The 1,032,597-nt window shown below is 42.8% G+C and overlaps 5 protein-coding genes and 1 pseudogene across 9 annotated transcripts; 4 read left to right on the forward strand and 2 right to left on the reverse strand.

Moving 5' to 3' along the window:
• Nucleotides 1–22,711: 22,711 nt before the first annotated feature.
• LOC132832213 (tRNA selenocysteine 1-associated protein 1-like) lies at nucleotides 22,712–85,316 on the reverse strand. Of its 3 annotated transcripts, none has more exons than XM_060850006.1 (9): nucleotides 85,080–85,315; nucleotides 62,587–62,638; nucleotides 60,414–60,513; nucleotides 59,866–59,918; nucleotides 56,325–56,456; nucleotides 55,788–55,907; nucleotides 43,158–43,344; nucleotides 42,992–43,043; nucleotides 22,712–22,942 (listed from the first exon to the last, which is right to left on the reverse strand). In XM_060850006.1, the coding sequence occupies exons 1-9, from the start codon at nucleotides 85,147–85,149 to the stop codon at nucleotides 22,806–22,808; spliced, it is 903 nt and encodes a 300-aa protein (XP_060705989.1). In that variant the 5' UTR covers nucleotides 85,150–85,315; the 3' UTR covers nucleotides 22,712–22,805. The 3 variants fall into 3 exon arrangements, with proteins under 3 accessions (XP_060705989.1, XP_060705987.1, XP_060705990.1); XM_060850004.1 differs by having other exon boundaries at nucleotides 62,541–62,638; nucleotides 85,080–85,312; XM_060850007.1 differs by lacking the exon at nucleotides 22,712–22,942 and adding an exon at nucleotides 41,828–41,941 and having other exon boundaries at nucleotides 62,541–62,638; nucleotides 85,080–85,316.
• A 65-nt stretch (nucleotides 85,317–85,381) lies between these two features.
• pak1ip1 (PAK1 interacting protein 1) lies at nucleotides 85,382–164,089 on the forward strand. The gene is made up of 10 exons (XM_060850162.1): nucleotides 85,382–85,525; nucleotides 91,704–91,866; nucleotides 102,032–102,152; nucleotides 119,309–119,383; nucleotides 120,161–120,213; nucleotides 125,998–126,143; nucleotides 141,446–141,543; nucleotides 142,613–142,712; nucleotides 153,957–154,083; nucleotides 161,608–164,089. Exons 1-10 carry the CDS (start codon nucleotides 85,430–85,432, stop codon nucleotides 161,787–161,789), a joined length of 1,161 nt encoding a protein of 386 aa, XP_060706145.1. The 5' UTR covers nucleotides 85,382–85,429; the 3' UTR covers nucleotides 161,790–164,089.
• A 2,930-nt stretch (nucleotides 164,090–167,019) lies between these two features.
• On the forward strand, nucleotides 167,020–174,720 carry LOC132832140 (SH3 domain-containing YSC84-like protein 1; annotated as a pseudogene).
• Nucleotides 174,721–222,826: 48,106 nt separating this feature from the next.
• On the forward strand, nucleotides 222,827–267,136 carry LOC132832217 (transmembrane protein 14C-like). Its single transcript, XM_060850011.1, has 4 exons — nucleotides 222,827–222,943; nucleotides 244,106–244,207; nucleotides 253,453–253,540; nucleotides 266,939–267,136. Exons 1-4 carry the CDS (start codon nucleotides 222,868–222,870, stop codon nucleotides 266,994–266,996), a joined length of 324 nt encoding a protein of 107 aa, XP_060705994.1. The 5' UTR covers nucleotides 222,827–222,867; the 3' UTR covers nucleotides 266,997–267,136.
• A 73,278-nt stretch (nucleotides 267,137–340,414) lies between these two features.
• Nucleotides 340,415–828,675, forward strand: LOC132832214 (phosphatase and actin regulator 1-like). Its single transcript, XM_060850008.1, has 13 exons — nucleotides 340,415–340,626; nucleotides 539,390–539,554; nucleotides 666,470–666,550; nucleotides 698,240–698,389; nucleotides 709,522–709,725; nucleotides 771,505–771,835; nucleotides 780,231–780,454; nucleotides 787,535–787,691; nucleotides 807,895–807,950; nucleotides 818,299–818,360; nucleotides 827,902–828,042; nucleotides 828,327–828,403; nucleotides 828,487–828,675. Exons 1-13 carry the CDS (start codon nucleotides 340,515–340,517, stop codon nucleotides 828,500–828,502), a joined length of 1,776 nt encoding a protein of 591 aa, XP_060705991.1. The 5' UTR covers nucleotides 340,415–340,514; the 3' UTR covers nucleotides 828,503–828,675.
• Nucleotides 828,676–867,250: 38,575 nt separating this feature from the next.
• Nucleotides 867,251–948,858, reverse strand: tbc1d7 (TBC1 domain family, member 7). Of its 3 annotated transcripts, none has more exons than XM_060849932.1 (9): nucleotides 948,785–948,858; nucleotides 935,371–935,430; nucleotides 928,970–929,085; nucleotides 918,933–919,013; nucleotides 908,845–909,032; nucleotides 907,807–907,944; nucleotides 895,339–895,487; nucleotides 877,739–877,868; nucleotides 867,251–867,409 (listed from the first exon to the last, which is right to left on the reverse strand). In XM_060849932.1, exons 3-9 carry the CDS (start codon nucleotides 929,079–929,081, stop codon nucleotides 867,323–867,325), a joined length of 885 nt encoding a protein of 294 aa, XP_060705915.1. In that variant the 5' UTR covers nucleotides 929,082–929,085; nucleotides 935,371–935,430; nucleotides 948,785–948,858; the 3' UTR covers nucleotides 867,251–867,322. The 3 variants fall into 3 exon arrangements, with proteins under 3 accessions (XP_060705915.1, XP_060705916.1, XP_060705914.1); XM_060849933.1 differs by having other exon boundaries at nucleotides 895,339–895,484; nucleotides 935,371–935,493; nucleotides 948,785–948,846; XM_060849931.1 differs by having other exon boundaries at nucleotides 935,371–935,493; nucleotides 948,785–948,846.
• Nucleotides 948,859–1,032,597: the final 83,739 nt, after the last annotated feature.

Consider the following 1,032,597-nt stretch of genomic DNA (forward strand, 5'->3'; position numbering starts at 1 on the left):
CCATCTTGAGGGTGTTTCTGCTGGGAAGGGGAGGGGTTGGTGGGGAGGTTTTCCATTTGGGGGATACTTTTATGTGGGGTAGTGGAGTTTATTTTGTTCTGATGGGGATGGGGGGTGGCACATACCTCACTTTTTCAAGATTTGCATTTGTTTATTGATTATTGGAGAAAAGGAGGAGGAGAGTGGACCTAATTGAGGTATACAAGATAATGAGAGGCATAGATAGAGTCGATAGCCAGAGACTGTTTCCCAGGGCAGAAATGGCTAACACGAGGGATCATAGTTTTAAGCTGGTTGGAGGAAAGTATAGAGGGGATGTCAGAGCTGGGTTCTTTACACAGAGAGTTGTGAGAGCATGGAATGCGTTGCCAGCAGCAGTTGTGGATACAGGGCCATTGGGGACATTTAAGAGACTACTGGACATGCATATGGTCACAGAAATTTGAGGGTGCATACATGAGGATCAATGGTCGGCACAACATCTTGGGCTGAAGGGCCTGTTCTGTGCTGTACTGTTCTATGTTCTTCTATGTTCTATTGCACATTTGGCATTTTAGGTGTGATTATTACATATAACACAGTTTAATGCTTCACCACTTTTGATTGATGGGGTCATTAAATTTGCCAGTCTGAACTGCGAAGGCCTGAACAACTCAATTAAACGCAGTAAGGTTTTATATTATTTACACCATCTTAATGCCCATATAATTTATTTTACAAGAAACCTACTTGAAGAATATAGACAGCCTTAAGATGAAACAAGGTTGGATTGCTCAAGTGTATTTTTACTCCTTTTCTAATAGATCTAGACGAGATGGTATTCTTTTACAGAAGTTTATTCGTTTCATCCATGCTAAACCTATCTCTGACTCTACTGGCAGATTTATTGTTATTACTGGACAGATTTTTGACATTGATGTAATCTTGGCTAATGTTTATGCTCCCAACTGGGATGATGAGGCTTTTTGCAGATGGTTCCTTTCAATGTTACCAGATTTGTCTTCACAACAGTTAATTTTAGGAAGAAATTTCTACTGTTGGTTCAATCCTCATTTAGGCCGTTCTTTCTCTGTTCCAAGTGCCCAGGCAAATCTGCTAAAATAATTAAGACTTTTATGGAGGAGTTTAATGTTGTTGATCGTTGGCAGTTCTTTAATCCCTCTAAAAAGGAATATTCTTTTTTCTCGTACGTTTTCTTTCACTTTTACACGTATTGATTTCTTTTTGGTGGATGACAGATCACTTGCATCCATTTCTGGCTGCAAATATGATTCAATTGTTTTATCAGACCACTCATCTATCTCAGTGAAAGTTTGCTTTCAAAATTTTCTTAATACATGCCCACTTTAGCATCTCAATACACGATTACTCTTAGAGAAAGATTTTTGTTAATTTTGTCTCACAGTGGATAGATTTTTAAAAAAAATTTAACAAAACCACAGATATTACAGCTTCATTGCTGTGGACATTCAGTGTTGAACTAATTTCTTATGCAGCACATAAGAATAGGTTAAGGAAAGAGAAATTGGCAGATACCATCTGAGAGAATCACTTTTTTTTTGATTAGACTGATTAGACTTACAGTGTGGAAACAGGCCCTTCGGCCCAACAAGTCCACACCGACCCGCCGAAGCGCAACCCACCCATACCCCTACATTTACTCCTTACCTAACACTACGGGCAATTTAGCTTGGCTAATTCACCTGACCCGCACATCTTTGTGACTGTGGGAGGAAACCGGAGCACCCGGAGGAAACCCACGCAGACACGGGGAGAACGTGCAAACTCCACACAGTCAGTCGCCTGAGTCGGGAATTGAACCCGGGTCTACAGGCGCTGTGAGGCAGCAGTGCTAACCACTGTGCCACCGTGCCGCCCACTTGTGACCACAAAATCTCCTGGCTGTTTCTCTCACGATTGAATCTCCTCATGATCATTCTCCTATTCTCCACTCTTCTCTTCTGAGCCAGAGCCAGCCTGAGTGTCAGAAACCTGGCCACTGAGCGTTTCCCCTGGTAGGTCACCCCCACCACCCCAACCTCCATCAACAACCCCATCCCTCCCCCGCCCTCACACCCAAACAGTATCCAAAATAGTATACTTATTATCGAGGGGAACAGCCACAGGGAATCCCTGCACTGTCTGCCTATGCCCTTTCCCTCTCCTGACAGTCACCCAGCTACCTTTATTCTGTAACGTAGGTGTGACTACCTCCCTATAACTCCACTGTATTACCTCTTCAGCTTCCTGAATGATCTGAAGTTCATTCAGCTCCAGCTCGAGTTCCCTAAAACGGTCTGTGAGGAGCAGGAGTGGGGTGCACTTCTTGCAGACTAAATCAGCAGGCACCAGTAGTGGCCTTTACCTGCAACTGCCCTAGCCTCTATCCCCTCTGCTCTATATTGCCAAGAGAAATTGAATAAATGGAAAAAAAATCCTTATCTTACCTATCCTCCCCACACGGTCTTTTATTTTTGGTTAGGAATGCTCAGGAGATCAGAATTAGCACAGCACCGATATCTCGAGATATTAGAGTCGATCATTGGTGAAGTAATGAACTTGAAAATAAGGTACAATAATTTTGACTGGTGCCACTGTTTAAGAAAGGTGGTAAGGACAAGCCAGTGAACTACAGACCAGTGAGGAGAAAGTGAGGACTGCAGATGCTGGAGATCTGAGCTTAAAAATGTGTTGCTGGAAAGGCGCAGCAGGTCAGGCAGCATCAAAGAAGCAGAAGAATCGACGAGAATCGAGAAATATATTCTTGGTGGATATCCCCACGGTCTGTTTGGAGGTGGCGGAAATGACGATGGATGATATGATGTATCTGGAGGTTGGTGGGGTGGTAGGTGAGGACCAGTGGGGCTCTGTCCTGGTGGCGATTGGAGGGGTGGGGTTCAAGGGCGGAGGAGAGGGAAGTGAGCCTGATGTCAGTGGTGGGCAAGTTGTTGGAGGGAATCCTGAGGGACAGGATGCACATGTATTTAGAAAGGCAAGGACTGATTAGGTATAGTCAACATGGCTTTGTGCGTGGGAATTCATGTTTCACAACTTGATTGAGTTTTTTTTTGAAGAAGTAACACCAAGGATTGATGAGGGTAGAGTGGTAGAAGTGATCTATTTGGACTTCAGTAAGGCAATCAACAAGGTTCCCCTTAGGAGACTGGTTAGCAAGGTTAGATCTCATGGAATACAGGGAGAACTAGCCATTTGGATACAGAACTGTCTCAAAGGTGTCAGAAACCTGGCCACTGTGGCTTTCCCCTGGTAGGTCACCCCCCCCCCCCCCCCCCCCCCACCAACACCTCCCCACCCTCACCCCGACTCCCACCCCCATGCCCAAACAGTATCCAAAATGGTATACTTATTAATGAGGGGAAAAACCACAGGGAATCCCTGCACACTCTGCCTATTCTATTCTGGCACAGAGGGTGATGGGTGGACAGTTGTTTTTCAGACTGGAGGCCTGTGACCAGCAGAGTGCCACAAGAATCGGCGCTGGATCCACTACTTTTCATCATTTATGTAAATGATTTGGATGTGAACATAAGAGGTACAGTTAGTAGTTTGCAGATGACACCAAAATTGGAGGTGTAGTGGACCGCAAAGAAAGTTACCTCAGATTACAATGGGATCTTGATCATATGGGCCAATGGGCTGAGAAGTGACAGATGCAGTTTAATTCAGATAAATGTGAGGTGTTACATTTTGGGAAAGTAAATCTTAGCAGGACTTATACACTTAACGGTAAGGTCCTAGGGAGTGTTGCTGAACAAAAGTGCAGGTTCATAGCTCCTTGAAAGTGGAATCACAGGTAGATAGGATAGTGAAGAAGGCGTTGGATATGCTTTCCTTCATTGGTCAGAGCATTGACTATAGGACTTGGGAGGTCATGTTGCGGCTGTATAGGACATTGGTTAGACCACTATTGGAATATTGCATACAATTCTGATTTACTAAGATGTTGTGAGATTTGAAAGGATTCAGAAAAGATTTACAAGGATGTTGCCAGTGTTGGAGGATTTGAGCTATAGGGAGAAGCTGAACAGGCTGGGGCTGTTTTCCCTGGAGCATCAGAGGCTGAGAGGTGACCTTATATAAAGCCGTGAGGGGCACGATAGGTAAATAGACAAAGTAATTTCCCCAGGGTGGGGGTAATCAAAAATTTGGGATTGGTTTTAAGGTTAGAGGGGTATGATTAAAAAGTGAGTGAAAATGCTATGGTTTCACGCAGGACATGTTGCATGGATCGAATGAGCTGCCAGAAGAAGTGGTGGAGGCTGATACAATTATAACAGTTAAAAGGCATCTGGGTGGGTATATAAACAAGAAGGGTACATATGGATATGGACCAAATGCTGGCAAATGGGACTAGATATATTTAGGATACCTGGCCGGCATCCTAGCCGACCAGGAGTCTGTTTCCATGCTGTGTATCTCTAAGACTGTATAACACTGAGGTATTTGGGTGGGATTTCATTGTTAAATTAACTTGTTCAATTGACATCAAAGTAAAAGGAAGAATTTCTAGAATATGTTCTGAAGAATTTCCTTGGCTGCTGTATCTCTATCCAACTAGAAAGATGGGCTGGATATGGTACTAGGAATAAAGTTTCTGTCACTTGGAACATTTGGGTAAGCATGATTATTGCAGCAAGGTTTAAATGAGTCCTGGAGAAGAGCAAGAAACAATACAAAGTAGAATTTCTAAACTAAAAGTAAACTCACTTCAATGGGATTAAAAGAGTAAAATGAAATTTAAGTTCAAAGGATAACAGTAACAGGAAAAAGAGTGATTGTCAGCTGGATACATTCCAATAAGGGCGAAAGGCAGGAGAACCAAAACCAGAGTTCCTGGCATATGAAGGAAATGTGTGTATGATTTATTTCAAGCTTTTTCAAGGAAGAACCAGGCCAAAAATAATTACAGGTAGTTCTCTTATAAAACAAGTTTCGGTAGCGCAATTTGGCTATAATGTCGCTGAAGAATTAGGACACGACATTTTCACAAACACTTACCTCTGTTCGCAGTGACATGATTCCAGCAGCGATCGTTTTGCACCTTTCATTCTGCGCATGTACCTATGTCAGCACCGAAGTGTCTGTGCCATTCTGTGTATGAGATGATGTCAGCTGCTGTCAGAGCATGTGAGAGGTACAGTATTAAATATTGAGCAACTTCATCTCAAAAATTAAACTAATAAATGTTCATTGCTCTCCCCCGAGACAAGAATATTCTTGTATAATTCGTATATAAGCCCTGTATAAGTCCTGCTGCAAGACTGCATTATCCTTATACATACCATTTGCCATTCTTATTTGCTCTGGTACCTGCATATTTCACAATCTACTCCCAGGTTATCTTCTTTTTTGGAAAAAGAATGTTAGCAAGAAGTGTCCTGATGATAAAATTGAAGGTGGTGAATGCAAAAGAAAAAACTATGATACTGGAAGAGCAGCTAGATGTTATGAAGTGTTTTTAGCATTAGAAGAGAACATATGATACAGGAATAAGAGAATTGGTCTTACGCACCATTAGAGGCAACGCTGAAAAAATTAAAGCAAGCTGTAATGCTGGAACAAGTCTGAGTGCCAGCAAATCTGTGATGTCATAGTCAAAGGAACTTGAGGAGATGGAGAGGCTTCTAAGTGTTTGGATAGAAGATCAGACAAACATTGACCTGGGACAATGTTTCTTATTATAAAAGAGAAAACTTTTTCCATTAATGAAGAGCTGAACAAAAAAACTCAAAAACCTGCAGATGTGCCTGCCTTTAGTGCTAGCAGTGGGTGGTTTGTTGATTGTAAGTACCGCAATACATTCCATAATGTAAAGTTAATCGGTGAATCTACCTGCGCATATACAAAGCACAAAACCATATTAGATTAGATCAGTGATAAGATTTTGCATTAACAAAAGGAAAATAAAGAAAAAAAAAGAACAAAAAACTGGCACAACAAACTATTCCTCAATCTGTGACTGTTGAAAGAAAAATATGAAAGAAAAGGTTCCAGATTTTTGTATATTTGTTAGAGGAATCAGATACGGATAACCTAATCATTTCTAATTTAAGAAGGTATAGCACATCTCTAACCCAGTAAAAAAAAGACTGATGAAGAACACTACACCCTAGATAAAATCTTAAATTTGGATTAGACAGATTTATATTGGATGTGAATGCCAGCAAAAAAACTACATTTCTAAGAATGAAACACATGCTCCAGACTTTACAATATCAATGGATTGTATGACTGCTGGTTGCAAATGCCGCTGGATGCTTAAAGCTTAAGCCTGTGCTAGTATACCACTCTACCATTCCACGAGACCTGAAGGGTTACCTTAAGTATCTACTTCAGATCAAGCAAAAAAGGTGGGATGACAGGGCAATTTTTTCTGACCTTATTGTTGATATTTTGAATGATACTTTTAGACAGTACTGTAGGCAAACAAATTTGGATTTCACGGCTCTCCACATCCTGAATAATGCACCAATCCATCCTGCCAAGATCGGTGAGCTTTCTGAAAATATCAGTGTGCTATTTCTACCTCCAAACCCAACTCTCTCATTCAACCTAAGGCCAAGGTGCAATATCAGCTTTTAAAGCTAATTATTTAAGATGCACATTCAAGAGGCTGATTGCAGTTACTGATGGAGATAATGAGGATGGTGTTCTTCAATTCTGGATGAGCTTTAACATCAAGAATGCTACTGACATTATTGTGGAGGTCTGGGGTAATGTCAGTAAGGACTGCCTCCATGCAGTTTGGCAGCAGCTTCTTATGCATTTTTTCAAGATTTTAGAGGATGTGAACCACCAAAAGAGCTCCCAAAAATCGAAGAGCAGTGTTTTGCCCTTGCAAAGCCGGTTGGTTTTGAAGAAGTGGCAAATGAGGATATTGAACAGCTGCTTGATACCCATTGTGAAGACCTCTTTACAACAGCTTATCACTGAGGGGTAAGTGGAAGCTGGAGGTGAAAAGAATGAAGTCCAGGATGCAGCACCACGAGAGTTTTCGGGTGACCATCCTCCAAGGCAGACGTCAGGACAGACAGCAGCGAAAAGTGGCCGAGCAGAGGCACTCCTATACACACACATACACACAGACACATGTATATACAGACACGCACATAGACACACACACTCCTACAGATACACACACTCCCACACTCACACATGCATCCTCTCACAGACCTAAACACCTTACACTCACACACACACACATATACACTCTCTCTCACAGACACTCACAAGCCCCCACCCCAGACACACACACTTTCACACACACACACACATCCTCTCACAGATGTAGACCCCTTTACACTCACACACTCACATGTATACACTCTCTCTCACACCTACAACCCCCCACCCCAGACAGACAGGCAGACACACAAAAACCCATATGCACATATGCACATATATGTTTGTGGGGTGAATTTGTACTTGCAGAGTTACATTGTACATTGCTTAAAAACTGCATGAATCCATGTAAGAATCTGTTAACTCACTTTTTAGATTAGAATCAGTCTAAACGTTATGGCACAGACAGGGAACACAGGATGCTAACACCTTCAACATTTTGTCTGGCTGATGCCAATTGTTACAGTTAAGCTGAGAATGTAACGTTTAAAGAAAGTTTTGTGGTTTACATATGAAAGAAATGAAACTATCATGGACATTCCAATAGGTGAGATATTCAACAAACAAACAAGATATTTTTCAATATATAATTTCAGTTACATCACACTGTAAACCTTTGCTATAAATTCTGTGCCTTACAATTGTGTCCTCCACGACCACCTGATGAAGGAGCGGTGCTCTGAAAGCTAGAGCTTCCAATTAAACCTGTTGGACTATAACCTGGTGTTGTGTGATTTTTAATTTTGTACACCCCAGTCCAACATTAGCATCTTCAAATCATTTCTATTTCTCTTTTGCCTTCTATCCTGAGGGAAATTGAGAGGCCCTTGCAGATCTTAGAGGACAACAATTACAATGCAGAATGCAGCAGAGTAGCAATTTACTCAAAATTATATCAACTGGCACCCTATGAACAATTTCTTCAAGACTGAAGAAAAAGGGGAAAGCAGCAAAAACTGGAATGCCTTTTTTAAACCAACCCCCGAGAAAGAATCAGAAGGCAATCAACCACAGCCATCAACTTCTGTAACCACAATTGCACCTGACGGGATTTATGATGATGACCCTCATGTAATGTTTTTCAATGTAATGTGTTAAATTTATTTTTGTTTTGTTAATAAATTTGATGTATACTTTCATTCATGCTGTGCTAGAATTTGTGTTAGGCAAAAGTGAGGACTGCAGATGCTGGAAACCAGAGTTTAGATTAGAGTGGTGCTGGAAAAGCACAGCAGGTCAGGCAGCATCTGATGAGCAGGAAAATCAACCTTTTGTGCAAAAGCCCTTCATCAGGAATACAGTTTTCCCTAACGTCACTTTTCCCATAGGTCCTATTATTTCTATTAAACGATTTTCAATTAAACGAGGTTTTGCTGGAATGCAAATACGGCATTACAGAACCTCTTGAAGTTGAGAAATGCAGTCAAGATAGAGTCATAGAGTCATAGAGGTGTACAGCATGGAAACAGATCCTTCGGTCCAACCTGTCCATGCTTACCAGGTATCCTAACCCAATCTAGTCACACCTGCCAGCACCTGGCCCATATCCCTCCAAACTCTTCCTATTCATATACCCATCCAAATGCCTCTTAAATGCTGCAATTGTACCAACCTCCACCACATCCTCCGGCAGCTCATTCCATCCACATACCACTCTCTGTGTGAAAAAGTTGCTGCATAGGTCTCTTTTATATCTTTCTCCTCTCACCCTAAACCTATGCCCTCTAGTTCTGGATTCCCTGACCACAGGGAAAAGTCTTTGCCTATTTACCCTATCCATGCCCTTCATAATTTTGTAAACCTCTATAAGGTCATCCCTCAGCCTCTGATGCTCCAGGGAAAACAGCCCCAGCCTGTTCAGCCTCTCCCTATAGCTCCAATTCTCCAATCCTGGCAACATCCTTGTTAATCTTTTCTGAATCCTTTCAAGTTTCACAACACCTTTCTGATAGGAAGGAGGCCAGAATTGCACGCAATATTCCAACAGTGGCCTAACCAATATCCTGTACAGCCACAACATAACCCCCCAACTTCCGTATACAATACTCTGACCAATAGAGGAAAGTATGCCAAATGCCTTCTTCACTATCCAATCTACCTGCGACTCCACTTTCAAGGAGCTATGAACCTGCACTCCAAGGTCTCTTTATTCAGCAAAGATTGAGATGTACAATTGGATCTAAAATTCCAATTGTACATTTTCCTGCGTCACAGGCTATTGAAACGCAGACTAAAAACTTGTCCGGAATCAAATAGTGAAAGAGGAAAGATTTAGTGAATGTGCGTGTGTCTGTGTGTGTGAAAGAGAGAACGAGAAAGATGTGCTGTTCGTTTCTTTTCAGCCTGTAGAAAATTTAACTCATTGTCTGGTTTGAATGCACATTTGTTTGTTAGTGTTTGAATGTTTGTGTCTTGTTCTCTGGAGCTGCAAACGTAAAATGATGGTCTTGATTAAAGAGATTGTGATTTTGACATTTTAATTTGATTTGAAAATTGTATTTTAAAGATTTAAATTTGCTTTAAAAAGTGTTTTAATATTGTGTTGTTATATCTGTTGAAATATTCATCTGTTTTAAATTGTTTTGAAAATAAGAAATAATGGCAAATTATATAGATTTGACCATTGAGAAAGTTGTCATTGCAGATGTTATGTGAAAAATATTCAGAAAAAGCCCAAAGTTTTAGCCAGTTGTCTGGTGAACAAAATGAAAGTTGGGCAATGAATTTGGGCATTGGGAGGTCTGAAGAATTTAGACATGGTAAAGTCAGCTCAGCAGCAAACTTGGTGTAAAAATATGCGCTCGAAAACTAAAGAACTGATTGGACTTTGACATCAATATTGTCACAAACTTCAAGATAATTCTTTACTAGCCTCTTGGCATGAAAACGCCACTAAATTGGGCATCAAATTGACCGAAGAGGGGATTCTTAAACTAGTCGAAGTTCTTAAAAACGAACGTGCACATGAGAAAAGATTACAGTCTGAGTGATCTCTATGTAAATGTAATGACAAAACTAAAGAACTGCATAGTTGGCCTTAATTTAATGACGGAGACTTCGAATATATGGATCTTAATAATTGGACATCGATACTTCCAAGAGGGAAATGTAACTCAGTGGGGATGCTGTTAATAGTCAATGAGGACTCACTGCTGAAGTGACACCATATTTATAGATAAAACTAAGGGGTAGAATCTGGCCAGGAAACAAAACAGTCAAGTCTGCAACTGACAAAGGTGTAATGCCCAACAGTTTCAATGTCAAATCACAGAACGAGAGGTAGAGATGCAAGTAAATAACCTCTGATAGAAAGGATGTGAAACTGGAACTTCAGTTCCAATAAGCACCAAGATAAAAGCTGCAGCCTGACAGTAGTAGATGGCTTAAAATTTCCAAAGTGTGATTTGAAGAAATTCGGGGTCACTCAACACTGGATTTTGGAATATTCTTGCAGTATAGAGAGAATGGTTGAGTCAGAAGGCTTTGGGAAGCCACAGAGTTGCACATCAGCTCACATGGGAAACATTAGGGAATTGTCTGTAAAGTTAGAATGCGGTTCAAGGAGCAGAGGGTGAATCCAATGAATGAGTAAACTGAGGACAATAGTAACAGATTTGATGACATTATAGATCAAATGAGTAAACACATGGCAAAGAATATTCAATGGCAGATGTGTAAAAGGATGCAAATTGGAATTCAGATTGAGGAGGAGCAAAATAGAATGTTACAAAATAGAAAGGGAAAAGAAAGACAAATCAAGAGGTTCTCATAAACAAATTTTACACCTGATAAATGTATTCAATGTACTGCCCATTGTAATAGCAAAGGGTAGTTGATATTGGCAACCATTTGGCAGATGCAGCAGCAAAAACAGCCTCAAAGGGGATCTTATGGTTGTGCCCAGAATGATGAGGCAGCCTACAAGTTCTAACAAGAACCATGATTTGGAGATGCAGATGTTGGACTGGGTTGTATAAAAGTTAAAAATCACACAGCACCAGGTTATAGTCCAACAGGTTTAATTGGAAGCACACTAGCTTTTGGAGCGACGCTCCTTCATCAGGTGATCTGATCACCTGATCACAATCACATGATGAAGGAGCGTCGCTCCGAAAGCTAGTGTGCTTCCAATTAAACCTGTTGGACTATAACCTGGTGTTGTGTGATTTTTAACTTTTAACAAGAACCAGTTTACTTCGATGAATTAATGCCAACCATCTAAGATGTTGTTAAACTTCAGGGTCACTGATAAGCAGTTATGGTCCGAGTTGGGCCGTTTGTATGACCCTGATGCTCAACTCTGGACTACTCCCATGGGTCAAACTTGTATGTCTGATGATCTTGTTTGATGGGTTATTGAATGTGTTCATTGCGCAGAGCATTGTGGTGCCAAAGTGATTAGTGGCTTACTTCTGAGCAACTCGTGGCATCCCGACCTGCAGTTTATTGGTTCAGAGGGTTAATGACTACTGCTAGATCTGTCAGGAGCATAACCCCAGCAAGGGCGTTCCCTGTGATCAGGGGAAGATAACCCTTCACCTGGCAGCCCTTTTGAGATACTCCAACTGGACTACTTTGAGTTGACTAAATGCCAATGTTATAAATAAATTTTGGTTATTGTTGTTGTCTTTTCTAAGTGGGTTGAAGCCTACCCTTCTACTAACACTGCTGCTGAGATTGTGGTGAAGAATTTGCTGAAGGAAATTATTCCCTGCTTCGGTATACCTGTGTGCATTAGCTTAGACACTGGACTGCATTTTGTGGATTATATTAATGAAGAACTCTGTTCCCAGCTTTCTATTCATCGGCAACTGCATTGTGCTTATCATCCTCAGACTGCCAGCCTTGTTGAACGTTTTAACCAGACTCTAAAGATGACACTTGCCAAAGTAATGGCTGACACTGGTCTTTCATGGGTTAAGCTACTTCCTGTGGCCTTATTCCAGATTCGATTCATGCCTGTGGGCAAGTCACGACTGTCTCCAGCTGAGATTCTCGACAGTCACCTGCTCCATACTCCTTGGAACGATTCGACTCCCTCCTCAGACTGCTTCCACCACGTGACCGAAGAAATGATTGTTTATGTTCTTGCTCTAACTAACGTTATGCGTGCCTTTCACACTCAGGTGTACTTGGGCTACAGCAATGTTGCCTCCCTTTCAGCCTCTTCACAGGTGGAGACTGGTTTGTTTGTGCTTGTTGAATTGGGCCCCTTCCAGGTTTTACTTATCCCCCCTACTGTAGCCAATTCACTGGTGGCTCAGCTTGGGTCCACCTGCATCATTGTAAATTGATTGACTGTGCCAATCAAAAGTGGAGAGAGGTTGAGACAATACTGGAATCCGAGGAAACCGAGGGGATCCTGTCCACTTGGGTTTTTGAATTTTGCTGTTGTTTTAATGCTATTCTTATTACAGATACTTGAACTAAGAGGACAGACATGTGGTGCATTGCTGACCGACTCACCTGTTTGATCACATATGACATTCTGTTTGGGAAAGCCACTAAGTATTGATGTGATTCAGAACGATCTGAGATTATTCATCACCTATGCCAAGGAGATATCGTCCAGTGCCTTCGATGTTTGAAATGTGACAAAGATTGATTAATGCAATGGACTATTACATCAGAAAGACCATACGGTCCATCTGAACAGTAGAAATCAATGGAAATTACCATGTTGGTACTGAACCTTTTTTTTAATTTTACCTGCAGATGTAAGCTTAATGAGGATAGAACTTCTTAACCCCATTACTATGGTAAATGTTTTAAACAGGTCCAGGAGCACCATCTCTTTTTGCAGGATGGGCTACTCGAGAAAAGAGGGGCCTGATAAAGGGAAACTCCTCAGTCCACGAACAACTTACTTATACAGGCCCACAGAATGCTCTTCACCCCAGAGTCAGTAGTATGTTACTCCTCTATATCTGTAGATGACTTACTTGTCCCGTCCTCAGTCCCTGATCCCAATCTATTCACCTGTTTGCTGATGACTTTTAACTCTACTGCAGGGTTTTAAGAGAATTGCTTTAATGGAACCAGTTGTGGGTGTGCAATTGTTCATGTTCCACATAATATCTCCTGCCTATTTGAGACTTGTTTCGTCCACTCATGTAAGACAAAGAGGCCTTATACCTGCTGCCCAAAGTATAGAAACAGCTTACATTCCACTGGCTGGGGGACAACACATTTTATGTGGCTTAAGTAATTGTACCCATCTCCATGTATGGACCCAGAATGGAACCCTTCCCATGTGCATTTATAGATCTTTTCTTTTTTCAGAATCTGATACTGTCACCAAGATCATGTGCAATAGAGCTAAGGGAGGGCCTAATGGGAACAGGATTCTGAGGACCGATGTCTACCATACAGTGCGAGCGCTCAATGGTCAGGAGTAGGCGAATGGGTCTGGGTGGGTTACTTTTCGGAGGGTCAGTGTGGACTTGTTTCTGTACTGTAGGGAATCTAATCTAATCTAATCTTTACCCATTTCTTATGGTGCTCAAGTGGCACCTCTTACAAAATGTCAGCTCTTTACTCCTGTAGACCTGACCAGAACCCTGCTGTAACATTTCAGTAACATATTTTAACAAATCCTCCATCATAAACACCAAGCCACGCTATTATTTCTTCAGCCAAGGTAAAGCTACCAATTTCCTTGTCCTTGTTGGCAAAGATGGTCACCATAAGGTCACTGTTGGAACCCTTTTTTCCCACAACAGTACCTTGTCCTGGCCAGTGGACAAGTTGTTGGAACCTTCATCTGAGGAGGACATAGCGGTCGGTCTCAGCCGTCCTTTGCTCCAAATGGAAGGATCGCAAGGGACTGGGTGACAGAGCGGTAGATATGATCTATATGGACTTCAGTAAGGCATCCGACAAGGTTCCCCAATCCATCTCCCATGTGGAATACAAGTAGAACTAGCCATTTGGAGACAGAACTAGCTCAAAGATAGAAGACAGAGGGTGATGGTGGAGGGTTGTTTTTCAGACTGGAGGCCTGTGATCAGTGGAGTGCCACAAGGATTTGTGCTGGGCCCTCTACGTTTTGTCATTTACATAAATGATTTGGATGTGGGTATAAGAGGTACAGTTAGTAAGTTTGCAGATGACACCAAAATTGAAGGTATAGTGGACAGCGAAGAAGGTTACCTCAGTTTACAACAGGATCTGGACCTGATGGGCCAATTGGCAGACAAGTGGCAGATGGAGTTTAATTTAGATAAATGTGAGGTGCTGCATTTTGGGAAAGCCAATCTTAGCAGGACTTATACACTTAATGGTAAGGTCCTTGGGAGTGTTGCTGAACAAAAAAACCTTGGAATGCAGGTTCATATTCCTGATGAAGGGCTTTTGCCTAAAACGTCGATTTCACTGCACTTTGGATGCTGCCTGAACTGCTGTGCTTTTCCAGCACCACTAATCCAGAATAGTGGTCTACCTACACTATCCCACTTCATGTTACAGAACAATAATGGGGAGACAGAAGCCTGGCACCGTCATGTGGATGCCTCATAGTTTGGGAGTGAGAGGTACATGTCCCTGCATAAATTGGGCCATCTAACAGGTGTTGGTAACTCCCTCTATCACCCCTTGGTCCTGCTGCGGTTTGGTTGTCCGTGTGGCTGCTCATGGGCTCCACATTCTTAAGCATATTGTCCTGTGCGCTTGCAGTACAAACACCATGCTGGCTGCCTGGTGTCCCCTTGCTATGTCCCTCAATCTCTCCCTGCATGGCTGCGTTGGGTGGAACTGGGTTCCTTTGGTGAGTGTTTCTCTGTCTTCCTTCATTCCTCCACACTGGACACAGGTTGCAAGTTCAGAAAGAAGCATTTTCCCTCTTTTTTTCTGCTTTGCTTTTATTCAATTCATGGGCTTCTCTCCCCCACACCTGGGACATTCTCCTGAGCACCCATACCTCATTGTGGCTTGGCTAAGTAGGATCAAAATTTCCACAGACTTTCTTGCTTTCTTTGGTGATATGAAAAACCCACTTAGCTGAGTCAGCCTCAGACAACTGACCCCTGTTTTAAGTCTCCGTAGACTCCTGTAAAGTGTATCCATAAATGACTGGCAAAGGCAGTTGGGTGATCCCCTTCTTTTGTCTGCACTTGTTCACAATAGCCAATTGCTGGTAGGATTGCCTTTTTCATGCCAGTGAGGGTTCTGTCTCCTACACTTAGTGTATTGGGATTGTGGACTGCATTGGCTGGCTTAAACATATTGTAATGAGTTTTACTTCCTCTCTGGTCAAGCCCATATAAAACCTTCTGCTGAGTGACCCTTTCAATGGACAGATCAGCTGATTGTTCGAATTCAGGAATTTTGTTCGCAATCACACTATAATTGTGCCACCGTACATGGGGCGGTGTATGTGATTGCTGGGGCTTTAGCATCCCCAACCCATCTTTCGGTAGTGATTGGACTCATCGCAACAGGGGGTGGCCCCAGGGATGCTGAAGGAGTTGACTCCTTTGGGAAGGATGGGGGTGAACCCCAATTATCTGTGCACACTGCTGTGTGCCTTCCCTGAGCAATTCCTAGTCAATCTCTTGTTCTTCTCCTTCCTCCCTAACTTCTCTATGTGCACAAAATATCTGATTGCGGATTGAGAGCTATGTTTTTAATTTTTCAATCTCTTGCAGGCACTTAGTGTGGTCTGCTGCAATCTGCTTCTTTTCTCTGTATGCCTGATGCAGGATGCTGATTGCTGCTTGCAAATTTGTACATTTGTTTCTCTAATGCCTCATTTCCTTCTAAGTGGCCTCTTTGGCTGACACTGCATGCTAGGTGTCTTGGTATACTCCTTCACACTGGGTTTGTAATTGCCCCATGTGTAATGTGTTTGCCTGATTTTTCTGGGCTACGTGTTTTAATTTTAACTGTGTAATTTCCCTTTTTGCATCCTCTAGTTCCTTACAGATGGTTTTTAATTCCTGCTCTGTTCTTAATAATTGTCCCAGATAGCATATTAACATTGTGACCTTCTCAAATTTGGAAGCCCACTTCACTTGAGTTCATCTAAAGTCCTCCTCGTATTTCTGCCCTAGGGATCCTGGTCCCATTGCATTGTTGCAAGAAAATTCTGCCCATATGGGCCACTAATTGATATACTACCTCAGTTTTGTTTCCAATACAGGACAATCCTCTACTTCAGTGTCTTTCTCTGCCATTTCAATTCAACTATGGGGTACAGGGGGTGGATCAGACTGAGGGTACAGTTTTCACTATGTTCCAGCTTTAATCCCACCGGGTCTCTACCAACATTCGATGTTTTACCTTAGCTATCCACGCACACACAAAAAAACAGTGATTTGCTGGATCAGGAGTAAACAACTATTGCCTTTATCTTTTAAAGAACAGTTCAGTTTCTATTCCCTTCAATTTACTTGAATTCCTTACCTTTGCATGGGACAGCTGTCCTCTTATCAACCGGCTCAGGAAAAATCTCAAGGAATATTAAGTTCCACAGGATTCTATCTCAGAGCAACAAAGTCACTTCTTATCGAGGTCCCATCTGGAATCCCAATTTGTTGCATCTGCCACACAATGTATTTTACTCTTAAGTCTAGCAAAAGAACTGTGAACCGACTCTTCTTAATAATAAAAACAATAATATTTATTTAACATATTTAATACTATAACAACAAAATACACTATAAACTAACAAGTTACTCCACAAATCTCCACAATTCTCCATCAACTTAACTCTGGATGATCACACTAGAACTTGACCTTGCTCCATGTGGTGATGTCATCTGGTCTTTTCCCGATGATCTCAGGGGTGTCTTCTCTTCTTGGTGGTTATTCTCAAGTTACTGCTCTCTAGTTATCACTCAAGTTACCACTCCTGAGGGTGGTGTTGCTGTGATTCTTATACTCCAAGGTTTTGCACCCTTATGGAGGATCCGAAGTGTCCTCCAATAGATCCTTAGGCCTCCATTCCTGGAGATGCTGGGGCCACACAGCCTCCTTCAAATAAGGGTGTGAGGCACCTCCATGTCTCATATACACCTCGATGTTTCCAATCACTCTAATGATGATGTCCATTGTCTCCATTCAAACCCAAATTTGTGTCTGTATTTTAGGGTCTGCAAGCTACCAGGTTAGTTGCAAACTATCTGCAGCCAGTCTGGATACTGCACAGTCACTTTAGTCAAGGCTGGGTTCCATTTCCCAATATGCTTTAATTATTGTCCATCTTTTGTAACTCCATGATAAGTTCATCACTCTCCATCAAAGGTTCATTATTTTGAGCAGCCAGTCTGGCCTCAACATCAAGAAGGACAGTGTAGTTGTCAAACCCATCAGTACAGTCATGGGCAGATACATCTGCCACAGGTGGATAGGTGAGAATGAGGTCGTGAGTTTTTCCTCATTGTAGTCCTCTCACCACCTGTGGTAAGGCCAATTTGTTTTTAGGTATAGGTTGAACCAATGAAGGAGTAGTGCAAAATAGGCAGATTACTGTAATGCATTGAAGCCAACATGCCAAATTAATGGCAGCTTCTAATGAGATTGGTTCCTTCCTGGCTGCAAGATGATTATAATTGCAGGATTGATTTGTAAATCATGTTGCTAGTTTCAGAAGATATGTGAAGATGGTAGTTTAATGCATTACTGTCATTTTCTTTAAGGCTTATCCTGAAAGCCTGTCTGTGATGTCTTGGTGCATTCTTCACCTAGCAATGCTCCCTACCAGCCTGCATACCTTAGGAAGCTCCATTCTCTGTGACTTCTTGTGATCAAACACTGAGGTACAATAGAAACAGTGTGCATTAGCCAGGGTATTTAAAGCATCACAATGCACCTGCTCATCCATTAGTTGTCAACTTTCCTTAAAGGAGATTGCAGCATATCTGTTCTAATCTTGCTTGGTAGCCACTGAATTACATTCTGGACTCCAAGGAAATAACATACCTTGGATTCTTGTCCAAGGCCACAGTTACATGTTTTCTCTAACCATTAAATTGTGAATCATTATTGATTTTCTTTCTACTCCCCTCCTTTATAACTGAGCCTTCAGAGGTGCCTCTCAGTCAATTCCAAGTAATTGCAATGATACGTGTAGCTGCTGTTTCTGAAGGGTGAACAACCAGCAGATGGTGTCCATATTGGTACCAATGTCGAAAGTTAAAAAAAGAGACAAGGTTGGGAAGGCAAGGTTTAGGGAGCTCAGAAAGAAACTAGCAAATGGGACATCAAAGATTTCAGGAGAAAGTGAGGACTGCAGATGCTGGAGATCAGAGTTTAAAATGTGTTGCTGGAAAAGCGCAGCAGGTCAGGTAGCATCCAAGGAACAGGAGATTCGACCTTTCGGACATGAGCAAAAGTCAGTGAAAGCAGTTCAATGGTTCCTGTTTGTGGGATCTGCTGAGGTGATTTTTGTGCAGATCATATTGCTGCTTCTTAGTATTCCTTCTCTGGAGGCTTTCACTAGTGTGCATGGGGCAAAGGGACTGATTCACATTTAATTAAGATGTCAAAGACTGGTTATAAAAGCTTATAGCAAACAGCTGAAGGGTAAACTGCTTTTTTTTCAGGCTTCAAGTGGCTTTTACTTCAGTGAATACAGACAGTGCCTGAGCTGTTCGAGGTCTGAGCCTTCTATCATGTTCACAGTGCCAAATTGTTCAGACACCTGTTGAACTAGCTGATACCTTAATCATAGTTCTTGACAGACAGAAGGTCTTTGTTATCAATAAGTGGTCACTACTCCACAGCTTCTTGTTTCCAGCCAAAACTCCACTTGTACACAAGCCTTTTGCTCCAGCTCATCTAGCAACTGCATTTCAAATTATTGTTTGAAGCAGTAACTGTGAAAATGATGCTTGCAGTGAGTGTAAGGTTATTTGCTTCTAAATCATGCAGTAATCCTCCAGTAATCCCTGGTTTGAAAACAATTATTTTCTTATTCAAGACCAAAATTGCATATTCAGAGAAATAAAACAACACTGTCTTTACATATTTCCATACTTAAGAAAATTGAAACACCATCAACCACTAACAATGCTGTTTTATTGGTCCCAACACTCCAACATCCACATTACATCTGGCTCATGGCTGTAAGAGCTGCTCCCTTTTTTGAAATACTTCAGGTGTTGGAGGTGATTTCCTCAAATACCAGGAGGAGCAATTACTGTTTTATAAGCTGTTGCATTGTTTAGGAGCTTTGAGGGAAAAACAACAGCACTTTAGAAAGGAGGAAGACAGAAAGGCAGCAAATCTGCACAGTTACTGCCTTTGTTGTTTGAGTTCAGGTAGTGCTGGACAGAGTGCATCTAGGAATAATGAACAAATAGCGAAATTCACAGCTGACCATGGAGAACCGGTGAGAGAGAGCTCACAGCACAGGAGGAGCCAAGTGCATGCTGTTTAAGTGTAACCATGCTATAAACTTACAAGAGTGAGTAGAGTGGGTTCTTTTTTGATTACATTTTATTAAGATCTGCCTCTCGATTAAAAATATAAAACAGAGGTACTGAGTTAGCCTGGAGCAGTGTTTTTAGAGCTGTTAAGACTGGGCTACTTTCTGGGGCTGTAGATTGCTAAGGAGCAAAGGTGGCCTTTCATAGCATGATGTACTCTTCTTCTCAGTAATATGGAAGAATTTCCATATTACTGATGATTATGTCTGCAGGAAGTGCATTTGGTTGTGAATCCTATCAGATCACATAGATCAGTTGGAGTGGCAATTAGAGGCAATGATGAAATTACAGGAGCAATGGATAGTAGTGATAGGAATTAAGAGGGAGGCAGGTAGTACATGAGTCTCCTGTAGCAATCCTCCTCTCAAACAAAGTATGGTGTTTTGGAAAACATGGGCGGTGATGGACTCTCAGGAGAACATAGCACAAGTTTCTGGTACTGAGAATGGCTCGAATATAACAACGGGTACATCAGCTTCCAAGCAATCGATTAGGATAGGGGGCTCTCTAGTCAGAGGCACAGACAGATGTTTGTGTGGCCAGCCGCAAGAAATCAGAATGGTATGTTGTCACTAGTGCCAGGATTAATGATATCTTGGAGAGGGTACAGAATGTTCTCAAAGGGGAGTACCACACTCTTCGACTCCTTCCGACAGGATACTGACCAGAACTGACAGTATTGCATCTGACATTTTATCAAGTTATATACAAGACTTCCCTGCTCCTGTATTCTATGCCCCAACTAATTAAGGCAAACATCCATGTGCCACCTTCACCATATCTATCATTACTGACACCTTCAGGGAACTGTGGAAATGCATACAAAGGTCCCTTTGTTCTGCAGCAACCAATGCGGATCCACCATTTATTACATATATTCTTGCCAATTAAGCATCCCAAAATTTAATCCATACCTATGAGGATTAAATTCAGTTTGCCATTACTGTGCCCAATTTTTCAGCTGAACCACAGCAGACTGCAGTTGGAGACCACTCTCATTATCCATATCACCAATTTTCATGTCATCTGTAAACGTACTAAATTATATATTCACTATTCCTGTCCAAATTGTCCCTGTACATAAACAGCAAGCATCCCAGCATCTACCCCTGTTGCACACTACTGCTCAGAGGGTTCCAATCACAAAAACATCACTCTTTGCCTTCTTCTATTTGAAAACTAACATTGGACCTGGCTTGCCTATTTGTCTTAGATCCCATGGGCTCTTAACAAGGCACCACATGGAAAGCTTGTCCAGAAGGTAAAAGGCCTTATTGGAGTCCAAGAAAACCACTAACTGCACTACCCACATCAATTTATATTTTTTTTTGGTAAAGGACATACTGCATAATAATTAGAACTGTCTATTTAATAAATCTCTGCTAACTATCGCCAGATCATTCCCTGCCTCTCCAAATGTGATTGATCCTATCCTTCTGAACTTTTTTTCCCCAACAATTTCCCCAATATCAATGCCAGACTAACTGATCTATGATGAACTCACCTATCCTTGCTGTCCCGTTTGAACAAAGGAACCATATTAATATCCACCAGTCATCTATCATTTCACTTTTGGCCAGTAATAGCTGCCTGGGATAACTCAACCTTATGCCTGCTAAAAAGAAAATTAAAGTTAACAAGGGGGTATTAGTGTGTTTTAGAACCTTACCATCCCAAATGAAATCCCCACCTACAATATCTTTCTCTCGTGTATACAGATGAAAAGTAGTCATTTAATACCAGACCCACATCTGCAGGCTCCCCACTCAGGTTGCCCCTTTAGTCTCTAATGGGTCTCACTCTTTGTTGGTAATCCTTTTGTTCTTAAAATGTACTTTTGAAATGCCTTGGAGTTTTTGATCCTATCTGCCAAAGATATTTCACAGTCTTGTTAAAGTACAGACCAGGTTGCTATACCTTAATAATTCTGGTTTAAAAGTAACAAAAAACTCAAAAAGGTATAGGTAAATGATATTGGGGAAGCAGTGGTTAGCACTGCTGCCTCAGTGTCAGAGACCTGGGTCCAATTCCCACCTCAGGCAACTGTCTGTGCAAACTCCACACATTCTCCCAGTAACTGTGTGGGTTTCCTCCGGGTGCTCCTGTTTCCTCCCACAGTCCAAAAAAGTGCAGGTTAGGTGAATTGGAAATGCTCAATTGCCCATAGCGTTAGGTGAAAGGGTAACTGTAGGGGAAAGGTCTGGGTGGGTTGTTCTTCGGCCCAACAAGTCCACACTGACCCTTCGAAGTGCCTCGAATCAAATTGCTCATCATTTGCCAGTGGTTATAAAACTCCAAACCCTTGAACTCCTCCAAAAAAAGTGTTATGGAGATGTATTATGGCCAAAGGGGAAGACTAGAAAGTGTACAGGACCTACTCAGAAGATTTGTGCTATAGTGACTATGCTCCTTTTGTTCTGAGGCTTTAACTGGAGATTTCTCACTTCGTCTGTTTCTTTACTTCAATTTCTGTAATCATCCTTCAAGCTTAAGAAGTTGGTTTTACTGCCAAGTGTAGAGCGCTATGGCTTCTCTCTAACTTGTTCAGTGTTCTGAAGCGTCACTATATTCAAAACATAACATTTTTCTCTCCATAGACACTGCCAGAGCTCCTGTGATTTTCCAGCAATTTCAGATTGCCAGCATCTGCAGTTCTTTTGTTGTGGTTTTCTTAAAAAAAAAACCCTACACAGCTAGGCCACTCAGTTGTTGGCAGAAGATTTGGTCATCAAAAACTGGTTCTTGGTACAAACAAAAATCTCCATACACACAAAATTTCTAAGCAGCAGCTGCTTGACAACTAACTTCCACTGCTGCTTGAAAAAGTAAGCTATGCTGGCAATGATGGTCAGTTTACTTGGTTTGAAACATGCAACAGTCCTCCAGCGATTTTGGTGTTTTTAAAGAAAAAACTTTTAACTAGTTCACAAATTAAAAAAATGAAAAAAACCATAGCCTTTACAATTATAAAGGACTATTGTGTGGGGTATGGAACCATTCTCTATAGACAGATGTTAGCAAAAAAAGGCAAAATTTTGCTATGTTCAAACTGGAATGACTTTTTTAAAAAAACAGGAAGTAAATACATGTACATTGGAAATAGATTCAGTAGGGCATGTCAAGATTTAAAAAAACAAAATTACATTTTACTGCAGTTTATTTTCAATATACTTTGTAAGACACAAGGTCAATCTGCTCAACATACAGAAATTGAAATAGCATTTCTCAATTACGTCATACTGCAGTGGGAATCTCTGATGTGATTGTATCCAGGGGTTGCCAGTGACAATTCATTAAAGAGTCATATAGTTCTTCACTTTGTTCCATGAATTGTTTGTTAACTTCATCAATATCCAACTTGGGATCTGGATCTTAAGAGGGAAAAAAAAGGGATTGTCATTTCAGTTTTTTTTTGCATAACTGAATTTTCATACCACAAATTCACAGCCTTGCACTGAAGATTCTAAAGTCAACTCATGTTCTGCAATGAAACAGACTACTCCCAAAAGGTTTAGTGTAAATCATTTCAGCTAATGTATGAACTTCTATTTGTTTTGTCTAAACAATAATTGGGATGTCAGTTTCTCTGCCAATTTGAATGGTTGGTACTCCAACACTTTCTGGTTACGAGAACCTTTCATGGCAGGACAATAGCATCTCTTGCCACTTGTTGCCCATCCTCAATAGCACCTGAATGGTGGCAGCCAGCTATCAACCTTGAACTATTGTAGTGCAGGCAAGTTCCAGGGTTTTGATCAAATAACAGTAAAGGTACAGAGACTTCGTTCTAAATCAGGGTAGCATGGGGTTTGGCGAACTTTAGGTGGTGTCCCCAAGAACCTACCCTCATTCCATGTGGTGGAAGAAATTCTACTATTTAAAAAGAGAGAGTACTATTTAAAAAGCCTTAGTAACTTACGACAAATCATCTTGTAGATATAGTCATGCTGATGCATTTTTTTTGGGGTGGGTAGAGACACAGAGACACAGAGACACACACTAAAATCAGTTTTAGTTTTAAATTGCTTCAGTAGTCAACATGGCTGGGCCAGTTGTGCTTCTACTCAATTGTAATCTCCCACCAACAGCAAGTTGGTGAATTCAGTGATAGTAATGCCATTGGCAAAAAAAGGATAGGTTTCTCTCACAGCCTAGCTGTGCTACAATAATGACAAGGGTTAATGACACAGGATGGGTAATCAACAAGCCCAAAGATGACAGAATAGTTAATAAATTGCAGCTGGTACACTGGATTAAAAAGACTTGGCAAAAAAAGTCTTGAATTAAACAACTAGCTTCAGTAATAGTGACCATAGAGAAAAAAAAAACTAAAGTTTGTTGTTGTGTAAACTCATCTGTTTCACTAATGGCCTTAGGCAAAAACAAAATCCGCCTGGCATCCATTCTTCGTTTGGCTTACATATGACTTCAGACAAATAGCAATATGGTTGAGCCTCAAACACCCTACCAAACCAATAAGGTTGTATTACCACAAAATTTAAAAGTGAAACAACTTTCAGTCCACCCAACATCAATTTAGGCACACAACATCACATTCACTATGCCTTCGTGCATCTAGTGGTTCATTGTACCCAAACAATTATCATTCCCTGTCGTCATTTTGCAAGCACTACCTTCATTTTATACCCCGCATCCATCAAGTTAAACTTTTTCTCTCTCCATCAGGAGGGTGAAAATGAGAAGCAGCAGAGGACGACTCTGGGAGAAATTATCTCAGTTGTGGGAACTGAGCAGGGATAACAGACAGCACTGGTGCTCAACAGGAAGAGCATCCAGGAGGACAGTAGTGAGAAGATATGGAGGAAGACCTCGGAAGATTTCTTCCTACTAGCAGGATGCAAAAAAGGCAAGATCTAGTGGGAATGGCCATTTTGGAGAGGGGCAATGAGTTTGAGGCACTGCTTTTGAAGTCAAAGTGCAGGCTTTAAGTGTCTGGCTTCACTGAGGAAGGACAGCAGAGTTATGCCACAGGTGAGGTTTTTTTTTAAAAAAATCCAACAGTTACTAGAGGTTGTAGTAATGGCAAATCCTGAGTGGTGTACGGACAGATGTGGGAGATCAGGGAGAAGTCAAGTGTCCCGACAATATCTGTAGGAAATGTGGGAGTGTCCAGCTTTGTTCACACCTTATGGATCAGTTGGGACTCACCTGAGAAGCATAAAAAAGGAACTAAAGATCCATTGAAATGATACAGCACAGAAGGAAGCAATTCATCCCAAACTTGTTCACACTAACCCAAAGACACAGAGAACCTCAAAATTCAATCTTACTTTATATTGCAGTTAATAGCACAAGGTGCTGATCCAGGTACTTATTGAAAGTATTTATGGTCTCTGCTTCAACTCAGGCAGTAAATTGCATACAGTCATCACTAAAAATGCAGTTCCTCAAGTCCCCTTTAAATCCTCCGCTACTTAGCTGGAATCCGACTTTTGGTTTTTGAACTGTCAAGGGAAACAGGTTCTTGTCTATTTAGAGATATGCACACCTCAAATCACGTCACCCCTCATCCTTCTGTTTCAAGGAAAACAACCTTGATCTCTCCTCAAAAGCTGCAATTCTCCAGTCTTGGCAACATTCCAGTAAATCTTCTCTCCATAGCAATTATGTCCTTCCTATAATATGGTGAACAAAACTGCACACAAAATTCCAGTTGTAGCCTCACCAGTGTCTTATGTAGTTTCATCATTATGCCTACTTTTGTATTCTGCACCTTTGCCACAGGAGTATTCAAATCCCCCTTTATAGCTTTGTTTACCTATACCACTACTTATGCACTTGCATAAGTAGACTCTCACTTCTTGCACTAGTGAGGTCAGAAATCAGGTAATATAGTTGACTGCAAGACTAAACATTAAGTGTAGGAGAGAGATTCAGATGTCTGGATCATTGTGATCAAGTCACGTTACAGGGAGGTTTGTTAATACCACTTAAACCAGTGTGGTGGTGGTGGGGAAAGAGAAGAAGAATCCAAAGCAGTCAGTCAATCAGCATTTGAAGGTTAAGTCAAACAATTCTAATACCCACTAAGAACAGGCAGGGTCAGGTCAGTTTCCTGCCCACAACACTCTCTCTTCACTATGGATGTGCAATTCTTCTACACATCCATATCCCTCAAGGATGGCTTCCAGACTCTCCACTTCTTCCTGTGGAATCGTCCCATCCAGTCCCCCTCCACCAATAACCTCCACCTTGTTGAACTGGTCCTCACCCTCAACTTTTCCTTTAAATTTCTCCCATTTCCTCCAAATCAGGGGGTGTCCAATGGTACCCAGAAGGACTCAGCTGTGATATAGCCGACCAGTCTTCAGTACCTACACAGACACTGTACCCCAACTCTTGTGCCATTATATAACCGTAACTGGGGCAGCTCAGACTTCGCCCACAACTTCCATCCAGTCCTCGAATTCACTTGGTCAATCTCAGACACTTCCCTCCCCTTTCTCAACCATTTCACTGGTGAGCATCCCACATGCCCACCTATTTTGAACAATGCACCTCTGTCATCCAGACAACCTTCCGCTGTACCACCTACATTCCCTGTTCCAGCACTCTAAACCAAGGAGGGCAGAATGCCCCCTTGTCCTCAACTTCCATACCACCCTGGTCTCCACATCTAACATCATCCTCAATACACTAACTCCAAAACAGTTCCCTCCAGCAGTCCTTGGTTCACACTAAATTCCCAGGTACCTTCCCCTACAAAAAGCAAAACCTGCCAGTACACCATCCCCCTTACCACCATCCAGGGCCCAAATAGTCCTTCCAGGTGAGACAGCAGTTTACACTCTTCTAAGCTAGTTTACTACATCAGGGAGACCAAGTGTAACTTTAGGGGACAGCTCACCAAGCATTGCAGCTGGGTCCACAGGGGCAACTGGACCCCCTGGTCAATGCCCATTTCAATTCCCCCAACCACCCTTTCCGACATGACCATCCTTGGCGTCCTCTATTGCCAAAACAAACCTCAGTGCCTATTGCAAGAACACCACCTTATCTTCCACCTGGGCACCCTCAGCCCAGAGTGCTCAGATTTCAAATAACCTCCCTCCCCATCCTTAGATGCCATTCCCAACCCCTAACCAGGTTGTACCCTTTACTGGTCTTCACTCATTCCCACTTGATCACCCTGCTCCCACCTCTTTATCTGCAGCTCCCCCACACCCACCCTAGTCCTGAAGGGTTACACCTGAAATGTCAGCTTCTGCACCTATTGATGCTGCCTGGCTTGCTATGTTCTTTCAGTCCTGCCAGGTCAATGAAGATAGCTAGACTGGTGGTCTTGAGTGTATTTATTTTAATGCAAGGTGTAAATGGGTAAGGCAAATGAGCTGAATGCTTGGATCAGTACATGGAACTGATATTTTAGATTACAGGAACCTGGTTGAAAAAGGCAAGGCTTGCAATATATCAGGCATGGAGGAATGTAAAATGGATGGGAGAGTTGTGTCAGTGATTAAGGATAATGTCACAGCTGCACCAAGATGATATCATGGATGACACATTCAGGAATAAGGTCCACACATTATGATAGTGTTACAGTAACAGGCTTCTGAATGGGCCGTAGGAACAGATATGTCGGCAGATCACAGAAAGCTGTAAAGAACGTTTGTTCTCCTGCATGCTCCTAACTACCCCAGAATGACTGGGACTCCTAGTATCAAGAGTGTGGTGCTGGAAAAGCACAGAAGGTCAAGCAGCATCGACAGTTTGGGCATAAGCCCTTCATCCAGAATGCAACATGAGGACTGTGGGGCTGAGAATAATGGGAGGGGGAAGGTAGATTAATATGGGGGAAGGCGATAGATAGTCAGTGCTGAGTTAGAGGTTTAGGACTGTGATAAGGTAAAGGGGGCCCCAACCAAGGTTTTGTGTGTGTGTGTGTGTGTGTGTGGCGTGGGTGGTAAAATGAGGCATTCTTTCTCCAGACTTTGGGTGGTCAGGGTTTGGTGATAAGGTGGCCCAGGATCTGCATGTCCTTGGAGGAGTGGGAGGAGGAATTGAAGTGTTCAGTCATTGGGCAGTTGGGATGGTTGGTGTAGGTTAGATGTTCTCTGAAACAGTCTGCAAGTTGCCATACTATCCCCTCAATATAGAAGCCACCACAGTGGAATTTTTTTATTTCAACAGTGGGAAGAGCAAGTATATCGATTGGTGGCTGAACAGGAGAGTCACAGATTAAAAAAAAAGTGTACATCGTGACTAGGCAGAGTGCATGCTGAGCATGAGCGAACACAGGACTGCTAAGTAATATATTTGGACGGTTAGATACTCAAAACACCACTTAGGTAGTGTCTCATACCTATCCTCTTCTACCCAAATTAAAAAACAATTCTGAGCTGGATTGGCAAGGAATTTTAAAAATTCCCCCCCACCACCCTTAGTCTCTTTGGGAATTTTAGACCAGTGAGAATGGTGGTTAGGGCAGTTGAATGGTCCTCCTGCAGAATGTTGGAGGTAAGTGTCATTACTGGAGTCCCTGCTGACTGCATCTGCAGGAGGTGCACCAACTCCAGCTCAAAGACCACTTTGGGGAATTGGAGCAGGATGAACTTCAGATCATTTGGGAGGCTCAGGAGGTTATTGAGAGGAGATACAGGGAAGTAGTCACACCTCAGGTAAAAGGCAGCAGAGATGGGTTACAGTCAGTGCAGGCAACCCTTGAGGCCATTCCCCACAACAAGTACATGGTTTTGGATACGGTTAGGGGGAAATGACTTACCAAGGGTGAGCCATGGGTTACAGGTCTCTGGCACAGACTCTTCCAGGGAAGAGGGAGTGTTGAAAAGAGGTGTAAAAACAATGAGCAGACCATTAATCACTGGGGATACCATAATTCAAGGGACAGATAGGAGGTCCTGCGGTAATGAGACACTCATGGTTGGTATTGCCTCCCAGGTGTCGAGGTTCACAACATCTCGGATTGTCTTTTCCAGATCTTTGAGGGGGAGGGGGTGCAGCCCCAAGTTGTAGCCCACATATTTAGTTAGAGCCTAGGTAAGAAAAAGGGATGGGGATTTAAGGCTGAAGTTCAGGCAGCTAGGATGGAAGCTTAGTGCTAGAACAAATAGTTGTCATCTCTCTGGTTTGTCACCTGTGCTACATGCTAGCTCAGCGAGGAGATGAACACATAGCTAGAGAAATGGTGCAAGGAGGGTGGGTTTCAGACACCTCGATAATAGGAGCTCATTCTGGGGTTGGTAGGACCTCGACAACAGGCTGGTTTACACCTGAACGAAGAGTACCTGGGAGGGGGGGGATTTGCTAATGCTCTTCCTGAGTTTGAACTAATTCAGCAGGGGGATGGGAACCTAAAATTGTAGTTTCCATGTCCAGGAGGTTAAGTGGAGGGGTCAGAAATAAGGTTAAGGTTACAGGAGTTCACTAGAAAGTGGTTTGAAGTGCATCTACTTCAACGTCAGGAGCATCCGGAATAAGGTGGGTGAACTTGGGTCGGTACCTGGGACTTTGATGTGGTGGCCATTTCAGCAACATGGCTAGAGCTGGGACAGTGATGGTTGTTGCAGGTTCGGAGATTCAGCAAGAACAGGGAAGATGGTAAAAGAGGAAGAGGTGTGGCATTGTTAGTCAAAGCACAGTATTATGGTGGCAGAAAGGATATCTGAGGACTTCTCCACTATAGATAGTGGAGGTTAGAAACAGGCATTATTATCTAACCTAGGTTAGAAACAGGATGTCACCCTGTTGGGAGTTTTCTATAAGCCTCCAAATAGTTGGAGATGTAAAAGAAAGGATAGCAACGATGATTCTGGATGAGAGAGAGTGTAATAGGATAGATGCCTTTAACTTTCCAAATATTGATTAGTTTTCCCAAAGTTTGAATACTTTAGATAGGTCAATTTTTGTCCAATGTGTGCAGAATTGTTTCCTTACACAGGATGTAGACAGGGCAACAAGAGGGGAAGCCACATGGGATTTGGTACTGGATAACGAACCTAGCCAGATGTTACATTTGGAGATAGGTGTGCACTTTGAAGATAGTGGCCACAATTTGGAGATGTTGACTTTAGCAATGGAAAGGAATAGGCATATACTGCAAGGCAGGAGATTGCCTTCCCCCAGCACTATGATGACGCAATTAGGTAAGATTTAGGATGGGGAAAGAAACTGCAGGGGAATCAGTACAATTGACGTGTGCAGCTCAGTCAAGGAACAGCTACTGCATGTCCTTGAGAGTATGTACCTGTCAGGCAGGGAGGGAGGAAGTGGTCAAGTGAGCCTTTGTTTACTAAATAAGTTGTCACGACTAAGAAGGAGCCTTATTTGGATGAGACTTGAAGGCTCAGTTAGGATGCTTGAGAGTTACAAGTTAGCCAGGAACAGCCTAAAGAGAGCTAGGAGGGGACATGAGAAGTCATTGGAAAAATCAGATCAAGAAAAATTCTACAGCTTTCTATCAGTAATTAAAAAAAAAATGGCTCTAATTATTCGAGGGCAGTAGTAAGAAGTTGTGTGGGCAGTCAGGAGATAGGGAAAGTGTGAAAATGAATTTTTTGAGAGTATTCACACTGGAAAAAAAAGACAATGTTGTCGAGGAGCACGAGATACAGGCTACCAGAGTAGACAGTATTGAGGTTCACAAGGTGGCAGTGTTAACAATTCTGAAAGTGTGAAAATAGATATGTCCCCAAGGCCAGATGGATTGACATTAAAGACTCTCTGGGAAGCTAGGGAGGAGATTTCAGAGCCTTTGGCTTTGATCTTTATGTTGTCACTGTCTACAGTAATAATGCCAGAAGACTGGAGGATAGCAAATTTTGTCCCCTTATTCAAGGAGGGAAGTAGAGACAACCCTGGTAATTACAGGCCAATAAGCCTTACTTTGGTTGTGGGTAAAGTGTTGGAAAAGGTTGTAAGAGATGGATTTAATCATCTAGGAGAGGAATAAATTGATTAGGGCATAGTAAACATGGTTGTGAAAGGCAGGTTGTGCCGTACAAACCTAATGGAGTTCTTGGAGAGGGTGACCAAACAGGTGAATGAGGATAAAACACAGTCGGTGTATAAGGTTTTCAGTAAGGCGTTTGATAAGGTTCCCCACAGTTGTAGAAAATACACAGAGGCACGAGATTGAGCGGTTTGGAGAGATCTGTTCTGCAGCCACTGCTGTTGTCCAGGTCCATATAAAAATGGCAAAATGAGTGGAAGGATGGGTTAGTAAGACTGCAGAGGACAAGGTTGGTGGAGTTGTGGAATGTGCTGAAGGATTACAGAGAGACATAGATAAGCTGCAGAGTTGGGCTGAAAGGTGGTAAATTGAGATTAATGCAGAAAAGGGAGGGGATTCACCTTGGGAGCAGCAACAGGAGTGTAGAGTACTGGATTAATGGTACGATAGTTAGTAGTGTAGATGCGCAGAGAGACCCTGGCGTCAATGAACATAGATCCCTGAAAGTTGCCACCCAGGTTGATAGGGTTGTTAAGGAGGCACACTGTGCGTTTGGTTTTATTGGTAGCGTGAGAGAGCACTCTGGCGTGGCTGCATTTGGAGCACTGCATACAGTTCTGGTCACTGCATTATTAGAAAGATGTGGAAGCTTTGGAAAGGGTTCACAGATTTACTAGGATGTTGCCTGGTATGGAGGGAAGGTTTTACAAGGAAAGGCAGAGGGATTGGAAGCTGTTTTCATTAGAGAGAAAAAAGTTGAGAGGTGACTTAATTGAGAAAGGTAAGAATCAATGGGTGAGATAGGGTGGTCAGTGAGCCTTTTGCCTCAGATGGTGATGGCCAGCACAAGGGGACATAGCTTTAAACTGAGGGGTGGTTGCGACAGGACAGATATCAGAGGTAGCTTCTTAGATAGTAGGGCGTGGAATGCACTGCCTGCACCAGTAGAGACTCGCAAAGGTTAAGGGCATTAAAATGGTCACTGGATAAGTATATGGATAAAGATGGAATAGAGTAGGATAGATAGGCTTCAGATTGGTTCCACAAGTTGGCACACTGTTGAGGGGCAAAGGGCCTATACTGCTCCATGTTCTAGTAGATGATATTTGGAGGCACAAGTAAATTTCTTGAAGAAACCTTGGATCTTTTGGGGCTTTGGACAAGGGGAAGGGTGGGGGTAGAAAACAAGTGGGTGCAGGTTTTGGCTTGGCAATGGAAGGTACCGTGAGTGAGGAGTGGACCTGACAAGGGAGTCAGAGGGAATAGTCTCCAAAACACTGATAGGGGTGGGGAGGGAAATATTATTCCTCATGGTGGTATCTGTTTGTAGGTGATGGAGGATGGGGAAATGTATATAGAGGTTAGTGGGGGTGGAGGGTGAGAACCTGGGGTGTGGTCTTTGTTCTCTGAAACGATCCCTCCCAATGCAATATATCTGGGACAACTGCACCAGCCAACCCCACCGTCCAATGGTTGAACATTTCAACTTCCTAAGGACATGCAGGTCCTGAGCCTCCTCCATCACCAAACCCTAACCATCTGATGCCTGGAGGAAGAATGCCTCATCTTCTGCCTTGGGACCCTGCAACCACACATTATTAAATGTGGATTTCATCTCAGTTACCTCATTTCCCTGCTTCCCACCTTATCCCAGTCCTAAGCCTCCAAAGCAACACTGCCTTGTTGACCCCATCGTTGTTCCCATCTATCCACTCCATCACCTTCATCTACTATTGCATTCTCAGCTACCTTCCCCGCCTCCCCAAATTTATCTCTCAGCCCCCAGCCCACAAGCCTCATTCTGGATGAAGGGCTTGTGCCCTAAATGACGATTCTCCTGTTCCTCAGCTGCTGCCTGACCTGCTGTGCTTTTCCAGCATCACACTCTCGACTCTGATCTCAGTCCTCACTTACTCCCTTTGTGCCCAGGGCTCAGATGGGGAAAGAACTTCAGAGATACTTTTGATAAATATGTAGACAGTCCGACCAGGGGAAGGGGGCATATAAACCTGGTATTGGAGAATGAGCCTGGTTAGGCTAAACAAAGTTTCAGTGAGGTAGCATTTTGGGAACTGTTATCATAATTCCCAAGTTTTAAATGGTTGTTATGGGTAAAGACTGGCCCTCAGGTTAAAGTGCTAAATTGGAGGAAGCCAATTATAGTATTAGGCAGGAACTTATGGTTGGTAGTTTGACAGTAAATCTGCAGGACATGTAGGGCTTAGAGTTCAGGACCAGCATGTGCCTGTGAACAGTGAAGGATGAAGGTTGCAAGATTCAAGAACCCTGAACAGAAACTGAACGTTCAGTTAAAGAGAAAATGTCAGATTTAGGAAACAAATCAAATAAAGGCCTTAAGGGACGTAAAAGGAAGCAGGAAGAGGTTTAAAAAGGAAGGAATTTGGAGGGTTTAAAAAAGAGGGGGCCTTGAAATAACTTTGGCAAGTAGAATTAAGGAGAATCCCATGGCATTTTAATATACGCATATAGGTGCGGGACAGTAACTAGAGAAAGGATAGGTCCGTTTGCACAAAGCCAGAGGGAGTCGAGGCCCTTAAACAAGTATTCAAAAAAGGAGGACATGGGTGAGGGCAAGATTAAGAAGGGAATGCCAATATTAAAAGGTGTGTTGTAGGTCTTGAAAAAACATCCATGTCAATAAGCCTCCATGACCTGATGTGATCTATTCCAGTATCCTGTCATTGGATAGAGATTGCTGGAACCTTGATAAAGATCTTTGTATCCTCTAGTCACAGGCAAGGTCCCAGAGAACTTGAGAGCAGTCAATATTGTTCCTTTAAAAATGGCAACATTAATAATCCAGGAAGTTTTAAGCCAGTGAGCCTTACTGGAGCGATGTGGAAATTGGAGGAGTTTCATAGGAAAGGATTTACTTGCTATTGGGAAAAGAATAGACTTATTAGGGATAGTCAGCATGGCTCTTGAGAGTTCTTGTCTCAAATTTGATTGAGCTTTGAGGAAGAGATAAATGCTTAGGGTAAGGCAGTAGATATTCCTTGCATGGACTTCACTAAAGCACTAACAAAGTCCCTCAGAATAGACTAAGCAATATGGTATCCATGGTGACTTAGCAAATTGGTATAAACTTTAATCAAAAGGAGACAGAGGGTAGTTGTGAAGGGGTGTTTTTCAGACTGAAGATCTGTGCCCAGTTGTGTTCTGCAAGGTCCAGTGGTCAGACCGTTGATTTATATACATACACAGTTGTGCGCTGGTCTGATTAGTAAGTTTGCAGATGACAAATTCATGGAGTTGTAGATAGTGATAAAGATAGTTAAAGAATGTAGCAGGATATAGAACTGGAAAACTAGGCAGAGAAACAACTAGGGTTTAATCGGAGCATGTGGTGCAATGCATTTTGGAAGGTCAAATGCGAGAAAGAAGCCTACTGGATGTCTGGGCAGATTGGTGTACAGAGAGATCTTTCAGTGTTATAGATTTGCACCCTAAATGGCAACCTGAGTGGATAAGATGCTAAAAGGCAGCATCCAACCAATGAAGGCAAGTGTACTGTATCCAATTGTAAAAATCAGCCAGCCAGTCACGTTGCAGATGTATCAAAACCTGTAAGCCACATTTGGCATATCATGTGCCATTCTGATCACCACACCGGGATGGATGTTAAAAGGTGCTAGAGAGGATGCAGAACAGATTGACAAGGATGTTCCCTGGATTGGAAGATAGTAGCTGAAGACAAACCTTGGACTGTTTTCACTACAGCAAAGGCTAAAGGGCGAGTTGATAGACGTATGTAAAACTTGAGAGAGTGACAATATGTACTCCCCCTGCATCCCCCACCACGGACGGACAGACGAACGAAAGAAAGAATAAGGAGTACCAAAAACAATGAGGAAGCATTATAGTAGTTTATATGGATACCAGCAATATAGATTCTAAATTTGTGAAGGAAGTAAAACAAAGATACATAGAGAGTTTGATTCATACAGGAAGGCATCACACAAAAAAAAAAATTAGCATTGTCCCACAGGTGGATATGCACAAATTATTTCCCAAATGGTACATAAAAAGCCAAGACCAGACTTGTAGTGATGGCATTTGCACAACTGAATGACCAGAAAGAGCTTGGACAAACGTCAATAAGAGTGGGCAGGGTTCTGGATATCTTTAAAATGCACTAAAGTGGATAATTTCCAGGACCTGATCAGGTGTACCCTAGAATTCTCTGGGAAGCGATTGCCTGGCCTCTATCAATGATAGAAACACCTGAGCAAGTCAGAGGCAAGTGCCAGAAGACTGGATGTTGGCTAACATGGTACCACTATTTAAAGAAAAGGTGGTAAGGACAAGCCAGGGAACTATGGACTGGTGAGCTAGATGCCAGTGGTGGGCAAGTTGGAGGGAATCCTGAGGGACAGGATTTCCATGTATTTGGAAAAGGTAAGGATTGATTAGGGATAGTCAGCATGACTCATGCAGAGGGAAATCATGTCAAAAAAACTCAGTTGGTAAGACAAGTAACAAAGAGGATTGATGAGGGCAGAGCAGTGGACATGATTTATGAGGACTTGATTAAGTGTTTGATAAGGTTTCCCTGAGGAAATTGGTTAGCAAGGTTGGATCTCATGGAATAAAGTGAGATCTAGCCATTTGGATTCAGAACTTGCTCAAAAAGGATAGAAGACAGAAGTCGTGGTGGGGGTGGCTTTTCATCTGGAGGCCTGAAATCAGTGGTGTACCACAAGGAATGGTGCTGGATCCGCTACTATTAGTCATTTATATAATGACCTGGCTATGAGCATAAGAGATAAAGCTGGTAAGCTTGCAGATGACAGTAAAATTGGAGGTGCATATGGACGGCGAAGGTGGTTATCTCCGTGTACAATGGAATCTTGATCAGAAAGGCCTTTGAGCGGAGGAGTGGGCAGATGGAGTTTAATTCAGGTAAAAGCAGAATCAGCAGGACTTACACACTTAAATGTTAAGATCCTCGTGAGTGTTGCTGAACAAAAGATGTTGCAGTGCAGGTTCATAGTTCCTTGAATGTAGACTTGCAGGTTGATAGCATACGAAACTCCTCCTTCACTATCCTTTCCATTCTGGTCAGAGTATTGATTACAGAAGTTGGGAGGTCAGGTTACAGTTGTGAAGTTAGGCCACTGTTGGAATATTGTGTGCAATTCTGGTGCCCTGCCAGAAGGATGTTGAAAGGGTTCAGAAAAGGTTTACAAGGATGTTGCCAGGGTTGGAGCTATAGGGAGAGGCTGATTAGGCTAGGGCTGTTTTCCCTGGAGCATTGGAGACTGAGGGGTTACCTTAGAAGTCTACAAAAATCATAAAGGGGCACGGATAGGATAAATAGACAAGTATTCTTTCAGGAGTGGAGGAGCTGAGGACTAGAGAGCATAAGTTTAGGGCATGAGGGAAAGATATTAAAAAATAAAAAAAAAAGGACCTAAGGGGCAATTTCTTCCTCAGAGGGTGGTGAACATATGGAATGAGCTACCAGAGGTGGTGTTAGATGCTGGTACAATTGCACTATTTAAAAAGACATCTGGATGGGTACATGAATAGGAAGGGTTTAGAAGGATATGGGCCAAGTGCTGGCAAATGGGACTAGATTAGGATATCTGGTTGGCATGGACAAGTTTGACCAAAAGGGCTTGTTTCAATGCTGAACATCAGAGCCTATGACGCAATAACTGGAAGACAGACAGTTTGACGTTGTTCCTCTTGCCCTTGAGCAAGGATGTCTAAGTCGGACATTTGCAAGGGACATAAAAAAGGGCCTTTTTAAAAATCTTGAGTCTTTGGCAGCTTTTAAGCAGAGACATTATGGAGTTAACCTAATGTAATCAGTGGGCTAAATGATGCCTCCAGATCACTTCCACCTCAAGTTGCTAAAGGAAAAATGTGGTGGAGATTGCCTTAATTGTCAAAATTTCTAAGTAACAATAGGTGCCAGAGAATTGGTAGATGGACCATTATATGCAGGTAAGCATAAGGATAAACTAGCCTGTAGTCCTTAAGTGAGGAAGGAGAGAAAATAATAACCAGGATTTTAAAAACAAATTTTGAATTTAAACTTTTTTTTGAAAAGCCTCAATTTGCATGAAAAAGTGTTTATTTCAGAAAATTATGTACAAAAGATAAAGTTGATGAACTGAGTCAGGTAGGTAACTAGAGAGCATTCAACAAGGTTACATTCCATCTTACCTCCTCGGATGCTGCCTGACCTGCTGTGCATTTCCAGCACCACTCCAATCTCCAGCATCTACAGTCCTCACTTTTGCCCTGTTCACTATACTTCTCTACAACCCTTGTCCTTCACCACTTTGGTATCAAACTTGGATACCTTACACTTGGCATCCCAATCAAAACCAATTTTAAATCATTGTGTAAATGGTCAAGGCCCAAGCAGTGATCCTAGCAGAATACTATTAATTGGAGAGTCAGGCTTACCAGCGTAGGTGGTCTTTTGGCTCTTCATGTCCACGCTGGTTATTGAACCTATGTAAAAGTCACAACTGTAGCCCTGAGGATTTATTTTAGAATAGTTAGGAAGACCAAAAGGGTGTGTTTTTGAGCTGTATGATTATAGCAACCTCAATAACTTAAGGGCACTTGTTTACTTGAGAATTTTCAGAAATCACAAAGTAGAGAATCAAAAACTCCTGATCCCAGAAAGCAAGTTTTTCAATTCTCCACCTGTACTTAATTTCTGGAATCAGGTGTATGTATGAACAAACGAACAAAAGCAAACACCTATAACTCAGGAGGAATTTGTGTTGCTTTGGAGCAGAGCAGTTCTGTGAAATACTTGACTGCAGATGCATATATACTTCAGTACTCCTGAGAAAGGGAAAGTATATAGTGTAACTACATTACCTTAAAAAAGGAAGGAGTGAGGGTTAATCCAAGACTGGACATTTGGGATAAAACTCTGAAGAGGACTTGGAAGGGAAGTTTAAACTCAATTGAGAAATCACCTAAATGGGGCACCATGACACCAATTTTGAAATTTCAAATACATATTGCATGGAGAAGAACACATATGCATTCACTGTAAGCAGCCATTACATTTTCAGAGAATCACAGAATCCTTATGGTGTGGAAACAGGCCTTTTGGCCCAACAAGTCCACACAAATCTTCTGAAGAGTAACCCACCCAGACCTATTTCCCTACATTTACTAATGCACCTGACCTACACATCCCTGAACACTATGGACAATTTAGCATGACCAATTCAGCTGATCTGCACATCTTTAGATTGTGGAAGAAAACCAGAGCACCTCGAGAAATCCAGATGACACAGGGAGAATGCACATATAGACACAGTCACCGTGAGGGTGGAATTGAACCCAGGTCCCTGGAGCGGAGAGGTAGCAGCACTGAACACAGACACCATGTTACCCCCTATTTTATTGCATTCCAGAAAAAAAGGGACAGAATGCAAGATAACACAATGCTCAGTCACTATAAGATTACATCTCTCCATTTAGTCCAAAGTAGTACAAGGGTATACTTTCCCCAGAAAATATGATTTAAAGCAATCTCAACAATAACTGAAATAGAGCACGTAGAGGTGCTGATACTGGACTAAGGTGGACAAGGTCAAAAAGTAGCATGACATCAGGTTCACCCCTGATGAAGGGGCAGTGCTCTGAAAGCATGTGATTTCAAATAAACCTGTTCACTATAATCTAGTATCAGGTTACTTATGACTTTTAAAATTTTAAAAGAGTTGGATTGTACATTTGCTTTCACTTAAAATGAAAAGTCAATATCCAAAATCAGCACAGCAAAATAATAAGGAATGGCTTATTTCTGTATGTACATTGCATTCCATTTCCATTAGCTACGCTACGGATTCTCGATATCAAACTTGAAGTTTGACCATGTAATAGTTGGGGCACTGACAGATTGATTTGTCTTTAAAGATCTTGACTCACTTAGATCTACATGTGGATTCTGTGAAACCAGCAGATTTCAGTTCCTTTTGTGAATTTTGCTTGAATTGAAGGAAAGACAGTGTGCCCCTTTCAACAGATTTTCATCTTCAATGATTTACAGGATACCAGTATTTCTTCAATTTTCTTCACTTCACAAACAACTCTAAACAATTCTATGCAGAGGAATCACTATATTAACCATGTTTTGCCCCCTCAATCTGTGAGAATGAGCTCACCCTTAATTATGAATAGATATGTCTTTCAGCCCAGGATAAAAATCAAATGAATCTTCAAATTGGATCAAGTTTAAAAACCTCATGGGATGTGGTCGTCACTGGTTGAATTAGCATTTATTACCCATCACCTTTGAGAAAATATTGTGGTAACCTGACTTCTTGAAAGTCTGGAATTTATTTGGTGTAAATACAATTGCAACATTGTTATGGAGGGAGTTCCAGCATTTTGACAGTAACAGTTTAAGGTGGTGGTGCCACTGTTTAAGAAAGGTGGTAGGGACAAGCCAGGGAACTATAGACCAGTGAGCCTGACATTGGTGGCGGGCAAGTTGTTGTAGGGTGGAACGGCAAGGACCGATTAGGGATAGTCAACATGGCTGTGCGCTTGGGAAATCATGTCTCAAACTTGATTGAATTCTTTGAAGTAACAAAGAGGATTGGTGAGGGAAGAGTGTAGATGTGATCCAATGGACTTCAGCAAGGCGCTTGACAAAGTTCCCCATGGGAGACTAGTTAGCAACTTTAGATCCCATGGAATATGGGGAGAACTATCCATTTTGATATAGAACTGGCTCAAAAAGGTATAAGACAGGGGGTGGTGGTGGTGGAGGGTTGTTTTTCAGACTGGAGGCCTGTGACTGGTGGAGTGCCACAAGGATCAGTGCTGGTTCTGTTACTTTTTGTCATTTACATAAATGATTTGGATATGAGCATAAGAGGTACAGTTAGTAAGTTTGCAGATGACACCAAAATTGGAGGTGTAGTGGACAGCAAAGAGGGTTACCTCAGATTACAACAGGATCTTAATCAAATGGGTCAATGGGCTGAGAAGTGGCAGGTGGAGTTTAACTCAGACAAATGAGAGGTACTGCATTTTGGGAAAGCAAATCTTAGCAGGATTTATACATTTAAAATGGTAAGGTCCGAGGGAGTGTGGCTGAACAAAGAGACCTTGGAGTGCAGGTTCATAGCTCCTTGAAAGTGGAGTTGCAGGTAGATAGGATAGTGAAGGTGGTGTTTGGTATGCTTTCCTTTATTGGTCAGAGTACAGGAGTTGGGATGTCATGTTGCAACTGGACAGGACATTGGTTAGGCCACTGTTGGAATATTGCATGCAATTCTGGTCTCCTTCCTATCGGAAAGAGACTGTGAAACTTGAAAGGTTTCAGAAGAGATTTACAAGGATGTTGCGAGGGTTGGAGGATTTGACCTATTGGGAGAGGCTGAACAGGCTGGGGCTGTTTTCCCTGGAGATGAGGAGGTTGAGGAGTGATCTTATAGAGGTTTACAAAATCATAAAAGGGCACATAAGATAAATAGACAAAGTCTATTTCCTGGGGTCGGAGAATCCAGAACTTGAAGGCATAGGTTTAAGGAGTGAGGGGAAACTTTTTCACAGAGTGGTAAGTATATGGAATGAGCTGCTAGAGGAAGTGGTGGAGGCTGGTACAACTGCGACCTTTAAGAAAGCATTTCGATGGGTATATGAATAGGAAGGGTTCGGAGGGATATGGGCCGGGTGCTGGCAGGTAGGACTAGATTGGGTTGGGATATCTTGTTGGCATGGATGGATTGGACCGAAGGGTCCGTTTCCATGCTGTACATCTCTAGGACTATAAACAGCAATATATGTCAAAGTCAGGCTGTGTGGGACTTGGAGGAGAATCTGCTTCCTCTCATCCTTCTAGATAGCAGTGGTTCTTAGAATTCCTACAGTGTGTAAACAGACCCTTCAGCCCAACAAGTCCACACCAACAATCCAGAGTCTCCCATCCAAACCCATTAAAATCAGGGATAAAATGTAGAGTAGAGTAATGAACCTAATCTATAAATCCCTGAACACTATGGGCAATTTAGTATGGCCAATTCACCTAACCTGCAGAGTTTTGGATTGTGGGAGGAAACTCTTGCAAACATGGGGAAAATGTGTGTGGAGTTTGTACACACAGTCACCAGAGGCTGGAATCAAACCTGGGTCCCTGGCGCTGTGAGACAGCAATGGTAACCACTGAGCCACCATGGTTGCGGTTTGGAAAGTGCCAACTAAGGACCCTTGGTGAATTTCTGCAGTACTGTTATGAAGATGTCAAGGCACTGTACCTTAGAGTTGAAAAGCTAGCAAGGACTGCCTGACAGCAGTGTTCTGAACAACGATGTAACACTTGGTTTAAACCAATAGTACAGTTGTGTTGATATGGAACACAAAGACAAATTCAAATTATACTCCAAGATACCAGAATCCAATCAAATTTGAATTTAGTATTTTGAGAATTTTAAAACCAAATGAAATGATCCGATGTTCTGGAGTATAAAACCAGACATTTTGAACACGTGGAGAGCATGGCCAATCCATCAACAAGTACAGCTCTCAGAAAAAAGGGAATGTCTAAGAAGTTTGCACAGAACATCAAAAAGACGAGAGTAAACTCTATAGCTGACGAATTTTGCAAGTTGAATTTTTTTGTAAATCTTAAAAGTTGGGACATTTAAAAAAAAAACTAGAATTGTAGAGTGGGAAGTAAAACATAGGATGAAGAGAAACGAGTTGTAAATAGTTGGTTTTAAAATTCTCTGTTGGACTCAAAAAAGAGATTTAAGTTTTACTTTGAATATTAACCTCTGGAATGGTTTGTTGCCTCTAATTTTAGTAGATTAGAGCACGAGGTGAAACTTTTTGTGTGGCTGATTTAAATTAGAGGGGTTTCTCTCATGTCATGACAGCACACACTAGTGTAACTGACTGGTGCTGACACGGAGTGGTTTTGGTGCCACATAAATAAACTCCTTTATCCTAGATGGTGTCAAGTATTGTTAAAGCTGCAGTCAATTATACTCCTTTGACTTTGTGGGCAGGTTTTATTTGAAACTGCAAGCTTTCAAAGCCCACCCTCCTTCCTCAGATAGTCTCTCACAAACTGCCTGAAGGAAGGAGCAGATGCTCAGTTTCAAGTAAACCTGTTGGACTCCTGACACTGGGTTATATAGGTATTTGACTTTGTCCACCCACTAACACTGGCATTGCCACATCATTCCACCTGCCCATACTACTCTTTAAAATTCATATGCTTATCAAGGATCTACCTACCTCTAACAAAAATACTATTTCAACTTGAGGAAGAGAGGTTCGAAGATTCTCAGAACTCAAAAAAGACCCCTAGTTTAGATTCACCTAGAAGAAATATCCTTTCCACAATTTAGGATGCCAGACCAACAGCATGGGAATGGTTGCAGAGCCACATGGAACTGGACCAGGTAGGGATAGATTTCCTTCCCTAAAAAAGTACATTGGGGAAGCAGATCATTACATAGTCACTTTAGATTTGATGAAATTCAAATTCTAATTGAGCACCAGTCTATCATTTAGAACATTAATCTGGATTATTAAGTATTACACCACCTCCCCTTATATGCCGGTCAAGATGCTTCACAATTAATAGGTCTCAAATCAACTTACTACTCATCCTCCTAAACTCCAGTCAAAGTCTGACCCATACACATATTATTCCACTTCTGCCTCATTAATATCCAGTATAATGGAAGCAGGATCTTTTGAAGATGAATTTTTCCCTTTGCAAAAGCATTTAGTTTTCCCAATTTCCTGCACAGTATCCTTTTGTGATTCACAAAAACACTCCAGCTACTTTGCAATCCCATACCAGTTACATAGTATGCACAGTTAGGTTTTTCCTGCCAAAGCAAACCATTTTATATTTTACCACTTAATACTCCATTTGAAGAGATTTTTACCCACTCACCTATTCCTTTGCTGCTTCCATTTAGTCTTCCTCAAAAAATGACTAGGAAAGTAAGTTTGTATCTTCAGCATTGGATGCATTTGGTATCATTACAATTTTTATAATGAACTTAGGTGAATGGCAAACTGCAGAACTCCCGTAGCATCTGTTATGTACCACCAATTACATCTAGCCAATTAAAAAAGGTGACTCATTCATGGCTAACAGGAAAATTAGCTTACTTTCTTCATGTTCTTTAAACATGTTGGGAATGTCTTATGATTATTTATACTCCACCTTTCATGCCTGCTAATTATGGCATTAGCAGTCATAATCAAAAAGTACAACAACATTCACCACTTATATCCACATCATGACATATTTACTCAAATCACATACTAGGATTCACCTTGGAAATAGTGTTTGTTTTTTAAAAGAAAAAAATGTTATTACATGAGCTATAAATAAATGCAACCTATACCTACATTTAAAGTCAATTGTTATCAATGAGAAATATTTTCAACTTCATGGAGGACCCTGTATGTTCATACAAATAAACAAAATAGTTTTTAAAAAAATCATTTTTACCTTCCACTGGCTCCTCTTCAGTTTCATCAGGAATTATGGAATTCTGCTGAAACTGAAAATCATTTTCCAGTAAAATGAAGTAATATATAATAAATACATATCAAAATTCAAAGAAAGGAGGGAGGGAGAGAAGAGGAGAATGTACAAACTCAGGCACGGACTTTACCTCAGGCAATTGTGTCATTTCTGTGATCAGGGAAGAGGTTACTGGTGGCGTTTCAGTGCTGCTATATTGTGGGTACCCATAGCTGTAGCTGCCATAGGGATCGTAACCCCATTGAGAGTAATATTGCTGATAGTACTGTGTATAGTTGTAAGTGGCAGTTGATTGGTATTCTGGCTTGGTCTTCACACTGAAATTACACATTATATCCAAATGAATTCATCTCCTTCAATTGTAAATCCAGGGAAGTAACAAAAAGGAACATTCACCTCTCAATCATTGATTTTACAGCATATGACCACAAGTTTCCAAAAATTAGGTTAGGATTTCAGTCATGTACTTCAACAAGATAAAGTTAGGAACATTAATCTGGAAAAGAAACACCATTCATGCACCATCATTTGGAACAAACATTCAAATATTGAAATTCAATTTTATTATTCTATTTGTAACTCACCTTTGCCAGTACCAGTACATATTGTGAGCAGTTTCTACAAATTCTGCTTGATCACTACAAAAAGCCATGTTTAACTCTCCAAGTAATGAGACACAGATTCACTAGTTAAATAGGAAAAAAAACTGATCAGCTGTAAAGCCTTATCTTTGATTAAGTCTTGATCAATTTACTGACAGCCATTTTTATCAATTACACCTGTGAATTATTTCTAATTTGGGAATTGTAATAAACTAATCAAAATAGCCAGAACTATTTAAAAGGACTATTTACACAATTCCAAATTTAATGAAGATCCCTGGATATTAAGAGGTTATCAAAATCAGGATAAAATATTTTGCAAACATTTTTCTCAAGAATACAAACTTTATTGCATCAAAAAATGTATTTAAGTTTTTAGGCATCAAATTATTGTGCTGTTGTGGTCCTTTTTCCTCCAATGAAAGGTTACGTACATCAATTTATAAATTCAAGAAAACCAATTTCTATGAAACTATTCATACAATATGATTTCGATGAGGGAATTGAATGAAATATTTCCAATTTTGACAGAAAAATAAGTGGAACGTGAGAAGGATGTGACGAAGCTTCAAGGCAATTTAGAAATTTTGATTGAGTGGGAAAATACATGGCAGACGGAGTATTGTATAAAGAAGTGCAAAGTTGTCCAGTACAGTAGAAAAAATAGAATGGCAGTGTATTATTATTATTCAAATAGTGATAGATTGAGAAATATTAATGCACAATGGGATCTGGGCATTTTTGTACACAAATTACTGAAAGTAAGCATCCATGTGCTGCAAAGTTAATAATGCTAATGTTATTTTGGCCTTTATTGCAAGAAGATTTGAGTACAAGAGAAGGAAAGTTTACTGCAACTCTAGATGGCATGGTGAGGACTATATCTATAGTTTTGGTCTCCTTACCTAAGAAAGGATATACTTAATACAGAACGAGGGCAGGCAAAGTTCACAAGACTAATTCCTGGGATGGCGGAATTATAGTATGAGAGATTGGATTGACTAGTGTCAAAAGAGTCACTGGATGCAAAACATTAATTTTCTTTCCCTTCACAGATGCTCTAAATATCTCCAGTTTTTCCAGTAATTTGTTTTTGTTTCAGATTTCCAGCATCTGAAGTTCTTTGCTTTACCTGGGTTATCTAGGCCTGAATTCATGAGTTTCAAAGAATGATGGGGGAATCTCACTGAAATACATAAAATTTTGGAAGGTCTGAAATGGTTGCTTATAGGGATTATGTTTTCCCTGTCTAGAACAAGGGGCCATGGTGTCAGAATACAGCATTAGCCATACTGAACAAAAGTTTCTTCACTCGGTGGATGGTGAATCTTTGGAAATCTCTTTAGATATCTGGCCGCTATTCTATCTCAATGTCATATTCGTACTCTCTCCCTATACCCCTTTATAAAGGAAGGAAGGATTACTTTCATGCCACTAATGTTTAACTTAATTTTTAAACGTATATTGGGGTCAACATTAAGATGGTGATATTTGCTTTTTAATTAGTAACTCATTAAATCTTTATTGAAAAGAAACATTGATTTGGACTTTGGGCTGGTAAAGATGCCAGTCAGTATTTATCATCATTATTCCACCAAAACTGACAATGATTCTGAACTTGATCTTCACTGTTTAAAAAGCTAATTTGAAAATAAACTAAATTAAATACTTTTTGCATCCAGGTTCGTGTGAATACTTCTATTTGATTGGTTGCCTACCAATCTGTTGCCGTCACAGCTGCAGCACCTCAAACATTTGATGTCAGATTTAAACTAAATTAGGGAATAGGGAAATCCCTGCCTCAGCCTGTGAGATATTTGCAGACTTCGTTCTTCGAGATCAGTAGCAACCATCCTTACTTTGTTGTTAAATGCTAAATCCTGGTTGTTATATCGATTGCAGAGTAGCTAGAATTATGAAGTGGAAAGTTTTTAAAACTATAATACTTTATTCTCCAAACACTTAAATGGGTTTGTAAAATCTATCTAGTTCAGCTACAAAATTGCTCATCTTTCATTGCAAATTGGTATTAAGTGATTTATTCCTTTAAGAAGAAAATTCTTGCTGAAATGAAATTTCTTATCTGTCTGATTTGGATACGCGTAGAAAGTGAGGACTGCAGGTGTTGGAGGTCCGAGTTGAGAGTGTGGTGCTGGAAAAGCACTGCAGGTCAGACAGCATCCGAGCAGCAGAAGAATCCATGTTTAAGTTCATGATTCCTGATGAAGGGCTTATGCCAAATTCTCCTGCTCCTCAGATGCTGCCTGCCCTGCTGTGCCTTTCCAGCACCACATTCTTGACTCTGTCTTGGATACCCCTCTGGAACAGTCCTCAAGGCTACTGTGCTATTTAATTACATTTTTGAAAAAAAGGCCATTGGAGGTTATGAGTTATATGGAGAGACTAGAAAAACACAGCTTAATTGCAGAAAGTGCTCAAGAAACCCAGCAAGTCTGGTAGCATCTGTGGAGAGATAAAAAGTTTTGAATCTGATATGACTCTGAAGAAGTCAGATCAGACCTGAAATATTAATTCTGTTTCTTTCTCCAACGTTGCTGCCAGACCTGCTGAATTTCTCTAACATTTCTCTTAAAAACTTCTGTTTTTATTCCAGATTTTGAGTATGCATGTACTTTTATTTGTACTTCTTTTCCACCTACTTAACTTTGCTCAATATCCCTTGGCAAATACAGCAAGGATTTATAAAGGCTAGGTCATACCTTAAAAAAAAACTTCTTGGAATTTACTGAAGAATCGACTGAAGTTGGGGATAGACGGATGTCTATGAATGTTATTTCAATGGATTATGTGAAATTCCTCCTAAGAAGAAGTTAGCAAAAGTTGAACTCCATGGAATTGCTGGCAATATAAAGCCACATATCAACATTGAGAGGGAACTTCTTCACTCAGATTTATGGTATTCCCTGACCAGTGAAGTGGTTGAGGCTTCCTCAGTAAATGTTTTTAAAGCGGAGATAATTCTTAATTCCTTTCCTGTTCAAAAAATTATGGTGAGAGGGTGGATAAGTAGAGCTGAGGCCACAAGAAGATCAGCCATGATCTTACTGAATGGTGGATCAGGCTCCAAGTACCAGATGGCCTATTCCTGCTCCTAGTTCTTATGTTCTTATTTGATGGTGGTACAAAGACAAGTTGTACTGTACGTACTGTGAATGAAATAATAAGATTTTGATAGATTAGGTGAATTGTCAAATGAATTTTAAAGTAATTGTAAGAGTATCCAAGCAGAGTTAAAAGGGCATGGTAAGAAAGCTACAATCTGTGGATGTACAAAGAAGACTGATAGTTTAGATACATATCTCATTGAAAAGTCATGACATGATCAAAAAAGTTAATGGAATACTGGCCTTTATATCTAAAACAATATAAAAAACATTGAACTATACAGCACAGAGATGGGCCCTTTGGCCCACAATGTTGTGCTGAACATGACAGCAAATTAAACTAATCTTTACTGCCTGTCCTTGATCCATATCCCTCCATTCCTTGCAAATCCAGATGCTCATCTGAAAGTTCCTTGAATGCCACTATTATGTTTGCCTCCACCACCACTCCTGGCTCTGTATACCAGACTCCTACCACTCTGTAAAACCTTGCCCCTCACATTTGCTTTGAACTTTCCCCCTTACCCTTCTCGGAGTTCAGGTCCATTGTACCCTGAAGGGTGCTGCACAGGTGGATAGAGTGGTCAAGAAGGCATATGGTAAACTTGCCTTCATCAGACGGGATATTGAGTATAACAGCTGGCAGGTCATGTTAAAAGACTTTGGTTTGGCCACATTTAGAATAGCATGCACAGTTCTGGTCGCTATATTACCAAAAGGATGTGGCCGCTTTGGAGAGGGTGCAGGGAAGGTTTACGAGCATGCTACCTGGTATGGAAGGTGATAACTATGAAGAGAGGTTGAGCAGGTTAGGATTGTTTTCATTAGAAAAAGTAGATTGAGGGGGAACCTGATTGAGGGTTCAAAATCATGAAGGGTATAGACAGCGTAAATAAAGATAAGTTTTTTCCCAGGGTGAAGGATTCAATAAAGAGAGTTCACCTCTCACCTTGAAAGCATGACAAGTTTCAGGGGGACACATGCGGCAAGTAGATTAGATTACTTACTTACAGTGTGGAAACAGGCCCTTCGGCCCAACAAGTCCACACCGAAGCGCAACCCACCCAGACCCATTCCCCTACATTTACCCTTTCACCTAACACTACAGGCATTCACCTAACCTGCACATTTTTGGACTGTGGGAAGAAACCGGAGCACCTGGAGGAAACCCATGCAGACACGGGGAGAATGTGCAAACTCCACACAGTCGGCTGAGGCGGGAATTGAACCTGGGTTTCTGGCGCTGTGAGGCAGCAGTGCTAATCACTGCCACCGTGCCGCCCTCATCTGTAAACCTCATCTGTACCTCTCCAAAGCATCCACATCCTACCTTTAATGTGATGACCAGAATTGAATGCAATACTCCTAAGTGAGGCATAACTAAAGTCTTATAAAGCTGCAACATGACGTCCTGACATTTGGACTCAACAGCCCAACCAATAAAGGCAAGCATTGTCTTTACCTACTTATGTGGCCACTTTCAGGGAGCTATGGACCTGAAACCCAAGATCCCTCTGCATATCAATGCTGTTCAGGGTCCTACCATTAACATTTGATCTCCCGAGGTGCAGCAGCTCACACCTACCCAAGTTAAACTCCATCTGCCATTTCTACTCCCATATTCTGCTGTATCCTTTGACAACTGTCTACACCATCCACAACTTCAGCGATCTTTGTATCATCTGCAAACTTACTAAGCCACCCATCTACATTTTTATCCAAGTCATTTTTATAAATAACTACCAACAGAAGTCCCAGTATGATCACTGTGAAACACCATGAGTCATGGATGTCTAGCCTGAAAAACGCCCTTCCAAAACTACCCTTTGCCTTCTATGGGCAAGCCAGTTCTGAATCCATGTGGCCAAGTCACTGTGGATCCCAAGCATCTTAACCTTTTGAATAAGCCTACAATAAGGAAACTTGTCGAAAGTCTTCCTAAAATCCATGTAGACAACAATACAAGATATCATGTCCTTAGCTCTGCAGAGATGTTTAAACCAGAGAAACTACAGTGTTTCTCAATATCACATGTTCGGAAGGATATACTGGTCTTGCAAAGAGGAAAGTTATGGACTTACCAGAATGATACCTGAATGCCTGGGATTATATAATGAAGGAAAATTCCCTGGAATTTATAAGATTAAAGATTGATTTCATTAAAATTTTCCCAGATTTTAGAGAAACAGTCCAGACAAAAAGAACCTATTTTCACTGCCTGGGATGTTTAGAATTGTGAACATAGTCCGAAAGTTCAAGTCAGGCCTTTTGAAATTTAAATTAGGAAACAAATGGTGGTAGAAGTTTCGCACTCTTTTCCAGAAATGAAACATTAACTGATAATTGCAAATTTGACATTGACAGATTTTTATTGACCAAATAAAGTAACAGATACACGTTAGTGTTAGATTGCAAATCACCTGTGATTTCACTGATTTGCTGCTCAAGCACGAGTAACTGAATAGATAAAAACAAGGACCGCAGGTGCTGGAAACTAGATTCTAGATTAGAGTGGTGCTGGAAAACCACAGCAGTTCAGGCAGCATCCGAGGAGCAGGAAACTGAGTAACTGAATAACCTACACATGTTCTAATGTTCCTAAGACACTGATTGAGAAATCCTAACAGTTGCTAAATTTGGGTCTGGGGAAAAATACATAGAACAATAAAGGATTAATTAGAAGGCCTCTTCTGTAGTGCCTATACTTCTGAACTAGGAGGTCCAGTTTCAAGTCCAACTGTTTCAGTGGTGAGGACAACTTGAACAGGTTAATTAGAAAATAATGAGAAAGTTTGGGAGAAGATTTGTAGCGCGGGTGCTCGTTGTTGTGGTTCTGTTCGCCGAGCTGGGAATTTGTGTTGCAGATGTTTTGTCCCCTGTCCAGGTGATATCCTCAGTGCTTGGGAGCCTCCTGTGAAGCGCTTTTGTGATGTTTCCTCCGGCATTTATAGTGATTTGTATCTGCTGCTTCCGGTTGTCAGTTCCAGCTGTCCGCTGCAGTGGCCAGTATATTGGGTCCAGGTAGATGTGCTTATTGATTGAATCTGTGGATGACTGCCATGCCTCTAGGAATTCCCTGGCTGTTCTCTGTTTGGCTTGTCCTATAATAGTAGTGTTGTCCCAGTCGAACTCATGTTGCTTGTCATCTGAGTGTGTGGCTACTAAGGATAACTGGTCATGTCGTTTCGTGGCTAGTTGGTGTTCATGGATGCGGATCGTTAGCTGTCTTCCTATTTGTCCTACGTAGTGTTTTGTGCAGTCCTTGCATGGGATTTTGTACACTACATTGGTTTTGATCATGCTCGTTATCGGGTCCTTCGTCCTGGTGAGTTGTCTGAGAGTGGCTGTTGGTTTGTGTGCTGTTATGAGTCCTAGTGGTTGCAGTAGTCTGGCTGTCAGTTCAGAAATGTTTTTGATGTATGGTAGTGTGGCTAGTCCTTTGGGTTGTGGAATGTCCTCATTCCGTTGTCTTTCCCTTAGGCATCTGTTGCCTACCAGTCTTACCGCAAACTCAACCCAAACTCTGGGTCAGATATGTAGATGATACCTTCGTAATCATTAAAAACACAGAAATAGAGAACACACACCGGATCATCAACACCACACTCCCACAGGAATCCGATTCACTAGAGAGGAAGAAAAGGACAACCAACTCCCATTCTTAGACGTGATGGTACAGAGAACACCGAACAGAGAATTCACCAGCAAGGTATACAGGAAAGCCACACACACAGTCCTAAAGTACGAAAGCAACCACCCCAACACACAAAAAAGAAGTTGCATCAAGGCACTGTTCAAAAGGGCCACAACACACTGCAGTACACCAGAACTGCAAAAAGAGGAAGAAGAACACCTATACAATGTATTCGCCAAAAACGGATTCCCCCGCAATTTCATCAACAGATGCCTAAGGGAAAGACAACGGAATGAGGATATGCCACAACCCAAAGGACTAGCCACACTACCATACATCAAAAACATTTCTGAACTGACAGCCAGACTACTACAACCACTAGGACTCATAACAGCACACAAACCAACAGCCACTCTCAGACAACAACTCACCAGGACAAAGGACCCGATAACCAGCATGATCAAAACCAATGTAGTGTACAAAATCCCATGCAAGGACTACCATTCATCATGGTAGAACTGCAGAATTTTTATTTGATCCATTAGTTGTGGAATCACAGCAAACTGCTTCTGCTATTTAAAAGCATGATGTGTTTTGTAGTTCCACCACATTGATTTTTAGGCTCATTTTTAGGTGAACTTTTAAGATTCTGTTCTTGATTTGCTTTCTTACACTCTTCAATGAACCAAGATTGGTCACCTGGCTTGGTGGGAATGATAGAATGAGGAAGATGATGGGAGTATGTGGTTAAATATTGAGGTGGAACATAATTCTGGTGTTGGTAGAACCACTGAAACAATAGTAGGTCATTTTGCATCTCGACTTTGTCTTGATTTCAACGAGTGGAACAATCTGCAACTTTAATATTCATTGACCTTAGTCTCATATCCCTTTATACATTTGGATAAAAATCTAACAATCTCAAATTTAAAATCTAAACTTGATTTAGCATCAATTATTTACAAAGAGTTTCTCAACTTCTATTATCCTTTGGGTAATATTTTATGCCTACCCTTAGCAGGTTTGGAGGTAACACATTTAATTGGGGGAAGGGGCGGGATTTCAATACTTTCTCACCTCCACTACCACTAAGTTTGTGATAAAATTCTTTCACCATTACTTCCCTCAGGTCGGAGTCATTCAACAATCTTGTCTGTGCCTCCTACGGGTGCATCTCCAGCAGTAGGTTCTGCATTCCCAGCTGTACAGCTGAACTTGGTGGTCTGGCCAGCAACTCCTGATGCCATGGAAGGCTTACAGATGATCTGTAATTGTCTGACTGTGCTTTCTCCAAAGGAGGCAATCATATTTCACTGATCTCCTGCTGACAGCTAAAGTCCCTATTATGTCCAGAAAAGCCTCACCTTATAAATGTGGAAATATTTCCTAGTTTTATTCTGAAAAGGTGTGGATTCAGACCATGCCTTCTCATCCCAGACTCTCAATACACAAAAATACTTCCTCCACATCAATTCTACCTGTCTTCCTGAATATCCTGAAATTGCCTTTTCTGCTGCTTTCAAGGATCAATGGACATGCACAGCAAGATTCCTTTTATCATCTGTATTTCATAAGGTCCTACCATTCAACATGTACTCTCTCCTCTCAATAGTTCTTTCAAAATGTGTTATCATACATTTTTTAGGACTAAATTCAACTTGCTATGTTCAGTCTATTTTACCAGCCAGTCTGTACTGACCTATAGTCCAAGGCATTCCTCTGCTATTTTTACTACACTATCAATTTTCATGTTGCCTGCAAATTTACTGATCATGCCTCCTTACATTCATATCTAGAGCATGAATATACACAACAATATAGACAACAGCAAGAGATCCAGCATCAAACATGGTACACCACTGGATACAGGCTGCCAGAGAAAAAACATCCTTCCACCCTCACCTCCTGCTTCTACCTGTTAGCCAACTTTGGATCCAATTTGCCAAACTTCCCTGGAACCTATTGGCTTTTAGCTTCTTAACCAGGCTGCCATGAGACCTAATCAAAAGACGCACTGAAATCCATGTGGACCACATCAACTGTACTGCACTCACCTCACACATCTAGCCACTTATTCAAATAAAATTCAACCAACTTTGCTAGACGCAATCTCCTACTGATAAAGCAATGGGATTATCCTCGATCATTCTTTGTTTTTTCATATGGAGATTAATTCTGTCTTTCAGAACTTTTTCCAATAGTTTCCCTGATGTTAGACTCACTGGCCTGCAGTTTCCTGGTTTATCCCTGCCTCTCTTTTTGAATAATAAATACCACTGTCCTGCAGTCCTCTGGCACTCTTTCTGTGGCCAAAGAGTATTTGAAAATTAAACTCAGAGTAACTGCACAGCAGTCTGGAACACATCTCTTCTGGGCCCACTCCTTCAAGCCCACTAACACGAATAATCCCTCCTCCCTCTCAATGCTAATTTATGGCCCCACATGGCAGTCAGGTCAAAAATGTAAAAGCACATGGATACAGGGTAATGTGTCGAGTTGGATCCAAAATTGGTTTATGAACAGGAAAAAAGGGAAAAATAGGAAATAAAGTTATTTCAAGTGGTGTTCCACAAGCCTCTATGTTGAAATCCATGCTATTTGCTTTACATGTTAATGATTTGGGCCTGACCTTGGGGAGCACAATTGGGAAATTAGCCATGTAGAGGATAGCTGTGGGTGCCAAATGATATAGAGGAGTTGGTGGAGTGGGTAAGAAAGAGACAGATGCAGTTCAATTCAGTGAGGTAATGCATTCAGGGAAGTCAAACAGTAAAATGGAATATACAAAACATTTTTTTTATGTCTCAGCCCCCTTCCCCCTCCACATTCCTGATGAAGGGCATAAGATCGAAACATCAACTCTCTTGCTCCTCAGATACTGTCAAACCTGTTGTGCTTTTCCAGGACACACTTTTTGACATATATGAAGAGGGGTAGATGAAGTGCAAGATCTTGGTGTGCAAGTGCACAGGTCCCTAAGTGTAGCAGAATAGGTAAATAAAGGAAAGAAGGCACGTGGAATGCTCTCCTTCATTGGCAGAGGTTTAGGGATACAATAATAGGGATATTATGATGAATCTGTATAATGATGAGGAGATGCCACTGTTGGACAGGGGCACACAAAGTCAGAAGTGAGACAACACTAGGTTACAGTCCAACAAGTTTATTTAAAATCACAAACTTTTGGAGCGCTACTCCTTCGTCAGGTGATTTCTGACTTTGAAACTGTATAAGACGCTGTCGAAGCCACAACTGGAGCACTGTGTGCAGTTCAGGTTACCACATTCCAGGAACGACCTATTGCTCAGACAGTTCAAAATAACAAGATTGAAGTGGCAGAAGGATTAGAGGGGATGTGATGAAAACTTTTTCTATTTACACCGTGGTGAGGATCTGGAATTCAATGCATGCATACTGGCACCTGGTCCCTCAACACCAGTTACATAGCCAAGAAAGCGCAGCAGCGTCTCTCCTTTCTGCTTAGGCAGAGGAAAGTTCACCTCCCAACCCCATCCTCACCACATTCCACAGAGGGTTCATTGAGAGTAGCCTGAGCTGCTGCCACCACCGCTTCGTTTGTGAATTGCATCGTCTCAGATCGTAAGGTCCTACAATGGATAGTGAGGACAGCTGAGAGGATCATTGAGGTCTCTCTTTCCTCCATTACATACATTAACACAACACATTGCATCTGAAAGGTTATGAGCATTGTGGAAGACCCCACACACCCCTCACTCAAATTATTTTCCTTCCTGCCATCTGGCAGAAGATACTGGAGCATTCTGTCTCTTACAGCCAGACTGTGCAACAGTTTCTTCTCCCGGGTCATCAGGCTCCTTAACACTGTACATTCAGACTCTATTCCATCTGAAACTCTTTGCATGACCTTGGGTTGCTGCTAGAAACAATGTTTTATTAATTATCATTCTTTTAATACACTGTAATCTGACTCTTGTCTTGACGTGTCAGGAATCACTGTGCTGTCTTGCGTGTTTTGCACTTCGTGCCACCATTTGTATGATTGTGTAGTTTGTGCTGTCCATGTAGTATCTTGGACCAGGAGGAATGCTGTCTCGCTTTTATTGTATCAATTGTATATGGTAAAAATTACAAATCTATCTACTGTTGACTCTTGTGTTGTGAAAACTCTTGTCAAAAGTACCTGAATCTGCACCTTAAATGCTGCAGGACTATGATCTATTAGAAACGGCGTCTGTGTCTCAAGTTGGCCTGGGACAAGATGAGCTGCAAGAGTACAGTAGAGGGCCAAGCATTTCTATGGTTCCATGGTTCTAAAACCTCCTAAAACCATATATAGATTGCCAACTTGGGTCCTAATGTATCCTACTTTGTCCCTAGTTATTCTCTTGCCCATATTACACTTATAAAATGTCTTTGGACTTTCTTTAACATTATCCATCAGTATTTTTTCGTAGGCTCTTTTCCCATTTCTTTTTTAAGTAACTGGCTGCACTCAGTATACTCAAAGGCATCCTGTTTTGAGCACTCGCTCTCTGTCGTAAGCTTCCGTTTTTGCCTTATTCAATACCACATATGCCATTGATATCCAAAGTACTCTGCATTTATTAGGCCTACCCTTCACCTTCATAGAAATGTGCTTGTGCTATACCCTCACTATATCATCCTTTTGATTGATTGCTTGGATGTGGATTTTCCTGCAAGTAGCTGCTCCCAGTCCACTTTGGTCAGATCCAGCCTTATCATGTTGAAATCAGCCTTCACCCAGTTCAGAACCTTTATTTCTGACCCAACTTTATCCTTGGTTTTATCAACAATGACTGGAAATCTTTCTGAATTTTGGTCTTTATCACTGCTGTGCTTTCCACTGACTGATTTACCAATGCCATCTTTGTTCCCTAAAATTAGGCCAGCATCATTCTCTCTTTTTATATGATGGCTTAAAAAGAAACTCTTCTGGACACATTTTAAGAATTCTAACCCCCTGCCTTTCACGCTTTGTCCACCCCAGTAAATATTGGGAAAGCTGAAATCCCTTACAATTATTATCCTACTACACTTCTGAGATTTGCCTAGGAAACTGTATTTCTCTCCCTGTTTGGGAGTCCTGTTACAAGAGATCAGTTACATTTTTAGTTCTACAGCTTCTTCTTCCCCGAGTGAAATTTTCAGTTTAATGCTCCTTTCATTTCTGTGACCTGCGTGAAAGGATATGATAAGATTTCTTATTGAAAAGTTTAATTGGAGTTGGTTTCTGCCAATCAGTTTAGGTTAAGAGTTCAAGATTATTCTGGTTGTCCATGATACAGGTGCATTCCTAATAATCTGAATCCCATTTAATGACTGAAATCTGGTTAGTTCCTCCTTCAAACCCTGAGAGTTTGTTATTCCACTTCCCATAGCAGGACGGTACAGCTTACCTTTTAGGTACTGCTATGCTTATTCGGATTGGCTTTCCTCCTAATCCTTTGCTGTTCTGACATTCTTCCAAAGCTTTTTTCTGTTCTGCTTCATCAGAAAACCTGACAAACCCAAAACCTCTAACAAAAGAAGAACAGATAACTGTTTACATTGCAGCCATCTTATGGAATGAACTGGCTTGAATCAACAGATTGTAAATGGTTTGAACCACATAATATTAGAGTTATTACTTTACATCTGAGGTACCATCAGTCCAAGTATTTGGGATCCTTGTTAATCCTAGCTGGGATAGAAAGAACGTTCTTATTCAATGTATGGCATGTTTTTCAATAGCCACTGTGGTTTATTAAAAAAAAGGGCTGTTGCATAACAGTGATTATTAAGTGGCCAGTTAACATAAGTTATAACTAAATTTTACATTACTTAAAACAAAGACATACAAATTACATTGATAACTGCAGTTTGCTGAGAAGTCTTTCTCTAAGGTGTCTGTAGAAGTATAAGCTCGAAGCATTGACACAAAACAGTTATAATACCTTGAGTTTCCAGATGTGTCTGTCACCACTTTTCCACCTCTACAAGATGAATATTTTTTCACAAAGTAATCATAGAGGTGAAAATCATCAACTTCAGGAGAGAGATCGCCCACAAATATGGAATATTCCTGGCTGTTGAACAAGACGTATTGCATGAAAATGTAGTTGGAGGCAAATGCAACAGAAGCATTACCTTCTGTATTCTAACTTAAGGATAATAGACATTGGAAGTATTTCTATAAAATCCAACAAAAAGCACATTTGACAAAATACAGTAATATGCTCATGTTGTCTGCAAAGGTTCAAACTGATATGCATATAAAACCTTGATCAGAACAACTAGGAGTATGCAATTCAGCCCCGTGAGCCTGCTCTGCACTTGATACAATCGAGACTGCTCTCCTCTCAGCATCAACTCAATTCCATTAGATTATATCTCTTCTCATTCTTCTAACTTCCACGTTATTTGTTTTCTGTTTTTTACCTATATAAAACTATTAGTAGTGAACAAAGCAAAGTTTAAGCCCTGATGTGGATATCTCGAGGTCTCTCCTGCCCTAAGCAGAAGTATTCATCCAATGGGATCTTGATCATAAGAACCAATGGGCTGAGGAGTGGCAGATGCAGTTTAAGTTAGATTAATGTGAGCTGCGGCATTTTGGAAAGGCAAATCAGTGCAGTGCTTATGCACTTAATGGTAAGGCCTTGAGGTGTGTTGCTGAACAAAGAGGCCTTGGAATGTGGGTTCATAGTCCCTTGGAAGTGGAGTTGCAGGGAGCTAGGATAGTGAAAGCATTTGGTACACTTGCCTTTATTAATCAAAGCATTGAGTACAGGAGTTGGGAGGTCACATTGTGGCTGTACAGGAGTCATTGGTTAAGCCACTTTCCGAATACTCCCAATAAATTCTGGTCTCCCTGCTACAGGAAGGATAGTGTTAAATTTTAAAGGTTTGGGAAAAGATTAACAAGGAAGTTACAAGGGTTGGAGGGTTGAACTATAGGGAGAGGTTGAGTAGCGTGGAGCTATTTTCTTGTGTATCGGAAGCTGACGGGTTATGCTATTTTATAAGCCTTATGTTTATAAAATCATGAGGGGCATGGACAGGGTGAACAGCCAAGGTTTAGGATTTAGGATTAGTGACCATAAGATTAGGTTGGCTATGGAAAAGAATAAAGGATTATCTAGAATAAGAAAAAATCATTAGGGGAAAGCCAACTTTAATGGGAAAGGAATGAATGTGGCCCAGATAAATAGACATCAAAGAGTAACATGCAAAACTGTAACTGAACACTGAATACCCTCTAAAGGTATAGTTTAAGTAGACTTAAGGTATATTCACATAAAGGAGGAAAATTAAGCAAACAAATCCAGAGCTCACCGGATCATGAAAGAGATAGAGATAAAGATGAAGCAGAAGAAGTGATCCTACAGACAGTTGCCAGATGAATCAAATAATTGAGAACTAAGCTAAACATAGGGGGTACAGAGGGAAATTGAGAAAAAAAACAACAGAGGGTATACAAAGAGACTGGCAGCTAACACAACAGGGAACCGGGATGTGTTTTATATGCATAGAAGCAGTAAGTGGATGGTGAGAAGGGAGATGGGAACTTACACATGGATGCAAAGGACATGGTGAAGGAATGAAATGAATACGTTGCTTTCATTTTTCGAAGTAAGATGCTGCTGCATAAATCATGTTGAAAGAGGAGGTAGTTCATCACTTGAAGGGTTAAAAATTTATTTGGAATCAGTATTAGATAGGCTGTGCTTAACGTTGATAAAGGACCAGGACCGGATCAGAAGGATCCGAGGATACTGATGGAATTGTGAATGGAAATTGAAAGGGAACTGGCCACAATTTTCCAATCTTCCTTAGACTCAGAGATGATGCCAGAAAAGTGGAGAATCTTGAATATTATGACGTTATTCAAAAAAGATGAGCCCAGCTACTACAAATCAAGTAATTTAACTTCCGATGGGGAAGTTTTTAGAAATGATAGCTCAGGACAAAATTGATTGTTACTTAATGAATACAAATCTTCTCCTTGGGGATGAGAATTTAAAAGATTTGACAGAGATATTCAAAATCATGAGGGATCAGCATGTTAGTTTAGGGAGAAAACTGTTCCCACAGGTGGAAGGAGTAAGAATCAAGATTTAAGAGTACTGACATAATAAGTAATAGTGATATAAGGGAAAAAAAATCATGCAATGAGTGGTTAAGGTTTGATATTGTATAACCTCATGTATGGTAGAGTGGAGTTGAGAATTTCAAAAGGGAATCGAACAATTATCTGAAAAGCAAAATTTTTAAGGTAATGAGGAAAAGGCAGGGGAGTGTCACTAGGTGAATTGCTCATTCCAGGAGGCAGCACAGGCACAAAAGTATGAATGGCTTTCATGTGTTCTGCCACAACTCGATGGTTCTAGACCATCAAAACCTAAATCTGATTCCCTCTCCACAATTCCTGCCTTGCATGTATATTTCAAGGATTTTCGTTAGTTATAAATAAAAGTTTATTTGGAATGGAGCCTGCAAGAATTTTCCATAATATTCTTGAGAATGAAACATGATTTGAAGACTTCAGCTACTGTGTAGTTGAAAATGCTTTCAACAAAGTATGTGAAGGATCTGTTTTGTGTTAAATGTCTTTTGCTGGAAAAGAATGAGATCAAAAGTCAATTTTTTAAAACTCAGTTTCAGATTTATTCACAAACTAAGATATTACAAATGTATACCTTCAAACTATGCAACCCACTGTGCCCATCAGAGATAAATCTCTTTAAACCTCACTTTGGCAACAATACATCAATTAGGTGCCCTGCATGAAATAGCAATAAACTCCAATGTGATGAAAACAAAAGTATTTACATAAAGTTTTTAAGATTTAATCAAACCATAATTCCTGGTGTCAATGATGCACTCCAGCCTCACCTACCCCAGTGTCTATCAGTTATGGTAGGCGTCAAGTGTACCAGTGGACACCCTCCCTTTACAGGGAGGCCCTGTATTGGATGCAATCACAGGAAGCAGTAAGACAGGCCAAACAACCCAAGTATCTCTTTATGTGAACGAGTAACTATCCAGTCAGTGCTTCTACCTGTATAAAACACAGCCTTAAATTATAAGACTTATAGGAGACTGATTTAGTTTTCATTCCACTTCTGTACAAATAGAATGCTTAGATGGAATCACAATCCCAATGTCACTGACAGTCAAAAAAAACTGGACAAGCATGTTCTATCCCACCACAGAAAACATTTTAAATAATTACTTCTATAAATTTCTAGTCTGCAGTTTATAAAGTGTACAGACTGGTTTATAATTGAGTGTTTTAAGTGTTTTCAAATTTGGTAGTTTTGTCATTTTATAATTACTTGATTAGAACTTTCTTGATTCCTTTATTACTTTGATTTTTCTCATGAAAAAGTGCTGTTTCCAATAATTCTCCTCTTACACCCAATGAAAATTTGTATAAATGGAAAATAATAGAATACAGAGGGTAAAAAAGTTAAAATGGACAAAAATACATACCCAACATCTGCTTTTTTTCCATAGGTTGCATAATTCAACTTGAATTTTTTGGGCTGTACATATAAAACAAGGAAAATTAGGATTTCATCAGTATCCGTTTCAAATACAGTAAAAGGAAAGACATGCATTTATCTACTTTTCATAATCACAGGGTACCTCAAAATATTTTAACATTCAATTAAGACATTCTGATGTCTTGTGACTTTTGTAATGTAGGAAATACAGCAGCCAATTTACAAACAGTGAATTCATATAAATTACACGGTAAGAATCAAAACAATTGTTTGTGATATTGATTAAGGGACATACTGTTTTGGATGCCAGGGATCATCTTTGCTCTTCTTTGATATAGTATAATCAGATATTTATGGACACCAAAGAAAACTGATAAGGCCTCTCATCAGAAAGACTGCACTTTCAACAACGCAGCATTTCCTCAGTACCACACTTGAGGATCAACCTTGATTTTATGCTTAAGTTTTGGAGTGGTAGATAAATCCAAACATCTGAAGTTGAGACAATGACAGCCATTTCATGAAGAGATTTACCGGATTTGAACCTGGCAAAGGCTTCCCATTTAATTTATGAAGACAACGATCAGCTGCAGTTTGGTCAGCTAATTCCACAAAGCAATATCCTGCGAGTGTTCTGAAATTAAACCAGACATCAATGTGCAGAAAACCAATGTGCAGGACCACAGAGAATAATGCAATCACATCTTACTCACAAAAGGCTTCAAAGCTGAATTTTATGTAAGCTGTGCAAAAGATTTCATTTTATGTTTTGCAATAGTTTTGATTGCAGTATTCAGCAAAATCTTTCCATGTTAAATATGTTAGTAGTATTTTGTAAGTGTACCATTTTGCTGAAGCCAGACACATGCTACTAACTTAGTCAATTAGCTATGTTTCATGAGTGTTGACAGGACACTTAAATGAAACCAATATATGTCTTGAAAATTAACATTGTTTCTCCCCAGCGACTGTCTGACCTGCTGTGCCTCCACCATTTTCTGCTTTTGTTTCCAGGCAGGATGATCATGATACATTTGACACCCATATGCACATATTGTCCAGCAATGTCCAACAATATTCCATATTTAAGCATAAAAATGCACTGATATATTTCATTATTAATAGGGACAGAGCAGTAGTGAGGAATTCAGATCTGTTTATTTATAATTCCCTATCAGTACTTACCTGTACCCTCATCAGTGCAACATCTCATACCTAAAAGGCATATCATCTCTTCTAGCTCAACTAACTACAGTGAATTGCAAAGGGATATGTGTACAATTGTACCTCCTTCTTCAGAAACAACGTGGAATCATTCATTATAAGGCTCAAAGAGCACAGCATATCCTTGACGTCTAAATTTAAAGTTTTAGCAAAGCCTCCAGTTGCTAAAGCTGGCACACTTAGGAAAAATGACAAAACATATGGTACTATAGATTTACCATGCATATTAATGGACTACATGTCAGTCATTGAAAATGAAAGGATAGGCCTTCCTGGCACTGGACAGCAACAGGAAACCCAACTGTTCTACTCTTGTCCAGGGCGAGGTTATTAACCAACTTCTAGACCACCAAGATAGAGCCTAATCCATAGCAAAGTCATATTCTGAGTGTAGGAGTATGAAATTTAAGTACTTTTGCAAGATTTTAGGTAGAAAATGCCTGACTACTGATGGAGATCAGCAATCAGAAAATCTTAGCTGCCTCACATTTACAGGCCTTGCCAAACAGTTGACAGGTATATGGACCGGTATATGGAGGAACATCTTAAAATCCTGCTTCAATCAATGCTTTCACCAATGGACCATTCATCAAGTATTTCTTCAGAAAAACAAAGTGACATGTTGTAAATGCCCCTCCCACCTCATTACCATTAACTGGGTACCAAAACTGCAGCAGCATTCTACTGCCTCATTGAAAATTGAGTAAAGCAGATTTTAACCCTTTTCCCTGTTCTTTTCTTCCCTGGCAACATAAATAGAGATGAGTGTGGGCAAACATCAGGAACATCATCAGCTTTGAAATTGCTGCAGACTTCACAGAAGAAAAAGGTTAGAGATACCGATTGGGACTTCATTGAGAGTATTTTGGAACTTTAACTCATCACACATCTGAAGTAATTAATGCATTCAATAACTGTAAGCTTACTGTTTATTAAAACATCTGTAATAAGAAATTTACTTTCACAGGTCCTTAGCCTAAGTTGTCAGACAAAATCATAACAGGAAAAATAATCAAAGAAATTTGACCTATATTATATGTGTGTTGACTGATAAAGAGCCAATCCCAGTTTCCATCTTTTGATCCCTTGCAGTCTTTGAAACCTTGTAGTTCTTTAAATAGAGGGTTTCTCTATTGAAATAAAAACTCTTGACCAATAGCTATGCCCCTAATCCTAGACGTATTAATTGGATAGATCTTTCTTCCACTCTATATAGATCCCCATCCCTTAAGTTTATCCAATTTGATTAGGTCTTCTCTCAGCCTCTTCTGAACCAAAGAAAATAAAACAAGCCTGTCCAATCTTCACATAAACTTTAATCCACTTCGTATTTTAATAAAGAATGATGAAAATAGCAACACAGTGATTGTGCTGATGTTACTCCTCCGGAACTCTGAGCTCCAAATAATTCAATTCAATTTTATACTCGTTTCTTACCCAGTCATTCTGTTGCTAATGATTTTCACATTAACAGTTGGCTCACCCATTGCAGTAAAGGCTTGCTTGATAAAAGTCTCGTCCATATACTGTTCCAACTAAAAAGGAAAGGAAAAAATTTGATAATAATTTCCTTGTATCCAGTTGATTTTGAGATATACAAAGTAAGTTCTTTAAAGTATCATTTTAAAAACTTGCCAAGTTCTAAAGATCAATACATGTGATATACTTAACCAACAGATGGAAGGAAAGTTACTTTAAAAGTTGTTTAGACAAAAGATAATGCATAATAACCTAAATATCCCATATACCAGTAGAAACTCAGGTTTGTGTAAACAGTTTAACTCACTCATAGACAGCATATAACAGCAATAACATACATTTTTATGGAACCCTTCAGAGAGGGTAGCACTTAAATCATTTCACAAGGAACACATAGTATCAACTGCAATCTATGCCAGTGAGGCATGGAAGGCAAAAGTTGGACATATTCCACCAGTTTTGCCTGTTAAAGAGCCTGGACTTCACTTGGAGAAATAAAATCACCAATGAAGAAGTCAGAAGCACCTACAGGATATCATGATAGAGAGACATGCAAAAATAGTATTTTACCTTCTGGATGTACACTTGTAGTCAGGGAGAACCAAAAAATGGTGGTCGAAGTTATTTTCTCCCTTTCTTGAAGGGCTCCCATTACTCTTATAGTTGCTTACTTTCAAGTAACTGATTCTAAAATCACTTTTGCCAAATCATATTTTAGCTAAGTAAAATTAACTTTCCTCATTAATTCTTTGTCCTTTGTCAACATTCTAAATCACATAAATAATAATTACTACCACAAACATATTCTCCCACTGTACTCTTTTTATCTGTCCAGCTTCATTCCCTAAAACAAAGTCCAGAACACTATCTATACTTTTGGACCTATAGCCATATCCTGGCTAAAAAAATTATAAATGCACGACTCAGCCTGCTCCTGCCCCACCGAACTCATCTCCCAATACCTCGACACGGTCCTGTCCCCTTTAGTCCAAGAACTCCCCACCTACGTTCGGGACACCACCCACGCCCTCCACCTCCTCCAGGATTTTCGCTTCCCCGGTCCCCAACGCCTTATTTTCACTATGGACATCCAGTCCCTGTACACCTCCATCCCCCATCACGAAGGACTCAAAGCCCTCCGCTTCTTCCTTTCCCGCCGCACTAACCAGTACCCTTCCACTGACACCCTCCTTCGACTGACTGAACTGGTCCTCACCCTGAATAACTTCTCTTTTCAATCCTCCCACTTCCTCCAAACTAAAGGAGTTGCCATGGGCACCCGCATGGGCCCCAGCTATGCCTGCCTCTTCGTAGGATATGTGGAACAGTCCATCTTCCGCAACTACACTGGCACCACCCCCCACCTTTTCCTCCGCTACATCGATGACTGTATCGGCGCTGCCTCGTGCTCCCACGAGGAGGTTGAACAGTTCATCAACTTTACTAACACCTTCCATCCCGACCTGAAATTCACCTGGACTGTCTCAGACTCCTCCCTCCCCTTCCTAGACCTTTCCATTTCTATCTCGGGCGACCGACTCAACACAGACATCTATTATAAACCGACTGACTCCCACAGCTACCTGGACTACACCTCCTCCCACCCTGCCCCCTGTAAAAACGCCATCCCATATTCCCAATTCCTTCGTCTCCGCCGCATCTGCTCCCAGGAGGACCAATTCCAACACCGCACAACCCAGATGGCCTCCTTCTTCAAGGACCGCAGATTCCCCCCAGACGTGATCGACGATGCCCTCCACCGCATCTCCTCCACTTCCCGCTCCTCCGCCCTTGAGCCCCGCTCCTCCAACCGCCACCAAGACAGAACCCCACTGGTTCTCACCTACCACCCCACCAACCTGCGCATACAACGTATTATCCGCCGCCATTTCCGCCACCTCCAAACGGACCCCACCACCAAGGATATATTTCCCTCCCCTCCCCTATCAGCGTTCCGCAAGGACCACTCCCTTCGTGACTCCCTTGTCAGATCCACACCCCCCACCAACCCAACCTCCACCCCCGGCACCTTCCCCTGCAACCGCAGGAAATGTAAAACTTGCGCCCACACCTCCACACTCACTTCCCTCCAAGGCCCCAAGGGATCCTTCCATATCCGCCACAAGTTCACCTGTACCTCCACACACATCATCTATTGCATCCGCTGCACCCGATGTGGCCTCCTCTATATTGGTGAGACAGGCCGCTTACTTGCGGAACGCTTCAGAGAACACCTCTGGGCCGCCCGAACCAACCAACCCAATCACCCCGTGGCTCAACACTTTAACTCCCCCTCCCACTCCACCGAGGACATGCAGGTCCTTGGACTCCTCCACCGGCAGAACACAACTACACGACGGCTGGAGGAGGAGCGCCTCATCTTCCGCCTGGGAACCCTCCAACCACAAGGTATGAATTCAGATTTCTCCAGCTTCCTCATTTCCCCTCCCCCCACCTTGTCTCAGTCGGTTCCCTCAACTCAGCACCGCCCTCCTAACCTGCAATCCTCTTCCTGACCTCTCCGCCACCACCCCACTCCGGCCTATCACCCTCACCTTGACCTCCTTCCACCTATCCCACCTCCATCGCCCCTCCCCCTAGTCCCTCCTCCCTACCTTTTATCTTAGCCGGCTTGGCTCTCTCTCTCTTATTCCTGATGAAGGGCTTATGCTCGAAACGTCGAATTCTCTATTCCTGAGATGCTGCCTAACCTGCTGTGCTTTGACCAGCAACACATTTGCAGCTGTGATCTCCAGCATCTGCAGACCTCATTTTTTACTTTAAGAATTCATAGAATCACACAGTACAGAAGCCCCAACAAATCTGCACTGACAAAAAAACGAAGTCTATGCAAGCTCAACCTTCCAGCACTAGACCCATAGCCATAGCCTTGAATGTAATGACAGTTCAAATGATCACCCAAGTACTTTTTGAAGGTTGTAAGGTTTCCCGCCTCAACCTCCCTCCCAAATAGTGCACTCCAAATTCCCATCACCCTTCGATAAAACATTTTTCATCAAATCCCTTTAAACCTCCCACTTTTCATCTTAAGATTATGCCCCATTGTTATTGATCCTTCACCTGGGGTAATAGTTGCTTTCTATCCATCCTGACCATGCCCCTCATAATCTTAAACACTTCCATCAGGTCTCCATTCATCCATGTATGTTCCAGAGTAAATAAGCTGAAAAATGTGTTGCTGGAAAAGCGCAGCAGGTCAGGCAGCATCCAAGGAGCAGGAGAATCGACGTTTTGGGCATAAGTCCTTCTTCAGGAATGAAGAGGGTATGCCAAGCAGGCTAAGATAAGGAACTTGGGGAGGGGCAATGGGAATGCGATAGGTGGGAGGTGGTTAAGGTGAGAGTGATAGGCCGGAGAGAGGGTGGGGGTGGAGAGGTCGGGAAGAAGATTGCAGGTCAAGAAGGCTGAGTCCGAGGGTTGGGACTGAGATAAGATGGGGGGGGGGGGAAATGAGGAAGCTGGAGAAATCTGCATTCATCCCTTGTGGTTGGAGGGTTGCTAAGCGGAAGATGAAGTGCTCTTCTTCCAGGGGTCGTGTTGCCATGGTCTGGACCTGACGAGCGAGTTGCGGAGGGAGTGGTCTTTCTAGAATGCTTATAGGGGAGGGGAGGGAAATATATCCCTGGTGGTGGGGTCTGTTGGAGGTGGCGGAAATGACGAAGGATGATACGATGTATCTGGAGGTTGGTGGATTGGTAGGTGAGGACCAGTGGGGTTCTGTTCTGGTGGCGAGTGGAGGGGCGGGGTTCAAGGGCGGAGGAGCGGGAAGTGGAGGAGATGCAATGGAGAGCATCATCAACCATGTCTGAGGGGAAATTGCGGTCTTTGAAGAAGGAGGCCATCTGGGTTGTTCGGCATTGGAACTGGTCCTCCTGGGAGCAGATGCGGCGCAGGTGAAGGAATTGGGAATATGGGATGGCGTTTTTACAGGGGGCAGGGTGGGAGGAGGTGTAATCTAGGTAGCTGTGGAAGTTGGTCGGTTTATAGTAAATGTTCGTGTTGAGTCGGTCGCCCGAGATAGAAATAGAGAGGTCTAGGAAGAAGGGGAGGGAGGAGTCTGAGACGGTCCAAGTAAATTTGAGGTCGGATGGAAGGTGTTAGTAAAGTGGATGAACTGTTCAACCTCCTCGTGGGAGCATGAGGTAGCACTGATACAGTCATCGATGTAGTGGAGGAAAAGGTGGGGGGAAAAGGAAATTATCATGCTATCAGATTGTAGTTGGGAAGTATAGACTGGGAACAATTGTTCTACAGAAAGGGCAGGAGCAGTTGTTGCGAGTGATGCACAAATTTGTTCCTCTGAGGCAGGTAAGAAGGAGTAAGATTAAGGAACCTTGGATGACGAGAACAGAGAAGCTTCTCGTTAAAAAGAAGGCGGCAGCTTACGTAAGGTGGAGGAAACAAGGATCTAGCACAACTTTAGAGGATTACAGGCTTGCTAGAAAGGAGCTCCAAAATGGACTGAGGAGAGCCAGGACGGGGCACGAGAAAGACTTGGCAAGAAGGATTAGGGAGAACCCAAAGGCGTTTTACTCATATGTGAGGAATAAGAGAATGATCAGGGAGAAGGTAGGGTGATCATGGATAGTGGAGGGAACTTGTGCGTGGAGTCTGAGCAGAAAGGGGAACTAAATAAGTTTTTGGCTTCGGTTTTCACCAAGGAAAGGGACCTTATTGTAAATGAAAACTTAGCTGGGATATAGTCTTGACCAGATCAAGATTGATGAAGATGATGCGCTAGAAATTTTGGAAAACATTAAGACTGGGCCAGACCAGATTTATCCTAGGCTGCTCCAAGAAGCAAGAAAGGAGCTGGCAAGGATATTTGCCTCCTCACTCTCCACAGGAGTCGTACCGGAGGGATTGGAAGGATGTGAATGTTGTTCCACTTTCCAAGAAGGGTAATAGGGAAATCGCTGGCAATTACAGACCAGTCAGTCTTACGTCTGTGGTCAGCAAAATTATGGAAAGAATTCTGAGGGATAGGATTAATGACCACAGTAGCGAACTGAATCAATTTTTCCCATTGTTCGGATAGCGTAAGAATACTTGGACGTAGCAATGAATGCTGTTCACATTGCATGTGCCAAAGATGAACTGAATGAGATCACACGGGGCCCGGGAGCTTTTGCTTTCAACAAGTGCGTAGCAAAGCAGAACAATGAAACCACGTGGTCGCACGTGGGCTTTTTGCATTATTACCTTCGTTCATACCTTGAATTTCATACATACGTTGAAGCAAAATTTTACGTACAATCCTGTTCGTAAACCGATTTGTTCGTGAACGGGATCATTCGTATGTCGAGGTGCTACTGTATTTGGCAAAGCATAGTGTGATTAAAGGCAGTCAGCATGGCTTTGTGAGGTGCAGGTCATGCCTCACAAATCTTATTGAGTTCTTTGAGGAGGTGTCAAAACAGATCGATGATGGTCGAGCAGTGGATGTGGTGTTTATGGATTTCAGCAAGGCATTTGATAAGGTTCCCCATGGTAGGCTTATTCATAAAGTCAGGAAGTATGGGATACAGGGAGATTTGGTTACCTGGATTCAGAATGAAAGTATTCTGCCTGGAAGACAGTATTGAGTGGGGTCCTGCAGGGCTGTGTCCTTGGGCCTCTGTTCTTTGCAGTTTTTATAAATGACTTGGATGAGGAAGTTGAGGGGTGGGTTAGTAAATTTGCAAATGACATGAAGTTGGAGGTGTCATCGATCGTATAGACGGCTGCTGTAGGCTGCAGCGTGACACAGACAGGATGCAGAGCTGGGCTGAGAAATGGCAGATGGAGTTCAACCTGGATAAACATGAAGTGATGCATTTTGCAAGGTTGAAGTCAAATGCTGAATATAGAATTAAAGACAGGATTCTTGGCAGTGTGGAGGAACAGAGGGATCTGGGTGTGCAAGTTTACAGATCTCTCAAAGTTGCCACCAAAGTGGATATAGTTGTTCAAAAAGCATATGGTGTTTTGGCTTTCATTAACAGGGGGATCGAGTTTAAGAGCCTCAAGGTTTTGCTGCAGCTCCACAAAGTCCCTGGTGCGACCACACTTGCAATATTGTGTCCAGTTCTGGTCTTCCTACTATAGGAAAGATACAGAGGCTTTAGAGAGGGCGCAAAGAAGGTTACCAGGATGCTGCCTGCTCCTTATGAAGAAAGGCTGAATAAGTTCAGACTTTTCTCTCTGGAGAGAAGGAGGAAGAGAGGAGACCTGATCGAGGTGTACAAAATAATGAGAGGAATAGATAGAGTCAATAGCCAGAGACCTTTCCTCAGGGCAGGATTGACTGGTATGAGAAGTCATAGTTTGAAGACATTAGACGGAAGGTATAAAGGAGACATCAGAGGTAGGTTCTTTACACAGAGAGTTGTGAATACATGGAATGCGTTCCAGCTGTGGTGGTGGAAGCAAAGTCATTGGGGACATTTAAGCGACTGCTGGACATGCACATGGATAGCAATGAGTTGAGTGGTGCGTAATTTTACATTAGGGTTAAACCTCGGCACAACATCGTGGGCTAAAGGGCCTGTTCTGTGCTGTACCTTTCAATATTCTATGTTCTAACTGATAAAGACAAGTGTCTTAACAATCCTGTTATGCTGTCCTGCCACCTTCAGGGATATCGAGTCATATAGCACGGAAACAGACCCCTTGGTCCAACCAGTCCATTACGAACGTAATCACAAACTAAACTAGTGCCACCTGCATGCTCCTGGCCTATACTGCTCCAAACCTTTCCAATTCATGTACTTATCGAAGTGTCTTATAAATGCTGGATCTGTACCACATCCACCACTTCCTCAGGGAGTTCATTCCACACATGAACCACTCTCTGTAAAACATTTGCTCCTTGTTTCTATTAAACCGCTCTCCTATCACCTTAAAAATGTGCCCTATCGTCTTGAAATGCCCCGTCCACAGGATAAGACATCTACCAATAACCCTATTCACATCTTTCATGATTTTATAAATCTCTAGAAGGTCAATTCTCAACCTCTATGCTCCAATGAAATATCCAGTCTTTCTTGATAACTCAAATCTTCCATACCTGGCAACATCCTGGCAGAGTGAAAAATGTGTTGCTGGAAAAGTGCAGCAGGTCAGGCAGCATCCAAGGAGCAGGAGAATTGACGTTTCGGGTGTAAGCCATGATTCTCCTGCTCCTTGGATGCTGCCTGACCTGCTGCGCTTTTCCAGCAACACATGTTTCAGCTCTGATTCCAGCATCTGCAGTCCTCACTTTCTCCTAACATCCTGGCAGAGCTCTTCTATCTTTCCTACAGCAGGGGAGCAAGAACTGCACACAGTATTACAGAAGAGGCCTCACCAACATCCTATACAACATCAATATGACATTCCAACTCCAATACTCAAAGGCCTGAGTGATGAAGGCAAGCCTGCCAAATGCCTTCTTAACCATTTCCCATGTATACGTAGTGCAAACTTCTAAGAATTATGTATAAGAATTATGTATTTGAACCCTTAGATCCCTATGATCTACAACATTACTCAAGTCCTTACCATTGGGTGGCTCGGTGGTTAGCATTGCTGCCTCACAGCACCATGCACCTGGATTTGATTTTGCCTTTGGACAACTGTCCGTGTGAGGTTTGCACATTCTCCTAGTGTCTGTGTGGGTGTCCACTGGGTGCTCCAGCTTCCCTCAACAGTCCAAAGATTAGATGGATTTGTCATGCTAAATTATCATTAGTGTTCAGGGGTGTGTGTAGTTTAGGTGCGTTAGCCATTGGTAATGCAGGGTTGCAAGGATAGGGTAGGATGGTGGGTCTGGGTGTGATGCTCTTCAGGTCAGTGTGGACATGTTGGCCCAAATGGCTGTTTCCACACTGTAGGGATTCTCATATACAATTATATTAGAACATTTTATAAGTCCTACTCCTGTTTGATGTACCAATATTATTGCATTTATTCAGATTGAATACCATCTGCCCATTGACTCATTTGACCAAGATCCCTCTGTAATCTTGAAAACCTTCTTCACTATCTACTTCTCCACCAATTTTGGTGCCATTTGCAAACTTACCAACCATACCTTCTACAGTCTCATCCAAATCATTTACATAAAATGTATAACAAAAGAGAACCCAGAACCATTCCTTGTGGAACACTGCTGGTGACAGGTCTCCAGTCTGAAAAACAACTTTCTACCACCACCACTCTTGTGTCCTGCTGGTCAGCCAATTATGACAAACAACCAGGAAGCTCTCGGTTCCCCTGAGCATCCTAGTGTCTACACATTCTTATGTTCTTAACATTGTTTCTATTACTACAGGGTGGCTTTAATTCCTACTATTATCCTATTATTTTGAATTTCAAAAATCTGTCCACATTTTTGCATTTCCATCTGCTTTTGACAATAAAGGGGCCTATAAAACACACCAATATTAATTTCCTCCTTTTATGATTACGTTAGATTACTTAGTGTGGAAACAGGCCCTTCGACCCAAGTCCACACCGACCCTCTGAACAGCAACCCACCCAGACCCATTTCCCTACATTTACCCCTTCACCTAACACTACGGGCAATTTAACATGGCCAATTCACCTAACCTGCACATCTTTGGACTGTGGGAGGAAACTGGAGCACCCGGAGGAAACCCAAGCAGACACGGGAAGAATGTGCAAACTCCACACAGACAGTTGCGCGAGGCGGGAATTGAACCCGGGTCTCTGGCGCTGTGAGGCCACTATGCCACCACCATCCCTTCTGCAGTTCAACCCATATGGCCATATTGGACAATCATTCCAGCATATGATATCACCTCACAGATAAAACTACATCTATAACCAATATTGGTATTCCCCCTACTTTTTTTCATCTCCCCTCTGTCTTCCCTAAAAGTCCTATAAACCAACAATATTATGATGTGGAGATGCCAGTGTTGGGCTGGGGTGGACAAAGACAGAAGTCACATGACACCAGGTTATAGTCCCAACAGGTAATGGTGTACCTGGTGGGTGATGTTCTTATGTGAGATCGTAGTATCCATATCGATGATCTGATGTGTCTTACAATCCTGCCATGGCAGCCTCTGCATGATGTCATGGTTGCTGTTCTCCTGAAAGCTTGGTAGTTTGTTACGAATAATGGTCTGTTTGAGGTTAGGTGGCCATTTGAAGGCAAGTAGTGGTGGTGTAGGCATGGCTTTGACAAGATCTTTGTCATCATCAATGACATTAGGAAGGTTGCAAAAAACATGGCATGGTTTCTACACTCCGGGAAAGTACTGAATGATAGGAAGTACTCTGTCGGCTGTATCCTGTGTCTGTCTTCGGAAGAAGTTGTTGCAGTTTTTTGCTGTGGCACATCAGAATTGTTGAGCATCATATTCCATTCTTATAATGGCAGCATCTGTAGGTAGCCATCACACTCTTCCTCGTTTGAGCAGATCCTGTGTTTACACAGGGCTTGTCCACTGAGAATGGCTTCTTTAATGTTTCAGTGGAAGCTGGAGAATTGGAACATTGTGGGCCTTATGGGAGACTGAAGTACTGAGGGGTCTGTCGTTGATGCAGATGTATGTATCCAAGAATGAAAATAATTCTGAAGAGCGAGTCTGATGGTGGAATGAAAAACTTGTGACATCATCATGTAGTCGTTTCAGTGATTCTTTACCATGAGTCCAAAGAAAGATGATGTCTTTAGTGTAATTGGTATATGGAGCTGGTTGGAGGCCCTGTGGTGAAGAAGGCTTGCTAGAACCTGTACATAAAAATACTGGCATCTTGGGGTGTAAATTTAGTCTCATGCCTGTTCCATGAATCTGGAAAAGGGCTGGTAATCGAAGACGATGACAGTGTGGACGAGGATAAAGAGGATGAGATGTAGGATGGTATTTGGAGACTGGTGGTTGCCGCTGTTAAGTTGCTGCAATGATGCTTTCGTCATGGGGGATGCTGGTGTAGTGTTCCAAAATATCCATCGTGATGAAATCATAGAGTCCAAATCATAGAATCCCTACAGTGTGGAAACAGGCCCTTTGGCTCAACACGTCCACACCAACCCTCTGAAGAGTATCCCACACAGACCCATTCCCCACCCTATTACTCTACACTTCGCCCTGACTAATGCACCCAACACATTCCTGAACACAATGGGCTATTTAGCTTGGCCAATTCACCTAACCTGCACATCTTTGGACAGTAGGAGAAAACTACAGCACCCAGAGAAAACACACACAGACATGGGAGAATGTGCAAACTCCACTCAGTCATCTGGAGGTGGAATTGAACCTGGGTCCCTGGCGCTGAGAGGAAACCACTGAGCCACTGTTCGACCATGAGGAATGTTCCTGGTTTTACTGACCCATGGATGCTGAGTCTGTGCACGAAGTTTGCAGTGTCACAATAAAAACTGGGGGTTCCTCATATAATGGGTTTCAGGATGCCTTCAATCTAGCCACAGAAGTTCTCACACAGGGACCTGTTGCCTGATATGATGGGGTGTAAGAGTTTGCTAGCTTTGTGTATTTTCAGGAGGCAGTAGAAGGGTCCTACATGTGAGTACACAGGTTGAAAGCATATAGGATGCTCTTAAGGTCTGGATCAAGTCTGAGTGGTCAGAGTAGTCAGTTGCTTTAACAGGTGTGTTCTTTGATCAGATCGTTGGGAAACTGTAGTTTTCCTGATTATTCAGTCATCAGTGCATTCAGTCATCAGTCAGCTTCTTTGCAGTAGTACATTGTATATTGTATGCTCCTCCATTGCCTACTGGTTTGATGATGATGTTACATTTGATCTTAAGAACATGTAATGTATTGCATTGTGCTTGGGTGATGTGCACCTTATGAGCATGGCTGATGAAACTGGCATTGGTGCTTCTCCTTATGGCTTGAGCAATCATGTCAAGTCTAGGGCAGCAGCATTCTGGGCCGGGATGGAGTTTCAAATCAAATCTTTCTTGTATGGTTGCTGCATTGTGGAATTCTGTCATCTGTTCACGTTCATTAGCTGTATCATTGGGCTCACTGCTGATATCTTGGGGCTTGCAGAAGAATTGAGCACTTTGATGAGAACTTCAATTTCATCTGGTTGAAGGGTGTGGTCAGATAAGTTCAAGACGGCCTTCCCTATGGTGGCACCAGTTTCAACCATGGTATTGGGGGAAGTCTTGGCATGCATATAGCTGATGTAGTTCCATTGCCTCATCTGCTTGACAGTTTCATTGTAGCTAGTTTGCTGTGGCCTGAAGGCAAGGTGAAGTTATGGACGCTGTGCAGCTAGTTTTAAGGATGTGGCGTCTGCTTTAGAGCTGGTTGAGTAGTGTGCTAGAGGTGCAAGTGCAGAGTGTCTCAGTGTAATCTGTGACGTAAGGTGGCTTGAGTGGGTTCATGGTCTGTAGTCCTTTTGGGATCTTGTCTGCTTTCTTGCATCTCTGTAGAAACTTGATGGCTATGTCTTAATGTGCTACATTCTTCTGCCAGCAGTTTGTGGTGTTAATGGTAGTCATGACGTGCGCATGCCAAATTTTGGACTGGGGTGGACAAAGTTCAAAGTCACATGATACCAGGTTATAGTCCAATAGGTTATTTAAAATCACAAGCTTTCAGAGGCTGTTGTTTCATCAGGTAAAGTAGACAGAGGCGCACAGGTACAGAATATATAGGCGGAGGGACAATGACAAAATAATGCCAGGTAATTAAAAAACGAGTATGAATAGTGATAGTCGAGTGTCAACAGGCTCGATAACAAGTCTTTGCAGGTAAACAAGATTAAAACAAACAAACAATGTGAGTAAAATATCAAAAGCTGAAAAACAAATTGAAAGGATGACTGTGAACTGATTAAAATGTGTTGCTGGTTAAAGCACAGCAGGTTAGGCAGCATCCAAGGAACAGGAAATTCGACGTTTCGGGCCAGAGCCCTTCATCAGGAAGGCTCTGGCCCGAAACGTCGAATTTCCTATTCCTTGGATGCTGCCTAACCTGCTGTGCTTTAACCAGCAACACATTTTCAGCTCTGATCTCCAGCATTTGCAGACCTCACTTTTTACTGTGAACTGATTAATCAATACAAAGAGATAATTACAAATAATGAAAAGTATGATGGTGCTGGAGACAAACTAGCTGGTGCTGGAGACAAACCAGCTGGAATAACATTAATAGGTATCGGAGACGCGTGACAAGTGTCTGTTGCATGCAAGTTGTGTTTCTGGGCATGCTTAGCAGCTACACCACCTAATGGGAGCCTTCTTAAATTTAAAGATGGGCTCAGCAGACAGTAAATATTCTTTAAAACAGCGTAGAACATAGATCAGTCCAACCATAACAAAGCCAAAAGATACAGAGAGCTGTGAACATAGCCCAGTCCAGCACGCAAATCAGCTTTCCTTCCATTGACTCCATCTAAACTTTGCACACCTCGGGAAAGCAGCCAATATAATCAAAGACCCAGTTACACTCCTCCATCTTCTTCCATTGGGCAGAAGACACAAGAATTTAAAACACGTACCCATAGATTCAAGAACAGTTTCTTCCACACTATTATCAGACTTATGAACAGGCCTCTCATATGTTACAGTTAATCTTTCTCTCCACCCATCTCTGTAACTGTAATACAATATTCTGCATTCTGTTCTATTACCCTGATGTAGTTATGTAATTTGATTAATTATGCCTGGATAGCACAGAAAACAATACTTTTCACTGTATCACCATACATGTGACAACAATTAATCAAATCAAAACGGTTTGCTGTATAGACAAAAAGTCAAAGAAGAAATCATTATGTATGAAGTAGTAAGAGAAGCATTCAATACACACTTCAATTTACAAGAAAAAAAATACTTGTGGAACAAACTAAAACTAGAATAGAAGAGGAATAGAATATCCTTTATTGTCACATGTACTCCAGTACGGAAGTACAGGCATACACTTTTGCAATGGTTGTCTCTAACTAAGCTTACCCATCCACAAGCAGAAAGTGCTGATGTTTTTATCAATGATCTGTATTGGCTTGCAAGAGAACTTTGATATTACAACTTAGAAGAAATACTACTCAGAAGAAGAAGCATTGTCAGGAATCTTAGATGAAGCATTGCCTGGCCACTTGCAGTGAAGAGTTGACTTTACCTTAAGAGGCAATTCAACTGAGCAAACAAAGTGAGGTCAAGACATAAAATCTATTGATAATTCAGAATATCCCAAAAACAACCAACGCAATGCAATATGTTAAGGTCAAAAGCAGGAGAGGCAGAAGCAGTGTGCATCAACTGCTAACTACAAACTAGCAACCATCCCTTTTCCAAAACAAAAATTAAAACAAGAGATTTGGATGAGATGTAATATATCATATAGAAATTAGAAACTTGGATAGATTTAGATTAAGGTTTGAAATGTTGATGACATAGTGAGTATCGTTCCAAGAATTTACACAATATCATATGACTTTGCTTAATTTCCTAGAAAAATAAAGCCGAATAAAATGTTTCTCAAACAAAGTTAATGCTTTACTAATTCCAGCATATGTAGAAATATTATTTGTAGCAGGAGACCAAAAATGTTCTACCACTCACTGCTGAGTCAGAACATTGTGCACTTGGGTTGCAATCTAAGATGATATTCTCACGCAATACTAAAAAGTGTCACACTATTGACTCGGGTCACGCTTCAGTTGACACATTAAAACAAGGCCTCATATGCCTTGTAAAAGATTCCATGGCATTATTTAAAAGATTGCTACTGCAGTGCCCCACTGGTGGAGGGAATGAATGTTTGAGGATATGTTGCCAATTAAGTGAACGGCTTTCCCTAGATGGCGTCATGCTTAAGAGTCACAGAGCATTACAGTACAGAAACAGACCAACTTGTCCATGCCGATCAGCTATCCTAACCTAATCTAGTCCCATTCACCAGCACTTGTCCAAATCCCTCTAAACCCTTCATATTCATATACTCATCCAGGTGCTTTTTAATTGCTGCAATTGTACCAGCCTCCACCGCTTCCTCTGATAGAGTGGTGCATGCATGGAATGCACTATGTGTGAAAAAGTTGCTCCTTAAGCCTCTTTTATATCTTTACCCCTCACCCTAAACTTATATTTTCTAGTTCTAGACTCCCCACCCCAGGGAAAAGACTTTGTCTACTTATCCTATAAGGTCACCGCTCAGCCTCAGTTGCTCCAGGGAAAACAGCCCCAGTTTATTCAGCCTCTCCCTATAGCTCAAACTCTAACCCTGGCAACATCCCAGTAAATCTTTTCTGAACCCTTTCAAGTTTCACAACATCTTTCCGACACTTCTTGAGTGTTATTTAGATGTTGCACCCATCCAGGCGACTGAACAGTATTTGTGCCTTGTTGGTGGCAGATATTCTTTTGGGAGTCAGGAGGTGAGTCACGTGCTTCAGGACTTCCAAACTCTGAGCTGCTCTTTGGAGCCAGAGGATCTAAAAGGTTGGTTCAGTTCAGTTTCTGGTCAACATGAATCCCAGGATCTTAATGATGGGAAATTTGTCAGTGGTAATACTGTTGAACATCAAAGGGCAATGGTTAAGATTCTCTGAGAGATGGTGTTTACTGGACCTTTGCAGATACAGTAGTCCCCCTGGACCGGCAGGGATACATTCCATGACCTACCGCAGACGCACAAAACCGCAAATAGGAGCAAACCCATTCACTTCATTTGGCTCATTCATAAAGTCAGGAAGTATGGGATGCAGGGAGATTTGGCAAACTGGATTCAGAATTGGCTGGCTGACAGAAGGCAGAGAGTGGTTGTAGATGGAAAGTATTCTGCCTGGAAGGCAGTGTTGAGTGGGGTCCCGCAGGGCTCTATTCTTGGGCCTCTGCTCTTTGTAGTTTTCATAAATGACTTGGATGAGGAGGTTGAGGGGTGGGTTACTAAATTTGCAATGACACAAAGGTTGGAGGTGTCGTTGATAGTATAGAGGGCTACTGCAGGCTGCAGCACGACATAGACAGGATGCAGAGCTGAGCTGAGAAATGGCAGATGGAGTTCAACCTGGATAAAGGCAAAGTGATGCATTTGGAAGGTCGAACTCAAATGCTGAAAATAGGATTAAAGACAGGATACTTGGCAGTGTGGAGGAACAAAGGGATCTGGGTGTGCAAGTTCATAGATCCCTCAAAGTTGCCACCGAAGTGGATACGGTTGTTCAGAATTTGGCTCTCATTAACAGGGGGATCGAGTTTAAGAGCCTCAAAGTTTTGCTGCAGCTCTACAAGTCCCTGATGAGACCACTTGCAATATTTTGTCCAGTTCTGGTCGCCCTACTATAGGAAAGATACAGAGGCTTTGGAGAGGGTGCAAGGAAGGTTTACCCAGGATGCTGCCTGGACTGGAGGGCTTGCCTTATGAAGAAAGGTTGAATGAGCTCAGACTTTTCTCTCCTGAGAGAAGGAGGAAGAGAGGAGACCTGATCGAGGTGTACAAAATAATGAGAGGAATAGATAGAGTCACTAGCCAGAGACGTTTCCCCAGGGCAGGATTGACTGGTACGAGAAGTCATAGTTTGAAGATATTAGGTATAAAGGAGTCATCAGAGGTAGGTTCGTTACGCAGAGAGTTGTGAATGCATGGAATGTGTTGCCAGCTGAGGTGATGGAAGCAAAATCATTGGGGACATTTAAGCGACTGCTGGACTTACACATGGATAGCAGTGAATTGAGTAGTGCATAGGTTAAGTTACTATATTTTACATTAGGATTAAGTCTCGGCACAATATCATGGGCCTAAGGGCCTTTTCTGTGCTGTACTTTTCTATGTTCTATGAAACTTACCTCCCCAGCAGACGCCTGGTCCTGGCTCTGGAACATTCCATATAATGTTCAGGCTGCAATAAACAGAGGGTAACAAACCCTGGAGGATAATTCTGCGGATAATGCGGTCGCCCTGTATTTCTTAGCCCAAACTTGGATGTTGTCCAGGACTTGCATCATTAGATAAGGAGAGATTCAGCACCTGAGTCATCACAAATGCTGTGATACACTGTAAAATCATCAGCGAATGATCCACTGTATGCAAGGGCAATTCCTTGATACTGAAAGTGAAGATTCATCCCACCTTTCCAAAATCCCAAATATAGGATGGATCGAATTCTACATGAACAGTAACTCAACTTGCATTCCACTGTAAAATAGAAAGACTTTATACATTGCTTCATAACATTAGAAGTAGGAGCTGAAATAGACCATTTAGATGATCAAGCCTGATCTACCATTCAATCAGATCTTAGATGATCTGGTTATGACTCCAAATCCACTTTCCTGTCTGTTTCTCATTGACTCCCTTGCCACTCAAAAATCTGTCCAACTCTGCCTTGGATTTATTCAACGAACCACCCTCTACTTACTGGCTGGAGAAGATATTTCTAAAGACAAACGACCCAATGAGAGAAAAAAATCCTTTTCATCTCTATCTTAAATTGGAAAAGCCCTTACTTTCAAACTATACCCTAATATTAGATTCTCATGAGAAGAATCACACTTTTAACACTTATCCTGTCACACTTGCTCAGAATGTTATGTTTTAATATGGTCATCTTTTGTTCTTCTAATCTCCAATCAGTACAGGCTCAACAAGCTCAGCTTATCCTCCTAAGACAAATCCTTCATCTCAGGAATCAGTCTAGTGAACCTTCTTTAAGTTGCTTCCAATTTCAACATGTGCCTCCAAAAGAAAGACAACTAAAACGCCACAGTATCAAACTGTATTGTCTCCAATGTGCAAGACTTCCCCTACTTTTCTGCTTCCTTCCCCTTACAGTGGAGATTAACATCCTGTTTGCCTTCCGAAATTCCTTGTTTTATTTGAATGTGATATATTATGTTTCAAGGACACTCAGATCCCTTTGCAATGCAGTGTTCTACAGATTCCCTCAAATAATGTTCGCCAGTTCTATTCATTCTACCTAATTGTACAGACCCCATCTACCAATTTATTTTCAGTCCACATTTTAAAAATATACTCGGCTATGGTACAAGGGCATTGCTGGTTGGGCTAATATTATTGCCCATCCATAATTATCCAGAATGCAATTAAGAGTTGCCTACTTTGCTGTAGGTCGAGAGTCACATGGAGGCCAGTTTGGGTATTCCTGACAATCAACAATGATTTCATCATCGTTGTTGGACTCGGTGAACTTGAATTCAGGAAAGGTTTAGAGTCCAACAACTGCCATGGCAAGATTTGAACCCAGGCCACTGGATTAATAGTCCAGTGATAGTACCACTGGGTCATCACTCAACCCTCAGCCATAAGTTATCTGTATTCCTTTTCAGACTTCTTCTCTCAGCTTATATTTTTACACCAAGGGATATGCCATGGTTTAGTGGTATTAGCGTTAGAAACTCAGCAAATGGTTTGGGGAACCGGGTATGAATTGCACCACAGCAAATGGTGGAACTTGAATTCAATAGAAAGAAATCTGGAATTAAGAATCTAATGATCAACATCAAAACAATCATTGTCGATTGTCAGAAAAACCCATCTGGTTCACTAATGTCGTTCAGAGAGAAAAAAAAATCTGGTCTGGCCGATATGTGACTCCAGACCCACAGCAATGTAGTTGACTCTCAACTGCCCACTGAAATAGTCTAGCAAGCTGTTCAGTTGTACCAATCGCTACAAAGTCTCAAAGAAATGAAACCGGACAAATCACTTGGTATTGAGCTAACAGCAGAAACAGTCCTGTTGACCCTGCAAAGTCCTACCCACTAATATTTAGGAGCTGGTGCCAAAATTGGAAGAATTGCCTCACAGATTAGTTAAGCAATAGCCTGACATAATCATACTTATGAAATCATACCTTACAGACAATGTCCCAGACACCACCATCACTATTCCTGGAAATGTCCTGTCTCACCAGAAGGACAGACCCAGTATAAGTGGTGGCATTGTGGCATAAAGTTGAGGGGAGCTGCTCTAGGAGTCCTCAACAATGACTCCAGAACCCAGGAAGTCCACCGCACTAAATGGACAGGCTTTGATCACATCTAGCAACTCCAGGCTGGGCATCCATGTTGGCCATCAACAGCAGCAAAATTGTACTCCAGCACAATCTATAACCTCTTGGCGTGACATATTGCCCTACTCAACCATTACCTTCAAGCCAGCAGATCAACCCTTGTTCAATGGAGTGCACGATGGCATGCACCAGACATACCTGAAGATGAGGTGTCAACCTTGTGAAGCAACCAAACAGGACTACTTGCATAAGTGATAGACAGAGTTAAGCGATCCCACAACCAACAGATCGTATGTAAAAAAAGCTACAATCTCAGGTTAACTGTAACAATTGGTGTCAGTGCAGATAAGATGTTGAGATGTTGAAGGTGTTAGCCCCCGTGTTCCCTATCTGTGCCATAATGTTTAGACTGATTCTAATCTAAAAAGTGAGTTAACAGAGTCCTACATGGATTCATGCAGTTTTTGAGCAAAGTACAATGTAACTCTGCAAGTACAAATTCACCTCACAAATGTATATGTGTATGTGTGCATGTGGGTTTATGTGGCTGCGTTTGTGTGTGTGTGTGCACTGTCAGTCTGTGTATATTGTGTCTGTGAGTGTAAAGTGGTCTAAGTCTGGGAGACGGTGCATGTGTGAGTGTGTGTCTGTAGGAGTGCGTGTGTGCGCGCGCGCGCACGCGCACGCATGCGTGTCACAGGCTTAGGCCACTTTACACTAACAGACACACATATATACTCTGCCTCACAGACACTCACAACCCCCCACACCAGATACACACAAAAACACACATACACATATATGTTTGTGGGGTGAATTTGTACTTGCAGAGTTACATTGTACTTTGCTCAAAAACTGCATGAATCCATGTTGTTGGAGACATGCTTGACACATGGGAAGATGGCCGTGGTTGTTAAAGGTTAGTCATCTCAGCTCCAGGACTTTTCTGCAGGAGTTCCTCAGGGTACTGTCTACAGCCCAACCATCTTCAGCTGCTTCATCAATGATATCCACTCCATCATAAGGTCAGAACTGGGGATGTTAGCTGGTGATTGCATGATGTTCAGCACCATTCACGACTTCTCAGATACTGAGGCAGTCCACATTCAAATGCAACAAGATCTGCACAATATCCAGGCTTGGGCTGCCAAGTGGCAAGTAACATTCGTACCACACAAATGCCAGGCTATGACCATCACCAACAAGAAGAAAAGTGAGGACTGCAGATGCTGGAGATCTGAGCTGAAAAATGTGTTGCTGGAAAAGCGCAGCAGGTCAGGCAGCATCCAAGGAGCAGGAGAATCGGCGTTTCGGGCATAAGCCCTTCTTCAGGGCTTATTTAACCACCACCACCACCCCTTTACATTCAATGGTGTTGCCATAACTGAATCTCCACTATCAACATCCTAGGGGTCACCATTGACCTAAACTCATTTGGACTCAACACATAATCACAGTGGCTTACAATTGCAGATCAGAGGCTAGGAATACTGCAGCGAATAACTCACTTCCAGGCTCCACAAAGCCTACCTACCAACTACAAGGCATATGTCAGGAGTGTGATAAAATATTCCCCACTTGCCTGGATGAGTGCAGCCCCAACAACACTCAAAAAGCTTGGCACTATCCAGGACAAAGCAGCTGGTTGATTGGCACTATATCCACAAGCATCTACTCCCTCCACTACCAATGCACAGGAGCAGAAGTGTGTACTTTATAAAAGATGCACTGCAGAAATTCACCAAAGACCCTCAGACAGCACCTTCCAAACCACAAGCACTTCCAAGTAAAAGGTTCAGGGCAGCAAATATACGGGAACAACACCATCTTCAAATTCCCCTCCAAGCCACTCACCATCCTGACTTGGCAGTCCATCACTGTCAAAATTCTGGAATTCCCTCCTTAAGGGCATTGTGGGTCAACCCACAGCAGGTGGACTGCGCAGTTCAAGGCGGCAGCTCACCACCACCCTTACATGAGCAAATGAGGACAGCCAAAAAGTGTTACCCAGCCAGCGACGCCCACATCCCATAAATGAAATTTTAAAAAACTATCTTTTATCCCCAAATTTGCTGAAAATACACAGTGATGACCCCTTCATCAAAGCCATTAATAGAATCATAAGTAATTGTGGTCCCAACACTGATCTGTGGGGTTTGTATGTGGAATGAACTACCAGAGGAAGTGGTAGATGCAGGTATAGATACATCATTTGAAAGACATATGGATCAGTACATGAATAGGAAAGGTTCAGAGGGATATGGGCCAAATGCACATGAGTAGGATCATTTGGGAATTTGATCAGTATGGACAAGTTGGATCAAAGAGTCTATTTTTGTGTTGTACGATTCTAGTTAGTTTTAAAAAAATTCATAAGAATAAATGTGGAAACATCCAATTGTAACACTTTCTACAATCTAAATGTACCAAAGCTGATAAGGTAGCACCTTCCAAACTCATGATCACTATCACCTAGATAAAGACAAGGACAGCAAGTACAATGAAATGTGTGAGTTCCAACTCACCATTCCTAATTTGGATGTATATCACCTTTCTTTCAGTGCCACTGGGTCAAATACTAGAACTTCCTCCCTAATAGCTTTGTGGGTGTACCACACCACGTGGGTTGCAGTAGATCAAGACGACAGCTCATTTCTACTTTCTCGCGAGCAATTATGGATAGGCAATAAACGCTCTCCTAGCCAGTGACTTACACATCCCATGTAGAAATATAACACATGAATGAGATATAGGTGGAGGCCATGCTGTCCTCGAATCTGCTTTCATAAGAACATTGCTGATCTGATGATTACTCCATATTCCTGCTTATCCACAACAATATTTCCCCTTCTTGCTAATCAAGAATCTACCTTTCAAAGACTTTGCATGCATCACCTTTTGTGGAAGAGAGAATTCTAAAGACCCTTCCCAGATGGTGCACATATTTTTTTCAGCTGAGTGGGCAACCTCAACTACAATACAAAGCTCCTGTTTATTTACTGCGAGGGTCTGCAAGTCACTCTTAGAATGTTGTCTGTCTTCTATCAAGACCTGATCAACATCTGGAACATGACTGACTCACGCTGGGACTTCCTGCCATCAGAACTAGCAGTTATTGTCACGGAGACATTGCTCAGGAATCTGCACCTTCACCATTGCTGCTTTGAGTTGCTGGCAAAGGGGTGGGCTGTGGCCATGGGGGTAACCTAAGTTGGGTGGCAGAGGCTTGAGCTGAACGTTGTTGCAGGAATTTGAAAGCAGAGCAGCAGTGGACATCCAACTCACTGCCAATGCCATCTAACATCTGAAAATGCCAGTGACTGGACCTGACATTATGCTCTGTTTAGAAGATGCTCAAGTGAGCAGTGGAATCTTGTCTATGCATGACCCTGTTCAGACAGAATTTCACAATGGCTCAAAAGTCTTTAACCCCCCTCAAGAGCCTGCACTCTACAACCCGAGCCACCTCGTGTTGCATGTCATTTGGGCAGTTCTTGTACAGCTGCTGCTGCACACCATCGACCTTGACTCTTACATCCGCTATGCCTTAGCATACCTACTTGCCAGTGGGCAGGTGGGATCCCCAATGGAGTGAGTGAGTAAGTCCACCCCCTTTCCATCAGGGACCTGGCTGGATGTGTTGCACACAGAAGTCCCTTATAACCACAGATTATTACGAGGGGGCATAGCTTTAAATTAAGAGGTGGTAGGTATAGGACAGACGTTGGGGGTGGATTCTTTACTCAGCGAGTCGTGAGTTCATGGAATACCCTGCCAGTAACATGGTGGACTCTCCCTCTTTGTGGGCATTTAAACGGGCATTGGATAGGCATATGGAGGAAAGTGGGCTAGTGTAGGTTAGGTGGGCTTGGATCAGCGCAACATCGAGGGCCGAAGGGCCTGTACTGCGCTGTATTTTTCTATGTTCTATTATGGATTCACAGACTCCCAGTTCACTTTTTTTATTTTATGGTACTGAGGTGCCCAAGGACCACGTATGTATTGGTTGAGAGAGTTTGCATTCTCTTTTCAGTTTTTTCGAAAAACTTTGTTGTTTTTTTGGTTGCACATCAGCCCCAAGCTCCTGAGCTTTGGGCACCTGGTGCAGAAGGAAGCAGACTGTTAGATTCCTGGGCCTGGTCAGGTTGGCAATAAACAGATCCAGGCAGCAAGCCGTGGATGGGGTCATCTCTGTCGACTACCTGCCCCTCTTCCCCGGTTACGTTCATGCCCAGGTGGAGAAGGAACATTCCGTGATCACCAATGCTCTCAATGCCTTTAGGGAGAGGCAGGCACTGCGGGATTAGAATGCTTGTATTTCTCCCTCCAACTCCATTTGAGTTAGTCGCCTTCTTCTCTCCCTAATTGCTCCGAATTTTAACAGCATTCCCCTAAAAAGGGGAATGTTAATCTTCAATTGGCCACATGGGTATTTTCCTGGTGGTGGAAGAAAGTGAATCATAAAGTATGCATACAATAGTGTGTCTTTTTACTGTGTCACTTTTTTTTTAGAAAGGCAGTAACACTCACGTCGCCCATCCACAGGGTGGCCATGCCCCCATGCGCCTGTTCCCGAACTGGCTTCAATCCCGCCGCACATCCGACCAAAAGAATCGTCCACGTTCGTTATTGTGTCCTCTCCAAACGCCGGAGCGCAGCCCGATTTTTACTTCCTCATAATCAACTCGGAGGAGCAGTAACTTTGCTTATCACGCCTTGTGCCCGATATTGACAGCAGGCTGAGCAGTTGCACAACCAAGAACATTTTAAATAATTTCCATCAGGATCAGCAAGTGGAATTGGGCATCTATTGACGTAATTCGATTGCGCCGAAGAAACGTTGTAGGACCTTTCCCACGAGCTGTGCGAAAGGGCGAGAGATGGATGTTGAGACCGGGACTGAGTCTGAGTTGGTGTTGATTGGTGGTTGCTACGAGCAGATTATCTTCGGTTATCGGATAAAAAAGCCTGGACAGGTAAGAATGGATCTGTCGTTTATGCAGAGGCGGACTCCGTGGCTAAGAACAGTGTTAAGGTTTACCTGAGGATTGTTGGATGGTTCTGTCCCACAAGACCCCTATCATGTAGTTCAGCTTCTGAAGCCGATCGTCTTGGATGCCTTTTGGAGAGAGAGGCCCTTAGATCTATGCAGAAAAAAATCGATTTATTCCTGAGTCATTCTTCGAAGTTAACGACATTTTGTTAATTCTAAAAGGCTATATTTTCAAAGGCCAGTAGCAGATTCAAATGATTTGAGAAACATTAGGATGCTTGATCTATTATATGGGCGGCACGGTGGCTCAGTGATTCCAGCCCCGGGTGCCTATCTGCTTGGAGTCTGCACATTCTCCCAGTGTCTGCGTGGGTTTCCTTCCACAATCCAAAGATGTGCGGGTCAGGTGAATTGGCCATGCTAAGTTGTCCATAGTGTGAGGTCCATTACTCAGGAGTCAAGGTAGGGGAATGGGTCTGAGTAGGTTACTCCTCAGAGTGTTGGTGTAGACTTGTTGCACCAAAGGGCCTGTTTCCACACAGTAGGGAATCTCATCTATTTGGATGGTCATTTAAAATTAACCATGATGTGGAGGTGCTGGTGTTAGACTGGGGTGGATAAAGCCCAACAGATTTATTTGGAAGTACTAACTTTCAGAGCACTGCTCTTTCAACAGATAACTAGTGGGGCAGGATCATATTGCAGAAGATCACAGTGTCATGTAATGAAAATGAAATATTGAACAAACTTAAATTGCTGTTGAAGTCTTTCCTCTTTTAGAATGGGTTGCAGGTTTTGTTTCATTAGTATGTAAATCCCAAAACTTCTTTTAAGTTACATTCTTGATAACTTAAGGTTTTAGAACATAGAAAAGTACAACCCTTTGGCCCACCATGTTGTGTTGAGGATTAATTCCTGCTATACCTGTTGGTTCCCTTTCTTCCCTCTGACTAACCCAGCTGTCCTTATCCTGCATCTGAGGAGTGACCTGGCAGCCATTGTTTCTCTCCACCCTCTCTCCTTGCCGCTCTGTTTAAAAAAATGTTGTTTTTTACTCCTCTTCCCTGCAGTCCTCTACTCCTCCCTTGCATCTCTCAGCAAATGGAGGCCCCAATGCTTGAGGTAAGTATTTTCAATTGTTATACTCGCCTTCCCAACAATCCTCCGCTCCTCCCTTGCAATTTTTGTCGAAGATGAAAAGATGACATCTTAGCTCAGGTGTGTGTGTGTGTGTGTGTTGTTGCATAAACAGAAGATCAGAGATCGGGTGACCATCCTCCAAGGCGAACTTCGGGATATGCAATAACGCAGAGTGGCCGAGCAGAGGCTGATAGCCAAGTTTGGCACCCATGAGGATGGCCTCAACGGGATCTTGGATTCATGTCACATTACAGGTGACCTTGCTGCACCACACACACACACACACACACACACACACAGCCCTCACACTCAAACATATTCACACACCCTCTCACAGGCTTATACTCCTGCGCACTCACGCACACATTCTACCAAGCTCACGCACATGCAAAAATGCACTCATTCACATGCACACTCTCTCATCTCCCCCCCCGCATGCATGTGCGTATATATAACACACCACACATACACACACACAAGTCTATGGGGTGAATTTGCAATTGCAGAATTGTATTTGCAGATATATTCTATTTTTGCTCAAAAAGCACCCAATCTTCAGGCAGTCACTCTAGAACATTTTATAAATTCCTACTTTGGAAACAGAACCAGTCTGACTCAAGATTTGGATACAGACTCTAACCTCATTCCTTTAATACATTTTCTTTAATTCATTTTTTCTTATAAAACCTTAATTTATCTCGAGAATGTAACTGGGGTTTATATATTAATGAATAGAAACTTGTAACCTATTCTAAAAAGACAAAAGACTTAACAGTAATCTAAGTCTGTTCAATATATTGTTTTAATTGAATGGCACTGTGATCTTTTGCTATAAATCCTGTGTCTTATGATCCTGCCCCAGTACTTAGCTGATTAAGGAGCAGCACTCTGAAAGCTAGTACTTCCAAACAATTCTGTTGGACTAAAACCTGGTGTTGTGTGACTTTTAACATTAAAGTTAACAAATGGACCATTGCTTGGGAATCTGGACTGTTGGTCGGATTCTGCGCATCCATCTTAGGACAAACCAAACAGAGATGCACGAGAATTCCTAGAAGCATGGTATTCCAACCAGAACTGTATCAACAAACATATCAAGTTGGACCCCATCTACCACCCCCTGAGAGGGGGAAAAAAACAGGAAATTACAAGACCACAGGAAATGACAACACCAACCCAAAGAAACCCAAACATGTAAATAGAAAACAGGAATCATGTACAGTGCTTCGCCTGAGGCCCACTGAAGATGTTACCTAGTATGGTGACGAAACATCTGGAAATGAACCTTCCAGCTCAGTGAGCAAACCTACATCCAGAACCTCAGTCTGAGCTACAAATCTTCTCAAAACTTGCTAAATGCTCTGAAAGCTAGTGCTTCCCAATAAAAGTGTTGGACTATAACCTGGTGTTTGAGTTTTAACTTAGCAAGAAAGAATCAAAGGTTTCAAAATAGAACATAGAAATGTACAGCACACAACAGGCCCTTTGGCCCATGATGTTGTACGGAGATTTAATCCTAATGTAAAATATAGTAATTTAACCCCTCAACTTACTGCTATCCATGTGCATGTCCAGCAGTGGCTTAAATGTCACCAGTGACTCTGCTTCCAGCACCACAGCTGGCAATGCATTCCATGCAATCACAACTCTTTGCATAAAGAATCCACTTCTGATGTCTCCTTTATACGTTCCTCCTAATATCTTCAAACTATGACTTCTCATACCAGTCAATCCTGCCCTGGGGAAAAGTCTCTGGCTATTGACTATCTATTCCTCTTATTATTTTGTACACCTCGATCAGGTCTCCTCTCTTCCTCCTCCTCTCCAGAGAGAAAAGTCTGAGCTTATTCAACCTTTCTTCATAAGGCAAGCCCTCCAGTCCAGGCAGCATCCTGGTAAATCTTCTTTGCACCCTCTCCAAAGCCTCTCTATCTTTCGCATAGTAGGGCGACCAGAACTGGACACAATATTCCAAGTGTGGTCTCACCAGGGATTTGTATAGCGGCAGCAAAACCTCACGGCTCTTAAACTCGAACCCCCCCGTTAATGAAAGCCATATGTTTTCTTAACAACCCTATCCACTTGGGTGGCAACTTTGAGGGATCTATGAACTTGCACACCCAGATCCCTCTGTTGCTCCACACTGCCAAGAATCCTGTCTTTAATCCTATATTCAGCATTTGAATTTGACCTTGCAAAATACATCACTTTGCATTTATCCAGGTTGAACTCCATCTGCCATTTCTCAGCCCAGCCTTGCATCCTGTCTGTCGTGTTGCAGCTGCAGTAGCCTTCTATACTATCGACGACACCTCCAACCTTTTTGTAATCAGTTTGTTTCAGTTTTAGTATAGGTTCAATTTCAAATCGGATATAATGAAAACAAATTAAGCCTGTCAAGAAATATTGGATTAAGAAAGAGATGAAACATGCAAAGAATTGTTCAAGTAGTGTGTTTCATTTTTCTTATCCTGAAGTATTTTAATCTTTTTTCCTTGTTTCTTTTATCTCCTTTCTTCAAGTCAATAAAATTTCATTTTATTTACTCACCAATTAAAATCTGAAAGAATGGGTCTGTGCCTACTAGCGCATTCACTGTCAGACAGGTTGTTTAGCAGTAATGGAGATTGGTAAAAGGGTACTTACTCTGGATCAGACAAATCCTAACTAATCTACTGAGTTTAGCATGTATATACCAGTGAATGCAACAACGTCACACTACTGTATTCCGTTTGTTTCTTGCTAAAACAATGATCATCACAGCTTCTGGAGGAGGGAAATGGTTTACTAATTTGCATATTTAACCGTTAACAGTTGTGAGCACTGTTTGTACTACGTTTAAATTACCACAACAGCTGAATTAACAACAAAGTAACAGGCTGAAGTAGGTAACCTCATTTGATCGAGTCTCTACTTAAATTACATTTTAGATTGATGCAAAAATAACATTGATCGAAAAAAAATAGGCACAGGATCACAAACCTCATCAGTTTACTGCCTGCTTTTTGTATTAATATTGTGGCCTTTTTCTTCCAACTGGTTTATATATGTGATGATTTAGCTTATAGTGTGCCATCTCTTTTGAGTGGCTCATAGAATGTTACAGTACAGACGGGGCCCTTTGTCCCTTCAAGTCTGTACTTCAAAAGATTTACTACTGCATATACCACATCCATTTTCCTGCACCAAACCCATAGCATTCTATAACTCTTCAAGGGCATATTTAAGTACTTCATTAGAGGCTGTGCAATTTCCCATCTCAACTAACATTCCAGACCTCCTCCAACTCTAGGTGAAAAGGTTTTTCCTCCAATCTCATCCATACCTTCAACGTTAGAATCCCTTATTATTGAACCTTCAACAAAAATTAACAACTGCTTTCTATTCAACTGTCAATGCTCCTCATCATTTTATACTGTCAATGCTCCTCTATCAACCTTCACTCCTCCCAAGCAAACATCTTGAGCTTAATCAGCCATTTTTCATAGCTGAAATGCTCCATCTCATGCAATATCCTGTTGAATTTTTTTTGCGCCCCTTCCAGTGCAGTGACACCCTTTCTATAGTGTGCGCAGTGTTTCAGCTGTAGCCGACAAAGTCCTATCCAGCTCCAATGTGATCTCCTGTTCCTATAATCTATGCCAAGACTGATAAAAGCAAGCAAGCCATATGCTGCCTGAACTACCCTATTAACCTGTCCTGCCACATTTAAGAATTTGTGAATAAGCACTCCAAGTATCCTCTGAGTTTCCTCGTATCTTCACATTCATTGAATAGTCTCTTTTTTTGTTCACATTTGTCAGGGTTAACTTCTATCTGCCATTGATCTGCCCGTCTGACCAATCTATCTTTATCCTCCTGTATCCCTACTGCCAGCAATCCAGGCCAATCTTTTTGTCATCTACAAATTTAGTTTTCATCCCTCCTGCATTCTCATCTATAACATATATGAATATCACAAACCATAAGTGACTGAACACTGATCCCTGTGAAATGCCACTGCACAATGGATGCAATAACATAAACAGCATTCCATTATCACACACACACACACCCCTCCCCACCACCGTCACTCAGCAAATTTTTGATCCATCTTGCCAAGTTGCCCTGGATCCCATGAGCTTTTACCATCTTTATTAGTTTCCCATTATAGGACCTGTTGAGGCTTATCCGAAATCTATTTGTCTCACACCTGTGCTGTTTCTCCTCAGCCCTGCACTTTTCACCCACTCAATGCCCTGTTTCAAGGTTCTATAGTATGTTTTGAGGCAGTGTATTCCAGATCATAATAATTTTGTAAAATGTATCACAACCAAGGTACAAAATTTTAAATGCTGTGTGTGGATCATTTTGTCAGTTTGTCTTTGGTTTCCTGAATCTATCACTATCCTGCTCATTGATTACTGTTGTTTCCAGTTATGCATTATCTGAAAGCTTTCAAATTGTTCCTTATATTCCTTGTACCTGGCCAGTACAGGTCATTCTGCTATAATGTGAGTTTCATTAATACGAATTCGCTAGAATGCATAAGACAAATTGGGGGCCTGGTGACTAAAATGTGAACTTTTAAAGTGTGTAGTGGTTATTAATGTGATTCCTGCCCCATTAGTTTAAATGGTGCTACTATTACATGATTTTCTTCTCACACATGATTACACATGGAACTACCATGTTGGAGCAGAATTGACTGTTATGTTTATTAAAACTTTCTAATACTACTTACTCTATCACACTCCCTCTCTTGTCTCAGCCAGCACTCTCAACTCTTTTTGCATTAGTCAATTTTGTTTCCAAACTGCCACTATCCTTCAGCTGATGTGCTTCAATTTTGCTAATGTCTATTATGTACAACTTTATCTGGATCAAGAGGCACTTGGCCTATGGAAGACCATTTGCACAATATGAGTGTGAATATACATGTTAAATAACTTGAATTTTCATCTGAAAGTGTCCCATGCAATTGAAAAAGAATAAATACAATTACAAATGCCATCTAAAATTGTGTTGTTTGCACTTTCTAGAACTGGAATCCAGAACCTGACTTTACTCATCATGCTCATACAGCCTCTTTAACCACTGTGGCTATAAATGATTGCTACGTGGCAACAGGCAGTAAAGATGAAACTATTCAGCTATACAACATGAAAAAGAAAATTGATCAAGGATCGTTATTGTACCATGATGGTGAGTAAAAATGTGTTTTCACATTTTGATATTGATCCTTTTGTGGGTAACCCAAGGTAACTCAAAGAATTGGTTACTAAGATTATTGCCGGTGCAGTGTAGAAAGCAGAAAACTTATGGTGCAGAAATTTCTGATTTATTGAGAATTATTACTGGGATCCTGGAGTGTACTTCTGTTAAAAACCTGTTCTGTAGTCTTGGAGTAGAAAATAATGATTGTCTTTGGATCTTTAATTTCTGATGAAATATCAGAATTTCACATGATAATGCCAATGAGAGATTCTTCAAGACAGAGTTTATTAGATAAAGCTAAAATCAAAAAACACCAGAGGCACTTGGCCCTTAACATGGTCACATTTTAGCATTTAGTTTAATAATGAGAACCTTGGGCTAGAAACAATATGCTAAATCTGTTTTAGGAAAATTACAAAGGAGTGAGTGCAGATTTTGGCTGGAATGAACTGAGAAAAGGAGTTGTGTAGAAAAGTTGTTTAAGGAACAAGGGCAGACTTTTAGAGAATAAGTCACGATTCTCAAGATTAATATATTCCTGTAAGAAAGATTCTAGAAAGGGGTTGACTAGGGAAGTTAAGGATAGTACTAGTCTAAAAGAAAAAATGTATTGAATATTAGTGGTAAGCCAGAGTTTTGAGAAAATGTTTAAAACCAGCAAAAGATGCCCAAAAAAGAGGGAAACTAAATTGAGGCTAAACTGGCAAGTAATGTCAAAACAAAAACTTAAAGATATATAGTTAAAAACGAAAAGAAAGGCCAAAGTGAAAATGTGGCCCTTGATGAATGAGAATGGGAAAATAATATGCGAACTGGAACTGGATCCTCAGTTTCCAGGCCACAAACAGTGAAGATTGGGGACGATATTTCATCGTCACTAACACTCAACATTGAAGACCCCCCCCCCCCCCCCCCCAGGGTTACATACGCAGCCTCCTACTGTTCTCGCTGTTTACCCATGACTGTGTTGCCAAATACCAGATTAATGCCATTTACAAGTTCGCTGTTGATACCACCAAAGTCAGTTGAAGCTCAGATGGCAACGAATCAGACTACAGACAGGAGAGGGTAGACGTGTAAAAATGGTGCACTGAGAACAACCTTGCTCTCAATGCCAGCAAAACCAAGGAACTCATTATTGACTTTCAGCGGGATGTTGCTCAAGCCTGCTATCATTAACAGAACAGAGGTGGAATGAGTGGAGAGTGTCAAGCTCCTGGGAGTGGTCATCCACAACAAGTTTTCCTAGACTCTTCATGTGGATGCACTAGTTAGAAAGGTCCAACAATGTCTCTTCTTCCTCAGGCAGCTGAGGAAATGTGGCATGCCAACTTTTATAGGTGTGACATCGAGAGCATTCTGTCTGGATGCATCACTAGCTGGTACCATTCAAGATCAGAGACGGTTACGGAGAGTGGTGAACTTGGCCTGGACGATCACAAAGGCCAATTTCCTATCTATAGAATCTGTCTACCAGACCCACTGTTAAGGAAAAGCAGCCAGCGTTCTTAAAGATCCATCCCATGTTTTTTTTACAACCTCTACCATCGAGGAGAGGGTACAAAAGCCTGAACACAAGCACAAGCCGGTTTCGCAACAGTTTCTACCCTACTGTTGTTAGAATACTGACTGGACTCTCAAACTGAAAATGTGTTGCTGGAAAAGCGCAGCAGGTCAGGCAGCATCCAAGGAGCAGGAGATTTGACGTTTCGGGCATAAGCCCTTCTTCAGGACTCTCAAACTCTCAACATTTGCCTGTACCTGTATTTTTGATTTTGCTGTTGTTTACCTATGTTATTTACTGTCTATGCTACTTAAATATGTGATAGTCTTGCGATCAACACCGGCCGAAGCTTTTCACTGTGCCTCAGTACATGTGGCAATAAATTCAGTTCAGTTCATCTTCATGGGAGAATCATCAGCAATATTTCAAAAATGCTAAATAATAAAAGGGCAAAACTGGGTGAGGAAATAAATAATAATCACTAGGAAAAAAATGCTTCAGAGAGAGGAGTCCAAAACTTGAGGGCATAGGTTTGAGGTGAAAGGGGGGAGATTTAAAAGAAGCCTAAGGAGCAATTTTTATACAGAGGGTGGGGCATGTGTAACAAGCTGCCAGAGAAGTTGGTGGAGGCAGGAACAGTTGCAACATTTAAAAGGCATTTGGATTGTTACATGAATCAGAAGGGTTTAGAGGAATATGGGCCAAATGCTGGCAAATAGGACTAGATCTGTTTAGGATATCTGATTGAACTGAAGGGTCTATTTCTGTGTCATATAACTTTATGTCTATAACTATAACTGTAAATGAATTGACCTAAAAGCTGATAGGGTTTCTGAACCGGGTATCCCAAGCTGTTATAGAAAGAAACCATGATGTGGAAACATTGGTGTTGGACTGGGGTGGACAAAGTCAGAAGTCACATGATACCAGGTTATAATCCAACAGGTTTATTTGAAATGACAAGTTTAGAATAACATTGGAAATGACAAGTGACTTCACCTGATGAAAGAGTAGTGCTTTGAAAGCTTGTGATTTCAAATACTGTAAAACTTAAAGAAAGAGGCTACAGAGGTAGTGGGCATACCTTAGAATAGTTCTTAGATTCTGGAATGTCCCAGAGGATTGCAAAACGACAGTATGCAAAGAGAATGAGTCACAAAACACATCATACAGGCCAATCAACTTAACATCTGTCACTGGGAAAATTTTAGTATCTATTAGAAAGGATTTATAGAGATCATTTAGAAATGCATAATACAATTAACCAGAGTCAGCATGGCTTCATGAAGGGGACATCATGCCTAACAAATTTATTAGACCTCTTGGAGGAGGTAATATACAGGAAAGATGAAGAGGATTTAGCAGGTGAAATGTCTATGGATTTCCCAAAGGTATATTTCAAAAGATGCATCATGTAAGGCTACTTAAATGATAAGAGTATATTACCGTATTAACTGTTGAACATACATGCTCGACTGTGAGTTATGTATATTGAACACCAAGTCCCACTATTTTGCAGTCTTTCTTCATTTAACAAATATTCAGCTCCTCAATTCTACCTGCCAAAGTGCATAAACATACATTTTGCCACAAGATATTACAAGTTTTTGCCCACTTGCTTAACCTCTGTCTGTATCCCTCTGCCAACTTTTTGTGTCATCCTCAGCACTCGCCTTCCCACCTACTTTTGTGTCATCCTCCAACTTGGTGACATTACCTTATCCAAGGCAATATATATTGCAAATGTGCCCCCAGCATTGATCCCTCCACTCCATAGCACTCCAGTAGTTACAGGAGTTCAGGTTGCAGTTGGCCCATCAAATTGGCCCATCACGCCAATTCTGTGTTCAATTAGTTAACCAATCCTCTATCCATGCTATGTCATCTTAGATGCCATCCAGGCTGTCATCTTAATAAATGCCTAACATGTGGTACATCGTCAAACACCTTCAGAAAATCCAAATTTATTAAGTGCACTGCTGCTTCCTCTTTTATCTGGAGTCAGTTAGCTCACTTGGTTGGTTGATAGGTTTGCACCACGGAGTGAAACCAGCAGTGTAAATTCAGTTCCTACACTGGCTCAGGTTACCCTGAAGGATTCTCCTTTGTAACATCTCCCCTTCACCTGACTTACTGTGACGGTTGGGTCAGCCTGTGGTCAGAACTGGAACAATATGGCTGTCTGCTGGCATAAACATGGTGGAAAGTTTTAGCTGCAATAACAGAATTAGCTTGCCTGGTTAAGCATTAAAATGAAATCATAAGTTAGCGCAATGGTAGCTTTGAGGAGGAGATAAATCTAAGGTAATGGGTTCTATTTTGAACAAGGGATCTGACAAATTAATGTACAGGGAATTCTGTACAAACCATAGCTGCAGATGTCTATAAGAGATATCTGGAAATAGATAGCCTGAAGTTCGTAATTCAGCAAGAACGAAAAGCAAAGTATGATCCCACAATAGTAGAGACAAATGATAAATTAAAAGAAAGACAAGATTATGTCTTAAAACCCTGGGAGTTCAGACAAGTTTATTGAACTGTAAAAGTGATTGAGTTTCAGTTTAATTAATGGAATAGATATGGTCATATCGGTAAAAGAGCAACTGTAGAAATATTTAGAGTAGGGCCATTAAATATCATCTTAAAAGACATCATGTGATTAGGATGAGTTATTAGTTGCAGCTGAAAGATAAGGGTCATTGTTTACCTGACCTTCCAAGGTTCGGTGAGACAGAAATTGCTCACAGCCTGGTGGTTAATGTATAATAGCTAACTTTTTATTAGAATTTTATTATGAATTTTATCGCAATTAATATGAATTAGCATTTTTTTTGTATTTCCTGTGATTAGGACAGCAGGAAATATTAAGCTGAGTAACAGAATTTGATAAGGATAGCAATGAATAACAGAATTCAAGTGTCCTTAGTGATGAGCAAGTTAGGGAAATGTCTGAAAAAGGGTATAGCCATTAACATTGGAATTTAGATTAATGGAGTACATTTTAAGGTCCCACGGCCTGAGGATGATGATGCCTATTGATGAGGTGTTTCACAAGTTTCGATATACAGATTAGAGGAAGTTATTGGAAGGAATAATGACATCAATGTTGCACGTTTTTTATTGTGAAGCAAAATGTATAAAAATGCTATATACAGTTGGGCAAACCATTGTCATAGACCTCTCTGAGCCATAATTAGGAGGGCAGCTGGGCCCAACGTGAAAGCCAGATAGGGAGCTCTCGCTAGCCTCTCCTGCATGTATGGTAAAAGAGCTCTGTTGAACACAGATCTCAAGACTCCTCTCCTCAATAGTGACCTTCAGGTTAATCCACCAACAGTCATCTCTCTCATGAAAGAGCAGCCCTATGGTCCTCTGGAACCATGAAGAATTTATCTAGCTGCTTGTTATTACCTCAAAGAATTCAAATAAATGTAAGGCATGATTTCTGCATTCTGATCCATCTCTGCTCCCTCCTGAGATCTCCAGTCTGAGATGCTAGTCCTCCACCAATTCTATTCATTCACATGATATCAAGAAATGACGAAAGGCAATGGATCTCTGACCTCTGTTTGTGCCTCACTTCTAGTCAAGCTTTTGTAGTATACCTACAACATTGGGGTACACCTGGCAATGTGTAGAATTACCCAGGTATATCCTGTCTGTAAAATGGACAAATCCAGCATGACCAATGATGAATAAGTTGTTGATAGTGTTTTCTGTTAGTGAAAAGTCTTCAGGGCTCTTGAGTAACATGTGATGTCACTGAGTTGTGTATCATTAAGCATAAATAGCAGTGTGGGCAGAGTTAGAACACACTAGAAGGAACAATCTAGAAGACAGACTAGGGTGAGACTCTCTTGAAGAAACACAAAGCACATGGACATGACCACACAAAGATAATTATTTTTATCTAATGCATATGATCAGCGCCATATGCATCTATGAATGCCTATGGATTATGAAGAAGAATCATACTGGACTCAAAACGTTAACTCTGTTTTTCACTCCATCCAAACTATCAGACCTGCTGAGTTTCTTCAGCATACCCTCTTGTTTGTTTCAGATTTACAGCATCTGCAGTATTTTATGTTTATCTTAGTAATCTTTGATATACCATGTGCAGCAGTATTTAATATGCAAGTGTAAAGAATATTGTTACTTTTGAGGTTCTAAGCCTTTGAAAACATTGTCTGAAAAGGCTACCATAATAACCTGCTCAGTGATACTTTGTTTGGGTTCTGCTAGGCTGCTTCATTTCTTGATCACATTACAGACTTGTCCGAACATGGAAAAAGAGCTGAACTCCAGAGATGTACTGTGACATTAAGGAAACATTTAACCAAATGTGGAATCATGGAGCTCTAGCAAATCTGACCTCTATAGGAATCCAAAGGGAAAATTCTCCACTAGTTGGAGTCATATCGAGCACTAAGGAACATAAATGTATCTGTTAGAGTTCAGTCAAATCTTACCTGCAGTGTTACTGCAGGATTTCTCGGGGTTAGTGTTTCTTCTAACCTTTGCATTACCGCTTCTGCTATGAGTCCAGAGATGGGTGAGCCCATGGGTGTGCCGTTGATTTGTTCATGTATTTGGTTGTTGAATGTGAAGTGTGTTGTGAGGCACAGGTCCAGTAGTTTGAGTATGCAGTCTTTGTTGATAGGTTCCCCGTCCTGTTGTCTGTTCTGTATGTCCAGCAGGTTGGCTATTGTTTCTCTGGCTAGGGTTTTGTCGATAGAGGTGAACAGTGTCGTTACATCGAATGAGACTATAGACAAGGAAAAAACTATGTGTATATTTCTGATGATGTTCAAGAATTCCTGTGTTGACTGCATAGAGTATCTGGATCCGCTGGTCAAGTGTTTCAGTTTCTGCTGTAGTTCTTTAGCCAGTTTGTGTGATGGTGTCCCTGGTAGTGATACTATGGGTCTGTTTGGTTTGTGCACTTTAGGTAGTCCATAGAATCTGGGGGTGTTGTTGCTTTCAGGTTTCAGGCCAGAGAAACAATAGCCACTCTGCAACAAAGACTGCATACTCAAACTACTGGACCTATGCCTCACAACACACTTCACATTCAACAACCAAATATATGAACAAATCAACGGCACACCCATGGGCTCACCGATCTCTGAACTGATAGCAGAAGCGATAATGCAAAGGTTAGGACAAACAGTCTTACCGCAAACTCAAACCAAACTCTGGATCAGATAGGTAGATGATACCTTTATAATCATTAAAAATATAGAAATAGAGAACACACACCGGATCATCAACGCCACACTCACAGGAATCCGATTCACTAGAGAGGAAGAAAAGGACAACCAACTCCCGTTCCTAGACGTGATGGTACAGAGAACACCGAATGGAGAATTCACCACAAAGATATACAGGAAAGCCACACACACAGACCAAGTCCTACACTACGAAAGCAACCACCCCAACACACACAAAAGAAGTTGCATCAAGACACTGTTCAAAAGGGCCATAACACACTGCAGTACACCAGAACTGCAAAAAGAGGAAGAAGAACACCTCTACAATGTATTCGCCAAAAACGGATACCCCTGCAATTTCATCAACAGATGCCTAAGGGAAAGACAACAGAATGAGGACATGCCACAACCCAAAGGACTAGCCACACTACCATACATCAAAAACATTTCTGAACTGACAGCCAGACTACTGCGACCACTAGGACTCATAACAGCACACAAACCAACAACCACTCTCAGACAATAACTCCCCAGGGCGAAGGACCCGATACCCAGCATGAGAAAAACCAATGTAGTGTACAAATCCCATGGAAGGACTGCACAAAACACTACATAGGACAAACAGGAAGACAGCTAATGGTCCGCATCCATGAACACCAACTAGCCACGAAACGACATGACCAGCTATTCTTAGTAGCCACACACTCAGATGACAAGCAACATGAGTTCGACTGGGATAGCACTACTATTATAGGACAAGCCAAACAGAGAACAGCCAGGGAATTCCTAGAGGTATGGCACTCAACCACAGATTCAATCAATAAGTACATCGACCTGGACCCAATATACCGGCCACTGCAGTGGACAGCTGGAACTGACAACCGGAAGTGACAGGTACAAATCACTATAAATGCCGGAGGAAACATCACAGAAGCCCTTCACAGGAGGCTCCCAAGCTCTGAGGATGTCACCTAGACAGGGGACGAAACGTCTGCAACACAAATTCCCAGCATGGCGAACAGAAGCACAACAACGAGCACTCGAGCTACAAATCTTCTCCCAAAGATTACTTGTAGATCAGGAAAAATTGTTTGTTTTGGCATGGCACTCAAAAAGCAGGTGACATTGATTTAACTATATTGTAAAAGAACAAATGCTGACATGAAGCCAAACCTTTTCACCAACATAGAGATGTGCTGTGGAATACACTGGTTGGTTGGTTGAATGCTGAGTCAGTTGTTATCTGAAGAGGGAAAACTTTCAGAGCTGTGGAGAAAGAATGATTGATTGTGGGACTAGCTGAATTTCTCTTGTAGAAAACCCAAGGGAACTGAAGAGCTAAAGACCTTCTGTCCTGTTGGGTATTGTGATTCTATTCTACAAAGAATTGGCAGTTCTACACTCGGGGTGAGACGTTAAGTGCGAGATCATAGCAGTAGTAATTGTATGAGGGTGAGCCAATGAATGCAAGAAAAGAAAACAGAAATTGCTGGAAAATCTCAGCAGGTCTGGCAGCATTTGTGGAGAGAAATCAGAGTTAATGTTTTGGGTCCAGTGACCCTTATTCAGAACAGATGAATGAAAACTTTGAGTCGCTCTTAATTTTGGGAGGTGAGTGAAGGGATTAGTTGTGGATTGATCTGTTTGTTTCTAATGCCCCTGCCTGTTGCCCAAAATGTAATAACTCAACCCTATCCTAACTTCACGATCTCTGATTTTTGATTAAATGGATTTATTGAGAGCAGAGGAATGGATTTTGACATCTTCCTGGTAAAGATGCATGCTGTACCTTTAAACACTTTTTATTTTATAAGCGAAGGATTTTGGGGAAATTTAAAACCTCTTCTTCCTGACAACTCTCTTTAACTTCTACATGTGATCAAGTAACTGTGCACGAGCTAGGGATTTTACAGAATCTACAGAATTCAGCTCCACATTTGCTAGAGAACTGATTGCATGGGGTATTATAAATGTGTTTGGAAAGTATTGAGAGTAATGACATGCAATCATTGCTGTTGATATTGAATATCGTATATACTTGTGTAAAAGTTGAATGTTTTAGACTGTTCCTGAAAGTTAAATTTATGGGGTTGACTATTGCACAGATACTAGTTTTGAGAATGAATTACTGGTAGTAACTTTTATTTATACATACCGGTACAAAAATTCATACTGGTCTAAATGAATGAATGAATGAATGAACAAATGAGGAAGTGGGGAGGCTACAGAAGGATCTAGACAGTTTGGGAGAGTGGTCCAGGAAATGGCTGATGGAATTTAACGTAAGCAAGTGCGAGGTCTTGCACGTTGGCAAAAAGAATAAAGGCATAGACTACTTTCTAAATGGTGAGAAAATTAGTAAAGCCAAAGTACAAAGGGATCTGGGAGTGCTAGTCGAGGATTCTGTAAAGGTAAACATGCAGGTTGAGTCCGTGATTAATAAAGCGAATGCAGTGTTGTCTCTTATCTCAAGAGGGTTGGAATATAAAAGCAGAGATGTGCTACTGAGACTTTATAAAGCTCTGGTTAGGCCCCATTTGGAGTACTGTGTCCAGTTTTGGTCCCCACACCTCAGGAAGGACATACTGGCACTGGAACCTGTCCAGCTGAGATTCACACGGATGATCCCTGGAATGGCAGGTCTAACATATGAGGAACGGCTGAGGATCCTGGGATTGTATTCATTGGAGTTTAGAAGATTAAGGGGAGACTTAATAGAGACGTACAAGATAATACATGGCTTGGAAAGGGTGGACGCTAGGAAATTGTTTCCGTTAGGCGAGGAGACTAGGACCTGTGGACACAGCCTTAGAATTAGAGGGGGTCAATTCAGAACAGAAATGCGGAGACATTTCTTCAGCCAGAGAGTGGTGGGCCTGTGGAATTCATTGCCACAGAGTGCAGTGGAGGCAGGGACGCTAAATGTCTTGAAGGCCGAGATTGATAGATTCTTGTTGTCTCGAGGAATTAAGAGCTATGGGGAGAACGCTGGTAAGTGGAGTTGAAATGCCCATCAGCAATGATTGAATGGCGGAGTGGACTCGATGGGCCGAATGGCCTTCCTTCCACTCCTATGTCTTATGCTCTTATGAATTGAAATGTGCAATAGTAAACCAAGTGCTGTAAGTAGAGTCATGAATGAATAGAGAAGAGATATAGAAAACAAAGAGCGATGACTGGAGTGTGAATGAATGAATGTGATTTTAAGTGAGTTAAGGGAAACATGTGGTTCTCTTTGTAAGTGGTTTGCACTACAATATAGTACGGTCAACTTTTACACGATATATACGGAAAATACAAAGTTTTTGGCCAAAATAGGGGGTCGACTTTTACATGAGATCAACTTTTATATGCAGTATCTGCTTTTAATAAGTGATCTCTGGTTTGTATATGCCTTTTTTATTGTTAATCTAATCTTGACCTACATTTTCTGAAGGTACAATAACCTGCCTTGAATTCTATGGAAATACGCACTTGCTCAGTGGAGCAGAAGATGGACTCATCTGTGTGTGGGACATTAAAAGATGGGACTGCCTGCAGACTATTCGAGCTCATAAGTAAGAACCATTCATACAATTTGGCGCTAGTAAATTTTCTTAAAATGCGTGTGACCAGAAGCGATGCTCATTAAGTTTCAAATTATAGTGAAGTATGACTAGCAGATATCAAAATACGAGCTCAAGTAACAGTCCAATTCCAGTATTTTAAAGATTTCCAGTACTCTGGTGAAATTAAAGTGCATTTCTCATTTGAAAAAGTAATGAAAAACAAAACCAGAGCCCCGAAACTGGATAACAAAATTAAAAGGTTAGAGACTGAGGCTGTGTTCTTTCAGAGGCTTAAAGCACACAGCCAACCAGGCAGCATCAGGAAGTGTAGAAGTTGATGTTTTGAGTGTAATCCTTCTTCAGGACACAATCTGGCTTGCTGTGATCTTCCAGCTTCCTGCCTGTCTACTAACAAAATTAAAAGTCTGAATATGCAATGCAGACGACAAGTAAAAAAGGCACATTAGGTTATAAAACAAGGGAAAAAAAAGAGATTAGTGACCTCACCTTCATTCCCCAACGCCCTCGGATTAATGAGTTCAACACACGGCGAGATATTGAACAATTCTTCCGCCGCCTTCGCCTCCGTGCCTACTTTTACAACCAAGACTCCCGCCCACCCTCTGACGACCCCTTCTCCCGCCTCCAACACACCCCATCCACCTGGACACCCCGTGCTGGCCTCTTACCCGCCCTCGATCTATTTATAGCCAACTGCCGCTGCAACATTAACCGACTCGACCTGTCCACCCCTCTCACCCACTCCAACCTCTCACCCTCAGAACGTGCAGCCCTCCACTCCCTCCGCTCCAACCCCAACCTCACCATCAAACCGGCAGACAAGGGAGGCGCGGTAGTAGTTTGGCGCACCGACCTTTATACCGCTGAGGCCAAGCACCAGCTCGCGGACGCCTCCTCCTATTGCCCCCTTAACCATGACCCCACCTCCCACCACCAAACCATCATCTCCCAGACCATCCATAACCTCATCACCTCAGGGGATCTCCCATCCACCGCCTCCAACCTCATAGTCCCACAACCCCGCACCGCCCGTTTCTACATCCTGCCCAAAATCCACAAACCTGACTGCCCCGGCCGACCCATTGTCTCAGCCTGCTCCTGCCCCACCGAACTCATCTCCACGTACCTCGACATGGTTCTGTCCCCTTTAGTCCAAGAACTCCCCACCTACGTTCAGGACACCACCCACGCCCTCCATCTCCTCCATAATTTTCGCTTCCCCGGTCCCCAACGCCTTATCTTCACGATGGACATCCAGTCCCTGTACACCTCCATCCCCCATCACGAAGGACTCAAAGCCCTCCGCTTCTTCCTTTCCCGCCGCACCAACCAGTACCCTTCCACTGACACCCTCCTTCGACTGACTGAACTGGTCCTCACCCTGAATAACTTCTCTTTCCAATCCTCCCACTTCCTCCAAACTAAAGGAGTTGCCATGGGCACCCGCATGGGCCCCAGCTATGCCTGTCTCTTCGTAGGATATGTGGAACAGTCCATCTTCCGCAACTACACTGGCACCACCCCCCACCTTTTCCTCCGCTACATCGATGACTGTATCGGCGCTGCCTCGTGTTCCCACGAGAAGGTTGAACAGTTCATCAACTTTACCAACACCTTCCATCCCGACCTCAAATTCACCTGGACTGTCTCAGACTCCTCCCTCCCCTTCCTAGACCTTTCCATTTCTATCTCGGGCGACCAACTCAACACAGACATCTACTATAAACCGACTGACTCCCACAGCTACCTGGACTACACCTCCTCCCACCCTGCCCCCTGTAAAAACTCCATCCCATATTCCCCATTCCTTCATCTCTGCCGCATCTGCTCCCAGGATGACCAGTTCCAATACCGTACAGACAGATGGCCTCCTTCTTCAAGGACCGCAGATTCCCCCCAGATGTGATCGACGATGCCCTCCACCGCATCTCCTCCACTTCCCGCTCCTCTGTCCTTGAGCCCCACCCCTCCAACCGCCACCAAGACAGAACCACACTGGTTCTCACCTACCACCCCACCAACCTCCGTATACAGCGTATCATCCGCCGTCATTTCAGCCAACTCCAAACGGACCCCACCACCAGGGATATATTTCCCTCCCCTATCAGCATTCTGCAAAGACCACTCCCTTCGTGACTCCCTCGTCAGTTCCACACCCCCCACCAACCCAACCTCCACTCCCGGCACCTTCCCCTGCAACCGCAGGAAATGCAAAACTTGCGCCCACACCTCCTCCCTTACTTCTCTCCAAGGCCCCAAGGGATCCTTCCATACCCACCACAAATTCACCTGCACCTCCACACACATCATCTATTGCATCCGCTGCACCCGATGTGGTCTCCTCTATGTTGGGGAGACAGGCCGCCTGCTTGCAGAACACTTCAGGGAACACCTCTGGGACGCCGGGACCAACCAACCCAACCACCCCGTGGCTCAACACTTTAACTCTCCCTCCTACTCCACCAAAGACATGCAGGTCCTTGGACTCCTCCATCGCCAGAACATAACAACACGACGGTTGGAGGAAGAGCGCATCATCTTCCGCCTGGGAAACCTCCAGCCACAAGGGATGAACTCAGATTTCTCCAGTTTCCTCATTTCCCCTCCCCCCCCACCTTGTCTCAGTCGATTCCCTTGAACTCAGCACCGCCCTCCTAACCTGCAATCCTCTTCCTGACCTCTCCGCCCCCACCCCACTCCGGCCTATCACCCTCACCTTGACCTCCTTCCACCTATCACATCTCCATCGCCCCTCCCCCAAGTCCCTCCTCCCTACCTTTTATCTTAGCCTGCCTGGCACCCTCTCCTCATTCCTGATGAAGGGCTCTGGCCCGAAACATCGAATTTCCTGTTCCTTGGATGCTGCCGAACCTGCTGTGCTTTAACCAGCAACACATTTTCAGCTCTAAATTTAAAGATAGTCCAGGGTTAGTCTCTGGATGAGTATGAGGCAACAGAACTAACTAGGGACAAAAATGGAGATCAGTTTGTGAAGGTAGAAGGTACGGTAGAGGTACCAAATGAATATTTTATAATGTGTTCTTCAAGGAAGAGAACCTTGCAAAGCTGTAATGAATAAAGCCAGAATGCTGGGTGTGATCTTAAAAATTAAAGTGCAAGGAAGGTGAGCAATTTTCCAAGACTGCGTGCACATTGACGTGGCTGCTTCAATGTCTGAAGTGGGAAAGAATTGATGAAACAGTTCAGGATGGTTTGACCTCTGGCATGGACTCTGAGGAACATTTGCAGTTATACTCCAGTTCACATTTGATTGATCTCTACGTTCCTTTGTGATAGATTTGACAATTGTATTCCTTTGTGATAGATTTGATTCCAATCAGTGGGTCACGTTTTGCTAGGGTTCCATGACTCCAAATGAGCTCCAATGTTGCCTTGATGTCAAGGGCTAACTTGCCTGTAACAACTGTGTCATTTATAAATGGTAGTAGTTTATTTGTCCTTTAGTCATCTGGAACCATCTTTGTCACTATGGAGGATTTGAAAATGATGGTTAAAGCCTAAACTACTTTTCTAGCATCCCTTAACAGCCTACATTTTTTATTGCCCTTTTAAAATCATTAATATTTGCCTTCTCACTGTTGAGTGAATCTAATTTCACACTTCTCCCCAATTGTATTGTGTAAATTATTTCTTTTTTTCGTGAAAATGATAATCATTAATTAAGCACCATACCTGCATTGTATGCCTCCTCTTGTGCTCCTGGTAAGGCCTAATCTTTCTTCTGCCTTCAGGATCTTACTGATATTTCTCTATTATTGGCAATATGGACTATGATCTCTGACTGTTCTTCATGATCTCTGACTGTTCTTCTAACCAGTCACATCCTTGATCCTGACATGAGAAAGGCAATACAATGTGTTGGAGCTACACCTGCAATCACAGATACAATTTACTTTCCAGGGTTCCAGCACCAACCTCCCTGCCCCCATTCTCAAAAAAAACCTACTGTAACATGCTTTCTGTGCCACCCCACTCCATGCAGCTGTGCAATCCATGTGGCACAGAATGTGTATTCAGAGGCTAAGGTTCTACCGTACTTCTTTTCTCACGTCTTAACTAGATATACTCACTAGTTATTCACCAATCAATTCTCCTCTTGGTTGGAACAGCATTATAGTGGAATTCCATATGGTGCTTTAGTTGTTCATGATTTTGCTAAAGGTTCTCCACCAACTTCATTGCTTAGCTCACTGCGCTCAGTTTTCACCCAGATTTGCAACAGTTGCTGCTGTAAGTCAGTCAGTGATATGTCTGCTCCACATTTTAGTTCTCGGATCTAGCTATCTCCTGCTCATTCACACAGTCAACATTTTTTTTAAAGTTAAAGACCTAAAAAGCACCTAGACCCTTGTGATCAAATTCCCTGGATTAAGTATTAACATAGAAACATCGAAAAATACAGCGCAGCACAGGCCCTTTGGCCCTCGATGTTGCGCCGATCCAAGCCCTCTATCCTCCATATGCCTATCCATTGCCCGTTTAAATGCCCATAAATTGGGAGAGTCCACCACTGCAACTGGCAGGGCATTCCATGCACTCACGACTCGCTGAGTAAAGAATCTACCCCTAACATCTGTCCTATACCAACTACCCCTTAATTTAAAGCTATGTCCCCTCGTAATAGATGACTCCATAAGTGGAAAAAGGTTCTCATGGTCAACCCTATCTAAACCCGTAATCATCTTGTACACCTCTATCAAGTCACCCCAAATCTTCTTTTCTCCAATGAAAATAGCCCCAAGTGCCTCAGCTTTTCCTCACACGATCTTCCTACCATATCAGGCAACATCCTGGTAAACCTCCTCTGCACCCGTTCCAGTGCCTCCACATCCTTCCTATAGTATGGCGACCAAAACTGCACACGATACTCCAGATGCAGCCACACCAGAGTCTTATGCAACTGCACCATGACCTCAGGACTCCAGAACTCAATTCCTCTACCAATAAAAGCCAGTACGCCATATGCCTTCTTCACAGCACTATTTACGGGTGGCAACTTTCAGAGATCTGTGTAAATGGATACCAAGATCCCTCTGCTCTTCCACACTATCAAGTATCCGACCATTAGCCCAGTACCCCATCTTCTTGTTACTCTTACCAAAGTACATTTAGCTACATTGAACTCCATTTGCCACCTTTCTACCCAGCTCTGCAGCTTATCTATATCCCGCTGTAACCTGCCACATCCTTCCTCACTGTCAACAACTCCACCGACTTTCATATCATCCGCAAACTTGCTCACCCAACCTTCTCGCCCCACCTCCAGGTCATTTATAAAAATGACAAACAGCAATGGTCCCAAAACAGATCCTTGCGGAACAACGCTAGTAACTGCACTCCAAGATGAACCTTTACCGTCAACTACTACCCTCTGTCTTCTTTCAGCCAGCCAATTCCTAATCCAAACCTCCAACTCACCCTCAATGCCATACCTCCGTATTTTTTGCAGTAGCCTACCATAGGGAACCTTATCAAACACCTTACTAAAATCCATATACACCACATCTACCGCTTTACCCTCGTCCACCTCCTTAGTCACCTTCTCAAAGAATTCAATAAGGTTTGTGAGGCACGACCTGCCCTTCACAAAACCATGCTGACTATCCTTGATCACATTATTCCTATCCAGATGTTCATAAATCCTATCCCTTTCAAATCTCTCTAAGACTTTGCTCACAACAGAAGTGAGACTCACCGGCCTATAGTTACTCGGGTTATCCCTACTCCCCTTCTTGAACAAGGAAACCACATTTGCTATCCTCTAGTCTTCTGGCACTATTCCTGTAGACAACGAGGACATAAAAATCAAGGCCAATGGCTCTGCAATCTCCTCCCTTGCTTCCCAGAGAATCCTAGGATAAATGCCATCAGGCCCAGGGCACTTATGTATTTTCACCCTTTCCAGAATTTCCAACACCTCTTCCCTACATACTTCAAAGCCATCCATTCTAATTAATTGTGACTCGATATTCACATCGGCAACAATGTCCTGTTCCTGAGTGAATACTGACGAAAAGTATTTATTCAGTGTCTCCCCAATCTCTTCAGCCTCCACACGCAATTTCCCACTACTATCCTTGATTGAACCTTTTCCTACCCTAGTCATTCTTTTATTCCTGATATACCTACAGAAAACCTTTGGGTTTTCCTTAATCCTACCAACCAAGGACTTTTCATCTCCCCTCTTTGCTGCTCTTAGCTCTCTCTTCAGATCCTTCCTGGCTACTTTATAACTCTCAACTTCAAATCCTTCCTAGCTACCCATAACTCTTATTCTTTCACAGCCGTGCTGTTTCAAACTAGACTTCACGCAGCACTGTAGATTGTTATCGAGCAATGACAACCAGTGGGAAAGTAGAGATAAAAGGAGTTGAAATGCAGAACAGTCATGCTCTTATTACTTGGTAGTGAAATAGTTTCATGAAGCAGAATAGCCTAATCCAATTCCTACATTCTTATGGATTTATATGCAGCATCTGAGTGTGGTTCAGAAGGAAACACTTCAATTCAATATATTTATAAAATGTTCAGACTTACTTTCTAGTTGTATTGGGGTAGCAATTAATTCCCTGAGACGACTTGAAAGTAGATTATATATTGTGTAGACATTTGCTACTGATGCTGGACGAGGTTTACTATTATAATTATTATTAAAACCACAGATGGGGACTAATTATTTTTGCATTGAAGAAAATGTCAGTTAATATTCTTTCAATCATTCAAAATCAGCTGTATTGACTTTGTGGTTAGGAATGGAGAATCTGCAGAAGTATAAAATCATACCTTATTAGAGTCTAAGATCTGACTTTATGTGTACAGTATCTGGGAATAAGCCTTTGTCCAGTGGTCAAATAGAACGTGCTTGTTATTCTAATTAGTTAATTGAATTGAAGAATTGTGTCTGTCTTCATATAAATAAAAAACCTGATTTGCACAATGTATCATAAAGCTGGTTTGTTAAAGTCTTTCTAACTTCTCGTTGTCCTCTAGTAAGAGTACAACACCAACTGGCATCGATAGCCATCTTGAATGGCTTTGCATAATTAGGTATGGCTAACACTGCAGCAGTGGTTAACATAGGTTTCAAGCTATCAAATGTTTTCTGACATCCATCCATTGACATTTTCTGCATTTCTTCAACAAGTCAATCAATGGAGTAACCACACTGCTAAAATTCAGTACAAGCTTCCATTAATAACCACTCAGTCCCAGGAATCATAGTACTTCCCTCCTCATCAATGATATAGGAAACTCCCCAATCACGTTTATTTCCGCATCCCATGTCGCCATCTTTCCAAGTCCAATGACATGGCCCAAGAAAGTGCCATGTGCTTTTGTGAACTCACTCTTAGGTTTATCAACAAGCCTATTTTCCATAGTCAGTCGAAAATTATAATAGATGCTCCAAACATTCCTTCCAGATGTGACTAAATATCAACAAATAGCATGATTTTAAACTCAGCCAGTCCATTCAGCATCACCAAAAGCCAAAGTTTCTTTGCTGTCACTTAGTTAAAGATACCTGTCAGTATCCTTTGAACACGTCAAACTTAGAAATATAAGTTGCTTGTCTCAATACAGTCTTCCAAGCATGGAAGCGGAGATGATTCTGATTTTGTAACTGCATTGACTTTGCAATCGTCCACATGTAATTGTTGGATTCCATCTGATTTTAGCACCATTACTATTGGTGAGCTCCATTTGCTGCAACTCACTTTGATTCTATAGTCTTTGAGCATGCAGTCTTTTTTTTTAACTTGACACTTATGAGCATTAAGTCTCTAAGATAGTTTAATTGGAATAGCATTTCCTTTAATTGCATCATGCATAATTAGATCCGTACTTCCAAGCTTATCCCCTATATCTCCCAATGTGATTGAAGTACCTCTTTCAGATCATTTCAGTTTTGTTCTGGAAGGTAACTCAATAATTTGTACCAAATTTTGAGAAGTTCCTTATTGTCCAATTTAGTTTGAGAAATGTCCAATTCAGAATCATCTAGATTTGGTTATTCACTTTGTGGTCTACCCAGTATCACATTCTTCTTTTGCTTTCCTTCCCTATCAAAATACCTTTTGAGCATAACTACATGACACTCCGAGGTTTCTTTTGATCTGGTATTCTTATCAAATAATTCACCCTACTTATTCTCCTTTCAATTTTGTGTGGTCCACTAAACCTTGCCTTCAAAGGCTCAATTACCATTGGGAGTGACACTAACACTTTATCCCCTGTAGCAAAATTATGCATTTTTGAATTACTTTTGCCTGCTTCCTGTTTCATCACATGCTGTGCTACTTTTACATGCTGACTAGCCAACTTACCCACTCTATTCAATCTTTCCCTAAAATTTGACACTTAATCCAAATGTGTGGTCTCTGAACCCTGACTAACCAATTTCTCTGTAATTAATTTGAGTGAACCTCCCACCACTTGTCCAAAGACTTAATTGAAATTGACTGAATTTAGATGATTTGTGAGATGCATCCCTAATTGCAAAAAGCATAGGTGAAATTCCTATATCCTAAGCTTTTCTGTAATTCACCAGTAATGCAATTTGATGAGCATCTGCCCCTTTCTCATCTGCCTGAATATATATGTGATGGTCTCTATTTCCTCATCAAGGAGCCATTTTTAAGATAGTAACATTTGGGATACACTCAGATTCTACTTCTGCGTATGGTTTATGAAGCAATTGCTTTAGCTTTTCATCTTTTTGTTGTGATTTGACTAATTTCTCTGAATGAAAAATGTCCACTTCATCTTGCACATGTTCTTGTTTCTTGTCAACCATTTGATCAAACATAGTTTATTATCATTGAACTTCAACTTCCTGTTGATTTCTTGCTCTGTTTTAAGCAAGAAATACTGTTTCCCCTAACACTTCAGTTGCCTGATTTTTGCCTGCGTAGATTTTTTTCAATCTCTCAGGCATCACTCCCAACTGTGGTCCAGCTATATCATTACCAAGGATAAACTGTAATTCTTGTGGTTCTGTTCGCCAAGCTGTGTGTCCTGAACTATGAAAGCAACCACCCCAACACACACAAACGAAGTTGCATCAGGACACTGTTCAAAAGGGCCACAACACACTGCAGCACACCAGAACTGCAAAAAGTGGAAGAAGAACACATATACAAGGTATTCACCAAAAACGGATACCCGCGCAATTTCATCAACAGATGCCTAAGGGAAAGACAACGGAACGAGGACATGCCGCAACCCAAAGGACTAGCCACACTCCCATACATCAGGAGCATTTCTGAACTGACAGCCAGACTGCTGCGACCACTCTGACTCATAACAGCAACAACCACTCTCGGACAACAACTCACCAGGACAAAGGACCCGATACCCAGCATGAGCAAAACCAACGTAGTGTACAAAATCCCATGCAAGGACTGCACAAAACACTACATAGGACAAACAGGAAGACAGCTAACAACCCACATCCATGAACACCAACTAGCCACGAAATGACACAACCAGCTATCCTTAGTAGCCACACACAAACAAACAACATGAATTCGACTGAGACAACATGACTATTGTAGGACAAGCCAAACAGAGAACAGCCAGGGAATTCCTAGAGGCATGGCACTCATCCACAGATTCTATCAGCAAACACATCGACCTGGACCCAATATACCGGCCACTGCAGCGGACAGCAACTGACAACCGGAAGTGGCAGAGACAAGCCACTATAAATGCCGGAGGAAACATCACAGAAGCGCTTCACAGGAGGCTCCCAAGCACTGGGGATGTCACCTAGAAAGGGGACGAAACGTTTGCAACAAAAACTCCCAGCTCGGCGAACAGAACCACAACAACAAGCACCAGAGCTACAAATCTTTTCCCAAACTTTGATAAACTGTAATGCTGGCACAGAGAATTTCTTCATTACATCTACCACAGTTTTCATCAGACTTTTCAACCTCACTTTATATAACAGAACACTGCTCTCCTCACCATGAATTCCACATATTACCAATTTTTCTGGCAATGCTCCTCCTCAATTGCACATCTCCTCATTTCAAAGATTGACTTTGCTCCTGTATCTGTTAAAATCTTAATTTGTTTGCCTGATGCTCCTGGCATATATGAGTAAACCTTACCCATGCAAATAAATTCTTTCAAGAGATCTGGCACTTTCTTTCCAACCAATCCCTGACCAGTTTGTACATTCTTTTGCAGCTTTTTACCTTCCATTGTGCTTTCCTTTACCACTTCAACAAAACCACTGGCTTATCATGTTTTCTCACATCTGTTTTTCCAGTGTTATCTAAATCACCAACACTGTGACACCAACACTACTTTAATACAGTGTAAACACTTGAGTTTTTTTTAACTTCTGTTTCCCTCTCTTGGGTTTCCTTTTTGCCCTGTGTAAACGATTTTTGCTATCTTCAATGAGATCTCCTTTTATCACTTGAGCATTTCTCTTATCCCCAGTGTCTATCCATCATAGATTGAAATTGATGTCAGAAGCCAAATCTTGAGTTATGAACCAACTCATGATCACCTGCCATTTCTGCTGTCATGCAGTCTTAACTTTGTGCTGTTCCACATGCGTTCTCACTACTTCAGGAAGTAAATTTTTGAACTCCTCCAAAATAACAGTCTCCCTAAGAGAGTTGTATGTCTGATCTATTTTCAATGTCCTTATCCACCTATCAAAATTACTTTGTTTGATCCTTATAAACTCCGTGTACGTTTGACTAGGTTCCCTCCTTCGATTCCTGACATGTTGTCTGTAAGCTTTTGGTACTAACTCGTATGCACTTAAGGTGGCATTTTTCACCTCATTGTGCTCTCCAGATACTTCCTCTGATAGTGATGCAAATCCTCACAAGCTCTAACTACCGACTTTGTTTGGATCAGCAATACCCACATGGTCTCCGGCCACTTCATTTATTTAGCCACATTCTCAAATGAAATTAAAAAGCTTTCTACGTTACTCTTGTTGAACCTAGGCAACGCTTGAGCATATTTAAATAGATCCCCACCAGACGTTTGACTATGATGGGATTGCTCTACATCACTGTCCTCATCACTACTCCTATATTTCACCTCTACCTAAGCATTTTACACCAACTTTGAGTTTTCAGTTCCCACTCTGAAGTTCAAAAACACTCTCTTTCTCCCTTTCTTCTACTTTTAATGCAATTCAAACTCTTTCATTTCATTTTCATGTTAAAACTGCTTTACTTTCAATTGAATTTTAGCCATTTTCAAATATGGCATTCCTGGCAATTGTAAATGCTAAATGATTGCAGACATAAGCAACCCAAGCTCTAGTTTGTTTGCCAATTCCAAAAGCTTGCCTTGCACACTTCCTGTAAGGCTCCCGAAGTGACTTCTTCTGTCCCCAGGAAAATCTTTGTGACTGTATGAGCCATTATTAAACAAGGCACACCCAGTTTAAACCAACCAAATATAACATCTGAAATAAGAAGAACACCAATACTCATCACTCACTGCCTTTGCGTCCAGCAATCCTAAACCTAACCTAGAATTAGAGATTTTGATCCTGACAAAAAAAAGTCCCGTTTTTATAGAATGTGGAAATAGACCATTTAGCCCAACAAGTTCACAACAACCCTCCAAAAAGTAACCCCCCAGACTCATTCCCTGACTCCATTACTCTGCATTTCCCATAACCAAATAACTAATCTATACATCCCTGAGCATAATGGGCAACTTAGCATGGCTAATTCACCTAACCTATGCATATTTGCACTGTGGGAGGAAACCGGAGCACCCCGGAGGAAACCCATTCAGACATTGGGCGAACGTGCAAACTTCATACAAACAGATGCCTGAGGCTGCAATCGAAGCTGGGCCTGTGGCACGTGAGGCAGCAGTGCTAACAACTGGGCCACTGTGCTGCCCCAATTTGTTAAGCACCAGACCAAGCCCCCTCAAAACACCAATGCCACTTTTAAAAGGGAGAAGGACAGACAATAGGCAACATGTGGTCAGTGAAGGAGAAGTGGTGAGAGAGAACTGTCAGCAATGCATCTGCACAGTTACTGCCATTGTTGTTTGAATTCATGTGTCTCTGGACATCAGAGTGCATTTAGGAAAACTTAACAAACAGCAAAATTCACTACTGATTTTGGAGGAGTGTATGTGGGAGAGCTCGCAGCACAGGAACAGATAAGTGCGTAGTTTTTAACTGTAGCCTTGCTGTTATTCTACAATAGTGAGGAGAGTAGGTTCTTTCTTGATTATATGCTTTATTGATATCTATCTCTTCATTACATTTTAAAAATATAAGCCATGTTAGCTGGGGCAGTGTTTCCATTTAGAGCAATAAAACCTCCTGTAAGACTCCCAAAGTGACTATTTTCTAGGTCTATAGATTGTGAAGGAGCAAAGGTGGCCTTTAGTAGAGTGATGTTCTCTTCCTGTCGGTTATGAGATTTTAGAGAGAGTTTACATGTTATTGAAGGTTGTGTCTGCAGGAAGTGTCTTTGGTTCTGAATCCTATCAGATCGAATGGATCGGTTGGAGCGACAGTCAGAGGGAGTGAAGAATTTACAAGAGCAAAGAGGGTGTGATGATGGCAGTTACAGGAAGGGAGAAAAGCCGCAGGTACAGTCAGGTAGATGTATAAACTCCAGGAAAGGTAGGATAGGTAGGCAGATAGTGCAGGAGACTTCTGTGGCTGTCCCCATTCCACACAATATGCTGTTTTGGAAAATGGAGAGGGTGGTGGACTCAGGGGAATGTAGCATGAACAACTAAGTTTCTGACAGGCTCTAATGTAATATTGCTCTAAATGAAAACACTGCTGGCTAACCTAATGCACATGTAGGAATAGGATAGAGCAGACTGATGCATGGCTGAGGAGCTGATGCATGGGAGATGGATTCACATTTTTAGATTATTGAAATGTCTTTCAGGGTGGAAGTGACTTGTACAATGTACTGGCACAGAATAATATACTGGCAGGGAGATTTGCTAGAGCTGCACGGGGGACTTAAACGAGTAAGGTGGGTGGTGGTGGTTGGGGGGGGGGGTGGGGACCCAGGGAGATAGTGAGAAAAGAGATCGATCTGACACTGGTACATTTGGGAAAAGAAGCAAGTCAAACGGTCAGGGCAGGCAGGAACAAGGTGGAACTGATAAATTAAACTGCATTTACTTCAATGCAACAGGCCTAACACGGAAGGCAGATGAACTCAGGGCATGGTTAGGAACATGGGACTGGGATATCATAGCAATTGCAGAGATGTGTCTCAGGGATGGACAGGACTGGCAGCTTAATGTTCCAGGATACAAATGCTACAGGAAGGGCAGAAAGGGAGGTAAGAGAGAAAGGGGAGTGGCATTTTTGGTAAGGGATAGCATTACAGCTGTACTGAGAGAGGATATTCCCGGAAATACATCCAGGGAAGTTATTTGGGTGGAGGTGAGAAATAAGAAAGGGATGCTCACCTTACTGGGATTGTATTATAGACCCCCTAATAGTTAGCAGGAAATTGAAAACAAATTTGTAAGGCGATTTCAGTAAGAATATTAGGGTGGTTATGGTAGAGTTTTTTTTAGATTACTTACAGTGTGGAAACAGGCCCTTTGGCCCAACAAGTCCACACCGACCCGCCGAAGCGCAACTCACCCATACCCCTACATTTACCCCTTACCTAACACTACGGGCAATTTAGCATGGCCAATTCACCTGACCTGCACATCTTTGGACTGTGGGAGGAAACCGGAGCACTCGGAGGAAACCCACACAGACACGGGGAGAACGTGCAAACTCCGCACAGTCTGGTGCCTGAGGTGGGAATTGAACCCGGGTCTCTGGCGCTGTGAGGCAGCAGTGCTAACCACTGTGCCACCGTGCCAAGTATTACCTTCCCAAATATAGTCAGGGATAGCCATAGTGTTAAGGGTTTGGATGGAGAGGAATTTGTTAAGTATGCGCAAGAAAGTTTTCTGATTCAGTATGTGGATATCCCTGCCAGAGTAGGTGAAAAAAGAAGGAAACATATGTCAGGTATAGGCAGGAGAGATCAAGTGAGACCTCAGAGTATAAAGGCAGTCAGAGTATACCTAAGAGGAAAATCAGGAGGGCAAAAAGAGTACATCAGATAGCTTTGGCAAATAGGGTTAAGGAGAATTCAAAGGGTTTTTATGAAGACATTAAGGACAAAAGGGTAACTGGGGAGAGAATAGCACCCCTCAGAGATCAGCAAGGCAGCCTATGTGTGGAGCCGCAGGAGATGGGGAAGATACTAAAGTATTTTGCATCAGTATTTACTATGGAGATGGACACGGAAGATGTGGAATGTGGGGAAATAGGTGGTGACATCTTGAAAAATGTTCATATTACAGAGGAGGTGGTGCTGGATGTCTTGAAATGGATGAAAGTGGAGAAATCCCCAGGACCTGATCAGGTGTGTCCTCAAACTCTGTGGAAAGCTAGGGAAGTGATTACCGGGCCCCTTGCTGAGATATTTGTATCATCAATAGTCACAGGTTGACTGTCAGAAGACTGGAGGTTGGCTAACGTGGTACTACTATTTAAGAAAGATGGTAGGGAGAAGCTTGGGAACTATAGACTGGTGAGCCTGACATTGTAGTGGGCAAGTTGTTGGAAGGAATGCTGAGGGACTGGATTTACATGTATTTGGAAAGGCAAGGACTGATTAAGGATAGTCAGCATGAGAAAGTATATAGGATATGAGTAGGTAGGGAAAGAGTTAAGTTTTGAGTTTTGTGAAACAAGAGGCTCAGCTGAGAATGACTCAGTTCAGATAAGAACCTGCAGTTAATATTGGGGTGCTGGAGGCTAATGGGTGAACAAGGTGGAAAAGCATTCATTATGTCAAGCCATTTAACAATATTGGAAGCAACTGTAAGGTCAGTTTAACAAGGCGAAAAGTATTCATTATGTGAGGCCAGTTCAGGTTAAGAACATTCATTGTGTAACAGCACATGGCTTAATCTTTACTATTGACATTCGCTGATTGTAGCGGTCACCCAATCAATATGTATGTTGCCTTATCTAGATGCTCCTCCCTGTAAATTGAGTATATAATTCATTAAGAAACTGCTGTTCCAGAAAGAAGACCAAGAACTTATGTCTCTGTACACATGGGTGATCGTTCACAAACTTGATTGAGTTTTTTTGAAGAAGTAGTAAAGAGGATTGATAAGTGCAGAGTGGTGGACGTGATCTATGTTGACTTCAGTAAGGCATTTGACAAGGTTCCCTGTGGGAGATTGGTTAACAAAGTGAGATCTCATGGAATATAGGGAGAACTAGCCATCTGGATACAGAACTGGCTCAAAGGTATAAGGTGGTGGTGGAGGGTTGTTTTTCAGACTGGAGGCCTGTGACCATGGAGAGCCACAAGGATTGGTGCTGGGTCCACTACTTTTTATCATTTATATAAATGATTTGGCTGTGAACACATGAGCTATAGTTTGTAAGTTTGCAAATGACACCAAAATTGGAGGTGTAGTGGACAGTGAAGAAAGTTACCTCAGACTACAACAGGATCTTGGTCAGATGGGCCAGTGGGCTGAGGAGTAGTAGATGGAGTTTAATTTAGACAACTGTGATGTGCTGTGTTTTGAAAAAGTAAATATTAACAGGATGTATATACTTGTGGTGAGGTCCTAGACAGTGTTGATGAACAAAGAGACCTTGGATTGCAGGTTCATAGTTCCTTCAAAGTAGTTGCAGGTAGATAGGATAGTTAAGAAAGCTTTTGGTATGCTTTCTTTTATTGGTCAGAGTATTGAGTATAGGAGTTGGGAGGTCACGTTGTAGCTCACAGGGTGTTGGTTAGGCCACTTCTGGAATATTGCTTGCAATTCTGGTCTCCTTCCTATCAGAAGGATATTGTGAAACTTGAAAGGGTTCAGAAAAGATTGACAAGGATATTGCCAGGATTGGAGGAGTTGAGCTATAAGGAGAGGCTGAATAGGCTGGGGTTGATTCTCCTTGGAGCGTCGGAGGCTGAGGGGTTTCCTTCCAGAGGTTTATAGAACCATGAGAGGCATGGATAGGATAAATAGACAAAGTCTTTTTCCTAGGGTGGGCGAGTTCAGAACAAGAGAGCTTAGGTTTATGGCGAGAGGGGAAAAATATAAAAGAGACCTAAGGGACAACATTTTCACGCAGCGGGTAGTGCATGAATGGAATGAGCTGCCAGAAGAAGTGGTGGAGGCTGGTACAATTGCAGCATTTAAAAGGCATTTGAATGAATACATAAATAGGAAGGTTTTAGAGGGATATGGGCCAAGTGATGGCAAATTGGACTAGACTAGGTTTGAATATCTGGTCGGCATGGATGAGTTGGACCGAAGAAGTTGTTTCCGTGCTGTACATCTGTATGACTCTGACTCTAAGTAAGCCAAGACCCTATTTTGTTTTTTTTATTTTAAAGGCATGTTCCAGGCATTGTGTTCAGGATACAATTCAATTGGTCAAATGACCAGTCTTGAAGCAAAACACACTTTATTCATATACTATTATTATAATACAATAAAAAGAAGAAACTGGAATAACTTAACTGTATTGGAAAACCTAACAGAATAATAGATTATTTTACTACTAAACGGTAACTGTTCCAATATTGTGACATCCCATAAACACACCCCTTGGCAAGGCAAATTCAATAAAATAGATTGTCTCACATGCAATTCTCCAGTCCAGAAGGAACAAACATCAAGACAAAACTGTGTGTGTGTGAGAGAGAGAAAGATGTACTGCAGCTTTCAAACTCAGCTTCAAGATCCTAGCAACAATTGCTACTGAAAAACTAAAACTAAGAAGTTCTATTCTGTGGTAGCTTGACCCTATCCATTCAGGCTGCATCTATTGTTCCAACTTTGGAGTAGACTATCCAGTATCTCTGTCACAACCTTTCTTCCTTTCAAAAAAAAATGACCACGACGAAATATTCTTGCTAAAGCCACACTATTGTCACAGAGGAGATCATGGAGTTGTATGATTGCTGTGGTACGTTCCATAGGTCTTAAATGTACGGTCAAAGTATGCCTGTAGTGCAGGCCTAGAATATTTAAGTCAATAATTCTGTTGGTTAAGGATATTTGTAGGTAAATTGTAATGCTATTTTAAATTAGCTGCTTTGTTTAAACAGGGGCCATGTATCATCACTCTCAGTGCATCCATCTGGAAAGCTTGCCTTATCAGTAGGAACAGACAAAACTTTAAGGTATGTGGTTACTACTTGGACAAATCAGGTCTGATTACAGATATGATTATAGACTATAGTCATCTGATGAAGAAGCAGCACTCCAAAAGCTAGTCCTTCTAAATAGACTTGTTGGTACTGTGTGATTTTTAACTTTGTCCACCCCAGACCATCACTGGCACTTCCACATTACAGATATGCAAACAGCAACGTCAGCACAAAGATGCATTTGTGATGTAACCAAGTTCCTATAATGTTCCATTTTTTCCTGATAAAGATGTGCAGGTTGGGTGGATTGGCTATGCTAATTTGCCCGTTGTGCTAGGTGCATTAGTCAGGGATAAATGTAGGGAAATGAGTCTGGGTGGGTTACTCTTCGGAGGGTCAGTGTGGACTTGTTGGACCAAAAGGCCTGTTTCCACACTGTAGGGAATCTAATCTAATCTAATAAAAGCAATTTCAACAGTAATTGTTAAATCATTTTGGGATTTTATGATGTGACTCCTCTTTCAACATCAGTAATTCTGAAATTCGATTGCAACAATTCATTGTGATGGAGTGCTACCAAGGGAGTAATTTTCTGCTATAGCATTCCCAATAGAAGTGTATGGCTTGTAAATTGGGCCTACATGCACACAATCACGCATGTAAACACAAACACACACACCTTGCTTTCTGATAAATAGGGGGCTGTGCAATTTGACACAGTGAGCATTTAGTTACAAAGCTATAGAGATTTTTAAGTTGTTCTGATGATGCACGTGTAGCCCTTCCTAGGTTGTCTTTTTATTTCTACAGAACGTGGAATCTGATTGATGGAAAATCTGCATTCATCAAAAATATAAATCGGAGTAAGTTTAGTCTGCAATTTATTTAAGAATATGAAACTGAATTAGAATGCCTGTTTAGAGTTTATATTCAGTATTGCACTGTTCCAGCTCTGATACAAGTTTAGCATATATAAACATTTTTGAATTTGATTTTCTTTTCATTCTATGTCTTCTACAAGGTAGGTGATTCCTATCCACAAGCATAATTTCCTGTGAGCACAATCTATGTGGTCGTACTTTTGTAAATGGATGCGCTCAGAGTTCCCATTCAATTTTATTAAATCATTTTCATAATGTAGCTCTTGTCTCCTGTAGCCAGGTGGTTCTCTGGTGATTCAGCTTTCGAAATCCCTACCTCAAGTGTTATGCGTTTTAAAAAAAAACCTACATTAATTGGTTACATTGGACAAGTCTTATGGTTATGTGGTGGTGCTTTGTTAATCATTAATAGCAAAGGAGCACCGTTGTAGCAGTATAAAATGCATCATTTTCTCATATCACCCATTCTCATGCGTTTTTGGAAAGAGAGAGAAAAAGGAGAGCAGGAATTTGTTTACCTGCAAGGTCGGTAAGGCTTCCTTGTTTGTATTGATATGAAAGAAGAGTACAATGTGGACTGCTCAGGGGATGGCTGCTGATGCTTTCTACCTTCACTAAATTGATGTAGTCATGATCTGGAGATGTAGTTTGCTTAACACACTTACATAGGAACAGGCGTATGCCATTCAGTCCTTTGAGTCTCTTCCACCATTCAATAAGATCGTGACTAAGGACCTAACTTCATATGCCTACCCATATCCCTTGATGCCCTTAATAGTTTTTTAGATTAGACTTACAGTGTGGAAACAGGCCCTTCGGCCCAACAAGTCCACACCGACCTGCCGAAGCGCAACCCACCCATACCCCTACATTTACCCCTTACCTAACACTACAGGCAATTTAGCATGGCCAATTCACCTGACCCGCACATCTTTGGACTGTGGGAGGAAACCGGAGCACCCGGAGGAAACCCACACCGACACGGGGAGAACATGCAAACTCCGCACAGTCTGTCGCCTGAGTCGGAAATTGAACCCGGGTCTCAGGCGCTGTGAGGCAGCAGTGCTAACCACTGTGCCACCGTGCCGCCCACTGCCACCGTGCCGCCCACATCTGAATTGAACAATTGAGTTGGTATTGACCACAGTATGAGGAAGAGAGTTCCAAATTTCCACCATACTTTGTGTTCAGAAGTGCTTTCTGACATCTCTCCTGATTGACCTGGCCTCATTCTTCAGCAATGCCTCCTGGTTCTAGAATCTTCAATCAGTGGAAACAGTTTATCCACCCTGTCTTGCCCTGTTAAGATATTGAAGGCAGGATGAACACGTGGCTTTAGGGATGGTGTAGAAGGGAGGGGTTTTGATTTGTTGGACATTGGGACTGGTTCTAGAAAAGGTGGGACTATTACAATTTGGATGGTCTACATGTGAACCAGACCGGAACTAACATCCTTAGGGAGTTTTTGCTACTGCTATTGGGGAGATTTTAAACTATTGTGGCAGGGAGCTGGGAACCAGAAGAGAAGACAAGTCGACAGCGAGGTTAGGATTAATAAAGGGGAGAGTAGGCAGAGAGCACATGAACGCAAAAGCCTGAAGTGCATATACTTTAATGCAAGGAGTATAGTGGGTAAGGCAGATGAACTTAGGGCATGGATTTGTGCCTGGGAGCATGACATTATTGCAGTCACAGAGACTTGGTTGAAGGAAGGGCATGATTGGCAACTAAATGTTCCAGGATCAGACAGGACAGAGAGGGAAGTAAAAGGGGGGAGGAGTTGCATTGCTGATCAGGGATGATATCATGGCTGTGCTAAAGGAGGACACTATGGAGGGCTTGAGTAGTAAGGCATTATGGGTGGAGCTGAGAAATAAGAAGGGTGCAGTGACGTTTTTGGGGCTGTACTACAGGCCTCCCAAAAATGAGCTTCAGGTAGAAGAACAATAGGTAAACAGATTATTGAAAGATGTAGGGGCAATAGTGTGATGGTGATGGGAGATTTTAATTTTCCCAACATTGACTGGGATGCACTTAGTGTCAGAGGTCTGGATGGGGCAGAATTTGTAAGAAGCGTCCAGGAGAGTTTTATAGAGCAGTATGTCAATAGTCCAACGAGGGAAGGGGCCATATTGGACCTGGTATTGGGGAATGAGCCAGGCCAGGTGGTAGACGTTACGGTGAGGGATTTCTTTAGGAACAATGACCACAATTATGTAAGTTTTAGAATACTTGTACACAAAGTAGAGAGTGGTCCAAAGGGAAGAGTACTAAACTGCGCCAAGGCCAATTATATCAAAATTCGGCAGGAGCTGTGAAATGTGGATTGGACGCAGCTGTTTGAAAGGAAGTTCACATTTGATATGTAGGAGATTTTCAAAGATAGGTTGAAGATAGGTATGTCCCGTGAAAACACAGCATAGATAAGCCAAGATTCATGAACCATGATGACAGGAGAAATCGTACGACTAGCCAAGAGGAAAAGGGAAGCGTACATAAGGTCCAGGCAGCTAAGAATAGAACACACCTTGGGAGAGTAGGACCAGTCTTAAACAAGGAATCAAGCAGGCTAAAAGGGGTCATGAAATAGCTTTAGTGAGCAGAATTAAGTACAATCCAAAAGCCTTTTATTCTTTGATAAGAAGCAAGCGGGTAACTGGAGAAAAGATTGGTCCACTAAAGGGTGAGGAAGGAAGGCTGTGTATCGAACCCGAGAAAATGGGTGAGATTCTGAATGATTACTTTGCATCAATGTTCACTGAGGAGAGGGATATGATGAATGTTCAGGTTAGAGATAGAAGTTTGATAACTCTGGATCATGTTCACATAAGTAGGGAAGATGTGTTGGGTATGCTAGAGGTTATTCAGGTGGACAAATCCCCAGGACCGGATGTGATCTATCCCAGCTTGCTGAGGGAGGCAAAGAGAGGAAATAGCTGGGGCCCTGACAGATATTTTTGCAGCATCCTTAAACACAGGTGAGGTGTCAGAGGACTGGAAGTTTGCTCATATTGTCGCCCTGTAAAAGAAGGGTAGTAGGGATATTCTGGGTAACTACACACCAATGAATCTGATGTCAGTAGTGGGAAAGTTGCTGGAGAAGGTACTGAGGGATAAAATCTATTTATATTTAGAAAAGAATGGGCTTATCAGTGATAGGCAACATGGTTTTCTGCGGGCGAGATCGTGCCTTACCAACTTAATAGAGTTCTTTGAGGAAGTGGCCAAGTTGATAGATGAAAGATGGGCTGTAAATTTCATATACATGGACATGTAAGGTGTTTGATAAGGTTCCTCATGGTAGCCTAATGGAGAAAGTGAAGCCACATGATGTGCAGGGTGTTCTAGTTAGGTGGATAAAGAACTTGTTGAGCAACAGGAGACTGAGAGTAGTTGTTGAAGGGAGTTTCTCGAAATGGAGAAAGGTAACCAGTGGTGTCCCACAGGGATCAGTGCTGGGGCCACAGTTGTTTACAATATGCATTGCCAGCAGAGGTAGTGGAGGCAGGCACGGTAGATTCACTTAAGATGTGTCTGGACCGATGCATGAGTAGGTGGGGAGCAAAGGCATGCAGAGGCTTAGGACTTGGGCAGTAGGTTTAGACAGTACATTTGGATCGGCTTAGGCTTGGAGGACCAAAGGGCCTGTTCCTGGCCTGTAAATTTTCTTTGTTCTTTGTTCTAATTAGATCATTCCTTAACCTAAATTCTAGATAATCAAGGCCTAATTTGTCTAATCTCTCCTCAGTACTTAATCCCTAAAGTCCAGGGAGCAACCTAGTAAACCTGCACTGCATCCCTCTTGGGTCGAAATATCCTATCTAGGATGTAATATCCAGATCTGCTCACGGTATTCTGAGTAGTGTTTAACTAGCTCGTGAAGAAGGGCTACCAGACCTGAAACATTAACTCTGATTTCTCTTCACAAGTGCTGCCAGATCTGCTGAGCTTTTCCAACAACTTGCTTTTGTTTATAACTAGGTTTTTGTATGACTGCATCCTTGTAGTCCAGCCCTTATGGGAAGTAATCTCTTATCTCCATGATATTTTCACTAAGTCTGCTCCGCTAAATTCCAATCCATTTTATGTTGTGAATTTAGGAGCCAGTCGATCTGTGATGTGATTGCCTATATTTCATTTGTTTCCTTTTATGATAAGTGTAGAGTGTTCATTACTTTTTCATCTCTCTTAGGCTTTCCTGAAATAAGGTGTCATTTAAAAGAATTCCTTGATGTGTTAACACAGTAATTTTTCATATTAGAAACAATTGTTCAATTTCTGCATCTGACTCACTCTTCAATCTATATTTGCCTTTTGACCAGTCCAGTTTTATAAATCCATTCAACTTTACTCAGTCTCTCTTTCTGAATCTCCATTTTTGTGTAGCTGTGTTTCTCCATCTATTGTTGTCATTCTTTGGTTTCATAGAATAATAGAAGCTCTGCAGTGTAGAAACAGGCCTTTCGGCCTAACGAATCCACACCGACCCTCTGAAAAGTAAACTGATCATATCCATTCTCTTATATTTACCCCTGACACCTAACTTACACATTCCTAAACACTATGGACAATTCTGCATGGCCAATTCATGTAACCTTGCATATCTTTGGATTTTGGGAGGAAACCGGAGCACCCAAAAGAAACCCACACCAATGCGGGGAGAATGTGCAAACTCCGTACAGATAGTTGCCCGAGGCTGGAATCAAACCCAGGTCCATGGTGCTTGTTTGTTTTGTAATGTATGGTACCATTATTATCACGTGACATGGCCTTTCAAACAATACGCACTGAGAATCTGGATCTTGTTTGAATTTCCACTTGTTTAAAAGCCAAATACTTGGACTGGTTGTAGTACCCCTACCATTGCCCACCTGACATTATTATGCTCAGCACAGACCATAAGACAAATCTGTGGCCTTCTGTATCACAGCAGGAGAATGGAGAGGAGGGAGAAATGGCACGGTGGCACAGTGGTTAGCACGGCTGCCTCACTGCACCAGAGACGCGGGTTCAATTCCTGCCTCAGGCAACTGTCTGTATGGAGTTTGCACATTTTCCCCGTGTCTGCGTGGGTTCCCTCCAGGTGCTCCGGTTTCCTCCCACAGTCCAAAAATGTACAGGTTAGGTGAATTGGCCATGCTAAATTGCCCGCAGTGTTAGGTGAAGGGGTAAATGTAGGGGAATGGGTCTGGGTGGGTTGCTCTTCGGAGGGTCGGTGTGGACTTGTTGGGCCAAAGGGGCTGTTTTCACACTATAAGTAATCTAATCTGTAAGTAATCTAATCTAATCTTCACATTTGGACAACTAAAGGAAGAGACTGTATTAAATCTAAGTGCAAGCAAGCAAAAGTGAAGTATGTACTTAGGTGATTTAAAGAGAAAAAGCCATATGCATGGTCTGATTTGGAGACGTATATGCAGACAAGAGGAAGACATATGCTCAATGGTTGAACAGACGAAATGCAGGTGGAGAGGACAGTGTGCACACTGATTGGAAGCAAGAAATTTTCATACTACCATTCTGGAAAATTTCAAACCAGTACTTCACATCTGAAATTGTGTACTTGGACACTACACTATCCAAAAGCCCTACCCCCAATATTCCACTGCTAGAAGTTATTAATTATGTAAAGAAATGCAGTCAGAACTCATATTTCTGACTCTGCATCAATTTTATGACATTGCACAACCTTTTTGGTAACATACGTTTCTGATGAAAATGCCAATGGGTCAGTGTTCATGCACTTCTAAAATTTTGGTTTCTTAGATGCTCACATTGTTCAGTGGTCCCCAGCTGGAGACAATTATATCGTTGTTTCAAATAATGAGCTGGATGTATATAATCTGATGACTGCCTCCATCCATGGAACTATTGTATCTAAGACGAGGATCTCATCGGTGAAATTTATAACGGTATGTTATGTTAATTTTCAGTCTTCCATGACTTGCATCTGATATTTGAAACTTCTGTATCAAATCAAAATTTGTTTTGAAAACAGTTTATTTAATTGTTCATTTAGCTCCGTTTCATTTAAGAAATTATTGATGTGGATAAGGGTGCAGAGTGTAATCTATCCAAGTTTGCAGGTAATACAAAATTGGGTGGGAAATTGAGCCATGAGGAAGATACAAAGTTGATATGGGCAGGTTAAGTGAAATTAAAAGCAGAATACTGTGAAATTTGAAATAAGCCTGAAAATGTTCCAAAATCTCAGTAGGTCTGCCAGCATCTGTAGAGTGAGTGAACATTTCCAGTCCAACGTGGTAGCTCTTAACAATGTAATGTCTATCGCTGCAAAATACAAGACTGAAACATGTGCAGTAATCTTCAGCTAGAAATGATCCTTTGTTGCCTCCTCCAGAGGTCTCCAGAATCTCAAATTCTAGTCTTAGCCAATTCAATTAACTCCATGTCATTATCAAGAAATGATTGGAGGTCTGGGATATTGTAAAAGCTGTGGGCCCTGACCACATTCTAGCAGTAATACTGAAGACCTGTGCACCTAGAACATTTCACACCCCTATCTAAGCTGTTCCAGTACAGCTACAACACTGGCATCTATCCGACCAAATGGAAAATTGCTAAGTTAAGTCCTGTACACGCAAAGCAGGCCAAATCCAACTCTGCAATAAACATCCTATCCAACTACAGTAAAGGAATGGAAGGTGTCATCCACAGTGGTATCAAGTAGCACATGCTTAGCAATAACCTACTCATTGAAACTCAAAGTTGATGTTCTGCCACTCAGCTTCCAACATTCTTTGCAACAGTGAAATGAGGATGACCAACCTAAACACCAAAGCTGCATTTGACCACGTATGGCATCCAGGAGCTTTAGCAAAACTGCAATTATGAGAACTGGGAGAAACCTGTGCTGGTTGGAGTCATACTTGACACAAAGCAAGATGGTTGTGGTGGTTAGGCATAAGTTGTTTCAGCTCCAGGGCATCTCTTCAGGATTTCCTCAGAATGGTGCCCTTGGCCCAACCATCTTCTGCTTCATCAATAATCTTCTCTTCATCACGAGGTTAGAAATAGGCATGTTCGCTGATGACTGTACAATGATCAGTTCCATTCAAAATTCCTCATATACTGCAGCATTACATCCCAAATTCAAAAAATCTGACAATATCCAGGACTTGGCTGACCAGTGGCATTTGCCGGGTAATGACCATTTCCAAAAGAGCAAATCTAACATTTTGGGAAAAGAGATCATAATTCCTTAAGTCTTAAGATGGTTATGACTGGTCCTTAGGTGAAAGTGCTAAATTAGTAGGGGAGGCTAATTATGATGCTATTAGGCAGGAACTGGAGAAATTAAATTAGGAGCAGCTGTTTGAAGGTAAATTCACATATGAAATATGGGAGTCTTTTAAAGTTCAGGATCAGAGTTCAGGAGCATCAGATTCCTGTGACATTGAGAGGTAAGCATAACAAGATTCAGGAACCCTAGATGACCAAAGAAATTGAAAGATTAGTCAAAACGTATATATAAGGTTTATTAAACTGAAATCACGTAAGACCCTTGAGGAATATAAAAGAAGCATGAAAGAAATTATGTAGGGAATTAGAGCTAAAAGGGGCCATGAAATATCCTTCGCAAGTATGAGAAAGGAGATTCCCAAGGCATTTAATACTTACATTAGGAGCAAGAGGGTACTTGGGTAGATCCACTCAAAGTTAAAAGAGGGAATTTAGGCATGGAGTTACAGGAAATTGATGAGATCTTTAATGAGTACTTTACACAAGTATTCACCACAGAAGGCCATGGATGAGGGAGGAGTATGTTGATATTCTGGGCATATTGATATTAAGAACGAGGAGGTCTTGGGTTTCTTGAAAAACATAAGGTTGATAAGTCTCCAGCGTCTGATGGGATATATTTCAGGACACTAAAGGAGGCAAGGGAGAAGATTGCTGGGTTCTTTACAGATTTTTGTATACACTTTAGCTACAGGCGAGGTCCCAGAAAACTGGAGAATAGCCAGTGTTGAGCAACAGGAAGAATTCAAGAAATTACAGGCCATTGAGCCTTGTTTTGGAACTTTGGGTGGAAAACAGATCAAGATAATGGCACTTTAATAAGGAGGGAGACAGACAAAGGTAGAGACCACATGGTCAGAGAAAGAAACTTACCCTATTGTCTGACACAGTAGTGAATCTGCACAGTTACTGCCTTTGCTGTTTGAGTTCAAGTAACTCTGGACTTCAGAGTGCATTTAGGCAAAATTAACAAACAGCTAAGTTCGCAGCTGATCTTGGAGGAAACTTTGTGGGAGAACTCACAGCACAGGAGTAGATAAGTGCATGCTTTTTAAGTGTAACTTTGCTGTAAATCTACAACGGATCCTTTCTTGATTATGTTCTGTTGTGATCTGTGTCTTCATTAAATTTTAAGAATATAAGCCATAAGTACTGAATTAGCATGGAGTAGTGTTTTTAGAGCTGAAAGACTGGGCTATTTACTGGATCTGTAGATTGTGAAGGAGTAAAGCTGGCCTTTGATAGAGTGACGTGCTCTTCCAAGAAATTACAGGCCATTGAGCCTTGTTTTGGAACTTTGGGTGGAAAACAGATCAAGATAATGGCACTTTAATAAGGAGGGAGACAGACAAAGGTAGAGACCACATGGTCAGAGAAAGAAACTTACCCTATTGTCTGACACAGTAGTGAATCTTTCTGATAGTGATATGGGTAGTTAGGGTGATTTTCCATGTTTGCTGATGATTAAGTCTGCAAGAAGTATGTTTGGTTGTGAATCCTATCAGTTGGAGTGTTAGTTAAAGGCAATAAGGAATTTACAGGAGCTAGGGGATGGCAGTTATAAGAAGAGAGACACCCTGCAGTGCCAAGAGTGTGGTGCTGGAAAAGCACAGCAGGTCAGGAAGCATCCGAGGAGCAGCAAAATCAATATTTTGGGCATAAGCCATGCACCAAGAATGAGGCTTGTGAGCCATGGGAGCTGAGAGATAAAGGAGACTGGGGTAGTGCTTGAGTGGGGCGTTAGCTGGAAATGTGATAGGTAAGTGAAGATGGGAGAGGAGGGTGAAGCAGATAGGTGGGAAGGAAGATGGACAGATCAAGAGGGCGGTGCTGCGTTAGAGGCTTGGGACTGGGATAAGGTGGGGGGAGGGGAAATGAGGAAACTGGTGAAATCCACATTAATCGCGTATGGTTGCAGGGTCCCAAAGCAACTTCTTCCAGGCATTGGGTGGTTAGGGTTTAGCGATGGAGGACCAGGATCTGTATGGTGGTGTGGGAGGGGGAGTTAAAGTATTCGACCATGGGGCAGTGGGGTTGGTTGGTGTGGGTGTCCCAGAGATGTTCTCTGAAATGATCTGTAAGTTGGCGTCCTGTTTCCCCAATGTAGAGGAGACCACATCGGGAGCAACGGATACAGTACATGAGGTGTGGGGAAATACAAGTAAATTTCTGTTGAATGTGGAAGGATTCTTTGGAGCCTTGGATAGAGGTAAAGGAGACAGGTGTGGGTGCAGGTTTTACACTTGTTGCGATTGGAAGGGAAGGTGCGGGGGTGGGGTGGGGAGGCGTGGATCTGACAAGGGAGTTGCAGAGGGAATGGTCTCTCCAAAAGTGGGACCATCACCAAACCACCAAGGTATTTGGTCAGAGTATTGAGTACAAGAGTTGGGAGGTCATGTTGCAGCTGTAGAGGACATTGGTTAGGCCACTATTGGAATATTGCGTGCAATTCTGGTCTCCTTCCTATCAGAAAGATGTTGTGAAATTTGAAAGAGTTCAGAAAAGATTTACAAGGATGTTGCAAGGGTTGAAGGATTTGAGCTATAGGGAGAGATTGAGTGGGCTGGGGCTGTTTTCCCTGGAGCATCTTATAGAGGTTTACAAAATCATAAGGAGCATGGATAGGATAAATAGACAAAGTCTTTTCCCTGAGGTGGAGGAGTCCAGAACTAGAGGGCATAGGTTTAGGGTGAGAGGGGAAAGATTTAAATGAGACCTAAGGGGCAATTTTTTTACGCTGAGGGTGGTACGTCTATGGAATGAGCTGCCAGAGGAAGTGGTGGAGGCTATTACAGTTGCAACATTTAAAAGGCATCTGGATGGGTATACGAATAGGAAGGGATATGGGCCGGGTGCTGGCAGGTGGGACTAGATTGGGTTGGGATATCTGATCGGCATGGATGGGTTGGACCGAAGAGTCTGTTTCTGTGCTGTACATCTCTATGACTCTATGACATGTAGGTCCTAGGCCTCCTCCATTGCCAAACGCTAACCATCCAATGCCTGGAGGAAGAAAACCTCATCTTCTGCCTTGGGATCCTGCAACTCCTGGGATTAATGTGGATTTCACCAGTTTCCTCATTTCCCTTCCGCCCCACCTCTCCCCACCTACCTCATTCCGACCCGGCATCATCCTCTTGACCTATCCATCATCCTTTTCACCTGTCTGCTCCACCCTCCTCTCTGGCCTATCACCCCCCCCCCCCCACCTTCATCTACCTATCACATTCCCAGCTACCTCCCCTTCCCCCAGCAACATCCCCCTCCCACTTATCTCTCAGACCCCAAAACCCACAAACCTCATCCTGATGAAGGGCTTATGCCCAAAATTCTCCTGGTCGTCGGATGCTGCCTGATCTGCTGTGCTTTTTGAGCATCACAGTCTCAACTCTGATCTCCAGCATCTGCAGTCCTCATTTTCTCATAGAAAAGCTGCAGATGCAGTCAGGTTATAGAGGTTTACAAAATCATAAGGAGCATGGATAGAATAAATAGACAAAGTCTTTTCCCTGGGGTGGAGGAGTCCAGAACTAGAGGGCATAGGTTTAGGGTGAGAGGGGAAAGACTCCAGGAAAGATAGGAGAAGGAGACAGGTGATGTGAGAGTCTCCTGTGGCTATCCACATCTCAAACAGGTATGCTGTTTTGGAAAACGTAGGAGTTAATGGACTTGCAGGGGAATATAGCACAAACAGCCAAGTTTCTGGTACTGCGAATGGCTGTAATGTAATCAGGGGTATATCAGGTTCCAGGCGATCGATTGTGATAAGGGACTCTCTAGTCAGAGGCACAGACAGATGTTTCTGCGCTGGCAGCAAGAAATCAAAATGGTGTGTTGCTTCCCTTCTGCCAGGATCAAGGATAGCTCAGAGTGCAGAACGTTCTCAAAGGGGAGAGAACACATTGGAACTAACAACATAGGAAGGCAAGAGGATGACATTCTGAAGGAAGAATATAGAAAGTTAGGCAGAAATTTAGAAAGGAGGTCCTCAAGGGTAGTGCATAGAACATTACAGCACCCTTTGGCTTTCGATGTTGCACCAACGTGTGGAACCAATGTGATGCCTGTCTATCCGACACTATTCCATTTTTGTCCATATGTTTATCCAGTGACCATTTAAATGCCCTTAATGTTGGCGAGTCTACTACTGTTGTGGGCAGGGTGTTCTAAACCCCTACTACTCTCTGAGTAAAGAAACAACCTCTGACATCTGTCCTATATCTATCACTCCTCAATTTCATGCTATGTCCCCTTGTGCTAGCCATCACCATCCGAGGAAAAAGGCTCTCACTGTCCACCATATCTAACCCTCTGATTATCTTGTCTCAATTAAGTCACCACTCAACCTTCTTCTCTCCAATGAAAACAGCCCTGGGTCCCTCAGTCTTTTCTCATAAGGCCTTCCCTCCATGCCAAGCCACATCCGAGTAAATCTCCTCTGAACCCTTTCCAAAGCTTCCAAATCCTTCCTATAAAGGTGTCCAGAACTTTATGCAATACTCCAAGTGTGACCGCACCAGAGTTTTGTACAGCTGCAACGTGACCTTGTAGCTCCGAAACTCAGTCCTTCTACCAATAAAAGCTAATACACCATATGCCTTCTTAACAACCCTATCAACCTGGGTGACAACTTTCAGGGATCTATGTATATGGACACCAAGATCACTCTGCTCATCCACACTACCAAGAATCTTATGATTAGCCCAGTATTCTTTATTCCTTCCAAAGTGAATCATGTCTCACCTTTCCGCATTAAACTCAATCTGCCACCTCTCAGCCCAGCTCTGCAGCTAATCTATATTCCTCTGTAACCTGCAACATCCTTCAGCACTACCCACAACTCCACCAACCTGAGTGTAGTCCGCAAATTTACTTAGCCATCCTTCTGCACCCTCAACCTGGTCATTTATATAAATGATAAACTGCAGTGGACCCAAAACAGATCCTCACAATATACCATGAGTAACTGAACTCCAGAATGAATGTTTCCCATCAACCATCAACTTCTGTCGTCTTGCAGCTAGCCAATTTCTGATCCAAGCCGCTAAATCACCCTCAATCCCATGCCTCCGTATTTTGTGCAACAACTGATCGTGCGGAACCTTATCAAACACTTTACTGAAATCTACATGCTTCACATCAACCACCTTACTTCTCATACATCTGTTTGGTCACCTTCTCAAAGAACTCAGTAAGGCTTGTGAGGCACAATGAACCCTTTACAAGACCGTGTTGACTATCCCTAATCAACTTATTCCTTTCGAGATGATTATAAATCCTATCTCTTATAACCTTTTCCAACACTTCACCCACAACCGAAGTAAGACTCACTGGTCTATAATTACTAGGGTTGTCTCTATTCCCCTTCTTGAACAAGAGGGCAACATTTGTTATCCTCCAATCTTCTGGCACTATACCTGTGGACAATGATGACATAAAGATTGAAGCCAAAGGCTTCCCAGAGAATCCAAGGAAAATTCCCTTCTGGCCCTGAGGACTTAAATATTTTCATACTTTGCAGAATTGTAACACCTCCTCCTTGCAAACAATCTAGTTGTCTGTATCTCAGTATTCTCCTCGACGACATTGTCTTTTACCAGTGTGGATGAAAAATATTCATTTAGTGTTTCCTCTCTCTCCTCGGACTCCATGCACAATTTCCCACTACTGTCCTTGATTGGCCCTAATCTTACTCCAGTCATTGTTTTATTCCTGATATACCTGTAGAAAGCTTTAGGATTTTCTTTGATCCTATCTGCCGGTGACTGCTCATATCCCCTCCTGGCTCTTCTGAGTTCCATCTTTAGGTCTTTTGTCATCAACTTATGACTCTCAAGTGCCCTAACTGAGCCTTCATGTCTCATTCTGACATAAGCCTTCATCTTCCTCTTGACAAGCGATTCAACTTCTTTAGTAAACCATGGCTCCTTCGCTTGACCACTTCCTCCCTGCCTGACAGGTATATACTTAACAAGGATACGCAATAGCTGTTTCTTGAATAAGCTCCACGTTTCAGTTGTGTCCATCCCCTGCAGTTTCCTACCCTATCCTGTACATCCAAAATATTGCCTAATCCCATCCCATTACATCACTAAAGTGAACATAACTGAATTGTGGTCACTATCACCAAAGTGCTCACCTACTTCCAAATCTAACACCTGGCCGGATTCATTACCCAGTACCAAATCCAACGTAGCCTCAACCCTTGTTGGATTGTCTATATAGTGTATCAGGAATTCTCCTCCACACATTGGACAAAAACTGACCCATCTAAAATACTTGAACTATAGTGTTTCCAGTCAATATTTGGAAACTTAAAGGCCCTCATAACAACTACCCTGGTACTTTTGGTCCTATCCAGAATCATCTTTGCAATCCTTTCCTCAAAATCTCTGAAACTATTCAGAGCCCTATAGAAAACTTCCAACAGAGTGACCTCTCCTTTCCTGTTTCAGCCCATACTAACTCAGTAGGCGAGTCCTCAAACATCCTTACGCCATTGTAATAGTGTCCTTGACTAACAATGCCACACCTCCCCCTCTTTTACCATCATTTCCTTTCTTACTGAAACATCTAAATCCTGGAACCTGCAGCAACTATTCTTGGCCCCGCTCCATCCATGTCTCCAAAATGGCCACAACATCGAAGTCCCAGGTACTAATCCCCATGCTGCAAGTTCATCCACTTTATTCCGGATGCTCCTTGCATTGAAGTAGCCACACTTCAAACCACCTTCCTGCTTGCCACTGCACTCTTGTGACCTTGAAACCACATTTCTGACCTCACTACTCTCAACCTCCTGGACACAGAAACTATAATTTAGGTTCCCATCCCCCTGCTGAATTTGTTTAAATGCTCCCAAAGAGCATCAGCAAATATCCGCCCCATGATATTGGCATCTCTCTGGTTCAAGGAGTAGACCATTCTGCATGTAGAGGTCTCACCTACCCCAGAATGAGTCCCAATTATCCAGGTACCGAAACCCTCCTGTCTGCACCATCCCTGTAGCCACATGTTTAACTCCTCTCTTCCCTATTCCTCACCGCACTAGCACATGGCATTTGGCATGGGTAACAAATCAGAGATAACAATTCTGTTTGTTCTAGCTCTCAGCTTCACCCAAGCATCCAGAATTTCTGCCTTAAATCCCCATCTCTCCTCCTACCTGTGTCGTTAGTGCCTATGTGGACCAAAACTCCCTCTCACCCTCAAAGATCCTCACACACAATCCGAGACATCATGAACCCTGGTACCTGAGAGACAACACACCAACCGTGAGTCTCTCTCATTCCCACAGAATCTCCTATCTGTCTCCCAACTATGGAGTATTACTGTCTCCCAACTATTACTCCCCAATGAGTAATGGTCTGCTCCTCTCCCCATTTGCCTTCTGAGTAATGGGCAGACTCTGTGCCATAGACCTGTACGCCATGGCTTACCCCGATAAGCTGTCACCCCACCATCAGTATCCAAAATGGTATACTTGTTGAGGGGAACGGCCACAAGGGATCCCTGCACTGTCTACCGGTTCCTTTTCTATCCCATGACTGTAACACATTTATCTTTTTCTTCTACCCGAGGTGTGACTACCTCCATTTAACTCCTTTCAATAACCCCCTTCGCCTCCTGATTGCTGCAAAGTTCATCCAGCTCCAGCTGGTTTTCGAGGAGCTGGAGTTAGGTGCACCTCCTGTAGATGACGCTAGCAGGGATGCTAATGGTGACCATAATGTCCCATATTCTGAAGGAGGAACATTCAACTGTCCGAACCACCATTCCCACTATTCTGAATTCCCAAAGAGACTATCGAAAAATAAAGAATTAAAAAAACTAATAACCTTACCAATCCAGAACCTTTTTTTTTGGTTAGAGGAAGAAGCTGGGTGGGAGACACTACCTAAGTTGTATTTCAGATAACGCAACCGTCCAAATATATTGCTTCACTTCACATGTCCTGCTCAGCATGCACTCCGCCTATTCACGAGGTGAGTTTTTAAAGCACTCACTTACCTTCCCAGCAGCCCCTGGTCATCACTCTTGTTCTCCCTACTGCTAAACAAAAAGGCCTGACCCTCGAGGTAAGTCCCTTTTAAGTGGGAACCGATCTGCTGGCAGCCCCTGCTGTTCTCTCCCTCTCTCCTCACTGCTCCTGAAAAATGGAGGCCTACTCCTGAATTACTCTCGGTCTTATGAGCTAATAAGGGCTGGGATAGAAGGATAGAACAAATGGAAAGTTGCTGAGGAGTTGGTGCACGGGAGAAGTGTTTACATTTTTGGATCATTGGAATCTCCTCTGGGGTAGGAGTAATTTGTACAAGAAAGGCTGATTGGACCTGAATTGGAAGGGAGATTTGCAAGGACACTCTGGAGGATTTAAACTAGTAAGGTGGGTAGGCAGGGGGTACTCGGAGTTCGTGAGGAAAGAGGTCTATCTGAGACTGGCACAATTGGGAAAAGGAGTAGGTCAAACAACCAGGGCAGGCAGGAACAAAGCAACAAACATTGGTGATGGGAAAGTTGTTGTAGAGAATCCTAAGGGACAGGATTTGGAAAGGCAAGGACTGATTAGGGATAGTCAACATGGCTTTGTGCAGAGGAAATTTTGTCTCATGAACTTGATTTAGTTTTTTTGAAGAAGTAACAAAAAGGATTGATGAGGGCAGAGTGGTGGACATGATCTATATGGATTTTGGTAAGGTGTTTGATAAGGCTCCCCATGGTCAACTGGTTAGCTAGGTAAAATCTCATGGAATACAGGGTGAACTAGTTGTTTGGATACAGAACTGGCTCAAAGGTAGAAGACAGATGGTGGTGGTGGAGGGTTGCTTTTCAGACTGGCAGCCTGTGACCAGTGGTGTGCCACAAGTTTCGGTGCTGAGTTCACTGTTTTTCATTATTTTTATAAATGACTTGGATGTAAACATGGGAAGTATAGTTAGTTACTTTGTAGATGACACCGACATTAGATGGGTAGTGGATGGCAAAGAAGGTTACCTCAGAATACAACAGGATGGTCAGATGGGTCAATGGGCTGAGGAGTTGTAGCTGGAGCTTGGAATATAGACAATAGAACAATACAGCACAGAGCAGGCCCTTCGGCCCTTGATGTTGCGCCAACCTGTGAACTAATCTAAGCCCTCCCCCTACACTGTCCCATCAACATCCATGTGCTTATCCAAGGATTGTTTTAAGCTCCCTAATGTAACTGAGTTAACTACATTGGTAAGTAGCGCATTCCACGCCCTTACTACTCTCTGAGTAAAGAACCTGCCTCTGACATTTGTCTTAAATCTACCACCCATCAATTTGTAGCCATGCCCACTCGTACAAGCTGATGTCATCATCCTAGGAAAAAGACTTTCACTGTCTACCCTCTAATCCTCTGATCATCTTGTATATATTTATCAAATCCCCTCTTAGCCTTCTTCTTTCCAATGAGAACAGACCCAAGTCTCTCGGCCTTTCCTCATAAGATCTTCCCTCCAAATCAGGCAACATCCTGGTAAATCTCCTCTGCACCTTTTCCAATGCTTCCACATCCTTCCTGTAGCATTTTGTATAGTTACGCAATGACATCGTGGCTCTGAAACTCAATCCCTCTACCAATAAAACCGAACACACCGTATGCCTTCTTAACAGCACTATCAACCTAGTGACAACTTCCAGGGATCTATGAACATGGACTCCAAGATCCCTCTGCACATCCACACTACCAAGAATCTTACCATTGACCCAGTATTCTGCCTTCCTGTTATTCTTCCCAAAGTGAATCACCTCTCAGCTCAATTCTGCAGTTCATCCAAGTCCCCTTGCAACCTGCAACATTCTTCCACACTATCCGCTACTCCACCAACTTTAGTGTCATCTGCAAACTTACTAACCCATCCATTTTATAACAAACAGCAGTGATCCCAAAACAGATCCATGTGGCACACCACTAGTGACCGGACTCCTGGCTGAATATTTTCTGTCAATCACCACTAAGCTGCCTTCTTACAGAAAGCCAGTTTCTAATCCAAAGTTTAATTTAGATAAGTGTGATGTGCAACATTTTAGAAAGGCAAACCAGGGCAGACATACACACTTAGTGGTAAGGTCCTGGTGAGTGTTGCTGAACAAAGAGACCTTGGAGTGCAGCTTCATGGTTCTTTGAAAGTGGAGTCACAGAGAGATAGGTAGTGAAGAGGCATTTGGTATGCTTTCCTGTATTATTCAGAGCACTGGGTATATGAGTTGGGAGTCATGTTGCACCTATACAGGACATTGGTTCGGCCACTTTTGGAATTCTGAGCTCCCTCCTATCGAAAGGATGTTGTAAAACTTGAAAGAATTCAGAAAAGATTTACAAGGATTGGAGGATTTGAGCTGTAGAGAGAGGCTTAATAGGCTGGGGTTGTTTTCCTTGGAGCATCGGAGGCTGATGGGTGATGTTTATAAAACCTGAGGGGCATGAATAGGATAAACAGGCAAGGTTTATTTTCCTCTGGTGTGGATGTCCAGAACTAAAGGGCATAGATTTGGGGTAAAAGGTGAGAGATGCAAAAGGGACCTAAGTGGCATCTTGTTCATGCAGAGGGTCGTGCATGAGCTGCCAGAGAAATGGTGGAGGCTGGTTCAGTTACAGCATTTAAAAGACATATGGATGGGTATATGAGTAGGAAGCGTTTCGAGTAATAGGGGCTAAGTACTGGCAGTGGCAAAAAATTAGGTTAAGTATCTGGTTGGCATGGACAAGTTGGTCCAAAGGGTCTGTAGAGATAGAGGGGGTGTTGTGGAGGGATGTCTTTCTGAATGGTGTTCTATGACCAGTAGTGTTCCACAGGAATCAATGCTGGGACCTGTATTGTTTGTAACACATATATAAATTATTTGGTTGAAAATGCTGGTTGTCTGAATAGTAAGTTAGTCGATGGCACAAAAATTGGTGAAGTTTTGGATAGTGAGGAAAGTTGTCCAAGGACGCAGCAGGATCTGTTTAAAAGTTGGGCAGAGGAATGACAGATGGAGTTTAATCCTGACAAGAATGAGGTGATGCACTTTGGTCAAATGCAAGAAGGAAGTCTCCTGTAAGTGGATCCTTGGAGCATTTGATACAGAGGGATCTTGGGGTGCAAGTCTACAGCTCCCTGAAAGTGGCAACACAAGTGTATAAAGAAGATGCATGGCATGCTTGCCGTCATAGTTCAGGATGTTGAATTTAACACTTTAATTCGGGCACATTTGGAGTATTGTGTGCTGTTCTGGTCACCACACTGTAGAAAGAACGTAGTTGCTTTGGAGAGGTGCGAAAGAGAGTCTACCAGGATTGGTATAAGAGGTTGGACTAACTTAGATTGTTTTCGCTAGGATTTCGGAGACTGAGGAGAAACCTAAATGGAAGTATGTAAAGTTATGAGAGGCATGGATCAAGTGGAAAATTGGTGTCTTTTTCCCAAGGTAGAACTGTCAAATATGAATGGGCGTAGGTTTACAGTAAGAGAGGAAAAGTTTAAAGTAGATGTTTGAGGTAAGTATTTTTTTACATAGAAGGTGTTGATGCCTGGAAAATGCTGCTAGTGGAGGTAGTAGAGCAATGTTGAAGACAGACATGTAACAAGGCAGGAAATAGAGGCATAAGGACTAATTTAGAATGACATTAACACAGAGGGGGTGGGCCTAAGGGGCTGTTCCAGTGCTATACTGCTCAATGATGTGTGTTCTGAAGTTCACAGGGAGTGGTATAATATGGGTTCTAGGACTTTGTCTTGACTTCAAGGATTCTGTTTAAAAAAATCACTTGTTCCTAGCACAAACCTAGTAGTTGACTATCCTGTATACAGCGTAATAGGGAGAATGAGGAGAGGTGAAATAGAGCAGGACAAAATTGCTGAAGAGGGAAGAATAGTATGGGTTGAGAGAAGTTGTTAGAAAGTGGCTAGAGTACTGTCCATGGAAAGTCAGGAAAGTCATTTCACTGAAATCTCAAGACCTGCCACAATCGCAATGTCAAAGCAGAGTGAAGAAAACATTTCTAGTGACTGCAAACATTGTGTTAGGTTCCTACCAGCTTGAAGCAGACTGTATTTCCATCACCAAAGTCGGGTTCAGATCTGCCAGCTCAGAGCCAGTTCCTAGAGTGAGGAGACTCTCTGAATTTCCTGTTTTTTATTTGTCAGTCAGGATTCTCTGGCCCAGGTTAACAATCCCAATCAAGAATTTCCTTGTTAACAAGATCCATTTGGCTCTCGTTCCAAACACTACAGTAGGAAACCGGGACAGTTGAATTCATTTTATTCTGTCTTATTGGACAGAAGCATGTGCAGTGAGCACATGGCTTTGCAAATATGAAAGTATTTAAAAGACCTGGAAAATGCTGTCAGAGAAGGTGGTAGAAACAGATAGCAATGTTAAAGACGGACATGTGTACGAGCAGGGAAGAGAGGAATATGGACCATGTGCAGGCAGATGCAATTAGTTTAGTATGACATCATGATTGCCACAGATGGGCTATAGGCCCTAACTCTGTGCTGTACTGCTCTAAGTTCTGTCATTCCCATGCCCTTTAAAATCCACCATCACTAAATTCCCCACTAGCAATGAGCTAGAGAATTACCATGAACTGGACTGGTTATATAAGTACTGTGGCTACAAGGGCAGACCAGAGACTGAGAATCTTGCAATGAATAACTCACCACCTGACTCTCCAAAGGCTGTTCACCATTTACAAGGCACAAGCAAAGAACATGACGGAATGCTCCCTGCTTAGCTGAATGAGTGTAGCTCCAACAACATTCAAGAAACGAGACAACTTCCAGAACAAAGCAGTCTGCTTGATTGGCATCACATCTGCAAACATTCATTCCCTGCACCACTGGCACTCATTAGCAATAGTTTGCACCATCTACAAGGTGCACTGCAGAAATTCACCAAGGTTCCTTAGACAGCATCTTCCAAATTCTCAACCACTCCTACTTAGAAAGACAAGGGCAGCATACAGATTGGGACATCACTATCTTCCAAGTCACATTTCCTTCCAAGTCACATTCCCTTCCAAGTCACTCATCATCCTGACTTAGAAATGTGTCACTATTTCTTCAGCCTCACGAGGTCAAAATCCTGCAATTCCCTCCCTAATCGAATTATGGGATTACCTGTAATAAGTGGACTGCAGTGGTTCAAGAAGTCAGCACAACATTACCTTCTGTTGGGGCAACGAGGCGAGGGGCAATGTATTCTTGCCCAGCCAGCAACATATCCCACAAGATAATTAAAAATAAAACAATGGTTTAGAGAACGATTTCACTTTCGTGGGCGGCACGGTGGCACATTGGTTAGCACTGCTGCCTCACAGCGCCAGAGACCCGGGTTCAGTTCCCGACTCAGGCAACTGACTGTGTGAAGTTTGCACATCCTCCCTGTGTCTGCGTGGGTTTCCTCCGGGTGCTCCAGTTTCCTCCAACAGTCCAAAAATGTGCAGTTCAGGTGAATTGGTCATGCTAAATTGCCCATAGTGTTAGGTAAAGGGGTAAATGTAAGGGTATGGATGGGTTGCGCTTCGGCGGGTCGGTGTGGACTGTTTCCACACTGTAAGTAATCTAATCTAATCTAATCTTAAAAGCTTGCGTCCAGTTTTCATTGAAATAAGTGGTGGACACCATTGCTTTGCTACTGTCCCATGACAATATAATTGAGCCATTTGAATATTAATGAATATAAGTGGTGTTAGTAAGTGTAAATGCTTAAGGCAAATAAAAATTTTTACATTTACTGGAGACAAATAACTTCATGCAATTCCAATAAATTATTGCCAGAAGAGCTTCATCAGAAAATTGCAGTGTTAGCAGTGTTCTATTTATTGTCAAAATAAATGGTTTATAAGCTCATGGTTAGTGACCATTATTTTAAAGCCCTGGGATTGAAATGCAAGCAGATTTCCATGTTTAAAATTAAAAGTATTTTATTTGTCTTTTAGGAGTCTATCGTTGCTATAGCTGGGGATGAAGAATATGTCAGATTATACAATACAAACACAAAAACATGTCTTTCTGAGTTCAAGGCTCATGACACCAGGTACAATGTAAATTCTTTTGCACTTAAAGTTCATTGGTCTTTAAATTACTTCTGTTTGAGCAAAACATACCCATTTAACATTTATTGGTCAAATCAGTTTTCCCAACCATGGTCGCCTGGTTTCAAATTTGAAGTGTGGTGAAATTTGATCATTCATCAATATACTTACTGGATCATCCTAAACAATGTTAAATAATGTTAAATCTCCCTCTCCCTCTGAAGTTTGAGCCAACTCTGACTTCTTGATGTTAAACTACCACCTTTTTAACTCACATCCTCTACTTCCCAGCAACTTGAGAATTAAATATATTCTGTGGACTCTTACTTAAATTTTAGAGTGCTATCGTTTGTCAGATTGCAAACGAGTCATTAACTTTGGGCACTGCTGCTAGGAAACTTCTTTTAGTAGTAAGGAACTGCTCTTATAGAGTGTATTTATATTCTCTGAACATCCTGAAGGTTTCATAGCAAATGGCATCCTTTTGAGTCATTGTTGCTTTTTAGGTAGAAGTAGCAGCCAATCTTTATGTATAGCAAAATAAAAGAGCAACTGCAATCAATGATCAGTCATTTGTTTAAAATTATGTTGCTGATTGAGGGAACACCAGGACTGCTCCCTGCTTTTCTTCAAATATGGCCTAAGATCTGTGATCTCTATCTGAATAAAGAGGTCTTCAGTTTAATAAAACACAGTGTGGCACTCCTTCCCTGCTACAATGATATATCGTCTCCATTATGTACTAATGTTCTAGACTGAGACTTGAGCTCTCAAATTTCTGATTCAGATGGAACAGTATCACTTACAGACTAAAGCTGGCAAGGAAAAGTTTCAATCCTGTACCAAGCAGGAACTATACCTGCTCTTCTGCATATATTATGACTTTACAAACATTGGCAGGTAAATAGGAATCAACTTTGTAAAGGAGGAGTCTATTTATAATCTTCTGTCCTGTTTGAACAGCTTCAGAAATGTTTATTCTTTCCACAGGAACCTCTGCAGGTATTCAGTTATTATGCGTGAGTCTTGCATTTCCAAATTTCTAATTTCTATATCTTTAAACTTTTTTAGGGTGAAAGTGATGCACTTTTTCTCAATTGCACAGAGTCATGTTCTTGCCACAGCATCCAGCGATGGTTACATTAAGCTATGGCAAATAGACATTAAAAAGGTAGGCAATCAATATGTTTGTGAATGTTTTAATGTGTAACTTGGAATGAAGTTTGGATAGTTAAAGAATGAGACATGTATGTCCTAAAAACATAAAAGAATGGTTTAACTTGAAAGTGTTTTGATACGTTTAAGGGGTATGGGCATCACTGACTAGCCCAGCATTTATTGCTCATCCTGAACTCCCCTTGAAAAGGCTGTGGTGAGATGCCACAATTGTTGCTGTTGAGGAGAAGCTTCTGGGATTTTTGATATCTCCAAGTCTGGATGGTGAGTGGCGTGGAGGGAACTCATGGGTGATGATATTCCCATATATTGGCTGCCTTTGTCTTAATAGGTGGTAGAATAGGTGCAGTCAAAGGCGCCTTTGATGAGTTACCGCAGTGATGAGTGACAGTTACATGGGATGTTTTTTCCTGGATGCCATTGAGTTTCTCAAGTAGTGTTGGAACTACTCCCATTCAGGCAAATGAAGACTATTCTGTTATTCCTGACTTGTTTACAAGGACCAAGAGGTGAACTGCTCACCACTGCGTTCCTAGCCCCTGACTCACTCTTGCAGCCACAGTATGTTTATCACTGGTGCAGGTCAGTTTCTCGTCAATGGTAAGCAATGGTTAGATTCTCCCTCCTGTTAGATGTAGTCAGTCATTACATGACACTTCTGTGGGACCTAATGGTCATTTCCCCTTGTCAGCTCTAGCTTTAGTTTAGATTAGATTCCCTACAGTATGGAAACAGGCCCTTCAGCCCAAGCAGTCCACACCGACCTACTGAAGAGTAACCCACCCAGACCCATTTCCCTCCTACCAATGCACTTAACACTGTGGGCAATTTAGCATCACCAATCCACCTGACCTGACCTACATCTTTGGATTGTGGGAGGAAACCGGAGCACCTGGAAGAAATTGACACAGACACTGGGAGAATTTGCAAACCCCACACAGACAGTTGCCCGAGGCTGGAATCAAACTGCAGTGCCAGCCACTGAACCACCTTGCCGCCCCTTGAATTATTAAAGTTGTTTTAGCCTTAGTTTTAGGCTTTTCCATCATTGAGAACGGGGATATTTATGGACCTTCACTTAATGCAATTGGCTTAATTGTACACCATCATTCTCAGCTGGACATGACAAAGTTGCAGAGCTGGGAGCCAATCCAAGCTGTGAAATTACAGACACCTTTCTATTACTCACTTATTTTGTGTTTTTGCATTCAAGTCGACTTGTGCATGGCTTCATCAGGTTGACACAGTTTTTTTACGCGTGCCTGGTGCTGTTCTGGTGTTCCCTTCTGCACTTTTCTTTTGGTGATCTCTTGTCTTGATGGTAACAGAATGGGGCATATGCTAGGGCATGAGGTTGCAGATTGTGTACTGTTGCTGATGCACCAAAGTGCCTCATGAATGCTCAGTTTTGATTTGCTAGATCTTTTTGAAATCAATCCTATTTCGCATCATTTTAGACGGAGAATATCACTGGTGTGAATAGGGGACTTCGTCTCCACGAGGATTGTATGTGTGGCCATCATTGCTAATTAATACTGTCATAAATAAGTGCATCTGTGGCAGGCAGGTTAGTAAGAATGAGGCCAAGTATCTTTTTTTTGGTTATGGTTTGTTCACTACCACTGCAGACACAGTATAGCATCCATTCCCTACAAGATCAGTCATTAATGCTGCTATCAAAGCCACTCTTGATGGACGTTGGAAGTTCCCACCCACAGTATATTTGACAACCTTTGTCACCCTCAACATTTCCTCAAGTTGTATTTAACATTAAGTCGTGCTGATGAATCATTTCAGCTGCTGGGGGCAGCTTTGTATGGTTATCAGTAGGATAATTATCAGGATTAGTTATTGTTTAATCTGTAACCTTGAGATTTAAGGAGTCCAGAGTCAATCTTACGGATACCCTCCTGGACTGTGTGCAACTCTGCCACCACCTTTGCTGTCCTTCCAGTGGGACAGGACATACTAATGGATAGTTTTGATTTTGCCTGGGTCATTGACTGTAAAGTACAATCCCGAGTATGAAAATGCCAGACTGTTGAAAAACTAGTCTGTGAAAGAGCTCTCTCAATTTTGAAACTGGTGTCCAGATGTTGATGAAGGTTTTTGCCAGGTTGATGGGGCTGAGTTTTCAATTGTCATCACTGGTGACTAAGCCAATGCCACATGGTCTGTCCAGTTTCATTCTACTTTTGAGAATTTACGACAGTTTGGCACAACTGAGTGGCTTGGTAATCCATCTCTGATTCAGCCACATTGTTTTGTTTTGCTGTGGGGCTGCAATCTCATGTCAGCTAGATCAGGTAAGGATACCGATAAAGGACGTTAATTAGCAAGATGGTTTTTACAACATTTAACAGTTGTTTAACAGCCATCATTTAGATTTTTAATTCCAGATTATTTTTTCTAATTCAAATTCACCATCTTTCCTTGTAGAATTCAACTTCTGGATTATTAGTCTAGAGACAATACCACTAATTCATCATCTCCCCATGTCCTTCCTATCAAATTTCAGCCCATCCATTATGTCAACCATCTCTGCTTCCACTGATATGTTATCAGCTTCCTCTTCCTGAATAAACCGATAAATCAGCTGATACAAATAATTTAGCTTTTCCATGTTCCCCTGTCACCATGTTTGATATTACTGGGCCCCATCTTGTCTATTATTATCCTGGTTCTTGCATGAGGCATCATGCAGTTTTATTGGGGGATTTATGTTTTCTATATCCTTAGTCATCCAAGGACTTCTGGCTTTGGTTCACATGCCTTTTTTCCATGTTGGAATATGCTTATCCTGTAACGATCACACACTCAGCTGTAACTAATTTCCCTGTCAAATGCTTGACTTCATTTTAGTTTGGCTAGATGCTTCACTCATTCCATTCAAATTAGCTTTCTTCCAATGTAGAAGTCTTACTTTAAACCTATTATATAGAATATATAGAATACAGTAGAGCATAGGAATGGGCCATTTGGCCCACAATGTTGTGCCGAACCTGATGCCAAATTTAAACTAATCCCTTCTACCTGCCCTTGGTTAATATCCTTCCATTTCTTGCTTATTCATGTGCTTATCTAAAGGTCCTTTAAATGCCCCTATCGTGTCTGACTCCACCACTACTCCTGGTAATGCATTCCAGGCTCCTACCTGTGTGTAGAACAACTTGTCCCTCACATCTCCTTTGAATTTACCCCATCACCTTAAATGCATGCCACCTAGTATTAGACATTTCAATTCAGGGGTGGGGTAATGATTCTGACCAACTCTATCTATGCATCTCATAATTTTATAGACTTCGATCAAGTCTCCCCTCAGCCTCCACCGCTTCAGAGAAAACAACCAAAGTTTTTCTAGATTCTCCTTCTAGCTCATATTTTCGAATTCAGGCAACATCTTGGTAAACCTCTTCTGTGCATTCTCCAAAACCTCCGCATCCTTTCTGAAACGCGTTGAGCAGAATTGAATGCAGTACTTTATAAGTGTAGCCTAACAAAAGTCTTTTAAAGCTGCAACATGGCAACCTGACTTTTGTACTCAGTTCCCATACCAAAAAAGGGAAGCATGCCATGTGCCGCCTTTACCAACCTATCCACTTGTGTGGCCACTTGCAGGGAGCTACGGACTTGAATTCCAAGGTCCCTCTGTCCATCAGTGCTGTTCAGGGTCCTGCCATTAACTGTATACTTTTCTTTAACATTTGATTAAAGTGCAGCACCTTATACTTAAACGTATACATGACCTGCCCCAAAGCCTTACTGACTGTCCTTAATTATGATGTGGAGGGGCCGATGTTGGACTGGGGTGGACAAAGTCAGAAATTACACAACACCAGGTGAGAGTCCAACAGGTTTATTTGAAATCACTAGCTTTCGGAATGTAGCCCCTTCATCAGAAGAAAGCTATGCTACGCTCCAAAAGCTTGTGATTTCAAATAAACCTGTTGGATTCTCACCTGGTGTTGTGTGATTTCTGACCTTGTTCCTAATTAGGCCATGCTTTTCCAAATGCATGTGAATCCTATCCCTAATTAGCTATCTCCAATAGCTTCCCAACCACTGATGTGAGACTCCCCGATCTATAGTTCCCTGGATTATCCCTATTTCCATTCTTAAGCAGTGGGACAACATTAGTTACTTGCCATCCTCTGGGACCTTTTCCGTGGCTGAAGAAGGGCTTATGCCCGAAACGTCGATTCTCCTGTTCTTTGGATGCTGCCTGACCTGCGCTTTTCCAAATTTACAGAATACCTATCATAGAACGTAGAACATTACAGAACAAAAACGAGCCCTTCAGTCCGCAAAGTTTCTGCCAACTGTGATGTCATTTGAACTAATTCCATCCATTTGACATGATCTATATTACTCCATTCCTGCCTGTTCATGTGTCTGTCTAAATGCCTCTTAAAGTTTCTAACATATCTGCATCTATCACTTCCCTGGCAGTGCATTTCAGTCACTTAAAATAAGACTTTTCCCTCACATCTCCCTGAATCTTTTCCCTCCTCATTTTAAACCCATGCCCCCAGTACTTGACATTTCAACCCTTGGAAAAAGAGTCCAACTACCCATGCCTCTCATAGTTTTAAATACCACTATCAGGTTGTTGCCGGCCTTCGATGAACTAGTGAAAACAATGCAACATCTTCTTAGAGCTAATATACTCCATACTCCAATCCAGCCAGTATCCTGGTAGATGTCTTTTGCGGCCACTCTAAAGTTGCCACATACCTCCTATACTCTCGGTACTGGAACAGCATACAACATTCCAAACATGCCCCAACTAAATTCTTAAACAGCTGGAACCTGACTTGCAAATTATTACATTCAGTGCCCCAACTGATGAAGTAAAACAAGCCATGTGTCTTCTTTACCACTTACTTTGCTACTTTTTCAGAGAACTATGGATTCGAACCCCAAGATTCCTTTGTATAACGATGTTCCTAATGGTCTTGCTATTTCCAGTATTTCCTCTTGTATCTGACCTTCTAAAAGATCACATCACACTTGTGTGGATTAATCTCCGTCTGCCATTTCTCTTTCCATCATTTGAACTGATCCATATCCTGCAGTGTCCTTTGATAACTGTCCTCATTATCCATAACTGCTATAATTTTTGTGACTGCAAACTTGGTAATGAGATGACCAACATTTTCATCCAAATCATACATACTAGTTCCAGCACTGATCCTTGTTGTCGTAAGACCTCAGTCAGAAAAACACTCCTTCGCAACCAGCCTCTCTCCTGTGACCAAGCCAATTTTGTATCCAATTTATCATGGATCCCATGTGACTCAATCTTATGGTCCAACCTACTATGTCAAATGCATTAGTAAAATCCACAGCTCTCCTGCATCAATCATCTATATCAGTTCCTAAAAAAAAACTCTGCTGCATGAAGTCATGCTGACTATCCCTAATAAGTCTATTTTTTTTCTAAATTTAAGTAAATCATTCCACTAAGAACTTTTTCCAAAAAGTTCTCTACCAGTGCTGCAAGGCTCACCTGTCTATAGTTTCCTGGATTATCTCTGTTTCCTTTTTTAAGTAAATCAGGAACACTGGCTATTCTCCAATTTCCAAGACCTCACCTGTGGCTAGAGGGAATCCTAGATTTCTATCATGTCCCTTTCTCTTGCCTTCTTCAGTATCCTGGGAAAGATCCTATCAGGCCCTGGGAACTACTCTTACCATCATCAATATTGTTCTCCTCAGTGAATACTGATGCAAGGTATCATTTTTGACCACACTCACTTCCTGTGGCTCCACGCATAAATTCCCTCATTTGTCCTTGAGTGGACCTACCTGTTCCCTTTGCCCTCTTGCTGCTAATATATGCAGTGGGATTCTCCTTAACCCAATATCCAACATTTCTCGACCTCTTCTAGCCCTCCTAATATATTTTTAAATTTTTTTGTTTTCCTTTATACTGCACAAGGGCTTTGTTTGATGACTTTTATATGCTTCCTTTTTCTTTTTTTAACTAAATTCTCTTTGTCATCCAAGATTCCTGAAACTTGCCACCCTTCTCCTTCATCCTCACAAGATTATACTGGTACTGTACTCTGATTAATGGGCTTTAGAAAGAAACCCACATGTCAAATGTGGATTTACCTTCAAATAACTTCCACCAATCTAATTTCTCCAGTTCCTGTTAATATTGTTGCAATTAGTCTCCTCCCAATGTAGCACTTTCACCCAAGGACCAGCCTTATCATAAACCATATCTAATTTAAAACTTACTGAATTATGATCACTGTTTCCAAAATTTCCCACTGAAACTTTTCCCCCATACAATGTCTAGTATGGCCTTCCAAAGTTGGGCTATCTATGTATTATTTCAAGAAATCCTCCTGGATGCACCCACCAAATCCTGCTCCAACTAAGCCCCTGCTACTAATGGAGTACCAGTCAATATCAGAGAAGTTCAAACCACCCACTACAACAGCCTGTTTTTAACATCTTTTCCTGGTCTGCTTACACACCTGTTTCTCCATCTACCACTGGCTATTGGAAATCCTACAGTATAACTCTATCATCGTGATTTGTTTTTTCTTATTCTTCAGTTATGCATGTATGGCCATTGCGTCCATATTGGTCAAAAACATCCACCTAATTATTCTAATCTTATTTTACAGCACATGGCCTACAGCCTTTAATGCCTTGGCTTTGCAGGTGCACATCTAAATATTCCTTAAATGTAACAAGAGTTTCTGCTTCTACCACCTTTTAAACATGATATGGAGGAGCCAGTGTTGGACTGGGGTGGTCAAAGTTAAAAATCACACACCAGGTTGTAGTCCAACAGATGTATTTGGCAGCACTAGCATTCGGAGCATAGCTCCTTCATCAGGTACCTTTTGAAGAGGATCGTAAGATAAAGAATTTATAGTAAGCGATTACAGTGTCACACAACTGAAATAATATATTAAACAAACCTAGATTGCTGTTAAGTCTTTCATCTTTTAGAATGGGTTGCAGGTTTTGATTCATGAATATATAAACCCCATAAGTTCTGGGATTTACCTATTAATAAATCAAAACCTGCAACCCATTTTAAAAAATGAAAGACTTGAAAGCAATCTAGGTTTGTTCAATATATTATTTCAGTTGTGTTACACTGTAATCTTTTAAAATAAATTCTATGTCTTCAGATCCTCTCCCAAAGCTACCTATTGAAGGAGCAGTGCTATGAAAGTTAGTGCTTCCAAATAAACCTGTTGGACTGTAACCTGATGTTGTGATTGTTAACTTTGTCCACCCTTAAGCAGGCAGTGAATTCTTGATTCCCACAACCCTCTGGGTGAAAACGATTTTCCTCACATCTCCTCTGAACATTCTGTCTCTTAACTTACATCTCGAAGTCCAAATAGACAATGTCAAAGCATTGGCCTCATTTACACACCTGGTCACCTGTTCAAAAAATAAATCATACTGGTCAGACAAGACGTTCCCTTAACAAAACCACACTGACTCTTCTTGATCAATCCCTGACTGTTTAAATGCAGATTGATTCATTCCCTCAGGTTGCTTTCAATAGTTTCTCCCTCACCAAAGTTATTCTGACTGGCCTTTAATAATTTCTTCTTTATATAGTTGTATAGAACATTAGAATAATACAACGCAGAACAGGCCCTTTGGTCCTCGATGTTGCACCAACCTGTGAACTATTCTCAGCTCATACCCCTACACTATCCCATCATCATCCATGTGTTTATCTCAGGATTGTTTAAATCTCCCTAATGTGGCTGAGTTGACTACCTTAGCAGGTAGAGCATTCCATGCCCTTACCACTCTCTGCCTAAAGAAATTGCCTCTGACATCTGTCTTAAATCTATCACCCCTCAAGTTGCATTTGTGCCCTCTCATACAAGCTGACGTCATCATCCTAGGAAAAAGTCTTTCACTATTTATCCTATCTAATCCTCTGATCATCTTGTATGTCTCTATCAAATCCCCTCTTTGCCTTCTTCTTTCCAATGAGAACAGACCCAAGTCTCTCAGCCTTTCCTGACAAGACCTTCCCTCTAGACCAGGCAACATCCTGGTAAATCTACTCTGCATCTTTTCCAATGCTTCCACATTCTTTCTATAATGGGGTGACCAGAACTGTACACAATATTCCAAGTGTGGCCGCACCAGCGTATTGTATAGTTGCAGCATGAAATTGCGGTTCCAGAACTCAATGCCTCTACCGATGAAACCTAACACACCTGGGTGGCAACTTTCAGGGATCTATGCACATGGACTCCAAGATCCCTCTGCACATCCACACTACCAAGAATCTTTCCATTGACTAAGTACTCTACCATCCTGTTATTCTTCCCAAAGTGCAAAACCTAACATTTAGCTGCATTGAATTCCATTTGCCACCTCTCAGCCCAATTCTGCAGTTTATCCAAGTCCCCGGCAACCTTTAACATTCTTCCAAACTGTCCACTACTCCACCGAGTTTAGTGTCGTCTGCAAATTTACTAACCCATCCGCCTATGCCTGCGTCTAAGTCATTTGTAAAAATGACAAACAGCAGTGGTCCCAAATCAGATCCTTGTGGCACACCACTAGCAACCGGACTCCAGGCTGAATATTTTCATCAACCACCACCCGCTGCCATCTTCCAGAAAGCCAGTTTCTAATCCAAACTGCTAAATCATCCTCAATTCCATGCCTCTGCATTTTCTCCATCAGCCTACCATGTGGAACCTTATCAAAGGCTTTACTGAAGTCCCAAGTATACCATATCAACTGCCCTACCCTCATCCACCCTCATCTCTCAAAAAATTCAATGAGTTTGTGAGACACGACCTGCCCTTGACGAAACCATGTTGACGATCTGAAATCAAATTGTTGCTTGCTAGATGATTATACATCTTATCTCTCCTAATACTTTCCAAAACCTTATCTACAACAGAAGTAAGACTCACTGGTCTATAATTACCTGAGTCATCTCTGCTGCCCTTCTTGAACAAGGGCGCAACATTTAGTCCTCGGGTACTAAACCTGTAGACAATGACGACTCAAATACCAAAGGCTCTGCTATCTCCTCCCTAGCTTCCCAGAGAATCCTTGGATAAATCCCATCTGGACCAGGGGACTTGTCTACTTTCACTCCTTCTAGAATTGATAACACCTGTGCGTAACTAACCTCGATCCTTTCTAGTCTAATATTATATTGACTATCCTTCAATGTTCCAGCTCCTCTCCTGGGGCCTCCTGTTGTTTCCTCCAATACTATCCCATGCTCACTCTATTAAGTTATATTTTACTTTTGACCATCAGTACAACCTGGTCGCGAAGAAATCTAATGCAGAATTAAGAAGCAACTACTTTCTCCAAAGGTTAGTTTAGTGAAGTGAATAGCATGGATATAGTTTAAGGGGAAGCTAGTAAAGGATATGGGGAAGTAGGGAATTGAGTGAGAATCTGGAATTCACTGCCTGTTTTAGGATGGTAGAAGCAGAAGCTCTCAAAATTTAGAACATAGAACAATACGTCGGCCCTCGATGTCACACCATCCTGTGAACTATTCTCAGCTCGACCCTCTACACTATCCCATCATTATCCGTGTGCTTATCCAAGGACTGTTTAAATCTCCCTAATGTGGCTGAGTTGACTACATTGGCAGGTAGGGCATTCTACTCCCTTACTACTCTGCGTAAAGAACCTGCCTCTGACATCTGTCTTAAATCTATAGCCCCTCAATTTGTAGTTATGCCCCCTCATACAAGCTGACACCATCATCCTAGGAAAAAGACTTTCACTACCTACCCTATCTAATCCTCTGATCATCTTGTATGTCTCTATCAAATCCCTTCTTAGCCTTCTTCGTTCCAATGAATACAGACCTAAGTCTCTCCGCCTTTCCACATAAGACCTTCCCTCCAGACCAGGTAGCATCCTGGTAAATCTCCTCTGCAACTTTTTCCAATGCTTTCAAATCCTTCCTGAAATATGGCAACAAGAACTGTACACAATGTTCCATGTGTGGCTGCACTAGTGTTTTGTATCGTTGCAGCCTAATATTGTGGCTCCAGAATTTAATCCCTCTACAAGTGAAACCTAACACACCGTATCCCTTCTTTACAGCACTATCAACCTGGGTGGCAACTTTCAGGGATCTATGTACCTCCAAGATCCCTCTGCACATCCACACTACCAAAACTCTTTCCATTGACCCAGTGCTCTGCTTTCTTGTTATTCTTCCCAAAGTGCATCATCTCATATTTAGCTGCATTGAACTCCATTTGTCACCTCTCAGCCCAGTCCTGCAGTTTATCTACGTACCCCCTGCAATCTGTAACATTCTTCCAAACTGTCCAGTACTCCACCAACTTAAGTGTCATAGGAGCATTTCGATGAGGAAAGATGCAAGGAGGCTTAATGGGACAAATACCATTGTGGAAGTGTTGGACTAAGTAACCTGTTTCTGTGCAGCATTTTCTATGTGATTGCATGTGCTAGTCCTCCTAACCACACTCATGGAACTCCCTACAAAGGCAATGCTCCCAACTGTCCTTAATGAATGTCCGAATTGCTCCAGAAGTGGTTCAGCACTGCAAAACTCTTGCACAAAATGGGATTAGAATAATTAGGTGGTTGTTTTTCACTAATGTGGATGGGATATGTTTGGAACTGAAGAAAAAAGAAAGTTTAAGTCATGATGTTTGAGTTATACTATCGGCCTTACAATTGTCAGCGGGAGATAGAGGAACAGGTACGTAAGAAGGTCAGAGAAAGATCTGAAAACAATGGAATTCTTGTAGTGGGTGATTTTAACTTCTCTAACATTGACTGAATCCCCTTAGAACAAGGTGCTTTGATGAAAGAGCACTAAAAGGAATCCAGAGATTTTGATCTTTGAGGTCCTATTTTATCAGGGCTGTATTTGCTGACATCAGTATTTGCATATGATGCACCATTTTAAATGCTGCTTGGAACCCAGGAGAAGGACGGGTGAGACTGGGTCAGAACAGCTTGGGGGGTGAAGGATTGGGGCTGAAAATGTGTTGCTGGAAAAGCGCAGCAGGTCAGGCGCACATTTTCAGCTCTGATCTCCAGCATCTGCAGTCCTCACTTTCTCCTAGAAGGATTGGGAGTTGGCAGCCAATGTTATAGGGAATTCAGAAGAGAATGTTTTACTGAAAGACTGATGAGAATGCAAAACTTGCTCCCACAGGGTGTGGTTAAAGTGAATATTACAGTGAACTTTTGCTGTCACACCATTCTTGCATTTCAGATTCAGAGTTGTCCTGTGTTGCTGAGTAAAGTAAATACTTCTGCCCGCCTGACCTGTCTAGCTGTGTGGCTGTCAATTCCTCAAAGCATTACACAAAGGATTGAAGAGCAAGTAACACAGTGTGAAGGTATGTGGGGAGTCCACTGCATTTAAATTTTGATTAATAGTTTGGATTTATACTTGGGATAGTGAACTCAGTCTCGAGTCATAGATTACTTTAAAAAAAATCTGTCAGGAATGTATCATCTAATCTTCCTTGGGGTGCACAGCTGATTTGTTTAACCACATAGTACCTTTTACTTTTTCCTTCACTGCCATTCGCATGCACTATTGGAAAAGGTTCATCATGTGCACAGATTGAGCAGCTTAAACAAAATCTTGATTTTTTTTTCTTTTAAGGATTCAATAATGAGAGGTCACGCTTTCAAGGTGAGAGTTGGAAAATTTAAGGGAGATACACGCAGCAAGTACTTCACACAGAGGGTGGTGGGTGTTTGGAACGCATTGCCAGAAGAAGCGGTAGAGACAGGCATGGTAGATTCATTTAAGATGTGTCTGGATAGATGCATGAGTAAGTGGGGAACAGAAGGATACAGATGCTTAGGAATTGATTGACAGGTTTAACAGTACATTTGGATCGGTTCAGGCTTGGAGGGCCGAAGGGCCTGTTCCTGGGCTGTAATTTTCTATGTTCTATGTAACATCTTTCCGATAGGAAAGAGGTCAGATTTACGTACTTTATTCCAACAGTGGCCTAATCAATTTCCTGTGCAGCCGCAACATGACCTCGCAACTCCTGTTCTCAAGACTCTGACTCGATACTCAATACACTGTACTCAATACTCAATAAAGGAAAGCATAAGCGCCTTTTTCATTATCCTATCTACCTGTGTCTCTATGTTCAAGGAGCTATGAACTTGCTTTGTTCAGCAACACTCCCTAGGACCTTACCATTAAGTTATAAGTCCTGCTAAGATTTGCTTTCCCAAATTGCAACACCTCACATTTATCTAGATTAAACTCCATCCGCCACTTCTCAGCCCATTGGCCCATCTGATCAATATCCCGTTGTAATCTAAGGTGACCTTCTTCACTGTCCACTACACCTCAATTTTGGTGTCATCAGCAAACTTACTAACTATACCTCTTATGCTCACATCCAAGTCATTTATATAAATAATGAAAAGTAGTGGATCCAGCACTGATCCTTGTGGCAATCCACCAGTCTGAAAAACAACCCTCCACCATCACTCTCTGTCTTCTACCTTTGAGCCAGTTCCGTATCCAAATGGCTAGTTCTCCCTGTATTCCGTGAGATCTGACCTTGCTCACTAGTCTGTCATGGGGACCCTTGTCAAAGGCCTTACTGAAGTCCACATAGATCACATCTACTGCTCTGCCCTCATGAATCCTCCTTTTATTTCAAAAAACTCAATCAGGTTTGTGAGACATGATTTCCCGTGACATGACTATGCCTAATCAGTCCTTGCCTTTCCAAATATATGTACATTCTGTCCCTCAGGATTTCTACCAGCAACTTGCCCACCACCGATGTCAGGTTCACTGACTTGTTCTTACCACCTTTCTTAAACAGTGGCACCACGTTCTCCAACCTCCAGTCTTCCGGCACCTCACCTGTGACTATCAAGAATCCCAATATCTCAGTAAGAGACCCAGCAATCACTTCCCTAGCTTCACACAAAGTTCTAGGGTACACCTGATCGGGAGCGGGGATTTATCCACTTTTATGCGTTTCAAGACTTCCTCTCTGTAATAGGGACATTTTTCAAGATGTCACCATCTATTTCCCTACATTCTATATCTTCCATGTCCTTTTCCACAGTAAATACTGATGCAAAATACTCGTTTAGTATCTGCCCCATCTCCTGTGGCTCCACACAAAGGCCACCTTGCTGATCTTTGAGGGGCTCTATTCTTTCTCTAGTTACCCTTTTGTCCTTAATGTATTTGTAAAAATCTTTTGTTCTATCCTGTCTATACCTGACATATGCTTCCTTCTTCTTCTTAACCAAACCCTGAATTTCTTTAGTCATCCAGCATTCCCTATACCTACCAGACTTTCCTTTCACCCTAACAGGAATATACTTTCACTGGACTCTCATTATCTCATTTTTTTTAGATTAGATTAGATTAGATTACTTACAGAGTGGAAACAGGCCCTTTGGCCCAACCAGTCCACACCGACCCGCCAAAGCGCAACCCACCCATACCCTTACATTTACCCCTTATCTAACACTACGGGCAATTTCCCATGGCCAATTCACCTGACCCGCACATTTTTGGAATGTGGGAGGAAACCGGAGCAGCCGGAGGAAACCCATGCAGACACGGGGAGAACGTGCAAACTCCACACAGTCAGTCGCCTGAGTCGGGAATTGAACCCGGGTCTCAGGCGCTATGAGGCAGCAGTGCTAACCACTGTGCCACCGTGCCGCCCACGAAGGCTTTCTGAAGGCTTCCCATTTTCCAGCCGACCCTTTACCTGCAAACATCTGCGCCCAATCAGCTTTTGTAAGTTCTTGCCTAAAACCATCAAAATTGGCCTTCCTCCAATTTAGGTTGGATTCCCTACAGTGTGGAAACAGGTCATTCGGCCCAACAAGTCCACACCGGCCCTGCGATGAGTAACCCATCCAGACCCATTCCCCCTATTTACCCCTGACTAATGCACCTTAACACTATGGGCAATTTAGCATGGCCAATTCACCTAACCTACACATCTTCGGATTGTGGGAGGAAACCAGAGCACCCGGAGGAAACCGCTGCAGACACAGGGAGAATGTGCAACCTCCACACAGACAGTCGCCTGAGGCTGGAATTGAACCCGGGTCCCTGGTGCTGTGAGGCATTAACCACTGAGCCATAGAACTTCAACTTTTAGATCTGGTCTACCCTTTTCCATCACTATTTTAAAACTTATAGATTTATGGTCGCTGGCCCAAAAGTGCCCCCCCACTGACATCTCAGTCACCTGTCCTGCCTTATTTCCGAAGAGTAGGTCAAGTTTTGCAACTTCTCTAGTAGGTACATCAACATACTGAATCAGAAAATTTTCTTGTACGCACTTAACAATTTCCTGTCCATCTAAGCCCTTAACACTGTGACAGTCCCAGTCTATGTTTGGAAATTTAAAATCCCCAACCGTATCCACTCTATTATAGAACATAGAACATTACAGTGCAGAGCAGGCCCTTCGACCCTCAATGTTACATTGACCTGTGAACTATTCTCAGCTCGTCCCCTATACTATCCTAAACGGTGGTGCAGCCACACTTGGAGTATTGTGTACAGTTCTGGTCCCCATATTTCGGGAATGATGTGAAAGCATTGGAAAAGGTGCAGAGGAGATTTACCAGGATATTGCCCAGTCTGGAAGGAAGGTCTTATGAGGAAAGACTGAGACTTGAACCTGTTCTCATTGGCAAGACAAAGGCAAAGAGAGGATTTGGTAGAGACGTACAAGATGATCAGAGGATTAGATAGGGTAGACAGTGAAAGTCTTTTTCCTAGGATGATGATGTCAGCATGTACGAGGGGGCATAACTACAAATTGAAGGGTGATAGATTTAAGACGTCAGAGGCAGGTTCTTTACACAGAGTGTGGTAAGGGCGTGGAATGCCCTACCTGCTAATGTAGTGAACTCAGCCACATTATGGAGATTTAAACAATCCTTAGATAAGCACATGGATGATTTTGGGACGGGGACGAGCTGAGAATAGTTCACAAGTCGGCGCAACATCGAGGGCCGAAGGGCCTGTTTTGCGCTGTATTGTTCTATGTTCTATCTCCTTACAAATTTGTTTTTCAATTTCCCTCTGACTATTTGGGGGTCTATAATGCAATCCCAATAAGGTGATCATCCCTTTCTTATTTCTCAATTCCACCTAAATAACTTCCCTGGATGTATTTTGGGGGAAATCCTCCCTTAGCACAGCTGTAATGCTATCCCTTATCAAAAACGCCACTCCCCCTCCTCTCTTGCCTCCCTTTCCTGTAGCATTTGTATCCTGGAACATTAAACTGCCAGTCCTGTCCATCCCTGAGCCATGTTTCTGCAATTGCTATGATATCCCAGTCCCATGTTCCTAACCTTGCCTTGAGTTCATCTGCCTTCCCTGTTCGGCCTCTTGTATTTAATTTATCAGTTCTACCTTGTTCTCTGCTTTGTCCCTGCCTGCCCTGACTGTTTGACTCAGCTTTTTTTCTCAACTGTACCAGTCTCAGATTGAAATCTTTCCTCACTATCTCTCTGGGTTCCATCCCCCTCACCTTACTAGTTTAAATCTTCCCAAGCAGCTCTAGCAAATCTCCCTGCCAGTATATTAGTCCCCTTCCAATTTAGGTGCAATCCATCTTTCTTGCACAGGTCACTTCCCCTAAAGCAGCTTCCAATGATCCAAAAATGTGAAGCTTTCTCCCATACACCAGCTCCTCAGCCATGCATTCATCTGCTCTCTCCTCCTATTCCTGCCCTTACTACCTCGTGGCACCGGGTGTAATCCAGATATTATGAGGCTGATCGCTTGCTGTCATAATTTTCATTCATTCTAAGCTAACCTGGATGCTCATAGTACTCCTGCCTTGCCTTTTTGCATTTTGTCCCCTTAGTCATATTACTTCTGACGTGCTTTGTTATTTAGTGCAGAAGATGCTTGTCGTGGTTGTCACCGCGGTTCAGTGAAATCAAGGGAATTTGTCTTTAATCACAGGATTCCAGCACAGTAAGTTATCTTCTGGTTCCAGTTCAGGGGCTTGGAAATGGTCAGCAGCTTGAGTAGTCTGATGAATGATGTTCACAACATATGGGGTGAGGAGCTGAATGTTAGACAGTGAATGACCCCTACATAGAAACATAGAAAAATACAGCGCAGTACAGGCCCTTCGGCCCCAGATATTGCGCCGACCAAAGTCTACCTAACCTACACTAGCCCAATAACCTCCATATGCTTATCCAATGCCTGCTTAAATGACCATAAAGAGGGAGAGTTCGCCACTGCTACTGGCAGGGCATTCCATGAACTCAAATCCCGCTGAGTAAAGAATCTACCCCTAACATCTGTCCTATACCTACCACCCCTTAATTTAAAGCTATGTCCCCTAGTAACAGCTGACTCCATTAGCGGAAAAAGGTTCTCACTGTCAACCCTATCTAAACCCCTAATCATCTTGTACACCTCTATCAAATCTCCCCTAAACCTTCTTTTCTCCAATGAGAACAACCCCAAGTGCCTCAGCCTTTCCTCATACGATCTTCCTACCATACCAGGCAACATCCTGGTAAATCTCCTCTGCACTCGTTCCAATGCCTCCACATCCTTCCTATAGTATGGCGACCAAAACTGCACACAATACTCCAGATGAGGCCGCACCAGAGTCTTATACAACTGCAACATGACCTCAGGACTCTGGAACTCAATTCCTCTACCAATAAAGCCCAGTACACCATATACCTTCTTCACAGCACTATTTACCTGGGTGGCAACTTTCAGAGATCTGTGTACATGGACACCAAGATCCCTCTGCTCATCCACACTAGCAAGTAATCCATCTTGTTACTCCTACCAAAGTGAATGACTTCACACTTAGCTACATTGAACTCCATTTGCCACCTTTCTGCCCAGCTCTGCAACTTATCTATATCCCGCTGTAACCTGCCACATCCTTCTTCGCTATCCACAACTCCACCGACTTTCGTGTCATCCGCAAACTTGCTCACCCAGCTTTCAAGCCTCTCCTCTAGATCATTTATAAAGATGACAAACAGCAATGGTCCCAAAACAGATCCTTGTGGAACACTGCTAGTAACTGCACTCCAAGATGAACCTATTCCATCAACTACTACCCTCTGTCTCCTTCCAGCCAGCCAATTCCTAATCCAAACCTCTAATGCACCCTCAATGCCATAACTCCGTAGTTTTTGCATTAGCCTACCATGGGGTACCTTATCGAACGCCTTGCTAAAATCCATATACACCACATCTACTGCTTTACCCTCGTCCACCTCCTTAGTCACCTTCTCAAAGAATTCAATAAGGTTTGTGAGGGACGACCTGCCCTTCACAAAACCATGTTGACTATCCTTGATCACATTATTCCTATCCAGATGTTCATAAATCCTATCCCTTACAATTCTCTCTAAGACTTTGCCCACAACAGAAGTGAGACTCACTGGCCTATAGTTACTCAGGCTATCCCTATTCCCCTTCTTGAACAAGGGGACCACATTCGCTATCCTCCAGTCTTCTGGCACTATTCCCGTAGACAATGACGACATTAAAAAAAAATCAAGACCAATGGCTCTGCAATCTCCTCCCTAGCTTCTCAGAGGATCCTAGGATAAATGCCATCAGGCCCTTGACTCTTTCTGCCCTAATAGAAACTGGTTTTCTGCTGGAACGAGAGAGAAAGACAGATGTTCATAAGGTGAAAGTGGATAGCAATGTTGCATTTGTTGAAGTTGAGGATGTGTCCTGATAGTGTGAGCAGGTAGTGCTGTAGGGTTGCGTTTGGTGAGTGATTGAGCTAAGATGTTGCAGGAATGAGAGTGATAAAGTATGAATCTTGGTGTGAGGTGGGTGCGATTGCAGAGATGGAATGAGTGTGATGTATCAGAGAGAAGGTGGTGGCACCTAAGCTGGTGGGATGGAGGTGGGTATTGACCTCCTTCCTACAATGCAGTATATTCCTGCAGATAGATAAGACTGATTTAACCTGAGTAGCAACCACTGATCATGGCCTCCATTCCTGAGGAAGAGGAAGTCCCAACTTTGCACCGTCCTGTCCAGCAGGATTTGCAGGCCTCTGTCCGCAAATGATTTGTTGATTTCCAAGGCAAGTGTCAAGAACCGTGCAGGGCAGCTCCAGACGATGGTGTTTCTCCAAATGCACAATGGATTTTTAAAGCTGGTCTGAGCTTGGAGAATGTCAATAAATGCTGGGACACTTGCTGAGTGGCAAGTTGCTGCAGGAACAGCATATGGTAAGATGGAACCAGAATATGATGTGATAAAAGCTATAGCAGTAGGATAAGTAGTTAATGAGGCAGGTTTGGTATGATACAGTGAGAAAATTAGATATTATGGCAGAAATCCCTCTTAAACTGTCACAACGGTCTTGGCCAAAAAAAAATGTGAGATTCAGGCCATTGTTCTACAATCCTTCAAACTAGGATTGATTTATACACTAAATGTCTGAAAACTGAAAGATTTTTGGCCAAGGGACAGGTACATAAGATTAACTAACACTCTAGTAAATATGATGTTTATGCATTTTCATTACCACCTTTGAGTAGTACATTTTATGCACTCAACGTTTTACCCCTAAATTTTGTTAAAAATAATTTCCGAATGAAAGTAATTCCTTGTAACATTTCTTACAAGATTTATTACTACCACATGCATATCAAAGCATAAGAAAAATGTTAATTGTTTTTAAAAAATATTGTGGTATATGAAACATATGAATTCAGAATATTAATCTATGCTTATTGTAATCTCATCATCAACATTATACCTACAATTTCAAAACCTTACTGTAAATGATGCATAGGCTACTACTGTCACTGAATATTTGATATTTCATGACTGTTCATTGTGCATTTCTAATTACTTCCCTATATTTTTGTTGTAGGAGACAAATCCAGCATTAAACTTTCTAAACAGAAGAAGGTTAAATTCAAAGAAGCTACTTTGGATGGTGGGAAACACCCACAAAAGAGAAAGAGAGAAATTCTGTACAAGAGGGAAAAGGCTGTTGAAACAAAAAAAAAAGAGAAAGAAAAGGCTTCAAATGAACACTTCTCAGTAGTGTAATTGTATATAATCAGGTGTTGTATGTGGATGATCACATGACATTTCATGCTTTTGTATTTGTAAAGTGAGATTGTGGATGTCAGTGAAATGTTGACATTATCTGAATAGACTGCTTTCTCAGGGTGCATCTCATAGCACAAATCCAGGATTTTAATATATTATCTGTCTAGATTCCTAGAAACTTACAGTCAATTTGAAATGCAAAATGAAATTGCCAAATTTGTAGCTTTAACACTTATCGTGATAGTGAAGTGTAAAGTTGTAAAATCTGATAGTTCTGCAATCCATTTTTCTATGAAGACCAAAGCATCTATGATAACATGTTTAGATGTGGAAGAATTATTGTCTTTTATGTTTCAGTTGTCACCTTTTTGCTAAGAGAGTTGCTGTGTACTGGAAAGAAAAGCAATCAGAAGTGGTTTTCCGCATTAAATCAATCAACTATGGTTTTGTGAATTACATTGTGTTAACTTTCACTGTGCCAAGTTACAAATGAAAAATAGTTACTTGCAAGTAAGGAGGTGCAGTAGAGAGGAGAAAATTAACAAGAAATTCAAATTATACTTGACAACGGCTCTTATTTGCAGTGTGACAGATTTTATTCATTTTGATTTTATCAAGTTAGTTTTATTCAGTGATTTATTCAAATTTTAAATTGAATGGGATAGAAAAAGAATACAAGGTAGTTGCTTTTTGACTTTATTACTATGCACAAAATGGTAACTGAAAATGAAAGAATGCAAAGCAGCATATTTTCGGACAGTGGGAGGAAACCCACACAGACACAGTGAGAATGTGCAAATTCTACACAGACAGTTGTCCAGGGCTGGAATCGAACCCAGTTCCCTGGTACTGTGAGGCAGCAGTGCTAACCACTGAGCCACCGTATCACCTTACTTCCACCAACATACTACTAGCGAAAGAAACACTCGTAACAGGAAGTGGAAGAACTGGAAACACTGACACCCAACAACACCAACAGCAAGGCCAATATGCTTACAGTACTAGACTTCACTTTGTCTTACACAGTCAAGTATTTAAACAACCCATGGAATAACCCATATCAGGATTCGTAGCAGAAGCAGTCATGCAAAGACTAGAACTCACAGCCCTCCCCCTGATCCAACCAAAGCTATGAATCAGATTTGTGGACAACACATTTGTCATCATTAAATGCATAAACTTGAAGGAAACACACTATCTCATCAACAACATATTCACCAGTACCAACTTCATGAGAGAAGAGGAGGACACCAATCAACTCCCATTCCTAACATCATAGGAGAATATGGGACCAACGGTGAATTCCTAACTAAACTATATACGCAGGTGACCCACAAAGACCAAATCCTTAACTACAACAGCAATCACCCCAACGTCCACAAACACAGCTGTGTCAGAACATTATTTAAATGAGCTATAACACTGCAACACACCAGAACTACACAAAATTGAGGAAGAACGCCCTACACAAGATAAAAAGTGGATACCCCAATGGATTCGTCTGCCAATGCCTATTGGACAGACAATGCCAAGAGATCACTGTATGCCCTGATTCACTGGTCACCCTATCTATATCAAGAATGTATCAGAAATGACAACCGGACCCCTACAACCACTGTGAATTATAGTAGCACACCAACCCCACAGCTACACTATATCAACAACTCACAAGGATAATGACCCATACCCACAACATGCAGGACTAACATAATATACAAAATCCCTTGCCGTAAACACTGCATCAGACAGACCGGCAGGAAACTAACAATCCGGAAACATGAATACCAGCTAGCAACAAAACTGCACGACCAACTCTCCCTCATCTCAATAAATGGAGACAAGGAGAGCCATCAATTAGACAGGGACAACATAACCATCATAGGACAAGCTAAAGAGATGCATGCAAGGGAATTCCAAGAGACTGATTTTCAACCTGAATGCCATCAACAAGCATGTGGAAACAGACCCCAGAGCAAAGCTGGAAATGACAAAGCCACCTTAATAGACCAGATCATATCAATATCAAGCAGAGTAGAACAACAACACTTCACAGAAGTCTCACTGATTATGTTTCCGAGCATGGGGACGAAATGTCTTCATGACAACTCACCTGCTTGACTAGCAAACCAACAACCGCATCCACAACCCGAGCTACAAATCTTTGTTAAAACCTTAAAAGTTAAGTGCTCTTGCCTTAAACAAAAATGTGTTTACTGTGCCTCATTGCAGTTGTAATGTTAAATTTCACATTTTTATTTAAAATTCAGTCCAATAAAGATAATCTTTTCTTACTGTTATAGCATGTGATGTGTGTACAAGTTCTTACTTAGAGACTTACAGCACAGAGTTGGGGGCACAAACAAAATTAACCTTAGAAGCAGCAATGACTGGGCGCGTCAATCAAAAACAAGTGCTCAACTACTGCAATTCCATTTGCATCATTTGACCCATAGCTCTGTATACCTTGGCATCACAAATGCACATTTCGATTAGATTAGGTTAGATTCCCTACAGTGTGGAAACAGGCTCTTCGGCCCAAGCAGTCCACATCGACCCTCCGAAGAGTAACCCACACACACCCATTTCCCTCTGACTGATGCATCTAACACTATGGACAATCTAGCATGGCCAATTCACCTCACCTGCACACCTTTGGACTGTGGGAGGAAACTGGAGCACCCGAAGGAAACCCATGCACATGGGAGAATGTGCAAACTCCACGCAGACAGTTGTCTGAGGCTGGAATCGAGCCTGGGACCCTAGTGCTGTGAGGCACTGAGCCACCGTGCCGCCCCTACACCTAAGTACTTCCTAAGTATTCTGAGGGTTTCCGTCTCTACCAACACTACAGGCGGTGAGTTCGAGAGTCCGATCATTCTCCAGGAGAAAAAAACCTTTTATCACATCCCTTCTGATCCTTATATTTTAAATCTATGCCCCCTAGTCTTTGATGCTTCTACCAAGAACAAATATTCCCTCCTATCTATCTCAATGCCCATCATAATTTTAAACATCTCAATAATGTCAACCTCTCTGTCTCTGTTCTTTGAGGAAAACATCTTGGTATATCTCCTGTGCACACAATATTCAAGCCATGGCCTAACCAATGTTTGCCACAGCAAAGAAAATGAAGTTTCACGTGTGTCTTTCATTATGATGCAGAGTCCATGTATTCGCAAAGCTTCAAAGATGCTTAAAATTGACACCAACGGTAATGATCCAGCATTTTGAAGAACCATCCCATTAATTCCAGATATCAGTTTATATCCTAAAAGACTTAGCAATTTTTAACAGCGTAGTCACTTTGTTGTTTAATTTTGATCTACTAATCTAATTGGTCTGTGGTATGAACTTCGAAATCCTTTATTTTTACCCCTATTCATACAAAAGACAGCTGAACAAGTAAAAGAAAATAACAAAACTGACCAGATTACTGGATGGGTTTGCAGGATGTCTTGTTTCACCAACATTGATGACTGTTCCTTGGGTTTTTTTTTATGTTGATAAGGGTCATCAGTTCAGTCAGATGAAGCCAGTAATATTGAGCTTTCAAGAGCTGCTAATATGAGATTAGGCAAGGAACTTACAAATCTTCATACCATACGATCAACAGCCAGATTCCTTTTTCACAGAAAATGGTCCAAAATCCAATTCAAACACTGACAGATGCTCCCTATTCTTTCATGACACCTGCACCATCACACCCCCTGCCCATGGACATGTTATGCCTTTCCCTGCTCAATCTCTTGCACACACTCCCTCTGTTCCATTTTGTCTGCATTTGCTTGTGCTTTCTGTTCCATTTTGCCTGTGCACCTGGGGTCTCTCTTTGTTTCTTCTTGTTCACACTTTCTTTCTGCTCCCACTGCCTGTACACACACTCTTGCCTTGCACATACAGTATGCTGTCTTCCATACATTTCTCTGCAGAATCTTGTTCACATGCACATGCTCTCTCTGCTCTTACCCACCCACCCACTTGCTCTCTCTGCTCAATATTGGCTGGTACATTCTATCTCTGCTCTGCTTGCACACCCATGCCCTTTCTGAACCTTTTTGCCTGCCCATTTCTTCTGTTCTGTTCATCTGGCATGGTCTCTTTTTCTCTGCTCCCTCTCATCTGCTCATGCTGTCCCTGCTCCCATTTGTCCGCATGCACGCTTTTTGCTGCTGAATCTCGCCTGCACACACTCTCTCTATTACCTCTTGCCTGTCTACACTCTTATAGTTTCCCTTTGCCCATACTTCTGTCTGATCAATCTCGCCCACTCGCACCATCTGTACTCCAATGCATTCTCTTTGCTGTCTCTGACTCAAGCCCATCTCTCTGTTTCCTCATATGACTGCCCCCATACCCACCGATTCACGCCCAAAATCTGCACTCCCTTCTTTAGTTCCTCTTATGCATGATCACTCTGTTCCCTCTCTCCCCACATGCTCTCACTTTGCATCCACCAACCTGCATGATCTTTTTGTATTCCCATGCAAATTGCTGTGGCTGGCCCTCCCACTTCTGCAGCTATTCTCAGATTTCATAAATTGGCTGGGTGACAGTTTCACTCACTGAAGAGCATGCAGGATGCAGGAAGTGTTTATAGATAGGCGTTTCAGGGATGTGGTCACACCAAAGGTTCAGTAAGGTAGATGGCAACTACCAGGAGGGGCGAGAAGGCAGTGGGGATGTGGTCACACTGTTGGGGTGTGTGGCCTCTTAGAGGAAAGCAACGGCAGCAGCCTAATCAGAGGCACCATGGTTGGCTTTGTATAATACAATGGATCAAAGTGTAGGTGAGTAGTAATGATAGGGGACTCTATGGTCAGAGGGACAGACAGGTGTTTCTGTGGCCGCAAGAGTTTCCAGGATCAAGTTTAGCCTCCCCTGTGCCAGGATCAAGGATGTCTCTGAATGGTATGACATTCGAAAAGGTGAGAGTTACGTTGTGGTCCATGTTGATACTAATGACACAGGCAGGAAAGCAGATGAGATCCTTGAAAGGGAATTTAGGGAGTTAGGTAGGAAGCTAGAAAGCAGGATCTCTAGGGTTATTACCTCCTGTATCACTTGCTAGGGAGGCCAAAAGTAGAAAGGTGATACAGTTGAATTTGTGGCTAAATAGGGTGCTTTAGAAGGGAGGGCTTCAGATATCTGGATTTCTTCCAGGGCAGGAGGAACCTGTCCAAGAAAGATTAGTGGTGTTGGGAATGAGCGCAGTAGGTCAGCATGTGGCATGATCGAGGAGAAGGTAGAGATTGAGTCAATGGAGTCTAAAAGGAAGAACAAACAAGACCAACTTAATGAACACCGGGACTGGCCGTCCGAGGTAATGTATTTTATTACAAAGAGTACAGCAGGAAAGGCAAATGAGCTTAAAGCTTCAATTTTGTTTGGTGTGCTTGTCTTTATTAGTTAATGCATTGTGTATAGGAGTTGGGAAGTCATGTTGAGGTTGTACAGGACATTGGTTTGGCCACTTTTGGAATATTGTGTTCAATTCTGATCTCCCTGCTAACAGAATGATGTTGTGAAACTTGAAAAGGTTCTGAAAGTATTTACAAGGGTGTTGTCAGGGTTGACGGGTTTGAGCTATAAGAAGAAGCTGAATAGGCCGAAGGTATTTTAATTGGAGGCTGAGGAGTGGCCTGAAAGAAGTTTCTAAAATTATGAGGAGCATGGATAGGATAAATAAATATATTTTTTTCCCCAGGGTAGCTGAGTCTAAACGTAGAGGGCATAGATTTAAGGTGAGAGAGGAAAGACTTAAAAGTGAGCTAAGGGATAACTTTTTCACATAGTGTGGTGTGTGTCTGGAATGAGCTGCCAGAGGAAGTGGTGGAGGCTGTTACAATTACAACAGTAAAAGGCATCTGGATGAATATATGAATAGGAAGGGTTTAGAGGGATATAAGCCAAGTGCTAGCAAATGGGACTAGATTATTTTAGGATATCTGGTCAGCATGGATGACTTGGACCGAAGGGCTTGGTTCTGTGCTGTACAGCTCTATGATGTTAATTAATAGATGGATCTACAATGTTGTAGCCATTACAGAAACCTGGTTGAGAGAAGGGTAGGAGCAGTAGTTCAATATTCCAGGGTTTTGATCTTACAGGCATGATGGGGATATAAAAGGGGTGGGGAAGTTGCATTAGTAATTAAGGAGTATGTCACAGCTATACTAAGAAAAGACAACTCATCCAGCAAGGTAATATGCATAGAAGTCAAATAAGAAATAGGAACATAGATATTGAGTTTGCAATGACTTACAGGTTTTTCAACCCAATTTTACTGCTTTTGCCTTTTAACCTTTGACCCTTTGGCAATCAAGAACTTATCTATATCTTTTTTTAAAAAATACTCAATGACCTGGTCCCCACAGCCTTCTGTGGCAATGAATTCCACAGATTCAAACTCTCTGGCTAAAGAGCTTTCTCTTCATCTTTAGTTCTAAACAGTCTTCCTTTACTCTAAGGCTGTGCCCTCTGGTCTTTGCCTTCCTGCGAATGGAGACATTTTCCCAACGTCCACTCTGTCCAGGCTGTTCAGTATTCTGTAAGTTTTAATCAGATCCCACTCGTCCTTCTAAACTCAATCGAGTATAATCCCAGAATCTTCAAATGTTCCTCACATGTTTAGCCTTTCATTCCTGGGATCTGTTATGGACCAGGCCAGACCCTCTCAAGCTATTTACTTTTTTTAAAGGCAGATGAAAGTGGATACTGGAATGATGTAGCTGGTCAAACTATTTGGCTTTATGCATAACAATTTATTTGCACACTGCAGTTGAAACATAAACAAAAGAAAACAGAATTTAGAATAACTTAAGGTCGTAGCTAACCAGCTCATGTGAAAGCTGAAGCACAAGGACTTGCAATCATCTTGGTAATTTAGGCTGGAGTTTTAGTAACTGCTCGTGGAGGCAGTGGAATTGTATTGAGTCGCCTGGCAGATGGAAGATGGCCTGCTCCTTCAGCAATAGGCATTGCTGGACTTGGTGGGAGTTTTGAGATTGGAATTGAGATATCTGATTTGGTGATAATCCTGAAACTGAAGCTTGCAGTTAATGCATTTGCAAAAGGGGAAGTCTCACATTATGTGAAAATTTTACAACTGTAATTGAGCCCATTGGCAGAAACTTAGAGGGAGATGTTGCTGTTAGAAGTTCACCTGCTGTCCAAACCTACTGCAAGTCAAGTCGGTTGTTTGCTGGAATATATTTAGAAGGATCTTCTTTGATTGAAAGAAAAGAAAGCAATCACAAGTTTTACTGCGAAGACATCCGAGCATTTGCAATTTTGTATGGTGATGTTGAGCCTCCAGCTGTTGCCCATGAGTTGTATGACATACTGGGCACATTTAATGAGCAGTACCAGAAGGAAGAACAACGTGAAAATAAGAAAAAAAGTAATAAGAGCACAAGCAAAGTCCAAAGAATCACAAAATTCCTCTCCCAGACCATAACATATATAGCCATTTGTGAATGGAGGATTAGGAGAAAATCTGTGGGAAATGCCTTCAATTGTGACAGCGATGCTCTTGTTTGAGGGACAAGCACCGGGTGACCTGAGCTTCTGTGCAGGTGATAAAATCACTGTAACATCCTGAACTAATTCTCAGTTTGACTCGAGTAGGAAGGAAAACTTTGTGGAGATGTTGGCATTTTCCCAGCTAACTATGTGTCTGTTTCTCAAGACAACTTATTGTTAATCACACATTTAGCATTGCCAAATGTTGTACTTTGATTTGTTGCCTGTTTTCCTATTGTAGGGAATCTACTCTTAACTATTTGAAAACCCAATTGACTCGAAATCACAACTTCACGAATCTGTTCCAATTCCCACAACATCCCAATAATATATCCCTTGGTAAATGGTAAATTCAAACTCAGGTTCTTACAGGCAGGAGAGATTTCAGAGAGAAAGTTCAGGCAAGACCTCTGTTCAAGCATGGAACATCTTTTCACAGTAGCCACTTCCTTGCTGCCAGCAGCTTCTGATTCCCAACAAAAAACTAAACAGAACTGGAAAAAACCTGAACTGGGACAACTGGACACTTTCATTATAACTGCTTAAAAAAAACTTTAAAGACCTCTTATGATTATTGACTTAAGCAGTGTCTATTAGCCATTTTGTCACCTCATATTTTACAAACCCTCTAGAAAAAAAAGGACAACATAACCTTGTTAAAGAAACAGCATCATCACAGATCATTCTCGTGAACATCCTCTGAATGCACTCCAGGATCAATACATCCTTTCTGAGGTATGAGGCCCAAACAGTTGCTCACAATACTCTAAATATGGCCTGATCAGAGCCTAATAAAACCTGAGATGTGAATACCGCTTTTCAATTCCAGTCCTCTCGAGTTGAATGAGAACATTTTGTTTGCCTTCCTATCTACTGACTCAATGTTTACCTTAAGAGAAATCTGAACTGTGACTCCCAAGTCTCTTTGCGCTTCAGGTTTCTGAATTTTCTCCCCATTTAGAAAATAGTCCCTGCCTCTATTCTACCTCCCAAAGTGCATGACCTCACACTTTCCTATGTTGTATTTTATCAACCACCTCTTTGCTCACTCTCCTAACAGACTGAATCTTTATGCAGCATCCCCACCTTCTCAATACTACCTGCCCCTTCACCTATCTTTGTATCACCTACAAACTTAGCCAGAATGCCCTTAGCTCCTTCATTCAGATCATTAATGCATAAAGTGACAAGTTGTGGTCCAAACACTGACCCGTGCGGAACACCACTTGTCACTGGCTTCTATCCTGAGAAGGACTCTTATCCCCACTCTCTGCCTTCTGCCAGACAGCCAATCTTCTATCCAATCTCGTACCTTGCCTCTAATACCATAGGCTCTTATCTTACTCAGCCTCCTCCTGTGCAGAACCTTATCAAAGATCTTATGGAAGTACAGATAAATAACATCCATTGGCTCTATTTGGTCTAACCTGCTCATTACCTCCTTAAAGACTTTTTTTTTAGAATCCCTACTGTATGGAAGCAGGCCCTTCAGCCCAACAAGTTCATACCTACTCTCCAAAGAGTAACCCACCCAGGCCCATTCACCTACAGAATTCCAATGCATTTGTCAGACATGACCTCTCCTCGATGAAACCATGCTGACTTTGCCGTATTTTACCATGCACTTCTAAGAATTCAGAAATCTCATCAAGGAATGAGATGGCCTAGGCAATGGCCTAGTGGTATTATTGATTAGATTAGATTAGATTACTTACAGTGTGGAAACAGGCCCTTCGGCCCAACAAGTCCACACCGACCCGCCGAAGCGCAACCCACCCATACCCCCACACTTACCCCTTACCTAACACTACGGGCAATTTAGCATGGCCAATTCACCTGACCCGCACATCTTTGGACTATGGGAGGAAACCGGAGCACCCGGAGGAAACCCACGCAGACACGGGGAGAATGTGCAAACTCCACACAGTCAGTCGCCTGAGTCGGGAAATGAACCCGGGTCTCAGGCGCTGTGAGGCAGCAATGCTAACCACTGTGCCACCGTGCCGCCCAAATTGCTTGACTATTAATCCATGAGTAAAAAATGAGGTCTGCAGATGCTGGAGATCACAGCTGCAAATGTGTTGCTGGTCAAAGCACAGCAGGTTAGGCAGCATCTCAGGAATAGAGAATTCGACGTTTCGAGCATAAGCCCTTCATCAGGAATAAGAGAGAGAGAGCCAAGCCGGCTGAGATAAAAGGTAGGGAGGAGGGACTAGGGGGAGGGGCGATGGAGGTGGGATAGGTGGAAGGAGGTCAAGGTGAGGGTGATAGGCCGGAGTGGGGTGGGGGCGGAGAGGTCAGGAAGAGGATTGCAGGTTAGGAATTAATCCAGAAATCCAGAATAATGTTCTGAGGAGCTGGGTTTGAATTCTGTCATGGCAGATGGATTAGATTTATAATTTTTTAAAATCTGGAATTAGGAGTTGACTAATGATCATGAAACCATTGTCAATTGTCAGAAAAGTCCATCCATTAGGGAAGGACGTCTGTCATTCTTACCTGATCTGCCCTACATGTGACTACAGAGCAATAGCAATGTGGTTGACTCTCAACTGCCCTCTGAAATGGCCTAGCAAGTCACTGAGTTGTATCAATTGTGAGAAAGTCACAACAAGGAACAGGACAGGCCACCTGGCAACAACCTTGGAGCCTGAAAAGACAGTGGCAAAAATGCAAACAGACCTGTCTACCATGCAAAGTCCTCCTTACCAACATGTGGGAGCTAGTGCCAAAATCAGGAGAGCTGTCTCACTGCCTTGTCAAGCAACAGCCTGAGAGAATCATTCTTACAGAATCATACCTTGCAGGTAACACCCCAGATACTACCATTACCATCCCTGGATATGTCCTGTCCCACCGGCAGGACAGACCCAGCAGCGGTGGTGGCACAGTGGTATACAATTGGGAGGGAGATGTCCTGGGAGTCCTTGACATCGACTCCAGACCCCATGAAGTCTCAGGTTAAACATGACCAAGGAAACCTCTTACTGGTTACCATGTACTGTGCTCCTTCGGCTGATGACTCAGTACTCCTCCATGTTGAAATACCCTTGGAGGAAGCACTGAGAGTGGCAAGGGCGCAACATATATTCTGGGTGGGGGATTTCAATGCACACCTGTGGAATTGTGCAGGAACAGTTAAGATTGCATGATAGGAAAAAATGGCCAACTCTCGAGTTATAAACCAATAAGTTAAAAAGACGTGGCAAAAGGTCAGCAACAGTATTCATGACACAGACTGACTGTAAACAAATTTTCTAACCTTGGTAAAACTTCAGTAACCTCCTTAATGGCTCCTTGTATATTTTGAAATGCAAATTTTAGCCGAAACAAAATGTGTATATACAGAAACAAAGTTATCGAATGACATGCGTAACTTGATGTTGTGGAAAACCAAAAAAGCAAAACAGGTCACAGTTCATTGTAACGAATGACGAACGTCTAATGATAATAATCTGAGACTTGTCAGCATATCTTAAAGTATTTAAATGTTATCCTTTCCTCTGTAAAAACGTGGAGAGCTTAAGATACTTTTGTCTCTCTCCTCTCTTACGTTTTTTTCGTCAAAAAACTGCATGCAGTGTTTTTTTAGTAAAGGCCGAACATTTTTCGGTTCAAGACTATTTTTGAATCTTTCTCTAATGTGATGATTTAGCTCTCACAGATCCCTGCTAATTAAAGTTCGATTCAATATACCACCAAGAGTGGCTGTGCAGCAGCATTACTGATCAAGCTGGTCGGGTCCTAAAGGATATAACTGCTGGACTGGGTCTGTGGCAGGTGATGAAGGAAACAACAAGAGAATAAAACAGTATTGACCTCATCCTTACTAATCTGCCAGCTGCAGAAGCATCTGGTCATGACAGCATAGATAAATGTGACCACCATACTGTCCTTGTGGAGACGAAGTCCCACCTTCAAATTGAGAATAACCTCCATCGTGTTGTGGGGCTCTATCACCGTGTCAAATGAAACAGACTTCGAATCAATCTAGCAGCTCAAAATTGGGCATCCATGAGGCACTGTGGACCATCGACAGCAGCAGAACTCTACTCCAGCACAATCTTCAATCTCATGGCCTGGCATATCCCCACTCAACCGTTAGCATCAAGCCAAGGGATCAAAGTTAAAGAGTGTGGCGCTGGAAAAGCACAGCCAGTCAGGCAGCATTCAAGAAACAGGAGAAACAAAGTTTCTGGTATAAGTCCTTCATCAGGAAGCCCTGATGGAGGGCTTATGCCTGAAACGTTGATTCTCCTGATCCTCAGATACTGTCTGACTGGCTGTGCTTTTCCAGAACCACACTCTTCAACTCTGATCTCCAGCATCAGCAGATCTCTTTCTCCTAGCCTGGTTCAATGGAGAGTGCAGGAGGGCAAGCCAGAAGCAGCACCTAAAAATGAGGTGTCAACCTGGTGAAGCTAGAAAACAGGACTATCTGCATGCCAAACGGCATAAACAGACTAAGCAAACCCACAACCAACAGATGAGATCCAATCTCTAAAATTCTTCCACATCCAATTGTGAATGTTGGTGGACAATTAACTCACTGGAGGAGGAGGAATCTCCACAAATATCCCCACCTTGATGAGAAAAGTAAGCTCGGAGGTGGCAGAAGACGTGTTTTACGTCACAATATGTATTGACTTTGTTGATGCGTGAACGGAAGGGGATGAAGGTAATACCTTTGCCGAGAATTGATCATTCATCCTCAGTGAGAGGGAGGTCTGCGGGGATAATGAAAACTCGGCAGGGCTGGGAGCTAGGACCTGGTATAGGGCTGGAGCTGGGAGTGGGGGCGGAGACTGTAATGAGTGTATGGGATGACATCATTTGCAGAAGTGATGCTCACCTCAGGGTTCTGGGGGGATGGGGATGGTGACAGGAGGATCTGTAGGGGGGTGGGGGTTTCAGCAGTATGCAGGTGAATGGTGTCAGTGGAAGTGGTAGCAATGACGGCAGCTGTGGGGGTGAAAATTGTGGAACACGTGGCATCAGTGATAACGTAGGGAGTGGAAGTGACAAAACGCATACAATGAGTGAACTCAAAGGGAGCAGAAGTCGTGGAACACGTGGCATGGGTGATGTCAGAGGGGGCAGAAATGGCTTCGGCAGTGGCAATGGGGATGGGGGTGGCGGCAGAAATGTGTTTTCTGTTGGGCCTGGGGTTGTTCCCAGAGGTGGCAGATCTGGTGGTGATTATGGCTGTGGTTGGTTGTCCGGCAGTTTTAGCGGTGGTTGTCTGGCTGGCGGTTGCTGAGGTAGCCTGAGCAGCCGTGGCTTCAAGCTGCTGGAAATGACATCGGTGATCACTGCAGTGATGGTGGCTGGTACAGCCTCATGGCTGATGGTGGCTAAGCAGTTCCAGAGGCTGGAGAAAGCTTCTGGAATGTTCGAGGAATGCTGACTATTGAGATGGGTATATAAAAGTTTGTTGTACTTATAATTTTTGATGTTTGAAATGGTGTAGAAATATTGTTTGTTGAGGGTATGAATTCATCTGAGGATATAATACAGTAGTGATCCTTTGCAGTTCTGAGAGAGTGTGGTCCTCAGTTGAAGTATACCTGACTGTGGAGAGGTTAGGTGGCAGCGCATGGCTGCAAGTGTGGTGCAGAGGATCCAGAAGGAGCACTATTGATGGAGGTTTTGAATTTATAGTCTGTATTGGTTATCCTGTTCAGATCCATACTGTGTTGGTCTGAATGTGGTTCGGAGTCCATATGGTTTCGGAGGCAGGCACTGGGGAAAGAGATGTGGCTGTTGTAGCCAGTCTGTTTCAGGACGTGGTTGAAGAGCTTCAAGGTGGAGGAGATGGTCTGGGGGTTGCAGTGAGAGAGAGAGAGACTGACTGAGATCCTTGTAGAGAGAGGAGGAGAACTTCTTCAAGGTAGGCATCCTTGGAAGAGCATTCGCAATAAGGTTAAGATCAACTAGGCGGAAGTGGGTACTGCACTTGCTGGAAATTAGAGTCAAGGTTAGAGTGTTGCTGGAACAGCACAGCAGGTCAGGCAGCATCCAAGGAGAAGGAAAATCGATGTTTTAGGCAAAAGCCCTTCATCTCTCATTCCTGATGAAGGGCTTTTGCCCAAAACATCAATTTTCCTGCTCCTCGGATGCTGCCTGACCCACTGCGCTTTTCCAACACCACTCTAATCTTGACTCTAATCTCTAGCATCTGCAGTATCCATTTCAGCATACATCGAGAACCTCAACCTGAGCTACAAATTTTCTCAAAACTTGCTAATAGGAATTTATAAAATGTCACATTGACTGACTGCATACAGATTGTATGTTTTTTGAACAAAATAGACTGTATCTGTAAATACAAAATTGTAAATGCAAATTCACCCCAAAGAGTTAGGGGTGTGTGTGTGTGAGAGAGAGAGAGAGAAATTGTGTGTGTATGTGTGGGAGATCGAGAGAGTGTGTGAATGTGTGTGTGTGTGTGTGCTTGATAGACTATGTGCCCTAGTGTAATGGAATATATGCCTGTGAGAGGTTGTGCTCGTGAGCGTGTGTGAGAGAGAGCATAGATAGGTGAAGACAGAGGCAACAATTTTCAGGTTTAATTGGACATTTAAATAGTGTAGTTTAGATTAGACTTACAGTGTGGAAACAGGCCCTTCGGCCCAACAAGTCCACACCGACCCGCCGAAGCGCAACCCACCCATACCCCTACATTTACCCCTTACCTAACACTATGGGCAATTTAGCATGGCCAATTCACCTGACCCGCACATCTTTGTGACTGTGGGAGGAAACCGGAGCACCCGGAGGAAACCCACGCAGACACAGGGAGAACGTGCAAACTCCACACAGTCAGTCGCCTGAGTCGGGAATTGAACCCGGGTCTACAGGCGCTGTGAGGCAGCAGTGCTAACCACTGTGCCACCGTGCCGCCCACGAATTGAATTGAATTTGTATTAGTATTGAATTTGACATGTATTTGAAATCATGACAGCCAATTAAAATGAATGGGACAGCTTGTTTAAGGAATATTTAAATAAGAATTTGCTGAAGTGTTGGGAAACTTGTCATTTTATAAGTGTTGGATTGTTTGTGAGAGTCAGTCCGTGAGAAATCATACACCCGAAGAGGATGAGCTGATGGGAATTTGTTGTTTTTTTGCAGCAACTTGGTGTGTGAGTATGCACCAAAACAGAGAAATGCTGTGTTAAGTGAATTGAAGCAAGAAAATGATGAATTAGAGTTAGAAAATGAAGTGCTAAAATTGCAACTTGATACCCTAGAGGTTGTCAGTCAGGAAAGGGCAGTTTTCCATCAGAAAACACAATTAGAGAAGATAGAGAAGATGATTTAGCTCTCAAATGATCAAAATTAATTTGAGCCAGTGAACAGAAATACGAAGGCACAGAGGCAGGTTTAGGGGTCAGAAATTAAGCCTCAGGAAGTGAAAAGTAAATGTAATGATCTCCAGGCAGCACTTAAAGTTCTGAATCAAGGACAGCATGAGCAACAATTGCAGAATGCCGATCATTCTAAATGTCAACAAGTAACTGCTGCCTTGAAGTCACAGCTTTCCAGCCAGAGATGTTTTCTCTCTTCCTTCAGACATATACAAAAATCAGGAGACAGGAGGGATGGCTCTGACTGGAAATCAGTTGAGGGTGAAACTCCATGTTTGGGGCTGGGAATATGATTATAATCCCAACTCTGGCGTTGTTCCACCATATTTGGAGAAAGGTATCTTCTATTCACTTATCCAGTCTGATACAAGCCCAACATAAAGATAAAGATTGAATGGAAATCCAACAACACAAATGATAATCCAGGCATTCGAACAGTAATTGGGCCATAAACCAGTTGTTTTGAAAAGCGAGACAAACAAACAGCAGAATTTGAAGCTTGGTTAGTTAAGGGTTGACAAAGTTAAAAATCTCACAACACCAGATTATAGGCCAACAGGTTTATTCAGAAGCACTAGCTTTCAGAGTGCTGCTTCTTCATTGTGTGGTTGTGGAGTGCAAGATTATAAGACACAGAGTTTATAGCAAGCAGCATGGTGGCTCAGTGGATAGTACTGCTGCCTCACAGTGCCAGGGACCTTGGTTTGATTCCAGCCTCAGGCGACTGTCTGTGTGGAGTTTGTACATTCTCCCTGTGTCTGCATAGGTTTTCTAATCCAAAGATGTTCAGGGATGTGTAAGTCAGGTGCAAATGTAGGGGATACTCTTTGGAGAATTGGTGTGGACTTGCTGGCCAAATGGCCTATTTCCACATTGTGGGGTTTCTAATTACAGTATGATGCCACTAAAATGATATATTGAAAAAAACTGGATTGTTGGTAAGTCTTTCAGCCTGTTATGGATGAAGCCAGACCACTGAAAACATTCTTAAGCAGGCAGCCAAGACCGTAACTTTGCTACTTGTTTTGAATAGTGTACAGTGAAAATTACCCAGAGTAAGTTAGTTAGGTTGACTACCAGGTTTTAAAACAGTCATAAATTTATTCATAAAATTACAGAATGAAACACAAAGAATTAAATATAGAATACCCACAGGACTCAGTCTATCCAAACTAGACTTAATTATGCTGTTCTGAAAATACACAACAGTCCCAATAAATAAACCCCTTAAACACAGAGTAAAAATGAGATAAAGGCTTACAGGTCAAAGTTAGAAAGGCAGAAGGAGAGAGAGTTCAGCAGCTTATTTCCACATATCTCCTGTTTCAACTGTCTAAAACAAGACTTCAGTTTTTAGGATTGACCACTTCCCTTTCATTATATAGGTCACTTCTAAAATATGAAACACTTTGACCTAAAGTCTCATTTGTTTATGTATAAACAAAAAGCTCTCAGTCTACCAAACCATCATTTCAGAGTCCAGACTGTTTTATGACCCCTCTGAAAAGAACCAAAGACGCAGTATACTTGAGAAAATGAACAGCTTTTAGAAAAAAGGACCAGATTCGTGACAATCTTAAAGAATGACAAGTGTCAATTCTTTTACATGTAACATTTTTAAAGTTACATTCTCAAGTTAGCTTTAATAATAGGTGCCATATCAGCTCAGATACTGCATTTAAGGTGTGAGGTTAAAGTATGCCTGTGTCCAAATGTTCAGACTGATTTTATCTCTAAAATGGGAATAACAGAATCTTAATGGATTTATGCAGTTTTTGAGCAAAATAAAATGTAATTCTGCGAGTACAAATTCACCCTACAAACTATATGTGTGTATGTGTAGGGGAGACAGAGTGAATGTGAACATGTGGGTATGTGTCTGTGAGAGAATGTATGTATGTGTATGTGTGTGAGTGTAATGGGGTATAAGTCTGTGAGAGTGTGTGTCTGTCAGTCTGTGAGAGAGAACACTTGTGTTCATGTGTGAGAGAGAGTGTGTAGTGTAGTGGGTCAACTGAACCCAAGGTCCCAGTTGAAGCCATTCCCATGGGTACTGAGCCTGACTATCAACCACAGCTCGGCCACATTGCGTTGTTGCCGGTCCTGAAGTCTGTGTTGGAGGATGGTCACCCAAAGGTCCAAGGCCAAATATTCCTGTCCGCTGAATGGGAGGGAACACTCCTGTATGGTGATTGTTGTGAAGTGTCAATTCATCCATTGCCATTGCCTCTGCTCAGTGTCACCAATGTACCATGCCTCAGGGCATCCTTGCCTGCAGCGTATGAGATAGTGTCTCCAAATCATGCATATGAGACAGACAACGTTGGCCGAGTCATGTGAGTATCTGCCGCGTACATGGTGGGTAGTGTCCACGTGTGTAATGATGGTGTCTGCGTCAACACTCTGACATGTCTGATGAGGCAAGGACTTCAAATCAAATCTCTATCTGTGAGTTAAGGAGATTAATAAAAGTAGGGACTGATAAACAGTGCAAAATATTGGAGTGATTCAAAATGCCGTTTGCTGGGCGGCACGGTGGCACAGTAGTTAGCACTGCTACTTCACAATGCCAGAGACCTGGGTTCAATTCCTGCCTCAGGCAACTGTCTGTGTGGAGTTTGCACATTCTCCCTGTGTCTGCGTGGGTTTCCTCCAGGTGTTCTGGTTCCCTCCCACAGTCCAAAAATGTCCAGGTTATGTGAATTGGTCATGCTAAATTGCCCATTGTGTTAGGTGTAGGGGAATAGGTCTGGGTGGGTTGCTGTTCGGAGGGTCGGCTTGTAGGGCCGAAGGGTCTGTTTCCATCCTGTAATCTAATATGAGTTAAGAATGTTTTACCTTATGGAGCAAAATAATGGGGGGAGACTTGTAAGGACAGCACTTAAGAAATGCCAAAAAGATTGATAGAACTATTGTTTGTCTCCAACCCACTTATAAAACTAGGTAAGCCATATGCGGTTTTGAATCCCGTGGGAATGAAATAGTTAAGTCTTCTTTCGAAAATTCAACTAATCTCGAGGCAACACATTCAGATTTGGATTTGGAAGTGATGGATCCCATCTTTAAAAGAATATCATTATCATAACCTGCCTGTCCATTTCTGATTCAACATTTTTCATTTACCATCAAATGCCCATATGCATAGGAGTGATGGAATTGGTTAACAACAGATGGAGAAAATCTGTAGCTTTTGACATGACTGACTCAGCTGGAGAAATAGTTATGTCTTTTGGCAAAAATAGAGCTCCATTCTGCTGTGTCAAGAAAGAAATAAAAGGGATTTTGAGAAAGGCACACAGGTTAAGTGGTAAGGTTCAGTGGAATAGACAAACAATCAAGACAGACATTAAAACATTAAGGAACATTCTTGGCGGGATGACATCTGAAATTGGGGAAATAATATACAATTGGACATGTGGGTTTGTGTTATTTCACATCTTGTTGCAGTTCTGTTAAGACATGACACAAGCTGCAATGGGTCAATCATGTTTATTATTCTATTTCCATTTTGTACATTTTTATTACTCTTTTGTTGCTTTGTGATTTATTACTGACATTAATCTGTAACTCATTTATTGATTATTGGTTTGCAATTATCTGGACTGCAAAATGAAATGGTACATTTTCAAATTAAGCATCGTGTAGCAACTCAACTTGGACATGACCAATTATGCTTGGGTGTTTGTTCATCATATAAAAAATAATAAATGAAGAGGAGAGACTGTGACTTCAGAAACTTCAGAACTGTTTTTTGCAGCTGGATAAATACCAATCACTTGCATAGAAGACTTATCTGCAAAGCTAGCAGGGTGTGCAATCCTTGATGAAGCTGGACATGAGCCATACGTACCTGCAATTGTGATTAGATGAGGATTCCTAGAAGTATGCTACAATTAATATCCATTGTAGCAAAATATGGACTGCCTTTTGGGTTATTAGCCTATGCTATTTTCCAGCAGATGATGGAGAACATTTTACAAGCTCTACAATACTGTCTATAAGACTGACCACAGCAACATGGTGCAGGGAGTTATTCAAGTTGGGGGGAGAGGAGAGAAATGTCTTTGTAATTGGGGATAGTATGGTTCGGAGCATAGACACTGATCTCTGTGACCAGGATCGAGAGGCTGAAGGTTGTGTTGCCTACCTGGCATTCAGGTTCGGGATATCTCACCTGGGCTGTTGAAGAACTTGGAGAGGGATGGCAAAGACGCAATAGTTGTGGTTTATGTAGGTACCAATGACATAGATAAAACTAGGACAGAGGTTCTGCTAAGGGAATATGAACAGCTAGGAGCTAAATTAGAAAGCAGAACCAAAAAGATAATAATCTCTGGATTAGCCACGAGCTAACTTGCACAAGGTCAATAAAAATAAGCAGGTAAATGTGCGGTTCAAAGACTGATGTAGGAGAAATGGATTTGAATTCATGGGACATTGGCACCAGTACTGGGGAAGAAGGGACCTGTTCCAATGGGACTGTCTTCATCTGAACCTTACTGATACCAAAGTCCTAGTGAATCACATTACTACAGCTGTAGATAGTACTTTAAATTTGGTGGGTGTGGGGGGAGGGGTTCAGTTACAGAGGAAAAAACCAACTTAAAGGAGAACGTAAGAGAACAGGTTAGCAAGGTGGCAGGTGGTTACCAGACAATAAATGTGAGGGACAGAACAGGTGAATATTTTTATGCATGAAGGAATTATAAACCATTCGTGAAATTTAAGAGTAGAACATATTTAAAAACCTTTATATATTGAACAGGGCCCTGACCGATGCAAATTCCTGGATTGGAGTAAGGAACAAAGCTTTAGCAAATAGAATATGATTTAGAAGTTCTTTTTTGTTACTCAAAGGGAAACGCTATAGGAGGCTAGCTCAGCTTTCATACTTGCTCAGTTACGTGCTTTGTGCTTACTGCAATTCTACCTTGTCTAGATATTGAGCTGCATATTTTAATGTCCCTACTCCTACAGTTTGGGCAAATTACTTTTATATGAATAATAGGAAAGGAATTTCGAGAGTGGATGAAAAACAACCATAGAGAGAAACAGAAAGACAGCCATAGGTAATGAAATCAACATGCAAACAGGACAGCGTAGAACAAGGCCACACAACACAGATAAGGAGTACCAGAGCAAGACCACATGGCATGACACAGGGGTTAATCATCCAAAACCAATATGTGGTACAAAAGTCAAAAACAAGCAAGGATAGAAATAGACACATGGCTGCTAGTACGACGCAGGCAAGTAGGCTAGCTTAGAATGGTAATTGGGGAGGGGAGAGCAAGAACCAATGTGATTTTGGACCACTAGTAAAGATTCATTAGTGTGATTGGATTCAAAAGGACAAAGAAGTGAGGAATAGTATAAAAGATCAGGGAATGTCTGATCAAATTAGAGAACTCCTGACTTTCCTGCGTGACTGTGTCAAGTTCTCTCCCTGCTGTAATCGATTGCCACTTAAATAAAGAATTGTCTGGCTGATGAAAATTAGTGCTCTCTCAGGTCAAGGTCACTCCTACATATATAAATGCACAAAGCATTAGAAACAAAATTAATGAGTTAACAGCACAAATTGAAACAAAATGGCATGATTTGGAAGTGATTACTAAGACATGGTTACACTGAGACCAGGTCTGGGAATTTAATATCCAAAGGTGCTCAGCATTTTGGAAAGATAGACTGAAACGAAAAGGAGGTGGTGTGGCTGTGCTGGTGAGTGAAGAGATCAGTGCTGTAATGACAAATAGCATAGGCAAAGGAGATCAAGATGTAGAATCAGTCTGGGTAGAAATAAGAAATGGCAAAGGGCAGAAGTACTTGGTAGGAATAATCTATAGGTACCGAAACAGTAGTCCATCAGTGAGGCACAATATAAACCAGGAAATATTAGAACATAGAACGTTACAGCGCAATACAGGTCCTTTGGCCCTCAATGTTGCACTGACCTGTGAAACCAATCCGAAGCCGATCTAACCTATACTATTCCATTCTCATCCATATGTCTATCCAATGATTACTTAAATGTCCTTAAAGTTGGCGAGTCTACAACTGTTGCAGGCAGTGTGTTCCACGCCCCTACTACTCTCTGAGTAAAGAAACTACCTCTGATATCTGTCCTATATCTACCACCCCTCAATTTAAAGTTATGTCCTCTCATGTTAGCCATCACCATTCAGGAGAAAGAGTCTCACTGTCCACCCTTCCTAACCCTCTGATTATCTTGTATGTCTCAATTAAGTCACCTTGGAACCTTCTTCTCTTTAACGAAAACAGCCTCAGGTCCTTCAGCCTTTCCTCATAAGACATTCCTTCCATACCAGGCAACATCCTAGCAAATCTCCTCTGAACCCTTTCCAAAGCTTCCACATCCTTCCTATAATGCAGTGACCAGAACTGCATGCCATGCTCAAAGTGCAGCCGCGCCAGAGTTTTGTACCGCTGCAGCATGACCTCATGGTTCCAAAACTCTACTAATACACCGTATGCCTTCTTAACAGCCCTATCAACCTGGGTGGCAACTTTCAGGGATCTATGTACATGGACATGAAGATCTCTCTGCTCATCCACACTACCAAGAATCTTATCATTTGCCCAGTACTCTGCATTCCTGTTGCTCTTTCCAAAGTGAACCACCTCACACATTTATGCATTAAACTCCATTTGCCACCTCTCAGCCCAGCTCTGCAGCTTAGCTATGTTCCTCTATAACCTATAACATCCTTTGGCACTACCCACAACTCCACTGACCTTAGTGCTGTCCACAAATTTACTAAACCAACTTTCTATATCCTCATCCAGGTAGTTTATAAAAATGACAAACAGTAGTGGACCCAAAACAGATCCTTGCAGTACACCACTAGTAACTGAACTCCAAGATAAGTATTCCCCATTAACCACCACCATCTGTCTTCTTTCAACAAGCCAATTTCTGATCCAAGCCACTAAATCACACTCAATCCCATGCCTCCATATTTTGTGCAATAGCCTACCATGGAGAACCATATCAAATGCTTACTGAAATCCACATACACCAAATCAACGGCTTTACCTTCATCCACCTGTTTGATCACCTTCTTAAAGAACTCAACAAGGTTTGTGAGGCACGACCTACTCTTCACAAAACCATGTTGACTATCCCTAATCAACTTATTCCTGTCGAGATGATTATAAATCCTATCTCTTATAACCTTTTACCCACAACCAAAGTAAGGCTCACTGGTCTATAATTACCAGGGTTGTCTACACTCCCCTTCTTGAACAAGGGAACAACATTTGCTATCCTTCAGTCTTCTGGTACTATTCCTGTAGACAATGACAACAAAAATCAAAGCCAAAGGCTCGGCAATCACCTCACTGGCTTTCCAGAGAATCCTAGGATATATCCCATCTGGCCTAGGGTATTTATCTATTTTCACACTTAGCAGAATTTCTAACACCTCCTCCTTGTGAACCTTACTCCCATCTAGTCTTATTAGCTGTTTCTCAGTTTTATTTTTTTCAGTTGTGAATACTAATGAAAAATATTCATTTAGCACTTCCATTATCTCCTCTGACTCCACACACAACGTCCCACTACTGTCCATGGTTAGCCATAATCTAACTCTAAGCATTCTTTTATACCTTTTTTTAGATTAGACTTACAGTGTGGAAACAGGCCCTTCGGCCCAACAAGTCCACACCGACCCGCCGAAGCGCAACCCACCCATACCCATACATTTACCCCTTACCTAACACTACGGGCAATTTAGCATGGCCAATTCACCTGACCCGCACATCTTTGGACAGTGGGAGGAAACCGGAGCACCCGGAGGAAACCCACGCAGACACGGGGAGAACGTGCAAACTCCACACAGTCAGTCGCCTGAGTCGGGAATTGAACCTGGGTCTCAGGCGCTGTGAGGCAGCAGTGCTAACCACTGTGCCACCTTGTATACCTTTAGAAAGCTTTAGTGTTTTCCCTGATCCAATCTGTCAACAACTTCTCATGTCATCTTAGTTCCCTCTTTAGATAAAAATCACACAACACCAGGTTATAGTCCAACAGGTTTAATTGGAAGCACTAGCTTTTGAAGTGCTGCTCCTTCAACAGGTGGTTGTGGAGGACACAATTGTAAGACACAGAATTATTCGCAAAAGTTTATAGTGTGGTGGAACTAAAATTATACATTGAAAATTACCTTGATTTTTTTGTTAAGTCTTTCATCTGTTAGAAAGACCATGATAGTTTCACTTCTTTCATATGTAATCACAATTTTTTTTATAAGTTATATTCTCTAGACCATTGGGAGACCTTCTGGGGAAGGTGGGACCTGTACATGAAGGATGGGTTGCACCTGAATAGGAGGGGTACAAATGTCCTGGGTGGGAGATTTGCTCGTGTGATTCGGGAGGGTTTAACTAATTTGACAGTGAGGGGGTGGTGGGAATCAGAGCCACATGTCTGAGAGGGGGTCAGTTGCAGATGTGACAGTGGCAGGATATATTGAATCTAAAAGGAAGGTTTCTCACACGATAAAACAAAGGGATCGGTTAAACTGGGTCTGCTTTAATGCAAGGAGTGTGCAGAATAAGAGTGATGAACTTGAGTATGGGATCAGTACTTGGAGCTACGATGTCATGGCCATAATGGAGCCGTGGGTTTCACTGGGTTGCTTGATGTTCCAGGGTTTAGAATGTTTAAAAAGAACAGGGAGAGTGGGAAAAGAGGAGAGGGTGTAGCATTGCTAATCAGAGAGTGCATCACAGCTACAGAAACGAAGGTTGTTGAGGAAAGTTTGTCTACTGAGTCAGTATGGGTGGAAGTTAGGAACAGCAAGGGAACAGCCACCGCATTGGGGGTTTTCTACAGACCATCTAATAGCAGTAGAGAGATTCTGGGCAGATTCTGGAGAAATGCAAAAGTAGCAGGGTTGTTGTTATGGGTGATTTCAACTTTCCCAATATCGACTGGAACCCCCTAAGTGCAGATGTTTTGGATGGAGCCAATTTTGTCAGGTGTGTTGACAGACCGACGGGGGGAGAGGCCATTTTGGATTTGGTGCTTAGCAACGAGCCAGGACAGGTATCAGATATTGGGGTGGGAGAGCACTTTGGTGACAGTGACCACAACTGCCTCACATTTAGCATAGCCTTGGAGAGTGAAAGCAGCAATTACCGAGGGAAGATATTTAACTGGGGAAAAGGAAATTATCATGCTATCAGATAGTAGTTGGGAAGTAAAGACTGGGAGCAATTGTTCTACAGAAAGGGCACAGCAGACATGTGGAGACTATTTAAGGAGCAGTTGTTGCGAGTGACGCACAAATTTGTTCCTCTGAAGCAGGTAAGAAGTGGTAAGATTAAGGAACCTTGGATGACGAGAACAGAGGAACTTCTCATCAAAAGGAATAAGGCAGCTTAAGTAAGGTGGAGGAAGCAAGGATCTAGCACAGCTATAGAGGCTTACAGGCTTGCTAGAAAGGAGCTCAGAAATGGACTTTGGAGAGCCAGGAGGGGGCACAAAAATGGCTCGGCAAGAGGATTAGGGAGAACCCAAAGGCATTTTACTCATACGTGAGAAATAAGAAAATGATCAGGGAGAAGGCAGGGCCAATCAGGGATAGCGGAGGGAACTTGTGCATGGAGTCTGAGCAGATAGGGGAAGCCCTAAATGAGTTTTTTGCTTCAGTTTTCACCAAGCAAAGGGAACTTGTTACAAATGAAAACTTAGACGAGCTGGGATACATCGTGACCTCCACTGGATCTCCTCCACTTCCTGCTCTCCAACGCATCTCCTTCACTTCCTGCTTTCCACCGCATCTCCTCCACTTCCCGCTCCTCCGCCCTTGAGCCCCACCCCTCCAATCGCCATCAGGACAGAACCCCACTGGTCTTCACTTACCACCCCACCAACCTCCACATACATTGTATCATCCGTCGTCATTTCCACCACCTCCAAATGGACCCCACCACCAGAGATATATTTCCCTCCCCTCCCCTATCAGCATTCTGAAAAGACCACTCCCTCCGTGACTTCCTTGTCAGGTCCACACCCCCCACCAACCCAACCTCCACTCCCGGTACCTTCCCCTGCAACCGCAAGAAATACAAAACTTGTGTCCACACCTCTCCCCTTACTTCCCTCCAAGGCCCCAAGGGATCCTTCCATATGTGCCACAAATTCACCTGTACCTCCACACACATCATTTACTGCATCCGCTGCACCCAATGTGGCCTCCTCTATATTGGGGAGACAGGCCGCCTACTTGCGGAACGTTTTGGGGAACACCTCTGGGACACCCGGACCAACCAACCCAACTCCCCCTCCCACTCCGCCAAGGACATGCAAGTCCTTGGACTCCTCCATCGCCAGACCATAGCAACACGACGGCTAGAGGAACAGCACCTCATCTTCAGCTGAGGAACCCTCCAACAACAAGGGATGAACCTAGATTTTTCCAGTTTCCTCATTTCCCCTTCCCCCACCTTGTCTCAGTCAAATCCCTCGAACTCAGCACCGCCCTCCTAACCTGCAATTTTCTTCCTGACCTCTCCGCCCCCACCCCCACTCCGGCCTATCACTCTCATCTTGACCTCCTTCCACCTATTGCATTTCCAACACCCCTCCGTCAAGTCCCTCCTCCCTACCTTTTATCTTAGCCTGCTGGACACACTTCCCTCATTCCTGAAGAAGGGCTTATGCCTGAAACGTCGATTCTCCTGCTCCTTGGATGCTGCTCGACCTGCTGCGTTTTTCCAGCAACACATTTTCAGCTACATCTTGACCAGATCAAGATTGGTGAAGTTGATGTGCTAGAAAGTTTGGAAACATTAAGATTGATAAGTCCCCAGGGCCAGACCACATTTACCCTAGGCTGCTCTGGGAAGCGAGAAAGGAGGTTGCTAAGCCGCTGGTGAGGATATTTGCCTACAGGAGTCGTACTGGAGGATTGGAAGGAGGTGAATGTTGTTCCTCTTTTCAAGGAGGGTAACAAGGAAATCGCTGGCAATTACAGACCAGTCAGTCTTATGTCTGTGGTCAGCAAAGAATTCTGAGGGATAGAATTTATGATTATTTGGCAAAGCATAGTGTGATTAAAGGCAGTCAGCATGGCTTTGTGAGGGGCAGGTCATGCCTCACAAATCTTATTGAGGTCTTTGAGGAGGTGTCAAGACAGGTCGATGATGGTCGAGCAGTAGATGTGGTGTATATAGATTTCACCAAGGCATTTGATAGGGTTCCCCGTGGTAAGCTCATGCATAAAGTCAGGAAGTATGGGATACAAGGAGATTTGGCTATCTGGATTCAGAATTGGCTGGCTGACAGAAGGCAGAGAAATGTTGTAGATGGAAAGTATTCTGCCTGGAGGTCAGTGTTGAGTGGGGTCCCGCAGGGTTCTTTTCTTGGGCCTCTGCTCTTTGTAGTTTTTATAAATGATTTGGATGAGGAAGTTGAGGGGTGCGTTAGTAAATTTGCAGATGACACAAAGGTTGGAGGTGTCACCGATAGTATAGAGGGCTACTGTAGGCTGCAGCACGATATAGACAGGATGCAGAGCTGGGCTGAGAAATGGCAGATGGAATTCAACCTGGATAAATGCGAAGTGATGCATTTTGGAATTCGAATGCTGAATATAGGATTAAAGACAGGATTCCTGGCAGTGTGGAGGAATAGAGGGATCTTGGTGTTCAAGTACATAGATCCCTCAAAGTTGCCACCCAAGTGGATAGGGTTGTTAAGAAAGCATATGGCTTTCATTAACAGGGGAATAGAGTTTAAGAGCTGTGAGGTTTTGCTGCAGCTCTACAAGTCCCTGGTGAGGCCACACTTGGAATATTGTGTCCAGTTCTGGTCGCCCTACTATAGGAAAGACACGGAGGCTTTGGAGAGGGTGCAACAAAAGTTTACCAGGATGCTGCCTGGACTGGAGGGCTTGCCTTATGAAGAAAAGTTGAATCGGCTCAGACTTTTCTCTCTGGAGAGGAGGGAGAGGAGACCTGATCGAGGTATACAAAATAATAGAGGAATAGGTAGAGTCAATAGCCAGAGACTTTTCCCCAGGGCAGGATTGTCTGGCATGAGAAGTCATAGTTTGAAGATATTAGGAGGAAGGTATAAAGGAGATGTCAGAGATAGGTGTTTTACACAGAGAGTTGTGAATGCATGGAATGCGTTGCCAGCAGTGGTGGTGGAAGCAGAGTCATTGGGGACATTTAAGCGACTGCTGGACATGCATATGGATAGTAGTGGGTTGAGGAGTGCGTAGGTTAAGTTATTATATTTTACATTACAATTAAATCTCGGCACAATATCGTGAGCCGAAGGGCCTGTTCTATGCTGTACTTTTCTATGTTGTATCTCCAATGTTCTATTCTGTAACAATTGGTGTCAGCCCAGATAAGATGTTAAGATGTTGAAGGTGTTAGCCCCCTATGTTCTGTTGTCTGTGCCATAATGTTTAGATTGATTCTAATCTAAAAGGTGAGTGAACAGAGTCAGTGCTCAGTGCTACAGCGGGCGCACAGAGAGGGGAGCCGGAAGGTAAGCGGAGACCAGTTTAATTTAACGTTTTTCTTTTCGCAGTCTGTGTTTTCTTTCAACTAGGAGCGGGAACCTGGAAGTCGTCAACAGAGGCTTCTGGGAAGGTAAGAAGTTTGATTTAAAAGTGCATACCTCCGAGGTTTCGACCTCATTGCTACAGCGGGCGCACAGAGAGGGGAGCTGGAGGATAAGCGGAGACCAGTTTAAATTAACGTTTTTTTTTCGCAGTCTGTGTTTTTTTTCAACTAGGAACCGGAACCCGGAAGTCCTCAACAGAGGATTCTGGGAAGGTAAGAAGTTTGAGTGGAGAAGGAACCCAAGACACTGCACGTGTAGTGTCTCCCACCCTCCCTCCACCTCTAACCTAAAAAAAAGGACTCAGTCGGCTGAACAGGTAAGCTACTTAGTGTTCTTGTTTTGGAGACTAAGTGTAGAGTTATGGCAACGCAGGCAGTGGAATGTTCCTCCTGCAGGATGTTTGAGGTAGGGGTGACGACCAATGCTCCTGCCGACTTCACCTGCAGGAAGTGCAGCCAGCTCCAGCTCCTCACAGACCGCGTTAGGGAACTGGAGCTGGAGTTGGATGAACTGAGGATTATTCGAGAGACTGAGAGGGTGATAGATAGAAGCTATAGGGACATAGTTACGCCAGAGAACAGAGGTAGCTGGGTAACAGTTAGAGCTGGGAATGGGAGGAAGCAGGCAGCGCAGGGATCCCCTGTGGTCGTTCCCCTCAACAATAAGTATACCACTTTGGATACTGTTGGGAGGGACGGCCTAGCAGGGTTAGGCTGCAGTGACCGGGTTTCTGGCACGAGGTCCGGCTCTGAGTACCAGAAGGGAAAAGGGGAGAGGAGGAGAGCACTAGTTATAGGAAACTCTATAGTTAGAGGGACAGACAGGCGGTTCTGTGGACATGGGCGAGACTCTCGGATGGTTTGTTGCCTCCCGGGTGCCAGGGGTCCGAGATGTCTTGGACCGTGTCTTCAGAATCCTTAAGGGGGAGAGTATGCAGCCAGAAGTCGTGGTGCACATTGGCACCAACGACATAGCTAGGAAGAGGGGTGGGGAGGTCATTCAGGAGCTCAGGGAGTTAGACTGGAAGCTAAAAGCTTGGACGGACAGAGTCGTCATCTCTGGGTTGTTGCCAGTGCCACGTGACAGTGAGGCAAGGAATAGGGAGAGAGTGCAGTTGAACATGTGGCTGCAAGGATGGTGTAGGAGGAAGGGCTTCAGGTATTTGGACAATTGGACTGCATTCTGGGGAAGGTGGGACCTGTACAAGCAGGATGGGTTGCACCTGAACCAGAAGGGCACCAATATCCTGGGGGGTAGGTTTGCTAGCACTCTTCGGCGGGGTTTAAACTAATTTGGCAGGGGGATGGGATCCGGACTTGTAGTCCAGCAAGTAAGCTAGCTGTTTTTCAGGATGTCCAAGAATGTAGGGAGGCTGTGGAGAAGATAGCACTGACAGGGAATACTTGTGGACACAGAGATGGGTTCAAGTGTGTATACTTCAACGCAAGGAGTATCAGAAATAAGGTGGGTGAACTTAAGGCGTGGATTGGTACTTGGGACTACAATGTTGTGGCCATCACGGAAACGTGGATAGAAGAGGGACAGGAATGGTTGTTGGAGGTTCCTGGTTACAGATGTTTCAGTAAGATTAGGGAGGGTGGTAAAAAAGGAGGGGGGGGTGGCTTTGCTAATTAGAAATGGTATAATGGCTGCAGAAAGGCAGTTCGAGGGGGATCTGCCTTTGGAGGTAGTATGGGCTGAAGTCAGAAATAGGAAAGGAGCAGTCACCTTGTTGGGTGTTTACTATAGGCCCCCCAATAACAGCAGAAATGTGGAGAAACAGATTGGGAAACAGATTTTGGAAAGGTGCAGAAGCCACAGGATAGTAGTCATGGGCGATTTCAACTTCCCAAATATTGATTGGAAGCTCTTTAGATCAAGTAGATTGGATGGGGCAGTGTTTGTGCAGTGTGTCCAGGAAGCTTTTCTGTATGTAGCTTTGCAGTGTGTAGATTGTCCGACCAGAGGGGAGGCCATATTGGATTTGGTGCTTGGTAATGAACCAGGACAAGTGATGGGCTTGTTAGTGGGTGAGAATTTTGGTGATGGTGACCACAATTCTGTGACTTTCACCTTGGTTATGGAGAGAGATAAGTGCGTGCAACAGGGTAGGTTTTACAATTGGGGGAAGGGTAAATACGATGCTGCAAGACAGGATCTGAGGAGCATAGGCTGTCAGGGAAGGATGTCGTTGAAATGTGGAACTTTTTCAAGGAACAGATACGATGTGTCTTTGATATGTGTTTACCTGTCAGGCAGAAAAGAGATGGTCATGTGAGGGAACCTTGGTAGATGAGGGAGGTTGTAAGGAAGAAGAAGGAGGCTTACATCGGGTTGAGGAAACAAGGTTCAGACAGAGCAGTGGAGGGATACAGGATAGCCAGGAGGGAGCTGAAGAAAGGGATTAGGAGAGCTAAGAGAGGGCATGAAAATCTTCGGGGGGTAGGATCAAGGATAACCCCAAGGCCTTTTATGTGTATGCGAGAAACATCAGAATGACGAGAACGAGGGTAGGTCCGATTAAGGACAATAGTGGGAGACTGTGTATTGAGTCGGAAGAGATAGGAAAGTCTTGAATGAGTACTTTTCTTCAGTATTTACAAATGAGAGGGACCGTATTGTTGAAGAGGAGAGTATGAAATGGACTGGTAAGCTAGAGGAGATACTTGTTAGGAAGGAAGATGTGTTGGGCATTTTGAAAAACTTGAGGATAGACAAATCCCTCGGGCCCGATGGGATATATCCTAGGATTATGTGGGAAGCAAGAGAGGAAATTGCAGAACCGTTGGCAATGATCTTTTCATCTTCACTGTCAATGGGGGTGGTACCAGGGGACTGGAGAGTGGCGAATGTTGTGCTCCTGTTCAAAAAAGGGAATAGGGATAACCCCGGGAATTACAGGCCAGTTAGTCTTACTTTGGTGATAGGCAAAGTAATGGAAAGGGTACTGAGGGATAAGATTTATGAGTATCTGGAAAGACACTGCTTGATTAGGGACAGCCAGCACAGATTTGTGAGAGGTAGGTCTTGCCTTACCCTTCACAAGGTCTTGCCTTGCTTTACTGAATTATTTGAGGAGGTGACCAAGCATGTGGATGAGAGTAGAGCAGTGGATGTAGTGTAGTGGCATCTATGTCCACAATCTGACATGTCTTGCAGCGTCCACCATGACAGGGTTGTATGTGGGAACACCTCCCACTTTGTACATGGCAGGTACTCATGTGGCTCAGCCAACGTTGTCTATCTTATACATTGCAGGTAAGGATGCCTGGAGGCTTGGTACATTGGGGAAACCAAGCAAAGGCTACGACAACGGATGAATGGGCATCACACAACAATCAACAGACAGGAAGGTTCCCTCCCAGTTGGGGAACACTTCAGTGGTCCAGGACATTCAGCCTCGGACCTTCGGGTGACCATCCTCCAAGGTGGACTTCGGGACAAGCAGCAGAGGAAAGTGGCCGAGCAGATGCTGATAGCTAAGTTCGGTAACCATAGGGAGTACCTCAACCGGGACCTTGGGTTCATGTCACATTACAGGTGATCACCATTGCACTACACACACACACAGATATTCCTACACACACACACTCTCACATACACACGGACACAGGTGCACACACAGACACCCACACACACCCTTATAGACACACACACTCCCACACTCACACATGCACCTCCTCACAGACTTAAGACACTCACCACACACACACACACACACAGACAAAGACCCACGTGCACACATATATTTTGTGTTGCATTGCACTTTGCTCAAAAACTGCATACATTCATGTAGAACTCTGAGCTCAAAAACTGCAGGAATTTATGTAAAACGCTGTTATCTTACTTATTAGATTAGAATCAATCTAAACATCAGGTCATAGACAGAGAACACAGGGGCCTAACACCTTCAACATATTGTCTAGCTATCACCATTGCTAACAGCTAGCCCGAGAATGCAACTTTAAAAAAAAGGGTTTTGCGATTTACACATGGAAGAAGTGAAACTATCACTGTATTCTAACAGATGTAAGGCTTAACAGACAATCAATTTTTCAATGTATAATTTCCGTTACATCACACTGCAAATTTTTGCTATAAATTCTGTGTTACGATCGAGCCCTCCACAATCACCTGATGAAGGAGCGTGTTCCGAAAGCTAGTGTGCTTCCAGTTAAACCTGTTGGACTATAACCTGGTGTTGTGTGATTTTTAACTTTGCACACCCCAGTCCAACACTGGCATCTCCAAATCATGCCTGGAATGGAGAATAGGTGGTACGAAGATCGGTTGAGAGTGCTAGGCCTTTTCTCATTGGAATGGCGAAGGATGAGGTTTATAAGATGATCAGGGGAATAGATAGAGTAGACAGTCAGAGACTTTTTCTCCAGGTACAACAGAGTGTTACAAGGGGACATAAATTTAAGGTGAAGGGTGGAAGGTATAGAGGGGATGTCAGGGGTGGGTTCTTTACCCAGAGAGTGGTGGGAGGCTTGGAATGTGCTGCCTGTGGGAGTGGCAGAGTCAGAATCATTGGTGACCTTTAAGCAGCAATTGGATAGGTACATGGATAGGTGCTTAAGTTAGGACAAATGTTCGGCACAACACTGTGGGCCGAAGGGCCTGTTCTGTGCTGTATTGCTCTATGTTCTATGTGGATTCATGCAGTTTTTGAGCAAAGTACAATGTAACTCTGCAGGTACAAATTCACCCCACAAATGTACATGTGTATGTGTGCATGTGGGTTTGTATGTGTGTGAGTGTGTGTGTGTGTTAAGTAAATTCGGTTTTGCTTAAAGCTGAGTGGTTTGACAAGCTGCATAATTCCTGAATTATTGGCTCTTTCAGTCACTAAGAGCTTTCTGGGAGAGGAAGAAGTGACTTTGGAAGTTTTGCCAAAGGTGACCAAGGCAAAGCTGTTGAATTGGCAGACAAGCTGGAGTTGGGGTTGCCTTCATCTGCGAGGAAAGGAAAAAAGCAATAGTTTGGCATTTAAATTTGCTGGAAATGCCATCAGATCATTGGGAAATGGCTCGAAGTCAATTGCAGATGAGGCAGTTTGAACACAAAAAAGAATTGAAACAGTTTGAATTATGATTAAAAGCAGACAAAAGCGAAAAAGGAATGCCCTGGTAGAACAAAATGAAAAGTAGAGGAAGGTAGAAGAAATGGAAAATGAGAGCGAGGAAAGAGAGAAACAGAGAAAATTTGAACTTCAGACATTGGCACTTAGAAAGGAAAATCAGCTTAAAAGAATGAAGGTGAAGGTGAGCTTAATGAGGAAGATAGCGAGAATGAGCAAACCCATCACAGCCAAAGGCTTGGTAGGGAACTGTTTAAATATATCCAAGCATTGTTTAAATTTGATGAGAAGAAAATATAAGAGCCTCTTTTATTTCATTGGAAAAAGTGGCTAAACAAATGCAGTGCTCAGTGACCATATAGGTTTTATTGATCCAAACAAAGATGGTAGGGTAGACCTTGTGAGGTATTTGCGTCACAATCAGTAGAGGTATCTGGGTAGTATGAGAAGGTGAAGAAAGCAATTTTAAGTGCATACGAGATTGTGCCAGGAGTCTACAATGTTTCAGGAATCTAAGAAGGGATCAAAGTGAGGATTGCAGATGCTGGAGTCAAGAGTGTGGTGCTGGAAAAGCACAGCAGGTCAGACAGCATCCGAGGAGCAAGAGAATCAACGTTTCAGGCATAAGTCCTTCATCAGGAAAGTTTGAAAGGATCAGCAAAGCAATTTTGATAGGTGGATAAAGGCATTAAAAATAAAACAACACATAATGCTCTTAGAGAGATGATTATTTTGGAACAGTTCAAAAATTAACTTCCTGAGATAGTGAGAACTTATGCAGAAGAGTAGAGAGTTAAAATGATAAGAAATGGCTGATGATTATGAGTTGGTTAATAAATTAAACTTTGGCTTCCAATGTCAATATCAATCTGGAATTGGATAGAAATTGGGGAAAAGAGAAATTCTTGTGTGGTAATGAAAAAATAGATCTTGGTAAAGGTCACAAAGATAAGTTACCACATGGTAAAAAGGAAACTCATGAAGGGGTAAGAGAAGTTTAAAAATGCTCCAGTGTTTTCACTGAATAAAGTAGGCCATATGAAGTCACAATGTTGGTGAATTAGAAAAAGCACTGGGAAGACAAAAGGATAAGGCAGTGAATTTTGATAGTGGTAAAGGAAACCACTGTGGAGGCTAAAAAGATACACCAGAATGTACAACCTGGTCGGAGCTTGTTTGAGGAGGAAGTGCCACATTTTCCTAAGCCATTTACTTGCGAAGTTAAAGTTTACTTGCATAGACAATAGACAATAGGTGCAGGAGTAGGCCATTCAGCCCATTCGATCCTGCACCGCCATTCAATATGATCATGGCTGATCATTCCTAATCAGTATCCACTTCCTGCCTTATCTCCATAACCCTTGATTCCACTATCTTTGAGAGCTCTATCCAACTCTTTCTTAAATGAATCCAGAGACTGGGCCTCCACTGCCCTCTGGGACAGAGCATTCCACACAGCCACCACTCTCTGGGTGAAAAAGTTTCTCCTCATCTCTGTCCTAAATGGTCTACCCCGTATTTTTAAGCTGTGTCCTCTGGTTCGGTACTCACCCATCAGCGGAAACATGTTTCCTGCTGCCAAAGTGTCCAATCCTTTCATAATCTTATATGTCTCAATCAGATCCCCTCTCAGTCTTCTAAACTCAAGGGTATACAAGCCCAGTCACTTCAGTCTTTCAGTGTAAGGTAATCCCTTCATCCATCCCAGGAATTGACCTCGTGAACCTACGCTGCACTCCCTCAATAGCTAGAATGTCTTTCCTCAAATTTGGAGACCAGAACTGCACACAGTACTCCAGGTGTGGTCTCACCAGGGCCCTGTACAGCTGCAGAAGCACCTCTTTGCTCCTATACTCAATTCCTCTTGTTATGAAGGCCAGCATGCTATTATCCTTCTTCACTACCTGCTGTACCAGCATTGACTGGTGTACAAGAACACCCAGATCTCTGTACTGCCTCTTTACCTAAATTAATTCCATTGAGGTCGCAATCTGCCTTCCTGTTCTTGCCACCAAAGTGGATAACCATACATTTATCCACATTAAACTGCATCTGCCATGCATCTGCCCACTCACCTAACTTGTCCAGGTCACCCTATAATCTCCTAACATCCTCATCACATTTCACCCTGCCACCCAGCTTAGTATCATCAGCAAATTTGCTAATGTTATTGCTGATACCATCTTCTATATCATTAACATATATTGTAAAAAGCTTTTAGGAATGAACTGATCCTGCAACTTCTGCATTATACACAGAAATATCCGCCATTGTTCCTCCACGGTCATCCCTGCTAAGGTATTGCACCACTGAACTTTGGCCAGCTCCTCCCTCATAGCTCCATAGTTCCCTTTATTCAACAGAAGAACTGTCACTTCCGACTGTACCCTCTCCCTCGCAAATTGCAGATTGAAGCTTAATGTATTATGGTCACTAGTTCCCAATGGCTCCTTCACTTCGAGGTCTCTGACCAATTCTGGTTCCTTATACAATACTAGATCCAGAATTGCCTTCTCCCTGGTCGACTCCAGCACCAGCTGCTTTAAGAATCCATCTCTGAGGCACTCCACAAAGTCTCTTTCTTGAGGTCCAATATCATCCTGATTCTCCCAGTCTACCTGCATGTTAAAATCCCCCATAACAACTGTAGTAACATCTTTACCACAGGCCAATTTCAGCTCCTGATTCAACTTACATCCGACATCCAGACTACTGTTTGGGGGCCTGTAGATGACTCCCAAGAGGGTCTTTTTACCCTTAGTATTTCGCAGCTCTATCCACACTGACTCTACATTCCCTGACTCTAGGTCCCCCCGTGCAAGGGACTGAATATCCTCCTTTACCAACAAGGCCACTCCACCCCCTCTGCCCTTCAGTCTGTCCTTTCGATAGCAAGTATAGCCTTGAATATTCATTTCCCAGGCCCAGTCCACTTGAAGCCACGTCTCAATTATCCCCACAATATCGTATCTGCCAATTTCCAAAAGAGCCTCAAGCTCATCCATCTTATGTCTAATGCTTCATGCGTTCATATACAGTATTTTTAATTTGCCAGGATCAGTAGGTAAAGAAGTTACAGTATTAAGAGATCTGGGATCAAGTCAATCTTTGATGTTGAGAGATGAAGAGATATGTAACTCAGAAGGATTATAGCTAAAAAAAGTGCTAGTGCATAAAATTCTCTACAGTGTAGAAACAGGCACTTCAGCCCAACTAGTCCACCCCAACCCTCTGAACAGCAATCCATCCCCCTCCGACTAATGCACCTAACAGTCTGGGCAATTTAGCATGGCCAATTTACCTGGCCCGCATATCTTTGGACTGTGGGAGGAAACCCACGTAGACATGGGGAGAACGTGCAAACTCCACACAGACTGAGGTTAGAATCGAACCTGGGACCCTGGTGCTATGAGACAGCAGTGCTAACCACTGAGCCACCGTGCTGCCCCATTTGCTAGCACTTGGCCCATATCCCTCTAAAGCCTTCATATTCATATATCCATCCAGATGCCTTTTAAATGCTGCATTTGTACGAGCCTTCACTACTTCCTCTGGTAGCTCATTCCATATACGCATCACTCTCTGCATGAAAAGGCTGCCCCTTAGGTCCCTATCCCCTCTCACCCTCTAGTTCTGGACTCTCCCACCCCAGGGAAAATACTTTGTCTATTTATCCTATACATACCCCTCATGATTTTGTAAACCTCTATATGAGTCACCTCTCAGCCTCCAACCCTCCAGGGAAAACAGCCCCAGTCTTTTTTTTGAGAAGATTTGTAATTTAGGTTGAGGTTCTGAATGTAAGTTTGCTCGCTGAGCTGGAAGATTTGTTTTCAGGTGTTGCATCACCATGGTGACGAAACATTGGAAAACGAATCATCCAGCTCAACAAGCAAACCTATATCCAGAGCCCTGGCCTATTCAACCTCTCCTGAAATCTCAAATTCTCCAACTCTGGCAACGTCATTGTTAATCTTTTCTGAACCTTTTCAATTTTCACAACTCCTTTCCAATAGGAAGGACATCAGAATTGCAGGTAATGTTCCAAAAGTGGCCGAAGCAATATCCTGTACAGCCACAACATGACCTCCCAATTCCTACACTAATACTCTGACAAATAAAGGAAAGCATACCAAAGGCCTTCTTCAGTAGCCTATCTACCTGCGACTTGACTTTCGAGGAACTACGTATCTGTACTCCAAAGTCTATTTGTTCAGCAACACTCCCTAGGTCCTTATCATTAAATGTATAAGTCCTGCTCTGATTTGCTTTTCCAAAATACAGCACTTCACATTTATCTGAATTAAACTCCATCTGCCATTCCTCAACCTATTGCCCATCTGGTCAAGATCTGTTGTAATCTGAGGTAACCTTCTTCGCTGTCCACTACACCTCCAATTTTGGTATCATCTGCAAACTTACTAACTATACCTCCTATGTTCACATCCACATCATTTACATAAATGACAAAAAGTACTCAGCACTGGCATTCCACTGGTCATAGGCCTCCTGTTTGAAAAGCAACCATCCACCACCACTTTCTGTCTTCTACCTTTGAGCCAGTTCTGTATCCAAATGGCTAGTTCTCCCTGTATTCCATTAGATCTAACCATGTGTCACAAAGCTGGTCCCTTTGGTCTAAAAAATGGTCCTTTTCTCAAGGATACAGTGTCCTTGGTTTTTATCAGAGGGATCATAAATCAGCTCCCAGCTCTGAGGTGACTAGTTTGGTACAGAGGTTAAAGGGTATTGAGAGGCCCTTTGTAAACAGATGAGACTTTAGTCCAAAGTGGTCATGTTTTAGAAGTGACCTGTATAATGAAAGGAAAGTGGTCAGCTCTCTAGCTGAGCAGTTCAGTCCAGAATTAGTTGGGAGTTCAACAGTAAACGGTGTGGAAACATGGTCTCTCTCGCTCTCTCTTTCTGCCCTTCTAACTTCAACCTATAAGCATTTGTTTCATTTCTTTTTACTTTGTTTTAAGGGGGGTTGCTTATTGGGAATGTTGTGTATATCTGGAATAGCATAACTAAGTTTGGATAGACTGAGTTCTGTAGGGGTTCTTTATTTTGTTCTTTATGTTGTGTTGTGTAATTTTGTGAATAAATTTTTGTCTGTTTTCAAACCTGATAGTCAACCTCGCTAACTTACTCCAGGTAATTTTCACTGTAGACTTACCGAAACAAGTTGCTAAGTTATGGTCTGGGCTACCTGCTTAAGAATATTTTGAGAGGTCTGGCCTAGTCCATAACAGATTGAAGGCTCTTTGCGTGATTTTAAACAGTGAGTGGTGGGTGCTCGTATCTTTTTTTCAGCTATTGGTTTGATTGGGTAAAGAAGCTTGCAGTTGCGAAAAATTTTCTTGAAGTGGATGCAATGACCTTGGAAGTTTTGCAAAAGGTGAAATACGATCAAGCTGCAGGCATTAGCAGATAAGCTGGAATTGGAACTGCCTGCTTCTGTGAGGAAAGGAGAGAGAATTACAGCAGAAGCTCAGCATTTAAACTTACTGGAGAAACCATCAGAATCGACAGAGATGGCAAAAATTCAATTACAAATGAAGCAGCTTGACTTAGAGGTGAGAGATAAGGAAAAGGCAGCAGGAATGAAACAGTTTGAGTTACAATTAAAAGCAGAAGAAAGGGTAAAAGAGAGAGCAGCAGAACAGAGACAAAAAGAGCGAGCTTTTGAACTTCAAAAACTGACATAAAAAAATGTCAGCTTAAAATGTTAGAGATAAAGGCTGAAGGTAGGCTTAGTGAGGAAGAGAGTGAGGATTAGCATGCCACTGGTCGTCACCCCCACCTTCCTCTAGCTTATCTCTCCATGCTTCCAGCTCACTGCCTTTATTCCTGATGAAGGGTTTTTGCCCGAAACGTCGATTTCGCTGCTCATTGGATGCTGCCTGAACTGCTGTGCTCTTCCAGCACCACTGATCCAGAACCTGGTCGTCAGAAACCTAGTGAGAAACTGTTTAAGTATGTTCAAGCACTGCCTAAATTTGATGAGAAGGATGTGGAAGCCTTTTTCATCTCATTTGAAAAGGTGGCTAAACATATACAGTGGCCAGTGGCAACGTGGGTTTTGTTGATCCAAACGAAACTTGTAGGTAGAGCTACTGAGGTGTTCACATCACTATCAGATGAGGTATCTGGGGACTATAAGAAGGTGAAAAAAGCCATTTTAAGTGCATATGAGCTTGTACCAGAAGCTGATAGACAACATTTCAGGAACCTAAGGAGGGATCCAGGTCAACCCTACATTGAGTTTGAAAAGATCAAACAGAGTAATTCCAATATAAGGGTTTTAAAAATTGAGCAAACCAATGATGCCCTTAGAGACATAATTATTTTGGAGCAATTCAAAAATTCACTGCTTGAAGTAGTGTAAACTCATGTGGAAGAGCAGAGAGTTAAAATGACAAGGTTAGCAGCTGAAGTGACTGATAATAATGTGTTGGTTCATAACACACGGTTTGGCTTCCAGAAACAATTTCAGTCCATGAGGGATAGAAATTGGGGCAAAGGGAAATCCTCACATGGAAAGGGAAAGGTAGATCTCTGTGAAGATCATACCACAGGGTAAAAAAGAAACACTTTAGAGGGACAAAGAAATTAAAAAACTCCAGTGTTTTCATTGTAATAAATTGGGCCACCACCCGAAATCATGAAATCATAAGGAAGTTGATTGGCTAGGAGAAAGCCAGAGGTTAGAAAAACGGACGAGTCTGGGAGTTTTGCTGGATTAGTAACAAAAAGCACAAGGGGTGTTAGGCAACGGTCTCAGAGGGTACATGGTGATCACAGGTTGATTAAGGAGGAAGTGCCAGACCTGCTTAAAAAATATGCATGCAAGGGTACAGTTTATTCACATAGACCAGGAGTAGCAGGTAAGGAAGTTACAATATTAAGGGACACCGGATCCTCTCCATCTGTAATGCTGAAAGATGAGGAGATATGTACTCCTGAGGGACTATTGCCAGAAAAGGTATTGGTAACAGGAATTCATGGTGAGACAAAAAGTGCTCAGTCATGCAAAGTTATGTCCAGGGAAGAGTGGAGAATTTGTGGTAGGAGTACTGGACAAACACTCAGGAATACAATTTGTCCTTGCCAATGATATAGCTGATTCACCAGTTGGTGTGCTGCCTACCTTAGTTGAAAAGCCAGTGGAGACACAGGCAACTGAAGAAATGAAGGATGTTTATCCAGGAGTTTTGCTGGATTGTGTGGTCACAAGATCACAGGGGCACTAGCTGAAGCAGGAGAGATCAAAAGGTACAGATAAGGAAGCTGACATAGCTTCTTTATCTGAGACTTTCTTTTGATCAGATAAGTGGGAAGAGCAGGAGCAACTCGGTAAGAATGCCAGTATCTTTAGCTCTGCTATGCTTACCGAGTTACAGCAGAAAGATGAGAATGTAAAACAACGGTATCAAAAGACATTTACAGAGAAGGAGTGCGAATGCATCCCTGTGTGTTGTTACTTAACAAATGATGTCTTAATGAGGAAATGGAGACCATCACACATTAAAGCAGATGAGTGCTGCAAGTGGCACGTGATCCACCTTGGAGATCATTTAGGGGTGAGGAAAACACAGGCTAAAATACGAAGATATTTTTACAGGACTGGACTACACAAGCATGCAGTTGAAGTTTGCCTGGCATGTCATACATGTCAGCTAATCGGAAAACCACAGACAGTAATAAAACTTGTACCTTTAATACAAGAATCTTGATTGATTGAGTAGGCCCCCCACCTCAAACAAAAAATGAGAATATATATTTATTTACAATAATGGATGTGTCGACTAGATTTCCAGAGGTAATCCCATTATGCAACATCACAGCTAAAAGGGTTGTAGAAAAATTACCTAAATATTTTACTAGATATGGACTACCAATAGAGATCCAGTCAGATCAAAGATCAAACTTCACTTCCAAACTATTCAAGGAGGTTATGGATAACTTGGGAATAAAGCAATTCAAATCTACAGTATACCATCCAAACTGCAGGGAGCACGAGAGAGATGACATCAAACACAAAAAAACCATGTTGAGGGCTTATGGTTAGGAGGTTCCAGATGATTGGGATAAGGGAGTTCTGAATGAATCAACCATATTCAGTCCATTTGAATTAATTTTGGGGCATGAAGTAAGAGGACTGTTAAAATTGATTAAGGTGAAATTAATAAGTCAGAATTCAGAGACCACTCATTTGGATTATGTGTCACATTTTAGAGAACAATTAAATAGAGCTGGAGAGTTGGCTAGACAGCATTTAAAAGTATCACAGCATACAATGAAATAGGAAGCGGACAGGAAATCACAAGCTTGCAGTTTTGCAATTGGGGATAAGATATTGGTGTTACTTCCAGTAAGACGTTAGCCTTTAAAAGCAAGATTTAATGGACCTTGTCAAATCAAGAGGAAATTGAGTGAAGTGAACTACTTGATAAGGATTCCAGACAGTACAAAATCTCGCATAATATGTCATATGAACATGCTCAAAAAGTATTATGATAGAGAAGGAAAGCAAGAGAAGTTGTTAATGATTACAGCATAGAAGGAAGAACCAAGCTCAGAGGATTCTAAATTGAACATTCCTCAAATCAAATTGGACAATGAGGAAGGTGTCAAAAATTGGGATAAACTATTGAATTACCTTCCACAAGAAAATTGAAATAACCTGAAAGCATTATTACTATCGCATAGGGAGATATGCCAAAATAAACTGGCAGGTACTAACCTAATTGTGCAAGACATAGATATCGGAGATACTGTTCCAATTAAGCAACATTCTTCTCGGCAAAACCCTCTAAAGTTGGCACAGTTTCAGAAGGAGATAGAGCACATGGTCCAAGATGGCATAATCAAAGTGAGTTACAGTGACTGGAGCTCACCCATAGTTATGGTGCCAAAACCAGATGGTAATTAACGGTTATGTGTGGACTATTGCAAAGTCAAAGCTGAAAATGTGTTGCTGGTTAAAGCGCAGCAGGTCAGGCAGCATCCAAGGAACAGGAAATTCGACGTTTTGGGCATAAGCCCTTCATCAAGAATGATACTATTGCAAAGTCAACACTTACAAAAATTGATGCATACCCAATTCCACAGTTGGAGGACTGTGTCAAAAAAGTGGGACAAGCAATTTACATTTCCAAGTTAGACTCTCTCAGAGGCCACTGGCAAATACCTCTGTCAAAAAGAGCGAAGGGAATTTCGGCTTTCATAACGCCAAATGGACTATACTAGTTCAAAGTCATGCTATTTTGTATGAAAAACACTCCAGCCACATTTCAGAGACTGACTAATAAGGTCATTGCTGGATTACCCAATTGTGCTATTTACATTGATAACCTGGTGATTTTTAGTCATTCATGGAAGGAACATTTACAGCATTTATTGGATTTGTTTGATCAACTTCAGAAGGCAGTCTAGCTAAAAGCGAATTTGCCAAAGCCCAAGTCAACTTCCTGGGCCATGGTATTGGTCATGGACAAATGGCCCCACAGGATGCAAAAAGGAAAGTAATTGGGGTATTTCCCACATCATTGATGAGAAAAGCAGTACTATGGTTCCTGGGATTGAGTGGAATTTACCAATAGTTTGGGATGAACTTTAGCAGTGTGGCTGCTCCACTCACTGAATTATTAAAAAAGAGCAAGTTTCAGTGGACAGTGGATTGTCAAAAGGCATTTGACAGCCTCAAAACGGTGTTAACCACTGCCCCACTATTAGTCACACTGGATTACACAAAGCCTTTAAGGTGGCTATCAATGCCAGTGATGTTGATGTTGGTGTCAGTGCAGTGCTCATGCAGACAGATGACAAGGAAATAGAAAGACACTTCGGGTATTTTTCCAGGAAATTGAACATTCATCAACTGAAATATTCAAAGGTGGAGAAAGAAACTTTAAGCTTGATGTTGGCTTTACAACATTTCAGTGTCTATATGCACTGAGACAATCGTATACGCTGATCATAACCCATTGACATTTGTTGCAAAATTTAAGGACAAAAATGCCAGCCTGTTTAGATGGAGCTTGTTGTTGCAGACATTCAAATTGACAATTGTACATGCGGCAGGTCGAAAAAATGTGATTACCAATGCATTATCGAGACTCAAATGAGGTATGGAGGTATTTAGTGGTGAGTGTGCCACGGCTTGAATTTGCATGTAGTCGTGAATGTTTGTGTGTGTGTAGTCATTATAGTGTATATGTGTGTTTTAAACTACTAACCAGTTTGTTTTTGAAGGGTTTTAAAAATGAATCCATCTTTTGGTATTAATGGTTCATTTTTTTTAAGAGGGGAGGTGTCACAAAACTGGTCCCTTTTTTCTGAAAGCTGTTCCTTTTCTCAAAGAGACTGTGTCCTTGGTTTTTCAGAGGTATCATAAAGGAGCTCCTGGCTCCAAGGTGACTAGTTTGGTACAGAGATTAAAGGGTATGGAGAGGCCTTTTTGTTCATATGCAAACAGATGACATTTCAGGCCAAAGTGGTCATGTTTTAGAAGTGACCCGTAAAATGAAAGGGGAGTGGTCAGCTCTCCAGTTCAGAACTAGTTGGGAGTTCAACAGTGAGCTGTGTGGAAACAGGCTCTCTCTCTCCCCTTACTGCCCTTCTAGAACATAGAACATAGAACATAGACATAGAACAGTACAGCACAGAACAGGCCCTTCAGCCCACGATGTTGTGCCGACCACTGATCCTCATGTATGCACCCTCAAATTTCTGTGACCATATGCATGTCCAGCAGTCTCTTAAATATCCCCAATAACCTTGCTTCTACAACTGCTGCTGGCAACGCTCTCAAGTCTCACAACTCTCTGTGTAAAGAATCTGCCTCTGACATCCCCTCTATACTTTCCTCCAACCAGCTTAAAGCTATGACCCCTCGCGTTAGCCATTTTTGCCCTGGGAAATAGTCTCTAGCTATCAAGTCTATCTATGCCTCTCATTATCTTGTATACCTCAATTAAGTTCCCGCTGCTCCTCCTTTTCTCCAATGAAAAAAGTCCAAGCTCAGTCAACCTCTCTTCATAAGATAAGCCCTCCAGTCCAGGCAGCATCCTGATAAACCTCCTCTGAACCCTCTCCAAAGCATCCACATCTTTCCTACAATAGGGCAACCAGAACTGGACGCAGTATTCCAAGTGCGGTCTAACCAAAGCTTTATAGAGCTGCAACAAGATCTCATGACTCTTAAACTCAATCCCCTTGTTAGTGAAAGCCAAAACACCATATGCTTTCTTAACAACTCTGACTATTGGGTGGCCACTTTAAGGGATCTATGTACCTGCACCAAGATCCCTCTGTTCCTCCACACTGCCAAGAATCCTATCATTAATCCTGTACTCAGCTTTCAAATTCGACTTTCCAAAATGCATCACCTTGCATTTATCCAGGTTGAACTCCATCTGCCACCTCTCAGCCCATCTCTGCATTCTGTCAATGTCCCGCTGCAGCCTACAACAGCCCTCTATACTTTCAATGGCACCTCTAGCCATTGTGTCGTCTGCAAACTTGCTGACCCATCCTTCAATCCCCTCATCCAAGTCATTAATAAAAATTACAAACAGTAGAGGCCCAAGGACAGAGCCCTGTGGAACACCACTCACCACTGACTTCCAGGCAAAATATTTTCCTTCTACAACCATTCACTGTCTTCTGTTGGCCAGCCAATTCTGTATCCAGACAGCTAAGTTCCCCTGTATCCCATTCCTCCTGACCTTCTGAATGAGCCTACCATGGGGAACCTTATCTAACTTGAATCTGTAAGCAATTGTTCCTTTTTTTTTAACTGTGTTTTACGGAGGTTTGCTTATTGGGACTGTTGAGTATGTTCGGAACAGCATAATTAAGTCTGGTTTGGATAGACTGAATTCTGTAGGGGTTCTTTATTCTGTTCTTTATGTTTCATTCTGTCATTTTGTGAATAAATTTTGTCTGTTTTAAAACCTGGTAGTCAACCTCACTAATTTACTCCAGGTAATTTTCACTGTAAACGTACCGAAACAAATTGCAAAGTTATGGTCTGGGCTGCCTGCTTAAGAATGTTTTGAGTGGTCTGATCTAGTCCATAACACTTGCTAAACAGTCTCCTATGGGAACTTTGTCGAACACCTTACTGAAGTTCATATAGATCATGTCCACCCCTCTGCCCTCATCATTGTTACTTATTCAGAAAATGCAAATAAGCTCGTGCGACATGATTTCCCACACACAAAGCCTATCTGACTATTCCTAATCAGTCCTAGCCTTTCCAAATACATGTAAATCCTATCCCTCAGAATTCTCTCCAACAACTTGCCCACCATCAATGTCAAGCTCACTGGTCTACAGTTCCCTGGCTTGTTCTTACCACCTTTCTTAAATAGTGGCACCATGTTAGCCAACCTCCAGTTTTCCAGCACCTCACTTATCACTATTGATGATCCAAATATCTCAGCAAGGGGCCCAACTTCCCACAGAATACTACCGTACACCTGATCAGAAGCGAAAATACAAAAACATTTACTGGCCTGGACTGCAGAAAGATGTAGTTGAATTTTGCCAGACAAGTCATACATATCACATAATTGGAAAACTGCAGGCAATAATAAAAGCCACACTTTTAATACCCATTCCTGCAGTTCTGCTTTTGAAAGCATCTTAATACCTAAAACAAAAATTGGGAATCAGTGTTTGTTAACAACAATGGATGTGCCCACTAGATTTCTGGAGGCCATCCATTATGCATTATCACAGCTAAAAAGATTGTAGAAGAGTTACTCAAATTTTTCACTAGATATGGACTGTCCACAGAGATACCATCCAATCAAGGGTCAACTTTGCATCAAAGTTATTCAGGGAAGTTATGGACAGCTTAGGATATAACAATTCAAATGCACTGTATGCCATCCAGTGGGCTACACGGTGGACAGTAGTTAGCACTGCTGCCTCACAGCGCCAGAGACCCAGGTTCAATTCCCGTCTCGGGCAACTGCCTGTGTGGAGTTTGCACGTTCTCCCCGTGTCTGTGTGGGTTTTCTTCGGGTGCTCTGGTTTCCTTCCACAGTCCAAAAATATGCAGGTTAGGTGAATTGGCCATGCTAAATTGCCCATAGTATTTGGTGAAAGGTAAATGTAGGGGTATTGGTGGATTGGTGTGGACTTGTTGGGCCAAAGGACCTGTTTCCACACTGTAAGTAATCTACTCTTAAAAAAAGAATCACAGAAAGTGCTAGAAAGGTGGCATCAGACACTAAAGACCATGTTAAGGGCTTATCATCAATACTATCCAGATCATAGGGATAAAGGAATTCCATTGTACTTTTGCCTTTGAGAGATGCACCAAATGTATTGAGCAAATTCAGTCCATTTGAATTAGTTTTGTTTTTGGCATGAGGTGCAAGGACCACTGAAATCAATTAAGGAGAAATCAGTGAGTCAGAATTCAGAGATCACATACTTGGACTATGTGTCAAATTTAGGGAATGGTTAAATAGAGAGGGGAGTTGACTAGACAGTATTTTAAAATACATGATGAATTGGAGGCTGACAAGAAATCAAAAACTCACCATTTTACTAATAGAGTCAAAGTGTCAGTGTTAATTCCTGTGATAGGGTTAACCTTTAAAAGCAAGTTTAACTGGACCTCATCAAGTTACAAGGAGAGTGAATGAGGTGAACTACTTGATAAGGAGTCCAGATAGAAAGAAATCTCAGTATGCATCATGTGAATATTCCCACAAGGTATTTTGATAGGGAAGGAAAGCAAAAAGAAAATGTGTTACTGTTTTCAACACAAAGCGAAGAACCAAGATCGTAGGATTCTGAGTTGGCCATTCCTCAAATTAAACTGGTCAGTAAGGAAGTTGTCAAAAATTGGGATAAATTATTGAGTTACCTTCCAGAAAAATACTGAGATAAACTGAAAGCATTCTTGCTATCTCATGGGGAGATATGTGGAAATAAACTTGGGAGTACTAATCTAATTATGTATTGTGTAGATATAGGAAATGCTGCTCCAATTAAGCAACATTCTTATGGACTTAACTCTCTAAAGTTGGCACAGGTTCACTAAAGAGATTGAATGTCTGCTCCAAGACAACGTAATCAAAGTAACTGCAGCTCACCCTTAGTAATGGTGCCAAAACCAGATAATATCTGGTGGTTATGTGTAGACTAAGGCAAAGTCAATGCAGATACAAAGTCTGATTCATATCTAGTTCCATGTTTGGAAGACTGTATTGAGAACATGGGACAAGTAACTTATATTTCCAAGTTGGACTTATGCAAAGGATACTGGCAGGCACATTTATCTGAAAAAGCACAGACAATTTCGGCTTTCGTGACACTGAATAGACTGTGTCAATTTAAAGTCATGCTATTTGGTATGAAAAATGCGAGAGCCACATTTTTAAGATTAACCAGGTTACCCAATTGTATGATATACATTGATGATCTGGTGACGTTCAGTCACACATAGAACATAGAACATAGAAAAGTACAGCACAGAACAGGCCCTTTAGCCCATGATGTTGTGCTGAGGTTTAATCCTAACGTAAAATAAAATAACTTAGCCTATGCACCCTCAAGTCACTGCAATCCATGTGCATGTCCAGCAGTCACTAAAATGTCCCTAATGGCTCTGCTTCCACCACCAACACTGGCAACGCATTTCATGCATTCACAACACTGCGTAAAGAACCTTCCTCTACACTTTTCTCCTAATATCTTAAAACTATGACCCCTTGTGCCAGTTAATCCTGCCCTGGGGAAAAGTTTCTGGCTATTGACTCTATTTATTCCACTCATTACCTTGTACACCTCAATCAGGTCACCTCTCTTCCTCCTTCTCTCCGGAGAGAAAAGTCCAAGCTTAGTCAATCTCTCTTCATAAGGCAAGCCCTCCAATCTAGGCAGCATCCTGGTAAACCTTCTTTACATCCTCTCCAAAGCCTCTGTATATTTCTGATTGGACTGGACACAGTATTCCAAGTGTGGTCTCACCAGGGACTTGTTGAGCTGCAGCAAAACCTCACAGCTGTTAAACTCGAACCCCCTGTTAATGAAAGCCAAAACACCATATGCTTTCTTAATAACCCTATCCATTTGGGTGGCAACTTTGAGGGATCTATGTACTTGAACACCAAGACCTCTCCATTCCTCTATGCTGCCAAGAATCCTGTCTTTAATTCAGCATTCGAGTTCCAACATGCATCACTTCGCATTTATCCAGGTTGAACTCCATCTGCCATTTCTCAGCCCAACTCTGCATCCTGTCCATGATGTGCTGTAGCCTGCAATAACCCCCAAGGCTATCAACAGCAACTCCAGCCTTTGTGTCATTTACAAATTTACTAACCCACCCCTCAACCTCCTCATCCAAGTTATTTATAAAAACTACAAAGAGCAGAGACCCAAGAACAGAGCCCGGCGGGACCCCACTCGACGCTGATCTCCAGGCAGAATACTTTCCATCTACAACCACTCTCTGCCTTCTGTCAGCCAGCCAATTCTGAGTCTAGATAGCCAAATCTCCCTGTATCCCATACTTCCTGACTTTATGAATGAGGAACCTTATCAAATGCCTTGCTGAAGTCCATAAAGTCCAGGGAAGGAACAGTTGCAGCATTTATTTGAATTATTCAATCAACTTTGGGAGGCAGGTTTGGTGATGAACCTCATTAAGAGGGAATTCGCCAAAGCCTAACTCATGTTCCTGGGCCATGTTATTGGACATGGACTGATGGCCCTACAGAATGTAAAAACAATAGTTATCAGGGAGTTTCCATTATCATCGATGAAGCAAGCAGTACTATGATTCCTGGGATTGAATGGGATATATTGGAAATTTGTACTGAATTTTAGCAGTGTGCCCGCTCCACTCACTGAATTAGTGAAGAAATGCAGGAAGTTTCAGTGGACAGCAGAACATCAAAAGGCATTTGACATCTCGGAAGCTGTGTTATCCACTGCCCCAGTATTAGCCACACGTAAGTACACAAAGCCATTCAAGGTGGCTATCAATCCAAGTGATGTGGGTGTCAGTACTGTACTCCCAGAAGAAGATGATGAGAAGTAGAAATACTTATTGGATATTTCTCCAGGAAATTGAACACTCATCAACAAAAATATTCAACAGTTGGGGTGGCTCAGTGGTTAGCACTGCTACCTCAAAGCACCAGGGACCTGGGTTTGATTCCAGCCTCAGTCTGTGTGGAGTTTGCACATACTCCTGTGTCTACATGGGTTTCCGCTGGGTGCTCCAGTTTCCTTCCACAATCACAAAGATTAGATTAGATTACTTACAGTGTGGAAACAGGCCCTTCGACCCAACAAGTCCACATCAACCCGCCAAAGCGCAACCCACCCAGACCCATTCCCCTGCACATTTTTTTTGGACTGTGGGAGGAAAGCAGAGCACCTTGAGGAAACCCACACAGACACAGGGAGAATGTGCAAACTCCACACAGCCTGAGGTGGGAATTGAACCCAGGTCTCTGGTGCTGAGAGGCAGCAGTGCTAACCACTGTGCCACCGTGCTGATTCTCAATGTGTATGCCAGGGAATGGGTCTATGTGTGATACTCTTTGGAGGGTTGGCGTGGCCTTGTTGGGCCAAATGGCCTGTTTTCACACTGTATGATTTCTGACACCTTCAGTTTGGTGTTACAACATTTCAAAGTTTATGTTACCAATAATTCCTGAAGAAGGGCTCATGCCCGAAACGTTGATTCTCCTGCTTCTTGGATGCTGTCTGACCTGCTGTGCTTTTCCAGCAACACATTTTCAGAAAGTAATGTGTCTGAGACAATCATTTATACTGATCATCACCTATTAAAGATTTTAGAGAAATTTAATGATAAAAACTTCAGACTGGTTAGGTGGAGCTTATTATTGCAGCCATTCAATTTGAAAATTATGCATGTGACAGGATGAGGAAAGCATAATTGCTGATGAGTTGTTGAAACTTGAATGAAGAAAGAAGGAGGCATTCAGTAACAGGAGTAAACGGACTGAAATAGAATGTACCATTGCATTGTATATGTATTGCAATGTAATAACAGAGTAAGACTAAGGGGTTTAAAAAGAAGCCATCTTTGTTATTGATAGTGCTTTTCTTTTTAAGGAGGAGGCATAATGATGCTGTCACTTTAACAAAGTTATTTTGACCTTGTTTTTTTTGAGTGAGATCATTAAGGCAGAGGTGCTGAAGTGTTTAGTTTAACAATGGCAAGGGAGTGGCCAGTTCTCCCAGTTCAGGTTTTTTTCTTGTTTGGTTTAGTCGTAGCAGTCACAAGGTCCAGAAAGGTTCCAAACTTCAGCAGAAGGTTCCTTAATGACTTTCCTGTCCGAAATATCTTTGGAAGTTCTCCCTCCTGCCTGTAAGAATTTGTGTTTCAATCTATCTTTATGCTAAGGGGTGTGTTTATGAAATGTTACTAGATTGGAACAGCTCCTTAGTTAAGTTGCTGTATTGGGTCAGTTAAGTTTTCCAATAGTTAAGTTATTCTAAATCCCATTTTTCTTTTGTTTGTGTTTCAACTGTTGTGGTGAAATTGTTTTGCTTAAAGCTGAGTGGTTTGACCAGCTGCATCACACATAGAATATTCACTGCACATCTGCCTCTAAAATCAGAAAAGTTGGGGATTAGGCTACCATCTTAAAATATTTTGAAGAGATCTGGCCTGGTCCATAACAGTGTAAGTAAAAGGTGACATGGTGATGGAATACTGGCCTTTGGGGAGTTATTTCACCCTCAGCCCTTATTATTATTTATTTGTCTTATCTTCTGCCTTGGCCTTCTGTCCATAAACTCCTCATTTACCTATCACTTCCATCTCACTCTGTCCCTCTCTCTTTGCCCCATCTTCACCTATCTGCTCATCTCTCCCTTCCCCAAATTTGTCTTCAGCATAAATAGCAGTTTCTCGTAGCTGAATTCAGTTCGGATGAAAAGTCATCAGACTCAAAACATTTACACTGCTTTCTTCCCACTACTGAACTTTTTGAATGTTGGTCCTTTGGAAAATGTGACTGGAGAGTTAATAGTGGGGAATACAGAAGTGGCAGTTACAAAATCAATGTTCTGCTTCAGTTTTCATGGTGGAAGATGTTAGGACCACCCAATAGAAACAGGTAATGCAAAGGTTATAAAAAAGGAGGAACTTAGAATAATCATCACAAGGAAAAAGGTACTGAACAAATTATTGGGAATGAAGGTAGACAAGTCCCTGTGGCCTGATGGCCAGGACCTGAAGGTCTTAAAAGAAGTGATAGCAGAGAGTGTGGATCCTTGGATGCAGGGAAGGCTCCACAGGATTGGAGGAGTGAGAGGGAGGCAGAAAGGGAGAAACTGTAGCCCAGGTATTTAACCTGTTGTTAGGAAATTGTTAGAAGCAATATCTGGACATTTAGAAAGTCAAAACATAATCCATCAGAGTCAGCATTGTTATATAAAAGATAGATTTTATTTTATGAATTTGCTCGAGTTATTTGATTATGTAACAGACAAAGTGGATGATGGAGATCCTGCAGATACAGTATATCTGGACTTTCAGAAACGTTTGATAAGGTACTGCAAATAAAAACTTAATTTGAAGATAAAAGATCACATGGGGTTAGGGATAATTTACTGGTTTGGAAAATGCATTGATTTACCACTAGAAGGCAGAGAGTAAGGATAAATGGTTCTTTCATAGATTGAGTCCTTAGGCCTCAACAATTTACAATCTATATTAATGGCTTTGATGCGGAAGTAGAAAGTGCTGCAGCCAAATTTGCAGATGATACTAAAATAGGTAGGAAAGTTCCATTGAAGAAATCAGAAACTTGTAAACATATGTGGATAAGTTAGGCGAAGGTGCTGAAATTTACTGGATGAAGTTTAACATGGTTAAGTGTGAGGTTATCCATTTTGATTGGAGGAATAGAAAGACAATTTATTATCTAAATAGAAAGAAACTTCAGAGTGCTTTGGTGCAGAAGGATTTGGTTTCCTCATATGTGAATTACAGAAAACTAATATTGTGGTACAGCAGTTAATTAGGAAGGTAAATGGATTTTTGTCACTTATTGCTGAAGGAATAGAATATAGTAGTAGGGAAGTGTTGTTGCAACTGTATAAGGTATTAGTGAGACTGCCTCTGGAGCATTGCATACAATTTTGGTCTCCTTACTTGAGGAGGAATGTGGTTGCATTGGAGACAATTCAGAAGAAGTTCACAAGATTGATGACAGAGATGAGGTATTTGTCTTCTTGTCTTCTATAGATTAATTCCCCAATATCCTCAACTTGACTAATGAGAACCTTTTGCCATTGAAGTTGTAGCACTGCTTGCACACCAGTCTCATGTTCTAAGTGTATTCATGGATCAGAACAGCATCCATATGACATCTAATTCCATTCAGTCAAGCAAGAAGATCTGAAATGTAAGGCAGGAGTCACCAGAGGTCCTCCTCATACAGGTAATTGGTTTTCCATTCTGGATGCTGACAAGACTGATGGTTTCTCAAAAGAGTGATGCAAAAGATAAATACAAACAGGAGGGAAAGAAGAAGAGACGGGTGGTAAGGGTAGGGGTTCTTCAGTTAGAGAATCATACAGGTAGTTCTGTGTGTGTTAGGTTCATGGATGCTGTAGAATAGCTGCAGGATATTCTTCTGGGTAAGAATGAGATTGTGGTCCACACCAGTACTAATGATATAGGCAGGAAGAGAAATGTGGTCCTGCAAACAGAATTTTGAAAGCTTGCTAGGTAATTAGCAATCAAAAGTAAAAATGCCTGGGTTACTTTCAGTGCCACATCCAAGTGAGAACAAAATAAGTAGGATAGTCAGATGAATGTATAGCTGGAACCAAGAAGGTAGTACCTAGAAGGAGGGATTAAGGTTCCTAGGTTATTGAACCTGGCTCTGGGAGAGATGACACCCTTACAAGCCTGATGCTTTGCACCTGAATAAAGTGAAACTGAGTTCCTTGTTTCGAACTCTCTAGGGCATTTTATTAATGCAGTTGGGAAAGGTTTAAACTGACAAAGCAGAGTTTTGAAAACAAGGAGACAATTTAAAGTGTAAAACTGAGATGCACTAGCATATACTACATTAAGAGATGAAGTTGGAGTAAAGGAGAAAATAACAAAGTCTAGATTAGAGTTACACTCCAGGATTGCCATCTAGAGTTAAGATTTTGTACTGAAATAATGGCACAGAGGCTTATACCTCGTCACCAAGTCACCCTTTATTTACATGAATGCAGTCCATGGATTCTGACCAGCTTGCTCAGTGCCAATCCCTAAAATGAGGCCACTCTGAGTCTCTTTACAGCCAGGACTCCCTGATTTTTTTTTTAGATTAGATTAGATTAATTACAGTGTGGAAACAGGCCCTTCGGCCCAACATGTCCACACCGACCCGCCGAAGCGCAACCCACCCATACCCCTACATTTACCCCTTACCTAACACTACGGGCAATTTAGCATGGCCAATTCACCTGACCTGCACATCTTTGGTGTGTGGGAGGAAACCGGAGCACCCGGAGGAAACCCACGCAGACACGGGGAGAACGTGCAAACTCCACACAGTCAGTCGCCTGAGTCGGGAATTGAACCCAGGTCTCTGTTGCTGTGAGGCAGCAGTGCTAACCACTGTGCCACCGTGCCGCCCCAATTGGGGGCTGTTAACCAGGATCAATCAGGGATCTTTTATTCTGAGAGCCTTTCTTGTTATTCTTGGTGGAACTTTCTCACACTAAAGATGACTGCCAAACCTTCCTTCTTTATCTTGGCACATTTGCATTTGGCATCAGCTAAAGTCTGGGAAGCAAATGCTATCAGATGTTCCTCTCCGCTGGGCCACCAGTGAGCCAACACTACCCCGATACTGTACAAGGAGACATTGCATGTCAGCAATACATCTTGCTTAGGATCATAGTGGGCCCCAACATCTTAGATGCTGGTAGCTGTTTTTTCACTTCACTATAGGATACTTCTTGGCTACAAGACAATTTACAAGGCTGTCCCTTTTTCAATAATAGATTCAAGGGTGCCAAGATGGAGGAGATGTTACATATAAATTATCTGTAGTAAATCATCATACCAAGGAGAGATCTAAACTCCAGTACAGACATGTGAGCTAGGGCACCTTTGATTACCCTCACTATCTTCCATGGGTGTATCCCACTCTTGTTGCCACAGAAATAACTGCATCAAGGCTGGTATCCCGTCACCAAGTCACCCTTTATTTACATGTGCACAGTACAGGCTTTGACTAGCTAGTCTTGGAAGTGTCAACACTCTGTGACTCTCCTGTTTATACCGATCTTAGCCACAGCTTGCTGATAGTCTCAGGTTAACAGTCCCAGTCAGGGATCTCATATTCAATGTGATCCACCTGGCCAATCATGTTCTAATTATGACAATGGCAATAATGGATAACTGTCTCGAGGAATGGCAGGACCTCACGTCAAATTGTCCAGGTTACAGTGTGTTCAGAAAACATGGGAAATAAGGAAAATAGAGCAAGGATGATTTTTTTGGTTAAGGATACTGCTGCTGTGCTGAAGAGAGAAATCAGGAGGGCAAAAAGGGGACATGAGATAGCTTTGGAAAATAGAATTAAGGAGAATGCAAAGACTTTTTACAAATACATTAAGGACAAAGAGTAACTAAGGAGAGAATAGGGCCCCTCAAAGATCAGCATGGCGGCATTTGTGTGGAGCTGCAGCAAATGGGGGAGATACTAAATGAATATTTTGCATCAGTATTTACTGTGGAAAAGGATATGGAAGACATAGACTGTAGGGAAATAGATGGTGACATTTTGCAAAATGTCCATATTCCAGAAGAGGAAGTGCTGGATTTCTTGAAACAGGTAAAGGTGGATAAATCCCCAGGACCTGATCAGGTATACCTGAGAACTCTGTGGGAAGCTAGAGAAATGATTGCTGGGCCTCTTGCTGAGATATTTGTATCATCGATAGTCACAGGTGAGGTACCGGAAGACTGGAGATTGGCTAACATGGTGCTACTGTTAAAGAAGAGTGGTAAGGACAAGCCAGGGAACTATAGAGAATGGCGGGAGCTGGGCGGAAGTGGGGTCGGGCCGTGGAGCTGATTGGGAAGATAAGTGACTGATATTTGAGTGGAGAAGGAACCCAAGACACTACACGTGTAGTGTCTCCCACCCTCCCTCCACCCCTACTTAGTGTTCTTGTTTTGGAGACTAAGTGTAGAGTTATGGCAGCGCAGGCAGTGGAATGATCCTCCTGCAGGATGTTTGAGGTAGGAGTGACCACCGATGCTCCTGCTAACTTCATCTGCTGGAAGGGCAGCCAGCTCCAGCTCCTCACAGACCGCGTTAGGGAACTGGAGCTGGAGTTGGACGAATTGAGAATTATTCGAGAGGCTGAGAGGGTGAGAGATAGAAGCTACAGGGACATAGTTACGCCAGAGAACAGAGGTAGCTGGGTACCAGAGCTGGGAAGGGGAGGAAGCAGGCAGCGCAGGGATTACCTGTGGTCGTTCCCCTCAACAATAAGTTTACCACTTTGGATACTGTTGGGGAGTACGGCCTAGCAGGGGTAAGCTGCACGACCGGGTCTCTGGCACGATGTCCAGCTCTGACGCTCAGAAGGGAAAGGGGAGAGGAGGAGAGCGCTAGTTATAGGAGACTCTGTAGTTAGAGGGACAGACAGGCGGTTCTGTGGACATGGGCGAGACTCTCGGTTGGTTTGTTGCCTCCTGGGTGCCAGGGTCCGACATGCCTCCGACCGTGTCTTCAGAATCCTTAAGGGGGAGGGTGTGCAGCCAGAAGTCGTGGTGCACATTGGCACCAAAGACATAGGTAGGAAGAGGGGTGGGGAGGTCATTCAGGAGCTCAGGGAGTTAGGCTGGAAGCTAAAAGCTAGGATGGACAGAGCCATCATCTCTGGGTTGTTGCCGGTGCCATGTGACAGCGAGGCAAGGAATAGGGAGAGAGTGCAGTTGAACATGCGGCTGCAAGGATGGTGTAGGAGGAAGGGCTTCAGGTATTTGGACAATTGGACTACATTCTGGGGAAGGTGGGACCTGTACAAGCAGGACAGGTTGCACCTGAACCAGAAGGGCACCAATATCCTGGGAGGTAGGTCTTTGGGCGGTGGGGGCGGGTGTGTGGTGTAAACTAATTTGGCAGGTGGATGGGATCCGGACTTGTAGTCCAGCAAGTAGGTTAGCTGTTTTTCAGGATGTCCAAGAATGTAGGGAGGCTGTGGAGAAGATAGCACTGACAGGGAATACTTGTGGACACAGAGATGGGTTCAAGCGTGTATACTTCAATGCAAGAAGTATCAGAAATAAGGTGGGTGAACTTAAGGCGTGGATCGGTTCTTGGGACTACGATGTTGTGGCCATCATGGAAACATGGATAAAAGAGGAACAGAAATGGTTGTTGGAGGTTCCTGGTTACAGATGTTTCAGTAAGATTAGGGAGGGTGGTAAAAAAAGGAGGGGGTGTGGCATTGCTAATTAGAAATGGTATAACGGCTGCAGAAAGACAGTTCAAGGGGAATCTGCCTTTGGAGGCAGACTGGGCTGAAGTCAGAAATAGGAAAGGAGCAGTCACCTTGTTGGGTGTTTACTATAGGCCCCCCAATAGCAGCAGAGATGTGGAGAAACAGATTGGGAAACAGATTTTGGAAAGGTGCAGAAGCCACAGGGTAGTAGTCATGGGCGATTTCAACTTCCCAAATATTGATTGGAAGCTCTTTAGATCAAGTAGATTGGACGGGGCAGTGTTTGTGCAGTGTGTCCAGGAAGCTTTTCTAACTCAGTATGTAGATTATCCAACCAGAGGGGAGGCCATATTGGATTTGGTGCTCGGAAACGAACCGGGACAAGTGATGGGCTTGTTAGTGGGTGAGCATTTTGGTGATGGTGACCACAATTCTGTGACTTTCACCTTGGTTATGGAGAGAAATAGGTGCGTGCAACAGGGTAGGGTTTTACAATTGGGGGAAGGGTAAATACGATGCTGCAAGACGGGATCTGAGAAGCATAAGTTGCGAGCATAGGCTGTCAGGGAAGGACGTCATTGAAATGTGGAACTTTTTAGAGGAACAGATACAATGTGTCTTTGATACGTATGTACCTGTCAGGCAGGAAAGAGATGGTCGTGTGAGGGAACCTTGGTTGACGAGGGAGGTTGAATGTCTTGTAAGGAGGGAGAAGGAGGCTTACATAAGGTTGAGGAAACAAGGTTCAGACAGAGTGTTGGAGGGATACAGGATAGCCAGGAGGGAGCTGAAGAAAGGTATTAGGAGAGCTAAGAGAGGGCATGAAAAATCTTTGGCGGGTAGGATCAAGGATAACCCCAAGGCCTTTTATGCGTATGTGAGAAACATGAGAATGACAAGAACGAGGGTAGGTCCGATCAAGGACAGTAGTGGGAGACTGTGTATTGAGTCAGAAGAGATAGGAGAGGTCTTGAATGAGTCCTTTTCTTCAGTATTTACAAATGAGAGGCACCGTATTGTTGAAGAGGAGAGTATGAAATGGACTGGTAAGCTAGAGGAGATACTTGTTAGGAAGGAAGATGTGTTGGGCATTTTGAAAAACTTGAGGATAGACAAGACCCCTGGGCGTGGTGGGATATATCCTAGGATTATGTGGGAAGCAAGAGAGGAAATTGTGAAAGCCGTTGGCAATGATCTTTTCGTCTTCACTGTCAATGGGGGTGGTACCAGGGGACTGGAGAGTGGCGAATGTTGTGCCCCTGTTCAAAAAAGGGAATAGAGGTAACCCCGTGAATTACAGGCCAGTTAGTCTTACTTCGGCGATAGGCAAAGTAATGGAAAGGGTACTGAGGGATAGGATTTATGAGTATCTGGAAAGGCACTGCTTGATTAGGGACAGCCAGCACGGATTTGTGAGGGGTAGGTCTTGCCTTACAAGTCTTATTGAATTCTTTGAGGAGGTGACCAAGCATGTGGATGAGGGTAGAGCAGTGGATGTAGTGTACTTGGATTTTAGTGAGGCATTTGATAAGGTTCCCCATGGTAGGCTTATGCGGCAAGTCAGGAGGCATGGGATAGTGGGAAATTTGGCCAGTTGGATAGAAAACTGGCTATCCGGTCGAAGTCACAGAGTGGTGGTAGATGGCAAATATTCAGCCTGGAGCCCAGTTACGAGTGGAGTTCCGCAGGGATCAGTTCTGGGTCCTCTGCTGTTTGTAATTTTTATTAATAACTTGGAAGAGGGAGTCGAAGGGTGGGTCAGTAAATTTGCAGACGATACGAAGATTGGTGGAGTTGTGGATAGTGAGGAAGGCTGTTGTCAGCTGCAAAGGGACTTAGATACTATGCAGAGCTGGGCTGAGGAGTGGCAAATGGAATTCAACCCTGTTAAGTGTGAGGTTGTCCATTTTGGAAGGACAAATAAGAATGCAGAATACCGGGTTAACGGTAGGGTCCTTAGTAAGGTGGAGGAGCAGAGGGATCTTGGGGTCTATGTTCATAGCTCTTTGAAAGTTGCCACTCAGGTGGATAGAGCTTGTAAGAAGGCCTATGATGTATTAGCGTTCATTAGCAGAGGGATTGAATTCAAGCGTCGTGAGGTAATGTTGCAGCTGTACAGGACCTTGGTAAGGCCACATTTGGAGTACTGTGTACAGTTCTTGTCGCCTCACTTTAGGAAAGATGTGGAAGCTTTGGAGATGGTGCAGAGGAGATTAACCAGGCTGTTGCCTGGAATGGAGAATAGGTCGTACGAGGATAGGTTGAGAGTGCTAGGCCTTTTCTCATTGGAACGGCGAAGGATGAGAGGTGACTTGATAGAGGTTTATAAGATGATCAGGGGAATAGATAGAGTAGACAGTCAGAGACCTTTTCCCCGTGTACAACAGAGTGTTACAAGGGGGCATAAATTTAAGGTGAAGGGTGGAAGGTATAGGGGGGATGTCAGGGGTAGGTTCTTTACCCAGAGAGTGTTGGGGGCATGGAATGCGCTGCCTGTGGGAGTGGCAGAGTCAGATTCATTGGTGACCTTTAAGCGGCAATTGGATAGGTACATGGATAGGTGTTTATGCTAGGACAAATGTTTGGCACAACATCATGGGCCGAAGGGCCTGTTCTGTGCTGTATTGTTCTATGTTCTATGTTCTATATAGACCAGTGAGCCTGATGTCAGTGGTGGGCAAGTTGTTAGAGGGAATCCTGAGAGACAGGATATGCATATATGTGGAAAGGCAAGGACTGATTAGGGATAGTCAACATGGCTTTGTGCGTGGGAAATCATGTCTCACAAATTTGATTGAGTTTTTTTGAGGAAGTAACAAAGAGGATTGATGAGGGCAGAGCGGTAGATGTGGTCTATATGGACTTCAGTAAGGCATTCGACAAGGTTCCCCATGGGAGACTGATTAGCAAGGTTAGATCTCATGGAATACAGGGAGAACTAGCCATTTGGATACAGAACTGGCTCAAAGGTTGGAGTCAGAGGGTAGTGGTGGAGGGTTGTTTTTTCAGATTGGAGGCTTGTGACTAATGGAATGCCACAAGGATCGGTGCTGTGTCCTCTGCTTTTTGTCATTCACATAAAGTATTTGGATGTGAGTATAAGAGGTACAGTTAGTAAGTTTGCAGATGGCACAAAAATTGGAGGTGTAGTGGACAGCGAAGAGAGTTACCTCAGATTTCAACAGGATCTGGAACAGCTGGGCCAATAGGCTGAGAAGTGTCAGATGGAGTTTAATTCAGATAAATGCGAGGTGCTGCATTTTGCGAAAGCAAATCTTAGCAGGACTTATACACTTAATGGTAAGGTCCTAGGGAGTGTTGCTGAACAAAGACACCTTAGAATGCAGGTTCATAGCTCATTGAAAGTGGAGTCACAGGTAGATAGGATAGTGAAGAAGGTGTTTGGTATGCTTTCCTTTATTGGTCAGAGTACTGAGTACAAGAGTTGGGAGGTTATGTTGCAGCTGTACAGGACATTGGTTAGGCCATTGTTGTAATATTGCGTGCAATTCTGGTTTCCTTCCTATCGGAAAGATGTTGTGAAACTTGAAAGTGTTCAGAAAAGATTTACAAGGATGTTGCCAGGGTTGGAGGATTTGAGCTCCAGGGAGAGGCTGAACAGGTTGGGGCTGTTTTCCCTCGAGCATTGGAGGCTGAGGGGTGACCTTATAGAGGTTTACAAAATTATGAAGGGCATGGATAGGGTAAAGAGGCAAAGTCTTTTCCCTGTGGTCAGGGAATCCAGAACTAGACAGCATAGGTTTAGGGTGAGAGGGGAAAGATATAAAAGAGACCTACAGGGCAACTTTTTCACATAGAGGGTGGTACGTGTATGGAATGCACTGCCAGAGAAAGTGGTGGAGACTGGTACAATTGCAACATTTAAGTGGCAGCTTGATGGGTATGTGAATAGGAACGGTTTGGAGTGATATGGGCCAGGTGCTGGCAGGTAGGACTAGATTGGGTTGGGATAACTGGTCGACATGGACGGGTTGGACCAAAGACTCTGTTTCCATGCTGTACATCTCTATGACTCTCTGAGAGAGCTCCAGAGAGGTCATGGTAGACAAGCAGGAAGCTGGAAGAACACAGCAAGCCAGTCAGCACTGAGAGGTGGAGAAGTCAGTGTTTCAGGTGTATCCCTTCTTCTGGACTGGGAACTGGAGTAAGGGGAGCTGCAGATTAAGGGATGGGGTGGGGTGGAGAGTGTTTTTGGTGGTGTGGGGAGAGGGACAAAGTGGTGACTTAGTGATAGGTGAACACTGGTGGAGGGTACAGCCTGGTTGGTCAATCAGAGGGTTGAATCTGGTTGGTAGCTGCAAGGAAGGGTTAGTCAGAGGAATAAAAGGGAGGCCAAGGAGGGACTGGAAAGGGAGCTGGGATATGGGAAGGGAAGCTTTTTGAAGTTGGAGGACTCAATGTTGAGTCACAGAATTGATTTGACTGGAGCTAAGGAACAAAAAGAGTGCAATTAAATTTCTGTGTAAGCTTTTGAAGTAGTAGGAAGAATGTCCAGTAAAAATCTGCCAGGGCATTATAAATAGATGCAAACGTCTTTTTTTAACTATGTAATGGAGACCTTATTTACTCAATGTAGACTGGGATAGTTGTAATATAAAGGGCAGTGAGAGGCGAGCATTCCCAGGTTGTGCAAAGAGAATTTCCAATAATAGTATTTGTTCATTCCAAAAGAAAAGGGCCAAGTTGATCAAATTTCAATCGGGGAATATGATGGGGACAGTGATCATTGTATCATAGGTTCAGGATGTTGGTGGAAAAGGACACCTAACAATCTAAAGTAAGGATAATCAAATGGCGGACACCTGACTTGCTTTGTATCTTTTGTGATTTTTTTTGTGCATATCATTCAGGTTGCCCTTGCACTCATACACACAGAGTTGCCTCAGGGGAGGGGGCTGGAGACAGACACTCCCCAGAATCCTTAGCGAACGGAGTCCCTGTGTGAGTGGCAGTTGTGCGCAGGTGCAGGAATATTCGGGCAGACAGCGCAAGATGGCGGTGGACTGGCTTGGTTTTGGCTATGCGGCTTTGGTGGCTTCAGGAGGTGTGATCGGTTATATTAAAGCGGGTAAGCACTAATGACCAGGCTTGACCCTGCTCTGACATTGGTGCATTTTTATGAAGCCGCAATGTTTGAGAATTTCTCGGGTTTTTCTTAACCGGAGAACGAGTGTCCTCCCGCCTTAACGATGTCACTTTTTTCTGAGTGAGAGGTTAGCAGAAGAGGTTGGTAAGAAATATTTCATGCAAATGTAAAACAAGTAACGAGCAACGATAGGTATTACTGACTTGAGGGGAACTTAAATGGGAGGCAGAGAGTATAGGTGGAATATTCAGTTAATATTGTTTCAATGTCTTCACAGAGGAGGAGGGTCAATCATGTCAGCGCGGAGATAGAAATAGCAGAGGCATTGTCGTGAACTAGTCAAATACTAGGAGGCAAGCCAGAGGATTGGCGATCAACTTTGTTGAATAATGGCAATGGGGATTTAGTTTGTTTTGTGGCGCTGGGGTCATGTTCCACCCTTTAAGAGTCTGCTTCAAATCCCACCTGATTCGGAGGCGTATCGTTAACATCCGAAAAGTCATAGAGATATACAGCATGGAAATAGACCCTTCGATCCAACTCGTCCATGCCGATCAGATATCCCAACCTAATCTAGTCCCATTTGCCAGCACCTGGCCCATATCCCTCCAAGCCCTTCCTATTCATATACCCATCCAGAGACCTTTTAAATAATTGTACCAGCCTCCCACCACTTTCTCTGGCAGCTTATTCCATGCATGCACCATTCTGTGTGGAAAAAGATGCCCATTAGTTCTTTCATATTTTTCCCCTCTCACCCTAAGCCTGTGCCCTCCAGTTCAGGAGTCCCTCCATCCCAGGGAATAGACCTTGTCTGTTTATCCTATCCATGCCCTTCATGATTTTATAAACCTTTATAAGGTCACCCCTTAGCCTCTGAAGCTTCAGGGAAAACACCCCCAACCTATTTGACCTCTCCCTATAACTCAAACTCTGGCAACATCCTTGTAAATCATTAATGAACCATTTCAAGTTCCACACCATCCTCCCAATAGTATATTCCAAAAGTGGCCTCACCAGCATCCTGTACAGCTGCAACATGACCTCCCAACACTCATACTCAATAAGCAGAAGTGGGTACTGCAGATGCTGGAGACTAGAGTCGCAGGGAGATAGGATAGTGAAGGCAGTGTTTTTGTATGCTTTCCTGTTTTGGTCAGAGTATTGAGTATAGGAGTCAAGATTAGAGTGGTGCTGGAAAAGCACAGCAGGTCAGGCAGCATCCGAGGAGCAGGAAAATTGACTTTTCGGACAAAAGATCTTCATCAGGTTTTTCCAGCATCACTCTAATCTTGACTCCTGTACTTAATACTCTGACCAAAAAAGGAGAGCATACCAAACACTGCCTTCACTATCCTATCTCCCTGCGACAGTGTTCGAGAAGCTCTGAACCTGCACTCCAAGATCTTTGTTCAGCAACACTCCTTTGGACCAAATAACCAAATCAGGAAGTTGTAGGCAGTCGGGCTTAGCTGTATTAGTCACTGTAAAGTTGTCAGAATCTGTGATAAAGACTACTTGGTATAGGCCAGTCAGACCATCCAGTTTGCTCTGCCGTCCACAGAGATCATGGTTGATCTGATACACCTTCAATTAACTTCCCTGCCTTTTCTCCATAATGTTGATTTCCTTACTGATTACAAATCTGTCTATCTTTGCCTTGAATAAACTTAACAACCCCGCTTCAGAGCCCTTCATGGTATAGAATTCCATAAATTCACTACCCTCAGAAGAAAAAATAGGAGGATAGAGCAGATGAATTCATGGCTGAGGAGCTGGTGTATGGGAGAAGGATTCACATTTTTGAATCGTTGGAATCTCTTTTGGGGCAGAAGTGACCTGTCCAAGAAGGACAGATTGCACATAAATGGAAAGGGGACTAATATACTGGCAGGGACATTTGTTAGAATTGCTTGGGAGGATTTAAACTAGTAAGATGGGGTGGGGTGGGACCCAGGGAGATGGTGACGAAAGAGATCTATCTGAGACGGGTACAGCTGAGAACGGAAGTGAGTCAAACAGTCAGGGCAGGCAGGGACAAGGTAGAACTAATAAATTAAACTGCATTTATTTCAATGCAAGGGGCCTAACAGGAAAGGCAGATGAACTCAGGGCATGGTTAGGAACATCAGAATGGGCTATCATAGCAATTACAGAAACATGGCTCAGGGATGGGCAGAACAGGCAGCTTAATGTTCCAGGATACTAATGCTACAGAAAGGATAGAAAGGGAGGCAAGAGAGGAGGGGGAGTGGCCTTTTTGATAAAGGATAGCATTACAGCTGTGCTGAGGGAGGATATTCCCAGAAATACATCCAGGGAAGTTATTTGGGTGGTACTGAGAAATAAGATTAGATCAGATTACCTACAGTGTGGAAACAGGCCCTTCGGCCCAACAAGTCCACACTGACCCGCCGAAGCGCAACCCACCCATACCCCTACATTTACCCCATACCTAACGTTACGGGCAATTTAGCATGGCCAATTCACCTGACCTGCACATCTTTGGACTGTGGGAGGAAACTGGAGCACCCGGAGGAAACCCACGCAGAGACGGGGAGAACGTGCAAACTCCACACAGTCAGTCGCCTGAGTCGGGAATTGAACCCGGGTCTCAGGCGCTGTGAGGCAGCAGTGCTAACCACAGTGCCGCCTACAAATAAGAAAGGGATGATCACTTTATTGGGATTGTATTATAGACCCCCCCAATAGTCAGAGGGAAATTGAGAAACAAACGTGTAGGGAGATGTCAGCTATCGGTAAGAATAATAGGGTAGTTATGGTAGGAGATTTTAACTTTCTAAACATCGACTGGGACTGCCATAGTGTTAAAGGTTTAGATGGAGAGGAATTTCTTACGTGTGTACAAGACAGTTTTCTGATTCAGTATGTGGATGTACCTACTAGAGAAGTTGCAAACCTACTCTTGGCAAATAAGGCAGGGCAGGTGACTGAGGTGTCAGTGGGGGAGCACTTTGGGGCTAGCGACCATAATTCTATTCGTTTTAAAATCATGATGGAAAAGGATAGACCAGATCTCAAAGTTGAAATCCTAAATTGGAGAAAGGCCAATTTTGACGGTATTAGGCAAGAACTTTCGAAGGTAAAAACAATGACTGCAGATGCTGGAAACCAGGTTCTGGATTAGTGGTGCTTGGATGCTGCCTGAACTGCTGTGCTCTTCCAGCACCACTAATCCAGAACTTTCGAAAGCTGACTGGGGACAGATGTTTGCAGATAAAGGGATGGCTGGAAAATGGGAAGCCTTCAGAAATGAGATAAAAAGAATCCAGAGAAAGTATATTCCTGTCAGGGTGAAAAGGAAGGCTGGTAGGTATAGGGAATGCTGGATGACTAAAGAAATTGACGGTTTGGTAAAGAAAAAGAAGGAACCATATGTCAGGTATAGACAGGATACAGTGAATCCTTAGAAGAGTATAAAGAAAGTAGGAGTATACTTAAGAGGGAGATCAGGAGGGCAAAACAGGGACATGAGATAGCTTTGGCACATATAATTAAGGAGAGTCCAAAGGGTTTTTCCAAATTTATGAAGAACAAAACGGTAACTAGGGAGAGAATAGGGCCCCTCAAAGGTCAGCTAGGCGGCCTTTGTGTGGAGCCACAGAAAATGGCGGAGATACTAAATGAATATTTTGCATCAGTATTTACTGTGGAAAAGGATGTGGATGATATAGACTGTAGGGAAGTAGATGGTGACATCTTGCAAAATGTCCAGATTACAGAGGAGGAAGTGCTGGATGTCTTGAAACGGTGAAAAGTGGATAAATCCCCAGGACCTGATCATGTGTACCCGAGAACTCTGTGGGAAGCTAGTTACAGGTAAGGTGCCGGAAGACTGGAGGTTGGCTAACGTGGTGCCACTGTTTAAGAAGGGCAGTAAAGACAAGCCAGTGAACTATCAACCAGTGAGCCTGACCTCGGTGGTGGGCAAGTTGTTGGAGGGAATCCTGAGGGACAGGATGTAAATGTATTTAGAAAGGCAAGGACTGATTAGGGATAGTCAACATGGCTTTTTGCGTGGGAAATCATGTCTCACAAATGTGATTGAGTTTTGTGAGGAAATAACAAAGAAGATTGATGAGAACAGAGCAGTAGATGTGATCTATATGGACTTCAGTAAGGAGTTTGACAAGGTTCCCCATGGGAAACTGATAAGCAAGGTTAGATCTCACGGAATACATGGAGGACTAGCCATTTGGATACAGAACTGGCTCAAAGATAGAAGACAGAAGGGTGGTGATGGGGGTTGTTTTTCAGACAGGAGGCCTGTGACCAGTGGAGTGCCACAAGGATCGGTGCTGGACCCTCTGCTTTTTGTCATTTACATAATTTTTATGCGAGCATAAGAGGTACAGTTAATAAGTTTGTAGATGACACAAAAATTGGAGGTGTAGTGGACAGCGAAGAGGGTTACCTCAGATTACAACAGGATCTGGACCAAAATAGCCAATGGGCAGAGAAGTGACAGATAGAGTTTAATTCAGATAAATTAGAGGTGCTGCATTTGGGAAAGCAAATCTTAGCAGGACTTATATACCTTAATGGTAAGGTCCTAGGGAGTGTTGCTGAACAAAGAGACCTTGGAGTGCAGATTCATAGCCCCTTGAAAGTGGAATCGCAGATAGATAGGATAGTGAAGTTTTGTATGCTTTCCTTTATTGGTCAGAGTATTGAGTACAGGAGTTGGGAGATCATGTTGCGGCTGTACAGGACATTGGTTAGGCCACTGTTGGAATATTGTGTGCAGTTCTTGTCTCCTTCCTATCGGAAAGCTGTTGTGAAACTTGAAAGGGTTCAGAAAAGATTTACAAGGATGTTGCCAGGGTTGGAGGATTTGAGTTATAGAGAGAGGCTGAACTGGCTGGGGCTGTTTTCCCTGGAGCGTCGGAGGCTGAGGTGTGACCTTGTGGAGGTTTACAAAATTGTGAGGGGCATGGATAGGATAAATAGACAATGTCTTTTCCCTGGGGTGGTGGAGTCCTGAACTAGAGGGCATAGGCTTAGGGTGAGAGGGGAAAGATATAAAAGAGACCTAAGAGGCAACCTTTTCACGCAGAGGTTGGTACATGTATGGAATGAGCTGCCAGAGGATGTGGTGGAGGCTGGTACAATTGCAACATTTAAGAGGCATTTGGATGAGTATATAAATAGTAAGAGTTTGGAGGGATATGGGCTGGGTGCTGGCAGGTGGGACTGTATTGGGATGGGATAACTGGTCAGCATGAACGGGTTGGACTGAAGGGTCTGATCCATGCTGTACATCTCTGCGACTCCAGGTTCCTCTTAGTCATAGTCATCTAGCATGGAAACAGTCCCTTTGATTCAACTTGTCTATGTTCAGCAGGCATCCCAATCTGACACAGTCCCAATTGCCTGCATTTCATTCATATATCCATTTGGATATATTTTAAATGTTATAATTGTACCTGCCTCCACCACTTTCTCTGGCAGCTCACTTCCATACACGCACTGCCCTCTGCGTGAGAATGTTGCCCATTATGCCCATTTATAAATCTTTCCAATCTCGCCTTAAGCCTATGCCTCTAGCTTTGGATGCCACGCCCTCAGAAAAAGACCTTGGCTGTTCAGCCTATCCTGACCCCTCATACCTTATCCAACTATAAGGTCGCCCCTTAGTCTCCAGGAGAAAAAAGCCCCAACCTATTCAGTCTCTCATTTTAATTCAATCCTCTAGTCCTAGCAACATCCCTGTAAGTCTTGTTTGCATCCTTTTAAGTTTTACAATATTTTTCGTATCTGTTTTAAATGTGTAAAGCAATCCCAGTAGTTCTTCTCTGAAATAAATGGCCCAAAACTGTTCACAACTATGCTCTGATTAGGACTTTCCTTAAATTTAGCAAAACCTTCCTCCTTTTGTATAGCCCACTGAACTTGGATCCTAACTTTACATTCACAAGAACTCCCAGATTCTTTTGTTCTTTAGCTTTCTGAATTTAAATAATATTCTTAGGGGTTTAGAGTTTGCAAATAAAAACTCAAGAAGGTTAGGAGAGCTAAAAGGGGATATGAAAGGGTACCAACAGGTAAAATAAAGGAAAATTCTTTGGTGTTTTGCAGGTGCATTAAGGGTAAAAGAATGAGAGAAAATGTAGAGCATGTTAAGAGAATTAAGGTAAGTTGTGCATAGAGCCAAAGGATGAAGGTAGGACTCTAAATAAATACTTTGTGTCATAGTAGTAGTGAGAGAGGTGACATGGATGTAGAAATCAGGGAGTCAATCTGTAATACAATTAAAGAAATTAGCAGAGATAGGAGGTTCTGAGTGGTCTCACAGGCTTATAAGTTGATAAATCTCCAGGATGGAATGAAATGTATCCCAGGGATAGGAAGGAAGGAAATAGCAGTGAGTGTTTGCAGAAATATTTATTTTGTCTCTGGCCACAGGGGAGCTGCTGGATGACAACTATTGTGGTACCGTTATTTAAGAAGAGAGTAAGAGATATACCAGGAAACTAGAGGCTAGTCAGTCTAGCCTCTGATGGAGAAACTGTTGGAAGCAAGAACAAAGGGGCTTCTTGTCAAAAAGAAGAAGGCAGCTTACGTAAGATGGAGGAAGCAAGGATCTAGCACAGCTTCAGAGGAATACAGGCTTACTACAAAGGAGGTCAGAAATTGACTGAGGAGAGCTAGGAGGGGGCACGATAAAGGCTTGCTGGAAGGATTAGGGACAACCCAAAGGCATTTTACTCATAGGTGAGAAATAAAAGAATGATCAAGAAGAAGGTAGGGCCGGTCATGGATAGCATAGGGAACTTGTGGGTGGAGCCTGAGCAGATAGGGGAAGCCCTAAATGAGTTTCTTCTTTGGTTTTGCTAAGGAAAGGAACCTTATTGTCATTGAGAACTTTTAGGAGCTGGGAAACAGGCTTGAACAGATCGAGATTGATGAAGTTGATGTGCTGGAAATTTTGGCAAACATTAAAATTGGCTCGACCAGATTTATCCTAGGTTGTTCCAGAAAGTAAGAAAGGAAGTTGCTAGCCGCTGGTGAAGATCTTTTCCTCCTCATTCTCCACGGGAGTCGTATGGGAGGATTGGATGGAGATGAATATTGTTTCTCTTTCCAAGAAGAGGAATAGGGAAGTCTTTGGCCATTACAGACCAGTCAGACCTAGGTCTGTGGTCAGCAAGGTTTTGGAAAAAATTGAGGGATAGGATTTATGATAGTGATAAAAGATAGTCAGCATAGCTTTGTGAGGGGCAAGTCATGCCTCTCAAATCTTACTGAGGTCTTTGAGGAGATGACAAAACAGGTTGTTGAAGGTTGAGCAGTGGATGTCGTGTATGTGGACTTCAGCAAGGCATTTGATAAGGTTCCCCATGGTAGGCTCATTCATAAAGTCAGGAGGTATGGGATACAGGGAGATTTGGCTGTCTGGATTCAGAATTGGCTGGCTCACAGAAGGCAGAGAGTGGTTGTAGATGGATGGTATTCTGCCTGGAGGTCAGTGTTGAGTGGGGTCCCACAGGACTCTGTTCTTGGGCTTCTGCTGTTTGTAGTTTTCATAAATGATTTGGATGAAGAGTTTGAGGAGTGGGTTAGTAAACCCCTTTGCTGATGACGCAAAGGTTGGAGGTGCAGTTGATAGTATCGAGGGCTATTGCAGGCTGCAGCGCTACATAGACGGGATGCAGAGTTGGGTTGAAAAATGGCAGATGGAATTCAACTTGGATAAATGTGAAGTGATGCATTTTGAAAGGTTGAACTGAATGTGGAGGAACAGAGAGATCTTGGTGTTCAAGTACATAGTTGCCACCCAAGTGGATAGGGTTGTTCAGAAAGCATATGGTGTTTTGGCTTTCACTTACAGGGGGCTCAAGGTTAAGAGCTGAGAGGTTTTGCTGTGGCTCTACAAGACCCTGGTGAGACCACACTTGGAATATTGTGTCCAGTTCTGGTCGCCCTATTATAGGAAGGATACAGAGGCTTTGGTGAGGTTGGAACAAAGGTTTACCAGGATGCTGCCTGGACTGGAGAGCTTGCCTTATGGAGAGAGGTTGACCAAACTTGGACATTCCTCTCTGGAGAGGAGGAGGAAGAGAGGAGTCCTGGTCTATATTTACAAGGTAATGAGAGGCTTGGATAGAGTCATTGGCCAGAGACTTTTCCCCAGGACAGGATTGACTAGCACGAGGGGTCATAGTTTTAAGATATTAGGAGAAAGGTATAGAGGTAGGTTCTTTACGCAGAGAGTTGTGAATGCATTGCCAGCGGTGGTGGTAGAAGCAGAGCCATTAGGGACATTTAAGTGACTGCTTGACATGCACATGGACAGCAGTGAATTGAGGTATGCATAGGTTAGGTTATTTTAGATTATTAATAATCTTAGGCACAATATGGTGAGCTGAAGGGCGTGTTCTGTGCTGTGTTTTTTTATGTTCTGTGTTCGGACCGCGGGTAACTGAAACTGCTGAAAACTGTGGATACGGTGGTCGCCCTGTACTTCACATTGGTATTCACAAAGGAGAAGGACGTGGTGAATAGATTCAGGTATATTAATATTCTAGGTTATGTCAATATAAAAACGAAGTGGTGTTGGGTCCTTTGAAAAGGTAGACAGGTCCCTAGCACTTGATGGGATTGATCCCAAAATGCTGAGAGATGGCAGGTGAGGGAATTGCTGCCAGCCTTGTATGATATCTTTGTCTACTCCTTAGCCACAGGAGAGGTCCCAGCGGAATAGAGAGAAGCCTTTTTGTTTAAGAAGGGCAATAGGAATAATCTGGGAAATTACAAGGTGGTGAGAGCTATGTTAGTGGTAGGTAAATTATGAGAGAAGATTTTTAGGGAACAATTTACTCACATTTGGAATGATATGGATGTATTAGTAATAGTTAGCATGGCTTTGTGTGGGGAAGGTCTCGTCTCACAAACTTGATTGCGTTTTTGAGGAAGTTACAAAGTTGATTGAAGACAAGGTAGTGGGTGTTATCTATATGGTCTTGAGCTGAGAAATAAGAAAGGGATGATCAAATTATTGGAATTATTCTGTAATTCCCCCCAGTGGTTAGCAGGAACTAGAGAAACAAATTTATATGGAGATCTCTGTTGGTAGGTGATTTTAACTTTCCAAATATAGAGAGATAGCTTTGGCAAATAGGTTTAAGATGAATCCAATTGGAGTTTGTAAATATATTAAGGACAAAAGGGTAACTCGGGAGAGAAGTGGACACCTCAAAGATCAGCAAGGCAGCCTATGTGAGGAATCGCAAGAGATGAGATCATAAAACAGTATTTTGTTTCAGAGCTTTCTGTGGAGAACAACATGGAAGATATAGAACGTGGAAAAATAGATGGTGATATCTTGAAAAATGTCCATATTACAGAGAGGGAGGTGCTGGATGTCTTAAAATGCATAAAGGTGGATAAATCTGGTGTATGCTAGAAGTCTTTGGGATCTAGGGAACTGATTATTGGGCTACTTATTGAAATATAATGGGTCATGAATATTCACAGGTAAGGTGCCAGAAGACTGGATGTTGGCTAACATGATGCCACTATTTAAGAAAAGTAGTAAGGAAAAGCTAGAGAAATATAGACTGGTGAGCCTGACATCGGTGATGGGCAAGTTGTTGGAGAGAATCCTGAGGGTAAGGATTTACATGTATTTGGATAGGCAAAGACTGATTGGGGATAGTCAATGTTGCTTTGTGCATGGGAAATCACATCTGTCTGACTTGAAGAAGGAACAAAGAGGATTGATGAGGGCAGAGTGATGAATGTGATTTATATAGACTCCACTAAGGTGTGGACAGTGTGGAAACATATTGCAGGTTACAGAGGTACATATCATGGGTGGCACGGTGGTTCGCACTGCTGCCTCACTGTGCCAGAGACCTGGGTTCAATTCCCACCTCTGGCAACTGACTGCGTGGAGTTTGCACATTCTCCCCATGTCTGCGTGGGTTTCCTCCGGGTGCTTCGGTTTCCTCCCACAGTCCAAAAATGTGCAGGTTAGGTGAATTGGCCATGCTAAATTGCCCGTAGTGTTAGGTGAAGGGGTAAATGTAGACGAATGGGTCTTCGGCGGGTCGGTGTGGACTGGTTGATGAGACTTCGAATCCCTACAGTATGGAAAAAGACCCTTCAGCCCAACAAGTCCACACCAACCCTCTGAAGAGTAACCCACCAGACACACTCCCCTACTCCATATTTACTCATGACTAATGCACCTAATCTACACATCCTTGAACACAATAGGCAATTTAGCACAACCAATCCACCTAACCTGCATACCTTTCGACTGTGGGAGGAAACCAAAGCAACCGGAGGAAACCCACACAGACACTAAAGCATAACCACTGACCCACTCGAGGCACTCAATCAATTTGTTTTAAGATTACAAATTTGATAGTTTTAAAAGGACATAATGTTATCTAATTTCAATATAAAAACAAAACCTGTCTAATCTCTCAGCCCACAGAACAGTAAATTGAGATCTTGATTCAAACAAGGCAAAACAGTTAGTTAAAAGGATTTTCTGAACTAATATTTTAACAAACCAACATTTTTAAACATTGAACACTCAGCATGACACAATTTACATTACATAGAACATAGAACATAGAAGGATACAGCGCAGTACAGGCCCTTCGGCCCTCGATGTTGCGCCGACCGAATCCTACCTAACCTATACTAGCCCAATAACTAATAACTGCCTCACAAGGCCCTTTACACCATGCCTGACTGGTACATACCTATCGAGGACACGCAGCCTTTACAACTTGTCTTTTTCAACCCAAGTATTACTTCAACCTTAATTTCAGCGTTTCTCATTTTTTATTTGATCCTCTCACTGAAATTGCACTTCTAAGAAGAGAAGACCCTCGCAGCAGACCACATAGTGCTGCAATCCAAGCCACTGTCTTCACCCAGAACAAAGACTCAGAGTCTCAAATTTCGCCACTAAGGGTTTTTAACCCATTTCTCACTTTACTCCTCACAGGGGCTCAAACTTCATTGAAACCCAGAGGACCCAAATCCCAGTTTCTCAGCGCTTTGGGGACTTCACTGACTTCACATAATGAATACTTTTTACCTTGATAAACTGACTTTACATACTGAATTCTTCCAATATTGTTAAATGGCTGTACATAATGAATGTTTTTCCATCTTGTTAACCCATTACCCTTTCCTCCAGCACCCTGTTATTAACTGCAGGTTCTTATCTGATCTGAGTCATGCTCACCTGAGCCTCTTGTTTCACAAAACTGAAAACTTACTCTTTCCCGACCTGCTCATACCCTATACACTTTCTCACTGGGGCCCCCATTGTTTGTTTTGTGTTGAATTAGAACGGAAGTTGCCTTAGTAACAAGTAAGAAAGGATGCAGATGGAAAGCTATTTCAAGTGGTGTACTGCAGGGCTTGATGTTGGGACCTGTTTGCTTTACGCATGAATGATTTTGTCACCACGGAATTGGCCATTTGGTGAATAATGCAGAAAATAGCTATAAATTATATAGGTGAGTTGGAGGACAGGGCAGTAAAATGGCAGATGGAATTCAAATTGTCAGAATGTGGTAATGCATTTAAGGAAGTCAAACAGTTTAAAAAAAAAAGAATACATAACAAACATGTCTACACAGGAGAAACGGAGGACTGCAGACACTGGAAATCAGAGTGTGGTGCTGGAAAAGCACAGCTCGTCAAGCAGCATCTGAGAAGCAAAATAATTGACATTTCGAGCATAAGCCCTTCATCAGGAATGAGGGGTGGCCGAAGGGGGCTGAGAGATAAATGGAAGGGGGGTGGGACTTGGGAGAAGATAGCTGAGAATGGCGATAAGTAAATGAAGGTGGGCATGAAGCTGATAGTTTGGATAGGAGGGTGAAGTGGAAAGGAAGATGGACAAGTAGAACAATTCAAGAGGGCGGTGTCGAGTTGGAAGGTTGGATCTGGGATAAGGTTGGGGTGGGGGAAGGGGAAATTAGGAAACTGGTAAAATCCACTTTGGTCTGGTGTGGTTGGAGAGTCCCAAGGTGAAAGGTGAGGTGTTCTTCCTCAGGCATTTGGTGGCTAGAAGGTGGAAGAGGTGCAGGACCTGCATGTCCTTGTGGGAGTTAAATGTTCAGCCACAGGGTTGTTCAGTGTGTGTCCCACAGTATACACAGAGGTAGATGAAGTGAGGGGTTTTGGCATGCAAGTGCACATGTCCCAAAAGATTTCAGTGCAGATGGATAAAGTTGTAAAGAAAGCATTTGGAATGCTTTGCTTCATTGGTAGTAGAATACAAAAGTAGGGATATAATTATGAAAATGTATAACACCCTGGTGAAGTCACAAATGGAGTATTGTATGCAATTCTGATCACCACATTATAGAAAGGACATAATTCCTCTGGAGAGAGTGCAGAGATGATTTACTACAATGTTGCCAGACAGGAGAATTGTCATGAGGCCAGATTGGATTGGTTGGGAGTGTTTTTCTTGAAAACAAAAGATTGAGGTGCACAAAATTGTAAGGAGTAGAGCTAGGTAGACCAGGGTAATCTGTTTCCCTTGGAAGTTCATAAAACTAGAGGCCAAGATTCAAGTGGTAGAGACAATAGGTTGGTGGGTGTCTGGAATTTACTGCCCCTTTTGGGAGTAGAGGCAGAGACTCCAAACTCTTTCAGTATGTACATGGACCTGCACCTTAAGTGCTGTAAACTGCAGGGCTATAGGTTGTGTGCAGGAAGTTGGGATTTGAAGGGTGTCTGACAATCTTTGGGTCAGCATGAGCAAAGTGGCCTGAATGGCTCCCCTCTGTGATGTATCATTTTATATTAGATTACTTACAGTGTGGAAACAGGCCCTTCGGCCCAACAAGTCCACACCGACCCGCCGAAGTGCAACCCACCCATACCCCTACATTTACCCCTTACCTAACACTACGGACAATTTTAGCATGGCCAATTCACCTGACCCGCACATCTTTGGAGTGTGGGAGGAAACCGGAGCACCCGGAGGAAACCCACGCAGACACGGGGAGAACGTGCAAACTCCACACAGTCAGTCGCCTGAGTCGGGAATTGAACCCGGGTCTCCATATTCCATATTCTATGGAAAATATCACTAGTCTGATTAGTAAGTTAGTAGATAACATGAACATAGGTGGACCAGTGGATAGTGAGGAAGGCTATCAAAAGATGTAACAGGATATAGATCGGCTGGAAAGTTGGATGGAGAAATGGACAAGCATTTTGGAAGGTCTATTACAAGAAACCATGCTGTAATTGGCCAGACCCTTAGGAGCATTGACAGGGATCTTGAGCTCCAAGATCATAGCTTTCTGAAAGTAGCAACACAAGTGGACAAATGTTAAAGAAAGCGTACAACATGCTTGCCTTCATCAGTCGTGGAATTGAATGCGTAAGTTGGCAAGTCATTCTGCAACTTTCTAAGACTTTGGTCAGGCTACATTTGGAGCACTATGTACAGTTCTGGTTGCTACCTTACAGGAAGCATGTGGAGGCTTTGGACAGGGTGCAGAAGAACTTTACCAGGCTGTTGCATGGATTGGACTGTATTGGCTATAAGCAGAGGTTGGATAAACTTGGATTGTTTTTGCTATAGAGGTATATAAAATAATGAGGTGTAGATAGGATAGATAGTCAGAGTTTCTTTCCCACGGTGAAAATGTCAAATACTATGGGTTGTAGGTTTAAGGTGAGAGAGGAAAAGTTTAACGGAGATGTGCAGTGGGAGGTTTTTTTTTAATGGGTGCTTGGAATGTCCAGACAGAGGAGGTGGCAGAAGCAGATATGATAGTAAACTTTAAGAGGCATTCAGACAGATACATAAACAGACAGAGAAGAGGAATATGGACTATGTGCAGACAGATGGGATTAGTTTAGAGTAATATCACGATTGGCATAGATATAGTGCAGAATGTCCTGTTCTGTGCTAATTGTCCTATGTTCTAGTTGATCTTCTGGACTAGACTATCATAGAGAATCTTGTTGAATGATTCAGCAAAGTCCAAATAGACAACATCCTTTGCCTTAGGAAGAGGAGAATCAATCATACTCTTCACTTCATCAAAAAACTCAAGCTATTGAGACAAGACCTCCTCCACACGAAGCTATCCCAAATTGTCCATTCTTCTTCAAACCCAAGTAAATCCTGTCCCTAAGAATGTTCTCCAATAACTTCCCTTCTGCTGATGGATGTATGCCTCATCAACCTATAATTTCCTGGATTATCCCTGTTCCCCTTCTTGAACAAAGGAACAACTTTGCCCATTCTCCAGTCTTCCGAGACTATGCCTGTGGCCTAAAAGAATACAAAGAAATCCAGGCCATAGCAATCACTTCCTTGCCTCCATCAGTCTCCTGTGATAAATCCCTTGTATCTAATGTTTTTCAAGGCAGCCAACATCACCTTAATTTTGACATGTCCTAGAATATGAACAAACCCCTTTCCCTGGTTAGCTTCTTGCTCCTAATATATGTATAAAATGACTTATGATTCTCCTTAATCCTCCTTGTCAAGGACATTATATGGCTCCTTTCTTGCCCTCCTAATACCTTTATGTTCTTTTCTGTTCCCTTTATCCTCTAGGGTCTTGTTTGATTTCACTTTGCTAATTCATACATACGCTTCCTTTTTCCTTTTAACTAAATTTGCAATGTAGCTTCACCCAAAGTTCCCAAAACCTGCCATCCTTACCTTTAATTTTCATAGGAAAATGCTGATCCTGAACTCTGGTCAGCCAGCTTTTCAAAGACTCCCACATGCCAGATGTGGGTTTATCTTCAAACATCAGCCCGTGATCTATTATTCCCAATTTGCGCCTAATGCCATTGTAATAGTCTTCCCCCAATTTAGTCTTCCCCCAATTCATAGTCATACAGCACAGAAACAAACACTTCAGCCTAACCAGTCCACGTCGATTATAATCCCAAACTAAACTAGTCCTGCCTGCCTGCACTTTGGTCTGTATCCTTCCAAATATTTCTTATTCATGAACTTATCAAATGTCTTTTAAACATAAGTTTACACATATCCACCACTTCCTCTGGAAGTTCTTTCCACACATAAATGACTCTCTCTGCAGGTGGTTGAAGGCACAGCAGTGTAGAGTGTACAGCGTCAGTCTGTATACAGATAACACCTCCACACCATCTGAAAGGATCCCTTAGACTGCTCAGATTGGGTTAGTAACTTGTAAATACAACCTATTTTTAGTTGTAATAAAAACAAAAGTTGCTGAAAAGCTTAGCAGGTCTGGCAGCAATTGTAAAGAGAAATCAATGTTAAAGTTTTGGGTCCAGTGACCTTTACTCCGAATTGATGTTACTGAGGAAAACGTCATTTTATATGCTGAAGATAGGGTGGGAGGAGGGACTAAGGAGTAAATGATAGGTGGAGATAGAAGCCAAAGGGAGAGAATAACAGTTGGTCAGACAAGAGTTGAAAACATTTTGGCTGGAAGGAGACTGTTAGTGACTTAAAAATAACTGGTGTATAGTGGCAGACTATGTGGTAACAAGGCCTGGTGTGTGTGGTAGGGGGCTAAGATATGGGGGAGTTCAGGCTCTAAAATTATTGAACTTGATAGAGTTTGGAGGGCTGCAGCATCCCCAAGCATGAAATGAGATGTTGTTCTGCCAGCTTAAGCTGAGCTTCACTGGAGCACTGCAGTAAGCCTGAGACAGATGTTGCCCAGGGAACAGGGTGCTGTGTTATAGTGACAGGGTCTAATGGAAGCTAAGGGTCTTTTTTGCAGGCAGAATGTGGTTGTTCTGCAAAGTGGTCACCCAGTCTACACTTCGTTTTCCCAATGTTGAGGAGACCGCATTGTGAACAGTGAATGCAGTAGAATAAATTGTGAGAAGTGTGTGTGTGTGTGTGTGTGTGTGTGTGTGTGTGTGTGTGTGTGTGTGTGTATCTCTCTCTCTCTCTCTAGGATGGTTACTGCAAAATTTAGCATGTTGAAGGTTGAATGTTGAAGTTTCTTATGTCATTTTTTTTGTACCACTCATCTGAGAGCAGCTTTTTAGATTTCTAGGAAGAGTTTTTGCATGAGGGTGTGTAAATGTTGGTTTCTGTTAGCCGTTGCTTTCTGTTATCCATTGAGTTCAGAACTATAATTACTTATCGAAGCTTAAGAATTTGCAACATTGTGCATCATCAGTGGGTTGTGAAAAGGCTGTTAAACTGAAGATAGCAGAGCTGAGACAGATGTGCCAAGATAGGAAATGCATGTCTGTTTCTCCATTCCCAAATATATTTCTTAACAATTACCGAAATGGAATAAATCAATACAGGTAAGCAAACCATACGTTTGATTGTTAATGCTTATTTCAAGGATTTCAGTGTAAATACATATTTATTTTTATGTTGCAAGAGTGGTAACATAAACTGAACAGCTGGTCCAGTTACACTGAAAGATACAAGATCTGTTTTCTCAATGATAGGTTTAGTTTTGGAGATTCTTTCGATAGCTTGTTGAACTTTTGTGTGGGGCCACTTTTCAATTTTTCTCACTCAAAGTATCGATGGGCAAATTTTGGAATTCTAAGGTTTGGTACAGAATTAAACATGGATTTCACAAGACAAAAGGTGTGGAGAAAGCAAACAGTTGGTTCAGCCCCAAAAAAGCTCAAAGCAGTAAATTGAATTTTCTTTTAAAAATGAGTAATAAAAATGACTATGTAAAAGTGCTAAATACTAAAGCTAACTAATAAAACCATTTTTGCCTTTTTACTTTAGAAGTAGAGTGAGTGAAGGATAAAAGAGAAACACAGACTAAGCCCCATGTCCAGTTGCCAGGAAAGGAAATCAAGGTCAAGCTAAGGGTGATTTAGCGGCTTGGATCAGAAATTGGCTAGCTGAAAGAAGACAGAGGATGGTGGTTGATGGGAAATGTTTATCCTGGAGATCAGTTACTAGTAGGGTACTGCAAGGATCTGTTTGGGTCCGCTGTTATTTGTCATTTTTATAAATGACCTGGATGAGGGAATAAGAAGGATGAGTTAGTAAACTTGCAGATTAGGTTGGTAGAGTTGTGGATAGTGCCAGAGGATGTAGGTTACAGAGAGACATAGAGAAGCTGCAGAGCTGGACTGAGAGGTGGCAAATGGAATTTAATGCAGAAATGTGTGAGGTGGTTCACTTTGGAAGGAGTAACAGGAATAAAAAGTACTGGGCTAATGGTAAGATTCTTGGTAGAGTAGCTGAGCAGAGAGATCTCAGTGTTCAGGTACATAGATCATTGAAAGTTGCCACCCAGGGTGATAGGGTTGTTTAGAAGGCATATGGTGTGTTAGTTTTTACTGGTAGAGGGATTGAGTTTCAGAACCATGAGATCTGAAAACTCAGCTCAACTCTGGTGCGGCCACAATTGGAGTATTGCTTACAGTTCTGGTCACCACATTATAGGAAGCTTTGGGAAGAGTTCAGACGAAATTTACTCAATGCCATGGAGGGAAGGACTTGAGGAAAGGCTGAGGGACTTGAGGCTGTTTTTGTTAGAGAGAAGGTTGAGAGGTGACTTTATTGAGAGATATAAGGTAATCAGAGGGTTAGATAGGTTGGACAGTGAGAACCCTTTTCCTCGGATGGTGATAGCTAGCGCAAGAAGACAGCTTTAAATTGAGGGATGATAGATATAGGACAGATTTCTGAGGTAGTTTCTTTACTCAGAGAAGGAACGCACTGCCTGCAACAGTAGTAATCCCACCGACTTTAAGTTGGCGTTGAAATGGTCATTGTTTTAGATTAGATTAGATTACATTACATTACAGTGTGGAAACAGGCCATTCGGTCCAACAAGTCCACACCGACCCGCCGAAGCGTAACCCACCCATACACCTACATTTTTCCCCTTACCCAACACTATGGGCAATTTAGCATGGCCAATTCACCTGGCCTGCACATCTTTGGACTGCGGGAGGAAACCGGAGCACCTGGAGGAAACCCACGCAGACACGGGGAGAACATGCAAACTCCACACACAGTCACCTAGGCGGGAATTGAACCCGGGTCTCTGGCGCTGTGAGGCAGCAGTGCCACCATGCCGCCCACTGGATAGGCATTACGGACAAGAATTGGAATATTGTAGGTTAACTGGGCTTCAGATGGGTTCTACAGGTTGGTGCAACATTGAGGGCCAAAAGGCCAGCTGTAATGTTCTGCGTTCTAAGGAACTGTGTTTAGTTAACACTGATCTTGACATTGCTGGCCTTGGCACTCATAAGAATGTGGGGTTTGGAAGCAGATGGTGTTGCTTCACCTGCTGCCAAATGTGTGGTTTTGAGGGAAAGAATAGGAAGTCTATATAAGTATTGCCAGTTTTGGGGATCATAATCACTTTTTTGTTTGTTCACTCATACACAGACTCACTCGTACACACACAGGTCTTCAACATTTCTTTCTCTTGTCGCCCTCCTCTCTCTCACATTCCTCCTTTTTCTCTCCCCTCTGCTCCTCTGTCTGTCTGTCTCTCTTCTGTGTGTCTGTCTCTCCCTGTGTCTGTGTGTTTCTCTGTCTCTGTCTCTCTCTCTCCGTGTGTGTGTCTGTCTCTCTCTGTGTCTATCTCTTTCTCTGTGTGTGTCTCTCTGTCTCTTTCTCTCTCTCTCTCTCTGCGTCTGTCTGTCTCTCCTCTCTCTCTCTCTCTCTCTCTGCGTCTGTCTGTTTCTCTCTCGCTCTCGCTGCATCTGTTTCTCCATCTCTGCGTGTGTGTGGCGCTGTCTCCCCCTCTCTCTGTCTCCCCCTCGCTCCCTGTTTGTGTGTGTGTGTGTGTGTGTGTCCGTCTCTCCCTCTGTCTCTCCCTCTGTCTCTCCCTCTGTCTCTCCCTCTGTCTCTCCCTCTGTCTCTCCCTCTGTCTCTCCCTCTGTCTCTCCCTCTGTCTCTCCCTCTGTCTCTCCCTCTGTCTCTGCCTCTGTCTCTCCCTCTGTCTCTCCCTCTGTCTCTCCCTCTGTCTCTGCCTCTGTCTCTGCCTCTGTCTCTGCCTCTGTCTCTGCCTCTGTCTCTCCCTCTGTCTCTCCCTCTGCCTCTCCCTCTGCCTCTCCCTCTGCCTCTCCCTCTGCCTGTATGTGTGAATGTCTCTCTTTGTGCGTGTCTCTTCTCTCTCTCTCTCTCTGCCTCTCTCCCCCTCTCCGTGTGTGTGTCTCTCTCTCTCTCTCTGTCTGTCTCTCCCTGTGACACTCTCTCTCTTTTTCTGTGACTCTCTCTGCCTGTGGCTCTGCGTCTCTCTGTGTGTGTGTGTGTGTGTGTGTGTGTGTCTCTCTCTGCCTGTGGCTCTGCGTCTCTGTGTGTGTGTGTGTGTGTGTGTGTGTGTGTGTGTGTGTGTCTCTCTCTCTCTCTTTCACACTCCCGCCTGTGTGTCTCTTTCTTTGTCTCTCTTGATCTGTCTCTCTCTCTCTCTCTCTCTCCCTGTATGCATGACTCTTGCACTGTGTGTCTATCTGCCTCCCTCTCTGTCTGTCCCTCCCTCTGTCTCTTTGTGTGTGTGTGTGTGTGTGTGTGTCTCTGTCTCTCTCACTGTCTCTGTGCGTGTGTGTACGTGTCTCTGTGTGTGACTCTTTCTCTCTCTGTCTCTATCTCTCTCTCTCTCCGTGTGTGTGTCTGTCTCTCTCTGTGTCTATCTCTCTCTCTGCGCTTCTCTCTCTCTGCGTGTCTCTTTCTCTGTGTGTGTGTGTCTCTCTCTGCGTCTGTCTGTCTCTCTCTGCGTCTGTCTGTCTGTCTCTCTCTCTCTCTGGCTCTCTGTCTCTCTCGCTCTCTCTGTCTCTCCCTCTCTCTCTCTGTCTCTCCCTCTCCCTCTCTGTCTCTCCCTCTCTCTCTCTCTGTCTGTCTGTCTGTCTCTGTCTGTCTGTCTCTCTGTCTGTCTGTCTCTCTGTTTGTCTCTCTCTCTCTGTCTCTCTGTCTGTGTGTGTCTCTCTCTCTCTGTCTGTCTGTCTCTCTCTCTCTCTGTCTCTGTGTGTGTGTCTCTCTGTCTCTGTGTGTGTTCTCTCTCTCTGCATCTCTCTGTCTGTCTCCGTGTTTCTCTGTGTGTCTGTCTCTCTCTCCTGTGTGTCTCTGTCTGTGTCTCTCTCTCTTTCTGCTGTGTGTGTGTGTGTCTCTCTCTCTGTGTATCTCTCTGTCTGTGCGTGTGTGTGTCTCTCGCTCTCTCTCTCTGTCTCTGTCTCTCTCTGCGTGTGTCTTTCTCTTTCTCTGCGTGTGTCTCTCTCTCTCTGCATCTGTCTGTGTAGGTGTCTCCCCTCTCTCTCTCTCTCCTCAGTGTGTCAATCTCTGTGTATGTGTGTGTGTGTCTCTTTCTTTCTTTCTCTCTCTCTCTCTCTCTCTCTCTCTGCCTGTGTGTGTGCGTGTGTGTATGTCTCTCCCTTCTCGCTCCCCCTGTCTCTCTCCCCCCTCCCAGTCCCCCTCTGTCTCTGTGTGTCTGTGCGTATTTTTCTGTGTGTGTCTCTGTGTCCCTCACTGTATCTTTCTCTCTCTCTGTTTCTGTCTCTGTCTCTCTTGCTCTGTGTGTGTTTCTCTCTCTCTGCGTGTGTCTCTCGCTCTCTGTGCATATCTTTCTGTCTCTGTGTCTGTCTGTCTCTCCCTCTCCCTCTGTGCGTGTCTGTGTCTCTGCGTCTTTCTCTCTCTGCATGCGCCTCTCTCTCTGCGTGCACGTCTCTGCCTCGCGTCTCCTTCTCCTTCTGCCTCTTTCTCTCTGTTTTTCTCTCTCTCTCTCTCTCTCTCTCTCTCTCTCTCTCTCTGATGGAATTTATCCCATTGGTACAGCTATTTCATCGAACTGTGATGGAATCAGCAAGTTCACAGGATGGCTGGTTGCCTGAGATTGCTGGAAGAATTACCCTCATCAACAACTTTTACTTTGCATTTTAATGATTTGGTGTTCCATGTGACATGGTTCAATGCTGCTGTGAAATAAATATTAAATAAATTGTGTTGTTGAGTTCCAACTTTTCTGTTAGCCTAATTTCAAGAATAAGTAAAAGCATTTGCATTTTCATTGTGTACCTTCTCAAGATATACCAAAGTACTTCCCAATTACAGAGTTTTTGGAAATACATGGACGATGGTCTTACAGGCTGCACAAGATATAATGTTTGCAGAGAATTCTTCTATTGACTTGATGGTTGCTTGTGATTAATAAAAGTTTCTTATGCTTTCAGGTAGTGTGCCTTCTCTAGCAGCTGGCCTGTTATTTGGGAGTGCAGCTGGACTTGGGGCCTATCAGATTACTCAAGACCCCAAGAACATATGGATGTCTCTGAGTGAGTAATCTGATCACGTTTCTAATGAATTTGTTAGTATATTATACGTTGTCCTTTCTACTGTTTTGTAGGCACAATGTGTGCAGCTGTAATATGCAAGTTTAAAAGAATAACTTCTGTCTTTGTTTTTTTCCTAAAAATCTACCTTTTTCATAAAATATAAGTAGATAACAAAAGTTAAAATCGGATGTAACGGAAAATGTTACAAAATATCACATTTTTCAGTTGAGCATTCACACTTTTAACACCTCATTCCAAATGCAAATTTGGGACATTTACAAAATTTGACTGGAACAGTCGCTGTGAGCTTTAGTGCACCCTTCAGCGTGTAGTCCCAGACCTTGGAAAGTGCCAGTATGCAACAGAAAGGTTGCATGTCAGAAAGGCAAGGTCACGGTGATCATGGGGGACTTCAATATGCAGGTGGACTGGGTAAATAATGTTGCTAGTGGGTCCAAAGAAAGGGAATTCTTGGAATGCTTACAGGATGCCTTTTTGGAACAGCTTGTCATGGAGCCCACAAGGGAGCAGGCTATTTTGGACCTAGTGCTATGTAATGAACCAGACTTTATAAAAGATCTTAAAGTAAGGGAACACTCAGGAAGCAGCGATCATAATATGGTAGAGTTCAGTCTGCAGTTTGAAAGAGAGAAGGCAAAATCTGATGTAATGGTGTTACAGTTAAACAAAGGTAATTATGAGTGCATGAGAGAGGAACAGACGAAAATCGACTGGAAGCAGAGCCTAGCAGGGAAAACAGTAGAACAAAAATGGCAGGAGTTTTGTGGGTATAATTGAGGCCACAGTACAGAGGTTCATCCCCAAGAAAATAAAGATTATCCGGGGAGGGATTAGACAGCCATAGCTGACGAAGGAAGTCAGGAAATGTATCAAAGAAAAAGAGAGATCCTATAAAGTGGCCAAGAGCGCTGGGAAATCAGAAGATTGTGAAGGCTACAAAAACGAGCAGAGGATAACAAAGAGAGAGATAAGGAAGGAGAGGATCAAATATGAAGGTAGGCTAGTCAGTAAGTTTCTTTCAATACATAAGAAACAAACAACAGGCAAGTTGGGCCACTTCAAACTGATGCTGGAAGGCTAGTGATGGGAGATAAGGAAATAGCTGGAGAACTTAATAAGTACTTTGCATCAGTCTTCACAGTGGAAGACATGAGTAATATGCCAACAATTAAAAGGAGTCGGGGGCTGAGTTGAGTATGGTTGCCATTACAAAAGAGAGAGTGCTAGAAAAGCTAAAAGGTCTTAAAATTGACAAATCTCCTGGCCCCGATGGGCTACATCCTAGAGTTCTGAGGGAGGTGGCTGAGGAAATAGTGGATGCTTTGGTTGAGATCTTTCAAAAGTCACTGGAGTCAGAGAAAGTCCTGGATGATTGGAAGACTGCTGATGTAACCCCATTGTTCAAGAAAGGATCAAGACAAAAGATGGAAAATTATAGGCCAATTAGCCTAACCTCAGTTGTTGGTAAAATTCTAGAATCCATAGTTAAGGATGAGGTTTCTAAGTTCTTGGAAGAGCAGGGTCGGATTAGAACAAGTCAACATGGATTTAGTAAGGGGAGGTCGTGCCTGACAAACCTGTTCGAATTCTTTGAAGAGGTGACAAGTAGGTTAGACCAGGGAAGCCCAGTGGATGTGGTCTGTCTAGACTTCCAAAAGGCCTTTGATAAGGTGCCACACGGGAGGTTGCTGAGTAAGGTGAGGGCCGGTGGTGTTCAAGGTGAGCTACTGGCATGGATTGAGGATTGGCTGTCTGACAGAAGGCAGAGAGTTGGGATAAGAGGTTCTTTTTCGGATTGGCAGCCGGTGACAAGCGGTGTCCCACAGGGTACAGTGTTGGGGCTGCAGCTGTTCACGTTATATATTAATGATCTGGATGAAGGGACTGGGGCATTCTAGTGAAGTTTGCCAATGATACAAAGATAGGTGGACAGGCAGATGGGGAGGCTGCAGAAGGATCTAGACAGTTTGGGAGAGTGGTCCAGGAAATGGCTGATGAAGTTCAATGTGAGCAAATGCGAGGTCTTGCACTTTGGAAAAAAGAATACAAGTATGGACTACTTTCTGAAAGATGAGAAAATTCATAAAGCCAAAGTACAAATGGATCTGGGAGTGCTAGTCGAGGATTCTCTAAAAGTAAACATGCAGGTTGAATCCGTGATTAAGAAAGCGAATGCAATGTTGTCATTTATCTCAAGAGGGTTGGAATATAAAAGCAGTGATGTGCTACTGAGACTTTATAAAGCTCTGGTTAGGCCCCATTTGGAGTACTGTGTCCAGTTTTGGGCCCCACACCTCAGGAGGGACATACTGTCACTGGAGCGTGTACAGCGGAGATTCACACGGAAGATCCCTGGAATGGTAGATCTAACATACGAGGAGCAACTGAGGATCCTGGATTTGTATTCATTGGAGTTTAGAAGGTTAAGGGAAGATCTAATAGAAACTTACAAGATAATACATGGCTTGGAAAGGGTGGACGCTAAGAAATTGTTTCCGTTAGGCGAGGAGACTAGGACCCGTGGGCACAGCCGTAGAATCAGAGGGGGTCAATTCAGAACAGAAATGCGGAGACATTTCTTCAGCCAGAGAGTGGTGGGCCTGTGGAATTCATTGCCCCGGAATGCACTAAATGTCTTCAAGGCAGAGATTGATAAATTCTTGATGTCACCAAGGAATTAAAGGGCTACGGGGAGAATGCGGGTAAGTGGAGTTGAAATGCCCATCAGCCATGATTAAATGGTGGAGTGGACTCGATGGGCCAAATAGCCTTACTTCCACTCCTATGACTTATGGTCTTTATGGTCTTACACTCAACAGAGGACAACTCTTTGCAATGGACGGCCAACAGGTTTTGGGTAGACCAAAAAGCATCTGACTGAGTTGATGTAACTGTGAAGGGAATGCATTATGAACGGTAGAACACTGAGAAGCTCTGAGGATCAGAGGGATTGTATACCAGTCCTGTAAGATATGAGGACAGAAGGTTAAAGTGGTTAAAGCTACCTTGACTCTCCTAGCTGAGGAGTAGAGTATAAGAGCAGGGTGGTACTGCTGGAAATGTATAAAACACTAGTTAGGCCACAGCTAAAGTATTGTGTGCAGTTCTGAAATCTGCATTATAAGGAGGGATGTGAAAGCACTGGAGAGGGTGCAGAGGAGTTTTATCAGGATATTGCCTGGGCTGGAGAGTTTGCTATGAAGAGAGATTGTACAGACTGGGGTTGTTTTCCTTAGAAGAAATTGAGAGGGTACATGATTCAGATGAATAAAATTGAGGGGGATAGTCAGTGTAGACAGGAAGAAACCTTTCCCAAAAATAATAGAAAAACTGTTGGTGCTGGAAATCAGAAACAACAAAAGAAATTGCTGAGGAAACTAAGCAGGTCTGTGAAGAGAAAACAAAGTTAAAGTTTTGAGTCCAGTGACACTTCTGAAACCTGATTGAGTAAGGGGCAGAAGGTTCAGAGATGTGAGAAAAATCTTCTTCATCCAGGGGGTGGTGTGAACTTGGAACTCACTGCCTGTAAGCATGATGGTGGCAGAAACACTTGCAGCATACAGAATTATTTACAAATGCAATTGTGATGCAAGGGCATGGACCAAGTATTGGAAGATTAGAATAGTTAGTTAGTTATTTTTGACTGGCATTGATGTGATGGGCTAATGGGCCCTTCTCTGTGCTGTAGATCTCTATTATGATGATGACTGAAACTATGCCTCCATGCTTGTTAGAAAGATCTAGTGACAAGGCATTCATGCCTCCTTCTTCTGACAGTTTGTTCAGTGAGCCATCCAACAGAATCAAACCTGTCCTTTAACCACAGGACTTCAAGGATGTGATGTGCTAAATACTGCCAGATGGACTTTGGTTAGTGTTTCTCTGCACAAACCTTTTGCAAGGGGGCGGTGATATGATATGGTCCAACTGCAAACTAACGCTGCAAATTGCATTGGTACAACAACAGTGATGTCAGGAAAGGAGTTCCCTGGGTTTGATCCAGTGACAGTGAAGGAACAGTGATAAACTTCCAAATTAGCGTTGTTTATGCAATGAGATGTGCATCAATGCCACATGAAATAATGGTGCAAACCAAGCATGTATAATCTACATTCATAGGGTCTTACTGTTTGACTTGGTTTTAATTTGACAGACCTGGAATTTGGAAAAGCCTGGTCTTAGTTCTGTTTTCTCATTGGTGGTTAGATCTTCAATCAGATTGATTACAGCAACTTAAGATTTATAGAAATTAATGACAAAATAGATATAAGCTTCATAGTTAAGAATTTTCAAAAATATAAGCAATTTTAAAAACTGAACATTGCAGTATATGGAAATTTTCATTTTGCCAAGTTTACTGTATTAAATCCTACAGTATCAGTACTGGAGCTCTAACTTTATAGACATTTTTAATCAACTTGTTTGTGGTTGAGGCAAGTTAGACTTGAACCCAAGCCTTCTGGTTCAGAGGTAGGGACTGCAGCACTGGTAAACATTGCAGCAACTCACCAAGGCTCCTTCAACAACAGCTTCCAAACCTGCCAGCTAAGCTGCCTAGAATGACAAGGCCAACAGAACAGCACCTGCAGACTCTTTCTCTCCCCCCCCCCCCCAAGCCACAAAAGATCCTAATTTGGAAATACATCACTGTTCCTTCATTCTCACTGGATTAAAACCCTGGAATACCTTTGTTGGCATTACTGTTGTTCTACCAATGCAGCTGACAATGCAGTATTAAGGAAGACAGTTCATCATAAAATTCATGAAGGCAGTTAAGATTGGGCATTAACCAACAAAGTATATGTCCCACAAAATAATTATTTAAAAATCAACTGAACAATTAAAAAGGCTCAAGTGCAGAGTTCTGCACAATCAGAATTGGATACAGCACTCTAGTTGTGGCTTAACCACAGCTTTATAAAAGTTAAGCAGGACTTCCTTGCTTTTTGTTTGCAAAATATCTACTAATGTTTTTTTCACTACTCTCAATATACTTTACCACCTTCAAAGAGTGTTGCTTATTCCTGCATAATCTTTAGAACTGAACAATTAAGATTTATATACACCTCCCTGTCTGTTATTATTGGACAAAGTTAAAAATCACAACACCAGGTTATAGTCCAACAGGTTTACAGAAGAATCTCCATTATCTGGCATTCGATTACCCGAGCAAGGTTGCAATGGTTTGGCTAAATTGTTACTTGACATTCGATTATCTGAACAAAATTGCCCCCGCTCATATCATTCGGATAATTGAAGTTCCTCTTGTATTTGGAAGTACTAACTTTTGGAGCACTGCTCCTCCTTCAGGTGGTTGTGCAGCATAAGACACAGAACTTATAGCAAAAGATGTATGCGTGACACTGTAATTTTTTGTTGTAAATTCTGTGTCATATGATCTTATGCTCCACAACAATCTGATGAAGGAACAGTGCTCTGAAAGTTAGCGCTTCCAAATAAACCTGTTGTGATTTTTAACTTTGTCCATCCCAATCTAACACCAGCTCTTCCACATCATGGTATCATTGGAAAAAATTTTAAAATGCAACCATCTGTTTTACAATTGTTATAACTATGCACATATATCAGAATAGCACTAATTTCTGGGGAACACCATTGTTCACCATCTGTAAGACTGAAAAACAACAGTTTACCATGACTCACGGTTTTCTGGTTTTAAGACTTGTATATTTATTATCCCGGCATTGAACGAGAAATGAAGAATTGTGGATAGAACGTAGAATAGGACAGCACAGAACAGGCCCTTCAGCCCACGATGTTGTGCCAAACACTGATCCTCATGTATGCACCCTCAAATTTCTGTGACCATATGCATGTCCAATAGTCTCTTAAATGTCCCCAATGACCTTGCTTCCACAACTGCTGCTGGCAATGCATTCCATGCTCTCTCAACTCTGTGTAAAGAACCTGCCTCTGACATCCCCGCTATACTTTCCTCCAACCAGCTTAAAAACTATGACCCCTCGTGTTAGTCATTTCTGCCCTGGGAAATAGTCTTTGGCTATCGACTCTATCTATGCCTCTCATATTCTTGTATACCTCAATTAGGTCCCCTCTGCTCCTCCTTTTCTCCAAAGAAAAAAGTCCAAGCTCCGTCAACCTCTCTTCATAAGATAAGCCCTCCAGTCCAGGTAGCATCCTGGTAAACCTCCTCCGAACCCTCTCCAAAGCATCCACATCTATCCTATAATAGAGCGACCAGAACTAGACGCAATACGCCAAGTGCGGTCTAACCAAAGTTTTATAGAGCTGCAACAAGATCTCACGACTCTTAAACTCAATCTCCCTGTTAATGAAAGCCAAAACACCATATGCTTTCTTAACAACTCTGTCCATTGGTTGGCCATTTTAAGGGATCTATGTACTTGCACATCAAGATCCCTCTGTTCCTCCACACTGCCAAGAATCCTATCCTTAATCCTGTACTCAGCTTTCAAATTCAACCTTCCAAAATGCATCCCCTCGCATTTATCCAGGTTGAACTCCATCTGCCATCTCTCAGCCCATCTCTGCATCCTGTCAATGTCCCACTGCAGCCTACAACAGTCCTCTATACTGTCAACGACATCTCTAACCTTTGTGTCGTCTGCAAACTTGCTGACCCATCCTTCAATCCCCTCATCCAAGTCATTAATAAAAATTACAAACAGTAGAGGCCCAAGGACAGACCCCTGTGGAACACCGCTCACCACAGACTTCCAGGCAGAATATTTTCCTTCTACTACCACTCTCTGTCTTCTGTTGGCCAGCCAATTCTGTATCCAAACAGCTAAATTTCCCTGTTTCGCATTCCTCCTGACCTTCTGAATGAGCCTACCATGGGGAACCTTATCAAATGCCTTGCTGAAGTCCATATACACCACATCCACAGCTCGACCCTCATCAACTTTCCTAGTCACATCTTCAAAGAACTCATGTGAGGCATGACCTGCCCCCCTCAAAGCCATGTTGACTGCATTTCATCAAGCCATGCTCTTCCAGATGGTCATAAATCCTATCCCTCAGAATCCTTTCTAACACCTTGCAGACGACAGATGTGAGACTTGCTGGTCTGTAATTCTGGGGATTTTCCTATGTCCTTTCTTGAAGAGAGGAATTTACATTTGCCTCTCTCCAGTCCTCAGGTACGACTCCAGTGGAGAGCGAGGATGCAAAGATCTTCGCAAGTGGTGAAGCAATTGCATTTCTTGTTTCCCAAAGCAGCCGAGGACAAATCTGGTCTGGGCCTGGCGACTTGTCAATCTTAATGTTTGATAAAAGTTTCAGCACATCAGCTTCCTCTATCGCATTCTAGCATGCACACCTGCTCTTCAAAGGTTTCATTACGAAAAAAACGAACTTTGTAGTGAAAGACAGAAGCAAAAAACTCACTTAGAGCTTCCCCTACCACCTCAGACTCCACACACATGCTATGCTATGCTATCCCTGATCGGCCCTACTCTTTCTTTGACCATTCTCTTATTCCTCACAAAAGTGTAAAATGCCTTTGTGTTCTCCCTAATCCGTTCTGCAAGCCTTTCTCGTACCCTCTCCTGGCTCTCCTCAGACCATTTTTGAGCTCCTTCCTCGCTTGCCTGTAATCCTCTAGAGCTGAGCTTGCCCCTAGGTACCTCCACCTTATGTAAGCTACCTTTTTCCTTTTGACGAGAAGCTCCACTGCTCTCGTCATCCAAGGTTCCTTTATCTTACCACTTCTTGCCTGTCTCAGAGGGACATATTTATTCATCACTTGCAACAACTGTTTCTTAAACAGTCTCCACATGTCTATAGTGCCTTTACCATGGAACAATTGCTCCCAATCCATGTTTGTATGGCCGATATTGGAAATCAGCCGCACAAACAGAAATTGCTGGATAAAACTAAGCAGATGTTGCAGCATCTTGTAAAGAAAAAGCAGAATTAACATTTCACGTCCAGTGACTCCTCTTCAGAACTGGCACTGACCCTCCTGTTTCATGAGTCCCCAATGTTAACCAGCATTTCATATAATACTTTGTCAAATGTTATCTTAAAATCCATATGGAAAACACCTATTGTTTTCTGTACATTAGGCTTCTTTCTTAGAATCATAGAATCCCCACAGTGTGGAAGCAGGCCACACTAAATCTCTAAGGAGCATCTCACCCAGACACTCTCAGTCCCTCACCCTATTTCTGTAACTCTGCATTTCCCTTGGATAATTTATCTAGTCTGCACATCTCTGGGCTCTATGGGCAATTTTAATATGACTAATCCACTTAACCTGCACATCTTCGGGCTGTGGGAAGAAACCAGAACACTGGGAGGAAAACACACATACGTAGAATGATCAAACTGGATGAAATAATGGATCTTATTATTCGAAAGGTGTGATGGAATATGAGCTCAAAAACCTTCTGACTCAACGTTCAGACTTGATTCAGTACAACTTAGCTCAAAAGTGAGAGAGTGCATGCAACATTTCCCACCTCGGCGACAGACTGTGTGGAGTTTGCACATTCTCCTCGTGTCTGCGTGGGTTTCCTCAGGGTGCTCCGGTTTCCTCCCACAATCCGAAAATGTGCAGGTTAGGTGAATTGACCGTGCTAAATTGCCCGTAGTGTTAGGTGAAGGGATAAATGTAGGAGAATGAGTCTGGGTGGGTCGGTGTGGACTTGTTGGGCCGAAGGGCCTGTTTCCACACTGTAAGTAATCTAATCTAATCTGTGATCTAATCTAATACATCGACATTGCAAGTATTTAACTAAACCCACGAGAAATGACGAGACCTTGCTTCTGGGCAACAGTGGAGGTTTCTGTCAGACAATGCGAACAGGTTGCAGTCACTGAATTCAGGCTAGTAGCTTCAATGCAATACAATCCCTGATTATCCGCACCAATGTTAGAATGTCACATACATAAGAATTATGAGCAATATTAGGCCATTTGGCCCTCAAGCCTGCTCCATTATTTGCTGAGGTCATGACTGATTTGATTATGGCTTTAACTGTGCATTTCTGCTAATTCCTCAATGAATTTATTTCGGCAAAAATTTTTTTTGGTAATTCAATTCAATTAATGAAGCACAATGTGCATTTTACAAATCTGTGTTGTTGTTCTTAATTAAAATCTTTCCAAGCACCTGTAGATTTCTTTTTTCCCCCTCTGATCATTGCTTCTAAAATCTTAACTATACTGATGTTAAACTTGCTGCTGAGTAATATTTGTGTCTTTGTACTTTAAAGTTGCTTCAGGAGCACTGACTGGAATAATGGGAATGAGATTCTACAATTCAGGAAAATTCATGCCGGCAGGGTTAGTCGCTGGAGCAAGGTAATGATATAGACCATCTTGTCACCCAACAAAGAAACTTATATTGCTGAAAACGTTAATTAGGTAGAGCTAAAATATATTTGATTAAAACATAATTCCAAAATCTAGCCCCTTTTAGATCAATGAACTGCAGTGACTTCTCACCATAAATGTGAATCACTTTCATTTCAAGAAACTGATCTGTTGTCTTATGGTAAAACTCTTATTGGCTTCCCTTGTTACATATTCCACAACTTGATTGTATTCGTGTTAAAAAATGGCAAGCTTTTGCTGACATGGGCAAATGTGGGCATCTGTGCATGCACGCTGATCTGGAACCGCAAATGTGCATATGTGCAGACCATCTATGTCATCCTGCCTTCCTTTTCTCATCTCCCTCCTCCCACCTGGGTAGACGTCTTGCATACTCACTTACCCCGCTATATATCATTTGAATGTTGCACCTTTTCTCTGCATATCTTTTGCGCATGATGTCTGTGGCAAGGTGGTGAAGGAACCAACAAGAGGGAAAAATAAACCTACCCTCATAATCACTAATCTGCCCGCCATAGCTGCATCTATCTGATGAGAATGACCACTGCTGTTCTTGTGGAGATGAATCATAGAATCATAGAATACCTAAAGCGTGGAAACAGAGTATTTAGCCCATCGAGTTCACACCGACTCTCAAAGAGGATCCCACCTACTTCCCGTGGCTAATCCATCTAAACTGCACATCCCTGAATGTTATGGGCAATTTGGCGTAGGTAATCTACTTAACCTACTCACCTTTGGATTGTGGGAGGAAACTGAAGCACCTGGAAGAAACCCACACATACACAGGAAGAATATGCAAACTCCACAGAGACAGTCACTCGAGGGTGGAATCGAATCAGAGTCCTTGGTGGGATGAGGTTGTAGTACTAAACACGAGCTATTGTGCTGCCCTAAGTACGGTCTTTGCATATTGGATACCCTCCATTATAGTGTCACACAACATCATTGTGCTAAATGGAGGTCACACTGGGCATCCAAGAAATGCTGTGTGCCATCAGCAGCAGAATTGTGCTGGAACACTATCTTTAGCCTTTAGTCTTTGGCCTGGCATAGCTGCCAACTGTGTTATTACCATCAGGTGAAGCAATCAACCCTCGTTCGATTAAAGAGTGCAAGAGGCCATGCTAAAGAGCAGGCACATCAAAAAATGAGGTGTCAATCTGATGCTACAAAACAGGGCGAATTGTGTGCCAAAGACATAAGCAGTAAATAATAGGCTCAAGTGATTTCACAACCAATGAATTGGATTTGAGCTCTGCAGTCCTGCGATATCCAGCCATGAATAGTAGATGGTAACCAGATAACTCACTAGAGGAGAAGGATCCGCAAATCCTTCATGATTCTGATGAAGGCCTTTGCCCAAAACCTCGATTTTCCTGTCCTCGGATGCTGTCTGACCTGTGCTTTACCAGCACCACACTAATATTGACTCGGATCCACAAATATCCCTATCTTCTATAGTAGAAGGAAACAGCATGACAGTGCAAAAGATAAGGAACATTTGTAACAATGTTCAGCCAGATGTATTGAATAGATGATCCATCTCCGCTTCCTCTGGAGAGGTCCCCAGCATAATCGGTCCCAATCAATTCTATGCACTCCATGTGATATAAGGAAGTGGCTGCAGGCACTGGTGCTGTAAATGCTATGGGCCTTAATAACATTCTGGCACTTTCTTAGAGTTAACCCGCTCAGTAGCGCTCGGTTTGTGTTCTGCCAGGACCAATTTATGCCTAACCTCAAATACAGCCTTGGTTATACATAGGCAAAAGAACTGAACTCCAGAAATGCGTCAAAATAACTGTGTCCAAAAGATGTAGGAGCAGAAATTAAGCCATTCAGCCTATTGAATCTGCTCCACTGTTCAATTATGGCTGATATGTTTCTCAACCCTCTCTCCATAACCCTCGATCCCCTTCGCAGTCTCAGTCTTAAATATACTCAATGACCTGGCCTCCACAGCCTCCTCAGGTAGTGAATTCCATAGATTCACTAGTCTCTGCCTGAAGAAGTTTCTCCTTTTTATTACTGAAAGGCCTTCCCTTTACTCTAAGGCTATGTCCTCAGGCCCTAGTCTCTCCTACCAATGGAAGCATGTTTAGATTAGATTACTTACAGTGTGGAAACAGGCCCTTCGGCCCAACAAGTCCACACCGACCCGCCGAAGCGCAACCCACCCATACCCCTACCCCTACATATACCCCTTACCTAACACTATGGGCAATTTAGCATGGCCAATTCACCTGACCCGCACATCTTTGGATGTTCCCAACATCCACTCTGTCCAAGCTGTTTAATATTCTGTAAGTTTCAATTCGATGCCCCCTCAGCCTTCTAAATTCCATCGAGTCTAGACCCAGAGTCCTGAAACATGCCTTGTAAATTGAGCTTTTCATTCGTGGGACTATTCTCGTGAACCTCACAACGTGTTCCAGAGCCAATACGTTCTTTCTGAAAAGGATGGAGGCCAAAACAACACAAAATACGCTAAATGTGGTCTGACCAGAGCTCTATAGAGCCTCAGAAGCACATCTCTCAAAATAAATGCCAACATTGCATTTGCATTCCTAACTACTGACTCAACCTGTAAATTCACATTGAGAGAACACCCAAGTCTTTTTGCAATTCAGACTTCTGAATTTTATCCCCGTTTAGAAAATAGTCCTTGCCTCTCTTTTTCCTATTAATGTGCTTGACCTTATACTTTCCCACGTTCTATTTCATCTTCCACTTCCTAGCCCATTCTCCTAACGTGTCCAAATCTTTCTGCATCCTCCCCGCTGCCTCAATATTAGCTGCAGCTCTATCTAGCTTTGTATCATCTGTAAACTTAGCCAGAATGCCCTCCGTTCCTTTGATTGGATTCCCAACAGTGTGGAAACAGGTCCTTTGGCCCAACCAGTCCACACCGACCCTCCGAAGAGTAACCCACCCAGACCCATTTCCCTCTGACTAATGCACCTAACACTATGGGCAATTTAGCATGGCCAATTCACCTGACCTGTACATCTTTAGATTGTGGGAGGAAACCGGAGCAAACCCAGGCAGACGCAGGCTGGAATCGAACCTGGATCCCTGGTGCTTTGAGGCAGCAGTGCTAACCACTGAGCCACTGTGTCGCCCCTAGATCAATATTGTAGTGAAAAGCTGTGGTTTCACCAAAACCACATCTGAGTGTAGCATCAAGAGGCCCAAGCAAAACTAGAGTCAGTGGTTATCCGAGGGAAATCTCTGTTGGTTGAAGTCTTGCCTGGCACATTGGAAGATGATTGTTGGACGTTAGTCATCTCAGGTCCACAACATCTTTGCAGGAGGTAACAAAAATTAGGAGCAGGAGTAGGCCATTCAGTGCTTCACACCTGCTCCACCATTCATTTGATCATGGCTGATCCTCAATAACATTGCTGCTTTCTCCCCATCGCCCTCTAACTCTTGCTTGAATGCATTCTGTGCCTTGGCCTCCTCAACTTTGTATGATAGAAAGTTCAGTAGGTTTCTCATGTCAGTCCTAAATGGCGTATCCCACAGCATGAGACTGTGACTCCTATTTCAGAAATCCTCAGCTATGGAACACCTTCGTGCATCTGCTCTGCCAAATCATGTACATTTGTTTGTACATTTCAATCAGATCCCCTCTCATCCTTCTAAACTCTAATGAATACAGGCCAAGGTGAAACCATCTCTTCTCATAGGAGAGTTGAATCATCCACAGTATCAGCTTAGTGAACCTCTAAGGCAAGTATATTGTTTCTTAAGTACAAAGAACAAAGAAAATTTACAGCCCAGGAACAGGCCCTTCGGTTCTCCAAGCCTGAGCTGATCCAAATGTACTGTCTAAAGCCATTGGTCAATTGCTAAGCATTTGTATCTGTCTGCTCCCCACCTACTCATCTGTCCAGACACATCTTAAATTAATTTACTGTACCTGCCTCTACCACCTCTGTTGGCAAAGCGTTCCAAACGCCCACCACCATCATCTGTGTGAAGTACTTGCCACGTGTATCCCCCTTAAACTTTCCACCTCTCACCTTGAAAGCATGACCTCTCGTTATTGAATCCTTCACCCTGGAAAAAAGCTTGTCTCTCTCCACTCTGTCTATACCCTTCATGATTTTAAAAATCACACAACACCAAGTTATAGTCCAACATGTTTAATTGGAAGCACACTAGCTTTTCGGTGCTTCCAATTAAACCTGCTGGACTATTGTGGGCGGCACGGTGGCACAGTGGTTAGCACTGCTGCCTCACAGCGCCTGAGACCCGGGTTCAATTCCGGACTCAGGCGACTGACTGTGTGGAGTTTGCACGTTCTCCCCGTGTCTGCGTGGGTTTCCTCCGGGTGCTCCGGTTTCCTCCCACAGTCCAAAGATGTGCAGGTCAGGTGAATTGGCCATGCTAAATTGCCCGTAGTGTTAGGTAAGGGGTAAATGTAGGGGTATGAGTGGGTTGCGCTTCGGCGGGTCGGTGTGGACTTGTTGGGCCGAAGGGCCTGTTTCCACACTGTGTAATCTAATCTAATCAAATGTAATCTAATCTAATAACTTTGTACACCCCAGTCCAACACCGGCATCTCCAAATCACGACTTCATGATTTTGTAAACCTCTATCTCCTTTTTTCTAGTGAAAATAAACCTAACCTACTCAACCTCTCTTCATAGCTAGCACCTTCCATACCAGACAACATCCTCGTAAACCTTCTCTGCATCCTCTCTAAAGTGTCCACACCCGTTTGGTAATGTGGTGACAAGAACTGTACACAGTATTCTCAATGCAGCCGAACCAATGTCTTGTACAATTTTAACATGACTTGCCAGCTCTTATACTCAATACCTTGTCCAATGAAGGCAAGCATACTATATGCCTTATTGATCACTCTATCCACCTATGCAGCAACCTTCAGGGTACAATGGACATGCACTCCCAGATCTCTCTGCCCATCAACTTTTCTCAAGGCTCTTCCGTTCATTCTATAATTCCCTCTCTCTAGAATTAGACTTGCCTAAATGCATCACGTCACATTTGTCTAGATTGAAAGACATCTGCCACTTTCCCGCCCAACTCTCCAGTCTATCTGTATCCTCCTGTATTCTCTGACAGTCCCTTATGCTTTCTGCAACTCCACCAATCTTTGTGTCATCTGCAAACTTGCTGATCATACCAACAGTACCCTCTTCTAGATTATTTATGTATATTACAAACCACAGTGGCCCCAACACTGACCCCTGTGGAACACCACTGGTCATCTTTTTCCGTTTCAAGAACCTCCCTTCAACTACTACTCTGTCTCCTGTTGCTCAACCAGTTCTTTATCCCCCTAGCTAGAACACACTGCACACCATGTGACTTCACTTTCTCCATTAGTCTACAATGGGGAACCTTATCAAATGCCTTAAAGTCCATGTGTATGACATCAACAGCCATTCCTTCATCTAACAACTTGGTCACTTCCTCGAAGAACTCTAAGTTGGTAAGGCACAATTTCCCTCGCATAAAACCACGTTGTCTATCACTGAAAAGCTCATTCTTTTCTAAATATAAATAGATCCTATCTCTCTCTGTACCCTCTCCAGCAACTTCACCACCACCGATGTCAGGTTCACTGGTCTGTAGTTACCTGGAATATCCCCACTACCCTTCTTGTACAGGAGGACAACACGAGCAACCGTCCAGTCCTTCAGCACCTCACCTGTGTTAAAGGATGCCAGAAAGATATCTGTCAGGGCCCCAGCTATTTCCTCTCTTGCCTCCCTCAGCAACCTGGGATAGATCCCATCCGGTCCTGGGGATTTGTCCACCTGAATAACCTCTAGCATACCCAACACATCTTCTCTACTTATACCAACGTGTTCCAGATTAATCAAAGTTCTGTCTTTAATCTCTAGATTCATCATGTTCCTCTCCTCAGTGAACATTGATGCAAAGTATTCATTCGGAATTTCATCCATGCTCTCAGGTTCGGCACACAGCCTTCCTTCATTATCTTTTAGTGGACCGATCCTTTCTCTAGTTATCCACTTGCTTCTTATATAAAAATAAAATGCTTTGGGATTTTCCTTAATTCTGCTTGCTAAAGCTATTTCATGACCCCTTTTAGCCTGCTTGATTCCTTGTTTAAGACTTGTCCTACTCTTCTGATATTCCTCCAGGGCCTGTTCTGTTCTTAGCTGCCTAGACCTTATGTACGCTTCCCTTTTCCTCTTGGCTAGTCGTACAATTTCTCCTGTCATCCATGGTTCACGAATCTTGCCCTTCCTATCCTTTTCCTTCAATGGTACATGCCTATCCTGCACTATCTTTAGCCTATCTTTAAAAGCCTCCCACATCTCCAATATGGACTTCCCTTCAACTAGCTGTGTCCAGTCAACATTTCCCATCTCCTGCCTAATTTTGATATAATTGGCCACAGCCCAGTTTAGTACTCTTCCCTTAGGACCACTCTCTCCTCTTTATCTACGAGTACTCTAAAACTTACAGAATTGTGGTCACTATTCCCAAAGAAAACCCCACCGCAACTTCTACGACTTGTCCTGGCTTGTTCCCCAGTACCAGGTCCAATATGCCCCTTCCCTCGTCGGACTATTGACATCTTGTTCTAGAAAACTCTCCTGGACACTTCGTACAAATTCTACTCTATCCAGACCTCTGACGCTAAGTGTATGTTGGGAAAATTAAAATCTCCCACACCACTACCCTATTGCCTCTACATCTATTCACAATCTGTTTACCTATTTGTTCTTCTACCTCATGTTCACTGTTGGGAGGTGTCAGCTCTACCCATAATGCCTCACTACCCAAGACCGCCATAGTGTCCTCCTTTAGCACAGCTGTGATATCATCCCTGACCAGCAATACAACTCCACCCCCTCTTTTACTCCCCTCTCTGTCCTGTCTGAAGCGTCTATCTCGTGGAACATTTAGTTGCCAATCATCATGCCCTTCAACCAAGTCTCTGTGATGGCAATAATGTTATACTTCCAGGCGCCAATCCAAGCCCTAAGTTCATCTGCCTTACACAATATACTCCTTGAATTAAAATAGATGCATTTCAGGCCACCAGTTCTTTTGCGCTCACCTGCTGTCTGCCTATTCTTCCCTTTATTAATGTTTTTTTTCATAATTCTTAAAGTCTCCAGTCTCCACCTCACTGCCTACTTCTCTTCTGGTTCCAGTCCCCTGCCATATTAGTTTAAAACCTTCCAACAGCAGTAGCAAAAACTCCCCGAATGACATTGGTTTCGATCTGATTCAGATGTAGACCACCCTTTTTGTAATAGTCCCACCTTCCCCAGAACCAGTCCCAATATCCAACAAATCTGAACCCCTCCCTCCTACACCATCTCTCAAGCCACGTGTTCATCCTGCCTATTTTTTCATTTCTACGCTGGCTAGCACGTGGCACTGGTAGTAACCCAAGATTACTATCTTTGAGGTCCTCCCCTTTAACTTCTCTCCTAACCTCCCTGAATTCTTCTTTCAGGACCTCATCTAGTTTTCTACTTATATCGTTGATGCCTGTATGCACCAAGACAACTGGTTGTTCACCCTCCCCTTTTAGAATGCTCTACAGCTGATCAGTGACATCCCTAACTCGAGCACCTGGGAATGAAAAAAAACATCCGGGAGTCCCGTTTTTGGCCTATCTACTCCCCTCACCATAGAATCCCCTATGACTATGGCCCTACGAGTCTTTTGAACAGCAGTGCCTGCCACGGTGCCATGATCTTGACAACTGCTGCCCTCCCCTGATAAGCCATCTCCCCCAACAGTATCCAAAAGTTATACCTGTGTTGGAGGGAGATGACTGCAGAGGACACCTGCATTGCCTTCCAGCTCTTTTTCTGCCTTTTGGTCACCCATTCACCGTCTCCCTCAGCAATCCTAACCTGCGGTGTGACCAGTTCACTAAATGTGCTATCCATGATCACCTTAGTATCACAGATGCTCCACAGTGAGTCCATCTGCAGCTCCAGAGTCGCCATGCGGTCAAACAACAGCTGCGGGCTGGACACACTTCTTGCAAGTGTAAGAGTCAGGAATGTCAGCCACGTCCCTGAGCTACCACATCAAGCAAGAGTCGCATGTCACGGGTCTGAGGTTCCCTGCCATTGTAAGCTTAGCTTTATATGAACTAACTAAAACTAAACAATGCACTTAAATAAATGAAAAAGAAAGATAAGAAATAAAAGCCTTACCTTACAGGGTCTTTTTCTTCCGGTTCATGGAGGGGATGGGGTGGTGGAAGGTAGATACTATACATGTAATATCTTGGGTTTAGCCACTGCCCAAATATAAATTAAGTCCTTACCTTCCTGGCAGCCCTCACTTCACCCCTCCTCTCCTCTCTTCTGGCAAAATGGAGGCCCAACTCCCGAGGTAAGTCTCTTTTTATGCGGGAAAACTTACCCTTCCCGGCAGCCCTCGCTTCACTCCTCCTGCTCTCCTCACTGCTCTGGCAAAATGGTAGCCTGACTCCCGAGGTAAGTCTCTTTTTACGTGGGAAAACTTGCCCTTCCCGGCAGTCCTTACTTCACTCCTGCTCTCCTTGCCGCTCTGGCAAAATGGAGGTAGTAAGATCAAAACTACATGCAATCCTCCACTAAGACAGTAATACCATTAAGAGATCCACGCCTTTGAACATCCAACCTTTTGTAATAAAGACCAATATACTATTTACCTTCGTAAGTAATTTCTGCACTTGCCTGTTTACTTTAGTTGACTTGTGTGTGAGGACTGCTAGATCCCTTTATGTAACCTCATTTCCCAATTTATCATCATTTAAATAATACTGTGTCTTTCTGATTTTCACAAAGAGTGTTTGCCTTCACATTTAGTCACGTAGTATTGCTTCTGCCACATGCTTGCCTTCTCACTTACCTTCTCTAAACTACCTTGAAGCCTCTCTGCATCCCCTTCACAGCTTACAATCCCTTCCAGTTTTGTGGCTTCAGCCAACTTGGAAATGTCACATTTGGTTCCCTCATCCTAGTCAGTTATGTATATATTTTGAGTAGCTGGAGCCTAAGTACTGATCCTTGCAGTGCCCTGCGGGTCACTGCACCCAGAAAAATGCCTATTTATTTATTCCCACTCTGTTACCTGTCCTTCAACAAATTCTCAATAATTGCAAACATTATCCTCTATCCCATTATGGTTATGGGATATGGCAGGAACAGGATACTGATTGAGGATGATCAGCCATGATCATAGTGAATGGTGGTGCTGGCTTGAAGGGCAAAATGGTCTACTCCCGCACCTATTGTCTATTGTCTATTCTTTAATTTGTGACCTTATCAAAAGTCTTCTGAAAATCCAAATGCGCCACATCTACTGGTTCTCTTTGCTAAGTATGATTGGCCTTTTATTAACCAATGTTAGCTTTAACCAATCCCATTTATGCTCTCCAAGTGTTTTGTTATCATGTGTTTTATAATAGATACCAACATTTTCCCTATTATGAATATTAAGCTAACTGGTCGGTAATTTGGTTTTTCTCTCCCTCCCTCTTCTTTTAAACAGTGAGGTTACATTTGTTACCCTCCAGTCTGTAGGAATTTCTCCAGTATTTATAAGAGTTTGGAAAATGACCAACAATCCATCCAACATTTCCAAGGCCACTTCCTAGGCTGTTGATTATCAGGCCCTGGATCGTGTCCTTGACCAGGGTAATGTCTTTGGTCTAATCAAATTCAATTGCTTTGTCAATGATCTTCCCTACATCATAAGCTCAGAAGTGGGAGTGCTTGCTGATAATTGCACAATTTTCACCACCATTCATAACTCCTCAGACACTGAAGCAGTCCATGCCCAATTGCAGTCAGACCCAGTCAGATCTGGGTAACATTTGTGCCACACAGAGCACCAAGCAGTGGCCACCTCCTAACTAGTGAAAATCTAATTGATTTTTTTGACATTTAGTGGTAGCTCTTGTTTCTGAATTTTCCCACTATCATTGACCAGAAACTGAACTGGACTAGCCATATGAATAGAGTGGCTACAGGAGCAGGTCAAAAGCAGTGACTAATTCATTTACTAGCTCCCCATAACCTGTCTGCCGTATATAAGGCGTAAGTCAGGAATGTGATGGGAAGCTAGATGAGTGCAGTTCTAACAACACTCAAGTTTGACATCATTTCTCTTCAGTCTCCAAGCTATGGAAACATTGAGGAACAGACATGAAGACAGATTATGGGAAGATGTAACAAAAACAGATTTGACATTCTGGGTGACTTTAACTTCTCCGATATTGACTTGGACTCCCTTACAGCAAGAGGCTTAGATGGGGCAGAATTTATTAAGGGCACCCAAGAGGGTTTCTTGAAACTGTGTAGAGCCCAACCAGAGGAGGGGACATATTGGACCTTGTATTGGCTAATGAGCCTGGTCAGGTGACTGACATTTCAGTGGGAGTGCATTTTGGAAACATTGATCACAACTCCGTAAGTTTTAAGGTGGCTATGAATAAGGATAAGTCAGGACCTTGTGGGGACGGAATATTACATCTGTGTTAGATCGGAGCTAGCGGGTGTTAATTGGGAAGACGTGTGATCAGGCAAATCCTCATTTAACATATGGGAGTTGTTTAAAGACTACTGATCAGAGTTCAGGACCAGCATGTTCCAGTAAAGAGGAAGGACAAGAATGGCAAGGTAAGGGATCCTTGGATAACAAGAGAGGTTGTGACCTTAATCATAAAAAACAAAGAAGCATATGTAAGGTTTAGGAAGCTAATAAAAGGCCCATGCGGAATACAGAACAACTTCGATTATCCAAGCGTCGGTTATCTGAGCAAGTTCTCAAGTTCCCATAAAAACGTCATTTGTTATGCGAACAATCCATTACCCGAGCTCTGTTATCTGAACAAAATACTCCCAGCCTGTCTTTTTTTGGATAATCGAGGTGGTTCTGTATAAGTAAAGCAGGAAAAAACTCAAGCAGGGAGTTAGAGCAAGAAGGAGCCATGAAATGACCTCAGCAAAGAAGGCTAAAGAGAATCCAGAGGCATTCTCTGCATACATTAAAAACAAGACGATAACTCTGGAGAAGGCAAAGGAGGGAACTAGTGCTTGGAGGCAGAGAATGTTAGCATGATCCTAAATGAGTACTTTGTGTCCGTATTCATCGAGGAGAAGGGTATGTAGGATAGTGAGATTAGTGTGTAGTATGCTAGGGCATTTTGAAATCAAGAAAGAAGTGGTGTTGGGTCTCTTGAGCAGCATTAGATGAATAAGTCCTGAGGGCGCAAATGGTACCTACCCTAGGTTATTGCAAGAGGCAAGATTGGAGATTACTGGAGCCTTGACCAAGATCTTTGTGTACTCACTAGTGACTGGAGAGGTCCCAAAGGACTGGTGAGTAGCTAATGTTGTTCCTTTGTTCAAGAAGGAAGTAGGGATAATCCAGGAAACTATAGACCAGTGAGTCTCTCATTGGTGGTTGGAAAGCTGTTGGAGAGAATTATTAAGGATAGGATTTACACATATTTAGAAAAGCATTGCCTATCAGCAACAGTCAACATGGCGGGGCAGGTCATGTCTTAATATTCTTTTTGAATTTTTAGAGGAGGTGATGAAGGTGATTGATGAGTAGCAGATGTTGTCTATGTGGATTTTAGTAGGGCTTTCAACAACATTCCTCATAGGCTTTTGCATAAGCATAAGATGCATGGGCTCCATGGTGACGTGGCCACTTAGATTCAGAACTGGCTTACCCATAAAAGGTAATGGGTAGTCGTGCAAGGTTGTTTTTCTGGCTGGAGATCCATGACAAATGGTGTTCCACAGGGATCCATACTGTTCCTTTAGCATCCTGTGCTGCACTGTTCTATGTTGTGTCATCCAGACAAAGCACTTGATAGGTATCATACAAACATTCACTTCCTCCACCACTGCTACTCAGTAACATTAATATGTATTGTTTACACATGACCTGCATAAATTTACCAAAGATCCTTAGATTTCTCCTTTCAAACCCATGACATGACCATTTAGAACGACAAGGGCAGTAAGACAATGGGACTCCCATCACTTGCAAGTTCCCCTGTAGGCCACCATCTTGAAATGGAAACATTTAGCTGTTCTTTAAGTATTGCTAGGTCAAAAAGCTGGAGCTCCCTTCCTAACAGCTTTGTGAGTGTATCGATACCACTTGACAGCAGCTGTGCAAGAAGACAACTCAACCCCATCTTCAAGGACACATGGGATGGGCAGTAAATGCTAGCTAAGCCAGTAACACCCATATCACATGAATGTATTTAAAACAAAAACTGATCATAGCCATTTTTCCCCAATTGTCGATTAAAGTGATTCTGTCCTTCCTCCCTCTAGGGTAGCCTCACTTTTGTCCTGTCCTCACTAATCAGTACTTTTACCCAACTTCTATTTTTCCTATCTATATCTTTCTGAATCCTTTATATTCTTTTCACCAAATAGTGAATCCTCACCACTTTTAAGACTTATTTCCATTCTTGCCTTCCTATCATTTTCTTACTGTTATGGACCAGGCCAGACCCTAACTTTGCTAGTTGTGTTAAGCAGGTGGAGAGTGGATATTTCAGGAGTGATGGAGATGGCCCATTCATCACTGAATGAAGCACTAAAGAGAACAGAATATGGGATAACGTAACCACAAACCCAACAGATCATCCCAACTTAATGTTGCTGTTCCAAATTCCTGTAATAATCCCCGTAAACATCCCTTGGAACAAAGGTAAAATCAACACAGGACCTTGCATGAAAGAGAGAGAAAGAGATCTAGCAAAGTGATTCACCATGGAACACCTCCTTCCATGTAGCCGTTTCTTGGATCAGTAGCCTCAAAACTGACAGACTGCTCTTGGCGAACAGCCAGACTGCTAAAAACCAAGCCAAAGCAAAACTGAGCTGGAAGAACTGGCCACTCCCTTTTCATTGTATGTGTTTTAAAAAAAAACTTGAGAGTCTTTTGCCTGAAGCTGTATCTGTTATCTATAATCAAATTCTTCAGCCATACATTTTGGAATTGCTGCTTTTATGACCTCTCCCAAAAAAAGCCAAGCATACTATAACCTTATTAAAAGAGCAGCATCATCACACTATACAGCAACATTGAGTTAGTCCCTCAATAACTTTATTTGTCATTGTGCCTTTACAGATCTGAACTGTAATTTGTCTTTGTAGCCTTTCTTAAACTGCTCATATCTATTATGGCACTACTCATTTCTCTGTACTGTCTAACTCTGTAACTTTGTGCACTTTATTTCTCTTATATACCTGTATGCTGGTGTCCATCTCCATGTAATGTTATTAGATATGTTTGAATAGCATGTTTCAATAAGTTTTGTGCATTTTCCTAATCAATAATAATTCTTGTTTGTTCCTCCCACAGCCTTCTGATGCTTGGAAGACTTGGTCTAAAAATGTTTGAGAAACCCCACAAATCATGAACCAATTTCTTTTCAGAAAGAAAATTTTGTATACATGCCTTTTGAATCATTGGTTTAATTTTTATCATTTGAACTTAGAATGAATCTTAAACTGAATCTGAACAGAATTAAATTCAATAAATCTCTTGATTCAAAGATTCTTTGATAGCGCATGAGCTTTGTTTTTAAAAAATATTCTACTGGTCCAATAGAAAATAATCCTCTTCACAACAATAATGAAATAAATCTATTGTGCTTGGAAATAACAGCATGTGCTGTTCGAGGTTTCTTTTGAAAAACAGATCTCTGTTGAATTGTGAAAGTGTTTTATGGGCCAGAAGGGAATGCTCTACCAAGGAAGTACGCAATCGAGTACTCATGCAGTTGAGCACAGAGCATTGGAACAAAAGGATGTACAATTGAGAAAATGTGGAAACAAGTTCACAGTTGCTATAGTGGGCGATCATAAAAAAAAAAGGTGGGCCAGTTTGATGTGTGCTCTATAACATTAATGGCTGTCATTGGTTTCTATACTCCAGAAAAATACTTCATTGTTACAGAGTATTTAAGGCACCACCTTGAGAGTATGGGAAGGAAGATTGAGTCTTTTTCTTTGAGAAATAGCTACTTTCTGAAGGTGGGCACGATCACTAGATATTACCACCTCATGGTCAGTGAACTGAAGGTAAACAAAGCTTATGTTTTAATTGGTGTTAATTTTAAGTTAAAGAAAATCCCTAATCAAGTTTAAAAGTTTAAAAATATTTTGCTATAAGTTATGCTTTAATGTTCCTTAAGGATAAAAATATTAAAATTATTTTTAAATTATCGATATCATAGAAGCAAATATCGATATGCCAAAATAATACTTATAAGAAGAAAGTCCCAAAAAGCTTTAATGGCATACCATTGGGGTCAGTTGCTTGAGTTCCTTGGTGCTGTAGTTTCTTTGTGTCCAGAGTTGAAATTGGATTTAGCAGTTGTCATGGCTGGTGTAGTTGAATAATGGTGTTTTCTGGTACAAAAGAGGACAGCTCCTCCTCCAGTTCTGTAGTTTTGATATTTTTATGCTTTCAGGTTAACATTTGTCTGCGTGTATACCTTTTTCTCTTTGTTCTCCCTTAGTCAGACCCTGGAGGTGTTCCCAAAGTTCTTTTGTTTGGTTGCTCATAGCCAAGTGGCTACAGTGGTGGCGCAGTGGTGAGCACTGCTGCCTCACAGCGCCACGAATCTGGGTTCGATTCCAACCTTAAACAACTGTCTGTGTGGAGTTAGCACATTGTCCCCATGTCTGCGTGGGTTTTGTCTGGGTGCTCTAGTTTCTTCCCAAAGTCCAAAGATCTGCAGGTCAGGTGAATTGGCCTGCTAAATTGCCCACAGTGTTCAGGGATGTGTAGACTTGGTTCATTCATCAAGGGAAATGTAGAATAATTAGGGTAGAGGAATAGGTCTGGGTGGGGATACTCTTTGGAGGGTCAGTGTGGACTTGTTGAGCCAAATGGTCTGGTTCCATACCATAGGGATTCTATAAAAAGTTGGCTGATCAATGGCATATTCAATTGGAGAGAAATCAAATATTCCACACAACAAACAAATCAAAGAAATGCTGGTCCTCCCCACCTGCTCTTTCTTTCAGAAGCTAGAATTCTGACACACTCACTATCTGTTTGCAAGTTTCTGTACTTTGAGTCTAGACCTCACCTGATTCATGTCTTTTGTCCATGTTTCAGCTGAGACTACAATGATGTCAGGAACTGAAAGGCCCAGCCAGAACTTGAAATGAGCATCATAGAGTTGTACAATACAGAAACAGGCTCTTCAGGGGAAAGTGAGGACTGCGGATGCTGGAGATCAGAGTCGAGAGTGTGGTGCTGGAAAAATACAGCAGGTCAGGCTGATCAGAAGAGCAGGAGAATTGTTGTTTCGGGCATAAGCCCTTCATCAGGAATGAGGCTTGTAGGCCGGGGGGCTGAGAGATAAATGGGAGGGGATGGGGCTGGGGTGAAGGTAGCTGAGAATGCAGTAGGTAGATGAAGGTGGAGGAAGAAGGTGATAGGTCGGAGAGGAGGATGGAGCGAATAGATGGGAAGGACAGGCCAAGAGGGGGTGCTGAGTTGGAGGGAAAGGGGAAATGGGTAATCCCATGTGTTTTTCATGGTCCCAAGGCAGACGATGAGACGTTCTTCCTCCAGATGTCGGATAGTTAGGGTTTGAAGATAGAGGAGGTCCAGGAACTGCATGTCCTTGGTGGAGTGGGAGGGGGAGTTAAAGTATTCCGCCACGGATACAGTCCTATATGGTCCTGAGCCGGAGGATAGAACATAGAACAATACAGGCAGAACGGGCCCATTGACCCTTGGTATTGCACCGGCCTGGGAACTAGTCTCAGCTCGACCCCCTACACTATCCCAAAATCATCCATGTGCTCATCTAAGGATTGTTTAAATCTCCCTAATGTGGCTGAGTTGACTACATGAGCAGGTAGGGCATTCCACGTCCTTACCACTCCCTGCATAAAGAACCAGCCTCTGACATCAGTCTTAACTACAAATTGAGGGGTGATAGATTTATGCCCTCTCGTACAAGCTGACATCATCATCCTAGGGAAAAGACTTTCACTGACTTCCCTATCTAATCCTCTGATCATCTTGTATGTCTCTATCAAATCCCCCCTTAGCTGCCGCCTTTCCAATGAGAAGAGACCCAAGTCTCTCAGCCTTTCCTCATAAGACCTTCCCTCCAGACCAGGCAACATCCTGGTAAATCTCCTCTGCACCTTTTCTAATGCTTCTGCATCCTTCCCAAAATATGGGGACCAGAACTGTATACGATATTCCAAGTGTGGCTGCACCAGCATTTTGTATAGTTGCAGCATGATATTGCGGCTCCGGAACTCGATCCCTCTACGAACGAAACCTAACACACCGTATGCTTTCTTAATAGCACTATCCACCTGGGTGGCAACGTTTAGGGATCTATGTATATGGACTCCGTGATCCCTCTGCACATCCACACTATCAAGAATCTTTCCATCGACCAGTACTCTGCCTTCCTGTTATTCTTCCCAAAGTGCATCACCTCACATTTAGCTGTATTGAACTCCATTTGCCACCTCTCAGCCCAGTTCTGCAGTTTATCCAAGTCCCCCTGCAACCTGTAACATTCTTCCACACTGTCCACTACTCCACCGACTTTAGTGTCATCTGTAAGTTTACTAACCCATCCACCTATGCCTGCGTCCAAGTCATTTACAAAATGACAAACAGCAGTGGTCCCAAAACAGATCCTTGTGGCACACCACTAGTAACTGGACTTCAGGCTGAATATTTTCCATCAACCATCATTCGCTGCCTTCTTTCAGAAAACCAGTTTCTAATCCAAACTACTAAATCACCCTCAATTCCATGCCTCTGCATTTTCTCCAACAGCTTACCATGTGGAACCTTATCAAAGGCTTTACTGAAGTCCAGGTATACCACATCAACTACCCTACCCTCATCTACAAGCTTGGTCACCTTCTCAAAAAAACTCAATGAAGTTAGTGAGACACGGACCTGCCCATGACAAAACCATGTTGACTATCTGAAATCAAATTGTTGCTTGCGAGATGATCATAAATCTTAGCTCTATAATCCTTTTTTACAACAAAAGTAAGGCTTACTGGTTTATAATTACCTGGGTCATCTCTACTGCTCTTGAACAAAGGCACAACATTTGCAATCCTCCAGTCCTCTGTCTACAAGTTTGGTACCAATGATGACTCAAATATCAAAGCCAAAGGCTCTGCTATCTTCTCCCTAGCTTCCCAGAGAATCCTCAGATATATCTCATCCGGCCCAGGGGACTTGTCTACTTACGAAGATTGATAACTCTTCTTCGTAACTAACCTTGATCCTTTCTAGTCTAATATCTCGTACCTCATTCTTCTCTTCTACAATATTCTCCTTTTCCTGAGTGAAAACCAATGAAAAATATGTGTTTAGCACTCTCCAATCTCCACAGGGTCCACACTCAACTTCCTACTTCTGTCTTTGATTGGCTCTATTCCTTCCCTAATCATCCTTTTATTCCTCTCACACATAAATAGAAAGCTTTAGAGTTCTCCTTGATTCAAATTGCTAAAGACTGCTTGTGTCCTCTCTTTGCTCTTAATTCTCTCTCTTTAAATCCTTCCTAGCTGATCTGTAACTCTCCATCTCCTCATCTGAACCATCTTGCCTCATCAACACACAAGCCTCCTCCTTCTTTGTAACAAGAGATCAATTTCTGTTGTAAACCACAGTTCCCTTACCTTATCACTTCCTCCCTGCCTGACAGGGACATACCTATTAAGGATGTGCAATATCTGTTACTTAAACCAGCTCCTCATTTCGATTGTCTGCATCCCCTGCATTTTGCTACCTCAGTCTATGCATCCTAATTGCATTATAATTGCCCTTGCCCCATCGATAACTCTTGACCTGTGGCATGTACCTTTCCCTTTCCATTGCTAAACTAAACTAACTGAATTATGGTCACTCTCCAAAGTGCTCACCTACAACTAAATCAATAATTAGTGGGCGGCACGGTGGCACAGTGGTTAGCACTGCTGCCTCACAGCGCCTGAGACCCCGGTTCAATTCCCGACTCAGGCGACTGACTGTGGAGTTTGCACGTTCTCCCCGTGTCTGCGTGGGTTTCCTCCGGGTGCTCCGGTTTCCTTCCACAGTCCAAAGATGTGTGGGTCAGGCGAATTGGCCATGCTAAATTGCCCGTAGTGTTAGGTAAGGGGTAAATGTAGGGGTATGGGTGGGTTGCGCTTCGGCGGGTCGGTGTGGACCTGTTGGGTCGAAGGGCCTGTTTCCACACTGTAAGTAATCTAAGTAATCTAATCTAATCAAACGTTACCAAGGTTCATTACCAAGCACTAGGTCCAGTGTGGCCTCCCCTCTTGTTGGTCCTTCGACATACTGTGTCAGGAAACCCTCCTGTACACATTGACTGGAAATGTGGATGGATCAGTTTTTGTCCAATGTTGGGGAAGTTAAAGTCTCCCATGATGACCACCCTGGTCTTTTCACTCCTACCCAGAATACTTTTGCTAATCGTCTCTTCCACCTCCCTGGAACTCTGCGGAGGCCTATAAAAAAAACTCCAAGCAATGTGACCACTCCTCTCCTGCTTCTAACCTCAGCCCACACTATCTCAGAAGACGAGTCCTCATCAAAAGTTCTCTCAGCCACGTATCCCCCTTTTTTTACTGCCTTGCCTGTTCTTAATGAAAGAGCTAAACCCTGGAACCTGCAACATCTATTCCTCACCCTTCTCTATCCATGCCTCTGAAATGGCCACAACATCGAAGTCCCAGGTACTTATCCATGCTGCAAGCTCACCTACCTTATGTCGGATGCTTCTGGCGTTGAAGTAAATACACTTCAAACCACTTTGCTGTCTGCCAGTACATTCCTGTGACCCTGAAATCCTGTCCTGGTGCTTCCTACTCTCATCCTCCATTGCACTGCAACTGCAACTCCGGTTCCCATCCCTCTGCTGAGTTAGTTCAAACCTACCAGAATAGCACCAGCAAATTTCCCACCCAGGATATTAGTACTCCTCTGGTTCAAGTGAAGACTATCCTGTTTGTACAAGTCCCATCTTCCCCAGAATGAGCCCCAATTATCCATGAACCTGAAACCCTCCCTCCTGCACCATCCTTGCAGCCACGTGTTCAGCTGATACCTCTCCCTATTCCTTGCCTCGCTATCATGTGGCACAGGTAATAATCCAGAGATAACAACTCTGTTCTAGCTCTCAGCTTCCACCCTAGCTTCCTGAAATCCTGCCTGACATCCATATCCCTCTTTCTACCTATGTTGTTGGTACCAACATGGACAACGATTTGAGGTTGGTCACCCTCTCCCTTCAGAACCCCAAAGAGATGATCCGAGACATCACGAACCCTGGCACCTGGGAAGCGACACACCAACCGTGAGTCTTGTTCGCTCCCAATAAATCTATCTGAGCCTCTAACAATTGAGTCCGCAATGACTAATACTCTCCTCCTTTCCCTCCTTCCCTTCTGTGCAACAGGGACAGGCTCTGTGCCAGAGACCTAGGCCCCACTGCATACCCCTGGTAAGTTGTCCCCTCAATAGTATCCAAAACGGTATCCTTGTTTTTCAGGGAAACGACCACAGGGGATCCCTCCACTGACATTTTTGCTCCCCTACCCCCCCCCTTTCTTCGTGCCTAGGAGTAACTACTTCCCTGTAACTCTTATCTGCCTCCCGAATGATTTGAAGTTCATCCAGCTCCTGCTCCAGTTCCCTGACACCGTCTTGGAGGAGTGAGAGTTGGATGCACTTCCTGCAGATGTACTTGGTTGGGACACGAATGGCGTCCCTCACCTCAAACATCATGCAGGAGGAACATTGCTCTCCCTGCACTGCCATCCCTGCTAGTTCCTTATCATAAAGTAAAAATGAAGTGACGCTTACCTGATATGTCCCTGGTCTTTAAGGTTAGAGGAGATGGTTGGGTGGGAGCCCCTACAAAGGTAAGGTCTCTGGTTGAGAAAACACTGACTTATATAGTTGGATGGAAATAAAAATAAGAAGTCCCTCCTTTCCCAGAAACCTCTGCACTCTGTCTTCAAATTTAAAAGCACAAATCAGTGACTCACCGCTCCTGGCAGGCTCCTGGGGCAAGCACCCGCCCTTCGATTTGCTGCTGCCATTGAAAAACAGAAATGGGTACACGACAACGTCCATTTGGTCTAGGACTTGATCTTTTCCTGTCGACGGGTTGGTCTGCCGAGCACCTTCACGTGTCTTGACCAGGAGAAGGCATTTGATAGGGTCGATCACGAGTATCTGCTCAAGACTCGGCGGGCATTTGGGTTTGGGACGCAGTTCGTTGCCCAGATCTGACTTTTGTACATTGCCACAGAGTGTCTGGTTAAAGTTAACGGGTCCCTGACAGCGTTCATTTGCTTTGTGAGAGGAGTATGTCAAGGCTGCCCCCTGTTTGGCCAGCTGAATTCCCTGGGCATGGAGCCTTTCCTGTGCCTCTTGCGGAGGAGGTTGTCGGGGCTGATTCTGCACGGCGTGGGCACAGGGCTGGTCCTCTGGGCCTATGCCGACGACGTTTTCCTCACTTTCACTGACCCAGCTGACCTGGTGAGGATGCGCGAGTGCCAGGCTGTGCACTCGGCAGCAGCATCTGCCAGGATCAACTGGGCCAAATGTTCCGGACTACTGGTTGGTCCGTGGCGGTGGACTCAGTCGGAGGGCTACCACCCATCTCCTGTTCCTGAGGGTCTACCTCAGCCTGGCTGAGGAATCCTGGCCGGTAATCTGGCAGAGGCTGGAGGCCAAAGTCTCGGCTAGCCTAGGCTGGTGGACAGGACTGCTCTGAGATGCTATCTTACAGAAATCGAGTGCTGGTCATAAACCAGCTTGTGGCTGCCATGCTGTGGTACCGACTGGTCCCTTTGGTCCCTCCTCCTGGAAATCCAGAGAGCATTGGTTGACTTCTTCTGCGATAGAAAGACTCACTGGGTTGGTGCGCAGCTCCTGAGTTTCCCTATTTAGGAGGGCATTCAGTCGCTGACGTGCATCTGCTCCCAGGTAGTGACTTTCCATCTTCAGGCCTTACCTATATGTTGAGTCTCTTCCTAGGTGGTGCACCCTGGCCATGTATTTCTTCTGCTAGGTGTGTGACCTCAACTACGACATGCAGCTCCTGGTCATTGACTGTAACGGCCTGGAGGTCGCTTTCAGGACACTGCCTGTCTTCCACCAGGACCTGATCAATGTCTCAAACATATTTGAATCGCATCACGCTTACCACCCAGCAGGAGTAGCGGCTGTAGTAAGGGAGCCGTTGCTCAGGAATCTGCACCTCCATACTCGTGCATTTGAGTGGCTGTTGGAGGGGAGAGCTGTGGCTGTGATGGTGACCAGGGTCGGGGACGTGCTGGGTAACAGGGGTCTGGGCTGGGTGCTGCCGCAGGACATAGCGAGCAGGGCAGTGGTGGATGTCTGGTGCAACGCATACAGTAGATGACATTTGTGGGAGTACAGGTAAATTTCTGTTGGATGTGGATGCAGTGTCAGTGCAACTCATCCATGGTGAACCAGGTTTCCAAGCTAACCAATTCCCATTTGCCTGCATTTGGCCCATATTCTCCAAATATTTCCTATTCATGTTCTAGTGTTTCTTAAATGTTGTAACTGTACCTGCATTTACCAATTTCTCTTGCAGTTCCAAACCACCTGTGTGTGAAAAAGTTGCCCCCAGGTCCCTTTTTAAATGCTTCCCCCCTCACCTTCAAATTATGCCCTCTTGTTTTGAACTCCCTTCTCCAAGGGAAAATACCTTTCGCTATTCACATTATACTCCTCATGATTTTATAAACCTCTCAACTTCCAACACTCCAGTGAAAATGTCCCAGCCTCTCATAACTCAAACCTCCAGATTATTTCTTTGCAAGCTTATAGTAATATCAATGATCCTTTTCGATGTTTACTGATGATGATTTGAGAGTAGATCGATGGGGTGATAATTGGTAAGATTGGATTTATCCTGCTTTTACTGGGCAATTTCCACAGTAGCTGACTGTTGAGTCATCAGAAGCGGTGTGTAATGGGGCGGAGGTTTGGTCAGCATGCAGGGGTCTGTGCTAGGCTATAAACAAACGTGGCCAGCTCTCCCATCCATTCTGCTGTCCAATGTCTGCTCCCTGGACAACAAACTGGACTGCATCCAACTGCGGCAGGTGCCTCAGTGTGAGTTCAGAGAATGTTGTGTCCTTGTTTTCACAGAAACATGGCTCAGTGGCAAGAGTCCCAAACACTGCCATCCAGCTAGAAGGGCTTGCCTTGTTTCTTGCTGACAGAAATGCAGCTCTGTGCAGAAAGGCTCATGGTGAGGGTCTGTGTGTCTACATCAACACAAAATAGTGCTGAGACTCCATGCTAGTCTCCAGATACTGCTCATCACTGGTGGAGTTTGTGACTGTTAGATGGAGATTGTTTTATTTGCCACAGGAATTCACTGCTGTCCTTATAGTTTCTCCGAGTGTTAATGCTAAGGAAGCACTTTGTGAACTGTGTGGGGCTATTAGTGGAATGCAGAACTCACATTTTCTGATGGTTCTGTTTACTGTTGCTCGAGATTTAAACCATGCAAATCTCAAGACTGTGCTCCCTAAATTCCATCAGCAGGTGGATTCTGAGATGCCACGGGAGAATTTGCTGGAACTGGTTTACACCAACATCTCCAACGCATACAGGGCAAAGCCCCGGCCCCATCTCGGCTCCTCAAACCACATCTCTGTTATGCTAATTCCAGCATGCAAACTGCTAGTCAGTCGAGTCAGACTGATTCTGAAACAGGTGAAAACCTGTCTGGCAGGAGCCATATCTGCTCTTCAAGACTGTTTTGAGTGCACTGATTGGCGGTGTTCAGGGAGGCGGCAACCGGTGGCGATCAAGTTAGAGGAGTACACTGCATCAGTGATTTGCAACATTAGACGCCACTGTGTCCAAGACCATCACTTCTCGCCCCAACCAGAAGCCGTGGATGACTGCGTAGATGTGTGCTCTCCTGAGGCCCTGTGATTCCACCTTTAGATGACAAGGCAGCCCTAATAACTGAGGGCCAATGTGACTGGGCCATCAAAGAGGTAAAGCATGCATACGGAAAGAGAATACACAACCACTTTTAGGACAGCAGCAATATGCGGAGCACGTGGAAGGGCATTCAGGCCATCACCAACCACAGAACAGCATCACCTGCTTGTGCTGGAGATGCCGCCCTCCTGGATGAGTTGAACAACTTTTATACATGGTTCGAGGCACGAAATGATCTGGCAGTGAGGAAATCCACTCCCCCCAATGACCAGGTGCTGTGTTCTACCACAGCCAATGTGAAGAAAGCTCTTATACAGAGTCAGATTTCTCCAGTTTCCTCATTTCCCCTCTCCCCACCTTGTCTCAGTCAAATCCCTCAAACTCAGCACCGCCCTCCTAACCTGCAATCTTCTTCCTGACCTCTTCGCCCCCACCCCACTCCGGCCTATCATCCTCACCTTGACCTCCTTCCACCTATCACAGCTCCATCGCCCCACCCCCAAGTCCCTCCTCCCTACCTTTTATTTTAGCCTGCTGGACACACTTTCCTCATTCCTGAAGAAGGGCTTATGCCCGAAACGTCGAATCTCCTGTTCCTTGGATGCTGCCTGACCTGCTGCGCTTTTCCAGCAACACATTTTCAGCTCTGATCTCCAGCATCTGCAGTCCTCACTTTCTCCTCTATACAGAGTCAACCCATGTAAGGCTGCTAAACCAGACAACATTCCTGGCAGAGTGCTGTGATGTACTGGTGAATGTTCTCACAGACATCTTCAACCTTTCCCTGAGCTGCACCATAATTCCAACGTGCTTGAAGGCCGCTACCATTGCCCCCATGCTACAGTCTTCAGTGTCCTGTCTCAACAACTACCGCCCTGTTGCGCTAACACCCATCATCGTGATGTTCTTCTAGAGACTCGTAATGACCCCCTCACTGGACACCCTGCAGTTCACGTATCAACCCAACCGCTCAACAAATGATACCATTTCCCCCACCCTTCATTTGGCCCTCACCCACTTGGAGAAGAAGGACACCACATCAAGTTACTGTTCATAGACTTCAGACCTGCATTTAACACTATCATTCCTCAGCATCTGATTGGAAAGCTGAGTGTGTTGGGCCTAAGTACCTCCCTGTGTAACTGGATCTTGGACTTACTGAGTTGGAGATCTCAGTCAATCCGGTTTGGGAACAGCATCTCCAATCTCATCACATTGAGCACGGGGGGCCCCCAGGGCTGTGTGCTCATTTCACTACCATTCACCCTGCTGACACATGACTGTGCAGCAATGCACAGATTGAATCATGTCATCACGTTCGCTGATGATATGACTATAGTGGCTCTCATCAGCACAAACAACAAGTCAGCATGCAGAGAGAAGGTGCAACGGCCAACAGACTGGTGCAGAGCCAACAACCTGTCTCCGAACATGGACAAGATGAAAGAGATGGTTGTTAAGTTCAGGAGGCCATTGAGCGACCACTCTTCATTGGACATCAATGGCTCCCCTGTGGAGTTCATGAAGAGCACCAGATTTCTTGGCGTACGCCTGGTGGAGAATCTCACTTGGTCCCTCAACACCAGTTCCATAGCCAAGAAAGCCCAGTAGCATCTCTACTTTCTGCCTAGGCTGAGGAAAGTCCACCTCCCACTTCCCATCCTCGCTGCACTCTACAGAGAGTCAATTGAGAGTACCCAGAGTTGCCGCATCACTGCTTGTTCAGGAATTGTACTGTCTGGGATCATAAGACCCTACAACAAATAGTAAGGACAGCTGAGAAGATCATCGGGGTTTCTTTTCCCACCATTACAAGTATTTACCGTACATGCTGCATCTGAAAGGCTAAGAGAATTGTGGTAGACCCCACGCACCCCTCACTCAAACTCTTCTCCCTCCTGCCATCTGGCAGAAGATACCGGAGCATATGGTCTCTCATGGCCATAATGTGCAAAAGTTTTTTCCCCCAAGCCATCAGGCTCCTTAACACTGTATAATTGAATTTCCGATCTGAAATTCTTTTGTATTGCTGATAGAAATATGTCTATTATTCATCGTTCTTCTGTTACACTATAACTTGCGTGTTTTGCACTTCTTATGCAATTTATGCCATATATGATTGTTTAGTTTGTACTGTCTATGTAGCACCCTCAGTCCTGGAGGAATGCTGTCTTGTTTTTACTGTATCAGTTGTACATGGTAGAAATAACAAATAAAAGCTATTTTACTACTGATGCCAATGTTGTAGATGTCCTGGAATAGGAGTGTAGCTTGTTCTGGACCAATGTGGTTTAGTATGATCTGAAATAGCTTGTGCACCACCACACTCTGTCTTCTACCTTTGAGCAAGTTCTGTATCCAAATGGCACGTTCTCCCTGTATTCCATGATTTGCACTATATCAGTTGTACATGGTAGAAATGACAAATAAAAGCTACTCTACTACTGATGCCAATGTTGTAGATGTATTGGAATAGGAGTGTAGCTTGTTCTGGAGCACATATCTTCAGTACTAATGCTTGAGCTGGTTGAAGACTGGCATCTGTGATGCTGGTGAGCTTAGGAGAATGCATTTGGCACATGTGACTGCTAGCGAGGTGAGCATTTAATGCCCATTCTTAATTGCCCCATGAAGTCAGTGAGTTATAGAGTCATAGAGATGTACAGCACGGAAACAGACCCTTCGGTCCAACACATCCATGCGGGCCAGATATCCCAACCCAATCTGGTCCCATCTGCCAGCACATGGCCCGTATCCCTCCAAACCCTTCCTATTCATTTATTTATCCAGATGCCCTTTAAATGTTACAATTGTACTAGCTTCCACCACTTCTTCTGGCGGCTCATTCCATACACATACCACCCTGTGAGTGAAAATGTTGCTTCTGAAGTCTCTTTTTTATCTTTCCCCTCTTACCCTAAACCTGTGCCCTTTAGATTACTAGGTTAGATTACTTACAGTGTGGAAACAGGCCCTTTGGCCCAACAAGTCCACACCAACCCGCCGAATACAGGGAGAACGTGCCATTTAGCATGGCCAATTCACCTGACCCGCACATCTTTGGACTGTGGGAGGAAACCGGAGCACCCAGAGGAAACCCACGCAGACACGGGGAGAACGTGCAAACTCCACACAGTCAGTCATCTGAGTCGGGAATTGAACCCGGGTCTCAGGCGCTGTGAGGCAGCAGTGCTAACCACTGTGCCACCATGCCGCCCACCAGTTCTGGATTCCCCCACCCCAGGAAAAAGACTTTGTCTATTTATCCTATCCGTGCCCCTCATGATTTTATAAACCTCTATAAGGTCACCCCTCAGCCTCTCCAAGGAAAATAGCCCCAGCCTATTCCACTTCTCTCTATATCTGAAATCCTCCAACCCTGGCAACATCCTTGTTAATCTTTTCTAAACTCTTCAAGTTTTACAACATCTTTCAGATAGGAAGGAGACCAGAATTGCCCGCAATATTCCAACAGTGGCCTAACCAATGTCCTGTAGAGCCACAACATGACCTCCCAACTCCTGTACTCAATATTCTGACCAATAAAGGAAAGCGTACCAAACGCGTTCTTCACTATCCTATCTACCTGCAACTCTACTTTCGAGATGCTACAAACCTGCACTCCAACACTCCCTAGGGACCTTACCATTAAGTGTATAAATCCTGCTAAGATTTGCTTTCCTCAAATCTAAATTAAACTCCATCTGCCACTTCTCAGCCCATCAGATCAAGATCCTGTTGTAATCTGAGGTAACCCTCTTCACTGTCCACTACACCTCCAATTTTGGTTTTATCTGCAAACTTACTAACTGTGTCTCTTATGCTCGCATCCAAATCATTTATGTAAATGACAAAAAGTAGAGGGCCCAGCACCAATCCTTGTGGCACTCCACTGGTTACAGGCCTCCAGTCTGAAAAACAATCCTCCATCACCACTCTCTGTCTTCTACCTTTGAGCCAGTTCCGTATCCAAATGGCGAGTTCTCCCAAGCACTAGTACTGAAGATTTGTGCTCCAGATCAAGCTACATTCCTATTCAGTACATCTACAACAGTGGCATCAGTAGTAGAGTAGCTTTTATTTGTCATTTCTACCATGTACAACTGATACAGTGCAATCATGGAATACAGGGAGAACTCGCCATTTGGATACAGAACTTGCTCAAAGGTAGAAGACAGAGAGTGGTGGTGCACGAGCTATTTCAGATCAGCCACACTGCTGTGAGCATGAAATCGTAGCCTGGAGTTGTAATTACTGTTCAGAAGTCCTCATTAAATCTCTTTTAAAGACATTTGAATGGGGCAAAGAATGTTTTAAATTGTTGAAATGAAATAAAATCAATTTTCCTTTTCCCCGTCTTCACTGCCCTGATTTAACTAGTGTTAGGAAATGATGCTTAAAAACCCCCATGCCAAACGATGCTGAAAATACTTCCTCCATCTCTTTTAGAAGGGGTTGGAAGTCAAGAATTGCCTGCAGCAAGAACAAAAATTGTTGGCAAAACCCAGTAAGTCTGGGCACATCTTTGGAGAGAAACGAAAATTACCATTTTGAGTAAAGTGACCCTTCTTTGGAACTGACAGCATGTAGTATTTATCTTTATGACAAGAGGTAGTTTGGAAAGCGAGTGAACTGATACTTGGAGATGTTACGCTATCTGCAAAGTAAATGGATGGTGAAATGATTGCAAAGGTCAGTGTGGTGGCTCAGTGGTTAGCACTGCTGATCATAGTGTCAGGGACCCGAGTTTTATTTGACCTTGGGACACTGTGGGTAATTTGCTCCCACAGTCCAAAGATGTGCAGGTTAAGTGGATTGGCCATACTAAATCGTCATAGTGGATAGGGATGTACAGGCTAGGTGGGTCAGCCATGGGAAATGCAGGGTTACAGGGGTAAGTGGGTGGCTCTTTGGTGGGACGCTCTTTGGCAGGGTCAATGTGGACTTGATGGATTAATTGGCCTGTTTCCAAACTATAGGGATTCTGTGAAATTCGATAAAGCTGCACTTTGAAGATGGCTGCTTTTTGTACTTGTTGCTGCTATATCTACAATGTATTTGCATACAACAAAAATGGATTGTATGCTTTCACAAAAATTGATTCACCACCCCCTCAGCTCCCCATGCCTCTGAAGTTTATCTCCCTGCCCAATCCTGTGCTGATGAAAGACAGACAAACTCTCAGGACTGTATTAACCCCAGATGTCTGACCGACTTTGATAAACAGTCCTGGATATAACTGTCAACACCTATGACTGCTGTGTATGCAACTGTCTGCCTGACTGTTGTGCTGGCCCTATATTTGCTTGGATTGTTCAGGGATAGATTCCCTGACCTTGAGTTTCTCAAGTGGATGAGTGACTGTAAGAAAACTTTTGGACAACGTGCGAACTGTGTTCATGCTGGCTGATACCGGTCTCCTAATCAACAATCCACTCCCCCTCCCCCACCACGGAGGGTGTGTGCCCACCAAGTTCTGACCGCCATTTGCTGAATGAATAGGCAATGAGTTTGCCATGCAGACAACTGGCACATGCTACGGATATTAGATTGATGTCTCAGTGAAGATGTTTCAAGATGTTTCCTCCTTCACCCCCAGCAGCTAGCCTCCATATCTGTGCTAAATAGTCCTTCAAAACAGCAATAGTGACAGGTTTTGGGTGTGCCAGAGGGACAATGCATGAACATGCATGGAAAGTCAAGGTATGGATGGTGCAAACACTCAGTTGCTGAGTGAATGAACACCAAAATGGCTATAATGCAGCATTCTTGAGCTGAGTATCTGTGCCTGCTTGCATGTCTGCTTTTCCATTTAATTGCTGGTAGTGTATTCTAGAGACCCCCTGAGGGGTTGTCAGATGTCAAAATCTGAATGAAGAATATGTGAAACTGGTGTATTTCGACAATAGCCTGAGCTGTAGTTTGGTTGTCCACCATATGGAGGTCAATGCAAGCAGTGAGCTGAATCTGTAAGGTACACATTCTGGTTTCTTTGGACTCATTCTGGTCTTGTTAAAAAAATGTTGTTAGGATAAACCCAACCATTACAGACTAGTTGCTTTTCACAAAATCCCTATGCTGTAGAAACAAGCCATTCAGCCTAACAAGTCCTCACCAACTCTCTGAGGAGCATCCCACCCAGACTACCCCTACCCTACCCTTGCATTACCCATTGTGAATTGACCTAAATTACACATTCCTGAACACTATGGCCAATCCACCTAACTTGCACATCTTTGGACAGTGGGAGGAAACCCACGCAGACATGGGGAGAATGTGCAAGCTTCACCCAGACAGTTGCTCCAGGTTGGAATTGAACCAAGGTACCTGGTGCTGTGAGGTGCCACATCAATGGTGGGGAAGCTTCTAGAAACAACTATTTGTGATAGAATCATCAGTCACATGGATAAAGGTGGGTTGGATAGGAAGAGTTGGCATGGGATTATGAAGTGACAATCATCCAGAGGCCCTGCAGAATAAATATGAGGAGTTGGGCCGGAGATTAAAAAAAGGATAGTAATGCCTGGATTACTTACTGTGTCATGTGCTAATGAGAGTAGGAATAGGAGGATAGGGTAGATAAATTTGTGACTGAGGAGCTAGTGGCAGGGATTCAGATTTTTGGTTCATTGGGATCTTTTTTGGGGCAACTGCTTTACTGGACAGGGAATTGCATAGATTCACAACTGTTTGAGAGAAGAAGTTCCTCCTCAACTCAGTTCTAAGTCTACTCTCCTTTATTTTGAGGCTATATCTCCTAATTCTAGTTTCATTCACCCTCTCGGCATCTATTCCCTTCATAATTTTATATGTTTTCATAAAATCCCTCCCCATTCTTCTAAATTACAATGAGTATCATCTCAGTCTACTCAATCTCTCCTCATAAGCCAACCTTCTCAATTCTGGAATCAACCCAGTGAACCTCCCCTCTGTCCCCTCCAAGTGACAGTGCATCCATTCTCAAAGTAAGGAGACCAAAACAATACACAGTACTCCAGGTACGGCCTGACCAGCACCCTATATAGCTGCAACATTAACACTTCTGCTTTGAAACTCCGTTACTCTTAACAATGAAGAGCAATATTCTATTTACCTTCTTAATTTCTGTTGCTGTACCTGCAAACCAACCTTCTGTGATTCTGTGACACAAGGTCTCTGCACAGCAGCGTGCTGTAAATCTTCACTACTTAAATAATAATTAATTTTCCTGTTAATCCTGCCAAAATGGATGAACACACATTTACCAACATTATACTCCACCTGCCACACCCTTACCTATTCCCTTAATCTATCAATAAGCCTCTGTAGACTCTCAGCGTCCTCTGCACACTTGGCTCTCCCACTCATCTTAGTATTATTTGCAAAGATTGGGATCACCACACTTGATCCCCAACTCAAAATCATCTGTGATCATCTCAGGGATCATCACTGATCCCTGAGGTACAACACTAAACATGTGGCTCCAACCAGAAAAAAACGTCTATTTATCCCCACTCTTTGCTTTGTGTTCATTAACCAATTCTCTACCCATGCTAATACTTAACCAATAATGCCATTATCTTATGCATCAGCTTTTTGTGCATACCTTGTTGAATGTCTTCTGGAAATCCACATCCATTGGTTTCCCAATAGTCCACTGTGCTCGTAATGTCCTCAATAAATTTCAGCAAACTAGTTAAATCTGCCTTTTATGAATCCATGCTGCATCTGTCTGATGGGATAATTTCTATCCAGGTGTCTCACTATAGATTCAAGCAAATCCACCCTGCAGCAAATAAACTAATAGACCTATTGTTACCCACCTTTTATGTACCTCCTCTTTTAAACAATTTTGCCACTTTTGCTGTTTTCCAATCTGCCAGTACTGCCCCAGAATCCAGCAAATTTTGGTAAATTACCATGAGTGCATTTGTTATTTTCCCCACCATCTCCTTTAAAGCTGGATGCATTCCATCTGGCCCAGTAGACTTGTCTACCTTTAGCCCCATTAGCTTGCCAACACTACCTCTTTAGTGTTAAAGATCATTTCTAGGTCCTCACCTGCCATAGCCTCCTTGCTATCAATTATTGGCATGTTATTTGTGTCTTCCACTGTGAAATATCTGTTCAACAACTTGGCCTCTTCCTCGTTTCCCATTATTAAATTCCCTTCTCATCCTCTAAAAGACCAGCGTTTCCCTGAGCCACTCATTTTCATTTTGTATATTTATAGAAATCATTGCTATATGTTTTTATATTCTGAGCTAATTTACTCTCATGATCTATCTTAACACTTCTTTATCAACACAAACAGAAGTTTCTGGAAAAGCTCAGCAGCAGCTCTGGTAGCATCTGTGAAGAGACATCAGAATTAATGTTTCCAGTCCAGTCACCCTTCCCCAGAACTGATGGTAGCTAGGAAGATATTGGTTTATATGCAGACAATAGGATGGGAGGAGGGGCTAAGGAGTAAACAATAGGTGGGGACAGAGCCCAAAAAGAGAGAGAACAGCAGTTGGACAGACAAAGAAGTGGATAACAATCTGGCTAGGAGGATGAATAGCTGTTAATGGAGACTGTTAGTGACTAACAATGGGTAGTGTGTAATGCTTTTGCCTGAAACGTCGATTTTACTGCTCCTGATGAAGGGCTTTTGCTCGAAATATCGATTTTACTGCTCCTCAGATGCTGCCTGAACTCTGTGCTCTTCCAGCACCGCAAATCCAACTTCAGGCTCTCTGCCTGTATTCCTGATGAAGGGCTTTTGCCCAAAACGTCGATTTTACTGCTCCTCGGATGCTGCCTGAACTGCTGTGCTCTTACAGCACTATTAATCCAGAATCTGGTTTCCAGCATCTGCAGTCATTGTTTTTACCTATGTGATAGTAAGACCTAGTGTGTTTGGTTGGGGGTGAGGAGGTGAGAGAGTTCAGGCTGTAAAATTAATGAACTCGATATTGAGTCCGGAAGGCTGCAGTGACCCCAAACAGAAAATGAGGTGGTGTTCTTCCAGCTTGTGCTCCGCTTTGCTGGAGCACTGCAACAAGCCTGAGACAGAGATGTTGACAAAGGAACAGGGTGGTGTGTTAAAGCAGCAGGCAACTGAAAGCTTTGGGTCTTTATTGCAGGGAGAATCTTCTGTACAGCAGTCACCAAGTCTATGCTCATTTCCTCAATCTAAAGGAGACCCCATTGTGAGCAGTGAATGCAGCAGACAAGATTGAGTGAAGTTTCACCTGGAAGGTATGTTTGGACTCTTGGATACTGAGGAGGGAGGAAATAAATGGGCAGGTGTTACACTTCTAATGGTTGCAAGAAAGGTGCTGTAGGGGTCTGGGTGGGTGTTGGGAGTGAAGGAAGAGTGGACCAGGGTATCCCAGAGGGAACAGTCCCTATGGAAAGTGGACACGAGAGGGGAGGGGAATTTGTGTCTGGTGGTGGCCTCTTGCTGGTAGCCGATGATCTTCTTGATGTGGATGCTGGTGGGATGATAGGTGAGGACAAAGGGAACCCTATTGCTGTTGCAGGAGGGATTAGAGGGGATGGGGGTGGAAGTGCAGGAGATGGGTCAGAACCAGTTGAGGGCCCTGTCAACAACAGTGCTAGGGAATCATCTGTTGAGGATGAATGTGGACACGTTAGGAGGCTGCCTTGTCAAACTTGGCTTCATCAAAACACATGTTTCAGAGACAGAGGATCTAGGAAAATGGAATGGAGCCGTTACAGGATGCAGGGTGCCAGAATGTCGAGTTCAAGTAGCTACAATTCGGTGCATTTATTGTGAATATTAGTTTCATAGTTTTATAGTAATCAACGTAAGAGTAGGCCATTTGGCCCATTGAGCCTGCTCCACCATTCATTAAGATCATGGCAAAGCTATCCATCATCTCAGCTCCTTCTTCCTGCACTAACCCCATAACCCATAATTCCCCTGCCATACAAAAACCCATCCAACTGTGTCTTGAATATATTTAATGAATCTGCCTCTACTGCTTCCTTGGCAAAGAATTTCATAGGTAAAAAAGCACAACACATTTTCAGCTGTGATCTCCAGCACAACACATTTTCAGCTGTGATCTCCAGCATCTGCAGACCTCATTTTTTACTCGAAGATTTTAACCTACTGCGAATCCTCTTGCAAGGATGCCTTCCTTGAAGAAGCTCTCTTCCTCCCTCTACAAGGATTTCAGTGAGTCTCTACCTCCTTCCACCTATCCCACCTCCATCGCCCCTCCCCCAAGTCCCTCCTCCCGACCTTTTATCTTAGCCTGCTTGGCTACTCTCTCTCATTCCTGATGAAGGGCTTATGCTTGAAACGTCGAATTCCCTATTCCTGAGATGCTGCCTGGCCTGCTGTGCTTTGACCAGCAACACATTTTCAGCTGTGATCTCCAGCATCTGCAGACCTCATTTTTTACTCGAAGATTTTAACCTACTGCGAATCCTCTTGCAAGGATGCCTTCCTTGAAGAAGCTCTCTTCCTCCCTCTACAAGGATTTCAGTGAGTCTCTACCTCCTTCCACCTATCCCACCTCCATCGCCCCTCCCCCAAGTCCCTCCTCCCTACCTTTTATCTTAGCCTGCTTGGCTACTCTCTCTCATTCCTGATGAAGGGCTTATGCTTGAAACGTCGAATTCCCTATTCCTGAGATGCTGCCTGGCCTGCAGTGCTTTGACCAGCAACACATTTTCAGCAAAGAATTTCATAGGAGAAAGTGAGGTCTGCAGATGCTGGAGATCAGAGCTGAAAATGGTTGCTGGAAAAGCACATTAGGTCAGGCAGCATCCAAGGAGCAGGAGAATCGACGTTTCGGGCATAAGCCCTTCATCAGGAATGAGGAAAGTGTGTCCAGCAGGTTAAGATAAAAGGTAGGGAGGAGCGACTTGGGGGAGGGGCGATGGAGATGCGATAGGTGGAAGGAGATCAAGGTGAAGGTGATAGGCCGGAGTGGGGTGGGGGCGGAGAGGTCAGGAAGAAGATTGCAGGTTAGGAAGGCGGTGCTGAGTTCGGTGCTGAGTCCAAACCAAAGGAGTTGCCATGGGCACCCGCACGGGCCCCAGCTATGCCTGCCTCTTCGTAGGATATGTGGAACAGTCCATCTTCCGCAACTACACTGGCACCACCCCCCACCTTTTCCTCCGCTACATCGATGACAGTATCGGCGCTGCCTTGTACTCCCACGAGGAGGTTGAACAGTTCATCCACTTTACCAACACCTTCCACCCGACCTCAAATTCACCTGGGCCGTCTCAGACTCCTCCCTCCCCTTCCTAGACCTTTCCATTTCTATCTCGGGTGACCGAATCAACACAGACATATACTATAAACTGACTGACTCCCACAGCTACCTGGACTACACCTCCTCCCACCCTGCCCCCTGTAAAAACGCCATCCCATATTCCCAATTCCTTCGTCTCCGCCGCATCTGCTCCCAGGAGGACCAGTTCCAATTACCATACAGCCCAGATGGCCTCCTTCTTCAAGGACCACAGTTTCGCCCCAGACGTGATCAACGATGCCCTCCACCGCATCTCCTCCACTTCCCGCTCCTCCGCCCTTGAGCCCCGCCCCTCCAACCGCCACCAGGACAGAACCCCACTGCTTCTCGCCTACCACCCCACCAATCTCCATATACAGTGTATCATCCGCCGTCACTTCCACCACCTCCAAACGGATCCCACCACCAGGGATATATTTCCCTCCCCTCCCCTATCAGCATTCCAAAAAGACCACTCCCTCCGTGACTCCCTCGTCAGGTCCACACCCCCCCCACCAACCCAACCTCCACTCCCGGCACCTTCCCCTGCAACAGCAAGAAATGCAAAACTTGCGCCCACACCTCCTCCAAGGCCCCAAGGGATCCTTCTATATCCGCCACAAATTCACCTGCACCTCCACACATCATCTATTGCATCTGCTGCACCCGATGGGGCCTCCTCTATATTGGGGAGACAGGCCGCCTACTTGCGGAACGTTTCAGAGAACACCTCTGGGACACCCGGACCAACCAACCCAACCACCCCGTGGCTCAACACTTTAACTCCCCTCCCACTCCACCAAGGACATGCAGATACTTGGACTCCTCCATCGCCAGACCATAACAACATGACGGTTGGAGGAAGAGCGCCTCATCTTCCACCTGGGAACCCTCCAACCATAAGGGATGAACTCAGATTTCTCCAGTTTCCTCATTTCCCCTCCCCCCACCTTGTCTCAGTCAAATCCCTCGAACTCAGCACCGCCTTCCTAACCTGCAATCTTCTTCCTGACCTCTCCGCCCCCACCCCCACTCCGGCCTATCACCCTCACCTTGACCTCCTTCCACCTATCGCATCTCCATCACCCCTCCCCCAAGTCCCTCCTCCCTACCTTTTATCTTAGCCTGCTGGACACACTTTCCTCATTCCTGAAGAAGGGCTTATGCCCAAAACGTCGAATCTCCTGCTCCTTGGATGCTGCCTGACCTGCTGCGCTTTTCCAGCAACACATTTTCAGCAAAGAATTTCATAGATTCACTACTCTCTGGGAAAAGCAGTTCCTCCTCATCTCTGTCCTAAATCCACTCCCCCTAATCTTGAGGCCATGTCCTCTAGTCCTAGTCTCACCCACCAGCAGAAACAATTTGCCCATTTCAATCTTATTTATCTCTTTCAAAGTTTTAAATGATTCCACGAGATCTCGTCTCATTCTTCTGAATTTTCGTGAGTACAGTCCCAGGTGGCTCAACCTCTCCTCATAAGGCAACTCCCTCTCTCCGGAATCAACCTGGTGAACCTCCTGTGCACCGCCTCTAGAGGCAGTTTATATTCCTCAAATAAGGAGACCAGAACTGTGCACAATACTCCAGGTGCAGATTCACCAGTACCTTGTACAATTACAGCAGAGCTTCCTTTCTCTTAAATTCAACCCCATTAGCAAGGAAAGCCAATATTCCGTTTGCTTTCCTTACTACTTGTTACACTTGCAAATCAACTTTTAGCACTCCTAAATCCCTCTGCACAACAGCATGCTGCAAACTTTCACCATTTAAATAATATTCTGATCTACTATTTTTACTTCCAATGTAGATAACCTCACTTTTACCAATATTATACTCCATTGCCAGACCATTGCCCACTCATTTAACCTTTTTAAATGTTTCTGCACAGTTTGCCTTTCTACTCAACTTTGTGACACCAGCAAACTTGGATACATTACACTGGGTCTCCTCTTCCAAATCATTTTTATATATATATATATATCATGAAAAGTTATCGGCACAACACCAACCCCTGCTCACCACTGATCTCCAGCCAGGGAAACACCTATTTCTCAGCTTTCTATTAGTTAATCAGTCCTCTATCCATGCTAGTATATTCCCCAAGGCGCCATGGTTTCTTGTGGATGAGTCTTTTATGCGGCATCTCATCAAACTCTGGAAATCCAAAATATACAACACTCACCTGTTCCCTTCCATCCACCATGCTTGTTACATCCTCAAAGAACTCCAGTTAGCTTGTCAAACAGAACCTTCTATTCCTGAATCCATGCTGCATCTGCCTGGTGGAATCTTTTCCATCCAAATGTCTCGCTATTTATTCTCTAATGATAGCCTCCAGCATTTTCCCAACGATAGATGTTAAGCTAACTGGTCTATAGTTATCTGCCTTTTGCCTGCACCCTTTTTTTTATTAGCGGCCAGTCAATCCTCAGGAATGGAAATAGAGATGTCGATGAATGAAGGGGTCAGAGATGGACTAGGTGAAAGTGACGGGATGGGGTGGTGGAGGGCGGGGGGTAGTGGAAATTGGAAGCAAAATTAATTAACCTTTTCAATTCTGACAAGAGAGGAGAACAGCACTGTTGATAACATCAATATATAAGATAGTCAATACGGTTTGAGATAGTCAACATGGTTTTGTCAAGGGAGGTCGTGTCTCACAAACCTCATTGAGTTTTTTGAGAAGGTGACCAAGGATGTAGATGAGGGTAGGGCAGTTGACATGGTATACTTGGACTTGAGTAAAGCCTTTGATACGATTCCACATGGTGGGCTGATGGAGAAAATGCAGAGGCATGATTTAGCAGATTGGATTAGAAACTGGCTTTCTGGAAGAAGGCAGTGAGTAGTGGTTAATGGAAAATATTCAGCCTGGATCCAGTTACTAGTGATGTTCCACAAGGATCTGTTTTGGGACCACTGCTGTTTGTCATTTTTATAAGTGACTTAGACGCAGGCATAGGTGGATGGATTAGTAAATTTGCAGACAACACTAAAGTCGGTGGAGTAGTGGACAGTTTGGAAGAACGTTACAGGTTGCAGGGGGATTTGGATAAACTGCAGAATTGGGCTGAGAGGTGGAAAATGTAGTTCAATAGAGCCAAATGTCAGGTGATGCACTTTGGGAAGAATGACAGGATGGCAGAGTACTTGGTCAATGGAAAGATTCTTGGTAGTGTGGATGTGCAGAGGGATCTTGGAGTCCATGTGCATAGATCCCTGAAAGTTGCCACCCAGGTGGATAGTGCTGTTAGGAAGGCATACGGTGTGTTAGGTTTCATTGGTAGAGGGATTGAGTTCCAGAGCCACAATATCATGCTGCAACTGTACAAAATGCCGCACTTGGAATATTGTGTACAATTCTGGTTGCCCCATTACAGAATGGATGTGGAAGTATTGGAAAAGGTGCAGAGGAGATTTACCAGGATGTTGCCTGTTCTGGAGGGAAGGTCTTATAGGAAAGGCTGAGAGACTTGGGTCTGTTCTCATTGCAATGAAGGCAGCTAAGAGGGGATTTGATAGAGACATACAAGATAATCAGAGGATTAGATAGGGTAGACAGTAAAAGTCTTTTTCCTAGGATGATGACGTCAGCTTGTACGAGAGGGCATAACTACAAATTGATGGGTGATAGATTTAAGACAGATGTCAGAGGCAAGTTTTTTGTGCAGAGAGTGGTAAGGGCGTGGAATGCCCTACCTGCTAATGTAGTCAACTCAGCCACATTAGGGAGATTTAAACAATCCTTAGTTAAGCACATGGATGATTTTGGGATAGTGTAGGGGGGACGAGCTGAGAATAGTTCACAGGTCGGCGCAACATCAAAGGCTGAAGGGCCGGTTCTGCACTATATTGTTCTATATTCTGTCAGAGCAAGAGTTGTGGGTGGGGGCCCGAATAGGACTGGAGCAAGGAATGTTTCATCTACCCACAAACAGACAGGCATAACTGGGTCCCATGAAGGTACCTATGGCCACCCCTGTGACCTGAACGAAATGAGAAGGTGAGGATGAGTTCAGCCAAGTGGAGGAGGGTAGTATTGGTTGAGGACAGTTCAGGCCTTTGCCCGAGGAAGAAGCGGAGACCCACTACACCATCCGAGTTGAGGGGTGGATGTGTGAAGGGACTGCATTTCCATGGTAAAGAGGAGACTCTGCAAACTTGAAATGCCAAATTTGGTGTAAAGCTTCAGAGGAATTGTGGATGTATGTGGGCAGGGACTGGACTGGGGAGAGAAGACTGAATCAAGGTAAGAAAAGATGAGTTCTGTGGAGCAGGACCAAGCTGAAACAATGGGTCTGCCCAGGCAGTCCTGGGTGTGGATTTTCAGAAGGAGGTAGAAGCGAGCTGTGTGGGGCTAGGAGACTACCAGCTTGGAAGCAGTAAGGGTGGAGATCGCCAGATAAAATGGGGTCAGTGACTATAGTTGGTACAATTGCCATGGTGGGGTCTCATGTTCCAGGGGAAAATATGAGGAAGTATCTGAGAGTTGGTGCTCAACCTCTGCAATGTACCGGTCAATATGCCAGATTACAAGAGCATCACCCTTATCAACAGGTTTAATTACGAAGTCAGGGTTGAATCTAGGTAAACGGAGGCATGTGAACAGTTCTCAATGAACAGATAAAGTACAGGTAAAAGGTCAGAGGGAGGGATCCAGGTGGAAGGAAAATGTTCAATTGGTAAAGGGGCCTGTAGGATGTGGAGAGGACTCTTGTCCAAAGAAAGACAAATGGCACTGAGCACATGGTCAGTGAGGGAGACAGAGAAAGAAACCCACAGTGCTAACTGATACAGCAGTGACTCTGCACAGTTATTGCCTTTGCTATTTGATTTCATGACACTGTAGATTGTGAAGGGGAAAAGGTGGCCTTTTATAAAGTGATATGCCATTCCTGTCAGATGTGGGAGTTCAGGGAGAGCTTCAATGTTACTGGTGATTATAACTGCAGTAAATGTGTTTAGTTACAAATGCTATCAGATCGCATGGATGGGTTGGAGTGACAGAGGCAATGAGGTAGGACTAATAAATTAAACTGCATTTATTTAAATGCAAAAGGCCTAACAGAGAAGGCAGATGAACTCACGTATGGTTAGGAACATGGGACTGGGATCTCATAGCATTTACAAAAACTTGGCTCCAGGATGGACAGGACTAACAGCTTAATGTTCCAGGATACAAATGCTATAGAAAGGATAGAAAGGGGGGCAAGAGAGGAGGGGGAGTGACATTTTTGATTATGGATAGTATTACTGCTGTACTTAGGGGGATGTTCCTGGGAATACATCTAGGGAAGTTGTTTGGATGGAACTAAGAAATAAGAAAGGGATGATCACCTTATTGGGATTGTATTACAGACAATCTAGTAGTCAGCAGGAAATTGAGAATCAAATTTGTAAGGAGATTTCAGTTATCTGTAAGAATAATAGGGTGGTTATGATGGGAAATATTAGCTTTTCAAATACAGGCTGGGAATGCCAAAGTGTTAAGGGAATGGAAACGAGTTTGCTAAATGTGTACAAGAAAATTTGCTGATTCAGTGTGTGGATGTTCTTACTAGAGAAGGTGCAAAACCTTGGGAAGTAAGGCAGGGCAGGTGACTGAAGTGTCTGTGGGGGAGCACTTTGGGGCCAATGACCATAATTCTATTAGTTTAAAATAGTGATGGAAAAGGATAGACCAGTAGAAAAGTTGAAGTTCTAAATTGGAGGAAGGCTAATTTTGACAATATTCAGCAAGAACTTTCAAAGAACAAAGAAAATTTACATCCCAGGAACAGGCCCTTCGGCCCTCCAAGCCTGAGCCGATCCAAATCCACTGTCTAAACCTGTCGCCCAATTCCTAAGCATCTGTATCCCTCTGCTCCCCACCTACTCATACATCTGTCCAGATGCACCTTAAATGAACCTACCGTGCCTGCCTTTAGTCCCTCTGCAGGCAAAGCATTCTAGGCACATTCCACCCCCTGTGTAAAGTACTTTCCACATGTACCCCCTTAAACTTTTCTCTTCTCACCTTGAATGTGTGACCTCTCGTTCTTGAATCCCTCACCCTGGGAAAAAGCTCTTTCCACCCTTTCTATACCTTTCATGATTTTGTAGACCTCAGTCAGGTCCCCCCTCAATCTCCTTTTTTCTAATGAAAACAATCCTAATCTATGCAACCTCTTTTCATAGCTCGCACCTTCCATACCAGGCAACAACTTCATAAACCTTCTCTGCATCCTCTCCAAGGTGTCCACGTCCTTTTGGTAACGTGGTGACCAGAACTGTACACAATATTCTAAATGCAGCTGAACCAAATTCTTGTACAATTTTAACATGACCTGCCAGATCTTATACTCAATACCCTGTCTGATGAAGGCAAGCATACCATATGCCTTCTTGACCACTCTATCCACCAGTGCAGCAACCTTCAGGATACAATGGACCTGAACTCGCAGATCTCTCTGCTCATCAACTTTACCCAGGTCTCTTCTGTTTACAGTAAATTGGCTCTAGAATTAGACTTCCCAAAATTCATCACCTCATATTTGCCTGGATTGAACTCTACCTGCCACTTCTCTGCCCAATTCTCCAGTCTATCTATATCCTCCTGTATTCTTTGACAGTCATCTATGCTTTCTGCTACTCCATCAATCTTTGTATCATCTGCAAACTTACTGATCAGACCAACAATTCCCTCTTCCAGATCATTTATGTATAATACAAATAACAGTGGGCCCAGCACTGATCCCTGTGGAACACCACTGGTCACCTTTCTCCAGTTCAAGAAACTCCCTTCAACTACTACTCTCTGTCTCCTGTTGCTCAACCAGTTCTTTATCCACCGAGCTAGAACACCCTGCACACCATGTGACTTCACTTTCTCCATTAGTTTACCATGGGGAACCTTATCAAATGCCTTACTAAAGTCCATGTATATGACATCAACAGCCCTTCCTTCATTTATCAACTTGGTCACTTCCTCAAAGAACTCGATTAGATTAGATTCCCTACAGTGTGGAAACAGGGCCTTCGGCCCAACCAGTCCACACCGACCCTCTGAAGAGTAACCCATTTCCCTCTAACTAATGCACCTAACACTATGGGCAATTTAGCATGGCCAATTCACCTGACCAGCACATCTTTGGACTGTGGGAGGAAATCACTAAAGGTAGAAACAGAAGCGGTCGAGTGAGTCATCAGAGTATAAAGATAGTAGGAGGGTATTTAAGGGGGAAATCAGGTGGGCCAAAAAGGGACATGAGATAGCTTTGGCAAATAGGGTTAAGGAGAATCCAAAAGATTTTTATAAATAATAGAAAATCAGCAAAGCAGCCTATGTATGGAGTCGCATGAGATGGAGGAGATACTAAACAAGTATTTTGCATCCGTGTTTACTGTCGAGGAGGACATAGAAAATATAGAATGTGGGGAACTAGATGGTCATATCTTAAAAAATGTCCAGATTAGAGAGGAGGAGATGTTGGATGTCTTCAAATGCATACAAGTGGATAAATCCCCAGGACCTGATCAGGTGTACCGTAGACCTCGATGGGAAGCTAGGGAAGTGATTGCTGGGCTCCTTGCTAAGATATTTACATCATCGATAGTCACAGGTGAGATGTTGGAAGAGTGGACACAGTGCCACTTGTAAAGAAAAGTGGTAAGATAAAGTCAGGGAACTATAGACTATTGACCTTGACGTCAGTGGTGGCCAGGTTGTTGGAGGGAATCCTGAGGGACAGGATTTACATGTATTTGGAAAGGCAAGGACTGATGAAGGATATTCAGCATGGCTTTATATGTGGGAAATCATGTTTTACAAACTTGATTGAGTTTTTTGAAGAAGTGACAAAGAGGATTGATGAGGGCAGAGCAGTGGATGTGATCTATATGGAGTTCAATAGGGCAGGACAAGGTTTGACAAGGTTCCTCATGGGAGATTGGTACGCAAGGTTAGATCTAATTGAATACAGAGAGAACTAGCCATTTGGATACAGAACTGGCTCGAGGGTAGAAGTCAGAGGGTGGTGGTGCAGTGTTGCTTTTCAGACTGGAGGCCTGTGACCAATGGCATGCCACAAGGATCGGTGCTGGGTCCACTACTGTTCATCATTTATATAAATTATTTAGATGTGACCATAAGAGGTGTAATTAGTAAGTTTGCAGATGACACCAAAATTGGAGGTGTAGTGGATAGCGAAGACTACAATGGGATTTTGATCAGATGTACCAACAGGCTGAGGAGTGGCAGGTGGAGTTTAATTTAGATACATATGAGGTGTTGCATTTTGGAAAAGCAAATCAGAGCTGGGCTTATACACTTAATGGTAAGGTCCTAGTGAATGTTGCTTAACAAAGAGATCTTGGGCTGCAGGATCATAGTTGTTTGAAAGTAGGGTTGCAGTGAAGATAAGATAGTGAAGAAGGCATTTGGTATGCTTTCCTTCATCGATCAGAGAATTGAGTATAGGAGTTGGGAGGTCAAGATATAGAGTCATGGAGATGTACAGCGTGGAAACAGACCTTGCCAACCAGATATCCCAACCCAATCTAGTCCCACCTGCCAGCACCCAGCCCATATCCCTCCAAACCTTTCCTACTCATATACCCATCCAAATGCCTTTTAATTGTTGCAATTGTACCAGCCTCCACCACTTTCTCTAGCAGCTCTTTCTATACACGTACCATCCTCTGTGTGAAAACATTGCCCCTTAGGTCCCTTTTATATCTTTCCCCTCTCACTCTAAACCTATTCCCTCTAGTTCTGGACTCCCCAACCCCAGGGAAAAGACTTTGTCTATTTATCCTATTCGTTCCCCTCATAATTTTGTAAACCTCTCTAAGGTCACCCCTCAGCCTCCAATGCTCCAGCGAAAACAGCCCCAGCCTGTTCAGCCTCTCCTTATACATCATATCCTCCAACCCTGGCAACATCCTTGTAAATCTTTTCTGAACCCTTTCAAGTTCCACAATATCTTTCCGATAAGAAGGAGAACAGAATTGCACACAATATTCCAACAATGGCCTAAACAATGTCCCGTACAGCCACAATATGACCTCTCAACTTCTGTACTCAGTACTCTGACCAATAAAGGAAAGCATACCAAACACATTCTTCATTATCCTATCTACCTGCGACTCCACTCTCAAGGAGCTATGAATCTGCACTCCAAGGTCTCTTTGTTCAGCAACACTCCCTAGGACCTTACCATTAAGTGTATAAATCCTGCTAAGATTTGCTTTCCCAAATGCAGCAGCTTGCATTTATCTGAATTAAACTCCATCTGCCACTTTTCAGCCCATTGGCCCATCTGATCAAGATCCTGTTGTAATCTGAGGTAACCCTCTTCGCTGTCCACCACACCTCCAATTCTGCAAACTTACTAACCTTACCCCTTATGCTCGCATCCAAATCATTTATGTGAATGACAAAAAGTAGAAGACCCAGCACCGATCGTTGTGGCACTTTACTGGTCACAGTCTTCCAGTCTGAAAAACAACCCTTCACCACCACTCTCTGTCTTCTACCTTTGAGCCAATTCTGTATCCAAATGGCTAGTTCTCCCTGTATTTCACGAGAGCTAACCTTACTAACCAGTCTCCCCTGGGGAACCTTATCGAGCGCCTTACTGAAGTCCATATAGATCACATCTACTGCTCTGCCCTCATCAATCTCTTTGATACTCCTTCAAAAAACTCAATCAAATTTGTGAGACATGATTTCCCATGCACAAAGCCAAGTTTGGACATTGTTTACGCCACTTTTGGAATACTGCGCGCAATACTGCGTGTTCTTCCTATCAGAAGGGTGTTGTTAAACTTGAAAGGGTTCAGAAAAAATTTACAAGGATGTTGCCAGGGTTGGAGGATTTGACCTAAAGGGAGAGGCTGAATAGGCTGGGGCTACTTTCCCTGGAGCATTGAAGGCTGAGGGGTGACCTTTTGAGGTTTATAAAATCATGAGGGGCATGGATAGGATAAACAGACAAGATATTTTACCTGGGTGGCAGAGTCCAGAACTAGAGGGCATCAGTTCAGGGTGAGCGGGGAAAGATATAAAAGGGATCTAAGAGACAACATTTTCATGCAGAGGGTGGGGCATGTCTGGAATGAGCTGCCTGAGGAATTGTGGAGGCTGGTACAATTTAAAAGGCATTTGGATGGGCATGTGAATAGGAAGGGTTTAGAGGAATATGGGCCATATGCTGACAAGTGGGACTAGATTAGGTCGGCATATCTGGTAGGCATGAATGAATTGGACTGAAGGGTCAGTTTCCATGCTGTACATCTCTATGACTCTAAGAGTCTAAATGGACTCACTCAATCTAGTCTATTGCATTTGCTGCACACAATGTGGTCTCCTCTAAATTGGGTAGATGGAACATAGACTGGGTGACCACTTTACAAAACATCTATGTTCTGCCTGCAAAAAAGACCCTTAGCTTCCAGTTGCCTGCCACTTTAACAAATCACCCTGTTTCCTTGCCACCATCTCTGTCTCTGACTTGCAGCAGTGCTCCAACGAAGCTGGAAGAACACCACCACATTTTCTGTTTGGGGGTCCCTGCAGCTCTCTGGATTCGATATTGAGTTCAATAAAGTTAGGGCCTGACTCTCCCATGTCCTTGCTCCTTACCAAACATAGGGCCTTGTTATCACTTTGTCTACCAATACACATGACCCATTGTTAGTCACTAACAGTCTTCATTTACCTCCCTAGCCAGATTGTTATCCACTCCTTTGTCTGTCCAACTGCTCTTCTCCTTCTTTGAGCTCTATTGCTATCTCTCGTTTACTCCTTGCCTCCTCACTCTATCTTCTGCATAACTGACATTTTCCTAGTTACCATCAGATCTGAGGAAGGGTCACTGGACTGGAAACGTTAATTCTGACTTCTCTGCACAGATGCCACTAGACCTGCTGACTTTTTCCAGAGACTTGTGTTTTTGTTTTTCATCTACAGCATCCACTGTTTTCTCAGTTTTTATTTACTTTTCTTTGTAGCTTTTTTGTGGTTTTCAATTGTCATTTAAAGATTTCCCAATCCCCCAGATTCCTATGAATGTTTGCCACTTCAAGGGCAACTGAGTTTGGGAGCTAGAACATTATGTTGAGGTTTTACAGAACATTGGTGAGACTTTTTGTGGAATACTGTGTCCGGTTCTGGTTGTCCATTTATAGGAAGGATCCTATCTAGCTGGAGAGGATTCAGAAGAGATTTATCAATATGTTGTTGGGTATGGTGCTGGAAAAGCACAGCAGGTCGGGCAGCATCCAATGTGCAGGAGAAATAACATTTCAGGCATAAGCCCAATGAAGGGTTTATGCCCAAAATGTTGATTCTCCTGCTCCCCCGATGCTGCCTGACCTCTGTGCTTTTCCAGCACAATAGTCTCAACTCTGATCTCCAGTATCTGAAGTCCTCACTTTCTCCCTGTTGTTGGGTATGTGAGGTTTGAGTGAGAAGGAAAGGCTGGGTAGGCTGGGGCTTTTTTCACTGGAGCATAGAAGGTTGAAAGGTGACCTGATAGAAATTTATAAGACAATGACAGGTGTAGAGAGAGTTGTTCATAATTGTCTTTTCCCCAAGGTGGGAATTTTCAAGATTGGGGGCACATTTTTAAGGTGAGAGGGAAGAGATTTTTAAAAAATACATAAGAGGCAAATGATTCATGTTTGGAATGCACTTCCTGAGGATGTGGTGGATGCAGATACAATTACAACATTTACCAGACATTTGCATGGATGCACAAATAGGAAAGGTTTGAAAGGATATAGGCCAAGAGTAGGCAGGTGGGACTAGTTTAGTTTGGGATTATGTTTGGCATGGACTGAAGGGTCTATTTCTGTGCTGTATGACTTGATGACTATTAGATATCAATTTGACATCCTCCTTTACTTCCTTAGTAATCCACAACTCTTTTCCTACAGTCCTTCGTTTTCACTGGTATATACTTCTGCTGAGCACTATGAAAAATCTCTTTCAAAGTTCATCACTGTTCCTGTTCCTCAATTGACCGACCATATAGTCTTTGCTCCCAGTCCACCTGAGCCAATTTCTCCTTCATCCATTCTGGTCTTGTTTGTTTAGGTCTTTTCCCCAGGGTAAAACTAGAGAACCTATACTTAAAGTGAGAGAGAAAAGATTTAAAAGGAACCTGAGGGGCAACTTTTCACACAAGAGAGTGATGTGTTTTTGGAAGGAGTGATAGAGATGGGCACAATTACAACATTTCAAAGATGTTCCAAAAGGTACATGGATAGGATAAATTTAGAGGATATGGAGACAGTGAGGTCTGCAGATGTTGGAGATCAGAGTTGAGAGTGTGATGCTGAAAAACACAGCTAGTCAGGCAGCATTTGAGGAGCAGGAAAATAGATGTTTTGGGCCGGAGCCCTTCATCAGAAATGAGGTCTTTTTCCTGATGAAGGGGTCTGGCCTGAAATGTTGATTTTCCTGCTCCTCAGATGCCACCTGACCTGCTGTGTTTTTCCAGCAACATACTCTCAACTTAGAAGGATATGGGCCCAAAGGCAGGGAATAATCTAGGTTAGGAAGAGATGGGCAGAAGGGCCTGTCTCTGTGCGGTATGACTCTAAGATTCTGTGATTATAGACCTATTAGTGTGTAGGAGCTGAAAATGTGTTGCTGGAAAAGCGCAGCAGGTCAGGCAGCATCCAAGGAACAGGAGAGTCGATGTTTCAGGCATGACCCCTTCTTCAGTACTGCTCCAAAGCCAGTACTTCTTCCTGAGATATAAAGCCCAAAACTCCACACAATACTCCAAATGCATTGTGACCAGAGCATTATAGGGCCTCAGAAGTACATCCCTGCTTTTACATTCAAGTCCTCTCAAAATAAAAGCTGTCAAGCTAACTATCTACTCAACCTGCAAGTATTCCTTGAGAGAATCCTGGAATTGAATTCCCAACTCTCTTTGCACTTCAGACTTTTGTATTTTCTTCCCATTTAGAAAACAGTCCATGCTTTTACTTTTTCTACCAAAGTGCATGACCTCACATGTTCCCATGTTGTACTCTATCTGCCACTTTTTGTCCACTACCCCTAGGGACTCCTGCAGAAATGTCCTGGAGCTGAGATGACTGACCCTCCACAACCACAACCTTTTTTGCCAGGTATGACTCTAACCAGCAGAGTGTTTGCCCCTTGATACCCATTCATTCCAGTTTTGCCAGGACTCTTTGATGCCATACTCGATCAAATGTAGCCTTGATGTCACCTCACCTCACCTCTGGAATTCAGCTCTTTTGTCCATGTTTGAACCAAGGCTGTAATGAAATCAATTTGCCTGCAATTTACTGCTAACCAACCAGTAGTTGGTTAGGGTATTTAACACTGCTTGGATGTGTGGTGAAGGCAACTGCACTTGAGACATTCAAGAAGGCTTTAGACAATTATTTTGTTTGAAATAATGTACAAGGAAACAGGTAGGAGATTGGTCTCAGATAATTCTGCTCATTTGAGAAATCTGCACACACAATGGACCAAATGGACTCTTTTTGTGTTTTTCCACTTATGTGATACTGGATTATATAATTTGTTGAATTGGATAACTCATATCAATAAAATGAGACATTCAATAATTACAGTCCAATTAGTGTAGTACATTAAGCTATTAACATTGCAGCAAAACAGACATAGTGATAGTCAGAAGCTGCCTACAATAAAAAGTTGTTTCATGCATAATTTAGAACATAGGGCTTAGAACAATACAGCTCAGAACAGGCCCTTCAACCCTCAATGTTGCACCTACCTATGAACTAATCAAAGTCCATCCCCTTACACTATCCATCATCATCCATGTGCTTATCCAAGGATTTTTAATATCTCCTGAATGTGGCTGAGTTAACTGAACTGGATTTAACATTATTATAGCACTTAATGAGGGAGACAAATAGACACTGTTTCAAAATTAAGCAAAAGATAGAACCCAGCAGAAGCTTAAATCCAGGCTTGGCTTTTATGTGACTGAATGGAAGTCCAATCCGGAAGTGCATAAGTTGCCATTTCTCACCCACCACCTTTGAAAGTAGCTTGATAATGCATCCTGTCATCAATTAATGATTGCCCACAGGGATGCTGACCAACAGCAGAGAAGAATAGTGTATTTCCCACCCAATCATGAATGGAAAGACAGGATGTCCAGGGCAGAACTCTAAGTTGGTAACAACTACCTGTTTAAAAACACCCCTATCATGAAACCATGGCAGCTACATCAGAAATCACTGTTTAGTGTCTGGAGTTGTCAGAAGTCTGTTAATCCCATTGAACTATCTCAGTACCTATAAGTTGAAGATTTGTTGAGGTGTTGATGACTACTGTAACAGTAAACAATCTTTCAGGATTCATGGTAAGGAGAAAACAGCTTTTGAATTTAGCTGACCCAGTGCCCTAAATAAATAACATATGTCTAGGAAAAGACTCAGTTTAAACTCTCAAAGATGGAGGAGCAAAGAGATCCAGCCAGATGAAAGACTGCCCCTTCATTTGATAATGTTTGTTTGTCATCTTCCTTCAGATTGTGAATGACATCAGACATGAAGAGGCAACTACCCAGTCAGACAAAGGCTTTGGGTAGAAATCACAACAGAATGTGGAGTCAACTCAAGAACCTGACTGCTATGCAATAAAAGGTTCATTTTTCTCTTGACAGCTGCCAGGATGAGTGCATAAACTTTTTGGCAATAGAACTATATGGAATGGTGTGATTGTGTGAAGTGACTCAAATGTAGGATTTCCTACTGAACTAGCAAGTATAGGAAATGGAATGTCACAAATATTCCACTCTGCATAGCAATGGGCTGCTTGAGGTGGGTGGCTAATAGATCTACAGCACGCGTTTCTTGGCAAGGAATCTAAAGAAATGCTGATAAGCAGCCAAGTACAATTTGGACACATATTTGAAGGTGTGAATAAAGCATAGCATATTCATTACAATGTCCCTTTACATTTTCATGAAAAAAGGAGGCAAAATGTCTGGAAAAGGGTCAGTACTGGAGGTGGCCTCCATTTTTACAGACCAGCGAGGAGAGAAGATGGAGTGAAGTGAAGACTGCCAGGAAGAGTAAGTTTTCCTATTTTTTCTTGTCTGGGAGCAATGGGAGACACAGCAGAGATGGAAACCAGGAGAGTGCCTGGAAGGTAAGGATTTAATATATATTTGGGCAGCGGCTAAACCCTAGATACTACACATGCAGTATCTCCCTCCCGGCCCCCTCCTCTGACAGGAAGAAAAAGACTCTGTAAGGTAAGGCTTTTATTGTTTGTTTATCTTTCTTTCTCATATACTTAAATGCATTGTCTCGTTTTAGTTAGTTGATATAAAGCTAAGCTTACAATGGCAAAGGACCTCAGACCTGTGGCATGTGCCTCTTGCTTGATGTGGGAGTTCAGAAATGTGGCTGACATTCCTGACTCTTACACTTACAAGAAGTGTGTCCAGCCCGCAGCTGTTGTTTGACCACACAGCGACTCTGGAGCTGCAGATGGACTCACTGTGGAGCATCTGTGATGCTGAGGAGGTCGTGGATAGCATGTTTAGTGAACTGGTCACACCGCAGGTTAGGGTTGATGAGAGAGACAGTGAATGAGTGACCAAAAGATAGAGAAAGAGTAAGAAGGCAGTGCAGATGTCCCCTGAGGTCATCTTCCTCCAAAACAGGTAAACCATTTTGGATACTGTTGGGGGAGATGGCTCACCAGGAGAGGGCAGCAGTTGCCAAGATCATGGCACTGTGGCAGGCATTGCTGTTCAGAAAGGCCATAGTCTTTGGGGATTCTATTGTAAGGGGAGTAGATAGGCGGTTCTGTGGCCGAAAATGATATGTTGCCTCCCAGGTGCTCGGGTCAGGGATGTCACCAATCGGCTGGAAAGCATTCTAAAAGGGGAGGGTGAACAGTCAGTTGTCTTGGTGCATATAGGTAAAATAATGAGATGTTGTCTTGAAAGAAGAATTCAGGGAGGCTAGGAGAGAGGTTAAAGGGGAGGACCTCAAAGGTAGTGATCTCGGGATTACTACCAGGTGGTAAATTTGTGGTGAGAGATTCCTTTGGGAACAGTCACCACAATTCTGTAAGTTTTAGAATACTTGTGGACAAAGTTGAGAGTAGTCTTAAGGGAAGAGTGCTAAGCTGGGCCAAGACCAATTATATCAAAATTAGGCAGGAGCTGGGAAATGTGAATTGGACACAGCTATCTGAAGGGAAGTCCATATTTGATATAGAGGTAGGTTAAAGATACTGCACAATAGGCATGTCCCGTTGAAGGCAAAGGGTAGGAAAGGGAATATTTGTGAACCGTAGTTGACAGGAGAAATTGTGCAACTAGCCAAGAGGAAAAGGGAAGCATACATAAGGTCTAGGTGAGGATATGGGCCTCTAGGAGGTAGGACAATTCAGATAATGGAGCTGCACAAAATGGCTTCTGCATTGCTGCACAAAAGGCCTTCTGCATTGCTAAATTAGATTGCTCTGAACCAGACAGATACAAGAAACCGCAGACTGACATTTCCCCATGCTTACCTGACTACCTATAGTAAAGTTATGAAGTAGTAGATGGATAAGATGAGGAAATACTAACCACATCTGCAAGCTGCAAGTCCTCGGAGAGGAAACACTAAACCACACTTTGCAAGTTGTGAATCTTTGAAAAGGTGATATAAGCATTTACAACTTAATCAATATTATTGGTTCAAGCTACTATCCATAAAGTGATTACAATTATTGATTGGTTGTTACTATGAGATCATGCCCCAAGTCTGATGATGATTAATGTATATAAACCTTATGCAAACTCTGTAAGGCTGTTGTGGAGTCTTTTGTTTGCCAAGAAGTTTTCCTACTTCTGGGTGAATCAGAGTCTGCCAACCCAGCGCTGTAACATACAATAAACGATTGTTTGCATGCTGGACAAAGAGTCATTTGCAGGTGTGTTAATTGACCGATTGTGGAACCGAGTGACTTATAGATCATTATTTGGTGCCATGACTCAACTTAGTATGGACAGACATCAGCAGTGGCGTAAGAGCCTTGAGATCACCACGATTAGGTGTGGAGGAATTGGCCACCCAGACATGAGTGTTTCCTCCTTAAAGATTATAAGATTTGAAGTATACGTAGTGTCTAAATTGCGACAAAAGATAAAGGTGGTTCGGATTTCAAAATAGAATTCCGATGGGACACCAGTCAGTGGTTTAGATTCCGAAATGGAATGCTGATGGGATAATGATTCTGTGATAAATTGAGACAAGAGAAAAAGGTGGTTCGGATTCCAAAACGGAAGTCTGATGGGACATCATTCAGTGGTTTAGATTCCAAAATGAAATACTGATGGGACGCTGACTCTGTGATCAATTGGTCAAAAAGGAAATGATTAAGAAGTTCTTAATTGTTTATTAAACACAGATTGCTGAGAGAAACGTTTGTAGGCACTGAGTTACTAGGATAAATAGGAATATAAGGTAAAAGTTGTGGTCGCGAGAATATACATATGTAATTGAAAAAGTTAATCAATATCAATTTGGGAAGACAATCTTGTGTTTGGGAATAGAGTTAAAATAAATTCCACTTGTATATTTTCCTGCGTCGCAGGCTAATGAAACAACTTTAAAAACTTGTCCTGAATTAAATAATGAAAGAGGAGAAGTTATGATTTGGAGATGCCGGTGTTGGACTGGGGTGTAGTGTGTGTGTGTCTGTATGTGTAAGAGAGAGACAAAGAGAAAGAGAAAGAGAGAAGTTTGTTTCTTTTCGGCCTGTACGTGATTGAACTCATTGTTGTCTGGTTTGAATGCAGATTTGTTTATTAGTGTTTGAAGGTTTGGTGTCTTGTTTTTTGGAGCTCCAAACATAAAATAATGGTCTTGATTAAAGAAATTATAATTTAGACATTTAAATTTGATTTGAAAATTGTATTTTAAACACTTAAATTCATTTTTTAAAAGTCTTTTAATATTGTGTTGTTGTATATGTTGAAATATTCATCTGTTTTAAGTTGTTTTGAAAATAAGAAATTATGGGAAATTATATATAGATTTGACCATTGAAAAATATTATCCTTTGTAGGCATTATGTGGAATATCTGGAAAAAGTCCAACGTTTTAGACAGCTGTCTGGTGACCCAAATAACAAATTGGAGGTTGAACAATGGCCATTGGGAGGACCAAAGAATTTAGACATGGTAAAGTCAGCCCAAAAGCAAATTTGGCAAAAAAAAATAAAGAATTCGTTAGACTTTGCCATCAATATTGTCAGGAACTTAAAGATAATTGTTTGCTAGCTTCTTGGTATGAAAATGCTACTAAATTGGGCATCACATTGACCAAAGGTGGTATTCTTAAACCAATTGAAGTTCTTAAAAAGGAATGTGCACAAGAGATCTCTATGTAAATATAATGACTATACTAAAGAACTGCACAGTTCAATAGTTGATCTTAAATTAACAAGGGAGACTTTGAATGCATGGATCTTAATTATTGGAGATCAATACTTCAAAAGGGGAAAATGAATCTGCATGGAAGGGACTATCAAATTCCATTTAAGTCAAAAGACAATGTAGCTCAGTGGGGATACTGTTGATAGTCAGTTAGGACTCACTGCTGAGGTGACACGATATCTGGGAAAGCATCAGAACAGTCAAGTCTGCAAGTGACAATGGTGTATGGTACTGCTGTTTCAGTGACAAATTACTGAGAAAGAGGCAGAGCTGCAAGTAACCAACATGTGATCGAAAGGATGTGAAGCTGGTACTTCAGTTCAAAATCCAACAAGCACCAAGATAACAGCTGCAGCCTGACAGTGATCAAGATTGGGAATCAAATCCGTGGCAGGTAGACAGTCTGTGACAGTGGATAATGGCTTAAGTTTTCCAAAGTCTGATTTGAAGAAATTCTGGGTCATTCAACACTGGATTTTGGAATAGAAGTCTTACAGTATAGGGAGAGTGAATGAGTTCGGAGGCTTTGGGAGCAGCAAAATAGAATGTTACAAAATAAAAAGGGAACAGGAAGACAGATCAAGAGGTTCTCATTAATAAATTTTACAGCTGATAATTTTTTAAAATGTACTGTCCATCGTAATAGCGAAGGTTTAGTTGACATTGGCAACCATTTGGCAGATGTGGCAGTGAAATAGCCTCTAAAGAGGATCTTATGGTTGTGCCCAGAATGATGAGACAGCCTAAAAATTCTAACAAGAACCAGTCTACTTTGGATGAATTAATGTCAACCATTTGTGGGCGGCACGGTGGCACAGTGGTTAGCACTGCTGCCTCACAGCACCTGAGACCCGGGTTCAATTCCCGACTCAGGTGACTGACTGTGTGGAGTTTGCACGTTCTCCCCGTGTCTGCGTGGGTTTCCTCCGGGTGCTCCGGTTTCCTCCCACAGTCCAAAGATGTGCGGGTCAGGTGAATTGGCCATGCTAAATTGCCCGTAGTGTTAGGTAAGGGGTAAATGTAGGGGTATGGGTGGGTTTCGCTTCGGCGGGTCGGTGTGGACTTGTTGGGCCGAAGGGCCTGTTTCCACACTGTAAGTCTAATCTAATCTAATCCAACATGTTGTTAAACTTCAGGGGGAACGTGCCTGACACTGATAAGTTGTTGTGGTCCGAGTTGAGCCATTTGTATGACCCTGATACTCAACTCTGGACTACTCCCATGGGCCAAACTTGTATGTCTGAGAATCATGTTTTATGGGTTATTGAATGTGTTCATTGCGCAGCTCATTGTGCTGCCAGAGAGGTCTGTGACATACTTCTGAATACCTTTTGTTGGCTCAGAGGGTTAATGACCATTACTTGATCTGTCAGGGGCATTCCTGTGAGCAAGGGAATATACCCTTTGCCTGGCAGCCCTTTTGAGATACTCCAGCTGGACTACATTGAGTTGAGCAAATGCCTATGTTATCAATATGTTTTAGTTATTGTTGATGTCTTTTCTAAGTGGATTGATGCCTACCCTACAATTAATGCTACAGCTGAAACTGCAGAAAAGATTTTGCTTAAGGGAATTATTTCCAGCTTCAGTATACCTGTGTGCATTAGCTGACAAAATGGGCTGTACTTTGTGTGTTACATTAATGAAGACTCTATTCCAAGCTTTCTATTCATCTGCAACTGCACTGTGCTTATTGTCCTCAGGCTACGGACCTTGTTGAATGTTTTAATTGACTCTTAAGACTAAACTTGTCAAAGTAATGGCTGAGGCTGTCTTCTCCTGGGTTATGCTGCTCCCTTTGGCCTGATTTCAGACGCGATGCATACCAGCCGGCAACTCCCGACTATCTCCAGGTGAGATTCTCTACTGTCGCCTGATCTGTACTCCTTGGACCGATTCAACTCTCTCCTCAGTCCACTTCCACCACATGACCGAAGAAATGATTGTTTATGTTCTTGCTGTAACTAATGTTGTGCGTGCCTTTCACTCCCAGGTATGTGCAGCCTACTGCAATGTTCCCTCCCTTTCAGCCTCGTCACAGGTGGAGCCTGGTTCATTTGTGCTCATCAAGAACTGGACTCGCAAGTGTCTCCAACCTCCTTGGGATGGCCCCTTCCAGGTTTTACTTTCCACTCCTATGCGATCAAAGTCACTGGTCACTCGGCTTGGGTCCACCTGCACCATTGTAAATTGATTGACCGCACCAATCAAAAGGGGGGGAGAGGAGTAGACAATACTGGAATCCTAGGAAACCAAGATCCTGTCCATTTGAGTTTTTCAATGTTGCTGTTGTTTTAATGCTATTCTTATTACAGATACTTGAACTAAGAGGAGAAACAACCCTGATGGGAAAGCCACTAAACATCAATGTGAACCGGAACGATCCAAGGTTACTTGCCACCTGTGCCGAGTAGATGTGCACTAGACCAGATGCCTTTAACATGTACAGCGTGACTAAGATTGATTATTGCAATGGACTTTTACATCAGAAAGTCCATATGGACAGTAGAAATCAGTGGAAATTACTATGTCAGTACCAAACCAGTCTTTTTGACTTTACTGCAGTAAGCTGAGTGGGGATGGACATTATTGACCCCATTCCTATGGTAAATGTTTTAAGGAGGCCCAGGAGCGCCATTTCTTTTTGCAGGACAAGCCTACTCATGAAAAGAGAAGCCTGAAACTCCTCAATCCACAAATAACTTATTTATACAGGCCCTCAGGAAACTCTTTGCCCCAGAATCAGTAGTATGTTACTCCTCTCTATCAGTAGATGACTTACTTGCCCTGTCTCCAGTCCCCGATCCCAATCTACTCGTCAGCCTCCCTACTGCCAACCCTCTGAAGACAAATATCACTTTCCAATACCATATTAGTCCTCCTGCCACCTGTCTGCTGGCATCTTTTAACTCTACTGCAGGATTGTATGGAAATTATTTCAATGGAACTAGCTATGGATTTGCATTTAGATTAGATTAGATTAGACTTACAGTGTGGAAACAGGCCCTTCGGCCCAACAAGTCCACACCGACCCGCCGAAGCGCAACCCACCCATACCCCTACATTTACCCCTTACCTAACACTACGGGCAATTTAGCTTGGCCAATTCACCTGACCCGCACATCTTTGTGACTGTGGGAGGAAACCGGAGCACCCGGAGGAAACCCACGCAGACACGGGGAGAACGTGCAAACTCCACACAGTCAGTCGCCTGAGTCGGGAATTGAACCCGGGTCTACAGGCGCTGTGAGGCAGCAGTGCTAACCACTGTGCCACCGTGCCGCCCATTTGTTCATGTTCCACATAATATCTCCTACCCATGTATACAAACAGCTTGCCTGGGGGACAACAGGCCTTCAACCAAGGTAAGGCTACCAACTTCCTTGTCCTTGATGGCAAAGATGTTCCCCATAAGTTGCTATCAGAGCCCTTGTTCCTACAACAGTACCTTGTCCTGGCCAATAGACAGATCAATGGAGGATGCAGTGGTTGGTCTCAGCTGACTTTTGCTCCAAGTGGAAGGATCCCAAGGAACTAGAGGGACAATTCTGGATATTTGAAAGGCTGAGTAACCCTGAGTACTCTGAGTTTGGGGGGATCGGCGGAGGGTAGTAAGTCAAAAGAATTGCAATTACCTCATCTGCAGAAACAAGATCATTCTAGGAAATAAGATCAAAGAGGCTCTGGAATAGATCAAACTGGGATTATCAGATCTGTGTATTCAATCCATGCAGAATCGGTATGCCTTAGACTATACACTAGCCCAGGAAGGTGGGGTCTGTACGATTGGCCAAGACAAATGCATTATGGGCATTCCTGATTGCACTGACAATATTACTCAGCTACAAAATGAGATCCAGGTGTTCCTTGACGGAATGACTGAAGGGGCCAGTTGGGGAAACTGGGGATAGTGCTCATGGTAACATTGGCTTATCAATTTGGCTACGTATATCGGAATCATTCTCCTCTGTCTGTCTGCAAGCATTGCTAATGTTAAGTATTTAATTTTTAAACTTATGAGTTCCCTTCATGATATAGGCTCACCCCAGAACATGATCCTTTTGCAATCTGAAGGCTCACCCCCATGTGCTAATGACTATGATAAATATGAACAGGTGAGCAGCAAAGAGGATATTGATGATTGGATACCCTGGAAGGGTATTCGTTTGGATTAACCTTCTCTTTTAGTGATCACAGAGCGATCAAAGGGGGAAATTAGGATATGGGCCTCTAGGAGGTAGGACAAACTGGATAAAGGAGCTGCACAACGTGGTTTCTGCATTGCTGCACAAAAGGCCTTCTGCATTACTAAATTAGATTGCTCTGAACCAGACAGAAACAAGAAACCGCAGACTGATGTTTCCCCATGCTATAGTAAAGCTATGAAGAGGTAGATGGATAAGATGAGGAAATACATTTGCAAGCTGCAAGTCCTCGTAGAGGAAACACTAAAGTTGCAAGTTGTGAATCTTTGAAAAGGTAACATAAGCCATTACAACTTAATCAATATCATTGGTTCAAAGCTACTACCCATGAAGTGATTATAATTATTGATTGATTGTTACTATGCGATCATGCTCCATGTCTGATGATGATTAATGTATATAAACCTCAATCAAACTCTGTAAGGCTGTTGGATTCTTTTGATTGTCAAGAAGTTTAACCTATTCTGGGCGAATCAGAGTCTGCCAACCCAGCGCTGTAACATACATGCATGCTGTAAAAGAGTCGTTTACAGGTGTGTTCATTGACTGATCATGGAACCAAGTGATTCATAGATCATCATTGGCAGCTAAGAACAGAATGGGCCTTGGAGGAATATTGGAAGAGTAGGACCAGTCTTAAACGAGGAATCAAGCAGGCTAAAAGGGGTCATGAAATAGTTCTAATGAGCAGAATTAAGGAGAATCCCAAAGCCTTTTATTCTTATATAAGAAGAAAGCGGGTAACTAGAGAAAGGATTGGTCCACTGAAGGAAGACTGTGTGTCAAACCTGAGGGAATGGGTGAGATTCCGAATGATTATTTTGCATTAGTGTACACTGAGGAGAGGAACATGATGAAGATTAGAGATAGAAGTTTGATTAGTCTGGATCACATTTACATAAAAAGGGAAGATGTGTTGGGTAGGCTAGAGGTTATTAAGGTGGACAAATCCCCAGGACCAGATGGGATCTATCCCAGGTTGCTGAGGGAGGTGAGAAAGCAAATAACTGGGGCCCTGACAGATATATTTGTGGCATCCTTAAATACAGGTGAGGTGCCTGAGGACTGGAAGGTTGCTCATGTTGTCCCCCTGTACAAGAAGGGTAGTAGGGATATTCTGGGTAACTACAGACCACTGAACCTGACATCAGTGGTGGAAAAGTTGCTGGAGAAGGTACTGAGAGATATAATCTATTTATATTTAGAAAAGAATGGGCTTATCAGTGACAGGCAATATGGTTTTGTGTGGGGGAGATTGTGCCTTACCAAATTAATCGAGTTCTTTGAGGAAGTGACTGAGTTGATAGATGAAGGAAGGACTGTAGATGTCATATACATGGACTTTAGTAAGACGTTTGATAAGGTTCCACACGGTAAACTAATGGAGAAAGTGAAGTCATATGCTGTGCAGGATGTTTTACCTAGGTGGATAAAGAACTGGTTGAGCAACAGGAGACAGAGAGTAGTAGTTGAAGGGAGTTTCTCGAAATGGAGAAAGGTGACCAGTGGTGTTCCACAGGGGTCAGTGTTGGGGTTACTGCTGTTTGTAATATACATAAATGATCTGGAAGAGGGCACTATTGGTATGATCAGCAAGTTTGCAAATGACATGAAGATTGGTGGAATAGTAGAAAGCATAGGGGACTGTCAAAGAATACAGGAGAATAGAGATAGACTGGAGAGTTGGGCATAAAAATGGAGATGGATTTCAAGCCAGACAAATGTGAGTTGGTGCATTTAGGCAAGAATAATTCTAGAGCAAATTCTACAATGAATGGAAGAGCCTTGGGAAAAGTTGATGGGCAGAGAGATCTGGGAGTGCAGGTCCATTATACTCTGAAGGTTGCTGCACAGGTAGATAGTGTGGTCAAGAAGGCATATGGTATGCTTGCCTTCATAGGACGGGGTACTGAGTTAAGAGCTGACAAGTCATGTTAAAATTGTACAAAACTTTGGTTCGGCCACATTTGGAATATTGTGTACAGTTCTGGTCGCCACATTACCAAAAGGATGTGGATGCTTTGGAGAGGGTGCAGAGAAGGTTTACGAGGATGTTGCCTGGTATGGAAGGTGCTCGCTATGAGGTAAGGTTGAGTAGGTTAGGTTTGTTTTCATTAGAAAAACGGAGATTGAGGGGGTCCTGATTGAGGTTTACAAAATCATGAAGGGTATAGACAGGGTAAATAGAGATAAGCTTTTTCCCAGGGTGAAGGATTCAATAACGAGAGGTCATGTGTTCAAGGTGAGAGGTGGAAAGTTTTGGGGGATACACGTGGCAAGTACTTCATACAGAGGGTGGTGGGTGTCTTGAACGCATTGCCAGCAGAGGTGGTAGAGGCAGGCACGGTAGATTCATTTAAGATACGTCTGGACAGATGCAAGAGTAGGTGGGGAGCAGAGGGAAACAAATGCTTAGCAATTGGGCGACAGGTTTAGTCAGTAGATTTGGATTGGCTCAGGGTTGGAGGGCCAAAGGGACTGTTTCTGGGCTGTAAATTTTCTATTGTTCTTTGTTCTTTAGTCCTATAGCACAAAGATAAATCCTTCAGTTCAAACGGGTCTATGGTGACCAAACTGTCCATCCATGCTAACCCCATTTCCCTGCACTTAGCCCGATCCATGTTTTTGTCCAAATATCTTTTAAATGTTGTTAATGTACCTGCCTCAACCACTTCTGCTGGCAGCTCATTCAACATGCGTACCACCCTCCATGTAAAACAGGTGTCTGTCAGGTTATCACTTATTCTTTTTCCTGTTACCTTAAACTGATGCCCTCAAGTACTTGATTCCCCAACCCTGGGAAAAAGACTGAGTGCATTCACCCTATCCATGTCTCTCATGATCTTATACACTTCCATGAAAACCCTTTCAGTCTTCTACACTCTAAAGAACAAAGTCCTCGTTTGTCAAACCTTTCCCTCTAATTCAGCCCATTGAGTCCTGGCAACATTCTTGTAAATTTCTTCTGCATTCTTTCCAATTTTATGACATCCTTCTGATAGCAAGGTGATCAAAACTGAACACAATATTCCAAGAGTGACTTCACCAACCTTACAACTGCAATATAACTCCCCAACTTCTGTACTCAGTGCCCTGACTGATGAAGGCCAGTGTACTGAAAACCTTCTTCCCTGCTCTGTCTAATTGTGATTCCCCTTTCAGAGAACCATGCACCAGAACTCCAAGGTCCCTCTGTTCCACTGCGCGGTGGTTCAGTAGTTAACACTGTGGCCACACAGCACCAGGGCCCTTGGTTCGATTCCAGCCTTGGGTGACTGTCTGTGTGGAGTTTGCACATTCTCCCCATGTCTGCATGGGTTTCCTCCAGGTGCTCTAGTTTCCTCCCACAGTCCAAAGATATGCAGGCTAGGTAAATTGGCCATGCCAAATTGCTTGTAGTGTTAGGTGCATTAGTCAGGGTAAAAAGTGAGGTCTGCAGATGCTGGAGATCAGAGCTGAAAATGTGTTGCTGGTTAAAGCACAGCAGGTCAGGCAGCATCCAAGGAACAGGAAATTCGACGTTTCGGGCCAGAGCCCTTCATCCCTTGTGGTTGGAGGGTTCCCAGACGGAAGATGAGGCGCTCTTCCTCCAACCGTCGTGTTGTTATGTTCTGGCGATGGAGGAGTCCAAGGACCTGCATGTCTTCGGTGGAGTGGGAGGGAGAGTCAAAGTGTTGAGCCACGGGGTGGTTGGGTTGGTTGGTCCGGGCGTCCCAGAGGTGTTCCCTGAAGCGTTCTGCAAGTAGGCGGCCTGTCTCCCCAATATAGAGGAGGCCACATCGGGTGCAGCGGATGCAATAGATGATGTGTGTGGAGGTGGAGGTGAATTTGTGGCAGATATGGAAGGATCCCTTGGGGCCTTGGAGAGAAGTAAGGGAGGAGGTGTGGGCGCAAGGTTTGCATTTCCTGCGGTTGCAGGGGAAGGTGCCGGGAGTGGAGGTTGGGTTGGTGGGGGGTGTGGACCTGACGAGGGAGTCACGAAGGGAGTGGTCCTTACGGAACGCTGATAGGGGAGGGGAGGGAAATATATCCCTGGTGGTGGGGTCCGTTTGGAGTTGGTGGAAATGACGGCGGATGATACGCTGTATACGGAGGTTGGTGGGGTGGTAGGTGAGAACCAGTGGGGTTCTGGCTTGGTGGCGGTTGGAGGGGCGGGGCTCAAGGACAGAGGAGCAGGAAGTGGAGGAGATACGGTGGAGGGCATCGTCGATCACGTCTGGGTCCTTGAAGAAGGAGGCCATCTGGGCTGTACGATATTGGAACTGGTCATCCTGGGAGCAAATGCGGCGGAGACAAAGGAATTGGGAATATGGGATGGAGTTTTTACAGGGGGCAGGATGGGAGGAGGTGTAGTCCAGGTAGCTGTGGGAGTCAGTCGGTTTATAGTAGATGTCTGTGTTGAGTCGGTCATGCGAGATAGAAATGGAAAGGTCAAGGAAGGGGAGGGAGGAGTCTGCGACAGTCCAGGTGAATTTGAGGTCGGGATGGAAGGTTTTGGTAAAGTTGATGAACTGTTCAACCTCCTCGTGGGAGCACGAGGCAGTGCCGATACAGTCATCGATGTAGCGGAGGAAAAGGTGGGTGGTGGTGCCAGTGTAGTTGCGGAAGATGGACTGTTCCACATATCCTACAAAGAGACAGGCATAGCTGGGGCCCATGTGGGTGCCCATGGCAACTCCTTTAGTTTGGAGGAAGTGGGAGGATTGGAAAGAGAAGTTATTCAGGGTGAGGACCAGTTCAGTCAGTCGTAGGAGTGTGTCAGTGGAAGGGTACTGGTTGGTACGGCGGGAAAGGAAGAAGCGGAGGGCTTTGAGTCCTTCGTGATGGGGGATGGAGGTGTGCAGGGACTGGATGTCCATCGTGAAGATAAGGCGTTGGGGACTGGGGAAGCGAAAATCATGGAGGAGGTGGAGGCCGTGGGTGGTGTCCGAATGTAGGTGGGGAGTTCTTGGACCAAAGGGGACAGAACCGTGTCGAGGTATGCGGAGATGAGTTCAGTGGGGAAGGAGCAGGCATACCATCATCTCTCAGACCATCCATAACCTCATCACCTCAGGGGATCTCCCATCCACCACCTCCAACCTCATAGTCCCACAACCCCACACCGCCCGTTTCGACCTCCTGCCCAAAATCCACAAACCTGACTGCCCCGGCCGACCCATTGTCTCAGCCTGCTCCTGCCCCACCGAACTCATCTCCGCATACCTCGACACGGTTCTGTCCCCTTTAGTCCATGAACTCCCCACCTACGTTCGGGACACCACCTCCTCCATGATTTTTGCTTCCCCGGTCCCCAACGCCTTATCTTCACAATGGACATCCAGTCCCTGTACACCTCCATCCCCCATCACGAAGGACTCAAAGCCCTCCGCTTCTTCCTTTCCCGCCGCACCAACCAGTACCCTTCCACTGACACCCTCCTTCGACTGACTGAACTGGTCCTCACCCTGAATAACTTCTCTTTCCAATCCTCCCACTTCCTCCAGACTAAAGGAATTGCCATGGGCACCCGCATGGGCCCCAGCTATGCCTGTCTCTTTGTAGGATATGTGGAACAGTCCATCTTCCGCAACTACACTGGCACCACCCACCACCTTTTCCTCCGCTACATCGATGACTGTATCGGCACCGCCTCGTGCTCCCACGAGGAGGTTGAACAGTTCATCAACTTTACCAACACCTTCCATCCCGACCTCAAATTCACCTGGACTGTCTCAGACTCCTCCCTCCCCTTCCTAGACCTTTCCATTTCTATCTCGGGCGACCGACTCAACGCAGACATATGCTATAAACCGACTGACTCCCACAGCTACCTGGACTACACCTCCTCCCACCCTTCCCCCTGTAAAAACTCCATCCCATATTCCCAATTCCTTCGTCTCCACCGCATCTGCTCCCAGGATGACCAGTTCCAATACCGTACAGCCCAGATGGCCTCCTTCTTCAAGGACCGCAGATTCCCCCCAGACGTGATCGACGATGCCCTCCACCGTATCTCCTCCACTTCCCGCTCCTCCACCCTTGAGCCCCGCCCCTCCAACCGCAACCAAGACAGAACCCCACTGGTTCTCACCTACCACCCCACCAACCTCCGTATGCAGCGTATCATCCGCCGTCATTTCTGCCAACTTCAAACGGACCCCACCACCAGGGATATATTTCCCTCCCCTCCCCTATCAGCGTTCCGCAAGGACCACTCCCTTCGTGACTCCCTCGTCAGGTCCACATCCCCCACCAACCCAACCTCCACTCCCGGCACCTTCCCCTGCAACCGCAGGAAATGCAAAACTTGCGCCCACACCTCCTCCCTTACTTCTCTCCAAGGCCCCAAGGGATCCTTCCATATCTGCCACAAATTCACCTGCACCTCCACACACATCATCTATTGCATCCGCTGCACCCGATGTGGCCTCCTCTATATTGGGGAGACAGGCCGCCTACTTGCAGAACGCTTCAGGGAACACCTCTGGGACACCCGGACCAACCAACCCAACCACCCCGTGGCTCAACATTTTAACTCTCCCTTGCACTCCACCGAAGACATGCAGGTCCTTGGACTCCTCCATCGCCAGAACATAACAACACGACGGTTGGAGGAAGAGCGCCTCATCTTCCGTCTGGGAACCCTCCAACCACAAGGGATGAACACAGATTTCTCCAGTTTCCTCATTTCCCCTCCCCCCACCTTGTCTCAGTTGATTCCCTTGAACTCAGCACCGCCCTCCTAACCTGCAATCCTCTTCCTGACCTCTCTGCCCCCACCCCACTCTGGCCTATCACCCTCACCTTGACCTCCTTCCACCTATCACATCTCCATCGCCCCTCCCCCAAGTCCCTCCTTTTATCTTAGCCTGCCTGGCACCCTCTCCTCGTTCCTGATGAAGGGCTCTGTCCCGAAACGTCAAATTTCCCGTTCCTTGGATGCTGCCTGACCTGCTGTGCTTTAACCAGCAACACATTTTCGGCATTAGTCAGGGGTAAATGTAGGGGAATGGATCTGGGTTGGTTGCTCTTCAAAGGGTTGGTGTGGACTTGGGCCAAAGAAGAAGAAAAAAGGTCCTCCCATTCACCATGAAACTCCTACCTTGATTTGACTTTCCAAAACCTTATCTAGCCAGCACCACCCCAATAGAGGAAAAGGTTCTGGACTTTGAAGCCCATCAATGGTATTTAGCTGAGGAGAGGTTTGAGGAGAGCCCTCTTATGGTCATATTCAATCTATAATTCCTAAAAACAGCACTGAAGAGGAGAGGGAGTGGCAACTAACTTCAAAATCTGGGAGACTATTGAGAAGATAGCACTTATGGCTCTTGCTGTGGATGGTGTGTCTCAATGTTGGAAAGGGTAAGATTTAAGCACTGCCTACTATCTCATATTGGTGTCTGTGAATGTTTCAAGAAGTGCTGCTCTGAATTCAGCTCAAATGAAAATGCCTTTCATTCTGCCTTTTTTGTTGTTTTCCCCAGAGCTGGCTATGAATAGGAAACACCACACTATAGTATGCATGTAAGAGTATTAAAGGCACATTGGTCACAAATGGGTTCGTATAGGTGATTTTCATATTTGTGAATTATGAAGAATGTAGATCCATGTTGTAAGTAAATGATTATTCTTTTCATGATATACCCAACCACATTGTTGTGTTATTTGTGTGTTCTGACTTTTTTGAATTAGATTGACTTTGTGATGGTATGAGAGTTTACTCAGCAGTATTTGGTGATTCTTTGAAGTCCTTTGCAGATGAGGCCATTGAATTCATGAGCAGGAGATAAAATGAGGAAAAGACAAGGGCCAAGACACCAACTGTTCATTCCTTATGGGTGTCATAAGCCCGAGAGGATATCCACTGGCTCAATGAGTTCAGTGATCCATGACTGTTCTTCAGAACATGCCTAGTGAACATCCCAGGCAACTGAGAGTACAAGCATTGGGACTGACGCCAGAATGGTGTGCTTCGAAGCTTTGGAATTTCGACAATACTACTGAAGCCTCTGATTGTTTCAACCTGGCTGGAATAATCTTCGGTAACTGAAATGAACAGGGATCAGTGAAGCACTACTGACATTTGATCCCTGGAACGACCCTCTGCTAAAAAAAATAGTCAACATCACAAAAAGATGAAGTTTTCCAACTTGAATTGTCTGAAGTAGTGGAATGCTCTTCTTGTGAGTGATGTGCTCTTCTTGTCGGATGTGGGAGTTTAGGGAGAATTTATGGGTTACTAAGGATTATCTGCAATAAATGGGCGGCACAGTGGTCAGCACTGCTGCCTCACATTGCCAGAGACCAGGGTTCAATTCCCGCCTCAGGCGACTGACTGTGTGGAGTTTGCACATTGTCCCTGCGTGGGTTTTCTCCGGGTGCTCCAGTTTCCTCCCACCATCCAAAAATGTGCGGGTCAGGTGAATTGGCCATGCTAAATTGCCTGTAGTATTAGGTGAAGGGGTAAATGTAGGGGAATGGGTCTGGGTGGGTTGTGCTTCAGCGGGTCAGTGTGGACTTGTTGGGCCGAAGGGCCTGTTTCCACTCTGTAAGTAATCTGATCTAAATGTCATTGATTGCGAATCCTATCAGATCAAATGGATTGGTTGGAGAGACAGTTAGAGGCAATGAGGAGTTTACAAGAGCAAGGGAATGTGATGGATGGCAGTTATAGGAAGAGGGGAAGTCTCAGATATAGTCAAGTAGATGGGTAAACTCCAGGAAAGGTAAGAGAGGTAGGCAGGTAGTGCAGGAGTCTTCTGTGGCTATTCCCATTTCAAACAAGTATGCTATTTTGGAAAATGTAGGATGATGGATTCTCAGGACAATGTAGCACAAACAGACAAGTTTCTGGTATTGAGATTGGCACTAATGCAATGAGGGGTATGTCAGGTTCCAAAAGATCAATTGTGTTAGGTGACTCTCTAGTCCGAGGTACAGGCAGACGTTTCTGTGATCAGCAGAGAAAAATCAGAATGGTGTGTTGCTTCCCTGGTACCAAGATCAAGGATGTTTCAGAGAGGGTGTAGAATGTTCGCAAAGGGGAGAGGGCCCAGCAGGAGGTCATTGTCCACATTGGAACCAATGACAGAGGAAGGGGAAAGGATGAGATTCTGAAGAGAGAATTGAGAAAGTTAGGAAGGAATTTATAAAGGACGTCCTTGAGAGTAGTAGTATCTGGATTACTCCCGGTGCTGCAAGCTAGTGAGGGCAGGAATGGGAAGATAGAGCAAATTAATATGTGGCTGAGGAGCTGGTGTATGGGAGAAGGATTTACACTTTTGGATTATTGGAAGCTGTCTTGGGGTAGAAGTGACCTGTACAAGAAGGATGGATTGTACCTAAATTGGAAGGGGACAAATATACTGGCAGGGAATTTACTAGACCTGCTTGGGAGGATTTAAATTAGTAAGGTGGGGGGGACGGTGGTGAGAACCAGGGAGATAGTGAGGAAAGAGATCTATCTGAGACTGGTACAGTTGAGAACAATAGCAAGTCAAACAGTCAGGGCAGACAGGGGCAAAGCAGAAAACAAGGTAGGACTAATAAATTAAACTACATTTATTTCAATGCAAGGGGCCTAACAAGGAAGGCAGATGAACTCAGGGCATGGTTAAGAACATGGGACTGGGATATCATAGCAATTATAGAAACATGGCTCAGGGATGGACAGGACTGGCAGCTTTGTGTTCCAGGATACAAATGCTATAGGAAGGATAGAAAGAGAGGCAAGAGAGGAGTGGGGGGGGGGCGCGGGGGGGGGGGGGGTGGCATTTTTGGTACGGGATAGCATTACAGCTGTGCTGAGGGAGGATATTCCTGGAAATACATCCAGGGAAGTTATTTGGGTGGAACTGAGAAATAAGAAAAGGATGTTCACATAACTGAGATTGTATTATAGACTCCCCAATGGTCAGAGGGAAATTGAGAAACAAACTTGTAAGGAGATTTTAGTTATTAGTGAGAATAATAGGGTGGTTATGGTTGGGGATTTTAACTTTAGACTGGTACTGCCATAGTGTCAAGGGTTTAAATGGAGAGGAATTTGTTAAGCACGCACATGAAAGTTTTCTGATTCAGTAAGTAGATGTACTGCAAGAGAAGGTGCAAAATTTGACCTACTCTTGGGAAATAGGGCAGGGTAGGTGACTGAGGTGTCAGTTGGGGAGTACACTGGGGCCAGCGATCATAATTTGATTAGTTTTAAAATAGTGATAGAAAAGGATAGACCAGGTCTAAAAGTTGAAGGTTTAAATTAGAGAAAGGCCAATTTTGACAGTATGAGGCAAGAACTTTCAAAAGCTGATTGGGGGCAGATGTTTGCTGGAAACTGGGAAGCCTTCAGAAGTGAGATAATGAGAATCCAGAGACAGTATATTCCTGTCAGGGTGAAAAGAAAGGCTGGTAGATAGGGGAGAATGCTGGATGACTAAAGAAATTGAGGGTTTGGATAAGAAAAAGAAGACAGCATATGTCAGGTATAGACAGGATAGATGAGTGAATCCTTAGAAGAGTATAAAGGCAGTAGGAGTATACTTAAGAGAGAAATCAGGAGGGCAGAAAGGGAACATGAGATAGCTTTGGCAAATAGAGTTAAGGAGAATCCAAAGGGTTTTTACAAATACATTAAGGACAAAAGGGTAACTAGGGAGAGAATAGGGCCCCTCAAAGATCAGCATGGCGGCCTTTTGTGGAGCTGCAGGAGATGGAGGAGATACTAAACATATTTTGCATCAGTATTTACTCGGAAAAGAACATGGAAGATATAGAATGTAGGAAATAAATGGTGACATCTTGAAAAATGTCCATATTAGAGAGGAGTAAGTGCTAGATGTCTTGAAACTCATAAAAGTGGATAAATCCCCAGGACCTGATCATGTGTACCCTAGAACTCTGTGGGAACCTAGGGAAGTGATTGCTGGGCCTTTTATTGAGATATTTGTATCATCGATAGTCAATGGTGAGGTGCCGGAAGACTGGAGGTTGGCTAACGTGGTGCCATGGTTTAGGAAAGGTGATAAGGACAAGCCAGGGAACTATCGACCAGTGAGCCCGACCTCAGTGGTAGGCAAGTTGTTGGAGGGTATTTGGAAAGGCAAGAACTGATTAGAGAGAGTCGCATGGATGTGTACGGGGGGAAATCATGTCTCACAAACTTGATTGAGTTTTCTGAAGAAGTAACAAAGAGTATTGATGAAGGCAGAGCAATAGATGTGGTCTATGTGGACTTCAGTAAGGCTTTCGACAAGGTTTCCCATGGGAGACTGGATGGCAAGGTTAGATCTCATAGAATACAGAGAGAACTAGCCATTTGGATACAGAGCTGGCTGAAAAGTAGAAGGCAGAGGGTGGTGGTGGAGTGCCACAAGGATTGGTGCTGGTCCACTGTTTCTCAGCATTTCTGTTTCTGTTGTGACGTTGAGTTCTAGATGATTTTTGGAGTGCTCTACTCTAAGGTTAAGAAATAGCTAGACTCTTTTTCTAACTTCTGTTTATTTATTGTATGCTACAAATTACATTGCAACTCAGCACCAGGTTTTAGCTGTTGCTTCTTCTCTAGAATCCTGTCATTCTGTGATCATGACATCAAAACAGATTTTCCTATTTAGCTTCTCAGGAATGAACAGTTTATTCCACAAGTACCTAGAATGTGAAAGGATAAGGGTTAAATCTCTATCTAGTTTCCTTGGCTTCTGGTCACCTCACTATACGAAAAATGTGATAACACTAGAGGGCTATAGAGAGAATTCGCAGGAAGTTGCCTGGGATGGAGCAATTGAGCTATAAGGAGAGTCTAGACAGGTTTGAATTTTTTTTTAGAACAGAGAAGGTTGGGGGACATGATTGATCTGCTTTAGATTGAGGGGTATAGATCAGGTGAGTAGGGAGTAGCTCTTCCTTTTGGTTGAAGGGTCAATCATGAGGCGACATATGCTCATTATGACAAAGGAGCAAAAGATTCAAAGGAAATTGAGAAAGAATTTTATCATTCAGAGGGTGGTAGGAGGCTGGAATGCACCACCTGGGAAGGTAATGGAGGCTAGAAATCATACAACCTTTAAACATATTTCAATAAGTACTTGAAATATTGCAACATTCAAGAATATGGGGCAAGTATAGGAAATTGGGATTCCTGTGCCTTCAGTGCTAGTTATTGTTGGTGCATACTCAATGGGCCGAAGGGCCTTTTCTGCACTGGATGACTCTATGGAAGTCAGGTAGTATGCAGGTTGTTACATCATAAATTAAAAGAGGAATTGTTGAAGAAGCCCAGCAGGTCTGGCAGCATCTGTGGAGAGAAAACTAGAGTTACTGTTTTGAGTCCGATGCAATCTTTTTCATTTTCTCTTGGCAACAGGAATATGAAGCATAGCCTAAAAGTGAATTTTTCTAATAATACTGCAGAATGTGATGCCACACTGACCTATCAAATAGTGAATCTGGATTATGCACTATCCTTTCATAAGAACAGCACGGTGGCTCAGTGGTTAGCACTGCTGCCTCACAGTACCAGGGTCCCAAGTTTGATTCCAGCTTCAGGTGACTATATGTGTGGAGTTTGCATATTCTCCCTGTGTCTGCATGGGTTTCCTCCAGGTGCCCTGGTTTTCTCCCCAGTCACAAAGATGTGCAGGTCAGGTGAATTGGCCATGCAAAATTGCCCATAGGTTAGGTGCATTAGTCAGAGGGAAATGGGTCTGGGTGGGTTATTCTTCGGAGGGTCGGTGTGGACTTGTTGGGCCAAAAGGCCTGTTTCCACACTGTAGGGAATCTAATCTAATCTAATAACTACATGAAGATTTTCATCAAGTTGAGGACAAAGGTTAACCTGTTCCACAATCTAGAAAATAGAAGCTAGATATATCAGTATCATTGCTTTGGATGCTCGTGATGGCCTTGTGCTGGCTTAGTACTCTACACCATAATGGACTCAAAGTAACCACACTGAACTTGTTGATATCCAATCCAATACTTCATGCACTCAAGCCGAATCAATATACCAGCTGCCTGTGTCCTTCACATCACACTCCTCATCCATTTGTCTCAATATTTCAATATTCCTCAAAGGTCAGTGAATCAAAGAAAATCAGCATCTCCATGTCCAGTAGACTCTCAATGTGGACAACACATCAGAGAAAAGTACAGCATGGAACAGTCCCTTTGGCCCACAATATTGTGCCAAGGATTAATCCTAATGTAAAATAAAATAACGTAACTGATGGAACCCTCAATTCACTGCTATGCATGTTCATATCCAGCAGTCACTTAAATGTCCCGAATGACTCTGCTTCCACCACCACTGCTGACAATGCATTCCATGCATTCACAACTCTGCATAAATACCCTTCCTCTGACGTCTCCTCTATACTTTTCTCCTAATATCTTAAAACTATGACTCCTCATGCCAGTCAATCCTGCCCTGGGAAAAAGTCTCTGGCTATTGACTTTTTCCATGCCTCTCATTATCTTATATACCTCTCTTCCTCCTTCTCTCCAGAGAAATATGCGTTTTGAAAAGAAAAACACAGAGCATAGAACATAGAAAAGCACAGCACAGAACAGGCACTTTGGCCCATGATGTTGTGCTGAGATTTAATCCTAATGTAAAATATAATAACTTAACCTCTGCACCCCTCACCTCACTGCTGCATGTCCAGCAGTCGCTTAAATGTCCCCAATGACTCTGCTTCCACCACAACAGCTGGTAATGCATTCTATGCATTCACAACTCACTGCTTAAAGAACCTACCTCTTTCAACTTTCCTCCTAATATCTTCAAATATGATTCATTGTACGTCAATCCTGCTTTGGGGAAATGTGCCTGGCTATTGACTCTATCTATTCCACTCATTATTTTGTACACATCGATCATGTCTCGTCTCTTCCTCCAAAGAGGAAAGTCTGAGCCTATTCAACATTTCTTCATAAGGCAAGCCCTCCACTCCAGGCAGCATCCTGGTAAACCTTCTTTGCACCCTCTCCAAAGCCTCTGTATCCTTCCTACAGTAGGGCGACGAGAACTGGATACAATATTCCAAGTGTGGTCTCATCAGGGACTTGTAGAGCTGCAGCAAAACCTCACGGCTCTTAAACTTGATCCCCCTGTTAATGAAAGCCAAAACACCCTATCCACTTGGGTGGCAGCTTTGAGGGATCTATTATTTGCACACCCAGATCCCTCTGTTCCTCCACACTGCCAAGAATCCTGTCTTTAATTCTATATTCAGCATTCAAGTTCGACCTTCCAAAATCACTTTGCATTTATCCAGGTTGAACTCCATCTGCCATTTCTCAGCCCAGCTCTGCATCCTGTCTATATCGCGCTGCAGCGTGCAGTAGCCCTCTATACTATCGATGACACCTCCAACCTTTGTGTCATCTGCAAATTTCCTAACCCACCCCTCAACCTCCTCATCCAAGTCATTTATAAAAACTATAAAGAGCAGAGGCTCAAGAACAAAACCCTGCAGGACAACACTCAACACTCATCTCCAGGCAGAATACTTTCCATCTACAACCACTCTCTGCCTTCTGTCAGCCAGCCAATTCTGAATCCAGGTAGCCAAATCTCCCTGTATCCCATACTTCCTGACTTTATGAATAAGTCTACCATGGGGAACCCTATCAAATGCCTTGCTGAAGTCCATATACACCACATCCACTGCTCAACCATCATTGACTTGTCTTGACACCTCCTCAAAGAGCTCAATTAAGATTTGTGAGGCATGACCTGCCCCTCACAAAGCCACGCTGACTGCCTTTAATCACACTATGCTTTTCCAAATAGTCATAAATCCTATCCCTCAGAATTCTTTCACAACTTTGCTGACCACAGACGTAAGACTGACTGTTCTGTAATTTCCCTTCTTGAAAAGTTGAACACCATTTGCCTCCTTCCAATCCTCTGGTACAACTCCTGAGGAGAGTGAGGAGGCAAATATCCTCGCCAGCCGCTAAGCAGCCTCCTTTCTCACTTCCTGGAGCAGGCTAGGATAAATGTGGTCTGGCCCTGGGGACTTAACAATCTTAATGTTTTCCAAAACTTCCAGCACATCAACTTCATCAATCTTGATCTGGTCAAGATATGTCCCAGCTCTTCTAAGTTTTCATTCACAACAAGTTCCCTTTCCTTGCTGAAAACCAAAGCAAAAAAATCATTTAGTGCTTCCCCTATCTGCTCAGACTCCACACACAAGTTCCTTCCGTTATCCCTGATCGGTCCTACCTTCTCCCTAGCATTCTCTTATTTCTCACGTATGTGTAAAACGTTTGTATTCTCCCTAATCCTTCTTGCCAAGCCTTCTTTTTGCCCCCTCCTGGCTCTCCTCAGTCCATTTCTGAGCTCTTTCTAGCAAGCCTGTAATCCTCTAAAGCTGAGCTAGATCCTTGCTTCCTCCACCTTACTTAAGCTGTCTTCTTCCTTTTGACGAGAAGTTCCTCTGTTCTCGTCATCTAAGGTTCCTTAATCTTACCCCTTCATATCTGTCTCAGAGGAACAAATTTGTGCATCACTCGCAACAACTGCTCCTTACATAGTCTCCACAAGTCTGCTGTGCCCTTTCTGTAAGCCAATTGCTCCCAGTCTGCACTTCCCAACTCCTGTCTGATAGCCTCATAATTTCCTTTTCCCCAATTAAATATCTTCCCTCAGTAACTACACCTTTCACTCTTCAAGGTTATACTAAATGTGAAAAAATCAACTAGAAGAAAATGAGGACTGCAGATGCTGGGGATCAGAGCTTAAAAATGTGTTGCTGGAAAAGCGCAGCAGGTCAGGCAGCATCAAAGGAGAAGGAGAATCGACGTTTCGGGCATAAGCCCTTCTTCAGGAATGAGAAGGGTGTGCCAAGCAGGCTAAGATAAAAGGTAGGGAGAAGGGACTTGGCGGAGGGGCATTGGAAATGCGATTGGTGGAAGGAGGTTAAGGTGAGGGTGATAGGCCGGAGAGGGCAGGAAAAAGATTGAAGGTCAAGAAGGCGGTGCTGAGTCTGAAGGTTGGGACTGAGAAAAGGTGGGGGGAGGGAAAGTGAGGAAGCTGGTGGCAGTTGGCTATGAAGAGATCGAGGGCGGGTAAGAGGCCAGCATGGGGTGTCCAGGTGGATGGGGTGTGTTGGAGGCGGGAGAAGGGGTCATCAGAGGGTGGGTGGGAGTCCTGGTTGGCTGAAGAGCTTCAGGGCAGATGAGATGACCTGGGGGGTGCAGTGAGAGAGGAACTCACTGAGATCCTTGTAGAGGGAGGAGGAGAGCTTCTTTACTTCCTTGCTTTCTCCTAGTTGATTTTAACCTACTGCTAATTCTCTTGCAAGGATGCCTTCCTTGAAGAATCTCTCCTCCTCCATCTACAAGGATCTCAGTGAGACCCTCTCTCACTGCACCCCCCAGGTCATCTCATCTGCCCTGAAGCTCTTCAGTCAATCAGGACTCCTGTCCACCCTCTGATGACCCCTTCTCCCACCTCCAATACACCCCATCCACCTGGACACCCCATGCTGGCTTCTTACCCGCCCTCGATCTCTTCATAGCCAACTGCTGCCAGCTTCCTCATTTCCCCTCCCCTCACCTTTTCTCAGTCCCAACCTTCAGACTCAGCACCGCCTTCTTGACCTGCAGTCTTCTTCCTGACCTCTCCGCCCCCACCCCCTCTCCGGCCTATCACCCTCACCTTAACCTCCTTCCCACCTATCGCATTCTCAACACCCCTCCCCCAAGTCCCTCCTCCCTACCTTTTATCTTAGCTGCTTGGCACACCCTCCTCATTCCTGAAGAAGGGCTTATGCCCGAAACGTCGATTCTCCTTCTCCTTTGATGCTGCCTGACCTGCTGCACTTTTCCAGCAACACATTTTTATACTAAATGTGAGGCAATTGTGATCACTTTCACCAAAGTGCTCTACCACCGCGAGATCTGACACCTATCCTGGCTCGTTGCTAAGCACCAAATCCAAAATGGCTTCTCCCCTCATCGGCCTGTCTACATACTGAGTAAGGAAACCCTCCTGAACACACCTGACAAAAACGGCTCCATCCAAACCATCTGCACTTAGGAGGTTCCAGTCAATATTGGGAAAGTTGAAATCACCCATAACAACAACCCTGCTACTTTTGGGTTTTTCCAGAATCTGCCCACCTATGCGATCTTCAATCTCTCTACTGCTATTAGATGGTCGGTAGAAAATCCTCAATGTGGTGGCTGTTCCCTTGCTGTTCCTAACGTCCACCCGTACTGACTCAACAGACAGACCTTCCTCAACAACCTTCATTTCTGTAGCTGTGATGCACTCTCTGATTAGCAATGCTACACCCCCTTCTCTTTTTCCACCATCCCTGTTCTTTTTAAACGTTCTAAACCCTGGTAACCATTCCTGCCCCTGGGAAACCCATGTCTCTGTTATGGCCACAACATCGTTGCCCCATATACTGATCCATGCTCTAAGCTCGTCACTCATTTTGGATTCTCCTTGCATTAAAGCAGACACACTTTAACCGATCCCTTTGTTTCATCGCGTGAGAAACCTTCCTAATAGATTCAATATATCCTGTCACTGTCCTGTCTGCAACTGACCCTTTCTCAGACATGTGGCTCTGATTCCCAACCCCCTGCCAAACTAGTTTAAACCCATCTGAATCACACGAGCAAATCTCCCACCCAGGACATTTGTGCCCCTCCAGTTCAGGTGCAACCCAAACTCTGGGTCAGATATGTCGATGACACTTTCGTAATCATCAAAAACACGGAAATAGAAAAAACACACCGGATCATCAACGCCACACTCACAGGCATCCGATTCACGAGAGAAGTAGAAAAGGATAGCCAACTCCCATTCCTAGACGTGATAGTACAGAGAACACCGAACGGAGAATTCACCACAAGGGTACACAGGAAAACAACACACAGAGACGAAGTCCTAAACTATGAAAGTAACCACCCCAACACACACAAACGAAGCTGCATCAGGACACTATTCAAAAGAGCTACAACACACTGCAGTACACCAGAACTGCGAAAAGAGGAAGAGGAACACCTATACAAGGTATTCGCCAAAAACGGATACCCGCGCAACTTTATCAACAGATGTCTAAGAGATAGACCACGGAACGAGGACATGCCACAACCAAAAGGACGAGCCACACTACCATACATCAGGAGCGTTTCAGAACTGACAGCCAGACTACTGCGACCCCTAGGACTCATAACGGCACACAAACCAACAGCCACGCTCAGACAACAACTTACTGGAACAAAGGAGCCAATACCCAACATGAGCAAAACTAATGTAGTTTATAAAATACCATGCAAGGACTGCACAAAACACTATATAGGACAAACAGGAAGACAGCTAACAATCCGCATACATGAACACCAACTAGCCACGAAACGACACGACCAGCTATCCCTAGTAGCCACACACTCAGACAACAAGCAACATGAATTCGACTGGGAAAACACTACTATCATAGGGCAAGCCAGACAGAGAACAGCCAGGGAATTCCTAGAGGCATGGCATTCATCCACAAATTCCATCAACAGACACATCGACCTGGACTCAATATACCAATCACTACAGCGGAGAGCTGAAACTGACACCCGGAAGCGACAAGGACAGACCACTATAAATGCCGGAAGAATCATCAAAGAAGCGCTTCGCAGGAGGCTCCACAGCACTGATGATGTCTCCTAGCCAGGGGATGAAACGTTTGCAACAAAAACTTCCAGCTCGGCGAACAGAACCACTACATCCTTCATGTACAAGTTCTACCTTCCCCAGAAGGTATCGCAATGGTCTAGGTATCTGAAGCCCTCCCTTCTGCACCAGCCTCGCAGCCATGTGTTAAGCTGCATTCATTGACTGTTCCTCACCTCACTATCTCGTGGCACTGGGAGCAAACCTGAGATCACTACTCTACTGGTCCTGCTCTTCAGCTTCCAGTCACTTTTCAGATGCTCAATCATTTTCCTGACTATATCATCGGTGCCAATGTGTACCACGATTTCTGGCTGCTCACCCTCCCCCTCCAGAGTCCTATAAACTCAATCGGCGACATCCCGGACCCTGGCACCAGGGAGGCAACATACCTTCTGGGAGTCCCATTCCTGACCACAAAATCTCCTGTCAATCCGTCTAACTATTGAGCCCCCTACCACTAGCGCTTTTCTATTTTCTCCCCCTTCCCTTCTGAGCCACAGTGCCAGGCTCAGTGCCAGAGACCTGACAACTATGGCTTTTCCCGGTAGGCCGTCCCCACCAGCGGTATCCAAAACTTAATGCTGAGGGAAACGGCCACAGGGGATCCCTGCTCTGACGGTCGATTCCCTTTCCTCCCTCTGACAGTAACCCAGCTGTCCTTATCCTGTGTCTGGGGAGTGACCACTTCCCTGTACATCCTCTCAATTGCGTCCCAAATGATCCCTAGTTCATCCAACTCCAGCTGCAGTTCCCTAACTTGGTTTTCGAGGAGCTGGAGTTGGGTGCATTTCCTGCAGATGTAGTCAGCAGAGACATGTGAAGTGTCTCTTACTGGCCACATTCTGCAGGTGGAACATGCAACTGCCCAATCAGCCATATCCCGCTACTCTGAAAGCCCACACAGAACTAAACAAAGGAAAAGAAGGAAAAAAAACCTGAAAACTTACCTAGTTTACAGACTCTTAGTAAGGTTAGAACATAGAGCATAGAACAATACAGAGCAGAATAGGCCCTTCGGCCCTCAATGTTGTGCCGACCTGTGAACTATTCTCAGCTTGTCCCCCTACACTATTCCAGTAGAGGAGGTGGGTGGGAGAGAGGCCTTGCAGTGTAGAGTCTCGGGTTTAGATCTCACCCACTTAAAAACTCCCAGAAGTCCTTCGCTCCTACCTCATACCACTCGGCAAATGGAGGCTCTGACGCCTGAAGTAAGTCTTTTAACAGTTAGACTCACCTTCCCAGGAGTCCTTTGCTCCTCCCTCGCACCTCTTGGCAAATAGCAAAACATATTTTGTTATTCCTTACAACATTATCTGGCTTAACGGCCTGAATCTAAAACTATGTAAAATGGATTGTTCTGAAGAAAAGTCAGACCAGACTCAAGACTCAAGTGACTCTGTTTCTCTCTCAATAAATGTCGCCAGACCTCCTGGGTTTCTCTAGCAATCTCTACATCGATGTCTTCTTCCTGTTGGATATGGGAGATTAGGGAAGATTTCAATGTTCCTGATGATTATGTCTGCAGGAAGTGTGTTTGGTTGTAAATCCTATGGGATTGCATGGATCATTTGAAGAGGCTGTTAGAGACAATGAGGAATTTGCATGAACCAAGGATGTGATGGATGGCAGTTTCAGGAAGATAAATAAACCATAGATATGGTTGGGTAGATGGGTTACCTCTAGGCAAGGTAGGAGAGGGAGGGTAGGAGAATTTCACCTAAACGTCCACATTTAGTGTAACCGTTGCTCCTGATGTAGTCTCCTCTACATTGGGAGACAGGATGCCTACTCACAGAACGCTTCAGAGAACATCTCCAGGACACCCGCACTAACTAACCCCACCGCTCTGTGGCCGAGCACTTCAACTCCCCCTCCCACTCCACCAAGGAAATGCAGGACCTGGTCCTCCTCTGTTGGCACTTCCTTATCACCCGACACCTGGAGGAAGAATACCTCATCTTCTATCTCAGGACCCTTCAATCCTAGCGTATCAATGTGGATTTCACCAGGTTCCTCATTTCCCCTGCCTCCACCTTACCCCAGTTCCAACCTTCCAGCTCAGCACCACCTTCATGACCTATCCCACCTTTCCATCTTCCTTCCCACCCATCTGGTCCACCCTCCTCTCTGACCTATCACCTTTACCCCCACCTCCATCCACCTATTGCACTCTCAGCTACCTTCGCCCCAGTTCCACCGCCCCTTCTATTTATCTCTCCACCCCCGAGGCTTCCCATCTCATTCCTGATGAAGGGCTTTTGCCTGAAAAGTTGATTTTCCTGCTCCTCAGATGCTGCCTGACCTGCTCTGCTTTAACAGCACCACATTCTCGACTCTAACCTCCAGCATCTGCAGTACTCACTTCTGCCTAGTTGATCTTAACCTTACTGTGAATCCTCTTCCAAGGATGCCTACCTTGAAGAAGTTCTTCTCTCTCAACAAGGATTGCAATGAGTCTGTCTGTCTCTCACCGAAATCTCCAGGTCATCTCCTTTGCCCTTATGCTCTTCAGCCATGTCATGAAACAGATTTGCTACCACAGCCACATCTCCTTCCTCAGTGCCTGCCTCTGGCCATACGGACTCCGACCACATTCAGACCAACATAATTTGGATCTGAAAGGACAGCCAGTACAGATTACAAATTCAAACTCTCCAGCAATCAACTTCCCCAGTCGACCCATTGTCTCAGCCTGCTCCTAGTCCACCTCTGGCTACCTTGACATCATCCTGTCCCCTTAGTCCAGGAACTCCCCACCTATATTGGGGACACCATCCCCACCCATCACCTCCTCCAAGACATTCATTTCTCCGGCCACCTATGCCTTATCTTCATCACAGACATCCAGCCCCAGTACATTCCATCCGCCATGACGAAGGTTTCCAAACCCTCTGTTTCTTCCTCTCATGCCGTCCCGACCAGTACCCTTCCACTGACACCCTCATCCTCCTGGCTGAACTGGTCCTCACCCTTAACAACTTCTTCCAATCCTCCCACTTCCCCCAAACCAAAGGGGTAGCCATGGGCACCTACATGAGTCCCAGCTATGCCTGCCTCTTTGTCGGGTACGTGGAACAGTCCATCTTCTGCAGCTACACTGGCATCATGCCCCACCTTTTCCTACGCTATATCGATGACTGTATTGGCACCACCTCAATCTCCCAAGAGGAGGTTGAACAGTTCATCAACTTCATTAACACATTTCAACCTGACCTCAAATTCACCTGGGCAATTTCAGACACCTCTCTCCCCTTCTTGGGCCTCCTCATCTCCATCTCCAGTGACTGACTAACCATGGACATCTACTACAAACCCACTGACTTCCACAGCTACCTGGACATACACTTCCTCCTGACCTGCTTCCTGTAAACACGCCATCCCTTATTCCTAATTCTGTCTCTGCTACATCTGTTCCCAAGAGGACCAATTGCACCACAGAAAATCCCAGATGGCCTCTTTCTTCAAAGACCGCAATTTCCTCTCTCACATGGTTGACAATGCCCTCCAGTGCATCTCCTCCATTTCCTGCACATCTACCCTTGAACCCCTCCCCTCCCAATGCAACCAGGACAGAACACCCCGGTCCTCACCTTCCAACCTCCGTATACATTGCATCATCCTCCACCATTTCCGCCACCTACAAAGAGACCCCACCACTAGGGATACATTTCCCTCCCTACTCCTATCAGCTTTTCAGAGAGACTATTCCCTCCGCAACTCCATTGTCAGATCCATGTACCGCACCAGCCCACACCCTACTCCCGGCACCTTCTCCTACCACCGCAAGAAGTGCAAAACCTGCACCTATATTCCCCCCCGCCCCCCACCTCACCTCTGTCCAAGGCCCCAGAGGATCCTTCTACATCCGACAGAGTTTCACCTGTACTTCCAGAAATGTAATGTACTGTATCCGTCACACCAATGTGGTCTCTATGTCAGGGAGACAGGATGCCGACTTGCGAATTGTTTCAAGAACATTGCTGGGGTACCCGCATCAACCAACCCCACCGCCCCATGGCTGAACACTTCAACTCTCTCTCCCACTCTACCAAGGATATGCAACTCCTGGGCCTCCTACATTGCCAAACCTGACAGCTGGAGGAAGAAAGCCTCATCTTCTGCCTTGGGTCTCTGCAACCGCATGGGATTAATGTGATTTTACTAGTTCCCTCATTTCCACCCCCCACTCCCCACCCTATCCCAGTCCCACCCCTCCAACTTCGCACTGCCCTCTTGACCTGTCCATCGTCTTTCCCATCTATCCGCCCTACCCTCCTGTCTGACCTGTCACCTTCTCCCCCATCTTTATCTACCTATTGCATGCTAAGATACCTTTCCCCACCAGCTCCACCCCCTCCCATTTATCTCCCAACTCCCCCAGCCTACAAGCCTCATTCCTGTTGAAGGGCTTATGCCCAAAATGAGAATTCTCCTGCTCTTTGGATGCTGACATGGTGTGCATTTCCAGCACCACACTCTTGACATATATTTCTTTAGACAAGGAACCCAAAACTGTTCACAATATAGCAGCTGTGGTCTAACTAGTGCCTTGTGTAATTTTAGCAAGTTTGTATTCTCCATTTCCCTTTAAATAAAGGCTAACATTTCAATACTCTTCCCTATTACCTACTGAAGTTGGATGCCAACCTTTTGTGATTCATGGATGAGAACTCTCAAATTCTTCTTCTGGGGTGGCATGGAAGCACAATGGTTATCACTGCTGCCTCATAGTTCCAGGACCTGGGTTCAATTTCAACCTTGGGTGACTGTCTGTATGGAACTTGTATGTTCTTCCTGTGTCTGCATGGGATGCTTTGGTTTTCTCCAAAGTGGAGGAAAGTGATAAATGTGGGGTCATGGGGGTGGATCTGGGTGGCATGCTTTTTGGAGAGTCAGTGCAGACTTGGTGGGCTGAATGGCCTCTTTCCTCACTGTAGGGACTCTATAACATTGGTCCTAACATAGTTCAAATGAAGTCCTTCCCACCAGAACAGATCCCTTCTATCTCATTACTGGTCCCAGTGCCCCATGAACTGAAAGACATACCACTCACACCTATCCTTGAATTTAACTCCTTGACTTTAGCTACTCCATGACAGTTTGCCCATTGGTTAGGTAGTAATATTATCTTTAAAGATTCTGCCTTTTAATTTAGCTCCTGACTGTTGAAATTTTTTCAGCAGAACCTCCCAAATAGTCTGATCACTGTTTTTGAAACCAATCTGGATGACATGAACTGGATCCCTCTCCTCTCACCCCAAGATCTTCTCCAGACTCAAGGGTATGTCTTTAACCCTGGCACCAGAGCCAAACACAGCCTGTGCCTGCAGAGCATAGTATCTACCACCCTCATTATAATGTTCCCTACCATTACTAAATTCCTATTCCATTTCCCTAATTGAAGTAGTACCATGGTGCTCTGGTCAATTTGCTCATCCTCCTTCCAGTGCCCACACTTGTTCACATAGCTTACAAGAATGTCATAACTATTGGACAATTGCAGTGGCCAGTCCCTACAAATTGAATCCCCTTGGGGCCCATGCCTGTAGTCATACCCTCCTGTCCCTGATCACAGGCCAAATTTGAATTATTATTCTGAAGGCTGTGCCCACCCTCTGGGGCAAAGAGTCAAGGTCATTTTCCATTTCCCTGAGGCTCAATGTCTGCAGCTCAGATTCCAGCTCCTCATTTCAGATCTGAAGTTCCTCAGACTGCAAACTCCTCCTACAGATATACTTGCTGTAGATCACTTTGGTGCCCAGCAGCATGCACATGCTTCTTCAGCAAGCTATCACCCATCCTGCTATTAGTATCGGATTGATTTAATTTAGAAATTAATTGCCCTAGTTTCCCTGCTGTTTAAACTGTACAGTAATGATATTTTAGTAAAGGAGCAGATGATGGAGTGTTCAGCTTTAATCATACTTGTGATGCAACTAATTACATGGGAGTTCTGGTATGCGCTATTGAACAAAATAACCCAGGACCTGTTCAGGGAGGGAGTAGGCTACAAACCTAGCTAAATGAACTGTCAATCGATAATTGACATTGCAGTTATCCCTAATAGAAGTTTCCTTCAATCATTTCTTGCTCCAGCCATCTGGACTCATGACATCCTGGTTCTGTTTCATGTTATCTGTTTTCTAGAAACTCAGGAACACGAGAACAGGAGTGTGTCATTCAGCCTGTTGAGCCTGTCCCACCATTCAATGTGATCATGGCTGATCAACCTTTTAGTCATCCCATCCCCACAATGCTGTATGCCATCGGTAATCAGAACTGTATCAAATTCTACTTTAAATATACTCAAAGACTAACCATCCACATGCTCTCTGGTATAGAATTCCAAAGGTTCACAACCCTCTCAGTTCAAATAATTTCTCATCTCTGACCTTAGTGACACTCTGTCTTATTTTCAAACTGTGTTCCCTGGTTTTAGACTTTCCAATCAGAGAAAACAAATTGCCTACATCTACTCTATCTTTTCCTTTATGTATTCTGTAGGTTTCAATGAAATCGTTCTTTAAAACCCTACAAAATGCAAGCTAAATTTGCATAATCTCTTTTCACCATCCCAGGAACAGACCTGATGGACTTTTGTTGCACTCCCTCTATGAGAAGAATATATTTCCTGATAAAACAAATCCAAACTGCACATAGTTCGCCAGGTTCCATCCAATCAAATTCATCAACAATTGAAGCTAGTCTTCACTACTTATCTACTTCAATCTTCCTGCGATAAAGACTAACTCTCTATTAACCTTCTTCTTAATTACTAGCTACACCTGCAGATTAGCCTTGAGTGACATGTCATCAAGGGCACTTAGGTCCCTTTATACTCTATACATTTTAACCATTACTCTGTCCATCTCCTACCAAAGTAGATAATCTTATATTTCAGGGGAGGTGATGGCCTAGTAGTATTATCACTAGACTATTAATCAAGAAACTCAAGTAATGTTCTGGGACGTGGGCTGGAAGATGGTGGAATTTGAGTTCAATAAAAATTTGCAATTAGAAGTCTAATTATGACAATGGAACTGCTCTTCATTTGTCAAGGTGAAAGCCCACCTGGTTCATTAATGTCTATTATGGAAGGAAACTGTCCTTATCTTGTCCGAGCTACATGTAACTCCAACTCCACTGCAATATGGATGAATCTTAATTGCTTTATGGGCAATCACCCGACCAGTAACATCTACATCCTGTGAATGAATTTTGTAAAAAGTCCACATTATAATTCATTCGCCATGTTCTTGCAGTCTGTTCAAGCTTGCCTGAAGCCACTTTACATCTTTCTCACAATACACATTTCTACTGAGTTTTGTATCATCCACAAACTTGGAAATACTACATTTGATCCCCAGTTTCAAGTTATTGTGAACAGCTGTAGGCTGAGTACTGACCTTAAAATAAGTCAGTAGCATAGCCTGACAATGTGAGAAGACTCATTTATTCCTACTGAAAAAGAGTGAAGACTCGTTTATACCTACTCTCTGTTTACTGTCAATTAGCCAATCCTTAGTCCATGCCACTACATTAACTATTGTCCCATGTGCTTTCATCTTTCTAACCAGCTTCTTGTGGTAGACTTTATCAGCCCAATTAATTTTTCAACGACAATCCTCTTTCTAATTTTAATTTTGTTCAATACCTCATTCTCCCTTCCCAATTGGATCTCTCCATTTTGGGAGATGTCATGCATCTTTCTCAATCAGACAAAGGGTAATCATTTCATATCTTTGTCATTTTTTGATTTCCCATTATAAATTCTTTTGATTCTGTCTTCAATGGAGCACATTTGCTGTAGCCAAATGATTCCTCTTTATATATTGACAGAGGTTTTAACAGTCCATTTGTATATTTTTTGCTAAATTGCATTCATACTCTATTCTCTCTTTCATAATCAGTTTTTTTGGTTTGGATTACCAAAGTTGATTGAGATATTAGCTTTCAATTTAGAAACCTTATCAGAGTTAGAGAGCACAATTCCCTTCCTTGTGCTGATGATGTTCTCACCTCAGGGTCATAAGGTTGTGCAATTTAAGTTCTGTTGTTGAATTGACTTTGAGGGAGTATTTTGCTGTTAGTGATGACATATTTCAGATGAAACTTCAAATGGAAGCTCTGCCTACATCACAAGTGTGTTACAACGGGGGTCTGAGAGGTGAACTGACTTTTTTCTCGTCCCATTCCTCCACAGGTCGACCAGTCCGTATCAAATAATAATATGCTTGAGGTAAATCTCATAGATTTCTCAGCAGCACTTTCTTTCAGCACATCCCAAAATGTTAGTAACACCGTGAGTCACAGAGTCTCCTTAAAATTTCTCAAAAGAATCCAATTGTTCACATTTTCTGGCCTTGAAACTCTTTTAAAAGCTGCTCTGTTTTGGTGCTGATTGTGTTGGGGATAATATATTAACATGAATAGAGAATTGATGAATCAACAAAAAAAACAGAGAAGTCAGGATAAAGTGATAATTTACAAGTTGGTGAAGTGTAACAATTGGAGTGTTATTGTTTATATATGTAAATATAGATGACTTTGATGAAGGATCAAAGTGTACTGTAACCACATTTACTGACAATATAGTGGAAAAGCAAGCTGTGAGAGGGATACATTGCATGGAATATTGTAAGGCTCAAGTGATATTGGCATCCTGAAGAAGAGTTAAATTGAATTCCACAGATACTGCCTGACCTGCAGAATTTCCCAGCATTTACTGTGGTTGCTTCAGATTTCCAGCATCTGCAGTATTTTGCTTTTATTTTAGATGATCTACAGTTGCTGTTTACGTAGGTAACAGGATTGAAGGAAATCTCTCTAACCTCGCTTGCATGAGATCCAAGATAAAGGTGTGTGTGTCTTTATCAGAGAATTGCTCTTCATTGATTATGCTGCCCTAGCATTCCATGCTAAACAACACCTTCAGCAGCAAGCTAATAGATTATTTTATTCATGTAAAGTGTTTGATTTACCCATCAGCATCAGGGAATCAAATATCATCATCCGGGATATTGCTATATCACCATCTAGTTGCAGTGACAATGTGACACTATAGATTGTTCATAGCTTCACATTTCTCATCTATACAATCGCCTGTAAATTGACATTGAAATCAACACACATCACAAAAGCTGCAACTGTTATGACACAACTGAGTAAGATATTATGAAACAACAGCAACTTGTCTGAGAACACTAAAATGTGAGTTTATCAAGCCTATGTCCTCAGCATACTCACCTACAGCATCAAGACCCACATATGGTATTGAGGGTAAGGACCAGTTCAACCAAATGAATGAGAGTGTCAGGAGAGTAAGAAACAGAGGGCTTGGAGGCCCTCGTCATGGCGGATGGAGATATATAGGGACTGGATGTTCATGCTGAAGATATTAATATGTTTACTTCAAGGATCTTACTTTGGTTGCCACATGTGGGAAAGTGCAAATAATTGTTTCAGTGCTTGATTGTTTGTGAGATTTCTTAATGAGTAGCTGAATTAAATGTAGCCTGTGGAAATTCACACACAACATCTCTAACACAGATTTATAGGTTGAAGTACTAGTTTTGGATTTTAACACTTCCATTCATTCAATACCTCAATGCAGTGTTAAAGCAGTTTTGCATTTCATGGACAAATTACTTCACACACTGTCTTGTAGCTGAGACATTAAACTGAATTCCCATCTGCACCATTTAAATAACAGCCAAGTATTTTCTTGGTGCAATGTCCAATGTGCACCCATTGCAAAACCAGCACCAAATGTCGGATTATCAGACCTTTCATCTTATTTGTTGTTTGTAACTATCACATGCTTGCAAAATGTAAAATTCAGTCACCGGCATAACGTAGAATTCTGGAATCCAGCACCATTTCCTAAATAATCTTGGGCATGGTAATTACATGGACCACCAATTTAAGGTTGTTAATCAGGTTATATATGTATATATGTATTGGAAACTACATATATTAATACAGAATACCCTGTTCCTTATAGACAGAAAGTATAAAGGTTGGCAGTTAGCTGTAGGTTCTTATCAAATTGCTATATTCTTGAAGGCAACAGAAATTTCCTTGCCAACCAATCAGCACATTCTACTCTTGCATTACAAAAATGTTGTTTCTCTTTATATTGATATATTCTGATGATTGCAAACTGAAAAGCTTTGACTAAATGTATCCGTTTCAACAATTTACGCTGTTGTTAAATTCCTTTTGTTTGACTAATTTAAATATCTATGGTTTCTCAGAAGATATATTGTGCTGATTTTGTTTTATGTTAGAATGTTTCATATAACTGTGTTCTCTTGTTGTACTGAAGTTTATAACATCAAGTATCAATATAATTGTTTCTGGCTTTTTAGCAATTTACTTTTGATATTTAATAAAATAAAAGCACATAAATTTATAAGATTTCCATTAATGCTGGTTGGATATTTGTGAAGGCAAGGTGAAGCAGTTGGGTAGGAGTGGTAGGCAGTTCACAGAGTTTGAGGCTTGCTTAAGCAGTCTGTTGACAAATTTTCTGAGGGTCACTTGTTAGTAGACGTTCATTTGTTTTTTTAACAGATCTTGGAACTAATTTTCTAATAGAGCTGAGGTGTACTTCCACCACAGGGACTAAAGCAGTTCAAGAAGGTGTTTCACCATTTTTGAAGGACAGTTGGATGGACAACAAATGCTTGCTGAACCAGCAAAGCTCACATCCTGTAAATGAAAACAGATATCATTTGGTTATCTGAAATGAGCTAACAACAGTGACTACATTATTTTGGTGTTAAAGCACTGTGAATGAAAAACAGTTGATGAAAAAGGTATGGCCATTTAAATTGACATCATGTTTACAGGGGTGCTATTACAAATTAGTAGGAATTGCATAATGAATAGTATTAACATTATGATAAAAATCTATTGGAAATGTATGCTGTCATTTGATATTTACGTTCCAAGTTTTTAATATGTTTAATGTCTGAAAATGTGTTCGATAATTGGCACCCGTAACAAAACACATCAGTTAAGCTCCCTTTGCAGAAGTGAATTTTTGAATTCATCTATATGGAGAGACACAATGATACATAATTATCCTGAATATTGGGAAAGCCAAAGTCTGACAATTTGCTGTCCCTTTTTGTGGGCGGGTTTTTCTTGGTTGTATGTGTGTGTGTGTCTCATTGTACAGGGGGTGTGGGCGGGATCTCCTGCTCCAGATTGGTTGCAGCGCTGCATCTGATTCCTTTTCATTGTGTGTTTTTGTTGGTGTACAGGCAGAGGTGGTATCAGGGTCTGGGCTGTTTCAGGTTCGAGTGAGTCGTGCAGGTGCCGCCGCTGTCGCCGGCCGACCGTCTCATCGCGACTGCTACATTAATGGCGGCCTCTTCAGGGGAGCCAGCAGACCGTCGGCCCATTCGAAGAGTAAGGTCCAAGAGCGATACGCCCTATCTCACTGAAGCAAGAATATCCCTCAACGTGGAGACAGGTATTGATTGAAACAATGCACCGATAATAATAGGCGATAAATTGAATGATGATGAGCAAGAGGAGCCGTCTTTGTGCGGAAATGAGGAAATTATGACAGGCTTCTTAAATTAGGAATAGAAGCAGTGACTGTCTCAGAGAGAATGAATTGAAAGCAGTCCTTGGCGAACACTGATGCTTTATGTTTTATTCTGATTATTGTCTTTCAATGTTGTGACATTTTATGTTGCATGGCGGAAGGACACGATTTGAATTTCTCCCAAGGTTGTTTCTCCGTTCGCTTGTACTTGGAAAAAGCTGCCTGCAGCGTCGATATGAAAGGGTGGGGGTTATATATTTATTTGCCCCATTGTAGTAATTTAGGTACTGTAACTCCAAAAGCGATATGAAGTTTGCCATGAGCTGGACCATTGGCTGCCTGGGTTGCAGCTGCATTTGGACACCTGCCTGGCCCGGCGTGCCTGTACGAACATCAGCATCCGGCAGCAGCCTCTCGGTACCACCAGAGTGTTGCTGTTTGTCGAAGTACCCACCACGACCGCTAACTCCCTCCCTCACTCACTCACTCACTCATTCAATAGGGATGAGGTTGTTAGGCGATCCCGATTGGTAATCTGGTGTGCCGCATTCCATTTTTTTTGTGAAGAGTCTCGCTTCATTTTAAAACTGTTATGTTTCGTGTTGTTGAAACTTGGCGTTTCGATCATTTTGAACTTGGCAGATAGGCGTTATTTTACTGCGAAAACAAGTGCACATTCTAGTCTGTGATGGGAATAAGTGAAATACATAGCAGTTTTGCTCTGTCTCGGATCTAAACTAATTTTTTTTTGCTGTATTTCCCGACTGGAAATACAAGTCAGAAACTGAAATGATAACATTAAATCAGATGTTTTAACGTTTCTTTCGTAAAGAAGTACATAGTGCTTTCCCTTCTGTAAACGATTTAGTATAAATGCAATTTTGGCATAAGTGTTGCCATGATTTTCCTGCAAGGAAACGCGACCATTTGGAAACTGTGGTTGTCTGTCAGATTTTGAATTTCTTCTGCATATTATGTTCAACCTACAATAAAATCCACTGTTTTTTGAATGTGTGGGGAACTGTTGCAGTTGTGCATGGAATACGTTTGTTGATATTAACTGGTACGCCAAAACTATGGAAATGAAGCCAGTCCTAATTGAATAAAATGTTTACAGTACTCTGATATAAAAGGGAATTAAGAAAAAAATGACGTTCTTGATTTTTATATTTCACTTTATTTTTAAAACCTTAACTTCAAATATTATTATTCAGCTTGTACAGAATGAATGTTGATTTTGTGTGGATGTGGCTTAGCTGTTTTATAAAGGTTTGGAATATTTTCAGTCTTCCAAGATTTGAAATGGCTTGGGAAGGATTTTCTTTTTGATATCATTTAATTTGCATTTAGCTTAGTGTTGATAGAATTGAGATTTTTTTTTTAGTTTCCTGTTAGTTTTCTTACAACATAGAGACAGGTGAAATAAATCAGTCTTTCTTTCTCTATTTGGAACACAATAAAGTTTAAACCCTTCAAAGACCCTCAACAGTTACAATTGTTCCTAACCAGACTTCTGAATAACCAACCCCAGACATTATGAATAAATAATTCCAGGCACTGGTTTTGTAATTTATACAAAAGAGTTTTAACAAATTTTATAAATATACAAAACTTTATCAGAGAAAAAAATGCACAACAAATTAATCTAATTGATGGACTATAAAACTGAAACTTTTGTTTTCAACATCTCATTCACACAAACATGGTTAAGTGATATATGAAAGAAAATAACAACTGGCCAGATTACTTAAATGGTTTTCACAATACCTTGTTTCACAATGGTAGCTGTGGACATGCTTGGCTGGTTTTCTGGAAACATCAGAGTCATCTTTTCAGTTCAATTAGGTAGGAATACTTCCAAATCAGTTTTCTCATCTTGGGCTTCCAAGGGAGATTAGGCAAGGTGTTTTCAAATATTCATTCTATATCATCCCCAGAAAACACTGTTTAACAAAACAAATTCAACTGTAGTCCTGCCCTGAGAGATCCAGTTTCCAAGATGGTGGCGAGTACTGCAGTTGAGCCTGGAGCTCATCACTCCCATCAGCTTTCTTTTTCACTTTTTTCTTTTGTTTTCTTTTCTTTAAAGCCTAGAGAGTGGCGAATGGAGGAGGAGGAGGCCTTTGGTGACAGCAGCAGTAACTCCAGGACGAGCCGACATGGCTCTACCCCAGCCTAGGGTCTCCTGTCAAGCGAAGAGCAGGTCCTGAGCTGATGCCCCCGGCCTGGACCCGTAAGCTTTGCTGAGGCTCCAGGTCTGCAGCCAGGCCAGATTGCCTAATGGAACGGAAGTGTCAGTGAAAGGGATGGATGGCGTGTCAGTGACAGTGTCTGGAGGAGTAGCAGATGGGGAACAGAAGCCTTCTGCCAGGCTAGCAAGGAAGTAACTTTCAGTGGTCCAGTATGGCGGTTGTCTTTGGTGGAGGCTTCTGGCCCAGTGTAGCAGTCTTGACCTGGTTGCATCTTCAGGGTATTCCATTGTTCCTGAATCAACTTCCCCTAAGCCTCAGAGCCATTAGCTGAACTATAATGAACTTTATCTTAATTTTACCATTTTTTTAATATTATGGACCATTTCAATCATTAACATAGGTGCCGTGGTGTGGTGACTTAAGGCTTTTCACTGGATTTTTCATGTGAAGTAACAAAAAAGTTTCCATTCTGTTCTAACTTCTGCTATCTGCTTAAATACTGTGCCCGTCTGTGTGTTTGGAGGAATCCTTTTAATAAAGAATCAGCTTGCAATTAACCTCCAGGCCTGTCCTGGCCTCACAGTCAAACAAATGTTTTTGTTTGAGGTCAGGCCAGGCCTGAAGGTTAATTATTAAAAGTTTGTTGGGGCTGTTCTTTTCCTTTTACCACAAAGCTGTTTGCCAATGTCCACAAGTCACCTTCAGCTCATAATTTCCCATTCATAGCTCCAAACCAAAATTGACAAAAGAATAAAAATAACGGAACATCAACAAGGGTTCTAACAGTTTCAGGTGGCCCAGCATTTGTCCAGTGGAGAACAGGTTAATTTTGACTTTCTTCCCCTCAAACTTCTTTTATTCATAAATAGAAGTTTAGAGTAGAATGGAAGGGATGGATTTTTGGAGTGAGTATTGCTATTAATGTAACCTGAGTAGACGTAGAACCTGAATGACGACAACATAATGATAGGAGTGAAAGAGATTGAGAGAACTGAAAATAATAAGGTGACAAATGGCAAAAGTATCGAGCACTAAGAAACAACTGCTAGGTTAGTAGGATAAACCATTTTTCTTGGTTTAATCAAATGAATATTGTTTTCATCAACTTTGGTCATTCAGTGTTTTAATAATTCCTACGTGGAAAATTTGATTTTTTACTTAATTTTTCCTTTTTAGAAATTGACAGATCTTGCATTTTTAAGATTCCCAACATGGTTGTAGTAACATTCACTGATTGCTTGTTGTAGTGAAAATAATAAATAACACTAACTATATTAATATGCATGGAATAGAACCCATTGTTCAAAATGTTGTCCAAAATATTAATTCTGTAAAATGCTGAAAGTACTTTTGGAACCTTTTCCTATCTTACTGATGACAATTTTACACTGGCTAATTTAGTTCCTATAGAGTCATAAAAGTATGCTTTAGGACCTCTCCTCTATATCTAGAGGACTGGAGAATAGCCAGTGTCTTTCCTTTTTGTTTAAGGAAACAGGGATAATCCTGGTAAATTACAGGCTGGTGAGTCTTATGTTCGTGGTAGGGAAATTATTAGAAAAGATTCTTAGGGATAGGATTACTCCCATTCAGAGAAATACGGACCTAATAGCTTTAGGTGGTATGGCTTTGTGTGGGGGAGGTTGTCTCTCTCAAAATTGATTGAGGTGTTTTCTTGCATACATGACAAAGATGATTGGTGAGGGCAGTCTGTATGGGCTTTAGGAAGGCTGTTGACAAAGTCCCTCACAGCAGGCTGATACAAAAGGTGAAATCACATGGTGTCTGCAGTGAGCTGGTAAGATGGATACAAAATTGGCTTAGTCACAGACGAGAATAGCTCTGGAAGGGTTCTGCAGGGATCAGTATGAGGACTTCTTTTGTCTTTTAATATATCTAAATGATTTGGAGGACAAAGTAGGTGGCCTGCTTAGTAAGTTTCCAAATGACAAAGACTGGGGAGTTGCAGATAGTGAGGAGGATTGCCAGACAATATTGATGGTCTCCAGACTATGTGAAGAAATGGCAGATTGCTTTTAGATTAGATTACTCAGTGTGGAAACAGGCCTTTTGGCCAAACAAGTCCACACCGACCCTCTGAACAGCAACCCACACAGACCCGTTCTCCAACATTTACCCTTTCACCTAACGCTATGGGCAATTTAGCATGGCTAATTCACCTGACCTGTATACCTTTGGACTGTGGGAGGAAACCGGAGTACCCAGGAGAAACCCACGCAGACATGGGGAGAATGTGCAAACTCCACACAGACAGTTGCCCGAGGTGGGAATTGTACCCGGATCTCTGGTGCTGTGAGGCAGGAGTGCTAACCACTGTGCCACCGTACAAATATGAGGTGACGCATTGTTGAAGGTCTAATGTGGGAGGAAAGTATGCAATAAATGGAAGCACACTTTAATAGTGTTAACATGCAGAGGGATCTAGATAAACAGGTTCACAGTTCAGTGAAATGACAGATGGATAACGTGAAAAAGAAGGCTTTGGCATACTTGCCTTCAATAGTCAGGCCATAGAGATATAAAAATTGGGAAGTCATGTCGTAGCTGTATAGAACTTTAGTTAGGCCACATTTGGAATATTGTGTATGGGATGCTGCATTACCAGAAGGATGTGGAGGCTTTGGCGAGGCTACAGAAACCGTTTGTCTAGACGTTGCCTGGTTTGGACGGTATTATCTATGAGGAGAGATTGGACAAACTTGGTTTGTTTTCATTTGAACACTGAAGGGTGAGGGGTTTGCAAATAAATTTTTGCAAAGTTATAAGAGGCATGGATAGTTGGAGTCTTTTTTTTCCCCAGGTTAGAAATACAGTTACTAGGGGGCATAGATTAAAGTAAAGGAGGATAATTTTATAAAGGAGATGTGAGAGGATGTTGACAGTCTGGAATGTGTCACCAGAGATAATGGAAATATTTAAGAGGCATTTTAACAGATTAATGAATAGATAGGGAGTAGAGAGGGATACTGACCTCTGACGCAAATGTCTTTTAGTTTCTTAGTGTCAGTGCAGTCTTGATAGGGTCTGTTTTTGAGCCGTACTGTTCTTTGTTCTTTGTACAACACAGGAAAAGGCAGTTCAACCTATCATATCTGTCCCATTCTGATCCCATTTTCCAGCATTTAGCTCAAATGGCTGTATGCCTTGGCATCACAAGTGTTACATCTAAATACCTGTTAACTATTAGGAGGGTTTCTGCCTCTACCATCCTAATAAGAATGAGTCCCAGATTCCTGCCATCCTTTTTGGTGACACAATTTCTCCTCTCATCTCTTCTAAACCGTCTTCCTCTTACCTTTAAATTTATGGCCCTTGGTCATTGATCTCTCCATCAAGAGCTAAATTCCTTCCTCATCAACTCTATCTATGCCCATCGATTTTATATGCCTCAATCATCTCTTCTCTCAATCTCCTCTACATCAAGTAAAACAACCCCAGTCTGCTCAATCTCTTCGTAACTGAGACTTTCCAGCCCAACCCCCTGGTAAAATTCCTCTGCATCCTTTTCAATGCTATTGCATTCCTTTGATTAATATGGTTTCCAGATCTGCAAACAATTCTGTGGTATGGAAATGTTACTTGCATAATGTGCCCTCAGAGGTAGACAATAAACATTTGCAATTTCTTCAAAAGTACTGATAATGTTGCTGTTTAAGTGAAGACATGCAAAAAAATGCTCCTGTGGTCTGCATGTACATATCAGAACACATAATTACAAAGACCATAAGAATGAGGAACAGGAGTAGGCCATTCATTCCCTTGAGCCTGCTCCACCATAGCTGATCTTAAATGTCCATTACAGATTTTAAATTTTGCATAGTTTCCACATGTACATTTTTTATTTTCACAAGTCTGAGATTTCTCATAAAATATCAATAATCTTAGACCAAAGTAAACTTTAAAAACTGCTGTCCACAGGTGAACTTGGAAGTTTCTTCTAATTTCTGCAGTTTCTCATGGAGCAGGGAGCATGTACAACTTAGGAAGATATTTTATATTGATGCTAAATGCAAAAAATGAAGCAGCGATCAACCTTTCACCAGTTTTTCCTGTTTCTTGATTTCTCTTAAATTTACCTTTTTTATTGAGTGATATGTATTTTACGAATGTCCTGTTAAACGTGATCTCTTTTGTCCCATTCTGTGGCTTCAAACTTGTTCAAACTGCTTTCCTTCCTTTGAAAGTGAGATATCCTCCATTGTCAAACTGGTCAAACTAGTACAAATACATTTAGTACCTTTTTTTTGACTGCAAATGTGTTGCTGGTCAAAGCACAGCAGGTTAGGCAGCATCTCAGGAATAGAGAATTCGACGTTTCGAGCATAAGCCCTTCATCCCGACCTGAAATCTCGTGCTCCCACGAGGAGGTTGAACAGTTCATCAACTTTACTAACACCTTCCATCCCGACCTGAAAACTCGTGCTCCCACGAGGAGGTTGAACAGTTCATCAACTTTACTAACACCTTCCATCCCGACCTGAAATTCTCGTGCTCCCACGAGGAGGTTGAACAGTTCATCAACTTTACTAACACCTTCCATCCCGACCTGAAATTCACCTGGACTGTCTCAGACTCCTCCCTCCCCTTCCTAGACCATACAAGGTTACCTTTTTTTTGAGTTGTTTGTCCATTCTGATCTTTTCTTTTAGAAAGTGACATCCACAAATCTTCCCTCATTTTGGATAGTGTTAGATTTTACTGCCTCCTTCTTCCTCTATCAGTGAAAGAAAAGTGACAAGCTTGAAGGCCTATAATTTTTAATTGACGAACATTTCTTTTGTTTTTGATACTGTTTATTTACAAGAGTAGAAACTCTATCTCTAAAATGTTGAGTTTCTATTACTAACTTTGTGCACACTTAACATCTTAAAACCACTATGTCTGTTTTATAGTTAGCCAGTACAGCTACCACATTCCAAACCTTAATGACTACTGCAATAATGCTGTAGCCAAAATAATTTTCTGGCTACTATTCCGTGAAGATGGAAAGACCAGCCTCAAACAGAAGGGAGCCATTATGAACTTCAAGCTAATGCTGATGTGTCTTCTGAGATGCAATCCAGCAGTTATTACATGACATAAAGAAAATAATGGAATATCTTATTAATTCTTTAAAAGACTAATTACATATGGGGAGAAAAGTTTTTTAAATTGTTTGTGTTTCCTTTATGTAAAACATCTAAATTTATGCTTGAATTTCTAGGTGCCATTTTAAGTTAATTAACACTTTAAAAATTTAAAGTACTCATTTGTAGCACCCCGCTTTGTCTAATGCTCTTAATTTTGCATTAGACACCAATATTAACGCAGTTTTTTTTCAAATCTGTATTGAAAATACCGATAACTCAAATGAAAACAGGTTCAACGTATCAGTATTGGTGTTTCCTTCCACTTGAGCAGTAATCCTAATTCATTATGCTACGTCGCCCTTACTCCATCTTCCTTTAATCGATGTGCTGACATGTTCCTAAGTTGACACAATTTCTGTTTAAATTACTGCTTTGAGGTAACTTGATTGATCACCTTTTGAATTTTTTGAGAAGTTGACAATGGGCGTAGAGAAATGAATGTTGCCTACATGGATTTTAATAAGGCTTTCAGCAAGTCCCTCATGGTAGACTCATTCAGAAGATTAAGATGCAATGGCTTGATGGTTACTTGGCCTCATGGATTCAGAATCGGCTTGCCTAGAAGGCAAAGTAGTGATGGAAGGATGTTTTTTCAGTCCGGTGGTCTGTGATTAGAGATCTTGTGCAAAGATCCATTTTGGGACCTCTGCTATTTATGACGTATGTCAATGACTTGGATGAAATCTTCGATGGATGAGTCAGTAAATTTGTAGACAATACAAAGATCGGTGGAGTTGTGGTTGGTGTAGAAGGTTGTTAAAAGATAGAGCGGGGTAAAGATCAGTTGCAGATGTAGGCAGCAAAATAGTAGATGGAATTTAATCCGTAAAAGTATGAGATCAAATGATGAATAAAAGTATATAGTTAATGACAGGACCCTGAACAGCATTAAGGTACAGAGGGAGTTGGTGATCACGCACTTAGGGGGTGAAGGCAGCGTATGGCATGCTTGTCTTTATTGGTGAAGGAATTGAGTACAAGACTAAGGTGTTATCTTGCAGCTTTATAAGACTTTTGATAGGCCATACGTAGAGTATTGCATTCAGTTCTGGTTGTCACATTACTGGATGGATATGGAGGCTTTGGAGAGGGTGCAGAAGAAGTTTACTAGATGCTGCCTGATTGGAGGATGTGAACTATAAGGAGAGGCTAGAAAAACTCATTATTTTTTCTCCGGAGCAGAGGAGGCTGAGGGTAGACTTGATAGAGGTCTATAAAGTTATGAGATACATAGATGAGGTTAATGGTCAGAACCTTTTTCTGTAGAGTTGAAATGCCTAAAAGTAGGGGGTATGCATTTACGGTGAGAGGCGGAAAGTTCAAAAGAGATGTGAGGAGCAAATTTTTTTACAGGCAGTAGCAGGAGTGTGGAACATGCTGCCAGGGGTGCTGGTGGAGGCAAATGTGATGGGGCATTTAAGGGACTTCTGATTAAGCATAGGAATGTGCAAGGAATGGAGGGATATGGACCAAGGACAGGCAGAGGGATTAGTTAAAATTGGCATTATGTTTGGCTTAATATCTTGGGCCTAGGGGACTGTTCCTGTGTTTTACAGGTTTTTTAAATGCTCTATGTGTTGAATGGAGCACTTACTAATTCTAGCTTTTCAAATGTCTGTGTAAAAGAGAAGAACTTTAAAAAAGATGTCCCGTCCTAATTTCTCAGATTTAATCTTCAAGTTATTGTTATTATAGCATATATGAAAATCATTTTTGATCCATTTAATCCATGCATCTCTGTGGAAAAATCCAGCCAGGTCCACTATCCACTTGACCCCCTGTATCCCCTGTCATTATGTAACTTCCCGATAGTTCAAAACGTTCTGCTTCCATTTACTTTGTCCCAAGTTTATAAACAAGAGCCTCATTTCAAATTATTCCATAATCTCATCTCTTCTCTTCTGTTGATGTCGAGCGCAATTTTTGAAGCATTTGCATTTTTGTATCTGAGTTCACAATAAATAAATCTACTATCCCTTCTATTGCTTACTCATTTCTGATTTAGATTAGATTATGTCGGAAACTACACTCAATTCATGTAAATCTGCAAATGAACCCCAACGTGAATCTACAGTTTCAATGCCATGTTATCAATAAGGCTGAGTTATACTGAATTACCATTCTGAGTCCAGTAGCCATAAAATACAAAGCATAACTAACAAAATAAATGTTTTAAAACAGTGTACCAATTATATAATACCCTTTTAAGAGAAGGTTTACAAAGCCTGTAGAACACCAATGGAATTTATATACCACTGTCTATAACAAATAAACATTAAATGCACACATTCAAATAGTTTGGAAACACATAAGAATTTAAATTTTTAATGTTATCAGTTGGCCACAAATGCATTTATGCTGAGGGTATTAAAGCAAATTAAATCTCTTGTGCATTATTTACAGGCTGGAACACAAAACATTTCTTGTTCGCATGCAACATCTGCATCTGGTATCATTTAATTGTTTAGTATCAAAAACAAAATATCCAATTAAAGAATCTCTGTCAGTTGTACAGTTGAAATTCTACCTGTTGCAGTTTGAATGTATAAATTACATTTTTGTATTTTGTTTTGAACAAATAATAAGGATTTGTAATAAAGCTTATTTTTTACTGTCTTTATTTTGTGAATATTTATACTTAATGGCAAAATTTTTTGGGAATAGGGTTCAAACAAGATATGTATCAGTGAGAGTTTTGGATTTTTTTAAATTGCAAAAATGTGCTTTTATTCATAAAAAAATCTTCTCCACATACATAGTCACCGGAGCAGTTTGGTTCTGTACAGTCTTTACAAATGGTGAACAAACAAACCCAAGGCACTTCTTTCTTTTATACAAGACACTATTTACTTTAGAGGCACTGGGAGGATCCAATGACTGAATGAATGGACCTCTGTTAAACTTTGCCAGAAAAGACCTTAGATGGTGTTCTTTTCTCCCTCCCCACCCTACCCCCCAACATCCTGGCAGCCAACTACGCTTCATCTCTTAAATTGAACAATTTGCATGGTAACTCTATATTAGTAAAGAATGGACAAACACTCATAAACCTTGCCATGACATGGAGTGAATTGAATTAGCTAAAAAATGACATTTGAGATGGTGGGCATCTAGGAGGAGGCTGGTATGAATCATCTATCCGCTTGGTACTTCTGTTGAAGAGGGTTGTATACACTCCGTCTCAGCTTTTGTAGTTAGTTGTTACTACAATGTGAGGAGATATTGGCTCCTTTTTTAAATACCCTATTAGTTGCTTACAACAAATATTTTAATTTTCTCTCTTAGCACAGTCATCACACTTCAATTAAGATTTAGTTAACTACATCAAGGTGAAGGAGCCAGTTCCAAGGGTTTCTTGAAAGAAATGGAACTTTACTGCCCATACTACCCCACCTCCAAAAGGTAATATCTTGTACGAAGGAAAAAAAAGTAGTTTTGAAGGGTCTTTGAGTTGTGAGTGAAACCTGAGTCCATGATTGTTTAGGCTTTTCTTTCCTTTTTTAATTTGTGGAATTCTCTGTTCTTAGTGCAGTGTTATTTTCCCAAGTTACCTTTACATCAAATGCTGCTTTTGAGAAGTGAAGCATGGGGAATGTTGGAGAACAAGTCTTCCTGGCTGTCATTTATGAACTCATGTTCTTCTGCCTACTTTTGTTTTTCAAAATTTAGCTGCCAGAATAGGGTTCATTTGCATGCTAATCAAAAGATGTGGCATTGGAAAAGCACAGCAGGTCAGGCAGTATTTGAGGAGCAGGAGCGCTAATGTTTCTGGCATAAGCCCATCATTTGTATGTTCTAGAGTTTATGCTCACTATTTTTCCAAGTGTGTGACAGCCAACCTTGCATCTCCAACTATGTTAAGTAAAAAATGAGGTCTGCAGATGCTGGAGATCACAGCTGCAAATGTGTTGCTGGTCAAAGCACAGCAGGTTAGGCAGCATCTCAGGAATAGAGAATTCGACGTTTCGAGCATAAGCCCTTCATCAGGAATCTCCAACTATGTTAACCTATCATGCAAGTGTGAATTCAGAGATGCAAATTTCTTTACATTGACGTAGTTTTCTGGTTTCGCTGTCTTTGGATGAAATGGTAGTTTAAGTGAAATACACTAATTTTAGTACATTCCATACTTGTTTCCTGAATTTGCCTCGGTTTCTGTTCAGTTGATTATAGCAGCCATTTTTGGTCAATATTTGTCCTATTTAAAAAAATCACTTGCCCTCATATTTGCCATTTATTTCTTGACTGATAGGCGATATTAAAATTTTATGGTGGAAATTTAATATCGGACTTCACATTTACCACGGTGGCTCAGTGGTTAGCACTGCTGCGTCACAGCACCAGGGTCCCAGGTTCGATTCCAGGTGACTGACTGTGCAAACTCCACACAGACATTCTCCCCGTGTTTCCTCCCACAGTCCAAAGATGTGCAGGCCAGGTGAATTGACCATGCTAAATTGCCCATAGTGTTAGGTGCATTAGTCAGAGGGAAATAGGCCTGGGTGGGTTACTCTTCGGAGGGTCGGTGTGGACTGGTTGGACTGAAGAGCCTGTTTCCACACTGTAGGGAATCCAATATGATCAAGTGCTAGACTCCACCATCATTGGAGATGGAAATGTTCATGTGAACCACAACCATGTATAACATAATGCTCCTACTAGGAAAAGGAGGGCAGATGTGATTAAGTTGGTTATCATATCTAAACAAAATGTCTGAGGCCAACAGTCTAAAATTATTTAACTCCCAGAACATCAGGAAATGCATGGGCCAACTTCTTGGAGTCTTGGGAAGCAATCCAAATCATGAGAATAGCTGGTGAAATGGGTAAATCCATAAAAAGACTAAGATGTTACACTAACAGTCAAGAAATAAGTAACAATGGTACAATTAACATTTTGAGCATAGGCTATGTCTGTTCTTCAGTTTCTATCAAGCCTGCCACACCATTACAGATCAGGGCTGAACATCTCCTCAATGACATTTTCTTGCATCACCTGTGTATCGCATAATGTCTTCAAAGAGCCATATAGCATGGAAACACACTCTTCAGTCCAACTTGTCTATGCTGACCAGGTTTTCTAGTTCCATTTGATTCTGTTTGGTCTATATTCCTCTAAACTTTTCCCATTTGTGTATGTGCCAAAATGTCTTTTAAATGCTGTAATTATACCTGCCTCTATCACTTCTTCTGGCAACCCAATCCATACACACATCACCTTTCTGTGTGAAAATGTTGCTCCTCAGTTCCCTTTTAAATCTTGCCCCCAACCTTAAACCTATGCCATCTAGTTTTGGATTCACTACCCTGGTGAAGAGACCTTCGCTGTTCACCTTTATAGAGATTTACAAATTCATGAGATGAATAAATATGGTCAATCCTCAGCCTCCTGCAGTGCAAGGAATAAAGTCCCAGGCGATCCAGCCCCTCCTTATAACGCAAACCCTCCAGTCCCAGCGGCAACATTGTAAATTTGTTTGTACCCTTTCCAGTTGAACAACATTCTTCCAATTTCTGGATTAGTGGTGCTGGAAGAACACAGCAGTTCAGGCAGCATCCAAGGAGCAGCGAAATCAACGTTTCGGCAAAAGCCTTTCATCAGGAATAAAGGCAGTGAGCCTGAAGCGTGGAGAGATAAGCTAGAGGAGGGTTGGGGGTGGGAGTGGGGAGAAAGTAGCATAGAGTACAATGGGTGAGTGGGGGAGGGGATGAAAGTGATAGGTCAGGGAGGAGAGGGTGGAGTGGATAGGTGGAAAAGGAGATAGGCAGGTAGGACAAGTCCTGGCGACAGTGCTGAGCTGGAAGTTTGGAACTAGGGTGAGGTGGGGGAAGGGGAAATGAGGAAACTGTTGAAGTCCACATTGATGCCCTGGGGTTGAAGTGTTCCGAGGCAGAAGATGAGGCATCTGGTGGTGAGGGAGCAGCGGTGAAGGAGGCCCAGGACCTCCATGTCCTCGGCAGAGTGGGAGGGGGAGTTGAAATGTTGGGCCACGGGGCGGTGTGGTTGATTGGTGCGGGTGTCCCGGAGATGTTCCCTAAATTGCTCTGCTAGGAGGCGCCCAGTCTCCCCAATGTAGAGGAGACCTCATCGGGAGCAACAGATACAATAAATGATATTAGTGGATGTGCAGGTAAAACTTTGTGTGTGGAAGCTCCTTTTAGTGCCTTGGATAGAGGTGAGGGAGGAAGTTTAGGCGCAGGTTTTACAGTTCCTGCGGTGGCAGGGGAAAGTGCCAGGATGGGAGGGTGGGTTGTAGGGGGCGTGGACCTGACCAGGTAGGGAACGGTCTTTGCGGAAGGCAGAAAGGGGTGGGGAGGGAAATATATCCCTGGTGGTGAGGTCTTTTTAGAGGTGGTGAAAATGTCGGTGAATGATTTGGTTTATGCGAATGTTTGTAGGGTGGAAGGTGAGCACCAGGGGCATTCTGTCCTTGTTACGGTTGGAGGGGTGGGGTCTGAGGGCAGAGGTGCAGGATGTGGACGAGATGCGTTGGAGGGCATGCTCAACCACGTGGGAAGGGAAATTGCGGTCTGTAAAGAAGGAGGCCATCTGGTGTGTTCTGTGGTGGACCTGGTCCTCCTGGGAGCAGATACGGCGGAGGCGGAGGAATTGGGAATACGGGATGGCATTTTTGCAAGAGGTAGGGTGGGAAGAGGTGTAATCCAGGTAGCTGTGGGAGTTGGTGGGTTTGTAAAAAATGTCAGTGTCAAGTCAGTCGTCATTAATGAAGATGGAGAGGTCCAGGAAGGGGAGGGATAGTATTCTAAAAGTGGACTCTCTAATGTCTTGTTCACCCACAACATGATATCCCAAATCCTTGATCAGAGCACTCTGTAAATGAAGGTAAGTGTGATAAACACTGCCTTCACTACCTTGTCCACTTGTGATGCCACTTTCAAGGAACTATGAACCTGCACGCCTAGGTCCCTCTTTTCAACAACACTGCCCAGAGTCCTTCCATTAATTGTGTAAATCCTGCCCTGGTTTGCCTTACTAAAATGCAATATCCTCGAATTTCTCTAAATTAAATTCCATCTGTCACTTCTTCTGTGCCCATTGATCCATCTCTTCAAGATCTCGTACATTTAGATAACCTTCACAGTTCACTCCATGACCAATTTTAGTGTCATTTAGAAAATTACTAGCCATACCTCCCTATATTCTCACTCAAATCTTTTTAAAAAATGGCAAACAACAATGGACCCAGAACCGATCCTCGTGGCACACTGTTGGTCACAGTCTGAAAAACAACCCTCTAGCATCATCCTCTATCTTCTACCATTAAGACAATTTTTTGTATCCAATTGGCTATCTCTCCCTGGGTCCCATGTGAGCTAATTTTATTGACCAGTCTACCAGCTGGAACCCTGTCAAAGACCTTGCTAAAGTCTATGCAGATAATATCTACTGCCCTGCCTTCATCTATTATCTTGATAACCTCTTCAATCTAGAAATTTGTGGATTTTTTGTGTTTAACCTCCTCAATAATTTTGCTACTTCAGCCCTCGAAGATACAGAATTTCAAAGATTCACCACCTTCTGAAGAAATTCCTCCTTATTTCAGTGAAGAATAGAGTGAAGCCTAAAGCATAGTAAACTAGTCACTGAGGCAAAGTACATGACAGGGGTACAAACTGAATATTTTGCTTCTATCTTTATCAAATTAGTAGATGGTGTAAATGGCCTAGTTGAAAATGAAGGTGCTGAAGGACTGAACAGTATAGTGATAAGTAAACTGTTCTTGATGACCACATGCGCAAGAAATGTATCCAGCTGCAGCTACTGGCTAATTGCTTTTTAGAGCTGGAGCTTCAAGTGGACTTACTGTGAAGCATCAGCAACACTGAAAATGTCATGGATAGCATGTTTAGCGAGGTGATCACAAAGTAGGTGAGGATTGCACAGTCAGAAAGGGAATTGGTAACCATCACAAAGTAAAATGCTCTGGAATAAAGTCATGGATCATACATTTAAGGGAGGCATGATGGCTCAGTGATTAGCACTGCTGCCTCACAATGCCAGGGAGCAGTGTTTGAATTGACCCTTGGGCAACTGATTGTGTGGAGTTTGCACCTTCTCCCCATGTCTGCATGGGTGACCTCCAGGTGCTCCAGTTTCCTCCCACAGTCCAAAAATATGCAGGTTAGGTGAATTGGCAATACTAAATTGCCTACAGTGTTCAAAGATGTGTAGATTAGATGCACTAATCATGGGAAATGTAGAGTACTAGGTTAAAGGAATGGGTCTGGGTGGGATACAGTTAGTGTGCACTTTTTGGGCCAAACGGCCTGTTTCTATACTATAGGGTTCTATGATGATTCTATGATTCAGCGCAGAAGCAATCCCTTCAGTTCAACTCATCCATGTCAAGTGGACATCCCAATCTGACCTAGTCGCATTTGCCAATATTTGATCCATACCCCTTTATACCCTTCATGTTCATAACCCCGTTCAGATGCCTTTTAATGAACCCAGCTACACTACTACTTCTGTTGGCAGATCGTTCCATACAAGCACCAGCCTTTATGTAAAACATGTTACCCCTCAGGTTCATTTTAAATCTTTCTCCCTCACCTTAAATTTGTGATCTGTTTTTGGACTGCCCCTCCCTAGGAAAAAGACCTTGGCTGTTCACCCTATCCATGCCCTTCATGATTGTATAAACCTCTGTTAGGTCACCCCTCAGCCTCCAATATCCCAGGGAAAATACCCCCAGCCTACACATTCGCTCCTGATAACTGGCAACATCCATGTAAACCTTTTCTGTACTTTCTCAAATTTAGCTACATTCTAAAGAATTGTATGCAGTTTTTTAAAAGTGGCCTCACCAATGTCCTGTACAGCCGTGACATGACATCCAAACTCTTGTACTCAGTGTTATAAAGAAAATTTACAGCCCAGGAACAGGCCCTTTGGCCCTCCAAGCCTGAGCCGAACCCAATCTACTAACTAAACCTGTCAGTCAATTCCTAAGCATCTGTATCCCTCTGCTCCCCACCTACTCTTGCATCTGTCCAGACACATCTTAAATGAATCTACCGTGCTTGCCTCTACCACCTCTGCTGGCAACACGTTCCAAATGCCCACCACCCTCTGTGTGAAGTACCTGCTGCGTGTATTCCTCTTAAACTTTCCACCTCTCACTTGAAAGCATGACCTCTCATTATGGAATCCTTTACCCTGGGAAAAAGCTTGTCTCTATATCCTTCATGATTTTGTAAATCTCAAACAGGTCCCCCCTCAATTTCCTTTTTTCTAATGAAAATAAACCTAACCTACTCAACCTCCCTTCACCTTCCATACTAAACAACATCCTTGTAAACTGTCTCTGCACCCTCTCCAAAGCATCCACATCCTTTTGGTAATGTGGCGACCAGAACTGTACACAGTTCTCTAAATGTGGCCGAACCAATGTCTTGTACAGCTCTTATACTCAGTACCCCGTCCAATGAAGGCAAGCATACTATATGCCTTCTTGACCACTCTATCCACCTGTGCAGCAATCTTCAGGGTACATGGACCTGCTCTGTCCATCAACTTTTCTCAAGGCTCTTCCGTTCATTGTATAATTCGCTCTAGAATTAGTCTTGCCTAAATGCATCACCTCACATTTGTCTGGATTGAGCTCCATCTGCCAGTTCTCCATCCAACTCTCCAGTCTATCTATATCCTCCTGTATTCTTTGATTGTCCCTTTATGCTTTCTGCTACTCCACCAATCTTTGTGTCATCTGCAAACTTGCTGATCATATCAACAGTGCCCTCTTCCAGATCATTTATGTGTATTACAAACAATAGTGGCCCCAATACTGACCCCTGTGGAACACCACTGGTTACCTTTCTCCATTTCAAGAAACTCCCTTCAACTACTTCTTCGGTTTCCTGTTGCTCAACCAGTTCTTTATCCCCCTAGCTAGAACACCCTGCACACCATGTGACTTCACTTTCTCCATTAGTCGACCATGGGGAACCTTATCAAACGCGTTACTAAAATCCATGTATACGACATCAACATCTTCCTTCATCTATCAATGTGGTCACTTCCTCGAAGAACTTTATCAAGTTGGTAAGGCACGATCTCCCCCACACAAAAACCATGTTGCCTATCACTGATAAGCCCATTCTTTTATAAATATAAATAGATCCTATCCCTCAGTACCCTCCAGCAATTTTCCCACCACCGATGTCAGGCTCACTGGTCTGTAGTTACCCAGAATATCCCTACAACCATTTTTGTACAGGGAGACAACATGAGCAACCTCCAGTCCTCCAGCACCTCCCTTGTATTTAAGGATGTTACAAAGATATCTGTCAGGGCCCCAGCTATTTCCCCTCTCGACTCCCTCAACAACGGGAATAGATCCCATCCAGTCTTGGGGATTTGTTCATCTTAATAACCTCTAGAGTGCCCAACACATCTTCCCTACTTATAACTAACGAAGCATGCCAAATGTCACCTTCAGCACCCTGTCGACTTGCACTTCACTTTCAAGTACACCTGCATCACTCAGTCTCTTTTGTTCACCAATACTCCCTGGGCCCAACCATTAATTGTATATACCCTGCTATGGTTTGTCTTACCAAAATACGATAACTAATTTATCTACATTATTGGCCCATCTGATTAAGATCCCATTGTAATCCTCTTCACTGTCCACTATATCACCTATTTTGGTGAAATTTGCAAACCTGCTATTCATATCTCCTATATTTGCATCCAAATCATTTATATAAATAATGAAAAAAATGACAACTGCAGGAATCCCCTGTGATCATCTCCTCGTCAAACAAATATATTGCTTTGAAGACTGTTGGGGATATGATTGCTCAAGGGAAATAAGCATCAGTCATGCTACAGAGAAGGGGAGGAAAATGAGTCATAGGGCTAGAGTGATAGGGGGAGTCAATAGTAAGCAGTATAGACAGATGCATCTATGGCTGCAGAATGGTATGTGACTCCCTGGTGCCAGGGTCAGGGATGTAACAGAGCGGCTGCGGGACATTCTGGAGCAGGAGGATGAATGGCCAGTGGCTGTGGTACACCTAGATACCAATGACACAGGTAGATAAAGGGAATATAGGAAGTTAAGAGAAATTAAAATGCAGGACCTCAAATGTAGTAATTTCTCATTTTAGCAAGAACAGTAATAAATGGAAAGATCAGATGAATACATGGCTGGAGAAATGGTGTACCAGGAGTTCTTGAGGCATTAGGACTGTTTCTGGGGAAGGTGGGACCTTTACAAGCCTGAAGGGTTGCACTGAGCAATGATGATACAAATATCCTCGCAGGGGCTTTTGCTAGTTCCGTTGGTGAGATTTTAAACTAGTATGGCAGGGGGATGGGAACCAAAAAGTAGGGTAAATGGGTCAGATTCCGATTAGGAAACAGGAGACAAAACATTTAGTAATGTAGTCAGCTACTTGGAAAGGCAACAGAAATAAGGATTAAAAAGCATCCGGAAAAAGAAATTGATTAGGGTTGAACTATTCACACTTCTTTAATGTAGGGAGTATTACAAACAAGGCAGATGAACTGAGGGCACAGATAGACACATAGCAGCATGATGACACTGCAATAACAGAAACCTCCCTTAAGAAGGGGCAAAATTGGCAGCTCAGTATCCCTGAATATAGAATTTTCAAGCAGGATACAGTGAGTGAAAAACAAAATGAGAATCGGGGGAGCATAGCAGTATTAGTTAATGACTCAGTTACACTTGTGAGAAGGGATGATATACCAAATTTGTTACCAAATGAGGTTTTATGGATTGCATTTAGGAATTTAACAAAAAACCATTACTTGGAGTGTACTACAAACCCACAAACAGTGGGAGGCTGTTAGGAGAACATATACGTGGACAGATTTTGGCCTGTAGGAATAAGAAGTTAACAATGGTTGAGACTTTAACTATCCCAAGATCAACTGGGTTTCAAATAGGCTTTGAAGATAAAAATTTGTGTACTGTGTCCAAGAAAAAAATCTTTAAGCGGTGCGTGAGAAGACCAATGAGAGGAGAGAGAATTCTGGATTTGGCTTTGGAAAATGAAGATACGCAAGTAGATCAAGTGACCGTGGGTAACCCTATCGGGGATAGCAACCACAATTTGATCAGATTTAATGTTATTGTGGAAAAGGACAGAAATAAATTTAGGAGTAAAAGTTTTAAACTGGGGAAGGCAAATTTGACAACACTGAAAAGTGATTTGGTTGAGGTGGGCTAGACAGGGCTGCTAAAGGGTAAAACAGTGTTAAACCAGTGGGAGATGCTAAAAGTCAGATCCTTAGGGCACAAAAGAAATAATTCCCCTTGAAATAAGAATAGTACCACTAAGTCTAGACCAGGATTGTCTAAGTATGGGATCAAGTTTAAAAAAAAAGAGATAAGAAAGAGAGAGCATGAAAAAAAACATAAGCTAACGAGATGGAGGATAATCCAAAGATATTTTACTTGTATGTAAAGAACAAAAGGATAGTTAAGGGAAAGGTGGGACTGATTAGAGATGAAGAAGGGAACTTGTGTGAAGATGTAGTGGATATGGGAAGATGAATGTTTTGTCTCCATATTCATAAAGGAAAGAGATAGTGTTGATGTAGTTGTCCAAGAGGAGCAGTATTGGACACAATAATCCTAGTGAGAGAGGGAGTGTTAGATGAGCTGGAATCCTTGAAAGTGGATAAGTCACCATGGCCTGATGGATTGTTCCCTAGGATGTTGAAGGAGGTCAGGAAGGAAATAGCAGGTGCCCTGAGAATTATTTTCCAATCTTCACGAGATACAGGTCAGGTGCTGGAGGACTGGAGAAATGCAGTCTGCCTTTTAAAAAGTTTATACAGAAAATGCCAAACAGTTATAAGCCATTAGTCTTACTTCAAAAGTGATCAAATTATTAGACTCATTCCTTATAGATGGGATTAACAGTCAGTTCAAAAGACATGAACTAAACTAGGATAGTCAGCATGGCTTTGTTAAGGAAAGGTCATGCCTTACAAATTTGGTTGAACTCTTTGAGCAGGTGCCAAAAAGGATCGATGAGGGTAGAGCAGTTGATGTTGTCTACCAGAATTGTGGTAAGGCTTTGACAAGGTTGCACATGCTAGGCTCCTCAAAAATTAAACCACACGGGATACAGCGTAATGTGTCAAATTCAATCCAAAGTAGGCTTAGCAACAGGAAATTAACGATAATGATCAATGGCTGCTGTTGCGAATGGAAAACTGTTTCAAGCAATGTTCCGCAGGCCTCCGTGTTGGGAACTGCTGCTATTTAATATAATACTTCAATGATTTGGACTTGAAGACTGGGAGCAAAATTTAGAAATTTGCAGATGGCACTAAAATTGCCCCCAAAGTGGATAGTGTAGCTCCAAAATGGTATCGATGTGTTGGTGGAGTGGGTAGGAATGTCACAGAGGGGCTTCCACTATGATAACTGTGAGGTAATGCATTTAAGGAGGCCTAACTGTAAAAGGGAATGCGCAATAATACTGAGAAGGGTAGATGAAGTGAAAGATCCTGGCATGCAGAAGTACAGATCCCTAAAGATAGTAGGGAAATAATGTTCTAAAAGAAGGCATTTTGAACACTTTGCTTTGTTAGCATAGGAATAGAATACAAAAGTAGGGATACAATATGAAAATGTATAAGACATCTGTGAGGCCACAATTACAGTATTATGTGCGGTTCTGGTCACATTGCAATAGACAATAGGTGCACGAGTAGGCCATTCTGCCCTTTGAGCCTGCACCACCATTCAATATGATCATGGCTGATCATCCTTAATCAGTATCCTGTTACTGCCTTACCTCCATAACCCTTGATTCCACTATCCTTGAGAGCTGTATCCAACTCTTTCTTAAATGAATCCAGAGACTGGGCCTCCACTGCCCTCTGGGGCAGAGCATTCCACACAGCCACCACTCTCTGGGTGAAGAAGTTTCTCCTCATCTCTGTCCTAAATGGTCTACCCCGTATTTTTAAGCTGTGTCCTCTGGTTCGGCACTCACCCATCAGCAGAAACATGTTTCCTGTCTCCAGAGTGTCCAATCCTTTAATAATCGTATGCCTCAATCAGGTTCTCATTCTTCTAAACTCAAGGGTATACAAGCCCAGTCGCTCCAGTCTTTCAGCGTAAGGTAGTCCCGCCATTCCAGGAATTGACCTTGTGAATCTATGCTGCACTCCCTCAGTAGCTAGAATGTCTTTCCTCAAATTTGGAGACCAGAACTGCACACAATACTCCAGGTGTGGTCTCACCAGGGACCTGTACAGCTGCAGAAGAAACTCTTTGCTTCTATACTCAATCCCTCTTGTTATGAAGGCCAGCATGCTATTAGCCTTCTTCGTTACCTGCTGTACCTGCATGCTTGCCTTCATTGACTGGTGCACAAGAACACGCAGATCTCTCTGTACTGCCCCTTTACCTACATTGATTCCATTTAAGTAGTAATCTGCCTTCCTGTTCTTGCCCCCAAAGTGGATAATCATACATTTATCCACATTAAACTGCATCTGCCATGCATCTTACCACTCGCCTAACATGTCCAGGTCACCCTGTTATCTCCTAACATCCTCATCACATTTCACCCTGCCACCCAGCTTAGTATCATCAGAAAATTTGCTAATGTTATTACTAATACCATCTTCTATATCATCAATATATATTGTAAAAAGCTGCGGTCCCAGTACTGATTCCTGCGGTACCCACTGTTCACTACCTGCCATTCCGAAATGGCACTACTCTTTGTTTCCTGTCAGCCAACCAACTTTCAATCCAAGTTTGTACATTCCCCCCAATACCATGCACCCTAATTTTGCTCACTAACCTCCTGTGTGGAACTTTATCAAAAGCTTTCTGAAAGTCCAGGTACACTACATCTACTGGATCTCCCTCGTCCATCTTCAGAGTTACATCCTCAAAAAATTCCAGAAGATTAGTCAAGCATGATTTCCCCTTCATAAATCCATGCTGACCCTGACCTATCCTGTTACTACTATCCAGATGAGTCGTAATTTCATCCTTTATAATAGACTCCAGCATCTTTCCCACCACTGAGGTCAGACTAACTGGTCTATAATTTCCTGCTTTCTCTCTCCCACCTTTCTTAAAAAGTGGTACAGCATTAGCCACCCTCCAATCCTCAGGAACTGATCCTGAATCTATCGAACTCTGGGAAATAATCACTAACGCATCCATGATTTCTTGAGCCACCTCCTTCAGTTCTGTGGGATGTAGACCATCAGGCCCTGGGGACTTATCAACCTTCAGACCTAACCGTCTCTCCAACACCAATTCCTGGCAAATATAAAGTCCCTTAAATTCAGGTCCTTCAGCCACTGTTACCTCAGGGAGATTGCTTGTGTCTTCCCCAGTGAACACAGATCTGAAGTACCAATTCAATTCTTCTGCCATTCCTTTGTTCCCCGTAATATATTCCCCTGTTTCTGTCTTCAAGGGCCCAATTTTACTCTTAACCATTTCTTTTTGCCTTTCACATACCTAAAAAAACTTTTACTATCCTCCTTTATATTTTTGGCCAGTTTACCTTCGTACCTCATTATTTTTCTCTGCGTATTTCCTTCTTAGTAATCCTCTGTTGTTCTTTAAAAGCTTCCCAGTCCCCTGTTTTCCCACTTACCTTTGCTTTGTTATACTTTTTCTGATTTAACTTTATATGTTTCTTAACTTCCCTCATCAGCCACGGCCACCCATGCCTCCTCCTAGGATCTTTCTTCCTTTTTGGAAAGAACCGATCCTGCATCTGCATTATACCCAGAAATATCTGCCATTGTTTTGAGGCACTAAGCTGCTACCGATGGACTTTATTCTCAACTGAGGATTTTCTTCACTGGTTGATCGACAGTGCCCTGAATTATGTCCCAACATTGTCCTGCACTTCTGCCCTCACTCGTTTCTCTCTGTCCCAAATAACAATGGAGTTCCACGTGTCTTCACTTTCTACCTTGGGGATCTCCATATTCATCTGACATTTCTGCCATCAAACACATCATCTCTTCCTCTCCGTTGTCAGCATCTGGCAGGGACTATTTAATCTGCGACACCTTGGTCCATTCCTTCATCATTCCTAGTACTTCCTCACTCCTCTGACACCTTCTGATGCAATTGCAGAACATGTAACACTTGCCCATTCACCTCTTTACCTCCTAAAAGACCAACGTCCCAAACACATCTTTCAGGTGAAGCAGCATTTTTCTTTGTACTTTTAATCTCTTCTACTGTATTGGTTGCTCACAATAAGGCAGCAAGGTGACTCAGTGGTTAGCATTGCTGCCTCGTAGTGCCAGGGACCCGGCTTCAATTTCCACCGTAGGCGACTGTCTGTGGAGTTTGCACATTCCTCCCGTGGCTGCATGGGTTTTCTCCAGGTGCTGTGGTTTCCTCCCACAGTTCAAAGATGTGCATGACCATGGTGGATTGACCATGCTAAATTGCCCACAGTGTTAGATGCATTTGCCCAGGATAAATATGGGTAGGGGGAATGGGTCTTTTTGGTGGGTTACTCTTCAGAGTGTCAGTGTGGACTTGGTAGGCAGAAGGGCCTATTTCCATACTGTAGGGAATCTAATCTAAAATGGTCTTCTCTAAATTGAATCAAAGGCTAAGGGGCAGACCAGACCAGGGAATGATTTTGAGATGCCAGTGTTGGACTTGGGTGGACAAAGTTTAAAAATCACACAACACCAGGTTATACCTCAATAGGTTTAATTGGAAGCACTAGCTTTCGGAGCGACGCTCCTTCATCAGGTGGTTGTCAATGCTCCGAAAGCTAGTGCTTTCAATTAAACCTGTTGGACTATAACCTGGTGTTGTGTGACTTTTAACTTTGTACAGGCAAGGGAAGGCATCTTGTCTGCCTTCACATTGTCATGCCATTTAAGAATTTTGAGAGTTTCAATTAAATCGCCCCTCATTTTTTGAAATTCGATAGAATACAATCTTTCCTTATAATATAACCCTGTCATCAGGTATTAATCTGGTGGATCTCTATTGTACTCACTTTATGCCAATTATACACCAAATGCTGGGTGAGTTCTCAGCAAGTCTCAACTGCAGCAAAACATTTGTAATTCTGCAGTCAAACTAATTAAAATGAATGCCAACTTACCCATTGCTTTTCTAATTGATTGCTGCTCTTGCCTGTTAACTTTTAGTTATTAAAGGACAGGATGTCCTCTTACTTCTGGACATCCACAATTCCTAATCTCTAACTATTTTAAGAAATGTTCTGTCTTTGCTTTTTTTTCTGCCAAAGTAAATAACTTTATGCTTCTTTGCATCATTTCCCATCTGCCATGTGCTAGCACGTTAATTTAGCCAGTCTAACTCATCAGGATTCCTCCTTACACCTCCTCATAAACTACATAGCCATTCAGTTTGGTGTTATCAGTAAGTTTAAAAATGTTATAGTTGATCTCCGCATCACAAAGAAAAAAGAATTTTAAAAAATTACAGCGCAGGAGCAGCCATTTGGCCCTCCAAGCCTGAGCCAATCCAAATCCACTGTCTAAACCTATCGCCCAATTCCTAAGCATCTGTATCCCTCTGCTCCCCACCTACTCATGCATCTGTCCAGAAGCACCTTAAATGAATCCATCATGCCAGCCTCTGCTGGCAACGCATTCCAGGCACCTACCACCGTCTGTGTAAAGTACTTGCCACATATATCCACCTTTAAACTTTTCACCTATCCATATAAATAATTTGCAACTGTCGTAGACCTGGCATTCTTCCTTGTGGTACCACACTGGTAAGAACTTGCCATCCTGTGAATAATCGGTTTATTCCAACTCTCTGCATTCTATTAACCAATCCTCAATCCTTACAAGTCTATTTCCTCCCAATTCCACACATACTAATTTTATTTACTAACATTCTGTGTAGGACTCTTATCAAAAGTCTTCTGAAAATCCAAATACAGTAGATCCAGTAGTTCTCCTTTTGACTGTGCTACAAATAACATACTCAGAAAGCTCCAACAAATTTGTCAACATTGTCCTTTTTCATAAATCCTTGTTGACTTCCCAATTTTGCCATTCTTTTTATTTATCATAGCTGCCTTTTCCAGCTTGATTGGGTTGATCAACATTGTCGTTGCTGTATTGTCTTTTTATACTTTTGTGGGAAAGATTATAAATCAATTTTTAAAAATGTGGCTATTATTCAAGCACCTATACACTACTCATCATAGAACAAATCCCTTTAGTGAGTGAGTGGGTGGGTGGGTGGGGGCATCTTCTCTCAGTGGAGGCAGGCATAGATGATGAAATTCACAATTGCCTCTACTATGCCATCTTGGCCTTTGGCTGACTAAGGAAAAGATTATTTAAGGACCAGAATCTCAAACCTGAGACTGTAAAGCCAGTGTGACAGGCTGGCTAACAGTACCTGGGATCCTTTTATTCTTGGAGCCCTGGAGCAGTATTACTGGGGTGCCTTCATACAGTCCTCTAAACTTAGTGGGAAGGAAGATACTTCAACTACAGTGTTCTATTTCAAACCAACTTGCCCTGCATTGAGGCGCAAATTGCTCACAACCAACTCCACTGCACACAACATCTAGTTTGTATGGCTAATAGTAGACTTTTGAATAACTGCTCTACTCTGAACTTGGCTGTGGCAGACTTCCGGGTGGACAGTAGAAATGTTTTTGGGATGTCCTCAAAGTATCCTGAAGATCTCAAATATTCCTGCTGATTCATAGGAATCTTGGGCTGTGACCACCTAAATTGAAGAAGGCTCATCTCAAAAGGCACCAAATACAGAGGAATCTCAAAAATCACTAATAGAGAAATCCCGATTATCCGGCATTCGATTAAACTAATTTTGGATTATCTGAACAAGATCGCAAGGTGCTGATGCGTGGCTAACTATATGTTATCCAGCATCAATTATCTGGCATTCGATTAACCAAACAAAATACTCCTTGCCCATGTCCTTCAGATAATCCTTCAGATAATCTGTACATTGAGAGCCTTCGTTGAACATTTGTAAAGCTAAAGTTGAGGTATAGACGGCAGAGCACAAATGTCCTTCAAGTTGTTTCCCTGCCTCTTCAAGCACCATTTTTGCTTGCGTGTAACAGAGTTTGCACATTGTGTTTTGAACTTGTCAGCCTTATCAGAACTTATTGAATCACAATGAAAGCAACTCTTCCTTGAACCTGAGCCAGTGTCAAAGAAGGAAAGCAGATGATCCTTGGAGATTTGAAGAATGTGAGGTGATCTTATTGAAATATGTGAGGAGGCATGATGGGTTGGATACTAAGATGTTTTCCCTCATGAGGAATTTAGAACCACTTTTAAAGTAATTGGGTCCAGATGGAGATGAGAAGCAGCATGTGTTTTGGGGGTCATTAATTTTGTGAATTCTGTACCTAAAGAGTAGTGCAGTTTGGATCATGGAACATCATCTTCAAAGCTGAGTAAGATTTTTGATCTCCAAGGGTATCAATAATTAAGAGGGGTAGGCATGAAAGTGGAGTTGAGGCCTGCAATAAATGAGGTATCATTTTATTAAGTGGCAACCACAAGCTGAAGGGGCTAAATGGTGCTGAATCTCTTGCTATTTCTTATATTCTTCTTGAATGTAGATGTTGCCAGGACACAGAAATAACAAGAAGGTATGAGAAAGGCTGGCAACACTTCAACTAGATTAGCCACTTTTTCTGATTTAATACAGGTTAGTTTGCTGAGGGAAACCAGACGAGAAGTCAAAAAACATTAGTTCCTATCTTCCGATATGCTTTGGGTGTGGAGCTGCTGGCAAAGAACGAGGGAACTGAAAATATTAGACTCTTGTTTAAAAAAGACAGAAGAATAAATTTTGGTTCTTGTAGGTCAGTCAACATTAGTGGGGAAACTTTTAAAAATGATATGGAAAAATCAAATAAACCATGAAAATCAGAGTGTATGAGGTTGTGTTCATTTGTTGTGTTGTGGGAAGCATACAGATTTTATGCTGCCTGCTAAATTTGAAAGATAGCATAGTACAGACTAATACTAAATGTACTGCTGAGTGGCAGCACTGTTTAACAGGTGTTCCATGTTTGTGTGAGATTTTTAGCACTTATACCTACCCTGTTATACTGAAAGCCAGCCTGCATCTCTTTAAGGGCAAGGGCATTTTGATGGGAGTGGGTTCTGGAAATATATTAGATTCTGTTCAATGGCTAATACAAAGAATGAATGTGATTCAACAAGGGAGGAAATGTGCTCCAAGATTCTTTGATGCAACACTGATAAGAGTTGGATAAGAAGAGAAAGGATTTGTACCCATAGAGGTGCATTAAACCCTCCAGACAGTTACTAAGAAATCAATGGAAGCAAACAGCTGTAGTGGTCAATGCCAACAGATGGATCACCCACAAGTTGGGACAGTCATGAATATGCAACATAATACAAAGAGGCAATATGAGAGCCAATGTCCTTCAGTTTACTTGTAACTAATCCATTGTCTTATTCCCCACACACCCCGTCCCTTAAATATTGATATAGACCACATAAAAGATTGGTTAACAAAACTAAGGCTCACTGAATAAAAGAATACATACATCTCTATGACTCTATGATGGAAATAAAACTGACTTAAGCTCAGTTAAAAGCAAGTTGTGCAAAATAGTTGATGCCCACACCAGAGAATGGTAAACAGTGGTGTTCCTAACTGTGAGCACTGGGATCCTTGCTTTTTTAATCATAGATTTGATCACAGACAGATATCGGAATGCAGAGTAAGATTTCAAAATTTTATGATACTACTAAATTGAAAATAAAACAAAAGCTGAGAATGATCCCATTCCATTTCAGTACAGCATACATTAGCAGAATGGGTAGAGTATTGACAGGTGGAGTTTCATGAAGACTTGGGTAAGGTGATGTATCTTGGGAAAGAAAGGATGGAGAGCGGTGAAGACATTCATAGTGCTATAAGCACAGAAAAAGGTGTTTTGGCCCATTGAATCTAGCCAGTCAAAAACAACCACCTAACTATTCTAATCTAACTTTCTAACATTTTGCCCCTTGCCATGTATGTCTTGACATTGCAAGAGGGCATCTAAACACTTCTTAAATGTTATGAAGATTTCTGCCTCTACCACCCTTAACAGGAACTGGTTTCCAGATTTCTACCACCCTCTTGGGGGAAAATGTTTTTTCTCATCCCTTCTAAACCTCCTGCCTCTACTTTAAATCTATATCATATGGCCATTGATCCTTCCATCCAAGGGGAAAAGTTCCTTCTTGACAACCTTTCTATCCTCCTCATGTTTTTATATATCTCAATCATGTTCCCCCTCCTCACCCTCCTCCATTCCAAGGAAAACAACCCCAATTTGTCCAATCTCTTTATAACTAAAACACTCCAGCCCAGACAATATCCTGATAAATCTGCTCTGTACTCCTCAAATGCAATCACATCCCTCCTATAATGTGGATTCCAGAACTGCACATAATTCTTTAGTTGTATCCTAGCAAAAGTTTTATACAGTTCTGGCATAACTCCTGTACTTTTACTTTTATTTGCCCAGGCATAAAGTTTAAGCATCCCATATGTCGTCTATACCATTTTATCCAGTTGCCCAGATGTATTAGCAGTATGCACAACTGGGCACAGGCTTCTAGTTACAAAGCCTCTTGATCATTTGTCTCTGCTTCCTGTTTCCTTAGATCCCATAGGCTGTTACTTTTACTATTAATCTCCAATGCTGGACATTACCAAAAACCATGCTGAACTCTAAGTAGACTGCATGAGATAACATATACTCAGTCAGTCAAATGGCCTTAATTTGTGATGCAGTGAATGATTCTAGGAGGATGTGAGGTGCTGATGTTGGACTGGGGTGAACAAAGTTTAAAATCACAAAATACAAGGTTATAGAACAACAGGTTTATTTGGAGGTACAAGCTTTAGGAATGCTGCTCCTTTGTCAGGTAACTAGTGGCTTTTGGCTGAACATGGAATCCCCAACCGTATTCTCCGAAAGTTTTGTGGATGAGTTTAGAATCATAGAAACTCAGTATAGTTGATGTTCAGAGGAATCTTAGGCTTCAAGTCTGTAGTTACCTGAAATGGCCATGCAAGTAAATAGGGTGGTAAAGAAGGTATATATCATATAGTTGAGTACAAGAATCAGGATGTCATGTTGCAGCATTATTAGACTTTGGTTGGGCTGCACTTAGACTATTGCATTCAGTTCTGGTCGCCACATTACTGGAAAAATTTGGAGGCTTTGGAAAGGGTGCAGAAGGGAGTTACCTGGATTAGAGGATATGAGCTGTAAGAAGAGGCTAGAAAAACTCTTGCTGTTTTCCCTGGAGTGCGGAGGCTGAGGGAAGACTTGATAGAAATCCATAAAGTTTGGGAGAAGATTTGTAGCTCAGGTGCTTGTTGTTGTGGTTCTGTTCGCCGAACTGGGAATTTGTGTTGCAAATGTTTCGTCCCCTGTCTAGGTGACATTCTCAGTGCTTGGGAGCCTCTTGTAAAGCGCTTCTGTGATGTTTTCTCCGGCATTTATAGTGATTTGTCTCTGCCACTTCCGGTTGTCAGTTCCAGCTGTCCGTGCAGTGGCCAGTATATTGGGTCCAGGTCGATGTGTTTGTTGATGGCACTCATCCACAGATTCTGTGGTGTACTGCAAGTTTCTGTTTTGGGGCCACTGCTGTTCGTCATTTTTATAAATGATTTCGATGAGAGAATAGAAGGATGGACTTGTAAATTTGCAGGTGACATGAAGGTTGGTGGAGTTGTGGATAGTGCCGAAGGATGTTGAAGGTTACAGAGGGACATGGATAAGCTGCAGAGCTGTGCTCAGAGGTGACAAGTGGAGTTTAATATAGAAAAGTGTAAAGTGATTCACTTTGGAAGGAGTAACAGGAATGCAGAGTACTGGGCTAATGGTAAGATTCTTGGTCATGTGGATGTGTCCATGTATATATTTCCCTGAAAGTTGCCACCCAGGTTGATAGGGTTGTTAAGAAGGGATATCGTGTGTTAGCTTTTATTGATAGAGGGGTTGAGTTTCGGAGCCATGAGGTTATGTTGCAGCTGTACAAAACACTGGTGCGGCCGCACTTGGGGTATTGTGTGCAGTTCTAGTCACTGCATTGTAGGAAGAATGTGAAGCATTGGAAAGGGTTCAGTGAAGACTTACCAGGATGTTGCCTGGTATGGAGAGAAGGTCTTATGAGGAAAGGCTGAGGGACTTGAGGTTGTTTTCGTTAGAGAGAAGAAGGTTGAGAGGTGACTTAATGGAGACATACAAGATGATCAGAGGATTAGATAGGGTAGACAGTGAGAGCCTTTTTCCTTGGATGGTGATTGCTAGCATGAGGGGACATAGTTTTAAATTGAGGGGTGATGGATATAGGTAGATTCTTTACTCGAAGAGTAGTAAGGGGGTGGATATTCTGCCTGCAATAGTGGTACACTTGCAGCTTTAAGGGCATTTAAATGGCCATTGAGTAAGCATGTGGATGATAATGGAATAGTGGAGGTTAGATGGGCTTCAAATGTGTTTCACAGGTCAGTGCAACATTGAGGGCTGAAGGGCCTGTACTGTGCTGTAATGTTCTATGTTCTAATGTCTCTGTCTCAGGCTTGCTGCAGTGCTTCAGCAAAGCTCAATGTAAGCTGGAAGTCCAGCATCTCATTTTCTGTTTGGGAACTCTCAAGTCTTCTAGACTCCACATCAAGTCTAACAGTTTTAGGACATGAGGCACCTTCTCCCAAGTCCTTACCCCAATCCCCCACAGACCAGGCCTTGTTATCACATGCTCTTCTATTATACAGCAATTGTGCTCATCAGAATTTCTGCCAGTAGGAATGAAAACTGAAGCCTTTGTTTTCTCTCATTACACAATCAACTAAATGCTACCGATGTTTGTTTGATTTTCATAAAGAAGAAACTATTCCTTTTCGGTCTGAGATTTGATAGTGCTGTGTGAGTGCTATTAGCTGGATGTAATCTTTTTTAGGTGACCAAAAGTGTCCATCTCTTGCCTAAGTTATAATCTCCTCTACTTTGTGAGCATTGTTAATTTTTTCTAAGGTGGTATACAGCTGTAGGGACTCTGTAGTTTTGGATCTCTGCTTCTTTACTTCAGAAAATTTGAGTACTTCCATGACTCAGTACTGACTTCAGCTGATGTGTATGCAAATGTAAAGTCTCTGAATGTTCAATGTTATCTTAGGAATCACCTTTTTCCCTGGATAGCTTCTCACTATCCAACGGTAAAAAATGAAGACACTAGAGTAACTTTCTTCTATGATTGATCAAGAGCTGCAAGGGTCTAATAATCATTGAAATAGTAATGCCAGTTTGTCACAGGCTGCTTGACTGCAGCATCCCTGTACAGTAAATAACCTTTGGAGGAGATGTACACTTCTAATTTGTATGTGTACCTGTGAATCACAGTTATGTAGTTGGTTACTGTGCATTTGCTATTCAGTCAATATATTTCTCAGTTTTCTGTGCCTCTTGCTGTGAGCTATTATCTCTCTCATGTCTTAAGTTCTCTGTCAACTGCTTCCAAAGCTTGCCATGTTGCTGCATTCTGTCCTATTCACTCCTATATCTGATTGACTGATTCTAATATTGTGTTATGCTCTGGACTGACAGAGTCTGGACCTTCTGTCCCTTCTCCCTGCAAAGTCTTTCTCTGTCTGACTGCCTCTGCCTCTGGTGTGCTGTCTCCGAGTCTGTTGCAAAGTTTTCTTTTCCTGCTTCTTTTCAATTGGAGGCCTCTATAAAGTTCTTGTATTTTTCCTTCTCAAATTGAAGCTTCTCAAGGCTTGGAAATGGGATGGAGGCACCTCAAATCCTTCCTGAATGACAATAATAAGTTTTAATGTTTAGGATACTTTTAAGTGTTTTAATTATTCTTTTACTTTTTTATAGTGAAATACAGGCATGTATGGTAGAATCTGAAATAAGTGGGGAGGCGACAGCCTGGTGATGTTATTACTGGATTGTTAATTCAAAGATCCAGCTAATGTTCTGGGGAAAACATGGGTTCAAAGTCTCACTACGGCAGATGGAGAATTTGAATTCAGTAAAAATCTGGATTTAAGAGTCAATCAATGAATGTGAATCCATTGTTGGAAAAACCCAGCTGACTCACCAGTGTCCTTTAGGTAAAGAAACTGCCATCATTACCTGGTCTGGCCTACATGTGACACCAGACTCATAGCAATGTGATTGACTCTTATGGTCCTCTGAACAATTAGAGATGGGCAATAAACGCTGGCCTTGCAAGCGACACCCTCCTCTTGTGAATGAATTAAGCAAAAGTCATAAACCTTAAAAAGAATATTACATTAAAACTGTTGAATTTTGATCTCAAAGGTTCGACATTGTACAAAATTAAGTTTTCAGGCCCAAAGATGTTAGTTGGCATAATATTTATGAATTTGAACATCGCTAAAAATCTAATTGCACATCATTAAGAATAGGTAACTTTTTGTGAGATATCAGTTACCAGAAATATTAGAGTGTCAGAAGGTAAACTCTTAACTTGGAGATTTCAAAGGATTGCTATGTGTGGGGACGGTATTGCCATAGTCTTACCAGACCATAGGTTTTGCTGTCTCATTAAAGAGAGAAGTGACTGGTGGTGATTTAACCTGAGGGCCACGCACATGTGACAATAATGAATCAAGTCAAATCAAATAAGGCTCTGAAAAGGTTAATGCTGAGGAATACCTTAAGCACTACCTACTGTGATGATGTCATATAGATTTGGTGAGGACAACTGCTTAGGATCTTAAATGAATAAAACCTCCCATTCAAACCCCATCAAACATTGTGACAGCGGTTATTATACCAGTGTAACTTGTAATTAATTATTAACATGTAGTAAACTACAACTTGTTCACCAAAAGAGCCTTGTCTTGTTAGACTAGCAAGCAGTATTCCTCTACCACAGCAGACCAAGTGAGCCCTATAGATTGCTATCCTAAAAGGGGATGGTGACAGTAAACCTGTCACTAGTAAGTAATAGAATTGATAGCCTCATACGACATGGCAGTCAGCAATGAGAATCATTCATACACCCAATTGCCATTCCCACATCTAAAGTCCTCATACTCAGTTCTTCTTTGTGCCCTGATTTCCATTATAGTTCAAGTACAAAACTTTTGACATTACCTTAACCTAATTTCCCTGTTTGCATTTCTGCATTATGCTTTTAAATTTGTCTTGATTGAAGTTTAAAACACAGGGCCCCTGTCTCCTCTCCCTGAAACTGAAAGTGAAACTAAATCATGTTGTTTTCAATGACAGTCTGTGTGGGAACCTGCATCATGGGGTAATTAATTAATCCTGTCTCACCAAGGGGCTGAAAACATTGGTGGGGATCATCTATGGACATCTGTACAGTATCTGAGATGTTAGTTAAAACATTAAACGATAGATTAGAGATGTATGCAGAAATGATAAGACTCTAAATATGGCAGACTTTAACCTACATATAGATCGGACACACCAAACTACCTGCTTCACTGTGGAGGAGGGTTTCCTGGAGTGTATGCATAATAGCTTTTCAGACCAAAATGTGGAATTGACCAAAGACCTAGACTAGATACTGGGTGATAAGAAAAGATAAATTAATGATCATATTATTGTGTATAGTTGTGGACGTGCTATGTGTAGGTTGTAGTTGCCACATTTTGGGAAAATGAATATGCATTAGACAGAATGCAGAATTGCTAGAATGGTTCCAGGTATAAAAAAACTTCAGCTATAATATTTGAAAAGTTGGGTGAAGGAGGCTGCGAGATCAAATTTGAAGTTTTCAAAATAATGCACTGTAATGATTTTGAGATTGTTGTGTGGAGTAAGTGATTTTAAAATGTTAGAATAGTTCATTGAGATGGAGAGTGAAAAAGTTGAATCTGAAATTATGATCCTGAATGGAAATAAAGGGAATTGTGAGAACATGAGACATCGGTTGGATGTGGGAATTTTAAAGAGTTGGTAGTCAATAGCAATAGTTAATACTGAAAAAAAATGAATGAATTACTATAATTATTCATTCTTATCTGATGCAAACACAAAATGGTGAATGTAGCTCAACCAAAGCTTACAAAATAAATTATGGTTAGTATTAAATCCAAACAGGAGATATATAAAATTGTTAGAAGCAACAACAAGGTGGGAGGACTGAGTGCAATATAGAATTCAGCAAGAAAACTACTAAAAGATTTTTAGACAGGAAAGTAGATTGAGAGTAAATTTTGCAGGGCACATAAATACTTCATATAAAAGTTTCTCTCAATATGTCAAAAGAAAAGATTAACAAAGGCAAATATAGGTCCCTTACAGTGAGAAATGGGTGATGTGATAATGGTGATAAAGAAATAGCAGAAGAACTGAACACACACTTTGGGTGTGTGAAAAGTTGACAAATCCCCAGAGTGATCTGCATCCCCATAGGAAGGGAAGTCCTCCTAGAAATATTGGATGCATTGGAGATCATCTTCCAAAATTTTATAAACTTTGGAAGTAGTGTCTACAGATCAGAGGGTTGCACACTACCTTGCTATTTTAAAAAAAGAATTGAGAGAAAAATCAGACTTCCAAACCAGTTAGCATAACCTCAAGTGGAGAAAAGCTAGAATATATTATAAAAGAGGTGATAACCAAATACACTAATGGGATTAGACAAGTCAGCATAGGAATATGACAGGAAAACCATGCTAAACTACTCTACTTGAGTTTTTTTTTGAGGATGTATCTAATATAATAAATAATGGAAAACCTGTGTTGGGTATTTGGGTTTTGAGAAATTTACATATCAGAAACTAGTGAACAAAATTTAAGACATGTAAGATTGAGTTACTATACCGGTATGGATTGAGAATGAGTTGACCAGATATAGAGACAGTCAGAATATATGGGTGTTTTTCCAGGCAGCAGGCAGTAATGTACTGCAGGGATGAGTACTTGGACCCCAGCTATTTGTGATCTTGGATGGGGGTACTAACTCCATTATTTCCAGTTTTGCTGCTGACACAAAACTAGGTGGGAATGTACAAAGTGAGACGGATGGAAGAAAGTTTCATAGTGACCTCAAGTTGTCTACGAACAAACACATGACAGATGCAGTGTAATATGGATAAATGTGAAGTTATATATTTTGATCTGAAAAACAAAGGCAGAATATTATTTGAATGGTGATATCTTGGGAGATATGAATGTACAAAAGGATCTGGGTGTCCTAGATCAATGAAAATAAACCAGCAGATGCAGCAAGCAATGAGGGAGTTAAATGGTTTGTTGGCCTTTAATGTAGGAGAGTTTAAGTTCAGAAGTAGGGATGTTTTACTGTATTTATACATTGGTGAGACTACAGCCTTGAGTGTTATGTGCATTTGTGGTCTTCCTACTTAAGATGTACTTGCCAAAGGAGGTTGGCTACAGAGGTTCATGAGATTGATATGGGACTGTTGTATGAAGAAAGATTAGTTTAATTGGGTCTGTATTCTCCAAAGTTCAGAAAAATAAGAGGGGATTTGACTGAAAGATGCAGGAAAGCTGTTTTCCTCGGATGCAAGTCCAGAACCACAGCTCACCAGGGTGGAGAACCTGTAGAATTTAATACCATTGGAGGCTGGTCATTGAGTATATTCAAGAACAAGATTGATATGTTTAATAACTAAAAATTTATCAAGGGGTATTGAGAGAAAGGAGGAATTTAGCATTGAGGTAGAACAGCCAGAGCATAATGAATGATTGACTAGTCTTGAAGGGCCTAATGGCCTATTGCTGCTTCTGTTTTTTTGTCATCCATTCCAGGTCAAGAATATTTCTCATTGGCTCCAGAAACCAACTTGAAGGTACTCCATGAACATTCCTTTCAGCTATCCCTGCTAATCTGCTTTGACCATTTTGAATGTCTATTAAAATCATGCATAATTATTAGTATAGTTTTCCTACAAGCCCCTATTATTTCTTCCTTTATAACTCATTCTCCAGTATAGTTGTTGTAAAGGATTCTACATATTGACCTTTAGAACTAAGATATTAGCACAATGGTGGGAAACTATCATCGTAAATTAATCAAGCTACAGCATCACCTTTTTTGAGATTCCAGTCCTTCCAAAATGTCATGGACCTTTTTGAATGGTCAGGTCCCAACATTAATCATATTATGTCATGTCTCTATAATGACTATCAGATCACAGATATTTATGTCTTCTATTTTAACTGACAATTCATCTGTTTTACAAAGAATGGTATGTAGATTTCAGATACAGAGCCTTTTAATTTTTTTACTATATTTTGCAATCTGTTGCATCTTAAATTTTGATTAGATTAGATTCAGTATGGAAACAGGCCCTTCGGCCCAACAAGTCCACACTGACCCTCTGAAGAGTAACCCACCCTGATCCTATATTTATCACTGACTAGTAAACCTAACACTATGGGCGACTTAGCATGGTCAATTCACCTAACTTGCACATCTTTGGATTGCGGAAGGAAACCAGAACACCCGGAGGAAACCCACGCAGACACTGGGAGAACGTGCAAACTCCACACAGACCTGAGGCCGGAATCGAACCTGGGTCCCTGGCGCTGTGAGGCCACCCAGTTTGTATGTATTGTTCTTTCTGCCTCACTCATTCTAGTTTCCATTCCCCAGTACTGGTACCAATGCACCATGAATTCAAACCAAATTTTCCTAGACTAACCTTTGTGCCATGCATTCAATTTTCTTATTTGTTGTGCACAGCTTAGGTAATAAAACTATTGATGTTACCCCTTTGAGGTACTGCTTTTTAATTTGGGTTTGCTGCTCACATTGTTAAACAGACCTTTTTCCTAGTCCTACCTATGCTGTTGGTACAATTGTCTTCCCTGCCAGATCCTGTTATTCAAATTGCCAGTTTGTCAAGGAAGGGCAAAGAAAATACAACAAAGACACCCTGCAGCTCTCTTTGAAGGGCAACATTGACATTAATTACTGGAAAAACTGGTTACGAATTGAGGGGTATAGATAGGGTTAATGGTCCCCTAGGATGGGGGATTTCAAGACTAAGAGACACATTTTTGAGGTGAGAGGAGAGAGATTTTAAAAAAGACATGAGGGAAAATTTTTTTTTCACCAGAAGGTGGTTTGTGTGTGGAATGAATTTCCTGAGGAAGTGGATACAATTACAACATTTTCAAAGACATTGGAGAAGTACATGAATAGGAAGGGTTTGGAGGGATATTGGCCAGGAGCAGGCAGGTGGGGCTAGTTTAGTTTGGGATTATGTTTGGCATGGACTGATTGCACTAAAGGGTCTGCTTCTGCACTGTATAACTCAAGATGGTTTCTCCACTGTGCTTGTGCAGATACTACAAACTCCTGTATCATGGGAGTGTGCAACAAGTATTGTAATGTATTGTAAACGTTTCATCTGATAGAATCATTCCTGTTTCAAACATTTCTTTAAATATTAAACTGTATTAATTTTTCATATTATTGTTGCTTTTACATGTTACTTTGACCTCAGATTTGTGGTCTATTATAGCTTCACATGTTGTATAAGTGTTGTATAACACAGAGGAATTATTTTTCCCTGAATGAGTTAATTTGCCACCTGCTGTTAGATTATGTTTTTCATAAAGCAAGTCTCATCTTGTACTTTTTTAATCAATATCTGCAATTAGAACCTTTCAGAAAAGATCCAGTTGAAACGAACAGTTTTCTCTACAGCACATCAGGATGTTGCAGAATGTTTCATTGTCAGTCAGTTTCGTTAAAAATGTAGTCACTGATGTTCATCAGAAAATACAGTACACAAATTGTGCACAGTAGAGTCACAATACAGCTGAATGACATGGTCAGATTTTTAATTTTTGTTGAAGGAGGAATGTTGATCAGGAATGCCATTAAAAGTCTAGGATTCCTAATCAGGAAAAGTGGGAGATGGTTTTTGTGTTCTGCTTAATAATTGGCGAAAGCTTGGATTTAATGTTGCTTCTGAAAGGCTGTCTTTGTCTTAGTACTGCACTATAGAGTTGTCCTAGACCGTAAGAAAATGAAACACAAAGAACTGCAGATACTGGAAGTCTGAAACAAAAAAAATGGAGAAACTCAGTAGGCCGAGCATCATGGATGGAGAGAAATCAGAGTTAATGTTTCAGGCCTAGTGACACTTCTTCACCACGGATAATAGCTGAGAAAAGTTGGTATGTATGCGGAAGACAAGGGGTGGCTGGAAGGGAGGGGAAGGACTATGTGAGAAATGAAGATGGAGTCTAGAAAGTAAGAGCAACAGCTTGTCAGACAAAGGGATGGACAATGGTGAGCCAGAGGGAAAGAAAAGATGATAATAGGGACTATTAGTAGTTGAAAATGGGTTGGCTTTAATGACCAAAACATTAATTCTCCTGCTCCTCAGATGTTGCCTGGCCTGTTGAGCTTTTCTAGTGCAACACTTTTGACTGTAATGACAGAGCCAAGGGTGTGGGGTGGATATAAGATATGGATACCTCAACACCTTCCATGTCCTTTCTAGAATTTGTTTTTGTTCAAACATAAGGGTATACTCTGAATTATTAAGTAGAATATGTGTGTGGCATGGTGGCACAGTGGTTAGCACTGCTGCCTCACAGCACCAGAGACCTGGGTTCAATTCCCGCCTCAGGCGACTCTCTGTGTGGAGTTTGCACATTCTCTCTGTGTCTGTGTGGGTTTCCTCCGGATGCTCCAGTTTCCTCCCACAATCCAAAAATGTGCAGGTTAGGTGAATTGGTCATGCTAAATTGCCCGTAGTGTTAGGTGAAGGGGTAAATGTAGGAGAATGGGTCTGGGTGGGTTGCGCTTCAGCGGGTAGGTATGGACTTGTTGGGCCGAAGATCCTATTTCTACACTAAGTAATCTAAATATTCTCAGCTGAATCAAGCTAACTCTATGTTCATTTTTCCTAATGTAATAGCACCCTCTTACAGCTGCCAGTTATGTAAACAGGGTTACAACCAAAAGGTCGACTACTCCACCTCCTGATGCTGTTTGGTTTGCTGTGCTCTTCCAGTCTCCTGCCTGTATACTTTGTTACTTAAGTTCTGCCTGAAATGAAACCTGTTGAAACAAACTGGCTTTTAGGTTTGCAGTGCTGGCTAGTTCCCCTCAAGAAATAGGATCAAAAGCATCCCATTTGGCCCATGCAGTCTGTTCTGTTGATCAATAATAACCAAATTAATGGACATTGATGGGTCTAGCTGTCTGATGTGGTTTTATCTTAGTGCAAAGTTAAAAATTACACAGCACCAGGTTATAATCCAACAGGTTTATTTGGAAGCATTATCTTTTGGAATGTTGCTCCTTCAGGTAGCTGTGGAAGAGGATCATAGACAATTTATAGCAAAAGATTTCAGTGTCGCACAACTGAAGTGATATATGGAACTAACCTAGATTGCTGTTAAGTCTTGCAGGTTTTAGTTCATTAATATATAAACCCCAGAACTACTTCTAAATCACATTCTCGAGCTAACTTAGGGTTTTATTTTGAAAAAAGGTGCCATTTCAGCTCAGACAATGCCTTAAAGGTATGAGGTTAGTGTCTGTCTGCATCCCAATCTTGAGTCAGACTGTGCACTTTTTGAGCAAAATAATCTGCAGGCAGTCAATACAGGCAGTTAATCTGTGTGATATTTTATAAATTCCTACTTTAGAACCAGTCTGACTCAAAATTGGGATACAGACAGACTCTCACCTCACACCTTTAAGGCAGTGTCAGAGCTGAAATGTCACTGAGATGTCACCTGCAACCTATTGTAAAAGTTGAAAAACTTAACAGCAGTCTAAGTTTGTTCAATATATCATTTCGGTTACACTAATCTTTCGTTATAAATTCTATGTCTTATGACCCTCTTCCAAAGCTACCCGATGAAGGAACAGCGCTTTCTAACTTTGGCCACCCCAGTCCAACACCGGCACCTACACATCATGTCTTTGTGTAAGAGATATAACAGGTAATGTAGATTAGAGCCGTGATTAGTACATGGGACTATTATGTTGCAGCCATAACCGAAACTTGGTTGAGAGAAGGCAGGTTAAAAACATTAAGCTGATTGCTCAAAGTTCCAGGATTTAGATCTTGTAGGTGTAGGAGAGGGATGTAAAAGGATTGAAGAAGTTGCATTACTCATTGAGCAGAATATCACAGATGTACTAATAGAGTGCATATGGCTAGAACTCAGCAATTGTACCTTTCTTATTCCTATGAAAAGTTATACTAAAGACCTCCAAATAGCCAGCAAAAGACAGAAGAACAGGTACATAAGCAGACCATGGAAAGATTTAAAAATAGTAGGGTTGTTATAGTGTGTAATTTTAAGTTGCCCAATATTGATTGGGATTACCTTCATGCCAGGGGCTTAGATGGGATAGAATTTGGTAGATGCATCCAAGAAGGTTTCTTGAAACAGTAAATAGATAGTCCGATGAGGAAAGGGTATGTACTAGACCTTGTGTAGGGGAACGAGCCTGTTCAGTTGATTATATTTTCAATGGGGTGTATTTTGGGAACAATGATCATAATCCTGTAAGTTCCTTGATGGTCATGGATAAGAATAAAACTGGTCCTTCAGTGGAAGTGTAAAACTATGGAATGGCTGATCACAACAGTATTACGCGGGAACTGCAGAATTTAGATAGGGTATGGCTATTTGAGGGTAAATCCACATCTGATATGTCAAAGTGTTTTAAAGACGAGTTGATCAGAATTCAAGACAAGCATGTCCCTGTGAGGCTGAAAAATAAGGGTGGCAACATTCTTGGATGAAAAAAGATATTGAAAGGTTAGTTAAAAAGGAAGTGTATGTAAGGTTTAGAAAACTGAAATCAAACGAGGATCTGTAGAAGTATAAAGGAAGCTGAAAAGAACTTAAAAAGATATTAAGAGGGCTATAAAAGGGCCATGAAATATCTTTAACATGTAGGGTTAAGGAGAATTGAAAAATGTGGTGCTGGAAAAACACAGGCCAGGCAGCATCCGAGGAGCAGGAGAATCGACGTTTCAGACATAACCCCTTCAGGAATGAGGCTGGTGTGCCAAGCGGGCCGAGATAAAAGGTAGGGGGGAGGGAATTTTTGAGAAGGGCACTGGGAGTACAATAAGTAGAAGATGATGAGGGTGAGGGTGATAGGCCGGAGAGGCGGTGGGGGTGGAGAGGTCGGTTGAAGGTTGCAGGTCAAGAGGACGGTGCTGAATCAGAGGGTTGGGATTGAGGTAAGGTGGGGGGGGCGGGGAAATGAGGAAGCTGGAGAAATCTACATTCATCCCTTGTGGTTGGAGGGTTCCTAGGCGGAAGATGAGGTGCTCTTCCTCCAAGCATCGTGTGGCCAGGGTCTGGCGATGGAGGAGGCCAAGGACCTGATGTCTATGGCGGAGTGGGAGGGGGAGCTAAAGTGTTCAGCCACGGGGTGGTTGGGTTGGTTGGTGCGGGTGTCCCAGAGGTGTTCCCTGAAACGTTCCGCAAGTAGGCGGCCTGTCTCCCCAATGTAGAAGAGGCCACATCGGGTGCAGCGGATACAGTAATGATGTGTGTGGAGGTGCAGGTGAATTTGTGACGGATATAGAAGGATCCATTGGGGCCTTGGAGGAAGGTGAGGGGGAGGTGTGGAAGAGCGCCTCATCTTCCGCGTAGGAACCTCCAACTACACAGGATGAATGTAGATTTCTCCGCGCCCCCCTCACCCCCCTCTCATCTCAGTCCCAACCCTCGGATTCAGCACTGCCCTTTTGACCTGCAATCATCTTCCTGACCTCTCCGCCCCCACCCCTTCTCCGGCCTATCACCCTCCCCCTCACCTCCTTCCACCTATCGTATTCCCAGCATCCCTCCCCCCGCCTATCTTTTATCCCAGCCCACTTGGCATACCAGCCTCATTCCTGAAGAAGGGCTTATGCCCAAAACATCGATTCTCCTGCTCCTTGGATGCTGCTGTGTTTATCCAGCACCGCATTTTTCAACTCTGGTACTCCAGCATCTGCAGTCCTCACTTTCTCCTAGTTGATCCTTCAGGGTTAAGGAGAATACCAAGTCACTCTGTTTGTATATTTGGAGTAAAAGACTAGCTAGGGAAAGGATAGGTCCACTCCAGGACAAGGAAATTTGTACATTGGGTTAGATCCTCAATGAGGACTTTGCATCAGTTTTCATCAAGGAGAGGAACACTGATGATGCTAAGATTAGTGAGGGGTATGCTGATGTTCTGGGGCATGTCAACATAAACAAGGTGGTAGTGTTGGGTGGCTTGAAAAACATTAAGGTAGATAAGTCACTCGGGCTGATGTTGGGCAAGTCTTGTCAAACATTTGGCGGTGTTTTTTTTGAGGAATGACTATGATGATTGATGGCGGGGTAGCTGATGTGTATGTGATTTTACGAAAGCATTTGATAAGGTCCGCCGTGATAGATTGGTCCAGAAGGTAACTGCTACATAAGAATCCTACTCATTGATAACAGATCAGTCTTCAATGCTATTATCCCCTCAAGCCTGACTACTAAACTTAGTGATCTTGGAATAAGCCACAATCTCTGCAACTGGATCCTTAGTTTCCTGACCCACAGGCCACGATCAGTGAAGATTGGGGACAATATTTCATTGTCACTAACACTCAACACCAGAGCCCCCTCCAGGGGTGCGTAATCAGCCCCCTACTGTACTCACTGTCTATCCATGACTGTGTCACCAAATACCAGACTAATGCCATGTACAAGTTTGCTGATGACACACCATAGTTGGTCAAATCTCAGATGGTGACAAAACAGACTGATGGGAGGTGGAAGATCTGGAAGAATGGTGCACTGAGAACAACCTAGCTCTCAATGCTGGCAAAATCAAGGAACTCATGATTGACTCTTGGCAGGATGTTACTCATGCCCCCTCCCCCGACTCAGAGGTGGAACGAGTGGAAAGTGTCAAGCTCCTGGAAGTGGTCATTCACAACAAGCTTTCTTGGACTCTTCATGTTGGATGCACTGGTTACAAAAGTCCCAACAACATCTCCTCTTCCTCAGGCAGCGGAAGAAATTTGGCATGATGGCGAATACCCTTCCCAATTTTTATTGGTGCGCCATCGAGAGCATTCTGTCTGGATGTATTGCTACTTGGTATGGCAACTGTACCATTCAAGATCGAAGACGGTTACAGAGAGTGGTGACCTCGGCCCGGACAATCACAAAGGCTAATCTCCCATCTGTAGAATTCATCTACTAGGCCTGTTGTCAAGGAAAGGCTGCTAGCATTCTTAAAGATCCATTTCACCCTTGCAATGTTTTTCTACAACCTCTACCATTGGGGAGAAGGTACAGAAGCCTGAACAATGACAGTTTCTACCGTACTGTTGTTAGAATACTGAATGGACTCTCAAACTCTTAACATTCACCTATGTTTTTGTTTTTGTTTTTGCTGCTGTTAACCTATTATTTACTATCTATGCTACTTAACTATGTGATCTGTCTGTATTGCTTGCAAGAAAAAGCTTTTCACTGTGCCTCTGTACACGTGACAAATTCAGTTCAAGTTGTAAGGGATCCATGAGGAGTTGACAAGGCTTGCTTATAGACAAAGGGTGGAAATACAAGACCTGGCACAAAAACGAGAAGCCTTCATTACCTGACAGAACAGCCCAAGGTTGCTTGTCAGGAAGGTAGTATTCGATCATCTCAAGGCTGACACCTAAAGACAAATCTGGAAAACAGAAAAAAACAAATGATGGGAAGAGCGAGCCAAGGAAATCAAACAATGTGCTTGATTATCTAGTAAACTTTTATGAAGCCACCAGTGCTCATTTGACGAAGTTCAAATGGATAAAATCCCCCTCACTCACCAGGATGGTGTGTCTCATTCATATTAAAAATGACTATCATTAGTCTCTACTCCCCAACCACTGGGGCAGCTGATACTCTCCAGGCTATCTGCACTACCCTGTGTTAGAAACCATGGATGGACTATCATGGATGGGACAGCTGCAAAAAGCAATTAAACAGATGAAAAACAATAAAGCTGTGGCCACAGTGGCATTCCAGTTGAACTATTCAAAGCTGGGTGGGCTTTGTAATATCAAGACTCCAAAACACCGATCCTGTAGATTTTGGAGAAAAAAGCCACCACCTGCCCTACCAACTTTGGCAGTTCAACAATTAAAACCACCTTCACTGCTTCCGAATGACCCCACCTAATCCCCACCACCACCCTCAGTGATATTTTGTTTTCTCAATTCTCAAATGTCCAATGTTCAGGTGGAGGCCAATATAAATAGTAAAACCATCGAGGTATTTCCTTGTTGTCTGTAGCTGGAAGCATTCTGATGCATATTCTACTGACACCAAATATCAACTGCCTTCTGTTGTGTGTATTAGTTGGAAAGCTCTTTAAACTCATCCCCTTGGCAAAACCAAACTGATGACCGTACATACACATGACCAGTAGTAAGTGGATAATTGCTGTGCTTTTGCTCAGTGTGTACCAGATTTCCAAGCCACTTTTGATTTCTTCAATTCTGCTTACAAGGGACTAGACCTTCTTTGAATGTTGCTAAAGTAAAACTCATATCCACCCATACCTGGTCAATCTGTTAGGACATGGGGTAAACCCCTTTGCTAATTTACACCAAACACACAGAAAAACTCACCTTGCCTTGTAATATAGAACATAGAACTTAGAAGGATACAGCGCAGTACAGGCCCTTCGGCCCTCGATGTTGCACCGACCGAATCCTACCTAACCTATACTAGCCCAATAACTTCCAAATGCCTATCCAATGCCCGCTTAAATGCCCATAAAGAAGGAGAGTTCACCACTGTTACGGGCAGGGCATTCCATGAACTCACAACCCGCTGTGTGAAGAATCTACCCCTAATATCTGTCCTATACCTACCACCCCTTAATTTAAAGCTATGTCCCCTAATAACACCTGACTCCATTAGCGGTAAAAGGTTCTTAGTATCTACCCTATCTAAACCCCTAATCATCTTATACACTTCTATCAGATCTCCCCTAAACCTTCTCTTCTCCAATGAGAACAGCCCCAAGTGCCTCAGCCTTTCCTCATAAGATTTTCCTACCATTCCAGGCAACATCCTGGTAAACCTCCTCTGCACTCGTTCTAAAGCTTCCACATCCTTCCTATAGTATGGCGACCAAAACTGCACACAATACTCCAGATGAGGCCTCACCAGAGTCTTATACAACTGCAACATGACCTCAGGACTCCGGAACTCAATTCCTCTGCCAATAAAGCCTAGTACACCATATGCCTTCCTCACAGCACTATTTACCTGGGTGGCAACTTTCAGAGATCTGTGTACATGGACACCAAGATCCCTCTGCTCATCCACACTACCAAGTAGCCTACCATTAGCCCAGTAATCCATCATCTTGTTATTCCTACCAAAGTGAACGACTTCGCACTTAGCTACATTGAATTCCATTTGCCACATTTCCGCCCAGCTCTGCAACTTATCTATATCCCGCTGTAACCTACCACTTCCTTCCTCACTATCCACAACTCCACCGACTTTTGTGTCATCCGCAAACTTGCTTACCCAGCTTTCAAGTCCTTCCTCTAGATCATTTATAAAGATAACAAAAAGCAATGGTCCCAAAACAGATCCTTGTGGTACACCGCTAGTAACTGCGCTCCAAGATGAACATAATCCATCAACTACTACCCTCTGTCTCCTTCCAGCCAGCCAATTCCTAATCCAAACCTCTAATGTACCCTCAATGCCATACCTCCGTAGTTTTAGCATTAGCCTACCATGGGGAAATATGAGTGATACACAACCACCAAATTCCACAATTTAAAGAAAAAAAATATTCTTAACTCCAAAAGAGAACATTACACAACAACTTTCTGCACACTGTAAGTCCCCTTTGTCTTAATGATTTATCTACCTCCCACTCTATAGCAATATACTGATCCAATAAAGCCTCCACTAAATATACAATTTTCAAAACCAGTTGCTTTCTTTGGGTGTCGAATGTCCTCTGTCTGTATATTTCCTCTGGAATGTCTTTGGTCTTCTGCTGCAAAGATGTTTCATATGAAAAGATATCTTTTCAGATAGAATGATATTAAATAGCAGTCATTCGATCGCGGAATCCGGCTAACTGTCCAAATTTATACCCTAAAAAACATTGGATCATCTCCATTGGTTTGCTGTTGTCAAAACAATAAAAATGAATTCAATTGGGTTTTAGTATCTTGGGACATAAATTTATTGAATTCAAATGGTTGTGAAAATAATTCATTACCTGATTTACAACTCAAATGTTACAACTTCAACTTATCTAGCACACTGTGTGGCTACAGTTAGTCACACGACAGGCTTGCTATCTTTTCAATCTTCACTCTCTCTTTAAGATACAGTACATGCCTTTAATTCCACAACAAATCATGTATTCGATCTCCAATACATGTTGAAGGAGACAGTTTGGAATATACCTTGATAATCACCTCTCTCAAAAGTCACTATTAAAATGATTGAATCTGTTGTACCACTTCAGCCTTCGACACACTGCACTACTGAAGAATTGACAATAAAGACTTCTGCAAGTTTTCAGCTGAAATTTCTGCAGGACCAGCTGTGGACTGGACAAGGCATTGGAATGGCTCTACCCAATCCCCACCACCGCCCTCAATCAAGTCTTTGCTTTCTCAACTCCCCAATGTCCAAGTGAAGGCCAATTAAAGCAAGGTTAGAGTGGTGCTGGAAAAGCATGGCAGGAATTCTGACGAAGGGTTTTTGCCCGAAATGTCGATTTTCCTACTCCTTGGATGCTGTCTGACCTGCTGTGCTTTTCCAGCTCCACTCTAATCTTGATTCTAATCTCCAGCATCTATAGTACCCCTCTCTGCCAATTAAAGCAAGCCATTTCATCATGTTATAAAACAGTGGCTTTGCAAGTGATATTTTATTCTGATAGGATACTGTCATCAGTCCAAAATGACATTCTGCCAACCACACAATTGAGCAACTTTGTATGAAATTTGGTGCTGGTGTGATGTCAGGTGAATGACAGATCAAATTAAGTTCCTTTTGTTGTTTGTAATGGGCAGAGTATAAACTACTTATCCATCCTTACAAAACCCAAAACAAAATGTGTACTCCTAGTTGTGATTCTGTATTTGAGCAGTACTTACTGAACAATCCTGAGGGGGCTTATTGCGACACTAACAATTTAAAATAGTCAACCTGGTAACATGACTCATTTGCGCTTGTTATAAACAAAAGGAAATGTCTAAATTTTGCATATTTTTGAATTAACCAGGAGCTTGGCGGAGGGGGAGGAGGAACATACTTACTTACCCTTTGTTGTCTTCATGGCAATGTCTGAGCAATAAGTTTCAATCCACTAACCAATCAGTGCCCTTTTCTCCTGTGGTATACATTCATTGTGATTATTTGAAATTAGGTATTTGTTGCGTTTGTCCTGATGAGTGCAAAGTGAAAAGCTTTGTCAAAGTAGATGAATGTGATGAAATGGAGAGGATGCAGAGGAGTTTTACCAGGATGTTGCTTGGGCTAGAGAGTGTTTAGACAGATTGGGATTGTCTTCCTTAGAGCAGAGGAGATTGAGATGGAACATGATTGAGATGCATAAGATTATGAGCAGCATAGATAAGGTAGACAAGGAGAAATTTTTCACCTTTTTATGCAGGAATCATTGACTAGGGGACATAGATTTAAGGTGAAGAGGAAAAGGTTTAGAGGAAATGAGGAAAATCTTTTTCATCCAGAGGGTGGTGAGAATCTGGAACTCATTGTCTGTAAGGTTGGATAGGAAGAATCCTTATAACATATTTAGCTGTGCACTTGTGATGCCATGGTATAAAAGGATAGGGTCAGGTATTGGAAAATGGGATGAGAATAGTTAGGTGGGGGTTTTTGACCAGTGTGGATATGATGGGCTATACAGCCCTTTTCTGTGCTGTAGATCTCAATGATTTTGTGACTATGACCCACTATTCAGCAATACCAATTTAAAAATGGCAAGGTGTGCGTCTGCATAGCCCTTTTTGTTCTTTGGGTCGAGCCTAAGGCCCCTGATTGTCCTTCATGGAGTGCGTGCTACAGAGAGTAGGAATGCTGAGAGTTGGGATAAGTGTGGAAGTTTAGGGAGCTAGAAGAGGCAGGCCATTTTGCAGTGATTTTTGAGAGGGGCTGCATTGTGGTTGAAAGCTGCTGGTAGGTCTAAGTGCAGACCTCGGTGAGGCTTTGTTGAGGTGAGTGAACAGCAACAAGGTAAGGACAAGGTAAGATTTTGTCTTTTCTTCTTAAACACAGACTGTTGTTAAGGGGGCAGAGATGGCAGTCAGTGGGGTGTCAAATATGGAAGTTCAGGGAGCAGTCAAATGTCCCTAGTGACTATGTCTGCAGGAGCTGTGTTCAGCTGCAGCTCCTCTCTGACCAGATGGATGGATGGAGCAGCAGTTGGACACACTCAGGACATACAAAAGGCAGAGGGAGTGGTAACAGATGGTCACAGGTACCATGGGTGAGTGCTAGAGAGAGTTATGTAGATAGTTTAAGAGTCTCCTATGGCTATCCCCTTCACAAACAAGTATAATGTTTTGGATACTGTTGGGAGGCATTGCTTCTAAGGGGAAAATAGCAGCAGCCAGGTGTTTGGCATCATGATTGGCTCTGCTGTAAAGCAGGGTATGACAAAATTCAAGTGAACAATTAAGATGGGAACTCTAATCAGGGACATGTAAGCATTTCTGCAGCAGTGAAACTCTTTGTCAGGACTGGGAAGGGGATGGGAGAGGGGGAGTCTCGAAGTAAATATAGGGGGAGGTATGAGGCTAGGGGAGGAGCATGTGGGATGGTGATAGGTGGATGCTGATAGGGAGTGATGGTGATTTAGTGAGTGAAAATGGTGGATCAGACAGGTGACGTAGAAGATGGATAGGTTAGAACAGGTCAGGGAGGTGAGGAGAAGGAGTGGGGCTGGGCATGAGATAAAGCTGGGGAAGGAGGGACTTTGAACCTGGTGAAGTCGATGTTGAGGCCATTGGGCAGTAAACTTCCCAAGTAAAATATAAGGTGGTGTTCCTCCAGTTGGCATTTGGCCTAACTCTGACAGTGGAGAAGGCCAAGGATGGACTATCACCAGGGGAGCGATGGGAGGAGGAATTCAAGTTGATGGCAACTGAAGGATCGGGTTGGTTAGTGCGTGTGGAGCACAGATGCTCTGCAAACTGGTCCCCGAGTTTGTGTTTGGTCTTTCCGAGACAGACAGGACTACATCTGGAGCAATGGATGCAATAGATAGATGGGATGACGTGAAGGTGAATCTCTGTTGGATGCAGGTGCTTGTTACGGTTGGACGGAGGTGATAGGGAAGGTGTGGCGGCAGGTGTTGCACCTTTTGCAGTTGCAGGGAAATGTATCAGCTGTGGTGAAGTTGACGAGGGTGATCCGCACTGAGCGATCATTGCAGAGAGTGGACAGGGTGTGGGAAGAATTATCTTTTTGGTGGTGGGGCCTGATTGTAGGTGGCGGAAATCTCGGTGGATGATGCATTGGATAGGAAATTGGTGTAGTGGTATGTAAGGACTAAGGGGACTCAATACTTATTGTTGCTGGGAGTGAGGGGTTTCAGGGCAGAAGTGCTGGGGATGGAAGAGATGTATTTGAGAGAATCCTTTAAATACTTTGGAGGGGAAACAATGGTCCCTGAAGTAGGAGGATATCTGGGATGTCCTGGAGTGGAACACCACATCCTGGGAGCAGATGCGGCAGAGGTGGAGGAATTGAGAGTGTGGGATAGCACCTTTGCAGGAGGGTGGGTGAGAGAAGGTATGGTTGAGGTAGCCGTGGGAGTCATTGCGTTTGAAATGGATATCAGTTGGTTATGATTCGGTTTCTGGAGATGGTGATGAAGAGGTCCAGGAAGGGGACGGAGGTGTCAGAAATGGTCCAGGTGAATTTGAGGGCAGGATGGAATGTGTTAGTGAAGTTGATGAACCATTTCAGCACCTCTCAGGAGCATGAGGCAACATCCAGTCATTGATATAGTGGAGGAAGAGGTGAGGGATTGTTCCATAAATCCTACAAACAGGCAAGCATCGCTTGGGTCTAAGCAGGTGCCCATGGCTACTCCTTTTGGTTTGTAGGAAGTGGAAGGAATCAAATGAAAAATTGTTGAGGGTGAGAAGGACCAGTTCTGCCAAGCGAAGGAGGGAGACTGGTTGGGCCTATGGGAGAAGAACCAGCGGAGGGCTTTTAGGCCCTACATGCGGGGAATATAGATGTAAAAGGCCTGTATGTCCATGGTGAAAATGAGATGTTGGGGGCCAGGGAATTGAAAGTTTCAGAAGAGGTGGAGGGCATACGTTGTGCCTCAGATGAAGCTGAGGAGTTTCGAGACCAAAGGGGAAAGAACAGCGTTGAGTTAGGAGGAGATTAGCATGGTGGAGTAACAGCAGGCAGAGACAATGGATTGACTGGGGCAGTCAGGTTTATGGATTTTGAGTAGGAGATAGAAACGAGCAGTGGGGAGTTGGGGAACTATCAGGTTAGAGGCTGTAGGTGGGAGATATTTGAAAGTGATGAAGTCATTGATGACTTGGGAGATGCTGACTTGGTGATCAAAGGTGGGATCATGGTTGAGGTGATGGAACGAGGCGTCTGGTAGGTTGGTGTCTGGCCTTAGCATGTGAAGGTCAGTTCACTGTTAAAACCATCATGAACTCCTTATTTGTGGGTTTAATATTAAGGTTGGGGTTGGAGCAAAGGCAGTGGAGGGCTGCGTGTTCCGATCGAGAGAGGTTGGAGTGAGAGAGTGGTGGAGTGATTCAAGTGCTTGATGTCACTGTGTCAGGTCAAGGGAGGGTGGGAAGCCTGGGGGTGCATGGGAGTGGTGGGGGGAAAGACAGGAGTGTTTAGGAGGATGAAGTTTACTGGAGGCAGGAGAAAGGATCATTGGAAGGGGGATTGGATTCCCATTCAGAAATATAGTCATGGAGGTTGCAGAAGAGCTCAACACCATGGTGTGTGCAGCCTCATCACTTTGGGAGATCTTCATCTACAACCTCCAACCTATTGGCTCCCCAATGCCACACCACCTGTTTCTATCTACTACTCAAAATTCATAAACGTGACTGCTGTGTTCAACCCATTGTCTCTGCCTGCTTCTGTCTCATCGAGCTCATCTCCTCCTACCTCGATTCTATCCTTTCTCTTTTGATCCAGAAACTCTCATTTACATTCCAGATGCAACCTACACTCTCCGTCTCTTCCAAAATTTTCAATTCCCTGGCCCTTAACATCTGATCTTCACCATGGATGTACAGGCCCTTTACACCTGTATCCCTCAGACTAGAAACCTAAAAGCCCTCTGCTTTTTCCTCTCCCATGGGCCTAACCAGTCTGGTCTTCCTCATTCTCAACAATTTTTTTTATTTGATTCCACCCATTTCCTACAAAACCAAAAGGCCAGCCATGGACACCCGCATGTTATGCCTGCCTCTTTGAAGGATTTGTGGAACAGTCTGTCTTTTGCAAATACACCAGCACCATCCCTCACCTCTTCCTCCCCTATATTGATGACTGCATCGGTGCTGCCTTGTGCTCCTGTGAGGAGTTCATTAACTTCACCAGAACGTTCCACCCTGCCCTCAAATTCACCTGGACCATTTCTGACCCCTCCATCTCCTTCTTAGACTTCTCCATCTCCATCTCCAGAAACCAAATCATAACCAACTGATATCCATTTCAAATGCAATGACTCCCACAACTATCTCGACCACACCTCCTCTCCCCCACCCTCATGCAAAGGTGCTATCCCATACTCTTGATTCCTCCACCTCTGCTGTATCTGCTCCCAGGATGTGGCGTTCCACTCCAGGACATCCCAGATATCTTCCTACTTCAGGGACCATTGTTTCCCCTTCAAAGTATTTAAGGATTCTCTCTAATGCCTCTCTTCCATCTCTAGCACTTCTTCCCTAAAACCCCTCACTCCTAGCAACAATAATTATTGAGTCCCCTTCGTCCTTACATACATTGGATTAGGAAATTGGTGTGGTGGTATCATCCACCGAGATTTCTGCCACCTACAATCGGACCCCATCACCAAAAAGATATTTCTTTCCCCATCCCTGTCCAATGTCCACAGGAACCACTCAGTGCGCGCCTCCCTCGTTAACTCTACACTCCCCACCAACTTCTCCACCACAGCCGGTACATTTCCTTGCAACTGCAAAAGGTGCAACATCTGCTGCCACACCACCCCTCTCTCACCTCCACCCAGGTCTTGAAACACTCCTTCCAGATCTGACAATCATCCTGACCTATTGGATCAGTTGCTCTTAATGTGGTCCCTTCTGTATTGGGAGACCAAACACGGACTCAGGGACCAGTATGTAGAGCATCTGCACTCTGCACGCACTAACCAACCTGACCTTCCAGTTGCCATCCACTTGAATGCTCTCTCCCACTCCCCTGGTGACATGTCAATCCTTGGCCTCCTCCACTGTCGGAGTTAGGCCAAATGGCAACCGGAGGAACAACAATTTGTATTTTGCCTGCGAAGCTTACAATCCAATGGCCTCAACATCAACTTCACTGGCTTCCAAGTCCCTCCTCCCGTAGACTATCCCATGTCTAGCCCCACCCCTCCTCCCCACTTCCCTGACCTGTTCTAACCTATCCATCTTCCTACTCACCTGTTTGTTCCACCCTTCCAACTGATGAATCACCATAATCCCCTACCTCCATCCACCTATGACCAACCATACACCCTCCCCCAAAGCCACTCTCCTCCCTTTACTTAGTTCTGAGCACTCCTTCTCCTCCCCAGTCCCGATGAAAGGTTTTTGGCCCGAAACTTTGACTTTTGTGCTCCTCGGATGCTGTCTGCCCTGCTGTGTTCTTCCAGCTTCACATCTATTGACTCTAGCTTTAAGCATCTGCAGTCCTTCCTGATTTGAGGAAAGTATGCTGCCTCCCTGGTGCCAGGGTCATGGATGTCTTGAAGCAATTGTAGAGAATTCTAACAGAGGAGTGTGAGCCTCTAGAGGTCATTGCACACATGGGTACTAATGACATAAGTATAAAAAGGGATGAGGTCCTCGGGTAAAACTTGGGATCATAATATTCCTTATTTAAATCTGTCAGCTCTTGAAAGGTTGCAGTGTCTGCTGCCACTGGGAAAATTAGGCTCTTAATTACCGAAAAAAAAAGCTGTGGATCCACACGCTGACAGGAGAATTACTTGTTGCTTTTCATCCGTCCCAATGTCATTTGCCTGGAAAAAAATGACACATTCTTTCCACATACTGGGCCTAGTAAATAGTGACATGATGCCAGAAATTCTTACTCCAATTCAAAGACAAATGTTGCGAATGAATCTTTTCAGCGGTGTGTTTTTCTTTTATCACCACTAAAATAGCACAATGAAGGTAATTACCCTGTTCCTCCCATCAGTCACCCTTTAGTTACATGTGCATGGTACATGATTCTGACCCAGCTAGCACAGGGTGGTTCTTTTGATCAAGCACAATCCCTGACAATCCTGATTATTTACTTTTTTTCCTTTTTTCTCATGGGTGGGGATTCACATGTACCAGAGATGGGGTGTGAAACCACTCAGCAGAGGTCGATATCCTGTCACCAGGTCATCTTTTACTTTCATGTGGAGAGCCCTTGACACCGATCCAGCTCCCTCAGACCAGCTCTCAGTGAGCAGAACTTGATAATTCTGTTTATTTTACACTCCTGTTTTTTTTTTCTTTTTAAATTTTTCTTTTTTTTCCTTTAACCTCCACACTGCCTAACTGTGGTAGTGCTTATTTTTTCCCCAGCACCCATGATGGGTGTGTGCAGGTGTGAGACACAAGGTGTATGAATCTTTATTCAATTTCCACCACCAGGAAGAAAGGAAATATCTGAGTGGCCAGTGACAAGCAGCGCCCTTCACAAAAGGCAATATTGTATGATCAAACAGTGAAGGGAAGGGCAGTGATTAAATCAAAATAGAGTTGGAGGTGGAAATAATGCACTCCACTCCCACAATCCTGTTTATGTTTGTCAGCCAGGACTCCCTGATTGGACCAGTTGAAAAACTCCAATTAGGGAACTCATACTCTAATAGATCTACCCAACTGACTTCATTTCTCATTACTGTACCTTCTTTACTGAATAACACGGGGAGCTCTATTTTTCATAAGTCATCTGGCCCATTGAGTCTGCAGCAACCCTCTGAAGAGCATTCCACCCAGATCTACCTCATCTCCACAGCCCCAAATTTACCATTGCTTATCCACCCACCCTGCACATCCCTGGACACTATGGGATAACATGGCATAGCCAATCCACTAACCTGTACACTTTTCGACTGTAGGTGGAAACTGGAGCACCTGGGGAAACCCACAGAGATATGCAGAGAACATGCAAACTCCACACAAGACGGTTGCATGAGGCTGGAGTCAAACTCTGGACCCTGGCACTCAAAGTGCCCACCACTCTGCCATCCTGACACCCAGGGTGTAAGAATATAGAGTTTTAATGATGTATGAGAATATAGTTTATGCATTCGTTACTAGCATAAGAGCCATAAGCAATATGAGTTGTCAGAGAATATCATTATAAATACTTGTGGCAAAGCTATTTCATGATGTCTATGTTGTTTTGTAATTTAAATGTAACAACCACTTAAAATTGGACTCAAATATAAAGTCATTGTATGAAATTGCTTGGCAGCAAAGGTTTAACGCAAGTGCATGTGTCTTTGGTATTGCAGTAATGTTAATAAATTCATCTGGCTCTGTCATCACATATAGTCATTCAGCAATTTTAACACAGCTTCTGAGTTTTGCTGTTCTGTACAGTCATGAAAACAAACAGGCTTTGCAATGCTCCTCCACCATTTAATTGCAATGAATGACCGTATTGGTTCTTTTACCTGCAGTGCTATCGATCTTCCTGCTGGTTATAACTTGCATCATCACATTCCTTTAATGAACCTTCTGGTTGCAGGTTTTGTTTTCATTGTGAATACTTTTCAGAAGGTATGTTTGATTTCATAAATCTATGGTTGCCTTACTCCCCATTGAGGTTTTGCAATGACTGACAGGTTTGTCATTGTCTATTTATTTTTAGGCATACTTTGTATAATTCATTAGGTAGCAGCAGTGTTTTTTTTTAAGCTTGTTAGTTTTGGCTAATCATGACAAAATTATAATAGCAGTGTCTGTTTGTTTACAGTTTTGAGTTCTGTAATTTCAAAATGTCAGTTTAATCCATTCGTCTTTCAGCAACCAAGTTTAAAGGGGAAGGTTGAACTGCAAAATTTATAATTAAATTTAAATGTATTTTTAAGTATGTAGTTATAGCACCTAATAATATAAATAATATGAACTTTGATAATAGTACACTTAACATTTGGTGTTACTACTTTTTAAAAAAAAGTAGGCTGGAATACTTTTAGCAATAGTCAATGCAAAAAGTGTTAACAGTTAGCTGTTTCAGAGTTATTATCTTCAAGTTTTTCTTTCCATCCTGATTGCCTAATTTGCCCAATCTCATCCAGGAAGAGACTTGTGCCTGACTCCATATTTGTTGCAGTTTTCCCATAACTTTCTCAAATAGTCATAATTGTGAGCCTTAATGTGCAAGCTGTGATAGGTTATTCGCACACAATGACACTCACTCATTCCTAGCTGACATTCTTTCTTCCTTCATTCTCTCTGACACTGGATGCTGGAGCTCAACTAATGCAGTTGAGAGCAAAACTTAATTTTAGCATCTTGCTGATGTAGAACTGATTAAAAGGATAGATTTGGGTAGTTTCCAGATGGTATGAAATTAAATACAATCGATGTCCTAAGAGACGAGGGAGTTCAGATGCATAGATCTTAAAAATGCCATGAAAAGGTCCAGAAAATAATCGAGAAGGCAAGTGGAATGCTGGCTGTTAGATTTAAGGCCTGGAGTACTAGGCTGAAGAAATTGTACTGCAGTTTGTATTAAACCCTGTTTAGACCCCACTTGGAGTACTGTAAGCAGATCTAGCAGTATAAATGGAAAATTTATGGAAAAAAAAACTTAAAGGGGGAGGAGAGGGAAGGCTGATCAGAGGTTTGTAAGGCCTTCCAGAACAAATTAAATGGCAGAGTATGGAAAGAATCAGGAATCTAACTTCGGGTACAGCAGATAAGAACTATTTTGGATGTAGGTTTGTTCGCTGAGCAGAAAGGTTCATTTCCAGACATTTCATCACCTTACTAGGTAACATTTTCAGTGGGCCTCATGTGAAGCAATGCTGAAAATTCCTGCTTTCTATTTATATGGTGGGTTTCTTTGGGTTGGGGATGTCATTTCCTGTGGTGATGTTATTTCCTGTGATGAAGTCACTTCCCGTTCCTTTTCTCAGGGGTGGTAGATGGGGTCTAACTCTGTGTTTGTTGATGGAGTTCCAGTTGGAATGCCATGCTTCTAGGAATTCTCATGCATGTCTTTGTATGGCTTGTTCTAGGATGGGTGTGTTGTCCTAGTCGAAGTGGTGTCCTTCCTCATCTGTATGTGAGGATACTAGTGAGAGAGGGTCATGTCTTCTTGTGGCTAGTTGGTTTTCATGTATCCTAGTGGTTAGTTTTCTGCCTGTTTGTCCAATGTAGTGTTTGTTACAGTCCTTGCATGGTATTTTGTAAATGATGTTAGTTTTGCTTGTCTGTATAGGGTCTTTCAAGTTCATTAGTAGCTGTTTTAGTGGGTTTGTGGGCTACCATGATGCCAAGGGGTTTGAGTAGTCTGGCAGTCATTTATGAGATGTCTTTCGTGTAGGGGAGAGTGACTAGGGTTTCTGGACATGTTTTGTCTGTTTGGGTTTGTTGCTGAGAAGTCGGTGGACTGTTCATTGGGTACCCATTCTTTTGAATACACATATTTTCACCATTGCTTTGCTTGAGGCCCACTGAAGATGTTACCTAGTAAGGTAATGAAACGTCTGGAAATGACCCTTTCAGCTCAGCAAGCAAACCTGCATCCAAAACCTCAACCTGAGCTACAAATCTTCTCAAAACTTGATCACTTTGAAAAGAGGGGCAGTTAACTCCGGTCTGGGATTGACCATGTAAGTGCACACAGTATACCGAAGAACGTAAATAAACTTGTTACACAGTTTGGAATTGGCATGAAGGGGGTCAGGGCTAGGAACTAAATATCCTTAGATACTTGTCTACTGAACAGTTAGGCAGAGGAGGCAGGGTTATCTTCTTTGTAAGATATAAAATAAAATTGATAGCAAAGAGTGACTTTAGAGTAAGCAGGCATAAAATCCGTGTGGGTAGAATTGAGGAACCGCAAAGGAAGAAAGACCTTGATGAGAGTTGTATACTGGCTCACTAGCAATAGTCAGTATTAGATTAGAGTCCCTAAAGTATGGAAACAGGCCCTTTGGCCCAACAAGTCCACACCGACCCTCTGAAGAGCAACCCACCCAGACCCATTCCCCTACATTTACCCCTGACTAATGCGCCTAACACTACAAGCAATTTAGCATGGCCGATTCACCTAGCCTGCATATCTTTGGACTGTGTGGGAGGAAACTGGAGCACCCGGAGGAAACCCATGCAGACACTGGGAGAATGTGCAAATTCCACACAGACAGTCACCTGAAGCTGGAATCAAACCCAGGACCCTGGTGCTGTGAAGCAGCAGTGCTAACCACTGAGCCACAGTGCCAACCATGCGCAGGATGAGAGGAAGAAAATAAGTGGGAGTTAGGAAAGGTACATAAGAAAGGCACTGTTACAAAAATGGGGGATGTTCAACATGCAGGTGAACTGAGAAAATCAGGTCGATATCGGATCTCAAGAAAAGGAATTTGTGGAGTGTCTGAGATTTTTATTTGCAGTAGCAGCTTATGATCGATTCCATTTGAGAACAGACAATTGTGGATTTAGTGATGTGTAAAGAGGCAGATTTGTTTAGACAGTTTAAGGTGGAGGAGCCCTCCAGGATCAGTGGCCATAATATGATATAATTCAGGAGAAGTTGGAATACAATCTAATAGGATTACAATTCAGTAAACGTAACGACAAATTATGTGAGGGAGGAGGTGGACAATGCTGTTTGGTAGGGGTGCCAAGCAGAGAAGAGGGTAGAGCAGTCATGGCAGGAGTTTCTGGAGGTAATTTGGGAGGCACGAGAAAGAAGAAACACATACTAAGGGGAGGATGAGACAACCGTGGGAAGTCAGGAACAGCATTAAAAGCAAAAGGAAAAGCATACGATATGGTGCAAATTAGTGGGAAGCCAAATGTTTAGGAAGTCTTGGAAAGTCAGCAGATGATAACTGAAAAAGCAATAAGGGGGAGAAGATGAAGTAGGAGAGTAAGCTAGCTAGTAATATAAGACAATTTGCAAGATTTATTTTTTAGGATATCAAAAAGGTCAGAAAGAGGCAAGAGTGGACATTGGACCACTGGTAAATGAGGCTGGAAAAGTAGTAATGGGGAAAAAGAAATAGTAGATGAACTGAAAAAGGTACTTTACATCAGTCTTTAAAATAGAAGATATTGCCGGAAGTTCAAGACAGTCGGTTGTAGAGGTGTGTGTGGAGGTGAGGCCACCACGAGAGTAAAGGTTCTGGGAAAGCTGAAAGGTCTGAAGATAAATCACCACCTGGGTTTGAGGAAATATACAGTAGTCCCCCTGTACCCATGGGGGATACGTTCCAAGGCCTACCGCAGAAACCCGAAATCACGGTTAGGAGCGAACTTATTCATTTAAATGGGAGGAAACCGGAGCACCCAGAGGAAACCACATAGACACTGGGAGAATGTGCAAACTCTACACACAGTTGCCTGAGGTGGGAATTGAACCCAGGTCCCTGGCGCTGTGAGGCAGCAGTGCTAACCACTGAGCCACCCATAAAGAAGGCAGCTTACGTGAGGTGGAGGAAGCAAGGATCTAGCACAGCTTTAGAGGATTACAGGCTTGCTAGAAAGGAGCTCAGAAATGGACTGAGAAGAGCCAGGAGGAGGCATGAAAAAGGCTTGGCAAATAGGATTAGGGAGAACCCAAAGGCATTTTACTCATATGTGAGGAATAAGAGAATGATCAGAAAGAAAGTAGGGCCAATCAAGGATAGCATAGGGAACTTGAGTGGTCTGAACAGATATGGGAAGCCCGAAATGAGTATTTTGCTTCAGTTTTCTCCAAGGAAAGGAACCTTGTTGTGAATGAGAACTTTGAGGAGCTGGGATACAGGCTTGACCAGATCAAGATTGATGAAGTTGATGTGCTGGAAATTTTGGCAAACATTAAGATTGATAAGTTCCCAGGGCCAGACCAGATTTATCCTCCGGGAAGCAAGAAAGGCGGTGGCTAAGCCGTGGCGAAGATCTTTGCCTCCCCACTCTCCACAGGTGTCGTACTGAAGGATTGAAAGGAGGCGAATGTTGTTCTGCTCTTCAAAGGACAATAGGGAAATCTCTGGCAATTACAGACCAGTCAGTCTTATGTCTGTGGCCAGCAAAGTTATGGAAAGAATTCTGAGGGATAGGATTTATGACTATTTGGCAAAGCATAGCGTGATTAAAGGCAGTCAGCATGGCTTTGAGAGGGGCAGGTCATGCCTCACAAATTTAATTGAGTTCTTCGAGGAGGAGTCAAGACAGGTCAAGTAGTGGATGTGGTGTATTTGGCCTTCAGCAAGGCATTTCATAGGGTTCCCCATGGTAGGCTTATTCATAAAGTCAGGAAGTATAGGATACAGGGAGATTTGACTATCTGGATTCAGAGTTCGTTGGCTGACAGAAGGCAGAGAGTGGCTGTAGATGGAAAGTATTCTGCCTGGAGGTTAGTGTGGCATGGGGTCTCAAAGGGCTCTGTTCTTGGGTCTCTGCTCTTTGTAGTTTCCATAAATGACTTGGATGAGGAGATTGAGGGATGGGTTAGTAAATTTGCAGATGACAAAAAGGTTGGAGGTGTCATCGATAGTATCGAGGGCTATTGCAGGCTGCAGCGTGACATATACAGGATGCAGAGCTGGGCTGAGAAATGGCAGATGGAGTTCAACCTGGATGAATGCAAAGCGATGCATTTTGGAAAGTCAAGCTCTAATTCTGAATATAAGATTAAAGACAGGATTCTTGGCAGTGTGGAGGAATAGAGGGAACTGGGTGTGCAAGTACATAGATCCCTCAAAGTTGGCACCAAAGTGGATAGGGTTGTTCAGAAAGCATATGGTGTTTTGGCTTTCATTTAAGAGCCACGAGGTTTTGCTGAAGCTCTACAAGTCCCTGGTGAGACCACACTTGGAATATTGTGTCCAGTTCTGGTTGCCCTACTATAGGAAAGATACAGAGGGCAGGATTGACTGGTACGAGGGTCAAGATATTAGGGGAAAAGTATAGAGGAGACGTCAGAGGTAGGCTCTTTACGCAGAGAGTTGTGAATGCATGGAATGCGTTGCCAGCTGTGGTGGTGGAAGCAGAGTCATTCGGGACATTAAGCGACTGCTGGACAGGCACATGGATAGCAGTGAGTTGAGGGGAGTGTAGGTTAAGTTACTATATTTAACATTAGGATTAAACCTTGGCACAACATCATGGGCCAAAGGGCCTGTTCTGTGCTGTACTTTTCTATGTTCAATACCCTTTTAATCTCGGTACCAAACCAGTCTAATCGACACTGAGATCAGTTTATTACCCCTCTGAGAAAAAAACCAAGGATGTAGTATCCTTGACAAAAAGAACAGCTTTTAGAAAAAGCTTTTTGAGACCTCCCCATCCCCCCGCCTAAAAAAATCCACCAATACCAAAAGGCAGTATTGATATCGAACTTCAAAAACCTGGTTAGTAGTCTAAACACACATATACACTATACTAAACATGCAAACATGCACAACCACATGTAAAGTTAAAAATCACACAACACCAGGTTATAGTTTAACAGGGTTAATTGGAAGCACAATAGCTTTCGGAGCGCCACTCCTTCTTCAGGTGATTGTGCATCTCCAAATCATAACCACATGTAAATTCACTTTGCATAATTGAGTGCTTGTCTCACCATGAATTCCTGTTACCAGTACCTTTTTTTCTGGCACTAGTCCCTCAGGAGTACATATCTCCTCATCCTTCAGCATTACAGACTGAGAGGATCCTGTGTCCCTTAATATTGTAACCTTTTTACCTGCTACTCGTGGCCTATGTAAATAGACTGTACCCTTGCATGTATATCTTTTAAACAGATCTGGCACTTCCTGCTTAATCAACCTCTGTACACTCTGAGGCAGGTGTCTAACTTACATTGAGCTTCTTGTTACTAGTCCAACAAAACTTCCAGGCAGGTCTGGCTTTCCTACCTCTGACTTTCTCCTAGCCTGATTTTGTGTGGCCCACTCTATTACCATGAGAACACTGGAGCTTTTTGACTTCTTTGTTTCACCTCAGGTTTTTTTTTACCCTGTGGTAAATTATCTTTGTGATCTTCACTGAGATCACACATTCACTTTCTACGTGAGGAAATCTCTTTGCCCCAGTTTCTCTCTCTCATGGACTGAAATTGATTCTGGAAAACAGAGTTTATGCACCAACACATAATCATCAGCCATTTCAGCTGCTAACCTTGCTGTTTTAACTCTCTGCTCTTCTACATGAGTTCACACTACTTCCTCGCTATGGTTACCTTTAGCATTTATCTCCACCTTTTTAGGCTGACTTTCTTTTTTAGGTGTCAGTTTTTGAAGTTCAAAAGTTCTCTTTTTCTTTCTGTTCTTCTGTTCTCTTTTTCGCTCTCTTCTGCTTTTAATTGTGACTCAAACAGTTTCATTTCTGCTGCCCTTATCTCTCACTTCTAACTCAAGCTGCTTCATTTGTAATTGAATTCCTGCCATCTCTATAGATTCTGATGGTTTCTCCAGCAACTTTAAATGCTGAGCTTCTGCTGTAATTATCTCTCCTTTCCTCACAGAAGCAGGCAGTTCCAATTCCAGCTTATCTGCTAATGCCTGCAGCTTGGTCGTATTTCACCTTTTGCAAAACTTCCAAAGTTACCGCATCCATTTCCAGAAAACTTTTCTGACGTCTGAAAGAGCCATTACTGTCCCAAGCTTTGTCTACCCAACCAAACCAACACCTGAAATGGAGAGACTGGCACCTACTACTCTCTGTTTAAAATCCCCCAAGGAGCCCCCAATCTGTTATGGACTGGTCCAGACCAGTCAAAACATTTCTTAAGCAGGCAGCCCAGACCATAACTTTGCAACTTGTACACACTTACCGAAACAATGAAAATTACCAGGAGTAAGTTAGCGATGTTTACTACCAGGTTTTAAAACAGACAAAAACTTATTCACAAAATTATACAATGAAACACAAAGAACAGAATAAAGAAACCCTACAGAACTCAGTCTATCCAAACTAAACTTAATTATGCTATTCCGAATATGTATAATAACCAACGTGTACAAATGGAACACATGTTTACAGGTTGAAGTTAGAAGGGCAGAGAGGGAGAGCGAGAGAGAGAGAGAGAGAGAGAGAGTTTGTTTCCACACAGCTCACTGTTGAACTCCCAACTCGTTCTGGACCGAACTAAACTGCTCAGCTAGAGAACTGACCACACTCCCTTTTTGTTATACAGGTCACTTCTAAAACATGACCACTTTGGCCTGAAGTCTCATCTGTCTACATAGAAACAAAAATGCCTCTCTATCCTTTAATCTCTGTACCAAACCAGCCTAATTGGCACCAAGAGCAGTTTATTACATCTCTGAAGAAAAACCAAGGACATAGTATCCTTGAGAAAATGACCAGCTTTTAGAAAAAAGAAACTAGCTTTGTGACAATAGGGTGCAGAGAGTTTATGAAGAAGGATCAATAGTTGATGGGCAAAGTTGTAGTCATTGTTATGGGTTGAAGTGTGTATATTTTAACGCAAGAAGTGTCATGAGTAAGAATGATGAACTTAGAGCATGGATAAGTACTTGGAGCTACGATGTTGTAGCTATTACGGAGTCTTGGATATCACAGGGTAGAAATGGTTGTTGGATGTTTGGCTTTTCGATGTTTCAAAAGAAATAGGGAGGGAGGTAAATGAGGTGGAGAGTGGCATTGCTAATCAGAAATACTATAACAGCTGCAGAAAGGGAGGTTGTTGAGGAGGGTTTGTCAGTATTGGTGGAAGTTGGAAACAAGGAAGGAGCAGTCACTTTATTAGGAGTTTTCCTCAGACCCCTCAATAGTAACATAGACATGGAAACGCAGATTGGGAGACAGTTTTGCAAAGGCGCAGAAGTAACATGGTTGTTGTCATGGGTGATTTCAACTTTCCTAATATTGATTGTACCCTCCTTCGTGCAAATAGTTTTATTGGAGCAGATTTTGTCAGGTGTTTCCAGGAAGGATTCCTTACTCAACATAACATATAGGCTGACTAGAGGGGAGGCCATATTAGATTTGGTGCATGGCAACAAACCAAGTCAGGTGTCAGATCGCTTGGTGGCTCAGCATTTTGGTGGTAGTAATCAAAATTCCCTGACCTTTAGATAGTCATAGAGAGGGATAGGAGAGAGAGCAGATGTTTTTGGGGAAATGCACAACAGAAATATGAAGGTTGTTTAGAAAGCACTTGTTTCAACTGTTCAATAGGTTTGAACAGGGGCCGGGTGGTGAGTTTCATCGCCTTCGGGGCAGTGATGGGTGATCACCTGAAGAATCACCCCAGTTCAATAGGTTTGTCCCACTGAGGCAAGGAAGGGATGGTAGGGTGAAGGAAACTTTGATGACGAGTTGTGGAACATTTAGTCTGGAGGAAGAAGGAAGCTTACTTAAGGTTGAGGAAGAAAGGATCAGACAGGGCTGCAGAGGGTTACAAGGTAACAAGGAAGGAACTAAAGAATGGACTTAGGAGAGCAAGAAGGGGGCATGAAAAAACCTTGGCAGGTAAGATCAAAGAAAACCCCAAAGCATTCTACATTTATGTGAGGGACAAGAGGGTGGCTAGAGTGAGGATAGGGCCAATCAAAGATAGTGGAGGGAACTTGTGTCTGGAGTTGGAAGAAGTAGGGGAGGTCCTTCATGAAATCTTTATTTCAGTATTCACGAATGAGAGGGACCTTTGTCATTTGTGAGAACAGCATGAAACAGGCTGATAAACTCCAACAGATTGATGTTACGAAGGAGGGTGTGCTGAACATTTTGAAAAACACGAGGATAGATAAGTCATATGGGATGTACCTAAGGTTGTTACAGGAAGCAAGGGAAGAGATTGCTGCACCTTTAGTAATGATGTTTGCAGCCTCACTGTCCACTGGAGTAGTACCAGATGATTGGACAATGGCAAATGTTATTCCTTTGTTCAAGAAAGGGAATAGGGATAATCCTGAGAAATGCAGACCAGTCAGTTTTATGCCAGTGGTGGGCAAATTATTGGAGAGAATTCTGATAGACAGAATATATGATTATTTGGAAAAGCATAGCTTGATTATAGATAGTCAAAATGGTTTTGTGAGGGGTAAGTCATACCTCACAAACATTATTGAATTCTTTGAGGATATGACAAAACACATTGATGATGGAGTGTTCCATGTGGTGTATATGGATTTTAGCAAGATTCCTCATGGAAGTCTCATTCAGAAAGTAAGGAGACATGGGATACAGAGAAATTTGGTGGTCTGGATTCAGAATTGGCTGGTCTATAGAAGATAGAGGGTTGTTGTGGTTCTGTTCGTCGAGTTGGAAGTTTTTGTTGCAAACGTTTCGTCCCCTGGCTAGGCGACATCATCAGTGCTTTGGAGCCTCCTGCGAAGCGCTTCTTTGATGTTTCTTCCGGTATTTATAGTGGTCTGTCCTTGCCGCTTCCTGTTGTCAGTTTCAGCTGTCCGCTGTACTGGTTGGTATATTGGGTCCAGGTCGATGTGTTTGTTGATGGAGTTTGTGGATGAATGCCATGCCTCTAGGAATTCCCTGGCTGTTCTCTGTCTAGGGAATCCCTAGTAGCCACACACACAGACAACAAGCAACATGAATTCGACTGGGACAACACCACTATCATAGGGCAAGCCAGACAGAGAACAGCCAGGGAATTCCTAGAGGCATGGCATTCATCCACAAACTCCATCAACAAACACATTGACCTTTACCCAATATACCAATCACTATAGCGGACAGCTGAAACTGATAACAGGAAGCGGCAAGGACAGACCACTATAAATACCGGAAGAAACATCAAAGAAGCGCTTTGCAGGAGGCTCCAAAGCACTGATGATGTCGCCTAGCCAGGGGACGAAACGTTTGCAACAAAAACTTCCAGCTTGGCGAACAGAACCACAACAACGAGCACCCGAGCTACAAATCTTCACACAAACTTTGAAGATAGAGGGTGATAATAGATGGAATGTTTTCAACCTGGAGCTTGGTGATCAGTGGTGTTCTGCCAGCATCTGTTCTGGTGCCTCTATTCTGGTACCTCCTGTTCTTTGTGGCTTTTTATCAATGACTTGGATGAGGAAGTGGAAGGATGGGATAGTAAGTTTGCCGATGATACGAAGGTTGGTGGTGTGGATAGTGTGGAGGCCTGTTGTAGATTGCAGCGGGATATTGACAAGGTGAAGAGCTGGGTCTCGAAGTGGCAGATGGAGTTCAACCTGAAAAAATGTGAAGTGATTAATTTTGGAAGGTCAAATTTGAATGCAGGAATTTTTGGCGATGTGGAGGAACTGAGGGATCTTGGGACCCATATCCATAGATCCCTCAAAGTTCCACCTAAGTTCATTAAGGTTATTAAGAAGGCACATGGTGTGTTGGTTTTCATTAGCACAGGATTGAGTTTAAAAGCCATGAGGTTCTGCTGAGGCTGTATAAAGCGCTGGTTAGACTACACTTGGAATATTGTGTTCAATTCTGGTCGCCTCATTATAGGAAGGATAAGGAAGCTTGAGAGGGGGTGCAGAGCAGACTTACCAGGATGCTGTCTGGACTGGAGGGCATGTCTTATGATGAAAGCTTGAGGGAGCTGGAGATTTTCATTGGAGTGAAGAAGGATGAGAGTTGACTTGATAGAGTTGTATAAGATGTTGAGAGACATAGACATAATGGATAGCCAGAGACAATTTCCCATGATGGAAATGGAGGAGGCATAATTTTAAGGTTCTTGGAGGAAGTTTTAAGGGAGATGTCAGATCTAGGTTTTTTTTACACAGTGGAGAGTGCGTGGAATGCTCTGCCAGAGTGGTGGTTGTTTCAGATACATTAGGCTCATTTAAAGTGACTTTTGGATAGGCAGATGGATGATAGTGAAATGAAGGATAAGTAGGTTAGTTTGATCTTAGAGTAGGATTAAAGGTTGACAAAACAGCAAGGTCCAAAGTGCCGAAACTGTGGTGTACTGTTCGATGTTCTATATATTATAGTTTGGCTAGCCCAACCTCACTTGTTAAGATTTTATAATCAATTATTAAGGATGATATTAAAGAGTGCTTGGAACTACATGGTAAAATAGGGCTGAGTCAGCATGGCTTTATTAAGAGATTAACAGATCTGTTAGAATTCTTCGAGGGTATAATGAGCAAGTTAGACAAAGGACAGCCGATTTGGATTTCCAAAAGCCTTTGACAAATGCCACACAGGAGGCTGCTATATAAGATAAGAGCCTAAGGTGTTAAGGGCAAGACACTGGCATGGATAGAAGATTGGCTGACTGGCAGGAGGCAGAGAATGGAGATGAACTGGTCTTTTCAGGATGGCAACCAGTAACTAGTGAAGTTCTGCAGGGAACCTTGTTGGGACCACAACTACTTATCTTACATGATGTAGATGAAGGACTTGAGGGTATTGTTGCTAAGTTTTTAGCTGAGACAAAGCTGGTGGAGCAGGTAATGTGAAGGAAATGGAATGGCTACAGATGAACTTGGACAGACTAGCTGTGTGGGCAAAGAAGTGGCAGATGGATTACCATGTAGGAAAATGTGAGGTTATGCATGAAAAATTGAGACATAGCAGCCTTTGCCCAGTAGAAAAAAAGCTAAAATCTGAAGCATAAGAAGCCTGCAAACAAATTACACCAACTGACCCCTACTGGCTTCTGTCAAATTCCATCAAAATTCACCTTGCCCCAATTTAGAATTTGAACCTGTGAACCTGTTAATTTTTAAAAAATTAACAAAACTATGGTCACTGGTCCCAAAGTGCTCCCCCACTGTCACCTCAGTCACCAGTACCTGCCCTGTTTCCCCAGAGCAGCCCCAGTAGGACCCTCTACATACTGCTTGAGGAAACTTTCCTGAACATGCTTAACAAATCCCACCCCATCTAAGCTCTATGTCAGTATCAGTCCATGGCCATGTTAGGAAAATTACTATCCCTTATTATGACAACTCTATTACTCCTGCAAGTGTCACCAATCTCCCTACATAGGATAAGAATCAGATTTAATATCGGTTGACTGTTTGGATGTGTAAAATACAACCCCAATAATGTCAGATTAAGAGGGATTAAGGAACACCATATTCTAATGGTTTAGTTTTAGTGTAAAATAAACTATTTTATGACTTTGTCTTTGTAATGATATTTCCTCTTATGGGAGAACGTAGAAGTAGTGTCTCAGTTTACAAATAAGTGATTGTCCATTTAAAGCAGAGTTGAAGAAATTTTATTTTCTGAGCATTGAGATTCTTTGGAATTTCCTTCCTCAAAAGGCAGTGGGTGCAAAATCTTTAAACATTTTTACAGCTGACATTGATAAATTTTTGATTATGAAGGGAATGAAAGATTTGTGGCTAAAAGGCTGTGATGAAGTAATGGTTCATGTTGTCGACAAAGTTACTATTACACACAAAATAGTTAAACTGTTGATATTATTTTTGATTTTGCATAATTACCAGAGCTGAGATTCTGAGTAGCCGACAGAAGTTTTAAAAAAACTTTGTAACTTGTGTTTGTGAGCAAAGTTGTGTGGAACAGAGCACAGTGGATCAGGAATATTCCTGATGAAAATGAAATGCTCGAAACTTTGACTTTCTTGTTCCTCGGATGCTGCCTGACCTGCTGTGCTTTTCCAGCAACACACTCTTTAACTCTGATCTCTAGCATCTGCAGTCCTCACTTTCCCCTAGGTGAACCTTTTAAAGTCAAGTTTAGTGGTCCTTATCAAATCAAAAAGAAACTGAGTGAGATGAATTATTTGATAAGAATGCCAGATATAAGGAAAATTCAGAGTGCATCATATGAATATGTTCAAATGATATTTTGATATGGAAGGAAAGCACAAGTAGAATATGTTACTTGTCACAACACAAAGTGTAGAACCAAATTCAGATGTTTCTGAATTTGACATTCCTCAATTTAAATCAGACAGTGAAGTTCTCAAAAACTGGGTATAAATTACTGAATCACCTTCCAGAGGAAAATCAATATAAATTGAAAGAATTATTATAATCACGTGGGGAGATATGTGAGAATAAGCTGGGAAGTAGTAAATGGATCATGCATAATATAGACATAGGACATGCTGTTCCAGATAAACAACATTCTTACAGGCTTAACCCTCTTAAAATTAACACATGTTCAAAACAAGATTGAGTGCATGCTCAGAGATGACAAAATTGATGTGAGTTGCAGTAAATGGAGCTTACCCATAAGCAATGGCACTGAAACCAGATGGTCCCCAACTATGATGTGTGGACTCATCGCAAGTTCTTTGCAGTTTAAAAAAAAACTGAATAGGATAGGAATCAATGTTTGGAAGACGGGACGAGCAACTTTAGACTTACTCAGAGAATACTGACAGGTATGAGGGGGACGTAGCTTTAAACTGAGGGGCGACAGATGTAGGACAGATGTCAGAGGTAGGTTCTTTACTCAAAGTAGTAAGGGCATGGGACACCCTGCCTGCAATGGTAGTAGAGTTGCCAACATTAAGGGCATTTAAATTATCATTGCTTAAAAGCATGGATGATAATGGAATAGTGTGGGTAGGATAGGCTTCAGATTGGTTTCACAGGTTTCTGGCTGTAATGTTCTATGTTCTACATAGGTAATTTTATTCAGAAGAGTTGAAGGAAATTTTGTCTTTGGTGACACCAAATGGACTATACCAGTTTAAAGTAAAAAGTGAGGTCTGCAGATGCTGGAGATCACAGCTGAAAATGTGTTGCTGGTTTCAGCACAGCAGGTCAGGCAGCATCCAAGGAACAGGAAATTCGACGTTTCGGGCCAGAGCCCTTCATCAGGAATGAGGAGAGGGTACCAGGCAGGCTAAGATAAAAGGTAGGGAGGAGGGACTTGGGGGAGGGGCGATGGAGATGTGATAGGTGGAAGGAGGTCAAATATACCAGTTTAAAGTCATGCCGTTTTGTATGAAGAATGCACTAGCTGCATTTCAAAGACTAATTGATAAGGTAATTTTGGGACTGCCCGATTGTGTGGTGATCTGGTGATTTTTGTTTTGTCTCACGTGGAAGGAACATTTGGAGCATCAATTGGAATTGTTCGATCGACTTCAGTAGGCTGGCTTGGTGATAAACCCACTTGGGAATGAGTTTGTAGAAGCCAAAGTCATGAGGCCATATCATTGGACATGAAAAGATCACCCCATGGGACATGAAAACAAAGGTTATTGGGGAGTTTCCCAAGCAGTTTGCACCACTGATATATCTTTTGAAGAAGTGCAGAAAGTTTCAGTGGACACAGGAGTGCCAGAAAGCATTTGACAGTCTGAAAGCTGTGTTGACCGCTGCTCTGGTGTTAGCAACACCTAACTACACAAAGCCATTCAAGATGGCTATTGATGAAAGTAGTGTGGGTGTCAGTGCTGTACACTTGCAAGAAGACGACGAGAGAATAGAAAGGTCTGTTGGGTATTTCTCCAGAAAGTTGAATATGCATTAAAAGAAACATTCCACCATTGAGAAAGAGGCCTTGAGTTTGGTGTTGGCATTGCAACATTTCAACATTCATGTTGCCAATATATTCAGATCATAACTGCTTAATATATTTGAAAAATAAGCTAAAATATCAGACAGTTTAGTTGGAGTTTATTGTTATAGTCAATCAATTTGAAAATTATATACATGGAACCTGTTAACCGATATGTTGGCATGACTTTGATGCAGGAAGATGGAGGAGTTCAGTGATGGTGACTGAAACGGAGTATGCTATTGAGTGTTTGCATGCTTTGGTTTAATGGAATCTGTATATGTGTATGTGCATATGTATATAATGCAGTATATGAATGCTGTGAGACTGTAGGTTTTGAAAATGAAACTATCTTTCTTTGCATGTTGATGCGGGGGGGTTGGTAGGTGTGACAAGATGTGCCTTTAAGAGGGATTTTGTTCTGTGGTGCTTCCTTTGAACGGTGTTGTTGTAAATCTGATGTTGGAGTGTTTGCTCCACGGAAAGCAGAGTAAATCGCTTTGTTTGTTTTTAAAAGTGGGCAAAAGAACCTTGCATGGGTAGAGTCAGGCTCGTACAAACCAAGGGTTTTAGTTTTGCTTTCAGTTGTTGAAGCTGCTAGATAATGTTCACTGCCTCTCTCTCTCTTTTTCTGCTGCTGCAAAAGCTTAAGTTCCGTCTCTGCTGCTCGACCCCTCTTTTGGTTTCTCCTTTTTCCTGGGCTGGAGGTAACATGTGAGTAAATCTGTTTTGCTGCATTTGCCTTTGCGAAGTGTGTGTTAATGGGCTGGTGCTGTATTGGAACAGTTGATCAGTCATAGTTTAAAATACATATTATTTTGTTAAGTATTTCAATAGAGTTAAAGTGATGTCAGTTTTTTTTTGTTTATCTTTTAATTGCTGTGTAGGAATAGTGTGTTTTACTTAAAGCTGAGTAATTTGGCCAATCAAATCCCATCCAGAATGCAGCACCTCATGCTTGCCTTTAACCTAAAAGTTAGATTTGAGGCTGTCTTCTTGATTATATTTTGAAGGGATGTGGCTTGGCCACTTTGAATAGTGCAGGTACTAAGTATTTAGGCAAATCATTATCTGACTCATTTCATTCCATGTTTGAGAAGATTGGAGAAGGGCATGTGAAAAGGCTACATAAAAGAGATAGGTTGAGATCTGGAGCGTGCGGGCCAAGGAATTACATTCAGTTCAAATTACTGATAACTTAGTTGCATAACAAAAGTATTTAACTTACTGCTGAGTTAGCTATTACCCAGCATGCTACTTTGTAAAATGATTTGAGAATCATGAAATAACAGAACTAGAGCTGCTATTTCTGACAAGTAGCTAATTCAGATTTCAAATGTGAAATAACTAAATATTTAGCACCCTTATAACTTATTTTATTTTGACTTTTTTGAATTCTATTGTCAGTTTGAAAAATTCATCTTTCTAATAGGATGCAATCCATTATTTTAATAAAGCAGACCAGTTTAATAAAACCAAGAACTGTGGATGCTAGAAATCTGAAACATGAACAGACATTGCTGGAGAAACTCGGCAGGTCTGGCAGCATCTATGAAGAAAAAGCAGAGTTAACGTAATCAAGTCCCACTCTCAAAACGTGTAATTGAACTTGAATCATTTACTCTGCTTTCTCTCCATTAGCCAGTTTTGATGTTATTCTGCATGTTAATACTCAGACTTTTTGGTAATGCATCATAAAATTTTGATAAATTCAGTTTCTTGGCATGTCATGTTCTCGAAAAAATTTAATTTGAAACTGCTTCTCTTTCTTAATCAACTTTGAATTATCCATTATCATACTCACAATAATATTACACGTTTCTGAAAGGACAATCAATTAGGTATTTCCACAGAATTTATCCAGATATATTACTGAAAATTGATTACTTGATAGGTTCTTTCTAGCCCACATAAAGTTCTATTTTAACAACGGTCACTATATTAATCTAATGAGTCATTTTGTTATACAATACTTTAAGTAAAAGTACTCCTCATCAGTCCATAATGTATATTGTCCCTGAGGGAAGGTATTTTGACTCATAACAATTTTTCTTTAATCTCTTTTTGTTTTCTCTTTTCTCTTTTGAAAATAAGTTCCTTCACTTTTTAATTCACCCAGATTTGATATTTTCTTCATCTTCATCCTCTTCCTTGAAATCCTCCCTCCATAAAATCTCTGAATTTTGTTTCTTCTTAAGTTGTGCCCTGCCCAGATTCACTACTTCCAAGTATGTTCAGCATTTTTTTTATTGTTCATTTTTCACAGTACTTCTTCTGTATCTTTTGGGGTCCAACTGATTCTCTCTCCTTTTTTCACAAGACCCACATCTAACATCCATATAAAACAATACTCTGAATCAAGCCCTTTTGAAGTTCCACCTTGAGTTGTTTAACTTTCCAGTTAGTGAAGCCACTTCATACCTTTTTTTAATTGCTATCCTTGTTCTTATTTCTTGGCTGCATCTTCCATCTCCAGATATTATGCTACCTAAATATTTGAATTTTAGATCTCTGTTTTATAAATGCATAAATGTTTCTTGATGATTTTTGAGATATGCGTGCAGCGCTTTGGAGCTTGTCAGTGTTCACTTGCATTCCAAGGTTCATGCTTGCTGTCACTCATCTGTCCACTGGCTCTTAAAATGCTTATTCAGTACTTGGGTCAAGTGCTTTGTCATCTGCAAATCTAACTGATATTCGCGTTCATCTCCCAATTGTAACACTAGAATCTATTTTTAAGTGCAGCTTTGCTATTATTGATTCTGCACAGACATTGGTGAAGGTAGCTCTCATGTACAGATTTCTTGAATCTTCTAACTGTCCAGCCAACTCCAATGTCTTTCAACACTGCTAAGTGTTTAATCTAGTTATTGTGGTTCTGTTCGCCGAGCTGGGAATTTGTGTTGCAAACATTTCGTCCCCTGTCTAGATGACATCCTCAGTGCTTGGGAGCCTCCTGTGAAGCGTTTCTGTGATCTTTCCTCTGGCATTTGCAGTGGGTTGAATCTGCCGCTTCTGGTTGTCAGTTCCAGCTGTCCGTTGCAGTGGTCGGTATATTGGGTCCAGGTCGATGTGCTTATTGAGTCTGTGGATGAGTGCCATGCCTCTAAGAATTTCTGGTTGTTTGCAACACAAATTTCCAGTTCGGCGAACAGAACCACAACAACGAGCACCCGAGCTACAAATCTTCTCCCAAGCTTTAATCTAGTTAATCCAATCAAATATCTTTTCCTTTTACTTATTTATTGAGCAATATTTTGCAGAAATCCGAAGCAAGTTGCTAAATAATTGAAGAATTTAAGCAAAGATTTCTATCGTTAAATATCATTTGTGGTGATAATATACATTTAAGGGGATATGTTACTATGACATAGGGCAGGAGATTATGTCTACAACTGTTTGCTGTGTTTCTAGCGAGAAGGATGAGCCTTGTTTGACGTGTACTGTGAGTTAGAATATCAGCAGCTCAAACCTTATTCATGCCACAGGAAATGGCTATCTCTAATATGAGGCAATCTAACCACTCCCCTTGATATTCAGTCGTGTTACCATCACTGATTCCTCCACTATCAACATCCTGGCGGTTACCATTGACCTGAAGCTCAACTGGACTTGCCACATGAATGTAGTGACTGTAAGAGCAGGTCAGAGGCTAGGAATACTACAGCAGGAAACTTAACTCCTGACTCTCCAAAGCCTTTTCACCATCTGCAGAGCACAAGTCACGAGTGTGGTGGAATACTTCCCAGGTGCCTGGATTGGTGCAGCTGCAACAACTCTCAAGAAGCTTGATGCTATCCAGGACAAAACAGCCTGCTGATTGGCACCATGTCTATAAGCATCAACTCTCCACGCCACTGGTGTTCAGTAACAGCAGTGTGTACTATCTACCGGATGCAGTGCAGAAATTCAAAAAGCTCCTTTGAAATCCACAAACACTTCCATCTGGAAAAATAAGGGCAGAAGGTATGTGAAAACATCACCATCTGGAAGTTAGCTTCCAAGCCACGCACCACCCTGACTTGGAAATATATTGCTATTCCTTCATTGTTAGTGGCAACAATTCTGGAATTCCCTAATTTAGGCCATTGTGGATCAACCTACAACACATGTTGGTCAAGGAGGCAGCTTACCATCACCTCAAGGGCAATGAATGCTGGCCTAACTAGTGACTCCAACATCCCATGACTGAATTTTAAAAAGACTCAAGCTGTATAGCTTCATTTAAGTTGGTACCAGTGCATTACTGAGAACGTGCTTCTTTCTCAAAAGTCTTGTCTGTTTATTTGACGTTAAGCTATAGAACTATATAAATTATAGACTATTTGAATATATTTTAAGGAATTCTACTGGCGTTCCTGCTGGACTTTTCCTCATGTAGCTCTATGAAAGAGGATTAACTGACCATATGTTTAGTTTGTTTCTTTGTAGAATTTTGTTGTATGCATGCAGGGTCATAAAAAGTTACAGAATGGCTACACCATTCAAGAATAATTACTTAACTATTCTAATCCCATTTTCCAGCACTTGCCCAAAACCTTATGGGCCTTGGCATTGCCAGTGTACATCTAAACATTTAAGTGTTATGAGGATTTCTTTCTCAACCATCCATGCAGGTAGTTGGTTTGAGGCTCGCTCCAACCTCTGGGAGAAAAAGGTTTCACTTATATTTCCTCTAAACCTCCTCCCTGCCCTTAAATCTATACTCCCTGCTGAATGATCCCTTCATCAAGAGAAAACTTGGTAAATCACCTCTGCGCCCTCTCTATTGGTATTGTATCCCTCCTACAATGTGGATTGCAGAACAGCATGCAGTACTCTGACCTAACCAATGGTTTATACAGTTCTAGCATAACCATCCTACTTTTAACATCTATGCCTTGGCATTATAATAGATGCAAGTACATCTTCTTCACCACCCCATTCATTTTAAGGGACCAGCATACTTGCACACCAGGGTCCATCTATCTTTGGTACTTCCCAGGGTCCTACCATTCATCATGCATTCTCTTGCATTTGTTATCCTGACCAAATGCATCACCTCACATATCTTTGAACTGAATTTCATTTACCACTGATCTGCTAACCTGACCAGTCTATTTATATCCATCAATTTTTTTATATCATCTGTAAACTGACTGATCAATCCTCCTACATTAAAAAAAATGAATAATTTATATACACCACAAACAGCAAGGGCCCCAACACTTTAGGATCCCATAGGACAAAGATTTGCAGGCAGAAAACCAGCTGTCAATCCTACGGTCCCTGCCACTCAGCCAGTTGTGGATCCAGTTTGCCATATTCCCTTGGATCACTTGGGCTCTTGCCTTTGCTATCAGTCTCCCATGCGGGACATTGTCAAAAGCTTTGCTGAAGTCCTTGCAGACTACATTAAAAGCATTGCCCTCATCTATATACTTGGTCACCTCTTTCAAAAATGTCAATCAAATTGGTTAGACAAGACTTCTCCTTAACAAATCTATGCTGACTGTTCGATTTAATCCCTGCCTCTCCAAATGTACCTCAGAATTTCTTCCAATAGTTTCCCCAGCTCCAAGGTCAGACTGACTGACTGACTGACTGGCTTGTGGTTTCTTGGTTTATCCTTAGTATATAATTTATTGCATGCATGGAATTAGATTTAGCTGCACAGTGCCTTATTGAAATCCAGTATGATATATGAATTACTGCTCCACCTTCTATTTTGAATAGTAGATCATAGTTATAACCATTCCTATGATTCTTGATGGAATGAAGACCTCTTCATCAAGATTACTTACATCAAGTGAATAGCTTTTGAACTGTATATGATTGAATCCATCATTCTTACTCTTCCTTTTTTTTTTCAATTCAACTCATCACGTAAGGGTGACGCTTGCTAGGCTACCATTTATTGCCCAGCATTAAAAGTCAACCACATTTGCTGTGGGTCAGAAGTCACATATAGGCCAGACCAGGTAAGGATAGCAGTTTCCTTTCCTAGAGGGCAAAAGGCAAACCCTAGATGGGTTTTTCCTGACAATTGACAACAAATTCATGGACATCATTAGCTTCTTAATTCCAGACCTTATTTTCTTATTGAATGCACAAGTTTCCATCTGTCATGGTAAGATTCTAACCCAGGTCCCCAGAGCATTATCTAGGTCGCTGGATGAACAGTCCAGCGATGGTACCATGAGACCATTGCTTTTCCTGTTTTATTCCACTTCAGAATTAGAATCTCTACCATGTGGAAACAGGCCCTTCGGCCCAAGTCCACACTGACCCTCTGAAGAGTATCCCATTCCAGACCCATTCCCCTACATTTACCCTGACTCATGCACCTGACCTATACATCTGTGAGCATTTTCAGTAATTTAGCATGGCAAATTCACCTACCCTGCACGTCTTTGGATTGTGGAAGGAAACCCATGCAGATGCGGGGAGACTGTGCAAACTCCACATAGACAGTCGCCTGAGGCTAGAATCGAACGGGTCTCTGGTGCTATGAGGAGTGCTAACCACTGTGCCACTATGCCACCCAACTTCCCCTTTATCCATCCTGGGCCTTCTACACAATACTGCTGCTTTTCTCAAGTTCCTTTTCCTTTCCCTCTTGCATATGTCTGCAGCATCTCTTTAAGTTGGTTGACAGATGACTTCACCCTTCCCATTATTGTAACATTCCCACATGGCTACACCTGTATCATTTGTTATGTGAAGTGTGACATGAAGGTGGTACCTTATTCTGCTCCCATTACTTCCTGTCTACCTGTGAATATCTCATCTTGCATTGTATTTAAAATCCATGATAATAGCATTCACTTTTTGTTTTAATCTCGGAGATACCTTCACTGCTTTTTCTCTTTAATTTTTCAAGTAGACAACTTAAACTGTGCTTTCTTCCTTTTAGGTTTGACTGTCTTTGTATGCTCTCTTATTTGCTCCCACTGTATAACCACCCCAATGCACATCTAAACTACTCCTTAACCTTCAAATGCCTGTTTGTTGCTATTGTGTTTGTCACAGATGAGGGTGTCTCTGTTCACTTCCTTGGTATTTCATGCTACTGGCATCCTGCTTTCCATGTGTAATGCTACTTCCTCATGTATCCATCCTTGAAAACTGACATTTCCACAAGTTATTTAAAACACTTCAGATTTTCAACTGTACGGTCTTAGGCCATGTATTCACTACAGAGCTTTTCTATAGGTACTGGACTACTTAATTGCATCTTCACACTCTAACATAGCGCAGCACTGGACCTAGATTCAATTCCAGGAGTTTGCACATTCTTTGTGGATTTCTCTGGGTGTTCCAGCTTCCTCCTACAATTCAAAGATGTCCAGGTTAGGTGATTGACCGTGCTAAATTGTCCATAGTATCCAGAGTTGTGTAGGCTAGGCCAATTAGCCGTGGTAATGGGGCTATGGAGATTGTGTGGAATGCTGTTTGAAGAATCAGTGCAGGCTCCTTGGACCGAACAGCCTCTTTTGGCACTGTAGGGATTCTGTGATTCTATGACATACACTTGCATGGACATGAAAACAGGAGCAGGCTGCTGTGCGTGAAACCTGCTCCACGATTCCATACAATCATGACTGACTTGATCTGAACTTGGCCTCAACTCCGTGTCCTGGTCTGTTCCTCATTACTGTTGTTGGTGAGGAATCTGTTTCAACTTTGAAAGTGATCATTACTCAGCTTCACAGCTGATTGGAACATATAATTCAAAAGATTCATGACACACTACGAGAAGAAATTTCACCTAATCTTCAACTTATGTTACCCCTTCTTCTGAAACAATGCCCCTCATTTCAGATTTCCCCATGAGGGAATCCTCTCAGCATCTACCTCTAAAATGTATCTCCTCCTTCAGATAAAGGTTGCCAGGCTATTGCCTTAGTTGACTGCTCTGGAAGATGCTGCCCCATGGTCTCATCTGTCATTGGCATTGAGCTGGTTCAGGCAAGATCAGCACTTGACACACTTCACAATATACCAATGTCAGAGGGAAGTCAGAGACCTCTCCTCAAGAACAAACACATTTTTTTCTTCATGATGGAGTGAAGCTGAATGGCATTGGTTAATGCAACATTGAAGTTTTCTCCATGTTGGGAAAACTAAAGCAGTTGCATTCAGACCACATAGAATTAGAAGCTCAATGTTCTAGCCATTGCCAAAGTTATTTACTTCCATTTCTGGGATAGCTTGCTAATGAGTGTATTTGGTACTGGTTTGCTGCATGCCTTTGAAAATTTGAACAGATTGGGGTGGTTTTCCTAGCAGCGGAGGAAATTGAGGAAGGACAGGATTGAGATGGACAAAATTATAAAGGGGTATAGACAGTACACTGGGAAGGAACTTACTCATTGGTGACGGCTCAATGATCAGGTAGGATAGATTTAAGGTAAGGGGCAGGAGGTATAGAAGGTATGTGGGGAAAACTTCTTCCATCCATAGAGTGGTGGGAATCTGGAATTCACTATCTGTAAGGATGGTAAAGACAGATTCTCAACATTTTAAGAAGTATTTAGATGTGAACTTGTGATGGCAAGGTATTCAAGATTGTGGGCAAAGTGCTGGAAAGTGACTGGTGAAACGTCTTTTAGGTGCTTGTAGACCTTTTAATTCCAAAATTGGCTGAGTTAGAAGAAAGAGGGTAATGGTCAATGGATGTTTTTCAAGCTGGAGGAAGGTTTACAGTGACATTCTCATGGAAGAATTGAAAATAGTGCGGAAGACAGTGTAGGAGTTTGGAAGGGCATAGACAAGTTGGTAGAATTTGGTAGATTGCTGGCAGATGAGTATCAATGCAGAAAAGTGTGCTATGATGCATTTTAGTAATAAGAACATTGGAAGATAGTACAAAATGAGCAGGCTGATTAGAGTGGACAAGGAGAAACTTCTCCTACTCAAAAAAAAAAGAACAAGAGGGTGTATGTTTAATGTGATCTGCAAAAGAAGAGATAACCCAGGCAATTATAGACCAGAGAGCCTTGCGTCTGCTGTAAGAAAAGTTTTGGAAAATATTATAAGAGAGAGGATTTATGATCATCTAGCAAGCAACAATTTGATTGGAAATAGTCAACATGGATTCATCAAAGGCAGGTTGTGTCTCGCATTGAGGTTTTTGAGAAGGTGACCAAGCATATGGATGAGGGTAGGGCAAGTTGATGTGGTGTACCTGATTTCAGCAAAACCTTTGATAAAGTTTGATATGGTAGGCTACTGGAGAAAATGCCGAGGCATGGGATTGAAGGTGATTTAGCAGTTTGGATTAGAAACTGGCTTTTGGTAAGAAGGCAATGAGTGGTGGTTGATGGAAAATATTCAGCCTGCAGTCCGGTTACTAGGGGTGTGCCACAAGGATCTGTTTTGGGACTATTGCTGCTTGTCATTTTTACAAACAACTTGGTGCAGGCATAAGCGGATGGGTTAGTAAGTTTGCAGATGATACTAAAGTTGGTGGAGTGGTGCATAGTGTGGAAGATTGTTGCAGGGAAACTTGGATAAACTGCAGAACTGGGCTGAAAGATGGCAAATGGAGTTCAATGCAGTTAAATGTGACGTGATTCACTTTGGGAAGGACAACAGAAAGGCAGAATATTGGGTCAATGGAAAGATTCTTGGTAGTGTGGATGTGCAGAAGGATCTTGGTGTCCATGTACATCGATCCCTGAAAGTTGCCACCCAGGTAGATAGTGCTGTTAAGAAGGCATACGGTGTGTTAGGTTTATTAGTGAAGAGTTTGAGTTCTGGAGCTGAGAAGCCATGCTGCAACTGTACAAACGCTAGTGCATCCTCTCTTGGATTATTGTATGCAGTTCTGGTCGTCCCATTACAGGAAAGATGTGGAAGCATTTGAAAAGATGCACAGAAGATTTACCAGGATGTGGGGCTGAGAAAAAGGCTAAGAGGTGATTTAATAAAGATCTGCAAAATGATCAGAGGATTAGATAGGGTAGACAGTGAGAGTCTTTTTTCTAGGATGATGACGTCTGCTTGTACGAGGGGGCATAGCTGCTATTGAGGGGTGATAAATTTAAGACAGATGTCAGAGGCAGGTTCTTTACTCAGAGAGTGGAAATGGGAGTAGAATTCCCTGCCTGCCAATGTAGTTTACTCAGCCACATTAGAGAGATTTAAACAGTCCTTGGATAAGCACATGGATGATGGTGGGATAGTGTAGGAGGATGGACGTGGATTAGTTCATAGGTCGGCGCAATATTGAGGGCCGAAGGGCCTGTTCTGTGCTTATTGTTCTATGTTCTATGTAAGCAAGGGTAAATGAGGAAAAAAATACTGATTCACCAATGAGTAATTACATTCACAAATGCACTGTCTGTAGGCGCAATGAGGCAGATTCAATTGCGGCATTCAAGGTGGCATTGAATAGTTATTTGGGTCACAGTAAAATGTCCTTCTCTTTTTAAGAGAAGGCCCTCTTCCTCACCCCTTCTAGAATACAACCTTACAGTGAATACAGACCCTTCGGCCCTCGATGTTGCACTGACCTGTGGTCCCATCTAACCCACGCCATTCCATTTTTATCCAATGACCATTTAAATGCCCTTAAAGTTGGTGAGTCTATTATTGTTTCAGGCAGGGCGTTCTACACCCCTACTGTTCTGATAAAGGACCTGTGACATCAGTCCTATATCTACCATCCCTAAAATTAAAGCTATGTCCCCACGCTCTAGCCATCACCACCTGAGGAAAAAGGCTCTCACTGTTCAACCTATCAAACCCTCTGATTGTCTTACCTGTCTCAATTAAGTCACCTCTCAACCTTCCTCTCTCTAACAAAAATAGCCTCAAGTCCCTCAGCCTTTCCTCATAAGACATTCCCTCCATACCAGGCAACATACTAGTAAATTTCCTCTGAACTCTTTCCAAAGCTTCCACATTCTTCCTGTAATGCAGTGACCAGAACTGTATGTAATACTCTGTGTGGCCACACCAGAATTTTATACAGCTGCCTGTTACATTTCTAACTTTTCTTATTTCTGATGAGCGATGATAGATCTGAAATGCTAACTGTTTCTCTCCTCAGATACTACCTGGTCAACAGGGTATTCCATCAGTCTTTACCAAGAAGAAGACACTGCTGAAGTCATACTGAAAAAGAAAGCAGTCGAGAGACTGGATTTAACTAAAGATTGAACAAAAGTGAAGTACTAGAAAGGTTGAAGTGACAAATTACCAGTGTCACACTTGATGCATTCAAGGATGTCAAGGAAAGTAAAGTTGGAAATTATACTTGTTTGAGGTCTATTTGCTTATGAGGTCAATGCCAGAGATAGTAGGTGGCATATGTTACATCCTCCTTCAAAAAGTGTGTAAAAACAATCTCTGTAACTACAGACCAGTCAGTTTTTATTATGAATAATGGTTAAAAACTATAAACCTGGACAAAGTTTACAGTTCAAATTGTAGATTAATTAAGAATAATAAACGTGCTTGTTGAAGACAAATCATGTTTAACTAATTTGGTTGAATTTCATGAACTTGGGAAGAGGGTTAATATGGTGCACATAAACTTTCAAAACATGTTTGATATTGCCTTCCCAGCAAAGTTGGATGAATATCATAGTGGCAGTGGAAAATTGATTGAGTGACAGGAAATGGAGATTAGTGGTACGCAGCTGTTTTTCAGTTTGAAGGAAGCTATGAGTCATAGAGATGTACGGCATGGAAACAGACCCTTCGGTCCAACCCGTCCATGCCAACCAGATATCCCAACCCAATCTAGTCCTACCTCCAGCCCCACCTCAATATCCCTCCAAATCTTTCCTATTCATATACCCATCCAAATGCCTCTTAAATATTGCAATTGTACCAGCCTCCACCACATTCTCTGGCAGCTCATTCCATACACGCACCACCCTCTGCGTGAAAAAGTTGCCCCTTAGGTCTCTTTTATATCTTTCCCCTCTCACCCCAAACCTATGCCCTCTAGTTCTGGACTCCTGACCCCAGGGAAAAGACTTTGCCTATTTACCTTATCCATGCCCCTCAGCATTTTGCAAACCTCTAAGGTCGGTTGTGCTTTTCTTGAGAAACAAACAAGGTATGAGACTTTTTAAAATAACATTCTACCTCAACCTTAACTGGAGTATTATGTTCAATTATGAGCACTACATTTTGGGTAGAATGTGAAGGCTTAAGAGAGGGTGAAAGGAAAGATTTGTGAAGGCGATTTCTGGGAATGAGGTACTAAAGCAGGGACTTTGAAGGGGCTACAATTGTTCTCCTTAGACTGAGGATGTTTAAAAAGAGATTTCATAGAGATGTTTATAATAATGAGGGTTTAGATTGTGTGGAAAGAGAACAACTATTTCTATTGGTGGAAGAGTTGAAAATTTAGAAAATTCATGGTGATTTTCAGAAGATCCAAAGGCAGCTTGAGGACAAATATGTTTTAGAGTTAGAGTCATATGGCATGGAAGCTCCACAAGTTGTGATGCTTGGATGCAGGTTCAATCATGTCTTTCAAAGGGGAACTGGATAAGCACTTGAAATTAGCTCAGGAGTAGATCTTGACAGTCACCCCAACTCTAGCAATGGAGTTGGAGAAATCAAGGAAGGGAAATGTTGGAAATGGACCATGTAAAGACTAAAGTGGGATAGCAATTGGAAGCAAAGCTGAATATTTTTTCCTTTTCAGCACAAGAGCAAGATTGACCATAAATTAGATTGTACACAAGCCTAGATCTTTAAAGCGATGATCACCCATAGAAAAACATCTAAGTTTCCTTCTCCCTTGAAACACATATAGTATGAGTTGGGGAACATTTCAGTGGTCCAGGACATTCGACCTCGGACCTTTGGGTGACCATCCTCCGAGGCGGAGTTCAGGACAGGCAGCAGCAAAATGTGGCCGAGCAGAGGCTGGTAGCTAAGTTCCGTACCCATAGGGAGGGCCTCAACTGGGACCTCCGTTCTTGAGTTCATGTCACACTACAGGTGACTACCATTCTCCTGTGTGTGTATAGTGCATAGTGAGGTCTGCAGATGCTGGAGATCAGAGCTGAAAATGTGTTGCTGGAAAAGCGCAGCAGGTCAGGCAGCATCCAAGGAGCAGGAGATTCGATGTTTCGGGCATAAGCCCTTCTTCAGGAATGAGGAAAGTGTGTCCAGCAGGCTAAGATAAAAGGTAGGGAGGAGGGACTTGGGGGAGGGGCGATGGAGATGTGATAGGTGGAAGGAGGTCAAGGTGAGGGTGATAGGCCGGAGTGGGGTGGGGGCGGAGAGGTCAGGAAGAAGATTGCAGGTTAGGAAGATGGTGCTGAGTTTGAGGGATTTGACTGAGACAAGGTGGGTGGAGGGGAAATGAGGAAACTGGAGAAATCTGAGTTCATCCCTTGTGGTTGGAGGGTTCCTAGGTGGAAGATGGGGCGCTCTTCCTCCAACCGTCGTGTTGTTATGTTCTGGCGATGAAGGAGTCCAAGGATTTGCATATCCTGCAGAACCCCACTGGTTCTCATCTACCAGCCCACCAACCTCCATATACAGTGTATCATCTGTCATCATTTCCGCCACCTCCAAACGGACCTCACAACCAGGGATATATTTCCCACCCCTCCCCTATCAGTGTTCCGAAAGGACCACTCCCTCCGTGACTCCCTCGTCAGGTCCACACACCCCACCAACCCAACCTCCACTCCCGGCACCTTCCCCTGCAACCGCAAGAAATGCAAAACTTGCGCCCACACCTCCTCCCTTACTTCTCTCCTAGGCCCCAAGGGATCCTTCCATATCCGCCACAAATTCACCTACACTTCCACACACATTATCTATTGCAGCCGCTGCACAGAATGTGGCCTCCTATATTGGGGAGACAGGCCGCCTACTTGCGGAACGTTTCAGAGAACACCTCTGGGACACCCGGACCAACCACCCCGTGGCTCAACACTAACTCCCCCTCCCACTCCACCAAGGACATGCAGGTCCTTGGACTCCTCCATCGCCAGACCATAACAACACGACGGTTGAAGGAAGAGCACCTCATCTTCCGCCTAGGAACCCTCCGACCACAAGGGATGAACTCAGATTTCTCCAGTTTCCTCATTTCCCCTCCCCCCACCTTGTCTTAGTCAAATCCCTCGAACTCAGCACTGCTTTGCTAACCTGCAATCTTCTTCCTGACCTCTCCGCCCCCAACCCACTCCGGCCTATCAGCCTCACCTTGACCTCCTTCCACCTATCACATCTCCATCACCCCACCCCCAAGTCCCTCCTCCCTACCTTTTATCTTAGCCTGCTGGATACACTTTCCTCATTCCTGAAGAAGGGCTTATGCCCGAAACGTCGAATCTCCTGTCCTTGGATGCTGCCTGACCTGCTGCGCTTTTCCAGCAACACATTTTCAACTATACACACGCACACACACACACATACACACAGAGAGACACAGACACTCCTACACACAGAGATACAGACAGACAGACACATCTATACACCGACACTCTCACACACTCCCACAGTCCCATACACTCCCACACTCTCACATGCACCTTCTCATAGACTTAAACCCCTTTACACTCCCTCACACACGCGCACACACACACATTCACTCTCTGGGGTGAATTTGTACTGGGAGAGTTGCATTGTACTTTGCTCAAAAACTGCATGAATCCATGTGAGACTCTGTTAACTTTTTTTTAGAATAGAATCAGTTTAAACATTGTGGCACAGCCAACAGAACTGGGGCTAACACCTTCAACATCTTATCTGGCTGACACCAATTGTTACAGTTAACCTGAGAATGTAACTTTTAAAAAACGTTTTGTGATTTACATATTAAAGAAGTGAAACTATCATGGTCATTGTAACAGATAAGAGACTTTACAAACAATCAAGATATTTTTCAATGTACAATTTCAGTTACATCTCACTGAAAACTTTTGCTATAAATTCTGTCTTACAATTGTGTACTTCACAACCATCTGATGAAGGAGCAGTGCTCCGAAAGCTAGTGCTTCCAAATAAACGTGTTGGACTATAACCTGGTGTTGTGATTTTTAACTTAATGAAGTATGAGAGTAGTGAGGATTGTTTACACCAAGTGTGTTTGGCAGTGAGCATTTCCAACAAGAAAGAGGCTAATGCTTCCCCTTGTCATTAAATGGCATGCAGTAACTTGACAGAATCTTCCACCCTACCACCACCATCAGCCCCTCACTCCAACATCCTGAGAATCCTCATTGATCAGACACTTAACTGACCCAGCTAACAGGCCAGAAGCTGGATATTCTGCAGTGATTGTTATCACTTCTTGACTAATTTCTTCATTACCTCCAGTTCATAGGTTGGGACTGTAATGAAGACTTTTCACAAATTGAATTGATGTAGCTCCAATTATATTCAAGTAGCTGCTCAACATCAGGATGATGAAGGGCTTTTGCCTAGAACATTAATTTTCCTGCTTCTTAGATGCTGCCTGACCTGCTGTGCTTTTCCAGCACCACTCTAATCTTGACTCTGATTGTCAGCATCCACAGTCCTCACTTTCGCCTGGTGAGCAAGGTTAGGTCTCATGGAATACAGGGAGACCTGGTCAGTTGGATAGAGAACTGGCTCAAAAGTAGAAGACTGAAGGTGATGGTGAAGGGTTGCTTTTCAGACTGGAAGCTTGTGACCAGTGGTGTGCCACAAAGATCGGTACTGGGTCCACTGCTTTTCGGCATTTATATAAATGTTATGGTTAGTTAGTTTGCAGATGACACCGAACTTTGAAGTGTAGTGGACAGCAAGGAAGGTTATCTTGGGGTACAAATGGGACCTTGAGCAGGTCGGTCGATGGGCCAAGGAGGAGCAGATGCAGTGTAATTTAGATACATGCAAGGTGCTGCATTTTGAAAAACCAAATCAGGGCAGGACTTGTACACTTAATGGTAAGGTCCTGGGGAGTGTTGCTGAATAAAAAGAACTGGTGTTCAGGTTCATGGTTCTTTGAAACTGGAGTCACAGTAGATAGGATAGTGAACAAGGTGTTTGGTATGTTTGCTTTTATTGGTCAGTGCGTTGAGGATAGTAGTTTGGATGTCATTTTGTGGTTGTAAAAGACAATGGTTGGGCCACTTTTGGGAAATTGCATGCAATTCTGGTTTCCTTGCTATAGGAAAGATGTTATAAAACTTGAAAGGGTTCAGAAAAGATTTGCAGGGATGTTGCCAGGGTTGGAGGGTTTGAGCGATAGATAGAGACTGAATTGGTTAGTTATATTTTCACTGGAGCATTAGAGGTGCACTCCAAGTTCTTTATATTCAGCAACACTCCCCAGGACCTTACCATTAACTGTACAAGTCCTACCCTGATTTAGCTTTGCAAAATGCAGCACCTTTTAGATGTTTGTAAAATCATGAGGGTCAAGGATAGGTTAAGTAGACGAGGTCTTTTCCCAAAGTGGGTGAGTCCAAAAGTAGAGGTTTAAGACAAGAGGGGCAAGTTTTAAAAGGGACCTAAAGGGCAACTTTTTCACAAGAGGGTGGTGTGTATATGGAATGAGCTGCCAGAGGAAGTGTCGGAGGCTGGTACAATTACAACATTTAAAAGGCATTTGGATGGTTATATGAATAGAAACGGTTTAGACAGATATGGGCCAAATGCTAGCAAATGGGACTAGAGTTATTTAGTGTATTTGGTCAGCAAGGATAAGTTGGACTGAAGGGTTTGCTTTCATGCTGTACAGCTCTATGACTCTCTGTGCAGGTTAAGTGGATTGGCAATGCTAAATTTCCCATAGTATCCGGGGATGTGCAGGCTAAGTGGATTAGCCGTGGAAAGGATAGGGTGGGATACTCTTCAGAAGGTATCGATATCTCATTGGGATGAATGGCCTGCTTCCACACTGTAGTGTTGTTAATTTCTATTGCTGGTTTAAATTGCATAGAATGATGAGTAAAATAGAAAGAGTTTTTGCCACTGAGGCAGGTTTGAATGTGTGTGTGCAAGTAATTTGTGCCAGAGGATGTTGTCATGCAACTTTTAGTTTAAGGTTAAATTTTAGTTTAAGTTTTTTAGTGTCTGGCTGATTTCTGGGGTTGGGAGAAAGTGAGGACCGCAAACAATGGAGAGTCAGATTCGAAAAATCCGGTGCCACGCTTTTCGGCTCTGATTTTTGTGGTTGGCCAATGATGTAAGTGGGATTTATTGCAGATAGCTGCCTACAGGAATATGATTTGGATGAGGAACCATTGGGTTTCATCTCTGATATTCTAATAAGATTTGGTGTTGTGGGTTTTCCTCTATGACAGAATTCCCTCTGGTATAAAGTGTGATTCATTGCAACATCTGGCCATCATGTTTTGCATGTTCAGATAGGATATCAGTCAAAACCTGGTAGCTTCTATATTTGTTGCTGGGTTAGCTGATGCAACTCCCAAAAAAATCCACCACCCCAGAGTGAAAATCCCAACTTGTGGAACACTTTCACCTGGGGTGAATTTGTGAAGCCAGGAAATGGTAAAAGTCATGCCACATGGTATTGTGTGATGCAGGTGTCCCATACTTTGGTGGATGGATAAGGTGGAAGGTAGTAGAAGATACTATTCTAAGATATATGGCGTCATTCTGTTGCAGTCACTGCAGTATTGTTAGCTGTCATAGCTGATTGTTGTGCATCTAAAGGTCTTGCTTCCTATAGGCAGTCTTAGCATAGTGGTCTTCATTTTAGTGAGCAAAAGGTGGCATTCTCAACAAATTCAAAAAATTGACGTTTTCAACTTGTTTGTCAGGTTTCAATAATGGTTTAAATAAAACCAGGGAGCAGAAATTGACAGTCCTTTACTCAGATCTGAAGGTTTGAGAGCAGGTGGATTTGAGGAGGAGGCTGTTTTGATTTGCTGGGTGGTTAGCTCAGTGCTAGAATTTTAAGATTTTAAATGTTTTTTTCTCTTTCATGCTTAAAATGAAAACTGTGGGAAGGGAAGGGTAGTTTTTTTTTAAGAAATGGTTTTATTTAGAGCTGCTTTTTTTTCGGCCTGGGTCGTGTTGAACAGTGAGACCTAGAGGTTCCGGTAAAAAATTCTTTGAAAATTGCATCATAGGTGGACAGGGTGTTAAGAAGGAGTTTAGCATGCTTGCCTTCATTGCTCAGACAATGATTATAGGAATTGGGCCATCATGTTGAGGTTGTAGAGGATGTAGGTGAGGTCACTTTTGGAGTACTGTATACAGTTCTGTTCCCCCTGCTACAGGAAGGATACTATTAAATGGGAGGAAAAGATTTCCAGCGTGTTGCCAGGACTTGAGGGTTTGAGTTATAAGGATAGGTTAGATAGGCTGGGACCTTTTTTCGCTGAAGCATAGTGGGTTGAGGGAGACGTATAGGGATTTATAAAGTCATGATGGCGATAGATAGATAAATATGAAATACTTTTTTTTCTCTAAGGTGGGTGGGTTGTCAAAACTCGGGGGCATATTTCTAACATGAGAGGAGAAAGATTTAAAAGGGATCACCTTTTCATCCGGGGGTGCAGTGAACTTTCCGAGGAAGTGAAAGATGTAGGTACAATTACAATATTTAGAAGTCATTTGGATAGGTACACGGATTGCAATGGTTTAGAGAAATATCGACCAAATGCAAGCAAGTGAACTTGTTTAGTTTGGGAAACTTGGTCAGCATGGATGAGTTGGACTGAAGGGTCTATTTCTGTGCTGTATTATGACTCTATTAATATGAGCTGAAAGTCCTCTCAACACGTGTTTTTGCACAATGTTGAGGACTAGAGTTGTGATGGTTGCAGCCAGTTCATGCTATTTGTTTTCTTGCTTGTTGGAGATAGGCATTTCCCTGAATTGTGGTTATCAGAGATCGCTATGACCATGTGAGGTGGGGTGAATCTGGTTTTCTCCCTTTCACTCTCCCATATTGGCTGAAACAACAGATGTTTCAAAACATCTACAGAGGAACTTTGATTATCTGGTATTTGAATAATCGAATTTTGAATTATCCGAACAAGATCAGAAGATCCAGATGCGGCATATATTATATTATCCGGCATTCAATTAACTGAATGAAGTACTCCTCCCCTGTGCCCTTCAGATAATAGAGGTTCTTCTGTAATATAGTTTGAAGCTATGGCTCTCTCCAATTGACATATAATTAACTGATTCATCAGAAACAATTGCAAGACTTTTCCATACTGAACAAATTTATTGCTTTCTAACCACAAAAAAAAGGTGTGACTCAAACTCACCTCTCTTCTCCAGCTCTTTTAACTTCTTTGGGTTCTCTCCTCAGTCTTGCTGGTTAGACTCCAGCCCTTTTCCAATTTTGAGTGATATTTCTGAGCCACTCTCAGATTCTGTTGCCCCCATATTGTTCTTAAACTGTTCTCTGTTCTGATTCTCTCTGTCCCTTCCGACTGACTTCCTCCAGCTTTTCAAGCCTCTTTACAGAGTCCTTTTCTTTCTTGGGCATATTATGATCATGGCCACATTTTTCCCCACTGCAATATCCATCCTTAGAAGTGGCAAGCATGGGACTATCCTTTAGTTTTATCAGGTCCAGAACAAGTTTACTCTCTCAATAACGTTTTCAAGTAGTAGCAGATCCATATATTTTCCTGCAAATGCAGAAATTGAACTTATTTCCAGGTAATAAGATCTTTCACTTTCCCCATAACAAAGGTTTGAGGGTGCTCAGTCTCTTGGAGAATGCTATTTCCACTTCATGCCTGTTTAAAACAGTAAGTAGTCATCATTCTTTTGAACAGAACCTCCAGGCAGCTATCCTGGTTATCAGTCTCATCTGAGTAGATACTTAACACTTTAAAACTCCAACACTACTCTTGCAGCTTGAGTTTCTATGGGATGGCTGAATCAACAGTGTTTTTTCACATGACCTGACATTTGTATTCCTCCTCCTAGTCCAGTCGGTTCTGATTTTTTTGTCTGGCTTCCCTTTTCTCTCCAGTTTGGATTGAGCTTTTACTTGTCCTTTATCTTTCTCGAATCTATGAAAGTTTCCAAATCCCGGTTTTACCAGAGGTAATAGATCTGTGTGGAGTCTTTTGAAGCCCTAAGAAATATCTATTAAGGTTTTTGTAGTTGGCATCAATTTTAAGCACCTGTACTATTGGTTAAAAGTGTGCTGCTTACACTGAGAATTTCAACAGCTTAATTGATCAGGCTGTTTCCTGAAGGTACAGAATTTTTCTAGTTCGTTTATGCCTCTCGCCAATTAAAGTGTAGTTAAATAGCTCATCAGAAACAATAATGTGCCAATTATAAGTTCTCTTGAGTGAAAGAAAGAGCAACAGCATGTATGTATATTCATGCACATGTGCATAGACCCACACAATATACAACGTGGGGTGTTGTTGAAGTATAAGATTTTAACTGGAGGCCTTAGTTGGATAATGGGATCTTGGAACAACAGCAACTGTCAATATTGTTCACACAATAAAATCACGAGAAGTCGAATTGTAGAAGCCCATGTGATCATGTTGGGAGGGAGAAGCCCTGCTGTATCCCAGTTTTGTCAATAAATGTGCTCTTTCAAAAAAAAGCAAATGAAAACAGTGATACAACAAATATATGAAAAATACCTTTACTTTTCAATTTGTTTCCACCTTACATGGCCCAAACCTGTATAGTAAAAGATTTTGAAAAGTTTTGGAAGTTAGCTCTGGAAAATCTTTGTAAGCTTTATCTGCTTGGAATTCTGTCTTTGGACAATTATCATTCCTGGAAGATGGGGGCCAAAACTGCACACAACAGTCCAAATGTGGCCTGACCAGACCCTGAGAATGAGATCTTTCTGGACAAGACCTTCAGTGAGGTTATTACACCAATCATGCCAGAAGAGAGCAGAAGAGAGCAGACGATGAGGAAGACAGAGAGGAGACAGGTGCAAGAGACCCTGGGAGAAGTACCTGTCAGGAACAAGTTGAAGCTGTTGGAAACAGTGGAGACTGCCAGTCCGCGAGGCGGCCAGGTCTGCCAATCAAAAGTTGGCGCAGAGGCAGAGCGGAAGAGTCGGACATCGCACAGAGCCGTGGTAATAGGGGACTCCACCGTGAGAGGAACTGACCAGGGTTTTTGTGGCAGCAGACGGGATTAAAGGATGGTGTGTTGTCTTCCTGGTGCCAGGGTGAAAGACATTGCAGACAGAGTGCAGGAAATCCTCAAGGACGAGGGTGAAGAGCCAGAGGTGGTGGTACATGTCGGTACAAATGATGTCGGGAAGAAGAGGAGGGACATACTACAGCGGGACTTTGGAGAACTAGGAAGAAGGCTGAAAAGCAGGACGTCCAAGGTGCTTATCTCCGGTTTGCTTCCAGTTCCTCGGGCTGGTGAGGCCAGAAACAGGGAGATAATGGACTTGAACATGTGGTTGGGGAACTGATGCAGGAAGCAAGGATTTAAGTTCTTGAATCACTGGGGTACATTTTGTGGCAAACATAAATTCTACAAGAGAGACGGTTTGCACCTTAATAGGTTAGGGACCAGCATTCTGGCAAGCAGGTTTTCTACTGCAACACCACTACATTTAAACTAAGTAGCGGGGGGGGGGAACAAACTGGATGTATAAAAAGGAAGTTGATGGGAAAGTTAGAACAAGAGAAGTCAAGAAAGACAACTGTATCAATGAGGCAGAAAATTCAAAAAGGGATCATGCTGTAAGGTTGAGTGGAATAGGGGTTGATGGGAAGGGTGAGAGCAGTAACAAATTAAAAATACTGTATATGAACGTACGAAGCATTAGAAATAAGATGGATGAGCTTGAGGCTCTTTTGGAAATTGGCAGATACGATATTGTGGGGATAACTGAGACGTGGCTTCAAGTGGACAGGGCCTGGGAAATTAATATTCAAGGCTACACGTGCTATCGTAAGGACAGACTGACGGGCAGAGGGGGTGGAGTGGCCTTGTTGGTAAGGGAGGATATTCAGTCCCTTGCGCGGGGGGACCTAGAGTCAGGGGATGTAGAGTCGGTGTGGATAGAACTGCGAAATACTAAGGGTAAAAAGACCCTCTTGGGAGTCATCTACAGGCCCCCAAACAGTAGTCTGGATGTCGGATGTAAGTTGAATCAGGAGCTGAAATTGGCCTGTGGTAAAGATGTTACTACAGTTGTTATGGAGGATTTTAACATGCAGGTAGACTGGGAGAATCAGAATGGTATTGGACCTCAAGAAAGAGACTTTGTGGAGTGCCTCAGAGATGGATTCTTAGAGCAGCTGGTGCTGGAGCCGACCAGGGAGAAGGCAATTCTGGATCTAGTATTGTGTAATGAACCAGAATTGGTCAGAAACCTCGAAGTGAAGGAGCCATTGGGAAGTAGTGACCATAATACAATAAGTTTCAATCTGCAATTTGAGAGGGAGAGGGTACAGTCGGAAGTGATAGTACTTCTGTTGAATAAAGGGAACTATGGAGCTATGAGGGAGGAGCTGGCCAAAGTTCAATGGTGCAATACCTTAGCAGGGATGACTGTGGTGGAACAATGGCGGGTATTTCTGTGTATAATGCAGAAGTTGCAGGATCAGTTCATTCCTAAAAGGAAGAAAGATCCCAGGAGGAGGCATGGGTGGCCGTGGCTGACGAGGGAAGTTAAAAATCATATAAAGTTAAAAGAGAAAAAGTATAACATAGCAAAGATAAGTGGGAAAACAGAGGACTGGGAAGCTTTTAAAGAACAGCAGAGGATTACTAAGAAGGAAATACACAGAGGAAAAATGAGGTACAAAGGTAAACTGGCCAATAATATTAAGGAGGATAGTAAAAGCTTTTTCAAGTATGTGCAAGGCAAAAAAATGGTTAGGACTAAAATTGGGCCCTTGAAGACAGAAACGGGGGAATATATTATGGGGAACAAAGAAATGGCAGAAGGATTAAATGGGTACTTCAGATCTGTGTTCACTGGGGAAGACACAAGCAATCTCCCTGAGGCAACAGTGACTGAAGGACCTGAACTTAAGGGAATCTGTATTTGCCAGGATTTGGTGTTGGAGAGACTGTTAGGTCTGAAGGTTGATAAGTCCCTGGGGCCTGATGGTCTACATCCCAGGGTACTGAAGGATGTGGCTCGGGAAATCGTGGATGCGTTGGTGATGATTTTCCAGAATTCGATAGATTCAGGATCGGTACCTGAGGATTGGAGAGTGGCTAATGTTATACCACTTTTTAAGAAAGGTGGGAGAGAGAAAGCAGGAAATTATAGACCAGTTAGTCTGACCTCAGTGGTGGGAAAGATGCTGGAGTCTATTATAAAGGATGAGATTACGGCACATCTGGATAGTAGTAACAGGATAGGACAGAGTCAGCATGGATTTATGAAGGGGAAGTCGTGCTTGACTAATCTTCTGAAGTTTTTTGAGGATGTAACTCTGAAGATGGACGAGGGAGATCCAGTAGATGTAGTGTACCTGGACTTTCAGAAAGCTTTTGATAAAGTTCCATATAGGAGGTTAGTGAGTAAACTTAGGGCGCATGGTATTGGGGGCAAAGTACTAGATTGGATTGAAAATTGGTTGGCTGATAGGAAACAAAGGATAGTGATAAATGGCTCCATTTCGGAATGGCAGGCAGTGACCAGTGGGGTACCGCAGGGATCCGTGCTGGGACCGTAGCTTTTTACAATATATGTTAATGATATAGAAGATGGTATCAGCAATAACATTAGCAAATTTGCTGATGATACTAAGCTGGGTGGCAGGGTGAAATGTAATGAAGATGTTAGGAGATTACAGGGTGACCTGGACAAGTTAGGTGAGTGGACAGATGCATGGCAGATGCAGTTTAATATGGATAAATGTATGGTTATCCACTTTGGTGGCAAGAACAGGAAGACAGATTACTACCTCAATGGAATTAATTTAGGTAAAGGGGCAGTACAGAGAGATCTGGGTGTTCTTGTACACCAGTCAATGAAGGTAAGCATGCAGGTACAGCAGGTAGTGAAGAAGGCTAATAGCATGCTGGCTAACAAGAGGGATTGAGTATAGAAGCAATGAGGTGCTTATGCAGCTGTACAGGTCCCTGGTGAGACCACACCTGGAGTACTGTGTGCAGTTCTGGTCTCCAAATTTGAGGAAAGACATTCTGGCTATTGAGGGAGTGCAGCGTAGGTTCACGAGGTCAATTCCTGGAATGGCAGGATTACCTTACACTGAAAGACTGAAGCGACTGGGCTTGTATACCCTTGAGTTTAGAAGACTGAGAGGGGATATGATTGAGATGTATAAGATTATGAAAGGATTGGACATTCTGGCAGCAGGAAACATGTTTCCGCTGATGGGTGAGTGCCGAACCAGAGGACACAGCTTAAAAATACGGGGTAGACCATTTAGGACAGAGATGAGGAGAAACTTCTTCACCCAGAGAGTGGTGGCTGTGTGGAATGCTCTGTCCCAGAGGGCAGTGGAGGCCCAGTCTCTGGATTCATTTAAGAAAGAGTTGGATAGGCCTCTCAAAGATAGTGGAATCAAGGGTTATGGAGATAAGGCAGGAAGTGGATACTGATTAGGAATGATCAGCCATGATCATATTGAATGGCGGTGCAGGCTCGAAGGGCTGAATGGCCTACTCCTGCTCCTATTGTCTATTGTCTATTGAGAAGTACATCCCAGCTTTTATGGTCAAGCCCTCTCAAAGTAAATGCCAATATTTCATTTGCCTTCCTAACTACTGACTCATCTGCAAATTTACCTTGAGAGAATTCTGGACTAGAACTCCCAAGTCCTTTTGCACTTCAGACTTGCATGACCTCACACTTTCCCAAGTTGTACTCCATCTGCCACTTCTTTGACCATTCTCCTAACCTGTCCAAATCCCTCTGCAGCCTCCCCACCTCCTCGATGCTATCACTCCCTCTACGTCTCTTTGTTTCAATGACAAATTTAGCCAGAATGACCTCAGTTCCTTCATCTACATCATTAATGTATAAAGGGAAAAGTTGTGTGTCCCAAATCTGACCATTGTGGAACACCACTTGTCACCAGCTGCCATCCTGAGAGACTCTTTCATCCCCACTCTCTGCTTTCTGCCAGATAGCAAATCTTACATCAGTGTGAGCACCTTGCCACCATAGGTCCTTATCTTACTCAGCAGCCTCCTGTGTGGCACCTTGTAAAAGGGCTTCTTGAAGTACAGGTAGATGACATCCATTGGCTCTCCTGGTCTAATTTGTTTATTACTTCTGGATGTAGGTTTGGTTGCTAAGCTGGAAAGTTCATTTTCAGACACTTCGTCACCATACTAGGTAACATCTTCACTGAGCCTCTGGACGAAGCACTGCTGATGATTCATGCTTACTATTTATATGTTTGGGTTTCTTTGGGTTGGTGATGTCATATCCTATGGTGACATCATTTCCTGTTCTTTTTCTCAGGGGATGGTAAATGGGCTCCAAGCCAATGTGTTTGTTGATTGAGTTCTGGTCGAAATGCCATGCTTCTGCAAATTCGCATGTGTGTCGCTGTTTGCTTATCCTAGGATGGATGTGTTGTCCTAGTTGAAGTGGTGTCCTTCCTTATCTATATGTAGGAAAACTAATGAGAGAGGGTCATGTCGATTTGTGGCTAGTTGATGTTCATGCATCCTGTTGGCTAATTTTCTGCCTGTTTGTCCAATGTAGTGTTTGGTACAGTTCTTGCATGGTATTTTGTAAATGACGTTGGTTTTGCTTGTTGTCTGTATAGGGTCTTTCAAGTTCATTAGCTGCTGTTTTAGTGTGTTGGCGGGTTTGTGGGTTACCGTGATGCCAAGAGGTCTGAGTAGTCTGGCAGTCATTGTTACTTCCTCAAATAATTCTAACAGATTTGTCAGGCATGACCTCTCCTTGATGAAATCATGCTGACTTTGCCCTATTTTACCATATACTTCCAAGTATTTTTGGAAGGAAACTACAGGGGATAGACACATTTGAAATGTGGAGCTTATTCAAGGAACAGCTACTGCGGGTCCTTGGTAAGTATATACTTATCATGCAGGGAGATAGTTGTCGTGAGAGGGATCCATGGTTTACTAAAGAAGTTGAAGCTCTTGTCAAGAGAAAGAAGCTGGTTTGTGTGAAGATGAGGCATGAAGGCTCAGTTAGGGGCTTGAGAGTTATACGTTAGCCAGAAAAGATCTAGAGAGGGCTAAGAAGAGCCAGGAGGGGACACGAGAAGTTGTTGGCGGATAGGATCAAGGAAAGTCCTGAGGCCTTCTACAGGTATACCAGGAACAGAAGAATGACTAGAGTAAGATTAGGGCCAGTCAAGGGCAGCATTGGGAAGGGCTGAGGGAACTGAGGCTATTCTTGTTGGAGAGAAGAAGGTTGAGAGGTGATTTAATTGAGACATACAGGATAATCAGAGGGTTAGATAAGGTGAACAGTGAGAACCTTTTTCCTCGGATGGTGGAGGCTAACATGAAGGGACATACATTTTAGTTGAGTGTGGTAGATTTAGGACAGATATCAGGGGTGCTTTCTTTATTCAGAGAATAGTAGGAATGGTCTGCCTGTGACAGTTGTAGACTTGCCGACGTTAAGGGCACTTAAATGGGTATTGGACATACATATGGATAATAATGGAATGGTGTAGGTTAGATGCAAAGGATTAATTTCACAAGTCTGTGCAATACTGAAGGCCGAAGGGCCTGCACTGCGCTGTAACGTTCTACGGTCCATGTTCTAATTCTGGCATGTCATGAATGCAGTTCAACTTATGCGTTTTCGTGCTACAGTGCAAAATTCTGGAACATCTTACTTGCCTTTGCAGCTTCCACTAGGAAAACAGGTTGGTGACTGGATGAACGCTCACTTCAGAATCATCAACCTCTTTGACTCCTTGGTTGTAGAATGTATTGTATTTACAATTGCCTCAATCCATTCTCTTGCACAGCATACAGTGTTGTCCACCTTGGCACATGTTTCTATGATCATCTCTGCTGGAACTTTCTTGTTGATGTCTGCAGCTGAGCAAAAGAGTTTTTTGTCATGGGCTGTTTGGAAAAAGTGAAGACTGCAGTTGCTGGAGATGAGAGTCGAAGAGTGTGGTGCTGGAAAAACTCAGCCAGTCAGGCAGCATTTGAGGAACAGGCGAATCGACGTTTTGAGCATAAGCTCTTCATCACGAATGACAAGGTGGCCCAAGAGCACTGAGAGATAAATGGGGGCCAGAGGGGGAGGGGCGGTGGAGGTAGCTGGGAATATGATAGGTAGTTAAAGGTGATAGGTCAGAGAGGAGGGTGGAGCGGATAGATGGGAAGGAAGTTGGACAAGTTAAATGGACGGTGCTGAGGTGGAAGATTTGGATGTGGGATAAGATGGGGGGAGGGGAAATGAGGTAACTGGTGAAATTGACATTGATCCCATGTGGTTGGAGTGTCCCAAGACGGAATATGAGTTTGGTGGTGGTGGAGGCCCAGGACTTGCATGTCCGTGGCGGTGTGGGACAGGGAGCTAAAATGTTCAGTGGGGTTGCTTAGTGCATGTGCCTACTCAGCCTGCTTCTGCCACTGAACTTATCTCTGCATAACTTGATACTGTTGTGTCTCCCTTGGCCCGGGATCTTCCCACATATGTTTGGGACTCCACCCACAACCTCTATTTGCTCCATGACTTTCGTTTCCACAGCCCCCAATGCCTCATCCTCACCATGGACATGCAGTCCCTGCACATATCCATCCGTCATGACAAAGGCCTCCAAGCCTTCCGTATCTTCCTTTCTACTGACCCAACCAGGTACCCTTCCATTGGCACAATCATTCAATTGGCTGAACTGGTCCTCGCCCTCAACAGTTTTTCCTTTGAATCCTCCCACTTCATCCAGATCAAAGGGGTAGCCATGGACAACTACATGGGCCCCTGCTATGCTTGCCTTTGGGTATGTGCTACAGTCCATTTTCCGAGGCTACACTGGCAGTATCCCTCACCTTTCCATCTGCTACATTGACTGTATTGGTGGCACCCACAAGGAAGTTGAACAGTTCGTCAACTTCACAAACGCTTTCCACCTTGAACTCAAATTCACCTGAACCATTTTGGACATCTTCCTGGACCTCTCTGGTCTACACCTTGCACCCTACCAACCTCCAGATGCACCGCATCATCCTCTGCCACTTCCGCCACCTACAAACAGACTCAACCACCAGGGATACATTTCCCTCCTCACCTCTATCTGCCTTCCAGAGAGACTGTTCGTTCCACGACTCCCTTGTTAGATCCACACCCCCCACTAACCCACCCTCAGTTCCTGGCACCTACCTCTGCCACTGTAAGAAGTGCAAAGCCAGTTCTCTTGCCTCCTCCTCCTCCTCCTCCCTCCCCAGTTTCCTCATTACCCCTCACCCCACCTTACCCCAGATCCAACCTTTCAACTTGGCACCACCCGTCCATCTTTCTTCTCACCTATCCGCCCTACCCTCCTTGCTGACCTATCACTTTCATCCCCAACCTTCATCTACCTATCGCATTCACCGCTGCATTCTCCTCCAGTTCCACTCCCTCCCATTTACCTCAGCTCCCCCTGGGTCACCCCCTCATTTCTGATGAAGAGCTTATGCTCGAAATGTTGAGTCTCCTGCTTCTTGGATGCTGTCTGTCCTGCTATAATTTTCCAGCACCACACTCTTTTTGAATTATAGGCTGTTTGGCCTCTCAAGGCTCCTCTTCATTCTTGGAAGCTAATGCTTGTTTAAGCAATTGGTGATTGTCTTTCATTACCATCTTTTATACCTTAACATAAACGTGGACCTTAGAACTGCTGGGTTTTACTCATTCTCATTCATGGCATGAATTACTTGAGTGATCAGCTGCCATTGGTGATTTTTTTTTTAGGTTCTTACTGTGTTCTTACTGTTCCCTCACTCTACTGGCTAGAGCTTGGCAGTGGTGTTGAGTCAAGAAAAGCAGCTTGATGTTATGGAAGTTAATGATTTGAGGGAGCACAAGACATCTGTAATAAAGATAATCTTTCTTTTTATATATTTTATACCTTTTACTGAAGTATGCCTCAAAAATCTCACGGTCATCCAGGCAGTTTTATTAGTTACATACTGTGTGGATAGTGTCTTGACATTTGCAAAGTGATGTGGTTTCTTGGACTTTCCTGTCACAAGATGAAACAGTTTTTTCACAGCATTAATGTTGATGAGAACATAGCAGTGACATTTCTCACTCTGTTTTCCACTATTACAGATTTCATTTCTTCTCAATACACCCCCACCTCCTCTGCTCTATGAAAAGCAAGTCATCTCATCTGGTCTCTCTTCACGGTTTCTTGAATACTGCAGCACTTGATGCAAGGACACCTGTGGTGTTTGTCAAGAGTGAGGGATGGTGGGTGGTACCAGGACTTTCTTCCTTCATTGGCATGGGATCAATGATCACAGCTCCAAATCAAATGATGTGTGGCTTAGAGGAGGACTTGTAGATATTATCTTTCTTTTAGTGCTGCACCTGTCCTGAAGGGTGGTGGAGGTTGCAGGTTTGAAAGTGCTGCCAAAGGACCTTGCTAGTGTGCATCTTACAGGTAGGGGGAATTCATGTTTCAGTCCAGTCAGGCTGATGGCTTTCTTTGTGGAAAGGTAACTGGAAAGTCTTCAATCACACTCTTGAGTGTCTTGTAAATGGTGGGCAGACTGTAGGAAGCCAGAGTTGAGTTACTGTGCACAGAATTCCTGAGACTGCTTTCTGCTCTTGCAGCCACAATATTTAATTGTCTGATCAAAATAGGTTTCTAGCCATTTGTGATTTGTAGTGGGGATTCAGTGGTGATAATAGGATAGTTACTTATCCTTAGTATGCAGTAGTCAGTGCCTAATGCTTTCATGGCATGAATGTTGAATATGTTGAAGGCTGGATGTTGTTTATATCTTGCTGCACATAGACATGGACTGATCCAATATCTAAAGAGCTGTGAATGGAAATGAACAGTGTGCAATACTCCCACTCTGAACTTGTTATGAAGGGGAGGTCAGTAAGGAAGCAGCTGAAGATGGTGCCTTATGCCACCAATCTGAGAATATTCTGCGGCATCAGTTGGTGTCCAACAACTGTGGGCGGCACGGTGGCACAGTGGTTAGCACTGCTGCCTCACAGCGCCTGTAGACCCGGGTTCAATTCCCGACTCAGGCGACTGACTGTGTGGAGTTTGCACGTTCTCCCCGTGTCTGCGTGGGTTTCCTCCGGGTGCTCCGGTTTCCTCCCACAGTCCAAAGATGTGCGGGTCAGGTGAATTGGCCAAGCTAAATTGCCCGTAGTGTTAGGTAAGGGGTAAATGTAGGGGTATGGGTGGGTTGCGCTTCGGCGGGTCGGTGTGGACTTGTTGGGCCGAAGGGCCTGTTTCCACACTGTAAGTCTAATCTAAAATTAACTACAATTTGAGAGGTTGGTATAACAAGGTTTGGAAAGTTTTCAAAATTTCTGTAAATTATAGTTTTGTTTGGACTGTTTGATGCTTAGTCAAATTTTGTCTTAATTTTTAAGGGGAGTCACTCTCACCTCACCTCACCTCTGGAATTCAGCTCATTTATCCATGTTTATATTAAGGTTGTAATTAGGACTTGGAGTCAAGTGGCCCTAATAGAACTGAAACTAAGCATCAGTGGATAGGTTATTGAAGAGTAAGTACATTTAGTTTGAATTATACAATAAACTTCTCTTGCATTGAACATGCAGCTTATCTTGTAAAATAACAGTACTGCATTGGGAGGGAAACCTAATTAATTGATTCTTTTATCTCACTATTGTTTGAAACAGCCTGCTAGTGAAAGGATCTCAATTTAGTTAAATTAAAATTTAATTTGCTTGATATACAGGTATTCATTCGTGGTTTCAGTGTTCCCTTAAAAGCTTTTGAAATGGATCTTACTTAAAGAACTTAGTGGGCGGCACGGTGACACAGTGGTAAGCACTGCTGTCTCACAGCGCCTGAGACCCGGGTTCAATTCCCGATTCAGGCGACTGACTGTGTGGAGTTTGCACGTTCTCCCCGTGTCTGCGTGGGTTTCCTCCCACAGCCCAAAGATGTGCGGGTCAGATGAATTGGCCATGCCAATTGCCCATAGTTACCTTAGGTAAGGGGTAAATGTGGGGCTATGGGTGGGTTGCGCTTCGGTGGGTCGGTGTGGACTTGTTGGGCCGAAGGGCCTGCTTCCACACTGTAAATAATTTAATCTAAGTAATCTAATCTAAAGATATTTGATTTAGCATGGTTTTGTTTTATAATGCCAAAATCATTCAAAAGTGTTTGTACATTTTGAACAAACACTGAACCTTTCCTATTCAGTTTGGCCTCTACTCAGTATTATTGGAATGTGACGAGTGCATCTCCTATGGCATTACTGTACTCAAGACAAACCACAGGATAGAACTAGAGTATTACATCATGTAATACATAATTCATTATTCTGCTGCTGAATTTGATTACTGTTCTGAAATTCACAAAATATCTTTGTTAAGTAAATGCTCTTTTGTTGTTGAAGAAATCAATTATTTGTGAGAGAACTGTGCCAATGGAAAAATATTTCCAAGATTTCAGGACCAACTCAGAAGGGCTTTCTTTTCTGTTTTAAGTAACAAACATAGTGACAGTATTTAGATAGTGTTGTGCTATTTAGTTGTAACCACAAGTGGATTATTGGCATGATGTATTATAATTTTGCATTGCAGTTTTAAAATTCTAAGGATGTCAAAGAACAAGAACAAAAGAACATTACAACATCGGAACAAGCCCTTTGGCCTTCCAAATCCTCTATCTAAACTTGTTGCCTATTTTCTAAGGATCTGTATCTCTCTGCTCTGTGCCCATTCATGTATCTGTCTAGAATCATCTTAAATGACTTAATTGTGCTCACCTCTACCACCTCCGCTAGCAATGCGTTCAAGGTACCCACCACCCTATCTATACCTCTAATGATTTTGTAGACATCAATCAGGTCCCCCCTCATCCTAATCTACTCAACTTCCCTTCGTAGGTAGCACCCTCCATTCAAGGCAACATCCTGGTGAACCTCCTCGGCACCCTCTCCCAAGCATCCACATCCTTTTGGTAATGTGGCAACCAGAACTGTACACAGTATTTCAAATATGGCCAAATCAAAGTCTGACACAACTGTAACATGACCTGTCAACTCTTGTATTCAGTGCCCCATCCGATGAAGGAAAGCATTCTTGACCAACTTACTGACCGGTTTTGCTCCCTTCAGAGAACAATGGACGTGAACACCCAGGACTTTTCCATTTACTGTATAGTTCGCTCTTGACTTGGATCTTCCAAAATGTATCACCTTGCATTTGCCTAGACTGAACTCCATCTGCCATTTGCCCGCCCAACTCTCCGATCAATCTATATTCTACTGTATTCTCTGACAGTCCTCTTCACTACTTGTTACTCTACCAATCTTAGTGTCATCTGGAAATTTGCTAATCAGATCACCTATACCTTCCTCCAAATCATTTATGTACATCGCAAACTACAGTGGTCCTGGTGCAGATCCCTGTGGAATACCACCAGTCGCAGTTCTCTATTTGAGAAACTACGTTCCACTATTATAGAGATATAGAGATGTACAGCATGGAAACAGACCCTTCGGTCCAACCTGTCCATGCCGACCAGATATCTCAACCCAATCTAGTCCCACCTGCTCATACTCCTCCAAACCCTTCCTATTCATATACCCATCCAAATGCCTCTTAAATGTTGTCATTGTACCAGCCTCCACCATATCCTTTGGCAGCTCATTCCATACATGCACCACCCTCTGTGTGAAAAAGTTGCCCCTTAGGTCTCTTTTATCTCTTTCCCCTCTCACCCTAAATCTTATGCCTTCAAGTTCTGGACTCCCTGACCCCAGGGAAAATACTTTGTCTATTTAACCTATCCATGCCCCTCAGAATTTTGTAAACCTCTATAAGGTCACTCCTCAGCCACCGATGCTCCAGGGAAAACAGCCCCAGCCTGTTCAACCTCTCCCTATAGCTTAAATCCTCCAACCCTGGCAACATCCTTGTAAGTCTTTTCTGAACAATTTTACGTTTAACAACATCTTTCTGACAGGAAGGAGACCAGAATTGCACGCAGTATTCCAGCAGTGGCCTAACCAATATCCTGTACAGCTGCAACATGACCTCCGAACTCCTGTACTCAATACTCTGACCAATAAAGGAAAGCATACCAAACGCTTTCTTCACTATCCTATCTACCTGCGACTCCACTTTCAAGGAGCTATGAATCTGCATACCAAGGTCTCTTTGTTCAGCAGCACTCCCTAGGACCTTACTATTAAGGGTATAAGTCCTGCTAAGATTTGCTTTCCCAAAATGCAGCACCTCTCATTTATCTGAATTAAACTCCATCTGCCACTTCTCAGCCCTTTGACCCATCTGGTCCAGATCCTGTTGTAATCTGAGTTAACCCTCTTCGCTGTCCACTACACCTCCAATTTTGGTGTCATCTACAAACTTACTAACTGTACCTCTTATGCTCGCATCCAAATCATTTATGTAAATGACAAAAAGTAGAGGACCCAGCACCGATCCTTGTGGCACTCCACTGGTCACAGACCTCCAGTCTGAAAAACAGCCCTCCACCACCACCCTCTATCTTCTACCTTTGAGCCAGTTCTGTATTCAAATGGCTAGTTTTCCCTGTATTCTATGAGATCTAACCTTGCTAATCAGTCTCCCATGGGGAAACCTTGTCAAACGCCTTACTGAAGTCCATATAGATCACATCTAATGCTCTGCCCTTATCAATCATCTTTGTTCCTTCTTCAAAAAACTCAATTAAGTTCATGAGACATGATTTCCCACACACAAAATCATGTTGATTATCCCTAATCAGTTCTTGCCTTTCCAAATATATGTACATCCCGTCCCTCAGGATTCCCTCCAACAACTTGCCCATCGCTGAGGTCTGGCTCACTGGTCTATAGTTCTCTGGCTTGTCTTTACCGACGTTCTTAAACAGTGGCACCACGTTTGCCAACCTCCAGTCTTCCGGTACCTCACCTGTGACTATTGATGATACACATATCTCAGCAAGAGGCCCAGCAATCACTTCTCTAGCTTCCTACATAGTTCCCGGCTACACCTGATCAGGTCCTGGGGATTTATCCACCTTTAACCTTTTCAAGACATCCAGCACTTCCTCCTCTGTAATCTGGACATTTGGCAAGATGTCACCATCTATTTCCCTACAGTCTATATCTTCCATATCCTTTTCCACAATAAATACTGATGCAAAATATTCATTTAGTATCTCCCCCATTTTCTGTGCCTCCACACAAAGGCCGCCTTGCTGATCTTGGAGGGGTCCTATTCTCTCCCTAGTTACCCTTTTGGCCTTAACATATTTGTAAAAACCCATTGGATTGTCCTTAATTCTATTTGCCAAAGCTATCTCATGTCCCCTTTTTGCCCTCCTGATTTCCCTGTTAAGTTTACCTCTACTTCCTTTATACTCTTATAAGGATTCACGCGATCTATCCTATCTATACCTGACATATGGTTCCTTCTTTTTCTTAACCAAGCCCTCAATTTCTTTAGTCATCCAGCATTCCCTATACCTACCAGCCTTCCCTTTCACCCTGACAAGAATATAATTACTCTGTCTTCTGTTGCCCAGCCAGTTTGTTTTTTTCTGGGAGCAGTAAGGAGAGAGGGCGAGAGGAGCGGTGGCTGCTGGGAAGGTCAGTGAGTGCTTTAAAGCTTACCTTGTGAATAGGCAGAGCGCATGCTGAACATGAGAGGACACAGGACTATTGAGTAAGTGAAGTAATATATTTGAATGGTTACATTACCCGAAACACTACTTAAGTAGTATCTCCCACCCTCCTCCTCCTCCTCTAACAAAAAAAAAGTTCTGTGCACCAGATGGGTAAGATTACTATTGTTTTTATTCTTCTATTTTTCAATTGTCTCATTTGGAATTTAGAATAGTGGGTATGGAGGTTAGGGCAGTTGAATGTTCCTCTTGCAGTATGTGGGAGGTAAGGGTCATCTCTATTGTCCCTGCTGACTTCATTTGTGGGACATGTACCCAGCTTCAGTTCCTTGAAAACCCAGTTAGGGAACTGGAGCTGGAGCTAGATGAACTTTGGATCATTCGGGAGGCCGATGGGGTATTGAAAAGAGCTACAGGGAGGTAATCACACCAAGAAAAAGGCAGATGGATTACGGGAACTGGCAGTCAATGCAGGCATCCCTGTGGCTGTTCTCCTCACAGACAAATATACTGTTTTGGATACTGTTGGGTGTGAGGTGCAGAGAACGGGAATGACTTACCGGGGTAAGCATAGAGTACAAGTCTGTGGCACAGAGTCTGTTCCTGTTGCTCAGAAGGGAAATGGGATGAGGAGCCGAGCATTAGTCATCAGGGACTTCGTATTTAGGGGGACAGATAGGAATTCTGTGAGAACGAGAGAGACTCACAGTTGTTGTCTTGCCTCCCAGGTGCCAGGGTTCATGTTGTCTTAGATCATGTTTCCAGGATCCTTGAGGGGGAGGGGGAGAGGGACCAGCCCCAAGTTGTGATCCATATAGGCACCAATGACATATGTAGGAAAAGTGATGGAGGTTTAAGGCAGAAATTCAGGGAGCTAGGGTGGAAGCTTGGAACTTGAACAAACAGAGTTGATATCTCTGGTTTGTTGTCAAGAGTGTGGATACCTTGGTAACTGGGGTTCATTCTGGGTTAGGTGGGACCTCTACATACTGGATGGTCTACACCTAAACCAGAGGGGTACCGGTATCCTGGGGGCAGATTTGCTAATGCTCTTCAGGAGGGTTTAAACTAATTCAGCAGGGGGATGGGAACCTGATAGCTCCACTGGCCAAGAGGTTCAGGGTAGTGAGGTCAGAAATAAGGTTTCAATGTCGCCAGAGTGCACTGGTAAGCTGGAAGGTGGTTTGAAATGTGTCTACCTCAACGCCAGGAGCATACAGAATAAGGTGGGTGAACTTGCAGCATGGGTTAGTACCTGTGACTTCGATGCTGTGGCCATTTCGGAGACATGGATTGAGCAGGACAGGAATGGCTGTTGCAGGTTCTGGGATTTAGATCTTTTAGTAAGAACAAGGAAGGTGGTAAAAGAGAGGAGGGTGTGGCATTGTTAGTCAAGGACAGTATAATGGTGGCAGAAAGGATGTTTGAGGACCAGTCTAGTGAGGTAGTACAGGCTGAGGTTTGAAACCGGAAAGGAGAGGGTCACCCTGTTGGGAATTTTCTATAGGTCTCCAAATAGTTCCAGAGATGTAGAAGAATGGGTAGCAAAGATGATTCTAGATAGGAGTGAGAGTAACAGGGTAGTTGTTATGGGGTCTTTAACTTTCCAAATATTGACTGGAAATACTCTCGTTCGAGTACTTTAGATGGGTCAGTTTTTGTCCATTGTATGCAGTACAATACAGTATGTAGACAGACCGACAAAAGGCGAAGCCTCATTGGATTTGGTACTGAGTAATGAACCCGGCCCGGTGTTAGATTTGGAGGTAGGTGAGCACTATGGTGATAGTTGCCACAATTTGGTTATGTTTACTTTAGCAATAGAAAGAGATAGGTATATACTGCAGGGCAAGAGTTATAGCTGGGGGAAAGGCAATTATGATACAGTTACGTAAGATTTAGGATGCATAGGATGGGGCAGGAAACTGCACAATTGAAATGTGGAGCTTATTCAAGGAACAGCTACTGAATGTCCTTGACAAGTTTATATCTGTCAGACGGGGAGGAATAGTCTAGCGAGGGAACCATGGTTTACTAAGGACGTTGTGTCTCTTGTCAAGAGGAAGAAGAAAGCTTATGTTAGGATGAGCTGTGGAGACTCAGTTAGGGTGCTTAAGAGTTACAAGCAAGCCAGAAAAGACCTAAAGAGAGAACTAAGAGGAGCCAGAGAAGTCATTGGCAGATAGGATCAAGGAAAACCTAAAAGCTTTCCATAAGTATATCAGGAATAAAAGAATGACTAAAGTAAGGTTAGGACCAATCAAAGACAGTAGTGGGAGATTGTACATGGAGTCAGAGGAGAGAGGAGAAGCACTAAATGAATATTATTTGTCTTTTTCCAGGGTGAATACTGACAATGTTGTGAGAATACTGAGATATAGGCTACTAGACTAGATGGGGTTGAGGCTCACAAGGAGGAAGTGTTAGCAATCCTGGAAGTGTGAAAATAGAAACGTCCCCTGGATTGGATGGGATTTATGCTAGGATTTTCTGGGAAGCCAGGGAGGAGATTGCAACCTTTGACTTTGATCTTCATATTGTCATTATCTACAGTATTGGTGCCAGAAGAGTGGAGGATAGCAAATGTTTTCCCCTTGTTCAAGAGTAAATTCAACCCTGGTAATTATAGATCAGTGAGCCTTACTTTGGTTGTGGGTCAAGTGTTAGAAAAGGTTACAAGAGATATGATCTATTATTATCTGATAAGGAGTAAGTTGATTAGGGATCGTTAACATGGTCTTGTGAAGAGTAGGTCATGCCTCACAAACCTTGTTGAGTTCTTGGAGAAAGCAACCAAACAGGTGGATGAGGGTAAAGCGGTTGTTGTGGTGTAAATGGATTTTAGTAAGGCATTTGATAAGGTTCCTGATGGTAGGCTATTGCTTGAGATATGGAGGCATGGGATTGAGGGTGATTTTAATGGGTTGGATCAGAAATTGGCTAACTGAAAGAAGTCACAGAGGATGGTAGTTGATGGGAAATGTTCATTCCAGAGTTCATTTATCAGTGGTGTACTGCAAGGATCTGTTTTGAGGCCACTGTTGTTTGTCATTCTTATAAATGACCTGGATGAGGGCATAGAAGGATGGGTTAGTAAATTTGCAGATGACACTAAGGTCAGTAGAGTTGTAGATAGTGCTGAAGGATGTTACAGGTTACAGAAGGACATAGAGGTGGTAAATGGAGTTTAATGTGGAATAGTGTGAGGTGATTCACCTTGGAAAGAGCAACAGGAATAAAGAGTATTGGGTTAATGGTAAGATTCTTGGTAGTGCAGATAAGCAGAGAGATCTGTGTCCATGTACATAGATCCCTGAAATTTGCCGCCAAAGTTGATAGGGTTGTTAAGAAGGCATATGGTGGGTGAGCCTTTATTGGTAGAGGGGTTGAGTTTCGGAACCACGTGGTCATGTTGCAGCTGTACAAAACCCTGGTGTGGCCACATTTGGAGTATTGTGTACACTTCTGGTCACCACATTATTGGAAGAATGTGGAAGCTTTGGAAAGGGTTCAGAGGAGATTTACTAGGATGTTGCCTGGTGTGGAGGGAAGGCCTTATGAGGAAAGGCTGAGGGAATTGAGGATGATTTCATTAGAGAGAAGAAGGTTGAGAGGTGACTTAATTGAGATATAGAAGATAATCAGAGGATTAGATAGAGTGGACAGTGAGAGCCTTTTTCCTCAGATAGTGATGGCTAGCATGAGGGGAAATAGCTTTAAATTGAGGGGTGATAACTATAGGACAGATGTCAGAGGTAGTTCCTTTACTCAGAGTGGTAGGGACGTGGAATGAACTGCCTTCAACAGGAGTAGAATCGCCAACTTTAAGGTCATTCAAATGGTCATTGGATAAACATATGGATGACAATAGACTAGCGTAGGTTAGATAGGCTTCAGATTGGTCCCACAGGTCAGTGCAACATAGAGGGCTGAAGGACCTGTCCTGCACTGTATTGTTCTATGTTCCTTATCCATCGAGCTAGTACACCCTGGACCTCATGCGACTTCAACTTCTCCATCAGTCTACTATGGGGAACCTTATCAAGTGCCTTACTGAAGTCCACGTATATGACATTTACAGCTCTTCCCTCATCAATCAATTTTGTCACTTCCTCAAAGAATTCTATTAAATTGGTAAGATATGATCTTCCCTGCACAAAACCATGTTGCCTATTGCTAATAAGCCCATTTTCTTCCAAACGGGAAGAGATCCTATCTCTTAGTATCTTCTCCATCAGCTTCTCTACCAATGTTGTCAGGCTCACCACTCTATATTTACCTGGATTATCCCTGATACCCTTCTGAAACAAGCAGACAATATCAGCAGTTCTCCAGTCCTCCGGGACCTCACCCATGATCAAGTGATGCTGCAAAGATATCTGGTTAGGCCTCAATTATTTCCTCTGTCATTTCCCTCAATAACCTGAGATGGATCCCATCCGGACCTGGGGACTTGTCCACCTTAATGACTTAGAGTACTCAACTTGTCTATGCCTAACCTCAACACCCGTAATCTCCCTCTCCTCTGTGAATAATGATGCAAAGTATTTGTTAAGACACTCATCCATTTTCACTGAATCTGCATGTAACTTTCTCCCTTTGTCCCTGAATGGGCCAACCCTTTCTCAAGTTACCCTCTTGCTCCTTATATACAAATTAAAGGCTTTGAGATTTTCCTTAACCCTGTTTGTTAAAGATATTTCATGACACCTTTTAGCTCTCTTAATTCCTCGTTTCAGGTTGGTCCTACATTCCCGATATTCTTTCAAAGCTTTGCCTGTTTTCAATTATCTAGATCTTATGTATGCTTACTTTATCCTGTCAGCTAGTCTCACAATTTCACCTATCATCTGTGGTTCCCTAATCTTGCCATTTCTATCCCTTGATTTCACAGGGACATATCTGTCCTACTCTCTTATGAACCTCTCTTTAAAAGCCTCCTACCTATCAAATGTATATTTACCTTCAAACAATTGTGCCCACTCTACATTCCCCAGCTCTTGCTGAATTTTGGTATAACTGACCTTCTCAACATCATGAGGGGTTTGGACTAAGTGGCTAGGAAGAAACTATTCCCACTTATAAACAGATGGAGAACCACAGGGCACAGTTTTAAGGTGTTTTGCAAGTGAAGAAAAAAATTCACACAGCAAGTAGTGAGTATTGGTACAATGCAATGAAGGAGGTTCAGTTCAGACATTCAAGAAGGCATTGGGTAATTAATTACTTGAATAGAAACATTTTCCGAGTTACAGGGAAAAGGCAAGAGATGGCACTAAGTTAGAATGCTCAGAGAGCCAGTAGAGACATGATGGGCTGAGTGCTCTACTTTTGAACTGATTTATTTCTGTGATTCTATGAATTAAGAAGAGAAATGGAATTGGTTTAAAACATGGGGCTGGATTTAATGCTCCCCCGCAGGTGGGTTTGAAAGTTGAGGATGCAGCAAGTAAATCTAAGGATGGTCTTGCCGCCGCCTAACTATTCATCCCTGAACTGCCTGAAATTCTACAGGGGTGGGGAGGTGTTGTTTGGATTCACCTTTGGATTATTAAAGCCTAGAAGTGTGCAGTGAATGACAGTCATTGTTACTGGTATTTTGCCCCTAGTGGAGAAGAGGCCGAACAGGTTTAACTGCAAGTGAACTCAGGAAATAGAGAGATCTTTTTGGAGGTCCCCCTTGGCCAAGCAGTAACCTCAGTAAATTACTTGCCCCCTCTCTTCAGGGGAATTGAAACTAATTCCTCAGTCCCCTTACTGAGGTCCCTGACTCTGGCCTCTACTAGGTGGTTGGACTTCCTCCATTACCATAAATAATCAGCATACTCAGTGGTTCTGTTATGACAGAGCTGTCAGGCAATTCATTTGGGCTCGTAGCTTTCTATGGTGGGCATCCTCCTGAGCTGGGGGTGGATGACCTCATCTTAAAGTAGTTAATATTGCACCCAGCCTTCAATTACTGCAAGGCAGCTGTCAGGAATGTGGGTGACCCAACCTCTCAGGTAACACTTCATGTGGGACGCAGGGACCAGAGCACCATTTAAAATTCAGTCCATGAAATTAATAAAGCCATTTTCAGATCTTAGAGGAGTGTGAAGTAAAACATGGTGATCTTTGGGCAGTAACAAAATTGTTAATTGATATCACTTAACATTTTGTGAATGTTGATAAGGTCACTCTTAATTGCTTCCTTCTAAGGATTGCAAAAGGCTCTTGGTGGCACAGTGGTACTGTCCACTGGCTACTATGGACATCTTGAAGGTCCTCTTACTGTACTTACTTATGTATATTCTGAGTTGCAATGTGAGCTCTTTGTGGAGTTTCTTTCTTACCTAGTGAAGGAAGCACCATACTGTACACTCTCGCCTTGATGCTGTTCACTGTACTCTGGAATTATGTGAAGTATATCAGGAAAAAGACAAAGAGGAAAATTAATTTGTATTTCTTAAAGTCTTGTAACTGATGGTGTTTCATTCCAAATTTTAAAGATAGCCATTGCCCTTGTGCAAGAATAGCCAGATTTACTTTGTTGATTGACTGCTTGAAAGTATCTCTTTAAAAACATCCAGAGAAGTCTCTTAATTAGTTATAATTGATTTTTCTAATTCAATTGTTTATTGGTAACCAGTACATGTGAAATAATCATGATTAGTGTGTCAAATTTAAACATTAAGTATTTAATTAAAATATTACTGAAATAGTTTTTACTGTCAATTTACATTTTCTGCAAAATAGTTCTGACCTAATCGAGTTAATGAAACATTGTTGTTATGAATCCCTCGTGTGGAAGCAGGCCATTTGACCTATCGAGTCTACATCAACCTGCATCCTACTCAGACCCACCCCCTACACTATTTCTGTGACCCTTCATTTCCCATGGCTAATCCATGTAGCCTGCACATCCGTGGACACTATGGGCAATTTATTATGGCCAATCCACCTAACCTGTACATCTTGGGACTGTGGGAGGAAAATTGAGCACCCGGAGGGAACTCACACAGACATAAGGAGGGAACTCACACAGACATGTGCGAACTCCACATAGGCAGTTGCTTGATAGTTTAATTGAACTGGAGTCCCTGCCACTGTGAGGCAGCAGTGTGAACCACTGAGCCACTGTGCTGCCCCAAGTGATGCCATGTACTCTGGGAATTCATGTAAAAAAATGCAAATCATTACACACCTTGATAGGATATAATGTCTTGTGATAATGTAATCAGTGCGTAAGCAGCTGGAGTAGAGGTTAGTTAGTTTGGTCTACTAGTGAAAACTATTTGAGTACAGTTTTACATTTTCAAATGTAAGATCCACATTACTATTTTACTGATCTTTGTGTATGTTTGATACAGTTATGTCTAAGAGAAGAACGTACCATGTTAGCAATTTCTGATTTCTGGACATTTTTAACTTTTTTTAAGTATACCATCAACTCCAATGTGATTATTGAAAAAATGATTGAGATATATAAGCCTCAACCCTTCACAGTCAGCAAAAGAAAAAAGAACTTGCAAAAGTGAAGCAACTATCAAAACCTACTCTGTAAGTGTTTCTGCAATTCTGTAGGGAATTGAACTCAAATTAAAACTTTTAGTATGTTTCCTTGGTTTTTATTTGTTTCAGGCCCAGCATTCATAGTTCTTTGTTTTATTTTAGCCAAAAATAACGGTAGACTGGCTGGGAAGAATTAAGGATATGTCTAGAGATAGTTCCTAATGGCAAGGAGAAATCTATAAAAAAAACATTTTTCACTGTTTGCTTCAATTTAAAGGTGCTGCAAGCATATCTCCTGCCTAATTGACTGTCTTGTGAATGGGGCTGAGATCTAAACACTATACATTTGGTCTGAGACTGCTTCATTTGGAGTTCAGACAAATTGAATAGAGTGGATTTCAAGATCACAGTTGAAAATGTGTTGCTGGTTAAAGCACAGCAGGTCAGGCAGCATCCAAGGAATAGGAAATTCGACGTTTCGGGCATAAGCCCTTCATCAGGATTCCTGATGAAGGGCTTATGCCCGAAACGTTGAATTTCCTATTCCTTGGATGCTGCCTGACCTGCTGTGCTTTAACCAGCAACACATTTTCAACTGTGATCTCCAGCATCTGCAGACCTCATTTTTTTACCCGAAGATTTCAAGATCAGCCAGGATTGTATCAAATGGTAGAACAGGCTTGAGTGGCTGAATTGCCCACTCTGGCTCTGAGATTTTAAGATCTTATGTTCATCATCCAGCAGGTACCGGGTTCTGGCAGAGCTTATATTTTTACTTCCTGGGATATTGAGCAGGAATAAAAGTTGAACATGAGACCATAGTTGATCTTGCTTTAAACAAAACACTGCAGGCAGACAAATTAATTACTGCTTATTTGTAGGTGATTTAGGAAACTCAAAAATATATAGTAACAGAAATTACCAGAGAAACTCAGCAGGTGTGGGAGCATCTGTGAAGAGAAAACAGTTAACATTTGGAGTCTAGTGACCGTTCTCCTGAACTCAACTGAAAACCTTTAGTATGTTTCCTTGGTTTTTATTTGTTTCAGGCCTCCAGCATTCATAGTTCTTTGTTTTATTTTAGCCAAAAATAACGGTAGACTGGCTGGGAAGAATTAAGGATATGTCTAGAGATAGTTCCTAATGGCAAGGAGAAATCTATAAAAAGCATTTTTCACTGTTTGCTTCAATTTAAAGGTGCTGCAAGCATATCTCCTGCCTAAATTGACTGTTTTGTGAATGGGGCTGAGATCTAAACTTAGAAAGGAAACAGGAAAAGCTCAACAGTGGCACCATTGCAGAGAAGCAATATCCTATGACTGTCTAAGACTAGACTGGCCACTAAAAGTACTGAAACTCAGTGACAATAATTTTTAAAAAGTAGGAAGGAACTTGCATTCTAATAAAATCTCCAGAAAGCATTAATGATTCTGCAAAAAGGTACAAAATTACAACAAGTTTTCCAACTCTCAATTGATTACTTGTTTGAGTTTACTTTGTTCTGATACTGAGAGAGTTGTCATTTCTGGACCTCAATTTTTGAATCAGATAAACAAGCTGGGAAACTTAAATTTTGCTATAGTTATTAAGACCTTCACAGACTGTTTACCTATATTCATTTAATCTTAACATTTGAAGATAAATTATGAGTTGTTTCAAGCACACTAGACATTGCCACAGAGTGATCTGTAATTTGTGAAATTACCAGTTGAGGTTACCATAAAGGACTCTTCATCTCAACCTATCCCCTTGCCTGAGGTGTGGTGACTTCCAGGTTAAACCACCACTAATCATTTTTCTATAATGGTAAGCTTATGGCAATTTTCCCTTTATAATTCTTTTAGACCATTTTCACTTTTCTGAGTGTTCCAATTTAAAAGTAATCAGCTACAATGCTTTTATTTTATACACAAAGAAGTCAATAACTTCTAACAATAACTGCAGAATAAATCAAATTTAAAAATGATGACATTAAAATGTAGAGATAAAGATTAAAAGTTGATACAAACAAAATATACATAAGTTAAAGGAAAAAAATACCAGTCTGTTATGATTGCAGGCCTGTTCCTTGATTGAAGATTCCTCTTTTCAGGATGATGAGTTGAAACTTGAAGTCCGATTCTCCAGCTGTGGTACCTTTTGTAGCTGAAGGTTTTTATACAGTTGGAGTCATTAGGTAAAGTAGGCCTTATGAGACAGAGAGAAGTTTTCTTGTTCTTCACTAGTTTTATAGTTCTGACTCTTGCAGTTTACCCAGACTGTTCCAGCAAAAGTCTAATTGATTTCTTAAGAGCATTTTTCCTTCAGTTTTCTTTAGTTGAGAATTCTTTCTCCCTGTCTCTCTGTGGATGTCTTTCAGGGCCCTTCTGAGGGAGTTCTGTTTAAAATGCTGTCTCAACTTGTATTATGCTCCAGTTTCCTCCCACAGTCCAAAGATGTGTGCATCAGGTCAATTGGTCATGTTAAATTGCCCATGGTGTTAGGTGCAACAGTCGGGAAATGGGTCAGGGTGGGTTACTCTTTGGAGGGTTGGTGTGGACTGGTTCAGACGAAGAGCCTGTTTCCATACTGTAGGTAATCTAATCTAATCTGGTTCTCATACTTTAACCAAGGCATCCTTGCAAGAGGATTCACAGTAGGTTAAAATCTTCGAGTAAAAAAGGAGGTCTGCAGATGCTGGAGATCACAGCTGAAAATGTGTTGCTGGTCAAAGCACAGCAGGCCAGGCAGCATCTCAGGAATAGGGAATTCGACGTTTCGAGCATAAGCCCTTCATCAGGAATGAGAGAGAATAGCCAAGCAGGCTAAGATAAAAGGTAGGGAGGAGGGACTTGGGGGAGGGGCCTTGTAGAGGGAGGAAGAGAGCTTCTTCAAGGAAGGCATCCTTGCAAGAGGATTCGCAGTAGGTTAAAATCTTCGAGTAAAAAATGAGGTCTGCAGATGCTGGAGATCACAGCTGAAAATGTGTTGCTGGTCAAAGCACAGCAGGCCAGGCAGCATCTCAGGAATAGGGAATTCGACATTTCGAGCATAAGCCCTTCATCATAAATGAGAGAGAGTAGCCAAGAAGGCTAAGCTAAAAGGTAGGGAGGAGGGACTTGGGGGAGGGGCGATGGAGGTGGGATAGGTGGAAGGAGGTAGAGACTCACTGAAATCCTTGTAGAGGGAGGAAGAGAGCTTCTTCAAGGAAGGCATCCTTGCAAGAGGATTCGCAGTAGGTTAAAATCTTCGAGTAAAAAATGAGGTCTGCAGATGCTGGAGATCACAGCTGAAAATGTGTTGCTGGTCAAAGCACAGCAGGCCAGGCAGCATCTCAGGAATAGGGAATTCGACGTTTCGAGCATAAGCCCTTCATCAGGAATGAGAGAGAGTAGCCAAGCAGGCTAAGATAAAAGGTAGGGAGGAGGGACTTGGGGGAGGGGCGATGGAGGTGGGATAGGTGGAAGGAGGTAGAGACTCACTGAAATCCTTGTAGAGGGATTTTTTACTCATACTTTAACCAACAACTGACAGATACCATTATCACTTCAAAAGGAGATGCAGTGATGGGAGCGTGAGTGTGGCTGCAGAGCTAGCCATGAAAATATTGGGACTCGTGATAGCATCTACCCTTATAAAGTTTTCCAAAAGAGACATCTTGGACCAACCAAAGATAACATTGTGGAAGCATTGCCACCATGCAGATGCAAGTACAAAACCATACCCAAGGATTGACGTAGAGTAAAGGCTTAGTCTGTCCACCAAAGTGTAATATCCACTGCAGGCAAGCCTAGTAAGGAATGCAGGCAATATATACTTAAACATGCTCCATAAAAAATGCCCAGGCTTCAATGTTGAATGCAAACCACTTGGCACCAGAGGATACTGGAGGCACAAGTTCAGAACAGAACGAATGATTCCACAAATGAAAGGCCACAAATGGGCTGAAAAAGTACATCACCTTAATCAACCAAGAGCACATATCAAACAGCATCAAGACAAGACCCATAAAATGTCTAACCAAGCTATATGGTTCAATAATCAGATCAGCTGGAAAATTGATACTCAGTGAGGTGACATTTAGCATTTGTGCAGACAAGCCTACTCAGTTGTCATTCTATACTCCTAGCATTACATGATGCACTGCTCAGAAAATAGGCTAAGATCAAAGTTGACCATGAATGGCATGTGAGTTACAAATTCCCCAACCAAACATTGGACAGGAAGTTAAAATGCAAAACCTGACGCTTGGAATTCAACAGAATTCACCAGAATTCTGAAGTGTGAGCCCGGAAACCACATCATTTGAATTTAAAATGCCAAATAACATGACATCACTATGAAATACGTCCCTGATCAGAGGAATATTTCAATCAGAAGCACAAAGTAACTCTATTTTAGCTATAACATGGTCTAAGATGTAATACTAAACACACTAAACCAGCACACTGAAAATGTACCACAGGGTCTGGCAAAATCAAGTCTGTATGGATAAGTAAAATGTGGTTATGTTTTAGGGACCAGTAAATTCATTGCTGTGTATCAAATTATTTGTCAGCACAATTTTTATTTTGTTTTGCTTTAATGTAAATTGTTTGATTCTTAAAGTACAAAGTTGAATATTGTGATAGAACATACATATACTTTTTAGCAATTATCATCACGCACTTCCACAGGCTATGAAGTATTCAAATAGCCAGAGTAGAGAATCGATGTGCATTACTTAATCCACCAGTTAACTCTATCTGTATATATTTATAGATATTTATTTATTCAAAGAAAACCCACATTATTGTATCAGCAATCCTTACGAACAATTGACATGTTTACACTGAAGAAATGTTTAAAACACTATTTTTCTGAATATCAAAGTCTCCAGAGAGAATTTTTTGTCATTAGCTGAAAAGTTTGCTTTACTGATTGCTTTCAGGACCTTTAGAATTGAAGTTTTATTCATCTACAAACGGAGTTCAAACTAACGTTTGAAGATGTGTATGCAGTCGGTGCATGCTAAGAAAGCACTTTGTGAAACTTGGTCATCTGAGAGACATTAGGGTTACTAGCAGGACAGAATAGAATACCATCATGGCTTTGTACATCCATAATTTTCCCAATATTTTTAATACTAGAGATTTAATCCTAGAACTGGTTGAATATGAAAGTATGAGGGGAATCCCAACCATATCTGAAAATAAGAAAGAGACCCAATGAAGCTAAAGCACAAGTTTACCTGTATGCTAGGTGCTAAAAATACAGAAAAACAGTTTGAGGTAAGTAGATTAACAGCTAATACATCGGAACAAAAGCTCTGTAAACTCTTCTATAGCCAATTGAGAAAAGCTGTTGTCAAGTAGACAATTATGAAAGGGGTACATTCTTTGAACATTGGTATCCTCAACCGTTGTAGATGCCAACATGTACATTTTTTACAATTCACTTATGGGATGTGGGCAGCTGTGGTTCAGCCAACATTTATTGCTCATCCCAAATTACCCAGAGGACAATTTAGAGTTAACCACATTGCTGTGGGTGTGGAGTTACATTTCGGTCAGACTAGCTAAAATGGCTGATTTACTTCTTTAAAGGATATTAGTAAACCAGATGGGTTTTTTTCTGCAATTGATAATGGAGGGTTTAAAATAAATTGGTGGGTGGGGTGGGATCCTCAACACAGGGAGGCAAGTGCACAGCTGCAAGGAGATACAATAATCAGAAATAGCAAGTTGAAGAAACAGGTCAGCCTGGAACACAACAAGGAGGAAGGAATGCCTGTTGGATTAACTTGCATCTATTTCAATGCAAGAGAGCTGACAGGTAAGGCCAATGAACTCAGGGCATGGATCGGTACGTGGGACTGGGATATTATGGTTAGTACAGAAACATGGCGAAGGGAGGGAGGGGGAATGGTAGCTTAATGTGCCAGGGTACAGGTGCTTTAGGTGGGACAGAGATGGGGGAAGCAGAGGAGGATGTGTTGGCTTTTAATTAAGGTGAGTATCACAGCAGTAGTCAGAGATGAAATAACTGAGGGATCATCCAATGAGGCTATGTGAGTGGAGCCAAGAAATAAGAAGGGGGTGGTGATGTTATTGGGGTTGTACTATAGGCTCCCAGATAGACCATGGGAATTGGAGGAACAAACATCAGGAGACTGGGGAGACTTGCAGGAGCAATAGGGTTGTCAAGGTTGTCACAGTAGGGGATTTAAATTGTGTTCACATAGCTTGGGACTGCCATAGCATTAAAAGCTTAGATGGGGTGGAATGTGTTAAATGTGGTCAAGAAAGTTTTCTCAAGTAGTATACAGAGGGCCCTGCACAGGAAGGGGCAAAACTTGAACTTCTCTTGGGAAATAGGGCAGGACAGGTGACGGATGTGACAGTGGGGTACCACTTCGGGACCAGCGACCATAGTTTTATTAACTTTAAATTAAGTATAGAAAGGGATAAAACTGGTCCACAGTTTCACATTCTAAATTGGAGCAAAGCGTATTTTGGTGGGAATTAGACTGGAACTTGCAGGGGTTTATTGGAGCAGTTTGTTTGCAGGCAAAGGGATCTCCCGCAACTGAGAGCTAACATTACGATAGATAGAGTTCAAGGTCCAAGTGTTCCTATGAGGGTGAAAAGCAAGGTTGGTAGGACTAGGGAACCCTGGATGACAAGAGGTGTTGAGGCTTTGACCAGGACAAAGGAGGCATGACTTAGGTACAAGCAGTTGGGATCAAGGGAATCCCTAGATGCATATAAAGGATACAGAAGTTTACTGAAGATGGAAAACAGTAGTCTGAAAAGTGGACACGAAATAACTTTCCTGAGAAGATTAGGGTAAAGCCAAAGAGATTATTTAATATACTTAAAGAAAAAAGAATAGCTAGAGTGAATAGCAGCCCTCAAAGACCAAAGTGGACATATATGTGTGGAACCACAGGTGATGGGTGAGGTCCTTGAAGAATATTTCTCCTGTGTTTACCATGGAGAAAGACATGAAGACTTGGACACTCGAGAAAATTAGTGGTGATGTCTTGGGGACAGTCCATATAACAACAGAGGAAGTGTTGGACATATTAGAATGGATAAATTCCAGGTCCTTACCAAATATATCCTACAAGCCTGAAGTTGGCTCGAGGAGAAATTGCAGGAGACTTGGCTGATATATTGGCATCATTGTTAGTCATGGGTGAGGTCCTGGAAGACTAAAGAGAAGCAAATGTTGTGCCCTTATTCAAGAAGGGCTGCAAAGAAAATCCTGGAAACTATAGACCAGTACACCAACACCTGTAGATTACTTTAGAAGATTCTGAGGGATAAGATATGTATGCATTTGGAAAGACAGGGTTTACATAGAACATAGAACAATACAGCACAGAACAGGCCCTTTGGCCTTCGATGTTGCATTGACCTGTGAACTATTCTCAGCTCGTCCCCCGACACTATCCCATTATCATCTAAGGATTGCTTATCTAAGGATTGCTTAAATCTCCCTATTGTGGCTGAGTTGACTACATGAGCATTCCACGCCCTTACCACTGTCTGCATAAAGAATCTGCCTCTGACATCTGTCTTAAATCTATCACCCCTCAATTTGTAGTTATGCCCCCTCGAACAAGCTGATGTCTTCATCCTAGGAAAAAGACTTTCACTGTCTACCCTATCCAATCCTTTGATCATCTTGTATGTCTCTGTCAAATCCCCTCCTTAGCCTCCTTCTTTTCAATGAAAACAAGTTCAAGTTTCTCAGCCCTTCCTCATAAGACGTTCCCTCCAGACCAGGCAACATCCTGGTAAATCTCCTCTGCACCTTTTCCAATGCTTCCACATCCTTCCTGTAATGGGGTGACCAGAACTGTACACAATATTCCAAGTTTGATTAGGAGTAGTCAGCCTCGCTTTGTGCATAGGAAATTGTGCCTCACAAATTTGTTAAGAGTTCTTTGATGAAGTGACCAGAGTGGTAGACATGATCTATATGGATTTCAGTAAGACATCTGATAAGTTTCCATGTGGTAGACTGCTCCTGAAGGTTAGATCGTATGGTATCCAAGGGAAGCTAGAAATTGGATACACAGTTGGCTTGATGGTAGGAATCAGAGGGTAAAGTGGAAGGATGCTTGTCAAGCTGGAGACCTGTGACTAGTGGTGTGTCTCGGGGTCAGTGGTGGGCCCATTACTGTTAGTTATCTATATCACTGATTTGGATAAAAATGTACAAAGCATGATGAAGTTTGCAGATGATACTAAAATAAGCGGTATCATGGACAGTGAAGAAGGTTGTCAGAAATTGCGGCAGGATCTTGATCAGCTGGGGAAGTGGGCTGAGAACTGGCAAATAGAGTTTAATATAAATATGTATGTTGTATTTTGGAAAGTCAAATCAAGGTAGGAGTTTCATGGTGAACGGTAGGTTCTTAAGGAGTATAGTGGAACAAAAAGGTCTTGGAGTTCACGTGTACAGTTCTAGACAGGGCAGAGAAGAAGGCTTTTGGCACACTGGCCTTCATCAGTCAGGGCATTGAGTATTGAAGTTGGGAAGTGATGTTGCAGTTGTACAGGATGTCGGTGAGGATACACATGGAGTATTATGTTAAGTTTTGGTCACCTTGCTTTTGGAAGGATGTTGTTAAACTGGAAAGAGTGCAGAAGAAATTTAATAGGATGTTGGTAGGACTCAAGAGTCTGAGTTAAACTGAGAGGTTGGACAAGCTAGGAATTTTTTACTTAGTGTAGGAGACTGATGGGAAATTTTATAGAAGTGTATAAGGTCATTTGAGACATGAATACACTCAGTCTTTTTCCCAGATATCGAGGACTAGGGGGCATCAGTTTAACGTAAGAGGGGAAAGAATAAATGGAAACCTGAGCGGCAATTTTTTTTTGCGCAGTGGGTGGTACACATATGGAATGAGCTGCCAGTGGAAATGGTTGAGGCAAGTACATTAACAGCATTTAAAAGGCATTTGGGCAAATACATGGATAGGAAAGGTTTAGAAGGATATGAGCCAAGAGCAGGGAAATGGGATAAGTGTGGATGGGACATTTTGGTCAGCATGGACCAGAGGAGGAGAACTTCAAGGTTGGAATCCTTGGAAGAGACTTCACAGTAAGGTTAAAATCAATTAGGGGAAAGTGAGGACTGCAGATGCTGGAGATCAGAGTTGAGAGTGTGGTGCTGGAAAAGCACAGCAGGTCAGGCAGCATCTGAGCAGCAGGAGAATCGGCATTTTGGGCATCAGCCCTTCATCAGGAATCCCTTGTAGAGAAAGGAGGAGAACTTCTTCAAGATTGTTTTCACAATCAAGTCTATGTTGTGAGATGTCAAGTAGATTAGAATAGACTAGCTTTTATTTGCCATTTCTACTATATACAGCTGATACAGTAAAAATGAGACATCGTTCCTCCAGGACTGAGGGTGCTACATAGACGGCGCAAACTACACAATCACATGTGGCATGAAGTGCATAAGAAGTGCAAAACATGCAAATTACAATGTAATAATAGAATGATAATTAATAGACTTTGTTCTAGCAGCAGTTCGAGGTCATGCAAAGAATTTCAGATGGGAAAGAGTCTGACCATACTGTGTTAAGCAGCCTGAGGCTTGGGGGAAGAAACTGCTGCACAGGCTGGCTGTGAAACCAAATGCTCCGGTATCTTCTGCTGTATGGCAGGAGGGAGAAGAGTTTGACTGAGGCTATGTGTGGGGGTCTTCCACAGACATTTGCAGAAAATGTCTGCAATGGAGGGGAGAGAGACCCTGATGATCTTCTCAGCTGTCCCCACTAACCGTTATCGGGTCTTACGATCTGAGACGGTGCAATTTCTGAACCAAGCAGTGATGCAATAGCTCAGGGTACACTCGCTGAACCCTCTGTAGAATGCGGTGAGGATGGGGGATGGGAGGTGGGCTTTCTTGGCTATGGAGCTGGCAATGAGGGTCCAGGTGAGATTCTCTGCCAGGCATACGCCAAGAAATTTGGTGCTCTTCACGATCTCCAGGGGGGAGGATGGGGGGGACGAGGATGGGGGACGGGCTCAGTGTGATGGTGTTGGAGTTGCTGTAACCAGTCCAGAATGACTGAGAGCTCTCACTCAGCAAGTCCAGGATCCAGTTACACAGGGAGGTATTTAGGCCCAGTAGACTCCGATTTCCTGAAGTCTATGAACAGTAATCTGACATGGTGTCCTTCTTCTCCAGGTGAGTGAGGACAAGATGGAGGGTGGTGGAAATGGCATCATCTGTTGAGCGGTTGGGTTGATACATGAACTGCAGAGTGTCCAGTGAGGGGTCCAGCAGGGTCGTAATATGCCTCATCATGAGCCTCTTGAAGCACTTCACGATGTTAGCACAGTAGGGCGGTAGTCGTTGAGACAGGACGCTGAAGACTTCTTTAGCACCGGGATGATGGTAGCGGTCTTGAAGTATGTTGGAACTATGGCGCAGCTCAGGGAGAGGTTTAAGATGTCTGTGAGAACGTTCACCAGTACTTCAGAGCATCCTCTAAGCACTCTGCCAGGAATGGTGTCTGGTCCAGCAGCCTTACGTGGGTTGACTCTGCACAGGGTTTTCCTCACATTGGCCGTGGTAAGACACAGCACCTGGTCACTGGGGGGAGTGGATTTCCTCACTGCCACATCATTTTGCACCTCGAACCATGCATAAAAGTTGTTCAACTCATCCAGGAGGGAGGCATCACCAGCACAAGCAGGTGATGCTGTTCTGTGGTTGGTGATGGCCTGGATGCCCTTCCACATGCTCTGCATATTGCTGCTGTCCTGAAAGTAAGGCCGCTTACTTGCGGAACGCTTCAGAGAACACCTCCGGGCCGCCCGAACCAACCAACCCAATCACCCCGTGGCTCAACACTTTAACTCTCCCTCCCACTCCACCGAGGACATGCAGGTCCTTGGACTCCTCCACCGGCAGAACACAACAACACGACGGCTGGAGGAGGAGCGCCTCATCTTCCGCCTGGGAACCCTCCAACCACAAGGTATGAATTCAGATTTCTCCAGTTTCCTCATTTCCCCTCCCCCCACCTTGTCTCAGTCGGTTCCCTCAACTCAGCACCGCCCTCCTAACCTGCAATCCTCTTCCTGACCTCTCCGCCCCCATCGCACTCCGGCCTATCACCCTCACCTTGACCTCCTTCCACCTATCCCACCTCCATCACCCCTCCCCCTAGTCCCTCCTCCCTACCTTTTATCTTAGCCTGCTTGGCTCTCTCTCTCTTATTCCTGATGAAGGGCTTATGCTCGAAACGTCGAATTCTCTATTCCTGAGATGCTGCCTGACCTGCTGTGCTTTGACCAGCAACACATTTGCAGCTGTGATCTCCAGCATCTGCAGACCTCATTTTTTACTTACAGTAATGTCGTCAATCCATTTGCTAATGTAGCAAATCACCTGTTTCAGAATCGGTCTGACACATCTGATGAGTGGTCTGTATGCTAGAATTAGCATAACAGAGGAGTGATCTGAGGAGGCAAGGAGGGGCTGGGCTCTGCCCTGAACTCATTGGGGATGTTTGTGTAAACCAGATCCAGCATGTCTTTCCCTTTCATCACATAGTCCATCTGCTGATGGAATCTGGGATGCACAGTCTTGAGATTAGCATGGTTGAAATCTCCAGAAACAGTAAACAGACCCATCAGGATGTGCGTTCTGCAGTCCACTAATAGCCCCATACAGTTCAGAGTGCTTCCTTAGCATTAGCACTGGGAGGAATATACACCTCAAGTATAAGGACAGCAAATAAGTAGATTGTAGATACAAGTTCTAAAAAAAACAAAATCATCTATCAACATCTAACTGTACCCTTTGTAAAACTTCCATTCAACATATAGACACAAAGAAGCTGAGTGTTACGGTGGAGAGAATGTCGTTGAATAATACCAGTGAACAGGGTTCACGGAGATGATCATTTTGTCTTTATTGGTTCTTGCTGCTCCTCAATCTTCCTTCCTTCTCCAGGGACTTTCACTTTCACTTTCACTTTCTTGGAAGAGTTACAGGGCATCTAGTTCACACTTAAAGTCTCTGACTTATTGGTTAAAAGCCACAGCTTATGGCAAATATGTGGGGAAATAAATAGGCTTCCTTCAGGCTTGCGGTGTTTTTCTTTAATTGCAGAAGAAAGGGCATTACTTTCCTTTCCAGAGATTGAGTAACATCTCAGCAAACAATCATACCCACAGCTATTCAGCTATCTGGGAGCCAATCAAATAAATCTTGGCAAGCAAAATGCCTTTGTCATCAACAACTGGTCACCACTCCACAGACCAGTCAACTACTTATTGTCAGCCAAATCTCCCTTTGTGTGCATCCTTGGCTCCTGATCATATATAGGGGAGAAAGTGAGGACTGCAGATGCTGGAGATCGGAGCTGAAAATGTGTTGCTGGAAGAGCGCAGCAGGTCAGGCAGCATCCACGGAACAGGAGATTTGACGTTTCGGGCATAAGCCCTTCTTCAGGAATTCATTCCTGAAGAAGGGCTTATGCCCGAAACGTCGAATCTCCTGTTCCTTGGATGCTGCCTGACCTGCTGCGCTTTTCCAGCAACACATTTTCAGCTCTGATCTCCAGCATCTGCAGTCCTCACTTTCTCCTCCAGATCATATATAGTAATCTTCCCCACTAATTTAACAAGCAGCATGATCAGAAGTCACATGACACGAGGTTATAGCCCGCAAATTTATTTGAAATCACAAGCTTTTGGAGAGCTGCCCCTTCAACAAGTGAAGTCAAGGCTACCATTAACAAGCAACAGTATAAAAAGCATTTACAATGAGAATCAGATTACTTGCTTTTAAAAACTCTTCCCATGATGAAAAACAAAATTTTTTCCCATCTCAGTATGCAATCAAAAATATGGGAAAGTAAATAGATACAACATTCATCTGTTTGTATTGATCATCTGAATCTGATAGTTGAGATTTGTTATCTCAGACTGTTGATCATGCGACTAGTGGTTGGAGGAGTGTAATTTGGTTTCTGAGAGTGTTTCATAATGCTCCCAGCTTCCTGCTTCTTAGCAATTAGCTTCACTCACATTTGGTTAAAAGTAATGAACGACAGCAACATCCGAGAGATGTGAAGAAGCAATTCTCAGTGGAGGTACAGAGAAATCAACTTTTAAGGATGTGGTTTAATTTCCTTATTCCTGACTTGATAATATATATTATTAGTGAAGAATTGCCTTTTCAGTGTATAGATTTCTTAAAGGCTCAGTTAGCTCAGTTCTTTTAGAGTCTTAATTTATTCAATTAAATTTTCTTATTAATATTATCAGGTAAATTATAAAGGTACAGTCTTTATGTTTCATAATGTGTTTGCAGGTATTGGATTATGCCGGCAAACTTTGCATAATCTCTTCTAATTAATTTTGTCAGGCAAATTATCTTATGCGCAACCCAGCAAAACAATGATCTATGGATTGTGGTGGTGTACTGATTGTTCAGTTTGATGTAAAATATATGCTGACGTGTAGGATTCTGGTTTTGATGGGGAGGATGCATGAAATAGGGTTGGTGTTGGACACCATCTCCCTTCCTAGACCCCTCAGCTAACCACTATATTACAGGGAGTTGTTGTGGTTCTGCTCGCCGAGCTGGAAGTTTTTGCTGCAAACGTTTCGTTCCCTGGCTAGGGAACATCATCAGTGCTGTTGGAACCTCGTGTGAAGCGCTGCTTTGATGTTTCTTCCGGTATTTATATTAGTTTGTTCTTGCCGCTTCCTGGTGTCAGTTTCAGCTGCAGTGATTTGTATGTGGGGTCCAGGTCGATGTGTCTGTTGATGGATGTTCTTGCCATTTCCGGGTGTCAGTTTCAGCTGTAGTGGTTTGTATATGGTGTCCAGGTCAATGTGTCTGTTGATGGAGTTTGGGGATGAATGCCATGCTTCTAGGAATTCTCTGGCTGTTCTCTGTCTGGCTTGTCCTATGATAGTGGTGTTTTCCCAGTCAAATTCATGTTGCTGGTTGTCTGAGTGTATGGCTACTAGAGATAGCTGGTCGTGTCGTTTTGTGGCTAGCTGATGTTCATGGATGCGGATTCATGAACATCAGCTAGCCACAAAACGACACGACCAGCTATCTCTAGTAGCCATACACTCAGACAACCAGCAACATGAATTTGACTGGGAAAACACCACTCTCATAGGACAAGCCAGACAGAGAACAGCCAGAGAATTCCTAGAAGCATGGCATTCATCCCCAAACTCCATCAACAGACACATTGACCTGGACACCATATACAAACTACTACAGCTGAAACTGACACCCGGAAGTGGCAAGAACATCCATCAACAGACACATCGACCTGGACCCCACATACAAATCACTGCAGCTGAAACTGACACCCGGAAGCGGCAAGAACAAACCAATATAAATACTGGAAGAAACATCAAAGCAGCGCTTCACACGAGGCTCCAACAGCACTGATGATGTTCCCTAGCCAGGGAACGAAACGTTTGCAGCAAAAACTTCCAGCTCGGCGAGCAGAACCACAACAACGGATACCCGAGCTACAAATCTTCAATCAGATTTTAATTACAGGGAGTGACAGGCACCAAGATCAGCAGCCTGTCCACTATTTATCAATAACCAAACGGTCAATTGAGCTTGTCAAAACTCAAGTGACCCTGTATTACCCTACTCATGCCATAGTATGGTTGGTGTGGGTAGGCAGGCAGGAATTATAATAACTGAGCTGTTGATGTGAAGAATGAGGAAGATGAGCTGGTACTGTCCCTGGGGCACTAGCTATTTTGTCTCTGGAGTTATTTGGCTGTTGTCTTGGCTGTGATTTAGTCCATGAATGATGGTGATCTGACAGAAGCACAAAAACAATGAAATTAGACATGTTCACAGATTGAATGCATCATACTTGGCAGCACGTTTCCTGTCAATCCATCTGCCGTAGATCTTTCTTTATCATCGCTAGGTCTCATTCTTTCTCTGCTAATGTGAAGAGCTGAAGGTTGGGTGCAGCTTTTCCTGCCTCTCTCCATATTTACTACTGTTGTTAATATGCACAACAAAGTGCAGAATGCCAAAAGACACCCAGCCCCTTGTCTGTATGTATCCCCATCACGTTATTCAATCGTTGTATCCAAGTACTTGCAAAAGGAAATCTTTCATAAACTTTGACCTGAATTGCCATATGCCCCGAAAGGCTGATCATGTTTTTGACGTAGTCTCAAACAGATTATTTAGTATTGACTCCTTGACAGACTCTTGACCAAGATGTGATGTTGCCATTGTGAGAACCTTAGTTGAGTTTTCATTATTTATTCTTTTAGCAGTTTTGGTTACCTGGGAACTGTGAGCTAAAGATGACTCTTGGGTTGTGAGTAACAGCTTGTGTTAAAAAGGAAGGCACATCAAACAAGCTTTGATTTAACTTATGAGGCCAGATCTGGAAGTTAATTTAAGGCTGGTTCCTGATTAAAAGGTTCTGCAGGCACGTTATTACTAGGGAAGATTATTATGTTTAAACAGACAGAAGAAGTTTGCTATTAGCTCAACCGGGTATTGGTTCCAGGAAGTCTCAAAGGCCTTATGCTCAAGGAGATGTTGAATGTAACTGGGATGTTGTGGAGGGGATGGTCGATGTCAAGGAGTTGTTAGAGTTGGAATTGGTGTTGGACTGGGTATTCTATGAAGAGGAATTGGACAATTGATACTACTGCATGAAGATTTGAAAGCTCCCTCATCAACCTCCCATTTGCAGTTCTTGGAAGTTAAGAGTATAGTAAGCAAAGTTATAAGTATTACAGTTCATCAACTTCAACACATTCCACCCCAACCTTAAATTCACCTGGACCATCTCTGACACCTCCCTCCATTTCCTGGACATCTCCATCTCCATTAATGATGACCGACTTGAACTGACATTTTTTACAAACCTACCGACTCCCACAGCTACATGGATTGCACCTCTTCCCACCCTACCTCCTGCAAAAATGCCATCCTGTATTCCCAATTCCTCCTCCTCCGCTGTATCTGCTTCCAGGAGGACCAGTTCCATCACAGAACACACCAGATGGCCTCCTTCTTTAGAGATCGCAATTTCCCTTCCCACGTGGTTAAAGATGCACTCCAATGCATCTCATCCACATCCTGCACCTCTGCTCTCAAACCCCATCCCTCCAACAGAACCTCCGGGTCTTCACTTCCCACCCTACCAACCTTCGCATTAACCACATCATCCGCCGACATTTCCGCCACCTCCAAACGGACCCCACCACCAGAGATACATTTCCTCCCCACCGCTTTCTGCTTTCCGCAAATACCGTTCCCTCTATGACTATCTGGTCAGGTCCACGACCCCCAACAATCCACCGTCCCGTCTTGGCACCCTCCACTGCCACTGCAGGAATCGCAAAACCTGCGCCCACACTTCCTCCCTCACCACCATCCAAGGCCCCAAAGGAGCCTTCCACATCCATCAAAGTTTCACCTGCGCATTCACCAATGTCATTTATTGCATCCGTTGTTCCCGATGCGGTCTCCTCTACACTGTGGAGACTGGATGCCTCCTCGTAGAATGCTTCAGGGAGCATCTCCAGGATACCCGCACCAATCAACCCCACCGCCCCATGGCCCACCATTGCAACTCCCCCTCCCACTCTGCCGAGGATATGCAGGTCCTGGGCTGCCTCCACCGCTGCTCCCTCACCACCTGACGCCTGGAGGAAGATTGCCTCATCTTTTGCTTCGGAGCACTTCAACCTATTGGCATCAATGTGGACTTCACCAGTTTCCTCATTTCCCCTTCCCCTACCTCACCCCAATTCCAACCTTCCAGTTCAGCACTGTCCTCATGATCTGTCCTACCTTCCAATCTCCCTTCCCATCTATCTGCTTCTCCCTCCTCTCTGACCTATCACCTCCATCCCCACCTCCATTTATCTCTCCACCCTGGAGGCTCACTGCCTCTATTCCTGTTGAAAGGCCTTTTGCCCGAAACGTCGATTTTCCTGCTCCTCGGATGCTGCCTGACCTGCTGTGCTTTTCCAGCATCACTGTAATCTAGACTCTGGTTTCCAGCATCTGCAGTCCTCACATTTGCCTATAGGTATTACTGCCTCTACCTGAGTGAAGTGAAAGGTGATTCTGATGACATCTTCAGAAAGTCAACTACGAAACCATAATTTCTGCCTGTGGGGCAATGCATCATGAAACCCAATTAAGTAATCTGGCCAGTTTTGTTATCTCCTTTTTATTAATCCCCATGTTTGTTGTCTGTCTTTCGTGTGAATGAGGCTGAAACCAAAGTTAGGTAGGTTTGTAGTAAAGACCAATTAGATTACTTTGTTGTTTAATTTTTGCTGAGCTTGATGGCTCAGTGGTTAGCACTGCTGCCTCACAGCACCAGGGTCCCAGGTTCGATTCTAGCCTCTGGCGACTATTTGTGTGGAGTTTGCACATTCTCCCCGTGTCTGTGTGGGTTTCCTCTGGGTGCTCTGGTTTCCTCCCACAGTCCAAAGATGTGCGGGTCAGGTGAATTGATCATGCTAAACTGCCCATAATGTTAGTACATTAGTCAGAGGGAAATGGGTCTGGCTGGGTTTTTCTTCGGAGGGTCGGTGTGGATCGGTTGGGCCGAAGGGCCTGTTTCCACACTGTAGGGAATCTAATCTTATCTAATCAAATCTAATGTTCGTGGTAGAAAGGCTGATTTGGTTTGGTTGTCTGACTCCTTGTCATAAAAGCATTTACCCTTGTGGATTGGAGCAAGTTGTTCAAAGTTATCTAAGTTATATCCAGGTCACCTTGATGGCTCACTTCCTCTGGCACCTCCAGTCAGGATACACTAGACTGGTAGAAAGGCCATCTTAAACAATTGTTAGAGAAGAAGCCCTTGATAATATTGGAAACCATGAAACATGTGATTGGGGTTAATTGATTCATTCACTGGGAAGTGGAAAGGGAGAATAGGTGGAACTGGTGAAAAAGCTGCCAGACCAGGTAGTTAATAAATTCTATCCACAAAGAAAAGAGTCTTGGATTCTGTCTGGCTTGATTCAATTGACTTGGATATAAATGGACAAAGGTCGCAGTGAAGATAGGAATCTACGAATTATTTTCATATAGAATGTTGTAATTGCAGTTACTTTGGAGAAAAATATTTAAAATGAAGTACATTATGCCAGGCTAAAATCTCCCTGATGTTGTGAAGTTCAAGTTTACAATGACTTACAAGGGTGAGGCATGACTTAGGATGCATGGATTGGAAAAATAGGCTTCAAGGGAAGAACACAAGTGATATGTGGAGATTGTTCAAGGAACAGCTATTAGGTGTCCTTGATAAGTATGTACCAGTCAGGCAGGGAGTAAAGGGTCTTGTGAGGGAGCCGTGGTTTAGTAAGGAATTGGAATCCCTTGTGAAAGGGAAGAGGGCGGCCTATGTAGAGATGAGGCGTGAAGGTTCAGTTGGGGCGATTGAGAGTTATAAGATAGCCAGGAAGGATCTAAAGAGAGAGCTAAGAGCAGCGAGAAGGGGACATGAAAAGTCCTTAGTTGGTAGGATTAGGGAAAACCCAAAGGCTTTCTATAGGTATGTCAGGAATAAAAGGATGACTAGGGTAGGTATCGGTCCAGTCAAGGATAGTAGTGGGAAGTTGTGCATGGAGGCGGAGGAGATTGGAGAGACACTAAATCAATACTTTTCGTCAGTATTCACTCAGGAACAGGACACTGTTGCTGATGTGAATATTGAGTCACAAGTGATTAGAATGGATGACCTTGAGGTATGTAGGGAAGAGGTCTGGGGAATACTGGAAAGGATGAAAATAGATAAGTCCCCTGGGCCTGATGGCATTTATCCTAGGATCCTCTGGGAAGCTAGGGAGGAGATAGCGGAGCCATTGGCCTTGATTTTTATGTCGTCATTGTCTACGGGAACAGTGCCAGAAGACTGGAGGATAGCGAATGTGGTCCCCTTGTTCAAGAAGGGGAGTAGGGATAGCCCGAGTAACTATAGGCCAGTGAGTCTCACTTCTGTTGTGGGCAAAGTCTTAGAGAGAATTGTAAGGGATAGAATTTATGAACATCTAGATAGGAATAATGTAATCAAGGTTGGTTGGTCAGCATGGTTTTGTGAAGGGCAGGTCGTGCCTCACAAACCTTATTGAGTTCTTTGAGAAGGTGACCAATGAAGTGGACGAGGGTAAAGCAGTAGATGTGGTGTATATGGATTTTAGCAAGGTGTTCGATAAGGTACCCCGTGGTAGGCTAATGCAAAAACTACGGAGGTATAGCATAGAAGGTGCATTAGAGGTTTGGATTAGGGATTGGCTGGCTGGAAGGAAACAGAGGGTAGTAGTTGATGGTATAGGTTCATCTTGGAGTGCAGTTACTAGCGGTGTTCCACAAAGATCTGTTTTGGGACCATTGCTGTTTGTCATTTTTATAAATGACCTAGAGGAAGGGCTTGAAAGCTGGGTGAGCAAGTTTGCGGATGACACGAAAGTCGGTGGAGTTGTGGACAGCGAAGAAGGATGTGGCAGGTTACAGCGGGATATAGATAAGCTGCAGAGCTGGGCAGAAAGGTGGCAAATGGAGTTCAATGTAGCTAAGTGTGAAGTCATTCACTTTGGTAGGAGTAACAAGAAGATGGATTACTGGGCTAATGGCAGGCTACTTGGTAGTGTGGATGAGCAGAGGGATCTTGGTGTCCATGTACACAGATCTCTGAAAGTTGCCACCCAGATAAATAGTGCTGTGAAGAAGGCATATGGTGTACTGGGCTTTATTGGTAGAGGAATTGAGTTCCGGAGTCCTGAGGTCATGTTGCAGTTGTATAAGACTCTGGTGAGGCCTCATCTGGAGTATTGTGTGCAGTTTTGGTCGCCATACTATAGGAAGGACGTGGAGGCATTGGAACGAGTGCAGAGGAGGTTTACCAGGATGTTGCCTGGCATGGTAGGAAGATCGTATGAGGAAAGGCTGAGGCACTTGGGGCTATTCTCATTGGAGAAAAGAAGGTTTAGGGGAGATTTGATAGAGGTGTACAAGATGATTGGGGGTTTAGATAGGGTTGACAGTGAGAACCTTTTTCCGCTAATGGAGTCAGGTGTTACTAGGGGACACAGCTTTAAATTAAGGGATGGTAGGTATAGGACAGATGTTAGGGGTAGATTCTTTACTCAGCGGGTTGTGAGTTCATGGACTGCCCTGCCAGTAGCAGTGGTGGACTCTCCCTCTTTATGGTCATTTAAGCGGGCATTGGATAAGCATATGGAGGTTATTGGGCTAGTGTAGGTTAGGTAGGCTTTGGTCGGTGCAACATCGAGGGCCGAAGGGCCTGTACTGCGCTGTATTTTTCTATGTTCTATGTTCTATGTTCAATCAATGGAAAAATTATATGGACGTATGGACAAATGATATGCTTGACCAAGAAGGAAACATAAGCTATGGCTTAGGTATTGTTGCTTTCTACTAGAAGAAAAATCATTGAGGATATTTTAGTGATCTCATCATCATGGTCCTTTGCAGACAAGCATGACTGTCTCTCACTCTCTGGACGAGTCCACAGGTGACTGTTGAGATGGATGCAGTTACCGCAGGCTCTCTTACACTTGGGACAGAAGGTGGGTGCGGTGTTGGTGTGGCAGCACGTTCCTTTCACCGTTTTTGCTTGGCTTCCACTTTTTACTGATTGCAAGTCTCAAGGTATTCAATACCTTCCTGGATGCTCCTCCTCTACTTTGGACTGTGCTGGGCAGGTGATTCCTAGGTGTCTGTAGAAATGCTGTACTTTACCAGTGATGGCTTGAGGGTATCACTGAACCACTTCCTCTATCCACCTGGGGCTCACCTGCTGTTTTTAAAGCTGTGAGTAGAGCATCTGTTTGGGGAGTCTCTTGCTGGTCATGTGGACAATGTGCTCTATCATAACTGATCAAGAGTCCCTCAATGCATGGATGTTATCCTGGTTGAGGGTGCTTGCATTATGTCATTCTTCCTAGTGGATTCACAGGATTTTGTGTAGGCAGCATTGGCAGTATTGCTCCAGCACCTTGAGGTGTCTGCTGTGGACAGTGCACTTCTCCAAGCCGTACAGGAAGGTGAGAACCACCACAGCACTGTAAACCATGATCTTGGTGTCGGATCTGATGTTGTTGTCCTCAAGCACCCATTTCCTCAAGCTGCACTAGGACACTGGTGGCAGTGTTGGCTCTCTTCTTCAATAGCCGCTGTGGGCGACAGGACACGTTCAAGGTATTGGAAGTGGTCAACGTTCTCAAAGGCCCCCCCCATAGACCTTGATGAACGGAGGTTTGCTTGACAATGCCAGGCCAGGTTGTTGGAAGATCTTCGTCTTGCAGATGTTCAGGGTGAGACTTATGCTCTCATATGTCTCTGAAAAGATGCTGACAATGGTCTGGAATAAATTTAATAGATTATATTGTACAGCCACATTTGAATTATTATGCACAGTTCTGGTTGCCACACTACCAGAATGAAGCAGAGGCAGGGTACAAAAATGGCTTATCAGACATAGCCTGGTTTGCAGGGTCTTGGCTATGAGGAGAGTTGGACAAACTTAGATTGTTTTCAATTGAATGTCAAAGGATGAAGGGCAACCTGATAGAAGTCTACAAAATTATGAGACTCTCTACAGATTGAATGGATGGTCATAGCCTTTTTTTCCCCAAGGAAACGATTGTGATTTACAAGGACCAAAAGTATCCTTACAAAAGGAGAATCACAACCAAAAGGAGTGAGGATAGAGATGCCTGAAGCAATAATAACAATCAACAGTAATTTGGAATTATAACTGAATTATGAACTACAGGTATAGTGAACTGATATTTTAGATGCAACACAAAATGCATTATGTAATGAATTATCCGAAATGGAACAACAAAATTTTTGAAGTTATGCTAGATATGGAAACTTAAGGAGCAGAAACAGAAAAATTTGTAATTGTTACAAGAAGCTTCAGCGCAGCAATAAATTTAGATTAGATTAGGTTCCCTCCAGTAAGGAAACAGGCCTTTTGACCCAACAAGTACATACTGACTCTCCAAAGAGTAACTCACCCAGACCCATTCCCCTACCCTGTATTTACCCCTGACTAATGCACCTAATACTATAGGCAATTGTGCATGACCAGTTCACCTGACTTGTACATCTTTGGACTGTGGGAGGAAACCAGAGCACCCAGACGAAACCCACGCAGACACGGGGCGAATGTGCAGACTCCACACAGACAGTTGCCTGAGGCTGGAATTGAATCCAAGTCGCTGGTGCTGTGAAAAGCAGTGCTAACCACTGATCCACCGTGCTGTCCATATGTTTTAGTTATTGTCTGTCGGATAGCAAATGCATGTTCACAATGTATGGAATACATTAGTTTAAATATTACCTAGAGTCATAGAGAAATACAGCACAGAAACAGATCCTTTAGTCCAACTCGTCCATGGCGACCAGATAAAATCCAGCCCTATTTGCCAGCAGTCGGCACATAATCCTCTAAACTTTTTTTATTCAAACATGTCCAGATGCCTTTTAAATGTTGTAATTGTACCAGCCTCCCCCAAGTTCCTCAGGTAGTTCATTGCATACACACACCATGTATGAAATTTTTGATCCTAAAACCCTTTTAAATCTATCCCCTCCCACCCTTGAATTTTGAACTCTCCCACTCTGAGGAAAAGTCTTGCAAATTGACCTATCCGTGCCCCTCATGATTTAGTAAGCCTCTGTAAGGTTTATTAAACCACTCAGTCTCCAATGCTCCAGAGAAAAAAGCCCCAGCCTATTCAGCCTCTGCCTATAGCTCAAACCATTTAACTCTGGCAACATCCTTGTCAATCTTTTCTGGACCTTTTCAAGTTTCATAACATCCTATAGCAGTATTCCATTTTTGGCCTGACCAATATCCTGTACAACAGCAACATGACCTCCCAACTCCTATACTCAATGCATTTTCCAATAAAGGCAAGCATACCAAATGCCTTCTTCATTATCCTATTTACTTGTGACTCTACCTTCAAGGAACTATGAACTTCTACTCCAAATTCTTTGTTTAGCAACACTCCCCAGGATCATACCATTAAGTCCTGACAATTTTTGGCGTTTCAAAATGCAGCTCCTCACATTAAATTCCCATCTGCCTATCCTCGGTCCATCGGCCTATCTGATCAAGATCCTGTTGTACTCTGAGGTAACCTTCTTCGCTGACTGCTGCATCTCCAATTTAGTGTTATCTGCAAACTTGCTGACTATAGCTAGTTCTCCCTCTATGATCTTGCTACCATGTGGAACCTTGTCGAATGTTAAGTCCATCTAGATTCCGTCCACTGCTCTGCCCCCATCAGCCCTCTTTGTTACTTGAAAAAAAAACTCAATCAAGTTTGTGAGACACTATTTCCCATGCATAAAACCATATTGGTTATCCCTAAACAGTCCTTGCTATACAAATATGGATAATCCTCCAACAATATGCTCACCGATGTCAGGCTCACTGGTCCATAGTTCCTTGGCTTTTCCTTATCACCTTTCTTAAATAGCAGTACCACATTAGCCAATCTCTAGTCTTCCGACACCTCCGCTATGGCTATCAATGGCACAAATATCTCAGCATAGGGCTCAGCAATCATTTCCCTAAACTCCCACAGACTTCTAGGATACACTGTGGGGTGGCACGGTGGCTCAGTGGTAAGCGCTGCTGCCTTACTGTACCAGGGACCTGGATTCGGTTCCAGCCTCTGGCGACTGTGTGGAGTTTGCACATTCTCCCCATGTCTGTGTGGGTTTCCTCTGAGTGATCCAGTTTCCTCCCACAGTCCAAAGATGTGCAGGTGAAGGTGAATTGGCCATGCTAAATTGCCCATCGTGTTCAGGGATATGCAAGTCATGTGAATTGGCCATGGTAAATTGCCCATAGTGTTAGATGCATTAGTCAGGGGTAAATATGGGGAATGGGTCTGGGTAGGTTAGGGTCAGTGTGGATTTGTTGGGCTGAAGGGCCTGTTACCACACTGTAGGGAATCTAGTCTGTAGTACCTAATTGGGTCCTAGGCATTTATGTAAAAGCAAGGACTGCAGATGCTGGAAACCAGATTCTAGATTAGAGTGGTGCTGGAAAAGCACAGCAGTTCAGGCAACATCTGAGGAGCAGGAAAATCGACGTTTCGGGCAAAAGCCCTTTATCAGGAATAGAGGCGGAGTGCCTGCAGGGTGGAGAGATAAATGAGAGGAGAGCGGGGGTGGGGAGAAAGTAGCATAGAATACAGTGGGTGAATGGGGGTGGGGATGAAGGTGATAGATCAGAGAGTAGGGTGGAGTGAATAGGTGGAAAAAAAGATAGGCAGGTAGGACAAGTCATGGGGACAGTGCTGAGTTGGAAGTTTGGAACTGGGGTGAGGTGGGGAAGGGGAAATGAGGAAACTGGTGAAGTCCACATTGATGCCTTGGGGTTGAAGTGTTCCGAGGTGGATGATGAGGCGTTCTCACAGCACCAGGTGATGCTGCCTCACAGTGCCAGGTTCAATTCTATACTCAGGCGACTGTCCGTGTGGAGTTTGCACATTCTCCTTGTGTCTGCATGGGTTTCCTCGGAGTGCTCTGGTTTCCTCCCACAGTCCAAAGATGTGCAAGTCAGGTGAATTGGCCATGCTAAATTGCCCATAGTGTTAGGTGCATTAGTCAGAGGGAAATAGGTCTGGGTGGGTTACTGTTCGGAGGGTCGGTGTGGACTGGTTGGGCCGAAGGGCCTGTTTCCACACTGTAGGGAATCTAATCTAATCATTTGGCCCATTGCCTTAACAGTTATGAAGTGCCAGGTGCTCATTCAGGAACTTTATCAAAGATGTGAGGCAATTGTCTCTAGCAGGCAGCACATTCCAGACTTATACCACCTTCCAGGTGAACATGTTTTACCTTAGTTTTCTATTAAACTTCCTTGAACCTGTGTCCTCTCGTGACTGACCCTTCAACTAAGGGGAACAGTTGTTCCTTTTCCACTCTGACCATATCCTCATAATCTTGTACACCTCAGTCAGATTGTCTTTTTTGCTCTTAGGGAAACAACCTTTCTTGATAGTTTCAATTTCCATCCAAGAACCTTTTAGCTCTGATGAAGAGACTTGAAACATCAAATTGCTTTCACTCCATGGATGTTGCCGGACCCGCTGTGATCTCCAGACATTTTGTTTACCCACTTGTCTGTCCTTGGCACAATGTAATGCTCCAACGAATCACAGTGAAAACTGAGGGAGCATTTCATCTTCAAACAATACTGGGCACTTTACAACCTTCTGCACTCAATATTGAGTTCAAAACCTTCAAATTGTGAACTCAAACCTTGCCTTCCAGTTTTGCTTTGCCTGTCTCCCCTCCCCCCACCTCAGTGGGGATTGTTCTTTCCAGTCTGGAAATTAGACAGACCATTGTTCTGCCATTCTCACATTCCAATCACTTAATCTAAGCTATCAACCTCCTTTCTTGCCCAGCACTCCAACACCCACCCCCACCTCCGAAACCACTGCATAAATGCTGCCCTCTCCACACTACACTTCAGCTCTAATGAAGAGTCATCTAAACCTGAAATGTTAGCCCGCTTTCTATCCATTGATGCTGCCTGACCTGCTGTGATCTGCAGCATTTTTGTTTTCAGTTCACATCCTTCCTATAATGTGGTAACTAGAACTACACAAAATGTGGGGCTGGTGGTTGGTGTGATCTATAAAATCTCACAATATTGACCAGCAATCTTTACGAATTTCAGAGACAGTTTTCCGACTTCAAGAACATTCCACCAATCTTGGGAGTAACATAGATTTTAGATTAGATTACTTACAGTGTGGAAACAGGCCCTTCGGTCCAACACGTCCACACCAACCCGCTGAAGCGCAACCCACCCAGAACATTCCCCTACATTTACCCCTGCACCTAACATTACGGGCAATTTAGCATGGCCAATTCACCTAACCCGCACATTTTTGGACTGTGGGAGGAAACCGGAGCACCTGGAGGAAACCCATGCAGACACGGGGAGAATGTGCAAACTCCACACAGACAGTTGCCTGAGGTGGGAATTGAACCCGCGTCTCTGGCGCTGTGAGGCAGCAGTGCTAACCACTTTATTTGAAAAATAAATTTTGTTAAAGCTCATGATAACTATCAGATGTGGTAAATTTTTAATTCAGCATCATGGTACATTGACAGAAATGAAGTATAGCACCAGCAACAAGTAAAAGAGTTGTCGTCATGTTTAATTGAATTGAATTGAATAATTAAAATTTTCATAATGAAAATAAAATTGTATTACGCGGGAATAGCTTCAGAAACAGAAAATTTAAGAGCCTCTTGTGTAAAGAGTATTAATGACTAGATTTTTTTCATATGGTAATCCAGTCAAAATTACTGTTAACTCAACAAAAAAAAACCTTCATAACCTGACTCAATCTTTTCCCCCATTGTTGAGTCCCTTCTCACTTACATCCGTAATTCATTTGATGCTTTACAGAATGTACAGCTCGTGGGCAGCAGCTGCTTCCGCTTCTCCATGGACTTGCAGTCTTTTCACACATTCATCCCTCATCAGGATTGTCTGAGAGCTCTCCACTTCTTGAACTATCAACATTTATCACCATCCTTCTGCATTTGATTAAGCTCATTCTTACTTGAGGGGAGAAAGTGAGGTCTGCAGATGCTGGCGGTCAGAGCTGAAAATGTGTTGCTGGAAAAGTGCAGCAGGTTAGGCAGCATCAAAAGAGAAGGAGAATCGATGTTTCAGGCATGAGCTCTTCTTCAGGAATCTCTTCCTGAAGAAGGGCATGACCCCTTCCTGAAGAAGGGGTCATGCCCGAAATGTCGATTCTCCTGCTCCTTGGATGCTGCCTTACTTGAGAGGAATTAAGGAAGTTGTTCACTTTGATCTGAACAAAGCAGCATGGGCCCCAAATGCCTGTCTCTTAGTGCAGTTCATGGAACATTCCTTGTTCCAATTATTGGGGTGGCGTGCTGCCTCAGTGGCACTGTTGTCTCACAGCACCAGGGGGGGTTCAATTCCAACCTTGGGTGAGTGTCTGTGTGAAGTTTGCACATTCTCCCAGTGTCTGACTGGGTTTCCTCCGGGTGCTCTGATTCCCCCCACAATCCAAAGATGTGCAGGTTAGGTGAATTGTCCATAGTGTTTGGGGATGTGTAGGTTAGATGCATTAGTCAGGGGTAAATACAGGGGAACAGGCCAGGGTGGGTTACTCTTTGGAGGGTTGGTGTGGACTTGTTGGGTCGAAGGCCTGTTTCCACATTGTAGGAATTCTAATTTAATTTAATCCTACTTGGGTCCTCCCCAACGACTTTTTCTCTAGTGTGTCGATGGCATCGGTGCTGCTTCCATCTCTCATGTGATTAGATTAGATTAGATTAGTTTGGAATTAGAAAAGTATATCAATTTTCCTTCAAATTTCCATCTTGCTCTCACCTTCACCTTGTCCATCTCCGACTCCTCCCTTCCTTTCCTTGACATCTGTTTCCATTTCTGATTATAAGCTGGCAACTGATGTTCACTACAAACTCATCAACTTTCACTCCCCCATGATAAGCATTCAGGAGTGGCATATTCCTGTAAGAATGATATGGCGAGTTACATGAGCCTTGGATGACCAGGGATGTCATGACCTTCATCAAAAAGAAAAAGGAAGCATATGTATGATCTAGGCAATGGGAACTGATGAAGTCTTTGAAGTGTATGAGGAAAGTAGGAAAGAACTTAAACAGGGAATTAGACGGCTAAAGGATCATGAAAAGTTGTGAGCAAACAGGATTAAGAAGAATCCCAAAGTTTTTATCTAGAAACTAAACGTGGATCCACAAATACTTTGTGTTGGTTTTCACCAAAGAGAAGGAATTGGTGGAGGATGTTCTCAGGGAAGGGAGTGTTGAATTTCTAAGCCAAGCTGCTATTAAAAAAGAAGAGGTGTTACGTGTCTTCAAATTTTTTAAAGTAGATAAGTCCCTGGGTCCTGATGGGATCTATCCCAGACTATTGAGCAAGGTAAGAAAATAAATTGCAGGAGTATTGACAGACATCCTCTTTAGCCACAGGTGATGTTCCAGAGGACTGGAGAATAGCCAATATTGTCCCATTGTTTAAGAAGGGAACAGGGATAATCCAGAAAATTATCGGCCTGTGAGCCACATGTCAGTGGTAGGGAAGTTATTGGAAAATATTCCCAGGGACAAGACCTATATGCATTTAGAAGCAAATGGACTGATTAGTAACAGACAGCATGGTTTTGTGTGCGGAAGGTTGTGCCTCTTGTGCCTCACTAACTTGGAGTTTTTTGAGGAAGTGATGAAGATGATTGATGAGGGAAAATCAGTTGATGTTGTCTATCTGGACTTCTATAAAGCCTCGCTGAAAGTGAGGACTGCAGATGCTGGAGATCAGAGCTGAAATAGATGTTGCTGGAAAAGCGCAGTAGGTCAGGCAGCATCCAAGGAGCAAGAGAATCAACGTTTCGGGCATTAGCCCTGAAGAAGGGCTTATGCCCGAAACGTCGATTATCCTGCTCCTTGGATGCTGCCTGACCTGCAGCGCTTTTCCAGCAACACATATTTCAGTTCTATAAAGCCTTGACAAAGTCCCTCATGGCAGACTGATGCAAAAGTGAGGTCACATGGTATCAGGGGTGAGTTTGCAAGATGGCTTAGTTATAGGAGACTGAGGATAGTGGTGGAAGGATTTTTTTTGGAATGAAGGGCTGTGACTGTTGGTGTTCCACAGGGATCAGTACTGGGACCTCTGATGTTCAGTCTACATAAATGATTTGGAGGAAAATGTGGTTGATTTAATTAATAATTTTGCAGACAATACAAAAGATTTGTGGATTTGCAGATAGTGAGGAGGATTGTCAGAGGATACAACAGAGTACAGATTAGTTGGAGGCATGGGAGGAAAATGTCAGGTAGAGGTTAATCTGAACAAATGTGAGATGAAGCATTTTGGAAGGTCAAGTAGTGGGGATTTGTGTGTGCAGGCCCACGGATCACTGAAGGTGTCAGTGCAGTTAGATAAGATAGTAAAAAAGGCCTATGGCATGCTTGCTTTCATTGGGGCATTGAGCATTTGGATAAACAGTTTATGCTGCAGCTTTATAGAACTTTAGTTAGGCCACACATGGAATATTATACAGAATCTGGTCATCACACTATCCGAGAGGCGTGGATGCTTTGGAGAGGGAGCAGAAAAGCTTTACCAGGATGTTGCCTGATATTGGAGATTTTAGATATGAAGAAATGTTGGATAGACTGGGTTTGTTTTCACTGGAAAGCAGGGTGTTGATGGGCAATCTGATAGAATTTTTAAAAATTGCGATTAGCATGGAAGAAGTGGAAAGTGTGAGGCTTTTTTCCCCAGGGTGGAGTTATCAATTACCAGCATCCACATCTGAAGGATCATAAGCCACTGGTTCTGCCACCTCCAGAGAAATTCCACCAGCAGATAGATATTCCTCTCCCCTCCTTTGTCAGTCTTCTGCAGGGACCATTCCCTATGGGACACCTTTGTTCACTCCCACCTCTCCACACTCTTATGGCACTTTGCCATGAAATTGCAGAAACACCTGTCTGTTTGTCTGTTCTGTGAAAGGGTCACTGAACCTGAAACATTTAACTCTGATTTCTGTCCACAGATGCTGCCAAACCTGATGAGCTTTTCCAGCAATTTGTACTTTTTTGTTCATTTACTTCCTTCCTCCTCACTATCTGAGGCCCCAGACACGCCTTCCAGGTGAAGCTGCAATTTACTTGCATTTCACTCAATCTAGTCTACTGTATTTACTGCTACATTAAAGAGACAAGACACAGACTGGGCAACTTTTCACAGAACATCTACATTCTTTCCACAAAAATGACTTAGAACATCCAATTGCTGCCAATTCAACATACCATGTTCTCTGGCCAACATTTCTGTCTCAGGCCTGCTGCAGTGCTCTTCCTGTACAAACTTTTGCCATTTTATTGCAGCTTATCTGATTAAGGACATGTGGTGTATTTGTAAGCTCAGTACCAAGCTCTGTATAAAGACACCTTGTTTGCAGCAATAAGAGGAGTAGCCTGAAAGAGCTGTTTGGGTTAAGAACTGGCACCGCTACTCTGCTAATGGCTTTAGAACCCTAGCTCAAGCCTGGCTTGTAGGTATCTATGTTATAGTGTAACATTGATGCCATTGGTAAATAAAGGTAATAATTTAAACTAAAACTTCTGTTAGAGTTTTATATTCCAGACTACCACTGAGTACAATCTCCGGAACGAGCCAACATAGGTTTATAGGTTGAGTCCATTAGGGATTCCCTGGGCCATCTCGATAGGTACTTTAATAGCAGCTTTCAGAATTCGATATCAAGTTCAGTTATTTTAGGGCCTGGGCACCTTCTTTAATGTCTTTTACTCTCCTTCACACTCCATGTTTAGTCCTCACTTGGACTGTTTTTATCACAGCCAACCCATTTTCACCCATTAATGATCACTTTTGTAGCTTTTCTACTTCCTTGACTTACCATTATCCACTCCTTTTTCTGCTCAACTCCTGTTCTCTCTGTCTGTACCCCATCTCCACCTATTCATTCACCCCATCCTGCACTCGACCCACACATATACTCATAGAGTCATAGAGATGTACAGCATGGAAACAGACCCTTCAGTCCAACTCGTCCATGCCATCCAGATATCCCAGCTTAATCGAGTCCCACCTGTGAGCACCAAACCCATCCCTCCAAGCCCTTCTTATTCCTCCATCCAGATGCATTTCAAATGTTGCAATTGTACCAGCCTCCACCATTCCTCTGGCAGTTCATTCCATACATGTACCACCTTCTGTGTGAAAAAGTTGCCCCTTAGGTCTCTTTTATATCTTTCCCCTTAAATCTATGCTCTCTAGTTCTGGACTCCCCCACCCCAGGGAAGAAACTTTGTCTATTTATCATGCCCCTCATAATTTCATAAACCTCTGTAAGGTCACCATCAGCCTCTGAAGCTCCAGGGAAAACAGCCCCAGCCTATTCAACCTCTCCCTGTAGCTCAAATCCTTGCATACTGAATCAGAAATTTACTTAACAAATTCCTCTCCATCCAAGCTTTTAACACTATAGCAGTGCCAGGAATGCTAAAATCTCCTATCATTCTTAAAGATAATTGAGATCTCCTTACAGATTTGTTTCTCAATTTGCCACTGACTATTGGGGGTCTATAATACAATCCCAATAAGGTGATCATCTCTTTCTTATTTCACAGTTCCAATCAAATAACGTCCCTGGACATATTTCCAGGAATACCCTCCCTAATGAGGGTATTTGAGCCACAATGTTATCCCTAATCAAAAAAGCCATTCCCCCTCCTGTCTTGCCCCCTTTTCTATTCTTCTTGTAGCATCTATGCCATGGAACATTAAGATTGTCCATCCTTAAGCTGTGTCTCTGTAATTGTTATGATATTAGAGTACCAACTATGCCCTGAGTCCATCTGCTGTATCAGTTAGATATCATGTATTAAAATAAATGTTCCTGCTGTTTTCCCATCACCCTGCATGTTGCCTTTGTGAATGACTCAATTGAACCTGCCTGTATCACACTCCCAACAAGTACAATCCAGACCCTGAGCCTATTGTTGTGTGAAAAAAAATTCTTACATTTACTTATTTTGCAAAATATTTCATATTTGTGTCTTTCTTTCTTGGTCTTTTTGGAGGTTTATATATAAGTTTTGCTTTGTTAGTGTTCAATGACAAGTTGAACATCTTTTTGTACACTTGAGAGTGGTTTGAAATTCCGGCAGAGTAGATAATGACACTCCTGCCGTTTGCAAGCTGTGTATAGAGTCATAGAGATATACAGCATGGAAACAGACCCTTCGGTTCAACCTGTCCATGCTGACCAGATATGCCAACCCAATCTAGTCCCACCTACCAGCACCCGGCCCATACCCCTCCAAACCCTTCCTATTCGTATACCCATCCAAATGTCTCTTAAATGTTGCAATTGTACCAGCCTCCACCACTTCCTCTGGCAGCTCATTCTGTACAGGTACCACCCTCTGCGTGAAAAAGTTGCCCCTTAGATCTCTTTTATATCTTTCCCCTCTCACCCTAAACCTATGCCCTCTAGTTCGGGACACCCCGACCCCAGGGAAAAGACTTTGTCTATTTATCCTATCCGTGCCCCTCATAATTTTGTAATCCTCAATAATGTCAACCCTCAGCCTCTGACACTCCAGGGAAAACAGCCTCAGCCTGTTCAGCCTCTCCCTGTAGCTCAAATCCTCCAACCCTGACAACATCCTTATGTCAGTTAACTTCACCAAAACTAAATGTACTATAAAAGTGTTTTTCATCTAGATAGTGTTTAATACTGATGCCAGAGGACAGTTTTTTTTCATAAAGTGAATAAATAGCCACTGTCAGGAACATGGAAAATAGTATGAGGGCTGTCACATGCCTTATCTAACTCTGGTCCAAATATTGAAGTCAGCTATTTGTTACAATCAGGTGAGGAGGGGTGAACCAGCTCCCCTCTTTTACCTCCGCATTTAGCCAGAACAAAGATCAATGTTATCACAAGGCTGTGCAATTTCTCTCATAAAAATACAGTTATTCAATTTCTAAAGTATCAGTAGGAGCCAATTACAAGGCTTTCTAAAAGGAGCAGTTTTATTATCTGCTAATTCTAAAAAGAATAATAAAGTCACAGTGCCATTCATGCATACTGCACAGGTATGAAGTTAATTAGTGATATTGTCCAATCCAAGAAAAGGATAAACGATGCATACTTTTAAAGCCCTTAGGGTGTTTGAAACAATAGAATTTTTAATCTGAGACCTCAGTTGTTAAAATAATGTCTTTTATTCTCAAGGGCAGCAAACATTTTGGACATTTTTAAATTTAGATATCTGGATGTTTCATTCCATTTTGTTTTGTCACTGGAAGCTTCATCCTTCATTGAGTGGAGAGAGAGAGAGAGAGAGAGAGATAAAAAAATCTCCAGTTTTGTGGTCACAAATCCACCTTCCCTGCTCTGAAAAAGGCAGATTTCTTAAATACAAGCCAGTGTGTACGTTTCATTGTTTGAGTTCATTGTTTCCAAACTTGATAATTGTAGGTGATGCTTTTATCTTCAATGTAGAAAATACAGATATATGTCAAACAGTAGATGAGAGCTTCTTCATGGCTGATTGGGTGGATTAATTTCAAAGTCTTTTTATATTAAAATGTTAACATCAAGTCAAGTAATTTTCTTTATTACTTGATGGTTTCATGAAGCTTGACTAACCTGAGTGGTCAGTTGATTTCTGTGGCCATTCTAAGACAGTACTTTTCCTTTTTAAAACTATTTTGATCCATGAAAGTTCAATCAGATGATGCAAACTGAAAATCGGTAATCCTTAATTTAGTCCTTATCATGACACTCCACGGATAGTTACAGTCTATATTATCATAGCATTTGCAGGATGGTGACAAAGTCTCTTAGACATCTAACTGTTTGGAACACAATTTACGAAGTCTAATGTTTAGGTCAAATCAATGAATGCATAAAGAATTCCTGGTGGTGTTTCCACCATTCTTCTTGGATTTGTTTGCCATTGTAAACCATATTGGAGACTTGTCTGTAAGTTTAAAATCATATTACGTCTTTTTCAAAGCTACAAAATGTAGGCAATTCAAAAGAATATAGTCATGATTTTCCCTGCTTTGGATAGCCTGACTTGTTTCTGTTTTTGAAATTAATTTGCCTTTGTTACGTCCTGAATTCAGGGGAGAAATATTTTTCCTCCAAAATCAATGGAATGAGTGCATTCAGTCTTAATGTGAGCAAAAACTCACCAGCTTTGAAGATCTCAGCTGGAATACCATCAGCACCACAGGCTTTTTTTATTTTTCATCTGTTTGTTTGCTTGCTGGCACTCTCCCATTTACAGGGTACTTGGGGATTGCCCTGAGCAGGAGAACTGAGACACTAATCTTTTTTTTCCTTTGGGTGTTTGAGCCTTGTGATGTCTTGGTGCCAGGTAGATGTGCATCACTGATTAAATAAGTCAATTATCTCTACAGCAGACATCAGCTCCCCAGTCCCACCTAATCATGTGATAGAGACAATCTGAGCAATTATGTAATCCATTTATTATCAGTACTTTTATAGAACATAGAAAAGTACAGCACAGAACAGGCCCTTTGCCCCATGATGTTGTGTTGAGGATTTATCTTAATGTAAAATAAAATAACTTAACGTACGCACCCCTCAATTCATTGCTGTCCATGTGCATGTCCAGTAGGTGCTTAAATGTCCCCAATGATTCTGCTTCCACCACCAACACTGGCAACACATTCCATGCATTCACAACTCTCTGCATAAAGAACCTACCTCTGACTTCCCTCTATACCTTTCTCTTAATATCTTAAATCTATGACCCCTCAAGCCAGTCAATCCTATCCAGGGGAAAAGTCTCTGGCTATTGACTCTATCCATGCCTCTCTTACTCCTTCTCTCAGAGAGAAAACTCCGAGCTGAGTCAACCTCTCTTCATAAGGCAAGCTCTCCAGTCCAAGCAGCATCCTGGTAAACCTTCTTTACATCCACTCCAAAGCCTCTGTATCTTTCCTATAATAGGAAACCAGAACTGTACACAATATTCCAAGTGTGGTCTCACCAGGGACTTGTAGAGCTGTAGCAAAACCTCACGGCTCTTAAACTCGATCTCCCTGTTAATGAAAGCCAAAACACCATATGCTTTCTTAACAACCCTATCCACTTGGGTGGCAACTTTGAGGGATCTATGTACTTGCACACCCAGATCCCTCTATTGCTCCACACTGCCAAGAATCCTGTCTTCAATCCTATATTCAGCATTCGCGTTCGGCCTTCCAAAATGCATCACTTCACATTTATCCAGATTGAACTCCATCTGTCATTTCTCAGCCCTGCTCTGCATCCTGTCTATGTCACACTGCAGCCTGCAATACTGTCAACAGCACCTCTAACCTTTGCATCATCTGCAAATTTAGTAACCCACCCCTCAACGTTCTTGTCCAAGTCATTTATAAAAACTACAAAGAGCAGAGGTCCAAGAACAGAACCCTGCAGGACCCCATTTAACACTGACCTCCAGGCAGAATACTTTCCATCTAAAAACCTTCTGTCAGCCAGCCAATTCTGAATCCAGATAGCCAAATCTCCCTGTATCCCATTCTTCCTGACTTTATGATTGAGCCTATCATGGGGAACCTTGTCAAATGCCTAAATGAAGTCTGTATACACCACATCCACTGCTCAACCTTTGTCGACCTGTCTTGACACCTCCTCAAAGACCTCAGTAAGATTTGTGAGGCATGACCTGCCCCTCACAAAACCATGCTGACTGTCTTTAATCACACTATGCTTTGCAAAATAGTCATAAATCCTATCCTTCAGAATTCTTTCTAAAACTCTGCTGACCACAGACGTCAGACTGATTGGTCTGTAATTGCCAGGGATTTCCCTATTACCCTTCTTGAAAAGAGGAACAACATTCGCCTCCTTCCAATCCCCCGATACGACTCCCATGGAGAGTGAGGAGGCAACGAACTTTGCCAGCGGTTTAGCAACCTCCTTTCTCGCTTTCCGGAGCAAAAAACAAAGAGAACAAAAAAAATTTACAGCCCAGGAACAGGCCCTTCAGCCCTTCAAGCCTGAGCCGATTCCAAATGTACTGTCTAAACCTGTCAGTCAATTCCTAAGCATTTGTATCCCTCTGCTCCCCATCTACTCTTACATCTGTGCAAGTGCACCTTAAATTAATCTACCATGCCTGCCTCTACCACCTCTGCTGACAATGCGTTCCAAACGCCCACCACCCTCTGTGTGAAGTACTTACCGCGTGTATCTCCCTTAAACTTTCCACCTCTCATCTTGAAAGCATGACCTCTCGTTATTGAATCCTTCACCCTGGGAAAAAGCTTGTCTCTCTCCACCCTATCTATACCCTTCATGATTTTGTAAACCTCAATCGGGTCCCCCCTCAATCTCCTTTTTTCTAGTGAAAATAAACCTAACCTATTCAACCTCTCTTCATAGCTAGCACCTTCCATACCAGGCAACATCCTCGTAAACCGTGTCTGAACCCTCTTCAAAGTGTCCACGTCCTTTTGGTGATGTGGCACCCAGAACTGTACACAGTTTTCTCAATGTCTTGTACAATTTTAACATGACTTGCCAGCTCTTATACTCAATACCCCGTCCAAAGAAGGCAAGCCTTGGTTGCCTTGACCACTCTATCCACCTGCGCAGCAACATTCAGGGTACAATGGACCTATACTCCCAGATCTTTCTGCCCATCAATTGTTCCCAAGGCTCTTTCGTTCATTGTATAATTTGCTCTAGAATTAGACTTGCCTAAATACATCACCTCACATTTGTCTGGATTGAAAGCCATCTGCCACTTTTCCTCTGAACTCTATCAGTATAATTCTGTATTCTCTGACAGTCCCTTATGCTTTCTGTTACTCCAGCAGCCTAGGATAAATCTGGTCTGGCCCTGGGGACTTATCAATCTTAATGTTTGCCAACATTTCCAGCACATCAACTTCATCAATCTTGATCTGTTCAAGCCTGTATCCCAGCTCCTCAAAGTTCTCATTCACAACAAGGTCCCTTTCCTTAGTGAAAACTGAAGCAGAAACTCATTTAGGGCTTCCCCAATCTGCTCAGACTTCATGCACATGTTCCCTCCGCTATCCCTGACTGGCCCTACCTTCTCCCTGATCATTCTCTGATTCCTCACATATGAGTAAAATGCTTTTGGGTTCTCCCTAATCCTTCTTGCCAAGCCTTTTTCATGCCCCCTCCTGGCTTTCCTCAGTCCATTTCTGAGCTCCTTTCTAGCAAGCCTGTAATCCTCTAACGCTGTGCTAGATCCCTTTCCTCCACCTTACGTAAGCTGCCTTCTCCCTTTTGACGAGAAGCTCCTCTGTGCTTGTCATCCAAGACTTCTTAATTTTACCCCTTCGTACCTGTCTCAGAGGAACAAATTTGTGCATCACCTGCTACAACTGCTCCTTAAATAGTCTCCACATGTCTACTGTGCCCTTTCTGTGGAACAATTGCTCCCAGTCTGTACTTGCCAACTCCTGTCTGATAGCATCATAATTTCCTTTTCCCCAATTAAATATCTTCCCTTGGTAACTGCTCCTTTCACTCTCCAAGGCTATGCTAAATGCAAGGCTGTTGTGATCATTGTCACCAAAATGTTCTCCCACCACGAGATCTGACCCCTATCGTGGCTCATTGCTGAGCACCAAATCCAAAATGGCCTCTCCCCTCGTCGGCCTGTCTACATACTAAGTAAGAAACCCCTCCTGAACACACCTGACAAAAACTGTTCCATCCAAACCATCTGCACTAAGGAGGTTCCAGTGATATTAGGAAAGTTGAAATTACCCATAACAACAACTCTGCTACATCTGCATTTATCTAAAATCTGCCGGCCTACGACTTCTTCAATCTCCCTACTGCTATTAGGGGGTCTGTAGAAAGCTCCCAATGAGGTGACTGTTACCCTGCTGTTCCTAACTTCCACCCATACTGACTCAGTAGACAAACCTTCCTCAACAACCTTTGTTTCCGTAGCTGTGATGAACTCTCTGATTAGCAATGCTACACCCCTCCATTTTTTCCACCCTCCCTGTTCTTTTTAAATGTTTTAAACCCTGGAACATCAAGCAACCATTCCTGACCATGGGAAACCCATGTCTCTGTTTATGGCCACAAAATTACAGCTCTAAGTACTGTTCCATGCTCTTAAGTTCGTCACTCCTATCTCTGACACTCCTATCTCTGACACTCCTTGCATTAAAGCAGACACACTTTAACCGATCCCTTTGTTTCATCGCGTGAGAAACCTTGCCGATAAGATTCACTACATCCTGTCACTGCCCCGTCTGCAACTGACCCCTCTCAGACATGTGGCTCTGATTCCCACCTCCCTGCTAAACTAGTTTAAACCCTCCCGAAACGCATGAGCAAATCTCCCACCCAGGACATTTGTGCCTTTCCAGTTTAGATGCAACCCATCCTTCATGTACAAGTCCCACCTTCCCCAGAAGGTATTCCAATGGTCTGAAGCCCTCCCTCCTGCACCAGCCATGTGTTCAGCTGCATTCGCTGACTGTTCCTCACCTCACTATCTCGTGGCACTGGAAGCAAACCTGAGACCTACTCTACTCGTCCTGCTCTTCAGTTTCCAACCTAACTGTCTGTAGTCACTTTTCAGTTGCTCAATCTCTTTCCTGGCCATATCATTGGTGTCAATATGTACCATGATTTCTGGCTGCTCCCACTCCCCCTCCAGAGTCCTGTAAACCAGATGGTGACATCCCGGACCCTGGCACCGGGGACGCAACAAACCTTGGGGGTTCTGTTCCTGACCACAAAATCTCCTGTCAATCCGTCTAACTATTGAGTTCTCTACCACTAGTGCTTTTCTATTCTCCCCCTTTCCTTCTGAGCCACAGTGCCAGGCTCAGTGCCAGAGACCTGACAACTATGGGTAAATATCTGGAATGCCTCCACGTGGTTTTAAACCTACCTTCTGGGAGAAGAAGGGTGTTAGTTGTAAACAGGCATGCTTTGGGGTGGCTCAGTGGTTCGCACTGCTGCCTCACAGCACCATGGACCTGGGTTCGATTCCCGCTTCTCTGTGTGGAGTTTGCACATTCTCTCATTGTTTGCGTGGGTTTCCATGCTAAATTGCCCACAGTGTTAGATGTGTTAGTCAGGGGTAAATATAGGGTAGGGGAATGGATGTGTGTAGGTTTCTCTTCAGAGGGGTGGTGTGGACTTGTGGGGCTGAAGGGCCTGTTTCCACACTGTAGAGAATCTAATCTAATCTAAACTTAGCACACATTGCCAGCAGGAAGAAACTATTTGCATAGACTTATCCAACCCTGTTTCTCCCAATTGTTCTGCTCCAGACACTGAAGTTATGGCTAATTTTGATATAAAAATCCCAGCAAAGAATGATTATATGTTCCGTTGGGATGTCAGTGATGATTTTATTCAAGGCTTGGTAGAACCTCTCCTGAACATCTCAATTATAGTCAAGCATTGGGCACAAAGTGTTCATGCCTTCTCATGGAATCACCACATTGTAGAAAGACTTATGCTCTCTGCTGATTTCTTGAGCAATGTTGTTGGGAGCTGTTTGATTCTGCCAGAGCAAACCATGTTGATAAATGCCAAAGTGTGATCTAAAAGAGTTGTCACCAATAGACCAGGTGAAGAAAGACTGTACATCTCACTAGCTTCAAAGGCAAAAGAAGGTTGCAGTGGCATGGTGCCCCAATGACCACAGTTATGACACCATGCCCTGATTTGATCACAAACTCACCAAGATCACGTGAGCAATGATGGCTCTCCCACAGGTTGATAAAGTTGTGCTCTGTCTTCTATCAATCATTTGCTAAGTCCTGTGACAACCATACATGTGAAATGGGCTGTGAACCTGAATGTTCCTAGTGAGGAAGGGACACCAGTGCTGCAAAAGAAGTGTCTTTGGACAGTGGCATCTGTGACTAATCAGCTCTCTTCTGATACCATCTGTGGAAAGGGCGGAAAAGGTACATGGGAAGTAGGTTGTCCTTTTTTATGTTCACTGGGGAGCCAGAAAATTGGCACTGTAAGATGTTACACTGAGGTAATGATCTCCTTAAACTGTATCCTTTGTGTTTGGGTGAAAGTGAGGACTGCAGATGCTGGAGATCAAAGTCTAGATTAGAGTGGTGCTGGAAAAGCACAGCAGGTCAGGCAGCATCTGAGCAGGAAAATTGACATTTCGGGCAAAAGCCCTTCATCAGGAAAGCTCTTCATCACTTTGCATTTATTTCCAGTACCATGCTACCCAAAAGACATCTCTCATAGTCTGTGCAGCTCGGCTTTGTGTTCTATTCCTACATAAATTAATCTAATTACTTTGAGTTGCAGTCATTGTAGCCTTACTGATTTATTTGCTGTTAGCAATTTATGTATCAATTGTCCCAGATTTTTGTATTTCCTCTGAATTAGTTTGTCAGTTTTGAAGAAACAAGAATCCTCTTTGTTTCTCCTACTAAAATGAACTAGCTTCAATGGACTGAAATGAATGTGGAATGAATTCATTCACTGTTTTTGTCTGCCAGTAATTTGGTGCATTCTTCTATATTATGAGCTATATTTCTCAATTAGATGTTATCTTCAATATTAATACAACACCTCAAATTTCCAAGTATAGGAGTGTTACATTAGCCATTTTTCAGTTCTCTGGGACCCTCCTTGGTTCCTGAAATTCCTGAAAGATCACCCCCAATGCCTCCACAATTTCCTTGGCTATCTTGTTCAGTACACTGAAGTATAGTCCATCTGGTCCAGGCAATTTATTCACCTTCAGACCTTTTAGCTTCTCTTTACTGCACTTATTTCTGCCCCTGACTCTCTGGAAGTTCTGGTATGCTACTGGTGTCTTTCACTTTAAAGACTGATGCAAAGTGCCGATCCTGTTGCTCTGCCATCTCTTTGCTCCCCATTACTACTTCTCACGCCTCATTTTGTACAAGAGACCTGGTGCATATGATTAGAGCAGCTTGAGTAAGAGCCCACTGGGCAATTGGACTAATGATGTGTCATAGGCAGACTTGATTCAGAATTTGAAGGTGACAGAACCCCGAGGGGCAGTCACCATACTATAATATAATTCACTCTGAAGTTTCAGAGGAAGAAGCTTGAATCAGATGTAAAGGTAACCAGAGAGACATGAGGAAGAACTGGTCAGAGTTGAATGAAAGATGAACTTGGCAGGGAGTTAGTGAAGCAGCAATGGCAGAAATGTCTAGGTTCATTGGGAGGCACAGCAGAAATGTATCCCAAGGAAGAAGGAGGAGGCAACCATGGCTGACAAGGGAGTAAGGGGCAAGTTAAACAAAACAAAAGAAACATACAATGTAGTGAAGATTAGTGGAGAGTCTTTTAAAACTAGCAAAGGCCAACTAAAATAGCAATAAGGGGGAAAAGATGAAATATTAGATTTTCAGGTGTCTAAAAAAAGTGGCAAGAGTGGACATTGGAGTGCTGGAAAATGAGGCTTGAAAAGTAGTAATGGGGAGCAAAGAGATGGCAGAGCAACAGGATCGGCACTTTGCATCAGTTTTTAAAGTGAAAGACACCAGTAGCATACCAGAACTTCCAGAGAGTCAGGGGCAGAAATAAGTGCAGTAAAGAGAAGGTGCTGGGGAAGCTAAAATGTCTGAAGGTGAATAAATTGCCTGGACCAGATAGATTATACTTCAGTGTATTGAATAAAATAGCCGAGGAAATTGTGGAGGCATTGGAGGTGATCTTTCAGGAGTCACTGGAGTCAGGGCAGGTCCCAGAGGACTGGAAAATGGCCTGTTTAAGAAAGTAGGGAGGCAGAAGATTGGAAATTTTGGGGCTGTCAGCCTAACCTCAATTGTGGAGTAATTGAAAGTATATGGTAAAATAGGGCTGATCCAGCATGGCTTTGTGAAGGAGAGGTCACACCTGACAAATCTGTGGTAATTTTTGAGAAGTTAATGAGAAAGTTAGACAAAAGAGAGCTAGTAGCTGTGATCTATTTGGATTTCCAGAAGGCTTATGAGAAGGTGCCACTCATGAAGCTGCTAAATAAAACCCACAGTGTTAGGGGCAATGTACTGGCATGTGTTGACTGACAGGCAGAATGGGAATAAACCATCTTTTTCAGAATGGCTGCCGGTGATTAGTGGAGTTCTTACAGGGGTCAGTGATGGAACCACAGCAATTCACTAATAATCTGGACAAAGGAACTGAGGACATTGTTCATTGAATCATAAAATCACCTGCAGTGTGAGGCCATTCAGTCCAATGAATCCATGCTGACCATTCAAAGAGCATCCCACTTAGGAGGGTGGCACGGTGGCACAGTGGTTAGCACTGCTGCCTCACAGCGCCAGGGTTCAATTCCCGTCTCAGGCGACTGACTGTGTGGAGTTTGCACATTCTCCCTGTGTCTGCGTGGGTTTCCTCTGGGTGCACCGGTTTTCTCCCACAGGTTAGGTGGACTGGCCATGCTAAATTGCCCTTAGTGTTAGGTGAAAGGATAAATGTAGGGGAATGGGTCTGGGTGGGTTGCGCTATGGAGGGTTGGTGTGGACTTGTTGGGCCGAAGGGCCTGTTTCCACACTGTAAGTAATCTAATCTAATCTTAGAATACAATGTGGGAAAATGTGAGGTTATGCACTTCAGTAGAAAGTGTAGAGGCGTAGACAATTTTCAAAATGGGGAAAGGCTTCAGAAATCTGAAGCACCGAGGGACTTGGGTGTCTATTTTAGGTTTCTCCTCAGCTTAACATGCAGGTTCAGTTGGCAATTAGGAAGGCAACTGCACTGTTTCCATTCATTTCAAGAGGGCTAGAATCAATAGCTGCTGATGCTGGATAAGGCTCTGGTCAGAGTCCATTTAGAATATTGAGAGCAGTTTTGGGCCTCACAGCTGAGGGCAAATATGCAGATTTTGGGGGAGGTCCAGAGGAGTTTTCAAACAATGATCCTCGGGATGAAGGGCTTGTCACATAAAAAGCAGTTGAGAACTCTGGGTGTGTACCTACTGGAGTTTAGAAGGACAAGAGGTGAATCTGAGTGAAACTTACAAAACACTGAGGGGCCTGGATGAAATGGCATGGGGATGATGTTTCCATTAATAAGAGAGGCTGGGACCTGAGACACAACTTCAGACCTTTTAAGAGTTAAGACGAGGAGAAATTCCTTCAGCCAGAAGGTGGTGAGCCTGTGGATTGTATTGCTGCCGAATGGTGTGGAGGCCAAATAATTGAGTACATTTAAGACAGACGTATGAGGTTCTTGATTAATAAGGGGATCAACAGTTCCAGGGAGAAGGCAGAAGAATGGGGTTCATGATAAAATGTGGAGCAGACTAGATGGACTGAATGGCCTAATTCTGTTCTTATGTGTTTTGGTCTTGTACAACATCACTTTTCACTTACAACCAATTCAACAACACGGTGGCACAGTGCTAACTGCTGCCTCACAGCGCCAGAGACCCGGGTTCAATTCCCGACTCGGGTGACTTACTGTGTGGAGTTTGCACATTCTCCCCGTGTCTGCGTGGGTTTTCTCCGGGTGCTCCGGTTTCCTCCCACAGTCCAAAGATGTGCAGGCCAGGTAAATTGGCCATGCTAAATTGCCCATAGTGTTAGGTAAAAGGGGTAAATGTAGGGGAATGGGTGGGTTGCCTTCGGCGGGTTGGTGTGGACTTGTTGGGCCGAAGGGACTGTTTCCACACTATAAGTAATCTAAACATATGAACAAAAGTAGACCGTTCAGTCCTTTCAGTCTAGGAGAGTCCAAATTTTTCACGTAAAGTAATATATTATTTTTTCTTTCACTTGGGGGAGCTGGTGAGCAAATTTCAGAAAGATAAGTATTGGCACATTTGTATTCACTAATGTCAGAGAAAACAAAAATTCCAAAAGAATAAATTGATGAGATAACTTGGTAATTAATAAAACAATCACTAAAATGTGTAAGTAGGGAGAGAATGGTGCCCCTTAAATATCAGGAAAGCCGTCGATGTGTGGAATCGCAAGAGACAGGAGAGGTACTAAACGAGTTTTTTACGTTAGTGTTTATTATGGAGAAGGAAGTGGAAGATAGAGAACATGGGGAAATAAATAGAGACATCTTGGAAAAATGATTACATTGTAGAGGAGGAGGTGGTGGACATCTTAAAATGCACAAATCCCTGGAACCTGATCAGGTGTACCCCAGAAGTCTGTGGGAAGCGCTGAGATATTTTCATCATTTGATAGCCACAGGTGAGGTGCCAGAAGACTGGAAGTTGTTAACATAGTGCCACCTTTGAGAAAGATGATAAGCAAAAGGGAACTATAGATCAGTGAGCCTGACATCAGTGGTAGGCAAGTTGTTGAAGGGAATCCTGAAGGACAGGATTTACATGTATTTGGAAAGGCAAGGACTGATTAGCGATAGTCAACATGGCTTTTTGCATGCGAAATCATGTCTCACTAACTTGATTGAGTTTTTTGTAACAAAAAAGGACTGATGTAACAAAGAGGACTGATGATGGCAGACATGATGTATATGGATTTCAGTAAGATGTTTGACAAAGTTCCTTATGGTAAACTGGTTACCAAGGTTAGATCACATGGAAACAGAACTGGCTTGAAGGTGGAAGACAGTGGTGGAGGGTTACTTTTCAGATTGGACGACTCCGACCAGTGGTGTGCAACAAGGATCAGTGCTGAGTCTGCTCCTTTTTGACATTTATATAAATGATTTAGATGTGAACATTGGAGGAATGATTAGTAAGTTTGCAGATTATACCAAAATTGGAGGTGTAGTGGACAGCGAAGAAGGTTACCTCATATTACAACAGGATCTTGATCAGGTTGGCCAATGGGCCAAGGAATGCAGATGAAGTTTAATTTCGATAAATGTGAGGTGCTGCATTTTGGAAAGACAAATCAGAACAGGACTTATACCTTAATGGTAAGATTCTGTTGCTGAACTTTGGAGTGCAGGTTCATAGTTCCTTGAAAGTAGTGTCCCAGGTAGGCAGGATAGTGAAGAAAGCGTTTGGTAAGTTTGGATTTATTGGTCAGTATGTTGAGTCTAAGAGTTAGGAGGTCATGTTGTGGCTGCACAGGACATTGGTTAGGTCACTTTTGGAATACCGCATCCAATTTTGGTCTCCATGCAATAGGAAAGATGTTGTGAAACTGGATAGGGTTCAGAGAAGATTTACAAAGATGTTGACAGGTTTGGAGGGTTTGACCTATAAGGAGAGGCTGAATAGGCTGGGGCTGTTTTCCCTGGAGCATCAGAGGCTGAGGGCTGACCTTATAGAAGTTTATAAAATTATGAGAGGCATGGATAGGGTGAATAGCCAAGGTCTTTTCCTTGGGGTAGGGGAGTCCAAAACTAGAGGCTATAGGTTTAATGGGACAGGGGAAAGACAGAAAAGGAGCCTAAGGGGCAACTTTTTCCACGCAGAGGTGGTAAGTGTATGGAATGAGCTGCTAGAGGATGTGGTGGAGGCTGGTACAATTACAACATTTTAAAAGGCATCTGGATGGGTATTTGAATAGGAAGGGTTTAAATAGACATGGGAAAAATGCTGGCAAATGGGACTACATTAATTTAGGATATCTGGTCAGCCTGGAAAAGTTGGACTGTTGGGTCAGTTTCCATGCTGTACATCTCTATGACTGTAAAAAGCATCAATCAACAGAGCTTTTATTTTGTTTTTGCAATTAAGAAGAGCTAGAGTGGGATAAGGAGAGAAAGTGACAGAGAGAAAACCAGGATGCTAGTACTTATGACAATGAAAAGGAGGGTGCTGGGTCAGGTGAGTTTAACAATGCCAACTTTGTTCTCATCCCTGGTGTAAGGTTTTTGATGACAGAGAAGGAGAAAAGTTTCAGTGCATGTGAAAGATTCATTCAGTCTCAGATTTTGTGCGCTCTCTTGCTTTCATGCAGGCAGTCTTCCCATCATCCTCCCTCCCACAAGCATGTAGAAATGTTCCCATCCCTCCTCCCACTATCCATTTTATGTTTTGCATTCTCTCCAATCACTCCGCTTCTACCTCTGTCTCACACTCCCTCCCTTCCATTCTTCCTCCATTTTACACTCATACTCACCATCCTTCCCTGTTTCACTCCATATCTCCCCTGCAGTCATTCTCTCCTACTTGTCATCCTGCCTTCCTTTACATCTTATTTCATCTGCACTCCTTTCTTCATTCTGTCTTGCTTTCTCACTTACTCCCACTCTTGCTCACTCCAATGTTCTCCGCCTTCCACCCACACACACTTCCTCTCATTCTCCCTCCGTACTGCTCCTTCCTCCCTTTCTCCATCTGCCACCCCCTCCCCTTCTCTCTATGTATTGTGGCCCACAGATCACCTGTTAGACATGTATGTTTTTCATTTAAGGCAAATGTGTAGCTTTGGAACATCATTCTGAAGAGACAGGCAAAGGCATCTGTTGTTCTCAGTTGGAAAATAGCAATGAGGAGGTGATCAATCATGATCTCGAAATGGGGGTGTAGCTAAATGGCTGAATGTACTATTCTTGTTCCTATGTTTCTACTAGATTTGAGAACTGGAGGACACAGATTTCAGTTGATTGATTTTTTAAAAAATGCCGAAGATAAAATGAGCTAAACTTCTTTTGCACAGCCTCTGGTAGAGACATTATTTAATCATAATTTTCAAAAAGGAATCAGATAAACACTGGATGAGTAAGTAGAGAAAGGGTAGGGGAATATGTCGAGCTCAATATCTTTAACAGAGAACTGACATGATGGCCGAATAGCCTTCTGTGTTTTAGCCATGCTATGATTCAAAATGTCTTCATGCAAAAAATATCTTTCAATATCAGTGTTGAAAATGCAGAGATTTGGGTGAAAATGCAGAGACTTGGGTGCTTAATGTATCTCCGACTCTTTGTTTTGTTGTTACCTTTCCATCCAAGCTAACTGGCCTTTTCTCATGGGTCTCTTGCGAATATCCAAGTGACTTTCAGTATATGTTGAAATCATTCTTATAGTTGAACTTGGGTTAATGCCTAAAATAGCTTTTAGAGTGGGGAATTTGTTTTGAGCGGAGGAACATGTGTGATCTTGACAAATTGTAAAGGGCTCATGCCCAAAACATGGATTCTCCTGCTCCTAGGATGCTGCCTGACCAGCACCAGACTTTTCAAAATTATATGAACAGTTTATTTCACAGATATTCTTTAATCCCTTAAAAATCTGTATTGCTTTACTATTGGTTTTCGTTTAGTTGAGATCTAACATGATAAATTTTGTTTGGAGAGTAGCAATTAATGGATACACTGATAACTTGTTCAGCCTTTCTGTTTGGAATATGTGACTGCAGTACAAGATTTTACTGTCTCAGCAAATTTAAATGTATAATAGGCAGGATATTGTACAATAGTATTATGTGTGCTGTCAGAATGAGTTTTTGTTTACTTTTCAAGGATTATTACTTTTTCACTGCTTTATACTAAAGTATTGAACAACTTCTTCATTGTCAGCTGGCAAATAAATGGAATTTTACACGAAACACTTCAAAACTAGCAGCATAGGCCTGAGGTTTAACCTCTGAGTAATTGCCTCCAGCTGACTTGACAATTACAATAATTTGCCTTCTGCCAAGGGTTAACTGTTCCTGCAAGATATAGTTCCCAGCCTCCTTAAGGAAAGATTTATTCATTTCAGTATATTTATTACTTTGAGAGGACAGTAACCCCAAGGGAAATACATAGCTAGGAACTGATTAGATGCTGAACTACTGATTAAGCTGGTTATATTTTACGTGTAGCAAAGGGATCAAGGTGTAAATGAGATGGCATGCTGTGTCTGCACTTAGTATATCTAAATGTGGCTCAAACAACACAGTTAGAAGGTCAGTAGAAGTCGACTGGAGTATTATCTCTATGTCCTTGTGATGCAGTTCAGTGCTAATCTTTTAGCTTGTTGATGATCTGTTCTGCATATACAGAACGGTTCTCATTTTCTTCTGCCTGTAGAGCAAAATCAATGCAAAACATGAGTGGGGAAAATCCTAAAAAGAGGACCTTTTACTTCATGAGGATGAAGCAATTGAAGGAGCCTACTAACCACAATGTTTCTTTCGTGATCCAGTGTCACATAGGCAAGGAGATCAAGCATATCTGCAGCAATTGCAGTCGTGGAGAAATAGCTAAGGATGGTAAGATAGAGTTTGTTTTTTATAGCTTGTAGCACTGCCAAGAGCTGTTGCCTTACATTTAACGTAGTGTATTGCAGGAGTGACTACCTAAGTAATTTATTAAATTGTGATTGCAAAACAGTTACTGCTTGGAAGGTGACAAATCATCATTCCAGTCTTTAACTGTGCTTGTCATTTTAAAGCTTTTCTTGCTAAAATATAGAGATTTTGCTTGGAATGTTTTGCGTATCTTTCACTTGGGATTAATACTTGAAGTTGTAGTATTATTGATCTCTATTTTATTTGGACATGTAGCATTGTATTTAAATCATCGATTTGTCAATGGTATCACTGTGTTGTCACTTGAGGAGCATTTGCAAAAGGAATCTGGCATTTTATGTCCTCTAATTATAGACAAAAATGGAGGAAATAAATTGGCATATTGCTTAAGATTTAAGCAAATTACTGGAATTCTATAGTTCACGGTCTCAAACAGAATTTGTTGTTGCTTTATTAAAGTACTGTACTCGAACAGAAAGTGTAATGCTTATTAGTAATCAGTCGACATGGAAGTATTATGTGATGTGAAGTTTATGTCAGAGATAATGAGTAGTATTCCTGTACTTTGGGGCAGATCACTGCAGTGAAGTAGGATTTTGCAGTCTTTTGTCAGCTCTTGAGCTGCAGTAAGTAGTAGTCTCCATGATTTGTCACTGTTTGAATCCTTGTTTTGTTTCTTTGATAGCAGCTCTATATTTTTACGTTCATACACTGAGAATCCTACGGTCACTGATATTGAGTTGTGTGCTTAGAAAGTAGACAAAGAATACAATAACATGTTTGGACTAATGATCCAGAGACATGAATTCAAAGTCCACCATGTCAAATAGGGATTTTAAATTCAGTTAGTAAACCTGGAATATTGTCAGTATCGGTGGCCACAAAATCATTGGAATATTGTAAATCCTATTTGGTTCACAAATATCCTTTAGGGAAACAATTCCTTTACCTGCTCTGGCCTCTGTGTGACTCCAAACATACAGCAATGTGGAAGCCTTTTACCTGCCCTCTGAAATAGCCTTTTGTTTGTAGAGATGGGCAACAAAGTGCTGTGACACTCATGTCTTATGAGTGAATTTTAGAATTATGAGATGACATTTAAGGCAAATTGACAAACTGGATCCAAAATTGACTTCCATAGATGAGGCAAAGAGTGATGATGGAGGGATGTTTCTGTGACTGGAAGCATGGGACCAGCAGTGTACCCTAGGAATCAGTGCCGCCTTGCTGTTTATGTATATTAATGACTTAGATGTGAATATAGAAGGTATAATTAGTAAGTTTGCAGATGTCACGAAAATTGGTGGTATTGTTGATAGTTAGGAGGATGGTCTCAGGCTACAATTTGATATTTATCAGCTAGTAAGTTGTGTAGAACAATTACAGATGCAATTTAATCTTCGTAAGTGTAAGGTCTAATAAGGGAAATATGTACACAATGGATGGGGGTACTGAGGAACAAGGGGACGACGCACAAGTCCGTAGATCCTGATTTACAAGTCATTTACATTTGATGTACGAGTAGATAGATCCCTGAAGAGGTCAGCACAGGTAGACAGAGTGGTGAAGAAGGCATATGGCATGCTTGCCTTCATTAGCCAGTATGTAGAATGTATGAGCAGGGATTTTTTAACAACTTTATAAACATATATTGGTAAGGCAACGGCTGGAATACTGTGTGTAGTTCTGGTTGCCACACTATTGGAAGGCTGTGACTGCACTGGAGATTTATTACCCAGAGGATGGTAGAAATATGGGCCACACTCCTTGAGAAGGTGATGGAGGCATGTACTCTCTCAACATTTTAAGAAGCATCTGGCTTAACATGCCAGGCCATAGTAGTTTATTGACCAAGTGCAGGAAATAGGATTATTTAGTTTGATATTTATTGGGCAGTGTAGAATTGGTGGGCTGAAACGTGACATTGCAATATCTGTACTCATTGCTCTGAGCAAAGAAAGCCAGCATGCCAAATGCCACCTTCATCACCCTGTCTATCTGTGATACCACTTTCAAGGAACTATGTATCTACACCCCTAGGTCTCTCTGTTCAACAATATCTGCAGGGCCTTACCATTAATTGAGTAATTCCTGCCCTAGTTTTTGTTCCTAAACCTCATAATTATTGGCATTACACTCCATCTGTGATCCTTTGGCCCTCCAGCCCAATTGATCAAGATCCCATTGTACTCATAGGTGACTTTCTTTAGTGCCTACTATACCACCAAGTTTGGTGTCATTCGCAATCTTAGTAACCATGCGGCTATACTCCCATCCAAATTGTTTATGTAAATGACAAACAACAGTAAACTCCGTACTGATCCTTGCAGCATGCCACAAATCACAAACCTCCAGTCCGAAAAACAACCCTCCACCACCACACTCTATCTCTTTCTGTGTATCCAGTTTTGTATCCAGCTAGCTCCCATGTGATCTAACCATACTAACCAGTCTAACGAGCCATACCTTGACAAAGACCTTGCTAAAGTCTATGTAGACAACATCTACTGCACAGCCCTTATCTATGTTCTTGCTCACCTCTTTAAAGAAAAATCAAAATTTTACGACACAGTTTCTCACACACAAAGCTGTGCTGACTATGTCTCTAATTAGTCCTTGCCTTGTCAAATGCACAACTTATCCACCAGTGACGTTAGGCTCACTGGTTTGTCATTCTCTGGTTTTTCCTTGCAGCCTTTCTAAAGTAATGGCACAACCCCCAGTCTTCTGGCACCTCACTTGTAGCTGATGATGATACAACTATCTCTGCTTGGGGCCCCACAATTTGTTCCCTAGCTTCCTACAATATCCTTGGATACAATTGATTTGGTCCTGGGGATTTATTTACCTTTGTGTTTTAAGATATCCAGCACTTCCTCTTCTGTAATGAGGATGTTTTTCAAAACGTCATTATTTACTTCCCTGAGTTGACTGTATTCCATGTCTATTTCCCTGGTAAATACTGATTAGATTAGATTAGATTACTTACAGTGTGGAAACAGGCCCTTCGGCCCCCGAAGCACAACACACCCAGACCCATTCCCCTACATTTACCCCTTCACCTAACACTACGGGCAATTTAGCATGGCCAATTCACCTAACCTGGGAGGAAACAGGAGCACCTGGAGGAAACCCATGCAGACACGGGGAGAATGTGAAAACTCCACACAGACCGTTCCCTGAGTTGGAAATTGAACCCGGGTCTCTGGCGCTGTGAGGCAGCAGTGCTAACCACTGTGCCACCATGCCGCCCACCGTGCCGAGGAATATTATAGATATAGAAAAGTACAGCACAGAACCAGCCCTTAGGCCCATGATGTTGTGCCGAGGTTTAGTCCTAATGTAAAATATAGTAACTTAACCGATGCACCCCTCAACTCACTGCTATCCATGTGCATGTCCAGCATTCACTTAAATGTCCCTAATGGCTCTGCTTCCACCACCACAGCTGGCAGCACATTCCATGCATTCACAACTCTCTGTGTAAAGAACCTACCTCTGACATCTCCTTTATACCTTCCTCCTAATATCTTCAAACTATGACTCCTCGTACCAGTCAATCCTTACCCTGGGGAAAGATCTCTGGCTATTGACTCTATCTATTCCACTCATTATTTTGTACCCCTCAATTAGGTCTCCTCTCTCTCCTTCTCTCCAAAGAGAAAGGTCCGAGCTTATTGAACCTTTCTTCATAAGGCAAGCCCTCCAGTCCAGGCAGCATCCTGGTGAACCTTCTTTGCATTCTCTCCAACGCCTCTGTATCTTTCCTACTGTAGGGTGACCAGAACTGGACACAATATTCCAAGTGTGGTCTCACCAGGGACTTGTAGAGCTGCAGCAAAACCTTGCGGCTCTTAAATTCGGATTAGGATTTCACTCTTTTCCCCTGGCTTCACACATAGATGGCAGTGCTGGTGTCAGGAAGTGCTTTGTTACACAAAAGGCTTCTCCAAAAAATAGTCAATTAAAATTTCAAAAAGTCAATACACAAACTAATCATGGCTTAACAATAAGCAGAACAGGTAAATATTCATTCTGGTACATCTCTGCACCTCCTTCAGGACTCTCTTATCCTTCCTAAAGTATGGTGACCAATAGATTCAATAATCTAGTTGTGATTTAACAAGGACCTTAAAGTTTCAGCATAATGTCCAAATTACAAAGATAACATACACACTTATTTATGAAGCCAGAGAACTTTGCTAACTATTCTCTAAATATGACCTGGTACCTTCAAGGATTTGGTATCAACAAATTTTGAAACATTCCTCTGCATTCCAAGTCATTTAAACAATATATCCCAGAAAGATCAGATTTTCTTGCACTGAACCTATAAAAGAGAACAGCCCACTGTTCTTCTATGGCAAGCAACTATTTGCCATATGACTAAACAGACATACCCAGTTAGGAGCAGGAGTAGGCCAGTCAACACATCAAGCTTTCTCTGTAATTTTACAAAATTATGGCTGAGCTGATTGTGACTTCAACTTCACTTTCCTACATACTCCTGATACTCTCTTACTCCCTTGGTGTACATTAAATCCATCGAACTCAGCCTTAAAAATATTAAATATACTTGCCTCAACTGCCCTCTGGGGAAGAGCCCTTCAGACTCATGAAAAAAAACTCCTTAAATAGGAATTCCCCCCCCCCCCCTCCATGTTTAAACTGGTCTCCATTTCTTGTGTCACCCACACAAGGGACCACTTTCAGTTCAGTTCAGTCAGGATCTTGTACACTTCAATAAGGTTGCCTCTCGTTCTTCTAAACTCTAATGGATAGGGGACTGATTTGCCCAACCTTTCCTCATAAGATGAACCCTTATCACAAGCATTAGTGGAGTGAATGTTGAATTGCTTCCAATGCAGTATGTCCTTTCTCAAATGAGGAGACCAAACAATTGGCTAGATCTAGTCTCACCAATGCTCTGTATAAATGTAGAAAAACATCATACAATATTCCAACCCCTTGCAATAAATAGAAACATTCCATTTGCTTTTCACTTAGTGTATCTGTGTAATTACTTCTGTAATTCATGGACCAGGAGACCTAGACCTGCCTGTATTGTATCTCTCTCCATTTCAATTTTTTGCTCTCTCTTTGTTTTTTGTCTCAAAGTGGACAAGTTCATATTTTCCCAAAATGTACTCCTGCCAATTTTTGCCTACTTGCTTAATCTATCCATATCCCTTTTCAGACTCCTTATTTGCTCTTTGTAATTTACTTTTCTGTCTATCTTTGTGCAAATTTAGCAGCTGTATATTTGATCCCTTCATCCAAGTTATGGATTGAGTTTGTAAATAGTTGAAACCCCAACGAATCCCAGTGCACGCCATTGGTTTCTTAAGGATTCTTATGGCCTTAACAGGGTAAATTCTGAAAGGATATTTCCTTCTCATGGGACAATCTAGGACTAGAAAGCATAGTCTCAGAATTAAGGAATGCAAATTTAGGACTAAGATTAGTCGAATTTTGTTTCTTACAGAGCCATAGGTTCATAGAGTCGTACAGTATGGAAACAGACTCTTCGGCCCAACCAGTCCATGCCAAACATAATCATAAACTAAACTATCCCGCCTGCCTGCTCCTGTCCCATATGCTCCAAAGGTTTGTGAAGGTTTGTAGCTCAGGTTGAGGTTTACTCGCTGAGCTGTAGGTTTGATATCCAGACATTTCATTACCTGGCTAGGTAACATCATCAGTGGCGACCTCCAAGTGAAGTGAAGTGAAGCTGTTGTCTCCTGCTTTATATTTATATGTTTGTCCTGGATGGGGTTCCTGGGGTTTGTGGTGATGTCATTTCCTGTTTGTTTTCTGAGGGATTGATAGATGGTTTGTGCGTTTGTTTATGGCATTGTGGTTGGAGTGCCAGGCCTCTAGGAATTCTCTGGCATGTCTTTGCTTAGCCTGTCTCAGGATAGATGTGTTGTCCCAGTCGAAATGGTGTTTTTTTGCCTCCGTGTGTAGGGCTACGAGGAAGAGAGGGTTGTGTCTTTTTGTGGTGTTCGTGTATCCTGGTGGCTAACTTTCTTCCTGTCTGTCCTCCATAGTGTTTATGGCAGTCCTTGCATGGAATTTTGTTGACAACGTTGGTTTTGTCCATGGGTTGTACTGGGTCTTTTAGATTTGATTACTTACAGTGTGGAAACAGGCCCTTTGGCCCAACAAGTCCACACCGACCCTCCAAAGCGCAACCCACCCAGACCCATTCCACTACATTTATCTCTTCACCTAACACTACAGGCAATTTAGCATGGCCAATTCACCTAACCTGCACTGTGGGATGAAACTGGAGCACCCAGAGGAAACCCACGCAGACACAGGGAGAATGTGCAAACTCCACACAGTCAGTCACCTGAGGTGCGAATTGAACCTGGGTCTCTGGTGCTGTGAGGCAGCAGTGCTAACCACTGAGCCACTGTGTCACCTTTTCAAGTTTGTTAGTTTTTGTTTGAGTGTATTGGTGGGTTTGTGTGCTACTAGGATTCCGAGGGGTCTTAGTAGTCTGGCTATCATTTCTGAAACTTCTTTGATATATGGTAAGGTGGTTAGGGTTTCTGGCTGTGTTTGGTCTGCTTGTCGTGGTTTGTTCTTGAGGAATCTGCGGACTGTATTTCTTGAGTATCCGTTCTTCTTGAATATGTTGTATAGGTGGTTCTCCTCTGTTTTCCAAAGTTCGTCTGTGCTGCAGTGTGTGGTTGCTTATTGGAATAGTGTTCTGATACAGCTTTGTTTGTGTGTGTTGGGATGGTTGCTGGTGTAGTTAAGTATTTGGTCAGTGTTTGTCGGTTTTCTGTATACGCAGGTTTGTAGTTCCCTGCTGTCCTTTCTTTCGACAGTGACGTCCAGGAATGTGAGTTTGTTGTCGGTTTCTTCCTCCTTGGTGAACTTTATGCCTGTGAGGGTGTTGTTGATGATGTTAAATGTCTCTTCTGTCTTGTTTCGTTTTGTGATGACAAAGGTGTCATCTACGTAGCGGACCCAGATTTTTGGTTTGATGGTTGGTACGTCGCCTACAAAATCCCATGTAAGGATTGCAACAAACACTGCGTAGGACAAACAGGAAGAAAATTAGCCACAAAGATACACGAACACCAGCTAGCCACAAAAAGACACAACCCTCTCTCTCTCGTAGCCCTACACACAGAGGAAAAAAAAACACCATTTCGACTGGGACAACATATCTATGCTTGGGACAGGCTAAGCAAAGACATGCCAGAGAATTCCTAGAGGCCTGGCAGTCCAACCACAACGCCATAAACAAACTCACAGATCTAGATACCATCTATCAACCCCTCAGAAAACGAACAGGAGATGACATCACCAGAAACCCAGGAACCCCATCCAGGACTAACAAATAGAAAGCAGGAGACAACAACTTCACTTCACTTGGAAGTCACCACTGATGATGTTACCTAGCAGGTAATGAAACGTCTGGATATCAAACCTACAGCTCAGTGAGCAAATCTACACCCTATATCCTCCAAACCTTTACTATTCATGGATCAATCCAAATATCTTTTAAATATTGTAATTGTACTCGCATCCACCACGTCCTCAGGAAGTTCATTCCATATGCAAACCACCTTCTGTATAAAAGATTTTTTAAAAAAATCTCTCTTCTCTCACCTTAAAAATGTGCCCCCTTGTCTTGAAATTCTCCAACTTAGGGAAAAGACAACTATCGACATTTTGGGCCACAGCCCTTAATCAGAAATTAGCTCATTCTTGATGAAGGGCTTTGGACCGAAACATTGACTTTCCTGCTCCTCAGCTGCTGACTGATCTGTGCTTTTCCAGCAACATACTCTGCAGACCTTACTGTCTCTTAAAAGACAACTACCGTAAACTCTATCTATACCTCTCGTTATTTTATAAACTTCTTTCAGATCACCTCTCAACCTCCCACGCTCCAATGAAAGAAGTCTCAGCATATTCAGCCTTTCTTTTGGTACTTTTTGCCACAGAGACCTGTGGGGGCAGAGTCCTTGTGTATACTTAAGGCTGAGATAGATAGATTCTTAATCAGTAGGGGAATCAAGAGAAATACAGGAAAGTAAATGTCAGGGAGTAACTGATCAGCTATTACCCTAATGAATGGTTGAGCAGGTTCGAGGGGCTGAATAGCCTACTCCTGTTTCTTATGGTCTTATGGTTACATCTTGGTAGGGGATCAGTTTAACTCACTTGGCCTGGATGGTTGGTTTATAGAGCAGTGTGATGCCAACAGCATGGGTTGAATTTCCATCACCGGTTTGAGGTTACCATGAAGGATACTCCTTCTCAACCTCTTCCTGTGCTTGAGGTCTGGTAACCCTCAGGTTAAATCACCACCAGTTGCATCTCTCTCTAATGAGGGAGCAGCCCATATGGTCTGGTAAGACAATGGACACACAAACAAACACCATCTTGGTAATCCCAAAATGACCCATTTATGCCACTCTCTGAAGGGCATGCAACGTCGATTTTCCTGCTCCTCGGATGCAGCCTGACCTGCTGTGCTTTTCCAGCACCGCTCTAATCAAGACATCGATCTGCAATCAAGCTCAACCTTTATCCATGGTAATTTGTTCCCCTAATACCATGAGCTCTTATTTGGCATTGTAACCTTTATTGTGGCATCTTGTCAAATTCCTTCCATGTACAGCATGTCCACAGCTTCCCCTTCAACCACATTATGTGTTAGCTTCTGAAACAATCATAATAAATCAATCAAACATCATTTCCTTTTCATAAAGCCATGTTGATTCTGCCTGATTATGTTGATATATTCGAAGTGCCATTAAACTTCAAGAATAGATTGCAGCAGTTTTCCTATGAGGGATATTGAACAAACTGGCCTGTAGGCTTTGCCATCTCTCTTTTTTGATTGAGTTAGAACATAGAAGGATACAGCGCAGTACAGGCCCTTCGGCCCTCGATGTTGCGCCGACCGAATCCTACCTAACCTATACTAGCCCAATAACTTCCAAATGCCTATCCAATGCCCGCTTAAATGACCATAAAGAAGGAAAAGAGTTATGCTTGCTATTTTCAAATCTGATGGAACCTTTCCCAAATCGAGGGAGGTTTGGAAAATTAAAGCCACTGCATCTATTATCTACTACCATTTCTCTTTAAGTTTTGCCCGGAAGCCTTTATTTTCAATCTAGTTCACCCTCAACCTGACATGATGAACAAGATCCTAATGGACTTTCTTGCATTTCAGTGCAGCTGTTTTTATTCACTCAACTTTTACATTATGATTTCTGACATTTAGGTAGTCTAAAATTGCTGGTGACTTTGCCACAACACCTCAAGGTAGACAAGAGAGTGCAGAGAGCCCTGATGAAGATCTCAATGAGAGCACTGATGGCCATTCCAATTTACGATTATCTTTCAGAACTGATTTGGAGAATCCAGTACTTGTGAAAGTTGCTACATGACTCTTTCATTTTCCTTCCTGTTATTGTCACAAAGAGCATAGAAGAATCTGGCTCCAAGAGGATCACAGAGTGGCATAAAGGAGCTTGCCTGCCTGTCAACCTACAGTTCATCTTTCATCACTGTAAAGATCTATAGGCATTGCTACTGCTGTCTCCATATCTTTAGATTGATGTGTGCACAGGCCTCAGTCTGGCCTCTTGTGAATAACAACATTCTGAAAATTTAAAAAATAATCAAAAATATCTCCAGAAACATTCCAACATACGTTTTGTGACCTTACAATAACAGAAATTCAAAATTAACTTCCCCATTATGGTGCTTAGTTCTCAAATGATGCAATGTTGCGCAAGTGGAGTCGCACCTGTTGGTAAGGCTGTATGTCGTCAGGATAGCACTCCTTCACTGGCTTGTATACTGGCGACAGAATGTGGGTGTCTGAAAGAATGTGCCCAGACAGTGTCAGAGGCAATGTGCAGCACTGCATGCCACAGCAAAATGCGTGCTAGTGTTCCAGAGCATTGCTGAAATGGTGTTATAGAAATGAACTTAGTACCTGATATTTACAATAACACAATGCAATATTTATTATGTGTTCAGAATGCAGGTCTTCCACTGGCACTGAGTAAGTAATTAGATGTTAGACTTGACCTATTTAAACAACACTTAAAAGATCTCCTTTTCTAACAATAAGGTATGGACCTTTAATAGGATGATTCAGCAGGCATTGCGGGCTAACAGACAGCAAACCCAAAGTTACATGAAAATTCCCCTTATTAGTACACCTGAAATAGTAACTGACAGACCGATGACCGGTCACATATAGTTAAAAATATTTTTTTGTTTGGCTAATTAATATGACTGAAAATATTATTATTGGATGTACATAAGATCTATTCATTGAACATCCTTTCTCGCTGTGTCATTTGTAAAGTGGAGAGAAACGTATAGTATAATGAACAGAAAAACATGTTTTTTGACTTGCTGATTTTCCATTAATTGTTTACCTGCTTACTGTTTCTCTGCCAAGGTTAGAATCTGTGACAATTCAACTATTAGCCTGAGGTTCCAAGCTGCTCAGAAGGACTTGATAATCTACAGGAATAAAATCGAACCCTATTTTAAACCAACAAGCAAAATAGGCAAAAAGGGGGCTGCAGTGAGCAGTAAAAGAAACACAGTTGTAATGCTTGGGCCTCATCTACATTCTTCCAGTCAGTTACTTGCCTAAAAGAAACCCCTCTTAGGCAATCTCTCAGGCCTCTTGCTGTCACTCTGGTTTAAAGGTTTTGAGGTGGCTGATTCATGCAATGTGTGATGTGCAGACTCAACTCAATGTTGAACAGATGGTGCTTGGTGAGATACGTAAAAAAACAGTATGCAGGTTTGTGTACTCTCCAGTTTCTCAACTTCTCTTGCGTTCTTGATAAATTCTTTCAATTGGTTCAGTCCTTTAACAAAATAACCTCCTCCAGTTTGATCAGTCATGTAAGTTGCACCTGGTCAGAGTGAGACACAGCCTGAATGAATATATAGTTAAAAATCACACAACACCAGGTTGAAATTATACATTGTGATGTAACTGATGTTACTAGTGAAACTGGTATGGTATTCGAACTGATGAAAGATTCAACAGACAATCAAGGAATTTTTCAATGTATAATTCAGTTACATCACACTGTGTCCTCCACTGTCACCTGATGAAGGAGCGTCGCTCCGAAAGCTAGTGTGCTTCCAATTAAACCTGTTGGACTATAACCTGGTGTTGTGATTTTTAACTTTGTACACCCCAGTCCAGGACTGGCATCTTCAAATCATGAGTGAATATATAGTTTGGAGAATTTGGAAGCAGCTGGGAATTTAGTGCATTTATGGTTCATAGTTTGTGAGGTCTTTTACAGGATACATTGACGCCCAGGACTGGAAGTCCGGCACAAAAGAATTACATCACAGGAAAACCATAAGTTCATAATAAGTTGATAATAGCTACTAATTTGGCTGTCCATTGTAAATTACTTCCAATTGAAGGTAAGTAGGGGAAATAATTACAAGTTACAAGCTAAAAGACCAATAGAACATTTTCAAAAATCAAATTAAAAACGAAGTAAATAAAATAGCAATGCTATTTTATCACCTACACGCAGGTAATGTACTGTACCTGCATGATATAGGAGCTGGTGGACTCTATTGTGGTTCAGTGACCAGATTTGTAGCAAGTGTTGGTTGCTTGAGGAACTTCAGCCCAGTGTCGATCAGCTGGAATCTGAGCTTTGAACACTGTGACACATCAGGGAGGGGGAGAGTTTCTGGATATTGTATTTCAGGAAGCAGTCACATCTCTTAAATTATCTACCTTGAATTCAGTTAGTAGTCAGGGACAGGGAGGTGTGATTATGGGTGAGGCAGATAGAAGGATCCAGGAGCCCTTGAGCTTTTCTAATAGGTTTGAGATTCTTACTACCTGTGTGCATGAGAGTGGGGACTATAGAGAGTACGAGCAAACTAATCTAAGCACTATGTTTCAGGGAGCCATTCAAGGATGGAGAGATAAGAGAACTGAGGTTGTAATCAGGGATAGTACTTGCAGGGGAGTAGACATTGTTCTCTGTGGCCAGGATCTAATGCCCTAAAGACTGGTGGCTGGGTTCAGTATATTTTATCTAAGCTGCAGAGGAATGGGAGAGGAATAATCCAGTTGTTGTGATTCACATAGATATCAATGATATAGGTAGAAAGAAGAAACAGGCTCTGCTGAGGGAAGGTGAGCAGCTGCCGGCTAAATTAAAAAGCAGAACCAAAAAGATAACTCTTGGATTATTATCTCAGCCATGAACTAATTGACACAGAGTCAAGTAAATTAAAGAAGTAATCGGGTGGCTGAAAGACTGCTGTGCGAGAAATGCGTTTGAATTCATGGGACATTGACACTTGCACTAGGGAAGGAGGGAGCTATTCTGATAGGACTGGTGTCATTCAAATCATGCTTGGACCAGAGTTCTGAGAAATTGCACAGTTAAGCTACGGATAGGACTTTAAACTAAATAATGGAAGGGTGGGTTCAGTTAAATGGAAAATTGCTGAAAGTGTTAATGTCAGGGAAGACTTAGCAGTGGTTATTAAAGTTTCCAGAACAAGTAATAGGACCAGCAGTATGAAAAGGCTCAGGAATCAGACATAACAGAGGAGCTGACCAGGATGGGGAGCCTAACAGAGAAGACAGTGGAACGGCAATGGCAGGAGTGTCTGGATATAATTCGGGATGCAGAGCAGAAATTCATCCCAAAGAACAAGAAACATACTAAGGGGAAGGTGAGGTAACCGTAGCTGACAAGGGGAAAGTGAGATAGCATAAAAAAAATGAAAAAACGTGCAATGTGACAAAAATTAGTGGAAAGCCAGAGGATTGGAAAACCTTTAGAAACTAGTAGGGTCAACCAAACAAAAAGTGGGGGGGGGGGGGGGGGATGTGGATGAAATATGAGGTTAAGCTAACTAACAATATAAAAGATAGTTTCAGAGTGTCTTAGATACCTCAAAGCTAAGAGAGTGGCAACAATGGACAATGGGCTGCTGGAAACTGAGGCTGGAGAAGAAGCTCTGGGGAATAAAAATAGATGAGGAACTGAATCAGTACTTTGCATCATTGTTCATGGTGGAAGACACCAGTAGCATACCAGAACTTCAAGAGTCAGAGGTGAGTGTAATGGCCGTCACTATGGAGAAAGTGTTGAGAAAACTAAAAGGTCTGAAGTTGGATTTATCATCCAGACTAGATGGGCTACGCTTCAGAATTCTGAAGGAGATTGCTGAGGAGATTGTAGAGATATTGGTGGTAATCTTTGATTGAGATCTATAAAATCATGAGAGGTATAGACAGTGTGGATAGCAAGATTCTTTTTTCCAGATTTTGGACTCAATTGTGGATATAGGTTTATTTGCTGAGCTGGAAGGTTCATTCTCAGATGTTTTGTCACCATACTAGGTAAACTCTTCAGTGAGCCTCCAGCTGAAGCCCTGGTAGTGTAGACCACTTTCTATTTATATGTTTGGGTTTCCTTGGGTAGTTGATGTCATTTCCTGTAACTATGTAATTTCTTATGGTGATGCCATTTCCTGTTCATTTTCTCAGGTGGAGGTAAATGAGATCAAACTCAATGTGTGCTGATAGAGTTCCAGTTGGAATGCCATGCTTCTAGGAATTCTCATGCATGTCTCTGTTTGGCTTGTCTTAGGATGGATGTGTTGTCCCAGTTGAAGTTTTTTTTCTCATCCATATGTAAGGATGCCAGACTACTCAGATCCCTTGATAGCCCACAAACCCACACACTAAAACAGCAGCTAATGAACTTGAAAGACCCAACACAGTCAGCAAGTGAAACTAATGTTATTTACAAATACACCTTGCAAGGTAGCCACTCTTTCATTTTATATATTTTGTAGACATTTCTGCCATCAGTTTTTTTATGTTTTGAGCTAGCTTACTCTCATAATCCATCATACCTTTCTTTATAGCTTTTCTTTTCTTGTGGCTTTCTCTTGACCATTTAAATATTTCCCAATGGGAAACAGTTTCCCAGTAATATTTGCCATCTTGTATGCTTTAGTTTTCAATATGATACCCTCCTTCATTTTCTTAAATATCAATTGCTGTTAATCACTTTTCCTACAGTCCGTCTTTTCACTGGTATATACTTTTGCTGAGCACTGTGAAAGATAGCTTTGAAAGTCCTCCACTGTTCCTCAATTGTCCCACCATAGTGGGACCATAGTCTTTACTCCCACTCTACCTTAGCCTAACTCTTCCTCGATCCCATTATAGTGTCTTTTGTTTCAGCACTATTTGATTTTCCCTTCTAACCCCCATCTATGTTTTAAAATTCAATCACACTGTGATCGCTCCTTCTGAGAGGATCCCTAATAATGAGACCATCAATTATTCCTGTCTCTACACACAGGACCATTGCATATGGTTCTATGAACTTCTCCTTAAGGCTGCCTTGACTCTCTTGATTTGCTCAATTAGTAAGTTGTTTAAAGTCTCCATAATCATTGTTCAATCAATTTTACATACATCAGTTATTTCTTTGTTTATTGCCTGCCCTGCTGTGATGTTATTATTTGGTAACCTATAAACTACACCCATCAGTGACTTTTTCCCTTACCATTTCTAATTTCTACCCACGTTGATTCATTTTTTTTTCCTTAGATCTTACATCATCTCTCACTACAGCTCTGATGTCAGCTCTAAATATTAGAGCTACACCACCTCCTTTTCCTTCCTAACTGTCTTTCTAGTACCCGTGGACATTTAACTTCCAATCACAACCACTCTGCAAGCAGGTGTCTGTCAAGGCCACTAATTCATATCCATTTGCTATGATTTGTGCAGTCAATTCAGCTTTTTTTTTCCAAATGCTGCGAGCTTTCAGATAAAGTGCCTGAATGCTTGTTTTTATACCTTCTTTTTGAATCCTAACATCTCTACCAGAAGAAACTTTGTTTTCAAACATTCTCAATTTTTTTGTCAATACTTGGTTTCCACTCATCTTACTGCCTTACTGCTCAGCTGTTTTTTGCTTTTTATTTACTATCTTAACTCTTTCTTTTTCCCTTAAGCTCTCACCCATCCTTTCTAACTTTGTGCTTCCCCTTAGGTTCCGATTCCCCTGCCAAAACTGTTTAAAGTCCACATAACAGAGCTAGCAAAACTACCCATAAGAACATTGATCCTGTCACTGTTGGGTGAAGGCCATCCCTCTTGAACAGGTCCCACTTTCCCCAGAAGGTTTTCAAAAGTCTAAAGCCCTTACTCATTTTCCACTCTCCCAGCAACTTATTAAACATCCTAATTTGCAATTTCCTCGTCTCACGAGGAACCAGCTGAGCTCATGAATCCCAATTTGAAGGAATAACAACGTGGTTGAATAGAAATCTGTGGATCTGTTGTACTTAGATTTATAGAAGACATTTGACAAGGTGTAACATTAAAGGTTATTGCACAAAATAAGAGTAGTTGGTAACATTGTAAAATAGATAGAGATTTTTCTTTAAAAGCAGGAATTGGGAAATGGATACTTTTCTTGGTGGCATGATGAGTGGGATGCCACAGGGTTCACTGCTGGAGCCCTAGCTGCTCACAGTATACATGAAGGGTTTGGATGGTTGAATTGAATGCAACATCTCCAAATTTGTACACCAGCTGGATAGCAATGTGTGCTGTCAGAAGGGTGCTAAGAGGCTGTAGCAAGACTTAGACAGCTGGTTGAGTGGGCAAAAACTTGGCAAATGCAATATAATGTGGATAAATGTGAGATTATCAACTTTGGTGGCCAGAATAGGAAAGCAAATTATTATCTGAATTGCGGGAGTTTAGGAAAAGGTGAGGACCAATGAGACCTATGTGTCACAGTGGAACAATTGCTGAAGGTGGGCATGCAGGTGGAGCAGGGGATAAGGAAAGCTAACGAAGATTCATTAGCCTGATCTCCGGGATGGCCGGCCTGACATTTGAAGAAAGACCATATCGATTGGCCTTGTACTCACTGGAATTTAGAAGAATGGTGGATGATCTCATGGAAACGTATAAAATCCTGATGGGACTAGACAAGCTACATGCGGGAAGAATATTCCTTATGTTGGGTAAGTCCAGAACTAGAAATCACATTCTAAGAATAACGGGTAAGCCATTCGGGACTGGGATAAGGAAGAATTTCTTCAATCAGAGTTGTGAACCTGTGGAATTCTCCACCACAGCAAGCTGTTGAGGCCAGTTAATTAGATATATCCAAGAGGGAGTTGAACTCTTGCTGCTATAAGGATCGGGGATATGGAGAGAAAGTGGGAGTGGAATATTGAAATTGCGTGATCATAATGGTGGTGCAGGCTTGAAGGCCGAATGGCCTACACCTGCACCTATTTTCTATGAATATGTGAACATTTACTGTAATTAGGTTATTTTTAGGTTGCTAAGACATGATGATCAAAGTTTGTGAGAAGATTTGTAGCTCGGGTGCTCGTTGTTGTGGTTCTATTCGCCGAACTGGGAATTTGTGTTGCAGACGTTTCGTCCCCTGTCTAGGTGACATCCTCAGTGCTTGGGAGCCTCCTGTGAAGCACTTCTGTGATGTTTCCTCCAGCATTTATAGTGATTTGTATCACTATACAAATCTTGGCAAACAGAACCACAACATGATGATGGTGTACCACAGAGATCAATGCTGCAGCCTCAACTACTTACAATCTATTTCAATAATTTGGATGAAGGAAATTTAAATTATAATTGCTAATAGTATGTGGATGTACCTGCTAGAGAAGGAGCAAAACTTGATCTTCTCTAGGGAAGTAAGGCAGGACAGGTGACTGAGGTGTCATTAGGGGAGGACTGTTTTAGAATCATGATGGAAAGGATAGATGGATCTAAAACTTAAAGTCCTAAATTGGAAGAGCGCTAATTTTGACGGTATTAGGCAAGAACTTTCAAAAGTTGATTGGGGGCGGATGTTCATGGGTAATGGGATGGCCTTCAAAAACGAGATAGTATAGGTCCAGTGACAGTATGTTCCTGTTAGGGTGAAAGGCAAGGCAGGGAATGCTGGATGACGAGAGAAATTGAGGTTTGGGTCAAGATTAAGAAGAAAACATATGTCAGGTATAGACAGCAGGGATCATGTCAATCCCTAGAAAAGTATAAAAGCAATAAGGGTATATGTAAGAGGGAAATCAGGAGGGCAAAAAGGGGACATGAGATACCTATGGCAAATAGGGTTAAGGAGAATCCAAAGGGATTCTACAAATACATTCAGGATAAAAGAATTTCGAGGGAGAGAATAGGCCCCCTTAAAGATCAGCAAGGTCATCTATGCATGGAACCGTAAGAGATTGGGGAGATAGTAAACGATCCTTTCTCTGAAATGCTTTGGAATAGCTGGTTTTTAGAATTCAGAATTTTTAGACTTTTGGAATAAGTGGCAGTTTCATGGTGAAATTTTAAAACATATTTCCAAAGAACAGATTCACTGAGTAAAACAGACCCTGAAACAAAATTGAGGCCTATCAGTACTGCCCTCCCCCCCCCCCCCCCCCCCCCCCCCCCCCCCCCCCCATACATTGCATCTGAGTGACATTCAGAGTGGGTGTGGACTTGGGTTAAGTGTTTGCATGCCAAACAACCTTGTTAATGAGAAAAAACTTCACAAAAAAACCTTCGGACTTTGCAGCTTTTCGAATTTCGGGATTTCGGATAAAGTGTTGTCTTACCTGTATTTTGCATTGGGGTTTACTGTGGAGAAGGATATGGAAGATAGAGAACTCGGGGGAATAAATGGGTGACATCACGACAAATGCCCTTATTACAGATGAGGAAGTGTTGGACGGCTTAAAATGCTTAAAGGTGGATAAATCCCAAGACCTGATCAGGTGTACCCTTGAAATCTGTGGGAAAATAGGGAAGTGATTACTGGGCCCTTTGCTGAGATAATTGCATCATTAATAGTCACGGGTGAGGTGCCAGAAGATGGGAGATTGGCTACATGTTGCCACTATTTAAGAAAGATGGTAAGGAAAAGCCAAGGAGCTATAGACCGGTGAGCCTGACATCAGTGATGGGCGAGTTGTTGGATGGTATCCTGAGGGACAGGATTTACAGTTATTTGGAAAGACAAGAACTGATTAGGGATAGCCAACATGGCTTGTGCATGGGTCTCAGTAACATGATTGAGTTTTTGAAGAAGTAATGCAAAAGATTGAGGGCAGAGTGGTGAACGTGATCTATATGGACTTTAGTGAGGCATTCGATAAAGTTCCACATGCTAGACTGGTTAGCAAGGTTAGGTCACATGGAATACGGGGGTAACTAGCCATTTGGAAACAGAACTGACTTGAAGGAAGGTTGGTGGGGAAAGGTTGCTTTTCAGACTGGAGATCTGTGACCAGTAGTGTGCCACAAGTATGGGTGCTGGGTCAACTTCTCTTTATCATTTATATAAATGATTTGGATGTGAGCATAGGAGGTATGGTTAGTAAGTTTGCAGATGACACCAAAATTGATGGGTGTGGACAGCGAAGAAGGTTACCTCGGAGGACAATGGGACCTTGATCAGATAGGCCAGTGGGTCAAGGACTGGCAGACAGAGTTCAGGTAAATTCTTGGTTGTTAAGAAGGCATATGGTGTGTTGGTGTTTATTGGTAGGGGGATTGAATTTCAGAGCCACGAGGTCATGCCTCAGCTGTACAAGATACTGGTAAGGCTGCACCTGGAGTACTGAGTACAGTTCTGGTCACTGCATTATAGGAAGGATGTGGAAGCTTTGGAAAGGGTTCAGAGGAGATTTACTAGGATGTTGCCTGGCATAGAAGGAAAGTCTTACCAGGAAAGGCTGAGGGAACTGAAGCTGTTTTCACTGGAGAGAAGAAGATTGAGAGGTGACTTAATCGAGGCATGTAAGATAATCAGAGGGTTAGCTAGGGTGGACAGTGAGAGCCTTTTTTCCTTGCATGGTGAAGGCTAACATAAGGGGACGTAGCTTTAAATTGAGGGGTGATTGATTTAGGACAGATATAGAGGATAGTTTCTTCACTCTGAGAGTAATAGAGGCACGGAACCGCCTGCCTGCAACAGTAGTAGACTCACCACTGTTAAGGGCATTTAAATGGGCATTGGACATATATATAGATAATGATGGAACAGTGTAGGTTAGATGGGCATCAGATTAACTTCAAAGGTTGGCACAACATCGAGGGCCGAAGGGCTTGTACTGCGCTGAAACATTCTATGTTCCAAGATGTGAAGATGGGGAGAGGAAAGTCGTGAAGAGGACATAGGAGTCTGTAAAAGATTATTGATAGATCATGTGAATGAGCAAAAATTGGCAAATGGTTTTTAATGTCAGAAAGTATGAGCTTTGAAAGGAAAAATTGAAAAGCGGAGTGTCATATAAATGTAGAGATTGCAGATCTTTGAAGTTCAGACACATGGAATTATAGAATCATAGAATCCCTACAGTGTGGAAACTAGCCCTTCAGCCCAAAAAGTCCATACTGCCCCTCCAAATAGTATCCCACCCAAACCTATTCCCCTAAATTATTATTCTCCATTTATCCCTGACTAATGCATCTAACCCACACATCCCTGAACACCATGGGCAATTTAGCATGGCCAAGTCACCTAACTTGCACACCTTTGAACTGTGGGAGGAAACTGGAGCACACAGAGGAAACCCATGCAGGAATGGCGAGAAAATTCAAACTCCACACAGACAGCCGCCCAAGGCTGGAATTTTACCAGGGTCCCTGTGAGGCAGTGCTAACCACGTGATTTGCATAAAGTTACTAAAGCAAATGGACTGTTGTCATTTATTACAACAGAAATGGAATATTAAACTAGGAATGTTTTGCTACATCGTGCAGGTTTTTGGGGAGGCCATAGCTGGAGAACTATGTACAGTTCTGGCTGCCTCCTATAAGAAAGGTTATAAATATGTTAGAAGCAGTTCAGAGAAGATTACCTAGACCGATAGCTGGGTTGGAGTGGTGAGTTTGGACAGGCTAGATATATATCCATTGGAGTTGAAAAGAATAAGAAATTATTATTATTTTCTCCGACCTATACAATCCTGACAGAGACCTGACGGAATGGATACTAAAGAATATTTCCCCTTCTGGGAAATACTAGAATTAGAGGACACTGTTGAAAAATTTGTGATCCTGCATGTGAATGAGGAGACTTTGTTTCTGATTAGTTCTTGAGTCCGTAAAACATCCTGCTTCAGAGAGTGGTGGCAGGGTCGATGATTATAGGGTGGCACGGTGGCACAGTGGTTAGCACTGCTGCTTCACAGTGCCAGAGACCTGAGTTCAATTCCCACCTCAGGCAACTGGTCTGTGTGGAGTTTGCACATTCTCCCTGTGTCTGCATGGGTTTCCTCCAAGTACTCCAGTTTCCTCCCACAGTCCAAAAATGTGCAGGCTAAATGAATTGGCCATGCTAAATTGCCTGTAATTTTAGGTGAAAGGGTAAACGTAGGGGAATGGGTCTGGGTGGGTTGCTGTTCAGAGGGTCGGTGTGGACTTGGGCCGAAGGGCCTGTTTCCACGCTGTAAGTAAGCTAATTACATTCCAGGTGCATGTCAATAGATTCTTGACTAACAGAGGTGTCAAAGGTTATCAGATGTATATTGATATGTATATAGTGCGCATATTGATTTCAGTTTATAAACTTGTCTTGTTGATTGCCGGCACAGACTTGAGGAGATGAATGGCCTATTCCCCTCATTCCTGAAGAAGGGCTTATGCCCGAAATGTCGATTCTCCTGCTCCTTGGATGCTGCCTTTCCTGTTGCGCTTTTCCAGCAACACCTTTTCAGCACTGATCTCCAGCATCTGCAGTCCTCACTTTCTCCTATTCCCCTGATTACATGGTTCTGTGCTGATGTCTTCTTATATAGTTGACATGTTTAACATGGTCACCATTTATTTATTTTAATTCATCATTATCGGTTGCCCAAGTGCCCACATTATTTGCATTCGCCCTCTACCGTCTAATATAGTGGTAAAAATGTGTTGGGTTAACTTTGATATTGATAGTAAGTTTACTTTCATTCTCTCTTCATAGCTCTTTCTTACTGTTTTGTCATTATTTCCTGTACTTCTGTATCTTTTTCTATTTCTCCAAAAAATGATTTCTTTTGTGTTTTTAAATGTTTTTAATTTTATTTGTCCCTTAGCACTTTAGTCAGCTGTGGTCTTATTTTCTTTTAGAAAATGGGGCTCTTGTCCCTTAGAGACCTACAGCTAGTTCTGTGTCATGTCAGGCTTTGTTGACCACTGCCAACGGATCACTGTTATCAGTTAAGAGAATTGCTGAGTTTACAGTCAGACACCAATGGTCACCAAGACACCCTTTATTAACATATGAATAGTCCTTGACCATAGTATTGCATAACACAGAATTTAGCATCAGAGTGTCAGTATCTCTGACATTCCCCTTGTTGTATGTCAGTCATGGCTCCTTGATTCAATCCAATTAATAGCCCCAATTAGGAAACTCCTATTCCTTGAGGTCCAGCTGGCTGACTGCATTACAATCACAACATTCCCACCCCTCAGTCCGTGGATAAAGGCTGGCCCTTTTCCTTGGAGAACCTTCTGGGGCATTTTAGCATTGAGTCAGGGTCTCCCAACACAGTGTATGATATGCGTAGCATGTAATGCATGGAAGTTCACCTATTTTGCCTCGAGTGCCTTGTTAGAATTTCACTTTTTTTTGTCAGCAAAAGTGTTGAAATGGCCACTTCTGTCATATCCATCTCTGATTCAGAAGAGTTAACATAGTTTGACAGAGATGGGACATCCATAGGTTCTGCTGGAATTTCCGAATGTTCCAAGGGGCAAGGCATGTTTTCTTCCTGCACCATCTGAGAATTCATGGCTTTCATTTGAAAGCTTATTCAGGACCATCTCACCTATTGAAACATTCTAATCACTGGTCCTGACCTTGCGTTAACCATGCAGAGCCATTTCTGAGATTTTTACAACAAACATAATTCCTTGTATCAAACTGTCTCTTGCTTGGTGGAGCCTGGGATCTGGCATTGGAGTTCCTTATGCTGTTTTTTCCCCTTCATGAGGTCTAGGAACAACTTAGAGGATGACATCTTTATCTTTCTATGAGACCATTTTTAAGGCAGAGTTTTTTTTAAATTAAGAGTTAATGCAGAGGTGCTAGGATTGATTCAAGGCTATGCATAAACTTTTCATAATAATTTACCAGCCCATCAAATGACCTGAGCTCCTAGACAGCCATGGAAATTGGGGCATCTTTGATCGGCCTCTATTCATCTTTCAATGGGTGTACCCCAGTCTTTTTGGCTTTGTAGCCTAACCAGGTCACCCAGGAGGGACTTGAAAAACGTTTTTCTCTTCTAATTTGTGTGCCTGCCTTGGGAAAATGCCTTAGAAATGTATCCAGGTTCTCTAGTATTACTTATACTCCATATGGCAATCTGGTATATTAGTGCAAGCCTTTTTGGGTATTAATTGCAGTACAGAGGAACTTCGATTATCTGAATGAGATGGGTAGCATGATTCTGTTTGGATAATGGATTATTTGGCTATTTTGTCTTTCCTCTGGGGTTCTGAGGTTTTGTTAAATCTGCTCCCCATCCAGGAGACTAGGCAGCAGCACACTGCACAGGAGCCCTGCCCACTTCAGCCCCCTAGCCTGCCCTAACTCCGTCCAACACTGCCCCCCTGCCCCTGTCCAATACTGCCACCTAATCCAGCCTAACACTGTCCCCCCCATCCACCCCCAACCCTGTCAAACGTGGCCCCCTCAACCCTGTCTAACACTGCTCCCCCGCCCGACCCCCGAGCCCTGTACAACATGGCCCCCCCCCCAACCCCGTCCAACACCGCTCCCCCGACTGACCCCCCAATCCTGTCCAACTCCGTTCCCCCGCCCGACACCCCAGCCCTGTCCAACACCCCCCCAAAACCCTGTCCAACACTGCTCCCCCGCCTGACCCCCCAACCCTGTCCAACACCCTCCCCCAACCTTGTCCAACACTGCTACTCCGCCTGACCCCCCAACCCTGTCCAACACCCTCCCCCAACCCTTGCCAACACTGCTCCCCCGTCTGACCCCCCCAACCCTGTCCCACACCGCTTCCCCTCAACGACGCCCCAGCCCTGTCCAACACCGCTCCCCCGCCTGACCTCCCAACCCTGTCCAACATCACTCCCCCGCCTGACCCCCCAACCCTGTCCAACACTGTTCCCCCGCCTGACCCCCTCAACCCAGTCCAATACCCCCCTACAATCCTGCCCAACACTGCTCACCTGCCTGACCCCCCCCAACCCTGTCCAACACTGCTCACCTGCCTGACCCCCCCAACCCAATCCAATAGCCCCCTACAACCCTGTCCAACATCCCCCCACAACCCTGTCCAACACTGCTTCTCCGCCTGACCCCCAACCCTGTCCAACACTGCTTCCGCACCTGACCCCCAACCCCGTCCAACACTGCTCCCCTGCCTGACCCCTCAACCCTATCCACTAACCCCCCACAACCCTGTCCAACAGTGCTCACCCGCCAAACCCCAACCCTGCCTGACCCCCCAACCCTCTCCAACACCCCCCACAACCCTGTCCAACACTGCTTCCCCGTCAGACCCCTCAACCCTGTCCAACACCCCCCCCCACAATCCTGTCCAACACTGCTCCCCTGCCCAATCCCCCAACCCTGTCTAACATCCTCCCCAACCCTGTCCAACACAGCCCTCCCCAACCCTGTCCAACACAGCCCTCCCCAACCCTGTCCAACACAGCCCCCCCAACCCTGTCCAACACAGCTCCCCCCAACCCTGTCCAACACAGCTCCCCCCAACCCTGTCCAACACTTCCTCTCCCCAAACCCTGTCCAATACTGCCCCTAGCCCAGTCTCAACCCTGTCCAACACCACCTCCCCGCCAATCCTGTCCAACACTGCCCCTGGACCACCTTCAACGCCGCCCTCTCGCTCCCCTCCCATCTGCGTCTTCATCCAACACCGCCACCCCCAGGCTAACTGGATTGGATACCAATAACATGACTGCAGCGCGCACGCGTGTACACACACACACACACACACACACACACACACACACACACACACACACCCCTTTTTACTGCAACTTTTTGACAGGTTCCACCTTTGCCCTGTACAGGTCAATGGTAAAGACATTGGGAGGTTTAAGATACACCCTCTATAGTTATTGTTGAGGGGAATGGCCACAGGGGATCCCTCACGGCCTGCCAGTTAACTTTCTGTCTCCTGGTGGTAACCCATCTACTTTCTTTTTGTACCGAGGTATGACTACCTCCCTGTAACTCCTCTCAATAACCATCACCATTTCCCAAATGATCCGAAGTTCATCCAGCTCCAGCTCCAGTTCTCTAATGCGTTTTTCGAGGAAATGAAGTTGGGTGTCCTTCCTACAGATGCAGTCAGCAGGGACACTAGTGGTGACCCTTACCTCCCTCCCACATTCTACAGGAGGAGCATTCAACTGCCCTAACCTTCATTCCTACTATTCTAAATTCCCAGTGAGACTACTGAAAACTAGAAAAAACAACTCATCCACTTACCTTTCGGTGCACAGAACCTTTTTTTGGTTAGAGGAGGAGAACGGGTGGGAGACATTAACCATATAGTGTTTTGGATAAAGTAACTGCCCAAATATAAAGCCTCACTTACCAAGCAGACCTGTGTCCGCTCCTGTTCAGCGTGCGCTCCACCTATACACAAAGCAAGTTTATATACTTTGAATTTACCTTCCCTTCAAGCCTCTGGTCCTCTCTGTTGCTCCTTCCACTTCAACTGGAAAAGAAATACTACTAGTGGTTTCGACAATGTAGATAGAAGGAGATTATTTCCAATAGTTGAAGGATTGAAAATGAGGGTGTATAGATCCAAGACCATGAAATAATAAGAAATAGGAGCAAAAGTAGGTCACTTGGTTCCCATTGAGTCTGCTGCATCATCCATTCCGATAATGACAATCTTGCTTATCTAATATGATCATCTTCAGCTCCACTTTCCTGTTTCTTTTCCCCACATAAACCCTGATTCTCTTATTGAAGTAAAATCTGCCCATCTCACACTTAAAATAGTTAATACACCAGCCTTGACAGCTCTCTATGGTAAGGAATTCGACAGATTCACTGCCTTTTGAGAGAAATGATTTCTCCTCATACTTGCCTTAAATAAGCAACCCCTTAGTCTGAGATTATGACTTGTAGTCTTAAACTCGTAGAAGGGGAATCTACTTCTCAGCATCTACCCTGTTAAGGTTCCTAAGAATATAAATGCCATCCTTCGATATGGAGATCCAAAAATATGTACAGTGCTCCACGTGTGGTTTTAACTGCACCCTATTCAGTTGTACCAGAGAATTGGTATTCTTGTACCCCAGGCCCCTTGCAATGAAGTTCAAATGCTATTTGCCCAACGCACTGGGCTGGATGTTAGAAATGCTCCCTCAACCATTCTGGGAAGAGGATGTGGTATGGGTGGGACAAAATGGAGCTGGGCCAGTAACTTACTGATGTAGCTCCAAGGTTAAAATTAGATGGTTGGATTGCCAGGCTGATGGCTCACAAACCTGCCTCCATTCTGGGGCACTGGCCCAGTTTTAATAATAAATTTGAGATACGCAAATCCTCAGCTGTCAGACCCTCAGCTCACATCTATCCAATGCTCCCCTTTATGTCCACTCATATGTTGCATGCCATTTTTCCCATGACCTTTTTTTAATTCATTCACTCACTCATGGGATGTGGCTATCACTGGCTGGGCCAGTATTTATTATCTGTCCCTAGTCACCTTTGAGAGAAATGGTGAGCTGCTGTCTTGAATTGCTGCAGTTCATTTGGTGTGGGTACACTCACTGCAGTTAAGTTAGAATTCCAGGATTTTGGCTAACAACAGTGAAGGCATAGTGATGTACATCAAGTCTGGACAGTGAGTGACTTGGATAAACACTTACAGGTGATGGTATTCACATGTATCTGCTGCCGTTGTTCTTTTAATGGAAATCGTCATGAATTTGGAAGGTGTTCTCTGATGAGCCTTGGCGAAATTCTGTAGATGGTGCATACAAGATGCACTGCAGAATTCACCAAGGTTTCTTCGATAGAAGCTTCTAAGCTGATTTTTTTCTTAACAAATCCATTCTCTGTATTCCTGATTGAACTGCGTGCAGCCCTCCACTCCCTCCGCTCCAATCCCAACCTCACCATCAAACCCGCAGACAAGGGAGGCGCGGTGGTAGTTTGGCGCACTGACCTGTACACCGCTGAAGCCAAACGCCAGCTCGCGGACGCCTCCTCTTATCGCCCCCTTGACCACGACCCCACCTCCCACCACCAAACCATCATCTCCCAGACCATCCAGGACCTCATCACCTCAGGGGATCTCCCATCCACCGCCTCCAACCTCATAGTCCCACAACCCCGCACCGCCCGTTTCTACCTCCTGCCCAAAATCCACAAACCTGCCTGCCCCGGCCGACCCATTGTCTCAGCCTGCTCCTGCCCCACCGAACTCATCTCCCAATACCTCGACACGGTCCTGTCCCCTTTAGTCCAAGAACTCCCCACCTACGTTCGGGACACCACCCACGCCCTCCACCTCCTCCAGGATTTTCGCTTCCCCGGTCCCCAACGCCTTATTTTCACTATGGACATCCAGTCCCTGTACACCTCCATCCCCCATCACGAAGGACTCAAAGCCCTCCGCTTCTTCCTTTCCCGCCGCACCAACCAGTACCCTTCCACTGACACCCTCCTTCGACTGACTGAACTGGTCCTCACCCTGAATAACTTCTCTTTTCAATCCTCCCACTTCCTCCAAACTAAAGGAGTTGCCATGGGCACCCGCATGGGCCCCAGCTATGCCTGTCTCTTCGTAGGATATGTGGAACAGTCCATCTTCCGCAACTACACTGGCACCACCCCCCACCTTTTCCTCTGCTACATCGATGACTGTATCGGCGCTGCCTCGTGCTCCCACGAGGAGGTTGAACAGTTCATCAACTTTACTAACACCTTCCATCCCGACCTGAAATTCACCTGGACTGTCTCAGACTCCTCCCTCCCCTTCCTAGACCTTTCCATTTCTATCTCGGGCGACCGACTCAACACAGACATCTATTATAAACCGACTGACTCCCACAGCTACCTGGACTACACCTCCTCCCACCCTGCCCCCTGTAAAAACGCCATCCCATATTCCCAATTCCTTCGTCTCCGCCGCATCTGCTCCCAGGAGGACCAATTCCAACACCGCACAGCCCAGATGGCCTCCTTCTTCAAGGACCGCAGATTCCCCCCAGACGTGATCGACGATGCCCTCCACCGCATCTCCTCCACTTCCCGCTCCTCCGCCCTTGAGCCCCGCTCCTCCAACCGCCACCAAGACAGAACCCCACTGGTTCTCACCTACCACCCCACCAACCTGCGCATACAACGTATTATCCGCCGCCATTTCCGCCACCTCCAAACGGACCCCACCACCAAGGATATATTTCCCTCCCCTCCCCTATCAGCGTTCCGCAAGGACCACTCCCTTCGTGACTCCCTTGTCAGATCCACACCCCCCACCAACCCAACCTCCACCCCCGGCACCTTCCCCTGCAACCGCAGGAAATGTAAAACTTGCGCCCACACCTCCACACTCGCTTCCCTCCAAGGCCCCAAGGGATCCTTCCATATCCGCCACAAGTTCACCTGTACCTCCACACACATCATCTATTGCATCCGCTGCACCCGATGTGGCCTCCTCTATATTGGTGAGACAGGCCGCTTACTTGCGGAACGCTTCAGAGAACACCTCTGGGCCGCCCGAACCAACCAACCCAATCACCCCGTGGCTCAACACTTTAACTCCCCCTCCCACTCCACCGAGGACATGCAGGTCCTTGGACTCCTCCACCGGCAGAACACAACTACACGACGGCTGGAGGAGGAGCGCCTCATCTTCCGCCTGGGAACCCTCCAACCACAAGGTATGAATTCAGATTTCTCCAGCTTCCTCATTTCCCCTCCCCCCACCTTGTCTCAGTCGGTTCCCTCAACTCAGCACCGCCCTCCTAACCTGCAATCCTCTTCCTGACCTCTCCGCCCCCACCCCACTCCGGCCTATCACCCTCACCTTGACCTCCTTCCACCTATCCCACCTCCATCGCCCCTCCCCCTAGTCCCTCCTCCCTACCTTTTATCTCAGCCTGCTTGGCTCTCTCTCTCTTATTCCTGATGAAGGGCTTATGCTCGAAACGTCGAATTCTCTATTCCTGAGATGCTGCCTAACCTGCTGTGCTTTGACCAGCAACACATTTGCAGCTGAACTGTATCTCACCAAATATGGATATATTCACAGGCATCAGACTGACTTGCCTATAATTTCCTGTTCTATCCTTTCTTCCCTTTTTTGATAATGGAAAATTGTCAATAGTTCTGCAGCCCTCTGGCACCTCATCTGTGACCGGAGAGGATTTGAAAATTGCTGCCAGATGCCTGATATCTCCTTCCTTGCCTCCCACAACAGTCTGGGTTACATTTCATATTCAACATTCACTCCTTCCTCTACCAATTCACATTGCCAACTGTGTATATCAGCTATAAATACACTGCAACCTACCTCGACTTCTTCAACAGCATCTTCTAAATAGATGACCTCTATCACTTAGAAGGACAAGTGTATAAAATGCAAGGAACATAACCACTTGCAGGTTTTTCTGAATCTATACACCATTGAATCATGGAATATATTGTTATTCTTTCTTCATGGTCGTTAAGTAAAAATCCTGAACTCCCTACCTTAACAGCCCTATTAGTGTAATTGTACCACATGGACTGCAGTGTTTTAAAGAAGCAGCTCACCAGAACCTTCTCAAAGGCAATTAGGGATGGTCGATAAATACTAGTCTAACTAGTGACCCCCGCATGTCTGTGAACAAATTTATAAAAATCCTTTCTTCAAAACTCTTGAAAACCATGGATGGATCTTTTTGACATAGTTGTTTTTAATAGAAGATAGTTTTATTAAATGTTTCCCATTTTTTAAATCTCACTATACCTTTCAAACTATTTACCCAAATCTCATTAGAATAGATTGGATACCCTATAGTATCCGACCCTCCGAAGAGCAAACCACCCAGTCCCATTCCCCCCACCTTACATTTACCCCTGACTAATGCACCTAACACAATGGGCACTTTAGCATGGTCAATTCACCTGGCCTGCCCATCTTTGGATTGTGTGGAGGAAACTAGAGCATCCAGAGGAAACCCATGTAGACACGGAGAGAATATGCAAACTCCACACAGGCAGTTGTCCGAAGCAGGAATCGAACCCGCATCCCTGGTGCTGTGAGGTAGCAGTGCTAACCACTGAGCCACCATGCTGCCCAAAGTTAGTTATCTGTCCCCTCATACCTGTGTAATTGACATTGTTTAAGTTTAACGTTTTTGTTTCTGGGTCAAGTGTACCATTCTTAGACTTGGCATACAATTCAACTGCATTTTGATCTCTTTTACCCATAGGATCATTTTCTCTGAGGTTTCTAATTACCTCAGCCACATTACACAATGCCACATTTAAAATAATGTTTTTTTTCTTTTTGGTTCTATAATCTATTGTTCATGGAAACTGTTGTAAAAATATCCTGTGAACTCATCTTCAAGACTACCTTGACAAGTAGAATGGTCTTTTTTGTTACATATTCCCATGATTTCTTGCTGAATTCTGTCTTCAGTGTTAAAACTGTTTGATGATGTCAATAACCTATCCCCATCAATATTATTTACCCTTACTATTCCTGATTCCTGCCATTACTGATTCTACTTCTAAGTTCTGAGCCAACATCCTTTCTTGCACAAGTGTCCTTATAATATCTTTTATTTTCTATCTCTCCTTTCCTGTTCTACCTGACATTTTTTGAAATGTTGTGCAATACAGAATATTTATTTCTCAGCCTTGGTCATCTTTCAGTTTTACAGTGAAGTAACAGGAGTGGAAGTAGGTAATGTCAGGCAACCAGGGGTGACATGGATGTCATTCCTGACACATTCCCATCATGAGTGAGATTTCAAAGGAATGGTTGTGCAAACAGATTGCAGCTGTCAAGTAATTTAAATAATCAAACCCCAATTTTGAATGATTTTCCAACACTTTGACAGTGTGGAGCTATCTCCTATTGTATGGGGAGGCCTCCAGTTCCTTGAATATAACCTCCCTGCACAAAATTTCAATGCTGATCTATCCATTCCATTCGATGTCCCTGTGCATACTAACTCGCCTTATCTATCGTTTAACCCAATCTGTTTTGGTGAAATTGATTAAGGAATTTTGATTGAAGGCTTTTTTCAGAAAGAGTCGCACCTGCAAATACGTCTGAATTAATTTTAGCAAACAGTGTCAGCTTGATAACATTGATCTGCCTTCTCCCTTTCAGGGTGTTGGTACATTTTGAATTACTATGTTAGGTAGTAATAACAACTAGCCGTTTTAAAAAAACAAAATTCCTCTGAGCTGACTCCATTAATTCTTGTAATGCTTTGGTGCAATTGGTATACTCTGGGTCAATTTGAACTACCAACACACTCCCCCTTTTCCCCAACCGCTATTCCTCACATTTAACAAGAGCAGAATATAAAATTTCCCAGCAGCCTGATATCTCTTGGCCCAGCATAGAGCCCTCTCATTCCAGTGAGGCAATGTCCCAGGCCCGTGGAGTCTCTTACCCCAGTGTGAGGGTAAGAGCCTCTCGTCCTGGCATGACCTCAGCACGGACTTCCAGTCTCAAGGTGATTCTAGAATAATCTCTTGGCCTTGTGAATACTGAGATGAAACCTGATATGGTCTGGAGTTTAGGCCTGGTGAAGCATAGACTAGGTAGGAAGATGATTATTCTTAACTTTCTTTTTCACCATTTTATAATTTGTTACTAAAATCTGCAATGCTGCACTCTTTACTTCTCTATTATTCTAAGAACTGTAACTGAAGAAGCTGTACCTTGGGATCTTTGTACTTAAATTGGCACCATAAGTGGTGATTTGTACACTTTTCACTGTAGTCATTTGAGTACATGTTGACAATAAAACTAATTCAATTCAGATGCTAAAGTAGCGACAAATAGTTGCAATATGAGCACTACCACAGATAAATAGCATCAGTACTTTCTACGCTTTGCTCACCACAAAACTCAAAATGTGTGAATTTAAACCAATCCCTGAAATCTGTGTGATTGAATGGGCCAGACATACAAATCTATCACTATCCCATTCCTTTTTCGTTTTTGCTGGACCAACTGGAATGATGCATGTTCTCAAGACTCAATAGAAAGAGAAATCTTCTGACTTTGTTACTAAAGAATTGTGATCTTATACATTTTGGTAGCCAGGGGTGTGATAAATAAAAAGACAATGTTATTCAAATTAGATTTTTAGAATAACTTCAATAGTTTTTTCAAATTTATAGATGCTTCAATGATACTCCTTAAGACCACGACCTCTACTGCACTGGCATATTCCCATCAACCTACAATGGATTAAGATCTGTTTCTTTCTATAATAACGTAATCCAAGTTGGAGGACGGGAAAGATTTCTGGCTGTAACAGCTGCTCCTTTTTTTTTTGAGGTATTTTAGGTGTTGGAGGTGATTTCCTCGAATTCCAGGAGCAGCAATTAAAGTTTTATATGCTGTTGCATTGTTTTGGAACTTTGGAAAAAAATGTCAAACATACAGCAGTATTAAAAGGGAGAAGAAAAGACCATGGTGAGTTCATTGCAGTGGAGAGAGAGAGAGAGAGAAACCTGCACAGTTACTACCTTTGCTGTTTTAATTCATGTACCACTGGACATCGGAGTGAATCTGGGAAAATTAACAAATGGTGAAATTCAAAACTGATCTTGGAGGAACTGTTGGGCAAAGTTCACAGCACAGAATCAGAGAAGTTAATCGTTGTTTTAAGTGTGGCCAACAGAGAATCAGCAGTAGTGAGTAGAGTGGGTTCTTTCTTGATTATATGTTTTTGGAGATATGCGCCTTGATTAAACTTAAAATATAAGCCATAACTATTAATTTAACCTGGGACAGTGTTTGTAGAGGAATAAGACGGTGTAATTTTCTGTGTCTGTAGATTGAGAAGGAGCAAAAATGGCCTTTAGTAGAATGATATGAACTTCATAAATGTGAATCTTATCAGATCGAATGGATCAGTTAGACAGGCAGTTAGAAGCAATGAGGAATTTGCAACAGCAACAGTATGTAATGGATGGCAGTTATAGGAAGGGGGGGGAAGTCTCAGATACAGTCACATAGATGGGTTAACTCCAGGAAAGGTAAGAGAGATTAGATTAGATAACTTTTTTAGATTAGATTAGATTACTTACAGTGTGGAAACAGGCCCTTCGGCCCAACAAGTCCACACCGACCCGCCGAAGCGCAACCCACCCATACCCCTACCCCTACATTTACCCCTGCCCCTAACACTATGGGCAATTTAGCATGGCCAATTCACCTGACCCGCACATCTTTGGACTGTGGGAGGAAACCGGAGCACCCGGAGGAAACCCACGCAGACACGGGGAGAATGTGCAAACTCCACACAGTCAGTTGCCTGAGGTGGGAATTGAACCCAGGTCTCTGGCGCTGTGAGGCAGCAGTGCTAACCACTGTGCCACCGTGAGGTAGGCAGCTAGTGCAGGAATCTTTTGTGGATAAAGACTCCCACAAAAGGGGGGAGGGGGTTGGACCCAGGGTGATAGTGAGGAAAGAGATCAATCTGATTTTGGTACAGTTGAGAAAAGAAATGAGCCAAACAGGCAGGGACAAAGCAGAGAACAAGGTAGCACTGATAAATTAAACTGCATTTATTTCAATGCAAGGGACCTAACTGGGAAGGCAGATGAACTCAGGGCAAGCTTAGGAACATGGGACTGGAATATCATAGCAATTATAGAAACATGGCTCAGGGATGGGCAGGACTGGCAGCTTAATGTTCCAGGAAACAAATGCTACATGAAGGATAGAAAGGGAGGCAAGAGAGGAGGGGAGAGTGGCATTTTTGATCAGGGGTAGCATTACAGCTGTGCTGAGGGAAGATATTCCCGGAAATACATCCAAAGAAGTTATTTGGGTGGAACTGAGAAATAAGAAAGGGATGATCACCTTATTGGTATTACATTATAGACCCCCTAATAGCCCCAGGGAAATTGAGAAACAAACTTGTAAGGAGATTTTAGTTATTAGTGAGAATAATAGGGTGTTTATGGTAGGGGATTTTAACTTTCCAAACATACACTGGAACTGTCATAATGTTAAGGGTTTGGATAGAGAGGAATTTGTTAAGTATGTACAGGACAATTTTCTGATTCAGTATGTTGATGTACCTACTAGAGAACGTGCAAAACCTGACCTACTCTTGGGAAATAAGGCAAGGCAGGTGACTGAGGTGTCAGTGGGGGAGCACTTTGGGGCCAGTGACCATAATTCTATGAGATTTAAAATAATGATAGAAACTAATCGACCACATCTGAAAATTGAAGTTCTAAATTGGTGAAAGGCCAATTTTGATGGTATTAGGCAAGAAAGTTCAAAAGCTGATTGAGGGCAGATGTTTGCAGGTAAAGAGATGGCTGGAAAATGGGAAGCCTTCAGGAATGATATAACGAGAATTCTCAGAAAGTATATTCCTGTCAAGGTGAAAGGAAAGGCTGGTAGGTATAGGGAATGGTTTGAGGGTTTGGTTAAGAAAAAGAAGGAAGCATACAGACAGGATAGATCGAGTGAATCCTTAGAAAAGTATAAAGGAAGTGGGAATATACTTAAGAGGGAAATCTGGAGGGCAAAAAAAGGAGACATGAGATAGCTTTGGCAAATAGAATTAAGGAGAATCCAAAGGGTTTTTATAAATACATTAAGGACAACAGGCTAACTAGGGAAAGAGTAGGGCCCCTCCGAGATCAGCAAGGTGGCCTTTGTGTGGAGCCACAGAAAATGGGGGAGATACTAAATGAATATTTTGCATCAGTATTTACTGTGGAAAAGGATATGGATGATATAGACTGTAAGGAAGTAGATGTTAACATCTTGCAAAATGTCCATATAACAGAGGAGGAAGTGCTGGATGTCTTGAAATGGGTAAAGATGGATAAATCCCCAGGACCTGATCAGGTGTACCCTAGAACTCTGTGGGAAGTTAGAGAAGTGATTGCTGGGCCTCTTGCTGAGATATTTGTATCATCGATAGTCACAGGTGAGGTGCCGGAAGACTGGAGGTTGGCTAACGTGGTGCCACTGTTTAAGAAGGTCGGTAAAGACAAGCCAGGGAACAATAGACCAGTGAGCCTGATGTCGGTGGTGGGCAAGTTGTTGGAGGGAATCCTGAGGGACTGGATGTACATGTATTTGGAAAGGCAAGGACTGATTAGGGATAGTCAACATGGCCTTGTGCATGGGAAATCATGTCTCACAAACTTGATTGAGTTTTTTGAGGAAGTAACAAAGAGGATTGATGAGGACAGAGTGGTAGATATGATGTATATGGACTTCAGTAAGGCATTCGACAAGGTTCCCCATGGGAGACTGGATTAGCAAGGTTAGATCTCACGGAGTTCAGGGAGAGCTAGCCATTTGGATACAGAACTGGCTCAAAGGCCGAAGACAGAGGGTGGTGGTGGAGGGTTGTTTTTCAGATTGGAGGTCTGTGACCAGTGGAGTGCCACAAGGATTGGTGCTGGGTCCTCTATTTTTTGTCATTTATATAAATGATTTGGATGTGAGCATAAGAGGTACATTTAGTAAGTTTGCAGGTGACACCAACATTGGAGATATAGTGGACAGTGAAGAGAGTTACCTCTGATTACAATAGGATCTTGACTAGATGGGCCAATGGGCTGAGAAGTGGTAGATGGAGTTTAATTCAGATAAATGTGAGGTGCTGCATTTTGGGAAAGCAAATCTTAGCAGGACTTCTACACTTAATGGTAAGGTCCTAGGGAGTGTTGCTGAACAAAGAGACCTTGGAGTTCAGGTTCATACTCCTTGAAAGTAGAGTCGCAGGTAGATAGGATAGTGAAGAAGGCGTTAGGTATGCTTTCCTTTATTGGTCAGAGTATTGAGTACAGGAGTTGGGAGGTCATATTGCGGCTGTTGGAATACTGCATGCAATTCTGGTCTCCTTCCTATTGGAAAGATGTTGTGAAACCTGAAAGGGTTCAGAAAGATTTACAGGGATGTTGCCAGGATTGGAGGATTTGAGCTATAGGGAGAGGTTGAATAGGGTTGGGCTGTTTTCCCTGGAACGTCAGAGACTGACGTGTGACCTTATAGAGGTTTACAAAATTATGAGGGGCATGGATGGGGTAAATAGTCAAAGTCTTTTTTCTGGGGTTGGGGAGTCCAGAACTAGAGGATGAGGGGGGAAAGATATAAAAGAGACCTAAGGGGCAACTTTTTCACATGGTGGGTGGGGGGGGGGGGAAGATACGTGTATGGAATGAGCTGCTGGAGGAGGTGGTGAGGGCTGGAACAAGATTGGGTTGGGATATCTGGTCGGCATGGATGGGTTGGATTGAAGGGTCTGTTTCCATGCTGTACATCTCTATGACTCTATAACTGACCTGGGTCTTGCCAGGCAGAACAACAATTACCATTTAAGTTCCCAATTAAAATTGCTATTACCATTAAAAGTAATCCTTTATCAATTACCATGTAGAAAAACAATCACCTGCAATGCCCCTTTGGGCCATAGAGTACAAAAGCAAAAAATGTTGAACTTGCATACGATACTTATTAGACCTCAGCTGGAGTATTGTGTGCAGCTCTGGGTGCCACATTATAGGAAGGATCTGATCATAATGGAGCAAGTGCAGAAACTGTTTACAAAAATGGTTCAGAGATTAAGAACTTCAGCTATGAAGGCAAATTGAGGAACCTAATTTCTGTTCCCCCTGAGAAGAAGGCTGAGAGAAGATCTGATAGAAGTTTTCAAAATCATAAGTGTATTGCACAGATTGTATAGGGAGAAACAGTTTCCACTCAAAAAGGAACACGAACAAGAGGAAGATTGAAAGTGACCACATAAATAGATTGAATCATAGATTTGTACAGCATGGAGAGAATCCATTTGTCCCAAACTGGTCCATGCCAACCAAAATGTCCATCTACACTATCCCCATTTCCCTGCACTTGGCCCAAAAAAAACCTTTCCTATCCATGTATTTGTCCAAATGCCTCTTAAATGATTTTAACGTACTTGCCTCAACCACTTCTGCTAGCAGCTCATTCCATGTGCATACCCTCTCTGTGTAAAAGTGTTTCCCCTCCGGTTTTCAGGTTGGTAATGAAGACGCATGGCACGCTTGCCTTTACTGGCTAGGAAATTAAGCATAAGAGTCAGGTGGCCATGTTGCAGTTTTATAAGAATTTTGTTAGGCCTTCATTTCTGATCACCACATCACCAGGAAGGATGTGGAGACTTTGGAGAGGATGCAGAAGAAGCTTACTAGGATGCTGGCTAGATTAGATGGTATGACCTGAAAGGACAAGCCAAAAAAGTCCATGTATTATGTACAATTCTCGTCGTCCCATTATAGGAAGGATGTAGAAGCATTGGAAAAGACTCCGAGGAGATTTACCAGGATGTTGCCTGGTCTGGAGGGAAGGTCTTATGAGGAAAGGCTGAGAGACTTGAACCTGTTCCCATTCGAAAGATAGGGGAGATTTGATAGAGACATGCAAGATGATCAGAGGATTAGATAGGATGGTCAATGAAAGACTTTTTCCAAAGATGATGACGTCTGCTTGTACAAGAGGGCATAAGTACAATTTGAGGGATGATAGATTTAAGACAGATGTCAGAGGCAGGTTCTTTACGCAGAGAGTGGTAAAGGCCCTACCTGCTAATGTAGTCAACTCAGCCACATTAGGGAGATTTAAACAATCCTTAGATAAGCATGTGGATGATTTTGGGATAGTGTAGGGGGACGAGCTGAGAATAGCAACATCTGGGGCCGAAGGGCCTGTTCTGCATTGTGTTGTTCTATGTTCTATGTTTTATGTTGTTTTCTTTGAAATGATGGAGGCTGAGGGGAGACTTGTTAGAAGTCTATGAAATTATGAAATGCATAAGTAGGGTTGATGCTCAGATTCTTTTCACCAAACTTGAAATGTCTAATACTAGGGGCATGCATTTAAGGTGAGAGAAGGAAAGTTCAAAAGAGATCTGTGGGGCAAGTTTTTTTTACAAAGACATTGTAGAAGTGTGGAAGCACTTCCAGGGGTAGTGGTGGAGGCAAATATGTTAGGAACATTGAAGAAACTTTTAGATAAGCAAATGAATATGCAAGGATTGGAGAGATATGGACCAAAGGCAGGCAAAAGGGATTGGTATAATTTGACATCATGTTTGTACAATTTGACATCATGTTTGTATAATTTGACATCATGTTCAGCATGACATTGTAGGCCAAAGGGCCTGTTCTTGTGTGGTACAAGCCTATGTTCTATGTATAAAGGTATGGGGAAAAGTGGGAGCACTGTGTAATGATGTTCATTTACTGAGCAGGTGCTGGCTTAATGGCCTGAATGGCAGTCTCCTAAACTGTAACAATACTGTGATTCTGAAAGTGTGTCATGGCCTCATCATGTAGCTATCTCAGGACATGAGTTCTCTCAGTGACTGTCACTTAATTTCAGTTGTAATACTTTTAAGATGTACAGTTCTCGGCAATCGGAAACAACAATCATTACAGTTTTCGATAAAAGGAAATAATAGAATGCAAATGCAGTGATATCTTAAGTAATGAGATTCAATCTGTCTCTTTCTTGTCTCTCAAATAGACTAATAACAAAGTACTTATGAAGAGACAGAAATATGGGCAGGGCGATAGGAAGACAGTTTATAGAAAAGGCATGATTTGGAGATGCCGGTGTTGGACTGGGGTGTACAAAGTTAAAAATCACACAACACCAAGTTATAGTCCAACAGGTTTATTTGGAAGCACACTAGCTTTCGGAGCGATGCTCCTTCATCGGGTAGTAGTGGAGGACTCAATCCTAACACACAGAATTTATAGCAAAACCTTAGTGTGTTGTAATTGAAATTATACATTGAAAAATTGATTGCCTGTTAAGCCTGATGAAAGGCTTAACAGGCAATCAATTTTTCAATGTATAATTTCAGTTACATCACACTGTAAATTTTTGCTCTAAATTCTGTGTGTTAGGATTGAGTCCTCCACTACCACCTGATGAAGGAGCGTTGCTCCGAAAGCTAGTGTGCTTCCAATTAAACCTGTTGGACTATAACCTGGTGTTATGTGATTTTTAACTTTATAGAAAAGGCGACAGATTACAAGAGCTCTAGATGGACAAAGTTCACTGTGAACTGGTAATAAGCATGACAGAATTTGTTTCATATTGTAGGCTGCGAGCTTTATTGGGAAAATCCAATAACAATTAACATTTGAAACATTAATGGGATGGGAGTGATAATATATAACCTCACTAAACATTCTGACATCACATTGCTCAGCTTTCTCTTTTGTTCCTCAATCCAGCGGAAGAAGTAGAAAGGCTGGCTGCAATGCGTTCAGAGTCACTGGTCCCAGGTACTCATACACCACCCATCAGGAGAAGAAGCAAGTTTGCAACCTTAGGGAGGCTGTTTAAACCATGGAAATGGAGGAAGAAGAAAAGTGAAAAATTTAAACAGACATCTGCAGGTAGGCATTTGCTTACAAATTATTTTCACCAGTTTTGAATATGGTAAGCCATACAAAGTGAATATGGTATTTGGACTGACAACATAGTGACACCCACATCTTTTGGATTGAGAGGAGACCATCATGGATAAGCAATATGTATACTGTGAAGCTTATTTATGGTCTGGTGGAATGGTTATTTCTTCAGCATGTGAAAACAAATTGACAGTTTGTTCTGTTTCCTGTTTCCATCAATTTCTTTCTTCCCATCCACTATATATACATTTCATAATTGGCAGGTGCACTGTGTTCATTATCAGCTTTGTACGTAGTCTTTGCCTTTGGGTATTGGAATAAAATGATGACTTAACTATTCACTTAAAAAAACAAATTGCCACTGAAAGAGTATGTTAGCTTTTTTCCACATGAGCCTCCAGCATGAATCATTCACCAGAACACCTGTTGATTTTCTTTCCCTGTTCCTCAGCTCTACTGGGGATCAGTTGAGAAAACCTAACACAGCTCAAAACTTAGAATAGCTGTGGCCTTTGTTTTTGTGTGCAGTTTCCATTGAACCATTAGAGTAGCTGTTTTTTTAATTAAGGTTTATTTTTACACGCATGTTGGTAGATTCAAGCTGTGGCACAATCTGTTATCAGGCTATAGTTGAGTTTGTTTTAATTGTCACATCTAATTGGCAGTTTTTGGTAGAGCACAATTAACTAACGTTAGAAATCTCATTCCTTTTTAAAACAAAAACATCAGTTTGCTTTTCTTTGTGAACTAGTCAGCCAGCCAACACATCACAAACAGCTGAACAAATACAAAAGCAAAATATTGCAGATACCAGAAATCTGAAAATGTTGGAAATGCTCAGGAGCAATATTCTGCTGTGGAATGCTCATCTGAAAGAAGCTCATCTCTTCTAACTGGATTTACATTTGTCTCTTTTACTCTGTTCATTTGTTTCCTTTTGATTCTGCTATTCCTATTTACACCTCCTCCAGATCCATATTTTGATTCTTTGCTCGCTCCTTGCTTTGGCTGAGTGTGTAGGCAGATGTCATGGCTTCGATCCTCAGATCCACTTAAAGAGTCATGACCTACAATCAATTTTCCTTTGATTCTTCATTATTCCCTCTGGAAAAGTGACCCATATGTCTTTCCTCCAACCAAATAATTGTACTTGGAAATCTTGCCACCTTTAAATTTCCCCCCATGAGGTTTAACACTCATGAACCTCTTGCACCCAGCATGGCCTCTTATCCACAGCAGATTATCACAGTGATGCAAAATAAAATGTTTCTCCATATGAAGCCAGAAAGATACTCTGAAATGTTTTATGCAGTAAAGCAATAGTTCATGAGCAGTAGTTATTGATTTATGTCCAGTGAGCACTATCTTTCTTTACTCTTTTCCACTCTAAACATATTGCACTTATATCACCTATAATATGTATCACTATCACTTGATCTTCATCAAGTGCCCTTTTCCATGCACTACTATGCTTCCTAAAGTTTCTAAACAATGATTAGGGGAATATTGTGTACGTGAATTGATTGCAGAGAGCTAAATTTGGGCATGTATCTAACGTGGAAACAGATGTACAACAAGTAGATTAAACATCTATCATGTTGATATGTTATAAAAATGGCAGTGAGCTGCTATTAAATCAAGGTTTTGCATTTTGACCTGGTGAAGAAAAGTGATACCAGTCAGGATGTTGTGTGATGGTGAATTACCTTGGAGTTGCTGATATGCCTATGTGCCTTCTACCTTGCCCTTCTAAGTGGTAGGCAATGGTTTTGTGAGCTGCTGTCACGTAAGCCCAGTCTTTGACCTGCTCTTGTAGATATGGTAGATTACCATTATGGTAACCAGTGCAGAATTTTTTTTAATCGACTTGTGCAACGTGGGCATTGCTGGCTGGCCAGCATTTATTGCCTGTCCCGAATTGCCCTTGAGAAGGTAGTGGTGAACTGCAGTCGTCCTGCTATAGGTAGACCTACAGTTCCTTGAGAGGGGAAAATCCAGAATTTTACACCAGCGATAGTGAACGATTGGTGATATATTTCTAAGTCAAGATGGTGAGTGGCTTGGAGAGGAACTTGCAAGTGGTGGTGTTTTCATGTATCTGTTGCCCTTGTGCTTCTGGATCAAAGTAGTGTGGATTTGGAAGGAGCTGTCTCAAAATATTTGGTGATTTTCTGCAGTCCTCCTTGAAGGTGCTACACACTGCTGTTATTGAATATAGGTAGTGGAGGGAGTGAATGCTTGTGAATGTGGTGCTAATCAAAAAGCCTGCTTTGTCCTGTGATGATGTCAAACTTCTTGAGTGTTATTGGAGCTGCACTGAAAATGTGTTGCTGGAATAGCGCAGCAGGTCGGGCAGCATCCAAGGAACAGGAAATTCGACGTTTCGGGCATAAGCCCTTCTTCAGGAATGAGGAAAGTGTGTCCAGCAGGCTAAGATAAAAGGTAGGGAGGAGGGACTTGGGGGAGGGGCCCCTCCCCCAAGTCCCTCCTCCTTACCTTTTATCTTAGCCCCCCTCCCCCAAGTCCCTCCTCCTTACCTTTTATCTTAGCCTCCCTCCCCCAGTCCCTCCTCCCTACCTTTTATCTTAGCCTGCTGGACACACTTTCCTCATTCCTGAAGAAGGGCTTATGCCCGAAACGTCGAATTTCCTGTTCCTTGGATGCTGCCTGACCTGCTGCGCTACTCCAGTAACACATTTTCAGCTCTGATCTCCAGCATCTGCAGACCTCACTTTCTCGTCCTTATTGGAGCTGCACCCATTCAGGTGTATTAGGAGTATTCCATGACTTTCACCTTTAGATGGTGGACAGGTAGGGAGGTGAAGAGTGAGTTACACACTTTAATATTCCTATTCCTGATGTGTTTTTGTAGCCACTGTATTTATGTGGTGAGTCGAGTTGAGTTTCTGGTAAATGATAACCCCCCAGGGTGTTGATAGTGGGAAATTCAATGGTGGTAATACCATTGAATGCCAGTGGGTGGTGGTTAGGTTGTCTCCAATTAGAGATGGACATCGCCTGGCATTTGTGTACCACAAAATTACTAGATATCCTGGAGTTAAGATGACTGACCTCCCATAACTGCAACCATCTTCCTATATGCCAAGTATGACTGCAGGTTTTGTCCCCTGGTTCTCATTGATTCTAGATTTGTTTGGGCTCCTTGATGCCACAATTAGTTAAATGTGGCCTTGATGCCAAGGGCTATCATTCACACCTCTGGAATTCAGCACGTTGTCAATTTTGCAACCAGGGCTGTAATGGGGTCAAAGGTTGAGTGGCCCTAGCAGAGTCCAAACCAGGAGTCAGTAAGCTGGTTATTGCTGAGCAAATACTACTTGATAGCACTGTTGATAATGTCTTCCATCACTTTGTTGATGGGGCAGTAATTTGCCGAATTGAACTTGTTCTGCTTTTTTGTGTACAGGACCTACCTGGGCAATTTTCCATATTGTTGGTCAGGTTCCAGCGTTATATCCATACTGAAACAGTTTGGCTAAGGAACTGGTAAATTTGGGAGCACAGGTCTTCAGTACTATTGGCAGAATGTTGTCAGAGCCCATATCTCAGTGACTAACCATTTCTGGATATCACGTGGAGTGAATCAAATTGGCTGAAGACTGGCATCTGTGATGCTGGGAATCTCTGGAGGAGGCCAGGATGAATCATCCGCTAAGCATTTCTAACTGAAGATTGTTGCAAGTGCTCCAGCCTTATCTTTTGCATTGACGTTTTGGGCTCTTCTATCATTTAGGATGGGATATTTGTGAAGCCTTCTCCTTTATTAAGTTGTTTAATTAATGATTGGAAGAGGCAGGGCTGTAGAGCTTAGAACCGATCAGTTTGATAGCTTCACCAGGTTGACAGCTCATCTTTAGCTGTGCCTGATGCAGTTCCTGGCATTCTGTCTTGCACTCTTCATTCAAGCAGGGTTGATCTCCTGGCTTGATGGTAATGGTTGAGTGGGGATTATGCTGAACCTCGAGGTTGCACATTATGTTGGAGTATAATGCTTCTGCTGTTTATGGCCCACATTGCCTTATGGATAGCAGGATTGAGTTGTTAGATTTGTTTGAAGTCTGCCCCATTTAGCATGGTAGGAATGCCACACAGTACAATGCAAGTTATTCTCAATATGAAAGCAGGTCTTTGTTTCCACAAGCACTGTGTGGTGGTCATTGTTATTGATACTTTCATGGACAAATGAATGTGCAGCAGGCAGGTTGATTAGGATGAGGTCAGTTACGTTGTTCACTTTTGTTGTACACTCACCATTTGCAGACGCAGTCAGCAGCTGTGCTTTGAGGACCTGACTAGCTCAATTAGTTGTGCTGCTGCCGAGCAATCCTTGATGGTGAGCATTTAAGTGCTTCATCCAGAGTACATTTTACACCCTAGCCACCTTCCAAGTATTTCGCATGGAAGAGTACTTATCCGTCAGCTGAGGGAGGACAGTATGTGGTAATCAGAGACTTCCTTGCCTGTGTTTTAATCTGACTCCATGCAACTACATGCAGTCCAGAGTCAGGGTTCCCAGGGCAACAACCTCCCAAATGTTCCAATGGAAAAGGACATAATGGTGATGGTAGTGTCTGGGGCAATGTCTATAAGGTATGATTCTATGCAAATGACTATTGACAATGGTTTCATAGTAATCAGTAGATTTATTTTTAGCCCTGGATAGCTTTATTGAATTTAAATTCCATCATCGTTTAGTACTGGGTCATGAACCAGGCCAGGTGTTAGATTTGGTGAAGTGACCAAAATTTGGTTATGTTTAGCAATGGAAAGGGATAGGTTTATACTGTAGAGCAAGAGTTATAACTGGAGGAAAGACAATTATGATGCAATTTTGACAAGATTTAGGATGCATAGGATGGGGAAGGAAACTGCAGGGGATGGACACACTTAAAATGTGGAACTTATTCAAGGAACAGCTACTTTGAGTTCTTGATCAGAATGTACCTGTCAGGCAGGGAGGAAGTGTTCGAGCTGGGGAGCTGTGGTTTACTAAAGAAGTCGAATCTCTTGTCAAGAGGAAGAAGGAAGCTTACGTAAAGATGAGATGTGAAGGTTTAGTTAGGGCGCTTGAGAGTTATAAGTTAGCCAAGACCCAAAGAGAGAATTAAGAAAAACTAGGACGGGACATGAAAAGTCTTTGGCAGATAGGATAAAGAAAAACCCTGAAGCTTTTAATAGGTATGCCAGGAATAAAAGAATGACTAGAGTAAGATCAGGGCCAGTTAAGGACAGTACTGGGAAGTTGTGTGTGGAGTCCAAGGAGATAAGAGAGGTGCAACATGAATATCTTTTGTCAGTATTCACACTGGAAAAAGATAATGTTGTCGAGGAGAATACTGAGATACAGACTACTCGACTAGACGGATTGAGGTTCACAAGGAGGAGGTGTCAGCAATTGTGGAAAATGTGAAAGTAGTTAAGTCCTCAGGGCCGAATGAGATTTATCCTAGGATCATCCGGGGAGCCAGGGAAGAGATTGTAGAGCCTTTGGATTTGATCTTTATGTTGTCATTGTCTATAGAAATAGTGCCAGAGGACTGGCGTATAGCAACCATTGTTCCCTTGTTCAAGAAAGGGAGTAGAGACAACCATCGTAATTATAGACCAGTGAGCCTTACTTCAGTTGTGGAGAAAGTGTTGGAAAGAATTATAAGAGAAAGGATTTATAATCATCCAGAAAGGAATAATTTGATTAAGGATAGTCAACATGATTTTGTGAAGGCTGGGTCATGCCTCTCAAACTCTTCAATAACGCATTTGATAAGATTCTGCACAGTAGGCTATTGCAGTAAACGTGGAGATATGGGATTGAGGGTGATTTATTGGCTTGGATCAGAAATTGGCTAGCTGAAAGAAGACAGAGGGTGGTGGCTGATGGGAAATGTTTATCCTGGAGCTCAGTTAACAGTGATGTAGCGCAAGGATCTGTTTTGGGTCCACTGCTGTTTGTCATTTTTATAACTGAACTGGATGAGGGCATAGAAGGATGGATTAGTAAATTTGCAGATGACGCTAAGGTCGGTGGAGTTGTGGATATTGCTGAAGAATGTTGTACGTTACAGAGGGATATAGATAAACTGCAGAGCTGAGCTGGGGGGGTGACAAATGGAGTTTAGTTGTAGAAAAGTGTGAAGTTATTCACTTTGGAAGAAGTAACATGAAAAGAGATTATTGGGCTAATGGTAAGATTCTTGGTAGTTTGAATGAGTAGAAAGATCACGATGTCCATATACATGGATCCCTGAAAGTTGCGACCCAGGTTGATAGGGTTGTTAAGAAGATGTATGGTGTGTTAGCTTTTATTGGTAGAGAGATTGAGTTTTGGAGCCATGAGGTCATGTTGCAGCTACACAAAACTCCGGTGTGGCCACACTTGGAGTCTTGTGGACAATTCTGGTCACCGCATTACAGGAAGGATGTGGAAGCATCAGAAAGGGTGCAGAGGAGATTTACCAGGATGTTGCCTGTTATGGAGGGAAGGTCTAAGAAGGAAAGGTTGAGGGACTTGAGGCTTTTTTTTCGAGAGAAGAAGGTTGAGAGGTGACTTAATAGGGACTTATAAGATGATCAGAAGATTAGATGGGGTGGATAGTGAGAGCCTTTTTTCCTCAGATGATAATGGCTAGTATGAGGTAGTTTTAAATTGAAGGATGATAAATATAGGACAGATGTCAAAGATAGGTTCTTTACTCAGAGAGCAACAATGGTGTGGAATGCCCTGCCTGCAACAGTAGTAGACTTGCCAACTTTAAAGGCATTTAAATGGTCATTGCATAAACATTTGGATGATAATGGGATAGTGTAGGTTAGATGGGCTTCAGATTGGTTTCACAGGTTGATGCAACATTGAGGGCCAAAGGGCCTGTTGTGTGCTGTAATGTTCTATCAGCTGAAGGAGGATTTGGACCTCAGTCTTCAGAACATTAGCTGAGTTTCTGGATTAATTGTCTAGCAAAAATAGCACTAGGCCATCGCCTCCCCTCAGTGAGTCATTTGGGCGCTTCAAGCCTGCTCCATCTACCATTGCCTTAAAAGTATTCATTGACCATGTTTCCACTGCACTCCAGGGAAAAGAACTTCATGGAATTATGATCCTCTAGGAGAAAAAAAACTTCTCCTCACCTCTATCATAAAAGGGAACCCTTACTTTCAGTCACCAGAGAGTTCCTTACCTTAGATTCCAGTGTATTTCAATTTTACTTGAGCTCTTTATGCCAAACTCGTTTTAAATGCTGCCTTGTTAAGAAAGTAGAAAAGTCACTGCCTCATTAATTCTAGGCAATAGAATTATTGAAACATAAGGCTAAATTTTATCAAAAATTGCCTAAGTGCCAATTGGAGTCTGCATTTTCTCCCTTTGTCTGTGGGGGTTTTCTCGGGGTCCTCCGGTTTCTTCCCACAGTCCAAAGATATGCGGGCTAGGTGGATTGACCATGCTAAGTGCCAGTTTTCGAATGTTTCATGGAACGGTTCCATCAGTGGGCCCAACAAACTTCCCATGCAATTTATGCTGTGTATGTTATTATGTATAACATACATAACAACATACACCAAACCTTTATGGCACCATGCTTGCACTAACTTGAGCTCACCTGTGGCAGCAGTACTTCCTATTGCTGTGACTTCTAAAACATATGACAATGTTTCAAGCTCAAATGTGCACCACAATGCAGGATTCTATTTATAATGTGACATCATCACTTGTGTGATCAAGATTGTGTGATCAAGACTTCTAGTTGTAGCTTCATGAGTAAAACTGCACAAGCTGTCCTATTTTGCAATCCTGTTTAAGACGTGTTTCTAAAACACAGCATAATTTTGTGATTTTTCAATATAGGGACACCACTTTGCTTAAAAACTTTCAAACAATTGAAATCATTAACTTTTATTGGACAACAACAAAAAAGAAATAAACACAAATAAAACAAAAACGGCATTTGCTTCAGGAAACAAACTGTTACCTCTTTCAAGAAAAACTCAATTTACAGTCAATGAGTGATAACTGATACTAGCTTACATCTATTCAACTCAGGTGTCAATTAAGCCAGAACATGAGAGTGCTCAAGAATATCAGCATCATAGCATTTTTGAGGGTATCTGGCACAGACTTTTAATAGGTGGTACTGATGATCACAGATGGCTTGTATATTAATGGAATGAAAACCTTTTCTGTTCATGAAGTCTCTGTTATGATATGGTGCTCTCAGTGCAATGTGAGTACAATCTGTATTGCCCTGTACCTGGGGTAAGCCAGCACTGTTGGCAAAGACTACTGCCTGTGCTGCAGCACTGACCTTCTCATTGGAAGACAGGATTAAATGGTGTGACCTGGCACAACTTCATTGGTAATAGCCCTGATAAATATGTGGGTCAAGTGTTGGGAGATCACACACACAATTGTGCCATGGAAGCAGCCTATTCTATAAAACTTTTCATGCCGCAGTCACCTTAACACCTCCTAGGATAGGACAGTCACCCATCCCTCATGTTCATGGTTCCTGGCAACAGCAGGTGTGATCGTGTCCTGATGGCGGCACAGTAGCTCAGTATTGGCACTGCTGCCTCACAGTGCCAGGGACCAGGGATCGATTTCACTCTTGGTCGATCGTCTGTTTGGGTCTGCATATTCTCCTTGTGTCTGTGTGGGTTTCCTTCGGGTGCTTCGGTTTCTTCCCACAGTCCAAAGATATGCAGGCTAGATGGATTGACCATGCTAAATTGCCATTAGTATCCAGGGATGTGCAGTCTAGCTGGATTAGTCGCAGGAAATGCAGAGTTACAGAGTAGGATTGGGGGGAGGTCTGGGTAGGATGCTTTTCAGAGGACTGGTGATGGGCTGAATGGTCTGTTTCCAAACTGTAGGGATTCTGTGACATCATGCAGTCTTTCAATTGCCGCTCGCCTCACTCATCTAATGGAATGGCATCATGGATGATCATCTCTGGGCATCCTCCTCTGCATCCTGAGGAGACCAGGGCGGCACGGTGGCACAGTGGTTAGCACTGCTGCCTCACAGTGCCTGTAGACCCGGGTTCAATTCCCGACTCAGGCGACTGACTGTGTGGAGTTTGCACGTTCTCCCCGTGTCTGCGTGGGTTTCCTCCGGGTGCTCCGGTTTCCTCCCACAGTCACAAAGATGTGCGGGTCAGGTGAATTGGCCAAGCTAAATTGCCCGTAGTGTTAGGTAAGGGGTAAATGTAGGGGTATGGGTGGGTTGCGCTTCGGCGGGTCGGTGTGGACTTGTTGGGCCGAAGGGCCTGTTTCCACACTGTAAGTCTAATCTAATCTAATCTAAAAAAAAACCTTAGGCTGCCAGTTCTTGCTATGGACGCTGTTTGGTAGTTGCTGGAGGTTATTGTTGGCCATTGCTTGCTGTTGCAGCAATTTCTCTGTGCCTCCACAGCACCACAGCCACAGCAATGATGCTCGCTGCTGTGCCCGAATCCATTAGCTATGGTTCTAGTGAATCTGTGTAGGCGATTTTAGAAACTGAACAGGTTCTTTGTAATGTGAGCAGTCAGCATTTGCATTACACCTACATGATGATTTGCTATAATCCTCTCTGGTGGATTCCGACAAAGAGGACCACACAGTTTCTCTGTATTGATCTTTCACCTTATTCTGAGAAATTCTTATAAAAGCCATACCATGCGAATACAATAGTAAGTACATCAGAATTATTCAAGCTTTATGTCCCCAATCTTAACTCTCACATCACTGAAGAAATCCAACATTGCATATAAATTATTGATGAATATTTATAGTTCAAGGTGAGATGAAATCGATTTCATGCCTATATGATCTTGGAATATATTTGTGAATTGCAGCCAACAGTGCCACTTTAAAAGTTGCCTGAGGTCATTTCTGCCACACAGAGATGACTATGAACAGTCTGTAATGATCAATGACGTGGTGAAAATGGCTTGTGGCCATGGTTTGTATAGTTGAACACTGCATGCATGTGGCATGCAGGGGACTTTGATTACAGGTGTCTTCAACCTGTACTTTTGTACATGCTTGATAAATATAGATGCCCTATGAAAGGCCCCAAATTGTTCACGAGTGGAACCAATGTACTCAGACAGAAAAAAAGAATACTGTTAAAAAGTGTGGCATTGGAAAAGCACAGCCAGTCAGGCAGTATCTAATGAGCAACAGAGTCAAAGGTTCAAGCATAAGCTGTTCATCAGCAATGTGAGGAAAGGGCCTGAGGTGGCAAAGTGGTACTTTAGCGCACCGATCTGTACACCGCTGTCCATCTTCCTTACCACCTATCCACCCCACTTTCTAGTCCAAGCTATCACCATCACAACCACCCCCAACCCCCCCAACTTCACCTACCTGTCACATTCCCAGCTACCTATTCCCATTTATCTCTCAGTCCCTTTGCTGCACCCCCCCCCCCCCCCAACATTCCTGATGAAGAGTTTATGCTCGAAACGTGACTCTCCTGGTCCTTCAATGTTGCCTGACTGGCTGTGCTTTTCCAGCAACACATTTTTTGATTCTGATCTTCAGCATCTGCAATCCTCACTTTCTCCTAGAAAAAAGAATACTGCCCATTCTGCTTATGATCACAGACATTTTCCATTTCCATTGTATCCTTGTAACTCGAATGAGGATGGAAGTCAACACAAGGCACGCTTGGCAGAGTGAGTCACAGGCTCTGCCTCCAATCTTCAAGCCCCCATCTTTCTTGCCACTCCCTGTCCATCCTCATCAGTATGGAGCTTTCACACCTTCCCATACAATTCTTTCATTTAAGTTTTGATCTCCCTATATTACCCTCTGACCTCCAACCATTCAGCTTAGCCTACCATCATGCTGTACTGACTCTCCATTGAGACCAGACTGTTTATGCCCATAATGACCAACACAACCTCCCTCAACCCATACCCTTCAATACACTATCATCTCTCACCCTTCAATGTTGAGTTGCCTGTTTTCATAGTAATTATCCCATCTGTATCACAACATGCTGCCACCAATCCTCTACTTAAACAACATCTCAAAACAGTAGTGATCATTGATAACGACATTTCGGGTTTCCTGAAGAAGGACTTATGCCCGAAATGTCGAATCTCCTGTTCCCTGGATGCTGCCTGACCTGCTGCGCTTTTTCAGCAACACATTTTCAGCTCTGATCTCCAGCATCTGCAGACCTCACTTTCTCCTTCTTGGTCATTGATAACTACATTTTGGTGAAAAGACTCAGAGGACTGAGTGTGGCCCATGATTGGAGACCAGTCCCTGGATTGTGATGCAGAAACCTTGACCCTAACTAACCAGCAGCCAACTGACTATTTTCAAGCCCCTTAACAGAATGCTACCCTTGAAGCATTTTGGCATAACTCATTGACTGATAACAGTCCCTCTTGATTTGAGCGAGGGTTATTTCCCTTAAACTTTGAAACAAGGCCACTTGGCGGAAGCACATGCAATGTGTTTGTCTCTTAAGCTGCTAGCACATGGGGAAGACACAAGCAATCTCCCTGAGGTAACAGTGGCTGAAGGCCCTGAACTTAAGGGAATTTATATTTGCCAGGAATTGGTGTTGGAGAGACTGTTAGGTCTGAAGGTTGATAAGTCCCCGGGGCCTGATGGTCTACATCCCAAAGTACTAAAGGAGGTGGCTCAAGAAATCATGGATGCATTGGTGATTATTTTCCAGAGTTCGATAGATTCGGGATCAGTTCCTGCGGATTGGAGGGTGGCTAATGTTATACCACTTTTTAAGAAAGGTGGGAGAGAGAAAGCAGGAAATTATAGACCAGTTAGTCTGATCTCAGTGGTGGGAAAGATGCTGGAATCTATTATAAAGGATGAAATTACAACACATCTGGATAGTAGTAACAGGAAAGGTCAGAGTCAGCATGGATTTATGAAGGGGAAATCATGCTTGACTAATCTTCTGGAATTTTTTGAGGATGTAACTCTGAAGATGGACGAGGGAGATCCAGTAGATGTAGTGTACCTGGACTTTCAGAAAGCTTTTGATAAAGTCCCACATAGGAGGTTAGTGAGCAAAATTAGGACACATAGTATTTGGGACAAAGTACTCATTTGGATTTAAAGTTGGTTGGCTGATAGGAAACAAAGAGTAGTGATAAACTGCTCCATTTCAGAATGGCAGGCAGTGACCCGCAGGGATCAGTACTGGGACCGCAGCTTTTTACAATGTATATTAATGATGTAGAAGATATTATTATCAATAACATTAGCAAATTTGCTGATGGTACTAAGCTGAGTGGCAGGGTGAAATGTGATGAGGATGTTGGGAGATTACTTGTTAGGAGATTATACCTGGACAAGTTAGGTGAATGGTCAGATGCATGGCAGATGCAGTTTAATGTGGATAAATATATGGTTATCCACTTTGGTGGCATGAACAGGAAGGCAGATTACTACCTAAATGGAATCAATTTAGGTAAAGGGGCAGTACAGAGAGATCTGAGTGTTCTTGTACACCAGTTAATGAAGGTAAACATACAGGTACAGCAGGTAGTGAAGAAGGCTAATAGCATGTTGGCCTTCATAACAAGAGGGATTGAGTATAGAAGCAAAGAGCAGCTTCTGCAGCTGTACAGGGCCCTGGTGAGACCACACCTGGAGTACTGTGTACAGTTCTGGTCTCCAAATCTGAGGAAAGACATTCTGGCTATTGAGGGAGTGCAGCGTAGGTTCACAAAGTCAATTCCTGGAATGGCAGGATTACCTTACACTGAAAGACTGGAGCGACTGGGCTTGTATACCCTTGAGTTTAGAAGACTGAGAGGGGATCTGATTGAGACCTATAAGATTATTAAAGGTTTGGACACTCTGGAGGCAGGAAACATGTTTCCGATGATGGGTGAGTGCTGACCCAGAGGACACAGCTTAAAAATATGGGGTGGACAATTTAGGACAGAGATGATGAGAAACTTCTTCACCCAGAGAGTGGTGGCTGTGTGGAATGCTCTGCCCCAGAGGGCAGTGGAAGCCCAGTCTCTGGATTCATTTAAATAAGAGTTCGATAGAGCTCTCAAAAATAGTGGAATCAAGGGTTATGGAGATAAGGCAGGAACAGGATACTGATTTAAGGATGATCAGCCATGATCACATTGAATGGTGGTGCAGGCTCGAAGGGCAGAATGACCTACTCCTGCACCTATTGTCTATTGTCTATATATGTGTTACATGGCTGTGACATGGTGCCATTCAGAAACACTTTCAACTCTTTGACTGATCACTGCTGACAATCATGAGACGCTGTTTGTTTTTTTATATATCTGAGCTAAATAGCAAGGCAACACAGAAGTATTGTGTGCATTTAAATTTTGAATGAGGTAACAAAGTGCAATAAAAGGAAGTTAAGACTAAATAAAGATGTTGAGTGCATCCAAGTAGACATGGTGAGTGAGTGCTAAGAACGCAAGCAGAGTGCACTGAAGTATGTATTGCTTTAATTTTCGAGATAGGTGCCTGTCCCTGCGCATGAAGTGACCTGGTAGCAATATTACAATGCATGGCGTCAGTCCACTCCATGCCGCAGAATTCAAGTGCAGAACTGTATTCTGTGAGTTGTTGATGTGCCGTGATGTCGTAAGAGTAGTGCAGGTCCTATGCCAATTTCTGTGAACAAGAAGGTGCAGGCAGTCACTACTCAGGAAGCATACTCCAGAATGTTGGGGACTGCTGTCAAAGTTAGAGGTGCAGAGGAGGAAGGGGCAACCTGATACCAACCAGATACCTGCTCTGACTTTCATGTCAGGCATTATCGCTTCTTTTTCTCTGACACGGGAGAATAGAAAATGAGGCAAGATAGGGGACAAATGAGATGTAGATGCCAACAAACGGGCCTCTTGCTATTTACTAATGAGATTGTAATCTTGCTGTTCAAATCTTAGGTGGAAAATAAGACTTTTGTTTTCTCAATGTCAAAAATCTCATTTTTCCAATTTTGCCATATGTTCAGCTTAGCTGCTCCTAGTATGATTTTCCAAGTGAGTTGTGAAAGACATCTTTATTAATAGATACCACACTTTCTCAATAGCTGATGTCAGACTAACTTTTTTTAAAAAAATTGTTTTCTCCTTCCTTTTCTTGAAGAAGAGTATAAGTACTAATTCAGGAACACGCAGGGTGAGGTTCTTGAGTGGGTTGATACAGGGAGTGGAGTGTTATTGGAGGTTATGGTGAGCTTAAAAGTGAACATTCGCTGGTCTGAATGAATTGTATTTCAGACTGATGTGGGAGATGAGGAAGAAAATCGCAGACACCCTGACCCAGATTTTTCATTCATTTCTAGCCACAGGGACATGTCAAAAGACTAGAGGACAGCTAATGTGGTTCCACTTTTCAAGACAGGTGATTGAGTAAAACCAATGAATTATAGTCCAATGAATCTTACATCAGTGGTATGGAAACTATTGGAGAAAATTCTGAAGCAGAGAATTAATTTCCATTTGTAGAGGTGAAGTTTAATTATAGATAGCAGGCATGGCTTTGTCAGAGGGAGGTCTTGCCTAACAAAGCTGGTAGAATTTTTCTAGAAGACGATGAAGCATGTATATGAGCGTAGTGCAATCAATGTAGTTCAGATGGATTTCAGCAAGATCTTTGACCGGTTCCCACATGGGAGACTGATAAAGAAGGTAAAAGTACATGAAATCCCAGGTAACTTGGCAAGTTGGATCCAAATTTGGCTCAGGAGACAGGGTGGTTTTAGAAGGGTTTATACGTGACCAGAGGCCTGTGTCCACAGTGAATCAGTGTTGGATCCCTTACTGTTTGTGATACATACTACCTATGTAGATGAGAATGTCAGAGGAGGATGATTAAGTTTCCAGATGACACAAAGATTGGCTGGTGATTGACAGTGAGGAAAAAGGAGGTTGGTTTCAGGAGGATATAAATGGGCAGATGGTTAGAAAATGGAATTTAATCCTGATAAGTCTGAAGTGATGCAGTATGGGAGAAGGAACAAGACAACAGTATAGTCAATCAAGGGTAAGACATGAAACTCCGAAGAACAGAGGGATCTTGGGTGCTTGTCTGCAAATTCCTGAAGGTGACAAGGTAGGTGAATAAGGTATTTAAGATGGCACTTTCCTTTATCAGTCAAGGCACAGCTTAATCAGGGAAGTAATGTACAGAATTTTGGTTAAGCCACAACTGGAGTACTTTGTGCAGTTCTGGTCACCACGACTTAAGGAAGGATGTGATTGAAATGAAGGGGATGCAGATTTAGTGACGACGAGAGGCTGGATACATTTTCTTTGGAGTGGATAATGTTCAGGGGGACTTGATATAGGTGTATAAGATTATTGAGGGTGTTCAAAGTTTGGGAGAAGATTTGTAGCTCGGGTGCTCGTTGTGTAGATTCCCCACTGAGGAATCTACACAACAAAAAAAACGGACAGATAACCTGGTCTGACAAAGAATGAAACCTGAAAGCAATAACACCCCCAGATTCTATGGACTACCTAAAGTACACAAACCAGACATCCCACTCAGACACATAGTATCACTACCAGGGACACCATCACACAAACTGGCTAAAGAACCACAACAGAAACTGAAACACCTGATCAGCGGATCCAGACACTCTATACAGTCAACACAAGAATTCTTGGACATCATCAGAAATATACACAGAGACAAGGAAGAAACCATGGTCTCATTCGATGTAACGACACTGTTCACCTCTATCGACAAAACCCTAGCCAGAGAAACAATATCCAACCTGCTGGACATACAGAACAGACAACAGGATGTTGAACCTATTAACAAAGATGGCATACTTAAACTACTGGACCTGTGCCTCACAACACACTTCACATTCAACAACCAGATATACGAACAAATCAACGGAACACCCATGGGCTCACCGATCTCTGAACTCATAGCAGAAGCAGTAATGCAAAGGTTAGAACAAACAGTCTTACCGCAAATACAACCCAAACTCTGGGTCAGATATGTGGATGACACCTTTGTAATCATTAAAAACACAGAAATAGAGAACACACACCGGATCATCAACGCCACACTCACAGGAATCCGATTCACGAGAGAGGAAGAAAAGGACAACCAGCTCCCATTCCTAGACGTGATGGTACAGAGAACACCGAACGGAGAATTCAGCACGAAGGTATACAGGAAAACCACACACACAGCCCAAATCCTGAACTATGAAAGCAACCACCCCAACACACACAAACAAAGTTGCATCAGGACACTATTCAAAAGGGCCACAACACACTGCAGTACACCAGAACTGCAAAAAGAGGAAGAAGAACACCTATACAAGGTATTCACCAAAAACGGATACCCACGCAATTTCATCAACAGATGCCTAAGGGAAAGACAACGGAACGAGGACATGCCGCAACCCAAAGGACCAGCCACACTACCATACATCAGGAGCATTTCTGAACTGACAGCCAGACTGCTGCGACCACTAGGACTCATAACAGCACACAAACCAACAGCCACTCTCCGACAACAACTCACCAGGACAAAGGACCCGATACCCAGCATGAGCAAAACCAACGTGGTGTACAAAATCCCATGCAAGGACTGCATAAAACACTACATAGGACAAACAGGAAGACAGCTAACAACCCACATCCACGAACACCAACTAGTCACGAAACAACACGACCAGCTATCCTTAGTAGCCACACACACACGACAAACAACATGAATTTGACTGGAACAACACTACTATTATAGTGCAAGCAGAACAGAGAACAGCCAGGGAATTCCTAGAGACATGGCACTCATCCACAGATTCTATCAACAAACACATCGACCTAGACCCAATATACCAGCCACTGCAGCGGACAGCAACTGACAACCAGAAGCGGCAGAGACAAACCACTATAAATGCTGAAGGAAACATGACAGAAGCGCTTCACAGGAGGCTCCCAAGCACTGAGGATGTCTCCTAGAAAGGGGATGAAACGTTTGCAACAAAAACTCCCAGCTCGGCGAACAGAACCACAATTATTGAGGGGTTTGGATGAGATGAATAGAAAGCTGTAACAAGGGGCACACTTCTAAGATGAAAATGATGAAAACTTCCATTCAGAAAGTTAGGAGGTACGGGATGCAGGGAGATTTGGCTGTCTGGGTGCAGAATTGGCTGACCAAAAGAAAACAGCAACTTGCATGAAGAAGTGGAAGGGTAGTTAAGTAAGTTTGCTGATGAGGGGCTGAAGAAGGGCTTATGCCCGAAACGTCGAATCTCCTGTTCCTTGGATGCTGCCTGACCTGCTGCGCTTTTCCAGCAACACATTTTCAGCTCAAGTTTGCTGATGACACAAGGTTTGTGGTGTTGTCGATAGTGTCAAGGGTTATTGCAGGCTACAAATTAGAACATAGAACAATACAGCACAGAACATGCCCTTCAATCCTTGATTTTGCGCCGACCTGTGAACTAATCTAAGCCCATCCCCCCACACTACCCCATCATCATCCATGTGCATATCCAAGGACTGTTTAAATGCTCCCAGTGTGGCTGAGTTAACTACATTGGCAGGCGGGCATTCCACACCCTTACCACTCTGAGTAAAGAACCTGCCTCTCACATCTGTCTTACATCTATCACCCCTACATTTGCAGCTGTGCCCTTTCACACAAGCTGACGTCATCATCCTCGGAAAGACTCTCAAAGTCCACCCTATCTCAGCCTCTGATAATCTTGTATGACTCTATTAAATTGCCTCTTTGCCTTCTTCTCTCCAATGGGTACAGAACCAAGTCCCTCAGCCTTTCTCATAAAACTTACACTTCAGACAGGCAACATCTCCTCTGCATCTTTTCTAATGCTTCCACATCCTTCCTGTAATGGGGTGACCAGAACTGTACACAAGTGAGGCAACACTAGCGTTTTGTACAGTTGACATCACTGCTCTGGAACTCAATCCCTCTACCAATGAAACCTAACACACTGTATTCCTTCTTAATAGTACTATCAACCTGGGTGGCAACTTTCATGGATTTATGTACATGGACTTCAAGATCTCTCTGCACATCCACACTACCAAGAATCTTTCCATTGACTCAATATTTCACCAAATTGTTATTCTTCCCAAAATGAATCACCTCACATTTATCTGCATTGAACTCTATTTGCCACCTCACAGCCCAATTCTGCAGTTTATCCAAGTCTGCCTGCAACTTGCAATGTTCTGCCATACTGTCCACCACTCCACTGACTTTAGTGTCATCTGCAAATTTACTAATCCATCCACCTATGCCTGTGTCCAAGTCATTTATAAAAATGACAAACAGTAGTGTTCCCACAACAGATCCTTGTGGCACACCACTAGTAATTGGAATCCAGGCCGAATATTTTCCATCAACCACCACTTGTTGCTTTCTTACAGAAAGCCAGTCTCTAATCCAAACTGCTAAATCACTTTCAATTCCATGCCTCCGTATTTCCTCCAAAAACCTACCCTGTGGAACCTTATCAAAGACTTTACTGAAGTCCATGTACACCACATCAGCTGTCCTACCCTCATCCACATGCTTGGTCACCTTCTCAAAAAACTCAGTGACGTTTGTGAGACATGACTTGCCCTTGATGAAACTATGTTGCCTATCTCCAATCAAATTGTTGCTTACTAGATGATTGTAAATCCTATCTCTTATAATCCTTTCCAAAACTTTCCCTACAACAAGTGTAATACTCACTGGTCTATAACACTCACTGGTCATCTCTACTGCCCTTCTTGAACAAGGGCACAACTTTTGCAATCCTCCAGTCCTCTTTTACTAAACCTGTAGACAATGACGACTCAAAGATCAAGGCCAAAGGCTCTGCCATCTTCTCCCTAGCTTCCCAGAGAATCCTCGGATAAATCCCATCTGGCCCAGGGGACTTATCTACATTCACACCTTCTAGAATTGATAACAAATCCTCCTTACTAACATCAGTCCTTTCCAGTCTAATAGCCCATATCTCAGGCTTCTCCTCTACAATATTCTCCTTTTCCTGAGTGAAAACAGATAAGAAATATTCTTCTAGTACCTCTCTGATCCCCACAGGGTTCGCACACAACTTCCACTTCTATCTTTGACTGTCCCTGTTTCTACCCTAGTCACCCTTTTATTCCTCACATACTTTAGAAAGCTTTAGGGTTCTCCTTTATTCTATCTGCTAAAGACTGCTTATGTCCCTCCTTGCTCTTCTTAACTCTCTCTTTAAATCCTTCCTAGCTGATCTGTAATTCTCTATTTCCTCATCTGAACCATCTCAGCTCAACATCACATAAGCCTCCCTCTTCCACTTAACAAGGGATACAATTTCTGTTGTAAACCATGGTTCCCTTACCTTATCACTTCCTCCCTGTCTGACAGGGGCATACCTATCAAGGACATGCAATATCTGTTCCTTAAACCAGCTCCACATTTTGATTATCCCCAGCCCCTGCATTTTGCCCGCCTATTCTCTGCCTCCTAAGTCTTGCCTAATAGCATTAAAATTGCCCTTTCCCCATCTATAACTCTTGCCCCGTGACATGTCCCTGCCCCTTTCCATCACTAAACTGAACGTAACTGAATTATGGTCACTCTCTCCAAAGTGCTCAGCTACAACTAAATCAAACACCTGGCCTGGTTCATTACCAAGCACCAGATCAAGTGTGGCCTCCCCTCTTGTCGGCCCTTCAACGTACTGTGTCAGAAAACCCTCCTGTACACATTGGACAAAAGCTGATCCATGCGATGTACTAGAGTTATAGCTGTTCCAGTCAATATTGGGGAAGTTAAAGTCCCCCATAATGACCAACTGTTCCTTTCACTCCTACCCAGAATTGTTTTGCTAATCCTTTCCTTCACATCCCTGGAACTTTGTGGAGGCCTATATAAAAAAAAACTCCCAGCTGTGTGACCTCTCTTCTCCTGTTTCTAACCTCAGCACATAGCATCTCAGTAGACAAGTCCTCATCAAAAGTTCTTTCAGCCACCATTTTACTGCCCTTGATTAACACATCCCCCTCTTTTACTGCCTTCACCGATCTTTACGAAAGATCTAAACTCTGGAACCTGTAACATCCATTGCTGACCCTGCTCTAGCCATGTCTCCGAAATGGCCACACATTAAAGTCCCAGGCTGCAAGCTCACCTACCTTATTTCGGATAATCCTGGTGTTGAAGTAGACACACTTCAAACCAGCTTGCTGTCTGCCAGCACACTCCTGTGACCATGAAATCCTGTCCGTGTCCTCCCTACTCTCATCCTCATGTATACTGCAACTACACCTTAGGTTCCAATCCCCCTGCTGAGCTAGTTTAAACTCATCTGAATAGCACCACCAAATTCCCCACCCAAGATATTAGTAGCCCTCTGGTTCAAGTGAAGTTGAAAATCACACAACACCAGGTTACAGTCCAACAGGTTTATTTGGAAGCGCTAGCTTCCGGAGCGGTGCTCCTTCATCAGGTGGATGTGAAGAAAAATATTGTAAGACACAGAATTTATAGCAAAAGTTTATAGTGTAATGTAACTGAAATTATGTATTAAAAAAGACCTGGATTGTTTGTTATAAGTCTCTAATCTATTAGAATGACATGTTGCTTTCGGTTCTTTCCTACATAAATCGCAAAATATTTTTTAAAAAATACATTCTCAAGAGAACTTTAACAATTGGTGTCAGGTCGGCCCAGATAATGCATTGAAGGTGCGAGCTGCCCCATGTGAGACTGTCTGTGCCACAATGTTCAGACTGATTCTAATCTAAAAAAATGGATTTCCAGAATCTTACATGGATTCATGCAGTTTTTGAGCAAAGTAAAATGTAATTCTGCAAGTACAAACCCACCCCAAAAACATTGTGTATTGTGTGTGTGTTGGTTGGGTGGGGAGGGAACTGGGAGGGTGAGGGGGAAGTTATGAGTGTCTGTGACAGAATAAATGTATGTGTGAGTGTAAAGGGATATAAGTATGTGAGAGGGTGTCTGTGAAAGAGAATCTGCGTGTGTGTGTGTGTGTGTGTGTGTGTGTGTGTGTGTGTGTGTATATAGTGCAATGGAGTCATCAGTAGTGTGACATGAACCCAAGGTCCCGGTTGAGGCCATTCTCATGGGTACCGAACTTGGCTATCAGCCTTTGTTCGGCCACTTTTCATTGTTGCCTGTCCCAAGGTTTACCTTGGAGTATGGTCACCTAAATGTTCGAGGTCAAATGTCCTAGACCGCTGAAGTGTTCTCCAGAGGAAAGGTCACAGAAGCGCTTCACAGGAGGCTCCCAAGCACTGAGGATGTCACCTAGACAGGGGACGAAACGTCTGCAATACAAATTCCCAGCTCGCCGAACAGAACCACAATAACGAGCACCCGAGCTACAAACTTTGAAGTGTTCTCCAACTGGAAGGTATTTGGAAGTACTCAGGGATGCCCTCACAAGAACGGGGTACGATGCTCAACCTATCGACTGTCCGTCCTGATGTGCTGCAGCGAGAAACCGTAATGACCATCTCAGGATTCAGACACAAGCTGCAACCGACAGGGTATCCTTTGTTGTCCAGTATTTCCTAGGAGCCAATAAACTATGCCATGTTCTTCACAGTCTGTAACATATTATTAATGAGGATGAGCACCTTGCCAAGACCTTGCCCACACCTCCACTTCTCACCTTTTAAGCAACCATTAAGCCTCAAACTGATCATTGTTCGTAGCAAACTGCCTGACTTTCAAGACAATACCATACAATCTTGTCACAGTAGATGCAAGACATGTCAGAATGTTCAAGTGATGACCGTCCTGTTTGTGGAGGTCCCACCTTCCCCAGACTGAGCCCCAATTATCCATATACCTGAAACCCTCCCTCCTGCACCATCCCTGCAGCCATGCTTTCAGCTGATATCTCTCCCAGTTCTTCACCTCACTATCGCATGGCACAGGTAACAAACCAGGGATAACAACTGATTGTTCTAGCTCTCAGCTTCCACCCTAGCTCCCTGAAATCCTGCCTTACATCCCTATCCCTCTTTCTACCTATGCCGTTGATATCTATGTGGACCACGAATTGGGGCTAGTCACCCTCTCCCTTCAGGACCCCAAAGACACGATCTGAGACATCATGGACTCTGGCACCTGGGAGGCAACACACCAACCGTAAGTCTCTTTTGTTCCCAACAAACCTTCTCTCTGACCCTCAAACTATTGAGTCCCCAATGACTAACACTCTCCTCCTTTCCCTTCTTCCTTTCTGTGTAACAGGGGCAGACGCTGTGCTATAGAACTGCACCCCAACAGTATCCAAAACGGTATACTTGTTTTTCAGGGGAATGACCACAGGGATCCCTGCACGGACTTTTGTTCCCCCCCCAAACAATTACCCAGTTTTCTTCGTGCCTAGGAGCAACTGCTTCTCTGTAACTCTTATCGATCACAGACTCTGCCTCCCGAATGATCCGAAGTTCATTTAGCTCACGCTCCAGTTCCCAAACGCAGTCTTGGAGGAGCAAGATTTGGGTGCACTTCGTGCAGATGTACTTGGATGGGACACTAATAGTGTCCCTCACCTCAAACATGCAGGAGGAACATTCCTCTCCCTGCACTGCCATCCCTGCTAATCCCCTTATCATAAAGTGAAAAAAAAAGAGAAGCTTACCTGAAGGTTAGAGGAGGTGGTTGGATGTGAGGCCCTAAAAAGGTAGGGTCTCGAGTTTAGAAAACACTCACTGTTGGAGGGAAATAAAAAAAGTCCCTCCTTTCCCAGAAACTCTGCTCTCCAAGGTTAGCTTTTAAAGATATAAATTAGTGACTCACCTTTCTTGACAGGCCCCAGATCCAAGCTTCCACTCTTCCTGCTGCTGAAAACAAAAATGGAGGACTCCGATGCTTGAGGTAAGGTAAAAAGATCTAAATTAGTGACTCACTTTTCCCGATGATATTGACAGAATGCAGAGTTGGGCTGAAAAGTGGCAGGTGGAGTTCAACCTAGATGAATACAAAATGATTCATTTTGCAATGTTGAATTTGCTGAATACAGGGTTAAAGATATGATTCTTCGCAATGTGAAGGAACAGCGGGATCTTGGGGTCCATGTCCATAGATCCCTCAAAGTTGCCACCCAAGTTGATAGGGTTGTTAAGAATGTGTGTGGTATTTTGGCTTTCATTAACAGGGGGATCGTGTTTTAGAGCAATGAGGTTTTGCTGAAGTTCTATAAATCCATGGTTAGACACACTTGGAATATTGTATCCAGTTTTGGTCACTTCATTATAAGAAGAATGTTTCAGAGAGGGTGTAGAGGAGCTTTACCAGGATGATGTCTGGATTGGAGGGCTTATCTTACAGAGAGAGGTTGAGTGGGCTTGGGCTTGGAGAGAAGAAGGAGGAGGGATGACTTGATAAAGATGTACAAGATAATGAGGGATATAGATAGATTAGATAGCCAAAGGCCTTTCCCCAGGGCAGAAATGGCTGTCACGTTGGTCATAATTTTAAGGTGATTGGAGGAAGGTATATAGGAGATGTCAGGGATAGCTTCTTTACACAGAGATTGGTGGGTGCATGGACTGCACTGCCAGTGTTGGTAGTTGGGTCAGAGACATTAGGGACATTTAAGCAACTGCTGGGCAAGCACATTGAAGGCAGTAAATTGGGGGCGGGTGTAGGTTAGGTTGATCTTCAATTAAGATAAATGCTAGGCACAACAATATGGGCCAAAGGACATGTACCATGCTGAACTGTTCTATGTCCTATGTTCCAAAAGGTTTTGTATGGGTGATGAGCAAATTTTTTTCAACCTGTGTTTGTTGTCTGAAATACACTACCTTGGAGAGTTGGAGAAGCAGGTAACTTCACCACCTTTAAAAAGTATGTGAATGAGTACTTGGATTGTCATAACATTCAAGTATGTTTTAAAAGTGGTGAAGTTACCTGCTTCTCCCACCCTTTGAGGTAGTGTAGCTCCTTCACCAGATAACTAGTGGGACAGGATCATAACACAGGTTCCAAAAAGTCTGGGCTTGGAAGGGTTTTCGGGCCAATTTGATTATAGCTAACAGTTACTCTCTCAGGCAAAAGGCTTGGAAAGTGGAACTACTATAGATTTCACGCAGTTTTGCCGATACAGACGTGATGGGCTAAACGCCCTCTTCTGTACTGTATGATTCTATGAATTGGGATTGGGCAATAAGTGCAATACCTGATCAATAATGCACATACCTCAGGAAATAATATTTTAAGAATTCTTGGTACCCTGCACCATTCTCAAAAATACTCTTTTCTTTGTGTAGTGTGATCACCACCTTCTGTAATGTGTTGACCACAAATGTATGAAGAGCCTAACCGTGGCTTAGCTGGTGGTTCACATCGTTTTAAACATCATGTTTGTACTTTTACACTTTGTGCCTCAATCAGTAAAGGAATGTATCCCTTGTACTTTATTAACCTGTTTTACTAATTACGGGGATGAAGTATTTAGATTTGCCTTCTAGTTTTTCTCTTTACACCTCTTTGTATCTGACTACTTATTGTTTATTTTGTTACCATGTTTTCCCTCCCCAAATCATTAACTTTCATTCCTCTGAATTAAAGTCCATTTGCTACTTTTCCACTTAATTAGTCATTTTTGTTGCTATCTTTCTGCAAACTGCACTGCAGCTTTTTTTCACTCTATTAACCAGACAGCTGTGTTTGTATCATCTGCAAACTTCTCAATAATTCCCTTTACAATTAAGTCTTATCTATTGAGATATATACCAGGACAAGCAAAGTTATTGACCCCTCAGGAACCAAAAGACATAAGAGTAGAAGTAGGCTATTCAGCCGATTGAGGAACTCATCTTCTAGTTACAAAAGCTTCCATCAATTATTCCCTTTGTTTCTTGAGATACTGAGACCATTTTTGATCCTACTAGCTGTTTTCATTGACAATATCTCATCTGTTAAAGAAGGCCTTGTCAAAAGCCTTGCTGGTATGTATATAGACTACATCAAATACGATGTGGAGGTGCTGGTGTTGAACTGGAGTGGACAAAGTTTAAAAATCACATAACACCAGGTTATTGTCCAGTTCTTTTTGGGAAGTACTAGCTTTCAGAGCGCAGCTCCTTCGCCAGATAACTAGTGGGACAGGATCATAACACAGGTTCCAAAAGGTCTGGGCTTGGAAGGGTTTTCGGGCCAATTTGATTATAGTTACTCCCTCAGGCAAAAGGCTTTTAAGTTTTTTAAAATCAAAAACACTTGTACAATGAAAGAGTGACCAGTTCTCCCAGCTCAGGTTTCCTCTGGTTTGATTTGTTTTGTTTTGACCAGTCTGGCTGTTCACTGAAAGCAGTCAGTAGTGTCGGAAGCCGCTGGACCTGAAGAATCAGCACCGTGCTGGTACTCTCTCATGACTTCTGTCCTGTAAGACCCTGTGTTTAATTTTATCTCTTGTACTAGGAGATGTTTATAGGGGTATGTTGGAAGTATTTGGAACAGCATCATTAAGTTGGGATGATCTGTTGGGTTTTCAGGCAGGTTAATGTATTCGGTATTCTGTTCTGTTTTGTTTGTATTTTGTTTGGTAATCTTGTAAATAAATTCTGTTTTGTTTAAAATGGCATGGTTTGACAAACTGCATCCCTCCTAGAATATCTGTGTTAGACCTGCTTAAAATAACTAGCAAGAGTTGAGGTCTAGGCTACTTCCTTGAAATGTTTTGAGGGGGTCTGTCCTAGTCCATAACAGTCCCCATTTCCTCTGGCATTTATAGTGGTTTGTATAGTGATACAAATCACTATAAATGCCAGAGGAAACATCACAGAAGTGCTTCACAGGAGGATCCCAAGCACTTAGGATGTCACCTAGACAGGGGACGAAATGTCTGCAACACAAATTCCCAGCTCGGCGAACCGAACCACAACAATAAAAATATGTACTTTGTCCTCCACTTGTTCCTGTTTCGTGTCAACCATTTGATCAAACATGGTTTCTGATAAATCTACTTTAACTTCCTAATCTGTATTCTTTGATTTCTCCTCCTATTTCAACTGGTGACTTTATCATCTTGTTATCACACAGTCAGGAACAAACCCAGGATAATACCTCAATTGCCTGATTTTCCACTGGCTTTTCAACCACAAGAGGCAGCACTCCTAACTGTGATCCAGCTGTGTATTGTTACCAAGGAGAAATTGTATTCCTGGAACCGAAAGATTTTCCAGTATTCCTACCACCACTTCTCCACTTTTTACTGGACGCTCTATATAATGGAGCACTTCTCATCTCATCATGAACGCCACGTACTAGCACTTTTCCTGGCAATCATCCTTCTGAGTTACATATTTCCTCATCTCTCAACATCAAAGATTGCCATGATTCCATTTTTTTTAATGTTGTAACTTCTCTGCTTGTTGCTCCTGGCCTATGTAAGTAAACCTTACCTTTGCAAGTAAATGGTTTAAGAAGATTTGGCACTTCCTCCTCAACCAATCTCTGTTGGGCATTCTGGTGCAGCTTTTTAGCCTCCATTGTGCTTTTCCATACCACTTAACAAACTTCACTGGTTTATCCTGTTTTCCTACAACTGTCTTCCCAGTGCCTTTTCTAACCCACTGTGACTTCATGTGGCTGACTTCATTACAGTGAAAACACCAGAGCTTTTTAACTTCTCTTTCCCTTTTATGGATTTCCTTTTTGCCATGTGGTGAGCTATCTTTATTATTTTCACCAAGACCTACTTTTCCCTTGCCACATGAGGATTTTTTTTTGACAGTTTCTATCCGTCATGGATTGAAGTTGATGTTGGATGCCAAACGTTGATTTATGGGCCAACTCATAATCATCAGCCATTTCAGCTGCTAGTCTTGCCATTTTAACTCTCTGCTTTTCCACATGAGTTCTCACTATCTTAGGGAGTGAATTTTTGAACTGTTCCAAAATAATCATTTCTCTAATCACATGATAAAATCTCTATTAGATGAGATTCCTGAAATGTTACCTGTCACATTCTGGCAAAAGCTCATGTGCACTTAAGATGGCTTTCCTCATGTCCTCATGCTCCCAAGATATTCCTCTGACAGTAATGCCAAATGCATCACTAGCTCTACCTACAAGCTTTGTTTAGGTCAACAAAATACATTTGCTTACTGGTGACTGCATTCGATTAACTACTTCCTCAAATGAGATGAAAAAGGCTTCTACATCCTCACCAAATTTAGGTAATGCTTGGCTATATTTAAACAGACCATCACCAGGCCTTTAGCTACAATGGATTTGGTCACCCTCACTAAGCCTCCCTTTTACTTTGAAAAAAAAATCCCATGCAAGGACTGCACAAAACACTACATAGGACAAACAGGAAGACAGGTAATGATCCGCATCCATGAACACCAACTAGCCACGAAACGACATGACCAGCCACACATGCAGATGACAAGCAACATGAATTCGACTGGGACAACACTACTATTATAGGGTAAGCCAAACAGAGAACAGCCAGGGAATTCCTAGAGGCATGGCACTCAACCACAGATTCTATCAACAAACACATCGACCTGGACCCAATACACCGGCCATTGCAGCGGACAGCTGGAACTGACAAGCGGAAGTGGCAGAGACAAACACTTTAAATGCCGGAGGAAATTTTGCTCCTGCCTCCTCTTCTGCTATATTGACACCATACCCATTTCCAGTACCTATTCCTTTCAGTTCAAGTTGAATATGCCCTTTTTTTTGGTCCCTAACTTGCTGCAGAATTCTTTTTGACTGTACTTTTACCATATATTTCTGTAAATGTTTTTGGTTTTCCTTCTATTTTAGCGACTAATCTATTCTCCTGTATCTGTTTCCTTCTCTTATTCCCCTTTTAATTTCTGCTCTCTACTTACAATATTTTACCTGGATTTCTGTTGTAGCTTTGGACCAAATTCTACCTCAAACAAGTCCTTGTCCTTGTGACCAAACTCTCTGCATTCTCGGTTGTATTTTGTCACACCCTTATGTTAACTTGCTGTCTAATGTATTGCTTTGGTAATGTGTTACTGATTCTAGCAATATAATTAGTGCCAGATTCTCTGAGATGGTTATGAATGGAGTATTCATCATTATTTTTAGAACAGAACAACAGAGATCTGAGTGAGCAGGCTTAAGGACATAGATGTAACTTCTTTTCAGCTTCCATTTTCCACTGTGATTAAATTTGATTTCCAGCTCTGATTAATGTGGCACTGTAGGAGTGTTGAAGAAAGGAACACTATGTAGGTAAACATACAGTAGGCTCAGGTTGTTGCAGTTTGTTACATAGAACATAGAAAGATACAGCGCAGTACAGGCCCTTCGGCCCTCAATGTTGCGCCGACCGAATCCTACCTAACCTACACTAGCCCAATAACTTCCAAATGCCTATCCAATGCCCGCTTAAATGACCATAAAGAAGGAGAGTTCACCACTGCTACTGGCAGGGCATTCCATGAACTCACAACCCGCTGTGTAAAGAATCTACCCCTAACATCTGTCCTATACCTACCACCCCTTAATTTAAAGCTGTGTCCCCTAGTAACACCTGACTCCATTAGCAGTAAAAGGTTCTCAGTGTCGACCCTATCTAAACCCCTAATCATCTTATACACCTCTATCAAATCTCCCCTAAACCTTCTCTTCTCCAATGAGAACAGCCCCAAGTGCCTCAGCCTTTCCTCATAAGATTTTCCTACCATTCCAGGCAACATCCTGGTAAACCTCCTCTGCACTCGTTCCAATGCCTCCACATCCTTCCTATAGTATGGCAACCAAAACTGCACACAATACTCCAGATGAGGCCGCACCAGAGTCTTATACAGTTGCAACATGACCTCAGGACTCCGGAACTCAATTCCTCTACCAATAAAGCCCAGTACACCATATGCCTTCCTCACAGCACTATTTACCTGGGTGGCAACTTTCAGAGATCTGTGTACATGGACACCAAGATCCCTCTGCTCATCCACACTACCAAGTAGCCTACCATTAGCCCAGTAATCCATCTTCTTGTTACTCCTACCAAAGTGAATGACTTCACACTTAGCTACATTGAATTCCATTTGCCACATTTCTGCCCAGCTCTGCAACTTATCTATATCCCGCTGTAACCTACCACTTCCTTCCTCACTATCCACAACTCCACTGACTTTTGTGTCATCCGCAAACTTGCTTACCCAGCTTTCAAGCCCTTCCTCTAGATCATTTATAAAGATAACAAAAAGCAATGGTCCCAAAACAGATCCTTGTGGTACACCGCTAGTAACTGCACTCCAAGATGAACATAGTCCATCAACTACTACCCTCTGTCTCCTTCCAGCCAGCCAATTCCTAATCCAAACCTCTAATGTATCCTCAATGCCATACCTCTGTAGTTTTAGCATTAGCCTACCATGGGGAACCTTATCGAACGCCTTACTAAAATCCATATACACAACATCTACTGCTTTACCCTCGTCCACTTCCTTAGTCACCTTCTCAAAGAACTCAATAAGGTTTGTGAGGCACGACCTGCCCTTCACAAAACCATGCTGGCTATCCTTGATCACGTTATTCCTATCCAGATGTTCATAAATCTTATCCCTTACCATTCTCTCTAAGACTTTGCCCACCACTGAAGTCAGACTCACTGGCCTATAGTTACTAGGGATGTCCCTACTCCCTTTCTTGAACAAGGGGACCACATTCGCTATCCTCCAGTCCTCTGGTACTATTCCCGTTGACAATGACGACATAAAAATCCAGGCCAATGGCTCTGCTATCTCCTCCCTAGCTTCCCATAGGATCCTAGGGTAAATGCCATCAGGCCCAGGAGACTTATCTATTTTCATCCTTTCCAATATTCCCAGAACCTCTTCCCTGCATATTTCCAGGCCATCCATTCTAATCATTTGTGACTCCATGTTATGGCTGATGTGATGAGATTCAATGAACGGCCATTTATTAATGAATTCATTAATTGGCTTAATCCCCGGCCCTAAAAGATCTGCCTTGTATCTCCATATCAAGGAGGTACGAGTCAAAATCCGAGAAGTTTACACTTACTACTTCAACTTGGCTGCTTCTTCTAGTGTTTCATAACACCGTTAAGCAGAACTATAGTTTCACATAAGTTAGGAGAAAGTGAGGACTGCAGATGTTGGAGATCAGAGCTGAAATATGTGTTGCTGGAAAAGCGCAGCAGGTCCTGCTTCATATAAGTTAGTCCAACTTAGTTCCCTACCCTCTTTCCTTCTGTCTGTAAAAAGAAAGTAACTACAAAAAAGTTCATATGACTGCAGTAAGTTACAGTATACAGTGTGCAAATACATTTCTTCAAACAACTCACACCACCCAAAAAAATGTATTCACTACTGTAGTTACAAGTTATCATTTTTATGGTCTATAATGAAAATGATCACTCATGAACAAAAGCTGTTTGTTCATTTCAGTTTATCCTATTTTTGTTAGTCTCAGTGTCTTGAAAGAATTCTGGTCTTTCGATGGTGCGTGTGCAAGTTGTTGACCACTTATCTAATGCCTGTTCATTCTGAGAGTAATGGTTTTCTTTGGGCAGTGTTGTTCCCATAATGAGTGTTGCTGCTACAATAATTGTTGGTGCTGACCCATTACCTTGGGGAATGCTGGATTGCTAGAATTGAAAGTCTTTCTCTACATGTCTAGTTGAAGACCTCACATCTTCCTCGTCAGCTCTCTGTAATGGAAGAGCATTGTGTGCATATTTCTGCAGTTGCAACGATACATGAGAATGGGTTAGTCACTCATGCACACAAGGGTCAAGGTGACAATTTCTATTCATAGGTTGCCAAATATTTGAGAAACTTGGATATTTGTGTTCTGATTGCATTTCCAACTGTAAAGCACCACTTAATATTAACCTGTCTTAAAAGGGAGGCAGCTGTTGGCAGTCATGCAGGTGATCACCACTAAGCTCACTTATTTCTACCTCCATAATATTGTTTGACTGCAGCCCCATTTCAATTAATTTCCTGTTGAAGGCCAATGTTATTGTTTCAATACATTCCTGGTCAGCCTATCATGGTCTACTGTTCATATACTTCATTTGACCCAAAGCTCTGCAGAACTTCATTGTTTCAAGTCCTATTCATACATCATTCGTGGTAACTGAATGACATTAATGCCAAGTGAAGTACACACTTCAATTTTAAATTTCACCCTCTTGTTCTGGATGTATGTTCACTGAGCTGGAAGGTTCATTTTCCGATGTTTAGTCACCATACTAGGTAACATTTTCAGTGAGCCTCCAGATGAAACATCGATGGTGTAGCATCTTTCTATTTATGTGTTTGGGTTTCCTTGGGAAACCAGTGCTTCATCTGGAGGCTCATTGACGATGTATGGTGACATAACATCTAAAAACAAACCTTGCAGCTCAGCAAGCAAACCTACACACAGAACTTCAATCTGAGCTACAAATCTTCTCAAAACTTGCTTCACATTCTTGTTTTTAAAAATCACTCCAATGCATCAAACCTACCTATTTTTGTAATCTTTGTCAGTTTCACAAACCTCTGAGATATCGCCTCTTAGAACATGTAGAACAGTACAGCACAGTACAGGCCCTTCAGCCCACAGTGTAATGCTGAGCAGTTATCTTAATCCAAGCTCAACTTAAACTACACACCCTTCAATTTACTGCTGTCCATGTGCTTGTCCAACAGTCGCTTAAATGTCTCTGACTCTACTACCACGCACCCACTACTCTCTGCATAAAGAACCTTCCATGCCTCATAGGAAGGATGTAGATGCTTTAGAGAGTGTGCAGAGGAGATTTACCAGGATGTTGTCAGGATTGGAAGGCATGTCTTATGAAAAGAGGGTGAGTGATCTTGGGCTTTTCACACTAAAGGAGGAGGAAGAGAGGTGACTTCATTGAAGTGTACAAGGTAATGAGAGGCTTCGATAGAGTAGATAGCAAAAGACTTTTCCCCAGGGCAGAAATGGTTGTCACTTGGAGGAAGGTATAGGGGAGATGTCAGAGGTAGATTCTTCTTCAGTTCTGGCCTATTTGGCCTCCTTTATTTCAATTATGTCATCACTTGTGCTTTTTTTTGTCTGCTTAGGCCTGAAGCGCTGGAATTCCCTTCCGAAGTATCTGTTCTGTCCTTTGTCTTTAAAATGCTCTTTGTAAACCATCTCTTTGTCCAAACACTTAACTTCCCTAATATTGCTTGAGGAGGTGCTCCAAACATTATGTTATGTTAGAATTATAGAATCATTGAGATCTACAGCATTGTAAACGTTCCTCCAGCCCATCCCTTTCACGCTGATAAAACTCAATCACCTAATTATTCTAATCCCACTTTTCAGGACTTAGCCTCTAGGCCTATATGCCTTGACATCACAAATGCACATTTCAAATGTTATGCGGGTTTCTTCCTCGAGCACCTCACATCTCCTCTAGACTGTTCTTCTCTTACTTTAAATCTATGCACCCATCATTGATCCCAGCTTTTTCTTGTCTAGCCTATATGTGCCCTGTCATAAATCAATCATGTCTGCTCTCAATCTCAGGAAATAGAAAACAATCAATCCAATCTCTATTCATAACTGACATCTTCAGTCAAGGCAACATTTTTTTTCACCCTCTCCAGTGTTAACATACCTCCTAAGGCTGTGACCCCTTTGTCTACACTCCTCAGCCACGGAAAACATCCTACCTGCATCTTGTCTATCTAGCTCTGTCACAGATATTACATAATGTCATTTTTGTTTTGGGGGAGTATTGAAGAATGGTGTAACATGGGAAAGAGAAATGTCTAAAGTTTTCTGGCACACTGCTGGAGAATTTAATGAAGGTGAAAGGGAGGTATCAGTAAGGAATGCCTAAATGGACATATTTATAAAGCCAGAAGTCTCACAACGCCAGGTTATTGTCCAACAGGTTTATTTGAAATTACAAACTTACGAAGCGCTGCTCCTTTGTCAGGTGAAGTGACTTCATCTGATGAAGTAGCACTCCAAAAGCTTGTGATTTCAAATAAACCTGTTGGACTGTAACACGTGACTTCTGAATTTGTCCACTCCAGTCCAACACCAGCACCTCAAAATCATATTTATAAGGCGGTGTGGATATACATAGTAAAAATGTCGATGAGTCAAGGCATACACATCTGAGTACAGTATTACAAGACATTTGTATATCTCACAAATTATGCCCCAGGATGATAAAACCAAATCGATTTTGAATTTATTGTTTTGCCAACATAGAACCAATGAGACGATCTGATGTTGGGAGGATAAAAAAGGCAGGCAGTTTGAAAGTCAGACAGAGTAACTGCCATCGAGGATTAAAAACAGGATTCTTCCCAATGTGGAGGAACAGCGGGATCTGGGTGTGCAAGTTCACAGATCCCTCAAAATTGCCACCCAAGTGGAAAGGGTTGTTAAGAAAGCATATGGTCATTTGGTTTTCATTAACAGGGGGATCGAGTTTAAGAGCCGTGAGGCTTTGCTGCAACTCTACAAGTCCCTGGTGAGACCACACTTGGAATATTGTGTCCAGTTCTGGTCGCCCTACTATAGGAAAGATACAGAGGCTTTGGAGAGGTTGCAAAGAAGATTTAACAGGATGCTGCCTGGAGTTTAGGGCTTGCCTTGTGAAGAAATGTTGAATAAGCTTGGACTTTTCTCTCTGGAGAGAAGGAGGAAGAGAGGAGACCTGATCAAAGTGGACAAAATAATGAGTGGAATAGATAGGGTCAATAGCCAGAGACTTTTCCCCAAGGCAGGATTGACTGGGCAAGAAACCATAGTTTGAAGATATTAGGAGGAAGGTATAAAGGAGATGTCAGAGGTGGGTTTTTTACGCAGAGAGTTGTGAATGCATGGAATGCATTGCCAGTGGTGGGGGTGGAAGCAGAGTCATTGGGGACATTTAAGCAACTGCTGCACATGCGCATGGATAGCAGTGAGTTGAGGGGTGCATAGCTTAAGTTACTATATTTTACATTAGGATTAACCTCGGCACAACATCATGGGCTGAAGGGCCTGTTCTGTGCTGTACTTTTCTATGTTCTATGAGAGAGACTGCCATTCAAAAACACTCTCAATCAAAGGTACCTTTTTCAGATGACATATCTTTTCAGCAAAAGACAGAAGATGACCCAGGGAGATCTTGGGGATGACAGTTTAAAGGCAGTGCTGAAGAAGCAGTTCTGGGGTTGGGGTGAGATTTAATCCATTCACAGATTGTTGGACATAGCAGGACTAACTGAGAAAGTCACAATGATTTTCCATTTTCTTAAATTGGGGGTAACAGGTAGAAAAATAAGGTTTTGTTTAAAATTCACTTGTGGGTCATGGGCATTGCTGTCTGGCCAGAATGTATTGCCCGATCCTCATTGCCTGTGAGAAGGTAATGATAGCCACTGCATTCCATGTGCTGAGGGGAGACATCTTTCAGCAGGGAGTTCCAGGATTTTGACCCAGCGGCAGTGAAGAATCGGTGATGTATTTCCAAGTGAGAATGGTGAGTGCCTTGAACAGGAATTTGCAGGTTTATGTGTTCCCAAGTATCTGCTACCCTTTGCTCTTCCAGTTGGAAGTGGTTGTGGGTTTGTAAGGTGCTGTGTCAGGATCTTTGGCAAATTTCTGTAATGCAACTTGTGCATCGTACACATTGCTACTACCGAGCCTTGATGGCAGAGGGAGTTGATGCTTGTGATTGTGGTGCCAATTGTGGGAGGCAATGGCTTAGTGATATTATCACTGCATTGTCAACCCAGAGACCTAGATAATGTCTGGGGACTCGAATTAAAATCCCACCATGGCAGATGGTGGAATTTGAATTCAATTAAAGTATCTGGAATTGTGAGTTGAATGATGACTATGACTGCATTGTCAATTGCTAGAAATCCCCTTTAGGAAAGGTCTGGTCTCCCTATATTTGACTCCACATCCATAGCAATGTAATTACTCTTAACTGCCCTCTGGGTAATTAGGGCTGAACAATGAATGCTGCCTCGTTAGCAACACCCTCATCTTGTGAATGAATAATGATAAATCAAGTGGGTTGCTTTGTCCTGGCTAGGGTTAAGCTTCTTGGGTGTTGTTTGAGCTCCACCCTTCAGGTAACTGCGGAGTATTCCATTACACTCCTGACTTGTGCCTTGTAGATGATGGACAGGCTTTGGGGAAGGAGATCTTGAGTTACTTGATGTAGTATTCCAGCCTCTGACTTGCTATTAGAGTCATAGAGATGTACAGCATGGAAACAGACCCTTCGGCCCAACCGTCCATGCCGACCAGATATCCCAACCCAATCTAGTTCCACCAGCCAGCACCCAGCCCATATCCCTTCAAACCTTCCTATTCATATATCCATCCAAATGCCTCTTAAATGTTGCAATTGTACCAGCCTCCACCACATCCTCTGGCAGCCCATTCCATACACGTACCACCCTCTGTGTGAAAAAGTTGCCCCTTGGGTTTCTTTTATATCTTTCCCCTCTCACCCTAAACCTATGCCCTCCAGTTCTGGACTCCCCAACCCCAGGGGAAAGACCTTGCCTATTTATCCTATCCATGCCCCTCATAATTTTGTAAACCTCTATAAGGTCATCCCCTCAGCCTCCGACGCTCCAGTGAAAACAGCCCCAGCCTGTTCAGCCTCTCCCTGTAGCTCAGACCCTCCAATCCTGGCAACATCCTTGTAAATCTTTTCTGAACCCTTTCAAGTTTCTCAACATCTTTCCGATAGGAAGGAGACCAGAATTGCACGCAATATTCCAACAGTGGCCTAACCAATGTCCTGTATAGCCACAATGTCCTAGGGAGCGTTACTGAACAAAGAGACCTTGGAGTTCAGGTTCATAGCTCATTGAAAGTGGAGTCACAGGTAGATAGGATAGTGAAGAAGGTGTTTGGTATGCTTTCCTTTATTGGGCAGAGTTTTGAATACAGTAGTTGGGAGGTCATGTTGCAACTGTACAGGTGATTGGTTAGGCCACTGTTGGAATATTGCATGCAATTCTCGTCTCCTTCCTATCGGAAAGATGTTGTGAAATTTGAAAAGGTTCAGAAAAGATTTACAAGGATTGGAGGATTTGAGCTATAGGGAGAGGTTAAACAGGCTAGGGCTGTTTTCCCTGGAGTGTCGGAGGCTGAGGGGTGACGTCATAGAGATATATAAAATCACGAGGGACATGGATAGGATGTTGTGGGTCTGTTCGCCGAGCTGGGAATTTGTGTTGCAGACATTTCGTCCCCTGTCTAGGTGACATCCTCAGTGCTTGGGAGCCTCCTGTGAATCGTGTTTCCTCCGGCATTTATAGTGGTTTGTCTCTGCCGCTTCCGGTTGTCAGTTCCAGCTGTCCATTGCAGTGGTCGGTATATTGGGTCTAGGTCGATGTGCTTATTGATTGAATCTGTGGATGACCTACAAAGAATGAAACCTGAAAGCAACAACACCCCCAGATTCTATGGACTACCTAAAGTGCACAAACCAGACATCTCAGTCAGACCAATAGTATCACTACCAGGGACTCCATCACACAAACTGGCTAAAGAACTACAGCAGAAATTGAAACACCTGGTCAGCGGATCCAGGCACTCTAAAGAATCAACACAGGAATTCTTGGACATCATGAGAAATATACACATAGACAAGGAAGAAACTATGGTCTCATTCGATGTAATGGCACTGTTCACCTTTATCGACAAAACCCTAGCCAGAGAAACAATAGCCAACCTGCTGTACATACAGAACAGACAATAGGACGGTGAACCTATCACCAAAGATAGCATTCTCAAACTACTGGACCTGTGCCTCACAACACATTTCACATTCAACAACCAAATATATGAACAAATCAACGGCACACCCATGGGCCCACCCATCTCTGAACTCATAGCAGAAGCGGTAATGCAAAGATTAGAACAAACAGTCTTACTGCAAATTCAACCCAAATTGTGGGTCAGATATGTGGATGACACCTTACAATGTATTTGCCAAAAACGGATACCTGCGCAATTTCATCAACAGATGCCTAAGGGAAAGACAACAGAAGGAGGACATGCTGCAACCCAAAGGACTAGCCACATCAAGAGCATTTCCGACCTGACAGCCAGACTACTGCGACCACTAGAACTCATAACAGCACACAAACCAACAGCCACTCTCCGACAACTCACCAGAACGAAGGACCCGACACCCAGCATGAGCAAAACCAATGTAGTGTACAAAATCCCATGCAAGGACTGCACAAAACACTACATAGGACAAACAGGAAGACAGCTAACGATCCGCATCCATGCACACCAACTAGCCACGAAACGACACGCCCAGCTATCCTTAAGTAGCCACATATGCAGATGACAAGCAACGTGAGTTCAACTGGGACAACACTACTATTATAGGACAAGCTAAACAGAGAACGGCCAGGGAATTCCTAGAGGCATGGCACTCATCCACAGATTCAATCAATAAGCACATCGACCTGGACCCAATATACCGACCACTGCAACGGACAGCTGGAACTGACAACCGGAAGCGGCAGAGACAAACCATTATAAATGCCCGAGGAAACAGCACAGAAGTGCTTCACAGGAGGCTCCCAAGCACTGAGGATGTCACCTAGACAGTGGACAAAATGTCTGCAACACAAATTCCCAGCTCGGCGAACAGAACCACAACAACGAGCACCCAAGCTACAAATCTTCTCACAAACTTTGAACCTGGATTGGATAAATAGACAAAGTCTTTTTCCCTGGGGTGGGGGAGTCCAGAACTAGAGGGCATAAGATTAGGGTGAGAGGGGAAAGATATAAAAGAAACCTAAGAGGCAACTTTTTCACTCCAAGGGTGGTACATGTCTGGAATGAGCTGCCAGAGGAAGTGGTGGAGGCTAGTGCAATTGTAACATTTAAGAGGCATCTAGATGGGTATGTGAATAGGAAGGATTTGTAGGGATATGGGCCAGGTGGGACTAGATTGGGTTGGGATATCTGGTCAACATAGACGAGTTGGACTGAAGGATCTGTTTCGGTGCAGTACATCTCCATGACTCTAAGACTCTGCGACTCTATGTGGAGAGTCCAGTTGAGTTTCTGGTTAATGGCATCCCCGGAATGTTGATTGATGTTGAGTGATGGTAATTCCTAAAACGGTGACCCCAGGTTCTAGACTGTGCAGCCAGGGAAAACATCCTCCCAGTATAGAGCCTGCCCAGCCCCCTTAGAATTTTATCAATTTAAATAACATCGTCCACAACCTTCTAAAATCTTTTCAAGTACAGGTTCAGTTAAATCAATTTGTCTTCATTAGATAGTGTTATGCTCAGTTTCAATATTGTGAAACTCTGCTGCACTCCTATTTGGCAGATGTATTGTCCTTAGGTAGGGACACCAAAGGTGCAAGAAATATTCCAGATGTGGTCTCACTAAGGCCCAGTATAACAACAATAAGACATTCCTACTTCTGGACTCGAGTCCTCTTGTAATTATATTTAAGTATACCTTAAATCTTCCTAATTACTTGTTGTATCTGCATATCGACTTTAATTAACTGGTGTACAAGGACATCCTAATCCCTTTGTGCATCTATATCTCCCAACGTATCTGTATTTAAATATGTTCTGCTTCTTCTTTCAATGCTGAAGTGTATAACTTCACATTTAACAATGTTGTATTACATCCAGCATTTCCTAGATTTTTGTCTGTTCTGCCTGTGTGGTTCTCTGAGGCTTGAGTGTGGCAGTGACTTCAGGAATTGGACGCCAATGCTGCAGTTGGTGTATCAATGCTGTTCGCCAGGCACAGAACCTTGGAGCAGCTGCTTGCTCTGCAGCCCTGCAGTTGAGAAGGAACATTGATTATGTCATGTATTTGCCCAGTCATTCAACTTGTCTAAACCACCTTGCATCCTCCTCACAGTATTCAATTCAGCCCAGTTTAATGTTATCAGCAAACTTGGAAATATTACATTTGGTCTCATCATTCAAATTATTTATTTCAATATATATCTATAGTAAGTAACTGGGGTCCAAGCACTGATCCTTGTAGCATCCCACTAGTCACTGCTGGCCACTTGGGGAAAAAAAACTCATTTAATCCCATGTTGTTACCAGTCTCTCAATCAGTTCTCAATTCACAACAATATTCCAAATGGTTTAATTATGATCATTAACCTCTTATCAGGGACCTTATGAAAAGCCTCTAAAGATTGAAACACACCACATTACTACACGGCACGGTGGCTCAGTGATTAGCACTGCTGCCTCACAGCGCCAGGGACCTGCGTTCAATTCCTGCCGCGGGCAACTGTGTGGAGTTTGTACATTCTCCCATATCTGCGTGGGTTTCCTCCCGGTACTCCGGTTTCCTCCCACAGTCCAAAAATGTGCAGGTTAGGTGAATTGGCCATGCTAAATTGCCCGTAGTGTTAGGTGAAGGGGTAAATGTAGGGGAATGGTTCCGGGTGGTTGCTGTTCGGAGGGTCGGTGTGGACTTGTTGGGCCGATGGGCCTGTTTCCACACTGTAAGAAATCTAATCTAAAACATTCCTTTATCTATTCTACAAGTTGCACCCTCAAAACACTCTGGTAGATTTTTAAAGCATTATTTGTGTTTCATTAATCTGTGCTGGCTTTGTCCATCCCTGTAATTGCATTCCAAATGCTCTGTTATCACAGATTTTATAATAATCTCTACTATTTCCTCACTACTGATGTTAGGCTAACTGGTCTGTAACACTCTTTTTTTTTCTCCCTTTTTAAACATTTCTCACCCTTCAATATGTAGGAAGTGCTCCAGAGTAAAAAAAAATGTTTTGACAGATGATTATTAAATAATCCAGTATTTCCAGAGCTACTTCCTCCAGTAATGTGGCATGTAGATTATCAGACCTTGGTGATTTGACAGTCTTTAACCCCATTAACTTCTGTTGGCTATTTTCTTACTAATACAGGTTTCCTTTAATTCCACCCTCTCACTAGAACCTTGGTTCCCTAACATTTCTGGGAGGTTATTTGTATCATCTTAAAGGTAGAACCAAAGTAGATTTCCAATTCTTTGTCCATTTCTTTGGTTCTTTATTATAGTTTTCTGCATTTCTGACTCTCTTTGCTCATCATTTTCTTTTTATATATTTACACAAGCTTTATGGGCAGATGTATGTTTTCTGCAATTTTTCTGTTATATTCTGTTTTCCTCTATTCATCAAACTTTTTGTTTTCTTTTGTCAAATTCTAAAATGCTCCCAATCCTCAGGCTTGCTGCTTTTTCTTTTGGTAATTTTATATGTATACCCTTTGGATAGCCTCTGATGCTCCAGGGAAAATAGCCACAGCCTATTCACTCTCTCCCTATAGCTCAAACCCTTTAATCCTGCCAACGTCCTCATGAATCATTTTTGAACCCTTCCAAGTTTCATAACACCCTTCCTATAGCAGGGAGACTAGAATTGTATACTGTATTCCGAATATGGCCTAACCAATGTCTGTAGAGCCCCAAAATGACCTCCCAACTCTTATACAAAATGCGCTGACCAATAAAGGCAAGCATACTAAATGCCTTCTTCATGATTCTGCCTGTCTGGGACTCCTCTTTCAAGGAACTATGAGCTTGCACTCCAAGGTCTCTTTGTTCAGCGACACTCTCCAGGATCTTACCATTAAGTGTATAATATCTGCTCTGATTTGCCTTTCCAAAATACAGCACCTCACATTTATCTAAATTAAACTCCATCTGCCACTCGCTTTGACCTGTATAATTTTGCAATTTATGTTAACTCTGGAAATAACAGTCACTTGTAGAACTAAAGCAACAGACAAAAAAACTACAGAGGAACTTCAATTATCCGAAGGTCATGGGTGGGGAGTGTTTTGCTCGGTTAATCAAATGCCGATAACATAGTTAGCCAAGCATTGGGAACTTGTGATCTTGATTGGATAATCCGAAATTTGGTTAATTGAATGTCGGATAATCGAGGTTGCTCTGTAAATTAAATTGACTTGAAAGTAGTTAATGTGTTAGTCTAATGTGTTGGTTAGGTACCTACCTTCTACTGAACATGTATTCAGGTAATGAAAACAGAAGATGCTGGAAATATTTGGCATTTTGGGCAGACACTGTGTAGAGAGATTCAAAGTTATTGTTTTAAATTGATTAGCCTTCATTAGAAACAACTCAGCTGTAGAGGTTACGAGAGAACATTAGCTGGACTAGTGAGCTCCAAAACAGCATAATTTGCAAGGTGTTAGATGATGACTGATATCATAATCTGCCTGTTTATCTTACTCCTGTCTGATGTTGTTCATGGAAAGAATGTGCAGACATGTCTTGGATGTCATTTTGAAGCCTCAAAGCATTTGTGCTGTTCATAAGGGAGTGTAAATAATCCCAGGATGTCTGTACACTATAGCATACCTGTTAGTTATACTTTCTTAGGTTCACATTTAGAATTGAATCTGGCAGTGCAAAATTGTCACATTCTGAACATAGGAACATGAGTATGCCATTTGGCTTCTTGAGCTTGTTCATCATTCATAAGAGATCATAACTGATCTATGGTCTAATCCCATATACCTGCCTTTGGCTTGTGTTCCTTTAATTCTTTTGTAGACAAAAATGTACCTATCTCAGATTTAAAATTAACACCTTTAAACTAGCATTAATTGTTGCTTGTGGAAGACCGTTCCAAACGTCTAACACCACCTGTGTGTAGAAGTGCTTCCTAACATCTCTCCTGAATAGTCTGGCCCTAATTTTTAGACCATACTCATTAATTCTAGAATACTGAACGTGTGGAAATAGTTATCTTTAACTACCCTGTGTTGTCTTGTGTTGAAGACTTCGATCAGGTCAGTTCTCAACCTTCTAAATTCTAGAGAAATCATGCCTAATTTACAGAATCTCTGTTCATAACTTAATCCCTGAAGTAAATTGACTTCCTCGAAAGCCAACATACCTTTCCTAAAGTGTGGTGCCCAGATCTGCTTACAGTCACCCAAATGGGGTTTAACCAGTGTTTTGTATAACTACAGAATGCCTATACTCTAATAGTCTGGATGTAAAGGACAACATTCTGTTAACTTTCCCGATTATTTACTGTACCTATTCTTGGTGTTTTAAGGTGTGTGCACAGGAACGCACATGTGTCTTTGGACATCCAATATATTTAACTTTATACCACCTATAAAGTACTCTCATCTATCCTTTTTTTGGTCCAAAATGGATAATCTCATACATGCCTACATTGAACTCTACCTGCCACAATTTTGTCTATTCACCTAATCTATCAACATTCCTTATGCAGGTGATGGCATTAAATTACAATCTGCAATGATTCCTATCCTTGTGTCTTCAATAAATTGGAACATATGATTTTCTATCCCATTATTCAATTGGTTAATAAATAATGCAAATAATTGAGGACCAAATGTAGATCTATGTGGAGCACCATTGGTCACGTCCGGCCAATTTCCGTACCTTCCCATTATCTCTACTTACTACCACCTGCCACTTAATTTCCCAGATATGTCAATGACCCTTGTCTCTCACGTGGAACTCTGGATAAATGTGAGGTGATGCACTGGGTAGGACAAACAATGCAAAGGAATGCATGATGAACCAGAAAGAAAAATTGAAACAACTTTACTCTTAAATTTTCCAATAGAGTTGTAGATTATTTAAGTACCATTGTTTGTATTTTAACTGCAGGGTGGTTTGCTTAAAGCAAAGTAATGTAACTGATTGAATTCCATCTGGAACACAGCACTTTACAGTTGTCTTTAAATAAGGTAAAAGTTAGGATCTATGCCAACTCCTTGTTATAATTGAAGGTGTTTTGGTATGGTCCATAACAAACTGGGTGCTCTTGTTGGGTTCTAAATCTCTAATTCTGGGTTGGGTTTAGGATTATTGGATTCAAAGACTGTGAATGTTGAGTGTTAGTGTTTTTGTTTTGAGTATTGCGTTTGGTTGATTTAAACGGAGTGTGCCTTGTTTAATAATGGCTCCTTCAGCCACTAAGACTTTCCTGGGGGTGGAAGGAGTCAGTTTAGGTGTTTTACAAAAAGTGAGCAAGGCAAGGAAGCTGAAGTTGGAAGTGCTTGTGTCTTTGAGAAAAGGTGAGATAATTGCAGCAATAGTTTGCATTCTTGGCAATTGTAAATGCAAATCAGAGTAATTGGAAATGGCTAAAATTCAATTGCAAATGAAGCAGCTTGAATTAGATGCAATGGCAAGGGAAAAAGAAAGAATAGCCCTGGCAGAACAACAAGAAAAGGAATGACCCTAGCAGAAGACATGGAGAAAGAAGGAGTTTTGCACTTCAGATGTTGGCAATGAAAAAGGTAAGTACGCATAAAATGGCAAAGTTAGAAAATAGAATTAGTGTGAGGACAGTGATGAAGAGCAGACCTATTGTAGCCAAAAAAACTAGTGAGGATCTGTTTACATATGTCCAAACATTACCAAAGTTTGATTTAAAGAGTGTAGAAACTTTTCGAATTTCGTTGAGCAAGTGGCTAAACAAATGAAATGGTTGGTGACCATGTCGGCATTGCTGGTTCAAAACAAATTTGGTAGGTAGACCTAGTGAGGTATTTGCATCACTATCGTAGGAGGTTTATGGGGAGTATGGTGAGGAGAGAAAAAGCTATCTTAAAGCATATTGAACTAGTGCCAGACACCTGCAGATGTTTTAGGAATCTGAAGAAGGAACTTGGTCAAACATGCATAGAATTTGAAAGGGTCAAACAAAATAACTTTGATAGGTGGATAAGGACATTGAAAATAGATCAGGCATATGATACTCAGAGAGATTGTTTTCAGATTCCCTACAGTATGGAAACAGACCCTTCAGCCCAATAAGTCCACACTGACCCTCTGAAGAAGAACCCTGCGCCTAGTGCACCTATCATTGTGGGCAATTTAGCAAGGCCAATTCACCTGACTTGCACATCTTTGGACTGTGGGAGGAAACCGGAGTACCCGGAGGAAACCCATGCAGACACGGGGAGAATGTGCAAACTCCACACAGACAGTTGCCTAAGGTGGGATTTGAACCCGGTCTCTGGCTCTGTGAGGCAGCAGTTATTTTAGAAGAGTTCAAAAATTCAGTTCCTGAAGTAGTGAGAACTTGTGTGGAAGAGGCTAGATTAAAATTGCAAGATCACCATCAGATGATTGAGTTAGTTCGTACATCAAAGATTGGCTTCCGACATCAATTTTAATCTGAAAGGGATAGAAATTGAGGAAGAAAACAAATCTTCAGGTAGTGAAGGAAAAGGACACTTAATTGAAGATAATAAATATAGTTTACCCACAGGTGGGGGAGGGATGGAAATCAGAAGTGAAAAATCGTAAGTATTTTCAATGCAGTAAAGTATCGCATGGGAGGATAGCTGTGGTAAAACAAGATAAACCAGTAGGGTTTAATAAAGTGGTAAAGGAGATCCCCATGAAAGCTAAAGAGCTACAAAAGAATATACAGCCTGGTCAGTGGTTGGTTAATAAGAAAGTATCAGATCACTTTAAACAATACCTGTGTGAAAGTGAGGTCTGCAGATGCTGGAGATCAGAGCTGTAAAATGTGTTGCTGGAAAAGCTCAGCAGGTCAGGCAGCATCCAAGGAGCAGGAGAATCGACATTTCGGGCATTGAGTATGGTTTACTCGTGTACCAGGAGGAATAGGTCAAGAATTTAAATTTTAAGAACATGTCAATCTTTGGTGAGATATGAGGAGGTATGTATTTTGAAAGGAGTATTGTCAGAAAAGATGGTAATATGTGGAATTCATGGTGAGAAGAGTGGTATTCCATTGTATAAGGTGTGTTTTGGAGAGTCCAGTGAAAAGTGGTGGTTAGAATAATAGAGAAATACTCTCTTCCAGAGATACAGGTTATACTCAGGAGTGATGTAACTGGATCACTAGTGGGAATGATGCCTACTGTGGTTGAAAAGCCATTGGGAAATCAGGCAACTTGGTGTTGCAGGAAGTACATCCTAGAATTTTTCCTGATTGCATGGTAACAAGGTCAGAAAGCCACAGGTTGAAAAAGGAGGAGAAATCAAAAAATAAAGAGAAGGAAGTTGAAGTTCAATTATCAGAAACTTTGTTTGGTCATGTAGTTGAGAAAAAAAAAAGGTGGATGTTAAAGTGGATATTTTTATTTCAGCGAGGTTAGTGGAATTACAACAAAAAGATGGAAATATAAAGCAATTATCAATAAGCATAAACAGAAGAAGAATCTGCGTGCATTCCACTTTCATACTCAGGCAGGTGAAAAATGGGCAGAAGTTCATCAAGTTATGTTACTGGTGGGCTATAGAGAGGTGGTGTTTTGGTTAGCACATGAGGTACCAGTAGGAGGTCATTTATAAATATGGAAAACTCAAGCCAACATAGAAAAACATTTTTATTGGCCTGGACTGCACAGAGATATGGTTGAATTTTTCTGGTCATGACACACATGTTGGGTAATAGGAAAACCTCAGTCATTGGTAAAACCAGTACCCTTAATACCCATTCCACCATTTGAGAAACCTTTTAAAGGAGTCTCAATTGATTGCGTAGGGCCCCTTCCTAAAACAAAAAGTGGGAATCGATATTTGTTGACCATATGGATGTGTCTTTTAGATTAAGTAATATGACAGCTAAAAATATTGTAGAAGATTTACTCAAATATTATACTATATACAGACTACCCATAGAAATACAATCAGATCAAGGGTCAAATTTTAAATCAAAAATTATTCAAGGACGTTATGGATAACTTAAAAATAAAACAATTAAAATCAGCTGTGCATCATCCAGAATCACAAGGAACATTAGAAATGTGGCATCAAACTTTGAAGACCATGTTGAGGGCTTATAGTCAAGAGTATGTAGAGGACTGGGATAAAGGAACTCCATTTGTACATTTTGCAATTAGGGATGCACCTAATGAATTGACTTAATCAGTCTATTTGATTTAGGTTTTGGACATGAGGTGAGAGGATCACTGAAATTAGTTAGCAAAAATCAGTAAATTGAGAGTTTAGAGACCGCATATTTTGGACTAGATGTTAAATTTTAGGGAAGGATTAGATAGAGTGGGTGAGTTGGATACATAGCATTTGAAACTAGCACAGCATGTAATGAAATAGTAATCAGGCATAGAAAACATTTGTAGTTTTGCAAGCGGAGATAAATATTATTATTACTATTAGTTGTTGATGAACCTTTAAAAGCAAGGTTTAGTGGAACTTATCAATTAAAAGGAAATAGAGTGTGGTTGATTACTGGATAAGAATGCCAGATAGCAGGAAAGCTGTCATGTGAAAATGCTCAAATGATATCTTGATAGGGATGGAAAGCAAAAGGAGAATGTGGTACTTGAAGAACCAAATCTTGATAAATTTAAGTTTGATATTCCTCAGATTAAATTGGACAGTGAGGAAATTCTCACACATCGGGATAAATTATTGGGTTATCTTTCAGAGGAAAATTGAAATGGCCTGAAAGAATTATTACAACACCCATGGGATCTCCGATATCAGGGTTCTTAGCAGAATCTGTAATGCAGAGACTCGAACAAACAACTCTGACAACCATTCCAAACCAAACTTTGGGTTAGTCATGTGGATGACACCTTTGTCTCACTAAATGAAACAAATTAGAGGAAACCTTCAAGACCATCAATAATACCCTTCCTGGCATAAGGTTCACTAAAGTGGAGGATAACAACAACAAGCTGCCATTCCTAGATGTCGCAGTAAAATGAATAGACAATGGGAAACTTCAAACCAGCATCCGCAGGGAATGGAGTGCATAATTTCCCCCTCCAACGCTATTTTAATTTAGTCCCTGCCCTCCCCTTCACTGTTTGATCACAGAGCATTGCCCTCTTTGATGTGAAGGGCACTGCTTGTCACTGGCCACTCGGGTGTTTTCCTATTTTTCCTGGTGGTGGATATTGAATAAAGATTTGTACACTTTGTGCCTGTCACTGTGTCTCACGCCTGCACACACACACTATGGGTGCTGGGGAAAAAAAAATAAGCACTACTGCAGTTAGGCGGTAGTGTGGCAAAAAAGAAAAAAGAAATAAACAGGAGTGTTTTGATGTGAAGGGAAAAAAAGAACAGGAAAACAACACATAATGACCAAATATTGAACTACAGAAGCAATCATCCCAACATTTACAAACAAAGCTGCATTAGAACATTATTTCAACGAGCCACCACACACTGTAGCACAGAACATAGAACAATACAGCACAGAACATGCCCTTCGGCCCACGATATTGTGCCGAACATTTGTCCTAGCTTAAGCACCGATCCATGTACCTATCCAATTGCCGCTTAAAGGTCACCAATGATTCTGACTCTGCCACTCCCACAGGCAGCGCATTCCATGCCCCCACCACTCTCTGGGTAAAGAACCTATCCCTGACATTCCCCTTATGCCTTCCACCCTTCACCTTAAATTTATGTACCCTTGTAATACTCTGTTGTACCTGGGGAAAAAGTCTCTGACTGTCGACTCTATCTATTCCCCTGATCATCTTATAAATCTCTATCAAGTCACCCCTCATCCTTCGCCGTTCCAATGAGAAAAGGCCTAGCACTCTCAACCTATCCTCATACGACCTATTCTCCATTCCAGGCAACAGCCTGGTAAATCTCCTCTGCACCATCTCCAAAGCTTCCACATCTTTCCTAAAGTGAGGTGACCAGAACTGCACACAGTACTCCAAATGTGGCCTTACCAAGGTCCTGTAAAGCTGCAACATCACCTCACCACTCTTGAATTCAATCTCTTTGCTAATGAGCGCTAATACACCATAGGCCTTCTTACAAGCTCTAATCACCTGAGTGGCAACTTTCAAAGAGCTATGAACATAAACCCCAAGATCCCTCTGCTCCTCCACCTTACTAAGAACCCTACCGTTAACCCTGTATTCTGCATTCTTATTTGTCCTTCCAAAATGGACAACCTCACACTTGACAAGGCTGAATTCCATCTGCCATTCCTCAGCCCAGCTCTGCATCATGTCTAAGTCCCTTTACAGCTGACAACAGCTCTCCTCACTATCCACAACTCCACCTATCTTCGTATCCTCTGCAAATTTACTGACCCACCCTTCGACTCCCTCTTCCAAGTCATTAATAAAAATTACAAACAGCAGAGGACCCAGAACTGATCCCTGTGGAACTCCACTCGTAACTGGGCTCCAGGCTGAATATTTACCATCTACCACCACTCTCTGACTTCGACTGGTTAGCCAATTCTCTATCCAACTGGCCAAATTTCCCACTATCCCATGCCTCCTGACTTTCCGCATAAGCCTACCATGGGGAACCTTATCAAATGCCTTACTAAAATCCATGTACACTACATCCACTGCTCTACCCTCATCCACATGCTTGGTCACCTCCTCAAAGAATTCAATAAGACTTGTAAGGCAAGACGTACCCCTCACAAATCCGTGCTGGCTGTCCCTAATCAAACAGTGTCTTTCCAGATACTCATAAATCCTATCCCTCAGTACCCTTTCCATTACTTTGCCTACCACTGAAGAAAGACTAATTGGCCTGTAATTTCCAGGGTTATCCCTATTCCCTTTTTTGAACAGGGGCACAACATTCGCCACTCTCCAGTCCCCTGGTACCACCCCCGTTGACGGTGAAGACGAAAAGATCATTGCCAACGGTTCTGCAATTTCCTCTCTTGCTTCCCACATAATCCTAGGATATATCCCGTCAGGCCCAGGGGACTTGTCTATCCTCAAGTTTTTCAAAATGCCCAACACATCTTCCTTCGTAACAAGTATCTCCTCTAGCTTACCAGTCCGTTTCATACTCTGCTCTTCAACAATATGGTCCCTCTCATTTGTAAATACTGAAGAAAAGTACTCATTCAAGACCTCTCCTATCTCTTCCAACTCAATACACAGTCTCCCACTACTGTCCTTGATCGGACCTAGCCTCGTTCTCGTCATTCTCATGTTTCTCACATACGCATAAAAGGCCTTGGAGTTATCCTTGATCCTATCTGCCAAAGATTTTTCATGCCCCCTCTTAGCTCTCCTAATCCCTTTCTTCAGCTCCCTCCTGGCTATCCTGTATCCCTCCAATGCTCTGTCTGAACCTTGTTTCCTCAACCTTATGTAAGCCTCCTTCTTCCTTCTTACAAGACATTCAACCTCCCTCGTCAACCAAGGTTCCTTCACATGACCATCTCTTTCCTGCCTGACAGGTACATACATATCAAGGACACGTCATATCTGTTCCTTGAAAAAGTTCCACATTTCAATGACATCCTTCCCTGACAGCCTATACTCCCAACTTACGCTCCTCAGATCCTGTCTTGCAGCATCATATTTACCCTTCCCCCAATTGTAAAACCTACCCTGTTGCACACACCTATCTCTCTCCATAACCAAGTTGAAAGTCACAGAATTGTGGTCGCCGTCACCAAAATGTTCACCCACTAACAAGCCCATCACTTGCCCCGGTTCGTTACCGAGCACCAAATCCAATATGGCCTCTCCTCTGGTCGGACAATCTACATACTGAGTTAGAAAAGCTTCCTGGACACACTGCACAAACACCGCCCTGTCCAATCTACTTGATCTAAAGAGCTTCCAATCAATATTTGGGAAGTTGAAATCGCCCATGACTACTGTTGAAATCGCCCTGTGGCTTCTGCACCTTTCCAAAATCTGTTTCCCAATCTGTTTCTCCACATTCGTGGGCGGCACGGTGGCACAGTGGTTAGCACTGCTGCCTCACAGCGCCTGTAGACCCGGGTTCAATTCCCGACTCAGGCGACTGACTGTGTGGAGTTTGCACGTTCTCCCCGTGTCTGCGTGGGTTTCCTCCGGGTGCTCCGGTTTCCTCCCACAGTCCAAAGATGTGCGGGTCAGGTGAATTGGCCAAGCTAAATTGCCCGTAAGGTAAGGGGTAAATGTAGGGGTATGGGTGGGTTGCGCTTCGTCGGGTCGGTGTGGACTTGTTGGGCCGAAGGGCCTGTTTCCACACTGTAAGTCTAATCTAATCTAATGTAAGTCTAATCTAATCTCTGCTGCTATTGGGGGGCCTATAGTAAACACCCAACAAGGTGACTGCTCCTTTCCTATTTCTGACCTCAGCCCAGTCTGCCTCCAAAGCCAAATCCCCCTCGAACTGTCTTTCTGCAGCCATTATACCATTTCTAATTAGCAATGCCACACCCCCTCCATTTTACCACCCTCGCTAATCTTACTGAAACATCTGTAACCAGGAACCTCCAACAACCATTCCTGTCCCTCTTCTATCCACATTTCTGTGATGGCCACAACATCGTAGTCCCAAGTACCAATCCACGCCTTAAGTTCACCCACCTTATTTCTGATACTCCTTGTGTTGAAGTATGCACACTTGAGCCCATCTCTGTGTCCACAAGTATTCCCTGTCAGTGCTATCTTCTCCACAGCCTCCCTACATTCTTGGACATCCTGAAAACCATGCTAACCTACTTGCTGGATTACAAGTCCTGATCCCATCCCCCTGCCAAATTAGTTTAAACTCCCCCAAAGAGTGCTAGCAAACCTACCTCCCAGGATATTGGTGCCCTTCTGGTTCAGGTGCAACCCATCCTGCTTGTACAGGTCCCACCTTCCCCAGAATGCAGTCCAGTTGTCCAAATACCTGAAGCCCTCCCTCCTACACCATCCTTGCAGCCACGTGTTCAACTGCACTCTCTCCCTATTCCTTGCCTCGCTGTCATGTGGCAACAACCCAGAAATGACGACTCTGTCTGTCCAAGCTTTTAGCTTCCAGCCTAACTCCCTGAGCTCCTGCATGACCTCCCTACCCCTCTTCCTACCTATGTCGTTGGTGTCAATGTGCACCATGACTTTTGGCTGCATACCCTCCCCCTTAGGGATTCTGAAGACACGGTCCGAGACATCTTGGACCCTGGCACCCGGGAGGTAACAAACCATCCAAGAGTCTCGCCCATGTCCACAGAAATGCCTGTCTGTCCCTCTAACTATAGAGTCTCCTATAACTAGCGCTCTCCTCCTCTTCCCCTTTCCCTTCTGAGCCTCAGAGCTGGACATCGTGCCAGAGACCCGGTAACTGCAGCTTACCCCTGCTAGGCGGTTCCCCCCAGCAGTATCCAAAGCGGTATACTTATTGTTGAGGGGAACGACCACAGGGGATCCCTGCACCACCTGCTTCCTCCCCTTCCCACCTCTAACTTTTACCCAACTACCTTTGTTCTCTGGCGTAACTACGTCCCTGTAGCTTCTATCTATCACCCTCTCAGCCTCTCGAATAATTCTCAGTTCGTCCAACTCCAGCTCCAGTTCCCTAACACGGTCTGTGAGGAGCTGGAGCTGGCTGCACTTCCGGCAAATGAAGTCGACAGGAGCATTGGTGGTCACCCCTACCTCAAACATCCTGCAGGAGGAACATTCCACTGCCTGCGCTGCCATAACTCTACACTTAGTCTCCAAAACAAGAACACTAAGTAGCTTACCTTTTTTTTAGGTTAGAGGAGGAGGGAGGGTGGGAGACACTACATGTGTAGTGTCTTGGGTTCCTTCTCCACTCAAGTATCAATCACTTACCTTCCCGTCGAGCTCTGCGCCCTGACCACACCTCCGCCCAGCTCCCGCTGCTCTCTGCTGTGAAAAGAAGATTGACGCAGAGCAGAGGAATGTCACCTATACAGTACATTCAAAAGAACGGGTACCCAATGAACACAGTCCAATGATTTCTGAGCAGCAAACCCAAACAAGCAGACAAAACACATCAAGAAACCCTAGCCACTCTCCCCTACATCAAAAACATCTTGGAAATGACTGCCAGACTACTCAGACCCCTTGGCTTCATGGTAGCCCACAAACCCACCAACACACTAAAACAGCAGCTAATGAACTTGAAAGACCCTACACAGACAACAAGCAAAACTAATGCCATTTACAAAATACCATGCAAGGACTGTAACAAACACGACATTGGACAAACAGACAGAAAACTAGCCACCAGGATACATGAACATCACCTAGCCACAAAACGACAAAACGACTAGTGTCCTTACATACAGATGAGGAAGGACATCACTTCAGTTGGGACAACGCATCCATTCTAGGACAAGCCAAACAGAGACATGCATGAGAATTCCTAGAAGCATTGCATTCCAATCAGAACCCTATCAATAAACAAATTGAGTTGGATCTCATTTTCCACCCTCTGAGAAAAAGAACAGGAAATGACATCACCATAGGAAATGATATCACCACATGAAATGACATCACCAACCCAAGGAAATTCAAACATATAAATAGAAAGTGGGCTACACCACCAGTGCTTTGTTCGGAGGCTCACTGAAGATGTTACCTAGTATGGTGATGAAACATCTGAAAATGAACCTTCCAGCTCAGCGAGCAAACCTACATCCAGAACCTCAACCTGAGCTACAAATCTTCTCAAAACGTGCTAGATATTACAATCTCATAGAGTAATAGAACATGACAACAGGGCCTTTGGCTCAACCTGGTCCACGCTGACCATGATGCTTAATCAGCATTGCAATGTTTCAACATTTATGTTGCAATTAATGTGACTGCAACAATTGTATATACTGACCAAACCCCTTAACATTTTTGGAAAAAATTTAAAATAAAAATACCAGGCTATTTCAATGCAGTTTGTTGTTATAGCAGTCTAATTTGAAAACTATACATGTGGCAGGACGAGCAAAAATATGTGCCAATGCATTGTCATGACTTTGAAGGAATACAAAGGTGTTCAATGGCCCTCAGCCCTTTGACCTTCCAAGCCTGTGCCGATCCAGATCCTTTATCTAAACCTGTCGACTATTTTGCAAGGATCTGTATCCCTCTGCTCCTTGCCCATTCATGCATCTGTCTAGATACATCTTAAATAATGCTAGCATGCCTGCCTCTACCAACTCCGTTGGCAAAGTGTTCCAGGCACCCACCACCCTCTGCATAAAGAACTTTCCATGCATATCACCCTTAATCTTTTCCCCTTTCTCCTTGAACTCGTGACCCCAAGTAATTGAGTGTCACAATCTAGGGGAAATGCTTCTTGCTATCAACCCTGTCTACACCTGTCATGATTTTGTAAACTTCCATCAGGCTCCCCGCCCACCCTCAACTCCCCCTTTCTAATGAAAATAATCCAAATCTACTCAACCTCTCTTCATAGCTAGTGCCCTCCATACCAGGCAACATCCTGCACCCTCTCCAAAGTATTCACATCCTTTTAGTAATATGGCGACTAGAACTATATGCAGTGTTCCAAAAGTGACTGAACCAAATGTCTATACAACTGTAACATGACCTGCCAACGTTTGTACTCAATACCCCATCAGATGCATGAAAGCATGCCGTATGCCATCTTGATTACTCTACTGACCTGCATTTCCACCTTCAGGGAACAATGATCCTGAACACCCAGATCTCTCAGTGCATCAATTTTCCCCAGGGCTTTTCCTTTTACTGTATAGTTTGTTCTTGAATTAGTCTTCCAAAATGGATCATCTTGCATTTGCCCAGATTGAACTCCATCCAGTTCCCATAAATAAACATCAGTTTGTTTGCTCTCTCCACCTTTGCAAAGCAAGTTGCTATTCAAAGCTCAAAGTTCAATTCCCAGCTTTGTCTCACAGTCTCAAACCAAAAATGAAAACAACTTAAAACAAAATAATAAAAGTCAAAGCATCATACACATACTATATATCAATGTTCCAGTACACTGCTGCAGGTGATGTAAAAGGTTTCATCAATGTATTTCTCCCTAATGTCTTGGTAAACATTTACCGCTAAATGAACATCACTTATACAGATTACCTGGCTGTGCATCTTGCTGTTTGCTAACAGTGTTCTGCATAAATTAACTCTCCAGCTGTCTTATATTGAAATGTACAAATCCACAAACCTGACTGCCCCAGCCGACCCATTGTCTCAGCCTGCTGCTGCCTCACAGAACTCATCTCTGCATACCTCGACACGGTCCTGTCCCCTTTAGTCCAAGAACTCCCCACCTATGTTCGGGACACCACACATGCCCTCTACCTCCTCCATGATTTTCGCTTCCCCGGTCCCCAACGCCTTATCTTCACCATGGACATCCAGTCCCTGTACACCTCCATCCCCCATCACGAAGGACTCAAAGCCCTCCGCTTCTTCCTTTCCCGCCGCACCAACCAGTACCTTTCCACTGACACCCTCCTTCAACTGACTGAACTGGTCCTCACCCTGAACAACTTCTCTTTCCAATCCTCGCACTTCCTCCAAACCAAAGGAGTAGCCATGGGCACCCGCATGGGCTCCAGCTATGCCTGCCTCTTTGTAGGATATATGGAACAGTCCATCTTCTGCAGCTACACTGGCACCACCTCCCACCTTTTCCTCCGCTACATCGATGACTGTATCGGTGCTGCCTCATGCTTCCACGAGGAGGTTGAACAGTTCATCCACTTTACCAACACCTTCCACCCCGACCTTCAATTTACCTGGACCGTCTCAGACACCTCCCTCCCCTTCCTAGACCTTTTCATTTCTATCTTTGGCGACTGAATCAACATGGACATTTACTACAAACTGACCGACTCCCACAGTTACCTAGACTACACCTCCTCCCACCCTGCCCCCTGTAAAAACGCCATTCCATACTCCCAATTCCTTTCATGTCCGCCACATCTGCTCCCAGGAGGACCAGTTCCAATACCGTACAACCCAAATGGCCTCCTTTTTCAAAGACCGCAATTTTCCCCCAGACGTGATCGATGATGCCCGCCACCGCATCTCCTCCACTTCCCGCTCCTCCGCCCTTGAGCCCCGCCCTACCAATCGGCATCAGGACAGAACCTCACTGGTCCTCAACTATCACCCCATCAACCTCCATATACACCGTATCATCCGTCATCATTTCCGCCACCTCCAAACGGACCCCACCACCAGAGATATATTTCCCTCCCCTCCCCAGCATTCCAAAAAGACCACTTCCTCCATGACTCCCTCGTCAGGTCCACACTCCCCACCAACCCAACCTCCACTCCCAGGACCTTCCCCTGCAACTGCAAGAAATGCAAAACTTACGCCCACACCTCCCCTCTTACTTCCCTCCAAGGCCCCAAGGGATCCTTCCATATCCGCCACAAATTCACCTGCACCTCCACACACATCATTTACTGCATCCGCTGCACCCGATGTGGCCTCTTCTATATTGGGGAGACAGGCCGCCTACTTGTGGAACGTTTCAGGGAACACCTCTGGGACACCCGGACCAATCAACCCAACCACCCCGTGGCTCAACACTTCAACTCCCCCTCCCACTCCACCAAGGATATGCAGTTCCTTGGGCTCCTCCATCGCCAGACCATAGCAACATGACGGCTGGAGGAAGAGCGCCTCATCTTCCACCTAGGAAGCCTCCAACCACAATTTCATTTCCCCTCATTTCCCCTCCCCCCACCTTGTCTCAGTCAAATCCCTCGAACTCAGCACCGCCTTCCTAACCTGCAATCTTCTTCCTGACCTCTCCGCCCCCATACCCACTCTAGCCTATCACCATCACCTTGACCTCCTTCCACCTATCGCATTTCCAACGCCCCTCCCCAACTCCCTCCTCCCTACCTTTTGTCTTAGCCTGCTGGACACACTTTCCTCATTCCTGAAGAAGGGCTCATGCCCAAAACGTCGATTCTCCTGCTCTTTGGATGTTGCCTGACCTGCTGCGCTTTTCCAGCAACACATTTTTCAGCTTCCTTATATTGAAATGTGACTAATTTTTGGTTGAAAAGCAATTTGATATTTCCTGAGGTCATGAAATAATACCATGTAAATAAAAGTAATTTTCCTTTACATCTGTGAAAATAACAGGCATTTGCCCTTGTAGTTAATTGTCTCCTTTCTGAAGACCATGTCCAAGATCAGCTTGAATCCACAGATATATACATTAGTTTCCTCCTGCCTAATCCATAGCTGTGAACATTGAATGCTTCTTTACAAGTTCCTTTAGACCAGGTTCGTTCCAGTTTTTTTACCATTTGAAAATAATCAATCCAAGCAAATATTCATGATAGCAATATAACAAGAAGTATATGAAATTTGCACAATTGTAACACTACCTTTACAGCTTATTTTACCATTAATCTGAAATGAAACTACTTTGTAACAATTCTACAGCTCTTGTCAGAACTGACTCTTTATTTCAGATGATGTATATCTGGAGTCAGGACTTTCTACTATTTGTCTTTATGTGACTGAAAGGCTGATTCCTGTCCCACAGATCTTTGGGCACATGACAGGATATCCATGAAAGACTGTCACACAGATCACAGAATGTAACTGTTTCCTTTTTAATTATCTCATCATGAAGACATTTGGACTCAAAACATGGATCAGCTTGAATGACAGATTTTTACTATTTGAACAATTTATAGTGACCTCCTGGTCATTAATGTCAATACTGCTGCACTTAAGAGAGTGTCAGAGTGTCTTGTTTTAGTGTTCTTAATGTTCTCCTGAAACTCTGGCCAGTTTAGAGTTGGAAAACAGGACTTCTGGGAAAGACACATTTCAGTATTCTGGACATATTGTCTAGCTTGTTTTGGAGGAGTTTTTCATGAACACTCGTAGATCTGGCTTCAAGGGCAATAGTCTGTATGATTCTCCACCCATTGAAGCCTGACGTGCCTATAATTATGTTGTGAAATACTAACCAACAGCAATCTACCAGCTAGTTCTTAAATGAGGGTTTGGTTGAATAGTGCAGATTTTTGTTGAGAGTGGATCCAATATTAAAATCAAACTTTGAGTTCACGGTCACTGGAGAAATTGCAACAAAAAGATCATAAGTTCTACCAGCAGATGAGAATAGTGTTAGCAAACAAAATAAAAATGATTTTCTAAGAGACACTCCCTTGTGACCCTCCTAAAGAAGGAAACTAATCACAAACATGAGGTAGCATCTTCCAGACACACCTAGAGCTTTTACAAAGGTCAGTGGAAGAACTTAATTGGGTGGCAGGTAAAAACATGGTTTCCTAACAACAGGAAAAATTTTTGATATTATGTCCTCCCAATTTTGAGACTTTCCCTACCTGTTTTGTGCCTGTGGGTATGTCATGAAGCCTCATTAAAAACCCAATTGGCTAGATTTGTGTTCTTGGGCACAATATTCTTATCTAAAATCGGAAACGGGTGTTATCAAACCCTGACTATATATGCTGGAGGTGTACCTGAAAGGGTAGACTACATCCTTCTCGAAGATTTTACATCCTTCTAGAGTCTAGATTAGAGTGGTGCTAGAAAAGCACAGCAGGTCAGGCAGCATCCAAGGAGCAGGAAAATTGACGTTTCAGGCAAGAGCTCTTCATCAGGACTGAAGGCAGGGAGCTTCCAGGGTGGAGAGATAAATGGGAGGGGAGTTGGGGCTGGGGCAAAGAGTACAATAGGTGGATGGGGGTGGGGATGGAGGTGATAGCTCAGAGAGGAGGGTGGGGGAAGGTAGCAAATAATACAATGGGTAAAGGGGGGGTGGGGATGAAGGTGATAGTCAGGGAGGAGGGTGGAGCAGATAGGTGGGAAGGAAAATTAGAAGGTAGGACAGGTCATGAGGATGGTGCTGAGCTGGAAGGTTGGAACTGGGGTAAGGTGGGGGAGGGGAAATGAGGAAACTGTTGAAGTCCACATTGATGCCCTGGGGTTGAAGTTTTCCAAGGCGGAAAATAAGGCATTCTTTCTCCAGGCGTCATATGGTGAGGGAGTTGCAGTGTAGGAGGCCCAGGACATGCATGTCCTCGGCAGAGTGGTAGAGGAAGTTGATATGTTGGGCCACGGGGTGGTCGGGTTGATTAGTGCGGCTGTCCCGGAGATGTTCCCTATAGCGCTGTGGGAGAAGGCGTCCGGTCTTCCCAATGTAGAGGAGACCGCATCAAGAGTAACAGATACAATAATTAGTGCATGTGCAGGTGAAACTTTGATGGATGTGGATGGCTCCTTTGGGGCCTTGGATGGAGGTGAGGTGCCACCAAGACATTAACCACCTCAACCTGTCAACCCCCCTCCCCCACTCCAACCTCTCGTCCTCACAACACACAACCCTCCACTCCCTCTGTTCCAATCCTGACCTCACCATCAAACCAGTGGATAAAGACCCGGGGTCATTTCCCGACTCAGGTGACTGTGTGGAGTTTGCACATTCTCCTCGTGTCTGCGCGGGTTTCCTCTGGGTGCTCCGGTTTCCTCCCACAGTCCAAAGATGTGCAGATCAGGTGAATTGGCCATGCTAAATTGCCTGTAGTGTTAAGTAAAGGGGTAAATGTAGGAGAATGGGTGGGTTGCGCTTCAGCTAGTAGGTGTGGACTTGGGCTGAAGGGCCTGTTTCCACATTGTAAGTAATCTAATCTAATCTAGTCTAAAGGGGATGTAGTGGTAATTTGGTGCACTAACCTCTACACCGCTGAAGCCAGGTGCCAACTTGAAGACACCTCCTCCTACCGTTCCCTCAACCATGACCCCACCCCCCCATCACTAAAACAATAATCTCCCAGACCATACTGAACCTCACCATCTCAGGAGATTTCCCACCCACAGCTTCCAACCTCGTAGTCCAGGAACCCCGCACTGCCTGATTCTACCTCCTTCCCAAGATCTACAAGCATGACCACCCCGGCTGACCCATTGTCTCAGCTTGCTCCTGCCCCACCAAACTCATCTCCACCTACCTCAATACTGTTCTATTCTCCCCGAGTCCAGGAACTCCCTACATACATTTGAGACACCACCCATGCCTTCCACCTCCTCCAAGACTTCCGTTTCCCCGGCCCCCAACTCCTCATCTTTACCATGGATATCCAATCCCTCTACATCTTCATCCGCCCTGACCAGGGCCTCTGTTTCTTCCTGTCCCGACTTCCCCAACAGTACCCTTCCACTGACACTCTCATTCGTTTGGCTGAACTGGTCCTCACCCTTAACAATTTCTCCTTCGAATCCTCACACTTCCTCCAGACCAAAGGGGGAGCCATGGACACCCATATGGGCCCCAGCTTGTCTCTTTGTAGGCAATAGAACTGTCCCATCGTCTGTAGTTACACCGGCACCACTCCCCATCTCAGTCTCTGCTACGTTGATGACTGTATCGGCACCACTTTGTGCTCCCGCGAGGAGGTTTAGCAGTTCATCAACTTCACCAACACATTCCACCCTAATCTTAAATTCACCTGGACCATTTCTGACTCCTTCCTCCACTTCCTGGACCTCTCCATCTCCATCAAAGATGATCGACTTGACACTGACATTTTTTACAAACCCACCGACTCCCACAGCTACCTGGATTACATCTCTTCCCACCCTAGCTCCTGCAAAAATGTTATCCTGTATTCCCAATTCCTCCGCCTCCACCGTATCTGGACAAGTTCCACCACAGAACACACCAGATGGCCTCCTTCTTCAAAGACTGCATTTTCCCTTCCCACATGGTTGAAGATGCCCTCCAACGCATCTCATACACGTCCTGCACCTCCACCCTCAAACCCCATCCCTCCATCTGTACCAAGGACAGAAGCCCCGGTCCTCACCTTCCACCCTACCTATATTTGCATTAAACACATCATCCGCTGACATTTCTGCCAGCTCCAAACGGACCCCACCACCAGGGATATATTTCCCTCCCCACCCCTTTCTGCTTTCTGCAAAGACCGAACCCTCTGTGACTACCTGGTCAGGTCCACGCCCCCCACCCTCTTCTCCTGGTACCTGTCCCTGCTACCGCAGGAATTGCAAAACCTGCGCCTACACCTCCCTCCCTCCCAGAGGAGCCTTCCACATCCATCAAAGTTTCACCTGCATATCCACCAATGTCATTTATTGTATCTGTTACTCCTGATGCAGTCTCCTCTACACTGGGGAGATCGGACGCCTTTTTGCACAGCGCTATAGGGAACATTTACGGCCACCCGCATCAATCAACCCCACCGCCCTGTGGCCCAACATTTCAACTCCCCCTCCCACTCTGCCGAGGACATGCAGGTCCTGGGCCTCCTCCACCGCCGCTCCCTCACCACCTGAAGCCTGGAGTAAGAATGCCTCATCTTCCACCTCGGAACACTTCAACCCCAGGGCATCAATGTGGGCTTCATCAGTTTCCTCATTTCCCCTTCCCCATCTTACCCCAGTTCCAACCTTCCACCTCAGCACTGTCCTCATGACTTGTCCTACCTTCCAATCTTCCTGTCCTCCTATCCGCTCCACCCTCCTCTCTGACCTATCATCTTTATCCCCACCCCCATCCACCTATTGTACTCTTTGCTACCTTCTCCCCAGTCCCACCTCCCTCCTATTTATCTCTCCACCCTGGAAGCTCCCCTCCTTCAGTCCTGATAAAGGGCTTTTGCCCGAAACGTCGATTTTCCTACTCCTCGGATGCTGCCTGACCTGTTGTGCTTTTCCAGCACCACTCTGATGTAGACTCTGATTTCCAGCATCAGCAGTCCTCACGTTTGCCTACATCCTTCTAGATCTGATTTTCTGTATTTAAGGACTACAGCTGTTCTATAATGTGATGGTTGCATTCTTACAACCTCATGTTATATAAAAATTGTGCTTTGGAAACACCGCATAAAGTGTTGGCGATATAATGTTACAATCAACACAAATTTTAAAAGTTTGCGCTTTAGAAACAGCGTCCACAATTTGTCAACTCAATTTGTTTTGATGAAATGCATGTTATAGCAGAACAACTTGTACAGTATTTGAGCTCTTCAAACAAATTTATTGTGTAAGTGGTAACACTTCAGAGGAATGCCTGCATGTCTGGAAGTTTTACACAAACTGGAATCACTGTAGATTTGGCTTCCATATTTGAACCGTAAGTGAAGGTCGACAATGCCCACTACTCTCTCTGACTCATTCAACCAATTCTGTCTAAGCGTGTGTCAAATGATTAAGTGAATTAACTTAAAGATGCAATTAAATGAGAGAGAATGCAACCTTAAAGGGAATAAACAGCAAAGGCAAAGACAAAATATACATGATGCAAAGTGAGGTTTAAGAAGCAAGGGTAATGGGGGCAGTGGCTTCAGGGGAATGGATAGCGTAGATTGGGTCAGGCAGGAGAGAGTCTAAGTTGGAGGGACAATGAGGAGTGAAGGCTGAATATTAAAGTTGAACAATGCAGTGGGGTAATTGGTGAACCAGAGATGGGGGAAAGCAATGAAGATAAATTGGGGGGGTGTAAATTTCTGGCTAAAGGGATGGGTGTAGGGAAAAGGAAGGAATATTTAGAGTTATGTTGAAAAGGCTCAGACTTATAGAGGGTGAGTGAAGGAGGACAGAGCTGGGAGAGTAAATACAATGTAATCTAATATTCTGGGGGTGGGGGAGTGGTTCAATATACTCAATTGGCAGGAAAGTACAAGCTAAAACATCAAAAAGAAGTTAATCACCAGTAAATTGTAGTAGCATCAATCTCTATCAAAACAGGAGTGTGGGAATGTACCGTAAAAGGGAAGGTCTGCAGACCAGTTTGTGGCAATCAAGGGTAAAACTTGAGAAACCGGTTATGCGAGTAGTCCCATCAGGTTTTCTCATTGAAGAGACTGCTTTTATTCCTGATGAAGGGCTTTTGCCCGAAACGTCGATTTCGCTGCTCGTTGGATGCTGCCTGAACTGCTGTGCTCTTCCAGCACCACTGATCCAGAATCTGGTTTCCAGCATCTGCAGTCATTGTTTTTATCTTGCTGAATACAGCAGTCTTTCACATGACACAAAGCCAGCCTGAGGTTACGTCAAACTTGTCAAGATCTTAATTGAAAATCATACACCACATTCTACATCTGGTTTCACAGATCCAGACTTCGATGACAGATGTTGCAAGCAATGAATCCAGCTGCAGTCTTACAAATTTGAGTTTGAGAAGACAAAGGTGGAGAGGGAGGTAGCAGGAATATACTTAGAGGCATAAGACTTGGAGCAGCAGCTGTGCAAAAGCAAGGTACAAAGAAGAGGGAACCACAGTCTTTGTGCTGTCGTGCACTCTACTGAGAATAGGTGCATAGAACACATTGCAGCTACCTCTAGACAGGTGAATAATAGTACAGGAAACATCTAATTATGACCAGGGAGGTTGACATCTGCAACTGCTATATTTGGGAACAGGTGTACTTCCTGTGACCCTGAGGGCCATAGCTGCACCAAACGTCTTAACCATTAGCTTCTTTCAACTGATCAGCAGTGTATAAGTGCATTCGTGAATTTACAGATACTCCTTATTGGAAAACCAAAGTTTGCCCAGCTCGCCGTGAACCTAGACAGTCAAAATGTCCTAGAAATGGGATTTGAAGTAGTTGCTGGGTTTCGGCAGGTACAAGGACTACCGATTGCAATGATTGGGTACTTGGAGGTCCCTGACATTATTTAGCTAGATTCCTAAGCAAGAAAGAAATGCACATACTCCATGTCCAGCTTGTTTGCGATCACAGGTAACAGTTCCTGCAGGTGTATCCAGGAAGTAGCTATGACTCATATATCCTGCGTAGCTCCAACGTTCCTCAAATGTTTGCCTTTACTCTTCATCCCCAAAGGGTGACCAGGGGAACTGCAGAAGGCATACCTGATGACTTTGGTGTGAAACCCTCAGACTGATGTCAAGAAGTGCTAAATGGCAGCTTATGCAGCCATGAGAGCTATCATTGAACAAACGGTTGGTTTTCTGAAGATGCTGTTCCATTGCTTGAACTGCTTAGGAGGACCATTCTTGTACTTGCTTGGAAAAGAAGCAGTCCTCCTGAACAGGTGTAAGTGCAGCCTTCTTGGTCTGAGCTGATGGAAGTGTCTAGGTGCCTAGGAGAAGGCAGGACTCCACTGGAGTGTATTGAAAGGAGACATTCTGGATGTATGTCTATTGGTTCTTCTCCCAGTTAGGATGCAGCTTCCATCATGTCTCCATGGACGGGACATCTGGAGTGAGATCAAGTTCTTTCGATCCCTTCTCATTGATACATCGAGTGAATCTCTCCATGAATTGAGCAATGTCTGGTAACCAATGATTGTTTTGCTGGATCTTCCCTACACTGCAAGGATGCAGCCATGCACGCTCATGCTGGAGTCATGACATCAAACAGAATATGGACAGGTCTTGTTGCCATTCTCTCCAATCTATGCATGATCTCTGGCACCTGAATCCCTTTGCATCTCTGTCAGCTTTTCCTTTTACTCCATTCATTCATGAGATGTCGGCATCTATGGCTAGGCCAGCATTTATTGCAGTCTTGAGGGCAGTTAAGAGTCAGCCACAATGGTGTGGGTTCATGTAGACTCGACCAAGTAAGGATCACATATTTTCCCCCATAAAGGACATTAATGAACCAGATGGATTTTTCCTGACTACCAACAATCGGCAATGGTTTCATGGTTGTCATTAGACTCTTAATTCCAGATTCTTTATCTAAATCAAATTCCACCACCTACCTTGGAAGGTTTTGAACCTGGGTTGCCATAAAAGCTTAGTTTCTGGATTAATATTCTAGTGATAATATCACTAGGACATTGCCTCCCCTAAGTTCCAGATACTTCAGCTGTGTCTTCCTTATAACCTGTGTCAGTTCTGTACCCACCAGAGTGTGACCTCACAAGCCTTTTCCAGATACTGTAGGTTCCACTGAGGTGGAATTCTCTGTGCTGGTGGAGGTGGGATAGAATATTTTAACATTCTGAGAGTTCCCAGCTCCTCCTGGTGAGGGAGTGGCAGTGGAGGAGGCCCAGGACCTGCATGATCTCAGCAGAGTGGGTAAGGGAGTTGATATGTTGGGCTATGGTGTGTAGTTTCTCCTATTTGTGATGAAAAATGAATAAGCTTCTGATGCTGTAGTTCCTTTCTGTTTAGACTGTGAAACTGACAATGAGAGGCAATATCACTGTTGTTTTAAGGCCATCATGGGTAGGTTCAAACATTCGTTAGACAGGTGGTAAATGGCAGAGATGCATCCTTTTTCCTGCTTAATGTTGGTGCGACTACCTGTCTGATAGTTTGCTGGGTTTCTTCTGCGAGTTGGCTATGCAACAGACCACGAATGGACAGGTACAATACAACAAGCCATTGGATATTAGACAGCAACAAACAAAGAAAATGAAAAAAATTAGATCTGCAGAGAAAACTAGACAAATTTACACAAAATAACAACACTGACAACTGGATAAAAAGACTTATCTGACCAACCCTTAACAGACCCTGAAAACGTAAGAGGATTAGTAAGAGGATTAAATTACAACTTCCAGGATGCGGACAAGATTTCTTAGCAGCATTAGAAACAACACTGAAAGACAACCAACTCACAGAAGAAACCCAGCAAACTATCAGACAGGTAGTCGCACCAACATTAAGCAGGAAAAATGAAGGAAAGACACTCAATACACAAAAAAGGAGAGCACTAGAAAGACTAAAAAAAAACATTTTTATCCTACGTGAAGACAAAGGACGCTTGACAGTCATTTTAAATCAAAGAGACTACATTGGAGAAGTGAATGTACTATTTGCGTGAAATTGAACCTTCCAGCTCAGCGAGCAAAACTACATCCAGGCTCGTTAATTCTCTCAAAGCACTGCATCCAGTCACACTTCTGGTATGATAGCATACAGATTGTCTCAGCCATTTCCACCCATATCTACTGGTTCTGCATTATCCACCTCACTCTATACATCCTCAAAGAGCTCTAAATAAATTTATGAAATTTATTTCACCCTTCATAAAACTGCATTGATTGCTTGATTACATTGTTTTTCGAAATGATCTTTCCCAACTTAATAATGAATACCTCCATTTTCTCAATAACAGGCCTATAGCTTTCTGCCTTCTGTTTTCTAACACATTGTAGCTTTTCAATGTGTTAGCACCTTTCCATAATGTAGAGAACTCTGAATGTTTGCAACCAATGTCAAATCAATTTTTAATATCTTAGAACACAGGCTGTAAGGTCTAGATAGATGTGATTTTGTGATTGTGCAGAACTTGCTAAGCAATCCAGAGTGCATGAATAACTACATGAACAAGTAATTTAAGATCATCCGTCAAGTCATAAATTCCATTTACACTTGCTATAAGTAACACACATTCATATCGGGGACCTGTTCTTTGCAAACAAAAGGAACATGTTTAAGCTTGCAGTTTTCATAAATTACGCAGAAGCACGTAGGAGCCTATAGTACCTTCTTTCTTTCTTCATTGCAAAAGCTCGGACAATCATTATTCACTTGCCTTTTCACCTATGACATAACATTTGATTATTTGAAACTTGACATTCTTGTCTTTATTTTATCAGCTCAAGATACAACACCTTCGGCAATACACCTCCCTTTTCAACAATATTTAAATAGACACTCTCTTGCTACTAAATACCATGAATCATTAGAATGAATCATGAAGCTGTTTTATTCTATTGTAAAGTGCTAATACAGGGTAACAGTTTTCTTAGATTTCCTTAGTAAATGAATGTATGAAGATTTACAATTAATGGAAACACTATACTATCCTGCTTTAATGAGTTGCTTTTCTTAATCTAGCAAAATAACATCTTTGTATTTTGACTTTTTAAAGAACCTTTGTCTCAATTAGAAACTATTCCAAAAACAAAACTGTTCAGATATCTCAAATTCTGTTTGGTTTCACAGCCAAAAGGAAACCAGAAACCTTCCAATACAACAAGCTGTTGCATTGTTTATTATTTACAGTCTAAAAGAAAACAGCATATTTAATTGCCTCCCATTTTCAGATTTTAATTTGTTTGATATAATCCATTACTTGAAAAGCATTACATTCAAAGCATTTCTTTCACTCATACTTCTTTTCCCAAAATTATCAAAAAAGGTCTCTGTGTTTTTAAAATTGTATTAGTCTACATTTTCAATGGATTTGCAAGTTAGATTAGATTACTTACAGTGTGGAAACAGGCCCTTCGGCCCAACAAGTCCACACCGACCCGCCAAAGCGCAACCCACCCATACCCCTACATTTACCCCTTACCTAACACTACGGGCAATTTAGCATGGTCAATTCACGTGACCTGCACATCTTTGGACTGTGGGAGGAAACCGGAGCACCCGGAGGAAACCCACGCAGACACGGGGAGAATGTGCAAACTCCACACAGTCTGTCGCTTGAGTCGGGAATTGAACCCGGGTCTCAGGCGCTGTGAGGCAGCAGTGCTAACCACTGTGCCACCGTGCCGCCCAGTTATGTTTGTTAATTTTGGGGTGGACCATTATTTGAAAAGTCAGAGTGACTGGTGAAAAGATCTTCACTTTTAGCATATTTGTCTAAATTGAGGAACTTTAAAACAATGTTAGATTTTAATCTAGCTTCTTACAGAGCTCACAAAGTCAGAACTGGAATACTTAGATTCTCCTTTGTTAGAATTTAGTTTGTGAGAATAAGGAATCTTACTTTCGGAGTCCACAAATGAGCATCACTGAAAGTATTCTTCTGTATACTTCTGGCAGTAAGGGAATGTGTTGTGGAACCAGATCTTGGTTGTACTGAATGGCACATTCCCAATTGTTCAGTGTGTTCCTTTATTATAATACTGAATCAATTGGAAACAGATTACCGAGCGCATATGCAGCAGTTTCTGTACTGAGTAATATCAATACATGGAGCATAATTATTTCAGCCACACCTAAACTTTACTGTATTTTTATTTTCACAGTTTTCAATAATTTCACATTTTTCACTAATTTCAGAAGTTGACAGACAAAATGGCTAATGTTTGAAAGCTAAGTTTTCTTCTTTGTTTAAATAGAAGATAAACACAGATGTCTGCAGAGGAGTGAAAGGCTGGCGTTGTGATAGTGCAGTTTTCTTTTATAACTGGTGTTATGACACAGGGTAAACCCCCCCCCCGCTATTTTAAACACAGAAAGGATTTACCCCAAGCAGTAATCTGTGCCAATTCGAGAGGCCAAGAACTAACCTAAAGGTCACTATTGAAAGTAAAAATGAACAACTTTATTTCTTAAAGTATAATAGAGAATAATTAACTAACAACTATTTACAACTCATTTCTCTAATCTATCTTTTACTTCCCCTTTTATAATGCTAGTCTGATAAAATCCCTAATTAAGATTTACTGAAAAATTCAAAGTAGTTTTTGTCTACCCTGGACCACATCGTGCATTGTATCTTGTTCAGGACAGTTGGTGCTGTCAGGTCATTCTGCCAGCTTTTAACTCTCTTAAAGGTACAGTGCACTCACGTCTTCATAACACCTCCCCTCTTAAGAAAAAAATTAACCATCATAATGAAAAGATTGCTTCTTTTATTTTCTGTTCCTTAAACACGTTATCTTAACACTGTTTATTGTAACTGGTGACCTCAATCAAGCCAATCTAAGGAAGGTGTTGTTCAAGTACCACCAGAACATTACGTGCCCCACCAGGGGCCCGAATGTTTTAGACCACTGCTACACCACTGTGAAAGATGCCTATCGCTCCATCTCCTGCCCTCATTTCGGGAACTCCAGCCACAATGCTGTGTTTCTTCTCCCAGCTTACAGGCCAAAGCTCAAGCAGGAGATCTCCTCATGGATACAGGTCCAGTGCTGGTCGGAGGAGGCAGAGGATCAACTCTGGTGCTGTCTGGAATTGGCTGATTGGGTGGTGTTCAAACAGGCCGCAGGTACCTCGGATGAGTACGCCACTACTGTCACAGACTTTATCAGCAAGTGTGTGGAGGACTGCATACCGAGGAAGTCAATTAGGGTATTCCCCAACAGGAAGCCCTGGATAAATCAGGACATACAGAACCTGCTAAAAAACCAGGTGTGAGGCCTTCAGATCAGGAGGCCACTCCAATATCAGGAATCCAAGTATGACCTTAGCAGAGCCATCAGGACAGCCAAGGACCAATACCGATTCAAACTAGATACCCAGACAGACACCTGGGAGACTATGGCAAGGACTGAATGATGTCACAGGTTCTAAAAAGAGACAGTGCAAGATAGCAGACGATGACACATCCCTCCCAGATTGACTCAATGCCTTCTATGCTCGCTTTGAGCAGTATTTCAGCAGAGAAGTAACTCCTATTCTGACAAGTCCTGGAAAACCTATCCCAACAGTCGCTGCATCAGAGGTGAATCATGTGAATCCAAGGAAAGCGATGGGACCAGACAGTGTACCAGGCCGTGCACTCAGAGCATGAGCAGATCAATTGGCAGAGGTCTTCTCGGACATCTTCAACCTCACCCTGCAGCAGGCCACTGTCCCTGCCTGTTTCAAGAGGATCAACATCATCCATGTGCCTAAGAAGGCTCATGCAGCATGTCTCAATGATTATGCCCAGTGGCCCTAACTTCAGTGGTCAGAAAGCGTGTTGAAAGGCCGGTCATGGCATTAATCAACTTCCCAGCCTCCCCACTACTCTTGACCCACTCCAATTTGCCTATCGAACCAACAGATCCACATCAGATGCCATATCACTTGCCCTTCACTCTCCCTAGAACATCTTGACACCAAGAATAGCTACGTAAGAACCATACTCATTGATTACAGTTCAGCCTTTAACACTATTATGCCCTCAAGACTGATGACTAAACTTAATGATCTTGGACTAAGCCTCACCTCTGCAACTGGATCCTCAGTTTCCTGTCCCACAGGCCACAATCAGTGAAGATTGAGGACAATATTTCATCCTCACTAACACTCAACACTAGAGCACCCCAGGGGTGAGGACTCAGCCCCCACTGTACACTGCATTGCCAAATACTAATTCCATTTACAAGTTCACTGATGACACTTGGAGGATGTTGTGAGAATACAGGATGACGTGGACAGGCTAGGTGAGTGGATGGATGCATGGTAGATGCAGTTTAATGTAGATAAATATATGGTTATCCACTTTGGTGGCAAGAACAGGAAGGCAGATTGCTATCTAAATGGAGTCAAGTTAGATAAAGGGGCAATACAATGAGATATAGGTGTTTTTGTACATTAGTCAATAAAAGCAAGCATGCAGCTAAAGCAAGCAGTGAAGAAAAGGCATGCTGGTCTTCATAACAAGAGGAATTGAGTATAGGAGCAAAGCTGTACAGGGCCCTAGTGAGACCATACCTGGAGTATTGTGTGCAGTTTTGGTCTCCAAATTTGTGGAAAGACACTCTGGCTATTGAGGAAGTGCAGCGAAAGTTCATGGGGTTAATTCCCGGAATAGGGGGACTATCATATGTTGAAATATTGGAGTGACTGGGCTTTTACACATTTGAGTTTAGAAGGCTGAGAGGGGATCTCAAATGGATTGAGACGTATCAGATTATTAAAGGATTGGACACTCTGGCAGCAGGAAACATGTTTCCGCTGATTGGTGAGTCCCAAACCAGAGGTCACAGTTTAACAATAAGGAGTAGGCCATTTAGAACAGAGCTGAGGAGAAACTTCTTCACCCAGATAGAAGTGGATGTATGGAATGCTCTGTCCCAGAAGGCAGTGGGGGCCAAGTCTCTGGGTACTTTCAAGAAAGAGATGGATAAAGCTCTTGAAGATAGTGGAATCATTGGTTATGGGGATAAGGCAGAAACAGGATACTGATTGTGGATGATCAGCCACGATCATAATGAATGGTGCTGGCTTGAACAGCTGAATCTCCTCCTCCTGCAACTATTGTCTATTGACACCACCATAGTCGGTCGAAACTCGGATGGTGACGAAACAAACTATAAATGGGAGGTGGAAGACCTGGAAAAATGGCACACTGAGAACAACCAAGCTCTCAATGCCAGCAAAACCAAGGAACTCATTATTGACTTTCAGCAGGATGTTACTCATGCCTCCCGACACATTAACAGCATAGAGGTGGAACGAGTGGAAAGTGTCAAGCTCCTGGGAGTGGTCATCAACAACAAGCTTTCTTGGGCTCTTCATGTTGGACGCACTGGTTACAAAGGCCCAACAACATCTCTTTTGCCTCAGGCATCTGAAGAAATCTGGTATGACAGCGAATACCTTGCCAACTTTTATAGGTGCTCTGTCAACAGCATTCTGTCTGGATATATCACTACCTGGTATGGCATCTGTACCATTCAAGATCGGAGAAGGTTACGGAGAGTGGTGAACTCGGCCTGGACAATCACAAAGGCCAATCTCCCATCTATAGAATCCATCTACTAGGCCTGTTGTCAAGGAAAAGCCGCCAGCATTCTCAAGGATCCATCCCACCCTAGCAATGTTTTTCTACAATCTCTACCATCGGGGAGAAGGTACAGAAGCTTGAACACATGCACCAGCTGGTTTTGAAACAGTTTCTACCTACTGTTGTTAAAATACTGACTGGACTCAAATTCTTAACGGTCACCAGTAGCTCTGTTTTTGTTTTTGTTTTTGCTGTTGTTTGCTTACTATTTACCTATCTATGCTACTTAACTATGTGATTGGCCTGTATTGCTCATAAGACAAAGCTTTTCACTGTGTCTTGGTGCACATGACAATAAATTCAATTCAATATCACACCGATAACTTTAATCTAAGTTTACATTCATGTCTTCGTGTGTGTGTGTGTGTGTGTGTGTGTGTGTGTGTGTGTGTGTGTGTGTGTGTGTGTGTGTGTGTGTGTGTGTGTGTGTGTGTGTGTGTGTACACATTAAATAAATACAATCTCATCTAAACCCATCGTAATACATCTGTGATTACATTCTTACAACCCGCAACATGTACGATTTTTAAATTAAAAGTCTGTACAATAAGACTCCAATGAAATAGTTTTGTATTCTTGTCTCTAAAGCATTCTAAGAATGTAAGAGGATTGTGATCCGTGTACCTCACTGTCTCCGATGCATTGTTCATGACATACACATTAAAATGTTGTAAGGCTAGTAACAAGCTCAATAGTTCTTTTTCGATTGTGGATGTTCGAAAAGTCACCAATTGGCAGTTCAATCCCATCCTCATCTTCCTGTTCAAGTCCAGCTCCTATATCACTGGCATTGATGTGACGTTAAAAGGTTTTGGAAAGTTTGGTGTAGCTAAAACTGATTTGATGGTTAATATGGCTTTCAGATGGTCGAATGCCTCCTGGCATGGTTCTGTCCACCGAAACTGTGTTCTTCAGCAAATCGGTTAACAGAGCCACTACGTTGCAGAATTTTGGAACAAGCTTATGATAGAATCCGCTGAGTGCTAAGAATCGAAGCACCTCTTTCTTCGAGGTTACTCATGGAAATTCCTCGTCTTTTCATTCCGTGGGGTCAACCTTCCATGATCGATGTTATGTCCCAAGAACATTACCTCTGCTTTTGTGAATTTGTTTTATTTAAGTTTATTCTGGTTTAGTGGTGCTGGAAGAGCACAGCACTTCAGGCAGCATCCAAAGTGCAGCGAAATCGATGTTTCGGGCAAAAGCCCTTCATCAGGAAGGGCTTTTGCCCGAAACGTCGATTTCACTGCACTTTGGATGCTGCATGAACTGCTGTGCTCTTCCAGCACCACTAATCCAGAATCTGGTTTCCAGCATCTGCAGTCATTGTTTTTACCTTATTTAAGTTTATCACTAGTTTTCCTTCTCGTAGTCCTTCAAAGAGCTCTGCTGACTGTACCATATGATCTTTCCTAAAGATCACTGCATCATCTAAATAGACTGCAGAGTTTGTTAATCTAGCCACAACTCTGTTCATGAGTCTTTGAAATGTGGTGGATGCATTCTTCATTTCAAAGGGCATTACTTTAAACTGATATAGCCCATTTGGGGTTACAAACACAGAAATTTCTTTTGCTGTCTCTGATTAAGGTACCTGCCAGTAACCATATGTGAAGTCCAACTTTGTGATGTATCTGCCTTGTCCAGCTTTCTCGATACAGTCCTCTAATCTAGGAATTGGATAGGTGTTCGATTTTGTAACAGCATTGACCTTCCGATAACCCAGACAGAATAGTCTGGTCCTGTCCAGTTTGGGAACTAAGACGATAGGCGAACTCCACTTGCTTTGGTTTGGTGTGATGATGTCCTCGTCGAGCATGGCCTCCACCACCATCTGGACCTGTCTGGCTTTGAAAGGATTAAGCTGATAGGGGTGTTGTTTTATCAGAGCAGTATTCCCTACGTCATGTACAATAGCATTAGTCCTCCCTGTCTGATTCTACATATATCCTTATACTGCAGTCACATATCTTCCAAGTGTTCTATGCTCATCAGACAGCTTACTAACCTATCCCACTCCTCAAAGACTTCTTCATTTTTTAATCTATTTTGAAGCAAATCAAAATCCACAGCATCTAGATTTGATTCCTCACTCTGCAGGGTAGTAGCTAGCACCTGTTTCTCCAGTTCTTTATCGCTAATATAATAAGGTTTCAACATATTCACATGACATGGTTTTTTTTTGCTATCTGGCATCTTTACTCGATAGTTTACCTGACTCAACTTATTCTCAATTCAATAGGAACCACTAAACCTGGCTTTCAAGGGATCTCCGATCACTGGTAACAGTACTAACATGTCATCCCCTCGGGAAAATGTCTGAATTTCAGAGCTTTTATCTGCCACCTGCTTCATTCTATGCTATGCCCTCTTTAGGTGCTGTTTAACTAGCTCACCTACTCGATTTAGTCTCTCCCTCACCTCCGATACATAATCTAAGTTTGAGATCTCCGACTTTAGTCTTGTTATCTTTTCTTTAATTAATTTCAAAGGGCCTCTCACTTCATGCCCGAACATTAACTCGAATGGAATAAACTGCGTAGATTCATTTGGGACATCTCTCATAGCAAACAATACGAATGGGATACCTTTATCCCAATCATTCGGGTACTCCTGATAGTACGCTCGCAACATGGTCTTCAGAGTCATAGAACATAGAACATAGAAAAATACAACGCAGTACAGGCCCTTTGGCCCTCGATGTTGCGCCGATCTAAGCCCACCTAACCTACACTAGCCCACTTTCCTCCATATGCCTATTCAATGCCCGTTTAAATGCCCATAAAGAGAGAGAGTCCACCACTGTTACGGGCAGGGCATTCCATGAACTCACGACTCGCTGAGTAAAGAATCTACCCCTAACATCAGTCCTATACCTACCACCCCTTAATTTAAAGCTATGCCCCCTCGTAATATCCGACTCCATACGTGGAAAAAGGTTCTCATGGTCAACCCTATCTAAACCCCTAATCATCTTGTACACCTCTATCAAGTCACCCCTAAACCTTCTTTTCTCCAATGAAAACAGCCCCAAGTGCCTCAGCCTTTCCTCATACGATCTTCCTACCATACCAGGTAACATTCTGGTAAACCTCCTCTGCACCCGTTCCAGTGCCTCCACATCCTTCTGATAGTATGGTGACCAAAACTGCACACAATACTCCCGATGAGGCCGCACCAGAGTCTTATACAACTGCTGCAAATGTGTTGCTGGTCAAAGCACAGCAGGTTAGGCAGCATCTCAGGAATAGAGAATTCAACGTTTCGAGCATAAGCCCTTCATCAGGAATAAGAGAGAGAGAGCCAAGCAGGCTGAGATAAAAGGTAGGGAGGAGGGACTAGGGGGAGGGGCGATGGAGGTGGGATAGGTGGAAGGAGGTCAAGGTGAGGGTGATAGGCCGGAGTGGGGTGGGGGCGGAGAGGTCAGGAAGAGGATTGCAGGTTAGGAGGGCGGTGCTGAGTTGAGGGAACCGACTGAGACAAGGTGGGGGGAGGGGAAATGAGGAAGCTGGAGAAATCTGAATTCATACCTTGTGGTTGGAGGGTTCCCAGGCGGAAGATGAGGCGCTCCTCCTCCAGCCGTCGTGTAGTTGTGTTCTGCCGGTGGAGGAGTCCTCGGACTCCTCCACCGGCAGAACACTTTAACTCCCCCTCCCACTCCACCGAGGACATGCAGGTCCTCGGACTCCTCCACCGGCAGAACACAACTACACGACGGCTGGAGGAGGAGCGCCTCATCTTCCGCCTGGGAACCCTCCAACCACAAGGTATGAATTCAGATTTCTCCAGCTTCCTCATTTCCCCTCCCCCCACCTTGTCTCAGTCGGTTCCCTCAACTCAGCACCGCCCTCCTAACCTGCAATCCTCTTCCTGACCTCTCCGCCCCCACCCCACTCCGGCCTATCACCCTCACCTTGACCTCCTTCCACCTATCCCACCTCCATCGCCCCTCCCCCTAGTCCCTCCTCCCTACCTTTTATCTCAGCCTGCTTGGCTCTCTCTCTCTTATTCCTGATGAAGGGCTTATGCTCGAAACGTTGAATTCTCTATTCCTGAGATGCTGCCTAACCTGCTGTGCTTTGACCAGCAACACATTTGCAGCTGTGATCTCCAGCATCTGCAGACCTCATTTTTTACTCTTATACAACTGCAACATGACCTCAGGACTCCGGAACTCAATCAGTGTACATGGACACCAAAATCCCTCTGCTCATCCACACTACCAAGTAGCCTACCATTAGCCCAGTACTCCATCTTCTTGTTACTCTTAAAGTCTGATGCCACCTTTCTAAAGCTTCGAGTAAAAAATGAGGTCTGCAGATGCTGGAGATCACAGCTGCAAATGTGTTGCTGGTCAAAGCACAGCAGGTTAGGCAGCATCTCAGGAATAGAGAATTCGACGTTTCGAGCATAAGCCCTTCATCAGGAATAAGAGAGAGAGAGCCAAGCCGGCTAAGATAAAAGGTAGGGAGGAGGGACTAGGGGGAGGGGCGTTGGTGGTGGGATAGGTGGATGGAGGTCACGGTGAGGGTGATAGGCCGGAGTGGGGTGGGGGCGGAGAGGTCAGGAAGAGGATTGCAGGTTAGGAGGGCGGTGCTGAGTTGAGGGAACCGACTGAGACAAGGTGGGGGGAGGGGAAATGAGGAAGCTGGAGAAATCTGAATTCATACCTTGTGGTTGGAGGGTTCCCAGGCGGAAGATGAGGCGCTCCTCCTCCAGCCGTCGTGTAGTTGTGTTCTGCCGGTGGAGGAGTCCAAGGACCTGCATGTCCTCGGTGGAGTGGGAGGGGGAGTTAAAGTGTTGAGCCACGGGGTGATTGGGTTGGTTGGTTCGGGCGGCCCAGAGGTGTTCTCTGAAGCGTTCCGCAAGTAAGCGGCCTGTCTCACCAATATAGAGGAGGCCACATCGGGTGCAGCGGATGCAATAGATGATGTGTGTGGAGGTACAGGTGAACTTGTGGCGGATATGGAAGGATCCCTTGGGGCCTTGGAGGGAAGTGAGTGTGGAGGTGTGGGCGCAAGTTTTACATTTCCTGCGGTTGCAGGGGAAGGTGCCGGGGGTGGAGGTTGGGTTGGTGGGGGGTGTGGATCTGACAAGGGAGTCACGAAGGGAGTGGTCCTTGCGGAACGCTGATAGGGGAGGGGAGGGAAATATATCCTTGGTGGTGGGGTCCGTTTGGAGGTGGCGGAAATGGCGGCGGATAATACGTTGTATGCGCAGGTTGGTGGGGTGGTAGGTGAGAACCAGTGGGGTTCTGTCTTGGTGGCGGTTGGAGGAGCGGGGCTCAAGGGCGGAGGAGCGGGAAGTGGAGGAGATGCGGTGGAGGGCATCGTCGATCACGGCTTTTATCTTAGCCGGCTTGGCTCTCTCTCTCTTATTCCTGATGAAGGGCTTATGCTCGAAACGTCGAATTCTCTATTCCTGAGATGCTGCCTAACCTGCTGTGCTTTGACCAGCAACACATTTGCAACCTTTCTAAAGCTCCCTGGGATTCAGGATGATACACACTAGATTTAAAGTGCTGTGTATCTAAGCTCTCCATAATCTCCTTAAACAACCTAACAGTAAAACATAACCTGTGGTCCCACTGAATCTCTCTTAGTAGCCCATACTGTGAGAAGAAAGCTACTAAATTCCTCTACCACCTTTTTTGCCTTAAAGCTCTGTTTTGGAATTGCTTCTGGAAATCTGGTAGACAGATCGATTATGGTTAACAAGTACTGGTTCCCACTTTTGGTTCGCAGAAGGGGACCTACGCAATTAATTATAACCCAGATGAAAGGTTCTTCAAATTCGGGAACTGGCAACAAATGTGCTGGTTTTATTCCTGCTTGTGGCTTACCTACCATTTGGCACATGTTCCTCCTATAGTTTACAGGTGGCCTTGTGCAGGTAGTGGAGAAGGCTCGGAATGAATATGTTATTGGGGGAGTTAAAGTGGATGATCACTGAAAATTGGGCTTGGTGAGAGCGTACAAAACCATTCTGCAAGTTTGCACTGGGTCTGCTCTACATCAGACAGCCTGAGCACAAACTCACAATAGTACAGGGAACCCCACCTTCCTGTGGCCATCACTTCAATTCCTCCTCCCCCACCCTCTATGACATATCCATTTTGGGCCCCCTCCACTGCCTACACAAGGCCACCTGCAGACACCTCATCTTCTATCTCGGAGCCTACCCTTCCCACTGACCTATCACAATCACCTCCTACCATCATCCACCTATCATCTACCTTTCCCTTAGCCCCACTCAACACCCTTCCCTCTCCCCAGTCCTGAAGAAGGATCCTGCCTGAAATGTCAACTCTCTTGCTCTTCTGATACTGCCTGACCTGCTGTGCCTTTTCCAGCACCATGCTTTATGAACTCTGATTCTCCAGCATTTGTAGTCCTCACTGTCTCCTATAAATCATACAATAAATGGCAGAACTGTTAGGAATATTGACCTGTGGAGGGATTTAGGTGTGTAGGTCTACAAATAATTGAGGGTGCTGGTGCAAGTGCACAAGGAAATAAGAAAGGCCTACAGCAGGCTTGCTTTCATTGGAAGGAACATTGGATATCTGAATTGGCAAGTTATTCCGCAGCTTTATAGAACTTTAGTTGGGCCACACACAGAATATTGCAAACAGTTTTGGCCACTATACTACCAGAGGAATGTTGATGCTTTGGAGAGGGTACTGAAAAGCTTTACCAGGATGTTGCCTGGTTTGGGTGATTTTAGTTATGAAGAAATGTTGGATAACTGGGTTAATTTTCATTGGCATGCAGGAGGTTGAAGGGAGACCTGTTTGAAGTTTATAAGATTCTGAATGATTCAAAAAATGAGGGTTTTTCCCATGGTGGAGGGGTGAATTTCTAGGGGACACTGATTCAAAGTGTTGGGGGGGAGGGGAGGGATGAAGTTTCAAAGAGATGTGTGAGGGAAGTTTTTCACACAAAGTGGTGAGTGCCTGGAATGCTCTGCCAGAGGAGGTGGTGGATGCAGAAGCAATAGCAGCATTCAAGAAGCACCTGGATGAATACATGAATTGGAAGGGAATAGAGGGCTATGTGGTTTGTAAGACGGTTTTAGTTTGGAAGGGAAAAATGTGTTAATGAAAGCTTGGAGGGCCGAAGGGACAGTTCATGCCTAATATTGTTCTTTGATCTTCTTTCTCTTTGACCCAGAAACACTTTCCAGGTGAAGTACTGATTTATCTGTACTTCATTTAATCTCGTCTCCTGTACTCATTACTCACAATGCGGCCTACTCCATACCGCGGAAGTGAAGTGCAGACTGGGCAATGACTTTGCAGGACACTTGTGTTCTGTGTGCAGAAATGACCCTGAGTTTCCAGTTGTCTGCCACTTCAACACATCACAATTTTCCCTGGCCAACATCTCTGTCTTTGGGCCTGTTGCTGTGCTTCAGTCTCACTCAGCACAAACTGAAAGAATAACATCTAATTTTCCCCTTGGGAATCCTGGAACTTTCTGGACTCAATATCAAGTTCAACAATTTTAGGGCTTGAGCACATTCTCCAATGTCTTTTCCCCAAATCCTACACACCAGGCCTTGGAATCACATGAACTGCTATATTTAGCATTGTTTTTCTGGCTAGTATCAGTTCTGAAGAAGGGTCGCTCGACCTGAAACGTTGCCTCTACTTTTTCTCCACAGATGTTGCCAGACTTATGGAGGTTTTCCAGCAATTTCTAGTATTTTTACCCTTCATGTACCTTCTTGAGAAGTTCTACTTGCACTGTTTTGATGATAATAAAGCTGAATCTGGCTAAAACAACATTTTCCAGTGAGATGTCATTTTCTGATGGATCAATACTTCTGTATTGATAGCTGTGTTTACTGCATCTTATGCTGGGATAACATATCTCTTCGTCTTTCTCATCTTCAATTTAAGGTTTCAGTTTTGGCAATACTACATTTGCTCAGTGATCACTGAATCCCTACAGTGTTGAATGAAGCCATTTATCGCATCAAATCTGCACCACACACCTTCCAAAAAGCATCCCACCCAAGCACAACCCTGCATTTCTGATGGACAATACACCTAGCCTAAGTGTACCTGGACATCAATGGGATTAATTTATCATGGCCAAATGACATATTTGGACTGTGGGAGGAAACTGAAACAGCTGGCAGCAATCCACACAGTAATGGGAGAACAGGCGAACCCTAAACAGTCACCAAAGGCTGGAATTGAACCTGGATTCCTGGAGCTCTGAGGCAGCAGTGCTAACCATTAAACTATCATGCTGCCTTCAATGAATGATCAATGCTTTGATCCTCTGTCTCATGTTTATCCTGGGTCCATAAACTTGAAATAAGTTGGCTATCAGCACAACTTCTCCTCTTGGCTCTTTCTTCAGAGTGAATTTGTAAGGTTGAAATCTCAAAGGTAATCTCAAAAGTCTTGCTGATACTTTACAGAAACTTATCTTAGTAGATCTGCTCTAGTGAACAATGATCCCTCTCACTAAGAACTGTCTCAAATTGAGATATATATGGAAGTTCATATGTTCATAAGCTGTCCACTAAAAGCTGTCTTCCTATGTTGGCATATCTGGTCTCAGCTGAGATGAGCACTGTGGGTCTGAATTTTAATGGCTGTGTTTCTTGTACCAGGGCTGTGTCATCCATTTGCTGTCTTTCTCACAATGGAACTTAACCAATCTTTAGGCTTTGTTTTTTTCACATGGGGATAAATCACTGCTTTTAATTCATTGCACAAAGGGTAATGTGAAACAAAAATCCCAGAACTATCACACCATTTCATCAAAACATTTTGGGTTCATTTACGGCCGCTTGTCGCTGGGGTAAACTCTCATCATCTCAGTGTTACAGCCTTCACCACGTGGATCACTAAGATCAATGGCAATGAAGTTGGCATAAAGTTCTGTCTGTGATTATTGTCCACCCATGGCATTGTCAGTGATTGGAGAGATGGGGTTCACCAGTAAAAGTTTTCCCCATCAGATGATAAGATGTGTCTTCCATGTACGCTGCCAGTATTTTAAACATTAATTGAAGTCAGGTGGGAATTAGCAAAAAACGAAAGAGTTGATATGTCACCCGTTTCCATTTCTGTTAACATTCTATTCTGCCATTGGTGAAGAGTGCGCCACTGTTAAAATTCCTCCTTATAAGTTTAGACAAATTTCTGCCTGGTAGAACCCATAACCGAACACTCCAAGGTTTCAATTTTTACTTTGAAATATGAGTCATGTATAATTGAGGTACAGCGCACTATCTAATGCAACACTTTTGGTCTGACTGCTGGATGTCTAAATAATAACAATAGTAAACACGTTAAAGAGGATGTGGTGGAGGGTTGCTTTTCAGACTGGAGGCATGTGAGCAGTGATGTGTTACAAGGATTAGCACTGGGTTCACTTACTTTCATCATTTTTGTAAACGGTTTGGATGTGAGCGTAGGAGGTATGTTGCCTCCCGGGTGCCAGGGTCAGGGATGTTTCAGATCGAGTCTACAGGATTCTTATGGGGAAGGGTGAGCAGCCAGAAGTTGTGGCACACATCAGTACCAATGACATAGCTGAGAATGTGTTGCTGGAAAAGCGCAGCAGGTCAGGCAGCAGCCAAGGAGCAGGAGAATCGACGTTTTGGGCATGAGCCCTTCTTCAGGAATGAAGAAAGTGTGCCTAAGATAAAAGGTAGGGAGGAGGGACATGGGGGAGGGGCGTTGGAAATGCGACAGATGGAAGGAGGTTAAGGTGAGGGTGATAGGCCAGAGTGGGGGTAGGGGCGGAGAGATTAGGAAGGTGGTGCTGAGTTCGAGGGTTGGGACTGAGACAAGGTGGGGGGAGGGGAAATGAGGAAACTGTAGAAATCTGAGTTCATCCTTTGTGGTTGGAGGGTTCCTAGGTGGAAGATGAGGTGCTCTTCCTCCAGAAATCTGAACTCAGATTTCTCCAGTTTCCTCATTTCCCCTCCCCCTACCTTGTCTCAGCCCCAATCCTCAAACTCAGCACCACCTTCCTAACCTGCAATCTTCTTCCTGACCTCTCCGCCCCCACCCCCACCCCCACTCCGGCCTATCACCCTCACCTTAACCTCCTTCCACCAATCGCATTTCCAATGCCCCTCCCCCAAGTTCCTCCTCCCTACCTTTTATCTTAGCCTGCTTGGCACACTTTCCTCATTCCTGAAGAAGGGCTCATGCCCGAAATGCCAATTCTCCTGCTCCTTGGATGCTGCCTGACCTGCTGCACTTCTCCAGCAACACATTTTCAGCTCTGATCTCCAGCATCTGCAGTCCTCCCTTTCTCCTAATACCAATGACATAGCGAGGAATAGGGATTAGGATCTGAAAAGTAAATATAGGGAGTTAGGCTGGAAGCTAAAAGACGGGAAGAGTGGAGTAGTAACCTCAGCATTTCTACTGGTACCATGTGCTAATGAGGCTCGGGAACAGAGTGAGTGCAGCTGAATATGTGGCTGCAGAACTGGTGTAGGAAGGAGGGCTTCAGATATGTGGATCACTGGGGATACCTTCTTGGGAAGATGGGACATGAACTGGAGGGCTACCAATATCCTAGGCGGGAGGTTTGTTAGGGGTTTTCAGTAGGGTTTAAACTAGTTTGGCAGGGAGATGGGAACCAGAACCACGGATCAGAAGATGGGGTAGTAGTGAGCAGGCAGATGCAGCATGCAGAGAGTCTGAGGAAGGATAGACAGTTGCTGGGGTAAAGTTGCAGTCAGTGTGATGGGTTGAAGTGCATCTATTTTAATGCAAGAAGTATCAGGAATAAGGATGATGAACGTACAGCATGGATCACTACTTGAAGCTACAATGTTGTGGCCATTACAGTGACTTGTATATCACAGGGGCAGTGATGATGTTTTGGATGTTCTGGGGTTTAAATGTTTCAAAAGAAATAGAAAGGTAAGTAAAAGAGGTGAGGAGTGGCATCGCTAGTATCACGCTGCAGAAAGGGAGGTCATTGAGGAGGATTTGTGTACAGACAGTACAGGTGGAAGTCAGAAACAGAAAGGAGCAGTCACCTTATTCAGAGCACCCCCCCCCACCACCCCAATAGCAACAGAGACATGGAGGAGCAGATTGGAAGGCAGATTTTGGAAAGGTGCAGAAGTAACAGAGTTTTTATCATGGGTTCCTTCAACTTCCCTAATATTGATTGGAATCTCCTCAGTGCAAATAGTTTGGATGGAGTAGATTTTGTCAGCTGTGTCCAGGAAGGATTTCTGACTCTGTATATAGATAGGCTGACTGGAGTATAGGCCACATTAGATTTGGTGCATGGCAATAAACCATGTCAGTTGCCAGATCTCTTGATGGGTGAGCATTTTGGTGATAGTGATCACAACTCCCTGACCTATAGTCATGGAGAGGAATAGGAGTAAATGGTATGGGAAAATATTTAATTGGGGGAGGGAGAATTACAATGTTATTAGGCAGGAACTGTAGGGCATAAATTGGGAATAGACATTCTCAAGGTGTGGAGGTTGTTTAGGGAGCACTTGCTCCAAGTGCTGGATAGGTTTGTCCCACTGAGGCAGGAAGGGATGGTAGGGTGAAGGAATTTTGGGTGACAAGGGATGTGGAACATCTAATGAAGAGGAAGAAGAGCTTACTTAAGGTTGAGGATGCAAGAATCAGATAGGGTTCTAGAGGATTACAAAGTAGCCAGGAAGAAACTGAAGAATGGACTTAAAGAGAGCATGAAAAAGCCTTGGTGAGTAGAATTAAGGAGAACTCCAAGCCATTCTAAACTTGTGTGAGGAACAAAAGGATAGCTAGAGTGAGGGTAGGGATGATCAGGGATAGTGGAGGAAAGTTGTGCCTGGAATCGGAGGGAACTTGTGCCTGCTTCCATATTCACTAGTGAGAGGCACCTTGTCATTTGTGACAACAGCATGAAACAGGCTGATACTCTCAAACAGGTTGATGTTAAGACGGAGGATGTGCTAAAAATTTTGAAAAACATGAAGGTAGAGAAGTCCCCGAGCCAGACAGGATATACCCAAGGTTTCCACTGGAAGCGAGGGAAGAGATTGCTCCATCTTTGACGATGATCTTTGCTTCCATACAGTCCACTGGAGTAGTACCGGATAATTGGAGTGTGTCAAATGTTATTCCCTTGTTCAAGAAAGGGAAAAGGGATAACCCTGGGAATTACAGACCAATCAGTCTTATGTCAGTGGTGGGCAAATTGTTGGAGAGGATTCTGAGAAACAGGTTTATGATTATTTGGAAAAGCATAATTTGATTAGAGATAGTCAGCATGGCTTTGAGGGTAGGTCTTGCCTCACAAGCCTTATTGAATTCTTTGAGGTTGTGACAAACCACTTTGATGGTAGAGCAATGAATGTGGTGTGCTTGGATTTAGCAATGTGTTTGATAGAGTTCCTTATGGAAGGCTCATTCAGAAAGTAAGGAGGCATGGGATATAGAATTGGCTGTCCGATAGAAGACAAATTGTGATAGTAGATGGAAAGTATTCAGCCTGGAGCTCGGTGACCAGTGGTGTTCCACAGGGATCTGTTCTGGATCTCTATTCTTTGTGATTTTTATAAATGACTTGGATGAGGAAATGGAAGGGTGCGTTAGTAAATTTGCTGATGACATGAAAGTTGGTGGAGTTGTGGATAGTGTGGAGGGCTGTTGTCGGATGCAGAGGTGGGCTGCGAAGTGGCAGATGGATTTCAACCTGGAAAAATGTGGAGTGATTCATTTTAGAAGGTTGAATTTGAATGCAGATTACAGGTTTAAAGGCAGGATTCTTGGCAGTATGGAGGAACAGAGGGATCTTGGTGTTCCCATCCATAGATCCCTCAAAGTAGTCACCCAAGTTGATGGGGTTGTTAGGAAGGCATATGGTGTGTCAACTTTCATTAGCAGAGACATTGAGTTTTAGAGTCATGAGGTTATGCTGCAGCTCTGTGAAACCCTGGGTAGGCCACATTTTGAATATTGTGTTCAGTTCTGGTTGCCTCATTGTAGGAAGGATATGGAAGCTTTAGAGATGATGCAGAGGAGATTTACCAAGATGCTGCCTGGACTGGAGGGCACGTCTTATGAAGAAAGGTTGAGAGAGCTAGGGCTTTTGTCACTGGAGTGAAGAAGGATAAGAGGTGACTTGATATAAGTGGACAAGGTTATGAGAGACATAGATACAGTGGATACCAGAGACTTTTTCCAGAGTGGAAATGGCATCATGAGGGGGCATAATCTTAAGGTGACTGGAGGAAGTGTGAGGAGATGTCAGAGGTAGGTTCTTTACACAAAGAGTGGTGGGTACATGGAATGCACTGCCAGCAGTAGTAGTAGAGTCAGATATTTTAGGGATATTTAAGTGACTCTTGGATGGGCACAAGAATGATAGTTTGGTTGTGGAGTAGGATAAAAGGTCGGCACAACATTGAGGGCCGAATGGCCTGGACTATGCTCTATTGCTCTCTGTTCTGTGTATAGTTAGTAAGTTTGCAATGACACCAAGTTTGAAAATGTAGTGAGTCAGAAGTCACCCTACACCAACTTGTAGTCCAACAGGTGTATTTGAATTCACAAGCTTTCAGAGCACTGCTTTTTCATCAGGTCTAGTGGACAGCAAAGAAGTTTACCTCAGGTGACAACAAGACCTTGATCAGATGGGCAGAGGAGTGGCAGATGGAGTTTAATTTAGATAAATGTGAGGTGCTGCACTTTGGATAGACATTTCAAGGCAGGATTTAGTCACTTAATGATCAGGTCCTGGAGAATGTTGCTGAACAAAGAGACCTTGAAGTGCAGTTTCTTAGTTGCTTGAAAGTGCAAAGTAACACATAGACAGGGTAGTGAAGAAGGCATACGATGTGCATTAAGTATTGAAGTTGGGAGGTGAAAGTGAGGACTGCAGATGCTGGAGATTGGAGTTGAGAGTGTGGGACTGGAAAGTACAGCAGGTCAGGCAGCACCGGAAGAGCAGGAAAGTCGACGTTTCGGGTAAAAGCTCTGCACCAGGAAAGTTGGGAGGTCATGTTGCAGCTGTGCAGAACTTTGGTGAGGCCACTTTTAGAATACTGGGTGCAATTCTGGTCTCCTTGCTACGGGAAAGATGTTGTGAAACTTGAAAGGGTTCAGAAAAGATTGACAAGAATTTTGCCACGATTGGAGGGTTTAAGCTACAGAGAGAGGCTGAATAGGTTGGGGCTGTTTTCCCTGGAGTGTTAGAGGCTGAGGGATGACCTTATAGAGGTTTATAAATTCATGAGGGGCATGAATAGGGTAAATAGCCAATCTCTTTTCCTTGTGATGGGGGAGTCCAAAACTAGGGGTATAGGACTAGTGTGAGAATGGAAAGAATTAAAAAGGACCCAAGGGGCAACATTTTTCATTTGGGAGGGTGGTGCATGTATGGAATGCCAGAGGAAGTGGTGGAGACTGGTACAGTTGCACCATTTAAAAGGCATCTCGATGGGTATATGAATAGGAAGGTTTAGAGGGATATGGGCCAAATGCTGGCAAATGAGATAAGATTAATTTAGAATATTCAGTCTGCATGGATGTGTTGGACAATGATAACAACATCTCTCTCAATATTGGTAAAACTAAAGAACTGATCATTGACTTCAGGAAGAGAGAGGAGATGAACACTCCCCCCTCTACATCCATGGAACAAATGATGAGAGGTTTGAGCGTGTCAAGTTCCTAGCAGTGGCAATAACCAATAACCTGTCCTGGATTTCCCATGGAGAGGTGACAGACAAGAAGGCACAACTACACCACTTCTTTCTCAGATGGCTCAGGAAGTTTAGCATGTCCATAAGGACTCTCACCAATGTTTACAGATGCACCACAGGAAACATTCTATATTGGTGCATAACAGCTTGGTACAGCAACTGCTCTGCCCAAGACTGTAAGAGGCTACAGAAGGTTGAGTGCACAGCCCAGACCATCATGCAAGCCAACCTCCTATCCATGGACTCCACTTATACGTCTCGTTGCTGCAGAAAGGTTACCAACATTATTAAGGACCCATTTCACTCAAGTAATGCTCTCCTACAACCACTTGAGTCAGGCAAAGGATACAAAATCTTGAACACACCAACAGCTTCAAGAACAGCTTCTTCCCTGCCATTATTAGATTCTCAAGCTTCAAATAATGCTGACCTTATTAATGTTGGTCTTGTCTCACTTAGGTCCTGTGTGGTGTAACCTGTAGGCCTTACTCGGACCAAGTCTTTTTCACTCTGTGATCTGCATATCCTTGTTTTAAATTATCTGCCTTTCCTGCTTGCAAATATGCCAATAAATCAAATCAAATCAATCAATCAAAAGGTCTGTTTCCATGTTGTATAGGTGTAGAACTCTATGACCCTAAATGTCCAAAAGACCTCTAATATTACCAATGTTAGTCATAACAAAGCTAGTACAGCATGCTTTCAGTTACCATGCCTCTCTATGCACTAGAGAGTTTCTATGGTAGCTTCAACACTGACCAATTAGAGTATGAGATAGAATACATGCAAGGCTCATTGTCCAAAAAGCTGATTGCTGCTTTCAAAGCCATTCTCAAAAGGGTTTGTTATAATAACAATCAACTAGAAAATAAATAGCTGTGTTAGATTCAAAATGCCATGAAATATTTTGAATTTGATGTGCATCTATTGCATTGAATCCCTACAGTACAGAAACAGGCCCTTAAATGCATTGAGTCCACTTGGACCCTCTGAAGAACATCACACCCAGATCCAACTACCTACCCTATCTCTGTATTTTCCATGGCTAATTCACTTAGCCTACACATCACTGGAGACTATGGCCAATCCACCAAAGCTGCACATCTTTGGACTGTGGGAAAAACCAGAGCACCTGGATGAAACCCATGCAGACACAAAGAGAATGTGAAAATTCCACACACATTCGAGGCTAGAATTGAACCCAGGTCGGGGTTGTGACGCAGCAGTGCTAACCACTGATCCACCATGCCAATGCCATTATTACATTACCATTAAACATAAATCTGCTCTTGCAGTTAGTGATTGTGAAAGTTCTTTCACCATTTATTTTCTCACCAAAGTTGAATGGACTTGGTTTAAGCATTATAGATATGATTATGAAAGAGTAATAGTCTTGAATAGGTAAAATGAAATAGGGCATAACTAAGTTGCAGGAAGCATTGGTCATTTGTGCAGAGATTGTCCAGATTCATGGGTTGATGAAAGGATTGTCTGCGAAGGTGGAAAGAGGGCCCATATTCAATGCAGTGGATTGAATAGTGCAGATCATGATTTATTACCTATACCCATATTTAAATGTGTCTCAATAGTTTTTTTTGGCACCTCTACAGTATTTATATGTGCAATTGTTTTGCATTTCTGATGTATATGTATAACTGATAAAATAGAGGCTGTTAACATTTTCTACCTGCTATGACGCACAGTAGTTAACTATTCTATCTTGGCAACTTTGCTGTGTTATGTTTCCAGTATTCTAGTATGTTCCCAGAATTGGTTTGGAAAATATAGTTTCCTCGAGGCAAAAATGTCACCATAAATGTTACATTTAATTTTATCTTTTTGAACTTTTTGGCAGAGTTTGCTTACCTGTTGTCAGTTCAGCTCTCCAGCCCTTATAGACTGCAATCTCTGTTAGTTCCCTTATGAATGCCTATCACTCCTTGCATACTCTTTCTTAATTTCTTACAGCTCTGATGTTGTGCCTCAGCATCATCCTAATTTGTTTCACTCTCAGGTTAGCACAGTTCCCTGTCTCTGTCATTCTCATTTCTATCCCTCACTTAGACACTGTTTCAGTCTACCTTTGGCTACTAGTAGCACCAAAGTCAATTATTCTTTTCTGTCTTTGCTATTTCTCAGCACTGATCTGGAAATGGCACTTCATTTTAAAAAGGATCTATTTTGTTGTTAACTTAGTGTTCAGAAAAATCTGTGGCACAGGTATAATGAGTTATACTCATCAGGTGGCACCAAATCGGGCACAAATAGGACATAGAGCATAGGGAATTAATAGTGATTAACTTCATACAGTGATTGACTAGAATTGTGGGTTGGATTTGATGAAGGGACTAGCAGGGCAGGAACAAAGAAATACAGTGTAACAAAGAGTGCAAATTTTGATTTAAGGAAAGGCCTCGGACAATGGGCTAAATGGAAGGCACGACTACAGCAGAGTGAATTATAGACACTGAGCAGAAGATCTGTTGAAAGTGCATACAAAGCCCAGGGGACTACATAAGTCCACTCTATCAAACTTGCATTTCTTGTACCTTCCTGGCTATGTGCAATGGAACAGAATCAGTTATCAGTAAGTTTTGCATGCATGCTCAACTGAAAGTGAATGCAGCAGAACATCATGTAGAAATCAACTATAATGTGTTTTACAAGTAGTTCAAAAAATCTGATTGGAGGTAAAGGTATTGAGAGGTTGCTGAAAGCAGGACAGGAATGTAATTTCCAAGACTGAGGATGAAATAGAATAACAATAATAGGAGATTTGAGCTAGTAGGAAGAAAATTGATTATGAAGGTAAATTGGAAAAAAATGAAAACAAATCACGAGTTTTTGTGGATATGGATATGTATAAAGAGTGTGTCTGCTAACATTAACAATCCACCGATAATTGCCAACTGCACATGCGCATCTGATTTTTAAAAACCTGATTTAAATTCTTGTAAAAAGTGTCAAGTGAAATAGATTTTTAAATTTATCGATATATTCAGTTCTCTTAATTTTTATGCATTTGCCAGATTTTACTGTTGTCTTTTAATGTATCTTAGGTGTCAGCAGACATAGCCTTTGTCTGGAAGGAGAGTAGTGAAACATTGGGACCTTCGGAGGGTACGATTGGTAAATTGATAATGAATATCAGGGAAATGGCAACTAATTTAAACTAATATTTTGCATCTGTCTTCACAGTGAAAGATACTGTAAACTTCCCAAAGGTAGCAGGTAACCAAGGTGCTGATGTGAAAAACACTTGTAACAGTTTTTATTACAAGGGACAAAGTCATAGCGTCATAGAGATATACAGCACGGAAACAGACCCTTCGATCCAACTCGTCCATGCCGACCAGATATCCCAGTCTAATCTAGTCCCATTTGTCAGCACTTGGCCCATATCCCTCTGAACTCTTCTTATTCATATACCCATCCAGATGCCTTTTAAATGTTGCAATTGTACCAGCCTCCACCACTTCCTCTGGCAGCTCATTCCATACACACACCATCCTCTGCATGAAACAGTTGCCCCTTAGGTTCCTTTTATATCTTTCCCCTCTCACCCTAAACTTATACCCCTAGTTCTGGACTCCTCTGCTCCAGGGAAAAGACTTTGCCTGTTTATCAAATCTATATCCCTCATGTCCCTCATGATTTTATAAACTTTTGAGGTCACCCCTCAGCCTCCGATGCTCCAGGGAAAACAGCCCAAGCCTATTTAACCTCTCCCTATAGCTACAATCCTCCAACCCTGGCAACATCCTTGTAAATCTTTTCTAAACCCTTTTAAGTTTCACAACATCCTCTTGATAGGAGAGAGACCAGAATTGCGCACAATATTCCAAAAATGGCCTAACCGATGTCCTGTACAGCTGCAACATGACCTCCCAACTCCTATATTCAATGCGTTGACTAATAAAGAAAAGCTTACCAAATGCCGCCTTCACTATCCTATCTACCTGCGACTCTACTTTCATGGAGCTATGAACCTGCACTCCAAGGTCTCTTTGATCAGCAACACTCCCTAGGACCCTTACCATTACGTGTATAAGTCCTGCTAAGATTTGCTTTCCCAAAATGCAGCACCTCACATTTATCTAAATTAAACTCCATCTGCCACTCCTCAGCCCATTGACCCATCTGGTCAAGATCCTGTTGTAATCTTCACTGTCCACTATGCCCCCAGTTTTGATGTCATCTGAAAACTTATTAACTATGTCTCCTTTTTTCATCATTTATAGAAATGATTTGGATATGAAGTGTGGGGGTGGACCCAGCACTGATCCTCCAAGGTACTTGACAAACTAACGGGACTAAAGGCAAACATATTACCAGGAGCTGATGGCTGACATCTAAGGGCTTTAGAGGAAATTGTTGCAAAATTACTGGAGGCACTGTTTGAAATATTCCAGAACTCACTAGATTCTGGAAGTCTTCCAGTGGATTGGAACGTTGCCCAGTTTAAAACAGGAGGGGGACAGAAAGCAGGAAAGTATAGGCCAGTTAGCCTAATACCTGTTGTTGGGAAACTGCTAGAGTTTGTTATTCAGGACATAATAGCAGGGCATTTATAAAAGCTTAACACCATCAAACAGAGTCAGTCTGGTTTTGAGAATGAGAAAACATGTATGACAAATTTTCTGGAGTTCTTTGAGGATATAACAAAGGATATAAGAGTTGATAAAGGCAAACTAATGGATGTAATATATTTGGACTTGTTACCTGAGTTGGCTGAACAGCCAGTTTGCAATGCAGAGTGATAGCAACAGCATAGTTCTCAACCGTTTCCCTTCATTTGAGGCATAGCAACCCTGAGGTTAAACCACCACCATGACAGAGCAGCCCTATGGTCTGGTAAGATGATGGTGACTTTACTTTTACCTTCCCTCAGAGGATAGTGAATATCTGGAACTCTAGCCTACAGATTTGTAGAGTTTGGATCACTGAAGGTGTTTAAGGAGGAAGTAGACAGATGTTTAAAAAATCGGGCATTTGAAGGCTATGTTCAGGTGGCATGAAAGTGGAATTGAGGTCTGTGGAAGATCATACTTGAGGGGCTGAGGGCCTGCTCTTAGTCTTGCTGCTTATGTTCTGTGTACTCCCAAATGAAACAGCAAGAAGAACTAAGAAGAGTTGAAAACACAACAAAATTATTATGCATAAGCAGCCAAGCATATAGAGAAGAATGAAAATAAAACAAACAACTCAAATGCTGATGAAGAGTTACTTGGCTAAAAATGTTAACTCTGTTAAGATGCTGCAAGACTTGCTGAGTTTCGTCAGCAATTTTTGATACAAAGAAGCACTGCTGGATCTATTGATAGGAAATTTACCATAATAAATAAGAGATGTACGAGCAGGGAAAAGTTAAAGAATGAAGCACAATACAGTACTCTTCAACCCACCAAGACTATGCCAACACATGATGTCTTTCTAAACTAAAGAACTATGCCTCTCTACTGTCCATATCCCTCTATTTGTTGCGTATTTATATATCTGTCAAGTTGTCTTTTAAATGTTGTCACAGTAACTTCCTCCACCTCCAGGCACTGGCCACCCTCTATGTAAACATAAAAAAAATCCCTCTCACATCTTCTTTAAACTTAACCCCTTTTGCCTTAAACTTATGTCCCCTAGTGATTGATATTTCTACCTTGGGAAAAAGACTCTTGACAATTCATTATATCCATGACTCTCATCATTTTATAAACTTCTATCAGGTCACCTCTCAACCTTTGATGTCATATGAAGGCAAACCAAGTTTGTCCTCATGGCTAATAATATAGTCAACAATGATATAGACAAAAAAAAGGGATGAGGTCTTACAAGCAGTATTTAGAGAGTTAGGAGCTAAGTTAAAAAGTAGGATCTCAGAGGTAGTAATCTCAGGATTGTTACAAGTGCCATGTGCTAGTCAGAGTAGAAATGAAAGAATAGACAGGATGAGTGCATGGATTGAGAAATGGTGCAGGAGGGAGGGGTTCAAATTTTTGGGACATTAGGACCGGTTCTGGGGGAGGTGGGGATAGAGAGAAAGGTAAAAGGGGTGGGGGAGTTGCATTACTGATCAGAGAGGATATCACAGCTCTGCTGAAAGAGGGCACTATGGAGGACTCAAGCAGTGAGGCAATATGGGCAGAGCTCTGAAATAGGAAGGGTGCGGTAACAATGTTGGGGCTGTACTACAGGCCTCCCAACAGCGAGTGTGCGATAGAGGTACAAATGTATAAACAAGTTAAGGAAAGATGTAGGAACAACAGGGTGGTAGTGATAGGAGATTTTAATTTTCCCAACATTGACTGGGATTCACTTAGTTTTAGAAGTCTAGATGGAGCAGAATTTGTAGGGAGCATCCAGGAGGGTTTTCTATTTTCTATGGAAATAGTCTACCTCAGGAAGGGGCCGTTCTGGTCCTGTTGTTGGGGAATGAGCCTGGCCTGATGGTTGAAGTTTCAGTAGGAGAATACTTTGGGAATAATGATCACAATTCCGTAAGTTTTAGAATATTCATGGACAAAAATGAGAGTGGTCCTAAAGGAAGACTGCTAAATTGGGGGAAGCCCAACTATACCAAAATTCAGCAGGAGCTGGGGAATGTAGATTGGGAGCAGCTGTTTGAAGGTAAATACACATTTGATTTGTGGGAGGTTTTTAAAGGGAGGTTGATTACAGTTCAAGAAAGATATGTTCCTGTGAAAATGAGGGAAAAAGCAAGATGAGGGAACGGTAAATGACAGATGAAATTGTGAGACTAGCTAAGAGGGAAAAAGGAAGCACACATAAGGTCTCAGCAACTCAAGACAGTTGAAGATTTGGAAAGATATCGGGAAGTTGTCCCCTTGTTTAAGAAGGGTAGCAGGGATAATCCAGGTAATTATACACTGGCGAGCCTGACGTCATTGGTAGGGAAGCTGCTGGAAAAGTTACTGAGTTATAGGATCTATTCCCATTTGGAAGAAAATGAGCTTATCAGTGATAGGCAGCATGGTTTTGTGTAGGGAAGGTCATGTCTTACCAACTTAAGAATTCTTTGAGGAAGTGACAAAGTTGATTGATGAGGGAAGGGTTGCAGATGTCACATACATGGACTTTAGTAAGGTGTTTGATAAGGTTCACCATGATAGGCTGATGGAGAAAGTGAAGTCACTTGGGGTCCAGGGTGTACCAGCTAGATGGATGGGGTCCAGGGTGTAATGGCTGGGCAGTAGGAGACAGAGAGTAGTCATGGAAGTGGAGAACGGTGACCAGTGGTGTTCCACAGAGATCCATACTGGGACCATTGTTGTTTGTGATCTACCTAAATGATTTGGAGAGGGTATAGGCAGTCTGATTAGCAAGTTTGCAGATGACAGTAAGATTAGTGGAATACTAGATAGTGAAGGGGACTGTTAGAGAATACAACAGAATATAGATAGATTAGACAGTTCGCTGAGAAATGACAGATGGTGTTCAATCTGGGCAAATGTGAGGTGATGAATTTTGGAAGATCCATTTCAAGAGCGAACAGTACAGTGAGTGGACAAGTTCTGGGGAAAATTGATGTACAGATAGATCTGGTCTCCTTCATATCGGAAAGATGTTGTGAAACTTGAAAGGGTTCAGAAAGGAGTTTCAAGGATGTTGCCAGGGTTGGAGGATCTGAGCTACAGGGAGAGGCTGAACAGGCTAGGGCTGTTTTCCCTGGAACGTTGGAGGCTGAGGGGTGGCCCTATAGAGGTTTACAAAATTATGAAGGGCATGGATAGGATAAATAGGCAAAGTCTTTTCCCTGGGGTTGGGGAGTCCTGAACTACATGGCATAGGTTTAGGATGAGAAGGGAAAGATATAAAAGAGACCTAAGGGGCAACTTTTTCACACAGAGGGTGGTACGTGTATGGAATGAGCTGTCAAAGGAAGTGGTGGAGGCTGGTACAATTGCAACATTTAAGAGGCATTTGGATGGGTATACGAATACGGGTTTGGAGGGATATGGGCCAGATGCTGGCAGGTGGGACTAGATTGGGTTGGGTCAGCATGGACGGGTTGGACCAAAGGGTCTGTTTCCATGCTGTACATGTCTATGACTCTATCTGGGAGTTAAGTTCCATTGTTCCCTGAAGGTGGCAGTGCAGGTCAATAGAGGGGTCAAAAAGGCATGCTTTCCTTCATCAGATGGGATATTGAGTACAAGAGTTGGTTGGTCATATTACAGTTGTATAAGACTTTGGTTTGGCCCCATTTGGAATACTGTGTACAGTTCTGATCACAACATTACCAAAAAGATGTGTATGCTTTGGAGCGGGTGCAGAGGAGGTTCACTAGGATGTTGCCTAGTATGGACGGTGCTAGCTATAAAGAGAAATTGAATAGATTAGGATTATTTTCATTGGAATGACGGAGGTTGAGGGGAGACCCGATTGATGCCTACAAAATCATGAGAGCTATAAACGGGGGGACAGCAAGAAACTTTTTTCCAGAGTGGAGTTTTAGAATACTTGTAAATAAAGAAGAGAGTGGTCCTAAGGGAAGAGTACTAAACTGGGCCAAAGCCAATTATATCAAAATTAGGCAGGAGCTGGGAAATGTGGATTGGACACAGCTATTTGAAGAGAAGTCCACATTTGTGATGTGGGAGGCTTTCAAAGATAGGTTATCGGTAGTGCAGGATAGGCATGTCCTGTTGAAGGTAAAGGATAGGAAGGGCAAGATTTGTGAACCGTGGATGACAGGAGAAATTGTACGACTAGCCAAGAGGAAAAGGGAAGCGTACATAAGATCTAAGCAGCTGAGAACGGAACGGGTCCTGGAGGAATATCGGAAGAGTAGGACAAGTCTTAAACAGGGAATCAAGTGGGCTAAAAGGGGTCATGAATTGGCTTAAGCGAGCAGAATTAAGGAAAATCCCAAAGCATTTTATTCTGATATAAGAAGCAAACGGGTAACTAGAGAAAGGATCGGTCCACTAAAAAATAATGAAGGAAGGCTGTGTTCCGAACCTGAGAGAATGAGTGAGATTCTGAATGATTACTTTGCATCAGTGTTCACTGAGAAGAGGAACATAATGAACCTTGAGATTAGAGATAGAAGTTTGATTAGCCTGGATCACGTTGGCACAACTAGTGAAGATGTGTTGGGTATGCTAGAGGTTATTAAGATGGACAAATCCTCAGGACCGGATGGGAAAGAGGAAATAGCTGGGGCCCTGACAGATATCTTTGTGGCATCCTTAAATATAGGTGAGGTGCCAGAGGACTGGAGGGTAGCTTACGTTGTCCCCCTGTACAAAAAGGGTAGTAGGGATATTCTGGGTAACTACAGACCAGTGAACCTGACGTTGGTGGTGGGGACATTGCTTGAGAGGGCACGGAGAGAAAGGGTCTATTTATATTTAGAAAATAATAGGCTTATCAGTGATAGGCAACATGGTTTTGTGCGGGGGAGATCATGCCTTACCAACTTAATAGAGTTCTTTGAGGAAGTGACCAAGTTGTTAGATGAAGGAAGGGCTGTTGATGCCATATACATGGACTTGAATAAGGCATTTGATAAGGTTTTCCATGGTAGACTAATGGAGAAAGTGAAGTCACATGGTGTGCAGGGTGTTCTAGCAGGTGGATAAAGAACTGGTTGAGCAACAGGAGACAGAGAGTAGTAGTTGAAGGGAGTTTCTCGAAATGGAGAAAGGTGACCAGTGGTGTTCCACAGGGGTCAGTTTTTGGGCCACTGTTGTTTGTAATATACATAAATGATCTGCAAGAGGGCACTGTTGTTATGATTAGCAAGTTTGCAGACGACATGAAGATTGGTGGAGTAGCAGAAAGCATAAGGGACTGTCAGAGAATACAGAAGGATATAGATAGACTAGAGAATTGGGTGGAAAAGTGGCAGATGGTTTTCGATCCAGACAAATGTGAGGTGATGCATTTCGGCAAGACTAATTCTAAAGCGAATTATACAATGAACGGAAGAGCCTTGGGAAAAGTTGATAGGCAGAGAGATCTGGGAGCGCGGGTCCATTGTACCCTGAAGGTTGCTGCACAGGTGGATAGAGTGGTCAAGAAGGCATATAGTATGCTTGCCTTCATTGGACAGGGTATTGAGTATAAGAGCTGGCAAGTCATGTTAAAATTGTACAAGACATTGGTTCGGCTGCATTTAGAATACTGTGTACAGTTCTGGTCGCCACATTACCAAAAGGATGTGGACGCTTTGGAGAGGGTGCAGCCAAGGTTTACGAGGATGTTGTCTAGTATGGAAGGTGCTAGCTATGAAGAGAGGTTGAATAGGTTATGTTTATTTTCACTAGAAAAAAGGAGATTGAGGTTTGAGGTTTACAAACTCATGAAAGGTATAGACAGGATGGATAGAGACAAGCTTTTTCCCAGGATTCAGTAGAGGTCATGCTTTCAAGGTGAGAGGTGGAAAGTTTAAGGGGGATACATGCGGCAAGCACTTCACACAGAGGGCGGTGGGCATTTGGAATGTGTTGCCAGCAGAGGTGGTAGAGGCAGGCATGGTGGATTCATTTAAGATGCATCTGGACAAGATGCATGAGTAGGTGGGAGCAGAGGGATACAAATGCTTAGGAATTGACCGACAGGTTTAGACAGTACATTTGGAACGGCTCAGGCTTGGAGGGCCAAAGGGCCTGTTCCTGGACTGTAAATTTTCTTTGTTCTTTGTTCTATCATGTGGATTTGACAGATTAACAGGATTCTCAATAATATAGTGTAAGATTTCCCCTGAGGGTCACAGGCTACCAAAAGAAATGGAGAGCTCTCAAGCCCTCTCAAGGCCTACTAAGAATGAATAATTCAAATATAAGCACTTAATCAGAATGGACATGCTGTATGACCAGAGTTATTGGAATGAGAGCCAGTGGATCTCATTGACTATGTGATCCTTGATTGGGGTTGTTAACCTTGGCCATACAGGGTGTCCTGGCTGACAGAGATGAATGGGGGATTCAGAAAGTTTCCTCATTCTTGGGACTGGCTCTGAGCTAGCTGGTCAGAGCCCATGTACTGTACACATGTAAATAAAGGATGATGTGGTGATGGGAAACTGGCATCTGTGCAGTTATTTCAGACCCATAACAATTAAGGACTGTTTACTGAGCCTGGGTCAGACAGACAAATGGTGGAACTCATCAGTCCAAATGGTGTAGTCTGGTGTTGCCAATCTCTTCATATGCCCTCATGTCAAACAGTCTGAGGTATTAAACAAAAACTAGCATCAACCTATCTGTGGAAATACTCCTTCTCCCAGTTTTATCAAATTGACACCAACATCAGTTTTATGTCCTCAATTAAGTAACAGGCTATCGCGGGAAAAGAAAATTCCCAACATGTCTTGAATGCATTGTTCTGTGTTTGTGTTAACACTGGCAGCCTGCTGAAGAAACTTTCTTAATTAGAGAGGAAGAGCTATATCTGTAGCACTTCAATTAATTCCTTCAGATTTAATAAGGCCATAAGTTCCCATTTCTTCCTGCAGGGAGTCATTGACTCATCCAGGTCAACTGGGAGATAACGGTTATTATATATACCTGGTGTTAACCATGCGCAAACCTTCAGGTCAGTGAATTTCTGCTATCCTGGCAGCAGTTATAGTGCCTTCATCTTCATCTTGAGGCAACTTGTCATTCCTACTGTCTTTAGGCTGCCAGCATGAAGGGGCGGCAAGGTGGCACAGTGGTTAGCACTGCTGCCTCACAGCACCAGAGACCCGGGTTCAATTCCTGCCTTGGTCAACTGTCTGTGTGCAGTTTGCACATTCTCCCTGTGTCTGTGTGGGTTTCCTCCAGGTGCTCCGGTTTCCTCCCACAGTCCAAAGATGTGCAGGTTAGGTGAATTGGCCATGTTAAATTGCCCGTAGTGTTAGGGGAATGGGTCTGGGTGGGTTACTCTTTGGAGGATCGATGCGGACTTGTTGGGCTGAAGGGCCAATTTCCACACTGTCAGTAATCTAATCTAAAGATATTGAGGCCATCATGAGAGAAGGTGGAAACATCTGGGATCTTCTTGTCCCAAAAGGCTATCTGAAAACTAGTGAAGATTATGTTCAGAAATGCTCCCCTGGGATGAGTTAACATGGTAAAGAGTGAGAGCTGGCCGTGCTGTAGCACCTCTTGCTGCTGCTGGCAATATTCTGGTTGATCATTCTGGCCAGAGAATTCAACTGCATTATTGTTGTGGATGGGCATGTGGAGGGGTTGATAGCAAATTAGATGCCATGTCCAGATTCCTGATGGAACAGCTTAAAGTTGCCAAGCTGAGCAATGTTTTTAGCGTCCCTGCAGATGTTGCTCAGCATAAATATACCTGGTCATAGCCAGATAGGTGTCACCGCTCAAGGATAGATTTCCTGTTTGTGCCCCTAGCATTCTCAGTCAGATCCACCAGCATCAAGCTGGTGTTCTCTGACCACTGCCTCCTGTTGGCTGACTGCCACATACAAGATGACCAGCGTACCAGCAGGGAATGTGAAAGGTGGACTTCAAACTGTTGACCCCAGAAAGCATTGAGGAGTTCAGAATGGATTACACAGGTTGAAGGACCATAAAGCCCCACTTTGAGTGTCTGGTGGACAGGTGGGAAAAAGTCAAGGGGAACATCAAGAGATTCTTTATCCGCAAAGGTGTTCAGAAGGTAAAAGAGAGAAAGATGGGAAAAACGATCCAAACTCCAGAAAAACATGCAGAACCTATTCCTGCTGCAGAAGATGCAATTCAGTGTCATGGAGGATCTCCAGGAGGTGAAGAGCCAACAAGCCTTGCTCCTTGTCTCAGAGGCTTTCAAGATAATCTTCTGGTTCAGGGCCTGCACCATGGAGTAGGATGAGACATGCTCATGTTTCTTCTAGAAGATGCACAAGGAGAGCTCTGTGGGTTGAAGGAACAAGATGTCATCTAAGTCTGACATCCTGAGGATCAGCAAATCTTTTTTTGCCAGACTGCATGACATGAAGCCCACAGATAGCATGGAGGTCTAAGAGGACAGCACGTGGGAGAGGCTGGATCAGTCATTATCTCTAAATGAGCTGACCAAGGCCCTTGAGCCCTTAGAGAAGAATAAAACTCCCAGAAGCAATGGCTTACTGGCCCAGTTGTACTGTGCTCTGTGGGACTTGATTGGCCAGCACCTGGTGGAGATGTATGACAGTACACTCTGGCAGGTAGCACGTGGAAGTCCGTGACGAAAGGTATCATCAGCCTCATTTACAAGTGGAAGGGAGAGAGGGAGGAAATTAAAAATTGGAAACTAATGTCACTATTGAATGCAGATTGCAGAACCCTTTGAATGTCATCACCATCCTGGTCAGGTCTGCTCTGGGACTGGTGATTCACCGGAACCGAGCCCTGTGTTGAACTGGCCATGATGGTCTCTGAGAGCCTTGTGTTCCACTGGAATATGATCACCTGCATGCAGGACAAGATGGTGGATATCTGCTTCATCAGCCTCGAACCTTTGATAAGATATTGCAAACCCACCCATGGGACCTTACTCTCCAAAATAGCTTTGGGGAGGGAATCTGCACTTGCATCTGAGAGCTCTCCACCAACATGGTTAGTGCAATCTCAATGTCTGGTCATTTGAAAGCTTCCAAATCAGATCTGGCATCAGGCAAGGCTACCCACTCTCTTCTGTCTTGTTTGTGTGCCCTATCGAGCATTTTGCTGAGTCTATCAGGAAGGAAGCATGCCTGAAAGGGGTGATTATTCTAGGCAGCAAATGACTGCAGATCAAACCTCCTAATAGATGCAGTTTTCTGTTCGGATCTGCTGTCAGCATGCAGACTCATCAGCATCTGCAACCAGTTTGAACTAGCCTGGGGATCCAAGGTAGATAGAGACAAGAGTAAGGCCATGTTGTTTGGGAACTGGGCCAACTAATCTTTTACTCCCTTCATCGTAAGGACAGATTACCTGTACGTGCTGGGAATGTGGGTCAGAGGGACTGGGGCGTGTGCAGAAACTTGGCAGAACCGTATTGTCAAGTTGAGGCAGAAACTGAGCTTTTGGGAACATACCTCCCTTTCCATTATGGGTAAAATCCTGTCATCATGTGTGAGCTATTCTCTCTGTCATTATGTGGTGTGGGTCTGGCCCATTCCCAGAATCTGTGCCGTTGCAGTCCCCCCACCCGCCTTCCACTTCATCTGGAGATCTAAGATGGACCGTGTTCTCAGGAAGACCATATAAGAAGCTCTGGATAAGCGGTAGATAAACGTACCAAACACTGTCCTCTTCTTGATGACCACCTTCATGTGAGGCTGCATCAAACTGTGCAGAGACCCTTGATACTCAGGCATCAAGTGACACTACATGCTAAGGTTCTACTGCACCCGTTATTGTGAAGGATGGAACTGGCCTCATTGTCGTGTAATGCTTCAAGTAATTGGACCAATTTGTATCACTTGTCATTTGCGGAAAATTTGCGAAGAAAAAATTCTTTGACCCTAAGGTCATCAGGATGTGGTCAGCCTGATGAGTTCTTGAGATCCTGCAGGAAAAAGAGAGGGTGGATCCTGTCAGTTGTTCCCTGAGCAGACTGTCTAAGTCATTTGGGAAAATGCCTCTCATCACCAGAACTTTCCAACAAGAAGCACTTGATTGATGATCAGAAGGGCACTACCTGTGAGATCATTCATATATGCCCAGATATTTCATGCCATTGCATCCTGCCCTCAAAGTGGCTGCCTGGTCACTATGGACAATTTCACATGTCCAATCCACCTAACCTGCACAGCAGATCTATTTTCTTAAAACAAAATGACAATCTGACAGTTTCATGGTTAGATTTGTGAGTTAATGTAATTTCAATTTCACTAGCTGCTGAGCATTAAACTGGGCCCCAAACTTACTGGTCCAGTGACATTGCCATTTTGTTATCATCTCACTTACATAATTAAAAAGAGGAGAGGATCCAACACTGAACCTTATGATACAAAACTGTGCAGATCATCTCAGTCTGTATAATTACTGTTCATCACTGCTGCAGTTTCCTGTCTGTTAGCCAATTTATTAATACACAGTTACTGCTCTTTGATTGCATTGAGTATTTCTAAGCAGTCTATCATTTGAAACTTGATTGAAATACTATTGAAACAGGCCCAGATTGAAATCCCATCATGGTGGAATTTGAATTCAATAAAAATCTGGGATTAAGACTATTAAAATTACCATGGAACTGTTGCTGATTGTCGGAAAAACCCATATGGCTTGCTAATGCCCTTGAGAGAAGGAAATCTATCATCCTTATCATCCTGGTCTGACCTGGATATGACACCAGACTCACAGCTTTGTGGTTGACTCTGTGGTAAGCAATAAATACTGGCCAGGCCAGTGACATCCATGCCCCATGAATGACAAAGGTAGTAGTTCAAGTTGTCAATGTTTTAGCTCTCCCTTTTCAGGACAGTTACATTTTGTTTACCATGACATACGGGCAGCATAGTAGCTCAGTGCCTCACAGCAGCAGAGACCTGGGTTCACTTTATTCTCCCTGTTTCTGTGTGGGTTTCCTCTGGGTGCTCCAGTTTCCTTCCATAGTCCAAAGATGTGCAGGAGAGGTTGGTTGGCCATGCTAAATTGTCCATAGGTGGTGAATATGTAGGGTTACGGTGATAGAGTGTGGAGCTTGGTGGAATGCTGTTTGGAGATTTGGTGTGGACTCGATTGGTCAAGTAGTCTCTTTATACACTTTAGTGATTGTATGATTGCATGTATGATTCCATATGACATAGCCAGGAATGTATGATTACAAGGTGTGATTCAGTGAATCTGTCCAATTTTTGGCAGAAGACCTAGATGCTAATCGAATCCCTACAGCGTGGAAAGAGTCCGATTGGCCCATCAAGTCCACACTGACTCCCTAAAGACCATCCAAATGAGACCAGACCCTCAGCCTTGACCTAGACCCCCTATCCTATCCTGTGTAAACACACATTTACTCCCACTAATCTATCTAATCTATACATCTCTGGACACTATAGGGCAATTTAGCATGTCCAATGTACCTAACCTGCTCATCTTTGGACTGTGTGGGGAGACCAGTGCACCCTGCAGAAATACATGCAGACACAAGGAGAACGTGCAAACCCCATACAGTCACCTGAGACTGAAATCAAACCCTGACCCCTGGCAATTTGAGATGACAGTTCTAACCACTGATCACTGTGCTGTCTACAATCTTAGTAAATAAAACTACATCAATTCCCTTGTCTAACATTGTCGTTTGAATCTCTGCAATTTTAGTCATTACTTTCCCCCGGCTACCTCATCTGAACCAAGGGAGCTTTCTACTTTAATGGCGACAAGCTTTTAAGTGTTATGTCTCTGTTCTATTATCCAATTTCTCAGCTAACTTCGCCTTTGGTGAATTTGACAGCATCTTTTTCTTTTGTGAAGGCAGAACAAGAATATTTATTTGGCTCCTCTCCCCTGTATAGACATCAACTGTTCTCTTACCTATGTTAGTGGTAGCAATATGGACCATGATTTCTATCTGTACCTTCTCAGTCCCAGTCCCACTCACTGTACACAGTTTCCCTGCACCATCACAATGATGTCTGTCAGGTTTGTATAAGGAAGGCCAGCACCATATGTGGCTCATACCAAGTTGGAGTCACATTTATTTATCTCCCTAGTTATTGAATTACTTGTGATAACTAAATATTTACAGTCTGTTGTGTCGTCTGTGTAATATTTTGTCTCACAGTGTCTCAGATGTGCTTTGGGGCACACTTACTTTAGGTATATAACCCTCCTTTGTTGTTGAAAGATGGTTTAAGAGTACCCTGTGCTAATTCTTGCATTGCCTCCTTTCTTGCCCATTTATTGTCTCTGAACGTGCTGTGCTGAGTGATTCTGTTAATCCCCAAATCTGACCAGAGATTTCAAACCTTTGAGAGTCAAAACTCAAGATTAAAATTGAACAAATGGAGACAGATGTGGCTGTTAAGGATGCACAGTATTCTGGCATTCATCACAAAGCAAACGAATTGGACATAATCGGTCCGATCGTATCCCATCATTTTAATTATAGGTTGTTGGTTTGCTTGCTGAGCTGATGGGTTTGTTCTCGGAATTTTTTTGAGCCTCCTCCTCTGCTCTGCTTGCTATTTATGTGTCTTGGTTTGTTGTGGTAGGTGATATAATTTCCAATTCTGTTTCAGAGAGGTTGGTAAATGGGGTCCAAATTAATATGTTTGTTAATGGAGTTCCACTTTGAATGCCAGGCCTTTCAGAACTCCCATGCATGCCTTTGTTTAGCTGGGATATATTGTCCCAGTCGGATTGGTGTCCCTCTTCATCTGTGTGTTTGGATACTAGTGATAGTTGGTCATGTCTTTTGGTGGCTAGTTGGTGCTCATGTAACCTGGTGGCTAGTTACTTGTCCAATCTAATGTTTGTGGCAGTCCTTTCAGGGTATTTTGTACATAGCATTCGTTCTGCTGGCTGTGGGTATGGGTTGTTTTATATTCATCAGGAGCTGTTTCAGTGTGGTGGTTGGTTTGTGGGCTACCATGATACCTAGGGACCGGAGTAGTCTGGTCGTCATCTCTGAAATGTCCTTGATGTGTGGTAGGGTGGCTAGAGTCTCTGGGCATGTTGGGTCTTCCTGTTTTGGTCTGTTGTGCAGGAATCAAAGGACAGCACTTATCTGGTAACTGTTGTTCCTGAATACATTGTACAGGAGTTTCTCCACGGCTTCTCATAGTTCCTGGGTGCTGCAGTGTTTTGTGGCTCATTTAAATAATGTCCTGATGCAGCTCCATTTGTGGGTGTTGGGATGGTCGGTGTGTGTGGCTCTCCTGTAAATGTTGGCCTGCAGTTCCCCATTGGCTTTTCATTCTACCGTGACATCCAAGAAGGGGAGCCGGTTGGTGTTCTTTTCCTCTTTGGTGAACTTTATAACAGTAAGGATGTTGTTTATGTGTTTGTGGGTTTCTTCTAGTTTGTCACATTTTGCGATGATATCATCCACAAAGATGTCATCCACATAGCGGACCCAAAGCTTAGGCTGGATCATGGGAAGGGCTGTTCATTCTAATCTCTGCAAAACTGCTTCTACTATAAGTCCTGATATTGGTGATCCTATAGGCATCCCGTTGATTTGTTTATCGATCTTGTCATTGAAGGCGAAGTGGATTGTGAGGCACAGCTCTAGTAGCTTGAGGATGCTGTCCTTGTTGATGGAGTTGGTGCTGTCAGGTGCTTGTGTCCTTGATTCGTCTAGCAGTGAGACCAGTGTTTCTTTGGCTAGGGTGATGTTTATTGATGTGAATAGGGCTGTCACATCGGAGGAAATCATGACCTCGTCATCCTCTACCTTGGTGTCTTTGATGATAAGTAGCAAGTCACATAAATAACAATGGGATAGAACATCGACACTTCACTGGAGGCTCACTGATGATGTTACCTAGCCTGGTGATGAAGCATCTGAGAACAAACCCGCCAGCTCAGCAAGCAAACCTCTACAACCTGAGTTACAAATCTTCTCCAAAATCTCAATTATAATTATACTTTATTTTTGATTGTGTTGTTGTTTCAGATGTTATCATTAGGTAGACAGTTCTATTTATTATTTATGTCTATAGTAGATTTTTACTTCAAACTGTAATTATTTATTTTGTATTTATTCAGCACGGCTTCTTGTTTTAAGTCCTTTACAGTTCTTTCTTAATCTGTGTTACTAATTGTTACCATTTCTAAATTCCTGTTTTTAACAATATACCTTGCTTTGCAATTCCCTCTATCTAGTGGACTCATTCATCTCCAAAGAGCATGCCAGGGCAGAGGGCCCTGGGGATTCATTCCTCAGATGTACACATCTTTGAAAATGACAGGAAATATTGAGAGATTAATAACAAAGCATAAGGAGATATTGTTGTAGGTAAAATTAGGCCACATTTCAACTTTGGATGTCAATCAGAAGTCATTTATTAAAGATAAAGGCCTTTGGGAGAAGCACAGGAATGTTACCACATGTCAGTCAAATCTAGCTTCTCATAGATTACAGGCAACTACCAAAGGTTTATACAGAGCCACAAGATAATCACGTGACCCAGCCTACATTACACAGATCATGCAGTTTGAGCTCTGAAGGTCGTGCAGTTTTTCTGAGGAGTTGACTGCACAAGTAAAGGCTGTCTCAGCTCTGCTCCGTAACCACAGACCGTGAACATAGAAATCCTCCTGCAAGTTTGTTTGCAGCAAATCTTGCAGTACATCATGTTACAGTTTACAAAACAAGGTTCAGTACAAATTTAATTTTAACCATTCATTTTCCATCTTCAATGTTAAACACAAAGGCTGGAGAGTGATGCTGAATCTTTATAAAGCACTGGCTAGGCTACAGACTTTTTCATCTAGTTCTTGTCACCACACTTTGGCAGAGAGTTAAGGTTCTTGAGAGGCTACAGAGAATATTTACCAGAGTGGTACCAAGGATGAGTGATTCTAGTTATAACATTAACTTGGAGATTGTGGGTTTGTTCTCATTGGAGAAAAATAAATTGAGAGGAGACTAGACCAGATACAGCATCATGGCAGGCTTAAATAAGGTGGATAAAGAAAAGCTGTACGTATTTGCTATTGGAAATGGCACTAGGGGATACATTTAAGGAAAATGAGAGGCACTTAAGGGAAATCAATTTGTAGGACTACCGACTAGATTGCTATGTGGAAAGCCAGCATAATTTAAATGAGCTAAATGGTCTCAACTTGCCATAAAGATTGGGATTTTATGGGGTCCCAGAAATGTGTTGAGAAGTCCATTTGAATGTCTCTTCTCTTTACCGTTTATACCAGATTGACATTTATCCAAATCAGAAGACTGCCAGGTAACTCCTGGCAACCTTTCTGGGGGTATGGGAAGAGTTCCTCTCTTTATTGGACACCCTGGGGCTTACACAGGGACCCCCAGGTGTAAAATCTCCTTCCTGCCCACACAATTGGCCCATGCCCTTCATCAAGGTCTGTGGAATCTGACTTGGTGATGTGAACCTAACTTTCCTGCAGTCTTGGGGCATTCTCCTTCATGACTGGTTGAGGGCTGACATCAACACAACACATTCCTGAGGAAAGGCCCTGTCCCAAAATGTCGATTCTCCTGCTCCTTGGATGCTGCCTGACCTGCTGTGCTTTTCCAGCAACACACACTGCACATCTGGGCGGCACGGTGGCACAGTGGTTAGCACTGCTGCCTCACAGCGCCTGAAGACCCGGGTTCAATTCCCGACTCAGGCGACTGACTGTGTGGAGTTTGCACGTTCTCCCCGTGTCTGCGTGGGTTTCCTCCGGGTGCTCCGGTTTCCTCCCACAGTCCAAAGATGTGCGGGTCAGGTGAATTGGCCATGCTAAATTGCCCGTAGTGTTAGGTAAGGGGTAATGTAGGGGTATGGGTGGGTTTCGCTTCGGCGGGTCGGTGTGGACTTGTTGGGCCGAAGGGCCTGTTTCCACACTGTAAGTCTAATCTAAAAAAAGTCTAATCTACACAACAACAGATGATCCTTTCCAGTTGGATTTCCAATGGACATGTTACCTTAGAGATGTTGAAACCATGACTGCTGGCAATAAACTGTAAAATGTAAAACTCACTTAAAGCTTTTTTGGCTAATAGAGGCAGGTATTCCACTGGCTTTTCAGCCAGTGCATAGGGTCACATCCAATTCATAACATCTTGAACTTTGACTCTTGTCCTTGCCAATTAAGTTCTGAGCTCAGTGCTCAGTTAACTAATTGGTTGTATACACAGCAGGTGATCAACAGTAAACAAAACAGAAAGTGCTTTAGTAAGCTAGCAGGTCTGACAGCATCATTAGAGAGAAAATGCCTGTTCTGATGAAGTATCATGGAATTCAAGGAAAGTTTGTGAGATGCATCAGAAACTGGCTTAGTAACAGGACACAAAGAGTAGTGGTAGAAGCCTGTTTGAATGATTGGAGGCCAGACTCCAGCAATGTACCACAAGGATTAGTACTGGGCCTCTTATTGTTTGTTATATAAACAAATGATATAGATGAAAATGTGGGGGAAATGTTAAACAAATTTGCAGACAACACTAAGATTGGTAGAGTTAATAGTGAAGAAGATGGTTGTTAATTACAGATAGATGAGTTGTCAGATGGGTTGACCAGTGGCAGATGGTATTTTACTGTGATAAGTGTGAGGTGATACACTTTGGAAGAAGAAATAGGATGAGGGAGCATTTAATGAATGTCAGGACACTGGCGAGCTTAGAGAAACAGAGGGATCTTGGGGTAATTATTCACAGATTTCTGAAGTCAGCAGACCATGTGAATAGAATAGTGAAGAAGGCATATAGAACACTTGCTTTTAATCATAGCATTGCGTATAAGAGCAAGGAGTTAACTTTGCAGTTGTACAGAATGTTGGTCAGGCTGGAGTACTGTGTGCAGCTCTGGTCACCTCACTGCAGGAAGAATGTGATAGCATTAGAGGGTTACAGAGGAAGTTCATCAAAATGTTGCCTGGAATGGAGAAATTAAGTTCTGGATGTAGGTTTGCTCGCTGAGCTGGAAGGTTTATTTCCAGACGGTTCATCACCCTACTAGGTAGCATCTTCAGTGGGCCTCCGGGTGAAGCCACTTCCCACCAAATTAGTTTATATCCAAGTTGAGCTGATGTACCATGCACAACTTAGTAATGCACCATTTCAGTACAGTACAAATATATGCTAACTAATAACCAATAAATGAATTACAGAATCAGTAAATAAATCACAAACCAAAGTAGAGCAATAAACATACAGAAAACTAAAATAGAGTAATAAACCTGCATTATGCTTCACCAATTGCAGCTTTAAGATTATCATGCACTTATAAAATTACAAGATGTGAAATAATATGACTTCATGCGATCGTGTGAATATCACTTCTCCAATTCCAGATTTCATCCCCCCAAGAATGTTCTTTAATGTATAATCCTGATTTTTTTTTTACTATTCTGTTGAATCTTAACATGTAACCTATGTGCTTTTCTTAAAATTGCTTTTATTTATTCCAAATGTTCCCCTTTGCAGGGCATGTATTGACTGTAGAAACACCTGCACTATAAATTACAGTAGCATTTCCGATTGGGTAATGGTCTTGATTAAACAACCTTTTGATCAATTCCTTATAAACACTTTCGTGGGCGGCACGGTGGCACAGTGGTGAGCACTGCTGCCTCACAGCGCCTGAGACCCGGGTTCAATTCCCGACTCAGGCGACTGGCTGTGTGGAGTTTGCACGTTCTCCCTGTGTCAGCGTGGGTTTCCTCCGGGTGCTCCGGTTTCCTCCCACAGTCCAAAGATGTGCGGGTCAGGTGAATTGGCCATGCTAAATTGCCCATAGTGTTAGGTAAGGGGTAAATGTAGGGGTACGGGTGGGTTTCGCTTCGGCGGGTCGGTGTGGACTTGTTGGGCCGAAGGGCCTGTTTCCACACTGTAAATCTAATCTAAAAAAATCTAATCTAAGTAAAGTCACCCTTCATTTACATGTGAATAGTACGTAACACGAACTCAGCTAGTATATAGCCAGGTCCTAGAGTTAGCAGAACCCATGACACTTTTGTTTATATCTGTCAGCCAGGACACCCTGATTGGACCAGTTTAACAGTACAAATCAGGGAACTTATATTCTATGAGATCCACTTGTAACAATTCCTTCCACTCTAGCTCCTGGGATGTAGTCCCAAGCTTATCCTGTAGCTTTTTTGCACCAGGTCCGGTTTCTCCAACTCTGCCTCACATCCTGTTGGTGTGTACCAAACTGTAGCCTAGGTTTTGCTGTCTTGAGTCTGCATACAAGGAGCAAATACAATCACCTATCAGCCAAGATCCTTGGGAAAATTTTAACCGTTTGGCCAAGGCTTGGCTTTATTTTGGTGTTTTACTGTAGGCTGACCTAGGGCTCCTCTGTTCAGGATATATCCTGAGTGAGGCTATGCAGTTATTATTACAAGTGCAAGGTTTGTGAAGGTTTGTAGCTCAGGTTGAGGTTTAGGGTGTAGGATTGCTCGCTGAGCTGTAGGTTTGATATCCTTGCAAAAACCTATGGGCGCAACACGCTATGACTTGCCCGAAGATGGGAAAGGAATGCCATCCGAGAGAGTTCCACCCGCGAACAACTGTACTTCCTGCATGAATATTTAAGAAAACAGGTACTGCCAAAATGTCTCCAATATAAACCGCTGATTAAGACACCTCAAGCCAGAAGTTTAACAGAACAAAACGGCCGCAGAAAGCTCCGAGAACTAATCAATGACACCCACCACAGACTCCGAAAATACAACCGGGAAATTGTGTGCCAAAAACCATTATTCAAACTAGCAACAAATCAAGAATGGACAGACACGGTAGAGCGAGCCATAAACACCAAACAACGACAAACACAAAGAAAAATCGGGACCTGAAGAAAAAACTTGACAAACTCAAAAAAAGACAACACAGGGGCATGGATAAAGAACTTATCAGACTGGACCCTATCAGACACAGAAAAAGTGATACTAGTAAAAGGATTAAATTTCAATTACCGAGACGCTGACAAGAAGGATTTCCTAGTGGCATTAGAAACCACACTGAAGTTCAACAATCTCACGGAATAAACACAACAAACGATCAGACAGACAGTTGCGCCTACTCTGAGCCGAAAGAGGGAAGGAAACAAACTAAACACACACGAAAAGAAAGCCCTAGAAAACCTCAAAAAAGACAAAAACATCGTTATATTACCTGCAGACAAAGGTCGGCTCACAGTCATCCTGAACAGAAGGGATTACATTCCTGATGAAGGGCTTATGCCCGAAACGTCGAATTTCCTATTCCTTGGATGCTGCCTGACCTGCTGTGCTTTAACCAGCAACACATTTTCAACTGTGATCTCCAGCATCTGCAGACCTCATTTTTTACCCATTACATCGAGAAAGCCAATGCACTACTCGCAGACACCAACACCAACCAACAGGTGGCGCTAGACTAGGAACTAGGAAACAAAATGACATATCTCCTAAGAAAATTACACAATTCCGGACAATTAAACAAGACGGAATTCCAGAAAATGAAATCCGACGGGACCAACACCCCACGATTCTACGGACTACCAAAAATCCATAAAGCAGGAGCCCCCCTGAGACCCATAGTCTCACTACCCGGAAAACCAACTTACAGACTGGCCTAAGAACTACACGCAAGACTGAAATACCTAGTAGAAGAGTCACAGCACTCCATCCACTCCACCCAGGAATTCCTAAAAAATCATCAAAAACACCAAAATAGAGGAAGACGAAGCAATGATCTCATTCGATGTAACAGCATTGTTCACCTCCATCAACATCGACCTGGCAAAGGAAACACTTACCACACTTTTAGAAGCGACCATCACACACACACCAACCACCATCGAAAACATTACCAACGAAAACATCATGAAGCTAGTGGACCTGTGCCTCACCACCCACTTCACTTTCAACAACATAGTCTACAATCAAACCAACGGCACACCCATGGGATCTCCGCTATCAGGATTCATAGTGGTAATGCAAAGACTCGAACAAACAGCCCTACTAACCATCAAACCAAAAATCTGGGTCCGCTACGTAAATGACAGCTTTGTCACCACAAAATGAAACAAGATAGAAGAGACATTTAACATCATCAACAACACCCTCACAGGCGTAAAGTTCACCAAGGAGGAAGAAACCGACAACAAACTCACATTCCTGGATGTCATAGTCGAAAGAAAGGACAACGGAGAACTACAAACCTGCGTATACAGAAAACTGACAAACACTGACCAAATACTTAGCTACACCAGCAACCATCCCAACACACATAAACAAAGCTGTATCACAACACTCTTTCAATGAGCCACCACACACTGCAGCACGGACGAACTTCAGAAAACAGAAGAGAACCATTTATACAACGTATTCAAGAAGAACGGATACTCAAATAATATAGTGCGCAGATTCCTCAAGAACAAACCACGACAAGCAGACCAAACACAGCCAGAAGCCCTAACCACCTTACCGTATATCAAAGAAGTTTCAGAAATGACAGCCAGACTACTAAGACCGCTCGAATCCTAGTGGCACACAAACCCACCAACACTCTCAAACAAAAACTAACAAACTTAAAAGACCCAGTACAACCCATGGACAAAACCAACGTCATCTACAAAATTCCATGCAAGGACTGCCACAAACACTACGTAGGACAAACAGGAAGAAAGTTAGCCACCAGGATACACGAACACCAGCTAGCCACAAAAAGACACGACCCTCTCTCCCGCGTAGCCCTACACACGGATGAAAAAAAACACCATTTCAACTGGGACAACACATCTATCCTGGAACAGGCTAAGAAAAGACATGCCAGAGAATTCCTAGAGGTCTGGAACTCCAACCACAATGCCATAAACAAACGCATAGATCTAGATGCCATCTATCAACCCCTCAGAAAATGAACAGGAAATGACATCACCACAAACCCCAGAAACCCCATCCAGGAGAAAGATATAAATAGTAAGCAGGAGACAACAGCTTCGTTTCATTTGGAGGTCGCCACTGATGATGCTACCTAGTCAGGTAATGAAACGTCTGGATATCAAACCTACAGCTCAGCGAGCAAACCTACACCCTAAACTATTACAAGTGATAGACACTGGCTACAGATAAACAATTATGAACCATTGGCATATAACTCTTTTAGTTAAAACTGAACCTCGTTATAAACCTTTTCTCCAGATACAGATACATGCAGACAGATATAGACAGGGGAAAAAATGGTGTCATGCTTGGAGGAAAACTAGGAAAACCTTATAATGATCTCTGTTCACTGGATCTGCTGAGATGATTCTTGTGCTGATCAAAATGTAGCTTTTCAGTCTTCCTTCTTTAGATACATTCACTGGCTTTGTTGGAGGCATGGGGTGACTGGTTCACATTTGTAAAAATTCTGATGTATTAATTAAAAGTCACAGCTTAGAGCAACTGAACAAAAAATAAACTTTTTTTTACTGCAGAGAATAGAGACAAATCCTGAGTTTACAGAGATCTGATGGCATCTCAGTACCTTGTTCACAGTTCTCGGTTGTTCAGCTACTTGTGAGTCAATTGCATGTTCACAGGCCAAAAGCCTTTTTGTCATTAATCACTAGTCACTGGTCCATTGGCAAACCAGCTACTTATTGCCAGCTGAATATCTGCTTGGACCTTGGTTTCAGCTCATCTACACCTTCCCTTACTACTGCTTAACCTGTCATTGTGTTATCTAAACCGTATCTACAATGAGTGACAGGTTACTTGATTTCAAAATAAGGTAGGTGAACTTGCAGCGTGGGTTGGTACCTGGGACTTCGATGTTGTGGCCATGACAGAGACGTGGGTAGAACAGGGACAAGAATGGCTGTTGCACGTTCCAGGGTTCAAATGTTTTAGTAGGATCAGACATGGGGGTAAAAAAGGGGGAGGCGTGGCATTACTTGTCAAAGACAGTATCACAGCAGTGGAATGGACGATGGAAGAGGACTTGCCATCTGAGGTAGTTTGGGCTGAGGTTAGAAATAGGAAAGGTGAGGTCACCCTGTTAGGTGTTTTCTACAGGCCTCCTAATAGTCCTAGAGAAGTAGAGGATAATATTGCGAGGATGATTCAGGAAAAGAGTGAAGGTAGCAGGGTGGTTGTTATGGGGGACTTTAACTTCCCAGATATTGACTGGGAGAGCTATAGCTCGAGTTCATTAGATGGGTCGGTGTTTGTACAATGTGTGCAGGAGGGTTTCCTGACACAATATGTCGACAGGCCAACAAGAGGGGAGGCTATATTGGATTTGGTTCTAGGTAATGAACCAGGCCAGGTGTTAGACTTGGAGGTAGGTGAGCACTTCGGGGACAGTGACCACAACTCGGTGACTTTTACTTTAGTGATGGAGAGGGATAATCGTGTGCCGCAGGGCAAGAGCTATAGCTGGGGGCAGGGAAATTATGATGCAGTGAGGCATGACTTAGGATGTGTGGATTGGAAAAACAGGCTTCAAGAGAAGAACACTAATGAGATGTGGGGAGTGTTCAAGGAGCAGCTACTGCGTGTCCTCGATAGGTATGTACCAGTCAGGCATGGTGTAAAGGGCCTTGTGAGGCAGCCGTGGTTTAGTAAGGAATTGGAGTCCCTTGTGAAAGGGAAGAAGGCGGCATATGTAAAGATGAGGCGTGAAGGTTCAGTAGAGGCGATTGAGAGTTATAAGGTAGCCAGGAAGGAGCTAAAGAGGGAGCTAAGAGAAGCGAGAAGGGGACATGAAAAGTCTTTAGCTGGTAGGATTAGGGAAAACCCAAAGGCTTTCTATAGGTATGTCAAGAATAAAAGGATGACTAGGGTAGGTATCGGTCCAGTCAAGGATAGTAGTGGGAAGTTGTGTGTGGAGGCGGAGGAGATTGGAGAGACATTAAATCAGTACTTTTCATCAGTATTCACTCAGGAACAGGACACTGTTGCTGATGTGAATATGGAATCACAAATAATTAGAATGGATGCCCTGGAAATATGCAGGGAAGAGGTTTTGGGAATATTGGAAAGGATGAATATAGATAAGTCTCCTGGGCCTGATGGCATTTACCCCAGGATCCTATGGGAAGCTAGGGAGGAGATAGCAGAGCCATTGGCCTGGATTTTTATGTCGTCGTTGTCAACAGGAATAGTACCAGAGGACTGGAGGATAGCGAATGTGGTCCCGTTGTTCAAGAAAGGGAGTAGGGATAGCCCTAGCAACTATAGGCCAGTGAGTCTGACTTCAGTGGTGGGCAAAGTCTTAGAGAGAATGGTAAGGGATAAGATTTATGAACATCTGGGTAGGAATAACGTGATCAGGGATAGCCAGCATGGTTTTGTGAAGGGCAGGTCGTGCCTCACAAACCTTATTGAGTTCTTTGAGAAGGTGACCAAGGAAGTGGATGAGGGTAAAGCAGTAGATGTTGTGTATATGGATTTTAGTAAGGCGTTCGATAAGGTTCCCCATGGTAGGCTAATGCTAAAACTTCGGAGGTATGGCATTGAGGATACATTAGAGGTTTGGATTAGGAATTGGCTGGCTGGAAGGAGACAGAGGGTAGTAGTTGATGGATTATGTTCATCTTGGAGCGCAGTTACTAGCGGTGTACCACAAGGATCTGTTTTGGGACCATTGCTTTTTGTTATCTTTATAAATGATCTAGAGGAAGGACTTGAAAGCTGGGTAAGCAAGTTTGCGGATGACACAAAAGTCGGTGGAGTTGTGGATAGTGAGGAAGGAAGTGGTAGGTTACAGCGGGATATAGATAAGTTGCAGAGCTGGGCGGAAATGTGGCAAATGGAATTCAATGTAGCTAAGTGCGAAGTCGTTCACTTTGGTAGGAATAACAAGATGATGGATTACTGGGCTAATGGTAGGCTACTTGGTAGTGTGGATGAGCAGAGGGATCTTGGTGTCCATGTACACAGATCTCTGAAAGTTGCCACCCAGGTAAATAGTGCTGTGAGGAAGGCATATGGTGTACTGGGCTTTATTGGCAGAGGAATTGAGTTCCGGAGTCCTGAGGTCATGTTGCAGTTGTATAAGACTCTGGTGCGGCCTCATCTGGAGTATTGTGTGCAGTTTTGGTCGCCATACTATAGGAAGGATGTGGAAGCTATAGAACGAGTGCAGAGGAGGTTTACCAGGATGTTGCCTGGAATGGTAGGAAAATCTTATGAGGAAAGGCTGAGGCACTTGGGGCTGTTCTCATTGGAGAAGAGAAGGTTTAGGGGAGATCTGATAGAAGTATATAAGATGATTAGGGGTTTAGATAGGGTAGATACTAAGAACCTTTTACCGCTAATGGAGTCAGGTGTTACTAGGGGACATAGCTTTAAATTAAGGGGTGGTAGGTATAGGACCGATGTTAGGGGTAGATTCTTCACACAGCGGGTTGTGAGTTCATGGAATGCCCTGCCCGTATCAGTGGTGAACTCTCCTTCTTTATGGTCATTTAAGCGGGCATTGGATAGGCATTTGGAAGTTATTGGGCTAGTATAGGTTAGGTAGGATTCGGTCGGCGCAACATCGAGGGCCGAAGGGCCTGTACTGCGCTGTATCCTTCTATGTTCTATGTTCTATGTAAAATCATGCAGTAGTGTTTCAACAATCCTTGATTTTAAAACAGTTCCTTTTTCATTTCAGTCTACACTTAAAAATAAAAAGGATCAGAATATGGTTTTACACTTTCAAGTAGCCAATTAATTGCCATATTTACATGTCCAAGTATAAAGTCTGCCCTCCACGTCAACTGCCATTCAGAAAATGTAGTAAGGTGAAGACACCTGATTGTTCTGCATGTTATGTTTAAACATTAAGGTTGAAGTCTCTCTCCTTGACCCCCACCCCTTGCTTTTACACATGTGCCTTTTTCCAAAAGAATCAGAAAAATGCAGTCAAGTGTTCAGTCTAAAATTTCAGAGTTTACAAATTGAGTTCTATTGATCTTTTTAAGGGAGGGGAGCAGATGCACGGGAACACCACCCTCCAAAGTCATACACCATTTTTACCTTGGAAATGATGCTGGGTAAAAAAACCTGGAACTCTCTAACTGTCTCATCTAATCTGAAAGAGGGCATTGGTTTTTGAAATAACTCCATGAAGGCAGTATCCAGTCACCATCTTTGGACTGTGGGAGGAAGCCGGAGCACCTGGAGGAAACCTACTTAAACACGGGGAGAAAGTGCAAATTCCAAAAGACAGTTGCTCGAGGTTGGAATCGAACCCATGCCGCTGGCGCTGTGAGGCAGCAGTGCTAACCACTGAGGCACTGTGCCACCCGTTGCCTGTGAAATTTATTATTTCAAAAACATTTTGGATGTAGGTTTGCTTGCTGAGCAGAAAGGTTCATTTCCAGACGTTTCATTACCCTATTCAGTGGGCAAAAATGTAACATATTCAGTGGGCAAAAGTGAGGACTGCAGATGCTGGAAATCAAAGTTTAGGTCAGAGTGGTGCTGGAAAAGCACAGCAGGTCAGGCAGCATCCGAGGAGCATGAAAATTGATGTTTCGGGCAAAAGTCCTTCATCATGAATGTCCTTCATGATGAAGGGCTTTTGTCTGAAACATTGATTCTCCTGCTCCTCAGATGCTGCCTGACCTGCTGTGCTTTTCCAGCACCACTCTGATCTAAACAACTTCAGTGGGCCTCAGCCAAAGTAATGCTGAAAATTCCTGCTTTCTATTTGTATGTTTGGGTTTCTTTGGGTTGGTGATGTCATTTCCTGTGGTGAAGTCACTCCCTGTTCCTTTTCTCAGGGGGTGGTAGATGGGGTCTAACTCTGTGTTTGTTGATGGAGTTCCAGTTGGAATGCCATGCTTCTAGGGATTCTCATGTGTGTTTTTGTTTGACTCGTCCTAGGATGGATGCGTTGTCCCAGTCAAAGTGATGTCCTTCCTTATCCGTATGTAAGCATACTAGTGAGAGAGGGGCATGTCATTTTATGGTTAGTTGGTGTTCATGTATCCTGGTGGCTAGTTTTCTGCTTGTTTGTCCAATGTAGTGTTTGTTACAGTTCTTGCATGGTATTTTGTAAATGACATTAGTTTTGCTTGTTGTCGGCATAGGGTCTTTCAAGTTCATTAGCTGCTGTTTTAGTGTGTTGGTGGGTTTGTGGGCTACCATGATGCCAAGGGGTCTGAGTAGTCTGGCAGTCATTTCTGAAATGTTTTTGATGTAGGGGAGAGTGGCTAGGATTTCTGAACGTGTTTTGTCTGCTTGTTTGGGTTTGTTGCTGAGAAATCGGTGGACTGTGTTCATTGGGTTGAGAAGTGTGGTGCTAGAAAAACATAGCAAGCCAGGCAGCATCCGAGGAGAAGGAGAATCTTCAGGAATTTCTGAAGAAAGGCTTATGCCCGAAACGCCGATTCTCCTGCTCCTTGGATGCTGCCTGGCTTGCTGTGTTTTTCCGGCGTCACACTTCTCAACTCTGGTCTCCAGCATCTTCAGTCCTCACTTTCTCCCTGTGTTCATTGGGTACCCATTATTTTTGAATCTACGGTACAGGTGATTTTTCTCTGCTCTGCGTAGTTCCTCTGTGCTGCAGTTTGTGTCAGCTCATTGAAATAATGTTCTGATGCAGCTTTGTTTGTGTGTTTTGGGATGGTTGCTACTGCCAGACAAATCAGACCCCTTGGCATCATGGTAGACCACAAACCCACCAACACACTAAAACAGCAGCTAATGAACTTGAAAGACCCTATACAGACAACAAACAAAACTAATATCATTGACAAAATACCATGCAAGAACTGTAACAAACACTACATTGGACATTGGACAAACAGGCAGAAAACTAGCCACCAGGATACACGGTGACTCAGCGGCTTGGGGTGGAACGGTAGCACAGTGGTTAGCACTGCTGCCTCACAGCACCAGGGATCCGGAATCAATTCCCGCCTTGGGTGACTGTCTGTGTGGGGTTTGCACATTCTCCCCGTGTCTGCGTGGGTTTCCTCTGGGTGCTCTGGTTTCCTCCCACAATCCAAAGATGTGCAGGTCAGGTGAATTGGCTATGCTAAATTGCCCACAGTATTAAGTGTGTTAGTCGGAGGTAAATATAGGGTAGGGGAATGAGTTTGGGTGGGTTTCTCTTTGGAGGGGTGGTGTGGACTTGTTGGGCCAAAGGGCCTGTTTCCACATTGTAGAGAATCTAATCTAATCTAAAAAAACACCAACTAGCCATAAGGAGACATGACCCTCTTTTACTAGTATGCTTAGATACGGATAAGGAAGGACACCGCTTTGACTGGGACAACACATCCATCCTAGGACATGTCAAACAAAGACACACACGAGAATTCCTAGAAGCATGGCGTTCCAGCCAGAATTCTATCAACAAACACATTGCGTTAGACCCCATCTACCACTCCCTGAGAAAAGGAACAGGGAGTGACTTCACCACAGGAAATGATATCATCACAGGAAATGACATCACCAACCCAAAGAAACCCAAACAATATAAATAGAAAGCAGGAATTTTCCGCATTGCTTCACCTGTGGCCCACTGAAGATGTTAACTAGTAAGGTAACGAAACATCTGGAAATGAACCTTCTTGTTCAACAAGCAAACCTACATCCAAAACCTCAACCTGAGCTATAAATCTTCTCAAAACCTGCTAATTTCAAAAACACGTTTGCCCAGGTGCTCTTACTTTATCAGATAAACAACGAGTTGCGATTCAAACTTAGCTTTATTCCTCTTTATTCTCTCTCTAGGGTTTGTCACAGGGAAATGGAATAGGAGGGGTTTGGGATCAGCTTTTATTAAATTCCCATTCTGGCCCCTCTAAGTCTAAGGTATTTCACCCCTCTGATACTCCAGCAGCTAGGTCTTTGCCCTTCTCCTGACTGACTCTAGAGTTTATGCATACCCTTAACTGACTTAGCTTCAAATTCTGCCACTTGTTTGTTGCACTTTTCAAAATACCAGGTTTATAGCACAGTTACTGGTTGATTACCTATATTCCCATTTTTGTTGTTGGATTTTCATTAATTTTTATCTTTACTTTGGCCTTGTAGCAGCCTGTTATTGATGGATAGAGGGAGCATTTATCCAAGCATGGCAGAGGGGCACTTGACTTGAGATTGTAATTGTATTTCCCACCCTGATCAGAATAGCTTCATCTTCAACCAGTACCCACTCAGTATTCCTGTCCAAATTTCTGTAAGGGTCCCAAAGCATGATTTCTCTGGCTAGAAAGCTGTGACTGAAAGACATCAATTTTTTGTTGACATTGAGAATTATCAGCATTCTGCACTTGTTGCTGAAGCTGTGTTTGATGAAGTACTTTAGGTGTTGCCTAGAGATCTTTACGTTTACCCTCCAGTTCTTGAGTCTTAATTTTTGACTCTTGAACCTACCTCTTGGCTTTTTTGTTCGCTATTGCAAATTGACTTTGATAATTTGAAAGATGAGCCATCTCCTTCTGATTGGTGTTTAACCCATCCCTTTAATTATGTGTTTTTCAACAAGAAAATTGCTCCTTTCTGACTGACAAAGGCCCACTGCATCAAGTTGCAGTTTTAGCTCTGCATTTTATGACTTCAGCTTACGTACCTCCGCTTTATTTGCTCTAGCTCACTCTTCACGTCTTCTGAAAAAAAGACAATGGAAGTCCATCAGCCCACCCTCTTTGAGTGTGTACTTTTCCACTGACCTCCTAACTGACTGTAACTAACAATCCGGTGCCCAGGACTTGAAACATCACAAGTTTCCTAATACTCTATCCCACTTGCAATTTCTTATTCAAATATTCCCTCACCAGTTCTACCATGCAGATTGATTATCTGCCATGATTTCAAAGCTAAGATGTAGGAGCGTTTTCCCCCAACCAGGATTGAAGACTCACAAGAGGCAGGATTCAGGCAAGTAGAAGATGTTTATTCAAGCAGACACCAGTAAATGCAGGGAGAGAGCTAAAGGATCTTCCCCCGAGACTGGCCTTGGAAGGGAAATCCATGATACACACTAACTTGTACAGTAAACAAACAGTACTTTATATATTTCTGTGTTACAATGATCACATATTCCCTAGTAACAGCCTTCCTTCTAACCTATACACCCAATCCTGTAAAATATCTAATCAATGATGGGTGTCCCTATGACAGCCCTAGGATCCCATGATCTCATGGTGTTTAACAGACTCCACAATTGCTCATCCTTGGGATCTTTTTTGCATCTCACATTCCAGAGTTAATTGTTACACTCCTTTGGATCTCTCAGGCTAGCTTATCTCTAGGGACAGTCTGAATTCTGTTATTCATTTTATTTCATTTTATTACATTCAATTATTCCTCATATTTTCCACGGTCCTAATTATATATGTAAAAAGAAATACAGAAGGCAGTTAGTTTTAACTTAATTTCTATAAGATTTGTAATACAGAGGAACCTCAATTATTCAAATATCAATTATTTGAATTTTGAATTATCTAAAGAAGATCTCAAGGTCCCGATAGAAACATTACATTAAAGAGGTATTTCAACACAGATTACATCTTTTGTTTACGATGATTGAAAACGAACCCAGCTTACTGAGATGCTACCAAGAACAGTCCTGGACATCGATGGGAGCCCAGGCACCATCTCCAAGGGTCTGACTGCCATCGCTGTTTCTCTTTCCCCACACTTACACCCCTGTGTAGAACTTCAGTGTAACCTGAACCCCTCTTCCCCAGATAATCTCTCCTGTACAGGGCAAAGATGGAACTTGTCAAAAAATTGCAGTAAAAAGAGGTGTGTGTGTGGTTTTTGAGACCTCCTCCCCCCAAAGTTCGCAGCAGTCTTACTGTTGGTGTTGAGGGGGCAGTGGGGAATTGCGGGGGGATGTGCTCACGCAAGGTGTGCTGCTGCCTAGTCTCCTGACTGAAGAGCAGACTTAGGAAGTGCTTGCTGTGTCAATCCCATTGAACTGACTTTGGAGGTGTGGGGGGAGGCTTCAGCAAAGCTGCAGATCCCTTACATACTAGCATGTGTCTGCTAAGAAACAAATCCTGAGACAGACAGAGGAAAAAATAAACTTCAGGAAACTCCGAGACCCAGAGGAGAGGCATTGAATCAATTAACTGAATAATCGGTTATCCGAACAAAATAGTGCCCACCCATCTCATTCGGATAATTGAGGATCCTCTGTTATAAAGTGTAAAATTATAACAGCTACTCTTACTGTCAGGACTTTGTAATTAATGGGCTGAGAGCAATCTATCTTGAAGTCATTTCCTAAAGCTAGTTAACTTCCCATCTACGTTTAAATGCTTTTATTTCCCCTTATGCTTTGGTTACATTTACCTATTTTTATGCAGAAAACTATCCTAATCATGCTAAGACTCTTTACTAGAACCTATTTCTTAATATTCTATTTTCTTGCAAGAAAGTAAATACTACAAGATAACTTTAGCTGTTGCACCCTTAGCTGTTTTAGGGAATTAATGGGCTGTATCTGGCACCTGTTGTCTGTTCATTTATGGGACAGTTACCCATTCATTTCATGTGGCTAGAGTTACTCATTTATCAGACTTTAGGTTGTCTTATCAAAGCTATTTTGAATGGTAACAGGCTGAATCCTTTTTACTATCCTTGGAGTGACTTGTTCAATGGTATCATTATGTTTTACTGTGTGTAAGCAGGCTGTTTTGCTTAGTTTCTATCTCCCATTTTGTTTTAAATTCTGCTGTTTAATTTTACTTTTCAGTTATTGGCCATTTTGTGTAAATAGACATGAGCCTTTCTATTCTGGCCAGGTATATGCCACCCCTACATAATTCCAATGCCAAATTCAATATTACAAAATGAATGTTCCTATTAAATCTAAAAATGTTGCATCTATCCTCCTCCACCTACTTGATCACTGGTGATCACGTGGGGCAACTGTCCTCTTAAATCAGGCTCAGGCAGGATTTCTGAGAATACAAGGCTGAACAATTTAAACTTCTAACCAAGACAAACCCAGCGATGCCAATTGTTGTGGGTAAATCCCTGCAAGTTACCAGTAATTCGGCTATTTATTAAGGAATCTCATGGACAGTCAAGTAAGAAAGCAATGATTTAAACTTTATTGCATGTAGCAACCAAACCATGACCCCCACGTAAACAAGTTAGGCCTTATATCCCAACCTGGCTATTATCCTTGTGCAGTGTTGATTTTTGAAGTTCTGCTGCAGCATTGTCTGATGTTGGATTTTTATGCAATTTTCTCTTTCAAGTTTGTGGTGTGACTTTATGATGATCCTTGAGAGTCCTTCTTCCCAACATAGATTACTCTTTTGGAGACCTCACGTCTATACCTTGCCTTCTTATCAGAAGTAGCCTCCCTTGTTACATTCGGTGTCAGCTGTCTGTTTGAAATGGTTTGTCTTGCAACTAACTCCTTTCCTTCAGGATCTTCCTTCTGCAGGCAGTCTTAATTGCTCATTTGCCATAAAGCAGCAGATTATCAAGCAGTGTTACCTCCTTTCTCTCAGGAAACAGCTTGTTTATATTGCATTGACTCCTTCTTCCCAGGGATGGCTAGTTGCTTTTAATTCCTTCACTGCAGTTTCTGCTTTTCCTTTCATCTCAGGAAAAAAGCTTATTCCAGAAAGTGTTTTTGTTGATTTTTTTCAATAAAGATACATTGTCACACCACCCATCAAGTCACTTATCTTGTCTAAATAAAAGCTAAGACTGTGAATGCTTGTCTCAAAGCTGGTCCTTTTCTCTAAAAGCTGTTCATTTTCTCAAGGATGCTGAGTCTTTGGATTTTATCAGAGGAGTCATAAAACAGTCTGGGCTCAGACATGGCTGGCTTGGTATAGAGAGTAAAGGCCTTTGTGTTTATATGTAAACAGACTCTCCGCCACAGCTTTCATGTTTTAGAAGTAACCTGTATAAGTCAAGTGAGTGTGGCTAACTCTCTAGCTGAGCAGTTCAGTTCAGAACTTTGTCAGTTCAGCAGTGGACTGTGTGGAAACAGGCTGTTAGACTCTGTCTCTTGCTGCCCTTCTAACTTTGACCTGTAAGCCTTTGTTTCATTTCTACTTTGTGTTTAAGGGGTTTGTTTATTGGGACTGTTGTGTATTTTCAGAACTGCATAATTAAGTCTAGTTTGGATAGATTAAGTTCTGTGGGTATTCTATATTCTGTTCTTTGTGCTTCATTCCATAGTTTTGTGAATAAATTTTTGTCTGTTTTAAAACCTGGTAGTCAACCTAGCTAACTTACTCCAGGTAATTTTCACTGTACACTTAACAAATAGCAAAGTTACGGTCTGGGCTGCCTGCTTAAGAATACTTTGAGTGGTCTGGCCTAGTCCATAACATGCTGGAAATCTGAAACAAAAACATGGAATACTAGAGAAATGCAGCAGCTCTGGTGACATCAATGAAGAGAGAAACAATTAATGTTTTGAGCATAGTGTGATTTTTCTTCAGAACTGAAAAGTTAACTTACAGGGCTTTATTAGAACAATCATGAACCTTACACCTTGGACTGATGTGATCCTGCTGCTGTTTGGTAGCAGACATAGCCTCCTTTCTGGCAGCAGTGAGTATAAGAGATGGTGCTTCTTGCTTGGCAGGCAGATCTCGCTGCATGGAACCACTGTTCTCAGGTCTTGATTCTAGATGAAAATTCACCATCAGCCTACCCAATATCTGATCGACATATGGTTCAGCCAGCTTTCCCTATCTAATATTTCTTTATCTGTGGTTTAAGAACTTTATAAATCTTGCAATTTGATGGGACTGTTCCTTACTTCTACATTGATGAATACATCTTAAATCAGAATAATAACACAATTTTTCATATTTGAGGTTAAAAAGAAGCATTTTTTTTACCTTCTACCTGACAAAGACACAGCATTCCAAAAGTTTGTACCTCTAAATAAACCTGTTGGACTATAACCTGGTGTTGTGTGATTTTTAACTTTGTTCATCCCTGTCCAACACTAGCACCCCCACGTCACAGATTGTTAATGTATAATGTGAATAGTTGCAGTTCCAACAGTTGCTCATGCAGAACTTCCATGGTTACCAGCTGCAATCCAGAAAAAGACTCCTTTATCCCTACTGTCTGTTCTGCCAGTCAGCCAATTCTCTATCCATTGCCCCTACCACCATGGGCTCTTATATAGCAGCATCTTATGCAGCACCTTGTCAAAGGCCTTCTGGAAATCCAAATAGATCACATTTAAGAGGAGGTGTCAGCCTGGTAGTTTTATCACTGGACTGTTAATCCTGAGACCTAAGCAATGTCCTGAAGATCTTGGTTCAAATCCTGCCACAGCAGGTGGTGGAATTTGTATTTAAAATATGGAATTAAAAGTCTGATAATGACCATGAATCCAAAGTCTATTCTTGGGAAAAACCTGTCAGGTTCACTAATGTTTGTTAGGGGAGGAAACTGCCATCTTTACCTGGTCTGGCCGATATTTGTCTCCAGACCCACAGCAATGTGGTTGACTTTTAAGTATTGTCTGGGCAATTAGAGCTAGTTAATAAATGCTGGCCTGGCAGCAACACATTCATCCTGTGAATCAATAATGAGAAAAGAAATTCCACTGGCTCGTTGTCTGATTTGCTTGTTACGTACTCAAAGAATTCTTTGTCAGGCATGACCTCCCTTTGGTGAAGCCATGCTGACTACTTTAACGTGCACTTCCAAGTCCCTGAAATCTCATGCTTAATAATGGTCTCTAAAATCTTACTGATGGCTAAGGTCAGGCTAATCGGCCAATAGTTACATTTGCAAATTTCAAATCTGATGGGATCTTTCTAGAATCTGGGGAATTTTGAAAAATTAAAACCATTGCATCTATTATCTACTAACATGTCTCATTCTATTCTGCCCTTCAGGATTTATTTAATTAATCCAAGTTAAGTTGACTTCTCATCCTAATATCTGGCATGATGAGCAAGCTGCTTAATGGTCTGACTATGAGGGTTTAGTTTCTCAGTGCAGCCTTCTGCCTTCATCCAACTTCTGCTTTAAAATATCTGACATTTGTGTAGTTTAGAACTACTGACTAATTTGCTTCATCACTCCAAGGTAGACAAGAAAGTGCAGAGAACTCCGATGAAGATTTAAATGAGAGCACTGATAGGCACACTCTGGTGTATTGATTTGCTTGCCGCACATTCAAAATAGCAACTGTGCTTCAAAAGAATGTTTGATTTGGGGAATCCTGTGCTTGTGAAATGTGCTACATAATTCTTTGTCTTTTCTGTTACTGTCAAAGGGCATGAAAGAATCTGGCTCAAAGAGAACGTCAGAGAGGCTGCAAAGGAACTTGTCCTCCTGTGACCCATGTTCTTGTCAATGTAAAGACTCGGTCCTGGTTGAGGAATAGATATTGAAACTCTTCTTTGAATTAGCACAATAGATCTTTTATTTGTGGCTGCAGAAGGACTTGAAGAATCTGGAAAGGGAGCAAAGAAGTGGCAGTTGGAATACAGTTTGAGAAAGCTTAGGATTATACACTTTGGTTTGAAGAATAGAGGTGTTGCTCCAACATTGGCCACAAACTCAATGGTGGACTTTCTTATCATGATCTGCAGTTTCCTTTAGAGTTGGAGCATGTAGATGCATCACTCTGCATCACAAACTATCCAGCCAACTGTGCTAACTGACCTCCATTGAAGCTCCATCATAACCTTCTGGGTCTTGCATTCAGCACCTTGACTGATAAAGGCAAGTATCCCATATGCCTTCTTAAGCACTTTCATGTGAGACTTTCAGAAGGCTTTTGAAATGTGTGGGATGAGGATAGTGTATTGAGATTGTTAGAAAACTGGCTGGCAGACAGGAAACAAAGAGAAATAAACTGATCTTTTTCCAAAAGGCAGCCAGTGACTAACACACTACTGCAGGATCCTAGATATTCACAATATCTTTTTAATGATTTAGATGAGGGAACAATATGTAAAATCTCCAAATCTGCAGATTCTTTGAAACAAGTTGGGTGAAGGAGTGATGTTGATCTAATGGAAGGATGCAGAGGTGTTTCAGTGTGATTTGGGTAAGATGAATGCACAGGCAAATGCATGGCAGATGCAGGATGATATTGATAAACATGAGGTTGTCCACTTTGGTAGCAAAAACAGGAAGGCAGATTGTTATCTGAAAAATAATAATTTGAATCAAAGAATCCCTACAGTGTGGAAACAGACCCTTCAGCCTAACCAGTCCACACCAATCCTCTGAAGGGTAACCCACCCAGACTAATTCCCCTACCCTATTGTCACCCCTGAATAATGCACCTAATCTACACATCCCTGAACACTATGGGCAATTTACCTAATCTGGACGTCTTTGGACTGTGGGAGGAAACTGGAGCACTGGGTGGAAACCCACATAGACACAAGGAGAATGTGCATACTCCACACAGACAGTCGCCTGAGGCTGGAATCGAACCCATTGTGAGGTTAACCACTGAGCTACCATGCCACCCTAACAAGGGGAATGTGCAGCTAGGTATCCTTGTAAACAACTCACTGAAAGTAAGTGGGCAGGTGGTAAAGAAAGCAAATGGCATGTTGGCATTCATAACAAGAGGATTCAATAACCAAATGGGGACGTCTTGCTGCAATTACATAGGGCCTTAGCAAGGCCATGCCTGAAATATTGTGTGCAATTTTGTCTCTTGCTATAAAAAGTATACAGTGAACATTTACCAGGCTAACTCCTGGGATAGTGGGACTGACATTTGGGAGGTTGAATCAGTTAGGATTATATTTGTTGAGGTTCAGAAGCATAGGGGTGGGGATATCATAGAAACCTATAAACTTCTATCAGGACAAGACAGAGTAGATGCAGGAAGGATGTTCCCAATGGTGGGGGAGTCCAGAATAAGGGGTCATGTGGATTAAACTATTTTAAAATGAGTTAAGAAAATTCTTCCTCTATAGACTGGTGAGCCTGTGAATTTACGACCACAAAAAACAGTCAAAGCTAATTTTTAAAAAGATTTTCAGGTGAGATTTCAAGAATGAGCACTTGGAGCTAATGGGATCAAAGGATATGGGTAAAAACAGAAACAGGTTATTAAGTTGGGTGATCCGCCATAATCTTAATGAATGATGAGCAGGCTTGAAAGGTTGAATGGTTGACTTGTATTTTCTGTGTTTCTGTGTTTATCTACCTTTCATAAATTGAAGAACATTTAGTGTTGTTTGTTTTTGAGACCCTCATTATATTTCTTTTATTTTCTCCTTTTTTTGTGGCTTGAAATGGTGGGTTGAGGTTAAGAGTTAAATTTTGAATAGCAGCTTGTTTTAAAGGAGAAAAGATAAAAGACAAATGATCTGTAAGATAACGTAATTTAATTAAGTGTGAATAAACATACAAATTGGCACTGAGCTTTTGCTATGCTTTAGGTTTGCACCTGGTTTGATGTTGAATTACACAAGCAAGGGCAGACTGGTGCTAATCAGCCAACCAGAGACTATTTTAATTGGAAGAAAGGCTGAATCTGACTGGATTTTGGCAGAAGAGCGACTTTTGAACACTTCAGGAGACTGCTGTTGTGTTTTGCTCACTTTAGCTTTTATCCTGTATCCAAAGATGTGCAGGTCAGGTGAATTGGCCATGCTAAATTGCCCACAGTGTTAAGTGTGTTAGTCAAGGTTAAATATAGGGAAGGGGAATGGGTTTGGATGGGTTACTCTTCAGAGGGGCAGTGTGGACTTGTTGGGCTGAAGGGCCTGTTTCCACACTGTAGAGAATCTAATCTAATCTAGTTTTTATTCTTGAAAGTTCTCAGAAAAAAAATCCCAGTCTGCAAGAATAAAGTAAATATATTTCTAGAAGTTTACTGGTATTGTTTGCTTTAAACAGTAACGTCAGAATTCAAGCAAGTTATACATTTCTGCATGCCTGTGAACAACCTGTTGTCCAAGGTTTTCATGAAGGCCTGTTTTTTCCACATTGGAAACTTTATTGAACTGGTTATTTTCATTTCACTGTATCCCTCCACTGAATTTGCCTATGTGTGAGTGGGGGGTTGTGATCATTGTTTTTTGTTTTAATTTGCATATTTATGTTTTTTTACAAAGTCTGGTTAGGAACAATTAGGCAATTTGGAAGGTCATTGAAAGTTTTAATTTCACTGTGTTATGAATCCAGTGATAGTGAAGCTGATTTTGTTTTGATTGGTTATCCCTGTTGTAACCATTAGCTGTTTCTTTATTTAAATACAACCTGCATTGTTGGCGTCCTGAAGCATGCACATGAAATCATAAACATGCTCTGTCAGGCTGAAATAGTTTCATGATAATAAAATTGGCCAAAATATGTCCAAACCTCATCTTCCTCATTCACTCTTGAAACAACATGCATTGTGAGCCTATTTAAATGGCTACTGAATAAATTACAACTGAAGTTGTTTGTGGAGGACTTATTTGTACTCAGGCAAAGCGTGTAGAAGCACCTGTGGCGAGATGCTAGTGAAATTTGGAGGTTTTTGCTTATCACAGAAAAGCAGGAAATAATGTTGCCTGGTACAGGAAGCAGGATACTTATTTATCTGTTATTTATATCATTGCATCTAAACATAATCTGTGTTACTTTCAGCTTTGGAAAGAAAGTTTTCCACACGACAAAGCAGAGAGGAGCTAATAAAACGAGGAGTATTGAAAGAGATTTTTGAGAAAGGTAAGACTTCCGGAAAGGGTAAAAAGAACAGGATGAGTGAAACTGATAGTAGTTATATTTTGTTTGTGGATTTAACCACAACTTCATGCATATTATTTTTTACAGCAAATATTAATTAGAGTATTATTTAAAGTATTTAGACCCTTTTTGCAAGTCTTCCCATGTCACTCAAGCAACCTGTTCTCAATCACTGCAACCTGAAATTAATCCTTCATGGTTTTTCCTCTTTTAGTAACGCTATAAGAGCTGTGCACTGTGTATGTATGGCAGCTCAGCCACCAAGCTAACTATGCTAAGGAACAGTTATTTAGAACATAGAACATAGAACAGTGTAACGCAGAACAGGCCCTTCAGCCCACGATGTTGTGCTGACCACTGATCCTCATGTATGCACCCTCAAATTTTTGTGACCATATGCATGTCTAGTAGTCTCTTAAATGTCCCCAGTGACCTTACTTCCACAACTGCTGCTGGCGACGCATTCCATGCTCTCTCAACTCTCTGTGTAAAGAACCCGCCTTTGACATCGCCTGTATACTTTCCTCCAACCAGCTTAAAACTATGACCCCTCGTGTTAGTCATTTCTGCTCTGGGAAATAGTCTCTGGCTATCAACTCTATCTATGCCTCTCATTATCTTGTAAACCTCAATTAGGTCCCCTCTCCTCCTCCCTTTCTCCAATGATAAAAGTCTGAGCTCAGTCAACCTCTCTTCATAAGATAAGCCCTCCAGTCCAGGCAGCATCCTGGTAAATCTCCTCTGAACCCTCTCCAAAGCATCCACATCTTTCCTATAATAGTGCGACCAGAACTGGCCGCAGTATTCCAAGTGCGGTCTAACCAAAGCTTTATAGAGCTGCAACAAGATCACATGACTCTTAAACTCAATCCCCCTGTTAATGTAAACCAAAACACCATATGCTTTCTTAACAACCCTGTCCACTTGGGTGGCCATTTTAACATCTCCCTCTGTTCCTCTATACTGCCAAGAATCCTATCCTTAATCCTGTACTCAGCTTTCAAATTCCACCTTCCAAAATGCATCACCTCGCATTTTTCCAGGTTGAACTCCATCTGCCACCTCTCAGCCCATCTCTGCATCCTGTCAATGTCCCGCTGCAGCCTACAACAGCCCTCTATACTGTCAACGACACCTTCAAACTTTGTGTCATCTGCAAACTTGCTGACCCATCCTTCAATTCCCTCATCCAAGTCATTAATAAAAATTACGAACAGTAGAGGCCCAAGGACAGAGATCTGTGGAACACCACTCACCACAGACCTCCGGGCAGAATATTTTCCTTCTACTACCACTCGCTGTCTTCTGTCGACCAGCCAATTCTGTATCCAGACAGCTATGTTCCCCTGTATACCATTCCTCCTGACCTTCTGAATGAGCCTACCATGGGGAACCTTATCAAATGCCTTGCTGAAGTTCATATACACCACATCCACAGCTCGACCCTCATCAACATTTCTCGTCACATCCTCAAAGAACTCGATAAGGTTTGTGAGGCATGACCTGCCCCCCTCATAGCTGTGTTGACTGCATTTAATCAAGCCATGCTCTTCCAGATGGTCATAAATCCTATCCCTCAGAATCCTTTCTAACACGTTGCAGACCAGTGTGAGACTTACTGGTCTGTAATTGCTGGGGATTTCCCTATTTCCTTTCTTGAAGAGAGGAATTACATTTGCCTCTCTCCAGTCCTCAGGTATGACTCCAGTGGAGAGCGAGGATGCAAAGATCTTCACAAGTGGCAAAGCAATTGCATTTCTTGTTTCCCAAAGCAGCTGAGGACAAATCTGCTCCGGGCCTGGTGATTTGTCAATCTTAATGTTTGACAAAATTTTCAGCACATCAGCTTCCTCTATCTCTATCCATTCCAGCATGCACACCTGCTCTTCAAAGGTTTAATTCACTACAAAGTTTGTTTCTTTCGTAAAGACAGAAGCAAAAAACTCACTTAGGGCTTCCTCTACCTCCTCAGACTCCACACACAAATTCCCTATGCTATCCCTGATCAGCCCTACTCTTTCTTTGACCATTCTCTTATTCCTCACATAAGTGTAAAATGCCTTTGTGTTCTCTCTAATCCGTTCTGCCAAGCCTTTCTTTAGTATAATTTTTATTTGTTTTGAGGTTATGGGGTTCAATACAGAAGTCATAATGTAATACAAATAATGTTTCACAGGAATGACTACTAGTTTTTCACTAAAATGTTCATTTCAATCCACAAAGCCACGCCTCAATCATAAGAATTAGAATGAGTGCAGTTGAAATCTAGTGGTGTTGCACAACCTGAAGAATGTTGCTTCCTAAGTTTTTCGAAATAATTACTATGTATTCTATAAGAATATTCTATAATAATTATGATGTATTATTATGTACATTATGTACTATCTAAGGGAGCATGGTGACTCAGTGGTTAGAACTCCTGCCTAACAGTGCCAGGGACATTCAGCTCCAGACCTCAGGTTACCATCTGTGTGGACTTGCATGTTCATGGTTTCTTCCAGTTGCTCCGGTTTCTTCCCACAGTCTAAATACATGCAGGTTAGGTGGACTGGTGATGCTAAATTGCCCATAGTGTCCAGAGATATATAGGCTAGGTGGATTAACAATGGAAAATGCAAGGTTAAAGGGATGGGGTGGGTCTGGGTGGGATGCTCTTTGGAGGGTAGGTGTGGACTCAATGGGCTGATTGACCTGCTTCCACACTGTAGGGATTCTATTCTATATATGTTTCTATATAAATATTCATACTAACATTTAAATTTTCTCATTATTTTCAATATAAGATTATTTCAACTTGGGTCACTAACTGTAATTCAGCATAGATAATAGACAATGGCTGCAGGAGTGGGCCATTCTGCCCTTCGAGCCTGCACCACCATTCAATATGACCATAGCTGATCATCCTTAATCAGTAACCTATTCCTGCCTAATCTCCATAACCCTTGATTCCACTATCTTTGAGAGCTCTATCCAACTCTTTCTTAAATGAATCCAGAGACAGGGCCTCCACTGCCCTCTGGGGCAGAGCATTCCACACAGCCACCACTCTCTGGGTGAAGAAGTTTCTTCTCATCTCTGTCCAAAATGGTCTACCCCGTATTTTTAAGCTGTGTCCTCTGGTCCGGCACTCACCCATCAGCGGAAACATGTTTCCTGCCTCCAGAGTGTCCAATCCTTTAATAATCTTATACGTCTCAATCAGATCCCCTCTCGGTCTTCTAAACTCAAGGGTATACAAGCCCAGTCGCTCCGGTCTTTCAGCGTAAGGTAGTCCCGTCATTCCAGGAATTGACCTTGTGAACCTAAGCTGCACTCCCTCAATAGCCAGAATGTTTTCCTCAAATTTGGAGACCAGAACTGCACACAATACACCAGGTGTGGTCTCATCAGGGCCCTGTACAGCTGCAGAAGCTGCTCTTTGCTTCTATACTCAACCCCTCTTCATATGAAGGCCAGCATGCTATTAGCCTTCTTCACTACCTGCTGTACCTGCACGCTTACCTTCATTGACTGGTATACAAGAACACCCAGATCTCTCTGTACTGCCCCTTTACCTAAATTGATTCCATTTAGGTAGTAATCTGCCTTCCTGTTCTTGCCACCAAAGTGGATAACCATACATTTATCCACATTAAACTGCATCTGCCATCCATCTGACAACTCGCCTAACCTGTTCAGGTCACCCTGTAATCTCCTAACACCCTCCTCACATTTCACCCTGCCACCTAGCTTAGATATGACCAAACACAATATCATTCCATCTCCGCAATAAAAATAAAGGTATTTTGAGTTGTCAGGGTATGTTTTCTCACAAATGGACAGATTCTGTGCTCTTGTATGGTGCATTATGGGAAATTGTAGCTTGCACTGTATGAAGTTGAGTACTCGCTCCACTGCGATTGTAGAAGCAATCCTTTTTGGAATTCAAGCACATGCTCAATTTGCAGCACCAAAAAAAGTTCAAAAGAAAAACCTGATGGCAGATATACTGAAATTCTCAGGATTTATTTGTGAATTCTTTTATAGTACTAGCTAGGCCAGCATTTGTTGCTTATCTGAAATTGCCCTTTGGTGTTAAGTAATTAAGTAATTGGTGTTAAGCCCATCTTTAACCACTTCAATTTATGGTGGGTAGCTGCACCAATATTGTCTACATGGATTAAAGTAATACTTTTGATAATGTTCCTCATGGTAGGCTCATCCAGAAGATAAAGATTCATGGGATCGATGATGAACTGGCCACTAGGAAACAGAACTGGCTTGCCTATAGAAGGCAGAGGGTAGTGGTGGAAGGGTGTTTTTCTTGCTGGCGGTCTATGACTACTAGTATTCTGCAAGGATCTCTGCTGTTTGTGATACATATAAATGACTTGGATGAAAATGTAGAGAAGTGGGTTGGTAAGTTTTACAAACAATACCAGGATAAGTGGAGTTCGTGTAGAAGGTTGTCAAAGGATACAACGGGGTATGGATCAGTTGCAGATATGGGTGGAGAAATAGCAGATGGAGTTTAACCTGGATAAATGTGAGGTGCTGCACTCTGGGGGGATCAAATGTTAAGGAAAAGTATATGGTTAATGGCAAGATCCTGAGCAGGTGTACAAAGGGATCTTGAGGTTCAAGTCCATAGTTCCCTGAAAGTGGCCACACAAGTAGATAGGGTGGTTAGGAAGGCATTTGTCATGTTTGCCTTTATTGGTCAGGGAATTGAGTATAAGAGTCATGTTGTGCCTTTATAAGACTTTGGTTAGGTCACACATAGTGTGTTCAGTTCTAGTTGCTCCATTACAGGAAGGATGTGGAGGCTTTGGAGGAGGTGGAGAAAAAGTATGCCAGGATGCTGCCTGGATTGGAGGGTCTGAGCCATGAGGAGAGACCAAATAAACTTGGATTGTTTTCTCTGAAGCAGCAGAGGCTGGGGGGCGGGATTTGATAGAAGTCTATAAAATTATGAAATGCATTGATAGAGTTGATGGTTAGGATGTTTTCCCAGAGTTGAAATGTCTAATATTAGGGAGCATGCATTTAAGGTGAGGGAGTTCAAAAGAGATGTGAGGAGCAAGTTTTTTAGTCAGAGTAGTGACAAAGTGGAACATGCTGCCAGGAGTGGTGGTGAAGGCAAACACGAAAGGGGCATTTAAGGGACTTTTAGATAAGCACAACAATATGCAAGGAATGGAGGGATATGGATCCAGAGCAAGAAGAAGGCATTAGTTTAATTTGGTGTCATGTTCAGCACAACATCATGGCTGAAGGGCCCATTCCTGTGCTATACTGTTCTATGTTCTGTGTAATGCTGTTTGGAAAGGGGTTCCAGGATATTGACCCAGTGATAGTGATGGAACAGTCTGTCACCTGAAAGGGAACGTGCAAGTAGGAGAGATCCCATGAATTTGCTGCCTTTCACCTTCCAGGTGGTAGAGGTTGCAGATGCTGGTGGAAAATGTTGTCAAAGAAGCCTGGGTTGTTGGTACAGGCATCATATGTATGTACACATTGATGTTACAGACAGAACTCGCTGATTCTACAACCATCACATAGCAACAATCACTTGAATACTCTTCAGCACTGCAACATTATAGAGTTATACAGCACGGATACAGACCATTCAGCCCAACTTGTCCATGCCAGCCTGCCTTCCTAAACTGAACTAGTCCCATTTGCCAGCATTCGGCCCATATCTCTCAAAGACTTTCCTATCCATGTTTCTGCCCAAATGTCTTTTAAATGTTATAATTATACTCACCTCTACCACTTCCTCTGGCAGCTTTTTCCATATACTCACCCACTCTGTGTGAAAACATTGCCCCACAAGTCCCTTTTAAGTCTTTCCCCTCTCACATTAAACCCATGCTCTCTAGTTTTGGACTCCCCTACCCTTGGTAAAAAAAAACCTTGGCTATTCACCTTATTTATTCCCCTCAAGATTTTATAAAATTTTATGACATCATCCCTCAGCTTCCTATGCTCGATGGAAATCCCAGTATATCAGCCCTCCTTATGACACAAGCTCTCCAGTCTCAAGAACATCCTTGTAAATCATTTTTACACTCTTTCCAATGTAATAATGCCCTTCCTATGGCAGGGTGACCAGAACTTTATGCAACTCCAAACATAGCCTCACCAATGTCTTGTATAGTCGTGGGGCATAATGTCCCAACTGCTACTCTCAAGGCTTTGATCATGAAGACAATCATGCCAAACACCTTCTTCACCACCCTATCCACTGTGACGCCACTTTCAAGGAAATGAGTACCTGCACCCCTAGATATCTCTGTTTGACAACACTGCCCAAGGCCCAGTCATTAACTGTGTAAGTCCAGCCCTGGTTTATCTTACCAAAATGCAACAGCTCACATTTATCTGAATTAAACTTGATCTGCCATTCCTCTGCACACTGGCCAAGTTGATCAAGATCCCATCGTACTCTTAGATAACTGTCTTCACTGTCCACCATGCCACCAATTTTGGTATCATTCCAAAACTTACTAACAGTGTCTCCTGTATTCTCATCCAGATCTTATATATAAATGATGAAGAACAATAGATTCAGAAATTATTATTGCAGAACCTTTTACCACCACCCTCTGTCTCCTACCATCAAGCCAATTTTGTACCCAGTTGACTATGGCATTGCTGGCTGGACAACATTGATAACCCATCCCTATTTGCCCTTGAGAAGGTGATGATGAGCTGCCTTCTTGAATCACTGCAGTCCATTTGCTATGGGTTGCCAGGTGGTCCATCTGGTTTCATTTCTTTGTTGTGACTTTCTAGCCTTTAATACAACTGAGTGGCTTATTAGGCAGTTTCAGAGGGGAGTTGAGAGTCAATCACATTGCTATGGCTCTAGAGTCACATATCTCCCTGGATTCCATGTGATCTAACTTTACTAACATGTATGCCATGCGGTATCTTGTCAAAGGTCTTGCTAAGGTCAATAAAGTTGATGCCTACTGCTCTGCCTCTATTGGCCACCTTTTCAAAAAAACTCAATTGATTTTCCATACACAAAGCCATGCAGACTATCCCTAATCAATCCTTACCTTTCCAAATTCATGTAGACCTTGTCTCTCAGAATATACTCACCACTGATGTTAGGCAGACCAGTCTGTTGTTTCCTGGTTTTTCCTTACACCTTTCTTAAATAATGACACAGCATTAGCCACCCTTCCACCTTACAGCACCTCATTCTAGCTGACAATATACAAATATCTCTATTACGGGCCCCATAGTTTCTTCCCTAGTTTTCCACAATATCCTGGAATTTATCTACCTTTATGCATTTTAACACCTCCAGCACCTCCATCTGTATTGTGGACTTTTTCTGAGGCATCACTATATATTTCTCTGAGTTCCCTAACTTCCATGTCTTTCTCAACAGTAAGTGCTAATTCTAAATAGGTGGATCTGATTTAATCAATCTCCTGTAGTTCTACTCATAGATGGCCTGATTGCTTTTTAAGGGGCTGTATTCTTTTCCCAGTTATTCAAATGCCCTTAATATACTTGTCAAAGCTCTTTGGACTCTTCTTAACCATATCTACCATACCTATCACATGTCCCCTTTTTGTCCTCCTAATTTCCCTCTTATGTCAAAAGGTGATTGGAGGAGGCTATTTTCAGGTAAAGGAATATTTGACAAGAATGAAGCTTTTACAAATGAGAAAATGAGAGTTCAAAGCCAATATGTTCCTGAAAGCATGTAGGGTAAGGTTGGCTTCAAAACTCGAGGCCTCGGTTCCAGCCTACAAGTGCCTCACCTGCCCGCAGTGGCCTCTAGTGGGGGACATGCCTCCCTGCACCAGCCTCAAGTCCGGGACTCACCTCCCCTTAGTGGCCTCCAGTTTGGGACTCGCCCCTGGGATTTGTCTTCTACACCAGCTTCTTGTACGGGACTCGCCCCCAGTACTCGGCTCCCTATGATGGCCTCTGGTCTGGGACTCCCCTCCCATGTCCGAGACTCTCCTCCTACACCCACCTGGTGTCCGACTTGCCTCCTGCATGCACCTGATCTGGGACCCGCCTCCAGGACTCACCAGTGATGGCCTCTGGTCTAGGAGCCACCTCCTCCATTCACTCTGGATAAGTTGAATAAGTTAAAAGCTTTGAAAACAAACTGCAGGAGAAAGATGAAAAGAGAAAAGAAAGGAAAAGAATGTGTGGAGCAATACCAGTTGATCACCTCTGCTGCCAGTGAGCAAAATGGTGTTTTACTGAACATACAGAGTGATAAAAGTACTTCTCCCAGTGTAAGCTTTAGCCATCGGTAGCACCTTATCAAGAATTCAAGCACCAAAACTGAGGAGCATTCATTACTCAAGAAACTGGGAGTTCTCACACTTTTGCAGCAATCAAATTATTTCATTCATCCACCAATCATTTTAACCCAACAGCCCATGTGTTCATTTTTACAACTTCAGATGAGAAAGCAATTTTACAATGGGAGTGGAGGTTGTACTAATCAGAATAAAGTTGCCATGGTCCTACTAGACCATAGAGTAGCTCTCTCATTGGAGATAGATGATTATCAATTTAACCTGAGGGTTACCATGCCTCAGGCAAGAGGAGAGATTGAAAAGGAGAATCTTTAGTGGTAAGCTTAGCCAGTGTGGGCTAAACCCACCTTTGGCATCACACTGCATTGCAAACTAGCCATCCATCCAACTGATCTAACTGACTCCCCAAAACAAAGATTATGGACAGTGGCACCCAGCATGTGAATAGTTGATATGTAGAATAGCAAACACTGAGAACCAGTGTGACCAACTTGAATGGTAGGACTGGGGTTATTGTAACTATTGATTGCATTTCCTTCTCCGATTTGAACATAGAACAGTACAACGCAGCCCATGATGTTGTGGTGAACATGACAGTAAATTAATCCAATCTCTTCTGCCTGCCCTTAGTTCATATCCCTCTGTTCCTTGCATATTCATGTCCTTCTCTAAAAGCTCCTTAAATAGCCCTATAATATCTGCCTCCACGACCCATGTCTCTTTTGAACATCACCCTCATTTTAAATGCATATCCCCTAGTATTAGACATATCAACTCTGGGAAGGACATTCTGACTGTCAACACTATCGTCTGCAAACTTACTAATCCACTCATCCACATTTTCATTCAAGTCATTTATACATATTACAAACAGCGGAAATCCCAGTATGGATCCCTACGGAACATCACTAGTTGTGGACCTCCAGCCTGAAAAATATCCCTCCACCACTACTCTCTGTTTTCTATGGGCAAGCCAATTCTGAATCTACACAGCCAAATCACTGTGGATCCCATGCAGCTTAATTTTCTGGATGAGCCTACAATAAGGGTCCTTTTCAAAAACCTTACTAGAAATCCATGTTAACAACATCCACTGCTCTCCCTCATCGATCATCTTAGTTACCTCCTCACAAAATTCAATCAAGTTAGTAAGACATGACTTGCTGTGCATTAAGCAATGCTGACTGTCCCTACTTAGGCCAGTACTGAAGAAGGGTTACACCCGAAACGTCGACTTCTGCACCTCCTGATGCTACCTGGCTTGCTGTGTTTTTCTAGCCTCTTGCCTGTCCTTAATTAGGCCATGCTTTTCCAAATGTGCATAAATCCTAACCTAAAAATTCTCTCCAATAGCTTCCCAACCACCGAAGTGAGACTCTCACTGGTCTATAATTTCCTGGATTATCCATATTTCCCTTCTTGAACAAATACAAAGATCTTGGTCATGACCCCAGCAATTGCCTGTTTTGCCTCTCTCAGTAACCTGGGGACTTAATGGGTTTTGAGGACTTATCTATGTTAATGCTCTTGAAGAGGCCCAACATCACTTCTTTCTTGATCTCGAATTGCCTGAGCATATTAACATGCTCCACCCTAATCTCACAATCTTCTATATCTTTCTCCAGGGTGAATACTGATGAATACTACTTTGGTATTCATTTAGGATCTCAACATCATCCTCTGCCTCCAAGCATAAGTTCCTTCCTTTATCCTTGTGTGATCCTACCTTCTCCCTTGTTAACATCTCTTTTTTTAATGTTTGTGTAGAATGCTTTTGTATTCTCTTTGACCCTACTTGCCAAGGTCATTTCATGGCCCCTTCTTTCTGTCTGAATTCCCAGCTTGAGTTCTTTTCTGCTTTCTTTATATTCCTCAGGGCCTCTGTCTGATTTTAGCTTCCCAAATCATACATGTGCTTCTTTTTCCCTTTTGACTAAATTCACAACCTCCTTACCTTCCCATCCTTCCTTATCTTCTGCCTCACTGGAACATATCGGTCCAGAGCTCTCATCAGGAGATCTTCAAACAATTCCCACATGTCAAATGTGCACTTGACTGATAATAGCACCTTCCAATTAACACTCCCTAGCTCCTGCTACAGAAGCAATTTGCCCTCCCCAATTTAGTACCTTCCTGCAAGGTTCTGATTTAACCTTATTCATAGCTATCTTAAAACTTAAGGAATTGTGATCACAGTTTCCAAAATGCTTTCCCACTGAAAGGTCAGAGAAATGGCCAGGCTCATTAGCCAATACAAGGTCTAGTATGGCCCCTCCTCTAGTTAAGCTATTCACATACTATTTTAAGAAACCCTCTTGGATGCAATTAACAAATCCTGCCCCATCTTGATGTAAGGGAGTCCCAGTCAATATTGGAAAAGTTGAAGTCACCCACGGTGACATCTTTGTTTTTGTTGCATCTTTCCATAATCTGCCTACATATTTATTCCTCAATGTCTCGGTGACTGTTGGTGGGGGGGGAGGAGGGGGGGTTTGCTATAATATAATTCTATCAGAGTGATTGCACCACCTTAATTTTGAGCTCAACCCCTTGCATTGAAATAAACACACTTCAACTCATAGGGTTCATTTACTTGTCTCTGCCTGTGCTTTTTTTTCTGTTTTACTGGTCTTAACTGGTCTATCTTCCCCTCAATCCCTCCACTTGTTGACCTAACCTTTAATTGAAAATAGCAAAATATTCAGGATTTACAAAAAAGGAAAAAAAAATCTGTTCTTTCTTCCTTTAAAAGACCACTGTCAGCCCCACAGAAAGAATTTTAATCACTAGTGCAAAACCTCTTTGTAATGATTAGTTATGTCCATAATTTTCAATGCACTTAATAATTAATTATTAAAAATTCAGATTGATGATTTTTTTGGTTATTATGAGGCAAATAGGAAAAGAGCCTGTAACACCTCAATAAAACAGCTAATGTCCATTGGAAAAATACGAGAGGTAACATTAATAATCATTATAATATGATGGGCTGTCAGCCCAGATTCTGGAAAATCAGTCACATTTGCTTAAAAACACAAAATTCATTTTCATATGTCATTGTTTGTTGACCTTGTTTCATTTGTAATAATCTTAATGTGTAATAATTTTTAGAATAAAAGTAAACTTTTCTTATAAATTCTCAAAATCAATATATTCCAGTGTTGTAGCAGATAAATAATTAATACCTTTACATGAAATTCTTGTGTTTACTGTTAATGCATTTATTTTGAATGAAGTAATATGTTCACTATCATTACCAATTTATTCATATTTTGAGATTTGAGGTTGAGGTGGAAAGAGAATAAGTTTTTATGCAGCGAGTTATTAATGATCTGAAATGGGTTACTTGATAGGATGGCGAAAGCAGATTTAATTGTAACTTCTAAAGGGAAATTGGATGTTGTCTTGAAACGTTGGTGGTAGTGATGACAGTCTTCTGTATCATAAATCAATGGTTTGAACATTGTGGTCAACTCAGTGTTATCATTGCATGGTGTGGCTTAAGGGTCCATCACTGGCATGGCAATCTCTGCCATATTTATTGCAGAGGAAAACATTGTGATGAGAAGAGTTTGTGAATTACTGTTTCTGTGGGTTCTCCTCTTGGCCAAATGATTTTTACTTTGTTTTTGCACGTCTCTTCCAAGCAGTCAGCCTCCAGAGGGCATGATAGTGTAAAACAAAAGCAACGGAATGTAACTAGTTTCAAAGAACTGACACCAATACAGTGAGCCGAATGGCCTTGTATGATTTGTAATTCTATATAATCTTGTATGGAGTACAGCCTTAATTTAATCTATTACAAGCTTTTATCTCAATACATTTTCAGCTGACACCATAACCTCAAATACAGCCATGTGAACTCTTCAGATATAGTGCTGGTTCCAAAATAGCATCCGTCATGCATTCATACTTTTAGCATTAGCCACTCTGCTTACTGTAGAGCATTGATCATGCACATACTGGAGGTATGTCAAGTGGTTATATTGCGATATGGGAGGCCATGGACTAGTGGGACTATAACTAGACTATTAATCCAGAAACACAGGTAATCTTCTGGGGATCAGGGTTTAAACCCTCTTTTGACATAAAATATCTGAAATTAAAAATTTAATGAAATGGTTGCCAAAAGCCAATATGGTTCATTCCTATAGGGAAGAAAATCTGCTGTCCTTACCTGGTCTGGCCATGGACAGTAGTCAATAAATAATGGTCTACCTGGTGATGCAAACATCACATAAGTGAATGAAAAAAAGGGAAAGACTACAGAAAGGTTCAGAATGAAAAGATTTGGGAATCCTCATCTGTGAATCAAAAAAAATCTAGCATCCAAATTCAGCAGGTAACAGGAATGGCGAATCACATGTTGGCTTTTATTTCAAAGGAAATAGAGTACAAATACTAAAGTTTAGAGTAGGTTCATTCTGTACTCATTAGAATATAGAAGAGTGAGAAGTGATCTTATTGAAACTTTTAAGATTCTTAGAGGATGTGACAGGGTGAATGTGGAAATATTGTTTCTTCTTGTGAGAGAGTCTAGAACCAGGGGACATAATTTCAGACATTTAAGACAGAGATAAGGAGAATGTTTTCTCCGAGTGTAGTTAATCTGTGGAATTCTTTATTACAGAGGTCTGTCAAACTATTGCGATGTCCAGTTTTATAATGTGTAAAGTTAACTTGATGCCAGCACTGCCATTTATGTCTCAATGCTTCAACAAAAACTGCACCTATCTGCACCTCTTGTTTAAACAAATTATCAACCAGTTTTGAGGAGGCAAAGTATTACTGTTAGTCCATAAATCTAGGTAACGTTCTGAGGACACCGGTTTGAATCCTGCTACTGCTGATGTGGAACTTGAATTCAATAAGAATATCTGGAATTAAGAATATTATAATGACCGTAAATCCATTGTCAATTGTTGAAAAAAACCCATCTGCTTCACTAATGTCCTTTAGGGAAGTAAACTGGCATCCTTAGTTGGTCTGACCTACATGTGACTCCAGACTCTTGGCAATTTGTTTGACTCTTAATTGCTCTCTGGTGCAATAATTGCTGGGTTAACCAGCGAAGCCCTTGTCCTGTGATCGAAAAATGAAGTTGCTAGTTGAAATCTAATAGCTGTTGCTGAGTTTGTAGACGTTTTTGATAATTTATATCATTATTTAAAGTTTCTGATGTTACTGAATGTGGTGTAGAAGGTGATGAAAGATTTTGTGCTGATTTCGGGGATTTTACGCAGTGACTTGCTCCAAGACACATGTGAGTTGTTTGCAACCCACTGGGTTACAGCATGACAAGGAGAATGAGAAAAAGTGTTACAGAGAGAAAAATAAGCTGCTCAATGAAAGAGGAGGAGGTTGGCGGATCAGTGGGTGGGGGGGGGGGGTGTGGATGAGGCAAGGTGGCTGGAGCGGAATTGATGCTTAGTGAGAGCTTTCAGTCAGGGCAATAACCATCTGGGAATATTCATCGAATAATTCACCTATTTCAGCCTCAGCATGTGCTACTGAGTCAGATGTCTATACCTTTTTATACTGTGTCACTAAGGAGATCATAACTGAATTCTGTAATCTGTAGTGGCTAAACATGCAACAGCAGAACTGACAGCCAATGATCACAAACATTATAGGCAGTCCCGTACTTCTCTCCAGTACACTATTTACATACTGTACTGAAAGAACAATGACAATGTCCTGATGCATCTCCTCAACATGTATTTCTGCATTTGAGGTGAAGTTGTGAAGCGATGTTATCTTTGCCTTTATGCTTAATATGCTTTTTACTGTGCAATTGTCCATTCCCAGTTTCTTCTTAAGTTGAGCATCCCCCGCAATATCTGACAGGTGTTATGGACCAGACCAGACCCCCTCATAATATTTTAAAAAGGTAGCCTAGACCTTCGCTTTTTCTTAATTTAAAGGCAGATGCGAAATAACTATTCCAACCGTGATGCAACTGGTCAAATCACTTTGCTTTAAGCAAAACAGAATTTATTTAAGCACTACAGTTGAAACACAAATAAAAGAAAGTGAGTTTAAAATAACAACTACTGGAAAACTTAACCGACCCAATACAATAACTTTACTAATTAACAATTTCAATACAGTAATATTTGATAAACACACCCCTTGGCAAAAAGATAAATTCAAACACAGATTCTTACACGCAGGAGGGGTCAACTTCCAAAGAGAGAGACTTCAGGGAAAGTCAGAGGAATTCTTTGCTGATGCTTGCAACTCTTGGACACTCACGTCTTGTGCCTTCTATAGATAAAACCAAACTATAAAAAACCTGAACTTGGAGAACTAGCCACTCCATTGGATATATCTACATCTCTGCCTTTAAGACCTCTCCAAAGAAAACAAGGACAAAATAACCTTTTTAAAGTGACAGCATTGTCACCCAGGACTGAAGAAAATTACGTTTTGGAATGCATTAGATACTGAACATGATATGAAGAGGATTCTGCAGGAGTGAAACAATTTCACCAATCAGAAAATTTGTAAGAAATGGATTTTGGTCTGTTAGAAAAATCTGGAGAGGTTGAGATCACATGTTGAGCTTCGTGAAGACAATGGAGTTGGGAAATGATACTAACACTCCAAGTTGTAAGGTTGCTCGCTAAGTCACTAGGTTTGTTCTCAGACGTTTCATCACCATACTAGGTAACGTCATCAGTGAGCCTCCGGTGAAGCTTGGTGTTCTGTCCTGCTTTCTATTTATGTCTCTTGGTCTGTTATGGTGGGTGATACCATTTCATGTTCTTTTTCTCAGAGATTGGTAAATGAGAACCAAATCGATCTGTTTATTGATCGAATTATGGTTTGAATGTCAGACCTCTCAGAGATCCATGCATGTCCATGTTTAGCTTGACCTAGGATGGATGTGTTGTCCCAGTCAAAATGGTGTCCTTCTTTGTCTGTCTGTGAGGATACTAGTGGTATTGTCTTTTGGTGGCTAGTTGGTGTTTGTGTATTCTGGTGGCTACTTTTCTGCCTGTCTGTCTGATGTCGTGTTTGTTACAGTTTTTGCATGGTACTTTTCAAATGACATTTGTTTTGCTGGTTGCTGGTATAGGATCCTTTTGCGTTCACCAGTAGGGGTTGGAGTAGTCTGGTAGTTAACTCCTAGATGTCTTTGATGTATGGTAGTGTGGCTAGAGTTTCTGGGTGTGTTGTGTCTACTTGTTTTGGTTTGTAGTTTAAGAATCAGCAGACTGTGTTTATTGAGTACCTGTTCTTCTTAAATGCGCTGTATATGTATTTTTCTTCTGCTGCTCGTATTTCCTGGGTGCTGCAGTGTGTTGTGGCCCATTTGAGTAATGTCCTAATGCAGTTCCGTTTGTGGGTGTTGGGATGATTGCTCCTGTAGTTGATTATCTAGTTTGTGTATGTTGTTATCCTGTAGATGCTGGTCTGCAGTTCTCCATTGACTGTTTATTCCACTATGACATCTAGGAAGGGGAGTCTGTTGCTGTTCTCCTTCTTATTTGTGAACTTTATGCCAATAAGGATATTATTGATGATGTTGTAGGTTTCCTCTAATTTGGTCCGTTTTGTGATGATGTAGCAGATTCAGAGTTTGGGTTGGATTGTGGGAAGGGCTGCTCGTTCGAGTCTCTGCATTACTGCTTCTGCTAAGAAGCCTGATATTGGTGATCCCATGGGTGTTCCATTGTTTATTTTGTAGGTCTTGTCATTGAAGATGAAGTGGGTAGTGAGGGACAGGTCTACAAGCTTGAAGATGTCCTCGCTGATGGCATTGGGGCTGCCTGGTGTTTGTGTCCTTGGTTTGTCTAGTAGTGCAGTCAGTGTTTTTTTGGCCAGGCTGATGTTAATTGATTTGAACAGAGCTGTTTTGCCAAAGCACACTATTATTTCATCCTCTTCTATCTTGGTGTCTTTGATGTTCAGGAATTCTTGGCTGGAGTAGCATGAGTGTTTTACTAGGTATTTCAGTTTTTGGTGGACTTCCTTTGCTAGTCTGTATGTTGGTGTGCCAGGGAGTGAGTCTGAGGGGTGCCCTGGTTTGTGTACCTTAGGTAATCCCTAGAAATGAGGCGTGTTGAATCCATCAATTTTTGTTTTTTGGACATCTGTCTTGTTAATTTGGCCTGAAGTATGAAGCTTCTTCACAGTGGATGTGATATGGTTTTCTAGCTGTGGAGTTGGGACTATCGCCACCTGTTGGTAGGTGTCGGTATCTGCGGGCAGTGAGTTCACCTTTTCAGTGTTCTATGTTCTGTTTAGGATGATGATCATGCGCCCTTTGTCTGCCGGTAGGACTACAATGTTTCTGCCTTTTCTGTGTCCTTCCAGGGTTTCCTTTCCTGTATGTTGAGGGTGTACCCTTACTTCTTCCTGTTTAGTGTTGGTGCAACTGTTTGTCTGATGGTCTGCTGGGTTTCTTCTGTGAGTCCGTTGTCTTTCAAGGTTGACTCTAATGCTGCTAAGAGTCCTTTTTGTCAATTCAGAAGCTTCGATTAAAAGTCTATCTTGTCCATGTCTCTGTAGTTGTAATTCATCCCTCTTACTGGCATGGCTTTTTCCATGTCTATTAGTGGTTGGTCCGATAGGCTTTTAATCCAAGCTTCTGAATTATCTGCGTTCTTTGGTGTGAGCCTGTCCATATTATCAAAATGTGTCAAGTCCAAGCCACCTCTCAACACCCCACAAACCAGAAGAATATCAGAACAGAATGGCTGCAGAATGCTGAGAGAAATTATTAATGATGCCCACAACCACAAATACAATCAGGAAATTTTGCACCAATAACTTTATACGCCAATGTGACAGACTATGAATGGACAAGCACATTAGAATGAGCCATCAACATCAAACAACAGCAGACTAAAAGGAAGAAAAACCTATCCAAGAAAAGCTGGACAAGCTCACATGAAAGAACAACTCAGACAATTCAGAAGCTTGATTTAAAAACGTATCAGACTAACCACTAGCAGACATGGAAAAAGCCATCCTAGTAAGAGAGATGAACTACAACTACAGCTACAGGGACAAAAAGGTCTTCATAGCAGCATTAGAGTCACATGAAGTAGTTTAATAATTCAGGCCAAATTAACAAGACAGATCTCCAAAAAGCTCACTTCAAGGGATTACCTAAGGTACACATACCAGGGCACCCCTCAGACCCATTGTCTCACTTCCTCGCACACTGACATACAGACTAGCAAAGAAACTTCCATCAAAAACTGAAATACTTAGTAGAACACTCATGCCACTCCATCCACTCCAGCCAAGAATTCCTGAAAATCAAAGACACCAAGGTAGAAGAGATGAAATAACGTTCTCCTTCGATGTAACAGCCCTGTTCACATCAAGTAACATCAGCCTGGCCAAAGAAATTTTGACTGCACTACCAGACAAACCAAGGAAACAAACACCAGGCAGCACCAACTCCATCAGCAAGGACAACATCTTCAAGCTAGTAGACCTGTGCCTCACTACCCACTTCAGCTTCAATGACAAGAGCTTCAAACAAATCAATGGAACACCCATGTGATCACCTGTATCACACTCCTCAGCAGAAGTTGTAATGCTTAGTAATATGTAATGCTTGTAATAAAGTCGAATGAACATCCTTTCCCATGATCCAACCCAAACTTTGAGTCTGCTACATCATCACAAAATAGGCCAAATTAGAGGAAACCTACAACATTATCATTAACATCCTTACTGGCATAAAGTTAACCAAAGAGAAGGAGAACAACAACAGACTTCCCAGCCTAGATGTCACAATGGAACAAACAGTCAATGAACAACTGCAGACCAGCATCTACAGGAAAGCAACTCACACAGAACAGATATTCAACTACACAAGCAATCATGCATCACCCAGGAACTTGCAGCAGCAGAAGAAAAAGATTTATATAGCATGTTCAAGAAGAATGGGTACACGAAAAACACAGTCTGCTGATTTTTAAACAACAAACCCAAACAAGTAGACAAAACACACCCAGAAACTCTGGCCACACTACCATACATCAAAACATCTAAGAGATGATGACCAGAGTACTCTGGCCCTTTGGCATCATGGTAGCCCACAAACCTACTAACACACTGAAACAGATATTGATGAACCTAAAAGACCCTATACCAGCAACCAGCAAAACAAATGACATTTGCAAAATGCCATGCAAGGACTGTAACAAATACTACATAGGACAGATAGCCACCAGGATACACAAACACCAACTAGCCACTAAAAGACAATGACCCACTAGCACTCACAGACAGATGAAGAAGGACACCACTTTGACTGGGACAACACATCCATCCTAGGGCAAGCCAAACAGAGATACACATGGGAATTCCTTGAGGTCTGGCATTCAGAACTCCATTAATTAATGCATCAATGTGGACCCCATTTACCAACCTCTGAGAAAAAGAACTGAAAATGATATCATCCATCTTAACAGACCAAAACACATAAATAGAAAATGGCCAACTAACACCAGTGCTTTACTGTAGGCTCATAGATCATGTCTGAAGATGTGTTGCTGGAAAAGCGCAGCAGGTCAGGCAGCATCCAAGAAACAGGAAATTCGACGTTTCGGGCATAAGCCCTGGCTTATGCCTGAAACGGCGAATTTCCAGTTCCTTGGATGCTGCCTGACCTGCTGCGCTTTTCCAGCAACACATTTTCAGCTCTGATCTCCAGCATCTGCAGACCTCACTTTCTCCTCATAGATCATGCCACCTAGTATGGTGGTGAAACATTTGAAAACAAACCTGTCAGCTCAGCACGTAAACGTATGACCTGACCCTCAACCTGAGCTATAAATCTTCTCAAAAATCATGAAACTGATAATTCTTGATAGTAAGAGAATGAATACTTTTTCTAGAATTATAGCTTTGTTAACTGAAGACCCTCTGAAGAGTAACCCACCCAAATACATTTCCCTCTGACTAATGCACCTAACACTATGGACAATCTAGCATGGCCAACTCACCTGCTCTGCAGGTCTTTGGACTGTGGGAGGAAACCCATGCAGACTATGCAAACCCACGGAGAATATGCAAGCTCCACAGAGAGAGTTACCCAAGGCTGGAATTGAACCTGGAACCCTGATGCTGTGAGGCAGCAGTGGTCCAATAAGCTCAATGCTCTGCAATTGCCCAATAATACTATCAGCTTCTAGTTATTTCAGTGCCTATGATACTTCAGCATGGGTTGCAAATGGCAAGCATTGCTAATTTTACAAGAATAGTGGAAGTGATGGGTAAGGAGCATGGTAGCACCACTTGCTTTCCCCAAATCTGATAAGAAAGGAAGGTGCATTAATATACGGTGCATCATTGATTATGCTAATATGTGCTGTAGTGAGGTCTTAATATTTGAATCTAAACCTATTGAAAAAGTTTATCTCCAAAAGGCTTCTATTTTTAGATTAGATTCCCTACAGTGCGGAAACAGGCCAACCAGTCCACACTGACCCTCCGAAGAGAAACCTACCTGACACTATGGGCAATTTAGCATGGCCAATTCACCTGACTTGCACATCTTTGGACTGTGGGAGGAAACCGGAGCACCCGGAGGAAACCCACGTAGATACGGAGAGAATATGCAAACTCCACACAGACAGTCGCCTGAGGCTGGATTCAAACCTGGGACCCAGGAGCTGTGAGGCAGCAGTGCCAACCAGTGAGCCACAGTGCCGTCATAAAATATGAATCTTTCTAGGATGACATTTTTGTAGTGAACTGGAACTGTGATTATTCCCAAAACCAGAATAATCAAATAATCATAGGCTTAGACAGTCTCAGAGTCAGGAATAACAGAAACTGATGAAAAATATTAACACAAAGTCTGTTGTGTACAGTAGGTACTGTCTTGCCAAAGTCAATGACAGCATAGGAGCTGGCATTCAAGTAGGTATCAGCCATGATCCTGAATGGCAGAGCAGGCTTGATTGGTGAGTGCCTTGTCCCTGCACCTATGTTCCATTATTTTAAGACACCCGATTGTGATGGTGCGCAAGTTCATGAAACTACCCAAGTCTCTTTGTCTGTAATCTTTGTAAAATATTTCATCAGAGTTAAAGTTATGACAGTTTTTTTGTTTGTATTTTAACTGTGTTGTAAGACTGTTGTACTTTGTTTTTTCTTAACGCCTAGTAGCAGACCAATCAAATCATGTCTGAACACAGTATCTTACACTTGCCTTTAAATAAATAAAAGTTAGACTATCTTCTTGATATATTTTAAGGGGTTTGGTTGTGTCCATGTCAGCAGCAACAGCCTGGGCAGACTGCCAGATAACAACTAAGACACTGGAGTAGTAGGGGGAGGGTAAATGCTGTCATTCTATGATCTGGCAACAGCTTTGTACTTCATGAAGTCATTGCAATTCTTGTGGGGGTGTACTACAGATATCAGCGTATTGTAGGATCTGTACCTCACAGAATCATTTGACCCATCATGCCAGTACATCAAACAAGCGGTATGTTGACTCAGTGGTTAGCACTGCTGCCTCACAGCACCAGGGACCCAGGTTCAATTCCAGCCTCGGGCAACTGTCTGTGTGGAGTTTGCACATTCTCCATGAGTCTGCGTGGGTTTCCTCCCACAGTCCAAAGATGTGCAGGTCAGGTGAATTGGCCATATTAAATTGCCCATAGTGCTAGGTGCATTAGTCAGGAGTAAATACAGGGTAGGGGAATGGGTCTGAGTAGATTACTCTTTGGAGGATTGGTGTTGGTCCGAAGGACCTAATTCCATACTGTGGGGAATCTAATCTAAGCGTCCTCACCTAGTGCCAATCTTCCACTCCCATGTACACTATTTCTATGCAAGGAATCATCCAATTACCTCTTCTGATTCAGTTGAATCTGCCTCTGCCACATTTACAGGTAGTGCAATCCGTACCCTAAATAAAAACCCTTTCTCTCACATCGCCCTTGCTTCTTTTGCACATCACTTTCAATCTTTGTTTCTCATTTGCCTTTCCTTTACAAGCAGAACAGCTTCTTCCTCTCTACTCTTTCCAGCTACTTATAATTTTGATGCTTGTGATTTTAAAAACCTCTAATGTCAGGCCTCTTCACTCCTGGGAGATCACTCCAAACATGTCTGGTGGTCATTTGAAGACAATATTGTGCCTCTGCTTAGCAATGCAAGCTGCACAGACACAAATCAGTTAGTTTGCACTAATGAAAATGTGTTGCTGGTTAAAGCACAGCAGGTCAGGCAGCATCCAAGGAATAGGAAATTCGACGTTTCGGACATAAGCCCTTCATCAGGAATGAGGAGAGTGTGCCAAGCAGGCTAAGACAAAAGGTAGGGAGGAGGGACTTGGGGGAGGGGCGATGGAGATGTGATAGGTGGAAGGAGGTCAAGGTGAGGGTGATAGGCCGAAGTGGGTGGGGGCGGAGAGGTCAGGAAGAAGATTGCAGGTTAGGAGGGCGGTGCTGAGTTGAGGGAACCGACTGAGACAAGGTGGGGGGAGGGGAAATGAGGAAACTGGAGAAATCCGAGTTCATTCCTTGTGGCTGGAGGGTTCCCAGGTGGAAGATGAGGCGCTCCTCCTCCAGCCGTCGTGTTGTTATGTTCTGCCGGTGGAGGAGTCCAAGGACCTGCATGTCCTCGGTGGAGTGGGAAGGAGAGTTAAAGTGTTGAGCCACGGGGTGGTTGGGTTGGTTGGTCCGGGCGTCCCTGAGGTGTTCTCTGAAGCGTTGCGCAAGTAAGCGGCCCGTCTCCCCAATATAGAGGAGGCCACATCGGGTGCAGCGGATGCAATAGATGATGTGTGTGGAGGTACAGGTGAACTTGTGGCGGATATGGAAGGATCCCTTGGGGCCTTGGAGGGAAGTGAGGGAGGAGGTGTGGGCGCAAGTTTTACATTTCCTGCGGTTGCAGGGGAAGGTGCCGGGAGTGGAGGTTGGGTTGGTGGGGGGTGTGGACCTGACGAGGGAGTCACGAAGGGAGTGGTCTTTGCGGAACGCTGATAGGGGAGGGGAGGGAAATATATCCTTGCTGTGGGGTCCGTTTGGAGGTGGCGGAAATGACGGCGGATGATACGTTGTATATGGAGGTTGGTGGGGTGGTAGGTGAGAACCAGTGGGGTTCTGTCTTGGTGGCGGTTGGAGGAGCGGGGCTCAAGGGCTGAGGAGCGGGAAGTGGAGGAGATGCGGTGGAGGGCATTGTCGATCACGTCTGGGGGGAATCTGCGGTCCTTGAAGAAGGAGGCCATCTGGGCTGTGCGGTGTTGGAACCGGTCCTCCTGGGAGCAGTTTGCACTAATGTCTGTTTTGTAAATTATGATGTATTCTACTGTTTTAAATAAACAGAGTAAATCCCAGACGAGTGATTCATTATTCGGCCATTATCATTATCATGAAAAGGAGGCAGTGGTGTAGTTATAGTGTCACTGGGCCGACATTCCTAAACCTGAGGCCTATGCTCTTGGGGCATGGATTTAAATCCCATCATGGCAGAAACTTGAATTCAATAAAATCTAGAATAAAAAGCTGGCCCAGTGGTCACTATGTAACCATTGTTGATTGTTGTGAAAACCTATCTGATTCTCTAATGTCCCTTAGGAAAGAAAATCTGCCATATTTTACCTGATATGGCTTGCATGTGCCTCCAGAACCAACTGGTTGACATGGTTGACTCTTGCCTGCCCTCTGGTCAAATAAGAATGGACAAAAAACGTGGTGCCCATGTCCCATTAATGATTTTTTTTTATATAAAGTCAGAGATCGATCTGGTCATTTTGGCTATCTGATGGAATGATTATAGTGTTAGGGGCAATTGAATGTAAGAGGGAAGGATCTGGATAGATTAGGGGAGAGAAATGAATTACCTTAGAGGAATCTTGGAATGATTCCAGCCTCAAACAGGGAAGGGTTGTGCTAGCAAGTACATAAACACCTCAATTATGAGAGACTTTGGAGGTGAAATATCTTGACAGAAAAGGGCTCAAGTGAAATACAATGAGGTTGACAGGTTACTGGGGAAACAGGGATTATGAAACAGTGGGGCAGATGAAGAACGCGGGAATCTGATTATGTCTGATTATGTTCATCATGGCCACCATTGTCATGGATCACAGGAACAGCCTGAAACTCAGTAAGACTAAGCTCGCCAGATCAATACAGTCGGCTCTGCTATTATGTGTGTTTTTTTTTAAACTTGAATTGGCTTTAATGTGATTGAAGAATTTAGAATTTTATTTGTAGAATGCAAATTCTCCTTACCTGCATTGGTTAAAAAGTGATTCTGACCCCATTAGTTTAAATGGCTTGGCTATTGTGCGATTTTCTTATAATGCGAGATTGCACGAGAATGGAACTATCCCGGTATATCAGAACTTACTGTACAAAAATCAACACAGTGAATTGCAATGCAATGCACTTTTGATTTCAATGAGGCGGCACATAAATTAGGAGGAGTAAGTAGTAATTTTTTAAAGGGGTCGGAGTTGATGGCTGAAATGTGTAGCCAATTGAAGGACTACTCCAATAATCAGGAGTCCAATATTTATTCAGTGTTAAACATTTGTCTTCAATTTCCACCTTAGCAGCATTTCTCATACTATTCAGGCGGTTTTTCTGGTAATCCTTGAATATGATTCATTTCTTTCACTTTGGCAGCTTGGGTTAGAATTTTCAGTCAGGGAATTCATCTTTAAAGGGGTTTGTGACACTATGGTTATGTCATTGCCTCTCTGGAACAGATGGACTGGGTTCAAGTCCAACCAGGTATGTCTCTTCTTCAGAACTGAATGCACACCTCACTAATGACCATTGATTTTCAAGAAATTCTCAGAGGGCCTGGTGGCTCTTAGTCTGTTCCTTCTTCCTCTACAGGTGTACCGCAACCAAGAATAAATATAGTGCTTCCTGTCACAGGAGCCATTGTAGAATAGACCGTATTACTCTTGCAGATGAGGTTCCAAACACTGAACCAGGAACCAGTCAAACGTTACAATGCAATATACCCTTAAGTAAATGTCCTGCATCATAATTGTGTGCTGTGCCTTCCATAATCTCCAAAGTGGTGGAAAGTGTGAAGTTGGCAAGTGACAATTGTTGGCACGGAAGGAGGTATAGGAGTGAAAGGAGAAAAGTGAGGGCGTAAATCCTCAGATCGGCTGTGATGATCATCAAAGAGAAAAAGAAGAAAGGGAAGTGTTCCATTGAGGCTGAGACAGCCTGATAGCAACTGACTTCCAGAGTGAAAGTGTGACTGAAGCTGCCCAGAGACACCTTCTGAACCCATTATATATGTTTTCATTCAAGCATTTGACTGTGAGACCAACTGTCTTGGTGAATTCAATATTCCTCATGGATGGAAGTGGACTTTTATTCGCTTTATCGATAAAATTAAATGTTTCCATTTTAGCTCTGGTTCTGATCCTATTTCCTCTGTGGAAAGAAAAGCATTTGCAGTCACACACCCTTGGATTATTGTGCAAAAATGCTCCTTGTATCAAAGACCTGTGTCACAGTAGGAAGTCTACTCCTTGCTGAATACATCAAGGTTGTCCCACATTCTGGGACTACTCATTATACACTTCACACACTTTCTCTCCCTGTAGTTCTATAGGATGCAATGATTCTTTACTGTACCCTTATGATGCCTGAACAGCCTCACTGACAAAGCTACCCCTACCATGGGTTATGAGGTTTTGAGCTTTTTCCTCCCATTGGTCAGAAAATTATGAGAGATTTACATGTAATTCATCTATGGTCAAACATATACAATTAGATTCTCTACTGCTGAAAATGTGTTGTTGGAAAAGTGCAGCAGGTCAGGCAGCATCCAAAGAGCAGGAGAATCGACGTTTCGAGCATGAGCCCTTCTTCAGGAAATGCTGCCTGACCTGCCTGCGCTTTTCCAGCAACACATTTTCAGCTCTGATCTCCAGCATCTGCAGTCCTCACTTTCTCCTCCAATTAGATTCTCTAGCATGGCGTTGAGAATCCTAGACATGGAGGAGACCTTTCCTGGCTACAGTGATTAGGTACATGATAGATTTGCCACTGCTCCCATAAGATGCTTGTGCTATGTGCAGCAATGTTTTAATTAACGTTTTGGATTCAAATGAATAGTCACATATTAGTAAACACTATTAGTGAAACTCTTGTCACGTACTTTGAAAGTTATTAGTTCTAGTCCCACTAATTAGAGTGGCCACTGTAGTCTTTGCAACAAGGTCAACCAGGCGAACTTCATAGAATATGGGTTCCATGACTGGGGCGGGTAATTTGGTCAGTCAGAGAGTCCTACATGACAGTTATAAACAAAAGTGTCAAGGCTTCAGCTCACTATACGAGCTGACTCTGACCTAGCTAGGTCAGTGCCATGTACTGCGCACATGTAAATAATGGGTGACTTGGTGATGGGGTGCTGGCCTTCGTGGAGTTATTTTATCAACCAGTACCTTCTTTCAGATCAGAGCCAATTCCAGGATTTTTACCCAGCATCCTCTTCAAAGTGAAGATGGCGAATGACTTTGGAGGGTGATGTTCCCATGCATCTGCTCCCCTCTCTTAAAAAAATCAGATGAATTCTTGATGGGACATTTAACATAATTTGAAAACTCTGAAATTTTAGACTGAACACTTGACTACATTTTTCTGATTCCTTTGGAAAAATGCACACGTATAACATCAAGGGGGTCAGAGAATGAGACTTCAACCTTAATGTTTGAATATAACATGCAGAACAACGTTCTGATATCTTCACTTTATTTCATTTTCTGAATGGCAACTGCCATGGAGGGCAGACTTTATACTTGGACACATAAATATGGCTACTTAAAAGTATAAAACCATCTTATTCTTTTTTATTTTTCAAGTGTGGACTGAAATGGGATAAGAACTGTTTTAAAATCAAGGATTGCTGAAACACTACTGCATGATTTTGAAATCAAGTAACCTGGCACTCATTATACGTACGGTTTAGATAACACAATGACAGGTTAAGCAGTAGTAAGGGAAGGTGTAGATGAGCTGAAACCAAGGTCCAAGCAGATATTCAATTGGCAATAAGTAGCTGATTTGACAATGGACCAGTGACTAGTTATGAATGATGAAAAGGCTTTTGGCCTGTGAACATGCAGTTGACTCACAAGTAGCTGAACAACTTGGAACTATGAATAAGATAGTGAGAAGCTAGCAGATCTCTCAAAATTTAGGAGCTGTCTAATCTCTGCAGTAAAAATCTGCTTTAAGCCTGAAGAAAGCCAATTTTAGATTAGATTAGATTACTTACAGTGTGGAAACAGGCCCTTCGGCCTGACAAGTCCACACCGACCCGCCGAAGCGCAACCCACCCATACCCCTACATTTACCCCTTACCTAACACTACGGGCAATTTAGCATGGCCAATTCACCTGACCTGCACATCTTTGGATGTGGGAGGAAACCGGAGCACCCGGAGGAAACCCACGCAGACACGGGGAGAACGTGCAAACTCCACACAGTCAGTCGCCAATTTATTTTTACTTCAGATACTGTAAGCTGTGACTTTCAATTGATAAGTCAGAGAACTTTTACAAATGTGAACTAGTTATCCCATGCCTTCTACAAAACCAGTGAAAACATAGAGAGAAGGAAGACAGGAAAGCCTCCTTTTTAATCAGCAAAAGAACCATCTCAGTAGATCCTGTGAACAGAGGCCAGTATAGAGTTTTCCTATTCTTCCTTCTGTCAGTAACACCCTTGTTTTCCCTATCTGTGTTTGTCAGTCTGCATGTACAGCTAGAGGGAGAGTTTATAAGGAGATTAATTTTAACTAGTGGATTTCTATGCCAATGGTTCATAATTGTTTACCGGTAGCTACAGTCTATAATAAGTAAACAGTAATAATTGTAATAAATAGTAATTCTTGTTGACTACAGAAATCCAGTCCACTTTCTGTGGGCATGATGTGAAAGGGCTGTGTTTCCTGATGCTCCTAAAAGGTTTCCACTGTGTGTACAGCAAGTTCTGTGCAGAAGTGAACAGGACATAATTATGCTATTGGCAGTTATGCTTCATATTGCACATGCATATAGTGTAATTTTATGATGTCAGCTGACATTCTCATCTGAAACTCGGGTAAAGTGGGGAATTCTGCATAATTTTAACTTCTTTTTAACTTCTCTGATAATTAAAGAATAGCTGGAGGTTCATTTCCAGCACTTTACTCCAGTTAGACATAACGAAAGTCGCCCGAGGATTTCTAAATTTTACTAAAACTGTACAGAAACCACAGGACTTCAGAGCCTTGCATGTTAAAAGATGATGTTGATAAAGTGTGGAGCTGGAAAAAGATCAGCAGGTCAAGTAGCATCAGAGAAACAGAGAAACTGTTTCAGGTCAGGCCTTTTATCAGTATTAACGAAAGGTTCCACTCTGAAATGTAAACTGTTCCCCTGATGTTGCTTTGCTTTCTGTGCTTTTTCTAGCTTATACTTTATCGACTCTGACTTTCTGTATCTGTTGTCCAAACTATCTCCAAGTTGTTAAACAATGGTGGCAAGCAAGTGGAAGCTCTGCAGTGGCTCTGCCCAGCAGCCTTAGGGAACACTAACATGGTGTGCCACGGAGAGTGGAGCAGCAAGTACAGCAGCTAGCAAAATTAAGCGTGGAGTATAAGGTGCCAGCACTATGGGGATATCCTGCAGAATGGCGTTAAAACAGTGTCATTTGAGTAGAGGAAGTGGCTGAGAGAAAGTTATAAAAGTCCTGCTGAACAGCAAGGTCACCTTGCATGGATCTCATTCATGCAGTCCTCAGACATACATTGAGAAGAGGAGCAGGAAGGAGGTAGGTGTGAACACACTCAGTGGGAGATCAGTAACCCCAGGGCAATATAATTGAGATACAATGGAAGTGGGCTGGAGCATATGCAAACAGGCTCCTCCTCGTGGGCGGCACGGTGGCACAGTGGTTAGCACTGCTCCTCACAGCGCCTGAGACCCGGGTTCAATTCCCGACTCAGGCGACTGACTGTTCTCCCCGTGTCTGAGTGGGTTTCCTCCGGGTGCTCCGGTTTCCTCCCACAGTCCAAAGATGTGCGGGTCAGGTGAATTGGCCATGCTAAATTGCCCGTAGTGTTAGGTAAGGGGTAAATGTAGGGGTATGGGTGAGTTGCGCTTCAGCGGGTCGGTGTGGACTTGTTGGGCCGAAGGGCCTGTTTCCACACTGTAAGTCTAATCCAATATGGAAAAGGCTAATTTCCAGATAAGAACTACAATCCAAGGCTTGATATCCTGCACATGTCAAGGCAGAGGCACATACAAATGCAGTGCCTCTTCAGGAAGGCCATAATTGATCTGTCATTCTAGATTGTGGCTCTCCATTTCAATCATGCTAAAAATAATCATTATGCCCAGCATTTATATTTTGTGAACTTTACCCACTGAAGATTGGTGTGCAATGTAGGTATCCCAGAATGCTGTTTAGGAGGGGGGGGGTTCCAAGATTTTGATCCAGTATCATTGAAAGAATGGAAGTGTATTTCCAAGTCATGATGGTAAGTGACTCGGAGAGGAATTTGCTGCCCATATTTTCCAGGTGGTTATGATCGTTGGTTTGGAAGCTGCTGTTTAAACAGCCCTGCTGAATGTATGAAGTGCATCCTTTAGTGCTGCTAATGTCTCTTGGTGATGGAGGAAATGAATGTTTGTGGATGTGGTGCCAATCAAACAGGCTGCAATGTCCTGAATTATATCAATCTTCTTAAGAATCGTTGATTTGCAATCATTCTTCACTCTCCAGACTTGTAACTTTAGATGGTTGCCAGGCATTGAGGTGAATTACTTGCTATAGGGTTCCTAGCTCATAATGTACTCTTGTATGGGATTTATATAGGTGATCTGGTTCAATTTCTGATCAGTGGTAACCCCCAAGAGATGTTGATAGGAAGAAAATTCAGTGGTGGTAATGCCAAATAACATCAAGCAATGGTAGTTAAATTTTGTCTTCTCGGTAATGGTGATTGTCTGACATTCTTGTGGCACAAATGCAACTTGGCAGCCCAAGCCTGGAGATGGCCATTTGGGCACAGGCTGCTCCAGTGCGTGAGGAGTATTGCTGGTGCTGATCATTGTGCAATGGTTTGAATCCCATCATGGTAGATGGTTACATTTTTAATTGAATATAAACCTGAACTAAATGGCTAGCCAAATGGTAACCATGTAATCACTATCAAACCCATCTGGTTCATTAATGCCCATTAGACAGCCACAGCAATGCTGTTGATTTTTCAATGACCCTTTGTTTAAAAGGGTGACAAATGCTGGCCTAGACAGGAACACCCACAACCCATGAATGAATAAGATAAAACACTTCTCCTACCTTCTAAGGCATACTTGTTACCTCCCAGCTATGCTGGAAAGTTTTAAGTACAGGGTAATCTAGAGCCATCTTATCCTCCCGATCTTGACACTGTTTTCTTTGGCTCATGGACAAGATGATGACATGCTAGTCTGTGTGCATTTCTGGCATCCATAGGTTCATCTGTTGGATCAGGCTTCCCATGAGGAACAGCAGTCTTTTGATGAAGCAAGCAAAGCACCATGCCTTTGGAGATATGGCAGCACTGAAGACCAGAATGGAGCCTTGCATTGTCCATGCCTGTATATGCATAGCATCTGAAAGGTCTGCCTGGAGTTTCCCTTGCTTCTCTGTAGCTACAGCTTTTATCACATTGCTAATTACATCAACATTTAGTCCTTTCTTCATAACTCTGTTATCCCACATCAGACATCAGAATTATTCATATTCTTCATAAATCTGCAACACTGATTAAATGCAGTCTGTCACAATGCCTACAGATTGACTGAATTGGGTGTTGATTCTGAAAGATACCAATCTACATTTGTACAAAAATATAGATGATGAGTATAGGAACAGGGATGTCTTGCTGCAGGGCCTCAGAGAGGCCTCAGCTTGAGTATTGTATGCAGTTGTGGTCTCCTAGTCTGAGAAAGGACATTCTTGGTATTGAGGAAGTTCCTGATGAAGGGCTCTGGCCCGAAACGTCGAATTTCCTGTTCCTTGGATGCTGCCTAACCTGCTGTGCTTTAACCAGCAACACATTTTCAGCATTGAGGAAGTTCAACAAAGGTTCACCAGATTGATTCCTGGGTGGCAGAACTGACGTATGAAGAAAGACTGAATTGACTGGGCTTGTACTCAGTGGAATTTAGAAGAATCAGGGGAATCTCATAGAAACGTATAAAGTCCTGATGAGACTGTATAGGCTAGATGCGGGAAGAATGTTCCTGATGTTGAGCAAGTCCAGAAGTAGGGGCCACAGTCTAAAAATAAAGGGTAAAGCATTCAGGACTGTGATGAGGAAGAATTTCTTCACTCCGACTTATAAATCTGTGCAATTCTCTCCCACAGGAAGATGTTGGGGACAGGTCATAGATATATTCAAAAGGGGGCTTTATGTGGCCTTTGCAGCTAAGGGGATGGAAAGAAAGCAGGAGTGGAAAAAACAAATTGCATGAACAGCCAGGATCATATTAAATGGCAGTGCAGGCTCAAAGGGCTGAATGGCCTATTCCTACACCTATTTTCTATGTTTCAAAGAAAGAAGCTTGTATGCAAATCAAAAATGAGAAAGAAAAATTTTTTAAAGTAAGAATGGGAATCTCAGATCGCAAGCTGAAAGATAGGTAAATGTTGAGAGCTTGTTCAGGTAGTATAAACAATGTACAGATTAACAGATTGTCCCTTAAACTGAATTATCTATAAGTTGTGCAACACCCTATCAGATAAAGTTGAGGAAAATGATCATCCTCATTAGCATGGCGGGAAGGACTTCTTCATTTATTTATGTTGTTGTACAAGAACATTTGCAAGATAGCATTCTCATTTCATAAGAGAACTACATTTTGCTCCCCCTGGCTGCCTCAGACCAAACCAAAGTGAAACACTGCATTTGTGAAAAACTTAAAAAATCAAACACAATCTCCACTGCTTTTGATCCAAGATCCTAAAACCAATCTCACTTGAGTGTCATTCTTAAAGCCCTTGGCCTCTTTTCACCCACCCAGCTGTTGAACGTTCCCCTCTAGTCCCAATGGCTTCTCTGAAACCCTGGTCCTTCAAAGCAACCCAATCCCTCGTGGCCCCATAGTACAAGCTGACCACTTACTTGTGCAGCCTCATACTGCAGCACTGTTTGCATAATATGTGGTTTGGGCTCAAAATCCAAGACTGTTTTCATTACTGTGATTTGAGTGGCACTAATGCTCAGCGAGTGACATGCAAAATGGATTTAAGACCCAGTCAATTCTCAGTTGTATTGTTATCGCTGTTCATACAGTTTGTATGTTTGCATGTGTGTTTCTGTCTGTGCATTGCTGTTGCATTTCATTATTGCTGTTTCTACTCAATGTACTGATTGATTGGTCTGGTTTCAGATGGAGATATGCCAATACATAATGAAGAGGAGGTAATAGAGAACGGTCAGATCCAGTCTTCAGAAACGGAGGAAAGGGTGCCACAGCCTGTGTCAGGTGAAGTCGTAGCAGACAGTGCAACCCCCTGTACAGAGTCAACAGATAAGCCAGGTGGGATTTGTCTCACAACAGAATCAGACTTATCCATCTAATCTCACTAGATTGTGGCAGTTGCAAGCAGCTATTGGTAAAAAATGTATTTAGTGGACCATATTCTCATCATTACAAATTGTGATAGCTTTATAAGTGGAGGAAATTGTGACAAAGATGTGCCTAAATTCAATTAGTGGTAATGATACAAATTGAATTTTTCCTTTTGTTAATGAAGACTGAAGCTTGCACATTGCTATCTGAGCAGAACAGTGTTTAGTTATGTTGTTTTGCAGTGTGCAGAGAGGCGACAGGGATTTAGTCAATTTCTCCAACAAAAGATCAGAGTGAAGTAGTGTCAGCGGAACAAAATGTGAATTTATCAGAAGTGCTGTCAAATCATTTCAAAAGTCACAAAGGGACCCATGAGAGAGGAAGACCTTCGACACAGAATTTATAAGGAAAAGATCAAAGGGTCATCAAGCTCATGTGAACAAATTGAGCACACCTAAGATGGCTCTTAAATCTTTAATCATTTAGAATGGAAGTGTAGGTTTCTATTGATTAATATACAAATCCCAGAATTTCTTTTAGTCACTGCCCTGATATAACCTAAAGTGCTATCAATATAAAAGTGGTGACACTTCTGGTCAGACAATGTATTTTAGGTGTGAGGTCTTGTTTGGTGTCTGTCTATGTCTTCACCTGGAGTTGGACTGGTTTTATTTCAAACCTAGGGGTTTGTGAAATGCCACATTGACTGATTGTCTATAAATTGTGTGCTTTTTGAACAAAATAGTCCTTTACATTGATAACATCTTAAGCTATCTTGTCCAGTGCTCCGAAAGCTAGTGTTTTCAAATAAATCCATTGTACTGTAACCTGACATAGTGTCATTTTTTTTTACCTTGTCCAACCCCGGCATCTCCACAGCATGTCAAATATTTTGGCAGATATGTAAAGCTTTTTAGTTTTAATCGGCTGTCAATTGACGAGTTGCTCTAACTGAATGACTTATGTGATCAGTTTCAGTTTTAAAGCTTTGCATGAATATTCCAAATGGTGTGCTAGCCTAAAGTGGTTGAGGTAGTGAGCCAATGGGGTCTGCACATGATGGGCTAAGTATTGTTGGGGAATCAGTAACCCAATGGATATGCAGAAAGTATAGAACATTCTGGCTTTTGCTAGCCGAGGAGACTGACTCAATTATATGGCAATCAAACCAGTAAATGTAGAGTCACCATAGTCCTATCAGATCATAGGGCTGCTCTCTCATTAGAGAGAGACAACTCAGATAAAAGGAGAGGCTGTGAAGTAGAGCCTGTCTTGGTAATCTGACCTGGTGTGGGAATTGAACCCATACTGTTGGCATCACTCTGTGTCACAACCAGGTTTGTCTAGCCAAATGAGTTAACTAACCCAAATCAGGCCAAAGGTTTGGGTTCTCATTCCTTCAAGGATAGTCAACTTCTCCAGAAGCTGTTGGAAAGTCAAAAGGCTGTCAGCAATTCAGTCCCAGCCACACCAAAGGGTGCATTGACTGTGGCTGAGTATGTTTGTGCAGCCAAGAGCAACCTTGAGACCAGCTTAGCATCACTTGGACTGTCTGGAGTGGCAAACTCCTGTGATTGGGTGGGCATGGGTGCAGGGGCTGGTGATGGGCGAGGACAGGGAAATATATTTTCTTGGGGTTGTCCCGAGTCTTCAGCTAAGCAACAGAGAGTGCCAATGAGGATGGTCCCCTTACGCCCCACAGGCCACAGGGAGATTCCACAGGTGTTATGAGTTGGCCTCCCCATGTGGTATAGGTTACCCTACTGTAAGAGTACCATTTTCATGGGCAGTAAAGTTGATCTTAATTGGCTATGTCAAGGTCTCATTTTGCTTTTGTGCTCAGAGGCTGTACTCCACCACCTGTTTTGCTGACAGAATTTGACATGATGGGGCAGATGATAGCACTGCACTGCCGTCTTCCTCCTGGTTCTTTGCCCTGCATCCTAGTTTGCATCTTATCATAAAACTTCCTGTTTAATTCCATCCAGTTAAGCACCCAGCAATAAACAGCAGCAGCAGGTACAGTGGTAGGAGAAACCTCAGATGGCAAAATCAATACTTTTTCATTACTGCACCTTCCTCCCACCTTAATTAGTCTCAAACCTTCAACATATCCTTCTATTCCTTTCTCCCTCATGAATTTATCTTGGTCCCCCTTAAATACATCAATGTACACCACACAATCTCAGTGTTCTTTGAGTGATGATGTTTCTCTTGAATTCATCATTAGATTTATTAGTGATTATCTTACATTAATGACACTAGTTTTGGAAAACTCAAATGAGAAACTATTGAACAAGTAGTTAGTTTTGCCAAGTATTTCTAGGTGAGCCAGGCAGTGATAGCTGTTTCTGGATTAGGGTGCTGGAAGAGCACAGCAGTTCAGGCAGCATCCGAGGAGCAGTAAAATCGATGTTTCGGGCAAAAGCCTAACGTCGATTTTACTGCTCCTCGGATGCTGCCTGAACTACTGTGCTCTTCCAGCACCACTAATCCAGAATCTGGGTTCCAACATCTGCAGTCATTGTTTTTACCTAGTAATAGCTGTTTGTCTGAAATATAGAAAGTATGCTTATCATAAGCATGGATTGTTCCATTGTACAAAAAGACTAACACAAGCATAACTTTGCAAGCTTAAAATGAGGAGCTTACATCCAATGTGGTGGGCATGTGCAATATTAGCCAGAATTGTCATCTCTACATAATGCTGTACCAGCAACTAAGACATCTGAGAACTTAAATATCTTAAATAGAGGTTCATCCTTTTGTAATTTGTATATTTGTAAAATTGTAATGTCAACAAAACATTTTGATGCTTCCTTTATGAAATTGTCTTGCTCTGAGTACAGCTGAAAACAAGTAGTTGTTGAAAGAGTGACTGCGAGCTGTGACTAAAAGCTTTAAAAAAACTTGTGATTTTTAAGTCATGAGGTGCAGACATGCTCCTCCTAGTTCCACATTAAAAGGATAAACTGACCCCCCCCCCCCCTACACCTCACAATTACCATCTCCCACTGTTTCCTGATTGTCATTCTGTTCCTAAGCTGGAGACCAATGCGAGTAATCCAATAGTCACGGAAATTTGAAAGTATTTTATTCACCATCTGTTCTACCTCATCACTGCAATAGGTTCCTGATACTCTTACAAACAGGTTTGCAGTACTCTCTAACCTTGCTATTTAGGAATATCAAACTCTTGTCCCTATTTCTTGATCTTTTATTCCATGTAATTAATTTTCAATTCAGTTCTGTTTGATTGAGAGCAAATACAGAAAATATTCAATGCATTCTTGCACTTAATCAATATTAGTTGTATTCTAAGTAGTACTTAAGAACATAACAACTAGGAGCAGGAGTAGGAAATTCAGCCCATCAAGCCTGCTCCACTATTTCATAAGAGCATGGCTAATCTCATCTCAATCTCAAATTGATTTTCCTGCACACTCTCCATAACCATTCAACTCATCACTAATTAAAAATCTGTCTATTTCTTCCTTAAATATACTCAACGTCACACTCTGAGGTAGTGACTTCCACAAATTCACGGCCTTTCGAAAGAAGTAATTTCTCCTCATCTTTGTAATAAGGATAAGAGGTGGCAGATTTAAAACAATGACTCTTACCAATTTTTATAGATGCACCATAGAAAGCATTCTACCCAGATACACCACAGCTTGGTGTGGCAGTTGCTTGCCCAATACTGTGAGAAATTACAAAGAGTTGTGAATGCATCCCAGTCCATCACAAAAACCAGCCTTCCTTCCTTTGATGCCATCTACATTTCCCGCTGCCTCAGGAAAGCAGCCAACATAATCAAAGACACTCCTAACCCTGTTATCATCTATTCCACCCTCTTCCACTGGGCAGAAGATACAACATTTTGTAAACACATATCAACAGATTCAAGAATAGCTTCTTCCCCATGTTATCAGACTTATGAACAGAAATCTCATACACTAGAGTTGATCTTTCTCTGCATCTTCTGCAGCTGCAGTGCTGTATTCTGCAATCTGTTGAATTACCCTGCTTTACTCATGGAAGGTACGATTTGTCTGGATACTGTATCTTAGTATATGTGACAATACTGAATCAAATCAAAAAATGCTGACCTTCCATTCTAGATTGCCCCACATGAAGAAGCATAATCTCTACATCTACTTTATCTTTTTAGCATCTTGTATATCTCAATTTCATCTTTTCCCAGTTTTCTAAACTCCAGACAGAAGAGGCCTAAACTGCCCAATCTATCTTTAAAAGACCAACCCCTCATTCTGGAATCAATCTAATGAACCTCCTCTGAATGCCTCTAATATGACTACATCCCTGCATAAGTCAGGGGACACTGTGGCAGAGTGATTAACACTTCTAGGACACATGTTTGGTTCCAGCCTTGGATGACTGTTTGCACAGAGCTTGCATGTTCTCTGCTTGTCTGTGTGGGTTTGCACTGGGTGCTCTGGTTTCCTCCCACAGCCCAAAGATGTGTGGTTCGGTAGATTGGCCAAGCTAAAATTGTCCTATCGTTTCCAGGATGTGCAGGTTAGGTTGGAGTAGCCATGCTAAAATCAGGGTTACGGGGAATAGGGTGAGGGGCTTGGGTCTGGATGGGGTGCTCTTCAAAGACTGTGTACAGGCTTGATGGGCTGAATGGCTTCTATCTACGCTGTAGGGATACTATATCCAAACTTGTATGCATTATTCCAAGTGTGGTCTCACTAATGCCCTATACAACTGCAGCAACACTTCTGCACTGTTACACTCTATTCCATTAGGAATAAATACCAAAAATTCCATTTACCTTCTGTCATCTGCCATCCTACGTACTTTTTTTTGCAATTCATGCACAAGAACACCAAGATCCCTCTGCACTAAAGTAGTCTGGAAAGAAAAATTAGGCTTTTGTTTTATCTTGTATCACATCCCATATCTAAAATATGCCAGACTAATTTTGCTAAAGAAATAAATAAATGAATAGACTGGAAAGAAAAATGCATAAATTAAGTTTTTTTATCTCCAAGAACTCAGAAGTTTCTCCATTTAGATTACAAATTGCTAAAATGGAAACCTCACACTTAATCATGTTAAACTTTATCTGTCAAATGTTGGCCCATTCACCTAACTATCCATAAAGAGTTGTAGAGTCATATACCACAGAAACAGACCCTTTGGCCCAACAAGTCCGTGCTGACCATAATCCAAAATAAATTACTCCCACTTTCTACTGTGACGTCCAGAAAATGCGAGTTGGAAAGGACAAAGGAGAATTACAAACCTGCGTATACAGAAAACCGACAGACACTGACCAAATACTTAACTACACCAACAACCATCCCAACACACACAAACGAAGCTGTATCAAAACACTATTCCAATGAGCCACCACACACTGCAGCACAGATGAACTTCGGAAAACAGAGGAGAACCACCAATATGACGTATTCAAGAAGAACGGATACTCAAAAAACACAGTGCGCAGATTCCTCAAGAACAAACCACGACAAGCAGACCAAACACAGCCAGAAACCCTACCACCTTACCATACGTCAAAGAATTTTCAGAAATGACAGCCAGACTACCACGACCCCTCAGAATCCTAGTAGCACACAAACCCACCAACACTCTCAAACAAAAACTAACAAACTTATAAGACCCAGTACAACCCATGGACAAAACCAACGTCATCTATAAAATTCTATGCAAGGACTGCCACAAACACTACATAGGACAAATAGAAAGAAAGTTAGCCACCAGGATACATGAACACCAGCTAGCCACAAAAAGACACGACCCCCTCTCCCTTGTAGCCCTACACACGGGTGAAAAAAAACCCACCATTTTGACTGGGACAACACATCTATCCTGGGACACGCTAAGCAAAGACATGCCAGAGAATTCCTAGAGGCCTGGCACTCCAACTACAACGCCATAAACAAGCACATAGATCTAGATGCCATCTATCAACCCCTCAGAAAATGAACAGGAAATGACATCACCACAAATCCCAAGAACCCCATCCAGGAGAAAGATATAAATAGAAAGTAGGAGACAACAGCTACACTTCACTTGGAGGTCACCACTGATGATGTTACCTAGCCATGTAATGAAACGTCTGGATATCAAACCTACAGCTCAGCGAGCCAACCTACACCCTAAACCTCAACCTGAGCTACAAACTTTCACAAACCTTGCAAATTTCAAAGAGTTATGTACCTGAGTCTGTCTACTCTAAAACACTGCCCAAGGCATTACTTGTAATTATATAAGTCTTGTCTTTGTAATGAAATACCTCACATTTATTGGATTTAAACTCTATTTGCCACTTCTCAGTCCATTGACCCGTTAAATCAAGATCTCTTTGTAATCCTAGATAACCTTCTTCACTGTCCACTATATCACCAATCTTTGTGATCTGTAATCTTACTAACCATGCTTTCTATATTCTCATTTAAATCATTTATAGAAACAAGAGTGGAGCAGCACTGATCCTCCAATCCAAAAAACAACACTCTACCATCACTCTCTGTCTCCTGCTGTTAATCCAATTGGCAAGCTAACCCTGAATCCCATGTGATCTAACTTTATTAATTGTCAACCACTGGAACTTTCTGAAAAGTTTGACTAAAGTCCAAGCAAACAATGTTTTCTGCTCTGCACTCATCAGTTTTCTTGTTACTTCCTCAAAAATCTCAATCACGTTTGCTAGGTCCGATTTCCCTTGCACAAAACCATGCTGACTATTCATAATCTTTCTTTGTATCTCCATGTGCATAAAATTCTATCTTTCACAATCCCTTCCAACTACTTACCCACCACTGAAGTCAGATTTCAGTTTCTAGGTTTCTCCTCACGTTCTTTCTTAAACAAATGCACAACTTTAGCCACTCTCCAGTCTTCATAGTAGACAGGCAAGAGGCTGGAAGAACACAGCAAGCCAGGCAGCATCAGGAGGTGGAGAAGTCAATGTTTCTGGTGTAATCCTTCTTCAGGACTGGGGGTTGGTGTAGAGGAAGCTACAGATAAAGGGGGTGATGGAGGCAGGGTGATGAAGTGGGGATAGGTGAAGACAGGTAGAGGATATGACCTGGTTGGTCAAAGGGAGGAATAAATCTGGTTAGTGGCAGGAAGGAAAACCAAGGGAAATCAGGGGATGGGAAGGGAAGTTATTTGAAATTAGAGAACTCAATGTTGAGTCCTCCGGGCTGTAGGCTGCCCAGGCAGAAGATGGGGTTTTGTTCCTTCAATTTATGGTTTGGTTTGTTGTGGAATGTCAGTCTCCAATCATTCGGTGTTTCACCAGTATTTATAATTAAAATTTCTACAGAAATTTGGCTCTACCGCCCCTCCGAAGAGTATTCCACCCAGACCCATTAGCCTACATTTCTCCTGACTAATGCACCTAACCTATACATCCCTGAACACTGTGGACAATAAAGCATGGCCAATTCACCTAAACTGCCCATCTTTGGATTGTGGGTGGAAACCCACGTAGACGTAGGGAGAATATGCAAACTCCACACAGACAGTCACCCAATGCTGGAATTGAACCCAAGTCCCTGGCGCTGTGAGGCAGCAGTGCTAACCACTGAGCCACCGTGCTGTCCCAGTATCATTTATAGGTGATACAAATGTTTCTACAAGGGACCCCACTATTTCCTCCCTAGCTTCCCACTCTACCTTCATATTTTATCATACCTCTAGCACTACCTTTTCTATAATGTGAACTGTTTTCAAAACATCAAGTTTAATTTACCTGTGTTCTCTAGCCCGTTTTTCTTTCTCCATAGTAAAAACTGATACAAAATGTTCAGTTCATATTTTTCCCATCACCTGAAGTTTAACACAAAGATAATGTCGTTGATTTTAGGCGGCCATATCTCTCTCTAGTTGCTCTCTTGCTCTTAATGTACTTGTGGAATCTCTTTGGATTATTCTTAATCTTATTTGCCAAGGCTATCTCATTGCTTTAGGAGAAAGTGAGGACTGCAGATGCTGGCGATTAGAGCTGAAAATGTGTTGCTGGAAAAGCGCAGCAGTGAAAATGTGTTGCTGGAATTCCTGAAGAAGGGCTCATGCCCGAAGCGTCAATTCTCTTGCTCCTTGGATGCTGCCTGACCTGCTGCGCTTTTCCAGCAACACATTTTCAGTATCTCATTGCTTTCCTGACCTCCCTCTTAAGAATGTCCAAACACGGTTTATACTGTTCAAGAGATTAAATTGAACCAAGTTATTTATATCTGAAAATATGATTCTCTTTTATTCTTTATGAGAACCTCAATATCTTTTTCATCCATCGTTCTTTAATCTTACCAACTTTACCTTTCACTTTACCAGGGAAATATCGCTCTGGACGTTTCATTAGCACACTTTTGAAAGCCCCATACTTATCAGATGTCTCTCTATTTGCGAACAATCTACTCCAATCAATTCTTGAAAGTTTTTGCAAATTTATCTTTTTCTAAATTTCTTTTATTCGTTGCAACTTACCATGTATACTCGTGTAATAGTCGATCTCATGCATAAGTCAATCCCTTTTTTGGTCAAATAACCTGGAAATTTCCATATACCTCGTGTAAAAGTAGACCCTAGTACTTCACAGATAACAGATCAACATTAATGAATGAGTGTGCAGACTGTCATGTCCCGCTCCAGCCTTCTGGTTGTTCTGATCTGCTCCCAGTCTTCCAGTCCGCTGGCTGTTGTGTTCCATTCTAGGTTTTCTGAATTACCATTACTCATTTAGAGATCAGCTGGGATTCTGCTAATGATACGGTATGGATCATAGAATCCCTAAAGTGTAGAAACAGGCCTTTTGGCCCAACTAGACCACACTGACCCTCCGAAGAGTAACCCTCTCAGACCCATTTCCCCAACCCTATATTTATCCCTGACTAAAGCACCTAACCTATACATCCTTGAACACTGGACAATTTAGCATGGCCAATTCACCTAACCTGCACATCTTTGGACTGTGAGAGGAAACTGGAGTACCCGGAGGAAACCCACGCAAACACGGGGACAATGTGCAAACTCCACACAAACAGTTGCCTGAGGCTGGAATCAAACCTGGTTCCCTGGAGCTGTGAGGCAGCAGTGCTAAGCACTGAGCCACTGTGGCACCCCAGATGGATTTCAGCCTCTCAAAACTTGTATCCATGTAATAGCTAACCCGATAAATTTAACCTTAAAAAATAGTCAAAAAACATTTGACTATTACTCGAGTAGTATATTTTAGTGGAATCTACAAATTTGGCTCCAGTACTGTCTGTCTATTTCTGAATCCAAACCATTAATATAGCTTGTAAATAATGGTGTCCTGAGTACTGAAACCTGTGGCAGCCCACTAGTTACATTTGCCAACCAAAGAAAGACTCATTTCTTCTGGCTCACTACTTTCTATTGATTAGCCAATACTCTATCCTAGCTAGTAAGTTACCCCTAACCCCATGTAATCTGACCTAGTGGATAACCTCTAATGCAGCACCTTATTAAATGCTTTCTGGAAGTCCAGATTTACTGCATCTACAGGATCTCTATAATCCACCTTTACATATGAAAAAAAAGGATTCAAGACATCGTTTGTGTACTGAATGAGATATACAAATCACATTACTGTCTGAGTTTTGAGCCCCCATTTCAGTCCCTGATCAGCACACAGATGCAAACGTTGGTGCCTTGTAGTCAGCATTCCACTCCCCTAACTCCATTTCTGCTGTTGGCTAGTTTCCAGTCTGCCCCTGCAAGTGGTGAGCAGTTAATAGAGGTATTTAAAGGCGAATTACAGTTTTTTTTTGTCTGAGACTAAGTGAAATTTTCTTGTCAGTCTTGATGACCTACAGGCAATGAGGAAAATTTAGCTGTTGGAAAGTCCACTGCCCTATTGTAGATAGGCTTCCAGACCTCCCTGTCTTCCTGAGTTCAATTACTGCCATAAGCTACTGTGAGGAAGGATCTTTCACTCTGCTGGTGTTTTATTTTATACTTTAAGAAATTTGAGAGAGGTAGCCCCTAAGTTATACTCACTCACTTAACTGCTTGAGCATCTGCTGCTATCTTCATGTAGACGCAGCATCCTGCTGTCCTCCAGCTAGAAATGAAATACTGGTCAAATAAGTTCTCCAATTTGAAATACAGAAAAGATTAAACCAGATGTCTTGTTTACCACTTTCACTGGTTATTCCTTCTGGGTTTGATGTCCATTTTAAAATTTACAATGAACCTGCCCTCTGACCATAATTAATTAATTTAGCATAAATCACATTGAATTACTATGCCCACCATAGCACAGGCATCTGAATCCCAATCGAGCTTGTGCAGTTTGTTTTGCTATAATGTGCATTTCATTAAAGCGAATTTGCTGTACCACAATTGATGAATTGGAGACACTGTTTCCAATATGCAAACTTGTGTTGGCTGTAACACGGTTACATAGTCAACACTTTAAGCTCTGTTTTTAAAGTACAATTTTTCTATAGTGCAAGGTTGCACAAGAATGCAACCATCGTGTTACAGAAGAACCACCTATACAATGGAATTCTGAAACCCACAAGGAAAATCCTTCTCTTGATGTCTGTGATAAAAGTTATTTCAAAAAAGATCTCTCTTGATCAGTTAGACTTTGTAAATTAATATTCCTGATAATAGATCTAATGCAAAAGGAACACTAGTCGGAAGTTGAGTATGAAATTGGTAGGATCTCTGTAATTTTCAGGAGCCCCAATGGGTTTCCATCCCAGACTATCAGTGTGAAGCACCAGAATTTTTATAATGGCTATTTTCTGATTCCCGTTCTCGGAACAAACTCATCCACAGATGGCATGTATCAGAAATGTCCATGCTAATGATTTGCCCATGAGTATCCGACCTCTTATAATCCTGGTCAATATTCAAAATTTTAGTAACAGAAATGTTAATTAGATTTGACAGTTGCAATTTTAAGTAGACAAGGGAAAGGTCGTAAAATTTTGTTGATGTATTTAGCCATTTACTCTTTTAAAGCTATTTAATGTTTTCAAACCTCACTGAATTTTTTGTCATGATATTTGAATACTAAATTTCTTTGCTTTTCTGTTTCAAATATTTCTAATTCTGTTTGTCTCTAGCTGCCGAAGATAGTCCTACAGATAATAGGGCATCAGTCCCTGAGCAGGATACATCAACTAAACCATCATTGCTACTGCCTTCTAAAAAGTCTGTAGCTTTTCACTGTGACATTGAGGAAACCCCTGCAAAGCAACAATCTTATCCTAAACAACCCCCTGCCCTACCTCCAAAACCACTATCGAGGATTGCCAACCATATAGCTGGTAGGTTTTGTTCACCTGGCTTTTAAGACTTCACATTAATAAACGTGTATTTTTCTCTAATTATGACTATGTTCTATAAGGTAACTTGTCTATCTATTTAAATTGAATTTTTTTTAAAGGATTTTAGTGTTGCTTTCAGGTATTTGCAGACTCAGGTGACCTAACACGAAAAGAAATTAGATTGTGAATATTATTTAGACATTTTGTAGAACTGCTCCTTCTTCCAAGAGCACCCTATAAATCTCACATATGTGACAGTGTTGCTTTACCCTTTTCTATACTGTACATATCAAAGGAGTTAATACGAACAATAATCATAGTTTTCTATTTACTAGATTTTGTAGTCTAACACATCAATTATGTGTTTCAAGATGTTACCACATTTGCATTGAGGTAAATAATAGTCTTCTGCTTTTAGAGGTTAACTGAAGTATTAGTTCTGAAATGCAATCAACAGTACTTAACAGATATGCACAATTTACACAATTCGGCATGAATGTCAATGATAGAATGTGAAATGCATAATAATTTCTCACATCAGTATCAATCATATAAAACTGTACAATCGAACAAGTTCCTCAACATGAAAAGAACAATTAAAGTAAGGAATCGGTAATTTGAGGTAAATTGAATCAGCATTCCTACATTGCTACATTTTCATGCAGTTAGTCCAAGTAAAGCTGGAGAGAGAGAGAGAGAGAGAGACTTGTGTAAATATACAAATTTGAGAGTATTCACAGACATGTACAAACTAAGGCATATTAGATTTGCAAAACATTAAATGCATATTTGCATATACACATGGAGTGTTAGTTAACCCAGCTTTAATGCCTCTTAGTGAATTGAAATCATGTTCATAATATTCAACACATTTTCAGCTATGGAATTCCCCTTTGATCTTCGATTTGAATCTTCCAGATAACTCAGGTTTATAAAAATATTATAAAATTATCTGCATAAAAGAGCTGGCTGGAAGCAAGCAAATATGGGAAGATATTTTGCCAGTTGAATTGAGCTATAAGACTTAAAATGCTTTGATTTTGTGTTTTCCAATATCCTATATTGAATTAGATTTTAGTATTGCATTACTCAGGTTTACTATTCTGTTTAAGCTTTACATTTCTAATTTTTTTTGTTCAATAATATAGCGTCCTAAACGATCTTAGGCCACACAATGTTCCTATTTCAGTGACATGTTAAGTGCAGTATTGCTTTTCAAGCCAGAGCACACAAATATCATAGTTTACTGTAGAACTGAGTCCATGCTTTCAATGGAGAGTTTTGTGCAAACCAAACACAGATTGAAGGAGCAGAGTCAGTCCTGTAGCTCTCTCTTCAATCTGCACTCCCTTCAAGTATGGTCTTGCTGGGATACGGGATCATTACTTCTTCATTTATAACAGAGTAATACCAGCATTGTCAAAATATTTCATCTTTTACCAGTGCGTGTTTTACTATCTCCTATGTCTTGTATCCATGTTAAGAGTGTGGTGCTGGAAAAGCACAGTAGGTCAGGCAGCATCCGAGGAGCAGGAAAATCGATGTTACAGGCAAAAGCCCTTCATCAGCCCTTCCTGAAACATCGATTTTCCTGTTCCTCAGATACTGTCTGACCTGCTGTGCTTTTCCAGCACCACACTCTTGACTCTAATCTCCAGCACCTGCAGTGCTCACTTTTCACGTTGTATCCATGTTAGCTCAGTGTATGTGTTGTTAACATGATGGCAAATTATATTGTATTTGGGATAGGTTCAAGTTACATGTATTTTACTAGTTTTACTTAAGAATAAATTTCCTAAATCATTTCAAGTTATAACCTTCATGTTAGCAGGTCTGGCTAGATTTAAATGTGAGTTTCTTCGGAAGTAGAATGTGGTAACCCAAGGCCCTGCCCTTTTCCTCACTACCTGTCTCCAATATTTGCTACTTTTGCATCAAGTAGTTATAAAAGCTATGAAGCTTCTGCCCACTGATGGTGTCAGAAGTGAGGGAACAATCAGCACTGTGTCTTCAAAAGTACATGATGTAACATTTAAAGTGATAGTTAAAGAATAATTTAGCGAGACTACTGTCAAGTTATCTCAGTAATAGGGATTGCAGGTCACAGACACAGAGGTCAACAGCCCAATTTATATCATTCACAATTTTATGCTCATTAATTTAATTAATTTAAAAGTGTGCCTTCTAAACCAGTCCTATGGGAGATGTTATTTGTTGAAATTGTGCCTGTAAAATTCAGGGCCAAATTCTGAATGTAATAATCTGAGAAATCTGCAATAAAACAATTTTTTTTGAATTCATGAATTTAGACTGTATGAAATAGTTGGTGACTGTCAAATGAATGTCACAATGTGATCTACTCCATTGACTGCAGGTGATACACAACTGATTGCAGATGTTATCGACCAGGCCCTTCACTTGTAGGGCCATCATTACAATGAATTGGGAATTCTGAACATCCAGACAATACTGCAACATAAGGTCCATGTGTATATCAGAATCAACTCAGTTGCTTTGAAGGGATGAATCACACTGGTTCAGATTTATGAAGTTCACCAAGGAATCAGTCTGAATCAGCCATTCTGTAGAGCCAAGGGCTAAATAAGGACCACTATAGTTTATTATTCCCTAAAGAAAGTGTTTTTCTATCTGATCCTCACTCCTGAGAAGGCAGACCTCCGCACTGAATATAGCCGCACTCACTTGCGCTGTGATATTGTCACTGGTTCTCACAAAAGTATCAAATATAACCACTTCAGGATTTTGATTTCAGAGTTTAAAAAGATTTCCCATTTTACATTTTTCTTCCCCTCTTTTAGGTTTTCCTGCAGCCTACACCATACCTCGGCTGAGAAGGCAGACAGACAGGCAGGCAGCCTACTCCCACGACTCTACCATTGGCGCTTGTAAGAGACCAGTGGGACATATGAGAGTGATCCGGGGTGAGTTGCCTCTGTCTCTCACTTCCTGTGTGAAAGAGCCTGCACTCAGTACGTGGTTATTAGGGTGTGGCTAAAATCAGGAATTTGTCATTCAGGAAACCACGACATCCACAACAGACTGTTGCAATTTAAATATATCATACTTGCCTTAAGTTCTCCATAACTCACGTTTCAAAGTGTGTGTGGTTTTCTGATTTACACAAGACACATGAACACATCACTTTGCCTGTGCAATGTATATGTAATTGATATCTTAAACAGATTATTTTTAGTATCTTATTTTTTTGAATTATGTAGGTTGTTACAGCCGTTGGTTGGAATGAGAATCCTACTGGATAATATCTTAGATTTTTAAATCCTCAACAAAATCTATGTTAAATGAGATGAAAAACTTTTTTGGGGGGGATGTAAGCACATTTTAATGTCAGTTTATATTGCCCATCCCTAGTTAGCCTTGAGAAAGTTTCAGTTGAACCACTGGAATGACATTTGGATCAGATACATCCGTACCACTGCTCAGAAGGGAGTTCCAGGATGTTAACACAGTGAAAGTCAGGCAATAATAATATTCTTCCAAGTCAAGATGGTGTCTGCTTAGAGGCAACCTTGCACATAGTGGTTTTCCCAAGAATCTGCCCTTGTATGTCTACATTAGAGGAGGACCTGCGTTTGGAAGATGCTGTTAAATTTCATCTTGTAGGTGGTACACACTGAGACCCTATGCATCAGTGAAAAGTGTTTAAGGTGGTGGATGGTGTGCCAATCAGATAAGCAGCTTTGTTTTAGATGGTATTGAGCATTGCTTGAGTTGCACTTATCCAGGCAAGTAGAGGATTTTCCAACATACCCCTGCTGTGTGCCTTGTAAATGGTGGACAGGCTTGCGGTACTGGGACATGAGTTATTTGTGCAACTTCTGATATGCTGTTGTATCAGACCCAATGAAGCTTCCAATCAATGATTACCCACAGGATGTTGATTGTAGATAACTCAGTGATGTCAATGTCATTGGAAGGTGCTTAGATTTTCTCTTGTTGAAAGCTAGTCTATAGCGCTATTATGAGGCAAACGTCACTTGTCACTCATTCTGAATGCTTTCCACATCTGTACAGGCACAATCTGCTTGATAATCTGAGCAGTTGTGAATGGTATTGAAAACTGTAAAATTGTCAATTGATATCCCTCTAAAGTTTATGTTAGAGAATTTTAGAGTCATAGAGATGTACAGCATGGAAACAGACCCTTCAGTCCAACCCACACATGCCGACCAGATGTCCCAACCCAGTCTAGTCCCACCTACCAGCACCCGGCCCATATCCCTCCAAACCCTTCCTATTCATATACCCATCCAAATGCCTCTTAAATGTTGCAATTGTACCAGCCTCCACCACTTGCTCTGGCAGTTCATTCCATACACGTACCACCCTCTGCGTGAAAATGTTGCCCCCTAGGCCTCTTTTATACCTTTCCTCTTTTGCTCTAAACCTATGCCCTCGAGTTCTGGACTCCCTGACCCCAGGGAAAAGACTTTGTCTACTTACCCTACTCATGCCCCTCATAATTTTGTAAACCTCTATAAGGTCACCCCTCCGCCTCCGACACTCCAGGGAAAACAGCCCCAGCCTGTTCAGCCTCTCTCTATAGCTCAGATCCTCCAACCCTGGCAACATCCTTGTAGATCTTTTCAGAACCCTTTCGAGTTTCACAATATTTTTCCGATAGGAAGGAGACCAGAATTGCATGCAATATTCCAACAGTGGCCCAACCAATGCCCTGTACAGCCGCAACATGACCTCCCAACTCCTGTGCTCAATAGTCTGACCAATAAAGGAAAGCATACCAAACGCCTTCTTCACTATCCTATCTACCTGCGACACCACTTTCAAGGAGCTATGAACCTGTACTCCAAGGTCTCTTTGTTCAGCAATACTCCCTAGGACCTTACCATTAAGTGTATAAGTTCTGCTAAGATTTGCTTTCCCAAAATGCAGCAACTTGCATTTATCTGAATTTAAACTCCAAATGCCACTTCTCAGCCCATTGGCCCATCTGGTCCAGATCCTGTTGTAATCTGAGGTAACCCTCTTCGTTGTCCACTACACCTCCAATTTTAGTGTCATCTACAAACTTACTAACTGTACCTCTTATGCTCGCATCCAAATCATTTATGTGAATGACAGAAAATAAAGGACTCAGCACCAATCCTTGTGGCACTCCACTGGTCACAGGCCTCCAGTCTGAAAAGCAACCCTCCACCACCACCCTCTGTCTTCTACCTTTGAGCCAGTTCTGTGTCCAAATGGCTAGTTCTCGCTGTATTCTGTGAGATTTAACCTTGCTAATCAGTCTCCCATGGGGAACCTTGTCAAACGCCTTACTGAAGTCCATATAGATCACATCTACCACTCTGCCCTCATCAATTCTCTTTGTTACTTCTTCAAAAAACTCAATCAAGTTTGTGGGACATGATTTCCCACACACAAAGCTATGTTGACTGTCCCTAATCAGTCCTTGCCTTTCCAAATACATGTACGTCCTGTCCCTCAGGATTCCCTCCAACAACTTGCCCACCACAGACATCAGGCTCACTGGTCTGTAGTTCCCTGGCTTGTCCTTACCCCCCTTCTTAAACAATGGCACCAGGTTAGCCAACCTCCAGTCTTCTGGCATCTCACCTGTGACTATCGATGATAGAAATATCTCAGCAAGAGGCCCAGCAATCACTTCAATAGCTTCCCACAGAGTTTTAGGGTACAACTGATCAGGTCCTGGGGATTTATCCATCTTTATGCTTTTCAAGACATCCAACACTTCATTGGATGTAATGCAATAACTTGAGGAACGTGTTCAGTTATATGTTAAAGCTGAAATGATTGGCCTTAGTATATCTTCCCTTGAATGTGTCAGGTATGATTTCAACCAGTGGAGAGCTTTTCCTTGATTCCCATTGACTACCAGTTGCTCGACTTCATTGATATTGCAAATCAAATCAACTGCCCATCTTTTGAACAAAATCTGTCATTGCACACTAGCTCATTGGATTAGATGATTAGATTATCTACTAGTATGGAAACAGGTCCTTCGGCCCAACAAGTCCACACCGACCCTCCAGAGAGCAACCCATCCAGACCCCATATTTACCCCTGACTAATGCACCTAACACTGGGCAATTTAGCAATTTTGGAATGAGGGAGGAAACCAGAGCACCCGGAGGAAACCCACGCAGACACGGGAAAATGTGCAAACTCCACACAGGCAGTCGCCAAAGGCTGGATTTGAACCCAGGTCCCTGGCACTGTGAGGTAGCAGTGCTAACCACTGAGCCACTGTGCCACCCTTAAATATTTTCAGTCCATTCTATAAACAGTCAAAGTACCACATAAAAGGCTGGTTAACAAAATTGAGGCTGATGGAATAGGAGACATGTTGGCTTGGATTTAAAAAAATACTGGCTTCAGGTAAAAAAAAAACCTGTGAATCATGGTAAATGATTGTTTCTCAGATTGAAGGATAATTGAATGTGATATTATCCAAAGTTAAACATTTACAAAGGATGCAGCAAATTTTGTAGCAATCTCCCAGGGTTGATGTGCAAAGCTAAAAGTGAGCAACACTGTGGCAGAGCATCTGTCAGGGAATACTTTTAATTACAGCAACGAATGACTACATAACATTCAATTGTAGTGCAGCAACTAAAATAGCCCATATTTTCTTTTCCTTCAACATTAACCCTTTTACTTAATACCTTAATAATGTGGGTTTTTTTAATATTAAGGTTTGTATATCCTGCAAGATTTCCTACTTAATATTGAGATAACTGTACATTTGTGACATGGACTCTGGAACTATATTCTCAGTTAAATGGATAACCAATGTGATCATTTTTCCTCTCATTACCAAATTCCACTTGTGTGGTGAATTGTTGCACATCATCATCATCATCATCATCATAACGTTGATTTACCATATCTGGTAAGTCGCAAAATGTATTGGACAGCACTGGTTAGACTTAAAAAAAAGAATTTGGTGTCAAAGATCACTGATGTTTCCCTCCAGAAATCTAAGTATAAATGCTCTACCTGAAGGAAATAATCTTTAAAATACTAATACCTGTGAAATATAATGCACCTGGCAAAATAAAGTGGATGACAACAAGAACAAGAGATCTTGAGGATGAGCTGTTGTATACTTTTCCCCATGAGTAGTAAAAGGCTACTTTAACTAGCAGGAGTTGAGGAAACACTATGCCATATTAAACACAGAACAGTATGGCACAAGGAGTGTGACCAACTAGGTCTTATCACAGAAAATGATTATACAGATATGTCTGTGCTAACAATGATACATTCTAAACTAGTCCCACTTGCCTACTCGTGATATGAACCCCACTATTCCCTGCCTGTTCACGTGTCTGTCTAAATGACTCTTAAACATTGTTATAGTATCTGCTTTTACCACCTTCACTGGTATTACATTCCAGGAACTACTAACCTCTGTGCAAAAAACCTTCCTCATACATTTCCTTTAAAATTTTCCCCTCTCACCTTAAATCTATGCCCCTAGTGTTTGAGATTTCCATCCTGGGAAAAAGACTTTGACTGTCAACCCTGTCCCTGCTGCTCATGATTTTATTTACTTCAAACAGGTTACCACTCAGCCTTCAACACTCTAGGGAAAACAATCCAATCTCTCTTTATAGGTAATACATTCCAATCTAGGCACCATCTTGGTAAACCTCTTTTGCACAAAAAATAATGAAAAAACTACAGGTGCTAGAAAACTCAAACAAAATCAAATTGCTGGAGAAACTCAACAGGACTGAAAACGTCTGTGGAGAAAAAACAGAATGTTTTGGGTCCAGTGACCCTTCTTTAGAACTTCTCTTGTACCCTCTGCAAGGTCTCTGCATTCTTCTGACAGTGTGGTGACCAGAACTGCATGGATGTGACCTAAGTAAGGTCTTATGCAGCTGCAAAATGACTTGCCAACTTTTATACTCAATGTCCAACCAATTCCATATGCCTTCTTTACTACCTTATCCATTTGTGTTGCCACTTTCAGGAAGCTACGGACTTGCATCCCAAGATCCCTCTGTATATCAGTGCTCCTCAGAGTTTGGCCATTTACTGTATACTTTCATTTTGCATTTGATCTCCCAAAATGCATCACCTCACAATTATCAAGATTAAACTCGATCTGCCATTTTTCTGCTAAACTTTCCAATTGATCTATATTGTGCTGTATCCCTTGTCGACCTTGCTAACTATGCACAGTTCCACTAATTTTCATGTCTTTTTCAAATTTACTAATCAAATCAACTACATTTTCATCCAAATCAATTATATGTGCCACAAACAGCAAAGTTCTCAACATTGAGTTTTGTGGAACACCACTGGTCAAAGACCTCCACAGCTACTCTCTCTCTTCTCTGGCCAAGCCAATTTTGTAACCAACTTGCAAACATACCATGGATCTCAGGTGACTTAAGTCTTTTGGACCAGACTACCATGAGGGAACTTGTCAATGCTTTAGTTAAGTCCAGAAAGACAACATTGACTGCCTTCCCCTCATCAATAATCTTTGATATTTCTCCAAAAACACTTGAGTTTGAGACAAGATCTCCTAGACATAAAACCATTCTGACTATCCTTATTAAGTCAATTTTTTTTCCAAATGTTAGTAAATCTTGTCCCTGAGAATCTTCCAGTAATTTCCTTAGCACTGATGTAAGGCTCACTGACTTATAGTTTTCTGGATTATTCCTGTTGCTTTTCTTAAACAAAGGAACAACTTTGGGTTCTTCTCCCATTTTCTGGGAACTTGCATGTGGCTAAAGAGTATTCAAAAATCTCTGTCCATATCCTAGCAATCTCCTTTGTTTCCTCCTTAAATATCCTGGAATAGACTCCATCAGGCCCTGGGTTCTTACCTGTTATTTTCAAGACAACTAACACATCCAGCTCAGTATCAACATGACCTAGAATATCAACATATCCTTTCCTAATCGTCCATGCCCTTCTCCTTGGTGAATACCAATACAAAATACTCATTAAGGATCTCACCCACTCCATCTGGTTTCACACAAATTCCCTCCTTTGTTCTTGACTGTGCCTACCTTTTCCCTAGCTATCCTGTTGCTCCCAGTATTCATACAAAATGCCTTGGGATTCGCCTTAATCCTACTTGCCAAGAGCATTTCATTGCCCCTTTTAGCCCTCCTAATTCCTTGTCAAAGTTATTTTTGCTCCATTTGTATTTTTCAAGGTTCTTGTCTGATTTCAGTTTCCTAAACTTATATGCACTTTCAATATCTATTGTCATCCAGAGTTCCTGAATCATGGCATCTACACTGCTGCAGGGACCCCAGACCTGGAAGTTCTGCCCCATTTCTAACAGGTCCTTTTCTTTTCCCTGTAAGAGAAAGGGGATCATTAAAGAGAGAATACACAAACTGAACAAGGTCATTTGAGTTTAGTATTGACTTCAAGCATGCTTTTTTTGCTAGAGCAATGTGTGACTTACAATTTTTATGAATAGATTCAAATGTTTGTAAAAGGCAGATAAAATGTGTGCAACTCTGAAGCTGCAAATTAATTTAAATTCCTTAAGATTTGTTCTTCCTCTGAGTTGAGGAGAAAGGTATTTGCCACCTTCCAGTCAAGCCTGGATATTGTCCAGGTCTTGCTACATTTGAACAGGGACTCCTTCAGTATCTGAGGAGATGGCTACAACCTCACTTCTGACCTTAAGAATGGAAGGTTGTTGATGAAGCAGCTAGAGATGATTTGGCCGAGGACACAACCCTGAGGATGCCTGCAGAAGTATCCTAGAGCTGAGATTACTGACATCTAACAACTACAACCATCTTCCTATATGCCAGGTATGACTTCAAGCAACGGAGAGTTTTGCCCTTGATTCCCATTGAGTTTTGCTAGGACCTCTTAATGCCACACTCAGTTAAATGCTGTTGCTCTCACCTCATCCTATTTAATACATTTAAATCCCTTTATGCACTTAATCCTTAACAAACATAAAACATTATATCTATAACTCCACAAGAAAGACAGCTAATATCTTAATACCCTTTGTTGACATAATTATTATTGCTACTTGGCCATTTTCACAATCTATCATTATCACAGTGAGAAGTGCCAGCTCAAAACAATTATTAGCAGGACAGTATTGTCATCTGCAACCTGCCACATTGTGCAATCCAGACACACAGCCAACTTGATTAATTAAAGTTAATTCAATGTCTATTTGCAATTACTATTAAATTGTTTGACTAATGCTATAAATTTAACAGTGTCATTCTCCGCTGATCGTATTTTAAACTTTGGCTTCGTTTTAAAGAAAATAAATCTTAAATCATAATAAATCCTAAATAGGTAATCTTGCTTACCTAGTTAATGCATCTGGACTTCAGTTGTTGTGTTTCCACTCCATCTTTTAATGTACTTGCCTTTGTGCTTCAGAATAGATTCCCTACAGAACGGAAACAGGCCATTGGTCCCAACAAGTCCACACTGACCCTCTGAAGAGTGACCTACCCAGACCCCTTCCCCTACCCTACATTTACCCCAACTAATGCACCTAACACTATGGGCAATTTAGCTTGGCTAATTCACCTGGCCTACACATCTTTGGATTGTGGGAGGAAACCGGAGCACGCAGAGGAAACCCACGCAGACACAGGGAGAACATGCAAACTCCACACAGTCAGTCAACTGAGTTAGGAATCAGACCCGGATCCCTAGTGCAGTGAGGCAGCAGTGCTAACCACTCAGCCACCATACTGTTCACAATGTGGCTGACCTAGACAATCCTGATAAAATGTAAGACATAGCTTGTGTAATACTGGATACAGGGGATGCTTTCATTTTTAGAGCTTTTCCCGTCACTTGGTACACAACTGGCGTAGAGTTGATGGTGACTTGTGAGTCAGCTGCCTACAGTGCTGGCTGAGACAATCTTTTTGGTCAGTTTTTAACACAAGACTTAACCTGCATGTGAGTTTTCAAATCCCTCACTGTTTCTCTGGACCCTTCAATGCTACTTGAAACAATGCTTCATAGAGCTCCCTAGGTGAAGAAAATATACAAGGACATGTTCAAGAGCTAATAGAGTGATTGTAATTGTTTAAATACTAATAGTTCGTATTCAATATTTCTTTGCCAAATCCTTATTATACTCCAGTTTTGATCCTATTGCACTAGTTCCTTCATATCTGCTTCAGGATCAAATCCACTAAGGGACTCAAAATGTACAGACTCATCAATTAAAATCTATTGTACCGAGCTTACTGGAATTTGTCAATGGCAGCAAAGAAGGTTTGTACATTACCAATAATCTTTCATGGCTACAGAACTTTAGAGTCAGTGAAGTTTTTCTGATTATATATTATGGTAATCTTTAGGAATCAGGAGGATACTTGCTCATGGCAAAAACCTGTGTGACAAGGAGGCTAGTGTCGTGTAGCTACTACAGTTTTGCCTGACCAGGGAACCCTCTTACTTTTATTGCCTTATTGTGTCGGAAGCATGTTGAAATTGACAATCAACCTTTTTGGCTGTGTTAAGATTCACATTCTGTGGCCATCAACCCTGAAGAGCAACCAAAAGAGGATACCACTGTGCCAGAAGATCTCTTTTTTACATATAACTAGGTATATATTGATCTCTCATTTCAGCTATGATGTACTATACTGTACTATAGACTCAATTGTAGTGAGACACAGGCTTGGTTCCTAAAAATGTCAAATGAATTCAAGCCAGATAACAAAGTATGAAATGAGACAGATATTTTTGTTGATTGTAGGTTTATTCATTGGGTGCAACTTTACATATCTCTTCTTCATAACTATTACCACAGTGTTCCAGTTACCTTTCTTTTAATGCACTTTCAAACAAACTAAAAAAGAATCAATCTAATGAATGATCTTTTACAGCCCTTATAAAGGTGTACTGTACTGAAACAGAAACTTACCACATTCAATTGAACTGAAATTCACAGGGCTGATAATGCACTCTAGCCACTGCATTTCCCACCAGTCACAGAAGAACTCAAATATTCCAAAGGACATTGCATGCTACCTCTCCAAAAACATCCATAAACAAGAAAGAGAGGCAAACAGGGAGATCACAAGAGTTCCCCAACTGCATCCTGCTTGGACCTGTTAATGGCCAGGCCCAGGAGCAGGCTAACAAAGTTTTCTGATCACTTCCCCCCAGTCTACAGCAACAAAAACATAATTGCTGGGAAAACTCAGCAAGTCTGGTAGCATCTGTGGAGAGAGAACAGAGTTAACGTTTCGGGTCCAGTGAACCTTCTTTAGAACAGGACCGCAATTTGTACCAGTAGGCTAAAAATCAGAAATAAATTCCTGAACTACAAACAGAACATGAGGATTAGCCCCATAAAATAATGATAAAAAGGCTGTAATTTTGTAGAACCTATATGGACTTGGAGCACAATCTCCATAAAATTGCAAGAAATACAGATTGTCTGAGAATCAATCTAAACATTTTCTTGCATGGGTCTGCTGTGTGCAGCATCTTCCACACCAAATTCCTAATGACAAAGGGGAGGAATCCTACGTAAGGAATTCCCATCAATTCTAGGCAACAGGACACAATTCTCCAGTATATCCAGATGGCCAATGAAGGCAAGGAAGTTGAGGATGTATGCAGCAGCATTGAACAGGTAATCATAATCCTCATAAAAATTATGCCAAAAGATATGTTTAATATCATCAACCAACTGTTAACAAATTCTTTCTTTCAAATAAAAGAAAAATTTAAGTAGTATGTTGAATGTACCAAGGAGAAAAAGATTTTCTATAACTCTAAGAACTTACCGTAACAGAGAATGCCCCCCTCTGAGGATTTCCAATAATTTATTGGAGCAAGACAATCTCTACATAATTGGAGAACTCTTTACTTTCTCAATCTCTTTTCTTCCTAACAGTTCTTTTCTAATCGCAGTGTCAATCCTTTCAATGACATAGTTTGTGAAAGGACTATTATTCCAAACAGAATAATCACCCACATACCATTTGTTTCTCAAAAGCTCCTTTTATCAGACTTTTCTTCAGGATGTTAGATAAATAATCCTACGCCCATCACTTCCACTAGCACCAGTACTTCCTTAGGTAGAGTGCTTATAACCATGCTTTTTATCCAATTTCCCCATTAGTAATATGTTCACTCCAACTGTACTGAAATGTCCATGAAGAAGATTGGGAAGCTTGTCTGAAAAGGACAAACGTCATATCTTTCAGACCAGTGAAGTCCAGAATCTTGAACGTGTACTTCTCCAAATAATGTTTTATTTGTCCCCGATTTTCAGTAACTTAAACGTGCTTCATCATAGTATAAATTCTATTAGCATCAGATCTTGATTGAGTTATATAGTCAGTTTAATTGTCTAATCAAACATCTTAAATCAGTTTGGTTCTTCCTTGAATGCAAGATCATCTGCCTTTGAGGGCTTGTCGTAATTGGTGATGCGAGTATAACTGTCCTTGACATCAAGATCACATTCGATTGAGTGTGAGGTCAAGGAACCCAGCTTCACTGGGTATTGGGCAAGCTCTCTGTTGATTGGAGTCATACCTGGTGCACAAAGAAGTGGTTGTGGTTGGTGGAGGTCAGTTATCTCAGCTCCAGGATATTTCTGCCAGAGTTCCTCAGGATAATTGCCTAGGCCCAACCATCCTCAGCTTCTTACCATTGAGCATTGCTCCATCATAAAGTCAGAAGTGGGGACATTTGCCAATGATTGCACAGCATTCAACATCATATACTAAGCAGTCTATGTTCAAATGCAAAAGACCTGGACAATGTCCAAGCTTGGGCTGACAAGTGGCAAGTAACATTCATGCCACACAAATGCAAGCAAATGACCATTGCCATTAAGAGACAATCTAACTACAACCCTTTGACATTCAATAGTGTTCCCATCACTGAAAACCTCACTGTTAACATCCCTAAGGTTTACCATTAATCAGAAACTCAACTGGACTCATCACATGAATACCATGACCAAACAGCAGTTCAGAAGCCAGGAGTAATGTGGATAGTCACCTCCAAACTCCCCAAAGCCTGTCCATCATCTACAAAGCACATGTCAGGACTGGATGAAATATTTACCACAGTTCAAACAACACTCAAGAAGTTTGACACCATTGAGGACAAAGAGCTTGCTTGCTTGGTACCACATTCAGAAACATCCACTCGCTCCATCACCGACACTCAGTAATAGCAGTGTGTACTATCTAAAAGATGCATTGCAGAAGATCACCAAAGATCCTTGGCAACTTCCAAACCTAAAATACTTCCACCTAAAAGAACAAAGACAGCAGATAAATGGAATGAACGCCACCTGCATGTTCCCCTCCAAGTCACTCACCATCCTGAGTTGGAAACATTTTGTCAGTGGGTCAAAATTATGGAATTTCCTCCCTAGAGCATTATGGGTCAACCTAAAGCGTGGACTGCAGCAGTATCAAGAAGGCAGCTCACTCCCACCTTCTCAAGAACAACTGCGGGTGGGTAATGCTGCCAACCAACTAAACCTCCATAACATGAGTGATTTAAAAATAAAACAGGATGTGATTAACATTTCCAAGCTGTTATTGTTGATTCAAGGTTTCTCCTGATGTGGTCTGATTTATGTTTAACCTTATATATTTAAAGATCCCAGCGCCTAACTTACAATCTTAAATTCTACTTAACTCCAACAAAATTCCTCAAATTCTGCAGAATAGCAGCATGGATTGAAACCATGGCCAAGTGGAGCTCATTGAGATCACTGATTGGGGTTGTTAACCTGGGCCAATCAGGGTGCCCTGGCTGATAGATTAAAACAGGACATTGGGGAAAAAACAAAGGAAGAAAAAAATTTTTTAAAAAACAAGACATTCAGAAGGTCTTCTTAGTCCAGGGACTGGCATTGAGCTAGCTTGTCAAAACCAATGTACTGTGCACATGTAAATGAAGGTTGAGTTGGTGATGGGATACTGACCTTTGTGCAGTTATTTCAAGCCTCATCAAACATCATAGTGTACACATAACTGTCTGCAAATTTCTCTTTGCAGTAAAATGTTGCTGTGTCACCTTTCAGCTGAATAAAATCTACTTTCAAAACCCAGACATAATTAAGAAATATCATATTCTTGATGTATCATTGAATCCAGAAACACACTCACTTAATTTCCATAGCATCTCTTCTACACCACTACCTTAAGTAGTTTCAAAAATACTCACCTTTGAAACTTTTCATTTTCGAAAAATGTACCTTTTATATCAGTTGACCTAAATTCCTACAAGTATGTGACTAAGAGAGTGAAGAAAATCTGCAAAATCACTTTTCTCTCTTTGAACCCCCAAGCCATTCATCTTGCCTATATACTCCCATCTTAAGGTATCTGTATCCATACATATGTGTAATAAAGACCATAAGACATATGAGCAAAAATTAGGCCATTCAGTCCATCGAGTCTTCTCCATCATTCAATCATGGCTGATCTGTTTCTTATCCCCATTCTCCCATCTTCTCCCTGTAACCCTTGATCCCCTTGACAATCAAGAACCGACCTATCTCAGTCTTATATATAGTAAATGACTTGTCCTGCATAGCCTTCTGTGGCAATGAATTCCATAGATTCACCACTCTCTGGCTGAAGAAGTTTCTTATCTCCGGTCCTTTCCTTTATTGGTCAGAGTATTGAGTACAGGAGTTGGGAGGTCATGTTGCAGCTGTACAGGACATTGGTTAGGCCACTGTTGGAATATTGCATGCAATTGTGATCTCCTGCCTATACGAAATATGTTGTGAAACTTGAAGGGTTCAGAAAAGATTTACAAGGATGTTGCCAGAGTTGGAGGATTTAAGCTATAGGGAGAGCTGAACAGGCTGGGGCTTTTTTCCCTGGATCGTCGGAGACTGAGGGGTGACCTTCTAGAGGTTTGCAAAATTATGAGAGGCTTGGATAGGATAAATAGGCAAAGTCTTTTCCGTGGGGTGGGGGAGACCAGAACTAGAGGGCATAGGTTTAGGGTGAGAGGGAAAAGATATAAAAGAGATCTAAGGGGCAACATTTCCATGCAGAGGGTGGTACGTGTACGGAATGAGCCATCAGAGGAAGTGGTGGAGGCTGGTACAATTGCAACATTTAAAAGGCATTTGGATGGGTATATGAATAGGGAGGGTTTGGAGGGATATGGGCTGGGTGTTGGCAGGTGGGACTAGATTGGGTTGGGATATCTAGTCGGCATGGACAGGTTGGACCGAAGGGTCTGTTTCCATGCTGTACACCTCTATGGCTCTATGAAAGGTCTTCCTTTTACTCTAAGGCTGTACCCTCAGATCCTAGTCTCACCGATCAATGCAAACATCTTCCCAACATCCACTCTGTTCAGGCCATTCAGAATTCTGTAAGTTTCAATTAGATCTCCCCAGTCCTTCTCAACTCCCATCGAGTATAGACCCAGTGTACTCAAGCATTCCTCATACGTTAAGCTTTTCTTTCATTGAATCATTCTTGTGAACTTCCTTTGAACACGCTCAAGGGCCAGTACATCCTTCCTGAGATATGGAACCCCAAACTGTGCACAATACTCCAAATGTGGCTTTACCAGAGCTTCAGAAATACATCCCTGCTTTTATACTCAAGTCCTCTGAAAATAAATGGCATCATTGCATTTGCCTTCCTAACCACTAACTCAACCTGCAAGTTTACCTTGAGAGAATCCTGGACTCGGTAGCTTGCTTTCCCTATCAACATATACACTATTAGATTAGCTTACTTACAGTGTGGAAACAGGCCCTTCGGCCCAACAGGTCCACACCGACCCACCGAAGCAACCCACCCAGACCCATTCCCCTACATTTACCCCTTCACCTAACACTATGGGCAATTTAGCATGGCAAATTCACCTAACCTGCACATTTTTGGACTTTGGGAGGAAACCGGAGCACCCGGAGGAAACCCACGCAGACACGGGGAGAATGTAAAAACTCCACACAGTTGAACCCAGGTCTCTGATGCTGTGAGGCAGCAGTGCTGGCCACAGCGCCGCCCGTGTTTTCTCAATGATTTTTTTTTGGTTTCACATCTCTTAGCAGTTTATCTTCTAATTTGTTTGTATCACAAAAACATTTTCATGATGGTCTCCCTAATTTCTCTATGATCTTAGTCGTAGACAAACTTCAACCTTGACTTTACCTCATATGTCCTTCTGGACTCCTGCTACATGATTAATCCCTTCCACATGCAGGCATTCTTTTGCTCATGTGCAACCTTTTCCTCGGACCAGTGTTACTTACAAATCCATCGTCAGAATTTGCTCTGAGTTTTCTAGCTTTTCACAGTTTCACTTTAATTTAATGCTCCGTGGATCATTACCTTCCAGTCCTCTCCTTAAACATTTAGCCAAATTTTAGATAAATAGCCTTATCCTATGCATTGGTATTACTTCATCATCTAGCCCCTTATCAGGCTTATTTTGCTCCTTTATAATTGTCAAACTGTAAGCATGTAGGCTGCTTCACTATCTTCTACTAATTGCTCAGCTTTTGTAAATTTAGAAACCTTTCCTGTCACACTGCCCAGTGGTAGTTGGCAAGTCCCTGCAGTCACTCAGTTTGAATCTTGTTGTCACCTGTATAAAATGCAAAGCAAAAATGCTTCTAACTTTGACCCATATCTTAAAAACTATAACTTTAAATTTTCAATCTAATGGGTTACTTCTGTCCTCTAATACATTTTGAATGGATCACATTTTTCACTCATGTCAAGAATGGGTACCCAATGAACACAGTCTACCGATTTCTCAGTAACAAACCCAAACAAACAGACAAAACATGTCTAGAAAACCTAGTCACTCTCGCCGACATCAAAGACATCTCAAAAATGACTGCCAGACTACTCAAACCCCTTGGCATCATGGTAGCCCACAAACCCACCAAAATGATAAAACAGCAGCTAATGAACTTGAAAGATCCTATACAGACAACTAGCAAAACTAATTTCGTTTACAAAATATCATACAAGAACTATAACAAACTCTACATTGGACAAACAGACTGAAAACCAGCCACCAGGATCCATGAATATCAACTCGCCACAAAACAACATAACCCACTCTCACTAGTATCCTTACATACAGGTAAGGCTTGACACCACTTTGACTGGGGCAACACATCCATCCTAGGACAAGCCAAACAGAGACATGCACGAGAATTCCTAGCAGCGTGGCATTCCAACCACATCAAGTTGGATCCCATCTACCACCCCCTGAGAAAAAGAACAGAAATTACATCATCACAGGAAATGACATCACCAACCCAAAGAAACACAAACTTATAAATAGAAAGCAGAAATCAGCCGCAGTGCTTTGCTTGGAGGCCCACTGAAGATGTTACCTAGTAGGGTAACGAAACGTCGGGAAATGAACCTTCCAGCTCAGCGAGCAAACCTACATCCTTCCCCTCTCATCCTAACATAAACCACCTTCTTCCTCTTGACATGAGATTCAACTTCTTTAGTAAATCACAGCTCCCTCATTCGACCACTTCCTCCCTGCCTGACAGGTACATACTTATCAAAAACACACAGTCGCTGTTCCTTGAAGAAACACCACATTTCAATCTTGCCCATCCCCCACAGTTTCCTTACCCGTCCTATGCATGCTAAGTCCTGCCCAATCACATCATAATTGCCTTTACCCCAGCTATAACTCTTGCCCTGCGGTATATACCTATTCCTTTCCACTGCTTAAAGTAAACATAACTGATTGTGGTCACTATCACCAAAGTGCTCACCTACCTCAATTTCTAACACCTGGCCAAGTACATTATCCAGTACCAAATCCAATATGGCCTCGCCTCTTATTGGCCGATCTACATACTGTGTCAGGGAACCCTCCTGGACAAACACTGACCAATCTAACGTACTCTAACTATAGTATTTCCAGTCAATATTTGGAAAGTTAAAGTTTCCCGTAACAACTACTCTGTTTCTCTCAATCCTATCCGGAATCATCTTTGCTATCCTTTCATCTACATCTCTGGAACTATTCGGAGACCTATAGAAAACACCCAACAAAGTGACCACCTTGTCTGTTTCTAATCTCAGCCTGTACTACTTTAGTGGATGAGTCCTCAAACATCCTTTCTGCCATTGTAGTATTGTTCTTGACTCACAATGCCACATCTCCCCCTCTTTTTACTGACTTCCCTGTTCTTAGTAAAACATCTAAACCTCAAAACCTTCAACACCCTGGCCCTGCTGTATCTGTGTCTCCAAAATGACCATAACTTCCAAGTCCTAGATACCAACCCATGCTGCATGTCCACCCACCTTATTCTGGATGCTCCTGGCATTGAAGTAGACACACTTCACACCACCTTCTGGCTTGAAGATACACTCCTGCGACCTTGAAACTTTATTTCTAACCTCACTACTCTCAACCTTCTTGACACTGGAGCTATAATTCAGGCTCCCATGTGCCTGCTGAATTAGTTTGAACCCTCCCGAAGAGCATTACAAAATTCCCCCACTGCCCCCAACCCCCACCCAGGATATTGGGACCCCACTGGTTCAGGTGAAAACCTTCCAAATTTATAGAGGTCCCATCGATCCCAGAATGAGCCCCAATTATCCAGTATCCAAATCCCTCCCTCCTGCACCATCAATACTTCCACATCCTTCTTGAAATATGGGGACCAGAACTGTACACAATATTCCAAGTATGGCCACACGAGCATTTTGTATAGTTACAGCATGATATTGCGGCTCCGGAACTCAATCCCTCCACCAATGAAACCTAACACACTGTATGCCTTCTTAACAGCACTATCCACCTGGGTGACATCTTTCAGGGATCTATGTACATGGACTCCAAGATCTCTCTGCACATAGAGTCATAGAGCTGTACAGCATGGAAACAGACCGTTCAGTCCAACCCGCACATGCCAACCAGATGTCCCAACCCAATCTAGTCCCACCTGCCAGCACCCTGCCCATATCCCTCCAAACCCTTCCTATTCATATACCCATCCAAATGCCTCTTACATGTTGCAATTGTACCAGCCTCCACCACATCTTCTGGCAGCTCATTCCATACACGTACCACCTTCTGCATGAAAACGTTGCCCCTTAGGTCTCTTTTATATCTTTCCCCTCTCACCATAAACCTATGCCCTCTAGTTCTGGCCTCCCTGATCCCAGGGAAAAGACTTTGCCTATTTATCCTATCCTTGCCCCTCATAATTTTGTAAATCTCTATAAGGTCACCCCTCAGCCTCCGACACTCCAGGGAAAACAGCCCCAGCCTGTTCAGCCTCTCCCTGTAGCTCAGATCCTCTAACTCTGGCAACATCCTTGTAATTCTTTTCTGAACCCTTTCATGTTTCACAACTTCTTTCCGATAGGAAAGAGACCAGAATTGCATGCAATATTCCAACAGTGGCCTAACCAATGCCCTGTACAGCCGCAACATGACTTCCCAACTCCTGTACTCAATACTGTGACCAATAAAGGAAAGCCTACCAAATGCCTTCTTCACTATCCTATCTACCTGCGACACCACTTCCAAGGAGCTATGAACCTGTACTCCAAGGTCTCTTTGTTCAGCAATACTCCCTAGGACCTTACCATTAAGTGTATAAGTTCTGCTAAGATTTGCTTTCCCAAAATGCAGCACCTTGCATTTATCTGTTAAACTCCATCTGCCACTTCTCAGCCCATTGGCCCATCTGGTCCAGATCCTGTTGTATCCACACGACCAAGAATCTTTCCATCGGCCCAGTACTCTGCCTTCCTGTTATTCTTCCCAAAGTGCATCACCTCACATTTAGCTGCATTGAACTCCATTTGCCACCTCTCAGCCCAATTCTGCAGTTTATCTAAGTCCCTCTGCAACCTGTAACATTCTTCCACATTGTCCACTAGTCCACCGACCTTAGTGTCATCTGCAAATTTACTAACCCATCCACTATGCCTGCATCAAAATCATTTATAAAAATGACAAACATCAGTGGTTCCAAAACAGATCCTTGTGGCACACCCCTAGTAACCAGACTCCAGGCTGAATATTTTCCATCAACCACCACTGGCTGCCTTCTTTCAAAAAGCCAGTTTTTAATCCAAACTGCTAAATCGCCCTCAATTCCATGCCTCTGCATTTTCTCCAACTGCCTACCACGTGGAACCTTATCAAAGGCTTTACTGAAGTCCATGTATACCACGTCAACTGCCCTACCCACATCTACATGCTTGGTCACCTTCTCAAAAAACTCAATGAAGTTTGTGAGACATGACCTGCCCTTGACGAAACCATATTGACTATCTGAAATCAAATTGTTGCTTGCTAGATGATTATAAATCTTACCTCTTATAATCCTTTCCAAAACCTTTCCTACAACAAAAGTAAGGCTCACTGGTCTATAATTACCTGGGTCATCTCTATTGCCCTTCTTGAACAAGGGCACAACATTTGCAATCCTCCAGTCCTCTGGTACCAAACCTGTAGAATGAGAACTCAACTGTCAAAGCCAAAGGCTCTGCTATCACCTCCCTAGCTTCCCAGAGAATCCTTGGATAAATCCCATTTGGCCCAGGGGACTTGTCTATTTTGACTCCTTCTAGAATTGATAATACCTGTTCCTTACTCACCTTGATCCTTGCTAGTCTAATATCTCGTACCTCATTCTTCTCCTCTTCAATATTCTCCTTTTCTGAGTGAACACCAATGAGAAATGTTCGTTTAGCACCTCTCCGATCTCCACAGGGTCCACACTCAACTTGCCATTTCTGTCTTTGATTGGCCCTATTCCTACCCTAATCATCCTTTTATTCCTCACATACCTTTAGAAAATTTTAGGGTTCTCTTTTATTCTATTTGCTAAAGACTGCTCGTGTCCTCTCTTTGCTCTTCTTAATTATTTCTGTAAATCCTTCCTAGCTGATCTGTAACTCTCCATCGCCTCATCTGAACCATCTTGCCTCATCAACACATAAGCCTCCTCCTTCTTCTTTGTAACAAGAGATGCAATTTCTGTTGTAAACCATGGTTCCCTTACCTTATCACTTCCTCCCTGCCTGGCAGGGACATACCTATCAAGGACACGCAATATCTATTCCTTAAACCAGCTCCACATTTCCATTGTCTGCATCCCCTGCATTTTGCTATCTGCCTCCTAATTCTTGCCTAATTGCATTATAATTGCCCTTGCCCCATCGATAACTGTTGACCTGTGGCATGTACCTATCCCTTTCCATCGCTAAACTAAACATAACTGAATTATGGTCACTCTCGCTAAAGTGCTCACCGACAACTAAATCAAACACTTGGCCTGGTTCATTACCAAGCACCAGATCCAGTGTGGCCTCCCCTCTTGTCAGCCCTTTGACATACTGTGTCAGGAAACCCTCCGGTACACATTGGATAAAAACTGATCCATCCGATATACTAGAGTTATTGAGGGGAACGGCCACAAGGGTTCCCTGCACTATCAGCCAGTTCCCTTTCCGTCCCCCAACTATAACCCATCTGCTTTTTTCTTTTACCTGAGGTGAGACAAACTCCTCTCAATAACCCCCTCCACCTCCTGAATGATCCGAAGTTCATCCAGCTCCACCTCCAGTTCCCTAACGCAGTTTTCAAGGATCTGGAGTTGGGTGCACTTCCCACAGAGGAAGTCAGCAAGGACACTAGTGGTAACCCTTACCTTCCATATTGTGCAGGAGGAACATTCAACTGGCCTAGCCTCCACTCCCACTATTCTAAATTCCCAAAGAGACTACTTCTGTTATGTCCATCTCTGATTCAGAGGACGCAACAATGTTTGATGGAGAAAGTGTATCAATATGTCCCCGAAGTATTTCTGAAGATTCTAAGGAGCAGGGCAAATTGTGCTCCCAAACAGTCTGTGAATTTGCAGTTTTGAAATGGTCCACATGCTTACTCAGGACAGTCGCACCGACCCAAAACTTATAAGTCATTGATCCTGATCTTATGTTGATCATGCCTGTTATGGGGCCATTTCCATGATTCTTACAATAAAGTTTGCCCCCTTTTTCAAACTGTCTGTCTCATGTAGTAGGATATTGGGCATAGTCGGCATGCAACTGAGTCCAAGGCTTACACGGCCATTCCCATGGATTTGGGGAAGCTGCTGGTAGTAATGTTTGCCCTATTTGACACTCAACTATGTTGAGTCCAAGCCTGGCCACCAGACATAACTCCTCGCCAACATCTTCATTTTGGAGACCCCTGGATGGATCTTGCCCTTTGCTCGGGCAATCATTTTGTCTTCCATAACAAAATGCCAATTTCTACAGTGAGCCGGTCTCTCTGGGTCCAAAAAGCTTTTAATTCTAGCTATACTGGCCCTTTAGATTCCCTTGTCAATACCAATTGTTTCAGTTTGGAAAGGACTGGATCTTTCTGAGTCCAAAGTCTGATATTGTTAGCTACATCCAGAAAATTCCATGTCATGACATACTCTTCCAATGAAGGTACCACAGGTGGTATGTATGCTAATGGAAGGCATCTCAATGTCCACATTCACTACTCAGCCTCTGGGACGGTGTTCTAATTTGTCAATATAAGTAGTTAATAATAGTCTATCAGTAAATGCAGCCCAAAGATATAGGCAGCACTGCTATACCCTCTTTAAGCAGACCAAGCAGGGGTCTGTGATGATCACAAATTTTCAGCTATAAAAACTTTGTTGGAACTTTGACTCCAAATTTCTGACTGCCTAATCCTTATTTTTTCTATTTGAGTATATTAATGCACTGCATTACCCAAATCCTGGATGTATAAACTATTTAGTGTTCCTCTCCAGTGGGCCATCTATCCGCTAATGCCACCCTGATGCCATATGGGGAGGCATCAGACGTCAATACCAGATCTTTTGTGGGATCATGATGTGCCAACACATTAGAAGATGATAGTTGTTTCTTTCCTTCATTGAAAACTAGGGTAGTGTCTATGAGACCATTTCCAAGGCTGTGATCCTGTTTTAGGAATTGTATGGATGTCAGGTTGAGTATGAACTTTCTGTAATATTTTACCAGACCCAGAAATGACCTGAGCTCCTGGACAGATGTCGAGGCCAGGACACCTTTGATCTCCCTCACTTTATCTTTCTGCGTGTGACTGCGTTCTCTAGTCTTGGACGAAAATGTGTTGCTGGTTAAAGCACAGCAGGTTAGGCAGCATCCAAGGAATAGGAAATTCGACGTTTCGGGCATAAGCCCTTCATCAGGAATGAGGAGAGTGTGCCAAGCAGGCTCTCCTCATTCCTGATGAAGGGTTTATGCCCGAAACGTCGAATTTCCTATTCCTCGGATGTTGCCTAACCTGCTGCGCTTTAACCAGCAACACATTTTCAGCTGTGATCTCCAGCATCTGCAGACCTCATTTTTTTCTCTAGTCTTAGATCCTAGAATACACATTTTTCCCATCTTATGTCTGCTTTGAAAAAAATGCCTGAGAACTACATCCAAGTTCTTTAAGTGTTGTTGCTTATTGGTTTTCACTGTTGTCATGATATCAACTTGGTAATTGGTGATCCGAAGTAGACCTTGCAAAATGTTTCCCATCAACTGCTGAAAAATTGAACAGGCTGACGATATGCCATCTCATATATTGGTACAGTCCTTGTATGTATTAATTGTAGCATACTTCTGAGAATGTAAACATAATTGCAAGTAAGCATGCCTCATGTGAACCTTCATAAACCTCCTGCCTGCTTTGAGTAGAAATCTTCTATCCAAGGAATTGGGTATTTATCCAACTTGAAAAACCTTTTACTGTTTATTTAAAATCCTCAGAAAAGCAAACTGACTCTTTGGTTTCAAAATCGGTATGACGGTTGCCACCCATTCCACGAATTGGACTGGTTTGATGATTCCTTCACTTTCCAGTCTTCTCAGTTCTGCTTCTACTGTTGCCTATAAGACAAATGGCACTGGATGGACCTTACAGAACCACGCAATCGCTTTATAGTCGACATGCAAAGTTGCCTTGGCTCCTTCAATTGTGCCTAGACCTTCTTGGAAAACATCTCGGTAATTTCTAATTGAAAAATGTTGGGCCAATTTAGGTGACTCTCCCGCAACCAATTTTACCCTATCAAGCTTGGGCATTAGTATTCTACAACAATCACTGATAACTGAATCAGTTGTCTTTCATAAGAGATTGGAACAGAGATTGTGCTCAACTAGATAAAAAACAATGACTGCAGATTCTGGACGATCCAGATTCTAGATTAGAGTGGTGCTGGAAAAGCACAGCAGTTCAGGCAGAATCCAAGGAGCAGGAAAATGATGAATAATGAAGGACTTTTGCCCAAAATGCTGATTTTTCTGCTCCTCGGATGCTGCCTGAACTATTGTGCTTTTCCAGCACCACTCTAATCTAGAACAGAGGTTGTACACTTAATTTGCAATGGCTCCCCGGAAAAGGATCTGAAGTTTTGCACAAATTTAAAGTCTGGAGTCCAGGGTGAATTTTATTATTCCTCATTCCTGATCTAGGGCTCTTGCCCAAAATGTCAATTCTCCTGCTCCTCAGATGTTGCCTGAACTGCTGTGATTTTTCAGTACTATACTCTCAATTCTGATCTCCAGCATCTGCTGTTCTTACTTTCTCCTAGTTAAGTTTTATTAATAACCATTTCTGTGATTTCATAGAATCCCTACAGTATGGAAACAGGCCCTTTGGCCCAAAAAGTCCATACCGATCCTCTGAAGAATAACCCACCCAGACCCATTCCCCTACTATCCTATATTAATCTCTGACTTATCCTCAAACCTGCACTTCCCTGAACACCATAGGCAATTTAGTATGGCCAATTGACCTAACCTGAACATCTTTGGACCGTGGGAGGAAACTCGTGCTGACAGGTGGAGAACGTACAAATTCCACACAGATAATCACCCAAAGCTGGGATCAAACCCAGGTCACTGGTGCTGTGAGGCAACAGTGCTAACCACTGAGCTACTGTGCCACCCACAGCCATTTCTGAACTGGCTGTGCCCAGTGTAGACTTCAATTTGAGCTAGATGGCCATTTAACCACACATTTATCTTGATTGGTTCAGATTTGTATGTTGCTAAGCCATGTGCCGACCTGCCTATGAAACAAGCAATTTAACTGTTCCAAACCAGACACAGATAAAATGTCCAGGGTACGAACTCTCCTGGATACCAGTCTATGAGTTCTCTTATTCCATTTAAGTCTCGTAAGACTCTGCTGCTGTCTCAAATCTGATAATTACAATGTGTTACCAGGCAGAATCTGAAAAAATATGTAACTATTTGGCCAAGACTTGGCTTTATTTTGGAATTTTACTTTGGGTCAAACTTGAGTTACTTTTATCAGGTCTTTTCATGAGTGAGGCTCTGAAATGGTATTCCCCAAGCTCAGACAGACTTGAGAGAGTGTCTGCTTCCATTGGAAAACGTTGCAACTCAAATTTAAAGATGCATTTGTTAAAAATGCACTTCTGCATTTTCCACAGATAAAGCCAGTTATAAGGCCTGTTTGGAGGCCAGTTGAGCTTTAGCTTCAGCTAGAGGGTATTTTTGCATAGTCACATTATTAATCCCTCATACTAGATGGTCTTGAAGCATTTCATTAAGGATTTAAGCAAATTCACAGGCTTCTTCCAGTCATCTTAACCAAGTGAAAAACCCTGACGTGGAATCCACTGGTTCTCAAATTGCTGAGTAGAAGTGATCGCATCTCAGAATTAAAGGGGCTTGGAGTTGTAATATTCCTTAACCATGCCAATCACTTCTTGAAAGGTCTTAGAATCTGTTTACTCTGGAGAAAGTTAGTCTCCTAATGATAGAAAGAGCTGTAGCTCCACAGGCTATCAGGAGATTTAGCCTTTTTTTGGTCTGCCACAATGTCATTTGACTAGAGATATAATGCATTCTTTCTGCATACTGGGCCGAATGCTGACAGCTGGATCATCCAAAACACTTTTCAAATAGATGCTTGATGTAAGAAAATGCTTATACCCAACTTCAAAATGATTTATTCAAGCAAGGTTCTTCAAGATCGTACTTTATTCACATACCTCTTCAGAGGCCAGCAAATTTGTTAGTGTTCTTTGATGAAACGACCAGGAAGGCTAATGAGGACAGGGCAGTAGTCTATATGGATTTTAGTACGGTCTTTGATAAAGTTCCACATGGTAGGCTGCTCTGGAAGGTTAGATCACACGGAATCTAGGGAAGGATGACAATTGCTTTGATGCTCAAAGGCAGAGGGTATTGTGGAAGGATGCTTGTCGGACTGGAGGCCTGTAATTAGTGGAGTGCCTGCAATCAGTGTTTGGCCCAATACAGTTTGTTATTTATATCAATGATTTGGATGAGAATATACAAGGTATGATTAGTAAGTTTGCAGTTGACACTAAAATAGGCGGTATTGTGGACAGTGTGGAAGGTTATCAGAAAGGAGGATATTGATTAGCTGGGGAACTGGGCTGAGAAGTAGCAAATGGAGTTTAATATAGATAAGTGGGAGGTCTTACATTTTGGGAAGTCAAGTCAAGGTAGGCGTGTCATGGTGCATGGTGGAACCTTAACGCGTGTAGTAGAACAGAGAGATCTCGGACTTCAGATGCATGGTTCTCTGAAAGTGGAGTCACAGGTAGACAGAGCAGTGAAGAAGGGTTTTGGCACTGTAGCCTTAATCAGTCAGGGCATTGAGTACAGAAATTAGGAAGTTATGTTTAAGTTGTTATAGGACTATGGTAAGGCCGCACTTGGGAGTCTTATGTTCAGTTTTGATCACCTTGTTAAAGGAAGGTTGTTATTAAGCTGGAAATAGTGCAGATGAAATTCATAAGGATGTTGCCTGAGTTATAAGGAGAGCTAGGACTTCTTTTTTCTTTAGAGCATAGGAGACTGAGGGATTATTTTATAGAAATGTATAAGATCATGAGAAACATGGATAGGGTGAATGCACTCAATCTTTTTTCCCAGGGTTGGAGATCAAGGACTAGAGGGCAACAGTCTAAATGATAGGGGAAAGAATAAAAGGGAACCTGAGGGGAAACCCTTTTACACAGAGAGCGGTAGACATATAGAATGAGCTGCCAGCAAAAATGGTTGAGGTAATTAAATTGACAATATTAAAAGGCATCTGGACAAATACATGGATAGGAAAGAATTAGAAAGATATGGGCCAAGTGCAAGGAAATGGGGTTAGCACGGATGGACATTTTGGTGAGCATGCATCAGTTTGGGCCAAAGGGCCTGTCTCTGTGCTGTAGGACTATATGACTCATCCCATCTCCAATCACTTGTAATTCATAAATGCATGGCCTTTGACAATAGCCTCTCACTGAGTCAGGCATTTAGAGTCCTAGTATCAGTAACAGTCACCCTTTCATGTAAACCAGAACTCCCCGCTTGGACCAGATAAACAGCCCCTATCAGGGGACTCATATTCTACAAAGTCCAACTGGCTGGCCTCTTTACAACCACCATAGAAGGAAAAGATTTTCAACTCAACTTTAAGCCAATCTTCTTTTTCTTTCCTTAAATTCTTATAACCAGACATCTTTAAGTATATTTAAATTTTGATTAGCAGTTTTAGGTTTGGTAAAGGATGCAATAATATCCTTATGGGAAATAATTTAAAATCTAGTAACTACAATAAAGGTATCATGTTCTATGTCTAATTTCATTTTTGTCTCTTAAATGGATGACTTGCTAATCATGCAAGGTATATCACTGAATACTGTATCTGTGTTAATAAAGTAGATTAGCACCACCATTCTTCAGCACTACTTGTTTCAATGATGTTAACTTGTTGTTATCTTTGAACCTGAACCAAGTAGAACATTCATAATCCTTAATTCTTATTATTAATGAAAGCAAATACAGTCATAGAGATGTGCAGCATGGAAACAGACCCTTCGGTCCAACTCATCCATGCCAACCAGATAATCCAACCCAATCTAGTCCCACCTACCAGCACCCGGCCCATATCCCTGCAAATCCTTCCTATTCATATACCCATCCAAATGCCTTTTAAATGTTACAATTGTACTAGCCTCCACCACTTCCTCTAGCAGCTCATTCCATACATGTATCACCCCCTGTGGGAAAACTTTGTCTCTTTCCCCTCTCGTTCTAAACCTATGCCTTCTTGTTCTGGACTCCTCCACTCCAGGGAAAGACTTTAGCCTCGCCCTACAGCTGAAATCCTCCAACCCTGGCAACATCCTTGTAAATCTTTTCTGAACCCTTTCAAGTTTCACAACATCTTTCCGATAGGAAGAAGACCAGAATTGCACACAATATTCCAACAGTGGCCTAATCAATATCCTGTACAGCCGCAACATGACCTCCCAACTCCTGTACTCAATAGTCTTACCAATAAAGGAAACCATACCAAACGCTTTCTTCACTATCCTATCTACCTGTGACTCCACTTTCAAGGAGCTATGAACTTGCACTCCAAGGTCTCTTTGTTCAGCAACACTCCCTAGGACCTTACCATTAAGTGTATAAGTCCTGCTAAGATTTGCTTTCCAAAAACGTAGCACCTCGCATTTATCTGAATTAAATTCCATCTGCCACTTCTCAGCCAAATGGCCCATCTGGTCCAGATCCTGTTGTAATCTAAGGTGTCTTCGCTGTCCACTACACCTCCACATTTGGTGTCATCTGCAAACATGCTAACACCTCTTATGCTCAAATCATTTATATAAATAACTAAAAGTAGTGGACCCAACACCGATCCTTGTGGCACTCCACTGGTCACAGGCCTCCAGTCTGAAAAACACCCTTCCACCACCACCCTCTGTCTTCTACCTTTGAGCTACTTCTGGATCCAAATGGCTAGTTCCACCTGTATTCTGTGAGATCTAACTTTGCTGACCAGTCTCCCATGGGGAACCTTGTCGAACGCCTTACTGAAGTCCATATAGATCACATCTACCGCTCTGCCCTCATCAATCTTCTTTGTTACTTCTTCAAAAAACAACTTGCTCACAACTGACGTCAGGCTCACTGGTCTATAGTTCCCTGGCTTGTCCTTACCACCTTTCTTAAATAGTGGCACCACGTTAGCCAACCTCACCTGTGACTATCGATGATACAAATATCTCGGCAAGAGCCCAGCAATCACTCCCCTAGTTTCCCACAGAGTTCTAGGGTACACCTGATCAGGTCCTGGGTATTTATCCACTTTTATGCGTTTCAAGACATCCAGCACTTTCTGTGTGAAATACTTGCCGTGTGTATCCCCCTTAAATGTTCCATCTCTCACTTTGAAAGCATGACCTCTCGTTATTGAATCCTTCACCCTGGGAAAAAGCTTATCTCTATCCACCCTGTCTATACCCTTCATAATTTTGTAAACCTCAATCAGGTCCCCCCTCAATCTCCTTTTTTCTCGTGAAAATTATCCTAACCTACTCAATCTCTCTTCATAGCTAGCACCTTCCATACCAGACAACATCCTTGTAAACCTTCTCTGCATCCTTTACAAAGCGTCCACATCCTTTTGGTAATGTGGTGACCAGAACTGTACACAGTATTCTAAATGTGGCCAAACCAATGTCTTGTACAATTTTAATATGACTTGCCAGCCCTTATACTCAATACCCCGTCCAATGAAGGCAAACATACTATATGCCTATCCACTCTATCCACCGTGCAGCAACCTTCAAGGTACAATGGACCTGCACTCTCAGATCTCTCTGCCAAGGCTCTTCCATTCATTGTACAATTTGCTCTAAACTTAGACTTGCCTAAATGCATCACCTCACATTTGTCTGGATTAAAAGCCATCTACCACTTTTATGCCCAACTCTCCAGTCAATGTATATCCTCTTGTAATTTCTGACAGTCCCTTATGCTTTCTGCCACTCCACCAATCTTTGTGTCATCTAAAAACTTGCTGATCATCCCAACATTGCCCTCTTCCAGATCATTTATGTATATTACAAACAACAGTGACCCCAGCACTGATCCCTGTCGAACACCACTGGTCACCTTTCTCCATTTCGAGAAACTCCTTTCAACTACTACTCTCTGTCTCCTGTTGTTCAACCAGTTATTTATCCACCTAGGTAGAACACCCTGCACACCATGTGACTTCACTTTCTCCATTAGTCTACCAAGGAGAATCCTATCAAACGCCTTACTAAAGTCCATGACATCTACAGCCCTTCCTTCATCTATCAACTTGGTCACTTCCTCGAAGAACTCTATTAAGTTAGTAAGGCACGAACTCCCCCGCACAAAACCATGTTGTCCATCACCGATAAGCTCATTCCTTTCCAAATATAAATAGATCCTATCTCTCAGTACCCTCTCCAGCAACTTCCCCACCATCGACGTCAGGCTCACTGGTCTGTAGGTACCTGGAATATCCCTCCTACTCTTTTTGTACAGGGGGACAACATGAGCAACCTTCCAGTCCTCCAGCACTTCACCTGTATTTAAGGATGCCACAAAGATATCCTTCTGTCTTTCTAAATGTGGCCGAACCAATGTCTTGTACAATTTTAACATGACTTGCCAGCTCTTATACTCAACACCCCATCCAATGAAGGCAAACATACTATATGCCTGACCATGCTTCATGTACATCTAATAGAGCATCTTCCTTGTAAATGTTGCCCTTACATTTTAATAGAATATCCAAGCCTCCTTCAGTGTCCAGCTGATGAGTCTGTCTCTGAAAATAATATGGTCTGCATCTGTTTTTAGTAGGCAGTGACAATGCCAAGGCCATGCCTTGCTTTTTTCTTTAGCTAGGACACAACAGTCCTCACATACATGTTTCATTTTTCAGATTCAGATTTAGGGAACATCAGTTAGGAAATCATAACCTGACTGTTTGGACTTAATTTCAGCCAGACTTCTCAACAGTAGCTATCAACAATCTTTTTTCTTAAAAAAAAGTTCCCATATTGATCTTCAGTGAAGCAGTCTCCAACACCATATGAGATGGTTCCAATCCATTTTATTCATTCTTTGGATGTTAGTATCACTGGCTGGGCTAGTATTTATTATCCATCCTAATTGCTCTGGAGAAAGTGATAGTGAGATTTCTTCTTGAACAGCTGCAATTCTAGAGATATAGAGATACCCACAGCATTATTAGGAGGGGAGTTCCAGGATTTTGGCTTAGTAACAGTGAAGGAGGGGTAATACAGTTCCAAGTTAAGATGGTTGAAAATGTGTTGCTGGTTAAAGCACAGCAGGTTAGGCAGCATCCAAGGAATAGGAAATTCGACGTTTCGGGCATTAGCCCTTCATCAGGAAAACATTTTCCTGATGAAGGGCATATGCCCAAAACATCGAATTTCCTATTCCTTGGATGCTGCCTAACCTGCTGTACTTTAACCAGCAACACATTTTCAGCTGTGATCTCCAGCATCTGCAGACCTCATTTTTTACCCCAAGTTAAGATGGTGTATGGCTTGAAGGGGAACATGCAGGTAATGGTATTACCATACATTTATAGTCCTTGTTCTTCTGGATAGTAAAGAATGCAGATTAAAAGCTGTAGTTGGAGAAATTTTGGTGAGTCATTGCAGTGCATCTTGTAGACAGTACACACATGCTGTAGAATGTACACACTGCTGTAGATGGTACACACTGTTGTCGCTGATACACACTGATGTAAATGGTACATCAGTGCATTAGTAATAAAGGGAGTGAATACTGAAGGTGGTAGATGAGGTGTCAAGCCACAAGGAAGCATTCCATCACAGTCATGACTTGAATCTCATTGTTGATGGACTGGCATTGGGGAGAAAGGAGGTGAGTAATGTGCTTCAGAATTCCTAGCCATATACCTGCTCTGATAGCTGCAGTGTTTTTATAGCTGGTCCAGCTACTTTATGGCCAATGGTAACCCTCAGTGTGCTGATAGTTAGGGACTCAGCAATGGTATGCCCATGAACATTAAGGGTTAATGATTAGATTATCTCTTGTAGGAGATGTGTGATAAAACTGTTACTTGCCACTAAGCAACCTCAGCCTGAGTGTTGTCCAAATCTTGTCCTTGACTGCTTAGTCCATATTGTGCTGAACATTGTGTAATCATCCTCACCTTAAATTGGAGGGAGGGTCATTGATTAGGCAGTTGACTATGTTTGAGCCCGAGCATTATCTTAAGAAAGTGCTGCAATGGTCTCCTGGGGCTCAAATTATTTACCTCTGACAATAACAATCTTCCTTTATGTTAGGCTTGATGGTAGGAAGCAGAGAATTTTCCCACCCAATTCCCATAGTCTCCTGTTTTGCTACAGCTGTTTGATTTCATACTTGGTCAAATGTGGGCTTGGTGTCAGGGGCAGTCACTCTCACCTCCCCTCATCTCATCTCACAATAAAGCACAAAACAAGACATAGTCAGTTCTTTGATAGTAGATGTATTAAAAGATCTTACAGACCTCTGCTTCTTAACTACTATCTCTGTGTCCCAGCTGACTCTCTTTACATGCGAATCAAGTTTTTAGTCAAACAATGCCCATCATTTTTGTATCTTCAATAAAATAAATCGATGAATCTCTGTAAGGAACCATATTTTTTCCTTTTGGACTGCAGTGGAAGTCAGAATGACTATATAATTGGAATAGCTGGCAGATTTTTGAACTTGGGAAAACTCAGTGATGTACATTTTTAGCTATGCAAGGCGAAACGGTGAGATCATTATTTTGAGACTGAGTGGCAACAATAATCAGTGAGTTAAGGACAGGCTGCCTAATGACAGCACTGGACTCATTTGCTACAATCTGTAGATGCAGGGCAGCCAGAGACTTCCACAGCTGACAAACTGAAAACATCTCTCTCTTCCCCCCGCCCTCTCCATGTGGGTGAAAAGACAGAAAAACCAAGTTTAAAAGGAAGAATTCTAACAAGAAAAGACCTAGGCTACCAGATCAACCATTCAGGTGAAGAACAACCATGTCTTCACAGACAACAGCATGTCATCACTGCTGAAATCAAAAAGAAACTGTGAGATAAGGTAACCCACCCTTGTGATCTGGGCTTTTGATCTTCAAAATTTTATTCCCTATCTATATTTTTTTCTCCACCCATAATATTGACGTCAATCCATCTGTCTTTTGCCTGTCTTAATTGAGAATGAGTGTGCATGTATTTGGGGGTTTCAAAGTGGTATATGAAGTAAATTAGGAATATTTTTCTCTGCCATTTGTTAAACATAAGCGTGTTACACTAAATAGTCATTTTCTTGCCAGAGTTCAAAATCTGATGTGAGTACATTTGTCCTGAATATCTTTCCTGAAGAAGGGCTTATGCCCGAAACGTCGAATCTCCTGTTCCTTAGATGCTGCCTGACCTGCTGCGCTTTTCCAGCAACACATTTTCAGCTCTGATCTCCAGCATCTTCAGACCTCACTTTCTCCCTGAATATCAGTAAGTCAAGCAAGTAGGTGGTATAACTGAAAGTTTGTGCATTTTGTGATGGTTCATCGAACAGTGGGTCATGATTATTCCCAGTTAGGTCATGACACCGTTAACGACAAATGTAGGCTTTACTCATAATCAAGCGGGGAGAAAATGAGGTCTGCAGATGCTGGAGATCAGAGCTGAAAATGTGTTGCTGGAAAAGCGCAGCAGGTCAGGCAGCATCCAAGGAACAAGAGATTCAACGTTTCGGGCATAAGCCCTTCTTCAGGAATGAGGAAAGTGTGTCCAGCAGGCTAAGATAAAAGGTAGGGAGGAGGGACTTGGGGGAGGGGCGATGGAGAGGCAATAGGTGGAAGGAGGTCAAGGTGAGGGTGATAGGCCGGAGTGGGGTGGGGCGGAGAGGTCAGGAAGAAGATTGCAGGTTAGGAAGGTGGTGCTAAGTTTGAGGGATTTGACTGAGACAAGGTGGGGGGAGGGGAAATGAGGAAACTGGAGAAATCTGAGTTCATCCCTTGTGGTTGGAGGGTTCCTAGGTGGAAGATGAGGCGCTCTTCCTCCAACCGTCATATTGTTATGGTCTGGCGGTGGAGGAGTCCAAGAACCTGCATGTCCTTGATGGAGTGGGAGGGGGAGTTAAAGTGTTGAGCCACGGGGTGGTTGGGTTGGTTGGTCTGGGCGTCCCAGAGGTGTTCTCTGAAACGTTCCGCAAGTATATCTCCCCAATATAGAGGAGGCAACATTGGGTGCAGCGGACTCCCCAATATAGAGGTCGAATCTCCTGCTCCTTGGATGCTGCCTGACCTGCTGTGCTTTTCCAGCAACACATTTTCAGCTCATAATCAAGCGATCAACTAAGTGATACTGGATGAGTTGCAAAAATGCATGGGAGTTTAATGCATATCTATGCATTGCTTCAGATGACAAAACAGTGAGTACCCATACCACAGATCGATATATCTGAAGTTTAAGTTGACCATTGTTTTTAAGAAGGATTTTCTAACGTTGATATTTTAGCCAATTTGCACTCACTTCTGTGCCAGATGAGACTTAAACCAAGACCTTCTGGCCTCGAGGTACAGACATTATCACTGTACCGCATAATCCCCTGTGGCTGACTTATATGCCAACATTTACTGTAAGTGAATAGGGAAAATTAATGGCTGATGTGGGGAATTATGAAATCAACCATTTGGGATCCAGAAAGACGAATTTTAGTCATAGTAGACTTGGAGCTTTGGAGGAGCTAAGGTGCCCATATGAAATACAATAGGGGCCAAAATACATTTCAATAAACAGAACCTTCATTACATTTTTAGGCATCAAATCTAAGGAGAGAGTAAAGCAAAAATTCACAAAGATGGCAGTGCTATGAAGGATGAAGCTGTGAGGTCAGGTTGCATATCATTTGTTGGTAATTTTGTAAGTTTAAAAAAAATCGAGGTATGATCTGAGTTTTTAAATTATCAAAGGAAACTATTTCATGAGGAGCTGGAAATCCAGAACAATATCAAGATTAAAGCTAGACTATTTTGGAATAAAGTATAAAAGTAGTTATATTTCACTGTTGGTGTGTTTCCACCTCTATAAGTCTATAGACGTACAGCAAATCCACTGGGGATAAGTTAGCTTCATACTGAATTGTTACTGGCTGAAGAGACCAGTCTGTGAGAGGTAGGATCTGCTAAAAATGTCACATGTGAAGTGGTTTACACATGTTAAGTGGAAAGACACCAACAGTGAAATAAAACTACTTTTACATTTTATTCAAAATTGGTCTAGCTTTAATCTTGACATTGCTCTAGATTTCCAGCTCTTCATGAAAACGTTTCCTTTGATCATTTAGATAACCACTTCACATGTGGTCATTGTGAGTTTTGGTGATGGCACCACTTGGCAACATTCTGTAGCCACTGATCATTATGATGACGCATTCAAACAATATCATCCTGAATGTTGGCTGATGCGTCAAGTGTGAAACATTGATATCACACTTGCAAACATTCTTGAAATGAAGTTTTGGGTGTTCTGGCTCTGCTAGCATAAAGAAAATATTTTGGAATATCCAGCCATGGAATCTTTACAATGTGGAAGCAGGCCATTCAGTCCACCAAATCCGTACTGCCCCCATGAAGAGTATCCCACACAGACCCAGTCCCCACTCTGTCCCTGTACCCTGTTTAGCTCATGGTTAATCCACCTAGCCTGCACAACTCTGGATACGACAGCACAATTTAGCGTGGCCAATCCACCTAACCTGCACAGCTTTGGACTGTGAGAGGAAACTGGAGCACCCAGAGGAAACCCATGCAGACACGGAGAGAATGTATAAATTCCACATTGCCTAAGGCTGGAATTGAACATAGATCTCTGGCACTGTGAGGTAGCAGTGCTAATCACTGACACATCATACTGCCCCTATTTTTATCTATTTTCTGTCCTGTGATTATGTCCAAGCCAATGAAGGTGTCTTTACTTGATCAGTACTAATATTCTTGAGAGATTACTTTTAAAAGGACTGACGCGTTCATGATTGTGTCCTTTATGAAATGCAGAGAACACTACGAACAACAAACCTGCAAGTTGTTGTGCTTCCTTTTCTGGCAATTGTAAGTCATATTTCTGAAGCTGTAGGCGTGGAAGAGAGACTGGAAGCTGGCACAGACTTAGGCACAGAGTGTGCTGAAAGAACTTAAAATGTAATATTTGACTGGAAAACCAATAGAGCAGCTGAGTTGCCGCAACAAATTTGAATTTGGCCAATCAGTTTAAATTCTGCCCCAAGGTGCAAAACTCCAATCAAATTTGAATTTAGTGTTAAAATTATTCATTTTTACATCAAACCAATGAAATGATCCAATATTTTGGGATATAAAACTGGACGTTTTGAACAGTTAGCTGAAGAACTGCCAAAAAAACCCAACAAGTGAGCGGCACGGTAGCACAGTGGTTAGCACTGCTGCCAGAGACCTGGGTTCAATTCCTGCCTCAGGCGACTGACTGTGTGGAGTTTTCACATTCTTCCCGTGTCTGCGTGGGTTTCCCCTGGGTGCTCTGGTTTCTTCCCACAGTCCAAAAATGTGCAGGTTAGGTGAATTGGCCATGCTAAATTGCCCTTAGTGTTAGGTGAAGGGGTAAATGTAGGAGAATGGGGTCTGGGTGGGTTGCGCTTCGGTGGGTCGGTGTGGACTTGTTGGGCCGAAAGGCCTGTTTCCACACTGTATCTAATCTAATAAAAAAAAGTATAGACTGCTAGTCAAATAGCTCTCTGAAAGGTGCCTGTCCACAAGAAAAGTTGTGCAGCAAAAGATCGAAGAAGAGACAACCTAGGAAAACCCAGAGAAAAATCTACAGAATGAAATCTACAAAGGAGAATTCAAATATCTGGCTGGTTTTGAAACTTTTTTATTGTAAATCATAATCAGTTTTTTTTAAATCGGACCAGTATTGAAGAGTGGGAGGTAAAAGATAGGTTTGAGGCAAAGGAGGTGTAAGTAGTTGTTTAATGTTCTCTTTTAGACTTAAATAAAAAATTATTCATTTTTACTTCAAATAGTGACCTCTGGGATAGTTTTTTGCCTCTCAAAATGTAACTGATTATGGCGTGAGGGGATCTTCTCCATATGTTGGGTTAAATTAGCAGGGGGCTTGCCCCGTGTCATAACAGTCATCCACGCTTCACAGGACATTGCTGAGAATACATTTCAACTCTCAGCTTGATCCTAAGAGTCAGTTTTACATGTTTTTCATGCCCATTTTGAGAGTTGGCCAGGGTGAGTACTGCTTTTGCCATGCATGTGTATAAAGTTCTGCATCAGGAGTCAGATTGTCTGTCACTGTGTGGACCCAATATGGCTGAATTTGGCAGCCACTACTACCAGGGTGTTACAAGGGCAGAAGTATGACATTTTGTTTCATAACCACAGTTTTTCTGTGATGTATAGGGGAGACACAGTAGGCAGAGAAAATCTAGAGTGCTCATCCCTAAGGCTGAGAATGCTGCATTATTTGAAATTTTCCAAATTGATATCAGTAGTTCTTGTTTCAGAAAGGCCAACAAATAATATGGATTTATATGCAGCGAAATGCAATTGAGTTGCAACTTGACCATAAGTGGTAAAAAAAATTGAGACTGAAAGTCCTTTCCCAAGATACCTGTAACTTATTTTGATTGTTCATGGTCAAGTTGCAACTCAATTGCATTTAGCTGCATTTAGATCCATATTACTTGATAGTCTTTCTGAAACAAGAAATAACCATTTGTGCTTGAACTGTACAACTCGGGAGGCCATGTTTGAACGTCATTCTCACTGAATTTGCAAACTTTTTTTAGGTTTGATTGACTGTGTGATGATTGTTCTAGTTCCTTTAAACAGTTAATCCTGGTGCTCTGTCTAAAACTCACATTATGATCTTCAGCTCCTGATGTATAAATCTTGATTCACACCTTCTGAGTTCTTCCTTATTTCTCCATTCAATTGTACACTTCAGAGCAAACTTGGCCTGTTTAACCAGTTCACAACAGCCATTTTTCCAATTTTCACTGAGTTTTGTGTGGATTTTCATACAACCAGATATCTGAGTGCCTAGCATAAGCACAAAGCAGTGTGTTCTGGCAAGTTGTAACAAAAATAGAATAGAAACTGTACCTACAACTGAAGAAATTGAACAATTTCTGCCCGATTCTGAAAAGTATCTAAAACCAGGAGAACTGTCTGAAAAATATAGCTGTTCCTGGGATTGCAGGCTTACTTAAAGATTTATTATATTTTGTTTTACTATTATATAAAGTCATTATAATTTACTCTTAAGATTTTCTTCCATTTCATTTTATTAACATTCAAAAACCCCAAAAAGACCAAACAAAACAAATCACAATTTTTTCAAACTGACTTTTTTTTAAAGCAAGCTTTTCAAAGGGTACAGCTTTTGTTTTTATTCTTAATTCAGAAATTTAAAAAGTCTGTGTCTTAGGAGGCTTTTTTTTACATTGTAAACCTTTTGTTTTGAAAAACCTAGACAGATTTTTAAAATAAAAATAAGGAGTTGTGTTTTCGTTCCGGAGAGTCCTACACATGGTCAGCTCTGGAGAAGATTTTCTTTCTTCGAGGAATTTATTGAAGAGGAATCATTTTTATTCAGTTAATCAGCTAAGTGGTTGATTTTATTTAAGTTTTGTGTTTGATATGTATATTTTTATTTCTTTTCCATTTTAACATTATTTTCTGTAAGTAATGAAAAGTAGTTTGTTCTTGTAGAATCTCCTGTAGTGTTGAAACAGGCCATTAGGCCCAACAAGTCCACACTGACCTTCCAATGAGTAACCAGACCCATTCCCCTACCCTATTACTCTACATTTATCCTAACTCATGCTCCTAACCTACGCATCCCCGAACACTGTGGACAATTTAGCTTGGCTAATTTAGCCAACCTAAACATCTGTGGATTGTGGGAGGAAGCCAGAGCACCTAGAGGAAATCCATGCAGACACGGGGAGAAGGTGCAACCCCCACACCGTCACCTGAGGCAGGAATCGAACACACATCCCTGGCGCTATGAGGCAGCAGTGCTAACCACCATGCCACCAACTGAGCCACCATACTGCCCTTATATGTAAGGTGTCATTGAAGCATCCATTTTTTAAGGCTTAATGTTATTAAGGCTATATATAAAGGTACAGAGTGGGATAGTTAATTGACTTGGAAAAGTTATTACCCAGCAGGATCAGTCAGATAGATGGGTGACTGTTGGGAAAGGTAAGAAGGTAATTCAAAAGTTTCCAGTGGCTATTCCTCGATCAAATAGATATTCAGATTTTGGAACTGTTGAAGGAAACTTCTGAGGAAAATGGAAGGGTCAGTTATTGGACACTTGAATAATTCTTATGTTAGGCAGTGTTTGACAAGATTTAATTGAATTATTGTTATTGGGGATTCTCCTGTGAGGGCCATAGACAGCAGATTCTGTGGCAGAGAGTGTAAATTTAGGATGATTTGTTCTTTTAGGATTAAGGACTTCTAAAAGTAAGAGAGAAATTGAAAAATGGAATATAAGGATATCTCAGAGATATGTAAGCATTATAAGGTTGTAATAACAGGTCTTTTTTTAGTTTTCAAAACATTGACTGGGACTACCATAGGATTAAAGATTTGGATGATTAAGAATTTGTCAAATGTGTTCAAGAATGTTTTTTTGTCAATATGTGGATGCTCCTAAGAGATGGAGTAAAACTAGACCATATGTGGGTTTACTCACTGAGCTGGAAGGTTCATTTCCAGACATTCCAGACTGGGTAACATCTTCAGTGGGCCTCAGACGAAGCACTGATGATAATTCCTGGTTTCTATTTATATGTTTGGGTTTCTTTGGGTTGATGATGTAATTTTTCAGTGGTGAAGTCACTTCCTGTTCTTCTCCTCAGAGGGTGATAGATGGGGTCTAACTCAATGTGTTTGTTGATAGAGTTCCGTTTGGAATGCCAAGCTTCTAGGAATTTTCGTGTGTGTCTTTGTTTGATTTGTCGAAGGATGGATATATTGTCCCAGGCAAAGTGGTGTCCTTCCTCATCTGTATGTAAGGATAATAATAAGAAGGGGTCATGTCTTTTTGTGGCTAGTTGGTGTTCATGTGTCCTGGTGGCTGGTTTTCTGCCTGTTTGTCCAATGTAGTGTTTGTTACAGTCCTTGCATGGTGTTTTGTAAATGACATTAGTTTTGCTTGTTGTCTGTATAGGGTCTTTCAAGTTCACTGGCTGTTGTTTTAGTGTGTTGGTGGGTTTGTGGTATATCATGATGCCAAGGGGTCTAAGTAGTCTGGCAGTCATTTCCAAGATGTCTTTGATGTAGGGGAGAGTGGCTAGGGTTTCTGGGCGCGTTTTGTCTGGTTGTTTGGGTTTATTGCTAAGAAATCAGCAGACTGTGTTCATTGGGTACCCATTCTTTTTTAGTACACGGTATAGGTGATTTTCCTCTCCTCTGTTTAGTTCCTCTATGCTGCAGTGTGTGGTGGCTCATTGTTTGTGGATGTTGGGATAATTGCTTCTGTAGTTCAGTATTTGGTCCGTATGTGTTGTTTAACTGTGGACACTGGTTTGAAGTTTCCCATTGGCTGTTTGCTCAGCTGTTACATCTAGGAATGGCAATTTGTTGTTGTTTTCCTCCTCTTTAGTGAATTTTATGCCGGTAAGGGTATTATTAATGGTCTTGAAGATTTCCTGTAATTTGTTTCGTTTAGTGATGACAAAGGTGTCATCCATGTATCAGACCCAAAGTTTGGGTTAGATGGTTGGCAGAGCTACTTGTTCAAGTCTCTGCATTACTGCCTCTGCTAAGAACCCTGATATCAGAGATCCCATGGCTATTCCATTGGTTTGTCTGTAGCTTTTATTGTTGAAGGTGTGGTAAGCCATAGGTCCACTAGCTTGATGATACTGTCCTTATTGATGAAGTTAGTGGTGTTCAATGTATGTGTCATTGGGTCTTCTAATAGTGTAATCAGTGTTTCCTTGGCGAGATTAATGTTGATTGGTGTAAACAGTGTCTATAGGAAAACAACACATATGGACCAAATGTTGAACAACAGAAGCAATCATCCCAACATCCACAAACAAAGCTGCATCAGAACATTATTTCAATGAGCCAACACACACTTCAGTACAGAGAAACAACACAGAGCAGAGGAAAATCACCTATACTGTGTATTAAAAAAGAGTGGGTACCCAATAAACACTCCACTGATTTCTCAACAACAAACCCAAACAAGCAGATAAAACACATCCAGAAACCCTAGTCACTCTCCCTACATCAAAGACATTGGACAAACAGGCAGAAAACTAGCCACCAGGATACAAGAAGACCAGCCACAACTACAACTCGCCACAAAAAGACATGACCCCCTCTCACCAGTATCCTTACATGCAGATGAGGAAGGACACCACTTTGATTGGGACAACATATCCATGCTGGGACAAGCCAAATAAAGATACACAACAGAATTCCTAGAAGCATGGCATTCCAACTGGAACTCTATCAACAAACACATTGACTTAGACCCCATCTATCACTCCTGAGGAGAAGAACAGGAAATGACTTCACCACAGGAAATAACATCACCAACCCAATGAAACCCAATGAAACTCAAACATATAAATAGAAAACAGGAATTACGATGCAGTGCTTTGTCTGAGGCCCACTGAATATGTAGGGTGATGCAACGTCTTCCAGCTCAGTGAGCAAATCTACATCCAGAACCTCAACCTGAGCTATAAATTGTTGGAGGTGATGATAAAATATATGATTCATAGACATTTAGAGAGGCATGAACTGATTAGGGATAGTCGCCCTGTTTTTGTGTGAGGAAAATAATGTCTCACAAACTTGATTGGGTTCTTTTGATGAAGGTAACAAAAAGGTTGATGATGTTGTTCATTTGGATTTTAGTAAAGCGCTTAACAAGGTTCTGCATGGTGGACTAATTAGTAATGTTAGGTCGCATGGCAAGCTTACCCTGAATCCCAGTTGGATATATAATTGGCTTAATGGCAGGAAACAGAGAAAGTAGTAGCTGGAGACCAATGGTGTTCCTTTTGTCATCTTTTGTTTGTCATTTATAATTAGATTAGATTACTTACAGTGTGGAAACAGGCCCTTCGGCCCAACAAGTCCACACCGACCCGCCGAAGTGCAACCCACCCATACCCCTACATATACCCCTTACCTAACACTATGGGCAATTTAGCATGGCCAATTCACCTGGCCCGCACATCTTTGGACTGTGGGAGGAAACCGGAGCACCCGGAGGAAACCCACGCAGACATGGGGAGAACGTGCAAACTCCACACAGTCAGTCGCCTGAGGTGGGAATTGAACCCAGGTTGCTGGCGCTGTGAGGCAGCAGTGCTAACCACTGTGCCACCGTGCCACCCTAATTATATAAATGATTTGGATGAGAATGTAGGAGGCATGTTTAGTAAGTTTGAGAATGACACCAAAATTGATGGCATTGTAGACAGTGAAGAAGATGTTCTAAAAATACAAAAGGATTTTAATCAAATGTGTCAATGGGCTGAAAAATGTCAGATAGAGTTCATTTTGGATAAATGTGAAATATTGCATTTTGGCAAAACAAACAATGGTAGAGCTTCTACAACTAATGGTAGGGCTTTGGATAGTATTGTAGAACAGAGGGACCTAAGAGTCCAGGTATGTAATTTTTTTTAAAGTTTACATATTGAGAAGATGGTTAAAAAGGCTTGCCTTCATTGATCAGTCCTTTGAGTACAAGGGTTGGACATTATGTTGAGGTTGTACAGGAGATTGATGAGGCCTCTTCTGGAATACTGTGTCCAGCTCTGGTCATCCAGTTATAGGAAGGATTGGAGAGGGTTCAGAGGAGATTTATCAGGATGTTGCCAGCTATGGAAGGTTTGAATTATAAAGAAAGGCTGGATAGGCTGGGACTTTTTTCACTGGAACGTAGGAGGTTGAGAGGTGATCTAATAGATGTTAATACACTAATGAGAGTCATAGATAGAGTAGTCATCTTTTCCCTAAGATGGGCCAAATTTAAGTGAGAGGCAAGAGAATTAGAAAAGTCATAAGAGGCAAATCTTTTACGCAGAACGTAGTTCATGTGTGGAATGAACTTCCTGATGAAATGGTGGATGTGGGTACAATTACAACATTTAGAAGACATTCGGATGGATACATAAGTAGGAATTTTGGTCTCCTTCCTATCAAAGTATGTTGTGAAACATGAAAGGGTTCCGAAAAGATTTACAAGGATGTTGCCAGGGTTGGAGGATTTGAGCTATAGGGAGAGGTTGAATAGGCTGGGGCTGTTTTCCCTGGAGCTGAGGGGTGATCTTATAGAGGTTTATAAAATTGTGAGGGGCATGCTTAGGATAAATAGACAAGGTATTTTCCCTGGGGTAGGGGAGTCTAGAACTAGAGGGCATAGATTTAGGGTGAGAGGAGAAGACATAAAAGAGACCTAAGCAGCAACTTTTTCACGCACAGGGTGGTTTGTGTATGGAATGAGCTGCCAGAGGAAGTGGTGGAAGCTGGTACAATTGCAACATTTAAAAGATATTAGGATGGGTTTATGAATAGGAAGGGTTTGGAGGGATATGGGCCAGGTGCTGGCAAGTGGGACTGGATTATGTTGGGATATCTGGTTGGCATGGTTGAATGGTCCAAAGAGTCTGTTTCTGTGCTGTACATCTCTATGACTCTTTGTGGACTAGGATCAGGAAGGTGGGGTAGTTTAGTTTGGGATTATGTTCAGTAAAGACTGGTTGGATCCAAGGGTCTGTTTCCATGCTACATGACTGACTCTGGCACAAATGTGTATTGGACTTCAGTCTCATGAACAGTTTCTAAGCTTGTTATCTAGTGTTGCTTGAGGTGTTATGAACCACTATACTAGATTGCGACACATTTCTACACTCACTCTACACCCCAACTACAGGCAACATTGAACACATATTTATTTCAATAATTCTTCAATTCAAAGAAATTAAATAGAAAATTGATTTTCAACCTTAGCTTGAGGGCATAAACACTTTACAAAATCGACAATCTATTAATGATTTTTAAAAATCTGTTAGAATTAACTAGACTTTTATAGAATACACAGACCTACACCTGAACTCCTGAAATATACTCACTGTGTGAAAATTTGCACCTCAGAATGTAAACTAAATTTATTCTATCTGGACACAAGTTATTTATTTGTGGAAAGGATTTCAAAATGTGATAACTATGAGCAAAACCAAAAGAAAATAAACTTCCTTTGATCTTCATTGTACTTTTTGTCACTTTGTCAAAAACTGGGAACAATGAAAGAAGAAATAGATCTGGATCTGTTAAACCAGATCTTCTCCTGCATCACACTCAACACAGGCAGAATTCAAAAGGCATGCATTGTGACTAGGTGCTTCAAATGATGTGTAAAACATTTACTGCTGAAACATCTTTATTAAAATATCATCGTACCAGCGGTTGCATGTATTCGGCAAGGCACAGTGTACAATGGCTAATCAAAATATTCTCTTTATCATTAAAATAAAGAAATACATTTGCACTATGATTTGTAAGTTAATCCATATACTTGGTCCATAAAAGAAATTATCATGCATGACCAAAAACAATTCGATCTTTCAAATCTGTACCAGTTTCATCTGTCCATACATTGTGTGCAATTTTCAGTGTTTGGGTCTTTTTATGGTATATGTGTAAGTTGTTATTGGCTGCTTTTCTGTCCAGGTCATCAGTGGCTTGTTAGTTTGTGCAGCTTAATCTTCATTACAAGAACTGCACTGTCTGAAATAGTCCTTAGTTTTATTATATATGTTATGCCAAAAGAGAACTTGCTTGCCTTACTCAACAAGATATGATTCCGTATATAGCTGCACTTTAGCATTTCTTTTTTGAACTCTTTAGGGATAATGACCCAAACACCTTTTATCAAGATGCCAATCATTTCATCTCCTATACTATACATAGGCTTTGGTCTTTCAATTACAGACAAAAAAAAGCTGCACATGCTGAAATCCAAGGTAGGCAAGCAGGAAGCTGGAGGAAACTGCCTGGCTTGTTGTCTTCTTCCAGCCTCCTGTTGGCGCTTATGTAAGTTGACTTAAGTTTTCAAAATTAATTTGTGCTGGGAAGTTTTGAGTTGCCTCTCATCATAGTGGAAATCTTAATGTGTTTGCTGTCCATCAATACTCTTCCCTGAGTGATGAGCCAGCTCAGGCTTCTGCATTCTCTCAGCAGATCAACTGCTGGGATCCCAATTGATCGTAGTTTTGGACAGGAGGTGTTTTTATCGGCGGTTTATATTGGTGACATTTTGACTCAGAAAATGAACAGGAAATGATATCACCACAAACCCTAGGAACCCCATCTGGGAGAAAGATATAAATAGAAAGTAGGAGACAACAGCTTCGCTTCACTTGGAGGTCGCCACTGATGATGTTACCAAGTCAGGTAGTGAAACGTCTGGATATCAAACCTACAGCTCAGTGAGCAACCCTACACCCTAAACCTCAACCTGAGTTACAAACCTTCACAAACCTTGCAAAAAACCTATGGGCGCAACACGCTACAACTTGCCCGAAGATGGGAAAGCAATGCCATCTGAGAGAGTTCCACCTACGAACAACTGTACTTCCTGCATGAATGTTTAAGAAAACAGGTATTGCCAAAATGTCAACCGCCGATAAAAACACCTCAAGCCAGAAGTTTAACAGAACAAAACAGCCACAGAATGCTCTGAGAACTAATCAATGACGCCCACCACAGACTCTGAAAATACAACTGGGAAATTGTGCGCCAAAAACCGTTATTCAAACAAGCAACAAATCAAGAATGGACAGACGTGGTAGAATGAGCCATAAACATCAAACAACGACAAACACAGATAAAGAAAAATCCCGACCTGAAGAAAAAATTTGACAAACTCACAAAAGAAGACAACAAGGGGGCTCGGATAAAGAACTTATCAGACCAGACCCTATCAGACACAGAAAAAGTGATACTAGTAAAAGAATTAAATTTCAATTACCGAGACGCTGACAAGAAGGATTTCCTAGCGGCATTAGAAACCACATTGAAGTTCAACAATCTCACGAAAGAAACACAACAAACGATCAGACAGACAGTTACGCCTACTCTGAGCCGAAAGAAGGAAGGAAACAAACTAAACACACAAGAAAAGAAAGCCCTAGAAAACGACAAAAACATCATTATATTACCTGCAGACAAAGGTCGGCTCACAGTCATCCTGAACAGAAGGGATTACATCGAGAAAGCCAATGCACTACTCGCAGACACCAACACCTACCAATAGGTGGCGCTAGACCCGACCCCACAACTAGGAAACAAAATGACATATCTCCTAAGAAAACTACACAATTCCAGACAATTAAACAAGACGGAATTCCAGAAAATGAAACCCGATGGGACCAACACCCCACGATTCTACGGACTATCAAAAAATCCATAAACCAGGAGCCCGCCTGAGACCCATAGTCTCACTCCCCGGAAAACCAACTTACAGACTGGCCAAAGAACTACACGCAAGACTGAAATACCTAGTAGAAGAGTCACAGCACTCCATCCACTCCACCCAGGAATTCCTAAAAATCATCAAAAACACCAAAATAGAGGAAGGTGAAGCAATGATCTCATTCAATGTAACAGCACTGTTCATCTCCATCAACATCGACCTGGCAAAGGAAACACTTACCACACTTTTAGAAGCGACCATCACACACACACCAACCACCATCGAAACATTACCAATGAAAACATCATGAAGCTAGTGGACCTGTGCCTCACACCCACTTCACTTTCAACAACATAGTCTACAAACAAACCAACGGCACACCCATGGGATCTCCGCTATCAGGATTCATAGCAGAAGCAGCAATGCAAATACTAGAACAAACAGCCCTACCAACCATCAAACCAAAAATCTGGGTCCGCTACGTGGATGACACCTTTGTCATCACAAAACAAAACAAGATAGAAGAGACATTTAACATCATCACCAACACCCTCACAGGCGTAAAGTTCACCAAGGAGAAAGAAACCGACAACAAACTCACATTCCTGGACATCACAGTCGAAAGAAAGGACAACGGAGAACTACAAACCTGCGTATACAGAAAACTGACAAACACTGACCAAATACTTAACTACACCAGCAACCATCCCAACACACACAAACAAAGCTGCATCAGAACACTATTCCAATAAGCAACCACACACTGCAGCACAGACGAATTTCGGAAAACAGAGGAGAACCACCTATACAACGTATTCAAGAAGAACGGATACTCAAATAATACAGTTCGCAGATTCCTCAAGAACACGGTGGGCGGCACGGTGGCACAGTGGTTAGCACTGCTGCCTCACAGCGCCTGTAGACCCGGGTTCAATTCCCGACTCAGGCGACTGACTGTGTGGAGTTTGCACGTTCTCCCCGTGTCTGCGTGGGTTTCCTCCGGGTGCTCCGGTTTCCTCCCACAGTCCAAAGATGTGCGGGTCAGGTGAATTGGCCAAGCTAAATTGCCCGTAGTGTTAGGTAAGGGGTAAATGTAGGGGTATGGGTGGGTTTCGCTTCGGCGGGTCGGTGTGGACTTGTTGGGCCGAAGGGCCTGTTTCCACACTGTAAGTCTAATCTAATCTAAACCACGACAAGCAGACCAAACACAGCCAGAAGCCCTAACCACCTTACCGTACATCAAAGAAGTTTCAGAAATGACAGCCAGCCTACTAAGACTGCTCAGAATCCTAGTAGCACACAAACCCACCAACACTCTCAAACAAAAACTAACAAACTTAAAAGACCCAGTACAACCCATGGACAAAACCAACGTCATCTACAAAATGACGTCATTTAACACAGACATCTACTATAAACCGACTGACTCCCACAGCTACCTGGACTACACCTCCTCCTACCCTGCTCTCTGTAAAAACGCCATCCCATATTCCCAATTCCTTCATCTCCGCCGCATCTGCTCCCAGGAGGACCAGTTTCAATACCGTACAGCCCAGATGGCCTCCTTCTTCAAAGACTGCAGATTCCCCCCAGACTTGATCGACGATGCCCTCCACTGCATCTCCTCCACTTCCAGCTCCTCTGCCCTTGAGCCCCGCCCCTCCAACCAGGACAGAACCCCACTGGTTCTCACCTACCACTCCTCCAACCTCCATATACAGCGTATCATCCGCCGTCATTTCCGCCACCTCCAATGGACCCCACCATCAGGGATATATTTCCCTCCCCTCCCCTATCAGCGTTCTGCAAAGACCACTCCCTTCGTGATTCCCTCGTCAGGTCCACACCCCCCACCAACCCAACCTCCACTCCCGGCACCTTCCCCTGCAACCGCAGGAAATGCAAAACTTGCGCCCACACCTCCTCCCTTACCTCTCTCCAAGGCCCCAAGGGATCCTGCCATATCCGCCACAAATTCACCTGCACCTCCACACACATCATCTATTGCATCCGCTGCACCCGATGTGGCCTCCTCTATATTGGGGAGATGGGCCGCCTACTTGCGGAACGGTTCAGGGAACATCTCTGGGACGCCCGGACCAACCAACCCAACCACCCCGTGGTTCAACACTTTAACTCTCCCTCCCACTCCACCAAGGACATGCAGGTCCTTGGACTCCTCCATCGCCAGAACATAACAACACGACAGTTGGAGGAAGAGCGCCTCATCTTCTGCCTGGGAACCCTCCAACCACAAGGGATGAACTCAGATTTCTCCAGTTTCCTCATTTCCCCTCTCCCCACCTTGTCTCAGTCGATTCCCTCAAACTCAGCACCGCCCTCCTAACCTGCAATTTTCTTCCTGACCTCTCCGCCCTATCACCCTCACCTTGACCTCCTTCCACCTATCACATCTCCATCGCCCCTCCCCCAAGTCCCTCCTCCCTACCTTTTATCTTAGCCTGCTGGACACACTTTCCTCACTCCTGATGAAGGGCTTATGCCCGAAACGTCGAGTTTCCTGTTCCTTGGATGCTGCCTGACCTGCTGCGCTTTAACCAGCAACACATTTTCAGCTCTGATCTCCAGCATCTGCAGACTTCACTTTTTACTCGTCATCTACAAAATTCCATGCAAGGACTGCCACAAACCCTACATAGGACAAACAGAAAGAAAGTTAGCCACCAGGATACATGAACACCAGCTAGCCACAAAAATACATTACCCTCTCTCCCTCGAAGCTCTACACATGGATGAAAAAACACCATTCCGACTGGGACAACACATCTATCCTGGGACAGGCTAAGCAAAGACATGCCAGAGAATTCCTAGAGGCCTGGCACTCCAACCACAATGCCATAAACAAACACATAGATCTAGATGCCATCTATCAACCCCTCAGAAAATGAACAGGAAATGACATCACCACGAACCCCAGGACCCCCACCGGGAGAAAGATATAAATAGAAAGCAGGAAACAACAGCTTCACTTCACTTGGAGGTCGCCACTGATGATGTTACCTAGCCAGGTAATGAAACGTCTGGATATCAAACCTACAGCTCAACGAGCAAACCTACACCCTAAACCTCAACCTGAGCTACAAACCTTCACAAACCTTGCATAAATATTTTCTAATCAGCGTTTTCAGAGATATTATTACACGCTTCTGGAGCAGGTGGGACTTGAACTCTGGCCTTCTGACTTAGAGGGAAGAACCAATGCACCTCAATAGCCTTTGCATTGGTGTATAGATATTTTACCAACAGTCAATTGAAGATATATACATGTGTAATATACTGCAGTAGGTATTTATTCGAAGAGAACAGGAATCACCAGTCATGATTTGGAGATACCGGTGTTGGACTGGGGTAGACAGAGTTAAAAATCACACAACACCTGGTTATAGTCCAACAGGTTTATTTGAAAGCTTTCAGAGCGCTGCTCCTTCATCAGTTGGTTGTGGAGTATAAGCTCATAAATTTATAGCACAAGTTTACAGTGTGATATAACTGAAATTATATATTGAAAAAGATCTGGATTGTTTGTTCAGTCTGTCATCTTTTAGAATGACCATGTTGGTTTCAGTTCTTTCACATATAAATCGCAAAACTTTTTTAAAGTTACATGCTTAAGTGAACTTTAACAATTGGTGTCATGTCGGCCCAGATAATGCATTGAAGGTGTAAGGTGTCCTGTGTGAGACAGTCTGTGCCTCAATTTTCACATTGTTTCTAAGCTAAAAAATGGATTCACAGAATCTTATATAGATTCATGCAGTTTTTGAGCAAAGGAAAATGTAATTCTGCAAGTACAAATTTACCTTACAAACATGTATCTGTGTGTATGTATGTATGGGGGGCGGGGGGGGGGGAGCTGGAGTTATGAGTGTCTGTGAGAGAGTGTGTGTATATGTACAAGTGTGAGTGTAAAGCGGTATAAGTCTGTGAGAGGGTGCATGTGAGTGTGGGAGTGTATGTGTTGAATGTATGAGAAAGCTTGTGTAAGAGAGAGGGTCTGCATGAGTGTGTGTGTCTGTGTGCACGTGCATGTTTATCTGTGAGTTTGCATCTGTGTGTCTGTCTGTGAGCATGTGGGGTCACCTGTATTGTGGCATGAGCCCAAGGCCCTGGTTGAGGCCATCCCCATGGATACCAAACTTGGCTATAGCCTCTGCTTGGCTACTTTGTGTTGTTGCCTCACTGACCAGTCAATTGATGTAAATTTTTCAAAAAATGAAAGACCAAGAACATTAAAACATGAAAGAATGACTCATTTATTGCAATCCTACTGTCTTTGCAATGCTGGAGGTTGCATTTTTTAAACCTATTTTTCTAATCAACCTGTTCAGAGATGTTATTATGTATTCTGAAGCAAGTGAGAAAGGATGCATTGTTCCGATCCTGAATCAGTTACAATCAGTTGTGCTGCTTAAAGACACTGATTACTGTGAAATCTTATGTTAAGGCTTCTGATTCAGACATTTATAGCAAAGAAGGAGCTATTCAGTCTATCATATCTGCACAAATCAATCTAGATTTGACTGCATTAATCCCATTTTCCAGCTCTTGACCCAAAGCCCTGGATGATAAGGCAATGCAAGTAAATATTTAAAACTTGTTTACATGGGCTTCGGACTCAACCACCTTTCAGGGAGTGAGTTCTCAGACTCCCACCACACTCTGGATGAAAAAATTCTTAAGTCTCTTCTTAGCCTTCTACATTTTAAGCTTATTTGTCCCTGTTAATAGACTCCTCTACTAAGAGAAAAAAGTGTGTTCCATCCACCCTGTCTATGGTCCTCATACTGTTATACAGGTCTGTCAGGTCCCTTCTCAGCCTTCATTGCTCCAAGGACAAAACCCCAGACTATCTAATCCTTCCTCAAAGCTCAGACCTTCTAGCTCAGGCAACATCCTGATATATCTCCTTTCCATCTCATTAGTGCAATTACATCCTTCTTATTATGTGGTAACCAGGACTGCACACAGTACTGTAGTTACGGCCCCACCATTGTTTTATACAATTCCAAAATAACCTCCCTGCTCTTGTATTTTATGCCTCAGCTAATAAAGGTAAATATCCCATTTTTGTTTTAGCCAGTTTATCTACATATAATACTCCCTTCAGGGATCTGTGGATATGCAAATCAATGGGTCTCTAAACTTCAGTAATTTCCAGGGTCCTTCTATTCATATTATAATCTTACTAGCCCTTCCTAGTGTATTACTTCACAATGTTTTCTCTTGAATTCCATTTGCCATTGCTAGCCCACCTGACTATTAGATTGACATCCTCCTGCACTTGTGGCTAAGCTCCTCACCAATGACCTATGTTCATGTCATCCGCAAATGTCCTCATCATAGACTCGATATTTCAGTCCAAATCATTATTGTACACTATAAACATTAAGTACTCCAGCATTGAACCCTGTGGAATGCTGGAAACGGATTTCCTGTCACAAATATCCTTTTACAATCATAGAACAAAGAACATTACAGAAATTGCTAGAGAAATTCAACAGGTCTGGCAGCATCTATGGAGAGAAAACAGAGCATAGAACATAGAACAATAAAGCACAGAACAGGTCTTCGGCCTCAATGTTATGCCAACCCTTGAACTATTCTCAGATCGTCCACATTCACTATCCCATCATCATCCATGTGCTTATCCAAGGACTGTTTAAATCTTCCTAATGTGGCTGAGTTAACTACATTGGCAGGCAGGACATCCCATGCCCTTACCACTCTATGAGTAAAGCACCTGCCTCTGACATCTATCTTAAATCTATTGCCCCTCAATTTGCAGCTATGCCCCTTCATACAAGCAGACGTCATCATCCTAGAAAAAAATCTCACTGTCCACCCTATCTAATCCTCAGATCATCTTGTATGCCTCTATTAAATCCCCTCTTAGCCTTCTTCTTTCCAATGAGGACAGACCCAAGTCCCTCAGCCTTTCCTTATAAGAGATTTCCTCCAGACCAGGCAATAGCTTAGTAAATCTCCTCTGCACCTTTTCCAATGCTTCCACATCCATCCTGTAGTGGAGCGACCATATTTTAAGTGAGGCCACATTATCATTTTATGTAGTTGCAGCATAACATCACAGCTATGGAACTCAATCCCTCTACCAACAAAATCTAACATGCCTTCTTAACAGCACTATCAATCTGGGTAGCAACTTTCAGGGGGCTATGTGCATGTACTCCAAGATCCCTCTGCACATCCACACTACCAAGAATCTTTCTATTGATCCTGTTATTCTTCCCAAAGTGAACCACCTCATATTTATCTGCATTTGCCACCTCTCAGCCCAATTCTGCAGTTTATCCAAGTCCCCTTGCAACCTGCAACATTCTGTCTACCACTCCACCGACTTTAGTGTCATCTGCAAACTTACTAACCTATCCACCTATGCTGCGTCAAAGTCATTTATAAAAATGACAAACAGCAATGGTCCCAAAACAAATCGTTGCGGTATATCACTAGTAACCGGACTCTGGGCTGAATATTTTCCATCAACCATCACTTAATGAAAGCCAGTTTCTAATCCAAACTGCTAAATTGCACTCAATCTGATGCCTCTACTTTTTCTCGAATAGGCTACCATTGGAACCTTACCAAAGGCTTTACTGAAGTCCATGTATACCACATCAATTGCCCTACCCTCACCCACATGCTTGGTCACCTTCTGGGACACAACCTGCCCTTGATGAATCCATATTTACAATCTCCAATCAAATTGTTGCTTGCTAGATTATAAATCCTATCTTTTATAATCCTTTCCAAATCTTTTCCTACAACAGACGTAAGGCTCACTGGTCTATAATTACCTGGGTCATCTCGACTGCCCTTCTTGAACAAGGGCACAACATTTGCAATCCTCCAGTCCTCTGGTACTAAGCCTGTATACAATGATGGCTCAATGACCAAGGCCAAAGACTCCGCCATCTCCTCCCACCTTCCCAGAGAATCCTCAAATAAATTCCTTCTGGCCCAGGTTATTTACCTACTTTCACACCTTCTAGAATTGATAACACCTCCTCCTTACTAACCTCAATCCTTTCTTGTCTAATAGTCACTATCTCAATCTTCTCCTCAACAATATTCTCCTTTTCCTGAGTAAAAGCAGATGAGAAATATTCATTTAGCACCTTTCCTACCTCCACAGAGTCCACACACAATTTCTCACTTGAATGGCCCTATTCCTAATCTAGTCATCCTTTTATTCCTCACACATTTATAGAAAGTTTTAGGCTTCTCCTATATTCTACCTGCTAAAGACTGCTCATGTCCCCTCCTTGCTCTTCTTAACTTTCTCTTTAAATCCTTCCTAGCTAATCTGTAACTCTCCATCGCCGCATCTGCACCATCTCGTCTCAACATCACACAAGCCTCCCTCTTCCACTTAACAAGAGATACAATTTCTTTATTAACCCATGGTTCCCTAACCATATCACTTCCTCCCTGCTTGACAGGGACATACCTATCAAGGATACGCAATACCTGTTCCTTAAACCAGCTCCACATTTCGATTGTCTGCATCCCCTGCATTTTGCTACCCTATTTTATGCCTCCTAAGTCTTGCCTAATTGCATTATAATTGCCCTTTCCCAATCTATAACTCTTGCCCTATGGCAGGTAGCGATCCCTTTCCATTACTAAACTAAATGTAACCGAATTATGGTCACTATCTCCAAAATGCTCACCTACCACTAAATCTAATACCTGGCCTGCTGGAGGACCAGATTCAGTGTGGCCTCCTCTCTTGTCAGCCCTTCAACATGCTGTGTTAGGAAACCTTCTGCACACATTGAACAAAAACTGATCCATCCAATGTACTAGAATTATAGCATCTCCAGTCAATGTTGGGGAAGTAAAAGACCCCCATAATGACCACTTTGTTTCTTTCACTCCTACCCAGAATCGTTTTGCCAATCCTCTTCTTCACATCCCTGGAACTTTCCGGAGGCCTATAAAAAGCTCCCAGCAGTGTGACCTCTCCTGTTTTTAACCTCAGTAGACGAGTCCTCGTCAAAAGTTCTTGCAAGCCACCGTTATACTGTCCTTGACTAACAAAGCCACACCTCCCTCTCTTTTACCACCTTCCCTGATCTTAATGAAAGATCTAAATCCTGAAACCTGCAAAATCCATTCCTCACCCAGCGCTATCCATCCATTCCTGGCTCTGCTCTGTCCAATAGAGTTAATGTTTCAGCTCCAATGATCCTCCTTTATGGAAAGAGCAGTACCTAATTTTCTGCTTGGGAATTCCGCAGCCTTCTGGACTCAATATCAAGTTCAATAATTTTAGGGCTTGTGGCCATACCCTTACCCCAACACCTGCATGTCAGGCCTTGTCATCACCTGGGATGCTACCACATACAAACCATTGTCAGCTGCTAATAATTCCCATTGGCAGCTATTCGTTCTCCCAGGTTGACCTTTATCTTTGTCCTTTGCCTATTCAACAGTTTTTCTCTCTCTGTTTGGGCTCTATCTCTACCTATTGTTTACTCATCCCCATCCCCTTCTTCTACATAAATACCAACCTTTTCCTAGCTACCATCGTTCTGAAGAAGGGTCACTGGACCTGAAACGTTAACTCTGCATTCTCTCTCCACATATGCTACCAGACATGAGTTTTTCCAGCTCCAGCTTGCTTTGGCTCTCAGCCATTTCTGTCACCACCTCTGACCTGATTTTAGGGCAGTGAGCCTGGTCCTATTCTGAACCTAACCCCAGAGCAAAGATTCTGCCATTCATGAGCTCATTGGATTTGTTCAAGTGATAATATCCCATGTTGATCCCCAGCACTAATGTTAACCAATCTCTGGTGATGTAACAATAGGGTTACATTCTGAGTTCTGAAGTATTGAATCAGGCACAAAACTTTGTTTCTCTCTCCACATTTGTGGCCATACTTGCTGAGTTTTTCTACAAATTTCTGTTTTTATTTCAAATTGCAAGCTTCCACAGTGTATATTAGATTAGATCAGATTCCCTACAGTGTGGAAACAGGCCCTTTGGCCCAACCAGTCCACACTGACCCTCCGGAGAGTAACCCACCCAGACCCATTTCCCTCTGATTAATGCACCTAACCTATGGGCAATTTAGCATGGCCATTCACCTAACCTACCCGTCTTTGGACTGTGGGAGGAAACCTGAGCACCCGGAGAAAACCCACGCAGACACAGGGAGAATGTGCAAACTCTACACAGACAGTCGCCCGAGGCTGGAATCAAACCTGGGACCCTGGTGCTGTGAGGCAGTAGTCCTATCCACTGAACCACGGTGCTATAATATTCTTTATATTCAACATATATTCTTTGTATTAATGTGGTTAAATTATTGCCTTCAGAATCTTTGGCTAGAGAGATGAAAACAGCCAGGATTTCAATTTGTGATTACTATAGTAAAATTTAATGCATGGATATGAGAATTCCACTCTGATGTTACCTACAGTCAAGTATCTGCTATTACTACTGAGGCCCACATTTTAGTAATGTTTTTGTTTTTGATTGTGAATTAGACTTTATGGGCTAAATGGCATTTATCTGCTTGTATATCTTAAGGAGGACTGCAACGGTCATCCCATTATTGAGGAAGGGACAGACCACAAAATTATAAGCCAGTCAGTTTAACCTCAGTGGTGAGAATGTTTTATTAGAAAAAAATTGAAGGATGGAATATATCTGCACTTGGAGATACTTAGATTAACAAGGGATGATCAGTATGGACCATTAAGAGAAGGTCATGTTTGATAAACTTGATCAAATGTTTTGAGGAGATAACCAGGAGTGTCAATGAGGTAATGCATTTAATGCAGTTTGCCAAAACTTTAGCAAGGCTATTGGCAAGGTCTCTGATGGCAAACCAGTCAAAATGTAAGAGCAATTCAGATCAAAAATTGGCTAAGAAGCAAGAAGCACAAGTAAGGATGTGGAAGCTTTGGAAAGGGTTCAGAGGAGATTTATTAGGATGTTGCCTGGTATGGAGGGTAGGTCTTATGAGGAAAGGTTGAGGGCCTTGAAGCTGTTTACGTTAGAAGAAGGTTGAGAGGTAACTTAATTGAGACATACAAAATAATCAGAGGGTAGATTAGGTGGACAGTGAGAGCCTTTTTCCTCGAATGGTGATGGCTGGTATGAGGAGGCACAGCTTCAAATTGAGGGGTGATACGTATAGGGCAAATGTCAAAGGTAGCTTCTTTACTCAGGGAGTAGTAGGGTCATGGAACACACTGCCTGCAATGATAGTAGACTCGCCAACTTTAAATGGTTATTGGGTAAACATATGGATGAGAATGGAATAGTGTAGGTTAGATGGGCTTCAGATTGGTTTCACAGGGCAGTGCAACATAGAGGGCCAAAGGGCCTGTATTGTTCTATGTTCTATGCTCTGTTTTTTCTCCACAGGTGTTGCCAGACCTGTTGAATTTCTCTCGCACTTTCTGTTTTTGTTTCTAATTTTCAGCATGTGCAAGTTCTTTTGGTTTTTTTGGTTGAAGTGCACCTCTACTCTTTGAAATTCTGCCCCATTGTTTGGTTACATTATAGACCCTTCAGCCCTAACCCCTCATACCGCATCACCTTCTTTCCACTCCCCATGTCATCTTCATGTCCCCATGCCAACTTAATCCAACCCACCTATCACTCATGGGCCTTATGCAGTCCTTGCCACAGAGTACGTAAAATTGGAAGACTGTTCAGTTAAAATAAAGTTCTAAAAATGTAAAAATTGAAAGAATTGTGATGTTATAAATCAGGAACAAAAGTATAGATTGCAGAAAAAGCTCAGCAAAAAGGGTCACGACTCAAAATGTTAACTCTGATTTCTCTGCACTGATGCTGCCAGACCTGCTGAGATTTTCCAGCAATCTCTGTTTCTAAAAGTATAAGACATTCTTCATTACATTTTAAATGCATGTTTGTGAAAACCTATTCACACCTTTTAAATTTCAATTAATCTGTTATAAAAAACAAACTTCAATCCATTACCCCACATTAACACAAAAACATTTTATAGCCTCTGAGCTGCCTAACAAAATGTGAATTCCTGATGAGAGAAGTCTAGCTTTTGAAAATCAGTCAAGCAATTATTAGAAGCCTCGAGGGGAATGTCAACAAGCGAATATTGAAATGACTAGAAAATAGTTTAATTCGCACTGACGCTTGAAACGTGTTTTAATTTCTTTTCTTTTAAATGGCTGAGGATTTAAATAACTTTGCATTTTGACTGTTATGCAGATCTTAGTCAATCAGCAGTCTTCATGTCCACTCCATAATTTCTTGACTCACACAGAAGATTCAATGTACTGGAGCAGTCAAAATAGGTTTTATTTGATCTCAGCAGAGTTCACCTTGTCATGATAAGTCTGAATTTCCTTCATGTGAATATTGCCTCTTATTCTACTGCCTAAAATTGGATCCATCAGAAATGCAGTGGCTTCTGCCTCTTGGGCTCACCTGTCATTTTAGAATCTCCGTAGTGTTATGAAGTTGTAGGTAATGTACTGTACTTTTAAGAGAGAGTGAAAGCTGGTAAGGACGTAACAAGCACAGAGTGTGCTGAAAATTTAAAAATGTAACATTTGACTGTGAAACAAATAGCTGGAGCTGAGTTGCTATGTTACACAACAAACTTGAATTTGGCCAATCAGTTTAAATTATGCCCAAGTTACCAAAATCCAATTGAATTTGAATTATAATGTTTTGATGACATAAAACCAATGAGACGATCCAATGTTTTGGGGTGTAAGAACCTGGCATTGTGAACAGTTATCCAGACCAGCAGAGGGCACCAGTAGAACACAGACTGCCCGCAGAATCGCTCTCTAAAAGGTACCTTTTCATATTAAATCCATGCAATAGAAGACTGAAGAAAAGATGACAGGAAAATCTACAGAGAAAAGTACAAAGGGAAGACCAACAGCTGGCTGGTTTTGAAATCTGAATTTTTTTTTAACTTAATCGGGGAATTTTATCAGACTAGTATAGTGTTGTAGTGTGGGAGGTAGATAAATTTTTAAGACAAAGAAAGTTTACTGTGTAGATAGTGTTGCTTAATGTTCTCTTTTCTTGGGAGTTAAAGAATAAATTATTTTTTTCTTTAAATCCTGGTATTTGGTAGTTCTTTGTCACTCATATTTTACACATGATGAGGCGAGATGAGCTTTTGTGTTTAAATTAGCAGAAGGGTTTACCCGGTGTCATAACAATAGAGCCTCCATAACTTAGGGAAATTCCAGAATTAACTTGCACCTTTTCTCAGTATGATAACCTGGGCTTCCATTAACATTTAACAACCAAACTATTGAATGTCTTGTCTGACAATATTCAAAACAGGTCACATCCACCTCTTCATGCATCTATTTTATTCTTAACTAAAGAACAGTCCCAAAACATAACCTTATAAATTTTGTATTTATAACATAGAGAACTGTGATTGTGGTTTCATAATATGTAAAGCCAATAGTTGAATCTTTACCTTAGCAGCACATATACATGGTGGCTTAGTGGTTAGGACTTCTGTCTCTCACCACCAGGGACCATAGTTTGATTCCACCCTTTGAGCAACAGTGAGTTTGCACGTTTTCCCATCATGGGTTTCCTCTGGGTGCCCTGGTTTCCTCCCACAGACCAAAAATATGCAGCTTAGGTGGATTGGCCATGCTAAATTGCCCATAGTGTCCAGGAATGTGCAGGCTAGGTGGGTAAAGTATGGGAAACACGGGATTACAGGGTTAGGTTGGGTAGGGATGGTTCTGGGTGAGATACTGTTTGGAGGGTCATTGTGAACTTGAAGAGCTGAACGGCCTGCTTCCACATTGTGGCGATTCTATTGTATGGTTAAGGTTACCAACAATTTAAAAACTATTTGTTGCCTGATATCAGTAAGCTATTTCTTTCCATGCCTCCCTCAACTTTGTAACTCCAAAGCAATCTATGGAAATAAGTTTGATAAATTCGTACCTTCTGCACATTCTATGGTAAATGAATACATCAGTTGAAAACATGTTAACTTTTCTAGCTTTGCAAGTGGAGCCATTCCATATGTTATTATCCATATTATGATACATCCATTTTATATGTTCTTGTATTCTGACATTGCCAACTAGTGATTCTAAAATTTGTAATACAAGATGTTCCAATGCTGTTGTGTTTGATTTTGCCTTGAAATACAGGCTGTACGTCTAATGTTCGCTTAACTCAAAGTCAAGTGTCAGTAAACAGTAGCTCAGAGACCAGGTTTGGTCAGGTTCAGAGAAAGAGACTTCATGCATCTAAAGCATTACCGTTAGACTATTCAGTGCGTTTGGAGAAGCCTAAGTTGGAGAGTCAGTTGTAGCCATTCAGAGACGGTTGCAGACAGCTAGAGTGCTGCCATTAGTTTGGATGAGTTGGTGACTCTTGAAGTGAAAGAAGCCATTTGATGCAGCTGAGAGGTGGGACACAAGAAAGCCCACGAGCAACATTTATACCAGAGCAGCTGGAAGACTCAGTTCAGAGAAACTCCTGAACAGTGACAATTTGGGGAATCCAGTGAAATGAAATTTCAAGAAAACTACAGGGCAGGCTGCCTTTGCAATTTGATTCAGAGCATCTTTTGAAGAAATTCAGAGTCTAGATTTTCAAAATTGAAGATCGGATGTCCATTGTGAAGGAGGCAGAATTTTGATTGAATTTGATAACTGATAATGTCACAACTTCTCAGGTAAAATTGGAAGAAGGCTAATTGTAACAGTATTAGGAAATGGAAAAATCGATTTGTGGGCAGCTATTTGAAGGAAAATTCATATGTGATGGGGAAGTTTTTAAAAAGTTGATCAGCATGTTGCTATCAGGATGAATGATAAGGATGGCAAGATTCTAGAACCTTTGATGACAAGTGATGTTGCAAGTTTAGTTAAAAAGAAAAATAAAGCATTTTATGGTTTAGGAAACAGAAATCAGACAAGCCCCTTGAGCAGTATAAAGGAGGCAGAAAATAACTTGAAAAAGAAATTAGTTCTGGAAGGGACTGTGAAATGTTCTTGGCAAATAGGATTAAGGAGAATCCCAAGTAATTTTATATGTACAATAGGAGCAAGAGGCTAACTAGGGAGAGGGTAAGTCCACTCAAGGACAAAAGAGGGCATTTGTGTGGGGCCAGAGAAAATGGGTGAGGTCCTTAATCAGTACTTTGTGTTAATATTCACCAAGAAGAAAGACATGGATAATGGTAAGTTTAGAGGGGAGTTTGTTGATACTCTAAGGCATATTGATATTAAGAATAGTGTGTTGGTTGTTTTGTAAAACATTAAGGTAGATAAGTCCTGAGGGCCTAAGAAACAACTAAATAGCTAATGTGTTATTTGCCAAGTGTACTTTAATATGTTTTACTTTTTCTTAATCAGATACTGGCCAGCCTGTGAAGCTTCCTTGTATGCCACCTGTGAGGTTATCACCCCCTTTACCTCCAAAGAAAGTGATGATTTGCATTCCACCACAGACTGCAGACTCTTCGCCTACGTCCTATTCTGTCGTGCAGAAAATTTCCCAGCAGTCTTCTACACAGCATCAGTTGCTGCCTTCCCAACTTGCAGCTCATCAGCACCAGCAAATTTGTGGAAGCTCTCATTCTTCATCTTTATCAAGTGGACTACCTACCCATCCAGCAGTATCTACTAGTAAAGTGATAGAAGAACTCAACAAGACTTTAGCCTTGACAATGCAAAGGCTCGAAAGGTAATATGTGAGCCATCATGTTTTGTCTTTCACTTTACCAACTTTTAGTTTATTACTGAAATAAAACAAAACAAATAACAAGAAGGTAGGGTATGCTATAACATATTCAAAGTTTTGTGAAAATTCATAGACTCTAAGATATGAATAGTAGGATAACAAAATCAAGTGATCTACGTGAGAGACAAAACCATCTAGTTTGGTAATAGCATTGTAGAAACATTTGAAGGTTTATCTTGCTGGGGGAGGAGTAGGAAGGAGGTGCAACAGGAAATAAAAAGTCTATTGTGCAAATCAAAGTAGTTGCATCTAGTCAGTGAAAGGTTACAGGCATTGGGCAGACAGGGCAGAGAAATACAAATAAACAAAGATATGGGGCTTAACTCAACCTTGGCACTTATCACTATTATGTAAAACAAAAACTGTTAATAGAACATAGAACATACAACACAGAACAGGCCCTTCGGCCCATGACGTTGTGCCAAACATTTGTCCTAGCTTAAGCACCTATCCATGCACCTATCCAATTGCCGCTTAAGGTCACCAATGATTCTGACTCTGCCACTCCCACAGGCAGCGCATTCCATGCCCCCGCCACTCTCTGGGTAAAGAACCTACCCCTGACATCCCCCCTATACTTTCCACCCTTCACCTTAAATTTATGCCCCCTTGTAACATTCTGTTGTACCCGGGGAACAAGTCTCTGTCTGTCTACTCTATTTATTCCCCTGATCATCTTATAAGCCTCTATCAAGTCACCCCTCATCCTTCGCCGTTCCAATGAGAAAAGGCCTAGCACTCTCAACCTTTCCTAATACGACCTATTCTCCATTCCAGGCAACATCCTGGTAAATCTCCTCCGCACCCTCTCCAAAGCTTCCACATCTTTCCTATAATGAGGCGACCAGAACTGCACACAGTACTCCAAATGTGGCCTTACCAAGGTCCTATACAGCTGCAACACCACCTCACGACTCTTGAATTCAATCCCTATGCTAATGAATGCTAATACACCATAGGCCTTCTTACAAGCTCTATAGACCTGAGTGGCAACTTTCAAAGATCTATGAACATAGACCCCAAGATCCCTCTGCTCCTCCATCTTACGAAGAACCCTACCGTTAACCCTGTATTCCGCATTCTTATTTGTCCTTCCAAAATTGACAACCTCACACTTGACAGGGTTGAACTCCATCTGCCATTCCTCAGCCCAGCTCTGCATCATATCTAAGTCCCTTTCAGCCGACAACAGCCCTCCTCACTATCCACAACTCCACCGTTCTTTGTATCGTCTGCAAATTTACTGACCCACCCTTCGACTCCCTCTTCCAAGTCATTAATAAAAATTACAAACAGCAGAGGGCCCAAAACTGATTCCTGCGGAACTCCACTTGTAACTGGGCTCCAGGCTGAATATTTACCATCTACCACTACTCTCTGACTTCGACCGGTTAGCCAGTTCTCTATCCAACTGGCCAAACTTCCCACTATCCCATGCCTCCTGACTTTCCACATAAGCCTACCATAGGGAACCTTATCAAATGCCTTACTGAAATCCATGTACATCCAATGCTCTATCCTCATCCACATGCTTGGTCACCTCCTCAAAGAATTCAATAAGACTTGTAACGCAAGACTTACCCCTCACAAATCCGTGCTGCTGTCCCTAATCAAGCAGTGTCTTTCCAGATACCCATAAATCCTATCCCTCAGTACCCTTACCATTACTTTGCCTATCACCAAAGTAAGACTAACTGGCCTGTAATCCCGGGGTTATCTCTATTCCCCTTTTTGAACAGGGACACAACATTCACCACTCTCCAGTCCCCTGGTACCACCCCCGTTGACAGTAAAAATGAAAAGATCATTGCTAACGGTTCTGCAATTTCCTCTCTTGCTTCCCACATAATCCTAGGATATAACCCTTCAGGCCTGGGGGACTTGTTTATCCTCAAGTTTTTCAAAATGCCCAACACATCTTCCTTCCTAATAAGTATCTCCTCTAGCTTACCAGTCTGTTTCATACTCTCCTCTTCAACAATACTGATTTGTAAATACTGAAGAAGAGTACTCATTCAAGACCTCTTCTATCTCTTCCGACTCAATACACAGTCTCCCACTACTGTCCTTGATTGGACCTACCCTCGTTCTCGTCATTCTCATGTTTCTCACATACACATAAAAGGCCTTGGGATTATCCTTGATCCTACCCGCCAAAGATTTTTCATGCCCTCTCTTAGCTCTCCTAATCCCTTTCTTCAGCTCCCTCCTGGCTATCCTGTATCCCTCCAACACTCTGTCTGAACCTTGTTTCCTCAACCTTATGTAAGCCTCCTTCTTCCTTCTTACAAGACATTCAACCTCCCTCGTCAACCAAGGTTCCCTCACACGACCATTTCTTTCCTGCCTGACAGGTACATTCATATCAAGGACACGTCGTATCTGTTCCTTGAAAAAGTTCCACATTTCAACGACATCCTTTCCTGACAGCCTATACTCCCAATTTATGCTCCTCAGATCCTGTCTTGCAGCATCGTATTTACCCTTCCCCCAATTGTAAAACCTGCCCTGTTGCACACACCTACCTCTCTCCATAACAAAGGTGAAAGTCACAGAATTATGGTCACCATCACCAAAATGCTCACCCACTAATAAGCCCATCACTTGTCCCAGTTCATTACTAAGTACCAAATCCAATATAGCCTCCCCTCTGGTCGGACAATCTACATACTGAGTTAGAAAAGCTTCCTGGACACACTGCACAAACACCAATCTACTTGATCTAAAAAGCTTCCAATCAATATTTGGGAAGTTGAAATCGCCCATGACTACTACCCTGTGGCTTCTGCACCTTTCCAAAATCTGTTTCCCAATCTGTTTCTCCACATCTCTGCTGCTACTGGGGGGCCTATAGTAAACACCTAACAAGGTGACTGCTCCTTTTCAATTTCTGACTTCAGCCCATACCACCTCCAAAGGCAGATCCCCCTCAAACCGCCTTTCTGCAGCCAATATACCATTTCTAAGTAGCAACACTACCCCCCTCCTTTTTTACCACCCCCCTTAATCTTACTGAAACATCTATAACCAGGAACCTCCAACAACCATTCCTGTCCCTCTTCTATCCATGTTTCCGTGATGGCCACAACATCGTAGTCCCAAGTACCAATCCACGCCTTACATTCACCCACCTTATTTCTGATACTCCTTCCGTTGAAGTATACACACTTGAACCCATCTCTGTGTCCGCAAATATTCCCTGTCAGTGCTACCTTCTCCACAGCCTCCCTACATTCTTGGACATCCTGAAAAACAGCTAACCTACTTGCTGGATTACAAGTCCTGATCCCATCCCCCTGCCAAATTAGTTTAAACTCCCCCAAAGAGTGCTAGCAAACCTACCTCCCAGGATATTGGTGCCCTTCTGGTTCAGGTGCAACCCGTCCTGCTTGTACAGGTCCCACCTTCCCCACAATGCTGTCCAATTGTCCAAATACCTGAAGCCCTTCCTCCTACACTATCCTTGCAGCCACATGTTCAACTGCACTCTCTCCCTATTCCTTGCCTTACTGTCACTTGGGACCGGCAACAATCCAGAGATGACGACTCTGTCCGTCCTAGCTTTTAGCTTCCAGCCTTACTCCCTGAGCTCCTGAATGACCTCCCCACCCCTCTTCCTACCTATGTCGTTGGTGCCAATGTGCACCATGACTTCTGGCTGCACACCCTCCCCCTTAAGGATACTGAAGACATGGTCTGAGACGTCTCGGACCCTGGCACCCGGGAGGCAACAAACCATCCGAGAGTCTCGCCCATGTCCACAGAACTATAGAGTCTCCTATGACTAGTGCTCTCCTCCTCTCCTCCTTTCCCTTCTGGACCTCAGAGCCGGACCTCGTGCCAGAGACCCGGTCACTGCAGCTTACCACTGCTAGGCCATCCCTCCCAACAGTATCCAAAGTGGTATACTTATTGTTGAGGGGAACGACCACAGGGGATCCCTGCACTGCCTGCTTCCTCCCCTTCCCACCTCTAACTGTTACCCAGCTACCTCTGTTCTCTGGCGTAACTATGTCCCTGTAGCTTCTATCTATCACCCTCTCAGCCTCTTGAATAATCCTCAGTTCATCCAACTCCAGCTCCAGTTCCCTAACGCGGTCTGTGAGGAGCTGGAGCTGGCTGCCCTTCCAGCAGATGAAGTCGGCAGGAGCATTGGTGGTCACCCCTACCTCAAACATCCTGCAGGAGGAACATTCCACTGCCTGCGCTGCCATAACTCTACACTTAGTCTCCAAAACAAGAACACTAAGTAGCTTACCTGTTCAGCCGACTGAGTCCTTTTTTTCAGGTTTGTGGAGGAGGGAGGGTGGGAGACACTACACATGCAGTGTCTTGGGTTCCTTCTCCACTCAAACTTCTTACCTTCCCAGAATCCTCTGTTGAGGACTTCCGGGTTCCCGCTCCTAGTTGAAAAAAATACACAGACTACGAAAAGAAAAACGCAGTCTCCGCTTACCTTCCAGCTCCCGTCTCTGTGCACCTGCTATAGCACATAGATCTGCAGGAAGGAGGGACCTGGAGGTAGGGAGGACACACATTTGAATCCAAAAAAAGCCCCATGAGGCATTAGACAAACTGCACTCAATCTACCTACATTCTGTATTCTTTGAATTTATCAATTTACCAAGATGTTCTGTTGCTCTTCCACTAATTAAAAGATCCATTCTACGTTGATGACATTGTTTTCTTTTGCATAGCTACTATTATCTTTTGAAAGTTACACAGGAGTCATTGTGAGTTTTTCTTGCATGTATGTTAGTGATTTCTAGATGCACCAGGAAATGTATCAGTAATGGCTGGAAAGAGTATCAGTGCTAAGAAGGTGTTCATGGAAGCATGCCTCTGGGTTTTTGATATTCCTAGGTGAATGCATATGTTTTTAAGAAGTACCTAGGGTGTGGCAATATTTGGACAGTATTCTTGAAATCCTGTGAATATTGACAGGCCGTTCAGCCAGTATTTTCAGGGTGTTCCGATGAGTGAACAATTATTTGCGGTATGTACCCAGGAATGCATCAATATCTGCAGGCTGTAACTGTTCCAAAGAATGGAAGGAATATGAATTTATTGTTCCTAAAAGTTGGATATTTAGGAAATATTGGAAAGCAAAAGGAGTAGTTTCATAGTATTAATCAATGAAATTATTATAACATTGGAGAGATATAATGTAATTGAGGAACCAAGCACAGAACACATTCACTTTAAATTAATGGAAGGGCTATTTCATGACTGAGTATAGAAAAATTGGGGAGCAGGTAGACAAACTATTTTGAGCACACATTACAGAAAGTTGCAACATTAACAAGTTGCAATAATGCCAGTGCAAAACTTCATTATGTACATATATATAGTAACAGTAGGAGCCAAGATTACAGGAGCATAAACATTTAGCCCCCCTACCCCCAAATAAGTTCTGTCCTTCAATGAGATTTTGTTTGACCTCTAATTCCGTAAGTCTTCCTACATGTTGTATTTCTTAAATCTTAGATTAACAAAAATCCATCTCTCTCAGTTTTAAGTTAGTGATTGATTTAGCATCAACAGCCCAAGAGAATATACAATTCTATCAGAGTGATTGCATCCATCTTATTTTTGAGCTCTGCTTATGTTGCCTGCTTATTCCTGATGAAGGGCTTATGCTCGAAACGTCGAATTCTCTATTCCTGAGATGCTGCCTGGCCTGCTGTGCTTTGACCAGCAACACATTTGCAGCTGTGATCTCCAGCATCTGCAGACCTCATTTTTTACTCAATGGATGAGACCTCCAGCATATCCTCTCTGAGTGCAGTGGATATGGATCAGTTTTTTAGAGAAGGTAGTTCTGTTTGCTGATGCTATCATTCGAGAGGACACATATTTATGGCTTTGGGAAAGGTAGGTGAGGAAGAACTTTCATTTTCACATAGCCAGTTGAAGTGACTTGAAACCTGCTGCCCCTGAGTGTTGTGGAAGCAGACATGATCAATTATTTTAAAAGAAAATTGGATGGACATGAGGGAAATAAACCTGTAGGGCTGTAGTGATAAAATAGTGGAATAAGACTGATAGGATTGTTCTGCAAGGTCTGAATTGCCTCCTTTTATATTGTAATGATTCTAGAATGAAACAAAAATAAGGTACACAGAATGTTAAAAGAAAACTTAGAGATAATCTTTACCATCAATTAAGACAATATCTTGCAGTTTTAGGCTCCTCCATTGTGAAAAGCACTTCTCTACATCAATCCTATTAAACATAGAACGTAGAACATAGAACAATGCAATGTAGAACAGGCCCTTCGGCCTTCGATGTTACACCGACCTGTGAACTAATCTAAACCTATTCTCCTACACTATCCCATCATCATCCACGTGCTTATCCAAGGATTGTCTAAATGCCCCTAATGTGGCTGAGTTAACTACATTGGCAGGCAGGGCATTCTACGCCCTTACCACACTCTGAGTAAAGAACCTGCCTCTGACATCTGTCTTAAATCTATCACACCTCAATTTGTAGTTATACGCCCTTGTACAAGCTGACGTCGTAATCTGAGGAAAAAGACTTTCACTGTCCACCCTATCTATTTCTCTGATAATCTTTTATGTATCTATCAAATCCCCTCTTAACCTTCTTCTTTCCAGTAAGAACAGACCCAAGTCTCTCAGCCTTTCCTCATAAGACCTTCCCTCCAGACCAGGCAACAGCTTGGTAAATCTCCTCTGTACCTTTTCCAATGCTTCCACATTCTTCCTGTAATGGGGCAACCAGAACTGTATTCAATATTCCAAGCGTTTTGTATAGTTGCAGCATGACATTATGGCTCGGAAACTCTATCCCTCTACCAATAAAATCTAACACACCATATGTCTTCTTAACAGCACTATCCACCTGGTTGGCAACTTTCAGGGATCTATGTACATGGACTCCAAGATCCCTCTGCACATCCACTCAGCCAAGAATTTCCATTGACCCAGTACTCTGCCTTCTTGTTATTCACTCCTTCTAGAACTGATAACACCTCTTCCTTACTAACCTTGATCCTTTCTAGTCTAATATCTTGTAACTTATTCTTCTCCTCTACCATATTCTCCTTTTCCTGAGTGAAAATGGATGAGAAATATTCATTTAGCATCTCTCTGATCTCCACAGGGTCCACACACAACTTCCCACTTCTGTCTTTGACTGGCCCTATTCCTACCCTAATCATCCTTTTATTCTGGCATACCGATAGAAAGTTTTAGGGTTCTCCTTTATTCTACCTGCTAAAGACTGCTCATGTCCTTTCTTTGCTCTTTTTAACTGACTCTTTAAATCCTTCCTAGCTAATCTATAACTCTCTATCGCCTCATCTGAACCATCTCGTCACATAAGCCTCTTTCTTCCACTTAACAACAGATGCAATTTCTGAAGTAAACCACGTTTCCCTTACCTTATCACTTCCTCCCTCTCTGACAGGGACATACCTATCAAGGACACGCAATATCTGTTCCTTAAACCAGCTCCACATTTCATTGTCCCCATCCCCTGCATTTTGTTACCCCATTCTATGCCTCCGAAGTCTTGCCTCATTGCATTATAATTGCCTTCTCCCCATCTAAAACTCTTGCCCTGTGGGGTGTAACTATCCCTTTCCATTGTTAACCTAAACGTAACTGAATTATGGTCACTCTGTCCAAAGTGCTCACCTACAACTAAATCAAACACCTGGCCCGGTTCATTACCAAGCACCAGATCTAGTGTGGCCTCCCCTCTTGTCTTCATTACAACTTCATAAATTTAAATATATCTCCCAGATTACTTTTTACTCCTTTCTTTTCTGGAGAAAGAAACTCCAACATGTTAAGTCCTCCAAGATAAATTACCATCTCGGTTCTGTAACAACCGTGTACTTTTTTTGCATTACCAGTTCTTCTGTATTCATTTTGTAATATGGAGGCCAGAAATGTGGTCTATATAGGTTTAGCACAACTTTTCTTCTTTTAGAGTTCTGTTCCTCAGACCTCTGTGTATGAATAGTGACATAGACAATACTTGTTTTACTGTTCTTTACTCAGCGTAGTAAGAGTATGGAATGTCTTGCCTGCAACAGTAGTAGATTCACCAAGTTCAAGTGCATTTAAGTCGTCATTGGACAGGCATATGGACGTATATGGAATAGTGTAGGTGGGATGAGCTTCAGATTAGTATGACAGGGCGACGCAACATCGAGGGCCGAAGGGCCTTACTGCGCTGTAATGTTCTATGTTCAACTTAACATAGGTACCAAGATAATTGCCCTGAATTGGATTGATGTACATCCTTGGTCTTGTATAATGCTAACTTTTACTTTTTTATTGTGTTTTTGCTTTTGTTTTGGCAGTTCAGGACTGCATACTGGAGAAAGTGGAACAAAATCAGGAAAAAGCAATACATCTGACATTAGACAAGTGCCAACTATAGTGGTTGATTACGATGATGACAAAGAAAATGTGCCTAATGAATCAGACTATGAAGATAATTTCAGTATGCATGGGGAGGAAGATGAGGATGATGATGGTGATAACGATGATGACGACGATGATGAAATTGATAACTTTTTCTCAAGTATGAACGATCAATGTTAAGATGTTAATGCCTTGCAGGCACCAGAGGAAATGAGACTTACTGACAAATAAATTAGCAGCAGTCAGTTTTCGACCTGTGTGCCTTTGAAGCTTATGTGTTGCATGACTTTTTAATATTCGTTTTGCTGAATTGAGAGATAGATTGTCAAAGGTTTTCAACTTGCACTCATCAAGACAAATGCAAGAATGTCAAATTTCAAATGATCACAGGAGAAAACGGTACCAATTGATTGGCAAGTGGACTGGGAACAATGGGCCTACACAAAGAAATATATTCAATTCTTGAAAACGCTTGGAAAGCTTCACACAACTGACATACTGAAATTCCACACTGCTTTCTCTATCGTAATAATGGTCAGTTAATCAGCCCCACTTTTCTCCTGTAATATAAATTGTGCTTGTTGAAACTTGGCATTCTTGCATTGTCCTTGATATACAAAGAACAAAGAACATTATAGCACAACAACAGGGCCTTCAGCCCTCCAAGCCTGTGCCAATCCAGATCATAGAACATAGAACATAGAAGGATACAGCGCAGTACAGGCCCTTCGGCCCTCGATGTTGCGCCGACCGAATCCTACCTAACCTATACTAGCCCAATAACTTCCAAATGCCTATCCAATGCCCGCTTAAATGACCATAAAGAAGGAGAGTTCACCACTGATACGGGCAGGGCATTCCATGAACTCACAACCCGCTGTGTGAAGAATCTACCCCTAACATCTGTCCTATACCTACCACCCCTTAATTTAAAGCTATGTCCCCTAGTAACACCTGACTCCATTAGCGGTAAAAGGTTCTTAGTATCTACCCTATCTAAACCCCTAATCATCTTATACACTTCTATCAGATCTCCCCTAAACCTTCTCTTCTCCAATGAGAACAGCCCCAAGTGCCTCAGCCTTTCCTCATAAGATTTTCCTACCATTCCAGGCAACATCCTGGTAAACCTCCTCTGCACTCGTTCTAAAGCTTCCACATCCTTCCTATAGTATGGCGACCAAAACTGCACACAATACTCCAGATGAGGCCGCACCAGAGTCTTATACAACTGCAACATGACCTCAGGACTCCGGAACTCAATTCCTCTGCCAATAAAGCCCAGTACACCATATGCCTTCCTCACAGCACTATTTACCTGGGTGGCAACTTTCAGAGATCTGTGTACATGGACACCAAGATCCCTCTGCTCATCCACACTACCAAGTAGCCTACCATTAGCCCAGTAATCCATCATCTTGTTATTCCTACCAAAGTGAACGACTTCGCACTTAGCTACATTGAATTCCATTTGCCACATTTCCGCCCAACTCTGCAACTTATCTATATCCCGCTGTAACCTACCACTTCCTTCCTCACTATCCACAACTCCACCGACTTTTGTGTCATCCGCAAACTTGCTTACCCAGCTTTCAAGTCCTTCCTCTAGATCATTTATAAAGATAACAAAAAGCAATGGTCCCAAAACAGATCCTTGTGGTACACCGCTAGTAACTGCGCTCCAAGATGAACATAATCCATCAACTACTACCCTCTGTCTCCTTCCAGCCAGCCAATTCCTAATCCAAACCTCTAATGTATCCTCAATGCCATACCTCCGAAGTTTTAGCATTAGCCTACCATGGGGAACCTTATCGAACGCCTTACTAAAATCCATATACACAACATCTACTGCTTTACCCTCATCCACTTCCTTGGTCACCTTCTCAAAGAACTCAATAAGGTTTGTGAGGCACGACCTGCCCTTCACAAAACCATGCTGGCTATCCCTGATCACGTTATTCCTACCCAGATGTTCATAAATCTTATCCCTTACCATTCTCTCTAAGACTTTGCCCACCACTGAAGTCAGACTCACTGGCCTATAGTTGCTAGGGCTATCCCTACTCCCTTTCTTGAACAATGGGACCACATTCGCTATCCTCCAGTCCTCTGGTACTATTCCTGTTGACAACGACGACATAAAAATCCAGGCCAATGGCTCTGCTATCTCCTCCCTAGCTTCCCGTAGGATCCTGGGGTAAATGCCATCAGGCCCAGGAGACTTATCTATATTCATCCTTTCCAATATTCCCAAAACCTCTTCCCTGCATATTTCCAGGGCATCCATTCTAATTATTTGTGATTCCATATTCACATCAGCAACAGTGTCCTGTTCCTGAGTGAATACTGATGAAAAGTACTGATTTAATGTCTCTCCAATCTCCTCCGCCTCCACACACAACTTCCCACTACTATCCTTGACTGGACCGATACCTACCCTAGTCATCCTTTTATTCTTGACATACCTATAGAAAGCCTTTGGGTTTTCCCTAATCCTACCAGCTAAAGACTTTTCATGTCCCCTTCTCGCTTCTCTTAGCTCCCTCTTTAGCTCCTTCCTGGCTACCTTATAACACTCAATCGCCCCTACTGAACCTTCACGCCTCATCTTTACATATGCCGCCTTCTTCCCTTTCACAAGGGACTCCAATTCCTTACTAAACCACGGCTGCCTCACAAGGCCCTTTACACCATGCCTGACTGGTACATACCTATCGAGGACACGCAGTAGCTGCTCCTTGAACACTCCCCACATCTCATTAGTGTTCTTCTCTTGAAGCCTGTTTTTCCAATCCACACATCCTAAGTCATGCCTCACTGCATCATAATTTCCCTGCCCCCAGCTATAGCTCTTGCCCTGCGGCACACGATTATCCCTCTCCATCACTAAAGTAAAAGTCACCGAGTTGTGGTCACTGTCCCCGAAGTGCTCACCTACCTCCAAGTCTAACACCTGGCCTGGTTCATTACCTAGAACCAAATCCAATATAGCCTCCCCTCTTGTTGGCCTGTCGACATATTGTGTTAGGAAACCCTCCTGCACACATTGTACAAACACCGACCCATCTAATGAACTCGAGCTATAATTTAGATCCTCTATCTAAATTTCCAAGGATCTATATCACTCTGCTCCCTGTCCATTCATGTATCTGTCTAGATACATCTTAAGTGAAGCTATCGTTCCAGCCCCTACCACCTCTGCTGGCAACACATTCCAGGCACCCACCACCTTCTGTGTGAAGAACCTTCCATGCATATCTCCCCTATACTTTTGTCCTCTCACATTGAACTCGTGACTCCTAGTAATTGAGTCCTCTACTCTGGGAAAAGGTTTCTTGCTATTCACCATGTCTACACTTCTCATGATTTTGTGAGCATCAGTCTGACCCCCCCACAACTACCTTCTTTCCAAGGAAAATAATCCTCATCTACTCAACCACTCCTCATAGTTAGCATCCTCCATACCAGGCAACATCCTAATGAACCTCCTCTACATTCTCTCTAAAGCACCCACATCATTTTGGTAAGGTGGCGACCAGAACTGTATGTAGTATTCCAAATGTGACCAAACCAAGGTCTTATACAATTGTAACATGACCTGCCAACTCTTGTACTCATGAAGGAAAACATGTTGTTTGCCTTCTTGACCACTCTATTAACCTGTGTTGCCACCTTCAGGGAACAATGGATGTGAACATCCAGATTTCTCTCTACATCAATTTTCTCAGGACTTTTCCATTTACCATGCTGGTCGCTCTAGAATTGCATCTTTCAAAATGGATCACTTAGCATTTGTCCGGATTGAACTCCATCTGCCATTTCTCTGCCCAACTCCCCGATCTGTCTATATTCTGCTGTATTCTCTGACAGTCCCTTCATTATCTGCTACTCCACCAATCTTAGTGCCATCTGCAAACTTGCTAATGAGGCAACCTCCACCTTCCTCCAAATCATTTATGTATATCAAAAAATACAGGGGTCCCAGCACAAATCCCTGTGGGACACCACTGGTCACAAGTCTCCATTTTGAGAAGTTCCCCGCTGCTATTACTACTCTCTGTCTCCTGTTGCCCAACCAGTTCTCTATCCATCTAGCTAGAACAGCCTGGACTTCATACGACCTCACCTTCTTCATCAGCTGACCATGGGGAACCTTATCAAACGCCTTACTAAAGTCCATCTACATCCCTTCCCTCATCAATCAATTTTGTCACCTCTTCAAAGAATTCTATTAGGTTTGTAAAACATGACCTTTCCTGCACAAAACCATGCTGCCTATCACCGATAAGCACACTTTCTTCCAAATGGGTATATATCTGATCCCTTAGTATCTTCTCCACTGGCTTGCCTACCACTGACGTCAGGCTCACAGGTCTGGAGTATCCCTGCTACCCTTCTTAAACAAGTGGACAACATTAGCAATTCTCCAGGCTACTGGGACCTCCTCCATTGTCAAGGATGCTGCAAAGATATCTGTTAAAGCCTATTTCCTCTCTCACTTCCTCAGTGACCTGAGATAGATCCCATCTAGTCCTGGGGACTTGTCCACCTTAATGCCTTTTAGAATGCACAACACTTCCTCCCTTCTTATGCCGACTTGACTAGAGTAATCAAAGATCTATCCCTAACCTCAATGCCAGTCATGTCTCTCTCCTTGGTAAATACTAATGCAAAGTACTAATTCAGAGTCTCACCCATTTTCCCTATCTCCACACATATTCTTTGTCCTTTGTCCTTGAGTGGGCCAACCCTTTCCCTCGTTACCCTTTTGCACGTTATAGATGAATAAAAGGCTTTTGGGTTTTCCTTAACCCTGTTCACTACGAATGTCACATGACCTCTTTTAGCCCTCTTAATTCCTCATTTCAAATTCCTACATTCTCGATGTTCTTCCAAAGCTGCTTCTGACTTCAGTTGCTTAGACCTTATGCATCCTTTTTCCTCCTAGCTAGTCACCTAATTTCACCTGTCATCCATGGTTCCCTAATCTCGCCATTTCTGTTTTTCGTTTTCACAGGAACATACCTCTCCTGAACTCTGATCAACCTCTCTTTGAAAGCCTCCAACATATCGAATGTGAATTTCCCTTCCAACAGCTGCTCCCGATCTACATTCACCAGCTCCTGTCGCATTTTGGTATAGTTGGCCTTCCCCCAATCTAGCACCCTTCCTTTAGGACCACTCTCATCTTTGTCCATGAGTATCCTAAAACTTATGGAATTGTGATCACTATTCCCAAAGTAATCCCCCACTGAAACTTAACCACCTGGCCGGGTTCATTTCCTAACACCAGGTCCAGTATTGTCCCTTCACAAGTTGGACTACTTACATATTGCTCTAGAAAACCCTCATGGATGCTTCTTACAAATTCTGCTCCATCGAATCCTCTAACATTAAGTGAATCCCAGTCACTGTTGGAAAAATTAAAATCTCCTATCACCACCACCCTGTTGCCTTTTAATCTTTCCATAATCTGTTTACATATTAGTATCTCTGTCTCATGTTCGCTGTTGTACAGCCCTAACATTGTTACCACACCCATTCCTATTTTTGAGCTCTGCCCATATTGCCTCACTGCTTGATCCTCCATTGTGTCCTCTTTCAGGAGAACTTTGATATCCTCTCTGACCAGTAATGCAACTCCTCCACCTCTTTTATCTCCCTCTCTATCCCCCTGAAGCATCAACGTGCAAGATGAAAATCTTCACACAAACATCTTTATTTCAGTAACATTCAAGTTCTGAACTATTATTTATGTTTATTTTCAAATAACCTTACAGAAAGAAAAGCCATAAACATAAATATTGGATCATTGATGGCTGCTTTCAGTCATTTAATGCAGAAAGGTTCCAGATTCAATCTGTGCTGAGTTACTTAATTTCAGGTGAAACAACCGTTGTGCTTGTCCTCAGCAAAGAAGAATAACGAACAAAGAAAATTTACAGCCCAGGAACAGGCCCTTCAGCCCTCCAAGCCTGAGCCAATCCAAATCCGCTGTCTAGATTTATCACCCAATTCCTAAGCATCTGTATTCCTCTGCTCCGCACCTACTCATGCATCTGTCCAGACGCATCTACCGTGCCTGCCTCTACCACCACTGCTGGCAATGCATTCCAAGCACCTACCACCCTCTGTGTAAAGTACTTGCTGCGTATATCCCTCTCCCTTCCACCTCTCAACTTGGACGTGTGACCTCTCATGATTGAATGGGAGAAAGCTTATCTCTATCTAATCTATCTATACCCTTCATGATTTTGTAGACCTCAATCAGGTCCCCCCTCAATCTCCTTGTTTCTAATGAAAATCATCCTAACCTACTCAACCCTTCTTCATAGCTTGCACCTTCCATACCAGGCAACATCCTCGTAAGCCTTCTCAGCACCCTCTCCTTTTGATAATGTGATGAGCAGAACTGTACGCAGTATTCTAAATGCGGCCAAATCAAAGTCTTGTACAATTTTAAAGTGACGTGCCAGCTCTTATACTCAATACCCAATCCGATGAAGGCAAGCATACCATATACCTTCTTGACCATTCAATCCACCTGTGCAGCCACCTTCAAGGTACAATAGACCTGAACTCCTAGATCTCTCTGCTTATCAACTTTCCCCAACACTCTTCAGTTTACAGTATAATTTGCTCTAGAATTAGACTTCCCAAAATGTGTCACCTCACATTGGCCTGGATTGAACTCCATCTGCCACTTCTCTGTCCAACTCTCCAGTCTATCTATATTATTTGACAGTCCCCTATGCTTTCTGTCACTCCACCAATCTTTATGTCATCTGCAAACTTATTGATCAGTCCAACTATGCCCTCTTCCAGATCATTTTTGTATGTTACAAACAACAGTGGCTCCAGCACTGATCCCTGTGGAACACTAGGGCACTCAGGCAAGGGCGGGCTCACCAAACCTTATGCTTGGAATGAGCGTCCACGCATAAGCAATGCATGAGAATAACATTAGGCTTGCCAACAAATCCTACTGCAAGCATCTGATAGTCTAGTCTCACCAATGAGAAGCGCGTACTTGTCAAACTTTCCTGGGAGCATAAAACACAACCCTGCAAGATGTCAGTAGCTTTGTGAGGGAAAGAAACTAATAGAAACAGAAAAGTTGTGTAACTTGTTTGTTCTTTAACTATTATTTTAAAACATCAATTCTTACCATGCTTCAGTTGTGTTGTATTTCCATAATTTGCCAGATCCCACATCATTTTCTTTTATTTATTTCTAGGTTCGTTAGCACTAAAGATTTGTAGGAAAGACTCTTTGGCAATAAAATTGAGCAATAGACCATCAAAGCGTGAGTTGGAGGAGAAAAATATTATTCCTATGCAGACAGATGAAGAGAGACTTGAAATGAGGCAGCAAATTGGAACAAAGCTGACAAGGTTGGTTATAATAAAAAGTCCATCAATTATATTTCAGTAAATATATGAACTTTGCCTCTCCTGGCTTTGTGTAATTTATGTTTTCAAGGCTTATGGGTATTATGAGTTAGCTACTTTTCCACAATATTGATATCAGCATAACTCACTCCTCAGATGGCAATATTTTTATGGAGCATTGGGTATCTGCAGTACACCCAGTATAGAGCTTTGATAGTAATAAGTGTGCATCAGATGGTCAGAGATTTGAAAACCATGTTTTAACACTTCTGCAGAAATTGGACAACTGGGCAATTAAAGTGGTCTTTGTGACTTAGTCGCACTGACCTCACTACTTTCTATCAAAATGGTTCTATCTTTCTGACTTTGCATTGTTCTATTTATGTTTCTGTCTGTCAAGCTATGGTGACAATCCCAATCTGTTCTTTTGAGAAGATGAGCAGGATATCTGCATGATGGCAGAGGTCTTTCTTTTTAAAAAATGCGGGTTAAACCCCATTTACATCATTGGGAAAATTAGTCATTTTCGACCCAAGGCATGGAAACGATCATAAGTCATGTTGTCTGCTTAGTTCCAGGATTAAACATACCACCTGGCAGCTCAAGAAGCATTTAGTGCAGGAGGGGAAGATCCATCTGTAGGTGCCTACAATGTCATTGGTAGAATGAGGAACAGTGTTCTACAGAGAGAATATGATGAGTTAGGGTTCAGATTACAAAGCAGATCCTTTCAATTAGTAATCTGTAGCTTGTTACCCGAGTTATACAGAATTAGTATTGATTTAAACAGATTAGATTAAATGGGAGACTGCAGAAGTTGTGTGGAAGTCAGACTTTTAATTTAATCTGTACTGGGGAAGTAAGTAGACAGTTCCCTTGGGATAGACTCCATGTAAACCAGATTCAAATCAAAGGTCTGGCTAATAAAATAATTGGCCCTGGAGACGAATAAAGGACTGGTTAATGAGGAGGTGGTGGCAAGGGTGGGGGGGTGGGGGGGGATAGGGGTGTTTGAGAGGATTCTGCAAAAGTAAATTGAAAACAAGGCTTGAGAATAAAGCAATATTTTGGGTAAAAGTGGGCAGAATGATATAGGAAGAGACAATTAGAGTAACAAAACTAAAAGAGCATTAAAAACAAGGGCGATATCAGGGAAATTTAGAAGAAGGATAAAGGTAAAAACATTCTTTCTGAATTTGCAAAGTATTTGCAACCATTTAGATGAATTCATTACACACATAGAAATCAATAGCCTTCCTCTTGTAATCATTATGAAGCGTCTTTCAAATATAACATCTGTGGTAGGAAATTGTTAAAGTCTAAAATAATGTATGGGATAGCTGAACATCTTGAAAAAATTCAGTCATTCAGGGACAGCCAGAATAGATTCGTAACAGGTAGATCATACTTGACTTACATGATTGAATTTTCGAAAGAAATGGCTACCTTAAGAATGCATATTGACGTTGTTTATATGGACTTGCAGAAGGCATTTGATAATGTTAACAAAGAACTCCAGGAATTGAAGGCCAGTTATCAACATGGCTGGGACATTGAATGAGTAGCAGGTGACAAAAATGATGGGTAATGAGTAGGCTGTCAAATTGGCAGGATGTGACCAGTGATGTCCCACAAGAATGTATGTTTGGGCTTCAATTATTCACATTAGATTAGATTACTTACAGTGTGGTAAAAGGCCCTACAGCCCAACAATCCACACCGACCCACCGACCCTACATTTACCACAACGGGCAATTTAGCATGGCCAATTCACCTAACCTGCACATTTATTGGACAGTGGGAAGAAAGCAGAGCACCTGGAGGAAACAAGGCAGAATGTGCAAACTCCACACAGACAGTTGCCTGATGCGGGAATTGAACCCGGGTCCCCTGCGCTGTGAGGCAGCAGTGCTGACCCCTGTGCTACCATGCCATTGGCGACTTCAGAGGATGGCACAGGAAGTCATATATTCAAATTTGCTGATGACATAAAAGTTTGATGGCATTGTAAACAGTGTAGATGATAGCACAAAATTACAAAGGGATATTGATAGAAAAGGTGAATGGGCAAAACCTGGATTTTTAGATGGTATGCAGAAGGATACAGTTGATGTGCAAAGAGATTTGGGGATTCAGATGCATAGATCTCTAAAATGTCATGAACAGGTGCAGAAAATAATCAAGAGTGCTAATGAAATGCTCTCCTTTATATCTAATGAACTGGAGTACAAGGATGTAGACCTTATACTGTAATGATACAAAACTCTGTGTAAACCTCATTTGTGGCTGTGTTTTGAGCAAATCAGGGCACCATCTCTTAGAAAAGATATATTGAATTTGGAGGGGAATACAATGTCGCTTTATAAGAATGTTGAATTTTCTTCTAGGATTAACAGTGAAGAGAATTAAACAAATTAGACCTGTAGTCTTTAGAATTTGTAAGGTTAAGGACTGATCCTGTAGAAATCTTCAAGATATTAACAGGAAAAGACAGGAACATAACCAATTTCCACTAGTCGGGGATTCTAGAACTAGAGGACATAGTTTGAGAACTAGGGCCAGAGCACTCAGGAGAGATGTTAGGAAGCACTTTTGCACACAAAGAGTGGAAGATGTGTGGAACTGTCTTCAACAAATAGCAGCGGATACTGAATGAGTTATTAGTTTTAAATCTGAGTTTGCTTAACAAGCATTTATCTAAAGTGTTAAGGGATATGGGTCAAAGGCGAGTGTATGGATTAGATCACAGAACAGCCATGATCTCATTGAATGGTGGAACACACTTGGGGGACTAAATGGCCTACTTTTATTCCTACGTTCCTATAGAGATTGTTGTTGCAAAGTGACCAAGGTTAGAATTTAAATACTCCAGCAAAACTTGTAGAAGAGATGGGCAAGATAGAAAAGATGGATTTATTAATAATAAATAATAGAATAAATAAAAGTCAATAGAAAAATTGGATCTTTGCTCTGAAAATCAAAACAAATGTTTAAGTTAAACTAACATACAGCAAGAAAAGCAAACATTGCTGGGATTTTTTTTACAAGCCCCATTATAACAATACTAAATCCAGAAATTAGAAATACAATTACTATGGGTAATATAGCAATCATGAAGACTTTAATCTTGAATTATACCAGGAAAAATCAGTTGTAATAATAGTGTGGAGAATGTATACAAGAAAGTTTACTAGGTCAATGGGTTGATGAACCAATTAGGGAATAGCCTAATCTGGTTTTAGTATTTTGGAGTGAGCAAATAATGACTTGGAAGTAAAAGAGTCTCTAGAGGAAAGTGACCATAGTGTGACTGCATGTTATATTTAGCTTGAAAGTGAGATAATTATATTTGAAATTAAATCTAAACAAAGAAAGCAATGTAGGTATGAAAGGGGAGTTAGCTAAGGTCAATCACTGCCTTATTTTTAATAGTCTTTTTCTCATTCTTTGAAAAGAATTTATAGAATCACCTTCACACAGTCTGTGGCAGAAAATATTACAATCTCATAATTAAAAGCATGTTTCCGACCCAAATTTTTGTGGCAAAGTAAAGAAATGTGAGTTGGATCCAATCTCAACTTCTAAAACCACAGTGTACCACCAACCCCCATTCCTGCCATGTTTTCATTTCTGACAGATGTGGGTGGTTATAAGTTGAGTTTGCAAGTTGTGATGCAGTACAGGATTGTGAATGTGCAAGTACACTGGATATGTAAGTCTGCTCAATTGTCAGAGATGACAGCTAAACTCCCAACTTTGTTATTTTTTCAATAACACCCCACCAATACACTATTCCCCCAGCCATGCTCCCTCAGACCCTATTTGCTCTCTCCATATCCTTAACTGTCATCTATAGGCACTCATCTAGGATCTGTTATGGTGAGATCTCAGGATGTCTTCAAAATATACATGACTTTGACTTCTATTTTTCAACAACCTAATAGAGCTGTTATTCAAACACACTTTGCATAAAAAACTCTCATGCATAAAAAGTGAATTAATAAAATGCTATCCATGGGCAATAAAAATAAACAAATTAAATTACCTAATCAAAGACACATAATCCTTTAATAACCTCTTAAAACTGTTAATCAAAATACGATCTGGAGCTTTTGAAATTTATCGGAGAATTCATTAGAATTGTTTGTAATAATTTTGTAACATAAAAAAATTAATTGTATTCAAATGGTAGTTGATGGGAGATGTTCATCCTGGAGCTCAGTTACCAGTGGTGTGCAGCAAAGATCTGTTTTGGGGCTACTGCTGTTTGTCATTTGTATAAATGATCTGGATGTGGGATAAGAAGGATGGGTTAGTAAATTTGTGGATGATACTAAGGTCGGTGGAGTTGTGGGTACTGACAAAGGTTGTTGTAGTTACAGAGGGACATACATAAGATGCAGAGCTGGGTTGACAAGTGGCAAATGGAATTTAATGTGAAAAAGTGTGAGGAAGTTCACTTTGGAAGAATAAAACACCACTAGTTTCTGATTGACAATCAGAATACCACTCATTTATTGTCATTCTTTGCTTCCTGTTAGTCACACAATCCTCTATCCATGCTCGTACCTTACCGTAACACCATGCATCTTTATCATATGCAGCAGACTCTTGTGTGGCACCTTGTCAAAGACCTTTGGAAAATCTAGGTACACCACATCTACTGGGTCCCGGTTGTCCACTGTGTTCATAACATCTTCATAGAATTCCAAAAGATCAGTTAAGCATGACCTGCCCATCATGAATCCATGCTGCATCTGCCCAAGGGGATAATTTCTGTCTAGAATCTTTGCTATTTCTTACTTGATAATAGACTCAAGCATCTTCCCCAGCACAGAAGTTAAGCTAACCGGTCTATAATTCCCCTCTTTGTCTACTGCCTTTTTTAAACAGTGCTGTCACATTTGTTGTTTTCTAGTCTTCTGGAACAGTCCAAAGATGAGCAGGTTGGGTGAATTGGCCATGATAAATTGCCGATAATGTCCAGGGGATGTGTAGATTAATAGGGCATGGGATTGGGTCTGGATGGGATACTCTTCAGAGGGTCAGTGTGGACTTGTTGGGCCAAATTGTCTGTTTCTACTCTGTATGGATTCAATGATTCTATGCCCCACAGTCCAGCAAATGTTGGAAGATTACCACAAGTGCAATTGCTATTTCTCCTGCCATGTCTTTTAGTACCCTGGGAGGCATTTCATCAGGGCCAGGAGACATATCTATCTTTAGCTTCATTATCTTGCCCAACATAGTCTCTTCCATGATAATGATTGTTTCCAGGTCCTTCCCTACTTTTGTCTCTTTGTCAATTACTGGCATTTATTTGTGTTCTCCACTGTGAAGACCGAGACAAAATACTTGTCCAATCCCTCGGCTATTTCATCATATCCCATAACTATGTGCCCCTTAACATCTCTAAAGGATGACTAGGATATTACCTTGATGCAAAGTTGCAATATTGATACAAGTTTGCCACCATAATCCAGTTAAACATGACAGGAGCTGCCTTATTATTTGCCGGGTCTACAATATAATTTGAGAAAGCAAGAATAAAATGTCAATACCCAAAATGATTTACCATATACAAAATCATGTGAGATTCAATGTTTTGATTACATGCACTTTCTCTAAGTGTTAACACTTACAAGAAATTTCTGCAAGATCTTTCATTCAAAGTATAATTAACTCCAAATTCATTTTCATCTACAAAATCAGATTTCATCTCCCTAATTATGGCTGATTGCTTCTGGCTGACAACCAAGTTGTCCTTCCAGTTCTAGCACATCAAGCTGTAGGTAGTTCAGAAGGCTAATCTAGTCCTCCTATCAATTTTAAAGATAACAGATTAAATAAGTGTTCCTTTCTTTTCTCTCTTGTCTGCCATCACTGCTCCTCACCCCTTTGTCTCCTGTGTAACCTTCAAACACTGTCTGATCTCCCAGTGCCACTGGCATCTAGCTATTCTGATTACCCCATGACCATCTCTCTTCCAACCATCATCAGACATGTCACGTAAGTATATGCCTCCAAGGCCTTGTAGCATGACCTTCACTGAGCTGCAAATTACTCCATGCTGTATTAAAGTTCTGACTTTGTGATATATTTACTGAAGGTAGCATAAATGTGTAGTCAGCATACTTTACTCAAAGTAATAAATAAGTATACACAACAGAGCCTCCACACAAAGAAATCAACCTGAACACAGTAACAACAGATAACCCTCGCAATATTTAAATTAATATTCACTGATGCCTTCAGTGATTGATGTGATTGACTATATAAATCTGTCAAAACATAATATAAACACAATAGGTTCAATCTTACTCTGCCAATTGAAAATTATTTCCCAAGTCACCCTTCCCTTCTACTTCAATAGCTGTCTTTACCAATTCCCAACCTCATCATTTCCTTTAAAGATATTGGGCTGAATCTGACGCATTTTTGGCAAAATATTAATTGTTTCACATTTTTTGCAGGGTATTTTTCTGTGAGTACTAGTGAAATCTCTTGTGACTTATGTGACCATTTTGTGGCTTTAAAAGGTGTATTTTGTCCTGGGTTTTTTTGAGGGAGAATTTAAGGCAGAAGTGGTGAGTAGTCTATGCAGAGTCACTAGAGGAAACCGTTTGAGAGGCCTTGGGATTTTTTTGTTTGAAGTTAGAACTATAGAAGCAGCCTGAATGAGTGTAGGCTAGAGTGCAACTGGAAAAGCACAGCCGGTCAGGCAGCATCATGGAGCTGGAAAATCAACGTTTCGGGCAAAAGCCCTTCTTCAGGACTGAAGCCTGAATGAGTGAGGTCAAGCTCCTAGAGAACCAGAAGTTTCAGTTTTTAAGTGGTAGAGTTTGGAAGCTGCAATACATCTCTCCCTGCTACCCTCTCCCCCAGAGGTTTCTCTTGATGTTTTTTTTTCTCCTGCTGCTGGAGCTATATACGAGACAATCTGTTTTCCTGAGTTTATGTTTTTCCAAGGGTGTGTTTATGGGATGCTGCTATGTTGGAATAGTTACTGTTTAGTAGTAAAAATAATCTATTATTCTGTTAAGTTTTCCAATAGAGATACAGCTAAGCCAATTCTTTTGTTTATTTCTTTTGTTGTATTTTAACTATAGTGTATGAATAAAGTGTGTTTTGTTTCAAGTCTGATAGTTTGACCAGTGGAATTGCACCTGAATGCAACACCTTACATTTACAATTTTAGCCGCATCTTATCCTGTGACATTCCTGGAACATTCATCACTTAGTGAATATCCACTGAAAAACCAGCATCATTGGCACTCACGCCACTTTTAAAAGGCCAATGTGCTCCCAGAGGAGCACTGGCATTCTGAAGCTGCTCTGCTTGGTGAGAGACATCCAGTGTGAAGATGTTGGAGAAGGGGAAGCTGGCACTGCGATTCTCTGACAGGAACAAGCAGATCCCAATGGAGGGGTGATACAGAAGACGACTTCCTCTTTCCAGAGGTTTGGTAGAGATAGGATTGATCCCAGAAACTTGACAACTTGGTCACATTCAGTGCAGTCTGTGCAATATGGACAGCAGCACCACAAGAAGATTCAGTGACCTTTTCTGCTGCTCCAAAGTAAGTATGTTCATCTCACTGCTACCCCTCTATCTCTGCTATTTGGATATAGGTTTGCTCGCTGAGTTGCAAGGCTCATTTCCAGACATTTCATTACCCTACTAGCCTGAGGCCCACTCTAGATGTTACCTAGTAGGGTAACGAAACGTTTGGAAATGAACCTTGCAGCTCAGCGAGCAAACCTAAATCCAAAACCTCAATCTGAGCTACAAATCTTCTCAAAACTCAGTAATCTCTGCTACTGTGCCACCTCCCATCAAGGTTCTTAGTCTACCACTGTCACTATTGCAAACAACCTTTTCCCTCACTCACTCTCATCCTTCCAACCTCCCATACCATCAACCCTGCACGACCTCTGTATTACCTACTCACTCCCTTAGAACAGCTCATACCTTTTGGCCATATGGAATAGCACCAACAGCTGTACCACCTACTTTCATCTCACCCAATCTTCCTCCTTGTTTTCTTGAAGAAGACAGCTCACAGTAGGTCCCAGATGGATGGAGGGGTGTGCCTGCCTTCAGACCCCCCACCCCTCCCCCCCATGAGGAAAGAATGCTATCCCTGGCAGGAGAAGACTACAACCTTTCTCAGGAGATGCTGATGCACCTAGGTTCCACACATTGAGTAAGCCATTGTTCATTCTACATACCTCCTAGTAACCCTGCTGTCAGTGTTGTTCATTGGCCATTACGTTGTCTCACTTTTGTGCCTTATAGATGCCAACTGGGATACCCATCAACCCAGCAGAGAAAAGCTCTGCTTTGCCAGAAGATACCTCCTAAACCTATGAGGATGATGATTCTGAGGGCTCAGAAGAATAATTGACATGGCTGTCTCTTATACGCTCACCAGCAGCACAGATATTGATGCTTTGGTAGGAAAATCAGCCTTAGAAAGATTGGGAGCACATGCTGGTGAGCATGTCACTGTGACAGCTCCACAACTTCTCAAGAAAGCAATGCGCCAAACAATTGGCAGTCAAAGAACTGTCAGAGATCTCATCCCCAGGCAGATGATCCTGTGGTGTTGGCAGTGACTTTGTCCATATGCACATGGAAAGAGAAGAACAATAAGCCATGTATTTGCACACACATCTGCAATCCATTAGTTCTCAGGGCCAGGCATTGTGGTAGAGGGTTGGGAACATGGCATGCATTGAAGGTACCCCTTTTTCACAAGGAGGCAGATTGATGCCAGGCAGTACCCATCTTACTAACCCATCCCAAAGAGAAATAGCATGGATGCCCCTCAGATGTCTCAGGACACTATGAAGATGGCAAGCCTTCTACCTGTCAGCCCACTTCCAACCCCTGGAAGTTCAAACTGAGGGGTTCCATTTGTTTCTGGCAGTCCAGATATGAATTCTCCAGGAAGTTACCAAACAATATTCCAAGGCCAATGAGCTTCACTGCTGAGCAGGCTCCTTCAACCTACTGAGAGATTTTACTGGGAGGAAAAATAAGGGAAAAAAAAGTTTTACGTTCACTTTAGTGGCATAGTTAACATTGCATTGTCTGTGAAATATCTTTGGTGGAGACTATGGGCAATCCTCCAGACACAGTTGATGTGCATCTCGGTGTGTGTCCTAGGGAACAGAACATAGAGCACGGGGTCCCGTGTTACGGAGCTGCTCGGGACTAACCTCGACAAACACCACTGCATTCGTCTCCAGACTTCTTTTGCATAGGCATATTCCAGAAGGAGGTGTGTGACAGTCTCGTCCCCACCGCAGCCGCTTCAAGGGCAACGTGCGGTGCGGCAGAGAGTCCGGGCATGCATAAAGGATCTCACAGGCAGAGCCCTTCTCACCACCAGCCAAGCCATGTCTTGGTGCTTGTTGGACAGTTCTGGCGATGAGGCATTCTGCCAAATGGCTTTGACAGTCTGCTCAGGGAACCACTCAACAGGATCCGCCCTCTCCTTTTCCCGAAGGGTCTCAAGGACACTACGTGCTGACTACTTCCTGATGGACTTGTGGTCATAAACTTCTCTACGAAGGACAGGTGATATGGAATGGTCCAACTACTTGGAGCATTCCGTGGCAGTGAGGTCAGGCCCATCCTTCGCAACATCGGGGACAGGTAGAACCTCACTACGTTGTGACACTTTGTGTTTGCGTACCGGGGATCCACGCACAGTTTGATGCAGCCACACACAAAAGTGGCCATCAGGGTGAGGGTGGCATTTGGTGTGTTTTTTCTCCTGTTGCCAAGAGTTTGTACATTGCGTCCCTTCGGACCCTGGCCATCTTTGATCTCCATATAAAACGGAAGATGGCCCGGGTGACTGCAACGGCACAGGTCCTGGGAATAGGCCAGACCTGTGCCACATATAACAACACTGACAGTGCCTCACACCTGATGACCAGGTTTTTACCTGTGACGGAGAGTGACCATAGCTTCCATCTGCCCAGTTTCTGCCTCACTTTCTTGATACGCTTCCCCCAAGACTTGGCGCACACCCCAGTCCCTCCAAACCAAATACCCAGCACCTTCAGGTGGTTGATCTTGATGGTGAAGGGGATTGAGGATTGGTCGGCCCAGTTCACGAAGAACATGGCTCGCTCTTGCTTCGGTTGACCTTGGCCCCTGAGGCCCATTTGAACTGGTCACATATGCACATGAGTCTGTGCATGGACAGTGGATCCGAGCAGAAAACGGCGACATCATCCATGTACAGGAAGGCCTTTACCTGCAGGCCCCCGCTGCCAGGAATAGTCACCCCTCTCAGGCTCGCATCCTTCCTGATGGACTCAGCAAATGGCTCTATGCAGCACATAAACAAGGCAGGCGAGAGAGGGCAGCCCTGCTGACTCCAGATCTGACTGGGAAGCTGATTCCCACCCATTGATTGAGACTGCACAGACAATGTTTGTGTAGAGCAGTCTGATCCAATTGCAGATTCCCTCCCCAAAGTCCAATTTGGAGAGAACATCTCTCATATACGTGTGTGGTATCCTGTCAGAGGCTTTCTCCTGGTCCAGTCTGATCAGGCAGGTGTCCAGTCCCCTGTCCTGCACGTAGGCGATCGTGTCTCTGAGGAGGACCCTCAGCGATCTTCCTGCCTGGTGCAGCACAGGTTTGGTCAGGGTGGATCACCGATCCCAGAGCAGACTTGACCTGGTTGGCGATGACCTTTGCCAAGATTTTGTAATCTGCATTCAATAGTGAGATTGGTCTCCAATTTCTGATTTCCTCCCTCTCCCCCTTCCGCTTGTAGATGAGGGTGATGATGCCTTTCCTCATGGATTCACTCATGGTATTTGCCAGATGCATACTGATATACACCACCTGGCCAATCAAGTCCCACAGAGCAGAATAGAGCTTGACCTGCAAGCCGTCGCTTCCAGGAGTTTTATTCTTCTCGAAGGACTCGAGGGCCTTGGTCAGCTCGTCCAGAGATAGCAGCTGGTCCAGCCTTTCCCATGTTCTGTCACCTCAGACCTCCATGATAGAGGACAGGAATGACTGGGAGGCCACGCTGTCAGTTGGCTTTGGGTCATACAGACTGGCATAGAAGGATTTGCTGATCCTCATGACGTCAGCCTGAGATTATGTTACTGAGTCATCTTCTTCCTTTAAGCTGCTGAGCACGGAGCTCTCTTTGTGCATCTTCTGCTCATCCTGCTCCACAGAGCAGACCCTGGACCGGAAAATTATCCTGGAGGCCTCCGAGGCAAAGAGCGAGGCTTGCTGGCCCTTCACCTCCTAGAGGTTCTCCGTGACATCAGAGCTGATATCTCCCAGAATTTTTTATTTCAAAATATACTTTATTCATAGAAATAAATCTTTGGTACCTGTACAATTTGTCATGTCGTTCATAGATATATACATTGCACGTCTTAACATTACAAAGAACAGATTGAATTAATTGAATTTACAGTTATTCTATTTACAGTTGCCTTTATTAACCATCCAGTCTCTTATTATTTAGCTGTGGCTTCAGCAGAACCCACCTAGTGAGTGGGTGCCCTGTTATACGATAACAAAGGAACCTTCTTTAATCCCCAGTTTATCGGGTTACCATTATCCATTTGACTGACCTGTCTCTGGGGTAGCTGTCTGCATCCCCATGGTGAGCACGAACTGCTGGACCTTCGCTGGGCTGAGGTAGCTATCCAGCTCCTCACTGGAGTCATTTACCCGCTCTGGTGTCATTGAGCCAAGGCAAGGGTCCGTACCGTCCAGTTCTGTGTCTGACAATGGGACTGTCAGAGGATCACAGCTTTCAGTTACCTGTAGTTGTGGGGCAGTGGGTACCCCCTGGTTCTCACTGGGTGGAGGGTGGACTTCGGGGGGTCCGTTGTTTCCTGGTTGGGAGGAAATGCCCTCCTCTTTATCTACGGCGCTCTGTCTCTTCTTCTGGTGGTGGTGACCTTCTTTGCGCCGTCTTCCCCATCCGAAGTGCTGGCCATCTCTACCTCGTGCAGCTGTCTTTTCCCCATTTGCTGGGAGGCTTTGGGGGCCTGGATATCTCCCAGAATTTTTTTTTTATATTTCAAAAATATACTTTATTCGTAAAATAATCATAAAATAATTTGATGGTCTGTACATTTGGTCATGCCATACATATGTCAACATTTACATACACAGATCAGAAATTATCATTGTTATATACAGGTCTGTGCCTTTCTCACTCATATGCCCATATATTTAGCTGAGACGTCAGCAGAGCCCAAACGACTGCATGGGCCCCCTGTTCTTCTTTAGGCAGACAGACGTTACACGGTGATCTTTCCCCACCGCGCCTTGGCGGCATCTGCCCCAAGCTTCAGCGCGTCCCTCAACACGTAGTCCTGGACCTTGGAATGTGCCAGTCTGCAACACTCAGTCGGGGTCAACTCCTTCAGCTGGATGATCAACAGGTTTCGGAGAGTCCAGAGAGTGTCCTTCACCAAGTTGATGATCCTCCAGGCACAGTTGATGTTCGTCTCAGTGTGCGTCCCGGGGAACAGGCCGTAGAGCACGGAGTCCCGCGTCACGGCGCTGCTTGGGACGAACCTCAACAAATACCACTGTATTCCTCTCCAGACTTCCTCTGCATAGGCACATTCCAGAAGGAGGTGTGTGACAGTCTCTTCCCTCCCGGCAGCCGCTTCAAGGGCAGCGTGTGGTGCGGCTGAGAGTCCGGGTGTGCATAAAGGGATCTCCCAGAATTTTTTTTATATTTCAAAAATATACTTTATTCGTAAATATTAATAAAATAATTTGATACACTGTACATTTGGTAATGCCATACATATGTTCACATTAACATACACAGCTTAGAATTTTCCTTTTTTACATACAGGTCTGTGCATTTCTCGCTCTTACGCCCATATGTTGGGCTGAGGCATCAGCAGAGCCCAAATGACTGCATGGGCCCCTTGATCTTCTTTAGACAGGCAGATGTTACATGGTGGTCTTTCCCCACCGCACCTTGGTGGCAGCTGCCCCAAGCTTCAGCGCGTCCCTCAACACGTAGTCCTGGACCTTGGAATGTGCCAGTCTGCAACACTCAGTCGGGGTCAACTCCTTCAGCTGGAAGATCAACAGGTTTCGGACCGCCCAGAGAGCGTCCTTCACCGAGTTGATGATCCTCCAGGCGCAGTTGATGTTCGTCTCGGTGTGCGTCCCGGGGAACAGGCCGTAGAGCACGGAGTCCCGCGTCACAGCGCTGCTCGGGACGAACCTCGACAAACACCACTGCATTCCTCTCCAGACTTCCTCTGCATAGGCACATTCCAGAAGGAGGTGTGTGACAGTCTCGTCCCCCCCGCAGCCGCTTCGAGGGCAGCGTGCGGTGCGGCAGAGAGTCCAGGCGTGCATAAATGATCTCACAGGTAGAGCCCTTCTCACCACCAGCCAAGCCATGTCTTGGTGCTTGTTGGACAGTTCTGGCGATGAGGCATTCTGCCAAATTGCTTTGACAGTCTGCTCAGGGAACCACTCAACAGGATCCGCCCTCTCCTTTTCCCGAAGGGTCTCAAGGACGCTACGTGCTGACCACTTCCTGATGGACTTGTGGTCAAAGGTGTTTTTCTTCAGAAATTTCTCCACGAAGGACAGGTGGTACGGAACGGTCCAACTACTCGGAGCGTTCCGCGGCAGCGAGGCCAGGCCCATCCTTCGCAACATCGGGGACAGGTTTTTTTTTATTTCAAAAATATACTTTATTCATAAAATATGCATAGAATAATTTGATACACTGTACATTAGGTAATGCCATTCATATTTCCACATTTACATACACAGCTCCGAATTATCATTATTACATACAGATCAGTGCATTTCTCACTCATATATTGAGCTGAGGTGTCAGCAGAGCCCAAATGACTGCATGGGCCCCCTGCTTTTCTTTAGACAGGCAGATGTTAAACGGTGGTCTTTCCCCACCGCGCCTTGGCGGCAGCTGCCCCAAGCTTCAGCGCGTCCCTCAACACGTAGTCCTGGACCTTGGAATGTGCCAGTCTGCAACACTCAGTCGGGGTCAACTCCTTCAGCTGGAAGATCAACAGGTTTCGGACCGCCCAGAGAGCGTCCTTCACCGAGTTGATGATCCTCCAGGCGCAGTTGATGTTCGTCTCGGTGTGCGTCCCGGGGAACAGGCCGTAGAGCACGGAGTCCCGCGTCACGGCGCTGCTCGGGACGAACCTCGACAAATACCACTGCATTCCTCTCCAGACTTCCTCCGCATAGGCACATTCCAGAAGGAGGTGTGTGACAGTCTCGTCCCCCCCGCAGCCGCTTCGAGGGCACATCGGGGACAGGTAGAACCTCAGTACGTAGTGACACTTGGTGTTTGCGTACCAGGGATCCACGCACAGCTTGATGCAGCCACACACAAAGGTGGCCATCAGGGTGAGGGTGGCATTGGGTGTATTTTTTCCCCCATTGCCCAGATCTTTGTATATCGAGTCTCCCAGAATTTTTTTAATTTCAAAAATATACTTTATTCGTAAATATTCATAAAATAATTTGATACACTGTACATTTGGTAATGCCATACATATGTTCATATTAACATACACAGCTTAGAATTTTCCTTTTTTACATACAGGTCTGTGCATTTCTCGTTCTTACGCCCATATATTGGGCTGAGGCATCAGCAGAGCCCAAATGACTGCATGGGCCCCCTGATCTTCTTTAGACAGGCAGATGTTACACGGTGGTCTTTCCCCACCGCGCCTTGGCAGCAGCTATCCCAAGCTTCAGCGCATCCCTCAACACGTAGTCCTGGACCTTGGAATGTGCCAGTCTGCAACATCGAGTCTCCTAGAATGCTAGTGATTACTCTAAGCTGCCCTTTATTGGATATTCTTCTCCTGTTTATCACTGATGGGTGGGTTCTTTCATGATCCACTTTTCAGTCATGGTGACTGAGTCAACATCTCCCAATAATGTCTCTCTGCCGCCCTCTATTGGATCAATAATGTTGTTGCCCTTTAAAATGCTCCACATTGGTGGGTCTTGCAGACTGCTCCCTCACAGGTTTAGACATTTATAGTGTCTCCATTCCAGGTCTGGTTGCAGCCATTTTCTTCCCCATTGCGTACTTTCAATTTCCAGTATGATGGAAGGTGTTAGTAGCACTTTTCAACTTGCGGTTTGCAACTTCCACTTCTGTGTGTCAATGAGGTCTTGAACATACAGAACGCCTTCTTGATAGGAGAAAATGAGGACTGCAGATGCTGGGGAGTCAGAGTCAATAAAATATGGTGCTGGAAAAGACACAGCAGGTCAGGTAGCATCTGAGGAGCAAGAGATTTGACGTTTCAGGACATCCTGGTGAAGGGTTATGCACAAAACACTGACTCTCTTGCTCCCCTTCTTGATAACTCTTCCTGTAAACCCCTTGGTTTTGCAACTCCCCAAGTATCTACATGAGCTTTCATGTGCACAACCCTCCCCATTAATCCTGGCAAATGAGGTGACCATTACCGGATAGATGTGGTCTTCACTGCTCCTCCCCTTGAAGCCATGGTACTCTTGCATGTGGACAAAGCCCCTCCCACATTATACAATTCCCACTTCTGCTTGACCGTATCCTATTGACAAATACAATTGCCCCCTTCTTCACAATTTGCTATCCACCTTCACAATGCCATTGCACATTACCTCCCGTCTGCAGCTCCCAATCTTGACAAATAGGTCCCCGAGTCTCCCTTCTTCCCCCAGCAAACCTTTTATCCTTAGGTTTCTCTGGACAAACTTAACAGACTGACAATGGCCCACACCTTTGAGTGACTTAACTGGACTGCCCTAGCCAAGACGTTCCCAGGTGAAACCCTTACATCTCCCCTACCTCATTAGCCCTCCCTCTAGACTGGCTATTATGGAGTCACCGGCCTGACATGACCACTCTCTGAAATACATGGTAATCCCTTGACCAAGATCACTACACATAGCCAATCGATTAAACTGTGTATCGGTATCAGAGGCTGCCCTTGACCAACTTTATCAGGACCCTCTGACTAATGGATGTTTGGAAGACTTTGGTGAATACTCATCCAATAAAGCTTTTAAACATGGCTGCTGGCTTGCTATAGATAATGTGTTTACTACATAAACTGTTGGCATAAGCCATAGGTGTGAGATTGACATAATACACAGTCGTACATAAGCATGTGCTCCTTTGACTGAGTACTGCTTCCTAAGGACAAGCTGCCTTGTTGTGTGACTGTGTTAATTGGCACAGCAAGACAAGACAGGGATGCTATAAGTGACCAGGTAGGTGCTACGTGAGCAAGTGCTGAGAGAACAAGCCTGGTTGGAGACAAAAGACTGTAGATGCTGGAATCCAAAATAGACAGACGGGATGCTGGAAGGACACAGCAAGCCAGGCAGTATCAGGACGTGGGGAAGTCGACGTTTCAGGTGTAACCTTTTTTCAGGACTGGGTTGGGTGTGAGGGGAGCTGCAGATGAAGGGAGAGATGGAGGCAGGGTGGTGAAGTGGGGATAGGTGAAGACAGCCAGAGGGTCTGACCTGGTTGGTCAATGGGAGGAATGAATTTGGTTGGTGGCAGGGAGCAGTGAAAGGGATAGGGAGAGGCTGGGAAGGGAGTCAGGAATGGGAAGAGAGATTATTTGAAATCGGAGAACTCAATGTTGAGTCCTCTGGGCTGTAGGCTGCCAGGCAGAAGATGAGGAGTTGTTCCTCCAATTTGTGCTGTGGTGGCAAGCCAACAGCCCTGAGATATAGCCTCATCCAGTCCATGACCTACATGTCTCTCTGTGCACACAATGTGGGGTTCTTGTTGCAGTCTTTCAATGCTAGTTACCAGCCTGCCCTTCAATGCAGATGTTATGTTCATAGCATCCTTCAAATAAATAGGGCAGTTGCCATGAGGATCCTGAGGAGTTGTCAAATGTTGGATGTCAATGTCTGTGGATGAGCGGTGCATTCAACTGCCCTGAGATATCATTTGGTGCTGAGCAACATGAAGGCTCTATGTGGCCAGCAGTGAGCTGATATTACCAGGTACACATTTTGATTTCCATGTCAAGAATTCTTGATGGCTAGCATGTTCACCATATTTAGTTGGCTAGGTAGCTACCTATTATTTAGGTGACTTGTGACACTAATAAGGTGTTTAACAAGCTATAATCCCCGTTAATAGACAACTCAGTGCTACCTAGCGAGAAACTCACCTCTCCACCATTGCACACATATGAAAGATGTAGCAAATTACTCCCAAAGTTGAGATAGGCCTCATCAGACTTCTAATGCATTCTGCCACAAGTCTAGCTATAGCTCATGGCACTCAGGCCCATTTAAGATCCCTTTGATCATTTTCAAGTTTCAAGACCACAAGTCTTACCAAGGCCACACAGTGGGGTCAAGAACTGTATAAAGACTTCCATCCAGTAGTGAGGACAAACAGAAGGAATGTCAACAAAGGTAATCCTGACTGTGAGCCTTGAACCCTGTGTTGGGGTGATTGACACCCAAGAGCTGGATCGCTTCATCCCTTTGATGTGGCATGTGGTTGAGCAAAAGGCTACTGAGGATGCTCCTGGTAGAGGTACTCATGTGTTATCTAAGATCCAGAGTAAAAGCTGTTATACCCAACTTGAAGGTTGGCAGATGGGAAGAACAGAAAAAGAGCTATAATTCCTAAAATAGTAGAAGTCAACTCTGAGGCAGTAAAACGTATTGTCAAAGCAAGTAATATGGGTTTGTCTTCCCCGAGGCAAGAAAGGTGGTCTGACAACTTGATATTTGGATTTCTTATCCAACCCTTGTTCATCCCCCTCAAATCTCATTGTCCTCTTGTCTTGATTTCTATGCTGAGTTTCATAAAGCTCAGGAATAATGTACACAGTTCAAGCTCAACTCATGAGTAAGAACAGATCTTAATGAACATTTTCCACACTATTTTGCCTGTCCCACAGAAGTTTCCCATGCTGATCGGGTGGCACAGTGGCTCAGTGGTTGGCACTGCTGCCTCACAGTGCTTGGGACCTAGGTTCGAATTCCCCCCTCAGGTGACCATCTGTATAGAATCATAGAATCCCAATAGTGTGGAAACAGACCATTCAGCCTATTGAGTCCACATCAATCTTCTGAGAAGCATATCCACCTAGATCCATCCGTTACCCCATCCCTATAATCCTGAATTTCCCATGGCCAATCCACTTAACTTGCACATTCTCCCTGTCACTATATGGGTTTCCTCCAAATGCTCCAGTTTCCTGCCACAATCTGGTGGGTGGCACGGTGGCTCAGTGGTTAGCACTGCTGCCTCACAGCGCCAGAGACCCGGGTTCAGTTCCCGCCTCAGGCGACTGTCTGTGTGGAGTTTGCACATTCTCCCCGTGTCTGTGTAGGTTTCCTCTGGGTGCTCCGGTTTCCTCCCACAGTCCAAAAATGTGCAGGTTAGGTGAATTGGCCATGCTAAGTTGCCCGCAATGTTAGGTGAAGGGGTGAAATGTAAGGGAATGGGTCTGGGTTGGTTGCGCTTCCGCAGGTCGGTGTGGACTTGTTGCCCCGAAGGGCCTGTTTCCACACTGTAAGTAATCTAAATCCAAATGTGCACAGGAAAACACAAGACTACAAAGAGAGGGTAGGGGGAATGGGTCTGGATCAGATGCTGTGTGGAGAGTCGGTATGGACTCGATGGGCTGATGAAACTGCTTCTACAATGTGGGGATTCTATGATCATGCTCTGGTTAAAGAAAGAGGAGAGTGGATCACTGCTGACTCCCAAAAAAACAGCACTTTGAGCCCATTTAACCATGTTCCTACTTGTAAACTTGCTCACGTTTTGCAGTTAAGATCCCCCTTTCTCCCTCTCAAACTGCATTTCTCCTCTTCTCCTTGCTGTCCTTTTTCTCTAAGGTTTTGTTTACAACTGAATCTGCATGTGTCTATGTTTCTACAGCTGCCTCTTCCTCAGCCTCTTTTCCCTCACTTTTGTTATAAGAACCTGAAATGTACTGTTCTGAACTACATTAGTGTTAGGAACAAAAGTATGTAATGCTCTTTCCAAAGTAAAAATTACCCTAATAATGTGTGACCTAACTATTAATCTTTTATGTGGAACTTTATTAAATATCTTCCGGAAGTGCATATATTCTGCATCTATAGGATGCCCATTATCCACTTTTCTTGTTATACCTGAAAAGAATTCTGGCAAATTAGTCAAATATGATTTTCCCTTTATAAAACCACGCTGGCTTTGATTAATTGTGTTTTGATTTTGCAAATGTCCAGTTATAATTTTCTGAATAATGGATTCTAAAAATTTCCCAACTATAGTAGTCCATCAATATGGCAAGAGGAAAACTGAAAATTCCTTATATACCAGCCACCTGGTGCACTTCTTCAATCTTTGGATATTTTTAATGGTGTCGTCATTATTTCATCAAAATTCTGAAAAGCAAATTACTCAAATGGGACTTGGATATATTAGCATAAAATTAAATAAATAAAAACATCTTGAAGAAATTGTGTACTTCTTTAAGTTAGTTATGAAAATTGACATATAGATATGTCATCAGCATTATGACTCATTTTCAGGGAGTATAGACTAGATTAGATTCCCTACAGTGCAGAAACAGGCCCTTCGGCCCAACCAGTCCACACCGACTCTCCGAAGAGTAACCCACCCAGATCCATTGGCCTAACACTATGGGGCAATTTGGCATGGCCAATTCACCTGACCTGCACATCTTTGGACTGTGGGAGAAAACTGGAGGAAACACATGCAGATACAGGGAGAATGTGCAAACTGCACACAGACTGTCACCCGAGGCTGAAATCAAACCTGGGACTCTGGTGCTGTGAGGCAGCAGTGCTAACCACTGAGCCAATACAAGTTATCAGTCTCAAAAGAGAGCCAGGAAGCAAGCGTGAAAGAAAGAAAATGATGCAAATTAAAATGATTTCCAAACATTGTGAGCATAATGTAAGGATAGTGTGCGTGATTTTTTCAGATGAAAAGACAGTGGGAGACTTTGTGACATTAATGTGTAGCATTTCACTCCAGGACCTGCATTGTGGATTCCGAGTTTAAGTAGTAGAGATCTTTAACAGCCAATTCCATTCATATAAATTTGAGTAGAGAATAATGACAGTGTTGTCGCAGATACTGCTGGGAACTGACATGGTGTACAGAATGATCCTGATCTTTTCACACAGGCGATTAAGCCAGAGGCCCACCGCTGAGGAGCTGGAACAACGAAACATTCTGAAACGTAAGTATTGATGCTTCTTTATGAAAATCTGATAAAATATTAAGCTCCAATGAAGTAGACATAAAGTGCCAAATGCTGCTTCTCACTGTTTGTCTAATTTAAGGCAAAAGAGCTTTGAATTTTTGTTGCTGGGAAGGCTTGTATTTTGACCTGATATCCATTTTTATTCTAATGTGGTTTATACTGTGCCATTAAAGAATAAGTTACTTCTCCATTGTTGTGAAAGTAATAAAAACATTGAGACCCGGGTTCAATTCCCGACTCAGGCGACTGACTGTGTGTAGTTTGCACGTTCTCCCCGTGTCTGCGTGGGTTTCCTCCAGGTGCTCTGGTTTCCTCCCACAGTCACAAAGATGTGCGGGTAAGGTGAATTGGCCATGCTAAATTGCCCGTAGTGGTAGGTAAGGGGTAAATGTAGGGATATGGGTGGGTTGCGCATCGGCGGGTCGGTGTGGACTTGTTGGGCCGAAGGGCCTGTTTCCACACTAAGTAATCTAATTCATGGGCATCACTTGACTCTTTGTAGTGATTGTAACAAGGTAAGCCAGGTGGACCACTTAGAATATGAGTTCCCTGACTGGGGCTGTTAATCTAGTCCAAACAAGGACCTCTGGCTGACAGACATAAACATGACTGTCAAAGGTTTTGCTCACTCTGAGAGCTGAGGAAGCTGGCTTAGTGTCCATGACTCCCCATGTGGAAATAAAGGGTCACTTGATGACAGGATATTGATCTCTATGGAGTTGCTTGCAACAGGAACTCTTTGATTGGGGGTAAGCATTTCTGGCATCATGCCATTATCTGGGAAGCTTGACTCATTCGATCCCGCTGTTGAAGATTGGGCCCAGTATATGGAAAGAATGTATTACTTTTTCTGGGGGAATGACATTGGGGCAGATTAGAAGCAATGAGAAATTCAACTGACAGCTTGTGGGCCTGCAGTGTTTTTGGTTATTAAGAGCCTAACATTCCCTAAGTCACCAGGTTCCGAAAACCTTTCAAAAGTTGACAGATTGTTTAAGGAATATTATGACTTCAAGCTTCCTGTAATTTTGAGAAAATATCGGTTTTATTCAGCAATTCAAGAATGAGTAGAATTCGTATCGGGATTTTTGACGGGGTTAAGATGACTGGCAGAGGCATGTGACCTTGTTTTAACCTTTAATGAGATTCTGAAAAATAAGTTTGTATGTGGGATTAATGATATAACCATGCAAAAGCATCTGCTAGCTGAAGCCCAACTGGACTTGAGGCAGGCACTACAACTGATTTTATCATTGGAAAATGCAGCAAATGGAGCACTTGAGTTGCAGGGTATTCCAATAGAAGCACTTCACCAGTCTGATTGAGCTTGGGAAACATCACTTGAGTACATAGATTTGCTCAGGACATTCGCTCCTAAACAGTGGGACTCTAGGTCAGCCCACAGCAAAACCCCAAAACAAAGCTAAACTTTTGCCAAATGGTTAAAATTTTCTTCAGGATCTGGGCTAGCAAACCATTGTGATGCTGCCATAATGCAGACGTGAGACAGCAAATGAGTCCCATTAGACCTAAATTGAGTTCAAAGAATCACAAAATCCCTAAAGTGTAGGAGAAAGCCATACAGCCCATCAAGTCCACACTGACCCACCAAAGAGCATCCCACCCAGATCCACCACCCCCACCCCAACCCTGTAGCCCTGCAGTCCCAATGGCTAATCCAACTAACCCGCACATCTTTGGACTCTGGGTGGAAACCAGAGTGTCAGAAGGAAACCCATGCAGACACGAGGAGAATGTGCAAACTCCACACAGCCAGTCACCCGAGGATGGAATTGAGCCAAAGCCCCTGATGCTGAGATGCAGCAGTGCTAACCACTGAGGCACTGTGCTGAGAATTCGTATGCTGGTATCCAGGAGAATGCACACCTGGAAAGTCCACTGAAATCTGTTTTGGAACAGTTAAATTGCTTAGTAATATCCAAGTCAGAACCAATCAAAATAAATGGTCACCCAGTTCCTGTGGAGGTCGATACCAATGTGACCATTTCAGTAATCACACAACTAGTCTTCATCAAAATTTGCACTGGACTCCAACCCTTAACTTTGTGTAAGACCTCAGCTAGACTGAGAACCTATACAGATTAAAGGTACAACTCTGCTTCCAGTCTCTTACAGGAAGCAGCTGGTTTAGTTACCACCGGATGCAGTAAATGGCTTGGACTCAAGCTTGATCAAGCAATATTCACCTTGATTGGATCAAAATTTTCAATTCGAAAATGGCTGCCTAAGTGAAGTCCAAATTAAATACCAGTAAGTTTTTCAGGGAAGCCTAGAGGCTATCAAAGAAGCCAAGGACATCATGAATGTTGACCAACGAGCAATTCCACGATTCTGCAAGGCATGCCCAGTGCCATTTACCTTACATGCAAAAGTAGAGGCAAAAATCAGGGGATGGGAAAGTGAGAGAATCATCAAACCAATCCAGTTTGCAGAATGGGCAGCGTTGGTCATATTGATTATGAAGCCCGAAGGGGTGGTGCACCTTTGTGGGTGAATTTGTTCTTGCAGAATTACATTTTATTTTGCTCAAATATTGCATGAATCCATGTAAGATTCTGTAAATCCCTTTTTATTAGAATCAGTCTGAACACTGGGGCACAGACAACCTCACACAGGGCACCTCACACCTTAATGCATTATCTGGACCAACATGGCACCTACTGTTAAAGTTCACTCGAGAATGTAACTTTAAGAAATTCTGGGATTTACATTTGAAAGAACTGAAACCAACATGGTCATTCTAAAAGATGGAAGACTTAACAAACAATCCAGGTCTTTTTCAATATATAATTTCAGTTATATCACACTGTAAACTTTTGCTGTAAATTCTGTGTCCTATAATCTTATACTCCACAACCACCTGATGAAGGAGCAGCGCTCCAAAAGCTAGTGCTTCCACATAAACCAGTTGGACTATAACCTGGTGTTGTGTGTTTTTTAACTTTGTACACGCCAGTCCAACACCAGCTCCTGTAAATCTTAAAAATGAGTCTGCCTTGGAAACGATCAGGTAGCTGAGCCATACTTTTGGGGACATGAAGAAACAGCTATCATCCTCTCAGGTATTTGACACATTATGATCTCAACCAAGATCTGGTATTAACATGCAATGCTTCCTCATGTGGACGTACACCTCCCCATACATATTATGGGGCACAGGTAATCCACCAGGGAGGTTTTAAACTGATTTGGAAGGGAGATGGAGCATGAAGCAGATGTAAAGTTAGGAGCAAAGCCTAATCAGATGTAGAAGAATGCCAGGCCAAACCAGTAGTTGGAGAAGACATAGGCACATGGGAGATCTGGAAAGCAAAATTGTATCTATTTTAATGCAAGGAGTTTGACTGGTAAAGCAGATGAACGTCGAGTATTGATCATCATATGGAAACATAGTCTTGTTGTAATTGCAGAGACATAGTTGAAAGCAGGACAAGACTGGCATCGCAACTTTCCAGGCTATAGAATTTCAGGCAACTTGATGGGCAGAAGACGAGTGGGGGGAGGTCAGTTTGAGGAGTAAGAAAAGTGGGGCCATTGCATTATTGATAATGGAAACTGCCACTGCAGTAATGAAAGAGGGAGTCCAGAAAAGGCCAGCTGGATAGACTTGGGAATCAAAAGTGTCAATTACCTTGACAGTCCTCCCAACAGTCAGAGGCAGATATGTCGTGGAGCAGGTATGTAAGCAAATACAGAAAAGTGTGAGAGTAACAGGGTTCTAATTGTAGGGACTTCAACTTTCCTTAACATTAACTGGGATCATCTTAATGTGAAAGGATCAGACGAGTTGGGATTTTCAAAGTGCATCCAGGAGAGCTTGTTGCCCCAGACAGTCCTGCTAGAGATGGAGAAATCTTAGAGAATTAAGCCAGTCAAGTGGTTGAAGTTTTAGTTGATGAACATTTTGGGGACAGTGACCATAACTCTACTAGTTTCAAAGTCATTATGGAAAGGGAGAAAGATAATGCAGAAAAGTGAGAATTCAGGGCCAACATGTTCTTCTAAGAGTGAAGGGCAAGAGCAGCAGGTCCAGGGAACCTTGGATTTCAGGGGATATTGAGACTGAAAACAAGAGTGCTGGAGATCACAGTGAGTCAGACAGCACCTGTGCAGAGAGAGCAAGAGTTTGAAAAAACGAAAGAAAGAACTATATGCCAGCGACAGTGTATGAGAAAGAGAAATTTCAAAAGTGTAGAATGTAGGCGATTGCTTAAAAGGAAATTAGAAGGGCAAATGGGGCCAGGAAATATCTTTGGCAGATGGGATCAAGATTTTTATAATTATATGAAGTGCAGGAGGGCTATCAGGGAAAGGGTGGGACCTATTAGAGATGAAAGGAATAACCTGTGCGTGGAGCCAGTGGATGTGACTGAGGTCTTAATGAATACTTCTCATCTTTAATCACAGAGGAGAAAGACATTGTAGCCTGAGATTTCACTTGGGATGGTGAGGTTCTAGAACATGTAAGATTAATAAGAAGAAGGTAGTTGATGTTTTGACAGGCATACAGGGGCACAAACCTCAAGGGCCTAATGAGATGTATCCCAGGCTGCCAAGTGAGGAAATTGCTGTGGCCCTGGTGGAGATATTTAATAGAGTCATAGAGATGCACAGCATGGAAAGAGAGTGTGTTGCTGGAAAAGCACAGCAGGTCAGGCAGTATCCCAGAAGCAGGAAAGTCAACATTTCGGGCCGGAGCCCTTCATCAGGAATGTTATTCCTGATGAAAGGCTCTGGCCTGAAACCTCGATTTTCCTGCTCCTTGGATGCTGCCTGACCTGCTGTGCTTTTCCTGCAACACACCTCAACTCTGATCTCCAGCACCTGCAGACCTCACGGTTTCCTTAGAGATGTGTCATACCTCACTGGCTACAGGTAAAGAGCCAAATGACAGCAAATGGGGTTCCTTTGTTCAGGAAAGGCAGCAGGGTTAGGCCAAATAATTACAGACCAATTAGTTTAAGGTCCATGGGAACAAAATTATTGGAAAAAATTCCAAAAGACAATATTAATATTTGGAAAGGCAGAGGTTCATCAGGGATAGAGCACAGGCTTGTTTGAGGCAAATCCTATCTTCTAACTTAATTGAATTTTTTGAAAAGTTGACTAAATATATTGATGAGGGGATGACAGGTAATGTGGTTTACATAGACTTCATTAAGGCCTTTGACAAGGTCCCACACTGTAGACTGGTCCAAAAGATAAGAGTACATGGGATTCAAGGCAAGTTGGCAATCTGGATCCAAAATTGCCTTGCAAATAGGAGGTTAAGAGTGCTGGTGGAGAGTTGTTTTCAGAATTCGAATCCTGTAACCAGCAGTGTGCTACAGGGTTTTGATACTGGGACACTTACTGTTTGTTATTTATACTAATGATTTGGAATGTGAGTGTAGCAGGTATAATTATAAGTTTCCAGATGACATGAAAATTAGTAGGTGCTATTGATAGTGAGGACACAACAGTGTGATATTGATCAGTGGAAAAATGAGCACAGCAAATGCAGATGAAACGTAAACCTGATGAGTGTGAGGTGATGCATTTTGGGAAATTTAATAAGGGAAGAGCATGCAAAATGAATGGTAGGTTCCTCAGGAGCATTGAGGAACAAAGGGACCTTGATGTACAAGTCCGTAGATCCCTGAAGGTGTCAGCACAGGGGCATGTGGGTGCTTGCCTTCATTAGCCAGAGCATGCAATATAGTTTGAAGGCCGACAATGTCCCTTCCCTTGTGATTAATGATGTCCTCCAGCATATCTCTTCCACCTCCCGCACCTCTGCCCTTGAACCACATCCCTCTAATTGCAACAAGGATAGAATCCCCTGTTACCCCTCCAATCTCTGGATACAGCACATTATCTTTCGCCATTTCTGCCACCTACAATCAGACCCCACCACCCGAGATATATTTCCCTGCCCACCCCTATCCACGTTCCACAGAGATGATTCCCTCTGTGACTCCCTCACTAGGTCCATGTCCATCAACAACCCACATTCTATTCCCAGCACCTTCCCTTGCTGCCACAAGAAGTGTAAAGACTGTACCCACACGTCCCCCTTCACCACCGTCCAAGGCCTCAGAGGAACCAAAGATTCAAGTAAAGCACACCTGCCAGAAGCCTCAATCACCAATATCTTGGCCCTGTTTAGGAGAAGGAGCTGTTCAATGGAAATGTCACAGATCATGGTCGTAAAATGATTTCCCTGGTTGTGAAGTCTCAGGATACAGGATAAGCCATTTATGGAATGAGACAAATAAACATGTCTTCACTCAGAAGGCTATGGAGGCCAGGTTGCTCAGTGTGTTCAATTTTTGAAAAAAATTACCCTTTTTTCCATTCAGAGATGTTATTCAGAGATGCATGCCTCTAGACAGGGTTGGGCAGAGGGCAACAGGTTGAGAACAACATGGGCGACATGGTGGCACAGTGGTTAACACTGCTGCCTCACAGCGCCAGAGACCTGGGTTCAATTCCCGCATCAGGCGACTGACTGCGTGGAGTTTGCACATTCTCCCTGTGTCTGCATGGGTTTCCTCCGGGTGCTCCTGTTTCCTCCCACAGTCCAAAAATGTGCAGGTTAGGTGAATTGGCCAAGCTAAATTGCCCGTAGTGTTAGGTGAAGGGGTAAATGTAGGGGAATAGGTCTGGGTGGGTTGCACTTTGGCGGGTCAGTGTGGACTTGTTGGGCTGAAGGGCCTGTTTCCACACTGTAAGTAATCTAAAAAACAAGAGGTACAGAGAAAAAGTGAAAATATGTTGATTTAGAGAATCAGTGATGACCATATTGAATTGCAAAGGACTATGCCTGGTCCTAGTTTCCATATTTCTACGCATTCAAAATGAGATACCTTCTTTTCTGAAAGAGGAATTAAACTTAAAAGTATGGATGTGATGTTTCATTCATACAGGAAATTAGTGAGAGCACGTCTTGAATACTGTGTGCATTCTTGTCTCTTTATTTAAGGAAAGATGTAAATATATTGGAAGTCTTTCAGAGGATGTTTTCTAGACAAATACCTGGAACGAGTGGGCTGCCTTATCAGGAAACAATGGACAGGCTCAGCTTGCTGAGCGAGGGGTGACTTGATTAAAATGTATAAGATTCTGAATGGTTTTGATAATGTAGGCATGGAAAGAATGTTTCCTCTTATAGGTGAGTCTAGACTACAGGGGCACTATTTTAAAAGTTAGGCATGTTGTTACAGGACAGAGCTTACAAGAATTATTTTCTCCTAGAGCACTTCACAACTTGCTTCTTCAGCCAGTCATTGAATACCTTTAAGACAGAAATAAGAAGTTATTCTTATTAGGCAGGAGAATCAAGGGTTATCGGGGGTGAATGGGAATGCGGAATTTGAAACACAAACAGATTAGTCATGATCTCATTGAATATTAATGCCGGTTCAAAAGCCCAAATTGTCTACTTCTGCTTTTATTCCGTATGTTCGTATTGAATTTCCTGGATTGAATTGAACCATAACATTTCTATCATCCTTGTCAATTGAGAATCTATAAATAGGCCTGAAAAATATTCAATGACACTGGATGCATTGTTCTCTGGGCAAGAGAATTTCACTGACTTACAACTTTCTGAGAGAAAAATTCTCATCACCTTAAATCAGATTCCCTTCAAGATATTATATGTTTCAAAGAATTCCTGTAGTGAAGGTAGAGGCCAGTCTGCCCATTGAGTCCACACTGATCCTCCAAAGAGCATCCACTTCAAACCTGTTTCCCCCCCACCCTATCCCCACATTTACCATGGTTAATCCATCAAGCCTACATATCCCTGGATACTGTGGGGTAATTTAACATGACCAATCCACCTAACCTGCATTTTTGGACTATGGGAGGAAACCAGAGCATCTGTCAAAAACCCACACAGACGTGGGGAGAACATACAAACTCTACATAGACAGTCACCCAAGGCTGGAATTGAATGCACCTTCCTGGCTCTGTGAGGCAGCAGCACTAACCACTTGCCAACTTTTATTCTTAAAAGGATCATTCTTTATTCTTCTCAAGTCAAATAGATATAGACCTAACCTACCCAGCCTATGGCAATCCTATAGATTGGATATGTTAGTTTATGAAAGACTAAGCCAGTGACGATGCTTGCCTAAGCACAAAGTGACATCTACCAATGGGATGGCTCCACTATCCAATACAATTATGACTAATCTGTTTGTATTTCGAATTCCACATTCCCATCAGATGTTCATTAGATAACAGGAAATTTGAGAATATAAATACATTCGTAGATCGTAATTGTGAAAAAGAGAGACTGCTATTCTTAGATTTCCATTTGATTTACATGTAAGGGGTTGAAATATATGAGGTTGTAGATCCCCACTCGCTCGACTGGTAAAACATGCTGAGGTTACTACCAGCTATTCCAGTGTTACCACACGACAGTGAACTCTTCTGTTAATTAAACCAAACACCGAGTAAAGCTCATCTCATCTAGTAATCTATTAAAATATGAGTGACAAGAAGTCCTAAATTCCACTACTTAAAGAAAATAATATCAATTTATTCTTTACCTCTAAAAGTGAACATTAAAGAACAACTATTCACAACTCTAAGCCCCTTTCTCTTAGTTGCTTATTACCTGCCTCCAACTCTATAGCAATATACTGTTCCCTTAAAAAAGTTATTAAAATAACATCAACTTAATTTCAAAACCATACAAGTGGCTGTCGTCTTTGGTATCTTTCTTCTTTCAGCTGAAGGTTTCCCTGGGTCGTCTTCTTTCTTTTTACGATGAAGATGTTTCATATGAAAAAGGTACTTTTGGTAGAGAGTGTTTTTGAATGACAGTCTCTCTTGATGGCAGTTACTCTGTCTGGCTTTCAAACTGCATGCTTTTTTTTATCTCCCAGCAACAGATCGTCTCATTGGTTCGATGTTGGCATAACAATAAATTGAAACTTGCTTGGATTTTAGTATCCTGGGGCATAACTTAAGTTATTTGGTTAAATTCAAATTATGTCAAAACAGCAACCAATTCAGGTATCTATTTCACAGACAAATGTTACTTATTTTTAATTTTCCAGTACACTCTGAGACTGCTAGCCACTCATATGACAGGTGCTTTTCAGCTCTCAGTGCAAAACAGCATTCACTCTCTCTTAAAGATACAGTACATGCCTTTAATTTCATAACACCAAATTGAGCACAACACTTTACCAATCCCTTATTCCCCTCTGGATTAGGAAATCACACCAAACAATTGCCAGCCAATAAGAGGTTGTCCTCTGAGACCATCCAGAAAGGGGCTAGGGTGATATTGAGGTTTAAGGTTATAGATGAATGAGTCTGATCAGCCTAGTGGTGTTGAAATATTGGGGAGGGGATGTGTTATGAGCCAGGCTGAATCCCCTGAAATCATATCAAGGAGATAGCCTAATCCCTAACTTATTTTGTACTTAGAAGTAGGTGTAAGGTTCTACGATCTGGATATCATTCAATAAGTCAAAGTACAGGGCTTTAAGCAAAACAAATTTTATTCTTAATCCACAGTTCAACTACAAACAAGAAAAGCATTGGAAGAACTTTAACTCTATTGAAATACTTACCAAAATAATTTATTTAATAACTACCACTCATCAACTGTTCCAATATAGCAGCATTCCATAAATACATACTTAGCAAAGGTAAATTCTGCAAAACTGATTTCCCTTAGTTGCTATGAAAGGAAAAAAATTAATCTAACAGCGGAGACAGAACTCAAGCTTTCTGCAGCAGCAGAAGAGAGTGCTGAGTTGAAAAAGATTCAGTTCCAAAAACCCCAACTTCAACAACTAAAAGCAAAACTGAAACCCATGGTCTGTGTGGGCCTGACTCCACCCACCCATGATTCGCTTGTCTAAAAAAAAGACCCAAACTATTTACACTGCTTTCTACGAAGCATGCCCCTTGGCATCAAGTTTACAACATGCCTCTTAAAGAGAAACGTGTCAGAACAAATCCCTCTTAAAGGCGCATCTCATCACAGATGTTTCACCCTTTGATGAGGATGGGATTCATTAAGGAGAGATTCCTCCCCCTGGCCAATTGATTACTTCCCAGCAATGTGTGATACAGCCCTTAAGTGAGCATTAATTGCACATTTACAGACTTCAAGTGCCCACTGGTGGACATGTGTCCAGATACTATCTCCACTGCGAATATATTTACACTGAGGACAGGGTGGCAGAGGGCAACAGGTTGAACGAGTCCCTTGTGTTTAGATACCTTTGCAAAAAAATCAGCAAATGTGTTTTGCACATGTCGAAGATAATTTATTGAAATCTATCTTTAGCAAAAAATGAACAAGAAGAAGAGGAGGAAAAGAGAGAAATTAAAAGACGGCTGACAAGAAAGGTAAGTGATTCGATTTGGATCAGATGGTGCATAAGGAATGACAGTGACACAAATAGTCCACCTAAATAACCTCTAGCATACCCAACACATCATCCCTCCTTATGTCAACATGATCTAGAGTAAACAAACTTCTATCTCTAATCTCAGCATTCATCACCTCCCATTCCTCAGTGAACACTGATGTAAGTAAACATTGAGAATTTCACCCATTTTCTCAGGTTCGACACACAACCTTCCTTCCTTATCCTTTAGTGGACTGACCCTTTCTCTGGTTACCCTCTTGCTTCTTATATAAGAATAAAAGGCCTTGGGATTCTCCCTAATTCTGCTTGCTAAAGTTATTTCATGACCTCTTCTAACCTGCTTGATTCCTCTCTCCCGATATTCCTGTAAGGCCTGTTCTGTTCTTAGCTGCCTTATGTATGCTTCCCTTTTCCTCTTGGCTAGTCACACAATTTCTCCTGTCATCCACGATTCATGAATCCTGCCTTTCCTATCCTTTGCCTTCAACAGAACGTCGAATTTCCTATTCCTTGGATGCTGCCTAACCTGCTGTGCTTTAACCAGCAACACATTTTCAGCTTCAACAGGATGTGCCAATCCTGCACTGCCGTTAACCTATCTTTGAAAGCCTCCCACATATCAAATGTGGATTTCCCTTCAAGTAGCTGTGTCCAATCCACATTTCCCAGCTCCTGCCTAATTTTGATATAATTGGCCTTGGCCCAGTTTAGTACTCTTCCCTTAGGACCACTCTCTTCTTTGTCTATGAGTGTTCTAAAACTTACAGCATTGTGGTCACTATTCCCAAAGAAATCCCCCACTGCAACTTCCACCACCCCTCGTTCCCCAGTACCAGGTCCAATATGGCCCCTTCCCTCGTCGGACTATTGACATGCTGCTCTAGAAAATTCTCCTGGACGCTTCTTACAAATTCTGCCCCATCTAGGCCCCTGACACTAAGTGTATCCCAGTCAATGTTGAGAAAATTAAAATCCTCCAAGACCACCACCCTGTTGTCTCTACAACTTTCCATAATCTGTTTACCCATTTGTTCTTCTACTTCACGCTCACTGTTGGGAAGTCTGTAATACAGCCCCACCAATGTAAATGCACCCTTATTTCTCAGCTCCACCGGAATGCTTCACTGCTCAAGCCCTCCATAGTGTCTTCCTTTGTCATCCCTGACCAGCAATGTAACTCCTCCCCCAGTTTTACCTCCCTCCCTGTCCTGTCTGAAGCATCTATATCCTGGAACATTTAGTTGCCATTCATGCTCTTCCTTCAACCAAATCTCTGTGATCACAATAACGTCATACTCCCAAGTAACAATCCAAGCCCTAAGTTCATCTGCCTTACCTACTATCCTCCTTGCATTAAAGTATATGCTCTTCAGACTGCCAGTTCTTTTGCATTCACCTGCTCTCTGCCTATTCTTCCCCTAGGTAATGCTAACTTTGTGATCCTTACAGTTTCCAGTTTCCACCTCATTGGCTAATAGTCTTCTCTTCCCAGCCCCCTGCCACATTAGTTTAAAACTGTCCCAACAGCAGTAGCAAAAACTTTTAGGATTCATCTAAATGTCTCAGTGCAATTGTATTCTGATCACTAGCCTCGTGTCTTGCTGTGCCCTGATCTTGAACTCATATTGTTCTTAAATATTAATATGGTATGTGCTCAGAGCATGCAAACTGTGCCTGCTTTCTTTGCGTCAGTGAGATTTTATAGCGTGCTTTCCTCAGCACTGATAGCAGCGTTGCTCCTTGTATTTGCTTTTTTTTAACTAATCTTGTAGCTATTTCATAGTTTTGCTCAGAGAGTGTAAAAGACCAATTTTGCCTCATAGAAGTATAGTAGCAAATCAGAGTTTCTATGGAATGTTAAAGAAAAACATTTGTGTTGTGATTTTTTTTCTTTATTCATTGCTGCAGTCCATTTACACCCACTGTGTAAATGCTGTTAGGGCAAGATTTTGACCCAGGATCATGGAAGAAACAACAATATTTTTCCAATCAAGTTAGTGAGTGGCTTGGAGGGGAACTAGAAGGCAGTGGTGTTCTCATGTATCTGCTGCTTTTGTCCATCTAGATGGTAGTAAGAGTCTTGATGAATTGTCGCATTCATCTTGTGCTTGGTACACATTGCTGCTACTAAGCTTCTGTGGTGGAGGCTGTGAATATCTATAGATGTAGCCCAATTAGTTGTGGCCTACTCTTTATTGGATATTATCAAGGATCTTGCATTTGTTGAACTCATCCAGGCAAGTGATGAGTATTCGATCACAATCCTAACTTGTGCTTTGTTCAGGTAGACAGATATTGGAAAATCAGGAGGTGATAGACAGCATGGTTGTGTGGGGGAGGTTGTGCCTCACTAACCTTTTTGAGGAGGCGACACAGATGATTGATGAGGGAAAGCAGTTAATGTTGTCTACATGGACTTCAGTAAAGCCTTTGACAAGGACCATCATTGCAGATTGGTACAAAAGGTGAAGTCACATGGTACCAGCGGTGAGCTGGCAAGATAGATACAGAACTGGCTTAGTTATAGGAGACAGAGGGAAGTGGTAGAAAGATGCTTTTCAGAATGAAGGGTTGTGACAAGTGATATTCCACAGGGATCAGTGCTGGGACCTCAGCTGTTCACGGCCTACATAAATCATTTGGAGGAAAATGTAGCTGGTCTAATTAGTAAGACAATACGAAGATTGGTGAAGTTGCGGATAGTGAAGAGGATTATCAGAAGATACAATAGGATATAGATGAGTTGGTAGCATGGGCAGAAAAATGACAAATGGAGTTTAATCCAGACAAATCTGATGCATTTTGTAAGGTAAAGTACGGTGGAAATCAGATCATGAATGGCAGAACCCTTAGGAGAATTGACGTGCAGAAGAATCTGGGTGTACAGATCCACAGATCACTAAATGTGGCCGTGCAGGGAGGTAAGGTAGTGAAAAAGGCTTTGTCATGCCTGCCTTCATTGGAAGGGACATTGAGTGTAAGGATGGACAGGTTATGCTGCAGCTTGAAAGAAATTTAGTTAGGCCACATTTGGAATATTATTATAATTCTGGTCACCCCTCTACCAGAAGGATGTGGATGCTTTGGAGATGGCACAGAAAAGGTTTACCTGGTATTATGGAGTTTGGCTATGAAGAAAGGTTGGTTAGACTGGGTTTTGTTTCACTGGAATGCAGGAGGTTGAAGGGTTACCTAATAGAAGTTTATAAGATTGTGAATGGCATGGATAGAGTGGAAAGTGTGAGGGTTTTTCCCAGACTGGAGGGGTCAATGCTCGGGAACACAGGTTGAATGTGCAAGGAGGGATGTTTAAATGAGATATGTGAGGCAAGTTTTTCACACAAAGGATGGTGAGTGCCTGGAACGTGTTGCCAGCATGGCAGACACAATGGCAGCATTTGAGAAACACCTGGATGAATACATGAATAGGAAGGGAATAGAGGGATAAGGATCCTGTCGGTGAAGACAGTTTTAGTGTGGAAGGGCAAAATGTGCCAGCACAGGCTTGGAGGGTTGAAGGGTCTCTTCCTGTGCTGTATTGTTCTTTGTGCTTTGTAAGTTATTGGCTGCAGGATTCCAAGCATCTAACCTTCTCTAATAGCCATATTTTTACATAAAATATATATATGAAATTATTTCAGAAAGGACATTGATGAAGCAGCTGAAGGTGTTTGTAACAAGAAAATAATCCTGAGGAACTCCTGAAGAGATGTCTAGGAGCCGAGATGAGTTACCTCCTCCAATTATACCCATCTTCCTTTGTGCTAAGCATGTCTCCAACCAGCAGAGAGTTTAACCCCCATTTACAATAATTTTGGTAGAGCTCCTGAATGCACAATCATTCAAGACATGGAGGTGCCGGTGTTAGACTGTGATGGACAAAGTTAAAAATCACACAACACCAGGTTATGTTCCAACAGGTTTATTTGAAAGTACAAGCTTTCGGAGCGCTGCTCCTTCATCAGGTAGCTAGTGATTAGGATCATAGGATACAATATATTGCATCATTGTGTGACACTATGATCTTTTACTATAAATTCTGTGTCCTATAACCCTGCCCCATTAACTACCTGATGAAGGAGCAACACTCCAAAGCTTGTACTTCCAAATAAACCTGTTGGACTATAACCTCGTGTTGTGTGGTTTTTAACAATTAGCTTTGATGTCAGCATGGCCACTTTTTCACTTTACCTTTGAAACGTGGCTCTTTTGTTCATGTTTGAACCAAGACAGTAATGAGGTCAGGAGCTGAGTATATAGTCTTGGATACACACAGCATGAAAACAGTCCCTTCAGTCCAACCTGTCCATGCTGACCCATTTGCCAGCATTTGACCTATATCCCTCTAAACCCTTCCTATTCATGTGCTCATCCAGATGCTTTTTAAATGTTGATTGTACCAGCTTCCACTATCTCCTCTGGCAGCTCATTTGATACATGCACCACCCTCTGCATGAAAATGTTGTCCCATAGGCCCCTTTTAAATCTTTCCCCTCCCACCTTAAACCTATGCTCTCTAGCTTTGGAACTCCCTTACCCTGGTAAAAAAAAACCGTAGCTGTTCACCTCATCCATGCCCCTCATGATTTTATAAACTTCTAATGTCACTCCTGTGCCTGCTACGCTCTAGCCTTTTCAGCCTCTCCCTATAGGTCAAACACCCCAAACCTGGCAACATCTTTGTAAATCTTTTCTGAACCCTTCCAAGTTTGACAACAGTCTTTCTATAACAAAGAAATCAGAACTGAATGCAGTATTCCAAAAGTTGCCTAACCAATGTCCTGTGCAGCCATAACATGACGTCCCAACTCTGATACTCAATGTACTGACCAAGAAAGGCAAACATACCAATCACCTTCTTCACTACCTTGTTTACCTGTGACTTTACTTTCAAGGAACTGTGAACCTGCACCCCCAAGGTCTTTGTTCCACAGCACTCTTACCATTCAATGTACAAGCCCTGTCCTGATGAGCTTTACTAAAATGCAGCACCTCACATTTTACTAAATTAAACTCCATCTGCCACATTTGTCCATTTGATCAAGGTTGCACTAGGAGGTCACGTTCTTTGCTGTCCACTACCACCAGCAGTTTGGTGTCATCTGCAAACTTACTAACCATGCCTCCTATATTGACATCTGAATCATTTATATAAATGACAAGTAGCAGTGGACCCAGTACTGAACCTTGCGGTCACAGGCCTCCAGTCTGAAAAGCAACCCTCCACCAACGCCATTTGTCTCTTACCTTGAGGCCAATTTTGTGTCCAAATGGCTAGCACTCCCTGTATTCCATATGACTAATCTTGTTAACCAGTCTACCATGTGGCTGACTGGCTTGCTGAAGTCCAGATAGACAACGTTCTCTGGTCTGTCTTCATAAATCTTTTCTGTCATTTATTCAAAAAATCTCAATCAAGTTAGTGAGACATGAGTTTTCATGCATGAAGCCAGTCCTTGCCTTTCTAAACACATATAAATCCTGTCCTTCAGAATCTGATTCAGGTTTATCAACCTCACACTGATTGTGAAATTCCGTCATGTTATGATGATCTCTGCATTCTTCTCCACTCTTGAATATTTCAGGATTGTCAATCCAAGATTTTACCACAAGGGAATAAAAGGAGGCAGGACCCAAGTCCACTCCAGTTGAAATGGGGATTAACCCTCCCCCCCACAACCAACCAAGATGTTGGCATTTTTTTTCTTGCCACCTAGTCAACTGACCTGACTCATCTGACCACACTTCACCCCCACCCCAACATTCTACCTTAGATGATCCTTTATTGTGAAATCATTATTTGATCCTGTCTCATAAACACATCATCAAGTCAAAAATAGACTGTACCCTAGTTAATTCGAGAATGTATTGTTCTATGAAATAATCTTAGTAAACCCTGCACCCATCTTTAAAACTGCCTTTGTCAATTTGATTTCTCCAATCTACTTTAAGATTAAAATCTCTCATGATCATTGCTGTACCTTTCTTACAAGCCCTTATTATTTTCTGATTTATAGTCTGTCCTACCCTGGAAGTGGTAGAAGACCTATAAACTAGTCTGCCAGTGACTTTCTCACCTATTTCTTATCCTATTAAAGCTTATTCTATGTGTTGATTTTCTAAGCAAAGAGAATTTCCCACTTCTAAGTTCTTTATTTACAGAGTTACCCACACTTACTTTTCCATTCTCAAATATTTTGGTTCTCTGTAATGGCTAATTCGTTCATTACATTTTCATTTCTATACATGCTATCACTTTGTCTATCTTGATATGTGTGGCATGTACATTCAAGTGAACACTTTTTAAAAACCATTTCCCTACTCAAGCTTATTTCCTGGTGCACTCTTATGTCTGTACACTCTGTCCCCTACTGTCCCCACTCTGATTATCTTTACCCCATTGCTACCCTGCATTACTGCCTTGTTCTCTTGAAATCTCCCCTCAAGTGAACAGCCCCATTTAGACAATTCATCAGGATTCTGGTGCCAACATAATTCAAGTGAAGGCTATCTGTGTTATACAGCTTCTCTTTCACAGCTGGTGCTAATACCCTATAAATGAAAACCCATTTCTCTAAAACAATTGATGTCATTGGCTGTTCCTCAATTTGAATATGACATCATGGATTTCTGCTTTGGCTCTTAATCATAGAATTCGATAGAACAGAACGAGACCTTCAACCCATCAGGTCTGTACTTCCAAGACCCACTAGAACTATACTCGTCCCATTTTCCAGAGCTTGGCCCATCGCCTTCAATCTTAAATGCTCATCGAAGCACTTTAAAGGTTGTGAGGTTACTCACTTTTATTGCCATAATGGAGTGGGTTCCAGACCCCTCACCAACCTCCGGATGAAAAGGTTTTTCCTCAACACCCCTCTAAACCTCCTGATTTTCAATTTAATTGTGCTTTCTAGTTATAACCCTTTCAACTAAGGAAAAAAGCTGCCTTTTCTTCTATCCTGTTCATTCCCTTCTTAATCTTATGCATCTCTGTCAAGTCCGCTCTGAGCTTTCTGTGCTCTAAAGAAAACAACCCTAACTTATCCACTCGGTCTTCATAGCTAAAGCGCTCCATCCAGGTAATATCTTGATGAATCTCCTATGCATCTTCTTCAGCACAATCACATCCTTCCTCTCCGGCAGTGACAAGGCCTAATCAAAGTTCATGTACATCTCCAGCATAATCTCCTCTCCTTCCTCTTATAATCCATACCTTGACCAATAAATGTCAGGCAATTCTAGATGGATATTTGGATATTTAGGCACGAGTCAAAAAATGTGGTGCACATCCCAGAAGCAGGAGAATCGACATTTCATAGATAGAATCCCTACAGTATGAAAACAGGCCCTTTTGCCCCACAAGTCTACACTGACCCCTGCAAAGAATAACCTGCCCAGACCCAGTCCCCTTACTCTATATTCCCCATGACTAATGCACCAAGCCTACACATCCCTGGATACTATGGGCAATTTAGCATGGCCAATTCAACTAATCTGCACATCTTTGGACTGTGCGAGGAAACCAGAGCACCCGGAGGAAGACGGCACAGGGAGAATGTGCAAACTCTACACAGACAGTCACCCAAGGTTGGAATCAAACCCAGGTCCCTGGCGATGAGGCAGCAGTGCTAACCACTGAGCCACCATGCCCTTCATCCAAAATGTGGCACACTCAACTGAATGTGGCACATTCAATGTGATATTCCTGATGAAGGGCTTATGCCCGAAATGTCGATTCTCTTACTGCTCAGATGCTGCCTGACCTGCTTTGCTCTTCCATCACCATCACTTTACTCTGACATCCAGTATCTGCAGTCCTCACTTCCTTCTATTTGGGCAAATGAGACACGATATCCAATAAGGTACTTAGATATTGAATGCATGATTTGTTTTTTTTATTAACATTCTTCCTCTTCATTCGGAAATCATGACATGAAATGTGCTTGATGGATATTTTGTCTTCACTCCCAGCCATTAAGGTATATGTTTCAGGGACAATATCAGAGTAACTTTGAAACATTTCTTTGTCATTCTGTGAAGCACTTACCATTTGAGCTTCAGTGAATTGAACCCCGCCTGGGAGATTGATTTTGACCAGACACAGTCCAGTCCATCCAAATACGTTTGATAAGGGATACAAAATACATTTTACAAACTTATTTTGCCTGAATGCTTCATGGAATTGACTTCAAGAGGGGCATTGATGTTTTATTCAATGTTCAGCCCATTGAACTTAGAGGAGATATTGCTGGCGTAATTTCTCTCCAACTGTTATGTGCATTAATACACAATCCAAATGCCAATACAGTGAAGACAACCAATCTGAATACCAGGACATTCGTTGACTTACAGAGCTCTTTACAGAAGGTTGAAGTATTGTTGTTGATGTTGTCCTGGATCTTCTTATTAATTGTGGTCTTTTATGGGGCATGGCTACTAATGTGTAGGAGGTTTCCAATATATATCAAATTCTCTTTTCCAAAATATGTTGAAGGTGGACTATTTGGCTGACCAGATCCAAGCTGATGTATGAGATTTGGAGGGTTGGAGGTGGTTACAAAGATAAGGAGGGGCAGGGTTCTGAATAGATTTGAAATAGAGGGTGAGCATTTTAAAACTAAAGTGTGCTAGACTGAAATCTAATGTAGATCAGTGTGGGGACTTGGTTGAAGTTAGGATGAGAGATACAATTATAAACACTTGAGTCTAGTTGTAAGAAAAGGATGGATGAAGGTTCCAGTAACTGGGGCGGCTCTAAGGCAGGGAACTATTAATATAAGAAAGATATTTTAGGAAAGACAAAATGTCAATAAAGTCTAATTGATTTAGTGAAGTCTGATTCAGAGCTAGTGGACTAGTTTTTCATTGTTTGTCGTTATTGCAATGCATTGGTGGAATGCAGAAGGAAAGGTGTAATATGGAGGATTGCACACTGCTTTTTCAAAAAAAAAATTCCTTCCCAAGATAATGTTTGCCTACTAGGTTCCCATTTCTTCTCTAATAAGTCGTAAACGTCATTAATGTGTTCGTGCTAGTGGTGGGCATGTAGGTGTAGGTTGGTAAAATTGAACTATCTGCGATGAAGTACAACAAACAGTGGGTGGCAAACCACCCTACAAGACCAGAAACAAACCAAAATAAGGACATAATAATGCTAACCACTGCTGACACTGTAAATATTCAGAATAATTGGAAACGTGTTATTATCCTGTGCTGTTAGCAAGAACTGTTTTTGACAGTCAATCAAATATGTAGTGCTCAATGGTTTCCTCATAGTAGGCAGTATACCTGAATATCTGACTTGTGCTGAAGTTTAAAATTTATGAGTCAAAATGCCTCCACTGGAATGTGACCTGTTTCTCCATGCATTGGTAAAATTATCTGTAAATTATCCTATGCAATCGGAAGTGACTAATGGTGTCTTAAATGAATTATGTCTATCCACTAGTAATGGAAAAGATTGCAAACATGTTACCTCCATTGTCTTAAGTCTACAATATCTGTTTTGCTTCTAGCTTAGCCAAAGACCTACAGTGGAGGAATTAAGGGAGAGAAAAATCCTAATCCGTTTCAGTGACTATGTGGAGGTAGCTGAGGCCCAGGATTATGACAGACGTGCAGACAAGCCATGGACAAGGCTAACAGCTGCTGACAAAGTAAGATATTATAGTCAAACTTTCAGAAAGATAGAAATGGTACAAGTATTGAGAATTTTTTTTTGCCAGAACCTATTATCGCAATTTTAAAAGTTCAAATTGACTGAGCCTTAACTGTTTCTTGAGGAATGAGAATTGTAAAATTTCACTACCATTTGTACGAAGAAGTGCTCTGTGATCTCACCTTAGAAAATAAGAACATTAGATAGAATATATAACATAATATAGCAGGAAATTTAAAGTCCAGTATTTCTCTAGTAATTCCAGTGCCTTTTAAATTTCAGGCTGCTATCCGTAAGGAATTGAATGAATTCAAAAGCACTGAAATGGAAGTGCATGAATTAAGTAGGCACCTAACAAGGTATGGGTTTCTGTTTTACAACATATTGAATGGAATATCCTAAATAAGTGCCATCTAATAAATATTTGTTGCATTCCTTTCAGGTTTCATAGGCCCTAGCTGTTTACTGTGTATAACCATGGAGTCTTACAAAAACCAGAAGTGCTAGGGCTGTACAGGCGCCCATTAAACCCTCCAGGACTGAACTCTTCTTAATTGCCTTTATGTATCAGATATTTACAGTAACGCACATTTCCAATTGTCTACTAATCTGCTGACCTTCAGGAGTTATCATGTTGCTCCAGATCAAATGTGCCACATTCGTAAGCCGCTGACTTCTAATACCACTATTCAGCATTGTCTTAGTCTCTCATTGTTAATTGCTTGAGATGATCCATAAGGATGAAATCTCAATCAGTAGGTGTGATGGAGCTGAGACAGCTCACCACAGTTATTTATCTAAAGGAACTCCAAGTTTCTCTGCTGTTAATGTTACTGACATTTTACCATCCTACCATTTTTCTAACCCAAACTCAGCCAACTTGCATATATAGGGTATAGTTGGCTAAATAATATCAGTTTATCAAGCACTGGTTGCAGGTTCATCAGGTTTGCTAGAAGGGGCTATATATTTTATGATAAATATATGCTACATAAAAATAAATAGGTATTAATTGGATCGAATGTTTATGTAACAAGCTGTAATGCACCTAACCATGTTCTGATTGATGGAACACAAATTACCGAATATTTCGTTGAAGATATTCCTGGACTGGTAATTGAAAGAGTTGCTTCAGTACACACATTGTATTTTTTGGAACGTTATATATGTAAGAAGCTTCTTTGCAAATGCAACTTGTTGGGTGAGCAGAATAAATGTATAATACTTATGAGTTACTAATTTTAAAAAGCTGGAAAAGAGTATTTATTGATTTTATAACACTGTTAAGGTTACAGAGGCTGCAGCATCTAATATTCAATCTGATTCTATTTTGACAGTTTTCAGGCAAAGTTTTACCCAATACAGTTGAACAGTTTACAGTTTAATGTAGGTTTTAATAGGCTGGACATAGGAAGAAGCAAATCTTTCTTTAGCTTGAGAAAAGACTGAACGTAGGCTACTAAACGAAAGGGCCTGTGTCCACGGTTACCTGACATCAATCTACGTTATATATTACTCATGCAGCTGCACTTATTAAGAAAGACACTTCCGCCCACATTAAATGCATAATTAAAGAAGTGAATGGTAGTGTAAATGAAATGAGCCATTCATATATGTATAGTGAAGTATATATATGAATATGTACAAGTCCAAGAAACGCTGAGATGGGGTCACAGTTACCATACAACTCTGCTCTGGAATGGAATGTTTTCTAATAGGAGGGAAAGCAGCCAGAATATATATGCTCAGTTATTGGAATAACCTCATCCTACATCCAGGCCTGGTTTGAGCCCATATATAGTAACTGCATCAATTGGTCTTAATCCACACCTAACTCTGGTAAAGTAGGGTTTTAAAACTAAGACAAACTTAGAATAAATTTTTAAGTTTTCTTTCATTTCTTGCACCTAATGAAAAGGAAGCTGTACCTTAGTAGAATTAATAGAATGGAAAACTTCCATTAATGTGAAGGTACTGTTTAAGCTGTCATCAAACCAATATTTGAGCCAAAACTCTGACTCAACTTATTTTTAAAAAAAATTGATGCTGTTATGTTGAGCTCCTTCAGGTTGGAATTTAAACTGTTCTTTTCTGTGTACATTCACTAAACTGTTCAGAGTCTTTCCTGTCAGTTTAAGCTCCAATGACTCAGTCGGTTTTCATGGACACATGGTTCTGAACAAACTGTATGAATTAATGTGTGAGTACCTGTACACAATTGTCTTTGTGGAGGAGTGAATGTTGTGGCTGTTCCCTCTGTGCTCTTTCAGTATTGTATAATAAAAAACTTTGATGTATGAAAACTGTAAATAACCATAAAAAAGTTTGAGTTTCTAATTTGGGTTGCTCCAGTTTTTTGTCATCTGTACATGCTGAAATTGCATGTTATTGTATAATTTAAATTACTGTCTACAAGTTTGTTTCAAATGATGTATACAGTTTCTTAAGACTAAATCTTATTTAAAAAGTCTTTTTTAGTGGTTGGCATTCAACAACTGTTTTTACATAAAAGGGGCTTCAATTTAAAGAGTTTGGTTAAATCTAATTTTGCTAAATAACTTGAGCTTTGGTCCCATTAAAAGTTAAAATAAAGGCAAACTGGTGTCTTCATTTTCACTGTCATTTGATGCAAACTTCTTCAAGCTCACTGAGTTCGAATGGTTAGGAATTGTCGGTGCAAATAATAAAGAGCCAAAGAGCACCATGTGACACTTGAACTTTGGCCAATGGAAAGTTTCCATTTGGTTCAAAGTAGCTTCCACCACACAATATATTTTGGATGCGACATACACTGGATGTCATATTGTCAAAGAGGCTTCCATGTGTGCATCTAATGATCAGCAGGATCATGCAGAACATGGAGATTGTGACATTTATCAATATGTGCGCTGGAATGTTGTTCCTAAACTTCACGCATCAACTAATGTACAGTCTCATAACTTTGCAAATATTGCATTAAATGGAATGAAAAACTAGTCTCACTATTTATTTAAAAGAATCATAAAATATTTAAAGGTCATTTGCTACAATATTTCTTCAGACTGTTGATGCAGTTTCAATTAGTTTCAATCGACCTCCAAGAACAATCTGACTGGGAATCAGCTACTTTTTTAGAGTCATGCAGCACAGGAACAGACCCTTCTACCCAATTAGTCAATGTTAAACAAGTTTCTCAAACTAAATTAGCCCCATTTACTCTCATTTGGTCCATATCCCTCTAAACTGGGAGAAAGTAAAGACTGCATATCCTGGAGATCAGAGTCAAAAGGTGGAGTGCTGTAAAAGCACATTCCTGATGAAGAGCTTATGCTTGAAATATCGACTCTCCTGCTCCTCAGATGCTGCCTGACCAGCTGTGCTTTTCCATATCCCCATATTTGACCCCCATATCCCTCTCAACCTTCCTTGTTCATGTTCCTGTCCAACTGTCTTATAGATATTGTAACTGTACTTGCATCCAGTTCTTCCTCTGGCAGTTCATTCCACATTCGAACCACCCTCCATGTGGGAAAAAAAAAGCTCCTTCAATCACTCTTAAATCTTTCACCTCACCTTAAAATATGCCCTCTAGTTTTGAAATCCCCTACTCTCGGGATTCAATAGAATCTTACCAGGCGGCACTCATTAGCTCTAAAATTACAAATAGATTCAGCTCAGTAGGGCTTGATGATACTGTTGTCAAGTCAACTGAGATTTTATCTTGACAACTCTTTGATGTAGCCATGTCGCTATGCTTTATGAAGTGTTTCGACACACTTGTTCATTTATCTCAAGTTTCAATATTATTACAGAGCTCCAAGAGATCTGTATAAATTGGATATTGGGTGACTGGAAGTGAAGGGAATGCAATTTGGGGAGACCGAGGCCATAGTATCCATGAAGGAGATATTGGCCATCTTGGGGGTACGGGAGGTATACTGATGAGTCATGCATTGGGTGACTGTTGAGACTCACAATCATCTATTCATCTGTGCTGAACTCAGCTTCCATTTCTATATCTAAAGCTTAGAGAGACAGCAGATCCCATACCCCAATCTCAGCTATGCCTACTCATAATGATTTGGGGCTAATACATTAAAGAGGCAGACATTTGACATTGTGAGTTGATCTCAATAAGGGAATTTTGGCCCAATATGCCATTAGCTAATCAATTCCCCCATCCCACTTACCATCACCTCTTCTAAACTTGGAATGGCAAAATAGAAATCGCATTAGGAAGAAGATGCTAATGAATAGAGAACACCATTACTAACTCTAATAATGACACTGTGTATACACAGAGGGTCACATGGAGGCAGGAACTTAAAATCTCTTTAGTTTGTAAGTGGGCACAAGTGGCCTGCAGCCAGGACACACAGGATTTTTGCAGAGGATTCAGATAATGACTTTGATGGGGTAGTGTACAGAAAACGGATGATGGCCTTGCGTATTCATAATTGGTACATTAGAAGGTCTACCTGGAAGTCTACTGGCACTATCAAGGAACATGAAAATTGAGACTCCAATTTGACACGACCCTTTGCACATAGCTTGAAATGATGGCCAGTCCTAATAAATATGACTATGATGTAGCACCTTTCAACTGCTGCCTCATCTTCCATGGCAGCACGAGCATCCAGACTCATGTCACAAGTCTTAGCATGCCTCCATATACATCACATCATCCTCCGCCATTTCTGCCACCTACCAACAGACCCCATCACCAGAGATATAGTTCCCTCCCCACCCCTATTCACTTTCCGTAAAGACCATTCTCTCCACGACTCTCTTGTCAGGTCCACGCGCCCCACCAACCTACCATCCCCTCCTGGCACCTTCCCCTGCCTCCGCAGGATTTGCAAAACCTGTGCCCACACCTCCCCACTCACCTCCATTCAAAGCTCCAAAGGAGCTTTCCATATCCATCAAAGTTTTACCTGCACTTTCACACATCATTTACTGTATCCATTGCTCCCGATGCGGTCTCCTCTACATTGGGGAGACAAAACACCCACTTGCACTGTGCTTCAGAGAATATCTCCGGGATACCTGCACCAACCAACCCCCTTCCCCACGGCAAAATACTTTAACTCCCCCTCCCACTCCGCCAAGGACATGCAGGTCCTGGGCCTCCTCCATTACCATACCCTAACCATCCAACACCTGAAGGAAGAACACCTCATCTTCCGCCTTGGGACTCCCCAACCACACGGCATCAATCATGACTTCACCAGTTTCCTCATTTCCTCTCTCTCCACCTTATCCCAGTTCCAACCTTCCAACTCTGCAGTGCCCTTATGACCTGTCCTACCCATCCATCTTCCTTCCCACCCATCTGCTCTACACCTCCTCTCTGACCTATTACTATTACCCTCAACCTCTATCTACCTATTGCACTCTCAGCTACCTTCCCCCAGCCCCTCCCATTTATCTTTCCACCCCTCGGCTCACAAACCTCATTCCTGATGAAGGGCTCTTGATGAATTGTCGATTCTCCTGCTCCTCGGATGCTGCCTGACCTGCTGTGCTTTTCCAGCACCACACTTTCGACTCTGATCTCCAGCATCTACAGTCCTCACTTTCCCTTAGCATACTACTATACAAATATTCCTGGTGTCAGGCTAGCTCAGACTGCTGTCATCATGGCTTTGGAAACCAGTACTCAAAATGGCATCCTCCTTTATTAGATTTGCTGAAGCACTAACCAGGGAAAGTGCAGATAATTCAGTGGAATATGAACCACTGTTCACTTGTCAAATGACAATAATCATGTTCCCACTATCGTGTCTGTCAACCGAGAACATGGCCATTCCTGTCGAGAATACTCTGCAAAAGGACCTTCTAGACCCAGAATGCGTAAGGACGTCCTGCAAAGTCAAAGCAATCTACAGCACAGGTAAAGACTCTTTGGCCAATTATATCCATCCAAAAACAATCACTTAATTGTTCAAATTCCATTTTCCAGCATTTGACCCATAGCCTTGTACACCTTCACATTCTAAGTGTACATTTAAATACTTCTTAAATGTTACGAGGGCTTTGCCTCTCCCATCCTTATATGCAGTGTGTTTCAGATTCCCACCATCCTCTGGGTGTGAAGGATTTTCCTCACATCTTTTCTAACCTTTTGCCCCAGACTTGAAATATTTGCTCCCTGCTCAATAATCCATCCATCAAGTGAAAACTGTTTCTTCCTGTCTGTTCTATCTATGCCCCTCATATTTTTATACATCCCCATCATATCACACAGCACAGAAACAGACCCTTCGGTCCAACCAATCTCTGTCAAACATAATCCCGAACTAAACTAGTCCAATCTCTCTGCTCCTGGCCCATATCCCTCCAAACCTTTGGATTCTTGTATTTATCCAAGTGCCTTTTCAATGTTGTAACTATTTAGCACCTCCTCAGGAAGTTCATTCTACACCAAATCACCTTCCGTGTAAAAGAAAACTTGTGCCCCCATGTCTTTTTTTAATATCTCTCTCCTCTCACCTGAAAAGTATGCCCCCAGTCTTGAAATCTCCCAGCTGAGGGAAAAGACAATTACCATTAATCCTGTTTATGCTGATGAATTTTTAAGCCTCTGAAGGTCACCTCTCAACTTCTTATGCTCCGGCCTTTCTCTTTAACTCAAAACTCTCCGCTGCTCTAAGGAAAACAACTCCCACCTGTTCAATTTCTCTTTATAACTGAAGTCTTTCAGCCCAGTTAACATCCTGGTAAATCTCCTCTGTATCCTCTCCAGCAATATTACATCCCTCCAATAATGTGGATTCCAGAACTGCGCACAATAACAGTGGCCTAAAAAACAGTTTATACAATTCCAGCATTCTTTTCCCAGTGACTGCCAACAATTCAGACTTATCCCATGTGGATTTCAATTCAAGTTTCACCCTTCATGTTTCAAATCCACCCAGCATCACATATAGTCAGGCTGGTTGAAAAGGTTTTTGGCATGCTTGCTTTCATTACTCACTCCTTTTGAGTGTAGGAGTTAGGAAGTCATGCTGAGGTTGTACAGGACATTGGTGAGGCTTCTTCTGCAATACTGTGTTCAGTTCTGGTCGTCCAGTTATAGGAAGGACATTATCAAGCTGAAGAGGGTTCAGAAGAGATTTACCAGGATTTTGCTGGATATGGAAGGTCTGAGTTATAAAGAAAGCCTGGATAGCTGGGGACCTTTTTCAACCTGGATGTTGAGAGGTGACCTGACAGAAATGTATAAAACAATAAGAGGTATAGGTGGAGTTAATGGTAGTTGTCTCTTCCCTAGGGTGGGGGATTTCAAGACTAGGGGGGAACATTTTAATGTGAGAGGAAAGAGATTTAAAAAAGACATGAGTGGCAAATGTTTTACACAAAGGGTGATTTGTATGTGAAATGAACTTCTTGAGGAAGTGGTGAATGTTTAAAAGACATTTGGATAGATACGTGAAAAGGGAAGGTTTGAAAGAATGTGAGTCAGGAGCAGGCAGCTTGGATTAGTTTAGTTTGAGATTAGATTCAGCATGGACTAGTTAGACTGAAGGGTCTGTTTCCATGCTATATGACTCTATGATATACAACATTCTTCAGATGCTGCTCCCGCTGCATCCCGTGATTGACAATCCACACTCTGTTCCTTCATTTACACACATTTGACTCCATTCCACAGCACCATTGACTCACCCATTCTCAAAGCTGTGCTATTCCAGAGGTTTACTTCATCCTTCGTGTCATCCATCACCTCAACAAAAGACCATTTCTTTTGAAAAATCAAGGCGTGCAAGCACCAGCAACTTATGGACTCTAACATCTGTCCTGTACCTTCCTTTCCTTTCAGCCTCTCAGACCCCAACCCCTCCCCTCACTCAGATCTGATCCCTTACCGTTCCTTAGCACCCACCCCTTTTCAGCTCTCAGATGCCATCATTTTCTGTCCCTCTGAGATCAATCCCCCAACCCCAGCCCTTGTTTGTTTTCACCATACCTCCTGACCTTCCCCTCTCTGAGGCTGAACATACTGTCCTGAAGGACACAGCTTCTTACCATTACACACGTCCCTAATGAATTTCAGGCTCATTATAACATTACGCCACCTCTGTTTCTGTGCTCACTTCTTCAGGCAGGAATTCTGACCCCTTTCCCACTGATCCCTTCACCCACCTCCAGTATTCACCATCTACTTGGACTCCTTCCCCAACCTCTTACCTGCCCTCAATCTCTTCACTGAAAACTGCCAAAGTGATATCGGCCATTTCAATTTCTCTGCTCTTCTCACCCACTGTAACCTGTCCCCTTCTGAAATCGCTGCACTTTGTCTTACATCCAACCCTAGCTTTGTCATCAAACCCACCAACAAAGGCAGTGCCAGTGTAGTCTGGCGCACTGCTCTTTACCTTGTGGAATCGCAACGCTAACTCTCAAACATTTCTACCTCCCTCCTCTTGGACCATGACCCCGCATCCAAACATTAAGGCATTGTTGTCAGGATTGTCACCGGTACCTCAGTACCATCTTCATCTGGTGAACCCCCCTAACCTTACGGATTCTCAATCCTGGATAGCCTGCTTCTACCCCTTTCCCAAAATCCCTGGTAGGCCCATTATATCAGGCTGTTCCTGCCCCATCAAGCTCATTTCCTCGTACCTTGACTCCATTCTCTCCACTTCTAGAACCTGCCCACCTACATCTGCGATTCCTCTGATGCCCTTGCCATATTGACAGTTTCCAGTTCATCATGGATGTCCACTCCCTCTATGCCTCCATTCCCCTTACAGCTATCAGCTTCTTCTGTGACCAGAGCTCTTCCCGGCCACTATCATTCTCCTCCATTTGGCTGAACTTGTTCTCTCACTGAACAGTTTCTCCTTTAATTCTTCTCACCTCTGCAAAGTGAAACAGAGTGTCTATGGGCACTCACGTGAGGGTCACAGTTTTACCTGACTCTCTACGGGTCTTCTCTCTCTATGTGGAACAACTCTTGTTCTAGTCCTACTCTGGCCCACAACTCTTTTTTTGGGTACATCTGTGACTGCTTCAGTGCCACTTCGTGCTCCCGCCAGGACCTTAAAAAAACTTGTTCATTTTGCCTCCAATTTCCACCCCTCTATAACTTTCACATTGTTCATTTCCAATGCCTCCCTTCCTTTCCTTGACTTCCCTGTCTGCATTCAGGGAATAAACTGTCCACTTCCACCTGCTACAAAGCGGCTGACTCCCATAGTTACCTTCACGACAGCTTTTCACATCCAATCTCATTTTCCCAGTTCTTTCACCTACGTTGCATCTGATCGGATGATGCCATGTTCCAAAACAGCACTGTTGATGTGGCTTCTTTCTTCTATAACTGTGATTTCCTGCCCAGTGTGATTGACCAGGCCCTCTACCGTTTTCGTTCTTCCATCCTTGCCCCTCCCCATCACTCACAACAGCGTGATGTGTCTTCCTTTTTCATCCTGCCAGCCTCTGCATTCAAAAGATCATTTGCCTCTATTTCAGACAGAATGCCACCACTAAACATATTTTTCCCTCACTTCCCGTCTGCATTTCTCAAGGTTTGTTTCCTGCCTTTCCATATAGCCGGGGAAGGTGCAACTCCTGCACCTTTACCTCCTCCCTGCTCACCATCCAAGAGCCTAAACAGACTTTGCAGGTGAAGCAGCATTTCACCTGTACCTCCTCCAATCTGTTGTATTACATTTGCTACATCCATTGTGGTCTATTCTACATTGGAGAACCAAATGCAGACTAGATGACCGCTTTACAGAACACCTCCAGTCTGTGTGCAAGCATGACCCTGACCTTCCCGTAGCTGATCATTTTAACACAGCATCCTTTTTGCATGCTCACTTGTCTGTCCTCAGCATGCTGCAGTGTTCCTGTGAATCACAGCACAAACTGGAGGAATGTCTCATCTCCAGACTGGACACTTGACAGCCTTCTGAGCTCAATGCCTTCAAATAGAGAACCAACTTCCATTTAGTTTTACTTGTTACATTCTCTGTTGGCACGTCCTTTCTCCCCTCCTCCCTCAGTGGGACTGTCTGCTCTTTCAAGTCTGGCGGTTAGTCACACTATTGTTCTACCATTCTCACATTCCCATCATTTAATCTGACCTTTCAATATCATTTCTTCCCGAGTACTTTACACACCAAACCCCAACCACCCAACTATTGCATACATACTGCCTCCACTTCACTTCACTTCAGCTCTGATGAAAAGTCATCTAGACTTGAAAGGGTAGCTTAGAGTCATAGAGATGTACAGCATGGAAACAGACCCTTCGGTCCAATCTGTCCATGCCAACCAGATATCCCAACCCAATCTAATCCCACCTGCCAGCACCCGGCCCATAGCCCTCCGAACCCTTCCTATTCATATACCCATCCAGATGCCTTTTAAATGTTACAATTGAACCAGCTTCCATCATTTCCTCTGGTGGCTCATTCCATACATGTACCACTCTCTGTGTGAAAAAGTTACCCCTTAGGTCCCTTTTATATCTTTCCCCTCTCACCTCTAAACCCTCTAGTTCTGGACTCCCCCACCGCAGGGAAAAGACTTTGTCTATTTATCCTAGCCATGCCCCTCATAATTTTGTAAACCTCTGTAAGGTCACCCCTCAGCCTCCAACACTCCAGGGAAAACAGACCCAGCCTGTTCAGCCTCTCCCCATAGCTCAAATCCTCCAACCCTGGCAACTTCCTTGTAAATCTTTTCGGAACTCTTTCAAGTTTCACAATATCTTTCCAATAGGAAGGAGATCAGAACTGCATGCAATATTCCAACAGTGGCCTAACCAAAGTCCTGAACAGCCGCAACATGACCTCCCAACACTTGTACTCAATACTGTGACCAGTAAAAGCAAACATACCAAACGCCTTCTTCACTGACCTATCTACCTGCGGCTCCACTTTAAAGGAGCTATGAACCTGCACTCCAAGGTACCTTTGTTCAACAACACTCCCTAGGACCCTACCATTAAGTGTATAAGTTCTGCTAAGATTTGTTTTCCCAAAATGCAGCACCTCTCATTTATCTGAATTAAACTCCATCTGCCACTTCTCAGCCCATTGACCCATCTGGTCCAGATCCTGTTGTAATCTGAGGTAACCCTCTTCACTATCCACTACACCTCCAATTTTGGTTTTATCTGCAAACTTACTAACTGTGTCTCTTATGCTCGCATCCAAATCATTTATGTAAATGACAAAAAGTAGAGGGCCCAGCACCAATCCTTGTGGCACTCCACTGGTCACAGGCCTCCAGTCTGAAAAACAACCCTCCACCACCACCCTCTGTCTTCTACCCTTTGAGCCTGTTCTGTATCCAAATGGCTAGTTCTCCCTGTATTCCATGAGATCTAACCTTGCTAATCATTCTCCCATGGGGAACCTTGTCGAATGCCTTACTGAAGTCCATTTGGATCACATCTACCACTCTGCCCTCATCAATCATCTTTGCTACTTCTTCAAAAATATCAGTCAAGTTTGTGAGACATGATTACCCACACACAAAGCCATGTTGACTATCCCTAATAGTCATTGCCTTTCCAAATACATGTACATCCTGTCCCTCAGGATTTCCTCTAACAACTTGCCCACCACCGATGTCAGGCTCACTGGTCTATAGGTGTCCTTGTCCTTACTGATCTTCTTAAACAGTGGCGCCACGTTTGCCAACCTCCAGTCTTCCGGCACCTCACCTGTGACTATCGATGATGCAAATATCTCAGCAAGAGGCCCAGCAATCACTTCTTTAGCTTCCCACAGAGTTCTAGGGTACACCTGATCAGGTCCTGGGGATTTATCCACCTTTATGCTTTTCAAGACATCCAGGGCTTCCTCCTCTGTAATATGGACATTTTGCAAGATGTCACCATCTGTTTCCCTACAGTCTATATCTTCCATATCCTTTTCCACAGTAAATACTGATGCAAAATACTTGTTTGGCATCTCCTCCATTTTCTGCGGCTCCACACAAAGGCTGCCTTGCTGATCTTTGAGGGGCCCTATTCACTCCCTAGTTATCCTTTTGTCCTTAATGTATTTGTAAAAACCTTTTGGATTCTATTCATCCTTTGGACATCTATCTCATGTCCCCTTTTTGCCCTCCTGATTTCCCTCTTATGTAGTTGAAAATGTGTTGCTGGTTAAAGCGCAGCAGGTCAGGCAGCATCCAAGGAACAGGAAATTCAACGTTTCAGGCATAAGTCCTTCATCTGATCTCCAGCATCTGCAGACCTCACTTTTTTCCCTCTTAAGTATACTCCTACTGCTTTTATACTCTTCTAAAGATTCACTTGATCTATCCTGTCTATACCTTACATATGCTTCCTTCTTTTTCTTAACCAAACACTCAATTTCTTTAGGCACAGTGGCACAGTGGTTAGCACTGCTGCCTCACAGCACCAGAGACCTGGGTTCAATTCCTACCTCAGGCTTCTGTCTCTGTGGAGTTTGCACATTCTCCCCGTGTCTGTGTGGGTTTCCTCGGGTACTCGGGTTTCCTCCCACAGTCCAAAAATGTGCAGGTTAGGTGAATTGGCCATACTAAATTGCCCGTAGTGTTAGGTGAAGGGGTAAATGTAGGGGAATGGATCTGGGTGGGTTGCTCTTCGGTGGTCGGCGTGGACTTGTTGGGCCGAAGGGCCTGTTTCCACACTGTAAGGAATCTAATTCCCTATACCTACCAGCCTTTCCTTTCACCCTAACAGGAATATACTTTCTCTGGATTATCGTTATCTCAGTTCTGAAGTCTTCCCATTTTCCAGCCATCCCTTTCCCTGTTCCCAGTCAGCTTTTGAAAGTTCTTGCCTAATATCGTCAAAATCGGCTTTCTCCAATTTAGAACTTCAACTTTTCAATCTTACTCTCTCTCCTGTTGTGCCTGACCTGTTGTGATCGCCATTGTTTTCAGTATAGATTCCAATATCTGCAGTGATTTGCTCCTACCCATTTCCACATAGTCTCCCTGCTGTTAGCCTCGACTAATAAAGCCAAGTAAATTATTTGTCTTCTTACCCACTTTATGCACCTGTCCTGAAGGGACTAGTGTACAGGCACATCAAGGCGCCACAGTGCTTCCTAGGTTTCTACCATTCATCATATATTCCCTTACCTTGTTTGTCTGACCAAGTGCACATATATCTGGATCATTTCAGATAAAACAACACCACCAAACACATCGTTCCCTCACTCCCCATCTGCATTTCTCAAGGTTCGTTCCCTCCCTTTCTATGGAGCCTGAGAAGGTGCAACACTTGCCCCTCCTCCCTGCTCACCATCCAAGGGCCTAAACAGCCTTTACAGATATGATCAATCTCACATATATCTGGATTGAATTCCATTTGCCAGTGTCTTTTCATGTCCCCCTTTTAGCTTTTCTAATCTCCTTTCTAAACTCGGCTTTGCACAATGTATACTTCTCCAGGGTTTCTTCTGTTTGGAGGTCTCAGCGTCTGAATACTGCACAAAATACTGCTTCTGGCACCATGAGCAGCCCAACTGTACAGGAAGGGACATAGAAATACACAGAACTGATAGTGATAGGGGATTCACTAGTTAGGGAAACAAAGCCATCAATGTGACTCCATGGATTAGTGGATATGGTATATTGGCTCCCTAGTATCAGAATCAAAGAATCCCTACAGTATGGAAGCAGGCCATTCAGTTCATCAAGTCCACACAGACCGTCCAAAGAGCATCCCACCGTGACCCACATCCTACCTATCCTTGTACTCCTGCATTTTTCCATGGCTCATCCACCTAACCTCCATATTGTTGGACTGTGGACAGAAATGAGAACACCCAGAGGAAACCGATGCAGTCATAGGGAGGATCTGTAAACTCTGCACAGACAGTCATCCGAGGCTGGAATTGAAGCCGGGTCCCTGGCACAGTGAGGCAGCAGTGCTAACCATTGAGCTGCTTTACCATCCATCAGCGACCAGAGGACATTCTTCTGGGGGAGGGTGAACAGCCAGATGTTGAGGTCCATGTGTGTGCAAATTACTTTGGTAGCAAGAGGGATGTGGAACTGCAATGAGAACTTAGGGAACTAGGTAGAAAGTTAGCAAGCAGGACCTGAAAAGTAGTAATCTCTGAATTACTCCCAATTCCACATGCAAGTAAATATATAGAAATGATAAGGCAGACGAAAGCACGGCTGGCAAGGTGGTGTAGGAGGGAACACTTTAAACTTCTGGAAACTGGGACTGAGTCCTTGGAAGTTAGCACAAGCCAGAGGGACTGCACTTAAATAGAGTTGGGACAGATTTCCTTGTCCCAATCTGACTCAAGATTGGGACAGAGACAGGCTCTAACCTCACTCCTTTAATGCATTGTCTGAGCTGAGATGGCACCTTTTGTTATAACCTTAAGTTATCTTGAGAATACCACTTAAAATAAGTTCTGGGATTTACATATAAAAAAACCAAAACCAGCTAGCCCATTCTAAAAGATGAAAGACTTAATCTAGGTTTGTTTAATGTATCATTTCAGTTGTATGACACTAAGTTTTTGCTTAAGTAAAAAATGAGGTCTGCAGATGCTGGAGATCACAGCTGCAAATGTGTTGCTGGTCAAAGCACAGCAGGTTAGGCAGCATCTCAGGAATAGAGAATTCGACGTTTCGAGCATAAGCCCTTCATCAGGAATAAGAGAGAGAGAGCCAAGCCGGCTGAGATAAAAGGTAGGGAGGAGGGACTAGGGGGAGGGGCGATGGAGGTGGGATAGGTGGAAGGAGGTCAAGGTGAGGGTGATAGGCCGGAGTGGGGTGGGGGCGGAGAGGTCAGGAAGAGGATTGCAGGTTAGGAGGGCGGTGCTGAGTTGAGGGAACCGACTGAGACAAGGTGGGGGGAGGGGAAATGAGGAAGCTGGAGAAATCTGAATTCATACCTTGTGGTTGGAGGGTTCCCAGGCGGAAGATGAGGCGCTCCTCCTCCAGCCGTCGTGTAGTTGTGTTCTGCCGGTGGAGGAGTCCAAGGACCTGCATGTCCTCGGTGGAGTGGGAGGGGGAGTTAAAGTGTTGAGCCACGGGGTGATTGGGTTGGTTATAAATTCTGTGTCTTATGGTCCTGCTCCACAATCACCTGATGAAGAAGCAGCTAGTGCTTCCAAATTAACCTGTTGGACTACAACCTGGTGTTGTGAGAATAAACAAGTTATGCTGCAGCTTGAAAAACCTTTAATTAGACCACACTTAGAATATTGCCTACACTTCTGGTCAGGAGAAAGTGAGGACTGCAGATGCTGGAGATCAGAGTCGAGAGTGAGGTGTTGGCAAAGCACAGCAGGTCAGGCAGCATCTGAGGAGCACGAGAATCGATGTTTCGGGCATAAGCCCTTCATCAGGAATCCAAGCTATGATCCATTCCTTATTAAGGGCTTATGCCTGAAATGTTGATTCTCCTGCTCCTCAGGTGCTGCCTGACCTGCTGTACTCTTCCACACCACAGTCTCCACTACACTCCTGGTCACCAGACCACCAGAAGGACGTGGATGCTTTGGAGAGAGTACTCGAAAAGGTTTATCAAGATGTTGCTTGGTATGGGGGTGTTTAGTTATGAGAAAAGGTTGGGTAGACTGGGTTTGTTTCCAAGGTAAAAACAATGACTGCAGATGCTGGAAACCAGATTCTGGATTAGTGGTGCTGGAAGAGCACAGCAGTTCAGGCAGCATCCGAGAAGCAGTAAAATCGACGTTTCGGGCATAAGCCCTTCATCAGGAATACGGGCAGAGAGCCTGAAGGGTGGAGAGATAAGTGAGAGGAGGGTGGGGGTGGGGAGACAGTAGCATAGAGTACAATAGGTGAGTGGGCGACGGGATGAAGATGATAGGTCGAGGGGGGAGGGTGGAGTGGAGAAGTGGAAAAGAAGATAGGTAGGGCAAGTCATGGGGACAGTGCTGAGCTAGAAGTTTGGAACTGGGGTGAGGTGGGGGAAGGGGAAATGAGGAAACTGTTCATCCATTCCTGATGAAGGGCTTTTGCCCAAAACGTCGATTTTACTGCTCCTGGGTTTGTTTTCACACGAAATGCAGGAGGTTGAGGAGCAGCATGACAGAAGTTTATTAGATTGTGAATGGCATGGACAGAGTGGAAATTATGAGGCTTTTTCCTAGGGCGGAGGGGTCAATTACTAGGGGTACAGGTTCCAGATACAAGAGGGGATGTTTAAGAGAGCTGTGCGAGGCAAGTTTTTCACACAAAGGATGGTGAGTATCTGGAACATGCAGCCAGAGGAGGTGGTGGAAGCATTCAAGAAGCACCTGAATGAATATATGAATAGGAAGGGAATACAGGGAGATGGATCCTGGAAGTGAAGACTGTTTCAGTATGGAAGGGCAAATTGTGTTGGTATAGGCTTGGAGGGCAGAAGGGCCTGTACTGCTCTTTGTTATTGTTCTCTGTTCTTTGTCACTTTTGAGCCCCTGTGAGGTGGAGAGTATTCTGAATGGCACATAGAGAGAGGTGTTCATACTGGCTAATCCTCTTTAAGCAGGAAGTAAATGGGTGACCACTAGGCCAAGCTGCTGAGTCTCTCTAACAATTTCTGGTTGAAGAATCATAGAGTCATAGAGATGTAGAGCATGAAAACAGGCCCTTTGGACCAACTTGTCCATGACAACCAGATATCCTAAATTAATTTTGTCCCATTTGTCAGCACTTGGTACATATTCCTTTAAATGCTTTCTATTCATATATTCATCCAGATACCTTTTAGTTGTTGTAATTGTACCAGCCTCCACCATGTCCTCATTCTATACACACACCACCCTCTGTGTGAAAAGGTTACCCTTTAGGTCCCTTTTAAAACTTTCCCCTCTCACCCTGTCCTCAGCTTCTTCAAAATAAACTTGTTGTGAAAATAGAACATAGAACATTACAGCACAGTGCAGGCCCTTCAGTCCTTGATTTTGCGCTGTTATGTGGAACCAATCTGCATCAACCTTGCATCTATTCTGGTAAATATCCTCTCCAAACATCCCTTATATCTTTCCAAAAATGTGGTGACTAGAACAGGTGACTACTGTAGGTCTAGCCTTATGAACAAAGAACTTAGAACATTACAATGCAGTGCAGGCCCTTTGGCCCTCGACGTTGCGCCAATCTGTGGAAACAATCTGAAGCCCATTTAACCTACATAGGTTTATCGAAGACCATTTAAATGCCCTTAAAGTTGGCAAGTCCACTACTGTTAAAGGCAGTGCGTTCCATGCCCCAACTACTCTCTGAGTAAAGAAACTATTTCTGACATCTGTCCTACATCTATCACCCCTCAATTTAAAGCTATGTCCCCTTGAGCCAGCCATCGCCATCCGAGAAAAAAGGCTCTCACTGTCCACCCTATCTAACCCTGTGATTATCTTACATGTCTCAATTACGTCACCTCTCAACGAGAGCAGCCTCAAGTCCCTCAGCTTTGCCTCGTAAGACCCTCCCTGCATACCAGGCAACATATTAGTAAATCTCCTCTGAACCCTTTCCAAAGCTTCCATATTGTTCCTATAATGTGGTGACGAGAACTGTATGCAACGCTCCAAATGTGGCCGCACCAGAGTTTTGTACCCGTGCAGCATGATCTCATGGTTCAAAAACTCAATCCCTCTACCAATAAAAGCTAACACACTGCATGCCTTCTTAACAACCCTATCAATCTGGCTGACAACTTTCAAGGATCTATGTACCTGGACACCGAGATTTCTCTGCTCGTTTACACTACCAGGAATCTTACCATTAGCCCAGTACTCTGCATTCCCGTTACTCCGACCAAAGTGAATCATGTCACACTTTTCTGCATTAAACTCCATTTGCTATCTCTCAGCCCAGCTCTGCAGCTTACTTATGTCCCTCTGTAACCTGCAACATCCCTTGTCACTATCCACAACTCCACCGACATTAGTGTCGTTCACAAATTTACTAACCCATCCTTCTACGCCCTCATCCAGGTTACTTATAAAAATGATAACCCAAAACTAGTGGTATCCCACGAGTAATTGAATTCTAGGATGAACATTTTCCATCAACCACCACCCTCTGTCTTCTTTCAACTAGCCAATTTCTGATCCAAACCACTAAATCACCCTCACTTTCATGCCTCTGTATTTTGTGCAATAGCCTACCGTGTGGAACCGTATCAAATGCCTTACTGAAATCCATATACACCACATCAATTGCTTTACCCTTATCCACCAATTTGGTCACCTTCTCAAAGAACTCAAAATGTTTTGTGAGGCACGATCTACCCTTCACAAAACCATATTGATTATCCCTAATCAACTTATTCCTTTCTAGATGATTATAAATCCTATCTCTTATAACCCTATAACCCACACGAGAGCCGTATAAAGATTCAGCATAACTTCTCCCTCTTCATACTCAATAATCCTTAGTTTATTAAATCAGAGAATATTTTGTATTTGTTAATGCTCTCTCAAATTGCCTTGCCACCTTCAAACATTTATATTCATTCCTTGTTATCTATTGATTCGCTACCTGCAGATTTGTGAGCTTGTGACTAGATGTGATTTTTTTCAGAATTGATTGATCCTCATTGGTCATGCAGTATTCCATGAAGGTAAAGGATTACTATTGTAGCTCAATCTGCACTTTTATATTATCTGCAGGAGATCTGAGCGCCTGTATGCTGCAGATTATATGTATTTGGTACATGCACCGGTTTCCCCAGGTTCTTCTATCCCTTTACATCTGTGCCATTAAATCTCAATTACCTCTCTTTTTATCCATCCAAAATGCATCACCTCACAACCTCTGTTTGTCATTTGTGTGACCATTGCATGGGATTGTGGAGATAACGTTGAGGGAAGTAATCATGAGGCGGCTCATGTTGCATTAAAAGCCAGGGAAGAACAGTAGACTCGTACAATCGTTGAGTGTGTTGATATGGGGAGTTTACATCAAGGGGACTTGAGCTGTGAATGGTTATCAGACTTAAGTGGTGGGAAGACAAAATGGTGGGCCAATTTGGCTATGGGAACAATTGATGAAGAGGTTGAAAATTGGATACTGTACACTGAATATTTTGATGTGTACTTAAAAGAAAATAAAATGGCTGAAAATATAATGGCTCCAGTTTTCTTGAGCAAGACCTTCTGATTCGGAGAAGTCTGATGCAATCAGAGAAACCTGTGGAAAAGACAAACCAAGAACAATGCGAAGTGTTGGGGAGTTATTTTGCATCAAAGCCACAGACAATCGCAGAACATTCCTGTTTTTATAACTGGGTAGAACATGAAGGAGAGTCCATTGCCCAATCTATGGTTGCCTGAAAGATATTAACAGAATATTATAAATTCAGAGAGCTTATCCAAGAATCGTTGCGGGGCCACTTGGTTTGTGGCATCCCACACAAAGCCATCCAACAGAAACTCCTAAGAAGAAGGGCCCAGGATTTAAAGGTAGCTTTTGAAATTGCTACCTCAATGGAATTGGCTGTCACTGAAGGAATATGTTTGAGTGATTATGAATCCAGGACCGTTGGAACCATTGGAACCAGTAACCACCAATAAATGGGCCAATCCAATTGTTCTGATCTTAAAACAGATGGCACAGTGAGGACTTGTCGGGAAAAAATTCTCAAAAATTGCAGATCTACTTGTTAACTGGAGGTATGAAGGAGATCTAGCTGCTCCTGACAAGAGTGACACATAGGGAACTGTTCCAATATAAGTGGCTGCCTTTTGGCATCAGATCAGTGCCGGCTCTTTTCCAGAGGGTCATGGATCAAATTTTGAGTGGATTGCCAGATATCCTGTGTTATCTGGATGATATTTTGTTATTGGATCCTCTGAAGAGGAGGATTTGAAAAACTTAAAAGAAACCTTAAACACAACCAACAAAAAAAAAGAAAGACAAGTTTTTTAAATGCGCCATAAAGTATCTGGGCCACGTAACTGATGGTGAGGGACCTACACAAGTTGCCCAAGAAGATGGAAGCTGTCATGAAGGCCCCAGGACCAGAGAATGTGTCTCAACTGAGATAATTCTCGGGACTTGTAAATTACAATGGCAAGTTCTGGCAACTGTGCTCAAACCCATGCATTGATTGCTGAAAAAAGGGCAATCATGGAAATGGGTCCAGGATTATGATGAGGCTGACTGGGAGGTGAAACAAGCCCTAAAAAGGGCGGAAGTGTTGGCTCATTTTGACCCAAAGCTATCACTGCAGTTGGTGTGTGACATATCACCTTATGGAATTGGCATTGTACAGAGAAGGATGGCACGGTGACTCAGTGGTTAATACTACTACCTTTTTACTGTGACAGGGATGGGAGTTTCAGGTGACTGTATAGAGTTTGCATATTTTCTCCAACTGTACGTGGGTTTGCTCCTGATGCTCTGGTTTCCTCCCATAGTCCAAAGATGTGCACATTAGCTGGATTGGTCATGCTAAATTGCCCATAATGTCTAGGGATATGCAGACTAAGTGAATTAGCCGTGGGAAATGTCGGGTTACAGGGATGGGTATAGCCGGGATGTTATTCAAAGGGTTAGTGTTGACTAGATGGGCTGAATGGCCTGCTTCCACATTATAGGGAATGTATGATTCTCTGAGAGGAAAGCTTATTATATTCACAGTGAGATGACTATTGAAGACAGAGGAGTAGTATGACCAAGTGGGAAAGGAAGGATTGGGCGTGGTGTTCAGTGTTAAGAACTTCATCCAATTCCTCTATGGCAGGCATTCATTGCAGCTGACAGACCACTGACTGCTAATTTCTATTTTTGACACATTTACAGGATTGTCATCAATAGCGGCAGAATGTCTGCAGATTTCGGTATTGGCTCTGTCAACCTACAACTTACACACAACCTACAGTCAAGAAACATGCAAAACATTTGCTTTGTCAAGGTCACCACTACTGGGAAAAGAAGATGTTCCTTACTGGAACCTGAAAATTATGTAGTTTTCCCAGGTATGAAGAGAAGGTACCAGTGTCAGAAATCAGATATGAAATGACCAGGTCTTGAGCCTAGTGGTGAACTTAGTCCTGAGAGGAAGGTCTTGTCATAGAAACCACTATTCCACCCTTAACTGTCCAGGAGGTGAGAGGTGACCAAATCAGATGGCTGTTTAATGTGGGGATATTCTTTTACCATTAAGAGGCAAGGTGCTGGACAATTGAAATAAATAGCCAGGAGCTACTTTTGGTGGTCAAATGTGGATTCCCATTTGAGGAGAAAGTGGCCTCACTACCATGGCAGTGGAACCAAAAGAGGGACAGATGCTACTAGTTGTTGTGGATGCCCACTCCAGGTGGTTCAAGTTGATGGTCATAAAGTTGGTATTAATGCAAGCAATGATAAACTGACTGGATGAAAAATTTGCCAGGTTTGGGTACCCTGAACAAGTCATGATTGACAATGGTCCACATTTTGTGATGCAAGAGTATGGGGAGTGCCTCGAAAATCACAGAGTCAGATACCTGAGATCACTCCTTATCACTCTGCAACAAAGGGTCAGGTGGAGAGATTTGTACAAACCTTCAAGCAGGCCTTAAAGACTTTACAAAAGGAGGCTTTTCTAGGACAGTGACTAGCAAGCTCCTCAGTACATACAGGAACATGCCACATGTGATGGCCTGCTGTTCACCAGCATCTTTAATGTGCAACTACCAGCTGAGAACCATGTTTGACTTACTGCAGTCGGGAGAGATCGGAGATGTGGTGGAGCAAAATCAAGGACAGATGGTCAGAGGTGGGGGAACATCACAGTCAAGGGCATTCCAAGAGGAGCCTGGAATTATACATCTGGAGAAAAGTGGATCACAGCACTAGATTAGATTAGATTACTTACAGTGTGGAAACAGGCCCTTCGGCCCAACAAGTCCACACTTGCAAACGTGCAAACTCCACACAGTCAGTCGCCTGAGTCGAGAACTGAACCCAGGTCTCAGGCGCTGTGAGGCAGCAGTGCTAACCACTGTGCCACCGTGCCGCCCACAGTGGTGGCTCAAATAAGATAGTTGTCATAAATGATGCAGACAAGGATGAACTGCTCTGGAGGAGACATTTGGACCAGCTGGTCACCACAACTCACTAACGTAGTGGGGGAGGTGCCCCAGAATATCCAGCAGGTCCAGATGGGACCAGTGATCTCAACTGAGTCATACCTTTGGACTTGTTGGGCTGAAGTATTCTGTAACAATGGGAGTTTCCAGAAACCTGGGAGACTACATTAAAAGAGCTTCCAGAGATGAGGAGATGGTCTTCTAAGAATCATCAGCTCCTTGACAGATTGGTCATGTCGATATAAATTTTGGAAGAGTTGTTTTCCACATTTTTTGTAAAAATTCCTGACAACGTTTATTTGTTAGTTTCAATATTTGCATAGTATTATAATTGTTGGATATTGTGAAGAAGTTGTATAGAGTATTTGTGAATTGGAATGTAGGAGCTTGAACTTGGTTGAAGAAATGAAAGGGGGAACAGTGCATGGTTCCTTTAAGAGGTGATGTGTTTTCCAAAGTTTGGAAATTTACACAGAAAAAGTCTGCAAGCAGCTGTATATGCACAGACAACTCTGAAATTGAAACATATATATCAAATGGCTGTGTGGTTGGCAATCTAGGCTTGTTTTGACGTTAAGGCAACCGGCTTGAATATTAGCCAATTAATCTAAACCAGGCTCTCGATACCAAATGCAAATTAAATTTAAATCTGATGGTTTTGACTCTCTAGAACCAATCTGATTGTAAAGAAATCAATAGGTTATTAGGGGTATAAAAGATGAGAGCATTTTAGCTGTAATTTTGAAAGACTAAATTCTATTTTTTTGTTATTTAAGTTATTTATATATTTTTTTTTGAAATAGCATACCATTAAGATTCTGTTTTATTAGGGAATAGTTACTAATTAGAGGGGAATTGTTCAGTTGTTAATGGTTCTGTTAATTTGTTCGCTAGTGGAATTAGATAAACAAATTCTTACTTGTTGATTGTAGAGTGAGTGAAAGGATTTCATTTAATTTAACCTTTTTTGTTTTATCACAAATTACAAGGTGAGGTGTTCCTTTTGGGTGTTTAGGGGCGGGGGGGCGAGAAGTCAATCTCCACTCTGTAATAGTGTGTGTATGGGGAGGACTGTTATATTAGCAGTTGGGAGTGTGTGCCCCTTTAAGAGAACAGATCATGTGAGCTGGTAGGGGAGCTACAATGGTAGTGTTAGATTAAGTGTGGAGCTTAGAGGATACACAATAAAATATTCCCTGTTCATGTTTACCCTCCATTTTTCTCGCGTTTGGTTTAAATATAATAGGCCATGAGCTTGTATATTGCGTTAGACAATAATTATGTTGCTGCTGATGACTCGCTGTGTCTCATAGATGCCCAGTCTTGAATTGTGACCCATTTGAAGTCTGTCTCATTGATAGCGCCACAAACATTTAATTTGTGGATTGTACGTGCCGCAGGTCATAAAAATGTTGTTGTGGAAGCATTATTGTGGGTTTAAAAGAAAATGTGTATATAAGACAGAAATGTAGGGTTCGATGTTATATGTATACATAGAATTAATATGAAATGTGGAACTTAAGATTAATGACCTATGTATTTAGTAATAATGATAATAACATTTTTAAAAAGAGACCATCTTTTCATAATGATGGTTCATTTTTTCAAATACAGTTATACAATACTGTATACAAGATATTCTCAATTTGAAGGCGGGACTTCATCTCCACATGGACTGTGTGATCACCATTATTATTTATATTGTTATGGACAACTGCATCTGCAGCAAGCAGATGGGTGAGGATGAAGTAAAATATATTTTTCCTCGTTTCTAGGTTCCCTCACCATCTGCTGCATACTAGGTCTAGAAGTATTGTTCTCAAGAACGTAACAAGCCGCCAAGCTACTCTCCCATCCAGAGTATATTCTGCCCCTTGTCATACTCATTATTTCCTCCAAGTGTTGCTCAATACGGAGGAGCATACAGTCATAGCTGAGGAAGGACAGAGGCTCTCCTAGTCTACATCAACAGTGGTAGCTACTTAGCTGAGATAGTTAAGACTTTAGTGTTAATAATGTGAATGAGTTCATTGCATGTTGTCACCAATGCTGATGATTTTGAGATATGACTTTAATTTGTCGCATTTCAGCAAAGATGATTGATGAGGCTGGGGCAGTGAATGTTGTCTGTATAGACTTTACTTAAGCATTTAACAAAGTCATTCATGGTAGGCTGGTCCTCGGATGCTGCCTGAACTGCTGTGCTTTTCAGCATTACTGTAATCTTGACTCTGATCTCCAGCATTGACAGTCCTCATTTTCGCCCAGAAGATCAAATCAAATCATGGCAAGTTGGACACAAAATTAGCTTGGCCATAGAAGACAGACAATAGTTATGGGGGAGTGTTTTTGACTGAAGGTTCTGTGACCAATGGTGTTCCGCAACTATTAGTGCTGTGGGATCTTTGTTGTTTGTAATGTATGTAAATGATGTGGATGAAATGTAGGTGGTCTGATCAGTAGGTTTACAGATAACATGAAAATTAGTGGTGTATGGATAATGAGGAAGGATGCAGTGATATATAGATCACTCGGAAAGATTGGTGGAGAAATGGCAGATGGAGTTTAATCCATTCAATTGATGCATTTTGGGAGGTCAAATACTGTACAGTAAATGGCAGAACTCATAGGAGCATGGATATAGAGAGGGATCTTGGGGTGCAAGTCCATAATGTGCTGAAAGTGGCAATACAAGGAGATCAGGTGGTAATGAAGATGTACAGTATGCTTGCTTTCATTTGGTCAGGGCATTAATTATAGAAGTTGGCAAATCATGTTGCAGCGGTGTAAAATTTTACTTAGGATAAATTTAGAGTATTGTGTGTAGTTCTGGTCACCACGCTATGGAGAGGATGTGAAGATGCAAAAGAAGTATACCTGGATTGAATTGTATTAGCTGTAAGGAGAGATTTGACAAACTTGGATTGTTTCGCCAGAACATTGGCGACTGAGAGGACAACCTGATAGAGGTATATTAAATTATGAGAGGCATGGACAGGGTGGATAGTCAGAGCTTATTTCTTAGGATGTAGATGTCAAATACCAAGGGGCAAAGTTGTAAGGTGAGAAAGGTATGTTTGTTTACAAGAGGATTGTAGGTGCCTGCAATGTGCTTTCCAGGGAGTTGTTAGAAGCAGATACAATAGCAATGTTAAAGAGACACTTGGAACAGGCAAAGGATAGAGGGCTATGGACAATGGGCAAGCAGATGGGATTAGTTTAGAATGGCAACATGGTTGGCACAGACATCGTGGGACAAAGGGCCTGTTCCTGTTCTGTCTTGTTCAATGTTCTGTGTCTGTGAGATTTCATGTTGTTCAGAGTCAACGTTTAGGACTCTAAATGCAAGTCTCTCCTGCCTGCGTGCCATGTCCCTCCATCCATGATGTGGTGTTTAAGGCATTGTAAGGTATGATTCTTTGACTATTTCAGTCAGTGAGACAAAACTCCCAGTTTAGGCCCAGATTACTAAAGAGAACATTGCCAGGACACAGAGCTGTGTTTGCCTCTGGTGCTGTGGTTGATCCCAGGTGGTCCTTTTTTTATGTCTTTGTTTTTTTCCTTTTCTTGCTTAGCCATTCCTGAGGGCACTTATTGGGTCTGGTTTCTCACATGCCAGCTCGACCAGGTACGTTCAGCAATCTCCTTTCACAAAGGATATCAGTGAACCAGATCGGACAATTAATAGTGATGACATTGTCATCATTAGACTCTTAAATCCAAATTTTTACTGAACACAAATTTGGCCATTTGCCTTTTCTCTCTCAAAGGCATTTTGTATTTACAAAACTATACCAATGTCTAAACAGTGTTGTTATCTCAGCTCCCATTTCTCATTTGTCTTTTTGAACACTTCATATTCTTGAATATTAAACACTCAATCTTTACAATTTTAAAGATATCTTTCTGTTGTTGCCACGTTACATTTGCACAAAACTGTTTGTGCTTGTATCTCATGACCTTATTCATTGTACTAGACACATTTATGTAATTGCATTATAATCCTGTCTTCAGCTCCTCTAGTTCTTGTCAAGTCTGCTTCTACATGGCATGTTGAGCTTCTCTAGTAATGTCCAATTCTCTTTCCTGCTTTTATATTGGTGCCCACCCTCCTGGCAATTTGTTTAAATATCCTCTACCACAATGGTGAAGAGGTTCTGACGAAGGTCACTAGAACTGAAATATAAACTCTGTTTTCTCTCCACAGAAACTGCCAGATCTGAAGTTTTTCAGCAATTTCTGTTTTTATTCACAATTGTGTATTTCTGTGGTGAGAACATCAGTCTCAATCCCAATTCAATCTCAAATCTCAATTTGAGGAAAGCGATAGCCTAGTGGTATTATTAATAGACTACCAACAGCTAATATTCTGGGGACAAGGGTTCAAATCCCACTGTGGCAGATTGTGTAATTTAAATTTAATGAAAACACTCTGGAATTAGGAGCTAATGATGATCATGAAACTGTTACTGGGATTAAAAAAAATCTGGTTCATTAATATCCTTTAGAGAAGGAGAAAGAACTGCAGATGCTGGAGGTCAGAGTCAAAGTGTGGTGCTGGAAAAGCACAGCTGGTTAGGCAACATCTGAGGAGCAAGAGAGTTGATGTTTCAAGCATATGCTCTTCATCAGGAATGGGGGGACTGGAGACAAGGGTGCTGAGAGAAAAATGGGAGGGGCATGGGGCTGGGAGGACCGTAGCCAGGAATGCATTAGATAGGTGCAGGTGGGGGAGTGATGGTGATGGCTGGAGCAGACAGGAGGGAAGGAATTTGGACACGTAGGACAGTTCAAGAGGGCGGTGCTGAGTTGGAGGGTTAGATCTGACGTAAGGTAAGGGGAGGGAAGATGAGGAAACTGCTGAAATGGACATTGATCCTGTGTGGTTAGAGGGTCCCAAGGTGGAAGTTGAGGCATTCTTCCTGCAGGTGTTGTGTGGCTAGAAATTGGTAGTGGAGGAGAACCAGGACTTGCATGTACTAGGCAGAATGGGAGGGAGAATTGAAGAGTTCGGGCACAGGGTGGTGGTGTTGTTTAGTATGTGTGTCTCAGATGTTCTCCAAAATGTTCTGCAAGTTGGCGGCCTGTCTTCCCAATGGAAAGGAGACCACATCAAGAGCAACAGTAGATGATGTGTGTGAAGATGCAGGAAAATCTGTCGGATGTGGAAGGATTCTTTGGGGTCTTGGATGGAGGAGATGTGGGCACAGGTTTTATACCTCTTGTGGTGGCAAGGGAAGGTGCGGAGAGTGGACCTAACAAGAGAGCTGTGGAGGGAATGGTCTCTGTAGAATGTAGATAGGTGTGGGGAGGGAAATATATCTCTGGTAGGGGGGTTCGTTTGTAGGTGGCGGAAATGGCAGAAGATGATGCTTTGTATTCTGAGGTTGATGGTGTGGTTTTCCATTTGAATGAGCTAGTACAGTGGATATGGTAGAAAACTGATAAATACCACATTTTCCTATACATTATCATGATGACAGGGAGTTGTGGGGTGAAGCAGGGATTAAGCAGATGTGTGGAGACATAGTCTAGAGAGGGGATAAGGAAAAAAGTTAGGATTGTCAATATAAATCAGTGAAGGAGAAAATTATAGATAGATAATAATGGAGATTGTGTGTGGGTTAAAATGGATTGGCAGTGCTGAAAGTAATCTATGATATGATAAGATCTGGGTTGTTGGGGTGGGCAAAATAGGGGTGGAAGATGGTGTTCAAGCTCTAAAATTATTGAATTCAACCTGAAGGCTTCAAGACCCCCAAATAGAAAATGAGATGCTGTAACTCCAGCTTGTGCTAAGCCTCACCGGAGCACTAGAGCCAGCTTGAGACAGATGTGTGAGAACACAGTAGTTGTTAAAGTTCGGGAATATGTTCATGGACAGAACATAGGTTTCTACAAGGCAAACAAGGCAGGTGCTCTGTGTTTCATTTCCCTAACATAAGAATCCACACTGAGCTTCAAATATAATCAACTAGATTAATTGAAATGCACATAAAGCTCTGCTTCACCAGGTGGGCCTGGGGCCTTGGATAGTGAGAAGGGAAGAGGTAAACAGGCAAATGTTGTATCTTTCGTGTTTACACATCGAAGGGTCATGGTGATGTGATGCAATGTTGGGGGTGCTGCAGTAGAGCAGGGTATCCCAGAGTGAACGGTCCCTGTAGAATGTTGACATGGGGGGGGAATAGGTATTTCATGTTGGCATCCTGTTGGAGTTGACAGAAATAGTCTCTTCTGACCTATTGGTGGGGTGGAAAGTGTGGTCCAACCTTTTGTTGGTGGGAGGCAAGAGAGTGATGAAGGCAAAAGTGCAGAAAATGGGTCAGCATAGATCAGGATCCTGTCTGATTATGGAAGTGGGAAATCTTTGGGTGGGGCAAAAGTGTACATTTCTGAGGTCCCACTCCAGAAGGTACAAACACCAGAACACATGTAACAGAGACACAGAAACTGGGAGAATGTAATGGAATTCTGAAAGGAAGTAGGGTGTGAGGGTGTATATCCAGGTAAGTGTGGAAATCAGTGGGTCTGCAATGGATTAGAACAAGGAATGTTCCACATACTCCAGAGGCTGGCATAACTGGGTGGATACCTGTAGCTACACCTTTGATCTGAAGAAAATGCAAGGTGTTAAAAGTGAAGTTAATCAAAGTGAGGACGAGCTGGGCTGGATAGAGGAGAGGAGTGGTTCATGAGGACAGTTCAGGCTTTCTTTCCAAAAAAGAAATGGAAAACCCAAAAAACATCCTGAAGGAGCAGAGATGTGAAGGGAGTGAACACCCATAGTGAAGAAGAGGTGGCTGGTGCCTGCAAATAGGAAAATTTGTAACTGAAGTAAAGATCAGAATAATCTCAGACGTACATCGGGAGTGACTGGACAAAAAGGAGAAAAATGGACAGGAGACATAAGTTCCACGGGGCAGGAACAGGCAGAAATAATAGGTTTGCCTGGACAGTCTTACTACTGGATTTTGGGAAGAAATAGAAGTGTGCTTTGTGGGCTTATGGGACTATGAAGTGGGAGGCTTTTGAAGGAGGCTGGGGGAGGAATCCGTAGTAGGAGTGGTGTTTATTCCATCACTTGTCCATAGGAACCTTGAATTTATCATCTTGTAAGCAACTATGAAGAAGAATATTGTGTTCCCACATTTTCACTTTGACATTTCTGTGATCCTTTTCATTGCTGCTGCCACTGTTTCCCATTATACATTTATCTGTCTTCCCACTCTTCACCTGCCATCACATAGATTTCTAGGAGCAGTCAATAATCAGATGTCCACATGTTTTCACATGAAAAACTCTCTGGATCTGGTGACAAGTGGATTTAGAGCATTGACTGAACTGGATAATTCTTTCAGTATGGTGATGTCAGGTTCTTTGAGTCACAATTTTCTGAAACTACACTCTTAACTTTAGCACAGACACCAGACATAGTGAGTATTTTCCAGAATAACTGATTGCAGTGTGCCGTTGTTGTGTTTGTTGCCTGAGTCAAAACTACAAAACTGGATGGAAAATCAAGTTATCATTTAAGTCATCAAGTATCTTGACAGGTTGCGCATTTCAGAAGGCAATTAAAGGCATTGTTTTGGGTCATTGTTGTTTGAATTCTGCCTTCATTACTCAGTTTCCTGATTTCTCTCACTCACCTTTTGATTCTGCCATCACATCCTTCAATAATTTAACCGCTTCAATTATTTGTCCCTAATCAGTGTTGATCTATGAAAAATAAACATTTTCTTTTAAGTCTATCTGCATGCCTATATTTCCTCAGACCAGACACATTCTAGTGATTTTGCAACGTACCATATCCAAAAGATCACAGCACTGAGGTCTTTCTCAACTTTTTATATAGGAATAATTCCCTCGTGGCTTTTACATTCTATACCAGAGAAACTGAACTACAATTACATTTACATTTTTTAGTGAGGCTATTTTAGATGAACTGTTTTTTATTGATACTCAGATAAACTTAGAGGTCAGCATGTTTTGTATACATTTTGTGTTGCTAAGGAAGCATCTGTAATCTGTTTAATTAAAGTTGAAAGGGTTCATTACAAAACATTACCACATGAAAATGGCCCTTCTTAATCTATTTTCTTTGCATTCATCTGTAGTGCTAACATGCAATAGAAAGGAAAGGGCAGGGGGCAAGAGAGTGTGTGTGGTGTTTTTGATGAGGGATAAAAATTACAACTGTACTTAGAGAGAGGTTATTCTTGGGAATACGTCCAGAGACATTATTTGGGTGAAACTGAAAAATAAAAATTACCTTACTGGGATTGTGGTATAACATCTACCTCCCCCCCCATTCCCCTTGCAACCACAAACAATCAGCGGGAAATTGAGAAACAAATTTGTAAGGAGATCTCAGTTATCAGTAATAATAAGTTGGTAATGGGGATTTTAACGTTCCAAACATAGAATGGGACTGCTATAGGGTTAAGGATTTATGTGAAAGGATATGTGGATGTACCTACTAGAAAAGGTATAAAACTTGACCTATACTTGAGAAATAAAACAAAGGAAGTGTCTGAGGTGTCAGTGGGGGAGCACTTTGGGGTCAGTGACTATAATTCTATTAGTTTTAAAATAGTGATGGAAAAGGTTAGACCAGCTATAAAAGTTAAAGTTCAAAATTGGAGGTAAGAGGCAAGAACTTTCAAAAGTTGATTGGGGGCAGATGTTTGCAGGTTAAGGAACAGCTGAAAGATGGGAACACTTCAAAAATAATAAGACAAGAGTCCAGAGACATGTGTTCCTTTAGGGTGAAAAGTAAGGCTGATAGGTGGAGGGAATGCTGGATGACTTGAGAATTTGAGGTTTTGGTGAAGAAAAAGGAAGCATGTGTCAGCTATAGACAGCAGAGTTCGAGTGAATCCTTAGAAGATTATAAAGGCAGTAGGATTACACTTAGGAAGTTAAAAATCACACAAATCCTTGTTATAGACCAACACATTTATTTGGAAGCACTGGCTTTTGGAGTGCTGCCCCTTCATCAGGTGGTTGTGGAGAATAAGATGGTAGGACAGAGAATTTATAGGAAAAGTTTACAGTGTGATATAGTTGAAATTATATATTGAAAAAGACCTGGATTGTTTGCTAAGTCTCTCATCTTTTAGAATGGGCATGCTAGTTTCACTTCTTCCAAAAGTAAATCCCAGAACTTTCTTAAAGTTACATTCTCAAGTGAACTTTAACAATAGGAGCCATGTTGGCCCAGATAATGCATTGAAGATGTGAGGTGCCCTGTGTGAGGTTGTCTGTGCCCCAACATTCAGACTGATTCTAAAGGGATTTACAGAATTTTACATGGATTTAAGCAAAATAAAATGTAATTCTGCAAATACAAATTCACCCCACAAACTTGTGAGTCTGCATGTGGGTGTGTGTTTGCCAGGGTGGGGGAGGAGGAGGGGATAAGTGCCTGTATGTGTGTGGGTGTGGGTGTGGGTGTAAAGGGGTATAAGTCTGAGAGAAGATTTGGAGATGCCGGTGTTGGACTGTGCTGTACAAAGTTAAAAATCACACAACACCAGGTTATCGTCCAACAGGTTTAATTGGAAGCACAATAGCTTTTGGAGCGTCGCTCCTTCATCAGGTGGTAGTGAGGGCCTAATCCTAACACACAGAATTTATAGCAAAAATTTACAGTGTGATGTAACTGAAATTACACATTGAAAAACTGATTGTCTGTTAAGCCTTTTACTGTTAGAATACAGTGATAGTTTCACTTCTTTCATGTGTAAATCACAAAACCTTTCTTTTAAAATGCTGCATTCTCGGGTTAGCTGTTAATATGGTGATAGATTAGATTAGATTAGATTAGATTAGACTTACAGTGTGGAAACAGGCCCTTCGGCCCAACAAGTCCACACCGACCCGCCGAAGCGCAACCCACCCATACCCATACATTTACCCCTTACCTAACACTATGGGCAATTTAGCTTGGCCAATTCACCTGACCCGCACATCTTTGTGACTGTGGGAGGAAACCGGAGCACCCGGAGGAAACCCACGCAGACACGGGGAGAACGTGCAAACTCCACACAGTCAGTCGCCTGAGTCGGGAATTGAACCCGGGTCTACAGGCGCTGTGAGGCAGCAGTGCTAACCACTGTGCCACCGTGCCGCCCATAGCTAGACAATATGTTGAAGGTGTTAGCCCCCTGTGTTCTCTGTCTATGCCATGATGTTTACATTGATTCTAATCTAAGAAGCGTGATAACGGAGTTTTACATGAATGCATGCAGTTTTTGAGCAAAGTACAACGTGACCCTGCAAGTACAAATTCACCCCATAAAATGTGTGCATGTTGGTCTTTGTCTGTCTGGGTTGGGGGTTGTGAGTGTGAGAAAGTGTAAGTGAGTGTGTAGTGAGTGCAGAGTGTCTTAAGTCTGTGAGGGGGTGCATGTGTGAGTGTGGGAGTGTGTGCGTCTGTAAGGATGCGTGTGGGTGTCTGTGTGCGCGTCTATGCATATGTGTGTCCGTGTGTATAGGAGTGCCTGTGTGTGTGTGTGAGAGAGTGTGTGTGTGTGTGTGTGTGTATATATAGGGCAATGGTGGTCACCTGTAATGTTACATGAACCTAAGGTCCCGGTTGATGCCCTCCCTATGTGTACCGAACCTAGCTATCAGCCTCTGCTCGGCCACTTTTCACTGCTGCCTGACCCGAAGTCCGCCTTGGAGGATGGTCACCTGAAGGTCCGAGGTCAAATATCCTGGACCACTCAGAGAGAGAGTGCTTGTGTGAGCGTGGGAATGTATGTGTGAGCATATGAGAGAGAGCTTGTGTATGGGTCTGTAGGTGTGTGTGTATCTATCTGTCTGTGTGTGTGTGTGAGAGAGAGAGAGAATAGGTTGGGGCTGTTTTTCCTGGAGTTTCGGAGGCTGAGGAGTGTCCTTATAAAGGTTTATAAAATCATGAGAAGTGTGGAAAGCGTAGATAAACAAGATCTTTTCCCTGGGTGGGGGAGTCGGGAACTAGCAGGGGTAGGTTTAGGGTGGGGTGGTGGCAAATTTAAAAGGGACACAAGGAGCAACCTTTTCACACAAAGGGTGGTGTGTGTATGGAATGAGCTGCCATAGGAATTGGTGCAGCCTGGTACAATTACAGCATTTAAAAGGCATCTGGATGGGTATGTGAATAGGAAGGGTTTAGATGGATATGGGCCAAGTGATGGCAAATGAGACTAGATTAATTTAGAATATCTGGTTGGTGTGGACGAATTGGACCGAAGGGTCTTTTTCTATGCAGTACATCTCTATGACTCTAAGTGTTTACGAAAGAATAAATGACTTGTAAGTATAAACTAAGGAATTAATTCACTTGTCTTATTGAATATTCTGCTTTCCATTTTCTTCTGGCTTTATAACAAATCTGAGAATTCTCTGTTCAACAGGCTTTACTTTCTAACCTAGAGCACAATAAGTAACCCTGTAACATACACAGCAAAACGCAAATATTCTAACCAGCTGATAGGTGCTGCCTTGTTAGTTAAGGTTTATCCTTTAATATTGTGATTGTAGAATATTTTTGAATCACAAACTGTCTGTTGTCCCTAGTTCTCTCTTCCAGATGAGTTGGTATTGTCACAGTGGAAATTGTCAACACATCGACTAGTGAATTAGATAGATACTTTAAATGTCACACATTCAATCGAAGTAGCAGAATCTTCAGATGTGTGATGAGAATGCTTAAGTCAGTTTGGAATAAAACAAAAGGCCACATCGCCAAACTCCCAGAGGACAATAGGACTAATCTCTCATTACAGAGACATGACTGGTGGTAGTTTGACTTGAGGATCACCACATCTCAGGTAAGCAGTAAGGTTGAGAAGGTGGGTCTTTCATGATAACCTCAGCCAATGTAGGAGTTGAACCTGCACTGTTGGTATGACACTGCACACAAACCAGCCAGTCAACTGATCTAACCAACACCTATAGAAACCAACATTTAAAGACTGACCAATCGGATTCCTGCAAATTCTCAACAGCTCCCCTGTTCATGTTTGACTACACATGGTGTGCATCAGAACGAGAGAATTGAAACTGGACTATTCTGAATAACATGCCTTCTGTAAAAATTGCTTGGATCAAAATATCTTGCATTTATATAGTGCCATTCATGACCCTAGGACATTTCAAAAGTGCTCTTCACATGATAAAGCATTTTTAAACGTAGTCATTATTGTAAAATGTTCTATCGTCCTCACTGCTTCACGACTGAAAACTCAGCAACTAATTTACGCACAGCAAGATTGGATTAGATTAGATTTCCTACAGTGCCCATCTGAACAGTAACCCACCCATTCCCCTACCCTACATTTACTAATGCAGCTAACACTAGGGGCAATTTAGCACGGCCGATTCACCTGACCTGCACATCTTTCGGATTGTGGGAAGAAACCGGACCACCCGGAGGAAACCATGCAGACACGAGGAGAATGTGCAAATTCCACACAGACAGTTGCCCGAGGAGGGAATCGAACCCGGGTCTCTGGTGCTGTGAGGCAGCAGTGCTAACCACTGAGCCACCATGTCGCTCCAAAGATCTAGCAAATGGCAGTGAAATAATGACCAGATTTTTAGTAATGGTCAAAGAATTGATCCCAGCATCATTGATCATGATGCTGGGAACTCACTTTTCCTGGAGATAATATCAAGGTGCTTTAACCTTTATCATATCTGGCAAATAGGGTCTTAATTGAAAGTTGCATTGGAAGTACAACGCAACTGACAGTGCAGTATTTGCTCAAAACTGTGTTGGAGCTAGTCTCCAGAGTCTTATGTGAATAGTCAAATGTAATGTCTCATTGATCTGAAACATTGTGTGGGCAGTGAGATCCTGACATTAAGCCATATGTGCAATTGCAGCCTGTTCCCATCACAGGCAGCTCAACATTCCACAAAGCAGACTCTAACTGGTCACCTTCACATCTAATTGAGAATGGTGCATAGGTTCTTGATACTGAAAGCTGAGAGGACCACAGTACAAGATGGCTAGAAATCCTTCCAGGAAAGGTGTTATTATTAAACATAAAGACAACTTGAGGACACCTCAAAACAGAGACTTCCCCAGTAGCCTTCAAAGAAGTCAGGAACTAAGAAAGTCTGAAGCCAATAGTCTCCTGGTTTTGAGGTAAAATCTTTCTCTTGCATTGGTCTCAGACAGGTTTGACATCTTTCATCCATGTGGCTTTATAATAGGAATCGCTGGCTCCAATGGTACCTCAGCCTGCCATCAATTAACCACCAGGCTTTGCACCATTAGAGGCTATGCTAACAGCTGGAAACTACTGACGTGATTACAAAATAGTCCATAAGTGAGTAGCCAACCCTCTCTTCCTTACCATCCCCCTCCAGAGATGGGAATGATTTGAGGAACATGATTTGACACATATCATACCTTCCCACACCATCAAGCACCTGAACATCTCTTACATTGCTTCCACAAGGTCAGGAAAATGTAACTTCTTAAATTTAATTTCTTAATTGGAGTTTTCTATTTTTAAGAAATGCAAAATGACCAAAATTTAAAAAGCCTATGTCAGCCAATGAGACATGACAGTCAAAGAGTCCTATAACACAGCTCTTCTGCCCAAACGGTTCATCCACACTAACGCCATTTCCTTTCACTTGGCCCATATCCTTCTAATCCTTTTCCTATCCATGTATTTGTGTTGTTAATGTACCCGCCTCCATCACTGCTACTAGCAACTCATTCTATATGCGTACCACCCTCTGTGTAAAAAAGTTGCCCCTCAGATTTCCATTTATTCTTTCCCCTCTTACCTGAAACTGATGCCCACTACTCCTTGATAACCCAACCTTTAGAAAGGGATTGACCCTATCCATGCCTCTCATGAGCTTACAGAGGTATATATGAATTGCTCCCCATGGTCTCCTCCGCTCGTCCAACCTCTTCCTACAACTCAGTTCCTTGAATCCTGGCAAAAGCTTTGTAAATTTCTTCAGCACTCTTTCTAGGTGACCAAAACTGAATACAATACTCCATATGCGGTTTCACCAATATCCTGCAATATAACTTCACACCTTCTATACTCAATACCCGACTGATGAAGGCCAGTGTGCCAAGAGCCTTCTTCACTGCCCTGTTTACCTGTGACTCAAGTTTTAGAGAACAGTGCACCTGAACTCCAAGGTCCCTCTGTCCCACTACACTCCTTACTGCCCTACTATTCACCATGAAACTCCCACCTTGATTTTACTTTCCAAAATGCAATACCTCACACTCATCAATATTAACTTCATTGCAATTCTCGGCCCACTTCCCCAGCTGATCAAGGTCCTGCTGTACTTCCTGATACCAAAGAACAGAAAATTAACAGCCCAGGAACAGGCCTTTAAGCCCTCCAAGTCTGAGCCGATCCAAATCCACTGTCTAAACCTGTCAAACAATTTCTAAGCATCTGTATCCCTCTCATCACCACTTACGCATGCATCTGTCTGGACACACCTTCAATGTGCTTGCCTCTACTACCTCTGCTGGCAACGCATTCCAGGCACCAACCACCCTATGTGTAAAGTGCTTGCTGCGTGTGTGCCCCCCTTAAACTTTTCACCTCACACCTTGAAAGCGCGACCTCTTGTTATTGCATCCTTCACCCTGGAAAAAAGTTTATCTCTATCTAACCTTTCATAATTTTATAGACCTCAATCAAGTCCCCCCTCAATCTCCTTTTTTCTAATGAAAACAACCCTAATCTACTCAACCTCTCTTCAAAGCAGGCAGCTTCCACGCCTGGCATCTGCAGTCCTCACTTTCTCCTAACATCCTCATAAACCTTTTTTGCACCCTCTCCAAAGCGTCTACATCCTTTTGGTAATGTGGTGACCAGAACTGGACACAGTATTCTAAATGCGGCCGAACCAACGTCGAGTACAATTTTAACATGACCGGCCAACTCTTATATTCAGTACTCCGTCCAATGAAGGCAAGCATACCATATGCCTTCTTGACCACTCTACACACCTGTGCAGCCACCTTCAGGGTACAATGAACCTGAACTCCCAGATTTCTCTGCTCATCAACTTTTCCCAAGGCTCTTCCATTTACTATATAATTTGCTCTAGAATTAGACTTCCCAAAATGCATCACCTCACATTTGCCTGGATTGAACTCCATCTGCCACGTCTCCGCCCAACTCTCCAGGCTATCCATATTCTCCTGTATTCTTTGACAGTCCCCATGCTTTCTGCTACGCCACCAATTGCGTCATATCCATGATATTGATAACAAATTGTAATGGGCATCAAGCCAATTGTGTACCCAATTTGCCAGCTCTCCCTGGATTTTATGTGATCTAACCTTCCAGAGTACCTACCATATGGAACTTATCAAAGGCCTTACTGAAATCTATACAGACTATGTTTACTGCCCTCATCAAGCTTCCTGGTCACTTGACCAAAGAACTCTAACAAATTTGTAAGGCATGATATCCCACTTTCAAAGCCATGCTGACTACTTCTAATCATATGCATGCATTTGGAAAGGCAGGATATCTTCTCAGAATCTTCTCAAGGGGATTATTCCAAAGTAAAATAAAGCATTATCTGACTGGCAAGATTCTGTTAGCGTGTACTGTGCCTTTAAGAAAGAGTCAATGCAGGTACCTGTCACGTTACTGACAGCAGTCACAGAGTGTGCTGGAAAATTGAAAGATGCAATATACTGTGGTAACCTAGAATTCAAACTGCTGTGAAAACAATCAGTTTAAATTATGCCCTAAGCTACTAAAACCCAATTAAATTTGAGTTTAACTGTTTGACAACATCGAACCAATGAGACGATCTGATGATTTGGGGTATAAAAAGCAGGCATATTGGATGGTTAGCCAGAGAAAGAGTACCACCTGGCATTGTCAGAACGGCTGCCCGAAAACCCTCTCTCTAAAAGGTACCATTTTCATAAGAAAAATCTGTGCAGAAGACCAATGATGATCCAGGGAGATCTATAGAGGAGAATCGATATCCAAAGATGACAGCTGCTGCCTGGTTTTGAAAATTAATTTGCTGTAAATGTAATAGAGGCTTTATCGGACCAGTGTATTGCTATAAAGTGGGAATTAGATCATTAAGACAAATGAAGGCTTAGAGCTGTAAATGTTGTTGCTTAATGTTCACTTATGGAGTGAAAGAGTAAAATTGTTATTTTTTCTTTAAATAGTGGAATTTAGGTAGTTCTCTATTGGCGAGGTGATCTTTTCTATGTGTTTGCTAAATAGCAGAAGGGTTCACCACCGTGTCGTAACAATACCAAAGAGTGTAAAGACAGCGAAGGTGATGGTTTAAAAAAAAACCTTTTGGAAGATTTGTAACAAAATGAAATTGTAACTCAAAAACTGCAAATGATTAATTCTAGTCTCATTAAGGATATGTTCAGCCATAAAAACAGCAGCTAAAGTTATCTTGTGGAAATTATCTGTCTCTTTGAAATTACTTACAAATTAATACGTTCTACTTAAAGATTCTTTAAATCAGAGTTGGATTCCAACCTAATTATAAGACATTAAAGAGATGTCTGGCATATCTTGTCTGATGAGCTAAAAAATTTAGAAATAATTATAAAAACAATTATTAATATTACGAGATTTTCTTACATTCAACATTTTTTAATATAAAAACGGATATTGGAATTTGGTAAGAGATAGCAAGTACAATGACAATAGAATTCAATCAACCCTTAGAGAAAAGCATGACTAATAGACAACAGCCAGTAACTTTGGAATGCAACACAGCAAGATCCCAAGACCTAGAGATTACAATAATTGTTGAGTATCATAAACAACTAAGAACATAGGGTTTTCTACAGGAATGCCCACCATTGATCATGGGTTTGACAAGATTGGTCCCACAGAAGGGAAGGGGAGAGTACAGTAACCATGTTGTGTAACATAAAATATATAAAAATACAACATTTTGCAGAAAATCAGAGTGTCACTGATCTCTCTTCTGACCTGAGTTTAAGATTAAGAAAACGATTGTATTTTCACATTGAAGCCAGATTTGGGGAAGATCCTTTGGCCTTTGGGTTCGGGGGTAGTCTTGCTCCTCCAATTTCTCTGTCTACATTTGTTGCCAGACCTGAACAGTTATAGCAGTTTCTGCTTTTATTTCTGAAGTCTAATGTTCAGTGTTTTGCTTTTGCTACATCATCGTCTTTGTCACTTAAAATCTATTACTCAGTTTTGTGCAAAATTATTTTAATAAATTATTAAATAGAAGATTTATTATTACATTAATTTCATTCAGTTTTAATTACACAGAGTGCACAGGAGTTCCAACATACTTGTGCCATAGGTCAATGGCCTTGCTGATGATGGCATCTGTATTCTCCTGTGGAATCTAAATGAACACACAATTAACATACTGTCACAATGGAGTAAATACAGTAACATTTATTTGGTGGTACAGAACTTGAAAACTGTTGAAAAGACATTTTGCCAAAGCTTTTCGTTTTGCACTCATCACGACAATTCTCAAGAGTACCAAAGTAAAGGGCAAACACCATTTATACTGTACGAGGGGACTGCATTGGTTGGTTAACAAGTGGATTCTGACTGGTAGAGGCATTGACATGGAGACCGCACCCGTTTGTGATTTGCCACATAATTCTAAGTATGTGCAGAATAATACTGACAACTAATTTAGGATTGGAGAAGGTGAGGACTGCAGATATTGGAGATCAGAGTTGAAGAGTATGGTGCTGGAAAAGCACAGGCGGTCAGGCAGCATCCGAGGTGCAGGCGAATCAATGTTTCGAATATAAGCCCTGCATCAGGAATGAGGCTAATTCCTGATAAAGGGCTTATGCCTGAAACCAAGTTAGGATTGAGTTGAGCTTCCAGAGTGATACATTGTTTATAATGGTAGCTATGTATGTTAATACATGGGGCTCTGATTATTACAGACAGAAAGAAAAAACACTGAACCTGTTTCAACTCATCAAAGTCAATGACAGTCACTTTCAGGTTTCATCCTTCATGGGAAAGCTATGGTCAGAGTGAACCTGCCCCATTTTAATTGTGAACAAAGCTTTGCAATTAACTGTCAATCATCATTAACAGGTGCATTCTCCAGGGAAATACTCTTACCAATCAAGTTCACTTACCAACCAATCAGCACTCTACCATCATACAGTGCGAATGTTGTTTATCCTTTACCTGCAATTGCAAGACAAAACGGTCTGCTATAAAATCATTTTTCAGCAAAATGAAATTGACATTGTCAACATCATATTGACACAATCATAATTTCCAATTATTTCTTAAATGTTACAATAGCAAAACAATTTTTAAAGATGCAAAAATGAGACCTAAAATTACAGCTGGGGTCAGCTGGCAAGCATTTAAATTAAAGTAAAATACTGCAGATGCTAGAATTCTGAAATAGAGGATGCTGGATTACCTCAACAGATCTGGCAGCATCTGTGAGATATGAAGAAGTATCATCTCAGACTCGAAACATTAACTTTATTTCTCTCTCAACAGATGAAGCCAGACTTACAGATTTGCTCCAGCACTTTCCATCTTGAAGTTCAGCATTTATTGCCCACCTCCAACTGTCCTTGAGGTAGTAGTGAGCTGTCTTCTTAAGAACATAGAACATGAAAGCACAGTACAGGCCCTTCAGCCCTCAATGTTGTGCCTGCCTCTGACATCTCTCCTAAACCTTCCTCCAATTATTGAGGAATTATGTCTCCTCGTGATAGACATTTCTGCCATCGGAAAAAGTCTCTGGCCATCCAGTCTATGCCTCTCAACATCTTGTACACCTTTATGAAGTCACCTCTCATCAATCGTTGCTCCAATGAGAAAAGTCCGAGCTCCCTCAACCTTTCTTCATAAGGCATGACCTCCAGTCCAGGCAGCATCTTGGTAAATCTCCACTGCATTCTCTCTAAAGCTTCCCTATCCTTCCAAAATGAGGCACCAGAACTGAACACAATATTTCAAGTGCGATCTAACCAGGGCTCAAGCCTGCAGCATAGAGCTGCAGCATAACCTCGAAGCTCTTAAACCCAATTCCCCCTGCTAATGAAAGGCAACACACCATACGCCTTTTAAATAATGCAATTAACTTGGGTGGCAACTTTGAGGGACCTATGGACACAGACCCCAAGATCCCTCTGTACCTTCACGATGCCACAAATCCTGCCTTTCACCCCGTATTCTGCATTGAAATTCAACATTCCAAAGTGAATGACTTTTCCAGGTTGAAGTATCTCTGCCACTTATCAGCCCAGTTCTCCATCCTGTCCATTTTCCCCATAGCAGCAGCAGTGGGACAAGCGACAGCTGTGCGCTGGATTGATAAGATAACAAGTTTTTAAAATTAATTTTTATTTTTCAATAGTCTCTTTGGGAATTCAGAATAATGGGAGGTTAGGGCAGTTGAATATTCCTCCTGTAGAATGGGGGAAGTAAAGGTCACCAGTAGTGTCCCTGCTGACTTCACCTGCGGGAAGTGTACTCCAGCGGGAACTCCAGCTCCTCCAGAACCGTGATTGAGAACTGGAGCTGGATGAACTTGGGATCATTCGGGAGGCAGAGGGGGTTATTGAGAGGAGTTACAGGGAGGTAGTCACACCTCAGACACAAGAAAAAAGCAGATGGGTTACAGTCAGGGAATAAAAAGGGAACCGGCAGATAGTGCAGGAATGCCTTGTGGCTGTTCCCCTCAAAAACAAGTATACTGTTTTGGATACTGGTAATGGGGAGTCGGGGAATGGTCAGGGGTAAGCCATAGGGTACAGGTCTCTGCACAGAGCACAGTCTGTCCCTGTTGCTCTGGAAGGAAGGGCGGGGGAAGAGGAACACAGCATTAGTCGTTGGGGACTCCATAGTTATGGAGACATATAGAGGGTTCTGTGGGAAAGTGACAGACTCACAGTAGGGTGTGTTACCTCCCAGGTGCCAGGGCTCATGATGTCTCGAATTGTGTTTTCGGGATCCTTGAGGGGGAGCAGCCCGAAGTCATTGCCCACATAGGCACCAACGACATAGGTAAGAAGAGAGATGGGATTTTAAGGCAGACATTCAGGGAGCTAGGGTAGAAGCTTAGAGCTAGAACAGAGTTGTTATCTCTGGTTTGTTACTTGTGCCATATGCTAGCGAGGCGAGGAATAGGGAGAGAGAGGAGTTGAACACGTGGCTCAGGGATGGTGCAAGAGGGAGGGATTTAGATACCTGAATATTTGGGCTCATTCTGGGGTAGGTGGACCTCTACAAATAGGATGGTCTACAACTGAACCAGAGGGGTACCAGTGTCCGTAGGTTGAGAGTAGTGAGGTAAGAAATAAGGTTTCAAGGTCACAAGAGAGCACCAGCAAGCAGGAAGGTGGTTTGAAGTGTGGTTACTTCAATGCCAGGAGCATCTGGAGTAAGGTGAGAGAACTTGCAGCAAGCATTGGTACATGGGACTTTGATGTTGTGACCATTTTGGAGACACGGATAGAGCGGGGACAGGAATGGCTGTTGCAGGTTCAGTAAGAACAGGGAAGTTGATAAAAGAGAAGTAGTGTGGCATTGTTAGTCAAGGTCAGTATTACAGTTGCAGAAAGGATGTTTGAGGATTCGTATACTGAGGTAGTATGGGCTGAGAGTAGAAATAGGAAAGGAGAGTTCACCCTGTTGGGAGTTTCCTATAGACCTCCAAATAGTTCCATAGGTGTAGAGGAAAGGATAGCAAAGATGATTCTTGATAGTAGTGAGAGTAACAGGGTAGTTGTTATGGGGTCTTTAACTTTCCAAATATTGACTGGAAATACTACAATTCAGGTACTTTAGATGAGCCAGCTCTTGTCCAACGTGTGCAAAAGGGTTTTCTGACACAGTCAGCCAACAACAGGCAAGGTCACATTGGATTTGGTAATGGGTAATGAACCCGGCCAGGTGTTAGATTTGGAGGTAGGTGAGCATTTTAGTAACAGTGACCACAATTCGGTTATGTTTACTTTACCGATGGAAAGGGATAGGTATATACTGCAGGGCAAGAGTTAGAGCTGAGAGAAAGGCAATTATGATGCAATTAGGCAGGATTGAGGATGCATAGGATAGGGAAGGAAACTGCAAGGGATGGGCACAATTGAAATATGGAGCTTATTCAAGAAACAGCTACTGCGTGTTCTTGATAAGTATGCACCTGTCAAGCAAGGAGGAAGTGGTCGAGCGAGGGAGCCGTAGTTTACGAAAGACATTAATCTCTTATCAAGAGGAAAAGACGGCTTATGTAAGGATGAGATGTGAAGGCTCACATAGGGTGCTTGAGAGTTACAAGTTAGCTAGGAAAGACCTAACGAAAGAGCTAAGAGAGCCAGGATGGGACATGAGAAGTCGTTGGCAGGTAGGAACAAGGAAAACCTTAAAGCTTTTATGGGTATGTCAGGAATAAAAGAGTGACTGGACAATCAAGGACAGTAGTGGGAAGTTGTGCGAGGAAATAGGAGAAATGCTAAATGAGAAGCGCTAAATGAATATTTTTCGTCAGTATTCACATTCGAAAACGACCATGTTGTTGAGGGGAATATGGAGATACAGCCTACTAGATGGGATTGAGGTTTACAAGGAGGAGGTGTTAGCAATTCTGGAAAGTGTAAAAATAGATAAGTCACCTGGGCCAGATGGGATTTATCCAAGGATTATCTGGGAAACCAGGGAGGAGATTGCAGAGCCTTTGGCTGTGATCTTTATGTCGTCATTGTCTATAGAAATAGTGCCAGAAGATTGGAGGATAATAAATGTTGCCCCTTTGTTCAAGAAGGGGAATTGAGACAATGCTGGTAATTGTAGATGAGTCAGCCTTACTTCAGTTGTGGGTAAAGTGTTGGAATAGGTTATAAGAGATAGGATTTATTACTGTCTAGAAAGAAATAATTTCAGTAGGGATTGTTAACACTGTTTTGTGAAGGGTAGGTTATGCCTCACAAACCTTACTAAGTTCTCAGAGGTGACCAAACAGGTAGATGAGGGTAAAACAGTTGATGTGGTGTATATCAATTTTAGTGAGGCATTTGATAACGTTCCCCACAGTAGGTTATTGTAGAAAATATGGAGGCATGGGATTGAGGGTGATTTGACAGTTTGGATCAGAAATTGGCTTGGTGAAAGAAGATAGAGGGTGGTGGTTGATGGGAATTGTTCATCCTGGAGTTCAACTACTCATGGGATAGTGCAAAGATCTGTTTTCAGATAACTACCGTTTGTCATTTTTATAAATGACCTGGATGAGGACGTAGAAGGATGGTGTAGTAAATTTGCAGATGACCCTAAGGTTGGTGGAGTTGTAGATAATGACAAAGGATGTTGTAGAGGGACATAGGTAAGCTGCAGAGCTGGACAAATGGAGTTTAATGTGGAAAAGTGTGAGGTGCTTCACTTTAGAAGGAGCAACTGGAATACTGAGTACTGGGCTAAAGGTAGTGTAGATGAGCAGAGAGATCTCTGTCCATGCACGTAGATCCCTGAAAGTTGCCACCAAGGATGATAGAGTTGTTAAGGCAGCATACGGTGTGTTAGTTTTTATTGGTAGAGGGATTAAGTTTTGGAACCATGTGGTCATGTTATAGCTGTACAAAACTCTGGTGCAGCTGCACTTGGAGTATTGTGTACAGTTCTGGTCACCGCATTATTGGAAGGATGTGGAAGTTTTGGAAAGGATTCAGAGGAGATTTACTAGGATGTTGTCTGGTATGGAGGGAAGGTCTTATGAGGAAAGGCTGAGAGACTGTTTTCGTTAGAGAAAAGGTTGAGAGGTGACTTAATTGAGACATATAATATAATCAGAGGATTAGACAGGGTGGACAGCGAGAGCCTTTTTCCTCAGGATGCAATGGCTAGCACGAGGAAACAACTTCAAATTGAGGAGTGATAGATATAGGACAGATGTCAGAGGTAGTTTCTTTACTCAGCGAGTGTAAGAGATGTGGAACATCCTGCCTGCAATAGAAGCAGACTCGCCAACTTTAAGGGAATTTAAATAGTTATTAGATAAACATATGGATGGTAATGGAATAGTGTAGGTTAGCTGGGCTTCAGATTGGTTTCACAGGTAGGCACAACGTGGAGGGCCAAAGGCCTGTACTGTGCTGTAATGTTCTGTGTTCTAGTGTTTCGTTGCATCCGACAACAGCCATCCACACTATCCACAACTCCACCGATTTTCATGTCATCAGCAAACTTACAAACCTACCTTTCCACTTTGTTATCAAAGTAATTCATAAAAATCACAAAGAGCAGAATCCCAGAACTGATCCCTGAGGAACACCACTGATCACCGAGCTCCAGGCTGAATACTTTCCATCTACCGCCACCCCCTCTCTCCTACGGGCCAGCCAATTCTGTATCCCATGTTTCCCACTCCCTGAATGAGCCTAACATAGGGAACCTTATCAAAGACTTGCTAAAACATATCCACTGATCTACCTTCGTCGACGTGTTTTGTCACATCCTCAAAGAATTCAACAAGGTTTGTGAGGCATGACTTATCATTCACAAAGCCACTATGGTTTTCCAATTAATCGTAAATCCTGTCTCTCAGAATCTTCTCCAATACTTTGCACACCATAAATATAAGACAAAATGGTCTGCAATTTCCAGGATTATCTCTGTTCTCTTTTTTGAACAAGGGAGTAACATTTGCCAACTTTCAATCATCTGGTACTACACTTTGTAGTGAGAATGCAAAGATCATGGCCAAAGACTTGACAGATCATCTCTTCCCTTGCTTTGTATATCCTTCCTGGCCCAGGTCATCTATCTATGGGTATGTTTTTCAAAATTTCCAGCACATCCTCCTTCCTAACATCAACCTGTTTCTCACTGTCCTCAGAAACATCAAGGCCCCTCTCAATAATGAACAGTGAAGCAAAGTTTCCATTAAGGACCTCCCTACTTCCTCCAACTCTAGGCACAAGTTCCCTCCACTATCCCCCCTGAGTAGTGCTACCCTCACTCTGGCCATTCTGTTGTTCGTCACATAAATGTAGAACACCTTAGGGTTTTCCTTAATCCTACCCACTAAAGCATTTTCATGCCCCCTACTAGCTCTCCTAAGTCCATTCTTCAGTTTCTTCCTAGCCAGCTTGCAACCCTCTACAGCCCTGTCTGATCCTTGCCTCCTAATCCTTAAGTAAGCTTCCTTCTTCCTCTTGACTCTATGTTCCACATCTCTTATCATCCAAGGTTCTTTCACCCCACCACCTCTTCTTTGCCTCAGTGGGACAAACCTGTCCGTCACTAACAGCAGGTGCTCCCGAAACAACCTTCACATTTCTGCTGATCATTTCCCTGATAACATCTGTTCCCAATTTAGGAGCCCCACTTCCTATCTAATAGCACTGCATTCTCCCTCCCTCAATTAAATACTTTCCCATACTGTCTGCTCCTATCCTTCTACATGAGTGTAGTAAAGGTCATGGAGTTGTGATCACAATCACCAAAATGCTCTCCCACCAAGACAACTGATACCTGGTACAGTTCGCTGCCAAGCACAAAATTCAATATGACCTCCCCTCTAGTAGGCCTACCTACATACTGCATCAGGAACCCTTCCTGGACACACCTGACAAAAACTGCTTCATCCAAACTATTTGAACTAAATAGGTTCCAATCAATATTATGGAAGTTAAAGTCACCCACGAGCACAAACCTGTTACTCCTACACATTTCCAAAATCTGCCTCCCAGTCTGCTCCTCCATGTTTCTGTTGCTATCAGGGAGAGTTCTGTAGAAAACTCCCAATAAAGCGACTGCGTCTTTCCTGTTTCTGACTTCCACCCATACTGATGCTGTAGATAAACCCCTCTGGATGACATCCCTTTCTGCAGCTGTAATATGAACGCTGATTGGCAATGCCACTTCTCCACCTCTTTTACCTTAACCCCTACTCCTTTTGAAACATCTAAACGGTGGGTGGCACGGTGGTTAGCACTGCTGCCTCACAGCGCCTGAGACCCGGCTTCAATTCCCGACTCAGGCGACTGACTGTGTGGAGTTTGCACGTTCTCCCCGCGTCTGCGTGGGTTTCCTCCGGGTGCTCCAGTTTCCTCCCATAGTCCAAAGATGTGCGGGTCAGGTGAATTAGCCATGCTAAATTGCCCGTAGTGTTAGGTAAGGGGTAAATGTAGGGGTATGGGTGGGTTGCGCTTCGGCGGGTCGGTGTGGACTTGTTGGGCCGAAGGGCCTGTTTCCACACTGTAAGTCTAATCTAAACCCTAGTACATCCATCAATCATTCCTGCCTCTATGATATCCAAGCCTCCATAAAGGCCATAATAGTGTAGTTTCAAGTATTGATCCATGCTCTGAGTTCATCACCCTTATTCCTGATACTTCTTGCATTAAAATAGACACACTCCAACCCATAAATCTGACTGCACCTTTTCCCTATCAAGTGCCTCTTGGCATACTGTATCTGGCTCTTCACTACTGACTCCAACATCTATTCTTGTATTGCCGCAGTCCACGTGGGTAGACTCCAACAGTGAAGTTAGGAAGAGAATTTATAAAGTAGTGACAAAAAAAAACAAACTGCAACATTTCCAAGTCAGGGTGGTACTTGGAGGGGAACATGAAGATTTGGGTGTTCCTCTCCACCTGCTGCTCTTGTCTTTCAAAGTGAAATAGATCTGGGGTTTAAAAGCTTCTATCAAAGGAGCCTTAACAAGTTACTGCAGTGCGTCGTGTACACAGCACACAGTGCTTCAACTGTGCACTGTTAGGGGAGAGAATTAAGTGGCAGTTGATGGCTTCACAGCTCCTGTCTGTTGATCAGCAGACAATCAAGGTTATGGGGGGAGGGCAGGAAAGTGATTGTGTGGAATGTTGGGTCAACCACCGAATGACAGAGCAAGCTTGAAGGGCTGAATGGCTTACTCCTGCTATTTCTTGTGGTTTTATGGTCAATAAATTGGGCTGATTTTACCTTCGAGTGTTGTTGGAATGGGGCTCATTCAGCCAATTGGACAGAATTCATTACACTCCTAAATTATTTCACATAGATGGAGGACACATTTTTGGGAGTTCGGAAGTGAGTTATTTCTGTATAATTCATAGAGTCTGCTCTTGTAGACATTGATATATAGTGGGAGATTCAGCAATGGCAAAGGGAAATGCTTAGTTTCTCTCTTTTGATAGATATGGTCACACCTGGTATGCATTTTATCTGCTCATCAGCTCAAGCTGTTGTCCAGATCTGAGTAAATGATGTCTCAATATCTGAACAATTGCAAATGGTAGTGAACACTGTGTAATTATCAGCGAATATGCCCACTTCTGACCTTTGGATGCAGGGAATGTGATTGATAAGGTAACAAAAAATCAAATCCTTCCAAGGCTCACTAAGGTCAATGCAAGATAATGTTTCCTCTGGCTAGAGATCTGACACCAAAGGCCAGTCATAGAATAAAGATTGTGACTGAGGACTGAGATGAGGAGGAATTTCATCACTCAAAGGAATCTTTGTGAATTTATACACCAGAGAGCTTTGAAAGCTCAGTCAGCGAATATGCTCAAGACAGAGATCAACAGATTTCAAGATATTAAAGCTAGCAAAGGACGATGATTGTGCAGAAAAAGGTGTTGAAATAGAAACTCAAAGGAGTTGAAAGGCAGAGCAGTCTTGTGATCTACTGGCATAGTCCTACTCCTATTTTCCCAAGATGATTGGACCTACAATACTGCCTTGAGGAACTGCAGTGATATCCTGGGACTGAGATGGTGGAAATGCAACAAACACAGCCATCTTGATAGTATCTGTGGAGGGAGAAATAGAATTGACATTTCAAGTCCAATACAACTCTTCTTCAAAATTGTGGTGGAAGAATTGTTCAGAAGTCATATCAGATATTAACTCTATTTCTTTCTCCACAGATGCTGCCAGATATGAAAGGTTTCTCCAGAATTTTCTGCAAATGCAGATATTCTGCAGATTTCCAATATATGCAATATTTTGCTTTTATTACAAGGGAAATCTTCCTTGATGTGTGGCATGTTCATGGTCTTGGGGTGTTGGGGGGAGGTGTGGAGAGTGCACAAACTGCAGGACATTTGGGGGTCAAGTGCACAGGCATGTGGAATGCATGTGGTGTGCACACCCATGCATCATGCATGAGATGCGAGTGAATGTGTCTGCTCATCCCCAGTCTCATGGTTCTCACATATTCTCAACTACACCTATTGTGTCATTTATATGATAATTATACAAACTTATTTGTTTGAAAAATCAGAGACTATAATCGATAGAAAAAAACTTAGTTTTGATAACTTAAATTGCCTAAACTGCCATCAAGAGGAATTCACACTAGCCAAAAGATGGCATTATGTGAAGAATTTTGCAATGCAAACTCCAGATAAGGTATTGAGCTTTACTTCCAATTCTCATTATCTGGGAGGTAATGTATATAGTAAAAAGTGAGGACTGCAGATGCTGGAGATCAGAGCTGAAAATGTGTTGCTGGTTAAAGCACAGCAGGTCAGGCAGCATCCAAGGAACAGGAAATTCGACGTTTCAGGCCAGAGAAGGGCTCAGGCCCGAAACGTCGAATTTCCTGTTCCTTGGATGCTGCCTGACCTGCTGTGCTTTAACCAGCAACACATTTTCAGGTAATGTATTTAGTCATGTTACTTACAGCACATAATGTAATATTATGAAGAATTAAAGATTCAGAGATACTTACATTCTGCAAGAACTGTGCAATATTTTCTGCTTTATTCATGGTCATTAGCTTACTTTTAAAAGTTAATAAAATTTCCATGGCTACAAAAACCAAAATTTTGCAAGATCCACTTATGATTTTGTCCCAAACCCTGAAAATTAAAAATCAGAAATGCTGTTATGGCTTCACAGACTAAATAAATGAAATGCATCAAAACATTCATACAATATTTGAAGTTTATAAGACACACAATCAATTGATTTTTGGATATTGCTGCTTGTGGCAGAATATAGGCTAGGTCACGAAGAAAGTTACATGTTCATCCTCAGATAGTGTGATATAATTTGTAACATCGATTCTGAAGTAAAATAGATTGTTTGGGCTCTGACATAAAAGGATAGCACTCCTAACATTGACACTGAGTTTGCTGGAATAGATTGTTTATATATCCTTCAGCTCACACGTCTTGTCCTGTAAATTGCTAAAAGTGAAATTTGATAATGATGGGCCTCATTGTAACCAATGAGATTAAAGGATTAAGACTAAACAGAAGAAAAAAGATGAATTCAGGACAGTTTAACGCCAGGGATGGAAAGACTGGATTGAAGAGTGAGGAAGAAAACGGAAACAGAATATTAGATAAATTTTTTCTTGCAAAATTTAAAATTTGGCATTTTTATTATCTGCAACAATTCATAACACCATAAATCATAGAAGTAGAAAGTTGGCCATTCAGCCCATTGAGTCTGCTTTGCCAATCAATCATGGCTGATAAATATTCGAATTCCGTTCTCCCACTTTCTCCCCATAATCCTCTATCCCCTTGACAATCAGGAAACTATCTATCTCCATCTCAAATATGCTCAATGACCTGGCAGTGTACTCCATAGATTCACCACTCTCTGCTGAAAGAGTTTCTCTTTACCTCCGTTCTAAAAAGTCTTCCCTTTACTCTGTGCCTTCGGGTCCTTGTCTCTCCCGCCAATGGAAACATCTTTCTAACATCCACTCTGTTGAGGCCATTCTGTATTCTGTGCGTTTCAATTAGACCCTGTCTCATCCTTCTAAACTCCACAGAGTATAGACCTAGAGTCATCAAACTTTCCTCATATGTTAAGCTTTTCATTCATGGGACCGTTCTCGTGACTCTCCTCTGAACCCACTCCAGTACATCGTTCCTGAGATATGGGGCCCAAAACTATGTACAATGCTCCAAATTTGGTCTGACCAGACTCTTATACAGTCTCAGAAGTACATCTCTGCTTTTACATTCAGTATTGCAGTTGAAGGAATGAAGCACCATCCTTAATTTTTCATTTTCTGGATATGGAGTAATATGAATAACTGTCAATCAAAAATCACAATATTAGGATAAAGTTTAAAAATCATAACAATATAGTTCAACAGGTTTATTTGTAAGCACTAGCTTTTGGAAGGGTTGCTCCTTCATCAGATTCAACCATCTGATGCAGAGGCAGAGGCAGCACTCCGAAAGTTAGTGTTTCCAAATACACTTGCTGTACTATAACTGGTGTTGAGTGATTTTTAATTTTGTCCGCCCAAGTTCAATACCAGCACCTCCACACCATGATTACAAGGATATTTATTACATTGTTCATTACTTAACTTTTTGTGGTGCATTTTATGGGCAATTAATGTGCAAATACAGCAACTACATGAAAATTATGGGTATGCTTAAAGGGTGAAACAGTTTTCATCAAACAGTGGGGAGGTACAATTGACCTGTAAATTGTAGCACCTCAAAATTATGAATTACCACTCCCTTGCTGTACACTACTGCCACTTATACATTAATAAAAGCATGCAGTTTTCAGCAGATCTGGACCTCAACATTAGCCTAGATTAGGATGTATGTTATTTGTGGAGTTCAACAAGTTACACAACATTTTCTTCATCTCAGATAGCTTTTATATGGCTCTATATGCACAAGTTGCATAAGACTAAATATTTCACTATTAGATTGACAGAGCTAACAGTTACTATTTTGAAAGTCTGTACAACTTTTGTTTGTCATCTGTATATATGATTTGGAGGAGAAGATAGGAGGCATGGTTAGCAAATTTGTGGATGACATCAACATTGATAGTTTAGGAGACAGTGAAAATTATCTAAGATCACAGAGAGATTGGGTCAATGCCATGAGCAACGGGAAAAGCCATGGAACTTGCTGTCTGTACAGTGGCTCCAGATGGTCCAATCAGTAATTTCAAAAGAAATTAGATAGTACTTGAGGGAAGTGAGACTGACTAGGTTGCACTACAGAGAGTTGGCTTTGACTTCAATCGGCCAAATGTCTATGTTGCAATAATGCCTTTATAGCAAATCCCAGGTTAAATTCTTATACAGATCTAACCTGGGTATCTGGGAGGTGGTATAATTGGCCAGAGCTTCTCAGATTAAGAAGTGGAAAGTCACTGTTGAGGTTCCTTCACCAAGTCACTATTCAATTCCCTTTTCATGTGCACAGGGATCATTTATTAGGATTGGTCACTGGCCATGGTACTAATACCACTACAAATCAATTAACATTATCTAAGTTTGGGCACTTGGCTGAGGCACATTGGGCACTAGCTAGCTGGTGACTTGCATTTAGGGTGGCACAGTTTCAGTCATTTCCCTTTCCATACCACAACTAAGATTCTCTCCAAGTATTATGGTCTATCTTCTACAAGAGGCAATTGTCTGACATAAGAAGGGATAGCTCATTGTATGATAGCAGTAGGTACAGTTAAAAGTTAGACAGACATAATTACAACTATCAGGAGCCTGGTCTGTTACTTCTGTCTCGAACAAGATCTCATGCACAGCTAACTGTCGTTTCATCCAAAGGCTGTATGAATCAAGGTTTAGTGAAGCTAATACAACTTCAACAGTAATCCTTTTAGAATCTTTACTTTCTATGCATCCACTCAGCTTTTCTCATCATAGTTAACAATCATACATCCAGATTTTAACTTCAACTCTGCACTCCTGCACATCTCTGATAATCATTCATCCCCTTAATAATCAAGAATCTATCTGCCTCTGCCTTGAAAATATTTAAAGTTTCTGTATCCAATGATTTTTGATTATGGAGATTCTAAAAGACACCCAACTCTCAGAAAAATTGGTTTCTCATCTGTTTTAAATGAGTGATTCCTTATTCTTAAGGTATGACACACTTCTAGATTTTCTCACAAGGAGAAATATGCTTTCAACATCCACCTGGTCAAATTCCCTCCGTCTTATAAATTTCAATTTAATCACCTCTGACTCCTCTAACTACAGAGGATACAGTCCTAGCCTACAGTTTGCCCTTCCTCATAAGGCAATGTGCTCTATCCAGGTATTGATCTAGTAAACCTTATCTGAACTTCTTCCAACACATTCATACCTTCCCACAAGTACAATGGCACAATACTCCAGATACAATCTCACCAAGGCCTGTAGAACTGAAACATAATCTCCCTACTCTCGTTTTCAATTCCCTTTGCAATAAAGCATATCATTTTATTAGCTTTCCTGATTACCTGCTTTACTCACACACTAAACTCCGAAGATTCATGCCCAACAACACCTGAATTTCTCTGCATCTCAGAGCTCTACAACCTCTCAATATGCTTGTTTTATTCTTTATGCCAAAATGGACATGTTCACATTGTTCACACATATACTCCACTTCTCAGATCTCTGACCACTCACAACCTATCTATATCTCTTTGTAGACCCCTTATGTCCTCTTGACAATAGACTTCTTTTCAAATCTTTGTTTTTTCAGCAAACCTGGCTACTGTACCTTTGATCTCTTCATAGAATCCCCATGATCATTGCTTTTGACAAACTCCCACAATGTCCTACCATGTGATTACTGCGTGCAAGTACTTCTACATTTACAACTCCTCTATCTCCCCTTCCCCCTCTAAGATATCAACTTCACAAATGTCATCAGTCTAGCCGTTATGGAATTCTTCCAGACCACATTTTCATCTGATCTAGAAAACTGGCTTTAGAACGTTTGACCTTGATTAGGATTTTCTGTGGATCACTTCTCCATTAGAGAATCTTTTCTTTATTAGATATCCTTCACAGAGGTTGTTTTCCTTGCTCATCCCTGTTGTTGCCTTATATCATCACCTAGGTGACCTTTAATCTCACAAATATACAAATTGCAACATGACTGCTCTGATGAAATAAATACTTTCTTAAAATATCCTCCACTCTGCTGTTGACTTGGAAGTATTCACTTTTTTGCAGTACCCTGGATGGTCAGAACATGCAAATTCTTTTTGACCATGTCCTGAATCTATAGATGTTATCTGGGCTTTAGATTAGATTAGATTACTTACAGTGTGGAAACAGCCCCTTCGGCCCGACAAATCCACACCGACCCTCCAAAGAGCAACCCACCCAGACCCATTTCCCTACATTTACCTCTTCATCTAATACTATGGGCAATTTAGCATGGCCAATTCACCTAACCTATATTTTTGGACTGTGGGAGGAAACTGGAGCACCATGCAGACACGGGGAGAATGTACAAACTCCGCACATTCAGTCACCCAAGGCTGGAATCGAACCCTGGTCTCTGGCGCTGTGAGGCAGCAGTGCTAACCACTGAGCCCACTTCTTTGGAGTGTTACAAAATTCATCTCTACTTTGTACAAGCAAAGCTTCACATTTAACCTGTGGATCAATCCAAGCTTAAGTTCTTTACTTTGTTGAATTCATAAAGATTAGATGTTGGCCTTACTGACCCTATTTGGAGAGACTCCTACAGGTCTAAGTGTCAGTCTGCAGAATTCACATTTCAGAATTCATGAGAATATTGTTCATTTCTCTGCTTCACTATGGAAGACTTAATATTTGTGTTTCTGCCTTAAAATTCTGTTTCAAAACTATTTTATTTGCTGCCTCAGTCAAACTTCAAAAAAAGTTAGAAGTCTGTTCCTCAACTGTATTCACCTTCCTTATTAAAATTTTGTTTCATCTAATGGCTGCTACACAAAATGATACTGTTAGCCGCTCAACGAGCAGATCTGAAATTAGGTTTCTTAACAGTCAAGCAGACAAAACACTACCTGATGTTTCACTAAATCACATAGACATCTAATTTTAATTTCAGTCCATTTTGAGTTTACTCTATCAGCTGGGACATCAACGGTCACAAATTGAGTTTGAAATTAAAAACTCAAAATTACCAAAAATTGAAGCTCTAAAATTCAATCCTATGACTTTAGCAAGCAAATAGGTACGTGTTTATGATTAAAATAAAAACAAGGTCAGCTTTGAAGTGTAATTGCTTCCATAATCAACAAATCTTTTACATATACTCTCTGGACTCCATTGTCATTTAGGGAAGGTACTGAAGGCATCTAGTGGCTTCACTGGATGGTTGACACCTGTCACATCAGCCTGGACCAGGGGAAGGCCTTTGACAGAATAGCTCATACCTACATGACGGATGTGCTTTTTAAAGTGGGCAGACACATTAGCAGGAAAAGACAGTAAAACAAATTGCAGTCAACATTTAAGAAGATTATCCGTGACTCTCAGCACAAATACATTCCAGTAAGGAGGAAAGATTCTAAGAGGGATAAATCGTGGGTGGCACAGTGGTTAGCACTGCTGCCTCACAGCGCCTGTAGACCCGGGTTCAATTCCCGACTCAGGCGACTGACTGTGTGGAGTTTGCACGTTCTCCCCGTGTCTGCGTGGGTTTCCTCCGGGTGCTCCGGTTTCCTCCCACAGTCCAAAGACGTGTGGGTCAGGTGAATTGGCCAAGCTAAATTGCCCGTAGTGTTAGGTAAGGGGTAAATGTAGGGGTATGGGTGGGTTGCGCTTCGGCGTGGACTTGTTGGGCCGAAGGGCCTGTTTCCACACTAAGTCTAATCTAATCTAAGTCTAATTTAAAAAAAATCATGGTTAACCAAGGAAGTTTAAAAAAAAGAATACAAGGTGGCAAAAGTCAGTGACAGCCCCAAAGACTGGGATAAATTCAGAATCTAGCATAGAAGAATTAAAAAGAAATAAAGACAGACAAAATAAACGTGACCAAACTACCAAGGAATACAAAAACTGGCAATAAGAGCTTTTTTAACAATATAAAAGAAAGGGACGTCAAAATGAACAAAGATTCCTTCAAAAACGAATCGGGGAGACAAGAATATGGTAGAGGTGTTAAACAGATACTTTGCAACGGTCTTTATAGTGGAAGATATTTCAAATATCTCATTAATACTAAAAACAGTTCAGGGAGGAATTAAATACCATCGCCAGAGAAGTAGCATTACACAATCTAATGGGGCTGAAACAGTTAAGTCTTCTAGCTCTGATGGCTTCAGAACTGAAGAAGTCAATGGACTTGAAATGTGGACACTGCTCTCTAGCCTGCTGGATTTCCTCAGCAATTTGTTTTTGTTTCAAATTTCCAACATCCACAGTTCTTTCTTTTATTAGCTAGGGAATAATGTTTGGAATGGATATTGAAAACAATGATTTGGAGAAAATTTCTGCTCATCCAGCACTGAATGCTGAGTGAGCAATCTGGTAATTGAGAGAGAAGTTCTCTCATAATGAATGAATAAGTGAGAGAAGTTTGACATGGAGTGGCCACTTGTGTCCAACCTACAGACAGGTTAAAAAGGACTAGGAGGGATAGCTCAACTCTGTTGCAAACATGAAGATTCTGGGTAATCCAAGACGGAGAACCGGAAAAGTTTCTGGCTGTAAGAGCTGCTCCCTTTTTTTGAGCATTTTAGATACAGGAGGTGATTTCCTTGAATTCCAGGAGCAGCAATTACTGTTTTATAGGCTGTTGCATTGTTTTGGAACTTTGGAAAAAAAATTCAAAACAAAGCAGTTTTAAAAGGGAGAAGAGCAGCCAAAGGAAGCACATGGTGAGGACAGTGCAGGGGAGAGAGAGAGAGAGAACCTGCACACTTACTGCTGTTGCTGTTTTTGAATTCATGTGTCGCTGGACATCGGAGCGCATCTAGGAAAGTTAACAAACAGTGAATTTCACAACTAATCTTGGAGGATCCGGTTTGGGCAAAGTTCTCAACACAGAATCAGATAAGTTAACTGTTGTTTTAAGTCTGTCCAAGGGAAAGGCTGTATTAAGTGAGTACAGTGGGTTCTTTCTTGACAATATGTTTTTGGTGGTAAGTCTCTTGATTAAACTTAAAATATAAGCCATAACTATTAATTTAACCTGGGGTAGCGTTTGTAGAGGAATAAGACGGTGTTATTTTCTGGGTCTGTAGATTGTGAAGGAGCAAAAATGGCCTTTGCAGTGATATGTGCTTCTTGTCAGATGTGGGAGTTTAAAGAGAGTTTAAGGATTACTGCGGATTGTATCTGCCATAAATGCTGTTGGATGCGAATCTTATCAGATCGAGTGGATCGGTTGGAGAAGGCAGATAGAAGTGATAAGGAATTTGCAACAGCAATAGTATGTGATGGATGGTAGTTACAGGAAGGGGGAAAAGTCTCAGATAAAGTCCCATAGATGGGTTAACTCCAGGAAGGGTAAGAGAGGTCGGCACCTAGGGCAACAGTCTTTTGTGGATACAGCCATTTCAAACAGGTATGCTGTTTTGGAAAATGTAGGGGGTAATGGATTCTAAGGGGAATGTAGCACAAACAGCCAAGTCTCTGGTATTGAGACTGGCTCTAATGCAACAAGGGGTATGTCAGCTTCCAAGAGATCAATTGTGTTAGGGGATTTTGTAGTCAGAGATACAACAGGAGTTTCTGTGGCCAGCTGTTTCCCTGGTACCAGGATCAAGGATATCTCAGAGAGGGTGCAGAATGTTCTCATGGGGGAGTGGGGCCAGCAAGAGGTCATTGTCCACATTGGAACCAACGATATAGGAAAGGAAAAGGTTGAGATTCTGAAGGGAGATTACAGAGAGTTAGGCAGAAATTTAAAAAGGAGGTCCTCAAGAGTAGTAATATCTGGATTACTCCCAGTGCTATGAGCTAGTGAGGGCAGGAATAGGAGAATAGAGCAGATGAATGCATGGCTGAGGAGCTGGTTATGGGTGAAGGATTCACATTTTTGGATCATTGGAATCTCTTTTGGGGTAGAAGTGACCTGTACAAGAAGGATGGATTGCACCTAAATTGGAAGGGGACTAATATACTGGCAGGGAAATTTGCTAGAACTGCTCTGGAGGATTTAAACTAGTAAGGTTTTGGGGGAGGGGGGGAGGGGGTGAGACCCAGGGAGATAGTGAGGAAAGAGATCGATCTGAGATGGGTACAGCTGAGAACAGAAGTGAGTCAAAGAGTCAGGGTAGGCAGGGATAAGGAAGGACTAATAAATTAAACTGCATTTATTTCAATGCAAGGGGCCTAACAGGGAAGGCAGATGAACTCAGGGCCTGGTAAGGAACATGGGACTGGGATATCGTAGCAATTACAGAAACATGACTCAGGGATGGGCAGGACTGCAGCTGAATGTTCCAGGACACAAATGCTACAGGAAGGATAGAAAGGGAGGCAAGAGAGGAGGGGGAAGTGGCATTTTTGATAAGGGATAGCATTACAGCTGTGCTGAAGGAAGATATTCCCGGAAATACATCCAGGGAAATTATTTAGGTGGAACTGAGAAATAAGAAAGGGATGATCACCTTATTGGGAATGTATTATAGACCCCCTAACAGTCAGAGGGAAATTGAGAAGCAAACATGTAAGGAGATCTCAGCTATCTGTAAGAATAATAGGGTACAAATCTTCAATCAGATTTTAAATAATAGGGTAGTTATGGTAGGGGATTTTAACTTTCCAAACATCGACTGGGGCTGCCGTAGTGTGAAAGGTTTAGATGGAGAGGAATTTCTTAAGTGCATACAAGACAATTTTCTGATTCAGTATGTGGATGTACTTACTAGAGAAGGTGCAAAACTTGACCTACTCTTGGGAAATAAGGCAGGGCAGGTGGCTGAGGTGTCAGTAGGGGAGCACTTTGGGGCCAGCAACCATAATTCTATTCGTTTTAAAATCGTGATGGAAAAGGATAGACCAGACCTAAAAGTTGAAGTTCTAAATTGGAGAAAGGCCAATTTTGACGGTATTAGGCAAGAACTTTCGAAAGCTGATTGGAGGCAGATGTTCACAGGTAAAGGGACAGCTGGAAAATGGGAAGCCTTCAGAAATGAGATAACAAGAATCCAGAGAAAGTATATTCCTGTCAGGGTGAAAGGGAAGGCTGGTAGGTATAGGGAATGCTGGATGACTAAAGAAATTGAGGGTTTGGTTAAGAAAAAGAAGGAAGCATATGTCAGGTATAGACAGGATAGATCGAGTGAAGTATGTCCATCAGTATTTACTGTGGAAAAGGATATGGAAGATATAGACTGTAGGGAAATAGATGGTGACATCTTGCGAAATGTCCAGGTTACAGAGGAGGAAGTGCTGGATATCTTGAAATGGTTAAAGGTAGATAAATCCCCAGGACCTGATCAGGTGTGCCTGAGAACTCTGTGGGAAGCTAGAGAAGTGATTGCTGGGCCTCTTGCTGCAATATTTGTATCATCGATAGCACAGGTGAGTTGCTGGAAGACTGGTGGTTGGCAAACGTGGTGCCACTGTTTAAGAAGGGCAGTAAAGACAAACCAGGGAACTATAGACCGGTGAGCCTGACCTCAGTGGTGGGCAAGTTGTTGGAGGGAATCCTGAGGGACAGGATGTACATGTATTTGGAAAGGCAAGGACTGATTAGGGATAGTCAACATGGCTTTGTGTGTGGGAAATCATGTCTCACAAACTTAATTGAGTTTTTTGAAGAAGTAACAAAGAAGATTGTTGAGTACAGAGCAGTAGATGTGATCTATATGGACATCAGTAAGGCGTCTGACAAGGTTCCCCATGGGAGACTGATTAACAAGGTTAGATCTCATGGAATACAGGGAGAACTAGCCATTTGGATACAGAACTGGCTCAAAGGTAGAAGACAGAGGATGATGGTGGAGGGTTGTTTTTCAAACTGGAGGCCTGTGACCAGTGGAGTGCCACAAGGATTGGTGCTGGGCCCTCTACTTTTTGTCAATTACATAAATGATTTGGATACGAGCATAAGAGGTACAGTTAGCAAGTTTGCAGATGACACCAAAATTGGAGGTGTAGTGGACAGCGAAGAGGATTACCTCAGATTACAACAGGATCTGGACCAGATGGGCCAATGGGCTGAGAAGTGGCAGATGGAGTTTAATTCAGATAAATGCAAGGTGCTGCATTTTTGAAAGCAAAGCTTAGCAGGACTTATACACTAAATGGTAAGGTCGTAGAGAGTATTTCTGAACAAAGAGACCTTGGACTGCAAGTTCATAGCTCCTTGAAAGTGGAATCGCAGGTAGATAGGATAGTGAAGGCGGCGTTTGGTATGCTTTCCTTTATTGGTCAGAGTATTGAGTACAGGAGTTGGGAGGCCACGTTGCGGCTGTACAGGACATTGGTTAGGCCACTGTTGGACTATTGCGTGCAATTCTGGTCTCCTTCCTATTGGAAAGATTTTGTGCAACTTGAAAGGGTTCAGAAAAGATTTACAAGGATGTTGCCAGGGTTGGAAGATTTGAGTTAGAGAGGCTGAACAGGCTGGGGCTGTTTTTTCTGGAACGTTGGAGGCTGAGGGGTGACCTTATCGAGTTTTACAAAATTATGAGGGGCATGGATAGGATGAATGGACAAAGTCTTTACCCTGGGATCGGGGAGTCCAGAACTAGAGGGCATAGGTTTAGGGTGAGGGAGGAAAGATACAAAAGAGACCTAAGGGGCAACTTTTTCACGCAGAGGGTGGTTTGTGTATGGAATGAGCTGCCAGAGGATGTGGTGGAGGCTGGTACAATTGCAACATTTAAAGAGTCATTTGGATGGGTATATGAATATGAAGGGTTTGGAGGGATATGGGCCGGGTGCTGGCAGGTGGGACTAGATTGGGTTGGGATATCTGGTCAGCGTGGACAGGGTCTGTTTCCATACTGTACATCTCTATGATTCTATACAAGACATCATTTATGATTGAATAGGAGCCATTTTGGGGAGGGGGGGAGGGAGGAGAGGAGGAAGGTGGAGGGGGTGGGAGAGGGAGAAGGAGATGGGGAGGGAGGAGGAGAGGGTGTGGAGTGAGGAGGAGGGGAGTGGAGGTGTAGTGGAGAACAAAAAGATTACGTCAGAGTACAATGGGATCTTGATCAGAAGGGCTGATGGGCCGAGGTGTGGCGGATGAAATTTAATTTAGATAAATGTGGAAAGGCAAGTCAAGGCAGGACTTAAACACTTAATGGTAAGGTCCTGGAGTTTTGCTGAACAAACAGACCTTGGAGTAGAGGTTCATAGTTTCTTGAAAGTGGTGTCACAGGTAAGATAGGATCGTGAAGAAGGCGCTTGGTATGCGTGCCAGAGCACTGAGTTCAGAGGTCATGTTGTGGCTGTACAAGACATTGGTTAGGCCACTTTTTTCAATATTATACGCAATTCTGGTCTCAGACCTATCAGAAGGATATTATGAAATTTGAAAGGGTTCAGAAAAGATTCACAAGGATGTTGCCAGGGTAGGATGATTGGAGCCAAAGGGAGAGGTTGAATAGGCTGAAGCAGGAGGGTCAGAGGCTGAGGGGTTACCTTATTGAGGTTTATAAAATCACGAGGAACATGGATACGGTAAAGAGACAAGGTCTTTTTCCTGGAGTGGGGGAGTCGAGAATTCGAAGGCATGGATGAGGGGGGAAAAATTTAAAAGGAACCTAAGGGGCAACCTTTTCACACAGAGAGTGATGGGCATGTATGGAATGTACTGCCAGATGAAGTGGTGGAGGCTGGTACAATTACAACATTTAAAAGGCATCTGGCTGGGTATATGATTAGGAAGGGTTCAAAGGGATATCGGCCAAGAGCTGGCAAATGAGACTAGGTTAACTTAAGCTATCTGGGCGGCATGGACAAATTGGACCAAAAAATCTGTTGCCGTGTTGTACTGCTCTGTGACTCTAATACTGAGAAGCCTTGGATACAGTGTATGTGGAGAAGGGTGGAGAGACTAGGACCCAAGAGCACAGAGTGAAGAGACAACTGTTTAGAACTGAAATAAGGAGAAATTTCTTCGTCAGAGGATAATGACTGTGGAATTCTGAAGGACAAATTATTGACATAGACAGAATTATAGAATCTCGACAGACCCTTCGATCCAACAAGTCCACACTGACCCTCCGAAGAATAACCCACCCAGTTCTATTCCTCTACCCTATTACTCTACATTTACCGCTGACTAATGCACATAACCAAGGTTCTTGATTAGTAAGGGACCGAGGATTATGTGGAAAGGCAGGAGAAACATATCAGCCATGATCGATTGATGGAGCAGATTCAATGAGCCAAATGGCCTAATTCTGCTTCTACATCTTATTACTCTCAGTCTTGTGGTATCCTCTAGAAAAAACACAGAAGGTGCTGGAGAAATTCAGCAGGTCTGGCAGCATCTTGAAGACAAACAGAGTTAACGTTTTGAATCTGGCATGACTCTTCAGGCCAACTTTAACTACTGGCAGTGTGAAATTTTATTTTCTTACCACACATTTACTTCTTTTCCAACACATTTTAAAACTGTGCCGCCTGCTTTTCAATCACTTTACAAGGAGGAATAGTTTCTTCCAAACTACTCTGTTCAGACTCCTCACGATTTAGAAAACTTCAATCTTTTTATTCTGCCAACTGAGGTCTAGCTAACTAAAGTTTTTATTTTTTTTATTAGCTTTCTCCTCTTACAGGTAAATAATCTTTACTTTTCCAATCTTTCCTCAATAGGAACAGGAGTCAGAAATTCCATCCCACAAGCCTGCTTTGTCATGGTTGTGGGGAAACATCTTCTCAACGTTTAGATATTTTCTTATGAACCTATTTAGAGACAAGTTATTGACATAAGACGAAATAGACAGAATCATAGAATCCCTAATGTGGAAACAGACCCTTCAGCCCAACAAGTCCACACCAACCCTCCGAAGAGTATCCCACCCCTACATTTCCCACTGACTCATGCACCTCACCTCTGGGCAATTTAGCATGTCCAATTCACCCAACCTGCACATCTTGGATTGTTGGAGGAAACTGGAGAACCTGGAGGAAACTCACACAGAAACAGGGAGAATGTGCAAACTCCAAACAGTCACCCAAGGCTGGAATCGAACCCAGGTCGCTGGTGGGGCAGCAGTGTAAACCACTGTGCCATCCCTTTTTCGAATAGTACATTTATCTACCCCCACTCTTTTTTTTGGTTAGAGGAGGAGAGGAGGGGGGAAATATCACAGTGATGCAGTGTTTGGTCCTTAGGTACTCCTTGATACCAGGCCCACGACAATCCACTCTTCAGTGCAGGTGACTGGTTCCAGGCATGGTGAAGGGCTTTTGCCCGAAATGTCAACTCTCCTGCTCTTCGGATACTGCCTGACCTGCTGTGCTTTTCCAGCACCACACTCTCGACTCATGTAATTTATGACCTATTAATGAAGTACAGGGCAACAGCCATAATGGAGGAATCGGGTTCTGCGGTTTCAGTTACCAGTGATTTGCCACAGCCTGAAAACATCACGTGGAACATTCCAGAACCAGAGACTGGGGGCTGCCAGGAGGTAAATTTCCCATATAAATGAATGGGTTCATTACTATCCGCAGTTTTGGGCATGTGCATTAGGTCTTTGAATGTATCCCCCGCGAATGCAGGGGGACTACTGTATAGTAAACTACGTGCTTTATTAACAGCTGTCTCTATCTTTCCTGCCATGTACCAAAGTATATGACCTTTTACTTATCTACACTAAACTTCATCTGCCATCTGAAATGGGTGAGAAAACAGTTGTTCGCATTAGAACATAAAAACACAATTTTGCGACTTGTCAGTTCTGAAACATTAATTCTGTTTCGCTTTCCCCAGATGCTGCCAAACCTATTAAGTCTTTGCATCATTGTCTGTATTTGTTGCAGACTAGTCCCTGACTTCTAAGAGAAGAAATTCAGATGGAGGATAGACAGGAAATCCAAAAACAAATTAAGTTCCAGCGTCCTGAAATGAGACTGCATCATGATGTCACTTAACCTTTAAATTTTATAGTTTTAACATTTACTGTAGAGAGAGCTGGTTCTAGAACTGGTAACTATAGGCATTGTGTCAAGTTTGACCAGGCCAGACATTGCAATTTTACCAAAGAATGACCTTGCTGATTTGAGGGTGTTAACTTCAACAGGTTTCTATGAACTATCTGTGAATAGTCAATACCTTTTCCCCAGGGTAGGGGTGTCCAAGCCTAGAGGGCATAAAAGGGTAGCACAGTGGCCCAGTGGTTAGCACTGCTCACAGCACCAGGCATACAGGCTCAATTCCAGCCTCGGGTGGCTGTGTGTGGAGTTTGCACATTCTCCCATGTCTGTGTGGGCTTCCTCCAGGTGCCCTGGTTTCCTCCCACAGTCCAAAGATGTGCAGTTTGGGTGGATTGGCCATACTGAATTGCCCATAGTATCCAGGGATGTGTAAATTAGATGAATTAGCCATGGGAAATGCAGGTTACCAGGATAAAGAAGGTGGTGAGTCTGGGTGGAATGTTCCTGGGAGAGTTGGTGTGGACTTGTTAGGCCAAGTAGCCTATTTCTACTCTGGAGGGATTCTATGAATCTATATGTCAAAGACATTTCAAAATGCAGAAAAAGCTACTGAAAGCCAGTAAGGATCTGCAGGATTGCAGATAACAGGGTGGTCAAAAAGCCCAACAGGGACTGATTTAACCCATATGGATTACAGTAACTCAAGAAAAACTACTCCAATTTAAAAAGGTTGATGCCAGGCCAGCTGAGTCATAAGGGTAAGGACAAAACTTAAGGCATCGAAAGGGCTAAAGCTTGGCCAGTAAATACAAAACAGGGAAAGGAAGAGTCCATTAGAGCTCAATAAAAGGAGACGCACTTTAAATGGTACCAGAAAAATTCTCCAATAAGCTAAGAGAAAGCGACAGTGACGCTTCACTTAATTGAGGGAACAGAAGTGATGTAAAAACGAGATACAATTGACAACCTCGTACTGAAACATAAAAGATAGCTATTGCTACCTAGAATCAAATGGTTTAGAATTATCTGGTTGCCATCTCAGTGGTAAATCATAATTGCAACCAAAAGATTGAAGTGTATTTTTTTTGTGTATGTTTCTCTAATTTTCTTTTTTTCTAAAAAAGGTCCAATGCCTTGCAATGAAATGCTTACCATTTAATTGTGTTTTATTCTTAATTAAATGAAAGTTTTGAGACATTATAAGATGTGAACTGTTAAACTTCCAACCCATTCACTAATTTCATACCCGAAACTTTTATTTGAAAGAAACCACCTTTAGATTAGCCAAGATGCTATTTTAAAATGGCTACAGAAGCTATCTGATCTGAAACTGGTCATGCTCCACAGGCGATTAAAAAATGGATACCAAAACAACGTTGCTAAGTAACTGATAATAAGCACCAGGCACTTTGTCTGTAGGAATGGCAGCAGATAAAAGGAAACTTACGGTTACTTATTATGCAAAAAAGGGACCCTTTTGCATCTTGACAGTTCAAATTTTCTTTGTTAATATGGACTGTCTTCAATGTGTGCCAAGTCAGCTATCTCAGAAATGAAACCTATTGCCAATTTGAGAAATATAAGCTTTTCATTTGCTCCAGAAGGGCAATAACATCAAGAAGGCCTGCAATATGAAACAAAATAACAGCCCTCTCTACAACAGTTTTTCCAAGCTTGGATTCAATACTTGTTCCAAGTTGGAATATATCATAGAGGTAGAGATTTTAAAAAAAGAACTGGAATGTTAAGTGGCACAGCAGTCAGTCAAAAGAACTAATTGCAATTTAAAAGATATTGTCATCAGAACAACTATTATACACTGGCCACAACATCCACCAGAACTCCTACACAACTAAAGGAGCACCAGAACACACAAACTTATAATTCTTTCTTAATTACTGAACTTAAATTTTTTCCCTATTTTTGCATGCTAAAGGATGGGTGTGAGTGTGTGTGTGTGTGTGTGTGTGTGAGTGAGAGAGAGAGAGAGAGAGAGAGAGAGAGAGAGAGAGAGAGAGAGAGAGAGAAAAAGAGAAAGAGAAAGAAAGAAAGAGAGAGGGAGAGAGAGAGAAAGGGGTTACAGGCAGGTGTTACCTTTTAATAATGTTGATACTTTTAACTATATGAGTTAAACAAAATCTTGCTTAAAAAGATCTGGTTGTCTTGCTTCTTCATTGGTTACACCTGGCCAACTCTTCTATTTCAATCATAGGAACGGAGCGAGGAATTTATTCACTCCTTCAGACTTGGTAGTAACACTCATCATTTATTTCATATCTATTTATGGGATCTTGTTATGTGGAAAGTGGTTGTTAGTCTTGACAACAATGACTCCACTTCAAACAATAATTTATTATTTATCAATGCACAACCATCTTTCAGGAACAGGATGACAACGGAGCATAAAAGCCAAAAGAACTGCAGATGCTATAAATCAGAAACAGACACAAATTGCTGGAAGAGCTCAGCAGATCTGACAGCACCGTGAAGAGAAATCAGAGTTAATGTTTCCGCTCAATCAACCAGAAATGTTAACTCTGATTTCTCTTCACAAATGCTGCTTGATCTGCTGAGCTTTTCCAGCAACTTCTGCCTTTGTTTCTGACAATAGGGCATACTTTTTTAAAAATACACTTGATGTATACCAACATACAAAATGATTGTAGCAGCATTGGCATATGTACAATTCTCGTCACCCTGGTACATGAAGGATGTTATTCAACTGGAAAGAGTACAAAAACAATTTATAAGAATGTTATCAAGATTGGAGGGTTTGAGTATTAAGGGTAGGCTGGGACCTCTCTTCTCAGGAGTGTAGGAGGTTGAGGAGGTGACCTGATAGAGATTTATAATATCATAAAGGTCTTAGATAGGATGAATAGCCAAAGTCTTTTCCTAGGGTAGGGGAGTCCAACATTAGAGGTTTAAGGTGAGAGGGGAAAGATTTAAAAATGGACGTGTGGAGCAACTTTTCACGCAGAGTGTGGTGCAGAGTGTGTGGAGTTTGCACGTTTCCCCCCGTGTCTGCGTGGGTTTCCTCCGGGTGCTCCGGTTTCCTCCCACAGTCCAAAGATGTGCGGGTCAGGTGAATTGGCCATGCCAAATTGCCCGTAGTGTTAGGTAAGGGCTAAAGGTAGGGGTGTGGGTGGTTGCCCTTCGGCGGGTCAGTGTGGACTTGTTGGGCCGAATGGCCTGTTTCCACACTGTAAGTAATCTGTCAATAATCTAATTTATGGAATGAGCTGCCAGAGGAAATGGCGGAGGCGAGTATAATTACATTTAAAAGAAAATTGGACAGGTGCATGGATGGGAAAGGTGTTGAGAGATATGGGCCAAATGCATGCAAATGGGACTAGTTCCATTTAGGGAAAATGATTGATGTGGATAAGATAGGCTAAAGAGTCTGTTTCCATGCTGTATATCACTAGTTCATCCCGCAAGCTACCTATGTATTGCTAATGCAATGCATACATTCATTTTTATTTTATTTTAGAAATGATATATTATAATCATTAATGCAATCGAGCACCTACCTTTGAAGGCTGGATTCAGGCAAACAACCTGCAAAACAATGCATGAACCACAAGTCATATGGGAGTTTATTCATAGCCAAGCAGGTCTTAAGATGGGTGAGAAGTTTGCTGTCTTCCAGATTCAGGTAATGTTCAAGGCTCTTTGGCTGCTCCGTTGGTCAAAGACAAATAAATATTTTCAATCATTAGATGGTAAGATTAAAGGAGAGAAAACTAAGGAATATTGATTAAATTTCTACATCTCTTCAACTATAATTTAAAATGGTAATTAAAGAGTTTCCTCTCTTGGGAACATGTTGCAAAAACAGTGAAATGAGCAAATTACAGTTCAAAGAAACCCCAAAAGAGATGTGTAGCTCAGGTTGAGGTTTTGGATGTAGGTTTGCTCGCTGAGCTGGAAGGTTAATTTCCAGATGTTTCGTCACCCTACTAGGTAACATCTTCAGTGGGCCTCCGAGTGAAACACCGCTGATAATTCCTGCTTTCTATGTTTGGGTTTCTTTGGACTAGTAATGTCATTTCTTGTGGTGATGTCATTTCCTGTTCTTTTTCTCAGGGGGTGGTAGATGGCTAATGCCTTTTTCCTAATAGCATGGGTTTTTGCTTTATTTCACAGCCTCCTAAGCAACACCTTGTCAAAAGCTTCTGGAAATATAAATAGATCATGGTCACTGGCTCTCCTTTATCCAACTTGCTCATTGCCTCCTCAAAGGATTCTAACAGATTGGTCAAGCATGACCTATTCTTGACAAAGCCGTGCTGACTTAGCCCTATTTTACCATGCACCTCCAAGTACTCTGCAATCTCAGCCTTAATAATGAACTCTAAATTTTTGCCCACAACTGAGGTCAGGCTAACTGGTTTATAACTTTCCTGTCTTCCACCTCCTTCCCTTCTTAAACACAAGCATAACATTAGTTAGATTACTTACAGTGTGGAAACAGGCCCTTCGGCCCAACAAGTCCACACCGACCCGCCGAAGCGCAACCCACCCATACCCCTACATATACCCCTTACCTAACACTACGGGCAATTTAGCATGGCCAATTCACCTGACCTGCACATCTTTGGACTGTGGGAGGAAACCGGAGCACCTGGAGGAAACCCACGCAGACACGGGGAGAACGTGCAAACTCCACACAGTCAGTCGCCTGAGGTGGGAATTGAACCCAGGTCCCTGGCGCTGTGAGGCAGCAGTGCTAACCACTGTGCCACCGTGCCGCATTCGTTTATGAAAAGGAAAATGCGCTTAACAAATTTTCTGGAGTTTTTCTGAGAATGTAATTAGCAGAGTAGATGAGGGAGAACCAGTGAATGTGGTCTATTTAGATTTCAAGGTGGCTTTTGATAAGGTCCCATGTAAGAGGCTAGTCGGCATAACAAATCACACAGGATTATAGGCCATACACTGGGCCTGAATGAACTGAGAATTAGGAACTAAAATGAGTATAAATGGGTCTTTTTTTTGGATTTTAAGCAGTGATTGGTCGCACTCCACATGGATCCCAACTATACATGTTAAATGCAGAAAACAAATTAATAGATCAGGTTTTATTGACAACACAGAACTAGGTAGGATTGACAGTTGTGAGGAGCATGAAAAGTGGGTTCAGGGTGATCCAGACAAATTGAGTGTGTGGACAAACATATGGCAAATGCAATATAATACGGACAAATGCGAAATTACACATTTGCCTTCAAGCAAGAGGATTTGAATTCTGATGTAGGGGCGTCTTACTGCAGTTATGCAGGGCCTTGGTAAAAGTGCACCTGAAATACTCTACTCAGGTTTGGTCACCCTACCTCAGAAAGGCTATAATTTCAATAGGAGGAGTGGAGCTAAGGTTTACTAAGTTGATATGTTTCTCAATTCCATTCTCTTGCCTTCTCCCCATGACCCTTGATTCCCTTTCTCATCAAGAACCTCTGTCTTAAATACATGCAATGACTTTGCTTCCACAGTCTTCTGAGGAAACAATTTCCACAAATTGTCCACCCTCTGAAGAAGTTCTTCCTCATCTCAGTTCCAAATGGTCATCCCTTTGCTTGGAGGCTGTGCCTTTGAGTTCCAGTTTCACCTACTGGTGGAAAGATCTTCTTCACGTCCATTCTATCCAGGCTTCTCAATATTCTGTAAGTTTCAGTGAGATTCTCACCCTCATCCTTCTAAATTCTATGGAGTACAGACACAGGGTCCTCAACCATTCCTCATATAGGTTGATAGGCTGAACATTGAGTACAGATATCTCAGGATTGTATGGATAGAGAAGACAACAGAGATGGAGAGGAGCAAAGCTTTGGACAGATTTGAAAACAAGGATGGAATTTTAATCAACATGTTACTGGTGTGGGAGCCAATGTAGCTAAGTTACCAGAGCTTGGCTTGACTTGAAACAAAGGCAGGAAGTTTTGGAGGACCTTAAGCTTACACAGGATAGGACACAGGGGAACTAGTCAGAATGCACTAGAGTAGACAAACAGAGAAGTTACAAAAATATGAATTGACAGTTTTGGCCAGTAAGCAGAGACAGATGAGGTTGAACAATGATATGGAGGCACAAATAGACAATGGTGGTGCAAATGCATTTTTATTCTCATTGAAATTAAATATGACATCAAAGGAGCAAAGAGACAGTGATGAACATGATGGCTAAGAAACCAAATTTCAAATCTACGCATACTAAGAGTGGAATTTATTGCTCATCCACTACTGGATGTTGAATAAACAGTCTGATATTTTACAACAGGGGAGTTGTTCACAGAAATGTTGACTCAATATCTTGGTGTTGTCAGCATACATTGAAAAGTTAACCATGCCTAGATGAGGGGGCCAAGTTTCTCTTTTGAGAACACTACAGGTTACTATGTAGGAGTAGAAAGACAAGCCATTACAAGAGGCATTCTATCTGAAAGTACAAAAAGAATGAGACCATGTGACAGCAGACTCACTAAGCTGGATGGCAATGGGGAGCCATTGGAGTAGGAGGGAGTAGTCAATTGCAACTGAAGTCACAAAAACTGGAGATGGCTAAGGAAAGATATAGTTTACTTCCATCACAATCACACTGGCTGAGATTCAGTGATTCAAATGGGAAGGCTACCTCAGAGTACAATGGGACCTTGATCAGATGGGCCAATGGGCCAGAAGTTGCAGGTGGAGTTTTAGTAAGTTTTGGGTGCTGCATTTTGGTATACACCTAATGGCAAGGTCCTGGGGAGTGTTGCTGAACAAAGGGACTTTGGGCGCAGACTCATAGTTCCTTGAAAGTGGACTTGCATGTCGACAGGGTAGTGAAGAACACATTTAGTATGCCTGCCTTTAATGATCAGTGCATGAAGTATTAGAGTTGGGAGGTCTAGTTGTGGCTGTACAGGACATTGAATAGGCCACTTTTGCAATATTGTGCGCAACTCTGATCTCCCTTCTACAGGAAAGATGTTATCAAACTTGAAAGGCTTCAGAAAAAAGGCTGACCTTGTAGGAGTTTATAAAATCATGAGGGGCATCGATAAAATAAATAATCAAGGTCTTTTCCGAGGGTCGGGTGTCCAATAGATTTAATGTAAGAGTAGAAAGATTTAAAAGGGGCCGAATGGACAACCTTTACACACAGAGGATGGTAAGTGCATGGAATGATCTGCCGGAGGTGTTGGATTGGTATATGAATATGAAGGATTTAGAGGGATATGGGCCAGATGTTGGCAAATGGGACTAGATTAATTGAGAATATTTGGTCAACACGAATGAGTTTGCCCAAAGGGTCGGTATCTGTGTGCATGCCTGTATAATGTATAATGGCAGAATGGATCAATGTCATAACTGATTATTTCAGTTTTGGCAAAATAAGGAGGTAACGTCACTGACTGATTGCTACATCAGCGTACCAGACAAGACAGATCTAAAACACAAAATATTAACTGTCACCAAAGTTGTAACCTGACCTGCTGAGTATTTCCATGATTTTAAGTTGACATTGTTTCAGCAGACCTGGAGATGAGTAAGAGCATTGAGCATAGGACTTGGGATGTCTTGGTGCAGCTGAACAAGGCATTGGTAAAGCAACATTTCAAGTACTGTGAGCAGTTCTGATTGCCCTACTACAGAAAGGATATTATTAAACTAGACAGTGTGCAGAAAATATTTACCAGGATGCTACCTGAACTGGAAGATGTGAGTCAAAAGGAGAGGCAGGATAGGTTGAGGCTTTTTTCCCTGGAATGTAGGAAACTGAGGGGTGACCCTAAAACAAATCATGAGAAGCATAGCTAAGGTAGATAGCCAACAGCTTTTCCCCCCAGGTCGAGGAGTGCAAAATTAGAGGGCACTGGCTTAACGTGAGAGGGGAGAGATTTAAAAAACGGTCAAGAGAGGCAATGTCCACCTCCCCTCCACCCCGCACCCCAACAGGGCAGTGAGCTGCCAGAGATACTAGTAGAGACGAGCAATATTTTGTCATTTAAAAAACATTTGAGTAGGTACATGAACAGGATGGCATGGAGGGATATGGATCAAATGCAAGCAAACGGGACTAGTTTAATTGTGAATGCTGGTCTGCATGGTCAAGTTGAGCCAAAGGGCCTGTTTCCATCCTGTAAACCTCTATGACTCTAAAAGATGTGTTTCATGAAGGTGTAAGTGCCAGAATGATAACAGCTACCATCCAAAACGAAAGGAAATAATGGCAGAAAAGCAAATTAGGCAAAAAGAACATAAATTGGTAGAGCTGACAATCTAAAATTGTGAATCCAATTGAATCTGCAAAGTTATAAAATAGCCAGCTGTTCTTGAGCTATTGTGACTAGCGGGTAAGTGCTGCATTTTCCTTGTTTGTTTCTTTAGATTTAGTTGGTTTTTGTTGTTTTTTTAAGGAAAGCTTACTTTTAGAGGGATGGCAGTGCAGAGAGGGCAATGTTCCTCTTGCAACATGTATGAGGTGAGGGAAGCCATTAGCGTCCCTGCTGAGTACACTTGCAAGAAGTGCACCCATCTCCAGCTCCTCCAAACCCGTGTTAGGGAACTGGAGCTGGAGTTGGATGAACTGCGGATCATTCGGGAGGCAGAGGAGGTCATAGATCGGAGCTATAGGCAAGTAGTTATTCCGAAAGTTCAAGATAGATGGGTGACAGTGAGGGGGAGTGGGAGGAGGAAGCCAGTGCAGGGACCCCCTGCGGTCATTCCCCTCAAGAACAAGTATACCGTTTTGGATACTTGTGGGGGGGATGACTTACCAGGGGCAAGCAACGAGGTTCAGGCCTCTGGCACGGAGCCTGGCCCCGTTGCTCAGAAGGGTAGGGTGGAGAAAGGTAGAGCGATAGTTCTTGGGGACTCGATAGTGAGGGGTACAGACAGACGGTTTTGTGGGGGCGACAGGGACTCACGTTTGGTATGTTGCCTCCCAGGTGCAAGGGTACGTGATGTCGCTGATCGTGTTTTCCGGGTCCTTAAGGGGGAGGGGGAGCAGCCCCAGATCGTGGTCCACGTTGGCACCAACGATATAGGTAGGAAGAAGGGTGAGGATGTCAGACAGGCTTTCAGGGAGCTAGGTTGGAAGCTCAGAGTTAGAACAAACAGAGTTGTAGTCTCTGGTTTGTTACCCGTGCCACGTGATAGAGAGTCGAGGAACAGGGAGAGAGAGCAGTTAAATGCGTGGCTACAGGGATGGTGCAGGAGGGAGGGATTCCGGTTTCTGGACAACTGGGGTCCTTTCTGGGGAAGGTGGGACCTCTATAAAAAGGATGGTCTACACTTGAACCTGAGGGGCACCAGTATCCTTGGGGGGAGGTTTGCTAGTGCTCTTTGGGAGGGTTTAAACTAACTCCGCGGGGGCATGGGAACCAGGACTGTAGCTTTAGGGTACAGGACCTTGAGTGTAGGGAGGTTAGGAATAATGCAGCGATCTCTAAGGAGGGTGCCTGTAACCAGAAAGGTGGATTGAAGTGTGTATACTTCAATGCCAGAAGTATAAGGAATAAGATAGGTGAACTTGCAGCGTGGGTTGGTACCTGGGACTTCGATGTTGTGGCCATTACAGAGACGTGGGTAGAACAGGGACAAGAATGGCTGTTGCACGTTCCAGGGTTCAAATGTTTTAGTAGGATCAGACATGGGGGTAAAAAAGGGGGAGGCGTGGCATTACTTGTCAAAGACAGTATCACAGCAGTGGAATGGACGATGGAAGAGGACTTGCCATCTGAGGTAGTTTGGGCTGAGGTTAGAAATAGGAAAGGTGAGGTCACCCTGTTAGGTGTTTTCTACAGGCCTCCTAATAGTCCTAGAGAAGTAGAGGATAATATTGCGAGGATGATTCAGGAAAAGAGTGAAGGTAGCAGGGTGATTGTTATGGGGGACTTTAACTTCCCAGATATTGACTGGGAGAGCTATAGCTCGAGTTCATTAGATGGGTCGGTGTTTGTACAATGTGTGCAGGATGGTTTCCTGACACAATATGTCGACAGGCCAACAAGAGGGGAGGCTATATTGATTTGGTTCTAGGTAATGAACCAGGCCAGGTGTTAGACTTGGAGGTAGGTGAGCACTTCGGGGACAGTGACCACAACTCGGTGACTTTTACTTTAGTGACGGAGAGGGATAATCGTGCGCCGCAGGGCAAGAGCTATAGCTGGGGGCAGGGAAATTATGATGCAGTGAGGCATGACTTAGGATGTGTGGATTGGAAAAACAGGCTTCAAGAGAAGAACACTAATGAGATGTGGGGATTGTTCAAGGAGCAGCTACTGCGTGTCCTCGATAGGTATGTACCAGTCAGGCATGGTGTAAAGGGCCTTGTGAGGCAGCCGTGGTTTAGTAAGGAATTGGAGTCCCTTGTGAAAGGGAAGAAGGCGGCATATGTAAAGATGAGGCGTGAAGGTTCAGTAGGGGCGATTGAGAGTTATAAGATAGCCAGGAAGGAGCTAAAGAGGGAGCTAAGAGAAGGGGACATGAAAAGTCTTTAGCTGGTAGGATTAGGGAAAACCCAAAGGCTTTCTATAGGTATGTCAAGAATAAAAGGATGACTAGGGTAGGTATCGGTCCAGTCAAGGATAGTAGTGGGAAGTTGTGTGTGGAGGCGGAGGAGATTGGAGAGACATTAAATCAGTACTTTTCATCAGTATTCACTCAGGAACAGGACACTGTTGCTGATGTGAATATGGAATCACAATTAATTAGAATGGATGCCCTGGAAATATGCAGGGAAGAGGTTTTGGGAATATTGGAAAGGATGAATATAGATAAGTCTCCTGGGCCTGATGGCATTTACCCCAGGATCCTATGGGAAGCTAGGGAGGAGATAGCAGAGCCATTGGCCTGGATTTTTATGTCGTCGTTGTCAACGGGAATAGTACCAGAGGACTGGAGGATAGCGAATGTGGTCCCATTGTTCAAGAAAGGGAGTAGGGATAGCCCTAGTAACTATAGGCCAGTGAGTCTGACTTCAGTGGTGGGCAAAGTCTTAGAGAGAATGGTAAGGGATAAGATTTATGAACATCTGGATAGGAATAACGTGATCAAGGATAGCCAGCATGGTTTTGTGAAGGGCAGGTCGTGCCTCACAAACCTTATTGAGTTCTTTGAGAAGGTGACCAAGGAAGTGGATGAGGGTAAAGCAGTAGATGTTGTGTATATGGATTTTAGTAAGGCGTTCGATAAGGTTCCCCATGGTAGGCTAATGCTAAAACTTCGGAGGTATGGCATTGAGGATACATTAGAGGTTTGGATTAGGAATTGGCTGGCTGGAAGGAGACAGAGGGTAGTAGTTGATGGATTATGTTCATCTTGGAGCGCAGTTACTAGCGGTGTACCACAAGGATCTGTTTTGGGACCATTGCTTTTTGTTATCTTTATAAATGATCTAGAGGAAGGACTTGAAAGCTGGGTAAGCAAGTTTGCGGATGACACAAAAGTCGGTGGAGTTGTGGATAGTGAGGAAGGAAGTGGTAGGTTACAGCGGGATATAGATAAGTTGCAGAGCTGGGCGGAAATGTGGCAAATGGAATTCAATGTAGCTAAGTGCGAAGTCGTTCACTTTGGTAGGAATAACAAGATGATGGATTACTGGGCTAATGGTAGGCTACTTGGTAGTGTGGATGAGCAGAGGGATCTTGGTGTCCATGTACACAGATCTCTGAAAGTTGCCACTCAGGTAAATAGTGCTGTGAGGAAGGCATATGGAGTACTGGGCTTTATTGGCAGAGGAATTGAGTTCCGGAGTCCTGAGGTCATGTTGCAGTTGTATAAGACTCTGGTGCGGCCTCATCTGGAGTATTGTGTGCAGTTTTGGTCGCCATACTATAGGAAGGATGTGGAAGCTTTAGAACGAGTGCAGAGGAGGTTTACCAGGATGTTGCCTGGAATGGTAGGAAAATCTTATGAGGAAAGGCTGAGGCACTTGGGGCTGTTCTCATTGGAGAAGAGAAGGTTTAGGGGAGATCTGATAGAAGTGTATAAGATGATTAGGGGTTTAGATAGGGTAGATACTAAGAACCTTTTACAGCTAATGGAGTCAGGTGTTACTAGGGGACATAGCTTTAAATTAAGGGGTGGTAGGTATAGGACAGATGTTAGGGGTAGATTCTTCACACAGCGGGTTGTGAGTTCATGGAATGCCCTGCCCGTATCAGTGGTGAACTCTCCTTCTTTATGGTCATTTAAGCGGGCATTGGATAGGCATTTGGAAGTTATTGGGCTAGTATAGGTTAGGTAGGATTCGGTCGGCGCAACATCGAGGGCCGAAGGGCCTGTACTGCGCTGTATCCTTCTATGTTCTATATTGTCAAGCCCCTCTGGAAAACAAAAGAGCTAGGATAGAAAAGAGTCAGAATAGAGAATTAAAAAGGCAGGCCACTGACAGGTGGAGTCAAGATATTGTCCCGCTTTACCCCCTCAGTCAAAGCAAAATACTCAGAGACACAGTATAGTCTTACCTCCTTCATCTTTATTCTGGCTACTGAAAGGAGAGAGAACGATTGCCCATGTGCACAGGGACATGAGTTCACTGTCTTCTCTGGAACAGCAGTTTCTTAATGAACTATATAGTCATCTAACAGTGAGGAGCATCCAGATAGGGCAACATACATATTGATTGGGGGACCGTTACAATTGGGAGGAGAAAGTGTGTTGCTGGAAAAGCACAGCAGATCAGGCAGCATCCGAGGAGCAAGACAGTCGACAAGGGGTCTGGCCCGAAACATCAATTCTCCTCCTCCTTAGATGCTGCCTGACCTGCTGACCGTTACAATCAATGAGTATTGATAGCACAGACCAAGACCTTTACTGTTATATAATGCATGTTCATAACCTTGTTAACAGGATTCATACAATGGATACTCTTCCCCGTGTTCAACTGACCTTACATACTGAATGCTTTCAATATTGTTAAATGGCTCTACGTAATGAATGCTTTTCCACCTGATAACCCATTACCCTTGCCTTCAGCATCCCATTGTTAACTGTAAGTTCTTATCTGAACTGAGTCATGCTCAGCTGAACCTCTTGTTTCACCAAATTCAGAACTTAACTCTTTCCCTAACTGCTTATACCCTAGACATATTCTCAAGGATTGCAACTGAACAGTGGTGTTCTGCAAAGCAGTCACCTAGACTATGTTTAGTCTACTCCAATTCAAAGAACACATATCTAGGCTGTGAAAAATATTTTCCATAATCAAATAGGATATAAGTAATCAATATTTCATCCCGAAACAGCATTTGGAGCTTTGGGCAGTGAGAAAGAGGTGGACAAGTAGGTGCTGCATCTCATACGCAAAAATGCCAAGGAAAGGAATTAGAAGACCTGTTCAATGGTGATACTGCAATGGAGATAGAGAAAATGTTGGAAGATAAAACTATTTTCTCAGAGGCTAAAAGTAGGCTAAGAGTCTGAGAGATTGGAAACAGGAGGACAGAGGGATCTTAGGGTGCTTGTCCACAGATCCTGTCAAGTAGAAGTACAGGTTAACAGCATAATTAAAGCGCCATTCAGAATGCTTGCCTTTTTCAGTCAAGGCATAGATTATAACAGCAGGCAGGTCCTGCTGGAGGCATACAGTCTTGAGTTAGGCTACAGCTGGAGTACTGCATGCACTTCCGGTCACCACACTAAAAGGAAGAATGTGATTGGATTAGAGGGGGTGTAAAAATAATTCACCAGAATGTTGCCTGGGGGGGATAATTTTGAATAGCAAAGAACAGAACAGCACGGGGACAGGCCCTTCAGCCCACTAAACATGATGCCTTTCTAAACTAAAATCTTTTGCCTCCAGATCATCAATATCCGTCTATTTTCTGCCTCTTCACGTACCTGCCAACATGCTCTGAAACATTGCTATTAAGTCTGGTCCCAACTCCTCTGGCAGTGCATTCTAGGTACTTATCACCCTTTGTGAAAAGCTTACCTCTCACATCTCCTTTAAACATTCCCTTTCTACCTTAAACATAGTGATTGATATATCTAACCTGGGGGAAAAGCCTCCAGCTATCCATGCCTCTCATAATTTTGATCAGGTAAACTTTGATCATGTAAACTCCACCTCCAACATTCAAGTGAAAATAAGCAGAGTTTGTCTAATGTCTCCTCATAGCTAATACCCTTCAAATCAGGTAACATTTTGGTAAACTTTTCTGTGCCTTCTCCAAAGCCTCCACATCCTTCTGGTAGACTGGCTACAAGAATTGTATGCAATACTCCAAGCTAAAGTCCTAAACAAAGGCAAGAATATTTGCCAATTTTCATATGCTATTCCCTAACCAATGAAGAAAAGCATTCCAAATGCCCTCTTGATCACCTTATCCATTTGTGTTGCCATTTCAGAGCAACATGGATCTAGATCCCTCTGAATGCTAATGCTTTTAAGAGTCCTGCTACTTACTTAATACTTCCTGGCTGCATTTGACCTTCCAAAGTGCATCACCTTGCATTTGTCGAGATTAAATTCCATCTGCCTTTTCTCTGCCCAAGTTTCTGGCCTATCTATCTTGCTGTATCCTCTGGCAATCTTCCTCACAACTTGCAGCTTCCGCAGTCTTTTGTGTCATCCGCAATCTACCCTTCCAAAGCAACTTCTATGTTTCAATTATGGATAGATGTGAATAAGTTTGGATTGTTTTCCTTGGGGAGGTGGGGACCTGATGGAGGTGTAGAAAACGATGATGGGCATAATCAGCTTATATAATTTGATAGGGTTAGCTGAAGAGTCAATAACAAGAGGGCATAATGAGTTTTAAGAAGATTTGAGAAGGACACAATTTTAAAGAGGTTTAGAGGGGATGTGAGGAGAAAGTTTTCAGAGATGGGTGGGTTCTGAAATGCACTGGAAGGATAGTTAAGGCAAGAAACCTTACAACTGTTAAAAAGTACTTGGATGAGCACCTTAAGTGTCATAACATTCATGGCAATGGGCCTACTGTGGGAAAGCGGGATTAGTGTAGGTAGTTGTACTGTTTTGGCAATTCAGACTTGATGGGTCGGAGGGTCTTTTCTGTACAGTATGATTCTGTGAAGCCTATCGCTGCTTTGGAAGAGAAGGTAATGTCAGGGCAGAAGACCTTGAAATAGGAAGAACACCATCAAGGGTTCTGACAACACAATGGAATATAGGACAGAAAGCTTGGTTAAAGGAAACAGGGAAACATGCCACAAGTACCAATATGGAAAACTGTTTCATCAGAACAGATATGGCGGCAATGGAGAAAGTGAAGAATGAAATTGGTTGAGAGAAAATTTTCGAGGAGAAAGTGAGGTCTGCAGATGCTGGAGATCAGAGCTGAAAATGTGTTGCTGGAAAAGCGCAGCAGGTCAGGCAGCATCCAAAGAACAGGAGATTCGACGTTTTGGGCATAAGCCCTTCTTCAGGAATGATTGGGCTTATGCCCGAAACGTCGAATCTCCTGTTCCTTGGATGCTGCCTGACCTGCTGCGCTTTTCCAGCAACACATTTTCAGCTGAGAGAAAATTTTGTCATGGTTGTTGTAGGATTCACAGGACATATCGTAAACATTGTTTGAAAAAACTAGCATTGTAAATAGACAGAGAAAATGAAGGGAAGAGTCAGGCAGTTAAGTCACAGTCTTAGGGAGAGAGGAGTAGCTGTCAGAGTGTTAGCCACCACAGCATTCGCAGTATGTTGCTTTTATGTACCAGGCAAGTCACATGTCCAGTGGTACAAAAAGAACACTAGCTCAGGTAAATCTACAAGTTACACAAATTTATCATTTTCACAATTGAAGCAAAGTAAGTGAGGCACTATAGCTTAACAAGGTATTGTTTACTCAGCAAATAAAGAATTGTTTACATGTAGACAACACCATGGCAAATTCTCCTCCTGCTTTTAGCAATTAAACCAAAATAGGCAAAATGTATATGGAAATGTATGAACATGACAATTCCCATTCATGATAAATGCTACCTGTGTTAATTCACTAACTCCATTCCTGCTGGACACACGGACAAATTATGTTTAACATGGCACTTACCAAGTGAGCTACTGAATCGCTGTATTTATTATTGAACTGGTTTACAAAATATTTGACTAGCCAGTAGGCATCAACGTCATTTTCCACCATCTCTTCCATTGCTTCTGCTATCGCAATAAAAACTACATCTTCTGGTTCCTGAAATGAAATTTAATGATAACATTAGTTTTTACAGTCAGCATATCATAATATTAGCAATTTTTCTTTTAGTTATTTGACCTCAAGTTGTTACATGCAACAAAGTGGCTCGGTGGTTAGTACTGCTACCTCTCAGCACCAGGGAGCCAGGTTTGATTCTATCCTCAGGCAACTACTTTGTACATTCTCTTTGTGTCTGCGTGAGCACCTCCGGGTGCTCCAGCTTCCTCCTACAATCCAAAGGTTGGTTAGGTGGATTAGCCTTGCTAAATCGCCCATAGCATCCAGGGATATGCAAGCTAGGTGGATTGGCCATGGGAAAACTGAAGGGTTAGAGGGATGGGGGTGGAGGTGGGTCTGGGTGGGATGCTCTTTGGAAGTTTGGTGTGGAATCAATGGGCCAAATGGCATGCTTCCAATCTGTAGGGATCCTACATCGGTGAAGCTGGCAATTTGTATTACTCTTCCCTAGTTAGCCTGAGAAGGAAACTTTGCAGCAAATCTTATGAAGCTTGTCAGGTCACTTGACTGAGCACCAAAAAAACGATAATCAGAATGTTTTTGACCAGACAATGATGACAAGTTTCCTTTACTGCAGAATGTTAGTGAGTAAGTTGGAGATTTTAAAAAATTCTACAAGCAGGTTTTATACCATTTTTCTAATATTGGCTGATAAGTTCGCTGATGTACTCAATTCAAATTTACAACTTACAAAGGTAATATATCGACTGATGACCCCGGGTTGCTAGTGAAGTATCATTAATCATCATACTTAAGCACACTTTACTAACAAATTAACTGTAACAATGTGAAACAAAGTGAATATGATCCATAATAATAAGGTTTGGCAAATCAAATGCAAGTATCCAACAAAAGCAGTATATACTAAACACAACTGACCAGTGACTGAGATGGACGACGTGGCAGTGTTCCAGACTCTAGTTGGTACATTCTGAGGTAAACCCAAACTTGTGGGGTGGAATCTTGAACAAACCGAATAACTTGCAATGCTTGCAACAAATCCTGATACTGTTCTTTCCGAAACGTCAATACAGCAGAGTGAGATTCATAGTGAGGAGGAAGAATACCTTTAACAAAATTCGGCAATGACATTGTTAGACTTAAAAAAACGTGAAGTCATTGAATCCATACATTTTTCCCCAATGACCTTACAAAATGTTAATTTAATGATATGTTCTACTTCATATTTGAGACTGAAGATTATCATACGATAAATGCACATATTGTATTGCACAGCATCACAATGGGATTTTGAGTGTATCATGGACCAGGTCTGACCCCTCAAAACATGTTTAACTCCAGGTAGCCCGGACCGTAACTTTGCTATTTGTTTAAGGTAAGTGTGCAATGGATATTCCCAGAGTGAATGAGCTGGTCTGACAGCCAGGTATTAAATAGAGTCACGGAACGAAACGCAAAGAACAGAATACTGGATAACTTATCCTAAGTAAAAACCCAACTACTTTCCTGATTTAATGATGCTTTTCTGAAAATAATTGCAATGGTCCCAATAAACACATCCCTAAGCACAAAGATAAAAATGAAGCAAACCAGGAATTACAGATCTGAAGTTTGTGAGAGAGAGCGCGGGAGAGAGAGAACGGCTGGACTTGCTTCCGCAGCCTTTCTTTACTGAATCAAAAACTCTAATCTAAATGAAGGCTACCCACACAGCTAGCTGGACACTCCCCTTTGATGACACCTTTTTTTAAAAGACATGAAAGCATTAGGCTGGAGGCATTATATGGTAGGGGTAAATAACAGCCCCAATAAACCTTTCAAACCCAGCCTACTTGGAGCCTGGCCAATTACCCCCTCTCCGGGGGAAAAAACTTGAGGGCATAGTAACTTTGTAAAAAAGACCAGTATTGTGAAGCTAGCTTGTCAAGAATCACGTACAATGTTATTTTTCAGCCTTCTTTCAGATGCACCAATATGTGTCAGTTCAAATTCAGCTCCAGAGAATGCAGATGATGTAATAATGTTTCTCACTACCAGGTTTGTGACCATTTTCTGAATTTTGAAAAAGTCTCATTCACAACACATTCATATTACTCACAAAAACAGCAAGTAATACAATAGGGAACAAAATAACAGCGGCTCTAAAGAAGTCTAGGAAGTGTGGGGGCAAGTTAAGAACACAATTAGGAGAGCAAAGAAAGGCATGAGAAATGCTGGAAGGTAATATAGAGAATCCCAAGAAATTCAACAATATTAAAGACAATAAAAGACCAAGGGGGCAACTGCATTTAAAAGTGAATAAAAGCCCACGACTGGGATAAGTATATTGCAGGCTGCGGTAGAAAATCAGGAAGGAAATTACAGGAGTCCTGACCCAAATCTTTAACTCTTATCTGGCAAGAGCAGAGGTGCCAGAGGAAGAGTGGCAGCGATAGACCATGCAGCTACAGACTAACTTCAGTGATACAGAAATGATTGTAGGAAATAGTTTCGGAGAAAATGTACCTCCATTTAGACAAGCAAGATTTGATCAGAGATAGTCAGCATGGTTTTTTCAGAGGGATGTTTGTCCTGATTGTCTTAGTTCTCCTTGGTCTCCCATCTTTCTCCACAGTTGCTAAATTATCAGACAGTCTGTACAACATACAGCATCAGATAAATGAGCAGACATTTCCTCCAATTAAATACTTGGAAGACTGAAGCGGCTGTTCTTGGTCCTCACACCAAGCTCCATTCCCCTAGTTACAGACTTCATTCCTCTCCCTAGCTAACATCTGAGATTGGGCTAGTCTGCTTGTAACCATTGATTCATAACAGACACCCATTCACATCATCACAAAGATGATCAATTACCAGTTGGATTTAATCAGTCTCAGCTCATCTCAAACCTGATCATGCCTTTGTTAATATCCAATGTAACTATACTAACACATTCCTTGTCAACCTCCTACATTCCACCCTCTGTAAACTTGAGGGGGAATAACTTGAGGAGAAAGTGAGGTCTGCAGATGTTGGAGTATCAGAGCTGAAAATGTGTTGCTGGAAAAGCGCAGCAGGTCAGGCAGCATCCAAGGAACAGGAAATTCGACATTTCAGGCATAAGCCCTTATGAAGCTGCCTGACCTGCTGCGCTTTTCCAGCAACACATTTTCAGCAGGGAATAACTTGAGGTTATTCTTGTCTTAATTCACCAAAGGCCCATTCAACCAAATATTTTGGCTCTCCATCGATACCTTGATTTTGCAACTCTCATTCTCATTCACAATCCCTCCATGGCCATATCACTATAATTATCTCAGCTTCGCTACCTCACTTTCATTCTTCACAATGATCTTTAAAACCTAATTCTTCAAGATCATGTTTGGTCACCTGACCGAATATCTACTTCTGTTGCTTAGTATCAGTTTGTTTTATAACATAAAAGTATCCCTAGGTGCTAAAGGAGGTAAATATAAGAGATCTGTCCGCAATTTATCAAAGCTTCAGTAGTATCCCAGCAATTTTAAACTCATAGTAACATGGCAAGAAAGTATGCATCGCCAAGTTGGGATTTAATTCTTTATGACATACATTTTGCTGCAGATCTGACTTGACGACACAAAGAACCATTTGGTCCTTCTCTATCATAAGTGCCACTATTCCCAGATCATCCCAGAATGCAAAGTTAACGTCAAGCTTTATGCCTCCAAAGCAAACTATTTTCTTAATCTTCTATATGCCTACACTCTCACCTTGAACAATAACAACAATGGACATTTTTCCATTATTATAACCAGCTGCTTCAAACTTTCTTCCTAAACCGCTGGGTCAAAGTTACTAGGGTCATCATTGTTGGCAATCAAACCCCACTATTTCATCGTCATCATAAAATGTGAAGCTTTTATGAAAGTATGCAAAAATTCCCCAATTTTCCCAAATTCTCCTTTCTTTTAAACCCAACTTGACAAAAAGAATGGACCTTAAAAATTAACTGCTATTCATTACAAAATCATGAACCAATCGCATATAACTTTACTAGTTAAAACTTGAACACCCCCTTATTTCACTCTACAGATACGGACAGTGCAAATACAAAATGGGCAGAGGGAACAAAAGAAGCCCGTTCATTAGGTCCTGTTCACAGAATTCGTTGAAATGATGTCTATGGCTTATCAGGATGTCTTACTCTTCAATATTCTTTCTCTGGGTAATTTCACTGACTTGCAGAAGCCACAAAGTGACTGGTTCACCATTCCCAAGCATCTGAGTTACTAGTTAAAAGGCATAGTTACAGCAACCAGGCTTGAGGGATTTTTTTTAAACTATAGAGACAGACACAACTCCTTCCTTTTCAGAGGTCAGATGGTTCCTACAATCTTTTCAACTATCTGGGAACCAGTGATAGATGTTGACAGGCAGAAGGACTTTATCATTAACAACAGATTACCATTCGATAGCAATCAGCTATTTGTTGCCAGCCATATCTCCCTTTATATACACTGCCTGTCTTTACTAACTGGCCCTACTACTTGAACAAACAACAACATTGAAGTAGTACACTGCTGTAATGAACTTGCTACTAAAATGTGCAAAGTCAAAAATCACATGACACCGGGTTATAATCAAAGAGGTTTATTTGAAACCACAGGCTTTTGGAGCTCTGCTCCTTCTTCAGGTGCTAGTGAGAGAATACATCGGACACAGAATTTATAAGTAAAAGGACAAACGGTCATACAACTGATGCAAATATACTGAACAAACCTAGAAGGCTGTTAAATATTTAATCAGAATGGAGATGCAGGTTTTGATTGATTAACTTGTAAATCCCAGAATTTCTTTCAAATCACTGCCCTGAGCTAACTTCAGGTTTAAATCAATGTAAAAGAGGTGACATCTCAGGTCAGATTATGCATTTCAGGTGTGAGTCCTTGTAGAAAGTCAGTCAATGTGGCATTTTATAAATTCCTACTTTAAAAATAAAATCAGTCTGACTCCAGGTTAAGACACAGACAGATTTAAAACAAGGCTTCACACCTAAAATGCATTGTCTGACCTGAGCTGTCACCTTTTTTATATTGATCAAATCTGAAGTTAGCTCAGGGCAGGGACTCAAAAGAAATTCTGAGATTTACATATTAAATCAATCAAAGTCTGCATGTCCACTCTGATTAAAGACTTACCAGCCATCTAGGTTTGTTCAATACATTCGCATTAGTTATATGACTCTTTGATCTTTTACTTATAAATTCTGTGACCGATATATTCTCTGTCACTAGCACCTGAAGGAGGAGTGGGGCTCCGAAAGCTTGTAGTTTTAAATAAATCTTTTGAACTATAACATGATGTCCTGTGATTTTTGACTGTCCCCTCCAGTCCAATGTTGGCACCTCTACATTATGACCAAAAGTGCAATAGTCTTTTCCAGAAATCTTATTTTTTTAAAATAAAGTTCATTGCCCACTTTGGTCCAAAATCAAAAATGCACAAAAATAAAAAGATACATTGTAACCCCTGAACATGCAATTGTCTTTGATTTCTCACACCCTCTCAGAGCTTATATTGTATATCAGACAAAGTATTTGCGCGTTTGATCCCACTCCCACTAGAGCATACACTACTTAACTTCTTCTGGCTTCCACATTTGCGGACATAGTTGATGATTCTAGGTCCTCACCTTTTACCCCTTCACTTTCAAATCTACAATGTTCACCTTTTCTCACAAACCCAAGCTTTGATCTCTTCATCCTTACAAATTTTAATTCCAATACCCTTTTCTTCCACAAAGTCTTTGAGCCCGTCATTACCTCTCAAATCCATGCATGTTTCTGTTTAAATCCTCCAATCAGGTTTCCACTCTACCACGGTATTAATTTGACTTCCATCAAAATTACAAATAATATGTGACTGTCTCAGGTCAACTGTTCCTTACACATGTGGTTAACTCCATTATCTTTCTCTCCCACTCCTCCATCTTCTACCATCTGGGATGAGGCTATTCAAGGCTGCTTCAGACAGTGTGCGCGTGATCCAAAGATCTTACTATTTCTCATCTATATGCTACCTCTCAAATCACCCAAAACAGCACCTGGCTCCACCTCAGCACCACCACACTCAACTGTTTTTGGAGAAGAAACTTCCTCTGATTAAATAGTAAGAACACTCTGGACACTACTCGGGGGTGAGAATCAGAGCCACATGTCTGAGAGGGGGTCAGTTGCAGATGGGGCAGTGACAGGATGTATTGAATCTATCAGGAAGGTTTCTCACGCGATGAAACAAAGGGATCAGTTGAAGAGTGTCTGTTTTAATGCAAGGAATGTCTGAAATAAGAGTGACGAACTTAGAGGATGGATCAGTAGTTGGGGCTACGATGTTGCGGTCATAATGGAGACATGGGTTTCACAGGACAGGAATGATTGCTTGATGCTCCAGGGTTTCTTCCTGACCTCTCTGCCCCCACCCCACTCCGGCCTATCACCCTCACCTTGACCTCCTTCCACCTATCGCATCTCCATCGCCCCTCCCCCAAGTCCCTCCTCCCTACCTTTTATCTTAGCCTGCTGGCCACACTTTCCTCATTCCTGAAGAAGGGCTTATGCCCGAAACGTCGAATCTCCTGTTCCTTGGATGCTGCCTGACCTGCTGCGCTTTTCCAGCAACACATTTTAAGCTCCAGGGTTCAGAACATTTAAAAAGAACAAGGAGGGTGGAAAAAAAGAGGAAGGGGTGTAGCATTGCTAATCAGAGAGTGCATCACAGCTACAGAAACAAAGGTTGTTGAGGAAGGTTTGTCAACTGAGTCAGTATGGGTTGAAGCTAGGAACAGCAAGGGAACAGTCAGCGCATTGGAGGTTTTCTACAGACCAACTGAAGAACTCATGGACGGGCAGCTTTTGGAAAAATGCAGAAGTAGCAGGGTTGTTTTTATGGGTGATTTCAACTTTCCCAATATCAACTGGAACTTATCAAGTGTCGATGGTTTGGATGGAGCAGTTTTTGTCAGGTGTGTTCAGGAGGGTTTCCTTACTCAGTATGTAGATAGAGCAACGAGGGGAGAGGCCATTTTGGATTTTGTGCTCTGCAACAAGCCAGGACAGGTGTCAGATCTTGTGGTGGGAGAGCACTTTGGTGAGTGATCACAACTGCCTCACATTTAGCATAGCCTTGGAGAGTGAAAGGAGCAGGAAAGATATTTAAATTGGGGAAAAGGAAATTATGACCCTATCAGACAGGAGTTGGGAAGTACAGACTGGGAGCAATTGTTCCACACAAATGTGAAGACTATTTAAGGAGCAATTGCTGTGAGTGATGCACAAATTTGTTCCTCTGAGACAGGTAAGAAGGGGAAAGATTAAGGAACCTTGGATGACGAGACAGTAAGCTGTCTTCTTCCTCTCATCAAAAGGAAGAAGACAGCTTACGTAAGGTGGAGGAAACAAGGATCTAGAAAAGCTTTAGAGGATTACAGGCTTGCTAGAAAGGAGCTCAGAAATGGATTGAGGAGAGCCAGGAGAGCCATGATAAAGGCTTGGTAAGAAGGATTAGGGAGAACCCAAAGGCATTTTACTCATACGTGAGGAATAAGAAAATGGTCAGGGAGAAGGTAGGGCCGATCAGGAATAGCAGAGGTAACTTGTGCGTGGAGTCTGAGCAGATAGGGAAGCCCTAAATTAGTTTTTTGCTTTGGTTTTCACCAAGCAAAGGGAACTTGTTGTAAATGGAAACTTTGAGCAGCTGGAATACAGATCAAGATTGATGAAGTTGATGTTCCGGGAAATTTTGGAAAATATTAAGTTTGATAAGTCCCCAGGGCCAGACCAGATTTATCCGAGGCTGCTCAGGGAAGCGAGAAAGGAGGTTGCTAAGCTGCTGGTGAGGATATTTGCATCCTCACTCTCCACAGGAGTCGTACCAGAGGATTGGAAGGAGGCGAATGTTGTTCCTCTTTTCAAGGAGGGTAATAGGGAAATCCCTGGCATAGGTCTATGGTCAGCAAAGTTGTGGAAAGAATTCTGAGGAATAGGACTCATGACTATTTGGCAAAGCATAGTGTGATTAAAGACAGTCAGCATGGCTTTGAGAGGGGCAGGTCATGCCTCACAAATGGAGTTCTTTGAGGAGGTGACAAGACAGGTCGACGAAGGTCAAGCAATGGATGCGGTGTATATGGACTTCAGCAAGGCATTTGATAAGGTTCCCCATGGTAGGCTCATTCATAAAGTCAGGAAGTATGGGATACAGGGAGACTTGGCTATCTGGATTCAGAATTGGCTGGCTGACAGAAGGCAGAGAGTGGTTGTAGATAGAAAGTATTCTGCCTGGAGGTCAGTCCCACATGGCACTGTTCTTGGGCCTCTGCTCTTTGTAGTTTTTATAAATGACTTGTATGAGGAGGTTGAGGGGTGGGTTAGTAAATTTGCAGACGACTCAAAGATTGGAGGTGTATACAGGGCTACTGTAGGCTGCAGCGCAACATAGACAGGATACAGAGCTGGGCTGAGAAATAACAGATGGAGTTCAACCTGGATAAATGTGAAGTGATGCATTTTCAAATGCTGAATATAGGATTAAAGAGAGGATTCTTGGCAGTGTGGAGGAACAGAGGGATCTGGGTGTGCAAGTACATAGATCTCTCAAAGTTACCATCCAAGTGGATGGGGTTGTTAAGAAAGCTTGTGGTGTTTTGGCTTTCATTAACATGGGGATCGAGTTTAACAGCCGCAAGGTTTTGCTACAGGTCTACAAGTCCCTGTAGAAAACTTGTCACTAGGATACATGAACACCAACTGGCCACCAGAAGACATGACCCCCTATCACTAGTCTCCACACATACAGACAAAGAAGGACACCACTTTGACTGGAATAACACACAGGGCAGGTGAAACAACCATACACACTCCAATTCTTAGCGGCATGGTATTTTAACCAGAACTCCATCAATAAACACATCGACTTAGATCCCATCTACCTTCCCTTGAAAAAAAGAACCAGAAGTTATATCACCGACCTTAAGAAAGCAAGACCTATAAGCAAAGAGGCGGGACATACCATCAGCACTTCACCGGAGACTCTCACTGATGATGTTATCTCATCATGATGACGAAACATCTGAAAACAAACCTTCCAGCTCAGCGAGCTAACTTACATACTTATCTTATATCTTACTAGCTACTGGTTTAAGGCTAAACCAGATTGAGTGCTGCATTTGATCCCGAGATGAGCTTTTGCTCACAGATTGCCAGATGCTGTGCCCAAATCAGTTTTTTTTAAATGATCTCTTTAATTAATTTATGAATGAGTGTCACCAGCAGTCCTGTTTGTCGATTTTAGGAAGGAGGTAGAAGTGAGCTATGCAGTCAGGGGAGTTCACCAGATGAAATGAGGTTAGTAAGTGTCTAGTGCAGTCACTCGCACTTCAGTCACTCTAGTCTACTGCTCACAATGTGGTCTCCTCTACAGGAGGAAAATAAAGCATAGACTGGGTGACACACCCATGTTCTGTCTGCAAAAAAGACCCAGAGCTTCCGGTTTCCTGGCCAAAGTCTCTGTCTCAGGCTTGCTGCAGTGCTCCAGCACAGGTCAGTGCAAGCTGGAAGAACAGCACCTCATTTTTCATTTGGGAATTTTCAGCCTCTGGACTTAATGTCAAGTTCAACAATTTTTGGGCTTGAGGCACCTTCTCCCATACCCTTACCCAAAACCCCACAGACTAGGCTTTGTTATCACATGGTCTACTTTTACATACAATCCATTGTTAGTCACAAAGAGTCCCCATTAGTAGCTATTAGTTCTCCTAGGCTGATTGTTATCCCTTCTTTTGCCTGTCCAGCTTTCTTCACGCTCTTTGGGCTCTATTGCCACTTATCATTTACTTATTATTACCTCTCCCTACCCTATCTTCTGCATGAAAACCAACTTTTCCCTAGCTACCATCAGTTTGGAGAAAGGGTCACTGGACCAGAAAGGGCAGACGATGGGCTTGTGGAATTATCACTGGACTGTTAACCCAGAGACCCAGTACTGTTCTGAGCAAATGGTGGAATTTGAATTCAACCAAAATCTGGAACCCATCTGGTTCACTAATGTCCTTCAGGGAAGGAATCTGCTAAACTTACCTGATCTGGCCTACATGTGACTCCAGACCCACAGCAATAAGTGCTGGTGTAGCCAGCCACGTTGTCATCCCAGGAATGATGAAAGAAATCAAAACCTGAAACTTTAACTCTGTTTTCTATCCACCAATGCTGCCAGATCTGCTGAGTTTTTTCACCAATTTCTGTTTTTGTTTCTGATTTCCAGCATATGCAGTTCTTTTAGTTCTTACCTCATGAAAGTAAGCCTGGCCTGTCCAAATTTTCCCTACAAGACATCCACTTATTCAATATAACAGTCTGAACCAATTATACCACATTTCCATCCATCCTAAATAAGGATTCAAAACTGTACGCAGCATTTGATACCATCTCACCAATGCGCTGTATAACTGAAGCACAACCTCTTCACACGATACTAATTCCCCCTTGTAATTAAGGATAGTACTTCATGAGTCTTCATAATCACTTGCGTACCAATGTTTAATGATACGTGCATTAGAATACCTAGATCCATCTTAGTTGGATTGCTTCAATCAATTTCCATTTAAATAATGCTTTGCTTTTTCAACCTCCCTAGCAAAGTGAACAACTTCATATGTTCCCACATTATACTCGATCCACATTATTCTTACCCATTCACTTAACAGGGTTGCAGACTGATATAGATTGGTTGGCATTTTCACAACATTTATTACTTTATGTTATTTGCAAATTTATCCACCTTGCCTTGGATCCCCTTATCTAAGTACTGATATAAATTTTAAGTTGGGCCTAGCATAAACTCCTGCGGAACCTCACACATCATATCCTGCCAATCTGAAAAAGATGTATTTATACATTCTCTATGTAACAAAACCTGAAATATTTATAAGCTTTAGCCACAATACACATACTAAGGCTGTCAATGCAAACTATAATATCATTTAGACATACCAAGCAGTACTTTCCATACAAGGACACGATACATGGAGGGAAGAGGATAACGTTGAGCAAAAGTGCAGAGCTTCTCAACATCTGCAAAATACAGAATTGACATGAAGTTTGCAAAGCTTAATTTGTTAACGGCACTAATTTACACAAAAGACAGCATATCACCTGAATAATAAGAAAATATTTTATTTTTCACTCCAAGAACAAGATTAGAGTCTCAGAGTGTTACAGGTTCCACAATTAAATGCATACCAGACAAGGGGTATAAAACAACAGACCATTTTACCAGTAGATTCAATTTCAGAGAACATAATAGTAGTCATGTCACTAGACTAAAAACTGACAGTCAAGAGCTTAAATCTCACCATGACAGATTGTGGAACTCAATCAAATCAGCCAAAACATGGCAAGAATGAGAAATATTGAGTAAATCAGCCTGTAGTAAAAAGTCTTATCGATTAAGTAAAGTCTTTCAGGGAAGAAAACCTACCACGGCTCTCCAGACTGGTCTACATACAAGTCCTGTTGAACACAATGCGGCTGACTTAGTGTGGAACTGTATTCCAGAAGAGTATGGTGTTTTTTCTCTTAGGGCGGCAGGGGTTTGGTGGTGATAGTGATGAGACAGCCCCATTACCCTGACATTCACAGTTGACTGGAGAATACTAGCTATGAGAATGGATTCGCACAACCACAGCTGATTGTACTTAAGCACTGAGTCTATAATAACTAGCTCTTGGGATGCAGTGCAGTGGTGCAGTGACAGATTACCTACCACTGAACCAGGAAGCCTGCGTTTAACTCCCACCTGCTACAGAGGTATGTAGCAACATCTCTGAACAGGTTGATTCAAAAAAAGATTAAATTAAAGAAAAAGACCTTTCTGAAACTAACTGTTGAAAGAATACAAGGAAGAAGTCAATTAATTTAAACTGGTTGCCAACCATTTAAAAGACTATGATCATTGTATCAGAATATTCCAGATGATAAAGAATGAGACCTAAATTCAGAGAACCCCAGATAATGAAGGATGTACACGAGGGATACGGACAATGAGGGGCTTAATGCAAACACAGGGCTTAAAACATCGGAAGTTTAACGCAATACATAATATGCAAGGAAAGGAAATTGAAAAGGAAATTAGGAGATCAGAAAGGCTTCTGGCAGAAAATTGTCAGTTTTTTAACATGTACATGAAGGATAAAAGGATAACTAAGGCAACAGTAGGGCCATTAAGGACTATGCCGATATTCAGTGTGTGGAGCCAGAGGACATAGGTAGGTTTCTAAATGAATACACTGCATCAGTTCAATAGTGAGAGGGTTGTTATAGGTATAAAAATCAGGGAGAAGAACTGACGCAATAAATTAACAAAATCAGCATAGGAAGGGAGGAGGTAGTGAGTGATCTGGCAGGCTTAAAAGAAAATAAATCTCCAGGTCTGGATGAAAAGTATCCTAGGCTACTGATTGAGGCAAGGGAAAAAAATAACAGGGGCACTGGCAATAGATTTTTACGCTTCTCTGGCCACAGGAGAGGTGCAGAGGACTGGCACTGCAATTTAAGAAGAGAGTAAGGGATAAGTAAGGAAACTACAGGCCAGTCTGTCTCACCTCTGTGGTGGGCAAACTACTGGAAGCAATTCTGAGGGACAGAATTAATCTGCAACTGGAGAGGTAGGGAGTAATCTAAAACAGCCAGCATGGTTTTGTTAAGGGAGGTACTTCATTGAATTTTTCAAGGAGCTGATCAACTGTGTGGATAATGACAATGCATTTGACATAGTTTACATGGTCTTCTGCAAAACTTTTGATAAGATGATGGTAGGAACCCACAGAATACAAGGAAATTTGGCTAATTGGGCCGGGAAGCAAACAGTGATGGTCAAGCAGCGTTTTTGTGACTGGAATCCTGGTACAATGGGGTGCCGCGGATATCAGTGTTGGGGCCCTTGTTGTTGTAGTATTTATATGTGATTGAGATTTGAGTGTTGAAGAGTCGATCAGTTAACTTCACAGATGTGACAAGAATTGGTAGGGTGGTAAATAGTGAGGAGGATAGCCTTACGTAACAAGATAAGAACAGATTGGTTGGATGGTCTGATCACTGGCAAATGGATTTCAATCCAGATAAGTCCGTAGAGCATTTGGGCAGGAGGACAAACAAGGTATGGGAACATATGATGAAGCACTAACAATCTGAGAGACCTTGGTGTGCAAGTCAAGCATTCTCTTAAAGTAGCGTTACAGATAGAAAATATAGTTAAGAATGCCTATCCACATAATGATGTGGAGGTGCTGGCGTTGGACTGAGACGGGCAAGGTCAGAAATTACCCGATACCAGGGTATAGGGTTATCTGAAATCACAAGCTTTTGGAGTGCTGCTTCTTTATCAGACTAAGTAAAGGGAAGCACTATAGGAACAGAATTTATAGACAGGTCAAAAGATCTTACAAATGGTGTGAGTATCAACAGGCTAAATAATAAGTCTCAGCAGGTGATCAAAAGTGTCAGATGCTGTGAGTAAAGAGTCAACAGCTGAATAGCAAGTGAAGGGATGACGTGCGTTTCTCAGGGGCAGGAATGGTTGCTGGGTGTTCCAGGGTTTAGAACATTTAAAAAGATTAGGGAGGGGGGAAAAGAGGAGGGGGTGTAGCACTGCTAATCAGAGAGGGTATCACAGCTACAGAAGTTACCATTGTCGAGGAGGGTCTGCCTACTGAGTCAGTATGGGTGGGAAACTAGGAACAGTAAGGGAGCAGTCACCTCATTAGGGGTTGACTACAGGCCCCCCAGCAGGGAGATTGAAGAAAGCATAGGTTGGCAGGGTTGTTGTAATGGGTGACTTTAACTTTCCAATATTGATTGTAACCTCCTTCGAGCAGATGGTTTGGAAGAAGCTGTTTTTGTAAGATGTGTTCAGGAGGGTTTCCTAACTCAGTAAGTTGACAGGCTGACGAGGGGAGAGGCCATTTTGGATTTGGTGCTCGGCAATGAGCCGGGGCAGGTGTCAGATCTTGCAGTGGGACAGTATTTTGGTGATAGTGACTACAACTGCCTCACATTCTATATAGCTATGGAGAATGAGAGAAGCAGGCACAATGGGAGGATATTTAATTGGGGAAAAGGAATCTATGATGCTATCAGACGTGAGTTGGGAAGCATGGACTGGGAGCAATTGTTCCATGGAAAGGGCACATGTGGAGACTGTTTAAGGAACAGTTGTTGCGAGTGATGCATGTGTTCCACTGAGACAGGCAAGAAGGGGTAAGATAAAGGAACCTTGGATGATGAGAGTGGAGGAGCTTCTTGTCAAAAGAAAGAAGACAGCTTACATAAGGTGGAGGAAGACAGGGTCTTGCTCAGCTCTAGAGGATTACAGGCAGGCGAGGAAAGAGCTCAAAAATGGTCTGAGGAGAGCCAAGAGGGGGCATGAAAAAGGCAGGAAGGATTAGGGAGAATCCAAAGGCATTTTCCATGCATGTAAGGAATAAAAGAATGATCAAAGAAAGAGTAGGGCCAATCAAGGATAGCATAGGGAACTTGTGTATAGAGTCTGAGGTGGTAGAGAAAGCCCTAAATGAGTTTTTTGCTTCTGTCTACAAAAAAAAAGGATCTCGTAGTGAATGAAACCATTGAGGAGCAGGTAAGCATGCTGGAACAGATAGAGATAGAGGAAGATGATGTGCTGAAAATTTTGACAAACATTAAGATTGACAAGTCGCCAGGCCCGGACCAGATTTGTCCTCGGCTGCTTTGGGAAATGAGAAATGTGATTGTGAGGAACAGCAGGATCTTGGTGTGCAGGTACATAGATCCCTTAAAATTGCCACCTAAATGGACAGGGTTGTTAAGAAAGCATATGACGTTTTGGTTTTCATTAACAGGGGGATTGAGTTTAAGAGCCGTGACATCTTGTTGCAGCTCTATAAAACTTTGGTTAGACCGCACTTGGAATACTGTGTCCAATTCTGGTCGCCCTATTATCGGAAAGATGTGGATGCTTTGGAGAGGGTTCAGGGGAGGTTTACCAGGATGCTGCCTGGAATGGAGGGTTTATCTTACGAAGAGAAGTTGACTGAGCTCAAACTTTTTTCATTGGAAAAACGAAGGAAGAGAGGGGACCTAACTGAGGCGTACAAGATAATGAGAGGCATAGATAGAGTTGATAGCCAGAGACTTTTTCCCAGGGCAGAAATTGTTAACCTGAGGGGTCATAGTTTTAAGCTGTTTGGCAGAAAGTATAGAGGGGATGTCAGAGGTGGGTTCTTACGCAGAGAGTTGAGAGAGCATGGAATGTGTTGTCAGCAGCAGTTGTGGAAGCGAGGTCATTGGGGATATTTGAGAGACTGCTGGACATGCATATGGTCACAGAAATCTGAGGATTCGTACATTAGGTTTACCTTACATGAGGATCAATGGTCGGCACAACATCCTGGGCTGAAGGGCCTGTTCTGTGCTGTACTGTTCTATGTTCTATGATCTGATTAGATTCCCTACAATGTGGAAACAGGCCCTTCGGCCCAACCAGTCCACACCAACCCTTCAAAGTGTACGGACTAATGACCTAACACTATGGGCAATTTAGCATGGGCAATTCACCTGACTGCACATCTTGAATTGTGGGAGGAAGCCAAAGCACCCAGAGGAAACCCACGCAGGCAGGGGGAGAATGTGCAAACTTCACACACAGTCACCAGAGGCTGGAATCGAACCTGGGACCCTGGTGCTGTGAGGCAGTAGTGCTAATTACTGAGTCACCATGCCGCCCATGATTAATTGAGGCAGAAATATAATTAGGAAAAATTAAAAATAAAATGGTGCTGAAGACAAACTAAATGGCTGGAAAAACATGACAGGTGTGAGTTGCATGTTGAGGATCTAAGCAAACAAACAAGAAATCCAAAATTGTACAAACTAATTAAGGTAGAGAAATCATAAGTAATCAAGGTGATGGTGTCAAAACAGGACAGTAAGGAAGATTGTAGTTACACGTATCACAACACGAACCCAAGTACACAGTTAAGACAATCTTCATGGGTACGGAACTTGGCTATCACTTTCTGCCGGCTGATCCTGTGTTGTTGTATACCCCAAAGGTTGCCTTGGAGGACACTTACGTAAAGATCGGAGGCTGAATGTACCCACATAATGCACCACAGAAAATCACTGAGGCTCCTTAAATAGCATCTTACAAACCGTTGCTCATTCCATCTAGAAAGTCAAAGGCAGCAAATAGGTGGGTACACTATCACCTGCAGGTTTCCCGTCAAGCCACTCACCATCCTGACTTGGAAATACATTGCCATCCCTTCACTGTCTTTGGGTCAAAATCCTGGAATATGTTAACATATCGTGGGATCTACCTACTGCAACATGGACTGCAGTGGTTGAATGTAGCTCACCATCAACCTCTTCAGGGCAAGTAGAAATGGCCAAAAAGTACTGACTCAACCAGTAAAACCCACATCACTGGAGTAATTTTTTTTAAAAAAATGAAATGATTGCGTTTATTAGCCGAGGCATAGAGCTTCAAAGCTGGGAGGTTTTGCTGGCATTGTACAAGATGTTGGTTCAGCCACAGCTAGAATTGTGTGTGCAATCTGGAAACCACATTAGGAGAGATGTAATTGCAATAGAAAAGGTTTGAAGGAGATTTATTAGAATAGTACCTACACCACAGAATTGTAATTATGAAGAAAGATTAGACAAACTGGATTGTCTTCCTTGGAGCAGAGGGAACTGAGGAGGCAGGTTGAGATGTATGAAACTGAGGGACACAGACAGGAAGTACCTTTTCCCCTTGCTGGAGGGATCAATGACCAGGGCATAGATTTAAGGTAAGGAGCAGGAAGTTCCGAGGGGATGAGAAAAAATATCTTTTCATTCAGAGGATGGTAGGAATCTGGAAGTCACTGCCTGTAGCTGGTAGAAGACAGGAACCCTCATAACTTAGAGTCATAGAGTACTTTAAGAAGTATTTAGAAGTGTACTTGCAAGCTAAGGCATATGATTATGCATATGGACCAAGTTAAGTACTTGTTTTGGACTGGTGTAGACTGGATGAACTGAAAGAGAAAGTGAGGACTGCAGATGCTGGAGATCAGAGCTGAAAATGTGTTGGAAAAGCGCAGCAGGTCAGGCAGCATCCAAAGAGCAGGAGAATCGACGTTTCGGGCATGAGCCCTTCTTCAGGAATGAGGAACTGAAGGACCTTTTTCTGTGTTGGGCGGCACGGTGGCACAGTGGTTAGCACTGCTGCCTCACAGCGCCAGGGACCTGGGTTCGATTCCCACCTCAGGCGACTGACTGTGTGGAGTTTGCACGTTCTCCCTGTGTCTGCGTGGGTTTCCTCCGGGTGCTCCGGTTTCCTCCCACAGTCCAAAGATGTGCGGGTCAGGTGAATTGGCCATGCTAAATTGCCCGTAGTGTTAGGTAAGGGGTATATGTAGGGGTATGGGTGGGTTGCGCTTCGGCGGGTCGGTGTGGACTTGTTGGGCCGAAGGGCCTGTTTCCACACTGTAAGTAATCTAAGTAATCTCTAATCCAGAATGACAAAAAGCAATTAGCAGAGAGCAGACTTCAATGGGGCAATCGCAGAGGTAGGAAGGACAGGGGAGGGAACTCAGTCACTAGAAAGATTCAAAATTGATAGGACTGAAGCGTTGTCAGAGTTTTGGTACGTAAAGTTGACATGACACCAGTCCAAATAAGATGCAACCAAGAATTTTGAGTGGAAATTACAGGGACACTGACCACAACATTTCAGCCTTCCCTTAACTCAGGGTAGATGCAAAAAAAGTGGAAAATTGCAGATATTAAGGCCTTGTTCAGTGAAGGTTGTAAGGCTAAGCCCAGCAATTATTGACCAATTTAGCTTCCGTGGCGGGAAAGCTTCTAGTGACACTTTTTGGAGTATTAGCAGTTACACGGAAAAAATGGTGGAATGATTAGGAAAAGTCTAATTAACTTCATAGAGTTTTTGCAAGAGGTAACAAAAAGGCTTAATGAGGACAATGTTATTGATGTGGTGTATTGAACTTTCAAAAGTCACACAGACTTAAGGCAAGTCACACAATAACATTTAAAAGGTATTTGGACAAATACATGGATAGGAAATTTTAGAAGGATATGGGATAAACACAGGAAAACAGGGTTAGCAAGGATGGACATGTTGGTCAGCATTGGCCAGTTTGGGCCAAAGGACTGTCTGTGGGCTGCAGGACTCTATGACTCTAAGTTATAGGTCATGGGATTAAAGAATTAGTAGAAACATGGATAAAAAACACTGGCTGAGTGATTTGTAACAGAAGGTAATACATATTTTTCAGGATAGAGGAAGATTTGTAGTCGAGTTCCCGAATGTTTGATAATGGGACATTTCCCATAGTAGATATTTTCCTGACATATTTTGATGTTTTGATCTTGTGTTTTGATGCACAGGGTACAATTTCAAAATCTGCAAATGACAAACTTGGAAGCACTGCAAACAGTAGGGAGGACAATGTAGAATTTGAGAAGGATATAGACAAGTAGATGGAGTGGACAGATGAGTTTCAGTGCAGTGAAGTGTAAGGTGATGCTTTTTATACACATTTGTAGGGCAACACAATGGCTCAATAGGTAGCCTGCTGCCTCACAGCATCAGGGAGCCAAGCTTGATTCCACCCCTGAGCAACTCTTGTGTGGAGTTTGCACATTCTCCCAGTATCTGCATGGGGGTTTCCTCCAACAGTCTAAAGATTTGCAGGTCAGGTGGATTGGCCATGTTAAATTACCCTTGGTGTCCATGGATGCACAAGCTCAGTGGATTAACCATAGGAAATGTGGGATTACAGAGTGGATTAACAATAGGAAATTGGAGAGAGCGCAGAAGGCTTATACAACAATGTAACAGGGACATGAAACTTTAGTTTTAAGGATAGATTTAAGAAATCGGGACTATTCTCCTTGTAAGTATGAAAGAGGTGTTCTTGAGTGGGCTGGTTAGACAGGGAGAAACTGTTATTGCTCATAACAGAACAAAAGGGCATAGATTTAAAGTGATCTGTACAAGAAGGGCAAAATAAAGACAAAAATTTCGCTTAGATTAGTTAAGGTATGGAATACACAGCCTGGAAGTATGATCGAGTCAGGTTCAAGAGGGCCCTGGTGATTATCATCTGAGACATTCACGAGGGCACTGATGATTATTTAGATAAAAATAACGTGCAAGGGTATGGCGAGAAAACAGATTGGCACTATGTAATGAGGCTAATTTAATGAGCCGGTGCAGGTACATTGGGTTAAATGGACTCCTTCTGTGCCCTAACATTTCTGGGATTCTGTGAAACTCTCAGTGGGTTTCATATCTGCTAGGTCATCACGATGGGTTTTGCTTTGCTACCTTATACTGGACCTCAGTTGGAGCTAAATGAACACCTACGAGAGCAGCGGGAACAGCAAATGCAGAAGTAGTATGCCATAGTTGTGGGATTGTTCACCGAGCTGGGAAGTTGAGTTGCAGACGTTTTGTTCCCTTTCTAGGAGATATCCTCAGTGCTTTGGAGCCTCCTGTGAAACGCTGCTGTACTGTGCCTTGTGGAATTTATTTGGTTTCATCCCTGCTGCTTCTGGTTGCCAGTTCCACTTGTTTGTTACAGTAGTTGGTATACTGGGTTTAGGTTAATGTTTTTATTGATGGAGTCTGTGGCTGAGTGCCATGCCTCTAGAAATTCTCTGGCTGTCCTCTATTTAGCTTGTCCTATTATTGCTGTGTTGTCCAAGCCAAACTTGTGGTTCTTGTTGCCTGTCTCTATGGTTATCAAAGACAGCTGGTCATGGCGATTAGTGGCTAGTTGGTGTTCATAGATGCGGATTGCTAGTTGTCTGCCTGCTTGCCCTAGATAGTGACCCGTGCAGTCTTTGCATTGAATCTTGTAAACTGCACTTGTCTTACACATGATAGGTTTAGGGTCTTTTGTTCTGGTGAGTTATGAGTGTGGCTGTCAGTTTATGGGCTGCTATGAATCCAAGTGGTTGGAGAAGTTTGACTGTTAGTTCTGAGACTTCTTTATACAAGGTAGAGTGGCATGTCCTTGTCACATCTTCATGTCCTGAGACACTGATGATCAGAAATGTTTCTTGGATAGGGCTATTCCTAAGGCTCCCACACACCTGTACAATTGCAGGCCCTGAGAGTGCATACTACTTCTACCTAACAGACAAACAGTGTCTCAAGAAGTGAAGTTGGGTGGAAAATGATTTCTGCAGGTTCCTTAAAGAAAATCTTCTCCAAGCGCCACTACCATAAACCTTTTCATGATTGGGTCTTTCCACTGCAGACTTGTATAGGATCTCCAAGATCATCCCACAAATATACAAGGTAGTTAGTTGATTGGTTGTTTGCTAAGGCTGACAATAACGTGAATTTTGCAACCAATGTCAATCAGAATGAGCAGGCGTTCAGCTTTGCAGGCCAGGCTGGTACTATCTGGATGGAAGGAATCACTACAAACTGGCTAGTTGCCAATCAAAGATAGTTATTTTTAATTCACTGGACCTAGAAGCAGATGCCCAGCAGTCATTCTGTATAACAAAGACAATAAAGATCTAGCTAATGCCACCCACCAGAAACCCAACCATTCAACAGTATCACTAACAGATGTGTCTTCAAACTGGCCATGATGTGCAGTTTTAATAATATATTAGAACAGCTTCTGTCCATCTTATGATCCGTTAAAATCAGATCGCTTAAATCCTAAGGGGGAAACATGTAGTCTCAACTCGTTGTAATAATTTACCAAATGTACATATCCTTTAAAAAATTCTCATATGCCAAGGCAATGATGCAAAATGGTTATTACAAATTTTATGCAGGTCAGCAAGTTCAAATTTACACAAAGAATTTAAAAACTTTCTTCCCCCAATCTTCAGAAGTGAGATCTATATTTGATCACTTGGGTCAGATTTAGGAGAACCACCATCTTACAGCTAGCAACTTCAGATTATTACCTGAGTTAACAGTATTCTAGTGAATCACGTAAATGCTCAAAGCTTACCTAATGGATCATCCTTTAGCAGAATCTCAAGGGATTTCTTTTCTTCAACACCACGAAACCCAACTTTTTCATAATAGTGGGAACGGAAGTTTCTCTGTGGGTCTTCAGCCATCTTCCTATTAAATATAACTCATAGTGACAAAGCTTCTTAAAATTTACAAGGAGAAGGAGTTGGTCATTCAACTCTGAGTCTTTCTGCCATTCAATAAAACTATATGTGTGGGAAGTGCACTCAGCTGCAGCTCTTGGGAGACAATGTTAGGGAGCAGGAGCTGGAGCTGGATGTACTTAGGATGACCTGAGATGCTGAGTGCTTCATAGATAAGAGTTTCAGAGAAGTGGTCACACCTAAGATGGAGGCAGCGGGTAACTGTGTGATCAAGGAAAGGCAAATGGAGTAGGCAGAGAGTGTAGGAATCCGCTGTGGCCATTCCCCTCAAAAACAAGTATATCATTTTGGATACCGCTGGGCAGGGGGTGCAGGAAGCTTGGATAACCATTCAGGGGAAAGCAGCATTAGCCAGGTTGGTGGCACTACAAATGGCTTTGGGGCATAGCAGGAAAGGGTAAAGATAAACACAGTGATAGGAGACTCTATAGTTAGGGGGACATTTAGGAGATTCTGGGGTCGCAAATGGAAATCCACAAAGATGTTTTGCCTCTCAGGAGCCCGGGGACCAGGATGTCTCAGAACAGCTGCAGAATCTTAAGAGGGAGGGTGAGTAGCCAGGAGGCATTGTGCATGTTAGCACAAATGACATAGGTAGAAATAGGGAGGAGGTCCTGCAAGAGTGATTATAGAGAGTTGGGAAAAAAAAGTTAAAAACCAGGACCATGTTAGTGATAATCTCCAGATTACTTCCAGTGCGAGTGAGGGTAAGAACTGTAGGGTATGGCAGATGAATGCGTGGCTAAAGAATTGGTGCAGGGGGCAAGGATTCATATTTTTAGATCATTGGGACTTTTCTCTGGGGCAGAGATGACCTGTTCAAGAAGAACAAGTTGCACCTGAACTATAGGATGACCAATATCATGATGGCCCGGTTTGCTAGTGCTGCAAGGAAGGGTTTAAACTAAATAGGCAGAGGGGTGGGATCCTCAACAGCAGGGAGGCAAGTGCGAGGCTGAAATGAGATACAGTAATCAGAAAGCTGAAGAGACAGGTCAGGATGAAACACGAAAGGGAGCAAGGAATTCCTGTAGGATTAAACTGCACCTACTTCAATGCAAGAGGACTGACAGGTATGGCCAATGAACTCAGGGTGTGGGTAGGTACATGGGACTGGGATATTACAGCCACTACAGAAACATGGCTAAGGGAGGAGCAGGACTGGCAGTTTAGTGCGCCACAGTACAGGTGCTTTAGGTGGGACAGAGGTGGTGAAAAGAGGGGAGAGGGAGTTGTAATTTTGATTAAGGCAAGTATCACAGCAGCAATCAGAGGTGAAATAACTGAAGGATCATCCAGTGAGACATTTGTGGGTGGAGTTAAGAAATAAGAAGGGGATGGTGATGTTACTGGGGTTGTACTATAGGCAACAGGAATTAGAGAAACAAATATGTAGGGAAACCGGGGAGACTTGCAGGAGCCAGAGCATCGTCTGTAAGAGATTTTATTTGGCCTGACATAAACTGGGACTGCGAGAGCATTAAGGCCTGACATAGGGTGGAATTTGTTAAGTGTGTTCAGGAAAGTTTCCTCAAGCAGTATACTCGGGAAGGAGCAAAACTGACCTATTCTTGGGAAATAGGGCAGGACAGATGACAGAGGGAGAGCACTTTGGGACCAGTGACCATAGTTCTATTAATTTTAATTTTATGGAGGGGGACAAAAATGATCCATAGGTTCAAATTCTAAATTCGGGCAAGGTAAATTTTGATGGAGTTAGGCAGGAGCTTGCAGGGGTTAACTGGAGTAGTTAACTATGTTTACAGGTAAAGGGACCTCCGGCAAGAGGGAGGCCATTAAGCTAGAGTTCAATGTCAATATGTTCCTGTGAGGGTGAAGGGCAAGGTTGGCAGGAATAAGGAACCCTGGATGGCAAGAGATGTTAAGGCTTTGACCAGAAAAAAGGAAGCATGGCTTAGATTCAGACAGCTGGGATCAAGAGAATCCCTGTAGGTATATAGAGAATATTGGAGTTGACTGCAGGAGGAAATCAGGAGGGAAAAAAGGGGGCATGAGATAGCCTTGGCTGAGAAGATTAGGGTGAATCCAAAGAGGTTCTTTAAGTATATTAAAGGAAAAAGAATAACCAGAGAGAGAATAGGAGCTCGAGAACCAAAGTGGACATGTATGTGTAGAACCAGCAGGAGATGGGTGAGGTCCTCAAATGAATGTTTCTCCTCTATGTTTACCGTGGAAAAAGGCATGAAGACTTGGAAGTTAGTGGTCATAACTTAGGGACAATCCATATCACACTAGAGGAGGTGTCGAATATATTAGAATATATGAAGGTGTCCTGACCAGATATATCCAAGAACACAGTAAGAGGCTAGAGAAGAAATTGTGGGGGTCCTGGTTGATATTTTTAGCTATGGATGAGGTCCTGGAGGACAGGAGGGTAGCAAATGTGTCATCATTCAAGAAGGACTGGAAAGAAAACTTGGAAACAATAGAACAGTGGTGGATGAGTTACTAGTGAAGATTCTAAGACATACGTGCTTTTGGAAAGACGGGGTTTGATTAGGAGTAATCAGCATGACTTTGAGAGTGGGTCACCATGCCTCACAAAGTTGTTAAGAGTTCTTTGATGAAGTGATCAGGAAGGGTGACGAGGGCAGGGCGACAGACGTGGTCTATATGGATTTCAATCAGGCCTTTGATAAGGTTTGATATGGTAGGCTGGTCTGGAATCCACAGCGAGCTGGCAAATTGGATACACAGTTGGTTTAATGGTAGGAAGCAGCAGGTAATAATGGAAAGATGATTGTCCGACTGGAGGCCTGTGACAACAGGGTTGGTGCTGGGTCTACTATTTGTTAGTTATATCACTGATTTTGTCAAGAATGTTCAAGGTATGATCATGAAGTTTGCAGATAACACTAAAATAGGAGGTATTGTGGACAGTGAGGAAGGTTATCAGAAATTGCAGCAGGACCTTGTTCAGATGGTGACATGGGCCGAGAAATGGCAAGTGGAGTTTAATACAGATAAGTGTGAGGTCTTATATTTTGTAAAGTTAAATCAAGGTAGGAGTTTCATTGTAAATGGTAGGGCCTTAAGGAACGTTGTGGAACAGAGGGACCTTGGAGTTCAGGTTCACAGTCTCTGAAAGTAGAATCAAGGTAGACAGGACAATGAAAAAGGCTTTTGGAACACTGGCCTTCATCAGTCAGTGAACTGAGCATAGAAGTTGTGTTGCTGTTGTACAGGACATTGGTGAGGCTGCACATGGAATGGTGTGTTCAGTTTTGGTCACCTAGTTATAGGAAGGACATTATTAAACTGGAAAGAATACAAAAAAAAGTACAAGGATGTTGCCTGGATTCAACTGTCTGAGTTATAGGGAGAGGTTGGAAAATCCTGAGAAACACGGTCAGGGTGAATGCACTCAGTCTTTTTCCTAGGGCTAGGGAATCATGGACTGAGAGGACATCAGTTTAAGAGCAACTTTTTTTTACACAGAGGGTAGTACACAAACGGAATGAGCTGCCAGCTGAAGTGATTGAGGCCGGTACATTAACAACATTTAAAAGGCATTTGGACAAATCCATGGATGGGAAAGGTTTAGATGGATATGGGCCATGTGCAGGGAAATCGGGTTAGTATTGATGGATATTTTGGTTGCCTTAGCTGTCTCTGTGCTGTAGGACTCCATGACTCTGCTTCTACCCCATTTTTCCAGAAGAGTTCCAAAGACTCTCAACCAATTGAGAGAGAAAAAAAATCACAATCTCTGTTAAACGAACAACCCCACATATTTTCATCCAATGATCCCTAGTTCTTGATTCTGCCATTAGAAACATCCACCCTGCATTTACCCAGTCAAGCTGCTTAGAATCTTATGCTTCAACCAAGTCATTGTTTACACTTCTAAATTCAAGCAGCTGTAAACCTAGCCAGTTCAAATTTTCCTTTTGAGACAATCCATTCATTCTAACTATTACTCTGGTAAACCTTCTCTGAATTGTTTTCAATGCACATACATCCTGCCTTCGATCAGGTGACCAATACAGTACATCATTCCTCAGACATGTTTTACCAGTGTTCTGCATAACTGGAACATAACCTTATTTTTGTATTCAATTTTCCTCACAATAGATGATAATATTGTTATTTTTCCTAACTAGAACTGCAGAAGCCTTGAAATGCCATCAGTCTACTACAATTAAATGGCCAGAAAACTGCGTCAATTGGTAAATTTAAAGCAAGTATAGAAAACAGCATCAATTTTCTTTTTATTCTTTACTTGGAAGTGGGGATCACTGGCTAGTCCAGCAATTATTGCCTAACCTTAATGACTCAGGGGCAGTTAAGAGTCAACCACATTGCTGTGGGTCTGGAGTCACTTGGTCTGGATCCACATGGCTGTTTCTTTCCCTAAAGGGCATTTGTGATCCAGATGGGCTTTTCCAGATGGCTTCATTGTCATAATTGAACACTTATTTTCACATTTTTACTGAATTCAAATTGCACTATCTGCTATGGTGGGGTTCACATTTGGGTCCTCTACACATTGTCTGAGTCTCTGGATTAATAGTCTAGCAATAAGACCACTGTGTCTCCCCAGAAAAACAGATATGTAATCCTGAGTTTAGGCATCTCTTACTAATATCCACTAACAATCCTGGAAGATTTTATAAACCTGCCAGAATAGTCAATTTACAGGATGAATTTAAATAATGGAAATTGAAAGGCTATCCCAAACATGGCTGCCAAAGATTGCTATTTTCCAGTTAACACAGGCAATTTAAGTCCTTGGAGCAGCTGCTGAAATGTTGCATAAAATTCAGTGATTGCAAAACAAAGACTGCAAAGAAGTCAAACAAAGTTTAACTTCAAGACTTGTATTCCACAGATTGTGAATGAGCATAAAGGAGGCTGAATGAGGAACAAAAAGAGTGCCAAATCGTAGAAGGACAGAAACATTACACGACAGGTCATTCAGTCCATCTTGGCATTCTGAAGGAGAAATTCACAGTCCTGATTTTTGCCCTATGGGTAAAGATCAGATAATGAACCAAATCCATTTCGAAAGTTGAATAGACTTAGCTTTCCACCACATTCACGGGCTATGTATTCCAGATTTTAACCACTCACTGCATAAATATGTCAAAATTGGACTATTTGTTAATGACTATAAATTTGTCCTTTGCTCCTCAACCCTGCCACCAATGGGAAGAGATTTTCCCCATTTACACTGTCCAGATCCTTCATGGTTTTAAATATTTCCTCCCAATTTTCTCACCTCCAAGAAAAAGTCATATTTTCTCTCATCTTCCTACACAACTAAAAGTTTATCATCGCTGAAAATATTCTCACAGATCCTTAGTGTATGCTTTCTAATGCCTTCACAACCTTTCCAAATTGTAATACCAAAAAGTAGACGAAATACTTCAGTTGAGGGTAAACCAAGCGTGCCATACATTGAGTCATACAGCACGGACACAGGCCCTTCAATCCAGACGGATGCTGCTGAACTGCTGTGCTCTTCCAGCACCACTAATCCAGAATCTGGTTTCCAGCATCTGCAGTCATTGTTTTTACCTCTTCGATCCAAACAGTCCATGCCAAACATAATCCCAAACTAAATTAGCCCCACCTGCCTGCTCCTGGCCCATATCCCTCCAAACCCTCCCTATTCATGTACTGCTTCAAATGTCTTTTAAACGCTGTAATTGTATCCACATCCATCACTTCCTCAGTGATATGATATGCTCTGAAGCAACAATATATTCATGTCTGACAATGTTATTGATCTGTGGTTACCACAGTCCATGCACAGAAGCTTGATTGTAGAATACCATGGACATACCTTGGACTAAATTAATCGTATTTAATTCGAGTATGGAAAGATTAAAGTAGGAATTAGTAATAAGAGGGGGAAGACTAGCAATTTTGCTCATAATGGATTTATGAAAAAAGCCACAAGAAAATAACATCAATTGAATTTGTGCAAGTACATTCACCATATTACATTTGTGAAATGAGAATTGCGGGTACGGTGAAAAGCTGAAAATGTGTTGCTGGAAAAGCGCAGCAGGTCAGGCAGCATCCAAGGAGCAGGAGAATCGACGACTTCCTGAAACGTCGATTCTCCTGCTCCTTGGATGCTGCCTGACCTGCTGCGCTTTTCCAGCAACACATTTTCAGCTCTGATCTCCAGCAGCTGCAGTCCTCACTTTCCCCCTGGTACGGTGAAAAGCCAAGAAGAAATCAATCAAAATAGCAGGCTTACCTGAACCAAGCAGTCTTCCCTTACTCCTCTTTCAGAGTGATCCTGTGCATCGTCACCATCCTAGGGATGGGAGAAGATTATCTGAGAGTAAATTCTGAAATAAGATCGCTATCAACTCAGTAACTGCAAAAAGAAATAGAAAAGCAAGAAATGAATGATTGAATTTCACTCACTGTTTCAAGTAGACGCGGCTATGCAAAACTTTTGTAGGAGGCAGCAATTATGATAATGTACAAACCCTGTATCATACAGGTAAGGTGCAGATTATACAGTATTCATTGGTCATTACCAAGGGCATTGGTCACGAAGAAAAACTCATTCACAATGCTCTTTCCCAATAACTAAAACTAAATGACTGACAGAATCTGTAATTTCAGGGAGAGTTAAGAGTTAATGACATTAGAATCTGGTCTATTGATGGTGCCGGAGAGATAAGTAATGGTTATACAGCATCATATATTATAAAAGAGACCGTTCAGTGGGTCTGTTACCTACACTAGTCCCACTTTCCCCATACAAAGCCAATAGCCTGGAATGTTGTGAGACTAAGTGTTCATTCAAGTACTTTTAAAATGGTTGAGAGATTATCCACCTCAACTAGCGTCCAGATCCACACCATCTTCTGGATGAAAAATCTGTTCATAAATCCCCGCTAAACTTATGTCTGTTCACTTTGGAAGTTTCATTCCTTCCTTGCCCCTTCCCTCCCTTGATTCTCTCAATTGAGATCAATTGCTTTCTTCCTTACCTATCCACGCCCCTCGACCCTATACAACTCTGTCAGATACCCCCCCAATCTTCGCCGTTTCAAAGTAAAGAGCCTGAGCATATCCAGCATCTCTTCATAGCTGAAATGCAACACCCCTGTGAATCTCCTCTACTGCCATCCCACAGAAATCACATCCTTCCTATAATTATTGACTAGACTGCACACAGTACTCCAGCTGTGGCCTAACCAAACTTTTGCACAGCTCAACGTAACCTCTCTGTTCTTATAATCAAGGCCTCAACAGAAAAAGGCAAGCATCTCATATGCCTTCTTGACTACCTCATTTACCCTACCACCTTCAGGGATCTAAAGATATGCCCACCCACCCACCCCCCACAAGATTCCCCATTCATGAGCTTTCTAGTGTTTTGCTATTCAATGAGCACTTCCTTGTCTTGTTATTTCTTCCAAAGTGCATCACCTTACATTTAACATGATTAAATTCCATTTGCCAGTGATCTGGTCATGTGACCACTCCATTTAAATCCTCCAATAAACTAAGTGTTATGGACTAGGCCAGACCCCCTCAAAACATTTCAAGAAAGTAGCCCAGACCCTAACTTTCCTAGTTGTTTTAAGGAGGTGTATAGTAGACATTCCAGAAGTGATGCAGCTGGCCAAAACCCCTCAGTTTGAAACAAAACAGAATTTATTTAAAAGTACTGAATGAAACACAATCAAAAGAGAACAGAACACAGAATAACTTAACCTATCTGAAAACCCAATTGATTTTATCACAACTTAATGCTGCTGTTCCAAATTCTTGCAACAATCCCCATAAACACCCCTTGGCAAAAAGGGTAAAATCAAACACAGGGTTTTACAGGGGAGAGAGATGCAGCATGGAACACCTTCTTCCATGTAACTGTTTCTTTGACCAGCAGCCTTAACAATTGACTTCCTGCTAAAACCAAACCAAGCCTGAGAAAAACTGAGCTGGGAGAACTGGCCATTCTCCTTTCATTGTATAAGTGTGTTTTTTTAAACTTAAAAGCTTCTTCAAGTAGATAAACACAGATGAAATAGAGCCTTTGGCTTTACAATCCTTCTGAAAAAAAAAGGACAATCTAACCTTGTTAAAGGAGCAGCATCATCACACTGAGACTCCTTACTGTCAACCACTTGCTCACTCTTTGTGTCATCTGTAAAGTTATCATCTCCACACCTCTTTTCCCTCACACTGCCACATGCCACTCCCCTAAAAACACCATCACCCCAACATTCTCATTGACATCATTAATGAATACCACCAGCATGAAGGACCCCAGCACTGGTGCCTGTGGTACATGACTGCACACAGGGCTCCAGTCACACAAAAGGTCTTTCATCTCTAACCCCTGTCTCCTATCACAAAGTTATAAATCACACAATACCAGGTTATAGTCCAATTGGTTTATTTGGAAACACTAGCTTTTACAGCGCTGCTCCTTCATCAGATAGCTGTCACAGGTATGCTTACTATCCCTGATCAGGGCTTGCCTTTCAAAATGGAGATTGATTTTCTGCTTCACTATTTTCTCCAATAGTTTGCCTAACACTGTTGTGAGGGTCAGGGCATTGGAGTTTTCTCCTCTGATCTTAAAATATTTCACTGCATTATTTAAAATCAGTCTGAGGGCTAATGGTGAATCTTTGATCCATTTGAGAAAACACTGTATCTGAAAGATGGCACATCCAATAATGCAGCAATTGTAGTGTCCACTCAAATTTTTGGAATAGGACATAGAGTCCTAGGGATATACAAAACAGAAGCAGACCCTTCGGTTCAACCCATCTATGCCAACTGAATGTCCTTAGCTAATCTAGTCCCATATGCCACCACTTGACCCATATCACTCTAAACCCTTCCTATTCATAGATCCATCCAGATGTCTTTTAAATGCTGTAATTGTACCAGCCTCCACCACTTCCTCTGGCAGCTCATTCCATACACACACCACCCTCTGTGAGAAAAAGTTGCCCCTTCCGTCCCTTTTATGTCTTTCTCCTCAAATCCTAAACCTATACCCTCTAGTTCTGGGCTCCCCCACCCCAGGGAAAATACCTTGTCTATTTATCCTACCCATGCCCCTCATGATTTTATAAACCTCTATAAGGTCACCCCTCAGCCTCTGACACTCCAGGGAAAACAACGCCAGCCTATTCAGCCTCTCCCTATAGCTCAAATCCTCCAACTCTAGCAATATCCTTGCAAATTTTTTCTGAACCCTTTCAAGCTTCAAAACATCCTTCCAATAGCAGGAAGACCAGAATTACACACAATATTCCAAAAGCGGCCTAACCAATGTCCTGTACAGCCGCAATATGATCTCTCAAATCCTATGCTCAATGCTCTAAGCAATGAAGGAAAGCATACCAAATGCCTTCTTCACTGTCCTATCTACTGCAAGTCTACTTTCAAGGAACCATGAACCTGCACTCCAAGATCTCTTTATCTAGTAACATTCCCCACGACCTAAACATTAGGTGTATAATTCCGGCTCCAATTTGCTTTTCCAAAATGCAGCACCTTGCCTATGAACACCAGGGGCACAATAAATTCAAGATTTATAACATATAATGACTAAACACAACTTTGCAATTTTTTGAAGAATGCATATAGTATCTTACATTAGCAAATTCATCCAAAAGAACCAACCAAAAATGAAATTTTAGTTGCAGAGAAGCATGCTTTAAGTTTAATGCTCCCATCAACGCTCACAAAATTCTGTTTGGTTCTGTTCACTAATATGTTAGCTCTGGAGACAGTCAAAGATGGAGTCATGATCAAAATGTTATATATTTGTATTATGGGGATACACCAGAAAATCACAGACTCTTGAACAGAATGAACTTACAATAAAAAAAGAACATAAGCAGCACGGTGGCTCAGTGGTTAGCAGTGCTGCCTCACAGCGCCAGGGACACGGGTTTGATTCCAGCTTTGGGCAACTGTGTGTGAAGTTTGCACATTTTCTTTGTGTCTGCGTGGGTTTCCTCCCATAATCCAAAGATGTGCACATTAGGTGAAGTGGTCATTGTAAATTGTCTTATTGTTCAGTGCATTAGTCAGGGCAAATATAGGGTAGGGGAATGGGTCTGGGTGGGTTACTCTTTGGAGGGTCAGTGTGGACTTGGATTGAAGGGCCTGTTTCCACACTGTAGGGATTCTAATTCTAAAGATGGTAAAAAATAATGAAAAGTTACACATTTAAAATTATTCCATTCAAATTACACAAGGACAGGGGGAGTAAAGTTAAAGGAGGTAAAAGAACTAATTAATATCAGGAATTTGGAGTGCCTCCAAATAAACCTGTTGAACTATAACCTTGTGTTGGGTGATTTTTTTAACCATGTCCACCCCAGTCCCGCACCAGCTCCTCCAAATCATAATATCAGGAAGGTCTCTTTGGCATTAACAGCAATCACTACAGTAAATGGAATGAATATAACTGAGGTGAAAACACAGATCTACCTGTGAAAACATTAAATCAGTTATGGAAGGATGACGATAGATTGTTTGCACGTGGATGGAATAAAATGGGTCAATTTTGTACTCTTGTGAAAATCTGGACAGTTGTTGAGTGTAACACTTCAAAAGTATCACCAATTATGGTTATTTCATGGTTATTTATGTTCATATTGTTAAGAGAAAGAGAATGATGTTGAAGCTTTTTATCTTGTAAAAGAGCACAAATTTTGCTGCATGACAAACAGGGTGCGGATTCATTTACGATTACCCTGAAGACTTTGTTTAAACTACTAAAAATGGCAAATCAACTCTGATTGGTTGAGAAATGTCACATGAATGCATCAAGAAACAGCATCTCCCAAGCTTTTGTTTAATTTAGAAGGTGCAAAGCCTAGAGAAATTCCTTTTCCCTGCAAGAGACGAACCCCTGCAAATGAACAGAGACACAGAGAGGTACATTATGGAAACCGACCCTCTGACCCAACTTGTCCGTGAAAACAAGGTATCCTAAATTAATCTGATCCCATTTGCCAGCATTTGGCATGTATCCCTCTAACCCCTTCCTATTCACATACCCATCCAGATGCCTTTAAATGTTATAATTGTACCAGCTTCCACCACTTCTACTGGCAGTTCATTTGATACACACATCACCTTCTGCATGAAAAGGTTGGCCTTTAGCTCCCTTTTAAATCTTTCCCCTCACCTTAAATCTATACACTCTAGTTCTGGACTGTTCCAACTCTGGGAAAAGACTTTGACTATTTACCCTATTGATGTCTCTCATGATTTTATAAACTTCTATAAGGTCACCTCTCAGCCTCTGAAACTCCAGGGAAATCAGCCCCAGCCTATTCAGCCTCTTCCTACGGCTCAAATCCTCCAACCCTGGCAACATCCTTGTAAACCTTTTCAGGTTTCACAACATCTTACCCATAGCAGGGAGACTAGAATTGAATGCAGTAACCCAAAAGTGGCCTAAAATATATCCTGTACAGATCAAACATGACCTCCCAACTCCTAAACTCAATGCATTGACCACTAAAGGCAAGCATACTAAACCCTTTCCTCAGTATCCTGTCTACCTGTGACTCCATGTTCAAGGAACTATTAACCTGCACTCCAAAGTCTCTGTTTGGCAACACTCCCCAGGACCTTGCCATTAAATGCATAAGTCCTTGCCATTAAATGCATAAGTCCTGTGCTGATTTGCCTTTCCAAAGTGCAGCACCTCTCATTTATCGAAATTAAATTCATCTGCCACCCCTCAACCCTTCTGATCAAGATCATATTGTACTCTTCATCACTGTCAACTACATCAACATTCAAATCATTTATATAAATGACAAAAAGCAGTGGACCAGGCACCAATCCAGCATACCACTGTCACAGGCCTGCAGTCCAAAAAGCTACTTCCAACCACTACTCTGCCTTCATCAATCCTCTTTGTTATTTCTTCAAAAAATTCAATCAAGTTAGTGAGGCACGATTTCCCACGTTGCTATGCTGACTATCCCTAAGCAGTCCTTGTGAGAAAGTGTATAAGGTATGAGCAGATAAGGAAAGAATTAAGTTTTAAGTTTTGTGAAACAAGAGGTTCAGCTGAGCATGACTTAGTTCAGATAAGAACTTGCAGTTAACAATGGGGTGCTGGAGGGAAGGGTAATGGGTTAAAAAGATGAAAAGCATTAATTACGTCGAGTCATTTAACAATATTGGAGGCATTCAGTATGTAAGGTCAGTTAAAAAGGGTTAAAAAGTGAGGTCTGCAGATGCTGGAGATCAGAGCTGAAAATGTGTTGCTGGTTAAAGCACAGCAGGTTAGGCAGCATCCAAGGAACAGGAAATTCGATGTTTCGGGCCAGATGAAGGGCTCTGGCCCGAAACGTCGAATTTCCTGTTCCTTGGATGCTGCCTAACCTGCTGTGCTTTAACCAGCAACACATTTTCAGCAGTTAAAAAGGGGAAAAGTATTCACTATGCGAGGCCAGTTAACAAGGTTAAGAACATTCATTGTATAACAACAGAAGGCTTAATCTCTACAACTGACACTCGCTAATTGTAACGGTCATCCAATCAATATGTATGTTGTCTTATCTAGATGCTCCTCCTGTAAAATGGCTGTATAACTCATTAAGAAACTGCTGTTCGAGAGAGAAGACTGGGAACTCATGTCCTTGCACACATGGCTGATCGTGCTGTCTCCCTCCAGGGCCTGGAATAAAGATGAAGGAGGTAAAGCTATACTGTGTCTCTGAGTGCTTTGCTTTGACTGAGGTGGGAATGGGATGACACTTGCTTTTCCAAATACATGTAAATCCTGTCCCTCAGAATCCCCTCCAACAACTTTCCCACCACTGACGTCAGGCTCACAGATCTATAGTTCTCTGCTTTTCCTCACCACTTTTCTTTAAATAATACCACTACATCAATGAACTTCCAGTCTTCCAACACCTCACTTGTGGCTATCGATGAAACAAATCTCAGCAAGGGGCCCAGCAATCCCTTCCCCAGATTCTCACAAAATTCATAAGGCTGAAGTACAAAGGGATCTGGGAGTGCTCATCCAGAATTCTCTAAAGGTTAACTTGTAGGTTGAATCCGTGATTAAGAAAGCAAGTGTAATGTTGTCATTTATCTCAAGAAGGTTGGAATGTAAAATGCAGTGACTTTGTCAAGCTCTGGTTAGGCCCCATTTAGAATACTGTATCCAATTTTAGACACATCTCAGGAAGGACATACTGGCACTCGAGTGTGTCCAGCGGAAATTCACATGGAAGATCCCTGGAATGATGTGCCTAACATATGATGAACAGCTGAGGATCCTGGGATTGTATTCATTAGTGTTTAGAAGGTTGAAGAGAGATCTAATAGAAGCTTACAAGACAATGCATCGCTTTGAAAGGGTGGACACTGGGAACTTGTTTCCATTAGGCAGAAATACTAGGACCCATGGGCACAGTTTTAGAATTAGAGGGGGGCAACTTAAAATGGAAATGAGGAGATAATTCTTCAGCCAGAGTGTGGTGGGCCTGTGGAATTCATTGTCACAGAGCACAGTGGAGGCTAGGTCGTTAAATATCTTCAAGCAGAGATTGATAAATTCTTGATCTTGCAAGGAATTAAGGGGTACGGGGAGAGTGCGGGTAAGTGGAGTTGAAATGCCCATCAGTCATGATTAAATGGCAGAGTGAACTTGATGGGCCAAATGGCCTTACTTCCATTCCTATGTCTTATGATGGTCTTATGGTTATACCTAGACATATCCAGGGGATTAATCCACCTTTATGCATATTAAGACATCCAGCAACTCCTCCTCTATAATATAGAGGCTTTTCAACATATTACAATTTATTTCCCCAAGTTCTCCAGCTTCCATTTCCTTCTCCATTTATTAATAGATTTCAGAATGCTGAAAAGACAAAAGTCCAAACAGTTAAGGGCCCACAATTCATCAGGCTGTGCACGAAGCAGGGAACAGGCTGTAGAGGTGTACATGGATCAAAGGTAGATCAGTGCAGTGCACAAATATTTTCTTAGAAACTGAAGCAATGTTTCAGGTTTGGGACCTTGTATCAGGAAGAGAAAAATGCAGTAGATTCTGACCAAGGAATAGGATAGAGGACAAGAAAAATTAAATTATATAATGTTACACGTTTAATCATAGATCAAGTAAAGAAACCACAAATTGAATCTAAATGTGAGAGTGACAGGATCATGAAAGCTGGGCTCCAAATGGAAAGAAAAGAAAATAGAGACATAAACCAAACCAGCTAGGACGATGACCAGTACAATGGCAGATATTAGAACCTGAAATGATGAGTCCAAAAGACTACACAATGTGCTGTCAAAAAATAAGGTGCATTTTGCTTCATTACCACTGCTGGAGGCCAAAGGAAAAAACAACGAAAGTATGGAAGCAAGGTGGAGAATTGAATTTAGAAGCAACTAGGAGCTCAAGGTCATGTTCAGGAGCTGAATGAACAACTTCTGCAAAGTAGTTACCCAGTCAGTATTTGATCATAGTCACAAAGAGTCTCTATGAGTTATTCTTCCCAAAGTGCATCACCTCACATCTAGGTGCACTGAACTCCATTTGTCACCACTCAGTCCAATTCTGCAGTTTATCCAAGTCCCCCTGCAACCTGTAAAATTCCACCACTCTGTCCACTACTCCACTGACTTTAGTGTCATCTGCAAATTTACTAACCCATCCACCTATGCCTGCGTCTAAGTCATTTGTGAAAATGACAAACAGCAGTAGTCCCAAAACAGATCCTTGTGGCACATCACTAGTAACTGGACTTCAGGCTGAATATTTCCATCAACCACCACTCACTGACTTCTTTCAGAAAGCCAGTTTCTAATCCAAATTACTAAATCACCCTCAATCCCTTGCCTCTGCATTTTCTCCAACAGCCTACCATGTGGAACCTTATCAAAGGCTTGACTGAGGTCCATGTATGAGGAGAAAGTGAGGACTGCAGATGCTGGAGATCAGAGCTGAAAATCAGAGCTGAGCACCGCCTTCCTAACCTGCAATCTTCTTCCTGACCTCTCCGCCCCCACCCCCACTCTGGCCTATCACCCTCACCTTGACCTCTTTCCACCTATTGCATTTCCAATGCCCGTCCCCCAAGTCCCTCCTCCCTACCTTTTATCTTAGCCTGCTGGATACACTTTCCTCATTCCTGAAGAAGGGCTCATGCCCGAAACGTCGATTCTCCTGTCCTTGGATGCTGCCTGACCTGCTGCGCTTTTCCAGCAACACATTTTCAGCTCTGAAGTCCATGTATACCATGTTAACTGCACTACCCTCATCTACATCCTTGATCACCTTCTCAAAAAAACTCAATGAGGTTTGTGAGACATGACCTACCCTTGATGAAACCATGCTGACTATCTGAAATCAAATTGTTGCTTGCGAGATGATTATAAATCCTATCTCTTATAATCCTTTCCAAAACCTTACCTACAACAGAGGTAAGGCTCACTGGTCTGTAATTACCTGTGCCATCTCTACTGCCCTTGAACAAGGGTGCAACATTTGTAATCCTCCAATCCTGTGGTACTAAACCTGTAGACGACGTCTCAAATATCAAAGCTATATGCTCCACTATCTCCTCCCTAGCTTCCCAGAGAATCCGCGGATAAATCCGATCCGGCCCAGGGGACTTGTCTGCTTTCTTTCCTTCTAGAACTAATATCTCGTATCTCATTCTTCTCCTCTACCATATTCTCCTTTTACTGAGTTAAAACTGATGAGAAATATTCGTTTAGCATCTCTTCAATATCCACAGGATCCACACTCAACATCCCACTTCTGTCTTTGACAATTCGCTTTCCTGGATGACTGCAGCTTCACTTAAAGAGCTCAGAATTAGTATACAAATTGAATGTAGAAAGTGCATTCCTAGCAAAAGCTGTTCCAGCACAGCAACAACATTAGCATTGATGCAGCACTGTAGAAAATTGCTAGGATATTTCTTTTGTGCGCAAGAAGCAGGATAAATTCTAACTGGGCACTATAATTTTCTTGGTGACCAGCAGAGCGATGGAAGGGGTTGTCAACAGTGCTATCGAGGGCCCCTACTCAGCAACAGGCTGCCCTGTGACATTCATTTTGAGTTTTGTCAGGTCTACCAAGCTCCTTACCAACATTTTTACTTGCATATGGGCCTCTAAGGTCCTTGTGCGGCAGCAAATTCTTGAAGTAGAAATTGATACTATGAACAACATAGACACCAAACTTCAGAGGAAACATTGCTCCTGACCTCATTATAACCTTGGTTCTAACATGGACAAATAAGCTGAACCCCAGAGGCAGTGACAACGACTGCTCTTGACATCAAGGCAGCATTTCATCGACTATAGCAGTAAGGAGCCCTAGCAAAACTGTAGTCAATAGAATCAGGGAAAATCTCCACTGGCTAGAACCATACGTAAGACAAAGAAAGATGGTAATTGGTTGCTGGAGACCAATTAGCTCTGTACAAGAACATCACTGGAGTTTCTCAGGTTGGTTGTACTATTTCTTGAATTCTATGTCTGTCATGTGACACTTTATCAAATGCCTTTTGTAAGGCCATATGCACCCCATGGCACTAACAATATCAGCCCTCTCTGTTACATCAAAAAAGTAAACGATGGTCAGTGAGAAACTGTATCCTGGAAAACAAGTTGATGGGGGCCAGCCATGTCTGGGGCAGTGGGTGGGGTGTTGAAGTGAGTCAGTGATCAGCCATAACTGGTGGTGGCTGCAGAGGTGAGGTGAGAAACTGCTATTTCTGGGTGAAAGGTTTAATGGGGATTCTGTGGTCAGCTCAGTCATGAGGAGAGGGTTAGAATGCGAACTGATGGGTGTCAGTGACAGGGCATAGTCGGCGAGGTTGTTGAAGAGCTATACCTGGGAAAGACTAGGGGTGGGGCCAGGGACGGAGTTGGTGTAAGGAAGAGGTTTGAAGTATGTAACTTATTGGTGATATCAGGGGAGGGGTGGGTGTTTGGAGATTAGTGACCGGCCAAGTCCAAGAGATGAGGAATTAATGGGGATCAGTGACCAACCGTCTCCCGCAATGTGAGATCTCCTATAATCAATGCACTGACCAATAAAGAAAAGCATAGCAAATGCCTTCTTCACTACCCTATTTACCTACGACTCCAATGACTGGCTATGTCTGGAGCTGGGGGTGGATGAAGGTGCCTGATCAGGGTTAGTGACTAATCACAGCAAGAGGTTCGAGTATTGATAGGGTTTGGGAGATAATGAGTGGCTATGCCAATTGGTGAAGGTAAGGTTGTTGACCTCCTAGTAAAGAAGCGGGGTGATTACAGAAACATAGAAAATAAGAATAGACTACTCTGGGCATTCAAACTTGTTCCGCCATTCATATAATATTGACTGATCTTCATGACTAGGGTAAAGGCGCAGGAAGAGACTGGTCATGATGGGTGTCAGGGACCAACCGTGTCCATGAAAGTGGGACTGAAGAGGTGACCAGGGATAGTGAAGGGACTCATCTGGTTGGGGGCTGCTCGAGTGTTGACTTAGGTTAGTGACCGGATATATCCGGGGATCTGCAGCGTGTTGATAAGAGTCAGTGACCAGCCGTATTTGGGGGATCTGGTGTGTGCTGACGAGTCAGTGACTGGCCGTGCCTGGGGAATCTGATGTGTGTTGATGAGAGTCAGTGACCGGCCGTGACTCGGGGATGAAGTGTGTGTTGATGAGAGTCAGTGACCGGCTGTGTCTGGGAGATTTGGTGTGCGTTGGGGAGGGATAGTGACTGGCCGTGCCTGGGGGATCTGGTGTGTGTTCACGGGAGTCAGTGACCTGCCGTGTCTGGGGGATCTGGTGTGTATTGATAGAGAGTGAGTGACCGGCCAAGTCTGGGGGATCTGGTGTATATTGATGAGAGTCAGTGACCGGCTGCGTCTGTGGGATCTGGGGTGTGTTGGGGAGGGTTAGTGACTGGCCGTGTCTGGGGGAGGGAAGTGTGTGTTGGGAAAGGCGAGTGACTGGCCGTGTCTGGGGGAGGGGTGTGTGTGTTGGGGTGAGTGACCGGCTGTGTCTGGGGGAGGGGGGGTGTGTGTTGGGGAGGGTCAATGACCGGCCGTGTCTGGGGGATCTGGTATGTATTGATGAGAGTCAGTGACCGGCCCTGTCTGGGGGATCTGGTGTGTGCGTTGATGAGAGAGTGTGACCGGCCGTGTCTGTGAGATCTGGGGTGTGTTGGGGAGAGTCAGTGACCAGCCGTGACTGGTGGATCTGGTGTGTGTTGAGGGGAGTCAGTGACTGGATGTGTCTGGGGGAATCTGGAGTGTGTTGAAGTAGTCAGTGACTGGCCGTGCCTAGGAGATCTGGTGTGAGTTGGGGAGGGTCAGTGACCGGCCTTGTCTGGGTGAGGGGGGTTGTGTTGGGGTGAGTGACCGGCCGTGTCTGGGGGAGGGGTGTGTGTGTTGGGGTCAGTGACCGGCCGTGTCTGGGGGAGGGGGGGGTGTGTGTGTTGGGGAGGGTCAATGACCGGCCGTGTCTGGGGGAGGGGGTGTGTGTTGGGGAGGGTCAGTGACCGGCCCTGTCTTGGGGAGGGGGTGAGTGACCGGCCGTGTCTGGGGGAGGGGGGTGTGCATTGGGGTGAGTGACCGGCCGTGTCTGGGGGAGGGGGGTGAGTGACCGGCTGTGTCTGGCGGAGGGGGGTGTGCATTGGGGCGAGTGACTGGCCCTGTCTTGGGGAGGGAGGTGTGTGACCGGCCGTGTCTGGGGGAGGGGTGGGGGTGAGTGACCGGCCATGTCTGGGGGAGGGGGGTGTGCATTGGGGTGAGTGACCAGCCGTGTCTGGGGGAGGGGTGTGTGACCGGCCATGTCTGGGGGAGGGGGGTGTGTGTTGGGGTGAGTGACTGGCCGTGTCTGGGGGAGGGGGGGTGTGTGTTGGGGAGGGTCAGTGACCGGCCGTGTCTGGGGGAGGGGGGTGTGTGACCGGCCGTGTCTGGGGAGGGGGGGGGGTGTGACCGGCCGTGTCTGGGGGAGGGGGTGAGTGACCGGCCGTGTCTGGGGGGGGGGGGGGTGTGTGACCGGCCGTGTCTGGGGGAGGGGGGTGTGTGTTGGGGTGAGTGACCGGCCGTGTCTGGGGAGGGGGGGGGGGGGGTGTGACCGGCCGTGTCTGGGGGAGGGGGTGAGTGACCGGCCGTGTCTGGGGAGGGGGGGGGGGGGTGTGACCGGCCGTGTCTGGGGGAGGGGGTGAGTGACCGGCCGTGTCTGGGGGAGGGGGGGTGTGTGTTGGGGAGGGTCAGTGACCGGCCGTGTCTGGGGGAGGGGGTGAGTGACCGGCCGTGTCTGGGGGAGGGGGGTGTGTGTTGGGGTGAGTGACCGGCTGTGTCTGGGGAGGGGGGGGGGTGTGACCGGCCGTGTCTGGGGGAGGGGGTGAGTGACCGGCCGTGTCTGGGGAGGGGGGGGGGGGGGGGGGGTGTGACCGGCCGTGTCTGGGGGAGGGGGTGAGTGACCGGCCGTGTCTGGGGAGGGGGGGGGGGGGGTGTGACCGGCCGTGTCTGGGGGAGGGGGGTGTGTGTTGGGGTGAGTGACCGGCTGTGTCTGGGGGAGGGGGGTGCTGACGGAGAGCCGTGCTCAGGGCCGGGGTGTGGGGTCTCTGTCTGATCTCCCCCCTCCCCCTCCGGGGCGGCCTGTGGATGACACTCACCAAAAACCGCTCCACATCCGGGAACAACACCAACAAACAGATCACCTTCACCGGAACTGACGTCAGCAACGCCCTGCCGGAAGTACATGTTAAAGGTTATGAATGACGGAAAGAGCGTGTGAGCGGTAATTTTAGATTTAGTTTGAATTATTGACTGGCGCAGAGTAAAGAGACACTGAGTGAGTGGAAACTGATAGACTAGATGAGGTAAAGGGAGAGCGGTAGGGGAACGGGTCTGGGCCGAATGGCCTATTTCCACAAAAGATAGATGCTGAAGACTGATCAACAAACAAGTCCAGGAGAGCTGATGGTGTGACGATCATATGCGAGTATGGACTGAGATTATACACACAAGAACGTGAACAGACTGCTATTGAATAGCTCACACAGTGTTCACCAAGATGTTATCAGTGATAACAGATTAGTCAAGAGTTTAAAGGCTGTATTTGCTAACACTAGCACATTTTCAGTTTGAGATTAAACGGTTTTGGGGAGCTGCGGTCCAAGACAAGAGCGGTTTTGTGGGATTGGTCCGGAGAAGGCGACAGGGATCATGGTGGGAGGAGAAGGAAACATGAGGGTCGGGGTGGAGAGGCGGGGGTGTTGGTGATGTTGGTGACAGGGGATGAGACACGAAGTGGACGAGGAGGAAACGAGCTGTCAGAGTGAGGGCGGGGAGAGGGAGGGCGAGTGGTAGAGGTGAGGGACGGGAAGGAAAAAACATTGGTCAGAGAGGAAGACACTGGAGTAGGAAGTAAGAGACAAATGGAGGTTCGGGATGGACGGGGCACTCAACCCAGGAGACGGTGAGAGGAGGAGGGCAACAGGAACACTTTGTATTTATGCATACTTGAATTTAATACGATTTCACTTCTCAGGAAAGTAGAATTGGAAACCTTCCAACATTGCTCTTACTGTAAAACCGCTGTGAGTAGTTCTGGTTACTATATTATAAGAAGGATATAGAGACACTAGAGAGGCTGTAGATAAATTTTGCAAAAGTGACACCAGAAATGTATGACGATACTTAACAGGAAAAGATTTTTTTCCAGTTGAAAATAGAAGATTGAAGGGTGATTTGATAGGGATCTATAAATTGAGAGGTTTTGATGGAGTGGGTACAGAGAGTCTGTTTCATATTGTGGGGAAGGGTATGAATCAAAGCCAGCAATACAAAGTAGTCACCAAGGAATCCAATAGAAAGTTTAGAACTCGCCACTAATAGTCTAGATGTACTTAAGGAGTTATAAGACAAGGATTTGAATGTTTACAATGACAGGTTTAGATAAAAGATAAGAAGAGGTTTCAATGGAATATAACACTGTCATGGGCTAAATAGCCTGCTTTTAGTGCAGCATTTACTTATAGTCTGATATGCAGCCCAGCAGATATTAGAGAATGATAATGCTTTGGTACACATTGATTCCCAGATATGGATTCCCACAGATAATGTACTGTATAACTGCTGATACACAGGTATAGATTGATACTGAAACAGATTATGGACTAATTCACTGATAAAGACACATAGACGGATATAGGCTCATAAGAGACATGCTGCTATGGCTAAATAAGTATATAGAGAGCTTGGAGTTCATGTGCATGGATCCTTGAAGGTGACTATTCAGATTGAGTGTACTAGTGAACATATCAGCTCTTGAGCTTCATTGCCAAGTACATTGAGTACAAAAGCAGCAAAATTATGGTGCAATAAAATGGAGCTGGAAAACGCACAGCAGATCAATTAACATCAAAAGAGCAAGAGAGTCAACATTTTGGCAGGCCCTTCATCAGGACTCGCTATCTGCAGTCCTCACTAGCTCAAATTATGCTGCATCTGCATAAAGCCCTGGTTAGGCTGCAACAAAAGTATAATACTGAGTTATGGTCACCACACTTTAATAAGGAGGTGAAGGTTATGAGAAGACACCTAGAAAATGTACCAAATGGTTCCAGAGTTGGGGTATTTTAATCTCAAAGTTAGATTGAAGAAGTTAAGTTTATTCTCTTTGAGCAGAGGGGATTGAGCAGAGATTTTAATAGAGGTATACAAGTTTATGACAAGTTTACATAAGGGAACAGGTGTTTATATTAATTGGTATAAGGACCAGAGATTTTACAACAGAAACGTAGGAGGTGGGATTTATGCATACTGATAATGATTTGAGAATTTTGAGAAGATTTGTAGCTCAAGTTGATGTTCTGGGGGATCTGGTGTGTGTCGTGGAGAGTCAGTGACCGGCCGTGTCTGGGGGATCTAGTGTGTGTTGAGGGGAGTCAGTGACCAGCCATATCTGGGGAATCTGGTGTGTGTTGAGGGGTGTCAGTGACCGGCTGTGTCTGAGGGATCTGGTGTGTGTTGAGGAGAGTGAGTGACCGGCTGTGTCTGGAGGATGTCGGTTTGCTCGCTGAGCTGGAAGTTCATTTTCAGACATTTTGTCACCATACTTGGTAACATCATCAGTGAGCTTCTGGGTGAAGCACTGGTGGTATGGCCCGCACCGTATTTGTTTAGGTTTCCTTAGATTGGTGATGTCATTTCCTGTGGTGACATCACATCCTGTTCTTTTTCTCAGGGGGTGGTAAATGGGGATCCAAGTCAATGTGTTTGTGAATGTAACATGAACATCAACTAACCACAAAAAGACATGACCCACTCTACCTAGTATCCTTACATACAGATGAGGAAGGACACCACTTCGACTGGGACATCCATCCAAGGACAAGCCAATCAGACACACACAAGAATTCCTAGAAGCATGGCATTCCAACCAGAACTCTATCCACAAACACATTAACTTGGATCCCATTTACCATACCCTGTGAAAAAGAACAAACTATGACATCGCCAAGTCAAGGAAACGTAAACATATAAATAGATAGTGCTTCATCCAGACGCACACTGTTCCCTAGTATGGTGGCAGAACGTCTGAAAATGAACCTTCCAGCTCAGCGAGCAAACCGACATCCAGAATGATTGAGAACTTAACAGGCTGATGGAACATTTTCCTTTTTATTATGAGAGGAATTGAAAACAAAGGTAAGGATGGTGTGCTTCAGGTATAAGACCACATCTGAGAATCCCTACAGTATGAGAAGAGGCATTTTGGCCTATTTGACCCTTCAAGGAGCATTCCACCCAGACCTCCTCCCCCGCCCCCCCCCATTAACTTCAGAGGTTTTATTTTAATCCAGCTAGCCAGCACAAGTTTTAGCACAGCAAGTTAGCTAACCTGCATGTCTTTGGACTGAATGAAGAAACTGGTGTAGCCAGAGACAACTTGCACCGACACAGGGAGAATGTGCAAACACCACACATAGTCACCCAAAGCTGGAATCGGACCAGGTCACTAGCACTATGAGACAGTCGTGCTAACCTCTGTGTCACCCTAATCTTGACACTTATGTACAGTTTTTGTCTTCTTAAAGACTTTTGAGGCAGTTTGGAAGATATTTAAACATTGAAGATAGGAGTAGGCTACTTGACCCCTCAAACCTGCTCTGTCGTCTATTCTGATCATCAAGCTCAATAACCTATCAACCCCCTCCCCATATCCCTTGTTCTCTCTTAACACAAGAGCTATATCTTCTCATAAACAATGGTTTGGCTTCAACCACTTTCTATGGTAGTGAATTCCACTGGCTAACCATTCTCTGGTGAAGAAATTTCTCCTTATCTCAGTCCCAAAAGGTTTACCCCTTATCCTTTAGACTATGAGCATTGCTTCCAGACTCCCTCACCATCTGGAATATGCTTCCACACTTAGCCTGTCTAGTCCTGTTAGAATTTTACAGGTTTCTATGACATTCCTCCCTCATTCTTCTCAACTCCAGTGAATATAATGCTAATCACCTCAGTTTCTTTCCATGCCATATCCTGCCACTCCATTAATTAATTTTGTAAACCTTTGCTGCAGTCCCTCTATGGAATCCATACAGTAAGGAAACAGGCCATTCAGCCCAATAAGTCCACACTGACCGTCCAAAAAGCATCCCACCCACACTCACTCCCCTACCCTATCCCTGTAATCCTGCAGCTTTTCATGGCTAATCTACCTACCTTGCACATAGAGTCATAGAGATGTACAGCATGGAAACAGACCCTTTGGTCCAACCCGCCCATGCCGACCAGATATCCCAACCCAATCTAGTCCCACCTGCCAGCACCTGGCCTATATCCCTCCAAACCCTTCCTATTCATATACCCATCCAAATGCCTTTTAAATGTTGCAATTGTACCAGCCTCCACCACATCCTCTGGCAGCTCATTCCATACACATACTTCCCTCCACGTGAAAAAGTTGCCCCTTAGGTCTCTTTTATATCTTTCCACTCTCACCCTAAACCTATGCCCTCTAGTTCTGGACTCCTGACCCCAGGGAAAAGACTTTGCCTATTTATCCTATCCATGCCGCTCATAATTTTGTAAACTTTTATAAGGTCACCCCTTAGCCTCCGATGCTCCAGAGAAAACAGTCCCAGCCTGTTCAGCCTCTCCCTGTAGCTCAGATCCTCCAACCCTGGCAACATCCTTGTAAATCTTTTCTGAACCATTTCAAGTTTCACAACATCTTTCCAATAGGAAGGACACCAGAATTGCACGCAATATTCCAACAGTGGCTTAACCAATGTCCTGTACAGCCGCAACATGACCTCTCAAACCCCTGTACTCAATACTCTGACCAATAAAGGAAAGCATACCAAATGCCTTCTTCACTATCCTATCTACCTGCGATTCCACTTTCAATGAGCTATGAACCTGCACTCCAAGGTCTCTTTGTTCAGCAACACTCCCTAGGACATTACCATTAAGTGTATAAGTCCTGCTAAGATTTACTTTCCCAAGATGCAGCACCCCATATTCATCTGAATTAAACTCCATCTGCCACTTCTCAGCCCATTGGCCCATTTAGATTAGATTAGATTAGATTACTTACAGTGTGGAAACAGGCCCTTCGGCCCAACAAGTCCACACCGACCCGCCGAAGCGACAACCCACCCATACCCCTACATATACCCCTTACCTAACACTACGGGCAATTTAGCATGGCCAATTCACCTGACCTGCACATCTTTGGACTGTGGGAGGAAACCGGAGCACCCGGAGGAAACCCATGCAGACACGGGGAGAACGTGCAAACTCCACACAGTCAGTCGCCTGAGGCGGGAATTGAACCCAGGTCCCTGGCGCTGTGAGGCAGCAGTGCAAGATCCTGTTGTAATCTGAGGTAACCCTCTTCGCTGTCCACTGCACCTCCAATTTTGGTGTCATCTGCAAACTTACTAACTGTACCTCTTATACTCGCATCCAAATCATTTATGTAAATGACAAAAAGTAGAGGGCTCAGCACCGATCCTTCTGGCACTCCACTGGTCACAGGCCTCCAGTCTGAAAAACAACCCTCCACCACCACCCTCTGTTTTCTACTTTTGAGCCAGTTCTGTATCCAAATGGCTAGTTCTCCCTGTATTCCATGAGATCTAACTTTGCTAATCAGTCTTCCATGGGGAACCTTGTCGAAAACCTTACTGAAGTCCATATAGATCACATCTACTGCTCTGCCCTCATCAATCTTCTTTGTAACTTCTTCAAAAAACTCAATCATGTTTGTGAGACATGATTTCCCACACACAAAGCCATGTTGACTATCCCGAATCAGTCCTTGCCTTTCCAATTACATGTACATCCTGTCCCTCAGGATTCCCTCCAACAACTTGCCCACCATGGAGGTCAGGCTCACCGGTCTTTAGTTCCCTGGCTTGTCTTTACCGTCCTTCTTAAACAGTGGCACCATGTTTGCCAACCTCCAGTCTTCCAGCAACTCACCTGTGACTATCTATGATACAAATATCTCAGCAAGAAGCCCAGCATTCACTTCTCTAGCTTCCCACAGAGTTCTCGGGTACACCTGATCAGGTCCTGGGGATTTATCCACCTTTGACATTTTCAAGACATCCAGCACTTCCTCCTCTGTAATCTGGATGTTTTGCAAGATGTCACCATCTATTTCCCTACAGTCTATATCTTCCATATCCTTTTCCACAGTAAATACTGATGTAAAATATTCATTTAGTATCTCCCACATTTTCTGTGGCTCCACACAAAGGCCGCCTTGCTGATCTTTGAGCGGCCCTATTCTCTCCCTAGTTACCCTTTTGTCCTTAATATATTTGTAAAAACCCTTTGGATTCTCCTTAATCCTATTTGCCAAAGCTATCTCATGTCCCCGTTTTGCTGTCCTGATTTCCCTCTTAAGTATACTCCTACTTTCTTTATACTTTTCTAAGGATTCACTCGATCTATCCTGTCTATACCAGACATATGCTTCCTTCTTTTTCTTAACCAAAACCTGAATTTCTTTAGTCATCCAGCATGCCCTATACCTACCAGCCTTCCCTTTCACCCTGACAGGAATATACTTTCTCTGGATTCTTGTTATCTCATTTCTGAAGACTTCCCATTTTCCAGCCGTCCCTTTACCTGCGAAGATCTGCCTCCAATCAGCTTTCGAAAGTTCTTGCCTAATACCGTCAAAATTGGCCTTTCTCCAATTTAGAACTTCAACTTTTAGGTCTGGTCTATCCTTTTCCATCACTATTTTGAAACGAATAGAATTATGGGTGCTGGCCCCAAAGTGCTCCCTCACTGACACCTCAGTCGCCTGCCCTGCCTTATTTCCCAAGAGTAGGTCTAGTTTTGCAACTTCTCGAGTAGGTACATCCACATACTGAATCAGAAATTTGTCTTATACACACCTAAGAAATTCCTCTCCATCTAAACCTTTAACACTGTGGTAGTCCCAGTTGATGTTTGGAAAGTTAAAATCCCCTACCATAACTACCCTATTATTCTTACAGATAGCTGAGATCTCCTTTCAAGTTTGTTTCTCAATTTCCCTCTGACTATTGGGAGGTCTATAATATAATCCCAATAAGATGATCATCCTTTTCTTATTTCTCAGTTCCACCCAAATAACTTCCCCGGATGTATTTCCGGGAATATCTTCCCTCAGTACAGCTGTAATGCTATTCCTTGTCAAAAATGCCACTCCCCCTCCTCTCTTGCCTCCCTTTCTATCCTTCCTGTAGCATTTGTATCCTGAAACATTAAGCTGCCAGTCCTGCCCATCCCTGAGCCATGATTCCGTAATTGCTATGATATCCTAGTCCCATGTTCCTAACCATGCCCTGAGTTCATTGCCTTCTCTGTTAGGCCCCTTGCATTGAAATAAATGCAGTTTAATTTATTAGTCCTACCTTGTCCCTGCCTGCCCTGACTGTTTGACTCACTATTGTTCTCAGCTGTACCCGTCTCAGATCAATCTCTTTCCTCACTATCTCCCTGGGTCCCCCCCCCCCCCCCCCCCCCCCCCCACCTTACTAGTTTAAATCCTCCCAAGCAGTTCTAGCAAATTTCCCTGCCAGTATATTAGTCCCCTTCCAACTTAGGTGCAATTTGTCCTTCTTGTACATGTCACGTATACCCCAGTGGAGGAAACTAAAGTACCCGGAGGAAACACGTGCAGACAAATGGAGAATGTGCAAACTCCACACAGACAGTCGTCCACAGGTGGAATCAAACCCGGGTCCTTGGTGCATTGAGGCAGCATGTTAATCACTGATCCGTCATGCGCAGAGTAAAGACATCATTGCTCAGGCAAGGAGTCTGAAACTACACACAATATTCCAGGGGTGGCCTCACTAATGCTCTGTATAATTGCACCAAAACATCTTTATTCATGTAGTCAAATCCTCTCACTATGAAGGCCATTATACAGTTTGCCTTCTGCTTACTTTCAGCACGATGGCATGGGTCTTATTGAACATTCCACTCTCTCAACTTAGAGGCAACAAAATAATAATTTATCTTCCTATTTTTGCTGCTAAAATGGATAACCTCACATTTCAGCAGCGAGAGTCATGAGAGCATGAGCGAGGAGCCCACCAGAAAGGTAAGTGTGAGTGTAAAATACTTACCTCGTGAATCAGCAACCTTCACTTCAGCAATGGGAGTCAATAGAGCAAGAACCAGGAGCCAGCCAGGAATGTAGGTTTGAAAATAAAATACTTATACCTCATGAATCCGCAGAGTGAAGCAGAACAGGAGCAGAACCAGACACTGGGACTGCTGTGTAAGTGAACCAATATATTCTGGCAGTGGGTAAACCCAAAGCATTATACTTGTAGTGTCTCCCACCCATCCTCTTCCTCTAACCAAAATAGAAGATTCTGCCCGGAGGGTTGGTAAAGTTGTATTTTCTTTTATCTCTTGGCAATTTAGAACAGAAGGGATGGAAGCTAGGCTCCTCTTGCAGGATAGAGCATAGAACATAGACCACTATGGCGCAGTACAGGCCCTTCAGCCCTCTATGTTGCGACAACCTGTGGAACCAGTCTGAAGCCTTTCTAACCTACACTAATCCATTCTCATCCAAATGCCTATCCAATGACCATTTAAATGCCCTTAAAGTTGGAGGTCTACTACCATTGCAGGCAATGTGTTCCATGCCCCTACTATTAAGTAAAGAAACTACCTCTGACATCTGACCTATATCTATCACCCCTCAATTTAAAGCTATGTCCCATTATGCTAGTCATCTCCATTGAGGAAAAAGGTTCTTACTGCTGAAAATATCTAACCCTCTGGCTCTCTTTTGTCTGAATTAAGTCTAAACCTTCTCCCTAATGAAACAGCCTCAATCCCTCAGCTTTCCTCATTAGACCTTCCCTCCATATCAGGCAACATCCTAGTAACTCTCCTCTGAACCCTTTCCAAAGCTTCCACATCCTATAAATAGCGACCAGAACTGTATGCAATATTCCAAATGTGGCCACACCAGAGTTTTGTACAGCTGCAGCATGATTTCGTGGTTCTGAAACTTAATCCCTCTACTAATAAAAGCTAACTCACTGTGTGCCTAAACAATCCTATCAACCTGGGTGGCAACTTTCAGGGATCTATGCACCTGGACACAGATCTCTCTGCTCATCTGCACAACCAAGAATCTTGTGTTTAGGCCACTACTCTGCATTCCTGTTACTCCCAAAGTGAATCACCTCAAACCTTTTCACATTAAACTCCATTTGCCACCTCTCAGCCCAGCTCTGCAGCTTATCTATGCCTTTCTGTAACCTACAACATGCTTTGTCACTATTTAAAACTCTACCAACCTTAGTATCATGCGCAAATTTACTAACCCATCTTCCTGTGCCCTCATTCAGGTCATTTATAATAACAGTGGACCCAAAACAGATCCTTCCAATACTCCATGAATAACTGAACTCCAGGATGGATATTTTCCCATCAACCACCTGTCTTCTCTCAGCTAGCCAATTTCTGATCCAAACCACTAAATCACCCTCAATCCCATACCTCCATATTGTGTGCAATAGCTTACTGCGGGGAACCTTATCAAATGCCTTACTGAAATCCATATACACCAACAACCGCTTTACCCTCATCCACCTGTTTGATCACCATTGTGGGTTGTGGCAGGTAAGGGTAGCCACTAGTGTCCCTTTTGACTTCACCACCTGCAAGAAGTGCACCCAACTCCAACTCTTCACAGACTACATTAGGGAACTGGAGCTGGACAAACTTCAGAAGAGGCAGAGAGCGTGACAGGGGTTGATGGGGATAATCATACCTACATTACAGGATAAAGATCAGAGGGAAAGGGAATAGGCAGCCAGTGCAAGGATCCCCTGTGGCCATTCCCCTCAATAATAAGTATACTGTTTCGCATACTGTTTGGGGAGGGGGGTGACCTACCAGGGCATTGCCAGTGACAAGGTCTCAGACACCTGAACCTGGCTCTGTGGCTCAGAAGGGAAGGGGAGAGAGTAGGAGAGCGATAGTGTTGGAGATGAAACGGTTAAAGGAACAGACAGGAGATTCCTAGATCACAAACGAGACTCCCTGAAGATATTTTGCCTCCCGGGTGCCAGGGTAAAGGGTGTCTCTAATCAAGTCTACAGGATTCTTAAGGGGGAGGATTAGCAGCCAGAAGTCATAGTATACATCTGTAACAATGACATAAGTAGGAAAAGGGATGAGGTTCTGAAAGGTGAATATAGGGAATTAGGTTGGAAGCTAGAAGACAGGACAAGCTGAGTAGTCTCAGGATTGCTACCGATGCCACATACATACAGAGAGCGAGTGCAGCTGAACACATGGCTGCAGAGCTGGTGTAGGAGGAAGGGTTTCAAATATGTGGATCATTGGGATACTTCTGGGGAAAGTGGGACCTGTACAAGGAGGATGAGTTGCACCTGAACTGGAGGGGCACCAATATCCTGGGTGGGAGGTTTGCTAGAACTCTTAGGGAGGGTTTAAATTAGTTTGACAGGGGGATGGGAACCAGAGCTACAGATCAGAGGATGGGATAACTAGTAAGCAGGCAGATACAACGTGCAGAGAGTCTGAGGAAGCATAGACAGTTGATAGGACAAAGATGCAGTCACTGTGATGGGTTGAAGTGTGTCTATTTTAATGCAAGAAGTGTCAGGGATAAGGTAATGAAATTAGATTATGGATCAGTACTTGGAGCTTTGATGTTGTGGCCATTACGGAGACTTGGATATCACAAAGGCTTGAATGGTTGTTGGATGTTCCAGGGTTTAGATGTTTCAAAAGGAATAGGGAGGGAGGTAAAAAAGGTGAAGAAGTGCCATTGCTAATCAGGAATACTATAACAGCTGCAGAAAGGGAGGTAATTGAGGAGGGAGGGTTAGTCTACAGAGTCAGTATGAACGGAAGTTAGAAACCGGAAAGGAGCAGTCACTTTATTGGGAGTGTTCTATCGGCTCCCCAGTAGCAACAGAAACACAGGAACAGATTGAGAGGCAGATTTTGGAAAGGTGCAGAAGTAGCAGGGATGTTGTCATGAGTGACTTCAAGTTCCCTAATATTGATTGGACCCTCCTTAGTGCAAATGGTTTGGATGGAGCAGACTTTGTCAGGTGTGTGCCGGAAGGATACCTGACAAAGTATGCAAATCAGCTGACTAGAGGGGAGACCATATTGGATTTGTTGCCTGGCAACAAACCAGATCAGGTGTCAGATATCTCTGTGGGAAAGCATTTCAGTGACAGTGATCACAACTCTCTGATCTTTACTATAGTCATGCAGAGGGGTATGAGCAGATCGTATGGGAAAGTATGTAATTTGGGGAGACAGAATTACAATGCTATTAGGCAGGAACTGTGACGCATAAATTGGGATTGTATATTCTCAGGAAAATGCACCACAGAAATGTGGAGGTTGTTTAGGGAAGCAATTGCTGCGAGCGCTGAATGGCTTTTGGACTGTGGGAGGAAACCGGAGCACCTGGATGAAACCCACACAGACACAGGGAGAACATGCAAACTCCACACAGGCAGTTGCCCAAGCCAGGAATCGAACCCAGGTCCTTGGCTCTGTGAGGCAGTAATGCTAACCATTGAGCCACCGTGCTGCCCTTGGCAGCAGGGATAGAAAGCAATACAACCAGATTTGCAGATGACACTAAAATGGGTGGAAAAATAAATTGCGATGAAGAAATAAGAAACTTACAAATGGATACTGATAGATTCACTGAATGGGCCAAATTTTGGCAGATTAAGTTAAACATGGTTAAGTGTGAGTTTATCCATTTTGGTCAAAGGAATAGAAATACAACTTATTATTTAAATTAACAGAACCTTCAGCGCAGAGTAATCTGAGTGTATGAGTAAGGAAGTGTTTACAAGGCATTAGTGCATGAGACTGCACCCGGAGTATTGCCTACAGTTCTTGTCCTTATATTAAGGACGTATGTGGTTGCATTTGAGGCAGTCAGAGGAGGTTTACTAGATTAATTCTATAGATGAGAGATCTGGTTTATGAAAAGAGATTGAGCAGTTTAGCCCCATGTTGGTCAATCTAGAATGCAAAGTCATAGTTTTAGGATAAGGGGTAAATAAAGGATTGAAGAACCAAAGGCCCATTTCTGCTCCTAATTCATATGTTCATAACTGGCTGCTTACAAGAGTAGAAAGTGAGGTCTGCAGATGCTGGACATCAGAGCTGAAAATGTGTTGCTGGAAAAGTGCAGCAGGTCAGGCAGCATCCAAGGAACAGGAGATTCGACATTTCGGCTTATGCCTGAAACGTTGAATCTCCTGTTCCTTGGATGCTGCCTGACCTGCTGCGCTTTTCCAGCAACACACTTTCAGCTGCTTGCAAGAGTAGTGGAAATGGAAAGGATTGACTGTTTAAATTAAATTGGGTGGGCACTTGAGGTACGTAACTAAATAACTGGATTGCTCTGAAGAAAGCTGGTGACAACTTGATGGGCTACGTGTGCTTCTGTATTGTAATAACCCCATAACTGAATTAAATCTTATTGTTTGATAAAGTCCTTATTTCAATTAAATTGGAATTGAAAAATGTTGAATTAGCCTTGATCCTATTGAATAGTGGAACAAGTTTGAAGGGCTGAAAGCCTACTCCTGTTTCTGTTTCGTATGGCCTTAAAGCAGATTTGCCCCTTCACTAGTTTATTTCTACTATATGTTGACTGATGTTTTTAAAACAGTTCCAATTATGTCCATTGCACTGCATTAGACAGCAGTCTATTCTAGCTCCCAAAAAAGCCAATTTCTCACATTTTTTAATTCTTTCAAACGATATCATCATTGCTAGTTATGTGAATATTTATTCTTCATTTCTAAATGCCATTGAGAGAGTGGTAATAACCTTGAACTGTTGCAATCCATTTGGTGTAGGTGCTTACACTGTTCTGTTAGGAAGTGTTTCTGAACATGCAAATGACACTAAGCTGGGTGGCAGTGTGTGTTGTGAGGAGGATGCAAAGAGGCTGCAGGGTGACTTGGACAGACTAGCTGAGTGGGCAAATAGATTAGATTAGATTAGATTGGATTACTTACAGTGTGGAAACAGGCCCTTTAGCCCAACAAGTCCACACCAACCCTCTGAAGCGCAACCCACCCAGACTCATTCCCCTACATTAACCCCTTCACCTAACACTACGGGCAATTTAGCATGGCCAATTCACCTAATCTGCACATTTTTGGACTGTGAGAGGAAACCGGATCACCCGAAGGAAACCGCGCAGACACAGGGAGAATGTGCAAACTCCACACAGACAGTTGCCCAAGGCGGGAATTGAACGCGGGTCCCTGGCATTGTGAGGCAGCAGTGCTAACCACTGTGCCACCGTGCTGCCCAAATACTTGGCAAATGCAATATATTGTGGATAAATGTGAGGTGATCCAGAAAAAAACAGGAATGGTGGCAGTTTAGGAAAAGGTAAGTGCAACGAGACCTGGCTGTCATGGTGGTATAGTCGCTGAATGTTGGCATGCAGGTGCAGAAGGCAGTCAGGACAAATAATGGCTTACTGGCCTTCCATAGCAAGAGGATCTGACTTTAGAGGAGTAGGGATGTCTCGCTGGTACAGGGCCTTAGTGAGGCCACATCTTGAGTATTGTGTACGGCTTTGGTCCCCTAGTCTGAGGAAGAATGTTCTTGCTATTGAGGGAGTCCAGCAAAGGGTCACCAGATGAATTGATTGGAAATTTAGAAGAATGAGCGGGGATCTCAACGAAACATATAAAATCCTGATAGCACTGCACAGATTAGATGTGGGAGGCAAGTTCCTGATGTTGGGCAAACCCAAAACTTGTGGTACAGTGTAAGAATAAAAAGTAAGCCATTTAGGACTGAGATGAGGAATCGCCTCACTCAGTTGAGAACCTGTGGAATTCTCCACTATGGAAAGCTATTTGGGCAAGTTTGTTAGATATATTCAAGAGGAACTGAACATGGCCCTCGTGGCTAAAGGGATCAGAGGGTATGGAGTGAAAGCGGGAGTAGGATACTGGAATTGTATGATTATTTTGAATAGTGGTGCAGGCTTGAAGGGCTGAATAGCCTACTCCAGTCCCTATTTTCTATGTTTTAAATGATTTTGACCTAGCAACAGGGATTGCAATATAGTTCCATGTCATGATGTTGTTCAACTAGAAGGGGAACCTACTGGTGGTATTGTGATGTGTTTTGTCCCAGAGTTCATGGTTTTAGAAGATTTTATCAAAGGAATCATCTGAAGCAGCAAATTCATGCTCGATACATTGGATTCTGAGATTCATCTATGGATTTTGGGGCACGTCTATGTAGTTTTAATAATATTTAAATGTTTAAAGCCAATAAAACAGCTCTCAAATGTTTGTTACTTTCTTTGATATTAATGGACTTGTGCATTTGATGATACAGGCTGCATTATGAAACTGGGCTGGAAGGTTCACAAGAAACCTGTGAAACAGCAAAGCAGTATTGCCTGCATGAATTTCAAAAGGGTAAGATGCATAACACTGCCACCTATAGGTTTAATACGATGCAAACTCTTGATAACCAACTATCTTTTGATGGAATCTAACAGAAATTTTTGAGAATTCAAAGGGTAAAGAGGTCTGTTGCATTTTGACTCAATGTCGACCGTAAGTTATGAATTTATGCTGCATTGCTGATATAGAAATTTGGAAAGCTAATTAGTAACCAACAAGGGATTTTTATAATCTTAAACATTTCAAACCATCGTGATCAAATTGTTTCTCACAATGCCTAATTGATAAGATCAGAGCTCATTTTACGCATTCAATAAGCATCTTATCTAAAACTGGCATTCAAGGATCAAAGGTTTCCCATATCAAAGTAGAGGCATTTCATTGAGAGGTCTTTACTGTATTTGACATGTAAAGGCTTTTTAAAATCTAATCTCAGACACAGAATGAAGAAAGGGTTAAAAATATGACTGGTGACCATTTACTGTGGCAAAGAATATAATGGTAATAATGCATTAAGAATAATTTTCAAGCAAAAATCAAATCACATTACTATCGATTAATCCATCAGTTCTATGGTCCCATACAGTAATATTAGGTCTACATTCTTGTAAGTAAATATTAACAGACTTTATTAAACATAGCCAAGTACACAGGATGGTAAGGAGCCAAAACGTCTTGAAAAACATCTATATTGCAAAGGAGGTGGTGTTGAATATCTTAAAATGCATAAACATGGATTAATCTGTGGGGCCTGATCAGGTATACTCTAGTACTTCGTGGGAAGCTAGGGAAGTGATTGCTGGGCGTTTTGCTGAGATAAGAGCATTATCGATAGCCACAGGTGAGGTTGCCATAAGACTGGAGGTTGGCTAATGTGCCACTATTTAAGAACGGTGGTAAGGAAAAGCCAGGGACTGGTGACTGTGACAAGTTAGTTGGAGGGGATTCTGAGGGACAGGATTTACGTGAATTTGGAAAGGCAAGACTGATTAGGGATAGTCAACATGGCTTTGTGCATGGGAAATCATGTCTCACCAACTTATTGTGTTTTTTGAAGAAGTAACAAAGAGGATTGTTTAGGGCAGAGCAGTGGATAAGATCAATGTGGAATTTAGTTAGGTAATCAACAAGGTTCCGATGGTAGACTGGTTAGCAAAGTTAGATCACATGGAATACAAGGAGAACTAGCCATTGGATACAGAACTAGTTCAAAGTAGAAGACAGAGTGTTGGTGGAGGGTTGCTTTTCAGACTGGAGACTTGTGACCAGCAGTGTGTCACAAGGATTAGTGCCGTGTCCACTGTTTTTCATTTATATAAATGATTTGGCTGTGAACATAGGAGGTGTGGTTAGTAAGTTTGCAGATGACATCAAAATTGCTGCTGTGGTGAACAGCGCTGAAAATGTGTTGCTGGAAAAGTGCAGCAGGTCAGGCAGCATCCAAGGAGCAGGAGAATCAATGTTTCGGGCATGAACCCTTCTTTAGGAATGAGGAAAGTGTGCCAAGCAGGCTAAGATAAAAGGTAGGGAGGAAGGACTTGGGGGAGGGGCATTGGAAATGCGATAGGTGGAAGGAGGTTAAGGTGAGGGTGATAGGCCGGAGTGGGGGTGGGGGCGGAGAGGTCAGGAAGAAGATTGCAGGTTAGGAAGGCGGTGCTGGGTTCGAGGGTTGGGACTGAGACAATGTGGGGAGTGGGGAAATGAGGAAACTGGAGAAATCTGAGTTCATCCCTTGTGGTTGGAGGGTTCCTAGGCGGAAGATGAGGCACTCATCTGTAATTGTGTCTGAAGATATGAGCGGAAGATGAGTGGGATGGCATGTTCTTTGAACAGGATTTTTAGAAATCTGTTTTTTCTAATATCTAAAACCTGATAGTAGTTACACAATACTAATGCATAACTGCTTTTATGTCAAATCTCATTGATGTTGCTACACTGCCCCAAATCTTATTAAGCTGTGATCAGTTTGAGGTCATGTTGGTTTAATTTTAACCAGAATTAAAATTTCATTGAGATAGGTAGTTTCCTAGTCAACCTGAGATGTTACACCATACCTCTGGAATAAATAAGACTTTTAACCTGGGCCTCCTGGGTCAGAGCTAGGGTCACCCTCTGCCAAAAGAGCCCTTGCATTTCATCAAGATGCATTGTGTCTTTAGAAATTCTATAGTTTGGTCCTGTAATTGTTAAGCAAAACACAAACCCTCACGTTTCCACAATTTTCTGATGAATCTCTATTATAGACTCCAGCTTTCATTTGTGCAGCTTGAGAATTTCTGCATGTTAAATTTTGGCATGATCCAATTTAGGCCTAAATCTATGTTATTCCTCTGGATAGCTTTTTATTAGCTGCTTGCGTTGTTGAATTATAACTTGTTGGCTGCATCCAAGATTTATTTTTTTCTGTGTGTCAAGTTCAAAGTGATTTTCCCTGAGTGTGATTGGAAAGATGTATTGAAAATCAATGCAGATGGTCAATCATCTATACTGCCCAAAACACCAGAACTTCTGAATCAAAATTGGAACTATGAAAAGTCATTTATAGATGATAGAAGATCCCTTTCTAACTCTATTTCCTTCAGTTATTTCAAACAGTGTTATGACTTTACTGACTCGGGAAATTTTGAAGCCTTGTATGTTTGCATTTGTGATTAAATTAATAGACTCTGTTTGCTGCTTCTCTGCAATGATCCAGGCTTTATATCACAAGAAATTGCTTCATCCAACGGTTTTCACTGCGGTGGGTTCTGTAATGAGTTGTCCATCATTGCCTGTTTGTTAAAATCAAAGTGCTGTAGATGCTGGAGATCTGAAATAAAACAAAGTGCTGGAGAAAGTCAGCTGATCTGGCACTGTGGAGACAGAAGCCAAGTTAATATTTTGAAACTACAATGAATCACTTTCAGAACACAAAAACCTCCAGCACTTTTTGTTTTCATTTAGCTCTTTGTTGTCATTTTCAAAAGGGATGGCTTGCCCAAAAAGGTACACCAGAGACTTTACTTTATATTTTATTTGCCATTTGCTTTGCCATTTTATTCCAAAAGTACAGGATGATCTAAGGTCTCTGCTGAACAACATGAGAAGCGAGTTTCTTCTCTGTGTCCTGAAAGAGCAGACTAGAATCTGGAGTGCTGCTAGTTCACATTGTCTTTAGTCATGATTTGGAGATGCCGGTGTTGGACTGGGGTGCACAAAGTTAAAAATTCACGCAACACCAGGTTATCGTCCAACAGGTTTAATTGGAAGCACTAGCTTTCAGAGTATTGCTCCTTCATCAGGCGGTTGTCAACCACTGATGAAGGAGAGGTGCTCCGAAAGCTTGTGTTTCCAATTAAACCTGTTGGACTATAACTTGGTGTTGTGTGATTTTTAACATTGCCTCTTTCTTGTGCCTTTTTTTTAGCTTCCCTTTGAGATCAAGAATCGCTCTGCATTATTCCTTTGTTCTAAGGCTGGAGTGTCATTAACTGTGAGCCCTGGCATTCTACTTCTTTATTTAGTAGGAGTACATTATCTTTGGTATCTGCTAACTGGAGAATATTCAAACCAATAGAAGTAGCTATACTAAATAAAGAAGCGTAATGATAAGGAGTGAAGTGCAGGGTTTCTGTGATCTCTCTAACACTGTAGCAAATGTAGCCTGCAGCTGCTCTCTCACTTTGTTTTTAATACCTCCCAGTCCTCAAGGCTGTACAGAGGATGGTTTAAGAAATTTTAATTTCAATTCTAGCGTAGCATTAGAAATAATATATTCATCTGCTCAAAATTAGTTTTCTTGGACTTAAAAATGATACCTAAATGCCAGAATTAATTTTGTGGGTCTGTAAAATCAGGAAGGTGATTGCCTCCATTTGGCCTGCTACCTCCCTCAAATAGAATGCATCTTGCTTTTCAGCATCCTCCTGCAGACAGCAGTGATCCATTGTCTCTTTTCTGTATTGACAATTCAGTTCTCTACTGTTGTCTTTCCTTGGAGATTGTGCCCCTCTGTAATATTGCCTTGTTGGGTTCCCCTGATAACATTGACTGCATCCCATTTCCTAGCACACTTTCTGTCCCAATTCACTAATGTTTTACTCACTGACAGATTATTTTGTCCTTTTGATTTCTGCATTTTCTGCCAATATCACAGTTCTTCTAATACTAATCACTTTAGCTTGTGGAGTAGTACTGCTGGTATAAGATGGAATAAGTAGAATAAGGAGTGAATCAGAAAATATGCAATGCATATGAGTGGAGGCAACAAGTAAAACTGAAAGAACAAACTGGTAGGAGTAGGATTCAGGCACCCTAACAGCAGCTACAGTGGGTCAGATAATAAATCAGGACATAATGAGTGCATTTAACAAAGGCCCAATTAAACCTGTTGGACTATAACCTGGTGTTGTGTGATTTTTAACTTTGTACACCCCAGTCCAACACCGGCATCTCCAAATCATGTAACAAAGGCAGTACATTAGTCATGACAATTTGAAGTGATTAGAACCAGATAGATCTTGCTAACTACAAGATCCTTGATTGTGGTTGTTAACTTGGTGGAATCAGGAAGACCTGACTGACCAATTTAACAGGCGATTCAGAATCTCCTCAGTTCAGGGGACTAACTTCGAGCCACAAACCAGTGTATAGTGTACAAGTAAATAAAGGGTGACTTGGTGATGGTGTACCGGCCTCTGCAGTTATTTCACTGATTTGTTTTTAAAACAAAATAAACAGGAGATTCAGAATTTCATCAGTTTGAGAGGTTGACTCCAAGCTGGTTGGTCACAGCCAGTGTGTACTGCTGTTAGTTTATGGGGAATTAATGGGTGAGTTTATTATGGGGAACAAGGAAATGGCAGAAGAGTTGAACAGCAACTTTGGATCTGTCTTCACTGGGGAAGACACAAGCAATCTCCCAGGTGTAATAGTGGCTGAAGGACCTAGGGTAATGGATGAACTAAGGGCATTTATATTAGGCAGGAAATGGTGTTGGATCGGCTGTTAGATCTGAAGACTGATAAGTCCCTGGGACCTGATGGTCTGCATCCCAGGGTATTTGAGGAAGTGACTCTAGAAATTGTGGATGCATTGGTAATCATTTTTGAATGTTCTATAGGTGCAGGATCAGTTCCTGTGGATTGGAGGGGGGCTAATGTTGTCCAACTTTTCAAAAAAGGAGGGAGATAGAAAACTGGGAATTATAGACCAGTTAGTCTGGTGTCAGTGGTGAGAAAGATGCTGGAGTCAATTATAAAAGATGAAATTACAACACATTTGGATAATAGTAACAGGATAGGTCAGAGTCAGCATGGATTTACAAAGGGGAAATCCTGCTTGACTAATCTGGAATTTTTTGAGGATATGACTATGAAGATGCGAGAGCCAGTGGATATAGTGTACCTGGACTTTCAGAAAGCCTTTAAAGTCCCACATAGGAGATTGGTGAGCAAAATTAGGGTACATTGTATTGGGAGAAAGTGAGGACTGCAGATGCTGGAGATCAGAGCTGAAAATGTATTGCTGGAAAAGCACAGCAGGTCAGGCAACAGCCAAGTAGCAGGAGAATCGATGTTTTGGGCATGAGCCCAACTTCAGGAAGAAGGGCTCATGCCCGAAACGTCGATTCTCCTGCTCCTTGGATGCTGCCTGACCTGCTGCGCTTTTCCAGCAACACGTTTTCAGCTACATTGTATTGGGGGCAAAATACTGATTTGGATTGAAAATTGGCTGGCTGACAGGAAGCAAAGAGTCGTGATAAATTGGTCCCTTTCAGAATGGCAGGCGGTGACCAGTGGGATACCACAAGGTTTGGTGCCGGGACTGCAGCACCAAACCAGGTCATTAATATACATTAATGATATAGATGAAGGTATTAAACGTAATATTAGCAAATTTACTGATGACACAAAGCTGGGTGGCAGGGTGAAATGTGAGGAGGATGTTATGAGAATACAGAGTGACTTGGACAGGCTAGGTGAGTGAACGGATGCATGACAGACGCAGCTTAATGTGGATAAATTTGTGGTTGTCCACTTTGGTGGCAAGAACAGGAAGGCAGATTACTATCCAAATGGGGTCAAGTTAGGTAAAGGGGAAGTACTACGAGGTCTAGGTGTTCTTGTAGGTCAGTCAATGAAAGCAAGTATGCAGGTACAGCAGACAGTGAAGGAAGCTAATGGTATGCTGGCCTTCATAACAAGATGAATTGAGTATAGGAGCAAAAAGGTCCTTCTGCAGCTATACAGGGCCCTGGTGAGACCACACCTGGAGTATTGTGTGCAGTTTTGGTCTCCAAATTTGTGGAAGGACATTCTGGCTATTGAGGGAGTGCAGCTTAGGTTCATGAGGTCAATTCCCAGAATGGTGGGAATATGTTGAAAGTTTGGAGCGACTGGGCTTGCATACACTTGTGTTTAGAAGGATGAGAGGGAATCTGATTGAGACGTATAAGATTACTAAAGGATCGGACAGACTGGAGACAGGAAGCATGTTTCCGCTGATGGGTGAGTCCCGAACCAGAGCACACAGTTTAAAAATAAGGGGTAGGTCATTTAGAACAGAGTTGAGGAGAAACTTCTTCACCCAGAGATTAGATTAGATTAGATTACTTACAGTGTGGAAACAGGCCCTTCGCCCCAACAAGTCCACACCGACCCGCCGAAGCACAACCCACCCAGACCCATTTCCCTACACTTATCCTTTCACCTAACACTACAGGCAATTTAGCATGGCCAATCCAGCTAACCTGCACATTTTTGGATTGTGGGAGAAAACCGGAGCACCCGGAAGAAATCCACGCAGGCACAGAGTGGTGGATATATGACAAGCTGTGCCCCAGAAGGCAGTGGAGGCCAAGTCTCTGGAGAAACAGACTGACAGAGATGTTAAAGATAGTGGAATCAAGGGTTATGGGGATAACGTAGGAACAGGATACTATTTGTGGATGATCAGCCATGATCATAATGAATGCTGCTATGGCTCGAAGGGCCGAATGGCCTACTCATGCTTCTATTGTTTCAGTTTTTTTGGGGGGGAACCTGATTTCCAAACTGACTGATCCACACAGCCAGTTTGTTACTGTTATCCCTTGTTGTTTTGAGGACTGATTTCTGAACTGGCTGATGATCAGTCAGTGTGTTCCAGTTCTCATAAGGGAACTGTCATTTCACTGGCTGGTTACAGCCTGTGTGCTACTTTTTTGGTTTGTTTTAAGAAAGGGCTATGCAGATTTGTGGCATGGCTTAGCCCTTGCACTCTGATTTTTAGTGCCTGCACTTTCCTTTTTGTATGTGTTTTCACTTTTGTTTGGTGTTTGGGCTCTGCCCTTTCTGCAACTGCAACTTTCCAGATGAACTGTCAGGGCGCCCGAGGGTCAGAAGATCTTTGGGCTCCCCTGCACACCAATATTCCAGGGAAGGGGACGGGCTGTCCGTAAGGTGGCCAGAAGGTGTGTCGGGGCAGTCCACAGGCCAGATGGTGAGGCAGGGTAAACCGAGAAGCCCAAAGAGGCATGGGGTGGACCGAGAGCCAAAGGGCCATCAGGGTGGGCTGCCTTTGAGTGGCCAGAAGGTGGGAGGGACGAGTGGGTTGCTGGTGGGGTCTGTGTTCAATGCATTTTTTCATTGGATTGGACTGTCCTTTCTGTATGTGTTACTGTTTCCTTGTTGTGGTGGAAGGTGGGATTTGAGGTTCACTCTTAGCTCCCTGATAACTGAACGGTGGGGTTTGGGGTTTGGCCTTGCTGCCCTTTCCCCTATAAATAATTGTTTTTGTGAACTGCTGCTTTGTTTATATTGTTAACTGTTCGTGTTTTGTACTGTTTCATAAAATAAAAAAAAGGAGATTCAGGATCTCATCAGTTCAGAGAATTGACTCCAAGCCAACCGGCCACAGCCAGTGTATTGTGCACAAGTAAATAAATGGTGACTGGGTACCGGCCTTGGTGCAGTTATTTCACTGACTTTAAATAAATATATATGAACAGGGGATTCAGAATCTCATCAGTTCAGAGGGCTGACTCCATTCTGGTTGGCCACAGCCAATGTGTACTACTGTAGGTTTCAGTTTTTTGGGGAATCTGATTCCTGAGCTGGTTGATCCACACAGTCAATTTGTCACTGGTATCGCTTTTTTTTTGTTTGTGGACTGATTCCTGAGCTGGCTGATCTTCACAGTCAGTGTGTTCCAGGTATTTTTCAGTTCTCATTAGTGAACTGCCGTCTCACTAGCTGGTTAAGGCCTCTGTGCTACTCTTTCTTTTTGGTTTATTTTGAGAAAGGACTATGCAGATTTGTGGCAGGGCTTAGCCCTTGCATTCTGGTTTTTAGTGTCTGCACTTTCCTTTTTGCATGTGTTTTCACTTTTTTGTGTTTGGACTGAGCCCTTGTGAGTCAACTGCACCTTTCCAGATGAACTGTTCCTCTTTGAGTAGGTCTGGCCCTCTGTAGGTGGAGTAGGCCTCTGTGTGTGCGCTGGGAGGTGAGCATTTGCTGCTCCTGGAGTGGACTCTACCTTTGGGAATGGACCAAGTCCCTGTGAGTTAACTGCTCCTTTACAATGAACTATATTCCTGAGAGTCGGCCTGGTCCTCTATGGAGGAATCAGGCCTCCTATGGAGACTGAACAACCTGTGTATATGCTCTGGGGTGTGCATTTTCTGCTTTCAGGAGTGGACTCTGCTTTTGGTTGTGGACTCTTTCTGGTAATGGATTCAGTATACCATTTCTGGTAATTGACTCTGCTATTTTTGCTTGTTGGGTTTAATCACCTGCACTGTACTGTGTGTCCCTGGATCTGGCTGGCCTTTCTGTGAGTCGAGAGGTTCATACGTCATCCTGAAAGCTGTCACCGCAAGAGCCGGAGGGTGAGTAGGCTGTCCTGTAAACCGGAAGGTGGGTAGGCCATTCCGATGCCGGTCGCCCTGAGAGACGGAAGGTGGGTAGCTGTCCTGAGTGCTGTTGTCCCGAAGAAAGGGCAGAACGGGCTGTCCTAGAGGTGGCTGGAAGGTGTGTGTCAGGATGGCTGAGATCCTAGGAGCAGGCCAAGGACCAGAAGAAGTGTAGGGCAAGGCTGCCTTTGAGTAGCCGGAAGATGGGAGGCACAGCTGGGATGTCTGTGTTCTATGTACTGTTTTTCATTGGAGTGGACCGTCTTGTTTGTGTTTGTTACTGTTTCCTTTTTGATGACTTAAGATGGGATTTGAGGTTTGCCCTCATTGAGTGAACGATGGAGTTTCGGGTTTGGCCTTGCTGCCCCTCCCCTGTTAACAGTGGATTTTTATGAACTACTTTATTGTCAACTGTTTGTATTTTGTAAGGTTTAACGAAATATAATGGGATTTAGAAGCTCCTCAGTTCAGGGGGCTGATCCACACTGGCTGGCCACAAGTAAATAAAGAGTGACTTGGTGACACGATACCGTCTTTGGTGCAGTCATTTCACTGATTTTTTTAAAAATAGAATTCAGAATCTCGACAGTTCAGTGGACTGACTCAGAGCTGGTTGGCCACAGCCAGTGTACTGTGAGGAGGAAGACAGTTACTTTTGCTAGGGAGACATAGAACATAGAACATTACAAAGCAATACAAGTCCCTCAGCGCTCGATGTTGCGCTGCCCTATGAAACTAATCTGACACCCATCTAACCAACATTATTCTAATCTTGTCCAAATGCCTTTCCAATGACTATTTAAATGACCGTAAAGTTGGCAAGTCTACAGTTGTTGCAGTAGTTGGGGCATGGAGCGCACTGCCTCTCAGTAAAGAATCTACCTCTGACACTTGTCCTATATCTGTCATCCCTCCATTTGAAGCCATGCTCCCTCGTGCTATCCATCACCGTCCAAGGAAAAAAAAAGGCTCTCACTGTCCACATGATTTAACTATCTGATTACCTTTTGTCTCAATTAAGTCACCTCTCAACCTTCTCTCAAATGAAAATTCCTCTCTGCCTGATAGGTATATACTTATTCAAGGAACAGGTACTGCAGGCCCTTGATAAGCTCCGCATTTCAGTGTGTCTATCCCCTGCAGTTTCCTTCCTCATGCAATGCATCCTAATCGCATCATAATTGCCTTTTCCCCCAGTTACACCTCTTTTCCTGCGGTATATATCTATCCCTGCCCATTCTATTGTAAGCATTACTGAATTGTGGTCACTATCACCAAAGTGCTCACCTATCTCCAAATCTAACACCTGGCCGGGTTCATTCCCCAGTACCAAATCCAATATGGCATCCTTCCTGTTGGCCTGTCTACATACTGTGTCAGAAAACCCTCCTGCGCACATTGAACAAAAAATTATGCATCTAAACTACTTGAACTACTTCCCAGTCAATGTTGGGGAAGTTAAGGACTCCCATAACAACTACCCTGTTACTCTCGGTCCTATCGAGAATCAACTTTGATATCCTTCCCTCCATATCCCTAGAATGAAGGGGGGGTGGGTTTGCAGCCGGGGCTGGAACAGCTGAGCCTAAGGCAGCTACCCTGGCATAAGTGTGGCTTGGGCTTGCCATGGTGGACTGCTGGAAGACCCCATATGATTTTCTTCAGTGTGGGCTTCAGGCAACAGTGGTGAGCCAGGTGTTTATAAGGCCCAGGCAGTAGCAGGGAAGGCAGGCCCAGGTAATGATGGAGCCCAGGCACTACCAGCAGCAGTCCTGGGTGACAGTGAGACTCAGACAGTAGTTGTGGAAGCCAGCTCAAATTTTGGCAAGATCCTGGCACCAACAGTGGAGGTAGACCAAGGCTACAACAGGAACAGTAGCGGTGATAGCTGCTTGTGCAGCTGAACACAGATCAACAAAGGCAAAAGAAAATCAAAAAACACAAAAACAAAAGAGAAGAGAACCAGAAGTCAAATGGCCACCTTCTCAAAGAACTCAACAAGGTTTGTAAGGCACGACTTATCCTTAATGAAACCATGTTGATTATAAGATAGCAAATGTTGATCCCTTGTTCAAGAAGGGGAATAGGGACAACCCTGGTAATTATAGACCAGTGAGCCTTACTTCGGTTGTGGGTAAAGTGTTGGAAATGGTTATGAGAGATAGGGTTTATAATCATCGAGAGAGGAATAATTTGATTAGGGATAGTCAACGCGGTTTTGTGAAAGAGAGGTTGTGCCTCACTAACCTTATTGAGTTCTTCGCGAAGGTGACAAAACAAGTGAATAAAGGTAAAGCTGTTGATGTGGTCTATATGAACTTCAGTAAAGTGGTCCACACGGTAGGCTATTGCACAAAATACAGAGTTTCGGAATTGAAGGTGATTTAGTGGTTTGGATCAGAAAAGACAGAGGGTCGTTGTTGATGGGAAAAGTTCATACTGGAGCTCAGTTACCAGTGATGTGCTGCAAGGATCTGTTTTGGGGTCACTGCTGTTTGTCATTTTTATAACTGATCTTGAGTTGGGCATAGAAGGATGGCTTAGTAAATTTGCTGATGACACTAAGGCAGACAGAGTTGTGGATACTCCCGAAGGATGTTGTGGGTTACAGAGAGACATAGATAAAGATACAGAACTGGGCTGAGAAGTGGCAAATGAAGTTTAATATGGAAAAGTATGAGGTAGTTCACTTTGGAAGAAGTAACAGGAATGCAGAGTACTTGGCTAATGGTAAAAATCTTGGCATTGTAGATGAACAGAGAGATCTCTGTGTCTAGGTGCATAAATCCCTGAAAGTTGCCAGCCAGCTTGATAAGGTTGTTAAAAGACGTATGGTGTGTTGGCGTTTATTGGTAGGGGGATTGAGTTTCTGAGCCAAGAGGTCATGCTTCAGCTGTACAAGACATTGGCAAGGCCACACCTGGAGTACTGCGTATAGTTCTGGACACCACATTGTTTATGTGGAGTTTGCACATTCTCCCCGTGTATGCGTGAGTATCCTCTGGGTGCTCCGGTTTCCTCCCACAGTCCAAAGATGTGCGGGTCAGGTGAATTGGCCATGCTAAATTGCCGATAGGTTAGTGTATTAGTCAGAGGGAAATGGGTCGAGGTGGGTTACTCTTCGGAGGGTCTGTGTGGACTTGTTGGGCCGAAGGGCCTGTTTCCACACTGTAGGGAATCTAATAAAAAAAATTATAGGAAAGAATGTGGAAGCTTTGGAAAGGGTTCAGAGGAGATTTACTCAGATGTTGTCTGGTATGGAAGGATGGTCTTACAAGGAAAGGCTAAGGACACTGAGGCTGTTTTCGTTGGAGACAAGGTTGAGAGATGACGTAATTGAGACATATAAGATAATCAGAGGGTTAGATAGGGTGGACAGTGAGAGCCTTTTTCCTCGGATGGTGAATGCTAACACGAGGGGGATGTAGCTTTAACTTGAGGGGTGATAGATTTAGCTCAGATATCAGGGGTATCTCTACTCAGAGTAGTAAGGGTGTAGAATGACCTACCTGTAACAGTAGTAGACATTAAGAGCACTTAGAGTCATAGAGTCATAGTCATAGAGATGTACAGCATGGAAACAGACCCCTTGGTCCAACCTGTCCATGCCGACCAGATATCCCAACCCAATCTAGTCCCACTTGCCAGCACCCGACCCATATCCCTCCAAACCCTTCCTATTCATATACCCATCCAAATGCCTCCTAAATATTGCAATTGTACCAGCTTCCACCACATCCTCTAGCAGCTCATTCCATACACGTACCATCCTCTGCGTGAAAAAGTTGCCCCTTAGGTTTCTTTTATATCTTTCCCCTCTCACCCCAAACCTATGCCCTCTAGTTCTGAACTGCCCAACCCCAGGGAAAATACTTTGCCTATTTATCCTATCCATGCCCCTCATAATTCTGTAAACTTCTATAAGGTCACCCCTCAGCCTCTGACACTCCAGGGAAAACAGCCCCAGCCTGTTCAACCTCTCCCTGTAGCTCAGATCCTCCAACCCTGGCAACATCCTTGTAGATCTTTTCTGAACCCTTTCAAGTTTCACAACATCTTTCCGATAGGAAGGAGACCAGAATTGCACGCAATATTCCAACAGTGGCCTAACCAACATGACCTCCCAACTCCTGCACTCAATACTCTGACCAATAAAGGAAAGCATACCAAACGCCTTCTTCACTATCCTATCTACCTGCAACTCCACTTTTGAGGAGCTATGAACCTCCACTCCAAGGTTTCTTTGTTCAGCAACACTCCCTAGGACCTTACCATTAAGTGTATAAGTCCTGCTAAGATTTGCTTTCCCAAAATGCAGCACCTCGCATTTATCTGAATTAAACTCCATCTGCCGCTTCTCAGCCCATTGGCTCATCTGGTCAAGATCCTGTTGTAATCTGTGGTAACCCTCTTCGCTGTCAACTACACCTCCAATTTTGGTGTCATCTGCAAACTTACTAACTGTACCTCTTATGCTCACATCCAAATCATTTATGTAAATGACAAAAAGTATTTAAATGGGCATTGAACGTACATTTGGATAATAATGGAACGATGTAGTTAGATGGACATCAGAATAATTTCACAGATTGGCGCAACATTGAGGGCCTGTACTGTGCTGTCATTTTCTATGTTTAGGCACCTAATCAAATGCCTGGGAGGTAAAGGCCTATTCTCACCCAAGCATGATAATCGAGGCCTGCACTAAGGCCATGTCTAGTGTAGTTGGCCCATTAGCCATCTTTAGTGCAGCCCGCATGTACAGGCTGCCTGTATCTCCCTGCCCCACCCCAGTGGACAATGCCCATATGGCTGCAGAATCTGTACCTGAGTCCCGCCAGGAGTGCCTACCTCCATGCTGGCCCTTGCTGCATAACACCTGGCCCTGAGGTACCTGAGCCCAAACCTTGATCGACTCACCTGGGCCCCAGCTGTGACCTTGAGGAATCTGCTGCTGCCCCCCATCCTGCAGCAGCTGTCTCTCTGGGTCCTGGACAGCCCACTGTCACCTGATAGTCCTGGGGCAGGGCAGGATATGACACCCCATCCTCACCACATCCCCTGCCTTCCCCCAGCCAATTGTGTTCCAGGAGAAGCTGGGGGAGAGGAGTGTCCAGGGGCGGCATGGTGGCTCAGTGGTTAGCACTGCTGCCTCACAGCGCCAGGGACCTGGGTTTAATTCCAACCTTGGTTGACTATATGTGTAGAGTTTGCACGTTCTCCCCGTGTCTGTGTGGGTTTCCTCCGAGTGCTCTGGTTTCCTCCTACATTCCAAAAGATGTGCAGGTCAGGTGAACTGGCTGGGCTAAATTGCCCATAGGGTTAGCGCATTAGTAGGGGGAAGATACAGGGAAATGGGTCTGGGTAGTTACTCTTCAGAGGGTCGGTGTGGATTTGTTGGGCTGAAAGACCTGTTTCCACACTGTTGGGAATCTAATCTCATCTAAACTCCACCTAGTACTATTTGGACCATTGACCCCATTGCTCAAGATCCTCTTGTAAACCTAGGTAACTTGCATCACTGTTAAAAGAAGAGAGAAGCCTCAGGCTGGTGGAGAAGAGCAAATGCCCACAAAGGCTACATTTTCCTTGGATGAAGCACCATCCCTAGGAGGGTGAGGACTTCCCCACAGCAGCACAGTGACGGTGTTGCCCCTCCCCAGTGGGTGGCCCGTGGTGCCTCCTGTCTCTCCCGCACTGTGACGTGGCCTAACTTTCCTGGAGCCTCAGGGTTGCAGCAAGGTTCCTGCTGCCGCCTTTCCACCAGCCCCCAGGGATGATCCAGAGCCCCACATAGGCCATTGTGCGGTCTGTACTAGTTTATCCTCACCTCCCTCCCAGACAATTTTTCCATTAGCCTTCCCCCGGGGGAGGATCTTTTCCCTGAGGTGCTGGGCAGCCCGGTTCGGGAGTGCAGTGAGGCCTAAAGCCTCTGCCACCTGATGACCCTACTTGGGGCACTCATCGAAGGGGTGCACCGAGGAAGTCCCTGCCGGTGACCCTGGGGTTTAGGTCGCTGGGGGTTTGAGACCAGCTGGCTGTGCCAGACCAGCCCCCACTCTCACAACAGGGGAGGAGCTGGTGACTGAGGGTGATTGCCCAGAGGAGGGTTCAGGCTCGGTGGTGGGCACTACGGATGATGCAAAGTCCATCTGTAATGCGGTTTTTGACTCCCAGGCTCCCCCCCACCGAGCTCCCCCTCATCCTGCTCGGGTAACTCCAGGACTTTGTCAAGGAGATGCACAGTTGCCGAGATTGAACTGGCCTGGCACTCAACTGCTGGAGCTCCTTTTAAGTTAGTGTTACAGTCAGCCCAGGCTGTTCGCTGAGCATCGGGGTTAGATGTGAAAGAGCGAAAATGGATCAGAAACTTGTTCGGTACTCTCCTGCTGAGGGCAAGGGATTTTTGCGCTCCCCTGCCCCCCTCATCCTCTCAGCGAATGAATATAGTTTAATTATATTGGTGGTGGTTGCACAATAGTGCTGAAATGAAGACAACCATAGCCAGCCTCAACATCAACAGCAGCAGGAAGCCACAGCACAGATTCCAGACCTCCTCGGTCCTTCGGGACAGGAAGTATGCAGTGTGCTTCCTGCAAGAAAGCAAGCCACACTCCCCAGGAGACGAAACCACCTGGCTCCTGGAGTAGCGGGGTGGTGGTGGTGGTGGTGGGGTGGGGGCTGCGGGTATAGCCACCTCGCCTGCAGATCTGGCGGGGTGGCTATCTTGTTGGCCCTGCATTTTCAGCCGGAGATCTTGGGGGTCAGGGAGCCTGTGCCAGGCCGTTTGCTTCACTTGACGGTTTGGCTGAGGGGAAGTGGTGCTTCACTTAGTGAACATCTACACTCCCCTGAACATGAACATCCACTGAGCATGGTCGGACTAAGGCATTTCTATGGTGAAGTGTCCACTCATCTTGCCTCCATTGACGAAGGACAGTGCATTGTCCTTGGTGGGGGGGACGTTAACTGCATCCTCGAAAACAGGGACCATGGCGGTGCCCAGTCTGGTTTGGCGTGGGGAGGAGTTTGGGGACTTGGTCAAGTCCTTCGACCTGGTGGACGTCTGGCAGAATCTCCATCCCGACTCCAACACCTTCACCTTCATGAGGCCTGGAGTCAGAGCGTCCAGAATCCGACCACCTGTACGCCTCCACGTGGGCAGCCTACATGTGGCAGGTGCTCTGCACAGATCGTCACCTGGTGTGGGTGGAGCTCCTTTCATTCAGCGGCCGCCCACCTCGGGTCCACGTACAGCAGTTTAGTAATCTGTTGCTGGAGGATGAGCAGTTCTGGGACTCATTTCGTTAGTTCAGGCTGGCTAGAGAAGGAAGTGGGGGGGGGAGGGCTTTCAGGGCTTTCACTCCTTCAGGGTATAGTGGGCAAAGCTCATGCCTGTGTTTTCTGTCAGGAGTTCATGAGAGGGTCGAAGAAAAGGCGGAAATGTAGGATCAAGGAGTTGGAGAACATAGAACATTACAGCGCAATACAGGCCCTTCAGCACCCGAATGTGCACCGACCTGTGAAACCAATCTGAAGCCCATCCAACCTACACAATTCCATTTTCATCTATATCACTATCAAATGACCATTTATATGCCCTTAAAGTTGACGAGTCTACTACTGTTGCAGGCAGTGTGATCCATGCCCCTACTACTCTCTGAGTACCTCTGACATCTGTCCTATATCTATCACCCCTCAATTTAAAGCTATGTCCCCTTGTGCGAGGAAAAAGGCTCTCACTGTCCACCCTATCTAATCATCTGATTCTCTTAGATGTCTCACTTAAGTCACCTCTCAACCTTCTTCTCTCAAACAAAAACAGCCTCACGTCCAATCTCGAGCCTTTCCTCATAAGACTTTTCCTCCATACTCGGTACCATCCTAGTAAATCTCCTCTGAACCCTTTCCAAAGCTTCCACATCATTCCTATAATATGGTGAGCAAGTACAGCTGCTGAATGACATAAATGACCTCATGGCTCCAAAATGCAATCCCTCTACCAATAAAAGCTAACACGCCATAAAGCCTTCTTAACAACCCTATCAACCCTAATAACAACTTTCAGAGATCTATGTACATGGACACCAAGATCTCTCTGCTCATCTATACTGCCCAGAATCTTACCATTAGCCCAGTACTCCTTATTCCTGTTACTCCTTCCAAAGTGAATCACCTCACACTTTTCCACTCTAAACTGTATTTGCCACCTCTAACCCAGCTCTGCAGTTCATCTCTGTCCCTCTGTAACCAACAATGTCTTTCTGTTACTATCCATAACTGCACCGACCTTAGTATCATCTGCAAATTTACTAACTGATCCTTCTATGCCCTCATCCAGAAGGAGGTGTTTGACCTGGCGTGTGGTCAGCCCAACATGGACCTCGGCCTTGCAGGGGATGTATGAAGAGAAGAAGGCTGCGCTCCGAGACTTGGAGCTCTTTGGATCCCGGGTCGCGTACATGAGGTTGCGGATCTGGCTTCTCCAGGACCTGGAACCCAGCTCCTCCTTCTTCTACTCATTGGAAAAATGGTGTGGCACCCGTCAGCAGCTCCTTGTGCTGCTGGCAAATGACGGGTCCCTCGTGTCGGATCCGGTGGGCATCAGGGCCCAAATTCATGCCTTTTACACCACCCTGTTCTCTCAGGATCCATCCAACGAGGATGCTTGCAGAGTTATTTGATTAGATTAGATTACTTACAGAGTGGAAACAGGTCCTTCGGCCCAACAAGTCCACACTGACCTGCCGAAGCACAACTCACCCATACATTTGCCCCTTACCTAACACTACGGGCAATTTAGCATGGCCAATTCACCTGACCCTCACATTTTTGGATTGTGGGAGGAAACCGGAGCACCCAGAGGAAACCCATGCAGACACGGGGAGCATAATTTTGTAAACCTCTACAAGGTCACCCTTCAGCCTCCGACGCTTCAGGGAAAACAGCCCCAGCCTGATCAGCCTCTCCCTGTAGCTCAAATCCTCCAACCCTGTCAACATCCTTGTAGATCTTTTCTGCACCCTTTCAAGTTTCACAACATCTCTCTGATAGGAAGGAGACCAGAATTACACACAATATTCCAACAGTGGCCTGACCAATGTCCTGTACAGCCGCAACATGACCTCCCAATTTCCTTTCTCCAATTTAGAACTTCAACTTTTAGAGCTGGTCTATCCTTTTCCATCACTATTTTGAAACGAATAGAATTATGGTCGCTGGCCCCAAAGTGCTCCCCCACTGACACCTCAGTCACCTATCCTGCCTTATTTCCCAAGAGTAGGTCTAGTTTTGCAACTTCTCTAGTAGGTACATCCACATACTGAATCAGAAAATTGTCTTGTACACATGTAAGAAATTCCTCTCCATATAAATCTTTCACACTATGGCAGTCCCAGTTGATGTTTGGAAAGTTAAAATCCCCTACCATAACTACCCTATTATTCTTGCAGATAGCAGAGATCTCCTTGTAAGTTTGTTTCTCAATTTGCCTCTGACTATTGGGGGGGTCTATAATACAATCCCACTCTTATTTCTCAGTTCCACCAAATAACTTCCCTGGATATATTTTTGGGAATATCCTCCCTCAGCACAGCTGTAATGCTATCCTTTATCAATCCCCCTCCTCTCTTGCCTCTCTTTCTATCCTTCCTGTAGGATTTGTATCCTGGAACAAATGCTGCCAGTCCTGTCCATCCCTGAGCTATATTTCTGTAATTGCTATGATATCCCAGTCCCATGTTCCTAACCATGCCCTGAGTTCATCTGCCTTCCCTGTTAGGCCCCTTGCATTGAAATAAATGCAGTTTAATTTATCAGTCCCACCTGTCCTTGCCTGTCCTGCCTGTTTGACTCACTACTGTTCTCAGCTGTACCCGTCTCAGATTGATCTCTTTCCTCACTATCTCCCTGGTCCCAACCCCCCACCTTACTAGTTTAAATCCTCCCGAGCAGATCTAGAAAATTTCCCTGCCAGTATATTAGTCCCTTTCAACTTAAGTGAAATCCGTCCTTCTTGCACAGGTCACTTCTACCCCAAAAGAGATTCCAATGATCCAAAAATGTGAATCCTTCTCCCATACACCAGCTCCTCAGCCATGCATTCATCTGCTCTATCCTCCTATTCTTGCCCTCACTAGCTCATAGCACTGGGAGTAATCCAGATATTACTACCCTTGAGGACCTTTTTAAGTTTCTGTCTAACTCTCTGTAATCTCCCTTCAGAATCTCAACCTTTTCCCTTCCTGTGTCGTTGGTTCCAATGTGGACAATGACCTCTTGCTGGCCCATCTACCCCGTGAGAACATTCTGCACCCTCTCTGAGACATCTTTGATCCTGGCACCAGGGAAACAACACACCACTCTGTTTTTCATTCCTGGCCACAGGAACGTTTGTCTGTATCTCTGACTACAGAATCCCCGAACACAATTGATCTCTTGGAAGCTGACGTACCCCTCATTGCATTAGAGCCAGTTTCAATACCAGAGACTTGGCTGTTCGTGCTACATTCCCCTGAGAATCCGTCACCCCCTACATTTTCCAAGATTTGGAGATGCCGGTGTTAGACTGGGGTGTACAAAGTTAAAAATCACACAACACCAGGTTATAGTCCAACAGGTTTAATTGGAAGCACACTAGCTTTCGGAGCGACGCTCCTTCATCAGGTGATCTGATCACCTGATCACAATCACATGATGAAGGAGCGTCGCTCCGAAAGCTAGTGTGCTTCCAATTAAACCTGTTGGACTATAACCTGGTGTTGTGTGATTTTTAACTTTGTACATTTTCCAAAACAGCATACCTGTTTGAAATGGGTATATCTACAAAAGATTCCTGCACTAGCTGCCTACCTCTCTTACCCTTCCTGGAGTTAACCCATCTATGTGACTGTATCTGAGACTTTCCCCCCTTCCTATAACTGCCATCCATCACATACTGTTGCTGTCGCAAGTTCCTCATCGCTTCTATCTGACTCTCCAACCGATCCACTGGATCTGATAAGATTTGCATCCAACAGCATTTATGGCAAATACAATCCGCAGTAATCCTTAAACTCTCTTTAAACTCCCACATCTGACAAGAAGCACATATCACTGCAAAGGCCATTTTTGCTCCTTCACAATCTACAGACCCAGAAAATAACACCGTCTTATTCCTCTACAAACACTGCCCCAGGTTAAATTAATAGCTATGGCTTATATTTTAAGTTTAATCAAGAGACTTATCTCCAAAAACATATAATCAAGAAAGAACCCACTATACTCACTCTTGCAGCCTTTCTCTTGGACAGACTTAAAACAGCAATTAACTTATCTGATTCTGTGCTGTGAGCTTCACCCAACAATTCCTCCAAGATTCGTTGTGAAATTTCACTGTTTGTTAATTTTCCCAGATGCACTCCGATGTTCAGTGACACACGAATTCAAACAGCAAAGGCAGTAAGTGTGCAGGTTCTCTCTCTCCCTCCTGCTCTGTCCTCCCCATGTGCTTCCTTTATCTGCTCTTTTCTCTTTTACAACTCCTGTTGTTTTGACTTTTTTTTCCAAAGTTCCAAAACAATGCAACAGCATATGAAACAGTAATTGCTGCTCCTGGAATTTGAGGAAAAAAAGCCAATTTGACATAACACAGTGGGATCTGTATTGACTGCTGCTGCTCACCATCCACCTCTTTTCCCTCATCCACCGCCCGGACACATGCCCATCTGCCACCAGGCAGTGGGGATTCCCAGTGGAGGGGGCTCTAAATGGGAGTCCTCCCCTTTCTCTTGTGGATCTGGGGTGGAGGGTGTTGCATGCGACAGACCCCTACAACCGCAGATTGCGGTGGTTCACAGACTCCCAGCCCAACTGCTTGTTCTGTGGTGCTGTGGAGTCCATGGGCCATGTATATATTGGGTGTGGGCATTTGCACCCCCTTTTTGAGTTTCTCAAAAAGCTTCTGCTCTGTTTTTTGTTGCACTTTTGGTTGACCCCACTCCTGTTCTTTGAACACCCGGTGCAGAGAGGGGAAGGTAGGTCAGGGACCGCCTTGTGGGTCTGCTCCTGGGCCTGGCCAAACTGACTATAAACTGGTCCAGGCAGTGGGTCCTGGACGGGGTTGTTATGGCTGATTGCCTGCCCCACTTCCACAGCTACGTCCAAGCCCGGGTATCTCTGTAGAAAGAGCAAGCAGTGTTTGAGTACCAACCCTTAAGGTTTTCAGAGACAGGTGGGTACCGTGCAATGTGGAGTGTTTTGTCTCTGCCTCTGATTCTATTTTGATTTGATCCCTGTCCTCCCCTTCACAGTTTGATCACGCAGCATTGCTCTCTGAGAAGGGCACTGCTTGTTACTGGCCACTCGGATGTTTCCTTTCTTCCTGGTGGTGGAATAGAAATAAAGATTTACATACTTGTTGTTTTTCTCTGTGTCCTACACCTGCACACACACGACATGGGTTCTGGGGAAAATAAGCAATACCGTTGTTTGGTGATAGTGTAAGAAGGGGAAAAAAAGCAGGAGATTAATATCTCCTCAATGGAGGACTTTTTCCTAGCTGGCTGGCCACAGCCAGGGTACTGTGCAGTAGTAAATAAAGGGGGATTTGATTTTAAAAAGATGTTAAATGATAAGTCCTATATAGACAGCTGCTGCATACCGAGTAAAAAATGAGGTCTGCAGATGCTGGAGATCACAGCTGCAAATGTGTTGCTGGTCAAAGCACAGCAGGCCAGGCAGCATCTCAGGAATAGAGAATTCGACGTTTCGAGCATAAGCCCTTCATCAGGAATAAGAGAGAGAGCCAAGCAGGCTAAGATAAAAGGTAGGGAGGAGGGACTAGGGGGAGGGGCGATGGAGGTGGGATAGGTGGAAGGAGGTCAAGGTGAGGGTGATAGGCCGGAGTGGGGTGGGGGCGGAGAGGTCAGGAAGAGGATTGCAGGTTAGGAGGGCGGTGCTGAGTTGAGGGAACCGACTGAGACAAGGTGGGGGGAGGGGAAATGAGGAAACTGGAGAAATCTGAATTCATACCTTGTGGTTGGAGGGTTCCCAGGCGGAAGATGAGGCGCTCCTCCTCCAGCCGTCGTGTTGTTGTGTTCTGCCGGTGGAGGAGTCCAAGGACCTGCATGTCCTCGGTGGAGTGGGAGGGAGAGTTAAAGTGTTGAGCCATGGGGTGATTGGGTTGGTTGGTTCGGGCGGCCCGGAGGTGTTCTCTGAAGCGTTCCGCAAGTAAGCGGCCTGTCTCACCAATATAGAGGAGGCCACATCGGGTGCAGCGGATGCAATAGATGATGTGTGTGGAGGTACAGGTGAACTTGTGGCGGATATGGAAGGATCCCTTGGGGCCTTGGAGGGAAGTGAGTGTGGAGGTGTGGGCGCAAGTTTTACATTTTCTGCGGTTGCAGGGGAAGGTGCCAGGGGTGGAGGTTGGGTTGGTGGGGGGTGTGGATCTCATCCACCTCTTCTCCTTTATCCATCACCTGAACGCACCTTGGCCATCTGCCACTGGATGGTGACGATCCCCAGTGGAGGGCTCTCTTTGCAGGAGTCCTCCCTCTTTCTCTCAAAGATCTGGGGTGGAGGGTGTTGCACTCAGTAGTCCCCTGCAACTGCAGATTGCAGTGGCCACAGACACCCAGCCCAATGTTTATTCTGTGGTACTGTGGAGTCCGTGGACCATGAATATACAGGATGTGTCTGCCAACACTCTTGAGGTCTTTAGAGAGAGGTGGGCACCATGAGGTGTGAAATACTTTATTTCCCCTTTCAACCCTATTTTGATTTAATCCCTACCCTCCCCTTCACTTTTTCTTCACATAGCTGCTGCCCCTATGGGATTCTGCTTGTCACTGTTTCCTTGGCCATTTGCATTTTATTTTCCCTGGTGGTGTAATATTTATAAAGTTATTTATACTTGGTGTTTTCACTGTGTCCTGCACCTACATGCACATGATATGGGTGCTGGGGAAAATAAGCACTACTGCAGTATGTCAGTAGTGTAGTAGTACATAAAAAATACAACCAAGAAATTCACATGTCCTCAGGTTATGACTGACTCAGAGCTAGTTAGTCACAGGCAATGTGTACCGCTTTCCTTTTCCTTGAGAATTGGTTTCTGAGCTGGCTGGGCCACAGATCGTGTACTGTGGGGAAAGCTCCTGTTGGACTGTGATATTGACTCGTATGGCTGTGTTATACCACTACATTAGAAAAGCAAAATATAAACAGGATGCAGAATCACCTCACTTTCAGGGGACTGACTCTGAGCTGGCTGGCCACAGCCAGTATACTGAGCATATGTACAGAAAGAATGAATTGGTGATGGGATACTGGCTTCCATGCAGTTATTTTAGTAATTTTAATATTCATATAGATTGGAGTAATCAGATTAGCGGAAGAGGCCGTGAGGAAGAATTCATAGAGTTTTTTCGAGACAGTTTCGTCGAACAAAATGTGATGGATCCAACCAGTGATCTGTCTATTTTGGATCTGGTGCTGTGTAATGAAGCAGGTTTAATAAATAATGTCCAAGTAAAAGATCCGCTTGGAAACAGTGACCAGTTAGAAATACATACGATCAAGCTGAGTCACCGTGGCTTCATGAAGAGGAAATATAGTTACTAGAATTCGTTGAGCAGGTAACAAGAAGGACAAATAAGTGGGAAGCAGTAGAAGGGATGTATTTGGATTTTCTGAAGGCACTTGACAAGCCTTGGGACATTGGCTACTTAGTAAGAGCCCATAGTATTGGATGGAGGACTATATACTCGAGTAATTGTCTAATATTTTTGACTACATTTTAATGTTAAATTTTATGAGGTTAACTATTACACGGATCCAACTTTTGAATGGCTGAAATTCATGCCAGTTCAAATTCATACCTTCTAATTTGCAGAAGCCCAACTGATCTCTAAACGAATAACAAAAAAAAACAAATTATTGTAATTCTGAAAACCTAGAACAGAGCACAATGGCAGGGAACTGGAAGACCTGGAATAGAGGGGGAATGACCAGCACACTGACTCAAAAATGTTGATCTGTTATTTTTGAAGAACTAAGGTCAAGTTTTGGACAAGATTTATGGAAAATTCCAGATTTTTTGGCCAAAAGTAGGTTGACCTTTACATGAGATCAACTATTACTCGAGTATATACAATAATGCAAGGCAAAGAATTGGGCTAAGGAAGTATTTTCAGGGAGCAACCTGTAATTAGCAGTGTGCCACAGGGATCAGTGCTGAGGCCACAATTACTTACATTAGCTATTAAAGACTTGGATGAGGAAAATTAATATACTATAGCCATGTTTGTACAAAGTAAACAAAAATATGTAGAGAAGCAAGCAGTGAGAATGACACCAAATGTCTGAAGAGGAATATCTACAGGTTAAATGATCAGGCAAAAACTTGGCAGAGGGAATATAATGTGGAGAAACGTGAGGTAGGAAATATAAAGGAGATGATTATTATTTAAATGGAGAAAGATTGCATAAAGCTACTAAACTGGTGGATTATGGAATACTCATCCATAAATCACTAAAGGTTAGCATCCAAATTTAGCGGGTAATGTTGGCCTTTATTTCAAAGGGAGTGGAGTAAAAAAATACCTTAAACTATACAAGGCACTAATCAGATCACAGCTGCAATACTGTGAATAGTCTTAACCCCTTTAACTAAAGAAATATTTACTTGCTTTGGAGGCGCTCAAAGCAGGCTCATGCCTTGCATAGCAGGCCTTCCTTATGAAGAGCAGTTGAGTAGATTGGGCTTGTACCCATTGAAATAAAGAAGAATAAATGGAAACCTAGAGACTTGAGAAGGTAGGTGCAGAAAGGTTGTTTCCCCTTCATATAAAAGTCCAGAATGAATGAATAATAAGGGACCACATATTTAAACAGCGATGAAGAGAAATTTCTTCCCTTAGAGGGTATTAAATCTGTGGAATCCTTTACTGGAGAGTACTGTTGTGGCTGGGTCATTTTATATATTCAAGGCTGAGATAGACAGAGCAGTAAAGGAGGGAATCAAAGGTTATGGGAAAATGGCAGGAAAGTGGATTTTTAGGATCATTAAATCAACCACAATCTCACTGAATTGCAGAGAAAACTTGATGGGCCAAATAGCCTACTGTTGTTTCAAAGTCTTAGGTCTAAATCTTCTCTCAATGTTCTCTTCTCCAACGAGAATAGCTCCATCTTCTTCAATCTCTAAAATAACTAAAATTCCTTACCCCTAGAACAATCTTGCAAATTTTGCCTGCATCCTTTTTGGTATGTTGACATCCTTTCGAATGCGTGATGTCCAGAATTGGATGCATTACTCCAGTTGGTGCTGAGTCAGAATTTCATAGAAATTATCATAACTTCCTTGCTTTTTCACCCTGTACCTTCAATTAACAGTGCACAGGATCCCATATGCATTCTCAATTTGTTATATTACCTTAATAATTTGAGAATAAATCCCCAGGTCTCTCTGTCCACACCACTTTAGAATTTCTTTTTTTAATCACATCCCATTATTTTTTCTACCAAAACAAATGGGCATTAAGTATCAAAAGCCAATTGTCCTCCCATTCTACCAAGATGTTCATGTTCTTTTGAAATTTAATGCTAGTCCTCTAATGGTTCACAAAACTTAAAGATTTTGTGACATCTTGACATTTTGAAATTGCTTAATTTTGGTCACCGACATATCAAAAGCTGGTGTCCTGACACTGAAACACATGACAAACATTTTTCTAGACTGAGAAACAACCATACACAACTGTTTCCTGTCACTCAGCCAATTTCCTATCTGCGAAGGAGGACACGTTTATACCATGAGCTCTAACTTTCCTCATTGTGTGAGACTTTATCAAAACTCTTTTTTAATTTCATGTACATCCTATCAATCGTCTTATTCTCATTAACCTACATGTAACAAAGAACTGCAGGTACTAGAGATCTGAAACAAAAATTGAAACTCAACATGTCTAACAGCATCTATGGGAAGAAAGTTTCAAGTCTGGTGATTCTATGTCAGGACCAATAGTAGCTAGGAAAAGCTGTTTCTCATGCTGAAGGTGAGGTCTGTCCATAAAAATGATTCAGAGCTTCCCACCGCCTGCCAGTTCAACAGACTACTGTATTCCCATGCCAACATTTCTCTCATAAACTTGGCTACGTGCAAACTCGAAGAACACCATTTCATTTTCTGCTAGTGAATCCTGCAGCCTCTGGGATTCAACATCATGTTCAATAACTTTAGGGCCTATTTCTATCTTTCCATGTTTTTTTTAACCCACCCTAGTATGTCAAAGAGTCATAGAATAATACAGCATGGAAACAGGCCCATTCGCCCAAACTGGTGCATGCTGCCCACTTAGCTAGTTCCAATTGCCCACAATTGGTCCATATCCCTCTAAACCCTTCCCATTCATTTACCTATCCAAATGTTCTTATAAATGTTGCTATTGTACCTGCTTCAACCACTTTCTCTGGCAGCCCATTTCTTATGTGCACCACTGGCTGCGTGAAGAGGTTGCCCCTCAGGTCCTTCTTAAATCTTTCCCCTCTCACGTAAAATCTATGCTCTCTAGTTTTCCATTCTCCATCCCTGGGAAAAAGACCATATGCATTCACCCTACCCATGCCCCTCATGTTTTTAAACACCTCAATAAGGCCATCCCTAATTCTTCAACATTCTAAGGGATAAAGTTACCCTTACCAATCTCCTCCTGTAACTCAGGCCTACTCGTCCTGGCAACATCCTCGTAAATCTTCTGTGCACTCTTTCCAGTTTAACTATTTCTTTCCTATAACAGGCTGGCCAAAACTGTACACAATACTTCAAGTGCAGCCTCACTAATGACTTATTCAACTGTAACATAACATCCCAACTCCTATACTCAATGCCTCGATCAATGAAGACCAAATGCTTTCTTCACATTTTGTCTACTTATGACGTCGTTTTCAAAGAAATATGTACTTGTAATCCAAGCTCCCTCTGATCCATAACACTCCTCAGGACCTTAATATTTCCTGTATAAGTCCTACCTTAGTTTGATCTTCCAAAGTGTAACACCTCACATTTATCCATGTGGAATTGCATTTGCCAACCCTTAGCCCACTTTCCCATCTGATCAAGATCCCTCTGCAACAATGCCAGGGACCCGCATTCAATTCCAGCCTTGGGCAACTTACTGTTTGGAGTTTGCACTTTCTCCCTGTGTCTGCGTGGGTTTCCTCCAGGTGCTCTGGTTTCCTCCCACAACCCAAAAATGTACAGGTTAGGTGAATTGACCATGACAAATTGCCCTGTGGGTCAGGCAGCATCCAAGGAACAGGAGATTCAACGTTTTGGGCATAAGCCCTTCTTCAGGAAGGCTTCTTCAGGCTTATGCCTGAAACGTCAAATCTCCTGTTCCTTGGATGCTGCCTGACCTGCTGTGTTTTTCCAGCAACACATTTTCAGCTCTGATCTCCAGCATCTGCAGACCTCACTTTCTCCTCCATGATAAATTGCCCGTAGTGTTAGGTGAAGGGGTAAATGTAGGGGAATGGGTCTGGGTGGGTTGTGCTTTGGTGGGTCGGTGTGGACTTGTTGGGCTGAAGGGCCTGTTTCCACACTGTAAGTAATCCAATCTAATCAAGTTTTGAAAACCTTCCCCATTATCAATGAATCTCCCTAATTATGTATCATCTGCAAACTTACTAATCATGCCTTGCCCATTCACATCCTGATCATTTATGTAAATAGCAAGTAGCAAAGGTCCTAAAGCACCAATCTCTGTGGCACACCACTACTCACAGGCTCCAGTCCAAGAAACCACCTTCAACCATCACCCTCTGCTTTCTACCATCGAGCCAGTTTTGAATCCAGTTAGCTCTCATGGTTTGCTTTCAGCACAGCTACCCATTCTATGCTGCCCTCACTTCTTAATATTGGTCATTTGGTTTCTTTTCTGTCCTAATCTGCCATCCATAATCCCTTCATTTATGTACCTTTTTCATATTTCTCTGGGATCCATCTCAACCATCCAGTCACCTCTCCACCTCCCTATCCCAAAACCTCATCGTCAGCATAAATAGTAGCTTTTCCGAGCTGCTGTCAGTTCTGATGAAGAGTCACGAGATTTGAAACATTGACTCTGCTTTCTTCCCACAGATGCTGCTAGCCTAGCTGAGTTTCACCAGCAATTTTTATTTTCATAAACATTCTCTGCCACTTTATCAAATTACTCCAGCACAGTAATTAAACATAATTTGGTTTAACAAAACTATGCTAGCTTTCCTTAATTAACCCTAATTTACCCAAGCAACTCTTAATTTTGTCCTACGTATGAAGCAAAGTTTAATGGATGCCTGCCAGTGGATTTGCTGGGGGGTGGAGTTGTATGAAATTCCTGTGGCCTTCCCCGTCATATTCACCTCTGATATGTGCTCGATTTGCAGAAGGTGTATGAGGTTTAGGGCTGCCCAGTCTTTGTCTCTCACCCTAGTTGAGATTGAGGGCGATAAGACCAGGGGTTTTGAGGAAGGATGTCAGGTTATCATGTTTGAGTTTTGGGTAAGAAGACAGGGGCTCCCCCATTATACAAGTTCCCACATTCAATTCTCCCCCAAGATCTTCCCACCCCAGATGTTCCCTCAATCCCTGTCTAGCATCTCCATCAAAACCTCAAACATCCTCATCTTCCTTCCTATCCCACTTTTGCTGCAAGATCTTCACTTTAATCATTATCTTGGCACCAGACCAAGAATCTGGGGTCTATCTGTATTCCTCGCAGCTGGCAACTCTGCTGTGGACTTTATCACGAATAAGAGATGCAAGTCCCTCTCCAACTGCTTAAACTCCCCACAGCATGAAATTTCATTTTGACAGTCAACATTTTGGTGATTTGGTGATGTATTCTGATAATCAATTTTAAATTAGCTGTCCTTTAGTTGCTGGGCTTATTCATGTATTCTTGTTTGAACAAGAACAATTTAATTTTCTATCCTCTGATGGCACCCCCATTTTCACTATGGTGAAAGGGAAAGCATTGACCTGTGCTCTGCAAATTCCACCCTTATGTTCTTTAGTATCCTTGGATGCGTATTATCTTGGTGTGATGGCTTGTCAATTGTGAGTGCAATCCAGCCATTTAATATCTCCTCCTGATGAATTGCAAACACATTAATTGTCTGAACTATCTCTTTGACAATGACAGCATCTTCTTCCTTGGTAATGATAAATGCAAAACATTCATTTAGTAACTCAACTATACCCCCGTCTCCAGACAGAAATCCCATTTTGTGTCTATAATTGACCCCATTCCTACTTTTATGACCCCTTTGTTATTTATATACCTGTAAATGTCTTGTAGATTCCCTGTTTTGCTGCCACTTTCTTATACTTTCCCCTTCAATGTTTTATTTGAGTTTTTCAATTCCCTTGTCAATTTTATACATCCAGCCTGATTCTTCATTCGATTATTTACATGATATCTGCAACATGAGCCCTTTTCCTATCTTGTCTTACTCTCTAAATCTTTTGATATCCACAGAGCTTTGGATTTGTTTGTCCTACCTTTTCTTCTCATGGGAATATACAATGAAGGCACACAAACAATTCCCTTTTTAAAGGCAGTCAATTTTCCAGTGACCTTTGCCTGCCAATCCTTGATCTCAATTGATATGGGCTAGATACCTCACTGAAGGTTGCGGTCCCACAAAAAGTTCTTACTCTGAATTACCTCTTGTCCTTTTCCATAGCCAACCTACATCTTACAATGATAAATTGTCTCTTAAATATTCTCCCACTTGACACTTGAGCCACTTTGCGCATCTCATTCCCCAAGAAGCGGATCTAGTAATGACCTTCTTTCCCTTTAGACTAGGAACATACTGACGTAGAAGACATTCTCTGTATGTACATAGGAATTCTTGCCCCTCTCTGCCTTTTACATTATCACTATTTCTATCTCTACTAAGATCATTAAATCTCTATTCTAACCATACCATAATTGTTGCATTTCTCAGTTGCCAATTTGTTCCTATCCATGTTTGGCACTAGTTGGTGGTGTATAAAGTACATTAAAGAATGCAATGGTTCTGTGAACTTAATGCTGTCTAGTGTTGTATCAACCAGTAGGTTCTACTAACCACACTTCCTGATATCACCCAATTCCTGTCAACTCTGTTTTTTTAAAAAAACAATTAAAAACACAGGAAAATTGCCTGACAGTCGAAAGCAGCAGTTACTGTTTGTAGCAGTTGTTAATAATACTGTCAGATTGTTTTGTTTTAAAACAAGCCAGTCTTACAATCAGAAATGAAAGGCCGATCACTGATTATCTGAAACCAAATGGAAATTTCTCATCCTTTGATGCACAATTGTTTGGTTAATTCCAAATTGCATCAAGTTTTCTGGAGGAATTTCTGTCATGAGGCCTGGAAATCCTAATCCACCTACACTCCTCCACTAATCCCTAGACAATTGAGTCCCCACATAATTAAACAATCATAGAATTTTACAGTAGAGAAGGAGGACATTCGACCCATCAGCTCCCAAAAGAGCTATCCAGCTAGTCCCACTGTTATGGACCAGGCCAGACCCCCTCAAAACATTTCAAAAAGGTAGTCCATACCCTAACTTTTCTAGTTGTTTAAAGCAGGTGTACAGTGGATATTCTAGGAGTGAGGTAGCTGTCAAAATCCCTTGGTTTTAAACAAAACAGAATGTATTCAGTGTGCTGAATGAAGCACAAACAAAAGAGAACAGAATACAGAATAACGTAACCTATCCGAAAACCTAACAGACATTCCCAAATTAAGAATGCTGTTCGAAATGCTACAACTGTGGCCAGAAAGATCCCCCGGCAAAAAGGTAAAATCAGATACAGGTTTTTACAGGAGAGAGAGATGTCAGAGAGATTTAGCATGGAACACCTTCTTCCATGTAGCTGTTTCTTTGACCAGCTTAAACTGACTAACAGTTCTGAACGGCAAGACTGCTTAAACCAAAACAAACCAGAGAAAAGCTGAGCTGGGACAATTGGCCGCTCCCCTTTTATGTACATTTTTAAAAAAAACTTAACAGCTTCTTCAAGTAGATAAACCCAGTTATATTGGAACCCATGACTTTATGATTCCTCTGAAAAAAACCAAGGACAATGAAACCTTGTTGAAGGAGCAGCATCATCACACCACTCTCCAACCCAAGTTTGTAACCCTCTAAATTCAAATATACATCAACTCTCTTTTCAAACCTCCTAAGGAATCTGCCTCTCCCAGGCAGCACATTCAAACCCTAACAACTCCCTTTGTAAAGAAGTTTTGCCTCACCTCACTCCTAGGTTTCTTACTGACTGTTTTTTAATTGTGAACACCTCCGCACCTCCCCACCCCCCGCCACACCCCCAGTTCCTGACATACCAATTAGTACAAACAAAATATCCTTTTTTACCCTGTCAAAATTATTCATAATTTTGATCAGCTCAGTAAGGTTATCTCTTAAGCCCCAATTTTCTAACCTTTGCTTGTACCTAAAATCCCTCATTCCTGGTATTGTTCTAGTAAATCTCTTTTGCATACATTCCAGGGCTTTATCATCCTTGAAACAAGGCGCTGAATGTAGTGTAAAAGACAGGATGCAGGGTTTCATAAAAACATAAATAATTAGGAGCACAAATCGGCAATTCAGCCCCTGAAGCCTGCTCTGTAATTTAATACAAACATGCATGATTTCATCTAGGCCTCAGCTCCACTTTCCTACCCAAACTCCATGACCCTTGAACCTGATGCAAACTGAAATTCAGTCTGCCTCCACCTTACATTTATTCAGCGGCTCAGCATCCACCACAGTCTGGGTAGTGAGTTGCACAAATTGACAACACTGAAAAAAGTAATTCCTCTATTTTAAATCTGCCATTACTTAACCTAAAATTCTGACCTTTTGGTCTAGAGTGCCCAACTTTTAAGATCATGGTTGATATCTGAGACTTAGTGCTTGCCATTTCTGTGCTATTTGTGCTATTTCAACATACATTTGACATATGTGTTTAGGGAGTGTCTCCAGGTGCTTGAGCATGGTTTCAGGATTTACACATTTGAGTAATTGGAGTCTCTGAAGAACATCAAAGAGGAGCATGTTTTCTGGTGTTGTTCCTTGAGCTTGTGATCATACTTTTCAAAACAAAAATCACTTGTATGACATGAATGGCACTGGCGGTCCAATATTTATTGCCTGTCCCTGGTTACCCTTGAGAAGTGGTAATAGCTACTGCAGTCTGTGTGCTGAAGGGAAACCCACAATGCCCATGAGGAGGGAATTCCAGGATTTCAACCCAGCAACAGTGACAAAATTGTAATAAATTTCCAAATCAAGATTGGATTACTGGCGCATACAGTCATAAAGTCAGAGATATACAGCATGGAAACAGGCCTTTTGGTCCATCTTGTCCATGCTGACCAATCTAGTCCCTCTGCCATCCCTCCAAACCCTTCCTATTCATATACCCATCCAGATGCCTTTTAAATGCTGCAATTATGCTAGCCTCCACCACTTCCTCTGGCAGCTCATTCCATACACACACCACCCTCTGCGTGTAAAAGCTGCCCCCTCGGTCTTTTTTATATCTTTCCCCTCTCACCCTAAACTTATGCCCTGAGTTCTGGACTTCCCCACCCTAGGGAAAAGTTTATCCTATCCATGCCCCTCATGATTTTATAAACCTCTATAAGGTCACCCCTCAGCCTTCGATGCTCCAGGGAAAACAGCCCCAGCCTATTCAACCTCTCTTTATTGTTCAAATCCTTTAACCCTGACAACATCCTTGTAAATCTTTTCTGAACCCTTTCAATTTTCGCATCATCCTTGCAATAGGAAGGAGACCAGAATTGTATGCAATATTCCAAAAGTGGCAGTCCCATTCAGGGATGTTTGCATGAAAGTAAAGTAGTTCATCGAAATGGGTAGCAAGTGGAAGGTTGAGGTCATTCCTACAGAGTAGAGGTGTTTCACAAAGCAGTCACCCAGCATTTGGTCTTGGTAAAAACAATGACTGCAGATGCTGGAAACCAGATTCTGGATCAGTGGTGCTGGAAGAGCACAGCAGTTCAGGCAGTACCTGAGGAGCAGCAAAATCGACGTTTCGGGCAAAAGCCTTTCATCAGGAATAAAGGCAGAGAGCCTGAAGGGTGGAGAGATAAGCTAGAGAAGGGTGGGGGTGGGGAGAAAGTAGCATAGAGTACAATAGGTGAGTGGGGAAGGGGATGAATGTGATAGGTCAGGGAGGAGAGGGTGGAGTGGATAGGTGGAAAAGAAGATAGGCAGGTAGGACAAGTCATGGGGACAGTGCTGAGCTGGAAGTTTGGAACTAGGGTGAGGTGGGGGAAGGGGAAATGTGGAAACTGTTGAAGTCCACATTGATGCCCTGGGGTTGAAGTGTTCCGAGGCAGAAGATGAGGCATTCCTCCTCCAGGCGTTTGGTGGTGAGGAAGCGGCAGTGAAGGAGGCCCAGGACCTCCATGTCCTCGGCAGAGTGGGAGGGGGAGTTGAAATGTTGGGCCACGGGGGGGTGTGTGGTTGATTGGTGCGGATGTCCCAGAGATGTTCCCTAAAGCGCTCTGCTAGGAGGCATCCAGTCTCCCCAATGTAGAGGAGACTGCATCAGGATGCAATACATGATATTAGTTGATGTGCAGGTAAGACTTTGATGGATGTGGAAGGCTCCTTTAGGGCCTTGGATAGAGGTGAGGGAGGAGGTGTGGGTGCAGGTTTTGCAGTTTCTGCGATGGCAGGGGAAGGTGCCAGGATGGGAGGATGGGTTGTAGGGGGGGCGCGGACCTGACCAGGTAGTCACAGAGGGAACGGTCTTTGCAGAAGGCAGAAAGGAATGGGGAAGAAAATATATCCCTGGTGGTGGGGTCTTTTTGGAGGCGGCGGAAATGTCGGCGGATGATTTGGTTTATGCGAAGGTTGGTAGGGTGGAAGGTGAGCACCTTGTTACAGTTGGAGGAGTGGGGTCTGAGGGCGGAGGTGCGGGATATGGACGAGATGCGTTGGAGGGCATCTTTAACCACGTGGAAAGGGAAATTGCGGTCTCTAAAGAAGGAGGCCATCTGGTGTGTTCTATGGTGGAACTGGTCCTCCTGGGAGCAGATACGGCGGAGGCGAAGGCATTGGAAATACGGGATGGCATTTTTGCAAGAGGTAGGATGGGAAGAGGTGTAATCCAGGTAGCTGTGGGAGTCGGTGGGTTTGTAAAAAATATCAGTGTCAAATCGGTCATCATTAATGGAAATGGAGAGGTCCGGGAAGGGGAGGGAGGTGTCAGAGAAGGTCCAGGTAAATTTAAGGTCAGGGTGGAATGTGTAGGTGAAGTTGATGAATTGCTCAACCTCCTCACGGGAGCATGAGGTGGCGCCACTGCAGTCATCAATGTAGCAGAGGAAGAGGTGGGGAGTGGTGCTGGTGTAATTACGGAAGATCGACTGTTCTATGTAGCCAACAAAGAGACAGGCATAGCTGGGGCCCATACGTGTGCCCATGGCTACCCCTTTCATCTGGAGGAAGTGGGAGGATTTGAAGGAGAAATTGTTAAGACTGAGGACCAGTTCGGCCAAACGAATGAAAGTGTTGGTGGAAGGGTACTGTTGGGGACATCGGGAGAGGAAAAAAATGGAGGGCTTGCAGGCCCTGATCATGGTGGATGGAGGGATTGGATGTCCATGGTGAAGATGAGGCATTGGGGACCGGGGAAATGGAAGTCTTGGTGGAGATGGAGGGCATGGGTGGTGTCTCGAATGTATGTGGGGAGTTCCTGGACTAGGGGGGATAGGACAGTGTCGAGGTAAGTAGAGATGAGTTCAGTGGGGAAGGAGCATGCTGAGGTAATGGGTCCTGGGCCTCCTTCACCGCCGCTCCCTCACCACCAGACACCTGGAGGAAGAACACCTCATCTTCTGCCTCGGAACATTTCAACCCCAGGGCATCAATGTGGACTTCAACAGTTTTCTCATTTCCCCTTCCCCCACCTCATCTCAGTCGATTCCCTTGAACTCAGCACCGCCCTCCTAACCTGCAATCCTCTTCCTGACCTCTCCGCCCCACCCCACTCCGGCCTATCACCCTCACCTTGACCTCCTTCCACCTATCACATCTCCATCGCCCCTCCCCCAAGTCCCTCCTCCCTACCTTTTATCTTAGCCTGCCTGGCACCCTCTCCTCATTCCTGATGAAGGGGTCTGGCCCGAAACGTCGAATTTCCTGTTCCAGAGAGAATTACAAGCAATACTCAGTGGTATCCTGGAATGTCAGTAGAGGGGTTAGGCCATGGTCAGGTCTGCAGAATCTGAGGAGAAAGGGAAAAGGTGGGGGTATGTTCGGACAGAGCCACAATAATGAGATATATAAAATTCTGAAATAATTTTAGATAGATAATGTAGATAGGAATAAATGTTTCCCTTTGTTAGAGGGATCAAAGACCGGAGGCATAGATTTAAGGAAAAAAGCAGAAGTTTTAGAGGAGATACAAAGAAAGATCTTTTCACCCAGAGGGTAGTGGAAATCTGGAACTCCTTGCCTGTATGGGTGATCAAGACAGAAACCCTCATAATATTTAAGCAGTATCTAGATGTGCACTTGTGATGCCAAGGCATGCAAGACTGTGGACCAAATGTGGGAAAATGGGATAAGAATAGATATGTGAGTGTTTTTGATCAGTGTCAACTCGATGGGTGAAGGGGCCTTTTCTCTGCTTTAACTGACATGAGGCTGAGCAAAGTTTCTCAGCACAGCTTAACAAATTTGCCCCACTAATGGCCTAGACCAGCTCATGTCATCCTACATTTCCAATTCTAGCCCCAAATTACTATGCCCCATTACTATCGCACCTCATTTTCACTGTCCTCCCATTACAGAGAAAGGCAGCTTGTAACAGGCAAAGCCATCGTCTGGAAGTGGAAGGGTGCCCAATATTAGGCTCCTCGCCACATACTGGGAGAGAATCATGCTAGAAGAAGGCTGTGACCACTCCTGCGGAGTTGCAGGACACTTCATGATCATCCAACCAAGTAAGGACCACTCTACTTCACCGCAATTAACACAGTAACCTTGTTGTCAATGTCACTTACTACACACCACTCCCAATCACTGGTCTCAACATCTTCTCTCCTTTGGGTCTTGAGGCATCACCAGCTCATCTACCCCATTGTGATGAAACAATCTATTCCTACAAAAGCCATTTCTATTACCTCTGATGAAGAGAGTGCTGAGATTTCACAGGAAGAATCGAATAGTCTGTCTCCCGCTCAGCCACTGTTACTCCAGTGAGAAGGTTAGGCCCAGGGAGAGTGGGACCACAATCCGGTGAACGCCAGAAATTAACTAAAGATCCTCAGGCAGCATATTTCACCCACAGCCTCTTCCATCTAGAAGAGTAAGGACAGTCAATACTGGGAATACCAATGTCTGCATGTCAGATGTGGATTTATCTTCGAAAAGCTGCTCCCTGTCCATTTTTTCCAGTTCCTACGTAACACTGTTGAAATTTGCCTTCCCCATTGTGGCACTTTCACCCAAGGACCAGTCTTATCCTTTTTGTTAACTGCCTTAAAACTTGCAGAATTATGATCACTGTTCCCAAAATGCTCTCTGACTATTGTGGGCGGCACGGTGGCACAGTGGTTAGCACTGCGCCTGGAGACCCGGGTTCAATTCCCGACTCAGGCGACTGACTGTGTGGAGTTTGCACGTTCTCCCTGTGTCTGCGTGGGTTTCCTCCGGGTGCTCCGGTTTCCTCCCACAGTCCAAAGATGTGCGGGTCAGGTGAATTGGCCATTCTAAATTGCCCATAGTGGTAAGGGGTAAGGGATAATGTAGGGGTATGGGTGGGTTGCGCTTCGGCGGGTCGGTGTGGACTTGTTGGGCCGAAGGGCCTGTTTCCACACTGTAAGTAATCTAATCTAATATACTGCATGCAGTGTACAAAACAAGGTAAATGAGCTTGTAATGCAAATTGAAATTGGCCAGTACGATGTTGTGTGTATCAGAGAGATGGAATGGTAAGGGGATCAGGGCTGGGAACTAAATATCCAAAGATGCACATCCTATCAAAAGGACAGGCAAATGTACAAAGGGGGTGAGGTTGTTTTGTTAATAAGAAAATAAATTAAATCAATAGTAAGAAGTGATATAGAGTCAGAAGGCATAGAATCTGTGTGGGCAGAGTTGAGGTACCACAAAGGAAAAAAAGACCCTGATGTGAGTTATGCTTCCTAGCAGTAATCAGGATTTGAGAAAGAAATAAATCTGGAGATAGGAGCGGTATGTAAGCTAGATACTATTACAATAATCATGGGAAAGGTACATATGCAGGTGGACTGGGAAATACAGATTGAAAGCAGATATCAAGAAAATAAATTCATGCAATGTCTACAAGATGTTTTTTGGAGCAGCCTTTGGTAGAGCCCACTAGGGAACAGGCATTTCTGGATTTGGTGGTGTGTCACGAGGCAGACTTGATTAGGCAGCTTAAGATAAAAAAAAACCCTCGGGATAGTAACCATAATATGCCAGAATTCACCCTGAAGTTTCAGACAGTGAAGCTGGTATCAGATGGAACACTATTATAATTGAGTAAAAGTAAATGAAAAGACTTGAGGAAGGAGCTGCCTAGAGTTAATTGAAAGGGGAGCCTAGCAAGGAACCAGCAATGGCAGGAGATTCTGCAGGTAATTTGGGAGGCACAACAGAAATTGATTCCATTTAGTGAAGAAATATGCTAATTGGAGGAGGAAGAGGCAACCGTGGGTGAACAAGAGAAGTGAGAGGCAGCAAAACAGCAAAATAAAAGGTATACAATGTGGTGAAGATTACTGGGAAGACAGGGAATTGGGAAACCCTTCAAAACCAGCAGGCCACTAACAAAAGCAATTAGTGGTCGTGGTGGAGGGGTTTGGGGTGGGGGGAAGAGGGTTTGAGGAGACGATGAAAATAAGAGGTTATTTTCTAGTTAAACAAAAGAAGATTACAAGAGATTTTGTTTAGATTCATTAAAGGTAAGAGAGAGACGAGTGTGGACATTGGACCACTGGAAAATGAGGTTAGAGAGTTAGTAATGGGCCACAAAGAAATGGTGGAGCAACTGAAAAGGTGCTTTGCCTCAGCTTTTATGGTGGAAAACATAGTAGCTTACCAGAACTTCAAGGCAGCTGTGGGTAAGAGGTGAGTGTCCTGGTCATCACTCAGAAAAAGATGCTGGAGAAGCTGAAAGGTCTGAAGTTGGATAAATTACCCGGACCACATGGACCACATTCCAAAGTTCTGAAGGAGGTAGATGAGGAGATTGTAGAGGCATTGGTCGTTATCTTTTAGGAATCACTGGAGTCAGTGAGAGTCTCAGAGGACTGGAAAATTACTAATGGATCACCCTGTTTAAGATGGGGGTGGGGGTGGAGGTGAGGGGAAGGCAGAAAAGAGGAAATTAAAGGCCAGTTAGCCTGATTCTCATCATTGGTAAGATTTTAGAGTCCATTATTAAGGATGAGATTGCAGAGAACTTGGAAATCATGATAAAATAGGGTTGAGTCAACACAGCTTCATCAAAGAGAAAAGTTAAAAATCACACAACACCAGGTTATAGTCCAACAGGTTTAATTGGAAGCACACTAGCTTTCGGAGTGCTGCTCCTTCACCACCTGATGAAGGAGTGGCGCTCCGAAAGGTAGTATTTCCAATTAAACCTGTTGGACTATAACCTGGTGTTGTGTGATTTTTAACTTTGTACATCCCAGTCCAACACTGGCATCTTAAAATCATCAAAGAGAAGTAATCTGACAAATCTGTTAGAATTATTGGAGGAACTAATGAGCCAGTGGATGTGATCTGTTGGGATTTCTAGAAGGCCTTTGACAAGGTGTCACGCAGGAGGCTGCTCAATACAATAAGTTCCATGGTATTAGGGGCAAGCCACAGGCATGCACAGATGATTGGCTGATTGGAAGAAGGAAGAGAGTTGGGTTAAAGGGATCTTTGGATTAGAGTGGTGCTGGAAGAGCACAGCAGTTCAGGCAGCATCTGAAGAGCAGTAAAATCGCCGTTTTGGGCAAAAGCCCTTCAAAAGGAATACAAGCAGAGAGTCTGAAGGGTGGAAAGATAAGTGAGAGGAGGGTGGGGGTGGGGATGTGGACTTCAACAGTTTCCTCATTTCCCCTTCCCCCACTTCACCCTAGTTCCAAACTTCCAACTCAGCACTGTCCCCATGCCTATCATCTTTTCCACCTATCCACTCCATCCTCCCCCCCCCGACCTATTACCTTCATCCCCTTCCCCACTCACCTATTGTACTCTTTGCTACTTTCTCCCCACCCCCACCCTCCTCTCACTTATCTCTCCACCCTTCAGGCTCTCTGCCTGTATTCCTGATGAAGGGCTTTTGCCCAAAAAGTCAATTTTACTGCTCCTCGGATGCTGCCTGAACTGCTGTGCTTTTCCAGCACCATTAATCCAGAATCTGGTTTCCAGCATCTACAGTAATTGTTTTTACCTATAAAGGGATCTTTGTCAGGATGGCAGCCAGTGACAAGTGGGGTCAATATTGGGACCACAACTATTCACTTTATACATTAACAGTCTCAGTAAAGGAACTGAAGACATTGCAGATGACTCAAAGATAGGTGGAGGGGTAGATAGTGTTGAGGAAGCAGGAACACTACAGAAAGACTTAGAACAGGCTAGCAGAGGGGCAAAGAAGTGGCAGCTGAAGTGTAATATAGGAAAATGTGAGATTATGCACTTTAGCAGGAAGAATAGGGGCTCAGACCATTTTCTAAACAAGTGTGACAACACTGTGGTGTTAGGAGAAGTCTTTTTTATCCTGGTTTCCTTTAGAGTGAGATTGGGGAACAGGTGACGAGCAGACTATGAGAAGATAAACAACTTGTGAAGCCTTGGATGTTTTTTTAAAGTGGAACAATAGAAACAGCCTGAGTGGGTATGGTGAACCAGGATCTTTAGTTTAGCTTTCAGCAGTTGCTGTTGGCGTCTTGAAGAGATGGAAGCTGTTTTTTTGCCCCTCTCTCAGTTACAACCAAATACTGGTGATTGTCTACCTGCTACAGGATTTACTCATGACATAGCTCTATTTTCTGAATTTGCCTTTTGCCAAGGGTGTGTTTATGGGATGTTGCTATATTGGAACAGTTGCTGTTTAGTAGTAAAATAATCTATTATTCTGTTAAGTTTTCTGGTAGAGTTAAATTATTCCAAGTTCCTCGATCTTTTGTTGCATTTTAGCTATAGTGCTTGAAGAAATTGTGTTTTGCTTAAAGTGGAATAGTTTAACCAATTGAATTGCATCTGGAAAACAGCACCTCACATTTACCTTTGAAGTAAGAAAAAGTTAGGGTCTAGGCTATCTTCTTAATATATTTTGAGGGGATGTGGTCTGATCCATAACACAAAGAAAGGCTTTGAAAATCTGAAGTACAAAAGGACTTGGGAGTTCTGGTTCAGCATTCTTTCAAGGTTTACATGCAGGTTCATTTGGCAGTTAGGGAGGCAAATGCAATGTTAGAATTAATTTCAAGAACACAAGATCAGAGCCGTACTGCTCAGACTGTAAAAGGCTCTGGTCAGACTACATTTGAAATATTGTGAGCAATTTTGGGCCCCGTAATTAATGAAGAGTATACTGGTGTTGGAGTGGATCCAGTGGAGGTTTATAAGAATGTTTCTGGGGATGAAGGGCTTATCATATAAGGAGAGGTTGAGGATTCTGGGATTTTCAAAAAAATGGTGGGGGAGTCTGATTGAAACTTGCAGACTATTGATAGGCCTGTATAGAGTGAATGTGGAGAAGATGTTTCCTCTAACAGGAGAGGCTAGGACATGAGGACATAGCCTCAGAGTGAAGGACAATCCTTGAGAACTGAGATGAGGAAGAATTTCTTATGGGTGATGAAAATGTAGAATGTATTACCACAGAAGGCTGTGGAGGCTAAGATATTGAATGCTTTTAAGACAGTGATAGATAGGTTATTGATAAGTAAAGGAATCAAGGGTTACATAGAAGGATACAGCGCAGTACAGGCCCTTCGGCCCTCGATGTTGCGCCGACCGAATCCTACCTAACCTATACTAGCCCAATAACTTCCAAATGCCTATCCAATGCCCGCTTAAATGACCATAAAGAAGGAGAGTTCACCACTGATACGGGCAGGGCATTCCATGAACTCACAACCCGCTGTGTGAAGAATCTACCCCTAACATCGGTCCTATACCTACCACCCCTTAATTTAAAGCTATGTCCCCTAGTAACACCTGACTCCATTAGCGGTAAAAGGTTCTTAGTATCTACCCTATCTAAACCCCTAATCATCTTATACACTTCTATCAGATCTCCCCTAAACCTTCTCTTCTCCAATGAGAACAGCCCCAAGTGCCTCAGCCTTTCCTCATAAGATTTTCCTACCATTCCAGGCAACATCCTGGTAAACCTCCTCTGCACTCGTTCTATAGCTTCCACATCCTTCCTATAGTATGGCGACCAAAACTGCACACAATACTCCAGATGAGGCCGCACCAGAGTCTTATACAACTGCAACATGACCTCAGGACTCCGGAACTCAATTCCTCTGCCAATAAAGCCCAGTACACCATATGCCTTCCTCACAGCACTATTTACCTGGGTGGCAACTTTCAGAGATCTGTGTACATGGACACCAAGATCCCTCTGCTCATCCACACTACCAAGTAGCCTACCATTAGCCCAGTAATCCATCATCTTGTTATTCCTACCAAAGTGAACGACTTCGCACTTAGCTACATTGAATTCCATTTGCCACATTTCCGCCCAGCTCTGCAACTTATCTATATCCCGCTGTAACCTACCACTTCCTTCCTCACTATCCACAACTCCACCGACTTTTGTGTCATCCGCAAACTTGCTTACCCAGCTTTCAAGTCCTTCCTCTAGATCATTTATAAAGATAACAAAAAGCAATGGTCCCAAAACAGATCCTTGTGGTACACCGCTAGTAACTGCGCTCCAAGATGAACATAATCCATCAACTACTACCCTCTGTCTCCTTCCAGCCAGCCAATTCCTAATCCAAACCTCTAATGTATCCTCAATGCCATACCTCCGAAGTTTTAGCATTAGCCTACCATGGGGAACCTTATCGAACGCCTTACTAAAATCCATATACACAACATCTACTGCTTTACCCTCATCCACTTCCTTGGTCACCTTCTCAAAGAACTCAATAAGGTTTGTGAGGCACGACCTGCCCTTCACAAATCCATGCTGGCTATCCCTGATCACGTTATTCCTACCCAGATGTTCATAAATCTTATCCCTTACCATTCTCTCTAAGACTTTGCCCACCACTGAAGTCAGACTCACTGGCCTATAGTTGCTAGGGCTATCCCTACTCCCTTTCTTGAACAATGGGACCACATTCGCTATCCTCCAGTCCTCTGGTACTATTCCTGTTGACAACGACGACGTAAAAATCCAGGCCAATGGCTCTGCTATCTCCTCCCTAGCTTCCCATAGGATCCTGGGGTAAATGCCATCAGGCCCAGGAGACTTATCTATATTCATCCTTTCCAATATTCCCAAAACCTCTTCCCTGCATATTTCCAGGGCATCCATTCTAATTATTTGTGATTCCATATTCACATCAGCAACAGTGTCCTGTTCCTGAGTGAATACTGATGAAAAGTACTGATTTAATGTCTCTCCAATCTCCTCCGCCTCCACACACAACTTCCCACTACTATCCTTGACTGGACCGATACCTACCCTAGTCATCCTTTTATTCTTGACATACCTATAGAAAGCCTTTGGGTTTTCCCTAATCCTACCAGCTAAAGACTTTTCATGTCCCCTTCTCGCTTCTCTTAGCTCCCTCTTTAGCTCCTTCCTGGCTACCTTATAATTCTCAATCGCCTCTACTGAACCTTCACGCCTCATCTTTACATATGCCGCCTTCTTCCCTTTCACAAGGGACTCCAATTCCTTACTAAACCACGGCTGCCTCACAAGGCCCTTTACACCATGCCTGACTGGTACATACCTATCGAGGACACGCAGTAGCTGCTCCTTGAACACTCCCCACATCTCATTAGTGTTCTTCTCTTGAAGCCTGTTTTTCCAATCCACACATCCTAAGTCATGCCTCACTGCATCATAATTTCCCTGCCCCCAGCTATAGCTCTTGCCCTGCGGCACACGATTATCCCTCTCCATCACTAAAGTAAAAGTCACCGAGTTGTGGTCACTGTCCCCGAAGTGCTCACCTACCTCCAAGTCTAACACCTGGCCTGGTTCATTACCTAGAACCAAATCCAATATAGCCTCCCCTCTTGTTGGCCTGTCGACATATTGTGTCAGGAAACCCTCCTGCACACATTGTACAAACACCGACCCATCTAATGAACTCGAGCTATAGCTCTCCCAGTCAATATCTGGGAAGTTAAAGTCCCCCATAACAACCACCCTGCTACCTTCACTCTTTTCCTGAATCATCCTCGCAATATTATCCTCTACTTCTCTAGGACTATTAGGAGGCCTGTAGAAAACACCTAACAGGGTGACCTCACCTTTCCTATTTCTAACCTCAGCCCAAACTACCTCAGATGGCAAGTCCTCTTCCATCGTCCATTCCACTGCTGTGATACTGTCTTTGACAAGTAATGCCACGCCTCCCCCTTTTTTACCCCCATGTCTGATCCTACTAAAACATTTGAACCCTGGAACGTGCAACAGCCATTCTTGTCCCTGTTCTACCCACGTCTCTGTAATGGCCACAACATCGAAGTCCCAGGTACCAACCCACGCTGCAAGTTCACCTACCTTATTCCTTATACTTCTGGCATTGAAGTATACACACTTCAATCCACCTTTCTGGTTACAGGCACCCTCCTTAGAGATCGCTGCATTATAGGGAGAAGGCAGGAAAATCGGGTTGAGAAACATATCAGCCACGATCGAATGGTGGAACAGACTCAATGAGTCAAATAGCCAAATTCTGCTCTTATGATTTTATGGTCATTTCAAATCATTTCTACCATTGTGGAAAGCCACCACATTTCACTTTGTCTGCACCCGTCTTCCCCTTGTCCCCCTACCCCTCCAACCTGCCCCCACCTCCCCCAGAATCCTACATTGCTGATGCCCACCCTGCCTCTTTACACACCCCTGTAGAGGTAACTGTAGTGGTCGCAATCAATAATCCCCCAGCCTACAATCCTCCAGCCTACAATACCCTTGGATGCTCCCCCATTGAACATAACTAACCCCCTCACTGGCCTTATTCCCAGTACAAAAAAACCTTTGCTCTTCCACCAGCTGCTGTTGATCCCCAAAACTTATTGCTTACCCTTGACCCCTCTTGAAAGATATTTTGATGGACATTCAGGACTACAATCTCTCCAGACCTCGACTGACATGAATGAACAGTCTCTAAATATGGCTAATAAAACACCTGATCAGTATGTTTACTGTTCCCTACTCAACAATACATGATTTCCCTGACTGCTGACACTGACTCTATAGGACTAAACAGTGAACATTCTTCAGACTGTACAGATTGTACAGTTCTCCTGATCATGAGGATCCCAAGCAGACAACTGATTGTGTTGAAGTCCCTGTACTGTGTGCAGAAAGCACCCCTGACAGACAGTGCTTGGACACCTTGATTGACAATGGTCCCAGCTTGTATGACTGACGACTGGACCACATCAGGTTCTGACACAGGCAAAAACAGAAATTGCTGAGATGCTCAGCAAGTCTAGCAGAATCCATGGAGAGAAAACAGAGTTAAAGTTTCTAGTCTAGTGACCCTTCTTCACAATTCCCAACCAACCTCCATCTGGTTTTCTCTTCACAGATTCTACCAGACCCATCAATTTTCTTTCAGATCTCCAGTATCTGCAATTCCTTATTGTATTTCACTTTCTGATATGTCTATTTTGTTGAATGAATGTTTATAGCTGAAAATGTGTTGCTGGTTAAAGCACAGCAGGTCAGGCAGCACCCAAGGAACAGGAAATTCGACGTTTCGGGCCAGAGCCCTTCATCAGGAATGAGGAGAGGGTGCCAGGCTGGCTAAGATAAAAGGTAGGGAGGAGGGACTTGGGGGAGAGGCGATGGAGATGTGATAGGTGGAAGGAGGTCAAGGTGAGGGTGATAGGCTGGAGTGAGGTGGGGGCGGAGAGGTCAGGAAGAGGATTGCAGGTTAGGAGGGTGGTGCTGAGTTCAAGGGAATTGACTGAGACAAGGTGGGGGGAGGGGAAATGAGAAAACTGGAGAAATCTGAGTTCATCCCTTGTGGTTGGAGGGTTCCCAGGCGGAAGATAAGGCGCTCTTCCTCCAACCGTCGTGTTGTTATGTTCTGGCGATGGAGGAGTCCAAGGACCTGCATGTCTTCGGTGGAGTGGGAGGGAGAGTTAAAGTGTTGAGCCACGGGGTGGTTGGGTTGGTTGGTCCGGGCGTCCCAGAGGTGTTCCCTGAAGCATTCTGCAAGTAGGCGGCCCGTCTCCACAATATAGAGGAGGCCACATCGGGTGCAGCGGATGCAATAGATGATGTGTGTGGAGGTGCAGGTGAATTTGTGGCGGATAACGAAGGATCCCTTGGGGCCTTGGAGAGAAGTAAGGGAGGAGGTGTGGGTGCAAGTTTTGCATTTCCTGCGGTTGCAGGGGAAGGTGCCGGGAGTGGAGGTTGGGTTGTTGGGGGGTGTGGACCTGACGAGGGAGTCACGAAGGGAGTGGTCTTTGCGGAATGCTGATAGGGGAGGGGAGGGAAATATATCCCTGGTAGTGGGGTCCGTTTGGAGTTGGCGGAAATGACGACGGATGATACGCTGTATACGGAGGTTGGGGGGGGTGGTAGGTGAGAACTAGTGGGGTTCTGTCTTGGAGGTGATTGGAGGGGCGGGGCTCAAGGGCGGAGGAGTGGGAAGTGGAGGAGATGCGGTGGACGGCATCGTCGATCACGTCTGGGGGGAATCTGCGGTCCTTGAAGAAGGAGGCCATCTGGGCTGTACGGTATTGGAACTGGTCCTCCTGGGAGCAGATGCGGCGGAGACAAAGGAGTTGGGAATATGGGATGGAGTTTTTACAGGGGGCAGGGTGGGAGGAGGTGTAGTCCAGGTAGCTGTGGGAGTCAGTTGGTTTATAGTCAATGTCTGTGTTGAGTCGGTCGCCCGAGATAGAAATGGAAAGGTCTAGGAAGGGGAGGGAGGAGTCTGAGACAGTCCAGGTGAATTTGAGGTCGGGATGGAAGGTGTTGGTAAAGTTCCAATACCGTACAGCCCAGATGGCCTCCTTCTTCAAGGACCACAGATTCCCCCCAGACGTGATCGATGATGCCCTCCACCACATCTCCTCTACTTCCCGCTCCTCCGCCCTTGAGCCCCACCCCTCCAACCGCCACCAAGACAGAACCCCACTGGTTCTCACCTACCACTGCACCAACCACCGTATACAGCGCATCATCCGCCATCATTTCCGCCAACTCCAAACGGACCCCACCACCAGGGATATATTTCCCTCCCCTCCCCTATCAGCATTCCGCAAAGACCACTCCCTTCGTGACTCCCTCGTCAGGTCCACACCCCCCAACAACCCAACCTCCACTCCCGGCACCTTCTCCTGCAACCGCAGGAAATGCAAAACTTGCGCCCACACCTCCTCCCTTACTTCTCTCCAAGGCCCCAAGGGATCCTTCCATATCCGCCACAAATTCACCTGCACCTCCACACACATCATCTATTGCATCCGCTGCACCCGATCTGGCCTCCTCTATATTGGGGAGACAGGCCGCCCTACTTGCAAAACGCTTCAGGGAACACCTCTGGGACGCCCGGACCAACCAACCCAACCACCCCGTGGCTCAACACTTTAACTCTCCCTCCCACTCCACCGAAGACATGCAGGTCCTTGGACTCCTCCATCGCCAGAACATAACAACACGACGGTTGGAGGAAGAGCGCCTCATCTTCCGCCTGGGAACCCTCCAACCACAAGGGATGAACTCAGATTTCTCCAGTTTTCTCATTTCCCCTCCCCCCACCTTGTCTCAGTCGATTCCCTTGAACTCAGCACCGCCCTCCTAACCTGCAATCCTCTTCCTGACCTCTCCGCCCCCACCTCACTCCGGCCTATCACCCTCACCTTGACTTCCTCCCACCTATCACATCTCCATCACCCCTCCCCCAAGTCCCTCCTCCCTACCTTTATCTTAGCCTGCCTGGCACCCTCACCTCATTCCTGATGAAGGGCTCTGGCCCGAAACGTCGAATTTCCTGTTCCTTGGATGCTGCCTGACCTGCTGTGCTTTAACCAGCAACACATTTTCAGCTCTGATCTCCAGCATCTGCAGACCTCACTTTTTACTCGAATGAATGTTTATAGCCCAGGTAGCTGGTATGTGCAGGAAATGTTGGATTGACATCAAGGTATGTCATTCACCAAATTGTATTTTCTCCCCCTACCCTGAACCTTAAAACGTTTGGCTTTAACTGAAACACCAATGTGCTAATGGGCATGGCCTGGCAAGATTAGGCTTGGCATGGATGGTGTGAGCATGCAGATAGGTGCTAAGTAAGTTGGTGCTAAGAGAGCAAGACAGCAGCTCTGGGATGCAGCTTGGTCCTATCCTTGAGCTGGGTACTTGTACATGAATGCAAATTATGTCTGCTGCTGCCTTCTCAATGCTAGTTCATGGTACACCCTGTAATAAACGTCAGTGTTTCGTGAGTGGTCTGCCAGTGTATTGGAGAGGTGTTATGATGGTTGTGATGGGCTCGCAAATGTTGGATGCCCATATCTGTAATGAAGGTGTATGCGATTAGTGCCTGAAGACTGAGTCCCAAAATGTTGTTGCAATGTATATAACACAGGAGGCTGATCAAGTAAGTGGTGAGCTGAACCACACCAGGTACATGGTCTGGTTTCCTTGTCAGGTTTTCCTGACATCTAGCTTGGTTGGCAAGTTTGGTAAGGTGGGAGAATGAATATTAATGAGATGAGCTGTGGTATTAACAATGCACTGAACAAGCATTAATTCCTGTAATTGACTTTTCACTGCTGCTTAGCTAGAATTTCACATGCTGCAAGTAAAATGATCTCAATGTCACGATTCCCAAATTCTGCTATACATCTTTCATAGCCCATATCATTCAGACCTCCATAAATTGACCCAAAAAATGACTTTCTCTCTATTGAGTAAAAAATGAGGTCTGCAGATGCTGGAGATCACAGCTGCAAATGTGTTGCTGGTCAAAGCACAGCAGGTTAGGCAGCATCTCAGGAATAGAGAATTCGACGTTTCGAGCATAAGCCCTTCATCAGGAATGCTTTGACCAGCTTTCTCTCTATTGATGCTATTTCACCTGCTGATTATTTCAGCACCTTTTTTTTATTTTGACTTCTTATGAAAGTGCCCATGGCAACAGAACTCTACATATTGTTTATGATAGAGCCAAATACTGGATTCAATCATCACAGAAGTTGCCGTTTTGAAATTAATAGATGGTGAAGGACTCGCCAATAGATGCAAACAGATATCTTGCTGTGCTATTACTCAGACAATTACACTGAGCTGTACTCTGGTGAGATGGATCTCTCCTGCAGCTTTCAGTAATAATTCTGTCAGACAAAAAACACTTGACCCTGGAAAGATCATTTAGCAAGCAGAAAGGCAAGTGGTGAGGATAGAGTTCCAACTGAGCTACTTAAATTCAGAAATCTATTGCCACACGTTCATCACCCCATCTTCTCTGTGACAAGATAGATGTGTTCCATAGGGTGCGTGTGATGTAAAATTAATCATATATTGTGAAAAAAGTGGCAGTCGACTCTGCACCATCTGGAGATGCCATCATTTGGGAGTGCGTTGCTGAAGGGCATATTTAAAACATTATTTAAAATTGTAATGACTGAGTGCTTAATACTCAAAGATAAAAATAAATCAGGGTCGATAGTGAATGAAGATAGAACAGAGTAGTTGCAGTACTGGTAACAAAAAACATCGTGGAAAAAGATAATTTTCTTGAGGGGCAAAGACAGTTAAAGCTGAGATATAAAACAGGTATGATCATATTGTGTGAGAGTATTCCAGTTTGTGGTGACAAATGACTCTTCAAATTGCCCCTTAACATTCAATAGTATTACCATCATGAAATCCCCAATTATCAAGGTCCTGGAGGTAACCATTGACCAGTAACTGCATTAGACCAGGTAAAAACACTGACTGCAGATGCTGGAAACCAGATTCTAGATTAGTGGTGCTGGAAGAGCACAGCAGTTCAGGCAGCATCCAAAGTGCAGCGAAATCGACGTTTTGGGCAAAAGCCCTTCATCAGGAATAAAGGCAGTGAGCCTGAAGCGTGGAGCGATAAGCTAGAGGAGGGTGGGAGTGGTGAGAAAGTAGCATAGAGTACAGTGGGGGAGGGGATGAAGGTGATAGGTCAGGGAGAAGAGCGTGGAGTGGATAGGTGGAAAAGGAGCTAGGCAGGTCGGAAAAGTCTGGACAAGTCATGGGGACAGTGCTGAGCTGGAAGTTTGGAACTAGGGTGAGGTGGGGGAAGGGGCAGTGAGGAAACTGTTGAAGTCCACATTGATGCCCTGGGGTTGAAGTGTTCCGAGGCGGAAGATGAGGCGTTCTTCCTCCAGGTGTCTGGTGGTGAGGGAGCGGTGGTGAAGGAGGCCCAGGACCTCCATGTCTTCGGCAGAGTGGGAGGGGGAGTTGAAATGTTGGGCCACGGGGCGGTGTGGCTGATTGGTGCAGGCGTCTCGGAGATGTTCCCTAAAGCGCTCTGCTAGGAGGCGCCCAGTCTCCCCAATGTAGAGGAGACCGCATCGGGAGCAATGGATACAATAAATGATATTAGTGGATGTGCAGGTAAAACTTTGATGGATGTGGAAGGCTCCTTTAGGGCCTTGGATAGAGGTGAGGGAGGTGGTGTGGGCACACGTTTTACAGTTCCTGCAGTGGCAGGGGAAAGTGCCAGGATGGGAGGGTGAGTTGTAGGGGGGACATGGACCTGACCAGGTAGTCATGGAGAGAACGGTCTTTGCGGAAGGCGGAAAGGGGGTGGGAGGGAAATATATCCTTGGTGGTGGGGTATTTTTGGAGGTGGCAGAAATATCAGTGGATGATTTGGTTTATGCGAAGGTTTGTAGGGTGGAAGGTGAGCATCAGGGGCGTTCTGTCCTTGTTACGGTTGGAGGGTTGGGGTCTGAGGGCAGAGGGGCGGGTTGTGGATGAGATGCGTTGGAGGGCATCTTTAACCACATGGGAAGGGAAATTGCTGTCTCTAAAGAAGGAGACAATCTGGTGTGTTCTATGGTGGACCTGGTCCTCCTGGGAGCAGATACGGCGGAGGTGGATGAATTGGGAATACGGGATGGCATGTTTGCAAGAGGTAGGGTGGGAAGAGGTATAATCCAGGTAGCTGTGGGAGTCGGTGGGTTTGTAAAAAATGTCAGTGTCAAGTCGGTCATCATTAATGGAGATGGAGAGGTCCAGGAAGGGGAGGGAGGTGTCAGAGATGTCCAGGTAAATTTAAGGTCAGGGTGGAATGTGTTGGTGAAGTTGATGAATTGCTCAACCTCCTCGTGGGAGCACGAGGTGGTGCCAATGCAGTCATCAATGTAGCGGAGTAAGAAGTAGGGAGTGGTGCTGGTGTAATTACGGAAGATCGACTGTTCTACGTAGCCAACAAAGAGACAGGCATAACTAGGGCCCATACATGTGCCCATCGCTACTCCTTTGGTCTGGAGGAAGTGGGAGGATTCAAAGGAGAAATAGACCAGCCATGTAAATACAGTGGCCACAAGAGCAGATCAAATGCTTAGGATATTGCAGTGACACCTCCTGATTCTCCAAACCCTGTCCACCAACAACAAGGCACAAGTCAGGAGTATGATGAAATACTCCCCACTTGCCCACATCATGCATCTCCAGCAACACTCAAGAAACTTGACAGCTTCCAGGACACAACAGTTCATCTGACTGGAACCATAACAACAAGCATCCACTCCCTCCATCACTGATACCCAATGGTAGTAGGATGTACCAATGAAAAGACTGCCGAAATTCACCAAAGACCCTTAAAAAGCCCTTTCCATAACCATTAACACTACCATTGTCAATAACAAGCGCATTAGGTCACCACCTAAGATCCCCCTCAAATCAATTACTATTCTGACTTGGAAATATATTGCTGTTCCTTGACTGTCACTGAGTCAAATTCTGAAATTCCTGCCCTAACAGCATTGTGGATCAACCAACAGCATGTGGATGCCAGTGGTTCAAGAACGCAACTCACTTCCACCTTCTCAAGGAAAACTAGGGTTGGGCAATAAAAGGTATTGGATTGCCAGCGAAGCTCATGTCCTACAAATTAAAACAAAAGTTGCCTGCTGTTGCTGGTGTCAGCAAACTCTACCATCCAATATTGACTATAATGAGGGACAAGGTGTCAAAGACACCCTTTATGCACAGCCTGAATACAACACAACTCACTTATTCATTTAGTTTAAGAAGGATGATGGACTTTTGCAACAAGGAGTGGACATTCGGCCCATTGTACTTATGTGGCCTCTTTTAAAGTTGTTGTATTCAATTTTCACTCCTGTCTTCTCTCTGCTTATTTCTGCATTATTCCCCTTTCTCCAGTTTCCTTCTGGTTTGTAATATTGAACCTGCTCCATTGCTTTTTCAGGCAATTCATTCCTGATAAGATGGACATGCTAGGCAAACAAATACTTCTTCTTCCTTCTGAACCTTTAGCCAATCACTTTGGATCTGTGTTAGTTGGTAGCTAATGTGTTGCCATTTTCTCCTTGGTTATTCCGTCAAATATTTCAGCATTGTAAACACTTCTATTAAATCTTAACTGTCTCAACTGCAAAAAGAACAATCTCAACCTCTCTCATTTACACTCTTATAGTATGACCAAATAATTTATAGGTGTGGCAGAGACAATCTGAGACTTTGAAAGAGAATTTGCACGTGAGTTACTAACATGACGTCATCAATGTACAGAATGTCTCTGCGGAAAAAAATATTGTTTTCTGATCAAAATATCTTCTGCTTGCTTTCAATCCAGCAGATTGTAGAATTTGACCTCTGAACTTGCAGGTAAACTCTAAGTTAAACTCTTTCCATGTTTGTTGGAAAAGCAAACGTCAGGAGCAAGGAGAATAAAATAATAAAGTGAGGGCCAGGGCACACCTCTGTTACTCTGTTCTCACCATTAATCTTTGCTGTTAAGAAACAGAGGGATCTTGTGGTGTGTAGTGATGTTAGTAAGATCAACCAGCTGGACCTCATAGAATATAAATTCCTGATTGGAGCTTTTAATCTGGTACAGTCATGGAGCTCTGGTTGATAGGATGTTGGCCTATGTGGAATTATTTCAGGGTGCTTGCCCACAGATCCCAGAAGATGGCAAGACAAGTTAAAAGTGTAATGAAGAAGACAAATGAGAAGTTTGCCTTTATCGGGCATGGCATAGAGTGTAAGAGCAGTTAATTCACGGTGGAGCTGTACAGAACTTTGTTTAGGCCACAGCTGGAGTGGCCTACATAAAGGATGTGATTACACTGGAGGGGCTGGAAAGGAGCTTCACCAGGATGTTGCCGGATTGACATTTCAGCTGTGAAGAGAGGCTGGATAAGCTTGGTTGTTTTCTTTACAGTTGAGAATGTTGGGGGTGGGTGATCTGATAGAGGTGTATAAGATTATGAGGGGCATGACTGAATGAACAGAAAACCGCTGTTTCCTTTAGTTGAAGGATTAAAGCAAGAGGGTATAACATTAAAGTGAAAGGCAGGATGTTCAGATGGGATTTGAAAAAAATCTGTTTTACCCTCTAGTACGTTGGATGGACCAGTTTTTGTCCAATGTGTACAGGAGGGTTTCCTGACACAGTATGTCGAAGGGCCGACAAGAGGGGAGGCCACAATGGATTTGGTGCTTGGTAATGAACCAGGTCAGGTGTTTGATTTAGTTGTCGGTGAGCACTTTGGAGAGAGTGACCATAATTCAGTTACGTTTAGTTTAGTGATAGAAAGGGATAGGTACATGCCACAGGTCAAGAGTTATCAATGGAGCAAGGGCAATTATCATGCAATTAGGCAGGAATTAGGATGCATAGAATGGGGTAGCAAAATGCAGGGGATGGGATGCAGACAATGGAAATGTGGAGCTGGTTTAAGTAACAGACATTGCATGTCCTTGATGCGTTTGTCCCTGTCAGGCAGGGAGGAAATGATAAGGTAAGGGAACCATGGTTTACAACAGAAATTGCATCTCTTGTTACGAAAAAGAAGGAGGCTTATGTGTTGATGAGGCGATGGAGAGTTACAGATCAGCGAGGAAGGATTTACATAAAGAGTTAAGAAGAGCAAAGAGAGGACACGAGCAGTCTTTAGCAAATAGAATAAAAGAGAACACTAAAGCTTTCTGAGGAATAAAAGGATGATTAGGGTAGGAATAGAGCCAATCAAAGACAGAAGTGGGAAGTTGAGTGTGGTCTCTGTGGAGATTGGAGAGGAACATTTCTCATTGGTTTTCAATCAGGAAAAGGAGAATATGGTAGAGGAGAAGAATGAGGTACAAGATATTAGACTAGAAAGGATCAAGGTTAGTTACGAACAGGTGTTATCAATTCTAGAAGGAGTGAAAGGAGACAAGTCCCCTAGGCCGGATGGATTTTTCCAAGGATTCTGTGGGAAGCTAGGGAAGAGATAGCAGAGCCTTTAGCTTTGATATTTGAGTCGTTATTGTCTACAGGTTTGGTACCAGAGGATTGGAGGATTGCAAATGTTGTGTCCTTGTTCAAGAAGGGCAGTAGAGATGACCCAAGTAATTATAGACCAGTGAGCCTTATTTCTGTTGTAGGCAAGGTTTTGGAAGGGATTATAAAAGATAAGATTTATAATCATCTAGCTAGCAACAATTTGATTTCAGATAGTCAACATGGTTTCGTCAAGGGCAGGTCATGTCTCACAAACCTCATTGAGTTTTTTGAGAAGGTGACCAAGCATGTAGATGATGGTAGGGCAGTTGACGTGGACTTCAATAAAGCCTTCGATAAGGTTCCACATGGTAGGCTGTTGGAGAAAATGGATAGGCATGGAATTGAGGGTGATTTAGCAATTTGGATTAGAAACTGGCTTTCTGAAAGAAAGCAGCGAGTGGTCTTTGATGGAAAATATTCAGCCTGGAGTCCGGTGCCACAAGGACCTGTTTTGGGGCCACTGCTGTTTGTCGTTTTTATAAATGATTTCAATGCAGGCATAGGTGCATGGGTTAGTAAATTTGCAGATGATACTAAAGTCGGTGGAGTAGTGGACAGTGTGGAAGAATGTTACAGGTTGCAGGGGGACTTGGATGAACTGCAGAATTGGGCTGAGAGGTGGCAAATGGAGTTCAATGCAGCTAAATGTGAGGTGATGCACTTTGGGAAGAATAACAGGAAGGCAGAGTACTAGGTAAATGGAAAGATTCTTGGTAGTGTAGATGTGCAGAGGAAACTTGGAGTCCATGTACATAGATCCCTGAAAGTTGCCACCCAGGTCGATAGTGCTGTTAAGAAGGCATACGGTGTGTTAGGTTTCATTAATAGATGAATTGAGTTCTGGAGCCGCAATATCATGCTGCAACTGTGTAAAACGCTGATGCGGCCACACTTGGAATATTGTGTACCATTCTGGTCCACGTATTTCGGGAAGGATGTGGAAGCATTGGAAAAGGTGCAGAGGAGATTTACCAGGATGCTGCCTGGTCTGGAGGAAAGCTTTTATGAGGAAAGGCTGAGAGACTTGGGTCTGTTCTCATTGGCAAGAAGAAGGCTAAGAGGGGATTTGATAGCGACATACAAGATGATCAGAGGATTAGATAGGGTAGACAGTGAAAGTCTTTTTCCTAGGATGATGACATCAGCGTGTACAAGGGGGCATAACTACAAATTGAGGGGTTATAGATTTAAGACAGATGTCAGAGGCTGGTTCTTTACGCAGGGAGTGGTAAGGTTATGGAATGCACTACCTGCTAACATAGTCAACTCAGCCACATTAGGGTGATTTAAACAATCCTTAGATAAGCACATGGATGATTTTGGGATAGTGTAGGGCGACGAGCTGAGAATAGTTCACAGATTGGCGCAACATCGAGGGCCTAAGGGTCTGTTCTACACTGTATTGTTCTATGTTCTATGTTCTACCCAAACGGATATTGGCAATCTAAAATGCACTGTATGGGAGAATAATTAAGGTAGGAAACTCTCAACCTGTAAGAAGAACTTGGATGAGCACTTGAATTGCCATAATGTTCATGATATGGGCCTAGTGTGGAAAAGTGGGACTAGTGTGGAAGTTGTTTATTTCTGGAAGTAGAGACTCGATTGACTGAAGGGCGTCTTCTGCTCTGCATGATTCTATGATATATTGCACGTAGTCATGTGGAAGAATTGTTAAGACTGAGGAGCTTGATAAAGAGTCAATTATCTCCAAAATCTCATAAAATCCTGATGAAGAGCTTATGCCCAAAACGTTGATTCTCCTGCTCCTTGGATGCTGCCTGACCTGCTGTGCTTTTCCAGCACCATACTCTCATCTGTGGTACTCCAGCAACTGCAGTCCTCACTCTCTCCTGAGATCTATGTAAGTCAAGTAAGGAAAAATGTTCTCCATTTTTCTCTTCCAGCTGTGTACATGGAGAGATCACGTCCAGTGCCAATCTGTCATTATGGAAACCCCATTGTGCCTCTGCACATGATTGGCCTGCAAATAGATGGAAATATGATTGTCATTACTACCACCACATCATAATTGTGCATTCACCCCTGGAGCTCTTCAACATTATTTGCTACATTTACGTGCATGTATTCTCAAACTGTTATTGAATTCCCCAAAGTTCTTCTTGGTCTTCTTCTACGTAATATGGTGCAATGTGCTTCTCTACCAAGCACTCGCAATTCTTATTTCTCTTTCTTAATTCCTTTCATACTTGCCCATCTTTTAGTTGATTTAGTTTAAAGATCCCCGAACTTCTCTAATGAACCTTGCCCTGAGGATGTTGACTGCAATGTTGTTGAGGTACAACTCATGCCTTTTAAATAATTGACTCCCGATATAGAATTAATCCTAATTCCCTAAGAATCTTCAGCAGTATTTGTAGCTCCTGCATCATACTTCAGGCTATCTCTATTATTGTCCTAACTTTCCTATTTGTAGTTTTGTTGATGCATAGTATTGAGAATAGTCCACAGACTCCCGAATTTTAGTGTCCTATGAAACTCTGACGACAGGATCGCTTAATCTGTCCCCTCCTTGTGATTGTTACTGACATCAACCACAACATACAGCTCATTCCTTTGCACATGCAGAACATTCTGCATTATCTCTGTAATACCCTTTGGATCATGTTGGACTCATTATGATGGTTATGAAAATACCTGTCTGTGGTTGTAGTTTTAGATTAGATTACTTACAGTGTGGAAACAGGCCCTTTGGCACAAAAAGTCCACACTGACCCACAACGCACCCAGACCTACTCCCCTACATTTACCCCTTCACCTAACACGACGGGCAATCTAGCATGGCCAATTCACCTGACCTGCACATTTTTAGATTGTGTGAGGAAACCGGAGAGTCGCCTGAGGCAGGAATTGAATCCAGGTCTCTGCGCTGTGAGGCAGCAGTGCTAACCACTGTGTCACCGTGCCGTGTAGGAGTTCTGGAACCTCCTACATGACTGCATTTCTACTACCTGTATTTGTTGTTCCCTTCATGTGCAATTTTTCATTATTTGTTTCTATAGACTAGACTGCACTCCCAGCAGTGTTATCACTCTCAGCAGTCCCCAGTGAAACATTTAAGGGTACGTACCCAATCTACATTCTCCAGCACTTCCTGCGTCTCCCTATTTTTCCACCTATCTGCTACTCTGAACTGCCTTTGCTTATTGAGTGGCCACCTTCTGGAAAATGCATTCTGGAAAACACTCAGCCTCCCTGATGTCCTCCAGAGAATCCAACTACCCATACTGCTCAGAAATCATGAGCAGAGATATATCCTACACATTTACTATCACCATTCCTCAATCTTATCAGCAAATACACACGTTCTGAAGTTCTGACTCAACATAGAAATTGATTGCAGGAACGATGCAGGAACAAGCAATAGGTTCCCATCTTCACATCAAAACTTTTTTAAAAACCTGAGAAACCTTTGATCAAATATAACAAAACTATTACAACTTTTAATGACATTTCAAATTAATGGGAAATTGCATTGCACAATCAAGAAAAAAGTCAATGATATAACCTAAATAGCTAGTTAAAAAGCATTTATTTACTTGATTAAGAAAAGAAGGTGTCAGCATTAGAAACCCTGCAGTGTGAAAACAGGCCCTTCGGCCCAATAAGTCCACCCACACCAACCCTCTGAACAGTAACCCACCAGACCCCCTTCCCTGACATTTACCCCTGACTAATGCACCTAAACTACACATCTCTGAACACATGGGAAATTCACCTAACCTGTACATCTCCAGGCTTGTGGGAAGAAACCCACTCAGACATGGGGAGAACGTGTAAACTCCACACAGACAGTTGCCAGAGGCTGGAATCAAACCTAGTTCCCTGATGCTGTGAGACAGCAGTGCTTACTACTGAACCCCCGTGCCACCCCTTAAAATGCAAATGTGAGGAAGACATGTCACAATTTTAATGATGAAGACTTCAATGTACTTCTTAAAGAAGTATAGGTGAGACATCACTAACTTACTGGTAATGATAATTGCAGGATGCCTATCAAAGTTAAAATCTTAGTCTAGGTGGAGATAATAGAGCACAGCAGTTCAAGCAGCATCCACCGAGCAGCAAAATCGACGTTTCAGGCAAAAGCCCTTCATTATTCCTGATGAAGGGCTTTTGCCCGAAACGTCGATTTCGCTGCTCGTTGGATGCTGCCTGAACTGCTGTGCTCTTCCAGCACCACTGATCCAGAATCTGGTTTCCAGCATCTGCAGTCATTGTTTTTACCTAGGAGGTAATAGAGGTTATGTGACTGCCAGCAGCTCCATTTCATGGATCGTGAAGCAATGTCTAAAACAACTGAATGATTTAATACAACTTGCCAGAGTTTGAGTTCTTGAAAATAAATTTAACCTATGTTTTCATTTTAATTCTAAAAAGATTTGAAGCAAAGAACTTAGCCAGGACTGTTTTGATGGGTTGTTGGGTTACATAAAGTCAAATGTATTTAAAAATCAGTTGCCTTTGAAGAAAGGATCTCTAAGTATTTGTAAAGTTATCTTGTTTTATCAACAGCCAAGAAGGTGAAGATGTGAATTTTGTTTTCATCTCCAAACCTCACAAGTGAAGAATGAAGCATAACATAACTTATGTTGCCTGTGTTTGTATTGAGATGGCTCAAAGTGTCTGGGATTGTTCACTGACTGAGAATGATGTGGCCTTTCTGAAGGATCTTAATGAGTCTGATCAGAGGATCAGAGTCTCAAGCAATTGGTGGGAATCATTAATACTTCAGTGAGCATGACCGATTGGTGTGGAGAAAGCTGAGTATCACCAACTGAATGTTTAAGTACTGTGTGAGTGTACATGCTTCTATGATGTAACAAATGGTAATGTTGAATAATTCCAAATTTTTTCTTCTTCCATCTCCAGCTCACTTTGGCAACATTGCTTGGACATGATGGTAGGTCAGCAGCAAGGATATTGAAAGGGGCTTGGAGAAGACACTGAACTGTGGGTCACAGATAAAAGTGAGATAATAATTGAGCCAGAGGAGGAAAGCAAATGGAATCCAGACAAGCAGGAAGGTGCACATCCTGGATGGGTGGACAACCTGAGTGGCACAGTTACAATGGTATTCACGTTTCTCTTTCAGGCTTCTGCTTGATCGGGGAAGGGGGCAGTCGTAACTGATCATTGCAGTTATAGATAATACTCAGCCTCTCTTCCTCTGAACGGGCAGATATGAAACTGATGCCATTTGAATCTAGGAGGATGTGTGGTAGACCATTTTAACTGTTGGGTGGTAAGGAAATCTTCAATGATGCATGGTCCACTACCACCCCATGTTGAGACTTCAATGGAAGAAGTGTTTATTGCAGGACAATGGAATTTATTGATTGCCCAACATGACAGGTATCTAGAATCCTTGTACAGGACATGGCAAACCTTTGCTAGGAGGTGAGGGAGTTGAAGACAGGTTTGTCTTTTTCTTCAAATCTTGCTGATGCTACAAAGTGGACATATCTCACTCGAAGTGCTACGAGTGGCCTTAACCTGACCAATACAAACATGTGAGTTGTGTGCAGCTAATATGGCATTAATACAAATGACTTTGATAGAACTATTCTTGCCTGCTCCAAGTACAGTAACTGTGCAAGCCTCCTAGCCAGAAACTGCATCTCTAAATGGTTGTGATGAGCTATCTACTGCTGGTCAGACTTTTGGCACAAGAGGCCGCCAGCATGGGAAAGGCATATGAGGCAATAGGGTGTCAACTTTTGCAGAATGAACACTCCTCACTCTCCATCCCCTTTGTGACTGTAATGATGACATTGTGAATCTTTTGGTGTTCTGTTTTGAGCAAATCTTTGTGCTGTGTTATTTAATGCAAGTACAATTATAATTTAGTTTCTACATTCCATTTGAGTCTATATTTAAGCAAAGGTCAAATAGATCAAAGAGAATTTATAGCCCAGGAACAGGCCCTTCAGCCCTCCAAACCTGAGCCGATCCAAATGTACTGTCTAAACCTGTCAGTCAATTCCTAAGCATCTATATCCCTCTGCTCCCAATCTACTCATACATCTGTCCTGACACATCTTAAATGAATCTACCACCTCTGCTGGCAATGCTTTCCAAACACCCACCACCCTCTGTGTGAAATACTTGCTGCGTGTATCCCCCTTAAACATTCCACCTCTCACTTTGAAAGCATGACCTCTCGTAATTGAATCCTTCACCCTGGGAAAAAGCTTTACTGGTGTAAAATTATTTGAAATTATTTTATTAACATGAAACATTTTAATATTGCAATAAAATAGTTTAAAATTTGGAAAAAGGTGAACTACAGTACTGTATCAGAAGTTTAGCACAACAGCTGAAATTTACATCATACTGCTTTAAATGACTAAGAGTCATTCAGTTTTGCAGAAACAGCCCCTTCAGTCCAACTTGTCCATGCTAACCAGATATCCTAAATGAATCTAGTCCCAATTGCCAGCATTCGACCCATATCACTCTAACCCCTACATATTAATTTCCGTCCAGATGGCTTTTAAATGTAATCGTAACAACCTCCACCACTTCCTCTGGCAGCTCATTCAATGCATGCATGACCCGCTGCATGAATACATTGTCCCTTAAATTCCTTTTAAATCTTTTCCCTCTACCTTAAACCTATGTGCTCTAGTTTTGGACTCCTGTAACCTGGGAAAAAGACCTTGGTGATTCATCCTATCTACGCCCCTCATGATTTTATAAATCTGTCAGCCTCCAGTGCTTCAGAGAAAATAGCCTCAGCCTATTCAGCCTGTCCCTATAGCTCAAACCCTGGCAACATCATTGAAAACCTTTTCTGAACTCTTTCAAGTTTAACATCTTTCTTAGATGAAGGAGACCAGATTTGAATGCGGTATTCCAAAAGTGGTGTAACCAATGTTCTTGGTACTTACTGTCTATAACCAATGTTCTGTACAGTTACAACACAAACTCCTAACTCCTATACTTAATGTACTGACCAATAAAGGCAAGTGTACCAAATGCCTTCTTCATTACCCTTTCTACCTGTGACTCCGTTTTCAAGGAACAATGAGCCTGCACCCCAAGATCTCTTTGTTCAGCAACACTCCCCATGACTCTACCATTAAGTATATAAGTCCTGTCCCTATTTGCCTTACCAAAATACAACAATTCACGCTTATTTAAATGAAATTCCATGTGCCACTCCTTGCCCCATTGCCCCTTTTGATCAATGTCCCATTATACTCAGAGATAATCTGCTTCACTGTCCGCTACATCACCAGCTTTGATGTCATCTGCAAACTTACTAACCATGCTTCCTATATTCACATTCAAATTATTTATATAAATGAGAAAAAACAGTGGACTCTGCACCAAGCTGTGCAGTGCATTGCTGGTCACAGGTCTACAGTCCGAGAAACATCCCTCCACCACCTCCTACCTTCAGGCTAATTTTATATCCAAATTACAATCCAAATTTTGTATCCAAGTTTGCAATGAATTACAATGAGTTTTTGCTCTAAAATAAAATGTCACTTACTTGCTTTCATTTATTCTGTTCTTTTGTCCTATTTCCTGAAGGAGGTAAAGTTTGCCATCTCAATCAAAATGCCTCGGTCACCAGCTGCTCAAGTAACCCCAGTCCTGTAGCTTTCTGAGGAGACTTGTGAAATGTGGCAAGAGTGACATCCATGTTGATTTCTTCATTTCATTGAAATCTGGTGCAATCCCACCTGGAGAGGTGAAATGTCAGTCCGTTCTGCTGAGCGAAGTGTAAAATGCGCCACAGCCTACCACATAACGTAACTGGAGAGTGCTGTAATGTACTGCCTGACCTCTTCAGTGACTGGAAACATATTATAAGCATCCTGATCGTCCTCCCCACCACTTGACCTGTGCAGATGTGTGTGCAGTTGAATCTTTGCTTCATTATTGGTTTATGGTAAGATGTCATTAGCCACAATTTTAGCAGGTAACCTTTGTCACAAAATAACCTTTCAGATCTGGAATGGAATGTGGCCACTGCTGGGGCAACCAGTAGCCACCAATAGAAGTTGTTGTTTGAACCAAACAGCAAGGTAAATATTTGAGTCTGGCTTGCAGGATGCATCAATGGGGTTTTGAGGGCTAGGGGCAAGAGCAGCATGGTGGCTCAGTGGTTAGCACTGCTGCTTCGCAGCACCAGGGACCCAGGTTTGATTCCCGCCTCGGGCAACTGTATGTGTGGAGTTTGCGCATTGTCCCCGTGTCTGCATGGGTTTTCTTCGGGTGCTCTGGTTTCCTCCCACGGTCCAAAGATGTGCTGGTCAGTTGAATTAGCCATGCTAAATTGCCCATAGTGTTACATGCATTAGTTAGGGGAATGGGTCTGGGTGGGTTACTCTTTAGAGGGTCAGTGTGGACTTGTTGAGCTGAAGGGCCTGTTTCCCTACTGCAGGGAATCTAATCTAAAGGGGCAAGAGTGATTATTGGAGAAGTGGGGAAAGTGATCCTCTAATATGGCAGAGTTTTATGTCTGGCACTGATGTTCCTAATTTTGTTTCACCCTTCTGACCCAGGTCCAGAAAGATCAGACATAACCTCGTGTGGAGTCTTCTCCTCATTAGCAACTCTGCCAGTGCTATCCCTCCAGTTGCATGAAGAGTGATCCAAAATCAAATAAAAACTGTCACAGCTTGGTATCTAGTGAGGCTGTAGGCTGCTTCTTCAAGCCAGCCTTCAAAGTTTGGACTGCTTCTTTCTGTCAGACCATTTAATGTTGAGTGGTATGGAACTGCTGTTATGTGTTGAATCCCATTTGACTTTAAGTAATAATGAAATTCCCTGCTGGTAAATGCTGGTCAGTTATCTGTGACTAACTCTTCTCAGACTCCATGTGTTGAAAAAGATGCACACAGTTGTCCTAGTGTTTGGTGAATGGAACCTATGTATATCCCACTTTGAGTGGACATCTACAATGACAAAGAACATTGAACCCATGAAAGAATCTGCATAGTCAATGTGCAATCAAGTCCTTGGTGTACCTACCCATTCCCATTGATGTAGGGGAGCTGCTCATTGTAGTTTTTGTCTTTGTTGGCTCTCAGGCAACTGCTCCACAGTGTATTGTGTACAGTTCTGGTTGCCCCATTAACCGGAAGAATATGGAAGCATTGGAAAAGGTGCAGAGGAGATTTACCAAGACGTTGCTTGGTCTGGATGGAAGATCTTATGAGGAAAGGCTGAGAGACTTGGGTCTGTTCTCATTGGAACGAAGAAGGCTAATTGGGCATTTGATAGAGACATACAAGATGATCAGAGGATTAGATAGGGTAGACATTGAAAGTCTTTTTCCTAGGATGATGACATCAGCTTGTACGAGGGAGCATGGCTGCAAATTGAGGGATGCTAGATTTAAGACAGAGGCAGGTTCTTTACTCAGAGAGTGGTAAGGGCATGGAATGCTCTGCCTGCCAATGTAGTTAACTCAACCACATTAGGGAGATTTAAACAATCGTTAAATAAGCACATGGATGATGATGGGATAGTGTAGTGGGATGGGCTTAGATTAGTTCACAGGTTGGCGTAACATCAAGGGCCGAAGGGCCTTATCTGTGCTGTATTGTTTTATGTTCAGTGTTCCACCAATGTGGCAATGTCTGCATCCTTGTCTGGCCTTCAGACATAACTCCTCGCCAACATCTTCATTTTGGAGACCCCTGGATGGCCCTGGTAGAATTCATCCAGAATTTACTGGTGCCCTTTGCTCAGGACAATCCCTCTTGCTCTTTGCCAGTATTCCATTCTCAAATGTGAACTAATCTCTCTGGGTCCAAAGTGGTTTGAATTTTAGTTGTGATTGCCCTTTGGTTTTCCCATTAATAATACCATACATACTCCAGTAATAGTTGATCTCATGTACTTTTGGCCAAAATATCTGGAATTTTCCATATATCTTGTGCAAAAGTTGACTTTAGTTCTCAGCAGATAACAGATCAATATTTATGAGTCAGTATGCAAGGTGTACTGCTCCACTCCAGATCTTCCAGTCCACCAGCCAACATGCCCTCCCCTCCAGGTTTTCAATGTTACCATAATTTGTTATGCATTTTTCTTTACTCCTTCAGAGGTCAATTGGGCTTCTGCTAATGATACAGTATGAAGTTAATGGACATGAAATTTAGCCACTCAAAGTAGTATCCATGTAATAGTTGACCCCATAAATTTAATATTCAAAAATAGTCAAAAACATTTGACGATTACTCAAGTATATATGGTAGATGTTTTACTTTTGAACGGACCCAGGTGGTATAGTGGCTCAGAGGTTAGCAGTGCTGCATCTCAGTGCCAGGACCTGTCTGTGGAGTTTGCACATTCTCCCTGTCACTACATGGGGTTTCTCTAGCAGTACAAAGAGGTGCAGGTGGATTGACCATGGTAAATTGCCCATAGTTGCAGGCTAGGTGGATTAGTCATGTGAAATACGAGGTTACAGGAATAGGGGTAGGGTGTGGGTGGGATGCTGTTCGGAGGGTGGGTCTGGGCAAATGGCCTGTTTCTGCACTGTAGAGATTCAGTGACTGGATCTTTCAGCAAACAGCGTCTGATATTGTCAGCTGTAATTGGGAGCACGGCCATACCAGTGATCACAGAAACAGTTTTTAATTAAATTTGCTGTGAATTCCAGTCCTTTGCACAAGACCTCAGTTAGGCTGAGAATCTAAACCTTGACAGATTTAGGGTACAACTTGGTCTTGATCTCTTGTGAAAAACAGCTGGTTTATTTAGCAGTGATTGTAGTGAAAGGCTCAGGCCCAAGCTGATGGGGCAAAATTGGTTGTGAGAGAGTCACCTGGGTTAGCTCAACATTTTTCAGTTCAAAAATGGCTGCCTGAATGAAGTCTTAATTTAGTACTCAGGAAGTCTTCCAGGAAGGTCTAGGGGCTATCAGAGGAGCCAAAGCCACCTTGCATATTGACCAGGAGGCAATTCTGCAAGGCCTGGCTAGTACCATTTGCATTATGGGCAGAAGTAGAGGCAGAAATCAAGAAGCTGGAGGGTGAAGGAATCATCAATCCAGTCCAATTCACAGGCAGGAGACTGGAAGAACACAGGAGGCCAGGCATCATCAAGAGGCAGAGAAGTTGACATTTCGGGTGTAAACCTTCTTTAGGATTGGGGGTAGGTGTGGGGGGAGCTGGAAATAAAGGGAGTGGTGGGGGCAGGGTGGTGAAGTGGGGTTCGGAGAGGAAAGTTAGAGGATATGGTTGGTCAATGGGAGGGATGAATCTGATTGGTGGCAGGGAGGAGTGGAATGGAGGGGTGGGGCTGGGAAGGGAATCGGGGAATGGGAAGGGGAGTTATTTGAAATTGGAGAACTCAGTGTTGAGTCTTCTGGGCTGTAGGCTGCCAGGCCGAAGATGAGGTGTTGTGCCTCCAATTTGCATTTTGGTTCATTGTAGCAATGGAGGAGGCCAAGGATGGTCATATCAGAAAGGGAGTGGGAAGGGATTCGCTTATAGAAAGAACATCCTCAGGAAGTGATGGAAGAGGATACAGTTACAATGTTTAAAAGACATTTGAATAAGTACATGAATAGGAAAGTCTGGAGGTACATGGGCCAGGAGCAGGTAAGTGGGACTAATTTAGTTTGGGATTATGTTTTGCATAGAGTGGTTGGACTGAAGGGTCTGTTTCTGTGCTGTATGACTCTATCACTCTGTGATGGGGATAGTACAGTCATTGCCATCAATGACCTGGAGAGGTGAAGGCATTTGCATTTCCTCAATCAGGATATATCCTAATCAGAGAGACTCTAGGCTGGCGCACAGCAAAACCCCAAGACAAACTCAAACCTCGGCTAAAAGGTTAAAAATTTCTTCTGGGTCCTGGCCAGCAAGCCATTGTTGTTGCCACCAGTATGCAGAGACCTAAATTAAGTAGTACAATGCATAAACCAGAATCCAGGAGGATATCCAGACAAGTTCATACCCTGGAAAGTCCACCTACATCTAGTTTTGGTACTAGTTAAATTGCTTAGCAACATCAAAATAATAACAAATCAAGGTAAAAGGCTGGTTAAATAGTCTTTCAGTTCTAAGAGAACCTTGATGTGATACTGTGATAGATCAGTAATGCAAATGCAAGGCATTGGCTAAAATCTATGAGCACCGGGGCTCATGAAGAATGCAGGGAGATAGGGATAGGGGATTGGTTAGTTAGGAGAACAAACATGTATTTCTGCAGCTGCAGATGTGACTCCAGGATGGGGTGTTTCCTGCCTGGTGTCAGGATCAGGGATATTACTAAACAGCTGCAAGCATCCAAAGGGGGAGGGCAATAAGACAGAGGTTGTATTACATATTCGTACTAATGTTATAGGTAGAATGAGGGATGAGATCTTACATCAACTATTCAGGGACCTAGGCAATAGATTTAGAAGCAGGACCCCTGAGTATTGTTGAGATTTCTCATGTTGCTTTGTCCTAGAAAGTATAGAAATAGGAGAAGAAAGCGAATGAATGTGTGGTTCAAGAGTTGATGCAGGAAGGAGGGTTTTAGATTCCTGGATCAGTGAGATCATTTCTGGGTAAGGTGGGACCTCTACAAGTGGGATGGTCTGCACCTGAAACAGAATGGGACTAAGATCCTTATGCGAAAAATTTTAATTAATCCAGCAGGGGCAGAGAACATAGCCTGTCAGTTCAACAGTGACACAGCATAACTTAGAATAGGAACCAAGATAGATTGAGTTCAGACATATGTCTCGAGGGAGTAAGGTAAGGCTGGATGGCCTCTAATGCCAGGAGAATTAGAGGTACAGATGAGTTAAGAATATTAAATGATAATGGAGATGCAATGTTATTGCCATCACAGAGATATGGTTGAGGGAAGGATAAAATTGACAATTTAACATTGCAGAGTATAGGGTCTTCAGGCAGGATAAGGGAGGTGGTCCTGCATTTTTGGAGCAACCAATTTTGAGAGGGGACAAAGTGCTGCTGGTAGCTCTAAGTATGGGTTTAGATGAAGACTGGACTTTGCTGAGAGGATGAGCAGCACTAAGGCAAGGGGAAGGTTAGACATTTTATTTCCCAAGTCCACTTGCTGTTAGAAGGGTAAAGGTGGCAGTCAGTGGAGTGGTATGCTCCTCTGTTGGATGTTGGAGATCAGGAAGTAGTTGAGTGTCTATGGTGAAGAAGTCTGCAGGAAGGTGTGTCAGGCTGCAGCTCCTGTCAGACTGGATGCACTGCGGAGCATGCAGGAGGCATAGAATGTAATAATAGTAACTTCAGGGAGCAACTGAACTGCAAGGGAACTAATACTCTGGCACAGAGATTTGTTAGAGATACTTGGGCGTTGGGCTTTGAACTAGTCTGGTTTGGGGGGGGGGGGGGTTTGGGGGTGGAGGAGGAGGGTTGGATCCTAAACAGTAATAGGCAAAGAGAAATTTGAGGCTACTACAGAAGTTAAAGTGAGCAAGTTAATTAGGCAGGCAGCTGCATGCCAGGGAATAAGGAAACACTGATGAATTTATTTGAATGGGCAGTGAACTTAGGGCAGGTGAACTCAGGGTATATGGGAATGGAGTATCACAGCTATTACAGATACATGGCTGAAAGAGGAACCAGACTGGCAACACAATATTTTGGGCTTTTTCAGCAATTTCTAATTTTATTTCTGGTTTCCAGCTTCTATAGTTCTTTTGGTTTTTATACATAACCTGGCCTTCAGCCTGGCACCTTTGCATAAACTCTTTAAAATGGGTCAGCCTTGGAAATGGTTGCATAGCCAAGTCACAGCATTCAGGGAAGTGAAGAAACGTCTAATATCCTCTAACATGTTGACACACAATGATGTCAAATAAGTTCTGGTGTAATGTCACCCTGTGTGGCATTGAGGTAGTATTAGCTCATAGGCAGTCTGATGGGGAGGAATGCCCAATAATGTATGCATCCAGGAATTTAGCCAGTGTGGAGTGTAAATAAGTCCAAATAGAGAAGAAAGATTTGGTGATCATGTTTGTCATCAGTAAGTTCCACCAATACCTTTATGTGAAAAATTGGTAATAATAATGGAACACAAAATACCTCCTAGCTTCGTAAAGAGAACAAGACACTGTCACCCATAGCTTGAGGCCGAATTCAGCCGTGGGCTCTAATATAAACTGCACATAATTACAAGTTGGAACACTCTCCAGGAGGCCAAGTAGCAAACATGGATACATTGAGCTGCCTCCTACTGGCAGATATTGCCACTGACAGATACTGGCAAATACTGGTACTGACACTAGAAGTGTCCATAATGGTTTCACATTTTCAGGACACACTTCAAGTCAGAGCTGACATGGTCAGACTTTGGATGCAGAAAGATCTGGTCCAGGCAAAACTGAAAGAGGTGGTGGTGATGGGGAAACCAAGGGGCCATCACAGGCAGAATTGAAACCTTTTGGAGCTGGAGAGACCAGATCAGAGTAGAGAACAGCATATTATTATGGGGAGCAGAGTGATTGTCCTGAGCAAAGGTCACTGCCAGATATTGGCTGAACTCCCCCAGAGTCATCCAGGGGTTTCCAAAATGAAGATCTTGGTGAGAAGTTATTCTGGAGGTCAGGATTGGATGCAGACATAGCTGCATTGGTGGGGCAGAGCCCTGAGTGCCAACAAGGATAAAGGTTATCTCCAGCTGCTCCCCCACATTCATGGGAATGTCAGGTAAAACTTGCACTCAGTTAAACTTTGACTATGCTGGTTTTATGGGCTCAATGTTCTTCATCATTATGGATACCTGTTCAAAGTGGCTGGATGTACCAAAGGTTGATTTGTCATACAAAAGAAAACAGTGCACAACCTTTGTAATAGACAGAGTCCCAAAAGGCAACTGGCCATTGCTTACCAGCAGGGAATTTAAGTATTTCCTAACATCAACATATAAGCACAACTCCATACTGTCTATCATCCAAAGGTCTGGCAGAAAGATCAGTCCAAACTTTGGACGCAGCCTTAAAGAAACAGCCTATTCAATACCAAACTTTCCCATTTCCTATTTTATTATAAGACCACTCCTCATGCAACTACAGGGATATCTCCAGCAAAGTTGCTCATGAAGAGAAGGCTCAGTACCAGGTTAAATCTGATCTTTCCAGACTTGCGGAAGGAGGGTGAAATCACATCAGAAATGCCAAACAAGACTCCACTAAATGAGAAACAGTTTACTTTAGAGATGAAGTTTGAAATCACAGGAATGGTGCTACATGGGTAAGAGGCATGGTGGATGTGACATCAGGCCCAGTGATGTACAAGATTTGGATAGCTGTGCTGGTCCTGAACAAACATGAGGACCATATGAAAGCTGCAAATTCACAAATGGTGAGGGAGCAAAATGGGCCCGGCTCCTCAACAGCCTTTCCCAGTGTTCTGGAACACGAGGGTTCTTCCACTCAGTCAAGTGTTGAAGAGACCTCGGAATCTGAGATGGATAAGGAGTATGTTAGTGCCTGTAACCCTCTGCCACCTGAAGAGGAGAATGACTTTCTTCTGTGATGCTCTGGCGAGCTCCAGTGCGTTACACACTGCCTGTATCAGAGGTAGAGTTGTAGCAACCTGATCCAGAGCTAAAACGACCAGGAGAAGCTGCAAAAAAAAGAATCAGTCTGTGTCCTTGGAAATTCTTATCACATGGTCGGCCATGTGGCCCTCACACAATATGATCCCCAGAGTGAGGCTGTTGATCTGATCTCATCAGGGAGCCCTGGCTGACAAATATAAACAGGAATGTCAGTTCTGCTCACTCTGAGGAAGCTGGAAGTTGACAAACCTCATTCCTAATGAAGGTCTAATCCCCGAAATGCCGGTTCTCCTGTTCTTCGGATGCTGCCTGACCTGCTGCA

This window comes from Hemiscyllium ocellatum, chromosome 34 (genome assembly GCF_020745735.1).
Source record: "Hemiscyllium ocellatum isolate sHemOce1 chromosome 34, sHemOce1.pat.X.cur, whole genome shotgun sequence".
Classification (NCBI taxonomy): Eukaryota; Metazoa; Chordata; class Chondrichthyes; order Orectolobiformes; family Hemiscylliidae; genus Hemiscyllium; species Hemiscyllium ocellatum.

What these genes read in the sequence shown, in the direction of transcription:
- LOC132832217 (XM_060850011.1), top strand. Translation starts at nt 222,868, where the DNA reads ATGGCGGTGGACTGGCTTGGTTTTGGCTATGCGGCTTTGGTGGCTTCA. An exon ending in GATCGGTTATATTAAAGCGG is followed by an intron (nt 222,944 to 244,105) that starts GTAAGCACTAAT and finishes TTATGCTTTCAG; the next exon opens with GTAGTGTGCCTTCTCTAGCA. An exon ending in GAACATATGGATGTCTCTGA is followed by an intron (nt 244,208 to 253,452) that starts GTGAGTAATCTG and finishes TGTACTTTAAAG; the next exon opens with TTGCTTCAGGAGCACTGACT.
- pak1ip1 (XM_060850162.1), top strand. Translation starts at nt 85,430, where the DNA reads ATGGATGTTGAGACCGGGACTGAGTCTGAGTTGGTGTTGATTGGTGGT. An exon ending in TTCAAGGCTCATGACACCAG is followed by an intron (nt 141,544 to 142,612) that starts GTACAATGTAAA and finishes AAACTTTTTTAG; the next exon opens with GGTGAAAGTGATGCACTTTT. An exon ending in GCAAGTAACACAGTGTGAAG is followed by an intron (nt 154,084 to 161,607) that starts GTATGTGGGGAG and finishes TTTTTGTTGTAG; the next exon opens with GAGACAAATCCAGCATTAAA.
- tbc1d7 (XM_060849932.1), bottom strand. Translation starts at nt 929,081, where the DNA reads ATGGCTGAAGACCCACAGAGAAACTTCCGTTCCCACTATTATGAAAAA. An exon ending in GTCGTCCATCTCAGTCACTG is followed by an intron (nt 907,945 to 908,844) that starts GTCAGTTGTGTT and finishes ATTTCATTTCAG; the next exon opens with GAACCAGAAGATGTAGTTTT. An exon ending in CCTGAATCCAGCCTTCAAAG is followed by an intron (nt 877,869 to 895,338) that starts GTAGGTGCTCGA and finishes TTTAATTTTCAG; the next exon opens with GGTTTGGGACAAAATCATAA.
- LOC132832213 (XM_060850006.1), bottom strand. Translation starts at nt 85,149, where the DNA reads ATGTGCGGCGGGATTGAAGCCAGTTCGGGAACAGGCGCATGGGGGCAT. An exon ending in GGAAAAAAAGCAGATGTTGG is followed by an intron (nt 56,457 to 59,865) that starts GTATGTATTTTT and finishes CTTGTTCAACAG; the next exon opens with CCAGGAATATTCCATATTTG. An exon ending in GACACATCTGGAAACTCAAG is followed by an intron (nt 55,908 to 56,324) that starts GTATTATAACTG and finishes TTCTTTTGTTAG; the next exon opens with AGGTTTTGGGTTTGTCAGGT.
- LOC132832214 (XM_060850008.1), top strand. Translation starts at nt 340,515, where the DNA reads ATGGCGGCCTCTTCAGGGGAGCCAGCAGACCGTCGGCCCATTCGAAGA. An exon ending in GAAAGAGATTTTTGAGAAAG is followed by an intron (nt 666,551 to 698,239) that starts GTAAGACTTCCG and finishes GTCTGGTTTCAG; the next exon opens with ATGGAGATATGCCAATACAT. An exon ending in AAAGACGGCTGACAAGAAAG is followed by an intron (nt 818,361 to 827,901) that starts GTAAGTGATTCG and finishes TTTTGCTTCTAG; the next exon opens with CTTAGCCAAAGACCTACAGT.